The sequence below is a fragment of the Typopeltis vanoorti genome, chromosome 23 (assembly GCF_054136105.1).
Source record: "Typopeltis vanoorti isolate ZY-2024b chromosome 23, IOZ_Tvanoo_1.0, whole genome shotgun sequence".
Lineage (NCBI taxonomy): Eukaryota > Metazoa > Arthropoda > Arachnida > Uropygi > Thelyphonidae > Typopeltis > Typopeltis vanoorti.
The window spans coordinates 68082092-69107500 of NC_143571.1; the positions used below are offsets into that span (position 1 = coordinate 68082092).

At 35.8% G+C, this 1025409-nt stretch overlaps 3 protein-coding genes, 1 long non-coding RNA gene and 1 other non-coding gene across 8 annotated transcripts; 4 read left to right on the forward strand and 1 right to left on the reverse strand.

The window, feature by feature from the left end:
- Nucleotides 1-15767: 15767 nt before the first annotated feature.
- Nucleotides 15768-274868, reverse strand: sgg (glycogen synthase kinase 3 beta homolog shaggy). Of its 2 annotated transcripts, none has more exons than XM_090413205.1 (9): nucleotides 274439-274868; nucleotides 225486-225676; nucleotides 208905-208988; nucleotides 185896-186006; nucleotides 140780-140910; nucleotides 116043-116149; nucleotides 79467-79660; nucleotides 61985-62171; nucleotides 15768-19817 (listed from the first exon to the last, which is right to left on the reverse strand). In XM_090413205.1, the coding sequence occupies exons 1-9, from the start codon at nucleotides 274521-274523 to the stop codon at nucleotides 19570-19572; spliced, it is 1338 nt and encodes a 445-aa protein (XP_090269331.1). In that variant the 5' UTR covers nucleotides 274524-274868; the 3' UTR covers nucleotides 15768-19569. The 2 variants fall into 2 exon arrangements, with proteins under 2 accessions (XP_090269331.1, XP_090269332.1); XM_090413206.1 differs by having other exon boundaries at nucleotides 274228-274868.
- Nucleotides 274869-314247: 39379 nt separating this feature from the next.
- LOC150093932 (uncharacterized) lies at nucleotides 314248-332836 on the forward strand. The gene is made up of 2 exons (XR_016550297.1): nucleotides 314248-314387; nucleotides 328624-332836. It is a non-coding gene; the product is annotated as an uncharacterized LOC150093932 (long non-coding RNA).
- Nucleotides 332837-379604: 46768 nt separating this feature from the next.
- Nucleotides 379605-379686, forward strand: TRNAS-CGA (transfer RNA serine (anticodon CGA)). Its single transcript has one exon. It is a non-coding gene; the product is annotated as a tRNA-Ser (tRNA).
- Nucleotides 379687-385482: 5796 nt separating this feature from the next.
- Nucleotides 385483-899024, forward strand: LOC150093934 (uncharacterized). Of its 3 annotated transcripts, none has more exons than XM_090412955.1 (24): nucleotides 385483-385594; nucleotides 399076-399206; nucleotides 411039-411203; nucleotides 428346-428504; nucleotides 459836-460672; nucleotides 481450-481623; nucleotides 515101-515176; nucleotides 526781-526924; nucleotides 541385-541594; nucleotides 580377-580532; nucleotides 601101-601210; nucleotides 601936-602188; nucleotides 629056-629252; nucleotides 642132-642209; nucleotides 680538-680695; nucleotides 708335-708638; nucleotides 747442-747701; nucleotides 813378-813501; nucleotides 814746-815033; nucleotides 833917-834189; nucleotides 834319-834507; nucleotides 870714-870851; nucleotides 884495-884829; nucleotides 895594-899024. In XM_090412955.1, the coding sequence occupies exons 2-24, from the start codon at nucleotides 399108-399110 to the stop codon at nucleotides 895721-895723; spliced, it is 4857 nt and encodes a 1618-aa protein (XP_090269081.1). In that variant the 5' UTR covers nucleotides 385483-385594; nucleotides 399076-399107; the 3' UTR covers nucleotides 895724-899024. The 3 variants fall into 3 exon arrangements, with proteins under 3 accessions (XP_090269081.1, XP_090269083.1, XP_090269082.1); XM_090412957.1 differs by having other exon boundaries at nucleotides 580386-580532; XM_090412956.1 differs by having other exon boundaries at nucleotides 541391-541594.
- Nucleotides 899025-968492: 69468 nt separating this feature from the next.
- On the forward strand, nucleotides 968493-981820 carry LOC150093935 (ubiquinone biosynthesis O-methyltransferase, mitochondrial-like). The gene is made up of 2 exons (XM_090412963.1): nucleotides 968493-968625; nucleotides 979635-981820. The coding sequence occupies exon 2, from the start codon at nucleotides 979772-979774 to the stop codon at nucleotides 980672-980674; it is 903 nt and encodes a 300-aa protein (XP_090269089.1). The 5' UTR covers nucleotides 968493-968625; nucleotides 979635-979771; the 3' UTR covers nucleotides 980675-981820.
- The last annotated feature ends 43589 nt before the right edge of the window (nucleotides 981821-1025409 follow it).

The window sequence follows — 1025409 nt, forward strand, 5'->3', positions numbered from 1 at the left end:
TGAATGCAAGCATAGATTTTTTTCAGGATGGTCTTCCTGACCGGGGGGGGGGGAGATCTGTTGTTTTAGGATGCTTATTTTAAACTTGGCTACCCAGCTGGCAACTGTTGGATATGCTGGGTCACAGTCCCCTAGCCTTACAAATAGTTTGGTGAATCTCAGTTGCGGACTTTTATTGAAGCACGAAAAACTTTAGAACAAGAAGGCTTGGTCTGCTAAAGAGGATATGGAAAATGATTTTACTTCAAAAGTGCAATGCTAAAGCAGATTACAGTATCAGACAAAGAATGCAATAATTACAGAAAGTCAAGTGGCATTTAAAGGAACATACGGAGGAAAATGTAGGAAAATGTAAGAAAACGAAGCAGCAAAATGAGGAACAACAAAGCACAGAATTTGGAAAGTTAGTGTATAATGAAAATGAATGTATTTGGTATCAGGAGTTTTGAAAAACTATTAAATAACACAGAGAATAAGGGAAACTAAATTAGAATGGGAGGAACGGTGAGAATCTGTGAGTAAGAGCATCAATGTAACGGAACTGTGTTAACGATGTGGTTAAATATCAGTAGGGAACATCGAGTCGTAACTGACAATGCAGTTGAAGATTGTGCGAATGTTCAAAGAGCGTGTGGAAGGCTCCAAGGAGTCCAAAGACTTATCGAGGGGGGGGGGGACACCTAATCTACAACTCTCTCTGTCCACCAGTTAATTCACCAAATACACCGAACTGCTACTAACATCATCTTCCCCGACGCCATTTACTGCCCACCACCAGTATTTTTTGAAAGTTTATTTTTCACTTGGTTAGACTATAATAAATTTAGTTTAATCGTTTATCCAAGTGTGAGCAAACAAAGTTTGGCCTGAAAGTATCTTCAGGACTGGGGTAAAGTGGTACAACACAGGGCAACTAGTTGAAAAGGTGGAGCAAGCTAACGTCACTCCTATCTCAGTATCTCTCATAATGCAAAACACATTTCCTTGCGCATATGTCTAATATTATGCATTAAGGGAAGAGCCACTACCCAGACTAGTTTCGACCTTTATTGAGGTCTCTTCAGTGGGAGCCAGGCCCAAGTGGAGATACCAGGCAGAAGCATTAGCAAGGTCAACTCTACTTATAGGAGTTGCCAAACGGTGTGCCACCTTTTTAATAAATTACTCTGAATTTAGACAGTAATCTCTCTGAAAGAGATGTCATCTCTACCTATAGGTAGAGATGACCTTGCTAATACTTCTGCCTGGTATCTCCACTTGGGCTTGGATCCCATTGAAGAGACCTCAATAAAGGTCGAAACTAGTCTGGGTAGTGGCCCTTCCATTAATGCATAACATTAGACATATCTGCAAGGAGATGTGTTTTGAATTATGGAAGATACTGAGATAGGAGTGATGTTAGCTTGCTCCACCTTTTCAACGAGTTTCCCGGTGTTGTACCACCTTATCCCAATCCTGAAGATACTTTCAGGCGCAAACTTTGTTTGCGCACATTTGGATAAAGGATTAAACTAAATTTATTATAGTCTAACCAAGTGAAAAATAAACTTTCAACATCTTTCTCTAAATCCAGAGTAATTTATTAAAAAGGTGTTCCACACCGTTTTGCAACTCCTATAGATAGAGATGACCTTGCTAATGCTTCTGCCTGGTATCTCCACTTGGTCCTGGATCCCACTGAAAATACCTCAATAAAGGTCGAAACTAATCTGGGTTGTGGCCCTTCCCTTAATGCATGACATTATACATATCCGCAAGGAGATGTGTTTTGCATTGTGGAAGATACTGAGTTAGGAGTATTGGTAGCTTGCTCCACCTTTGCAGCGAGTTTCCCGGTGTTGTACCACCTTACCTCAGTCCTGAAGATACTTTCTGGTGCAAACTTTGTTTGCTCACACTTGGATAAAGGATTAAACTAAATTTATTACCAGCATTTTTTGTCAGTAAATTGTTTGTTCTGGAAGCCGATTTTTCTGTATGCGGGATGAAAAACCAGTGTTTCTGGGAGAAAACCCTGTTATCTCCATATGAGATTGGCTAACTTGCCTTTAATTAAAAAAAAAAAAAGAAGTCAAATTAAGATTCCTCCTATCAGGACGAGAATCGAACTGAGGTCTTTTCCAATCGAATGACACAATGCAACGTCGTTCTTCCAATTACGCTACGGAGGCCGTTATTTTTTATGCTATGGAGGCCGTAGTTTTTTACGAATATTTCGATTTATATACATCGTAACTGTGTCTATATGTTATTAAAGACCAATATGGATCACGCTACGAAGGAAATCAACATTAAACCTGATACCAAAACAGGAGATATTAATCACAGCTCTTTACTTCATGCATATGATATTATATTCTTAAAGAAATCTAACACAAGTCTGCGGTATTCCTTAATTAATTCAATAACATTAATCGTTATAACAAATATGACATGAAAACAATGGCGGCCAGTGCATAAGCATTGCGACACTGCAGGCATCTCCCCAAAGAAAAAATGAAAAAATTAAATTTTGTTTGTGTTTATAAATAATAACAATGCTTACAACATTATATAAATGCAGTACAACATGTTAAATGTTAAAGCTTATGTTTTGACATTGATTGAATAGTTAATAATTGGAATTGTTTGGTTAACGCTTTAGATTACGAAACAAATGCACTGCGATCTAACGTCGATATTCGTTTGCTCTTGTCATTGCACGTTACGTCATTCTCAACTGTAACTGCTCAAACGGCACTGTATTTTTAGTATCCTTACGCGCCTTATATCTGTGAGATATGGAACTTTTATTATTGGTGCATGTGCATGGTGAACTATTTTTTGTAAATCTTATTTTATTTTGTTAAAATAAAAATAGTTTCACTGATTGAGTTTATTCACCCCAAAAATCATTGGAAAAATAGCAGGGGAATTATGTTCCCATAAGGTAGACATGAAAGAGGAGAATTAATGGCAATGGTTATGAGGTGGTGTAGTGTAAAGTTGACAGGAAGACATTTATTTGAATATTGCTATATGCAAGGGAATGTGGAGGGTGCTGATAAAGAAATTTATAAACAACTTGGATTAGTAACAAAGGAAGGGTAATTATTATGGGAGATTTTAATTATAGCGGTATAGATTGGAATAAAGAGATACCATTCGGGAATAAGGAAAATTAATTTCTTGAGATTTTGAGATTACTCTCTCAGGCAGCATATAAAGACGGGCACACAAGGATCGAGAGCTTTAGATCTAATAATTTCATCAGAGAATGTAATTGTGAGTGGGGTTTGTGAAGGTGATCCATGATCACTTTCACAAACTTGGTAAAAGTGATCATGAAGTGATCACCTGGGTTGTGGCTAGCCATATGCAGACTTCTGTGAGGATTTTGTGGGATTAGAAGACTGGAGATGGTGAATATGACAAGCTTAGGAGACAGTTTGGAGCTATAGCATGGAATGAGGAGTTGAGAGGCGAGAAAGTAAATACTGCTTTGGAAATGACAAAGAAATACATTGTATCTACGAACAACTGTTCGGACACTTTAACAATTTACAATTGATAAACTGTTAAAACACCCTTTGAGTGTGGCGCTACCAATGTGCAGCAGACGCCAGGTGGAATTTATGTCCATTCCTCTTTCAAAACATCACTGAGTTCAGCAACAGATCGAGAACGTGCTGCTCTGAACCTCAATAACCACTTAAATTCATCCCAAAGGGGTTCGATGGGATTGAAGTCAGGATGCTGCACAGGCCAGGTCAGTTGTTTAACACCTATTTCTTCATACCATTCCATAACAGCTGTAGCTTTGTGGCATGGGGCATTGCCTTCTTGGTAGTAACATGTGTCTCTTCCATAAAAACTCCATCGCGTATGCAGCACCTGACTATCCAGAATATCAAGGCACTGAGCAGCCTTAATGGAACCAGGACCAGTCGTCCCACTCCAAACCAGCTTAATGCATCCCACACCATTACTCCTCCACCACAAAACTTTATTATCGACACAACACACTGTGGTAACAAGCGTTCGCCAGGTTGCCTCCACACCCACACCTACCTTGCCATCAAACTGGAAACAAGTGAACCTTCATTCATCGCTCCAGGTTACCGTTTTTTCACTGGTCAATTGTTCAGTTCCCACGCTTTTTCATCAGGCCTTGTTCGTTGTTGCTATGTTCAGCTTGTGTGCTGCTGCTCTTTCTTGAAAACCCAGTAAATGGAGTTGTTTTTTTACAGTAATGGTGGTCACCATGGTGTTACTGGCACTCTGGAATTCATCACAGATAGTCTGTGCCGATTGTAACCAGTTTTTGCGTGCCACCCGTTTTAACACCATCCTGGTCCCTATCAGTCATGGGTGTTTTCCTGCACTAGTGATAACGTATCCATTTCTTGATCACATCGGCAACCGTTTGATTTTGGATGCTACGGTTGAGTGGCAATGGAACTTATGGACAAGCCACCAACGTGACAGCCCATGATGATTCTTCTTTCGAAGTCACTGAGTTCATGTTGTGTTGGCATACCACGTGTATTCAACTGCTAAGATGAAATACTGCTTCCTATTATCTGTACACAGGTTTTTGTTATTAAGAAAACCTGGAACGCTCCATAACTTCAAATAACAAGGTTGTCCAATTGTTCGTGGAGAGTGTACATAACAACATCAATGTGAGAACGTATTCTGAAGGTCAAAAAGGCTGAAAAAGGTAGGTGTAGAAATGAATGAATGCTCCAGGAGAGTGACTCACTAAGGAAAAAAAAACCGTGTATTAGCAGAAATTGACAAACCACGCAAAGAACACCCTAGAACGTTTTTTGATATACGGCTAGTATAAACTAGTGGAAGAATGATTATTGTAAGATGCTGTTAATGGATGAAAATATTACAATGGTAACTGCTTCAATAGACGTTGAGGTATTCAGTGATCAATTTATAAGGGTGTTTCATCCTCATCCTTAAGGATGAGGAACTTAAATGTCGAAGACATAGGAGAGGATGGCTTAATTGTGAGCCAGAGGCATTTGAGAAATGAATAACCTTGATGTCAATAAGGTGATAGCATTTGATGACACATCACCACACATCTTAAGGGAATGTTCCATGGAATTGGCATGCATGTTTAATAAGTCTTACAACAGCATAGATTCCAAGTGAGTAGATAGAAGGTAAAATTGTTCCATTACATTAAGGTGGTATAAAGCTATGCCTTCAAATTATAGGCCAATATGTTTAGTGGAGTTGTAATGAAGGTACTAGAGAGAGAGATTGGTGAGGGAGAGGACAGAAATGGGTTCATAACAGCAGTATTATCTGTGGTTATCAGCATGGGTTTGTTAAAGGGAGATCATGTTTCACTAATTTATGTACTATAACAAGGTGACCAATACCTTGGACAGGGGAGATGTATATACTGTGGTGTACTTGGATTTTGAAAAAGCTTTTGATAGACTACCACAATAGAAGCTGTTAAATAAATTGAAACAGATGGAAATGGTTTAGTAACTTCCTATTAGATAAGTATGAGAAAGTTCTATATGGGGGAGGAGATGCAGTATCCTGAAAGAGGAAGGTCACTAGTGGTGTACTACAGGGGTCAGTTTTGGGACCATTGTTGTTCAATTTACATATTAATGATATTGGGATGGGTTTAACTAGTGATATGCAGCTGTTTGCAGATGATGTAAAATTGGGGAGAGCAATGCAGAGTCAAGCACATGTTATGCCTTACAGGAAGATTTGCATAGATTACATGAATGGGCAGGTAAGTGGAACTATCAGTTCAATGTTGCAAAGTGTAAGGCTTTGAAATTCGATAAGCAATGATGGGATGAAAAATATACACTTGGTGGTGAAACTTTAAAGGAAGTAGAAGAGATGAGAGATTTGGGAGTGGTGCTGGACAAGGATCTGAAATTCGATATCCACATTCAAAAGTTGTGAAGATATCACATTAGATAATGGCAGCCTTGGTCAGGCCTCATATGGATTATTGTGCACAGATTTAGTTGCTGAGTTTTCATGGTGAGGAGGATATGTTAGAAAGGATCCAGAGAAGATTCATAAATGTAGTCAGTAGTTTTTGAAATGTGAAGTACGAGGACTGATTGAGATAATGTAAATTGCAGTCTTGTGAATAGGAGGAAGAGTGTATAAGCTAATCAGGATTAGCTTATACACTCAGAGTTCCGACTAATTTCTCTCTTATTCCATATGAATTTATTCAATTGACTTCCAACTATACCAGCTTTATTGATTCTGTTGCTGTGTAGCTCAGTGGATGTGGCGTTTGCATACCACGGCGCTTGGCCGCACGAAGGAAGACTTGGTTTCGAGTCTAGTCGGCGACTAGAGGAAATTTTTCTAAGCCTTTTTTCGACCGGTTCCCGAGTTAGTCGATCTCTGGCACGGGCAAGCAGGTTTTTCCTCCCGGAAACTCGGGTTTTTCGTCCTGTAAATTCAAGAAAATCGACCGTAGAACCCACATTATTTCAGACATTAAAAATATATTGTGTTAGGGGTAGAGACCACGAGATGGCGGCACATTTGAGCCGCCTCTTTTCACTGCGTACCGCTTAATTAGTGATAGCCTTGGGCCATCTGTCTCTGATTGGGTACCAGTGGAGATTGAACTGCCCACTCAGTCTCCAAAAGTTAGATAGGGCTAAATGGCCTCGCCTACTCCCGTATATACGGGAATAAAAAAAAAAAAAAAAAAAGGCGTTAGCTGATTTTTTTTTTTGATCTCTGATACAGAGTATTTTAAAAATATAGTGGTGCACAATTTTACTACTTGTGTACAGAAAACATATGGCTTCTGCACTGATTTAACCTCAGTATCCTTCTCAGTCTAGCTCCCATTGAGGAGAGACCTCAATTAAGGTTGAAACCAGTCTGGGTAGTGACCCTTCCCATTAATGCACAGCGACATACATATCCGAGTCCTTTGCATTACGATATACTGACAATTCTACCCACATATGATACTTGCAGGTATGTACCTCCAGGTTTACTATTTGGGGCTTGTGGCTGTGCCTCCATCTCTTGTGCCAATTCTGTCGTTTCTGTATATAGTGTATCCACGGATTTTTGGGTTATTAGCTGGTCTTAGGTGTGTTTCACCAATCAAGATGATATCAGCACTGAGACGAGTTGCAAATTTTTGAAGTTCCACAACCTTGTTCATCAATCCATTTGCATTCCATGCGATTATCTTAAGAGCTTTTGGTTTGAATTTATTACTCAAGACAGGTGGCTGTCATAATGTTTTGAGTGCCTTGCAGGAATCTCTTTCTGGAAGATGTTGAGGGGCATGTCTTGCTGAATTCCTGTAACATGGTGGCAAGTGAGGCTGTTAAAACGGATGTTATGTTGGAGCTTTCTAGCTCGAGAGATGTAGGTTTATTTCTTGCAGCCTCAGCATATGTTTTGGTCATGGCTGTTCCTTCCTGTGAGGTTGAAGGCGAGCTGTTTCGGACTGGAGGACAATCTGTTTGTTTGCTTAAAACGTTATGTGGAGGAGCATGACTTTTGTTGATCCTCGATTTTTTGGATTGGAAAGGCATCCCTTGTAGTCAGTGGGACTGAGGTCCTTTGAAGTTTGCATGCACAGCTGCTGGAGTTGTGTGGCATGGTGCATGTGATGGTCTGGGTCCCTCGCTGCACTTCAAACACCTGAGGGCTGCCTTACATAATTTTTGGGTATGTCCAAACCTTTGGCATCTATGACACTGACCTGCAGATGCTCTTTTCCTAAGAGGCTCAGTTGAAATCTTGAGTCTGCATACTACTGTCAGTTCGTAGATCTGCTTTTGTGTGTTGCATATTTCCACCAGCACCAAAGGTATTGGTCTTTTATCAGATCTGAGCATCCTGCTAACTTTTACTGGGGACAGGCCCTGTCTGGAGAGATCAGCGCGCACATCTCCAGGAGTGATACCTTCAGCTATCCCACGTAGAACTACCTTCAGGTTCTTTTCGCTGGGTAAAGTGAAGGTGTGATGTGGGACGTTAGCATTGTCCATAAATCTCATCTGTCTGTAATCCATGACAGTAGTGGGTTGTATTTTAACTCCATCTGTGTTTTTGGTCCATGAGAACGAGATGTTTTGTTCTCTGAGGGCTGACGAGACAGGGATCCATTTTTCCTCATCTCTTAATATGACTGGTGGTATCTTTTCTTTAGTACCATTGAGTGCTTCTATCCCAGTTGTTTTGGGTTCTTCCACATTGGTGGAGATTTTCCTCTTCTTTTGGACAATTTGGAACTCTGTGTATCTGTTTCCAAGGTATGATAATTGCTGTCTTGGGATGTAGCATCTTCCATACTTGGGGAGTGTGCAAGATCTGATTGCGTCAGAGTTATGGGCTCTTCACTTATGTCATCCATATTGTCCTCTGTGACTGCTGTGTGTGTGTGTGGGGGGGGGGGATGTGTCAAAGAGCTTGACTTTTCCTGGCCAATTATCAGCAGCTTTCCTAGTCTGAGGAATTCCATGTATACTTCCTCAAATTTGGCCTCATTCAGAAGTTTTGCCATTACAATAATTTAGAAATGTGTTAAGACACAGATGGAGAAAGAGTAGAGATTGCTCAGGTGTCCCAAGCAGGTTAAAGATAATCCTGTGGACTTTTGAGGGTGCACTAGCAAATCCCGTAGACACTCTTAGGTGTCTACCAGCAATAAAATACAACTAGCTGTCCAATGATAGGGAAAAGGAGTGTCACGACATCACTTGGCTACAGATTGAAATCCTACCTCCCTAAATAAAACCATAAATTCACCACTGGTCCTCACTGCAGGTGGGGCCTGCCGGCCATTAGACCTCTTGCATGTTTCATGCAAAGGGGGAGACAGTAGGAAACAAACTGTCTGCGCCAGTGCAATGTGCATTTCATGCAAAACCTTGTAAACAAACTAATCAGGCTCAGTCTAAAATAATATGTCTGTTCACATCAAAATCAGTCTCAGTCTTACTTCCTTATGATGCTATTATAATGATATACATACATGACACTTAAATGCCATCTATATATATATATACAGGGTGTTCGGGATAAATTTGACAGTTTCGTAAGGAAAAAGAAAATCTTCTTTGTATCTATTAAATTTAATGAATTGACAAAAAAACATTACAGGCAGAGTTAATTACAATACTATCAACAAGATTTACTCAAAATAACCACCATTAGCATCGATCACAGCTTCAATTCTGCTTCGGAACCTCGAACAAGCTGATGCTACAGTCTCCCTGGGAAGGGCCGCAAAAACTGTTTTAATTTTATCCATTAACTGGGCTTTTGTATTACTGGAAGTGCGATTGGTGTCTTTTTCAACTGCGCCCCATACAAAATAATCCATGGGGTTAAGGTCTGGGGAGTTTGGAGGCCAAACATTTGGACTGGTGAAGTCGTAGAAATTTTCAGACAACCATTTTTGACTTTTCCCAGAGGTGTGGCAAGGGGCCGAATCCTGCTGCCATACATACGGCCTACCATTGGCTACCCTTGTTATCCAGGGCTTGACTACAGTTAGCAACTCCACGAACAAAGCCCGAATTCCAATGCCAGGGTTCTTCAACACCTGTTCCTGCAGATTTGCGAGGAATTCTGCTGTACGAACGCAATCAGATCGTCTGCTAGGGATCTTTCTTCTTGCTACATCCTCGTAGTCACCATTGCAAGTCTCTAGTTCATGCCTGATTGTTTTTACTGTATTCAGGGAGCATTGGGCAGCAGTCGTAATATCCTTATTTTGATGGCGGGCACGAATCATCATGATACAAGTTATTCTCTTCCATGATTCAGGTGGGTTCCAGCTATCCATCCTTTCTGACATCTTGTATATGAATGAAGAAGGGTCCAAACTTTTAAATGAAGAGAAGTGTGTGTTAATACATGTAACTTACGGAAAAATATAATTAATTATAAATATGTCAAATTTATCCCGAACACCCTGTATATAAAATGTATTTATGATCAAGAAAATATGCTAAAATAAACATAACTGTAAATTAAATTTAAATACAATAGTCCTCCCACCTTTGCTCCTTTAAATATATAACCACGATTCTTACAATTGCCATGTGGTTTGCTCTTTCACCATGTGCTTCTCTCAATCAACTTGCAAGAATCAAAATATTTAAAGATAAGCTTTTGTTCATTTTACTGTACTTATATATATCCTAGTGTGTTATTTAACTTTGTATATATATCAGAGCACATTACATGTTAAAATTAACATACCAGAATAAATAAGTGAAGGAATTCAAATTACAACAGACAAAACATCTAAAGTCATCATTTGGTATCCCCTAATGTTGTAAAGCAGTATTACAACTATACAAGAGTTGATCTTAAAGTCTCCAAAGTTTTTGGCAAATTAATGTACCCATACCTGTTCAGGTTAGGAGAATACTTCATAGCCATGACAGACTCAAACATAATCTTTCTGATCTATAATGACTTTTATAAAGCACATTTATTTTCTTCCTTTTAATCTTGTGTGAAGGGGTGTCCAAATAATGGTAGTGAATGTATTTTTTAAATTCTACAAGGCAGATGGCAGATGTTAACAGATATTCCTGTCTGTCCATAGTAGGCCAAGTCAGTCACACAGAACTTCACACTCTAGAGGATGCAACGCTGGACGTGTAGCCCATGCTCTAGTCACAAATAAAACACATTGTTTTATTTTATACATAATATCTGTTAAGATCCACTCCTACATAGCAGAAACATTTTTTTTTTTTAATAATATTAGAGGATGCCAAATTAGGACTTTAGATCTTTTGTCAGTTACGCTTTCAATTGGTTCACTTACTCATTGTCATATAACGTGCTCTGAAGATGCTGGTTTGAAATCCAGCGAAATATATATATAAGCCAGTTAATTTTTTTTTTTTTTTAAATATAATTTAGTCAGTTTGGTGTCATAATACCATTAAAATACATTATGAATTGGTCTTCTAAGGAACTTCTTACTGTATGACAGGACCTTTTTCCTGTCATCTGAAAAAAGTTTTAACATTTCCTCTCTCATTCAGTTTCAGTGACCATGCCCAAGATCAGCTCTGCACACATTCCTGAATGTTAACAATGCTCGTTTTTCCTTCATAATAATACCATTTTTACAATGATTCTGCCATTGATGACATCTGTTCTCTCCCCTTATCTTTCTCAGATCTGTCACCTCTAGTCTTTAATCAAGTGTTTTTTTCCCAACCAAGTTCTCAGATCCATAAGATAGCAGTATAGAAGACAGACTAGCTGTCTTCTATACTGCTAGTTTAGTGTTCTGAGTAATTTCTTTTATTCTATGTAAATTTATTCAGATGACTTCCCACACCAACTTTGTTAATTCTGCTAGTTATTTCCATATTTAATTTGCAGTTTTATAAGAAATGCTAACAATACTGGATGGTTATTGTCTATTTTGTGCTTTTATTGCTGATTTTCATACAAAATTTATTACCACAGTTAATCAATTCAGCTAAGGAATCCTGCAGACTTGTACTGAATTTATTTAGAAGTGTAATTTCAACTGCAAAAAAAAAAGTAAAGGGCTGAGATCATCTCCAATTTTGATATCAGTTTAATACCACTTTCCTTCATTATCTGGTTATTACAGATGATTAATAACAGTGGAGATAATGTGAACATTTGTCTCACAACTAATTTATGAAACCATATTGTACCCCCCTTTAATTCTAACCGCTGACTTAACATCAAATATAGACTATGTATTACTCAATATATTGTCCTATTTACACCTAATAATTGTTTTGTTCTGAATAGCTTTTCCCATTGCATCTTGTCATATGCCTTTTCCAGATCCACAAAAGTTAAATATAGATCCTTGTTATATCCCCATGATTTCTAAACTATTTGTTATGAAGTGAAAATCTGACCATGAAAACCTATATTTGGCCTAAACCCAGCTTATTCTTCTCCAAGTTTCCTTCCCAATTTTTTCTTAGCCATTTCTCTAGTATGCTTGCATAAATCTCGAGAAAACTCAAAAGGAAATTTCCTCTGTAATTCTTCCATTCAGTATTTTGTTCTATAGCAAGACCTGTTGACCTTCTAAAATTAAACATTCATATGTGTACCACTGTAGAAAATAATATTTATTTTACTAATATTTCATCTTAAATATAGATGATGTCTTACGATACGCAAGATGAAATATTTGTATAATAAATATTATTTTCTACTGTGGCACATGATGTGTGAATGTTTAATCGCATTGTTTTATTTCCCTTTTTATGGGTAGGATACTATGATTTAAGCTAGCATAAATCTTACAACACTCAGTAAGCAAAAATTCCTTTGTAATTCTCACACTGTTTTGTTTACCTTTTTTACAGATGGGTATCATGAGAGCTCTACTCCAATCATTTGGAATTTGACCTCCTGACCAGGTCTTATGAATTATGCAGTGTAGCCACCATAAAATGTTTATACCTCCATATTTGATCATTTTTGGATGAATATAAAATTATAATGAATCATTAAAATTTTTTTTCAATAATGAAATTGTTCTAATGGTCTGAGATTCTAAAACATGCATGGTCACATGATTCTTGCAACTCTTTTTCACTATGATATTACCTGCATGATATATCTTCTACCTAGAACATGATGAGATTGAAAACTGTACATTATTCTCCCCCTCTCCCAGAGTAATTGGAAACAAAACCAAAACCAATTCATTCAGAATTATGCAAAAAAAAGTTTTTTTTTAAGTGCACATTCTGTTTACATATTTCTGTGGTGCACCATTTTGTGGATTCAGTACTCAGTATGCTTGTCAGCACATTTTTGTACTTGGGAGTAAAGTAAAGAATCCACAAGATGTTCCACCATACAAATATGCTAAATTGAATGTGCACTTAAAATCCACTTTTTTTTGTGTGTAATTATGTATGAGTTTGTTTTGTTTCCAGTTACTCTGAGAGAAAGAATAATATACAGTTTTTGATCAGATCTTATTACAGGTAAAGATGTATCATGCAGGTAGTCTCATAGCAAAAAAGAGATGCAAGAATTATGTGGCGATGCATTAAGGGGGTGCAGCATTAATAAATACGTACCACGTGCATGTTTTGGGATCTCAGACCATTAGAAAAATTTCATTATTAAAAACAAATCTTTAATGATTCACTATAATTTTATATTCATCCAGAAATGCTCAACTATCATTATCATCAATTTCCTGATTACATCCCCTCAAGAGGTGATCAGGCTACTATGATAGCACTACATAAGTTTATTATTATTAATCTCCTATCCCCAATTTTCTTCCAAATTAATCTATTACTTGTCAGCAATCCAATACAGGAAAACCTCGCTTAGCAAGATTAATTAATCCATCAATTAACGCATGCTAAGCGAATACAATAAACAATAAAAATAATTATAATTCATCCATCAGTTAGCGTAAATTTGAAAAAAAAAAAAAAAAGAAAAAATGTATAAATCTATATTAGAAGATAAAATCAAAGTTAATAAAAATCAATTGCTTAAATTTTTATTTAATGTCTAAACATTTGATTCAACTACTTTTTCACAAAAAAATTAAAGATGTTTAAATCATGCTCTACTTTTTCATCTTGTCATGCAATTTGCAATAGCTGGCGATCGCTTTATCAAGATTTCAGCAGACTGAAGCTTTGTTCCATATCAGGATTAGCATCAAACAAAATTTCTTTAGCATACTCAATGTGATTGAAAACTAGCTCAAGTTCTTTTGCAGTTGGCTTCTTAGTCGTAACATTCTCTTCTTGTTCGCACTCCTTTTCTTCTTCTTCATATGGACACTGTTCTTCTAGTTGATCATTCTCGCTCAACTGTTCTGAATGGGGATTGAGCAAATTTCTGACATCTTCATTATCTAGTTCATTAAATCCAAATTCTTTTCCAATTGTGCTGATTTCTTCAATAATGTTATCACCTGGGTTATTAAACCAATGAAATCATTTGCACAATGAGGTAAGACCTACCACACGGTTCCTTTATTACTGCTGCTTTCTTTATCAGTCTTTCTCTTTTCCATATCAGGGGTTGAATATAAAAAAGCCTTATAGGTATCTAAATTAAAACACAATGAAGGAAAACTGATTGAATAAGAGAACAGAGATTGCACGTGCTTTGAGTCAACTGAGTGCTGCCGCTCGCTGCAGATTGGCAACAAAAAATTGCGTCAACTGATTAACATCATGCGTATCAAATTCGCGTTGTTTTCCTGTATTATCATATCTAATATCTCGTGCTTCTAAGGCACTTCCGACTGAATTAATCTCTACCTAGATCTTGGTCTTCTTCTGAGTTTCTTTCCTGCCATCTGGCATCAAACACCTGTTTTGCTAACCTTTTTCCTCACCAATTCTATTTAAGAGGCCATACCACCTTAGATTATTTTTAATATGATTCTGCCATTGATGCTATCTCCCCACTTCCCTAATTTTTCTCAGAACCCTCCTATCCGTGGTCTCTAGCCTTTGATCGAATGTTTTATTTTTAGTCCAACTCAGATCCATAACTTAAAATTGGGTTTGTACACCGTCTTGTATACTGCTAGTGTGGCATTTTAACTAATTTTTCTCTTATTCCATAAAAAAAATATTCAGCAGACTATCCACAATACCAGCTTTGCTTAGTCTATTGTCTATCTGCAGATTTAACTTGTCACCTTCACTAAAAACTGTGCCTAAATAGCTGAAATATTTTACTTGTTCTACAGGATCTCCATTGAGAATGCAGCTGAAGTTTTCTATGCTCCTGCCTATTTTCATAGTTTTAGTCTTTTTATATGACTGATTTTCATGCCAAATTTGTTATAGCTGTCACTCAATTTAGTTAGAGAATCCTGGAACACTAGATGATGATGTAAGAGTACATCATCATCTGCATAACCTGGTCAGAGAATTGAAGTCCAAATGATTGGAGTAGCGCTCTCATAGTACCCCATCTATCAAAAAAAAAAAAAAAAAAAAAAAAGAGAGAGATAAAACATGAAAATTGCCTACTTTCAGTTAAAACAAATTTCATTTGTTTTAATCAAAAAATCAATAGAAAATCATATTTGATGAAATGTTTTTTTGATGCATTCCAAAAGAAAAATCACGGTAATGTGGATATCAAGATAAGTGGCAACGCTGTGTGCAGATGCCTCACTCTATTTATGTGATTTATACGTATACATATAAGTGATATAAATACAGAATGTTCATTCCAACTTATTTACTTTGTGTTATTAGAAAGTTAAGGTAATGAGTCTATAATCAATTCTGAAGTTTTCAAGTGGAATTATGTGCTATATCATTTAACTTGATTTCAGTGAGATAATCATACCATTAATGTACATCCTTGTAAATTTGTTGGAAAAAATAAAATGTTTATTCACTAAATGTAAGAAAGGCATCCCGAAACCTACCCAGTATATGAGTATGCTGTGCTTAAGTATAAATATTAATATTAGCAGATAACTGGCACAATAATTATAACACCAGTTATACTTCTCTGCAAAAATTAATTTTTATTCATAAGGATATTTAAATGAAATTTTAACAGATTTCAACTGCGTGTATTGTAATGTACTCAAAACCAAATTGCTTAAAAAATATTTTGTTGAGTTGGTTAAGAGTATGGCGAACAGTTTAATATTCAATGTCTATCTGATGAAATCAAATCACAGAATGAGAAATAATTTGCATAAGTGAAACAAAGGTGTTGGTAATAATATTAATTTTCAATAAATTAGAGACTTTCAATGGTTTTAAACTAGTTTAGACAAAATATTAAAAATCAAAAACATCACACTAACAAATATTACTACATAGTTATTATATACATACATATTTATAATTCTATATTAGTATAGAATTATAAAGTTATACAGATCAAATGGCTCAAAACCAAGTAATGGAATTTATGCATTTATATAATTCTGGATTGATCCTGAACCACTTTGCAAAGTAGCTACAATTTCTGGCAGAATTTAGGCAAGTCTGACAAAACAGATTCACAAGTTAAACTGTGTTTATTCCAAAATTTACATTCAGTAGAGGATGCAAGATGAAAATGTTTTATCATAATTTTTTTAATTATACAAATCTTATTTAAAACAGCTTTCAAATCATTCTAGAAGGATGCAGAATTTTATATACTCTATTCCGATATGTCATGCTGAAGATGACCCAGTCCTTACCACAGCTAACTGCAAAGCCTTGTTGCAACATTTATCATTTTAAACAATGATAAAAGCAATTTTCATTACTTTTAACTACTTTTTTTGTGGATGTATGAATCAACAGACTCATGCTCCCTTGTATTTAACTTTTGCATAATTCTAACAAAAGTTTTAATATTTCCTATCTCTTCTCTTCACTGTGTGCAGACAGAAAACTTTTAAATAATGTTGACTTGACATTTTCCCAAACGCCACTTTAATGAGGTATAGGGGGGAAAAAACTAACTTAATTCTGAAGGTGGAAAAAAAATATTGGAATTTGATGAAAGTTTATTTGTGACAGCGCAAGCATTATAGCACAGTTTCAAGTATGACATTTCAAGTATAGCATTGTAAGATAGCTTAAAAAGTTTCACATTATCATTTCCTCATGATACAAGATGGTGTGAATACTACTTTCTCAAACGTGGAAAGACGAATTAAGATTCTATCCTGTTTAGAGAGAGAGATAACCAGTAAGTGAATTTGATACAGTATCCCATACCTCATAATAAATAATGGAAGGGAACAATTAAATTTTGAATTTAATGAGTGCAATTTAATTTTCAGATATAACGCAATATCATTGACTCTCTCTCTCTCTCTTGGCAGAATGCATTTAAGTATAATACATGACTTGAAGCCAGGCTATATAGCTCAAATCTTTATGTTATACTAACTGCATTTTTTACATATGTTTGAATCTAGATATGCATACAAATGAAAAAAAATAATACGAAGCTAAAAGTTGACATTTTACATACAATTTAATAGACTTGTATCAGTGCTTTGCTGAATACATGCAGAGTCTGTTGAGGTATTTGCTAAGGATTTCTACACTACGCTAAGGCATTACAACAACATTCTCTGGGAAGGATTTCCCTTACAAAGCATCCTACGTTCCCAGTGTTTACACAGATCACATTGAAGAAAACCTAGTTGCACCTTTATTTAAAAGAAAAAAGCTTGTGCCATTTTATTATAATCTGTTTGGATTTACTATTAGAGAGAGTAAGGTAGAAAGGGCTGATCTTGAAGTAGGAATGGAAATAATTAGCAGTTACAATGTACATAATGACAGTGATGGTTTGATTACATGACATAAAAGACGTCAGATAAAATTTTTTGGGGTTACCTAAAAAATATGGTAGACACAGTATTTCACTTTAAGGCAGTATATGAAAGGTTATTCTACACGTCTGACTGCCATAAATTATCACTGAAAATTGTGCCTACACAAATGTTACTAATACACTGAACATAATTAAAAAAAAATTAAAAAATAAAAAAAATCACTAAAGTTAAAACAGTAACTTCACATGCCATTTACCTTGCGGCTAAGTCAAATTAAAAGATGAATAATATTCTCATATGTTTAACCATTATGACAAATTTTAACTATTCACAATTCACAAGGTTAGGAGTGAGATGCTTTTTTGTACTGCGGCAGATTAATGGTCCAAAGCTAATTAATAAATACTGACTGCAACATATAGTACTCATCAGCATATGTATGAACTTTCATTGGTACTAGGCATGGTACAATTAATTCTGGTGCTTCTCACTCTCTACAGAACCTGTGTGTTTAATAGCATATCTTAAAATAAAATACTGTAAGGTATGAAGAATTTCTTTTGTAAATAGATAAAAGTTCTATAATCTCTAGAATCTTATTAGCACACTTGAAATTACTTAATCTTGAATGTGACTGAGAAAAGTTGACAAGTGCAGATTACTGAAGTATTTGTTTCATCTTTCTCTTAATTAAATAAAAATTACTTTAGATAATATTTAAAAAGTTTGAGCCTAAATATAGTGTAAATGATATTTACTTCCTCATTTATGACTATTGCTCCTCAATAGAGCCCCCCCCCCCCCAAGTGTCTTCTGTTCGTTATCACACAAATTAAGTATAAACACTTGTATCCTTAAAATATTACCACTTTAAGCCTTATTGCCTTATTATCTTAACCTAGCAATGTTTCTGCAGTTATTCTGAAGCAACACACACTGTGCTAAAAATAGACATTACTAAAGTCTCTGAAAATTACATAACCAAGTCCATACTGTTTAAAATGTTAGTCACAGAGTTATGCATAGATGGAGAAAACTGAAAGGAGCATGTTTCAGTCTGAGGAGTATTATTAACAGCAACTCACTCCTAAATCGGTTATATAACAAGATCCTTTAAAAAAAGATGATTTATTAGCACTTGGCCAAAGCTAATAATTATAAGAAGTTTTTGCATTTTATGTTTTTAACCAACAAAACAGTAAGTATATATGAATATAACAATCAGAAATATGAATGACAGGAAAGGTCTGGAGAATGAGGAAGAAGCAGACAAGGGGAAAGGGGGGGGGAAAGGTGAGGTGAGAATGATTTACAAACCTCTGCTTAAATTACACTGAATGAGTGAACAAAGTCAGCTTATCAAACAGTTCTAACTTGAAAACAAAGTCATAATTATAATTACACAGCATAAAGATTTTTATTATAAAATTGACTGTAATTTTATAGGTATGAGTGTGAGTGTGTGTGTGTAATATATACATAAATTTATATATATATATATATATATATATACACATGTGTGTGTGTGTGTGTGTGTGCACACACACAATACATACATACATATATATATAAAGGAAAAGAAACTATTTATTTAGGCTCAAACAGACTAATGTACAGATACAGGCATATATAGTGGAAGAAGAGATTACTACTTTGAGCCTGTTTGGAGAAACACTACTAAAGCTGGACAGCTGAATTTGTTCATCTCAGATTTAACCAAATACTATATTCTTACAATATAGTCCCCAAGTTCCAGATAACACATTTCTGAGATGTCTGACCAGTACTTTTTTTTAATTCTTTTTTGAAATAACACTAATAACCAAGTATATGTATAAGCTATAACACATGCATACTCACATCCGTACAAGCACAGGCATACATTCATACATACATGTGTGCACACAGGTCTGCACAAACAAAACAAAAACAAACAAAAAAATAATAAAATAAAATAGAAAGAAAAGTCTTCTATTGGGGAACCAGGAGCACGCCAGCATATTTACAGCTTGCTGCACAGGAGGCAGGCACAGTTGTTTATTGTTGCTGTTGTCATAACGTACACAAACCTCACTAGGAATTACAAGGGACAAGGGGCAAGCCTTGGTGGTTGGTCTGTAGTACGGACGCTTAATTTTGCTGTGCTAAAAGTCATATATTTCAGCTTTCTTTCCGCCTCTTTGTGTCCTCCTGCTTATATATTCACTTGTCAAATCAAGCCATTTGTCAACAGGCATAGCTGCCTTTGCCCTTGTTAAACCAACCGAATGTCATGCAGTGGCAGTGGGAGTAGAGGTTCCCACCTGGGATGTGGCTTCTGCCCCTGAACCCGCCAGAGAAACAGAGTTGGGCATCTCAGCTAGAGAACTAGCTCCACCTAGTGCTGGAGATCCATGGGGATTGCTGTTGTCACTGCTACTTCCTGGATTTCCACCAGAAGGACCATGAGGATTACCAGCGCTATTACGCATGTGAGGAGGGATCAATATAGAGTTCAGGGAAGGCTGAATCTTCAGTTCTGAAACAAAAAAGGAAACTATGAATTTCAAAATAATAAATTTCAGTAAGAATTGATGGTTATTTATCATGAAATGCATTAGTTTTAGATGAGAAATATGAATTACTCTAATTACCACAAAAGTTATTGACCATGTATGACTTTTTATGGTAATTTCAAAAACAAGAGTCTGTGGATGGTCAAAAAGGTGAGAAGAATAATGGATTTCATTGGATAGTAAATCCTGCATTTCCCTGCCCCACACACTTGTAGATGAAAGTAATGGTTTAATAACATTTTTAATACTGGATTTGTAACTGGATCTCATCTCATGTATTTGAGCACTATCTGCAGATCTTTAAAATACAACAGCAAGAGGCACAATAGAGAAATAAAAATTTGTTCTGTGAACTGAACTGTGGTGAAGTGTGGAACATGTTTTAACAATTTGGAGAACAGTGACATATTACTGATGCCAATCTAATGAACAGTGACTAGGGAAATATAAGCATATCCTGGTCACATAGCAAATCACTGCCTCCCCCATACACTTGTAGATAGATGTAAAGGTTTAATAACATTTTAAAGCAGTCATATAAGTATGTGGCTAAATGATGTAAATAAAACATTTATATATGTCAATGCAAACTAAAAATTTAGAATAATTTTTGCAAAGAAAACAGTTATTCCGAATAGCTTGGCTTAAGGGAATACACCAACCAGTTTGGTTATCAGTCTAAACACAGAACCTAAAGAATCTATAAATAAGTGAAAAAAGTGCGCAATTGGTTAGCGCGTTCAGCTTAACCGAAAGGTTGGTGGTTCATGCCCACCTAGGGGCGATAGAGTGTTTTTAGACAGCCTGGCTGGCCAAGTGGTTAGTGTATCTGCTCTCCAGCCAAAAGGCTGTGGGTTCAAATCCTGTCGTGGGCATGGATGTTTGTGATTGTCTCTGGAAATACTAGTGGTGGTGGTCGGCAGTAGATGGTGTTGGTGTAGTTGCAGTCAGTTTGTGGATTGAGTGGTTGAGACATAGCTGTAGAGTAGGTACACCTCGATGAGTCGTTGGACTCCATGGAGGTGTCAAAATAATAAGTTCCTACAGTTCAAGATTAGATACAAAAAAAATTTTTTTTTTTTTTTTTTTTGTTTAAATTTTATCCATTTCACAACAAGTTGTAAACTTATTTCACATTAGCACTACAGGAGTGCTGAGTCATAAGGGTTGAAGATGTGTTAAATACAACCAACTGTCAACCTTGCCTTCCTGTTGTATGACCTGATGCCATACAAGAGGCTCTGGAACTGAGTATTTCTGGTATATGCATAACATCCTAAGTTGAAGGAAATGCCAACTAAATTCCTGTAAGGTTAATGTCAGTAAAGACATGCTGCTGTAAAAGTTTGCAAGATCCTCTAAATGCAGACAAACCTCAAGGTAGTAGAGATGTAGGGTGTACCCAGAAGCAGCACATATGGGCTTCACCTAGCCCTCATGAAAAATGGGCAAGGGTTATCGTACAAAGAGCAGGTGCAGCTAGAGAAGATAGCTAAGAGGAGGACAAGGGGGAAAAAAGAGAGAGAGAGACAGAGAAACCAAAGTCAAAAAGGGCTTCCCACAACACACAATAGGAACTCTGAATGTTAGTTACCTCACTAGAAGAAGTTGAGAGGTTGCAGACTTGATGCAGCAGAGAAAGCTGGCAATACTGCATGTGAAAGAAACAAAGGCATGGAAAACCCGAGCCTCTGGGTGAAAAAACCCATACCTCCATATAAGACTAGTTAACTTGCCTTTCATCGAAAGAGACCAGATAAAGGTTCCTCATGTCAATGGACAGGAATCAAACCCAGGTCTTTCCGACTAAAGGGCTTCGTCTATATCAGAGGTGTAAAACTGGCGGCCTGCAGGCAGCCCCCAAAGCAATTTAGTTTATTTTTATAATAAAACAGAAATATCGTATTTACTTGAATATAATTCACACCCTCTGTATCCTGATTTTACTTTATGAAAAAAGAAATTAAAAAGTTTTGCATGTACATCGCACATGAAAATAAAGTTTAACCACTTTCACTTTGGGACGATAACTAGGTCCCCACGGTAATAAACAACACGCCTTCCCCAACTGCCCATTATACTGCAGATGCAAGAAAAACAAGTGGTTTTATTGTACCACTGAATAAAGTACAGAGACATTTGCTGTCTGTGTAATATATTTCTTTAGTGCGATTAGAGACAACTGGTATAAAAATGGCACTAACTAATGAGTCGCATGGATATGGACTATACATTGAAAAATCCCAAATACTGTATACTGTCATTCCTAAGTCAGAAAAACACTAAATACATATAAAAATAAAACAATGAATTTAATAGCATTTACAAAAAAACATACCTTATGTTAATATGAAAACAAAAATATATTGCTAAAAAGATTTAGTAGCAATTCCAGCCTTTTTTTCTTTTATTTTTCAGAAATCAAGTTATTCTTGTTTGTTCTGTTTGTAAGTGCCCATAATTAAATTTCCCCTATTCAGAGCAGATGATATCATAATATTTGCAAACACTCCAGAAGACTTTAATATAATGATAAAAAAGACTTATATCATGAAAGTTGGTTTAAAAATAAACAGAGAAAAAACTAAAATCATGTTTAATCATTTTGTAACACCAAAAAAATACGCTAGTGACTAAAATTGTGGAAACCTTTTGGAAAAAGTGAATTTCTGAGGTTTGATGGCTCATAACCACTTTTTTTTTTTTTTTTAGAGTAATACCATAAAATTATATATCAATGGAAAGATAATTTAATCAAGAATGTAACACAATAACATTTATGAAGGATTTTTTTTTATTAGAACAGCAGTTATAAAGAAGAAAAGTGAAACAGAAAAAATTAGATATACAAAAATTGTCACAATGTGAGTTAATACTTAGTTGGGTAACCTTTAGCGTTAATTACGACCTTACAACGCCTTCCAAGTTTTTTTAAGTTCTGCAGCTGTTATAATGTGAAACCAAGATTGAATATTGCTTCTATTAATTGGGTTTTATTGCTGGGTTGCTTCTGACTAACAAGTTTCTTTAGTCGGCTCCACAGATTTTCGATTGGGTTAAGGTCTGGGCTATTCCCAGGCCATTCCAGCAGTGGAATATGATTATCTTGAAACCACTTTTTGCACACAGCAGCAACATGACATGGAGCTGAATCCTGTTGAAATATAAATGCTTCATTATGCAATCAGAATGTAAATCTTCTCCTTACATATTTTATGCCATCACTACCAAACAGGGAGATTTTGGTCTCATCACTCCCAATAACACTGTCCCATTGTTCCGCGGTCCAGTTAACATGGGTTTTAGCCCATTTAATCTTTTAAACCTTTGTTTGAGAGATAAAAATGGCTTTTTCATGGAATTCTGGCATTTAGACCAAATTCCTGCAGTCTGTGCCAAAGTCCTTGTACTCAAACTTCACATTGTATTGTGCCATTTCATCTTGTATACACCCAGATGATATTCTTCTGTCACGTAGGCACAGTTTCTAAATTCTTCTATCATCACTTGCTGTTGTGCACCTTTTCCTGCCTTTACCAGTCTGGTTTTGTAGTCACTGAGTCTCCTTATACCTCTTCAAAAATTTAGAAATGCCACCTTTGGTTAAGTTTCCACCAAATTTTCTTCTAATTTCTTCATAACTGTAACCTTATTCACTTAATAGTACTATTTTACATCGCTTTCTGGGTGACCAGTCAACTTTTGGCGCCATTTCCGTTTTATAAGATCACTAAATGAAAGAACACACACACACAAAAAAAAAAAAAAAAAAAAAAAAAAAAACCCCAACTTGATAGCAATCCTATAACACACTAACAAATGTCCTCCTCTCAGCTCCAATACATGACATCAATAGCTGAATCCTACTGTGACTTTGCTGGCTCACTGCCAAAACAAGATGACACCTGATCAACTCTCTAAACACTCATGCTCATTGGCTACATTCAAATGAAGGAAAGCTACTTCATATCAACCTAAGCAAGTTGTGCTTCTTTTTTCTGGTTATTTGGCTATAACTTTTCATAGAATACAGATAATTGAACAAACTTTGTTGCAATACATTCTTGGTTAAATTATCTTTCCATTGATGTATAATTTTATGGTATTACACCAAAAAAAAAAAAAAAAGTGGTGTTATGAGCCATCAAACCTCAAAAATACACTTTTTCCAAAGGTTCCACAATTTTGGCCACTAGTGTAATAATAGAAAACAATTTCTTGGAAAGAGTCTCTTCATATACATACTAGGTCATCTCATTGATCTAAACAGTGGACTTCAAAAGGAAATAAATAGAAGAGTTCAACTTGCCTGGAGTGCATTCAGAACATTGAAAAGCATTTTTCAAAACAATGATGTCCCATTCTGTTTAACAAGGAAGACATTTAACCAGTGTATACTTCCAGTCATCACATATGGTTGTGAAACTTGGTCTCTAACAAAAGCACTGACAAATAAACTAGCAACAACTCAAAGAAGAATGGAGAGGCTGATGCTAAGAATCACATTTAAAGATAAGGAGCCAGACTCTTATCACTGACATCATTCTTCACCACAATAACTAAAATGGAAATGGGCTGGACATCTATCCAGAAGAGAAGACGAGCAATGGACCAACATACTAACGAACTGGATTCCAAAAGAAGGGAAATGAGGCTGAGGACGTCATAAAAGAAAGTGGAGTGATGAAATGTCAAATTTTGTTGGGAAAAATTGGTCAACCAAGACTAGAGAAAGATGGAAGGAACTGGAGAAGGTCTTTGGCCAGCAGTGGACAAAAAAATGGCTGAAAAGAAGAAAAAGATTCAGAGCCTTATGTAGCTTGATCTAACAACTGGAATGTTACCAAATTTGGTAGGGAGACTAATCAAGATATGGGAAGAAAGAGTCTGCAAAAACTTTTTCACTTCAAAATGTCGCACCAATAGTGGGAATATGGTGCTGTACAATATAAACAAAAGCATTAAATGGACAGACAAATGAATGACAAATGAATAACTAAATTGAAGTGAAAGATTACCTTTATGTGTTGCATTTATGATAACACAGCAACAAAATATTTAATATCAATTTAATTTAGCACAGTAATTATAGTATTACAGTTACAGGAGGGTAAGTGGTGTCACAAACCCTACACTACAGTTACTGGAGTGTAACACTGTTGCACAACACTGAGTTCACCTGTAAAGGAGGACCTGGTTCAATGTGGCCACCATTCTCAAAACAGCAGAACCTAACATACCTGAAGAAATGTTTATCACAGTCCATGACATTCTGTCCTTCAGGCAACCCCACAACCAAAAATCGCATGGAGTAAATTAGAGGAGCGAGATGAGCATGCAAATGGAAAGAAGCAACTAATCACTCTTTCTTCTGTGAAGTAATGCTGTAGAAACTGCTGTACTAGTTGTGCAATGTGGAGATTCTTCATCTTGCATAAAAATGGTTTCATCTATACATCATTGCTGGTGATACGATGAAACAGTTTTAATGCAAGATGGAGCACCTTCCCACATTGCATGACTAGTGCATATCATATTTCCATGCAGTAATGGAACAAGTTACTGGTCCTGTCAGAGTGATGTCCTCAAAAAAAGAATGTCCCTATTATAGAATCTGCTGTGAAGTCACATTAAACGGCCATTTTTGGTAAATATAATGGGAGTTCCTGGAGTGCATGGGATGATTCTAGAGCCCAAATTTGAAATTTGGATTCTAGAATTGGATTTTTACAGTCCTTTTTACAGTGTTTTGAAAAGCTTTTCTCTGGGCACCTTATTGCACACCTTTCCCAGATCTACAAAACTAAGTACGATATTGTCATATTCCCACAATTTCTCCACTATTTTTCTTAAAGTAAAAATCTGATCTTGACAACTTCTATTTGGCCTGAAACCAGCTTGTTCTTCTCCAAGTTTTCTTCCATAATCTTTCTCACATTCTTTACAAGTATGCTTGAAAAGAGGTTGAAAAAACATTTACATTCAGTTTTATTATCTTTTTTTATAGATGGGTACTATGAGAGCTCTACTCCAATCATTGGGCATTCGACCTTCTGAATTAGGCAGTGTAGCCACTGAAAAACATTTATACCTCCATCCTTAAGCATTTCTGGTTGAATATCATCTACTCCTTCAGCTGCCTTAACACATTTCAGGTTTTTTATGGCTTTTTCTACCTCACGTGCTGATATCTACTCCTGTTTGCATTCCTCCTGAGGCTTTTCTACTACTGTTTGGTTACTTTCTTTCATTTAACAGTCTAATAATTCCTTAATATATAAAGCCTTACATCTTTTTTTTTTTTTTTTTTACATGAATTCTTCATTTCTGTTTCACAACAAATAATGTGTAATGTACAATGACATACATAGCTGAAACTGACATTATGTAAATTTTAAATCTCCCAATTACTTAAAGATAAGCTTCATAGCCTAAGTAATGTCTAATGACTAAAAATCTCAAATAATATAGTTTTATAGCTTATTTTTTTTTATTAACAAATTCCACTCAAGACCTCACTTGGACTACTATGCAGGTCTGGTCTCCTGGTTTTTGTTGTGATTCTGATATACTGGAGAGAGTACAAAGGCAAGTGTTAAAAATGATATCAGGATTGTGGAATACTGATTATGAAGACAGATTGAGAATTTGTAGACTACAGACACTAGCAAACAGGAGAAAGAGGGATGATATGATTGAGACTTACAAACTTCTGAAAGGGTCATACAGGGTATAAATTGATGGGATTTTTCAATTTATGGAGAGTGGGGAAAGGATGAGAGGGCATCCTTGGAAGCTGAGAATGAAGGCTGCCAAGAAAGGTAAGAGCTAGATTTTTCTCTCAGAGGTTGGTGCATGATTGGAATAGATTGCCATTGGATGTTGTGAGTGCAAGCAGTGTGAATGAATTCAAGAATAAGTATGATAGCTGGCGCGCGTGTGTGTGTGTGTATGTAGTATGTGGCCTCCCTCAATGAGTCTCTGACTCCCTGGAGGTCTCTCTTAATAATAATAATAATACATGACAAAAAATAAAATAAAAATGACTGCATTTTTTTGATGCTATGTAACAATAATTCACTATTTTAGAATCGACAAACTTTTTTAAAGCAGCCTCAATATCCTAAATTCAAACTCACGATTTGAATTATACAACAGCAGCAGCTATGTTGAAATGACCACGAAGAGAAATTAACAGGAAAATGAAGGCATCTTAGGCATGTTCTTTAGGGCAATTTTAACAATTACTAGGAGTAGCACTGACAGGTATTTTGCAGAACATGAATAATGCTTTTCCATGTTTTTGAAAATATTATTTGTTTATGGAAATTTAATGAAGTGGAATGCAATAAATTAAAAAACAAAACAAACACACAAAATTGTATACAGTTCTGAAAACATTCAATGATGTTTTCCTAATAATGTTGAGTGGATTTTAAAGGTATAGATATGAACACAGATTGATAAGAAAATAACTATTTATTGATTTAATTGCTAATATTTCGCTGGTATTCAATCCAGCATCTTCAGAGAACACTTCTCGCTACTGTAACAAAGTTTGTTACAGTAGCGAGACAACCAAAAACCGGTGTAACAATGGGACTAGTATGAGCAATTGTAGCATGCAACACAAAGACTAAAGTCCTAATTAGGCACCAACTAAATGAAAAAAAAAAAAAAAAACGAGAGAGAAAGCAAGTATTAATTTGGTTTTAGGATGACTGTCTCCGAAATCTTTGGTTATTCTGTGAAACTTTTTGTTGTGTTGTACAAGAAAGTGATATTTTTTACACAAATTAAGTTAAGTACTGAGCTACATAATTTTATTAAATCAGAAGCCTCAACAATACAGGTACATACAAACTAAATTTTTTACTAAAATAAACTTGTGTGCTGTATTATTTTTTAAGTTTTACATTACAGTATAGTAGCTTTTTTTTCTATCAATTACTTCATTTATTTATAGAATTAAATTGATGTACCATTAGAATCTGATTATTTTTGTCTAAACACTACTTATTGTTGTCTCTTAGGGGAAAATTCGCTAATCCGAACAAGCAAGTTTTTATTAGTTAGGATTAGTGAGATACCACTGTATTAGCAATTAAGTCAATAAATAATTATTTTATTATCAATCTGTGTTTGCATCTATACGGTTAAAAATCAAATCAACATGTGCGATGAACACATAAGCCTTTCAACACAATTTTCCTAATAATGTTCAACGTTTTTCAACAACACTGTCTTTTGTAATTTTTCAAATGTAAGGAGATATAAAAATGCTTACTTTTGCTTTGGCCATTATTAAATCTTAGAAATCATTCCTGAAATAAATAAATCGTTGTCCTTTCATCAACAAAATTTTTTCACAAATCTGTGCTTGATATGTTTTAGTAAAAAAAAATATTTTTTTGTTTGCTTAAGAGGTTGATCATTGCCATTTTATCCTGGAACCATATTTCATCTTAAAGGCCATTCTTTGGCAATACGATGACTAGATTTGGCTTTATTGTCCCATTCACATACACACTAAAAAAAAAAAGGCAATAATATTTAGTTTTATTAAAGATGCCAAGCAGTTATATTCTTAGTTTCATCCTTTATCCATGCGTAAGCAAACAAGTTTGCATGCAAAGTATCTTCATGACTGGGCTACTTGTATATAGGGGCTAATGACTTCACATCAATTGCAATCCTGAAATCCCATAATGCAAGACACTATTTTTTACATGCATTTTAACACACTAGTTTTTAACCCTGCAAAGATTGACTGCAAAATCCACTATTTCAGATAATAATATACAGAGCTACAATTAATGACCATGAGACGACAGCAGTTGCCTATTTCATCCTTACCCTTACTATCATCCCTGGCTCCTATGAAAATCATGATAGCCTCTGGCCAACTCTCAGTGATAACTAAGGGTGGAGGGCTGCATATCAATATTTAAGAAGTTATTTATGACTAAACAGCCTCGCCTACTCTTTGAGGAAATAAAAGGATTCAGGTTCTGCCGCCTCCTGACCCTCATATATGCCAGAATATTTAGAATACTCAATTTAAAACTTCCAGTACAATGACTTATAATTATTTGCCATGCCAAAATTTCTTCATCATTATAATGCATCTATCAATATCCAAGTAAAAATGCTAATCATCATCATCACTATGTGTATCAAGGATTTAGGCCTAGCATGGCCTGTTCCAGCCTTAGAAGTCATCATTGAATCGTTTAAGAGGATCATTAAAAATGCTAATAAAAGTATCAATGGAGACTAGAATAATAGTAAACTAAATATCTGAGATCCTCATAAATAACATTTAAACAAGGCAACAAATATCATGAACTGGAACAATCTGATCTTGAGGAACATGCTATCACTTCTAAAGTTCTCTGAATCAAGATTACTTACAAGACTATTTTTAAGGAAATAGAATAAATTCAATGTTAAAGTGTGTGTGTGTGTGTAGGGGGGGAGGGGCTATTTGATGTTCAGATGTTAGGTCAGTTTGAAAAGACAGGATATTTGGAGGTCATGTAACTACTGTAAGTATAGTGGGAATACAGGTAAAAGATGAACTTGACTGTACAAAACTGTTACAGCAGTGATAGCAGATTTTTGTAATTTTAGTTGAGTATGTGTTGTTGTATGATGCTATGGAACAACTCAGTAGTTGGATATGTTCAATAACATTTCAAATTGATCTGACCAATGCACATTAGCTGATCCTCATGGCATGGCATTCCATGTCCCTGAAATGTTTACATGATGCTTGATGGAAACATATTCCTGTAAATAATCAATTAACTCAAGGTGAATTAAAAATAATAAAGGCTGCATTTGAGCTATTAAGTATCTATCTTGGTAAACTGAATGCTCGGGAAACGCAGGAATTGAATTTTATCAAGAATCAGGTTGGATTGTCAGATTCATTTAAAAGGATACTAGGTATATCAGATGCATAGTTTTCTGATTGGGATTACAGATAAAAATTCTTATTTTATTATTATATTTAAAATAACAATCACACATGATAGATTGCAAAACCAATGGTATTAGTTCACAATGCCACTGAATTAGTTATGTGTTCCAAATAGAGTAATTAGGAAAGTAATTAGGAATGATAGCAACAATGAAGTCTGCTTCTCTCAGGTAACAATTCTTATTATCCACAAAGAAATGATTGGCTAAAGATCAAGATAAGTTTGATGAAAATTACAGGGAAATCTAACTTCTGATCAAAGCTTTCCATGCCACAAAATGATGTGAATCTCTTAAAAGGCACATCAAAAAATAAAAGCAGAGGCAAAGAAGAATTTGACTTCTGAAAAATGGGTTGTGGTTAAGGAAACCTAAAGAAATGCAACAATTTAGACACCTGTGTGATTACCATCCACTCATGACTCAAAATCACACAGGAGCAAAGGATAGATAAACTCTTTTGATCAAATGCTTGCTCAAATATTTTAAAGAAATTCTCAACTGGAACACAACCATTACTAATGAATAAATCAACAACTTTCCATACAAGTCAATTATGGATAATCTCAGTATACTCTGGCTCTTTTTGGATAAGTTGAATATGTTATCAAGAAGCATGTCAAATTCTAAAGAGTGGTGGTCTTAGCATCCGTGCCAAGATTTTTGAAGGAGGTAAAGTACTCCAGCTCTAGCTTCAGTCTCTTTTATTCAAATTTGGAACACAGAAGATATACTCTCACTTCAAAGATGGCCTGAAATTTTGTGAGAAACAGAAACATAAGTTTAAATTTATAAAAAACTGTATAGATACTATGATAAAAAAATGACCAGGACATAATCAATGTGAATGAATTAGAATACAAGTGCAAGTAAATACAAGCAAAAATTAAAGAATGCAATCATAAAAGTTAAAAAAAAAGTCAGGAGTTTGCATAGTGAAACATTCTGATTGTAATCAAGTCTTAAAGATGTGTGTAATGGGAGGCATCCATTAATGGAGACAAAGCAACAAGTTAAGAAGCACTATTTCCCACAAAGTGGATAAATGCAGACATTAGATCCATCAAGATTATGGTGATAACAGTAATGTTTTGCAGCTCTCCTGCAAAGACTTGGCTCTTTCCCAAAGAGCTCTGTTTAGAGGTGAGATAGTGTTAATATTTAGAGATTTTTACATAGGGGATATTATCATAATATTAATCCTACCGGCTGCGCCATCGTTAATAGTTAAGAGATTTTATCATAATATTAATCCTGTCTATAGAGATGATATCTGTTCAACAATTATTTTTTTTTTATATTTCTGAGTGTACCTATATATGCACAAGAGTTCACTCCGATTGGTGCAATGACCTCTTTTTTTACTATTGCTTTCAGAATCCAAATAAATCACTGACTCAAGACCAAAATACAAAAGAAACACATTTAATAAAACAAAAACAATATATATACACTTCAAATAACTTTACATAACTATAACTACAGAATTAATTGGACCCAAGGCCTTTTAAAAAATAAGCGTAAGTTTATTTTTAAAAAATAAACTTACGCTTAAGACTAGACTAAACACTTTGTTTTCACATTGACAAAATGTTCATAGCCAGTTTCTTTCTCTGTCAAGGCCCTTTTCCGAAGATGCATGACTTTATTCTTCATTTTCATAGGATCCTTTCTCATCACTTATGTAGCACACATTTATTCTTCCTGACTTAATTCTGTCTTCTTTCCAGTAGAAATAATAATTAGATTTGGCGTCCTTAATACAGATGAAACTTCCTAATCAGTTTTCTCGAACATTCCTTTAGAACATAAATAGCAACTTCTTCTTTTATTCACTAATGAAAACTTGAAAAAAAATTCACAGTTCTATGATTCCCTTTTCGGAATCTACTACTAATTTTCCGATTAGTGTTTCCTCGAATATTCCTTTTAAAACATTTATAGCAATATTTTCCTTTATTTACCAATACTTATTCAACTTTGAAACTTCCTAGTTCCACGATTCCTTTTTCAGAATATACTATTAATTTTCCTCCGATTGTCATATAAAAAACTCATTTTCCTCCGAATCTAAATGTCTGCCGGCCTGTGTTCTAAATTCCTTACGAACGCTCTCTTGTTTACTCTCCGTTACTTCGATACCGAGCGCTCTCCTTGTCAACTGTCAATCACACATCAAACTTCTCGGCGAGCATGCGCATTCCATGAAACTGGCAAGCAAGAAGTTAGTAAAATGGCTGACACATTGTCTCCGTTGGCGACAAGAGAATGTCTTTATAAAACACAACTTAATATTTTAAACTACAAATGAATTGGTTAAAGTAACACAACCAATTAAATCCGGTAAGTATATCAATTTTTTAACTTCTTTACAATTCATTTTGACAAAACAATTTCAATAACCGGCACATCGCAAGTGCCGACAATGCGTGTTATGAAACTAAAACTAATAAACATACTAACATAAACAATACGTAAAAATATTCAGAATTTTTAATTATGATTATTTTTGAATCAGTTTCATCTTTCTCTGATAATTTTTTTTTTAATTTCGAAATATTTAAACCTATATCTAACAAAACTGGTAATGCTTATTCCTTGATCTTAAAAAATAATGATTCTTGATCATTATTTGCACTCTCGGAATCACTAGTTTCAGAATCGTCTGATGTTACAGATAATTCAGAATTTTCTTCTTCCAATTAACTATACTTACAAATTTCATTTCTGTATTTCTCAAATATTTCATTTAAACTATTTGAATTATGACCGAAATCTACAGAATCAAATTCTACAGGTTTCTGAGATTCTTTATCCTTATTAACTAAATTAGAGGTGTTTTCACATTCCTCTGGTTTAGTTAACTCCAAATTATTATTATCATTCGTGACACCTCCAAGGAGTCCGAAGACTCATCGCGGGAGGACACCTACAACTGTGTCAACCACTACACCGAACCTCTACTACGAATCAAATTAACTAACTCAAAGTAATTAACTAACCTATGATATTCTGCTGCTATTTCATCCATGTTAGATTCAGTTTGATTATCATCACTCTTACATTGTACATTATCTGAATTATACACTTTGGGATTTCTAAAATTTCCTGCATTAGGTTTAGTTTTACCCAAATTTAATTTTCTCCTTTGCAGTGTATTTGAATTACGAGCTTTAAAACTATTCCCTTTACTATTATTTGATTGTGAATGAGATGCACAAACAGTATCAGGAAAACAACTCTCATGCTTCAATATTTTATTCATGTCTCCTAATACAACTAAATTTTTACTCCCTAAAAATACTTTTTTAACCTATCACAGAGTGTACATTTATAATTTTACTAGGATTTTTGACATCTTGAATCCTAAAATTCACAGGAGAAAATTTCTCTAAAATTCTATATGGACCTAAAGCTTTCCTTCCTAATTTCCCAACTTTTTTTTTTATACTAGATTTATCTAACAATACTAAATCGCCTGGTGCAAATGACTTATACTTTCTAAAACGATTTATAAACTGCCTAGTTTTCAGTGAACTTAATTTACTTATTTCACCTACTAACCTGTGAGTAGTGGAAAATTTATCTACTACTGTTTCCAAATACTCATTTATGTCATTGTATCCTGTATTAGGAATGACTGAAACAAGTTCATTAGGAAAGATTGGATCAAAGCCATAAAAAGCAAATGATGGTTTTCTTTGATAGCAGAATGAAAAGCAGATCTACATGCAAATAATGCTTGAGAAATATATGTGTCCCAATCATTCATTTTAGTGTTTGCCAGATTGGAAAGTATTTGCTTTATATTTTTATTCAGCCTTTCACACCATTGCACTGTGGGTGGCAAGTTGTAGTAAAAATCTTCCTAACGTTAAGTATTTTACACAACTGTAATAACAGTTCAGATGTAAAATTTGCTCCTTGATCTGAAAGTAAGGTCGGAGGAGTTCCATATCTACAAATTATCATATTCAAGAACTTTCTTGCAATAGTCTTTGCAGTTTGATCCTTCATTGAGACTTCTTCTCTGGTTAGCATATCTATGGCTACTAGAATATACTTATTGCCTTTTTTAGTAGTTCGCAGTGGACCTACCACATCAATAGCAACAGCTTGAAAAGGTCTAGTTGGGATTGGAAATGGTTGTAGTGGAGCTTTTCCTCTGAAAGGGGATCTTATTTGACACATGTGAGTATGTCACTCTTCATACCTTTCCAGATATAACAATCCTTTATTCTTTCCCAAGTTCTAGAAAATCCTTGGTGTCCTGCCAAGTCAGAATCATGGAAAGTGTACATAATCCAAGGGATCATTTTAGTTGGTACCAATATTTTCACTTTCAACCTTCCATCTTCCATTTGTCTAGATAAAAGTAACCCATCTTTATTTAAATATAAGTTTTATATTTAAAATATTGTATAAGAGCTATGGTGCCAAATTTCTGAGAAAGATGAAAGGACCACGAATATAATGACGTTTTTTTTTTTTTGCAAAAAAACTGCAAGTGAAATATCTCAAATGAATTACAAAATCACAGTCAAACTATGACTGTAGGAACATTTTGTTGATGTAATTCCACAATTTCTTTGAGAAGTATATATGACAGAACATAATAAAATGCCTTGTTTATGAATTTTGGGAAGGCCGCAGCCTAGGAGGATGAACATGGTAGGTCTTCAGTTTCTTCTTAAAATTCCCATCCTAGGAAACTGCAGGAAAGGACAGTATTTAAAATAGTCTAGAGCAGTGTTTCTCAACCTGTGGTCTGCGATGATGGGACAAGTAGTTCACAGGCAGACTTAAATTAATTAAATATATATTTTTTAATTATCCAAACAAAACGCATTAAAATTGAATAAGTAAGTAAAAATGATTGAAATCAAATGGAGATTTAAAAAACCAATAAATAGCGTCAAAATATTCAAAGGCAGAAGCAATAAAACAATATTGTTGTTCACTTCACCCCTCGTTTATTATTCATCATTCTGCTGCTAAATTTGTAGCGGCAGAATGACGAATAATAAAAGATGGGCGAAGTGAACAACGATATACTTTTAATGTTTCCGTCTTCCCTTGCTGTTTTGTTCGGATTTGAAGTGAACGTGTGCTATCCACATTTCAACCAATTGCTTGTTGTTTATTGATTTTTATTACTGAAGGTTCCCTCCTTCAACCAAGGCTAAGTATATCATCAGAAGTGCTAAGTGATACTTGGATGAAGTGTGTCGTGAGTTAACCCCAGTATTTATATATTTTTCGGAAACGTTTTTTAATAATGGAAAAGTGGCTTAGAACTAGGACTTTGAAAAGAAGAGCAAATGAAACAGGTGATGCTAATCCTAATTGTGATACACGTGTTGTAACAGCGAGTAAATCTGATACTATTTAAGTAGAAGAAACAAGCAGTTCAAAGAAAAAATACGGTAGGAAATATAACAGTTCATATTTGGAATTCGGGTTTACTTGGTGTGGAGATGAAAGTGAACAGAAACCTCAACGTGTTGTGTGTTATGAAGTCTTGTCAAACGAGTGCATGAAACCCTGCGAAGCTCCGACGGCACTTAGAAATTAAACATTGTGATGTGAAAAATAAGCCAATTAAATTTTTAATTGGCTTATTTTTCAGGAAAAATTGCCTGAAAAAAAATTTTCAGGCTATTTTTCCGACGAATTTGTATAAAAAAAAAATAATGAAAAAAAAATAAATAAAACGGGATTTACCATCCCCCTTTCTAAATTAAAAATACATTTATTTTTGAAGTAAACCTTGAATTCCAACATTCTAAAATGTTATTTTTCTTGCTTTTCTGTTCGTAAAATCGTCGATGACATTGTAAAAAAATCTGTTTCATCATTCATAATAATAAATTTAGTTTAATCCTTTATCCAAGTGTGAGCAAACAAAGTTTGCGCCTGAAAGTATCTTCAGGACTGGGTTAAGGTGGTACAACACCAGGGCAACTCGTTGCAAAGGTGGAGCAAGCTACCAACACTCCTAACTCAGTATCTCCTATAATGCAAAACACATCTCCTTGCGGATATGTTTAATATTATGCATTAAGGGAAGGGCCACTACCCAGACTAGTTTCGACCTTTATTGAGGTCTCTTCAGTGGGAGCCAGGCCCAAGTGGAGATATCAGGCAGAAGCATTAGCAGGTCATCTCTACCTATACGAATTGCCAATTGGTGTGCCACCCTTTTTTAATAAATTACTCTGGATTTAGAGAAAGATGTTGCAACATCTTTCTCTAAATCCAGAGTAAGATTGCAACATCTTTCTCTAAATCCAGAGTAATTTATTAAAAAAGGGTGGCACACCAATTGGCAATTCGTATAGGTAGAGATGACCTGCTAATGCTTCTGCCTGATATCTCCACTTGGGCCTTGCTCCCACTGAAGAGACCTCAATAAAGGTCGAAACTAGTCTGGGTAGTGGCCCTTCCCTTAATGCATAACATTAGACATATCTGCAAGGAGATGTGTTTTGCATTATAGGAGATACTGAGTTAGGAGTGTTGGTAGCTTGCTCCACCTTTGCAACGAGTTGCCCTGGTGTTGTACCACCTTAACCCAGTCCTGAAGATACTTTCAGGTGCAAACTTTGTTTGCTCACACTTGGATAAAGGATTAAACTAAACTTATTATACTCTAACCAAGTGAAAAATAAACTTTCAACATTTCATCACTCAGTTACTGTTTTATAGACAGTATGGCAAGATTTCTTAAACGCCAAAAAAAGTGCTGCCAGGGACATATCCCCCTCCCCCAACTACGCCTCTGTAAATTAGTGGTCTGTGGAATTGGTTTAGGCATTTTACTGGTCCTTGGGCTTAGAAAGATTGTAAAACGCTGGTCTAGAGCAATAATCTTTCTGTGGTATACTTTTCTATCTTGGATCATTATTGCTTTTCCCTTATTGGCTTTTGTGATCAAATTATTAATTTTTAGAGACTGCAAAGCTTTACATCCTGAATAAAACAGATTGGAAAATAGAGGTGAAGCCCTATAAAGGACTTGCAAGACTTCAAACTAAACTCTTAGTTCTGTCAGGAAGTGCATTACATGATGAATTGAATTAAAGAAATTATATTGTTTAAGAGCAACGACAAAATCATGAACTTTAAATAAAATGAACTATTTCTGAGTGAAAAGCTGGCGAAACACAAACTTTTTTTTTTTTGTGTCCACTAAGGTGGAAGAAGATGGGAGGAGGGGGTATGGCTGGCTGGCTGACTGATCAAATTTTTGTTTTGCTTATATCAAACAGCTTATCTCTCAGACAGTTCTGTAGAATTACAGTGTATAACAGCAACTAACTCATATTAATGCTCACTGGAGGGGAGGCCTGGAGGGCTTGAAAAAGTTCATGCTTGGTCTCTAGAGCAAGGTTTCCAAAACTATGTAAAAATAAAATAAATAAAAATATATAAAATTAATAAAAATAGAAATCTTTTGCCCACCCACAGTAAATCCACTACAGGTTTTACAAAAACCCTTCATGAGTGGAAGCCACATAAAAAGAGACAGTACCGAAAGCAGTTCATTGTGAGGTAACAGTATGTTTGCATTTATGAGGGCTAAGGATTTACTGGCCTTGTTAAGATGATATATAGAAGTAATTACTTATCATCATGCGTATCAAGGATTTAAGCCTAGCATAGCCTTTCCGGCCTTAGAAGTCATCGTTTAAGAGGATGTCCTGGTTTTCTTTTTCCTAATGGCTTGTACTTTAAGGCTTGTTTTGGTAATCTTTCTGTTTTCATTCTTTGAACGTGTTCCATCCATTTATATTTATATTTTTTAATTTTTTCAATTACTGGTTCTTGGTTTAATTCTTTCATAATATCTTCGTTTCTTTTGTGGTCAAATAGGGTATACTTTGCAGTTTTTCTCATAAACTTCATTTCTGCTGTTGTTAATCTTTGTTTGTCTTTTTGTTTTATTGTCCAGATTTCGTTTCCACACATTAAGACTGGTATGGCTAATGTATTGTATACTTTTAGCCTGGTTTGTTTTTGAACTAGGTTTGGTTTAAATATAGAGTTAATTACACCTGTAATTATTATTTTTAAATATTTTGAAATTTTTCCTTTTATTATTATTATTTTCCAAGACCTCATGGAGTCAAAGACTCATCTGGGAGGTCCTTTTATGACACACACATCTTATCATACAGTGTCTTAAACACACTCAAACTCCTTGCAGTCACCACACTCTCAGGCAAAGCAATCCAATCATTCACAACTCTGCATGAAAAAAACCTGCCTCTCACACCCTCTTTATACAGTTTCCAGGGATGACCTCTGGTTCTCCCCACCAGACTCTGCAAATTACATCTTCTCAATCTTTCCTCATACTCAACATTCCAGAGGTCAGAAACTACCTTAGTCAGTTGCCTTTGGATCCTTTCCAACATCTCTTCATCCTTCTGAAAACCCGGTGACCAAATCTGGGCACAATAGTCCATGTGTGGCCTAATCAAAGCCTTATACAATGGAACAAGAATCTCCCTACTTCTACACGTCAGTGTCCTCCGCATCATTCCCGGAAATCTTTGTGTTGTCTTCACAATTTTGGTGATGTGTCCCCTAAATTTTAGATCCTTATCCACTATCACCCCAAGATCTCTTATTTCCTCTACCTCCAACAATATATTCTCACCAAGCATAAATTCTGCATCCCATCTTTGTTTTCCAAATTTTAAAACCTTACATTTTGCAACATTGAACTCACATCCCCATTTGCTTGCCCAATCACTCAATTTATTCAAGTCTTCTTGCAAGGCCACAACATCTTCACTACTCTTTATGGTTCGTCCCAACTTTGCATTATCTACAAACAACTGAATATATCCATCCAAATCTTCGCCAATATCATTAATATACAAGTTAAATAGTAATCTTTTTCATATGTGATCATACATCCTAGGTAGTTAAATGAATTCACCTGATCTAAGATCTTGTTATCTATTACTATTTTAATTCTTGTTGGATCTTGTCCTTTAAAGGCCATAGTTTTTGATTTTTCTGTTGATATTATCATACCATAATCTTTGGATATCTCATTTAGATCTAAAATAGCTTTCTGTAGTTTATCTTCAGAATTTGTAATTATTATTTGGTCGTCGGCAAAAAGGAGAGTGTTTAAATTCACTGTAGGAGAAAGTTTAATTCCTTGATGTAAATTTTTATTATTTCATTTAAGTAGATATTAAAAAGCATTGCTGAGAGGGGACATCCCTGTCGGACCCCTTGGTTTATCTCTCTCGTATATGATAGCTCGTGATTTAATCTTATTTGTATTTGATTATTTTCATATATACTTGTGATAGCTTTTAGGATATTATTTGGTATTTGTCTTTCTTTTAATATGTTAAATAATATGTTTCTTTTAACTTTGTCAAATGTTTTTTCAAAGTCAATAAATACAGTATGTGTTTCTAAACTGTATTCTCTTCTTTTCTCTATTATTAATTTTAGGCAAAAGGTCGGGTCTATACATGATCGTCCTTTTCTAAATCCATTCTGTACTTCTAGAATAAAGTTTTTGGAATATTTCATTAGTTTGTTATTTAAGATTCTGCTATGTATTTTGTAACAGGAATTTAGTATACTGATACCTCTATAGTTTTTAGGGTCATCTCTATTACCTTTTTTAAAGATAGGAATCACAATTGCTTTTTTCCATTCTATTGGGGGGATACCAGTTGAGTAAATTTTATTTAAAAATAATAAGTCTTTCTTTGAATCTTGTTCCTGTGTATTTATATCGTTCTGAACCTAGCTTATCTTCTCCAGGTGATTTTCCGTTTCTTGTTTCTTTCAGGCTGATTTCTAATTCTTCTTTAGTTATTTCCTTTTCATTTTCGTTAATTGTTTGCCAGTTGTCTTTTTTAAAATATTGTCTGTCCACAGTTCTATGTAGTAATTTAGAAATTCTTCTAATTTCAATTCCATGTTTCATTTTATGTTTTCTTTGGTATCTGCATTTAAGTGTTTCAAAATCTTATATACACTGGGTCTTATTTTATATAAATTATGTTCTAAATTAGAAACAAATTTATTCCATGATTCTCTATGTCTTTTTCTGACTTCTCTTTTAGCTATGGCTCTTATTCTTTTATATTCTATTTCATCTTCTAATTTTTTACTGCTAAACCATTTGTGATAGGCTTCTTTTTTCTTTTTGATCATTTCTTTGATTGTATCATCCCAGATCTTCAGTTTTTTTCTTTTATTGAATTTTTTGGTCTTTCCTAAGCTTTCATTTGCTGCTGCATTTAGTATCTTTTTATATTAACCATTCTATTTCTTCATTTTGTTTTATTTTATCTAGATATTGGTTAATTCTTTGTTCATATAGCCATTGTACATTTGTGTCATTCATTAGTCTAGTGTTATAAACAAATGTTTAAATTTTTCTTTCTGTTCTTCTTACCTGTAGCCATTTAGGTGGTAATCTTAATTTTATTTTAACAGGGAAGTGGTCACTGATTATTTCATATCCTCTGAACTCTAACATCTAGTGAAAATTTTGATGTCTTTTCATTTAATATGAAGTAATCTAATATTGATTTCCATCCTCTTGCTGCCCAAGTATATTTATGTAGAAGTAATAAATAATAGTCTGCCCAAGTAGAAGTAATTAGTGACATAAATAAATTAAGTGGAATGCTGGTAGATTGAAAACTTGCCTCAGTTGTAGAAGGGATGATCTGGGAAACTCAACAATGCTTGAGAAATATGTTTCTGTTAATACATCTGTCCTCTTTTCATGTGGATGGTAGTTTTGCTGTTTAATAAGATTTTGTAAAGCTACAAGCCTCTAGCTGAAATCAATGCCATTCATCCTAGGACACAGTTGAAATGATGATGACAAATTTTTTTAAGATTTCCACTTTCTTCATCAGCTAGAAAGGCGACTTCTGTTCTCAATTATTCAAAAAGAAACACATACCCCTGTCATTACATTCATGCTCAATTTCACCACCATTCTTGTCAGAAATTTGGCACCATTAGAACCATCATTCACTCCTGTGCTCCATCAATGTCTTCCTGAAGCACTGGCAGAGCAAAGTACATCAGATTCATTATATTATCTAATGTTTACAGTGAGTTCTTCAGCAACAAATTCAATTCATAAACAATTATAGGAATTCTCCTTCATTGGTCACTTAGGAAATCAACACTATATCCATTTATGTTAAAGGCAAAATTGAAAATTAGTTACTTAGGTCATAGGTCTTCAAGTGATAAAAATGTGTCCTGCCTCAAGATTTCTTCTTTTCTAGGTTAGCAAAGAACTGACCCCCCCCCCCAACTTATTTTGATGTTTCATATCTCCTTGTACCAGTTTATTTTATAATGGCCAGTTTGGTAGATCTGAAGCTGGTCATGAGAATATAATATAATTACACCAAATACTATGAACCAGAACGATCTGGTCTTGAAGAACATGATATCACCTCTAAATACAGGGTTTCCTATAAAAGAATAAAGTTCTACAAAAGATCAATTTTCTCATGGAACAATTATGCAAGAGATGCAAAGCTTTGTTGCGCTGCACTAATCTCAGTAGACATTAGGGATTAGATTTATTCTTGTGGGAGACAGTGCTCCATAACATACATCTTACTGGATGTCATTCTCCCAATATTGTCAGGACTTTAGTCTCATTGTATTGCTCTATGCAAACTCAAGATTAACTTTTGTGTTCATATTCTTTAATTTTATGTATTCTAATTACTTAAGTAGCTCAAGAAAAATGCGATCAAAAGTTCGATTCTTTCCATGGATGGTTTATTCAATTTAAAAAAACATGCAAATTTCCAGAATGTGCAAGTTTGTGAGGAAGCTGCCAGTACTGATGACAATGCTGCTGAAATATTTAAGAAAGAGTTGGAAGTGAGGAAGAATTTTTTACCCAAACAAATAATTAACCTTGAGGAGATGGGCCATCAATGGAAGAAGAATATCGCTTTGATTGAATGAAGTCATAAGAGATTTTCAGAATATTAATAAGGACACTCTGCTGGTGTATTATTCTTTTTTTTTTTTTTTTTTTTTTTTTTTTTTTAAAATAGAACAGTAGATTGTGGATGACCATTGCTCTTTTTGAAGGCTGGTTTATCCCTGATGTAAAGAACTACTGTTCGATCAAGTTTTCAGAAAGTTGGGGAATACCTATATTACTCTTGTCTATCAGCTATCCATGTATCTATTTCACTAGCATCACATCCACCCATTTGCTCCACTTCGTATAATTACCTTGTCAAATGCCTTGGCGAAATCTAGCAGTTTTATCATGCAGCCAATCCTTTTCCAACTTAAGCCATCATTCACTATTATAAAAAGTGAGTAATTTATTGAGGCATGACCTATCCTTCTTAATATCATGTTGACCCCACTTCCAACAGAGTATCATATTCTTATTCACCCATTTCTGAATTCTGTTTCTGACTAGCTTTTCCAATAACTTTACCTACTTCTAAGATAATAATTAGTCTATACTTGCTACAGCTCTGAAGTCTCATTTATGCAACAGAACATACGCTTGCAAAACACTTATTAAATTCTACTGCAATCAGAGTTGGATCATTCCAAATTATTTCAAAGTGGATGGACATGTCCTACCTCAAAATTAACTTTCAAGAAAGCTAATTTTGAGGTAAGCATTTGAAGGAAGTATCAGAAATGAAGGAGAGGAGTTTTTAGCATTGGTCAGCTCAACTTGACCAAAAATTATTGTCAGCAGCAAGACTTGGCTGTCAGAGAATGATGTAGTTAGAGGGATAGAATGTAATGGATATTGTATTTTCAGAGAAGATAGAAGAAATAGAGCAGGAGGAGGGATATTATTAATGATAGCTGAAGAACTTCAACCAGCAAAAATAAAAGTTAGCAAGATTGTAGATCTGATGGAAATGGTTCATTTGAAGCTGTCAGTGAGACAGAAGCCAATAGGACAAACTATATTGTTGGTTTCTGCTATAGACCTGGGGGTCAGAAGAAAATGTGGATGACATGCATCAGCAGATTAGCACAGTGAGTGCAGGTTGAGTAATTATCATGAGAAATTTAACTATGGTGACTTAGATAGGGGTCTGCATGGTTAGCTTAGTGGCAATGCGTTTTGCAACCATATGCCTGGAAAAGGAGTGTCCTGGGTTCAATTCTTGTCGCCGACATGAGGCGCTTAAGGATCTTTCTCAGACATAGCCAAGTTAGCTGGTCTTGGGCGTGGACAGCAGGATTTTTCTCCCCAGTTTATCTGTGGCTTTTCCTCCCACAAGCAGGCAAACCAGCCCTGTGAACACATGCAGCTACAGCCATGGAATGTACCAGGAGGCATAGGGCTAGTCACCTTATCCTTGGTACGGGTACAACTTATAAGGGCTTAAGATAGCTCTGTAACAGGCCAGTAGGCCTAACGCGTAGAAGGGAGAAGAATTAGAAAGGGCATATGGAAATGGAATATATAAGTTACTAAGGGATAATTAATAATTACCTGAAACAGCACATGATAGAAGGGACCAGGGGTTTGAGAGTGTTGGATCTAGTAATAGCATCAGAACATCTATCTATAACTACATTAGCAACTCTACCTCCAACCAGGGAAAGTGACTATGCAGTCTTGTTCTGGGAGGTTGCTCAACATGTAAAAATTTCAGTCAAGAAAAGGTTTATGCGAAAAAACAAAGTTGGCAATTATGACAAACTTGAAATTATGAGGTAACCTGAAGCACTATCATGGCAAAAGAAACTACATGGAATGTGTAATCGAAAACTGCGCCATTGTAATATCTTTACTATTCTACACGTTTTTTCTATATATTTTCCTTTCTTACTCTGCCTATATTAGTAATATCTTTTTATCCTTATTGTAATTAACTGTACGCGCTTTCTCTCTATCAGAATCTTCCTTGTTTATGTTAATACGTACTATGTTTATCTACCCTTCACACTACGAGTCTTATGCCTAAGATACTAGAAAATTTATTTAATTTAGACTGCACCACTAATATCATTAATTAGCATAAAACTCAAATAATATGGCAGGTAAATTTCTCTAACACAATTTTCTCCAATAAAACTTTACACAAACAGTCATGGTCTATTCTTTTACTTAACTTTACGCTTCGGCTATCTCACTTAGTTTCCTGCTCACAAGTCCAATTTATTTAGGAACAGTGCAGTTGTAAAAATAAACAATCAGGTAGCACTCTTTTAACAAAAAAAATCAAAACACATTTTTATTTACATTACTATGAAATATACACAAATTTAAACATTAAGGAGATTGCTTTCTCTATCCATCTATAAAAATTCTTGAGCATAAATTAGAACCTTTTTACTTCAACATTAATTAATCTCTTTAACTCAAAAACTTGTTTACTCTGCTTACACTTTTCACTTATTAAATCCTAGTTTACTTGCAAAGAGGTTAGCTACCTCTCTGTTAAGTTACTATTTACAAGCTTTATTATCAACTTTGAATATGTCAATAGATTCTCTTAATGACACTTCTTGTTACTGTTAATCTAAATCTTAAGTATCCAACTAAAACACGTTATAAGAGGAATTGTACAAAGGTATATAACTTACAAAGGCTCTGTATCGCACATTCAGTCAAAAGTCTTTCACTAAAAGTTCTATGGCGAATTGTTTCAATTTAGATCTCGAGCTTCCTCAGGAAATCTGGCATCAGCAGTGTCTCATCAAGAACATATCGGGCTGTGGACTCATACAGCTCCGCAAAAATGTTGCTCTCCCACGGTGAAAAGAATAAAACTCCCGAGTGAAGGTGCTTCGGGTAATTTGCCTTGCCTTTTCTCCTCTGCTTGAGCTCGCCAAACATGCCTGGACGACTGCCTCCTTTTTCTGCCGCCTCCACTAACTCAAACTGCTGCCAATTGTCAATCGGGATCCCTCTCTTTAGCATCTGGAACTGGGAAGCCTACTCTCTCTAGCAACTTCTGGATCCAAAAAGCCCCCTCTCTGGTGACATCCAGAAGCAGGCAGCCTCTGTATGCTTGGCTCTGTCCCTTTTTATTATGCCTTCTCTGAGACCTCGCACAAAGTTTGTAACCCCCAAAGAATTCGGCATGATTCTTTTATCTTAAGTTTCAAGTTCGGCCCGCTCTTTATTCTCTTCTGTGCCTCCTTTTGATTGTAAGTTGTCGGCCATCGGAAAGTTGTTTGAACCTTTCTGACTGACTTTGGAGGTGTTTACATGTAGAGCTATTACATACAGTTCCGGCGGCAAAACATTGCCTTGTTTTTTTAATCTCACTCTGAAATATTCTTATTAAAGGAGTATATACAGTTAACTTCCAAAGGGTTATTTACAAAAATATCTAGTACAAAATATACAGAGACAAACAAGTTATTTTTAAAACATTCTCATGGGACATGACCTATGCAAAAAATCGATGCAATGTGCTTTAGAATATTTAAGCTACAATAGAGTTTTTACAAATGAATGTTATTAGTGCATGGGGAAGTGGTCAAAGACGTTATCAGGGTGCACATCAAGGGTCAGAAGGATAAATCAAGTAGGGATTAAGTGAATGACCAGAAACATAAAGCAGGAGCTGAAAAAAGAAAAAAAGCAAGAAAGAAAGCAATGTGGAAGGAATATAAACAACAAGGTGATCAGCATGCCCATGAGCAGTATAAAGCACAAGTAAGAAGGGCAACTAGTATGGTAAGGAAGGCTAAATCGGATTTCGAGAGAAAATTGGCTAAGCAGGCCAAAATAAATCCAAAAAAGTTTTTTCGCTATATAGCAAGTAAGAGAAAGAATAATTATGGAAAGATACTTTACTCAGTGCTGCAGCAGAAATAGTTCAGTTACTAAGTCACTTTGCACAGGTATAACATTCAGGTCATGACTTTGCAATTATAAGGTGGCAGAGACTGATGTGAGCATTGTATATGAACTGGAAGTATTCAGTATATTGAAAAATATTAATGTGAATACAGCAGTGGACTTAGACGGAATGTCTCCTCATGTGCATTATGAGAATGTGCAAGTGACCTGGCAGTGCCTCTGATGAAGTTGTTTAATCTAAGTCTCAGCTCTAGCAAAGTTCCAAGGAAGTGGAAAGAGGGTAAGATAGTTCCATTATATAAAGGTGACTCCAAGACAGAAGTAGCAAGTTACAGACTAATTAGTATCTCTGGAGTGGTGGTTAAAGTATTGGAAAAGTGGGTTAAAAGTAAAATTCAGGAATGGGTGGATAGGAATATGATACTTTATAGGGCGCAGCATGACTTTGTAAAAGGAAGGTCCTGTCTCAGTAATTTAGTCATATTTTATAGTAAGTTGACAGCAGAATTAGATAAAGGAAAAGGCTACACTATGATACTACTGGCCTTTGCAAAGCTGTTCATAAGCTGGAGCAAATGAGAACGGATAGGGCTGATGGACATCAAAGGGTGATATATGGTGGGGTGGAATCAAGGCGAATGAGGGTGACTAGTGGAGTGCCCCAGGGCTCTGTACTAGGAGATCACTACTCTAATTTGTATATTAATGATATAGCAGAAGACTTGAAGGGAGGCATTCAGTTGTTTGCAGATGGTGCAAAAATAGGGAGGGCATAACTAGCAGTATACAAAATTAATGTGGGAAACCAATTTTAATCTATGGATCTGAAAGGTTAGAAATAAAACAAATGAACAAAGACAAGAGACTACATATGAGAATTCTGGACCCTAATAGAGATATCAGAGAGAAACTTGATACAAGAACATGTGAGCATAGCTAATCTATGGTGATGTGATCACAACAGAAAGCATGATACATGGCGGCAGGATAAAAACTCAGAATGGACTGATGTAGTTCTGGTACAGCAGAAGACTGAAACACAAGACAAAATTCGAAATCAGATAAATAAGTTAATTTGAAATAAAACTGCTAATAGCAAGATAGTGTCAACATTAACTTAACTGCATAGTTCAGGATATACTATCATATTATCCTAAACAGTCCTTGTTCAAATGCATATATCAGAAATGAAGTGCTAATGATGATTTGATATTCTGACTAATTAGCATTCAATAAAAATTTGTATAAGCATTCTTAAAAGTATGCTCTCTCTTTCTCTCTCACACAAACTGATGAAGATTAAGTTGAATTTAGAGATTTATATCAGATTTCAGTGGAAGATAATTCTCATCAATCAGTATGAAACTTCAGTCCAAATTATATACAGGGTGTTCGGGATAAATTTGACATATTTATAATTAATTATATTTTTCCGTAAGTTACATGTATTAACACACACTTCTCTTCATTTAAAAGTTTGGACCCTTCTTCATTCATATACAAGATGTCAGAAAGGATGGATAGCTGGAACCCACCTGAATCATGGAAGAGAATAACTTGTATCATGATGATTCGTGCCCGCCATCAAAATAAGGATATTACGACTGCTGCCCAATGCTCCCTGAATACAGTAAAAACAATCAGGCATGAACTAGAGACTTGCAATGGTGACTACGAGGATGTAGCAAGAAGAAAGATCCCTAGCAGACGATCTGATTGCGTTCGTACAGCAGAATTCCTCGCAAATCTGCAGGAACAGGTGTTGAAGAACCCTGACATTGGAATTCGGGCTTTGTTCGTGGAGTTGCTAACTGTAGTCAAGCCCTGGATAACAAGGGTAGCCAATGGTAGGCCGTATGTATGGCAGCAGGATTCGGCCCCTTGCCACACCTCTGGGAAAAGTCAAAAATGGTTGTCTGAAAATTTCTACGACTTCACCAGTCCAAATGTTTGGCCTCCAAACTCCCCAGACCTTAACCCCATGGATTATTTTGTATGGGGCGCAGTTGAAAAAGACACCAATCGCACTTCCAGTAATACAAAAGCCCAGTTAATGGATAAAATTAAAACAGTTTTTGCGGCCCTTCCCAGGGAGACTGTAGCATCAGCTTGTTCGAGGTTCCGAAGCAGAATTGAAGCTGTGATCGATGCTAATGGTGGTTATTTTGAGTAAATCTTGTTGATAGTATTGTAATTAACTCTGCCTGTAATGTTTTTTTGTCAATTCATTAAATTTAATAGATACAAAGAAGATTTTCTTTTTCCTTACGAAACTGTCAAATTTATCCCGAACACCCTGTATATGTCCTATGATGTAAATGGAAACTTATACAAAATGCTTATCTTTTTAAATAAGCTTGTGGCAGGTCTTTGCCCTTTAGCCAAATTATATAATTCTTGTGACAAATTTGGCACTAAAATCTGAAATAAGACTAAAAAAATTAAAATATGCAGGGAAAACTGGTTCAACTGCATGACTGTATAACAGGTTATACTTTTTATCTATTCAGGACAAATCTTAGTGAAAGTGACAAATTAAATATGGAAATAGATAATAGAATAAGTAACAATGGTTTGGTGGAAAGTCAGCTGAATATACAAATATGAACAAAGAAATCGGTCAACCAAGCAAGACAGTGTTTACACCCATTTTAACACATGGAATAGACAGCTGGGTTAGAATTAAAAGTTGATCAAATGCTAGATAGGGACCACAAAGATGAGAGTTTGACAGAAATTAAAGGCATGAACAGATGGCCTCAGTGGCAGAACTATTTAAAAATGAACTCAATAGAAGACTCAACATTATTAATATTCAAGAATTTGTAAGCAGAGTAAATCCAAGATAGTATGATTGTTTAAGTTGATTTGGGAAATTAAAGATTAGCAAAACCAGTGTATGAAGGCAGAAATGCTGGAAAAAGATCCAAAGCGAAATCAAAACAAAACGAGATGATGAAGTAGTGACATGACACAGAATAGACAATTCAGAAAAGATAACTAGAAATTAGGCATGAAATCCTAATTTAGGATTTCATGCCTAATTTGATGTCAAACTGTCATAATATCTAGTACATATCATGAAGATATGCACCAGAAAATTATTTTTACATATCTTAACACAGCATATGAAAGACTGTAAAACCTACAGCATGTATTGTGCATGGGCAAAGTGGAATTCGATATGTGAGATAATTAGTTAGCATGATTGAGTGAAATGATACTATTTCCCGCTTTAAGCAAGTAATTAATCAGTTAACACGAAATTTTTTGTTGCCAATCTGTAGCAAGCGGCGGCACTTGTCAATGTAACAGGCAGTGCTGCAGGCGGTGACATTCAGCAGTTGACTCAAAGCTATCACTGCAAGCACATGTGCAAATTCTATTCTATTGCTCAATCACTTTTCCTTCATTTTGAAAAACCTCTTCACAGTAGAAAAAGAATCTAATAACTGTTTACCATTTCTTGACACATTAGACACCCCCTTTCAGATGGATCACTATCTTTTTCCATCACGTCATCATCCAGTCCAACAGTATGACATTTTAAAAACACTCACACACACAGAGCCATTTGTTCTAACGATACAGCTCTGATCACAGAACTCAAATATCTGTGCCAACAGCTACAATTCCTACAAAATAGATAAAATACTACACAGCCCCATTACTCCTCCCTCCTCTAATACACAGGAACACAACATGACCATCTCTATTCCCTATGTCAGAGGTACATCAGAAAAGATAGTCAAAGTACTGATGAAACATGGCCTTCACATCACTTTCAAACCTCATGTTAAACTAGCAACTCTGATCCGCTCGCCTAAGGATAAACTTCACCATTCATACACACCCAGGAGTGTATGAAGTTCCCTGTGACTTGGCCTACTATGGACAAACAGGAAGATCAGTTAACATCTGATCTTCATCTGCCTGAAAGAACATAAAAAATACATTTGCTACTATTATTATGGCAAATCAGGACTGGCAGACCACGCTTTGGACACTCCTTCACACAGGATTAGATGGAAGAAAATGAATATGCTATTTAGGAGTCGTTACAGATCTGAAAAATTATTTTTTGAGTCAGCAATGGCTTTGAAGAATTCTCTTAACTCGAACAAATATGGTTGCATTAATTTGCCAAAAATTTGGGAGACTGTCATCCTAAGAGCAACTCCCACATAACAGTAATGTTTTTAACAACATTAGAGGGTGTCAAAATAGGACTCTGGATCTTTTGTCCATTGCAATTGTATTGTTTCACTCACTCAATGCTACGTGTACAAGTCTGTAATGCTGATTTGAAATTCAGTGAAATATAAGCAGTTAAAACACCTTTTGATAAAATTGTTTGGCGTTGTTAATATCATCAAAAATACTGTTAAGTCATGAATAACCAGTTTTATACAATGCAACCTGTGGTGAATTCATCACTAAAAAACATACGTAAAACGTATATGTAAAATAATCTCTTTATATATGTATTTTTTAAATTAATTAATTCTATAATTAATTTTAAAAAAATACACGCATATTGAGATTCCATTGTAATCATGCGCCCTAACTGTATGTTATTCCTAATATTGTTTGAATTACTGTACTGAGGATGTCCCAAGATACTTGGAATGAAATATTTACATATTAAAACTCATCACTGTGGTTAGTACGTGTGTTTTTTAGTGATGAATAACCATCAACACCTAAGTTTATCTGTTAGATAAGTTGGGCACTATTCAAACATCTTTACTTATTTTGTATACAAGTAGCTCAATAAAATCTTTAGACTTTCAGTAGGTGGAGACCAATGCTCCACCTACTGAAAGCCTGAAGTGGACTGCGAAAGATCATTTATATATATATATATATATATATATATGGGAATAAATTTTTAACTTGGGTATATTGTATATTAGGATAACCAAGCAATTTTATATGCTTGGTTATTTTAGCTCCTAATCCCAAGTATACAAACAATTAAGTTTGCGCCTGAAACAAAGTTCAAGTCTAAAGATGGTACAACATCAGCGCAACTCATTGTAAAGGTGGTTAAAGCTTTGATCACTATTCTTAGTATTTTCCCATAATGTAAAGCACATCTCACTAGAAGATGTATACTGCAATGCATTATGGGTGGGGTCACTACCCAGACCGGTTTCGACCTTTTTTGAGGTCTCCTCAGTGAGTAGCTAGACCCTAAATACCAAGGTTTTAGTAATACAAAGCCTTATCAACTTTACCTATATAAGTTGCAACAAGGTGTATTAAGTTTTCATAAAAATCTCTGGAGGAGATATTGATGGGAATAAATTTTTAACTTGGGTATATTGTATATTAGGATATACAATAAAGGTTTCAGTAATATACAATAAAAGTTTCAGGCGCAAACTTAATTGTTTGTATACTTGGGATTAGGAGCTAAAATAACCAAGCATATAAAATTGCTTGGTTATCCTAATATACAATATACCCAAGTTAAAAATTTATTCCCATCAATATCTCCTCCAGAGATTTTTATTAAAACTTAATACACCTTGTTGCAACTTATATAGGTAAAGTTGATAAGGCTTTGTATTACTAAAACCTTGGTATTTAGGGTCTAGCTACTCACTGAGGAGACCTCAAAAAAGGTCGAAACCGGTCTGGGTAGTGACCCCACCCATAATGCATTGCAGTATACATCTTCTAGTGAGATGTACTTTACATTATGGGAAAATACTAAGAATAGTGATCAAAGCTTTAACCACCTTTACAATGAGTTGCCCTGGTGTTGTACCATCTTTAGACTTGAACTTTGTTTCAGGCGCAAACTTAATTGTTTGTATACTTGGGATTAGGAGCTAAAATAACCAAGCATATAAAATTGCTTGGTTATCCTAATATCCTAATATACAATATACCCAAGTTAAAAATTTATTCCCATCAATATCTCCTCCAGAGATTTTTATTAAAACTTAATACACCTTATAACTAAGATGAAAAGCCAAAAGGCTATTTTTTTTTCCGGCGAGGTTGATATAAGGGGATAAAATTACACCTTGTTGCAACTTATATAGGTAAAGTTGATAAGGCTCTTTGTATTACTAAAACCTTGGTATTTAGGGTCTAGCTACTCACTGAGACCTCAAAAAAGGTCGAAACCGGTCTGGGTAGTGACCCCACCCATAATGCATTGCAGTATACATCTTCTAGTGAGATGTGCTTTACATTATGGGAAAATACTAAGAATAGTGATCAAAGCTTTAACCACCTTTACAATGAGTTGCCCTGGTGTTGTACCATCTTTAGACTTGAACTTTGTTTCAGGCGCAAACTTAATTGTTTGTATACTTGGGATTAGGAGCTAAAATAACCAAGCATATAAAATTGCTTGGTTATCCTAATATACAATATACCCAAGTTAAAAATTTATTCCCATCAATATCTCCTCCAGAGATTTTTATTAAAACTTAATACACCTTGTTGCAACTTATATAGGTAAAGTTGATAAGGCTTTGTATTACTAAAACCTTGGTATTTAGGGTCTAGCTACTCACTGAGGAGACCTCAAAAAAGGTCGAAACTGGTCTGGGTAGTGACCCCACCCATAATGCATTGCAGTATACATCTTCTAGTGAGATGTGCTTTACATTATGGGAAAATACTAAGAATAGTGATCAAAGCTTTAACCACCTTTACAATGAGTTGCCCTGGTGTTGTACCATCTTTAGACTTGAACTTTGTTTCAGGCGAAAACTTAATTGTTTGTATACTTGGGATTAGGAGCTAAAATAACCAAGCATATAAAATTGCTTGGTTATCCTAATATATATATATATATATATATATATAGAGTCGGGTCTCTTTTTATGCAGTAGATACGTTCCACAGAAAATTGCACAAAAAAGACCTAACTTACGTTGAAAAATTAGAAATACATTCCATAATTTTCTTTTCTAAAACTACATAAAACCGAAGCAATGAATTCAAATAAACCAAAAATCACATAAAAAAAGATTAGAAAAATTCAGTAAAATAAGAATGCCTAAGTTTGTTTTAAAGCTTTATTCATTTAATTTTATTGAAAAGTAACAATTTTTTTATCATCATCATCATCAAATTCCTGCCATGTACCCTCAAGGGGTGTACAGGATATGATAGTACTACATGAAAAAAATTACATCATTACTAACTTCCTATCTACAATTTTCCTCCAAATCAGTCTGTTATTTGTCAAGACTCCAACATTATCAGATCTTATATATTTATCGTCTAAGGCACTTTGTACCGTGTAAATCCACCTATATCTTGGTCTTCCTCTGGGTCGTTTTGCTGCCAACCTGGCAGAGAACTTGTTTTGCTAATCTTTCTTCGCCCATTCTGTTTAAGTGACCATACCACTTGAGATTAGCTCTGCTAACGCCTTCCTGGATGTTGACAATGTCAAGTTCTTTCCTAATATCCTCGTTTTTAATATGATATTGCCATTGATGCCATCTGTTCACGCTTCTAAATCTTTCTCAGGACTCTCATATCTGCGGTCTCTGGTCTTTGGTCAAGTGTTTTACTTCTGACCCAGCTCTCAGATCCATAAGTTAAAACTGGCTTGAACACATTCTTGTATACAGCTAATTTAGTGTTCTGACTAATTTCTCTCTTATTCCATATGAATTTATTCAGTTGACTTCCTACCATACCAGCTTTACTGATTCTGTTGCCTATTTCTATATTTAATTTACCATCTTCAGTAAAAATCGTGCCTAAGTAGCTGAAATGTTTTACTTGTTCCACATGTTCTCCATTCACAACACAGTTGACATTTTCAACGATTCTGCCTATTTTCATTGTCTTTGTCTTTTTATTGCTGACCTTCAATACCATATCTATTTCAACAGTTATTCAATTTAGTCAGAGAACCTTGCAGATTTGTAGTGGATTTATTTAGAAGCATAACATCATCCACATAAAGCAAAGATCTGACCTTAACATCTCCAAATTTTGATATCATGTTTAATACCACTTTCCTTCATAATGTGATCCATCTTCGTCCTTCTGTCCAGGCTTTCTGAACTATGCAGTGCAGCCATTGTAAGACTTTTATATCACCATACTTCAGCATTTCTGGTCGAATATCATCTACTCCTGCTGCCTTTCCACATTTCAAGCCTTTGATGGCTTCAAGTATGGATATGTATTCCTGACTGCATGCCTGGTCAGTGTTTTTTACCACTGTGCTGTCATCACTACTTGTTTCATTTAGCAGTTTTTCAAAGTAATTACTCCATACTGCAAGGATATCTTTTTCTCCTGTTTTCATGTCGCCTTTATCATCTCTAACTTGTTTTACAGCACTCTTTCCTCCATTCCCAAGCTTCTTCAACAACCGCCAGCATATTTTGCCACCTTCTTGATATTTATTTTCTATATTCTTGCCAAAGTCCTCCCATGACTTTGGCTTAAACTAGCTAAAACTTTAGCTAGTTTTACACAGTATTTAGCATTCTTGCATTTGTCTCTGTATTCTTTAAGAGCACAAGCTAACTTATTTGCCAGGAACTTTTGATATGCTTTCTTCTTTTCCTTCGCTGCCTCTTTAACTTCCTGTGTCCACCATGGAGTTCTAGTTTTTCTATCCTTTCAGACAACTTCACCACATGCTTCTCTAGCAGAATCAATAATGGCTTTCTTCAAGGCTTGCCACTGAATCTCCAAGGTTTGATTCCTGTTCTCACACTCTTTTATTTTTTCTTCAATAATCTTTGTGTATTTTAGTCTACAGTTCACATCTGAGACATGCTCAACTTTTATTCGCTTTAAAACTTTCTTACATGTTATTCTTTTCAATATGAAATTCAATTTTATCCTGATCAAGACTAAATAGTGATCACTTCCAATTTCAAATCCTCTGTACACTCTGGTGTCCTGCACCAGGGAGAAAACATCATTATCAACAATAACATAGTCAATGAGACTTTTTTAATTCCTTGCCTCTTCTCTCCATGTGAATTTGTGCACATTTTTATGTTGGAACATGGTGTTAGTAATAACCAGTCCATGTCCTGAGCAGAAATCCAACAGATATTTGCCATTATTATTAGCTTTGCTCTTTTCTCCAAATTTTCCCAAAATATTTTTATGTGTCTCACAATCATTTCCTACTCTGCTATTTAGATCCCCAACAAGGACCAACTTTTCCTTTTTCATTGTGTCAGTTGCTTTCTCTAAATTATTAAAAAATTCCTCCACTTCTACCTTAGTAGAACCTTCTGTGGGACCATAGGCACAAATAAGTCTCAATGTCCAGTTCCCCATTCTCATATTTGCCCACATTACTCTACTTGAGACTGACTGCCATTCAAGAAGATTAGCCTCATATTTTGTGTTGAATACTATGGCTACTCCTTCTTTTCCTTGATTGTCATTGCCTGAATATAACATTTTGTATTTATTGCTCAGAATTTTTATTTATTTTTTAAACATTTTGTCATCAGAATTACGCTATTAGAGAATATTCGGCAACGTTTGCGAACTCGTGCGAAACCACTTTCATCACCAGAATAGATAGTCAGCACATCAGATCTGTATGGTAAAGGCAATGGTTCTTCACAAACAGAATTAGCTTCACCCTCATTCTGTGCTGATTTTTTTCTTCTGACAATGAAATCCTGAAATCCGTGATTAAACTTTGCGATGATGATTTTACTATTTTTTTATACAGCTCGCGATATCCAGACATACAGTTCTTCAGCTGACGTTGGAATTTAAAGGCTCATTCAGAATTTGTGTCATTAACAAGAAAATGATTTTCCAATTTATTGCACAGGTTTTTCTTTTGCTTCACTATCCTTTTCACGATCTTCGACGATATCTAAACTTAATCAATATCCAATAATATCATCATCACTTAAGGCATTATCCACAAGCAAATTCGTCTAAATGTATCAAAACCTTCTCCACCAATTTCCTGTGCCAAAGTAATAATTTCAGCTGATAATGTAGATGTTCGCATGGTTGCACTATTTGCAAACCATCCAGGCCAAGCTACTTTCAGCAGGCATTTAAAGTTTGTGGTCTTATTTCAGCGATAGCAGATGCAACATGATTTGAGCAGTTCAAAATAGAAAACTTTTTTCCAAACGTCAATTACTGTTAATGATTCATTTTCTAGTTTATCCAATATAAATTGAAAAGTGTGCTTAACGTAATATTTTTTAAAAGTAGCAATTATGCCTTCATCTAATGGCTGAATAAAGCTTGTTGTATTGGGTGGAAAAAAACAATACCTGCACATTTGTTTTAGATCTTTGCCTTTTAGAGCACGTGGTCTTAGAAATCTATTTACTAGAAGGGGTTTCAACATTCAATCTCCTGATCCATTGCTACAAAGTATCAATGTTACTCGATCTTTGCTTGCTTTAAACCCACTTGCTTTTTTTTTTTTCAGACTTTGCGATGTATGTTCGACTAGGCATTTTCTTCCAAAAAAATCCTGTTTCGTCAGCGTTAAACACTCGATCAGGACATTATCCACCATCTTCAATAATTTTGACTAACTTCTCTTTTAAATTTTTGGCTGCTTCTTCATCTGCTGCTGCAACCGCGCTTGTAGTCTTCACGTTATGAAGTGCATTCCTTTTTAAAAACCTGGTTAACAATCCTTTGCTAGCCGAAAATTCTTTATCAGCCTTGGAAGTGGAAGTAGACAGCTCCGAGCTTTTTGTTTAATTAAACAACCACTTATAGGAATTCTTCTTTGAGTTAATTCTTCAATCCAAATTATGAGCGCTCGTTCCGTTTTTTTTCTAATAAAGCATCTCTTGAGTACGATGATAATTTGGCACTTAGTTTTGTGCCAGAAATGACAGATTTTCTATTGCAACTTCATTCTTTTTAATTGCTCTTATAGTCGATTCGCCTAAATTAAAATGTTAACCAATCGCCGTAGATCCTTCTCCTTTTGCTAAGCGATCTAAAATTGCAATTTTCATTTCCAAAGAAAAGCAATTTCTTTGGTGCTTTTTTTTCTCCATTGGGCCAAATTAAATCTTTAAAATAAAAATTAGCAAAATTTAGACTTTCAATAATGAAAAGACAAATACTTACTCACATGCAAAATTAAACTTCAAGGACACTCACTGCTTACACGTTACGGCAGAATGTGCTGCAACACGCTGTTCATTATGTACAACAGTATATAAGTTTTGAAGTTATGCACCGCATAACTTCAAATCAGCATAAAAAGAAACCTGAGTGTGTGTGTGTGTGTGTGTGTGTGTGTGTGTACAATCTGGATGGGTTTCCAGATTATGTAAAAAAATAAATAAAAAATGATTGAAAATTCTAACCTACCCATGGTATAATGTACTATATAGTAGGAGTCACAAAAAATCTGAAGATATCATCATTGTCATCAATAACATAATAAGATTTTTGTTTTGTTCATGCTTTTATCAAGTAAATTTCTTCACATTTTTATGATGATACAGTGGTATGCATGGGCATCCACGGGGGGGGACACGGCACTTGCCACCTCCCGGAAAAATTCCACAAATTATGATCGTAAAAGTGATTGAGATATGTGACCTTACACCCTCGACTATGGGATGCTTTGTCTGTCTTAAAATTTTATTAAGACAGACAAAGGCCAGTTTCGGCCCTCGGTTACCATAGAACACGTGTTTCATCTATTGCAGCAATAAAACACGTGTGCCTGTTTTTGGTTCATCTTTTTCTGATTTGTGAAAAAAAAATTGTGAATAGTGACCAGTTCGTTTGCCCTCTGTGTCTAGTGAGTCACTAAGTAAGGCGTGATTTGTAAATTTATAGTGAAATAAATTTAAAAAGAAAAACACATTTTTAAAAGGGAAGTGCATGTAATTTAATATTAATTTACTTGTTAGTTTTATGATTTTTTTGCTTTTAAACTGAAATAATTTAATTTAGGAATTTGGGATTATTTAATTAGTTGATTTTTAATGAAATTTCAGTTTCATTCCAAGAATATTCTAAAAATAGATAAAATAAAGTTCCAAAACAACATCAAAAGAATAAGCAAAAAATATAATTTACAATATTTAGAAATAGAGGCAACAATGTGGTATGAAAAATGAACAAATTTTCCTTCGACTGATATTCCCCAAACTTTGCAACTATTTCCCTTCTATTAATTTGGCAATAACTATTGGTATGACGTTACTTGTTACGACCTGTACCACTGAAAGAAGTTTCACACCTTGATACGTGTGAAAGCATGGTTAAGGTCCAATATCTCAGAAACATGCTCATCAGGTTTATGCATGATTAGCATGCACAGGAACTAGAAGAGGAAGCGGTAAAGAAGAAATTTATTCAAAATGGTTTGCAAGTGATAGATGGAGAATATCGTATAAGAATAATTCTTATACGATACATGATTATTGAAACATCATCCATCTATATATATATATATATATATATATTGATTCTTGTTTCCTTTATATTGTAAATTTATATACGTTATGTATGCGTACTGATTTGTATGTTTGCATACAAATCAAACTATGTATATAATACAGTATTGCATCAATACAAAAAACATTGTGTTTTTGTATTGAAGCAATACTGTATTCTCTAATCTACTTGTGAAAAAAATAAATAAAAAATAAAAATCTATTGATGTAATTACTGTCTCCAAGCTTTGCCCCCCACCCCCAGAAAATTTTCTGTGGATGCCCATGGTGGTATGTATAACTAGCCTGTCCTGAGATGCTTGCCATTATTCTTAGTACTGCCCTTTACTCCAATTTTTTTCACATTTCTAGATGTGTGGGATTCATTTTCTATTCTATCAAGTTCAAGCAGGAAAAAACGAACTGAAAGATGATGCCTGAAAACAGAACACAAAACTGTGTATCTTATATACAAATAAATATAAATAAGTTACACAGTCATGAAGCTTAAAGCCATTTAAATTGCCTTGTTTTATCCATAATTGAAATTATATTCTTGTTTAACGCAGTACAGTATAACAAATACTAGCAAAAGGAAGTGGTCAGCAGTAAATAATCATTTCAACAAGTGTGTTTTGTGTACCTAAATTCTTAAATATGAAAGCAATATGTAACATTAGTAATGAAATTTGACTGTGGGAAAATGCAAAACTATACGTAATATTTTGAGGAGTGGATTGAAATACATTAAACAATAAATATCATCATCAATTTCTTGATATGTATCCCAAAGGGGTTTTCAGGTTACTATGACAGCATTATATGATTAAGTTTATATTACTATTAATCTCTTATCAGCAATTTTCCTCCAAATCAAATCTATTACTTGTGAGCACCCCAATACTCAAAAGTGCTTTAGAAGCACAAAATGTTAAATATGACCAAATCAATCCACCTAAAACCTTGGTCTTCCTCTGGATCTCTTTCTTGCCATCTTGGATTAAATGCCTGTTTTGCTAACCTTTCTTCACATTCTATTTAAGTGGTCATACCATCTTAGATTAGATCTGCTAACACATTCTTGAATGCTAATAATGTCAAGTTTCTTTTTAATATCTTCATTTTTAATATGATTCTGTCATTGATGCCATCAGTTCATCCCCTAATTTTTCTCAGAACCCTCATATCTGTGGTCTCTAGTGCTTTATTTCTAACCCAACTCTCAGATCCTTAAACTTAAAACGGGTTTGAACACTGTCTTGTATACTGCTTTTTGGCTAATTTTCTCTTATTCTATAAAAGAATTATTCAGCTGACTAACCACAATACAAACTGCGCCTATTCTGTTGTCTATTTCCAGATTTAATCTGCCATTTTCACTAAAAAGTGTGCCTAAATAGCTGAAATATTTTACTTGTTCTATAGGATTTCCATTCAGAATACAGCTGAAGTTTTCTATGCTATTTTTTTAAACCTATTTTCATAGTTTTGGTCTTTTTATTGCTGATTTTCATGCCAAATTTGTTACAGCTGTTATTCAATTTAGTAAGTCCTGCACTCATCTTAATTCTCTCAAAAACAATGGAGAATGTTTTTTTTTTACTACCCGAGGCACACCACTTTATTAGTGAGCACGAATATAGATTCTATTACTACTACTACTGCCTCACACCAGATGTTTTAGCAATTCTCCTTACATCTGGAGACAAACATGGAAAAATCTGGAGAAATTCACACAGTCACTTTTGACATCAAGGCATCTGATTAGGTCTGACACAGAGATCTCCTTACCAAACAACTCTTTTATGATCTGTCTTTTGCCCTTTGGAAATGTGCTACAAGTTTTCTCTCTAGTAATTCACATGTTAGGGGTGCATAGCTCTCTACCCCCTTCACATTTCCCTATCAATGCCCAATGGACATTTTTGGTAGCATTAATGCTACCAAAAAAGTCCTATATTATTCCCAAGAAGAAAATATCACTTCACTTCTCCTTACTTTTGATAATGTTCAGATCTCCAGTCAAGATTACATTTCTCTTCTTGGGATAATATGCACACATAACCTCCTTACACTAAAAGAAAAAAATTGTCCTTTTCACTAAACATTGCATCTCACTTATATAACTCCTAATGCTATATAAATTTCAAAACGGCATAGCCGAAGTACACTCTTCTCAAATAGGAGTAGTGTACTCTTACTAAAAATGCTTGATGATAACCAGAAGAGTGCAGTCTGTTTATTATATGACCCCATTCTCAGAGCCATTCTGAGCACTTTCTGTTTTTGGATTATGCCCCCCCCCCCCCTAGGTATTTGCATGGATGCTATACTGAATGAACTAGCTACTGTTACTTCTACCCTTTACAAGTATGTAAAAACACAAGCAACAGCTGGTCAACATCCATACTCAGTTCAACTTCCAGAAATTTATTAAATCAAACTCTCACCTTCCTCTTTCATTCTGTCTACTTCTATTTTCTGGAACAACCTTTCTTTGGAGAGGAATGAGGTGAAGGTGATGGAATGCAGTTCAATAGTAGACTTTTATCATAATCTTTTTTTGGAATACATTGGATGCACGATTGCCAGGATAAGTGCCAGACGAATATAAAAGGGTAAAGATATATAGGACAGGTATTTGTATGTATTTGTGAAGAATTAAAATTTCTGATATTGGCCTTTTCAAAGGGTTTGAATTTGCTGGACATATACAGGACAGGTATTTGTTCTGGAGGCATAAATGGCTGATCACAACTATGGGACCAGAAGACCTTTGGTCATTTAAAATTCTTTTTGTCTTTTGGATGAAAAACTACAGGAGGTATATAGTGTAGGTTTCTGGCAAAGCAGGAGGTCGGCTTTACCTTGAGGTAATGTACCAGGTATAATCTGTGAGAGAGAGAGAGAGAGAGAGAAAAGCACAGGCAAAGAGATGTTACATTTGATGGCAAGGGACCTGAAAGCACAATTGTTTTTCAATAGGAGGAGGAGAATTTTCTGCTGTTAGAAGTTTTTCCATACAAAATAGGTTAATTAGATACAAAATAAGTTATAATACACAAATTACATTCTTGTTTTAATCTTTTATCCAAACATAAGCAAAGTTTGCACATGAAGTACCTAAAGTACTTCATGTGCAAACAATAGTCTACTATTGTAGAGACTGCTAACTTCATATCAATCTTCAAGTATCCAAGAATGCAAAGAATGCTTCCTTTTGGATGTGTATATCGCTATGCATTATGGAAAGGGTCACCGTCCATATAGGTATCAACCTTTAGTAAATTCTTGTTCTATACCCAGGAAGACAATGAGATTAAATCAATTCAGAAGTCATATTTTCCACATAAAAGTATAAAATGGTACATCACCACATTAACAAAATGTATCTGTATCAGAGAAAGTTGTAGGAAGATTTTCTAAAACAAAAGCGTAATTTCTTGTGTATTATAATTTTATTTTGTAACAAGCAGGATTTTAATATGGTGATACATATTTTTGCTCCATTTATATGGAAAATGACTTCTGTATTGATCAGACATCAATAAAGGCTGAAACTAGTCTGAGTGATGGCCTTCTCATAATACATAGCAATATATATGTCTGAAAGGAAATGTGCTTTGTACTATGGAATAAAAAACAGAAACAACTCAAGTAACATCAACAGTCTCTATGTACAAGTAGACCAGTTGTGAAGAATTAAAATTTCTGATATTGACCTTTTCAAAGGGTTTAAATTTGCTGGCAACTATTTTGTGTATGTTGCATCCTTCAGCATAGACTTTGGATGAAGTTCAAGACACATATGCATTAAACTATGAGAATGTTAAAAAATATATTTTCAGGTTTCTGGTAATATATTTAGAAGATTTTAAAATAAAAATCAATTTTAACTACTCACCGTGATCAGTAAAGTTAAATAATGGAGGCAGCTCACGGCCGCTTGGTAATCTAGCGCCTGGTTCTCTAAGATCATCAAAAAAAGCATGCGCACAAGCTTGAAGAGGAGTAATGCGGGCAGATGGGGTATATTCCAATAGTCTTGATACTAAATCTATCGCTTCTGAAGGAGTACGAGCTCGAAATACCTATCAAATAATATAGATTATCAGTTACGAGAACACTGAAGTCGGTTATTCTAAATTGTGCTACGGCTGTTTTATTTTCCAATAAAGAATAACGATAACACCAATATCTGAATTTAAAAAAAGTCACTCAGAATTTTTTATTATTTTTTTTTCAATATGAAATTCAAGAAAGTATAAAAGGTGACAGACAGACTTTGGCCTTCACATGAATCACCACAGGACAATCTATATACTTTAGATCAGGGATGACTTGATCTCCCACTCAAATTAGTATCTATTGCAATTAGACAGATATGTACTTGTCTCTGCTTTCAATCTGAAATCAACTTGTAAATAGTTTCGATTATGCTAAATATAACTAACTTTTTATTATACTGATGATATAGCAAAAAGTATTTTTGCTGTTGAAAAATACAAAAACATTAACACACACACACACATCAGAATATTGAGCTTAAAATGCTTCTATTTAGCATAATTAAGCACTAAATACTGAGGATATCATAGGTCCATCATTATTTTATAGTCAAAGCTGAGAGTACCAAAGTTTATAGAGAGGTTATAAGAATATAATCTTTGGCATCAGAGTTGCTCAAGTTTCACTACTTAAAAGATAGGAACTCTATCCAGGAGCCCATATATTTGTCTTTTACTAGTGCTTCTAATTGTCCGTGCGGTTAGCCTAGTGGCTTTGCGCTTCGCAACCATATGACTGGGGAAGGAGTGTCCCGGGGTGCGATTCCCGTCGAAGACGTGAGGAATTTGAGGATTTTCCTCAGCCATAGCCAAGTTAGCCGGTCTTGGGCGCGGGCAGTAGGGTTTTTCCGTCAGTTTATCTGGTGTTTTTCATCCCTCAAGCAGGCAAACTGGCCCGCGAACATATGCCTCTACAGCCAAAAATATATCCCCCCCCAGTGGCAGACTAGGCGACATGTCGGTTGGGAGTGGTACTAACAAGTAGTCGCATCTAAGTAACACGCGGACCCTGCAGAGGAAGCGGGAATAACACGTAGTGAAAGAAGAAGAAGACGACTAGTGCCTCTAATTAAGGTTTCTGGCATTACAATTATGCAATAACAGACAGCTCCCTTGCGAATAATATAACTTTCTAACAAGGAATTATTAGGTATTGAACAGAGATTTTTGGCCTGGTCTTTGATGACAACTAAATGTTCAAAACAGTTGTCAGGAGTGAAACCTCAATGAAAAGCGCAAATCAGAAATGAATATCACAAGTTCAGGAAAAAACTTAAATGCTGAAGCTTATATTCTTATAAGCTCCTTGGTAAACTTTATAACTCTTTGTTGATCCATAATGATGGATCTCTAATCTTCAGTATTCACTAATACATGTTGTTACTTTCTTTTTCTTGTCACTTTTTTCTAATAATAATAAAAAAAAATGACACCAAAGAATTTTTTTATTTGATATATGGTACTATTATGAACGTAACAGACTATGAATGAAAGATGAATCCATATTCTTCAATAACCTTTAAACTTTCTGAGAGAGTTCCCCCATTATTTCCTGAGGTTTCTAGCCTAGCCGCAAGAACAAACAAATGCCCATGAAACATAGATAGATACCATCTTCTGGTAATGCAGACAGTTATATATGATAGACATAATCTGAGGCTTAACTGTTGATTAGTATCCATAATGTTTCTGTAATGAAACACATGCTGAATTAAAAAAATGTTTCACGCATTCCAAGATGGTTGATGTTCATAACAATCACCATCTTCATCAATAATGCCTATTCATCTGTAACTGATCTACTTGTACTACCAAATAATCATTTGGTGTCAAGCATTTCTCTTGTATACATGGAGCATCTCTCTCCCTCAGGAAAGGCTGTAAATCTAGAACACATTAGTACCATTTAAGGCTTAGCTTCTCAGAATTTCAATTAATTAGTCAAAAGAGTTTCTCTTTGCATTTTCATTTCTATTTGACCAAATATGCTGATTCATGTAACATGTATCATTCCTGATAGGAAAATCAATGCCATGGACTCAAGTGGGAAGGGGAAGGTATCTTGAGCAATTATTTGAATTATCGCAATATTTATTATTATTAGCATTTGGTGCATGCAGTACTAGTGAAAAACATGATCATAAGTATAAAAATTATAATGGCAAATCTAAGCTTCTGATTATATTCAATGAGAATAATACAACTTGGAGAAAGTTGGACCAGTCACTGTTATTCAGTGATGATGTGACAAATTGTTTAGAATCACTATAGTCACATTGAGGAGAAAGATGATTTCCGCACTTGACTAGCAAGTCTGCACATATTCTATGGTCCATGTGAATCCTGTTCAGAATCATGTCTTACGGAGAATGTCAGGAACGGGAATTTGGTTATTAATACCCACATTTGTAGTTGAGGATCGCCAGTGTTTGTATCTCACCATCTTTGCTCATTCTTATCTGGGGATAAAATTATTTAACTAAAATTTCTTCTTCATATATGAGTGGTTGCCTAGATTTTAATTGAGTGACTCAAGTCTGGAATGTCCTGGTGTGCACAGGGAGAGGAGGATTATTATTTATTTTCTTATACTCTTATAGGAGAAAACAGCAGATCTTTAAAGGTGTGATGGTAAGATGTTTCACAAGGCAGGAAGCCAGTGAGTCTTTGTTGATCTGACTGCACCAGATACAAGCAGCAGGGTGTTATTAAGCTAGGTGTTGATGAGCTTCATATGAGACCTGTTGAGCCAAACAGAGGAACAGGATTTGGCTACAGAAGATCAAAGATAATATATATATATATATATATGGTCTCCTGAGAGTTTGTCTTTTAAGCAGTGCAAGCCCAAGAAACTCAAATGTTGAAGATTATATTCAACATTACAACAATTAATATCGTATTGCAAGAGGAAGAAATAAACATATATTCATGTGAAAGGGTTGAATACTAAGAAATATCTTAATATCCTAAATAATAATACAGATCAAAATAAAGGCTTTCTACTTTCTCACACAGCCATTCAAATATAAAAATGAACAAAAGCAATTTAAGCCGATGTGTAAATCTGTCATCCCATACACTAGAGGTCACATCAGTGCAGTGTGTGGGATGCAGATGAGGACTGAGATAGAAGTATTTTTTTTTTTTTTTTTGAAAAGCTACAAGTTATAATAGTTTGAGAATGAGGAAGGCTGTTCCAGAGGTGGATGGAATAAAAGAGGAAAAACAGGTTCAGTGTGTTTGCAGTTACACAGTAAAGGAACTGGGCAGCTGTGGCTCTTGCATTAACAGGTGCAACTGAAAGTAAAGGAACGATAGTTGGCAATTCATTGTAGCAGTGACCATGGAAATTCCAATAGAATAGATATAATGCTGAAACACTGCATCTGTGAGATAGAGGTTGAAAGTGAACCTGTAAAAGAGGGATCATCAGCGAACATAATTGCTCACTTCTGAACAGCATCAAGGATTTTAAGGGAAGTTTTAGATGCGCCACCCCAAACATGTGAGCAGTCTTCTAAGCATGGGTAGATTTGGGATTTGTATATAGTTAGGAGTTGGTTAGGTGTAAAATAGCCTTTTGAACAAAAGGGAATGCCCAGTTTCTTGGATGCTGAGGATGTTATTGATGTGATGTGTTTATGCAAGGAGAGACTGGAGATAAACACTACTCCAAGAAGAGAGAGAGCTGATCTTGTTTGGTGAAATGGGTATTACCGAGGCAGTAATAATCTGAACCAGTGCCCTCGCCAGCTACGTCTTGTTCTCTGTAAACTCTGATGAAGGCCGCCAGCACCAAATAGACTGGGATCAAACTTCTAATATTCACAAATGTTATGATGAACTTGAAAAACATATTCTGGAGTCAAAAGAAATCACCCTTGATTCTACCCACATCAATAACAACCTTAACTACAATTTGACAGATTTGCATAGCTCTGCTGTTCAGTGCTGGCGTTCTCATGAGATCATGCACATGCGTATAAATGTAGCTAGAACTGAAGCAAGACTTCAATTTGAACTTAACTGTAGTTTTTTTTGAACAGCTCTGTTGTTGTTGTTAGTGTGTAATGCTTCTGTCAGTCGTTTTTGTATATATCTTTGTACTTTGACACCTGACGAGGTTGACTTACCAACAAAACTAGTTGTGTCCCTATTAAACTGTTATTCTTAATTATCTCGGGTGTGTAAGTCATTAAAATTATTGAACACACACATATATGTCTAAAAACATCACAAGGCAACATGGGTGTGTAAAATCATGTATAAAAGGAATTTTATTTAAAAACATCTTATATACAGATTTTACTAGTAAACTTAATTCCACTGAAAATACTTGTGTTTTGATAGAAAAATTTAATGTTAATTGAATTGGAAATAACATTTTTTTGAAGTTATTGAATATTGTAAAATCAAAGGATTTTGTATAAGAACAAAGGAAATTACATATGAGGTTAATTGTGTCTAAGTATACCTCTAGTCAACTAAAATTCCAGACAGATTAAGGGATTATCATGACCTGAGGCCAATGAAAACGTGAAGGTCGACATTGCACCGGGGTTTCCCATCTAAATGCACCGATCAACGAGGGTGATGGGTGGATAACATCAGGGTACTTAGACGACTACGACGTAAGAAAAATGAAGGTCATCGGAACCACATATATAGGAGTTTGCTACATCAAGACTGGCTTGCTTGGTTTAGTCTGTTCCTGGGTGTTCAGACTCATGATGGTATAAAGGTTACCGTAAGCCGAGGAGTACAGAAGAAAGTACGATGTTCATTGATGGCAACTGAGCTTCACTAGAATCGTGGGTGATGAATTGTTATCCTATTCGAAGACCTGTATTCAAGAAGCAAAGGCCAGGAGAACGATGCAACTAAAGTATGTTGTATTAGGAGGAAACAGATGCCGAACTTCCAAGCCATAGGAATTCGATTGTCCGCTGATAACAAGGAAAGAGTCTTGCAAATTACGAAAAGAATGTCCGAGTGCAGTGATGAGGCTTAACGGGAATAAGAAGAGATAATCACATGAATCAGCTAGAGAGGACCAGACTACAACAAAAATAAGAACTTTCCATTATTTAGTCAGAAAGACAACTTAGATTATGACGGTGGTTTAATTTGATGGAATTGATTTAAAATTAGTGTTGCAGGACTTTAGGCCTTGAGCAAAGAATTGGATTAATTTACTCTATGTAAGAGAAAGCCTAGCTGAGTCGTATAGTGAACCTACTTGAGTTTATTGTTGCAGTTATTCCTTAAACCTGATTTTTTATATGTTGATGATCTGAATATATGTAAGGTTAAGAAGGGGGGGGGGGTAAAATTCTGGACACACAGTCTTGCTAAGATTCGGATGATTGTGAGACATGAATGCATATCTTGTATTGAGTTGCAAGATAAAGCGTATATGCTAGATTTAAATGAAATTAATATATGTCATTTGTGTATTTGTTGCTTAGTGATGAATAAATTGTTTTCTTGCCAAAATAACTTGCCTGATTTCCATTTAAAATTAGTGTTTCAGGAATTTTGGGCCATGAGCAAAGAATTGGATTAATTTACTCTATGTAAGAGAAAGCTCAGCTGAGTTGTATAGTGAATCTACTTGTATATATGTCATTTGTGTATTTGTTGCTTAGTGATGAATAAATTGTTTTCTTGCCAAAATAACTTGCCTGATTTCTAATTAAAATGAAAAGCCAAATGGCTAGTTTTCTGGCAACTTAATAGAAATTAAGCGGATAAAAATCCTATGTTAACATAGGATTTTTACCCACTTAATTGCCTGATTTCTATTTCCAATGCACTACTCATAAAATTGAACCTATGTTTCTTGAAGTAGATATTGCCATGACTGCAGAGTAAGAAATATATATATATATTTTGATATAGAGATAAGTTGGTGTGTCATACTGGGTGTTCTATTCTTCGGAGGAAGATACTTCTCTTATCCTAGGATTTTGGTGGCGCAGCTAAGTATCAAACAAATTTTCCAAAATCTAAATTAGAATAAACACCAGTAAATCAGACAAAGAGATTGGCTCCAGCGCGAGGCTTCTTTGTTCTTGACGTCTTGCACAAGCAAGCCTTACCATTTGCGGCCACAAGATGAAAGTAACGTAATTGACGAAGTAACAATAAGATTCAATTGAAAGTTAAACAGAGAAAGTTAACAGTACATTAACTAAGAATAAACAATGCCAGTGTAAAAATATGTTTATTCTTAGTGAATATGCGAATCTTGGCAGGACTATGTGTCCAGAATTTTACCCCGCCCTTCTTAACTTTACATATATTCAGACCATCAACATATAAAAAATCAGGTTTAAGGAATAACTGCAACAATAAACTCAATTAGATTCACTATACAACTCAGCTAGGCTTTCTCTTACATACAGAAATTAATCCAATTCTTTGCTCAAGGCCTAAAGTCCTGCAACACTAATTTTAAATCAATTCCGTCAAATTAAACCACTCATAATTTAAGTTGTCTTTCTGACTAAATAATGGAAAGTTCTTACTTTTGCTGTAGTCTGGTCCCCTCTAGCTGATTCATGCAATTATCTCTTCTTATTGCCGTCAGGCCTCGTCACTGCACTAGGACATCCTTTTCGTAATTTGCAAGACTCCTTCCTTGTTATCAGCAGACAATCGAATTCCTGTGGCTTGGAAGTTTGGCATTTGGTTCCTCCTAATGCGACGTACTTTAGTTGCATCGTTCTCCTGGCCTTTGCTTCTTGAATACAGGTTCCGAATAGGATAACAATTCATCACCCATGATTCTAGTGAAGCTCAGCTGCCGTTAACTAAACATCGTACTTTCTTCTGTACTCCTCAGTTTACAGCAACCTTTATACCGTCATGAGTCCGAACTCTCTCTCGCCGGAACTCCACGTAACTTCCTGCCCCACAAACGGAAACTCCACTTCGGAACGTACTCGAACTCCCAGGAACAGACTAAACCAAGCAAGCCAGTCTCAACGTAGCAAATTCCTATATATGTGGTTCCGATGACCTTCATTTTTCTTACGTCGTAGTCGTCTGAGTACCCTGATGTTATGCACCTGTCACCCTCATCGATCGGTGCATTTAGACGGGAAACCCCCGTGCAATGTCGACCTTCGCGTTTGCATTGGCCTCAGGTCATGACTTGATAAAAAATCAAACAGACCAAACAATGATAAAATGAAAATGGAGAGGATCCCCCACACCAGATGTAAAAGCAATGAAAGGAGCAAATGCCTATAAATATCATTTTGTGTTAATGGGAAAAGTAAAAATAAGACTGATAGTCATAAAGGAAATGAAAAATAAAAATAAAAGATACAATATAAATTAAATTAACTTAAAAATGTGAAAACTAAAATATAAGAAGTGGAGGTTAAAAATAGATTTCAGGTTCAAAAACAGGCTTCTTCTTAAGGTGCTATCTTCTATCAAAGGTCCGCGACCATCTTGGCGAACAAACTGCGTTCTTGCATTAATTGGAGCAGTTGTGCGCAGCTCTTTCCTGTCCACATCTTGATGTTGTCAAACCATGATATTCTTTTTCTTCCTCTAGTTCCTTTGCCATCAATTCTTCCTACCAAAATAGTTTTAGAAGTTGGTATTTGCTGTTTCTCATGATGCGGCCAAGATATGTTTTTTGTTTCTCGATTATTTGTAAGATCTTTAGCTTTGTCAATGGATTTTAAGACATCTTCATTGGTAATTTTTTCTGTCCATGATATTTTTAGCATTCTTCTGTATAGCCACATCTCAAAGGCTTCAATTTTCTTGATGGTTGTCACCTTCAATATCCATGTTTCAACTCCATAAAGCAGAATAGACCACATGTAGCACTTGGCATCTGACTTCCATGTTTAGGTCTTTATTGCAGAATAGTGTTCTCATTTTCATGAAGGACTGCCGTGCAACTTCAATCCTTGTCTTAATATATATTTCTGGATCCCACCGTTCATTAAGCCAGCAACCAAGATATTTATATCTTGACACTTGATCGATATTTTTCCCATTGAGTGTCAGTTTCATTGATGAGGTTGGATGTTTGCTGATGACCAAGTATTTTGTCTTGTTGATGTTTATATTTATTCCCATTCTTTGGCTTTCTATGTATACTCTGTCAATGAGTTTTTGGAGATCCATAATGTTATCTGTAATTAGCACGGTGTCATCTGCATATCGTAGGTTGTTAACAATCTTTCCATTTGTTGTGATTCCCTGTGGACATTCTTCCAATGCCTTTTTAAAGATTACCTCTGCGTATATGTTGAACAAGAGTGGTGAGAGCATGCATCCTTGTCTCACTCCTCTTTTAATGTTAATATCACTGGTGGTAATTGAATGGTAGCTGACTGATTCCAATACAGATTTCTTATTAGTCTTATGTCTTGTTCGTCCAGCCCTATTTGTTGAAGCACTTCTATTAAGTTAGTGTATCTGACTTTGTCGAATGCTTTTTCAAAATCTATGAAACACATAAAGACAGATTTCTGTTTTTCTATGCATTTTTGTATCAATATTTGGGCACAGAAAAGGGCCGGATCTCTCTAGTACCAAAACCATTCTGAATGAAGGATAATTGGATCCCATTATCCTTTTAGATAATGGGATCCAATTTATTACTGATTTATTGATTTCTTCATCTACTATTACAGCTACACCATGTCGATGCTTGTTCTCATCATTCCAAGAGTAATACATTGTCATATTATCTTGTTGACACTTTCCAGATCCCGGCCATCTTGTCTTGCAAATTCCCAAAATCCAGACGCCCAGTTTCTTCATTTCTCTTGTGGCATTTCTTAATTTGCCAGCTTCATATAGAATTCTGACATTCCAAGCTGCGATTTTAAAAGTGGACACCATTTTGAGCCTGGAAATTCTTTGCACCCCTGTCCCATTTTAGGAACGCCAGGAACTTGGGGACAATTGTAAGAGTTTGCTCGCCATGGTGGTTGTTCTGGAGATAGAGCAGTAGTTTCTCCATTTGCTTTCTGCTGCACAGTATCTCAGATGTACACAACATAATCATATTGCCATCTGCAAATCTCTGATCACAAGCTTTTCCGTCATCATTTGGCTTCAACCTTGTGTGAGTACTGACAATGCTGCTTCCCAATGTCAGGGGCAGTGGCCCCAGCAAGTGCTTATTTAATGGCGGCACTACTCGCCATATCCCTGAGTTGTCATTGGACTTTGTGAGGTTTTAAGTGAGACAGAGTTGCCACTTCTGCTCCCCCATGCCCTGATAGCTCAGCCGCTATTGGTCCACGGCTGCTTATTCGCCAGATTTCTCTGCTTATGTCTACTTCTTCAATACTTGTTGTTAAGATGGCATTCTTTAAGCTATTCCAAAGAGATTCCGCTGAAAGGAATATGAGCCCAAGAGTAATGAAGAAATATGGACAGATATTAAAAAAGTATATCATGGAAGTACAGAAACCATGCTAGGAACAAATAGAGAAAAGGACTGGATATCCTAATATACGAAATTCAAAACTGAATGAAGGAAAGAAATAAAGAAAAAAAATCAATACAAGGAGGAATATAAAAAATTAATACGAGAAAATATCCAAAGAAGAAAATAATGCCAGACTACAAAATAAATATAAAGAAGTGCAAGAAAAGATATGAGAATTTATAAAAAATTGACTAAAAGAAGCAGAAACTGCAGCAAAGAGAAATTATACCAAAATGCTATATAAAATAACAAGGAAATTAGCAGGATAGAAATTAGCAAACTCTTACAAGAGGATATCATTAAAGATAAAGAGAGAGATAAAATAAACAATAACCAGAAGATGGGTGGAACATTTTATAAAAATAATGAATAGAATAAGTTTTGATGAAGACTTTTTGGTGGTTTGTTATAGCTGTGTTTGCTAAAGCAAGAATTGAAATATGGTGAAGGTGAATGAAAGGGAAGGCAAATAAGCAATAGCTTACCACATGGTTCTGTACTGGGAATGTTTGGAGAGGAAATATCCAGTTGCTTGCTCATGATGGTAAAAATTAATAAAAGTGATGTAGAGAGATCCCACAACATGATTTTAAAAAGACTGGTGGTTTGGACAAAGAATAATGGCTGTTGGTTCAACATAACAGTGCAAAACTACAACCAAGTATCATTCACTTATCCTCTTTGCTCCAAGGCACATAAGACTAAGGTTAATTTTCTGTGGTTACCTCTGTGCAACTAATTCTGCTGCTCCTCAGCTCTTCCAATCAGCCATCCTTCTTTCTTTTTTCTGTCATTCTCTGCAAAGTTAGTTCAGACCCTTTTCCCTTCCAGGGTCCATGTCAAAGTTACTCTTAGAATTCCTACCATGTTGATTCTCAGTACATGTTCAATCCATTTCAACATATGTGCTTTTTTATTTCACTTTTTACCCCAGTCTGTTTATATACTTTATCATTTGTTCAATGATGAATTATATTATATGATGACTGCCGAAATAGTTTTAATATTTTACATGAACACTTTGTTTGGAAACTAATTTACCTTCTTGTTCTTTGGTTAATTTCCACATCTCTGATTCATATAATAATACAGCTGTGACATTGTAATTGAAGCTCTTTATTTAAGTTTTATTATTATATTTGGATGATTTCCATATATTACTCAATTTTCCGAAAACAGCATTTGCTTTTATTATATCTTTGCCAGTTCCACCTCCATTTTCTCCTTTTATTATTTTTTATCTTCATTTTTTACTTTTATTATATCTTTGTCAGTATTAATACCATCTCTCAAGTATGTAAAATTTGTAACTTCTTATACCACATGTTGGTCAATTTAAAGTTCTTTCTGGCATTTGCTGGTTTGATACCAGTTTTCCATCAACCCCCCCCCCCCATCACCATCATGACAATCAACATTCATTCTGTTAATCTTTCGTCTCTTATTCTGTTTAACCATATCATGTTACATCAGCTCTGCTCACACATTCTTAAATACCAATGCTGTCAAGTTCCTTTCTACTTCATCTTTAATGTGTTTGCCATGGATGCCACTTGTTACTCTTGTAACTCTTCTCAGAACAACTAACTCTCATATCTGTGGTTCAGCTTATAACAGCTGTTTTATTTCTAACCAAACTTTCATATCCTCAGGTAAAAACTGAAGACTTTCTTTATACTGCTAGTGTGTTGGGTTTTTTTTTAATGAAAGGGTTATAAACCTATCCTGCATCAGCATGTATATGTTGAGCTAATACAGTAGGTGGGCTGTGCATTAAATAATCTGAAAACTCTACTCTAGAGACCAGAGTAAGGTGTTTTACAAGCCATTTAAAGGCTTCCAGTAAACAGCACTTGTCACACAGAAGTTAATGAAGTTCACGCCTAAAGACATTTACAAACATTCATGTTAGCAGTGGAATTTTAACCCAAGTTCTACTGATTGCAAAGTGGAAGCACCATCCAATTATCAAACCAGGCTAGCTAATTTCTCTTGTTTCAATTAATTTATGACCATATCAGCTTAGCTTATTCTCTTATGTTTGCATAATTAATTTAATACATAAAATTTGTGCCTTATTTAATAGCTGAAATGTTTTTTTTCTCCATTGAAAATGTATACTTGCAGATTTTTCATGTCACTTTTTTTTAATTAATTAATTTTTTTTTATTATAGCAGGTACTCAATTTATTTGAAGATCCTGAAGTGGATTTATTTTAGTTTAACATTATTTGTTATAGCTAAAATTTTAGATAGTTTTAGATAGGATAATATCTAAGATTTTGATAAAGTTTAATCTCACTTTCCTTCATAATGTATGGTGAATAACAGTGGAAAAAAGTGTGCACTCTTGTCTTACATCTTATTTTAAAAGAAGCCATCCTTACATCCATCAATGCTAAATGCTCACTTCCCTATTTCATTCTCGTGATTTTTTAGACCTGTCCTGAAGCCAGCTCATTCTTTCCAAACTTTCTTAGCTCTTTTGAAGAATGCCAGCAGTCTTCTAATTAAGATTATACTGGCATAATCTTAATTAGAAGACTCAGAAGAAGGAATTCCACTATAATTATTTCACATCAGTTTTATTTCCCTTCATAGATGAGTATTTATGACAGTTCTACTTCAGTCGTATGAAATTTGGTCTTCTCACCAGGATTCTGAATTTGTAAAACTTTCACAACCTGCATGTTTGAGTATTTCTCATTGGACATCATCTAGTCCAGATGATTTTCCACATTTCACATTTCTGATGGCTTTTTTCTATGCCTGGGGGTATTGATATGTACTCCTGATTTTTTACTGCTCTTGAATATTTCCTAGTGGTGCTTAAGGGCCAAAGATGTACAACTGAAAGGAGACTTCCGCATAGCCTTTAAAGGAATGCGGAGAACCAACCAGGGCTTCTGAACTAATGTCCAATCCAAAATACAAAATGATGGTATAACTTTACAAAATTTCATGCCGGCTGGGGCGTCGCTCAGTTAAACAAGGGACACAGTTGTTTTCGCCAGAGGAACCACAGCGAACAGCGAAAAGTCAGCTACTGAAACTAATCTGAAAACACATCCCAACTCAACATCACCAGAGTTAAAGATCGGTACTATCAACATAAGACTCCTGAATGGCAAAGAAATGGAGCTAGCTGAGGAATTAGATAAGTACCAGACCGACATAATAGGGGTGACTGAAACAAAAACTGGTGAGATCTTTCTGAGCAATAAATAGAAAATGTTATATTCAGGCAATGACAATCAAGGAAAAGAAGGAGTAGCCATTGTATTCGACACAAAATACGAGCTAATCTTCTTGAAAGGTGTCTCAAGTAGAGTAATGTGGGCAAATATGAGCATGGGGAACTGGACAATGAGACTTATTTATGCCTATGATCCCACAGAAGGTTCTCCTAAGGTAGAAGTGGAGGAATTTTTTGAGGCTTTAGAAAAAGCAACTGACACAATGAAAAAGGAAAAGTTGGTCCTTGTTGGGGATCTAAATAGCAGAGTAGGAAATGATTGTCAGACATACAAAAATATTTTGGGAAAATTTGGAGAAAAGAGCAAAGCTAATAATAATGGCAAATAACTGTTGGATTTCTGCTCAGGACATGGACTGGTTATTACTAACACCATGTTCCAAAATAAAAATGTGCAGAAATTCACATGGAGAGAAGAGGCAAGGAATAAGAAAAGACTCATTGACTATGTTATTGTTGATAGTGATGTTTTCTCCATGGTGCAGGACACCAGAGTGTAGAGAGAATTTGAAATTGGAAGTGATCACTATTTAGTCTTGATTAGGATAAAATTGAATTTCATATTGAAAAGAATAACATGTAAGAAAGTTTTAAAGCGAATAAAAGTTGAGCATGTCTCAGATGTGAACTGTAGACTAAAATACACAAAGATTATTGAAGAAAAAATAAAAGAGTTTGAGAACAGGAACCAAATCTTGGAGATATAGTGGCAGGCCTGAAGAAAACCCTGATTGATTCAGCTAGAGTTTAAAAGGATAGAAAAATTAGAACTCCATGGTGAACACAGGAAGTTAAAGAGGCAGTGAAGGAAAAGAAGAAAGCACATCAAAAGTTCCTGGCAAATAAGTCAGCTTGTGCTCTTAGAGAATACAGAGACAAATGTAAGAAAGCGAAACACTGTGTAAAACTAGCTGAACAAAGTCATGGGAGGACTTTGGCAAGAACATAGAAAATAAATAACAAGAAGGTGGCAAAATATTCTGGAGGATGTTGAAGAAGCTTAGGAATGGAGGAAAGAGTGCAATAAAAGGAGTTAGAGATGATAAAGGTGACATGAAAACGGTAGAAAAAGATATCCTTGCAGCATGGAGTAATTAGCTCGACAAATTGCTAAATGAAACAAGCAGTGATAAAAAACACTGACCAGGCATGCAGTCAGGAATACATATCCATACTTGAAGTAGAAAAAGCCATCAAAGGCCTGAAATGTGGAAAGGCAGCAGGAGTAGATGATATTCGACCATAAATGCTGAAGTATGGTGGTATAAAAGTCTTACAGTGGCTGCACTGCATAGTTCAGAATGCCTGGACAGAGAGACGCATTCCCGATGATTGGAGTAGAGCTCTCATAGTACCCATATATAAAAAGAGAAATAAAACTGAATGTGAGAATTACAGAGGTATATCCCTACTGAGTGTTCCTGGTAAGATATATGCAAGTATACTTGAGAAACGGTTGAGAAGAATTGTGGAAGAAAAGCTTGGTGATGAACAAGCTGGATTCAGGTCAAATAGAGGCTGTCAGGATCAGATCTTCGCATTACGGCAAATAGTGGATAAATCAAGGGAATATAAAGATTTGTATTTAAGTTTTGTCGATTTGGAAAAGGCATATGACAAGGTGCTAAGACAGAAGCTATTCAATATGCTACAGTTATATGGTGTCAATGGGACAATATATCAAGCAATACTTAGTCTTTATTTGAGTTGTAAGTCAGCAATTAGAATTGAAAGAAGTACAGGAAGATGGTTTAATGTTAAATCTGGTGTGAGACAAGGATGTACATTATCCCTTCTGTTATTCATTATCTATATGGATCACATTATGAAGGAAAGTGGTACTAAACATGATATCGAAATTGGAGATGTTAATGTCAGCTCTTTGCTTTATGCAGACGATGTTATACTTCTAAATAAATCCGCTTCAAGTCTGCAAGAATCTCTGACTAAATTGAATAACTGTTTTAATAGATATGGTATGGAGGTCAGCAATAAAAAGACAAAGACAATGAAAATAGGCAGAATCACTGAAAATGTCAACTGTGTTGTGAATGGAGAACCTGTGGAACAAGTAAAACATTTCATCTACTTAGCCACGATTTTTAGTGAAGATGGTAAATTAAATATAGAAATATACAACAGAATCTACAAAGCTGGTATGGTAGGAAGTCAATTGAATAAATTCATATGGAATAAGAAAGAAATTAGTCGGAAAACTAAATTAGCTGTATACAAGACAGTGTTCAAACCAGTTTTAACTTATGGATCTGAGAGTCCTGAGAAAGATTAGAGGCATGAACAGATGGCATCAATGGCAATATCATATTAAAAACGAGGATATTAGGAAAGAACTTGACATTGTCGGCATCCAGGAATGCATTAGCAGAGTTAATCTCAGGTGGTATGGTCACTTAAACAGAATGGGCGAGGAAAGATTAGCAAAACAAGTGTTCTCTGCCAGGTTAGCAGGAAAACGACCCAGAGGAAGACCAAGATATAGGTGGATTGATACGGTACAATGTGCCTTAGACCAGTGCTTCCCAAACTTATTGATGTCAGGGCCCCTTTGGAAAAATTAAAATATTTCACGGCCCCTTCGAAAAAAAAACAACATAGACATATATTATTATAATATTTATTGCATTTATATTTAATACAAAACATACACAGCGAATATTGCAAAAATCAAATGCAAACATTACATTTTTAGCATCTTACATACACATTTGACATGGCATATTACCTCATATTTTTATATAGATAGATGTATTGTTATTGTACATTTGCAGTACAAGCACATGAAACGTAAAACGATTAGTAATAAAGAAGACATAAAAGAAGTTTAATAACAATTTAATGTGATGGATGTGTTTCAATACTGCTACATAAAAAGTCAATATCAGGTGAAATATTTAAAACTGCAATTCTTAGATTTCTGCTTTGAAATTAAACTTATATGAATAAGCATATATTTACTAATATTCATTAAGTGCCGAAATACGTAGGAAGCAAAATTTGTGAACCAACACCAATATGTTTTTTTCCCATTAAAATATAAAAAAAATAACAAAAAAGAAATAATAAATAATAAAAATTAAATACGTTTCTTTTAAGATAAAAAAAATCTACTTAGTCTTAAAACATTGTCAATTTGTTTTCATTATTTCACGGTCCCCCTCAACAAAACCTACGGCCCCCAGTTTGGGAAGCACTGCCTTAGATGATAGAAAATTAAGAACTGATAATGATAATATTAGAGTCTTGACAAGTAATAGACTGATTTAGAGGAAAATTGTAGATAGGAATTAGTAATTATGTAAATTTTTCATTGAGTACTATCTTATCCTGTACACCCCTTGAGGGTACATGTCAGGAATTTGATGATGCTGATGAAAAATGGGATGTAGTACTACAACACTTGGGTAAGCCTCAAATAGCCAAGAGAACTGGGATTTTTAGAGGAATTGAACTTCATCATATAAATGCATGATGGAGAGAAAAACATGCAATCTTGAAGCAATACAATTTGAAGGTAGTCTACAATTTTATGGCAGCCTAAAACCACTATACATAATACCCTTAAAAACCTGGAAACATAAAAGTCTATTGCTCCTGTGGTATGTGCAGCACAGAGAATATGCCTTAGGGAAATCTGCATGGGAGAACATTGATGATGTTTAGGCTTTGCTTTTCACATAAGTGAAGGTCATCAAGTTCTCTGGCAGCAAATTAAAATATGCTCTGTACATCAGTTCCATCCAGAAATTCACGTACGCTTCTGAAGAGATACAAACTCATGCACAGCGTAACAAATATCAAGGTCTTATTCTAAACCATATATGGTCTTTTCAAATTAGATGATTGAACTGTGAAGAATTGGGATATGACAGACATCTAGACAATGGCTCTCACCTGTAATATAGGTTACATGTAGGTAACTGTTTAATTATCCAGCTATTATGCTCTATTACATTATTCAAATTTTGTAAGTTTGCTACTTTAAGTTTACTCTATTTTAGAGCATCTGTATTTGTACTTATTATTTCTGAAAAAGCATTTCATAAAACTAAGAGTTTATAAAAAAACTTTAAATATAAAATAATGACAAGTCTAAAGGTGTGAGGTGAGAGAGCTATAAAAAATTACAGTACCAACATCATATATACAGATATGTTTCACCTAATACAAGATACAATTTGGTCTACATTACAAATTACAACAGCCGATCCTCATCCGTTGAATATCTAAAGATTTAATAAAACACACACACACTATGCAAAAGTAAGGATTGCATATTGGGTCAGAAGCCTACTGGATCTCTGCATTCCATGTCAGGTTATATGGAGGATATTTCCTCCAAGTTATCACAATGCGACCCTTAAGTGACTCAGAAAACGATGATGAGTATAATGATTTATTTTGAAAAATACAGTTTTTGGTTTCTGAATAATGTTATCAACAACTTACTGACAATACAGTAGCTAACAAACAATATGCACTATACCAGAAGACAGTGAGATCAAATTTGCTCTAGTATAGCTCTGAATAATTGTTAAGTAGAAGTGATACATGTATTAGTAATACCAACCTTTTGCCAAGGATGAGCTTTGATTTGGGGGAATTTAAATTCTGTATAATTTCTGTTCATTTCACGAATCTGCTCTTTGGTTGGTGTTCCTAAAACTTTAATTATTTCTACTAACTGGTCAACACCACTGTCACCAGGAAAAATTGGTTGTCCAAGTAATAATTCAGCCAATACACAACCAGCAGACCAGACATCTGAGAAGGAAAAAATGTACATGTTTATTTATTTATAATAATTATGCATCTTTTAAATTTATAAAAAGCTTAGTCTCACATTCACATAAAGCAATTCTCTAATGTATAAGGCAACAGCTGCTAGCAAAAAATTTATTCCACTAAGAAGCCATCCATTAATAAAGCAATTTAATTCCCCAGATATTTGTCAGTAACATATTCAAACAATGTAGTTATTTTATTTGATCAACTTTATCTTCTAAGACATTTCTAAGTATATCAATCCATCTATTTTCTGGAAAAATATCCACAAGAAGAGTGTGGCTCTTCCACGTCATTGCCCTGCCACTTTGCTTCATTCTTTTTGATTCCTTTCTTCTTAGATCATCTCTATTTATGCATTCTTGAATACTTGTGTCAAATTCTTTCCTATTATCTTCACTAATTTTCGCAATAACTGATATTTGTGGCATGAACTGCCACAAAAGACTAAATGTCTTATTTATTAAAACTGATTCCTTCTTTTTGATTCCTTTCTTCTTAGATCATCTCTATTTATGCATTCTTGAATACTTGTGTCAAATTCTTTCCTATTATCTTCACTAATTTTCGCAATAACTGATATTTGTGGCATGAACTGCCACAAAAGACTAAATGTCTTATTTATTAAAACTGATTTGTAGTCTGTTTGCTTATAGTATATTAGTATTAGTACCAAGAGCGAGCTAAGGATTAAATCATGCTCTTAGAGAAACCAAACAATTTTTTTTAAGCACTTCAAGCCTGCAATAAACAGGATGGTTTATCACACCAGAAGCAACATGTCTACCACTTAAAGACATTCACAAACATCCACTGGCATAATTGGATTTGTACTGCTTGTTGGGTTGGAGAGCAAATATGCTAACTGCTCAGCCAATAAGGTTGGTTTCATGTACTACATTTCACATCTCATCTCTCTCTCTAACGATTGGTCTGGGGTGGTGAATTATATAATTCCTGAAGTGGAATCTGCTACCTGTTTGCTTTTCAGTACATGGTTTTCATTGTCAGGATTAACATCTCTGCTTGCTTATCAATAAGAGATCTGAGGTAACAGGTAAAAGATGACATTTGATCTCTAAGGGTTTCAGGTTCATGCAACTTATTATCCACACAACATTTCTGGCACAATTACTATCAATAGCAAAACAGAAGAGTAGGAAATGAATCCCACAAAACAGAAAATGAAAAAATCTGAAGAAACCCAAGACCCACTTATGTTATGGAATTACTAGTAATACCATGTTTTTGAAATATGTAAAGAAATCAATTGCCAAGAAATTATATTCTTGTTTAATCCTTTTATCCAAGTGCAAGCAAACAAAGTTTGTACATGAAGTATCTTCATGTGCAAATATATATAATGCCATGCATTATGGGAAAGGCTGCTACCCAGACTGGTATACCTTTATTGAGGTTTCATCAGTAGGAGTCAGACCCAAAAGTAAAACCCAAGATTGAAGTAATGCAGAAGTCACATATTTCCCATGTATAAATAGTGAAAAGGTTAGAGAAAAAAAAACTTTCTCCAAGTAAAGAAATTATTTTCTTATTGATGGTAATAACTGCAGATCAGTCTAGGATATTTGAAATCCCCTGCAAACACTACTGCATGCAAGGGAATAAGAAGTGATCATCATTTAGTTTTGAGCAGGATAGAAATATATCCCATCAAAAAGTAAATGTTTATCAACGTATTGAAGATAAAGTGCAACATTTCAGACTGTTGATGAAAATATACAAATATTATTAGGGGAAAAGCAAGAGTTTGTATTCATGCACCAGATCAGAAACTCACAAAATCTAAACAATACCGACTCACTTAGCCAGAGAACTATGTGATCAAGTCATCTGCTATAGTTACTAAAATAACTCTGTGGCAGACACAGGAAGAAGAGACCATGAAAAGAATAAATTACAAAGCCAGTTCCTGGAAAGCAAATTAGCATATGTTCTTAGAAAATGCAGATGAAAATATAGAAAAGCTAAGTTATGCACAAAAACAAAAGCGCGAGCTACACAGTATCAGACCTCTATTAACTATCCTTCTGACTAGGACTTAGTTCTACATTTAATAATTCAATTAATGGGACAGTTGTAATTATTCATGTCTAGTGTTTATTTTTTATAAGTAACATAATATACATATACAAATTATCTTTTTAACTTCATTTTTTATTTTGATTCGTCAAAGGCTGTGCTTACATCCACAGTTAAGGAAAAAAGGTAAATAAGTCTTGTGGCAGTTGAGCCCTAACCAAGTACCACTCAGCAAAATAGGTAAGCAGTTGGAGTGAATTCCCCATCACTAAGATATTGAAGTCTAAAGGCTTTATCGTGAAAAGTATGCACATAAGTCAAGACTTCATGACTTCCCCCATCTTTAGGGAAGACAATACAAATAAAAATTTATAGAATCAACAGTGAAGAATAATAGAGGACACTGACAACAAGGAATAATAAGTGTACTAATATAAAGATGAATCGTTTTGATTAATAGGTTAATTGGTGGACCTTAAAGGAAGCAAGCAAGCAAAGATAGGAAACATATTAAAAGGAACAGAATATTAGGATGGAACCTTTTTTGACCAGAATGAAAGAAAGAAACAAAACAAAAAGAGAAATGGTGGCTGCTCCTCACAACCTTCTTCAAAACACATAACTTCCAGGGATGGGCGCTGGTTCTTCCCCTCTTGCCTTCTGCTCTTTTTATAATCTTCCCAGATTAATCCAATAAAATTCACTCATTAACTTAAACATCTCTATCATATCACCTCTTTTCCTCCTATCCACCAAACTCTGTGATCCATATTCTTCCAACTTCTTTCATAGCCAACATTCTAAAGTCCTGATATTGTCTTCACTCATCTCTGGACCTCTCTCTCCAATATTTCTGCATCACAATGGAAATCAGGTGACCAAATTTGAGCACAACATTCCCAAGTGTGGTCTGACCAGTGCTTTAAACTGTGACACAACCACTTCCTTATCCCTATATATTAGTGCACTTCTTACCATAGCAGCACTATGATGTGATATGTCCTCTAAACTTAGTCTACTATCAACAATCACTCCTGAATCTTGAATCTCATCCCCTTCCTGCAGTATAGCATCATCAATATATCTGATAAAGTATTTTATTCACCAAAGGAAGTAGGCAAGGCCAACTTCCTTTGGTGAATAAAAAAACAACTAACTTTTGAAAACTAGTAAGCAGATAGCTTCTAAACTCTTAGCCAGCCAAATCACAAAATAGCTGGTTTTAAATGGCACCCAGAGAGGAGAGTATGGCAGACAACCGCAGCCATCTTGTGGTCCTTAGCTCCATATATTCATGTCTGCATTGCATTCGAATAATGGAAGTGCTATGATTGATTTTCTTCAGTTTACAGGATGAGGAATCCAAATTTCTGGAAGAAAAAACCGGATTGCCCATGTCAGAGATAGAGTAACTTAGGAACCAGTTGAAGTTTTCAAAAAAAGTTCTTCTAGTTGTTGACCAGACTTGAACTTAGAACCGACTTTCTTCAAGCAGCTTAGCACAATGGATGCAAACATCATTTCCACAGGAGTACACCAGTCTATAAATATATATAAAACAACAGCTGTTCTGTACTTCTGCATGCCTCAACATCAAAAAGCAACACTGAGAGTGCCATGTGTACTTGCCCATCATGCATCTCCTGTATTCTTTTCACCAGCTGTTTTTACAGCCAGCACACAAAATATTTTTAATTACTAAAGAAAGAGCCATGCAGCTTCATTTTGGTGATGTAAAATTACCAAAGTGGATATTAGATTCAACATTATTTCAAAGTCGAATGTTTGTAGAAACTATAAAATTGACCTGAGAGCTCACAAGAATACAATCTTTGGCATTGGAGCTGCCTTAGCATGCACCACTTAAAAGAAAAGAACACTGTCTAATCATTCATATATTTGCCTTTTAATAAGAGGCAAAGACTAGTGCCTTTTTTTTTTAAAGGTTCCACTGGCCTAACAGCTGTTTTGAACTGGTTAGTTCTCTACAGAAGATTGTATTCAAGGTTGAGTAATATATTCTCATAAGATCTCAGGTCAATTTTATGAAACTTTCATAGTTTCTATAAACATTTGGCTTTGAAATGTTGGGTTTAATATCCACTTTGCCTTCGTAATTTTACATAGCCGAAATGAAGACATATGGCTCTTTCTTTAGTAATTATTTTTATGCACCGACTGAGAGTTCACTTATGAAATATGCATTTCTCTGATATTTGATTTCCTTAGTATGAATGAGTTTTTTTTTGCTCTCTTAAGGTTTCTGCCTGGTCTCACGAGAGAATCAGCCAGCGAAACCTTAAAAAAAAAAAAACTAATAAAAGCCGAATATATGGATAACATAAAGTAAGGCACTCCGATGCAGAGGATTGTATTCTCGTAAGCTCTCTCAGGTCAATTTTATGAAACTTTCATAATTTCTACAAACATTTGGCTTTGAAATAATGTTGGATCTAACATCCACTTTTCCTATGTAAAAATATGTTTTTATTTATTTAGATTACTCCTCTCATCTTATTATGGGTTAGTGTTAGAATCCAGAAAATATATAACTCTGCATTTTATTTAATGTACTTTAGAAGTAGTATCCTATTGAATATCCCATCAGATATTCTTTTATATCCACAGGTGAAGTAGATAAATTTTAGACTAGGAGATTCTGTGGTCAGCATTAATTCCAAGCTAAACAAGACTTCTCAAATTTATTATAGATTATATAGGATTGGTGTTCTTATAGTCTTTTCTCAACAGAGGATCCTTGTGATTGCCCCTATCTCTTTTTGGGCAAACAGGATGATCCTTCCAGGTGTCTATCTGGAATGTCCTGCACTATATTATATTTCTTGATCTTAGAAACTGGTTCAGATTCCAACAAAATAAGGAATTGTAACTCACTGAAAAGGTTTCGGGTTCTTGTGAGAAGCAAAAATGAGTGAGGAGAAGGCTGTTTGTTGTATAATACATTGATATTGTTCAGTTCAAGCACAAGAGTTGATATCTCAAACTAGACAACTAAACAATAGCTCTATTCAGCCAGGTTTTGATGATGCCCATTTTTTGAGATAGATGTGCAAAATCTAACTGTATATAATGGCCAATGAAAACAGGCTTGTTATAAACAGAGGTAGTCAAGTATACCAGAAGGAGAGCTGGATAGGAAAATATAGAAGACTAATTTTCTTTCTTTTTTTGTTTAATGGTGCAAGAATGATCATGATGTACCAGAACACATGCAATAAATAAGTGATATATATGTCTGAAATCTATATATAAAATAAATGAAACATTTCTTAGAAGTACAAGGTAATAAATATATTATGTAAAATGGCATGAACAGTTAAAAATCAGTGTAGAAAAAAACAGATGTAAAAAGAAGTATAAATTTGTACAATAAAATATATAATAAAACCTCGATATAACAGACCAATTCAGACAAGAGGGTGTCCGTTAAATCCGAAAGTCCATTATATAATAAAGTAGATTTTCCGAATACATATGTTAAAAAATTGACAAATTAGCTAAGCGCACGTCGGAACATTGGCTGGCATGCGTTAAAACTGCCGCAGAAAGTCACACCACACAACAAAAGAACCAATTACAGCACAATTGGTGTGATCACGTGCTAATCATTCATTGAACATGTTTTATAAGCGGTGACTCATTTATGTCAGCTAAATTACTACAGTATTTTTCCAACATAGGATAGCCTATTCGGCAAAATTTGTTAAAAATAACAGGAAATTAATAACAAAAAATAAACTGTTAATTTAATTATAAGCAAATCTTGGTTAAAAGCATTTTAAAATTAACAGGGTGTTAATTTTCATGTGACATATGGACTGGAAATTTTGTCCATTAAATCGAGTTTACTGTATTTGTATGAATTATAAATTCATGGTTTCTATATTCATAAAATAAATATAAAAACCAGATTTTTAAAAGCATATATACAATACAGTCAACTAATAAAAAGCAACAAATTAGTATATAATTTCTATGAGGAGGTAAACAAACATTAATGCTCTTTAAAAATTTGAAAACCAGGGTGACACTCAATGAGTCTGATAAAATCCACATGTATATAAGGGCTCAGACTGATTATGAAGGTGATTAAAATAATGACTGCACTTGTTAGCAAAATGAGGGTAGACAACTAAAAGATAGTCTGGCATCACAAAATTTACACACAGGCATTTTATCACCCCTCAATAGGTAGGAGTGTGTAAGATTACTATGACCTATGTGATGCAGAACAAGAACTTTCTCTTTACAGTCTTTATGTAGACTAGACCAGAAATTAATTTCAGGCTTAATTTGGTAGAGCTTATTATGAGTCTCTCTCTCTCTATTCCAAGATGACTGCCACTGAGATACAAGTTTGTGTCTGATAATCTACCAGTAATCAGTGTAAAGTACAGGCAGATAGCGAATGTTTGAGAAATGAGCTGATCCAGCTGTAGAATCTAAGGCCCCATTATCTTCAATCTCAACTTAGCTTAGAATCCAACAGAAACATACATCGAACTGTAGCTTCCATAACTGAGAGAGGAGGTGTTGGATTTGAGAGAGCACTAGATGTTTCTGTAGCTTTAGACTTTTTATTGCAAGCTCTACATACATACAGCTCAGTTGTAAAGTAATTATATGATAGTGGGATTTGCACAGTTAATATGCTGTCCAGAAAGATGACAGAAGATCCACTATTTCCCCTGATTTTGAACCATCTATGTAGTTAGCCACAAAATTTAAGTATCAAGTTCTGTAAACTTCAAAGAGCTACCAGTAGACTAAAGGAGACACAAAATTTTGGTAGTCTGCTAAAAGAAAAGATACACGGTGGAGTATCTAAGTGAAGCGCCTCCGTAGCGCAATTGGAAGAACGACGGTACATTGCGCCCTTCGATTGGAATAGGCCTAAGTTCGATTCTCGTCGCGACGGGAGGAATCTTTATCTGGTCGATTTCAATCGAAGGTGAGTTAGCCGATCTCATATGGAGGTAGCAGGGTTTTTTCTCCCGGAAACTCGGGTTTTTCATCCCGCATACATACAAATCGGCCCATCAGAACACACGCAATTTACAGACAAAAATTACTAGTTGTGGTGGTGTTGGAAGTGGGCGGTAGATGGCGTTGATGGGGATGATTCGTAGTAGAGGTTAGGTGTAGAGAGAATTGTAGATGTCCTCCCGCGATGAGTCTTCGGACTCCTTGGAGGTATCAGGAATAATAATAATAATAATCTAGGCTATGTTGTTTTCTGCAATTTCTAGAGCTTGTAGGAGAGCTTTTATCCACAAGCTGAAGGGTTATATGGCAGTCTGTCAAGTATTGTATATATACAGATTCTCCCATTAAGGGTGAAAAACAGATGACTGGATGAGATGGTCTGGCAGGGATTTTATTTTCATTGCATATAACACAGACAGCTGTTGACACTGAAGAAAGAAAGATAGTTCATTTGCCTTGATGTACAACAGACTAGGAATAGGTAATGTTTGAAATGCTCCATTTGTAATTCTGATGACTTGATGGTGAAAACAGATCTAGACATTGCATAGTACTCTCCAAGACAGAAGACGACAACTTGAGACCATGAATCAAGTTTTGACCTTATCAATGTCCCATACAAATGAAGCAAAGAACATCTGTCAGCAATCCAAGAGGTGAAAATAGTGTGTGTAGAAAGTTTATTGCTTTATGGTGCTTGTCTTGTAACTGACTGATGTATGTGTAGGAGGAAACTGAGTTTGCTGTCAAATATAAGTCTAAAGAACTTGCTTCTGGTGCAACTGAATTAATGTTTGTCCTAGTTCTAGGTCAGGATGGAGATAACATATGCAGCAAAAGTGTATATAGACTATTTTGCAGTGAAAATATGAACCCAGTTACAAGTGCCTATTTTTAGAGTGGGTCAATGGCTTGCTACAGCTATCTTTCTATGACCTTCATATTACACGAATGACAGGAGATGGTGAAGTCATCATCACATAGAGGGCATTACTTTTACTGTTGGAGGAAGTTCTGTTATTCAGTTGCCCTTAATTGCAAAAAAAATGATACTTAAAACTGAACTTTGTGGTCCTCTCTCTTCTTGGATATAGTCGGGAGGGAGCTGTTTCCACTCACACTTCGAAGATTCGATTTGATTAAAAGTTCTTGATAAAAAGAGGGAGGTTTCCTCTGAGAGTTGTGTAGGTCTTTCAATATTCCAAATCTTCAAGCAGTGGTATATGCTTTCCTGCACATCAGTTTTTTTTTTTTTTTTGCAGGAAAGAAAACTGATGTTTTCTTTCCTGCACAAAGAAAACTGATAGTAAGTGCTGAAGTTTTAGGAAGATATATCTTATAGATACTTCAATCTAATTAGATGATCAATTGTTGAATATCTGCAGAAGCTAGGTTATGTAAATTAAAGATACCAAGAAATAATATACTTATACTTGGTTTAATCCATTATCCAAATGTAAGCAAACAAGTTTGCACCTGAACTATTTTCAGGACTGGGGCATCTTTGCAACTTTAATTTATAGTATAACCAAGTGGAAAAAACTTCCAACAACTTTCTCTAATCCAGAGTATTTTAATAATAAGGTGCGACACCATTCAGCTACTCGTATATGAAATTATGACTTCTGCATTACTTCAACCTTATTATCACCTCTGGGTCTGGCTCCCACTGACGAGATCTCAAAGGTCGAAACCGGTCTGGGTAGTGTCCCATAATACATAGCATTATACATGTCTGCAAGGAGATGTGCTTTGCATTATGGATATTAAGGCAAGTGATGTGAAGTCATTAGCCTCTTTATACGAGTTGCCCCCAGTCCTGAAAATAGTTCAGGCGCAAACTTGTTTGCTTACACTTGGATAATGGATTAAACCAAGTATATAATTTCTTGGTATCTTTAATTTATAGTATAACCAAGTGGAAAAACTTCCAACAAGCTGGGTTATGTTCTAGAAAAAAGGATGTTTATCTTACTTACTTGACTTAACTAGGCGCTATCAGCCCGGAGGGATTTTTGGCCTCAAGCACCACGTGATGCCACTGTCCTCTGTAACTATCCACCATATTTCTGTCTCCAGCCCAACAACCTGCAGGTCCTCCTCCTCCTGATCTGCCCATCTCCTTCTCAGTCTCCCTGATCAGGATTAACATGTTTATCTTAAGAAACCACAAAATTCAAGATTTATCAATTTCTTCCTGAATTTACACAAGCAGCTGGTCAGCTGGATGGCAGTTACTTGAAAGATCCTTCTCTGGATAGGAAAGGCAATAATAATTGCCTGGACTCGTTCAGAACTGCATGAGTCCAGTTCAGTGTTAGTAGTGTTGTGCTCAGTCAACATATTCACATGTATCAGTAGAAGGAGAGAGTTGTCTACATGTATGGGATAACTTGCAGTGAAATTATTAGTCAGATTATGAAAACCGTGCAGCTGTGATAGCACTACACAAAGTTGGAATGCAGCCACCTGTTATTTTCAACATGATAAAAACACTCAGGATCAGTAAAATGTTTGTATATCAAACTAATAACCATTATAATGATACAGAAGATGTATCGGACTGCCAAAGAACAGGTCGACCATGCAAAATTGGGATGCAACAGGTTGCGAGAAGCTAAGTTATGTGAAGACAATAGAAGGCAACATTTCGAGAAAACAGTGTCCCATGTACTAATTGATGACCTGGGAGTGAGCCTATCATCGTTCTGCTGGATACTTCCTAACACCACAACTTATGCAGCAGAAGGTGATAAAATCAAAGACACTTCTCCAGCAGTAAGCAAACAGCAGACACAGAGATATCCTCTTCATGGATGAAAAGAATTTTCACCATTGAAAAGTCGTTTAACAACCAAAATGATCAGGTATGTCTCAGATGGTCATACACCACATAACATACCCAAGATTCAGAGAGGTCATCATCCCACATTAGTGATGGTGTGTGTGTGTGTGTGTGTGTGTGTGTGTGTGTGTGTTGGGGTGGGGGGGGGTTATAAGGATAGCTAAGTTGCATTTCTGTAAGAAAGGGGTCAAAACCTCCACCAAACTATATCAAGACATCATGCAGGAACCTTTGGTATGGGCCCTGAACAACACTATTTCACTGTAGGCAGTGGACCTTCCAACAGGACTCAGCCCTGGCACACAATGTGAGGACCAGACAACAGTAGTTGGATGGCGAATTCGCCTGACCACATATCACCATCTGATTGAACATCTGGAAGCCCCGAAACTGAATTGCATCCTCAGCTTCTAAAAGCTGAGGATGCAATGGTTGTGATGTGTTTATGCCACAAGAGGCTTGATGTCAAGGTGATTCTAAGAAAAGAAATCTCATCTTGTCTGGAAATTTAAGTGATGTCAAAGTAATAGTGGAAAAAAATGGTTCCTTTATGTGAGAAACAAAGCAGAACTGGGTTTTGAGGTTATCTGAATTCCACTTTCAGATGGCTTGGAGATTAGAATTGAGGGTAGTGGTGGTTCTGTAGGTTGAGGTGATTTGCATAGAATAATAAAATTAAAAACTGACATCCTTTCCAAATTAAACCCAAAGCCATTGGTTTGGTGGAGATATGTAGATGATGTTTTCATAATTTGGAGAGGCACAGAAACAATCCTATTTGAATTTCTTACAAAAATAAATTCCTTCCACCAAAAAATACAGTTCACGTTAGAGCTTGAAAAGAATAGCCAATTGCCTTTTCTAGATACACTAATCAAGAAACAAGAGGATGGACAAATCCAGCTCACAATCTACTGCAAACCAACACACACTGGACATTACCTGCACTTTAAATCTACTCACCATATTACACAGAAACTCAGAATAAGAATAGAGCGACCAACATTATCTGAAAAGAAAAAAAGATCTCAGATCCAGGTAAACAACGGTTATCCAGAAAATATAATCAAAAAGATTCTTCATAGAAACCCTTCACAACAGCAACCTTCTGTCACCCAATACACATCGTCCATCGGCATCCATTATGCAGGCTCAGTGTCAACAAAAATTACAAAACTCCTTAAGTCCTTCAACGTCAGAGTTGCTCTAAAACAGGTCAAGACAATACGCCAGATTTTAAGATCCCCAAAGGACATTAATGCCTTCTTCAAATACACACGTTTGTACAACATTCCATGTTCCTGTGGATTAAATTACATAGGGCAAACATCGAGAAGCCTGGAAATTCGAAAAAAAGAACATGTAGAAGACGTGAACAACAACAGCAGAACAGATACATCAGGATTAGCCCATCACTTCCCGATCACTAACCACACCATCGATTGGGATAAAAGCTCCATGCCCTATATAGAAGAGGATTTTTGATATAGAAACTTTAAAGAAGCTGCCGTGGTACTCCGCCATGTCTTTTCAATTGGATATTGAAATAACATGGATACAAAGCTTATATTTATGATTTGGTATATTTTATCTACATGGCCATAAGTGGTTAATGAATTTGATCACCGATTGATCCAATGTTTCTGTACAGTTTTTATTGTAAAGTTACTCTAACATTTATTTACTGAAGTTATTTTGCTGTTTCAAGTACCCATTAGCTGATGTGATTTTCATTATATTTGGTCATAGAGATCAGTGTTCACTGTAGTTTGGTACTCTAGGCCAGTATTTCCCAACTCGGGCTATATGTACCACACATAGCCTGAGTTGGGCAAAAGGTCTTTAGGAAGTATGAGGCACTTTTTTAAAATTTTGATTACTTTTATTTTACTTTATTTTTTTGTCACAGATAAGTGCAAGTTTATTCTATAATTAATTTTTCAATAACTAAAAACTCTAAAGAAATTTAAATTTTTTCTAGTATGTATTGGCTGACCTCTATTAGGGGAAAAACTGGTTGATGGCATGATAGTATTCCAACTGCATGGATTGAACTATTTGCATTTGAAATGCAAACATTTCAAACCACTTTGCTGCAATTCTCTGCTAAATTTTGAAATTATTTGTATCTTAAATTTTAAATGCCTTCTTCAAATACACAGGTGTGTATAACATTCCATGTTCCTGTGCATTAAATTACATAGGGCAAACATTGAGAAGCCTGGAATTAAAAAAAAAAAGAATATGTAGGAGACGTAATTTTTTTATTATTTCATCACCCGTCAGTGCATCTACTGAATTTTTTGCACCTTTGGAACTCAAACTGTCTTCTTGACATGGTGCCACATCTATGGCTAAAAATAAAAAAATATAGAACCAACAGAAACAATTTCAGTCATCTCATTAAACTTTTTAATTATTGATAACTTAAATTTCATAATTTTTGTATCTACTGTATGTATATTGGATTTGTATAAATTAAATGTATTTAATAATTTTTTTTAAAATGTTTCATATGTTTGCATTATACGCGGCCCTCCAAACTTTGTAACCAATATGGTTATTTAACTTTTGACAATGCCGAATTAAATAAATATATTTAAAAAATTAATATTTCCACTTAAGATTATTTTACATGCCAAACTACTCTGCAATATCTAAAAACAAAATAATGTTCTATTTGTCATTTCAAAAAATCTTGTTACACCACTATGATACAAATCATTAATATCAAATTTTAACGAGCAAGTCTATGTACCCAGCTACATCTGCTGACCACAGCAACTGGAAGCTAGTCGTTAGCAATTTGCAAGTCGTAAGAAACTGTAGTGTTTTCCTTATAATTAATAAAGAATTTATAAAAATAATGTCGAAACCTTAAACCAGTATCAGTAAAAAACTATAAATGAAGAACATCGTAGTTTTCAAGAAAAATGGGAGTTGCAATATTTTTGTATTCAAGGAAAAAAAAATTATGCCTGATATGTAGAAACTATTACAGTTTGCAAAGAATATAATATTAAAAGGCATTACGATACAAATCATGAAGAAAACTATGACAAAAATGTTGCGAAACTTCGTGAAGATAAATTGTCAGGATTAAAGTTGACACTTCAAAATCAGCAAAGTGTATTTACCAAACCTATTCAAGATAATAGAGCTACAGTAAAAACCAGTTATTTGTTTACACATTTAATTGCAAGCAGGTCAAAACCATCCACTGAAGGGGAATTTATTCGCGAATGTATTATTAAAGCAGTTGAATTGTTGTGTCCTGATCAATTAAAGAAATTTAAAAATATAAGCTTATCTCGAAATACCATTGCTAGCAGAATTGATGATATAGCCAGGAACTTAAGGAATCAACTAAAATCAATAATTTCGAAATTTCGGACCTGTTCCCTTGCAATTGACGAAAGTACAGAAGTACGGGATATCGCTCAGATGGCTATTTTTATTCGTGGATGTGATATGAACTTAAAAGTAAGTGAAGGCCTTCTAGAAATTATTCGTATGCATGATACAACCACTGAAGTTGATATTTTTGACACCCTTATGGATATAATTTACCGTTAAAAAAAGCTACTTTGTCTTGCAACTGACGTCCTGCCATGACTGGTGTTGTTACAAATTTAAAAGAAAAATGCAAAGAACAAGATAATAATAATTTTCAACATTTTCAATGCATTATTCATCAGCAAACATTATGCTCCAAAGTTTTAAATATTGGACATGTCCTAAAAAATGTCAGTAAAATTGTAAATTATATTCGTGCACGTGGGCTTAATCATCGCCAATTTAATAACTTTCTAGAAGATATAGAAAGTGAATATAGCGATCTACCTTATTATACAGTAATTAGATGGCTTTCCAGTCAAAGTTTTAAAGCGATTCTTCAAATCGCTGGATGAAATTACCATTTTTTTTTATCGAAAAATTATGAATGTGAAATATTAAAAAATGAGCAATGGATAAAGGACTTGGCTTTTTTTCAGTTGACGTTACAAGTCACCTTAGTCAACTTAATCTTAAGCTACAAGGCAAACATCAAGTAGTTACCATGTTATTTGACAATATTAACATTTTCAAACAGAAATTAAACAGAATATAAATTAAACATTTATATTCTATTTATAAATGTTAATTTCAAACAGAAATTAACATTTATAAACAGAAAATTTATCCCATTTTGAATGTTGTCAATCATTATTACAAAAATCACCAAAACTGAAATTTTCTGAATATGCCAATCAAATTAAGTTATTCTAAAATTAATTCGAAAGAAGATTTTTAGATTTTAAGAAATACGAAAATCAGTTTCATCTATTTATTTCTCCTCTATCGATTGATGTTGAAACAGTTGATGACAATTCACAGTTGGGATTAATCGAAATTCAGTGTGATTCCATGTTGAAACAAAAATATATGGATGTTGGAATTCCCAAGTTCTATCATTATTTATCAGTCGATCGATATCCCAATGTGTTATGGGCAGTTAGGCGTATTTTATCTATGTTTGGTAGCACATATTTATGCGAACAACTATTTTCAACTTTAAAGAATAATAAAACTGAGAAAAGATCAAGATTAACAGACCAGCATGTGCAAGCAATATTGAAAATAACTACAGCTCAACAAATTTAATCAAATTTTGAAGATTTCGTTAATGAAAAACGTCAAGTTTCTTCAAAAAAATGATATGTATAATTTTATTTAAATATGAAAACTTTTTATATGTATTTTTGTAACGTGGTTGTATTTAACCATGTTTGCAACATGGTTGTATTTTGCACTGATATACTCTAATGTTAATATTAAAAAATCTGTTTCCTCTTTATTTCAAGATTTTTTTTCTGTTGCGGCCCGTGGCTTGATGTATAATTCTTAATTTGGCCCTCAGAGGTAAACGAGTTTGACATGCCTGATCTAAAGAAACTTTCATTTTCTGTCAAAACCATCCCATAATAACACAGAAATTAAGGCATGGTATCCGAACCATACACTGGCAATGCATCAAGAAAAATAGCAAAGATATTAAAGGCAGTCAACATTAAAAGATCATTCAAAACAATCAACACCTTATGAAATTTTGAAATCCACAACAAAGACTATATAGGTAATGTTGAAAACAAAAGGGAAGAAAGGAGTCGACTCGTAGCACACATACTCAAAGAACATCACACAGTAAACTGACAAACATCTTCCATGTCCTACTTGGAAGAAAATTTCTTCTAAGTAGGACACAGTCCTCTGAGGTGATTTGCTCAAAAGGTATACTAAATAGACACCAAGAAATGATCCTTCATGACATTTGGAAGTCATTAATTACTATGTGTCACACCAAAGACCTCTCTTTCGCCAGCAATAACATACAGTTTCCACAACAATGTAGAGACTGCATGCAACAAGCATACCAATGCTTGTGATTAAACTATCATTCCAGGATTTTCAATTTATAGATATTAATGGCTGTTGGTAGGAGATGTTTTTGTTGTTGTTGGTTTCTTACTTATGTTAAGCAACCTCCTAAGATGCTGTTAGCTATATAGATGGTGAAACATTTTGAAGAAAAATCTCTAGTATAAACAAAAAATATATTAAAGTCAAAACCTGGTTATCTAACCAGGGCGAACGGTGAAAATTGAGTTACAAGCACCAACACAAAACAATTACTAGAAGAAGAATACACCCACACAAGAACTGAAGATGGGAACCATCAATATTCGTAGTATTAATAGAAAGGAAATTGAACTTGAAGAACTGGAAAAAGTACCATGTTGACATAATTGTCATTACTGAGACAAAGAAGACAAAAACAGGTGAGATCTTACTAAATAGTTATAGGATGTTATTTTCAAGCAATAATCATCAAGGAAAGGAAGGAGTAGCGGTAGCAATAACACTGAGTCCTATTGATGTAAATATACATCAATCGTACGTGAACCCAGAATCCCATCGGTGTATATTTACATCGCTAAATTAAAAATTCCAAAAATAATAATATATGCTTGAAATTCATTATCAGACTGTACTGTAGTTAAATTTGAATCATCAGCTTCATATCCATGAGGATGGTTGACTTTTATCAATAAAAAAGGGAATTTTTATCAGTATATTGTAATGCCTGCCCATCAACTGCGTTATGTATGATTGCACGTGTTCATGTTTATATTACATTGCGCCGTCATAATTCTGGCTGCTCCAATCTAAACAATATAAGGGATTCAACAACTCTCTTCTTGTGACCTGAGAGATCAGTTTGAATTTCTCTGTCAGCATGGATAGACCAGTGGTGCCCAAAGCAGGGGGTGTAAAACGGTTCATGACTGAACGCGAATTAGAACAAATGCTTGAGGAAATACTTGATAATGAAGGATCTGAATTAGATGATTGGCCAGACAGTGATCCAGAACAAGAGGAAGCAGATCATCTCACAAATGTGAGCTCCGAGTCAAGCGACAGTGATGAGGAACTTCGAACGAGGGGTGACCACATTCGAGGCCATCTAACAAGTAGTGTTTGCAATCGCACGTGACATCATGAAATTTCAAAAACTGAATGGCCTAATTCAATAATTTACCACTCGACTTTTGTGGCCAATAGTGAATAATTATAGTGATGTACACCCCTATGCAAAATGATATTTTCATCATAATAATAACACAAATTTTATTTATAATTTTCATTATTTATGTAACATCTAAGTAATATTTTGAATGAATTTGTTGAATTTTGAACAATAAAGAAGTAAATATAAGTAGAAACTAATAAAAAATTAACTTTTTATTTTTTTCAAAAAAAAACCTTGTTTTCTTGTAACCTGTTTCTGGAGCCCATACCACATGTATAACTAAAATTTTTGCTACTATTATATCTAGCATCTTCAGAGCACAAAAACAGTTTCTCACAGAATGAGAAACAACAATTTAGTATGACAGTGGGACTAGTTTAAAAAAGTGCAGCAGACAACACAAAGAACTAAAGTCCTAATTAAGCACCATCTACTGGAAAAAGAGAGAAAACAAATATTAATTAGATCTTAAAATGACTGTCTCCAAAATTTTTGGTAAATTTATACAGCCATACTTGTTGAGGTTTGGAGTATGCTTTAAAGCTTCTGTTGATTCCAAAACAATCTCTCTGACTTATGACTTCTGTGTTGTACTTTTGTTTTCCTCCACTTGATCCTGTGTGAAGTGGTATCCAAGGCAAGGGAGCCAGCTGAATAATCTGTATAGAACAAGAGAGAAAATGCAGCCAAATCTTTCTGAATCATGCAAACAATATACAAGTGTTCAAACCAGCTCTGAACCATTGTTCAGGTGACTGCGCCTTCTGGTAATTCAGATCACAATCTCATTCAAGTTTCATCTTTGGTGGAATGTCCTTCGTTCAGCCATTCATAACCTTGTGTACTCTAACATTATAACAATGGCAAGTGAAAGAATTTATGAGACTTTTACTCTTTTCCATAGTCATGCTACTGTTTCCATTCTTCTCATCCAGATAACTGTTGTGATCTTGTTACAGAAATAATCCATATTGGAATGGAAACTCATTCCTCACTGTATTCAAATTTCCAATCCCATATCTAAACCATGATTCTCAAAGAAGTGTGCCACGACAACAAATAACCTCTCTTATAAGTGGCTAGAGACTAAAATGCAGTTGCCACTAACACCCATAAAACCATCATTAAAAGTGCCAAGTCTAAATTCAACAAGGATATATGTAGAAAACTTGCTGATTGGGCCAACAGCAACTGTACCTTCTGGCCACTTGTCAAACTGTTTCGCACAACTTTTGTCCATCTGTACTACCTCCTCTATCTCATTCTATGCATAGCATTGTATCATCACTTAAAGACAAGGCTGGTATTCTGGCTTCATTCATCTCTTCCAACTGCTCTATAGATCACCATGGCAAATTACCCCCTCCTTTGCCTAGAACATTTGCATCTCATGCCTCCTGTAACCTTCTGCAAGAAAGATATCAGAAGAATCTTGAAAAAAAACCCAAATAGCACAAAGGCAGCTAGTCCTGATGGAATCACACTGTGCTCAAGAGACATGCTCTTGAACTAACACCTTTTTTTTTTTTTTATACACTAAACGTAGCTGGAATCCACCCTACAGCAATGAAGCAAGCTCATATACAGCCCCCCCCCCAGAAAAAAAGTGATAAATGTCTATCATCAAGCTATCAATCAATTGCTCTTACCTAAATTTTGTTCAAAGTAATAAAAGTTATTAACAGTCAATTACTTCTGTACTTGGAGGATTGCCATCTCATTAGTGACCATCAGTATGAATTTCATCAGTCTAGATCCACACGAGATTTTCTGGCCTACATTATGCACCCATGGAATTATGTTGTGGAAAGGTTTGGAGAAACCTGTGTCATTGCACGACATCTCCAAAGCTTTCAATAAGGTCTAGCATCAAGGGCTTCACAACAAATTACCATCATATGGACTACCTTGGTCACTGTGTAATTGGATTGCAAGTTTTCTCTCAGATCGATTCCTATGTATAATTATGGATAGTGTTCTTTCTTCAGATTTTCCTGTTAATGCCAATGTACCTTAGAACACTGTCATTTCACCAATGCCCTACCTGGTATATATAAAGGACTTGCTTTCATTGACTGCAAACCCTATTCATAGTTTTACTGATTATAGTAATCTCCACCCTTACTACTCATATGACCAGTCTTGCAGTGCACCAACATCTCTATCTTCAAGATCATATGTAATAAGTGCCCTGAACGTTGATCTCTGCAGTATCACTGATTGGAGAGAAAACAACTTAGTGACCTTCAAGGCTTTCAAATTTGGTACAGTTTTGCTTGTTTTCTCAGAGAAAAAAAAACCCTTCAGATCTTTTCTTCTTACTTTTTGATAATGCTGAGCTCAACAATCAAGACAAAATCTCCCTTCTTGGACTGACTCTTACTCCAAACCTTTCTTGGCATAATCATAACACTTCTATAGGATCATAAGCTTCTCAAAAACTTGGCATCCTTTTCCACTAAAAATCTCTTCTCTAATAAATCGCAAATATGGCTTCCCCCGGGGAAGCATTTCCAAAGGACTGCAACCTCCTGCAGTTCAAGAATATCAACATATTGCTCTATTCTTGACCTATTCCCATATACAGAATTTATTTGTTAGCGGGGGTAACTATGTGTAGGAATACCTATGAAAAGGATCTGGAGACATGTCCTTGATTTATGCAGTGCATGTTTCATTATATTTTTTTACTAGTGGATTCTTATTTAGGGGAAACCATTTTTGGTATATCATCGGGAGTGAGCTCATATTTATTTTTCTTTTTGACATACTCTAAATCATACTGTTCAGGGATGTTGTAAATATGAGAAGATGGGACCAACATACACATCAAGTGCATACTGATTCTCTACAGTTTCTTTCTCGATGCAAGAGGATTTACCATTATATGTTGCTACTTTTGTGATATATTGCTTTTTTGCCAGGCTGTTTTTTTTTTTTTTTTTTTTTTTTTTTTTTTACCCTTCCACCTTTGCCATGCTGAAGAGTAGGCTGGGTGATCTGACAATCTGTGTCTGATGAAATGCATTTAAATGGTTTCAGAGTCAGATGTTTGAAGAAAATGCTGTTCAGTGAGATGATAAATGCATGTATATGAAGAATGCCAAAAGCAAGAGAATCAAAGGAGAGGAGTTTATGGCATTGGTCAGCTCAACAAGGCCAAAAATTATTGGCATCAGAGAGACCTGGTTGACAGAAGATGATATAGTTATAGGCAGGGCTCCAGAAATAAAATTTAAATCTACTAGCCAGAAAAAAGTTCACTCACCCACAGTATCAATCTATTTTATATAAATATTGTTAAAAGTGATTAAAAAAAAAAAAAAAAAAAAATGTTACGTTGACAAAATAAACTGAACACATTCTTTGTCACTATACACTGAGTTAGTTTTGCATTAGGAACACCACCTAATAACATGTTGGTTCACCTCTCTGTGCAATCACAGCTCACAGATGCCTAGGAACAGATTCCACAAGGTGTCGACCATTCTCCATACTTAACTCGACCGATGTCCGCTCCAGTAACTCCGTCGGTTCATGCTCACTCTGTGGAGGAGGTTCAGCAGTTCTCATATCCTATTCTACCATATCCCACACATGTTCAAATAGGTTGCAGTCAGGGGAGTTTGAGGGCCAAGGCAATGTGGCAAATTCATTGTCGTGTTCCTACAACCACTAAGTGGTGGTATGAGCCCGATGACAAGGTACACCGTCCTGTTGAAAGATGGCACTGTAGTCAGGGTAGACCCTCTGTTATGGATAGAGATGGGCAGCTGACATGTCTCTGTAGTGTTCACCATTCAGTATTTGTGGAATGATAACCAACAGACCTAGGATATGCCAATAAAAAGCTCTCCAGACCATAACACCACCTCCACCAGCTTGTTGAATTGTAGCTGTGAAACCAGGGAACAGGGCTTGATGCTGTTTATGTCAAATGCAAACTTGGCCATCAGTATAGTACAGCAGGAAATGGGAATCATCACTCCTGATGACCTTCTTCCATCTGTCAATGTTCCTTGGCCCATGCAAGGCGTCGATGTCTGGCTGTCATTGGTATCCTTGTTGGTCTCTGGCTATGGAATCCCAGGTGAAGCAAGGTACGGAGCATGTGTATGTGGAAATGGGTCTAACTGCCTCACTGTTGTATTGGTGAGTGAGCTGTGTGACAGTTGCACATCATTGCTGAGATACCAGTCATTACACCCAATGCTCACCTCTAGGATCAATTACATGTGGCAGACCAATGCAAGCCTTTTTGATGGATGCCTGTTCATGATTAATCTAGTCCTGGTACATCCTTGATACAGCAGTATAGGAGCAACCAACAAGTGTGGTGGTTTCCAAAATACTGGCACCTGCCCTCTGAGCCCCAACTACCTACCTGTGGTCAAATTGGTTTACATCACCATGTTTCCCCATCACTAGCAAACATTTATTGATTACGTACAGAGGATAGATGTACCCATTTATAGTAACCACAAATGATGTCGATATCACGGGGCACTTCGTTATCGTACTGAATATGTAAATTGATGTGTGTGTGTGTGGGGGGGGGATTCCTAATGCAGAGCTAACTCAAAGTACTTTATATGTAATCATACAGAAATTAGCTTTCCTTTAGGGTGGGTTTAAAATGCACGCCACAACACAGCTCATCACAACTCAGTTGTTTTCCTTACTTTCTTTCATGCTTACACGATCAGAATTTCCGTGTTCCTGCAAATTGGCCTACTATGGACAGACTAGAATATCAATCACCACCAACATGGAAGAACAAGACAAATACCCACCATGCTCCATCGCAGTAGAATTGAAATTTATTTATGTATTTATTTATTTTTCCGCGCGGTTAGCCTAGTGGCTATGCGTTTCGCAATCATATGCCTGGGGAAGGAGTGTCCTAGGTTCGATTCCCGTCGGTGACGTGAGGAGCTGAAGGATCTTCCTCAGCCATAGCCAAGTTAGCCAGTCTTGGGCGTGGACAGCAGGGTTTTTTCCTCAGTTTATTCTGAGGTTTTTCATCCTGCAAGTTAAGTTCTCAAGGCAAACTGGCCTTGAGAACTTAACACTACAGGCCATAGGATATACCGGGGCATATGGCTGACCACCTTATCCTGTAAACGGATTGAGGTCCGATGATCAATGGACCCTCGACACCGCAAGGTAAAAGAGGGTATAAAGAAGATGAGATGAGATTTATTTAGTTTATTTTTTAGAATTGGCAGCTGCCCTCACAAACCAGCCCAATCAGAATAAATATGTAAATATGGATGCATTAAACTTCCCACAAAATGGGAAACATTAAACCTCAGAGATCCATCTCATATTACAACTGACGCCTCCAGCAGGCATCTACAAAGACTGCCATATGTAGCTAGGACTCGAGTCTTTTGTCTACCTACTTTTACTTAGTTTTATGCTGCCCTTGTGTGTTAGAATTTTATATCATATCTCTTTAAGATGTCTCTGTGACTGAGATGAAATATTGGAAGACTTAAACATCTCTTTTAATCCTTTCCCAGTGCTGTTTTACTTCACTAAGTCTCCAATATGAGTTCCACCGAGCACCTTAACACACAGCCATAAATGAATGTTTATCTTATTATACACAAAAGGAAGAAGACATCAATAACTATAGGACAATCAGTTTATTATTGCAACAGTACAAGATTTCTGGATGATGCACAGCTATATGAACAAGCAGGCTTAAGGACATGATTCTCTACAAGAGATCATATCTGCATCATTACTTAAATAATAGAAGTAAATTAATATACTTTTCTCCATATTTAGCATTCGCAAATTTTTGAGAAAGCCTTTGATACTTTATCTTTCAGAAATAATAAACAGCTTAAAACAATAGGCCATCTAGAAAAGTGTATTAGATTATAAAAACTGTACATTAGAACTCAACAGCTACTATAAAGTTGGAACATCAAGGAAAAGAATTCAACATCGAGAGGTGTGAGGCAAGGAGGTCTGTTATCACTTAAATAGTTTACTACCAGAAGAAAAGAAGACTTGAGGAATATATCGTGGGATAACTATGGAATTAACATCAATGGAAAAAATCAACATCTTTTAAATTTTGCGTATGATATTTGTTCTCTTAGCAAATAATAAAGAAGATCAGAAAATGCTAAATAACCTCAGCAGAAAATGGTTTAATGACTAACGTAACTGAAACAAAATTTATGACATATTCAGATAATCCAATTGAAATTGTAGATGAATATATTTACTTTGGACAATTAGTCAGCTGGTCATAATCGATTATTTGTCAGATGAATTTGTAGTTGAAGACTCTGAGTTATGAAATTTTTACTTGGTAAGATAACTAACATTATACAGCAACCCCCCCTCCCCCCCAAAAAAAAATCTAGAAGACCAGGGTAGCACTATCAGTAGCTTAGCACTGGCACAGCTCGAGGTAACTGTTACATGCAAACCTTCTTATCACAATAAGGCAGAGACATCACCAATTAGATTCTTAAGAGCAATTAAAAAAGATGCACAAAATTAGACCATATACAAAATGAAGACATTTAAAGAGAGCTAGTTAGGTATTTACAATTTAAATGAAAAGATCATCTTTCATCAGGACAATGCACCTGCCCACAAAGGTGTTTTGGCAATGGGAAAATTAAGGGTCCTTTTTTTTCGGATCACTTACACGGTGATCCGAATGCATTTTTGAAAATTATGGCGACAACTACCGTGTTTGAATAAAAACTTTAGTTTAATATAACTAAAATAATGGGAAAATTAAGGGATCTGCACTATGAATTGCTGGAACATCCACCCTATTCCCCAAATTTGGCTCCCTCTGACTTCTATCCCTTCCCAAAACTAAAACTCTTCCTTGCTGGTCAACGTTTTTCTTCGAATCAAGAAGTGATTGCAGCTGTAGAAGGGTATTTTGCAGATCATACTGAGAACCACCACAGGGATGGGATAATGGTGCTGGAGCATCACTGGAATAAATGTATTAGTCTATTGACTTTTCAGACCGCCCTCATGTGTGTGTGTGTCTGTGTGTGTGTTAAAGATGCAAAATTATTTTAAACCTGCTTTTACTCCATTTCCCAAGTAAGCAAACAGACAAATAAGTCAAGTTTGCGCCTGCACGTATTGCAAGTCTAGCTGACCTTCAAAGTAGTGCAAGTCAAGGCAACTCATGATAAAGGTAGAATAAGCTCTGATCACTATTCCTAATATTTACCCTTAATGCACAGCCCATCTCCTTGAGGAGATGTATGATGCTATGTATTAAAGGCAAGGGGCCACTAACCAGACCAGTTTCGACCTTTATTGTGGTCTCATCAGTGGGAGCCAGGCTAGAAATACCAAGATTTTAGTAATACAGAGCTTATAAGTATTTTACCAGAACAAGTTACCATAAGTTATTTTAAACCTGATATATATAAATAATTCTTTCTTCTTCTTTTGGTGTCATTTATATCTTGATGCACTGTACAAATAACCAACAACACCTAAGCCTTTCTATACATATAGTTATTTTTAGAGAAAATCACAAGATAAAGAAATAAACAGAAGAATCATATTAGGAAATAAAGCATTTTGGCTACACAAAGATTATCTGTTGGCAAATTTACCTGTTTAAAAAGAAAACCATTTAATACATGCATTATTCCAATGTTTACTTATGGAAGTGTAATATGGACAACTAAAATAGGAAAACAGGTTTCCCCAAGGAGTCTTGGAGAAAAGAAATTAGTGATTCCTCATCAAGCACAAATTAAATTTAACATTAGTATATTCCTTCTTTTTCCCTTAGATACTAATTGACTTACCTCATTATTTATTGGCATCTTACTAACTTCTGTGCTTTGCAATCTGTTATTTTTCTTTCTGTCTGAGCTTTACTAAACATCAACTTTTTTAATTGTGGGTTCAATTTCTAATAATATGTTTTAACTTAGAAATTTCATGTCAAATGTTAAAATTATGAAGTGGAATACAAATTTCTTATTGGGCAGAAGAAGCAGGAATCCTATAGCATTTGAACACTTTGTTAAAAGTTTACTTTGCACTTGGTTAGACTATAATAAATTTAGTTTACTCCTTTATCCAAGTGTGAGCAAACAAAGTTTGCACCTGAAAATATCTTCAGGACTGAGGAAAGGAGTCTGGCTCCCACTGATGAGACCTCAATAAAGATCAAAACCGGTCTGGGTGGTGGCCCTTCCCTTAATGCATAACATTATACATATCTGCAAGGAGATGTGTTTTGCATTATGGGAGATACTGAGATAGGAGTGATGATAGCTTGATCCACCTTTGCTCCGAGTTGCCTGGTGTTGCACTACCTTTCCTCAGTCCTGAAGATATTTTCAGGCACAAACTTTGTTTGCTCACACTTGGATAAAGGATTAAACTAAATTTATTATGAACACTTTGTGAAACCATCTGCCAAGAAGGCTGATTTGATGTAATGCAATTCTTGTAATAAGTTGTTCCATTATCCTACTCAAAAAATAGGGACTATTAATGCCTTAATAAATCATGCACATGCTTTATGTTGTGCAGGTGATTTATTACAACAAGAATTGCATCACATCAAAACAACATTGTTGACAAAGTTTCATTGAATTCTTTATTAACAAAGCTTTTAATAGCTATAGGATTCTGGCCTTTTCTGATTAAGTAGCCATTACTTGTATTCAACTTTTCTATATTAAAGGAATATCTGAATGTGTGACAAGAATTTTAAAGCCTTTCAACATGGCAAAAAATCTCCACCTTTCTTTCTTCACCAAAAAGATGTTTTCCAGGCATCAGCTAGATCCCTTGTTTTTGTGTCCTTATTTTGGACAATCTAGAGGATCTGCCTTTGTCTGTTAAAAGGAACATAAATCTTACATCAAGGATCATGAACCTGAACAATCTGACCTTGTGGAATAAATGATTCTACATAAGAGAATTCTTCATGGAATATCTCTATATGGAAACTTGTCAAAAATAATTCCACTGTCTAAACTGAAACAGACCTGATTCTATGTTTATCTCACTTATGAAAGATAGTTTTTCTTTGATATGCTAATAATTCCTAGAATTTAAATTATCTATTTTTAATTGGGAATTTGTGGACTATTTGTTTTCTTGCTAAATCTGTTGGTTGGTGCTTTTTGGTGTTCCATTTTTTAAGTGTGCTGAAGATGTTTTAGATATACAGTAATACCCAGCCTTATGATGATCCGCTCATGAAATGCTTTTCAGTTACGAATCAGTGCTCATTTATACCATGCTGCATTTGCTCATATGACAATTTTAGCAACATATCCGTGTGTTCTGCTATAAATTATAAACCGTTTATAACTATTTTTTTTTATTTTATTGTTGTTAATAATGGCAAATAAAATTCAAAGTAAGGATGCCATTGCTTAGATACTACAGTTAAAATGATTAAATTTAGCAATGATGGTGTATCAAATATTGTGAAAGGCTGTAGGCTAAACTTATCTTGCATTACTCTTGTTACAGTTGTCAAAAACATAGTTTAAGTGAAAAGCATTACTTAAAGTTAATGCTATAGTTATCTGCTAACATGGATCTTGTTGCTGAAGTGGAAAAACTTTAAATTTTGCTTTGTAGATTGATAACAAACTGGTTAGCATCTTTCCTTAAACTAAGCTATTCAGAATGACTTTGTTTGCAAAATTGATAAATTTTTCATTTGCTTATCTGACATAAATGCTTTATTTATGTCACTTACACATATAAATGATAAGTGCTATATGATATATAGCACGTGTATATATATATATATCATATAAAAACAAAAGAAACTAACACTGATATCAAAATTTCAAACTTCCTAAAGATAGCAGGGAATGATCAATGATATTTTCATACCTAAATTCAAAAGCATACAACAATAAGACCTTCTCTACAGTATGGAAGTGAATTATGGACAATAGAAGAAAATTTTTAATAAATAAATTAAAGAAAAAAAAGAATGAAAAATGATTATAAGATGCATTGGACTTTTCAGCAGGTATCATTTTGGCTACTACTGTTGGTAAATTATCAAAATCTCAGAGATTCATTCTGATTTTTGATGAATATATAACTTTTTTTTTTTTTTTTTAAGTACTGTATTTAAATATTCAAATATATTCTGAATCGACATAATTCTGGAACTATTAATAAATATGATAATCATAGTAAGGATAATAACTGATAATTTCATTACCCTGTGGACTACAGAATCACTGTTCAAAAAACATTCACTCTATAACTTAGGTCCTAATAGATGATTTCATCACCTAGAATGACAGTACCACTTTGGGTACTGCCTGGAAGTAGGAAAAAATGAAAGGTCTCCTGAGCAGGATTCCCAGTTCACCAACTTAGCCTATCCATGAAAAGTAATGCAGTAAGCATATTAGTGTTTACAGTTTCACCTTTCATGGGTAAGAATTCCTTAAAAATAAACACACATCTTCTCTTTAACATGTTAGGCTCAGCAGTTGGTTGTGATCACTGCATCAAATAAACTTCATTACTGTTATTTAAAAGCACTAAGTCTTATATATACAGTTTCAACAATGCCACAGATTAAGCTTGCAGCAGTTCATTTTCATAGGTATGATTTGCATAAAAATAAGCATACATATATCTGCTGTCTCATTAACATGTTAGGCTCAGAAGACTGTCATCATTAAGCAACTTAACATCATAAAAACTTTGTTACTGCCGGGAAATGCATTTAATCTTATAGTCTGCATCTGTTGAAATATATATTCTTGTGATACGTTTTTTTTCCCCTATTTTATATATCATCAATCTTAATATATATCTTAATTTTATATATCATCGTCTTTCTATCTATGTTGGCTGTACCATTGTAATAAAATGTTATTTATTTATTTAAAAACCCTTTTATTTTCTTTAACTTAATATTTTGTAATTTTCTTTCTTATTCTACCTTAAGTATTCTTTCTCATGCCTGGGATCTCCAGATATTCATTTGTTTGAAGACTGCACCTCTGAAATTCCCCAATAGGCAAAAGAAAGCTTTCATGCCCTAGTAGATCAACTAATCACTTATATCCTATCTTAGCCAAGGTTTACAGTCATGGCAAAATTACTCGCTATTTATCTTAAATCACTACTAATCATTGGGGTTCCGTTATCAGGTCCGAATATGTTTTTAGGATCAGTGCATTGTAAAAGATTGAATCGGACAACTAATTTTATCAACAATAACAATAAATTTAATTTCTGGTCTAATAATTGTACATATCACATGAAATCACAAGATTCATTTATGAAAGGTAATTCTTAGTCTTTCTCAATCACTCAACTTGGTTTCTAGTATATTCTTTCGCACTCATTTAGTTAGACTTTCAACAAGCATATTTTATGTTACAACTATCAGGAAATTATACACATAACATGAATTCGTTAGGTGTGCTTGACATTCCTAATTTAGCATCAATCAATATACAACATACATGTATACAAATATGTCTCTCAAAATCTCATTCCCTTCAAACACTTAATCATAATCCAGGTAATTATATTTACACAATCCACCTCATTGAGTTTCACACATTCCAATGATATGATAGCAAGAACATACTCTATCATAAAATTCAATCATAAGTACACATATAATTAATCAAAGAAAATTCAATAGCTCAATATTTTCTCCGAGGCAAATTAACTGCGCTCAATGCTTTACTCATTAAGTTTCATCATCCACCTCATTGAGTTTCACACATTCCAATGATATGATAGCAAGAACATACTCTATCATAAAATTCAATCATAAGTACACATATAATTAATCAAAGAAAATTCAATAGCTCAATATTTTCTCCGAGGCAAATTAACTGCACTCAATGCTTTACTCATTAGCGATGACACGTATTTACAAATAATGTTATACACTCTAAATGCTATCCCCTTAAACTAGACAATTTAACAGTTCAATACGGAATTCTTTCTTAATTCACAGACAATTAATGAATATATAGACTCACATTGGTCTTTTCCTGTCTTGCATGTCTCTTCCTTCTTTTGTTTTCTTTTCCTACGCTTGAGGGGGGGGGGGGATTCTCTCCTCCGTTCCGTATTTTGGAATTCTCCTCTAAGCGTTATGAATAGTCGCGGCAGCTAGCGGGATATAGCATAGGCTTTCCAGCGTCTTGAACTGTCCGGCGAAGGATTTCTGCGTGGGTCGGGTCAGGTTGAGCTTCAGGACCTCTCACTCAACAGAACATCAGAGCTTCAGGACCAATGCGGCAAGATTTCTCCTTAACTTACCGCCTCCGGATATCTTTGGCTGTGACTGGAGCGGCTATCGGTGGACGGGTCTCTCCGTCTTCCCCACTAGAACTTATGGTACCTCTTGTCCTCGATCTCTCGTGGATGGATCACTCAGGATGAAGAAAAGGAAGCTCTTCTCATCTCAGAACCAAACATTTTAAACACCAGTGTCCCTGCACCTTGGATTAAGTTTTTTGGACCCTGTGCAAGTCTTGCAAGTAGTTTTGAGAACCCTGGATAATGTTTCTTGAATTTTCGCCGACAATATTACTTTCTCCCTTTACCTCCTTAATACTGCCAACGAGCCTTTCTTTTTGATTCGCTCTGCGCCCTTTCAATATTGACTTGAAGGTCACCTGCAATGGGACTTGCAAACAATTTTCAAAAGACATGCCGAATTTCAAGCGATGCTCTTGGTTTCAATACTTCTACATCCCTTCTTAAACAATGAGCGAGTTAATTCCCTTTGGGCTTATTTTGCTCTTTATACAGATAACTTTACATAGAAAAATAAAAATACATTTGTACAAGAAAATTTATGAATTCCTGCTGTAAAAAGTCTATGTTTTACATAATTTATTTTGGCAACATCGAATTTTTACATTCTGGGCCAAGCTCCTATAAGGTTCTTCGAGTCCTAGTTCAGATTCAAACCCAGGTCTTTCCAACTGAAGGGCATAAACTTTAATGCCATGGAGACAAACAGAGACCACAGAATAATTTCTGATGTTTCTCATATTTATGAGGATTATTTGAAAAGTTTGGTAAAAAAATAAGTTAAACACATTTTTTTTAAAAAAAAATCACCTTTATTTGTTGACCTCGATAGTCTCTATCAAGGTCAACACATTTGGTTCGGAGAGTTTCCAATTTTTTTTCATCCCATCTAAAAATTAGAATTTGTCAAATTGTGCAAAATAGTCATTGACAGCCTTGATTACATCCTCGTTCGAAGATTTTTTTTTTTCCCCATCGAGCCAAATTTTTAAGTTTGGGAACAAGAAGTCAACATGAGCCAAGTCCGGAGAATACAGTGAATGTGGAATCAATTTGAACCTGAATTCATGCAATTTTGCCATTGCGACAGCCGATGTGTGTGTGGGACGGTGCATTGTCTTGATGAAAGAGCAATTTTTTTTGTGCCAATCTTGGCCATTTTTTCTTCAGTTCTTCTTTTAAACTGTCTAACAATGACACATGACACATAATAGATTCCTGTTGTTGTCTTACCTTTTTCCAAATAGTCTATCATGATAATTCCTTGGGAATCTCAAAAAACAGTAGCCATTACCTTCCCAGCTGACAAAACGGTCTTTGCTTTTTTCGGTGCTCTTTCACCAGACATTGTCCAATATTTTGACTGCAACTTGGACTCAGGTGTGTAGTGGTGGATCCAAGTTTCGTCTATAGTCATGAATCAACAAAAAAAAAAAAAAAAAAAAAATATCCTGAAAATTGTGATTAAACTTCGCCAAACACTGCATTGAAATGTCTTTTCACATGCATTTTTGATTGACAGCCAACAATCGGAGCACTCATTGCACACACACAGCTTTTTCATGTGTGTGCAATATTTCTTGCAGGATATGATACACCCATTCAGTTGAGATGCATACAATCTCAGCAATCGCACACACTTTCCGTCGTGAGATTGCTGATACCATAGATTTTGTGAATCATTTCCTTCAGAGTGAGCAATAGTCTTTCAAGTCTTTTAAGAAAGAATGAATATGAAAGAATAACTCTTCTAAATCCAGATGGCGTGAGGGTTACAGATGCAGAAGAGGTTGTTTAGTTAATGAGTGTCCATTTCATTAAAAGCTATCAACCTGGTGAACACAACATTAAGCTCACTGTTACCTCTTCACTAGATGAAGAAACGCACTGTGTGTGTGAGGCCGAGGTATTAGAGCTGTTGCACAAACAGAATAACAATTCATCAATAGGGACTGATGGAATATCAGCACATGTGCTAAAAGAGTGTTCACCTGAACTGGCCATTCCTTTGACCAGGATGTTTAATATGAGTCTCAGAACAGGGAAGATTCTGCAGGAATGTATGGTAATTCCATCGCACAAGGGTGGTGCTCGACCAATTAGTATCTCAAGAGTGGTTGTGAAGATTTTGGGAAAATTGGTTAGGGCCTGCATTCAGAAATGAGTTGACAGTGAATATCTACTTTGCAATGAACAACATTCCCTTAGTCATGTTTTAGTGACTTGCTCACATTCTATAACAATGTTACCATTGAACTAGACAAGGGGAATGGATACACCATGATACTTTTGGATTTTGCTAAGGCTTTTGACAGAATACAGCATAAATTGGAGAAAATGGGTTTGGGTTATACAATATTAGCATGGCTGAATGACAGATATCAAAAACTGGTATACGGGGGATCTGAGTGTGTTATATCCTACTGGCTGCACCATTGTTATGGTTCGCCATGTGCGCCATTTTATGTCGTTGCTCTTCCTAAAATAATTTACTTCCTTTATGAATTTACCTCTCTATAACTACAAGACAAAATTTCCCTGACTCTAATATCTGTATCACTTCTTACGTGTTCATTCTATAAGGAAAGCAAATTCTTTATCTCTAGTTGATTCCTAATTTTACTCACGTGCTTACCCTGACTGTTAAAGGTTATTCCTTGCTAAAAGAAACGAATCCTCTAATTTCTTTCTGGGGCCGTCTCCTCTTCAAATATTGACAAATTTTATTTTTTAAGCTGCGCCAGCCAATATCTTAGATCCCCTCTATAGGGGATTCTTATTCAGGGAGACTTTTCCAGACTCTTGGTGCACATAGGTGAATAAATTTAGTGCTTATACTCATAAATCAAATGCTTCACTCTGGCTAAGTAAATTCTGGTTTGCAGTCGTAACCTATAACAACATGATATACCTTTCTTTCAATCCCCCCTGCTATGGTTGAGATTAACGAGTGGTAGTTTTGGTTCATATCTCAGGCAAAACTCAGGTATAAAAGAAAAAACATATTTATTGGAATCCAAAGACATAATATACACTTAGACCAATCTCACTTTCAATCAGTTAAGGACATGCTAAATCAAACTTTTTCAAACTGATTAATACTCTAATACATGAACAATAAATCCATCTTTTGAGTTAGAGACTTAACACACATAATATATGTGTGTTAAGTCTCTAACTCTTAATACACTTCTACTCAATTTTCTACCTACTATTTTAGTCTTGCATATTAAGCTAGTCACAATCATCTATAATCATTCCTAACAATTTGTCTATGGATATCAGCCACTGCTAAATAATCACTTAAAGTTCTCAAATACTGTCCATACTCGATTAATACACTACAATGATCTTTCTCTTTTTCCGACTGGGTAATTATACAACAAAATCTGTACTTTAACATTTCTTGGAGCAGGATCTCCAGGTCTGTCTGAACTGTCCTTCTTTGTTTGAATTACCTTTCGATTCTTCCATAAGCCTGCGTCCACGTGGTGGGTCACTACGGTCATCAGATTAAACTATGCTCTACACCTGGCGTTTTTTTCCTCGTCTATTCTTGATCTGTTTCGGGCTATCCTCGTTTCTAGCTGCCGGTTCATAATATACGTCCGCGATAGTATTCTGTTGGAACTTTCAGAGACGACAGCATGTGTCGACATCTCATGCTTCAGTACTGGCAGAAATTCAGACATCAAAGGGAAAGGCACACCCTCCGATATTGAACTATCGCAAAGAAACACCATCAGGAACCACTGGTCCATGAGAGAAGTCAAATCATAATCCAGCAAAACAGGCGAAAAAAGACTTGAGAAAGGGGTGCAAACCCTTTTAATTCTCTCTTCACTTCCCCCTTTTTAGTACCCTCTTACTACTTTCTGCGATCTTTTCCTGCCTGCTACTTTCTTCGTCCGTGGGGATTTTGGCACATCGCGAGATCTCTAGCAGCATCTTCCAGGAAACGAATGTGCATCGCTTTCCAAGATTGCCAATGCCTCAGGCCCACCCGTGACCTTTGGACTAATGTTTACATCTAATTTACCCATTCATTGTATGCATGATGCATTTCATATAATACTAATTTATACACAAAGTTCTTTACATGGTATTACAATTCTACTAAAAGGAGGTAATTCTATTTCTATTTACAGTTAGTACTTTATTTCTTCTGCTCGAGTACAAGTTTTTTTCTCTCAGCTGATTTTTCTGACTTGTTAAATCCTGAATGAATTGTTTCTTTAATAAAGTGCTTCATTCAGGATGTAACAGTCTGCAAGGTTTAAGGTAACAAGTGATGTAGCACAAGGATCAGTGCTTGATCCACTGTTATTCAATCTGTACATTAATGATATTGGGAAGGATTTGACAAGTGACATACAGTTATTTGCTGATGATGCCAAGATAGGTAGGTAATCAGGAATGCTTCTGATATGTAGTCTTTGCAGAATGCTTTGAATAGGCTGAAATTGTGGGCATGGGAAAATGGGTGTCAGTTCAATGTCAGTAAATGTAAAGTCATTCACTTCGGCATGATTAGATATCCAACATATTATATTGGTGGGATTAGGCTAGGGTTCTTGGAGTGTTAATAGATAGGAAGTTGAAGTTTATGAGCTATGTGGCAAAGATTGCAAATACAACTCAAAAGATAATTGCAAATTCTGAAACGAACGTTTACATGTAAAGACGATGTGGCCTCCCTCGATGAGTCTCTGACTCCCTGGAGGTTTCTCTTAATAAAAATAATAACAATCATGCTGGTGCATAGTCTCCATGAACTGCATCTAACTCAGCTTTGATTTGCACAGCCATCCACTTCTTCAAATAAAGGTGTTTTATCACTGCAGGAAACTCATTTTTCTCAATTTTTATGAAAAATGCGAAGGTCATTTTAAATGTTTGCCATATCACGCATGGCCAAAATTTTGCAGGGGTCATGAAAAAGATGATACGTGCCGACACTGGTATGAATGAACCGTGTCACCATCTATTGGAAATTTACCAAACTTTTCAAACAACCCTCATAAAATAATGGATTGTTCCCTTAAATGAGCTATGGAGATCACTTTATCATTCCCTTATTCTCTCTGTCACACATGGATACACCACAAATTGAATTTACGATTCTGGTATATGAACAGGTGGATAGTTCCATTTCTCAATTAAATACAAGTAATAAGCCACATTTTTCTAAAAAACTTTAATAACTCAATATTCTACTAACATTTAATTTCAAAATTTAAAGCCTCTTCAAAGAAAGCAGTGATAATTTTCAACAAATTAAATATTTTTATTTTTTAATGTATCTGTTGAAATTGGCTTATAGTGTCGATTACTTCGTGGAGTTATTAAATTTAAATTTAGTTTTTTTTTTTTTTAGGTGTTGTTATTGTATGCAATGTTCACTAAGGTGTCCATGCACACACTGGTTGAAAAGGGAATACACATGCCTAGTAACTGTGTGCAAAAAAAATTTGTCTATTCAGAATTTTTAATTTACAGTCAATAATTTTTGAACTTTTTTTTATAATAAGTTCTCCTAAAAGTCCTGATGGTGCCCCCCCCTAGTGGGCTATGTAGGTATTCTTGGCCATCAGGCTGAAGGTCTCCTGATGTATGTCTCCCAAATTTGGAGCAGTCTCATGCAAACAAATTTGTTGAGGTTTGGCATGTTTCTTAGGGCTGAGGCCGATTCCATGAATAGCATTTAAAATTTGAACTTGCTACGGTGTATTACTGTGGCTTTCTTCCACCGTATTCTGTGGCGTGTATCCAGAGCATGGTCTCCAAGACCAGAGTGGCTGTACTGGTGAAACCGGATGTAGTCCTTGTGTTCTGAAATTCTGATATTCACTGTCCTGCCTGTTTGGCCAAAGTCCTAAGCCCTAAGAAACATTACAAACCTCAACAAATTTGGTTGCATGAGACTGCCCCAAATTTGGGAGACGTACATCAGGAGACCTTCAGCCCAACGACCAAGAATACCTACATAGCCTGCTAGGGGACATCATCAGGACTTTTAGGAGAAACAATAGCTTCCTCACTTCGTCCTCATTCACTGTGTGTAGTACCTGCATGCACGTCTTTATCTTTAGTTCCTTTGACTTTGAAGATGGCAACGTTACCAAAATATTGGAAATATATATTAAAGTTTAATTTAATTTATATTCTAGTGTACGTTGTGAATTCCTTAAGTTATTTAGTAATCATGCATAACCAATATAAGCCTTTCTACGAGAATTACTATAATTCTCCAATGTTTATACTCCAATATTATTACTGTGGTCTTTACGTGTTCTTTTAATAATTATACTATGCCACAGGAACCTCTAAAAATTAAATTTATTACTTTCAGTCTATGCTGAAATTCAGCCAATGTCAGCAAGTTGCAAAGACATATTTGTTTAATAAAATGTCTAGTGTCTACTGTGTAAACAGTACAATCACTTGAACTAATGTAATTGTGATAAAGTTTTGTAGCAATGTGGATTTAATTGAATTAATTTAATGCTCACAATTTTACAGGTTATAGCTAGACAGTGAGGAGCAACATTAATATGAGAAATATTACATCAGCAGCTTTAGTGTCACTATGCCAGCCTGGATGTGAATATACATCCGTAATTACGTGTGGATTCCAAGTGTTCCATTAAAGTCAATATAACCTTTAGACATTATAGAAAAATAACCACTCAAAAAATGAATTTGCAGTTCTTTTCCACTGTCAAAATTAAAGTGGAAAAGAACTGCAAATTCATTTTTTGAGTGGTTGGACATGTTTAAATGGTAATACCACTATTAAAGAACAACATACACAGGCTACCACACACATTACGTCTGAGAATGAAAAGTTCATGTCAAATATTTCTCATGTGCTGCCAATAAATTAGAGAATACTGTTTATATATATTTCATTAAAAAAAAAATAAACATTTAATGGAGTGAAATTATCATTTCCTAATCATTCTAGTTCTTTTCAGTCCCCCTCTTCCTTTGGGAAGAAACACCATAACTTAAAGCAAATACAGTAACCTACTGTTTATATGACCTTCAAAACTATCCTTCAATTATCAGAACAGCAAATTGCCTTCTGAAATGGTCAGATAAATGGTAGATTACTGTATACTTTTCTTGTATATATTTCAATCATACATGAGACATATAAGAACTTACATTACATTACTGTTGTGTGGGGTGAGGGGTGCCAAGGGCTGGGGAAGATGGAATGTACTGACATTTTTCTTGAAAAGCTGAAAGTTTTAGCTGATGAGGAAGTTAGAATAAAAGAGGACCAGGAGAAGGAAGTTCAGTGCATTTGCAGCTGAAATCTGGCAAAAATGGATCTATGTTTACATATATATATATATACAGTTCCACTACATTCAGTAAGTTATCTCAAGACATTATTTCATTTCCTTCTTTAAGGCAGTCCATTCCCAGGCATATTACTTCCTAACAGATGCAGATTACTAGTGTACATGAAAACTATTAACATATTAAAATTAATAAGTTTATAAAACATTATGAATGAATAAAATATTTCAGATTAAATTAATTATAAATTAATATAGCATGTGTTACCAAATATTATTAAAAACACTCACCTATCATTGTTGTATAATCAGTTGCACCAAATATCAATTCAGGAGCACGATAATAACGTGAGCAGATATATGACACATTAGGTTCACCCCTTACTAGGTGCTTTGCACTGTAATTGAAATTGTTTTAAAATATTTCTATCATGTACCTCATTTTCAGAGTAACTATATGACAAAAAATTTAGCATGTTCAATTTGACAAGCTGATTTTGTAGTAATTATGAAGATGCATTTTTGAAGTATAAATTTTTATTTATACTTGACCTTTTTAAGTAACCGATTTCTAGTATTTCTACTGCAATTTTTATTCCAATGAAAATATTCTTTTCAAAGATAAAGGACTAATACATCTTTTTATTTATTCTTATGACAGATACAGCTATAGTTCAATGTCCAATGTTGAAAGGGCCTCTAAGACATCCTTTGATACTTACTTCATATATCTCCTGCAGGTTACTGTAGAAATGTTTGACAGTCAGTAGAGTATGGGTGCAGTCACAGTAAGGGCTATTTGCTATATTCCATTTATGTAGTAGATAGCCACATCTGCCCTTGTTCACTCTGATTCTGTTGATAATATAGCCTTCTAGGAAAGGTGAAGCTGGGCTGGCAGCTGCAGCGGTCTTTCACAAGAGAGCCATTTATTACTAAGCTCATAGCTCATTGTTGGTTACATAGGGTGACCAGATTAAAAATTTGGTTTTGGGGTATTCATTATTAGGTTTTGGGATAATCGCACTATCAAACATAAAGAACAAACAATTATAATAAGATTATTTTATTTCTATATTTGTAGATTTTCACAATATACAAATGCATGAAACACAGAGTTGGTCAAATTTTGGTACAATTAGTCAAATTCATAGCAAGTCTTTAAACAAAGTTTAAATATTTTATTTTGGCAGTTGTGAACACTAATGTAAACTTTTGAAATATTCTCATGATATGCTTTGCATAATCATTTACAATATAAATTCAGTAAACCTGAATCATTTAATAAAAAAGAGAAGTATTTACCTAACAATATTTTTTATTCGAGCAAATTTCTTTTAGCAATTTTTCATTTTTTAATAAAACTGCATAAAATTCTTTGCATGACATATTGTAATTGGTTTTCATCAGTAATTCTCCTTCAACAGTTTTTAGGTCTAATCTGTTCCTATCCTTTTCCCAAGAGTTGAACATTAAGCTAAATACTCGCTCACTCATTGCATTTGAGTGAGGCAAAGTATTATTTAAATTCACTGCATAGGGCCTTACGTCAATACAATGAAATAAAAAAGATCTCAAGCAGTGACCACGGGAGCTTGTACTCCCCCTCTTGTTGGGCCTGTGACAGGTGCCGAGCATTACAAAGCAAGCATAATATAAATATCCTATAACAATCTATATAAGTAGCCTACTTAAAGTAGGATACAACGTTGTTTTTCGAGTCTTTCAGAGTGCATTTCAACAAAATATTTGCCTGCAGCTAATTTTCTTCTTATATAATCACCTAAAATTGGTATTATATGATTTGTGGCGTTTACATTTTGCTTACTTGGTGGTATTCACAGTAAAGGCAATAGTCAATATTTATTTATTTACTACAGAAAACTGAAAAATGGATATTATGTCCGAAACACCGAAAAGGGGTATTTTTCATACCCCATTTAAGATTTTATAAAAGGGGTATATTTAATTCAGTAAATGGGGTATTATACCCCGAAATGGGGTACGTCTGGCCACCCTAGTTACACTTGTCATAGGTTGAAGTGTCATAGGTTCAAGGCCAGAAAAGGTTCTGGTTATGTCCCAAAATGGGTATCTTGACTTCAGAGTATTTCTACGGGATTCATGAGGATTGAGAGAATAGGTAGTAGGGCGTTATTTGTGATTTTCTCCAGTTCTTTTAGTGAAGCCTGTCATCTTCGTATATTTGATGGGGCTATGTTGGAAAGCACTGGCAGCCATGGCAGAGGGGTGGATTTCAGGATCCTGCAACTGGTGCACATGGTTATGTTCAGTTAGGAGTCAATGATGTTTGTGTGAGCATTTCTTTTCCATACTGGTGTGCAGAACTCTGCAGAAGAGTAAACAAGGGCCAGACTTATCCCAAGTACCTCGCCTCTGCACCCCCCCCCCAGCTAGTTCCACTTAGTTTTGAGATGATGTTGTTTCTCGTTTTTATTTTGTTTTTTACTTTACAGATGTGATTTTTGTAAGTCAAACTTCTATCCAGGTTCATTCCCAAGTATTGCAGGTGTGGATCAATCATGCTTGACTGGGCTACCACAGAAAGTTAGGTTGAGTCGGCAGTTTGCCTCCTTGTTGTTAAGATGGAAAGGCGTGGACACTGTTTTGGTAGGGTTTGGAAATATTTCTCGAGAATCTCCAGATTGTTTAGGGCCTCGGGGAACTGAAAGAAGGCAATTGGTGGAGTATCATATTGCTATGTCATCTGCATACATATATTTGCTTGTTTTTGAGAGAATGTCCAAGATATAGACGCTAAAAAAGAGTTGGAGCCAAAACAGAGCCCTGAGGCAAGCCAGATTCCTTCAAACTGGCTTGCAGATTCCAGATTCCTTCTGGGTCTATTCTTCCTTCCTCCAATATGGACCCAAATTTTTCTATTTGTGAGCATGGATTCTAAAAAGTGTAAGGTTGTTTTGCATTTCATAATGAAACTGAGCTTTGGGAGCAAGCCCGTATCATATACCGATGTCAAGTCAATGAAGATAGCTCCAGATTTTAATTTCCTTTGGAAGCCAGCCTCAATTTGAGTTGTAAAAGCTAAGACTTGATCACAACAGTTTCTGTCAGGCCTAAAGCCAGCTTACTCTATAGGGAGAGCCATCTCAATGAGCAGGAAAACCCTTTTCAGCATGATTCTTTCCAGGAGCTTGTAGGTTGAGCATAGAAGTGCAATTGGGTAAAGGTTTCCAGTGGAGCTGGGATCTTTCCCTGGCTTGGGAACTGCAATTTTCTTAGATTCTTGCCAGAGGCCTGGTATTTCTCCAGTAGAGATAATAGTGGAGAACAAAACTGACAGCCATGTCTTTCCACGCTGGCCAAGGTGTTTAAGGAACTCGAGGAGGAGGCCACTGACTCCAGCAGCCTTGCCATTCTTGGAAGTGATAGGACTTCCTGGATTTCCTCTGTTGTGATTGAGCTACAGAGGTTTGGAGTTTCAGAGCATGAAACTAAATTGTGTCTCAGAGTAGTTTGTACGTCCTTCTTTCTGGAGGGCTTGTGGATTGATCTTAAATGTTGAAAATAAATGGGATGCAACTTAGCCTGGGGTCACTTCTGGAACTTTTTTTTTGTTGTAAGTTATAAATAATCTCCTATCATAATAAATTTCCAACATATATGGAGAAAACCAAAGGTTTAACTGTTTGTCCAATTAACCTCTTAATGTACCAATTAAAAATCAGAAAGCAGTCGTTTTTCTGCCAATTTTTTGGGCGAGTGTGATTTGCTGGATCAAATTCATCATTATTTGAAAAATAATGATGAATTTGTGCAAACGCAAACAAAATAGCCGATACACACCGTTGGCAACTTTTCTCGGCTGAAAGGAAATAGGCACAGGATTCTCTAGCGTCTATATTCGGTTGTATTTATATGTGAAACCAAAATACAAAATCAATTTTGGTGCAATAAACAAAAAACGTGTCACAGACGTCTTTGTATGTTAAGGGGTTAAAAATATTAAGTAGTTTGTAAAAATATTTATTTATATATATGAACCTCAGCATTTTGCATTGCATTTCTATTAAACTTTGGAATTAACAATTAAGAATGAAGTTATCAAGCTGGTTACAAGTTTAACATGTAAATACTAGGATTGAACTGATTTTAGTTGGTTTATTATTATTGTTTAAGGAATGATTTGCCTCCCCAGACTTCTTAAACTTGCTGCTGAAGGAGTTCCTTTGTCTGAAAATCCAAATTTTTTCTGTATCATAAACCTAATCTAATCATGACGAAAGTGAATCCTTGTGCAGCACTTAAGTGTAATAGCTTAAAGTTTCTGGACGATTCTTGAACAGAAGAAAGTGAGACAGTTCCTTAGAATTAGTGTCAAGGGAGCTAAAGCCAATAGCTGAATGTACTGGGTCCAAAAGAAAAACTCCAAGTTCATGGGGGAAGGGAGACTTTCCACCATGTGGAAAGTCTTTGTCTAAAACTAGATACCCCAGTTTAAGTTGAAAAGCCTACAAAACTTGCATTCTTAATGGATTTGAACCTAGGTTTCTGGGATAGACTCATATGATGAGTCCTTGACTTGCTGGAAGTCTTGTCCAGTTTTTTTCCCTTATGCCTGCTATCATTCTGGATTTCTACTCTATGTTGTCATTTTGTGTGCTTCATGTATAATTTCTGCTAACCCTGAGTTATGTTGTCAATGTGTGATATCCTATCATTTCTTTTGTTTCCTGCCATTTTCCTGTTTTGGTATCAATGTAGGATTTCCTTTGTCCTCTGATTGTAAAATAATTTACTATGAAATTCAGTTCATTCACTACTGTGAAGGTTTTGCGTTTTTGCTATTTGTAACAGTGATCTTAAAACAGATTCTATACGACCAGGGCTAGGACTTTTCAGTACTTCTATATAGTCATTATCTCATTATAATGAAGGAATAAAGGAAATTACAAAGACAAGACTTTAAAAAAATCATGAATTTTAAAAGCTTAAGATCTAAAAAAAAAAAAAAAAAAAAAAAACCCTGTACTATACAAATAAATAAATTACGAAGTTTTTGAACATCAAGTGTTCATCATTACAACAACTAGACTGTGAGGAAACCTGCTAACACTGAATAATACAAAGGACAGACTATAAGATGAACTTATCTAGCAAGCCTTTATTACACCTTATAATGTCTCAGAGATATAAAAGCAAAATTAATATAATCAATAATAGTAAAACATAAGAGTATAACAAAATATCACATCTGGAGGAGTGTCTTAAGTGTGCAGGAAAATAGTGAAAGTTACAAAATTAAATAAACATTCTTCAATTTGGTGCCCTTACTCACTAGCCACACTATCATAACGGTTTTGTAAAAAAAAAAAAAAATAACATCCCTTTGGAACCTGAAATATCTTAAAAGAGATTTAACAACTTAAGACAAACAGAAATTAAGAAGCTCGATCATCAGTAAAATACAATATTAACTCCACTTTATAATGAAATGAATAAAAATATAAAAAAAGTGAAATAATATCTAATTAATCAAATAGAGAAATACAGAAAGAAACTATATTTTCTGAAATATTTCTTATTTCGCATTTGTTTTTTTCATATATGTATTGTTACAATATTATTTCAATTTTCTCAAAGAATTTTCTGTGAATCTTTCCACATCAATCTGTAAGTATTTTGAATTAATGGAAATTCTTTAAGGAAAATAGTAATAACATATCTCCCTGCAGTGTGAAGATACTGGCATGAGTTGCCAGTATCTCAACATTGCAAGGATTCTATTTCTATTTAAAGCAAGTATCAAACATTAGTAACTTATTACACAAACTTCAAGTACCTAGAGATGAAACAGAATGCAACTATTTTGGAACATTACTGTGGTTTTACTTGACAGCTGTCAGTTTCATAAACTGAGTATGGTTTCTTTCTAATTTTCAATGACAAATGAAAATTTACAACAGTGATGGTATATTAACTTCTCAACAAAAATGTAAATACTCATAATGCTTAACAGTATAACCAACATCAAGAGGGAAAAGATATGTTTATCAACCTCACTAATATTTTACTAGTTTTCTTCCCAGCGTCATCAGAGCACAATGATAACTATGACAGGCACGTGGTACTAAACGTAAGAACAATTTAAATTGTAACTAACATCTAATCTTCTTATATGGTGCTGTCTATGGGTTAGATAACTACAAAGTTAATTTAGAAAAGTCAATTAGGTCTTAAAATGATAGTCTCCCAGGTTTTTGGTAAATTAATACAACCATATTTGTTGAGGTTAGGAGAGTGCATTATTTCTGATGCTGATTCTAAGAATAGCCTCTCAGACTTGCAACGATTTCTATATAATATAGATGTTTTTCTCCATTTAATCCTATGTGAAGGAGTAAAATGGAGAAATGGAGAAAATCTGTCAATCCCAACTTGCCATACATATAATCTCAGATGTAATTTTGATGTTCTTCAGGAAAGATGTTAACTAACCTACCAGTCAGTCCAAGGTAGGCTAAACTGCAGGCACAAGGAACTTTATACATTCCAGGATGTTCAAGAGGATATAGTCGATATTTAGGAGAATGTATGAAAGTAGCTAGCTGAATGAAAGGTTTGAAAGTAGTATGGAGATCATATTTGCAGGGAACTTGGGATGTTTTTTCTGATATACCCTAACATATGGGATGTAAATGGTTTTGATCCTGTGTGCTAGGTATAGGAGGGATGGGGGTGTATGTAGTATTTAATCTATATTATATGGGCTGTAGCCTTTGGCTAAAAAGGTCTTGCAAAGGTCCCTGAGCTCATTTTTAAACAAATTATAGACTCCACAACAGTGCTATAAATAACTATTTTAATTTCCCGACATTTCAATCTTCATATTAAGGTCATTTGCAAATCTTCAAGTTTTTTAGAGTATTAATAACACTTAGTTTTTGAGTTGGGTGGTGGTGGTGGTAGGAGTTTATGTGTATATAATGGCCAGTATGTGTCTGTTTCCAATAAACAGTGAAGGAAAGACTGCCAGAAGGAAGAGGTATAACAAGTGTATCTAGAAACAGAAGTGTGTTATGCTTTTCAATCTCAATTGTGAACTCTATGCATTTGTGTTGTTTGTTTAGTGGATTGAGGAAAGTGTCTAATTTCTGGCGGCCATGGGGTCAGATAGCAAAAACATCGTCAACATATCTAAGTCAGACTTTGGGTTTAAAGGAGAGGAATCTAGAGCACATGGTTCAAATGTTCCATGTAAAAGTTAGCAATGGTAGGGTGGGGTGGGGGGGAGATAATGGCGAGCACAGCCATGGGCTCAGCATTATGCCTAAAAAATAGGGATTTGAAAATATGCTCCAACGAATAAGCGCTTAAAGATGAATTAAAGTTATCAGTAATATTTTCCTAAAAAATGGTTATAGCCAAAAAACTATCACCAAAAGTCCTAAAGTATGCTGGAAACTAAGTAGGCTCAATATTACTATTACTACGAGCGACTCCAGGGAGTCCTTAGACTCATCGAGGGAGGCCCTAAACATCATGTCCACACAACTATTCGACATTCTCACAGTATCTATCATACCTTGCTTTGAACTCATTCACTGTCATAGCACCCACAACAGACTCTGACAGCTTATTCTACTCATTTACCACTCTAAAAGTAAAGAACCCAGCTCTAACACTCTAGCTAACCACACTCTTGCCCAGCTTCCATAGGTGTCCCCTAGTTCTCCCACCACCAGTCCTGATCTCAAAAATATCCTCTGAATTAATCCTATAGAAACCCTTCAGCAATTTGAATGTCTCAATCATATCTCCCCTTTTCCGCCTATCAACCAATTTCTGCAACCCACAAATCTTCAACCTGTTCTCATAAGGTTCATTCCATAGACCTGCTATCATCTTGGTCACTCGCCTCTGGATTCTCTCCACCTCCTCCCCATCAAGAAGAAACCTAATTGACCAAATCTGAGCACAGTAGTCGAGATGAGGTCTTATCAAGGTGCGGTACAGAGGAACAATAACTTGCTTGTCTCTGCTCGTCAAAGTATTTTTCACAAACCAAGTGATTTGATGAGCTGATTTAGACACTTTTGCAATGTGTCCCGTAAACTTCATCTCCCTATCTACCAACACTCCCAAGTCCCTGTCCTCATCAATCTCCTGGAATACAGTTCCACCAATGTGGTATACTACTAATCTTTTCACTCCAAAATGCATAACCTTACATTTTGTCACATTAAATTGACATCCATTCTCCTTAGCACAGAACTCCAATCTATCCAAATCATCCTGCAAGATTTTGACATCTTCTGCATTCACTATTGCCTTACCCAACTTTGCATCATCAGCGAACAAATGAACTATTCCTCTTAGATCCTTCCCTATATTGTTAATGAACAAATTAAACAGCAGTGGTCCAAGAACAGAACCTTGTTCTTTTGACATCCCAAATTCTTAGAGTTTTTATGCCACCATTATTGTTGAGATTAGGGTGGTTAATCAGAATTTCACAGGCTTCTTTAATACCAGGTTTTTGTATAATGTAAAGAGCAGGCACATTTCTAATTATTTTGGCGTAGGGTGTTGAGAGCGTGATCTGAGAGGTCTGCTTCAGCAAAATTGTTATTTTTATTGTCTTTTTTTTTTTTTTTTTTTAAAGTATAGGGACTGTACGTCCAGTTTCACCAATATAAGGATAAGTTACAGGTGCAGTAGATGCAATAAACTCCAGCTTGTGCCAATGGCAGGAGAGGATCCTTAGAAGAGTTAAATGTTTCTTAATTTTATAGATGGTTTAAAAGTGGTATTAAGATTATAATGGTATAGGATTCTATTGATTTTTTCTGATAATCCTTTAAGGTAGGGGATGGCTATGATTTTACTGTAATCTATATTCTATTTTTTGATGAAGTTTTATGAAGAACTTTATTAATAGTATTTTTGTTAATAATGGCTACAACAAAAATACTATTAACAAAGTTCTTATATCCAAAAAATTTATATCCAGCCATCTCTTAACTATATCATCATTATCAAATTCCTGATATATATACCTTCAAGGGGTGTACAGGATACGATAGTACTACATGAAAAATTTACATCACTACTAACTTGCTATCTACAATTTTCCTCCAAATCAGTCTGCTACCTGTCAAGACTCCAATATTATCAGGTCTTATATTTCTGTCTTCTAAGGCACTTTTTACTGTATCAATCCACCTTTCTCTGGATCGGGATGCTCAAAATATCAAGTTCTTTCCTAATATCATCATTTTTAATATGATATTGCCATTTGTTCATGCCTCTAATCTTTCTCAAAAATCTCATATCTGCAGTGTATAGGCTTTGGTTAAGTGTTTACTTCTAATCCAGCTCTCAGATCCATAATTAAAATTGGTTTGAACACTGTCTTGTATATAGGTAATTTAGTGTTTTGACTAATTTCTCTCTTATTCCATATAAATTTATTCAGTTGAATTCCTACCATACCAGTTTTGTTGATCGTTGTCTATTTCCATATTTGATTTACCATCTTCACTAAAAATTATGCCTAAGTAGCTGAAATGTTTTACTTGTTCCACAGATTCTCCATTCACAATGTTGTTGACATTTTCAATGCTTCATTCTATTTTCATTGTCTTTGTCTTGTTATTTTGTGTGTGTGTGTATATATATCATCATCAAATTCCTGCCATTTACCCTCAAGGGGTGTATAGGATATGATAGTACTACATGAAAAATTTACATCAATACTAACTTCCTATCTACAATCTTCTTCCAAATCAGTCAGTTACTTGTCAAGACTCCAACATTATCAGATCTTATATTTCTGTCCTCTAAGGCAGCGCTTCCCAAACTGTGGGCCGCAGCCCCCTTGGGGGCTGTAGGTTTTGTTGAGGGGGGCCGTGAAATAATGAAAACAAATTTAAATGTTTTAAGACTGAGTAGATTTTTTTTATTTTAAAAGAAACATATTTAACTTTTATAATTTATTATTTCTTTTTTGTTATTTTTGTGTTGGTTCACAAACTTTGCTTCCTGCATATTTCGGCGCTTAATGAATATTAGTAAATATTGCTTATTCATATGTTTCATTTCAAAGCAGTGGTTAATTGTATTTACTTTGAATGCTCTCCAGGGAAGCTCCAAATCTTCCTTTCATCATACGTTCGTAATCAGGGACTGTTGATATTGACTTTATATACATATCAAAACTCGTTTTATATATCACTGTCATCCGAGCTAGTTTTCTGTTACCAATAAAAGTTTCGCATATACTTCACACATGAAAAAATGCTTAAATAAGTTCATGTGGGGAGATAGTAACTCGCTTGCAGTGGTAAACAACACGCCCTCCCTAACAGCCACTATACTGCAGAGGCAATAAAAAAAAGTACTTTTATTATGCCAGTCAATAAGGTATGAGGAGTCAGTGTAATATATTTCTCAACAAATAGTGCAATTAGAGACAACTGGGATAAAAACACTAATTAATGAATCACATATCCCCTCATACAGAAACTATGCTGTATAGACTGAAACAAAACCATATCTTGCATGGGCAAACACAGTATCTAATTAAAAACTATTGTTATTAATTAGATGTGTGTGAGTTCGATTTCCCAAGTCAGCAATAAAATTCAACCGAACGTGTTAAAATTCGTAAAAGTGTTAAAACTAAGTAATATATATATATATAATGAATGTTATAGCAGTTTCACATATGGAATTCGGTTGAAGAGAGTTAGCATTTCAACTCAATTGCCAGCTATGCTTTTATCTTTCAGTTACGCGACCTTTTGTTAATACCGCACCAATCATATGCACGTTTTAATAACCTGCCTTTGCTGTCTGTTTCGCGTTAGGCTTAAATTACCTTAAAGGGAGAAAAGTCACAAAAGAGAAAAATGTTCCTGGTCAGGGGATTCCCTTATTCAGGTAATATTCACTAATTTCATGTTATCAGTCTGTGGTGTGTGCCAGTATCGGTAAGTGGTGATATTATTTGATTTATTCTATGTTAAAAAATTTAACCCTCAGATGGATAAGTGGCTGATAAAAAATAAAAAAAAATTCCCGCGAACAATCAGAAGAAACAGAAACAGACTCAAAAAAAAGCACAGTATTTCATATTTTACCAGAACAGCCCGCATCGTCTTCAGAACCAAACGGTAAGAGGCAAAAAATGTAATATATGCATTTGATTTTTGCAATATTCGCTGTGTGTATGTTTTGTATTGAATATAAATACAATAAATATTATAATAATATCTCTCTCTATTATGATTTTTTTTAGAGGGGGGGCTGTGAAATATTTTAATTTGTGAAAGGGGGCCCCCGACATCCAGAAGTTTGGGAAGCACTGCTCTAAGGCACTTTGTACCGTATTAATCCACCTATATCTTGGTATTCCTCTGGGTCGTTTTCCTGCCAACCTGGCAGAGAACTCTTGTTTTGCCAATCTTTCCTCGCCCCATTCTGTTGAAATGACTATACCACCTGAGATTAACTCTGTTAATGCATTCCTGGATACTGAACATGTCAAGTTCTTTCCTAATATCCTCATTTTTAATATGATATTGCCATTGATGCCATCTGTTCACGCCTCTAATCTTTTTCAGGACTCTCATATCTGTGGTCTCTAGTCTTTGGTCAAGTGTTTTACTTCTGACTCAGCTCTCAGATCCATAAGTTAAAACTGGTTTGAACACTGTCTTGTACACAGCTAATTTAGTGTTCCGACTGATTTCTCTCTTATTCCATATGAAATTATTCAATTGACTTCCTACCATACCAGTTTTGTAGATTCTGTTGTCTATTTCTATATTTAATTTACCATCTTCACTAAAAATCGTGTCAAAGTAGCTGAAAACATCACTATCAACAATAACATAGTCAATGAGACTTTTCTTATTCCTTGCCTCTTCTCTCCATATGAATTTGTGCACATTTTTATGTTGGAACATGGTGTTAGGAATAACCAGTCCATGTCCTGAGTAGAAATCCAACAGGTATTTCCCATTATTATTATCTTTGCTCTTTTCTCCAAATTTTCCCAAAATATTTTTGTATGTCTGACAATCATTTCCTACTCTGCTATTTAGATCCCCAACAAGGATCAGCTTTTCCTTTTTCATTGTGTCAGTTGCTTTCTCTAAAGTCTCAAAAAATTCTTCCACTTCTACCTTAGTGCAACCTTCTGTGGGACCATAGGCACAAATAAGTCTCATTGTCCAATTCCCCATTCTGATATTTGCCCACATCACTCTACTTGAGACAGTCTGCCATTCAAGAAGATTATCCTTGTATTTAGTGTTGAATACTATGGCTACCCCTTCTTTTTCTTGATTGTCATTGCCTGAATTTAACATTTTGCATTTATTGCAAAAGATCTCAGCAGTTTTTCTCTTTTTTGTTTCAGTCACTCCTGTTATGTCGATCTAGTACTTATCCAATTTCTCAGCTAGCTTTATTTCTTTGCCATTCAGGCTTCTTATGTTGAGTTGAGGTAAGTTTTAGGATTTGTTCCAGTAGCTGACTTTTTGCTGTTTGCCCGGGTTCCCTGCAGAAAACAATAGGGGCCTTGTTTATGTGGACGACGCCCCAGCCAGCATGAAGTTTTGTCATGTTATACCATCATTTTGTATTTTGGTTTCACCAATAAGAATACAATTTGGTCGGCTAAATCCCAAATTGCCAGCCCATCCTCTTTCGTTCAGTATCCAGGTAGATACCCAACAGGGTGCACCACAAGAAGGTGAGGATTGGACATTAGTTCAGAAGCCCTGGTTGGTTCTCTGCATTCCTTTAAAGGCTATGTGGAGGTCTCCTTTCAGTTATACAGCTTTGACCCTCATACACAAATCTCAAATCTGCCCGTCTAGAATATTGCTCACGTTTTGGGTGGTGCACCTAAAACTTCCTTAAAAATTCTTGATGCTATCACAGAAAAAGAGCAATTTAGGCTCATAAATGATTTCTCTCTCTCTCTCTTAGAGATTCACTTCAATCTCTATCACAAAGCATTGTTTCAGTATTGTGTTTGTTCTGAAAGGTACTTCAATGTCCTCCACTTTCTGTTGCATCTGTTAATACAAGAGCATCAGCTTCTCAGCATCCCTTTACTGTGTGACTGCAAACATATTGAAACTGCTTCTCCACTTCCTTTTTTAATCTATCTACCTCTGTCCTCTGCAAAGGTTTTCCACATGAAATATTACCAAATAACTACAATCCTTCAAAAACATTAAACAGGGCTCCATAAATACTACTTAAATGTAGTGGTTGCAGAAAAAAAAAATGTAATTCACCCATACTATGAATTATGGTATACTCGGTTGAGAGACATATGAAGCCAAGAGATAAAAATAGAAACATTACTTTTTATTTAATTAAAGCACACAACTAGTTTTTCATTTTCTTAGAAGGCAATAGAGAGAATACAAGAAAAAAGAAATACAAAAAATTGCAAGAGAAAAGCTATAAATTAAATAGCCAACATATTACCGACATCTGAAGGCATTCCGGATACCAATTTAGTGTTGGGCACCTATACGCAATCATGGTCTCGTGAACACCAAAGTTGGATAGCAGTACAGTGACAATCAGAGAAACAAAGGCTGAGGTTAATGTTAAGATGTAATGGGTTGAGAACAAGATGCTTTGTGATTTGTTCCAGATGACTGGATGAATGATAGAATCTTCATCATTAGGGTCAGCAGAATTAAGGATGTGATTAAATAATGCACTGGCTTTAGCACTGTCATATGTGATATCACTCATATGTTCTTCCAGATGTAATTCAATGGATTTTTCAGTCTAACCAAAATAGGGCACATTGCAGTTGCACCAAAGAGGGTAAACACTGGGATATTTTAAGCTGTTATGTTTTTGTTTAGGTGAACTGAGTAAAGAATAGACCTTAGACAGAGGAGTGAAAGAAGTCCAGTTTTAAATTTCTTGAGAACTTGAACTAATGTAGGAGAAACAGAGTTAATATATGATAGAGATATATAGCCTTTTACATCATTGCTATCTTCAATATGGTGAGGAGGTGGATTAAATAGTAGTAGTCTGTCAGTTTAGAATAACTATTTTTCTGAAAAGTTGTAAGAAGAAACTGTAGTTCTTTGTTGATATCCTTTTCTTCATAAGAGGACGGGAGCGAGCATATTTACCTAAAGTAGAGACAATGCCAAGTTTTTGAGGTGGATAATGATGGAATCGTGCATGAAGATATCATTGGTGTGAGTGGGTTTTCTTTAAATGGAATTTTTAATTTTTCAGATTTTTTTCCACTGTTTTTAATTCTAATAGAATTTAAAACAGATCAATTCAAAGTATGTGCAATAATTTGCAATTCTGTTAATTTTTGTTTTTTTTTTACTAGTCTTCAATGCTAAGAACCTGTTCATTTTACTCTCTTATCTATCAAAGTACGCTGCAGCTGAGTTTTGGAGAGGAATTATGTAAACAAATGCTTCTGATTTTTATCTATATATCTCATATAATGGATCATTTCTCCTCATTTGAAATATCTAAAGATGCATCTAGAAGAAGACTTCTGATATCTTTGATTTCCTTCAATAATTTTTGTTTAACGACATTAGCAGTAACTGACACATCTTTATGTTACATCATTTTGATACTGTTCTACTATGGGCTTATAAGTTTTTGAAAACAGTAAGCAATTTATTGAACTTAGCTTTATAAAAGCCTGTAATAAAAAAAACACTTCAGACGTTCAAAAGTTTTACCTCTTTCTTTGGAAAGCAGTTAAAGGTGTGTTTTTCCTATGGGTGATTTCTTGCCAAGTCTATGTCAAAGCATTTTATGAATCAAATGGTTCAAAACCTAAACATCCTCACTTTAAAAAGCTCTTGAAAAGCGTGTAGCAATCTAGAGTTTCTGCAGCAGTACCAGGATATTTTTATACATTACAGAATGCAGCAAAAACTACTTGAATTTCTTGAACCATCTGAAAGCAAGATTGTTTTTAGTTGATAATGCAACAGAACTCTTTTCTCTGGTATTTTTTATATTATCTGGTCCCTTACTTCACCTTCAGTTTGCACTCCACAAAACTAAAGTGTAGTTTGCATCATTTCCTTTCATTTAATGTCCATAATGAAGGATGAATTTATATAAATTTTCCATAAAAATAATTCAACAGGAAAACAAATAAGTTTACAAAAACAACAGAAAAAGATCTACGCTGACAATAAGCCAGACTAACATTTGATGATGTAATTATCTTGCAAAGACTCATCTTTGCAAGATAATTTATTTATTTTTATTTTTTTTAAAATAACCCTATTAAGTCTTTTCATCGTGTATGTTCAAGTACATAATTACAGTAAGCTAATTTATGCTATGAATTGAGGTGAAACAAAATAAAATTTGATGTTGTTAAATTAATTATTATTTTTTAATGATATTTCTGATTTTTAAGATTGGTGATGACTTGCCAGTTATGCAAAATAAAATGTTGTTTGAGAATACTTGCCTATTTATTTCAAAATTAATTTGTGGATGCAGGGTAGGTTATAGTTTATAACAGAAGGTGCGAAATAGACAGTGCTACCTGTTGTCATAGATAGGAATTACTTAACATTTTGAAAACAACTGTAAGGTAACTCAAGAGTATCTCCATCCAAACTAACTTCTGGCAGTCGCAAACAGTCTACGAAGTAATTAACTTATTGATTACATAAGATACTACTTCTTAGTTGAAAATAAATCTTCATTACATTCACTGCAGACTGCCCATAAACAAATAACTTGATAATGAATGAGATGTTTAAAAATAGACAAAGAAGGGGGAGCGTCAAATTATGCAACAAAAATAAGGTAATATGTTTTGAATGAATTAAGAATGAAGCTGAAAATTCACTTGCCACTTATTTCTAATAACCTGCCGGTGGCTAGCGGGATTGTGGATTTCTGGAGTCCTGTGAATAAGCTTTTATCTCAGTGCTCACCTGCATCCCACACAGGGTAATGATGCACTTATATAGGTCATCCAACCTCTCATGTATGGGATCAATATAATAATAATAAAAATTTCATGTCAGAATACCCTTTTGACAAACAAAAAATTATGAACACAATAATACAGTAGTTGTACACATCTTTAATTTCAATTTTTTTCAACTAACTAAATTAAGAATAAATATCTTCTGTAAACAAAAATTATGGGGTGCTTAAGGGTCAAAGCTGTATAACTGAGAGGAGACCTCCACATAGCCTTTAAAGGAATGCGGAGAACCGACCAGGGCTTCTGACCTAATGTCCAATCCTCACCTTCTCGTGGTGCACCCTGATGGGTATCTACTTGGATACTGAACAGACAAGGATGGGCTGGCAATTTGGGATTTAGCCGACCAAATTGTATTCTTATTGGTTAAACCAAAATATAGAATGATGGTACAACATGACAAAATTTCATGCCGGCGCTGGGGCGTTGCCCGGTTAAACAAGGCCCCCGTTGTTTTCGCCAGGGAACCAGGGCGAACAGTGAAAAGTCAGCTACTGGAACAAATCTGAAAATAAACCCAACTCAACATCACCAGAGTTAAAGATCGGTACTATCAACGTAAGAAGCCTGAATGGCAAAGAAATGGAGCTAGCTGAGGAATTAGATAAGTACCAGATCGACATAATAGGGGTGACTGAAACAAAAAAGACCAAAACTGGTGAGATCTTTCTGAGCAATAAATACAAAATGTTATATTCAGGCAATGACAATCAAGGAAAAGAAGGAGTAGTCATAGTATTCAACACAAAATACGAGGCTAATCTTCTTGAATGGCAGTCAGTCTCAAGTAGAGTAATGTGGGCAAATATGAGAATGGGGAACTGGACAATGAGACTTATTTGTGCCTATGGTCCCACAGAAGGTTCTACTAAGGTAGAAGTGGAGGAATTTTTTGACGCTCTAGAAAAAGCAACTGACACAATGAAAAAGGAAAAGTTGGTCCTTGTTGGGGATCTAAATAGCAGAGTAGGAAATGATTGCGAAACATACAAAAATATTTTGGGAAAATTTGGAGAGAAGAGCAAAGCTAATAATAATGACAAATATCTCTTGGATTTCTGCTCAGGACATGGACTGGTTATTACTAACACCATGTTACAACATAAAAATGTGCACAAATTCACATGGAGAGAAGAGGCTAGGAATAAGAAAAGTCTCATTGACTATGTTATTGTTGATAGTGATGTTTTCTCTCTGGTGCAGGACACCAGAGTGTACAGAGGATTTGAAATTGGAAGTGATCACTATTTAGTCTTGAGCAGGATAAAATTGAATTTCATATTGAAAAGAATAACATGTAAGAAAGTTTTAAAGCGAATAAAAGTTGAGCAGCTCTCAGATGTGAACTGTAGGCTAAAATACACAAAGATTATTGAAGAAAAAATGAAAGAGTTTGAGAACAGGAATCAAACCTTGGAGATTCAGTGGCAAACTCTGAAGAAAACATTGATTGATTCTGCCAGAGAGGCATGTGGTGAGGTTATCTGTAAGGATAAAAAAATCAGTAATCCCTGGTGGACACAGGAAGTTAAAGAGGCTGTGAAGGAAAAGAAGAAAGCATACCAAAAGTTCCTGTCAAATAAGTCAGCTTGTGCTCTTAGAGAATATAGAGACAAATGCAAGAATGCTAAACACTGTGTAAAACTAGCTAAACAAAAGTCATGGGAGCACTTTGGCAAGAATATAGAAAATAAATATCAAGAAGGTGGCAAAATATTCTGGAGGTTGTTGAAGAAGCTTAAGAATGGAGGAAAGAGTGCTGTAAAAGGAATTAGAGATGATAAAGGTGACATGAAAACGGGAGAAAAAAGATATCCTTGAAGTATGGAGTAATTACTTTGAAAAATTGCTAAATGAAACAAGCAGTGATAACAGCACAGTGGTAAAAAACACTGACCAAGCATGCAGTCAGGAATACATATCAATACTAGAAGTAGAAAAAGCCATCAAAGGCTTGAAATGTGGAAAGGCAGCAGGAGTAGATGATATTCGACCAGAAATGCTGAAGTATGGTGGTATAAGAGTCTTACAGTGGCTGCACTGCATAGTTCAGAAAGCCTGGACAGAGGGAAGAAATCCCGATGATTGGAGTAGAGCTCTCATAGTACCCATATATAAAAAGGGAAATAAAACTGAATGTGAGAATTACAGAGGTATTTCCCTACAGAGTGTTCCTGGCAAGATCTATGCAAGTATACTTGAGAAACGGTTGAGAAGAATTGTGGAAGAAAAGCTTAGTGAAGAACAAGCTGGATTCAGGCCAAATAGAGGCTGTCAGGATCAGATCTTCACTTTACGACAAATAGTCGAGAAAGCATGGGAATATAACAAAGATCTGTATTTAAGTTTTGTCGATCTGGAAAAGGCATATGACAAGGTGCCAAGAAAGAAGCTATTCAATACGCTTCAATTATATGGTGTCAATGGGGCATTATATCAAGCAATACTTTGTCTTTATTTGAGTTGTAAGTCAGCAGTTAGAATTGAAGGAAGTACAGGAAGATGGTTTAATGTTAAATCTGGTGTGAGACAAGGATGTACATTATCCCCTCTGTTATTCATTATCTATATGGATCACATTATGAAGGAAAGTGGTATTAAACATGATATCAAAATCGGAGATGTTAATGTCAGCTCTTTGCTTTATGCGGATGATGTTATACTTCTAAATAAATCTGCTACAAGTCTGCAAGATTCTCTGACTAAATTGAATAGCTGTTGTAATAGATATGGTATGAAGATCAGCAATAAAAAGACAAAGATAATGAAAATAGGCAGAATCATTGAAAATGTCAACTGTGTTGTGAATGGAGAACCTGTGGAACAAGTAAAACATTTCAGCTATTTAGGTACGATTTTTACTGAAGATGGTAAATTAAATGTAGAAATAGACAACAGAATCAGCAAAGCTGGTATGGTGGGAAGTCAATTGAATAAATTCATATGGAATAAGAGAGAAATCAGTCGGAACACTAAATTAGCTGTGTACAAGACAGTGTTCAAACCAGTTTTAACTTATGGATCTGAGAGCTGGGTCAGAAGTAAAACACTTGGCCAAAGACTAGAGACCACAGATATGAGAGTCCTGAGAAAGATTATAGGCATGAACAGATGGCATCAATGGCAATATCATATTAAAAACGAGGATATTAGGAAAGAACTTGACATTGTCAGCATCCAGGAATGCGTTAGCAGAGCTAATCTTAGGTGGTATGGTCACTTTAACAGAATGGGCGAGGAAAGATTAGCAAAACAAGTCTTCTCTGCCAGGTTGGTAGTAAAACGACCCAGAGGAAGACCAAGATATAGGTGGATTGATACGGTACAAAATGCTTTAGACGATAGAAATATAAGATCTGATAATGTTGGAGTCTTGACAAGTAACAGACTGATTTGGAGGAAAATTGCAGATAGGAAATTAATAATGATGTAATTTTTTTCATGTAGTACTATCATATCCTGTACACCCCCTTGAGGGTACATGGCAGGAATTTGATGATGATGATGAACAAAAATTATTTAAAGATATTCAAACAAATTTGAACATCTTTACACAACTCATTCCACCCATTCACCAGTCTCGAAGCAAAAAAAATGAAGTTCTCACAGCTTTGCTTAACTACACTCTTGCTCAATTTCAAGGATACTCACTTCAACCCCCCCTCTTTTCCCTGAACTAGTCATGTACCGAGAAATTTACTTTGTATGAATCCTATAAAAACATTTAAGCATCTGGTCAAGCACCACCTATCAACCAATTTCTGTTACTCACACTCTTCTGTTCATACTGCAATATCTGTTTAAATCATCCTACAAGATCTCTGCATCATCTTTGGTAATTCTAGTGGATAGGTTTATATGTTGGTTACTCGTGACTATTATTTTTCAGGAAATAACAATTATACTAATATATTAATTATGACTTTAATTAATACTCTCCTGTATTTTGGCAACATTATATTGCCATCAGCAGGATCACAAAAAACAAAATGTTCATGCAGGCACTAACAGTTGGCAGTGGGCAATGAGGCTGAAGAAAGACAACAGAAGTCAGGCCTAGAGTACTAAATGATGCCCCTAGTGGGCTAAACTGGGTAGTTTTGGTTGTTGGACTGAAGATCTTAGGATGAATGTTTCCCAAATTTGAGGTAGTCTCATGCACCCAAATTTGTCGAGACTCTGAAAGTTTTTTTAGGACTGAGGCAGATTCAAAGAATAGTCTCTCACATCTGTATTTGCTGTGGAGCAACAAAGTGGCCTTCTTCCAGCAGATCTTGTGATGGGTGTCCAAAGCATGGTCAGCAAGTAAAAAGTGGCTGTAATGGTGGAACTCGATATAGTCCTTGTATTCGAAATTCTCATATTGGCTGTCCTGCCTGTTTGGCCATAGCAGGACAGTTTGCAACTGTAAGCAACCTCGTAGACACCTGGCAAGTCTAGGGAATGTGGCTGGTCTTTGGTGGAGCAGATAAGGGATACCGATTTTTTGTAGTCTGCAAGTGGTTGTAAGGTTGTATTTCCTTAGGATTTTTGTTCATTTTTCAGATGTGCCCTGGATATATGAAATGGTGATCTTGAGCAATCTCTGCTCTGAAGGGTTGGAGAGGAGAAGGAGGTTGCAGTTACAGTGTTTTAAAAATATTAGCAATTGACTGAGAATATGGTCGAATCACTGAACATTATCTTTATCCAACTCAGCTGTCCTTTTATCATAAAAAAAACGAGTATTGAAGCCTGACTTAACTTTCATAAAACCATGCTGCTACTCTCCCCACAATCCTGAATTTGAACACTACATGAAATGCCAATCATTTGGTAATTTGCTACTCTCAATCTTGAAGCCTGTGTTAAGCACTGAAACTAGTTTCTCCTCTTCCCACTTTTTTTTTTTTTGGGACCCACCACTAAGACTTAAAAGATCTTATAACAGCACTCCGAATTCCCTAGAACATTCTTGGTAATACACAAGCTGGGTAGTGGCCCTTTCCTTAATGCATAGCAGTATACATGTCTGCAAGGAGATGTGCTTTGCATTATGGGAGATATTGAGACAGGGAGTTATGAGAGCTTGGTCCACCTTTGCTTGGAGTTGCACTACCTTACCTTAGTCCTGAAGATATTTTCAGGCGAAAACTTTGTTTGCTTACACTTGGATAAAGGACTAAACCACACATGGGCAACCCCCACGCGGGCCAGATCCAGCCCTAATCTATTTCAGCAAAGTTTGTCTGATTCATGGTGGGACAAAACATGGTGTATTCTACTAACTCAAATTAAGCAGACGTCATATGACATGCGCAAAACACACTATGTTTTCTCCAACCAACATCTCTTTCTCACTTTGACTAGTGGCGTGTGTGAACGTGTTACAACGTGTCAGTTCGGTACTTGCGTTGGTGTCGTGCTTTGTTCAGTGCCTGCACTGATATGTTCTGTTCGGTGCCTGCGTTGATGTTGTGTTCTGTTCAGTGCCTGCGGTGTAGAAGACAGTCCTGAATATCGCTTAGAAATTTGGGACAATGTCAAGGGTTATTGCACAAAAAAGAAACGTAGATGCAGAGAATCGTCAATTTCAAGACTACAGGACAGATGATTATTATTTTATTCTGAATTTGCATGTATGTTTGCTGTGCAACGAATCCGTATCCGTCAACAAAGAATACAACTTGAAGAGACACTTAACTTCGAGACATACGGATCACCAAAAAATTGATGGACAACTACGAAAAGATGAAATGCAGAAGTTGAAGAAGAACTTGGGCACCCAGCAGCAAATGCTCAACAAGCAAAGAACGCAGCCCCACAGCATTGTCAAAGCCAGCTTTGTGGTAAGCGAAAAAATCGCTAAGCATTCTAAGTCATTTGATGAAAGAGAATTTATCAAAGAATGTCTGCTGGATGTTGCAAGTATAATATGTCCTGAAAAGAAAAAAGACTTAGAGAATATTCATTTGTCGAGAAGTACTGTTGTCCAATGGATAGAAATTATGGCTGATGATATCAGAAAAAGTTTAAAAGAGAAGATTGCTAGATTGGAAGCATTTTCAATTGCCTTGGATGACAGCACAGATGCCACCGACACAGCACAACGAGCAATATTTATTTGAGGAGTTGATGCGGATTTCAACATCACAGAAGAATTCTTGGTGCTTTGGCCATTAAAAGGAACAACTACCAGTGAAGATATATTTGTCAACACAGTCTTCGAGAGATTTGGGCTTAAATGGAGTTCACTATCTGGCATATGCATTTATGGAGCCCCTGCAATGGTTGGTGGACAGAAGGGTTTATTGGAATAGTTCATGAAAGAGCAATAGAACTACAGATCCCTCCGGAAAATTTAACAAATTTTCACTGCATTATCCACCAACAAAATCTGTGTGCAAAATCGATAAAATTCACAAATGTTATAGAAGTTCTAGTAGCCAGTATTAACTTTAAGTCACGTGCATTTAATCACCGCCAATTTAAGGAGTATTTGGCAGACCTATTTTCGGATTATGAAGATGTATCTTATTATTGTGAAGTGAGGTGGTTGAGTAAAGGTAAAATGTTAAAATGATTTTATGATCTGAGACAAGATATTGATGATTTTATGGACATAAAAGGAAACACAATTAACCAAGTAAAAGATGAGTGGGTGTGTGATTTAGCATTCCTTGTAGATGTCACCAGATACCTAAACAAACTGAATCTTAAATTTCAAAAACAAGGACAATTGGTTCACGAACTGCATGGACATGACAAAGCTTTTTGTAATAAACTAAGATTGTTGGAAAGTCAGATAAGAGCTAAAAATTGTTATCATTTCAACTCATAAAAATATCCCTTATAATCATTATGGAGATGAACTGAAAGCAGTAATAGAGCAATTTGATACAAGGTTTGCCGACTTCAAAAACAAAGACTCCACATTCGCTATATTTGCTCGTCCGATGGGTGCTGATGTAAATAATGTGCCAGAAAATTTATAGATGGAACTTATTGAGCTTCAGGCGGATTTATTGCCAAAATCACAATTTAACAATTGCTTTGACATATGTTTATAAATTTTATTTGGTGGAAGAAAAATATACAAATTTACATGCCATTTCAAGAAAAATCATTTGTCTTTTTAGCAGCACATATATGTGTGAACAGTTTTTTTTGAGGATGAAATACAATAAATCAAAAATTTGGACAAGAATAATGGACGAAAACGTCGAAAATTCTATGCGATTATCCTTAAGTAGTATTAACGCCAATATTGATAGTCTCGTAGTTGAAGTACAAGGCCAATCTTCATATTAAATTGTTATGTTGTTCATTATATTATAAATAAATGAAATATGAAGTAGCAACTTATTTTAATTCATTTAATATTAATTTATTTTATTTAATAATTTGGTCCAGTCCTTGACTCAAAGACAGAATGATAATTTGACCCCGAACTAGGAAAGGTTGCCTATGCCTGGATTAAACTAAATTTATTATAGTCTAACCAAATGCAAAATAAACTTCCAAAATGCTGCAGTTATGTTTACATGAAGGATCTGTAATAACCTATGCACCCCCCCCCCCTTCATTTATCCATTTTCACATCAGCCCCTGCCATACTTGTTATGGCAATATCTTCACCTGGATGACACACCTTTGCAAAGTGATCACTCAGTAATTGAACTATTTCATCTGTTTCAGTCACAACCCTGCCACGAGCATTAGTCAAAATTATTCTGCTGTAATGATTACTCTTTTTACTTGTCACAAACCAAAACACTTGTCATGATATTTGTTACCCTTGGCTTGCATAGCTTAATTTTCTCTTGAATTCTGATTCTGACTTCCTTAATATACTGGCCACCCTTTTGGCCTATGCAATGCACTGTTCATGTGCTTGCTGAGTACCACAAACTTCTTTTGGAAAAGTTTGCCAGCTCCTGCTTAATGATGCTACTGATCCATTTAACACCCACCTAGGTATGCAGTCTACTTCCATCAAACACCCCATTTTCCCTGCACTAAATCCTTTAATGCTCCCAAACTCCTGATACCCTCCATCACATGCTGCATTAGGTAATTATTCCTTAATAATTCCTTAAAACTGCAAACAACCTTGTAGACACCTGGCAAGTCTTGGGAATGTGGCTGATTAGGAATACCATTTTTTTTGTGGTCTCTAAGTAGTTGTAAAGCTGTATTTTCTTAGGATTTTTGTTAATTTTTCAGAACACAGATAAGGAAATGGAACTTTGCATAAATTCCATTCCTTATTTATGTTCCTATAGTTGAAGTTCCCCACAATAATTACTTACAACCCCATGTGCTATTAAGTGCTTGTAACAAACTAACTTTCCTAATATAGGGCAAAGCTTTGTGAAGCAAGATTTAGACAGGGTTTAGAATGAAGTGTGGAATAAAAGTTTTCATTCTTATGAAAATTTTTTCAGTGATGCAGTCTACATTTTTGGCTCCTCAACATGGAAAAGCAAAGGCAGATATTATGCTCATCTCACATGGTATCAAAACACAGAGGAATGCAAGTAGCTACATGTGGCAAGATTCTTTTGCAAAAAAAACTTTATTCAAAATACAGCTTACACCCACATAATACCCAGGTGTAGTTATTTGTCAATAAAAATCCATCAATGTTGGGAGAGTGGCAAGTATTATCTTATGTTGCTGATTGCTCAGGTGAACAATATGCACTGGATCAGGAAGTCAATAGTAGTATGTCTATCTGTTGAGTAAAAACATTTGGGTCAGTAAAGAAAATTCTTTAACATAATTTCCAATGATGAAAGAAAATCATGATTTTAAAAAAAAAAGCAAGTCAATTTTCAGAATAAATTTTTAAGAGCATGATATTGTTGGCAAATGAATCTGACAGAATAAGATGGAGATTTTGAGCTTAAAATGAAGAGATAACAGGATGGGCACGCTTTAACATCATGTTGCATGTTGGTTCACAAGTTAATCCATATCCAATGAAATATTTGTACTTATTCTCAATAAAAATTAGCATTCTTACCTTCCAAAATCACAGAGTTTTAAAACACCTGTTTCAGGATCTAATAACAAATTTTGTGGTTTGATGTCACGATGACAAATTCCTAAGGAATGGATGTAGGATAGACTTCTGAAAAGCTGGTACATATATAACTGAAAAAAACAATAGTCCAGATTTAAAATTTTCACTAAAAAAAAATTCTTTAAGCAAAGAATTCATTATAATAAAATTATGGAGACAACTACCATGTTAAGGTAACAACTTCAATTTAATATAAACCAAAATAACTATGCAGTGACATTTTGGCCTTCACATGAAGGTTATCATCTGAATTATACATACGCACAAAGAGAAAAGCAACATTACAATACTAATTAAGCTAAAATAGCACTAATCTGGTCAACTGTTAACAGTTCTGCCGAGTAGTGTTAACACAACTAACCACTGGTGAAGGAATAAAAACTATTACATCAAAGCTAGAATACTGTTATATTTTTGGCTAGAGACTACTAACAGACTAATTAAAACAAAACAGTACTGGCGGTAGCTGATATATGAAATATAAATAAACTGGGCTCATTCTTGAAACAAAAATCAAAACTGTTTACAAACCTCTGGATAAAGTCTCCAATTTCCTCAGACATATTAACGTTCACCAGGATACTCTCTCCTTCCCAGGTGTCTACAGTATCACCTGTTAGTGTGGGATACAATATTTTGGACAAACACCATTACCAGAAGAAATAAACATAAAAAAACGTATTTAGCATGGACAACCAAAAAAGTGAACTAGCCTAATATTTTGATAAAGACCATTTCATCAAGTAAAAAAAAAAAGCAAAGCTACTACATTGATCCCAGTTTAAATCACAGAAACTATTCTTATAAACAGCTCATGCTGAGCTGTTTATAAGAACTGTTTTTCATCCTGCATAAAGATAAATCAGCCTTCAGAAAACACACAATTTACAGACTTGAATTAACTGCCTTATTATCCCACATTGCAAAGGACTTTCCAAATGTTTATTCATACACATTATGAGATACTAAAACCCACTGAATTGTAACAGAAATAATAGTGTTATTTTGTATAAATTTTATTTATACAGAATAAATAGAGACTGTTGACTTTGAATTAACTGCCATATTATCCCTCATTGCAAAGGACTTCCCAAATGTTTATTCATACACATTATAAGATACTAAAACAACTGATGTGAAATCAACAGTCTCTATATATAAGTAGCCTAGCTGTGAAGATACACGACTAGGAAACTTCACATGCAAACTGTTTGCTTACACTTACATAGAGGATTGAACATACATATTTCTTGTCAAGTATAATTTACACTGGTTTAGAATTTCCTATCAGTTTTATGCAATCCTTAAAAGTTTTGGTAGCGATTTCCTGAGTTATGTAGATTTGATCTATGAGAAGGTTAAAATTAAATGAATGAGAAGTTTACTAATGGAAATAAGTTCCAACTATATGCATCATATATCAGAAAAGTTAGGTCACTGTTTTAGTGAAGGCATAATTCAAGTTTGTCCCCCCACCACCATCAACTATTACCAAATGTTTTGCCTCTACATACACAAATAAGCCTGTCTGTGAGGGAATGAAAAAAGTCCCTAAACTATCATAGTAATATCTGAATGCAAAAATTATCCAACAAGCCAATTCAGATGAAATTTTCCTTTTCTTTTATTGGAAAAACCAATAATAATGTGACGTTTGTACTTGATCTCAAAGCCACAAATAGTATAGACTTCCCTTTCAACAGCACAGAGGAATTACTAACATCTTTACAAGGCTATCATGAATTCAAAATTAGATCTGAATAACGGATATTAGCAAATACCTCTTAAGAAGCAACTTGCATGGTATTTTACTTTAATTATTGTATAAGGCATGGCTAAAGATCACCAAAATGACTCAAACGGCACAAACTCGCATAAATATTTATTCTGGTGGTTCAACTTTATTCTTTAGAATTGAGATCTCATTTTAACTTCTTAACAAAGAATATATATATAAGGTGAGTTAGCCAATCACATATGGACGTAGAAGGGTTTCTTCTGCTGGAAACTCAGGTTTTTCATCCTGCATAAAGATAAATCAGCCTTCAGAACACACACTATTTACAAACTTGAATTAACTGCCTTATTATCCCACATTGCAAAGGACTTCCCAAATGTTTATTCATACACATTATGAGATACTAAAACAAATACTAGTGGTGAGCAGTAGATGGCATTGGTGGCAGATGATGGTAATAGTGGTTCAGTGTAGTTGGTGGATTAAATGGAGATGGAGAGTTGTTCAGCAGGTGTCCTCCCTTGATGAGTCTTTGGACTCCTTTGAGGTGTCACAAAATAATAATAATATTTAGGCCATAAAACTTCTGGTGAAGAAATGAAGTATGGCAGGGTAAATATATAAAATGGCTTATAGTCTGAAGTATCTTATTCTTCATTTTTGTCAGTGTAATAAATTTAACAAAGGAATGCAGTCTCATTGAAGAGATAAAGAAGAGGGAAATTCTGATGGTATAAACTTTGTTTCAAACTTTGCAACTATTATGTACCTTAAGTCAAATGAAATGTTTTCATAGCTGATGCTTCAAATTAGGACAGATGAAGATACGTGTGATGTGATGAAACAACATATGGTTTAAGGCAGGGCTGTCCAAAACACTGCCTGCAGGCCGGATGCAGCCAGTGGAATGATTTTTGTGGGGCCCACCAATGGGTTTCGATTTTCACGAGCGAAAAAATGAAATAATTATTTGAATCGAATGCGTATTAGTTATTGCAATTCTATCATTAATCGATAATCTCTATGTTGGTAATTTTATTTGGTGTTTTTACATCACTATATACCCACGTTTTTCAAATATTAGATGTGTCAAAGAAGCATTCTTATACTGTTTTGTTCCAACGTGCATGCTCTGGGTGCTCATGTTCCTTGTGAGCGCGTAATTAATGTTATTTGTTTTTTCAACTACCGAGATTGTGTCGCTACTGCTCACCAAATTACTAGATACACATTGTGATGTGGCTCTCGGATAAATCCTTTTTTATTAATAAGGCCCTCGGAAGGTTGGACAGCCCTGGTTTAAGGTATTAACATTTTTGAATTGAAAACTAGTCAATCAACAAAACTCACCAACTGAGAAAGAGACACTTCACATAATCTGAAATATTTGCTATATGAACAGCAAATACAGATCTATTATGATCACAAATCACTTTCCATCCTTACCAACATCACATAAAAGAAGAGCATATAACTATGCGAGTCTTAGACATACAAGAATATAACATTTTTTTTATTACTTTCAAGGCCTGACTGCCTGTTCTGAGCAAAGATCCATAAAGTTAAAGCTGCCAGAGCATTAGCTGACATATCCTACATCTGTGTGGATAAGTTTCAGAGATATCTAAAGTGAAGAATTTGGCAACCTGGTTGGTCAAGTGGATAGCACAGTCACTCTCCAACAGGCTGCAGATTCAAATCCCACTATTGGCATGGATATGTGACTGTCGTTTTATTTTATTTCATTATGTGGTTCCCAACCATGATAGGTTATTAGTAAACCTATAGTACATTCATACCATGGGTGGACCAAGGAATTTTCCTCACATCTGTATCAATTTTTTATATATATTTTTTGTAATTTTTTATTTATTTTTGCAGTCTGGAAATCCTGCTCTAGAAACCAAATATGGAACTGTTTCAAATTACTTCAAACCTCAAATAAGTGGGGATGGTGGACTCACACCAGGTGATGAAATTCATCTCCCACCTAAAAATAATCACGAACATCCATGCCCACAGCACCACTCGGCCAACCAGGCTACAAAAGTGGAAGATGAATTTCATTACACATTGTGAGACTGGTCTCACGTATTCCAGGAATCGAGTAGCTTCAAAAGGTTCAGTGTTTGGTCTCTATAGCAACATTTCCAGATCATAAGTTTAAGTAAGGAAATACTGTGAGTAAACATATTACTTACTATTATAATAACAGAATTAACTCACATAAAATATTCTTTATTCGTAGAATTTTCGCCTGAGTATCACAGGCATCATCAAGTACAAAGGCTAACAAAATGCTAATTAAAGGCTAACTAATGTGCTAGATACGGAAAAGTATTAGTTAAGAAGGTGAATTGCATTAACAGAATAATCTTCCTAAAGCGCTGTAAGATGGCTCAGGTTATTCCTACCTGCTGTAAACTAAAAGAAGTTTTTAAGTCTCAAAGAGCCCATCGGATTTATTTAAAGGTCAGCAGGTCATTGTTAAATTATCAGCTACAAGAAGCAAAGAAATCTCTTGCCCTTTTGAACAAAAAAATAGTAGATATCAAGAACACTATAGAACCAGTATTAGAGACCGAAAATTTTAACACCATTTTATCATCGACGTCATACCGAAAGGTTTTTAATGCTTCTTGTGATAGATTAAAACGCAACTTCGATTCACTGGTGAGCCAACCCAAATCTAACAATATTGTCAGTGATACAGATAGAGTAGTGATCAATGTGTCCGGCTGCCCACTAACAGACAGCGAACGTTTTGTTCTGTCAAAAGGTCATAATTTGCCGTTGCTCCGAATAAGGTACCCATAATAGATTTTTTCCATAGCATAGACAGAGGTATTCGAAAAAACAGCTAACAGGACAAGATTTGAGTGTGCAAAAATTCTTTTTAATGCAATCCTCCTCAGCCGAACCTATCGTCCGCTGAACATAAAGCACTGGAATCGCTAAAAAATAACAAGAACCTAATTATTATGAAAGCTGACAAAGGGAAGGGTGTAGTCATTCAAGACAGAAGAGAATATGAGAGAAAAATGTCACTGTTACTCCATGACTATTCAATTTATAGGCCCCCTCACTTCAGATCCTACCGATAGTCAAATAAAAAGGCTTAATGCTCTTATAGAAAAAATATAGATATGGGATGAAGATAAAAATAAAACACTAAAATCCTCCTTCGGGCACCCACTGAGATTATATGGTCTTCCAAAAGTACATAAGCCAGGAATTCCATTAAGACCTGTTGTAAACTGTACAGGTTGTCCCACTTACAAAATATCAAAATTTCTGCCAAATTTACTCACTTCTTCAACTAGAAGAACTGCTACATATATAAAAAATTCCATGGATTTCAGAAATAAAATTTCCAATCTGCATCTAGACGATTCGGATATTATGATTAGTCTAGATGTTGTTTTGCTATTTACGAATGTTCCGTTGGCAGACAGCATTGAATTACTGCACCAAGAATTTCCTCCAGACATAGTCAAATTATTTGAATTTGTAATAAAGTCCGGTTATTTTTCCTTCAAAAACCAGTTATACCAACAAATCAAAGGAACAGCAATGGGTAATCCGATATCTCCTGTTATTGCCAACTACTTCATGAAGCACTTCGGAACAACGTATCTTTGACAACATTACACCCAGACCTAACCTTTGGTTCAGATATGTGGACGACATTTTTGCCATATGGAAGGGCACTTTGGAAGAATTACAACAGTTTCTCTCAAAAATAAATGCACTTCATCCAAGGATCCAGTTCACCCTAGAAGTAAATAAACAGTTAGCCTTTCTAGACCTCTTAATTCTTCACCAGCCAGGTGGCAACCTACAATTCACAGTCTATAGGAAGGAGACTCATACAGGCCAGTACATCCATGCTGAATCACATCATCATCACAGTCAAAAGGCAAGTACTATAAAAACACTGGTTAATAGAGCACACTCCTTTTGTTCTTCAGAAGAACTATTACAAAAAGAATTACAATATATTAATTCCTCCTTCATATTCAATGGTTATAAGAATTCCTTCATAAAAAGAGCTTTAAGTAGTCATGCTTCAGCATCCTCTTCAAATACAGAAGAACCTACGCGTATACCTATCCCCTATATGCAAGGAGTTAGCGAACGCATAGCTAAAGTATTAAAACCACTAAATATTTGTGTGGCCTTTCGACCCTCAGAAAATTCTCCACATTCTTCACATCTCCAAAGGACAAGCTCCCACTTCTCAGCTATCCAGGTGTCTACCAGATTCCCTGCTCTTGTGGCTTATCATATTTCGGACAAACAGGAAGATCTACTCTGATCTGATCTGAACAGTCTGGTCTTGCATAGCATGCTATCAACACTAGACATAGAGTTCAGTGGAACAAGACAAAAGTAATTCACAAAAGTCGATTCTAATGGAATGGCTTTACAAAGAAACATTACTTCACTCCCCTAACCTAAACAGATCCGATGGTCTGTTTAGGTTAGGGGAGTTTGGTCTGTTTACTTTCCCCCTTGTGGGAGGTAGTACTCTATAAGTCAGCAAATCTTTCCTAACTTGTAATTGTATACATATTTTTAAAAAAAATTATTTATTTTTTTAAAAAGTAAATTCAGGAAATTTAACCTTAGCCACTTAGGTGGCGCTTTGTGAATATAAGTTATTGTTTAATTAGCCTTTGTACCTGTACTGATGATACATGTGATACTCAGGTGAAAATTCTATGAATAAAGAATATTTTACGTGAGTTAATTCCATTATTATAATAGTAAGTAATTTTCAGATCATGTAAAAATAAATTTAAACAATGCAAAAAATATATAAGTAAAATTAATAAAAAACATTTAAAAATCCTTGCAAATCCAAAGGTACTAATGTACTATAGGTTTACAACATTTCATGACGGGGACTAACATAAAAATTAATTACTATTAATGTGAAGTGGCTCAAGCAGTGACTGCTTTTAAATTGAGATTTATAAAGATGTGGAATTGAACCAGAATTTCATCAAGCTTCTGCCTGTGAGTCCTCAGTTACTATGGCTTGATGAATATGGTTTTCCATATATCAAAATTTCCAATTTCAACTTAGGATAATAATTCCATTAGCCAATCATTTAAGGTAGTCTAACTGTGATATAAGGATTTATGTTAAAGTTTTAAAAGTATAAACACATATACTCTGAAACAAAACAAATGATACTATTTAACAAAATGCTAATATTTTGCCTGATTTCAAATCAATATCTTCAGAATACAAGAAGCATGTTGAACAGAAGGCACTAACAAACAAGTAGTTGTGGAATTAACTCAACAAATTTGTCACGAACAAAGGATCTAACATGTTATCTTTGTCACCTCTAATGTTGGATAAAAAAAGAGTTTACAGCTGTTAGATTGGAATATGTTAAAATTACTATCTTCTAAATTTTTAGCAAATTAATAGGGATATATACTATTAATAAAGACTTACTGAGGTTCAGAAAGCCCTTCAAAAATAGTCCCTCAGACTTGTCATGACTTATGTAGCAATGTATTCCCTCCCCATCATTTAGTCCTGAATGTGGTCTGCTAATCCTGACTTGATACAAAGATAACAATTTTATGTTTTTCAAGGTGGCATTAATAGATCTTCCTGTCTGTCCACAGCAGAACAAATTGCATGCATGCACAATTTGGTCTGCTATGGACAGACAGGACGATATTTGGTCTTTATACACCTCTGACTGTCATAAGATGAAGTTTGCTCTTAGGCAAACAGATAAATGTAGTGTGGAGGTTATATTTATTTAGCAATGGCTATCTTTTCAGTTGCATCCCTAATATACTAAATAGCAAAATTACAGAGAAAAGTGGGACAAACACATTGTGGATATCTTCCAATCCAAGAGCACTTTTAATAGCAGATCAAAGTGCTGAAGCTGTAACTAAATGTCTAATTGATAATACCAGAAAATATCGAATGACTTAGCTTAAGTTTCACTACTAATGATGATCTGAGTACCTATCTCCATGGGCTCTTAGGACTCAATGAGAAAAGACCATAACCATTATTCACAGAATGGCTATTATCTCTCTCTCCCCTAAACTCATTTACAAACAATTCACTCACAATGGCTTTAAACTATTCCACTCCTTCGACTTTTCAAGTACAAAACTTGGTTTTCACATTCTTGTGGCCTCACACACTTAATCATTTAAAAAAAATTTCTTCGATACCCAATTACCTATAAAATTTTTTAAGTAACTTATGCTTCTATCAAATCCCTTCTTTCCTACCTATTAAACCAATGTTGTAACTCACAAATATTCAAAAAAATTGAAACTGATTACTATTTACAGGAAAATATGAAATTCCATATGAATTTCATATTGAAAAGAATAACATGTAAGAAAGTTTTAAAGCGAATAAAAGACGAGCAGCTCTCAGATGTGAGTGTAGACTAAAATACACAAACATTATTGAAGAAAAAATGAAAGTGTTTGAGAACAGGAACCAAACCTTGGAGATTCAGTGGCAAGCCTTGAAGAAAACCCTGAGTGATTCAGCCAAAGAGGCAAGTGGTGAGATTGTCTGCAAGGATAGAAAAATCACAGCTCCATGGTGGACACAGGAACTTAAAGAGGCAGTGAAGGAAAAGAAGAAAGTATATCAAAAGTTCCTGACAAATAACTCAACTTGTGCTCTTAAGAGAATAAAGAGACAAATGTAAGAAAGCTAAACACTGTAAAACTAGCTAAACAAAAGTCATCATTATTATTATTTTTATTATTTCGGGCTACTCCAGGAAGTCCTTAGACTCATCGAGGGAGGCCCTAAACATCATGTCCACACAACTATTCGACATTCTCACAGTATCTATCATACCTTGCCTTGAACTTACTCACTGTCATAGCACCCACAACAGACTCTGACAGCTTATTCCACTCATTTACCACTCTAAAAGTAAAGAACCCAGCTCTAACACCCCTGCTAACCACACTCTTGCCCAGCTTCCATAAGTGTCCCCTAGTTCTCCCACCACCAGTCCTGATCTCAAAAATATCCTCTGAATTAATCCTATAGAATCCTTTTAGCAATTTGAATGTCTCAATCATATCTCCCCTTCTCTGCCTATCAACTAATTTCTGCAACCCACAAATCTTCAACCTGTTCTCATAAGGTTCATTCCATAGACCTGCTATCATCTTGGTCACTCGCTTCTGGATCCTCTCCACCTCCTCCCAATCAAGAAGAAACCGAGGTGACCAAATCTGGGCACAGTAGTCAAGATGAGGCCTTATCAGGGCTCGGTACAGAGGTATAATAACTTGCTTGTCTCTGCTCGTCAAGGTATTTTTCAACAACCAAGTGAGTTGATGAGCTGATTTAGCTACTTTTGCAATGTGCCCCCTAAACTTCATCTCCCTATCCAACAACACTCCCAAGTCCCTGGCCTCATCAATCTCTTGGAGTACAGTTCCACCAATGGTATACTGCTGCCAATCTTTTCACCCCAAAATGCATAACCTTACATTTTGTCACATTAAATTGACATCCATTCTCCTTAGCCAAGAACTCCAATCTATCTAAGTCATCCTGCAAGACTTTGACATCTTCTGCATTCACTATCGCCCTACCCAACTTTGCATCATCAGCAAACAAATGAACTGTTCCACTTAGATCCTTCCCTATATCGTTAATGAACAGATGAAACAGCAGTGGTCCAAGAACAGGACCCTGCGGCACACCACTAGTCACAGGATATCTTTTGGACTCTACTCCTGAATAAACTACTCTTTGATATCTCTCCATCAAACACCCATCTATCCATCTCACCAACCCTGTATCCATTCCCATATGTTGTAGTTTACGGATTAGAATTCCATGTGGTGTCCTGTCAAACGCTTTTGCCAGGTCCAGCAGTATCACTGTAAACCCATTTCCCTTAACCAGTTCAGCCGTCACCTTGTTATAAAACTTGAGCAAGTTACTGAGGCATGATCTACCCTTCACAAAGCCATGCTGTTCCCTGTACAGTATCTCATTTTCATCAATCCATTCCTGTATTTTTCCCCTTGACTACTTTCTCCAAGACCTTGACGACGACTCCTGATATGCTGATCGATCGGTAATTTGCCACCATAGTCTTGGATCCTCCTTTATGCAGTGAAACTATTTTCCCCTCTTTCCACGCCTTCGGGACTAAACCAGACCCGAGACTCAGATTAAACAACATGGTCAAGGGCACTGATAATTCTTTAGCCGCTTCATGCAAGACTAGTGCCGGTATACCATCCAATCCCACAGACGTATTCACATTAAGGTTCTGTAATATACTATTCACCTCCACTTCATTCATCACAATTCCCATATAAACTAATGGTTCCTTCATTTTTTCAATGTCACCACCTGGATGATATACTTTTGCAAAGTGCACACTCAGTAACTCCACTATATCGACTGGTTCAGTGACATCCTTACCATCGTCATTCCTTAAAATCATTTTGCCATGTACAGTTTTTTCCTTGCTTGCAGCATATTGAAAGAACTGTTTGGGATTCTCTTTTGCTTGCATAGCTAGTTTCCTTTCATAATCGGCTTTTGCTGTTTTTACCACGCTCGTTACCCTTCTGGCCTGCACTTTATACCATTCGTGTGCCTGCAGGTCACCCCTTTCTTTAAGTTCCCTCCACAGTTGTTCCTTTTTTTGCAGCTCAAGCTTAATGGTGTTATTCATCCATTTAACCCCTACTTGTTTTACTATTCGGATCCTAGGTATACAATCAGCCATAACCTCCTGTAAATGCTCCTTGACCACTTCCCATGCACTATCGACATCCAGCCCATGCAGTTGTACATGCCACGGCACTGATCCATGCAATCTCCTAAGCTTGTCAAACTTGCCAGCACGGTAATTCCACATATACCCTGTCTTAATCAAAAATTCCACACCTTTAGCCACCTCCCAGGTCAAGACCTTATGATCACTCTCACCAATAGGTGGCAACATGGTCATATTCATTACAGTCAAATTGTGAGATGCTATTACCAGGTCAAGCACTCTCACACCCGTAGTATTTTCAATTACATGCTGTCTCAGATAGTTATCCTTTAATAATTGAATAAAATCCATTTCCTTCCTCACATGTGTCCTCTCCTCCTTCCAATCAATGTTACCATAGTTGAAATCCCCCATAATAATTACCCTCCTTCCACTCATTTCATCAATTTGTTTATGCATACTATCTCCACCATCTATTCCATCACCTGGTCTATAGCAGCACCCAACTGTATATTTTATTCTACCAGTCTCAATCTCACACCAAATAGCCTCAAATGAGCTCCTTTTCACTATCCTGTAATACAACTTCAATTCTCCTTGGCTGCAGTTCATCAGCTATCATCAATAAAACCCCTCCCCCCATTTTATTCTCTCTGTCCCTCCTAAACACACTATAACCTACACATTCTATCCCACTAACTATATCATCTTCCGTCAGCCATGTTTCACTAATGCTAATAACCTGTGGCCAGGAAGAGCCAATCAAGGGCAAAAATTCTTTCTTCTTGTTCCTAATACTCCTGGCATTAGTATACATGAAATGCAGTGAACCTTTGTCCCACCCCTATCTTGATGCATTATTCTAAATGTCCCATTCCCATTTTTTGTCCTTAGTTCTGGCGCAGGTACATTATATACATTTTTACACTCAAACGTCTCACTGAAGTTTGCATATCCACCCCCCCCCCTTCCTTGGCAGTTCTAGTTTCCCTGGTTCTGCACATCCATTATCACTTTATTCAGCAACACTTTTTCCAGTCTCTGCACACCAAGTCCATTCAAATGCAGGCCATCCATCTTGTACAAGTCCTTTCGCCCATCAAACTCATTCCACACGTCCACGAATTTCACACCACACCGTCTGCATAACCTGCGCATAATGTCATTTGCGATTATGGCCCTCCTTCTAAACTCCTCTCTGTCATACCGCGGCAACAGACTCACCATTTTAACTCTGTCATTCTTTTCTTTCACTACCTTTAACAATACTTTCAAGTTCTCTCTCATAAAAAATTTATCACCCTTCAATTCATTCGTACCCGTCACAATTATTAATTCTTTCACCCTCTGTTTTTGCACCCTAATACTCTCACTTACATCCTTAAATTTCGCACCCGGTAAGTACGATTTAGTTACACTCCCATCTATCACTCCTCTTAATAACGAGTCACCATACAACACTCTGTCCTTCATTTCAGAAACTCTCCCACTCTTACGCTGTTTATTTACGTTAGCCGAATCACTCTGGAAAGAGTTTTGCAGGTGCTCTAATTGCCGTGGGCATTTTGTATCACTGCGCGCAACCTAGCGATCTCACTTCCTACAAATAATTCCTCATTTTTTTTTATCATTCAAACCATTTTCTCTTTCTGTATAGTTGCTCTCACTCTTTCTTAGATCAGCACTCACATTGCCATCTTGTACATCGCAATTCCCAATCAAGCCACTATTTTTCTTCAACCATAACGGTTTCGCAACCTGACACATACTTCAACTCCTCACTTTGCTTACACTTTCTGCACATTCTCCCACCACTATCACTCTCTTGTCTTTATATTTCATATACTTATTAATGTCTGATTTAAGTGTTACGTGTTTAAGTATTGTCATCTGTGTTTAAGTGTTGTTATTAGAATTCTATTTAATTGACGTATGTATAAACATTTATGTTATCTACATTAATAAATCAAATTCAAATAAATATTTAATTTTTTTTATTTTAAAATACATAATGTTAACGAATAAAATTTATTTCTCTTAACCCTTTATTCTACAAAATTTATTGTGTCCCAGTTTTTTGTTTTCAAAAAATGGGATCCCGACACATGCTTCTAATAAATATTTCAGCCTGAAACAAGTCATCATCAGTACGTAAAAATCACAAGGTAGAGCTCAAGCATTGAAATGTTATTCCTTTTTACAGATCTGAGCCACATGCTGGAGTGCCACTGCCAATATCTTCAATCACGGGTGGTTACAAAATAAAATAAAAATAGAATGAAATATTTTTTAAAAAAATGGGGGTGGGGGGTACTATTGATTGCCATTTATGAGGATTAAACTCTACCAAATTTTTGCAATGGAGAAACAGGCATTCCAATTTAAAGTGGGGTGGTAGAATGATACTTTAAACAACTGCTCAAACAAACTGATACTGATGCAATAGTCACACATTGGACCAGATGATACTAGGACCAGTGTCTGCTCTGAGCTGTGCCAAGTCAGATTTTCATGTTTGTTGTGGGTGATATAAAACTGGTGTTCCTCCAGTCATTTTTGGGCAAAATGGCCTGTCTATGAAAAGTACAAGCAGATGCAATCACACTGAACCTGGTAAACACCAGGGAGGGTGAGACGAGCCTGTTTGTCTTTCGTGGAGGGTAATAACCAAGAGGTGATTTTGCTGATAAGTAAGAATGTAGGGACTGTCTTTTCAGGTCCTTTGCAATTGCCTCCAAGATGCTCATGATGTATGGAATTGGGACTCGCTGTACATATTTGGGATTCTAGGGAGAAGCTTGCAAATATCAAGAATGTATTTAATCTTCCTTGAGGTAAAGTCATTCTATAACATGTATTGGATGGTGTCTTGTTCTTGTTGGAAATTCTCAGGAATGAAGCAGATAGCATATTGTCTATTAAGAATTTGATGATGCCCATTTTTTGAGATGGATGATAGGACAAATCTTGTATGTAACAGCCTGTGAAGGTAGGTTTACAATGAACAGATGTTTAAGTATTCCAGATGGGGTGTGAGATAGGAGGATGTTCAAGAAGGCTACTTTTCCATATGTTTCTTTTGCATCTTGAAGTTGATGTGTAAGTTGTTTATAGCAAGTAGATTTATATGATCTGATTTCAGCCAATGATGAATACATCATCCACATAGTGTACTCTAAAGGAAGGCTACAACTGTACTGAGGAAAATGCAGTCTTCATGGTATTTTAAGAAATAGAAATTGGCTCGTGCAGGAGGTAGGGAGCGTTCCATAGACGTTCCCTTTAATCTTTTTAGAGGTTTGCTTTCTGCAAATGAAGTAGCGTAGCTTGATGCATGACAAATTGAACAATTTGACTGTATTTGGAAGGAACTCCTCTGATAACAGCTAGAGAGTGTTGACAAAAGGTGCAATACTAAACAAGAACTGGATGTCAAAAGTAACTGATGTTAGTGTTGACATCCAGGATAGGATAGGTTTTTAATTTTTGTCAGGAATGCTGATGAATTTTTCAGAGAAGACCATGATGTTGAATAATGAAGCCTGTAGAATGTTGCTTTTGTCGTGAGTGAGATCCAGTTTGGCAGCTTGCAGTTGATTACATACAAGAGTATGAAGAGCACTGCTGCCAATGCAATCAACAACAGGAGATTCGATATTGTAAAAACAATGATATTATTACAATAAACATAGATGTACATTTAACAGCAAGTGTGACTCCCTTGAACAGAAGCAAAAACTAGCCAAGGAACAAATGGATAGTTGACACATGTTCCCTCATAATCATGCTGTAGTGCGTAAAAAAATTTCATATCTAGATTTTTTTCATAACATTTAGAAGACCGTGCCCCCCCCCCCCCCCCCAAGTGATGATGCTAATAAACTTTGACTTAAAAGTTTTCAAGACAGTGTATAGCTTTTAGAGGTTCTTCACAAAAACTTGAAAATGATAACGGCAATTTTTTAAAGTTAGTAGAAACTTTTAATAGACTGTCGCTAAATTTGATTCGATAATGGCAGAACACTTGCATCGCATCCAAACATCACAAAAAAGGAACATTGCTCATTTTTTTGATGATAAAATACAAAATGAAATCATCCGTATAATTTCTGAAGCTATAAAACAAAAGATTTTAGAAATGGTTAAAGAAGCGAAATATTATTCATTAATTCTTGATACTATTCCGGATATAAGCCACACAAGAACAATTATCTATTGTTATTAGATTTGTTAATCAAAATAAAGATACAAATATAGCAGAAATTCATGAACATTTTTTGGGTTTTCAATCTGTAGAAGATACCACTGGGCAAGGACTACTTCAATTTATAAAAAATAATTTAAAATTATTGAATATTAACATTTCAGATTTATGCGGCCAAGCTTATGATAATGGTTCAAATATCCGAGGCAAACATAATGGACTGCAGAAAAAAAATCCTTGAAATGAATTCAAGGTATTTTTTTTATTCCGTGTGCTGCTCATTCATTAAATTTGGTAGTTAATGATGCGGCTAAGATATCATGTGAAACTAAATTTTTTGGGGTAATACAGGAATTATATATTTTTTCAATATCTGTGAAGCGTTGGACTATATTAAAAAAACTTATTTGTGTTTTAAATTTGAAACCACTTTCTGATAATAGGTGGGAAAGTAGAGTAGAAGCAATAAAGCCACAGCCACTTAAAAATAATATCAAGGAAATTTACCAGGCTCTTTTTGATATTACGGAAGATGAAACTAAAGATATCGATTCTAGAGTTCAGGCAGACAACTTAATTTCAAAGATTTATTCGTTTAAATTTATTTGCTCTGTTCATGTTTGGTATGAAATCTTAAGTCTCATAAATGTTGCAAGCAAAATAATGCAGAATCCAACATTTGATATAGGAAAAATTACAGAAAATCTTGATTATGCTATACAAGAATTAAATACTCGCCGAAAAGAACAATATTTTGAAAATATTATTAGAATCGCAAAAGAAGTAGCAAACGATCATAATACTGATCCTATTTTTCCAGACATTCGCAAAAGAACAAAAACAAAAATGTTTGGTTACGAAGCATCAGATGAGACAACACATGATCCTAAACAAAATTTAAAAATAAATTTTTCTTCGTGATTTTGGACACGACAATAACTTCAGTCACAGAAAGATTCATACTCTTAAAACAACATAGCGAGGACTTTAAAGTTATAAGAGAAATTAGCAAATTAAAAGATTGGAGTGATGAAGATTTAATGAAACATTGTAAAGATTTGCACTTAAAACTGAGCGACAATCAAGATTCCGACAATCGCGATATTGATGGTATGACTTTATTTGAGGAATTAAAAACTTTGCAATGTTTTATTAAAAAGAGTCGGCTCCTCAGGATGTTTTAAATTATATATACAAAAATAAATTAACCGACATGTTTCCGAATACTGCGATTGTGATGCATATTTAATTAACATTACCAATATCCGTAGCATCAGGAAAAAGAAGTTTTTCAAAACTGAAACTAATAAAAAATTATTTGCGGTTAGCAATGTCTGGAGAGCGTCTAACGGATTTATCAATTATATCAATTGAAAATAATATTATGGATTCATTAAACATTAAAGATATTATTAAAAATTTTGTGGTGGCTAAAGCAAGACGGATAAATATGTAAAATAAATCTACATTTATCCTAATTGTTATATAGATAAAAGCATATCTCCAAATTATCTTTGTTATGTAATATTTCTTTTTATATTAAAATAAAAGTAATTTCTGTTGTATTTATATATCAAGGAATAAAATTTTTGAAAATTTTTATTATTAAAAATTCCTTATTAATGAATTTCAATGATTACAATATTCTACTATTGTTAAATAAAATTTATTTTTAATGTATGAATATAAACTGTTTTGTACTTTTAACAAAGTAAAATTTTTCATAGAAACTTATTTTATGGGGGTGCTGAAAAAGTTTTGCACAAGGGCGCCTCCTACCCATGGTGTGGCCCTGATCAGAGACGTCCCCTCTAGACATAGTTGAACTGTTTGCCTTAATCATGCACTCAGGCCACTTCATTTTGCAAAAAAACAAACAAACTCTACAAACAGACAAATGAACTGCTGTGGGAGGCCCTGTCTCCTACATTAGCCAATTTTTACTTAGACATCTTGAAATTCCTTATTCTCTACAATACAACTACGACCTTCCTTTATGAGTATGCTATGTGGATTATTTGTAATCTGGCTTATATCAGAAGCATCTCTGCTTATCTTTCTAACCAAAATTAATAATTAACAGAATGCACGTGCACATCAACTTCATGATGGAGTAGTTAAAACATTTGTTCATCATATATCCACCTTCGCTGGCCGTTACATACAACAAGATTCAACCCACCATCCTTACTAGAGCACAATGCTATCTAGCTACAATCCCAAGAATCTCCAACAAGGACTGGACACCAATCAGAGTGTCATGCTCTGGTTTTACAGAATGGCCTCCCATCTAGGAAGATTACATGTACTCATGAATAAATACTTGGAAATATCAAACAGCAGGCTATCAATTGCCGTGAGGATGAGACGAGACTCACAAATCTTTGCGAGTCTCATAAAGTAATAAAAAAATATTTGTTTAGATCTTACTACACTTCAATTATATTTCTATCCAGTGGCCACGAATGGTAAGGCTCATGTGTGCAAACTTCAAGAACAAAGAAAGTGCCTCGGGCTGGAGCCAAGCTCTTTGTCTGATCTACTGGTGCTTATTCTAATTCAAATTTTGGAAAATTTGTTTGTAAATCAGCTGTGCTACCAAAATTCTAGGATAAGAGACGTATCTCCCTCCGAAGAATAAAACACACAGTTCCCTTCCTCTCCTACTTATCTCTACACCAAAAAAAAAAATATATTTCTTACTCGGCAGTCGTGGCAATATCTACTTCATGACACATAAGTTCGATTTTATGAGTAGTGCATTGGACTTAGAGATCAGGCAAGTTATTTTGATAAGAAAACAATTTATTCATCACTAAACAACAGATACACAAATGTCAAATTATTAATCTCAACTAAATCTAGCATTTTAACTCTAACAACTCAATATATATAAGGTATACATTCATGTCCCTTAATCGTCTAATTTTAGCAGGATCATGTGTCTAGAATTTTTCCCCCTTTAAACCTTGCATATATTCAATTCGTCATCACATATAAACTCAGGTTTAGGAATTAGCTATTACAACAAACTCATGAAGTTTCACTATACAATTGAACTAGGCTTTCTCTTACACTGAGTAAATTAATTCAAACATTTAGCTCAAGGCCTAAAGTCCTGTAACACTAATTCTAAATCAATTCAATCAACTTAAACCACCGTCACAATCTAAATATCTCTGACTAAACAATGGAAAGTTCTTACTTTTCATGAAGTCTGGTCTTTTCTGGCTGATTCGTGTGATTATCTCTTCTTATTTCCGTTAGACCTCGTCACTGCACTAGGACATCCTTTGCGTAATTTGCGAGATCTCCTCCTTGTTATCAGCGAACAACGGAATTCCTATGGCTTGGAAGATCGACATCTGTTTCCTCCAAAAAAAACAACTTTCTTTAGTTGCATGGTTCTCCTAGCCTTTTCTTCTTCTTGATTGCAGGTCTCTGAATAGGACTCTCATGACTTTAGCAGAGCTCAGCTGCCATTAACGAACATCATACTTTTCTGTAGTCTCCTTGGCCTACGATGACCTTGATGCCGTCTGGAGTGCAAACTCTCTTGTCGAAACTCCACGTGACTTCGTCTCTTCTCCCTGACCTATGAACGAAAACTCCACTCCGGAACATACTTGAACACCCAGAAAACAAATGCCTCCTCTCAACGTAGCAAACCTCTATTTATTTGGTTCCGATGACCTTTGTTTTGCTTAGGTCGCAGTCCCCTGGGTACCTTGATGTTCTGCACTCGCCACCATCGTCGGTCGTTGCATTCAGGTGGGAAACCCCCGTGCAATGTTAACCACGTTTGTAGTGGCCTTAGATCATGACTTAATCCTTTAATCTGTCTGGAATTTCATGATGACTAGAGGTTTATACTTAGACACAATTTTACCTCTCAGGTATTTTCTTTTGTTCTTATAGAAGACCTTTTGATATTACAATATTCAACAATTTCAAAAAAAACATTATTTCCAATTTAATTAACATAAAACTTTTTTATTAACACACAAGTGTTTTCATTGGGATTTAGCACTCTTGTAAAATCTGAATAAAAGGTATTCTATTATAAAATTCCTTTTATTCACGATTTTACAGTGGCATTCCAGAGTGTGGCTCAGATCTCTAAAAGAACATTCCATTGACTGAGCTTCACTTTGTGATTGTGCACTGAAGTTGACATATTAGTTTAAGGCCAAAATATTTGCTATAATAAAGTTTTTATTATTAATTCTTGTGAATGTGTTTCTAATACCATTACTATGTCATGATATTAAAAACTCATCATACTACCTTCAATGCTTTGCAACTGGATTAAGAGATTACTTTTTTGTTGTTTATGTGCATCTTGGAGGGTTGTTTCCTCTCTTCAGACTTCTCCCAACAATGCTGGAGTGCCTCAGGGAAGGGTCTATCACTCTTTTCTATACATTAATGTACAGAAAATTTCTTTCTCTATTTATTTTAATATCTTAAACACTGATTTCCTTGTCATTCTCCAGTGAGACAACAAGGCAGCATATAAACCTCAATGCTATAGAAATACTGCCCATTTTATTTCCAGAACCAGAAAGATTGTGACTTACAGCGCCCACCTTTGATAATATATCCATATGTTTAATTTAGATCATTTCTCTTCTTTCAGCTGACTAACACTCCTGGCCTTTATTAGCAAAATCATAATCAATTAATGCCTCCTAAGCTTGAAAAAATGCAGTTTCTTTTCCATTTAAGATAAACCTTCAAGTACAATTCCTAAATGCTCCTAATCTTAAAATACTGCTGACATTTGGGGTTCCTGCACAAAATAAACTTCCCAAAGTATCTGACTGTCACAAAAAAGAGAGCCACCTAAAAATAGACTCCTCCTCACATACTCATTTTGTTTCTCTCTCTTATGCCTTTTCTCTTTTTTTCAGGGCTCTGGCTTCAAACAACTTAATGCCCTCTTCTTTCATTATTCCATCTGCCGTAGTTCTTTAAAACTGCCTTCCTCACACTGTTTTTCTGAAGTCTTCTACAATCTCCAGCTGCTGAAGAAATATATGAACAGGTTCCTTCTCTAACTGCCTGTCCCCTCCCCCCCCCATCCCACAGTCAATGCTTTGTGTGGTATTAATATAAATAAAAAATGTAATACATTAGCTTGTAATCTTCTCAATCCAAAGTGAATAACCTTACACTTTGCAACATTCAAATGTCAACCACTATCTCTTACTAATGCTACCTTATTCAAATCCTCCTGTAACCATATGACAGGAAGAGAGAGAGAAAATGAGGGGTCACTCCTGGAGAATGTTTCAAAGTGTGGTTAGTAATATTTAGAACTAGATTTTTTGCTTGGAGGGTGGTTAACGTGTGAAATGGGTTGCCAGAGGTGGTTGTGAGTGCTCATTAGTGAATGAGTCTAAGGAAAGGTATGACACATATTGTGTAAATAACTGCTAGTGTGTGAATAACAGGTCTCCTGCGATGAGTTTTCTGACCTACATGGTGATATCTGTATTATGATTTCTACATCACTGTATCATCAGCAAACAATTAAGTCATACACATTTAACAACATAAATGCAAGCAGAGATTTGTGGCCACCTATTCCATTATTACTCTCTCTCTCTCTCCTGACAACTAGCCACCCTCTTATACATATCAGCTTTGTATCTATTTGCTCTTATTTACATAATTTTCATGTGGCACTTGTTAATTACCAATACCAACCAGCAATATCATGGTACAGCTAATCCCTTTATCAAACTTTACTTACTTTATTACAGAACGTGAGTAAATTAATAAGACAGACCTTTCTGCCCCTCCCAACAAACCAATACTATTCATTCTTTTCATGGCCCCATGGCACATAAGGCTGAGATCTGTTTTCTCCAGTTACTGTCTTGTGCAACTAATCAGCTGCTCTCCAGCTCTCAGAACAAGCCATTCTTCTTTCTTTCTTTTTCTGTTATTCTCTACCAAGTTATTTTAGGCCTACTTTTTTCCTTCCAGGAGCGATATCAAAGCTACCCTTACAATCTTTTCCCTATCCATTTTCAGTACATGTACAATCCATTTCTATCTACATCTTTTTATTTCACTGGTGACAGCTTTTTTTTTTTTTTTTTGCTCTCAGTCATATATATATATATATATATATATATATATATATATATATATGTATGTATTATTGATCTTCTACTCGGTTGTAATGATACATTTTAAAGAATAAATTTTAAATGACTTTAAACCGAGTTGTTTCATTATCATTAAAATTTAATTAAAATTAAATTTTAATGATACAACTAGTTTCAGCCTTTTACAGCCTTCTTCAGGTATCCACTAAAGGTAGAACACAGTAATAAAAAATTGAAGTTACAAAAAAACTGAGAATTACTGGCAAAAAATGCAATACATAATTGACACAAAAACGTATTTTTCAAGTCGTTCAATCTAACGTGCTATTGTTTGTTGCATGCATGCTTGCAGGTTCTTGTGAGCGCCAGTATTGAACAACTGCAGTATGGCAATCAGGGATGTTATAACTCAAATTGCTGTTCAAATGTTCAGGATTAAGGAGGATTTCTCTGGACTCCACGATTTTCCTTTCAAACTCATCACTACAGTAAAATATGTTTTCGGATTTATCCCAGCAAACTGAGTGACTGTGTAGATTGTCATGAGGGTTATTAGAGAAAAGAACGTGACTGGATAATGCAGATGCATGTGATCTTTTATAGGAGATGTCTCTCTCTTATGCTCCTCAATATGCAGTTCAACAGATTTGTTAGTCTGTCCAAAATAAGGAATATTACAGCCACACCATAACTTGTAAACACCTGGATATTTCAGGTTATGATGAATAGGCTTCAGATGGCTTATAAGAGAACAGACTTTAGGGAGTGTAGTGAAAAATTACTGCCTTCCTTTTTTCACTACACTCCCTAAAGTCCGTTCTCTTTTAAGCCATCCGAAGCCTATTCATCATAACCTGAAATATCCAGGTGTTTACAAGTTATGGTGCGACTGTAATATTCCTTATTTTGGACAGACTAACAAATCTGTTGAACTGCATATTGAGGATACCAAGCTATTTAAACCTGGTTTTACTCCATTTTCCAAGTAAGCAAACAGACAAGTAAGTCAAGTTTGCACCTGCAAGTATTGCAAGTCTAGTATTGTGCCTGCAAGTATTGCAAGGCTCCCACCGATGAGACCTCAATAAAGGTCGAAACTGGTCTGGGTAGTGGCCCCTTGCCTTTAATACATAGCATCATACATCTCCTCCAGGAGATGTGCTTTGCATCATGGGTAAATATTAAGAATAGTGATCAGAGCTTATCCACCTTTTACCATGAGTTGCCTTGGTCTTGCACTACGTGTGGGATCACCTAGACTTGCAATACTTGCAGGGGCAAACTTTACTTACTTGTCTGTTTGCTTACTTGGAAAATGGAGTAAAACCAGGTTTAAATAGCTTGGTATCTTTAACATTTATTATACCCAAGGTAAAATACTTTCTACATCTATCTCTCCTCCTGAGATTTTTATTTAATAAGGTTAAACACCTTATGGTAACTTGTTCTGGTAAAATACTTATAAGCTCTGTATTACTAAAATCTTGGTATTTCTAGCCTGGCTCCCACTGATGAGTCCTCAATAAAGGTCGAAGGTAGTGGCCCCTTGCCTTTAATACATAGCATCATACATCTCCTCCAGGAGATGTGCTTTGCATTATGGGTAAATGTTAAGAATAGTGATCAGAGCTTATCCACCTTTTACCATGAGTTGCCTTGGTCTTGTACTACGTGTGGGATCACCTAGACTTGCAATACTTGCAGGCGCAAACTTGACTTACTTGTCTGTTTGCTTACTTGGAAAATGGAGTAAAACCAGGTTTAAATAGCTTGGTATCTTTAACATATATATATATATATATATATATATATATATATATATATAAAATTCATTGCATAAAATATTACAAATGTTTTAGTTCCAAATACTTCATTTGAAAACTAATTTAGCTTGCTTGTTTTTTCTTTTTTGGTCAATTTCATGTTTCCAATTCATATAATAATACAGCCTTGATATTGATATTAAAGATTTTTATTTTGGTTTTATCATAATATCTAGATGAAGACATAAATAATAATATATTTCCATATATTATTATTATTTATATGGGCAGTTCATGGAGTCAAAAGACTCATCGCAAGAGACCCACTCTATTCATTAGCACTATACCAGTAATACATCTCCTTAAACATATTCATTGTTGAGGTACTCACTCTTGCAATCCATTCAACTCGTTCACTACTCTCCAACCACGGAGAGTGGTTGGAAAGTAGTGAACTCTTACTAACCACACTTTTAGAGGGTTTCCAAGTGAGACCCCCCCCCCCTTGTCTTCCCTTTACTTCCCATGTATTGAAAAAATTTCCTCTGTGTTAATATTTTCTCTCCTCTGCCTGTCAGCTAAACTCTGCAACCCACATACCTTCAATCTATCCCCATAATTAACATTCCACAGACTTGCCTACAGCTTGGTCACTCATCTCTGAATCGTCTCTATCACCTCCCGATCCCCAAAAAACAGTTAACCAAATCTGTAATCAACATGGCTGAATCATAGCCTTGTAAAGAGGGACAGTAACTTCCCTATCGATGCTACCAATGTGTTTTTCAGCATCCAAGTAATCCTCTGAACTATTTTGCAATATTTGCCAACTCTTGCAATATGTCCTCTGAATTTTAAATCTATCCAGCATCACCCCCAGATTGGTAGCCTCATTCATTTCCTGTAAACTAGTACCATCAATATGATACAAAGTGTGTAATCTTTTCATCCGGAAGTGCATTAGCTCACAAGGAGGTTGCGCCTCTCACTCCTGCCAATTTCTTTAATGGAAGATTTTGAAAAACAAACTCTTGACTCAGCCCCTCTCAAACCTATTATTATTATTATTTGACACCTCCAGGGAGTCCAAAGACTCACTGAGAGAGGGCACCTGATCTACAACTGTCTCCACCACTCATCCACCAACTGGCTGCAACTACTGCCGACCACCACCACTAGTTTTCCCACAGGTATCCGCTCTTCAGCCAAAAGGCTGTGGGTTCGAATCCCGCCGTGGGCATGGATGTTTGTGATTGCCTGTGGGAAAACTAGTGGTGGTGGTCGGCGGTAGTTGCAGCCAGTTGGTGGATGAGTGGAAAAGATATCGTCTACTTGGCCAGCCAGGCCGGCTATCTGAGATATGTAGATGATATCTTTTCCATTTGGGCCTCATAGCCAGATACATTACATACTTTTCTATGTTACCTCAATAGCCTTCACACAGAATCCAATTTACAATGGAAAAGGACACTAATAATGGTCTGGCCTTTCTAGGCACATTGGGCACCTGCATATCTAATGGTAACCTTTATGTTGCATGAGAGGTTTCACTGTTCCAATGAAACCTCTCTTGCAACATAATTCAATCATATACACCACACTTGTTTCTAATGGTTACAGTTCCCACAACATAAAAAAAAACAAAAAAACTCTACTCTATAACATAAAATAAGCCTTTTTTTGTAATGTTTTTTGTCAAGTTATTTGAAACGCAGGGGCTACCCTGAGTGTCGAGTCTTCAAAATTCAAGGAGAACAGGCCTACCAGTCCAGAACCTGGGGAGTTGGGTGCCATGGGGGGACCCCTTTTCGAGTCATCAGAATTCAAGAAGAACCGGCATACCAGCCCAGAAAACTCGGGGGGGGGGATAGGCATTAGGAGGCAGAGCCCCAAAATAAATAAATGAATCCTTTCCCCAATTCATGATATTCTCTTTCAAAAGATTTTAGTAATGCTATCGCCATCCCCTATGTCCAAGGCACATCTGAAAAAACATCTAGAATCTTAAAAAAATACAATCTTTGCACCACTTTCAAGCCCCACTTAAAACTAGCTATCCTTATCTGCTCCACTAAAAATGAATTCTCTCTCTCTCTCTCTCTCTCTCTCTACGCTCAGTTCCATGTGTATACAGAGTCCTTGTTCCTGCAAGTTGGCCTACTATAGACAGGAAGGTCTATTAGTTAAAATTTTAATGGAAGAACATAAGAACATAAAAAATACATCTACAGTCAGCTATGATCAATCTGGCCTTGCAGACCATGCTTTGGATACAGCTCACAGAATTAATTAGAAAAAGACCATCATGCTCTATCACAATAAATTTAAAAGAGAAAGACTTTTTAGAATCTGCTGCTGCTATTCTTAAAAATCAGCCTAATTTAAATAAATATAGTTGCATAAAACTTCTGAAAATATGGGTAACACTAATACTTCAAGATCCTTGTTTACATCCTAGGCTGCCGATTGGTGTCCATGTGTTTTAGTTAGTTTTGTGCTGTCTTTGTGTGTGTGTTACAAGTCTCACTTTGTATTCCCTGACAATGTTTCTACAACTAAGATGAAATACTGGATGCATTAAATAATATTTTTAATTGTTTCCTAGTGTTGTTCGCTCCATTAAACTTTTATCATGAACTACTCCTTATCTTTCAACATTGTGATGTTATTTACTGTGCAACAGCAAACTTTTACTTCCTTTATACATTTCTTTTATCATTCTCACATATTTTTCAAGAATTCAATAGTTTTTAATAATTATCCATAATGTCTTTTGATCAATACTGTCAAATGCTTTGGCAAAATTTATAAGATATATTGAGGTTCTGAATTCTATTCTTTGTTCAATGATATTCCTCAAGGTAAAAAGATAATGTCACACATTCTAAAATTTTATAGAAAATTTCTGCAAATTAACTCCCATCCAATTTTTACATTTTGTAAGGTCCCCAACAATAACCATGGAAGTATGGTTATTGTTGCTTCTTTCCCTTACTGAGATAATGGAAAAAACAATAGCACATTAAAGATTGCTTGCAATTTATGAGCAGCATTTTTTTTTTTTTTTTAGCTGTTCTAAAGCATTGCTGAAACAGCATTTGTAGGACATTTGATGAAAGGGTTCTTCTGGAGAGCTTCCCAGAATATTATTGCAGGGGATGGTGGAGAGAAGGAGAGGAAGACCCTGACTGCAATGGAAAGACAACATCAAAGACTGGACAGGCAAGACACTCAGAGAGGCATGGAAGAGGACTGTTCATCAGCTGCAACCCTCTTAAAAGAGGAGGCCACAGGATTAGATTAAAAAGCATTTCCATTGCTATATTATCGCTGTTGCAAGCCTTTCCACTTTTCATGTTCTCTAATGTTTAATATTTTATTTTTAGATATTGATTGTAATGTATTATTTAAATCTATAGAAGGTTCTTCTATTAGTATAGATTTAACTAATACAGAGCATCATATTCCTATCAACAATTTCTGAATTTGGACCTTAATCTAATTTTTTCATTACTCTCTATTGAAGCTTTATGTAATGGGACTCTAATCCCATTACATAATAGGTGGGAAGAAATTCCAAGCTAATCCTATTGCTATATTCACATAAAGATTTTATCTCTAAATTCTTACACATTGCTTCCCACAGAATTGCTCAGTATATACTTGCAAGGTGATTGCTCAGTAATTTGACTTTCTTTATGTTGCTATCACATTTCTACAATGCGCATTCATCAGTTATTAGTGCTCAAACATTCTTCCTTTTCATTTGGCATCTAAGAAAAGAACTTTCTGGGATATATTTGGCTTCCTTGGCTAATTTCCTCTTGTAATCTGCAACTCCTCGTATATTTAACTTCTGCTTATTTAAGCTCCTGTTCAGAGAATACAGACCAATACTGTATTCTCTGAACAGGAATTCTGCTTGCTTGAAACAACCATTTTTCCATACTAATGCATTTTCCTTACAGTTTCTAATAGCATGGTAAGCTGTTCCTAAGTTTGTTATAATTATTTGCTTTATAGTTCTAAACATATCTGTTATTAACAAACACTCCACATGCTTGGCTGCCTCTTGGTTATGACTGGATGATCACTCTCCTAAAGCAACTAAGAAGTAGCTACTTTGGTTATGACCAAATTTTGATACTAATCAAAAATATTCAGCATTTGCAAACCCATGTTCCCTCTATCACATTCTGTTTCAGGTAATCAACTATTTGTAGTTGTGTAAATTCCTTCTTTCCCCTCAATCTACATCCCATAGTAGAATTTGCAATGACTAATTAACTGCTGAATGAATGAATTTACTAATGCATTATATTTACATATTCTTTTGTTTTCCCAGGTCTATAACACCAAATCACTATAATATTTCATTCTGAGAGTCTCTATATTACACCCTAGATTACCTGAAATTCACAGCCTTCCTGGACTTTGCTGGTTGAACTTATTTCATGAATGTCTATTGCCCATAATTTTTGTTCTAGTCTAAGTGAACCTAATTAATGTCAAAACTTGGATCAGTGGATGGTTGACAGACAGATATAAAAAAGCGGTATATGGTAGGTGTGAATCCCAGATTTAAGGTGAGCAGTGGTGTACCTCAGAGTTCAACCTCAATAAAGGTCAAAACATTATGGGAAGGGCCATGGGTAGTGTCCCTTCCCATAACGCATGGCATTATACATGCTCATAAGGATATGTGTATTGCATTATGGGATACTAAGGCAATTAATGTCAAGTCATTAGGCTCTAAATACAAGTAGCCCAGTCGTGAAATTATTTCACATGCAAACTTTGTTTCCTTACACTTGGATAAAGGAAGAAACCAATATAATTTCTTGGTATCTTTAATTTATAGTATAACCAAGTGGAAAAACTTTCACCCTCTATCTATAAGGTAACTTGGTGACTACTTGTATGTTAAAGTATGGCTTCTGCATTACATAGGTATCACTTCTGGGTCTGGCTCCCACTGATGAGACCTCAATAAAGATCAAAATCAGTCTAGGTAGTATCCCATTCCATAATTCACAGGATTATACATGCCCGTAAGCATGTGGAAATTTATGAGAAAACAGTAAAATATACTCTATTTGTATTAAGGAATGAAAAAAATTAAACCAAGAATCAGTAATATAGAAAAGAAAGAAATAAAGTCAGATGGCATGTTAAAAGAATGCAAATAGAAAGATTGCTCAAATAAATACTTCAATATAAACCATCCAAAAAAGGAAACCAGATGGTCCAATGAAGAGACTTTGTAATGATTTTCAAGGACATGTATAATGCTATGCATTATTGGAATGGCCACACCAAGACCAGTTTCAACCTTTATTGAGGTCTCAGTGGGAGCCAATAATGTAGAACTCATTTCCATATACAAGTAGTCAAAGGGTGTCACACCTTATTACTAAAATACTCTGGATTAGAGAGAGATGTTGAAAGATCTGAGTGTTGTTAAAACATAAGTCTGGTTGCAAGAATATTTTTAATGAGGGAAAAAACCTTTGAATTGAGTTTTTTTTTTTTTTTTTTTAATCAATCAGTCACGTCACTTCCTAATAAGAAAATCATAATATAACAGAACACCATGCGTTAGCAGAAACCAAAACATAAAGCATGCACCAAACAGCAGCATGAAACAGTGTAAATTCAAACAATAACAGGAGAAGTGATGAAGAGAACCAGAGTATGGAATAAAAATGAAAAATCTAGAACTTACTTTTATATTTTGAAATATGTACATTTCAGCTTAAATTAATGTCACTAAAATTTCAGATAAGTAACATTTTCATAAAAGAACAAAATGCATGTAGTTAGTTGGATAGAGCTAATGACAGATGCTAGTCTAAGAACAATACATTTTTTAATTCAAAGTTTAATAAAAAGTATGCTTAATAACAATGTAAAGTTAAAATTTTTAATTAAAAAAAAACCTACTTTGTGCTATCCTTGTTTACAGTATGTTTTTCAACTAATTTCAAAAAGAAAGATTTGTTATTCTTGCAGAGAATAAAAAGACTTTAGGTTGCATTTAGCTGCATACATAGGGGATCAATTAGGGGCCTTTCTTACCACAAAAATCCAAGCACAATAATATACCATAGTTTGCTTTCTGTGGGAAATGACTAAGTTTCTTTCTCACTATCTGAAGACTGGGCTTGTTTTGTCAAGCTGTTTGCCAGCATTTATTTTGTGCTAAAATTTTAAAAAGGACTTTTTTTCTTTTTCATCTTCTTTCATACCTTTGTTATATTATTATTTTTAATCTCTAATGCCTTTTCTAGCTTATTTCTTATTGTCTCATTTAATTTATTTAAAGAATGCTAGTGTATTTACATATCACATAAATGCACCTTTAATGAACTTCAATTAAAGAAATACCATATATTTAGCTATATATTTCTTTAACTTACAGCTTTATGAGAAAGGTATCAATTTATGACAGCTGTCCATTATGAGGTTTCTATCTAATTAGAAAGCTAACTTATTCACACCAGCTATGCCAATCACTTTCCACAACTAATGTAAGCTATCTGTTCATTATTGTGTCCCATTCCTTCTTTGTAACTGGAGGTGATCAATTATAAAGTTCAATGACTGCTGAAGTTTAAGTTAGTCTGGATTTTTTGAGACTGCATATATTCAATCAATTATAAAGATTACAAGTGAGTAGAATTGATTTAAGCCATTGTATCATTTCAATCAAGATCTATCTGGATTTTTTGAGACTGCATATATTCAGTTAATTATAAAGATTACAAGTGAGTAGCATTGATTTAAGCTATTGTATCATTTCAATCAAGATCTAAACATTAATTATCATTTTGATTTTTAGCATTTCATACTCTTCTAGCTCTCTATCTTCTTATAAGTTTTCCACTATGGTTTGAAACTGTACTTTTTCATGTTACTTTCATTTACAACATTCGTTTTGTGTGTTTATGCTTTATGTACAGTTCTAACTAATGTGTTCTGTCATCATACGATTTTCAATCATTTTTTTTGATGACCTCACCAACAGTTTTTTAATGCAAATTTAACACTCTTCAGTGGGAAATGATGTTGTCATGAGTATAAAATATCGAGTTTTTATTAGTTCCTTTAGAAGTATGCACTGCAGAATTGTGGTCGTCAAAATTTTGTATAGGGCTGCATACTGCATACACATCTGTCAGTCCAAAAGTCTAAATGGAAGATCAGTAATGTTGTTCCCAAGTTAAAATCTGAAATTTCATTGAAATAATAAATGAAAGAATATGAAATTAAAGTTTACAACAAAATCAAGTTTTAGTCCTTAGCCATTCAAAGTAGCGATATGCCAAGTTATGATTTTGTTGAAGCATACTGAATTAAATTTTATAAACAAATGTTTTCTTGGGGAAAAATACACTCCTTAAAAATTGATAAAAATTTTTAATGAGTGTGTATGTGTATTAAAGATAACAAGAAATTATATACTTGGTTTTAATCCTTTACCCAAGGAAGCAAAACAATATTTTTTGAATATGAAATATATTCATGTCTGAGTTGCTTATATATAGAGGCTAATGACTTCACATCACTTGCCTTAGTATGTATCCCATAATGCAAAGCACATGCTCTTTCAGACGTGTAAAATGCTATAATGGAAAGGGTCACTACCCAGATCAGTATCGACCTTTATTGAGGTCTCATCAGTGGGAGCCAGACCCGGGAGAGATACCAAGGATGAAGTAATGCAAGTCATATGTATCTCATATACAAGCAGCCAAAAGGTGCTAGATCTCGCTTCAGGGTCAAAGCGAGATAACTGGGAGGAAACCTCCACATCACCTTTCAGAAATGTGGAAAACCAACTGGGGATTCTGAACTAATGTCCAATCTTCACCTTCACATGGCTACCAACTGGGTATTGAATGAACAAGGATGGGCTGTCAAATTGGGACTAATCTAATCAAATCAAATCATACTCTCTAGTAGCTTAAATCACAAATGCATATGATGCCACCACTGTTTTTGTAGGGAACCAGGACAAACTGTGAAAAGCCAGCTACTAGAACAAGCCCAACTCGACATCTAGAAGAAGAAGAATAAACCAAACATCAGAAGAAAGAAACTAGGAATCATCAATATAAGCAGTATTAATAGAAAGGAAATGGAACATGCAGAAGAATTGAAAAATTACCACATGGACATAATTGGCATTATTGAGAAAAAGAAGACAAAACCAGGTGAGATCTTACTAAATAATAAGTATAGGATGTTATTTTCAGGTAATGATGATCAAGGAAAGGAAAGTGATAGCTTCAACAACAAACATGAAGAAAAATTTCTTGATTGGAAAGTAGTTTCACGTAGAGTTATGTGGACAAACTTCAAAATGTGCCAATAGACAATAAAACTTATCTGTGCTTATGATCTCACAAAAGAGATTCTTCTAAGGAAGAAGTGGAGGAATTTTTTGAGTCATAAGAACAGGCAAGTAGTCCTTGTTGGAGATCTGAACAGCAGAGTAAGAAATGAATCCCATCAGGCATATAGGAACATTTTGGGAAAATTTGAAGAAAAGGGCAAAGCTAATAATAATGGTAAGTATTTACTGGACTTCTGCTCAGGCCATGGACTAATCATTACTAATACCATACTTCAATATAAATATGTGCACTGCCTCTAACTTCCTGTGTCCACCATGGCATTCTGATTTTTCTATCCTTACAGATGACCTCACCAGGGCCTTTCTTCTTCTTTTTCTTCAGGGCTTGCCACTGAATCTCCAAGGTTTGGTTTCTGTTCTCCAACTCTTTCATTTTTTCTTGAATACTGTTTGTGTATTTTAGTCTACAGTTTAGTCTACATCTGAGAGCGCTCAAGTTTTCAGAATGTTTCAACTTTAATTTAGTCTGCTATGGATGAATACCGTGCTGCAGTGAAATTGCAGAATGAAGAAAGATATTATATACAGTAAAACTCCGTTTTTAAGTTCCCGCAATTTACGTCATTTTCCGATGGTCCTGTCTTGAGGCCTATTCTTATGATATATTGTTTTCCCGCCATTAATAACTTGATTTGGATGTTATTTCCCATTAATAACTTGATTTGGATGATTTGCGTTTTTTCTCGGGTGGCAATACTGATTTTAGAATCGATTTCTGCGGAAATCTGTGCATTTATGTTCCCAGATGCCGTTGCTTTCGGCTGTAGTTTCGTTTCCGCTATCATGGTGACTTGCATGCTTGCAGCAGTAATGTAGTGATGAGCGATACTGCGATTTTTCAGTCACAGCACGAATTCATATTGCAGAATTTCTTCTACGTAATTTAGCGTGTGAAAGTTGCTTTCAAGTTGCAGTGGCGGATTATCCATATTAGTAACATGGAGAAAAAAGACAGAAAATGTATTTCGGTAGAAGAAAAGATGACGATTCTGCAACGTGTAGATTGGCATGCCAGAACACGTGTTCATTTAGCAAAAGATCTTGGACTCTCCATGTCCACTTTGAACACAATAGTAAAAAACAGGTCAAACATTGAAATCAATGCAAAGCAATCTGGTGATATGTCAAAAAAAAAAAAAAAAAAAAAAAAAAAAAAATCAACAATTAAAGATATTTTTTTAAAATAGATAAATGTAAGTAATTGTAAATTCATTTATTTTCAGTTATTAAATTTTGTAATCTAGTATGTAGACATACACACGTTTTTTTTATATTTCCTGCTATTTACACTTTTTTCCCATCAGTCTCCTGAAAAGTGCAAAAAAGGGGTTTTACTGTATATACATATTAACCAGAGAGATAATGAAAAAACAGTCCTCAGCATTGGAGTAGACTTAGCTTGCACTTCTTAAGAAACCTTCCATATTTCTCTCTCTATATATATACAGTCATATCCCGACTTACGCGAATCCGGAGTTATGCGGTTTCTTATATGTACGTATTCCCTTCCCACTTCATGCCTCACCACTAGTCGTATCTTTCTGGCACCGGCTGCATTCGCCAGTGTCGCACATGCTGTGAACAAGCACTGACGTGTTTCGTGCAGTCTCCATTCATACACGACTTTTATAGTCTACCAACCTTGCGATTGCTTAATGTTATGTTCTTGATAAAAATTTTATCACATAAAAAATAATGTTGTCCAATAGAAGCAAGTCTGATTCTTCTACAGCTAGCAAGAAAAGAAAAACATTGACTTTGGAAGCAAAACACAACATCATTAAGGAATTTGAAGGCAGAATGAAAATTTGTGAGATAGCAAAGAAGTTTGATCTACAGAAATCCACAGTAAGAACAATCATAAAAGAAAGGTTTACAGATTTTGGAGGACATAGATTCTAACGAGGAATGAATTGTAGCCACAAGGCAAGGAATAAAAAAATCATTAGCTTGCTATGAAGAAATTTTGCGTGACAAGAAAAAGACATTATGCCGTCAGACGAATCTATTAGATTTTATGAAACCATCGACATCGAAATAACTTTTTTTTTTATGTACAAAAACTTACAATTATGATTATATTTCTTAAAAAATATAGATCTTTTTGTAAACCTTTGGTCCCAATTGTATGTTTGTATACATAAATTACATGCAAAATTATACCCAGAGTTACGCGAATTCGACTTATGCACTTTTTGTTGGTCCCACCTACCGCGTAACTTCGAGGTATGACTGTATATGTATATATCAGGCAGAAACCTTAAAATGGAAAAAATTCCAATTTAATATTAAAACAATCCTGTCTCAGAGAGATGTATTTATTTATAAGTGAACAGCTGTCAGTCAGTAATGCTAATTATACAAGACTAAAAGTCTTGTATAATTTTCATTTTGGTGCTGGCAAATTACACAGATCGATCTGTGTTTCATTGTCAGATGTGTGTGTGTGTGTGCGTGCGTGCGCTAATATATACACCAACAGATATCTCCATGCACAGTCTCATCACTATTTGCATCAACTTGGCATTATCTCTACTTTAGGCAAACATGCTCGCTCCCTCCTCTATGAAGAAGATATTAATAAGGTTGTAAGAAGAACTTCAATTTCTTCTTACACCCTTTCAGCAAAATGGTTATTTAAAACAAACAGTTAATAAGCTACTATTTAATCTACCTCTTCATCATATTGAAGATAGAAATAGGGAAAAAGGCTACATATCCCTACCATATCAGAACATCCGGACTTCTTTCACTCCTCTATTTAAACACCATTCCTAGCTCAGTAAGCCCAAGCAAAAACATAACCTGAAATATTACAGCATTTACTGTATTTGATGCAACATGCCTTATTTTGGCAGTACTGAAAAAACCATCTAATTACATCTAGAGGAACATAAGAGATGTAACATATGGCAGAACTAGAGCAAGCGTTCTGTCGAACCACGTCCTGATTTCTGCTCACACTAATGATGAAAACTATCATTCACCCAGTGATGTGTGACAAATTGGAAAATATCTTTTGATGCTATGATGAACTGGAAAGAAGAATTGTAAAATCTAAAGAAATCATCCTCCATCCAGTACACTCAACACTACCCTCAGCTATAATCTCTCAGATTGTCATTCTGCTGCTATCCAACTTTGGTATTCATGAGACCTTGAACGCATGCACATGCCCAACAATGAAAAAATACACAGAATGGCTTCAAATGTTAATACATTAATGTACAGATTTTCTCTCGCAATGTTTGTAGATAGTTTCCCTCATGTTATACACACCCGAAGAAGCCTTTTAAGAAGACGAAACTAGTTATGCAGTTTATTTAAATTAAAATAACGTTTCTAATTTTTGTCTTATAGAAATTTAATCTGTTTCAAATACATCACGAAAATTATGGAACTACTGCATTAGAGTAAAACCTTAGTTTAATATAAACCAAAATAAACACTCGATGTTCCGACCTTCACATTAAGGTCATCATCTGGAATATACACATATATACAAAGAAACAAGTTGCACTACAATCTACACGGTATGCTAAAGTTACTGATCAATTAAAATTATTGGCCTGACCTCTGGTGAAAAAAAAAACCTTACTACATCAAAGCAAGAATTCTGTTATTATTAGGTTACAAAATTAAATTAAGCTGGAGAGCAGAGCAATATGTTCACACACAAAAAAAAAATTACTTATATAAGCACATATAAATTACAACAAACCAGTATGGATAGTGGTCAATAAAAGCTGAAAAATTGCTTAGTCTTAAAGTCAGGTTTGCTGGAAAACTAAGTGGGCTGAATATGTGCTATCCAAATTCTTGGGATTTTTATGCCACCATTATTGTTTAAGATTAGACTGGTTAATCAAAATTTCACAGGCTTCTTTAAATTTCCGTTCATACCAGGTTTTTGTATGATGTAAAGATCAAGTACTTTTCCAATTAATTTTGTGTACAGTGTTAAGAGCATCTGAGAGGGCTGCTCCACCAAAATTGTTAAATTTAATGTGTCATTTGTGTTCTTTTTTATGGATTGGGATTATACTGGACATACAATCCCTATCTGTTAAAAAGAACACACCAGCTTAATTTAATTTTGTAACAGATATCTGGTTATCATTATCTATTAGATAATAATAACAGGACTGTAGCTTTGATGTAATAAGGTTTTTTAATTCCCCCCCCCCAACAACTGGGTGTCAGGCCAATAGTTTTAATGGTTGATTAATAACTTTAGCATTCAATGTAGATTGTAGTGCAGCTTGTTTCTTTGTACATATGTGTATACTCCAGATGATGACCTTAATGTGAAGGTCGAAACGTCGAGTGTTTACTTTGGTTATATTAAACTAATTTTAGGCACCTCCATGGAGTCTGAAGACTCATTGTGGGAGACTCAATCTATCCACACAATCTATCATACCTCTCCTTGAACTCATTTCACTCATTCACAACTCTCCAAGAAAAAAATTCCTCACATCTCTACTGACTACACCTTTATTCAACTTCCAGGGATGATCCCTTGTTCTGGTCCCTCTAGCCAAATGCTGAAACATTTCCCCTGCATCTATGCTATATAATCCTTTAAGCAACTTAAATGTTTCCATCATATCAACTCTTTTTTCCTATCAATCTGCAATTTACACACACCTTCAATCTATCCTCATTGGGCACATTCCACAGGCCATTGTCTCTGAATCCTCTCTCTCTCTCTATATATATATATAGCTATGAAATAAACATGGATCATTACTATCCCCTATTTCTGTTTATTTTACCAAAGACTCTTAGCATCTTTTTTTGATAAAAAAAAAAGAAGAAAAAAAGTGTTTTTGCTAAATATATAATGCCTGTCAAATATTAAAGTACAGAAACCAGAGGCTTGATTTTGAATGACTGAGATACTGAATGGAGGATATCATGGATCTATGCACTTCATAGCAAAATGTAGAAATGAACTAAAAAGTTTAGAACTTTAGCAGTGAGTATATGAGAACAATCTTATAAGCTCTGGTAAAAATTAAAGATGCAAGAAATTATATTCTTGGTTTCATCCTTTATTCAAATATAAGCAAACAAAGTTTGTGCATAGTCACTTCACAACTGGTCTGCTTGTATATAGAGGCTAAAGACTTCCCATCAAATGCCTTTGTATCACATAATGCAATGCACGTATCCTTACAGACATGTATAATGCTATGCATTGTGGGAAGTGCCACTACCCAGACTGGTTTCAACCTTTATTGGGCTCTAATTAGTGGGGGGGGGGGGGGGGGCAGACCCAAAAGTGATACCAGGATTGAAGTAATCCAGAAGTCATATTTGGATAGTTATATATATGGGTAGTGGCTGTTCCCACAATGCATAGTATTGTGGGAAGTCTGTAAGGATATGTGCATTGCATTATGGGATACTAAGGCATTTGATGAGAATTCTTTAGTCTATATACAGTAGCCCAGTCGTGAAGTGACTTCATGCACAACTTTGTTGGCTTACACTTGGATAAAGGATGAAATCAAGAATATAATTTCTTGGCCTCTTTAATTTATAGTATAACCAAGTGAAGAAATTTCCAACAAACTGTAGTAAATTTCATAACTTAGAAATGCAGAAAGAATCTTAAATTTGTTTCTATATTTAACTATAAAATATGGATGGATTTATAATATTCTCTATTCTTTATCTTATTTTTGAAAAATGTAAACATCTCAGCTCTATGTTTTAATATCTTATTATGCACTTGCTGAGAGTTCACTTATGATGAATTTAGTTTTTTGACATTGTTGTGCCATAGTGATTGTACTGAATGAGAACCTGCCTTATTTCTGTTTGTTGCTCTTTAGGTTTTTTACAATTGGCAATTTAAAGCCTGGTGTGTGAAATAAGAACTGTCAACATTAAGACAAGTGAAATCTAAACTTTTTTTTTTATTCAGATATTAAATTTCTTTAATCAAATAAAAATATTAACGAACCTTTTATTTTAAATTGCATGTAAAGAATAATTATGATCTAGGAACAGCAATTTTTCAGTGAGCTGTTTATGTCTCATTTCATCATAAATATTTCTGGCTTCTGAAAAAAATACTTTTATTTCGAACAAGGTATGGCCTGTTATTCAGTCACAGCATAATGCAAAGATTTTGCCGATTGGTCATCTCCATGTTATTTTTTTCAGATTATTTGATTTTATATACATATTTTTTTAGATTTTCTGGTTTGATATTTCAGTTTCATTGTTTTGTTTTACAAATTCATTGCTATACTTTTGTTTTTACATGATTAATCAGAGATGCGTGATATCCTTTCTTCTGTATCACTCAGATATTTTGTTGTTTACATAATTTACATCTTGCATATTTTGAATCTATATATGAATTGTAAAACTTCCAAATACTGTTTATTTTACTATTATTATTATTATCCATGGCCAAAACTGTATTCTTTTTCAACGTCTTAAGACAAAATTAATACTTTATAATATAATCAACTTTTAAGACTGCATAATATAGACTAAACTAAAAACACCACTAAAGAAAATACCTATCGCAAATGACAAGCATTTATAATTTGTTATGACTCAATGAATTTATCTGCTTTGGCCAGCTAAATAACAAATCTTTCTGCTCATTTGGCCAAAGCTGAATATTTGAAAAACACACTGAATGAGCTAAATACCAAAGCAAAACTGAATATTCATGCATCCCTTATTCAAAGTTTAGAATACTTCATAACTGCTAGTTACCAATATGTGGGAGGGAGGTAAATCGAGAATCAGTTAATGTGTTCTAGCAGTAAGGGGTGTATGATAATCCCAAAAGATCTACTGAAGCATGGCAGAAATAAGTTCAAGAAGACACAGCTATCCAAATGAAGGGCAATACCTTTCTGGGTATTTATTTCCTGGGAATGGGAGTGCCGTAGTCCTCCCCACCCCCCTTAAATTCATTAGAATGAATCTTGCATTATAAACTTCAACTCTCTATCCATAAACATTTCCAAATCTCGCATCATTAATTTCCTGGAGTACAGATCCATCAATATGGTACATAATTGGTTATTTTTTCACCCCAAAATGCATACCCTTACAAAATGCTCATTTAGTAATTCAACTATTTCATCTGCTTCAGTTATCTCTCTATCTACAGCATTCATCAAAGTCCTTTGATGAATGCTGTAGGTACTGTTGCCATAAGCTGAAAGAACTCTTTGGGATAATCTTTGCCCTGCACTGCCAGATTTTGCTTTTTTTATCATATGGTCACCCTTCTAGGTCTGTGATGTGCACTACTCAAGTCACCTTTCTCTTTGAAATCCCTCCACAATTTATTTATTTATTGTTTTTTTTTAGTTCCTGCTTAATGATGCTATTAATCCATTCAACTCCACTTGATTTATCCTCCTAACTTGAGGTGAGCAGTGTGCTATTATTTCCCTCAAACATTCCTTTACCACCTCCCATGCACTACCAACATCCAACCATTGCGGTTTCTCATGCAATGGCATTGTTCCAAGCAATCTCCTGAATTTGTCATACTTACCAGTTCTGTAATTTCCATATGTAACTTGATATATCTGAATGTAAGATATGATAATTAATAAATAATATAAAACGGATTTAACATATATATTTTTCTTAGTATAAAATTTCTGCCCTAGTATCAAGGGCATCTTCAGTATGACTTTCAAATTAAACAAAAACAGAAAACAACATATTCAACAATGGCATGTGTAAACTGCACATACATGATGTAGAGTGCCATTGTCTAATTATATTAAGGTTGTAGTAAAAATAACTTTAGGATTTATTAATAAATACAAAAAATAAATAAATTTAAGTTAATTCTGGAATTTGTGAACGACCATTTCCCATAAGAGGGGTAATTTAAGTCCATCGTTTCTATTTAGATATGGCGAATATAACAAGGTTTCACAACTCTCTGTATAAATGTTCACAAAGGAGAACCTTCAAGAACTCTGTGTCTGATGGTGATAGTGTGCTCCGAGTCCCAATTGCTCTGGCTTATGGCACTAAACATAGTCTAACAAACATTCATCATGACATATGGTTGCTAATCTAATCTATCTGTTTGGACAAAATATGATAATCCACACTAGCAAGGAATTTGATACACTCTGGGTTGGGCTAAAGGTAGAAATTTATCTTTAGTTGAGCCTAGAAAAGTAGATATCCTGTTGTTAGGATGGAAGGACACTCAGGCAAACTGATCTAAGTAGTATGGCTACCTTCTGAGATGCCTTTAACACAGGGAATGGTGACATGATGGACCACTTGTGTATCACTATTTTGATGAGAGGCAGATGACAAGGAAACTCTAATTATTATCTTGTTGAGATATGGTAAAGCAATTAGTAAGGGAAGGTGAACTTGATGTGATTTATTTCTTTGGAGAGCAGCAATTCTGTGAAGCAAAGAGAATGTGCTTGATGTGCGAAAGTCCTAATGGTGCTAGATTTTTTAGATTGTGAAAGAGGATGAATATGAAGTCCAGAAATGTTTTCTTTCTGAATAGTGAGAAATCAGGCGACCATCTGATTGACATATTAACAGGAGATCTAAAAACGTAATTATTCTGATTGTTCTCTTGTAATTCAAGAGTGAACTGGACACATTGGTGAAAGTGTTGATCTTATTGACAAACTCTTATAGGTCTGTACAGGACCCATGGCAAACCATGAGAACATCAACATATCTGTATCATAAGGATGGCTTAGGATGTTATTCAAATCTTTCCATGAAGTAGTTAGCCAATGCAGTGGTTCTTAACCTTTTAGTAGTTGCAGCCCCCTGAGTATCCTAAAATATTTTCGCGGCCCCCTAGTTTGTATAACATAATAATAATTAAACTTTTTTTTTAAAAAAATTGTGATTTTACTTACTGATTATAATGAAATTATAATCACAAAATTACAAAAAAAATCAGAAAACAGAAATCAACTTTACTTAAATATTAGTGTAAAAACTTTAAGAAATTAATTTGATTTATGAAATCAAATAATGTTCTTTGTTTGCTCATTTTATAAGGGGTAAATTTTAAGAAATAACAAATCATTATTTCAGCACTGAAAGTTTCGAAAAGTAATTGCACTCAAGTAGCACTTAACAACATTAAGTTCTATGCATTTATACTAGTATTGTGTAAATCTTCAGAGAATCACTTCTATTCACACGTCCGGTAGGCAGATATCACGACTTGCAGTGTTACCAGCAACAAAAAGTCGACTTGTGGCACCACCACAAAAGAAACCAATGTATTAAACTGCATAATTCAGAATACTAATATAAAACGATACAAGTTTGAAACAAAGTAAAATAAAGAGCAAAAAAAATATTTTAAGAGATTTCAAAATTTTAAAAACTAGAAACATTCTATAAATTTTCGGTGGTCCCCTGGGGGGCTGTGGCCCACCGGTTAAGAATCACTGAGCTGGTGTGAGAGTGAGAGAGGACCACCCACTGATGTGCCTTTAGTTTGTTCGTAAATTTTATTTTATTTTATTTTGGCACGTGAAGTAGCCAAAATGAATGACAAAGTCAAAGGCTGAACAATATCTGCCAGAAAATCTTGCTTGAGGAAGATAAGTGTTTCATTTAAAGGAACATATATGAATAAGGACACAATATCTAGGCTGAAAAGGAGATCACCTGGGAAAAAATGAAGATCTGATATATTTTCTATAAAATGAGAACTACTTTTGATAAATGAAGAGGACTATCCTGTGAATGCTGAAAGTAATTTGGAAAGGTGTTCTACAACTTTGTAACCTGGAAAATCAATGTAGTCCACCACAGGATGTAATGGAATAGTCATTTTATGGACTTTTGGCAGTCCACATAAAAGAGGAAGATGCCCATGGTAACACTTGAGCTTCTTGGTTTCCTCATCCCAATTAGAAAATTCCACACATTTAACTATACCAGGTGACCACATGATCACTCTCATCAATTGACTGCAATGTGTCATCACGGTTAGACAAATCTTCTGATGCAATTATTAGGTCTACCACTCTCAAATTCCTGGTACATTCTATCAAAATGCTGCCTCAGTTAATTATTCCTTAGTAACTGCATTAATTCCATTTCTTTACTCCCATGTGCCCTTTTCTCTTTTTTACCCATGTTACACTAGTTACCATAATTATTATTTGCCCTCCACTCATTGAGCTTATCTGATGTTGGAAATTAAACTGCTGTAATGTAGAATATGTACAGTTAAGTTCATCGATGCATGATGACAATGCTACACATACAAAGACAGTGGACCTAATCTGTACTATGAGAAGCAATCTAGCATCACTATAACTGCCACCCAGTTGAGATAACACTAAACAATCTCCATACCCAAACATTTTCATTAGCCTGGAAGATAGTCTAGCATGATTCACTGTTCCACAGTACCAATTTCCATGTGCGCCAGGTTCTTTGTGTCTTGGCCCATACCAATCAGCAATGTGTATTTAGATGAAAGTGAAATTAGCAGTGCCATTATTCATATTTTCTCCTGCAGTAGTTGTGTTAAACTGTGAATGAAATTGTTTTGTATATTTTTATTTTTTTTTTTTCATTCACATTTAACATAATATACCATATACCAAGCAAGACTTGTAAATATTATTTAATGTAAACAACTTATTTTACAATTTAATATTCATATAACTACCTTAATTTTGTCTAATATTTAATTATTTAATCAAAGATATATGTATTAATAATGAAAAGACTGTATTAAATATTATTAAGCTATTTTATTCATTACTATATTAATATTATAAGAACTTGTATTTGATAATTTAACAGTGCATTAATTGAAATGTAAATATTCTTTATTTATTCCTATTTGTAGAAGTTTAGCGTTATACAATACCTCAATTTTATTGTATTTCGTTTCGCTGTCATGGAGACATATGTAAGTGAGCGAGTATGTTTTGGAACACCACGTGAGGAGAAGGTTTATTGAAAAGAGTTTTAGAAAAAAATCATGAGAATAATTTAGGCGGGAAGAATGGATATAAAAAGGGAAGAACGCTGAAAATATACAGAGATTACATAGATTAAAAGAGAGACAAAGGAGAGGATTGGCATTAGGTTGGAATCGGAGCATTCAGCAATCACAGCGTGATAATAGTGAGTCGGCAAGTCACTCAAGCAGCTAATAAAGTCTACTAGTCGAGAAGCAGTTAGCTAATAAGTTGTAGAATAACAATTATAGCTATGGAAAACAGCTGAGAGACTATTAATTAGACTAGCTATGCTTGAATTGAGATATAATTTCAGGGCCGACCTGTCAAGGTTGGCCCTGAAATTATAACACACAGAATCTTTATTTCAAGATTCTGTGTATCCTTGACACACAGAATCTTGAAATAAAGCATCGAGTAACTAGAGAATAGTAGAGGCTGTAAAAATTGAAGTTTACCGTTAACTGTGTTTAAAATTGTAGTGTCATCATCATCATCATCATCAAATTCCTGCCATGTACCCTCAAGGGGTGTACAGGATATGACAGTACTACATGAAAAAATTACATCATTACTAATTTCCTATCTACAATTTTCCTCCAAATCAGTCTGTTACTTGTCAAGACTCTAACATTATCAGATCTTATATTTCTATCGTCTAAGGCACTTTGTACTGTATCAATCCACCTATATCTTGGTCTTCCTCTGGGTCGTTTTCCTGCAAACCTGGCAGAGAACACTTGTTTTGCTAATCTTTCCTCTCTCATTCTATTTAAGTGACCATACCACCTGAGATTAGCTCTGCTAACACATTCCTGGATGCTGACAATGACAAATTCTTTCCTAATATCCTCATTTTTAATATGATTTTGCCTTTGATGCCATCTGTTCATGCCTATAATCTTTCTCAGGACTCTCATATCTGCGGTCTCTAGTCTTTGGTCAAGTTTTACTTCTGACCCAGCTCTCAGATCCATAAGTTAAAACTGGTTTGAACACTCTCTTGTATACAGCTAATTTAGTGTTCCGACTAATTTCTTTCTTATTCCATATGAATTTATTCAATTGACTTCCCACCATACCAGCTTTGCTGATTCTGTTGTCTATTTCTATATTAATTTACCATCTTCAGTAAAAATCGTGCCTAAGTAGCTGAAATGTTTTACTTGTTTCACAGGTTCTCCATTCACAACACAGTTGACATTTTCAATGATTCTGCCTATTTTTCATTGTCTTTGTCTTTTTATTGCTGACGTTCATACCATATCTATTACAACAGCTATTCAATTTAGTCAGAGAATCTTGCAGACTTGTAGCGGATTTATTTAGAAGTATAACATCATCCGCATAAAGCAAAGAGCTGACATTAACATCTCCAATTTTGATATCAGGTTTAATACCACATTCCTTCATAATGTGATCCATATAGATAATGAATAACAGAGGGGATAATGTACATCCTTGTCTTACACCAGATTTAACATTAAACCATCTTCCTGTACTTCCTTCAATTCTAACTGCTGACTTACAACTCAAATAAAAGGGGTGCTTAAGGGTCAAAGCTGTATAACTGAGAGGAGACCTCCACATAGCCTTTAAAGGAGTGCGGAGAACCGACCAGGGCTTCTGACCTAATGTCCAATCCTCACCTTCTCGTGGTGCACCCTGTTGGGTATCTACTTTGATACTGAACGAACGAGGATGGGCTGGCAATTTGGGATTTAGCCGACCAAATTGTATTCTTATTGGTTAAACCAAAATAAAAAATGATGGTACAACATGACAAATTGTAGTGTCTAAAGAATTAATTGAATGCCGGAAGAGTGAACAACTGTGCATATAAAACTTCAAGATAAGGAATTATTGTGTATTGCCTTAATTCATGAGTGATCAGTAGTACTTCATGCAAGAACGTTTGTTTATGTGTATAGTGACCGTGAATTAATTCAGTTAATGCTTTGAAGATTTATTTTAACGAGTGCCGATTATTGTTAAAAGTGTTTACGGTTATAAAAAGTGTTTGTGTATAAGTTGATGAAGATAGAAGATTATCGGTAAGATTATTCCAACCTTTAATATTCCTATACAGAGAAGTGCGTGAGTTTCATCCTAGAATTTCCTTATGTTAACAGTAACTACTGTGAAGATTAGCTGAAGTGTAAATTTAAAAGTGTTTGCTTGAAAAGTGGTATTACTGCGATTTTATTGTATTTGGAACTTAAAGAACTGTGAGAAGACTGTATTAGAGATAGCAAGTTTACCATTGTCTGAGTTTGTATGACAGTATTATCAGAAAGGCTGAAGTGTTTATAATAACTTAATTAGTGATTTGATCCTAAGTGTAAAATTTGTGATTTTAAAATTAAATGTTTGTTTTTGTTTATCTAAAGTTGTATTTTGCCTGAATCTCTTTTACTGCACCATTCATAAAATATTCGAACCAAAGCGGATGAGTTAAGTAAGTCAAATATACTCGGCCAGTATATATAATAACAATGTATAAAGGAAGGGTAATTGAGAGTTGGTTTATCTTCAATTCTTGAACTAATTCAAATATAAAGTGGCGCAGTCTTTAAATATAAATTTTCTTTATATTTGAATTAGAAATCAACTAGCAACCTTCTATTTTGTCTAAGAACATCGTAGTGACTAACAAGTCGGTTCCAAGGTACAGATTAAGAAGAAGTAGGATCCAACAGTTGGCTTACTAAACATTCTTATAAGAGTCTCTTCTATGATTATCATTCATTCTAAGGAATATGGCAATGTAAAAAAACAAAACAAAAAACAGTTGAAACAGGGACAATCCCTTATAGTGACTTATCCTATTATAGTATCTAGTTAGCAAATTAAAATTAAATGCCTAAGGCAGCTAAATGAAAAATAAGTATCAGACACTGTCATACATTAAACATAATTCATTACATCTGAAGAACAGAGAAAGCTTCCATAAGCAGGCCTGCATAACACATCATTTAATAAACAAAGACACATAACTATTATAAAAATTGTGTGATCATGAGAGATATTCAAAATAAGTCATTAATATATTAAATCTCTGAAACTCACCTTTATAAATGCAATAGGTATTGTTTGTTTAGACTTGCTATAATGCCTTGCTACTCTATACACTGTTTCAGGTATATATTCCAATACTAGATTCAAGTAAACTTCATCCTTCTGAAAAAAAAAAAAAATAATAATAATAATATTTCACAAACATTTTAATGTAATATTTTCATGATTAATGAAGTGAGAGGAGTGCTTAAGAGTCACCTGAATAAATGAGAGACCTCCACGTAGCCTTTAAAAGAATGCAGAGGACTGAACAGGGCTTCTGCCCTAATGTCCAATCCTCACCTCGTCATGGCACACCCTGTTAGGTATCTACCTGGATACTAAATGAATGAGGATGGGCTGACAATTTGGGATTTACCAGCCCAAATTGTATTCTTATTGGCTTAAACCACAATGTAAAATGATGGCGCAACATGACAGAATTTCATGTCTGCTGTGGCGTTGCCCAGTTAAACAAAGCCCTGTGTTGTTTTCATAAGGAATTAGGGCGAACAGCAAAAAGTCAGCTACTGACACAAATCCTAAGCACATCCCAACTCAACATCACATGAGTTCAAGATTGGGCACTATCAACATAAGAAGCCTGAATGGCAAAGAAATGGAACTAGCACAAGAATTGGCTAGATCGACATAATAAGGGTGACTGAAACAAAAAAGACAAACACTGGTGAGATCTTTCTAAGCAATAAATACAAAATGTTTCATTTTGTATTTACAAGACTAATCTTCTTGAATTTGTTATTCTAAATTAAATAAATGTTGTAATAGATATGGTATGAAGGTCAGCAATAAAAAGACAAAGACAATGAAAATAGGTAGAATCGTCGAAAATGTCAACTGTGTTTTGAACGGAGAATCTGTGGAACAAGTAAAACTTTTCAGCTACTTAAGCAAGATTTTTAGTGAAAATGGTAAATTAAACATGGAAATAGACAACAGTATCAACAAAGCTGGTATGGTATGAAGTCAATTGAATAAATTCATATGGAATAAGAGAGAAATTAGTCAGAACACTAAGTTAGCTATATACAAGACAATGTTCAAACCAGTTTTAACTTATGGATCTGAGAGCTGGGTCAGAAGTAAAACACTTGACCAAAGATTAGAGACCGCAGATATAAGAGTCCTGAGAAAGATTAGAGGTGTGAACAGATGGCATCAATGGCAACATCATATTAAAAACGAGGATATTAGGAAAGAACTTGACATTGTCAGCATCCAGGAATGCATTAGCAGAGCTAATCTCAGGTGATTAAAGAGAATGGGCGAAGAAAGATAAGCAAAACAAGTGTTTTCTGCCAGGTTGGCAGGAAAACGACCCAGAGGAAGACCAAAATATAGGTGGACGGATATGGTACAAAGTGCCTTAGACGATAGAAATATAAGATCTGATAATGTTGGAATCTTGACAAATAACAGACTGATTTGGAGGAAAATTGTAGATAGGGAGTTAGTAATGATGTAAAATTTTTCATGTAGTACTATCATATCCTGTACACCCCTTGGGGGAACATGTCAGGAATTTGATGTTGATGATCTTCTTGAATGGCAGGCATATCGAGTAGAGTGATGTTGGCAAATATTAGGATGGAGAACTGGACAATGAGACTTATATGTGCCTACAGTCCCACAGAAGGTTCTACTAAAGTAGAAGTGGAGGAATTTTTTTGAGGCTTTAGAGAAACAACTGACACAATAAAAAAGGAAAAGTTGATCCTTGTTAGAGATCTAAATAGCAGAGTAAGAAATGATGGTCAAACAAAAATATTTGGGAAAATTTGGAGAAAAGAGCACAGCTAATAATAATGGCAAATATCTGTTGGATTTCTGCTCAGGAAATCCATTGACTGATAATAATAAATTTAGTTTAATCCTTTATCCAAGTATTAGCAAACAAAGTTTGCACCTGAACCTCTTCTGGGTCTGGCTCACACTGACGAGACCTCAATAAAGGTCTAAACCAGTCTGGGTAGTGGCCTTTCCCAGACATGTATAATGCATAGCATTATACATGTCTGCAAGGAGATGTGCTTTGCATTATGGGAGATACTAATTCAAGTGATGAGAACTTATACCACCTTTACCACGAGTTGCCCCACTCCTAAAGATACTTCAGGTGCAAACATTGTTTGCTTATACTTGGATAAAGGATTAAACTAAATTTATTATAGTCTAACCAAGTGCAAAAAACTTCCAACATTGACTGATTATTACTAACACGATGTCATCATTATCAAATTTCAGACATATATCCTCAAGGGTGCACAAGATATGATAGTACTACATGAAACATTTAAATCACCACTAACTTCCTATCTACAATTTCCCTTCAAATCAATCTGTTACCTGCCAAGGCTCTAATATTATCATATCTTATATTTCTGCCTTCTAAGGCACTTTTTACTGTATCAATCCACCTATATCTTCATCCTCCTCAGGGTCCTTTTTCCTGCCAACCTGGCAGAGAATACTTGTTTTGCTAACCTTTCCTCTCTCCCATTCTGTTTAAGTGACCATACCACCTGAAATTAGCTCTTCTAACACATTCCGAGATGCTTCTTCTTCTTATTGTGCTATCTTCTATCGAAGGTCAGCAACCATCTTGGAGAACAAACTGTGCTCTTGTGCTAATCTAAGCAGTTGTGCACTGCTCTTTCCTGTCCACATCTTGATGTTGTCAAACCATGATATTCTTTTTCTTCCTCTAGTTCCTTTGCCATCAATTCTTCCTACCAAAATAGTTTGTAGAAGTTGGTATTTGCTGTTTCTCATGATGTGGCCAAGATATGATGTTTTTTGTTTCTTGATTATTTGTACAAGATGTTTAGCTTTGCCAATGGATTTTAAGACATCTTCATTGGTAATTTTTTCTGTCCATGATATCTTTAGCATTCTTCTGTATAACCACATCTCAAAGGGTTCGATTTTCTTGATAGATGTCGCCTTCAATGTCCATGTTTCAACTCCATAGAGCAGAATAGACCACACATAGCATTTCAGCATTCGGCATCTGACTTCCATGTTTAGGTCTTTATTGCAGAATAGTGTTCTCATTTTCATGAAGGACTGCCGTGCAACTTCAATCCTTGTCTTTATATCTATTTCTGGATCCCACCGTTCATTAAGCCAGCAACCAAGATATTTATATCTTGACACTTGATCAATATTTTTCCCATTGAGTGTCAGTTTCATTGATGAGGCTGGATGTTTGCTGATGATCATGTATTTTGTCTTGTTGATGTTTATATTTATTCCCATTCTTTGGCTTTCTATGTATACTCTGTCAATGAGTTTTTGGAGATCCATAATGTTATCTGCAATTAGCACGGTGTCATCTGCATATCGTAGGTTGTTAACAATCTTTCCATTTATTGTGATTCCCTCTGGACATTCTTCCAATGCTTTTTTAAAGATTACCTCTGCATATATGTTGAACAGGAGTGGTGAGAGCACACATCCTTGTCTCACTCCTCTTTTGATGTTAATATCACTGGTGGTAATGTTGTCTAATTGAATGGTAGCTGACTGATTCCAATACAGATTTGTTATTAGTCTTGTTTGTCTAGCCTTATTTGTTGAAGGACTTCTATTAAGTTAATATGTCTGACTTTGTCGAATGCTTTTTCAAAATCTATGAAACACATAAAGACAGATTTCTGTTTTTCTATGCATTTTTGTATCAATATTTGGGTACAGAAAAGAGCCTCTATAGTACCAAAACCATTCCGAAAGCCAAACTGTGTTTCACTTAAGAGTTTCTTCACTTTTTCTATAAATGCGATTCTGAATTACTTTCAAAAATATTTTTAATGTTTGGCTCATTAGACTAATAAGTCGGAAGTCACCACAGGAATTCGCTTTGGGTTTCTTTGGGATAGTGATAAATGTAGATTTGAGCCAATCTGATGGAAATTCATCACTTTCATATATTTTATTAAATAGTTTTTCAAGAAGTTTGATGTTATATGGTTCTATTAATTTTAAAAATTCTGGTTGCACACCATCTGGTCCACTGGCTTTTCCTGTTTTACTTGTATAGCTTTCTCTATTTCGCATTTCATGATTGCTGGTCCTTGAATATTATCTTTTATATTTATAGGCTTCTGTCTTGCAGTATCATTGAAAAGTTCTGTTAAATATTTATCCAAATCTGTGCTTTATTCTCTTCTTCTAGAACTATTTTTTCATTTTCGTCTCTTAGAGACACTATTTGCTTTTTCCCGAGTTTTCCGGAAATTTCGTTGATTTTCTTATACAAATTGAAATTATCATGTTTCTTCTGAAGCAATTCAATTTCAGTACATAAATTTTTCATCCAATTTTCCTTGGCTTCTTTTATTTTTTTCTTGATGATGTTATGTGTTTCTGTATATCTGGCTAGGTCTTTGTTTTTGTACATTCTTCTTGTATGAATAAGAGAAAGAATCTCATCTGTCATCCATTCCTGTTGTTTTATATTATTCACATAACCTACTTCTTCAATACTTGTTACGATGGCATTCTTTAAGCTATTCCAAAGAGATTCCACTCTTTTATTTTCTTCTATGTTAATCTGTTGTAATCGCAGGTTAAGCTGTGTCTTGGCACTGAATCGATGTAGAAAAACTGAAAGTTTTTCTACATCAATTTTCTTTTTCTTCTTTTGTGATTTTTTAGCTGATTTTAATCTAAGACGTACTACCGCAACTATGGGATTGTGGTCTGATGAGATATCTGCTCCAGGATAAGTCTTTGCACTCTTTATACTACTGTGGAATCTTTTATTTATCAGTATGTAATCAACTTGATTTCTGACAATGTTATGTCGGTTATCTTGAGGCAATTTCCAAGTGTACAGTCTTCTGGGTGGAAGTTTAAACCAGGTATTTGCTATTGTTAGATCTTCTTCCTGACAGAACTGGACTAGGCGATCTCCTCTGTCATTTCTGGTGCCTATGCCATGTTCTCCAACAATTTCTCCATCACCCCCTCTCCCCACTTTTGCAGTGAAGTCACCCATCACTATTTTTATATCATGTTTCTTTGTTAGGTTTTTAATCTTTTTTTAGAAGAGATTAGCTCTTCTAACATATTCCAAGATGCTAACAATGTCAAATTCTTTGTTAATACCATTGTTTTTAATATGATTTTGATGCCAACTGTTCAGGCCCCTAATCTTTCTCAGGACTCTCAAGTCTTTTATTTCTAACACAGCTCTCAGATCCATAAGTTAAATTGGCTTGAACACTGTGTTGTATATTTAGTGTTTGGACTAATTTCTCTCATATTCCATATAAATGTATTCAGTGGACTTCTAACCATACCAGCTTCATGATTCTGTTGTCTAATTCCATATTTAATTTACCATCTTCACTAAAAATCGTTCCTTAGTAGCTGAAATATTTTACTTGTTCTATAGGTTCTCCATGTGCAATGTTTGGTTGATTTTCATTGTCTTTGTCTTGTTATTGCTGACCTTCATACAAAATCTATTACAACAGTTATTCAATTTAGTAAGGGAATCTTGCAGACTTGTATTGGATTTATTTAGAAGAATAGCATCATCTGAATAAAGTAAAGAGCTGAGATTATCTCCAATATTGATATTGGGTTTTATATCACTTTCCTTCATAACGTGATCCCATATAGATAATGAATAACAGACTGGATAATGTACATCCTTGTCTGACACCAAATTTAATATCCAACTATCTTCCTGTATCTCCTTCAATTCTAACTGCCAACTTGCAACTCAAATAAAGACTAACTATTCCTTGATATAATGCCCCAATGACACTATACAACTGTAGTTTTTTGAAAAGCTTTTCTTTTGGCACTTTGTCATATGTATTTTCTAGATCTACAAAACTTAAATACAGATCTCTGTTATATTCCTATGATTTCTCAACTATTTGTCATGAATGAAAATCTGATCCTGACAGCATCTATTTGGCCTAAATCCGACATATTTTTCACCAAGCTTCCCTTCCACAATCCTTCTCAACTATTTCTCAAGAATACTTGCATAAATCTTACCAGGAACACTCAGCACAGAAATACCTCTAATTCTCACATTCAGTTTTATTTCCCTTTTTTACATATGGGTACTATGAGAGCTCTACTCCAATCATCTGAAATTCGTCTCTCTTCCAGACCTTCTGAACTATGCAGTGAAGCCACTGTAAGACTTTTATACCTCCATACTTGAGCATTTCTAGTCATATATCATCTACTCCAGCTGCCATTCCACATTTCAGCCTTTTTCTAGTTCAAGTATGGATATGTATTAATAAATTTAGTGTAATCCTTTATCCACGTGTAAGCAAACAAAGTTTACGCCTGAAAATATCTTCAGGGCTGAGGTAAGGTGGTGTAACACCAGGCAACTGCGAGCAAAGGTGGACCAAGCTCTCATCACTCCTAGTCTCAGCATCTCCCATAATGCAAAGCACATCTTTTTGCAGACATAAATACTGCTATGCATTAAGGAAAGAGCCACTACTGAGACCTGTTTCGACCTTTACTGAGGTCTCGTCAGTGGGAGGCAGACCCAAACGTGGAGATACTAAGGCAGAAGCAATAGGAGAGGTCATATTTACCTATACAAGTTGCCAACAGGTGTCCCACCTTATTATTAACTTCCAACATGGAGATGTATTCCTGACTGCATGTCTGATGAGTGTTTTTCACCACTGTGCTATAATTACTGATTGTTTCATTATGTTGGAGGTTTAATGGATTTTTTACAACACTCAAAAAGAATTAAAATAGAATTTAATACTTCCTATATTTCGTCCTAGTCACTAGGACATCTACGGGGATTACAAAAACAATTAACGTAACATGCACACAAAAACTTACAATACTAAGCCCAACCACGTGGGTGACACTAAAGTCCTGTCTAGGTGGAGCGCCCTCTAAGGGCAGTAGTAGGTGGCCTGGAATGTAAGGTGGGACCTCTGGTGATGAGTGTTTCCCAAATCTTCGGAAGCTTAATGCAACCGTATTTATTAAGATTTGGTTGGTTTCTGAGAGCTGCTGCTGCTTCTAAGAAAAGTCTCTTTTTTGAATTTGCTGTGGTGGAGCATGGTGGTTTTCTTCCCTGTGGGTGGTGTCCAAAACATGGTCAGCCAAGCCTGAATGGCCATAGTTATGTTTAACGATGTATGACTTGTGTTCCTCCAGGCAGATGGATGCTGATCTGCCTGTCTGTCCAAAGTACGCAAGCTTACAGGAACAGGGTATTTTGTAAACTCCAGGCAGAGAGAGAGGAGGGAGCTGATCTTTTGTAGAACGGATAAGGGTAGTGAGTTTGCGGTAGGGCTTATATGCTGTGTGTAGGTTACACTTTTTTAGTATCTTGGCTATTTTTTCCGAAGTGCCACGGATGTAGGGTATGGTGATGGCATTTTTAAAATCTTGTTGACGAGAGGGATGGGGAATGGGGGAGGAATTGATTATTTTTTTGATACTGTGTTCGCTGTAGCCATTGGAGAGGAAAGTTCTGTGTATGTGGTTAAGCAGTAGTGAGGGCGATTCCACTGTAGCAAAGATTGTGGGCTCTCTTGGTAAGAGTTTTGATGATGCCATATTGTTGCGAGGGGTGGTAGTGGGAGAGTTTGTGAATGTATCTGCCTGTGTGTGTGGGTTTTCTGTATACAGTGAAGGCAAGTGTATCATTAGGCAGGCGTATGACTAAGGTGTCTAAGGAAGGGTAAACAATTGTTCTTTTCCTTTTCCATAGTAAACTGGATTCTTGGATGTAGGCTATTGAGACGACCGAGGAAGGAGTCTAACGTGTCTGGGCCATGAGGCCAAATAGAGAACACATCATCTACATATCTTAGCCAGATAGAAGGTTTGAGTGGGGCTGAGTCTATGGCTCATTTTTCGAAATCTTCTATATAGAAATTGGCAAGGGGGGTGAGAGGGGGGAACCCATGGCGGTTCCCTCTATCTACTTGTACTGTATGGAAGAACAAAATCTACAAGCAGATAGAGGGAACTGCCATGGGTTCCCCCCCCCCTGCCAATTTCTATATGGAAGATTTCGAAAAACGAGCCATAGACTCAGCCCCACTCAGACGAAATTCCGGCTAAAAAGATCATTTTGACACAATTGAGGAGATCCAGGCAGAACAGCAAGTGCTCAACACAGTTACACTTGAGAACTTCCCAGGATGCATGGAAACATGGAAAACCAATTGGATAGCTGTATACATGCTAAAGAGAACTTCGAAGGAGAGTGAAAACTAGGAGTTAAGTAATTTTTTTTTATGGTCAAATTCCTGAAACTTTTGGGAAGCACCTTGTTGACAGGTAAAAATTCAGAGTGCTCAGTGTGCATTAAACAGCTGCAGGCAGATTGATGATTATAAGACTTTCTTAGCTGGTCCAGTGAGAGATTGCACAATGGAGTGCCAATCTGACATGGAAGAATACTTATGTTCAGTGCAGTTAATGCTGTCAACATTCATGAAACAGCATGAATAATCTCTTGCACATCTTGCCAAAGATGTCGAGTACATCATCTGATATGTCAGGATCAGTTGCAGTGTTTAGTTTATAATCAGTGTTGAAAGTTTTTTTTCGCTCGGTTATACTATAAATTAAAGATGTCAAGAAATTATATTCTCGGTTTTATCCATTATCCAGGCGTAAGCAAAGTTTGCACATGAAGTCACTTTACAACTGAGCTAGTTGTATATAGACATTAATGACTTCACTTCAATTGCCTTAGTATCCCATAATGCTATACACACACCCTTACAGACATGTATAATATTATGCATCATGGGAAGGGCCACTACCCAGACTGATTTATTTCGACCTTTATTGAAGACTTTAGCTACCACCGAAAGCGGGAGCCAAACCCAGGTGTGATATAAAGGTTGAAGTAATGCATAAGTCATATTTCCATATATAAGTAGTCAAAAGGTGTCACCTTATTACTAAAATACTCTGGATTAGAGATTGATGTTGAACATTTTTTCACTTAGTTACATTATACATGTCTATAAGGATGTGTTGCATTATGGGATACTAAGGAAACTGATGAGAAATCATTAGCCTCTATATTCAAGTAGCCCAGTCATGAAGTGACTTCACGTGTAAATTTTGTTTACTTACACTGGGATAAAGGATGAAACCAAGAATATAATTTCTTGGCATCTTTAATTTAATCCATTTTTCCAGTGAAGGTGTTGGGTGGTTTTTCTTTCACAAGCGATGCCCTTTCCATAATTTTCTTGAGAAGTGGATCATTTTAGGAGTGACACTACAATAGGTCAGATGACAAATGAGTTCCACAAGAGAACACCCATATTACTATTATTATATTAATAATAATATGATCGAGTCAATGACGTCGATGGAGGCTATAAATCACCCAAACCTGCTGTCATACCTTTCTTTAAATTCACTAACACTAGATGCACTCACTACCGCTAAGACAAACTATTCCATTCAGTTACTGTTCCGTGAAAGAAAAACCTAGCTCTTACCCCTTTCTTGACTGTGAACAAACTTAACTTCCATGGTCCCCAATGTTCTCTTCCCAACTTCCATATAATGAAAAATTTCATCAGACACTATCCTATATCAATTCAAAAGTTTATAGATCTCCATCATATCACTCCGCTTTCTCCTGTTAACAAGGGTCTGTAATCCACATACTCGCAATCTGTCCTCATTATCTAAATCCCATAATCTGGATATAATCATTGTAAACTTTATGAGTTTAAGGATATGAGTTTGACTATATAAGTAGTCAAACTCATATCCTTAAACTCATCAAGTTTAAGCATGCTGAAATTATTGAATAGCATAAGACGCGTTTCTGTTATTTTTGATAAAAAAAAGTGTTTAAATCAAAAAGTTGGGAAAAGAACATTAATAGGAAAACAATTTTCCCAAATTAAGAGATAAAATTTCTTTCAAAAGAACCTTAGTTGAAGTGTGGATTAAACTATGAAACAGAATCATGCTCTTTTTCCAGAAGTAATGATGCGTTATTTTTGATACTTTGAGCAGCAAACTTGTTTTAGTTAAATATTTTAAACATTGAAGAGATGAACGTTTTTGCTGCTCAAGGAGACTGGTTAGCACAACCTCACCAAATAGGCATTAGTGACAGTTGGCTAATGGCAGATGTAGTAACAGGGATTGAATGCGAAGAGTTTAGTATTTTTAGAGAAGACAGGATGGGGGAGGAGAACTGCTGTGAAAGCAGATGAACTGTAACCAAAAAGAATACTGGACAGGCAGGCAGGAAGGTGGTTGTTCATTTGAAACAATCTGGTGTGAGATTAAGGCCAATAAGACAAAATATATATATATACAGTTGGTTGTTGCTATAGGCCAGGGAGTTCCACAGATCTGGAAGATATGCTCGTCAAATTAGTACAATAAGTCCACCATAATAATCATCCATTTGAGTGATTATTATGGGGGACTTCATCTATATCTCCATAGTTGAGATATGGAAGAAAGGAATAGTTGAGAAAGGAAGAAAGATCACATGGCAGGAGAGAAACAGAATTTATACACCTGCTAAGGGATAATTACTTAAGGCAGCATGAGATGGAGGGGACTACGGGTGGGGTATTTCATATGGTCATAGGATCAGAAGAGCTATCCATAACCAAGGTGACCACATTGCTTCCAAATGGTGAAAGTGACCATGCAGTCTTGACTTGGGAGATTGTAAAACATGAGGAATAATCTATCAAGAAGAGGGTATATGTGGAACTAGAAAGCAGGTGATTATGACAAGCTTAGGAAGAAGCTTAAATCTGTGCCATGGCATAAAACACTGCAGGGTAAGGATGTCAGTAGTGCATGGGAGATAGTTAAAGATCATCTAAAGAAAAGCAATATTAAATTGTATACCTAAGGTAAGGAGAGTTAATCAGGCAGGAGTTAGATGGATGAACAATATCATTAAGCACCAGCTGCAGAAGAAGAAAATGCTGTGGAGGGTATATAAAGAGAAAGGTGAACAGTACAAGGTTCAAGTAAGTAGGGTGACCAGCATGGCAAGGAAGGCAAAATCAGATTATGAAAAGAATCTAGCCAAGCAGGCCAAAGAAAATCAATCCCCAAGAGTTCTTTTTCATCATGTGGCAAGTAAGAGGAAGAATGACTGTGGAAGATTAACCTTAATGAGTGATGATGGTCATGAGGAGACGATAAAATAGTTGAGTTACTGAGTGACCACATTGCAAGGGTATATCATCCTAGTGTTGGATTCTGATTGTGTAGAGATTAGAGTAATTATTATTTGCTTCAGAATCCAACATGATCTTTCATCACAAAGGCTATACTTGTAAATAATATTTAATGTAAACAACTTATTTTACAATTTAATATTCATATAACTACCTTAATTTTGTCTAATATTTAATTATTTAATCAAAGATATATGTATTAATAATGAAAAGACTGTATTAAATATTAATAACTTATTTTATTTATTGTTATGTCAATATTATAGGAATTTGTATCTGATAAATTAACTGCACATTAATTGAAATATAAATATTCTTTATTTATTCCTGTTTGTGAAAGTTTAACGTTATGCAATAGCTCAATTTTATTATATTTTGTTTTGCTGTCATGGAAACGTATGTAAGTGAGCGAGCACGTTTTGGAACACCACGTGAGGTTTATTGAAAAGAGTTTTAGAAAGAAATGACGTGAGCAATTTAGGGGGAAAAACTCGTATATAAGTGACGAACGCTGGAATTATTAATTAATTACAGCATTAGAGATTTATTAGAGAGAGAGAGAGAAGGATTGGCATTAAGTTGGAATCGGGCATTCGGCAACCACAGTGCGATAATAGCGAGTCGGCAAGTCACTCAAGCAACTAAATAAAGTCTACAAGTTGAGAAGCAGTTAGCTAATAAGTTTCTGAATAACAAATAAAGCAACGGAAGATAGCTGAGTGACTACTGAATGACTAGCGATATTTTAGTTGAGATTTATTTTCAGGGCCGACCTTTCAAGGACACACTGAAACGTGAGGCATAGTAAGAAGTAACTAGAGAATAAATAGAGGCAACAGGGTTGTGTTTAATGATAGCGGTGTTTAGAATTATAGTGCCTAAAGAATTAATTGAATGCCAGAGGAATGAACAACTGTGCATATAATACCTAAAGTTAAAAATTATTATGTTGCCTTATTTCATGAGAGATCAGAATTACTTTATGCAACAACGTTTGTTTATGTGTATTGTGACCGATGATTAATTCAGTTATTGCTTAGAAGATTTATCTTAACGAGTGCAGTTTACTGTTTAAAGCGTTCACAGTTATAAAGTGTTTACAGTTATAAAAAGTGTATATGTGTATAAGTAGATGAAGATAATCGGTAAGATTATTCCAACCATTATAATTCTATACAGAGAAGTGAGTGTGTTTCATCCTAGAATTTCCTTATGTTAACAGTAACTATCGTGAAGATTAACTGAAGTGAAAATTTAAAGCTGTTTGCTTGTAAAGTAGTGTTACTGCAATTTTATTGTATTTTGGAACTTAAGGAACTGTGAGAAGATGTATTACAGATAACAGAATTACCATTGTCTGAGTTTGCATGACTTTATTATCAGAAAGGCTGAAGTGTTTATAATAACTTATTTAGTATTTTGATCTTAAGTGTATAATTTGTGATTTTAAAATTAAATGTTTGTTTTTGTTAATCAAAAGTTGTATTTTGCCTGAATCTCTTTTACTGCACCATTCATAAAATATTCGAACCAAAGTGGGAGTGATAAATAAGTTAAATACACTCGGCCAGTATATATAATATTAACACCTGAAAGGAGAGATAGTCGTGAGTTGGTTTATCTTCAATTCTTGAACTAATTCAGATATAAAGTGGCGCAGTCTTTAAATATAAATTTTCTTTATATTTGAATTAGAAATAAACTTACAACGTATCAATTAGTTAAGAACATCATAATAGTAATCATGTCGGATCCAAAGTAAGGCTTGACAAGAAGTAGGATCCAACACTAGTGAGGTTACTGCTTCAATCTATGTAAAAGACACTAATGTGGAAACAGAGGTGGATGAATTGGAGATTCTTACGATATTGCAGAATCTCAATGTAAATACAACTGTGGGATTAGATGGTATATCAGATAGGGTTTTGCAAGAATGTGCAAGGGAACTGGCAATGCCTTTGACTAGGCTCTTTAAGACTCACTCTGGCAGAGTTCCAATGGTGTGGAAAGAAGGCAAGATAATTATTCCCTTGCATAAGAATATTTCTATGACTGCAGTAGCAAATTATGCATCAATCAGTATCTCAGGCATGATGCTAAAAGTACTAGAAAAATTGGTCAAAAAAGAGAATTCAAGAATGAGTAGATAAAAATATGATACTGTATTATATGACAGTCAGTCATGCCTTAGTAATTTACTATCTTTTTATAATAGAGTAACAGCTGAGTTGGATAAAGGAGATGAATTCACGATGATTTTGCTGGATTTTTCAAAGCATTTGACAGAATCTACATGGAACTCTGTTATGGAGATTAGAACAAATGGGGATGGACATGACACTGGTTAAGTGGATAAGAGGATGGCTGTTGGACAGGTATCAAAAAGTGGTCTACGAAGGGGCAAAAGTTAGGCAAAAACAGGTGACTAGTGGTGTGCTGCAAGGTTCAGAGCTGGGATCATCCTGTTTAATTTGTATTTAAATGATATAGGAAATAACCTGAAAGGAAATATTCAGTTGTTTGCTGATGATGCAAAATTAGGTAGAGTAACAGTTAATCAAGGTGTTGTGGAGAGCTTGCAGGATGATTTAAATAGGCTGTCAAGTATGGGTAAAAGATAATGCGTATCAGTTTAATGTGGAGAAATGTAAAGTTATGAATTTTAGGATAAATAGATTACAAACCATGTATCACACTGATGGCACTGTATTCCAGGAAATAGATGAAGTTAGAGATTTAGGGCTGGTGGTAGATAGAGAGTTAAAGCTTAAAGAACATATTGTTAACGAAGCCCATAAGATAACTTGGCTATGAACAACATATTAACAACAATTCGAGATAAGGAAATTGTTATTCCTCTTTATAAGGCCTCAATACGCCCACATATGGATTACTGTGCTCAAGTCTGGTCCCCTGGGTTTCTTGGAGATAAAGAATCAGTGGAGAGGATTCAGAGTGAGCGGTCTGTGGAATGTTCCCTATGAGGATAGACTGAGAGTGTGTGGATTGCAGAAGTTGGCTGATAGGAAAAAAAGAGGGGATGGGATAGAATCATTTAAGCTGCTTACAGGGTTTTATAGGATAGATGCAAGGGAAATGTTTCAGCAACTGGCTAGAAAGACCAGAACAAGCAGTCATGCCTGGAAGTTGAATAAAGGTGTGGTTAGCAGGGGTGGAAGGACTAGATTTTTTGCTTGGAGAGTGATGAATGAGTGGCCAGAGTCAGTTGTGAGTGCTTTGTCTGTTAATGGATTCAAGGAGAAGTGTGATAGATTGTATGGATGGATTGGGTCTCCCACAATGAGTCTTTGGACTACCTGGAGGTGCCCATATAATAATAATAATAAAATAACAAAGAAGTTTCCAGAAGTGAAAAAGAGAACTTTAATATTAACTTTTATCATCTTTCCAAGGAAACAGAAGATAAACTAATATGTTAACAGAGACAGGAAAGAAGAAACATCTTACTCGCATGTTGTATAAAATCTTTTTTTTTTTTTTTATTTGTTTGTTTTTAAGAACATGTGTATAAGTTATTTCATTTCATTTCAATGACCAATGCTGAGAGAGGGAAAAAGAAACCATGCTTATTAAGTTTAGAGTTGGGTGATTTTCTGTTCTCATCAAATGATGTGATTCTAAAAAAAAAATAATAAATAAAAAAAAAGAAATTTTTTTATGATGTTTGTTTTTTAATATTTGATGTAAAGTTTGTAGATCCTTTCCTTATAGATTTTTCCCTAAAGTTTTATTTGATAAGACACTTGTGCATAGCACTTGTGGGAGCAAACATTTTACATCCATGCAATACCAAAATTTACACTTTTATTTGCAAATGAAGATTTGAATTCTTCTCTCACTTAATATCTCTTTTTTTTTTTTTTTTTTTCAAGTTAACTCCTTATAAAAATTTTCTGGATATGAATCTCTCTTTTATTAACTGAATAAAAAATTAGTAAACCACTTAGTAAACAGGACAAAAACAGTGCAGTCACTGACAGAATTTACCAAAATTTACACTTTTATTTGCAAATGAAGATTTGAATTCTTCTCTCACTTAATATCTCTTTTTTTTTTTTTTTTCAAGTTAACTCCTTATAAAAATTTTCTGGATATGAATCTCTCTTTTATTAACTGAATAAAAAATTAGTAAACCACTTAGTAAACAGGACAAAAACAGTGCAGTCACTGACAGAATTTACCAAAATTTACACTTTTATTTGCAAATGAAGATTTGAATTCTTCTCTCACTTAATATCTCTTTTTTTTTTTTTTTTCAAGTTAACTCCTTATAAAAATTTTCTGGATATGAATCTCTCTTTTATTAACTGAATAAAAAATTAGTAAACCGCTTAGTACACAGGACAAAAACAGTGCAGCCACTGACAGAATCAGTTATAACTCAAGTTTTAATTATGCATTAAGCAAGTAAAAAGGACTTACCTGAAAAAAAAAATAAGACACCCCCCCCCCTACCTTTTGTTATGGCCATTGATCAGGAGTAGCGCATGTAGTGAGGAATGATGAATTCTCTAAGCATATTAATCTACCACATACTCTCTGGAGAATGTGATGAAATGTTAGGAAATCAACTAAATAAATTTATATAGAAGGAGAGAAGTTAGTCGAAACATTAAACTAACTGTTCAAGACTAAATTCAGTGTTCAAACCAATTTTATCTTATGGAGCTGAGAGCTATGTTAGAAATGAAGTATTTCATCAAAGATTGGAGACCACAGATATGAGTTCTAAGAATAATCTTATGGAACTAGGCAGATGGCACCAATAGAAGAATCATATAAAAAATTAGGATATTAAGAAGCTACTTAACTTTGTTAGCATTCAGGAATGTGTGAGCAGATCTAATCTCGGGGTATGGTCATTTAAACAGAACTGGAGAGGAAAGATTAGCAAAACAGGTATTTGTTGCCAGGATAATAGAAAAAAGATTAAGAGGAAGACTAAGATCTATACTCTTTTCAGGTTATGCTGGAAGTAGCAGAATAAGCTACATTTCTGGCTTTTCTTACTTAGTATTATAGGCTTATGCTGCATAAAATAGTTGCTTAAATTTTTTACATTATCACATCATGTGGTACTTTGTATATAATTATTTTACTACTTCATTAGTTGCTGATGCTAGAATTATATGTTTCATACCATTAAATGTTATGGGGAACTTATTTTTTGAAAATACAATTATCTATCACATGGTTTTCAGTGACTGCCAACTTTACCCTAAAAATGGCAGAGATGACTGGTTGTGTTGGCTCTTGAATTCCCACTTGTGGTAGTCCTAAATTAGTAACGAATCCTAAAGGCAAACCTCTAAGAAGCACATAATACTAAATGTTCATGCTGGTTTACGGATGAAAAATCCTGATGAAACAGTGGGCAATATCATGATGCAAACAGCGGAACTGACAGATGTAAACAAGACGGCAGTATACCGCATGAAGAAGGAACTGACCATGACGGGACAAGTGTGTACTCCAGGGAAGAAAAGGCCTAGCGCCATAGGACTATGCACATGCTCAGTGAAATACGATAACTTTATGCTGTCAGCAATTCATCAGAAAGTGCACGATTTCTTCCAAAAGAACAAAATTACGATATTATATAAAGTAATGACTGCTGTAAACAATGATGAAGGTCTCCCTCACATTTCAGTAACAACAACTTATCGGTTGTTAAAGGACCTTGGTTTTGTTCACCACAAGAAAACAATCATCGGCATTACTTGAAAAGGGAAAATATAATTTTATGGTGTCGCCAGTATTTGTATTCTATCAGAAAATATCAACGCAAGGGACAAAAAATTTATTATACAGACAAAACCTGGGTGAATGTCAGCCACACCTGCACTAAAGTTTTCCAGGATACGACAGTAAAAAGTGCTCGTCAAGCATTTTTGTTGGGCTTAATGACAGGCCTGAAAGCACCGAGTGGAAAGGGGTCTCATATAATCATAACGCACGCTGGCAGTGAAGACAGATTTGTATCAGGGGCCCCTTGAAATTTTACGAGAGCAGAAATCACAAGGAGATTATCATAAGGAAATAGATGGAAAGCACTATGAATATTGGTTCACGAACGTTTTTGCCAAATGTTGAGCCTAACAGCATTATTGTATGGACAATGCACCTTACAATTCTGTCTGACTGGAAAATGTGCCATCTCGGGTTACACACATTCAGAAGTGGCTGAAGGAAAAAGGAATCAGTTTTACTTCTGATATGGTGAAAACAGAACTACTGAACTTGGTGGCAAATGTCAAGAGTCAGTTTCAAAAATATCGCATTGACAGTGGCAAATAGAAAAGACACAGTTATTCGCCTTCTGCCATACCATCGTGAACTGAACCCCACAGAACTCATCTGGGAACAAATTAAGGGGCATGTTGCAGCTAAAAATACAACTTTCAAAATTTTAGATGTTGAAAGACTGGTCATGGAAGGATTTCAAACAATTACTGAGTGCACATGGAAAAGTTGCATAACTTATGTTATTGAAGAAGAAGAAAAATTCTGGGCCCTTGATGGAACGATAGATGAGGTGGCGTAAAACATGTTTCACAGTAGATGACAGTTCTGAATCTTTATTTAGTGAAGATGCACAATCTGATGATACTATCCAGAGCCTGAGTGGTGTTGAGGTGCTTCCTCATTAAATTAATGAAGGGATAAGAGTGTTTATGTATATATTATTGTAATAAAATGTGTCATGTTCGGAAATTAGCATTGTAATGAGTGAAGTTCACTTAATAACGTGAATAATCACTGCTTATCTTAAGCCAGTTTATAAAAAACTATATGGCATCTACTTTGTTACAGCCCTATCAGTTAATTCCAAAGTCACAACACAGTTGTATAGAGTCATCTTGGCCATGGAATTTCATATTAGCAATTATAATGTAATGTTATACATAGAATGGTGTGATTCTGGCAATGACAGCTTTTAGGGGATTTTCTATGTATGTGCTCAGTTACAAACGTGATGCGCTTCACTGTTGCCATAGTAACAGCAAACTAACATCCCACCACCTTCGGAAGCGGTACGGCCTGTAGTATGTTTCTTTACTTCCAAGATAACCTGAAAGAGAGTATAGGTAGATTGACACAGTATGAAGTGCCTTTGAGAATAGAAATATAACATCTGACAATATTGGACTCCTGAAAGGTGAGAAATTAATCTGGAGGAAAATTGTTAATAGGAAGTTAGTAATGACATAAAATTCTCACAACCTATGGGGGGGGGTCAGTATTATAATCTTCTGTGCCTAGGGAGGGGGGGTTTACAGGTTAGGAATTTGATGATGTCTCTGAAAACTGGGTTAGAAATTAAAACGCATCTTGACCAGAAACTATAGGATAGAACCATATCAAAAATGAAGATATTAGGAAATTTATAGTGATATCAATGAAGAATGATTAAATGAAGCTAAAAAATCTCATTTTGTTAAATTTCTTTAACACAACTGGGCAGAAAGGTGCAAAAGTGGTGTCTAAGAGTATGATGATAGGAAAAAGATCATTAGGGTGATCAAATTCTATATGAATTGATATAGTTAAGTTAGTAGTGCCATAGATCAGGGTTTCTTAAACTTTTTCCACTTGTGATCCCTTTTCGCCCAAAAAATTTTTATGCGACCCTGGGTATATAGGTATATAAAAGTATATAAAATAGGTATACAAATCAAACATTTACTGATAATAAATCATAAAAAAAAAATTTATTATAAAACAATTCTTTGGTATACATATAATTTTACTATTTATTAAAGATGAAAGCAAATTTGCAGACTAATAAGATGGATGTGCTTGTTTATTTTTGCATAAAGAATTAAATCTTGGCTGAATATTTGATACTGCAGGGTGTAGAGATTCTTCAACGTTTTTCAGAGTTGATTGATATTTTGATTTTATAATCGTCAATGCTGAGAATGCCACTTCGCATAAATACATGGTACAAACCTGCAGAAGTATGATAGAAGCAATTTCAGAAACTGTTGGAAATTCTGTCCTAATCCCAAGCCAAAATTCATTTAATGATTTCTTAGGAAACTCAAGTTTTAAACCTGTGTCGCTTGATAACTTGGCAAATTCTTCTTGAACTTTTAATGGCAGATGACTGACGCTTTTGATTTCAATTGAGTATGGTTTATGAACCCAACTTAGTTTTTTAGAATCAAAATTTGAAGGGAAGTATTTCTGAAACTGTGTCTCCATGCACTTCAGATGATCAATTATAACTCTTACAAGTAAATCATTGGGAAGGTTATTTTCAACGGTAGCTGTAAACATTTCTAAAGAACCATTTTCCACCCTATTCTTCCATATGCTAACTTTTTTAGTAGTAAAACTTTCAATTTTATGTTTTAACATAAATATATTATAATTTTTTCCTTGAAACGACATGTTTAAATCATTGAGTTTTTTGAAAAATATCCGACAAATAACAGTTTTGAAAGACAAGTCATTATGAAAAAAATTAACAAAATCGAATTTCTGCTCAGTTAAAAATATAACAACTTGATCTTTCAATTTCAGTAATCTGTTTAAACTTCGCCCCCTTACCTCTGCATGTAGTAATAAGCTTTTGTAATCAGAGTCTACGTCTTTGCAAAAGGTTTGAAAACAAATGCCTGTTAAGGGCATGGCTTTTAATAAAGTTAATGATTTTGATAGTATCACGAAGCACAACATCTAAATCTGGATTTTTTTTTAGCTATGCGTGCCCTCCCAATGGATCATGCAGCGGGTAAAAGGAATTTGTTCGTTGCCACCAGCTTTAAGTTTTGCTACAAATCCAACATTCTCGCCCATCATTGCTCCAGCACTGCCTGTACAGACTCCAAAGCAATTTAATTAAAAGAAAATTAATTAAAATTACCGTATTTGCTGGCATATAAGATGCACTTTTTTTCTTTGAAAAAAAGTTCTGAAAAACAGGGTGCGTCTAATATGCCAATACCATCATCATCAAATTCCTATCATGTACCATCAAGGGGTGTACAGGATATGATAGTACAACATGAAAAAAATTACATTATTACTAACTTTCTATCTACAATTTTCCTCCAAATCAGTCTGTTACTTGTCAAGACTCCATTATCAGATCTTATATTTCTATCGTCTAAGGCACTTTGTACCGTATCAATCCACCTATATCTTGGTCTTCTTCTGGGTCATTTTGCTGCCAACTTGGCAGAGAACACTTGTTTTGCTAATCTTTCTTCGCCCATACTCAGTTTTTTATTACTTTCATTTCTGGAAATTTTCTCTGAGTTACAGGATTTCTTTCTTGCAGTGTGTGTGTGTGTGTGTGTGTGTGTGTGTGTGTGTGTGTGTGTGAGAGAGCATTCCAGTTATGTAGAGTTCAGTGGATGCACATGCACCGTCATTGATGATCACAGCTGCGTTCCTGTTCATTTAAAATTTCCAATTATTGTTGTGGTTGTTGTGAACGGTGATAAATTTCTGCCGTTAAATTTTCTCTAAATTTCTTGGCAAATTATGGCTGAAAAATGCCGGCATTGCTACAATATTGCATACAAGCTACATGGGATTGCGTATGCTACAGAACATGGAAATATGGCTTCAGAGAGGCATTTCGGGCAACCCCCCCCAACTAAGAAAATGATAAGAACTTGGCGGAATCAGGAAGAGGATCTAAAAAATCTTTTTTTCCTAAAAAATGTGTACAAAAAAGGGGGTGCGTCTTACACTCCACAAATATGGTAATTAATTTTCTATGTATACCTTCATTTGTGAAAAATTCATTGACTTTCAATGAATTTTTCACAAAGATATATCTTCCCCCTCTTGTGTGCCTTTCCAAAGAAGGGCGACAAAACAATAATTCCTCATATATGCTTCCTTCACAAACATATCTTACATAAAGTAAGAATTGTGCCATGTTAGAAATATCAGTTGTTTCATCTAACTGAACTGCAAAGTTAGGGGTGCCCTTAAGCCTGGTAATAAGCTCATTACTGGAAATGGTCTCAATACTAATTTCAGAAATTCTTTTGGAAATAGTATCATTTGATAAAGGAATTTTACAAATTTCATCTCCATATTTTTTCCCTTCAACTATTTATGACATTTTAATAGCAGTAGGTAACACGAGATCTTCTCCTATCACATAGGACTTTTTAGTTTTGGAAATTAAATAAGAAGTTTCGTAAGATACAAGTAAATACTTTTTGTTAACAGTAACAAATTTCTCAAAACATTGCTTTTCTTTATTTGAAGATTTTAAAAGTAGTTCAAAATATTCCTTTGGTTTATTGCAGTAAGCTGTGCTTGGCATTACGATGTCATTTTAGTTTGGCTGGTTTCATGCTCTCCGCAGCCAAAACTTCATTACAAATTAAGCAAAGAGGATTTTCCATACCATCATGATTATTAAAAGTAAATCTATATTGCAAAAATGATTTGACATATTTTCTTTTCTTGTCAGTTTAGGTGTACTACAACCTGGTAGTACACTCTGCCACATTGTCATCAGTATTTTTACTTCTGTCTAAATTTAGCCACTTACCCATAACCGGAACATATTTTTTTCGGTTATGATGGTATGAATGATAGTAGGAAAATATTAAGTCTTTATTTTCCGTAATTAAACTATTATGTTTCTGTAATAGCAGAAAACTTGTATGTACAGTAAAAACACTGCAATTCATAACATACAATAGTCTTGAATCTGAGCCAAGATGTTTCTGACAGCGTTTGTTGGTGTTGCATGGTGTGACGGTATGTGCAGTGCAAAGTGCACATGTCGTGTGTTTGGAATCAAGGCTGCAGTAAAGTCGCATGATGCAACATGGATGAATGCTGCCAGTAACACCTTGGATTCATTACGCGTTTGATTTTGAATTAATTTTTAGTCATTGTGCATTCGGAAACCTTTTACTGTTGCCACATTTTTCGCAACCCCCAGTTGAACGACCCCAACGGGATTGCAACCCACAGTTTAAGAAGCTTTGCTTTAGATAACTGAAATGCAAAAATTAACAATAGTGTGGAAGTGACAATTTGATTGCATTAGGTTATGGCATCATGTATACCCACCATTCAGGTACATAATGGGAAATAATTTATTTCCCATTCAACACTTCATCCACAGCAGCTGATTAAAAGAAATGTAGCAATGAAAAATAATGTATCTATGTTCAGTGACACATCATGCAGAAAAATCCCAACAATTTAAATGCAACACCATCTTTGTTAGCTTGAACAGTTGTTATTGAACAAACAAACAAAAAAGTTTGTTATGTAACATTTTTTAAGATAAATAGTACTTTTGTCTTAAAGAAACATGTTCAGAAGTAGTTTTATAAGTTTCTCTCTAAAATCATATGCGATTTCACTACAGAATAAAGAATATAAAGTTTTGTAAAGAAACATTGTAAAGTAAGTGTGAGAGGATAAAAATTACCACCAAGTAAAAATGATCAATGTGTGATAATTTTTACCTTGTGAAACCTCAAAAATTAACTAAGATTTACCACACAGATCCCCTCTGCATATTCACAGTTGAAGTTAAGGTATTGGACCGAGTTATTTTGCTAAGAATGCTTTATAATATTTCAGTATACAGTATGATAAAGTATATAGAAGAAACATTATGAAATATAAGATATTAAAAATATCTCTGAAATAAAAGTATTGGAATGACTGAAGGCACTCTCATGATAAAAGATACAAGAAAAACTTTTCAAGACATCCATATCATAAAATAATCACAGCTCAATTATAAGAATAACTATACTTAAATAATGATACTACCTTTTCTCCGCTAGAATAAAAGAAATATTTCAGTTTCACTATATTGCAGTGATCCAATTTTCTCATTATCTGTAGTTCTCGATTCTAGAAAAAAAAAAGAAAATGAAATTGCTTTTCAAATAAATACAGTATTCAGTATGAGATTAATGCAAATGAGAGGAAGAATAATCTGTACTTCTTGAAAGAACAATATGGAAAACAAAATTAAAGATCGTTATACTATATACCTGATGAGACAAAAGCGTTTTCTCATAATCAGTGAGTATAACAAAGCAAATTATTAGTTACACATTCTTGCTTAAATCTAATGACCAAATGTTGTGACACCTATAAGTGCCACTCATCTACTTATTCAAGCCAACAGAAAAAATGTTTCGCTGTTTCCCACCTTGTACACAGGAATGTAGGTTAGTGTACTCTTACAATTAATATTCAAACACCTTCAGCATATTTCAGAATGAAACATACTTATATGTATGAGAATAAAAATAAGAGATGAAGGTGTTTGAAGAACACCTAAGCCTAAATGAGTATTTAGGCTTAGGTGCTGGTTTACATTCATGTTGCAATGGAGCTTGATGGAGGAAACCAAGTTCCATTGCAGTTTGTAATTGCTGCAATGGAGCTTGATGGTTTCCTCCATCTGATTCTGTGTAAAGTATCCAAGGCACGGTCTGCTAGACCTGATTGATCATAGTTGTAGTGGCAGATGTATTTTTTATGTTCTTCTAGGTGGATGTTAACAGATCTACCACTATGACCATGATATGATAATTTATAAGAACAAGGAACCTTGTAAACACCTGGAATAGAGAGGGGAAGAAGTGGATCCTTAGGGGAGCAGAGAAGGAAAGTCAGCTTCAGCAAAGATTATATTTCTTGAAAGTTCTGGCTATTTTTTTATTTTTATTTTTTTGAAATTTCCCAGATAGAGAAATAGTAATGGCATTACTGTAGTCTTTATGTTGAGAGAGATGTGAGGTGACAGATAATTTGTAGAATTTTTTGGCATTGTAACCATTGGACAGGAAGGTTTGGCAAATAAAGGCAAGTTCTGCTATAAGGGAAACTAGTGTGGAACAGAAGTTGAAGGCTCTGTTGAAAAGGGTTTTGATGACACCAGTGGCGGACGGTGAAAATTTTACGTGGGGGTGCTGCATATATAAAAAAACTTTTTTTTTTCCTAATCAGTAACGAATTTATTAATAAATAAATTTACATATTAAAAAATGCTTTATTAAAAATATTTCATCCTCGCCACGAACAAACACCAAAAATAAAAGTTTCGTATCAATAGCAATGACAAGTGCAAACGAATATCACGTTAGATCGCAGTGCATTCGTTTCGTGTAACGATAATTGAAAAAATATAATTCTTTTCATATTTTCAACAGTGACACTCGTCATAATTCAGCCTTCTACCTATAATAAATAAATAATTATATGTTATTTTAACAAAATAAAATAAGATTTACAAAAAATAATTCACCACGCACACACACCAATAATAAACGTTTCATATCTCACAGAAATAAGGTGTGTAAGAATACTAAAGATACACTGCCGTTTGAGCAAACGAATATCGGCATTAGATCGCAGTGCATTTGTTTCATAATCTAAAGCATTAATCGAACAATTCCAATTATTAACTATCAAATCAGTGTTAAAACATAAGCTGTAACCTTTAACATGTTGTATTGCATTTATATAATATTGTAAGCATTGTTATTATTTATAAACACAAACAAAATTTAATTTTTCATTTTTTCCTTGGGGGTACTGCAGTGTCGCAGTGCTTATGTACAGGTCGCCACTGGATGACACCATATTATTGCGAAAGAAAATGAGGAAGGGTACCATTGACAGGTGTGCGATTAGAAAAAGAAGTCAAGCTGCTTGTTTTTAACTCCCAATAGTGAACTGGATTCTGAGGAAAGAGTCTAATGTGTCTGAGCCATGTTGCCAAATAGAAAACACATCATCAATATATCTCAACAAATAGAAGGTTTGAGAATGGTAGTATCAACAGCATTTTTTTCAAAATGCTCCATAGAGAAATTAGACAGAGGTGGTGAGAGCCTATGAAAGTGCCTTCTATCTGTTCATGTATGGTGTCCTTCCAGGAGAAGTAACCAGTATGGATAGCAAAATTAAAAAGATCAAAAATGTCGGGGGGGGGGGGATTTTTAAGTATATTAAGTGTCAGAAAGAGGGATATTTGTAAATAAGGAGGCAACATGAAAACTCATCATGATATCATTATTGTTTAAAACTACATTGTAGATTAAAGCTTTGAAGTGAAGAATTTTTTATATAACAAGTATGGCCAATAAGTGGAATTAAAGATTTTGTTAACTCTTTAAAGGAGGGAGAGTCTGTAGCATCTACTATAACGGAGAGGGTAGTTAAGTTTATGAGTTTTTGTAATCTGTATATCTGGGGCAGGGACTAAAAGGTTTAAGTTTTTCAACAATTTCAGGAGACCAAGATGTGACATCTTTTAGAAGCCTTTTTAATGTTTTTTTGAAGAAACAAAAAATGTATAAACTTTATTATGATCCCACTAAATTTTTATGAAACTTAGTGGGATCATAATAAAGCAGTTTATAAGCAGTGAAGTATCTGAGTAAAACATTCATTTTTCTATTATAACCACTGGAATTGAGGATAAAGGTAGCATCACGTGTTTGTCTTTGCAAAGTTTATGTAAAAGATTGATATGGCTGTTGGAGAGATTTCTTCTTGGCAATGACGTTTGCAATAAGATATTAGTTATGCTGAGCCTGATGTTGGCAGGTAAGTTTTACATGCCACGCTCTACTACAAAATTGTGATTAAGCTAAGCATACTAATGGCTGTTTTGTCAAGTCTTTTTTATGATAGGTTGATGGCAACTTGTAGTGGACGAGTTTGCACATTCCACCAAGGAAGTTTGCCTACCAAGGAGAGATGTATTTTACATCTTAAGGAACTTTAATGCAAAAAGTTGGAAAGAGTATGAGAGTTAGGCCTGAGTGTGGCATGTCTGCGTTAATGTAACATCTGTGGTGAAAAACTGTTGGAATTTGCCCTTGCTAATAGATTAATTATTACAAATAGCTGTTTCTAGAAACACCCCCGACAGACCTATACTTGGACATTTACCATTGAGAGGTCATGCCACCAGATTGATTACATCCTGGCTCTGCAACAGCGGAAGACTAGCATCTCTGATGTGAATACTTGTTCTGTGCTGTGATCTAAAGCACAAGTTTAAGCCCAAAATGAATGTCATCAAAGACAAGAATGAAGCAGTGCTAACAGAAGAACTGGAAATCAAAAACAGATGAAAAGCTATGAGGAACTGTATAGCAAAGGATAAGGAAAATTTGGAGGAGTCCTATTACCAGGAAACTTTCAATTTGGAACCTCCTCCAGTTGGCATGAAGATAAACAGCTTAATGGCAATAAGGCCCTGGGTGCAGATGGAATCCTAGCAGAGTTAATTAAGTTAATTAAGAGTTAATTTCATAGATTGTTCAAAAGGATATGGGAGACAGGATCATGGACTAGAGACTGGAAGAAGTTGGTTTTCATACCACTACATAAGAAGGGAGATATGAAGTATTGCAAGAACTATAGAACTATTAGTTTAATCTCTCATGCAAGCAAAATTTTATTAGAGATCATTCTAAACAGGAATGAGGCAAAAGTTGATGCAGAGATGCCTGAGGAACAAGCAGGCTTTAAGACAGGTAAGGGTACCAGAGATCAGATCCTTCAGGTACAAACTTTGTTTTCTTACACTTGGATAAAGGATTAAACTAAATATATAATTTATAGTCTAACCAAATGAAAAAGTTTCCAACATCTTTCTCTAATCCAGAGTAATTTAATAATAAGGTGTGATACCTTTTAGCAACTTGTATAGATAAATATGACTTCTCCTTTACTTCCACCTTGGTATCACCACCTCTGGGTCTGGCTCCCACTGATGAGACCTCAATAAAGGTCGAAACCGGTCTGGGTAGTGGCCCTTCCCTTAATGCATAGCATTATACATGTCTGCAAGGAAATGTGCTTTGCATTACAGGAGATACTAAGGCAAGTGATGAGAACTTATACCACCTTTACCATGAGTTGCCCCAGTCCTGAAGATACTTCAGGTGCAAACTTTGTTTGCTTACACTTGGATAAAGTGTAAAAAAACTAAATATATAATTTATAAAAAAGAAAAAAATCAATTTATAAAAAAATTGATATTCCATAATACTTTAATGCATCTGCCAAAAGAATAGTTTCCTGTCCAGTCAAACACTTCTTCCACTAACCTTTCCTCTCACATTCTGTTTAAGTGATCATATGCCTTAGATTAGTTCTTTTCACACATTTATAAATGCTAACAATGTCAGTTTCCTTCCTGATATCCTCAATTTTTTTTTTTTTTTTTTTTTTTATAAAATTCTGCCATTGATAATATATAACAGGCTTGAACAATGTCCTAAATAACCAGTTTAGCATTTTGACCAATTTCTCTCTTATTCTATAAAAATGTATTCAGTCCACTTAATACCAATACCAGCTTTGCTAATTCTGTTGTTTATTTTGTCATCTTCACTAAAATCTGTGCCTAAGGAGCTGAAATATTATACCTGTTCTATATTTTCTCCATTCAGAAGCAACTGATGTAGAAATATTGAAAACTGATGTTTTCAATATTTCATGTTTGTTTATATTTTGATGTCTGTTCCTAATGTCACTTTCCTTCATGATGCAATCCACATAAATGATGAATAGCAGTTTCTTCAATTAACATGAAAAGACACAAGGGATAAGTAACACTATTTAAAGCCATCTATTTCAGCATAATTATTACAGGCCATTATCAGCAGAGACATTAGACAATTACAAAATGGAATGCAAACAATGGAATGGTTTGAAAAAGTAAAAGCTGTGTGATGTCATACATAATGCAATGCAATGGTATAACTGAGGAAATATTGCAATATTGATAATTCATTAGCAATTAAAAAATAAAACTTGATGTGTGATTTAAATAACTTTCCCATACCATAGATAGAGAGGCAGTCATTCTAATTTAAGTTTTGATGGTGAAGTAAGGCTTCAGCACTTTCTTTAAACAAATGTTCAAATTTATACCAACATCAATGAAGTAAACATCTTTCAGACCATAGGATGTTGTTGTCTGTATCTAATCCGTGTTGTGCCTAGTCAGTTTTTTCAGATTTACTGTTGCTAATGTAAGATTAGGGTTCTTGTATTTTCTTTTCTACAGAGCATCAGTCTGTCCAAAGCAAGAACAATGGCAGTCACAAGGAACTTGGTAGACACCAGGGAGAGCTTGAGGAGATAGTTTATCTTTTGAAGATGGATTGATAATTTGTTAATAGAAAGAAAAGTTATTTCTTAAGAATTCTGGAAATGGGTTCTGAGATGACAGAAATGTAATGAATTGGAACTTGATGTACTGTTTCCTTATTGTTTGAGCTAGGATAATAGGAATTAAAAAGGCGCTGTGTGGTCCTTTCTGAGAAGCCACTGACCTTCATACATCATTTGATGTTTAAGAGTTCCTGCTGTAATAGTTGAGGTGTAGAACAAACATTATGAGCACATTTGCAATAAATTTGTATAATTTCAGTCTTCTGTAATGAACGGTGAACAAAGGAGTAGAATATTTAAAAAGAACAATCTGTTGTCTTTTTCCATATTAAATTAAATTTAGCTAATGGACAATGGAGTACAAGGCTCATTACAGGAATGTAAATGTGCATGTAAAGAGAAATTTAAAAAGAATAATTTTAATTAAATTAGAAATAAAATAAAAATTTAATTATAATATTTGCATAAAAATTGCATACATAGTATATTATATACAATTAACAGGTTATTTACATGAAATGAATATAAAAATTTGGCCTCACTCAAATGAAGAATTAGATTTTTATTTAAAATCAGCAACCTTTCCCTTGAATAAAATTTATATTAGAAAAAGAAAATAATTGAGCCCTTCCTTTCCTGGATTCGCTTGTAAAGATGGAAGTTGACAGTTCTCTCAGCATTTCTGTTTATAATGTTTATCCAGAAGATAGCTGAGTAAAAAGAAGTCCAGGAGGAATAGTACCCTTTGGATGCCTGGTTGGGTTGGAGACATTAGCTGCATGTGCACCCCAAAATCAGGAAGGTTGTCTCCATCCTACATCAACTCAAACCTCAAGATTCACTCCCTGAACATTGAGGGTCTCTCAAGATCCAAAGGCAAAGTCAGTGGAAAAAATATCCCAGAATAAGAACATTGATATTCTGTTGCTTCAAGAGACCCATATGTGCTGACACTGCCCAACAGACTCAAGATCCCTGGTCTCATTTTAGTGCCCCAGAGGTTCCATCCCGGCTATGATTTGGCAACTTACATGCACCCTGGTTGCCTGGTTTTCCCTTGCAGTCGTTTACGACTGTAGGTGACTTTGCAGACATTGCCAACAAAGTATTCCTGGTGAGATTTTTACAGGGTAGTTTACCACCCCAACCCCTCAATTTTATACAGGCTTGGGACTGGCATATGGCTGGGATGTATTCATGACTGTAATCCATGTGTTCATGGGGCTGGTTTGTGTCTTCTGGGGGATGAAAAACCAGTTTTTTTTGGGTGACCCCCCCACTTCCATATGAGATTGGGTAACTCATCTTTAGTTGAAAGAGTACGTGCACCCAGGCCTGCTTAATTTAACTCAGCCATTACCTGACCAGGATGGAATAAAGGTGGACAATCTTAAAATCTACAATGTCTACAAACCTTTATCTCAGCCATGGCCAAACCAGATGTTAAGTGTCCCCCCCCCCCATCCAGTTATCTAGACAGGAGATTTCAATTCCCACCACTCCATGCAAGACTACCAATCTGCTGACCTTAATGGAGAATAACTGGCCAACTGGATGGATGGGTGGATATTCATAACCTTCACCTGATCTATGACACCAAACAACCAGAAACCTTTCACTCTGCGAGATGAGGAAAGGCATATACTCTCAACTTATGCATAGTCTCTAGAGACACTGACAACCACCATCTACCAATAATTAGATCTATCCTTGGTAGCTTTCCAAACAGCCAACATCACCCTCTCCTTCTGGAGATCAGTTTATCTATTCCACTTAAGCTCCAATCCCTAGATGGAACCTTTGGAAAGCCAATTGGATGGAGTTTAGCAAAAAAATTGAACAAGCATTAATACCATCCCGACTGTGCCACAAAACTACTCCAGATTTGTCAAATTGGTAAAAACAGCAATCGTCCCTCATGGTTTCCGAACCCATTACACCATGCTGGAACAAAGTGCTTGAAGATTATGCTAGCTCTGCACAAGGAATCTGGTGATCCAGATTCCTTGTCCCAGGGAAATAGTGGCTATCACTCATGGAAAAATTTGACTTCTCTAAATCTAGCCAGATAAGCTGGTTCCTACTGAGAAAACTTGAAGCAGAACTTACATCAAAAAAATTTCCAGAAGTGACTCCAGACCATGTTGCATTTCACTTATTTCAACATCTAACATCAATCAAAAGCCTTCCAGAAAGGACATAAAACTACTCTGACAGCTTCAAGACCATCTTCAGACCTCTGTAGCCCAATCACAACAGCAGAAATCCAGGAATCCCTATCACTTACCGAGAATGGTGAGGAGGCCACTGGAGTCAATGGCCTCCTCCCTGAGTTCCTTAAACATCTTGGCCAGCATGGAAATGCATGGCTATCAGCCCTGTTCTTCGCCATCATCTCTACTGGAGAACTACCAACCCTGTGGCAAGAATCTATGATATTCTGGTTCTCAAGCCAGGGGAAAAACCCCAACTCCATTGGAAACTTTTGCCCAGTTGCCCTTCTATGTTCAACTTACTAGCTCATGGAAAGAATCATATTGAAAATGTGATTCCCAGGGGATCTCCCTGCTCATTGAGAAGGCTCTCCCCATAGAGCAAGTTGGCTTTAAGAAGCTGCTGTGATCAAGTCTTGGCTTTAAACAACTCAAATTGAGACCAGTTTCCAAAAGAAATTAAAATCAGATGCTGTCTTCATTGATTTGAAATCAGCTATGATACAGTCTGGATAAGAGGCTTGCTCTCAAAGCTCAGTTTCGTCATAAAATGCAAAACAACCTTACACTTATTAGAATCCATGCCATAAGCAGAAAAATTCTGATCCATATTGGAGGGAGGAAAAGCAGACCCATATTCCTTCAGAATGACATGCCCCAGGGGTCTCTTTTGGTATAACTCTTTTTAACATTTATATCTCGGACATTCCCTCGACAACAACAACAACAAACAAATATATGTATGCAGATGACATGCCGATACTCCACCAATCGTCTTCTTTCAATTCCTTGGAGGTTGCCCTGAACACAGATTTGGTGATTCAAGAAATATTTCGAGCAGTGGTATCTAAAGCAAAACCCTGCCAAAACAGTGTCTGCACCTTTCCATCTTAACAACAAGGAGGCAAACCACCAACTCAATCTAATTTTCTGTGGCCGCCCAGTCAAGCATGATCCTCACCAGCAATACCTGGGAGTGAACCTGGGTAGAAGTTTGTCTTACAAAATTCACATCTGCAAAAGTAAAAAACAAAATAAAAACAAGAAACAACATCTCGAGACTAAGTGGAACTAGCTGGGGTTGCAGAGACGAGGTACTTAGGATCTCAGGCCTGGCCTTTGTTTACTCTGCTGCAGAGTACTGCACACCACTCTGGGAAACAAGTGCTCACACAAACATCATTGACTACCAACTGAACATAACCATGTGCATGATTAGTGGGATCTGGAAATCCACCCCTCTGCCATAGCTACCCAGTGATTTCTAACACTTCTACAGTTCTTTAAGTGAAGGCTTCTTTCACCAAATATACAAAGAAAGAAGCCTGCACTTAAAGAACTGGAGAAAATTACAAATAACTCCCAACAACCTACCCACTCAGTCCTCATGAATCCCCCTAGATGAAGTCAAGGTCCCATTTTGGGACATAACCAGAGCCTTTTCTGGACCAGCACCCTCAACCTATGATGTGTGGAACCAACAATGGGCTATGAGCTTCCCAGAGCTCTCTTGTGAGAGCTCTTTGCTGGGAAGCAGTCGCTTCATCCTTCCTAGAAGGCTATGGACAACAATCAAGAGAATCAGGGCAGATGCAGCTATCTCCTGTATAAATGGATTATAGCAAATAGGCCTTACTGTGACTGCACCCATATTCTAAAGACTACCAAACACATCAGTCACTGCCCCCTTTGCCATTTCCATGGTAACCTGCAGGTGATACATACAGTGTCAAAGAAAACTGTAGAGTGGATTTCAACATTGGACATTGAATTCTTATGGCAGAGTTCAACTATAGTTGAACTCTGCCATAAGAATACATACATCCAGGAGATACATTCTCCAGGACTCAATGCATCACCCTTCACATAAGTGCAGGTAAATTTTCTTTCCCACAAAATACATGCCATCTGCTCTTCTGAAGGATACCCTCAGACCAGAATTACAATGTATTAAAGACAAGATGATACTCAACAGTTATTTTCCAACAGTTACTTCCAACTCTTGAGGTGAATTCATTTAACTACCTAGGATGTATGATCACATATGAAAATGAAAAAGATATAAATGTAAAAATCGCAAAATATTTAAAAATAACAGGTGTAATTAACTCTATATTTAAACCAAACCTAGTTCAAAAACAAACCAGACTAAAAGTATACAATACATTAGCCCTACCAGTTCTAATGTATGGAAGCGAAATCTGGACAATAAAACAAAAAGACAAACAAAGATTAATAACAGCAGAAATGATGTTTATGAGAAAAACTGCAAAGTATTTGATCCCAAAAGAAACGAAGAAATTATGAAAGAATTAAACCAAGAACCAGTAATAGAAAAAAATAAAAAATATAAACATAAATGGATGGAACACATCAAAGAATGAAAACAGAAAGATTACCAAAACAAGCCACTAAGAAAAAGAAAACCAGGACGTCCTCTTAAACGAATCAACGATGACTTCTAAGGCCGGAACATGCCATATTAGGCCCAAATCCTTGATAAGCATGATGATGACTTCCAACTCTTCTATTAATAATTATTGATAATTACTCCAATACCAATATTTCCTATAGGATAGTCAGAGAATTTCCATTCCATATATAGAAGGCACTTCTGAACACATCTCAAATATTTAATTTCCAGACAATTTTCGAGTCAGTAAACAAGATTTCTTCCATCATGCCTGCCATGAAAGACAAACTTCTATTGGCTAACCCAAGAGTGTACCATATTCCTTGCTCTTGCAATCTATCCTATTTTAGCCAGACAGATCATGCAGTAATATAGACATTTGACAATCGGAACCAAATGATTACATCCATTTTCTTCAAGCTGAGAAATCAGGTCTTGCAGAACATGGAGTTTCAACTAGCCACAGAATCCCATAGGAAAACAGAAATTCTGAACACAAGTCCTTTCAAATGAGATTCTTCAACAAATGCTATAAAACTCTTTGCAGTCTACCAAATCTAAATGATGGTCCAATATTAAAATTTTGGGAAATGGTGACTTTAAACTCTAGCTAATAATACTGGGCAACACACAACTTGCCTCTGAAATGAAAATAATGTGTCGACCGACACATTTTCATTTCCAAGGAAGTTAGTTGACACCAGTCAACTAACTTCCTCGAAACGTCAGGGCAGAAAACTACAAGGACCTGTTGTCTCCATATCACAAATCTGACTGCAATATGTCCTTAAAAATACACTTGCTCCATTTCCACTTGGATTTCTTCCCCGACATCTACAGCATAGTTAGTGATGAGCCTGTATACTTTTATTTTGCTTTCTTTTCCATTGAATTTCCAAAATTCAATCAGTAATAAATTTCCAAAAATTTATTACTGATGAACCTCCTCATACATATGAGTCAATATGTTAATATAAATATCCTCTATTCTTATAAGTTTTAAAGTTTCAAGCATTTTGCACAGGCCGAGTGGATAGCGCATCCACTCTCCAGCCAAAAGGCTGCAGGTATGAATCCAGGCGTGGGCATGGATGTTTGTGATTTTCTGTGGAAATACCAGTGGTGGTCGGTGGTAGATGGCGTTGGTGTAGTTGCGGTCGGTTGGTGATTGAATGGTGGAGATGGAGTTGTAGAGCAGGTGCCCTCCCTTGATGAGTTCTCGGACTCCCAGGAGATGTCAAATAATAATCTACTGAATACATGGCTTTTTCATAATCTATGAAAGCCAAAGAAATTGGTATATCATATTCATTTCTTTTTTCCATTATATGATCTAAAGTTGAGAAGGATGTTCTGAAACCTGCCTGTTCTTTTGGTTGATGAAAATTTAATATAGTTTATTCTGGCATCTGTAATTTTTTAAACAGCTCAGGAAGAACTGGTAGAAGAGTTATAGGGCTATAATTTCTTATATCAGTTTTATCACTTTTTTTTTTTATATATATCTTGCCAAGGTTGGTCGATTGGTAGAGCCACTGCTACTAATGGCTCATGCAAAAAGTAAAGCAAGTTTGAGCGCAGTTAGTAGTTGGAAGAGTGTCAATCATTCGATGTTGTTGGCACACTCTCCCTCGATGAGTCTTTGGACTCCCTGGAGATGTCATATAATAATAATAATATGTATATAGAAGGATGATTTTTCCAGTACTCCGACTTCTAGAGGTTCTTCCTGTTCTTAAACACTCGGTATACAATTCTGCTAATTTTATGTGCAAGAGATTGCCTCCATTTTTTAACATTTCTATCAGTATTACACACACACACACACATATATATATATATAAAATAAATTAAAGATGCAAAGAAATTATATTCTTGGTTTCATCCTTCATCCAAATGTAAGCAACGTTTGTGAACTGAAGTCACTTCACAACTGGGATTACCTGTATGTACGTAGGGTGTTCAATAAGTAATAAGACTATATTTATACAGAAAACAGATTACCTTTAATCGTCATCATTTACATGGTCTTTTTCGAAGTAACTACCGTGAGACGCGATGCATTTGTCCCAACGTTGTGTCCACTTCTTAAACACATGTGAAAGTCCGTTTTTTGAGAGTTCTTTCAAAACCACCTCTGCAGCTTTTACACATGCTTTGTTGCTTTCGAAATGGCGGCCTCTTAGTGGTTTCTTGAGCTGAGGAAACAGCCAGAAATCGCACGGTGCAAGATCAGGATTGTATGGAGGGTGTGGTAGGATATCTGTGTTGTTCTTCTGCAAAACGTCCACTACACAACAAGCAATATGTGGCCTTGCATTATCATGGTGCAATAAGAAGCCATTCTTCAGCAATGGACGCTTTCTTTTGACGTGCTTGATGATAATCTCTGCTGTGTTGATCATTGTCTCTGTGATGGACGTTGAAGGTCTTCCCTCACGTTCAAGATCTTCCACATTTTGCCTTCCTTCCTTAAAAGTTTTATGCCAGCGAAAAACACTTGCCCTCGACATTGCTTCATCGTGGAAAGCTTCGTGTATCATGTTAAAAGTGTCTGATGCCGATTTTTGCAAACGCACACAAAATTTAATTGCATAACGCTGTTCCAAGAACGCTTCCATTTCGAAGACTGGTTGCGCCTTATAGGCGCACCGAAACAAGATTGCGTTTAGTCATGTGACACTCTGGCACATCAGCCCGTATACGCCATCTATCAACCTGTTTTGTTAATACAGACAGCAACATTTCTTTATTCCACAGAAATTAATATTGTGATGAGTGATTTCGCCACAGTAAAATTAGTCTCATTACTTATTGAACAGCCCATGTAGATGCTAATGACTTCACATCAATTGCCTTAGTATCCCACAAAGTAATGCACACGTCCTTTGGCATCAAAAGGTGCCAAACCTCATTAAGGCAACCGATGTGAAGTCATTAGCCTCTATATACATGTAACCCAGTCGTGAAGTGACTTTACAAGCAAACTTTGCTTGTTTATACTTAGGTAAAAGATGAAACCAAGAATATAATTTTTTGGCATCTTTAATTTATAGATAACCAAGTGAAAAAACTTTCAACATCTATCTCTAATCCAGGTATTTTAGTAATAAGGTGTGATACCTTTTGACTACTTGTATATGGAAATATGACTTCTACATTACAGCTGCTAACCTCTATACAAATCCCAAGTCCATCCAACCATGGAATATTGCTCACATATTTAGGGTAATACACCAAAATCCTATCTAAGATTGCTTGATCTTATCCAGAAAACTATAGATCCACTTTCGTTCCACTCCCGTAGATGTCAGTTTCTACCTTCTGCTTGTTCTACATATTTTCAGTGTTCTGCTGAATTGGCCCCTATCAATCATCCACTTTCATCCAAAATCATAAAAACATGAACAGCTGCTAATCAATACCCATTTACAGCCAGGTCCGAATCTTGCCAAACTAACTTCTTTGCCTCCTCTTTCATTCTACCTACTTCTGATTTTTGGAATATCCATACTGCCTTTCATTCTAATACTTTCATCCTGCTAATGTTCAAAAAATGCGAACAGCCCCCCTCCCCTTTCTTTTTTAACCCCTTACCCATAAATGGCACTGATATGCTATAGGTCTTGCAATCTTTTGTGTGAGGGTCAGATTTATATATATAAATAATAATAATAATATATATAGCATGCAGGGTCAGCTAGACTTGCAACACTTGCAGGTGCAAACTTGACTTGTTTGTCTGTTTGCTTACTTGGGAAATGGAGTAAAACCAGGTTTAAAATAGCTTGGTATCTTTAACATTTATTATACCCAAGGTAAAATACTTTCTACATTTATATCTCCTCCTGAGATTTTTATTTAACAAGGTTAAAACACCTTATGGTAACTTGTTCTGGTAAAATACTTATAAGCTCTGTATTACAAAAATCTTGGTATTTCTAGCCTGGATCCCAATGATCCATAAAGATCGAAACTGGTCTGGATAGTGGCTCCCTTGCCTTTAATACAAAGCATCATACATCTCCTCCAGGAGATGTGCTTTGCATTATGGGTAAATATTAAGATTAGTGATCAGAGCTTATTCTACTTTTACCATGAGTTGCCTTGGTCTTGCAACACTTGCAGGTGCAAACTTGACTTGTTTGTCTGTTTGCTTACTTGGGAAATGGAGTAAAACCAGGTGGCAAAAATGGCAAAAAATCAAGGCAATAAAATTCGAAGATAGCTACAAATATTTGGGAATTGTAGAAGCATCAGAAATTCTGCACGATAAGATCAAAGAAAAAAACTACAGCAGCAGAATACATAAGGCAACTAAAGAAACTCCTTAAGACCATCCTTAATGCTGGAAATTTGATAAAAGCAATTAACACCTGGGCCATACTTGTTATGAGATATTCAGCGGACATTGTTGAATGGACATAGCTTGAGGTGGAGGATTTAGACCGAAAAACTCAAAAATTAATGACAATGCATCATGCCCTCAATCCTCGCAGTGACATTGATAGGCTCTATCTATCACACACACAAAAAAAAAAAAAAAAGAACCAGAGGATTATTACAAGTAAAGCAAGTTATTGAAGAAGAAAATTAAATCTGAATGATTATCTGCAGCAAACAATAGAAAAATTTCTAATTGAGGTAAGGAAAGAGGGTTTATTTAAACCCATGAAGACAAAATTGGAATACAAAACCAACCAAGTAAAAGTGAGAACTGAAAGATGGAAAAATAAGGCATTGCATGGAAAATACCTTCGCAGCATAGAAGACAGTGCTGACAGCAACTTGACCTGGCAATGGTTGAGAAATGGAGCACTAAAAAAAGAAACAGAATCGGTAATTTTTGCAACACAATAACATGCCATTAAAACAAATATTATGAACAAAAATACAAAAAATTCAAGGAGACAGTAAATGTAGATTGTGCAAAGAAAAGGAAGAAACGGTAGACCACATTATAACTGGGTGCAGCAAAATAGTACAAACTGAGTACCGTAAAAGGCGTTATGAAGAGATAAAAAGGAAGTCACAAGATAGGATGTTATGATGTGCTGCTATATTTACCAATCTTCGGATTTGATGCACCAAAGAAGAAGAAGAAGAAAAGGCATGATAACGTAACTAGGATAATTCACTGGCATTTATGTAAAAAGTACAGGTTTAAAGTATTTAAAGACTATTGGAAGCATGAAGTTCACCAGAAAGTGATTGAGAAGGAAAAAGCTAAAATACTCTAAAATTTCAAAATCCACATTGACAAAAGCTTGGAATGTAATACATCCAAAATAACAGTGGTTAAAAAAAGTGAAAACAAGGATGTTCAGTTTATCGAAATATCAGTAGCAGGAGATAGTCAGATTGATGACAAAGAAACTGAAAAAATTACAAAGTATCGCGAATTACAAGTCGAAGTTGAACAAATCTAGCAAAAGAAAATGAAAGTTGTTCCCATAAGAATAGGTGCTTTAGGTGCCATCCCTAAAACACTGAAAGAACATCAAGGAAGCACTTTAGTTAGATAGATTAAAAATCAGGAGTTGCAAAAGGCTGCTTTGTTAGGCACAGCATTCATATTCAGAAAGTATTTCCACAACTCATGGGCCCTTGGAAGGAGCCTTTTACTTAAGACTGAGGAAGCAAATCAAGCTTGGATAAATATTATACATATATATATATATAAGATATTATAATATCTTTAGTTTCAGTTTTGATGTCATATTTATCCTGAATTACTTTCTATTTTTAAGCTTTACAATAACTTCCAGAACATTCTGCCTTTCTTCATTTTTATCTCTTTTTTTTTCCCCCTATTTTTCTCTGTATTCTCATACGATACCTGCCCATTTATTTGCTACGAACAATATGCTTTTTTTTCCTCCCTTAACTTGTGTCCATCATGGAATTCTTATTCTGCTATCCTTGAAGACTGTTTCACCATGCCTCTCTAGATGAATCAATGTTTTCTTGAGTTGGCCACAGTTGTTTTTGTACTCTTTCATTATTTGTTGAATAACATTTGTCCAGCTGAATCTACAATTCAACTGTAAAAGCTGCTAGATTTTAATTATTTTTAAAACTTCCTTATATACTGTTCTTTTCAATGTGATATTCAGTTTCATCCTACTTAAAACGAAGTGATGAACACTTCCAATTTCAAATCCAATGCACACTCTTTATACTGAACCAGCATGAATATACCGTTATTAGCAATAACACAGTCAATGAGACTTTACTTATTTATTTTTGTCTTTTCTGTATGCGAATTTGTGTACATCTATATTGGAACATGGTATCAGTAATGATTAATCCATGTTCTTAACAGAAATCCAGCAAGTACTTAACATTTATTATCAGCTTTACTCTGTTCTCTATAAATTTTCCAAACACTTCTTGTATGTCTGATATTCATTTTCTAATAAGTATTTCATTTTTTTTTTAACCTTGGGAACAACTGATGACTACAGTTGCTACTCATGAAAGTGATAAAAGTAATTTCATGTATATAATCCTTCCTGTACGATAATTATGAACATGTTAATTAAATTTTTTAGTTTTAAAAGTAAGAGTTACCTTGAATCTCTTATCTTGTAATACTTTTTTTATGGCAACTAGTTCTCCAGTATCAACAAGCCTAGCTTGGTAAACAACCCCAAATGACCCATTGCCAATAACTTTAGTATCCGTATAGGAGACCTCTTGGGGACGGTCAGGTCCTTGGCCAGGAGTAGCAACGACAGTTGTTACCTTGCCACCATCCTTGCCTAAAACATAAAAGAAAAAAACACTATGAATAATTTATTGAATTATCTACACAAGATGAGCAATAAAATTGTGTTTTAGATTTTACAAAGTTCTTCAACAGATTGCCACATAGCAAGTTGGTAATTAAACTGTAACAGATGGGGTTGGATAGTACATTAGTGTGCTAGATTGGTTGTCTAATAGGTATCAGGAGAGTAATGTCACCAGTGGTGTGTGCTTCAAGGGTCTATTTTAACTTATATGTTAAAGAATATGGGTAAGATTTGAATAGTGATATGCAATTGTGTGTAGATAATGCAAAGTTGGGATGAACTACAATGAACAGAGCAGATGTTGTGGCTTTGCAAGAGGACTTAAATGAACAGCAAGTGAGTGGGGTTAACAGTTCAATGTTGAAAAGTGTAAGGTTTTAAAATTTGGGAAGAAAAGTATACAATTGGTAGGGATATCTTAGAGGAGGTAAAGGATTCGGGGATGACAGCAGAGAAGGATCCAAAAATTCAGAGATGCATTGCTAATAGTGTGATGACAGCACAGTAGATCATATCAATGAAGCAGAGGACACTGACTTGTAGAAGGTATGGATGTTATGTTTCTATTGTATAAGACTTTGATAAGGATGCAAATAAATTACTGTGCCAATATTTGGCCACCTGGTTTTCAGAAGAATGAAGGGTCCAAAAGCAAATGACTAAGGCAGTTTCTGGTCTTTGAAATACTGAGCATGAAGAGGTCAGTGATAATAAATACTCAATACCTCTTAACACAATAAATGTTTTGCATAAGTTGGTAAGTAGTTATTTCCAGATTAATGTGGATGAGGTTTTTCACAGAATGGGAGGAGATGGAGGAAAGGGAGAGCAACAGGTTTGTTGCATGGAGAGTACTGAGTGATTGGAATGTTTTGCTTAAGTGTGGTGGGTGCAGAGATAATAATGCATTTATGGAACAGCTTAACAGTGGGATCCGTCATGATGAATGTTTTGACTTTCTGGAGGTCAGATGATAATAAATACTCAATACCTCTTAACACAATAAATGTTTCACATGACCAAAGTTTCATTAAGTCATAACCTAAGTATATTTATTAATCAATGGATAAAAATTATTACCTGAAATTATGTTTAGTTACATATCCAATATGTAAGTAAACATATTTGAAAACTACGTAACACACAGTGTTCAATGATCTTATTCAATGAAAGGTCTCTAATCTGAAAATCCAACTGGCCCATGTCGGGCATACCATGCCAATCAAAAACAATGCAATATAAAATTCAGCTATATACCACATGGAATTGAAGACTAAAGCTGTTAATAAAAAAATAACAATTCAGGCCACAATGTCATAAGTGAACTATAACTAAACACTGATGGTGGATAATGTTTATAAACTGTTCGCTTCTCAAACACTAAGTTGATGAACAGCTGATTCCAGATCCACAGTGAGCTTGAAAAATAAAGAACTTTTTTTTTTTTTTTTCAATGAAAACATAAATGCAGACAAGAACAATAAAAAGGTATGCAATCCATCAACATCAATTTTTCAACTGAAATGTTGAACCGAAAAATTAGTTTATTTTTCTGGGGAAAGCTGCTGAAAACTTGATCAACCACATAAGGCATGGAACACAATCTTAACCAATAATCTGGGGGTCTAAATTCTTAATGATCTCTGATAATAGCTATTTTTTTTCACTTACTTCACACCCAATTTTTCTCTTAATAGTTCACCAACATTATGTACAGTTATGTACGCTGAAATCACCATCTGATGCTGACTACATAGAATATCTGTATATATTTTCTCAGAACTACCTACAAAAAATCCTGCTTACATCAAATTTTGAGTAATTCAGTATGCTGCACACAGAACTACTCATAAAATGCTCAGTAATTCTAAAGAAAGTCTTGAACTTCTAATCCAAAGAATTAAAACATCTTACTGAATATTTACAAATATTTTAAATTTCAAATACCTATTCCTCAGAAGGAGAAAAATTAATTTTGCCCCTGCCATTCAAATGAGATGACCTTTGCTCATGTTTGAAAAGGTTCCAACCTTGTAGCCCAAAGAGTGATTTCAACATATTTTTGTTAAATTCAGATCCCCTCATTCACAAGATCATTCATTCAACTCTACTTGGATTATCAAATCATGTGCTCACATAATTGGTGGCTAAAATCCGGATCCAATTCATTAGAGTATGATGGTTTAGCAACTGTAGTCATGACATACTGGCCTTGTGGTTGATGGCAAGTTTGGCTATATACACACACACACACACATATATATACACAGTAAAATCCCTTTTTTAACACTTTCTAGGAGACTAATGGAAAAAAGTGTAAATAGCAAGAAATATAAAAAAAAATATTCAAAAAAGGCTAAAAGATGACTTACTGTTAGTATGTGACTACATACTAGATTACAAAATTTAATAACTGAAAATAAATGAATTTACAATTACATTTATCTATTTAAAAAAATCTTGAATTGTTGATTGTTTCTGATATTTCTGCACTCTGTGCAGAAATATCAGAAACATTTAATGCCTTATACACTGTGGAGAGACAAGTTCCACTTGCCTCTCCACAGTGTATAAGGCATTAAATGCCCCATCCTCTCTTGATGCATTTGCAATATACCACCTCAAAACAGAGATAGCTTCCATTGCTTTTTTACTAGTAGGGATGGTAAGTTCTTGATCAGTCTTCTTCAACCACTTCTTTCTCACCAAGGTGGTTAGAAAGGATGTCTACTACACTTGGCCCATTGATGTGATCACACCAGCATCAACAGTCTTGAAATGAGAAAGACTCATCCATCACATACCAGTTGTTGGCTCTGACATATCTTCTTCTTCTTCCTCCTGTAGTTGTTCCTCCTCTTCCACAAACGTAACCCCTGCCTTCCAGAAACAGTTGGATATGGTTTCAGGAGTAACATGCAACCTTGCTTTGGCCACATAATGCATGGCATCAAGGATTGATATGGGCATTTGTTTTGGGTTACCATTATCATGCATAAACGCAGCTTTTTCAACAAGCATTTTTCTATATTTCCATTTGAATGCATGGATGATACACATCTAATGGTTGAAGCTCACTTGTACAATTAGGGGGAAAGAACACTAATCTAATGTTTCTGAGCTGCAGATCTTCAGGTGTGCAGGACATTTGTCTAGGAGTAGTATTTTGTGGTAATTTGTTTCTATTTTAGCATCCAGAGCATGCATGGTGGATGTGAAGATGCTGCTGGTCATCCGGCTGTGCTATTGGCATCATACTTAGTAGGCAGATTTTTCATGTTCTTAAAACACCTTGGCTTTTTAAATTTACCAATTATCAGTGGAGGTAATTTTTCTGATCCATCAGCATTGACCATAAGCAAAACAGTTACCCTCTGCTTGCTGATTCTAGTAGCAAGACTTATACGTTGGTTAGACATAACTGGTAATTAGTTTACGGAATTAACAACGCATATAAAGTATATTAATTAAAGGTAACTTTAATGAATAACTTCTATATTTCGGCAACGTCACATTGCCATCTTCAGGAACATAAAGATATGGTATGTGCACTCAGGAACTAACACAAAGCCAATGAGGAAGAAAGCAAGAAACTAATATTGTTCCTAAAGTCCTAATGGTGCCCTCTTGCGGGCTAATTTGGTAGTCTTGGCAGTTGGGCTGAAGTTCTCATAATGAAAGTCTCCCAAATTTGGGGCAGTTTCATGCACCCAAATTTGTTGAGGTTAGGAACGTTTTTTTAGAGCTGCTGAAGATTCTTTGAATAATCTTTCGTAATTAAACTTGCTGCGATGAATTATTTTTGTTTTCTTCCAACGAATTTTATGGTGGGTATCTAAGGCATGGTCTGCCAGCCCAGAGCAGCTGTACTGGTGAAACCGGATGTAGTCTTGGTGTTCTGAAATCCTGATATTTGTTGTTCTGCCTGTTTGGCCAAAGTAGGACAATTTGCAGCTGCAAGGGACCTGGTATACACCAGGTAGGTCTAGGGGAAGTGGTTGGTCTTTGGTAGAGCGGATAAGGGATGCCAACTTTTTATATGGTCTGTAACAGGAAGTAAGGTCATATTTTTTGAGGATATTGGTTATTTTCTCAGAGGTGCCCTGGATGTAGGGGATGGTGATAGACTTGGTGTAATCTTTATTGTGGAGGGGGGAAGGGAGGTTGTGGTTTACAGGTTTTAGTATTTTTTGGGGTTATAGCCATTGGCTAAGAAAGTGTTGAGGATGTGGTTTAGTTCAATAGTCAGGGCCTTGTCATTTGAGCAGATTAATTTTGCCCTGTTATATAGTGTTTTTATCACCCCATATTGTTGTGAGGGGGGGGGGGGAATTGCTGGTGAATGTATCTGCCAGTGTGGGTGGGTTTTCTGTAAACAGAGAAAACCAAAGATCCATCAAGCTGGCGGGTGATTAAAGTGTCTAGGAAGGGGAGGGTGTTGTTTTCCTCTTTTTCTAAGGTGAACTGGACTCTGGGGTGTTGGTTGTTTAAGTGTGTTAGGAAGGAGTGGAGTGTGTCTGAGCCATGTGGCCAAATAGCAAACACATCATCCACATAACGAAGCCAAATAGTGGTTTTTGTGGGGCGGAGTTTAAGGCTTTCTCTTCAAATGTCTCCATAAAGAAATTGGCCAAGGGTGGGGAAAGTGGTGAACCCATGGCTGTCCCCTCTATCTGTTTGTAGAACTTTCCTTGCCAAACGAAATAGCGTGAGTTCATTGTGAACTGAAATAGGGCTGAGATATGGGGAGGAAACTTGGCTTGGATGAGCTCAAGGGTTTCTTTGAGTGGGAACATTAGTGAATAGGGAGGTGACGTCAAAACTGACCATTATGTCAGTGTGAGGTTTTCTATACTGGCTTTAAAGTAGGCTGAGTTTTTTGTGTGTGATGGTGTGTTGCCAGTGTAGTGTGCGAGCATTTTGGCTAATTTATGTGTGGGGGAATCAATGCCATCCACTATGGGACACAATGGCACATTTTGTTTATGTATTTTTGGGAGTCCATATAATCGGGGGGGGGGGGGGTCTAGAGTTATAAGGTTCAAGTTTGTTGGTGACTTCCACAGGCCAAGAAGTGACTTTCTTAAGGAGTCTGTGGATAGTTCTAATCTGAGATCTGGTCGGATTATATTCAATGGGGAGGTAAGTAGTACGGTCTAGTACTAAAGAATTTAGCTTACCTTTGTAGTTTTTTTAATTGAGTAGGACAGTGGCGCTTCCCTTATCAGCTTTGGTGATTACTATTTTTTTGTTGTTTTTCAATTCTTGTAGTGCTGTATATTCGTTTTTGGATAAGTTGGATTTTGGAGGTTTGGCTTTAGTGAGAACACCGACTACATCCAGTCTTATGTTGTTGGCGATATCGTTAGGCAGGTTGCGAATTCCACGCTCTATTTGGATCATGATTTCTTCAGCAGGTATCCTTTTAGGAGCTAGGGCGAAATTGTGACCACGTGAAAGTGCAGTGAGTGCTTCAGGCTGGCAATTGGGCTGGCAGACCATGCCTTAGATACCCACCATAAAATTCGTTTGAAGAAAACAAAAATAATTCATCGCAACAAGTTTAAATACGAAAGATTATTCAAAGAATCTTCAGCAGCTCTAAAAAACGTTCCTAACCTCAACAAATTTGGGTGCATGAAACTGCCCCAAATTTGGGAGACTTTCATTATGAGAACTTCAGCCCAACTGCCAAGACTACCAAATTAGCCCGCAAGAGGGCACCATTAGGACTTTAGGAACAATATTAGTTTCTTGCTTTCTTCCTCATTGGCTTTGTGTTAGTTCCTGAGTGCACATACCATATCTTTATGTTCCTGAAGATGGCAATGTGACGTTGCCGAAATATAGAAGTAATTCATTAAAGTTACCTTTAATTAATATACTTTATATGCGTTGTTAATTCCGTAAACTAATTACCAGTCTGCTTGCTGAGTTTTCCACCATGACACTTCTCTCCTTTAAAACACATTGTTTTACTTGGCAGAATGTTATAAAAGAGCCCAGTTTCATCAACATCCACTGGTTTACTGTTTCCCCTGCAACACTTACTTTCTCCACACACTTGATTATACACAATATTGTGACGAGTCTTGAAACGATCAATCCATCACTGATATCTAATATTCACAAGTAACAACTGTTACTTGGTAGAAGTGTGAATGTGATTTCACAATTTGTGTATGATCCTTGTTCACAATTTCAATTTTTATTTTATTTATTTCGTATAGGGTACTCCCATAGCCTCCCCCATCCCTCCCTTAAGACAGAATGCAGCCCTCCTAATGACGGATTAAGAGTGTATTTTATGACTGTAGATATGTGTGTTCACAGAGTTGGTTTGCCTGTTCTGAGGGACGAAAAACCCGAGTTTCTGGGTGAAAAAATCCTCTACCTCCGTATGAGATCGATGTTGAATCTTGAATGGAAAATTTTATTTTTAAATTTGGTTTATTCAAGATTCAACAAGAATTGGAAAACAATTAAGAGATACTTGAGCTTTAGTATAGAAACTGATTGTGAAAGGGCTATATAGAATGAATAATTCATATAATGATACAAAGCATGAATCAAAAATGGCAATTATTCTGTGTAAAGAATTATGTTTTAGTTAATTATAACGGCCATAATATGTTCTATGTGAAACGTATGTAATCTAAAGTTCAAGGTGCTTGGGCAAGCGTTATGCTTGCAGCAGTGTAAATTATCGAAAGCGGCTCACACTCGAATTTGCTGACCTAAGGAAACGCGGTGACCCAGATGGACTAGTGGGAAAAGAAGGCGAGTGTCGGACGAAGATTCATAAGAAAAAAGAGGGCACTAAAGATGCAAAATAAAAAGGGTTACCCCCCCCCTGCAGAAGGCTTTTTGATCGTGGCACTTTTGCCCTCGCTCGAGTCGTCACCATTTGGTTTTTGACCTGCTCTTCTTGGACAAGCAGTTCTATTTCGCCTCGTGATGGATCCAGGATAGCCCGTAGTTCCGGTATTCGTGACCGTGATGTGGAACAGGAACACCGGAAACAGAACCAGACCAATGTGGACAGATCACCAGCCGTGCTGAAAGGGGCAGACGAGACGTACACCATGTATGACCACGTGCATAAAGGTAATTCTATTATGTTACAAACTAAGTTTTTCAAGGAAGGAGAACCGAGTACTGTATGCAGAAAGTGGACTATCTTGGTAAAGTAATGTTTTATTCTCCCTTGTGTTAGAAGAGAAGCATGCTGTAAAATAAGTGTGAGTTGCAGTGAAGTATTAAGTGTGAACGAACATTCTAGTGAGGAACTTCAGATGATTAGAGTTAACTGCAAAGGTCTAGCTCTATAGGTATCTTTGTCTCAGACTGTGAATTAGGTAGAGTGTGATAATTATGATTTGTAGCCTTTAACATAGCTTGATAGGATAAATTGAGAAGATTAGAGTTTTGATATATGTATTGTGTACAGTCAAATCAGTGGAATCTTAAAAGGAACCTATGTTAAATTTCCAATTAAGTTCTAAATATCAATGATAGCTCCTCACCTGAGCATGACTTTAATCTAATAGTGAGAATGAATGTAACTATGTACAATTTAGTGATCTTAATAAATGTTCTTTATGTTTTAACCTGAAATTAGCTTGTGCCTGAATTCAGCTCATCGCTCATAAATTCGGAACCTAATGCGGGGAATAATTGAATATTTGTAGGCCACGATTGCAAACATCATTGAGTATAATTAGTTAGATAATTAGGTGCCGAAGGATAAGTGTAGGGATAATCACCTCTGTATAATTTCTGAGACAAGTTCCCTGGTTAAGGATTATTCCTAATCTAAGGATACTGGCTGGCTCAGCAGAACAAATAAATTTGCCAGTATCTGATGGGGAAACAACTCCAGACAGTAGTTACAGGGGACTTGTCTCCAAACAAGGAAATAGGCCCTTTGTCCGAGAGTTCAATACACGTGGTTACTCTAAGTAGTCAGCCAAGTAGATAGATAGCTTTTGTAGTTTAGCACCATAGCTTGTGCTAAGATAGGATTATCAAGGGTAATCAGTTTAAGGCAGAAATAAAGTAAATCGATTAACACAAGGACGAGATATTGAATATAGATATGGAATTAAAATAAAGAATTGAAGGTAGAATATTGAAAGTAAAGAAAGTGAATAAAATATAAATACACATAAATATAACACTGGCTAACTCACCTTAGCACTGTGTATGTGAAATCACATCACAACACGTTACCGGTGCCATGAGCTACTGACAGTTTAAAATTATTGATATGAAAACTTCACGGTATCAATTCGTACTGTGATTGAAAAATCACGGTATCGCTCATCACTACTGCAAGCGTGCAAGTCACCATGATGGTGGGAAACGAAACTATAGCTGAAAGCAACGTCATCTGGGAACAGAGATGTGCAATTTCCGCAGAAATCAAATCGAAAATCAGTGTTGCCACCCGAGAAAAAATTGCAAATCACAGGAAATAACATCCACATCAAGTTGTTAATGATGGGAAAACAATATATAGTAAGAATAGGCTTAAGATGGGACCAACGGAAAATGATACAAATGGCAGGAAAACGTAAATTGCGGGAACAATTTACAATATATTTTTTTATTTTGACTTTGCAGAACATCTAGGCAAAATCAAACCATAATAAAATTATTCTGAAGTTACAATTACAGAAGAAGAAGCAACTGCAATGTAAACTTTTTAACCACTGTCTAAAGTGGCTTGCATGTCCCAAGTACAACTCGCATATATTTTTTTTTTTCATCAGAGGAAATGATGAAATGCTTTTCATAGATTTTAATATCAGCTTTCCAATATGAGGAAGAGATTTTCTTTTGAAATAATCAGCAGCATGCAAATAATGGACACTGAAATTACTGGTTTTTGAAATTACCCAATATACAACTGAGTTTAATGTTCAGATAATTAGGAAAAGTGCAAATAGTATACATCAAAATAATAAATTGTTTTTAACAATGACAGGCAGGGCATTTGATATTCACATAATTGATAAAACTGCAAATAACAACACTGCACTGATCATTTTTTTTTTTTTTTTTGGATGTTTATGTCTGAATTTGACAAGGCTGGATATTAGGAAGTCAAGTATTCACTGCATGGAGTATCAATGATCAAATATAAGAGGTTATCCCTAGCTAGCAACAAAATGATCAAAAGCAACCATTAAATTATAGTTATAATCTAGCAGTCTCAATCACATCCACCGGTATCTTCCTATCTACCAGATCTGTTATCATACCTAACTTTTTAAAATCTCTTCAAACATGAGGTGACCAAATTTGCACACAGTGAAACTATAACTTATTTAATTCTACATGTCATTGTCCTGCTCATCATGACCATAATCTGATGCATTATCCTAATAAAACTCTAGGTACCGTCCACCAATGATCTCATGCCCTTAGCTCTCTTCTCCTTTAATACATCCATTGAAAAGAGAGCACATTCCTATGCTTTCTTGCTTTCAAATTTCAAAATCTTCACAACAGCAGCATACTTTCAACCCATCATTTGCTCATGCAGTGTGTAAAATCCTGGAGATTTGAATAGATACACAGTACCTGCCAACTATGCATCATCTGCAAACACTGCATATCTAAATTTAAACCACTTCCAATTTTATTAACACAGAATCTGGAGGACAACAGTTTAATGCCTCCAATATTTTGTCTGTGTCACAGAGACATCTCAGAGGTTCGATATAAATTATGAACACCCACAAGTAAGAGAAAGTAAAGTATAACTTAGTACATTGAAAGTCCAGAATCCTAGTTAGAAAAAGCACTTCTATGACCACTAGTAAGATTTTTAGTCAAGGATGTACAGGAATTACCATTTCCCATATGCTGCTTAAGGTCGTCGTCCTGCTGTAATTCAATAAATCTCGCCCTCATCTTGCACTTTTTCCTTCATTTAGTCTAATTCCCTACAGCTGAAATCACCCATAAAGACAGTTCTAGATTTGATATCCATAGCAATTGTCTCTCTATGGAGTTTACAGAGATGCTTGTCTGTAGCAGTACCGAACTGTGTATTTTGTTCTGCTAACCTCTTATTTCACATCAAACAGCTCAGAATATGTGCTTGTTGCTGATTTTTTTTTTTCATTTGGTTATAAATTAAAATTAAAAATGTCAAGAAATTATATTCTTGTTCAATCTAAATTTCAGTAAGGAAATACTGTGAGTAGACATATTACTTACTATTATAATAAGGGAATTAACTCACATAAAATATTCTTTATTCGTAGAATTTTTGCCTGAGTATCACAGGCATCATCAGTACAAGTACAAAGGCTAATTAAACAATAACTGTTATATACACAAAGTGCCACCTAAGTAGGCTAAGGTTAAATTTCCTAAATTTATTTTAAAAAATTTTTTTTTTTATTTCTTTATTTTTATGTGTGTGTGTACAATTACAAGTTAGGAAAGATTTGCTGATTTATAGAGTATAATCTCCCACAAGGGGGAAAGATGTAGACCAATCGGATCTGTTTAGGTTGGGGGGGGGGGGGGGGAAGTAACGTTTCATATGTTTCTTTGTAAAGCCGTTCCATTAGGAACCAACTTTTGTCTTGTTCCACTGAACTGTATGTCTAGTGTTGATGGCATGCAAGTTCAGACTGTTCAGGTTCAAGGTACTGAATATATGACGTGTTCGTCTAACCGGATCAGAGCAGATCTTCCTGTTTGTGTGGCCTTTTGACCCATCAAAAAATCTCTACATTCCTCACATCTCCAAAGGACAAGCTCCCACATCTCCACTATCCAGGTGTCTACCAGATTCCCTGCTCCTGTGGGTTATCATATTTCGAACAAACAGGAAGATCTGCTTTGATCCGGTTAGAACACAAGTCGTATATTCAGTACCTTGAACCTGAACAGTCTGGACTTGCAGAGCATGCCATCAACACTAGACATAGAGTTCAGTGGAACAAGACAAAATTCATTCACAAAAGTTGGTTCCTAATGGAACGGCTTTAAAAAGAAACATGTGAAACGTTACTTCACTCTCTTAACCTAAACAGATCTGATGGTCTACGTCTCCCCCCCCCCTTGTGGGAGATGGTACTCTATAAATCAGCAAATCTCTCGTAACTTGTAATTGTATACACACATACACACACACAGACATATATATATATATATATATATATATAGAAAAAATAAATAATATTTTTAAAAATAAATTTAGGAAATTTAACCTTAGTTACTTAGTGGCGCTTTGTGAATATAACAGTTATTGTTTAATTAGCTTTTGTACTTGTACTGATGATGCCTACGATACTCAAGTGAAAATTCTACGAATAAAGAATATTTTACGTGAGTTAATTCCATTATTATAATTCTTGTTCAATCCTTTAGCCACGTGTAAGCAAACAAAGTTTGTGAGTGAAGTATCTTCATGACTAGGCTACTTATAGAGAGACAAATGACTTCACATTAATTGCCTTAGTATCTAGAAGTCTCTATATATAAGAAGCCTAGTCATGGAGTACTTCACATGCAAAATTTGTTTGCTTACACTCGGATAAAGGATTAAACAAGAATATAATTTAGCATCTTTAATTTACGATCAAGTGAAAAAAATTTTAACAACTAGCTCTAATGCAGAATAATAATAATAAAGTGTTACACCTTTTCATTACTTATGTGTGCGGAAATGTATAACTTCTGCATTATTTCAACCTTGGTATCTAGACTTCTTCATTCTTCACTTGCGACTTAGAGGCTTCTCTGGAGGTAAGTACCAGCTAGTTACTAGATTTATTCTACTCCTCTCTTCTTTTCTTTTATCTCTTCTTCTAAACTTAGAATTTCTTTACAAACTTCAAAAGGGTGATCCCTAGAGTTCGAGCAGGTGTTTGCACAATCCAAAGTTTTTATGACTTCTTGCAAACAAAATGGCTGGATCAATTCCAGGTTGAACTGAGAGGCCAACAATCACTTCAGTCATCAACAACAGACCAGAGTTCCCAACTTTGTACTCACAATCTGGCTCATATTTAACCCAGAAAACAGCTAAGGAACAAGACTGGTTCTGTGAAGTCTGAAGGAAAAAAACAACACAAGGAATAAACAAATGAAACCACAATCTCCATGGAAACAAAAACGAACCAACTTAAGCAAAGAGTTCTTTCTGTTATTCTGTGAGTCAAGAATCAATGGATGGAATGGATATGAAGATATGGTTTTTGGAAGTGGCCATGGCATTTGAAAACCATAAAATAAATTTTACAAAAGTCAGGAACATGGACAAGAGGGTCTGAATTCCAGAGAGTGCACTGTAGTCAACTACAGCACACCGACTAAACTTTCAGAAAATAAAAACATTGAATACCACACATTCGCTTTAAAAAAGCAAAAAAAATTTGGTGTAGTATGTACAAAATCCGTTGCCACTGAGGAAGTCACAAGAGACCTCCAAAATTGCAGACTAAACCCGATTAAAGTTAGTCATATGCTCCAAGTAGATAAATGGCTAATGACTCCTAGTGGAAATCAGCAAACAATACCATGAAATCTATGACATAAAAACATTTTGCGACTTGGATATAAAACCAGAATCATTATAATGGAAGGCATCAACTGAACAATGCTACTGTTGTCAAAAATTTGGCCACTCAGAAAGCCATTGCAAGGCAGATTTCTGCGGCATTAAATGCAGCAAAAGCTTCCTGCAAAAAATCAAAAATGGATCAAGCTAAATGTGCCAACTGTAGCAGACCACATCTTACCAACTATAGAGGCTGCAAGCAATACTTGGTTGCCCAAAACTTAACACAAGAAAACCTAAGAGTCCCATCAACAACTTCATAGACACCCACAGCAAATGCATAATTCCCAATGACACAACAAAGCACCAAAAAATGTGTGCTCGTATGCAGAAGTGGCAGTTTCAAAACCTACAGGAATAACTGAATCCCAGTACCCAAACAAATTCAACAAAGCTGCAGTCATAGTGGCCACTTTGAGCAAAGTGTTAATCAAGTTCAGCAAAGCAAACCCCAGGCAGGACAATAAACAAGTTTGTGAGATACACACAAACAATTCTTTTACTGCCCTAATTGATGGTTAACAAACATAGAAGGCCAAACTCACTACAGATTGTGCAAAGTTTGGCCTTCTACTTCCAATGATCTAGGAAACAAAATGTGCGAACTACAAGAATTTACAACACGGTGCTGAGATCTTCTTGTAAATGAAACTTATTTCAATCAGCCAACAGCCCAAAGCTTGGGAATTATGTTATATACTGAAATCACAGACTCAACATGGGGGGGGATATTCAAACTGCAAATGCGGATTATCTAAAAATATACTCCATATATAACTCTACAAGCAGTTACTGGAAGCAGACTTAACTCAAATTCTACACACAAATGAAGCAATGCTAGTAGCAGGAGATCTAAATTCTAAAATACACAGCCTGAAATAGCAGAACTACAAATCGAAACAGCAGAAACTCTACTCTCAAAGATTTTGCTGCCACCAGGAACACAGTGATCAAAGGACCTCCCAGAACCCACATACTGATGTCCTTGATATAGCAATACTGCAAAATATCATGCATCAATATACCAAATAAGTACGATGGGCACCTCAGATCTGACCACAACCAAGTTTTACTCCAAATGGGCTTACAAATGAAAATATTCCAAATCCTGTCCCAAATGTCAACTGGACAAAACTAATGACAACTCTAAACGAACCTATTGGGTCCAGTTCCTGCCGTCGACTCAAAGGAACAGAATTGATTACTCAATTTTGAACTCAGAAAAGATAACTGCCACTGTGAATGTATCACACACAAACTTCAACCCACTTCTGAATGAGATTAAAAACCTGATCCATGAAAAGAACAGAGCCTGGCACCAATGCCACAGAATGCTGGCCCTAAAACATCAAGCACTCAATAGGGATACAAAGGAAGCCCAATATGCACTTAAAACTATTGAAATCAACAGTGGGAGACAAAACTGCAGTCCTTAAACACAGAGGACTTGATGCTCCAGAAAATGACCAAAGCAATATGCACAGACTGCAAACCTCTCCCATCAATCCATGGTGAATGTGGTCTGCTTTAGAGTGATGTAGACAAAGTTGAAACCTTTGCTGAACAGCCTAGAGAAGCAGAGTAGTCCAAATCACACCCATGCAGATCTGGACTTTATCAGTAAAGTACAGTACACACCCAGGTATGTAATTTTCTCCAGAACCCACATACTACAATGCTGGTAGGGCTTCCTGATGCCTTTGACATCAATACCAAATAAGTGTGATGGATGACCTCAGCTCTGACAATAACCCAGTTTAACTCAGACTGGGATTACAACAAAAATATTCCAGATTGGGTACCAACTGTCAATGGACAAAACATCAACACCTGGATACACTGTTCACTAAAAAGCACAGAGAACATAATCCCCATACAACTGACATCTCCTGCAGATGTATGTGAAATCATCACCAAACTTAAGAATAGGAAAGCACCGAGTCCAGATGGGATTTGTAACAAAATCATCAAATACCTTCCACATAAAGCCATAACGCACATTGTTGCTGTTATTAATGCAATCCTAAGGCATCACTACTTTTCTGCACAATGGAATGTAGCAAATGTAATCTTAATCAGGAAAAGCATCAAAACTTCCTCAAATCTATCACCCTATCAGAAAATAGCTGAGGGTAATACTAATAAGATTGCATTAAATCTCAACCTAGATGAGAAATTTGGATTCCAGGAGAACCACTCCACAGAACAAGTTCTGAGACTCATGGAAAACACCAGCGTAGGATCCAAATGGGAGCAGCATACATGGATGATCTTTCTAGACATTGCCAAAAAGCATTCAACAAAATATGGCATGATAGGCTTCTTCTCGAACTCCTGTAGGCCAAATTTCCACTAGGACTGGTCAAACTTACCAAATTATACCTTAGTGATTGAAAAATCCGATTGAAGTTGCAGGGAATTAGATTGCTTGAATGCAACATCACTGCAAGCATCCCCAGGGATTCCTGCTATTACCTCTGCTCTTTGTCATCTATGTGGCTGACATTCCACATAGATGACAAAGAGCAGAGATGATATACTGCAATAATAGTCTGCTCCTTGCAACCTAGATTGGCACACCTGAAAAACTGCAAAATGCAAACAAGAGCACTGCAGTGCTGTTTACAAGAAGATGAGTCTCCCCAAAGGGCAGAGTTGTCGTGTTTGGCAAATGTTGTCAATTCCATGGCAACCAGCCAAATAATTAGGAGTACAACTAGATAAAGGACTTCAATTTACAACTCATATCAATAATGTTAACTCAAAAGCAAATATGGCAATGGGGCAGCTATATCCATTACTGAATTGTCGTACCTGGAACGACAGCACGGAACTTCAGCTGCTATACAAGATGCTGATCAGATCAGTCTTGATGTACAGCTAATCCATGTGAAGTCACAGCAGATTCAAACATTAGCAAGATACAGACAATCCAAACAAGTGTTTACAAATAGCGAAGGCACCATGGCTTGTAAGAAACATACAGCTACACCAGGAAGCTGATATCCCTGAAATCAAAGCTTTCCTGTGAAAAAATGCTGTGAAATTCTTTGCAAATGCTGCTATCCACCCTAACACACTAATCTGCCAAGACTACAGTGAGCATGATCCTACAAAACACAAACATCCCAAAAGTATACTGAACAATTAAGTTTTTTAAAACCCATTGGAAGCCTAAAACAGATTAGCCAAAAGATCTATACTATTCATAGCCGTTACAGTCTACTACCCTGCTAAACTAAAATAACATCTCAGGACAAACATCCTGAATAACCATACAGTATTTTTTTTTAAGGTGAAAGGAAAAAAAAATCATAGTCAATAGCCCACAACGGGTGAGCCACGCACTCATAATATTCCTCAATCTAGAAACTTCGTTGCAAATCTGACAAAGGACCACAGGTCCAATCAATCCATCGTGCCAGAACAGTAAACCTTGGTTTCTCTACTGGGTCTGGCTCCCACTAATGACATTTATTAATGCTTGTAATTGAGTTTGCTTACTTCCTGGAGAATAGAGAGGTTCTACTCCTAGTGGGTTTTTGCTTGTCACTGGGTGGAACCACTGCTGAGTTTCATGCCATGGAGTGATTTAGGTCAAGAGTAATGAGTTTAGTAATGATCCTTTAGGTCGCTCAGTGAGAATTAGAGTGCTCTTGGAGATCATTCAGAGTTTTTGAAGAGGTATCCTTGCACTTAAAGGTCAAAACCAGTCTGGGTAGTGTCCCTTCCATAATGCATAAGATTATACACATTCAAAAAAAGGATATTGAAAGTTTATTTTTCACTTGGTTAGAGTATAATAAAATTAGTTTAATCCTTTATCCAAGTGTGAGCAAACAAAGTTTGCGCCTGAAAGTATCTTCAGGACTGGGGTAAGGTGGTACAACACCAGGGCAACTCATTGCAAAGGTGGAGCAAGATACTAGCCGTCTTATCTCAGTATCTCCTAATGCAAAACACATCTCCTTGCAGATATGTCTAATGTTATGCATTAAGGGTGGAATGTTGTTATGCATAAAGGTCGAAACTAGTCTGGGTAGTGGCCCTTCCCTTAATGCATAACATTAGACATATCCGCAAGATGTGTTTTGCATTAGGAGATACTGAGATAGGAGTGTTGGTATCTTGCTCCACCTTTGCAACGAGTTGCCCTGGTGTTGTACCACCTTATCCCAGTCCTGAAGATACTTTCAGGCACAAACTTTGTTTGCTCACACTTGGATAAAGGATTAAACTAATTTTATTAAAAAAAGATATGTGTTTTGTATCATGGGATACTAAGGTAATTAATGTGAAGTTATTAGCCTCTATATGTAAGTAGCCTAGTAATAAAGATACTTCACATGCAAACTTCATTTGTTTACACTCGGATAAAGGATTAAACAAGAATATAATTTCTTGGTCTTTTTTTAATTTAATCCAGTGCTTGTATTCATAATGCAACCACCACTGGAGATTCTTATTCTAGTTGGATTTAAATTTCTGGCTTGATTTCTTCTGTAGTTATTAGTGATACTTGGCCACCCCTTCTACCCTCCCCTAATACACTTTTTTTTATTTATTTATGCAGTTCCCACCCATGAGAGGTTTTTATAAACCTGTAGTATATTCATGCCATTCTTCAAGCCACTTTATGCCTCCAATTAATGGAGCAGTAGTCTCACACTAGGTGATGAAATTCATCTCACAACTAAAGCCATTCACAAACATCCATTCCCATGGCAGGATTCAAATACATAGCCTACTGACAGGAGAGTGGATACGTTAACCAATTTTCAAACTAGGTCAGTAACTTAACCCATCACATTATATTCTTTAAGAACATTCTTCTGCTGACAGCCAGGTCTCACTAACTAATAATTTTTGGTCCCATGATTTACCAATCCAAAAAATTAAGAATTATCAACATGTATGTTAGCACAAGAACATTTTAATCTTTGCCCAATATTTCAGTCTGAAATTAACAGACTACCATCAGTGGCTTGATAGGAACAGTTTTTACAAGGTGGAATAAAAACAACTGATTATTCAAAAGAAGAACGAGCCATGTGATGTTACATTGCTAAGCACTAAAGAGAGGTAAATTTCATCAGAGTGATGAATAAATTATAGGTATCAATTCACAATTTCATGCAATCGTTTTAATTTATAAATTCAATTAAAGATAACATTAGATTGAATTTATAAACTAATGTAAGAACTAGAAGGTCTCAATTGGAAAAAAAAAAACTTTCCACTATCACATACATGAAATTAAATGGCTTCTCCGAAAAGACTACACAACATCTGTTCGATTCCTACAATCCAATCCAGAACAACAAAGAATCAATATGCCAATTTCTAATTCCATATATTTCTGGAATTTTAGAACCAATTTCAAGAATTCTGAAGAAATATGATTTAATAGCCACTTATATATCCCTAATAAAATATCCACCTATTTTCCTCCTTCTAAAGATAAATGCTCAAACCTTTGGACAAACTGGATGCTCTATAGAATAAGGAATACAAGAACATCAATCGTACATTCTTCACAACAAATCTGATAAGTCTGGATTGGCACAACACAGGATAGAGACAAGCCACAACATTCTCTGGTCCAGGAATCGCCTTCTACACAGATGTCGCTATAAATTCAAATGCCTATTCAAAGAGAGTGCTGAGGCCTTACTTCAACACTTTAACTTGAATCAAAATGATTGCCTATCCTTGTCAAAAATATGGGAAAGTTTAATCCGGATAACACTAATGTTATCTTTAATTGAATTTATAAATTAAGATTATTGCATGAAATTGTGAATTGATACCTATAATTTATTCATCATTGATGAAATTTACCACTCTTTAGTGCTTAGCAATGTAACATCACGTGGCTCGTTCTACTTTTGAATGATCAATTGTTTGTATTCCACCTTGTAAAAACTGTTCCTATCAAGCCACTGATGATAATCTGTTAATTTCAGACCGAAATATTTGGCAAATATTGAAATATTCTTGTGCTAACATGTTGATAATCCTTAATTTCATGTCACAAGTGTCTTGCAAGAATAGAATTTTGTTCCTACACGGGGAAAGCTTTTGCCAAAAAAACACAGTAAACTAGGTAAACTATCTGTAATACAAGGTAAGCTACGAATAAGGATAATTTTTCTAAAAAAAGGAACATCAGCTTAGCTTTAATCCATAATCAACTCAGAGCAGCTGAACATGATCTTGCTATTAACATTCATCAAGTTGCTGATCTCCGAACTTTTATCTCCACAAACTTAGACGCACAACCTTCCGACATAGTTCTTAATGTGGCTAAACGCTCATTTAAAAAACAGAATCGACATCTAAACCGCAAATTCAATGTCCTTGTTTCTAGACAAATCAAGCCTTTCCATGTTCCAGATAATTGGGCCATCAACTTGTCCGGTCACCCTTTAACAAGTAGTGAAATACTCATCCTTGCAAAAGAACATGATTTTGCTATAGTTCCTAAAAAGATTCCTTATTTATATTTTCTAGTTAACATCAAACAGAACCTAAGTCATCTCTCCAGTGAAAAGGCTAATTCTCTCTGCCTAGAAACTGCTCCCACGCTACTTAAAGTCAAGCTTCCTCCTTCCAACATATCCCCTTCTGAAAAGAAAGCACTACATTCCTTAAGAAGCAACAGTCACCTGTTGCTTCTTATCACTAAAGCAGACAAGGGAAAAGTGACAGTAATTATGGATTCTTCAAATTACAGAAGAAAACTTTCTCTTTTACTCCGAGATCACTCAACATACTAAGAACTTGATCATGACCCCACTAACAGGCAACTGAAGAAATTAAATTCCCTTCTATATGAGGTTATGTGTAGATGCAGACACTATAGAAAGTTACTCATTTTTCAAGACTTCCTAGGTTTTATAGTCTACCAAAAATTCACAAGATAGACATTCCTTTCCGTCCTATAGTTGACTGTATTGATTCACCTACTTATCGCATAGCAATATTTAGCGAAATTATTGAAATCACATATAGGCAAATCACGCTCTTCTTTCAAAAACTCTTCTGATTTCTGAAAGAAATTAAAAAATATCTCTTTACAATCTACTGATCTTATGGTGAGCTTCAATGTAGAATCTCTATTCACGAATGTATCTTTCAAAGAAACTTTACATTTACTTGCTGACATCTTCCCACAAGATATCATAAAATTTAAATTATTAGAATTCATGATGCACTCCGGATATTTCTTATGTCAAAACAAATTCTACAACCAAGTAGAAGGAACGCCCATTGGAAGTCCACTTTCACCTGCTCTAGACAACTTTTATTTGGCATCTAGAAGGCATCCCTTTTTTATCTATATACTCTCAACCTTCCTTTTGGGTTAGATAGATAGAAGACAATTTTTCAGTGTGGCCTCAAAACAGAGATTCCTTACCTTCCTATTTTAGTCAAAATCAATTCTATACACCGTCATATCAAGTTTACCATGGAGATTGAAAAAGACAACACGTTATCATTTTTGGACATCCTTCTCATTTGCTCACCTTCAGGTATTCCGAAACAACAGTTGACAGAAAACCCCCTTTTACTGGACGTTGCATTCTCAAACAATCTGCTCATCATCCTTATCAAAAAACAGGAATCATAAAATGTTTAATTTGACGAGCTAGAACTAATTGCTCAACTCCCCACGAATTACAGAAAGAACTTTCCACTATCAAACATTACATGAAATTAAATGGCTTCTCCAAAAAGACTAGACAACATCGTTCGATTCCTACAATCCAATCCAGAATAACAAAGAATCAATACATCGAGTTCCAATTCCATATATTTCCAGAATTTCAGAACCAATTTCAAGAATTCTGAAGAAATATGATTTAACAGCCACTTATATCCCTATTAATAAAATATCCACTTATTTCCCCTCTTCTAGAGATAAATGCTCAACTATGTTGCTCCTTATATCAAGTTCCATGTGACTGCAATATTTTGTACTTTGGACAAACAGGACGCCCTATAGAAAAAAGAATACAAGAACATCAATCGTTCACTCTTCACAACAAATCCTATAAGTCTGGATTGGCACACCATGGGATAGAGACAAGCCACAACATTCTCTGGTCCAGGACTCGCCTACACAGATGTTGCTATAAATTCGAATGCCTATTCAAAGAGAGTGCTGAGGCATTAGTTCAATGTCCTAACTTGAATCGAAATGATTGCCTATCCTTGTCAAAAATATGGGAAAGTTTAATTCGGATAACACACTGTTTTTTTTGTTTTTTTTTGTTTTTTTTTCAATTGAGACCTTCTAGTTCTTACATTAGTCTAATGTTATCTTTAATTGAATTTATACATTAAGATTGTATGAAATTGTGAATTGATACCATCACTGTGATGAAATTTACCTCTCTTTAGTGCCTAGCAATGTAACATAACATGGCTCGTTCTACTTTGATAATATTTTTACATATTTATTATATAAATGTGTATATATATATAATATATATATATATATATATATATATATATATATAAACTGTACACACACACACACACAAAATATATATAAATAAAAAAAACAGAAAAGAAAAAAGATCACAGAGGGGTGGTAATAAAAGTGGACACAAAAAGCATAATATATAATTTATATATTCTAATAAATATAATTACAAAATAAAGGCAATCAGAAACAGAAATTTAGCTATAACATGTTTATTATAATTAGGTAAAGAAAATATTATGGAGCAACTTGAACTTGTATTTCGAATATAAACTGGTGGGCCAGTTTGGAAGTGTCTGCTGGCAATATAGGTTGGGCATAGTTAAGTGGTTAAGGGTTAGATCACGGATCTAACCCTTAACCACTGACAGTATTAATTGTGCAATAGGTTTTACAAATGTCTGTGGGTGACACTAACATTAAAAATAAATTATCTAATTTTTCTAATCTTTAAGTAACTAACAAGCCAGCAGATATCGCAAGGGGGAAATACTGTATGTACATAAGTTTCTAGAGAGTAATATATTTAATGCAACATGCCAATTTTATTTTTATTTTTTTCAGAGAAATTGTCACCTAACACAAGCATTTTAGAAAAACTTGCACTTTTTGCACTTCTGAGAAAAACACGAATTGTCATTCATTTGAAATCAAAGGTAAAAGTAATTTACACTTATTATTCTGGAACTTTAAAAAAGCCTGTTTTTTTTTTGATTTTTAAGAAAAAAACTTCAACTAAAAAAGTCCATATGACAAGAATCAGACTTGGCCTGTTCCAATAAATGGGTGCAATGTTTTTTTTTTTTTTTTGTTTTTTTTTTTTTTTACAGGTAATAACAGTGATGTGAGGATTATGCAACGAGAAGTTTTTGCAAGAAAGAGGCAAAACTGAGTTATGAAGGGATTGAATTCAGCTAAATATTCTTCTCCCATTGGTGAATGGCATCCAGATCAGCATTTAAGAAGGTGATAGATATTCTCGAGATTTTGTATGCACAATGAAATGTTTCAGAAAGGAGAAGTTAGAGTAGCGCCATCTGCAGTTATGAATACATTTTGCAGTGTGTGAAGAAAATGAGAATAAATGGAATAATATATATTGGTGGAATTTCCTTATCTGTATTATCTACTTTTATATATAATACAACACAAATTTGACAGAATCTACAGTACAATGAGTGAATAGATATGGTGGAAAAAGCAGCTCATTGACATTTTATTCAACAGCCACAAGCTGTGATCACAACTGCTGCTTAAGAAAGGATGAATAAGAGAGAGAGAAAAAAGTCAGTTCAATAAGTTTAAGTTGGAGTAGTGATACTACTTCATTACTCCAAATATCAGTGGATTTTTTTTTGTCCTACAGGTTTGGATATGCTATTACTATAAGTATCAGGATTATTTTGCCAACTCTTGAGTTGTATATGGAATAATTTCTGTTTATATACTTTTTTAAAAAAATAATTTCTCTCATGTGTTAATAATATAATAACATAATTAGAGAACCTACAAACATACTGGCTTAGATGGTCACAGGATACCAATTCTGATATCTAGCCCACAGAGAGGTTGGATATCTTCCCTAATGTGCTCAATGACATTCCCTTGATGTGGGGAGAGAAATAGTTCATGCATGATGCAGCTCCATCATGCATGAACTTATGCACTTAGGCCTCACACTTCAATTGTGAGGCCTAAGTGCAATGTGGTCAAAGGTTTGCTGAATGACAGATTGGCAGATCAATTACATGGCCTCCTTGGTCACCCCACTGGAAATACAGTGAATTTTTATTTTGGTGACCATTTGACATTATAGGTGTACATCCTATAGTTCAACATTCCCCAGTGGGAAATGTTGAACTACAGGATTACCTTGAACTTCGGCATAAGAGTGTGAGTGTGGTAAAGGTAGTGGCCCCTTTCCTTAATGCATAGCATTATACATGTCCGCAAGGAGATGTGCTTTGCATTATGGGAGATACTAAGGCAATTGATGAGAACTTAAACCTCCTTTATGAGTTGCCCCAGTCCTGAAAATAATTCAGGTGCAAACTTTGTTTGCTTACACTTGGATAAAGGATTAAACCAAATATATAATTGACAGTGGTGCTAAGGTATGGCATCTGTAGCCATAATGAGTTTCACCATCTGAGTACAAAATGTTTGGAATTCAGAGTAAAGTCCTAGTTCATTTTGCCACCATTTATTCCATCATGAAACGAGATGTGTCAGATTTGCATCATACAGAGCTCCAACATGTCATTTTGAGGGTACATCTTTAAAATTGTTATTACAGAGATTGACTTCTAGAAAGTATACGGGAGAGAACTTGATGGTAATAGTGCTTCAGAATAGCTAGTGAATATTCTTGCTACCACTTTTCTGCCAGGTAAAGGAGCATTTGGCAATGCTTTCCAATCAACTCCTTTGCAAAGAAGTTGATAGAAATTACACTTCTGTACAGTTTAGAAAAGCTTTTTATTGCATTTCCACATCCTTCTCAATTTCAACTAAAAGAACTGCCATGAAAAGTCAGCAGAGGGGAACCAGATTACATACAAGGGTCACTACCCACTACCCATGGGTAGTGGCCCTTCCTTTAATGCATAGCATTATACATGTCTGCAAGGAGATGTGCTTTGCATTATGGGAGTTACTAAGACAAGTGATGAGAGCTTAGTCCACTTGTACCACGAGTTGCCTCAGTCCTGAAGATACTTTGGGCACAAACTTTGTTTGCTTACACTTGGATAAAGGATTAAACTAAATTTATTATCAAATTAAAATCACCTCTTCTTTGATCTGCTTTGGCTAAAATATCCATTCTTTCAAATTTATTTCTGTATCAACTAGTCCTCTTTCTCTATTTTTATTTCTCTATCAACTGGTCCTCTAATGCCACCAACAATTCTCGACTTTTGATTTTCTTTCTTTAAATGTTGAGTTTCTCCAGTCTTTCGAATAGTGACCTATGTTCATGACTCCAACCAGCTTTTCTTTTTCAACTGCACAATTCAGGCAGGTAATGATATCTATTGATGTAGGCAAGACAGGAAAGGTTAGGAGAGATCTGCATGTCTGAAAGCGTAAAAGATGTCTTAAAAAGAAGAAAGCACAAATCAGGCCTGGCATTCCACACAACCACTACTGGCCATCAAGTACTCTGGCAACAAACAAAAATGTCATATACTGATCGTAACTGATTTACAAGAAAATTTAAAGGAGCTTTGCAAATATTTAGGATCCCTACACAATGCAATAAAAATCAAAGTATGGTCTGCTTTCATCAAAAATTTAACTACCAATGGAACTAGGATATAGCATGCATGATACCACAGAACATAATATCAACTAGCAATGAACCAACAAGCATACAGTAACAAATTTATCACTTGTATTCTAGTTTATCAATTATATTTAACAGTTGTGAATTTTTTTTTATAATATGTGAAATTAATTGTTAATAGGTGTTAAAATTTGTTGCGTAAAACTTTTGTACCACCTACCACTGATGATAAGTCTTACGATATATGAAACTTGTCGGGTTTTAAATTGCTTATTTTTATTCAACTCCTTGTTTATATTATGTGGTCTCAATACTGAAAACTCCCACAGGTAGTGCTATAGCCAATATCTTACACAAATTGTTCATACATCTGATAACCCTAATCCTAGCACTGGTACCCTAAGTATATTGTGGATACTTCAAAATAAATTATACCATAACAAATTTTTTTGCCTTGGTCAGAAAATCAATTATACTTGACAAACGTGTAGCAAGTATAATGGACTTTCTGACCAAGTCAATTATACTTGACAAACACATAGCAACTGACAATGATAAATTATCATTTATCCAAGCATGAGAAAAAAAAAGTTTGTAAATGAAGTATTTTCACAATAGGGCTGCTTGCTGATTTCACATCTTCAACATCCCATAATGCGCACCTACCTTCTTTCAGATGTGTACATGGAAAAGATCACTACCCAGACCAGTTTCAACATTTAATGAGACCTCATCCGTTGGAGCTAGACCTATGAAGATACAAATCAATGCAAAGTAGTAAAATGGTTTATCACCAAAAATATTTCACTTCAAAAGGTGGAGTGGATTGTGCATTATGGGATACTTTTTAATGTGAAGTAAAGTGAACAAACATCATCTACTCCAGCAACCTTTTCAACATTTCAGGTTCTCGATAGCTATTTCTACTTCCAGTATTGATGTGTGTTCCTGTTGAGTGTTTTCTACAACTGCGCTGTCACTGCTTGTTTTATTTAGCAATCGTTCAAAGTAATTACTTCAGAAATTTGGAATATTTTTATCTTAGGTTTTCATGTCAGTTTTATCACCTGATTCTTTTTACAGTTCTCTTTCCTTAATTTCTAAGCTTCTTCAATAGTTTCTAGAATACTCTGCCACCTTCATAATATTTATTTTCTATGTTCTCATGACTTTTGTTTAGTTAGTTTTACACAGTGCTTCACTTTCTTACATTTTTCTCAGTATTCTCTAAGAGCACAAGCTGACTTACTTTGCCAGGAACGTTTGACATGCTTTCTTCTTTTCCTTGACTGCTCTTTAACTTCCTCAGTCTACCATAGAGTACTGATTTTTCTATCCTTGCAGACAACCTTCCTGCATGCTTCTCTCACTGAATCAATCAATTTTTTATTCAGAGTTTGCCACTGGATCTCCAAGGTTTGGTTTTTGTTTTCAAACTCTTTCATTTCTATCCTGCTTAAAACTATATGGTCAGAATGGAGAACTGATCTCCATTCTGACCATATAATCTCCAACCTACAATCCCACAGAAGGTTCCACTAAGGAAGAAGTGGAGGAATTTTTCTAGACTAAATAGACTGCTAGTTTAATGTGGATAAGTGTAAGGTAATGAACTTTGGGAAGTGATCACCAGCTGTGTATTATATTGATGGAGCTGAACTGCAGGAAACTGATGATGATGATGCCAGGGACTTGAAGCTGAATGTGAACAGGGAGTGATGTTTAGAGGGCATATTGTAAAGGCAACCAAAACAGCAAATCAGATTATGTGGTTGTTGAAGAACATGCTAACAAGCAGGGATAGGCAGGTTATTGTTCTCCTACATAAGGCTTTAATAAGGCAACATCTGGACTGGTTTCGGGAAAGTTTCGTCCAATTATTTTTGTCCAATCAAATTCTTGTCCATTCCTTGATTTCGTCCATTACTTTTCTCGTCCAATCTTATTTGTCCAATTTTTCATATTAGTCCAAGGAGTTATAAGTAACTTGTAATCATTAATAATAGTCAGTTGGCACAAAAGAGAAGGGCGCAAGACAATATACATTGTCCACCCTCACACATTAGGTTAGTCAGTTGGCACAGTAGTAGGTAGTCATTTGACACAGCTGGAAATAATAGTCAGTTGACACAAATGAGAAGGGCACAAGACAATATGCATGGTCCATCGTCACATGTTAGGGTAGGTTAGTCAGTTGACACATTGGTTGGTCAGGTTAGTCAGCTGACAATAATAGCGAGTTGACATCGATGGGACAAATTGAGATTGGACGGAATGTCCAACTGGACGAGTGTTCCGTTGGACAAACTCATAAAAAGACAAAAACCTTGGACCAACTGCCCTCAAACCTCTGGACTATTGCACGTTGATCTGGATTCCCAGATTCTGAGGGATGAAGTGGTGGAGAGGATCAAGAGGTGAGTAACAAAGATTATGGCAGGTCTATGGAATGCTCCCTATGAGAATAGATTGATGGTCTGTTGGCTTCAAAAACTAGCTGATAGGCAAAAAAGAGGAGACATGATAAAAGCATTTAAGATATTATAGGGGTTTTATTGGATTTGAATCTCGAGACCTGGGTTTGAATCTCGTCAGTGATGTGAGGAATTTATCTGGTTTCTTTTGATGAAAGGTGAGTTAGCTGTTCTCATTCAGAGGTGGGGGGTGAGGGTTCACCTGGAACCTCGGGTTTTTTGTCCCCCAGAACACATGTGGATTACAATCATGAATACGTCCTAGCCATATGCCGGTCCTCAGCCCAGATAAAATTGGAGAGGTTGGGGAAAGCAATGGTGAACTACCTTGTAAAAATCTCACCAGGAACACTTTGTGGGCAATGCCTATAAAGTCACCTAGGGTCAGAAATGAATGAAGGGATAAACCACCACCATGATAGGTATTGTGTGAATAATGGATCTCCACAACGAGTCTTCTGGCTCATGAGGATATCTGTATAATAAAGTAGAGGGATGTGACAGATGTATGAGTTGGTGATTATTACCAAATTAATGTGGACATTTTTAATGGAGTAGAGAGCCAAAGATAGAATAAGAGGCCATCCCTGGAAGTTGTAAAGAGGGTATAAGCAAGTGATTGAGGAAAAGGTTTTCTGCATGGAGAGTGGCATGGAGGGTTAAATGCATTGCCTGAGATTGCAGAAACTGAATGGTTTAAGGCACAGATTTATGATCTTTTTCAGTACAGAAAAAGTACATAGTACAGAAGTAGTAGTCCGGGAAATCTTGAGTGGTTGCTCTTGAGAACTAAGACATTGAATTGTTTGGCACAAAGGCTATTTTAAGCAAGTTCTCTTCACTTGATGAAGGGTACACCTGGATTTCCATCTTCCTCACTGGTCACACCTTACATATGATGAACAACAGATATTTCCCATAATTTTTCAACTAATGATCATTATGTTTCACAGGGCTCCAGTCTTCTTTCTCTACATATCAATGCTGTCATCCAGAGATTACTGATTTGTAGATAATGACTGCAAATCCAATTGGCAGTTTTGGAGATACTGTTGGGAAAATTTTGCTACACAAATCACCAAAACTTCCATAAGAGCTACTTCGACAACCTTAAATTTTATTCTTCAAAGATTTTTCAGTGAAGTTCCAATAATAAACCTCAATCATTTTTTATTTTTCATAAAGAACTATTTTCTTCGAGTATTAACTTTTGACAACACCAAAACTCAAATCTCTTTACATGACTCAAAAGCATGTTATAAATATCATCCATCAGCAAACAAGAAAATGTTCTCTATTTTGCTTCAGGGGCCATTATTTTACCTGTGAACAGCTATGAATTCTATAAAAATCTATCCAAACACTGATCCTAAAAATATCTGATTCCATATAGAATAAAGCAAATAGGTTAATGACCCATTTCTAACCAATTTATTCTTTGTCATATAAGTTTCTGCTGCTTGTATCTTCTTCATATATTTCCATAGTGACTGTTTAGCCTTTGGTATGATAATTCTCTCACTCTCACTAAATATCTATTGAAACATATGCAGCAGCTAATCAACACTTCATCACAGTTCAACTCTAAACTCAACAAATTTTTCTTCCTCTTCACTCATTTCATTACTCTGTCTTTTAGAATAGTGTGTGTGTGTGTGTGTGCATGCATTTTCTGAAGAATATAATGTACAGGTCTCCAAATTCAATGCTAACAAGTTTATTTCTTTCAAACTGTTAATCCATTCACACAATATAATTACATATCCTGAACTCATTCACTAACAAAGCACTCACGGCTACTCTGGCAACCCATTCCACATTTGCCATTTTCAAAGCAAAAAAATGTTAAGGACTACACTTTACAAAGTTTGCAGAGGATGATTTGTATACATAAATATTTCTTCTGTATCAATCCTGTAAGACCAGTTTAGTAACTTTTTTTTTCTTTTTTGTATACATGTTTCTGTTAACCAATGAAACTAACCCTAAAATATTCAATCTATCTGCAATGGAAGCATTTCACAGAAACTACTATCTACGCCACTCAATTCTCAAGAAATCCAGGGAACCAAATCTGTGCAGAGCAGTTCAAATATAGCCATATCAAAGCCTTATAAAAAGAGATAATAACCTTCCTACCTGTACTTGTCAGTGTTTTTCAATATCCAAATTCACAAACTTTTTTCCCCGTTTCTTGCACTTTCATTCTCCCACCTGCTGTTCCATATGAGAATAATTTCACCAATTACTCTAGCTCCTGTTCTGTCCTGTGAAGGAAGCTGCATAAGTATGCTATTTCACTTCTCACTGTCACATTATCTACATTACTTTCAGTCATTTCATACTCTCATTCATAGTTTATGAACTATCATTCACTACGTCTGCATTTTCCAAAACATTTTCACTATTTCCTTACATCGTTAATATTAGTCATTGGCTTTCTACAAAACTCGCATTTCTTGCACTCGCACATGAAACTCTCTCTCTCTTGCTTTCATATGATAACCCATTCACTGTACAAAATCCTTTGTGGCTAAACTCAGTGAACAAGGACGCTAACATCCTAAGTTCATTTTATGTACCTCTATTCCCACATCATCTGACATATCTCTTGCTGCTATATATCTCTACCTAAACGATACACCTTTGCAGCGATTATTCAAATAAAAGCATCTGTCACCTCCCTACCAGAAAAAGAACTGGAATTTCCTTTAGCCTGCTTGACTAATTTCTCCTCATAATCTGTTTTTGCCTTCATTAGCTTCATGATCACCTTTCCTCCTTGTGCTTTGTACTGATCATTAGCTTGCTAATCACCTTTCTCATCTCTCTCTCTTTCCTTCTCTCTCTCCTTATATAAGCAGCTTAATAATCTTATTTTGTTGTTATAAATATTAAGATGAATATTTGCCAAATAAGCCTTTGCACACTTCTGAAGATATATATATATATATATATACATACACACACACACAGGTAGTCCTTGACTTGCGATGATTCACACTTACGACGGCCAAAAAATTATTATTAAAAATTCTCTAATTTAACTTTCCCACCAGCATATATAAACATATATCACATTATTTTTGTATACGCATCGCAGCATCGCCATTAATCGACAAGCAGAGCCTATCACCAATTTCTTAATTTTGTATTTATATGTGCTAATAAATAATTTATAGATGTTTATGTAAGTTTATACATTTTAATCGTTTTAAGTTAAATAGAAACCTAATTTATGAAAATATTATAACAGAAGTCAAACAAATCAAGAATTAAAAAAAGTAGGTAGTAAGTCTTAAGGTCGAGGACTACCTGTATATATATTTTTATTATTATTTTATTTTATTTATTTATTATATTTTTTTTTTGTGGTTCCCACCCATAAAAGGCTTCTACAAACCTATAGTACATTTGTACTAAGGGTGGGATAAGATTTTCTGCTTTAATTATATATATATATATATATATATATATATATATATATTAGGGTTACCAAGTAATTTTATAAACATGGTTATTTTACTCCTAATCCCAAGTAAGCAAACAGTTAAGTTTGCACCTGAACGTTCAGGTGCAAACTTAACTGTTTGCTTACTTGGGATTAGGAGTAAAATAACCACGTTTATAAAATTACTTGGTAACCCTAATATACATTATTCCCAAGGTAAAAAAACTTATATATATATATATATATATATAAGTTTTTTTATATGGGTGGGTGTGTATTTTCATTTATTATGTTATCATTTTTTTTTTTTTTTACATTGTCCAGAAACCCTGCTCTAGAGATGAAACATGAACTTTTCAAGCCACCTCAAGCCTTCAGCAAGTGCAGCAGTGGAGTCACAATGGGATGATAAAATTCATTTCTCTCCTAAAGATAATCACAAACAACCTTGCTCACAGGACTCAAGTCCTGTTGGTTGGAGAGCTGACACACTAACCACTCAAGCCAACCAGGCAGCTAGCCTGGTTAGCTAAGTAGTTATAAAAAGTAGATGGGGAAAATGAAGATAAAGGTTTACTGCAGAGAATTTGGTAAGAAACAAATTATTGACTTTAATTATACAAATAATTCAAGTATTTCAGCTGATAAAAATTAAGTACAGAAATCATATTAGTAACAAGTAAACTTCAGAAGATTATTGATTAAATTAAAAACTTCACTGGTATGAGGAAAGAAGATTTAATCCACTCATAAAAAATTACTAGCAAGGATAATATTAGATTATGGCTCTCACTGTTAAAAAGAATCAAAGTATTCAGATAGCATTTGCTAAGCATGTGAAGGTTATAACATTTGGCTAGTTGATGTACTTAACAGGAGAGGAAAAAACTGCAGGAGGTAAAAATTATGCATTTTTCTAGGAGAGAGTTATCACTTAGAATTTTTTTTAAAAGTGGTTTCCACCCATGAATGGGTTAGGGGTTCTTTTTTTTTTTTTTCTTCTTCTTTCTATATTTATAAATTTTTAAATAAACATTGCTCTAGAGACCAAACAGGAAACTTTTTCAAGCCACTTCAGGTCTCCAATAAGTGGGGAAGTGGTCTCACACCAGTTGATGAAATTTATCTCCCACGAAAGACATTCACAAACATCCATGCCCACAAAGAGATTCGAACTCACAGCCTGTAAAATTCCAGAATAATTGTCTATTTGACTTGATTTTGATCTGCATACCGTTTCAATAGTTACTCTAACCAATAATGTTAACTTTACACTGATGTCTTTAATTAATTTAAAGTTTTCAACTGAATTGTGTTTCTACCTATTCTTTAAAATACTATCATTAATATACTGTTGATAACACTGACTGATTATTATAAGCACTACTGAATATAATTGAATTGAATTGAATTGAACTAAGAACTGGAATAAAAGACAGGGAAACAGGAGTTGGCAGAGAGATACTGCATGAGAAGGGTGGATGTAAGTAATTACACAGCAATGAAATGAGATGGCCTGGATGAAAGGGGAGCATCTGAAGAAAATTATGGAATAGGGAGTGATAATAATGTGGAATGGCAGGAACACAGAAATCATATCAAAGAAGTCTTGTCAGTAGGAGCTGTTACAGATCCAGAAGTAACCTACTGTGTTTGTTTACAAATACTACGAGTATTACAAATGAACGTAATGAAAGTGTTACAATGAGAGAATATTCACCCAAAAATGTCAAAATAAGCAAGACGTGGTTGTATGAGGATGATATCCTGATGGGAATAGAGGTGAAATGATACAATGTTTTCCAGAAAGACAGATAGGGCAACAAGCAAGGCTGGAGTGGCATTGATGAATGCAGTGGAATTATGCGAAGAAAAGGTGGAGATGCACAGGAAAGTGGAGGGGAGGATAGTGATGGTTTTGAGGCAGCAGGGTGCAAGGCAGAGATGGACAGGATGAAATGTTCAGCTGGATATATTATTACTGTCAGGTACGCTTGACAGTAATAAGGAAGTGCATATGCAAATTAGCCTAGTAAATATAAAAAGAGTGATTATTATGAGGTAATTATATTTGTGGTAATATAGATCGGGATGAAGAGATTATATCTCAGACCAAAGAGAACAAATCTCTGAGTCTTTGGGAAGACAACTATTTTAGATAGTATGTAACAGAGGACACACAAGAATCAAGGGTTTTAGACCTGATCATCTCATCAGATGATGTTACTGTAAATGGAGTGCTAAATCTCCCTCCAGCCGATGAGTGATCATGCGATAATCGTTTCAGTGGTAGCCAGCCATATGAGAACTTCTGTGAAGAAATATATATATATATATATATATATATAGAACTACAAGAACATATACATTTTGCAGATATAAGCAGAACACACAAGAGCTATGAAACTCAGAAGACAAGCCTGTAGCTCACAGAATGAAGAAATGGAAGGTCAATGCTTCTTGGGCACTAATTCAAGAACTATTTAGCAGAAGCAACATCTGAGTGCATTCCGATGGTCATGAGAAGGCAAGTGTGAAATGGATGAACAAAGAGGTTAGGCATGTAACTCGAAGAAAGCATTATGAAGGCAGCAGAAGATGAGAGGCAATAATCAGTTGCAGGAGAAGTATAAAGAGCAAGCCAAGGTGACTTGATTGGTAAAGACAGCAGCAGTTAGCTAAAGAGGCAAAAAAAAAAAAAAAAAAAGTGCTAGAAGAATGATCATGGAAAGATTTTATTGGTTGGTGAAAAATGGCAAAATGATAACCACTGGGGAGGAAAAAACTGTGATATGAAATCTGCATAATGTATTTCATTAGGCAGAGCTTGAGTGCTGAAGAAAAGGAGGAAGGACTGATAGCGAGTGAGCAGAAGATATATGAGGATTAATAACAATAGTTCACTATTACAAATCCTCATTTGCTTTATGTTAATAAATCAGTTGGACTTTATGTATATCACATTATGTTTTTGAGAGAATGTTCCAGTGAGAAACTGCTTGACATATCTAATTAACAGGAGTGAAAAGAGTGCAAAAATTTTCACTTTATAAAGGAGGTGATAAAGCTGATTCTTTGAATTATAAGCCGATCTGTATGTCTGAAGTTGTGTCTAAATTGTTAGAGAGGTTAGTGAGAGCCAAGATACAGAATTTGGTTGACAACAGGCAATTCTCTTTGATAGACAGCATAAATTTGCTAAATGGAAATGTTTTAGCAATCTACTTACTTATTACTGTAAAACAACAAATACACTGGATGAGGCAGATGCATATACAGTGGTATATTTGCATTTTGCACAATCCACTGGTAGATTATCACAAGATGAGCAGGTAATTATTGGGATGTGGCATTAGATTGGAGTGTAGCTATCTAATAGATATTAGCAGGTCACATATGAGTAAGCAATATCCCAAAGTGGAAAGTCCCTAGTAGTGTGCACTAAAGATCTATTTTAGGACCATTGTTGTTTAACTTGGGTTTATGATATTGGGGAAGATTCAAATGGGGGATGTACAGTTGTTTGTAGATGATGCAAATCGGGGAAAAACTACGAGGTGTAGACAACATGCTGTGACTTTACAAGAATAGACTGGGTGGGTGGAAAAAATAAGTGGGGATGCCAGTTCAATGTTACAAAAGTTTAAAATCCAGGATGTAAGGATGGAATGCACAGTATACAACTGGTGTGGATGTCTTAGAGGAGGAGGGAGGAGATCTGGGTATAATGGTGGATGAGGAGTTAATATTGAATAGTCGCCCTGTTAAAACTGTGAAGACATCATAGCAGATTATAGCAATGATGTGGAGGGCATTGATATATGGAAGTAACGATATGGTTTCCTTGTATATCTACATCTTTCAATATGGGAAGGATAAAGATATACTGGTGAGAGTCCAGAGATGGATTCGAACCCTGCAGTCTTTTGGCTGGAGAGCAGATACACTAACCACTTGGCCACCCAGGCAAGACATTTTCATAACATGGAGAAAGATTGGGGGGGGGGGGGGGGGCAGGAGGTCATTCCTGGAAGCTGTACAAGGAGAGTGTAAGCTGGAAAGTGAAGGGGATTTTTGTGTGGAGAGTAATGGGTGATGGAGACAACATACAGAAAGAATGAGCGAAGGAAATTTTCACCAGAGAGAGACAGAGACATAAACCTCAAGAAGAAGGCAGCCTTTGAAAAGATAGGAAGAGATTGTAAAAGACCACCAGGCTTATTACTGGATAAGGAGTAATGGGTGATTGCAATACACTGCCTGAGAGTATAGGAAATAAAACTGAGTTTAAGGCATGGTTAAATGAGTTTTGCGAGTGGCAGTGGGATCTCCCATTATGAGTCTTTCGACTCCATAGAGATTGACTACAAATATTTCTGTTGTATCAAATTCATGTGCTATACTGTTCTCTTAGTCACACTATGGTGAGACTAGGAGAACATTTCATTTTGTTAAATGCTGATTTTCTTAAATTCAACTTACTTAATAGTCAAGTAATGTTTGCTATTAAGAAAGCTGATTTTAATGCTCACAACTCCAAATAGTCTTTCTTTTTCAATATTCAGAAGGTAGAGATGCCAAGGCATCACTAATGATCTGATATAAACTATTCACATTTCTACCAGAATCAGACATACTAATTGGTATTGAGTAATGGGTACAGTATTCTTAGGAAGGATAGACAGGATAGGAGAAGGCATGTTGCTAGTAATATTGGATGACTTGAATCCAGTTAGTGTTGATAGTGACAGTTTGTTTGAAGTCATCTGGCATGAGGTGGAATCTAACAAGATCAAATACATACTGGGGTGTTGTTACAGACTTAGTAGATCGATTGCTAGTGATGAAGAAATGCATCACCGAATAAAGACAATGGGCATGAAAAGAGTAATCATAATGGAGCACTTTAATTATTCAAACAATGATTGGGTAGCAGTAAAATCTCATGAGAAGAATGAAACTGAATTTAGTGAGCTGTTGCAAGACAACTTCCTCAAGTGGCGTGTGTGAAAGAAGGAACTTGAGGTCAAAGAGTGTTAGATTTGATTATAGTGTCAGAGGGGAGTTTCAGTTAAATAACACTATTCTGCCTGTGGTTGGTGACAGTGATCATGCAGTATTCACTAAGAAAACGGCTAAGTTTATGAATATTCCATTCAGAAAAGGTTACATGCTGAACTACAAAGTAGGAAATTATGACCAACTGAGAAGTATACCAAGTTTGGCGCAATGGTATTGGTTGCTAGATGGGAAGAATATTGACAGTGCATGGAAAGCATTTAAAAAATATTTAAATAATGCAACATCAGAATGTGTCCCAAGAGTTTGAAGAATAAATAGGAGAGGAGTCAAATGGATGTGTAATCTTATCAAGCAAGAGATTCATATGAAAAGGATGTCAAAGGAATACCATGTGCATAAGGATGATGTCTGTTATGAAAATTATAAGCAGCACGCCAGAAGAGTCATAATAGTCGTACAGAAAGCTAAGTCTAAGTATGAAAAGAAACTAAAGACAACCCACAAGAATTCTATCGATATGCTGCAAGTAAAAGAAAAGAATGCATATGAAAGAATAACAGAATCTCACGGAATCTGCATTTTAAATGCAGATTCCGTGAGATGTAGAAGAGGTTATTCAACAAATGAGTGCCCATTTTGTTAAAGCTACCAACCTGGCGTAAGCAACATTGAGTTCACAGCTACCTCTTCACTGGATGAAGAAACTCAGGTGTATGAGGACGAGGTATAAGAACTGTTGTACAAACCGAATAAGAATTCAGTAACAGAGGCTGAACTCTGTTCAGGTGAACTGGTTATTCCTTTAACTAAGTTATATAATTTGAGTCTCAGAACAGGGATGTTCTGCAGAAGTGGAGAGAATGTATGGTAATCCCATTGCTACAAGAGTGATGCAAAGTCTGAAGTATCCAACCATCGACCAATCAGTATCTCAGAAGTGAAGGTGAAATTTTTGGAAAAGTTGGTTAGAGCTCATATTCAGAAATGAGTTGACAGAGAATCCCTACTTTGCAATGAACAGCATGGTTTACTAAGGGAAGGTCATGTTTTAGCAACTTATAACATATATGTGACAAATAGAGAACTAGGGGGCCACCTACGGAAGTTGTGTAAGAGTGTGGTTAGTATGGGTGTGAGCGCGGACCAGATTCCCTGACGGTGAATGGATTCAAGGAAAGGTATAATAGGATTTGTGCGTATGATGATTCATTTGGGTCTCCTACGATGAGTCTCCAGACTCCACTGAAATGCCATAAATAATAATAATTTGTACATTCCATAATAATGTTACCATTGAGCTAGACATGGGGAATGGATACATCATGATAATTTTGGATTTTGCTAAGGCTTCTGGCAGAATAGAGCATGGAAGAGTATTGCATAAATTATAAAATTTGGGCTTGGATTATAAAATATTAGCAGGGATAAGAGGATGGCTGACTGACATATCAAAAAGTGTTGGAAGTTTTTCACTTGATCAAACCATAAATTAAAGATGTCAAGAAATTATACTTCAAGAGCCTTCGATAAAGTCGAAACCAGTCAAGGAAGTCACCCTGACCATAATGCATAGCATTATACATGTCCGTAAAGATATGTGCTTTGCATTATGAGATAATAAGGCAAGCGATGTGAAGTCATTAGCCTCCATATATGAATTGCCGAGTCACGAAGTTATTTCATGCGCAAACTTTGTTTGCTTACAATTCGATAGAGAATTAAATCATGAATATAATTTCTTGGCATCTTTAATTTATATCAAACTGGTATATGGGGGATGTGGATCTGCAAGATTTAAGGTAACCAGTGGTGTATCACAAGGATCAGTCCTTGATCCACTGTTATTCAATCTGTACATTAATGACAATGGGAAGGATTTGACAATCAACACACAGCTATTTACTGATGATGCAAAGATAGGTTGGGTAATCAGGAATGCAGCTTATATGCAGTACTTGCAGGATGATTTAAATAGGCTAGAATTGTGGGCATGGAAAAATGGATATCAATTCAGCATCAGTAAATGTAAAGTCATGCACTTTGGCATGATAAGATATCCAATATCATATTATACTGGTGAGATTAGGCTAGGGATCTTGGAGTGTTAGTAGATAGGAAGTTCAGGGACCAAGTAGCAAAAATTGAAAATACGACTTAAAAGATAATGTAGTTAAAAGGCCTTGATAAGACCTCACTTGCACTACTGTGTGCAGGTCTGGTCTCCTGGTTTCTGTTGTGATTCTGATACAGTGAACAGAGTACAAAGAAGAGTGTTAAAAAAGATTGTGGAATACTGATTGCGAAGACAGATTGAGAATTTGTAGACTGCAGACACTAGCAAACAGGAGAAAGAGGGGTGATATGATTGAGACTTACAAACTTCTGAAAGGTTCATACAGGATTTCAATTTATGGAGGATAAGGAAAGGACAAGAGAGCATCATTGGAAGCTGAGAATGAATGTCGATAAGAAGCGGCATTTCAATCACACACCACTCTATAAGAGATTTTTCTCTCAGAGTGGTGCGTGATTGAAATGAATTGCCATTCGATGTTGTCTGTGCAAGCAGTGTGAATGAATTCACGAACAAGTATGACAGTTGGTGCATATAGTATGTGGCCTTCCTCAATAAGTTCCTGACTCCCTAGAGATCTCTCTTCATAATAATAATAATAATAATGAAAAGAGGAGTGTGTAAAAAAGTTTTAAAATGAATCAAAGTTTAGCAGCTCAGAACTGTGGACTCAAATACACAAACATCATTGAAGAAAAAATGAGAGTTTGAAAACAAGAACCAAACCTCAGAGATTCAGTGGCTAACCCTGAAGAAAACACTAATTGATTCATCCAGAGAGCGATGAGGTGAGGTTCTCTTTAAGGACGGAAAAATCAGAACTGAAGTAGACTCCAGAAATTAAAGAGGCAGTAAAGGAAAAAGAAGGAAGTACATTCAAAGCTCCTGGCAAGTAAGTTAGCTTGTGCTCTTAGAGAATACAGAAAATATGTAGGAAAGTGAAGCACTGTGTAAAACTAGCTAAACAAAAGTCATGGGAAGACTTTGGTGAGAACACAGCAAATAAATATCAGGAAGGTGATAAAATATGGTTGAGAATATAGAAAAAGACATAGAAAATGGATAAAAGTACTGTAAAAGGGATCAGAGATGATAAAGGTGACATGAAAACTGAAGATAGAAATATTCTAGAGGTCTAGAGTAATTACTTTGAAAAGACAGCCAAATGAAACAAGCAGTGTCAGCATGGTGGTAGAAAACCTCCAACAGGAATACATATTCATACTTTAAATAGGAAAAAACTCCCAAAAACATGAAATGAGGAAAGGCAGCAGAGTAGTGAAATTCAACCAGAAATGCTCATATATGGAGGAATTTACAGAGGGACTGCACTGCATAATTCAGTCAGACTCAACAATAATCATCCAAAATCAAATTTTGGATGATTGCTGTTGAGCTCTCACAGTATTCATGTATAAAAAGAGAAATAAAACAATGTGAGAATCACAGAGGCATTTTCCCGAGTCTTCCTGGTAAGATTTATGCACATACACTTGAGAAATGGCTAAAAATATTGTGGAAGAGGAAGCTTGGTGAGAAACAAATTGGAGTCAGGCCAAAGTTGAGAAATCTTGGTAATGTAATAAGGATTTCTATTTAAGTTTTGTTGATCTGGAAAAGGCATATGACAATGTGTCAACAGGAAAGCTCTTCAAAATGCTGCAGTTATATTATTATTCAGGCCTCCATGGAGTCAAAAGACTCATCACAAGATGAGTCTTTATATGGTGTCAATGGAATATTATATGAGCAATACTTAGTCTTTGAGTTGTAATCAGCAGTTATAATTGTTATAATGAATAATAAGACAATTATTCATTGTCTATATGGAGCACATTATGAATGAAAGCAATATTAAACCTGATATCAAAATTGGAGATGTTAATCTCAGCTCTTTACTTTATGCAGATAATGTTATACTTTTAAATAAATCCAGAACTAGTCTGCAAGATTCCCTGATTAAACTAAATAGCTTTTGTAATAAGTTTGGTATGAAAATCAGGATTAAAAAGACAAAGACAATGAAAACATAAAGAACCATTGAAAAAGTATAGGAAAAGCGAAAATTTCAGCTGTTGAGGCACAATTTTTAGTGAAGATGGTAAATTAAATATGGAAATAGACAACAGAATTAGTAAAGCTGGTATGGTAGGAATTCAGCTGAATAAATTTATATGGAATAAGAAAATAAGAAATTGGTCAAAACACTAAATTAGCTGTATACAAGACTGTGTTCAAACCAATTTTAACCTATGGATCTGAGAGCTGGGTTAGAAAAGAAACACTTGATCAAAATCAAGAGACCTCTCATATGAGAGTTTTGAGAAAGTGGAGCAAACAGATGGCATCAGTTCAATAGCACATTAAAATGGGGGATATTAGGAAAGAACTAGTCATTATTAGTATTCAGGAATGTATTAATAGAGAAAAGGTGGTATGGTCACTTAAATAGAATGGGGAAGGAAAGATTAGCAAAACAAGTATTCTTTGCTAGGTTGGCAGGAAAAAGACCTAAAGGGAGACCAAGATGTAATTGGATTGATACAGTAAAAAGTGCCTTAAAAGACAGAAAAATAAAATCTGATGATGTTGGAGTCTTGACAGATAACAGATTAATTTGGAGAGATATTGTTGATCAGAATTAGAAATGGTGTAACTTTTTCATGTAGTACTATTATAATTATCTTGTACACCCCCCCCCTGAGGGTACATATCATGAATTTGTTGATGATGATGAATATTAATTCCCCATTCCTCACCAAACACTAGTTCACTGAGGAATCTCCTAAGTACAAAGAATAACCTGGGGTATTGCAAACTGGTGGTCACTAAAATCTCCATTTTTTTATATTCACAGAATTTCCATCTGTCTATTTATATTAAAGCTAATAACAGTTGCAAGAAAACAATAAATCAAAAACTCACTGTGAAAGGGTCAAAAGCAGGAATCTTGCGCCATGTCCAAATGCATGCATCGGTTTGTCACAAATCTGTTAATTTTGTCAAAGCCAGCTTCCTTCTTCTCTTGCACTCAGATGGTTATGCATCAATACCACAGAACGCTAAAAGGCCAACTTACTTAGATTCTACTTTTTCCTCCAATTACTGCAATGATTTTGATAACTACCCTCTTACCATTCCAAATATGCAATATTCGATGTCACATAAAAATGACATGAAATGTCACACAAATGACATGAAAGTCATTTGTCAGGAATTTCAAGTGGTTGCTTTTGATATATTTAAGGCCAATTAAGTGAGTTCTCATTATATGGTCTATTTTCAAACTTCCTGCAATGAATTTTCAGCTTTCTTTTGGTCTTACATTACATGTGATAATGGATGTAGTTTTATCATCAAAACTTTGTAACTAATGATGGGGGTTCCACAAGGCTCCATCTGTTCATTTACATGTCACTATATATATATATATATATATATATATATATATATATATATATATTCACTACAAAACCAATATACTAGCTTACTGATGACAATACACCACCAACTCCTCTTTTCCATTTTGCAATGTACAAAAATCAACAAAATATGAGAAATACTAACTTCTGCAACCCCATATTCTGATCTCCAAATCATTCTTCAATAATTATGATGGATAACCTTGCTAATTTGGTAGTAAAACGCAATTCTGTCTATCTCCAATCTTTTTTGGCACATAGACACATTACAAATACCACCTGCTCAGAATCCATTTTGGTTTATTATTATTATTATATTATTATGTAACACTGCCAGAGAGTCCAGACTCATCCAGGGAGCAGTATGCCAACAGCATTAACGATGATCCGCTTCCAACTACTAACCAGCTCAAACTTGCTTAACTTTTTGCATGAGCCATTAGCAGCAGAGGCTCTACCAATCGACCAACCTTGGCTGTTTATATTAAACTAAATTTTGCTCTAACATGGTAGTTGTTTCCATAATGGAAGAAATAGAAATCAGGTTCTTTTTTCATTCAAGGCATTGCCTTTGAAGAGCTATTAAATCGATGCAAATCACAAATACTGTTTTCACATTGAGTTGGTTCCTTTCAGTTCTTCCTAGAATACATACTTGATGAAGCACAAATTAAAGCAACCAAGTTGATTAATGACTCATCTCTCATGAATTAATTCCATTCTTTTTCACACAGATGTTGTCTCTGCGGCTTGATTTTACAATATTTCCAAGGTCGCTGTTCAGATAATTGCATTGATAACAGTTCTACTCTAGTCCACACACTGCATTTACTTGCTATAGGCCTTCTGGCATCTTGTACTCTAAATGAAATTAAAAAAAAAAAATGCTCCTAAGCCTGTTAAAACCTTTGCAGCAGTTCTAATATGACATTCCTTTACAGTTCAACTCCAAATTTAAAGAACAAATTCTTCTTCCTCTTCATTCATTCCTCCTGGGGCAGCAGCTTCTCTTATATTTCCTTGGGTGTAGACAATCTGTAAGTCTTCAAATCTTATGTACACACATTTCTCTCTCTCAACTTTGTGCCCATCCATGTTGCAAATGTACTTCAGGCTGAACAATCTTGTGTATGTTAAATACCATTAAAAACCACAACAAATAATAATAAATAAAAAAGCAATTAACACTGCATATGTAGCTATTATAGTTCTTCATTCTTGAACAATTTAGCAGTAGTTAATAAACACGATTGTCAGTTAAAGATAAAACATGCAATTAACATTGTTGAACATGACTCTTATTATTAATGACAATGTCAGTTAAGATATTAGTTAGTTTCTGAATGTTAAAGATGTCAGTTGTTTTTGAACATGAATAGAAGTAAAATAAAGGAGGAGAACATAGAAGGGAAACAAGAGTAGTCTGTGTATAAAACACAAGCCAATCTATACAAAGTGAGAGAGAGAGAGAGAAAATCTCATGTTGGGTATCAGTTCTGCAAGAGCAAGTCTGCTTTGCTGGTAGTGCACAACATTCTCCACTCTTCAATGAACAGACTATGAGGTTGAATCCCACCATGCCATGAAAGTTTATAAGATTTAGGTGATACAGTTTTTTATCACCATCCTGTTTATTTGAAGCCTGAAATGAAATGAAAAGCACCACGTCTGGTCTCTAAGAACATGATTAAGCTTACAACCATTCATGGATAGAATTCATATTAAAAAAACAGTAACAGTCAGTAAATGATTCATCTGTTGATTTTTCCTCCAGTACTCAATGCTCTTGGGATGCAGTTTAGGAGTTCCCCTCCCCCTTATAGTCTGGTCTTCCTCAGAAACTGCCTTCAAACACATTTTTATAACTTTACATAGGAATTCACTAATTTACAGAGATCACCAATGCCATCCTAGATTTAACACCATTGAACAGTCAGAAAATTATATCAAATCATGTGACAAAGTTTTTCAGTATATTTGCTTTTTTTCCCTTTAAGTTTGAACTCTTAATCCTCTCAATTGCAACCAGTTATTGGGAAAAACAGTCACTTTTTGTTTTCTAGCATGCTGCAAATGTTTAGTAAAACACTGTTTAAAACAATTTAAGAATGTTCTTCATAATGGTATGTTTTTCACTTTTATCTTTGTGACTCCTATCCATGAAATGTTATAAACGTATAGTATATAAGTACTGTGGCTGAGCCAAGGATTTTTCGCTTGTTTTATTAATTATATTTTTTTGCACTTTTATTTTACATAATCTGGAAACTATACTCTAGAGATCAAACATTTTTCAAGCCATTTTAAGTCTCGAATAAGTTGAGCAGTGGTCTCACAGCCGGGCAATGAAATTCATCTCCTAAAGAAATTAAATATACCTAACTGAGCATGCAGTCTGTTGATTGGAGAGTCGAAGTACTAATCATTTGGCCAGCCACTTGCTTTACCTTTTGTACTGAATTATTATCCATATTAGTGGTCATTAGTGCTAGCAAGTTAGAAAATACATTATTATTCCATCTGGATGGATGATCAGACAATATTCACATTGTTTCTGATCAGTCTCTAATTGGATGACCATGCTCACACAGCATGGCGACATCATCATCCTATGTGAAGAAAACTTAAAAGCAAATGAAAATTTAAAAAAATTACTACTGGTTTCTAAAAGAGCAAGGGTATCTCAATGGCTTTTGATGAATGCTAATCAAGAAAGGTGGATTCAGATTCAATTATAGAATTTGCCCAATAAACTATGCAACTGCTTACTGATTCCTGGGCAGATCCACTGGTCATAAGGATTTTGACTTATTTTCTGGTCTTTATAAGTAACACCATCTGAAGATACAATAGTTATGGTACATCATAAGCAAATTACTCCAGCACAACAATCTGCCAAACAATTCACAAATTAAAAAAATAAATATAATAATAACAACAATAATAATCCAAAGCAGTAATATTTTTTTTCTAGAAAATAATACATTTGGATGAACTCTTGATTTGTGATAACAGAGTCATTATGTTATTTAAAGTGTAGCGTTGCATGCAGCTGTGAACGAAAGAATTGTATAACGCTATTACATAGACAACCTCTTCACAAGGTAGTTTCTGACCTCTGAAATGTTGAGTATGAGGAAAGATTGAGATGTAATTTGCAGAGTCTGGTGGAGAGAAGGAAGAGGGGAGATATGATAGAGACCTACAAGCTGGTAAGGGGTTGTTATAAGATCAATGGTGGAGAAGTTCTACAGAGAATAGCGGGAGATCAGGAGAGAACCAAAGGTCATCCCTGGAAACTGTATAAAGAGGATGTGAGTAGGGGAGTGAGAGGCAGGTTTTTTTTATGCAGAGTTGTGAATGATTGGAATGCCTTGCCTGAGAGTGTAGTGATTGCAAGGAGTTTGAGTGTATTTAAGACACGGTATGATGAGATGTGCATGTCATAAAAGGACCTCCCAGATGAGTCTTTGACTCCATGAGGTCTTGGGAAATAATAATAATGATTATGAGGAAAAATAACTACTATACAAATATCTACTAAATACAGGTATCCCTTGCTTAATGCAGAATTTGATTAACGCGGTGAAATTAATTGCGCCAATCCTGCAATTAATTTCACTGCATTAACGCGCCTTTAACCCTGCGGAGCTCGCAGCTGATCTGAGAGATACATGCAAAATGTTTAATATAAATATTCTTACACAATTCAGCGTATAGCTTGGAGGTTACGAGTAGCTGTGGATTCATACGTTGCGAGTGATATTCCGCACTGTTTTTTGCTGTCAGTTTGGTTTAACACACGTCATGTAAAGGTTTGTGATATTTGACAATAAATTGTATCTGAGAGATACCGCGACCTCCGATGTCAGTATAGTATGGTTTAGTTTTTTTTTTTTTTTATTCAATAATTTTTAGATTGTAACTGAAAATAAATAAACCATCATGTATTACTGAAGTAAATAGAGAGCCAAAGGCTTATTTATCATACATGTACTTTAGGAGATGTGCTTTACATTATGGAAAATACTAAGGAAAGTGATCTGGAGCTTACTCCACCTTTACTACGAGTTGCCCATAAGGTTGCTTATGCTTGTATCTGCTGAAAAAATTTTAGTTTCTATATATACGGCACGAAACTTGTAGTTTCTATATTTGGCTATGAAATAATGTTGAATTCAATATCCACTTAATTTGTGCTATCATGTATTATATTTGCAGTGTTTTTTCTTTATGTTTTATTGCATTTTAGCACATACTAGTAATGAATGTATCTCTCAAATATACTGTGACCTACGCTGCAATTTTTACCGCTGCGAGCTCCGCAGAGTTAGATTTACCCCGCAAAAACATGCAAGCCTCGTGCCGTGAGCATGATGACGTCATTCCTCCTATGAATTATTAATACAGTAATCGATCATGGACGAATTGTAATTTTTACCATTATTAGATCTGATTAACGCGATTTTGATATACGTGGTAACATTGAGGAATTAATTAACCGTGTTAATCAAGGGATACCTGTATAACTTTTTTTTTCATTACTACACAATAAATCCTCAGATGATGCAAAATGATTCTCGTGAATACATGGATGTTTGATGATACTGAAGTGCACTTTTTATATCATTTTCATTCTTCCCTCCATTACTCTCTCTTAGTCTGTGTGTAAGAGAGAGAGATTTATATACTGAGAGAGATATATACTGAAATCTATGCAAAAATGTAGTATGGAGAAGAAATGGAGAGTTGTTTTTGCCAGATCAAATAATACATTTTAAAAAATCCTTTTCTGCCAATCACATATTTGACAACACACAAATCTCTGGATAAAATGAGATTTCTCTTCTTGGGATCTCTAGCCTCCAATTTTCATTCTCCCCTCCATTACTCTCTCTTAGTCTGTGTGTAAGAGAGAGAGAGAGATTTATATACTGAGAGAGATATATACTGAAATCCATGCAAAAATGTAGTATGGAAAAGAAATGGAGAGTTGTTCTTGCCAGATCAAATAATACATTTTAAAAAATCCTTTTCTGCCAATCACATATTTGACAACACACAAATCTCTGGATAAAATGAGATTTCTATTCTTGGGATATCTAGCCTCCAATCTTCTTGGTACAAATACCTGTTCAGAATCCAAAACATTGTTTTCTCTTTCCTCAATATAAATTGTAAATTCATGCAATCCCTGAATACCATTTTCATATTTGGGTCAGTGGTACCTAGAAAGTACTTAATAGTTTTCTCTAATCAACTTAGTCAACCTATCTCTTTTGAGAGAGTTGGATTGATTAATGACCTTACATCTCACTGCTATATTTCACTCAAAGATGTTGAAAGTTTATTTTCCACTTGGTTAGAGTATAATAAATTTAGTTTAATCCTTTATCCAAGTGTGAGCAAACAAAGTTTGCGCCTGAAAGTATCTTCAGGACTGGGTTAAGGTGGTACACACCAGGGCAACTCGTTGCAAAGGTGGAGCAAGCTACCAACACTCCTATCCTAGTATCTCCTATAATGCAAAACACATCTCCTTGCGGATATGTCTATTTTGTTATGCATTAAGGGAAGGGCCACTACCCAGACCGGTTTCGACCTTTATTGAGGTCTCTTCAGTGGGAGCCAGGCCCAAGTCGAGATATCAGGCAGAAGCATTTGCAGGTCATCTCCACCTATAGGAATTGCCAATTGGTGTGCCACCCTTTTTTAATAAATTACTCTGGATTTAGAGAAAGATGTTGAAAGTTTATTTTCCACTTGGTTAGAGTATAATAAATTTAGTTTAATCCTTTATCCAAGTGTGAGCAAACAAAGTTTGCGCCTGAAAGTATCTTCAGGACTGGGTTAAGGTGGTACACACCAGGGCAACTCGTTGCAAAGGTGGAGCAAGCTACCAACACTCCTATCCTAGTATCTCCTATAATGCAAAACACATCTCCTTGCGGATATGTCTATTTTGTTATGCATTAAGGGAAGGGCCACTACCCAGACAAAAGGATTAAACTAAATTTATTATATTTCACTCAGATATTGTTTCTGCTGGTTGCAATTTTATTTATTTATTTTTAACAAATATTTCCTTGTTCACTGTTCATCAGAAGTGTTCAATAAACCCCATCTCCTCTAAACTATGCAACAGCTATTCAACAATCCTTCTGTAGAATGAACTCTTCAAGAAATAATTAAGAAGAGAGACCATTCCATACAAATATGTAGTATATATTTACTAGATAACTGCATACAAATATCTAGTAAATATTACATTAAATATTAATAGTAAATACCTAGTAAATATTTACTAGATATTTGTATGGAACAGTCTCTCCTCTTAAATATTTTTGAACAGTGCATTCTACAGATGCTCAATGTTAAGTTTCTTCTCAACTTTCTATCCATCTACAGCATCTTAGCACTGTAGATGAACAGAAAGGATGAATACATTCGCTTATACGAGATTCCATTAAAAAACTGAAATGCTTCAGATAAAACTCCATTTATAATATTAACAGATTATTCAAGCAACAAAATTTCTACTTTGATGCAACTGATGATTATGTATGTATTGTAACTGGAAATGGGAGGGGAGGGGATATATATATATATATATCAAAAGGTTCACAACTATGATTTCTTGGATGAATTTACATCCTATGGTTGTGAACACATCCAAAAACATGAACCATATAAGTATTTTAACATGTTTTATTAACATGCTTCACATGCATATACATATGTATTTATGCGTAAAGTACTTTCAATGCCTGCCTAGGTTTCTCGTGCTTAACAGGGTAAATATTTTGCTTGGAAGGTGAATGATGAGAATGAATTTCCAGTGACTGCCTATAAAATAATTTAATAAAAAATATAATAGATACTGTAAATAACTGTTTTGGACCCCACAGCTATATCATATTATTAGCATGTTATGCATCTTACATGATACAAATGCTTCTTAATTGATGCTTAAAATTAGAAATAAAAAAAGCCTTGCTTTCTGTTATGCTTATTAAATTAAATTAAAAGTTATATGAATAACTTTTAATTTAAAATTTCTGATTCAACTCTCTATCTGCTTATTACAAACGACTCTTTCTGCAACCGTTTTTCCAAAATCATAGCGCATATAAGCCTGCATTTCAGAACCAGTTTAAAATTATGCTGCTTTTTTAAGCCTTAACTATAGAACGTGAAACGTACTGACGCATCCGCAATTCCTTTCTATGAAATGTCTATACAAAATAATATAATATATTCAGCAGAAGTGTTCAGAATTCACGTGTAGAAAACATTCACTAGTAACCTGCAAGCCATTTAAAAGCATTTTTCACATAATTGGAGGTTTACACATTAAGCATACACTATATTAACTTTTTGGAGTTAGTTACTACATGAATGTTTAATTATATAACTTGAATACGAATGCTTAAAAGGCAAATCACATTTCGTTTGTGAATATATATATATATATACACACACATTCTTCTGAACTCAATGTCTTTTTTTTTTAAACGAAAAATTCCCTGCATTGATTCTTTTACAAACAATAAAAAATAAACAGATTCCAAATTTCGTGGGAAAAGTGTAACTTTTGTAACCTAGAGCAATTTATCAGAAAATGCAAGAACTGATTTAATATCTGAACTGTTCGATGAATTATGAAGTGAAAGGCTTAATTTTAAGAAAAGGAATGAAAATGGGTAGATTACCCTGCCTTCCCTTATGCCTGGATGAGCTCATGTGATGATAATCCACTAATCGTTGGTCACTTTAGGAGAAGCATGGATCACTTAAAACGTTAATTTTTAGTAAATTTTCACAAATCTTTCACTGGCGCCATGTTGTGATGTAACGCGTTAAGCCTACTCATGACATGACTAGGTTTAGCTGATGATACTGATAGGCCTTATATTTACTTACTGGTTATCTTGATTCCGGCAAAAGTAGGTTGCTGTGGCTGTTTGTTACCTTCGACGAAGGACGTTGTCCTTGGTCTTCCACTCATCGCAAAATTCGAATAACGGTAATGCCCTTAAAATCACATTCTACATTGTATTTTTCTCACACAAATAAGAATACTGATAGGCTTAACACAGCCACAAACCAAAGCTTCTGTTGGTTACCCTGTTACTCAACGTCCCTATGCTAGGGTTTGTCAGTCTCACAGCCACTACGTTATATTTCCATTTACTGAAAAGCTCTCGGATAAAAATTCGATTTTTACAGAAATCGATTTCAAATAATCAAGGCAAGTAATTTTGTACAATACTATATATATTTGTGATTATTTTTTTATTTAAAAAGAAATAAATGTGTTTCATTTAAACTACTTAAGTACATCGGGACGATTTCAGACATTGACCCTCTACAAGCTACGTCATTATAATTTTCCTACCTAACATTAGGGTTCATAAACAGCCAATGGCTACACAGAAAAGAATAGGTTTAGAAGACATCACATTGACGTCATTAAAAAAAAGGACAGTTCCGAAGATGTCGCTACATACATTCTTTGAAATTTCTTTTAAGAATAATACTACGTCTTTCAAAAATACTAATAAGTATAAAAACATTTTATCATCTTAATCAACTGATTTCCAATATTATCAGAGCAATTTTATAAGTTAATTATACCAGTTGGTTGCACTTTATAGCGTAATACTTTAGGAATAAAAATAAACAAAATGCTAAACCGTTTTAGACATAATAAGAGTGACATATTATTATTATTATTATTATTATTATTATTATTATTATTATTATTATTATTCGTGACACCTCCAAGGAGTCCGAAGACTCATCGCGGGAGGACATCTACTATAACCGTCTCCACCATTATACCGAACCTCTACCACTGATCATCTCCATCAACGCCATCCACCACAACTAGTATTTTTTGTGTGTCTGTAAATTGCGTGTGTTCTGAAGGGCCAATTTGTCTGTATGCGGGATGAAAAACCCGAGTTTTTGGAAGAAAAAACCTTGCTACCTCAGTATGAGATCACTAACTCACCTTCGATTGAAAAAATCCACATAAGGATTCCTCCCGTCGCGACAAGAATCGATTCAATTGCGCTACGGAAGCAATAAAGAAGAAGTCAATGACATGAAGAAGAGAGATGAAGAAAACAACTATGAAAATGTAGAAAGCGATAGAGATAGATAGATAGAGAGAGAGAGAGAGAGAGAGAGTGTGTGTGTGTGTGTGTGTGTGTGTGTGTGTGTGTGTGTGTGTGTGTGTGTGTGTGTGTGTGTGTGTGTGTGTGTGTGTGTGTGTGTGTGTGTGTTGCATAGGAAAATATATATAAACCTCAACCAGAAGTAAAGAGCACTTTTAAATGGCTTGGAAGTAACTGTTTCATTATTAGTAAGCCATCTTAGTGAAGTAACTGAAAATGGTCTCAACCCTCTACCAGCAGACTGTGTCTTCGAAGACAAATGTGATGGATGCTTGTGAATGTCTTTAAGTGAGAAATGATTTCATCATCCACTGCGAACGACCACAGCGCTTAGAAGAGTTCCATGTTTGGTATCAGATTATGTAACTTCAACACTTACAAAACATTATTATTATTATTTGTACGGATTCTCCATGGTGTCAAATGACATATTGCGAGAGACCCACACTATTCATTAACACAAATCATTATCACAACTTATCAACTGTTGGGACACACAACAACAGTAATAACCTCTGGTAATGCATTCCATTCATTCACCACTATACCAAGTAAAGAACCTAGTCTGCACAGTTTTCCCCTATTTCACATTTATGAAAATTTTCTTTTGTGTCATTCTTATAAAATCCTTTAGTAACTTATAAGTTTCTATCATATCCATTCTCCATCGGCTGTTAGCTAAAGTAGACAACCTACATCCCTTCAATCTATCCTCATATAGAACATTCCAAAGCCCTATCATGAGCTTGGTCATTGTCTCTGAATCCTTTCTACCACATCCAAATCCCCAAGAAATGCAGTTGACCAAATCTATGCACAGTAGCCAACATGTGGCCGAATCATAGCTTTATAAAAAGGGATAATGACCTCTATTTTTATATCTCGGGTTGTTCTTCAATATCCAAATAATCCTCTGAGCTATTTTGCCAACTCTTGCAATACCTCCAACCAATGTATCCAACTATTGACCAATTAGTATCTCAGGAGTGATGGTGAAGATATTGGAAAAATTGGTTCAGGGTTTGCATTCAGAAATAGGTTAAGAGTGAAATTATACTTTTCAATGAGCAACATGGATTTATTACGGGAAGGTCATGTTTTAGCAACTTTCTCACATTCTATGATAATGTTACCATCGAACTAGACAAGGGAAATGGACACACCATTATACTATTGGATTTTGCTAAGGCTTTTGAAAGAATACAGCATGGTAGACTGTTGCATAAATTGTGAATATCGGTTTGGATTATAGAACATTAGCGTGAATAACTGACTGACAGATATCAAAAAGTGGTTTATGGGGATGCGAATCTGAAAGATTTAAGGTAAACAATGGTGCACCACAAGGATCACTGCTTGGTCCACTGTTATTCAATCTATACATCAATGATATTGACAAAGATTTGACAAGCAATATACAACTATTTGCTGATGATGCAAAGATAGGAAGGATAATCAGGAATGCTGCTGATATGCAATACTTGCAAAATGATTTGAATAGGCTGGAATTGTGGGCATGGGAAAATCAATGTCAGTTCAATCTGAGTAAATGTAAAGTCATTCACTTCGGCATGATTACATATCCAATATCGTATTATATTGGTGAGATTAGGCTAGAAGAAACTGAGGAAACTTGGATCTTGGAGAGTTAATAGATAGGAAGTTGAAGTTCACGGGAGCCATGTAAAAAAGATTGCAAATACATTTCAAAAGATATTTGCAATGCTGAAACGAACGCTCACATCTAAAGATAAAGGTATCATTTTGCCTCTTCAGAAGGCGTTGATCCACTATGATCCTCTCTAGGATTATTGTGCACAGGTATGGGCTCCTGGTTTCCATTGTTATTCGGATATATTGGAAAGAGTACAAAGGAGAGTGTTAAAAATGATACATGATTGTGGAATACTGATTATGAAAACAGGTTGAGAATTTGTAGATTGCAGACACTAGCAAACAGGAGAAAGGGGGGGGGGGTGATATGATTGACACTTACAAACTTCTGAGGGGAACATGCAGAATTTCAATTGATGGAATTTTTCAAATTATGGAGGGTGAAGAAAGGACAAGAGGGCATCCTTGGAAGCTAAAAAGGGGTTGAGGGTTAGATTTTTCTCTCAGAGGGTGGTATGTGATTGGAATGGATTGCTATTGAATATTAGGAGTGCAAATAGTGTGAATAAATTCAAGAATAAGTATAACTGCTGGAGAATGGGTGAGTACCTGACTCCCTTAATCTAACTCGGGAACCTGTCAAAGATAGGCTTAAAAAACGTTCCTCCAGTCAGCGACTAGACTAGAACCTAGGTCTAACTTCAAGCGGCCAAGCGCAGAGGACGCCAGCACCACTTCCACTGAGCTACACAGGTCTTTAATAATAATAATAATAATAATAATAATAATAATAATAATAATAATAATAATAATAATAATAATAATAATAAATCCTCTGAATTCCAAACCTCTATCCACCATCTTCCACAGATCCTTACCCTCATCAATGTCCTGTAACCAAGTACCATCGATATGATAAGAAGAATATATAACCCATTCATCCCAAAGTACATTATCTTACATTTTATAGAATTAAAGTGATAGCCATTTTCCTTTGCTTACCCTGTCAATTTATTTAAGTCATCCTTCAAGATATTTATATCTCCTTTATCAACTATTTCACTCCCCAGTGCAATAGTACACAAATTAAAGACTAATGGCCCTAGTTCAGATCCTTAGGCGCACCCAGAGTCACCCTCATTTGTCTTGATTCCATCCCACCATACACCACCCTCGGATGTCTGTCTATCAGCCACTCTACCTCCCACCCATGCCACCAACTTTAAAATGCAATGTAGGAATTTTATAGGGAAAAAACAAGGTTAAAATCGTTGGCCTTACTACATTTTCGGTGTAGCTGGTAAGGAAGCTGACCAAATAAGTGAGCTTGTTTCATTACACACCAAAATTGCATTAATTTAATACCGCCATATGCCACCAAGTATGCAGTTGTGGATGTTGACGAATTTGATCATGTCAAGTATTTTTTTTTAGTTTTTGTATTTAGATTAATAGTTTGTTGAATATATGATTTATATTAATGATATATGTCTGATCCAGGCTTTTAAAGGATGAATAGTCATTAATCTGTTGTGATTTATTCATAGATCGCAGTTTCGAACTACCTTGCTAGGCCTGCTTCACATGAGCGTGCGTAGTCTGGTGGTAAGGCTCATATAAATTAATTATAGGTGTAGTTATAGAACATGCCATCTTCACTAGACACAGAGTTCATTGGAAAAAGACAAGAGTTCTTCACAAAAGTCAGTTTCTCATGGAACGCCTTTATAAAGAAGCATGTGAAACTCTACTTCATTCTCCTAACTTAAACAGATCCGACGGCTTACGTCTGTCCCCTTTATGGGAGATAGTACTTTACAAATCAGCTAATCTTTCCTAACTTTTTATTGTATTAATTTTTTTTTTTTTTTTTTTTTTTTTTTTAGGAAAGTTATTGACCTTTTTAGTTATCTTACACCAGCTACTTAGGTGGCGCTTTTTGGAATTGTCAGTTAATGTTTAATTTTTGTGCCTAATTGTACTGAAGATGCCTGTGACACACGGGCGAAAATTATACCATTAAATAATTTTTCTACGTGAGTTTTTCCGTTATATTTTTATGTATAGTTATGTCTACTCACGGTTTACCTCTTTTAAAACTTATAGGTGTAGTTGTAGGTAGGAGAAATAGCGGTGTATTTGAACTATGTTATGCAAAGTGTTTTTTCCCCCATCAGTCATAATGTGTAGATTAGAAATTGCTAATTCTTGACCACAAAGATTAATGAAAATTAACTGTTATTTAGATATCGGTCAAGTGTAGGTGAATAACTAATTTAATTACCAACTAGTTCGCCGGCTTGTGCTGTCGGCTTCATCGGGGTACAATCAGAAAAGCAAAGAAACGAAAATTACAAGCTAAAGGTTAACTGACAATTCTATTTCAATAACAAAATAGTAGTGCGCGTGAAATAATACGCATGTCGCGAATACATGATTTACTTGTTGAGATGCATTTTGTAGTTTGCACTGAAGTTCATTTCTTTTGTGTTTATTGATCTAATTAAAGTCTTCCATATATCGGGTAGGATTAAACCTGTTCAGGTCATTTGTGGAACGGGCGACTATAGCAGCTTCTTTGAAGATTCTGGAACGGTAGTTTTCTTCTAAATATGACATAAGACTTTTATCCTATTCAATAATCTAGTTGGTTGTAGAGAAGTGGGAAGAAATGCCAGAAATATCTTGTCTATTGTTTCTAACATAGCTGATGTGTTTCTTTTGTCTCACTTCGAAGCTTCTAGACGTCTGACCAATGTAACGTAGACCACAGGAACAATGGATGTTATAAACTTCTGCATGTTTGTAGAAAGGATTGAAATCTTAGAAATTTCGGGATAGTTTCAACTGGCTTGATGATCACTCTAATATTGCGTGGTTTTTAGGAGGTGAGCTGGTGTTTTGGAGTGGTACCAACATATGGAATAGTTATAATAGTTATTTATTGGGTGTCATCACGTTGTCTTTTTGGTATATCAGAGAAGACAATTTTATTAACAAGTCCTCTAAGGTATCCTAGAATTATATTTGAAATATCCTAGGCTATCTATGTATCCTAAAATTCTACAACAATAATATTGTTGTAGAATTTTAGCTAGATAATTTGACAGTAAATACGTTGGATTGATTCCATCACTATGAGGATGGCTCCCCCATTACGCTCAATAGTGGATGGAATCAACTCTCTCTCCAACGTATTTACTGTCAAAATATCTAGTTAAATTCTACAACAACACATCAATAATTCAGATACTTATATTAAAAACTCTCAACCTTTTATAGAAAAATTAAAAAACATCCCTATCTCTGAAAATGATATACTTGCCAGCCTTGATATCACTTTCCTGTTTACCAACATTCCAGTGGTTGAAGTTATCAACATCTTAGACAATTTATTCCCACAAGACGTCTCTTCATTGTTTAGTCACTGTTTATCTTCTATTTCATATGGAAGAAAACAATTTACAAACAATTAACCGGATTGGCCATTGGCAACTCCTTCTCACCCTCTTGTGCTTACTTATTTATGGAAGATCTTGAAAGTAAAATCTTATCTCAAATTAATCCAAAACCTAAGGCATGGTTCAGATTTGTTGATGACGTCTTTATCATTTGGAACCACAAAAAGGAAGAGCTATTAGATTATCTAAACAAAATCTATGTGTTCCACTATACTATCAAATTTACACTAGATCTTGAAAAGGACAACTACCATTCCGAGACATCATAATAAAAAAAAAAGAAAATAACAGTGTCAACTTATCAGTTTTAGAAGACCATCAAATACTGGACATTATCTAAACTCTAGCTCATCATACCACATCTCCCAAAAACTCAGCATTATTAATATGCTAAAGAAAATAGCTATACAATTCACCACAGATCATAATGATCTACAAGAAGAATTAAATAAAATATGAAACGATCTACTCCTAAATGACTACCCTAGAGGACTTGTTAACAAGTTTCTCTTCTCTGATATACCAAAAAGACAACGTGATGACACCCAATATATAACTACTATAACTATTCCATGCGTTGGTACCATCTCCAAAAAACTAGCTCGCCTCCTAAAACCACACAAAATTAGAGTGACCCTCAAGCCAGTTGAAACTATGCAGAAATTTCTAATATCACCAAAACATTTCAATCGTTTCTACAAACATACAGGAGTTTATAACATCCCTTGATCCTGTGGTCTACGTTACATTGGTCAGACGTCTAGAAGCTTCGAAGTGAGACAAAAGGAACACATCAGCTATGTTAGAAACAACAGACAAGATATTTCTGGCATTTCTTCTCACTTCTCTACAACCAACCACATTACTGAATGGAATAAAAGTCTTATGCCATATATATATAAAAATTACCGTTCCAGAATCTTCAAAGAAGCTGCTACAGTCGCCCGTTCCACACATAACCTCAACAGGAACCAAGGTTTAATCCTACCAGATATATGGAATACTTTAATTAGATCAATAAACACACAAAAAATGAACTTAAGTGCAAACTACAAAATGCATCTCAACAGGTAAATTATGTTTCTGCGACACGCGTATTGTTTCACTACTATTTTGTTATTGAAATAGGATTGTCAGTTAACGTTTAGCTTGTAATTTTCATTTCTTTGCTTTCCTGATTGTACTCTGATGAAGCCGACAGCAAAGCCGGAGAACTAGTTGGTAATTAAATTAGTTATTCACCTACACTTGACCAATATCTAAATAAAAGTTAATTTTCGTAATGTGTAGATCTTTATAATAGTGTATTTTTGTGTATTTTTGCTATTTTGATTAATGTGGCAGTACTACTTATCTTTGCAATAAATAAATAAACCTAAAAATAAATATATAAAAATGGTGGTAGTAGAAAAGAGTACGCCAGTAACTCCGAAGGATTCAAATCGGAGATCGAGATTCTTCCTGGACTTTTCAGAGTGGTTACGATGCGAAAATTCTTATATGCGCCCAAATAACGTGAAAGAATTGTAAGATTAAATGAGTGATTGCAGGGTGTTAGATTAAATGATAAATTATGGAGTGTTAATTAACCAAAAATGAGAACTGTGTTACCTGGATTAATCAAGAAATGAATGGAAGAACTTTCGACGATAATAATATCAGTGACGTGGAAGAGGTTCTTCTTCTTCAAGTGTTCCTTAGAAGGAAATTGGCAGCCATTTCAATGAACTTTTTTCTTTCTTTTGCTGCTCTGGAACATTTATGGCAATTAAAGCCGTTCCAGTCCTTAATATCTTCAAACCACATTCTCTTATATCAACCTCTCCCTATTTTTCCATCCAGTTTCATTTCATTTTTTTATTTTCTCTGTCCATGGTATTTTTAACATTCTTCTGATGGTCCACATTTCGAAAGCTTCTAATTTTTTCTCCGCTTCTTTATTTAGAGTCCATTATCATAAATTTAGAGTCCATAATAAAATAGCATTTTATTATTCTTTTTCTTGTGTCTACATTAATGTCTCTGGAGGGTTTTCATATCAATAAAGGCTTTTTTTGCTATCTCTATTCTTCTTTTTATTTATTTCTTTAGGGTAATTTCTTCTGTCTGTAAACATTTGTCCCAAATTTATAAAACACTGAACCTGTTAAATTTTCTTTTTGTTAACAGTTATGTTTAGTTTCTTATTTATTGGTTCTTTTGATATAATCATGCGCTTTGTTTTCTTTAAGTTAATAATTAATCCCATTTCTAAGCTACTGTTGTAAATTTCTGACTACGTTTTGAAGATCATCTTCAGATTCAGCTAAAAAACTGTGTCATCTGTATACCTGAGGTTGCTGAAGTTCCTATCCCCGACTTTTACACCCTTCAGTTCTGAAATATTTTTAAAAATGTGCTCACTATATATATTATACAATAAGAGTTATAAGATACATCATTTTTTTACTCCTTTTTTGATTTCAAATTTGTCAGAATATGCATTTTTATATCTTCTTGGCCTGTGTAGCTCAATGGAAGTGGCGCTTGCGTCCTCTGCGCTTAGTCGCTCGAAGTCAGACTTAAGTTCAAGTCTAGTCGCCGACTGGAGAAACTTTTTGTAAGCCTTTCTTAGACCGATTCCCCAATTAGTCGATCTCGGGCACGGGCAAGCGGGTTTTTTTTCTCGGAAACTCGGGTTTTATATCCCATAAACTCAAGAAAATCGACCGTTGTACCCACATTATTTTCAGACAGCAACATATCGTGTTAGGGTTATGTACCAAGAGATGGTAGCATTTGTTCGCAAACCTCTTCATCGGTGGCTGCTATAATTAGTGATAGACATGCGCCAGCTATCTCTTATTGGCTATCGGTAGAGATTGAACTGCCCACTCAGTCTCCAAAAGCTAGATAGGGTATAAAGTCCTCGCCTACTCCCTATAAGGAAATAAAAGGCATCATCTGATTTATTTTATTTAATATATCTTCCTGATGCCATTTGATTCCGGAACATATTTGTAATTAGACGTAGATCTTTTCATTTTAACTTTCCTTTTATTCTTTAGGATATGTATTAATTTCTTGTGATCTATTATCTTTGGTGTAATCAATAAAACAAAGATATCTGCGTTTCTGGCTATCAATGCTTCTTTCTCATAATGTTTTCAAATTGAAAATTCCTTCTCTTATACCTTTGTCTTTTTGAAAACCTGATTGAGTGTCTTCTATTTCTACTGACAGAGTGCTTTTTATTCTTTCTAGGATTATTCTCAGTAGTAATTTTGTAACACGACTTGTTAAACTTATTAGTTTATATTCTGAACATTCAAAAGTTCTTGGAATTTTAGGAATAGTGACAAAGACAGATTTTCATAGATCATCAGGGATGTATCCTATATCATAGATGTGATTAAAAATAACCTTTAGGTCATTAAGTGTGTTTTCATTTACCTTTTTTTAACAATTCGATACGGATCTGGTCAGGACCTGTGTTTAACCTGTTTTCATTTGACTTAGAGCGTATTCTATCCAATTGTTTCATCTTTTTATGATATCTTGTGTGTCTAGCAGCATTTTTCCATTTTGATCTTTTATACAAAGATTATGTTTGAAATTTTCTTTTCATTCGTCAGAGCTTGGACTGAGTAATGCATTTCTTTACTATTGTGTTTCTTTTCCAGTTTCTCTATTTTTTACATTTTTCATTTAGCCACTTATCGTTAGCCTTCGTGAATTCATTTTTTATAATTTTTACTAAGTATGTAATACTGTTGTGTACTTTTCTTTTTTCGTCTTTCATTCATAAGTTCTAGTATTGATTCCATCATCCAGGTTTTTTCTTATTGTATTTAATTTTTGGAATAACTTCGTTGTGTGTCTTATATACTGCACTTCTGAAATATGGAAATATTACCACCTGTTTTCAATTTCCTCTGTGTTACATAGTATTGTATTGTATTGTATCCTATATCAGTGGTGGTGAAACGTTTTATGTGTGCATGCCAAACGTTCACAAATTGAGTTGCTGTCGTGCCGGCGTGTGCCAAAAATTTACTAATCAAGTTGCTGACTTGCCGGGCAGTTTTTAGTAGGGAGAAAATTAATTAATTCATTTATAATATTATATATTATTATATAAATAATTATCAATTTATAAATAATATTTTTATTAGGAGCCTGTGTAGCTCAGAGGATGTGGCGTTTGCATACCACGGCGCTTGGCCGCACGAAGGAAGTCTTGGTTTCGAGTCTAGTCGGGGACTAGATGAAATTTTCTAAGCCTTTTTTCGACCGGTTCCCGAGTTAGTCAATCTCTGGCACGGGCAAGCGGGATTTTCTTCCCGGAAACTCCGGTTTTTCGTCCTGTAAACTCAAGAAAATCGACCGTAGAACCCACATTATTTCAGACATTAAAAATATATTGTGTTAGGGTTAGGGACCATGATATGGCGGCACATTTGAGCCGTCTCTCTTCACTGTGTACCGCTTAATTAGTGATAACCTTGGGCCATCTATCTCTGATAGGTACCAGTGGAGATTGAACTGCCCACTCAATCTCCAAAAGTTAGATAAGGCTAAAATGTCCTCGCCTACTCCCCGTATACGGGAATAAAAAGGCGTTAGCTGATTTTTTTTTCTGATAAATAATATTATATTTTATTTATAATATTTATATATAAATTTATAATATTACAGTAAAATCCCGTTTTTACGTTCCTGCAATTTACTTTTTCTTGTCATTTACGTCATTTTCTGTTGGTCCCGTCTTAAGGCCTATTCTAACGATGTATTGTTTTCCCGCCTTAACAACTTGATGTGGACGTTATTTCCCGTGATTTGCGTTTTTTTTCTCGGTGGCGATACTGATTTTCGAATCGATTTCAGCGGAAATCTGCGCATTTCTGTTCTCAGGTGGCGTTGCTTTCGGCTGTAGTTTCGTTTCCGCCATCACGGTGACTTCCGCGCACGCAGCAGTACTGTAGTGATGAGCGATACTGTGATTTTTCAGTTACAGTACGAATTGATATTGCAGAATTTCTGCAACACAATTTAGCGTGTGAAAGTTGCTTTCACACGCTAAATTGTGTTGCAACATATCCTCCATGTTACTAACATGGAGAAAAAAGACAGAAAATGTATTTCGGTAGAAGAAAAGATGGCAATTCTGCGACGTGTAAATTGGCATGCCGGAACACGTGCGCATTTAGCATAAGATCTTGGACTCTCCGTGTCCACTTTGAACACGATAGTAAAAAAACAGGTCAAGCATTGAACTCAATGCAAAGTAAACTGGCGCTAAGTCAAAAAACGAAAAGCAAAAACAATCAACAATTAAAGATTTTTTTAAAATAGATAAATGTAAGTACATTGTAAATTCATTTATTTTCAGTTATCAAATTTTATGATCTAGTATGTAGACTCGCATACTAGCAGTAAGTCATATTTTAGCCTTTTTTTAATGTTTTTTTTTTACATTTCCTACTATTTCCACTTTCCTGCTATTTGCACTTTTTCCCATCAGTCCCCTGAAAAGTGTAAAAATGGAGTTTTACTGTATTTAGTGTAAAATTGATTATTGCATTATTAAATTGATTTTAACGATGTTGGTTTGGAAAAAAAGAAAAAGAAAACGGTAGTGAGAAAAATATTTATGCATTGTAGCTCACCATACCAGTCAGCTGAGAACAGGAAGCAGCAGAAGGATGTCAACTTGTCGACGAAATGCTTACCGTATTTACTCGAATATAACCTGCCATCTCGTATAACTCGCACCCCTCATTTTACTTTACGAAAAAAAAAATGTTTGAACATGTTCACGTCGAGGCGATAGTAACTCGTTCCCTGCGGTAACAACATATCCTCCCTAACAGCCTTTATACTGCAGATGCAAGAAAAGCAAGTGTAGTTGTATTGTATCCGTGAATAAGGTACAGAGTCTTTTGCAGTCTGTGTAATATATTTCTCAACAAATATTGTGATTCATTAGTTAGAGCAGTTTTTATTCCAGCTGTCTCTAATGGCACTATTATTTTCTCCTCCCACAGAAACTATGCTGTATAGACTCAAGCAAAACCATATGTTGCACTTAAACACAATATCTAACTAAAATCGATTGTCCAATTTTTAAATTACATTAAACAAATGTTTGTTTTATTGCATTTGAAATTCTCAATGTCATTGTGACAGATCACAGAGGCTAACTTCAAATAAAATACTGCCACGAATTGAGGCATGCCATATAATTACGGTGACTATACGTCCTTTATTTAAGAGGACAGGCCTTTATTTCACTGCTCTGTCCTTCAGATTTTTTGCTCTGTCCTTTGGATTTTTTGCTCTGTCCTTTATACTAGCCTCTATACATTAACCAGAAAAAGCCGATACACTCACAATTATACCTATAACAAATCGCTCTCAAACACAATTACAAGGACACAAACTCGCCATAAACAAATCCTCCTCCCCACTTGAGAAACAGTTAAACCATGAAGAAGCATTAGTAATCCGTGGGCACGTGTACTCGGCTCTACACGTTAACCGGAAAACGCTTACACATGCACACAAATAAACCTATAAGAAATTCCTCTGAAACATTATTACAAGAACACAACCACGCTGTATAGATATCCAACTCCCCACTTGTGAAACATTTAAACCATGAACATTCAGTAGAAATCTGTGATTTCGTGTACTCGAATCTGCACGTTATCCGCAAAAAAAAAGCTTACACACACATCCAATAATCCTATATCAGACCCTTCTTAAACACCATTAGAAGGACAGAAACATGTCATATCCAAATCCAACACCCACTTTCAAAACATTTAACTACTCAAAGTACTCGCCTCTGTATATTAACCTCAAATAAGCTTACACAGACAAATTAACCTGTAACAAATCCCTTTCAAAACAATTATATGGAAGCAACCACGCCATATACCAGGGGTGGCCATAGTTTTTGAAACAAAAGCCGTCGTTACCAACCAAAAATTGTTAAGAGCCACATCCCAAAGATCTATGTCAGTCATATGCATACACATATAAATACAATATCATTTATTAGGTATAAGGAAAAAAAAGTTTTTCGAACATTATATTTATTATTACATATTTTTTTTACATGTATTTACATTTTTTATTTACTCTTTACTAGTAGATGGTTTATGTATTTCTAAGTTAGCAACTAATTTTTGATAATTTGGTTTGTAATTAGTAATTGATATATTATTAATTTTTTCAAATGTTGGTTTGTTAATTCAGAACAATACTTGGATTTTACAAATTTCATCATTGAGTACAGTGATTCAACATCATACGTCAATCCAAAAATTGATAATAAACGACATGCTGCATTTTTTAAATGGCTGTACTTTATGGCAGGTACGCATTTCCAAAATTCATTGATTGAATTTACTGATTTATGTAGCATTTTAAGACTTTCATCTTCTTGCATTTCTATTAACTCTATTTCTCCTGATGCCGTTCCAGGAAGTAAGCTTTTTAAAAGCGGGAAACCTTTGTTAATTACATCAATTTCAAATCGATTTCATAAAAAGGCGATAGATGGTTTTAATTCTTGTAAGTCTACAAATTTCTTCAAAATCGTCCAACAGGTTGTTTAATTTTGCTCGATAGTTATTGATGGCTGTAGGAAGAATATCACATCCTGGTGTTCCTTTTTTCAAACGTAGAAATTGATTGAATGTCTTTTCACTTATATTTTTTTGAAAAACTTGTAATTTTTTTTAAATAAAAATGCTCTGACTCAATTCTGAAATATCATTGTCCTTGCCTTGCAGCGACACATTGAAATTTTGTAAATGTTTCTTTATATCAGTTAAATACATTAAGTCCTGGATCCATTCATTGTTTTTTTAATTTCGGATATGATTGCTTTTTTTATATCTAGGAATTCGATAATTGGTTCCAATAAAGCTGCAAATTTGTTCAATACGTGGTACGTAGATAACCATCTCACTATGCAGTACAACGATAAATCATTTATTTGTTCATTCAAATCAAGTTCATCAATAAAATTTCGAAACAGACGGTTGTTTTTTGCATTGGTCCGAATGAAATTTACGATTTTTATCAGTGGTGTAAACACATGTTCAAAATTAAAGTGTTTCGCAACAAGATGTTCTCGATAAAAAATACAATGAATTGGAAAGAAATCGGGAAATCTTTCATCTTTTTTTAAAAGTCCAATTAAACCTACATTCTTACACCTTTGCTGCTGCTGCTCCATCAGTAGCCACACTTACTCATTTACTTTTTGGAACATTTTTAAGGCAACATCAAAAGCTTCCTTAATATCAACGCGACGAGTACTATCTTTTAATGCTATTAAATCTAATAATTCTTCTCACGTCATTCCGTCCTCAAGAACGAAACGAATAAAAATTGCTAATTTTCGTTGGTCTGTAATGTCAGATGATTCGTCAAGCGCCAAACTAAATGCTACACAACCTTTTATATCGTTTTCTAATTTTGATAACAAATCCACGTTTATTTCTGAAATTCGACGTTCAATTTTAAGTCGCCAGGTAGGAATGTCGGTAATTAACTTTAAAAATTTTGAATTATTAGCGTCCACTGACTCAGTTGTATCAAGAATGTTTTGCTTAATAAGATCCCCTTCGGTATAAGGCCGTTTTCCACGTGCGATTATTATTATTATTATTATTATTATTCGTGACATCTCCAAGGAGTCCGAAGACTCATCGCAGGAGGACACCTATTGTACAACTCTCCGTCTTCACCTCTACCACCAATCATCAACATAAGCGCTATCAACTGGCCACCACCACCGCTAGTATTTTTTTGTCTGTAAATTGCGTGTGTTCTGAAGGGTCGATTTGTCTGTATGCAAGTTTCCGGGAGAAAAAACCCTCCTACTATCATATGAGATCGGCTCATTCACCTTCGACTGAGAACGTTCATATAAAGCAATGTACCATGATATTTTAAAACTAGCCTCTATTACAGTTTTAGATTCTTTAGTAAATTTTGTCGTGAAGTTAATTTGGTTATTAAATTAAGATTTCAACGATTTAAGCTATTTAATTCATATTTCAGATTTTTCTGGATATTGAGACGAAAACTTGCAATGCAATTTTTCATAATGACATTTTAAATTCCCTACTTTGATATTATTCACTGTTGAACTACACATGAGGCAAAAAGCTTTACATTTTTCTCAATAAAAGCATAGTCTCCTTCCCATTCTTCCTTAAAATTTCTATGTTCGTCGATATACTTCCGCTTCTGTTTATTTTCAAGAGTCATTCTGCAAAATATTCTATAATAAAATTTTAATATTTTAATTAAAAAAATTAAAATTTTATTAATTTAAAATTTTAATTAAAAAATATTAATATTTAAATCATTTGGAATTTAAATTATTACCTTTTTATTAATAAAAGAAGTACGAAATTCAGTAATGTTTCTTTTTAAATTTTCTGACAAGGTAATATAAATATAACTACATTGCCGAACAGCATATGAAGAGCAAATTTCACCAAGCCACTCAAAAACATTGACCAATCGAGCAGCAAAATTTTATTTATTTATGTATTTATTATTATTATTATTATTATTATTATTATTATTATTATTATTATTATTATTATTATTATTATTATTATGAGCAACTCCAAGGAGTCCTTAGACTAATCGAGAGATGCCCTAAACAACTACTCAACATCCACACAGCATCTATCATACTTTGCCTTAAATTCATTCACAGTCATGGCACCCACAACAGACTCTGGCAACTTATTCTACTCATTCACCACTCTCCAAGTAAAAAACCTAGTTCTAACACCCTTGCTAACCACACACTTGCCCACTTTCCATGGATGGCCCCTAGTCCTCCCACCACCAGTCCTGTTCTGAAAAATATCCTCTGAATTAATCCTATAGAAACCCTTCAGCAATTCGAATGTCTCAATCATATCTCCCCTTTTCTGCTTATCAACCAATTTCTGCAACCCACAAATCTTCAAACTGTTCTCATAAGGTTCATTCTATAGACCTGCTATCATCTTGGTCACTCGCCTCTGGATCCCCTTCACCTCCTCCACATCAAGAAGAAACCCTTGCACCAAGATGTGGGCGCAGTAGTCACGATGAGTCTTATCAAGACTCGATACAGAGGAACAATAACATGCTTGTCTCTGCTCGTCAAGCTATTCTTCAGTAACGAAGTGATTTGATGAGCTGATTTAGCCATTTTTGCAATGTTTCCCCCTAAACTTCAACTCCCTATCCACCAACACTCCCAAATCTCTGGCCTCCTCAATCTCCTAGAGTACAGTTCCACCAATGTGGCATACCACTGCTAATCCTTTCACCCAAAAATGCATAACCTTACACTTTACCACATTAAATTGACATCCATTCTTCTTAGCCCAGAACTCCAATGTATCCAAATCATCCTGCAAAATTTTGAATCCTGTGCATTCACTATTGATCTACCCAACTTTGCATCATCAGCAAATAAATGAACAGTTCCTCTCAGATCCTTCCCTATATCGTTAATGAACAAATTAAATATTAGTGGTCCAAGAACATAACCCTGTGGCACACCACTTGTCACAGGTCGTCTTTCGGACTCTACCCATGGTGTCATTCATCCATTTAATCCGCACTTGATTTACTATCCGGACTCTAGGTTCACAGTCAGCCATTACCTCCTTCAAACGCTCCTTTACCGCTAATAAACTACTCTCTGATATCTCTCCATCAACCATCCTCCTATCCATCTCACCAACCCCATATTCTGTTTACTAATTAGATTCCATGTGGTATCCTGTCAAAGGCCTTAGCAAGGTCCAGCAGTATACCTATTACTTTCATCCAGTTCAGCCGTCACTGTGTTATAAAACGTAAGCAAGTTGGTGAGGCATGATCTACCCTTCACAAAACCGTGCTATCCCCCACACAGTATCCACTTTTCATCTATCTATTCCTGTATTTTTCTCTTGACTGCTTTCTCCAAAACCTTGACAACGACTCCTGATATGCTGATCGGTCGGTAATTTGCAACAGTAGTCTTGGAACCTCCTTTATACAGTGGCACTATTTTCCCCTCTTTCCACCCCCTCGGGACTAACCCAGACCCGAGATTCAAATTACGCAAAATGGTCAAGGACACTGACAATTCTTTAGCCACTTCACATAAGACCCGAGCTGGTATACCATCGAATCCCACAGATGTATTCACATCAAGGTTTTGTAATATATTATTCACCTCCATTTCATTCACCTCAATTCCCGTATAAGCTATTAGTTTCTTCATTCCTGCAATATCAAATTCTTGCAATGTGCTCGCTCAGTAATTCCACTATATCAACTGATTCAGTTACCTCCCTACCATCGGCATTCCTTAAAATCATTCTGCCGTATGCATTTGTTCTTTTACTTGCAACATATTGAAAAAAATGTTTGGGATTCTCTTTCACTTGTATGGCTAATTTCCTTTCATAATCCGCTTTTGCTTTTCTTACCACACTCGTTACGTTTCTCCTCAAATTCCTTCCACAGTTGTTTCTTTTTTTGCAGCTTAAGCTTACTGGTGTTATTCATCCATTTACTCCCTACTTGATTTACTTTCTGGACTCAAGGTTCACAGTCAGTCATTACCTCCTTCAAACGCTGCTTTACCGTTTCCCATGGACTATTTACCTCCAGCCTTTGCAGTTGTACATGCCATGGCACCGAACCAAGGAATCTCCTAAGCTTTTCATACTTACCAGCCCGGTAATTCCACATGTACCCTTTCTTAATAGAAAATTCCACACATTTAGCCACCTCCCAGGTCAAGACCTTATGATCACTCTCACCAATAGGTAGCATTATGGTTATATTCATTACAGTCAAATTCTGAGATGCTATTACCAGGTCAAGCACTCTCACACCCCTAGTATTTTCAATTACATGCTGTCTCAGATAGTTATCCCTTAATAATTGAATAAAATCCATTTCCTTCTTCACATGTGTCCTCTCCTCCTTCCAATTAATGTTACCATAGTTGAAATCCCCCATAATAATTACCCTCCTTCCACTCATTTCATCAATTTGTTTATGCATACTATCTCCACCATCTATTCCATCACCTGGTCTATATCAGCACCCAACTGTATATTTTATTCTACCAGTCTCAATCTCACCCCAAATAGCCTCAAATGAGCTCTTTTCACTATCTTGCGATACAACTTCGATTCTCCTTGGCTGCAGTTCATCAGCTATCGTCAATAACACTCCTTCCCCCATTTTATTCTCTCCTAAACACATTATAACCTACACATTCTCTCCCACTAGCTGTATCATCTTCTGTCAGCCATGTCTCACTAATGCCAATAACCTGTGGCTAGGAAGAGCCAACCAAGGCCAAAAATTCTTCCTTCTTTTTCCTAATACTCCTGGCATTAGTATACATGAAGTGCAAAAGCTGTTAGTCCCACCCCTATCTTGATAGGGGGAGAATATACAGCTTATTACGGATGGCACACAAACATCGATGATTTTTACAGAAAAACATCGTTTTTTTTTTTCTTTTTTTGGCTTTGCCTCGAGTTTTTTTAAATTATTATCATCATTCAGAAAAACTTTATTAAGCGATTGCTCCATGTCAGCTAGAAAATTAAGAAAAATTATAAATATTTTTTATTTATTAGTTGAGCCGCAATAAAATTTAAAACGAGCCACATGCGGCTCGCGAGCCTCAGTCTGGTCACTGTGGCCATATACAATTAAAAGGACAATTAATGCCATTTACGAATTAAAATCTATTATTGAAAAATCAATAGAAATAAATAATAACACATATCTCTGCTTTATAGACTTTCAAAAAGCACTTGACAAAGTTATTGGAAATATTAAGACATTCAAATTGATACAAAAGATCTAATAATATAATTATCCTGGAATCAGAAGGCACAAATTATAAACGACATTAATAATGAAACAATAGATTTCAAAAGAGGAATGAGAGAAGGGTGTATAATATCCCCTATACTTTTCGATATATATATACAGTGAAATGAAGATCAAAGAAAACGAACAAATTGAAATAGGAATAAAAATAAATGACATCAGAATTGACAATATTACATTTGCTGATGATTTGGTGTTATATAGCGAAATCAAAAATAGAGTTACAAAATGTGGTAAAAAGAGTGAGAATTGTGGTTTAGTATTAAACACAGATAAAATCAAGTATATGGTAAGAAGTAAATAACAGCAACAAAATACAAATCTAAGAGTATCAATAGGATTCGTTCAAAATGTAAAGGCTTTTAATTATTTAGGAGTAATCATTACAGAAGACTGGAATAACAGTTATGGAAATAAAATCAAGTATAGTTAAAGCATTCTGGTATAATAAATTACCAATGATATCTGAAATAAATAAACAAACTAAAATAAGAATAATAAAATCATATGCATGATCCACATTGAATAATGGATGTGAGATGTGGATATATACAAAATCCATAATCAAGAAATTGCAGGCGTTTGAGATGTGGTGCTATAGGAGAGCACTGAGATTTCTTGGAACGAGAAAAATCTAATGAAGTGATATTGAAGTTAGTGGGAACCAAGAAGAGCACCTTTGGAAGACCATATAAAAAACGAAAGTGCAAGTTGGCATGAGACATATTAAGAGGTTCAGAAGGGAAAATGTCTCTGGAAATACCGGAGGAAATTTAGAATGAAGATCTTCTGGTAGACCAAGAAATTCTTAGATTGCTGACATAAAGAAATGGATGGGTAACAAGAACTATAACGAGATCGAAAGAATGACAGAGGATCGGACACTATGGCGTACCATGATTTCTAACCTCCAAATCGGAGAAGCTACTTAAAAAGAAGAGTTGCGGTGCAATTTTAAATTAAATGTGATCCATTTTGATATGATGAGGTAATTGAACTTCCCTCTTAGTCTAAAAATATAATAATAATCAGATACGGCTAAATGGCCTCGCCCACCCCTATAGAGCAGTGGTTGGAAAACTTTTTAATATGAAGGGCGCAATACTGCAGGCGCCTTGACGCTCGCGTTGCCTACACTTCCTGATTTAAATAATTAAACTTAAAATTACAATTGGCATGAATTGTTTTGAAATGTGTTTCTATATTATAGTTCACCCACCGATTAGAGGTCCCTCATTTCTGCGCATCTGAGAAAAAGGAGAACCCATTCCGATAACAGGGTAATCAGTCCGTATTGTGGGATGAGTTGTTTATTATTACTGGTCGGAAAATAACTTCTCTTTTATGATTATTGTAGTTAACTATGCTGCTTGTGTAACAGTTGGAAAATTTTACCTATAAAGCACGTAATTTCGCGTGTTGGCGACCAAATCGGACGTCCTTCATTTCTTTCTCCCCTTCAGCATGAATCGACTGTTCTTGGAAAGACGCGAAGTAGGGACCTACAAAAGGTGGGCGAACTATACTTTTTTTAGAAATAGCCACACTATTATTGCATAATAAACAAATACATTTGCCATTATGATTGATAAAGCAAGGCACTCGCATCTGATCTGACAGATGGATGCTAATTATTAACATGAATACTCTTTTTGTATTCATTTTTTATTTTTTATGGTATTTTATATTCATTCATTAAAAATATTGTTGTAGAAGCGAGGGAAATAAAATAATGTTAAATTTGAAATCTCGTTTTTCTTAAAAACAACTAATCATAGAATTTCTAAGTTTGAAATGAGAGAAAAAATGCCTGTGTCATGCGCCTTCCGTAATTTTCAAATTTTATATTGCGCTCTTCATATTAAAAAGGTTGCTGACCTCTGCAAGATGTGCTTTACATTTATGGAAAATACTAAGAAAAGAGGACTGGAGCCTGCTTCACCTTTACAACGAGTTGCCCATAAGGCACTACTTAGGCTTGCGTCCGCGAAACTTTTAGTTTCTATATATTCGGCACGAAACTCTTGTAATTTCTATATTCGGCTATGAAATAATGTTGGATTTCATATTCACTTAATTTGTACCATCATGTATTATATTTCCAGTGTTTTTTCTTTATGTTTTATTACATTTTAGCATACTAGAAATGAATGTATCTCTCAGATATACTGCGATCTATGCTGCAAAATTACCCTGCTTGCTTCAAAGCAGTTTACAATAATTTCTCTGAGGGCGCACTAAAAATTCACTGCATTGCCGATCTCTGCTGTAGAGGAATAAAACGCTATTTAAATGAAGGGGATATTAAATCCCACATAGTTTTAAAACCGAATAAGAAACCCAAAGATTGGAATCAGAGAGTTTCTTGCCGAATATAGTAAACTATAAAGAATAAAACGCTATATCTCGTTTATTCTTTTATTTTATTTATAAATAAATGTCGAGAATTGTAGAGGTCGCTTCGTCAAAAAAAGTGAAAATGGAGGAAATCGATTTGATTATTCCTAAAAAGGTAATTATGAATTTATGTTTATCACGCTTATAATTTTTTGGAAATACTTACACATGCTGTCATTCTAATGGGATGTGCAAATTATTGAACAAATTAAAGTGTATCAGTGTTTATAATTACTTAATTATATTAAAACCTTTTTTGTTATTTAGTAGCCTCATTATAGCTTATTCCTGTAATGGCAGCGTTGTGTTTTTTTTGGGTTTCTTTTGAATTTAGATTTGAGACATTCTTTTTCACGCTTTGGCAAAAATGATCTCTGGCCGAATTTTGATTATTCATTTTCCAGAACTATACATTTGATTATTTCTTGTAACGAGCCGTTTGGCCAAGGAAATATGGTGATAACCGCTTGCATTGAATTTCACACTAAATGATGGAAGGAGAGATTGAGAAAATTATGTATCAGTAGATCGTTTCACTTTTGCATTCTTGGCAGTCACTTGCCGATGAACTTTGTTGTTTAACGTTGTCTGGTGTACCAGTTAACATTCTAAGTTATTATTACCTGACACCTTCAAGGAGTACAGTGACTCAACCGTGGGAAGATACGTTATGAAAGATACTATGATAATTTGTGAAGTAAACGAATGAATATGGATGGATATGAGGGATTGGTGAGACACATCAGAGAGTTGCGTATGCCAAAGTACAATCACAGATTAAGCAGTGTGTCCCGAAACACTTATTGGTTCATTACTGTTTAATCTCAGTATTAATTAATCCCGAAGTAGTTTAATAAGTGATATTTTTTTTCTAATGATGCTAATTTGGGGAGAGAGAGAACAAGAGTAAATGAAAGAGATGTAGTAGGCATTTAGGATGACTTGAGTAAACTGACATTGTGGACAAAGGATAATGGTTTTTCTTTCAATGGTAAAATGTAGTTATGCACTTTGGATTGAAAATGTCCCAGAAGTATATTGTATTGATGAGGTTTCACTTCTGGAAATTGATGTCAGGTTTTCTTTTTTGGGGTAGGGGAAGGGTTATGGTTGAGAGGGAACAATTTAGAGATACTGCAGAAATTAGTAAAACAGCACATCAGATCACATGCTTATCAGTAGGATGAAAGAAGTCATTAAGTTGGTGTCTGTATAAGGCTTTGATAATTTATTCACTAATTTTACAATGGTTATTTGCATATAATGCTTTTTTGTATACCAAGCAGAATTAAATTTTGCATTTTCATGAAAAAGCAGAAAAAATTAATTTTCTACTTTTTCATGAAAAAATATAAATAAAAAATATATTATGTTTTTCATAAAAACATAATATAATATGTGTTATCTATCATAGTATGTAATTATTATATTAAATAAATGCATGTAGCTATGTTCCCACATTATGGAAATACATTTTCCAAATTTTATTTTCTACAAATCATTATGTAGCAAGATCATTCCTTGAAAACATTTTAAAAGTTTGATATTTACTCATACTTTCACAGCAGTGGAAGGGCATTACTTAGAGAACAAGTTGTGTTAACAAGAATTTGCCAGTAAGCTGTCACAAAAATAAACAAAGTATGGGATATCATATTTGCATGTCATGAAACTTATACTGTAGTTATTATAAAGTATTTGCATTTTTTTTCTAACTAACAAAAAATACAAACAGATTCTTTATTTTTGCTATAAATTTATTAAAATATTATTATATAAATCATTAAATCATTATGTACATGCTTATGGAAGGTATTCACGCTGCCAACACATGTATGTTGGTGCCAATGTAATTCTCAGCCTTTGATTATTGGGCCAAACTTTAAGAGGATTTGTCCCAATAATCACCCCTTTTATTAAAAAAAAAAAACGCTATGTAATTAAGGGATATGGCCTGCATATATTTTTAATTAGAACTATTAAGCCAATTTTGTCTTTATAGATCAGATATAATTTTATCTTATATACTCCACTTATATATAGTTGTTAATGCTTTTGATTTGGTGCATTATAGCCTAAGATGTTAATACATCATAAAAAATCAAAAATAGCATCATATTTGATGCAGTTTGATCAGTAGGCTCTTATTTGGAATGCTATCAAAGACTTTTCCAGAATTCAAATCAATCATATCGTAGCTATTAGCTATTACCTTGGTCTATTTCTCTCATGATTTCATAAGAAGTAAGCAGATTTGTCATAACTGATCTCTCCTTAACAAACTTACGTTCTGACACCCTCAACAAGTAATTAATAGTAAGAATATCTGAGATAAAATTCCTAATTAATTTTTCAGTTACTTTGTTTATAATGCTAAGCAGCCACTAGTATTCCTGTATATGAACAATGTATATGAACCACCTAAAATAAATAAAGGAGTGCACCAAGGAGATACTATTCAAATTATTCAGTGCATAGATAGGAGTGATAATGGGATTAATAGTAAAAAATTAAACTATTTATATGCTAATGGCATCGTTAAATTAAAGAAACTATATTATATACTTGGTTTAATCCTTGGTCTGAAAGATCAAAAACGGTCTGAGTAGTGACCCTTCCCATAATTCATAGCATTATACATACCCGTAAGGATATGTGCTTTGCATTACGGGATACTAAGGCAAGTGATGTAAAGTCATTAGCTTCTATATACGAGTTGCCTCAGTCCTAAAAATACTTCAGGTGCAAATTTTTGTTTGCTTACACTTGGATAAAGGATTAAGCCAAGTATATAATTTCTAAAACCAAGTGAAAAAACTTCCAATAATGAATCATTGTAATAGCAAATAACAAAATAGAGCTAAAAGACATGATGAATGAACTGAAATTCAGTATCCAATAAAGTAGAATTATACATAAATCATGGAAAAACTAAAATAATGAGAAATATTGAAGAAAACCAGATAACAGACAATCATCACATCTGCCTAAGGTAGATTGTTGAGGTTACCATGAACAGCAGCTTTCCAATTCAATCTGTATGCAGAAGTTCAGCATAGTCATGGTGTTTCTGTCCATTTTCTTTTTGATCTTTTGGTGGTATCTTTCTTACTACTCTTTCATTTTGGCAAATTTGGAGAAATCTTTCAGTAGACATGCTGTATACATGTCTATACCATCCTAACTCTTTTACTTTGATTCTTTCTATTATAGGAATGTTGTTTAATTCTTTAATCTCCTTATTGGTTTTCATTTAACTTTGGCTATTTTATTTTCCCTCAAACACTTATTTTTGACTCCTGTCAATCTTTTTTCTTCGTTCTGTTTGATAACCCAAGTTCTCTGCACCATAAAGAACTGTAGAGAGTATCATCAAGATATATTTTAAGTTCTTTGGAGCGACTTGTATTTTTCCAAATATTCATAAGCTTGGACATAGTAGACCATCCTAGATTTATTCTATGTTTAATTCATAATTTGACTTGTCTGTGATTAAGGTCCCTAAGTAATAAAATTTTTTAACCTGATCCAGTTTATTTTGTTCCACTTCTAATTTTTGTTTTTCTCTGTTTCTGCCTATTGCCATTGTTTTAGTTTTACTAAAGTTTATCTGAATTACATATCCTTTGCTGATTTTATGTAGGTTTTCAGTCATGTATTTTAAGTTTTCCTTATTGTCTGTAAATAATTCTGTATCATCTGATATTTTATATGATGTAATTTTTGTACATTTACAGATATTCCTATGTTTTCTGGAACACTTCACAATAATAAAATAGGGAAGGTAAAATAATATATATATATATATATATATATATATACACACACACACACACACACACCTTAAAAAAAAACTTTTACAGTAGCATGGAAAAGCATACAGTCAAGAAATAAAAGGAATCGACTAGGCTAGGTGGCTTTTTGCAAACTGAAAAAAATTCTTGTGTAGTAAAATAAAACCTGGAAATAGAGCCATCTTTTTCAACAATAGGACATTATCCTGCTAGAAATTCACCATCTAGTGATGGATTACCTGAGCATTTATGGATGTACCTAATCAGAAACAATATTGAATTAAGTTCTGTCATTCAGCCATCACTCTGCCAGAGCATTAAGCAAATTAATTGAGGGCATGAAAACATTCTTCACACCATCCTCTACAAGCCTGCAGTGTGGCCACTTGGTACATTGGATCCATTGATTCATGCCAATATTGTCATGCCATGGTGTTAGTGTCAGTTTGGAATTTGTACCAGATAACCTTTTTCCAATCCTTAAGCATTCAACATCAGTTTTTGTATCTACTAATGTCCTTAGCTTCTCGTTGTTAGTCAACAAAAACATACTTGTAGTGGGCGTATGGTATGTTGTTCTGATATGCTCCACTTTGAGACTGCTCCTGCATTACACAGTTTAACTACTTATGGTCTGTCTTTTAGACTGCATGATTCTTGTACTCATCTGTAGACCTTTTACATCAGCAAGCTATCTCAGGCCACACAATCGCCATTGGTTGAATGCTTTTTTTTTTTTTTTTTTTTTGGTTAAATGTTGTCAAGTTATCCATATATTTTGGATGACTTGACATATACAGCAAACCTTGCAACTCTCAAAGATCTCAAGCTTCAAGAACATCTATGATAAATGCCCTAAACATTGATCCTCCATACAGCCTTCATTTGGGCAACAACAACAACAACCTAGTCACACTCAGTGCTTCTAGGACATAGCTTTTGTCTGTTTTCTCACGAAAAAGACCTTACTTTTTCACCACTTACCTTTGATAATGTTTATCTCAACATTCAAGATGAGATCTCTATCTTTTTGGATTGACTCTTATTCTTAGCCTTTCCTAGCATAATCACATCGTTCCTTAGTATCTTCAATTTCCAAAAAAACTCAGCATCCTTTTTTTGCTCATGAAATTAACTACTTCTGTCCAGTTGTTTATTCTGTATAAATCTCATCTGGCCAACCTTGGAATGCTGCTCTTACATTATGCCTGGTATGGATGCTTGTATTATCACATATGTTGATGTTTAGTGGATAAAGCACACATTTAAAGCTAATAATTAACTAAATTTATTTAGCTAATTATATTACTAAACTAGTATTTTGTCTTGTTCACCAAGACATCTTCATGGATACAAAGATATATATACTAAGCATGTGCATTCAGGAACCCCAACAGGAAGGTGAACTCCTACAGTCTCTTGTGTTAACCTCCCTGCTGTTGTGTGTCTGCATGAGTGTGCTTAGTATATTTCTTTGTGCCCATAAAGTTGCCTTGGTGACATAATTAGCTAAATAAATTTAGTTAGTAATTGTTAGCTTTATATGTTTTTTCTACTTAACATCAGCATATGTTCTCACAATTGGGACAATGTACATAAAACCTCTAAAAATTCTTGATGCAGTTCCAAAGAGAATGGTTTGTTAATGATCCTCTCTCATAGACTCGCTTTATCTACCATCTCATAGATTGTCAGTTTCCACAGTGGGTCTCCTGTACATGTATTTCCTGTTCAAAAAAAAAGTAACATCCCATCATGCTTCCTTCCATTTTTGCTAAACCTACAACAATCTGAGCAACTTCTGTCCAACATCTTTTCACAGTTGAACTGCTGAATTGCCAAACAAGCCTTTCCCCATGGCGTATTACCTAAGGACTAATGCCATTAAATATTTAAGAAGAATATCAACAGATTACTTTGCTCTTAACCCCAGCTCACATATGGCATTTATTTGCTGTAGGCCTAACTAAATTAAATAACTGTTGTAACAAACTGGGTATAAATGTCTACAATAATAAGACAAAAACTCAAAGCAGACAGGAATAGAAATCATCAACTGCATTTTCATTTAAGAACAAATAATAATTTCAGTTATTTGGACACTATTTTTTATTGAAGGCTAATTACATTTCGATATATAATAAGGAAAGCTATTATGAATAAGGAAATAATAAGGAAGGCTATTATGAGCAGTGAATTAAATTTTTATGTACTCTGTGCCCACCGATGCGAGACCCTTCGACACTTCTGCACATACCAGAAAAAGGAGAATTCATTCTGATAATAGGGCAATCAATCCGTCTTGTGGGATGAGTTTGTTTATTACAGGTCGGAAAATTAGCTTTTCTTTTATGAACATTGTAGTTTTTAAAGTGGTAACTATTTTGTTTATATATAACAGTTGGAAAAAATTTACATATAGTATTAACATATTTAAAAAAGGTATAAAATTAAAAAAAATTGTAACAAAATTTATTTTTAAGAAAGTTTGGTATAAAAAAAAAAATTACTGGATTACCTTGATTATTGCGGTTATTGTTGCCACGAAAAATACCACAATAATCGGGATAAATAATGCGTGTAAAATGGGTGAGCATTACCAAGTATTTTTCAAATCTATTAATTAAATTTTATATATGAAATAAAAATGAAATGTGTTAAACGTGTTAATAAAAAATGAAGGTTCATTTAGAAAAAAAAGATTATTCTTTAATCTTTATTTATATATAAGGATATGTACATACAGTACATACACTTATTTTTTCTTGGATAAAAATTGGTGTAGAATTGTCTGGTGGAATTTTTTATTTATTTTTTCTTTGTATAAAACTCGGTAGCAACGGATGTAATTTTCAATTTCCCGACGAACTTTCATTGATCGCTCGAGATTAGGATCGCCGTTCAAGATTTTTTTCTTTAAAATTTTATGCAATTCTAAACATTTTGTCCATTTCTTTGAGGGTAAATTCCTTCAGTGCCATGTCATTTTGTTCGTCATTATCATCGATTTGAGCATCGTAAGCACGTTCTCTCTCGAGGTTAATTAGGTCTTAATCATCCAGCTCCTTATCATGTGACTGAAGCAGGTCTTGAACCTCATCTTTTTCAATTTCCTTTAGTCCTAGATCGAAGCCAAGCTTAGTTATGCCATTGATAACACGGGTTACTTCATTTTCAAATCCTTCAAAATCATTTACACGATGAGGAATAATCTTTTGCCACGCCGCTCTCAGTTTGCTAGACGTTACTTCACTCCATGCTTCCTTGACATTCTCAATGCAATTTTTGATAGTGAATGCCTTCAATTCTGTCAAAGTCATAGCTTCATTTCCTGTAGTCTTTTCTATTGCTTGTGAAAAAGTTCTTCACAGGTAATATGCCTTAAACGATGCGATTACACCTTGATCCATTGGCTGGATGGTGGAAGTGGTATTACGTGGTAAATAAATAATTTTTACATTTTTGTACAAATCATTCAGTGCTGTTGGATGACTAGGTGCATTATTTAATATCAACAAGATTTTAAAATCAAGATTTAATGACTTGCAGTACATTCCAGCTTCAGGACAAAAACAGTTTTTAAACCAATCCTCAAAAATAGTTTTTGTCATCCAAGCTTTTCTATTGAATCTCCAATGAACAGGGAGAAAATTTTTATCTCAACTTCTAAGCGGGCAAGGATTTTGAACGATAAATAAAGAGAGGCTTCATCTTGTAATCTCCAGAAACATTTCCACATTGTAAAAGTGTTGCATGCTCCTTCGAAACCTTGTAGCCAGGCTGTGGTTTTTCTTTTTTTGCTAAAAAATGTTTTAGTGGGCATTTATTTTTTTCCATAATAAGTCTGTTTTGTCAGCATTAAATATCTGATCATCGGTATAATTTCCTTCTTCAATGATCTGTTGCAATTCACCAGGAAAAATAGCTGCTGCTTTTTCATCGGCACTTGCAATTTCACCTTGTACACGAACACTATGAATGCTCGATCGCTTTTGGAACCAATCAAACCACCCTGAACTTGCGGAGAAAGTTTCTTTCACTACTGACACCGAATCATTTTTGCTTTCTAATTGTTTTCTTTTTAAAGTTTCAAACAAATTCGATGCTTTTGTTTTTATAGTCATTTGACTAAGAGGAATTCTCTTTTGGTTACAATCTTCTATCCACATTGACAATAGCGTTTCCATTTCAATCATAAGATGGCTTCTGTTTCTCGTAGTTTGGGACTCAGACGAGGTCGATGCACTTTGTCATAGTTGCTTATAGTTTGCAGCATGGTCTAAATTATGGCGAACAGTTGATTCATTTAGATGGTACTCTCTTGCAGTTTTGGCTTTGGTTATTCCTGCTTCATACTTATTTATCATATGCCACTTATCTTCTAAGCTAATCACTCTACGTTTCTTCATGGTAGCTGTAGACTTGATATCATCCTTGTTTCTTTTAGCATTCATTGTAGGGGTAAATAAGAAGAGAAATAAATATCCACATGTACTTCAGGCAAAGGTGGTCAGTTACTGGTGAGTGGTGAGCAGGCACTGTCAGATAAGAGCGAATCAAATTGTAATTTTTGTATCAAATTACAAACCGCGATAAATCGAGAATCGCGATAATCGAAACCGCGATAATCAAGGTATTCCTGTATACAGAAAAACAGGAATTTTTTCAAATGAACTTAGATATTCTAAACTCATAGTTGAAAGAACTGAGACACTTTATGTCCTAAACCAATTAATTTTTTATGACTTGTTGTGACTCTTTAACAAAGCCATGCATAAAAGTTTGAATAAAAAAATACCATTATCAAAAATATTGCTCAGTTTTTACAAAATATATAGCTCATCCCTGTTTTGAGCCATAATGCTTTAATCACTTATTCTGAAATCTTAAAAAGATTCGATAGCATTAATGTCACAGTGATGTGGTGCTAGTCTCAAAGGAATCCATGTTCTTTGAGCATCGTGCTGAATTTAAATAGTTTAGTTTTGGGGGAGTTTCGTTTGACCAAGTTGAGCAATTCAATTTTTTGCATATCTGGGGAATGAGAAATGTTATTTGCAGAGAGCGAATCCAGAATGACCAGCTTCCTATGAGAACAATTTGGAATTTTGTTTAATTGAATAGAGTGATGTGGAGCATTAGCAATTATAAACAGCATTTTTAGGAAGGTTTGAAATCAGTTCACATGGAGAGAAGAGGCAAGGAATAAGAAAAGTCTCATTGACTATGTTATTGTTGATAGTGATGTTTTCTCCCTAGTGCAAGACACCAGAGTGTACAGAGGATTTGAAATTGGAAGTGACCACTATTTAGTCTTGAGCAGGATAAAAACTGAATTTCATATTGAAAAGAATAACATGTAAGAAAGTTTTAAAGCGAATGAAAGTTGAGCAGCTCTCAGATGTGAACTGTAGACTAAAACACACAAAGATTATTGAAGAAAAAATGAAAGAGTTTGAGAACAGGAACCTAACCTTGGAGATTCAGTGACAAGCCTTGAAGAAAACCCTGATTGATTCAGCTAAAGAGGCATGTGGTGAAGTTGTCTGAAATCAGAAGTCCATGGTGGACACAAGAAGTTAAACAGACAGTGAAGGAAAAGAAGAAACCATATCAAAAGTTCCTGGCAAGTAAGTCAGCTTGCGCTATTAGAGAATACAGATACAAATGTAAGACAGTGTGTAAAACTAGCTAAACAAAAGTAATGGGAGGACTTCGGCAAGTCTCATTGACTATGTTATTGTTGATAGTGATGTTTTCTCCCTAGTGCAAGACACCAGAGTGTACAAAGGATTTGAAATTGGAAGTGATCACTATTTAGTCTTGAGCAGGATAAAAACTGAATTTCATATTGAAAAGAATAACATGTAAGAAAGTTTTAAAGCGAATGAAAGTTGAGCAGCTCTCAGATGTGAACTGTAGACTAAAATACACAAAGATTATTGAAGAAAAAATGAAAGAGTTTGAGAACAGGAACCAAACCTTGGAGATTCAGTGACAAGCCTTGAAGAAAACACCGATTGATTCAGCTAGAGAGGCATGTGGTGAAGTTGTCTGAAATCAGAACTCCATGGTGGACACAGGAAGTTAAACAGACAGTGAAGGAAAAGAAGAAACCATATCAAAAGTTTCCTGGCAAGTAAGTCAGCTTGTGCTGTTACAGAATACAGATACAAATGTAAGAAAGCTAAAGAGTGTGTAAAACTAGCTAAACAAAAGTAATGGGAGGACTTTGGCAAGAACATAGAAAATAAATATCAAGAAGGTGGCAAAATATTCTGGAGGTTGTTGAAGAAGCTTAGGAATGGAGGAAAGAGTGCTGTAAAAGGAGTTAGAGATGATAAAGATGACATGAAAACGGTAGAAAAAAGATATCCTTGAAGTATGGAGTAATTACTTTGAAAAACTGCTAATTGAAACATGCAGTGATGACCACACAGTGATAAAAAACACTGATCAGGCATGCAGTCAGGAATACATTTTTGAAGTAGAAAAAGCAATCAAAGGCTTGAAATGTGGAAAGGCAGCAGGAGTAGATGATATTCGACCAGAAATGCTGAAGTGTGGTGGTATAAAAGTCTTACAGTGGCTGCACTACATAGTTCAGAATGTCTGGACAGAGTGATGAATTTCTGATGATTGGAGTAGAGCTCTCATAGTACCCATATATAAAAAGGGAAATAAAACAATGTGAGAATTACAGAGGTATATCCCTACTGAGTTTTCCTGGTAAGATATATGCAAGTATACTTGAGAAACAGTTGAGAAGAATTGTGGAAGAAAAGCTTGGTGAAGAACAAGCTGGATTCAGGTCAAATAGAGGCTGTCAGGATCAGATTTTCACTTTACGACAAATAATCGAGAAAGCATGGGAATATAACAAAGATCTGTATTTAAGTTTTGTCGATTTGGGAAAAGGCATATGACAAGGTGCCAAGAAAGAAGCTATTCAATGCGCTACAGTTATATGGTGTCAATGGGGCATTATATCAAGCAATACTTAGTCTTTATTTGAGTTGTAAGTCAGTAATTAGAATTGAAGGAAGTAAAAAAAGATGGTTTAATGTTAAATCTGGTGTGAGACAAGGATATACATTATCCCCTCTGTTATTCATTAACTATATGGATCACATTATGAAGGAAAGTGGTATTAAACACGATATCAAAATTGGTGATGTTAATGTCAGCTCTTTACTTTTTGTGATGATGTTGTTGGATGATGTTATACTTCTAAATAAATCCGCTACAAGTTTGTAAGATTCTCTGACTAAATTGAATAACTATTGTAATAGATATAGTATGAAGGTCAGCAATAAAAAGACAAAGACAACAAAAATAGGCAGAATCATTGAAAATGTCAACTGTGTTGTGAATGGAGGAAGTAAAATATTTCAGCAACTTAGGCACGATTGTTAGTGAATATGGTAAATTAAATATAGAAATAGACAACAAAATCAACATAGCTGGTGTGGTAGGAAGTCAATTGAATAAATTCATATGGAATAAGAGAGAAATTAGTCAGAACACTAAATTAACAGTATCCAGTGCTCAAACCAGTTTTAACTTATGAATCTGAGAGCTGGGTCAGAAGTAAAACTACTTGTCCAAAGACCTGAGACCGCAGATATTAGAGTCCTGAGAAAGATTATAGTCACGAACAGATGGCATCAATGGCAATATCATATTAAAAACGAGGATATTAGGAAAGAACTTGACATTGTCAGCATTCAGGAATGCGTTAGCAGAGCTAATCTCAGGTGGTATGGTCACTTAAACAGAATGGACAAGGAAAGATTAGCAAAACAAGTGTTCTCTGCCAGGTTGGCAGGAAAACGACTCGGAGGAAGACCAAGATATAGGTGGATTGATACGGTACAAAATGCCTTAGATGATAGAAATATAAGATCTGATAATGTTGGAGTCTTGAGAAGTAACAGAATGATTTGGAGGAAAATTGTAGATAGGAAGTTAGTAATGATGTAAATTTTTCATGTAGTACTATCATATCCTGTACACCCCTTGAGGGTACATGGCAGGAAATTGATGATGATGATGAAATCAGTTTATCTTCTACCCACTTTTCAAAGATTGTAGAGTTCATTTGCCCATGGTAATCTCCAGTAGTTGAATTGTCTTTGTAAAGTAAGTTTGAATTCACTAAAAAAAACCCTTTTCTTCAACTGCACACAAAATTATTATGTGCTGCGAGCATTTCTGGTGTATAACACTCCACATTCTTCTTTTTTCTTGAGAGACACTTGTGACATTAAATTAAGAATTATAAACACTTTAACACAAGAATATTTTAATGTTCAAATATTTGGCAAACATTAAAATATTCTTGGGATGCTTAAGGATCAAAGCTGTATAACTGAGGAGACCTCCACATAGCCTTTAAAGGAATGCAGAGAACTGACCAAGGCTTCTGACCTAATGTCCAATCTTCACCTTCTCGTGGTGCACCCTGTTGGGTATCTACCAGGATACTGAATGAACGAGGATGGGCTGGCAATTTGGAATTTAGCCGATCGAATTGTATTCTTATTGGTTTAAATCAATATACAAAATGATGGTACAGCATGACAAAATTTCATGCTTGCTTGGCCGTCGCCCGGTTAAACAAGGCCCGCGTTATTTTTACCAGGAAACCAGGGCAAACAGCGAAAAGTCAGCTACTGTAACAAATCTGAAAGCACATCCCAACTCAACATCACCATAGTCAAAGATCGGTACTATCAACAAAAAAGCCTGAATGGGAAAGAAATGGAGCTAGCTGAGGAATTAGATAAGTACCAGATCGACATAATAGGGGTGACTGAAACAAAAAAGACAAAAACTGGTGAGATCTTTCTCAGCAATAAATACAAAATGTTATATTCAGGCAATGACAATCAAGGAAAAGAAGGAGTAGCCATAGTATTCAACACAAAATATGAGACCAACCTTCTTGATTGGCAGGCAGTCTCAAGTAGAGTGATGTGGGCAAATATGAGAATGGGGAATTGAACAATGAGACTTATTAGTGCCTATGGTCCCACAGAAGGTTCTACTAAGGTAGAAGTGGAGGAATGTTTTAATGCTTTAGAGCAGTGGTCGCCAATGTCGATTCTGGCTCAGGGGTCGATAGAAAAATATAAGACATCATTGTACGGGTAATAGTAACTTGGATTACCTCCATCCTGAATTACAATGCAATTAAGAGTGAATCATGGGAACAGTGACATGAATAGGACTGTAAGATGGAGCAAGGTCAGGAAAATAGTTACAGAGGCCAATCGAGTAGGCCAAAATGACATATTTACCAATAAACGGATGTCTGTGGTTACTGCCTGGCAGCGCGGCATGAGCGAGATTGCAACAAGTGCATTGCTTCGTTACTTATACTTACACGTATTCGATCCCAGTTTCATTTTTGCGCATTGACATACAAGTGAGCGTTAATGTTCTAAAATTCATCAACATATGTATTATAATTCAATCGTTATTTATTCACGAACTAAACTTCTCTATGTTAAAGAGTTGAGCGGGGCTGGTAGTAATACCAGTATATTAATTTCACTAGTAATACCAGTGATATTACTAATGATACTAATATAATAATATATACTATATTATACATATAATAAAAACTGTAACTATAAAACAAACAGTCTAAAAACTCACATAAGTGTCTTTTTTTTTTGCTTGTCCTATTATAATTACGTAATAATAAAATAGAGGTGGTGATTAAAAAGTCAAGAAACTCTTGAAGGGGTCGACAGTCTTTGGCGACCGCTGCTTTAGATAAAGCAACTGACAATGAAAAAGGAAAAGTTGGGGATCTAAATAGCAGAGCAGGAAATGATTGTCAGACATACAGAAATATTTTGGGAAAATTTAGAGAAAAGAGCAAACCTAATAATAATGATAAATACCTGTTGGATTTCTGCTCAGGACATGGACTAGTTATTACTAACACCATGTTCCACCATAAAAATGTGCACAAATTCACATGGAGAGAAGAGGCAAGGAATAAGAAAGTCTCATTGACTATGTTATTGTTGATAGTGATGTTTCCTTCCTGGTGCAGGACACCAGAGTGTACAGAGGATTTGAAATTGGATGTGATCACTATTTAGTCTTGAGCAGGATAAAATTGAATTTCATATTGAAAAGAATAACATGCAAGAAAGTTTTAAAGTGAATAAAAGTTGAGCAGCTCTCAGATGTGAACTGTAGACTAAAATACACAAAGATTATTGAAGAAAAAATGAAAGTTTGAGAACAAGGACCAAACCTTGGAGATTCAGTGGCAAGCCTTGAAGAAAACTGATTGATTCTGCCAGAGAGGCATGTGGTGAGGTTGTCTGCAAGGATAGAAAAATCAGAACTCCATGGTGGACACAGGAAGTTAAACAGACAGTAAAGAAAAAGAAGAAAGTATATTAAAAGTTCCTGGCAAATAAGTCAGCTTGTGCTTTTAGAGAATACAGAGACAATTGTAAGATAGCGAAACACTGCATAAAACTAGCTAAACAAAATTCATGGGAGGACTTTGGAAAGAACATAGAAAATGAATATCAAGAAAGTGGTAAGATATTCTGGAGTTTGTTGAAGAAGCTTAGGAATGGAGGAAAGAGTGCTGTAAAAGGAGTTAGAGATGATAAAGATGACATGAAAATGGGAGATAAAGATATCCTTGAAGTATGGATCCAATTCTCTAATTGTGAAACAGTTAAACCATAGACTGTATTAGTCCATGGCCACATGTGCACCTCTGTACACGTTAAGCATAATAAGCTGAGACACACACACCAAACTGTACTTCTAGCAAATCTCTCTGAAATACAATTACAAGGACACCACTCCATAACAAAATTGAACGCGCCATTTTCGAAACATTTAAACCATGAACAAGTAGTAGTAGTCGGTTGGCACATGTACCCGACTCTCACTGCAACCGCAAAAAGCTTACACACTCACACACAAATAACCCGATAAATATTCCCTCCCAGACACCATTACATTCCAAAACACACCACATCCAAATCCAACCACCATTTCGAAGTAGTTACACAACACACAAGCTTCTGTGGCCACGTGTACTTGCCTCTACACCTTAAATGGAAAAAGCTTACACACACACACACACACACCGAAAAAATAACCCTATGACAATCATTCTCAAACCTCATTACAAGGACACAATCATGCCATATCCAAATCCAATCCTCCACTTAAGAAACATTTAAACTTTGCTCAAGCAGTAGTATTCAGTGGCCATGTGCACTCGCCTCTATACGTTAATCGGGAAAAGCTTACACACATACACACACACAAATAAAGCTAAAACAAATCCTTTTCAAACACTTATAAGGACATAAACACTCCAAATACAAATCTAAACCCCAATTTCAAAACATTTAAACCATGCACAAGCAGTATTAGTCCGTTGGCAAATGTAACCGCCTCTACACGGGAAGAGGAAAAAGCTCACACACACACACACACACACAATTATACCTACAAGTTGATCTAAGACACCATTACAAGGATCCAATCGCACCATATCCAAATCCAGCCTCCTATTGCAAAAGGGTTAAACCTTGAACAAGCAGTTATAAATCATTGGCATGTGTACCCACCTCCACATGTTAATCAGAAAAAGCTTAAACACACACAAATAAACCTATAAGAAATCTCTCTCAAACACTCAGAAGCCACACACGTGTGAAATATTCAAATTCAAGTTCCACTTGTGAAACCGTTAATCCCTGCACAAGCAGTAGTATTCAACATTCTATTCTACAATTACAAGGACACAATTACATCATAACCAAATGTAACCTTCGACTGAAAACAGTTAAACCATGCCCAAACATAATCCATTGGCACATGTGCTCGCCACTACACATTAACAAGAAATAGCTTATACCCACAAATAAACCTATAACAAATCCCTGTCAAACAGAATTACAAAAACACACACGATATCCAAATCCAATCCTCTAATTGGGAAACAGTTAAACCATTCACAAGCTGTAGTACTCCTTGGCCAAATGTACACCCCTGTACATGTTAAGTATAATAAGCTGAGACACACAGATATATCTCTATCATATCTCCCTGAAACACAATTACAAGGACAAAAACACTACATAACAAAATCCATCGCCCCATTTTCGAAACATTTAAACTATGAACAAGCAGTAGTATTCGGTTGGCACATGTACCCGTCTCTCACTGCAACAAGAAAAAGCTTACACACACAAATAACCCGATAAAAATTCCCTCTCAGTAACCATTACAAGGACAAAACATATCCAAATCCAACAATCACTTGCGAAATAGTTACATAATGCACAAGCTTCCATGGCCACATATATTTGCCTCTACACCTTAATTGGAAAAGGCACACACACACACACCGAAAAATAACTCTATGACAAGTCATTCTCAAACCCCATTACAAGGACACAATTACGCCATATCCAAATCCAATCCCCACATAAACATTTAAACTGCCCAAGCAGTAGTATTCATTGGCCATGTGCACTCACCTCTATACGTTAATTGGTAAAAGCTTACACACACAAATAAAGCTAAAACAAATCCCTATCAAACACTTATAAGGACATAAACAAATAGAAATCTAAACCCCAATTTTCGAAACATTTAAGCCATGCTCAAGCAGTATTAGTCCGTTGACAAATGTAACCGCCTCTACACAGGAAGAGGAAAAAGCACACACACACACACAATTATACCTACAAGTCGATCTAAGACACCATTACAAGGATCCAATCGCACCATATCTAAATCCAACCTCCAATTTGTGAAAGAGTTAAACCTTGAACAAGCAGTTATAAACCATGGGCATGTGTACCCACCTCTACATGTTAATCGGAAAAACTTGAACACACAAATAAACCTATAAGAAATCTCTCTCAAACACTGTCACAAGTCCAACCACCACTTGCAACATATTTACACACCGCACAAGCTTCCGTGGCGACGTGTACTCGCCTCTACACCTTAACAGGAAAAGGCTTACACCAGGGATGTCAAAGTGGCGGCCCCACGGGCAGCGTGCGACCCCCAAAGCAATTTCGTGCAGCTCCTGACCCCTCAAAGAATGATTTTAAAAAAATAATGGTTGCTTTTTATAATAAAACAGAAATACCATATTTACTCGAATATAACTTGCCCTCGTATATGACTCAACACCACTGTACCCTGATTTTACTTTATGAAAAAAGAAATTAAAAAGTTTTGCATGTACATCACACACGAAAATATAGTTTAACCACTTTCACTTCGGGACGATAACTCTGTCCCCACAGTAATAAACAACACACCTTCCCCAACTGCCAGTATACTGCAGATGCAAGAAAAACGAGTAGTTTTATTGTACCACTGAATAAAGTAGTACAGAAGACATTTGCTGTCTGTGTAATATATTTCTTTAGTGCGATTAGAGACAACTGGTATAAAAACGGCACTAATAAGTCACATGCTTCCCCCCCCCCCACATTAACCATGCTGTTTAGACTTGAGCAAAACCATATGTTTCACCAGCAAACACAGTATCTAACTAAAATCTATTGTTTTTAGTTAGATGTGTGCGAGTACCCCACTAACTCAAACACAAAGCTGCAATAAAATTCGTAAATGTGTTAAAACTAAGACATAAGATGAATGTTATGAGTTTCAGGTAATATGGAATTTGGTTGAAGAGAATTAGTGTTTCAGCTCAAAAATGTCAGCTTGACTTTGTGTTTTGGTAACACGATCTTTTGTTAATACTGCACAAATCATATTCACATCTTCATGGCTGTTCTATCTCTATTGGCCTACCATTGCTGTCCAATTTTACATTCTGCTTTCACTTCTCAGACATTCATGAAGGGTATTCATTACATATCTGAAATCTTGTAAATTACTTGTAATTTTTACTTGGAATAATGGGAAAGAAGATGACAATGCACACAAGGAAACTGCACTCGATGCCGGAAGTAGCTATAACGAGGAGATTCTTGGTAAGTCATCCACATTTTCAGTTTTTTTTTTTGAAAAGTTTAGTTTCTAAAAATCCCCACATATATCTTGCACCATGATTTTTTAGCTTTAATTTTTTGGGGAAAAAGTGCGAGTTATATTTGAGTAAATATGGTATCGATTTATTCGTTTTCATACAACATTTATAGTTACAATATGGATGCAACGACCTGCTATAATGTAATTGCAGTAATAAAAATTTATATCGCAGTTTCAATGTTAGATCTGATCCTAATCAATCGTAAACTATATTTATGCTTTCATTTATTTATTTATATTTATTTCATTAATTTATAGCACACTGATGGTAGCGTACTGAAAAAGTTGAATTCTATTGGCTACCAGCTGTTCACGTGACGCGCAGCATACGCACTCATGGGAATCCAGCTGAGTTTATAATTGCCTACTACAGTCAATCAGTGATTTTTGAAGTTTTCAGTGTGCATGATTCAACAACAACCTAGCAGTGAGAGAATCCCTTTTATTATTATTTTTAATTTTTATTTGCAATAGAGTCATGCACTGGTCTACAGTTTTGTGCGTTTTTATTCAAACATTTTTATAAAATGTTAATAATATTAATAATATATTCTAGGTGTAGCTCAGTGGATGTGGCATTTGTACACCATGGCGCTTAACCGCACAAAGGAAGACTTGGTTTCGAATCCAGTCAGCTACTAGAGGAAATTTTTCTAAGCCTTTCTTTGACCAGTTCCTGAGTTAGTCGATCTCTGGCACGGGCAAGCGGGGTTTTTTGTCCCGTAAACTCAAGAAAATTGACCGTAGAACCCACATTATTTCAGAAATTAAAAATATGAGTGTTAGGGTTAGGTACCACGAGATGGTGACGCTTGTTGAGCCATCTCTCTTCACTGCGTGCTGCTTAATTACTGATAGCCTTGGGCCAGCTATCTCTGATTGGGTACTGTGGAGATTGAATTGTCCACTCAGTCTCCAAAAGTTAGATAGGGCTAAAAACGGCCTTGCCTACTCCCTATATACGGGAATAAAAAGGCGTTAGCTGATTTTTTGATGATTCTGATATATTTATTCACCGAGGCAATGTCGCTTTCCATGCCAACAAGAAAAATAAAAATTGCTGATGAGAGGAGAAAATTTCAAGAAAAATGGGAATTAAATTACTTCTGCACTGAAACAAAGGACAAAATTGTGCATTAATTGTAACGAAACAGTTAGTGTCGCCAAAGAATATAATATAAAAAGGCACTATGATAAAATTCACAAAGAACAATATTCATGCTTTGAGGGTAAACTGAGAGTTGAAAAATTAAGAAGTATGAAGAATTCACTTCAAAGTCAACAAGTATTTTCAAAAATTATGAAAGATAATTTGAAATCAGCTATTTAACCAAGGAACCATCACCTTTTAGTGACGATTCCTTGGTTAAGGAGTATGATAAAAGCAGCTAAAAACATATGTCCCAAAAATATGCAAGTATTTCGCGATATTGCTTTGTCCAGAAATACTGTGATGGAAAGAATAACCGATAATCATGTTAATAGCAGATAATCTGCGTGACCAATTGCAAGAAATATCTGCAAATACTGTCCTTTTCAATTGCACTTGACGAAAGTTTCAATATTCACGACGTGGCTCAAGTTGCTTTGTTTCTTCGGGCTTGCGACGACAATATGAATATTACTGAAGATTTCAATCCATAGAACCACTACAGGGGAAGAATTTTTGACACCGTGTGGAGCATTTTTGAAAAATACCAACTTCCTCTGAATAGGCTCGTAGCAGTGACAACCGATGGTGCTCCAGCAATGACAGGCAAAAATAAAGGTTTTGTGTCGAGACTTGCAGCAAAGTTAAAGGAAATGTATCCAGACATTCCAAAACTGCAATCTTTCCACTGCATCATTCATCAGCTGGTCCTGTGCTCCAAAGTGTTGGAAATGAGCAGCGTACTCAAGCCTGTGACAAATACTGTGAACTTCATCCGATCCAGAGGCCTCAATCACTGCCAGTTTGCACAATTTCTAAAAGACTTGGAGAGTGAATTTGAAGGACTACCTTGTTACACAGAGATTCGTTGGTTATCTTGTCATAAGGTTCTAAAAAGCTTTTTTTTACTTTTAGAGGAGATCAAATTGTTTCTAGAAATGAAAAATCATGATGTTGTGTTTCTTAATGATCAGACATGGGTACAAGATCTAGCATTCTTAGCTGATATTAAATGACATTTGAATAATTTAAACGTCAAATTTCATGGGAAAGATCAGTTAATAACACACATGTATGATGCACTGGCAAGTTTTAGATGCAAGTTAGTTTTGTTTTAAAATAATTTAAAAGAGAATATTCTAAATTACTTTCCTATGTGTGAACAGTTAAACAATAAGAATCAAAGTTTTACCTTTTCTCAATATTGTCCCAAAATAGAAAAGAGAAAAGAAGAATTTGATAGGCTATTTAAAGATTTTAAGGAGCAAGAAGTTTTTCGCTTTTTAGAGATCCTTTTTCCTTATTTTCGAAAAAGCTCCTATTTGTATTAAAATGGAACTTATTGATTTCCAAAATGATTTTGGAAATCAACTTCTTGGTATTTCTAAAATACTAAAAAGAAACACCAACTTCTTGGTATTTCTAAAAGCGAAATACCAAGAAGTTGGTGTACCAATAATATACAGTTCTTTAGGTCAAAAATATCCGGAAATAAAAAAATTTGCAGCAAACATTCTATGTTATTTTGGAAGCACCTATTTATGTGAACAATTATTCTCATATATGAAAGGTAAAAAGCAACCCACAGATCAAGATTAACCGACGTCAACAATTTATGTGAACAATTATTCTCATATATGAAAGGTAAAAAGCAACCCACAGATCAAGATTAACCGACGTCAACCTTTCTGCCTGAAGGTCGTATGCTTACAATCTACAATCTTTGAGTCCAAATTTTGGCAGGCTGGTTAATAATGAACTTTGTCAAGTGTCGGGAAAAAAATAAAATACTGAAATTAAATTACTATAATTATATTATGCAAGTATATATATATATTTACCCGAAAATATTATTTTTCCTCAAAATATTTTCAGTAACATTTAAAAAATTCCCCAAAATATAGACCCCCCCCCCCAAAAAAAAAAAAAAAAATATATATATATATATATATATATATATAGAAGTATTTTATTTCAAACTGACAGGAGGCTCTGTAAATTTTTGTGATGGTTATTAATGAGAGTTTATACTCTTTTTTTAGAATGTATAAATATACAAATATTTGATTTATTCAAATAAAATTTAATTTCAGTTTAATTTGGATTAAATTAATATAATAAAAATATTCTTTATATTATTATTTTTTTTTGAGTTATCATAAACATACTATTATTTTTGTATAATTTTTTGTTATTAATTTTCCAATATTTTACACTAATTTTTTCACTTCCCTTCGATTCTAATTAGTGCAGGTGTTTTTAGTCGAAAATTTTTTCGGGCCACTCGAGATACACTTTTATAGAAATGGCCTGCCGTCCAATTGAGTTTGAGACTCCTGCCTTGGTGTAATTTGATATCTGAACATCTTTCACGCTGATAATTAGTGCTACCTTTCAATGTGAGGAAGGAGTTAGCGAGTTCACAGTATTTATCTTTGGTCTGTTTCTGTTACATCATACAGTTCCATTCCGTTCTCTTAATTACAGATGAGTGCATGCTCATTATATATATAAACAAAATATAATCTCTATTATATTTATTACTATTTCTTTAAGGTTGTTTACTCCAAGAGCTATACTTATACCTGTACGATTGCGCAACCTCCGTGCTGCTGTATCAGATATCACAAATAGCACAATACGATACAGTGAGCTGGGAGTTCACGTCAAACATTGAACAATTTTGCAGACCTGTGTCTGCAAATCTTTTTCAGTAATTACTTAATTGAATTCTACGAGATCTTAATAACATCAGCTATGCAACTGAAATAACCTAAAAAAAAAAAATGGCGGGAAACATCTTCGCCTTAGTTTAGATAGGATACGGTTTTGTTTGTAAGACAAACCTTTTAGACAAATTTTCTTTTAGTACTATATAAAATATTTTGAAATTATAAAAAAGCACTAAAATAAAAGAATTCATATTTTTTAGAAATTTTAAAAAAAAATTTAAATACTATTTCTTTTAGAAATATTATAATTTCATATAATAAAATATTATTTTATATAATTTAAGCATTTATATAAAATAATATTTTATTGAAAGAACATTTTTTGGATTGAAGATCTTTTATTCTGGATGGCAACTTATACCTGGATGGTGCTTATACCGTTTTGAAAGCCCAAAACCAGTATATCATGTCCAAATAGCAGCCATGCTTTCTGATCTCTCACAAAAGGTAACTTTTGTCCAGCCCTGCTTCCACGTAATTCGTACTAATTTGGCTGTTTTCTATTTCATCATTCTCGAGAGAAAAATCAATTTGGCTTTTTATAATAAAAAAAAAATTTCTTCTAATTAATACATTTAAGATCTTGGTAAATGTCCATATGCTATTCCAAACACGCAACATTGTTTATCTCCATTTGTTTTTTTACCAAAAGAGATTAGCAAAACTTTATCCAAACATTTTCTTAATCTTCATAGAATTTCTTCAATAGTCTTTAAGCTTTGTGTCCCAGAGTCACTATTGTTCATATACTGCCTTTACATTTTCGACTATTCTGCTGGTATCTAATCTAGCTCGTACTCAAGCCACTACTAAAAAGCATGGCAAATCTCATTACCAAATTAATCATCAAATCATATTACACAAATTACTTCAATCTTTCTCATTTCACTGTTTTTTAAAGGTAATAGAGAGAATCATTAACTCAACTTTTAAGCTAATCGCTATCTAGAAGTCCTTCAACTAATTCAAACTTTTCATATGAATTTCATCACTGTTGACCAACAAGGATGTTGGTCAACAGTGATGAAGCCCTATTTATGATCATCATCATATGGTCAGTCTTCTTGCTAGCAAATTGCAGTCTGTCATCACACAGTGTACGCCCAGAGAGAGAGAGAGAGAGAGAGCCGGCAAATGAGTTTGCCAGGATGGACGAGGGTGGTCTGAAAAGATTTCGACTTTGGCCATAGATGGCAACACTATCGCCAAGATATTTTTTCTAAATTGGTACATCTGTCATAAGCATCCATGTAAAACTGCAAGTCATTCTATCAAGTAGTTTGTTTTATACAGCTGTCTGAAACAAAAGTGTTGTCTGTATCCCTTGAAATGAATAAAATTGAGTATCACGCGGTTATAAGTCTTTATAAAAGAAGGTCAAAAGAAATTCATTCAAAGTTCAAAAAAGTTTATGGACACACTTCTCCTTCTTTTTCGACAATTAAGAAATGAGCTACCAAGTTTAAACGTGGCCATACCAGCCTTGAAGATGATCTACGTGAAGGACGTCCAAAAAATGTAACAACACCAGAAATTATTGAGTGACCGACAAGTCACAGTGCATGAAATTGCTGAGACTATAGGCATTTCAAAAGAACATGTAGGATATATTTTGCATGAGCCAATGCATATGAAAAAAGCTTTGCGCAAAATGGGTGCTGCGCTTGCTCACAGCAGAACAAAAACTCACTTGCATGAAAATCTGAACAGTGCTTGGAGCATTTTAACAAGAATAAAACTGATTTTGTGCATCAATTTATTACTATGGATGAGACTTGGATTCACCACAACACACCAGAATCCAAACAGCAGTCAAAGCAGTGGACAGAAGCAGGTTGTTGAGCACCAAAGAAGACAAAGTCGGTTCCATCAGCAGGAAAGGTCATGGCATCAGTGTTTTGGGATGCTAAACGCATTTCGTTTATTAATTATCTTGAAAAAGGGTAAAACAATAACCGTGGAATATTCCAATCTTTTAACCAGAGTAGATGAAAAAATTCGTGAGAAAAGACTTAGTTTGCAGAAGAAAAAATCATCTTTCATCAGGACAATGCACCTTCCTGCAAAAAAATGTTTTGGCAATGGGAAAATTAAGGGATCTGTACTATGAATTGTTGGAACATCCACCCTATTCCCTAGATTTGGCTCCCTGTGACTTCTTTCTCTTTCCTAAACTAAAACTCTTCTTCTCTGGTCAGCGTTTTTCTTCGAATCAGGAGGTGATTGCAGCTGTAGAGGGATATTTTACAGATCTTACTGGGAACCACTACAGGAACAGGATAATGGCGCTGGAGCATCGCTCGTATAAATGTATTTATCTTAACGGAGATTATGTTGAAAAATAAAAAGAATTTTGAAATTATAAATTCATTTTTACATTGTTAGGCCGAGAACTTTTTAAACCACCCTCGTATATTATGCGTGATGGTAGATGGATCATCTTCGTCAAATTCTCCTAAGAGCTTCCTAAAAATATCAGACTCAAGAGCTGACTTTCACTGAAGTTCGGTTTCTTCTACTTGCATTGCTTACAAATATTTTTATGGTCACTGTTCATCAGAAGTGACATCAATAATTTCCCCATTAGGCGGCCAAAACGATTGGTCATATAGTTTAACTTCTACATCTGCCTTCCTATCTTTTTTTTTTTTTTTTTTTTTTTTTTTTTTGTGGTTTTCCCTTAAGGGAAACTCAAGTTTTATGTATAGCTGTTTTCAGCTTTCTGCGAGCTTTTCTTTTTTTTTTTTTTGGTTTTTAATCTTGCGTGTATTAAGATCCAGCGACGTATTTCTTGTAACATTTTAGGTTGTTTTCTACACAGTAATGTTAGGCAATGTTAAAGTTGTAGCACCACGGCTTCTTAGGACTTCGAGGATATCTGGATTGTTTGTCCCTGACTATAATAACCTACGAAGGATTAGGGTAACCATACCAACCAAAGACCCCCCCCCCCCCCCATTACTTCACTGCCAAAATTATACAAACAACAATTTTGAAGACAGAAATCAGGACACCAAGAACAGACCAAAAGCACAGCAACTTAGCCTTTGGTCTGTTCTTGCATGCTAATATAGCTGCAAAAAGTAAATTCTTGTCACGTATAAAACACTACTTTCATGCACAAATACTGCAGTATAGAACACCAAAGTCCAATAATACTTCGTTGACAAAATTTTTGCCACAAAAGAAAACACGCCTTTGGAAAAGTACCTTGATAGCCATTTCGATAATCATACCATCAAAACGCATTACCAATGCCTCCTGCGTAGTTGGAATAATACAGATGTAGTTTAGCTATATTTTATGAGCACAGACAATATTGCAAAATGACAATGATATAATCTCCTTCAATCTAGAAGCAACTCTGATAACACTAGCTGTGACAAAAATAACGTTCCCTCTAAATTCTTTATCATCTCTTCCGAGAAATATTACCAAAGAACGGCTCAGTTACTGAAGGAATAGGCACGCTGTCAGCGGCCACAACTAAGCCTGAATTTGCACATGTGAAATATTCGAAGACAAGTAACATATCATATAAAAGCATATGATAAACATGGACATAAATGGAATCACCTACAAGTTCTAGCTATCCATTTCATTACAATGTCTTTACCACCAGAAAGAAGCCCATATTAGAAAAGTATCCATATATTTCCGGCCTGGTTGGCCGAGTGGTTAGCGTATCCGCTCTCCAGCCAAAAGGCTGCGGGTTCGAATCGTGTGCATGGATGTTTGTGATTGTCTGCGAAAATATTAGTGGTGGTGGTGGTCAGCTGTAGATGGCAGTGGTGTAGGTGATGAAGGTAGTTGTGGTTGGTGGAGACAGAGTTATAGAGTAAGTGCCCTCCCTCTGTGAGTCTTTGGACTCCCTGGAGGTGTTACGTAATAATAATAATAATTTCTCACAATGCAGAACAAATGCCGTATCTCGAATTGCAACCAAGAAGAGACCAAAGGCATAGAGGTGTAATGGCAGTGAAAAATATACCAACACAAGAAAAAAAAAACTTGGCATTGCCAGCATCCAGGAATGCGTTAGCAGAGCTAATCTCAGGTGGTATGGTCACTTAAACAGAATGGGCGAGGAAAGATTAGCAAAACAAGTGTTCTCTGCCAGGTTTGCAGCAAAACGACCTAGAGGAAGACCAAGATATAGGTGGATTGATACGGTACAAAGTGCCTTAGACGATAGAAATATAAGATCTGATAATGTTGGAGTGATGACAAGTAACAGGCTGATTTGGAGGAAAATTGTAGATAGGAAATTAATAATGATGTAAATTTTTTTTTTCATGTAGTACTATCATATCCTGTACACCCCTTGAGGGTACATGGCAGGAATTTGATGATGATGATGATGATGAAGAAAAAAAAAAAAAACATAAACAGAATAGTTAGTTTAAACAAACTCTTAAAGGGAAAAGCAGAAAACACTTGAGAGGATCATCCTAAACGTGCGTATCTGACTGCTATTAAGCAAAGCACTCTAGCAATGAACTGCCACAGCATAATAAAACAGTTAAGCTATTCATAAAACATTGCTTGTTTTATGAATAGTGGTTCTTGCAAAAGAGAAGAATTGGATGAGCTGCAAACAGAACTCAGATGCAACAAGAAATCATTGTCCCAGAGTCCCACCTACTCAGAACTGTAGATAAGCCTCAAAAATTCCCTTGGCAGAGCTAACAGGAGTTCTTTATAAGAAGCGAAGTACACATGTAGATATCCGATAATAAAGAAAGTATGCGTGGAAAGGTTGAAGAAGCCAAAACTGAATTTTCTTGTACAGAAGGTGCCCTTACCAACAATTCATTTTTTCTAGAAAACCTGTAGTGTACCCTCACAAGTGTCAGTAGTCCTCAAAGTCACTACAAAAATCCTTGATTTTCATAGTGACTTTGAGATGTGACATGTCACATCTCCAACATCTACATTCCAAAGTAGTAAAAGAATAGAGCAGAGGATAACATGGACAAGAGGGTATTACCTCTTTCATGGCTTAAAACACAATATCAATTTTAAAATCATGACATTCTGCATTGTATTATCTTTAAATGTAAGAGGATGTGCTTTTTGTGTTCAAAAATGCTAGTTCTTGAGCAGATCTGATGCTACAGTTAATTTTCATTAAGATGGGAAAAAGTTGTTATAAAATTTACCATTCCTCAATTCAAAAACATCAAGGTGCGAAGATTAGCCTACTTATCTGCCATGAATCCTTATGCAAACTCAGTAACAAGCCATCCTGGCTGGCAACTTCAACTGCACAACTAATTATTAAAAGCTGAACATAATAGCAAGTTAATATACAGCCTTACTTAACATACAGACATCAACTAGTTGATGCAGAATATGTCGTATACTTAAATATCCATTCACATAATAGCTGGCAGACCACCAAATCAGTCTTGACTGGAACGGTGCTACATATCCAAACATACTCAATGTCAACGTCCCTCTCATCTGAGGCATCTCCCTCACTTCTTTCATCTCAGATCACTTTATTATTAAACTGGAACTCTTCATCATCATCATCAAATTCCTGCCATGTACCCTTAAGGGGTGTACAGGATATGACAGTACTACATGAAAAAATTACATCATTACTAACTTCCTATCTACAATTTTCCTCCAAATCAGTCTGTTACTTGTCAAGACTCCAACATTATCAGATCTTATATTTCTATCGTTTAAGGCACTTTGTACCGTATCAATCCACCTATATCTTGGTCTTCCTCTGGGTCGTTTTCCTGCCAACCTGGCAGAGAACACTTGTTTTGCTAATCTTTCCTCTCCCATTCTATTTAAGTGGCCATACCACCTGAGATTAGCTCTGCTAATGCATTCCTGGATGCTGACAATGTCAAGTTCTTTCCTAATATCCTCATGTTGTACCATCATTTTTTATTTTGGTTTAACCAATAAGAATACAATTTGGTCGGCTAAATCCCAAATTGCCAGCCCATCCTCATCCATTCAGTATCAAAGTAGATACCCAACAGGGTGCACCATGAGAAGGTGAGGATTGGACATTAGGTCAGAAGCCCTGGTCGGTTCTCCGCATTCCTTTAAAGGCTATGTGGAGGTCTCCTCTCAGTTATACAGCTTTGACCCTTAAGCACCCCTCTGGAACTCTTCATCTTCTCAAAATTATTCAATAGAAAAAGTGCTTACTGAATCTTCAATAATGCCTTTCTGCAAAATCAAGATGATGTAGCTGGAATACAGTCATACACTTCAATGCTGACCAAATCAAAATACGACAGGCCCCATGGAAATGTAGTGGCCCAGTCTGAAATCCCAAATAAAATTCCACAGTCACCATATGAGTCAATAGAAACACATTAGGATCAAGCAACTTGAGCACAGCTCCACTATCTTTCAGATCTGTCCATTGTTCAGGCCATGGCACACATTTTACTCTAGAAGAAAAGCACCATAATAGTTCAACCACAATATCAACCATCTGTTCTCAAGAGGGCAGCATCATAGAAGACCCAAATCAAATCGTATTTGACATATTACAGTACTATCAGATTACATGCATTTCTGCAGAAGCCTCCAGGGAAGCTATTAGCGAATTCCCGAAAGAAACCAGAAAAATACCTCATGCCATGCAAAAAAAAAAAAAAAAAGCATAGAAAAAAGCACTTACTCTGAAAGAGTTAAAATCAGCATGCAACTCCCTACCCAGAACCCCCCCCCCACCCCCAGTCATAGATAGATTCACATCAGAGTTCTTCCAATTTTTCTTGGTTGTATCTAATTGGACCATTCTTCCTCAAAATACTGGAAGACACCTACTGTAATGGACTGCGACAATCTACTACAACTGCAGTGGCAAGTGTTGTTCCCAAGAAGGGAGATTTAGCCCAACCTTTGAAACTGGAGACTAATTTCTCTAATCAACACTATCTGCAAAATTATTTTTGGTCTGAGCACAAACCGACTGAGGCCCACCTATTTGATGTTACTGACCACCATCAAACCTGATCTGCTTAAGGATGCTCAATATAAGATAACTTACACCTAATCAGGAACATTATCCACAGTGCTAATATTCACAACGAAAATATAAAACTAATTAGCCTTGGCTTTGACCAACAAACGGCTTTTGACAGATTGGAACATGAATATCTTTTTTTTTTTTTTTGAAGCTTTAAGGTCATACTGATATGGTCCTTACATCACAGAGATAATCAACTTACTTTCAAGGAAGCGCTTTTCTCAATGCAAGTGAAAATTCATCTCGCCCGCACCCAGTGGTGAGCTATAAAGGGCTCGTGCGAGCCTTTGGTTAAATTTTTCTCAAATTTGCGAGCCTCTTGTTCTTGTTTAATAATCTTGTAGAACTAGAAAATACCACTGTGGAATGTATACATGCTACTATAATTGCTACATTAAATTCATATGGATTTTCTGATAACTATATAAAAATCATTTCATCGCATTTTGTTCTGATAGAGCTAGTGTAATGTTAGGAAACAAATCAGGTGTTGCAATCAAACTTCTACAAAAATTTCCCAATGTTGTGATTTGGCATTGCGCTCATCGTTTACACTTAGCATTAGACGATTCAATAAAAAACATTAAAGAAATAAATCATTTTGAAATATTTACAGATGAAATATATGCTTTTTATTGTCAATCACCAAAAAATCAACGAGAATTAAATACGATTGCAAAAGACCTTGGTATCAAAATTTTAAAGATCGGCCATGTGTTTTGACCACGATGGGCAGTGTGCAGTTTATGAACGGCTCTTGCTTTGTGGAGAAATTACCCAGCTTTATGCAAGCATTTTGCATCGAACGATAAATAAAAGGGCTTTTTAAACTGACTTCTCAATTTGGAATTTTTAAAAGATCTAGCATTAACGATTGATATCCTACAGGAATCATCATATCGTCAGAAGTCCTACAAAGTCGCAATATAAGTATTATAAGGGCTAAGTTAGGTTTTGTTTTCCTTTTTTTTGCTCGATGATGCGAGCCCTTCGTTAAAATTTCCATAGCTCACCACTGCCTGCATCTAACCCTGCTTGTGAGAGATACAACAAGGTTGCCCTTTGTCAAGAATATTGTAAACATTACTCATAGAAACTTTCTTCTTACACAAGCCTGCTATCCCGACAAAGCGAAGTAATAAATCCTTACAGGAAAATTACTTTGTTAGCATACACCGATGGCATCACACTCGCAATAAGAAAATGAGGAAGAAATGAAAGCCATTCAGGAAACACAGGTTCATGAAACGCAAAATTTCCAGTTCCTTGTCCAATGGCCTATGGACAAGGAAATGGAAATCCAGAACCGAATCTCCAATCAAATGCGACTAGTTAATTGAGGAGCAAAAATATCTCGGAGTTTATCTACGAAATCTACAACATGCTAAATTGATCAGAACTATAGAATGGTTTCAACAAAGTCCTTGAGCAATTCAAAATGTATGGATAGGCTCTTCACTGAAACGACGAGTGATGATCATAAACCACATGGCAGCCAGCATTCTCTGGCACACTCAGCATTCTTATATTGCCTGAAAACATTAAGTTATAAATTACCCGTTTCCTAATCAATAAAGAAACTCAAAATCCTACTCAGTACTCTGTATGCCACTCAACAAAAGTGGTAAGGGTTTAAGTTTCAGTTGAAGAAGATTACGTCCAGAATCATTTTCCTCAAAACTGCAAATGAAATACACCTATTTATCTTATTCTACATATATTCTTAAAAAACTACCAGATGTCTTCTGATGTCCGCTATCCTCAGAATGACCAACACCCTCCCAGCTGTGACCTTTTTCTATTGAGATATCAAGCACTGGAAAAGCCAGGAATTGCATCGCACACAGTAAAAGGATCACTGCTACCTGTTCACAGAACCTTTTCATAGTAGACACATCAAAGACTCCTCAAATGGATAATATCTCTTCCTACGTAGAAGTGGGCAGGAATCACAACTATCTGTGATCTTCTAACGAAGAATTTAAAGAAGTCAACCCTTGAATAGCTGCCAATAAAAATCCAAAAGCAAAATCACAGTACCAATAAGTGATAGCACACAAAGTCCTTTCTAGACCTCACAATAAGTGCAGGCAGCTAGCAGTGTGGGTGTAGGTACCAGAAATTCATACCTTCACCTAGTTTTCAACTCGCAACAAGCGACATCTCTCCTACGAAATAACTAAAGAAAAATATATTGCTAACTGAAGTGAATGGATCACTTCAGTTATTGTATCCATCATCATATAATGGATCCAGCTATTCCACCTTCATCCATCTTTCCATAACTACATGTACCATCCAATTTCCAGTAGAACCTCCCGAAATGGAATGAGTGCAAGGCGTAGAAATCCAATGGAGCCTATAGCACATCTGCCAATGCACCAACTAAGCTGCACAAATTCAAGTTTATTGACTCAGATGATTGCACTTACTGTAGCACGTGAAACACTGGAGCACACATTCTTAGTTGCCCTGTAAATACAGCTATCACCATGTATGTCCTGGACACTGTCTTTACCACCTGTAGATGTACACCCTGGATGATGATATTCCGCTTTGGCTGGATCAATTTAATGAAATTTTAGTTAAAAATTTCGGTGAATTGTTTTTTCGATGAATTGTCTTTCGATTAACTTTTTCTGTGATGAATTTTCATGGAACCAAAATTAATATTTGATTAACTGGAATGAAAAATAATCTACTTATTAAAGGATTCCTTTAGATCAGTGGTTCCCAACCCATGGTTGCGAAGGTTTTTGTGGGGTCGCCTGGCAGTGGTGAGCTATGAAAATTTTAAAAAGGGAAAACAAAAAATCACATCATCGCATTCTGCACAGATTTGTTTTTATAAACGTGTAGCGATCTTTCGTTCGTCGGGTTAGTTTGTGAGATCCAGGTTCATGCGGAGTTCGGTGATTGGCTCTCGGAATGCGGGCGCTGCTCGGCTTGTGATTGATCGATTCTTAGTGATACGTGCGCACTGAGAGCCTAGCCTTGTTTCTTGTGGGCGTCAACAATTTTTCTTCGATACCAGCAAATTCTGTGAAATATAATAAATCATATGTCGACACGAATCGAATGATCCCGCTTCCAGGAATCTGACACCCAGCACATCACATTATTTCCTTTCTTTGGCCAGCTGAGCAGCCAGTGAAGAGCAATCAACCACGAGCCGAGCAGTGCTGTAAGGTCCAGACACCATAGTCGTCACTGTAATAGTGCCAACAGCTCCAGACTGCGTAGCTAAACTCAATCAAAATATAATCTGCAGATCTGGCTTTTCACTCGTCACCGTCCAGTGACCCGATAACACTTTAGAAAGGTATGCAAAATTATTTTAAAATTTTTTTATGAATTAAAACCACTTAATGTTCAGGTATGTAATTTTCACATTTATCACACAAAAGCAGACATTTGAATTAGGTAATTGCAATTTCGTGTAGTTGTTTTGTAATTAAAATAACTGCCCGTAATATTATGGATGTGGATTGAACAGTGTTTGATTTGCAGTGTACATTTGAAAACATTTTTTTGAAATAAATGTTTCACATAACTATTGTCTTCAATAGTATTTCTTATAAATTCAATAAAATAAATGTTTTTTTTAGCCAGTTTTTTTTGATAATTAATTGGGATCTTAACTGAAAGTTCAAATAAATGTTTTTGCTTTACCTTTACTTTTAATAATTATTTGAACTGTTTTGTTACATTATTTGTGCACAATTTATTGTACTATTTAAATTGTTTCAAATATATTTTTTTTTATTTTTAGAAATCCCTCCCCATGGAAAGAAAACATAAATATTCAGAAGATTTTCTGAAATATGGCTTTACTTACTTTACTAACAATGGAATAGGGAAACCACAATGCGTTTTGTGCAAAGTTGTTCTCGGTGCTGAGTCTATGAAACTGTCAAAACTCTTATGTCACTTTCAGACTAAGCATTTTGAACATTCTAAAAAGAATTTAGAGTTTTTTTACGTCGGTATGAAACTAGATGCAAACGTGAGAGACTTGATCAAGTAGGAATCTTACATCAAGAATGGGCAGCATTACTGCAAGCATCATATGAAGTAGCATTGGAAATTGCCAAGCAAAAAAAACCTCACATAATTGGAGAAACGCTCATAAAACCCTGCATGTTGAAGATGGTCAAGTTAATTCTTGTGGTTTCCAGGGAAGTAAAGATGCAACGAATATCTGTCTAATAATACTATTCAAAGTATTATTAGACAGATATTCAAGTAGATGAGTCAATGGACGTAAGCACATGTTCTCAGTTGCTTCATGAAACATATTCATTCAGAAGGCATCAAAAAAGATTTACTATTTTGTAGTGTACTTGAAACTACTACAAAAGGAGAAGATATTATGGTGTAGATAAATAACTTTTTTGTGACTGGATGACTAGAATGGAAAAACGTCTTGGGGTTTGTATGGATGGTGCACCAGCTATGCTAGGGTCTAAGTCTGGTTTTCAGAAAAGAGTAAAAGAACTTGCTCCCCAAGCAAAGGGAATCCACTGCTTGATTCACCGATATGCTCTTGCCAGTAAGACTTCCAGCTCCCCTGCAAGAAGCACTTGATTTGGTGATCAAAATTGTAAATTACATCAAATGTGAAGCTCAACAGCCATCTGTTTAAACAGCTGTGTATAGACATGAATGCTGATAATGAGCTTTTTTTTCTATACTGCTGTATGATGGTTATCAAAAGGAAATGTGATCAATCGTTTTTTCGAGTTGAAAGAAGAAATCAAGTTATTCCTGGAAGTGCAAGGGAAACATGAACTTGCGGCCTATTTTAATGATGAAGCTTGGTTGAGAAGAATTGCTTACCTAGCAGACATATTAGAACAGCAAAATAGGCTTAATCTGAAACTCCAAGGAAAGGAAACTATTATCAAATTTGAAGATAATCTCAGGGCATTTATATTGAAACTCCAGAACTGGTGAAGAAAAGTAAATCTAGGAAACATTGCCATGTTTGAGGAACTGTGCAGCGTGGTAGATGAATCTGAAGGTGAAGTAAATGACAATTTGAAAGAGATTACTGGGCATCTCAATTCTCTTGAAAACGAACTCCAGCATTATTTCTCGGAGCTAACAGAAGAAGCTGCGCTGGTACGAAATCCATTCTCTGCTTCCCTTGATGTTGCTGGCATCCCCGTTGAAGGATGATGAATTCTTGGATCTGCGGAAAGATTCCTTGGCACGCAACTTATTTGATGAAAAACTGCTGACTCAGTTCTGGCGTGCTATGTATGTCATATCGAAATGTCACCATGCTTGCATTTTGGGTTATACTCTCCCTTTGTTTCTACATATCTCTGTGAGAGTGGATTTTCAATCACGAGCCGAGCAGTGCTGTAAGGTCCAGACACCATAGTCGTCACTGTAACAGCTCCAGACTGCGTAGCTAAACTCAATCAAAATATAATCTGCAGATCTGGCTTTTCACTCATCACCGTCCAGCGACCCAATAACACTATTTAGAAAGGTATGCAAAATTATTTAAAAATACAAATTCAGCACTTTTACACAGCAATTATAAATTATTGAAAAAGTATTTTCTTTTATAACAACTGAGTGTTTGATGTAGTGAGACTAGTTGCTGTATACTGTCCATTTGCATATTAATTCTGGGATGAATTGAAGTGATAGCCAGCAAGCTGATCCCGTTTCGTTTTAAGCATAGTCAGCACTTTACTATATATATCCATCAATGTCGACCAAAACATTGTCAGAGGATTATCAATCGAATTCCACATGAAAGAAACCCACACAGGCAGGTATCTACAATCAAGCTCATCAAATCACCCACAACAAAATTTATATATCAAAATCTTGAGAGGCATGTGTAGCTCAGTGGAAGTGGCATTTGCATCCTCTGCTCTTGGTTGCTCGAAATGAGACTTAGGTTCAAGTCTAGTCACTGACTGGAGGAACTTTTTCTAAGCCTATTTTCGACCGATTCCCAAGTTAGTCGATCTCTGGCACGGGAAAGCGGGTTTTTCGTCCCATAAACTTCGACCGTAGTATCCACATTTCAGACTAACATATCCTGTTAGGGTTAGGTACCAAGAGATGGTAGCACTTGTTTTCCAGCCTCTTCATCGGTGGCTGCCTGTAATTAGTGATAGACATGGGCCAGCTATCTCTGATTGGCTACTGGTGGAGATAGAACTGTTCACTCAGTCTCCAAAAGCTAGATAGGGTATAAAGGCTTCGCCCACTCCCTATAAGGAAATTAAAATCATTAGCTGATTTTGATTTTTTGATTCAAAATCTTGAAAAAAAAAAAGCATTAAACATACTAAAAAATCAATTATAAATAACTTCAAATCGTATTTAATCAGTTCTTCCAGAATGGATAGTCAAAAAATAAATAATTAAAAATAAAAATAAATAAGATACTAAAGAAACTTATTTTCTGACGAACCATCCTGTAATAGCATTGAAATTAATTTCAAAGGCAACATACGTTGGCAATATATCGATAATAGCCAAAATATTAAAGGAAGTCAACATCAGAACAGCCATCAAACCAGTCAAAGCTTTCTACGTTCCCTTAAAGACAGTTTCATTTTATAAACATCCGGAGATATTCAAGATTCCGTGTTGTCGAAAGATAAAAGGAGATCGAACTGGGAGAAATTTCTAAATCCTTAACAAAGAACATAGGCGATGTTGAGGACTCAGCACATCCTGAAAGAACATCATGCAGTAAATTGGTAAGCATTTTCTATGATCCATGGAAGAAAATGGCTTTCTAAGATTGTTCAGTGTGTCCGAGGTTATTCGCTCAAAAATCACAATAATTAGAAACCCAGAAACACCACGACATTATGAAGTCAAGATGTGTAACATTCAAGAGCTCTCCTATGCTGCAACCACACAGTTTGCACAACCTTGTGGAGACTAATTTGTAACATGCCTCATGATACTCGTGAATAAACTATCATTTCTGTCTTCAATTTATAACTTAGTGGCTGTTGGAAAATGTTTTATTTAATTTTTTTGTCGTTATATTCACTTACGTTTAGCAACCTGAAGATGCTGTTAGCACTGTGGACAGCGAAACGTCAAGGAAATACATCTACTATAAATAAAAAGTGTATACAAGTTAAATCTTGGTTTATTATTGAAGCAAATCTATTCGAATTGCATTCAAATTTCACCGGTATTTTTTTGGACATTAATACAAATCAGCTTATTATAACGGATGATTGTTTTGAATATCTGTCGTCTCACTGATACCAGAATGATTAGATGCATGCTATATACACAAGCTATCGTGAACAAAAACGAATTAATATTGTTTAGAATTTGCTAAAAATAAATAAAAATTAAAGAAACATATTACGAAACAGTAACGCACAGTGCTTGGAGCAATTTTACAAGAATAAAACTGATTTTATGCGTCGATTAATTATGGATGAGACTTTGATTCACCATTACACACCAGAATCCAAACAGCAGTCAAGATAGTGGACAGAAGCCGGTTGTTCAGCATCAAAGTAAGACATCAGTGTTTTAGGCTGTTAAAGGCATTTTGTTTATTAATTATCTTGAAAACGGTAAAACAACCGGAAATATTCGGATCTTTTAACCAGACGGAAAAAATTCGTAAGAAAAGTCCCGGTTTGCAGAGGAAAAAAATTTTCATCAGGACAATGCACCTGCACACAAAGGTGTTTTGGCAATCGGAAAATTAAGGGATCTGAACTAGGCATTGTTGGAACATCCATCCTATTCCCCAGATTTGGCTTCCTCTGACTTCTATTTCTTCCCGAAACAAAATCTCCCTTGGTGGTCAGCGTTTTTCTTCGAATCAGGTGATTGCAGCTGTAGAGTGTTCTTTTGGAGATCTTACTGCGATCCACTACAGGAATGGAATAATGACGCTGGAGCATCGCTGGAATAAATGTATTAGTCTTACAGGAGATTATGTTGAAAAATAAAAATAATTTTAAAATTATAAATTCGTTTTTTCATTGTTAGGCGGAGAACTTTTCAGTACTGAAATGTCTGCATAGTTTTCTGTAAGCACACTTTTGCAAAAGACGTCTTGCAAGTTAATTTGTACGAAATTTATAACAAATTTTTTGTGTAATATAATTTATTAGTAAGGAGGTATTAATTTTATGCCCACATTTGATTATACTGATGAAAAATTTATTCATATACAGATAAAAAGGCACTTCGTGCTTAGCTTTTGGAAACCATTGCTTAGCACCAAGTGATTCAGGAGGATAAAGCCTTGTTTGATTCCTGGAGAGGAATTTCGAGCACCAATGCATCTTCCTATTGCGTCCCTAATGTGTTCTACATTGTTGAGCCCTGGGGAGTGTGCTGGTCTCTCGATTCGGTTACCTTCAGTCTCCAGAAGTATCTCCACTGCTTGCGAACAATGTGATGGGGCATTATCATCCATAAAAGGAATTCTTCTCTTACAGCATCATAGAACAATCGAACATGTATATATGTGTGTGTGTGTGATTTTTTTTGAACTTTTCATTTATTTATTTTTAAAGTCTGGAGACTGCTTTAGAGACCAAACAATAAATTTTCCTAAAATTATAACGAGATCATATTGCATATAGTAGAATATCGATATCAAAACAAAAAATTGTTAAAACTCAAAAGTGTTTTAATGATTTACAAAAAAAATTATAATTCAAGAATGGAATTTTATGAACTAAACATTTCAGCAATTAAAAAAAACGCTTTTTTATTATATATTGTAGGAAAAGAAAAAAATTACGTTAACTTATTTAACTAAGTGGTACATAACTTAATGACAAATGAGATTGCTAATTACTGGATAATAAGCAGATATTTGGTTTCAGCATTGTCTTTAGCTTCAGTTAGTCTTCCAAGTGAGTGTTGTCATCATTTGTGATCTCGAGTACATCTTAATTTGAACCGCGTGTGAAAATGTTGATTCACAACAGTAGATTGTGACAAAACAAGGCATACGTCGAGCATGTTGACGTATTTTTGGATACTCTCAACAGATAGAATGAAATCTCGAACGATATTTCATTCTTTGATATTTCAAAGGGGTCTTTTATTGCCAATATTCTGATAGTGTCTTCTGAGAGCTTAATCAGCTCAATTTGTAAATTTTCAGGAACGCTAGAGACCAACCAGATGTGGTTGGAAAGCCAGTTTTAGTGTGAGTTCATGTTTCTCAATATATTTAAACTTGTCATTATTTCATCAACAATTCTAAGACACTGCAATGCTCATAAACCCCTTAACATACAAAGACGTCTTTTGTTTATTGCACCAAAATTGATTTTGAATTTTGAATAAATACAACCGAATATAGACTCTAGACAATCTTGTGCCTATTTCCTTTCAGCCTAGAAAAGTTGCCAACGGCGTGTATTGGCTATTTCGTTTGCGTTTGCACAAATTCATCATTATATTTTTCAAATCATCATTATTTTTCAAATAATGATGAATTTGATCCAGCAAATCACCCTCGCCCAAAAAATTGGCAGAAAAACGACCTTTCTGATTTTTAATTGGTACATTAAGGGGTTAATATCACAGTTTCTTAAGGTTTTATGAGTGCACTGTTCAACTAACTTAGCCTGGGCTGAAATTATAAGTTTGAAAAAGAAGAGTTGTGAAAATAAGTAAATAAATAAACTTCTTGAATATTGATTTAAAAGTGCCTTTTAGGCAAACATTTAGGTAGGTTTGTATTGACATTAAGTCACATAAAATGCAATTCTTCAGAAATCATTTGTCATAAGAAATAAAATATAAATTAAAAAAAAAACCACAAAACGCCTTTTATTCCCATATAGGGAATAGGAAATGCCGATTTAGCCCTATCTAACTTTTGGAGAGTAAGTGGGCATTTCAATCTTCACTGATAGCCAATCAGACATGCTGTCCCAAGTTATTAATTATGCAGTGAGCCTGCTTGCCATAACAGAAATCGACTAACTCGAGAATCGGTCGAAATAAGTTTCAATATTTTTTGAGGTCTCCTCAGTGAGTAGCTAGACCCAAAATATCAAGGTTTTATTAATAGAGAGCCTTATCAAGCTACTCACTGAGGAGACCTCAAAAAAGGTTGAAACCGGTCTGGATAGTGACCCCTCCCATAATGTATTGCAGTATGCATCTTTTAGTGAGATGTGCTTTACATTATGGGAAAATACTAAGAATAGTGATCAGAGCTTTATCCACCTTTACAGTGAGTTGGCCTGGTGTTGTACCATCTTTAGACTTCAACTGTTTCTGGGCAAACTTAATTGTTTGGATACTTGGGATTAGGAGTTAAATAACAAAGCTTATAAAATTACTTGGTAACCCTTATATATATATATTTTTTTTTTTTGTTCGAAAATAGATTTAATGACTTAAAAAACCGAGATTACTTATAAAGATTTAATAAGGATAATACAACTAGTTTTGGCTTATAATAGCCTTCATCGAGTATTCTTAAAGGAAGAGAATAGTAATAAACATTGAAGTATCTAAAAACTGGAAAATACAGGTAAAAAATCGCCACATAATAATTGATACATAAAAACGTATTTTTTCAAGTTGTTCTAACAGGCGTGCTATTGTTTATTGCAAGTGTGCGTGCAGACTCACGTGAACGCCAGTATGGAATAACTGCAGCATGGCTCTCTGGGATGTTATAACTCAAATTCTTGTTCAAGTGGACAGGATTCAGAAGGATTTCCCTTGATTCTATAATTTTTCTCTCAAACTCATCATCGCAGCGAAAAATATTTTCTGATCTATCCCAGCAAACGGAGTGGCTTTGTTGATCATCATTAAGATTATTAGAAAAAAGAACATGACTGGATAACGCAATTGCATGTGATCTTTTATAAGAGACGTCTCCTTTATGCTCTTCTATACGTTGCTCAACAGATTTGTTAGTTTGTCCAAAATAAGGGATATTGCAATCGCACCATAATTGATATACACCTGGATATTTTAGGTTGTGATGAGGAGGCTTTGGATGGCTGATTAGAGAATGGATTTTAGGAAGTGTGGTGAAGAACGTCTTGATGTTATATTTTTTAAGGACTTTTGCTAATTTGTTAGAGACTGTGCTAATATATGGGATGGAGATGCTGCCTTTAAAATAAATAGTTACTGTTGTGCACTGCCTAGGAGGATCCAGAAAAAATTTCTTAATCGTTTTTTCAGAATAACCATTTTGTTTAAAGATAAGAGGGAGTTGCTTTATTTCTTTTTGTAGTTCATCTTGTTCATATTTATCGTAAAGCTAAGGTGGATCTCCTCAGCGAAAGAATTTCAGACACAAAACGTTAACTTTTTTGTTCACTACTAAAAGATCTTTAGCTCAAAAACTTGAAGAAATTATGGATAATGATAACTTACATGATTTTATCATTAACAGTGAAGCACAAGACACTAGAATACAAAACAATAATAAATATACTCTTATCAGGAAATTTAATAATCTAGAAAGGATACAAAATAGATCCAGTCATAGTGACGCCCGTATTAATCCTGAAAACGTTGTAGTGAACAAATCTTCTCATATTTTAACGGATGCGGAAACGGATATTCTCAGCAAAGGTCTCAATTTCATTCCCTCATCAAAATTTATCCCTAAAGAATCTCTTCTTACAAAAATAAAAAAGGCAAGTTCACTCATTCCTAATCATTTGGCGAAACACCTTCGTATTGAATCGATTTTCATTATCGATAATGCTAAACCTCCAACAGATAATATTTCTCTGGCTGAAAGACGTCTTAAAAAATCTTATGAAGTAACATTATTATTTTACCTGCAGATAAAGGCAATTCCATGGTCATCCTCAACTCTGAAGATTGCCATAACAAAATGCTTCAATTACTTGAAGATAATTCGACATATTCAATTCTTCAGGAAGATCCCACAAGAGATTTGCAAAACCGCACAAACAACTGCTTAAAGACTGCGGGTGAACTTCCTTATAATGTTCGCCTCTCTTTACGTTCTCTACATCCTCTTATCCCACGCATCCATGGAGTTTCCAAAATTCACAAAAAAAAAACATCCCTCTTTGCCCAATTGTGGAAGGAATTGATTCACCTACGTATAAACTTTCAAAATATCTAGCAAAGTTCCTCAAGTGTTTCTCCAATAAATCTTCATCTTTCATCAAAAACACCACAGATTTTGTTTCTCATATTAAAGATATTCCCATCGATGAAAATTACATTCTAGCAAGTTTTGACATTATATCTTTGTTTACTAACGTTACTACAGACCAGGTACTTACATTACTAAAGGACAAATTATCCAAGAAAATGTTTGCTATATTAAAACATTGCATACTAAAGGACAAATTATCCAAAAAAATGTTTGATTTATTAAAATATTGCATTCATTCTGGTTACTTCAAATATCAGGACTCCATTTACCAACAAAAACAAGGCCTGGCAATGGGCAATTTTTTGTCCCCAGTTCTAGCTAACATTTTCCTGGAAGATTTTGAAACGAAAGCCATATCTTCCTCATTAAAACCGAAAGTTTGGAAAAGATATGTTGATGATGTTTTCATTGTTTGGAATCACGGGCACACATCTCTCATAGATTTTCTTAATCATCTGAACATTTAACATCCTAATATAAAATTTACTGCTGATCTAGAAAATATTAACTCCTTTCCTTTCTTGGATGTCATGCTTACACGTTGCTCTGAAAGACTAAAAATCTCTATATACAGAAAACCTACTCATACCAATAGATATCTGCATAATCTTGATCATCATTTTCCACCACAAAAACTTGGAACTATATCTACTTTACGACACAGAGCACGCTCTCTCTTGAATGAACAAGATGAACTACAAAAAGAAATAAAGCAACTCTCTCTTATCTTTAAACAAAATGGTTATTCTGAAAAAACGATTAAGAAATTTTTTCTGGATCCTCCTAGGCAGTGCATTTTAAATTTTTCTATTAATTTTAAAGGCAGCATCTCTATCCCATACATCAGCACAGTCTCTAACAAATTAGCTAAAGTCCTTAAAATATATAACATCAAGACGTTCTTCACCGCACTTCCTAAAATCCATTCTCTAATCAGCCATCCAAAGCCTCCTCATCAGAACCTAAAATATACAGGTGTATATCAATTATGGTGCGATTGCAATGTACCTTATTTTGGACAAACTAACAAATCTGTTGAGCAACGTATAGAAGAGCATAAAAGAGACGTCTCTTACAAAAGATCACATGCAACTGCGTTATCCAGTCATATTCTTTTTTCTAATAATCCTAATGATGATCAACAAAGCCACTCCGTTTGCTGGGATAGATCAGAAAATACTTTTCGCTGTGATGATGAGTTTGAGAAAAAAATTATAGAATCAAGGGAAATCCTTCTGAATCCTGTCCACTTGAACAAGAATTTGAGTTATAACATCCCAGAGAGCCATGCTGCAGTTATTCCATACTGGCGTTCACGTGAGTCTGCATGCACACTTGCAATAAACAATGGCACGCCTGTTAGAATAACTTGAAAAAATACAACGTTTTTTATGTATCAATTATGTATGGCGATTTTTTACCTGCATTTTCCAGTTTTTAGATACTTCAATGTTTATTACTATTCTCTTCCTTTAAGAATACCTGATGGAGGCTATTATAAGCCAAAACTAGTTGTATTATTCTTAAAAAAATCAACTAACGCCTTTTTATTCCCTAATAGTTAGTAGGCGAGGCCTTTATACCCTATCTTGCTTTTGGAGACTGAGTGGGCAGTTCAATCTCCACCGGTAGCCAATCAGAGATAGCTTGCCCATGTCTATCACTAATTATAGCAGCCACCGATGAAGAGGCTGGCAAACAAGTGCTGCCATCTCTTGGTACCTAACCCTAACAAGATATGTCACTGTCTGAAATAATGTGGTTACTGCGGTCGATTTTCTTGAGTTCACAGGACGAAAAACCCGAGTTTCCGGGAGCAAAAACTCGCTTGCCTGTGCCAGAGATCGACTAACTCGGGAACCGGTCGAAGATATTATTCTTATTAAATCTTTATAAGTAATCTCGGTTTTTTAAGTCATTAAATCTATTTTTGAAAATGTATCACAACAACCGAGTTGAAGCATTAATCACACACACACACACACACATATATATTTTTAAGATTTGAATGACATAAACCAAGAGAAATGGAAAAAAACAGTTGATTAGTACTACACAATTAGTTTCAGCTTTTTAACAGCCTTCATCAGGTGCACATTATAAAAGAAATAACCATTAAACATGGAGGAAAAAACTCTGAACATCACGGAAAGTAATTGTATATACATGTAACGTTAAAACGTTGAAGTCAACGTATTCAAAGCTGATCTCTCGTTAGCTACATTGTTAGACGTGTGCGTGCGTATACTTCTGGTGAACGCCATTATTTGATCACAGCAGAATGACAGTCTTAGAGGTTGTAGCTTAAGTTGTTATTTAGATGTAGAGGGTTGAGGATGATTTCCTTAGATTCTATAATCTTTATTTCCAATTCGTCATGGCAAAGGAAAATATTGTTAGATTTGTCCCAAAGGATTGTATGGCTATGGTTTTCTTCTTCAGAATTGGCCGAAAGCAGAACATGGCTGGATAAAGCATCTTTCATCAGGACATATATATAAATCAGCTAACTCCTTTAATGGCTTATAGGAAGTAGGCGAGGCCTTTAAAACTTACTAGTTTTTGGAGACATCGGTGCCACCTATAACTAGTTATAGATGGCACCGATGAAGAGAGGGCCAAAGAAGAGTTATCATCTCTTGGTACCTAACCTAATAGGATATGTTAATGTTTGAAATAATGTAGGTTTCAGGGTCGATTTTCCTGAGTTTATTGAAGATAAACCCGAATTTCCGAGAGGAAAAAACCGCTTATCCGTGCAAGAGATCGACGAACTCGGGAACCGATCGAACATAGCCTCAGAAAAAATTCCTCCAGTCGGCGACTAGACTTGAACTTTTAGTCTACCTGTATATACGAGGGCAGCGTGAAACGTTTTCGGCCTAACAATGAAAAAAAAAAACGAATTTATAATTTTAAAATTATTTTATTTTTCAACATAATCTCCCTTAAGACAAAATATTCCAGCGACGCTCAAGGGTTATTACCCCGTCCCTGAGTGGTTCTTAGTAGGATCTCAAAATACCCCTCTGCAGCTACAATCACTTCTTGATTCGAAGAAAAAGCGAGGAAGAGTTTTAGTTTTGGGAAGAGATAGAAGTCAGAGGGAGCAAAATCTGGGGAATAGGGTGGATGTTCCAACAATTCATAGTGCAGATCCCTTAATTTTCCCACTGCCAAAATACCTTTGTGAGCAGATGCATTGTCCTGATGAAAGATGATTTTTTCTTCTGCATACCGGGTCTTTTCTCATGAATATTTTCATCTACTCTGGTTAAAAGATCGGAATAATATTTCCCGGTTATTGTTTTACCCTTTTCAAGATAATTAATAAACAAAATGCCTTTAGCATCCCAAACACCGATGCTATGTCCCAGGGCCGGATTAAGACTCATAGATGCCCTAAGCACTTAAAAGATTTTGGTGCCCATATATATGTAATTCAAAATATAAACAATAATAAGCCATAAAATAAATTTTTATTTTTCAAAATGAAACAAAACTTATAGTAAGATGGAAAATAATGTTTATTTTTGTATACTTCAACTTTATTTAGAATTTGAAAAGTTTTCTCCTACTTTTATTAATTTCAAAGTCTTTGATCAGATTTCAATATTAATCTTACGTAACACATCTGCTTCTATACTTATTAGAGATAAGGCATTCAACCTGCCTTGTTGCATAGTTGCTCTGATGGGATTTTTAATATACTTCAACTGAGAAAATGAACTATGCAATTTGTGGCCATTAATGTTAAAAATATACGAAAGGCAATGTCTACATTTGGAAAGGCACACTCAATATTGTCTTCTACAATTATTTTATAAAGTTCAGCATGACTGAATCTTGTTTTTATATTTTTTGTTGCACTGAACGTATGGTGTGCATATGAGTGAAACTGCTGAAGCTCAGATGAGAAATTAGTGTTCAAGTCCTCTGGGTAAGCATCAATCAGATTTTGACAACACTGCGAATACCTTTCAATTTCAGTAGATGATGAAGTCACTAAAGTAGCATTATGTGGCATATCACTTAGAAAAGAAAATCCCTCTGATATTTCTTCGTATATCTCTCCTCTTCTTCTCATCTCAGTTTCAAGTTTGTCAACAATTGTGTAAAAGGTGGTGATACGAAATTTATCTCTGGCATCTCGTTCATCGGGTACCTTCTTTTTTATAAGTTTGTGAGTTTGAGCTGCCTTGTAATCTACGTCTGGTAGCGCTTCCTTTGTAGCTGCTTCATATCTTTCAAATTCATTTCGTGAAGTGCACAATTGGGCAGCTAATGATCCATACAGATCTGCACATGTTTTTAAGTTGACATGCTCATTCTGTAGAACTTGGCTTACTCTATGAAAATTTTGCAAAATCCCATCCCAAAAATTCAACATAAAAACTAATTCTAGCTGTTGCATCTTATTTTCAATATTATCTGCTTCTCTTCTAGTGTCTCCCTTTTGTAACTAGTCTTCAGCTATACAGTCTAACGCTTCTAAAATTTGAAGGAAAGATTTGAAAATTGCTGCTCTTGCCATAGCATGTGCCTGCCATCTGGTATCAGAGAGGGATTTTAAGACATTTTCATTTCCAGTACAACCTTTAAGAACTGTCCACTGGCTGGTTGAGGCTGAAAAAAAAGGTATAGAGCAACCGCACTGTAGAGAAGATAGTAACCGCCTCTTGACATCAACAGCACTTCTGCCTATCGAATTTAGTGAATGAGCTGCACAGGGCACATATATTGCAAACCTGTTTGTTTCTAAAATTTTTTGCTGCATCCCTTTATAACGCCCAGACATGTTAGCAGCGTTGTCATAAGACTGACCCCTACATTTTGAAAAGTTTAGCTGACAAACTTTATGTAAGTACTGCAACACCTGATTTGCCATTTCCTCACCGGTAAGGCTTTACATTTCCAGAAAGATTAAAAAGCGTTTAATAGGCTGTCCATCTTTTAAGTACCTAAGTACAACACTTAACTGGTCGATATGTGACAGATCTAGTGTTGAATCAACTGACAAACTAAAATAACCAGAAGATTTCACTTCATCAACAATAAGCACGTGGACCCTTTGAGCCATCAGTTGAATGAGTTCCTCACAGGCGGCTTTGGACAGATAAGAAGGATTTCCTTTGCCACAATTTCCATATTTCGCAATGTGACCCGCTAAATATGGATCAAACTGACTTATGAATTCAAGCAGCCCTAAAACGTTCCCATTTTGCAATGATCGAAATCTTTCTTCTGTTCCTCGAAAAGCCAAGCCACGTTCAGCTAACGTACGAATGACAGCTATGACATGCCTCAGTACATGTTCCCAGTAATCACACTCTTCCTGAATTTGTTTTTCCAACTGTTGTCCCAACCCTACACCTTGTCTGAGAGTTAAGTATGTTAGCATAGAGTCTCGGTGAGCAGTGCTTTTTTCATGTTGATCAGTTACAATAGTATTTCGCCAGTCACTGAACCCTTCTCTTGTAACAAAATGTGAGAAATTTTTAGGAGCAAACAGTTTACAAACAAAACAATAAACTGATCCCGTTGATGGTGAATACTTTATAACCACTCTCTTGTATTCCTCACCATTGGCTTTTGTCCCAACAAAAAGTTTCTGCGATTTGCCACTACTGAGATATCGGTAAGACTTGTGAAATGGCCCATTGTGGTGTTGACAGTCACTGGGTCCACAGGCAGTCCAATAAGTCACGTCTTCAGCAGATAAATCAAGCCACAACCCTAGATCTTTTGCTATATTTATTTCATCTTTTGCTATATTTACTTCATCTTTTGCAGACTGAATCATTTCACAACCGTCGCCATGGCCCACTAAACTTTCATTTTCAGTAATTATTTCAACCTCAGAATGTTTTGTAAAGCAACTTGCATCAACATTTGCAGTAGAGATATCAAGAGAATTTACAGACAAAGTGAGATCAGTAGTGAGACATGTGCTAGATGAACCTGCTTGTGACACCTTCATGATTCCAAAATCGTCATATTTTGATTTTGAAGTGATCAAATTGGTATTTGTGTCCACTTCTGATGATGGAGATTGGCTCTGATCAGGAACTGGTATATAATGTTGTGGAACTTGTGTGAAGAAATCAGTTAGCTTTGCAGTCTTGGAATCTAATTCCAAAGTCTCCTCTTGTTTCTTTTTTGAGCTTTTTGCACCACTTAACTGAACACGTTTCATGTTGGTTCTTGGGATCTGTTATATACAGAAATAAAAAGATTATTTTGTTGAATATTATGTGGCAATTGTTACGTCGTTGTTTCTCTCTAATTTCTAATGTTATATACTTCTTTAACCTCTATTATCTTTTCTTGTGTGTAGCCTAACTAGATTCCACATAGGGATATTTCCTTTTCAAATACTGGCAAATTTGTATTTATACTGCGCCAGCCAGTATCCTATAACAGTAATTTATTCACGTTTAGGGAAATATTCCTAGATTCACTGGCATACACTCTAACACACACTTAAATAGATATCAGTACTTTGCAGTCGTGACTAATGATCTATTACTTAAACATATATATCTAAAATTTCTCCCACTAAATCTCATGCTAAGATAATTAAACAATTTTAAATTAATTAAGTTCGCCTAGACAGATCAAACTATTAATCACACAGAACACTAGAAAGCAATGACAGTATTACACTAAATTAAGATTTTCTCATGCATGCTATTCATAGAGTACATACTATACAATGCTGCTTTCTCAGTTAAGGTTATCTACTAAACAAAATACACGTATTACTTCAGTCACATGCAATTAGATTTGTTCCTGACAATTCCTTGTCCAACAGAATTTGCTGTCTCGAATACGAAATCTTATCAAAGTTCTCTAAGGATTGTCCACATTACTTAATCAAATACAAATTTCTGTCTTCTATCACTTCCATAACAATTAACAAAGATCTCTACATTACCCAGTTCTTTCCGAAAGTCTATTAACTACCACGTGTTGTTCTGGTCATCCTTCGATCGGCTATCTCGGCGCCTGGCTTTTGGTTACGTCGTCCTTTCTACTATTCCCGGACTCGAACTAATTTCTCCCGCGACTGAGGGCTACCTCCGCTCCTTTCCGATGGGACATCCAGCGACTGGCAGGATTCTTCATAGGCTGGTGATTCGCGTACGGCTCCGTGTGGAATCTTGTTCAGCATAATCAGGAAAAGGGCCCTATGTCCGACATTATAAAATCCTGGCTCGTCCTTTCTCCGACCACCGGTCAAGAATCCTCGAGATGAAATCCGGAACAAAAAGCCCTTGCAATATGGCATGCATTGCCTTATATTCTGTGTTCTAGCGCCCTCTTTTTGCTGTATCCTTTTTTTCCGCACGACCCTTAGTTTTAATGCCCTTAAGATGATCTTACTCTCTCTATTGCTGTTATGTGCGTCTTCGAGGAAAGCGCGCTTACGTTATTTTCCGCGTACGCTTTAGCCTCCGGCGATACTACCGATACCTGCGATTCAGGCGCGACCTCTGCACTGTTACTCATTACTGTCTGGCGATTTATATTATTTTAGATAGCTTAATAGGACGCAAATTTAAGCCAATATTTCCTTTACATATAATCACTAATTTGACATAATTCTCTAGTTTAGTTTTCCGTTTTGGCTACAAATATTTCTAATACATTACAGGTATTAATGCACATTTTCATATACAACAAATAAAGTCTTATTACTTTCTGCTGGTGTGCAGGTATTATCTTAAATTAGAATTTTCATGTTAGATTCTGAATGAACAACTTCTTAGAAAATCCTCCATTCAGGATCTAACAAAAGTCTCCACTTTAAGGAAAAAAAGTTTTATGTTTCATCAGAGAACCTTCTTTTTTATTCTTCCTTCAGTTTTCTGGGGTTGACTTACACTCTGCGAGATACCAGCATAGTTAATCACCAGTATATTCTCACTTGTTTCACACATCGGTGTCTGCAACACCTTCATCTGTTTGTCTCCTTCCTTCTGCATGGTCTAATATATCAGGGTTCTTTGAGAACTATGTTGAAAAGGCATCACTCTGTTCTGAATTGTGAACTCTCTATGCACACCGTCTACCTCAGTTGGTCTTGGCCTTCTCTCTCTCTCTCTCTCTCTGGTGTTTTCCATGCATATAGTACCCCCCCCCCCTTCTGTGCTTGTGATCCCCTTCTAAGCTCTATAGTTTTCTTCTCCTTTTGAAACAAACTTCCCTACTAGCATAATTACAGGAGATACTGTACTTAGGAAATCATTTTCCAGGATTAATCCTAAAGGAGAGGAAGAGTATGTTGGCACATTTAAAAAACTGTGCCAAACGCACATGCCAAATGCGGGTAGGTTGATCTTCAGTCTTACAGAACTCGTAGCTTGGGTAGTTGAGGAGGATATTCCCAAAAGTATAATGGGCTCTCTTAGAAATTTTATCCTCCCTTTTACATAGGGCTCTAATTCCCTGAAACATTATTCTGATATGATCGAAGCCTGTGAATCAGTGTCATTTAATGCTCTAAGTTTACTTCCGCATACCCTTCCTTCAACTGTCATCTCAAGGTTATCTCCGATCCCCCCCCTTTTCTCCCCTCTTCTTGCTTACTGCAAACATGAGACTTAGCCTCTGAGAAATCTCTATTTGTTTTGCCTTGTCTGATGAAACAGTTTCTGGCTATATGTCCCAGCTTGTTGCAGCTGTAACACTTTGGGGGCTTCTCGATGTTATCCCCTTGCATTCTCTCCATCCGAGGACAAAGGAGGATTGCTTTTGCACTGTGCAGATAGCTCCGTTAGTCTATTCATTACAGAGTCCATTTTGCTAAGTAGTGGTCAACGTCCATACGAATTAGGATAGTAGTTCTTTCATCTTGGGAGTGAGAATTCTCTGTGTTTTCCATAGAGCCTGGCTGTAGTCGGTTAAGCACCACATCGGGACGTTCCATTACCAGCTGTTGCAATCTCTCAACCTCCTGCTTAATTATGGAATGGATTTCGTCTTGATCGGAAATGCCTGTTGTGATCTGACAAACTGACTTAGCTCTACTCTCCTCACTCTGTTTTTATACTTTCTGTTGCTCACCCTCATCTCTCTTTCTAGTGCTTATGTCTCTACCATTATCTTTTTCTTCCTTAATTACCCTGACATGCACAGAAGCAGCTGCAGGACTAATGTCTCCTAGCAAATGTTCTCGTTCTGTTATAGCCTTGTAGCATTCAGCTAAATTGAATATACCCTTTCCAAAGGCTGTCTCTCTCAACTCCTGTCTCAGGTCTATTCGGAAATGTTGGAAGACTCCAGTCTAGGTGACGCTTGTCTTCACTGGGGACGTCAAGGTATTTGAGAGAGTGAGTAGTCTGTTGCAAAAATCCGATACCTTCTCCCTATTCCCTTGTATCATCTTTTGCAGCTTCCAAAGGTTTGGCCCTATATTTTTCACTCTGGAAAATTGTGAGATTAAGATCTCTCTAAATTTTCTGTAATCACGAGTTTCTTTCAGGAAAGTAAGTCTTGGCCTTCCCTACCAACTTGCTGCATAACAACACTAGAAGTTGGAAGTCAGACCATCTGCCAACCCTTCTTAGTTGTTCTACAAAATCGAAAAACGTGACCACGTCATCGGTCTCTTCCCCAGAGAACTGTGGAATTACTTGTTGGGGATTTATTATTCGGAAAAATTCCGAATCGTCCAATTCAGAACTGGTCGAATGAGACATACCTGCTATCAGCTTACAATTTACTAAATTTAATATTTTCTCAAATTTTACAATTCCAATAACTGCCCTGACTGCCTGATGCGAGTTCAAGACCAACTTACAGTGCTATAGGACAATTAAATTTTAGGGCCCTAAGCACATCCTGTCGACTGCTGTGCCATTACGTTTCCTATGATAATTTACTTCCTTTATGAATTTACCTCTCTACAATAACTACAGGCCTTACAAAATTTTCCTGACTCTGATATCTGTATCACTTCTTAAGTGTTCAATCTATAAGGAAAGCAAATTCTATATCTCTAGCCGATTCCTAATTTTACTCACGTGCTTACCCTGACTGTTAAAGGTTATTCCTTGCTAAAAGAAACGAATCCTCTAATTTCTTTCCGGGACCGTCTCCTCTTCAGATATTGACAAATTTATTTTTTAAAGCTGTGCCAGCCAATATCTTAGAATAGAGGGGACTCTTATTCAGAGCGACTTTTCCAGACTTTTGGTGCACATAGGTGAATAAATTTAACGCTTAAACTCATAAATTAAATGCTTTACTGTGGGTAAGTAAATTCTGGTTTGCAGTCGTAACCTCTATAACAACATGTTATACCTTTCTTTCAATCCCCCCCCTCCCACTATGGTTCTGATTAATGAGCGGTAGTTTTGATTCATATCACAGGCAAAACTCAGGTACAGGAGAAAAAACATATTTATTGGAATCTAAACACATATACACTTAGATTAATCTTACTTTCAATTAGTTCAATGACATGCTAAATCAAACTGTATCAAGCTGATTAATACTCTAAGGCATGAACAGTAAATCCTTCTTTTAAGTTAGAGATTAAACACACATAATATACACATTATACACTTCTAATGAATATTCTACCTACTATGTTAGTCTTGCACATTAAACTAGTCACAATCATCTATAATCATTCCAGACAATTTGCCTTATGGACATTAGCCACTGCTAAATAATCACTTAAAGTTCTTAAATACTGTCCATACTCGATTAATACACTACAATGATCTCTCCATTTTACCGATTGGTTAATTATACAACAAAATCTGTACTTTACCATTTCTTGGGGCAGGATCTCCAGGTCCGTCTGAACTGTCCTTCTTCCATAAGCCTGCTTCCACGTGGTGGTTCACTATGGTCATCAGACTAAGCTATGCTCTGCATCTGGCGTTTTTCCCTCGTCTATTCTCGATCTGTTTTGGGCCATCCTCGTTTCTACCGCCGGTTCATAGGATACGTCCGCGATATTATTCCGTCGGAACTTTCAGCGAAGGAGCGAGGACAGCATATGCCGACATCTCCTCACACTTGAGTACCGGCAGAAATTCAGACATCGAAGGGAATCGTACTATCGGACGATAGTACGATATCATACTATCGCCAAGAAACACCATCAGGAACTTCTGGTCCATGGGAGAAATCGAATCATCATCCCTCAAAATAGGCAAAAAAAAAGCCTTGAGAAAGGGGTGCAAACCCTTTTTTATTCTCCCTTCACTTCCCCCATTTTTAGCATTCTGTTACTACCTGCAATAGCGCCCTCTTACTTTCTGCGATCTTTTCTCGCCCGCTACTTTCTTCGTCCGCGAGGATTTCGGCACATCGCGAGATCTCTAGCAGCATCTTCCGGGAAACGAATGTGCGTCGATTTCCAAGATTGCCAATGCCTCAGGCTCGCCCGTAACCTTTGGACTATTGTTTACATGTAATTTTATTCATTGTATACATGATGCATTCATATAATACTAATTTATACACAAAGTTCTTTACATGGTATTACAATTCTACTAAAAGGAGGTAATTCTATTTCTATTTACAGTTAGTACTTTATTTCTTCTGCTCTAGTACAAGTTTTTGCTCTCAGCTGATTTTTCTGACTTGTTAAATCCTGAATGAATTGTTTCCTTTTAAAAGTTCTTCATTCAGGATATAACACAATCAACACAGTTACACATATTACAGCAAAATAATACGAACAATTTAATTATCGGCTTACAACTGAATCTTGTGCTTTCCTGCTATAATTAACTCTTATATTACCAGAGTCGCACGTCTACAACAGCTAGGCCATTTATCGGAGGCGCGTTTCTGAGACAACCATGTGATTTGTTTTATATTTGCTTCTGGAGCCTTTTATAAGACATAATTTATTAAAACAAGACCTAAAACAGGAAAGAAAATAACAAATAAAATGGCTACGTTAATTATAAAAATTACCTCATTTGACGCAAAGGTAGTAGAAAGTGTCGTGAGCGATAATGCGGTGTAAACGAACTGCCATGCACGTAGTTAGAGTTTTATTAGGCCTTCTACACGTCATTATTTCTTGAAACAAAGTAGGTAACAGTAAGAAAAGATAAAACAATTAATAACTAATTAAAAGTTAATTTAAATTAAATTCGTCATCTAACTAAAGCAGAAATTCTGTGGTGCCCCCCCCTTTCCATGATGCCCTAAGCACGTGCTTATTTTGTTTAATGGTTAATCCAGCCCTGTCATGACCCTTCCTGCTGATGGAACCGACTTTGTCTTCTTTGGCGCTGAACAACCGGCTTCTGTTTGGATGTTGTGTAATGGTGAATCCAAGTCTCATCTATAGTAATAAATCGTCCCACAAAATCACTTCTATTCTTGTTAAAACGCTCCAAGTACTGTTCAGAGATTTTCATGCGAGTGCGTTTTTGAACTGCTGTGAGCAAGTGCCGCACCCATCTTGCGTAAAGCTTTTTCATTTGCAATTCTTCATGCAAAATATATCCTACACTTTCTTTTGAAATGCCTGTAGTCTCAGCAATTTCATACAATTTGAATCGCCGGTCATCCACTATCATATGATCAATGATTTCTGGTGTTGTTACACTTTTTGGACGTCATTCATGTGGTCAAGGCTGGTACGGCCAGCCTCGAAGACCAGCCCATTTAAACTCGACAGCCCATTTCTTAAGTGTCGAAAACGAAGAAGAGTGCCCATAAACGTTTATGAACTGCGAATGAATTTCTTTTGGCGTTAAACCTTCTTTTACAAATAATTTTATAACCACATGATACTGAATTTCATCTATTTCAAGGGATACAGGCAACGCTTTTGCTTCAGTCAGCTGTATAAAACAAACTACTTCATTGAATGACTTGCGATTTCACATATACTTAATGACAGATGTACCAACTTAAAAAGAAAACAATCTTGCCGATAGTGTTGCCATCTATGGTCGAGTGCATCTAAATGCAGAAGCGGTAAATTTCATGTTTGTATCAATCTTAAGGTGGTAAGTATATATTCTTTTCCCCTTTCAGCTACCGTGTCTCGTTAATAGTGTATGCCATTCAACAGTTCAAGTAGTATTTCCAATAACTGCTGTCGTTTTAAAGACATATTTAATTCTACTGTTTATTCATATGATAAATAAATTTAATATAAATACAGAAATGTTAGCGAAGGAGACCGTCCCCACAAAAGAAAACAAACAGATTCAAATCCCTGGATAAACAATCGAGATACCTCTAATCCGAGTGATTAGCCTATCCGGTCTCCAGCCAAAAGGCTGCGGATTCGAATCCCGTCTTGAGCATGGATGTTTGTAATTGTCTTTGAAGAATAGTAGTAGTGCTGGTGTATTTGAGTGGTGGAGACAGAGAGGTGCAGAGTAGGTGCCCTCCCTCGATGAGTCTATGGACTCTCTACAGGTGTCACGTCATAATTTTTTTTTTATTGTTCTTTCAAATATTTACATATGTACAATGATGATCTATTCAGTATATTATTTTACAAGGTTCAGCACTTTGTGCTACATATAATAAGATTTAAATAGTAATGATGATAACAGTTTATATATATATATATATATATATATATATATATATATATATATATATATATATATATATATATATATATATATATATATATATATATATATATATATATATATATATATACAGGGTGTTCGGGATAAATTTGACAGTTTCGTAAGGAAAAAGAAAATCTTCTTTGTATCTATTAAATTTAATGAATTGACAAAAAAACATTACAGGCAGAGTTAATTACAATACTATCAACAAGATTTACTCAAAATAACCACCATTAGCATCGATCACAGCTTCAATTCTGCTTCGGAACCTCGAACAAGCTGATGCTACAGTCTCCCTGGAAAGGGCCGCAAAAACTGTTTTAATTTTATCCATTAACTGGGCTTTTGTATTACTGGAAGTGCGATTGGTGTCTTTTTCAACTGCGCCCCATACAAAATAATCCATGGGGTTAAGGTCTGGGGAGTTTGGAGGCCAAACATTTGGACTGGTGAAGTCGTAGAAATTTTCAGACAACCATTTTTGACTTTTCCCAGAGGTGTGGCAAGGGGCCGAATCCTGCTGCCATACATACGGCCTACCATTGGCTACCCTTGTTATCCAGGGCTTGACTACAGTTAGCAACTCCACGAACAAAGCCCGAATTCCAATGCCAGGGTTCTTCAACACCTGTTCCTGCAGATCTGCGAGGAATTCTGCTGTACGAACGCAATCAGATCGTCTGCTAGGGATCTTTCTTCTTGCTACATCCTCGTAGTCACCATTGCAAGTCTCTAGTTCATGCCTGATTGTTTTTACTGTATTCAGGGAGCATTGGGCAGCAGTCGTAATATCCTTATTTTGATGGCGGGCACGAATCATCATGATACAAGTTATTCTCTTCCATGATTCAGGTGGGTTCCAGCTATCCATCCTTTCTGACATCTTGTATATGAATGAAGAAGGGTCCAAAATTTTAAATGAAGAGAAGTGTGTGTTAATACATGTAACTTACGGAAAAATATAATTAATTATAAATATGTCAAATTTATCCCGAACACCCTGTATATATATATATATATATATATATATATATATATATATATAACAATCATAATAATAATTTATTTACAATTATATTGTTCAGAGTTACGTAAGTTGTATAATATTACATGTTGTAGTTTAATATTTTTTTTTTTCAAGTTTGAAAAGGTGTGATTATACAACAGTATTTACACATATGCAATCTAAATATTATGTTTCCTTATTCTCACAAACATACGGTGTAAACTCATGCAATGTAAAAAAAAAAATAAAAGATTTTTTTTTACATTGCATACATTCGTTACAGTTATTATATACATTACATACATTTGTTTACATATGATACGTTACTTACATTTGTTTCCATGTGATATTTACATTACGTACATTGGTTTGCATATAATACATACATTACACACATTGGTTTTCATGTGATACGTACATTACATGCATTTGGTTACATATGATACATCTTGGATGAGAACTAATTTCTTTGCTTTCATCCTCGAAGCTTATATGTAAGCTTATCTGAGGATGACACCAGTTGGTTATTATGTATTGGTTTTTTTTTTTTTCGCTGTGTTGGGAAGCTACGAAATCTATAATTGAGAAATTTGCGCACGCGCACTCACACGCACACACACACACACACACACACACACACGCACGCACACACACACACCCGCACGCACGCGCGCACACACACGCGCGCGCACACACGCACACACACACACACACACACACACACACACACACACACACACACACACACACACACACACACACACACACACACACACACACACACACACACACACACACACTTGGAATGTATTGATGCGTCGCTGAACTGGAAGCCGGAACGAATATATTGTGTTTCATTAAGTTTGAATGGTATTTTGGGTGTGTGTTTCTTGTTTGTAGTATGTCCTTACTTAGAGCGCTTTTCAGGCTATTGTAGTTTGTAAGGTTTCTGTATTCAAAAGGTAATTTGTTTATCATGTGTGGGATGTAGAAGTTTCGCGTGGCCTTTCCGTAGTGATTATTGTATTTATATGTGATATAATTAGTAGTCTGAGGTCTTGTTATACGGTATGTATTTCTAACTGTCCTGTAATTGGTATCGAAATAATGCTTTAGCAAGGCTGCATAGTGACAAATGTTTTGCTGTCAGTATTTTGTGTGTTCTGACATTGCAATTTTTATAAGGTCGTGATTTTCTCTTTGTTCCCAAAAGATCAGTTTTGTCATTTTATACTGTAGCGACATTAATCTATTTAATTTGTAGGGTGCACAGAAAGCATTCGTTGTTATAGCGTATCTTAGTAGTATATTTTGGCATAATGCTTTGTATATTAGTGTTTTTAGGCGTATGGGAACTATGTTTTTTTTAACCTGTAGAGTTTGCCACTTATTGTTCGGAGTTTGTTATGTAGATGGTTTATGTGGCTATTCCAGTTCATATCTGCATCGAAGTAAATTCCAAGGTATCGTATTGTTTCAACCTGAGTGATTGTAGTGGTTTTGCTGTTCTGTGTGTTTTTTATGTTGGAAAGTGGATGTTGGATGGTTATATGTTTGTTATCAACTGGTCGAGTCAGTGGACTTCTGAATATCATTAATTTTGTCTTTTCTGAGTTTAGGTGTATGGAGTTTTTCGTGAGCCAGTCTATAATCAGATTTATATCATGTTGCATATTTGTTTGGGCTATGCTTGCGTTATTATGGATGGATATTATTGCTGTATCGTCTGCGTATTGGAATATCTTACCTTTGAGTGGTAACTGATTAATATCGTGCGTGTAAATGTTGAATAGAGTTGGGGAGAGTACAGCTCCCTGTGGCACTCCACAGGTTACTGGTAGCTCTCTGCTTCGGTTAGATCCCATACGTGTGATATGCTTTCTATTTTGGAGATAGTTTGTAAACCACCTGTGAAGAGGCCCGTCTATTCCAACATGCCTCAGCTTTTCTAACAAGGTTTGATGTGTAAGTGTATCGAATGCTTTAGTTAGATCTATAAAGACTACCATGCCAATTTTGTTTTTGTCTAAGGCGGTATTAATTACGTCTGTAAAGTCTTCCAAGAGAGATGTTGTTCCCTTATTTTTCTGAAAACCATATTGTGTTTTGGGGATAATATGAAAGATTTCAGTGTATGCTGTGAGTTTCTTCAGTATGATCCGCTCCATAATTTGATTGATAATTAGTAATGTTGCTATGGGTCTGTAATTGCTGATTAAATTTCTTTTTCCTTGTTTGTATATGGGTGTGATTATGGCGGTCTTTAGCATACTTGGTATCTGTCCTGTTTTAAATATTTTATTTATTAATTTTGGTAGGATAGGTTGCATGTTTGAGCCTTTGTTTTGTTTGATTTGATGTATTGCTGAGAGAAGTTCTGCTTCTTTTATGGTTGGGAACCATAATGTCTGTTTTGATTGCGGTCAAAGTGGAGGTTCTCATTTTGTAATTGGGGGAATATTTCTGTGCAGTTCTTGGATGGAGTCTACAAAGTCATTTGCTAGTTGTTGGATAGGTTTTGCGTCTTTCATGAAGCTGTGTTTTATGGTTTCGGAGGCGGTGGTGTTGGGAACAAAATCTAGCATCTCATTAATCAGATGCCAGATTTGTTTCATGTTGTTTTGTACGGAGGTTAGTTTGTCTCTGTAGTAGCTTCTTTTTGCATTTCTGATTTGTGTTGTAAGGCGATTCCTTGTTATCTTATATTCAGTTTTTAAAGCTGTGTTATTTGGATATCACTTTAATTCTTTCCATAAAGCGTCCTTTCTGTGTATTTCTAGGATTAAGTTTTGTGTTATCCAAGGATTTTGTGTTGTTTTTGATCGAATTCGGACTTTCTTTGTCTAGGTATTGTACAGTGTTCTGGTTTTCATTTGCAATATTTATGTTTATGTCGCCAATTATCATTAGGTATTCGGTTGAGCATATTTCTTGGCTTGATAGCCAGCAATTGAGTTCGTGTAAGAATTTTATCATGTTTAGGTTTAGTGGCCTGTAAATAGCATTTAGTATTATGGGATGCTGTGTATTCGTGGTATTAATGATTTCGAGGCAGAGGGTTTCAGCATGCTCAAACTTATAGGCCGTTTCTTTTGCTATTAATTTTTGTTTGATAAATATTAATATTCCACCCCTCTTTTTGTTTGGTGGCATGATCTATGTTGTTGGAAGCCTGGAATTTGGAAAGCAGTTGCTTCGTCATTAGTTATGGACACGTCTGTAAGAATCAATATATCAATAATATCAGAGTAATTCCTCAGATAAGCCTGTAATAATAACTAATGTTTTCGGATGCTTCTGATGTTAATATGCAAGATTGAGAGACCTCTCGCTTGTACCGAGTTTTGTTTCCATGCATCAAGAGATTCGAAAGTACAATTACTGATGTATTCTGGTGTAATTACATCTATCTGATGGTTCGCATTCATTTTTGTTGTGTTGAGATCTTCTTATTGAACTGAGTTGGAGTCTTTTGTTTCACTCTGGCGACCTGTCTATATCTTCCGAGCTTTTTATTTGTATAGACTTTGAAGTCTGTGACTTTCTCAAGAATATTTTGCCGTCTTTGATCCATAAAAAATGATACTTTTTTTCTGTTTTTTCTTTTCTTGCTTGGTATAAAAGATTCTGATTGAAAGGTGTTAAATACTCAGATAGAAAGATTGGCGTATTGTCTTGCGATGCATTTAAATCCTTGACTACTGGTTTTTTCAGTCTGCTGGCTTTTATGAGATTGTCTCTTGTAGCCTTGCTTGTCAGACGAACTATGATTGGTGCAGGTCGTGGCGAGCCTTGTTTTCTGTTCTTCCTGGGAAACCGATTTATGGTCTGAATATCATTATGCTGTAGTGGGATGTCAATTGCATGGCCTAACTCTAAAACTACGTCTCTGAGATTTTCTGTGGATTCGGTTTCTGGAAGACCGTTTATGACAAGGTCTTCTTTATGTTGTTGTTGGTTTAAAACTTCGTATTGTAGTTTCAGGGAATTTAATTCTTGACGGAGTTCCGATGTGTCTTATCAATTTGTGCTGCCTGTCAGTTAATGCGTTAATACTGGTTTTAATGTCTTTTACCGTTTGTAAGACTTCTTCGACTTTTGAATTATTAAATTGAACAAACTCTTCATATTCGCTAATTTTTTTTTGTTATTTCTTTATTCTGTTTATCAAATAGTTCTTGGACAAGATCTACCAAACTGGCTTTTATATTTTCTAAACCTTTTTCTAGTAATAAATTTACGGAACTCAAATTATAAGAATCACCGGTGTTTTGTTGTGTGTTCAATTCATCGTCCGATTATGCCTCCGGCGTAATCAGTTGCGTCGTGGGTGGTGGCATTTCTTTGTTCTCTCTACAGTTTAGGCACTTCCATTCTTCTCGTTTGGCATTGGATTTGCGTTGCCAGGTTGTTTCTGAAAGTCCGGAACATGTAAAGTGAAGATTCCTATGGCATTTCCTGCAGGTTATATAACATCCGTCGGACGGCAATTCCTTCTGACACTTGTTGCACTTCATGACTCGCCTTTCTTCCTTTGGACAGCTGCAAAGATGGCGACGTCCTTTGTTCTATACTCGTTAGCAACCGCGGTGTACGCTTCAATTTTTAACACACTCAGATTTTGGATTCCACTTGGCCGATTTCGATGAATTATATGTCACTGTCTTCAGCATGACAAGTAGAGTTACTTTATGACACTTTTAAATTAAAAACAGGAGTTAGAACCACATTAAAACTATAAAAACGGGACCAGCGATACAACCATGCAACCGTTCGTATGCCTACACAGCGCCCTCTCTTATAATAATAATAATAATAATAATAATAATAATAATAATAATAATAATAATAATAATAATAATAATAATAATAATAATAATAATAATAATAAATGGCACATGTTTAAAGATGTGCTCTTTAATATTTAGGGATGCAGAGAACAGCATTAATGGAGATATTTTGGAGAAGGTGGAAGAGATGAAGGGTTTGTGGGTTGTAGTGGATAGAGTGAATTTTGTAGACATTTTGCTAAAATTATGCGGTTGACACAGCACAAAGCGGATTACGGGAATGATGTCTTTGGATTAGAGATTGGCTATCTGATAGATATCAAGATGTTGTGTATGGGAGAGTGATATCCCAGAAGAGGAAAGTCGCTAATGGCGTGCTCAGGGGCATGTTTTTGGGCTATTGTTGTTTAACGTGTATGTAAATGACATTAGAAAGGACTTAAATGGTGATATAGTGTTGTTTGCAGGTGATACAAAGTTAGTGATACATAAGTAGAGCAAATGTTATAGCTTTGCAAGAGGACCTAAACAGACTGTCTGAATTGGCGAGTGTGTTGGATATCAGTTTAATGTTCCAAAGTGTTAGGTTTCAAATTTGGGAAACAAAGAAGGGATGCAGAGAATAGCATTGGTGCAGATATTTTGGAGAAGGTGGAGGAGATGAAGGATTTGTGGGTTGTGGTGGATAGAGATGATATTTCGTGGATATTTTGCTAAAATTGTGGGGATGACACGGCAGTTTACAAGAATGATGCTGAGAACACTGACATGTAGAAGTAAAAATGTTCTGATTCCATTGTATAAGACATATATCAGGCCACATATGGATTATTGTGCGCAAATATGGTCGCTAGGTTTTCAAAAGAATGATGAGATGTTGGAGAGAGTCCAGAGACGATTGACTAAGTTGGTTTCTGGTCTCTGGAATATGAGGACAGATTAAGAGAATGCAAATTACAGAGCCTAATGGATAGAAGAAAGGGGGAGACCTGAGCGAGACTTATCAGTTGGTAAGGGTTAATTACCAGATTAGAGTGGATGAGATTTTTCATAGAATATCTGCAGACGGGGGGGGGGAGAAGAGCAAGAGGCCATCCCTGGTAGCTGTATAAGGTGGGTATGAACAAGATTGTGTGAGAGTAGATTTTTTTTGCATAGAGAGTGGTGGGTGATTGGAATGCATTGCCTGGGAGTGTGGTGAGTGCAGGGACCGTGAATATATTAAGTAGGGCAACAATGCGCTGTGCATGTGAGAGTGGGACCTCCCCCAGGTGCCTATTGACTACATGAAGGTCTGTTTATAATAATAATAATAATAATAATAATAATAATAATAATAATAATAATAATAATAATAATAATAAACCCTAAAACTTGCCCAGGGGTAGACAACATCAGAGTAACTGATCTTATGACATATTGTAACCAGCTACATCCTGTACTTTTGCAACTAATGAATGGAATACTCGATTAGAGTGTTATCTCCAGCAAATCAAAAACAGCCATAATTACACCTCTCCACAAACAAAGTAAAAATGACATACAAAACAAACTACACCTAATTTGCCAATTTACCTGTCATCTCAAAAATTCTAGAATAAAGAATATACACTAGACTACAAAATAATCTCACAAAACCAATACGGATTCCAAAAAATAGATAAATAAATAAATAAATAAAATAAAATAATACAGTAAAACAAAATGAATAAACATTTAAAAGAAAACGAACGGAGCTGGACTAGGAAAGTATCAGAAAAAACAATTATTATTATTATTATTATTATTATTATTATTATTATTATTATTATTATTATTATTATTATATAATTATTAATATATAATTATTATTATTATAGAGTCGCAAGCACGTTATTTCGGTGCTCCCATATTTTAAGTTGCAAAGTAGATCTTTTCTTGTGAATTAAAATTTAAAGCACATCAGTGAACGCCGTTCTTCAAGACGAACATATAGATGCAAAAACTGTAAGTATCTGTTAAGTAATAAGTAAAATATAAGTATTCAAAGTTCGAAGTATACGTTGGTCAACTACGCGAGAAGAGAACAAAGGAGGACGCCATATTAGAAAATACAGCAAGATCGTCAAACAAGAAGTATGAAGTGCTACAAATGCCAAGAAGACCTAACGGGCGAAGAAAACCACGTAACATGTAGGAACTGCCAAAGAAACATGCATTTTTTATGTTCAGGATTGTCCGAGACTACCTGGCAGCGAAAATCAAACAAGAATCGTGACGAGTGGAAGTGTCCCCATTGCAGAGATAACAAAGGAACCTCGCCTTCGACCGCAGCCTTCAAACAGCCAACGCAGAAAACAACCGCAGGCAGTAAACAGCTATCAACAACAGAGGGAATTAAAAACAAAGAAATCAACAACGGAAACCCAGGTGAGCCATCTTTAAATGCATTACTCGAAAATAGATTACAAAACCTAAAAGACTGTTTAATCGATTTTGTTGGAGAACTATTTAAAAAACATACCGCGCAAATTACAGAAAAATTTAACCAATACGAGGCATTTATTAAATTTAATAATAACTCGATAGAAGATATGTTACAGACCGTTAGAGAAATTAAAAACTGCATCAAAGAGCTAACTGAAAGACAGCATAATTTAATTAAAGAAACAACGGACCTACGGCAAGAACTAAACTCTCTAAAGCAACAGTACGAGCTCTCAAACCAACAGCAGCACAAAAATGACCTCCTCATAAATGGTCTCCCAGAAATAGCTACGGAACCTCTAAGAGACACTGTAATACAACTAAGCCAAAAAATCGGCTCCCCCATTGAACCAAGAGACATCCAGTCAGTGCATCGGTTACCACAAAAAAGGAAAAGAGAAAATAATACCCGTCCACCTCCCATCGTAGTGCGACTCACCAACAGCCTAACAAAAACTACGCTTATAAAAGCTAGCAAGATTAAAAATCCAGTAGTAAAGGATCTGAAAGGAGACCACGACAACACCCCAATATACTTGTCTGAATACCTTACTCCACACTATCAGAAAATATTCTACCAAGCAAGGAAAGTAAAAACAGAAAACAATTACCAGTTTATATGGATAAGAGACAGCAAAATATTCCTTCCCCCCCCCCCCACCCCCCCCCCCCCCCACCCCCCCCCCCCCCCACCCCCCCCCCCCCCCACCCCCCCCCCCCCCCACCCCCCCCCCCCCCCACCCCCCCCCCCCCCCACCCCCCCCCCCCCCCACCCCCCCCCCCCCCCACCCCCCCCCCCCCCCACCCCCCCCCCCCCCCACCCCCCCCCCCCCCCACCCCCCCCCCCCCCCACCCCCCCCCCCCCCCACCCCCCCCCCCCCCCACCCCCCCCCCCCCCCACCCCCCCCCCCCCCCACCCCCCCCCCCCCCCACCCCCCCCCCCCCCCACCCCCCCCCCCCCCCACCCCCCCCCCCCCCCACCCCCCCCCCCCCCCACCCCCCCCCCCCCCCACCCCCCCCCCCCCCCACCCCCCCCCCCCCCCACCCCCCCCCCCCCCCACCCCCCCCCCCCCCCACCCCCCCCCCCCCCCACCCCCCCCCCCCCCCACCCCCCCCCCCCCCCACCCCCCCCCCCCCCCACCCCCCACACCTTAAACACACTCAAATTCTCTGCAGACACCACATGCTCAGGCAAGGCATTCCAATCACTCACAACTCTGGATGCAAAAAAACCAGCTTCTCACTCCCCTGCTCACACTCTCCTTACACAGCTTTCAGGGATGGCCTCAAGTTACAAAACAAAATAGAGTTTGTTGAACTAAAGAAATTAGAAAATATCTAAGGAATTTCAACATAAATAAAATCAAATAAACCCTAAAACGAGGCAAGTCTTTAAAAACAGCAAAAAAATGCAAAAAATCCTGGCTCCCTTCCTTAGTAGATGAATTTGGTCATAAAACAAATAACAGATCTGAAATTCTCAAAATAGCAACAAAATTCTACCAAGAATTATATTCAAATAATCAAGCAAATAGTCTAACAGACAATCAAATAGAACAGGCAGTCAAACAAATGAAAATTGGCAAAGCAAAGGGCAGTGATCAAATTCCAGCAGAATTCTTCAAAATAGGACTCCTGGAACTATTACAAGAACTTCTCAAACTATGCAGTGGCATCCTACATACAGAAACAGTACCAAGGCAGTGGTTAAATTCAGAAATAATACTACTTCATAAGAAGGGTGATAGATCAAATATAAACAACTACAGACTCTTTAAGTCTCAAATCTCACATAATTATAAAATATTTATTAGGATTATCCAAAATAGAATTACAAGCCAATTAGATCAGAACCAACCATATGAACAAGCAGGATTTAGAAAAGGTTTTTCAACTATTGATCATCTACATATTGCAGGCGTAAACTTCTGTGGCTAATTGGTTCAAAAGACATATTTCAGTGATTACACCACATTTTTTTATTATTCAGTTCTATAAAACACTGAAATAATAGTTCCCGACAAGTTTCGTAAATCGTAGGATTTACATCTTCAGGGGTAAATAGTATAACTTAAAGTTTAAACAAGAGAATTAATAAATACAAATCATAACCGTCTGGCTATTCATAAAACTCAAATAACAGAATGCAGATATATAACGTTATTCACGTTGAACAATACTGGACGATGTCACGTGTGCTTGTTCTCGTTCATACAGTCCGAGCTCAGATTGAGGTAGATTTTTTATTAGAGCTGATCACACTTGATGGAGAAAAGATCTGGAGAAATACGCATGGCTGAACACCAAAAAGACATACAATACAAAAGAGAACAAAAAACGGGTCTTGCTTTCCATACCACTTCCACTGGACACGATGTACTCTGGCAAAAAATGACGATGTCATACATAGAAAATAACAGTTATATAAGAAAATTTAAAGAAGCTGCTAAAATGCTAAAAAACCCAACCCAATGCAATAAAAATCAAGGTTTAATTCTCCATCAAGTGTGGTCAGCTCTAATAAAAAATCTACCTCAATCTGAGCTCGGACTGTATGAACGAGAACAAGCACACGTGACATTGTTCAATGTGAATAACGTTATATATCTGCATTCTGTTATTTGAGTTTTATGAATAGCCAGATGGTTATGATTTGTATTTATTGATTCTCTTGTTTAAACTTTAAGTTATACTATTTACCCTTGAAGATGTAAATCCTATGATTTACGAAACTTGTCGGGAACTATTATTTCAGTGTTTTATAGAACTGAATAATAAAAAAATGTGGTGTAATCACCGAAATACATCTACATATTATCAACAAAATTATTGAATAATATTGAGAACATAATAAGCCTCTATACCTAGCATTCATAGACTTCCAGAAAGCATTTGACTCGATAGAACACAAGCTGCTGTTCCTGGAACTCCAAAATCAAGTTATAGAAAATAAATATATCAGAATATTAAATAATATTTATAACAGTAATACAGCAGAAATCAAACTTCACCCAAGCTATTCACTTCATTGTTAGAAATGTTATTTAGAGAACTGAACTCAGATAATTATGGTTTAAACTAAATCTTAGGCAAAAATTTAAGCAGTCTTAGATTTGACGACGACATAGCACACTTCTCCGAAAACAGCTCAGAACTGGAAACAATGATTAGAGAGCTAAGTAATAAAAGTAAAGCATATGGATTAAACATAAACTACAGCAAATCTAAATTAATGATTAACCACACAGAAATTCCAATAACTATAAACAGAATAAGTTACGAAGAAGATTTTAAATATTTGGGTCAGATAATATCATTTAAAAACAAGATGCCAGAATCACCCATGCTTGAAGGAGCTATTGGAGTTTAAAAGAGCAGATGAAGGGAGACTTACCAATCAGCCTAAAATGCAAACTTCATAATATGATCATACTAACCATTCTAACATATGGATCACAAACATCGTCACTAACAACTAAACAAATGACCAACTTAAGAACATGCTAAAGAGCAATGGAAAGAAACATGTTAAACATCAAAAAGATAGAAAAAAAATAAGATCCCTAGAAATAAGACGGAAACAAAAGTCAGTGATGTCATAATAACAGGAAAATCTCTAAAATGGAAATGGGCATGACACTTGATGAGAAAACAAGATGATACATGGGATAAACTCACCATTTACTGGATAAATGGAGAGAGAAAGAGAAGTAGAGGTAGACAAGACCAGAGACAGATGAACAGCAACCTGGTCGAGAACAACCCAAAATAGAATCGAATGGAATAACATGGGGTGGGGAGGCCTTTGCCCAGCAGTGGGATTCTACAGGCTGACAACAACAACAATTTAAAAACAATTTTTTTTAAAGTAATAGCTGCAAAAAAAGAGAAAACAATGTGGAGAAAATATAAACAAAAAGGGGGATCAGCATACTCATGAGTGGTACAAAGTGCAAGTGAGAAGGGTGGCTGATTTGGTAAGAAAGGCCTGATTGGATTAGATTATGAGAAAAAATCAGCCAAGCAGGGCAGGTCAAAGTAAACCTCGAAGAGTTTTTTTTTTTTTTTTTTTTTTGCAAGTAAGAGAAAATATGACTGTGGTAAAATGACTAAACAATATTCATTGTAGGAAGATGACAGAGGCAAAAGAAATAGTTGAGTTGCTGAGTGATCATTTTGCAAAGGTGTATCATCCAAGTTGAGATTTTACAGCTGCTGATATTGTGGTAGGTGAAGAGGTGTTTAGCATATTGGAAATTATGAATGTGTATACACAGCAGTGGGATATCATATCAGCATATGATATATGCTGATATGATATGCACTTTGGATTGAAAAGGATGCATACAGTGTGTCATGTTGTTGGTACTGGATTGCAGGCAATGATAAGGCTTCATAATGGTGGACAGAGAATTGAAGTTCAGAGAACATATTGCAAAAGTGGTAAAATGGCTCCAAGGATTACTTTGATGTTGTAAAACACCCTAGTAAGTAAAAATAGTATAGTTATTATCCCTCTTTATAAAGTATAATTCGGCCACATATTGTCTACTGTGCATAGATTTTCACTTGGCTTTCTTGGGGCACAGGAGGTGGTGGCAGAGATTCAGCGACATGTCTGTGAATCCTCCCTATGAGGATAGGGTGAAAGTTTGTGGGTTACAAAGTTTAGTAGATAGGCGAAAAAGAGGGGACATGATAGAAACTTTTTAAGATATGGAATTTTATAAAAATTGCCAGTGAATTTTTTCAATATATGATAAATAGTCAGAGAACTAGGGGCCATCTGTGGAAGTTGTGTAAGAATGTGGTTAGTAGGGGTGTGCGGACCAGATTTTTTACATGGAGAGTGATGAATGAGTGGAATGGATTACCAGAATTAATTGTGAGTTCCATGACTGAATGAGTTTAAGGAGAAGTATGATAAGTTTTGTGTGTGTAATAGTTAGTTTGGTCTCCCATGATAAGTCCAAGGACTCATCATGGGATGGATTCCATGGAGATACTGTATAATAATAGTAATAATTTTTAGTTCTATCTCTGGTGCTAATTTTTCTAGTTTCAAATACATTTCTTCTGCTTTTCTGTTTGGTTTTTGGCATAATGTTATCTGCATTGAATTGTTCATTAGTGTCTTTAGTATCTATTGGCAGTGATTGAATAAAGTATTCGAAAGCCGAGTTAAAAAGTATTGTAACAAGACTATCTCATTGTTTACATCCTTAAGTTATTGGAAAGGGATCTGTTAAATCATTTTGTATTTTAACCTGTGTTTCTGAATTTTCCATCATTAACATTGTAAGTCTTACTAGTTTATCTGGTATTCTAAAGTGTATTAATCTCATATAATTTTCCTCTGTTAATGCTGTCATATGCTTGTTGGAAGAGAACAAAAATATGATGAATCTTTATATCCAGTTCCCAAAATTTCTCTATATTTGTTTAACTTTATGTATCTGATGAATTGTGGATTTGCTTTTCCATGAAACTTCTCCATATCTTCTTCTCTGTTATCTTCTCCATAAATGGGTTTCATCTGTTCTTCAGATGAAAGGTTTGGGTTTTTCATCTCTAGAAAAGGCAAGCAGGCCAGGAAAACACATGCAACTGACATAAAAAATACACTATGACCAATAGCCTCATATTGATTTCATAAGATGGTGTTGTACATATAGGACTCACGGCTGCTGTATCATCATATGCTAAATAAATATCTGTTCTTCAAAATAGAGGTAAATACTTTGTGCTCTACATAACAGAAAAATACCTCTATAATTTTTGCAGACCAGTTTATCATTCCTTTTCTTTTTATGTGTCAGACAGATGAGGCTCTTTCTCCATTCTTTTGGCATTTTCTCTTTCCTCCATATGGTTAAAATCAATAGATAATGATGATATTCCTTTCAAGTCTCACAATCTTATTAACATTATGGTTACTTAGTATTCTAAGCAATTCTCATTCTTGATCTGTTAGTCTTCTGTTCCCTGTATTAATGTTATTCATCACAACTCTTACCCTCCACCCATGCATGAAATACACTAACTTCTCCTTTGTCTTGCTAGGTTTTTGGTTCTGTAAAGAAGCAGGATATTTAGAATAAAGCTTACATCTGTTTTTGTTGGAGGCTGATCAAAGACTAAAATCCACAAATATGAAAGATCTGAAACTAATTAGGGGAGTGAATGAATGGCATCATTGACAGAATCATATGAAAAATGATTATAATCATAAGATAAGACCCAGTCTTAAAGAAGAGTCTTATATTGTCAGAGGATGTGATTGTGAATGGGGTGTCTAATCTTCCTCGAAGTTGATAAGAGCAACCATGAAGTGATCACTTGGGTTGTTTCCAGTCATGTAAAAACTTCTATAAAGAAGGAATATGTGGAACAACAAGGCTGGTGATTACGAAGAGCTTAAGAGACAGTGAGCAAGTGAATGGTGATTGATTATTAAGGATTTCAATTATGGCAATATTGATTAGAATGAAGAGATAGCATCAAGAAATAAAGAGAATGAATTTCTTTAATTCTTAAGGTACAACAATCTTAGGCAGTATGTAATGGAGGACACACAGTGGTTAAGAATCTTAGATCTGGGTATAAGATAAGACCCAGTCTTAAAGAAGAGTCTTATTGTCAGAGGATGTGATTGTGAATAGGGTGTCTAATCTTCCTCCAAGTTGGTGAGAGCAACCATGAAGTTATCACTTGGGTTGTTTCCAGTCATGTAAAAACCTCTATAAAGAAGGAATATGTGGAACAACAAAGATGGTGATTACAAAGAGCTTAGGTGACAATTGGGAGCTATAGCATAAAAAGAAGAGTTGAGTGAAAAGGAGGCAGACGCTGTGTGGGCATTGCTCAAGAGGTATTTAGCAGCAGCGGTGTTTGAGTGTATTCCAGAGGTGAAAAGGATAAAAGTTAGTGCTTTGCAACCATATGCCTGGGGAAGGAGTGTCCCAGGTTCGATTCCCGTCGAAGACATGAGGAACTTGAGAATCTTCCTCAGCCATAGCCAAGTTAGCCGGTCTTGGACGCGGGCAGTAGGGTGTTTTCTGCCAGTTTATCTGGCGTTTTTCATCCTGCAAGCAGGCAAACCGGCCCCGTGAACATACACTTCTACAGTCAAAAATATATCCCCCACAGCGGCAGGCTAGACCATTGCTTCCCACTTATGGATGTAAAGGCCCCCCTTTGGAAAAATTAAAATATTTCACGACCCCCCCCCATCACAAAAAAAAAAAAAATCTCGTAATGCAAACATATTATTATAATATTTATTGTATTTATATTTTATACAATTTATATTCAAGATTTTGCATTTGTAAGCTTTTTTTTTTTTTTCTTATGAATACCTTTGAAATGAAACTTATATGAATAAGCATATAAGTTGAAAGTTTATTTTTCACTTGGTTAGAGTATAATAAATTTAGTTTAATCCTTTATCCAAGTGTGAGCAAACAAAGTTTGCGCCTGAAAGTATCTTCAGGACTGTGGTAAGGTGGTACAACACCAGGGCACTCCTTGCAAAGGTGGAGCAAGCTACCAACACTCCTATCTCAGTATCTCCTATAATGGCTCCCACTGAAGAGACCTCCATAAAGGTCGAAACTATTCTGGGTTGTGGCCCTTCCCTTAATGCATAACATTAGACATATCTGCAAGGAAATGTGTTTTGCATTATGGGAGATACTGAGATAGGAGTGTTAGTAGCTTGCTCCACCTTTGCAAGGAGTCTCCCTGGGTGTTGTACCACCTTACCCCAGTCCTGAAGATACTTTCAGGTGCAAAATTTGTTTGCTCACACTTGGATAAAGGATTAAACTAAATTTATTATACTCTAACCAAGTGAAAAATAAACTTTCAACATCTTTCTCTAAATCCAGAGTAATTTATTAAAAAAAGGGTGGCCCTCCTATAGGTAGAGATGACCTGCTAATGCTTCTGCCTGGTATCTCCACTTGGGTCTGGCTCCCACTGAAGAGACCTCAATAAAGGTTGAAACTAGTCTGGGTTGTGGCCCTTCCCTTAATGCATAACATTAGACATATCTGCAAGGAGATGTGTTTTGCATTATGGTAGATACTGAGATAGGAGGGTTGGTAGCTTGCTCCACCTTTGCAAGGAGTGCCCTGGTGTTGTACCACCTTACCCCAATCCTGAAGATACTTTCAGGTGCAAACTTTGTTTGCTCACACTTGGATAAAGGATTAAACTAAATTTAGAATAAGCATATATTTACTAATATTAGTTAAGTGCCGAAATATGCAAGAAGCAAAATTTGTGAACCAACACCAATGTGTGATTTTTTTTTTTAAATATAAAAAATAACAAAAAAAGAAATAATAAAAATTAAATACATTTCTTTTAAGATAAAAAAAACTACTTAGTCTTAAAACATTTTAAATTTGTTTTCATCATTTCACGGCCCCCTCAACAAAACTTATGGCCCCCAAGGAGGCCGCAGCCCACAGTTTGGGAAGCGCTGAGCTAGGTGACAGGTTGGTTGGGAGTGGTACTAACAAGAGGTCACATCTAAGTAACACGTGGACCCTGCATAGGAAGTGGGAATAACACGTAGTGAAAGAAGAAGAAGAAAATGCTAAAAGGTCGGAATGAAATTAATTAATGAAGGGATAAAGCATGAAATCTGGAAGAAGAAGGCAACACAAGATGAATGTTGGTATTGATCAGTTGCTTGAAGAGTTCAGGAAGGTGGCTCAATTGGTAAAGACTGCAAAAGTGCAGTAATTAGCCAATCAAGCTAAGAAAAATCCTAGTGAGTGCTTTCAGCATGTGGCAAGTGGAAGGAAAAACAACTGTGGGAGGATGATGCCAGTTAATGACACTGGCAGATTGATAACCAATGCAGAGGATATAGTTGAAGTATTCAACTAGACAAGACCAAATTTCTCTTGTATAGATGCCTTATCCTCTTATCTTTCTTAGATAAGAGGATAAGGCATCTATACACACACACACACATGCACTCATGGAAAGTTCTGATAAACACCTAGAACAAAAATGTTTTTCCAGAAAATATCTTTTCTTTTAGGATATATAAGAGGACAAAATTAATTAATTTTTGTTCTAGGTGTTTATCAGAACTTTCTAGACCCCGCCCCCTTGTATGTATGTATATATATATATATATATATATACTCTTCAGCAGCCAGGAAATTAGGAATTCCCATTTGCTCTAGGCCTTATTTTATCCCTGAAACATAAACTGTCCAACTATTGAATACTGTTCTTACATTTGAAATGGTGCTCTTAAGGGTCCCTTTCCCCTAAAAGAAAAATGAGGACTCACCACAGAAATGAAAATGATCATTAATCTATTAAGTTGATCAATGATTCTTTTCTCACTACTCTCATAAGAGTGTTTGCTGCTTACATTTTCTATAAATATTATCATGCTTCATCAGAATTGGTATCAGTAATTTCTGCAATACTTCTCTAAATCTATTAAAGCATCTGCGGTGGCTATTGAACCACTCCTTCTTACTTAAGCTACTTTTTTATGTGTCTCCCACCCATGAAAGGTTGTGAAATTTTTTTTTGTATTTTTTATTCTTTTTTTTTTTTACTTAGTCTGGAAACCCTGCTGTAGAGATCAAAGATGGAACTTTATCAAGCCATTTTGGGTATCCCATAAGCAGGAGGGATCTCACACTGGGCATTGAAATTCATCTCTCATCTAAACACAATCACAAGCATCCATGCCCATAGTGGGATTCAAACCCAAACCCACAGCCTGTTGGACAGCAGATGTGCAACCTCACAGAACAGAATTCCCCTGTTATGTATTTCCTAAAAAGTATAATCCAGAGGTTGACAAAAAATTCTCCTGTGATATTATCATAAAAAGTAATAACTAAATATTAAAGATGATATGTATCTTAATACAGCAGATAATAAATATAGGCATTTTTAAAACTAATATGTACATAAAGATGTATAACATTCATTATAAAGTTTTTTTTGAATGTGAATCCCATCCACAAAAGTAGTGCATTAAGTACATACTGCGAGTAACCTAAAAGTTTGAATATCTGAAAAAATAAACCCTGTCCTTGAGACTAGACATGAATACTTTTCGAAGCCACTTCAGGTCACCAGTAAGCAATGGTGGTCGTTTCATACTGGATGATGAAATTTTCCTGCCACCTAATTTAAATAGCATTAAAATTAGGTTCCATTTTTATCAATTATACTTTTTTTTTTTTAATGTCAATTATATACTATTCTCCTAACTGTGCTAACCTACAGGTCCAGTATAGTGTTTTGGAATTATTAAAACAAAAAAAAAAAAAATTAGTTAAAATGTGGTAAAAAAATCTTCAACCTTGAGGCTTGCTTTAGTTATTTGTCATTTTTCTGTAATATGGAGTTAACTGATAATTTCATAATCATCATTCATGCAGTCATTGGTATATGTGTATGTGAGTCTATAAGATTTAAGATGACCAGTGATGGATCCATAGGGACTGATCCCTATGGATACATAGGGATCAGTCCTTTACTCCATTATTATTCACTCTTTAAATTAATGACATCAGAAATGATTTGATAAAGAGACATACATTTATTTGCTGATGATGATGCTAAGATAGATATATGGTATTTGTGAAATGATTTGTATAGGCTGGAATTGTCAACATGTGAAAATGGCTATCAGTTCAATGTTAGTAAATGTAAAGTCATGCATGTTGCTGTGATGAGATATCCATTGTCTTTATATTGGTGGGATTATACTAAAAAAAAACTGATCAGGCTAGGGATCTTAGAGTTTTAGTAGACAGGGAGTTGAAGTTCAAGAGCCATATAGTAAAGATTGTAAATACAACTCAGAGGGTAATTGCAGTATAGAAATGAACATTGACATGTAAGGATAAGGAACTCTTTGCTTCTTTACAAGCCCTTGATATGGCCTCATCTAGACTATTATGTCTAGATTTGGTCTCGACATCATCATGACCTCCAAGCGTATAGCTTGGAGGTCATGAGTAACTATGCATTTATGTTACGAGTGATATTCCACACTGTTTTTTTGTCAGTTTGGTTTAACACATGTTAAGTAAAGATTTGTGATATTTGACAGTAAATTGTATCTGAGAGATACCGTGACCTCCGATGACAGTATAGTATGGTTTAGTTTTTTTTTTTTTTTTTTTTTATTCTTTGTTCAATAATTTTTAGATTGTAATTGAAAATAAATAAATTATGTATTACTGAAATAGAGAGCCAAAGGCTTATTTATCATACATGTCCTCTAGGAGATGTGCTTTACATTATGGAAAATACTAAGGAAAGTGATCTGGAGCTTACTCCACCTTTACTACGAGTTGCCCATAAGGTTGCTTATACTTGCATCTGCCGAAACGTTTAGTTTCTATATATTCGGCATGCAACTCTTGTAGTTTCTATATTTGGCTATGAAATAATGTTGGATTCAATATCCACTTAATTTTTATCATCATATATTATATTTGCAGTGTTTTTTTAATGTTTTATTGCTTGTTTGCTGAGGTCTGGGGAGTCATATTGCTTGTCATCGTAGAATTTATGCTAATAAGAAAAAAAACTAAAACTGTTCAAATGATTCTCGATAACTTCTTTTGATAAAAAAAAAATTTGCAGTAAATAATGTAGGTACAAGTATGTATTAAACATTTACTTTGCATTCATTTTTTATCTTTCCTAAAAGAGCGTACCATATAAAACGAATTATTAATGAAGTAATCGATCATGGATGAATTGTAATTTTTATCATTGATTATTTGATTTGATTAACGTGATTTTGATATACGTGGTAACATCGAGGGATTAATTAATCGCGTTAATTGATCCCTCATACAAACGTCTGAAAGTGTTATATAGGATATCAGTAGATGGAATTTTTCACTTTATGTAGGGTGAGGAGAAGACAAGTGAGCATCATGGAAGTTGTGAATGAATCTTTCTTCTTTTCCTGATTCGCAGTAAAGTGGCTGGCTACCTTGGTTATGGATACATCTCCTGCTTTTGCTAGAACCACCACTCAAACCCCTATTTCCCCTCAGTCACACACTATTTCAGGTGATTATCTCTCAGTAACTGTATAAATTCCATTTCCATCTTGCCACATGCCTTCTCCTCTCTCTCTCTAGTCTGTCTTTGTAGTTGAAGTTCTCCATAATAGTTGTTCAGCTTGTACTATTTATGCCAATCTGCCAGTGTATGGCAGCCACATTTTTCTGTTCACATTCTTGTATATAACAGTACCCAATAATGTATTTTATATTTTATGGTCTCCATCTTATACTAGATAGCTTCAAATGAATTATTTACCTAGGTCTTCCTTAACTTCTGTTTTTGTTGGTTAAAGGTCTTCAGCTGGTATCAGTAATTCCACTCCTGTCTTGCCTGAAAATACAGTTCCCCTTTCTTTTTATCCCTTATATATTTATAATATATCATCTTCTGTCAACCAGGTCTCACTGGTACCCGATAATTTTTTGACCATGTTGAGTTGTCTAATGCCAAGAGCCACCTTCTCTTTTTCTGATACTAATAGCATTTGTGTACATGCATTAGAACATCATCCTCTTGAGTCCTCAATTACCCTTATGCAATATTAGCCTAGTGGTTATGCGCTTCACAACCATATGCCTGGGGAAGGAGTGTCCTAGGTTCGATTCCTGTCAGAGATGTGAGGAGCTCAAGGATCTTCCTCAGCCATAGCCAAGTTAGCCGGTCTTGGGCGTGGACAGCAGGGTTTTTTCCCCTAGTTTATCTGGGGTTTTCATTCCGCAAGCAGGCAAACCGGCGCCGTGAATACACATGGATGCAGTCAGAAATATACCTCCCTAGGGGATGCAGCAGAGGAGTGGCGAACCGGCCGCATTAATAAGCCAGTAAACCCCTCATTGGGAGGGGACTCACCCCCCTCCTAGACAGATGAGGATAGGAGGAGGAATGTGATACCAACTCATTCAGATTTGAAACCTGGAAACTGTACTTGGCATTTCTTCATTTGGACTCATTTATTCCAGAGTGGCTATATGCATGCTTGACTGCATCCCCTGTAATACTTCTAGATTCCCTCATTTTGTATTGCTAACTCTTCACCAAACAAAACATCTAACTCTAAAACTATTCATAGGCAGTCTGGTCTGTTCAGTTATATAGAAGTCCTTTTATCCATCATATTCACTTCCTATAGCTATAAGCTGTACACCATTCCTCCAGTATGATTTTTCTCATTGACTTCATAATTGTGTCCTTTCTTCTCATTTCAGTCTTGTCATACTGTGAAGGTAGCAGACTCACAAGCTTTACTTTCTCACTTCTTTTTTTGCTTCTTCTTCTTCTTCCAGCAACTTTAATATTTTTGCTTTGCCTTTTTTAATTGCCTATTTCTCACCTTTGAAATCATTTGTACCTGTCAGAACAGTCAACTCTTTTACTTCTCCTCTTTGCAGATTTCATTAACATCCTTGATTTTTGCTCTTGGGAAACATGCTTTTATCACATTCTCATCAAGTATAGCTTTTATAGAATCTCCATACAATACCTTCTCCTTACTCCCAGTTTCTTGTTCTTTTATACTATTCCCATTCACTTTATCTTTCATTCTCATCCCTGCTGTGCCACATTCCAAATGTTTTTCAAGTTGCTTTAGCTCACATTTTGTCCAGTGAAGGATTCCACTTAAGTTCGCTATTTCTCTCCTTGTTGCTATTATCCATGTTATTTCCTGCAAAGGTTGGTCGATTGGTAGAGCCTCTGCTACTAATGGCTCAGTTAAGTAAGTTTGAGCGCAGTTAGTAGTTGGAAGGGAGCCAATCGTTTGATGCTGTCGGCACCCTCTCCCTCGATGAGTCTTTGGACTCCCTGGAGGTGTCAAAATAATAATAATTCCTCTAATAATAATAATAATTTCATACTTTCATTTATGCTGTATCCATTAGTGCTCGCCTCCTCTACAACACTTTCACTCCTATTCATGCTTTACATCATGAACATTCATCACTTCATTTTCCCACTTTTGACATATCTTGCATTTGTTCAAAAAACATTTCCAACACACCCTCTCTACACTCTTGCTTTCATACTATAAGCTGTTCAATCTTGGAAATGAATGCATTGAATATATGCATTATATCACAAAAATATCCCTCTTTAAAATGTTTGAATAAGGAGCCTTGACCACCATTGTTCTTGTCTGCATTGGAGTCATGTAAAGATGTGTTTTAAACAATATGCACATAATAAAACTCAAACACATTCAGTTGTGCACAGTCATAAAGTAAGTAAAATACTAGCAATAATAATCAGCAATATCATGAATATTTTCTAAAATAAAAAGACATATTGTGTGCTTCCTTTAACACTTCACTAACTGCCTTCTAGCAGATCCATTTGATTATAGGAATGTAAATTGAAAGAAAGAAATAGCATATGAGAACAAGGAGAATGAATTTGTTGAATTTCTGACAGATATCTTGACTATCTTAAGCAGCATGTGATGGGAGCAACTGTAAACTTTTAGTGTTCGGATTTGGTGATATCCTCACAGATGTGGTTCCTTAATAAAGTATCAAACTGCCACTGGTTATGAGAGTAATCATGAGATACTGGTTTGGGAGGTGGTCAAACAGGAATAACAGTTCCAGTCTAAAAGAGAGGTATGTGGAATTACATCAATACCCTGGGTATCGAGGCAGGGTTGATTAGCTGTGCAGGAAATAAGCTGACAGGGCATGGGAATGGTTAGGAAGAAGCATCTGACATAAGTAATGCAAAACTGTATGCCAAGAGCTAAAGAAATAAACAGAGTAAGAGTGAAACACATGTTAACTCATGCAAGTGGTGTTTTGAAAAGATGTTATGGAGAAAGTGCAAGACAATCAGTAATAATCAGATCCATGAGGAATATAAGGGAGGCTAGAAAGCTGGTAAAGAAGAAAAAGTGCAGTATGCTAGGAGATTGGTAGTCAACCAAAGATAATTTAAGGGAATTTTTGCACTATATGATAAGCAAGAAGAATAATACTTACAGGAAAGTGACACTGGTGGATAGTTATGGTTGTTGGAAGTTTTTTTTTTTTTTCACTTGGTTAGACTATAAATTATATATTTAGTTTAATCCTTTATCCAAGTGTAAGAAAATGAAGTTTGTGTCTGAAGTATCTTCAGGACTGGGGCAACTCGTGGTAAAGGTGGTATAAGTTCTCATCATTTACCTTAGTATCTCCCATAATGCAAAGCACATCTCCTTGCAGACATGTATAATGCTATGCATTAAGGGAAGGGCCACTACCCAGACTGGTTTGGACCTTTATTGAGATCTCTTTAGTGGGACCCAGTGGTGGTGATACCAAGATGGAAGTAATGGAGAAGTCATATTTACCTATACTAGACTGCAAGGAGATGTGCTTTGCATTATGGGAGATACTAAGGCAAGTGATGAGAGCTTATACCACCTTTACCATGAGTTGCCCCAGTCCTGGAGATACTTCAGGCACAAACTTCGTTTTTTTACACTTGGATAAAGGATTAAACTAAATATATAATGGATAGTTATGGTAACAATCATCTTTGCTAGGAATGTGGTGGAGGTACTAAATGAGCACTTTATTGTTGTATCATACTAGTACAAATAGCTGTGCAACATGTAGAAAGAAGGCAAATAAAGAGAAATTGTAGGTGAAAGGATCAAAGGATCAAATCCTAAAGCACACCTGGGAGGATAACCCAGGTGTGCTCTAGGGATCTATTCTTGGGGCTCTGCTGTTTAACTTATTTATTGATGATATTTTATGGGAATTGAGTAACGATTTCATTTGTTAGCCAATGATGCAAAATCAAGAAAAATTATAAGGAACATTTCTAATGTTAATTCTCTTCAGGAAGATTTGAATAAACATTCAGCTTGATGTCCTGGGTGGCGAACGTATGGCATGCGTGCCAGAGATGGCATGTCTGAGAATTTTGCTGGCACGTCAATGATTTACAGTTGATATCCTTTTATACACTTATAAATTATTCAATTTTTTTAAAAAAATTGTTAAAATATGTACAAGCTAAATTTTGTTTTACATGAAAGAAACTAACCAACAAACACAAAGCCTACTGTAGGAATAAGGCCCAGCAGCAGAAAACTACAGGTGATGTTAAGAACCTCTATATATAATAACTGAGGGCATAATGACATGGTTACAAAAATTGTAACCATTTTTTAGAAAGTTATCAGCAATACTTTTCTAAAAAATGGTTACAGCCAAAACACTCTTAACCCCTTAACATGTCAATTAAAAATCAGAAGGCTATCGTTTTTCTGCTAATGTTTTGGGCGAGGGTGATTTGCTGGATCAAATTCATCATTATTTGCATAATAATGATGAATTTGTGCAAACGCAAACGAAATAGCCGATACACGTCGTTAGCAACTTTTCTCAGCTGAAAGGAAATAGGCACAAGATTGTCTAGCATCTATATTCGGTTGTATTTACATGTGAAACCAAAATTCAAAATCAATTTTGGTGCAATAAACAAAAGACGTGTTACAGACGTCTTTGTATGTTAAGGGGTTAACAAAATTCTCTACAAGACCTCAATAAAAACAAAGATAAACCAGACTACAGTAAAACAATAACCATTCCTTACATTAAAGGGACACCAGATAAAATAAACAGGATACTACAGAAATACAACCTCAAAGCCACCTTAAACCTCCTGCAAAATTAAAAAGCTTACTCGCCTCGTCCAAAGACCCACTCCCTCCACTGGCCCACCCTGAAGTATACCGTATTTACTGCACCAGCAACATACCATACATGGGAGAAACAGGGCTCACAATTCCGATCCGACAAAAAGAACATAAACGACACATTAAATATAATAACTATGGTGAAGCTGGCCTTTCTGATCATGCCCTGAACACTTTACATAGAATTGACTGGAAAAGTTGAACCCATCACACCAAAACATGGTATAAATGCAAATTTAAGGAAGCCTGTGAGATTCTTGTCAACCACCCCAATCTGAACAATAATGATGGGCTAAAAATCTCAAGCATATCGAAGGCACATATTCTACCCACGGAACCTTTCTCCCTAAGAGCTAACTAAACAGGATTGTAGATAATCCAGAATCTTAAATCTAATATAAAAATAGGACATCATTGTTACTGTAAGAAAACAATCTATATGAAAGAATGTTTCACCCATGTTATCTTAAATAGAATTTAACTTTGATGTAGTTTCTAAATATTTAATTAATTTTTGATTTTATCTTTTTTTTTTTTTTTTTTCACAAGAGGTCATGCCAGTAGAATAACTGGTGATAAAATCATTGTTTCTTTAACTTACTGTGTGAAATGTAACTCAGCTTGTCCTTGTATATTTGTATATACTCCAGATGATGACCTTAATATGAAGATCGAAACATCGGGAAATTAAAATTAGTTATTTATAACACGGTTGTAAATTCATAATTTCTAAAATGAATATACCAGTATCCCTCGATGAACACGGTTAATTAATCCCTCGATGTCACCGCGTTAATCAAATCTAATAAACAATGATAAAAAGTACAATTCGTCCCTGATCGTTTACTGTACTAATAGTTCGTTTTATATGGTACTCTTTTAGGAAAGATAAAAAAAATGAATGCAAAGTAAATGTTTAACAAATACTTGTACCTACATTAGTTACTGCAATTTTTTTTAATCAAAAGAAGTTATAAAGAGTCCTTTAAACAGTTTTAGTTTTTTCTTATCGGCATAAATTCTACGATAACAAGCAAAATGACTCCAGACCTCTGCAAACAAGCATTCTTTGATTAACATCTGGATCCATATCCATTACTTGCTGCTTAAGCGATTCTAAACTGTGAAATATTCCATCCAGTTCTTTGACTGTTATTTCCCTTGCAACCTCATCTTCACATTCCATCCAGTTCTTTGACTGTTATTTCCCTTGCAACCTCATCTTCACATTCCATTTGTTCTTTGTCTTCATATGTGCATGTTCAATTTCAAGAAGATCGTTGTCACTGAAATCTTTTGAATTTGAATCCAATAATTCTTTAACATCTTCTGCATCAACACCATCAAAACTAAGGTCTTCACCAATTGCAACGATTTCTTTGACCACGTTGTTCACAGGATTTTGAAAACAACCTAAGTCATTAGCACATTCTGGCAGTTTTTCCAAACAGCTTTCATGCAACTATCCCACGAGTCATGAATGTTCTGAATTGCTTGTTTAATGTTAATTTTTTTCCAAAATTCATGGAGCGTAATTGCATTTTCTCTCATTGTTGTTTCTACTGCCTTTGAGAATGTCTTTTTAAGAAAATAGGCTTTGAAAGTTGCAGTGACTCCCATATCCATAGGTTGTAACAATGATGTTGTATTTGGTGGGAAAAATAAAACTTTCACTTTCTCACACAGATCATTAAGAGAATTTGGATGACGACGAGGCTAGCAGCCTCGTGGCGTAAGCATGATTTTGCATGGTAAATTTAAAGGCATGTTAATCAAAACTCTTGCTGCATATATCAAGGGATTGCCGCAATTAATTTCGCTGTGATAATCAAATCCGCGTTAAGCAAGGGATACCTGTATATATTTCTTTGTTTTAACACATTCACGACGGGGTGTCGTTTATCATTCCGATGGAACTTCTTATTGCTGGTGGGCTCAATTCTCGCAAAGTTTCAACCATTGGTTGAAACTTTGCGAGAGTTGAGTGTATTTGAATTTTAGTTATTTTAGTTGGATACTGTGTTTCAGGTGCAACATATGGTTTTGCTCGAGTCCATACAGCATACTTTCTGTGAGAGGGGACATGTGATTCATTAGTTAGCGCTGTTTTTATTCCAGCTGTCTCTAATTGCACTATTTGTTGAGAAATATATTACACAGACTGCAAAAGCCTCTGTACCTTCAGGGATACAATAAAACTACTTGATTTTCTTGCATTTGCTGTATAATGGTTGTTGGGAAGGGCGTATTGTTAACTGCAGAGCGAGTTACTATCGCCTCAACATGAACATGTTTAACATTTTTCATGTGTGAGGAATATGCAAAACTTTTTCATGTCTTTCTTCATAAAGTAAAATCGGGGTGCGAGTTATATGCGAGGGCAAGTTATATTCGAGTAAATACGGTAAGCGTTTCGTCAACAAGTTGACATCCTTCTGCTGCTTCCCCTGTTCAGCTGACTTCTGAATTATAATGCATAAATATTTTTCTCACTATCGTTTTTTTTTTTTTCAAACCAACATAATGAAAATCAATTTAATAATCAATTTTACACTGAATATAAATTTTTGGTGATCAGAATGGGATATGTCAATGAAAATTAGCACAAGTTAATTTAATGATGTTGGCCTGAGGAAACTACAATATGCTACAAGATTTCATTAGTCTAGTGACTGATAACTAATTTAAATTGAAATTTACAATTTAAATTAGTTTTCAACTATTTTTTTAATTTTCAGTTAAATAACTAATTGAATTGAAAAATACAATCAATTAATGGACGTGGAATGGCTTTTGAAATTAATGTTTTTTATTGATTTGTGTTTACATTTAAATGAATTAAATGTTAAACTGCATGATGTTGACAAACAGTTATTGTCATTTTTGATTTAATCAAAACATTCAAAACTAAATTACAAATTTTCAATCGTGATGTTATTTCCGATACCTTCCAATATTTTCCAAATACAAAAAAAATCTCTGCAGATCTAGGATCTCATGAAAAAACAGATCAAGTTAAATTAATAAGAGAGTTTTCGACAGTTATTCAGTTGATAATCAATGAATTTTCTTCAAGATTTATGCAGTTCAGGCAATTTGCAGAAACATCAAAATTTATTTTGCATCCAGACACAACATCAGCAGATAAACTCAATTTGGAGATTTTCGAGTGGCTGAATTGGGAAGATATAGAAATGCAATTAATCGATTTTCAATCCAGTTCTATATGGAAACAAAAGCTTGTCTAATAAGCTTCATTTCGGCAATGAAAACATTACTCAAATTTAGGGGATATTAAATCCCACATAGTTTTAAAACTGAATAAGAAACTCAAAGATTGGAATCAGAGAGTTTCTTGCCGAATATAGTAAACTATAAAGTATCGGCGAACACTTAGCGTGAGCTAATGCAAGTGACTCAGTACGTAGTACAATACTGGACGACTCATTGCAAAGGTGGGGAAAGTTCAGATCGCCATTCTTAGGTATTTTCCATAATGTAAAAACACGTTTTTACATTATGGAAAATATTGAAAAACTTTCCATATTGGAAAACTCGTTCGCAGAGGATATAAGTTCTTTTCGCTATACACTTTGGTATTATTAGGTCTAGCTACTCACTGATGAAGCCTCAAAAAAGGCTGAAACCGGTCTGGGTAGTGACCTCCCTCCATAATGTAATAATGGCATACATTTCCTAGGAAATGTGTTTTTACATTATGGAAAATACCTAAGAATAGCGATCTGAACTTTCCCCACCTTTCCAACGAGTCGTCCGGTATTGTACTACGTACTGGGTCACTTGCATTAGCTCACGCTAAGTGTTCGCCGATACTTTATAGTTTACTATATTCGGCAAGAAACTCTCTGATTCCAATCTTTGAGTTTCTTATTCGGTTTTAAAACTATGTGGGATTTAAGTTCTCAAATCGACAAACTTAAGTAAAAGTTTGTCGATTTGAGAAATGACTTGGAAATAATGGAAAATGATCGATTATTGGGTGTAATTGGGCAGTTGTGGCCGAGTGGTTAAGGCGATGGACTCGAAATCCATTGGGGTTTCCCCGCACAGGTTCGAATCCTGTCGACTGCGATTTGTGTATTTTTCGATTACATAAATGATTTGTGGATGTTTAGTGTGGATGGAAGAAGGGTGTGTGCGAAATGTGACCTGAACGAGGAATTGATGAATGCGAATATGAAGTTGATGACAGAAAGTGCTAGTACCGATTGTGTCGCGAGTGCACGTTTGAAAGAGAAGGATGGTGAGAAAGACAGGCGAAAACCATAACAGATGTTAAAAGGGACGAAAGTGAGGCGGAAAGAAACGTAATTGAGAGAACGAATGAAAGTAGAAATGGCGTGATGCAGAAATCGCAAGTAAAAAAAATCGAAAGAATGAATGATAGCGAAAAAAGAATGACTGATGGCGAAAGTTGGACGCATGTTGGAACGAAAGTACTGAACCAAAGAAAGATGAATGACAGTAAAAGTGAGAAGAATGATAGCGAAAGTTGGACGCATGTTAGTCCGAAAGTACGGAAACAAAGAAAGATATGTGAGAGTGAAAGTGAGAAGAATGATAGTGAAAGTTGGACCGAAAGTACGGAAACAAAGAAGGATGAATGAGAGGGAAAGTGAGAAGAGGAGGTCGAGAGTTAGAAAGTTAGAAAGATTTAATGATAGAGAGAATGTGTCGCGAGGTTTGAAAGGTGAATTGGATTGGATGAAGCAAGAAATGGAATGGATGCGAAATGAAATTAAGAGAATTCAGGTCAAAACTATTAAAATAAATCATGATGGCATGAAAGAGTTAACAAAAGATGAGCGAGTGGCGTTGTATGGCGACTCCATTATTAAAGGTGTGCTAAAGGATAAAATGCACAAGGTATGTTTTCCAGGCGGTAAAATTAGTAGAGTGATTGAGGCATTGAATATGAGGCGGGAACGAGCAAAAGAGTTAATTGTATTAATTGGTACAAATGATTTGAGAGAGAACAAAGAGCATGTCAAAATGAATGTCAGGAGACTGCTTGGAAAGATAAAGGAGAATAGTGTGACAGGAAGGGTAGTCAGTGTGTTGCCTAGGTATGATTGTGGTGAAATGAGGTGGAGAGCAAGGATTATGAATGATATTCTGTCTGAAATGTGTGAGGAGATGGGAGTACAGTTTGTTAATGTGTGGAATGAGTTTGAGGGACGAAGTGAGCTGTATGGGAGCGATGGACTGCATTTGAGTGGTTATGGTGTGAGTCGCTTGGAGAGGCTGCTGGAAAGTGGAGAAGTGAATAGAGAGAATGAATCAGATCGAGAGGGGAGTGATGTGGAAGAGCAGGAGAGATTGAAGAAGTGGAAATGAATGGGGAAGTGAGTGGTATGAGTATAGAAAATGAGAGAATGGGTGTGCAAGAGGAGCAGGGAAACGGGGAGGCTCAGGGTGGACAGGGATACACAGCGTGAGAAAGGTGGATGCTCCAAGAGGCGGTGATAGCATGTGTAGGCAGGAAAGTAATGGGATGATCAGGGATCAAAAGGAAACAGATGGAATTGCAAAGGGTTCTAAAATGAAGAAGCAGAAAGGGAAATGGCCCCAGTCCAGCATGGAGAGATCACATCGAGTGAGTGGTATCAGTGGAACTAGCTGTAGATCCAGAAATGAGTTGTTGTGTTTGTATACCAATGCTAGAAGTATAAGAAACAAGGCGGATGAAATGGTTGCACTAATTGCGTCTATGCACCCAGAGATTGTCGGAATAAGTGAGACATGGTTAGATGAGGATGACATCCTGACAGGAATAGAGATGGAAAGGTATGATGTGTTTCGTGAGGATAGAAGGGGTAAAAAGGGAGGGGGAGTGCTATTGATGATAGAGAAAGAGTTATGTCCATACAAGGTAGAGATGCAAGAGGGAAATGGGGCCAGTGGTTTTGAGGCAGTATGGTGTGAGATAGAGGTGAATAGAATCAAATACTTGGTGGGATGTTGTTATAGACCTGGTAATGTGGATGGTGGTGATAGTGAAATGTATAGTCAAATAAGCCAAGCAAATAAGAAAAGGGTGATCATTATGGGTGATTTTAATTATGGCAATATAGACTGGAATGAAGAGATAGCAACTGGAAGTAAAGAAAATGAGTTTCTTGAGTTTTTGAGGGATAACTACCTCAGACAGTATGTAACAGTGGGCACAAGAGGATTAAGGGTCTTGGATTTGGTCATCTCATCGGAGGATATAATTATCAATGAGGTATCAAATCATCCACCAATTGGTGAAAGTGACCATGAGGTGATTACTTGGGTGGTTGCCAGCAGTGCAAGGACCCCTGTGAAAAAAGGGTATATGTGGAACTACAAGGGGGGGTGATTATGAAGAGCTCAGGAGACAGCTTGCAAGGGTAGCATGGAATGAGGAGTTAGCTGGAAAAGAGATCAACGCAGCTTGGGGGATTTTCAAAAAATATTTAGTAGATGCAATGTCTAAATGTATACCATGGGTGAGAAGGTTAAATAAGGTAGGTGTGAGATGGATGAATAAAGAGATTAAGCATGCAATACAGAGAAAAAGGGCATTGTGGAGGCAGCATAAGAGAAGTGGAAGTAACCAATTTCATGAGGTCTACAAAGACCAGGCAAGGAGGGTGACTTGGTTGGTGAGAGTAGCTAAAGTGATGTATGAACAGCAGTTAGCTAATGAAGCTAAAAAGAATCCTAGGGAGTTCTTTCGATATGTAACCAGCAAAAGAAAGAATGATCATGGAAGGATGACATTGATTGGAGGAAATGGTATAAAGACAGCTGTTGCAGAATGTGTGGTGGAGATACTTAATGAGCAGTTCATAAAGATCTTTCAATCTTGTGAATGTGACTTCATGGAGAGATTAAGAGCAGTTGATGATGGGGAGGAGAGACTGACTGTAAGTGAGCAAGAGGTGTTTGGGGAGTTGAGTAAACTAGATGTAAATAAGGCTGTGGGACTTGATAATATATCACCGCGTATTCTGAAGGAATGTGCCAGAGAGTTGACACCTGCCTTAACATATTTTTTTAATACGAGTCTTGCACTCGGTCAAGTCCCTAAATAGTGGAAGGAGGGCAAGATTGTGCCATTACAATAAAGTGACTGCTTCCTTGGACAGAGGAGAAGGATACACAGTAATATACTTGGATTTCGCAAAAGCTTTTGATAGAGTACCTCATGATAAGTTGACAGTTAAACTAGAGCAGATGGAGTTGGATATTAGATTAGTGCATTGGATTGGAGACTGGCTATCTGATAGGTATCAACAAGTTGTGTATGGGGGTGCAATATCCAGGAAAAGGAAAGTCACTAGTGGAGTGCCTCAGGGATCTGTTTTAGGGCCATTACTATTTAACTTGTATATTAATGATATTGGCGAAGATTTGGATGGAGATATTCAGTTGTTTGCAGATGATGCAAAGTTGGGACGAACCATAAAGAGTAGTGAAGATGTTGTGGCCTTGCAAGAAGACTTGAATAAATTGAGTGATTGGGCAAGCAAATGGGGATGTGAGTTCAATGTTGCAAAATGTAAGGTTTTAAAATTTGGAAAACAAAGATGGGATGCAGAATTTATGCTTGGTGAGAATATATTGTTGGAAGTAGAGGAAATAAGAGATCTTGGGGTGATAGTGGATAAGGATCTAAAATTTAGGGGACGCATCCCCAAAATTGTGAAGACAATACAAAGACTTCTGAGAATGATGCGGAGGACACTGACGTGTAGAAGTAGGGAGATTCTTGTTCCATTGTATAAGGCTTTGATTAGGCCACACATGGACTATTGTGCCCAGATTTGGTCACCTGGTTTTCAGAAGGATGAAGAGATGTTGGAAAGTGGCCAAAGGCGACTGACTAAGGTAGTTTCTGACCTCTGGAATGTCGAGTATGAGGAAAGATTGAAAAGATGTAATTTGCAGAGTCTAGTGGAGAGAAGGAAGAGGGGAGATATGATAGAGACCTACAAGTTGGTAAGGGGTTGTTATAGGATCAATGGTGGAGAAGTTCTACAGAGAATAGTGGGAGATCAGGGGAGAACCAGAGGTCATCCCTGGAAACTGTATAAAGAGGGTGTGAGTAGGGGAGTGAGAGGCACGTTTTTTTTCGTGCAGAGTTGTGAGTGATTGGAATGCATTGCCTGAGAGTGTGGTGTCTGCAAGGAGTTTGAATGTGTTTAAGACGCAGTATGATGAGATGTGTGTGAGATAAAAGGATCTCCTAGATGAGTCTTTGACTTCATGAGGTCTTGTTTAATAATAATAATTAAACAGAATGCAGAAGAGGAAATAATTAGAACTTGGAATGCCATTCCTGAAACCATTAGTTGTTTAAAAAATCTAGTGACGGCTATATTATCAATTTTCTCCTCTATATATGCTTGTTTGTGAATCATTATTTTCCAAAATGAATTTTATAAAAGAAGTTTAAGAAATAGAATGACTGATGAATCTAGTTCAGCATATGTATTACTAAAAGTGACAAAATATGAGCCTGTAATAAAGTATTTGGCATCTAATTTTTGTACAACAAAAATCTCATTAATAAATTGATAGATTGATATTGATAAATTAGTAAATTGATAATAGATTGATATTCATTTGTATACGACAATGTGTATATCAAATTATGAGTTCATTTTTGTGAAATTTTATATTAATTTTTAAACTTGTCTCAATAAAATTCTGCAATTAATTTTCTATTAATATTTCCCCTATTAAAAACTACCCGACACGCACATCAGTAACTTGATAAATATTATTTGTAAATTTTTGGCTCGCACACATGAAAAGGTTCACCAACACTGTCTTACTTTTGTTTGATTTCTGTTATAGCGACCACATGTTTTTATCGATGGGAACTTGTTTTAGTAGAACAAAACAGACAAATTAGCTTGGTCCACCTTTGCTACGAGTTGCCCAGTGTTGTACTACCTTACCCCAGTCCTGAAGATATTTTCAGGCGCAAACATTGTTTGCTCACACTTGGATAAAGGATTAAACTAAATTTATTAAAGTTACTGAAGCTGTTGCATCATCATATGTACAAGGCCTGTATTAATTGATGAAAAAACTAAAAATAATAATTACACATGACAGATTTTTTTAATTAAATCACGGCATGCAAGTGAACAAAGCTAGTTATTGCTGTCACTTTCGATAGCACAATGTGTGTCATATCCCAAGATTATAATTGTTTAATTCTTAATAAATACAGACCAAACTTTGCGTTGAATTACATCTTGGTTTTATTACGCTATATGGGGGGATGGGGAACATTTCTAGACTTGTTTAAATTTTATCACATAACAATTGTGATCAATATATGGCATGTCCGCTGTATTTGTTGCATGCAGGGCTAATCCCATTCTATGTTTCCTTTTCTTTTCCATATCTTTTACATATTCTAACATGTGGATCTCTGAATTGTCCTTTCTGGTCTATATACCAAATGCCACAAGAGCAATTAATTTTATACATTCCTGGTTTTTTATGGGAGGGTGTAGAGGTTTCAGTAGATGCGAGGAAGCTTGTACATTGGGATGGAAGTCACTTTGACATTGTAATTACATAGCATCACTACAATCTTTGCTGTAACATTCATGATGTGTAGGGGTAAGGTGATTACATTGTTGAAGTTTTGTTTCTTAGAAAGAACTGTTGGAGGTGTATATAACATTTTGCTAATTATCTTCAGTTCATACCCATGTTGGAGTGAGCCTTGTCTCATAATGTTTTAATCACACTTATCTTTTGTAATGGATGGTGATGTGAGTAGTCTGTAGGAATCTACCAGTTGTAATTTTTTTTTCTGTATACTAAAGTGATCAATCATTTTTCTTCTTCAGATACTTTGAGAAAGATGCCAAGAAACTGCAGTCTCCCACAGTTCTAGAGTGAATTTTGTTAGGATGCAATAATCTTTAACTCGCTCTTATTCGTCTGTTGTTCCCAACCAAATAATGAAAACATCAATGTAACACAGGCAAGTTTTTCCGTTTTTTTCAATAGCTTTCTTTCTTTCTTTCTTTCTTTTTTTTTTTTTTGTAATTATTCTTTCTAGTTTTTTTCATCAATTAATACAAGTCCTGTATCCTTATGGTGTAAGTCTAATAACTTGCAAAACTTATCGGATTTTGTTATTCTAATAAAACTAGTTCTTGTTGATAAACACGTGATGCCTATGTGCAGGTAATTCACTATGAGTAGATCTGCATGAATTAAAACATGGTTATTTATTATTCATCCGGTTTCTATTTCTGTGCCATAAGTCAAATGAACATTTTCTTAACCACAGAAATATAAGACATCATCTGGAAGCTCATAGTGAGTCTTTATGGTGTAGAGTAAAAATAAATAAAAAAAAAAAAGGTAGAAAAATCATGCATAAAACAGAAGAATGTTGTCAGTAGACTAACTTTCCTGGTATGATGTAGAGATAATGATACAGTTTGTTACACTTAAACATACATTCTATTCAGCCAAAGTATTTATAAATGAATAGAAATAACTGTTAAAAGAAAGAATTGCAACTACAAGAGTAGAAATTTCAAAAATTAATCAGGATACATTCTCCATATATGCAGAATTAGTAATTTCACTACCAGCAGAATTATGGGACATTGTAGATGCAAAACAATTTAGATTTTTAATAGAAAAATATAATTTAAACAAGAAGTTTATCTGGCTGCAGTGTGAAAAAAAAAAAAAAATTTAAATCACCTGAAGGTCATAATCAACTGGTCTTCTTATCTTTTGTATTTTATGGAAAAGTACCTTTTAGCTAAAGGTTTGACTTTGCTTCAACTCCTGGCAATATTCCAAAGGTGGACATCATAGTGCACATGGAGAAGGGACTATGCCATTTTCTGGAAAACTGCAGACCAGATCTCATTCGTATTTAAACTATTGCACTATTACTGACGGTTCAATTACTACTGATAAATATTCCCAAATCAGAATTAAGAGCTCTTTAAGAATATGACACAACAGGAAATTATGATTAAGGAAGTGTAACAGTAATTATGAACTCAGATGAATGACCTACCAGACGACACCAATATCTACACAGCCTGAGACTGGGATCCCACTTAGTACACACGCCCCCAAAAAAAAAAAAAAAAAAAAAAATCTTATTTCAAAAGTTATTTAGTTGGTCATAAGAATTGAAGAAATCTTGAATATCAGAACATGCTTCAGTCCCAAGAATTTATGGAGTGCCAAAAGTCCATGAACCTTCCATTGCATCCTATCATGGATGCAAGAGATTCCGAAATCTCCAACTTAGCAAAATATGTTTTAGGGTGGTAGGACCAAATATAAGGAAAATTATTTTTCACATATGATGTCATTTATATTTTATTGAGAAAGTAAAAGATTTCAAAATAGAGTCAGGTGTCCTAGCGAGTTTAGACATAGCCTGTTCACTATTGTCCCTAGGGACAACACAGCAGATCATAAACTTTTCCTCTAGACATGATTAGGCTTTTCAGACATTGCATGGACAGTTTCATCAAATTTCAGGATAAATTTTAGGAACATGCTCAAGTACTTGCCATGTGTATTCCTCTTGTCACAGAAGGGGATGACCCATGTCACCTAGCAAACCTGTTTATGGAAAGCTTAGAAAAGAAACTAATTGAAAAATATCGTAAAATACAAAAAACTTTGCTTCATTGCACTCATGATATTTTCATTATTTGGTCAGGAACAGCAGTTTAATGATTATCTGAATTGCTTGTATCCTTCATACTTAATTCACTCAAGAACTTGAGGATCATAGAAAATGACTGTTTCTAGACATCTTTTTTGAAATATCTGAAGAAGGAAACAGTTGATCCTTTCAGTAGACACAACCACACTTGGAGACCATACGATAGCAAGTTTAAAATATTATGAGACCGAATTTACAACTCCAGCATGATAGAAAAAATTCTATCAATCTGTACATTAATGACACAGGCAACATACAGCTGTTTGGTGATGATGCAAAGATATGTAGGGTAATCAAGAGTGTGCAGTTGATAGGCACTAATTTCAGAGTGATTTGAATAGGCTGGAATTGTGAGCATATGAAAATGGCTGTCAGTTCAATGTTAGTAAATGTAAATTGGGGAATATGGGATTGGATTATAAAATATTGATGTGGAGAAGAGGATGGCTGACTGACAGATATCAAAAAAGTGGTATATGAGGATACAAGTCTGCAAGATTTAAGGTAACCAGTGGTGTGCTAAAACGATCAGTCATTGGTCCATTGTTATTCAATCTGTACATTAATGACATTGGAAAGGATTTGACAGGCAACACACAGCTGTTTGCTGCTGATACAAAGATATGTAGGGTGTGCAGCTGATTCATACATTTTGATGTGATGAAATATACGAGGGTGGTCTGTAAAGTTCTCGGCCCTGACCATATCATTGAGATTTTTATTTTTTTAAGTTGGTACATCTGTCATAAGCATCCATGTGAAATTGCAAGTCATTCTATCAAGTAGTTTGTTTTATACAGCTGTCTGAAGCAAAAGTGTTGTCTGTATATTGTGTGATTATAAAATTCTTTGTAAAAGAAGGTTCAATGTCAAAAGAAATTCATTCAAAGTTCATAAAAGTTTATGGGCACTCTTCTCCTTCGTTTTCTACAATTAAGAAATGGGCTGCTGAGTTTAAACGTGGCCATACCAGCCTTGAAGATGATCCACGTGAAGGACGTCCAAAAGGTGTAGCAACCCCAGAAATCATTGATCATGTGCACAATATGGTATTGGATGACCGGCAGTCAAAGTGCTTGAAATTGCTGAGACTATAGGCATTTCAAAATAACGTGTAGGATATATTTTGCACGAAGATTTGCAAATGAAAAAGCTTTGCGCAAGATGGGTGCCACACTTGCTCATAGCAGATCAAAAATGCACTTGCATGAAAATCTCTGAATAGTGCTTGGAGTGTTTTAACAAGAATAAAACTGATTTTGTGCGTCGATTTATTACTAAGGGTGAGACTTGGATTCACCATTACACACCAGAATCCAAACAGCAATCAAAACAGTGGACAGAAGCCGGTTGTTCAGCGCCAAAGAAGACAGTTGGTTCCATCAGCAGGGTCATGGCATAGGTGTTTTGGGATGCTAAAGGCATTTTGTTTATTAACCCTCTCATTCATAAATTTTTATATTGATTTATAAAAAATTATAATGGTGTGATACAGTACCATTTAATCTTACAGTAAAACCAATATTAGATTAACATTAGTTTTACCTTGCAGTCTCCACTTGCATTTGCTGCTAAAAGCAATGTTAACCTATCATTCATTGGTTTATGCCCAGGAAGTGTTTTTCTTCTTTTAGTAACCCTCTCATTCATGAATTTTTATATTGATTTATAAAAAATTGTAATGGTGTGATACAGTACCTTTTAATCTTACAGTATTACCAGTATTAGATTAACATTGGTTTTACCTTGCAGTATCCACTTGCATTTGCTGCTAAAAGCAATGTTAACCTATCATTCATTGGTTTATGCCCAGGAAGTGTTTTTCTTCTTTTGTGATAACATTGGTATTTAGCAAAATTAATGAATTCATTAATTTTGCTAAATTTGTGTCCTGTATATGAGGACATCATTAGTGCATGATGTCCTCAGATGAGGACATCATGCACTAATGCCAACAGACTACAGACATATTTCTATGAAAATGACTAAGACTAAGGAATTTACTTTCATTGAAAGACATTACAAGTATGACAAAACAGATTATAAACAATGTGTATTTTGCTGAAACACTGCATGAATATGAATGATCAAAATTTGGATTACTTAGATTACATACAAAAAAGTAGAACTATTAGAATTTGCAGTAGAGCTATGTAAATCAAGAACAGTTTTATTCTCTTCTCAAAGAAATGGGTATGAAAATGGAACCGAATGGAAACACTACTGAGTCAAGAACCTCATCTTTGCATAAAACAATATCCAAACATAATGAATCATTTGCTCATGATAAAATCATAAAAATAAATGAAGAATGTAGCAAATCTATATTACCAAATTTAATTGACAAACTAAATGAAAAAGAAATTTTGATAACTTCAAAAATGTTTGATTCTGTTTATAGTTTGGTGAAGAGAAACTGACCAATGGCTGATTTACCAGATTTAATCTAACTGCAAATTAAAAATAGTATTGATCTAGGATTATCATTGCACTCTAGATTCTCAGGAATCAGAATAGTTGAACATATTTCTAAAAAAATAAAATTAGAAATATTCTACAAAATAGTAGGAAAAATTGCAAAATTTCTATAATAGCAGTTGAATCGACAACATTATTGAAAATAAGTGTTTTAGTTAATGAAATAAAGAGCCAAAAGGCTTCACTTTGGTGATGTTAAAATTATTTAAATTAAGGGGATATTTAATCCCACATTATTTCAAAATATTCTTATTCTTATTAAATTAAATCTAATTAAATACAGTGGTGCCTTGGTTAACAACGGCCTCAGATAACAACGCACTTGGTTAACGACGAGTGGCTGTAAGAAAAAAAATCTATTGGTTAACGACACAGGCTTTGGTTAATGACTCTTGATTATGTGAACCTCTATTGTATCCAATCTTTTTAGACCGATATTTTCCGATCGCGCTCAGCCACGCGCGGGAAGACATTGTTGAATAGAGAACAGCCACGCCGCATAGCTGTGAAGTCAGATATGTTTGACCCATCACAGCCAGCTGTTTACATTTTCCGTTTATTGTTTCTTTTCTTGTAATGTACTGTGCTTTATTTTAAAATTTGTGGTTATAAATGCATTTGATGATGAAAATGAGTATTTAAGCATTTATTTTTTATGTGTTGGTTCATATAGACAATAAATTGGCGGGTGCGTGTCATTGTTCGTTCGCCATCAAAAGGCAAAATCAAATCTCATCTGTATAATAATCGTTGTATCTATAAGCTGCTAATCAGTGTATGTTACGGTAAGTGCTGTATCTAATATTGTCACTTTACAAGCAAAATGCACTAAGTCAAAAATTGCAGGTTTCAAATTTAATTGTTAATTTTTATTTTAAAAAGTTTTTTTTTTTGAACTTTTACTTTTATTTTCAGGTGACGATATGTTCTTTGTATCCCTTGTTTTAGTGTTGTACAATTTGTAATAATACTGTATTTTGCGCATCTTTTTTTTTTATAGAGTGGATTTTTTTACTGTGTGACAAAATGGGTCCCAAAAAGAAAGCTAGCGAGGGGAAAAAAACAGAAAAATTTTCTCTATTGAACAGAAGAAAGAAATAATAGCAAAACATGAAGGTGTGAAAGTTATGCAGCTAGCTCAAATATATGAAACCAGTCATTCTACAATATCAACCATTTTGGCTAAGAAAGAAGAACTTATGGTAGCTAAGGTTGCTAAGGGAACTTCAAGGTTGAATCTCAGAGGGCTTCTTTTTGAGCAAATGGAAAATCTATTACTAATTTGGATCAAAGAAAGAGAAATGGCGGGTGATTCTACATCTCAAAATGCAATCTGTCAGAAAGCTAAACAGATTTATCAAAATTTGAAAAAGAAGACTTTGGGATCAAGTTCTGAGGTAGATGATGATGATGATTTCAAAGTTAGCAGAGGTTGATTTTACAACTTTAAAAAAAGAACAGGAATTCATAGTGTGGTCAGACATGGAGAGGCAGCTAGTGCTGACAAAGCAGCAGCAGATAAATTTGTCAATAGCTTTACAAGAATTATAGAAGAAGGAGAATATCTACCTCAACAAGTCTTCAATTGTGATGAGAGGTTATTTTGGAAGAAAATGCCCAACAGGACATTTATCACAAAAGAAGAAAAACACTTCCTGGGTATAAACCAATGAATGATAGGTTAACATTGCTTTTAGCAGCAAATGCAAGTGGAGACTGCAAGGTAAAACCAACGTTAATCTACCACCCAGAGAATCCCCGAGCATTCAAAAAGTTCAATGTCTCTAAATCCAATCTCGGTGTTTTGTGGAAGTCTAACAGCAAAGCCTAGGTCACAAGAATAGAATTTAGAGACTGGATTTGCGAAGTGATTGGACCAACTGTCAAAGCCTATCTTGAGCAAAACCATTTGCCTTTAAAAAGCCATGTTAACATTGGATAACGCTACTGGCCATCCAACGGACATACAAGAAGAGCTACCAGAGGAATTAGATTTTATCAAGGTGATTTTTCTTCCTCCCAAGACTACATCTCGGATTCAACCTATGGATCAGCTGATAATTGCAAATTTTAAAAAACTTGACACAAGGGCACTTTTTACCAGGTGCTTTGAAATGTGTGAGGCTACCAACATAACCCTAAGAAAATTTGGAAGGAAGAATTCAACATTGTCATAGCAATTAGGCTAATTATAAAGGTTTGGCAAGAAGTAACAATGAAATGTCTCAAAGCAGTATGGAGGAAACTGTGTCCTTCCTTTGGTAATGAAGAAACTTCAGATGAAGGACACAAATTGGTAAAGGATATTGTGGCAACTGCTCATGATCTTAACTTGGAAGTAGTGGAAGAAGATGTTGAAGAATTATTGGAGATGCATGTCTGAGAACTGACTACTGACGAGCTAAAAGAACTTTTCAAGCAGCAATGTGAAGAAAAGGAAATGGAAATTTCATCTGAAGATGAGGATGGAGAGAAAGAACAAATTACTACTTCTGAAATCAAAAATGTTTTGGCAAAGTGGGAGGAAGTTCAAAATGTTGCTATGAAATGGAATCCAAACAAATCTGAGGTTATCAGAACTGCAGATCTATTTAATGAAAAGTCCATGCAGTTTTTCAGAAACATTTCAAAAAAAGAGGCAGAAGCAAACAACCCTAGACATGTTTTTTACAGGTCCATTTGTTAAAAAACTCTGAAGTGAGCCCAGTTGTCCTTCTGGTGAAAATTGATAATTAAAAACTGTTTTCATGAACAATTCATTTTATTAATGTTAATTTTTTTTGCAGCAAATACATATACTGTATAATAAATAAATAACATTTACCATATTTTCATGACATTTTAAATGAGTTTTATCAGGATTTTTAATATGTACTATGGTTGTGGGAGGAGCCGGAACAAATTAATCGATTTTCAATTAAATGTTATGGGGAATCGCTACTTGGATAACGACGGTTTTGGTTAACGATGGTAATCCTGGAATGGATTACCGTCGTAACCAAGGCACCACTGTATTCTTATTCGGCTTTGAAATAATGTGTGATTAAATATCCCCTTAATTTAAATAAGTGTTTTAGTTATTTACATAAAAGTTGAGCTCACTGAACCATGTATGAATTTTGTATATCTTGTAGAACTAGAAAATACCACCACGGAATGTATCCATGCTACTATAATTGCTACTTTAAATTCATATGGATTTTCTGATAACTATTTAAAAAATCATCTCATTGCATTTTGTTCTGATGGAGCTTGTGTAATATTAGGAAACAAATCAGATGTTGCAATCAAACTTCTACAAAAATTTGCCAACATTGTGATTTGGCATTTTGTAGCTCATCATTTCCAATTAGCATTAGATGATTCAATAAAAAAACATTAAAGAAATAAATCATTTTGAAATATTTATGGATAAATTATATGCTTTTTATCATCAATCACCAAAAAAATCAACGAGAATTAAATAGGGTTGCAAAAGACCTTGGTATCGAAATTTTAAAGATCGGCCGTGTGTTTGGACCATGATGGGCAGCTTGCAGTTTACGAACGGCTCTTGCTGTGTGGAGAAATTACCCAGCTTTATGCAAGCATTTTGCATTGAATGATAAATATAAGGGTTTTTTAAACAGGCTTCTCAATTTGGAATTTTTGAAAGATCTAGCATTAATGATTGATATCCTACAGGAATTATCATATCTGTCAGAAGCTCTGCAAAGTCGCAATATTAGTATTATAAGGGCTAACTCCTTAATCATGGGAACAATTAATGCAATTAATGATTTTAAAAATTCTGTAGGTTCTTATGAATCTAAAGTTGATACTATGTTAAAATCAAAAGAATTTGAAGGAATAGCAATTGAAAACAAAATCAGGTTTCACAAACTACCACAAGGAACATTACTAAACTTTCTTATAATATCTTTAAAGGATAGATTAATGTAGCAAAGTAATTTTAAACTTAAAAATGAAAATTATGAGCATTTCGAAGATGAAGAACTGAAAAACATTTTAAATGTATGTTATCCTGAAACATGGAATATGGAAGAAGTTACGTGTCCATGGTTAGAAGGAGAAAAGAGAATAAGATCTTTAAATTTTATTTCGAAATATGAAATTAAAATTAATGATTTTAGAGATTTAGTGGAAATGGCTTTGAATGGAAAGTTACGAAACAAAATTCCCAGCACATTGAAAAAAAAAAAACCCTAAGTGATTATGACAACAATTGCAGTTTTCAGCGCTGAAGCCGAACGAACTTTTAGCGTGATGACGTCTTTTTGCGATAGACATTTTTATGTCTATCGCAAACAAAACAAATTTATTTTGTTATAAAAGATGTGGACTATTGTATATGTGCGATTATAAAAGCTTTTATTCTTATTATATTTTGATATCGTAACAACAAAGATATCTTCTCTCACTATAAAACATGTTTCGGATTTAATGACAATATGTATGAATGAGAAACCCTCGAATGAATTTAATCCAAATCCCTATGTCAAATCTTTTCTAGAAAATCATCGCTCGGCTATAGATCCTCCTAGAAGAATACAAGATGTGAAGAAGGAAGGAAATAAGGTGGCAGCTGTTGTCATAAGTATTTCCGTAAAGCAATTGTAAATGTTAACCTGTAAAGGAGTGAGTTTTTTCTGGGTAAATGTGCACCAGACATTGAGTTATTTTTTTCATGTAAAATCGTCTCGAAAGTGATTTTATTAAATAAAATATTATAGTCGCTGTTACTACCATTTTACAAATGAGATTTCACTTTTGGTAATCACATATAAATAAACAGGACTTAAAATAATGCCCCTTGATTGGTACCGTTGATTTCACTTGAAGTATAAAAACAAAGGTGAAGTATAACATATTTCAATATTATTGTGTTTAGATAATATTTATTATTTAGGGGTGCTTAAGGGTCAAAGCTGTATAACTGAGAGGAGACCTCCATATAGCCTTTAAAGGAATGTGAAGAACCGACCAGGGCTTCTGACCTAATGTCCAATCCTCACCTTCTCATGGTGAACCCTGTTGGGTATCTAATTGGATACTGAATGGACGAGGATGGGCTGGCAATTTGGGATTTAGCTGACCAAATTGTATTCTTATTGGTTAAACCAAAATAAAAAATGATGGTACAACATGATAAAATTTCATGCTAGCTGGGGCGTCGCCTGGTTAAACAAGGCCCCTGTTGTTTTCGCCAGGGAACCAGGGTGAACAGCGAAAAGTCGGCTACCGGAACAAATCCTAAAACAAACCCCAACTCAACATCACCAGAGTTAAAGATCGGTACTATCAATGTAAGAAGCCTGAATGGCAAAGAAATAGAGCTAGCTGAGAAATTAGATAAGTACGAGATCGACATAATAGGGATGACTGAAACAAAAAAAGACCAAAACTGGTGAGATCTTTCTGAGCAATAAATACAAAATATTATATTCAGGCAATGACAATCAAGGAAAAGAAGGAGTAGCCATAATATTCAACACAAAATACGAGGCTAATCTTCTTGAATGGCAGTCAGTCTCAAGTAGAGTAATGTGGACAAATACGAGAATGGGGAACTGGACAATGAGACTTATTTGTGCCTATGGACCCACAGAAGGTTCTACTAAGGTAGAAGTGGAGGAATTGTTTGAGGCTTTAGAAAAAGCAACTGACACAATGAAAAAGGAAAAGTTGGTCCTTGTTGGGGATCTAAATAGCAGAGTAGGAAATGATTGTGAGACATACAAAAATATTTTGGGAAAATTTGGAGAAAAGAGCAAAGCTAATAATAATGGCAAATATCTGTTGGATTTCTGCTCAGGACATGGACTAGTTATTACTAATACCATGTTCCAACATAAAAATGTGCACAAATTCACATGGAGAGAAGAGGCAAGGAATAAGAAAAGTCTCATTGACTATATTATTGTTGATAGTGATGTTTTCTCACTGGTGCAGGACACCAGAGTGTACAGAGAATTTGAAATTGGAAGTGATCACTATTTAGTCTTGAGCAGGATAAAATTGAATTTCATATTAAAAAGAATAACATGTAAGAAAGTTTTAAAGCGAATAAAAGTTGAGCAGCTCTCAGATGTGAACTGTAGATTAAAATACACAAAGATTATTGAAGAAAAAATGAAAGAGTTTGAGAACAGGAATCAAACCTTGGAAATTCATTGGCAAACTCTGAAGAAAACATTGATTGATTCTGCCAGAGAAGCATGTGGTGAGGTTGTCTGTAAGGATAAAAACATCAGAACTCCCTGGTGGACACAGGAAGTTAAAGAAGCAGTGAAGGAAAAGAAGAAAGCATATCAAAAGTTCCTGTCAAATAAGTCAGCTTGTGCTCTTAGAGAATATAGAGACAAATGCAAGAATGCTAAACAGTGTGTAAAACTAGCTAAACAAAAGTCATGGGAGGACTTTGGCAAGAATATAGAAAATAAATATCAAGAAGGTGGCAAAATATTCTGGAGGTTGTTGATGAAGCTTAAGAATGGAGGAAAGAGTGCTGTAAAAGGAATTAGAGATGATAAAGGTGACATGAAAACAGGAGAAAAAGATATCCTTGAAGTATGGAGTAATTACTTTGAAAAACTGCTAAATGAAACAAGCAGTGATGACAGCACAGTGGTAAAAAACACTGACTAGGCATGCAGTCAGGAATACATATCCATACTTGAAGTAGAAAAAGCCATCAAAGGCTTGAAATGTGGAAAGGCAGTAGGAGTAGATGATATTCGACCACAAATGCTGAAGTATGGTGGTATAAGAGTCTTACAGTGGCTGCACTGCATAGTTCAGAAAGCCTGGACAGAGGGACGAATTCCCGATGATTGGAGTAGAGCTCTCATAGTACCCATATATAAAAAGGGAAATAAAACTGCATGTGAGAATTACAGAGGTATTTCCCTACTGAGTGTTCCTGGCAAGATCTATGCAAGTATACTTGAGAAACGGTTGAGAAGAATTGTGGAAGAAAAGCTTGGTGAAGAACAAGCTGGATTCAGGCCAAATAGAGGCTGTTCAAAATCAGATCTTCACTTTACGACAAATAGTCGAGAAAGCATGGGAATATAACAAAGATCTGTATTTAGGTTTTGTCGATTTGGAAAAGGCATATGACAAGGTGCCAAGAGAGAAGCTATTCGATACACTGCAGTTATATGGTGTCAATGGGGCTTTATATCAAGCAATACTTAGTCTTTATTTGAGTTGTAAGTCAGCAGTTAGAATTGAAGGAAGTACAGGAAGATGGTTTAATGTTAAATCTAGTGTGAGACATGGATGTACATTATCCCCTCTGTTATTCATTATCTATATGGATCACATTATGAAGGAAAGTGGTATTAAACATGATATCAAAATTGGAGATGTTAATGTCAGCTCTTTGCTTTGTGCAGATGATGTCATACTTCTAAATAAATCCGTTACAAGTCTGCAAGATTCTCTGACTAAATTGAATAGCTGTTATAATAGATATGGTATGAAGGTCAGCAATAAAAAGACAAAGACAATGAAAATAGGCAGAATCATTGAAAATGTCAACTGTGTTGTGAGTGGAGAACCTGTGGAACAAGTAAAACATTTCAGCTATTTTACTGAAGATGGTAAATTAAATATAGAAATAGACAACACAATCAACAAAGCTGGTATGGTGGGAAGTCAATTGAATAAATTCATATGGAATAAGAGAGAAATTAGTTGGAACACTAAATCAGCTGTATACAAGACAGTGTTCAAACCAGTTTTAACTTATCTGAGATCTGAGAGCTGGGTCAGAAGTAAAACACTTGCCCAAAGACTAGAGACCACAGATATGAGAGTCCTGAGAAAGATTATAGGCGTGAATAGATGGCATCAGTGGCAATATCATATTAAAAACGAGGATATTAGGAAAGAACTTGACATTGTCAGCATCCAGGAATGTGTTAGCAGAGCTAATCTCAGGTGGTATGGTTACTTAAACAGAATGGGCGAGGAAAGATTAGCGAAACAAGTGTTCTCTGCCAGGTTGGCAGCAAAACGACCCAGAGGAAGACCAAGATATAGGTGGATTGATACGGTACAAAGTGCTTTAGACGATAGAAATATAAGATCTGATAATGTTGGAGTCTTGACAAGTAACAGACTGATTTGGAGGAAAATTGTAGATAGGAAATTAATAATGATGTAATTTTTTTCATGTAGTACTATCATATCCTGTACACCCCTTGAGGGTACATGGCAGGAATTTGATGATGATGATGATGATGATTTATTATTTATAGATTGTTTGTCGTAAAAACGTCTATCACAAACAAAACGAATTTATTTTGTTATAAAAAATGCGGATTATTGTATATGTGCGATTCTAAAAGCTTTTATTCTTATTATATTTTGATGGTTAAAAAATGTTTTTCTTATGTAAGATAAGTTAACACAGATGATTATGTGCAAATATTTCATGTTTAGATCATGAAATATTTGTTTGAAAATGATAGCCTTTGCAGGTTGATTATCCCCTCATACTTTTTTGATTGGTATACAAGCTGTATTAATAAAAGTTTTTGTGTGAAATACGGCTTTTTTTTTTGTTCGACGATGTGATCCCTTTGTTAAAATTTTCATAGCTCACCACTGATTGCCACCATCTCGCATCTCCACTTTATGCAGATATAATTCGCCTTCTATCATCAACAGCACCCCCTCTCCTTTCTTCACTATATTCTTCCATTTCTGTTCCAAATAGTATTTCTATTGAATAATATATGCACGTAAACACAAGAAAGCTATTTAATTAACCAAATATTTCTGTCTGGAAATAGCAGACCATCTTCAGTGGCACCACAAGAATATTTGGTTAATTAAATATCTTTCTTGTGTTTATGTGCATATATTATTCAGTCTTTATGTCACAAGTATCCTTAAAACATTAGTATTTCTATTGCAAGTAGTATTATATATTCATAAAGAATATATAATTCTGTTTGTATTAGTTTTCTTCCAATTACATATGCTTTTATATTTATGTAATCAATAGAATACTGAATAAACATTCGTTTTTCAAATTTTTCTTTTCATAAACATAACGCCTGTTGTAGCTTTAATTATCCTTTGTTACAAACATATTTGTCAAAAATGCATTGCATTTAAGCATCAGTAAACTTTACACAGATTTTCAACTTACTTGGAAACTTGTGGACCTAATTAACCACATAAGATGAGGACTCATAATTGGATTTATCAAGGATATACATTTTTGTTCATTAACTTTTAATTTTTTTGTTATTTGATAGGCTTATGGTAACACATCTGGCACTTGTGTTCCATGGCATCAAACCCACCCGAACCATCTTCTACATGTAGTTCACCACCCAGGACTGTAGCAGAAGTGGTTTGGCCACCTCATACTCATCCTTATAATGAGGTAAGGATGTCACTTTAATATTGTTTAAATTGCACACATGATTCATAGTATTTTTTCCCTTTGTAATTCTTTACTTTTTTTATTTCTGATATTTTTTGAAACCTTGTATGCAAACTTTTGTATATAAGCACTTTGTGGATTATGGATATATGTTATTTAGATTTACAGTGTATATGATGCTAGGAAAGTGTGGATTATAGAATATTAATATCAGAACCTAAACAGAAACTCCATTGGCAAAATAACATGTATCACGATAATCGTATTTTACCTAAATAAATCAATATTTTCAATAACATGTATATGTTGGGAAACATTTCAAACTGTCAATACTTATGGCTTATTTTGCCTATTTTCAAAAGGAGTACCCCTTGCATTAAATCATTGGAATTTTTTTTTACTCCAGTTAAATTGAGACATTGATGATATGTATTTTAAAAACATAAATTAAAAGAAAAATAATATAAGGAGAATAATTTTTGACATACCATTATATAATCCTCAATTTTAACTTTTAGATGAAGCGGGATCAGAAATATAATTGGTAAAAAATAATAATAGCTGAACTTTAAACCATAAAAAATGAACTATGAATAATGAACTATAAAAACCATTTAGGACTATTGGTTAGATTAAAAACACATTAGAGCTTTTTTTCAGAATGGGTAAAATAGAGATAAAAATATATGGAAACTAAAAATGTGGAAATTAAAAATATGCAAACTTAAACTAGACGAATTCATAGTGGTTTCTAATGGCCCTGTATCAAGGATGAACTACTAAATTTAAATATGAAAGATAAAAAATGAGAGTTATGTATGGGATATGAGCTATTTTGACATAAGAGTCATCTTCAGAGCGCAAGGGCAAATGGAGTTTGTGTAATGTTGGCTTTATGTTTTCATTGGATTTCCTGTCATGATTTCTATTGGTGGGAATTTTGGCCTAGTTTGCATTTTTCCAGGAAAATAATATTTCAAACTGTAATTCACAAAAAAAATTAAACTCCCAGTTGGCATTCTTTGGTATTGGATCAGAGAAAGAGAGAAGTTTACACTTATTGTATTGTAATTGGCTTAAATAACCATCTCTGAAATTTTGATGGAACTAATGGTAAATTAATGCAGCCATACTTGATGTTGATGGCTCCTGTTTCTTATATGTAGTGAGATGTCATTTATGCTCTGAAGATGCAGGTTTGAAATCCATCAGAGCTACTTAATAAACACGTTTGTTCTCAGTGTTTAACCACCTAGATAGCCACGGAATAAAACATATATTTCTTATCCATATTATTTCTCTGATATTGCCTTCAATAGACACTTCCCATCCATATAATTATGGACATATATATACATTCAGACCACTACAGTGATTAATACTGTCAAGCATAATTACCAATACTTAAGTCCCTCATGTTTGGGAGCCAGTTTTTCTCACAACATACTGTAAAACTTATTGTACATTATTACTGAGCACGAGGCAAGGGGACCTGTTTTTCAGACCAAATATGGTACTTTTTTTTTTCTTTTCAAGCCACCACGTCAATCCTCTAATAAGCTAGGTCATGCAATAATAAGGGACATGACCATCTCTGTAATTAGGAGGATGGTTTTATACTGGGATATAAAAAATTGCCTACCACCTGAATTTGAATAAAATTTATATGAATTTTAAGAGTAATATGGATTATTTTCTTAAACATATTTATAATTATGCGAGTATCTCTGTTAAGTTAGAAGACTCATCGTTGAGAGACCCACATTAACCTTTATACACACAATACTTATCATACCTCTCCTTAAACTCATTCATTGTGGATATTCACAGATAATTCTGGCATTCTCTTCTATTCACTCACCATTCTCCAAGCAAAAAACCTAGTCCACACACCCATCCTATCCACACTCTTACATAACTTCCAGGGGTGACCTCTACTTCTCACTCTATTCATGTGATAAGTTTCTACCATGTCCGATATTTTCTGCCTGTCAACTAAACTTTGCAACCCACACACACTTTCAATCTATTCTCATAGATGGAAATTCCACAGACCTCTCACCTGCTTGGTCAATTGTCTCTGAATCCTCTCCACCACCTCGTGGTCCCCAAGAAACCCAGGTGATCAAATTTGTGCAGTAGCGAAGATGTGAGCAAATCACAGCTTATAAAGAGGGATAGTAACCTCCATATCTTTACTTGTTAATGTGTTTTTACAACATCCAAGTAATCCGCACCCAGTTGGGTATCTACCTGGATACTGAATGAACAATGATGGGCTGGAAATTTGGGATTTAGTTAACCAAATTGTATTCTTATCGGCTTAAACCAAATTACAAAATGATGGAACAACATGACAAAATTTCATGCCGGCTGGGGCGTCACTTGGTTAAACAAGGCCCCCTGTTGTTTTCACCAGGGAACCAGAGCAAACAGTGAAAAGTCAGCTACTGGAACAAATCTGAAAACACACCCTGACTCAACATCACTAGAGTTGAAGATCGGTACTATCAACATACGAAGCCCGAATGGCAAAGAAATAAAGAAATGGAGCTAGCTGGGGAATTAAATAAGTACCAGATTGACATAATAGGAGTGACTGAAACAAAAAAGACAAAACTGGTGAGATCTTTCAATAAATACAAAATGTTTTATTCAGGCAATAACAATCAAGGAAAAGAAGGAGTAGCCATAGTATTCAACACTAAATATGAGGCTAATCTTCTTGAATGACAGGCAGTCTCAAGTAGAGTGATGTGGGAAAATATGAGAATGGGGAACTGGACAATGAGACTTATTTGTGCCTATGGTCCCACAGAAGGTTCTACTAAGGTAGACGTGGAGGAATTTTTTAATAATTTAGAGAAAGCAACTGACACAATGAAAAAGGAAAAGTTGGTCCTTGTTGGGGATCTGAATAGCAGAGTAGGAAATGATTGTCAGACATGCAAAAATATTTTGGGAAAATTTGGAGAAAAGAGCAAAGCTAATAATAATGGCAAATACCTGTTGGATTTCTGCTCAGAACATGGACTGGTTATTACCAACACCATATTCCAACATAAAAATGTGCACAAATTTACATGGAGAGAAGAGGCAAGGAATAAAAAAAAGTCTTATTGACTATGTTATTGTTGATAGTGATGTTTTCTCCCTGGTTCAGGACACCAGAATGTACCGAGGAGTTGAAATTGGAAGTGATCACTATTTAGTCTTGACAAAATTGAATTTCATTTTGAAAAGAAGAACATGTAAGAAAGTTTTAAAGAGAATAAAATTTGAGCAGCTCTCAGATGTGAACTGTAGACTAAAATACACAAAGATTATTGAAGAAAAAATGAAAGAATTTGAGAACAGGAACCAAACCTTGGAAATTCAGTGGCAAGCCTTGAAGAAAACTCTGATTGATTCAGCCAGAGATAGATTAATCAGAACTCCATGATGGATGCAGTAAGTTAAAGAGGCAGTGAAGTAAAAGAAGAAAGCATATCAAAGGTTCCTGGCAATAAGTCAGCTTGTGCTCTTAGAGAATACAGAGACAAATGTAATTCTCATACAGAAGCCTATACGTTGGTTATACATTACTAAATCACTTAAGGAATTGACAACGTATATAAGAATATAAATTAAATTACACTTTAATAAATATTTCCAATATTTCAGCATAGTCACGTTGCCATCTTCAAAAGAAACTTACAAAAAAGGCACATGCACGTAAGCACTACAACACAGTAACTGAGAATGAAGTGAGGAAGCTATTGTTCTCCTAAAAGTCCTGATGGTCCATCAAGAACACATAGGTGTTCTTGGCCGTTGGGCTGAAGGTCTGCTGATGTAAGCCTCCCAAATTAGGGGCAGTCTCATGCAACCAAATTTGTTTAGGTTTGGAGCGTTTCTTAGGGCTAAGGCTGATTCCATGAATAGTCTTTCGAATTTGAACTTGCTGTGTATTATTGTAGCTTTCTTCCACCGTATTCTGTGGCGTGTATCCAGAGCATGGTCTACAAGACACGAGTGGCTGTACTTGTGAAACCGGATGTAGTCCCTGTGTTCCGAAATTCTGATATTCACTGTCCTGCCTGTTTGGCCAAAGTAAGACAGTTTACAGCTGTAAGGGACCTGGTATACACAGGTAGGTGTAGGGGAAGTGGTTGGTCTTTAGTGGAGCGGATAAGGGATGCCAATTTTCTGTATGGTCTGTAACAGGAGGTCAAGTCATGTTTTTTTAAGATTTTGGTAATTTTTTCCAAGGTGCCTAGGATGTAAGGAATGGTTATGGATTTAGAGTAATCCTTGTTGTGAAAGGGAGAGGTTTGTTGATTTCAATATTTTTTGGATTTTATTGGGGGGGGGGGGGTTCGTAGCTATTGGCTGAGAAAGTGTTGAGAATGTGATTTAGTTCAGTGTTTAGGGCCTTGTCATTTGAACAGATTAGTTTAGCCCTGTTGTATAGTGTTTTCACCACTCCATATTGTTGTGTGTGTGTGTGTGGGGGGGGGATTGTTGGTGAATGTACCTGCCTGTATGGGTGGGTTGTCTATAAACTGAGAAAACCAAGGTTCCATCAGTCTTAAGAACTTTTATTGCTTAAAGACAGAACCTTAAAAAACCTTGAAAATGCTAGACAGTGGCTAGTGAAACTTGTTGGCTCTTTGTATATTTTATCATTATATCTTATGGTCTTTTAGCAATAAAAGTTCTTAATTTTAATACATTAGACCAAATATGTACAATTTAAGTTCCATCAATCTGGTGAGTGACTAGTGTGTCTAGGAAAGGGAGGCTGTTGTTTTCCTCTTTTTCCAGAGTGAACTTGATTCTGGGTTGTTGTTTATTTAAGTGTGTTAAGAAGGAGAGGAGTGTATCAGAGCCATGTGGCCAAATAGCGAACACATCATCAATGTAGCAAAGCCATATGGTTGGTTTTTGTGGGGGCAGAGGCTAAGGCTTTTTCTTCAACGGTCTCTATAAAGAAATTGGCCAAGGGTGTGGAGAGTGGTCAACCCATGGCTGTCCCCTCTATTTGTTTGTAGAATATTCCCTGCCAAACGAAATAGCCTTGGTTCATTGTGAACTGAAATAGGGCTGAGATATCGAGAGGAAATTTAGCTTGGATTAGCTCTAAAGTTTCCTTGAGTGGGACATTTGTGAATAAGGAGGAGACGTCAAAGCTGACCATTATGTCACTATGTTGGAGTGTAAGGTTTTCTATGCTGGCTTTGAAGCGAGCTGAGTTTTTTTATGTGTGATGGTGTGTTGACAGTATAGTGTGTGAGCGCTTTGGCCAAATGTTTAGCTAATTTGTATGTGGGGGAATCAATGCCATCCACTATGGGACGTAATGCCATATTTTCTTTATGTATTTTTGGGAGTCCATAAATATGGGGGAGCGGGGGGGGGTCTAGAGTAAAACGGTTTTAATCTGTTAATAACTTCTACAGGCCAAGAAGGACAAAGGAGCCTGCAAAGTTTTCTGATTTGTGAGTTGGTGGGAGTGCATTCGATAGGGAGGTAAATAGCCTGATCTAATAGAAGAGCTTTAAGCTTACCTGGTAGCCCATTTGGTTAAGTACTACAGTTGCATTTCCTTTATCTGCTTTGGTGGTCTTGCTTTGGAGAGGACACAAGCTACATCCAGTCTTACACTGTTGGCGATTTGATTCGGAAGTTGGCGGATTCCTCGTTCGATCTGGATCATAATATCCTCACTAGGTATTTTTTTGGGAGCAATGGCGAAGTTGTGGCCATGTGAAAGTGCGTTGAGTGCTTCAGGGTGACTGAAGAAAGGTTGATTACGGTGTTGGCAGGAAGTTTTGGATTGACGATAGAGTTCTTTTGTAATTTTTCTAATTTTTTGATATGTTGACTTTGTATTTTCTCAAATTCTTTGTCTGCTGCAGTACACGAGACGTCATGTAAAATTGACCAATGCTTGTGATTTAAAGTGCCTCACTTCATTTAAATTCTTTGTCTGCTGCGGTGCACGAGATGTCTTGTAAAATTGACCAAAGCTCATGGTTTAAAGTTCCTCACTTCATTCTCAGTTATTGTGTTGTAGTGTTATGTGCACGTGCCTTTTTTGTACGTTCCTTTTGAAGACAGCCGAAATATCGGAAATATTTATTAAAGTGTAATTTAATTTATATTCTTATATACGTTGTCAGTTCCTTAAGTGATTTAGTAAGAGACAAATGTAAGAGAGCCAAACACTGCATAAAACTAGCTAAACAAAAGTCATGGGAAAACATTGGCAAGATCATGGAAAATAAATATCAAGAAGATGACAGTATATTCTGGAGGTTGTTGAAAAAGCTCAGAAATGGAGGAAAGAGTGTTGTAAATGGAATTAGAGATGATAAAGGTGACATGAAAACTGGAGAAAAAGATATCCTTGAAGTATGTAGTAATTACTTCGAAAAATTGCTAAATGAAACAAGCAGTGATAGCACAATGGTAAAAAATACTCAACAGGTATACAGTCAGGAATACATATATATACTTGAAGTAGAAAAAGCCATCAAAGGCTTGAAATGTGGACAGGCAGCTGGTGTAGATGATCTCTCTCGGATCTCCTCATGTTTGAGGACTCGGGACCTTCCTGATGATGCTTCACCATTGCTTTCTCTACTGTGCTTCTCTTATTGCTTGTTCTAGTTTAAGTCCAGTGATTCTTGATATTTGGTCAATCCACCTATAGGGTGGTTTCCTCTTTTTCTTTTCCCACATGGTTTACCTTGGATGATTATTTTTTCCAGGCAGTTGCCTTCCCTTCTACATATGTGTCCAAAATATTGAACTATTCTTTTGTCAATTATGTTTATCAATCTTGTGTGAATATTCATTTCTTCTAGGATACTTTTGTTTGTACGTTTTTCTGTCCAAGACACTCTTAACAATCTTCTCCTGCACCAGAACTGTAACGCTTCAATTCTTCTTCTGTCATCTTTTGTCATTGTCCAAGATTCAGAAGCATAGAGAAAGATCGAATAAACTAAGGTTTCTACAAGTTTAATTTTGGTCTTTTTTGGAGATGTGTCTGTCTTTCCAGATCTTGGTTAAATCGGTCATCGCTTTCTTATTTAGTGCTGTTGTTGTTCTTCTTATCTCATTTTTACATCCATCTTTTTTTGTTATTGTTGACAACTTCAATTCCTTCTACATCTATCTCTTCTGCGTTGTTTATAACCATTATTTTGGTTATAAATTTGGAGTAGAATGATATTCGACCAGAAATGCTGAAGTATGGAGGTATAAAAGTCTTACAATGGTTGCACTGCATAGTTAAGAAGGACTGGACAGTGGGACGAATTCCCAATGATTGGAGTAGAGCTATCATAGTACCCATATATAAAAATGGAAATAAACCTGAACGTGAGAATTACAGAGGTATTTTCCTACTGAGTGTTCCTGGTAAGATTTATGCAAGTATATTTGAGAAACAGTTGAGAAGAATTGTGGAAGAAAAGCTTGGTGAAGAACAAGCTGGATTCAGGCCAAATAGAGGCTGTCAGGATCAGATCTTCACTTTACGACAAATTGTTGAAAAAGCATGGGAATATAACAAAAATCAGTATTTAAGTTTTGTAGATCTGGAAGAGGCATATGACAGAGTGCCAAGAGAGAAGCTATTCATATATGCTACAGTTATATGGTGTCAATGGGGCATTATATCAAGCAATACTTAGTCTATATTTGATTTGTAAGTGAGCAGTTAGAATTGAAGGAAGTACAGGAAGATGGTTTAATGTTAAATCTGGTGTGAGAACAAGGATGTACAATATCCCCTCTGTTATTCATTATCTATATGGATCCCATTATGAAAGAAAGTGATATTAAACCTGGTATCAAAATTGGAGATGTTAATGTCAGCTCTTTGCTTTATGCGGATGATGTTATACTTCTAAATAAATCCGCTCCAGGTCTGCAAGATTCCCTGACTAAATTGAGTAGCTGTTGTAATACATATGGTACGAAGGTCAGCAATAAGAAGACAAAGACAATGAAAATAGGCAGAAGCATTGAAAATGTCAACTGCATTGTGAATGGAGAACCTGTAAAACATTTCAACTGCTTAGGCAAGATTTTTAGTGAAGATGGTAAATTAAATATGGAAATAGACAACAGAATCAACAAAGCTGGTATGGTAGGAAGTCAATTGAATAAATTCATATGGAATACAGTAGTATCTCGGTAATCCGAACTAATAAAAACCGTGCTCGTTTGGATTAGTGAAAAGTTCGGATCAGTGAATTTTCGCCCTAGAGTTAACAATAACTGGCGTTTAAGACAAAAATTATCAGATTCTAGTGGTACATCAGTTTAATTCTGGAAATAAAAGTAACTCATAGAAGAAAAGATAAGCTCATGTACGGTAATGTAAAACCTAAAAAGTGATATAAGTTTATTTTAGTAAAAACTTTAGTTTGTATATATCTTTATTGTTGAGGATTTTGATTTAATAGAATTGCATAGTTCAGTATATAACTTAATTTTCATAAAAAATATCACTTTCTTGTACACAACACACAAAACAAAGTTTCACAAAATAACACACAAAAGTTTTTTTTTTAATTTCTCTGTAAAAAAAAAGCCACTGATTTTCTTTCGCTTCTTGGAAGCTGAACTTTTTTCGAATGCTTCTTCTCGGAGCTGCATTAGCAAAAAAACTTTGTGGACTGGTGTATCATTCTGATTAGCCCATTCTATACACATATTAAAACTGTCAACTGCCTCTTCATGTTTTACTTTTTTTTTTTTTGGAATTTTTTATCATCATCATCGTCTGCTAATTCATTCTGTAGCGTCATATTTATAATTTAAGCATCTGATTTGATTTCAAATTCACTTTTGGTTCTACTTGTAATCCATTCCGTAACATCTGTTTGTGAAATTTCAACATTTGGATTTATATTTTTAACCAAATTATGCAAGTTTTGAATTTCTGCTTTTTGTGTATCACCGTAGTTATCTTCGTTAATTCTAGAAGGCCACAGTTTTCTCCATGATATGCGAATTGCTTCAGCTTTGAGGATTCCCAAGCAACATCAATTGAGAATGATACATCCTTCAAATTTATATTTTTTATTGATGTCGTAACATCATCATTTTGGGAAATTACATTTAAAAGCATGCCTTTACGATCTTTTAATTTAATGGATTGTATTATGTTCTGATCCATTGGTTGCAACAGTAGAGTACAGTTTGGAGGCAAAATAATAATATAATAAATATAATAAAAATAATAAATAAAACTTTTTTTTCTTTCAAACTGCAGTTCGGATTACTGGAGGGTTCGGACTAAAGAGGTTCGGATTAGCGAGATACCACTGTAAGAGAGAAATTAGTTGGAACACTAAATTAGCTGTATACAAGACAGTGTTCAAACCAATTTTACTTATGGATCTGAGAGCTGGATCAGAAGTAAAGCACTTCATCAAATACTAGAGACTGCAGATTTGAGAGTCCTGAGAATGATTAGGAGCACGAACAGATGGCATCAATAGTAATATCATATTAAAAATGAGGATATTAGGAAAGAACTTGACATTATCAGCATCCAGGAATGCATTAGTAGAGCTAATCTCAAGTGGTATGGGCACTTAAACAGAATGGGAGAGGAAAGATTATGTTGGCAGGAATACGACCCAGAGGAGGACCAATATATAGGTGGATTGATGCGGTAAAAAGTGCCTTACACGATAGAAATATAAAATCTGATAATGTTGGAGTCTTGTTAAGTAACAGACTGATTTGGAGGGAAATTGTAGATAGGAAATTAGTAATGATGTAAATTTTTCATGTAGTACTATCATATCCTGTACACCCCTTGAGGGTACATGGCAGGAATTTGATGATGATCCATAAACTGCACACTCTTCTCATTGACTTATTCCCAGCTCATTCCTGTGATACCAAGAGAGTAGAATGACATCTTTGCTTTCTCACTTCTTCTCTTTTGCTTCTATCAGCAACTCTCTCATATCTTCTCTCATTGCATATTTCTGACCTTTTGAATGATACTTGTCAGCTTAAACATTCAATTCTTTACACTTTTCCCATTTACAAAATAACATAATTTACCTTCACACCTGGGAAACATGCTTTTGTCACTTTGTCATTAAGTACACTTATTGTATACAATACCTTCTCTTTACTCCCAGTTTCATATTTTTCCCATTCACTTTTTCTTCCAATCTCTCTCTCCTGAAGTATCATATATCATTTTCCTGTGCACAGAATATTCATCCAGTGTGTTGTGAACATCTCATAGCATGTGAGCTGAAAGTTGGAACAATAGAAAAATTGTAATTGGTAAGTCAGTCTGTGTAGTTAGGCTAGTGGCTGTGTGATTCGCAACCATATGCCTGGGGAAGGAGTGTACTAGGTTCGATTCCCATCGGTGATGTGAGGAGCTCAAGAATTTTCCTCAGCAATAGCCAAGTTAGCCAGTCTTGGGCATACACAGTAGGGTTTTTCCCCAGTTTATCCTGGGGGGTTTTTCATCCTGCAAAGCAGGCAAACTGGTCTTGAGAAGCCAACACTACGGACATGGGATACACTGAGACGTAGGGCTGACCACCTTATCCTGTGAACAGTTTGAGGTCTGATGATTAATAAACCCTCACTACCGCAAGGTAAAAGAGGGTAAAAGGAAGATGAGAAGTCAGTCTGGGAGTGCTTCCATTTCTCATTCGGTATAGACAAAGTGCTTTGGTTAGAAATACTTGGGTCCGAATCCCATCTACGATGAGAAGAACCTTTTATTTATTTCCTAAAGGAGTACAATCGACAGGGGTTTCGAATTCAATGCTAACTGGTTTCTTCTTTCTACGTCATGCACATTCTATTGTACTATAAATTCCACAGTCTTTTGTGTAAAGTGATTGCCATATTAAAAAAAAGTTTTAATGATGAGCACTTGTATATAATTGTTATATATACAGGGTGTTTCAAAAAGAATGTCCCGATTTGAAAATTGTATATCTCTGCAACCACGAAACACAAATGAATGCGACTTGTACCATTTGTGATTGTGGTGAGTGAAATTTTAGGCCTTACTTTATACTTGGTAATTTATTTTGTAACTGTAACACATTTTCATTATTAAATGTAATTATCTGAAATCAGGTCATTCTTTTTGAAACACCCTGTATTATATTATTATATGTATTATGCTTATATATTTATGTATAAATTACTAACTCTGAATAAATTTCAAATCCATCCATCCTTAGAATACTGTTCACAGATTTGGAGTGGTGCACCTAATGCCTACCCAAAAAATCTTGATCCCGTCCAGAGGAGAGCAATTTGGCTCATAGATTATCTTACTCTGCCTGGCTGTTCACTCACTTGTTGCATTGTTCTGGCTTTAATCAGAACAGATTATCTGTTCTGATTAAAGCTGGAACAGAAGGCATGGGAAATTGTAATAATGATTATTAATCAGCATTTTTTTCTATTCTAACATATTCTAACACAATTTTATATAAGTCCACTTGATAGGATTCCATCTATGGAACATACATCATCTTTATTATGCATCATGGGCAACTAACTGATTGTACTGAACTTGTTTTTAAAAACTAGCCTCTTTATCATGACAGTTGAACAAGTTATTTATTCCAGACATTTGTGATTTATTTTTCAATGTGTCTAAATGTTCAACTTGTACTATGTCTGAACCACAGGTATCTCTCAAAATGTGCATTATATAAAGTTCAGTTGTAGCTTGCTTACATTGTATTTTTGAAATTATATGATTATTTTATAACTGCATGCATATTCTGTCATTCATTTACCAATGTTTTGATTATTTTCATTGGAAACAAGGTGGAATATGTGACTTCGGGAAATAATGTTGACCATTATCAAGAACCGAAACAATATATTGAGTATAAGTCTCAAAATAATGCCTCTTCAGAAATGGTGACCTACCAAGAATCTAGACCATCGTTTGATCCAAGACCTGGAGATTCAAATGAGACTTATGTACAGGTCAGTCAATATTTATTCCTTTATTTATTTTTATTAAACTGCCAAAAATATTTTATAGTATCCGTTATATCATTGTTCATCCTTAGTCATAATGATATTTTATACATCAGATAACCTTTCACACTATCTGTGAAAGAATCATCATGGACAAACAGAACACATAAAGTATTTCACTTTCTTTCTTTCTTTAGAAGACATTTTACAAAGTTTCAGTTTAAAGAGAAAGACTTTATATAAAGGAATCTGCATAGCTATGCGAGAGATAATGCATGGGTAAAAATTAGCTTAATGTTGAAGAAATATATTTAATATACTGATAGGTTGAAAGGTGTTATTAAAAATAAATACACTATTCATAATCTCAGCCTTGGGAAATATCCCATGTTCATTCTCTTCTCATAAAAAGGAGAGATAAAGCCCAGTGAGTCTGTGATCTACTATTTTCATCTCAGTCTTTTTTTTTTTTTTTTCTTCTGTCAGATCATGAAGAAAGCTGTTATTCTGCACCATAAAATAATTTTGTGTATAAATAAAGTGAAAATTAATCTGTAGGGATTTCACTGACATAAGTATACATTCTTTTTATGTCGCCCACCTGCAGATCAGCATATGGAAAGATTCAGAGTAAGCTACACCACAGCTCTTGACATATCCATCTTGTGTTATATCCAAGAAATTGGATATAACACAAGAGCCTGAAGAGGTACCCAATTAGTGAAAACCTCTCTAGCAATTTGCAGTAGAATATAACCATATAGTTGCTTTAGGATCAACATTGGATAAATAAGAGGCAGGGAGACTTCCACTTATCTTATGACAAGGGCTTTTGATCCAGTGTCAAGATCACACTTTTAGTGTACTCCATTAGTGAAGTATCCATTTGGATATTGTGAAAGTGGGTGGGTGTGCATGCACACATGATAATTATCGGTTAACAGCAGCTCCAATTAAATTATTTTCTTCAACTTTTTCTTGCCTTCCCATCAGTAAATATTTGTTTTCACTAACGATACAAAATTAATAACGGAAAACTCACGTACAAAGATTATTTAATAGTATAATTTTCGCCTGTGTGTCACAGGCATCTTCAGTACATTTTAAGCTCAAATTAAACAATAACTGACAATTCCAAAAAGCACCACCTAAGTAGCTGGTGTAAGATAACTAAAAAGGTCAATAAATTTCTTAACAAAAAAAAAAAAAAAAATGTATACAATAAAAAGTTAGGAAAGATTAGCTGATTTCACGTTTCTTTATAAAGGCGTTCCATGAGGAACTGACTTTTGTGAAGGACTCTTCTTTCTCCAAGGAACTCTATGTCTAGCGAAGATGGCATGTTCTGCAAGTTCATCTTCACTAGACATAGAGTTTATTGAAGAAAGACAAGATTCTTTCACAAAAGTCGGTTCCTCGTGGAACGCTTTATAAAGAAACATGTGAAACTTTACTTCATTCTCCTAATTTAAACAGATCTGATGGCTTATGTCTATCCCCTTTAATGGAGATAGTACTTTATAAATCAGCTAATCTTTCCTAACTTTTTATTGTATACATTTTTTTTTTTTTTTTTTTTTTTTTGTTAGGAAATTTATTGACCTTTTTAGTTATCTTACACCAGCTACTTAGGTTGCGCTTTTTGGAATTGTCAGTTATTGTTTAATTTGAGCTTAAAATGTACTGAAGATGCCTGTGACACACAGGCGAAAATTATACTATTAAATAATCTTTGTACGTGAGTTTTCCGTTATTAATTTTGTATCAATATGTCTACTCACAGTATACCTCTTTTAAAACTTGTTTTCACTACGTAGTTTAAATATATGTATAACTTATTTATTATAATTAATTAGTTAATTCACTTGACATAATTATTTAAGTTAATATTTGATTTTATTCAAAGTAAAATTTGAATTTGCTTAAGAGTTAAAGCTTAGATTACTGGTATAAAACATAGCCTATTAAGCAATGTAGAAGATCAACTAGAGCTTCTGAAATGTCCATTTCTCACCTTCTTGTGATGTAGCCCATTAAAAGGTATTAAATGGATACTGAATAAATGAGAATGAACTGACAGTTTGGGATTTAGCTGGCTACACTTTATTCATATTGGCTTAAACCATAATAAAATGATGATATAGCATGATGTAATTTCATGCTGGATGAAACGTTTGATTTAAATATCAGTTAAATAATGTTCCCCAGCGTTTTCTTCAGGGAACAGCATGAACAGTGAAAAGTCAGCTACTGGAACAAACTATACAGATCCCAAACCACATCAATAGAAAGAAAGTAGAACCGGCAATAAAAAATGAAGAAATACCTCTCTTCCCACATGCAGTGAAAGTGATACCCTCAATGACATACCAATCCTACTGTAGGGGCTTGGACCCTCTTCCATTCAGAGGTATAGCAGTAAAACTACTTTGCAGGCCAGCTGCTAGTTAGTGTACGGAACTAAATCATGTAGTAAGGGAATCTGGCAGCTTCCTGATCAGCTAGTGTCAAATCCTGCAACCACGTCTTTTGCCAGTTCGTGACTGGAGAGAGACCAAATACTGTGGCTGCAGGGAGAACTGTCGAGGCCACATATGGACAGGAGACTGAATTCCTTTGTGTGTGTGTGGTATGCCCCACTTTTTTTTTATCTCTTTCTCACCAAATACAATGTACTACAACCAAAGGAAATGCGATTTTACTGCCGATCACAAAAATCTCCCCCCCCCCGCGCCTCCAAAAATATCCAATCAAAAAATTCATAAAAACATCATAAATTCAACCAGATTTTTTAGGCTCAAGACCAAAAGAAAAGTTTCCACATCCACTTTGCCAACATCTGTGGCCTAAACAGCTTACAGTCATCTAAACCAGAATTCTTATCAGAACCCCAACTAGCAACAACCACTATACAACTCAAACTACACATTACACAGTTCTTTCTGCCACAAAGATAGCAATTGTGCATTCATCAGAACTGGCATACCATGGCAGAGATTGCAAAACCTCATATCCCCACTGTTTGATCTGCTTTGGCTCAAAATTTCCCTACCAAATCAACCTGTCCTTTTCATGTGCTCCATCGCTCTCCAAACTCCGTTAACTACTTTGACCTCTTCAACTATCTCTCTAAAGCTTGATTTAGGTGTAAAATTGAAATTGGTGAAGTAAGAAGTACCTGAGAAGATCAAATATAAGATCTGAATATTGGAATTATGACAGATTAATTTAGAGGAAAATTGTTGATAGAAAGTTCGTAATGATGTAAACTTTTTATGACTACTGTCATATCCTCTGCACTCTTCTGAAGATACGTATCAGGAACATTATGATATTTGGTTTTATACAGATTTATATGTAGTTCGATTATCACTCTTCTATACTTTTCATACAAGTCGGTTGCAAAGACTGAAGGGTACCATGAATCTGACAAAAAAAAAAAAAAAAAATTGAATTGTATCAAAATAACAGTATGTCTCTGTGAGTTCTCATTTAAAGTCCACATTATTCTAAGATTTTTTAAAAAAAAATTAGATCTACACTTCTACTAAATGACTAATAAAAGTTCCTTTAATATTCATAAGACATTTATCAAAGCCGACTGGAATTAAATTGATGGATGAAGAATGGTTTAACAGCACACATGCGCGATGGCATGCTTAGCTGGAAACTATGCATTTCAAACATCTGCATCATATCTAAAGTCTGTGTATGAAATTTCTACTAAACAATGCCCATACATTATGTAAGATAATACCTTGATTTTTGTTATATTAAGTGTGGATATAGCATTTCTGATTTTTCCTGACTTTGCAGTTAAGTATGCTCTGTATACTGCATTTTCATTCAATTTTCTGCCATAGTACAGGATGGACATCGTTGGTTGTATGATAGGCTAATCTGGATTTGAGTTTTTGTTTCTTTTCAGTATCTTTACCATATTCTGATATACAGATCTTTTTGGATCACCTTGTTTGTCTTACTTAACTTAATATGCATGAATTAGAGAATGTTTTTATAAACATTTTCTTTCTTGAGAGGTGGATGAGGTGTTTTAGGAGAATACAAAAATCTTGGGATCTTGCATAGTGTGGTGAAAGTACTTTTCTATTTGAAATTTTGTCCATTACTTGTTCAATATTGCTTATATGTCATTATTAGAGTAAGCTGCAAAATTTTATTGTTCATGTTGTTGTGTCCTGAAAAGGCTAAGAAATGTTTATTATAAAATATTCAGGTCACAACTTTAATACAACTTAGGCAGAGAATATGGAACGTTGGCAACAGAATAAGTGTAAGCTCTTTGTAAATACAAATCAATTTAAAATTTAGGAATAGTATAAAATTGTATGAAGAGCTGTTAAAAATAATTTGTATTAAGTGAGGGCCAAATGTAGAGATCAATGTAAGCTGGCAAATCCACTTAAGAACCCCGTCTCTTGTACTAAAAAAACTAAGCCTGTGAGTCAGAGTTCAAGGGTCACCTTTGCCGTCCTGTATTATGCATAAGAAGGGAGGGGAAAGACGTACTGAAAAGAAAAACCAAAGTGCCTTCCAGGAAAAGAAATCAGGTATACGTGCGACTAAATAGAGGGAGCTAAGGAGATTGACGTAAACACACGTGATCGTGTTGCCGCGCACGAATATCGAGAAATACCGAGAGGAGAAAATTAAACAAAAAGGCCATGCAAGCACCATTCAAGGCTTTTTTTCTTGGATTCCTGGTTCCAGATCTTGCGGACAGTGGTCGAGCTCGCCGTCGGAGAAGTTCCTGGCTAGTCGTGGAAGGCATTTGGTTCATCTGTTGCAGCGTTAGGAATGGGCCAAGCTATATCCTTGGACTACGATAGCTGTACGTTGTCGTGCGATGGAGGAACCAAATGGATGCCGTCTGGTCAAGGCGACGTTACTGTGTCACTTCCAATCTTTCCCGCTGAGACTCCACTCATACAGTCCGACTGGAGATGTGCTCATAAGGAACTAAAGCAGAAGGCCTTGATGACCAGACAGGGCTGGAAGAAGGTCAAGAAAATCAAGATCAGAGACGGTAAGGTAGACCTTTGATTCCTATTTCCAGCTATAGAAGAGTGTGATCCCCTAAGAGAGTATTTTGTAATGGACTAAAATTAAAGAACTGTAAGAATAGCCTATGACTTAGTATGGGTCAAGATTGTGTTAAGATTTTTTTGCCCTACGAGGCCGAGAATATCTCTGAACTTAATGCATGGAGTGTGTTACTGTGTTAATTTATGACCACATGTATTAGGATGATATGATATTAACCTATGAATTTATGCTGAAGATGCATGTAATAGTGGTCAATGCAAGTTTGTATGTGTGTCTAGTGTATTGAATTTTGAGCCTTTGATTTACCTTGAGAGCATTCCTAATAATATGTCTATAATGTATATTTGCATAATTCCTCAAGCTTATTAAAATGTTTCATTCAGGTACCTGCCTGATCTGCTTTTGTCTTATGAATTCAAAACAACCGCTCATAAAATACTAACGAACTAAGCGGGTTATATCCTTGTATATAAACTCTTAAAGTGAGCCACGACTGTGAGGAAGAAGTAAGAAAACGAAGGGACAAGATAATTTCAATCTAATTTTCATGTATCACTTTGAGAGGGTTGCCCTGGGTAAGAATCCCGTCTATCCAAGGTATTAGCTGGCGCAGTGAAAAAAATAAATTTTGTTAATACTTATCGGTTGAACTCTATCAGATTGTTGTGTGATTAGATAAAACATAAGATATAAAGAGGCCAATGAGACTGCAAAGAACTAATGGAAAGAATACTTGGTAGGAAGTATTGCATGTGTGAGAGAATTAAGATAGCTGTGAAAATATTAATAAGTAAATATTTTATTTAAGGGTATATAGTAGAAAAAGGGGGAGAAAGAACGTTATATCAAGTGACTTAGACGAATAGAGATAAGTAAGAACAAAGTAATATATTAGACGAAATTAAAGATAAAGACCAGCAGCGTAGGATATAGAGGGAAAAAAAAAGAAAAGTAAGGATGTTATAACAATGTTATACTTATATCCATTTTGAGATAAGGTATGGTTTACCTAGTTAAGATTTCGAAACCTCTATGCTACATCTCGCCACCATCCGTAATAAAAGATAGGAATAAATAAAATGCTAAGGGTCAAATCATACAGCATCTCTGCTATCAGCATAGAGAAGAGATGAAGAACTTATATACCTTAACTATATCCTGTCTCAAAACGAGTATAAGTGCAATGGATGATCAGCAAGATCTTGCAACTTTCTACAGACAGTCGCAACTAATCAACAGTACAGAGGTGCAGTTTCCTTTGTTATAATGAACATGCAATGGACAAAATTTTTATAATACTTCAATGACATTAGCTAAAATTAACTTTTATCCCAGTGTGCAAAAACCCAAAATGTTTAAGTCCACCTAAATCACCTCAATTTATGTTTATTAAATCCACTGTTCATGCAGCATATGTTATGTTGGACAAACAGAACAGTCCAGAGAGATCTATGCATCAGAACTTGATACAGATGTGGAAAGAAAATAAAATATAAATCTGCATTAGCCTATCATACAGTCAGTGAAGGTCATCCTGTATGTTGCCAGAAAATAGAAATGCTGTATATGGATTTTAAGTTCTATGTCAAGAAATTCAAGGAAGCTTCAGAAATATTATTATTATACATTTCCATGGAGTCGGAATACTCATCGTTGGAGATCCATTTACTTACACACACACACACCACCATTCACACAATACCTGTTATACTTCTCCTTAAACTCATTCACTGATGAAGCACCCACAACCATTTCTGGCAACCCATTCCACCCATTTACCTCCCTCCAAACAAAAAACTTACTCCTAACACCCTTGCTAACCACAGTCTTAAACAACTTCTACTCCTTTCCTATAAGTCCTGTCAAATCAATCCTATAAACCCCTTTAATAACCTTATATCTGTTTAAGAAGTAAACAGATTACTGAGGCAAGACCTACCCTTCACAGAACCTTGTCATACTTTATAGAGTATTGTATTCCTATCCACCTAGTCCTGAATTCTATTTTTCACCAATTTCTCCAATACCTTAACCACACTTCTGAGATGCTGATTACCTTATAATTTCCTACTTCTGTCTTGGAACTTTCTTTATGCAACTATTTTGATCTCTTTCTTTGATCACTACATTGGCACCTTCCCAGAGACTTTAATTAAACAGCTTTGTCAGAGTAGCTGATAATTCCCTTGCACATTCTCATAACACATGGACTGATATGTCATCTAATCCCATGGCTGTGTTCGTATTGAGGTTCTGCAATATTTTAAGTACCTCCATTTCTTCAACCTCTGTTCACCTATCAGTCAATATCACATCTCGCATTGCAATGTCACCACCTAGATATTACACCTCTGTAAAATGCTCACTGAGTAATTCACTCAGTATTTGGTTTGGTTCCTCCTGGTACCTCCCCACCATCAGCACTTTTTAGATTTCTTTTGGCTTCATCAACTGGCTTTATCATTAGCTTTGGCCTTGCTTACCATTCCAGTCACTCTTCTTGCCTGCACCTTATACTCATGGTCATGCTGATCAGGTTTTTCTTTATAATGCCTCAACAACCTTTCTTTGTTTGCAACTCCTGCTTGCTGAAGTTATTCATCCATCTAACTCCTACCTGATTTAACCTTTTTACTATAGGTATACATTCAGATATTGCTTTCTTTAAACACCTTCCGACACATGCACCAACAACATCTCTTCCCTCCAAATTCTTATGCTATTGCTTTGCTGAAAGTCTCCTCAGCTTGTCATAATTATCTGCTTTGTAATTCCACATATATCCATCATCATCATCATCAAATTGCTGTCATATAACCTCAAGGTGTGTACAGGATATGATAGTACTACATGAAAAATTTACGTTGTTACTAACTTCCTATTTACAATTTTCCTCCAAATCAGTCCATTACCTGTCAAGACTCCAACATTATCAGATCTTATATTTCTATTGTCTAAGGCACTTTGTACGGTATCAATCCACCTATATCTTGGTTTTCCTCTGGGTCGATTTCCTGCCAACCTGGCAGAGGACACTTGTTTTGCTAATCTTTCCTCGTCCATTCTGTTTAAGTGACCATACCACCTTAGATTAGCCCTGCTAACGCATTCGTGAATGCTGATAATGTCTCAAGTTCTTTCCTAATATCCTTGTATTTAATATGATATTTCCATTGATTCCATCTGTTCACGCCTCTAATCTTTCTCAGAACTCTCATATCTGCAGTCTCTAGTCTTTGGTCAAGTGTTTTACTTCTGACCTAGCTATCAGATCCATAAGTTAAAATTGGTTTAAACACTGTCATCATCATTGTATATACAGCTAATTTAGTGTTCCGACTAATTTCTTTCTTATTCCATATGAATTTATTCAATTGACTTCCTACGTTACCAGTTTTGTTAATTCTATTTAACTATTTCCATATTTAATTTACCATCTTCACTAAAAATCGTGCCTAAGTAGCTGAAATGTTTCACTTGTTCCACAGGTTCTCCATTCACAACACAGTTGACATTTTCAATGATTCTGCCTATTTTCATTGTCTTTGTCGTTTATTGCTTACCTTCATACCATATCTATTAAAACAGTTATTTAATTTAGTCAGGGAATCTTGCAGACTTGTAGTGGATTTATTTAGAAGTATAACATCGTCCGCATGAAGAAAAGAGCTAGCTGACATTAACATCTCCAATTTTGATACCAGGTTTAATACCACTTTCCTTCATAATGTGATCCATATAGATAATGAATAACAGAGGGGATAATGTACATCCTTGTCTCACACCATTTTTAACATTAAACAATCTTCCTGTACTTTCTTCAATTCTAACTGCTGACTTACAAATCAAATAAAGACTAAATATTGCTTTATATAATGCCCCATCGACACCATATAACTATAGCGTATTGAATTGTTTCTCTCTCGGCAACTTGTCATATGCCTTTTCCAAATCGACAAAACTTAAATATAGATCTTTGTTATATTCCCATTATTTCTCAACTATTTGTCGTAAAGTGAAGATCTGATACTCACAGCCTCTGTTTGGCCTGAATCAAGCTTGTTCTTCATGAAGCTTTTCTTCCACAATTCTTCTCAACCATTTTTCAAGCATACTTGCATAAATCTTGCCAGGAACACTCAGTAAGGAAATACCTCTGTAATTCTCACATTCAGTTTTATTTCCCTTTTTATATATGGGTACAATGAGAGCTCTACTCCAATCATCGGGAATTCTTCCCTCTGTCCAGGCTTTCTGAACTATGCAGTGCAGCCACTGTAAGACTTTTATACCACCATAATTCAGCATTTCTTGTCAAATATCATCTACTCCTGCTGCCTTTCCACATTTCAGGCTTTTGATGGCTTTTTCTACTTCAAGTATGGATATGTATTCCTGACTGTATGCCTGTAGAGTGTTTTTTACCACTGTACTATCACCGGTTGTTTCATTTAGCAATTTTTTAAAGTAATTACTCCATACTTCACGGATATCTTTTTCTCCTGTTTTCATGTCACCTTTATCATCTCTAACTCCTTTTACAGCACCCTTTCCTCCATTTCTAAGCTTCTTCAACAATCCTTTTCTAGTAGCAAGGCTTATATGTTGGTCATACATAACTGGTAATTAGTTTACAGAATTAACAACGCATATAAAGTATATTAATTAAAGGTAACTTTAATAAATAACTTCTATATTTCGGCAACGTCACGTTGACATCTTCAGGAACATAAAGATATGGTATGTGCGTGCAGGCACTAACAAAGGCAAATGAGGAAGAAAGCAAGAAACTAATATTGTTCCTAAAGTCCTAATGGTGTTCTCTGGTGGGCTAATTTGGTTGACTTGGCAGTTGGGCTGAAGTTCTCAAAATGTAAGTCTCTCAAATTTGGGGTATTTTCATGCACCCAAATTTGTTAAGGTTAGGAATGTTTTTTAGAGCTGCTGTAGATTCCTTGAATAATCTTTCGTATTTAAACTTGCTGCGGTGTATTATTTTTTGTTTTCTTCCAACGAATTCTATGGTGGGTATCTAAGGCATGGTCTGCCAGCCCAGAGTGGCTGTACTGGTGAAACCAGATTTAGTCTTTGTGTTCTGAAATCCTGATATTTTTGTTCTGCCTGTTTGGCCAAAGTAGGACAGTTTGCAGCTGCAAGGGACCTGGTATACACCAGGTAGGTCTAGGGGAAGTGGTTGGTCTTTGGTAGAGCAGATAAGTGATGCCAACTTTTTATATGGTCTGTAACAGGAAGTAAGGCCATATTTTCTGAGGATATTGGTTATTTTCTCAGAGGTGCCCTGGATGTAGGGGATGGTGATAGATTTCGTGTAATCTTTATTGTGGAGGGGGGGGGAGGGGGGTTGTGGTTTACTGGTGTTACACCTGATATCTTGAGAATATAGTATTCTCAGTTATCATGGTGTAACATGAAAAATAAATAACATAACAAAAAATCCCATAACAAAAAATAGAAAGGAATAATTTAATTAATAAAATATTCTTGCATCCAGTATAAATTGAGTAAAATGTAGAGGTCTATTGTTTAGTTAAGATAACAAAAGAAAAGAATATATTAAGATGTATTATGACTAAACAAGGAATTTGTATTAAATAAGTAGCTAACTAAGGATTAATATAGTAATGCGATTAAGAATGAAAGAGTTAAGTGCATAAGTATAAAAGAATGAGTCATGAAATACGCTATGTAAGAGGCTACAGATTAAGCATTAAGTAGAATTCTGAGAAAAGGTTTAAAAGGGGGTTAAGATAGAGGCTAACAAGAGAAATAACGGAATATCGCTTAGGGCCTATATCCGGATAGAAACTTCGTTACGAGTTGCCAATCAAAATGACGCATGGCGGCAAAATGCTACCCAATTGGTAGACAGACGGAAAACAAGTAGGAGGCGGGAAAAAGAAGTAAGAAAGGGCGCCGTTAGGGAGGCAGCTGTAAAAGGGTTGGTAACCCCCCCCCCCCGTGGCTTTTTTTTTTTTTTTGAGAAGAGTAGGCTCTTTTGGGTTTTGGAGAAGATGTTTAGATAGTCAAGGAGGCCTTAGGCCTTTTTGCCTTTTGCCAGAGGAGAAGAAACGTTTGGACAGTCGCGGTGGTTTTAGTTTGGTTTTCTAGTGGATTTTACGGTGTTCCTGAGTGGAGAGATATGGCTTATATCCTCATGCCACAACAAGGAATCGAAGGTGAGCGGGAAAGCTATTCTCGTATTCCTATGTAGAAAGTGAAATACACCATAGAGTCATAGGAAGCTGTGAAAATATCGATGTCCTCGTTTCGGATAGTACAGCCGACGGCGCAGATGTTTATATAGCCCTGAATTGCAAGAAGTTATGCAAGCAAGTTCGTTCAGTAGAAGGTAAAGGCCCGTAAGTGAAGCTAAAGAAAGGTATTGTGAATTTTGTCTTATGTTAACTAGAAGTTGTTTGTGATAGGTACCATTGTCATAATACGGAACTGTTAAAGTGATTAGGGAGAAAATATAATAGGACTTTAGAATTTGATAGAGAGTGTTAAAAGTAAGCTAGCTAGTGTTGATAATTTGTGAATATTTAATTGTCCTAAGAATCTTGAGTGCTACTATATTGTAAAAGGAAAGTTAATGACATAGTTGTGTGTTAATGAAGTAAAAGGTTTTGTCAATATTGAGATTGATTAGTGTGAATTGAGTAATCATGTAGCCTGAGGAATTTGAATGCCTAGTGAGATGTGTAGAGATTCGGAATTGTCATAAGTATGTGCTAGAGTAGTTAATGATTTTGTTAGTGTACTTGAAGTTGAATAATCTAATAATGTGTGGTGATCTAATTTGTCCATGTTAAGTGAATTCATGTTTTGTATGAAATTTTGTGGCGGCATGATCGTAGTAACTTTTGTCGAATCATAGCCCAACTACTTGTATTAAGCTAATTTTAGTGTGTAAGTAATTTAGTTGAGTATTTTGATATGTACCATGTTTAGAGAAATAATAAACCTTTTGTTTAATGATAAAAAAGTTGTCTGATATTGCTAATCCAATGCACCGCTTAGAAACATTCGAGCCTAATCACGCGGGGAATTAATGTTAAGAAACGGGTAGTTTAAGGAATTAATGTTGAGTAACAAGAAATAGTGTCACGACTGCAATAGTTACACTTTCAGATATTTGAGTTCCTTTTCTCTGTTTATATATAAAATTATCTTAAACTAAATATCCCAAAGGGCGCAGTTAAAATACAAATACTAGGGATACTACGGGGAACAAATAACTCAGATATTAGTAGAAAATTTGTTGATGTCTTGAAAGTAGAAGTTAGAAGAATATAGATGAAGGCAATTTGTAAGACAAACAAAAATCGTAAGATAGAATGGGACATAACACTGGTTTGAGTATTTTTTGGATTTTTTTGGGGTTATAGCCATTGGCTAAGAAAGTGTTGTGGATGTGTTTAGTTCAGTAGTTAGGGTCTTGTCATCTGAGCAGATTAATTTTGCCTTGTTATATAGTGTTTTTATAACCCCATATTGTTGTGTTGTGAGGGGGGGGATTGCTGGTGAATGTATCTGCCAGTATGGGTGGGTTTTCTGTAAACAGAGAAAACCAAAGATCCATCAAGCTGGCGGGTGATTAAAGTGTGTAGGAAGGGGAGGGTGTTGTTTTCCTCTTTTTCTAAGGTGAACTGGACTCTGGGGTGTTGGTTGTTTAAGTGTGTTAGGAAGGAGTGGAGTGATATATAATAGCTGACAATTGAGTTGAAAGGCTAACTCTCTTCAACCGAATTCCATATGTGAAACTGCCATAACATTCATTATATATATATTACTTAGTTTTAACACTTTTACAAATTTTAACACGTTCGGTTGAATTTTATTGCTGCCTTGGGAAATCGAACTCACACACATCTAATTAATAACAATAGTTTTTAGTTAGATACTGTGTTTGCCCATGCAACATATGGTTTTGTTTCTGTCTATATATACAGCATAGTTTCTGTATGAGGGGACATGTGATTCATTAATTAGTGTGTTTTTATCCCAGTTGTCTCTTCTTAGCACTATTTGTTGAGAAATATATTGCACAGACTCCTCGTACCTTATTCACTAGCATAATAAAAGTACTTGTTTTTATTGCCTCTGCAGTATAGTGACTGTTAGAGAGGGGTGTTGTTTACCACTGCAAGGGAGTTACTATCTCCCCACATGAATTTGTTTAAGCTTTTTTTCATGTGTGAAATATATGCGAAACTTTTATTGGTGACAGAAAACTAGCTCGGATGACAGTGATAATATAAAATGAGTTTTGATATGTATATAAAGTCAATATCAACAGTTCCTGATTACGAACATGTGTTGAAAGGGACAGGAAGATTTGGAGCTTCCCTGGAGAGCATTCGAAGTAAATACAATTAACCACTGATTTGAAATGAAACATATCAATAAGCAATATTTACTAATATTCGTTAAGCGCCAAAATACGAATGAAGCAAAGTTTGTGAACCAACACCAATGCGTGAATTTTTCCATTAAAATATAAAAAATAACAAAAAAGAAATAATAAATAATAAAAGTTAAATACGTTTCTTTTAAAATAAAAAAAAATCTACTTAGTCTTAAAACATTTTAAATTTGTTTTCATTATTTCACGGTCCCCTCAACAAAATCTAGGGCCCCCAAGGGGGCCACAGCCCACAGTTTGGGAAGCGCTGATCTAGAGGAAGCAGTATTAAATTATAAGGAGGGTTAATCCGGTAGGAGTTAGATGGATAAGTAATATCATTAAGCATGAGCTGCAGAAGAAGAAAATGCTGTGGAAGGTATGTAAGAGAAAGGTGACCAGCAAACTCATGTACACTACAAGACTCAGGTAAAAAAGATGACCAACTTGGAAAGGAAGGCAAAATCTGATTATGAGAAGAGTCTAGCCAAGTAGGCCAAAGGAAATCCCAAAGAGTTCTTTCATTATATGGCAAATAAGAGGAAGAAAGACTATGGAAGATTAACCTTAATGAGTGACGATGGTCACGAGGAGACAGAAGTGGATAAAATCATTGAGTTGCTGAGTGACCATTTTTATATCATCCTAGTGAGGTTACTGCCTTAACCTATGTGACAGATGTTAATGTAAGAAAGAGATGGATGAGTTGGAGGATCTTAAGATATTGCAGAATCCCAATGTAAATACAGCTGTGGGATTCAATGGGATATAAGCTAAGGTTTTGCAAGAATGTGCAAGGGAACTGGCAATGCCTTTGACTAGACTCTTTTAAGTCTCAGCTCTGGTAGAGTTCCAAGGGAGTGGAAAGAGGGCAAAATAATTCTTTTGCATAAGGGAGGTCCTAAGATTACAGTAGCAAATTATAGACCAATCAATATCTCAGGAGTGGTGTAAAAGTACTAGAAAAATTGATAAAAAAGGGAATTCAAGAATGGGTAGATAAAAATATGATGCTGTATGAAGGTCAACATGGCTTTGTGAAAGGTCGGTCATGTCTTAGTAATTTTTTATAATAGAGTAATAGCTGAGTTGGATAAAGGAAATGGCTACGTGATGATTCTGCAAAGGCATTTGATAGAATACCATTAGAACTCTGTTACATAAATTAGAACAGTGGGGATGGATATGACACTGGTTAAATGGATAAGAGGGGTGGCTGCTGGACAGATATCAAAAAGTGGTGTATGCAGGGGCAGAATCGAGGCAAAAACAGATGACTAGTGGTGTGCTGCAAGGTTCAGTGCTGGGACCACCATTGCTGTTTAATTTGTACATAAATGATATAGGAAATAACATAAAAGGAATATACAGTTGTTTGCTGATAATGCAAAATTAGGTAGAGTAATAGTTACTTAAGGTGATATGGAGAGTTTGCAGAATGATTTAAATAGGCTGTCAATATGGGCAAAATTTAATGGGTTCTCAGTTTAATGTTGAAAAATGTGAAGTTATGCATTTTGGAATAAATAGATCGCAAGCTGTGCATCACATCGATGGCACTGTACCCCAGGAAATAGATGAAGCTAGAGATTTACGTGTGATGGTAAATGGAGAGTTAAATTTTAGAGGACATGTTTCTAAGTTAGCCCATAAAATTACTTGGCTCTTGAAGAACAGATTAACAAGTAGAGATAAGAAAGTTGTTATCCCTCTTTATAAGGCCTTGATATGTCCACATCTGGACTACTGTGCTCAAGTCTGGTCCACTGGGTTTCCTGGGGATGATAAAGCAGTGGAGAGAATTCAGAGGCAAGTTACCAGATGGTGAGTGGCCTGTAGAACGTTCCCTATGAGGATAGATTGAAGGTGTGTGTGGATTGCAGAAGTTGGTTGATAGGAGAAAAAGAAGGTATATGATAGAAAAATTTAAGTTGCTTAAAGGGTTTTATAGGATAGATGCAGGGGGGGGGGATGTTTCAGCACTTGGCTAGAGGGACCAGAACAAGGGCTCATCCCTGGAAATTGAATAAAGGTGTGGTCTGTAGGGATGTGAGGACTAGATTTTTTGCGTGGAGAGTTGTGAATGAATGGAATGGGTTGCCATAGTTGTGAGTGCATTTGTATGTTAATGGGCTCAAGGAGAGGTATGACAGATTGTGTGGATAGATTGGGTCTCCTGCTGTGAGTCTTCGGAGTCCATGGAGGTATCTGTATAATAATAATAACATAAGGTATCATTTTACACACAATCTGATCATTGCTCATCAAGTGTTTCATTCACAACAGGAAATGTACAAGAAACTTGCAGAGAAGTGGAAAAGTAATCAAGTTTTTTTCCCTAAGTAAGAATGCAAAACTCCAGTTTGGCTGTTTTCAGATAGTAATAAAAAAAAAAAAACAGTTGTGATATTCAGTTAGCTTGATTGAATTATTGAAAGTCTCAAATCACAGAACTACATATGTCTTTTGTATTCCATCTATTCCTGGAGCTTTTCCTGATTTCACTTTCCTAATGTCATTTGCCACTTCCCAAGTAAGAATAGTAGGCCCTCCAAATTTTCTTGCAACAGTTTATCTATTCCATCATGATTGTAGAGTTCCTTTGAATCTTTTCTATCCCTTATTTTGTCATTCTCCATTAGGATGTTTCCACTGGCATCTTCAATCCGAGATCCTACCCTTTTCCAAGATTTGCTAGTTAGCTCCCTAACTTTTTCACAAAGTTTTCTGGTTTTGTGTTTTTGTCCAACAGCTCAATTTCCTTGTAATTGTTTTTGAGTCATAGTTCATTTGCAATTCTACATTCTCTCCTCATCTCCTTGTAAAGTTCTTGTATTCAGGACAATTTTTTTGTTTCTTTCTTTTATCATTTTCAGTATCTTGTCATTCATCGAGGGTTTACTCATCTTCTTCTCAAATTTGGGAATTTTCTGTTTTACAATTAAATTCTTGCCATCTATCCTCAATCTCGGAGCCTCTGTAGCTCATGTGGTATAGACAAAGCCCTTTGGTCAGAAAGACCTGGGTTCGATTCCCATCCAAGACATGGGGAACCTTTATCTGGTCTCTTTCAACTAAAGATGAGTTAGCTGGTCTCACACGTAGGGGATTTTTTTCACCCAGAAACTCAGGTGTTTTGTCACCAGAACAGGCAAACTGGCCCTGAAGACATGCATGTACAGACATGGGACACACTGGGAGGCATAGAGCCAACCACTTTATCCTTGAGACCTTATCCCTGACACCTTAACCAAGTAGCTGAGACGTGAATATATTTCATGTGCAAAACATTGTTTTGCTTACTTGGGAAAAAGAATAAAACCAAGTATAAAATTGAGTTTACATGTAGTAAACTCAAGATAAAAAAAAAAAAACTTTCTACATTATATACATATAATTATATATAATTACATACATAATTGCATTATTATATTGAATTACATAATTTTTACTCAATGTTTTTTTCCATTGTGGCTCATGCCGAAAGTAATACAATGAACTATGCTCAGCTAACACTTTATAAGGAAAAACTATATTTTAAAGCAGATTTTAAGAACTCTACAAAATGTATGTAAATTCAGCTTATCTTTTAACTTACAGTCTGATCTTCAGAATTTCTAATCTTTAATAAATATATTTGTTTTCAAAATTTTCAGATTCCATTACATTCATACAATGTAGTCAATGGAGTGTCAGCTGGTAGTGACAGTGATTTCCAACAATCCCCAATTACCAGTGAAACATCCCAGGAAAGATTTGAAGATACAGTTAGTCATTCAGAAAACAATAGGAGTGAAGTGGTTTGTTTATCTCAGGTAAATTTGTTAATCTAGTCTACATTTAAACTATATAGGAGTTTATGCAGTGCATTTAAAACTTAATAAATAATGTTCACAAAATGTTCAAAAAATTCAGTTAACTATACACGTAATTTTTCTGTAATGAATCCTGTAGTGTTTAACAATTTTGTTAGCTACATGTCAAGTATGTTTGCATATATATCTTGTCTGTAGCCAAAAGAAGGGAAATTGTCTATAATTTCCATATTTAGTTCGGTTTCCTTTTTTGTTTAAAGCACATTGACAAAACAACATCTAAGCATCTATCATTCATTTTCTTTTTCTATCAGTCTATCCATATGCAAGTTATTCCTGGACTCCAGCTGAATAGATTTTTCTTATATATACAGGGTTATCAAAATTAAAGTATCCATGTTTAAGGCTTTGTGGAGTGCCACCCAGTGATCCAAATGCTGTGAAAATTTGCAGGAATACATTTTGCATCATGCAGAACTGATATCTGAAGAGGCAGGGGTAGTTCCAAAATTCACCACCAGGGGCATTATAAATACCAAATGCGTGGGATTTACATGCCATGCATCTCAGCAGGTGCCAGAAGGATTTAAAAAGATGGACACAAGATTTTTCTCTTCATTCTGGTTGTTAATACCTTCCACAGTGATTGCACTAAATTTTCCCTGACATGCTTTACTTGTGAAGCTGTATTACCTAAACAATTGCAATGCTGTTGCTGCACTCCGCAAATTTTGTGACTTGAGCAAATGCTGACGAAGTTCACTAATTCCATTCTGCTGTGCGACAATGATTAGTTGTTTTGAAGAAATTTGATTGTTGGGAGTTAGACCTGACAGAGATTGCAAACCAATCAGTTCACAAGTGTGGACAGACTTATGTGTTCGTCGAACATGTTGTTTATTATTTTAACGGTATAATAGAACACAGAAACTAAGTAAATAATTAATTTATTAACTTGATGCTGATATTTCGCTGGTATTATAACCAGCATCTTCAGAGCACAAAAACACTGTTTGTCACAATACGCGAGACTAAAACAACATGGTGTACTTAAACAAAATTGTAGCAGCAACACAAAGACTAGAGTCCTGATTTTGGCGCCCTCTATCTGGAAAAAAAAAAAAAAAAAAACTGCTATCATATATTACTAGAGTCCTAGAAAAGTGCTAGTTTTTTCTTAATATAACTCTCTCCCAGATCTTCGGCAAGTTAATACAGCCATACTTGTTGAGATTTGGAGTGTGTTTTAGGGCTTCTGTCGCCTCTAAGAACAATCTCTCTGATTTATATGGGTTTCTGTGTAGTACTTTTGTGTTTTTCCAGGAAAAACTCTAGTCTTTGTGTTGCTGCTACAATTTTGTTTAAGTACACCATGTTGTTTTAGTCTCGTGTATTGTGACAAACAGTATTTTTGTGCTCTGAAGATGCTGGTTATAATACCAGCGAAATATCAGCATCAAGTTAATAAATTAATTATTTACTTAGTTTCTGTGTTCTATTATACCGTTAAAATAATAAACAACAGTTCACAAGTGAATGAAGTTGCTACTGCTGTTGTGGAGCACGTCATGAATAACAGCATTGGTTCCTGCAGTGTGTGTGCTGTATCAAGACAGATTTACAGATTATCAGATTTGCAGCTCCTGACACAGGGGTTGCAGGTACAACTCCTTTGTGCAACAACTTTGAATGTTGACTGACATTCATTTTAACATTCCTTGCTTAAGTGCAATTGGATGCTGTGTGGCCATGGATGATTTTGTGGGGGAGATAAGGCTCATTTCACCTGAATGGACTCACTTCACCTCACTCCACCCACAATACACCTTTGCATTCATCTAAAGTTACTGTCTGGTGTGGATTTATAGCTTCGTTTATCATTGTACCATTCTTCTTCTTTGAGGACGTTCACCAGTTGAGTCCGGTGACCTGCTCAGTTACTGCCGACAGGTATCGCAATATGATAAACAAATTTTTGTGCCAGAGCTACAGCAATGACTGTGCATGGATTCAGTCATTTTTATGCAGGATATAGCCCCTACACACATCGGTCAAGGTACTTTGAGAACATTTCACAGAAACCAGATTGGTTAATCATGTGTTTCCCATTGCATGGCTGCCTTGTTCACCTGATCTGATCTGATCCCCTGTGACTTCTGGCTCTGGGGATTTCTCAAAGACAGTGTTTATTGGGATCATCCTGATAATTAGCCAGTGCTGAAAGATAGCATAATGCAGTATGGAAGCAACATCAGTCCTGACTAGCTGCGTTCTGCTTTTGAGCACACTCTGCAAAGGATGCAGTTTATAGCATACTGGGAAGGGCAGCACATTGAACAGTACAGCCCATGAATGCGTAATGGAAATGAATAAAAGTTTGTTATTTATGCTTGTGTCACTTTCTTACACAGAAAAATTACTATGTCTACATTTGTTAATCATACAGTGTGAATTTTGCAACTGTCTTTTTTTTTTTCCCCTTCAGATATGTCTTCCTGCAAAGTTTAAGAGCATTTGGATCACTGGGTGGCACTCACAGGGCCTTAAACAAGAATACTTTAAAATTTTAATCACCTTATATATATATATATATATATATATATATAACCAGAGTTCAAGATCCTTACTATCAACATAAGAAGCCTGAATGGCAAAGAAATGGAGTTAGCTGAGGAATTAGATAAGTACCAGATCAATATAATAGGGATGATTGAAAAAAAAAGACAAAAACTGGTGAGATCTTTCTGAGCAATAAATACAAAATGTTATATTCAGGCAATGATAATCAAGGAAAAGAAGGAGTAGCCATAGTACTCAACACTAAACATGAGGCTAATCTTGAATGCTAGGCAATATCAAGTAGAGCAATGTGCGCAAATATCAGAATGGGGAACTGGACAATGAGACTTTAGTAGAACCTTCTGTGGGACAGAAGGTTCTACTAAAGTAGAAGTGGAGGAATTTTTTGATGCATTAGAGAAAGCAGCTGACACAATGAAAAAGGAAAAGTTCGTCCTTGTTGCTTAAATAGCAGAGTAGGAAATAATTGTCAGACATACAAAAATATTTTAGGAAAATTTGGAGAAAAGAGCAAAGCTAATAATAATGGCAAATACTTGTTGGATTTCTGCTGAGGACATGGACTAGTTATTACTAATACCATGTTCCAACATAAGAATGTGCACAAATTCACATGGAGAGAAGAAGCAAGGAATAAGAAAAGTCTCATTGACTATGTTATTGTTGATAGTGATATTTTCTCCTTGATGCAGGACACCAGAGTGTACAGAGTATTTGAAATTGGAAGTGATCACCATTTAGTCTTGAGCAGGATAAAATTGAATTTCATTTCGAAAAGACGAACATGTAGGAAAGTTTTAAAAGATTCCCTGACTAAATTAAATAACTGTTGTAATAGATATGGTGTGAAGGTCAGCAATAAAAAGACAAAGACAATGAAAATAGACAGAATCATTGAAAATGTCAACTGCATTGTGAACTGAGAGCCTCTGGAAAAAATAAAACAATTCAGCTACTTAGGCACGATTTTTAGTGAAGATGGTAAATTAAATATGGAAATAGACAACAGATCAACAAAGCTGGTATGGTAGGAAGTCAACTGAATAAATTTATATGGAATAAGAGAGAAATTAGTCAAAACACTAAATTAGCTATATACAAGACAGTGTTCAAACCAGTATTATCTTATGGATCTGAGAGCTAGGTCAGAAGTAAAACACTTGACCAAAGACTAGAGACCAGGGATATGAGAGTCCTGAGAAGGATTAAGTGCATGAACAGATGGCATCAATGGCAGTATCATATTAAAAATGAAAAAGAAGTTGACATTGTCAGTATCCAGGAATACATCAGCAGATCAAACTCAGGTGGTATGGTCACTTAAACAGAATGGGCTGGGAAAGATTAGCAAAACGAGTGTTCTCTGTCAGGTTGGCAGGAAACAGACCAGGCGAAGACCAAGATATAGGTGGATTAATATGGTAAAAAGTGCCTTAGAAGATAGAAATATGAGATCTGATAATGTTGGAGTCTTGACACTTAACAGACTGATTTGGAGGAAAATTGTAGATGGGAAGTTCGTAATGATGTAAGTTTTTCTTGTAATACTATCATATCCTGTACACTGTTTTGAGGGTACATGTCAGAAATTTGATGATGATGATATATAGATAGATAGATATTTGGAATCATTACATAACCTTCCATTTTTGTTGCTGGTGGGGAATTTACAGGGCCCAAAGACACACAATGTTAGAAATTATATATATTGTAATAATTCTGCAGATGAAAAGAGCATCAATAAATGATAGCAGTAATGTATCGAAAGAGAAGCTTGGATTACGTGGAAGACTATGCAAGAGATGTACTGCATTTGAGCAGGAGATATTTAGCAGTTGAGTTTGATAAAGTCAAAACAAGTGATCATTATGGAAGATTTTAACTACATCAGTATAAATTGGAAAGAGTAAATAATAGTATTAAGGGGATGGAAATTTCGTGAATGTTGTAGAAGAACACACGGTTAAAGACAGAATAATAAGAAATTAATTAATATTTATTTCACTATTTGCTGATATTTTACTGGGATTATATCCAGCATCTTCAGAGCATAAAAACAGTGTCACAGCATATGAACAGCAACAGTTTGGTATAACAGTGGGACTAGTTTAAAAACATTGTAATGGACAACACAAGGAACTATATTCCTAATTGGCACCATCTATTGTTGGATAGAGAAAAAACAAGTATTAATTTGATCTTAAAACAACTGTCTCCCAGAATTTAGATAAATTGATACAGCCATACCAGTTGAGGTTTGGAGAATGTTTTAAAGCTGCTGCTGATTCCAAAAACGTTCATTTTTAGAGAATGTTTTAAAGTTGCTTTTGATTCTAAAATTAGTCTCTCACTTATTTCTGTGTGCATCTTTCGGGATGACTCTGCTTCTTGTCATAGGGCAGAAAGTGTTAGAATGCTATTATAACCCTAAAATGTACCACACGAATTGGGGTTAAAAAATTAAATTAATTATTAATATTAATATTAATAATTAATATTTAGTTATAAAAAAGCTTTAGTTTTTGTTGCAGGTTAATAAGTGACTCAATGAATACTCAATTCAGCAACCACTGTGGCCAGGAAACAGCTCAGATCTCAACCCCATTGAGATCTGGGCTGGTACCAAATGGAGAATGAATTACACAAGAAGAAGCCAAATTTGGGATCTCCAAGAAGCCATTCATAATGGCTTCTTGGAGATCCCAAATAATCATGAAGTTGTCACTTCATGAGTATGAAACCATGAAGTGACAACTGTCACTTCATGGTTTCATACTCATCAGGAAATTGATTTTGTCGATATCCTGCCGATGAAATGCAAGAAGTAAATATAAAGTACCCATAAAGTACTAAACAGTAACAAGTGAATTTTTAGCTTTGAATGTTAGTAAAATTGTGTAGTTGAAATAAATTTTGATACCGGTATTTGTTTTTCCATTGAAAATATCACAAGTATCACTGTCTCCACTCCATTTTGAAATATTTGTAAATTTGTCAATTAATTGTCATTTCCTAATTATGTCATATCTTATAATGAAAAGAGCCAAATACTAATCAAAAATAAAAATGGTATGTTACCTTTTTCATTATTTGTGACAATTATTGTGTTATTATCCCTTTTCAAATAGGCATTCAGATTTAATTATCAATGAAGCATGGTTTAAACAGGTGATGTGGTTTCTGTGAACATGAGTGTATAATTTAATCAAATAAAGAAACTTTAATAGTTAAGATATTTATCCTTTCAGGAGGATTTGAATATGTTGAACAAGGGCAAATAAATGGGAGAGGGGAGTATAGCAAACAATGTTTGCACATGAAGATAGTTCAGGTGCAAACTTTGTTTGCTTACACTTGGACAAAGGATTAAACCAAGAATATAATTTCTTGGCATGTTTAATTTATAATTTAATCAAATGAAAAAAAAAAACTTTAATATTTAAGATGTGATAGCCCTTCAGAAGGATTTAAATATGCTCAACAAGGGCAAATGAATAGGGATATCGGTGTAATGTAACTAAATTTAAAGTCTTGAAGTTCTATTGATGAGAGGCTGAATAGAGGAGGTAGTGGAGTAGATGAAGACAAGGATCCTTGGATGATGATTGATAGAAACTCGAAGTGTAGAGTTTAGGGGACATATCACAAAGGTGGTGATTCCGTTATATCAAGCTTTGATCAGACAGCATCTGAATTATTGTACTGATACTTGGTCAGAATTTGAAAGGGATATAAAATAACCTTTGAGAGAGTGCAGAGACAGATAACAAAAATGATATCAGCACTGTAAAATGTTAGTTTTGAGGATAGTCTGAGGGCACGTGGACTGCATAGTGCCTGTCAACTGATATGATTGAGACATTTTGAACTTTTGAGAGGTAATGACAGAGACTCTGGTGAGATCTTTCATATGATAGAAAGAAGGGAAGGAGCCAGTATAAGGGGCAAACTTTGGAAGTTTTGAATGGAAGTGGTGAGCAAGAGGGTGAGGAATGGCTTTTTTGCATGATTACTAATAGGGTAATTAGAACATCACTGGTGAATGAGTTTAAGGAGTGATATAGAGTGTGTGTTGTCTAAGATTGTACTCCCACATTGAGTCCTCTGACTCCATGGGGATCTGGAATAATAATTATTTCAATTTTGCTGGAATATGATGATGAGATTGATATATGAACTACACCAGATATGTAACACTGAATGGGATGAAGGGAAAGTACCAAGGGAATGTAAGAAATCAATTTTAATATTTAAAAGAAAAAAGAGAAAGTGGAATGGACTCTAAAAATAACACATTTGCCCCAGTAAGTCATGTGACTAAAGTACTGAAAGAAACAACAGAAAGAATAAGGAAACAAAGAAGAAAATGTAGATGATGAACAAATAGGCTTCAGAATAGACAGGAGTATAAGTACCCCACATATTAATGGTAAGATTAATTGTGGAGAAAGTTCTAAAGAAAGATGAAAATATTAATGTTTGTTTGGTTGACTTTCAAGATGGTTTTTTGTGTGTGTGTGTGGGAGGGGGGGGGTTCTCACCCATAAAAGTCTATTATAAATCTGTGGTACATTTTGTACCATGGGTGGACTAAGGATTTTTTTTTACATTTTTTATCAATTTTTATATTTTTTGCAATGTTTTATTTATTTTTGCATAGTCTGGAAACCTTGCTCTACTAGGAATATATTACAAAAAAAAAAATAATAATAATAATAACTGGAACATATTACTTGAGTAGCCCAAATGCAATTCCAACTTCCTGAGCTTTCATGATGGATTCTATATTCTTCATGGATACTATCACTTCAGCATACATTTGCTGTACAGTTCCTTATTCTTGGAAAGTGATTCAAGAAAGTTTTCTGAGGTTCTTTTACTCTCCTGCTGATTCTCTTCTTTGTCTTGCCAACAACAGCTCTTATACTTTCCCCCTGACTTCTTTACTTTGCTGCCGACTAGTGTCTTTTCCAACAACAATGACCTTCTGTCTTACTAATGACAACCTTCCTTCTGATCTTATTATCTATGATGGCAACTCTCTTACAAAACAACAGCTCTTATACATAAGTTTTACAACCTATGTGCATGCTTGATCTCTGAATTCACAACGTGAACTCCATGTCACACACATATTTGCATTATTATAATTCTTATGTCACAAGACAATTTGAATAATACAAAGTAAATAATTGAATAATGTTGAATAATATTTTACATAACAGAGACGTAATTCATATAAACAATAAACTCTCACCAAACAAAACTTGTAAAAATGAACGTATTAAACATGACATATATGTGAGATTTAGCATGGGGGTGGTTGCTTAAGTGTCAAAGAGGAGATCTCCATATAGTCTGTAAGGAATGTGGAGTATCGATTTTTGTGGTGTGCCCTGTTATTAAGTATTCACTTGGATACAGAACAAATGTAGATGAGCTGGCAGTTTGGAATTAAGCAACCAAATTGTATTCTCTATTGGTGTTTCATGTTTCAGTAATACCATGTTGAAACATGGTATCAGTGTTTATTGCTCACTCTGCTCTTTAGATCTCCAACATCAACTAGTTTTTCCTTTTTCTTTATGTCTTCCCTGTTGACAAAAAATTCTTCCACTTCTTTCTTAGTAGAGCCTTCTGTTGGACTGTAGCCACAAATGCATATCATTTTCTAATTCCCCATTTTGAAACTTGTTCACTTTTTAAATAGGCTATCATTCAAAAAGTTTGTCTTTGTGTTTACTGTTGAATGCTATAGCTATACCTTTCTGTCCCTGATCACTCTTTCTTTAATAAAACAACTTATAGCTGTTAATTAACATAGTCTCACTTTTTTTTTAATTTTCTTCATCTTGGAAATGCCCATTATATAATGACATCATACTTCTGTAATTTTTCTGCCCATTTCGTTTCTTTTCCATTGATACTTCTTACATTATTTTCAGTTTTTCTGATGGTGAGTTTAAAATTATTCCAGGAGCTGATTTTTCAATATTTGGCATGGTTCTCCAGCAAAGATAACTGAGTCCTCTTTTAACTGGGCAGTGCCCCAGCTGTTATGAAATTACATCATCTTGTACCATCGTTTTTGGTTTAAGAAAATAAAGAATGCATATCATCATATATGTCCCAGATTGCCAGTATTTGTTCATCATCCAGGTGGATACCTACTAATTGGGTGACACACGAGAATGTTTGGACTGGAGTGGAATTTGGTATTTAGGATCACTGTTAAAATTTATCAGGTCTTTTTAATTTAACAATTTTAATGGCAAAATTATGTCTGTACTACATATGCCAAAAATGGCTCTAGGTTTAGCAGCTGTGCTAATTAATGATATCACTACACAATAATATGATTAAGAACCATAAACTTCTTTTATGATCACCTGCCATTATTTTGTATGTTATAGATCGTTACAGTGTGAGTCTTGTTCTGATCATCTGGAATTCACTGTTCCAAAAAATAGTATAAAACTTTCAGTTATCTAATTAGTTTTCCCTCTTGTACCTCTGATTGAATTCTGCTTGAGATATTTTCTACTACATCCTATCACTGCTTGATCAAACAGTTCTCAATGGTTTCTACTAATTTTAAAGAATATAGCAGGTATTTTGTGATAAGTATCATATATCATAAGTGTTCTTGAGGATTCCTATTTGAAAGTAAACAGAGCGCTTATGTGTACAACATTTTAATTTCTGTTGTGCTGTTTCTTTTTTTATTGTTTCTTTTATTTCATTAAAAGAAAATATCATTTTTATTAATGTTAGGTAAGTTCAAAGTTAGATTTCTACTTGTTTTCAGAAATAGTTCATTGAACCTTGTATTAATGAAAATAGAGTATATATTATATATGTAATTATCTCAGTCACTTACTATTGATTAATATACTTTGTTTAAAGGTTAAAGTTTGGTAATTGGGAAGAGACTTCCATGCAGTGTATGAGAAACACTTTAAACCCCGAATCCATTTTCACCTTTAATGGTAACCCTATTTGAATGCAGAGCAATTAGATATTTGGCTAACTAATTTGCATTTTTAGTGTTAATACAAACTTTTGAAGATAAAACAGAGGGGGTCAGAATTTAATTATCCCATCCATGTTCTGTTTGCGATTTTCAAAAAGCATACGATAGCATTCAGAGAGGCCTTTGGGGAGTAATAAATGCATTTGGAATACCTCATATGAAAATAACTTTAATCAAAATTTGCACCATCTGGTGTGTGTGTGGTATTGTGGTATTGACTGATGGAATTAGATATGAACATTTTGTTCTTGAGACTGGACTGAAACTTGTTTTATTTAACTTTAGAAAAATGCATATTTTCTCAAGCTAAATGAAGTAACTTGAGTTATCTTTTACAATTTCTCTGGTTCATTTTACTAAAACTATTTAATTTAGCTTTAAAAAAATGTATTAGAGAAACTGGAAAAGATATGCAGATGATATTATATATGCAATTATGTCAGTGAAAAACACCGTCGCTAGGTGGCACACTGATATGATCGTCAGCTTGTCGAGAGCTCCCGAAAAGATTAGTAGTATTTTGTGTTATCATTGGTAGGTTTAACTAGAATTTTACGTAGTATTGTTTGCTTTTTGTTTCTTGGTGTGTCTGTGCAATTTTTGTGTGTTTTCTGTGTTATTTTAATTATTATTTTTAAGATAAGATAGCATACATATGGCACCGATTAAAAAAAAAATGGCGGCCAGGTCGCCATGTTTGTTTAAGAGTTTTGATGTAAACAAATTTATGCAATGTGCTGTCTGTGAGATGTATGCATTGCGAAGAGTGGTGGGAGTCTGGTTAGATGGTGATAGTGGAGTTAATATGTGCAGGAAGTGTAAGGCGAATGAGGATCTCAAGCATGTTTCGGGTGGCGAGAGTGATATCGTTAACGATAGTCAGAATGTAAAAAATGGCGGTGTGATAGAGAATTGCGAGGTAGTGCCAGATAGGTGTGAGAGCATCATTGAAAGTGTAAATGAAGGTAGAAATACAGAGCAAATGGATGATTTGATTGATAATGAAAATGGTGAGATAAATGCGAGTAGTGAAATCGCACGTTTGAACGGAGTGATATACAGGGCAAAAAAGGCAACTGAAGCATATGGAAAAATGTGTGCTGAACGTACCGACTAATAAACGGCAGAAGTCTGTTACGAAAAATAATAGAATGTTCGTAAACGTTAATAAAATGAAGCGAGTGCTGTCTGGGGATTCGCTATTAAGAGGTGTGATAGTTGAGAGTTTGACGAAATCATACCAGCCGGGTGCGAACATAAAGGATGTCAGTGAATCCATTCGAGTGCAAAAACAGAGGGTGAAAGAGATGATAATCGTGGCAGAAACAAATGATTTGAAAGAAGACAAAATGGAAATGATAGAGGATGTGAGGGAATTACTTGAGGTAGCAAAAGAGAAGAGTGAGAGAGTTAGGATGGTGAGTATTTTACCACGGTATGACAGTGAAGTGTTTAGAAGGAGGGCCATAATTGCCAATGACTTTATGCGTGGGTTACGCATGGAGAGTGGTGTGGAATGAGTTCGATGGGCGAAAGGACTTATATAAGATGGATGGGTTACATTTGAATAGAGTTGGTGTATGGAGGCTTGAAAAAGTGTTGATGAATGATGTGGAAGTGGATGTACAGATTCAGGGAAACTAGATTTATTAAGGGGGGGAAGAGTAGATATGCAGACTTTAGGGAGGCAGTCGAGTGTATGAATGAGTATAATATGCCCGAGCAAGTACGAAGGACAACAAATCAGAATGGGATAGTTAGTATAAGGCATCAAAGTAGGGATGGGACTAATGGGCTTCTGGAATTCATGTACACTGATGCCAGGAGTATTAGGAACAAGAAAGAAGAGTTTTTGGCCTTGGTTGGCATTTCCAGGCCACAGGTTGTTGGTATTAGTGAAACATGGCTGACAGAAGATGATAAAGCTAGTGGGATTGAATGCAACGGGTATAGCGTGTTCAGGAGTGACAGGGAGAATAAAAAGGGGGGGAGAGGAGTGTTATTGATGATAGCTGATGAGTTGCAGCCAAGGAGTATAGAAGTGGAACTGCAGGATAGAGAAAAGAGCACATTTGAGGCTGTTTGGTGTGAGATAGAATCTAGCAGAACAAAATATACAATTGGATGCTGCTATAGACCATGTGATGGAATAGATGGTGGGGATAGTATGCATAGGCAAATAGAAGAAATGAGTGGAAGGAGGGTAATTATTATTACACTCTAATATTACTGGAAAGAGGAGAGGGCACATAGGAGGAAGGAATTGGATTTTATGCGGTTATTAAGGGACAACTATCTGCAACAGCATGTAGTAGAAAATACCAGGGGGAAGAGAGTGCTTGACCTAGTAATTGCAACTGAGAATGTGGCTGTAACGAACATGACCATGTTGCCACCAATTGGTGAGAGCGACCATAAGGTCATGACTTGGGAGGTGGCTAAAGGAGTGGAATTTACAATTAAGACAGGGTAGATGTGGAATTACCGGGCTGGTAAGTATGACAAGCTTAGGAGTGTGCTTGGCTCAGTGCCATGGTATGTAAAACTGCAAGGGCTGGATGTTGATAGTGCATGGGAAGTGGTTAAGAAGTGTTTGCAGAAGGCAATGGTTGACTGCATACCAAGAGTCCGAATAATAAATCAAGTAAGGGTTAAATGGATGAATAACACTATTAAGCTTGAGCTGCAAAAAAAGAAATAGTTGTGGAGGGAATTTAAGGAGAAAGGTGACCAGCAGGTGCAGGAACAGTATAAAGCTCAGGCCAGGATGGTAACAAGGGTGGTAAGAAAAGCAAAAGTGGATTACGAAAGAAAATTGGCCATGCAGGCTAAAGAGAATCCCAAACCATTTTTTCAATCTGTTGCAAGTAAAAGGAAAAATGTTCATGGCAGAATGATCTTAAAAAATGCTGAGGGTAGGGAGGTAACCGAATCAGTCGATATAGTGGAATTACTGAGCGAGCACTTTGCAAGAGTATGTCATCCAGGTGGTGACATTGCAGGAATGGAAGAACCAACAGCTTATACTGGAATTGTGATGATAAAGACTAGAGGTAATAGACTAGAAATAACTAGTCTATTACAGAACCTCAATGTCAATACATCTGTGAGATTTGATGGTATACTCGTGTCGTACGTGAAGCGGTCAATGAATTGTCAGTGCCCTTGACCATTTTGTTTAATTTGAGCCTTGGGTCTGGGTCAGTCCCAAGGGGGTGGAAAGAGGGGAAAATAGTTCCGCTGCATAAAGGTGGTTCCAAGGCTGCTGTTGAAAATTACTGGCCAATCAGCATAACAGGAATCATTATCAAGGTCTTGGAGAAAATAGTCAAGAGGAAAATACAAGATTGGATAGATGAAAATGGGATACTGTATCGGGGGTAGCATGGTTTTGTGAAGGGTAGGTCATGCCTCAGTAACTTGCTCACGTATTATAACACAGTGACGGCTGAACTGGATAAGGGTAAGTGGGTTTATTTACAGTGATTCTACTGGACCTTGCTAAGGCCTTTGATAGGATACCACATGGAATTCTAATCAGTAAATTGCAGCATATGGGGAAGGATATAGGGTTGGTGAGATGGATAGGAGGGTGGTTGATGGAGAGATATCAGAGAGTGGTTTATTCAGGAATAGAGTCCACAAGATGGCTTGTGACTAGTGGTGTGCCACAAGGATCTGTTCTTGGACCACTGCTGTTTAATTTGTTCATTAATGATATAGGAAAGTATCTGAGAGGAACAGTTCATTTGTTTGCGGATGATGCAAAGTTGGGTAGGGCAATAGTGAATGCAGATGATGTCAAAATTTTGCAAGATGATTTCGATAGATTGGAGGTCTGGGCTAAGGAGAATGGATGTCAATTTAATGTAGCAAAATGTAAGGTTATACATTTTGGGGTGAAAAGATTAGCAGCAGTTTACTACATTGGTGGAACTGTACTCCAAGAAATTGATGAGGCACGAGATTTAGGAGTGTTGGTGGATAAGGAGTTGAAGTTTAGGGGGCACATTGCAAAAGTGGCCAAATCAGCTCATCAAATCACTTGGCTTCTGAAAAATACTTTAACAAGCAGAGACAAGCAGGTTATTGTTCCTCTGTATCGAGCCTTGATAAGACCCCATCTCGACTACTGTGCCCAGATTTGTCACCTTGGTTTCTTCTTGATGGGGAGGAGGTTGAGAGGATCCAGAGGCGAGTGACCAAGATGATAGCAGGTCTGTGGAATGAACCTTATGAGAACAAGTTGAGGATTTGTGGGTTGCAAAAATTGGTTGATAGAAGAGGAGAGATATGATTGAGACATTCAAATTACTGAAGGGTTTCTATAAAATTAATTCACAAGATATTTTTGAGAACAGGGTTGGTTGTGGGAGGACTAGGGGACATCTATGGAAACTGGGTAAAAGTGTGGTTAGTAAAGGTGTTAGAGCTGGGTTCTTTACTTTTAGAGTGGTGAATGAGTGGAATGGGCCGCCAGAGTCTGTGGTGGATGCTGTGACAGTGAATGAGTTTAAGGCGAGGTATGATAGATACTGTATGAATGTTGAATAGTGATGTTGAATTGTGATGAATATGATTTGGGGCTTCCCTTGATGAGTCTAATGACTCCCTGGAGTTGCCCATAATAATAATATTTGCCTAGTTGGAGAAAATGCCGAATATATTAGAATAACATTTAGAAAAAAAAAAACCACTGATGAAAAAGATGTTATCATCTGTATGCAAAGGTTTCTGTGGTTCAGTAGTTCAAAAGATAGATTCCAGTATTGAGACCACAGGTTTATTAAATACGAACAGGATATGTGAAAACCCGACAAGTTTCGTAAGTCGCATGACGTACATCATCAGGAGCATTGGTGTATAAAAAAAGTTAAACACAACTAACAAAGATTAAATTCATAGCCCATTAGATGTTTGTTTGTAACATTGAAAAAATTGAAACATTTGTTACTGAATGTTTGTAGGAACGTTGTTTGTTGTCACGTTCTGTGCTTCACATGTGTTATGTCCGAGTTATGAGGAAGTTAGATTTTTTATGAATGATGACCACACTTCGTGTAATATCAAACACCTTGGTTTTTGTTGCACTGTGTAGGAATTCTGTGAAATTTTTGATGTATGGTAGTGAGATTGCGTTCTTGAAATCTTGTTTTTCTACATTGGTTGTGGGTGCTGTGTTCAGGATTTTCTTGATTGTTTTTGTCTCAAATCCATTAAGTGTAGGTCCTGTGTTAAGTAGTGTAATTCCTCATTTCGCTTTTTTTTTTCCATGCCGGATATCTTATATGCTCTGTCTCTCAAGGTTTGTATTATACCTATTTTTTGTGAGGAGTGGTGGTGTGAGGCTGTATTAAGAAATCTTCCTGTAGTTGTCGATTTTTTGTAAACGGAAAAAGTTAAAACTTTTTCTTCTTCATTTTTAATATGAGGATATCTGGGAAAGATAATTTTTTATGTGTATGCATGGTTAGCCTGGTGGCTTTGTGCTTTGCAACCATACGCCTGTGGGAGGAGTGTCCTAGGTTCAATTCCCGTCGATGACGTGAGGAGCTAAAATGGTCTTCCTCAACCATAGCCAAGTTAGCCAGTCTTGGGTGTGGATGGCAGCGTTTTTTCCCATAGTTTATCTGGGGTTTTTCATCTCGCTAGCAGGCAAACCGGTTGTGGGCACACACACACACACACACACATGGATTACAGTCAAGAATACTGACCCAGCCATAGGCCTGATTTGTCAGCTATGCCGGTTCCAAAGCCAGAATAAAATTTGGGGGGGGGGGGGACTTAGATGGTGCCATACATTCCCTTAAAAAAGGGAACTTACGTTGTTCCATCACGCGGAAATTAATTAATTAATTTTTTATGTTCTTCTATTTCCAAAGTGAATTTTATATTTGGAGGCCGATCGTAGATGGAAGAGATTGCCTGACATCAAATCTGGTGAAATATTTGACAAACATGTTAGCACCACGCATATAGGAAAAAAGATTCACCTCTTTACTAATGTACCGAGAAATGATACAGTGACTCTTCTTGAAAATCTTTTTCCACCGGACATTCTAGAACTATACAAACACTGTATGAAAAATATGTTTTTCACATTCCAGGACGAATTTTGGGAACAAAAGCCAACCTCTTGATGGAAAACTTCGAAACTAATGCTCTATGAAACTATCAAAAGAAACCTAAGAGATGGCTACGGTATGTTGATGACATTTTTGTCATTTGCCCAGGAATGAATTAATTGTTTTTTAAGAATATCTTAACAGAATTACACCCAAATGTAAAATTCACTTTGAAAATAGAAGAACATAAAAAATTACCTTTCCTGGATATCCTCATAGAAAAAAATGAAGAAGAAAAATTTAACCTTTTCCGCTTACAGAAAATTGACAACTACAGGAAGATTTCTTAATGCAACCTCACACCACCACCACCCTTCACAAAAAAATAGTTATAATAAAAACCTTGAGAGACAGAGCATATAAGATATCCAGCACTGAAAAAAAAAAAAGCGAAATGAGGAATTGCACTACTTTACACAGAACCTCACACTTAATGGATTTGAGCCAAAAACAATCAAGAAAATCCTGAACACAGCGCCCACAACCAACATAGAAAAACAAGATTTCAAGAATGTAATCTCACTACCATACATCAAAAATGTCACAGACAGATTAGCGACATTGCTCCACAAGTACAACTTAAAACAATAGAAAAAATATCAAGATTCCTACATCCACCGAAACCTTCACACCATCCCATAAAAAACCAGGGTCTACCAAATCTATTGTTCTTGTGGCATTTGTTACATAGGCTGGACAGGAAGGTCAGGAGAAGTCCATATGACAGAACATAAAAAGGACGTAGAAAAAAGAAGAGAACACAAATCATGCTTAGCTTTCCACACAACTTCTACTGGCCATAAAGTACTTTGGGAAAAAACAATCATGTCATATATTGATAAAAACTGTTTCACAGGGAAATTCAAGGAAGCAGCAAAAATGCTTAGAATTCCTACACAGTGCAACAAAAACCAAGGTTTGATATTACACGAAGTGTGGTCATCATTCATAAAAAATCTAACTTCCTCATATCTCGGACATAACACACTTGAAGCACAGAACGTGACAACAAACAACAACGTTCCAACAAACATTCAGTAACGAATGTTTCAATTTTTTCAATGTTGCAGTTAGAAATATCTAATGGACTATGAATTTAATCTTTGTTAGTTGTGTTTAACTTTTTTTATACACCAATGCTCCTGACGATGTAAGTCATACAACTTGCGAAACTTGTCGGGTTTCACGTATCCTGTTCATATTTAATGAACACGTGGTCTCAATACTGGAATCTATCTCTCGAAAAGTTATTATCTACCAGAATAAAGCTAAACATTTAAAAGCGTGTAGAAACAACCAAGGTGAAAATGCCCAGTTTTCTATTGATAACCAGAAATTAAAAAATTCAGCTTCCTTCAAAAACATTTCAGAACATGGGTTACTTAAGATAATAAAATTATTATGGAAATACAAGCTAGAATGTTTCATATAAACATCCAGTTTATATGAAACAGTCATTAAAGATTTTCTCTTATATGGAACAGATACCTGGAGCATAACAGACCAGAATGTAAAAGCCTTTGAAAATAAACTCCTTAGAAAAGTCTTTACACCTGGAAGAGATAATAACAGAACAAGTAAATGAATAAGGAGAAGAAGACATAATCAAGAACCATACCAGCTCTATAGATTCTCACTATTAACTAATGAAATTAGATCTTGTAGACGACTTGGACAGGTGGAAAGAATATGTAAGGGGAGAATAGTTAAACAAGTATTCAAGATAAGCTGATATAAAGACCATGATAATGTTTGGAGCATAACATACAAAAAGACATATGAAATGGGGAATCCTAGATTGGACTGGAAGTGCTCCGGACAGAAAAGATTGGAAGAAGATGGTACTTGAGTTTTCCTAGTACAGCTGTTCTTCATTTTGCTTACCAAGTCTTTATGATTCTTAGAGGTTCTGTAAGCTAGAAAAAGAATAATATAAATGAAATTATAATGGGGGGAGGAAGAATCCTTCTTGAACTATTGACTAATTCAACAATGAAAATTACTGTATCCTAGCATATACATGCGACTACACGTACATCGCCTTAATAGATTCTTTTAATTCTTTATATATACAAAATAGTTTGAGATTGGTCAGAGTGGAATTTTCAGTTGTTCATGTTACCCTTGTTTTCATGAGATCTGTCAAGATGTGAGTGGCAAATTTACAATATTCATAGACTTTTGCCAAGTGTTAGAAGTTTTTAAAAATCCAAGTTTGTCAAAAACTGTGTGTTGAGGCTTAAGTGCTATGAGGACATCATGTTCAAGGCTTAATGGAATATATACAGCACTCGGAAAGGATTAAAACTGATTTTAATACTTCCAATATTTCATCTCAGTCACTGAGACAACTTCAGGGATTATAAAAAACTAATTTAACACACACTCAAATACAACACAATTAAGCCAAACATGTGGGTGACTCTAAAGTCCTATCTAGGTGGTGTGCCCTCTATGGATTAGGTTGCTTAGAATGTAAGGTGGGATCTCTGATAAATAATGATTCCCAAATGTTTGAAAGTTTAATGCAACAATATTTATTTAGATTCGGTTGATTTTTGAGTGCTGCTGCAGATTCTAAAAAGTCTTCCTTTTTTGAATTTACTGTGGACATGGTGGTTTTTTTCCAGGAGATCCTGTGGGTTGTATCTAAAACGTGGTATGCCAGTTCAGAGTGACCATTGTCGTGATTGGAGATGTATGATTTGTGTTTTTCTAAGCAGATGGTTGCTGATCTACCTGTCTGTCCAAAGTACGCCAGCATGCAGGAACAGGGTACGTTATAAACTCCAGGCACTGAGAGAGGAGGGAGCTGATATTTGGTAGAACAGATAAGGGTAGCAAGTTTGCAGTGGGGCTTAAATGCTGTGTGGAGATTACACTTTTTTAAGGACTTGGCTATTTTTTCTGTTGTGCCTTGTATGTAGGGTATGGTTTTAATTTTTTTTTTTTAATACTATAATAGCTGTAGCCATTGGTGAGAGTTTTAATAATGCCATATTGTTGATCAGGGTGGTGGTGGGAGAGTTCATGAATGTATCTGCCTGTGTGTGTAGGTTTCACTATATACAGTGAAGGAAAGTTTACCATTAGGAAGGTGTAACTAAGGTGTCTAGGAAGAGTAAACTATTATTATTTTCCTTTTCTATCTTAAAGTGGATTCTTGGATGTAGGCTGTTGAGGTGACTGAGGAAATAGTCTAATGTGTCTGGACCATGAAGCCAAATAGAGAACACATCATCTACGTATCTTAGCCAGATAGAAGGTTTGAGAGGGGCTGAATCTATGGCTTGTTTTTTCAAAATTTTCCATATAAAAATTGGCAAGGGGGATGAGAAGGGGGGGAGGGAACCTATGGCAGTTCCCACTATCTATTTGTAAGATTTTGTTCTTCCAAAAAAAATAACCAGAATTAATGGCAAAGGAAAAGAGATCTAAGATGTCAGAAGGAAAAACGTTTTTTAAGAGTGTTAAGGTGTCACTTAAGGGAATATTGGTAAACATTGAGGTTATGTCAAAGGTTACCAATATGTCTATTATTTATAATTAGATTTTCTATGAGGGTTTTATTATGGGTAAAGTTTTTTATATAGGATAAGCGGATTATGAAAGGAAACTAGCTATGCAAGCTATGGAGACATTATTTAACTTAGCATTTTAACGATACGTTTCATAGAATAGAACATGGCACCAATGCGACGTAAGATAATGGCATCCAAAAATACGACGCCTTTGTTCAAAAACTGTAATATGAGGGAGTTTGTCCAATGTGATGTGTGTGTGTGGGAGGTATGCATTCCTGAAGGAGGCTGGAGTTTGGATGGAAAGTGATAGTGGTGGGAGAATGTGCAGAAAGTGTAAGCAAAGTGAGGAATTGAAGTATGTGTCAGGTCGTGAGATAGTTATGGTTGAAGAAAGTCAGAATGTGAGTGAAAATAGTGGCTTAATATGGAATTGCGATGTTGTACAAGATGGCAAAGAGCAGTGATCAAAGAGAGAGTGAAAGCAACTATACAGAGAGAGAGAAAATGTTTAAATGATGAAAAAATGAGGAATTATTTGTAGGGAGTGAGATTGCTAGGTTGCATGCAGTGATTCACAGTGCGCAGCGGAATTTGGAACACCTGCAAACTCTTTCCAGAGTGCCTCGGCTAATGGAAATAAACAAGTGTTTGAAAGGAAAAATAAGCGTAAGAGTGGAAGTTTCTGAAACGAAGGAAAGAGTATTGTATGGTGACTCGTTATTAAGAGCAGTGATAGATGGGAGTTTAACTAAATCTTACTTACCGGGCGCAAAATTTAAGGATGTAAGTGAGAGTATTAGAGTGCAAAAACAGAGGGTGAAAGAGAATTGATAGTTGTGGTGGGTACGAATGAATTGAAAGGAGATAAATTTTTTATGAGAGAGGACTTGAAAGTATTGGTAAAGTAGCGAAAGAAAAGAGTGACAGAGTTAGGATGGTGAGTCTGTTGCTGCGGTACGACAGAGAAGAGTTTATAAGGAGGGCCATAATCACAAATGACTTTATGCGCAGGTTATGCAGACGGTGTGGTGTGGAATGAGTTTGATGGGCGAAAGGATTTATACAAGATGGATGGCCTGCATTTGAATGGATTTGGTGTGCAGAGACTGGAAAAAGTGTTGCTGAATGAAGTGAAAATGGATGTGCAGAACCTGGGAAACTAGAACTACCAAGGAGGGGAGGAAGCAAATATGCAGACATCAGTGAGGCAGTTGAGTGTAAGAATGTATATAATGTACCTGAGCCAGTATTAAGGACAAGAAATCGGAATGGGATAGTTAGAATAACGCATCAAGATAGAGGTAGGACAAAGGGACCTCAGCATTTCATGTATACTAATGCCAGGAGTATTAGTATACATGAAAGAATTTTCATGTATACTAATACTCCTGGAAGGAAGAATTTTTGGCCTTGATGGGCTCTTCCTGGCCACATGTTATTGGCACTAGTGAAACATGGCTGACGGAAGATGATTTAGTTAGTGGGATAGAATGTGTAGGTTATAGTGTGTTTAGGAGAAACAGAGAGAATAAAATGGGGGAGGAGTGTTATTGATGATAGCTGATGAACTGCAGCCAAGGAGAATTGAAGTTGTATTGTAGGATAGTGAAAAGAGCTCATTTGAGGCTATTTGGTGTGAGATTGAGACTGGCAGAACAAAATATACAGTTGGGTGCTGCTACAGACCAGGTGACGGAATAGATGGTGGAGATAGTATGCATAAGCAAATAGAAGCAATGAGTGGAAGGAGGGTAATTATTATGGGGGATTTCAACTATGGTAACATTGATTGGAAGGAGGAGAAGACACATGAGGAAGGAACTGGATTTTATTCATTTATTAAGGGATAACTATCTGAGACAGCATGTAATTGAAAATACTAGAGGTTTGAGAGTGCTTGAGCTGGTAATAGCATCTGAGAATTTGACTGTAATGAATATGACCATGTTGCCACCTATTGGTGAGAGTGATCATAAGGTTTCCACACCTTTAGCCACTTGGGAGGTGGCTAAAGGTGTGGAATTTTTGATTAAGACAGGGTATATACGGAATTACCATGCTAGCAAGTATGCCAGGCTTAGGAGATTGCTTAGTTCAGTGCCATGGCATGTAATACTACAAGGGCTGGATGTCGATAGAGCATGAGAAGTGGTCAAGGAGCATTTACAGGAGAGGGTCCGAATAGTAAAACAAGTAGGGGTTAAATGGATGTATAACACCATTAAGCTTGAGCTGCAAAAAAAGAAACAACTGTGGATGGAATTTAAAGAGAAAGGTGACCGGCACATGAACGGTATAAAGCGCAGGCCAGAAGGGTAACAAGTGTGATAAAAAAAAGCAAAAGCTGATTATGAAAGGAAACTAGCTATGCAAGCTAAAGAGAATCCCAAACAGTTCTTTCAATATGCTGCAAGCAAAAAAAAAACTGTACACAGCAGAATGATTTTAAGGAATGATGATGGTAAAGAGGTCACTGAATCAGTCGATATAGTGAAATTACTGAGCAAGCACTTTGCAAGAGTATATCATCCAGGTGGTGACATTGAAAAAATGAAGGAGCCATTAGTTTATACGAGAATTGTGATGAATGAATAGTCTGTATGGAGGTGAATAGTCTATTACAGAACCTTAATGTGAATACATCTGTGGGATTGGATGGTATACTGGCACAGGTCTTGCATGAAGCGGCTAAGGAATTATCAGTGCCCTTGACCATGTTGTTTAATCTGAGTCTCGGGTCTGGTTTAGTCCCGAAGGTGTGGAAAGAGGGGAAAATAGTTTCACTGCATAAAGGAGGATCCAAGACTACTGTTGCAAATTACCGACCGATCAGCATATCAAGAGTCATTGTCAAAGTCTTGGAGAAAGTAGTCAAGGGAAAAATACAGGAATGGATTGATGAAAATGAGATACTGTATGGGCGACAGCATGGCTTTGTGAAGGGTAGATCATGCCTCAGTAACTTGCTTAAGTTTTATAACACAGGACGGCTTAACTGGATAAGGGTAATGGGTTTACAGTGATACTGCTGGACCTGGCTAAGGCATTTGACAGGATACCACATGGAATTTTAATCCGTAAACTACAACACATGGGAATGGATATAGGGTTGGTGAGATGGATAGGTGGGTGGTTGATGGAGAGATATCAGAGAGTAGTTTATTCAGGAGTAGAGTCCAAAAGATGCCTGTGACTAGTGGTGTGATGCAGGTGATATATATATTATTTTTACGATTTATACTTAATTAATACTTAATTAGTTTGTTGCTGATTACTTGTTTGATTAAATCCTTTCTCATATAAAACCTTATCCAATTAAAATCCTACCAGCTGCTCTATTGTTATGTCATTGCTTTCTCTATATTTTCTGTTTTATATATATCTATTCTATCTTTCTATCGCTATTTTACTTCTTCAGATATCGGGCCTAATATACATATATCTAGGATTGTTTCCTCTTCGGATACTGGCGAATTTATATTTTGCTGCGCCAGCCAGTATCCTATAGCAGAAAGGGATCCTTACTCAGGGAGACAATACTAGATTCTGAGGCGTTCTTACACAATGATCTTTACCACTGCCGTATAGATTCAGATAATTGCAGTCGTGACCTAATTCTATAATTATATACACTTCCCAATTCCTTCCTGCCAAAATAGGTTATATTTTTATAAGTGTTAATTTGGAATCGTAATCAGGCATGACTCAGGTTTAGGTAAATATGACATGTTTATTGGAATATCTAAACAGAATACACAAAAAATTCATACACTTAATTATGACTCAATACTAAATGAAGCTCGAGTTAAGAGGTTAACATATTCTAAATTAATTAAAGGTCATAAAGCATGAGAAACACAGTAACTGCATATTGGAATAGATAGCAAATGATATGAAGTTAAGCTAAATTCCTTTCTGTAATACTATTCATAAAACAATATAAACAAACATTCTAATGCTACTCAGTTACTAAAATCCACAATCCTAATCTCATTAAATTAATCCTATTACATACAATACTAAAGATCTCTTCTAAACAATTCTTCTTACTCTCTCAAAGGTGGTTAACTTTCCAATTAGAGACTGTCCACAAAGTTCTTTAGAGTACTGTTCTTAATTTTTACATTCACGAATAATCTTCTCTTTTCTAATGAATTTTATACACAAAATAGAGTAATTTCACCTTATTACTGAACTTCTTCTGCGTCTTTCAGCACCACGTGTACGTCTGGTTACTTCTTGTGTATTGGCTGTCCACATGCCAACGTAGGGATCACGCTATCTTCATTATTTCTGCCGAAAATAGACTTAAATCTTTGCGTTTCAGGAACATTTCGATGGGACGTTTCAGTGAAGGCTTGTTTCTGCTAGGACTGGAAATTTTATCTTCAGCTCTGCGTAGAATCCTACTCCAATCTCAAAAAAGGCTGCTGTCCGACATCTTAGCACAGATGCTTCCCCCCCCCTCCTTTTTTGCTAACTCCCCCTAACTTCCGAGCCACCAAACAGGAAAACGATACGACAAGAGACAGATTTCGATATGGCGCTTGTCCCCTTATATACTTCAATAGAGCGCCCTCTTTTTTTCGGAGTCCCCTTTGCACACGGCCCATATCTTTTCACCCCTTGGGTTCATCCCTTGCTTTTCCCCGATGCTGTTATGCTCCTCTATTCCCAGAATTCGTATCAATATGCATTCTGCTTATGCTACTGCCGCCAGCGTCACGCTGTACATGTGTAGTTTTATACCTTCCAAGAATTATAATTTAGTAACTATTTGGTAACTCACAGTTATTTTTACACAGCTTAAGCGAGGCTTAAATTAAGTCAGATTATCCCTCTTTTAAGACTCTAAATAAAATCTTAATATGATCACAATAGCTTAAATATATGGTACATGAAATAAAGAATACAAATTTTATACAAAAATGAAGAACTTTCACTTTTGATTTCAGCTGATGTGCAGGTATTTCTCTTTGTTAGTAAGTTTAGTATGTTAGATTCTGAATGAATGATTTCTTTGCAAGATTCCTTCATTCAGGATCTAACACAGGGTTCTGTTCTTGGACCACTGCTGTTTAATTTGTTCATTAACGATATAGGGAAGGATCTAAGAGGAACAGTTCATTTGTTCGCTGATGATGCAAAGTTGGGTAAGGCAATAGTGAATGCAGAAGATATCAAAATCTTGCAGGACGACTTGGATAGATTGGAGTTCTGGGCTGAGGAGAATGGATGTCAATTTAATGTGACAAAATGTAAGGTTATGCATTTTGGGGTGAAAAGATTAGCAGCAGTATACCACATTGGTGGAATTGTACTCCAGGAGATTAATGAGGCCAGGAACTTGGGAGTGTTGGTGGATAGGGAGATGAAGTTTCGGGGGCACATTGCAAAAGTAGCTAAATCAGCTCATCAACTCACTTGGCAAGTTATTGTACTTCTGTACCGAGCCTTGATAAGACCTCATCTCGACTACTGTGCCCAGATTTGGTCACCTAGGTTTCTTCTTGATGGGGAGGAGGTGGAGAGGATCCAGAGGCGTGTGACCAAGATGATAGCAGGTCTATGGAATGAACCTTATGAGAACAGGTTGAAGATTTGTGGGTTGCAGAAATTAGTTGATAAGCAGAAAAGGGGAGATATGATTGAGACATTCAAATTGCTAAAGGGTTTCTATAGGATTAATTCAGAGGATATTTTTGAGATCAGTACTGGTAGTGGGAGAACTAGGGGACACCTATGGAAGCTGGGCAAGAGTGTGGTTAGCAAGGGTGTTAGAGCTGGATTCTTTACTTTTAGAGTGGTAAATGAGTGGAATAAGCTGCCAGAGTTTGTTGTTTGTGCTATGACGGTGAGTGAATTCAAGGCAAGGTATGATAGATACTGTGAGAATGTCGTATAGTTGTGTGGACATGATGTTTAGGGCCTCCCTCGATGAGTCTAAGGACTCCCTGGAGTTGCCCATAATAATAATAATAATGATAATAATAATAAATTGGATGTGGTAAGGGTAGGTCAGAGAGTTAGCTAGCTGCTTTGACAGTTTGTAGCATGGTGCGTTAGTGGCATTAATAAACTTATTTAAAAAAAGTATCCTCCTGGCGTTCGGTCATTACAAAAAAACTCAAACCTTTCGTTTCCCCCCCCCCTTCCCGGAATAAGGTTTGTGGATTTTTAGGTATATTACGGGGAGGGGGCAATGAGAACAGACAGGTTTGAGTTTTTTTCTAATGTGTGAAGGCCAGGAGAATACTTTTTTTAAATAAGTTTTTTAATTTTTTCGCTTGTGATTTTGTGGGATCGTGTTTTAGTGGGATGTAGGTAGCATGATCTCAGAGGATAATCTCCATATTTTGATTATATTCCGTGCATTAAGGATGACTGTAGCATTACACTTATCTGCTCTGGTGATACATTTTTCCTTCCGCAATTTTCTGAGAGCAGTGAGTTGGCCGGACAATAAATTACTTTTTTGGGGCGACGACTGGCCGAGGATATTGGCAACGTTAAGTCTGATGTTATTGGTTATTTCCAGTGCTAAGCAACAGATTCTGCATTCGATGTTATACATTATATCTATTACTGGCTTCCTTTGGTGTGACGCCGAAATTGTGGCCGAGGCTTAGTGCACTGATGGAATCTTTGTCGAGTGTTTTTGAAAATAAATAGATAGATATAACATCAAACGCAGAATCTGGTGTACTTTGGACAGACAGATAGACCAGCAACCATCCACTTAGAAGAACACAAATCGCCCATCTCCAATTACAACTATGGTCAGTCTGGCCTAGTATACCACATTTTGGATCAACCCACAGGATCTCCTGGAAAAAACCACCATGCTCCACCACAATAAATTCAATAAAGAAAGACTATTTTTAAAATCTGCAGCAGCAGCACTCAGAAATCAACCGAATCTAAATAAATATGGTTGCATTAACCACGTTGCCGTCATACATCACTCCTTATACACTTTTTAACCATCATATATTTCAGTGTAATATCAATGGTATTACAATTTTAATATGCACTTTGTATCCATGGTAACTTGGACATGTATACACGTCATGGCTGGTGGTATTTAAACTTAAGCTGAAAATTTGGGAAACATTAATTATTAGAGATCCCACTTTACATACTAGGCCACCTAGAATCACCCACGTGTTTGGCTTAGTATTGTGTTGTATTTGAGTGTGTGTGTTACATTAGTTTTTTTGTAATCACTGAAGATGTCTCAGTGACTGAGATGAATGTTGGAAGTATTAAAATTAATTTCAATCCTTTCCGAATGCTGTATATATATTCTATTAAGCGTCCAACGATCAAAAACTGTGTGGATTTTGTGAAATATAAATCCAATTTTGGTCTAATACATTAAACAGATAATTTTCTTTGGAATTTATTGGCCCACTAAAAATGTTCCAGTTGAAACACCAAAATTTAAAACAACAAATTTTAATAGCAATCATAGCAACGTGTGTGTTACATTAGTTTTTTGTAATCACTGAAGATGTCTCAGTGACTGAGATGGAATATTGGAAGTATTAAAATCAATTGGAAGTAGTAAAATCAAATTTCATTAAATACCATCCTCTCTTGTAAGCCATACTTGTAAGCTGACAGAAAAAGATAATCGGATTGAATCTATGGGAAACGACCCTGGAATGGAAAAGGGAAAACGAAAATGGAAACGACAAAATATAATACACATAGCAAACTGGAATGTAAGAGGAATAGCATATAAAGAAATAGAATTAGACCAGTTATTAAATGAAAGAAATTTTAAAATAGCAGTAATCACTGAAACAAAAAAGAAATTAAAAGGAACTATGAGAACTGAAAATTTTAATGTGATATACAGTGGAGTCGACAAAGACCAAAGAGCACAAGCAGGAGTCATGATTTGGATTCATAACTCCCTTTCAAAACAGTTAAAACATTATAAATTATGGAATGAAAGAATAATAGAAGCTAGAATAAAAATAGATAGAGGCTATTTAACAATAATTGGTTTATATGCCCCAGAAGAAGGAAGAGAACAGGATAATATTGATTTTTATAATCAGCTACAAAACATATACAGGGTGTTCGGGATAAATTTGACATATTTATAATTAATTATATTTTTCCGTAAGTTACATGTATTAACACACACTTCTCTTCATTTAAAAGTTTGGACCCTTCTTCATTCATATACAAGATGTCAGAAAGGATGGATAGCTGGAACCCACCTGAATCATGGAAGAGAATAACTTGTATCATGATGATTCGTGCCCGCCATCAAAATAAGGATATTACGACTGCTGCCCAATGCTCCCTGAATACAGTAAAAACAATCAGGCATGAACTAGAGACTTGCAATGGTGACTACGAGGATGTAGCAAGAAGAAAGATCCCTAGCAGACGATCTGATTGCGTTCGTACAGCAGAATTCCTCGTAAATCTGCAGGAACAGGTGTTGAAGAACCCTGGCATTGGAATTCGGGCTTTGTTCGTAGAGTTGCTAACTGTAGTCAAGCCCTGGATAACAAGGGTAGCCAATGGTAGGCCGTATGTATGGCAGCAGGATTCGGCCCCTTGCCACACCTCTGGGAAAAGTCAAAAATGGTTGTCTGAAAATTTCTACGACTTCACCAGTCCAAATGTTTGGCCTCCAAACTCCCCAGACCTTAACCCCATGGATTATTTTGTATGGGGCGCAGTTGAAAAAGACACCAATCGCACTTCCAGTAATACAAAAGCCCAGTTAATGGATAAAATTAAAACAGTTTTTGCGGCCCTTCCCAGGGAGACTGTAGCATCAGCTTGTTCGAGGTTCCGAAGCAGAATTGAAGCTGTGATCGATGCTAATGGTGGTTATTTTGAGTAAATCTTGTTGATAGTATTGTAATTAACTCTGCCTGTAATGTTTTTTTGTCAATTCATTAAATTTAATAGATACAAAGAAGATTTTCTTTTTCCTTACGAAACTGTCAAATTTATCCCGAACACCCTGTATAATAAAATAAATAAAAATGATTATGTAATTTTAGCAGGAGACTTAAATGCAAGAATTGGAAAAACGAAAATTAATAATAATATAGGAATACATGGAGAACACACTCTAAACAGAAATGGTAAAAAATTGATTAACTTTGTAGTTTATAATAACCTAAAAATAATGAATTCCTTCTATAAACATAAAGACATACATAAATATACTTGGACAGCAAGAGGATGGAAATCAATATTAGATTACTTCATATTAAATGAAAAGAGACATCAAAATTTTCACTAGATGTTAGAGTTCACAGAGGATATGAAATAAGCAGTGACCACTTCCTTGTTAAAATAAAATTAAGATTACCACCTAAATGGCTACAAGTAACAAGAACAGAAAGAAAAATTGAAACATTTGTTTATAAAACTAGACTATTGAATGACACAAATGTACAGTGGCTATATGAACAAAGAATTAACCAGTATCTAGATAAAATAAAACAAAATGAAGAAATAGAAATAGAATGGCTTAATATAAAAACAATACTAAATGCAGCAGCAAATAAAAGCTTAGGAAAGACCAAAAAATTCAATAAAAGAAAAAAACTGAAGATCTGGGATGATACAATCAAAGAAATAATCAAAAAGAAAAAAGAAGCCTATCACAAATGGTTAAGCAGTAAAAGATTAGAAGATGAAATAGAATATAAAAGAATAAGAGCCATAGCTAAAAGAGAAGTCAGAAAAAGACATAGAGAATCATGGAATAAATTTGTTTCTAATTTAGAACATGATTTATATAAAATAAGACCCAATGTATATAAGATTTTGAAACACCTAAATGCAGATACCAAAGAAAACATAAAATTAAACACTGAATTGAAATTAGAAGAATTTCTAAATTACTACACAGAACTGTGGACAGACAAATATTTTAAAAAAGACAACTGGCAAACAATTAACGAAAATGAAAAGGAAATAACTGAAGAAGAATTAGAAATCAGCCTGAAAGAAACAAGAAACGGAAAATCACCTGGAGAAGATAAGCTAGGTTCAGAACTATATAAATACGCAGGAACAAGATTCAAAGGAAGACTCTTATTATTTTTAAAAAAAATTACTCAACTGGTATCCCCCCAATAGAATGGAAAAAAGCAATTGTGATTCCTATCTTTAAGAAAGGTAATAGAGATGACTCTAAAAACTATAGAGGTATCAGTATACTAAATTCATGTTACAAAATATATAGCAGAATCTAAATAACAAACTAATGAAATATTCCGAAAACTTTATTCTAGAGGTACAAAATGGATTTAGAAAAGGACGATCATGTATAGACCCAGCTTTCTGCCTAAAATTAATAATAGAGAAAAGAAGAGAATATAATTTAGAAACACATATTGCATTTATTGACTTTGAAAAAGCATTTGACAAAGTTAAAAGAAACATATTATTTAACATATTAAAAGAAAGACAAATACCAAATAATATCCTAAAAGCTGTCACAAGTATATATGAAAATAATCAAATACAAATAAGATTAAATCACGAGCTATCATATACAAGAGAGATAAACCAAGGGGTCCGACAGGGATATCCCCTCTCAGCAACTCTTTTTAATATCTACTTAAATGAAATAATAATAAAATGGAGTAAAAATTTACATCAAGGGATTAAACTTTCACCTACAGTTAACTTAAACACTCTCCTCTTTGCAGACGACCAAATAATAATTACAAATTCTGAATATAACTTACAGAAAGCTATTTTAAACCTAAATGAGATATCCAAAGATTATGATATGATAATATCAACGGAAAAATCAAAAACTATGGCCTTTAAAGGACAAGATCCAGCAAGAACTAAAATAGTATTAGATAACAAGATCTTAGAACAGGTGAATTCATTTAACTACCTAGGATGTATGATCACTTATGAAAATGAAAAAGATATAAACATAAAAATTGCAAAATATTTAAAAATAACAGGAGTAATTAACTCTATATTTAAACCAAACCTAGTTCAAAAACAAACCAGGCTAAAAGTATACAATACATTAGCCCTACCGGTCTTAATGTATGGAAGCGAAATCTGGACAATAAAACAAAAAGACAAACAAAGATTAACAATAGCAGAAATGAAGTTTATGAGAAAAACTGCAAAGTATACCCTATTTGATCACAAAAGAAACGAAGATATTATGAAAGAATTAAACCAAGAACCAGTAATTGAAAAAATTAAAAAATATAAACATAAATGGATGGAACACGTTCAAAGAATGAAAACAGAAAGATTACCAAAACAAGCCTTAAAGTATAAGCCATTAGGAAAAAGAAAACCAGGACATCCTCTTAAACGATTCAACGATGACTTTTAAGGCCGGAACAGGCCATACTAGGCCTAAATCCTTGATACGTATGATGATGATGATGACCATCCTCTCTCTCCATAATTATACCTACTATCAGTTTACGACAGCTTGCTATCAAAATTTTGCAGATGAAACCAGACAGACATCTCAATTGTGCTGAATCTCAATTTTTTTTAATAGCTAGAGCAGAGTTATTTCTGTATGTTTCGATATGTTTTTGTTCCTGTTGCTTTTGCAAATAATCTGATTGAAACAAATAATTAGAGATTTCTTGACAGATTTTTGTAAGGATTCCAGTTACAATATATTCAATAAAATCTGTTCAGTTAGCATCACAGAATAACTTGCATATTCACAAATGAAAAGACTCTAATACAGTCAACGCTCACTCTAGCCATTATAACCAACTCAGTCACAGTAGTGAACTGCTGAAGAGTCCTGATCAAAGTTGAATGGGTACAGTTCTGCTGTAAAGGAAGTCCACTTTAACAAATTATTCCTGTGTTCCTATGAGGTTGCTGTAGTGAGAGTTGACTGTAAGTTCCTGTCCATTTTTCAACATGTACTCATTTATTATTTTGCACATTATTTATTAATCAGTGCATATGAATATGTGTAGCTGATTTGTTTTCTTATTAATTAAAATTTTACATAGCTATTCCCATTTTAGTTATTAATGCATATGTATTCCTTTGTCTTTTCCTCTCTCCTAGCATATATCATCACGTAATCCCTCGCCTGAAGTTTCCGCATCTTCAGCATCTTCACCACCAGCTTCAGATAGTAATGTTTTGGGATTATCTGAGCCAGTAGATTCTTCCCATGTTACTCATATTGCTCATGTTACTACACCAGAATCATCTCTGGAACGGGTTACTATGGATACATTAACACTGCAACATGCAGTGTCTGTAGCACAGCAGAGTGTTGCAGGTTTAGGCTTGCCCATCGTTTTGGACCGAAGTGGCATTGCTGCTTTTATGGCTACCTCACATGCTGACACTCTGGCTCTTGAAAATGCAGGATTACAAAGACCAATAATATCTAGTCAAGCTCTTTCTCATCGTACAATTTTGGCTGCTGACCAGTCCCAGTTTCTAGCTGCCGATGGATCAGTTGCTACTATTGCACATAGTCTTTTGTCACCAGTTTTGACTCAGAGGGATATTCTTCATTCTATTATTCCTAGCTCATCATCTGCATCAACAATAAACCACATCACATCATCATTTCCAATTAATCATAAGCACATGCTGGCTCAAAAATATGCAGCAGAACTTGAAGCCCCTACTACTTCTGCATCATTAGTTTCAGATCTCAGACAACAGCATCAACTTATTGAAAGTATTAATGAGAGAGTGTCATCCCCCTATGTGATAGCTTCCAGTGCTGGAGCACTTGTAGACAATCAAACCATATCTGTATATAGTGAACATTCTACTTCAGTACCGACATCTGGTGTTCAGAGTTTGCCTATTGATGTTTATGCTATTGATCGAGGTGTAGCACTTGTTTCCAGCACTAGAGATAGCCCTGAGGACATAATGGAGGTTGGTGGTTTAATATAATATATATAAAATGTTACTGCAGACTAACAGCAGTTCTTGTAATGTTTTTCTGCCTACTTTATGTATTAGTAATTCAGTTAACTTCTCTACAGTAATACACTTATGGTAAATTCTCATGCTATAACAGATCACCAAAGATTACTCCAGCAAGTTCCTGTTAAATCCCGGGTATTGTAAATAAAGTTCACAATGCCTAGCAGGCTTCAAAACCTGCTATAATGAACTGTTACTTTTATTACTTTTGTTATAGTGATGGTTGATTATATCCGGTTCTTACCATGTTTTTTCTTATATAGTTTATTTTATTAATTTGTTATGCTAAATTAACAGTTAATTCTACAGATTTTATCATGAAATTCCTGATAAGTACCTTCAAGGGGATGTACTGTAATAGTACTATATAATTAAATATACATTATTATTAACTTTCAACTCAATTTTCCTCCAAATTAATCAAATCACTAATTTTGGGGTTTTATTCACAACAATAACGCAATAAATTAAATATTTTAGTTGCTAATATTTTGCTGGTTTTATATCAGTTATTAGCAGAAACAGTTTTAAAATTGTAATGGACAACATAAAGAAGTCCTAATTTTGTGACATCTGTTATATGATGAAAAACAGTTTGCAGGTATTAAGTTTATCTTAAAATGAAAATGACTGTCTCCATACAGCTGTACTTGTTGAAATGTTTCATAGTGTGTTTCTTATGTTCTCTGAGGCAGATGCCAGATCTGCCTGTATGTTGATTGTGACCCACTGTACTTCATGTACTCATTCTGGTTTCATTGTGGTGTGGAGCTTATTCATTAAGCTCCACACCACAATTAAATTGATTATTATAATAATCAAATATTAAGCACTCTTATCTTTTCAGATGTACCCTGGATATATAGGATAGAGAAGGACTTTACTTCTGGTCTTGTGTATTACAGGAAGGAGGGAGGGGCATTTAACATTTTATCCTTTGGGGGGAGATGAGCTGTAGTCATTGGCTAAAAATGGGTGGCAAAAGAAGGTGAGATTAGTGGCATCATTGGAATAGATGCCTGGCTCTGCGTGTTAGTGTTTTTACGAATTGCTGTTGAGTATAATGCGATTGTCTAAATATCTTCCAATATGTGTTAGCTTCTGTAAATCTAAGAAGATGATGAACCATTTGAGAATTATGTGACTATTGGTTCCCCTTCTCTCTCTCTCTGCATTGAACATTAGAGACCTAAACACTCAACACAGTTATACTCAAGTCTTGTAGTACGTTGGTTACACATGACTTCAAATTTTTCGGGAAATGACAACGTATACTAAAATATTAATTAAAAGACTTGACTCAGTACCTTCCAATATTTCAGCAATGTTACATTACCATCTTCTGGGAACATAAAACTATGATATGTGCATGCAGGCACTAACAACGAGCAAATGAGGCTGAGGAAGGCAACTGGCATTGGTCCTAGAGTCCTTTGGTGCTAAATTGGGTTGTCTTGGCTGTTGGGATGATCTTAGGATGCAAGCTTCCCAAATTTAGGGCAGTCTCGTGCGTCCAAATTTGTTGAGGTTTGGGAAGTGTTTTAGAGCTGAGGCTGATAACAATCTTTCATATTTATATTTGCTACGATGTAGTAGAGTGGCTTTCTTCCAGCATATTCTGTGGTGGATATCTAGTGCATGGTCTGCAAGTAATGGGTGGCTGTATTGGTGAAACCGGATGTAGTCTTTGTGTTCAGGCATCCTGATATTAGCTGTCCTGCCTGTTTGGCCATAGTAAGACAGTTTACAACTGCAAGGGATTTGGTATACTCCAGGTAGGCCTAGGGGAATTGGCTGGTCTTTGGTGGAGCGGATAAAGGATGCCAATTTCTTATGTGGTTTGTAACAGTAGTCAGGTGATTTTTTTTTAGGATTTTTGTGAGCTTTTCAGACATGCCCCAGTGATAGATGGTAGTGTAATGTTGATAGATTTAGTGCAATCTCTGTTAAGAAGGGGGGGGGGGATTGTGGTTAACTGGTTTTAATATTTTCTGGATTTTTGGGGGTTGTAGCCACTAAGAAGGTGTTAAGGATATGGTTAAGTTCATCAGGCTGGCGTGCATTCAGAGTGTCTAGGAAAAGAAGACTGTTGTTGTTTTCCTTTTCCAAGGTGAACTGGATTGTGGGGCTGAGTTTAAGGCTTTTTCTTAAAAAGTCTCCATAAAGAAGTTTGCCAAGAATGGAGAGAACCCATGGCTGTCCCCTCTATCTGTTTGTAGAATTTTCCTTGCAAAACGAAATAGCCAGAGCTCATGGTGAACTGAAATAGGGCTCAGATATCGGGAGGAAGTTTGGCTTGGATGAGATCTAAGGTATCTTTGAGTGGGACATTTTTGAATGAGGAGGAGAAGACATCAAAACTGACCATTATGTCAGTGTGTTGGAGTGAGAGGTTCTCTATACTGGCTTTAAAGTGGGCTGAGTTTTTTATGTGTGATGGTGTGTTTCCAGTATAAACTTTGGCTAAATGTTTGACTAATTTGTATGTGGGGGAATCAGTGCCATTCATAATGGGATGTAATGGCACATTTTGCTTATGGATTTTTGGTATCCATATGTTCGGGAGGAGGGCGGGGTTCTAGAGTTGAAAGGTTTTAGTCTGCTAGTCACTTCCTCAAGCAAAGAAGCAACCTTCTTAGGACCCTTTGGAGTTGGTGGGATCATATTCAGTGGGGGTAGGTAGGTAGAACGATCTAACGGTAAAGTTGGAAGCTTACCTGTGTAGTCCATTTGGTTGAGAACCACACTGGCATTTCCCTTATCAACTTTGGTGATTACCATTTTGCTGTTGTTCTTCATTTCTTGTAGAGCTTTTAGTTCTTTTTTTTTTTTTAGATAGGTTAGTCTTTGGTGGTTTAGGTTTGGTAAGAACTCTGGCTACATCCAGTCTGATGTTGTTAGCAATATGGATGGGAAGGTTGCAAATATCATGTTCTACTTGCATCATTATTTCTTCAGACGGTATTTTTTCGGTGCTACTGCGAAGTTGTGACCATGTGCAAGTGCTTCAGGCTTCAGGGTAAGGGAAGACAGGTTAATTACCGTATTCAGTGGTATTTGATGTTCGAAGGCAGAGTTCTTTAGACTTTCAAACTTTTTAATATGCCAACATCGTATTTTAATAAATTCTTTCTCTGATGAAGTGTGAGAGATGTCTGAGAGGATTGTCCAAATTTCGTCGTCCAGTATAGCAGCAAGTTCTTCCTCTAATGCACAAATAACCTCGGCCGATACCTCGTTGGTGTCAGCGGAGAGAACGTGGGTGGAGGCAATCTGTTCATATAGTAGGGCAAAGCTAGTGCGGTCATAAATGCAGAGCGCCTTTGGTGACGTGAAACTTCAATTTTACACACTTTGGGATCAACTTATTATCCCGGCAGCATTTTAAGAAGATCAAATGATCACAGTTGTCTTGAAATCTTCAGTGGAGTGCTTGCTTAAGGGTCAAAGCTGTACAACTGAGGAATTTGAGGACCTTTAAAGGAATGTGGAGAACCGACCAATCATCACCTTTTCGTGGTGCACCCTGTTAGGTATCTACCTGGATACTGAACGAATGAGGATGGGCTGGCAATTTGGGATTTATCCGACCAAATTGTATTCTTATTGGCTTAAACCACAATATTAAATGATGGTACAACATAATAGAATTTCATGCCGGCTGGGGCGTCACCCAGTTAAACAAGGCCCCCCGTTGTTTTCGCGAGGGAACCAGGGCGAACAGCAAAAAGTCAGCTACTGGAACAAATCCTAAAACACACCCCAACTCAATATCACCAGAATTGAAGATTGGTACTATCAACATAAGAAGCCTGAATGGCAAAGAAATGGAGCTAGCTGAGGAATTAAATAAGTACCAGATCAACATAATAAGGGCGACTGAAACAAAAAAGACAAAAACTGGTGAGCTCTTTCTGAGCAATAAATACAAAATGTTATATTCAGGCAATGACAATCAAGGAAAAGAAGGAGTAGCCTTAGTATTCAACACTAAATACGAGGCTAATCTTCTTGAATGGCAGGCAATTTCAAGTAGAGTGATGTGGGCAAATATCAGAATGGGGAACTGGACAATGAGGAATTTTTTGATGCTTTAGAAAAAGCAACTGATACAATGAAAAATGAAAAGTTGATCCTTGTTGGGGATCTAAATAGCAGAGTAGAAAATGATTGTCAGACATACAAAAATATTTTGGGAAAATTTGGAGAAAACAGCAAAGCTAATAATAATGGCAAATACTTGTTGGATTTCTGCTCAGGACATGGAATGGTTATTACTAACACCATGTTCCAACATAAAAATGAGCACAAATTCACATGGAGACAACAGGCAAGGAATAAGAAAAGTCTCATTGACTATGTGATTGTTGATAGCGATGTTTTCTCCCTGGGCAGGACAGCAGAGTGTACAGAGGATTTGAAATTGGAAGAGATCACCATTTAGTCTTAAGTAGGATAAAATTGAATTTCATATTGAAAAGAAGAATATGTGAGAAAGTTTTAAAATGAATAAAAGTTGAGCAGCTCTCAGATGTGAACTGTAGACTAAAATATACAAACATTATTCAAGAAAAAATGAGAGTTTGAGAACAGGACTCAAACCTTAGAGATTCAGTGGCAAGCTCTGAAGAAAACATTGATTGATTCTACCAGCGAGGCATGTGGCGAGGTTGTCTGCAAGGATAGAAAAATCAGAACTCCCTTGTGGACCCAGGAAGTTAAAGAGGCAGTGAAGGAAAAGAAGAAAGCATATCAAATGTGCCTGGCAAATAAGTCAGCTTTTGTTCTTAGAGAATACAGAGACAAATGTAAGAAAGCTAAACACTGTGTAAAACTTGGTAAACAAAAGTCATGGGAAGGGTTTGGTAAGAACATAGAAAATAAATATCAAGAAGGTGGCAAGATATTCCAGAGGTTGTTGAAGAAGCTCAGAAATGGAGGAAAAAGTGCTGTAAAAGGAATAAGAGATGATAAAGGTGATATGAAAACTGGAGAAAAAGATATCCTTGAAGTATGGAGTAATTACTTCGAAAAATTACTAAATTAAACTAGCAGTAATGACAGCACAGTGATAAAAAACACTCACCATGCATGCAATCTGGAATACATATCCATACTTGAAGTAGAAAAAACCATCAAAAGTCTGAAATGTGGAAAGGCAGCTGGAGTAAATGATATTAGACCAGAAATGCTCAAGTATGGAGGTATAAAAGTTTTATGGTGGCTACACTGCATAGTTCAGAGGGCCTGGACAGAAGGATGAATTCCAGATGATAGCAGTAGAGCTCCAATCATCTGGAATAACAAGGGAAATAAAACTGATTGTGAGAATTACAGAGGTATTTCCCTGCTGAATTTGGTTGTTTAACACACTTAACAACCAACACTCCAGAATCAAATTCATCCTGGAAGAGGAAAAAAACAACTGCATTCCTTTCTTAAACACACTAGTCACCCACCAGCCTGATGGAACCTTGGTTTTCTCAGTGTATAGAAAACCCACCCATACAGGCAGATACATTCACCAACAATCCCACCACCCCTTCTCACAACAATATGGAGTCATTAAGACACTACACAATAGGGCTAAAGTTATCTGCTCGAATGACAATGACCTAACCACAGAACTTAACCACATTCTCTACACTTTCTCAGCCAGTGGTACCCCCCCCCCCAAAAAAAATCCAAAAAACATTGAAACGGTAACCCCCCCCCCCACACACACACAATAAGGATTACTCTAAATCCATCACCATACCCTATATCCGAGGCACCTAGGAAAAAATCACAAAAATCCTAAAAAAACATAATTTCTTGTTACAGACCATACAAAGAATTGGCATCCCTTATCCACTCTACTAAAGACCATGACCGACCTCCCCCACTAGACCTACCTGGTGTATACCATGTCCCTTGCAGCTGTAAGCTGTCCTACTTTGGCCAAACAGGCAGGACAGCAAATATCAGAATTTCAGAACACAAGGACTACATCCGTTGTCACCAATACAGCCACTGGTCTTGCTGACCATGCGCTGGATACCTGCCATAGAATACGGTGGAAGAAAGCCAGGATAATACACCGTAGCAAATACAGATATGAAAGGCTTTTCATGGAATCAGCTTCAGCCCTAAGAAACGATCCAAACCTCACCAAATTTGGCTGCATGAGACTTCCTCAAATTTGGGAAACTTACATCAGAAGACCTTCAGCCTAATCGCCCAAGAATACCAACATTACCCGCTAGAGGGCACCATCGGGACTTTAGGAGAAATAATTGCTTCCTACTTCTTCCTCACTTACTGTTTTGTTGTGCCTGCATGCACGTGTCTTGTACTTAAGTTCTTGAAAATGGCAACGTGATGTTGCCGAAATATTGAAATATATTAAAGTTTATTTTAATGTATATCCTAGTACGTTGTAATTTCCTTAAATTATATAGTAAAAATGTATAACACATGTCTAAGCCTTTCCACGAGAATTACGATTATCCACGGAGATGTTATCGCACGTAAAGCACGCCATTATGGTAAATTGAAGTTGAAGCTATCAAGACAACTGATTCGTCTCGCCTTCCTGAAGCACTGCCGGGATAACCAGGTAATCCCTAACTGTGTGAAATTCAAGCATCGTTTCTCTTTGCAAAAGGCACTTCGTATGTATAACCGTGCCAGCCAAGCCTTACTCAGAGAACAAATTGCCACCACTCGCCGTTTCCTGAGTGAAGCTAACTCAGCTATACAGACACTCGAAGATGACCTTTCAAGCACCTTAAGCCACAAAATTTGGTCGATTTTATATGACATCTAATGCACTGCAGCGGAAAAAGAATTAAAAAAAGTACGAGATCGACACTTCAAAAAATTTAAAAATTTAAAAAAGGACGCGATCTCGAAATCGCAACTTCCTACTGAAACAATAGTTAACCTGTCGTCACTTAGTGTGAAACCTGAAGCACTCGACGCCCTCGCACGTGGCCACAACTTCACCATTGCACCCAATACCTGCTGAGGATATTATGATACGAATTGAACGCAGGATTCGACAACTTCCAAGCCATGCCGCCAATGATATTAGACTGGATGTAACTTGTGTTCTGACCAAAGCTAAACCACCTAAAATCAACATGCCCAGTAAAGAAATTAAATCTCTATTAGAATTAAAGAAAAACAAGAAAATAATAATCACCAAAGCTGACAAAGGGAGAATGCCACAGTATTGCTTAACCAAAAAGATTACACAGGTTAGCTGAAATCTCAATTGTTAAATCTGGCCACTTACCTCCCGAGAACAATCCCACCAACTCACAAATTAGAAAACTCCACAGGCTCCTTAAGAAGGTCACTTCTTGGCCTGTGGATATCACTAACAAATTAAAACCATATAGCTCCATACCCTCCCCCCCCCCCCTCCCGTATTTATGGACTTCCAAAAATTCACATGGAAAATGTGCCATTACGTCCCATAGTGGATGGCATTGATCCCCCCACATACAAACTAGCTAAACATTTGGCGAAAGTTCTCTCATACTATACTGGCAACACACCTTTATACATAAAAAACTCAGCCCACTTCAAAGCCAGCATAGAAAACCTTACACTCAAACACACTGACATAATGGTCAGTTTTGATGTCTCCTCCTTATTCACAAATGTCCCACTCAAAGAATCCTTAGAGCTAATCCAAGCTAAATTTCCTCCCGATATCACCGCCCTATTTCAGTTCACAGTGAACTCAGGCTATTTTGTTTGGCAAGGAAAATTTTACAAACAAATAGAGGGGACATCCATGGGTTCTCCAATCTCCCCACCCTTGGCCAACTTTTATATGGAGACTTTTGAAGAGAAAGTCTTAAACTCTGCCCCACAAAAACCAACCGTTTGGCTTCGCTATGTAGATGATGTATTCGCTATTTGGCTACATGGCTCTAATGCACTCCTCTCCTTCTTAACACACTTACACAACCAACACCCCAGAATCAAATTCACCCTGGAAGAGGAAAAAAACAACTGCATTCCGTTCTTAGACACACTGGTCACCCGCCAGCCTGATGGAACCTTGGTTTTCTCAGTATATAGAAAACCCACCCATACAGGCAGATACATTCACCAACAATCCCACCACCCCTCCTCACAACAATAAGGAGTCATTAAGACACTACACAACAGGGCTAAACTTATCTGCTCGAATGACAAGGCCCTAACCACAGAACTAAACCACTTTCTCAGCCAATGGCTACCCCCCCCCCCCAAAAAAAAAAATCCAAAAAATATTGAAACCTGTAAACCACAACCCCTCCCCTCCCCCTCACAACAAGGATTACTCTAAATCCATCACCATACCCTATATCCAAGGCACCTTGGAAAAAATCGCAAAAATCCTAAAAAAACATAACTTCTTGTTACAGATTATATAAAAAAATTGGCATCCCTTATCCGCTCTACTAAAGACCAACCTCTCCCTTCCTAGACCTACCTGGTGTATACCATGTCCCTTGCAGCTGTAAGCTGTCCTACTTTGGCCAAACAGGCAGGACAGCAAATATCAGAATTTCAGAACACAAGGACTACATCCGTTGTCACCAATACAGCCACTCTGGTCTTGCTGACCATGCACTGGATACCTGCCATAGAATACGGTGGAAGAAAGCCAGGATAATCCACTGTAGCAAATACAGATATGAAAGGCTTTTCATGGAATCAGCTTCAGCCCTAAGAAACGATCCAAACCCCAACAAATTTGGCTACATGAGACTTCCTCAAATTTGGGAAACCTACATCAGAAGACCTTCAGCCCAATCGCCCAAGAATACCAACATTGCCCGCTAGAGGTCACCATCAGGACTTTAGGAGAAATAATAGCTTCCTACTTCTTCCTCACTTAACGTTTTGTTGTGCCTGCATGCACATGTCTTGTACTTAAGTTCTTGAAAATGGCAACGTGACGTTGCCGAAATATTGAAATATATTAAAATTTATTTTAATGTATATCCTAGTACGTTGTAATTTCCTTAAATTATATAGTGAAAATGCATAACCAACGTTATGCATTTTCACTATATAATTTCCACGAGAAGTAATGATTCAAGTTTTTTAATTAATATTTTAGTATACGTTGTCATATACTCAAGCCAGTACAGTAAGACCCCGAAGTTACGCAGTAGTTGGGACCAACAAAATGCGGGTAATTCGAATTCGCGTAACTCCGGGTATAATTTTGCATATAATTTATATATACAAACATACAATTTGGACCAAAGGTTTACAAAAACACCTATATTTTTTAAGAAATATAATCATAATTGTAGTTTTTCGTACATAAATAAAAGAAAGTTATTTTGATGTCGGTGGTTTCATAAAATCTAATATATTTGTCTGACGGTATGTCTTTTTCTTGTTACGCAAAATTTCTTCATAGCAAGCTAATGATTTTTTTTATTCCTTGCCTTGTGGCTACAATTTGTTCCTCTTTAGAATCTATGTCCTCCAAAATCTGTAAACCTTTCTTTTATGATTGCTCTTACTGTGGATTCCTGTAGATCAAACTTCTTTGCTAGCTCACAAATTTTCATTCCGCCTTCAAAATCCTTAATAATTTTGAGTGTTGTTTCCAAAGTCAATGTTTTTTTTTCTTGCTAGCAGTAGAAGAATCGGACTTGCTTCTTTTGGATGACATTATTATTTTTTATGTGATAAAATTTTTATCAAGAACATAACATTAAACAATCGCAAGGTTTGTAGACTATAAAAATCGTGTATGAATGGAGACCGTGCGAAACACGTCAGTGCTTGTTCAGAGCATGTGCGATACTGATGAATGCGGCCGGCGCCTGAAAGATACGACTAGTGGTGAGCTGTGAAGCGGGATGGGAATACATACATATAAGAAACCGCACATAACTTTTTTTTTTAGTGCAGTTGATTCAGTTTAGTCTATAAATCCTCTAGACCTGTACTGGGTTTATTTAGGAATATAACACTATCTGTATAAAATAAAGGACTGAGATTAACATCTCCAGTCTTCATATCAGGTTTAATGCCTACCTTCTTCATGAGGTAATCCATACAAATAATGAATAATAGTAAAGATAGCATGTACCTTATGTCTCATTCTTAATTTTATATCAAATCTTGTTCAATGGTTTTCCACTGCTTGTTGTAAAGTGAAAATCTGATCGAGATTACTCCTAGTTGTCTTGAACCTACTTCTTCTTCTCCAAGTTTCTTTACCATAGTCTTTCTTAGCCTCTTCTCAAGTGTACTTGCATAAATTTTATCCACAATAAATAGCAGGGAAATTCAAATTCCTCTGCTATTCTCATGTGTGATCATTACTGTGTGATCATCCTCACTGAATTATGCATTACAGCTACCATTAAACATTGCCTCCATTTCTGGTCATATATCATCTACTCTAACTGATTTTCCACAATTCAGGTTTTTGATGACTTTTCTACTTCAAATATTGATATATACTTATGTATTCCTCTTGGATGTTTTCTACCGTGGTTATCTTATTTCATCATCATCATCAAATTCCTGACATATATCCTCAAGGGGTGTACAAAACTAACTTCCTATCTACAATTTGCCATAGAAGACAGGTCATTTCTGTATTCTAAGACACTTTTTACTGTATCAATCCAGCTATATCTTGGTCTTCCTCAGGGTCTTTTTTTTTTTTGCCAACCTGGCAGGGAACACTTGTTTTGTGAATCTTTCCTCTCCCATTTTGTTTAAGTGACCATACCACCTCTGCTAAAATATTCCTGGATGTTAACAATGTCAAGTTCTTTCCTGATATCCTCATTTTTAATATGATATTGCCATTGATACCATCTGTTCACACCCTTAATCTTTCTCAGGACTCTCATATCTGCAGTCTAGTTTTTGGTCAAGTGTTTTATTTCTAACCCATCTCTCAGATCCATAAGTTAAAATTGGTTTAAACTGTCTTGTATACAGCTAATTTAGTGTTTTGACTAATTTCTCTCTTATTCCATATAAACAGTTTTTTTCACCTCTCTTATTCCATAAGAGAGGAGGAAAAACTGTTCACATTTGAAATGAAATGCTTAAGAAAAATAAATAAAACAAGTTGGATAGAAAAGAAAACAAATAGCAGAGTTAGACAAGAAACGTGCTGTTTGCTTCTTATCTACTTTCTTTACCTCTTATCGTCTAACAAGACAATATTAGAAAAAATTAACATCCTAATAAATACTTTTACAACTGAAAAAAGAAGAGCAAGAATCACCTGCTTAAATCAGTAAAGAACATTTCAGAATGTGGAACTTATAATGAACTTTTCGAAAAGCAAGGAAAGAGAAGACTGGAAGACTCAACTTTTCTTAGACAGAGAGTAGAAGAACATTCCATATGAATTTATTCAGTTCACTTCCTACCATACCAACTTTGTTGATTCTGTTGTCTATTTCCATGTTTAATTTTCCATCTTCATTAAAAATTGTGGATAAGTAGCTGAAATGTTTTACTTGTTCTATAGGTTCTCCATTCACATTGCAGTTGATATTTTCAATGCTTCTGCCTATTTTCATTGTCTTTGTTTTGTTATTGCTGACCTTCAATCTATTACAACAGTTATTCAATTTAGTCAGGGAATCTTGCAGACTTGTAGTGGATTTATTTAGCAGTATTACATCATCTGCATAAAGCAAAGAGCTGAAATTAACATCTCCACTTTATCAGGTTTAATGCCACTTTCCTTCATAATGTGATCCATATAGATAATGAATGAGAGAGGGGATAATGCACATCCTTGTCTGACACTAGATTTAACATTAAACCATCTTCCTGTACTAGCTGCTGACTTACAACTCAATTAAAGACTAAGTATTGCTTGACGTAATGCCCCATCGACACCATACAACTGTAGCATTTTGAATAGCTTCTCTCTTGGCACCTTATCATATACCTTTTCCAGATCTCGTTGTCATCATCGTTCAGTAGCATCCTCTAAAAAGAGAGTTGCAGCAGATGAGCAGCTCTTCTCCATGGTCTGTTGCCTCCGTCATTCTTAAGCCATTGCATTCCACAATGTCATTAAACTACTCTTTGATTGGCCTTCCATGTCTTCTCTTCCCTTCAACTTTCCCTTGTAATATATTGCTTGTCAGATGTCCTGCAAATCTGGTCTTTCTTTGCATAATAAAACTTCTTCATTTGATATTCTTATGATAACTTGCGGATCTGAGAGCTGGATCAGAAGTAAAACACTTGACCAAAGACTAGAGACCACAGATATGAGAATCCTGAGAAAGATCAGGGGCGTGAACAGATGGCATCAATGGCAATATCATATTAAAAACGAGGATATTAGGAAAGAACTTGACATTGTCAGCATCCAGGAATGTGTTAGCAGAGCTAATCTCAGGTGGTATGGTCACTTAAACAGAATGGGTGAGGAAAGATTAACCAAACAAGCATTCTCTGCCAGGTTGGCAGGAAAAAGACTCAGAGGAAGACCAAGATATAGGTGGATTGATACGGTAAAAAGTGCCTTAGAAGATAGATATATAAATATAAGATCTGGCAATGTTGTAGCTTTGACAGGTAACATGTTGATTTGGCACAAAATTGTAGGTAGGAAGTTAGTAATGATGTAAATTTTTCTTGTAGTACTATCATATCCTGTACACCTCTTGAGGGTAAATGTTAGGAATTTGATGATGATGATAATTTGATATTCCCTCTGTATAGCTAATTTTTACAATCCTTCTATAACAGCTCATTTCCATTGCATTAATTCTTTCCATATCTTTCGTTTTGAGTGTCCATGACTCACTTCCATAAGTTGCAATACTCCTGACTGTTGCTTTAACTATTCCAATTCTCACACCTATTTTAATATTCTTATTTATTAAAATTGTCTTCATTTCCATAAAAGCCGATTTAGCTTTACGTATTCTATTTCTAATGTTCAACTCTGAAGTTCCTTTCTTTGAGATCCAACTACCTAAATATTGAAATCTTTCCTCCACATCTTATCTTTGCATTATCTCCTATTTTTCTGCCCATTATCATTATCTTGGTCTTCTTTGTGTTAATCCTTAATCCGTACTCTTTACAGGAGTTTTCGATTGTTTGAACAATTTGTTGTAATCCATTTTTGCTTTCTGCCGTTACCACTACATCATCTGCATACCTTTTAAGTTATTGATGATTCTTCCATTTATTTTTATTCCTTCTGCTACATTCTCAAGTGCCTCTCTAAGCATCTGTTCACTATAAAGGTTAAATAATAACGGTGATAACTTACATCCTTGTCTAACTCCTCTCTCTCTCCACCAGGAATTCTCCTGTTTCCTCTCCATTTACACATACTGACACTGTTTGTGTCCAATAACAATTTGGAAATCTCTTTAAGATATCCAAATCATTCGAGTCAGTATCAATATTTTCTAGAATATCAAAAAGCCTTATATGTTTCACTGTATCAAATGCCCTTTCAAAATCTAGAAAAAAAACCCAAAATACCTTTCCACCATGGTTTAATGTTTTCTCCCCAATAATTTTCTCCCCAATAGTTCCTCTGTTGGTTCGTAAACCAAACTGTTCTTCATTCATTTCTTTTTCTATTTTACTTTTAATTCTCTCCAAAATTATTTGTGCCAGAATTTTTGCTATGTGAGTATAAGACTTATTATTCTAAAATTATTATAGTCTAAAACTTCACATCTTTTTTGGAATGCAGATAAAAATTGATCCTCTATACTCCTCTGGTAATTCTTTTTCCTCATAAATTCAATTAATAATTTGCCATAACTCTTCCATTCCTTTTCCACCTATATTTCTTATAAGTTCTATCTGTATACCATCTATTCTGGTGGATTTTCCTTCTTTAACCTTTTGAATTGCTAGATTCAGTTCCTCCCTCACAATGTATAACCTCTGCCCACTATACTCTTTCATTTGATTTTCTCCTCTCTATCTGTCTTCATACAAATTACCTACATATTCCTCCCACCTCTGTAATATCTTCTCTTTTTCTATCAAAATTTCACCTCTTTCATTCTTGACTGCTCCAGTCTTTTGTATCTTTCTCCTTCCTGTCATTAATGTTTTTATAAACACCTTTTATGTCATTTCTTTCTGCCTTCACTGTTGTGTCTTTACACATTTCATCTAATCACTCTTCCTTTTTCCTTCTTATCTCTCTTTGTAACTCTCTAATCAAGTCTTTATACTGCTTTTTTTCCTCCTCTGTTTTACTATTAAATAGCTTTCTTCTTTTTGTTATTTTTCTCAAAATATTTTCCGTCATCCGCTCTTTCCTCCTCTTTTTTCGGCTAAATGTAATTCCGTAGGCAGTAATTATGCTTTCCTTCAGAATCTTCCACTTTTCACTTACATTATCACTTCCTTGTATATTTCTCTCCTTCATTTCTTCCTCTACTTTCTTTGGGAATTTATTTGCCTTTATTTGGTATTTTCAACTGCTTTATATTCCATGATTTATTTTGTTTCTTTGTAATTACTTTTTTTAAATTAATTTCATCTTAGTTGATAACAATGCATGATCTGTATTACAGTCCTGGATATGTTGTCACATCTTTTATATTATTTCTATATCTTTTGTTTATCAAAACATAATCTACCTGGTTTCTTCTATTACTTATATTCCTCCCCTGGGGCTTTCCATGTATACAATCTTCTTGGATGTCTTTTTAAACCAAGTGTTCATAATTGTCAAATCATGATTTTTACAGAAATCCAACGACATATCTCCTCTTTCATTTCTCACTCCCAATCCATATAGCCCAACAATATCTTCCTCTTCTGATTTTTGCATTCATATTGTCCTGTATTATAATTATATCTTTTGTGTCTTTACATTTCAAACCCTTTTCTATATCACTATAAACTCTCTCTACCTCTTCATCCTCATAATCACAAGTAGGTAATATGTCTGAATAAGTAATTTATTTCTAAGTTTTTGCTTTCATCTTTACCACCAAAACTCTGTCTGAGATTTGCCAGTAGCCATCTGCACATCCTGCCGCTTGTTTATTCAATATTATATCTACACCTACTTGATGTTTCTCTTCTCCTCCTGAGTAAATTACTCTCATTCCATCTTCTATTCTAAAATCTCCTTTTCATCTCACCTCAGCCATTCCCAGAACATCTATTTTCAATCTTAACATCTCCAATCCTCCAGTTTGAAGTAAGGTATTCACATTCCAAGATCCAATGTGAAATTTACCTTTAGTCTCTTTTCCATATGTATATTTTCCTTTTTCCTCTTCTCCACCTCCCACAGACTTTAGTAGAGGTGATTCATATGATTGATATGCAGTCTTGTCAATATCCATACTGGAATAAGTGACCACCCTGGTAGCCAATTGTACAGTTTCAGACCCAGGTGTCCCATTTTGAACTGTGCATCACTCGTCATTTTGATCCTTACTACTCATCCAAATTAGAGAAAAGTAGAAGCATAGTGGTTTCCCGTTGCCTTCTATGCATGAAGAAATGAAAAAGTAGAAACATAGAGAGATTTACTCCCTAGCCTTGAATACTCTAATAGCATTGGGGGGAAGAAACAAGAAGAAGAAAAGAAAAAGAAGAAAATAAGAGTAGGGACCATCCTGTAGATAATATACAGATGTATATTACATGAAGTAAGGTATGAGCCATCCTTCCAGATCTATAAAACTTGAATACAGATCGTTTTTTATATTCCCATGATTTCTCAGCTATTTGTCGTAAAGTGAAAATCTGATCATGACAGCCTCTGTTTTGCCTGAATCCAGCTTGTTCTTCACCAAGCTTCCCTTCCACAATCCTTCTCAACTGTTTCTCACATATACTTGCATAAATCTTATCAGGAACCTTATAAGAATTACAGAGATGTTCCTGGTAACACCTCTGTAATTCTCATATTCAATTTTATTTCCCTTTTTATATATGGGTACTATGAGAACTCTACTCCAATCATCGTCCATCTGTCCAGGCCTTCTGTAAGACTTTTATATCTCTATATTTGAGCATTTCTGGTCAAATATCATCTACTTCAGCTACCTTTCCACATTTCAGGCTTTTGATGGCTTTTTCTACTTCAAGTATGGATATGTATTTCTGATTGCATGCCTGGTAAGTGTTTTTTTTTTACCCCTGTGATGTCAATGATTGTTTCATTTAGCAATTTTTCAAAGTAATTACTCCATACATCAAGAATTTCTTTTTCTCCAGTTTTCATGTCACTTTTATCATCTCTAATTCCTTTTACAGCACTCTTTCCTCCATTTCTTAGCTTCTTCAACAACCTTCAGAATATCTTATCACCCTCATGATATTTATTTTCTATGTTCTTACCCAAGTCTTCCCATGACTTTTGTTTAACTAGTTTTACACAGTGTTTAGCTTTCTTACATTTGTCTCTATATTCTCTAAGAGCACAAACTGATTTATTTGCCAGGAACTTTTGATATGCTTTCTTCTTTGCATTCACTGCCTCTTTAACTTCCTATGTCCACCATGGAGTTCTGATTTTTTTGTCCTTGCAGACAGCCTCACCACATGCCTCTCTTACTGAACCAATCAATGTTTTCTTCAGGGCTTGCTACTGAATCTACTTACATTCTGAATCCTGAAATTCTTATTTCATTTAATCTGTAATTTCATAGTAATTACCCCCCCCCCCCCAGACATCCAGATGATCTTTATCTTCAGTTTTTATATTATCTTTGATTCATTTTGCATTACTCTTTCTTTCATTTCAATGGTTTTTTTAATTGCCTTCAGAACATTTCATTACTTTCTAAATATTTATCTTCTGTATACTTTTTTATTTTTTTAGATAATATATGATGGTATGAAAACACACACACATACACACATTATGTATTCAAGATACCAAGTGATTTTATATGAACTTGGTTTTTAATCCTATTTCCCAAGAAAGCAAGCAAGAAAGTTAAGTTTGTGCCTGCAAGTACCGCAAGTCTAAGGCAATTGAAAGTACTTGCAGGTGCAAACTTGACTTTCTTGTTTGCTTTCTTGGGAAACAGAATTAAAAACCAAGTTCATATAAAATCACTTGGTATCTTGAATACATAATATATACCCGAGTTAAAACTTTCTCCACACACACACACACACACACACACATATATATAAATTGAGATTTTCTGTACTGTGTAGACAGTTTATACATTTTAATTTTAAATGAAAATTCTACCAAAACAACTTAAAACTGTAGTATCACATACAGTCAGTCCTCAACTTAGGATGAAGACTGACATTTCTAATTCTGATCCTGTCAAATATCACTATGTGAAGTATATGAATATGCTAATAGTTAATATGCTTGAGTTCTAAAATGTGTATCAGTTGTTGCTATATTTTAAATTAATTTTACTCTCTTTTTATAGTAAAATAATAGAGTTCATAAATTATAATGTAAATTTACTGTATACAATACTATACTGTAATAAATAATGAAATATGAACATATGATGTTTCTGGTGCGTAACAGTAAAATAATCAGCTAGAAACACATGGAGCAAGACTAATACTTAAAAGCTGGTGTTTTATTAATTGGATGATTCAGTGTAGAAGGCCAGTGAATCTAGGTTATCAACAACATATACTTCAAATTCAGGAATGCAACAAAAGTATTCTGAGGATGGTTCACAGCTACATAACTCACGAATGATCTAGTCTCATCTTAAGGGGCTGAGGCAGGAATCGGATTCTTTTAAAATTATATTACATCCAACTCATTCTGCATAGTTAGTGTGTCTTTTTTGGGATCTGTAAAAGTTGCCCCCAGCATATCTCGCCCCCTGTAGATAATGAGTAAGCTACAAAAATGTAAATAATACACCTAATTTTTTAATAATTCTAATTTATTTTGTTTTAATAGAATAAATGCACATTATTATTGTTTAAAACTCGAAGTTGTACGCGATGCCTCTAAGGTAATCAATTACATTACGATTTTGAAAATCTTGGACTATTGTTTTGATTCTAGCAAAATTTTAGCAAAATTGCAGCATTCTTATTGTTTCTTTCATTGCCTGAATTACCAGCAAATAGTTGTGTAATTTCAAAATTGTGCAGCCCTTGTTGTTTCTTTAAAGAATCAATGAATCGGTAAATATTTATGAATAAAGTAGCACAAGTTTCCTGAAATCCCTTTGCCATGCCTCCACGCCATTGTTGGTATGTTGCTGATCATTCAGTGTTTGTGTGTAAACATTCCACAATTCGATGGCAAAAATGGGTAATTGCCAGACTCTCTGTTGTCTTCTTCCAATATATGTATCTTCAAAGTAGTTTGCAATCACCATAGCTTCAATGGAGAAGTCATCAGCTTCAACTAAATCATCAAATGCTTGAATAACGTTAGCAGGAGGAATAAATGCCAATGCCAGAATCGTTCAAATCCAATGAACAAATTCATGGTCTTGTTCGTATCGGGCTTTTAAACCTTCATTCTGTACCGTTCGCCAAACGCTTTGGGAAAGATGAAAAAAATAACCGGTATTTTCAATACTAGGAAATTCTTGTTGGAAGGCTGACATGGCACTTTGTTCTAAATCTTTCATAAGTCACTGGGGTTGGAGACCCGGTTGTAGATTTTTAACTTCTTGAAGCAACTTGATGTATGTGGCACGAGTTTTGTTTGGCAGAAGTGCGTAGACCATTGGAATAACTGCATTGATTTGAACCACATGAATTATATAAAGCTGCTGGAAATGCGTGGGTACTGTGCTAAAAGTTGCATCAGAAAACCACTCCTGGCTATGCGCTGATAACTGAAGATTGTTACTTTTGGAAAAAATAAGCATTCAACCAAAGAGCAGTTCGTCCTGAGAATCATATATCAAAAACTGTTGTACATTGCCATCGATAATAATTTCTTGATAATTTTGTGGAATTATTAGGTCCTGGAGATTGCTCGGTGTACCATTGTTGCATTGAACATGATGAATGGTTCGTTTAAGTGAATCCTTTTTAGGAAGTAATGCCAACATTGGCATGAGCCTCTGCAATTACTGATGCAACAATTTGCTGTGGCCGTTCGTTCGTGGTTGTTGCATGTTGCCGTATTTGACCAATCAATTTGCAATGCTTCCGACCTTGCAGCCCGAGCTGCATGGTTATGTTTAGTTACGACTTTCACAACTGGACCTTCCAAACCCTCTCTCCAAACCTTCCCTTTGCAGGTGGAACGTTTTTCACAAACCCAGATTCCACGTTGTTCATGTACAATTCTCTTTGAAAACATGTAAATGTGGTTGTCATCATCTACCAATTTTCTTTTGCCTCTTATTGATGGAACACTTTTTGCCATTGTACATACAGGAATAATCGATCAAGATGCAAAAATAATATGTAGATATTATACTGCCTGCGACGCCCAGCTTGTTCACGTGATGCACTGCTGATAATGAGGCGGCGAAAACAGCAAACAGGCGCTGTCTTCTGTTCGCTCCCTCCCATGTCCGTCACTAACCACGTGACTATCGCCCTCGTGGTCGAGTATGTATTCTTTCCATTGTGAAAGGATTAACAGTTCCAGTTAATACTTTCACAATGGAAAGAGAACCATGAAGACACACAAAAGGGGAGAAATTAGTTTAAAAGCTATGTGACAATTTGCACACGAATGTAATTTTAAAAATTTGTTCAGAAAAGTTAGAGTTATCGGAAGTTCGGTTCGAGTAAAGGGGCTGAGACTTCATTAAAAATTCGAGTTATCGAGAGTTGACTGTATTTACATTTTTGTAACCTATTATCTACAGGGGCGAAATGCTGGGGGAGACTTTTCCGTAAACCATCTTTTTGGGGAGGGGGTTCAATGTCTACATCTTTTTCCTCAATGTTTTTTCTCTTTTCTTATTCTGTAACTTTCTATTCTTCTATAAACTGTAATTTTTATGCTCTATAAACACTCATTTCAGAGATCTTCCTCCATGGCTCCCATCAATTGCTCTACGTCTTTATCATCACTCTCCAGCTATTGAGTTAGCAACACACCATCTTCTTGTAAGGCTTTGTCTCTATCAATTCCTGCATATGTATGAATGGTGTTTAGAAAAAGCTTTCTAAACTTTCTCTGTCATATCTACATTCCTTATACATTGCAAAATGTTATATTATTTCAAAACGTGGGACCATTTTCTCACCTCAATAGTAGCAATAGCCTAAGCAAAAGTATTTCTTACATATGTCTTGCATGTAGCGATATCAACCTAGTTCATGGATTACAAGGGTGAGGTGGTGTTTGGTGAATGTGTTAAAAAGAGATGACCATCATAAGTACAAGTGGTTGGTTATAAGTTGCATATATCATAAGTTGAGGTTTGATTGTATATCGTCAAATGTGTAAAAATATTCCAGCCCAATGCAGAAAGAACATGTTACATGGTCAAGTTGCCACTTGATATTTAAATGTGCAAAACACTGATCTTGGTGAATGTGTTAAACGGTTTATTCATAAACCGTTTAACCTTTCGACCAATACCAATTGACCAACCTTTGCCAACAAAGGTTGGTCGATTAGTAGAGCCTCTGCTACTAATGGCTAAGTTAAGTAAGTTTGAGTGCGGTTAGTAGTTGGAAGAGGATCAATTGTTCGATGCTGTTGGCACACTCTCTCTCGATGAGTCTTTGGACTCCCTGGAGGTGTCAAATAATAATAAATAATAATAATAATCATAAATAAATATGCCCAAAATAAATTTTTCTTTTTGCAGGATGTGCATCACTTTTCTTCAGGTGTTCAGCCTATTACTCATGCTCCATCACATCCCTCAGTGCACAGTTTTGTGTCTTCTAGTGTTGATTTAGTACCAGCTACACATATAGACCCTGGAATGCATTGTGCTGTAGATTCTACTGTTGGACATAAATTGCGTTCACATGATGAGGTATTCTTGATGACCTGTTTCATTATTAGTTAAGTATTAACAATTTAAGTAATCAACTAGAATTTGTATTCTGTATTTTCTGTTATTAATGTACTTTATCAATTTAGATAAGATTTTCTGGCAAAAGGCTGAAAGTTTTAGTAGCATATATATATTCATTTGCTCTTTCAGAAAATTGATTGTGATTCCTTCTAGATATTTTCTCTTGACTTTTTGTTAGTCAGTATAAGTGGCTTAAATCTACAGCTTAAGTTCCATTTTTTCTGCTGATCTTTTCAAGAGCACTGTCCTTGATCATAGGTTCTTTTTATGAATGAATAATGTCTTGGCTCTTCTAATTATGTGTTATAGGCATCTACAGTCATTGCAGAATCAAGAAATCTTTATTAAACATATTTTTTACTTATGTAGTTTTTATTAGATATTACAGAATTTGATCATCATTCTGAACGAATTTTAGATTTCTTACTGCATTGTTTTAAAGAATCTGGTGAAGTATTTGCTTACTGGAACACTTATAGGAATTAGGGATTGATTTTACACAACATCATGGAAGTTGCTGAACAGATCTTTCAGTACCTTGCACATAATTTATTCTAAATGGATACTACTGGTAATAATATCATCATTGTTATTACTGTATATGGATTCTTTCAGGGAGCGAAGGACACATTGAGGGAGCTTCTTCCAGGCAATGCATTTGCTAAATACCTAATCACATATCTTTGAAACATTCACAGAAAATGCCCTCATAAAATAAATTAGTAGCCAATTAAATGTCACTACATTCCATAATAAAAACCTGGATCTCATATTTTTCTTAACCACATCTCTAAATGACTCTCCAGGGATGATTCCAAGTTTTTCCCACCCATCATGAGCTATATAACAGGTTTATATACTTCATGATCATCTTACCAACTTATGTTTCTATCACATCTCTTCTCTTCTTTTTACTACTCAAACTTTGAGGACCACATACATTTCTTCAGTCTTTTCATGTAAACATCATTCCAGAGGCCATCTTGGCTACCCTCCCTAATCTTTTCATTTGTCTCCTTATTTCTTCTGAACACAAGTGATCATATCTGAGTATAGCAGTTATGGTCTTATCAGTCTTGCACAGGGAAAAAATAAGTTCCGTATTCCTGTAAGTTAGTGTTCTCTCCATCATCACTGTTGTTATGCATTATGATATCTTAATCAGCTGAGAAACATGTCCTAAATTTAATTACTGCCTGTCTTCTAACTCTAGGGATGATTCCGAGTTTTCTTTACTGGGGATGATTTCCAAGTCTCTAGCTTCATAGACAACTTATAACAAATTAACATTAATAAAATACTTGTATCTAATTTCCTCAGTGACCAAAATGTATAACATTTTATTTGAAATAATCTTTGTCATTTGTCTATGGAGCTGGTGTGTTCAGATCAGCCTTTAAGGATTTAGTATCAGAAATGTCACTTAAAATTCTATCCACATTTTGCATAATCAAACTAACCCCACTATCATTAATATACAGTTTATATGATAATGGCAGATGTACAGAATAAGGATGACAAGTTCAGTATCACAGGTACCTCGCTTGTCATCCTCATTCTCTTAGACTCAGCACCTTCTCAACTGTCTGATACCTATTACTCAGCCATGTTCCTATCTGCATTGAAAGCCTCTTTGCATACCTATCCATTTGACTTTGTATATTCCTCCACTGTAAAATTCTGTCAAATGCCCTTGAAAATCTGAAAGCTTTGTGATATATTCATTCCCCTTATGCAGCTCTTCAGTTACTCTATTATAACGTGAGCAAATTTTTAAATGTAGGCCTAAAATTTTCTCAGATTTCCCTTTGATATGTAAGACTAAATGCATTTTCATAATCTGTTTTCACATTCCTCTCCATGGCCATCACTCTTCAGTCTACATTTTTATGCTGCTCCTGAACCTGGTCATAACCTTTCTCCTGGTGGTGGTTGCAACCTTTTATTTTTATGCAGCTCTTCCTTCAAAGTTTTATTGATCCATTTAACTCCCATGCAATTCATTCTTCTGACAGTTGATGCAATTAACTGTCACTTCATTCAGGCATCTTTTGATGAATTCCAATTAACTGCAGATTCCTCTGCTGTGCAGTTTTCTTAAGCTGCCATCTCAGTCACTTTTCTTATTTCAACATATATCTTTTTTTTTTTTTCAAATCATCATGTGATTTTCCTCCTCCATAATTCGTATGAACTTTTGTGATCTCTATGATTTCATGTAATTTGCCTCTTCATATGAAGGCAAAACAACTGCCTGTTTATATACAACTTCTCAGATGCATTTACTAGATCCATCATTCTTCACCTCAGCTGTTCTATTATTCCTGCTTAAAGTATTTATTATTATTATTAGTCCTCCTGTGAATCAAAAACTCATTGAAGGAAGCCATACATTGTCCACACCAGTTGTCATATCTTTCCCTAGAAGAGAAAAATCTAACTCTTATCCCTTTCTTAAATGAACAAAACTTAACTTCCATGGATACACCCTTGTTCTCTCCCCACCTTCCATATAATGAAAAATTTTATTATATTATTATTATTACCCCAAAACACATCAAATTCTCTGCAGACATTACACTCTCTTTTGGAGGTGTTGAAGAAGCTTAGGAATGGAGGAAAGAGTGCAGTAAAAGGAGTTAGAGATGATAAAGGTGACATGAAAACGGGAGAAAAAGATATCGACGTATGGAGTAATTACTTTGAAAAACTGCTAAATGAAACAAGTAGTGATGACAGCACAGTGGTAAAAAACACTGACCAGGCATGCAGTCAGGAATACATATTCATACTTGAAGTAGAAAAAAATCATCAAAGGCTTGAAATGTGGAAAAGCAGCAGGAGTAGATGATATTCGACCAGAAATGTTGAAGTATGGTGGTATAAGAATCTTACAGTGGCTGCACTGCATAGTTCAGAAAGCCTGGACAGAGGGATGAATTCCCGATGATTGGAGTAGAGCTCTCATAGTACCCATATATAAAAAGGGAAATAAAACTGAATGTGAGAATTACAGAGGTATTTCCCTACTGAGTGTTCCTGGCAAGATCTATGCAAGTATACTTGAGAAATGGTTGAGAAGCATTGTGGAAGAAAAGCTTGGTGAAGAATAAGCTGCATTCAGGCCAAATAGAGGCTGTCAGGATCAGATCTTCACTTTACTACAAATAGTCGAGAAAGCATGGGAATATAACAGAGATCTGTATTTAAGTTTTATCGATTTGAAAAGGCATATGATAAGGTGCCAAGAGAGAAGCTATTCAATACGCTACAGTTATATGGTGTCAATGGGACATTATATCAAGCAATACTTAGTCTTTATTTGAGTTGTAAGTCAGCAGTTAGAATTGAAGGAAGTACAGGAAGATGGTTTAATGTTAAATCTGGTGTGAGACAAGGATGTACATTATCCCCTCTGTTATTCATTATCTATATGGATCACATTATGAAGGAAAGTGGTATTAAACATGATATCAAAATTGGAGATGTTAATGTCAGCTCTTTGCTTTATGCAGATGATGTTATACTTCTAAATAAATCCACTACAAGTCTGCAAGATTCTCTGACTAAATTGAATAGCTGTTGTAATACATATGGTATGAAGGTCAGCAATAAAAAGACAAAGACAATGAAAATAGACAGAATCATTGAAAATGTCAACTGTGTTGTGAATGGAGAACCTGTGGAACAAGTAAAACATTTCAGCTACTTAGGCACGATTTTTACTGAAGATGGTAAATTAAATATAGAAATAGACAACAGAATCAGCAAAGCTGGTATGCTGGGAAGTCAATTGAATAAATTTATATGGAATAAGAGAGAAATTAGTCAAAACACTAAATTAGCTGTATACAAGACAGTGTTTAAACCAATTTTAACTTATGGATCTGAGAGCTGGGTCAGAAGTAAAACACTTGACCAAAGACTAGAGACTGCAGATATGAGAGTCCTGAGAAAGATTATAGGCATGAACAGATGGTATCAATGGCAATATCATATTAAAAACGAGGATATTAGGAAAGAACTTGACATTGTCAACATTCAGGAATGCATTAGCAGAGCTAATCTCAGGTGGTATGGTCACTTGAACAGAATGGGCGAAGAAAGATTAGCAAAACAAGTGTTCTCTGCCAGGTTGGCAGCAAAACGACTCAGAGGAAGACCAAGATATAAGTGGATTGATACAGTACAAAGTGCCTTAGACGATAGAAATATAAGATCTGATAATGTTGGAGTCTTGACAAGTAACAGACTGATTTGGAGGAAAATTGTAGATAGAAAGTTAGTAATGATGTAATTTTTTTCATGTACTGTCATATCCTGTACACCCCTTGAGGGTACATGGCAGGAATTTGATGATGATCACAACACTCTCAGGCAAGGCATTCCAATCATTCACAACTCTGCATGCAAAGAACCTTCTCACTCCCCTGCTCACACCCTCTTTATATAGTTTCCAGGGATGACCCTGATCTTCCACTGTTTTCTATAGAACCTCTCCAACATTGATCCTCCTATCCACTAGACTGTAAATTGCATCTTCTCAATCTTTTCTCATAGTCAACATTTCAGAGGTCAGAAACTACTTTAGTGGCCTCTGAATCCTTTCCAACATCTCTTCGTCCTTTTGAAAACCAGGTGACCAAATCTGGGTATAGTAGTGCATGTGTGGCCTAATCAAAGCCTTATACAGTGGAACAAGAATCTCCCTACTTCTACAAGTTAGTGTCCTCTGCATCATTCTCAGAAGTCTTTGTGTTGTCTTCACAATTTTGGCGATGTATCCCCTAAATTTCAGATCCTTATACACTGTCACCCCAAGATCTCTTATTTCCTCCACCTCTGACAATACATGGGTGGTCTGAAACGTTCTCGGCCTCAACCATAAATGGCAACACTATCGGCAAGATTTTAGATTTTTTTTTTCTAAGTTGACACATCTGTCATAAGCATCGATGTGAAATTACAAGTCATTCTATGAAGTAGTTTTGTTTTATACAGCTTCCGACAGCTCTCGGAAGCCAAAGTGTTGTCTGTATCCCTTGAAATGGATATAATTGAGTATCGTGTGGTTATAAAATTCTTTTGTAAAAGAAGGTTTAACGCTAAAAGAAATTCATTCAATGTTCATAAAAGTTTATAGTTTATTTTTTGACAATTAAGAAATGGGCTGCTGAGTTTAAACACAGCTGTACCAGCCTAAAAAAGGATAACAACACCAGAAATCATTGATCACTGCACCATATGGTATTGGATGACTGGTGAGTCAAAGTGTGAAATTGCAGAGACTATAGGCATTTCAAAAGAACATGTGGGATACATTTTGAATGAAGAATTGCAAATGAAAAAGTTTTGCGCGAGATGGGTGCCATGCAGATAAAAAAAAAACGTTCTCGAATGAAAATCACTGAACAGTCCTTGGAGTGTTTTATCAAGATAAAACTTGATAAAACACTCCAACATCCATAGTAATAAATTGACTTTGTGTGTCAATTTATTACTATGGATGAGCCACGGATTCACCATTACACACCAGAATCCAAACAGCAGTCAAAACAGTGGACAGAAGCCAGTTGTTCAACACCTAAGAAGACAAAGTTGGTTCCATCAGCAGGAAAGGTCATGGCTTCGGTGTTTTGGGATGCTAAAGGCATTTTGTTTATTAATTATCTTGAAAAGGGTAAAACAATAACTGGGAATATTATTCCGATCTTTTAACCAGACTAGACGAAAAAATTCGTGAGTAAAGACCCGGTTTGCAGAAGAAAAAATCATCTTTCATCAGGACAATGCACCTGCCCACAAAGGTGTTGTGGGAATGGGAAAATTAAGGGATCTGCACTATGAATTGTTGGAACATCCACCCTATTCCCCAGCTTTAGCTTCCTCTGATTTCTATCTCTTACCAAAACAAAAAATCTTCCTCGCTGGTCAGCAGTTTTTTTTCGAATCAAGAGGTGACTGTAAAGGGGTATTTTGTAGATCTTAATGAGAACCACTGCAGGGATGGGATAATGGCACTGGAGCATCGCTAGAATAAATGTATTAGTCTTAAGGGAGATTATGTTGAAAAATAAAAATTATTTTGAAATTATAAATTCATTTTTTCATTTTTAGGCTGAGAACTTTTCAGACCACCCATGTATATCCCCACCAAGCATAAATTCTACATCCCATCTTTGTTTGAACATGAATAAATCACTCAATTTATTCATGTCTTCTTGTAAGGTTTCTCTACTTTTCATAGTTCATCCTAACTTTGCATCTTTTTTTGCAAAATTTTATAAACCTCTATCATCATTCTTTCTTTTGTCTGCCACCCACGTACTCTCAATTGGTCCTTATGTACATTCTATAATCCTCATATATTCTTTGTGACTCTTCTTTGCATTCTGCTTTTCACAGCTTCTTTATCCCTTCCAAATCCACAAGACCAAATCTGCACACCGTAGTTCTGGTGTGGTTGTATCAAAGCCTTGTAAAGAGGCAAAATGATTTCCTTATTCTTATGCCATTGCAGTTATCATTTGATTGAAAGCCATTATTGTTTGTCCACACTTCCAGCCTATTCAAATCACCCTGTAAATCTGCATATCTCTCATTGCCCTACCTCTCTTTTGCATTATCAGTAAACAACTGAAGCCTCCTGTCAGCCCTTTTCCGGTATAATAGATTACACAACAATGGTCCAAAGATAACCGATAACTGATTTTGTGTATCGATTTATTACTATGGATGAGCCATGGATTCACCATTACACACCAGAATCCAAACAGCAGTCAAAACAGTGGACAGAAGCCAGTTGTTCAATACCTAAGAAGACAAAGTTGGTTCCATCAGCAGGAAAGGTCATGACTTTTCAGATCACCCATGTATATCCCCACCAAGCATAAATTCTACATCCCATCTTTGTTTGAACATGAATAAATCACTCAATTAAGTGAATCTAAATCTTGCAGATTCACATCCCCTATATACCACTTTCTGATACCTTTCCATCAACCACCTGCTTATTAAAGCCAATAGAAGATATTCTAATCCTATATTATCTAGTTTATGCAGCAGCTTTTCATGTGGTATCCAATCAAATGCCTTAGCAAAATCCATTGTATTATAGTGTATCCATTCTCTTTATCTCAACTGCAACATTATTATAAAATATGAGCAAATTGCTCAGACATGATCTCCCTTTAGTAAACCCATGTTGTTCCTTGCAAATTATATTTTGTTTTTTCCACATATTTCTGTATGCAAATTCTTAGTCCAAAGACTTTGAGGTGGTACAAAGACTAATGTGTCTAACTTTGGATAGTTAGACACATTAGTCTTTGTACCACCTCTGTACAATGGGATTATAAAACATTCTTTCTATTATTGTGGGATCTTTCCTGAGTTAAGACTCAAGAGCCTAGCCAGTTTGGCTGAACATTTCTTTTGCACATGTACTGATATTCCATTCCAATTGCAGAATTCTTATCCGGGTTATGTAACAGCTCTAGAACCTCCTTTGCATGCACCTCTATCTTTTCATCTGATGTCATGATAGTACTGTATACTAAGTTGCATATGCCAGGGTGATAGATCCTGGTAAAGTGAGCAATGCTAGGGTACTGTCTGCATTCAATAAAGTTTTCTTCCATAGTAATTTTTTCATTTAATTGCAACATTATAAAAAAATTCTTTCAGGCTTTTGTTATTTTGGCTGAAATACCTTTAATGCTTTTAGATATATATAAAGTTTATATATCTAAAAGTTCAGGCCATAGCTTTTATGGCCTGAACTTTATATATTTCTGAAATCCTCTCACTTTCATTCTTATAATATTCCTTCCACATTTTAGGGATCTTTTGCTTAATTAGTTTGCACATTCATTTCACTCCCATTCTGTTTGTTCTTCAAACTCTAGGGACACATTTAGATGCTGCATTATTTATGCATCTTTTTGAAGTTTCCCCATGCACTGCTGATATCTTGCTCATTGAACAACTGATACCATGGAATGAAAGAGAGTATTTTCCTGAGTTTGTCATAATTTCCACATTTGTAGTTCAGCATATAACCTTCCCTGATTAGAACATCCATATAGTTTTCCACTTTCCAGGTCAGTAGTCACCAACTGGTTGCAAAATAGCTGAGACACCTTCTGACTCATGTTGTACCATCATTTTTTATATTACTGAAGATGGTAAACTAAATATAGAAATAGACAACAGAATCAGCAAAGCTGGTATCGTGGGAAGTCAATTGAATAAATTCATATGGAATAAGAAAGAAATTAGTCGGAACACTAAATTAGCTGTATACAAGACTGTGTTCAAACCAATTTTAACTTATGGATCTGAGAGCTGGGTCAGAAGTAAAACACTTGACCAAAGACTAGAGACCGCAGATATGAGAGTCCTGAGAAAGATTAGAGGCGTGAACAGATGGCATCAATGGCAATATCATATTAAAAATGAGGATATTAGGAAAGAACTTGACATTGTCAGCATCCAGGAATGCGTTAGCAGAGCTAATCTCAGATGGTATGGTCACTTAAATAGAATGGGAGAGGAAAGATTAGCAAAACAAGTGTTCTCTGCCAGGTTGGCAGGAAAACGACCCAGAGGAAGACCAAGATATAGGTGGATTGATACAGTACGAAGTGCCTTAGACGATAGAAATATAAGATCTGATAATGTTGGAGTCTTGACAAGTAACAGACTGATTTGGAGGAAAATTGTAGATAGGAAGTTAGTAATGATGTAATTTTTTCATGTGGTACTGTCATATCCTGTACACCCCTTGAGGGTACATGGCAGGAATTTGATGTTGATGATGATGATGATGACCTTCTGACTCTATGATCAAATCTAATACTCTTTATCCTTGAGTTGCTTTTTTTACGTGCTGCTTGAGAAAGATTCATGCAACATCTCAATAAATTCTCCTTCATTCTTATGATTTTCTCTGATAACCAATCAATATTTGGATAATTTAAGTCATCCATAATAATTACTTATATAGGTAATTTGGCAGTGCATTTCTTCATCCCCAGCAAATGAACTGTGAGGTTTATGCAACATCCCACCATATATTTCATCCTGTTAGCCTCCACTTCACCAGACACACTCAAACTTTGTACTGCATGGGAAATTATTCCCATTATTGCTTTCATTTGTTTTTATCTTAACTGGACTCAAGTCATATGATATCATTAGTGGAATTCCCCCTCCCTCCCCACCTATCTCTTCTGTCATTGCCAAAAATACTGTATCCTTTGCACATGAGGGCATGTTGTGGCATTATCGACACCTGGCTTCCAGAGTTGGATGCCAGGTGTCGATAATGCCACAACATATTCACTAGAGCAACCAACCAACCCAACCACTTCCCTTCTGATGCTCCTGGCATTTTTATATAGACTTAGCAAGTTACCTCCTCATCGATTAAAGTGTAGTCCATCTATCACAAGATTGATAACCATGCTAGTTGACATTCCTATCACTATTACATCTACACATCCTAGCTGAACTTATATACACATCTTCAGCATTCGTTCAAGATGATCTAGTTTCCCTGACTCTCTGCTTTAGTTCTCCTTTCACTAAATAATTTCTCTAGGCATCTGATGCCAAATCCATTCAAGTGTAAGCTATCTCTCTTATACAGATCTTTTCTACCATCAAACTTACTCCACATATCCAAAAACTACACCCATTTTTTTTACATAGCTGGTACATTCAATCATTTGCTATCTTTGTGCTCCTTAACTCATTATTGTCATATCTTGGTATTAAACTAACCATTTTTACTTCTTCTATCAAGTCTTTCATATCCTCTCTCATTCTATATTTGCCACTACTTAAATCATTAGTTCTGACTAGCACTGCTATCTCTTTTAAATTTTTTTCCTATTGCGTTTTTTACCAGGGAAGCTCCATGCATGCCCTCTGTCCAAAAAGAAACAGAATTTTTGATAGAAAATAAAACACAGGCCAATTATAATTATTCAAATCATTTATTTAAATCAATATACTCTCCTTCAGCTTCGATACAGTGGCATAGTCAATTAATTGGTTAAATGAGTTTTTATATAGGTTTTTGGGATACTGTTGAGGGTCGTGGTTACTGCCGCTTGAACATTTTCAATGGTGTCGTATCGCTTTCCTTTCATCGGCAAATGAAGTTGGGGGGAAGAGAAAGAGGTCACAGGGTGCTAAATCAGGTGAATACGGTGAGTGATCCATCACACAAACTTGGTTTTTGCTCAAACTGTCTTCAAAGGATGAGATGGTGCATTATCGTGCAAAAGTGACCAGCTGCCTGCATCATGATATTCATGCCATATGTGACGGATTCTCACTATCAATCGCTTCAAAACTTTGAGATAAAACCTACCGTTGGCCGTTTGACCAGGCAGAACAAATTCTTTGTGGATAATGTTCGTGGAATTGTAGAAACAAATCAGCATTGTCTTTATTTTAGACTTCTCCAAGCAACTTTTTTTCGGATGTCCCTCTTCTGGTGGTCTCCACTCAGCACTCTGGCACTTTGTTTTGGGCTCATACTCAAAACACCATGTTTCATCACCAGTAATGATCTTCTCAAAGAAATTTGAGTCCTTATGAGTGGTTTTAATGAGGTCCTTGCAGTGTTCAATTCGATACATTTTTTGGTCAGTCAACTTGTGGGGAACAAATCGTGAATTCAATTTACGAAGGCCCAAACTTTTGGCCAAAATGTTGTGCACAGTTGATTTTGGAATCCCCAATTCATCTTCAATCAATCTGACAAACGATTTCGGGTTTTCTTTGATGAAATCACGCAATTTTTGGATGTTAACTTCGCTCAGTCTAATTTTTGGACGCCCCGGTTTTTCGTCTTCCTCAAGTGTCTCACAACCGCTTTGAAATCGCTTAAACCACTCGTAAACTTGTACGGGATAAGCATTCTTCATTATATGCTTTTTGAAGCATTTGATGCATTTCGGTAAAACTTTTACCAAGTTTAACACAAAAGTCAATCATAGCTCTCCGTTTGAAACTCATTTTCCAACCGTTCATCAAAACACACTGTCACTCTTGGCACTATAACTCGGCTTCTAATGAAACAAATGTCATAAACACATTTTTATGACACAACACTAATGAAGGTTGTCTCTTTCTACAACAAAAAGATATAACAGGTGGCGCCACTAGTTTCTTCTATTTTCAAAAAAGTTCGGTTTCTTTTTGGGCAGAGGCTATACCATATGTGACCTCCTTTTTTTCTTAGATTTTAATTGACTCACCTTGTTTTTATTATTATTTTGGTCATTATTATTGATTCATAACTTAAAATGACTCACCATGCTTTCTTTCCTGTTATTTTTTCTGATTTCTCCTACTCCCTGGTAGATTTTTGAATTATTCCTTTCAGTCTTGAAATTTCATATGTTAACTTTCTTCATTTATGTCATCAATATTTCTCTTCACTGTGTTCCATGTTCTCAGTACCCTTAGCTTTCAACACTGCTCTCTTGTTCTTCTGGAATTTTGGCACCATTTTTTAAAAACTATCTTAATTTAGCAATATGTCTTGAAAGTTATTAGCAAATGTATCGAATACAATTATCCATTAGTAATTTCTCTTGACCTCATCTTGCATGCTTTCTTCTTCAGTTCCCAATATTTGAAATCACCCACACTGTTTATCCTTCTTGTATCCATATGATTCATGTTCAGATAAGCTTGGCCTGTATGAGTGTCAAATTGTATATTTTATCTTGTTAATCTCAACCTCAGCAGCACACTAAGCAATCTCAAATCCATTGCTTGTTTTACTTATTATTACCGCCAGTTAAAATCTCTGTCGTGACGTTCTATTTTCATGTTATATTCTAAATCCGCCATCTTGCTAAAAGTCACTTTCATAAAATAAAGGAAAACTAATTGCAAATTAATCACTGATCTAAGGGTAGAGAAATTTCTATTATACTGCGCCACTCTATCCTTAGATAAGTCTATATGAATTAGTAAGATTAATTCAAAATTAGTTAGCAGTCTTTTCACTCATTCAGGCCAATGGTATTTATTTTCTTTCCTTCTGGGATTCCCGCTAGATCCGAATTTTTGTGAACGGTGCAGTAAAAAGAAATTCAGGCAAACACAATATTTAAATTAACAAACAAAACATTTAATATATGGTTATATAACAAAATACATGTATTCCACTTTTAAATATGATAACTCAGTCAAGCTAGTACATCAGGTCAAGTCATTCACAATAAATCAATCTTCCAAACTTTCACATACAATTTCACAGTTTCAGAATCACAAAGTTCCTATACTCAACTTATTACAATAGAAATTCTTATTTAAACAGTTTCCTTGTGTCTCTCAGCTACACTCTACGATTAACTCATAACAGGCACTAACCACAGTAGATATCATTTCAATGTCTATAGTTTCAACTCTCAGCCTCGATGGTAAGCTACAGTTAATGTTACAAACAGCGCAACGGAACTAATACTTAAATCTTCATACACTGAAATAAACTAATGTGACTGTCCTTACCAGAAATAATCTTCAGTACTTCCAATATTTTGTGAGCACACTTTCAATTTGTATTTATCATACTTGCGAAACACATTTATAAAAATTCTCCAAGGTTATAACTAAGCCTTATTAATCGCGCTTCAAAAATCCAGATAAAAACTATAAGGTACATTAATTATTCTTATTTTTCATTCATCAACTAGTTTAACTCCATACAATTCCTTTTTTCGTAGTATAGAAATAAGTCGTAATTGTAGACTGACTGGATTTATTCAGAATTCTTCTTTGAATGTCCAGTTCTCTAATTATCCGATTACGGCAATAATTTCCTTTATTACTACGGCTGACTTTGCTTTCAGCCAACTATAAGATTCACTTATGAAAAAAAATATCTACTCAATTCTTCCCTAAGAACCTTTTAATTACATCTACTTCTTTAGTTTACTTCCTTGCTACCTTATAGTTCCAAAGTTCCGTTCCCACTCTCACTTACAACTACCTATCTATTTTCTCTCTTCTCCACAAACGCTCCCTTCACACGCGCCCGTTTACTTCACGCGTCTCCATGACAACCGATAGACGTAAACATTCTCGCGAATGTTACATTACGCTATACAACTACATTGAGTTATTACATAACATTAAGCTTTCACAAAAGGAATAAATAGAATGATCGCATTTCAATAAATGCGCAGTTAAACTACAAATATAAGTTCTTACAATATTGACATAACAATAAATAAAACAGCTTAATAACATTTAATACAGAATCTATTTACCATTAACACATTTCTTTGATTAAGCAATTAAATATTTGACATAATTAAGGTAGTTATATAATATCAATTATAATTTATGTTATTTACATTAAATAATATCTACAAATATAGTTCTTATGACGGAAAATCATGTTGGATTCTGAATCAAACAACATTTATTCTATTTTCTACATAATTAGAATCCAACACTAAGCAATCTCAAATCCATTGCTTGTTTTACTTATTATTACCGCCAGTTAAAATCTCTACTGTGGTTTGATTATAATAATCAAACTATATATAATAATAATCTCTACTGTGGTTTGGATATAATCGTACAATCCTCAACAACACCCCTCCCTTTTCTATCCTGTCTTCCCTCTGAATACATCATATCCATGTCATTCTTTTCCTGTATATTTGGTCCCATTTTACAATTGCCAAATATTTTATTGCCTTTATTCCTGATTCTTCTGACATTGCTGAACATACATGATACAACCATCAGACTGATCATAATTCATGTAACTCTTAATATGAGAATTATAATGGCACTCATTATGTTTGCTTTATGAGATTTTATGATTTTATATAGCTTATACTCTTAACAGTATTATATAATAGCTGTCTTCTTTGCTTTGGTAATTAGTAAGTGGTTACTAATAAGTAATTAGTAAGTGGTTATATGAAGCTTCGTGATATTAAGTAAATAAAACTAGCCGGTTAAATTCTTTTAATTTTTATGGTTATTACTGTTGTATAGTGTTCCTCAACTAAAAATGATTTAGTATGCTTGAGTGAAACATTTTTAATTTAAGTAACTTCATTTGTGATCACATATTGACATAAAAAATCCCTTTCTAGTTTCATTCCTAATATTGATAGACATTTGATTTGTTTTAAAAATTTATTTAACTCGTGGTTAGCTGGTTTTTTTTTTTTTTTTTCAAAATCGAGCTGTTTTCGTGATTTTGAAGCAAATAACTTGCTTTTTGTTAAATTTAGCTAAATTTTGTATGATTTAGGATTGCAAACATTGCCATTTAGCAATTTTTGCAGCGTATAAGGTATATTTACTGATAATTTCAAATTAGGGTCAGTACATCACTGTAAGCAAAGAATGGTAAGTTTCCATGTAAGGATATTAATTAATGTGCTTCTTTCAAGAAAAAAATTAATAGTAGTTTGATTATGCAAATATTGTAATTAGTCATAATGGTTTGCATTCTATTTAAAAAAAGCTCATCTGATGAAATTTAAAGAAAAAATACTTTGGGTTAATGATATTTACTCGTGTGGATTCACTGTATGTTTTAAAGAAATTACAACGTACACTACTTATTAATTATAATATATTTATTTAATATTTCTGATATATTGGTAAAGTCAAATTGCCATCATCAGGGAATAAATACAGTGCATAACTCATTGTTAGTGCTCTAGAGTCCTAAATAACTCATTGTTACTGCCAAGGGAATACAATGCACTAACAATGAGTAAATGAGGCTGAAGCATAAAAAAAACAAAGTTGAGCGTAGAATCCTAAATAATGCCCCCTAGTGGGCTAATGGATGGTCTTCAGAAGATGAGTGCTTCCCATTGGGGCAGTTTCATGCAATCTAAGACAGATTCTAGAAATCTCATGTTTGTTTTGATGCAGTAAAGTGACCTTTTCCAGTATATCTTGTGTTGTAGGTTGTCCAAAGCATGGTTCCACCACTACAGCCACTGCTGAGTGGCTATAGTGGTGGAACCAAATGTAGTTCTCATGTTCAACAATTCTGATGTTGTATGTACTGCCTGTTTGGCCATAATAGACTGGTCTTTGGTAAGGTGGATAAGTGATCTCAATTTCAAACCACTTACAGACCCTATAGGAAATTGGAATCCTTTATCCGCTCTACCAAAGACTGCGTTATTACTCTGTACAATGTTCTATTTACATCATATAATTAAGAGTGTTTGGTTAGTTCATCATTTAAGTATCATATCTACCACTTCTGATCAACATAACTATATACATATCAATGTTATATTCCCTGATTTCTCAACTTTGACCTAAAGTAAATTGGTCTTGCAAATCTCCCATTTAGTTTTAACCTACCTTGTCTCCCCAGAGTTTCTCTCACAGTTTTTCTTAGCCACGTCTCTCATGTGTTTTTTATAAATCTTACTAGGAACATTCACCAATTTACTAGGAACACTCACCAAGGTAGGTGAGTGTTCTTAGTAAATTGGTCTTGTCTCCCAAAGTTTCTCTCACAATTTTTCTTAGCCACATCTGTCATGTATTTATATAAATCTTACTAGGAACACTCACTTACTAGCCACATCTCTCATGTGTTTTTATAAATCTTACTAGGAAAATAACTCTTACCTTACTCACAGAGTTCAAGTTCTTCTGACAGGAGGTCATCATACACACCACTCTACCTACTGTCTATTTGATCCACTACCTATGCTATCTACTGTGCACTAATATACTTCATAATTCATATTCACACATTACGGAATTTGCTAGTATATTTGTTTGTTAATTGAGTGTGTTCTCTGATATGTTTGACTGTTTGGGGGATGAAAAATAAGTTTCCTCCCCTATTAAAAAAAGCCCTTTTTCCCTTGTGAGATTAGCTAACTCACCTTTATTTTCACAAAAATCCTCATAAAGATTCTTCTCCTGATTACAGGAATCAAATCAAGTCTTATTCGGTTGAAGAGTGCACTGATCCAATTGCACTACAGAAGTTCTAGTATAGATGAGTATTATAGATGGATATTATTAGAGCTTTATTAGGCATTCTGAACTTCTGACCAGTCCTAAATTATGTAGTATTCACTCACTGCTTAAAACCTTTATACTTCTATATTTGAGCATTTCTGGTCAAATACCATCTATTACAGCTGCCTCTCCACATTTCAGATTTATATTTATGAGAGCTTTTTCTACCTCATGAATACCTTTTATCGCTGTTCTGTCACAGCTTATTTAATTTAATAATTTTTCAAGTTAATTAGTCCATTTATATAGCACCATCTTTATCATTATGGATCCTTCTACAGTACTCTTTCCTCTATTCCTGAACCTTTTTTAAATAACCATCAGAACTGTGATATTTATATGTTCTTACCAGTCTTAACATCCTTTTGTTTATCTACTTTTACAGATAACTTAGCATTCTTACTTGCAAAGAATTTTCAGTATGATTTCTTCTTTGCTCTGTGACTGCAAGTTCAATTACTTTAGTCCACTACTCCTAATTTCCTCCTCTCTTGCATCCTTCAATAAAAAGTTATACAGTTTCACTGTTGTTTCATTTCTGTGTAGACAATGTCTAGATTAATAACATTTACAACTCTACAAATACACTGGATAATAATATTTGTAAAAAGCAAACTGAAGAATTTACTCAGAACTTCATTTTTACTTCCTATAATATTTGCATATTCAAGTAGTTTTTATCTCTGAAACCTTCTTAACTTGGCTTCTTTTAAAACTTTTGTACACATTTTTCTTTTTATATCGTACTAATTCCTGATAGTTTGGTTTTAATTTCCTGCTCTGTTGTTCAGGTTCCCTACAAGAACCAACTTTACCATTTTTGTTATGTTATCTGTCCCCATTAATGAGTTGAAAAATTTCTCTGTACTTTCCTTCTAGAACATTCTATGGAGGCTGATATTTTTTGAGCTTAATAAGTCCAACAAAGTCTTATCATTTAGTTTCCCATTTGAAATTTGAATGCATCATTCTGTTAGAAAAAAATTACTGTTATTCAAGATGTTTATCTTTGTATTTAGGATGGAATATGTAGCTATATAACTATATATAACCAAATTCACTTGCAGCAGAAAAAAAAATCTAAAGGCAACCTAATATAGTCTTAGTTTTTAGTATAAAGAAAGAAAACAGGAAAGGTAGATTAATGTTTTTATCATCATTGTATAGTGAAAGCTGTGAAGCTCATATTTATCAGCTGAACCTAAACAGATATGATTTCCTAAATCTTTCATTATTAATTCTGATAAAACGAATACCTCGCAGAGAAATAATTAAACAGCAAGTTCAGATATTTTGTTTCTGTCACAGAATCTCTCAGGAATACAATATTAAAATTGTAATAAAACAGACCGACAATAAGTGGAAGAATGGCTGCTGTTGGCTAGACTTATTTGTGGGGTGGGAGTCCTAAGAATTAAAGTTTTCCAAATCTTGAGAAGTTTAATGCACCCATATTTATTTACACTTTTTTAAATCTGTTACTGATTTTAAGTTTAAATTTACTGATCCTGTGCAAGGTATCAAAGGCATAGTCTGCTAGACCTGACTGACCATAGTTGACTGCTCAGTTTGACCATAATGTGATAAGTTGTAAGAACCAGGAACTTTGTAAACAGAACAGAAAGGAAGTGGGTCATTAGGAGAGCAGATAAGGAATGCCAGCTTCAAGTGAGGTTTGAAAGCAGTGCAGAGATTATATTTCTTTAAAGTTCTATGTTTTCTGAGGTGTCCCAGATATAGGAAATGGTAATAACATATAATAGTAAGAATAGTAATTCTGTAGTCTTTATGCTGAGAGGGACATGGGAACATGGGACAAGAGATGGGAATAACTAATTTGTTGATCTTTTTAGTATTGTAACCATTGGACAGGAAGGTTTGGCAAATAAAGGAAAGTTCAACTGTAAGGGAAGCCAGAGTAGAATAGAAAGTTGAGGCTTTGTTGACATATTTTTCACAGGGTGGGGGTGATAGAAAAGTTTTTGTATGTATCTATCTGTGTGGGTGGGTTTTCTGTAAACTGAGAAAGAAAGGGTAAAATTGGGAAGACTGGTGATTAGAGTATCTAGAAAAGGCAGGCTATTGTTATTTTCTTTCTCTATAGTGAAGTGAATTCTGGGGTGCTGGCTATTGAGATGGAGGAGTAGAGTCAAATGTGTCTGAGCCATGTGGTCAAAAAGAGAACACATCATCAATATATCTTAGCAAACAGAATGTTTGAGAATGGCATTATCAAAAGCATATTTTTCAAAATGTTCCATATAGAAATTGGGAGAAGGAAAGAGGGAAGAACCCTATAGATGTACCTTCTATCTGTTTTATATAAAGATAGCCTTCCAATATGGATTGCAAAATTAATGAGATCACTAATGTTAAGGGGTGGGGAATTTTTCATAAATTTAAAGTGTCAGAAAGGGGGGGGGGTGTATTTATAAATAAGGAAATGACATCAAAGCCTGCCATGATATCATTATTGTTTAAAACTAAATTTTGGATTAATTTTAGGTAATCCCTATATCCAGTATCCAGCAGTAGTTGCAAATGGAACTGGAAAGCCTAAGTTTTTTTTTTTTTTTTTCCTTGAGAAATTCTTGAGAATGAGTGACATCATTATCCAGCAACTTATAACTAGTGCGGTCTCTGATGTTACATTTTTCCTCAGTACCAGTGAGGAAAAATGTAATCTGATGTCAGTGTGGTATTTTCTGATGCCATAATGATGTTATAATGCCATAATAAATTTAGTGTAATCCTTTATCCAAGTGTAAGCAAACAAAGTTTGTGCCTGAAGTATCTTCAGGACTGAGGCAACTCGTGGTAAAGGTGGACCAAGCTCTCATCACTCCTTGTCTTAGTATCTCCTATAATGCAAAACACATCTCTTTGCGGACATGTATAATGCTATGCATTAAGGGAAGGCCACTACCCAGACCAGTTTTGACCTTTATTGAATGTTCAAGTACAGGTCAAACTCAAAAACTTAGCGTTGTTCCCCTCAGTAACAGGCTTACCCTGCCACCGAGAAGAACTCGCAGAACCAGTTGGCTCTACGCCGTGGCAGGCTCGCCCCACCACAGAGCAAAGCCGCTCATGTCTCATCGTAGGGGTAACAGCAACAGCCATGCCTCAGTTAACTTCATGGGCTACAGCATTTACTTGTAGTAAAGGTGGATCAAGCTCTCATAAGGAGATGTGCTTTGCATTACAGGAGATACTAAGTCAAGGAGTGATGAGAGCTTGGTCCACCTTTACCACGAGTTGCCTCAGTCCTGAAGATCAGGTGCAAACTTTGTTTGCTTACACTTGGATAAAGGATTAAACTAAATTTATTATAGTCTAACTAAGTGTAAAAAAAAAAAACTTCCAACAGGTTATAATGCCAAAAGAGCAACAAATTAGTTGCTCTTTTGGCATTATATTGCTATAATTGCTCACATGTCTCTCAGCATACAGTCTACAATAAATGCTATTACTATTCTCTATAGCCACACCACCTCAGAAAAAATAGCCAGAACCTTAAAGAAATATAATCTGTACTACTTTCAAACCTTGTTTGAAGCTTGCTTCCCTTATCCTAAGGATTCACTCCATTCCCTTTCTGTTCGAGGTGTGTACAAGGTTCCTTATTCTTGCAATTTATCATATCATGGTCAAACTGAGAGATTTGCCAACCTTGGTGAATACAAGAAATACACCCAATGCCATTACTATGCTTCATCACAGCAAATACACAGTTGTTATAATTTTTTTTAGAACCAGTAGCATATTAAAAAAAAAAAACCTAATATAAATAAATATGGTAGCATTGAACTTCTCAAGATTTGGAACACTAATTTTTAATGGTCATGGCCTCTAAAGAGTGGCATACCTTTACCTCCAAAGTGATCCTCACTGGCATGAAAACATATATTTCCCACACTACACTACTCAGACCTGCCGTCCCCTAACTAAACCCTGGTTCTCCAAAAAATGTGCCAAAGCTGTCCAAACGAAAAATCAGGCATACCATAACTGGCTCAAATCAAGAACCCCATCCTCATTCACTGCCTATACTGAAGCCCGAAACAAATGCAAGAAAATTATCAATACTTCCAAAACAGAATTTGAATGGGCCAAAAGCAGGAAGCTAGCAGCCTGTCCAAATGGCAGCGTGCCTTTTGGTCTCTTGCCAAGGCAATTGGCCGTAACTTTTGCCCTACACTATTCCCACCTCTGTCATACCCAGATGGCTCAATAGCAACATTACCCATCTAAAGTAATGGAGAAAATCATCAACTCTCAACTCCTAATCTACCTTGAAGGTACCCGGCTATTAAGCGCCACCAGTACGAATTCCGTCAAAGCCGTTCAACAGTAGATCTACTATCATACATCACCCATCACTGGACAAACACCATGGAGAAATTCAGTGAATCCCAAGTAGTTGCACTCAATATCTCCAAAGCTTTTGACCGAGTCTGGCACAAAGGCTTACTAAGCAAACTCTCATCATTTGGACTGCCTCAGGACTTCTGCAGATGGATTACTAGCTTCCTGTCTGGATGCATACTATGTGTGATGGTGTGTGATAGTAGACTGCTCCCTATCCTTTCACCATCCAACAAATGCTGGGGTCCCCCAAGGTTCAGTTCTCTCACCGATCCTCTTCCTTCTATATATCAACAACCTACTTCAGTTGACCTCTAACCCAATACACAGTTTTGCAGATGACAGCACATTACATTCCTCCCTTTCATTTGATAAACCCTGCTCTTCACAACTCACCTCAACCCACAGAACATCGACCACCGCTTCTCTTAATTCTGACCTCCAAGCCATCTGCCAGTGGGGCTCAGATAACCTCACAACCCAAACAAACCAAAATTTTGCAGATTTATTTTGAAAACAGCACATTTTTGGCAGGCAAATAATATCTTGAAGATCTGCAGTTAATTGGCCATCGCATCCTCCAGATCTGATAGCTCCCGATTTCTTCCTGTGGTGTTACCCAAAGGAAAAGGTGTATGTGAACAAGCTCTGGATAGTCCAACAGCTGAAGGAGAACATCTGTGCAGAAATTAGGATGCTGCAGCCAGAAACATGAACAGCATGGAATATGCCCTAGAAAGGGCCCATCTTTGTGAAGCTGAAAATGGAAGGCATTTATGTGATGTGGTTTATCATAGCTAAAAAAAAATATCTCCAGGTTCTGTATTTAATTATAACAAAAAAAAAAAAATCGTAAATAAACAAGTTATTAAATATTTGAACCTCTTCGTCACTTGTGGGCCACAATGTATATAATCTATGCAACTTACTGAGTTATTCACTTTCCTTTATTACCATCTGTGTAAGCTAGGAACTGAAATAAGTTCATAACATGACTTGATAACACTACTGAGGAATAGAAAAATATAAAGTTTCCATAGATCCAAATCAATGTTGCTTACTAAAATAATGTTGTGTTTTGATGAATTTAGTGCATTATCTAGCTCTGTCAGGAATGTATTAGTTGGGGCATCATCAGCATGATAAACAACTAAAAGCAGTATGTTCATTGATGTATCATAAACCATTACCAATTCTGCACTGTGCATATTTATGTTAAGGTTAAAGTTAAATTCTTAGTATACATAATTATACCTCCTGAACGATTATAGTCTTTACAATTACAGTAGATATTTTAATTGTTCAGGGAGTAACTATAGATTTCAAACTGTTTTATCCATATTTCTATTAATATTAGTGTATCAATATATATATATATATATATATATATATATATATATATATATATATATATATATATATATATATATATATATATATATATATATGCTTGATTTTTTCTCCAAAGAGTAACAAAGTTATTGCATTTGGACTTAAATGATCTAATATTTACATGGTACAAGTTGATGCTTATTTCTGATGAATTGGAACACTTTCGAAAAAGATTTTTACCAAATTAAGATTGCAGAACTGTTCACAGGTGGTAGAACCACTCTGCTAGGTGACCTGTTATATGTGTTCGTTGTTTCAGTTAGGTCACAGAATACATTAAGACTTAGATCACAGAATATGCAGCTCTTTATTCACATTTTCTATTTTATTTATTAAATTCTTCTGGTGTTCTGAGCCGGATCACTTTGCTGTTGTCTTCTTTGCTTAAGAATATCTTCCTGTCTTTACCTACCCACACATATTTAACTTCCCCAAATTGCTTTCGTAAAGCATTGTTTATTGGATTTTGTTAAATGATCATTTATATATATACAGGCACTGCTTTTAAACTTTTCATTAAACTGTTTCAAGGAAATATTTTGTAGTTTATTTGCCTCCTCTGTCCATTTGGTTTTGGCACTTGTTGTGCAGTTAGATTACTAAGTGATTTAATATCTTTTCCTTGTAATGATTTTCTATATCTTCATTCACTACTCCTAGATGTGACACTGACTTATTTATTATAGTATTTATATTTTCATCGTTGAAAGTTTTCACTTGATTATACTATAAATTAAAGATACCAAGAAATTATATACTTTGTTTAATCCTTTCTCCAAATGTAAGCAAACTTCGTTTGCACAATTTTTAATGAAAGTAATGTGAAAAGTATGAAAATTGATGAAAATAAATAACAGTAAAATAAGCAAAGCTGGTCTAGCTGAGTGTCAACTGAATAAATTTATAGGAAATAAGAGAGAAATTAATCACACACTAAACTAACTGCACAACATTCAAATAACTTCATTGTCATCATCATACTTGTCAAGGATTTAGGCCTAGAGTGGCCTGTTCTGGCCTTAGAAGTCATCATTGACTTTCTTAAGAGGACGTCCTAGTTTTCTTTTTCCTAATGGTTTGTAATTTAAGGCCTATTTTGGTAATCTTTCTGTTTTCATTCTTTGAACATGTTCCATACATTTATGTTTATATTTTTTTAATATTTTCTATTACTGATTCCTAGTTTAATTCTTTCATAATTTCTTTTGTGATTGAATAGAGTATACTTTGTAGTTTTTCTCATAAACTTCATTCTTTGAACATGTTCATTTCGCCTGTTATTAACTTTGTTTGTCTTTTTGATTTATTGTCCACATTTCACTTCCAAACAATAGGACTGGTAGGGGCTAATGTATTGTATACTTTTAGACTGGTTTCTTTTTGAACTAGATTAGGTTTAAATATAGATTTAATTACACCTGAAATGTGTAATTTCAAGTGTAATTAAATGTTTAATTACACCTACTTGAAATGTTATTTTTAAATATTTTGCAATTTTTAGGTTTATATCTTTTTCATTTTCATATGTAATCATACATCCTAGGTAGTTAAATGAATTCACTTGTTCTAAAATAATTTTATCTATTACTATTTTAGATCTTACTGGATCTTGTCCTTTAAATGCCATCGTTTTTGATTTTTTTTATTGATATTATTATTCCATAATCTTTGGCTATCTCAATTTAAATTTAAAATATCTTTCAATAAGTTATCTTCAGAATTTGTAATTTATTGTTTGATCATCAGCAAAAAGAAGATTCATTAAAGCTCATAGCAGGAGAAAGTTTAATATCTAGATGGAAATTTTTATTCCAGTTAGTTATTATTTCATCATCATCATCAAATTCCTGCCATGTACCCGCAAGGGGTGGACAGGATATGATAGTACTACATGAAAAATTTACATCATTACTAACTTCCTATCTACAATTTTCCTCCAGATCAGTCTGTTACTTGTCAAGACTCCAACATTATCAGATATTATATTTCTATCTTCTAAGGCACTTTATACTGTATCAATCCACCTATATCTTGGTCTTCCTCTGGGTCGTTTTCCTGCCAACCTGGCAGAGAAAACTTGTTTTGCTAATCTTTCCTTGCCCATTCTGTTTATGTGACCATACCACCTGAGATTATCACTACTAATGCATTCCTGGATGCTGACAATGTCAAGTTCTTTCCTAATATCCTCGTTTTTAATATGATATTGCCATTAATGCCATCTGTTCATGCCTCAGATCTTTCTCAGAACTCTCATATCTGCAGTCTCTAGTCTTTGGTCATGTGTTTTACTTCTGACCAAGCTCTCATATCCATAAGTTAAAACTGGTTTAAACGCTGTCCTGTATACAGCTAATTTAGTGTTCCGATTAATTTCTCTCATTCCATATGACTTTAGTCAATTGACTTCCTACCATACCAGCTTTGTTGATTCTGTTGTCTATTTCCATATTTAATTTACCATCTTCACTAAAAATCATGCCTAAGTAGCTGAAATGTTTTTCTTGTTCCACAGGTTCTCCGTTCACAACGCAGTTGACATTTTTAGCAATTCTGCCTATTTTCATTGTCTTTGTCTTTTTATTGCTAACCTTCATACCTTATCTATTACAACAGTTATTCAATCTAGTCAGAAAATCTTGCAGACTTGTAGCAGATTTATTTAGAAGTATAACATTGTCTGCATAAAGCAAAGAGCTCACATTAACATCTCCAATTCTGATATCATGTTTAATACCACTTTCCTTCATAATATGATCCGTATAGATAATGAATAACAGAGGGGATAATGTACATCCTTGTCCGACACCAGATTTAACATTAAACCATCTTCCTGTATTTCCTTCAATTCTAACTGCTGACTTACAACTCAAATATAGACTAAGTATTGCTTGATATAATGCCCCATAGACACCATATAACTTGTCATATGCCTTTTCCAAATCGACAAAACTTAAATACAGATCTTTGTTATATTCCCATGCTTTCTCGACTATTTGTCGTAAAGTGAAGATCTGATCCTGACAGCCTCTATTTGGCCTGAATCCAGCTTGTTCTTCACCAAGCTTTTCTTCCACAATTCTTCTCAACCGTTTCTCAAGTATACTTGCATAAATCTTACCAGGAACACCCAGTAGGGAAATACCTCTGTAATTCTCACATTCAGTTTTATTTCTCTTTTTATATATGGGTACTAAGAAAGCTCTACTTCAATCATCAGGAATTCATCCCTCTATCTATGCCCTCTGAATTATGTAGTGCAGCCACTGTAAGCCTTTTATACCACCACACTTCAGCATTTCTGGTCGAATATCATCTACTCCTGTTGCCTTAACACATTGCAAGCCTTTGATGGCGTTTTCTACTTCAAGTATGAATATGTATTCCTGACTGTATACCTGTTGAGTGGTTTTTACCACTGTGCTGTCATTGCTGCTTGTTTCATTTAGCAAATTTTCAATGTAATTACTTCAAGGATATCTTTTTCTCCTGTTTTCATGTCACCTTTATCATCTCTAACTCCTTTTACAGCACTCTTTCCTCCATTTCTAAGCTTTTTCAACAACCTCCAGAATATTTTGCCACCTTCTTGATATTTATTTTCTATATTCTTGCCAAAGTCCTTCCATGACTTTTGTTTAGCTAGTTTTACACAGTGTTTAGCTTTCTTACGTTTGTCTCTGTTTTCTCTAAGAGCACAAGCTGACTTATTTGCCAGGAACTTTTGATATGCTTTCTTCTTTTCGTTCACTGCCTCTTTTAACTTCCTGTGTCCACCATGGAGTTCTGATTTTTCTATCCTTGCATCCAAGCTCACCACATGCCTCTCTGGCTGAATCAATCAATGTTTTCTTCAAGGCTTTCCACTGAATCTCCAAGGTTTGGTTCCTGTTCTCAAACTCTTTCATTTTTTCTTCGATAATCTTTGTGTATTTTTGTCTATAGTTCACATATGAGAGCTGCTCAACTTTTATTCACTTTAAAACTTTCTTACATGTTCTTCTTTTCAATATGAAATTCAGTTTTATCCTGCTCAAGACTAAATAGTGATCACTTCCAATTTCAGATCCTGTGTACACTGTGGTGTCCTACACCAGTGAGAAAACATCACTATTAACAATCAATGAGACTTTTCTTATTCCTTGCCTCTTCTCTCCATGTGCATTTGTGTACATTTTTACATTGGAACATGGTGTTAGTAATAACCAGGCTATGTCCTGAGCAGAAATCCAACAGTTATTTGCCATTATTACTAACTTTACTCTTTTCTCGAAATTTTTTTTAAATATTTTTGTTTGTCTCACAGTTATTTCCTACTTTGCTATTTAAGTAACAAGGACAAACCTTTCCTTTTTCATTGTGTCAGTTGCTTTTTCTAAAGCCTCAGAAAATTTCTCCACTTCGACCTTAGTACAACCCTCTGTGGTACCATAAGCACAAATAAGTCTCATTGTGCAGTTCCCCATTCTGATATTTGCCCAGATCTCTCTACTTGAGACTGCCTGCCATTCAAGAAGATTAGCCTCATATTTAGTGTTGAATACTATGGCTATTCCTTCTTTTCCTTGATTTCATTGCCTGAATATAATATTTTGTATTTATTGTTCAGAAAGAGCTCACCAGTTATTGATGTTTTTGTTTCAATCATGCCTATTATGTCGATCTGGTACTTATATCAGATTGACATAAGCTCCATTTCTTTGCCAGTGAGGCTTCTTATGGTGATAGTTCTAATCTTTAACTGTGGTGATGTTGAGTTGGGGTAGGTATGTTTTAAGATTTGTTTCAGTAGCTGACTTTTTGCTGTTCGCCCTGGCTCTCTGGCAAAAACAACTTGGGGAGGAGGACTTGTTTAACCGGCGATGCCCCAGCTGGCATGAAATTTTGTCATGCTGTACCATCATTTTGTATTTTGGTTTAAGTCAATAAGAATACAACTTGGTCAGCCAAATCCCAAATTGCCAGCATACCCTGATTTGTTCAGTATCCGGGAATATTCCCAACAGGGTGCACCACGAGAAGGTGAGGATTGGACATTAGGTTAGAAGCCCTGGTTGTTTCTTCGCATTCCTTTAAAGGCTATGTGGAGTTCTGCTCTCAGTTATACAGCTTTGACCCTTAAGCATCCCTTATTATTTCATTTAGATAAATATTGAAAAGAGTTGCTGAAAGTGGTCATCCCTGTCGTACTCCTTGGTTTATCTCTCTCGTACGTGATAGTTCATAATTTAATCTTATTTGTATTTGATTATTTTCATATATACTTAGGATAGCCTTTAGAATATTATTTGGTATTCGTCTTTCTTTTAATATGCTAAATAAAATGCCTCTTTTAACTTTGTCAGATGCTTTTTCCAAAGTCAATAAGTATAATATGTGTTTCTAAATTGTATTATCTTCTTTTCTCTATTATTAATTTTAGGCAAAAAGGCCAGGTCTATACATGATCACTCTTTTCTAAATCCATTCTGAACTTCTAAAATAAAGTTTTCAGAATATTTTATTAGTTTGTTATTTAAACTTCTGCTATATATTTTGTAACAGGAATTTAGAATACTTATACCTCTATAGTTTTTAGGAACATCTCTACTTCCTTTTTTAAAGATAGAGATCACAATTGCTTTTTTCCATTCTATTGGTGGGTTACTTTTTGAATAGATTTTATTTTAAAATAATAGGGGTCTTTCTTTGAACCTTATTCCTGCATATTTATATAATTCTGCACCTAATTTATGTTCTCTTGGTGATTTTCCATTTCTTGTTTCTTTCAGGCTCATTTCTAATTCTTCTTGAGTTATCTCCTTTTCATTTTCATTAAATGTTTGCCAGTTATCTTTTTTAAAACATTTATTTGTCCACAATTCTGTATAGAAATTTAGAAATTCTTCTAATTTCAATTCGGTGTTTAATTTTACGTTTTCTTTACTATCTGTACTTAAATTTGTTTCATTCAAAATCTTATATACGTTGGGTCTTATTTTATATAAATCATGTTCTAAATTAGAAACAAATTTGTTTCATGATTCTCTGTGTCTTTTGTTGACCTCTTTTTTAGCTGTGGCTCTTATTCTTTTGTATTCTATTACATCTTCTAATCTTTTACTGCTTAACCATTTATGATATGCTTGTTTTTTCATTTTGGTTATTTCTTTGATTTGTTCCATAACTGCAGTTTTTTCTTTTTATTGAATTTTTTGGTCTAAGCTTTCATTTGCTGCTGAATTTAGTATCGTTTTTATATTAAGCCATTCTGTTTCTTCATTTTGTTTTATTTTATCTAAATATTGGTTAATTCTTTGGTCATATAGCCATTGTATATTTGTGTCATTTAATAATCTAGTTTTATTGACAAATGTTTTAAATTTTCTTTCTGTTCTTGTTATTTGTAGCCATTTAGGTGGTAATCTTGATTTTATTTTAACGTGGAAATGGTCACCACTTATTTCATATCCTCTGTGAACTCGAACATCTGAAGAGAACTTTATGTCTTTTCATTTAGGATTAAGTAATCTAATATTGATTTCCATCTTCTTGCTGCCAAAGTATATTTATGTATGTCTTTATGTTTATAGAAAGAATTCTTTATTTTAAAAAAATAATGAATATATATAGTATTTTGATGAGCATGATATATAAGATCTACCCATGTGTCAGGATTTTGAAAACAAGGATAATTTTTTGATTATTATGAAGAAGTTATTATAAAACTACAAAGTCAATCAATATTTTACCATTCCTGTTTAGAATATGTTCTCCATATATTCCTATATTATTATTAATTTTCGTGTTTCCACGTCTTGCATTTAAGTCTTCTGCTAATATTACATAGTCATTTTTATTTATTTTATTATGATTATTACATAACATAAGACCTCCAGAGAGTCCAAAGACATCGAGGGAGGGTTTGCAGTAGAATTTTAACCACTAACCCAACTACTTTCATCATCTACACCAGTGCCATCTACCACCGATCACCACCACTATTTTCACAGACAATCACAAAGATCCATGCCCACTGCGGGATTCGAACCCACAGCCTTTTGGCTGGGGAGCAGATACATTAACAACTCGGCCAACCCGGGCTACCTTTTATTATATATATTTTGTAACTGATTATAGAATTTGATATTTTCATCTTTCTTCTGGGGCATCTAAACCAATTATTGTTAAATAACCTCTGTAAAATTTGAATATTTATAATATTCAAATAACTTAACTTGCTCATCTGAGAACTAAAACAGTTCACCAAACTAGAGACCACAGATATGAGAATGCTTTGACAAATATGCCTACCCACCACTCATTTTACATATGTGATTTCCATCATTAATTAGTATTAATGATGTTTTTCTTCCACTTACATCATCTTGATTTTTAAATCAGTTATTCTATATGATGATGTAATGGCTTTTAAATCATGTGGACTGATAGTATCAGTAATGTAGAACATTCAATAGAAATCAATGCTGTGGTGGCTACGTACATGATGTATTATGATATATATAGTATTTTAATGAGTATGATATATAAGATCTACCTATGTGTCAGGATTTTGAAAACAAGGATAATTTTTTGATTATTATGAAGAAATTATAATTGGTTTAATAGAAATCAACAGCATTTTTTTCTTTTGGATGAATCAATTGTGAGTTCATTCATCCAATAGTCTGCACTTGGTAAATACTGTATATATCAGCCTTCAAGCAGCAGTGGAAGGAATGAAGGAGAAAGGAGAATCAACTGTGATGGAATACCTGTTACACTTATTTTAACACCTTTTGAGGATGGTGGAAGGCTTACAGATGTGAGTCATTCTGATGAACATTGACCATGGAAATACGCTATGGTGGGAACAAAACAAAAACTGCTGAACTTCGACACTCACCCATTCAATACACGTGCTATGGGATGTGCCGTTTGACTGCATGTGCATTAATAGAAGAATGCATGTAGAGTAGAGTCTATGCCATTACATTTAGCTTACAAATTGCTCACAACATGTTTGTGAGCAATTTGTTCGTCATTTCCATGCCCTAAGCATTTGTGTCATCATCATTGCCTTAATCGAAAATTTCCCATGTTGGGAATGTCCTGCTGCAATGCTAAAGGAATTCGGGGATACCACAAACTTTTTAACTCAAATGAGAATCACAGATGTGTGTTGGAGTGAGTGTTACATCTGCAAAATGCAGTCAATGCCAGACAGCAGTAAAACTTGGGATACTGAGGTGGTTTTATACGTTATTCAGGTGGGTCAGTGTTTAAAAGCAATGGATTATAATGCATACTGGAATGCTGTATATAAGTGCTGGCCAATGTCTATGAAGATCCATCCTTCTTTCATAATGTCTGGTTCTCAGACCAAATGCATTTCCATCTAAGGGGTCATGTAAACAGGCAAACTTGCAGGTTTCTTGAGACCTGAATTTGTCCAGGAGAAACCTCTTTACAGTGAGAAGGTCACTGCATGATGTGCAGTTTCCGACCATGGCATAATTTGGTCTTATTTCATGGAAGAGTGTGATGCAACCGTGACCTTGATTAGCAAATGCTACATCGAAAATGTGTTAACTCCATTCATCCAGGATTTGTAGGATGTGTAGTGCAAAAAGAAGAAGAAGAACATTCCCTTTCATGCACAGGTATTCCAACAGGATAGAGCAGCTGGTCACACATCACATGGTTCTAGAGCCTAATTATCAGAACACTTCCCTGGAAGGCTCATTTTGAGGTTCACAGAATTCCTATACCCTTCAATTTCTCCTGATTTCACATTACTTGATGCCTTCATTTGAGGTATATTCAAGCAATAGATATTCCATCATGATCCACCTTCAAACCTTGATGAACTAATGAATAAAATTACATGATATGTCCCAACCCATGTTTTCCAAGATGACAGAGAACCTATGCATGCACTATGAAACCTGTCTTTAAAAACAAGTTGCCCATTTTGAGCATGTAATCTACTGTTGTTAGTGCTTTATTTGATCAAGAGTCTGTCAATAGTTGTAGATGCACATATCATCATGTGTAAACATACATTTCTTTATAAATGAACCCGTTGTAAAAAAAACAGTACTGAATTACTCCATAACATATATTTTTGTAGTTATTCATTACTGTATTTGTTACAAATATGTGAAAGAAAGTAGAAGAATAAGATATGGTTTATTAAGCAGCCTGGTTGCTCTCTTCTGTACTGAGCCAAGATTTTTAGAAGTTCTTAGGGGTGCCATCCCAAATGTGTATTCAGCAATTAGATGGATCTGTGATTCATATAGCATTAATTCTGTTCAAAGATAAAGTAGTTTCTTGGATGTTGAGAAGGTAATATTTAAAATAGAATTTAGATAAACTTAGGTGTTGACAATTATTCATCGTTTATTTTTTACTTATTTTTATTTATTGTGTTTTATGAAATACATTTGCTACCATTATTATGGCAAGTCTGGACTTGCAGACCACGCTTTGGACACCCCTTCATACAGGATTTTATGGAAGAAAACTAATGTGCTATTTAGAAGTCGTTACAGATCCGAAAGATTATTTTTTGATTCAGCCATGGCTATGAAGAATTCTATGAACCTGAACAAATATGGTTGCATTAATTTGCCAAAAATTTGGGAAACTGTTATCTTAAGAGCAACTTCCACATAGCTGTAATTTATTTATTTATTTATTTATACAATATTAGAGGGCACCAAAATAGGACTTTAGATCTTTTGTTTGTTACATTTGTATTGTTTCACTTTCTCACTGTTGCATATACATGCTGTGCTCTGATGATGCTGATTTGAAATTCAGCAAAATTTAAGCAAGTTAATAAAACAACCTTTTTTATAAAATAGTTCATTTGATGTTGTTAATACCGTTAAAAATAAGTCATGAATTTGAGTTACTGAAGTACAAGAAATCTTGTCTCATCTGGAGATTTTGTTTTTTTTTTTCTTTTCTAGACTCGATCCAGTTTTACATATATTTAGGTGTTGTTAGTTATTCACAATAGTGCTTCACATGAGAAAAAAATGTAATTAATTTATTAAACTTACTAATATTTCACTGTTTTCTGACTTCAAATTTACTTTATGGTTATCTGGCTCCTAGAGGCTGCCTTGTTAGGATTTGAGTTCTTTTTTGGTTTTAGTTTGATATGTTTTTGCAGCTATCTAGTTGAGTGCTGTGTGGTTGTCACAATAATAGGTAGAAAACCAGTAAATGAATATATATATATATATGTTTTTTTTCTCTCTTGTTGTTTTGTGAAGTACTGTTACATATGATCCAGTATGTTGGAAGGTTAACAAGGTTGTCAGAAATCTGATCGAAAAATATTTTGGAGACTAGAATTTAGGTTGTAGAATTTGAAATTCTGTTATTGTTAATTTGTTTAGTGGAAAGTTTTTGTCAAAACTATGGACTGGATTTTTCGTCATCTGGAGAAGGTCATTGGCATGTGCGTGTGTATGCATGTAGTTAAAAAGCATGAGGATTATGGATGTACACATTATGCTACATAATGTGCAAACAGAAACAGCTGACCTAGTTGAAGAAGTCTGGTTGTAGTTATGTAGAAGTTTTTGGTAGTTATGTAACAGCCCTTGTATCAAATATGATCAGATGCTTTAGAGATATCAAAAGTGGCCACTCAAGACCCCAAACTTTTCTATAGCATTAGTCTAGTGGGATATGACATAAGAAAAAGGATCACCTGCTGGTAGAAGTGATAGAATCTAGACTGGTAATTATTAGTTGAGAGATCTCAAGGTAGCATGGTCATTGAATGATAATGGCTTTCTCTATTATTTTATATATAAAAATTGAATTTATATATAAAAATTGAAGTATGAGAAAGTGAATGGTAATTTGAAAATAATGATTTGTTACCTTTACTAAGAATAGGTTGAATATTAATTTCCAAGCTGTAACAAATATTAGCGGAATAGGAGAAAAAAAAAAGTTGTGTATAGCAACAGTTAACTATGAAGCACCAACCTTCACAACAGTTCAAGAAATGGCATATATTATATGTTCAAATTGCATGCCATGATTTAAGGTTGCATGTACATTCATTTCTAAATCAACCTAGAAGGAAATTTCTTCTCAAGATATTACAACATTTCATTGCATCATTCTTGTAACACATTAATTGCATATGCCTAGTCATACTTCTCTGTCAAACTTTAGGAGCTATCTGATGCTATCAGATTTTTTTTTTTATATCAATTCTGATGATATTTGGAATTTAACTAATGTTAAAGTATCCAAGTTTTAATATAGGAAATTTTAACTGCTGTAACTGGCTTTAGTGTGTTGTTTATATGTTACTGAATACATGTGTATACTTGGTAACATGGCTATCAAGCATATATTTAATGGATTTTATCTAAATGGCTGTTTTGGGTAAGTGGCATTTTTCAGTAACTAGTAACAAAGTTTTCACTGGTAATAGTTATTTTTGTATATTAATTAATTAAATGAATAAACATACGAAAACTCATATGTTTATTCATTTAATTAATTTATTTAATTCATTTAATAAATTTAAGTAAAATGTTTTGCACAGCAGTATTCTTCTGAAATTATTTATTAATTAAAACATTGCATTTTCTTTAATAGCAAGTGGTTGATAGCTCTGACGGATATTCACAACATGTTGATACAACAGTTGATGGTTTGCATACAACAACACAAGGTAAGTTAAATTTAATTTTCTATTCTAAAATGACTCTTTTGATGTAAAACTGCCATATCTTGCATCTAATATTTTTTATTTTCAGTTATGACATCTCTTATTTTTGAGGAATACCAAATTTATCTAGTGCTGATAATCTTGCATCATTTTTATTGCATGTGTTGATTGCAGCACTTATAATTTTTTTTTTTTAAATGACACTTCCACTTGTAAGTCAAATAGGTTGAATCCATTTTAATGATTATTAAGCTAAAACTTTATTTTTTTAAAAAACAAGATTTGCCATTTTATGTATATTTAGACTCTATTTCTCAATGTGGCATGTAGAAAAGGATACATTCAGTTTCCTGTTCCAGAACCTATTATAGACAGCTATTTAGTAGTACATGATAAGTTAATTTAACTATCATTAGAGCCAATAAATGCTTTTTTTTATTATAACTAAATACATTTAGTTGAAACTGTTAGATCCAAAATCATTAGATATGTAGAACAAGAACAGCCCTCTAATATACAAAAGTAATGATAAATTCACACATGTGCCACAGTAATACGACATCATCAAGCTTGTCAAGGATTTAGGCCTAGAGTGGCCTGTACTGGCCTTAGAAGTCATTGTTGAATCTCTTAAGAGGATGAGCTGGTTTTCTTTTTCCTAAGGTTTGTAATTTAAAGCTTGTTTTGGTAATCGATTTATGTTTGTATTTTGTAATTTTTTTCTATTACTGATACCTGGTTTAATTCTTTCATCATTTCTTCATTTCTTTTGTGAACAAATAGAGTATACTTTGTAGTTTTTCTAATAAACTTCATTTCAGCTGTTATTAAACAATAGGAATTACATTCAAAAAAACACATCAGTACACATTCTTACATTGGAATCCCTCTGTGTATGCAGTAACATGTTTAAGGAATAAATACTATTGAGCTGTAATTAAATTAAATTATAACTGATAAATTTATTTTGTACAGTTGAGGATAAAAATGTCCCAGACTTTTGGGACAGTCTTTACAGTTAAGATTGGGTCTGTGCCATAATGCTTATGCATTTTCTTTATACAGATGCTCATATTTATATATGGATCGATGTAGTAGCTTGGTATGCTGCCATTGAATCATGTGGTTGGCATTTTCAATTCCATGTTGTGCGAGACCAGATTTGTGAGGCTTGATAAGACGGATGTGGTCTTCATGTTCAGAGATACTTTTATTTACAGATCTTCTTGTTTTTTCATAGTAAGATAAGTTACAAGAACATGGCACTTCATATATGCCAGTCTGCATCAGTGATGAGAGTTTGTCTTTTGGAGAAGGTAGCAAATTGTGAATTTGGTTTATTGGTAGCAGCAAGTTTGTATTTCTTCAAATTTTTGACAAACATTCAGATATGCCTTTGATATATGGTATAGGAGTCCTGTGGGGCAGGGTGCTTAAGGGTCAAAGCTGTATAACTGAGAGGAGACCTCCACATAGCCTTTAAAGGAATGCGGAGAACCGACCAGGGCTTCTGACCTAATGTCCAATCTTCACCTTCTCGTGGTGCACACTGTTGGGTATCTATCTAGATACCGAACGAACGAGGATGGGCTGGCAATTTGGGATTTAGCCGACCAAATTGTATTCTTATTGGTTAAACCAAAATAAAAAATGATGGTACCACATGACAAAATTTCATGCCGGCTGGGGCGTCGCCCGGTTAAACAAGGCCCCCGTTGTTTTCGCCAGGGAACCAGGGCGAACAGTGAAAAGTCAGCTACTGGAACAAATCTGAAAACAAACCCCAACTCAACATCACCAGAGTTAAAGATCGGTACTATCAACATAAGAAGCCTGAATGGCAAAGAAATGGAGCTAGCTGAGGAATTAGATAAGTACCAGATCGACATAATAGGGGTGACTGAACCAAAAAAGACCAAAATTGGTGAGATCATTCTAAGCAATAAATACAAAATGTTATATTCAGGCAATGACAATCAAGGAAAAGAAGGAGTAGCCATAGTATTCAACACAAAATACGAGGCTAATCTTCTTGAATGGCAGTCAGTCTCAAGTAGAGTAATGTGGGCAAATATGAGAATGGAGAACTGGACAATGAGACTTATTTGTGCCTATGGTCCCACAGAAGGTTCTACTAAGGTAGAAGTGGAGGAATTTTTTGACGCTCGAGAAAAAGCAACTGACACAATGAAAAAGGAAAAGTTGGTCCTTGTTGGGGATCTAAATAGCAGAGTAGGAAATGATTGCGAGACATACAAAAATATTTTGGGAAAATTTGGAGAAAAGAGCAAAGCTAATAATAATGGCAAATATCTGTTGGATTTCTGCTCAGGACATGGACTGGTTATTACTAACACCATGTTCCAACATAAAAATGTGCACAAATTCACATGGAGAGAAGAGGCTAGGAATAAGAAAAGTCTCATTGACTATGTTATTGTTGATAGTGATGTCTTCTCCCTTGTGCAGGACACCAGAGTGTTCAGAGGATTTGAAATTGGAAGTGATCACTATTTAGTCTTGAGCAGGATAAAATTGAATTTCATATTGAAAAGAATAACATGTTTTAAAGCGAATAAAAGTTGAGCAGCTCTCAGATGTGAACTGTAGACTTAAATACAGAAAGATTATTGAAAAGAAAATGAAAGAGTTTGAGAACAGGAATCAAACCTTGGAGATTCAGTGGCAAACTCTGAAGAAAACATTGATTGATTCTGCCAGAGAGGCATGAGGTGAGGTTTTGTGCAAGGATAAAAAAATCAGAACTCCCTGGTGGACACAGGAAGTTAAAGAGGCAGTGAAGGAAAAGAAGAAAGTATATCAAAAGTTCCTGGCAAATAAGTCAGCTTTTACTCTTACAGAATACAGAGACAAATGTAAGAAAGCTAAACAGTGTGTAAAACTAGCTAAACAAAAGTCATGGGAGGACTTTGGCAAGAATATAGAAAATAAATATCAAGAAGGTGGCAAAATATTCTGGAGGTTGTTGAAGAAGCTTAGGAATGGAGGAAAGAGTGCTGTAAAAGGAGTTAGAGATGATAAAGGTGACATGAAAACAGGAGAAAAAGATATCCTTGAAGTATGGAGTAATTACTTTGAAAAACTGCTAAATGAAACAAGCAGTGATGACAGCACAGTGATAAAAAACACTGACCAGGCATGCAGTCAGAAATACATATCCATACTTGAAGTAGAAAAAGCCATCAAAGGCTTGAAATGTGGAAAGGCAGCAGGAGTAGATGATATTCGACCAGAAATGCTGAAGTATGGTGGTATAAAAGTTTTACAGTGGCTGCACTGCATAGTTCAGAAAGCCTGGACAGAGGGACGAATTCCTGATGATTGGAGTAGAGCTCTCATAGTACCCATATATAAAAAGGGAAATAAAACTGAATGTGAGAATTACAGAGGTATTTCCCTACTGAGTGTTCCTGGCAAGATCTATGCCAGTATACTTGAGAAACGGTTGAGAAGAATTGTGGAAGAAAAGCTTGGTGAAGAACAAGCTGGATTCAGGCCAAATAGAGGCTGTCAGGATCAGATCTTCACTTTACGACAAATAGTCGAGAAAGCATGGGAATATAACAAAGATCTGTATTTAAGTTTTGTCGATTTGGAAAAGGCATATGACAGGATGCTAAGAGAGAAGCTATTCAATATGCTACAGTTATATGGTGTCAATGGGGCATTATATCAAGCAATACTTAGTCTTTATTTGAGTTGTAAGTCAGCAGTTAGAATTGAAGGAAGTACAGGAAGATGGTTTAATGTTAAATCTGGTGTGAGACAAGGATGTACATTATCCCTTCTGTTATTCATTATCTATATGGATCACATTATGAAGGAAAGTGGTATTAAACCTGATATCAAAATTGGAGATGTTAATGTCAGCTCTTTGCTTTATGCGGATGATGTTATACTTCTAAATAAATCCGCTACAACTCTGCAAGATTCTCGGACTAAATTGAATAGCTGTTGTAATAGATATGGTATGAAGGTCAGCAATAAAAGGACAAAGACAATGAAAATAGGCAGAATCGTTGAAAATGTCAACTGCGTTGTGAACGGAGAACCTGTGAAACAAGTAAAACATTTCAGCTACTTAGGCACGATTTTTACTGAAGATGGTAAATTAACTATGGAAATAGACACAGAATTAAAAAAGCTGGTATGGTAGGAAGTCAATTGAATAAATTCATATGGAATAAGAGAGAAAATAGTCAGAACACTAAATTAGCTGTATACAAGACAGTATTCAAACCGGTTTTAACTTATGGATCTGAGAGCTTGGTCAGAAGTAAAGCACTTAACCAAAGAGTCCTGAGAAAGATCTGAGGCATGAACAGATGTCATCAGTGGTAATATCATATTAAAAACAAGGATATTAGGAATGAACTTGACATTGTTAGCATCTAGAAATGCGTTAGCTGAGCTAATCTCAGGTGGTATGGTCACTTAAATAGAATGGGGGAGGAAAGATTAGCAAAACAAGTGTTCTCTGCCAGGTTGGCGGAGAACACTTGTTTTGAAAACTTTGGGAAAACGACCCAAAGGAAGACCAAGACATAGATTGGATTGATATGGTACAAAGTGTCTTAGACAATTGAAATATAAGATCTGATAATGTTGGGGTCTTGACAAGTAACAGACTGATTTGGAGGATAATTGTGGATAGGAAGTTAGTCATGATGTAAATTTTTCATGTAGTACTATCACATCTTGTACCCCCCTTGAGGGTACATGGCAGGAATTTGATGATGATGATGAAACATAGAGACAGGTTATTTTTGTAACAGTTCTGATGAGACTTGACCTTAGTAAAAAATCGATGTAAAGCGCTTTGGTATTTTAAAGCTATATCGATTTTTACATTATCAACCAAATTGTTGGGTTTGGGTCAATAGTGAAAATTCTTTCTTCTATGTGTTTAAGAAAAATGTTGGCTAAGTTAGGTGATAAGGGTGAACCCTTTGCTGTTACTTCCTTTTGTTTATATATTTTATCTTTCCATATGAAGTAACCTGATATGATTGTAAATTTGAATAATTCCACTGTAAAATTTTATTTATATATTTTATGATGTATAATGAGTATATATAATTTATTTGTTGATTGTGTTTACTCTTCTGTGATCTCATATCCTTTCCTTAAATCTTGGCTTATGTTGTGTTATTTTTTTTTTCTTGTTATTTCTTCAACTCTAAAATTTTGTTCTATACAATTCTTACAGACTCTACCCTTATTATTACCTCTAACCTTGGCCGCTATTAGTATATTGCCCATGTGTGCAGAACTCTATAGACAAAGGAAATGCCTCTGGCAAGAGCCAATTTCTTTGTTAGAATACTAATGTTAACCCTGTTTCAAATTTCGGAAAATGTATTTGTTCACGCTGTGCCACCAAAATTCTATAGATAAGAGAAATTTCTTTAGCTAAGAGCAAACACCTAGTATGGCACATGATCCTGTGTCCTTTCCTTAAATCTTTTCTAAACACAATAATCTATTATATTCTTATTTCGCACTGCAATTGTGACTATCCCCAATATTTTTACGTGTAGGTTCTCTTTATGAGTGGTGCATTGAGATTAGTGATCAGGCAAGTTATTTTGTTGACAAGAAAAAATTTATTCATTACTAATAAAGCAAGTTACAATTATTTTTATAGACACTAACTTAACTAATGTTGGTATGCAAGGTAAATAAGATAACTTGATGTAACATGGACATTCTAGTTCCCCTATAACATGAAATGTTATCTAATACTATTAAAATGGGATGTCTTTCTAATTACTTAACACTCAGATTATTTTCGCACAATTAATGGTTCAAGAACTACCCGACAATGACAAACTAAAATATTTTCACACTGCACTTTTCCAAGTTTTCTGGCTCAGATCAATCATTCCCTATTCATGGTTCAACTCCTAAAGTCCTACAACACTTCATAAATCACAATTCTAATTAGTCCCTTTTACCGTCACAATGTTTTCTTCATCGTGTTTTCTTCATCTGGTCTCTTTTCGACGAGGTTAACTGGCTGATATATTCCTTAGGTTCTTGCTTCTGGAAGGTAGATATGCGAATACGATCATGATTCATTGCCTATGATTTTCACGAAGCACTGCTGCCGATTTTGGTCCACGGGGTTCCGCATTTCCTTCTCGGCCTACGCTGACCTTCTGCTATGCCGAGACCTATACGCACATTGGCATTCTACTTGGCCGCATAGCCACTCTCGTTCATCTCACCCCGACCTCAGTGGAACTTCCTTTCTCCGGGAATGACTGGAACAGATCCGAGGCAAAAGCCTTGTTTTTGTATCACAAAAAACTATATGCTCTCTCTCGATGACCTTCACACGCACCTCAATTCCTCTGCACTCCATTCCGACGCTTCTTTTTCGGTCAGAAGTGCCATAGAAACATGAAATGTTGGAAATGTTTGGAGGAAAACTGTTGATAGGAGATTAATAATAATGTAAACTTAATCATCTACTGCTGTAATAGTAACCTTGAGCACCTTGGCAGTATATATATATCAAGAAATTGATGATGATGGTCTACCTGCCACCCTCTGTAATTGAGTAGCCAGCCTCTCTCTCTCTCTCTCTCTGGTAATTTGCTGCATGTTGTAATGGGTGCCTCCCTCTCTTCGTGTTTTGCCACCAATGCAGGAGTGCCTCAGGTTTCTGTTTTATAACCTACCCTCTTTGTGTTATACGTAAATGACCCACTCATAATATAACTAAATGAAAAAACTTTCATCCCCACTGATCATATTCATTTAATTGCTGAGGATAATTCTCTTGATTCATCCTGCTCATTCAGCATAACGTTATGCTGAAGTTCAGACCAGCATATTCAGAGCACAGCATTGCTAACAACCAGACACTAACTATCAGGTAATAATGGAAGAGATTCAAAACCATGGAACAGCCATAAGGAAAAAACTAATGTGTTGTTTTTGGTGACCAATAATTTTGGATAAAATGAAGTTTACAGCTACTATTTTAGTCTTAAAATGACAATCTCCCAAAATTTTTGGTGAATTAATACAGTCAAAGAAGTTGAGGTTTGGGGAATACATCATTGCTGCCTTAACTCCAAAAATAGTCTCTCTGATCTCTGTTGACTTTTTTTTTTGTAGCAAGTTAGTTTTCATCCATTTTTAATCCTGGGTAATGGAGTATACCATGTATGGTTTACAAGTCTTGATGGCATAATGATAGTGGTAAATGTTTTTCTTATGTTCTCTGAATCAAATGTCAACTCCTATATATCCCATACAGGTCAGGTTACTTTTTTTATTTTAACACAGGAGGGGTACAAGAACCTATAGCACATCAGTGCTGTGTGTGAGATGCAGGATGGATAAAAAAGAAATCTATTGACTTTTTTCTTTAAGAGCTGGGGGTTGAAGTTGTTGGGAAATACATTATGTGGAAGGCTGTTGCAGAGGACAGAGGTACATGGGATAAACTAGAATAGATGGAATTTGGCCAGCCTTTTGAATATCATGAATTCAGCTTATGTACCGATTGAAATGAACATTTATTGTGTAACATCAATAGTGCTACCCTTTTTGCTGTGGAGGACTTTACAAGAAAAACTTATTTTCACTGACAAGTATCATCCACTAGAGCAGTGCTTCCCAAACTGTGGGCCGTGGCCCCTTTGGGAGCCGTAGGTTTTGTTGAGGGGGGGGGGGGGGCGTGAAATAATGAAAACAAATTTAAAATGTTTTAAGACTAAGTAGATTTTTTTTATTTTAAAAGAAACGTATTTAACTTTCATTATTTATTATTTCTTTTTTATTATTTTTTATATTTTAATGGAAAAATTCACACATTGGTGTTGGTTCACAAACTTTGCTTCCTGCATATTTCAGCACTTAATGAATATTACTAAATATTGCTTATTCATATGTTTCATTTCAAAGCAGTGGTTTATTGTATTTACTTTGAATGCTCTCCAGGGAAGCTCCAAATCTTCCTGTCCCTTTCATCACGCGTTCGTAATCAGGGACTGTTGATATTGACTTTATATACATATCAAAACTTGTTTTTATATTATCACTGTCATCCGAGCTAGTTTTCTGTTACCAATAAAAGTTTCGCATATACTTCACACACGAAAAAAAGCTTAAACAAGTTCATGTGGGGAGATGGTAACTCGTTTGCAGTGGTAAACAACACGCCCTCCCTAACAGCCACTATACTGCAGAGGCAATAAAAACAAGTAATAAAAACTTCTATTATGCCAGTGAATAAGGTATGAGGAGTCTGTGTAATATATTTCTCAACAAATAGTGCAATTAGAGACAACTGGGATAAAAACACACTAATTAATGAATCACATGTCCCCTCATACAGAAACTATGCTGTATAGACTGAAACAAAACCATATGTTGCACAAACACAATATCTAACTAAAAACTATTGTTATTAATTAGATGTGTTTGAGTTCGATTTCCCAAGGCAGCAATAAAATTCAACGGAACGTGTTAAAATTCGTAAAACTGTTAAAACTAAGTAATATATGTATATAATGAATGTTATGGCAGTTTCACATATGGAATTTGGTTGAAGAGAGTTAGCATTTCAACTCAATCGTCAGCTATGCTTTTATCTTTCGGTTGCGCGATCTTTTGTTAATACCGCACCAATCATATGCACATTTTAATAACCTGCCTTTGCTATCTGTTTCACGTTAGGCTTAATTACTGTAAAGGGAGAAAAGTCACAAAAGAGAAAAATGTTCCTGGTCCAGTGATTCCCTTATTCAGGTAATATTCACTAATTTCATGTTATCAGTCTGTGGTGTGCCAGGATCGGTAAGTGGTGATATTATTTGATCTATTCTATGTTAAAAAATTTAACCCTGAGATGGATAAGTGGCTGAATCCCGCAAACAATCAGAAGCAGAAACAGACTCAAAAAAAAGGACAGTATTTCATATTTTACCAGAACAGCCCGCATCGTCTTCAGAACCAAACGGTAAGATGCAAAAAATGTAATATATGCATTTGATTTTTGCAATATTCGCTGTGTATGTTTTGTATTGAATATAAATGCAATAAATATTATAATAATATATCTCTCTATTATGATTTTTTTTTGAGGGGGGGGGGGGCTGTGAAATATTTTAATTTTTGCAAAGGGGGGCCCTGACATCCAGAAGTTAGGGAAGCACTGCACTAGAGTCACTGGTTGAAGCATTTAAAGATTTCATAAGATGATGATGAAAATTATGATAGCTACACTCATTGTGTAATTCTTAAGTTCTGTATATATAAAAAAAGCTACTCTTAACTGTTAGTGTTTTGAATATGAAATTAATGTAATAGTAAATGGTAAAATTACCATTAAGTAATAACTTAATGGTAATTTTATGATTTACTATTGTTAATGAATTCTGGTTAATGAATTCTTATGAATTCTGGTATATTTTACATTTTCTAATTATCTGGATTTTAATATAAGAACTATGTCATAATTAAAAGTAAATAAATAAAATGCTTATTCTTTAAACTTTTGTCCCATATCTAGTTATATTTGGTATTTCTTAATGCTAATCTGAATATGTTAAATATTCATTAATATACACTGGTGTCCAAAAGCTAAGGATAGACTACATTTTTATCTGTATATGAAAAAATTCTCATGACTACAGCCAAATGTGAACATAAATTTATTGCCAGTATACTAATAAATTATATTACACAAAAATTGTGTTATAAATTTACTGCATTTTTTGGCAAAAGTTACACATTTCCTAAGGGCATAGTTAAGGATTAATGTAAGATGCTTACAGAAAACTATGCAGAAAGAGATATATCATTATGGAATATGTTCGCCCTGAACTGTGATGCAGCTCTCACAACATTGTACCATGCTTAGCACCAAGTGATTTAACAGTTCTTGAGGCAAACTGACCTACTCCTTCAGAGCAAGGAAAGGCCTTATTTGTTTTTTGGAGGAAATTTCAAATAGCATTTAATCTTCCTATTTCATTCCAAATGTTTTCTATGGGGATTGAGATCTGGGGAACGTGCTGGTCACTCATTTTGCTTAATATCCTTGGTGTATAGAAGTATCTCCGTTGCTTGTGTATGATGTGGGTGGCATTGTTATCCATAAAAATGAATTATTCACCTACAGCACAACAGAACAATTGATCATTATGTTGAAGAACTTTATTGCAATATTGTTCACTAGTCATACTCCCTTTTTTCCAGCACTTGTAGTTCGTTGCATCCATTAAGCATATTGCCTCCCCACACCATGATCTCTGTACCGCTGTATCTATCCCTTTCAAGAACATTCTCTCAAAGGTAAGCAGTACCACTTTCACACCAGATCAAGTGTCACCTAGAATTGGAGGAAAGACTAAAATAACTCTCATGTACATTGGCCCATTGGTGTCTTGTACATTAGTAGAGTACATTAGCCCATTGGTGTCTTGTCCAATTTTTATGGATACAACACCACTGAAAATACTCTCTGATGAGCTGTGAATAAAGGGAGGACACAAACTGCAGGCACGTAGGTCTACTTTTTGCAGATGTCTTGCCACAGTTTGTTGAGATATCTATGTACCTGGCATAAATGGAGCTGACTTGCAAGCAGATCTGCCATGGTGCATCAATTACGTTTTACTGTTTTAACCAAAAATCTGTCTTCATGCTCCATGGTAGAGCAATGGTGACCTCTTAACAAATGTCTGGAACATGTTCCATTGGTTTGAAACACTGCCCAGAACCTGGATACAATGCTATGTGAGATTCCAAACTATCTGGCAATATCAGTAATTGTGTGGCCTTCATCTAGCTTTCCAATAATTCTTCCGTGCATGAAATTTAGATGATGCCTTTGAGACGTTACTAGACATCTGAGTTTACAACTTTATTCCTTCACAAAAATAGCTTACATCAAACACAATTTGCATAGCACATCCTTTTACCTTTATCCTCTTCAGTGCTTCCATGTAACCACTTTTGCATGCTGTTCAAAAATTTGAATGTGTACCTACTTTCTACTCAAAATTGTCAGTTATACAAATCGACACAAGCTGATTTGACTGAATTTGTAGTTGTAATCTTCAGAAATAGTGTTTGTTCTTTGGTTTTGGACACCAGTGTACATGTATTAATGAATATATATAATATACTTTGATTATAGTTGATTTTCTGCTGATTTTTACTACTGACCACTCCTTGTTATGCTACTGAAGAAATAGAGAATGAGCGATAAACAACCAAGTAAAGACTTGGATGCAGAGGTGGTGGTTATAAAGTGTGGCAGTGTAATTTTATTTTAGTAAAAACATGTACTGAACACACTTATCACAAGAAAGCCAAGTATCAGAATGTTGGTATTCAGCATCTATACGATGTTGAATGAATGATTTATTAGGGTACATAATGTGGGATATATTCACATCTCACATGAGTGATTATGCTTATTGAATAGATCTGATAATTTTATTTCCATCCATGCAGTAAGTTATAGTTTACTTTGTAGGAAAAACATTATTATTATTATTTTGTGTATATAAAGATACCCTTTTTTCATGTGTTTATATAATTACCTTTTGTATTTTCCAGGCTATACTCAGCATATAAGTGAATTAGGTTCATGTGATGAAGGAACAGCTACTAGTACTGTAGCAGTGCTGAATGGGCCAAGTGCACTTGATGCCAGCGAAGCGTTAAGTACATCAGGACACATGCTGTCTTCTGGGAATCAGTGTAAGGTTTATTGTTGAAAATTATATTCTAGGGAAAATTTATTATTATATGATTTCCACTTCTTGGAAAGAAGTCAAATGACACAATAGTGTGAGGAACAAACAGCCATGGTGCCCACCTTAATAAGATGTAGCACCTGTTTTTGTTGCGGTGACTGAGGCAATCCTACAGGGCATACTTTCCATAAGTGTAAATAGCAATCGATGAGAATCTATAGGCATGTAATGAGGTCCTGGCCTGCTGTGGGGCAGACTCCCCTTAACCTCACTCAATGCTCCAGTTCATCCCACAGATGTTCAGTATGGTTGAGATCAGGGCATGCAGTTATAGCAGTAAGCAGCCTCATGACATGGTGCATTGCCTTGGGAAAGAGATAATGCTCCAGTTCATCCCACAGATTGCGTTTGAGATCAGAGCTCTGTGGTGGCCAGTCAAGTGTGGTGATGTTTGTGTCCACAAACCATGCAGTTATAGCAGCATGCAGCCTTATGACATGGTGCATTGTCTTGGGAAAGAGTTAATGGTCATTCCATTGCAAATGCCCACCAAGGACATTTGCAATGCCTCCTACGGAGGCACTGCATTGTTCCAAATGTTCAGATACTTCTCGGAGTTTATTGTTTGTGGCACCACAAACCCACAAACAGAAGTCTGAGGCTGAACCAGGAAAAACAGGACCATGTCATCACATACTAGTGGAGGGTGTAGTGTAATTCATCATTTCATAACTAACACAGCTTTCCAAGCTTCTGTGTCCCTTTGTACATCATCCAAACAGTGAAGACGATGCTGCATGTTGGTTCAGGTAATGTGGAGCTTGCGTATTGCAGTCCGGCTATGGAAATCCGTTTTGTGAGCCTTAGTTCTGAATGTTTTTGTGCAGATTCATGTTCCAGTCGATGACTGGAACTCCACTTTCAACCTGTCAGTCAGCATATGGCAGTTTTTGCATATTATCCTTCATAGCACCATATGTTTACGTTTTGAGTGCGGTAGGTAGTCTACCACAGGTAGCACTTGCAGTGGACTCCATGCGCTTCCATCTCAGTATGGTATCACTGATTGTTGACCTGGGATGGCCCAATTTGTCAACAATTTGTCTAATGGATAGGCCCGCAACATGGCATCCTATCACAATGTCTTTATCGAACTCTGTCAGTTCCCTTCTCGCAGCAGTTTCATTTGGACACAGTTGCACTGATTTGGGAGCATCGTATTCCTCCAATTTATGCTCACCACAAACATGTGACTCATTACATGGCACAATGCACCTTGGCCATGTGTGTGTATGTGTGTGTGGGAGGGGGCGGTCCGTTGACTTCTATCTAAGCAGCATATATAGAGAATATTTTATTCTTCGAAAATAATTTCATAATATACAACACATAACACGAAGTTCATGTTATAATTGTATCTTTCACCTAATTAATGATATAAGCTATGCATTATGAAATAGTGAATAAGATAGAAAATTTTATTTTGAAAACACTGCATTTTAAGTTTATTTTTAGTCAAATGAAATCACCAGATGATTTTATCGTTCTAGAGGGTTATATTTATAGAAATGAAGAAGTTTTTTCACTGACTGCTATACTTAAAACTGGAAACAACTCAGTTTGTAAGTTGAACAGTAGAAAATATGTAGTAGAAAACTCTTGGGTTTTGTGATTGTGTGTGGTGATGTGTGTCACAATAGGATGAGGTATAACAAACAGAAAGGAATGAGTGAATTTACAAAAATGTAAATAAATAAGATATAAATTTAGGATGGTAATTGTACAAAAATCTGTTCAGATATGTTTTAGAATGAGGATTAGGAAATGTGTTTTAGTATTTTGGGGTAAAAGCTGATGAGAAAAAAATAAATTAAAAAAAAAAAGTTAATTCCAAAATTTAAAAACATTTAAATTTTTGAATTAACCCCCAATCATCCATATTGATGAAATATATTTGAACATTTTCTGCTTTTTGTCCATCTAAATTTTAAATGTTATCTAAAAATTATTAAATGGTATCTAAATGTTACTTGAATTTCAGTGAACACTTAGCAGTCTTATTTTGAATGACATGTATACATACGTGTCTTGGTCAGTAGGGCAGTTAAAGGATGCAATGAAGGCGGGTTATTATTATTATTATTATCTGAGACCTCCAAGGAGTCAAGGACTCATCGAGGGAGGCTGTAAATTACCCAACCCAGCTATCATATCTTCTCTTAAATTCATTTACACTAGATGCACTCACTACCCCTAAGGGCAGATTATTCCACTCACTCACTGCTCTCTGAGAGAAAACCTAGCTCTTTCCCCTTTCTTGACTGAGAACAACCTTAACTTTCATGGATGCTCCCGTGTTCTCTTCCCTCCTTCCATATAACGAAAAATTTCATAATTTGAAATGCTATAACACCCATTCAAAAGTTTATAGACCTCTATCATATCACCCCCTCTTTCTCCTGTTAACCATAGTCTGTAATCCACATACTCGCAATCTGTCCTCATAATCTAAATCCCATATTCCGGATATAATCTTTGTAAATCTTCTTTGCACCCTTTCCACAGCTTCTTTATACCCTTGGAATCCGGGAGACCAAATCTGCGCACAGTAATCCAAGTGTGGTCTTATCAAAGCCTTATAAAGAGGCAAAATTACTTCCTTATCCTTACATCAGCATGAAAATTATCTTCTGAGTTGTATTTGCAACTTTTGCTAGGTGACCTTTGAACTTTAAATTCTTATCCACCAATACACCAAGATCTCTTGCCTCTTCAGTTTCTTGTAGCATAACCCCGCTAATATAATATGCAGCTGGATCTCTATTGACAGCCATTTTCGTTTGCCTTGATTTCCAGTCTATTCAAATCATTTTGTAATTGCTGAATATCAGTAGCGGGGTGCTTAAGGGTCAAAGCTGTATAACTGAGAGGAGACCTCCACATAGCCTTTAAAGGAATACGGAAAACCGACCAGGGCTTCTGACCTCATGTCCAGTCCTCACCTTCTCGTAGTGCACCCTGTTGGGTATCTACTTGGATACTGAACGAATGAGGATGGGCTGGCAATTTGGGATTTAGCCGACCACATTGTGTTCAATATGAGAATGGGAAACTGGACAATGAGACTTATTTGTGCCTATGGTTGGTCCCACAGAAGGTTCTACTAAGGTAGAAGTGGAGGAATTTTTGAGGCTTTAGAAAAAGCAACTGACACAATGAAAAAGTTAAAGTTGGTGCTTGTTGGGGATCAAAATAGCATAGTAGGAAATGATTGTGAGACATACAAAAATATTTTGGGAAAATTTGGAGAAAAGAGCAAAGCCAATAATAATAGCAAATATCTGTTGGATTTCTGCTCAGGACATGGACTGGTTATTACTAACGCCATGTTCCAACATAAAAATGTGCATAAATTCACATGGAGAGAAGAGGCAAGGAATAAGAAAAGTCTCATTGACTATGTTATTGTTGATAGTGATGTTTTCTCCCTGGTGCAGGACACCAGAGTGTACAGAGGATTTGAAATTGGAAGTGATCACTATTTTGTCTCGAGCAGGATAAAATTGAATTTCATATTGAAAAGAATAACATGTTTTAAAGCGAATAAAAGTTTAGCAGCTCTCAGATGTGAACTGTAGACTAAAATACACAAAGATTATTGAAGAAAAAATGAAAGAGTTTGAGAACAGGAAACAGACCTTGGAGATTCAGTAGCAAACTCTGAAGAAAACATTGATTGATTCTGCCAGAGAGGCATGTGGTGAGGTTGTTTGCAAGGATAAAAAAATCAGAACTTCCTTGTGGACACAGGAAGTTAAAGAGGCAGTGAAGGAAAAGAAGAAAGCATATCAAAAGTTCCTGTCAAATAAGTCAGCTTGTGCTCTTAGAGAATACAGAGACAAATGCAAGAATGCTAAACACTGTGTAAAACTAGCTAAAGAAAAGTCATGTGAGGACTTTGGCAAGAATATAGAAAATAAATATCAAGAAGGTGGCAAAATATTCTGGAGGTTGTTGAAGAAGCTTAGGAATGGAGGAAAGAGTGCTGTAAAAGGAGTTAGAGATGATAAAGGTGACATGAAAATAAGAGAAAAAGATATCCTTGAAGTATGGAGTAATTACTTTGAAAAACTGCAAAATGAAACAAGCAGTGATGACAGCACAGTGGTAAAAAACACTGACCAGGCATGCAGTCAGAAATACATATGCATACTTGAAGTAGTAAAAGCCATCAAAGGCTTGAAATGTGGAAAGGCAGCAGGAGTAGATGAAATTCGACCAGAAATGCTTAAGTATGGTGGTATAAGAGTCTTACAGTGGGTGCACTGTATAGTTCAGAAAGCCTGGACAGAGGGACGAATTCCCGATGATTGGAGTAGAGCTCTCATAGTACCCATATATAAAAAGAGAAATAAAACTGAATCTGAGAATTACAGAGGTATTTCCCTACTGAGTGTTCCTGGCAAGATCTATGCAAGTATACTTGAGAAATGGTTGAGAAGAATTGTGGAAGAAAAGTTTGGTGAAGAACAAGCTGGATTCAGGCCAAATAGAGGCTGTCAGGATCAGATCTTAACTTTACGACAAATAGTCGAGAAAGCATGGGAATATAACAGAGATCTGTATTTAAGTTTTATCGATTTGCAAAAGGCATATGACAAAGTGCCAAGAGAGAAGCTATTCAATACGCTACAGTTATATGGTGTCAGCGGGGCATTATATTAAGCAATACTTGGTCTTTATTTGAGTTGTAAGTCAGCAGTTAGAATTGAAGGAAGTACAGGAAGATGGTTTAATGTTAAATCTGGTGTGAGACAAGGATGTACATTATCCCCTCTGTTATTCATTATCTATATGGATCACATTATGAAGGAAAGTGGTATTAAACATGATATCCAAATTGGAGATGTTAATGTCAGCTCTTTGCTTTAGGAAGATGATGTTATACTTCTAAATAAATCCGCTACAAGTCTGCAAGATTTTCGCATTAAATTGAATAACTGTTGTAATAGATATGGTATGAAAGTCAGCAATAAAAAGACAAAGACAATGAAAATAGGCAGAATCATTTTAAATGTCAACTGTGTTGTGAAAGGAGAACCTGTGGAACAAGTAAAACATTTCAGCTGCTTAGGCACGATTTTTACTGAAGATGGTAAAATTAAATATAGAAATAGACAATAGAATCAGCAAAGCTGGTATGGTGGGAAGTCAATTGAATAAATTCATATGGAATAAGAGAGAAATTAGTCAGAACACTAAATTCTGTCTACAAGACAGTGTTCAAACCAGTTTTAACTTATGGATCTGAGAGCTGGGTCAGAAATAAAACACTTGACTAGAGACCGCAGATATGAGAGTCCTGAGAAAGATTATATGCGTGAACAGATGGCATCAATGGCAATATCATGTTAAAAACGAGGATATTAGGAAAGAACTTGATATTGACAACATCCAGGAATGCATCATCAGAGGTAATCTCAGGTGGTATGGTCATTTATACAGAATGGACAAAGAAAGATTAGCAAAACAAGTGTTCTCTGCCAGGTTGGCAGCAAAATGGCCCAGAGGAAGACCAAGATATAGATGGATTGATTGGTACAAAGTGCCTTAGACGATAGAAATATAAGATCTGATAATGTTGGAGTCTTGACAAGTAACAGACTGATTTGGAGGAAAATTGTAGATAGGAAGTTAGTAATGATGTAATTTTTTTCATGTAGTACTATCATATCCTGTACACTCTTTGAGGGTACATGGCAGGAATTTGATGATGATGAATATCAGTAGCATCCTTGATTGCCCTGACTATCTTCGCATCATCAGCAAACAATTGCAAATCTGATGATAGACCCTCCTTGAAGTCATTAATGTATAGATTGAACAATAATGGCCCAAGAACTGAACCCTGAGGTACACCACTGGTTACCTTAAATCTGGCAGATTCACACCCACTGTATACCACTTTTTGATATCTGTCTGTTAACCATCCCCTGATCCAAGTCAATAGATTATGTTCCAATCCCCTATTCTCCAGTTTATGCAACAGCCTATCATGTGGTATTCTATCAAATGCCTTAGAAAAATCCAACATTATCATAGTGTATCCATTTCCTTTATCCAACTCGGCCGTAACATTGTTATAAAATATGAGCAAATTGCTAAAACATGACCTTCCTTTAGTAAACCCATTCTGTGCCCTGCAGAGTATAGAATGATTGTCTACCCATTTCTGTATGCAAGTTCTTACTATCTTCTCTAAAATCTTCACTGCCACACCAGAAATACTAATAGGTTGGTAGTTAGACAAATCAGTTTTTGCACCACCCTTGTACAATGGAACTATCATACATTCCTTCTATTCCTGTGGTATCATTCCTGAGCTGAGACTCAAGTTATACGAATGTGTGAAAGGCCTAGCCAATTCAGCTGAATATTCCTTTAACAATCCGGCAGATATTCGATCTGTCCCTATTGACAAATTCTTATCCAGGTTATGCAACTCTTCATCCAACATAGCAGTAGTACTGTGCACCATACTACATACACTTGGTTGATATATCTTTGCAAAATGAGCTGTTCTCCCAGTGGATTCTCCCAAATTTATGTTAAATAAAGAGAGGAAACATTCAATATATTAATTTTTTAGTGCATTTTGCATCATAATGTAAGTTTTTAAATTTGAAACATCCTTATTACAAAGATCCTCCCTAACATAAATCTTTTCTGTAACATCATACAACTTGAATAATTAATTGCTGAAAGATAGTTTTGTCTATGCAGTTTGGTTCAAGACTTTCATTCACTTTAACAGTAAAAAAATGGCATTCTTTTACATAGGAATCTATATTCTTTCTGATGTGTGGCAGTGAATCTGAATCTAGTGATATACTGTAGGAGAGATAATCAATGAGTTGAAAATTGCCTTGACTTTATTGGAATTTATTAAAATTCAGGATAAGATAAAAAGAAAAAAAAATTCAAACTTCCATACCATTTCAGACCTCTCTCATTTAAGAATTAAACTGAACATTTAAATTGAAAACATGTCAAGGTCATGTCAGTTTAATTTGATTCTCTAGTTTTTTTGGTATTAATACACTTCAAAAACTAGGTTATAATTTTACTTTTATATGTTATCCATAATTGCACTAGAAGAAAATTAATAATTAATTTATTGAACTAATTATTACACTAATATTTAACTGCATTTCTAACCTGCATATACGGATCATAGATTATAATTGTGGTAAAGCACTGAATTAGATTATTGTAAGAAGTAGTTCAAATTATAACTGAAAAGGAACTAATATCCTTCCAAAGTGCCCTCTGGGGCTGGATAAAATAGTTAATTCAGAGAATGCCTCAACATTTTAAAGTAACTTTACATCTAGCAAAAATTATATTCAATTTTATTTAAAAACAGATATGCAGCAGTTAGTTGGTGTGTATTCTTTTTCTGTGACTTTAACCCCTTTTAAAATGTCATTTGAACCTGTTGTAATTTGAGCTTGTTGACTTTACAAATTTAAATTGTTTGAAAGTTTCAGAAGCATCCTGTATGATAAGTGTGGCATTTGGAAAATATATGGTAGCAGAATGTACTGTGCAGAAATGGTTTAAAAAATTTGTTTCTGGTGATGAATTACTTGAAGATACACCACGTTCGGGAAGACTCCGTTATTGATAATGAAGAATTACATGCTGCTGTTGAAAACAATTCAAGATTAACATGTCAAGAACTTTCACAAATGTTTAACGTGAGAGTGGCGAAACAGCTCTTTTACACTTGTGTCAACTGGGAAAATCATGGAAGCTAAGCAAATCGGTCCCACATACATTATCAGATGACAGTAAACTTAAAAGGCTATCAATTTATTCTTCCCTTCTTTTACATCATAAAAATGAGCCATTTTTGGATTACTTGCTCACTTGTGATGAAAAATGGATCTTGTACTCTAACAGGAAGTGAACTTATCATTGGCTGTCACCAAACAATTCTGTACTGCACACTTCAGGGCATGGCTTCATTCCCAGAAGACTATGCTTTGTGTGTATTGTTATTTCGCATGTGATTGTCCACTACAAGTTTCTTGCTGCAGGCCAAACAATTATAGCTGAGATCTATTGGATGCAACTCAAGCATGTGTAGTATGCGTTACTTCAGAAATAGCCAGGACTAGTTAATCTGAAGAAAGTGCTATTCTCACAGGACAACACAAAACCCTCATACTGCAAAACTTACCAGTGAGATTTGTGCTCCTTCATCCTCCATATTCTCCCGACATTTCTCCAAACGATTATCACCTTTTTATTGGCAATAGACAATCACATGTGAAATACAGTACTGCAATAAAACAGATTGAAGCGGAGGTTGCTAGGTTCATCACTTCTAAAAACAAAACGTTTTATAAAAGCAGAATTTATAAACTTTAAGAAAGAGTTTTAGATTGTGAAGGATGCATATTTTAATTAATAAAACATTTTATGAAAATTTATGTAGTTGTTTAATTTTTATTAAACAACTACATAAATTTTATTAAACAAACCAGTTTTATTATATGAAACTGGTTTGATAGCAATAGCTGTCTGTGAGTTTCTGAGTAAAAAATCAGTCACAAAATTGGGCCATCTTCCATATTCATCAGACATAGTCCCTTGCGAGTTTTGAATGTCTTGAAAGGATGCAGATTTTCTGACATCCATTGTCATGAATAAAAATTAGTCCAGAAGGTGAGTTCCAAAAATGTTTTGAACAATGGCAGCATCATTGAACTAAGTACATTACTGCACAAGGGAATTATTTGAAAAGTGATAGTGGCCATTGATCTACAAATAAGCAAATATATTTTTTACTCATTCATTCATTCCAGCAATTTAATTATAACACCCTATTTTCCTATTATATATCAAAGAAGAGATGTGTGGGATCGCTCTCACCACTTGGAGGCATTTATAGACTGATTCTCAGATGCTGTTACTGCATGCAGTGTTTTTATATCACGAGTCTCATTATATGTTACTTAAGGTAGTTATGCCTCAGTAATTCCTTAACATCTCTTTCTATCATTTTGCCTGCTTTCTACTCCCTCCAATTTATACCAATAGTTGAAATCATTTTCAGTGATAGTTTTATGAATACAAGTATTCACAAAACATGAAGTTTATGCAGTTCACCCATCCTTTTCAGATGCTCCTTGTCTTTAGTACAACCCAACTATGTATTTTGTCCTGTTAACATCTATTAGCATTCTGCTAACATTCCATTTCTGTCATATTGCATGCTTTCTACTCCCTCCAATCTATACTCATAGTTGAAATCACCTACATTAATAGTCCTTCTATTCAAGATGCATGAAGTTTATGCAGTTTACAGTCCTCTTCAAATGCTCCTGATATCTAGCAGAATACTTGTGTATTTGGCCTATTAACATCTATTACTATCCTGTTAACATCTGGAATTTATTCACCGTGTTATACATTCTATGTAGTATAGCACGATCTGTTAGCAGTTTATACTCTACCCTTTCTGTCATTTCTTTTTTTTTTTTCCCTTGAACATACTGAATTTATCATATTCGATTCCTTTAAGCACATCCTCTTCTATTAGCCAGGTCTCACTAATGCCAATAATTTTTTTCTCCCTATACATCTTCTAATGTTAAGAACTCCTCACCTTTATTCTTGATGTTCCTGCCATAAGTATATACACAAGTACACAAAAATTAGAATAAAGTATTCTGTTTTTGCTGGGGGAAAAAAAAGGATGGTGGTGATCACAGATTAGAAGATTTACATGGATGTACTGCTATGATGCTTGTTTATATGTCATTGTTATTAATGTTTGCTGTGTAAATTTTGTTTATAATATATATATATATATCCTTCTTATATCAAATCAAATTCAAAATATGAAGCTCAAGAATTCAGATATCATGGCAAGCTTTGATGTGGTAGCACTCTTCACAAATATTCCAACTCAAGAGGTTCTTAATATTTTAAGTAACAAGATCTCAAAAAAAGATGTTTGCTCTGCTATCTTATTGTGTTAACTCAGGATACTTTGAGTTTGAAGGAAAAATTTATAAACTTAAGCCTAATATATGGCTCCGATACATTGACGATATATTCCTTATTTGGGAATATGGTATAGATAATCTTCACATTTTTTTAAATCACTTAAATATCTTCCACCCAGATATTAAATTGACCATAGAAATTGAAGAAAATGGATCGCTACCATTTTTAGACGTCAAACTCACTAAGATGTCTGACCATAAAAATCTCGATCTTCAGATAATCAATGCACACGGATAGATACCTGCATGCTTCCTTATACCACTATCCAGTACAGAAGTTGGGTATCATCCACTCTAGCGCATCGTGCTAGGTCTGTATTGTCAGATGAGGAAGAACTAAAAAATGAATTACAACATCTTAAAAAGAACCTTCACAAATAATGGCTACTCTTCAAAAACTATTAATAAACAACTATACCGCCGTCATCAAAACAATGTAGAAACACAGGACAACCCAAAGGTCATATCTCTTTATTACATCAGCTCTCTCTCTCTCAGAAAATAAGAAGAATTTTGAAAAACTTTAAAAAGCACATAAAAATGTGCTTTTTTACTTTTCCTAAACTCAGATCAATTCTAAGCAAACCCAAACAAGCTCACAACCATCTTCAGTTTCCAGGGGTGTATAAAATCACATGTGACTGCGGGAAACCATATTATGGCCAAACTGAGAAATTCCTCCTCCTACGTCTCGAGTAACATCAAAAGGACATTGCTTACAAAAGAACCAGACCAAGTGCCCTCTCAATCCATGTCCTGTTCTCAGTGAACACAAATAGTGAAGGCCGCCAACATGAGATAAACTGGACCACAACATCAAACCTTCATATTTGTCACGACGAGGTAGAATGCCGCATGGTTGAATCTAAAGAAATTGTCCTGTACTCTCATCACATAAACAGTAACCTTATTGAAAGTTTATATTTTCCACTTGGTTAGAGTATAATAAATTTAGTTTAATCCTTTATCCAAGTGTGAGCAAACAAAGTTTGCGCCTGAAAGTATCTTCAGGACTGGGTTAAGGTGATACAACACCAGGGCAACTCGTTGCAAAGGTGGAGCAAGATACCAACACTCCTATCTTAGTATCTCCTATAATGCAAAACACATCTCCTTGCGGATATGTCTAATGTTATGCATTAAGGGAAGGGCCACTACCCAGACCGGTTTCGACCTTTATTGAGGTCTCTTCAGTGGGAGCTTTATTGAGGTCTCTTCAGTGAAGATACTTTCAGGCGCAAACTTTGTTTGCTCACACTTGGATAAAGGATTAAACTAAATTTATTATACTCTAACCAAGTGGAAAAGAAACTTTCAACATCTTTCTCTAAATCCAGAGTAATTTATTAAAAAAGGGTGGAACACCAATTGGCAATTCCTATAGGTGGAGATGACCTGCTAATGCTTCTGCCTGATATCTCGACTTGGGCCTGGCTCCCACTGAAGAGACCTCAATAAAGGTCGAAACCGGTCTGGGTAGTGGCCCTTCCCTTAATGCATAACATTAGACATATCCGCAAGGAGATGTGTTTTGCATTATAGGAGATACTAAGATAGGAGTGTTGGTATCTTGCTCCACCTTTGCAACGAGTTGCCCTGGTGTTGTATCACCTTAACCCAGTCCTGAAGATACTTTCAGGCGCAAACTTTGTTTGCTCACACTTGGATAAAGGATTAAACTAAATTTATTATAAACAGTAACCTTAGTTATTATTTACCAGACTCATTTAGCTCTGCTATCATATACTGATACACTCGTGAAGTCACATGCTCGCAGATGCCTAACAATAGAACTTTAGCCCGGACTATAGCTTCAGTTCAAATTTAACTGTAGTTTATAGTCGATTTTGTAGTGGTACAATGTTTCTTTGTGGTGTTTTTTATGTTTGCTTTCAATGTTTTCACGCCTGAAGAAGTCGGCTTTCTGACAAAACATGTTGTGTGTTAAATAAAAATTAATTGTTTGTCTGATTCTCGGAATTCAGTCAGTAAAAAAATATGAACATATATATATATATATATTACTATTTGTAGTAACCAGATGAGGTATAATTGTTTCCTTTGAAGTAATACAGTATCTTTTCATTCTGATAGAAAGGCTTTTATTCTGGCTGTTCATAACTCCACTTTGAGAGGTAATTATGTTTATTGAATACTAATTACAATTACTTTAATTAATAATTCTGATATTTTAGCAAAGTCAAATTGGCATCATCAGAGAACACATTACAATACACTATGTGCTGCATGCAGGCGAAGTGCACTCTAATTATTAGCATACTCGCTAACGGCCACACCTGATTGCACTTATCTTAAAAAAAAATTTCCTACAAAAGTTATGATCCAAATAGGTATTCTTAGCTTTCCTACCCATATTTCTAGCAATATCAGAATGGATGTAGAGGTGTACTTAACACATGCTTACAAATATGTTAAGTACAGAATAGTAATTACAAAAGTAGATAAGGAAAATGCCACTGTAGTTCCATCAAGACTATACATGTAAACTTGCCTCTTTGCTTAGAGATCACTCTACCCACCTACCTTACTTTCTTTAGACTCTGATCCCACCATTGCACAGATCGGAATACTTCACAGTCTCCTTAAAAAAAAGGTCACCTCTGGGTCTGTGTCACCTCTTTGCCTCAGTTATATGGGTTATTATCAAAAAAAAATCTACAGACAAATGTACCATTACACATCATTGCAGATGGCATTGATTCTCCAACATACACATTAGTCCAACATTTAACCAAAGTGCTCTTGCAATATATTGGTGGCACATAAAATACTCATCCCACTTTAAGCCAGTAAATCTTCACACTGGACTACCAACACACTGATATAATGGTCAGTTTTAATGTCTGCTGTTTCCACTTAAAGACACCTTATCTAAGCTGTATTTCCTCCTGATATCTTAGCCCCATTTCATTTAATCTTAAACTCTGGTTGTTTCATTTGCCAAGGAAAATTCTACAAATAGTGGGGGTCAGCCACGGCTCTCTACTCCCTTTCCCAGCCAACTACATTGCAGAGACCTTTTAAGAGAAAGCCTTAAACTCTGTCCCACATAAACCACTCTTTTGCCCACGCCACTTAGACGATGTATTCTCTATTTGGCCACATGGCCTGGATGCTCATCCCACTTTAAAGCCAGTAAATCTTCACACTGGACTACCAACACACTGATATAATGGTCAGTTTTCTTAACACATCAAAGCAACCAACATCCCAGGATCCATTTCACCTTAGTAAAGGAAAACAACAATCCACCTTCCTAAACATTTTAATTACACACTAGCCTGATAAATCCCTGACACTCTCCATTTACAGAACCCCCCCCCCCCCCCACACACACACACAGGCAGACTAGTAGATATATTCATCAACAGTCACCTCTCCCCTCTTCTCCAGACAATATGAATTTATAAAAACGCTGTATAACAGGGCAGAATTAATCAGTTCTGATAATAGTGCCCTAACCACTGAACTTGACCTCCCACAACTTTCTTAACCAATGGATGCATTTTCCTATCAATTCCAAAAAATATTAAAACTCCATGACCCCTTCCCCCCATCACCAGAACTGAGACAGCACAAAATCTATCACCCTTCCATATATTTGAGGCACATCTGAAAAATTAACAAAAAATACTAAAGAAATACAACCTTACAACCACTTACAGACCATATAAGAAATTAGCATTCCTTATTTGCTCTACCAAAGACTAGCCACACTCCCTAGCCCTACCAGGTGTTTGCCAGGTTCCTTGCAGTTGCCAATTGTTCTACTATAGACAAATAGGCATTTCTGAACATGTGCACTACATCTGATTCCACGACTACTGCCATTCTGGACTTACTCTCCAGAGCTTGGTCACTTCCAAAGCATTGCAAGAAGGCCACTCTACTCCACAATAGCAAATGAAAATATGGGAGACCATTTCTGGAATCTGCCTCAGCTTTAAGAAACTTCCCAACAACAAATTAGGATGCATGAAACTGCCCCACATTTGGGAAGCACTGATCTTAAACCTGATGGCCATGACCATTATTTTAGCCCACTAAGAAGCACTATTTAGGTGCAACTTGGGTCTCGCTTCAGCTTCATTTACTCAGTGTTAATTTACCTCATTTATCCTGCTTGCATATAACCATATTGTACTGTGTTCAGTGGTGATGGCAATTTAATTTTGCAAAATATCAGAAGTATTTATTAAAGTTATTGTAATGAATATTCAGTATATGTTGTAATTTACCTCACAGAGTACACTGTGTGTGTGTGTGTGTGTGTGTGTGTGTGTGTGTGTGTGTGTGTGTGTGTGTGTGTGTGTGTGTGTGTTTGTAGAAAATTAACAATAGTGGTATGAGAAAATTTTTGTTAGTTTCAGGGTCAGATGGTGATCACACATTAGAGGATTTGCATGGATGTACTACCGTGAGTAGTGCCACTCATCCAGATTCCACACGCAGTCCATTAGGATTGGCAGATAATTCACCTTTGTCCTCAGGCAATCCTGGGATGTGTGGCTCACCTCATGCTAACTTAACTGAACATTCACGTCCTCGCAGGGATTTGCGCAGCAGTCGGCATTGTGAGTAAATATATATATATATATAATATATATATATATTTTATATTGGAAAACTTTTTTCTGTGATTATTCATAAAACAATAAAAGCATTCTATAATTATGAATTCTATAAGATGTTAGTAATAATTATTTGTATTGGTAAAATCGGTACAGCTACAGAGAATATAAACTGGTTCACAAAAAGAGCATAATTAAATTAGCAAGAACTGATAATATAGAGCTGCACAAAGTGTGCAAATTATAATGAAAATGACATGTCATAATAATTATTAATAATTATCATAAGAAAATGCCAGTGTAATTTCACTAATTCTAAAAAAAAAATAATTTTATCTACACCTAGATCATGCAGATTAATTTGTTATAAGAATATCTCCATTATTCATTTCAAAAACTGATTCTGTATTATGTGGTAAAGCTCATTCCATGGGAAGGTTTGGAGAAACATGCTGTCACCCTTGATATTTCCATGGCTTTCAATTGTGTTTGGCAACAAGGCCTGCTTGCAAACTGCCTTCCTTTGGTCTATCTGCCACCCTGTGTGACTGGATAGCCAGCTTTCAATCTAATTATTCACTGTCATGGCGGACTGTATCCTCTCCTCGAGCTTTGATGCAATGCAGGAGTTCCTCAGTGCTCTCCTTTCTGTCACCTATACTCTTTTATACATAACTGTCCTACTCTCAATCACTACAAATCTTATCCATAGCTTTCCCGTCGATAGCACTCTCCATTCATCCTACCCCTTTGACAAACTATGTAGTTCCCAGACATCCCTTACATCAAGATCATGTGCAGCTAGTTCCTTAAATACCATAACATCTCTATAACATTCTTCACTGGGGCAAGGATAACCTAGTCTCCATTAGTGCCACCAAAACATAGTTCTGCCTTTTCTCTTGCAAAAGGTATCCTAACTCACCTTTCTTCATCCTCGGTAATACACACATCACCAGACAGGATGAACTGTCTCTTCTTGGAAAAATAGGTCAAAGCAGAGGGGTGCTTAAGGGTCAAAGCTATATAACTGAGAGGAGACCTCCACATAGCCTTTAAAGGAATGTGGAGAACTGACCAGGGCTTCTGACTTAATGTCCAATCCTCACCTTCTCGTGGTTCACACTGTTGTGTATCTATCTAGATACCGAATGAACGAGGATGGGCTGCCAATTTGGGATTTATCCGATCAAATTGTATTCTTACTGGCTTAAACCAGTATACAAAATGATGATACAACATGACAAAATTTCATGCCGGCTGAGTAGTCACCCGGTTAAACAAGGTCCCCCCCCCCCCCGTTGTTTTCGCCAGGCACACAGCGAAAAGTCAGCTACTGGAACAAAAGCGAAAACACACCCCAACTCGATATCACCAGAGTTAAAGATCGGTACTATCAACATAAGAAGCCTGAATGGCAAAGAAATGGAGCTAGCTGAAGAATTAGACAAGTACCAGATCGACATAATAGGGGTGACTGAAACAAAAAAGACAAAAACTCGTGAGACCTTTCTGAGCAATAAATACAAAATGTTATATTCAGGCAATGACAATCAAGGAAAACAAGGAGTAGCCATAGTATTCAACACAAAATACGAGGCTAATCTTCTTGAATGGCAGGCAGTCTCAAGTAGAGTAATGTGGGCAAATATTAGAATGGGGAACTGGACAATGAGACTTATTTGTGCCTATGGTCCCACAGAAGGTTCTACTAAGGTAGAAGTGGAGGAATTTTTTTAGGCTTTAGAAAAAGCAACTGACACAATGAAAAATGAAAAGTTGGTCCTTGTTGGGGATCTAAATAGCAGAGTAGGAAATGATTGTGAGACATACAAAAATATTTTCGGAAAATTTGGAGAAAAGAGCAAAGCTAATAATAATGGCAAATATCTGTTGGATTTCTGCTCAGGACATGGACTGGTCATTACTAACACCATGTTCCAACATAAAAATGTGCACAAATTCACATGGAGAGAAGAGGCTAGAATAAGAAAAGTCTCATTGACTATGTTATTGTTGATAGTGATGTTTTCTCCCTGGTGCAGGACACCAGAGTGTACAGAGGATTTGAAATTGGAAGTGATCACTATTTAGTCTTGAGCAGGATAAAATTGAATTTCATATTGAAAAGAATAACATGTAAGAAAGTTTTAAAGTGAATAAAAGTTGAGCAGCTCTCAGATGTGAACTGTAGACTAAAATACACAAAGATTATTGAAGAAAAAATGAGAGTTTGAGAACAGGAATCAAACCTTGGAGATTCAGTGGCAAACTCTGAAGAAAGCATTGATTGATTCTGCCAGAGAAGCATGTGGTGAGGTTGTTTGTAAGGATAAAAAAATCAGAACTCCCTGGTGGACACAGGAAGTTAAAGAGGCAGTGAAGGAAAAGAAGAAAGCATATCAAAAGTTCCTGGCAAATAAGTCAGCTTGTGCTCTTAGAGAATACAGATACAAATGTAAGAATGCTAAACACTGTGTAAAACTACCTAAACAAAAGTCATGGGAGAACTTTGGCAAGAATATAGAAAATAAATATCAAGAAGGTGGCAAAATATTCTGGAGGTTGTTGAAGAAATTTAAGAATGGAGGAAAGAGTGCTGTAAAAGGAATTTGAGATTATAAAGGTGACATGAAAACGGGAGAAAATGATATCCTTGAAGTATGGAGTAATTACTTTGAAAAACTGCTAAATGAAACAAGCAGTGATGACAGCACAGTGGTAAAAAACACTGACCAGGCATGCAGTCAGGAATACATATCCATACTTGAAGTAGAAAAAGCCATCAAAGGCTTGAAATGTGGAAAGGCAGCAGGAGTAGATGATATTTGACCAGAAATGCTGAAGTATGGTGGTATAAGAGTATTACAGTGGCTGCACTGCATAGTTCAGAAAGCCTGGACAGAGGGACGAATTCCCGATGAATGGAGTAGAGCTCTCATAGTACCCATATATAAAAAGGGAAATAAAACTGCATGTGAGAATTACAGAGGTATTTCCCTACTGAGTGTTCCTGGCAAGATCTATGCAAGTATACTTGAGAAACGGTTGAGAAGAATTGTGGAAGAAAAGTTTGGTGAAGAACAAGATGGATTCAGGCCAAATAGAGGCTGTCAGGATCAGATCTTCACTTTACGACAAATAGTCGAGAAAGCATGGGAATATAACAAAGATCTGTATTTAAGTTTTGTCGATCTGGAAAAGGCATATGACAAGGTGCCAAGAGAGAAGCTATTCAATATGCTGCAGTTATATGGTGTGAATGGGGCATTATACCAAGCAATACTTGGTCTTTATTTGAGTTGTAAGTCAGCAGTCAGCATTGAAGGAAGTACAGGAAGATGGTTTAATGTTAAATCTGGTGTGAGACAAGGATGTACATTATCCCCTCTGTTATTCATTATCTATATGGATCACATTATGAAGGAAAGTGGTATTAAACATGATATCCAAATTGGAGATGTTAATGTCAGCTCTTTGCTTTAGGAAGATGATGTTATACTTCTAAAGAAATCTGCTACAAGTCTGCAAGATTCTCTGACTAAATTGAATAGCTGTTGTAATAGATATGGTATGAAGGTCAGCAATAAAAAGACAAAGACAATGAAAATAGGCAAAATCATTGAAAATGTCAACTGTGTTGTGAATGGAGAACCTGTGGAACAAGTAAAACATTTCAGCTATTTAGGCACGATTTTTAGTGAAGATGGTAAATTAAATATGGAAATAGACAACAGAATCAACAAAGCTGGTATGGTGTGAAGTCAATTGAATAAATTCATATGGAATAAGAAAGAAATTAGTCGGAACACTAAATTAGCTGTATACAAGACAGTGTTCAAACCAGTTTTAACTTATGGATCTGAGAGCTGGGTCAGAAGTAAAACACTTGACCAAAGACTAGAGACCACAGATATGAGAGTCCTGAGAAAGATTATAGGCGTGAACAGATGGCATCAATGGCAATATCATATTAAAAACGAGGATATTAGGAAAGAACTTGACATTGTCAGCAACCAGGAATGCGTTAACAGAGCTAATCTCAGGTGGTATGGTCACTTAAATAGAATGGGCGAGGAAAGATTAGCAAAACACGTGTTCTCTGCCAGGGTGGCAGCAAAACGACCGAGAGGAAGGCGAAGATATAGGTGGATTGGTACGATACAAAGTGCTTTAGACGATAGAAATATAAGATCTGATAATGTTGGAGTCTTGACAAGTAACAGACTGATTTGGAGGAAAATTGTAGATTGGAAATTAATAATGATGTAATTTTTTTCTTGTAGTACTATCATATCCTGTACACCCCTTGAGGGTACTTGGCAGGAATTTGATGATGATGATGGTATATAGTGGATGTGAATCTGCCAGATTTAAGGTAACTAATGGTGTACATCAGGGTTCATTCCTTGGGCCATTATTGTTCAATCTATGTATTAACGATATCAGGCAGAGTCTGTCATTTATAGAAGCCTATAAACTTTTGAATGGGTGTTATAGGATATCAACTGATGAAATTTTTCATTGTATGGAAGGTGGGAAGAGAACACGGGGGCATCTGGAAGTTAAATTTATTTGCAGTCAAGAAAATGGTAAGAACTAGGTTTTTCTTCCAGGGATGCTACTGATATTCAGCAATTACAAAATGATTTGAATAGACTTGAAATTTCGTTAAACGAAAATGGCTGTCAGTTTAATGTTAGTAAGTGTAAAGTTATGCACTTTGGCATGATTAGAGTTCCAGCAGCATATTATATTAGTGGGGTTATGCTACAAGAAACTGAAGAGGCAAGTGATCTTTTTGTATTGGTGGATAAGAATTTACTGTTCAAAGGTCACATAGCAAAAGTTGCAAATACAACTCAGAGAATAATTGCGATGTTGAAGCGAATCTAATGTGAGTGAATTTATGGGAAGGTATGATAGCTAGTTTGGGTGATTTATAGCCTCTCTCGATGAGTCCTTCACTCCCTGGGAGGTCTCAGATAATAATAATAATAATCTTCCAGATGCAGTGTTTCAGCTCTCTATCTCTTCTACAGATGCTTCCGTAGTCACTGTTCCAGTGAATTGGCAAACATCATTCCTTCACTTGCTGTTAGGCCTGTGAAAATAAGAGCAGCAGTTATTCAACATCCCTTTACAGTATAACTACAAACACATCAAACCTGCTTCTCCTCTTCATCATTTTTTTTCATCCACCCTTGTCCTCTGGAACAGCCTTCTCCCATGATGTGCTTTCCAACAGTTTCTACTTACAGCTGTTTAAGAATAATGTCAATATGTTTCTTCTTTCTCATCCTTTATCTACACCTCACACATGGCACTGATGCACTGTAGGTTCTTGTACCTGTTGTGTGTATAGGATAAATATAATAATAATGGAAGATAAATGTCAGTTTTCGAATTATTGTTTCATTTTCTCACCTTAGTACTGTTGAAAGTGATAGTGGTCATCAGCAACCACTTTCCCTGTAACCTAGAAACCCATCAGTTAACTTGTGATTGCCAGTATGGATATAACCTTTCTTATTCTACAAACCAACCTTACCCCCCCCCCCCCCCCCCCATCTCCACTTTGGATACAGGCCATGGAAAGATCTGGAAAACTTTGTGGTCATTCTGGATTTCCGTTATTCTGGGCTTCTTGTAAAGCTTACTAGCTTCTTTTTGATTATTAGTTGCATCCCATGGTGGGTAGAAGTATCCTGTTGTCCGATTTTTTTTCTTCTTTCATCATCCTAAGGCTCTGTGTTTTCACCTCCATTACTCCTCTTATACATTAATGATCTTCTCTCGCAATCAATTCTGATCATAATTTCGCTGATGACAGTATACTCTATTCCTCTTCTATGTTTACAAAACTTTGTAGTACTCAATTGATTCAAGCTTAAAAATCTTCTATAACCATAAATCTTCTTGCAGTTCTCAAGTAAAGTAAAGATAATCTATTATCATCATCAAATTCCTGACATGTACCCTCACTCAAGGGGTGTACAGGATATGATAGTACTACATGAAAAATTTACATCATTACTAACTTCCTATCTACAATTTTCCTCCAAATCAGTCTGTTACTTGTCAAGGCTCCAACATTATCAGATCTTATATTTCTTTCGTCTAAGGCACTTTGTACCGTATCAATCCATCTATATCTTGATCTTCCTTTGGGTCGTTTTCCTGTCAACCTGGCTGAGAACACTTGTTTTGCTAATCTTTCCCCACCCATTCTATTTAAGTGACCATACCATCCCGAGATTAGCTCTGCCAACGCATTCCTGGATGCTGATAATGTCAAGTTATTTCCTAATATCCTCATTTTTAATATGATATTGCCATTGATGCCATTTGTCCATGCCTCTAATGTTGCTCAGGACTCTCATATCTGCGGTCTCTAGTCTTTGGTCAAGTGTTTTACTTCTGACCCAGCTCTCAGATCGTAAGTTAAAACTAGTTTGAACACTGTCTTGTATATAGCTAATTTAGTGTTCCGATTAATTTCTCTCATTCCATATGACTTTATTGAATTGACTTCCCACCATACCAGCTTTGTTGATTCTGTTGTCTATTTCCATATTTAATTTACCATCTTCACTAAAAATCGTGCCTAAGTAGCTGAAATGTTTTAATTATTCCACAGGTTCCCCATTCACAACACAGTTGACATTTTCAACAATTCTACCTATTTTCATTGTCTTTGTCTTTTTAATGCTGACCTTCATACCATATCTATTACAGCAGTTATTCAATTTAGTCAGGGAATCTTACAAACTTGTAGCGGATTTATTTAGAAGTATAACATCATCCGCATAAAGCAAAGAGCTGACATGAACATATCCAATTCTGATATCATCTTTAATACAACTCTCCTTCATAATGTGATCCATATAGATAATGAATAACAGAGGAGACAATGTCTCACACACCAGATTTAACATTAAACCGCCTTCCTGCACTTCCTTCATTTCTAACTGCTGACGTACAACTAAAACTTCAATTCTAACTGCTGACTTACAACTTAAAGACTAAGTATTGCTTGATATAATGCCCCATTGACACCATATAAGTGTAGGCGTATTGAATAGCTTCTCTCTTTTTTGCTCCTTGTCATATGCCTTTTCCAGATTGACAAAACTTAAATACAGATTTTTGTTATTTTCCCATGCTTTCTCAATTATTTGTCATAAAGTGAAAATCTGATCCCGACAGCCTCTATTTGGCCTGATTCCAGCTTGTTCTTCACCAAGCTTTTCTTCCACAATTCTTTTCTCAACCGTTTCTCAAGTATACTTGCATAGATCTTGCCAGGAACACTCAGAACCTGTGGAACAAATAAAACATTTCAGCTACTTGAAAGTTTATTTTTCACTTGGTTAGAGTATAATAAATTTAGTTTAATCCTTTATCCAAGTGTGAGCAAACAAAGTTTGCGCCTGAAAGTATCTTCAGGACTGGGTTAAGGTGGTACAACACCACGGCAACTCGTTGCAAAGGTGGAGCAAGCTACCAACATTCCTATCTCAGTATCTCCTATAATGCAAAACACATCTCCTTGCGGATATGTCTATTGTTATGCATTAAGGGAAGGGCCACTACCCAGACTAGTTTCGACCTTTATTGAGGTCTCTTCAGTGGGAGCCAGGCAGAAGCATTAGCAGGTCATCTCCACCTATAGCAATTGCCAATTGGTGTGCCACCCTTTTTTAATAATTTACTCTGGATTTAGAGAAAGATGTTTAAAGTTTATTTTTCACTTGGTTAGAGTATAATAAATTTAGTTTAATCCTTTATCCAACTGTGAGCAAACAAAGTTTGCGCCTGAAAGTATCTTCAGGACTGGGTTAAGGTGGTACAACACCAGGGCAACTCATTGCAGCTCCTATAGGTGGAGATGACCTGCTAATGCTTCTGCCTGATATCTCCACTTGGGCCTGGCTCCCACTGAAGAGACCTCAATAAAGGTCGAAACTAGTCTGGGTAGTGGCCCTTCCCTTAATGCATAACAATAGACATATCCGCAAGGAGATGTGTTTTGCATTATAGGAGATACTGAGATAGGAGTGTTGGTAGCTTGCTCCACCTTTGCAACGAGTTGCCCTGGTGTTGTACCACCTTAACCGAGTCCTGAAGATACTTTCAGGCGCAAACTTTGTTTGCTCACACTTGGATAAAGGATTAAACTAAATTTATTATTTCAGCTACTTAGGCACGATTTTTAGTGAAGATGGTAAATTAAATATGTAAATAGACAACAGAATCAACAAAGATGTTATAGTAGGAAGTCAATTGAATAAATTCATATGGAATGAGAGAGAAATTAGTCGGAACATTAAATTAGCTGTATACAAGACAGTGTTCAAACCATTTTTAACTTATCTATCTGTAGTGGTGAAAGGGACAAAAGACTTGACTGGGAATAGTAGGGAAATACCTCTGTAATTCTCACATTCAGTTTTATTTCCCTTTTTATATATGGGTACTATGAGAGCTCTATCCCAATTATCGGGAATTCGTCCCTCTGTCCAGGCTATCTGAACTACGCAGTGCAGCCATTGTAAGACTCTTATACCACCATACTTCAGCATTTCTGGTCGAATATCATCTACTCCTGCTGCCTTTCCACATTTCAAGCCTTTGATGGCTTTTTCTACTTCGAGTATGGATATGTATTCCAGACTGTATGCCTGTTGAGTGTTTTTTACCACTGTGCTGTCACTGCTTGTTTCATTTAGCAATTTTTCGAAGTAATTACTCCATATTTCAAGGATATCTTTTTCTCTTGTTTTCATGTCACCTTTATCATCTCTAACTCCTTTTACAGCACTCTTCCCTCCATTTCTAAGCTTCTTCAACAACCTCCAGAATATCTTACCACCTTGATATTTATTTTCTATGTTCTTGCCAAAGTCCTCCCATGACTTTTGTTTAGCTAGTTTTACATAGTGTTTAGCTTTCTTACATTTATCTCTGTATTCTCTAAGAGCAAAAGCTGACTTATTTGCCAGGCACTTTTGATATGCTTTCTTCTTTTCCTTCACTGCCTCTTTAACTTCCTGTGTCCACCATGGAGTTCTGATTTTTCTATCCTTGCAGACAACCTCACCACATGCCTCTCTTACTGAATCAATCAGGGTTTTCTTCAAGGTTTGCCACTGAATCTCCAAGGTTTGGTTCCTGTTCTCAAAATCTTTCATTTTTTCTTCAATAATCTTTGTGTATTTTAGTCTACAGTTCACATCTGAGAGCTGCTCAACTTTTATTCGCTTTAAAACTTTCTTATATGTTATTGTTTTCAATATGAAATTCAATTTTATCCTGCTCAAGACTAAATAGTGATCACTTCCAATTTCAAACCCTCTATACACTCTTGTTTTCCTCTTGGAACATGGTGTTAGTAAGAACCAGTCCATATCCTGAACAGAAATCCAACAGGTATTTGCCATTATTATTACTCTTTTCTCCAAATTTTCCGAAAATATTTTTGTATGTCTCACAATCATTTCCTACTCTGCTATTTAGATCCCCAACAAGGACCAACTTTTCCTTTTTCATTGTGTCAGTTGCTTTTACTAAAGCATCAAAAAATTCCTCCACTTCTACCTAAGTAGAACCTTCTTTGGGGACCATAGGCACAAATAAGTGTCATTGTCCAATTACCCATTCTGATATTTGCTGACATCACGCTACTTGAGACTGCCTGCCACTCAAGAAGATTAGCCTTGTATTTTGTGTTGAATACTATGGCTACTGCTTCTTTTCCTTGATTGTCATTGCCTGAATATTACATTTTGTATTTCTTACTCAGAAAGATCTCACCAGTTTTTGTCTTTTTTGTTTCAGTCGGCCCTCTGCATAACTTTTGAATATTGTTCTCCCATTTTGGGTTGCACATCAAAAATCCTTTATAATTCTTGATTTTATTCAGAACATAGCTGTTCACTTAATAGATGATCCCCTCTTTCACTGACTCCCTCCAGTCACTTTCCCATAGATGCCTTTTTCTGCATAATGTCTTTTTTTTTCTTATTTCCTTGGTTGCCAAACTGGCTTACACTAAATCAAGCTGGCCATCACTTCCTCCACTTTCCTCTAATCATGCACGAACACTAGCAGCTTCTGGTCAGCATCTATATTTGGGTCTGCTCCAAACTAGCTTAAACAACTTCTCATCCTCTACCTTTCTTCCTTCAGCATACTTATTCCCTTTGAAACAGTCTTCCCCTGTACCATTTTCCACAATGAATATAACTTCCAACTCTTCCAGAAAGACAATTACAGATTCCTTTCTTTTTCTTTTTTAATCACATGTCCACCACACAGGACACTGTCATTCCTGTTATAGGTCAGTAGACTTCTTATATGTGAGACTGATATTTAAAAAAAAATAATAAAGTCTTGCATTCAAAGTTGTTATGATGAACATCGTAATTTTATTCTATTTGACGCTCCTGGTGGTAGTACTAGTGGTCACTAGATCTGACTGTCCATATTTACAGGCTCATCTGGATAAAACTCTTTATAAGTTTGACAGAATACACATTACTTGAGTTCTCACTTAAAATGTGTATGCTACCTACAACTCGTGTTAACTATTCACTTCAATAAAAAACATCACCAAGTAATGAATTAAACTACATTGTAATGCATCTCAAGTCCATAGCATTACTGTATGATGCAATGACTTTGGACTTCATCTGACATTTCTCGGTCACATTTTTAGGGATACAATATAAATATTAACATCACAAAACTAGCTGGAAGACCTGCTAATTTGGGAAAAAGAACCTGTATCATCATAGCTAGAATAATTAGAATCTGCAGCTTCTCACTCTTAAAATCAATTTAATGTAAATACATATGGTTGTGAGAACCTCCCCAAGTTATAGGAAATAAATGAAATAAATGGTAATACTTAGGCTTCCTGTATAATGGACATTTACAGAAAATTGAGACAGTTCAGTGGAGTGTATTCTTTTTTCTTATTGGAGTCAGTTGGTAGTCACTGTTTATTCCCAGAGAGCTACCAAGCTGATTCCTTTTTGCAGAAAATTATAAAGTTCCCAAAAGATTCTTCCAGGGGAGGGAGGGAGGAAGGAGAGAGAGAGAGATTATTTGATGATAGGATAATCTCAGGAAGAAAGACTGATTTTGTTTAGAGATTTTGATGTCAAAATCTCTAAACAATCTCTAGACTGGTAGAAATGGGTTATTTTCTTGAGAAAAAAGGCAAGGTTGTGTTTTATTAGCATATTGAAAATGACAGGTTATCCCCACTATATTATGGTTTATACATCAGATTCTTGGGCAGTTAATTTATTTGTCAAATAAATAGGAGTGCAGTCTGCTGTCATCAACAAAGCTGTGTATTTGATCTGTAGAGCTGGAGAAAGTCATAGATTTTGTGTCACTCCAGCATTATATGTGAGTTTCAAGATAAGAATCTGAAGGATAAGTTCTGTTGAAGGCAAAACCAAATGATGGGAGTTTACACTTAATAGGTCTTTATTATAAAATATTAATACCAGAGACACTTGCATTTAATATTTTTATTGTAAAATTTCAGCTAAGTTTCATAGCCATTGTCAGTACAGTTATAGGAAACTCAAAAAAGATCCATTTAATTGAAAGCATGTGATATTATGTGCAATATCGGCTGCAGGAGAATAGCTCCATCTGCATTAATAGGTATTCAAAATAAATTACAGTAAATTGATTTAGTTAATTATTTTTAAATCTCATCATCATCTTCCTTTTAGCTTCTTACTTGCAGTGTCGAGGGTTTTTAAATCAATGGACCTCAAACTGTTCACAGGATAAGGTGGTCAGCCTTACGCCCCAGTGTATCCTATGTCCTGTAGTGTTGAGTTCTCAAGCCTGCTTTGCAGGATGAAATACCCCAGGATAAACTGGGGAAAAAAACCCTACTGTCCATGCCCAAGACCAGCTAACTTGGTTATGGCTGAGGAAGATCCTTCAGCTCCTCACGTCACCACAGAGAATCGAACCTAGGTCACTCCTTCCCCAGGCACATGGTTGCAAAGTGCACAGCCACTAGTCTAACCACGCAGACTTATTTTTAAATTATGAACAATATCTAATTACAATTATAGAACACATGAATGGTGAGTATTGGATAATGTAACTTCCCAAAATTGAGAAAGTTTTAAGCAATCCTTTTTGTCCAGATTCTGGATGTGAATGTATGCTTCACAGCTTTCTTTTGTTTCCACTGTGTTTTGTGATAAACCCGGATTTGTTGGGTTCATTAAGAGAAATGTATCCTGATGTACTTCCAGATGAATTTGTGCAGATCAACCAGTTTGTCCATAAAAGACATAAGCCATAAGAGCAGGGGGGCATTCTATTAACTCCAGGATAAGATAGAGGAGGATATTTGTCTTTTTGTGAGATAAGGAATGTATTAAGTTTGCAGACTGGATGGAAAGCAACTTGTACATTAATCTTCCTTCATTTTTAAAATTTTATGGAATTTACAACCGTGTTAAAAAAACTTTTTTTATTATCCCGACGTTTAGATCTTTACATCAAGATCATCATCTGGAGCATACATAAATATACAGGACAAGCTGAGTTACATCATTAACTGTAAGCTAGAGAAACAATGATTTGATCACATGTTATTCTACTGGCGTGACCTCTGGTGGAAAAATAAAATAAAATAAAAAATAAATTTTTACATCAAGCTAAATTCTATTTTTACAATGACAGGAATAAACATTCTTTTAGATGGTTTTCTTTCAGAAACAATTGGTGTCCTATTTTTAGTGTTACAATTCTTATTTTTGATTTACAATACTGGATTTTCTACAGTCCTGTTTATAGTTGTTCTTGGTGAGGAGGGTCGAATATATACCTTCCATATGTTTGGGATTTTTAAACCATCATTGTTGTTCAGATTGGGGTGGTTGCTGATAATCTCACAGGCTTCCTTGAATATCTGTTCATACCATATTCTAGTGTGATGTAGACAGCTGGTGGTTTTCCAGTCAATTCTGTGTAAGGTATTCAGGGCATGATCAGAAAGGCCAGCTTCACCATAATTATTATATTTAATGTGTCGTTTATGTTCTTTTTGTCTAATAGGAATAGTGCATCCTGTTTATATATGGTATGTTGCAAGTACAATAAATCCGGTATACTCCAGGGTGAGATAGTGGAGTGAGTGGGTCTTTGGATGAGTTGAGTAAGCTTTTTAATTTTGCAGGAGGTTTAAAGGTGGCTTTGAGGTTGTACTTTTGTATTACTCTGTTTATTTTGTATGATATTCCTTTAATGTAGGGAATGGTTATAGTTTTACTGTAGTCTGGTTTGTCTTTGTTTTTTGTTGTGGTTTTGTAGAGAATTTTGTTTATAGTGTTTTGGCTGTATCTGTTTTTTTTGATAAGTTATTACTGATAATTTTAAATTCGTCTTTCAGTGCCTGTTCACTGGAACAAATCGTCTGAGCTCTGTTTTTTGGCGTGTTGATGACACCAAGTTTTTGTGTTGGGTGGTGGTAGGAGTTTATGTGTATATGTTGTCCCGTATGTGTCGATTTTCGGTAAACAGTGAAGGAAATTTGCCCGAGGGAAGACGTGTGACAAGTGTATCTAGAAACGGAAGCGTGTTGTATTTTTCAATTTCAATTGTGAACTGTATGCGTTTGTGTTGTTTGTTTAGGTGGCTAAGGAATGTGTCTAATGTCTGGCGGCCATGGGACCAGACATTATCCATTAGCTCACCCTGGAGTATACCGGATTTATTGTACTTGCAACATACCATATAAAGGAGAAACAGGACGCACCATTCCTATTAGACAAAAAGAACATAAACGACACATTAAATATAATAATTATTGTGAAGCTGGCCTTTCTGATCATGCCCTGAATACCTTACACAGAATTGACTGGAAAACCATCAGCTGTCTACATCACTCTAGAATATGGTATGAACAGAAATTCAAGGAAGCCTGCGAGATTATCAGCAACCACCCCAATCTGAACAACAATGATGGTTTAAAAATCCCAAACATATGGAAGGTATATATTCGACCCTCCTCACCAAGAACAAATATAAACAGGACTGTAGAAAATCCAGTATTGTAAATCAAAAATAAGAATTGTAATACTAAAAATAAGACACCAATTGTTTCTGAAAGAAAACCATCTAAAAGAATGTTTATTCCTGTCATTGTAAAAATAGAATTTAGCTTGATGTAAAAATTTATTTTTTATTTTATTTTATTTATTTTATTTTATTTTTCCACCAGAGGTCACACCAGTAGAATAACATGTGATCAAATCATTGTTTCTCTAGCTTACAGTTAATGATGTAACTCAGCTTGTCCTGTATATTTATGTACGCTCCAGATGATAATCTTGCTGTGAAGATCGAAACGTCGGGATAATAAAAAAAGTTTTTTTAACACGGTTGTAAATTCCATAAAATTTTTAAAATGAATGCTGATCACCGTGTAACCCTAAAAGAAAGGTGTACATTAATCTGATGAAGTAATCTTGTTATTTTTTCAGAAAGACCCTTAACATAATAGAATACAACGTCTGGTAATTTCTTCTTGAGGAGGGTTAGAATGACGACCATAATTATTGATTATTTTTCCTATTAGTTTTTGCATTATATTGCACTAAAGGTAGTTCTGATAATAAACAGGTCTTTGTTTAAAAGAGAATTTGTAGAACAAATTTTATGAGCTCTTTCAACAAAGGATTTGATTACACCATATTTCTGACATGGGTGATGATGAAAGTTAGAATCAGTGTATTTACCAGTATGAGTTGGTGTTCTATATATTGAGTACTACGAACTGCCATTTGGTTGATGTAGAATGAGTACATCCAGAAAAGGAAAACAATTGTTGTCTTCTACTTCTAGGGTAAATTTGATTCTTGGATTAATTTTTGGATTAATTAAGATCAGACCAAAAGGAGTTCTATTCAGCAAATACATCATTGATGTATCTGTACCAAACCAATGGTTTAGGTGAAAAAACACCCAGAATATGTTGTTCAAAATGTACCATAAAGTAATTGGCTAGAGTTGGAGAAAGGGGATGCCCCACAGCTGTTCCCTCGATCTGTTTATATAGTTTGTTCTGGCATCTAAATTATCCTGAATTAATTATGTTATTGAATAATTTTACAATATCTGGAGAAAGTCTTTGTAAAGTAAATCAGTTGTATCTGTCATAGGGATATTTGTAAAGAGTGAGACTACATCAGTACTAACTAGAAGATCTGTGGGTTCCAAGGATAATCCCGAAATTTTATTCTTAAAAGTCTGTTAAGTTTTTTTTATGAAGGGAGCAGAATTTCCAGTAATTGTAGAAAGAAGATTAGATAAATATTTAGAAATTTTATACCTAGACATCCTATGCAGTTCCCAATAGGTCTTCATGGCACATCTTTTTTATGCAATTTAGGAAGGCCACATAGTATTGGTTGGAGCAAAAGCATGATGAGCTTTTAGCTTCTTTACTGTTTCTTCATCCCAAGAATAAAACTTTGTTTAAGAGGCTATTAAATTTATTGATTTATGATTTTGTAGGATCTCTATCAATGCTTCTGTACATAGAGTGATCTCATAATCAAAGACTGAGTTTTCTAAAATAATTATTCTTATCATGAATTGCAACTGCCTCAACTTTTGGTGCTTTTAGTAATAATAATAATTATGTTAATATTACATTTTAGAGAAGATAAGGCTTGAAATGCTTTTCTAGATAGATTATGTTCAGAAAGTATTGATTTAAATAAAATATACACTACTTGAAATCTAATTTTGTTCACTGAATTATATGAACAGTTACAAAGGCTTTTATCTAAATTATACAGGCTCCATGATTGTAATGGTGTTTGGCACTACTGCATAGTCTAATCCTTTGGATAATACTGATATTTCTTCATTAGATAAAGGATGGCCTAAAATATTAATGACAGTTTTGAAGAGTCAAACTTGTTATTAATACACCAACTTTTCTTATTCAATTGACTTTCAGACTTCTGAATATGACGTTGTTTAACTGAGTTTCGTTTCTTGGATCTAATTAATTAATAACAAAAAACATGCATGTAACTATAAATAATTATGGCCATCATCCCCAAGAAGAAATTATTAGAATTTGTATTCTATATGTTAAGAGACTTTTTGAAAAAATAGCAAAATTACTTCATCAGATTAATGTACGAGTGGCTTTCCATCCAGTTCGCAAACTTAATACATTCCGTATATCACCAAAAGACAAATATCCTCCTCTGTCTTACCTTGGAGTTTATAGAACGAACCAACTGGTTGATCTGCACAAATTCATCTGAAAGAACATCAGGAATACATTTCTTAATGAACCTGACAAATTCGGTTTACCAAATCACATTTTATCTACAAAACACAGAATTTAGTGGAACAAAACCAAAGTGTTACACAAAAGTTACTTTCTTCTAGAAAGACTCTACAAAGAAAGCTATGAGGCACAACCCAAATCTGAACAAAAATGATTGCCTAAAACTTTCTCAGTTTTGGGAAGTTATATTAACTAATACTCACCATTCATGTATTCCATAATTGTAATTAAATATTGTTTATAATTTAAAAATAATTAACTAAATCAATTTACCGTAATTTATTTTGAATATCTATTAATGCAGATGGCCTGCAGCCAATATTGCACATAGTATCATGTGCTTTCAATTATATTGTTCTGTTTTGAGTTTTCCTAAAACTGTATTGACAATGGCTATAAAACTTAGCCAAAAATTTTACAATAAAAATATTAAATACCTGTTTCTGGTATTAATATTTCACAATGAATTTTTCTGCTTATGTCTTGATTTTTAGATGAATTTTTAGATCTCTGTGCCATACCCAATCAAATACATTGGGGGACCACTCCCCACGTGGCACCCGCTTGTGGTGGTGGTTGGGGGGGGGGGATTTCCCTTTGATGGTACTGGCTTTTTCTTTGCTTTTCTTCACTCTACTGCTCCTAAGTCACTGTCTTCTTCTGGGTCTTTTTTACGACTAGCCTATCATCAAACACACATTTTTCTAACCATTCCTCTACCTTTCTATTTAAGTGATCATACCACATTAGATTTTAGCGCTGTGCACACATTCTTGAATGCTAACAATGTCAAGTTCTTTACTAATATTTTCATTTTTAATGTGATTCTGCTGTTCATGCCATCTTTGATCTCCAGTCATGATCAAGTGTTTTATTTCTAATCCAACTCTCAGATCAGTAAGTTAAAAAATTATCCAAACTCTCAGCTAGTTTAGTGTTTTGTTAATTTTTCACTTATTCCATATAAATTTATTCACCTGGCTCCCCATCATATCAGCTTTGCATGTTATGTTGTCTGTATCTATATTCACTTTGCTGTCTTCAGTAAAAATGTGCCCAAATAGTTGATATATTTTACTTGTTCTATAGGTTTTCCATTGTATAGGTTTTCCAGGATGCAAGTGATTTTTCAACAGTCATGTTTATTTTCATAGTCTTTTTAATTTCTGATTTTCATACCAAATTTAATAGAGCAGTTACTCCATTTAATTAAGGAATCTTGCAGACTTGTACTGGATTTATTTATTAAGATTATAACATCATTTGCGAGTTGAGTTGAATATCTCCAGTTTTGATATCTTCTTAATCTAATTTTCCTTTATAATATGATCTATACAGCTGATGAATAATTCTGGAGATAATGTGCAGCCTTATTTCACACCTGATTTAATAAAGCATCATTTCATCAAACCATCTTTCTTTAACTCCTTTAATTCTTACTGCTAACTTCCAATTCCAGTATGGAATATAACTCGATGCATCATATAATCGTAGCATTTTGAAAAACATTTCTCTCGAAACCTTGTCACATGCCTTTTCCATCAAGTAAAAGGCATATGACAAGAGACTATAACCTATGCTGGCAAGGACTTTTAATCAAGAGACTATAATAAAGTTTCTACAAAACTTGAAACTTTGTTATAGTCCCTTGATTTCTCAACTATTTGTCTTAAAGTGAAAATGTGATCCTGACAACTTTTGTTTGGCCTGAAACCCATCTTGTTTTTTTCCCCAAGTTTCCCTTGCACAGTTTTTATTAGCCTTTTCTCTAAACAGTCAGAGACTCAGAAACAGGCTGGAACATTGAAAACATCAGTTACATCCTGAATAGAGAACTTAGAACAATTAAAACATTTCTATTTAGGCACAATTTTAAGTGAAGAATAGAAATCAGGTGTGGAAATAAATATCAGAATTAATCAGAGCTCATGTGGGGAGTCAACTGGATAAACTTAAATAAAGTAAGAGGTTATTTAGTCAAATTCCTACACCAGCTGTATTTTATACATTGTTTAAACCAATTTTAACCTGTGGATCTGAGAACTAGGGTTAAGAATTAAAACAGTGGAGCATAGACTAGAGATCACAGATATGAGTTCTGAGAAAAATTAGGAGAATCAGCAAATGTAATTAATGGCACAATCATATTAAAAATGAAGATAATATCAAGGAATTTGTCATTGTTATCATCCAGAAAAGTTTGAGCAGAGTTAATCTGAGGTGGTATGGTGACTTTTAGCAAGGCAAGTGTTTGATTTATGAGACTAAAATATAATATCTGACAATACGACACATAAAAAGTGTTGCAGTTTTTGTACACCCATTCCACACCTGTCTTTTATATCGTCTATCCATTCTCTGTATGGTCTACCTCTTCTGTTTAAACCATCCAAAATACCAAACATAAATGTCTTTATCTTTCGGTCCTCACTCATTCTACAGATGTGTCCAAATAATTGCAGCTTCCACTTCATAATCTTCTGCATTAGATTCTGTTTTGGTTGTATCTTCTGATAGAGCTCTTCATTGGTGATTTTCTGTATCCATCCTTTTCTTAGAATCTTCCTGTAACAAGTTCTTTCAAATGCCAAAATTCTTTTTCTTGATTCCTTATTTATTACCCACATTTCAGATCCGTACAGTACACTGCTGAAGATGCATGTTTCCAATACTCTTAGTTTTGTTTGCAGACTGATCACTTTACTTTTCCAGATGTTATCCATGGCCTTCAGATTTGTTCTTCCCTTTGCAATCCTGATCTTTATTTCTTTTTTACAGTCCAAGTCATATGTCAGTTTACTTCTCAAATATGTGAATTGTTCTACATTTTCTATATCAGTTCCATCCACTTGTATCTTTTGTTTCATGTTCTTCTCACTAAATATCATTGTCTTTGTTTTTTCAAAGTTCATAACAGTCCAAATCTCTTCCCTTCCTCATTTAACAGTTTCAGTGTTTTTTGTAGTTCTCTTTTGTCTTCTTCAATAATAACAATGTCATCTGCAAATCTCAGATTGTTAATTCTCATTCCATGTACAGATATTCCTTTGGCAACTTCTTTCATATTATTCATTGCTCTTTCTACATGTGCGATGAAAATGCTTGGTGGTATTGGGTCTCCCTGTTTAGTACCTCTGCTTGTTTTAAACCATTTCCCCAAATCATCACCTATTCTAACTGTTGCAACTGCATTCTGATGAGTCTTTAAATTTGTATTTATATCAAGTTTGTGTGATGTAAGTATTGGATGCCTTTCCAGTCGGTTCTGTGGCTTTTTGTGTGTGAGTGCGATCAGAAAGGTCCAAATGCCCATATTTATTGAATTTGATATATATTTGTATGATTAATACAGACTCAGGGAGTTCTTACAGGCCATCTCCTCTCCTCTCTTTCGTATGATCTGCATCCAGTACTTTGTGAGGTTTTACAACTGTTGTACAAAATGAGGATCCTTAATTTTCATGTTTGGTTGTGCTGGATTCCCGGCCTCTGTTTGACAGTCCCATATACAGACTACAGACAGTTTATAAGATCAAAGCTATTTACCCAATTGCAGTCATCATTGTAGGAAGCAGTGTCAAATAAATTGCATAAGATTAAGGCTGAAATTAAATATTGTAGTTGACTCAGCATAGAAACAGAAGAGAGAGAGAGAGGAAGTTGTTCTTGCTCATCATAGGTCACAGTCATCTTACACATTCTTATTTATTGTGGGCTTATGACCTACCTATGTGTAAACAGTACATCATGCCACCATGGTGGAGCACCAGCTCTTCACTCAAGAAAGGAATTGATTTTTTTACCTATCTGGCTGAGCCAATATACACTAGGCAGATGTTAACAGACTTGGACAAATTGCATGAAGTTTATAACTTTTTAAAAAGAATTGTGCAAACACATTTGAAATATAGATACTGCTTTGCTTAACTTAAATTTTTTAAATTTTCTTTTTGATAAGATGCTATTCACTAATTTATCTCTTTATTTTTTGTTATTATTACCTTGAGTACTACTGCAACCTTTGCTGTCCTTGCAAAGGTTGCAGTAGTACTGGTTGCAGCAATAAACCCCTGACCAACTATCCAACCATTGATATATTGTGCATCATGTTTTGCATGTGTACAACATATTATAGATGCACCAAATTTGGTACATGCATAGGTGGATGTACCAAGGGGAATAGGGGAATCCTTGGAAGAACTGAATATGCTTTATAATTCTTTGGGAAGTTTAAGGATTGCATTAAGGTCATATGTTCACCTTCGTTTTTCTCCTGCAGTATATTTTATAACCATAGGAATGTTACCGTTGCAGGGTAATTGCTTTGTTTGTAACGCCATTTTTATTGATAATAACAAAAGAATTGTATATCTTTTATTTATAGATGCTGACAATTTTCTAATTTATGACCACTTCTCAAGCATATTGTTGGGAGAGTAGATATGACATTCACTCTTCCTTCTCATAGTCCTTTATTGGAACTAAGGATCTTTAATTTAATGTTGTGCCACTTAAGTCATTTAAAAGAGAACAGCATACATAATCACTGTATATTGCAGGAAATTTCATTGCTTGCTTTCTAGCCCATTGTATTTCTAACCGTTTGCTTTTTAATACAAAGCATGACTAATAAATTATTTCAGGAAATTATGATGTATACTAATTATTAATTAAAAGAAAACTTTAATGAATACTTTCTATATTTTGGCATTGTTACAATGCCATCTTCATGGGAACCTAAAACTATGATAAGTGCATGCAGACACTAACAACGAGCAAATGAGACTGAAGAGAATAACTAACATTGTTCCTAGAGTCCTAAAGGTGTCCCCTAGTGGGCTAAATTGGGTTGTCTTGGCTGTTGGACTGATGTTCTCATGATATATTCTCATGATGCAAGCGTCCCAAATTTGGGGTAATCTCATGCACCCAAATTTGTTGAGGTTTGGGAAGTTTTTTTAGAGCTTGCGCTGTTAGTGCCTGCATGCACTTATCATAGTTTTATGTTCCCATGAAGATGGCAATGTAACAGTGCCGAAATGTAGGAAGTATTGATTAAAGTTTTCTTTAAATTAATATTTAGTATACATTGTAATTTCCTGAAATAATTTAATAGTCATTTGTTACCAACGTATAAGCTTATCAACAAGAATTAATACAAAGTATGTTCAAAAAAAGACCAGCCTTTTGCTATAAAGACTGTATTGCTCATTTTAAAACATTCTAAGCACTGTCACCTTCAAAGTAGGTCCCCTCTACTGGTGATACACTCTTCTCGATGTTTCTTCCATTGTTGAAATGCTTCCTGGAATGCACTTTCTTCAGTGGTGCTTAGTTCTCTTATTGCATTTTCCTGAATCTCCTTTATGGTTTGGAAACGACATCCTTTCAAAGTGGTTTTAAGTTTGGGAAAAAGGAAAAAGTCTGCTGGGGTTAAGTCCAGAGAATAGGGCGGATGGGGCACAAAGGATCTCTGATGTTTTGCCATATAACTACAGATGAGGAGTGGCTTCTGCCCTTTTTAAAATGCTTAAACCACTCATAGCACTGCGTTCGGCTCATACAGTCCTCCCCATATGCTTGGTTAAGCAATTGAAATGTGTCTGTAATTTTTACCAAGTTTGCAGCAAAATTTTACACATGTTGTTCTTCAAGCTCTTTCATTGTCACTTTGTCACTAATCCAATGAACAGCTTGTGCACATGCTCACTTCAGCGGATGTAACGCGACGACTGCTCATAGCAGAATGGGAAAAATGGCAATTTGTTGTCAAAACCTGCCGCTAGGTGCGCTCAGTAGTCACAGCATGCTCTCTGTGCCAGTTGGCGCACTATTTAAAAAGTTCGGTCTTTTTTTTTTGAACACACCTCATATAATATTCGTGTATGATATTGCTAATAATGCACCCATTCTAATATGAAGTGTATAATAATGCACACATTCTAATAATTCCATGGTACACTTACAAGTACAATAACTGGTAATTAATTTACGGAATTAACAACGCATATAAAGTAAATTAATTAAAGATAACTTTAATGAATCACTTCTATATTTCGACAATGTCACATTGTCATCTTCAGGAACATAAAGATATGGTATGTGCACTACAGGAACTAACAAAGCAAATGAGGCAGAAATTAAGACACTAATTTTGTTCCTAAAGTCCTAATGGTGCCCTCTTGCAGGCTAATTTGGTAGTCTTGGCCGTTGGGCTGAAGTTCTCATAATGAAAGTCTCCCAAATTTGGGGCAGTTTCATGCACCCAAATTTGTTGAGGTTAGGAACGTTTTTTAGAGCTGCTGAAGATTCTTTGAATAATCTTTCGTATTTAAACTTGCTGCGATGGATTATTTTTGTCTTCTTCCAACGAATTTTATGGTGGGTATCTAAGGCATGGTCTGCCAGCCCAGAGCGGCTGTACTGGTGAAACCGGATGTAGTCTTGGTGTTCTGAAATCCTGATATTTGTTGTTCTGCCTGTTTGGCCAAAGTAGGACAATTTGCAGCTGCAAGGGACCTGGTATACACCAGGTAGGTCTAGGGGAAGTGGTTGGTCTTTGGTAGAGCGGATAAGGGATGCCAACTTTTTATATGGTCTGTAACAGGAAGTAAGGTCATATTTCTTGAGGATATTAGTTATTTTTTCAGAGGTGCCCTGGATGTAGGGGATGGTGATAGATTTCGTGTATGGTGATAGAGCGTTTTGGCTAAATGTTTGGCTAATTTATGTGTGGGGGAATCAATGCCATCCACTATGGGACGTAATGGCACATTTTGTTTATGTATTTTTGGGAGTCCATATAATCGGGGTGGTCTAGACTACACTACACACACTACACTGGCAACACACCATCACACATAAAAAACTCGGCCCACTTTAAAGCCAGTATAGAAAACCTCACACTCCAACACACTGACATAATGGTCAGTTTTGACGTCTCCTCCCTATTCACTAATGTCCCACTCAAAGAAACCCTTGAGCTCATCCAAGCCAAGTTTCCTCCCGATATCTCAGCCCTATTTCAGTTCACAATGAACTCAGGCTATTTCGTTTGGCAAGGAAAGTTCTACAAACAGATAGAGGGGACAGCCATGGGTTCACCACTTTCCCCACCCTTGGCCAATTTCTTTATGGAGACATTTGAAGAAAAAGCCTTAAACTCCGCCCCACAAAAACCCACTATTTGGCTTCGTTATGTGGATGATGTGTTTGCTATTTGGCCACATGGCTCAGACTCACTCCACTCCTTCCTAACACACTTAAACAACCAACATCCCAGAGTCCAGTTCACCTTAGAAAACGAGGAAAACAACACCCTACCCTTCCTAGACACTTTAATCACCCGCCAGCTTGATGGATCTTTGGTTTTCTCTGTTTACAGAAAACCCACCCACACTGGCAGATACATTCACCAGCAATCCCCCCCCCCTCACAACAATATGGGGTGATAAAAACACTATATAACAGGGCAAAATTAATCTGCTCAGATGACAAGGCCCTGACTATAGAACTAAACCACATCCTCAACACTTTCTTAGCCAATGGCTATAACCCCAAAAATATCCAAAAAATACTAAAACCTGAAAACCACAACCCCCCTCAACAATAAAGACTACACCAAGTCTATCACTATCCCCTACATCCAGGGCACCTCTGAAAAAATAACTAATATCCTCAAGAAATATGACCTTACTTCCTGTTACAGACCATATAAAAAGTTGGCATCCCTTATCCGCTCTACCAAAGACCAACCACTTCCCCTAGACCTACCTGGTGTATACCAGGTCCCTTGCAGCTGCAAATTGTCCTACTTTGGCCAAACAGGCAGAACAACAAATATCAGGATTTCAGAACACCAAGACTACATCCGGTTTCACCAGTACAGCCGCTCTGGGCTGGCAGACCATGCCTTAGATACCCACCATAAAATTCGTTGGAAGAAGACAAAAATAATCCATCGCAGCAAGTTTAAATACGAAAGATTATTCAAAGAATCTTCAGCAGCTCTAAAAAACGTTCCTAACCTCAACAAATTTGGGTGCATGAAACTGCCCCAAATTTGGGAGACTTTCATTATGAGAACTTCAGCCCAACGGCCAAGACTACCAAATTAGCCCGCAAGAGGGCACCATTAGGACTTTAGGAACAAAATTAGTGTCTTAATTTCTGCCTCATTTGCTTTGTTAGTTCCTGTAGTGCACATACCATATCTTTATGTTCCTGAAGATGACAATGTGACATTGTCGAAATATAGAAGTGATTCATTAAAGTTATCTTTAATTAATTTACTTTATATGCGTTGTTAATTCCGTAAATTAATTACCAGTTATGTCTAACCAACGTATAAGTCTTACCACTAGAATTACAAGTACAATGCTATATTTGCCCTTGGTCTTGGAAACTTGTGCTCATATCCTAAGATATAAAGGAATCTATGTAATGTTTTTTTTTTTTCCCTTTGTTGAATGTGAGTTAATCAGTTCTGACACAATTGGGGAAAGTTTTTCTTTTCAAAAGCTTTTAGTGTAGAATAACTGTTAGGAGTATGCATATCAAAATAAATTCATCAAACAAGAAATACTGGATTTATAAACATCGTGAGATGATACAGTTTTTCAAACTTTAAGATATATTGTCTTTGCCATTAATACACAATGAATTCTTAAACGCCTTGCTCACAATATTTTTTCTCACATTTTTGAATTAACTTATAGCTACACGTGTTGCTAAATTATTTTTCCTTGCTATCAAAAATATGTGGTTATTTATATTTTTCACAGTTCTTTCAAAGATAGTTCTGTGTGTCTGTGAAAAATTGCTTTTGTGTAATACGAGAGGGTGGTCTGAAAAGTTCTCAGCCTAACAATAAAAAACCAATTTATAATTTCAAAATTATTTTTATTTTTTAACATAATCTCCCTTAAGACTAATTCATTTATTTCAGCGATGCTCCAGCACCATTATCTCATCCCTGTAGTGGTTCTCAGTAAGATTTGCAAAATAGCCCTCTACGAAGTAAAACTTTGACCAACAAGGAAGAGTTTTAGTTTTGGGAAGAGATAGAAGTCAGAGGGAGCCAAATCTGGGGAATATGGCAGATATTCCAACAATTCATAGTGCAGATCCTTTATTCCCATTGCCAAAACACCTTAGTGGGCACATTGTCCTGTTGAAAGATGATTTTTTCTTCTACAAACCGGGGATTTTCTCACGAATTTTGTTTCGTCTAGTCTGGTTAAAAGATCGGAATAATATTCCCCAGTTATTGTTTGCTATTGTTTTACCCTTTTCAAGGGTAAAAACAATAACCTAAACAAAATGCTTTTAACATCCCAAAACATCAAAAACCTCAAAACATCGATTGAACCGACTTTATCTTCTTTCATGCTGAAGAACCGGCTTCTGTCCACAGTTGACTGCTGTTTGGATTCTGCTGAGTAATGGGGAATCCAAGTCTCATCCATAGTAATAAATTGAAACACAAAATCAGTTTTATTCTTGTTAAAACACTCCAAGCACTGATCAGAGATTTTCATGCGAGTGCGTTTTTGATCTGCTGTGAGCAAGTGCAGCACCCATCTTGTTCAAAGCTTTTTCATTTGCAATTCTTCATGCAAAATATATTCTACACGTTCTTTTGAAATGCCTATAGTCTCAGCAATTTCACACACTTTGAATTGCCGGTCATCCAATACCATATCGTGGTCTTGATCAATGAATTCTGGTGTTGTTACACTTTTTGGACGTCCTCCACATGGATTATCTTCAAGGCTGGTACAGCCATGTTTAAACTCTGCAGCCCATTTCGTAATTGTAGAAAATGAAGGAGAAGAGTATCCATAAACTTTTATGAACTTCGGACGAATTTCTTTTGGTGTTCAACCTTCTTTTACAAAGAATTTTATAACCGCACGATACTCAATTTTATCCATTTCAAGGGATAAAGAGCAGCTGTATAAAACAAACTACTTGATAGAATGACTTGTAATTCACATGGATGCTTATGACAGATGTACCAACTTGGAAGAAAAAAAAATCTTGCTGATAGTGTTACCATTTATGGTCACGACTGAGAACTTTTCAGACAACCCTCGTATATATAAAACTACAAGAATGTTTTAGCTAGGATGACTGTTTTATTTTAAACGCTCTCTGTTATTGATAAGGGAAGAAATTTGTAGACCTCTGTTTGTAGATACTGGCATAACACTAATTTATTACCATGTCTGAAATATAATGTTGGGTGCATCTGTTCTGCAATGAATGGTTACATACCACTATGTTGTCATTTATTTATTTATTTCTTCATATGGAGTTTCCTCTCTTTTCTCCACCGTCCCTATTGGGACGAGTTGAGCCCCCTCACGGGGGTTAAGTATTTATGGCTGTAGATCCGTGTGTGTTCACGGTGCCAGTTTGCCTGCTTGTGGGATGATAAATGCCAGATAAACTGGCGGAAAAAACCCTACTGACCGCGCCCAAGACCCGCTAACTTGGCTATGACTGAGGAAGATCCTCAAATTCCTCACATCTTTGATGGGAATCGAACCTAGGACACTCCTTCCCCAGTCATATGGTTGTGAAGCGCACAGCCACTAGGCTAATCGCACGGACTATGTTGTCATTGATTCCTCTAGACGTCTGATGGTGTTTCTGTTGCTCTGTTGCCACATCAACACCATTGTTTGTAGGTGAAACATGTCTAGAGATAATAGGCAACTAAATTTACTTAGCTATTAACTTATTACCTCAGCGTTTTGCCTTGGTCACCAAGGCATCTTTATTGGCACAAAGAAGTACAATGAGCCTCTGCACAAAGCCTCACCAGCAGGAATGCAAACACAGACTGAGTGTAAAAAGACAGGATCCTACAGTCCTTCTGGCATCATCTGTGGATGCAGTGATGAAATCTTGTTGAAGATATGAAGATTATGAAATTAATTTTTTGGTAGTGTTGAGGCAGCCAAATTTGTTTCGATTGGGAGAATGTTGTAGTACTGTGGCAAGTTCTAAACATGGTCTCTCAGATTTATATCTTCTTCTGTATAAAAGAGAAGTTTTCTTCTATTGGATCCAGTGATCTGCATTCATGGTGCAGTCTTCCACCCCAGAACAGCTGTAGTGTAGATAGATTATTACTACACAGGCACCTCCATGGAGCTCGAAGACTCATTGTGGAAGACCCAAACTATCTACACAGTATCTATTATCATACCTCTCCTTGAACTCATTAACAAACAAAGCACTTACATTTCACACTGGCAACCCATTCCACTCATTTTCCAATCTCCAAGCAAAACGGCTAGTCCTCATGTCCTTGTTAACTGCACTCTTACTTAAGTTATGAGGATGACCTCTTGTTCTGTCTCTATAGCCAAATGCTGAAATATCTCCTCATTCAATCAATCAGTCCTATAAAACCCTTTTAGTAAATTAAATGTTCTATCATTTCACCTCTTTTCTTCTATCAACCAACTTTTGCAACTCACCATCTTGGTTACTTACCTCTAGATGATCCTCTCCACTACTTCCTCATCCTCAAGAATTTGACTGAACTGCACACTGTAATCCAAATGCAGATGTATCAAAGCCTTATAAAGAGGAATAATAACTTCCTTATCTCTGTTGGTTAGTCTGTTCTTCAATAACTAAACAATCCTATGAGCTACCTTAGCAACGTGCTTTGAACTTCAGCTCACTGTCTGCTACCACCTCCCAAATCTCTAGCTTCATCAGTTTACTGGAGTACAATTTCCTCAATGTGGTATGTAGCTTGTAATTTTTTTTATCCCAAAATGCATAACTTTACACTCTTTCGGATTAAATTGCTACCCATTGTCTTTTGCTCATACTTCCTGTTAGCCTATTTAAATTATGCTGCAACTGCTCTACTTGAATTAACTATTACCCTATCCTACTTGTGTCATCAGCAAAAAGCTGAATATCTCCCTTCAAATTATTTCCTATATCATTTATATACAATTATACAGTAGTGGTCAAAAAAAAAAAGAACCTTGCAACACACCACTGGTTACCTGCTTTCTCCTGGATTCTGCTGCTCCATATACTATTTGGTATCTGTCCATTAGCCATCCTTGTATCTGTATCACCACTTTCACATTCATCTCCATTTGTTTCAGTTTGTGTAACAGAGTTCAATATGTTATTCTGTCAAACACTTGTAATATTCAGCAGTATCATCATACAGTTCCCTTTATCTCACTCAGCTGTCACTATTATAAAAAGATAATAAATTACAATGGAATGACTTACCCTTCACATAGTCATGCTGTCCCTCATAGAGTATCATAGTCTTATCCACCCATTCCTGAATTCTGTCTTTCACCAACTTTTCTAAAGCTTTCACTCCTGGGATACTGATTGGTCTATAATTTGCCACTGCAGTCTTAATTTCCTTTATGCAAAACAATCATTTTTTTCACTCCTGTGGAACTTCACCAGAGTTGAGATTTAAGTAAACAGACTACCCAAATGCATTGCAAGTTCCTTTGAACACTACTGTAAAACATAAACTGATATTCCATTTAATCCCATGGCTGCATTGAGATGCTGCAATATTTTATGTGCATCCAATTCATTAGCCTCTATTCTCACATCCGTTCTTCTATCACAGCAATATCCTCACTTGGATGATCAACTCTTGAAAGTGGTCACTCAGTAACTCAACACCATTGCTGTCACCTTACTACCATCAGCATCAATTAAGTTTTCCTTCCATAGTTTTCTTTCTACATAGTTAAAGAACTCTTTGGGATTTCCTTTGGCCCACTCAGCTAATTTCTTCTTATAATCAGATTTTTCCTTGATTAACATGCTGGTCATCTTTCTGGCCTTGTCCTTATACTGCTTGAGCTAACTGATCACCTTTTTCCTCTATATACCTACACAACACAATTTCTTTTTTCTTTTTTATTTTATTTTATTTTATTTTTTATTAATAACTCCTGCTTAATGAGTTACTTATCCATCTAACTCTTGTTTGATTTATCCTCCTGACCTTGCATATATATTGCTTCTTCCTTTGACCATCTCTCATGTACTATTAACATCCTTCCCTTGCAGATTCTCAGGCCATGGCTTTGCTTCCTAAGCTTGTCATAATCACCTGCCTTGTAGTTCCATATATTGATAATAGATGTCTATAGATACATAGTTTCTGCAATCTTCCATATATATGATGTTAGCAGTTGTTAGTTGTTGAGTGTGTTAGTTTGCAGGAGCAAGGATAGACACCATGAAGATAGAGGTGATGGAGAGTATTTTTTGGTGAGTGGAAAAGGATAGCTAATTTTTGCACTGTAGGATCTCATCTTTTTACACTCAGTATGTATTTGCCTTTCTGCTGTTGTGCTTGCAATACAGGTTTGTGTATTTCTTTTTTTGCCCTCATGTGCACGAGGAAATTAATTCTTGGGGACTAAAGCAAATTAGTGGCCTAATAATTTAATATCTGTATAAATTTAGTTAAGCATTATGTTTAGATGTATGTTTTCTCCTCTAAATATCAACATGAGATATCACCAGTGTCTAAGCATCCATACCAGATTCTATGAAATCTTCCACAGTTCCATTTTGGAGGTGTTTGGAGTTAGGTGCATTGCTTTTATTTACTGAATTCCAAATTTCATATGAAACTTTCATAGTTTCTACATTCAGCTGTTTCTACATTCAAATAATGCTGGATTTAATTTCCACTTGATTTATATAAAATAGCATTGCTTGTATATCTCATAGCATATTCCAAAACATCCCCAAGGTGAATTTCTTATTCATTTATGTTGGGTTGTCCTGTTTTTTGTGTTCCTCATACCAGTTCCTTTTCTAGCAAGGCATATCCCAACATGATGATACATCATCATCCTGAAATAAAATGTTTTAGGATGGAAACAAGTGCATCATGGAAGAATGCATGTATTCTGTTTAACTTGCCATTAAGTGCCATTTCTGAACTTCAAAACACATCCAATACCTCTTTACCCTGGGCAGTAGCGACTGTGCACAAGGAACTCATTGACTCGTGTTATTTGCACTATATGCATTGCCATCTTATCTGTGTAATGCAGTAGGAACTGTGACTTATCAGATCAGCACCCCCTTTTTTCTTTTCTGCTCTGGCATTCCTATGGCACACCATTGATACCATATCAGCCATTTTGGTGAGCTATAGGCTTGGTGACATTTTACTCTTAAACCTCTACATGTACATAATCACCTATTAATTAGCCTGTATGATGTGTTTCATCATTTGCTCACTAGTCATCAGCTTTCTAATTTCCTTGATGTAAAGTTTCATCAGCAGGATGTGATTCCTGTTGCACAATTGTGCATTTATCTTAACACTGCCATATGTGTCATGTAAGACATACCATATTAGAGATGAAAACACCTGCCACTTGAGCTCTGGTGTTGATGCCCATTTCAAACTATGATATTTTTACTTTTCACAACAAAAACACCCCGGTTGGACAGTATATACCCTAATGTAGTATGCTAGCATGCCTGCAACACATATTTTTATACTGCATTTATGCATTGCCATTACCAGTAACTACTGGTAATGTTGAATTATGGTTGTGGGTAGTCATAATTGAATGTTATGTCAGAGTAGATTAATCCCTTAACTTTTCACAAAAAAATGTGTTTTTTGTTTTTCATCTACCCTTGGATATATGAATTGCAGGACATTATCTGAGCATAATTTCTTTTAAAAAAATCTCCATTGTTGAGAGATCTCTATGTGACATTAAAAGAGAATGTGCAGTTCTGACATATCAAAACTGCTCATTCTCTTTTTGTGTACTAAGACATGATAAACTTTATATATGAAATTCAATTGGTCCATCTCTTGCTTGCTCAAATAAAACTGTTGCAATACTTTTGATGATTTGTAATATTTTCCAGACAGTTATCATGAAAGAAATGAAACAGGATTATTAAAACTCCTATCACCTGGGACGAGTTTCTGTTTAGAGTATATATATTAATGTGCCTTCTGAAGTAATGGGAGCATAACAATTTAACTGTGCTGGTGTGTTTACTGAATTTTATCTTGAATTATTTCTCCATGACTACCACTATTTACTTGTTTTTTTTTTTAACCTAGTTGAAGACTAGCATTCATCTACGAACATAATAACTATCAAGCATGTTTGGTATACAACATGCTGGTAGTTATTCATAACAGTGCTTCACAGTATAAACAGCACCAGAAGAAAATAATTTTTTCATTAAGCTAAAATGTTTCACTGGATTTCTAACCAGCAGCTTCAGAGCACAAATTGAATGTGTAGTAAAATGCATATAATTCAATTTGATTGTCATAGAAACAATTCTAATTGAAACTGAAAAGAAATTACGAGGGTTGTTTGAAACGTTTGGTAAATTTCCAATAGACGGCAACTCCGTTCATTCATACAAGCATCAACACATATCATCTTTTTCATGACCCCTGGCAAAATTTTAGCCATGTGTGATGCATAGTTCTCATTTGGCAATCATTTAAAATGACCATGTTTGCATTTTTAATAAAAATGGAGAAAAATGAGTTTCATGCAGTGATAAAAACACCGTTATTTGAAGAAATGGGATGGCCGCGCAGAACAAAGCCAAGGTAGATGCAGTTCATGGGGACTCTGCACCAGCATTAAAGACTATTTATTTTTGGATAAATGAGTTTAAATGTGGTCGTAAGCCCATCAAAGATGAAGTGCACTCCAGATGCCCTACTGATGTCACTACAAAGTAAATGATTGACAAAATCCATGGTATCGTTATGGAAGACTGACGAGTGAAAGTGATTGAGATTGCACGCATCTCAACTGAATAGTGTATAATATCCTGCATAAAAAATTGCACATGAAAAAGCTGTGTGCACGATGTGTGCCCCGATTGTTGACTGTCGATCAAAAAAATGCATGCGAAAAGACATTTTAACACAGTGTTTGGCAATGTTTAATTGCAATTCGCAGGATTTTTTGCATCGATTTGTGACTGTAGACAAAACTTGGATCCACCACTATACACCTCAGCAGTCAAAACAGTGGATAATGCCCGGTGAAAGAGCACCAAAAAAAGCGAAGACTGTTTTGTCAGCTGGGAAGGTGATGCCCACTGTTTTTTGAGATTCCCAAGGAATTATCATGATAGACTATTTGGAAAAGGGTAAGACAATAGCAGGAGTCTATTATGTGGCATTGTTGGACCATTTAAAAGAAGAACTGAATTAAAAACGGCCAAGATTGGCACACAAATAAGTGCTCTTTCATCAAGACAATGCACCGTCCCACACATTGGCTATTGCAGTGGCAAAATTGCACCCAAATTGAGGTTCAAATTGGTTCCACATCCACCGTATTCTCCAGACTTGGTCCTGTGTGACTTCTTTTTGTTCCCAAACTTAAAAATTCAGCTCGGTCAGTGGGAAAAAATTTTTCTTCGAACAAGGATGTCTTATTAAGGCTGTCAATGTCCATTTTACACAATTTGACAATCCTACTTTTTAGATAGGATGAAAAGAAAAAAAAAATTGAAAACTCACTGGACCAAATGTGTAGACCTCTATGGAGACTATGTTGATGATTTTTTCCAAAAAAAGACGTGTTTAACTTATTTGTTACCAAACTTTTCAAACAACCATCGTAATTGTCCTATGAAAGCACCATCTAGTGTGTGACTTAAAACAAAGTTAATTCAGAGAAATCTGGCTAAATATGCTGCTAGAATGACTGCTTCCTAGATTTGGAAATAAATGCTGCTATGCCTATTGAGGTTAATGGCATGTTTCATAGCTCATGCTGATTCCAAAAATAGTCTCTCAGATCTGTATCAACTTCTGTGTGGCACAGCTGTTTTTCTATTTAATTTAGTGTGTATTATCCAGAGCATCATCCAGTCATTACTTGCCATACAGATGATAGTGAATTTAGTTTGTCTTCTTCTTCAAGGTAGATGTTAACAGATTTAAAGATCTGTCCAAAGTTGTAGCACCAGAAACTTTATACACTCTAGGAAGTGTAAGAGGATGAAGTTGATCATTTGGAGAATGAATTTGTTAATGAAATTGAAAGTGTCATGGCAATTATACTTGTGAAAAAACATTAGCTATCTTTTCAGATGTGCCCTTGGATATAGGAGATTAGGTTTGCTGTGACCTTCTGCATTGGTTCTGAGAGGGCATGGTATTTTGTCTGTTTTGTAGGGGCTGTAGCCATTTGCTTGTTTAGCAAATGGCTACAGAAAAAATACCATGAACTTGTCATCCTAGTTGACTGAAGAATTAGTGCATTGGTTCTGAGAGGGCATGGTATTTTGTCTGTTTTGTAGGGGCTGTAGCCATTTGCTTGTTTAGCAAATGGCTACAGCCCCTACAAAACAGACAAAATACTATGAACTTGTCATCCTAGTTTTGTTGCATTGCAGGTTTTAAATATAAAACTACTAGCACAGAACATTTGTTAACTTTTAATTTCATATTTAGATTTTGTATTTTTAAATTAATAATTCATTTCATATTTTAGTGACCAATTCATATTCACTAAAATATGAAAATCTAATATTTTGCTATAATATGAATAATATGAAAAGTTAGTATTCTGCTGGAATTCTAACCAGCATCTTCAGTCACAAATGCTGTGTATTTTACCATGGTTGTAACAACTCCAGAAAAGCACACGAATAGGAACAAATGTCCTATCAAGGAACCTAGTAGGTCAGAAATCCAGAGAAGTCAGGCTACACATGGTCTTAGAATGACTGTCTGCCATATCATTGGCAAAGTAATCTGGCCATATTTGTTAAGGTTAGGGGGAGGATTTCATAGCCAATGCTGATTCCCAAAACAGTCTCTGAGACCTATAGCAATTTCTATGTAGTACAGTTGTCTTCTTCCATTTAATCGCTTGCTAGAATTGTTTCCAGTGTGCTTATGGGTTTCTAGGAAACCCATAAGCACACTGGAAAATATTAACATAAGCAGTCACACACCACCATCCACCCAAACAATACAGCATATTCAAAACACATACACAGCATTATGGCTATTTGGTCGAACGACAGCTCTTGAGCTCAGGTCTCTCTGTAACACTTGTTTAGCAAATGGCTACAGCCCTTACAAACACAGACAAAATACCATGAACTTGTCATCCTAGTTGACTGAAGAATTAGTGTATCCACTCTCCAACCAACAGGCTGTCGGTTTATTGTGGGCATGAATGTTTGTGGTTGTCTTTAAGTTGGGGATGAATTTTAATACCAGGTGTGAGACCACCACCCTTTTTTAATGGAGACCTGAAGTGGCTTGAAAAAATTCCATGATTGATCTCTAGAACAGAGTTTCTATTCATTATGTAAAAAAAAAAAAAATGAACTACTAAGAAATATATAATTAATAAAATATATAAAGAAATCCTTAGGCCACCACACAGTAGTAATATGCTATTAAATTTAAAAATCATGATAAATAACGTGAGATCTCCAGTCTTTCTCATACTGGCTTAAGTAAAAAAAACTACCAAAAAACAGTATACCACAGAAAGAAATAATTTCCTTAAGAAAGTTATATAAGAATAAAAAAAAAATTGTCATAACAAAAGTTGATAAGGAGATGATGCAAATGTCATTATGAATCAAGAGGAATACATCAAAAAAAAAATAAAAAATAAAAAAAATAAATAATGCAGGATATTCATCATCATCATATTCCTGGTATTGCATCCTCATGGTGGTGTACAAGATGATTATGATAGTACTACATGAAAAAGTTGCACCATTCCTAACTTCTGATCAGCAGTTTTCCTCCAAATTATTCTATCTGTCAAGACTCAAACATTATTAGATCTCACATTTCTTTCTTTTAAGCCACTTTTTACTATATCAATCCATCTACATTTTGGTCTTCCTTCTGGTCTTTTTCCTGCCAACCTGACAAAGAAGATATGTTTTGCCAATCCTTCCTCTCCCATTCTGTTTAAGTGACCATATCATCTAAGATTAGTTCTATTAACACATTCAGGAATGCTAACAATGGCAAGTTCTTTCCTAATATTCTCATTTTTAATACCTTCTGCCATCTGTTCACTCCCTTAATCTTTTTCACAACTATCATATCTATGGTTTCTAGTATTTGATCAATTGTTTTATTTCTCAAATAGCTCTCAGATATCTAAGTTAAAACTGATTTGAATACTATCTTGTATACAGCTAATTTAGTGTTTTGACTAATTTCTTTCTTATTCCATATAAATTTATTCATCTGACTTCCTGCCATACCAGCTTTACTAATTCTGTTGTCTATTTCCATATTTAATAAATAATACTGTCTTTACTAAAAATTATGCCTAAATAGCTGAAATGTTTTACTTGTTCAATAGGTTCATTCACCATTCAGGATATAGTTGATATTGTCAATGTTTCTGCTTATTTTCATTGTGTTTGTCTTTTTATTGTTAATTTTATTGCTAATTATTACTAAATTTATTACAACAGTTATTCAATTCAACAAAGTAAGGTCTGACAATGCTGGAGTCTTGACAGGTAACAGATTGATTTGTAGGAAAATTAGATAGGAAGTTAGTAATGATGTAAATGTTTCGTGTAGTACTATCACATCCTGTACACCCCTTGAGGAAACATGTCAGGAATTTGATGATGATGAGGAATTCAATTTACTCAAAGAATCTTACTAACTCACACTGGATTTATTCAGAAGTATAACATAATCTGCATAAAGTAACTACCTAAGATTAACTTCACCAATTTTGATATCAGAATTAATACCACTTGTTCTTCAGTATTGTTCACCAGTCATAGTCCCTTTTTCCAGTGCTTTTATCTCGATGCATCCATTAAGCATAGTGCCTTCTCACACCATGACCATATCCAGCACCATATCTCTCCTTTCAAGAACATTCTCATGATGATAAGCAGTTTCACTTTCACGCCAATGAAATGTCATCTAGAATTGGAGGTAAAACTAAAATGACTCATCTGTAAAGAGTACATTAGCCCATTGGTTTCTTGTCCAATTTTTATAGATACAATGCCACTGAAAACACTCTCCAGTGAGCTGTGAATAAAGGGGCACAGACTTACAGGCCTTTGAGCATATAGGTTTACTTTTCTCAGATGTCTCACCACAGTTTGTTGAGACATCCATGTACCTGTGCCTGAATGGAGCTGATCTGCCATGGTGCATTAATTACATTTTGCTGTTTTAACCAAAAATCTATCTTCGTGCTCTTAGAGCAGTGGTGACCTCTTAGCAAATGTCTGGAACACATTCCATTGGTTTGATACAACACAATTGAAAATGTGCTCTATGATGAGCTGTGGATAAAGTGATGCAGACTATAGGTGTTCAGGCATATTGGTCTACTTGTCACAGACGTCTTGCCATGGTATGTCGAGATATCCACCTACCTGTGCTTGGATGGAACGAACTTGTGAGCTGATCTCCTGTGGTGCATCAATTACATTTTGTTGTTATAAAACCAGAAATCTGTCTGTGCTCCATTGTAGAGTGAGGGCAATCTCTTAGCAAACACCTGGAATTCATTCGGTTTAAAACACTGCCCAGATCTGGATGCAATGCTTTGTGAAATATCAAACTCTCTGGCAATATCAGTAATTCTGTGGCCGCCTTCAATTCCAATAATTCTTCCTTGCATGGACTAAATGATATCTTTGAGACATTACAAGACATCCAAGTTGGCAACTTTATTCCTTCAAAAATGTAGCTTCTTTCAAACACAATTTGCATATTACATTTATCCTTTTATCCTCGAGTGCTACCATGTGTACCTGCTTTCTACTTGAAATTGTCAGTTATACAAATTCACAAAAGCTGATTCATCTGAATTTGTGGTTGTAATCTTCAGAAATAGTGTTCATTCTTAGGTTTTGGACACCATTATATGTCAATATTAATCTGCAAAAAAATTTGTGAGACTCAGCTTTAACATTAAAAAATTTTTCTATACCACATTAGAGGGTGCCAAATTAGGAGGTTTGGTCTTTAGTCTGTCAAAATTTGAATTATTTCATTTATTCATCGTTGCATTTGTACTTTAACTAGTAGTTTTGCTATTAAATGCTGGTTTGAATCCCTATGCAATACAAGTCAGTTAATAAATATCTGTGTACCTTATCTAAAAGTGACTTTCGAAAACTCACATTTACTGACAGATATATTCATAAAAAGTCTGCTCACCACACATCTCAAAAATTTGGCTTTCTTAAATCTCTAATTAATAGAGCACATAAAGTTTGCTCTTCTCCAGAAATCTTACAACAAGAACTTTCCATCATTAAAATGTTAATGGAATCTAATAATTATCACCTTAATCAAATCCAACAGATAATTGAATCTTATGTTCCAATACCTAAGGTTTCTTCAATAGTCTGCAGAGTTCCAATCCCCCTATATTCCAGGAATCTCAGAACCTATAGGTAAAATTTAAAAAAAAAGTACAAATTGATTCCCACGTATATTCCTATCAACAAAATTTCTTCCTTATTGCCTTCTACAAAAGATAAACTGTCATCTCTATCTTTGGCTGGCATTTACCAAATACCATGTGAATGCGATGTTTCTTATTTTGCAAACTGGCCATTCTGTGGAAAAAAGAATTAAAGAACATCAATATTATATTGATTATAATATTGTGGGATAAAGCTATTCCCCCTTCATAGATGCAGATTCAAATATGAACGCCTCTTTAAAGAAATTTGTGAGGCTATTTTACACTGACCGAATTTAAATCGAAATGATTGTCTCTCTCTCTCGAAGATCTGGGAGACTTTATGTAATCATTAAAAAAAAAACAATTATCTTAAATATTAATTATTTATTAATTTTCTTTCATTTCCTAGCTTGCAACAACAATGTAGTTTAATAGGTGCTCCACCGAATGTTCGTTACTTGTATTCCATTCCAATCTGTTTGTAACACTGAAGATGTACTATTAGTTTTAGTATGAAATATTTGTACCTTATTAATTAAAAGTTATTACTGTGGATTTACGTGTTCTTTAATAATTATACTATGCCACAGCTCTAAAAATAAATCTGTGTGTGATTTATTTTATAATATTTGTGTGTGTGTGTTATAATACTGTGAAAAAAAGAGATGAATAAAGTTTGTGAGTTGATTAATTCTTCTCTAATTCACCGTATTAATGCTATTCTGTATTCACTGACCTTTTGCTATAATGAATAATAAATATACATAAGTTCACCTCAATTTAAATATATGAATAATATGTTCCATGAAGTGGAAACTATTTTCTCTCATGTTAGCTAAGGTCATCATTTTCTGCTATTATAATAAGTGATAAAAGGGAAATAATATCATAGGGAGTGATGTTTTTGTTTTATTTTTTGTGTGTATATTCATTTGTATTATTTTAGGGTGTGAAGATTGTGGTCAGTTCTACGAGAAAGAGTGCATTCGTCATAGGATTCAACTTATTTTTGATAAACCTGTGTTAACGCGTGCTTGGGCTAGCTTACCTGCTACTTATTTGTATGTCAATAAAATTGGAATTAAAGATCATGGAAATCCAGGTAAGAAAAACATTGGGTTCAGTTTAAAAAAATTAATGAAAAAGGGATATAGTTTAAATTATTCTTAATAATTAATTCTTCATTTCACATTATTATTAGTGACTTTTTTTTTGTCTGTTTCACTGTGTTAATGATTTCCTGATAAATATTCTCAAGAAAATGCAGAGACTACTGTTTATATAATTACATTTATATTACCATCAGCTTCCTAAGAACGCTTTTCTTCCATTGAATCTATTATTTCCAAGACTTCCAATCTTCTCTACTGTATAGAAGCCATAAGTTGGTGAGACTGTTTTTTATAATTGACACTGACTATGATGCACTCTCCTTATTTGAACAAATATACCTAGCTTTTGTCCAAAAGCTAAGGAACAAACTACATTTTTAGTTTCAGCCTTCCAAGGTGCACTGTGTAAATGAGTTCCAATATATCTGCTTTAGAGTCTTTTCCTGCTATCTTGGAATTGATGCTAATGTGAAAGTTTATTTTTCATTTGGTTAGAGTATAATAAATTTAGTTTAAGCCTTTATCCAAGTGTGGGCAAACAAAGTTTGCACCTGAAAGTATCTTCAGGACTGGGGTAAGGTGGTACAACACCAGGGCACTCCTTGCAAAGGTGGAGCAAGCTACCAACACTCCTATCTCAGTATCTCCCATAATGCAAAACACATCTCCTTGTGGATATGTGTAATGTTAAGCATTAAGGGAAGAGCCACAACCCAGACTAGTTTCGACTTTTATTGAGGTCTCTTCAGTGGGAGTCATTATGGGAGATACTGAGATAGGATTGTTGGTAGCTTGCTCCACCTTTGCAAGGAGTGCCCTGGTGTTGTACCACCTTACCCCAGTCCTGAAGATACTTTCAGGCGCAAACTTTGTTTGCTCACACTTGGATAAAGGATTAAACTGAATTTATTATACTCTAACCAAGTGAAAAATATACTTTCAACATCTTTCTCTAAATCCAGAGTAATTTATTAAAAAAAGGGTGGCACACCATTTGGCAACTCCTATAGGTAGAGATGACCTGCTAATGCTTCTGCCTGGTATCTCCACTTGGGCCTGGCTCCCACTGAAGAGACCTCAGTAAAGGTCAAAACTAGTCTGGGTTGTGGCTCTTCCCTTAATGCTTAACATTAGACATATCCGCAAGGAGATATGTTTTGCATTATGGGAGATACTGAGATAGGATTGTTGGTAGCTTGCTCCACCTTTGCAAGGAGTGCCCTGGTGTTGTACCACCTTATCCCAGTCCTGAAGATACTTTCAGGTGCAAACTTTGTTTGCTCACACTTGGATAAAGGATTAAACTATTATTAGATGCTAATGTGAATTTCCCTAATACATTCAGCTCTAACACACACACACACACACACACACACACACACACACACACACACACACACACACACACACACACACACACACACACACACACACCAGTATAGTAAACTCACTCGCTCATTTGCTGTGACAGGATATCAAAAAATGCATGACCAAATCTCATTAGCATAATTCTGTATTTGTATGGCATGTTAGTTACATCTCTTACAGTAGAATTTTATGTCATTAAGACAGATCACAAATGCTAACTTAGCATTTGTGATCTGTCTTAATGACATCAAAAATTTCAACTGCAATCAAACAAACAAACACTTAATCCATGTAATTGAAAATTTGGACAAATGTTAGGACAGTTGTTTTTAGTTAGATGCTGTGTTTGGCAGTACAACAAATGGTTTTGCTTGAGTCTATGTAGCATAGTTTCTGTGGGAGAGGGATATGTGATTCATTAGGTAGTGTCGTTTTTATTACAGTTGTCTCTAATTGCACTATTTGTTGACATATATTACATAAACTGCAAATGTCTCTATACCTTATTCATTGATACAATAAAACTACTTGTGTCTGCAGTAGTGGCAGTTGGGGAGGGCATCATTATATAAGCACAGCTGCTTCTAGTCTTCAGACAGTAAAAATTTATCTATTTCCAACTGAAAATGAATGCTTCTGTATTCTATAAGAAGAATGCATCTGATTAATTTTTTTTTTCATTTGAATTTTTATGGTGAAAGACATCAAAGGTCATACTATTCCTGGATACAGGTCATGGCAGTACATGTACATATGGTAATTGGTTAGTAGGACAGTCACAAACATCCATGCCCTTGCGGGATTCAAATCTACAGCCTCAGAGAGTGGATATGCTAATCACTCAGCTAACCAGACCGGCCATCTGATGAAAACCAAAACTGGAAACATGTAGGAAGTTCACATGTTCTTGTGATAAGTTTCCTGAGCTGCTGTTAAAAAGAAAAAAAAAATGCAATTGATGAAGTTCGAATTTTCAAAGATGTAGTGACTAATTTAGATGATGATTTAAATTGGGTATCGTATATACAGAGCAGTTCCTAATCTAATGGAGATCACAAAGTAAGTTTCTGTATTTTCAGTTTCGAACAAATGCAATTTGGTAAGTAACATGGCAGTACAGGTTCAGGAGTACAGTAAAGAAGATGAGCTACCTTTACTATGATGCAGAAAATCCATCTGTGGTGTATCCAGCATCTCTGAATTATCTACACGTAAACAGAAGAAACTATCTTTAATATACTGCCAGATATTTCAGTTTGAAAATAACAAACTATAATCGGTGGCTTAACAGAAAACAGTTTTTTGCAAGGTAGAATACAAGCAATTGATCTCTAAAAATTGGAACGAGTCGCGTGATGTTAAATTGCCACGATATCATTTCACTGAAAAATAAATTACATGTATAAATTTACAATGTCATACAAAAAACTTAATTTATAATATCATACTAAAGATATCATTAGACCGATGTAGATGGAGTGCAGAATAAATTACATGTATAAATTTACAATGTCATACAAAAAACTTAATTTATAATATCATACTAAAGATATCATTAGACAGATGTAGTACTGCAATCCTTCAATTAATGTGCCTCCGATTAGGGCGTCATTTTTTTTCTATACCCAAATTCGATTAGTGTGCCTCTAAAATTCGATTAGTGTGCCTATGTACATCTTAAAGATAAATGTTGCAGATTTTAAAAATTTTCTATCTATATATTTTTTATGGCTAACTGTTTTAAAATATCACTCACCAGGATTAAATAATTTAGTTACTGATTTAACATTTTACAAAGTTATTTTTCAATGGCATACTTACACTATTTCCATGTACACTATGTTCCAAATTTACGCCAAAATTTATGTCATCTGCTAATTACATAGCATTCTTCTGATCATATCTCATGCCTCCTTTGCAGTTATTTTCCTTACTTTTTTTATTTTAAAATATTTTCCTAACTTTTAATAATGAGTAAAAGAATTAGTGAGCAAAAAAGTGGAAGTGTGAAAAAGATTAGAAAAGTAATCTCATTGGAAGAAAAACTTGAAATAATAAAGAAAAATGAACAAGGCGAGTCCAGAGCAAACAGGACAAGAACACAAAAATGGGTGAATCAACTATAAGAACAATTTTAAGCGAAGCTACTGAATACGAAGAGGAAAGGCAAGGCTGTTAAGAGTTCATCATGGATGCAGACCACTCAAAATTAAAGTATTATAATGATTGAATTAGGAGAGACTTCGTTTTACATGGATCGAAGAACGAAAAACAGATGCTGTTAAGCACTGACCTTATTAAATCAAAAGCATTGTCTCTTTGCAACCTTAAAAGAAAGGGCTACCAATGATGGAAAAGAAGAATTCCATTCTAGTGCTGTGTAGTTTGAGTGTTTCAAAAAGAGAAATAGCCTACATAATGTTCTAATCACAGGTGAAGCTGCAAGTGCAGGTAATGAGGAGGGCACAAATTATCCAGAGATTTTGAAGAAAATTGTGGAAGAAGGGGGGGGGGGGGCTATTATGACCAACAAATATTTAATGTCAATGAAACCGGCCTTTTTTGTAATACCTGACAAGATTTTTCTGACCAAATCAGAGAAATCTAATCCTGGTTATAAAGTCACAAAGTCAAATGAAATTAATGCTAGCAATATGTGAGCTGTTTGGAAGCACATTTTTCTGCATTGTGCAAATGATTTTAGAGGCTTTTCAAATGAATCTAAGTTAATTAAATCTCATTCTGAGAAATTGAGTGATTCCAACCTGCTCAATTTAGATGCATAGCAGGAAGATCCTGAAGAATATGGAGAAAATTTAATCATTGACAAGCCCAAAGAGATGTCACAGAAACAATTTGAAAATATTTTTTGTACAATCGAAGTTTTTAAGCAGCAATGCTTAGAGGCTCACCCTAATTAGAGAGAAGCAGTACACTTTGCAGAAGAAGTGAAAGAGACAATAGGGCCATAACATCAGTTATATGAAAAAAAGAAACGGAATGCCCACCAAACTACATTGGTTCAATTCTTTGTTAAGAAGTAGAATAATAAATTTATATTCCGAATATGTTTTTATTGTCTTTCAGCTTCATGTTTTTCCTTTAACTAGGCCCTGAAATTTGCCTAATTATCTTATAAAAAAAATTAAGACTCAAAAAAGAAATTTGAGTAATGAATTATACATTTTTCCATAGGTTATTATATTCGATTAGCGCATTTTAGATTAATGCGCCTGTTTCAAAGAACGCGTTAGGCACATTAATCGAGGAATTTCTGTATCTAGATAATCTTAATTTAAAAAAATATATATTAATGTGTTATCCAACTCAAACTTTCCTTTTTAAATCAAATCAAACTTGGACCTATTTCTGACAAGGAAAGGCAGTCTTTCTTATTTGAGTAAGACCTCGGCACTCTCTTTAAATAGGTGTTTGAATTTATTTTGACATCTGTGTAGATGGCTTGTTTTTGACCAGAGAATGTTGTGGTTTGTCCCTATTCTGTGTTGTACCAATCCAGATTTATCAGATTTGTTGTGAAGAATATAAGATTGATGTTCTTGTATTCTTTTTTCTGTAGATTGTCTGGTTTGTCCAAAGTAAGAAAGATGGCAGTCACATGGAACTTGGTATACACCTGGAAGAGATAGTTGAGCATTTATCTTTAGACGAGGGAAAATAGGACAGAAAAGGCAAACCGGTCCCGTGACCACACACAGATTACGGTCGGGAATATCTAAAACCCAGCCATAGGCCTGATTTGTCAACTATGCTGGTCCCGAGCCTGGATAAAATTAGGGGCGGGGGGGGATTGAGATGGTACTGTTCTTCCCTGTAAAAAGGGCCTCATGACCATAGTATCATCATGCACTTAAAAAAAAAGAGGTAGATAGTTTATTAATAGAAATATAAGTAGCTGTTAAATCATATTTCTTATGATCATATAAGTAGAATTCTGTTCCTTCACAGGGAAAACTTTACGAAAAAGACCAGTAAACTTGGTAAACTATCTCTACTACATGGTAAGCTGCGAGCGAGGATTATTTTTCTAAAAAAATGCCGAGACAATCAGACCATTCCAAACTTCGCTAAGATAAAAGAAAATATTAACTCACCTGGAGCTCATAATATTTACAGGAACACCAGCTTGTCTTTAGTCTGCAGTCAACCCAGAGCAGCCAAACACGATTTTGCTATTAACATTTGTAAGATTTCTGATCTCCGAATTTTTTTCCCCTGCAAACTTAGACCAACAACTTTCCTATATAGTTCTTAATGTGGCTAAAGTCTCTCTGCAATGTTCATTTAATAAACAAAATTGACATCTAAACCGTAAATTCAAAATCCTTGTTGCTAGACATATCAAGCCTCTCCATGTTCCAGATAATTGGGTTATCAATGTGTCCAGCTGCCCTTTAATGGTTAGTGAAACACTTATCCTTTCAAAAGCACATGAATTCGCTGTATTCCCTAAAAAGATTACATATTTAGATTCCTTTTTAACATTCGAACTTATTTCACCTCTTCAGTGAAAAGGCTAATACTCTCTGCGTAGAAGTTACATCCATCCTACTTAAAGCCAAACTTCCTCCATCTAACATATCTCTGTCTGAAAATAAAGCTCTACATTCCCTAAGAAGCAGTCACCTTGTTATCACTAAAGCAGACAAGGGAAAAGCTATAGCAATTATGGATTCTTCAAATTACAAAAGAAAAATTTCTTTTTTACTACGAGATCGCTCAACATACCAAGAAATCATGACCCCACTAACAGGCAACTGAAAAATTAAATTCCCTTCTAGATGAAGTTATGTTTAGATACAGATGCCATGGAAAGGTTAAAAACACATTTTGCAAGACCTCTTAGGTTTTATGGTCTACCAAAAATCCACAAGACAGACATTCCTTTCCGTCCTATTGTAGACTGTATTGATTCACCTACTTACAACATAGACAAATATTTAGTGAACCTATGGAAATCACATATAGGCAAATCTTGCTCTTTTTTGAAAAACTTCTGGTTTCTTAAACCAATTAAAAAATGTCTCCATGCAACCTACAAATCTTATGGTGAGCTTCAATGTAGAATCAGAGTTCACAATTTTACCTCTCAAGGAGACATTAAAACTACTTACTGACATCTTCCCACAAGATATTGTAAAATTATTTGGATTTGTAATGCACTCCAGATATTTCTTGTGTCAAAACAAATTCTACAACCAAGTAGAAGGAACTGCCATGGGAAGTCCACTTTCCCCTACTCTAGCCAGCTTTTATTTGGAACATTTAGAAGACATCCTATTTTATCTATATACCCTCAACCTTCATTTTGGGTTAGATATATATAAATGTCTCTATATAGACGCCATTTTTGCAGTGTGGTGGCCTCATAACAGAGATTCCTTACCTTCCTTTTAGCCAAAATCAATACTTTACACCTTCATATCTAATTCACCATGGAATTTTATGTTACAACATAAAAATGTGCACAAATTCACATGGAGAGAAGGGGCAAGGAATAAGAAAAGTCTCATTGATTATGTTATTGTTGATAGTGATGTTTTCTCTCTGGTGCAGGACACTAGAATGTACAGAGGATTTGAAATGGGAAGTGATCACCATTTACTCTTGAGCAGGATAAAATTGAATTTCATATTGAAAAAAAGAACATGTAACAAAGTTTTAAAGCGAATAAGTTGAGCAGCTCTCAGATGTGAATTGTAGACTGAAATATACAAACATCATCATCATCATCAAATTCCTGCCATGTACCCTCAAGGGTGTATAGGATATGATAGTACTACATGAAAAAAATTACATCATTACTAAGTTCCTATCTACAATTTTCCTTCAAATCAGTCTGTTACTTGTCAAGACTCCAACATTATCAGATCTTATATATCTATCGTCTAAGGCACTTTGTACCGTATCAATCCACCTATATCTTGGTCTTCCTCTGGGTCGTTTTGCTGCTAACCTGGCAGAGAACACTTAGTTTGCTAATCTTTCTTCCTGGATGTTGACAAAGTCAAGTTCTTTCCTAATATCCTCGTTTTTAATATGATAATGCCATTGATGCCATCTGTTCACACCTATAATCTTTCTCAGGACTCTCATATCTGCGGTCTCTAGTCTTTGGTCAAGTGTTTTACTTCTGACCCAGCTCCAGATCCATAAGTTAAAACTGGTTTGAACACTGTCTTGTACTAACAAATTTGTACAAGATAGTGTACTTATACAAACATCATTAAAGAAAAAATGAAAGAGTTTGAGAACATGAATCAAACCTTGGAGATCCAGTGGCAAGCTCTGAAGAAAACCCTGATTGATTCATCCAGAAAGGCATGTAGTGAGGTCATCTGTAAGGATGGAAAAATCAGAACTCCATGGTGGATACAGAAAGTTAAAGAGGCAGTGAAGGAAAAGAAGAAAGCATATCAAAAGTTCCTGTCAAATAAGTCGGCTTTTTCTCGTAGAGAATACAGAGACAAATGTAAGATAGCTAAACACTGTGTAAAACTAGCTAAACAAAAGCCATGGGAATACTTTGGGAAGAACATAGAAAATAAATATCAAGAAGGTGGCAAGATAATATTCTGGAGGTTGTTGAAGAAGCTCAGAAATGGAGGAAAGAGTGCTGTAAAAGGAAATTTAGATGATAAAGGTGATATAAAAACCGGAGAAAAAGATATCCTCGAAGTATGGAGTAATTAGTTTGAAAATTTGCTAAATGAAACTAGCAATGATGTCAGCACAGTGATAAAAAAACACTCACTAGGCATGCAATCAGGAATATATCCATACCTGAAGTAGAAAAAAGCCATCAAAGGTCTGAAATGTGGAAAGGCAGCTGGTGTAGATGATATTCGACCAGAAATGCTCAAATATAGAGATATAAAAGTCTTAAAGTGGCTGTACTGCATAGTTCAGAGAGACAGATTCCAGGTGATTAGAGTAGAGCTCATAGTACCATATATAAAAAGGGAAATAAAACTTAATGTGAGAATTACAGAGGTATATCTCTACTGAGTGTTCCTGGTAAAATTTATGCCAGTGTACTTGAGAAACAGTTGAGAAGGATTGTGGAAGAGAAGCTTGGTGAAGAACAAGCTGGATCAATGTTAAATCTGGTGTCAGACAAGGATGTACATTATCCCCTCTCTTATTCATTATCTATATGGATCACATTATGAAGGAAAGTGGTATTAAATCTGATATCAGAATTGGAGATGTTAATGTTAGCTCTTTGCTTAATGCGTATGATGTCATACTTCTAAATAAATCCACTACAAGTCTGCAAGATTCCCTGATTAAATTGAATAACTGTTGTAATAGATATGGTATGAAGGTCAGCAATAACAAGACAAAGACAATGAAAATATCAACTACATTGTGAATGGAGAACCTATAATAGAACAAGTAAAACATTTCAGCTACTTATGCACAATTTTTAGTGAAGATGGTAAATTAAATGTGGAAATAGACAACAGAATCAACAAAGCTGGTATGGTAGGAAGTCAACTGATGAATTTATATGGAATAAGAGAGAAATTAGTCAATACACTAAATTAGCTGTACAAGACAGTTTTAACTTATGCATCTGAGAGCTGGGTTTGAAGTAAAACACTTGACCAAAGCCTAGAGACCACAGATATGAGAGTACTGAGAAAGATTAGTGGTGTGAACAAGATGCCATGAATGGCAATATCATATTAAAAACGAGAATATTAGGAAAGAACTGGACATTGTTAGCACCCAAGAATGTGTTAAGAGAGCTAATCTTAAGTGGTTTGGTCACTTAAACAGAATGGGAGAGGAAAGATTAGCAAAACAATTTTTCTCTGCCAGGTTGGCAGGAAAAAGACCCAGAGGATGACCAAGATATAGGTGGATGGATTGATACGGTAAAAAGTGCCTTAGAAGATGGAAATATAAGATCTGACAGTGTTGGAGCCTTGACAGGTAATAGATTGATTTGGAGGAAAATTGTAGATAGGAAGTTAGTAATGATGTAAATTTTTCATGTAGTACTATCATATCCTGTACACCTCTTGAGGGTAAATGTCAGGAATATGATGATGATGATGGTTTACAGAAAACCCACTTTCACATGACTTTACATTCTCAAACAATCTGCACATCATCCTTCTGAAAAGACAGGAATCATAAAATGTTTAATTCACTAGAACTAATTGTTCAACTTCCCATCATTTACAGAAAGAACTTTCTACTATCAAAAGTGCATAAAATTAAATAGCTTCTCTGAAAGGACTACACAACTCTGTTCGATACGTCAAGTTCTAATCCCATATATCTCCGGAATTTCAGAGCCAATTTCAATAATTTTGAAGAAATATAATTTAACAGTTACTTATGTTCCTGTTAATAAACTATCTACTTATTTTCCCTAGTCTAAAGATAAACACTTAACTATGTCTCTTCCTGGTGTATTCTAAGTTCCATGTGACTGTCATCTTTCTTACTTTGGACAAACTGGACACTCTATAGAAAAAAGAATGCAAGAACATCAATCTTATATTCTTCACAACAAATTTGATAAGTTTGGATTGCCACAACATGGAATAGGGACAAACCACAAAAATTCCCTTCTGAAACACGCCTTCTACGGATGTCGATATAAATTCGAATGCCTGTTTAGTGTGCCGAGGCCTTACTCCAATGTCCTAACTTGAATAAGAATGATTGCCTTCCCTTTCCTTGTCAAAAATATGGGAAAGTTTGAATCAGATAACACATTAATTTTGATTAATTAATTAATTTTTTAAAAATTAAGACCATCTAGTTACTACATCTGTCTAATGATATCTTTAGTATGATATTATAAATTAATTTTTTTTTGTATGACGTAAATTTATACGCAATTTATTCTACACTCTTATGTTTACTTTTCTTCAGTGAAATGATATTGTAATTAGCAATATAACATCACCCGGCTTGTTCTTATTTTGAATGATCAATTGTTTGTATTCTACCGTGTGGAAAAATAAACTGTTTTCTGTTAAGCCACTAATGATTGTTCGTTATTTTCAAACTGAAATATTTGGCAGTATATTAAATATACTTTCCTGTGTTTACGTGTAGACAATTCATAATTCATGTCACAAGTTTCTTCCAAAAGAAGAACTCTGCCTTTCTAACTGATGGCCTAATATAATTTATGGTAAGAGAAACTAAGAGATATGCAGATCAGTATTTATCTACAACTCAGGATTGTGAAACTCCAGGTAGACAAGTGAATTTCAAGAATTAAACTTATTAGGAACAAAATTATTTATGTATATATTATACTACTATGGAAAAAAAACAAGGTGATCATTAGTAAATAAAAGAATTATCAGAAAATAAAGTGAAATATATAAAAAAGAAAGAAATACACATAACAATCACAATAAATGTACACAATGATTTTCTCCTCCACCCACCCACCCACCCACCCACCCACCCACATGTTTTGCTGCTAAACCCACACGAATCACCTGATTAACATTATTAGATCATATGGTAAGCCTCCCAATAGTTACTTACTGAGCTAGCATTGTATACAGTCACTGTTTTTTATTGGTTAGTGATTTAATATTTTGCAAGCAAATCCCTTTCCATTTATTCATAAGTTTTTTTAATTATGCCTATCATAAACACAAATATGAAAGTCTAGAGCACATATGGGCAACTGCGGGCTGGATCCAGCTCTAATCTATTTCAGTGAAGTTTGTCTGATTCATGGTGGGAGAAAACATGGTCTGTTCTACTAACTCATATTAAGCTGACGTCATATGACTTGCACAAAACACACTATGTTTTCTCCAACCAAGGGCCTTTCTCACTTTGACTAGCGGCATGTGTGAACGTGTTACAACGTGTCAGTTCGGTACTTACGTTGGTGTTGTGCTTTGCTCAGTGCCTGCATTGATGTTATGTTCTGTTCGGTGCCTGCATTGATGTTGTGTTCTGTTCAGTGCCTGCATGTAGAAGACAGTTTTGTTTGACAGTTCTGAATATCGCTTTAAATTTGGGACAATGTCAGTGGTTATTGCAAAAAAAAAAGAAAAGTAGATGCAGAGAATCATCAATTTCAAGACAACTGGACTGAGGATTATTATTTTATTCTGAATAAAGATTTGCCTGTATGTTTGCTGTGCAACGAATCCGTATCCGTCAACAAAGAATACAACTTGAAGAGACACTTTACTTTGAGACATGTGGATCACCCAAAAATTGATGGACAACTATGAAAAGATGAAATACAGAAGTTGAAGAAGAACTTGGATACCCAGCCAGCTTTGTGGTAAGCGAAAAAATCGCTAAGCATTCTAAGTCATTTGGTGAAGGAGAATTTATCAAAGAATGTAAAAAAGACTTTGAGAATATTCATTTGCCGAGACGTACTGTTGTCCGACGGATAGAAATTATGGCTGATGATATCAAAAAAAATTTTAAAAGAAAATTGCTAGATTCTAAGCATTTTCAATTGCTTTTGATGACAGCACCGATGCCTCCGATACAGCACAACTAGAAATATTTATTCGAGGAGTTGATGCGGATTTCAACATCACAGAAGAATTATTGGCGCTTCGGCCGTTAAAAGGAACAACTACCGGTGAAGATATATTTGAAACATTCAACACAATCTTCGAAAAGTTTGGACTTAAATGGAGTTCACTATCTGGCATTATGGCATATGCACTGATGGAGCCCCTGCATTATTAACTTTATTAAGTCACGTGCACTTAATCACCACCAGTTTAAGGAGTATTTGGCAGACCTATTTTTGGATTATGAAGATGTGCCTTATTATTGTGAAGTGAGGTGGTTGAGTACAGATGAAATGTTAAAACGATTTTATGATCTGAGACAAGACATTGCAGATTTTATGGACATAAAAGGATACACAATTAACCAAGTAAAAGATGATGAGCAGGTGTGTGATTTTGCATTCCTTGTAGATGTCACCGGATACCTAAACGAGCTGAATCTTAAATTGCAAAAACAAGGACAATTGGTTCATGAACTGCATGGACATGTCAAAGTTTTTTGTAATAAACTAAGATTGTTGGAAAGTCAGATAAGAGCTAAAAATTGTTATCATTTTCCTACTCTAGCAACTCATAAAAATATCCCTTATAATTGTTATCGAGATGAACTGAACTAATAGAGCAATTTGATACAAGGTTTGCCGACTTCAAAAACAAAGACTCCACATTCGATATATTTGCTCGTCCGATGGATGCTGATGTAAATAATGTGCCAGAAAACTTACAGATGGAACTTATTGAGCTTCAGGCGGATTTAGTGCTAAAATCACAATTTAACAACATTGCTTTGACGGATTTTTATAAATTTTATTTGGTGGAAGAAAAATTTACAATTTTACGTGCCTTTTCAAGAAAAATCATTTGTCTTTTCGGCAGCACACATATGTGTGAACAGTTTTTTTTTGAGGATGAAATACAATAAATCAAAAATTCGGACAAGAATAATGGACGAAAACCTCGAAAATTCTATGCGATTAATATTGATAGTCTCGTAGTTGAAGTACAAGGCCAATCTTCACATTAAATTGTTATGTCGTTCATTATATTATAAAATTTATCTGGGGCTTTATACCAAAGCATTATATTATAAATAAATGAAATATGAAGTAGCAACTTGTTTTAATTCATTTAATATTAATTTATTTTATTTAATAATTTGCTCCAGCCCTTGACTCGGAGACAGAATGATAATTTGGCCCCCGAACTAGGAAGGTTGCTCATGCCTGGTCTAGAGTTTATAGGATCACATTATAAGATTATTATATTCTTCACTCCCCTCCCCTGATGTATATAACACAAGTACACATATAATGTCACATATGTAAATTATTCATACTCCATTTTATAGTACTGAAATTATTTTTATTCATGTCTATTCTTTCTCTCCCTTATATTTGCTATTCTTTACATCTTTTAGTAAATCAAGTATAGCAGTTAATAATAAAATTCCATTTCACATTCCAGTTCCAGGTGAGAACATTTTTAAAGTCCTCATCTGGTACTGGAATTCAATTGTCACCAAGCCTTCTGAATTATGGAATGTAACCGAATGAGTAGTATTATGTGATTCTGCCATTCCACCAGAAAAAATGTTCCATTTTTGAGCCTTTCTGGACAGATATTATGTATTCCAGTTGCCTTTGCACATTTTTGATTTCTCATAGCATATTTTGCTTCTAATACTGAAATTTACTTGTGACTGTATTCAGAAGCAGATCAAGCAGGTGTCAGACCTGGTGGCTGCCATGGGTCTTGGGCTGTGTGGAAAAATTAAAATAGATCTATAAGAATGATAAAGATATTATGCATTCTGATGATTAACTGGAACAGTTTCTACTATTTTTCAAAGAAGATAAAGACAAATTCAATACTGCCACACAAGTATACCAGGCTGCAAGAGAAATGTCAACTTTTATCCTATAAATTCTTATAAATATCCTATAAATTTTAGTGCCCTGGCTGTGTTCTTTCTGGATATTTTCTACAGCAACAGAACTGCACTGTTTTGTTGCTGCCCACCTCATGTGATAGCCTTTTTTTTTTTCAGGATAATTGCTCTAGTCATCCAGGCCTTCCTTAATTTCACTTTGTGTTACCTTTTTCATTTCACATTGCTATGGTAGTACTCTTTTTTCCATTCGTAAGCTTTTTGAATAGCCTCTAGATCATTTTGCTACCTTCATATATTTATCTTTCATATTTCTTTCAAAGACTTCCTGTGACTTTTATTTAACTGCTTTTACATATAACACTCTAATAGACTTACTTGCCAGGAATTTTAATGTCATTTCTTCTTTTTGGAGTCAGTCTTTTTAACTTCCTGAATCTATTATGAAGTTGTGATTTTTCTTTCCTTGTTGACAATTTCACCACATGCTTCCTTTGCTGGATCAACGAATCAATTATTGCTTTGTTTATCAGATTTTTCCTGTGGTATCTAAGCTTTATTATATGCCTCCCATCAACAAAAGGTTGTAAATCTATAATCCATCAGTACTTTGGGTGGGCTAAGGAATTTTTTCTATCCTTTTTTATGAATTAATTAATTTTTTTATTTTTATTTATTTCTACATAGTCCAGAAACCGTTCTCTGGAGACCAAACGTGGAACCTCTTCAAGCCACTTTGGGCCTCCAATAAGAGGAGGGGCAGTTTCACATCAAGTTATGCATTTCATCTTCTACCTGAAGACAATCACAAACATTCATGCCCACTTTTGGGATTTGAAACTGTAGCCTGTTGGTTAGAGAGTGGGTATGTTAACTACTCGGCCAACCAGGCTGACAGCATGTATGGTTCTTGTTTTCAAAATCTTCACATTTTCTTTATATATGAAAATATTTATATATTTGAATCTACATTTCACATTGGAAAGCTGCTCAACTTTGCCAGTCTGGTTGGCTAAGTGATTAGCATATCTACTTTCCAACCAAGAGACTGTGGGTTCAAATCCTGCCATGATCATGAATGTTTGTGATTGTCTTTAGGTGTGAGATGAATGTCATAACCTGGTACGAGACCTTTCTGCTGCTCATGGTTTCTAGGGCATGGTGGTTTGCAAACTATAAAAAAAAATGCATATATATATATATATATATATATATGCATTTTTTTTTATAGTTATATATATATATATATATATATATATGTTGTACACTTGTGCGTGGTTCCACACATGCACAAGTGTACAATGACCCATGATCCTGCTGCCACATATTCTGCCAGGTCGTGTCTGGTGAGGGAGTCTGAGTAGTAGAATGTAGGAGACACTGTCAAAACCACAGAATGGCAAGGAGGCTGGTCACTCTCTGTATGGGTGTATTGTTCACGAGTCTATCTCTCCACTTTTTCCTTTTATCTAATAACTGAAAAATGAAACAGACAAACAGTGAAGGCAACACTGTGAACAAAATAAATTTCCTTCAACAACCAGTTTATCCAAACAAATCAAACAAAATATAACATTCCAAACTTTCCTGGATCCCTACAAAAAATCCTTTTCACCTCCACTTTACAAACATCCAAGGCATAAATTCCAATATAAATTACGCTCATATGTTGCTTGTTATATTTTAACAAGTAATATGTGGAGCTGAGTTTGATTGCTGCAACTGTGTTATTCCCTACCTATATCCAACCTATACATTAATACTCAATCATGGAATATAACAATATATATATAATTTTAGTTTTAGTTGTTTAAAATCCTTGTTTAGAATGTTTAGAAAAGTCCGCGCGGTTAGCCTAGTGGCTATGTGCTTTGCAACCATATGCCTGGGGAAGGAGTGTCCTAGGTTCGATTCCCGTCGGTGACGTGAGGAGCTGAAGGATCTTCCTCAGCCATAGCCAAGTTAGCCAGTCTTGGGTGTGGACAGCAGGGTTTTTTCCCCAGTTTATTCTGGGATTTTTCATCCCGCAAAGCAGGCAAACTGGCCTTGAGAACTCAACGCTACAGGCCATAGGATACACCAGAGCATAAGGCTGACCACCTTATCCTGTAAACGGAGTGAGGTCCGATGATCAATGGACCCTCGACACCGCAAGGTAAAAGAGGGGTGTAAGGAAGAAGAAGAAGTTGTTTAGAATGTTTCAGATTCATATCTATGATGCATTGATTTCAAGGATCAATGTGTGTATTCTAATGATTGAAGCCCAGTTATAAAAATAAAATATTTACTGTAAACATATAAATATTATTATTATGTGACATGACACCTCCAAGGACTCATTGCCAGAGGGCACTCTACTCTACTCTACTCTACTCCACTCCACTCCACTCCTTTACACACATCTGTCTCCCCTACTACTACTACTATACTAATAAAATATTCTGAAAACTTTATTTTAGAAGTACAGAATGGATTTAGAAAAGGACAAACATGTATAGACCCGGCCTTTTGCCTAAAATGAATAATAGAGAAAAGAAGAGAATACAATTTAAAAATGGATATTACATTTATTGACTTTGAAAAAGCATTCAAAAGTTAAAAGAAGCATTTTATTTAACATATTAAAAGAAAGACAAATAATATTTTATAAGCTATCGTAAGTATATATGAAAATAATCAAATACAAATAAGATTAAATCATGAGCTATCATATACAAGAGAGATAAACCAAGGAGTTCGACAGGAATGTCTCCTTTCAGCAACTCTTCTTAATATTTACCTAAATGAAATAATAATAAAATGGAATAAAAATTTACGTCAAGGTATTAAACTTTCTCCTACTGTGAACTTAAACACTCTCCTTTTTGACCAAATAATAATTACAAATTCTGAAGATAACTGCAGAAAGCTATTTTAAATCTAAATGAGATAGCCAAAGATGATGGAATGATAATATCAACAGAAAAATCAAAAACTATGGCCTTTAAGGGACAAAAACCAGTAAGAACCAAAATAGCAATAGATAAACAAGATTTTAGAAGAGTTGAATTCATTTATCTACCTAGGTTGTATGATTTCATATGAAAATGAAAAAGATAAAAACTTAAAAATTGCAAAATATTTAAAAATAACAGATGTAATTGACTCTATATTCAAACCAAACCTAGTTCAAAAACAAACCAGGCTAAAAGTATACAGTACATTAGTCATACCAGTCCTATTGTATGGAAGTGAAATCTGGACAATAAAACAAAAAGACAAAGATTAATAACAGCTGAAATGAAGTTTATGAGAAAAACTGCAAGGTATACTCTATTTGATCACAAAAGAAACGAAGAAATTATGAAAGAATTAAACCAGGAATCAGTAATAGAAAAAATTAAAAAATATAAACATGGAACACGTCCAAAGAATGAAAACAGAAAGATTACCAAAACAAGCCTTAAAGTACAAGCCATTAGGGAAAAGAAAACCAGGACGTCCTTATAAGATTCAACGATGACTTCTAAGGCCGGAACAGGCCACTCTAAGGTTAAATCCTTGATAGGCATGATGATGATATAACTGCATAATTAAATGAGAACAATTTACATATATACTTTTAGATTATCTTATCATATAATAGAAACATTTTTCTCATCAATGAATTTTCACTCAGTATATATATATATATGTGTGTGTGTTTGTGGTGTGTGTGTGTGTGTGTGTGTGTGTGTGTGTGTGTGTGTGTGTGTGTGTGTACATATACACACAGTGGTGAGCTATAAAGGGCTCGCGTGGGCACTTTGTTAAATTTTTCTCAAATCTGCAAGCCATTTTTTGTTCTTCTTTTTTACTTTTTTTATTTTTTCAAAAAACAAAAAACAAAAAGAAATATTTTTTTTTTTTTTTTTACACACAAGCTATATTAATAAAAGTTTTGGTGTGAAATACAGCTTTTTTTTTTTTGTTCGACGATGAGAAGAGCCCTTTTCTTAAAATTTCCATAGCTCACCACTGTGTGTGTATATATATATATATATATTTTTTAATATTAAATGACTGGAAGCCGAGAGATATAAAATAAAACACTGTTTTTATTCAGCACAACTAGTTTCGTCTTTAAGAAGACTTCTTCAGGTGCACAAAATAAGAGAGAAACAACCAACGAAAACTGTAAAGGAATAAAGTCTAAACAACAAGGCATTAGCTTGAAACAGTAAATATTAAAGCTTTGGCATCTGAATATCTAAAGGTCTCGTGAATGCCAAAGTTGGATGGCAGCACAATTATTGTCTGAGAGATTATAACTAAGGTTGTTGTTCAGATGTATTGGATTAAGCGAAATTTCTTTAGATTCAACTATTCATCTTTCCAGTTCGTCGTAGCAACGAGAAATATTATCAGATTTGTCCCATAAAACTGAATGGACGGGGTTTTTTCTTCATTAGTGTTAGAATTCAGAACATGGTTGGGCAGAACACTAGCTCTTGTTCTGTCGTGTAACGTCTCTTTGATGTTCTTCAATGTGCAATTCGATGGATTTCTCCATCTGGCCAAAATAAGGTTTATCACAAGTACATCATATCCGGTAAACGTCGGTATATTTAAGATTCATGTCTTTGTTTGGGTCGGCTCAGTAAGGAACGGAGTTTTGGAAGAGGAGTGAATGAAGTCCCGATGTTGTATTTCTTAAGAGCCTTTGCCAATTTGGGTGAAACAGAGTGATATATTTTAGAGAAATGTGGCCTCTTTCACTATTTTTATCTGTACTATGGCAAAGAAGTGGATTGAAAAGTAATTTATTAATTGTTTTCTTGGAATATCCATTCTGTTGAAAAGTAGTAGGAAGAAACTGAAGTTCTTTTTTGATATCGTCTTCTTCACACAGGAGTGAACAAGCACGATTGCCTAGTGTAGAGATGATTCCATATTTTTGAGATGGATAATGGTGGGATTGCGTGTGAAGGTACCTATTTGTATGAGTAGGTTTCCTGCAAATTGGTATTTTTAATTTTTCAGAAATGCGAGCGAGTCAAACATCTAAGAAAGAGAGAGAGCTATCAACTTCTAATTCAATAGTAAATTTTATATTTGGGTGTTAACTATTCAGGTGGTCAAGTTCTGAAGAGATTCCGTGTCTCCAGATTAAAAAGATGTCATCTATATATCTTTTCCATATTCTTGGTTTTAAAGGAAAAGAGATGATAGTTTTCTCTTTGAAATATTCCAGATATATGTTTGCTAGTATTGGCGATATGGGTTGCCCATGGCTTAGCCGGATTTCTGTTTGTAAATAGTGTCTTTAAGCTTGAAATAGCCAGAATTAATGCAGTGAGTTAATAAAGACATAACTTTTTTTTGATAATTTCAATTAATTCTTCCACTTCCTTGCCATAGTACAGATACAAATAGTGAAAGAGGCCACATTTCTCTACCATATATCAGCTCTGTTTCACCAAAATTGGCAAAGGTTCTTGAGAAATACAACACCGAGACTTCATTCACTCCTCTTCCAAAACTTCGTTCCTTACTGAGCTGACCCAAGCAAAGATATGACAATCTTAAATATCCCAGCATTTACTGTATATGGTGTAATTGTGATAAACCTTATTTTGGCCAGACAGAGAAATCCATCGAATTTCGCATGAAGAACATCAAAAAGACATTATATACGGCAGAACGAGAGCTAGTGCTCTGTCCAACCATGTTCTGTATTATAACTAATTTCTGCCTTTTATTTCACTCTCCTGACCTTGGCCCTTCTTCAAATTAAATCCCCCAGATTTACTGGAGGGTTTTTCTCAACCACCCACGCTATTGTTGAGTTTTGGCAGGAAAACTCGTAATCTGGTGACCTTGTCGATTTTCACTAGCCTTAGGTCTATTTGCCTAAACCTGTCTGAGCTTATATTTTTGTTTTTACAATTTTGTGGTTCTTACAAAAAATATTCTAATAATTTGTTACCAGATTTAATACTGTAAAGTGAGTTATTACATTAATTTAATTACAAGTATTTTATGTAAATTTAATTTCCCATGTAAAATCAACATAGAAAAAAAAATTTACTTCTAATTTTTTTCTATACAAGATTTTACAGGGTTAATGGAATTAAGAGGGTGATTACATAGAGCAGTGGCTCTTGTTCTACAATAAGTGATGTCTCTTGCATTCTCCTCATTATAAAGTAGAAACAACAATTCATATTTCAAAATGCATGTATGAGGACATTTCAAGAACTTTATTCCTGGAATGGCCTTGTAGAAACATTGTCCACATATTAAACTCTTTCAGAAACTACTACACCTGTCAATCACTTTCTTTTGGATATTAATTCTTGTGGCTAAAGAAAATTCATTATTATTATTATTATTATGCGATACCTCCAGGGAGTCCAAAGACTCATCGAGGGAGGGGTACCTCCTCTACAACTCTGTCTCCATTACTCACTTCTCCAACTACAACGAACCACAACTACCATCATCATCTACACCAATGTCATTTACTATCCACCATCACCACTAGTATTTTCACAGACAATCACAAACACCCATGGTGGAATTCAAACCTGCAGCCTTTTTGCTGGAGAGCGGATACACTAACCACTTGGCCATCCAGGCCAGCAACTTTTATAGGAAACTTTTCACTATAACAAATTATTTATTTGGTCCTTATGAACTTGCTGTAGTAAGAGTTTACCCTGTACTTATGTAAGATTTGAATATAAGGTCAATATTCCATTTGATTTTTGTTTTCCTCCTTATGGCAGCATATGGTGTATTTGCTAAGAAGACGATACCAAAAAGAACTCAGTTTGGTCCAATTGAAGGTGTATTAGTAAAAATGGAGCATCAACCACATGATAGATTTACTCTCATGGTAAGCATTATTTGTTTTTTTGAGAAGTAAACATTTACATTTAATTAGGTTTTGTGGACAAGGTGCACAGAGAAAAAGTGTTCAAAATGTTATAATTATGTGGGATAAATGGAACATTATACAGAACAATACATAGTCTGTATTTACATTGTAAGTTTAGAAGTTAGAATTGAAGGAAATACAGGAAGATGGTTTGATGTAACATCTGGTGAAAGACGAGGGTGTACACTATTTTCACTCTTATTCAAAATCTATATGGCTCACATTATGTAAGAAAGTGGCATTAGGCCACTTAACTAAATTCATTCTAAATACATATTTAATAAATTACTGCAGGAACTAATGTTTTGGTTCGTTAATATTTAGTATACTAGTATAGTAAAGGTGTCTTTCTTGCAAGTGCATGTAAGTTTACAGTTTTTAGTTTAACTTTAATAACTTCAATTTATTCAGAGATCTTATATATGTTATTGATTTCAAAAGAAAGAAAAAAGTTTAATATGTAACTCAACTATATATCTCAGTACTGACAGAAAGAATGCAGTTTAGTTTGTGTGAGTGGGTGGGTGGAAGAATACGATAAGTTGGTATTGGATACAGTGTGATGACTTATTGGTAACATTGAAATCATTGTAGTACCATATTGTGTTTATCAAAGAACAGTTTTTTTAGATATATATATAAATGTCTAATTTCATAAAATTTTTGTTTGATATGTAATTTAGGTTGAGCATGATGATAATACAGTGTCATATCTGGAAACATCTGATGAATCTACAAGCAACTGGATGCGTTTTGTTAGACCTGCTGACACTTACAAAGAACAAAATTTAGTCTTAGTGCAACAAGGACAATTTCTTTATTTTAATACAACCAGATCAATCAATCCTAAGACTGAACTTCGGGTATGGTACTCAGCTGCTTATGCTGAAAAATGGGGTCTTCCATTATTGGAGCCTAATGAAGATGAAAAGAAAGGTTGGTAAATATATTGGTAAAATAGATAAATAGTTGGTAAAAAGTTGGCATTAATAACTTCAAACTATTCAGAGATTTTATATATGTTATTGATTTAAAATAAAAAAACTGTATGATACATAACTTACCTCTATATCTCAGTATAAAATCTTTGCTGTTTTCACGAAGAAGGACATTCATTGAAAATATAGCTCAGAAATTCTATTCTATCTTCATATTTCATGTTTATCATGAAGCACTACTATGAATAATCACCATCACCTAAGCCTTTCATTTCATTCTCTTAGAGATTTCTTAGTCTTAAATTAATTGGTTTTTGCTAAGTATTGTGCAAGTGAACGTTCCATATACTGGAAATCAAACACGATGGCCAAGCTGATCTCCTAATTGCACATTATGTCAAATGTGGACCTTTATAGTTGGATTGCCATCTTTCTGTCTGGCTGGATGCTCACTATGTGTGGTGGAAGATGGTTCCTATCTTCCTACCATTCAACTAATACCGGGATTCCACAAGGTTTTGTCCTCTCACCAACCCTCATATATCAATGACCTACTTCAGTTGACTTCCAACCCAATACACAGTTTTGCAGATAACAGCACATTGCATTCCTCTCTTTCATTTGATAAACCTCACTCTAAACAACTCAACTCAGCCTACCGAACATTAACCACCACCTCCCTCAGTTCTGATCTCCAAGCCATGTTGAATATTGCTCTCACATATGGGATGGGGCCCCTAAAAGCTCCTTCAAAATGCTTGACTCAATACAGAGGAGAGCATTTAGACTTATTAATGACCCATCTCTTACCAACTCATTCCCCCTACTTTTGCACAGATGCTTGGTTTCTGCACTATGTGTATTCTAGAAATATTTCCATGGGAAATGTTCATCTGAAATAGCATCAATAATTTCCCCACTAGTACTAAGCTTGTTGGAACACATGCTGCTGATGCTGCTGCTCAACATTCCTTCACGGTGCACCTTGAAACCCACAGAACAGGTTTCTTTTCCTCCTCTTCATCCCTGCAACTGCTGTATTGTGGAACAGTCTTTTAAATCAAATGTAAAACAAGTTTCTCCTTTCCCAATCCGCTACCCATATATGGTAGTAATGTACTATAGGTTGATCAACCAATCTCTCGTGTATGAGCTCAACATAAAATAAAATAAAATAAAAATGTCTCAGCAGAATAATAAATTTGCTTAGATGGGCTTATTTCATTTTCCTTTTTCGTGTTAGTTTCATTGTCCTGTCTGCTGAGTAACTTGGCTTCTTTTTAACCTAATTACTGCTTATGATATGATTATTCATCCTGTCTGCATTGCCTGTTATTGTCATTTGTTATAGCTAGTTTACCTGTTTAATGGGATGAAAAACTTGAATTTATGGGAGGGAAAAAAAAACCTTGCCAACTTCATATGAGACTGTCTAACTCACCTTAAGTTGATAAATCTGGTAAAGGTTTTTCTTATCCTAGAGGTATTCACACTCAGATATTTTCTCTGATGAGATATTTGATATCATCAGAGAAAATATCTAAGTGTGACATCAACTAACCTATTGAGGTTTGCATAGAATTATCTTGATATGACTCTTTATTTTTTGATAAATAATTTATTATTATTATTTTTATTATTGCAACATGACTCCAAGGACTCATCATAGGAGGGCACTTTACTCTGCTACATATGTCTTGCTGTCTCTCCTACTTGATTTTCCAATTACAACACAACAGCACTACTGCCATTAATGTCATCTACTGTCTACCACCAGGAACAGTATTTCTTTTCTGTAAATTGCATGTATTCTTATATATAAATTTTATATTCTTTTCTGAAATTGAAAGATTAATGTTGTATGTATATGTGATGGTAAGTTAATACATAAATTAGCCATAGCCTCCATCTTAAACAGTTCTGGATTATCGGAGACAGCTAACAATTGAAGGAGGGAAAAAAAGTTAGAAAGCTTAGGAAAGGAAAGTGGAAACTTTCTTTATACATTTACAAGCCACTTATATTTTTGAAAGTTTGTGAAAAGAACATTCAATAAGAGTTAAATAAAACTGACAGTAGATGAAGTAGTTATTATCTAATATCACAAGAATTTGCATTTCTCTAAACATTTTATCATCCTCTAGACATTTCAAAAGTAAAAGTTTACTAAATAACAACAATCTGTTAGAAAAATTGTTATTTATCAATAAAAATTCTCTCTATTTCCTTCTTTACAAACTCACAATATATATTAAAATAATTTCACTTTGACTGTATAGCTACTCATGGAACATGATATCTAGTGGCATGTCAGGATGATGCTAAAAATATGAGACAATTCTCATAGAATTACCTCTATTATCTCATGAGTAATTTGTGTTTGTGTGTGCTTTATTTATTTGTAAATTAAATTTCTTTGAATATAATTTTTGTTTTCTTTCCAAAAATTTGAAAGAATATAGGCTTGATGTGGGTTTTTCATAACTGATTAGTTAAAACTCAGCTGTGATCTGCATATACACAAGTGAATAAATTTGTGTTTTTTTTTGTAATTGTTGATATAGCTCCCCTCCACCTGTTCATGGTGGATGGCACCTCCCAGTATTAGGTACTGGCATTCTTCCTGTATTTTGCTTTCTACTTCTTGGTCCATGCTCGGACCAAAGCATGTAATATGGGAGGTCAAAAATAAAAAAATAATCTTGGGTCCAATTAACATAATCAATTAATTAAACAACCAGAGCAAAAATTGTATGGGATAAAATCCCGAAACATAATGGATGCATTGTTGCTGATCCCAAAGCTATTGCAGACACATTGGGAGAAAATCTTGTCAGGATCTTAGCATTAGCTTCATATCTTGAATTTTTAATATTGAAAGAGCAATAAGAAAAACAGTGCCTAAATTCTTTACCAATTGGCTTGAATTATAATCAGCACTTTGTTAAGGAGAAACTAAAAAGATCTCTTATTTTCTTGTCACAGCACAGTAAGTCATGATAATATCCATTATGAGATCATGAAATATCTTCCATCATCATCCATGGATCCCCTTCTTTAAATATACAACAGAATACCTACAACAGAAGAGTTTCTGGATTCTTGGCATAAGTCAGTTCATTGTTCCCAAAGCCAGGAAAAGATCCAGCTCAAGTGAAAAATTATCGTTCTGTTATTATTATTATTATTATTATTATTATACAGGTATCTCCATGGAATCAGAAGACTCATCGTGGGATACCCAAACTATCAAAACAATATTCGTCACACCTCTTCTTGAATTCATTAACAGACGAAGCACTCACAACTGAGTCAGGCAATGCATTCCATTCATTCACCCCTCTCCAAGCAAAAAATCTATTCTCACACTCTTGTTAACCACACTCTTCCTTAATTTCCAGGGATGACCTCTTGTTCTTCCATCACTATCACACAGCTGAAATATTTCCCCTGCATCTATCTTATAAAAACCTTTTAGTAATTTAAATGTTTCTATCATACCCTCTTCTGTCTGCCTATCAACCAACCTCTGTAATCCACAAACTCTCAATCTATCAATGTAGGGATTATTTTTTACACCAATTAGTCACTCTCCTCTAAACCCTCTCCACAACTTCCTCATCTCCAAGGAATCCGGGTGATCAGACTTGAACACAGCAATCCAGTGGAAATATCAACACCTTATAAAGAGGAATAATAAGCTCTTTATCTCTTGATGTTAGTGTGTTCTTCAATAACCAAGTAATCCTATGTACTATCTTGGACACCTTAGCAATGTGTCTCTGAATTTCTAGTCCCTAGCCTCATCAATAATCTTGGGGTACTGTTCCATCAATGTGGTATACAACTGGTAATCTTTTAATCCCAAAATGCTTGACTTTACACTTTTCCACATTGAAAAGTGTAAAGATACCCATTATCTTTTGCCAGCTTATTTAAATCATCCTGCAAACTCTCAACATCAGCTTGATTTTTTACTGCGTTACCCAACTTTGCATCATCAGCAAACAACTGAATATCTCTCTTCAAAATCATTTCCTATATCATTTATGTACAAATTAAACAATAACGGCCCAAGCACAGAGCCCTGAGGCACACTGCTGGTCACCTGCTTCATCCTGGACTCTGATCTTCCATACACTATTTTCTGGTATCTCTGCCATTCTCTTATCCATATCACCAGTTTAGTATCCATTCTCCATTTGTTCTAATTTGTGCAACAGTATTCCATGGGATATCCTGTCAAAAGCCTTAGCGAAATCCAGAAGTATCACTGTGTAGCTATTCCCCTTGTCCAACTCGGATGTCACTCTATTATAAAAAGTTAATAATTTGCTAAGGCAAGATCGGCCTTTAACAAAACCTTGTTGGTCCCTATAGAGTATCATAATCTGATCCACCTATTCTTGAATTCTGTCCTTAATCAACTTTTCCAATACTTTTACCACCACTCCCGAGATGGTGATTGGTTTGTAATTTACGACCGCAGTCTTAGAGCCAGTTCCTTCCACTCCCTAGGGGACCATACCAGAGTTCAAACTTAAGTTAAATAACCAAGTAAGATGTGTTGACAATTCCTTTGCACATTCACATAACACCCGAGCTGATATTCCATCTAAACCTACAGCAGTGTTTGCATTTAAATTCTGCAATATACTAAGTATTGCTCTGACCAGCTGTCTTTGTAAGATATTTGAGAAAATGATTAATGCATGACTTCTCTGGTCTTTAGAAACGAAAATGATCTTCTCTCCAATACACAATATGCCTTTTATAGACATCGTTCAACTTTGGACCATTTGGTATGTTTAGAAATGTGTATAAAAGATGCATTCCTGAAACAAGAACATCTGCTTTTAGTGTTCTTTGACATGGAAAAAAAGTTTATGACATACATAGCCTGGAGATATGGCATATTGACCTAGGTCTCAGAGGACACCTTCCTGTATATATTAAAAACTTTAGCTGAGTCTTCCAAATGCAAATAAGAAGTATGCTGTCTCAGCCATATCAATAACGGCATGTTCTCCAAGACTCTTTCTTAAATGGGACACTTTTTGCTATCAAAGTTACCCCAATTACTAAACCACTACCTGTAAGTAGTATAGTTCACACTATATTCAGTGCTCTATATGTTGATAACTTCATAATTTGTCACTTTTGTAACATGAGGGTAATTGATAGACAACTTCAGCAAGCAATCGATCAGTCTCTCAATGGGCTCTTAGTAATGGATTGACGTTTTCAATGTACATTTTTGCTGTGCAATGAAAAGTTGTCTGTGTATGTTTTCTGCTGAAAACACACTCTTCACCCAGATCCTGTGAGCAACAGAACCCAAGTTCTTGTGACTTATTTTTGACAGAAAACTTACATTCATTACATACATTCATCAACTTAGAGCAGGGGTCGCCAAAGTTATTTGTCCGTCGACCCCTTCATGCGTTTCTTGACTTTTTATCGACCCCCTATATTTTACTATTACGTAATTATAATAGGACAAGCAAAAAAAGACGCTTATGTGAGTTTTTAGATTGTTTATTTTATAGTTACAGTGTTTATTGTATGTATAATATAGCATATATTATTATATTACTATTACTACTACTTTTACTATCACTAGTAATATCACTGGTATTACTAGTAATACCAGTAATATCACTGGTATTACTAGTGGTATTAATATCACTGGTATTACTACCAGCGCTGCTCAACTCTTCAACATAGAGAAGTTTGGTTCGTGAATGAATAACGATTGAATTATAATATGTATGTTGATGAATTTTAGAACATTAATGCTCACTTGTATGTCGATGTGCAAAAATGAGACTGGGATCGAATACTTGTAAGTATCAGTAAATAAGAACCACGCACATGTTGCAGTCTCGCTCCCACTGCGCCGGCCGGCAGGAACCACCAACTTACCATTTACCATTTATTGGTAAATACGTCACTTTGGCCTACTTGATTGGCCTCAGTAACTATTTTCATGACCTTACTCCATCTTATAGGTCCTATTCATGGACCTGTAAGATGGAGGCACTGATCCCACGATTCATTCTTAATTGCGTTGTCATTACCTCCATATCTTTTGTCACAGAGGTAATCCAAGTTAACCGAATTAAATATTACCCATACAATGATGTCTTATATTTTTCTGTCGACCCCTGCGCCTGAATCAATCCCTAACAATGTCATATCGACCCCTTTGGCAACCACTGACTTAGAGGAAAGTTCAAGAGGTCATTGAATCTCTTTTGCACTCTATTTGGATCAGTCTTCATTGCTTCAACTTTATCATGCTTATACATTGAAATCTGGATTATGAGACTGAAGTCTATGTTTCTGTAATGTTTGGATCCCATCCATCATCAGGGCAAATGAATAGCTACTGGTGCCTTTTGCATATCACCCACTCAAATTCTTTGTTGATGCAAATGAACCATCTCTCTCACCTGGACAGAAATTGTTGTCTCTTAACTATAACTTAAAAATAATGTCCCTTCCAGAGCATGCTACATTGACTAGTATCTTTTCTCTGCATTTTTTCGAATCTCAATATCACACATGTCAAACTGCTATATATCCTTTTGATATGCATGTTAGATTATGCAAGCTGTTGGCATGATGATGAGAATATTGCCTACACCAAACATAACAGCATTCTTCCATGGCAGGTTTGCATTCCATCAATCATTCACTTTGTCAACTACAGAAATCTCATACTTCATCTGTCTACCTGCAATTGTATATTGCACACAAAGCAGCCCACTCTGATTTATTGGCCATCTAAGCTGATGGTTCAAGATCTTAGACCTCTGTTGGTTGTGCTGCTGTGTTCCCTGATATTATTATATCCAACCAGATCCCACTTGATTGCAGTAATTATATAGCAGAGCTGCATGCCTTTCATATTTCACTTGTGTGTATAAAAGGAAACATACAAAATTTACCACGTGTGTAATTTATACAGATTCATTGAGTTCTTTACAAGCCATCTCCTCTCCTATGTACAGTCCACATCCAGTGCTTTGTGAGGTTTTACAACTGTTGTATAAAATCAAGATCCTTGATTTTGATGTTTGGTTGTGCTAGATTCCCAGCTGCATTAGAAGTAAAGGAAATGAGATTAGAGATGCTGCTGCTGGATCAGCTTATAGTTTTTTTTTTTTTTTTTTTTCTTCATATTATCCATTAAGGGTTTGTTACCAGCAGTACTAACTTAGGCGTTTTATGCACATTCTTAAACTCAACTATCTCACTAATAGATGTGTACCCACTCAACAGCTTCCTCCCCCTAAAAGCTCTAGCTTTTTTTTCCTGATTTTGCACATCCACTTTCACTTCATTTTATATATATATATATATATATATATAGCTATATATACTGTTTGACAGTCCCATATGCAGGCTATAGACAGCTCATAAGATCAGAAGTAATTACCCAATGGCATTCATCATGGTAGGAAGAACTTACAACAAAATTGCTCCATATTAATCCTGAAATTAAACACTGGCAGTCTAGCCAACATAGAAACAGAAGAGAAGTTGTTCTTTTTAGGCTCTGCATAGGTCACAGTCATCTTACACATTTATTAAGCGCTTAAGACTAATGTCTGTGTGAGCTATGCAACACGCCTCTCACCATTCATCATGTTCTACTGGAGTGCTGGCACTTCAGAAAGAATTAATTTTTTACTAATCTACCTGAGCCATATATCCTCAGGCAAAATTTATCACTCAGATAAACTGTATGAAGTTGTTTACTTTTTAAAAAGAATTAATTTATACAAACACAGTTGACTGTATATTCTGTTTATATGTAGATACTGTTTGATTAACTTACTTTTTTTAAAAAATATCACTTGCACATAACATACATTAATTTATCTCTTTATGATTGTTTATTAGGGGAGGGTTGACAGACAGATATCAAAAAGTGGTATACAGTTGGTGTGAATCTTCCAGATTTAAGGTGAGCAGTGATGTACCTCAGAGTTCTGTCCTTGGACCATTATTGTTCAATCTGTGCATTAATGACATCAGGCAGGGTCTAACATCAGGTGTGCAATTGTTTGACAACGTGAAGATAGGCAGGGCAATCAGGGATGCTACTGATATTCAGCACTTACAAAATGATTTGAATAGGCTTGAAATTTGGGCAAACAAAAATGGCTATCAATTTGATGTTAGTAAGTGTAAGTTATGCACTTTGGCATGATTAGAGTTCCAGCAGCATATTGTATTAGCAGAGTTATACTAGAAGAAACTGAGGAGACAAGGGATCTTGGTGTATTGGTGGATAGAAATTTGAAGTTCAAAGGTCACATAGCCTGTGTAGCTCAGTGGAAGTGGCTCTTGTTCGCTCGAAATTAGACTCGGGTTCAAGTCTAGTCGCCGACTGAAGAAACATTTTCTAAGCCTGTTTTCGACAGGTTCTCGAGTTAGTCGGTTTCTGGCACAGGCAAGCAGGTTTTTCATCCCGTAAACTCAAGAAAATCAACCCTAGTACCCAACTTATTTCAGACAGTAATATATCCTGTTAGGGTTAGGTACCAAGAGATGGCAGCACTTGTTTGCCAGCCTCTTCATCGGTGGCTGCCTATAATTAGTGATAGACATAGGCCAGCTATCTCTAATTGGCTACCTGTGGAGATTGAACTGCCCACTCAGTCTCCAAAAGCTAGATAGGGTATAAAGGCCTTGCCTACTCTCTATAAGGGAATAAAAAGCATTAGCTGATTTATTATTTTATTAGGTCGCATAGCAAAAGTTGCAAATACAACTCAGAAGATAATTGTGATGTTGAAGCAAACCTTGACTTGTAAGGATAAGGAAGTAATTTTGCCTCTTTCTAAGGCTTTGATAAGACCACACCTGGATTATTTTGCGCAGATTTGGTCTCCTGGGTTCCAAGGGGATAAAAAAGCTGTGAAAAGAGTGCAAAAAAGTTACAAATATTCTCACTACTGATTCTCACATTCTTATATCTGGATTATGGGATTTAGATTATGACAGATTGCGAGTATGTAGAAAGTATTTTACCTTGGGTATAATAAATGTTAAAAATACCAAGCAATTTTAAACCTGGTTTTACTTCATTTCCCAAGTAAGCAAACAGACAAACAAGTCAAGTTTGCGCCTGCAAGTGATGCAAGTCTAGCTGATCCTACAGGTAGTGCAAGACCAAGGCAACTCGTGGTAAAGGTGGCATAAGCTCTGATCACTAATCTTAATATTTATCCTTAATGCCAAAACACATCTCCAAGAAGGGGATGCATGATGTTTTGTATTAAAGGCAAGGGGCCACTACCCAGACCGGTTTCGACCTTTATTGAGGTCTCATCAGTGGGAGCTAGGCTAGACATACCAAGATTTAGTTAGTAATACAGAGCTTATAAGTATTTTACCAGAACAAGTTGCCATAAGGTGTTTTAACTTTATTAAATAAAAATCTCTGGAGGAGATATAAATGTAGAAAGTATTTTACCTTGGGTATAATAAATGTTAAAAATACCAAGCAATTTTAAACCTGGTTTTACTCCATTTCCCAAGTAAGCAAACAGACAAACAAGTCAAGTTTGCACCTGCAAGTGATGCAAGTCTAGCTGATCCTACAGGTAGTGCAAGACCAAGGCAACTCGTGGTAAAGGTGGCATAAGCTCTGATCACTAATCTTAATATTTACCCTTAATGCCAAAACATATCTCCAAGAAGGGGATGCATGATGTTTTGTATTAAAGGCAAGGGGCCACTACCACTACCAAGCGTCACTTCCACTGAGCTACACAGGCCTTCTTAATTATATTTGTTTTTATTAAACAATGTTGTATTAAACAATTTTTATTGTAATACAATAAAAATTGTATTACAGTTTTTATTGTCTTACTTAATGATATTAAGATAAGCAAATGTTAGTATATGAGATTTGTTTTAAGTTTTAGGGGAACTACTGCTACTCTTTTAAAGTAAATAAATATACTGGAAAGAAACCAATGACTATTTGTGGTCTAAACCTAACCTTTCCTTTGATGGGAAAACCACATATAAGGGGGAAAAAAGGTACTTTGTGAACCCATGGGGATATTGCAATGCATGTGTGCTAATGCCAGAAGCATCAGGAAGAAGGAATGAATTTTTGTCAATGATTTGATTGACTTGCCAAAAATTATTGATTATGGCTTGGTTGATTGAGGAAAATATTGTTGCAAAGACAGAACATAACCACCCTTTAGCAGGAAGATAGGTTTGATGAAATCAGTGGTATGAGTGAAATTTGATGATAACTGGCACGAAATAACAGTCAATAGGACAAAATATATAGCTAGTTGCCTCTGTAGTCATTGTGTGCATTTTCAAAATAGCTCCATAAGCACAGGGATGTAATCATTATGGAATATCAACTGTGGTCATGTAGATTGAAAGTAAAACAGGGCATATGAAAAGAAGGAAATCAGGAAATAGAATTTATGCAATTATTTACTCAAAACTGCACATGATAGATACGATCCAAGGTTCAAGAGTGTTGGATTTGAAAATAGCATCGGAGAATGTGTCTGGAGTCAAGGCAATCACTTTACCTCCAATTAGGGAGAGTGATCATCCAGTCTCTTCACCTGAAAGATGGCTAAGCATTTCAAATTTTCAGTTAATAAGGATTATATGTAGAACTAAAAAAAGCTCATAATCATGATCTGGTGATAGCATCAGAGAATTTATCTATAACCAAGGTTATCGACAAAGAGAATGGATTATAGGCAATTTATATGTTGTGTTTATGCCAGGGGAGGCTAGATGTAAATGTTAGTCGAAACACAATCTGATTTTGTTGGTAATTTATTACTGAGGGTATAGGTAGGTGTGCTGAGATCCGTTTTGTTGAGAGAAAAAGCAAGACTGTTTTGGTGGCACTGAAGCTGACTAGATTGTCTCACCCCATCGATGGATGGTATGGAGATCTTTTTAAGGTGCTGGCAAAGATGATTTTGAATCTTAAGAAGCCTGAGCACTACACTGTTTTTCAAATAAGTATAATGAATGGAAAGTGTTATCATTAGCAAAGCTGTCTATAGGATTAGTGGCAATTGAAAGGAGATCATTTGCATATAGGAGAAAGTGAGTAAGCAGTAGAGCAGAGCCCTAAACCAGGACACAGTGAATGACTAGGAGAAATCTGGTTACCCATTACCGAGGATGGCAGATTGCCCAAATGATGACATTTTGCTTAGCAGGTCTCAATGCCCAGATGCAATCAAAAGCTGTGGTAATGTCAAGAGTGACAACACATGTTTCTCTGAATCTTACAATGGCATATCTCCAGTGGTGGCTGAGATCAGCCTGGGACCTTGAAAGGCAGGATCCATACTGGTAGTTGTTGATTAACTAGTTGGCTTCTAGGTATTAGAGAAGTAGACTTTTGATGACTTCTCCATTACTTTAGAGAAGAGTGAAGCGATGGTGATTTTTTTTTTTTTTTAATGATTAACCCACAAATGAAAAGTCACAATACCTGAAAATGATTAAAGAGATAAATGTAGCCTGGTGATTTGTTTATTAAAGAATGGGAAGTTGTACTCAGTTGGGGGAGAATTGTTCCAAAGAATGAAGGAATAGATAAAGCTGATGAGAAGTTAGTTCAGTGTGTTTGCAGCTGAACATCATATGGGTGTTGGCCAGTGGCTGCTCTAGTTCTTATATAGTTAGAAGAAAATGGAGGAATGGTAGCAACCAATTCAGAGGAACAATGCCCATGAAAGAACCCTTAGAATTGGCACAGCACTGAAATACAGTGCATATTATAAAGTGACTGAAGGAGTTTGTGAGGGAAGGGTTGTCTATTAAGCAGATTTCTCTCTTCTGAATGTCATCAAGAATTCTTAGGCCTTGCGTGCTCCACCCCAAATATGGGAACTGTACTCCAAGGTTGGTCGGATAGGAGATGAGAGAAAGAGCAGTAATGTTTAGAACAGAAACAAACACCAAGCTTTCTAGAGGCTAAGGAGACTATTTAAGTAATATGTTTATGCCAGGATAAAGCTGAATGTGACAGTCAATTCAGTAAGAAAAAGCTAATCTTGAAAGGAAACAGAAAAATTACAAAAGTGAGAGGGGATGAGGTGGGATTTTTCTTGCATTTAATAAGGCAGGCTTGAGTTTTTTTGGCATTGAAATTTACTAAGTTGTCTTCACCCCATTTGAGGATATTGAGGAGGTCAATATTTAAATCACTGGTTATGGAGGATCTTGAGGCATCTACATTAGGGTACCAGAAGGTTTATTGAATGAGGAAGAGGAGTGAAGAGTACTGTCATCAGCAAAGCTGTGAATAGGATTTGAAGTCAGAAAAAGGAGGTCATTGATCTGAAGGAGTAAGATTGTGGGTGAGAGCACAGATCCCTGTGACACTCAGCAGCATTGATGGAGAAATCTGATGAGATGAAGCCATCTACCATGACACACACACACAATGAACAACCAATGAGGAAGCTGGCAATCCAATCACTGAGCCCAAGAGGGAGGCTATATGATGGTGCCAGACATGATCAAATGCCTTTGAAATATTGAGAATGATCTCTCCACACACTGTGTCCAAATGTGGTTGAGATTAGCTAAGTTGGCTGTAAAACAAGATTGTCAGAATCCATATTGGTGATCACTAATTAACTGTTGAATCTCCAGGTAATGAAGAAGCTGGTTGGTCATAACTTTCTCCATCACTTTTGAAAGTACTGAGGTGACATCATTGGGTTGATAGTTAGATGGTTGAATTTTTTTCTCCCTTTTTGGATGCTGGCTTGCTTCCATGCTGTTGGGTAGATGCCAGCAGCATATGATAATTTATATAGGCGATACAGGATGAGTATCAATTCTGGAGCACAACTGGAGGAATACCATTTGGACCAGGAGCCTTATTAGTAGTAAGATAAATGAGAGTTTCCTGATGTCCCTTAGGATGAATGTTCAGAAGAGGCATGTAGCACAGTTTGTGATAGTATGGGAGGTGGTTTGCTTTGGTCATCCAATTAGGAGTTGGAGGAAAAACTGAGACCAAGAGGTCCATCTTTTCCTTCGCTCCTAAGTGTAGAAGTTATGCCCAGCTATGGACCATAAGGTTTGACTGCCGGTTGAGCAGGAGACAAGTTTATGAAGTGTGCTTTGGAATTATTCATGTCGTTTTTACACATTTCTGGCTGTTGTGTAAGCTGAATGAGAAGCTGAAGTTTTTAATTTAAGCCACTGAACATAAGCTGCATTTTTATCATGGGCAGCAGAGGCACATTTTTTTGAGAACCAGGGTTTGGATACAGGTGTGTGTGTGTGGGCGGGGGGGTTGCATTGGATAGTGAGGAATGAAGGCTCTCATTCCAGTGAGGATTATTTCAGTTATTAGTTCAATACAGAAAGGTGGATCATGAGAGTGAAAGCAGTAATCTGACCAGGGAAAAGCAGCATAAAAATTTCAGAGGTCATCTGGAAATGCACTCTCCATCCCAATCCTGATTTAAGAATGGGACATATTATTATCCCTGTAGTTCCAGAGGCCAAATTTTTGGGACTCATCTTTGATAGAAAGCTAACTATCTTGACACACATTCATCATCTTCAGCATAAGTGCAAAAAAGCATTGAACATCCTCCTCACTCTACCTCTGCATTTATCATGTACTTGTACGTTCAAAGCTTGATTATGGGTTCCAGGTTTACAATTCTGCAAGGGAAGACATGCATTGGTCGTTAGACCTGATCCATCATCAGGGTATCTGATTAGCTACCATTGCTTTTTGCCCATCACCCATTCAAATCCTGCCTGTTGTATTGACTGAAACCCCCCCCCCCCCCTTCTAACACTTAGATGAAAACATTTGTATCTTAATTATTCCCTAAAAATAAAGTCCTTTCCAGATCATCCTACATGGACTAGTCTCTTTTCTCTACGTTGGGAGATCCTATATTACACACGTCAGACTGCCATCCATCCTTTTGGTATGTGCATTAAAGAAGCTATGGAATTTGTTGACATAAGTGTTGACAACATTACCTGCACCAATCAAATCAGCATTCCTCTATGGCTTGCACCCCATCTTGCAACCTCTCACTTTGTCAACTACAGAAGTGTCATACATGCACACACAACATTCAATGACAATTCATCCCAGTAATGCACCACTCTATGAGAGAAAAAAATCTAGATCTATCCCCTTTTCGATGACATTCTTCCTCAGCTTCCAAGATACCCTTAGCCCCCCCCCATAAAAGGAAAAATCCCATTAACTGAAATCCTTTATGACCCATCCAGAAGTTTATAAGTCTCAATCATATCACTTCTCTTTCTCCTGTTTGTTAATGTCTACAGTCTACAAATGTTCACTCTATCTTCTTAATCAGTATTCCAAATTCTGATGTCATTTTTAAGAATCACAATGGAAACCAGGAGACCAGACCCTGTGCACAATAAAAGTGAGGTCTTATCAAGGCCTTACCTTATCTTTATAGATGAAAGTTTGTGTCAGTGTTGCAATTATCTTTTGAGTTGTATTTATAATCTTTGCCGCATGGCCCTGAGCTTCACCTTCTTATCTGCTAACATCCCAAGATGATCAGTTTATTCTAGCATAATCCCACCAATATGATACGATATTGGATATGTAATCATGCCAAAGCACATAACTTTGCATCTAACTGACATTGAACTGAAAGCTATTTTCCCATAACAGAATTCCAGCCTATTCAAATCATTCTGCAAGTACTGCATATCAGCCACATTCCTGATTACCCTACCTATCTCATCATCAGTAAACAGATGTATGTTACCTGTCAAATCTTTCCCAATGTCATTAATTTACAGATTGAATAGCAATGGATTGAGGACTGATCCTTGTGTTACATCATTGGTTACCTTAAATCTCGCAGACTCACATCACCCATATACTTTTTGATATCTGTCAGTCAGTTATCCTCTTATCAACTGCTAATATTTTATAGTCCAAAGCCATTCTTCTCCAATTAATGCAACAGTCTTCCATGTTTTATTCTGTCAAAAGTCTTAACAAAAGTATTATTATTATTATTATTCCAGGCAACTCCAAGGAGTCGACAGACTCATCGAGGGAGGCCCTAACATCATGTCAAGAACAACTATTCGATATTCACACAGTATCTATCATACCTCGCCTTTAACTCATTCACGGTCGTAGCACCCACAACAGACTCTGGCAGCTTATTCCACTCATTCACCACTCTCCAAGTAAAAAACCTAGCTCTAACACCCCTGCTAACCACATTCTTGCCCAGCTTCCATGTATGGCCCCTAGTCCTCCCACCACTAGTCCTATTCTCAAAAATATCTTCTGGATTAATCTTATAGAAACCCTTCAGTAATTTGAATGTCTCAATCATATCACCCCTTTTCTGCCCATCGACCAATTTTTGCAACCCACAAATCTTCAACCTGTTCTCATAAGGTTCATTCCACAGACCTGCTATCATCTTGGTCACTCATCTCTGGATCCTCTCCACCTCCTCCCCATCAAGAAGAAACCCTGGTGCCCATATCCGGGCACAGTAGTCTAGATGGGGTCTTATCAAGGCTTGATGCAGAGGAACAATAACTTGTTTGTCTCTGCTTGTTAAAGTATTTTTCAGAAGCCAAGTGATTTGATGAACTGATTTAACCACTTTTGCAATGTGCCCCCTAAACTTCAATTCCCTATCCACAAACACTCCCAAATCCCTGGCCTCATCAATCTCCTGGAGTATGGTTCCACCAATGTGATATACTGCTGCTATTCTTTTCACCCCAAAATGCATAACCTTACACTTTGCCACATTAAATTTATCCATTTTCCCTAGCCCAGTCCTCCAAACTATCCAAATCTTCCTGTAAAATTTTGACATCCTGTGCACTCAGAATTGCTCTACCCAACTTTGCATCATCAGCAAACAAGTGAACACTTCCTCTCAGATCCTTTCCTATATCATTGATGAACAAATTGAAAAGTAGTGGTCCAAGAACAGAGCCCTGCGGCACACCACTAGTCATCATGGTTTATCCATTCCGCTTGTGTAGTTCAGTGGTACATTATTACAGAATGTAAGCAAGCTGTAAAACATGACCTTCCCTTTATTAAACCCAGCCTGTTCATTGGACCACTGGTTCAATGAACAGGCTGGGTTTAATAAAGAAACTGGTTCTGCAAGCTAAAGACAACCCCAAAGAATATATGCCGCAAATGAAAGAAAGAATAAATATGAAAAGAAAGAATAATTTTAATGAATGCAGGTGGTATGAGGGTGACAGATACAGAAGAGGTTGTTCAAGTAATGAGTGCCCATTTTGTTAAAAGCTGTCAACCTGATGTATACAATACTGAGTAGACTGCTACCTCTTCACTGGATGAAGAAACTCAGGCGTATGAGGAGGAGGTGGTATTAGAGCTGTTGCACAAACTGAATAAGAATTTAGCAATACGGACTGATGGGATATGTGCACAGATGCTAAAAGTGTTCTGCTGAAATGGCTATTCCTTTGACTAGGCAATATAATTTGAATCTCTGAACAGGAAAGGTTCTGTAGGAGTGGAAAGAATGTATGGTAATCCCATTGCACAAGGGTGGTGCAAAGAGCTATGTATCCAATTAATGACCAAACAGTCTCAGTAGTTCTCTATCAACCCATTTCTAAACATGAGCCCTAACCAACTTTCCAAAATCGTCAGCACCACTACTGAGACTGTTTGGTCATTAATTGGATACATAGCTCTTTGCACCACCCTTGTGCAATGGGATTACCATACATTCTTTCCACTCCTACAGAACCTTTCCTGTTCAGAGATTCAAATTATATTGCCTAGTCAAAGGAATAGCCATTTCAGCAGAACACTTTTAGCATCTGTGCACATATCCCATCAGTCCGTATTGCTAAATTCTTATTCAGTTTGTGCAACAGCTCTAATACCACCTCCTCCTCATACGCCTGAGTTTCTTCATCCAGTGAAGAGGTAGCAGTCTACTCAGTATTGTATACATCAGGTTGATAGCTTTTAACAAAATGGGCACTCATTACTTGAACAACCTCTTCTGTATCTGTCACCCTCATACCACCTGCATTCATTAAAATTATTCTTTCTTTTCATATTTATTCTTTCTTTCATTTGCGGCATATATTCTTTGGGGTTGTCTTTAGCTTGCAGAACCAGTTTCTTTTCATACTCAGACTTAGCTTTTTATACATTCTTGCACATCATCTTTTTCTTGCAAATCTATTGCTTGATAAGATTACACATCCATTTGCCTCCTGTTGTATTTGTTATTTGAACTCTCAAGGCACATTCTGATATTGCATAATTTTAGTATTTTTTAAATGCTTCCCATGCACTGTCGATAGTCTTCTCATCCAGCAACCAGTATCATTTCGCTGAACCCAGTATATCATCAGTTGGTCATAATTTCATGCTTTGTAGTTCAGCATTAATCTTTCGAAGATTAGCATGTAACCTTTTCTGAACGGAACATTCATAAACTTAGCCACTTCTGAAGTGAGTACTGTATGATCACTGTCACCAACCGCAGGCAGAATAGTTACTTCTTCAACTGAAATACCTTCTGACACTATAATCAAATCTAACACTCTTTGACCTCGAGTTCTTTCTGTCATGCTTATTTAGGAAGTTGTCTCTCAACAGTTCAATAAATTCAGTTTCATTCTTCTCATGAGATTTTATTCCTACTCAATCAATGTTTGGATAATTAAATTACTCTTTTCATGTCCATCATCTTTATTTGGCGATTCATTAATTCATCACTAGCAGCAATCTACCAGGTCTGTAACAACACCCCATTATGTCATCTTGTTAGTTTCCAGCTTACACCAGGTAGCTTCAAACTCACTGCCACATGAAAAAACTGTTACTAGTATTACAATCATAGATCTCAACACAAACTGAATTCAAGTTGTCTGATATCATTAGCAGCACGCCTTCTCCTCTCCTATTTTGTCTATCCTTCCTAAACATAATGTACTCTTTATACTCAATACCAGTTAGTATGTCTGATTCTGATAGCGAGGTCTCACTAATGCCTACAATCTGAAGTCCTTACATGTTGACCAAGGCAACATCTACCCCCTTTGTTTCTGATACTTCTAGCATATTTTTGTGTATAGACATAATAATCTACCAGCATTGTCTTTTGTATACTCTTGACTGTAGTCTACATGACACAGCTGGGCAAATTGTTGATCTGTTCTTCTCTAGTGTACTTATATAAGCCGCATCTTTGCACATGTTTTATGGGGTGTGAACTGGAGAACACAAAATAGAAATTGTTCTCTCCTTGTTAATGATGAGAATGGGCATTATCTTTTACAGGATAATGCCCATTCTTATCATTAACACAGTTATAACATTGTCACTCTTATACACAGATTCTCACTATTCCTCATATTATAATTTAGTTTCCCTGACTCTGTATTAGATCTCATACTAATTATTTTTTCAAGATCTCATACTAATAGTTTTTCAAGACTCCTGATACCAAACTCATTCAAGCCTAGGTTGTCCCTCATATAGAAATCCGGTCTTCCCTTATTCTCACTCTACACATCCAAAACTCACACCAATTCTGCCTACCCAGCTTATGCACTGAATCTATCATCATAGCCCTTCTTAATTCATTTTTATCACATCAAGGTAATATTTTTACGATTTCCACTTTCTCACTCTTCACTTTCACTTCTTACAACAATCCTTTCATATTCTCTCTCCTACTGAACTTATCACCAGTTAAGTCATTAATACCCACTACAATTATGATTTCTTTTCTTTTCTGTTTTTGAATTGCACTTACTATATTTTGCTCCAAGAAAACTGGAAGTTATAACCTGCTCATCAACAGGATGTTTTATAATAGTCACCATATAATATCCTTCTTTTTACAATCAATGTTACTTAACTTACCTGATTCCCTGCTGTGTTGTTTCTTATTTTGTTGCTTAATTTTCTTATTCTCCCTATGTTCATTCAAATGCTACTCAAATTTTCTCTAATTCCCAAGTCATCTCTCTAATAATCTGCTTTAACTTTGCTGTTTTGGAGGTTAATTTATTTCCAATAACCTCCTTAATATCTTCGGTATTCTCCTTAGCGGAGCAGACTTGTTATTTTCATCTTCATTGCTCTTCTTAATGTTACGTTTCTTGTGCAATTTTGATGCCAATTTAAACTGTATTTAATATTGCAATATCTTAACAAAAATATATTATAAAACACCACCCTCTACCGTGTCCGTTCTATTTTAGAGTCTCATCTGAGGCACACATAATGGTTGTTGGTGTACAATGCAATATAACTGTAAAAATAATCATAATATATAATTATGAATCTTTTTAAAATTGCTTCTGTGTGTTAGAAATTTTATTATTTAAATTAAGGGGATATTAAATCCCACATTGTTTTAAAACCGAATAAGAAACTCAAAGATTGGAATCAGAGGGTTCAGTTTTGTAACCGCTAATCAGCAATTGCCTTATGCCCATTAGATATTGATATTTATGTTAAAAATAAAAATGCAAAATGTGCGAGATTAAATGTACTTACCAAATATCTGATAATCGTAAGAGGTGCACATGCACAAGGAGATCGATGGGAGTTTGGCTGACAGAGAACATTGATACCTATGATAATGAAAAAAACAAAAGTCAGGAAGTTTGATAATGAAAATCATAGGATTTTGTTTGAGAAGTTTCTGTAGAACTTGACATTTACATCTTAAATGGGCAATTCCAGAAAGGAATTTGGACAAAACCAATCCTGTCACTGATGAATTGATACTGTAAACAAGTGAACAGTAGTAGGAAATATTTTGGTCTTCTGTAGCAACAAACAAAGGAATGCTAAAATAGAAAGTTCTTTTTCTTTCTTAAAGACACTGTTAATATTGATGAATTATTTTCTTCGAAATAAGTGATGGAATTAAACAAATTCTGAAACTACATTGAAGAACGAAAGCTCTAATTTTTTGATATTTTGTTTATAAGCCATTAAAGGAAAAGTCCTTTCTCTGGTAAAGAATTGTGATTGTTCTTACTGTTAAATTGCTCAAGGTAAAATATTTATACTCATTGGGAGAGAGAATGAATGGAACAAGATACATATGCTAAATAAGGAAATACTAGATAGTCCTGGTGCTTAAGGAGAAGTTGTATATTTTGAGAAAATGTCTGATAAAGAACACACTCTAATGAACATTTATTTATTTGTAAGAATTTGTTGTAAAAAAAGAAAAAAAAAGCTCATTCTGTTAGGTTGGTAAGTATGTGTAAAACACATAGTTCTTAATTCAATTATATATACCTTGTATATGCATATACTGGTCACTGAATTAGAAACTTTATGCAATGTATGTAAAAATCACTTATATGCAAAATACTTGGTAAATTGTGTTATAGGCAGTTATTTAAGAATGCTGCTGATCAGTGTTGTTGATCACAATGGGGAAAACAGAGATCTTTCGGAGATCGATAAAAGGCTTATTGTAGGGGCCCATCTGGCTGAAACCGTGATTTTGAAAACAGCAGAGCCAACTGGTTTCTCAAAATGTGAGATATTCCGAGTGTTTAATCACTGGAAAAATAACCTACATTGATTGTAAGAGGGATAATTGTGGTTCTAAGACAGTATCTCAGTAACAAAATCAGCATCGTCTGAGAAGGCTTGTATGGACAAACAGAACTTCCTGTGTGCAGCAATTAATCAAACATTTAATGAAGGCTGTTCCTGATCCATATCTCACTGAACTATGCATAGGGAATTCAAGAGCATTGGTATTGGCAGTGCTTATACAGAAACCACTAATTTCTATGAAGAACTGGAAAGTTCATCTACAGTGGTATCAGGAATACCATTACTGGACACTGGAAGACTGGAAAAAGTCGTGGTCTAACAAGTCACATTACACCCTGTCTGTACTGATGGTAAGCAGAGAGTTTGGCAGTAGCCTCATGAAGCAATGACCCCAACTTGCCTTGTAAACACAACTCGATATTCTGGAGGTAGCGTCATGATGTAGGGCATGTTTTATTGGTACGGAACAGGTTCCCTTATATTGTTCAAAGGGTAGGTGTCTTCCAAGGAATATCTGATCATCTACAGTGGTGTCAGGAATACCATTACTGGACACCGGAAGACTGGAAAAAGTCGTGGTCTAACAAGTCACATTACACCCTATCTGTACTGATGGTAAGCAGAGAGTTTGGCAGTAGCCTCATGAAGCAATGACCCCAGCTTGCCTTGTAAACACAACTTGATATTCTGGAGGTAGTGTCATGATGTAGGGCATGTTTTATTGGTATGGAACAGGTTCCCTGATATTGTTCGAAGGGTGGGTGTCTTCCAAGGAATATCTGATCATTGTTGTCAATCAAGTGCATCCTGAAATGTTGACTTTTTATCCAGCGGGAGACTTTTGTTTCATGGACAGCAGTGGTTCAGCGAACATGACAGCAACTTCCACCATCTTCCCAGGCCACCACAAAACCTCGATCAAAACCCCCATTGAAGATGTATCGAACATGTTAGAAAAACAGATCCGGGAGCAAAGTCCTCTTCCATTAAATCTGAGCCTGTGTTAATGGACTGTCTGGTGAGCACCTGGTATGTTGTAGATGTGCTGTAATTTGGACTAAAGGAGGTCAAACATGGTCTTAAATAAATGTTTCTAATTCAGTGGCCAGTATGTGTAGTTGTCTCACTGGTTTTGCCACTAAATGTAGCTTTGTCAGGATAAACACATCAAAAATATAAATGTAAGGTTAGCGATTGTAAACTAAAAACACTACCAAATGAAGTTTGTAGAAACTGTTACAGCATGAATAATAGAAACATGTGAAATACGTGGGAATTGATATGAATTAATTGCTTATCCAGCATTGTTTGCAGATGGTTTGTGGAAAAGTTGAAATCTACCATCTGAAAGGATCTAATGAGAGATTTCTACATGCCACATAGGATCTTTCCTTGGTTCTTATTATGGACTCTTCAGAAAAGATGACTGCAGCTGATTCTTTTATCTGACAAGAGATGCAGTTGTCTTCTAAGTGGGGTATAGAGTTCCTATTCAAATCAGTGTTATGGTGTGTGTTGGGGACGGGGGGATTAGCTAAGTCAAAATTGTCTTCTCTGTTGTGAGCAACATCTCCAAAATGGTCTTTCTTTTCTTAGCTCAAAACTTCTCGAAATCTGACCTATATATGAAAGGACACATGAGCAGGAAATTCCTGTAAAAAAGCCCTGTATACCCCAGGATTTTTGTAGAAGGGGATTATTATCTTTAGGAGAGTGGAGCAGACTATATAGTAATAATATCTGTGCAAACCTGTTCTTTATAAGATTTATAAATATGAAATACTTTGAATAAATGAATAAGTATAATGTCTCTTAAAATGATATTCTTTAACTACTACAGTCAAAGAACAATCATATAGCATGGCTGTCCTTGAAATAAAGTAAAAAACTGCTCATATTCAGTTTTTTTAAGCTACAGGCATTTTTGCTTATTTAGGGGACTACAATTTATGAAGAAATTTAGAATATTTGTAGAATTTTACTCAGATGCACACTAATAAATCAAATCCATTTATAAACTTTCATTAACACATAAAAGTGGGTATCATTTATAATTCAACTTAAAATTCTTTACTTAAATTAATGTGGTAATGAAAATATAACACTTCTTTTATTTATATAAAAGTTTTTTAAATAACTGCATCATATGAGCATATTTCAGCATTTTTGGTCAAATTTCATCTGCTCCAGCTGCCTTTCCACATTTCAGGTTTTCGATGACTTTTTCTACTTCAAGTATGGATATGTTCCTGACTGCATTCTTGTTGGGAGTTTTCTACCATCATGATGACACTTCTTGTTTCATTTGGCAGTCTTTCAAAGTAATTGCTCCGGACATCTAGAATATCTTTGTCTTCAATTTTCATGTCACCTTTATCGTCTTTGATTCCTTTTTACAGCTCTTTCCTCCATTTTTAAGCTTTTTCAATATCTTCCAGAATTCTTCAACCTTCCTAATATTTATTTTCTATATTCTTACCAAAGTTTCCTATGACTTTTGTTTAGCTAATTTTAAACAGTGCTTTGATTTCTACCATTTTTCTCTGTATTCCCTAAGAGCACAAGGTAACTTACTTGCCAGAAACTTTTGATATTCTTTCTTCTTTTCCTTGACTGCCTCTTTAATTTTCTGAGTCCAACACGGATTTCTGATTTTTCTATCCTATAGGATAAAAGAACAAGAACCAAACCAACGTTTGGTTCTTGTTCTTGGTTTTCAAATGTTTGTGTATTCGAGTCTACAATTCGCATCTGATAGCTGTTCAACTTTGATTCTTTTCAAAACTTTCTTGCACACCTTTCTTTTCAGTATGAAGTTCAATTTTATCCTGCTGACCACCAAATGGTGATCACTTCCTATTACAAATCCTCTGTATACTCTTGTGTCCTGAACCTGTGGGAAAACATTACTGCCTTAAAATATCTGAAATATAAAATATTGCTTAAAATATCTAAGGTTAAATAAACTCCAACATTCATCTTCATCTTTTACCACAGCTGCTTTTAGAACTCCTTTTGATTCAACAGGAATTAACCAAAACACTATGTTGGATCTTTGATAATGAAATGTTCACATAATATAGATACTACATATAGGGCTGAATGTGGGTTCAGAGAGACTATGACACATATATCTCAATGTTGTTTAGCCACAACATTAAAGTTCAAAGATGTGATACAATATGTGCTATCACAAAGAACCAGAAAGGAGCCAAATATCAGGACTCAGGTAGGCATAAGAAAACTTGATCTTTTGGCATCAAGAGATGTCATCCTGGATATTCAGGTTGGTGGATCAAACCAAGACCTTGATCAGGCAAATGAAGATAAGATAGATTATTTTGCTTTTAATCTATCTTAATTAATCTGGTTATTAAAAGTAATTGTTTAGAAGGATATAGCTGTCTACTAGTTTTTGTTTTTGCTATAACCATCTATAATAGAGGCTGGTGTGTGAAGTCCTATAAGTATGCACAGGTGTTATTTCTTAGTGCCCAAGACGTCAAAAATACTTTGCCTCCATCAATGCAACCAATGTCAAAGAACATTGGTTGCATTGATGATACATCAGTGAATGATGAACAGGATACCTGCGGAACAGGATACCTGCGGATAGTTACGCTTCAACATATGTTGAAGCTGGATGGTTACGCTTCAACATATGTTGGTAAAGCATGCAGATGATATGTGCTAGTTATTGCCCTATTAGGGTATTGTAACATGAATAATTTAAAAAAAATAATAATGTTATAAAGAATTGCTTTGTAAGTTTGCAGAGAACTCATGTATTGACTCTGTGTAATTTTAAATTTTAACTGTTTGGGTGTTTAAATGTGTTGGGAGCAAAAGAATAAAGTGACTGATATTATGGATAAGGCAGGATTGTCAAAGTGTTGTGAAGAATGGAACGGAAGCAGTGAATGATTGTACACAAAATATGAATGAGTGTTTGAAGGAAGTGGTTGACAGTAATAATGTGGATGACAAAATGCTAGCACAGAAAAATTGCACACTTACACAGACTCCTTCATGGGACAAAACATGAGCTTGAGTAACTGGAGAAAGGATTGGCATGTGGTACAGAAGGACAAAGAATGAAAGAAAGGATGAATGGGAAAAGCATAAAAGTGCGAGAAACTGGGAGAAAAGAGATAGTAGTGTATGGGGGATTCAATGATCAAAAAGTGATGAAAGCAGGTTTTCCAGATGTGAACATAAAGGATGTTAGTGAAGCTTTAAGTATGCAGAAGAAAGAAGTGCACAAATTAATTGCTTTGGCTGGCACAAATGATTTGAAAGATGAGAAATATGCAATGAGAGAAGATATGAGAGAGTTGTTAGTGAAGCAAAAATGAAGAGTAAGAAAGCAAAGATTGTGAGTCTGCTGTCTCAGTATGATAGGATAGAATTGAATAGAAGAACTATGATTGCCATTGAGTCAATGAGAAATTGTGCAGGAGGAATGGTGTGCAGTTTATAGATGTGTGGAGTGAATTTGATGGATGCAAGGATCTGTATGTGCTTTGTGGACTTCACTTAAATGGGTTTGGATTTAGGTGCTCGGAGAAAGTATTGTTCAGTAAGAGTTTGGAAGTGCAAAACCAGGGAAACTAGGGATGGGGGGGGGGGGGTATCAAGCATGTGTCTAGCCACCTCTAGGATAGATAAGTATGAGTGTAGGAATGATTATGAAGAGCTGAGAGTTTCCCAGGTTTTCAATCTGAACGGACAGGTAATTAAATTAATTAAATTATGTAAGGATATCTTTGGGATCCTTACATTTTCATTTGTTCCAACTGTAAGTTGAACAAACGGGAATGGATATGAGACTGGCAGCATGGATGGGCTGATAGATATTGGAAGGTGGTGTATGATGCCCTTCCTACCAAAGTGAATGAGGGTGACTAGTAGAGTGCCTCAAGTCTCTGTACTATGACCACTACTCTTTAATTTGTATGCTAATGATATACAAAAGATTTAAAGGGGGGGGGGATTCAGTTTTTTTCCCCAATGATGCAAAACTAGTGAGAACAAAGTTCATGAAGGTGGTGTAGATATCTTACAAGATGATTTAAATAAATTGACAGTGTGGGCAGAGGACAATGGTTGTCAATTCAGTGTTGTAAAATGTAAGGTAATGATGGTTAAAAATTATTATACACTTCGTATTATATTGTTTGCACTAACTGATATGACTACCAGTCTGCTTTTCATGATATCACAGGTCACCTTTATAAAGTTTGGGAAGTTCATTTTTTCCATGTAATCGCTAGCCCAAAGCAGTGACTCCTGACAATTTGGGGTCAAATGCACAATTCAGCAAGCCTGCAAATGTCATCAGTTAGCACTGCATTGGTTTTCGAATGGAAATTCAGGATGATGGTGTTGTACTTTTTATTTTTGTCTTGAACTGATTTTGATCTTGAACTTGAAGCATTGAGATTGCTAAGCTTTTGTGGAATTGTGTCAGTTTTCCAAAAAAAATTTCATAGAGCATAGGAATTATTTCTGGGAAAATTCCCATGTTACTCCTCATAGAACATGATAATATACTTTTCCAATTATCCATATGCTTACCAAAAATTAAAAATTCTTTAATACTAAGGAGGCATGGGGAGGGGGGGGGGAATGGATAAAAATGGCTTAGAATGTGATCTGTGTGATCAAACATCTTCCCTGCCTCCTCATTCACCAGATTTGCCTCCTGCCAACTTTTTCCTTTTCCCAGAGATGAGTTATGTCTTGAAAGGGGAGTGCTCAAGTGAACATCGAGGACATCCAATGTAGTGTTACCCCAGAGATTAAAGGAGATTCCTGTTCAGGACTTCCGCCATACTCATATATTTCTCATACATTTGAACACTTATATGAGACAGATGTAAATGTTGTGTGGGGTTGAAGCGAGATTATTTGGAATATGTATAATCTTTGATAGTTCCAAATATAGTTCTTTGTTTTGATATAATAATTCTTGTGTCATTACTTAACAGGCACGCTGTATGAATAGCTTATTAGCTGTGGGTATTTGAATACCTACAGCTAAGAATATATACATTCATATATATATATATATATATATATATATATATATATCAGTTTAATATTATTAAACTAATTAATTAATACTTTCATGGTCTGCTTTGAATGATAATGGAATATTTTCATTTTATTCTTTATCCAATACCATAATTCGTATTAATATATGAAACCAATTCTTATTAGGACTTGTTCTTTATGTTATTCAATAGCACTAGAAGAACAAGAGAATGCTTGGCCTTGTTTTGAATGCAATCAGCGCTTTGCTTCATCAGATGAACTTCAGAAACATCTTAATCAACACGATGAAGAAAATGGTGAATCTGATGATAGAGCTGGTCCTCGTACACGAAATAGAGGCAGAGGAAGAGGAAGACCACCAAAAAAAGTTCATTCTTCAAAGCTTAGGGTAGCACTTCAACTATTTTACTATTCATTCTTAATAATGATAGCAATTTATTTTTAAAGAAATAAAAATATTTTTAGGTGTGTTTAATATTACATGTTGTAAGTAACTTTAAACCCTACTCCCCTGAAGTAATGTATGTAAGCAACAAGGTTGCTTTGTCCATCAGACTATGCCTAATTAAGCCATTTCAGTTTTGAATTTTGGTAACTTCTAAGTGTATTATGCAAAATAATATGGGGTTATAATATCAGTTTAATACTAATTTTAAGAAATTTAGCACAAATGAAAGAGTGCAATTGCTGTGATAATGCATATTGTCAGTATACAATATTGCTATTGCCTTGTTTTACAGTGAAATGATAGTTAGATTTATCTGAAAAGTTTAAAATGGCAAATGTTACTCATTCTTGTATTTTTTCGTAATGTTTATTATCTATATTCTTAGTGAAGCCTTCCCAAAGTTCTGTTTAGCTACTTTTGCATTTAGCTTATCTCTCTTACCATGTTCTTTGAGGACTCTGCTGACTTACTCTCAGTATGCTTTCTTCTGTTTTGATAGCAACTTTTGACATGCTTTCTTCTTTTCCAGGACTGCTTCTTTAAACTTTTTGTGTCCACTATGGTGTTCTTTTCTTTCTGTCCTTGTGCAGAGCTTCACCAGATGTCTTTCTAGTGAATCGATCAGCATTTTTTCAATGTGCCACTGAGACTAAGATTTAGTTCTTGTTTGCAAACTGTTTCATTTTTTCTTGAATAATGTTTGTGTAATTGAATCTGCAGTTCACCTGTAAAAGCTGCTCAGCTTTAGTTCTTTTTCATCTTATTCTTATATATTGTTATTTTCAATCTGATATTCACATAACTCTTCTATCCTGAACCAGCATGTAGATTTTGCTGTCATCAATAACATAGTCAAGAGGCTTTTCTTACATCTTGTCTTCTCTCTTGCCTTGAACTTGTGCACATCATTATGTTGGAAGATGGTATTTAATGATTAGCCCATATCCTGAAAAGAAATCCAGCAAGTACTTACCATTATTATTAGCCTTTCCCCTTTTCTTCAAATTTTCTGAAAACTTTTCTGCATGCTTGGTGGGATTCATTTCTGCTCTGCTGTTTAGATCTCTAACAAAGACCAACTTTTCTGGGTTTTTTTATTATTATTATTATTATTATTGTCTGCCTTTGCTAATGTTTTGAAAAATTCCTTCACTTCTTTCTTAAAACTTTCTGTAGGACTTTAGGCAGAAACAAGTTTCATTGTTTATTTCCCCATTTTGAAGTTTGTCCACATAACTCTACTTGACATTGCCTTCCAATCAAGAAGTTTATCTTCATGTTTGGTGTTGAATATTACTGCTACTCCTTTTTTTTCCCCTTGACCATTATTGCCTTAATATAACATCCTGTGTTTATTATTTAGTAGAATCTCAATTTTTTTTTGGTCTTTGTCTCAGTAACACCAATTAAGTCCATGCAGTATTTTCCAATTTCTTTCTGCTGATACTATTTATGGTGATTAGAGAACTTTGTATTTTTTTAAACGATGGTCCATAACTTTTTCATATTCTTTAGTAGTTGCAGTTTCAAAGATGGCACAGAGAAGTGGCACTAAAAAAAAGTTTATAACAGCAATAAAATTACTATCATAACCAGGGCTCGACAAATATGCTCACCCACTCACCTGGGGCAAGTAGTTGCAGATTGCACAAAAGAGTATTTTTTATTTAATAAAAAATAACTTTTAATTGACATCTTTTTAACTTTTAAAAACACTGATGTAGCACTGCTGATCAGTTTATGGAATTCTTATGGTCTTGAGTGAGTACATATTTTGCACGATTTGTTGAGTCCTGATCATAACCAAAGCTAAAAGACTACTGTACCTTTCAGATTATAGATTGAGATCCTACCAAATCTTAGAGGAAAAGAGAGTGTATAAATTATCTTTGTTGAAAGATAATAAATTATTATTATCATGAACAACAGACTTCCATGCAATCAAGAGCCTCATCGTGGGAGGTCCCACTCTCACATGCACAGCTCATCGTACCTCAAATTAAATGCATTCACTGTTCCTGCATGCACAGATATTCTATGAAAAATCTCTTCCACATTAATCTGGTAATTATCCCTTATCAACTTATACATCTCAATCGTGTCTCTCCTCTTCCTTCTATCCGCTAGGCTCTGTAATTTGCATTCTCTTAACCTGTCCTCATTTTGCACACTCCTGAGATCAGAAACCAACTTAGTCAAGTCAGTCATCTCTGGACCCTCTTCCGACATTTCATCATACTTTTGAAAAACTGGTGACCAAATCTGTGCATAGTAATCCGTATGAGGCCTGATTGAAATCTTGTACAATGGAATCAAAACATCCTTACTTCTGCATGTCATTGTTCTCTACATCATTCCCATATTCCACTGTTTCGTCCTCCATTTTAATAAAATGTCCACGAAATTTCAAGTCTATCCACCACAACCCCCCATCTTCTTCAACTCAAATATCTCCAACAATCCTATACTCTGCATCCCATCTTTGCTTCCCAAATTTTAAAACTTTACACGTTGAAACATTAAACTGACATCCCCAGAGATTTGCCCATTCAGACAGTCTATTTTTTTTTTTTTTTTTTTTTTTTTTTTTTTTTTTTTTTTAAATAAAGCTACAGCTGCTCTACTTCTAAAAACTCACACCAACTTTGCATTATCTGCAATCAACTGTATATTGACATTTAAGCCATTTCCAGTGTCATTTGCATACAATTAAACAACAATGACTCCAAAACAGACCCCTGGGGCATACCACTAATTACTTTCCTCTTCTTGGATATCACTCCCCCATGCACAGCCAATGACTACGACTCATTGAAAATGTACACTCAAGGTGTTTTTAACTCCCCAGAACATTCCTTGAAGGCATGTAATGATATACCATCAAATCCAATGGCCTTGTTGACATCAAGTGTACTAATTTCCTCATATACCTCCTGCTCACTTCCCATTACCACAGCTCTCAAATTCTGCATTACGTTACAATTACAAGGAGGAAATACGAGGGTGGTCTGAAAGGTTCTCGGCCTCGACCATAGGTGGCAACACTCTCGGCAAGTTTTTTTTTTCAAAGTTGGTACATCTGTCATAAGCATCCATTTGAAATTGCAAGTCATTCTATCAAGTAGTTTGTTTTATACAGCAAAAGTGTTGTCCGTATCCCTTGAAATGGATAAAATTGAGTATCATGCATTTATAAAATTCTTTGTAAAAGAGGGTTTAATGCCAAAAGAAATTGATTCAAAGTTCATAAACGTTTATGGGCACCACTCTTCTCCTTCATTTTCTACAATTAAGAAATGGGCTGCTGAGTTTGAACGTGGCTGTACCAGCCTTGAAGATGATTTATGTGGAAGACGTCCAAAAATTGTAATAACACCAGAAATTTTGTTCAAGTGCACGATATGGTATTAAATGACTGGCGAGTCAAAGTGCATAAAATTGCTGAGACTATAGGCATTTCAAAAGAACGTGTAGGATATATTTTGCATGAAGAATTGCAAATGAAAAAGCTTTGCGCAAGATCGGTTCCACGCTTGCTCACAGCAGATCAAAAACGCACTCACGTGAAAATCTGAACAGTGCTTCAAGCATTTTAACAAGAATAAAACTGATTTTGTGCATCGATTTATTACTATGGATGAGACATGGATTCGCCATTACACACCAGAATCCAAACAGCAGTCAAAACAGTGGACAGAAGCCAGTTCTTCAGAGCCAAAGAAGACAAAGTCAGTTTTATCAGCAGGAAAGGTCATGGCATCAGTGTTTTGGGATGCTAAAGGCATTTTGTTTATTGATTATCTTGAAAAGATTAAAACAATAACCGGGGAATGTTATTACGATCTTTTGACCAGACTAGATGAAAAAATTCATGAGAAAAGACCTGATTTGCAGAAGAAAAAAATCATCTTTCATCAGACAATGCATCTTCCCACAAAGGTATTTTGGCAATGGGAAAATTAAGGGATCTGCACTATGAATTGTTGGAATATCCACCCTATTCCCCAGATTTGGCTCCCTCTGACTTCTATCTTTTTCCAAAACTAAAACTCTTCCTTGCTGGTCAGCGTTTTTCTTCGAATCAAGAGGTGATGGCAGCTGTAGAGGGATATTTTGCAGATCTTGCTGAGAACCACTACAGGGACAGGATAATTGCACTGGGGCATCGCTAGAATAAATGTATTTTTCTTAACAGAGATTATATTGAAAAATAAAAATAATTTTGAAATTATAAATTTGTTTTTTCATTGTTAGACCAAGAACTTTTCAGACCACCCATGTACTTCAATGAACTGCTCATTTAACATCTCTACTATATCCTCCTCAGTGTTTATCATTGACAAACATCATGCTCCCATAATCATTATTCCTTCTACTGGCCACATATAGAAAAAATTCCCTAGAATTTCTTTTAGCATCATTTGCTAACTGCTGCTTATATCACACTTTTGCTACCTTTACTAAGTGAGACTCCTTCTTTGTATTCCTGATGTAACTGATTATATCCACTCATCTTGTACTGCCTCCACAAGGTCCCTAAAGTTCAAAAATCTAATATCTCTCCTTTCAGTAATTGATGACAAAGACAGCCTACTTAAAAACTGGCCAAACATTTATTCAAATCACTTCCCCCCCCCCCAGACAGTTAGCCCTCATTTATTAAAAATTCTCTTCACTTTAAAACATTAATAAAAAATATGATCCTGACACATTTTGACATCATTGTCAACTTTGACATTATTTCATTCTTTACCTCTGATAGAGATCCTCACCCCCATCAAGCCATATTTCCTCTTTGAAATTTGAATTTTTCAGATTTACCATTTATTCTGGTTATTTTTCATGAAAATGAAAAATATACAAATAGCTAGATAGTACTGATTGATTTCACCTCTTCACCCCCTCTCCCAATAGTCAATTTCTATACAAAATATTTTGAAAACCAGCCACTCAACAAATACATATAACCCAGCAATTTTTGGTTATGCTACATAGATAATATGTTTGCTAAATGCCTAGTGGCCTAGATACATTAGATACATTTTAGTGCATCTAAACAGTCAACTTCCAAAAATATACTTCACACTAGAAAAATAAATTAACACTTGTCTCCCATTTTTAGACACACTGGTGGCATGACTACCTAATGGTTAATTATCCATTTGTAGAAAATCTAAATCTACAATTTAGCTAATGGCTGTAACTTATAAAATACTTCATACACTCTGTCTTGCAACCATCATACACAAGATCATATCAAAGTCTTTCCCATCTCTTATATTCAGAGTACACAATGAAATATAGCTAAATTGCTTCACAAATATAAACTCTATGCCACTTTGAAGCAATTCATTCATCTAGACCTTCATTCTTTTTAATAATGATCAACTCTTGTACATCCTGAAGTGTTTAAAGTTCCTTGTTCCTGCAAATCAGCCTATGTTAGACAGACTGGTAAATCAGTTAATGTCAGCCTTTGCAAACCATGCTCTGGTTATTCCCTACTTAGGATTAAATGGAAGAAGATGCCTGTGCTATATAGAGGTTATTATAGGTCTGAAATTCTATGTCTAGAATCAGCATGGCTTCGAAGCACTAACCTAACCTCAACAGGTTTGGTTGAATTAATTTACCAAAGTTCTGGGAGACAGTCATTCTGAGACCAAATTTAGCCTGACTTCTCATTACTTTATGGTTATCTGGCCACTAGGCAATATCTTCTTTAGATATTAGTTCTTTTTGGTTTACAATTTGAATTGTTTGAATTGAACTGTCTGAAGATGCTGGGTTAAATAAGTTAAAAATAACAAATAACTTGTTTTTTTAACAAATAAGTTAAAAAAAACAAGTTAAATTACATTTTTTTTTCTCTTGCCGTTGTCTATACTATGAATTCTGAGCTGTGCAATCGAGGTGCTTAGTGAGACATCTGGAAAGATTAGAGAGCAGAAGGAGGGTTGCTGGTGGAATAATAATGCACAAGAAGCAGCGACGATGAAGAGGAAGGCAAAGCAGAAGGGAGATGAGTCAAGAGTGGAAGAGAACAGAGAGAGAGAAAGTGAGAAGCTAAGATTGTTGTGGCACAGGCGAAGGCCATGGCATATCAAGATCTTTATGATCAATTAGAAACAAAGGTAGGACAGAAAAATTTATCGATTAGCAAAATGTAGAAATAAGGCATCAAAGGACATCTTACATGTGAGGCAGATCAAAGACTCTGGAGGAAGAGTGTTATGGAGGGATGTGGATATAAGAAACAGATGGAGAATATACTTTGAAGGACTTTTGAATGAGGAAAATGCAAGAACTCACAAAGAAAATGGGCAGCCTTATGATGGGGTGGTGCAGAACATCAGTAGAGTGGAAGTGAAGGAGGCCATGAAGAGGATGAAGAAAGGAAAATTAGAGGGCACCTGTTCATGAAAGTTTGCCAATAGGAAAATATACCCTGTGGAATGGAGGGAGAATACTCTTGTCCCCATCTACAAGGGTAAAGGGGAAGCACAAGACTGTAAGAATTACAGAGGAATAAAGTCGATGTCCTACACAATGAAAATCCTAGAAAGGGTTCTTGATGGAAGATTGAAGGAGGAGGTTGAGATTGCAAAAAAAAACATTGGCTTCATGCCTGGTTGATTTGGGTTACGGCAGATGATGGAAAACGTTTGGGAGAAACAATGGGAGCTACATCTGGTGTTTATTGATCTGGAGAAAGCATATGATAGAGTGCCAAAGCAAGAAGTGGAGGTGTCTGAGGGAGAAGAAGGTACTGGAGAAATATGTCAGGTTGGTGCAGGAGATGCACAGAAATGTGAAGACAAGAGTTCAGACCTGCCTGGGACAGACAGAAAGTTTTCAAGTGACAGTTGGCTTGCATCAAGGGGTCAACATTAAGTCCGTTAATGTTTAATATTGTGATGGAGGAGGTGAGAGACGATGTGCCTTGAACAATGTTGTATGCGGATACTGTGCAGATTCAAGAGAAAAAGTGGCAGCTAAACTGGAAAGATGGAGGAAAGTACTGGAAGAGAGAGGGAGGTATGAGACAGACAGAGTATATATGTTGCAAAGTGGACAGCGGCCAGGAGACAGATCTGGAGCTGGAAGTAAATGTCATCAGGAAGATTAGGGAATTTAGATACTTAGGTTCAATGGTGGAAGAGGATGGAGAGGCTGAGAAGGAAGTGGGATTCAGGATACCAGCGGGATGGAGGAACTGGAGAGAGAGAGAGATGGCTGGAGTGCTATGTGATAAGAGGGTTCCGATCAATCTAAAAGGCAAATCTATAGAACAGTAGTGAGACCAGCTCTAACGTATGCTATGGAAACTGTGGCCCTGAGGAAAAATAACATCAGCAGGATGGAGGTAGTGGAGATGAGAATGTTTAGGTGGATGTGCAGTGTGACCAGAAAGGATCGTCTGAGAAATGACTATGTGAGGGGGAACGGTGAAAGTTATGAACTTAGGAGCAAAAATACAGGAGGCAAGGTTGAGATGGTTTGGTCATATTATGTGGAAGGAAGATGAATGTGTGGGAAGAAAGATCATGCAGATGGATGTGCAGTGGAGGAGGAAATGCAGGCAGCCAAATAAGAGATGGAGGGAGCTGGTGGAGGAGGACTTGAGGATGAAGAACTTGGATGGGGTTACAGTCCAAGACAGGAGAATGTGGAGGAGACTCACCAAAAACAGTAACCCCACTTAAGCAGGACAAGCTGCAGAAGAAGAAGTTGTCTATACTGTGAATCATTCTTATGGATGGAGGTAGTGGATATAGATATGCTTATATTTTCATGTTGGTTTTAATTCTTCTGCTTCTGACTTCACATGTTTAGTTCATATCAGAATGATCTTCATTCTGATATGAAGATATCAGATAAGTATCATTTATTTCAGCTGATATAAGATTTCAAAATTATTATTATTATTAGACCTCCAGAGAGTCAAGGATTCATCAAGGGACATGAAAACTTAATTTGAAATTTGCATGTCTTCTGTCCAACTTTTTGTGCCATGAAGAAATTTATCAGCTGATCTATAAGATCCTCTCAGAAGTTTTAGAGACCTGTATTATATCATCCTTCATTCCCTTCTCTACTGATGCCTGCAGTCAACATACTCCCAATCTAATCTCATAATTTACATTCCATTATCCTAATACAATATAATCCCAAAGGGATAAGGGCCATGGAAAGGCTGCAAAGAAAAGTTACAGAGATTATATCAGGATTATGGAATGTAGATTATGAGGATATATTGAGAGTATGTGGACTGCAGACACCGGTAGACAGAAGAAAAGAGGAGTGATATGATAGAGCTCTATAAACTTTTGAGAGGGCATTATAGGATATTGGTTGATAAAATTCTTCATTATGTGGAAGGTGGGGGGAGGAAAAGGGTATATCTGCAGAAGTTAAGTTTGAGTGCAAAGAAGAAAGGGGTAAGAGCCACGTTTTTCTCTCATAGAACTGTGAGGAGAACAGTTTGTATGTTGAAGTAGTCAGTACATATAAGATAAGGTATGACAGCTGGTGTAGGTGATGTATGGTCTCCCTTGATAAGCTCTTGACTCCCTGGAGGTCTAATAATAATAACAACAATAATCATTGTAACTCTTCTTTGCAGCCTTTCCACAGCTTCTTTATCCTTTTGGAACCTAGGAAACCAAATCTGCACATATAAGTCCAGATGGTTATATCAAGGCCTTGTAAAGAGACAAAATGACTTCCATATAATTATATGTCAATGCTTGTTTCAACATTACAGTTATGCTCTGAGTTATGTTTGTGATATTTACTATCTGACCTTTCAACTTAAGTTGAAGTTCCTCTCCACCATAACTAAAAAGATCCGTAGGCTCACTGGTTTCTTGCAGAATAATCCCACCTATATAACATACCATTGGAAATCTCATCACACCAGAGTGCATAACTTGACACTTAATAATGATGAACCAGTAGCTGTTATCACTTTCACACACTTTCAGATTATTAGTCATTGTGTAAGTGCTGTATACCAGTAGCATTCTGATTGCTTTTAGACAACTGATGATCTCCTGTCATTCCCTTCCTGGCAGGAGATCTTCAATGTCATTATCAGTCCCTTCCTAATATCATTGATATTATATATTAATTAAACAATGATGATCAAAGCACACACCACTTTATTTTCACAATCCAGCTTTGTGTTCCTAAAATGGTTGTAACTTCTCTGGCCTGTGTTTTATATATTTCATAACTCCTTTCACTCTTATTCTTATGATATTCTTTCCCCGCCATCATTTTAGGAATATCTTGTTTAATAAGATTGTACAACTACTTCTCTCATAACCTGTTTGTGGTTTGAACTGTAGGGACATATTCAGATAACACATCATTTTAGCATCTTTTCAAAGCTTCTCATGTTCTGCTGACATATCCTTCCCATTCAGTAACTGATACCATAGAACCAAAGATAGTATTCTCCTGAGTTTGTCATAATTTCCAGCTTTGTAGTTCAGCATATGACCTTTCCGATTGAAACATCCATATGGTTGGCTACTTCTAAAGTCAGTATAGCATGATCACTGTCACCAACTATTGACGAAACAGTCACATTCTTAACTGAGACACTTCTGATGCTATGATCACATCTTGTTGAGTTGCTTCTTTTACATGCTCCCTGAGAAAGTTGTTTTGCAACTTCTCAATAAACTCTCCTTTGTTCTTATCATGAGTTTTCTCTGCTACCCGTTAATATTTGGGTAATTTAAGTTACCCATAATAATTACTCATTTAGTACTCATGAGAGTAATTTCTTCATCCCCAGCAATTGAACTGCCAGGTCCATAGCAACACCTCCACCATATATTTCATCATGTTAACTTCCACTTTACGCCAGATAGCTTCAAACTCTCTGCCACACAAGACGTTATTACCGTTATTGCTTTCATGAGTTTCTACCCTAACTCGACTTGAGTTATCTTTGTTATATTTATCTCACACACAAGAGATACAAGAACCTATAGCACATCACTAACATATGTGAGGTGCAGATAAAGATTGGGAAAGAAGAAACCTGTTGACATTCTTTTTAAAGAGGTGTAGTTGGGAAACACATCATGGGGAAAGGCTGTTTCAAAGGACAGAGAATAAATAAGAACAGATGCAGGTTTGATGAGCTGCTGCTCTTGTTTTTAACAGGCCTAACAGCTAGTGGAGGAATAATGTTTGCCATTTCACTGGAGCAGTAACCGTGGAAGTACCTGTAGAAGAGACACGAAGCTCAGATGAGATAAAGGTTGAAATGAACCTGTGAAGAAAGGATCATAGATGATCCTTTCTTCACTTTCTAATTTCATTCTCATTCCATATAAATTTATTCAGCTTTCTTCTTACCAAACCAGGTAGGAAGAGAACAAGGTACTGTTCTCTTCAAGGTACTTATCTGTTTCCATATTTAATTTTCCATCTTCACTAAAAATTATGCCTAAATAGCTGAAATGTTTTACTTGTTCTATAGATTCACCATTCAGGATACAGATGATGATTTTAATGTTTCTGCCTATTTTCATTGCCTTTATTATTTTTTTTTATTGCTGATATTCATACCAAATTTATTACATTAGTTATTCGTTAAGGATGCCAAGAAATTATATAATTGTATAAGTGTAAGCAAACAAAGTTTGCACATGAAGTAGCACTTCACGTGCAAACTTTGTCTGTTTACACTTGGATAAAGGATTAAACAAGAATATAATTTCTTGGCATCTTTAATTTATAGTATAACCAAGTGGAAAAACTTTCAACAGTTATTCAGTTTAATCAGGGAATCTTGCTGATTTATACTTCATTTAATCAGAAATATAACATCATCTGCAAAAGGTGTAAAGAGCTAAGATTAACATTACCAATTTTGATATCAGATTTAATACCACTTTCCTTCATTTTTGCTGGGCCATATAGATAGTGAATAATAGTGGAGATAATGTGTATACCCTTATTGCACATTTCTCTTCAGACATATTTCTAGATTCTTATACAGCCATGCAGAAAAAACATAAAATTTTATTAAAAAACTCCTGTGTATTTCATCCTCCATAGCATGGACATTGGTAGGGAGAAGGAGAAAGACTGGCAACTATATTAAAAACATTAATCATAAGAACGAGTCACTCAGTATGTACTTACTAGTTCATATATATATATATTATTATTATTATTATTATGAACAGCTAATGGTAATCACTTCCCTATACTTTGAGATTGATTGAATTAGAGTAGTTAAGGTTTGGAAACATTTCATAATGTTTCACATGCTTCAAGAAAAAAGACAATCAGATCCTGCTGGAATGAAGAACTGTCTGTCCAAAGAGCTCTGTCTAGTGTCAGTAGTATGAGATGCAAGGCCAGACTTGTCAGATTCAAATCTGACAAGTCTAGCTTGATGGTCTTATATTCTTTTCAAAGCAGAGTGGCCAGGCTTTCCAAAGTAGCAGAGATGACATGAGCAAGGTACATAGACACCTGATAAGGAGAGAGGTGGTAATCAATAACTTTGTAGATTGTAAGAAAGAAGAAAGCTTCCAATTTGGTTTGAAGGAGTTGTATAGATTGAATTTGCAAATAATTCATGCTATTCCATTCAGACATTCCTTTAATGTAAGTTATTGAAATTCTTTCCAAATTGGATATTCTGGAAACATGAAACACTACGAGATTGTCTGAACTTTAACCGTAAAAAAACATTTTGGACTATATGCCAGTCTGAAAGTTTTTTGAAGTGATTACCATTAACTGTTCATAATAATATTTTTTTTTTTAAATTTTAATTTTGACTATTTAATTGCAGAAGCTTTTACAATTGTTTCTCTGAACTCTGATAGTGTAATCCTGTTAACTCAGCTGCTACCAATAAATGAGCTAGCACATGATATGTGACTCATTCTTGTTCTTCATGTTTTGAATATCGTTGCCAGCTTTTCTGTGATGATGTCCATATTACATTGGATGAAATATATTATATTTTTTAAAATAAAATTCTATATCTTTGCTACATGTATAAACTGTGTAAGAGTACAGAAATATCACAAACATTTCAGACATTCATTGCATAAAGAAATTTAAGTAACTAATTGAAATTTGAGCTTCTGTAGCTCAGTCAGTATAAATGAAATCCTTTTGGAAAGACCTGGGTTCAATTCCCGTCAGTAATGTGAGGAACATTTATCTGGTCTCTTTCAATGAAAGTGAGTTAGCCAATCTCATACAGAGGTAGTGTTTTTTTGTTTTTTTTCTCACTCAGAAACTTGGGTTTTCCATTCCCCAGAACAGGCAAACTGATCCTGTGAACACATATGGACTACTTCAGAAATACTGTCCTTAGGGAATGCAGCAAGGAGTGGCAACCCATATTTGCATTAATTAGCTGTAAGCCTCCTCATTGGGGCAATCAACCCATCCTAGGATAGGATGGATGAGTAGATATGATGATGATGAATTAAAATTTGGCTACTATGTAGTATAAGTTGCTACACAATAGTCAGTTATTTTCCGTACATCTTTAGATGTAAATAATTCATTTTTAAGTTGCTTTTTCAGTTCTGTATAGCATTGGCATATATTATTTATATGCAATTCTGAGAACCAGTAAACTTGTTTTATCGGAAATAGCGTAGAGATAAATATTATTTTTACCAAATGTTATTTACTGTGCATTTCAAAAAATAAATAAAAAAACAGACTTATCATCATAGGAAGTAATCATTGTACCAGACATATGTTGTTGTTTAAACACTTTTGGTTTATTTTAGAAGTTTATCATATCATTCTTAATTATAGGCAGCCTTAGAATCATTAACTGATGTAGAAAATGAAGGGATAAAAAAACCCCGTGGTCGTCCTCCAAAGAAATATAAAGTAAGATAAATTTATTAGATTAAAATTTTATTTTGTATTGCTACTTTGGTAACAATTTTATTATTATTTAGCATATATTTTTTGCATTTTCACATATGTAATAAAAAATTAGAATTCACATGCAATTTGTGGCAGTTGCTGAATGTTGGTTGAGTGATAATGTCCTTTCTCTCCAACTAACATGCTTTTGTATTTCTGTATTTTTGAAACACACGCTTTGGGTATGGAATTTCATTGATGATATGCAAGACTACCACCATCAGTCTGCTTATTGGAGGCTTAAAGTGTTGGAGGTTGGAAAAAAAAGTTCCATATTTAGTCATCAGAGCAGGATTTCCAGATTACCTAACCTTTTTTCTTCTAGCAGTACTGCTACGATATATGGTCACACCCTTTTCTTGGATGTGATTCACAAAGCTAACAGCAGCAACTAACCCTTTTGTCAATTACATATATAGTTTAATCCTTTATCCAAGTGTAAGCAAACAAAGCAAAACTTTGTTTGCTTACACTTGGATAAAGGATTAAACCAAATATCTAATTGGTAGCATAGTCAAGTGAAAAAACTTCCAGTAACCCTTTTGTCGTTGCCAGGTTGCTCTCAGATCACTGTGTCATATTGTAGGAAACACATGCTTTTACATCCTACCTCATTTGAACAATACTTATAGTTGAACTTCAAGAGAAATACCATATTTAATCCATAATAATGTTTTTTCTCTTATACAGCATAAAGAATGTTCATCATAAAATTCTTGATATATACTCTCAGGAGGAGAAGCATACTATGATAGTTTCCTTCAGTTTTCTAAGGCACATCTTTGTCAAACCCACCTTGTTCATGATCTTCCTCTGGGTATTTTTCCTATCATCAAACACCAGTTTTGCTAACATTCTGTTTAAGTGGGAATATTACTTCAGATTAGCTCTGCTCACGTATTCATGAATGCTAGCATTGTCAAGTTCCTTCCTAATATCTTCATTTTTAAAACAATTCTACCATTGTTCACTCCATTAATTTTTTTTAGAACTTCAGTATGTGTGGTCTCAGTCTTTGATAAACTATTTTATTTCTTACCCCAATCCCAGATTCATAATTTAAAATTTATTTCAACAAATTTTGTATACAAGATTTCTGTAATTATTCTTGAGAAATAGTTAAGAAAAAAATTGTGTAACCAAGCTTGGAGAAGAACATGCTGGATTCAGGCCAGATTGTTGGGATCAGATATTCACTTTAAGACAAATAGTTGGGAAATCCTTGCCTTTTCCCACAAGGATTACTATTATTATTGTTGTTGTTGTTATTATTATATAGAACAAGAATACAGGGTACATACAACAGTTAAAAATGGTGTTGCCACAAGCTAGAAATTAATATTAATATAAATAATATTAAAACTGTTTTTGATGTTTATATAAATTGGGCATCTCCCAGACTTTTGGGAGAGAGACAATCATTCTCATTTAGCTTAGGACAATGTAAAAAGGCTTTACAACTTTCTTTGAAAAGGCATTCATATTTAAAACTGCTTCTATGGGGAAGACGAGCTTCATCCCACTGGATACTGTGTTTAGTGTCAATACTATGCTCTGTCAGACCAGAGTTTTGTGATTTCACGTACTGAATGTAATATTGATGTTCATTAATTCTTTTTTCCACAGAATGGTCTGACTGCCCAAAGTACATATGTCAAATTACATTCACAAGGAATCTGTTAAATTCTTCTTCTTCTTCTTCTCTTCCGTCTAAGATGGGTTGAGTCTTCTCTTGAGCAGGATCTTCCAGTCTTCTCTATTCCTTGCTGTTCGAAAAAGTTCCTTATATGTTCTGCATCCCAAGATGTTCTTTATTAATTTCAGCCAGATATCTGTTAAATACCAACTAAAAATAGAGGTGACAGTTTTTCTTTTGTATATGGTAGCAGACGAGAAATTTTGTTGATAAGAAAATATGTGTGCATAGGCTGATATCGCTTCAGAATTTTACCAATAGGTTTAGAGATGCCAGAAATATAGGGGATTGTCCGTTGAAGAATCTTTAGGTGTTGAATCATAGGAGTCAACTATCTACTGGATTTGATGAGGGTTGTAACCAGTGGTGAGCTATAAGGGGCTCGCGCGATTCTCATATTTGTGAGCCACTTGTTCTTCTTGTTTAATAATCTTGTAGAACTAGAAAATACCACCGTGGAATGTATTCATGCTATTATAATTGCTACTTTAAATTCATATGGATTTTCTGATAACTATTTAAAAAATCATTTCATTCCATTTTGTTCTGATGGAGCTAGTGTAATGTTAGGAAACAAATCAGGTGTTACAATCAAACTTCTACAAACATTTCCCAATGTTTGATTTGGCATTGCGCTCGACGTTTACACTTAGCATTAGACGATTCGATAAAAAAACATTAAAGAAATAAATCATTTTAAAATATTTATGGATAAATTATATGCTTTTTATCATCAATCACCAAAAAATCAACGAGAATTAAATACGATTGCAAAAGACCTTGGTATCGAAATTTTAAAGATCGGCCGTGGACCACGATGGGCAGCTTGCAGTTTAAACGGCTCTTGCTTTCTTGAGAAATTACCCAGCTTCATGCATGCATTTTGCATCGAACGATAAATATAAGGGCTTTTTAAACCGATTTCTCAATTTGGAATTTTTAAAAGATCTAGCATTAATGATTGATATCCTACAGGAAATATCATATCTGTCAGAAGCTCTATAAAGTCGCAATATAAGTATTATAAGGGCTAAGTTAGGCTTTTTTAGCTCGACGATGCGAGCCCTTTGTTAAAATTTCCATATCTCACCACTGGTTGTAACCATTTAATTCCATTAAAGTTTTAATAGTGAGAAATTCTTGTTTTAAGCTTGAGGGAGAGTAGCACACATTATGTATTCTATTAATTAAATACTTGATAACACCAATTTGAAACACATGATAACACCAAAAGTCTGCCAGTAAAGGTAGGTTTTCGATAAACTGGTTGACAAAGCACCAAGGGTTGTGTAAATAAGAATGGTAGACTACCAGGATTTTCTTTTTCGATGTTGAATTGAATGTGTGAGTGATGTAATATTGTAATACAAACAACAAAAACATCATCAATTTCCTGACATGTACCCTCAAGGGGTGTACAGGATACGATAGTACTACATGAAAAATTTACGTCATTACTAACTTCCTATCTACAATTTTCCTCCAAATCAGTCTGTTACTTGTCAAGACTCCAACATAAACAACAAAAATATCATCAACATAACAAAACCAAAGAGAGAGTTGGGAATGAATGGATAATGATATGTTATCTTCCAGATGGTTGAAAAAATAGTGCCAAAGGTGGAGAAGATAGAGGGCAATCCATGGCAATGCCTTCAACGTGTCCATAGATCTCATTTTTCCAACTGAAATATCCTGATTGCATAACAAATGCAAAAATCTTCACAGAATCATGAGGAAAATTATCATGTAGTATTTATTTATTTAGCATATGGCATAATAATAATAAATTTTATTATCATTATTTTTATTGTCTGCACAAATAAATACATATTTGTGCAGACAATAAAAATGAGACTATCATATAGTAAACTAATGGTGTCAGATAACGGAATGTTGATATATAGAGAAACAATGTCAAAGCTAACATACCCAACTCTTGTATTTGAATATTCTTGATTTTTTTGAGAAAATGTGTGGAATTCTCGATAGATGATCTGGATTGTACATTATGTGCAGTTAATACATGTGAAAGAAATTTAGCAATTCTATTGGTGGGAGAATCAATACAATTCACAATGGGTTTTACTTGGACAACCTTCTTTATGAATTTATGGAAACCATATAAACGAGGAGTCCTTACAAAATCGGTATGATTTATACAAAGTATTTTTATCCTGACTAACAACATCATCAAGGAGCTTATCTAATTGTTTTTGTAAGGATTATAACTAATTTCTTGATATGCAGAGGTATTCTGTAAAAGGTAGTCTATCTTCCTCCTCACACTCAAAACACGAAACCTTTATCTGCTTTCAAAATAGATATATGGTCCTTTTGTCTTAATGAAAGTAACCAAAAGATATTGAATTCAGTACTAGATAAAATAAATGGAGATAAATTGCTTCTAAAGAGTAAAGCAGCAACTTCAAAGCTTAGTTTATTAGCATCTTTGCTTAAAAATCCTGACATTGTGTTTGATATTATGCAGAAAATCAATTTTTTCTGCATAATAAATCATGGCCTTTAGTTAACACCCTAATCTCAGCATTAGACAATGGGCATCCAGAAATGTTAATAACCCATTTCTTAATAGAGTTAATAACCCAGTAGAAATGTTAATAACCCATTTCAAAAATTTACTGCTGACAACATTCGTAGGAATGTTGTCAGCAGTAAATTTTTGCTTCCAGTATAATGATTCATATTTTTTGCATTAGTCTGTATGAATATTTCATAAGAGCGAGTTAAAGACCTTTAAGAAAAATGTAGAATGATATCCAGTAATTCATCGTCCAGAGTAGCTGAAATCCTTGTTTCAAGGTCTACAATACACTGAATGTAAGATGCAAAATGTTTTTTAGCCATTTGAAGTTGATTCCGAATCAAGAAAAAACTTGTACAAATATAGATTGCTTGAGCTCCAGGTGAACGAATTGTCTCTCTAAATCTAGCAAATGTAAGAATAACTTTCATATTGCAACATTTCTTGAGAAAGGCAATTCCTTATAAAACTGATAATTTCCCTAACTTCTCACTATCAGAACTTGAATGGAATTAAATGGTTACAGCCCTTCTCATATCCACACATAATTGATAATCCACGGATAATCCAACACCTAAGAATTTTTCAACAGATCGCAGAATGTCAAATTCCTATATTTCTGGTATCTCTGAACCTATTGGTAGAATTTTGAAGCACTATCACCTTATTCCCACATATTTCCTATCAACAAAATTTCTCTTCTGCTACCATGTACAAAAGACAAACTGTCACCTCTATTTTTAGCTGGTGCTTAGCTGATTCCTTGTGAATATAATTTGACATACTTTACATTGTAGACAGGTCATTCTGTGGAGGGAAATAAAAAAAAAATTAATGAACATCAATACTACATTGAATATATGAAACCTCGAAACTCTGGTATGACGCAGCATATTATTGAAACTAAACACGGCATCCAGTGGGATGAAGCTGGTCTTCTCCATAGAAGCAGTTTTAAATATGAATGCCTTTTCAAAGAAAGTTGTGAAGCCCTTTTACATCATCAAATTCCTGACATGTTTCCTCAATGGGTGTATAGGATATGATAGTATTACATAAAAAACTTACATCACCACTAACTTCCTATCTACAATTTCCTTCCAAATCAATCTGTTACCTCTCAAGACTCCAGCATTATCAGATCTTATATTTCTATCTTCTAAGGCACCTTTTACTGTATCAATCCACCTGTATCTTGGTCTTCCTCTAGGTCTTTTTCCAGTCAACCTGGCAGAGAACACTTGTTTTGCTGATTTTTCCTCACCCATTCTGTTTAAGTGACCATACCACCTGAGACTAGCTCTTCAATCACATTCCTGGATGCTGACAATGTCAAGTTCTTTCCTAATATTTTTTATTTATGATATTGCCATTTAATGCCATCTGTTCATGCCCCTCATCTTTCTCAGGACTCTCATATCTGCAGTCTCAAGTCTTTGGTCAAATGTTTTATTTCTAACCCAGCTCTCAGATCCATAAATTAAAATTGGTTTGAACACTGTTTTGTATACAACTAATTTCTCTCTTATTCCATATAAATTTATCAGTTGACTTCCTCCCATACCAGGTTTGTTGATTCTGTTGTCTATTTCCATATTTAATTTACCATCTTCACTAAAAGTTGTGCCTAAATAGGTAAAATGTTTTCTTGTTCTATAGGTTCTCCATTCACAATACAGTTGATATTTTCAATGTTTCTGCGATTATCTTTGTTTTATTATTGCTAATTTTCATTTCAAATTTATTACAACAGTTATTCAATTAGTCAGGGAATCTTGCAGACTTGTACTGGATTTATTTAGAAGTATAACATCATCTGTATAAAGTAAAGAGCCGAGATTAACACCTCCAATTTTGATATCAGGTTTAATACAACTTTCCTTCATAATGTGATCCATATAGATGATGAATAACAGAGGGGATTAATGTATATTCTTGTCTGACACCAGATTTTACATTAAACCATCTTCTTGTACGGCCTTCAATACTAACTTCTGACAACTCAAATAAAGACTAAGTATTGCTTGATATAATGATCCACTGACACCACACAACTGTAGTGGTTTGAATAGCTTCTCTCTTGGCACCTTGTCATATGCTTTTTCCAGATCTACAAAACTTAAATACAGATCTTTGTTATATTCCCATGATTTCTCAAATATTTCTTGTAAAGTGAAAATCTGATCTGGTACAACCTTTGGAAAAGCAGTGTTTTGTTCAGCAATTTGAAGGATCGTTAGCTAGAAGGAATGCTCCATGTCATGCCCTACAGGGGAAGCACTACTCTTGGTGCCAATGAATACTTTCATTTTATTGTTAAATTAAATATAATCATTAAAGCTTTTTGGTTTTATTAACTTTAAAAAAAAAAAAAAAAGAAGTAGTAAATAACATTTTAGGCATAATGGCTTTCTCACAAGCAGAAAAATTAATGTGGCCATAGAAGATTCCTGAAGCAGGGAGAAAGTTATCACTGTAAACAGAAATGGTAGTTTTACTTGCTATATTTAGTCTTAAATAGACTAAATAGAAATTTGTAATGGAATCTACCTGGATACTGAACGAACAGGGATAGGCTGGCAATTTGGGATTTAGCCGACCAAATTGTATTCTTATTCGCTTAAACCACACATCTCCTGGTTAAATACCCCCCCCCCCCCCCCGTTGTTTTTGCCATGGAACCAGGGCGAACAGCAAAAAAGGCAGCTCCTGGAACAAATCCTAAAACTTACCTTAACTCAACATCACCAGAGTTCAAGATCGGTAATATCAACATAAGAAGCCTGAATGGCAAAGAAATGGAGCTAGCTGAGGAATCGGATAAGTACCTGATTGACATAATAGGGATGAGAGAAACAAAAAAGACAAAAACTGGTGAGATCTTTCTGAGCATAAATACAAGATGTTATATTCAGGCAATAACAATAAAGGAAAAGGAGTAGTTATAGTATTTATAGTATTCAGCTATAAATACTATAACTAATCTTCTTGAATGGCAGGCAATATCAAGTAGAGTGATGTGAACAAATATCATAATGGGGAAATGGACAGTGAGACTTATTGTGCATCAGCCTAACCTAAATCATAACAAATGTTTTTCTCTCTCTCTTCCCCTCTCCTGAAAAAAGTTTGAGAGATTCTCATCGAGGGAAAGTTCAAGGCTACATTGTGATTGGTTGGTAAATTTAGAGCTGTTGTGTAAAATTAGTGATTTTTTATCTGTTTTATTGTGGTTTTTCCTTTAGAAAAGTAGTGTTTTATGTATGTTAGTGTACATTTTCCTATTTTTCATGTATTTAGTGTTTCATAACATATTTTTATGAAACACTTTTTATTTTTATTTTAAGATATTACAATAATAAATAATTTAAAATGATGCCAAAAATGCACACGAAATGTAATGCTAAGAGGAACACTGAAGGTCGAGAACAAGTAGACTTGCTCCACTAAGGAGGTTATTGAAAATCAATTAACCTCCAAAATAGTGAAATTAAAGCAGATTATCAGAGAGAGAGAGACAACACGAGAATTACAGAAAGTCAAGATGCATTTGAATGAACACAGGGACGTAAAGAAAATTAAGCAGCAAAATAAGAAACAACAAAAAATGAAATCAGGTAAGTCAGTAAGTAACGAAAATCAGGTGAGTAACATTGTTTGTAAAAAAGATGATGTTATTTGATATGACAACTCAGTCATAAAACATGCTGTTGATAATCAGATTATAACTTTAAGATTTCCAGGAGCAAAAATTAAAAATATAACACAAGCAGTTCAAAAACAGAAAAGAAAAGTAAACGAGCTCATAATTGTAGTGGGTACCAATGACTGAACTAATGATAAGTTCAGTATGAGAGAGGATATGAAAGGGGTTTTGGAAGAGGCAAAAGTGAGAAAGTGAAAATAGTAAGAAGGGCATTGATGGCAAATGATTCAATGCATAAACTATGTAGAAGAAATGTAAGTTTTTTTTTTTTTTTTTTTTTTGAGGTTTGAGTGAAGATTAGATTTGTATAAGAGGAATGACTTACATCTGAATGCATTGGATATCAGGAGTCTTGATAAACCAGCAACTGGTATGAGACCTGACACAGAGAATCAGAGAAACTAAATTATAATAGGAGGAATAGTGAGAATATGAGTGTGAAAGTGACAATGTTATGTAATTGTGCTAATGACATGAATGGGCATTATTATGGAAATTATTACAAGGAAAGGACGATTTCGATTTTGTATTCATCAGGTTTGGACCCATCAAATGTATGCAAAGATGTCTACATATATAATGCACTAGAGAAGAATAGAGATCTGCAAGTTGTCCAACAGTGTCATGTTGGACAACTTGAAAGAACATGTACAAAAAGAAAATAAAGGGTACAGTATTTTTAGGAAGGATAGACAAGATAGGAGAAGAGGAGGCGTGCTGCTAATGATATTGGATGACTTGAATCCAGTTAGTGTTGAGACCTATGATTGCAGTACCAGTAACTGGTAGGTCGGTTGCTAGTGATGAAGAAATGCATCACCATTGTGTGTGTGTGTGTGTGTGTGTACACACACACACATCTATTTTGTGTGCACATGCACACCCACCATAAATGGCTGTTTCCTGACTTCTTTTGATCAGCTCTAATTTCATTACCGATGAAATTTACACATGTTAATAGGTGCTATTTTGCTATGCCCGTACTCACTAAAGTGAGTACGGGCATGGCAAAACCGAGGTACCAGATGCTGGACCATGCCTTACTTCATGTAATATACATCTTTATGTTATTCTGTAGACTGTTCCCTCCCCTTCTTTTTTTTCTTCTTTCTCCTCTCCTTGCTCCTTCTCCCTGATGCTATTAAGTATTCAAGGGCTGGGGTTGAATCTTTCCTATCTTGCTAAGTCATTTGGTCTTATGCAGCCACTGAAGGAAGCAAGCTAGCCTCAATAGGTGCCGGTCCCAAGCCCGGATAAATGCCGAGGGTTGATATCAGGAAGGGCATCCGGTAGTAAAACTTCACTGCCAGCTCTAGCTATGATATGAGTCAAAGAGAAAATGACATAAGGGCTAGGGCATACTCCTTAAGCAATGCACAGCCACATCGCCCTACAGCTTCGAGAAGTGGACGAGGGCTACTGCATCAAGGGCGGGTGCAGTTAAAGAAGCGAGCCCAGCAGGTGGAGAGGATGTTGCGAGTGGGAACACTGAATGTTGGAAGCATGACTGGAAGAGAGGTGGCAGACATGATGAGAAAGAGGACGTTGGACATTTTATGTGTGCAGGAGACAAGGTGGAAGGGGGGAAAGGCAAAGGAACTGGGAAATAGATATAAACTCTGGAGCGAATAACGAGGGAAGAAATGGTGTAGGAATTGTGGTGTGTGACGGAATGAAGGACAAAGTACTGGAAGTGGGTAGAAGGAACGACAGGATCATGCGAATGAAATTGGGTCTCGGAGAAGAGTGGGTGGTCATATTATGTGTATATGCCCCACAAGTTGGCTGTACATCAGAGGAGAAAGATGAGTTCTGAAATGTGTTAAATGAAGAAATGAGGGAACTGGAAGAAAACGAGATGGTGATTGTCGGAGGAGACTTGAATGGACACATAGGGAGACAGAATAGAGACTGTGAAAGGGTGCATGGTGGCCACGGAGTGGGAATGATGAACCAGGAAGGAGAGAGGGTTGTGGACTTTGCAGCAGCGTTTGATCTGGCAATTGTGAACTCGTTTTTCTACAAGAGGGAAGAACATTTGATAACATTTAGGAGTGGTAACAACAGTTCACAAATTGACTACATTTTGATTAGAAGAAAACATTTTAAGGTTGTGACAAATTGTAAAGTAATTCCAACAGATCAAGTGGCACAGTAACACCGACTGCTGTGCGCAGACTTTAAAATAAGATCGAAGATAAGAACCTCTGGAAGCCATGGGATGAGGACAATTAAGTGGTTTCGCTTGAAAGAAGAGAGTGTGAGGAATCGTTTTAGGGAGAGGGTGTTAGAGAGGATTTCGGATGGACTGGAAAGTGTACAAGATTGGTGGAATCATAATTCAAAAGTAATTCTGTGCTGTGCAATTGAGGTGCTTGGTGAGACATCTGGAAAGATTAGAGAGCAGAAGGAAGGTTGGTGGTGGAATAATAATGTACAAGTGGCAGTGACAGCTAAGAGAAAGGCAAAGCAGAAGTGGGATGAGTCAAGAGTGGAAGAGGATAGAGAGGTGCAGAGAGAGAAAGCAAGAAGCCAAGAGAGTTGTGGCACAGGCGAAGGCCATGGCATATCAAGATCTGTATGATCAATTAGAAACAAAGGAAGGACAGAGAAAAATTTACCAACTAGCAAAATGTAGAGATGCTGAAGGAAGAGTATTATGGAGGGATGTGGACATAAGAAACAGATGCAGAATATACTTTGAGGGACTTTTGAATGAGGAAAATGCAAGGACTCACAGAGAAGATGGGCAGCCTTCTGAGGGGATGGTGCAGAACATCAGTAGAGTGGAAGTGACGGAGGCCATGAAGAGGACGGGGAATGGAAAATCGGTGGGCCCCAACAGGATTCCAGTGGAGGCATGGAAAGCATTGGGGGAAGAGGGAATTGACCTGCTGTGGGACCTGTTCATGAAAGTTTGCCAACAGCAAAATATACCCGAGGAATGGAGGGAGAGTACTCTTGTCCCCCATCTACAGGGGTAAAGGGGATGCACAAGACTGTAAAGATTACAGAGGAATAAAGTTGATGTCCCACACAATGAAAATTCTAGAAAGGGTTCTTGATGGAAGATTGAGGAAGGAGGTGGAGATTGCAAAGGAACAATTTGACTTCATGCCTGGTAGATTAACAACAGATGCTATCTTTGGGTTACGGCAGATGATGGAAAAGTTTCGAGAGAAACAATGGGAGCTACATCTGGCATTTATTGATCTGGAGAAAGCATACGAGAGTGCCAAGGCAAGAAGTCTGGAGGTGTCTGAGGGAGAAGAAGGTTCTGGAGAAATATGTCAGGTTGGTGCGGGAGATGTACAGAAATGCGAAGACAAGTGTTCGGACCTGTCTGGGACCGACAGAAAGTTTTCAAGTAACAGTTGGCTTGCATCAAGGGTCAGCATTATCCGGTTCTGTTTAACATTGTGATGGAGGTGGTGACGGAGGAGGTGAGAGAAGATGTGCCTTGGACAATGTGTATGCAGATGACATCTGCTGTGTGTAGATTCAAGAGAAGAAGCGGGAACTAAACTGGAAAGATGGAGAAAAGTACTGGAAGAGAGAAGTACGAGACTGAGCAAAAGTAAGACAGAGTATATGTGTTGCACAGTGGGCGGCAGACAGGAGACATCTGGAGCTGGAAGGAAATGTCATCAGGAAGGTGATGGACTTTAGATATTTAGGTTCAACAGTGGAAGAAGATGGAGGAGCTGAGAAGGAAGCGAGACGCAGGATACAAGCGGGTTGGAGGAACTGGAGGAAAATGGCTGGAGTGTTATGCGATAATAGGGTGCTGATCAATCTGAAAGGCAAAATCTATATGACAGTAGTGAGGCCAGCTATGATGTATGCTATAGAAACTGTGGCCCTGAGGAAAAATAACATCAGCAGGATGGAGGTAGTAGAGATGAGAATGTTTAGGTGGATGTGCGGTGTGACCAGAAAGGATCATCTGAGAAATGACTATGTAAAGGGAATAGTGAAAGTTACAAACTTAGGAGAGAAGATACAGAAGGCAAGGTTGAGATGGTTTGGTCATGTGATGAGGAGGGAGGATGAATATGTGGAAAGAAGGGTCTGCAGATGGATTTGCAAGGAAGGAGGAAGCGTGGGCGGCCAAATAAGAGATGGAGGGAGCTAGTAGAAGAGGACTTGAGGATGAAGAATCTGGATGTGGTGACAGCCCAAGACAGGAGGATGTGGAGGAGACTCATCATCAACAGTGACCCCACTAAAGTGGGAGAAGCTGCAGAAGAAGAAAAGAATAAGTGTTATTTCTGGTTTCTTTTTCTTTCTGTCTGTTTCATTTTGTGTGTGTGTTTCTTTAATTATCCATGGTTTCCGGAGGATTTAATTTCCCTTTCATACGAGATAATAGAGAATCTTCTGCTATTTGTCTATTCTGGAGAATGGCATCCACTAGCCAGAAAAATCTGAGTTCAAACTCTTTTATTATAAAAAAACATTTCATAATCCTTTCAGGTGTAATTTAACATTTGTTCAGTGTCATGAAGGGGAGGAAGTTGTTTTTAACACTAGGCCTTTTGGCTGGTTTCCTTTTTCACTTGATAGACACTTTCCTCTTACAAGATGATGCTATTTTTATAGACTATAAGTTCAAGTTTTCACTATTTTTGGCTTATTATCCATGCTTCCAATTCTAGATCCTTTCTTGTACAATACACCCTAGATAGTCCTACATTCAAGCCTGTTACTAGTCTATTGCATATCTTCAGTGATGGTGTTTTCTAAATTCTATAGGATATTCTTGGACTGATATCTGTTTGCAGAGTTTCTTCCCAGAGTAAATTATCTGGAATAGAAACCCCTGCTACTACTCTGTAAGTTTGTCAGAGATTCATCTTCTGTTGGGGAAAAAAAACTTATTTCAGAGAAATGTTTTTTTATTTTATTATTATTATTAAGAGAGACCTTGAGGGACCACATATCATCTACACTGGCTGTTCTTTCTTGAATTCATTCATGCTATCCGCATTCATAGTTTAAAGACAATCCATTTTAATCATGTGCCAAACTATGAGAGAAAAATCTAGCTCTCATTCCCTTTTTTAGTGAATGCATTCTCAACTTCCATGAACACCCTCTTGTCCTCTCCCTGCATTCCATAAAATGAAAAATTTCCCCTTTGATATCCTGTATGACCCTTTCAGAAGTTTATGTCAGCCATGAACACCCTCTTGTCCTCTCCCTGCATTCCATAAAATGAAAAATTTCCCCTTTGATATCCTGTATGACCCTTTCAGAAGTTTATGTCAGCCATGTCACCCCTCTTGCTCCTGTTTTACTAGTGTCAGCAGTCTGCAAATTTTCAACCGGTCTTCATAATCTATATTCCACAATCCTGATATCATTTTTAACACTCTTCTTTGCTCTCTCTCTCTCTCTCTCTCTGCTATCAGCATCACTATGGAAATCAGGAGATCAGACCTGCACACAGTGGTCCATGTGAGGTTGTATCAGGAACTTTAAAGAAGTAAAATGACTTCCTTATCCTTATAGGTTTAGGTTCATTTCAGTATTGCAATTATCCTCTGAGTTGTATTTGCAGTCTTTGCTATGTTGCCCTTGGACTTCCTATCTATTAAAACTCTAAGATTCCTCACCTAATCAATTTCTTCTCACATAATGTCACCAATATAATGTCATTGGGTATCTCATTACACCAAAGTGCATGACTCTACATTTACTAAGACTGAACTGATAGTCATTTCACATGCCCACAATTCTAGCCTATTCAAATCATTCTGCAAGTACTGCACAAATCGCTGCATTCCTAATTACTATTCTTGTTGAGAGGCTTATACGCTGGTTAAACATGATAACTAATATTTAAGGAATTGACAGCGTATACTAGAAATATAGATTAAATAAACTTTAATATATACCTTCCGATATTTCGGCGAACGTCATGTTGCCATCTTCTTGGGAACTTACTACACAGACACGTGCACACAAGTACTAATAACAGCAAATGAGACTGAAGCTAGGAAGCTAGCGTTTCCTAAAGTCCTGATGGTGCCCCCTGGCGGGCTATATTGGTAGTTCTTGGCCTTTGGGCTGAAGTTCTTCTGATAACAGTTTCCCAAATTTGGGGCAGTTTCATGCATCCAAATTTGTTGAGGTTTGGCATGTTCCTAAGGGCCGAGACTGATTCCATGAATAGTCTTCAAGTATGAAAGCCTATTCATGGAATAGCCACAGTAATACACCGCAGCAAGTTCAAGTATGAAAGACTATTCATGGAATCAGCCTCGGCCCTTAGGAACATGCCAAACCTCAACAAATTTGGATGCATGAAACTGCCCCAAATTTGGGAAACTGTTATCAGAAGAACTTCAGCCCAAAGGCCAAGAACTACCAATATAGCCCGCCAGGGGGCACCATCAGGACTTTAGGAAACGCTAGCTTCAGTCTCATTTGCTGTTATTAGTACTTGTGTGCACGTGTCTGTGTAGTAAGTTCCCAAGAAGATGGCAACGTGACGTTCGCCGAAATATCGGAAGGTATATATTAAAGTTTATTTAATCTATATTTCTAGTATACGCTGTCAATTCCTTAAATATTAGTTATCCTAATTACTATGTCTGACTTTGTATTATCAGCAAACAACTGTATGTCACCTGTCAAATCCTTCCCAATGTCATTAATATAAAGATTGAATAATAATGGATCAAGGACTGATCTCTTATTATCCAATCTTTATATTACTGACATTGGGACACCACTGGTCACCTTAAATCTTGCAGATGCACATCCCCAATGTACCACTTTTTGATATCTGTCAGTCAGCTTTCCTGTTATCCATGCTAATATTTTATTATCCAATCCCATATTCTTGAATTTATGTAAGTCTTCCATACTGTATCATGTCAAAAGGTTTAGTAAATTCTAAAAATATCATGGTGTATCCATTCCCCTTATCTGACTCAGTGGTAACATTATTATAAAATATAAGCAAGTTGCTGAAACATGACCTTCCCATAGTTAACCCATACTATTCATTGCAAAGTCATGATCAAAATTGCCTGAACCTCATTTTTTTTACACTAAATTAAACCTTATCTTATCCTTTTAGCTGTGCCATATAGAGGCCTTGAAAAGTCGATGATCATTCTTATCTGTAAGTAAGAGGAATTTCTCCTCCACACCAACTAACTGCTAAATATATGCAATTGTCATACATAATACACATGCTTCCTGGCTTTACTTGTACCTGGTGTTAATGTTGAATAATCCAACTCAACTTTGTTTTGTTGAGATATTCTTTCAATTTTATCACTCATCCCATTTTCAAATTTCACTGCACTAACAGATTTTACTAACATTCTCTCTAGATGCACACTTCTGACTTAAGGAAATTTAGATCCCTTGCTTGAATAAAAACTGATTTTGTGTCTATGTTTAGCAGACTTAGAGAATTTGTACACAAAACAAAACTTATTTTGCAAGGGGGGGGGGGGGGGGAAGAGAAAAACTATTCAGCCTAAGTATGATGCAAAATATCTCTCAAATATAGTCATTTCTTCATTCTTCAGAAATCAACAATTTCAAATATCTTGAAGTTCTTGATTTCTGGATTCTAATATTCTGTATTTTAATATCAGTTTGTGAGCTATACAAATCTTCTTGATTCTGTTAATCACTTCTGTTATAAGAAATAAATGATAAAAAAAGTAAGTTGCAGGTACTTTTTTATATATCAACATTTTACTTAATATCAAAGAATATTCTCTTTTCATCTAAGATCCACTTATTTGGTATATTTTCTATCTTAAAATCTTTTCAGCCTTCAATATTTTCTTGTTTTTAATATCACTTTTTTTAGGTTTAGAGGTATATGAAATAAGATAAACCATCTTTAATTGGTTCTTCATCAGTAAAGCAGACATTGCACATATCTGTTAGTATCACAGATTTGTGGGATGTTAACTGGATAGAACTATTGTATATATATATATATATATATTTACTTATGTTTATTTTAGTTTGTGTTATTAATGTTTACCTAGTTTATTATACTACTGCCTGTGCATCCCATGAAATCTACACATGGGAATCATTTTTAGCTATTATACAGTGAATTAAATCTGTAAAAAAAAATAAGGGGTGGGAAGAAAGCAGAGGATTTATATGCATTTATTAAGATATATACTTTTTCTTATTTCTGAACTTTCATGTTCGTTGTTACTTTTTTTTTCATTGAAAAATTTGCCAGTGTTATGCATGCTCTGATTGTTATATCTCTTTTTCTCCCTTCCCTTTTTTTTTTGTAACTAACAAGTAGAGTTTGTAATAATAATTAATACATCATTCTCAGGTTGCCTTGGAAACGCTGGAGGAGGCAACCACTCGGGCTTTGCCCCCTCCCAAGCGGCCAAGAGGTCGACCTCCAAAAAAAAACAAGGTATTAGAATAACATCTGGTTTATTGTATATTTTACCTTTCTTATAATTCAAGAAATAATTAATTTGTAGATTAACCTAAAACATATTAAACAATAAGTAGTCTTAACAGTTTTAGGATGATGTTAGAAGTCTAGAATCCATGCGATATTCAGTGGTGTTCATGATCAGTGTTTTGTAGTGATCAGATAGATATTGCTTTTGTGTGTTACATTACATCTTCAGTTTGTCGCTTAATTATTAATTTTGTTCAAATTTTCATTATGTTCTAATTTAGTCATTCTTTAACTTTTTGTGATTAATATTACAGATAGAACTGATTCCTTGTGCTGTTGCTCTTCATTTGTGTGAAATATATTCCCATGTAGTTGTATTTTTGGGGATGTTAATGGTTGTTTCTGTTCAATAAATGCCTCAAAATATTCCTCCAGGAAAGAAACTGGAATCTTATATATATTAAACATACTTATGGCTGGAGTCAATTTTCTGAGTTATGATGAAGTATTTCATTTAAATAAACCACAAAATGTTAGAGAAATCAAAAATATGAAAGCAGAATAAGAATAGGAACATCAAATATTTTTAAGGTCCTATAAAATAATTCTTATTTGGTGAAATGGGAAAATGAAAATGGTTGGTTTGTCTCAGAAGTGACAGTTGTATGTAGCAATAGACATCTATTGCTACATATCAACTATTTTCTCATATTGGAACTTTTCCAGCTTTTCTTACGTGATAAGTTGCATCATTCAGATAGGATGACTGTGCAACGATGTAAGAACATAAGTAAAACACATAATTACTTAAAAATATATTACTTATATGTATGTATGTGTATGTATGTATATATATATATATATATATATATATATATATATATGAAAAAACTATCAGTATTGTATTGTAGTTCTGGTATACTGACTTTTTTTTATTACATTGTACATATAACAAATTTCTTGATATTATGGTAGACCTGCAAAACTATGAAGAAAGCAAACTGGAATTTCTATTATTTTTGATTTTAATGTAATTAAAATCAGATAGGATGACTGTGAAATGTTTCTTGATGTCATTTGCCTTCATTACTAACATTCGTTTGAATATTTGGCAAATATTTGTTTCCATATAAAGTAAGTCTAGGTATAAGAAAATGTTGAGATCAATCATATCATAATGCTACAAAGATAAATATCCCAGCTTATCAACAAGATTTTTTTTTAAGTCATTTATGTTCGCTATATATCAGCCATTCTGTAATAATTTTTGTTGTTGTTTTATTCAAAATGTAATGTAGTTTATGCTTTTTTTTCAACGTCCTTTTACTGGAATTTGTTAAAAAAAAACAATTTTTGTGGTAACAGAACATGAAAAGAATGACTGATTTGCAAACTAAATGGTTTGCAAAAATGCAATGCTGTAGTTGCCTTAAAAGAAAGTTGCAATGTTGTTAAAACTGCTCTGCTGTACATTGTAACCAAAGAAGATGAAATATCATGCAAAAATCAAAGCAAAGTCTTGGGGGATGCCCAAAATTTTATCATTTGCCATAATCATGTACTTTAAAGAAACAATTAAACAAGTTCTGTCTTTTTTTTTTTTCTGAGATACCCTAGTGTAGGGAATAGTGATAGCATAACTGTAATCTGCATGTCGAGAGTAATGGGAAATACAGGGAGGAACATCTATTTTTTTTTTTTTTTTTTTTTTTTTTCGGTATTATAGCTGTTAGACAGAAATGCACAGTGAATGAGGGAGAGTTCAGCTAGGAATACAGATTGGAGATTGCTCTGTTAACAAGAGTTTTATGATACCATATTGTTTGGGAGGAAGGATGAGAAAGTTTGTGTATGTATATACCTTTGTCTTGTCCTGTCAAGTGTCATTGCCATCCAGTAGGTTGACTATTATAGATCTTTACCTGTGATCCATGTACAATAGAAAGATATGGTGAGGCTTTAATCTCTTCCATCTTGCAGTTAGTATCGTATGTCTGTAGGTGTGTATGTTCACAGGGCTGGTTTGCCTGTTTTAAGGAACAAAAAACTCTCCACCTCCATGTCAGACTAGCTAACTCACCTTTCACTGAAAAGTCCTGATAAAGATTCCTTGCATCATAGAATGGATTCAAACCTTCATCTTTCCAACTGAAGGGCTTCATCAAAACCAATTGAGCTATAGTGGCTCTCTCTGTGTAGGCAGGTTTTCTGTAAACTGAGAGTGTCATTGGGAAGATGTGATTAGAGTGTCTAAAAAAAGACGGACCATTGTTATTTTCTTTTTCTATAGTGAACTAGATTCTTGGTTGCTGGCTGTTGAGGAAAAAGTAATGTGTTTAAATTGTGTTGCTAATTGGAGAACACATTATGAGTATATCTTAGCCAAATAGCAAACTTGAGTAGATCGATGATGAGGCTTTTTTGGAAGGGGCACTTTTAAGAAGTAAAGATAATGTTAAAAGGAGGATATTGGTGAATAAAGAAGTTATATCAATACTATATAAATTTAATTTAATCCAAACTAAATTTTGGATTAAAGAAATTGAAGTAAGTAAATTTTTTTATAAGATGAAATACAGCCCAGTAAGAACGGATTTAAAAATTTAGCTGTTTGGCTAATTTAAATGATGGGAGTAAATATGATCTACTATGAAACAGAGAGGTTTATTGGATTTATGAATTTTAGTAAAACCATATATCAGAGTGCGGGAGGATTGTTTTGAGTTTTTTTTTTTAATAATTCATGGGGCCAAGATGTGGCGTTTTGAAGTCTTTAATTTTTTTTTTTTCTTGGAATTAATTTGGTCATAATCTAGAGATTTGTAAGTGATGTGGTCTCTGATCAACCGATTAATTTTTTGATGGTATTCATTACTATTGAGGACCACAGTGGCATTACCCTTATTGGCTCTAGTGATTATTATACTTTTGTCTTTGCATAATTTATAGTGTGTGGAGTTGGCTGTTGGAGAGATTTCATGTAGGTGGTGCATAAGGATGTTAGTCATGTTAAGCTTGATATTGTTAACAATATTAAAAGGCAGGTTACAGACTCTTTGTTCTATATGCAATACAAAGTCTAATGCCAGAACTCTACAAGGCTTTACTGCAAAGTTTGAGCTTTCTTCTGGTTTCTTCTGACTTCCAAAGATTGATTACCACTTGAAGAGGCTGACTCTGCACTTGAGATCTACATAGGTTGTCATATTTTTATTATGTGTGTTTTCTTTAAATTGTGAAATTCTTTACATGCAGATTTATCTATCTGTAAAGTTCAGCCCTAGCCTTTGAGTACTCTAATAGTATTGGGACAAGAGCAAGAAGAAAAAGAGAAAGAAAGAGCAGGAAGAAAAGCTGGGACCAGTCTTCTAGATATTACATGATGACAACTGATTAGTCAAAGTCATACCTCATTAACAGTGAGATGTCAGAGTTACGGTTTGCACATATATTAAATAGTTGCCCTGATGAGGGGGGGGGATCATTTTGATGGAAGTTTTTTCACTTGGCTATGCTACCAATTATATATTTGGTTTAATCCTTTATCCGAGTGTAAGCAAACAAAGTTTGTGCCTAAAGTATTTTCAGGACTTGGGCAACTCATGACAAAGGTGGTATAACTTCTCATTACTTGCTTTAATATCCCATAATGCAAAGCACATCTCCTCGCGGACACGTATAATGCTATTCATTAAGGGAAGGGTCACTACCCAGACCGGTTTCGACTTTTGTTGAGGTCTCATCAGTGGGAGCCAGACCCAGAAGTAGTGATAATATTATATATTTGGTTAAACCAAATATATATATTTGAATATGAGAATAATATTCCAAGCTTAGATGTGTGTCTGTTCATCTAATGTGTGTGTGTGTGGAGGGGGGGGGGGACTTAGCATCATAATTAGTTTTGATCTTTCTGTAAATTTTCTCAAAATGTTTCTGTGTATTTAGAATTTATTTCTTGTTTTGATGTTTATGTCTCCAACAAGAACTAGCTTTTATTATTATTTTTTTCTTTATACCAGCTGCCTGGTCTAATGCCTCAAAATAGCAGTCCCATCTAGCGGCTTATATATGTTTCATGTCCACAGGAAATAACCTGCACATATGGTGAATCTCAATAATTTAATTCTGTTGGGTGGGGGGGTAGATGTGACTAACATGTGAGTTTAGATATATCAGGTTAGTGAATCAGATTGGCAACAGACTTTCTGATATCTATCAGAAAGTTATTATTAATATGATTATTTATGGTCTTTCCATGAAGTCCAGAGACTCATCACAGAAGACTCAAATCAACCATCATACACACAAATCCTATGTGTATGATGGAATGTCCACATACCTTTACTAACCACTCTAACATAACTTCCATGGATGGACCCTAGTTCTCTAACTATTTGTCATGTATTCAAAAATTTTCACTGGCATCAATTTTATAAAACCCTTTAATATCTTAGAAGTTTCTATCATGTCTCCTCTTTTCTGCCCTAGCAACTAAACTTTGTAACCCACAAAGTTTCAACCCATCCTCGTAGGGAGTATTTCACAGACCTGTCACCATCTTCGTCACTCATCTCTGAATCATTTTGACCACCTCTTGGTCCCAAAGAAATCCAGGTGAACAAATCTGTGTGCAGTAGTCAACATGTGGCCAAATCATTATGAAGAGGAATAATAACTTCATTATCTTTACTTGTTAGCATGTTTTTCAACATCCAAGTAATTCATTGAGCTATTTTATCAATTTTTGCAGTATGCCCTCTGAACTTTAACTTTTTGTCCGCCATTATCCCAAATCTCTAACCTCATCAATTTCCTGCAAACCAATGCCATCAATATGATACACCATATGCATCCTTTTCAACCTGAAGTGCTTAACCTTACATTTTGCAACATTAATTGACAATCATCATCCTTTAACTATAATGCCAATTTATTTAAATCATCCTGCAGAATATCTACATCACCTTTATCAACTATTGCTCTCCCCAGTTTTGCATCATTGGCAAACAACTGAATCTTAAATCTTTAATCGAAACTTAAATCTTTCGCTATGTCATAGATATGCAATTTAAAAAGTAGTGGCCATTGTACCGAACTCTTAAGTACTCCAGTAGTCACCATCATTCTCCTAGACCCCACTCCACCATATACTACTCTCTGGTGTCTGTCCATCAGCTATCCCCTTATCCATGCTACTAGCCTCATATCCATTCCCATCCCCTTCAGTTTTTGTAATAGTTTTCCATATGGTATTCTGTCAAATGCCTTGGTTGTATATGGGAGAGGGAAGCATTATCAGTGAATAGGAAGGTTACAAGTGGAGTTCCACAGGATTCACCAATGGGACTGTTATGCTCAGTCTTTATGTCAGTGGTATTGCATTTGACTGAAGATCCAAAACATCAGTAAATAATGCTGATGTTTTGGATCTTCAAAAGGATTAAAATAAGCTGTATGCTTCATATTGACTTCTTGGAGTTAAACTGGAAGAAGTGGATCAAGGGATCTTTGGAGTGGTTGTAGGTAGAAGTGTGAAGTTTTTTGAACATGTTGTCAAGGTTATGACAAGCCAGAAAATTGCTGTAATATTGAGGAGAACATTAGCTTAGCATTTGGATTATATTGTTGAGATCTGGTCACTGGGATCTGAAGGGGACGAAGTAATCTTGGAAAGGATGTAGAGTCAGATTACAGAGAGATTATACAGTATTTGTAATGAAGATAGACTGGGATGCAAACAATGAAGTCTGGCAAATAGAAGATGGAGGGGAAATATGATTGAGATGTTTTAAATTTAGACTGTTAAAAGGTATTTAATTGATTGACACTTGGGATATTTTTCATATTGTTGAATGAGGGGAATTAACTAGGACAAGGAACTATCCTTGGAAGCTGTGAAAGAAGATAGTAAGTACAAGGATAAGAAGTAATTTTTTTTGCATGCAGAATGGTAGGAGCATGGAATGCATTACTTACCTGAGAGGGGGTGGTGAGAGTGCAAACATAGATGACTTTAACACATTCACCCCCAAAGAAAGATAAAAACACTCTGCGACCTGGTGGGGGAAAAAGAGAGAGAGAAAGAAAATAACTCATGCCATCAAAATTTCCTATTTGCATATTGGCAGGCACATCATTACAGTGGATTCTTCGGGTGTAATAAAATTATTGTTGATGAGAGAGGGATGATGTGTTTGTTTCAGGATGTATTAGAAAAGGAGTTATCAGTTAAGGAGAATGCTATATTTAGTTTGTATATTTGAACTACTGAAAGGTGCAAATATCTGAACCACTGTTAATGAGCCATGTAAGAATGGCAGATATAAGGGGGTTAATTATTAATAATTTACATTTATGATATTATATGTGTATGTCCTATAAGTTGCTGGAGTAAAGAGAATAACATGCAATCCTATAAACTCTAGACATGCATGTTTACATTTGTGATGGACATTTAAAAAAAAAAAAAAAAGAGAGAGAGACAAAGAAGGAGACCTGTTTGAAAATTATAAATAACCAATGAATATTAAACAGTGGCTTTTTTTTGTTGTTGTTCCCACCCATGAAAGGCTTATTAGTAAACCTACTAATAAACCTTAGCCAGCTCATAGTACATTCATACTATGAGCTGGCTAAGGATTTTTTTTTTCCCCTCTATTTGTATTGATTATATATATATTATTTTTACATAGTCTGGAAACCCTGCTCAGGGTTATGGTCTCACGCTGGCTGGTTAAATTCATATCTCCCTTAAAGAGAATCGCAAACATCCATGCTGACAACAGTATGTTGGTTGGAGAGTAGATGTGCTAACCACTCAACCATGCTGGCATTAGTAGCTCAGTAAATAACTATAGAGAGAATATATGAGTGGATAGAGTGCAAATCATCTTGCACCATTTGTTGTGCTTGTTATGTGCATTTATTTCTATTTTGCTTGATTTTATAAGAATTTTCTGGTTTCACTGATGATCAGTATACACTTTTTACATAGTAATACATACTTAAAATATTTCCAATCATTGAAAAATTGCTGAAGTGGCTAGAGATTAGCAGGGCTGAAAAGAGAAGGAAGCTGGTCCAAAGCAATAATAAAGACCGAGAAAACATACAAGAAAAACAAGTTAAGGAGAAAATTATATATGGAGACTCAATGATCAGGGGAGTACTTAATGAAAGTATGACATAATCGTGTTTCCCTGGTGCAAAAATTCACAATATTAGTCACGCATTCTGGATGCAAAATCGTAAGTCAAAGGAATTGGTTGGCACAAATGATTTGAGAAGCAAGATGAGAGAGGTTGTGAAGGAGTTGAAAGAAGAGGCAATACTGAAGAGTAATAAGATGAAGATTGTAAGTCTCCTACCACTTTGATACAAGCAAACTGAGGAGGAGAGAAGGCCAATACATTGATGACCAGTACAAGTCTATATGTAGATTGTGCAAAAGGAATGATGTAGAATTTGTGTTCTCTAATTCTCGTGGAAAGGCTTAGACGTTGGTTATGCATTTTCACTATGTTATTTAAGAAAATTACAGCGTACTAGGATATACATTAAAATATATTAAAATTTATTTTAATGTATATCCTAGTACTTTGTAATTTCCTTAAAGAATATAGTGGGAAAAAAAAAAAAAATTGTGGTCTCTGTTTGACAGGAAAAAGTATTTGTACAATGCTGATTTACTGCATCTAAATGAGTTTGGTGTTAGGTGTCCGGAGAGAGCTTTATACACCAAACATGCTGAAGTGCATATTCAGAGAAACTTAAGCAATTAGAGTGGAAGCGAGTAAGTTTGTTTGAAGGCACCCATGAAGCAAATGAGTGTGAGAATGACCAAGTGAGGGATCTAGTCTCTCAAGCAAAAATATTGAAGAGGGTAGTCAATTCAGTAAGTCAAGGTGAGTGGAGGCCTAAAGGGATGTTGTAGTTTCTATATATTAATGCCAGAAGTATTAGGAACAAGAGGGAGGAGTTTTTGGCATTGGTCAGTGCAACCTCGCCTAAAGTTATAGGCATTAGTGAGACTTGGCTAACAGCAGATGATAGTTACAGGGATAGAATGTGAAGGATTTAGTTTTAGAGAAGATAGGATGTGTGTGTGTGGGGGGGGGGTTACTGCTGATGATAGTGGATGAATTGCAGCCAAAAAGAATAGGAGATAGGCAGGAGGATAGCTGTTCGTTTTAAGTAGTTTGGTGTGAGATTAAGGCCAGTAAGGCAAAGTATACAGTTGGTTGTTGCTATAGGTGAGAGAGTTACACACCTGATCTGGAAGACATGCATCGGTAAATTAGTACAATGAGTGTAGGTTGAGTGATTATTATGGGGACTTCAACTATGGAGATATAAAGTGGAAGGAAGGAAGGAAGAAAGATTACATTGCAGGAAGGAAATGGATGGACACTGATGGATAAGGATGTTAGTAATGCATGGGAGATAGTTAAAAGTCATCTAGAAGAAGCAGTATTAAATTGTATACCTAAGGTAAGGAAGGTTAATCAGGTAGGCTTTAGATGGATGACTAATATCATTAAGCAAGAGCTGCAGAAGAAGAAAATGTTATGGAGGATATATAAAGAGAAAGGTGATCAGCATGACAAGGAAGACAAAATCATATTATGAGAAGAATATAGCCGAGCAGGCTGAAGGAAATTCCAAAGAGTTCTTTCATTATGTAGCAAGTAATAGAAAGAATGACTATGAAAGATTAACCTTAATGAACAATGATGGTTATGAGGTGACAGAAGCAGATAAAATATAAAATAATCAAGTTACTGAGTGAGCACTTTGCAAGGGTATTTTCCTAGTGAGGTTACTGCTTTAACATATGTGACGAACACTAATGTGGGAACAGGGATTGATGAATTGGAGGTTCTTAAAATATTGCAGAATCTCAATGTAAATATAGCTGTGGGATTAGATGGGATATCAGCTTGAGTTTTCCAAGAATGTGCAAGGGAACTAGCAATGCCTATGACTAGGCTGTTTAATTTAACTCTCATATCTGGTAGAATTCCAAAGGAATGGAAAGAGGGCAAAGTAATTCCCTTGCATAAGGGAGGTTCTAAGACAAATTATAGACCAATCGGTATCTCACATGTGGTGGTAAAAGCTGGAAAAATTGGTCAAAAAGAGAATTCAAGAATGGGGGATAAAAATATGATACTGTATGAGGGGCAACATGGCTTTGTGAAGGGTTAGTCATGCCTTAGTAATTTACTGAATATATAATAGTATAACAGCAGAGTTGGATAAAGGAAATGGCTACATGATGATTCTATCAGATTTTGCAAAAGGCCTTTGACAGAATACCACATGGAACTCTGTTATGCAAATTAACAAATGGGGATAGATATGACACTGGTTAAGTGGCTAACAGGATAGCTGCTGGGCACATATCAAAAAGTGGTATATGGAGGGGCAGAATTGAGGCAAAAACAGGTGACTAGTGGTGTGCCCAGCAAGGTTTGGTGTTGGGACTATTCTGTTTAATTTGTACATAAATGATATAGGAAATAATCTGAAAGGAACTATTCAGTTGTTTGCTGATGACAAAATTAGGTAGAGTAATAATTAATCAAGGCAATGTGAAGAGCTTGCAGTCGATTTAAATAGGCTGTCAATATGGGCAAAAGATAATGGATGTCATTTTAATATGGGGAAATGTATTTCCCCATATTAAATAAAGTTATGCATTTTGGGATAAATGGATTTTAAGCTGTGTATAACATTGATTGCACTGTGAAAGTAATGCTAGAGATTTAGGGGTGTGGTAGACAGAGAGCTAAAGGGTAGAGGACATATTGCTAAGGTAGCCCATAAGATTACTTGGCTATTGAAGAACATATTAACAAGTAGAGACAAGGAAGTTGTTATTCCTGTTTATAAGGCCTTGATATGTCCACATCTGGAGTACTGTGCTCAATTCTGGTCTCTTGGGTTTTTTGGAGTGGAGAGGTTTCAGAGACAAGTGACGGTGACTTGTCTATAGAATGTTCCCTATGAAGATACATTAAGGTTGTGTGGATTGCAGAAGTTGGTTTATAGGAAAAAAAGAGGGGATATGATAGAAACATTTGAGTTGCTTAAAGTGTTTTATAGGATTGGTCCTTCAGCCAAATGCTTCAGCACATGGCTGGAGGGAGCAGAACAAGGGGTCATCCTTGGAAGTTGAATAAAGGTGTGGTTAGTAGGGGTATGAGGACTAGATTTTTTGCTTGGAAAGTTGTGAGTGCTAATGGGTTCAAGGAGAGGTATGATAGATTGTGTGGATAATTTGGGTTTCCCACAATGAGTCTTCAGACTCCATGGAAGTGCCTGTACAATAATAATAATTGGAATTATCCACCCTTCTTTCATGAATCCTATATTCATTACATAGGTTTTTTTCCCTGAGTCTCTGTCTTAACAACAATAGATGCCTCATGTATGCTAATATTTGGTTGTAAATCAACAGACATAGTTCACTTCTTATAATACATAGAAGGATTCATTTTTATTCATGAATATATGAATTTTGACTTACTTTGTCTGTTTTTCCTAAGATGAATGAAATTTTTCCTCTAGTATTTAAAGCATTTCATTCCCAACAAACATTTAGTCTATGTTCTACATTTAGCAACAATTTGAATAAGTAGGGACAGCAGGAATGACACTTCATAATGAAAAACACCTCCTCTCCTACATAAACGGGACTGTGCCAATTTGTTTAAAATTACTCGCTTCTTTTGTGTGTTCACAGTATTCCTACAGATGCACCTTACTGTTTTCACTCTAAGTGTTAAATAAATTTACAAGAGTTCATTCCAATTAGTGCAGCCAGATAAAACCTACAAAAATGATTTATTTTTACCACATTTGCATGGGACAGGGGCAAATTATGTCATGCTGTACTTGACATTAAGGTAGGACATAAGAATTTGTTGCATATTTCTTCTTTGTGTATCCGGTATATCTTGTAGCCTAGTATTGGAATGAAAATGACCCTGGCTAGTGAAAACATTGTTTCTTGAAATGAAGCAATTTGAAACATCGTTTCATTTCAAGAAACAATGTTTCACTCCACAGCCACCATAATGCACAAGCAATGTGGAGTTTTATTGTATCTCTAAAAGCAGTACAGTAATCCACTTCTTATCCAACCGTTCAGTTATCTGAATGGCAAGTTCAGATAATTGAAGTACTATTACATGGTGCTCTATGGGGAAGTCAGTTGATATGCAAGAGTCAGATAATTGAATGATTATTGTTTTGAAGATTGGATAAATGGCAGATTACTGTAATTAAAGTTTAGTCTAATTAATAATATCAGGAATGAAAATGAATCCTCTATGGTATTTAAAAAAAAAAAAAGTCCTTCCCCAACAGACACTATGCTGCAACCAAAGCACAAGTTTTATTGTATGCTAAACACACTCCTTTATTGGGTGTATCTTGTGCAAGACACAATTTGGCATAAATATGTTAATATAGAAATATTAATGTAATGTACCAAATCTCTCAACATTAAACATAGTGAAAAGTGCAAATTTCATTAATTAATTAAGCATATTTGAATTCTAAGTTAGGTAAACGTAAAAATGATGAATATTGCACATTTCTAGATGAACTGCATTTGTATGTTACAGCCATTTCGTAAATGGCTGCAGGGCCGCATTTATACTTTTGGAGGCCCTAGGTGCTACATCATTATGAGGCCTCAAAAATAAGCATTTTTTTAGTTTATTGAAAATAAAAATCAACATTTCCATAATAACTCATTTTAATAACACAATACAACATTGGTATTGTTAGATCTTGAATGATGGCTTTATCAAGAATAGAACTGCTCCATTCAAGATTTAACAGGAGAACAATATCAAGCAAAAGCACACTTGTATTCTTGGCAAAACACATAATATGTGAAGATGCAGATATTAACTTTGCTTAAAAGGGAATTAAAATACAAAAGAAGAGATTGAATCTTAAATTAAAATGAAATCGAAGGAGGAAATAAATATTAAATTGTACTATGTTTAAGGTTATTGTCAAAAATAGATGGAATCTTAATTTGTCAAAAACATCAATGTTAAAATATGCCATGTATAAAGTTGTGTATCATCGTGTGAACAAAAGTTCAAAGGGTGCAGTTTGACCACCAAAGATGATGTAATGAGCGATGAGTAGGCATTCATGGAGGTGCAAGAATTTCGCGTTCCCCGAAAAAAGCGATGTGATAGCATGGAGGTGACAGCAAATGGGAGAGCATCGTAGACAAGTTTCGAGTGCAGAAAGAGGGCGCTATAATGGGGTTTAAAACGGATTCACATTGTTGAGAGGTACCTTTTTTGCTTCTTTTTACGTTTTTCTCCTGGTTCCTGTGGTGTTCCCCATTCGCGTGTGCCCTCCCCGTGGGTCTCCTGCTCGAAGTTCCTGAGCAGATCAGCATGCCTGATATGCGACAAGATGTGTGAAGATGGCAAAGCAGCAGTGTTTCCCGTTGCTGTGCGATGTGAATTGAAGAAAATATAGCACGAGATGACAGCAGTGTTCGAGTTTTAGACCATCAGTGTGGATCTAACTGTTGAGAAAGCAGCCAAGGATTCCTTTAAAGGTAAATTGTGTTAGAAATGGCAACGCGAAAAGTTCGTAAGCCCAGAAGAAACAAGTGGCTAATTCGGGATGAGCACATGACTCCCATGTAGCGGCCATCCATCATACAGAGGGACAATCTATAACAAAGAACAGACAATAGGATCGAGAAAACTTCTAATAAGGTGGTAGAGGTGGTACAAATCTTCCTTTTTTGTGTTATCTATTTGTGACGAAGGTGAAAAATGGACAAAGTTTAGAAAAGAAGAGAAAGAATTTTGAGACAGTTTCCTGTGTTATGTTAATCGAATTGGACTTGTAGTCTACGTTCATAAGTTGTCTAGACCAAGTTTAATGTGTAAGTGGCGTTAGTAGCAGTAATCTAGCTTAATACCGACATCCATGTTTGTGATATAGATGAACATAAGATTCTCATGAGTGTGTTTGAATAGCCTGTTTGATTATTATTACCCTGCTTTACTTTTATTTTAGTATTAACCTTGATTTGCTTGATTATATGTGTTGTTTAAATTGTAATGTTCTTAGATAAATAATAAATATGTTTTCCCATGAATACTTGAGTTTGTCTGGGTAAGAGATTGAATTTTACCACTCATGAAAATATCGAACCTATGTTTAAGGGGAAAAGGGGGATTTTAAGATTGTCAAGGCCATGACTGTATATATTGAGAACTCAATCTACCTAACTATTTAATCTATATAAGGTATTACTTGAATTCTGGAAAAGTTTCTTCGGATAAGAATTTCTATCCTAGAGTTCTCACTGGCGCAGCATAAACAAATAAATTTTGTCAGAGCTCAAAGAGAGAAACAGCCCCAGAAAGTCAGTTTAGAAGCCAGATCTCAGTAGGCACAAGAACAATAGAGGTAAAATATTTAAGAAAACAACGACGTAACAGTATACATATATTTGCATTTTAAAAAACGTATTAAAAAAATGAATTCAAATTTAAATAAAAAAATTAATAACTAAAAGTTTTTTTCCTGGCTTTGGTTTTAGCAAATATATCTATAATGTCATAATTAATCGAGTCCATTACATCTGATTCAATGCATAATAATGACAGGTGACTTGTTTTATTTTGGTGCAAGCTTAAATAATTTTTTATTCGTTTCAACACTGAAAATGAGCGTTCAGCACTTGCATTTGAAATAGGCATCATCAAAAATATTTTAAAAATTGTTTCTACGTTCGGAAAAGTAGACCTTAACCCATCGTTTATAAATTTGTACATATTTTTAATTGAAGAATTTTCTTCCTTTTATCATTATTAAAAATTGCTTAACTTCATTAGTAAATTTTTCTGGATCAATATCAGTCCCATGTAAAATTTTATTAATACTAATCTTGTACTTGTCTTGATCTATGTCTTTCTTCAAAAAAAATGTCAAACATATCTAATATGTCGAAATAGCTTTTTGTTCTTTCATTAATTTCCAAAATTAGCTTATCGCAAATGACATTAAAAGTGTTTACAGCGAAATTTTCTTTCCCATGTAATATGGTCTCATTGTTAGATTGTGAAACTTCGTCGCTCATTTTTTTTCGTTTTTTTTTAACTCTTTCCTTTTCATCTTTAAATTTTGTCTTATCTGTTAATAAATTCTCCTTCTTCACTTACAGCAGCAAAACTATTTCTTATATCTAAAATAAAACCAACTAAAAACTGTAATAAATTATTAGCTAAAAACAAACCCATATCAGGAACTTGTAGAGATTTACTAGTAGCATGTATTCATTATAAAATTTTGTCCCACACAACTGTTAAAATTGCTGTTTCTGGTTTGTCAAAATGTTCAGACAATGAGGAAAAATGGATAGTTCAAGTAATGTGTCTTTAATTTGTTTATATCCATGTTTCAGAGTCAATATAGCATCAGCTCTTGCGGACCACCTCATTTCACTTAGTCTTTTAACTATTCAAAGATTTTTTTTCTAAATGTTTAAGGAGTATATATACCCCATCTTCTTGTTGAAGATGAAAGTAATTATATACATTTTGAATAAAACAAAAATAATTACACTGCTTCCGGACAAGATTCCGCAGCATAGTTGCCAATTAAATTTAAGGAATGACTAGAGCACAGTATATAATGTGCAGAGGGACTATGCTTTTTCAGCCTAGCTTGTAAACCTGTATAGATACCTTTCATATTGGCAGCATTATCATAGCTTTGCCCTCTGCACATTTTTATATCCAAAGATAGTTGTTCTAATTTTTTTAACACTACCTCTTCTAAATATAAGGAATTATGTTGTGTAATACTGATGAGCCTGATAAATGTTTCTCTAATGTCAGAATTTGGCAACATACTTAAATATCATAACTAATTGGTCTTTATGGACAATGTCTGTCGTTGAATCGAGTATTATTGCAAAATAAACAGCTTCCTTAATTTCTGACATTAATATTTCTCTTGTGTTTTTAGCTATTAACGCTATGAATTCATCACAAGTGTGTTAAGAAAGATAATTTGATTTGCCTGAACCACAGTTGGTGTACATTTTCATGTGATGGTTTTTAAAAAATTATCAAATTCACTTAAATAATGTAAACACGATAAATAATTTCCACAAGAATCAGAAAAATATCATTTGTATTTCCTCTGAATGTAGGTCTAGTTTACTCAGTAACTTAATGGTAGCTATTATTCTTTTTAAAACCTCTCTCCAATAATTTTCTTCAGATTGTATTTGTTTGATCAATTCAGAATCAATTCAACTATTTACAGAACTTGATTTTATTTTATGATATGTGCACATCACTCGTATATGCTCAGTAGAATGCTCGTGATCACATAAGGTTTGTGTTATATTTTCCCAGTCATTAAAACCCTTCACTATTATTTGACTTAGAAAACAATTTTGAAACAAAGCATTAAATTGCTTTGCTGGTTTCTGAAAAAATTAGCCACTCACGTTTCGCCTTTTTATAGTAAAAATGTGATTCGTTTACTTTAATCCTTTATCCAAGTGTAAGCAAACAAAGTTTGTGCCTGAAAATATCTTCATGAGTGAGGTAAGGTGGTGCAACTACTAGCAAAGGTGGACTACTAGTGGTGCAACTACTAGCAAGCTCTCATCACTCCTTGTCTCATTATCTCCTTGCGGACATGTATACTGCTATGCATTAAGGGAAAGGCCACTACCCAAATCGGTTTCGACCTTTATTGAGGTCTCATCAGTGGGAGGCAGACCTCAATAAAGGTCGAACATGGAGATACTAAAGCAGAAGCAATAGGAGAGGTCATATTTACCTATACGAGTTGCCAATAGGTGTACCACCTTATTATTGAATTACTCTGGATTTAGAGAAAAATGTTGGAAGTTTATTTTGCACAAGGTGGTACACCTATTAGTAACTCGTATAAGTAAATATGACCTCTCCTATTGCTTCTGCTTTGGTATCTCCACATTTGGGTCTGCCTCCCACTGATGAGACCTCAATAAAGGTCAAAGCCGGTCTGGGTAGTGGCCCGTCCTTTAATGCATAGCAGTACACATGTCTGCAAGGAGATGTGTTTTGCATTAATGGAGATACTGAAACGAGGAGTGATGAGAGCTTGGTCCACCTTCGCTCGGAGTTGCTTGGGTTTCCTGAAGATATTTTCAGGTTCAAACTTTGTTTGCACTTGGATAAAGGATTAACCAAGTGCAAAATAAACTTCCAACATGATTCATCTGACATATTCTATTGCATTCTATGTATTCTTTTTTAAATTTTTGATTTTACCAACATTCTGGGGCATATTTATTAAAATATGCTTGATAAACTGTTCATTAATAGTAAGTGGCCACCCTTCTATATCAGTAGGATAAGAGATAGCTTGCTTGCTAGTAAGTACAGACTCCTATTGAAAATTTTCTTCAGAACTCTCTTGATTTGTTTCATTTGTTTCTTTCTCTCCTATGTTTTCCACATCATTTTGATGTTCTTCATTTTCACTTTCATCTCCTGCTGATAATGATACCAATGTTTCGTTTTCATTCCAAGAAGTGTGAAGTACAACTTCAGTTCTATGAAATTCTTCATTTTCAGAACGCAAGTAAGACAAAATTGTCCCCTTTTGACTATTTAGCTGTTTTTCATTTTCTCTGAGTCGTTTTCTTGGCATCATTTTGTGTATTAATCTATCAAAATCAATATTTATTAAATCCAAATTAAACATATAAATAAAATAAACAATTACGTTAAAAGCTTAAAAAATGCAAAAATAGAAACAGTAGTATCTTAGTTTTGTTAAAATAAACGAGTAACAGTAAAATAAGAATAATAAATTAATTGAAATGTATATACACTTGTATACAGTATACCTTTACAAATACTAGCCAAATAACGGTAACTAAACTATCAGTTTAATTACCTTTATTTGGAATTTCCTTTACTGTTCTACAATATTTGACCCTTTTTGGTGCAATTTATTTATTGCGTCTTTTCCCAAAAATAAAAACGAATTTCACATGTGTACGATAAATATTAATATTAAAAAAATCTTGGTAATATTAAACCAGCAACGTTGTAAGTCATTTTATATAAATAAATGACTAACTTATATCAATGGATTATAAATAATTATGCAACTTCTACGATACTTTATATTTAATATTAAATTTTCTAAATAGTTTAAAATCTTTAAATGTAATTTTAAATATATATATTATTTACACTTTTAAATATTCCATGTAATTGAATCCTAATTAATTTAAAGAAAGATGTAATTAAAATCTTTCTGTGAAAGATTTCAATTGCAGTGTTGATTGTTGATTTGAGAATGTTTATTTTGTTTGACAAGCTTCTTTGACAAACATCATAGTTGCGACAAAAATTCTGAATACCGAAAAAATATTAAAAGGTATGGTAATAATTTAGTATAGTGATAAAAGTTTTTTTTTTTTTAAAAAAAAGAATTTAAATGCAATCAAATTAAGCTTGCTAATCAAAGTAAAAATAGGAACTTCATCAAACTGTAAAGTTCAGATATTCTCACTAAAAATAAAAATTTTCAATTTACGGTAATAAAAATTGTAGCAAAAATCGTCATAGTTATGGAATTACAACATGGATCTAAATATAAATATAAAAATGTTTCAGTTTGCAGTAACATGCATAGTATGCCTTCCTGGTTGACAGAATGGTTAATGTATCTACTTTCCAACCATTCAAATTTAGGTGAAAGGTGAATTTTGTTGCCTAGTGCGAGCCCACCTTACTTACTGGAGGCCTGAGATTCACATAAAAATATATAATATATATATATATATATATATATATATATATATATATATATATATATATATATATATATATATATATATATATATATATAGGATTAATTCAGTTCCAACTTTATCACACAATTATTAAGATTTATTCAACTCCAGCTTTGATTTTTTTTAAGTTGCAGTACTAAGCATAATAATTCCAGCTTTAGTTAAAACGTAGAGGCAATAAATAGTAATGATAACTTGCTATGCTCGCTAACATCCACTTTTTTACTCGACATTTTATCCTAAAATAACTAGAGTCTTGATGTGCACAAAAATGAACTGAAAAATCAATTTTATTTATAAATAATAAAACTTGAAAATCAAATGCTCTGTTTATGTGATATAGAAACTGCTCTTACCCAACTAATTAATACAAATAGGAGCAGCAAACAAAAAACCTCTGTTGTCTCAGGAATATGTTTCAAAATGATCACAAGTTCAATACTTGGCGATCTGTTCTTTCCTAACAGGATTCTGGGAAATCACAGGGTGAAATATTCTTAAGAATGTTATGAATTAAACTGCTATATTTAATCTCTGGATTAAACTGCTAAGTCACTCAGTGGTTGGTCAACACAAGTCAACCATTTACTAAGAGAAAATATTCCAGAGAAGGAGATTGGAATTTAGTAATATTGATAAGAACAGTAGTCTAAAAGTCCAGAAGCGAAAACCATCTGTGACAAAATGAAACTAGTTTATTTAAATAAAAACACAAAAATACAACCAATTTATTAAGTATATCTTTATAGAGTTCATAATTAAAAGGACTAATAATAATAATAAATTTCTAGATCTGTCTCATCTTGTTGGTATTATCAAAATTATGAAGTTATTCTGAAGCATTATAAATTTTGCTATTTTATTATTATGCTGCTAACATTTCTTCAAATGCGGCACTTTTTACAACAAAACTGGCTAAGTTATGTTGAATATATCTGTTTACAAATATACTCGAAATCCCTTTGATCTAATAAAAAGGTAGAATGCTAATGAAACTTCATCAGCATTCTATCTGTTAAAATGCAATCCCCCACCCCACCATTAATGGATTATTGTCTTTGTGTGCACTGTATTACTTGTAATTTCCTTTACCGTCCTACGATATTTGACCCTTTTTTGCTGCACAGTTTATTTATTGTGTCTCTTCCCAAAATAAAAATGAATTTCATATGTGCAAAAATAAATAATCAAAATGTTTGTTTGCATTGGAAATATTATGTGAAATATTTATATTTTTTAAATAACATTTATTGAAATAAATATGACATTTCACTGTCTTTCCTTGCAAAATAAGATTATATGGGTTGCATATTTCAATTTTAGGAATGCTTTTTTTTATGAACAACAAATGATGTTAAACTGCATTACTAAGGATTTCTGATTGTGAGTCTTTTTAATATCAAAAATTTATATCCAATGGTATTTTATCAGAGACTCTTCGCCTTTGTCTTTTGCTTAAAACCACAACAGTTTTTTTTTTTTTTTTAGGATCCACATTACTATAATATCCAGTGTAATCACTGTAGATATGTGAAAATTTAATATGATGGATATCCTATACTAAATAATTCAAAATTTATGTCATTTTGAAGATTTTCTACTGCATCTACCTCTCTTCTCCTCTCCTAGAACTCAATTACTTAACTAGTTTAAATTTCTACTGGTTTGAAAGCTTTCAGACAGTATTCAAAATCTGTTACTTCAGTTTACCATTTTGACAAAAAAATAAAATAAAGCAATAATATTGTTATGCCGTTGAAGCTTCTAATTCTGTGCATATTTCAGTAGTGTTATTTTTGTTATTTATTTATTTTTTTTTTTAATTCTAAATATTACTATGTCTTTGAAATACTCCATAATAATCCTCTTAGCTGGAGGAAAAGCTAAATTTAGATTACTCTCATTGTTACTGAGAAAGACAAGAGAGAAAGTTTCCCCAGAAATCACACTAAATTGTGCCTAGCTGTAGTGCAGAATACATCAAGAATGTCTTGTTTCTTTTTCCATTGTTGATTACAGACATCCTAACACAGACATACTGACATATCTTTTACAGGCTGATACAACAGTTATACCAAAATGATTTCTTAATTTATAGTGATCAGTTTCATTTTTATTGTCAAAAATTTATAAATAATTTGATACAATTATCTTGAAAAAAAAAAGTGAATTATTTAAAAGAAAAGGCGCAAATATATTACATAATCATTTATATTTTTTTGTGGGGAGAGAGGGTTTTCCTTTCTGCTCGAGAAACGAACACAGCCAGTAGATGCACTAAAAAGCCCCTAACAATAGCCGAATACACACAGAAATTTATTTTATTATTATATTTTTCACCTTTCTGATTGCTTTTGTAAGGTGAAACTGTTTTTTAAACATTAATTTCCCCAATATTACATAATTTAATGAATTATACTTATCACGAAATGATATAAATGAAAAAATGTACAAAATTTGCTAATTTATAATAATCACAATTTGATTTCGGTATCGGAATATTAAAAGTTCCCTTTTACAATTACTTTGGAAAAATAACGAATTCAAACAAAAAGAAAGTGCACATGTGTTATCTAGCAGTATTTTGTGTGTGTATGTGTGTGGTGATATTTTGGGAGGGAGGAAGTTAGCCATTAAAGGTGAATTAATTCTGTTATGAAAATTTTGGAAATAAAATTTCATTGTGACACATGCACTTACACATGTTTCAAAAGATAAACTGTAGGGAAAATATCGCTACTTCAAAACTGCTGCATAATATCGAAATTAGCCGAAAATATGTACATAACAGTTGGCTTCATAACTGCTGTTTATTTTGATTTGTAGTGACTGATTAGGGGGGAACCAAGAAAGTTAAAATGCAAAAATCTACAGATTATGTTATAAAAATTATGTATTACTTGATTTACGCATGATTCTCTATAAAGCAAAATTTAAAAAGTGTAAACCTTTGCTTAATCTGTGAACTAACCTTCGAACTAAGATTATGAATAAAAAAGAAAACATAATTTGGAACAGATGGAGGCTGTGTTCATTTTTAGATTTGGATTTTTATGAATTTATAAAATAATCGTTTGACAAAAATAATTATCTTCAATCAAGTTCTAGGAGAATTTTAAAATGTATTGGCGATTAAAATAATTAGCAAAAAAATTGATAGTGACATTGATCTTCCAAAGTGATATAATATGAAGTGAAGAAAGTATGAAAGGATTTCTTCTTTGTGCTGGCATTAAAAACTATAATTATACGATAAAAACAAGCAGCAAAAAATGAATATAACTCATAGGTATTTAGTCTGATATAACTTAGATTCCTGTTACCAAGCAAATGGCAAGCAACTGTTTTTCTTGCTGTAGGCAACTGAATGTAGCTACTACATATTCCAGGTAATCTAGTTAAGTGTTCTTTTCAGCGTGAAGAATTATTGCCCCTTCTAATGGACATGACGGTCAAACTGTACTTCTTATCCAGGTTCTTTCAACAGGTGGACAGAATATTATCCAGGTTTGCTGGATGTGTATATATGTCCAGCAAAGAAATGGTACTCTTACATACATGAATTTTATGGAATACAGGAGTTCCTGTTAGTTTTATATTCTAAGGAAAGAACAATGTATTTCAAATGGAAGCGGGAGGCTCACAAATTTTTCAGCGACCTCTAATTTTTATATTATGAATTTAATATTTAAAAATAAGTATTTTATTTTGCACCTATAACTATGCTGTTTTTTTTTTATTGTTCTTTGTGAGGAGTAAGGTTTTAAAATGTGACCCCTAATGCATGCGCCTAATGGTAAATGTGGCCCTGAATGGCTGTTAATAAGGTGTCATTCCCCAATATTGGTGCATCCTATTAAAAAAAAAAAAAATACTGTAGCAGAATCTTTAATCAGACATTAAATGATTTAAAGAGTTTTGTAAAACAATTTATCAATATGTCAATATTTTGTTGAAAGTAACAATTTAGCTTTCTAATGAAATTTGCAGCATATTTTGGCAAATTTTTGCTTATATTATATTGCTTATATATATTTACATGGCTTTTCTTTTCCAGATTACATCAAGTAAAGATGATTATAAATGTGAAATCTGCCACAAAATTTTCCCAAGAAACTACAGTCTACAACGGCACTTAATTATGCATTCTGGAGAAAAAAAATATAAATGCCCCATTTGTGATATGAAATTCAGTCATGTATACAATCGGAATAGGTAGGAAAAATACTGTGTCGTTTAATAGTTATATAAAATAAGAATACAAATAAATTATAGAAATTATTTTAAAAGTCCTGTTTATTTCTATCATCATTTACATTGATTCTGTATGTGTTATTGATGATAAAGTTGGTGATAATGACATTGAAAAACAGAGTGAAATTAACAATAAAGTGAGCAATAATGACATTGAAATATAGTGTGCAATTAATGGTAACAGGGTTGACACTAAACAAATGTGTGACTGGTGATAAAATACCAAAAGTGAATGATAAAAAAGCATGTGAGATTTGAAAGCTGAGTTGGTGAAGATCGGTGCATGCTGAACGAAATAAAGAGAATTAGAGATATGTATGGAAGAATGAAGAAAGAGGAAAACAAATGAAATGTTTATGAAAAAGGTAACCAAAGACCTGCAAGTAGTGTTGTATGATGATTCAATTATTAGAGGTGTGGTAAATGAGAAGATGCACAACGTTTGTTTTCTGGAAGGTAAAATGAATAGAGTGATTGAGGCATTAGATATGAGGACTCATCTCTGCTACCACCAAAGGAGTTGGTGTAGTAGGGACAAATGACTTCTCTGAGAATAAGAAGAATGTAAGATTGGATATCAGGAGGTTGTTGAGAGGGATAAAAGATAATAGTGATAGAAAAGGTAGTTATTGTGTTGACTAGGTATGACAGTGATGAGATAAGGTGGAGTGCAAGAATTATGAATGTTATGTTAGCAGAAATGTGTGAAGAGAAAGAGGTGCAGTTTGTTAATATCCAGAATGAGTTTGAAGGAAGAATGTAACTGTATAAGAGTGATGGACTCTATTTGAATGGTTTTGGTGTGAGTCGTACGGAGTGACTGCTGCTAGAATTCATTCATTAACTGAACCTCTTACTCTATGGAGAATAATGAGTGCAGAGAATGAATGAATCCAAGCAATTAAGGATTGATCTGAAAGAGTAGGAGATTATGGAAGGAGAGATTTAACTGGCACTTATGAATGAAGGTGGTAGCTTGAGTGTAGAGAATGCGAGAACAAGTGTGCAAGACAAACAGGGAGACAGGATAGGGGAACATAACATGAGAAAGGTTGATGCTCCAAGAGAATGTGGATGCATGTGTAGACAAAAAGTGAAGGGAATGAACTGGGATGTAGGGAAAACAGTTGGATTTGAAGCAGGTTATGGGATGAGCAAGGAGAAAAAGAAATGGCTCGAGGAAAGTATGGAAAGTCGCATCTAATAAGTGGTATCAGTAAAACTTGTTATAGATCCAGGAATGAGCTGTTACGTTTGTATACAAATGTTAAAAGTATCAGAAACAATCCTATTTATAAATTTGGGGACACAAAAACACACTTGTTGAACAGATTATTTTATTAATTACTAATAAAATAAAACTTGATGTTTCGACCCCTTTATCGAGGTCATTGTCAGAAGGATACAAGTGTATTAGGAACCAAGATACATGCTTTAACCCTGTATACAGGCAAACTAAATCTACGTAGTTAATTAATCCTTTTCTCGAGCCTGACCTCTAGTGATAAAAATAGATAAATAAATAAAAATAAAATAAAAATATATACATAAAAAAATACAACTACAATAAACTGCTAAAGTCCTCATGTATTAATATTCTTCTGAATTTGTACAGTTTCGATTGTTATAATATTTCCTTCAGTTGCTGTTGAATGTTACAAACACTTCATCAGGTTGTCTTCTTGTGGTGGGATTTTTCTATGACTAGTTTAGGTTGTTATACAGGTTGTAGATGGGTCCTCCACATTCTTGGAATAGTCAGACCATCATTTTTGTTGAGATTTGGGTTATGTTTGAGCATTTCACATGACTTTAAATTTTCTCTCAAACCAGGTTTTGGTGCGGTGTAGGGACTTGGTATTTTTTCAGTCAATTCTATGGTATGTTTGGAGTGGTCAGTTTTATCAATTCTATGGTATGTTTGGTCAGAAAGGTCAGTTTTATCAAAATGAAGGTATTTAATGTGTCGTTTGTGTTCGTCTTGTCTGATTGGGCTAGTTCGCTCTGTTTCCCTTATGTATGGTATGTTACATGTGCATTGTATTTTGTATACCCCTGGGTGGGCTAGGTGTGGAAGAGGATCTTTAGAATAACTGAGTAGGTGTCTTAACTTATTTGGGGGTTCAAAGGTGGTTTTAATGTTGTATTTGCGTAGTGTTCTGTCTATTTTTTCAGAAATGCCTCTAACATAAGGAATGGCAATAGCATTCCTGAAATCTTTTTTGTTCTTACTGGTATCTTTGTGGAGGATCTTGTGAATAGTTTTTTTACTGTATCCATTTTGTATAAATGTTTGGTTGATGATCTTGTATTCCTGGTTTAGAGCTTCTTCATTAGAACAAATAGTTAGAGCTCTGTGTTTAAGGGTGCTTATGACACCTCGTTTTTGTGTATGTATTTACCGCAAACCCACACACAAACCTTTGTGTGTAGGTTTGCGGTAAACTGAGAAGGAGAGACAGCCAGAGGGAAGACGTGTGTCTGAGAACTGAAGAGAGTGGTTTTTTTTGCCATTTCAATGGTGAATTGGATACGTTTGTGTTGTTTGTTTAGGTGGCTAAGGAATGTATTTAGAGCTTCGTGGCCGTGGGGCCAAATGGCGAAAATATCGTCAATGTATCTGAGCCAAATTTTTTTGGGCTTTAGACATGCTCTCTCTAGAGCACGTTGCTCAAAGTCTTCCATATTATCTATTGGGGGGAAAAAGCGGTGAGCCCATGACTGTACCTTCTTTTTGAAGGTAAAATTTGTTTTGCCACACGAAACATCTGGAGCAGAGTACGTGGGCAAAGAGGGCTGTGATGTCGTGTGGAAATATGTTCTGTAAGACCAAGATAGTGTCATTGATTGGGACATTGGTGAAAAGGGAAGTTATGTCAAAGCTGACTAATAAACCTTGGTCGTTGAGTGTAATGACCAAGATTTATTAGTCAGCTTTGGCATAACTTCCCTTTTCACCAATGTCCCAATCAATGCCACTTTCTTGCTCTTACAGACTCAACGACCAAGATTTATTAGTCAGCTTTGACATAACTTCCCTTTTTACCAATGTCCCAATCAATGACACTATCTCTCTCTTACAGAACATATTTCCACACAACATCACAGCCCTCTATTCCCACGTACTCCGCTCCGGATATTTCATGTGGCAAAACAAATTTTACCTTCAAAAAGAAGGTACAGCCATGGGTTCATTGCTTTTCCCCCAATAGCTAACTTTTATATGGAATTCAGTATTGAAATGGAAAAAAACAACTCTCTTCCATTCTTAGACACACTTGTCACACATCTTCCTTCTGGCTGTCTCTCCTCAGTTTACTGCAAACCTACTCAGGCCAATACATACACAAAAATTCTTACCACCACCCAACACAAGAACTAAGTGTCATAAGCATCCTTAAACACAGAGCTCTAACTATTTGTTCTAATGAAGAAGCTCTAAACCAGGAATACAAGATCATCAACCAAACATTTATAAAAAATGGATACAGTAAAAAAACTATTCACAAGATCCTCCACAAAGATACCAGTAAGAACAAAAAAGATTTTAGGAATGCTATTGCCATTCCTTATGTTAGAGGTATTTCTGAAAAAATAGACAGAACACTATGCAAATACAACATTAAAACCACCTTTGAACCCCCAAATAAGTTAAGACACCTACTCAGTTCTTCTAAAGATCCTCTTCCACACCTAGCCCACCCAGGGGTATACAAAATACAATGCACACGTAACATACCATACATAGGGGAAACAGGGCGAACTATCCCAATCAGACAACACGAACACAAATGACACATTAAATACCTCCATTTGATAAAACCGCCTTTCTGACCATGCACTCCAAACATACCACAGAATTGATTGGAAAAATACCAAGTCTCTACACTGCACCAAAACCTGGTTTGAGAGAAAATTTAAAGTCATGTGAAATGCTCAAACATAACCCAAATCTCAACAAAAATGATGGCCTGACCATTCCAAGAATGTGGAGGACCCATCTACAACCTGTATAACAACCTAAACTAGCCATGGAAAAATCCCACTACAAGAAGACAACCTGATGAAGTGTTTGTAACATTCAACAGCAACTGAAGGAAATCATATTATAACAATCAGAACTGTACAAATCCAGAAGAATATTAATACATGAGGACTTTAGCAGTTTATTGTAGTTGTATTTTTTTTAAATTTATATTTTTATATATTTTTATTTATTTTTTATTTTTTTTTTATCATTAGAGGTCAGGCTAGAGAAAAGGATTAACTACGTAGATTTAGTTTACCGGTATTTAGATTTAGTTTACCATATCTGCCTAAATTTTAGCCTCAATCCTATTTAGTATGATCTTCAATAAAATTTTACTTGCATGAGATATTAAACTAATAGTTCTATAGTTATTACATGCCTTCATATCACCTTTCTGATGTAGTGGTATGAAAACCGACTTCTTCCAGTCTCTAGGCCATTATCCTGTCTCCTTGTAATCAATCTATGAAACACTCTTATCCCTCCACCAATGTTGCCTAGAGCATGTAGCTTAGTTCCTTATGCACTTGTATCCTTCCGACGATGACCTCGATAAAGGAGTCAAAACGTCAAGTTTTATTTTATTAGTAATTAATAAAATAATCTGTTCAACATGTGTGTTTTTGTGTCCCTAAATTTATAAATATGAATGCTGATCACCCTGTAACCTTAAAAGAAAGTATTAGAAACAATACAATTCACCAGAAATGCTTTGTGAAGGAGTCAAGGTGATAATACAGGATACAGCAAAGAAGTATCTCGGCCTGATAAGAAGACCAAGAGACCCATGGATATTAGATTCAACATGGGAACTAATCAAAAGAAGGTGGTTGGAAAAATAAAGAGACACAGGAACTGAAGAATATAAGAGATTACATAGAGAAGCCAGAAGAGCCATGAAGCAGGAGAAGGAAAAGTTCTATATTAATAAATGTGAAGAGATAGAGTTCCAGATGAGGAGGCACAATTATAAAAGGATGTCTTATTTAGTTTGTGACTTAAGCACAAGTTTAAGCCCAAATTGAATGTCATCAAAGACAGGAATGGAGCATTACTAACAGAAAAGTTTGAAATCAAAAACAGATGGAAAGGATACTGTGAGGAACTGTACAGCAGAGTGGATAAAGAAAATGTGGAGTCCTCTCACCAGCAAATTTTGATTTGGAACCTCCTCCTCCACTTAGGCATGAAGTTGAAAGAGCAGTTAAGCAGCTCTTAACGGCAATAAGGCCTCAGGTGCAGATGAAATCCCAGCAGAGTTAATTAAGGCAACATTGGTGGAGGGATAAGAGTGTTTCATAGATTGATTACAAGGAGACAGGATAATGGCCTAGAGACTGGAAGAAGTCGGTTTTCATACCACTACATCAGAAAGGTGATATGAAGGCGTGTAATAACTATAGAACTATTAGTTTAATATCTCATGCAAGTAAAATTTTATTGAGGATCATACTAAATAGGATTGAGGCTAAAATTTAGGCAGATATGCCCGAGGAACAAGCAGGTTTTAGGAAAAGTAAGGGCACCAGAGATCAGATCCTTTGCCTTAGACGGATCATAGAAAAATATAAAGAATTCAGACTACCTCTGGTAATGTGTTTCTTAGACTACTCTAAAGTTTTTGACTGTGTTGAGCATGTGAAACTGTGGGAAGTAATCAAAAGAATGGGTTTTCCTCAACACACTATCAGGTTGATAGCCAACTTGTACAGGTAGCAAGAAGCCATGGTTAGAACAGTGTTGGATTGATTGACTGGTTTCAAGTTGGAAAAGGAGTTAGGCAAGGATGTTTACTTTCTCCTCACTTGTTTAGTATATATGCGGAAGACATCATGCATGAAGCATTGGATAAGCTCAAGACAGGAATTAGGATATGAGGTAGATTGATCAGTAATCTGAGGTATGCTAATGATACAGTACTCCTTTGTAATGACATGGAAGAACTACGACTAATTATTGACAAAGTTAACAAGATCAGTAATAACAGAGGACTTCAACTCAATAATTATAAGGAAATACAAACAGAGAAGCTGTTGAGGAAATCAGCAAGTTTGAGTACCTGGGATCCATATGTGAAGAATTGCTGTTCAGAAGATGTCGGAAGGTTAGGAATGGCTAAAACAACAGTCAGAGACCCGTCTAAAATTTGGAAGAATGGATCTATCTCCATGGGAACAAAGTTGAGGATTTTGGATGCAGTTGTTTTTCTGACAGCGACTTATGGATATGAGACTTGGAACCTGAAGAAGTCAGATAAAATATCTGCTTTTGAGATGTGGTGTTACAGAAGGCTGTTGAGGATATCATATACTGAAATGTACAAATGAATGGGTGTTAGAAAAGATCAGTAGAACTTTAAGGCTCCCTAAGGATATTGAGAGAAGAAAGTTAAAATATTTTGGACACATTGAAAGGATGAAAGAGGGGACTTCTCAGAACAGTAATAGAAGGTAAAGTTCCTGGAAGGAGTAGACCATCAATGAGAGGGATGGATCATGCGTGTGGAGTGACTGATCTTCAGAGAGTTGAGGTCTCCAGAAAAACAAACAACAGGACTACATGGCAAGGCCTAGTGTGGCACATCACCGAGCATTGGAGTGACCATACAGCACCTGTAGATGTCCAGTGAATGTATAGATAGATAGTACAGACTGGGATGAAGAGATAGCAACCAGAAGTAAAGAAAATGAGTTTCTTAAGTTTTTGAGGGAAAACTATCTCAGTCAGTATATAACAGGGAGCAAATGAGGATTGAGAGTCTAGGATTTGATTATCTCATCAGAGGATGTTATTTACAAATGAGGTGTTAAATCTCCTTCCAGTTAGTGAGAGTGACCATAAAGTGATTACCTGGGTTATTGCCAACAATGTGAAGACTTCCATGAGGAAAGGATATATGTGAAACTGCAATGCTGGTGATTATGAGAACTCAGGAGACAGCTTGTAGCTGTAGCATGGAATGAAGAGTAGGGTTGAAAGGAGATCAGTTCTGCTTGGGAGATATTCAAGAACTATCTAGTAGAAGCAATGTCTAAATCTATTCCAAAGGTCAGAAGGTTAAATAGTGTAGGTATGAAATGGATGAATGAAGATGATTAAACGTGCATGCGGTACAGACAAAAAAGGCATTAAAGTGTGAAACATAAGAGGAGTATTAATAATTAATTTCGTGAGGAATACAAAGAACAGGAAAGGAGGGTGACTCAGTTGGTAAGGGTAGCAAAAGTTCAGCATGAACAGCAGTTAGCTAATGAAGTAAAAAAAATCTCAGGGAGTTCTTTCCATATGTAGCCAGCAAAAAAAAGCAATGAATATTGAAGAATGGCATTGATTGGAGAAAATGGTATATAAGGATAACTTATATGGAGGATATAGTTGAGATATTTAATGAGCAGTTCATAAAGGTCTTTCATCCTTTTGAATGCAGCATCATGGAGAGTTAAAGAATAGTGGATGAAAAGGAGGAGAGACCAACTGTAAGAGAGCAAGAGGTATATGGGGAATTGAGCAAACTTGATATTAATCAGGCTGTGGGATGTGATAATATATCACTGCATATTTTGAAGGAATTTGCCAGGGAGTTGACATCTGCCTTGACATATTTGTTTAATATGCATCTTATATTGGTCAAGTTCCAAAGAAGTGGAAGTAAGGAATGATTAGGTTAAATTGGTTATAGTGTTGGAAAAGCTCGTGAGAATCAGATCCTGAATTGGATTGACAACAATAGTATTATCTTTGATGAACAGCATAGATTTGCTAAAGTTAGGTAATGTTTTGATAGTAATCACTTATGTGGGTGATCTGAAAAGTTCTTGGCCTCGACCATAAATGACAAGACTATCAGCAAGATTTTTTTTTTCTTTTTCTAAGTTGGTACATATGTCATAAGTATCCATGTGAAATTGCAAGTCATTCTATCAAGCAGTTTTTTAATACTGCTGTCGGAAGCCAAAGTGTCGTCTGTATCCCTTGAAATGGATAAAATTAAGTATCATGTGGTTATAAAATTCTTTGTAAAAGAAGATTTAATGGCAAAAGAAATTCATTAGAATTTCATAAACATTTATGGGCACTCTTCTCCTTCATTTTCGACAATTAAGAAATGGGCTGCCGAGTTTAAACATGGCCGTACCAGCCTTGAAGATGATCCACGTGAAGAATGTCCAAAAAGGTGTAACAACACCAGAAATCATTGATCAGTGCACGATATGGTATTGGATGACTGGCAAATCGAGGAGCATAAAATTACTGAGACTATAGGCATTTCAAAAGAATGTGTAGGATATATTTTGAATGAAGAATTGCAAATGAAAAATCTTTGCACTACACGGGTGCTGATCTGATCGAAAACTCGCTCGCATGAAAATCTCTGAACAGTGCTTCGAGCATTTTAACTAGAATAAAACTGATTTTTTTTTTATTAAAAAAAAAAAAAAATGTGCACAAATTCATGTGGAGAGAAGAGGCAAGGAATAAGAAAAGTCTCATTGACTATGTTATTGTTGATAGTGATGTTTTCTCCCTGGTGCAGGACACCAGAGTGTACAGAGGATTTGAAATTGGAAGTGATCACTATTTAGTCTTGGGCAGGATAAAATTGAATTTCATATTGAAAAGAATAACATGTAAAAAAGTTTTAAAGCAAATAAAAGTTGAGCAGCTCTCAGATGTGAACTGTAGACTAAAATACACAAAGATTATTGAAGAAAAAATGAAAGAGTTTGAGAACAGGAATCAAACCTTGGAGATTCAGTGGCAAGCCTTGAAGAAAACCCTGATTGATTCAGCCAGAGAGGCATGTGGTGAAGTTGTCTGCAAGGATAAAAAAATCAGAACTCCCTAGTGGACACAGGAAGTTAAAGAGGCAGTGAAGGAAAAGAAGAAAGCATATCAAAGGTTCCTGGCAAATAAGTCAGCTTGTGCTCTTAGAGAATACAGGGGCAAATGCAAGAATGCTAAACACTGTGTAAAACTAGCTAAACAAAAGTCATGGGAGCACTTTAGCAAGAATATAGAAAATAAATATCAAGAAGGTGGCAAAATATTCTGGAGGTTGTTGAAGAAGTTTAAAAATGGAGGAAAGAGTACTGTAAAAGGAGTTAGAAATGATAAAGGTGACACGAAAACGGGAGAAAAAGACATCCTTGAAGTATGGAGTAATTACTTTGAAAAACTGCAAATGAAACAAGCAGTAATGACAGCACAGTGGTAAAAAAACACTGACCAGGAATGCAGTCAGGGATACATATCCATACTTGAAGTAGAAAAAGCCATCAAAGGCTTGAAATGTGGAAAGGCAGCAGGAGTAGATGATATTCGACCAGAAATGCTGAAGTATGGTGGTATAAAAGTCTTACAGTGGCTGCACTGCATAGTTCAGAAAGCCTGGACAGAGGGACGAATTCCCGATGATTAGAGTAGAGCTCTCATAGTACCCATATATAAAAAGGGAAATAAAACTGAATGTGAGAATTACAGAGGTATTTCCCTACTGAGTGTTCCTGGCAAGATCTATGCAAGTATACTTGAGAAACAGTTGAGAAGAATTGTGGAAGTAAAGCTTGGTGAAGAACAAGCTGGATTGAGGCCAAATAGATGCTGTCAGGATCAGATCTTCACGTTATGACAAATAGTCGAGAAAGCATAGGAATATAACAGAGATCTGTATTTAAGTTTTGTCGATTTGGAAAAGGCATATGACAGGGTGCTAAGAGAGAAGCTATTCAATATGCTACAGTTGTATGGTGTCAATGGGGATTTATATCAAGCAATACTTAGTCTTTATTTGAGTTGTAAGTCAGCAGTTAGAATTGAAGGAAGTACAGGAAGGCATTTTGTTTATTAATTATCTTGATAAGGGTAAAACAATAACCGGGGAATATTATTCCGATCTTTTAACCAGACTAGACTAAAAATTTCTTGAGAAAAGACCTGGTTTGCAGAAAAAGAAAATCATCTTTCATCAGGACAATGACTTGCCCACAAAGGTGTTTTGGCAATGGGTGCACTATGAATTGTTTGAACATCCACCCTGTTACCCAGATTTGTCTTCATCTGACTTCTGTCTCTTCTAAATATCTTCTAAATAACTAAATATCTTCCTCGTTGGTCAGCGTTTTTCTTCGAATCAAGAGGTGATTGCAAATCTTACTGAGAAGCACTACAGGGATGGGATAATGGCTCTGGAGCATCACTGAAATAAATGTATTAGTTTTAAGGGAGATTATGTTGAAAAGTAAAAATAATTTTGAAATTATAAATATGTTTTTTCATTTCAATTTCAGTATACTTAGACCTTGCAAAGGCTTTTGATAGATTGCCATACGAAAAGTTGACAGTCAAACTAAAGCGGATAGGGTTGGATATTAGACTAGTGCGTTGGATTGGAGATTGGCTGTCTGATAGGTGTCAACAAGTTGTGTATGGGGGAACAATATCCCAGAAGAGGAAAATCACTAGTGGTGTGCCGTAAGACTTTGTTTTAGGGTCATTGCGGTTTAATCTATATATTAATAATCTTGGGGAAGATTTGAATGGGGGATATATAGTTGTTTGCAGATTATGCAAAGTTGGGATGAACTATGAGGAGTAGAGCAGATGTAGTATACAAGAAGACTTGAATAGACTGAGTGAATGGACATTGGAGTGGGGATGACAGTTCAATGTTGCAAATGTTCAGTATTGTTTAAAATTTAAATTCTTGGGGATATATATTGTTTGAGGTGGAGGAAATAAGAGATATTTGGATGATGGTGGATAAGGGTCTAAAATTTAGAGGGCATGTTGCCAAATTTGTGAGGACAGCACAACAAATTCTGGCAAAAATGTGGAGAACACTGACTTGTTGAAGTAAGGAAATTCAGTTTCCATTGTATAAGGCCTTAATTAAGCCACATATGGGCTACTGTGGACAAATTTGGTCATCTGGTTTTCAAAAGGATGAACAGATGTTGGATAGGGTCCAGAGGCAATTGACCAAAATGGCTTCTGATCTCTGGAATGTTGAATATGAAGAAAGGTTGAGACCATGCAATTTGCAGAGTCTAATGGATAGGAGGAAGAGGGAGTGGTTTGATAGAGACATACAAGTTAGTAAGGAGTTGTTATAGGATTAACATTGAAGAGATTTTTTATAAAATGGTGAGAGATTGGGGGATAATAAGAGGTTATTCTGGGAAACTTTATAAGGAGTGTGTGAGCAAAGGAGTTAGAATCAGTTTTTTTTTTTTTTTACATTGAGAGTTGTGAATGATTGGAATTCATGTGCCTGAGAGCATTGTGTCTACAGAGAATTTGAATATGTTTAACACGTTCGCTGCCAACTACGAGTATACTCGTAATTGGTATATGAGCCTGAGGAGCCAACTACGAATATACTCGTATGTCGATTACCAACCTCCTATGCCAAGCACACAAGTTAACCTGTAGTATAAGCATGTTAATTTGTACTCTTGGCTTGTGAATAAAGCAAAGTCTGGGGACTTGGTAGAATGAAAATAATTTCAGCAAAAGTATAGTATATTATAAGAGGTATTGTTGCATAAACTGTGTATTTATTAATGGAAATAAAACAATTTTTTGAAGTTTTTTCAACATATACATATATTTATATACGATATATCATCATGAGTTATCGCTAGAGTCATCTGTAGGATTATAATCATCTTCAGAATCGGAACCAAATAATTCATTCCATTCATCATTGCCTGTATTAGCATAAGCTTCTAATTCTTCATCAGTAAACTTTCTTTTACTGGCCATGGCATAATTGAAGGTTTTTATTTATATAATTTTAAATAATTGTGAGACTGGATGCAATAAACCTTACTGCACTGAATGCTGAATGTCACTGACTCTTAACTCAAGTTACACAGTCATCAGCGCATGTAAGACATAGGTAGGGGAGTGATACGAGATTACTCATAGTTGGCATATGAAACAAAATTCTGTCTGATAAGCCAGCTACGAGATAACTCTTACTGACCTTGTAGAAGTGAAAGTGTTTGCCGTGCGGTAACAAACTATGCTCGAGGAGCGTGGCAGTGAACGTGTTAAGGCACGATATCCTGTAGTTATTTTCTGAGCTACCAAATGTTTATAGCCACTGTTTATTATTGGTTAGTTATTTATACTTTGCAAACCAATCTCTTTCTCACCTCATAAGTTTTTTAATTATACCATCATAATTGCACATATGCATTTCACTCCATCCAGTACCTTATAGAACACACATTATTATTATTATTAAACTGATTGCCAATAATGAAAGTATTTCTGTTTGCACTTGTTGTTTCTTTCCTTCTTTCCTTTTCTATATCTCATCCTCACATGGCTCGTTAATGGTAGTTGACATATTTACGCCTTTTAGTGATTCAAATATACCAACTAAATATAGAATTTTTTAAAAGTGTTTTCTAATATATCCTGAAACAAAGACATTATTTCTCTATGCAGATTTGATTCCAATCAGAGAATCATCATGATATCAAATCCTCTGAAATACAAGCACGAAACTTCCATGGGACATATTGTTTTCTTTCATCCCGCCAGATGGGTGATGACGAGAGAGTGTTAGTCTAGCGTGAAAATGTTAAGAAAGCTTACCATCTTAGCATATCATTGGTGCAAAAAAGTCTTGAGTGCTAATGGTATCAAAGTCTTCTCTAATATCTTCATTTTTAATATGATTCTGCTATTAATGCCATTGTCTCCCATAATTTTTCTCATAACTCAAATACCTATAGTCTGTAGTGTTTGATCAGTTGTTTTAATTCTTACCAAACACTTAGATCCATAAATTAAAATTCATTTGAAGTCTATCCTGTTTTGAATAATTTCAGTCTGATTCCATGTAAATATATCGAAATGGTTCCTCACCATTCTCACCTTATTTATTCTATTATCAACACACACACACACACACACACACACACACACACACACACACACACACACACACACACACACACACACACACACACACACACACACACACACAATATATCTATATATATATATATTAATGAATAATAATAATAAAGTTAGTTAGGATGTAAGATAAAAGAAGTAATATACTACGGTGATTCTCTAATTAAATCTGCACTTGATGATGGAATCGTTTCCTTAAGCTTTCTGGGATCAAAAATAAAGGATGTCATTATCAAATTCTTAACATGTATCCTCAGGGAATGTACAGGATATTATGATAAACTTCATGAAAAAGTTACATCATTGCTGACTTGCTATAAACAGTTTTCCTCCAAATTAATCTATTATCTGTCATGACTAATATAATCAGATCTTATATTTCCCTCTTCTAAGGTCCTTTTAGTTTTCCTCTGTGTCGTTTTCCTGCCATCCTGGTTAAAAACACTTGTTTTGCTAAGCATACCTCTCCCATTCTGTTTAAGATGTTCACGTCATAGTCAGATAAAAACTCTCATAGCAAGCTTGCCTGTTGGTGGGGAGGAAAAAAATCCCCCCCTACAGTTGCCTGTTAGTGTATCTGTGGATCTTCGATGTAACCAAATCAGCATAGAGTGAGGAATAAAAGAGAAATTGGTCAAACACTAAATTAGCCATATACAAGACAGTGCTCAAGCCAATTAACTTATGGATCTGAGAGCTGGGTTAGAAATAAAACACTTGACCAAAGATAAGAGAGTCCTGAGAAAGATTAGATGGCATCAATGGCAGTATCATATTAAAAACGAGTATATTAGGAAAGAACTTGACATTGTTAGCATAGCTAATATCAGGTGATATGGTCAGTTAAACAGAATGGGAGAAGAAAGATTAGCAAAACAAGTGCTCTCTTCCAGGTTGGCAGGAAAAACACCCAGTGGAAGACCAAGTTATAGGTGGATTGATACAGTAAAAGGTGCCTTAAAGACAGAAATATAGCATCTGATAATGTTGGAGGTCTTTACAAGTAACAGATTGATTTGGAGGAAAATTGTAGATAGGAAGTCAGTGGTGATGTAAGTTTCATATGAGTACTATCGTATCCTATACATCCCCCTGAGGGTACATGTCTGGAATTTGATGATGATGATGACATTTGAGTTACTGAAAGATGCAAATATGTGAACCAACATTAATGAGCCTTATATTTGCTGTGCGAGAATTGCAGATGTAAGGATGAGAGAGAACAGGTGTGAATAGATATACTTTCATTACTTGCAAATGAATTATTAATAATTTACAGTTGTGATATTATATGTGTGTGTCCAGTAAGTTTCTTGAGTAGAGCAAATTACATGTGATCCTATAAACAGCAGACATTCGCTTTTGCATTTATGATGGCCATACTTAAAAAAAAAAAAAAAAACTTATGGGGAGAGGGATAGAGATTTGTTTGCAAAATATAAATAACTAACCAATAATAAACAACCACTTTATACATTGAATATAGAACTATTGGGAGAAGCCAATCCAAGGAACTAATGATATTCTTCTTCTTCTTCTGCAGCTTTTCCCACTTAAGTAGGGTCGCTGTTTGTGGTGAGTCTCCTCCACAACCTCCTGTCTTGGGCTGTAGCCACATCCAAGTTCTTCATCCTCAAGTCCTCCTCCACCATTTTCCTCCATCTCTTCTTTGGCCATCCACGCTTCCTCTTCCCCTGCACATCCATCTGCATGACCCTTCTTCCCACATACTCTTCCTCCCTCCTCATCACATGACCAAACCATCTCAACCTTGCCTCCTGTATCTTTGCTCCTAAGTTCGTAACTTTCACCATTCCCCCTTACATAATCATTTCTCTGACGATCCTTTCTGGTCACACCGCACATCCACCTAAGCATCCTCAGGGCCACAGTTTCCATAGCATACGTCATAGCTGGCCTCACTACTGTCCTGTAGATTTTGTCTTTAAGATTGATCGGTACCCTCTTATCGCATACCACTCCAGCCACCTCTCTCCAGTTCCTCCATCCTGCTTGTATCCTGCATCCCACTTCCTTCTCAGCCTCACCATCCTCTTTCATTGTTGAACCTAAGTATCTAAAGTCACTGACCTTCCTGATGACATTTCCTTCCAGCTCTATATATGTCTCCTGGCTGCCATCCACTTCGCAGCACATATACTCTGTCTTACCTCTGCTCAGTCTCATACATCTCTTCCAGTACTTTCCTCCAACTTTCCAGTTTAGCTGCCACTTCTTCTCTTGATTCTGCACACAGCACGATGTCATCTGCATACAACATAGGCCAAGGCATGTCTTCTCTCACCGGAGGAGGTGAGAGAAGGAATGAAGTCAGGAAGGGCATCCGGTCATAAAACTTCACTGCCAGCTCTAGCTATGATCAAATGAACTAATGATATTGATTAGGTAATTCATCTAAGTGTGGCAGAATGGAGCAGAAAATCATCTTATACTATTTGTTGTGCTTGTTATGTATATTTATTTCCATGTTTCATTTATATTTCACTTTGTTTTCTAAGAATTTTCCCTTATTCATTGATGATCAAGTATACATTGTTTACATAGTGATATAATATAATATTTTTCGGTTATCATCAGAATTATCCAACCTTTCTCAGATTCTACCTTCATTACATGCATGTTTTTTTTAACCAATTAACCAATGGCTCTTCTGTCTTATTAATAATAGATATCTGGATTGTGCTAGTATTTTGTTGGAGATTAACATATGCAGTCCACTACTTATAATACATAGGATTCATTTTTATTCAGGAATAAATGAATTTTTACTCACAACAGAAGGAACTAAACAGAGCATAACTGCAGGAATAATTGACTGTGAATCACAGAACAGAAGCAAGTGAGATTATGGAAGTAAAAAAATAAAAAGTAGTATAATGGATGAAATGAAAGTAAGTCACTGTGGAAGTGAAGAAAAGTAGAAACAAGAAAACAAAAGAAATGAATGACAGATTTGTGTAATCGCCAGGATCCCATTATTATTGGTTAAATGATTAATCAGTAGGTTAATTGGAATGTGACAATTAATGGCTTCAATTCCATTATTAGAAGTGTAATAAATTTCATAATGAGTAGTGATGTAATGAAGTGTAATGAGAAATTTCATAAGGTGTTTTCCAGGAGAGAAAATTAGTAGGATTATTGATGTGTTGATTCACTAAGGTGGTCAGTGGTCTTTGGAGACAAATTGAGGGAATGTAATTTGCATAGCCTCTTGAATAGGAGGAGGAGGAGGATATGATTGAGACATATAAGTTAGTCGAGGTTGTTACCAGATTAACGTCGAAGATATTTTTCATAGAATGGGATGGTCTGTGGTGGGGGTGGGGGGGAAACAAGAGGCCAGCCTTGGAAACTGTATAAGGATGGTGTGAGCAAGTGGGCAAGGAGCAATTTCATTGGTGAGTGGAATGCATTGCTTGGGTGTGTTCTGAACGCAGCTACACTGAATGAGTTTAATGCATGTGATGAGCTTTATGTGTGATAGGTGCACTTCCCATGATTAGTCTCTGATTCTGTGGAGGTCTGATATTAATAATAATAATTCATTTATTCTTTCTGAAGACTGAAATGAAAATGTTCCTATATTATGAAAAACAACTCATCCCCAAAAGTTAGTATACTTGGAGAAGCAAGAGAAACAATTTTGTATCACTAAATACAGTACAGTGACCTTTATGGTCTGTGTGCTATGTTTAACAACAATTGGTGTAATTAGAGACTGGAATGAAATTGACCATTCATAATGAAAAACGCATCCCCTCACACACACACACACACACACACACACACACACACACTATGCTGCATATGTGCAAGCAAAATAGTTTTATTGTATCACCAAACACAGGATCTGATTAAATGCATTTGTCCTAATATCCCTTTTTAAATTTTCTTTCTTTCTTTTGGTCATAACATGAGCACCTACTGGTTTACATCCATACGGTTCATCCCCAAACTCATAGTTGATTTCTCATCCTTCTCCATTCCTTGCACCTCTGCTGTTTGGAGAAGTCATCTCCATGCTGTTTTTCCTAGTGACTGCAACCCTCATGTCTTCAAGAAACACATCTTTCTTCTTTTAACCACTTGCCTATACACATGGCACCCATGTCATAGGTCTTGGATCCTGTTGTGGGGAGGGAGGGGTGATAAAAAAAAATATATATATAAAAATAATTTGGTTTTCTGATGACATTTTCTACTATTTCTACTAACCTAACCTAACCTAACCTAACCAAACCTCTATAATACTAGGCTCCATTAGGTAGTATATGAGTTTCATATACTACCTAATGTATATAACAAAACCGTTTGCAAAGTGGAAGGGGTCCTCCAGCGGGTCCCCTTCCACTTTGCCAGAAACCATGTTTGAATTCCAGTTTGCTTTCTCCCCATTTTTTTCAGCAAGCAGTATTAGGGAATGATATTAGAATCATGTCAGACATCATAGTGAACCCTTTCTTCATTTCCAGGGTATAGCTTTAAAACATTTATTCTGAAGAGACCAGTCACTAGATAGTATACTTGGCCTAATGGTAATATTCTTAGAGGTTTTCAGATCATCTAGCAAATAATTTTGTTACCACAATTCTGCCAGGTATGCCTAGAAGAAACCTGAGTAGTTTAGAATTCACTATTTGAAAATGGAGAATATCATTCACCATTTAGAAATGCTGAATGAAATTCTCCTTAGTAAAGAATCCACTTCTGCATATCCCTTATCCCTCCCAGTTTCAGCTGGCTCAACTTAAGTGGCAACTATGTAAAGCAAAGTAATGAAAAGTAGATTACATGCAAATAAAGGCAAACCTACAATTGCTTTCCATCTCCATTTTGAGAAATGATACTTCTGCTAACACTAATCTAGATTTCATCTTCCTCAAACACTACTCATATCATTTTTCCCAATGATATGAGTAGTGTTTGTATCTTCAGCTGTTGTCCCAAAAGTGGTATTTCTGCATGTTTATTCTGATTTGTACCATGTCAAAGTTTCTGATAGAATCTCTACTGATATTCTTTGGGTAAACATCTTGCTGCTTGAAGCTATCTAATTCATTTGCTCTCTGTCTTTCTCTCTCTTTTGACTTTGTCCATCTAATCTCCAACCATTCTAAACTTTTTGACTTCTTTTCTTTAAAAGGAAAATTTTTGCATTCAAACTTTCCTAATAGCAAGTCCATCTTCTTTGGAGATTTGATTGTTAACGTCCTTTTTCTTTTCTTTTCTAACGACACATCAAACAGATAGAGATACTAAGAGCTTGATGTAATCATTTATATACAAGTTGTTAATCAACTATCAGAATACCAGATTTCTCTAACCAATCCACAGATACTCTAGATCTCTTCTTGCTAGTGACCCTTCTAAGTATATGGAGAATGGCGTTTGTCCTCTAGGCTAGTGTTTCTCAAACTTTTCTAGCTTTGGCGTGCTTGCCAGCATACTCACCCTTTACTGGTGGGTCACATTTTACCACCAGAGGGTGAGCCTTCAGATTCAGCCCCTAAGTGCAAAAGTGTTGAAGGTGGCATAACACAGTTTTATTATATTTTAGTGAAAAATTAAGTTGGAGGAAAATTGGGATATGCAAAGACTGACATATTGTGTTCAGTCCACTTAAATCATTTAATACTTCCTAAAACAGCTGCTCCTGCAGTCTTGGCAGGCAGAGTTTAGCACAACAAAAATTTGCATACTTTCCAAAAATATTATATATGAAATATGCAAGGCAGATTTCCTAAAATAACAGAGAAAAAATCTAAGAGAGCTAAGCTGCATGTAAAAGTAGCAAAACAAAATTCATGGGAAGACTTCGGTAAGAATATAGCAAAAAAATATCAGGAAGATGGTAAAGTGTTCTGAAGGATGTTGAAAAAGCTTAAAATTGGAGGAAAGAGTACTGTAAAAGAAATTGAAGATGATAAATGTGACATGAAAACTGAAAATATGGATATCCTAGATGGCTAGAGTAATTACTTTTAAAGCTGTTAAATGAAGCAAGCATTTACAGAACAGTAGGCAAGAGAAATGCAAACAGGAGTACATATCAGTACTTGAAGTACAAAAAGCCACCAAAAACTTGAAATGAGGAAAGGCAGTTGGAGCAGATGATATTCAAACAGAAATGCTTAAATATGGAGGTATATTGGATATCTGGGCGAGCACCAAAGCAGTGGCAGACAAGCATAATAATACCAGTCTTCAAGAAGGGAGACCAGAGAGATTGCAGCAACTATCATGGCATCTCTCTGTTCAGCCTGCCTGGGAAAATATATGCTAGGTGCTTGGAAAGAAGGTGCAGGAGCATAGTTGAGTCAAAGTTCCGGGAAGAACAATGTGGCTTTCGTCCTGATAGAAGCACAACTGATCAAATCTTCACTTTAAGGCAAGTCTTTGAGAAATCTTGGGAATATGCCAAGAATGTCTGCACATGTTTTGTGAACTTGGAGAAGGCATATGATCGGGTTCCTCAGAATAAGCTTTGGCAAGTAGTACAGAAGTATGGAGTGGATGGCCAACTATTAGCTGCCATCAAGTCCCTGTATGAATGCCTGGAGTTTTGTGTCAGGGGTAAACAGCACAAAATCTGAACCTTTCACAGTCTCCATTGGTCTCTGCCAAGGGTGTGTTCTGTCACCCCTCCTTTTCATAATATTTATGGACTGGATTGATGGGCACAGCCAAGGCAGTGAGTGTGTCAGAATTGGAAGATGTAGCATTGGGCATCTGCTTTTTGCAGATGACCTAGTTCTGCTTAGCTCTGCCACAGATAACCTCCGACGGACCCCGGATAGGTTTGTAGCTGTTTGTGCAGAAGCTGGGATGAAGATTACTGTGGCCAAAACGGAAACATTTGTAGTCTCAAGGCAACCATCCCAGTGCACTCTACATGTGAGTGGAGTCCCACTGAGGCAGGTGGAGAAGTTTTTAAATACCTTGGGTCCATATTTACAAGTGATGGAAAGTGGGCGAGAGCTAGATACTCTAATCAGATCAGCAAGTGCAATATTGCAGGAGCTTGGCCGTTCAGTAGTATTGAAGCGAGAGTTAAGCAGAAGGCAAAGCTGGCAGTCTTCAATACAGTCTATGTCCCCATCTTCACCTATGGTCATGAGAGCTGGGGAATGACTGAAAAATGTGGACACGAATCCAAGCAGCTGAAATGAGGTTCCTTTGAGGAGTTGTGGGGCTGACAAGACTCGATAGGGTGAGAAGCTCTGCAATTTGGGAAGCCCTCAATACTCAACCGCTGCTTCTCCGTGTTGAGAGATCACAGTTACAATGGTACGGGCACCTGGTCAGAATGCCACAAGAGAGGCTCCCCCATCAGGCCCTCTTTGCCAAGCCAGAGGGTGGGAGACCACGTGGAAGGCCAAGGACTCACTGGATAGACTATATCGAAAACCTTGGGTGGACATCTCTGGGAGTCCCACCTGAGCTTGGTGGCAGAGGATCGTGATAATTGGAAGTCCCTCTTGCAGCTGCTGCCCCCACAACCCAATTAGGAAAGGTGGCCTTGAAGATGGATGGATGAAGGTATAAAATTTTGCAGTGCTACACTACATAATTCAGAGGTCCTGGTCAGAAGGTTGAATTCCAGATGATTGGAGTAGAGTTCTCATAATTCCCATCTATATATATAAAAAAAATAATAATAAATAAATAAATAAAAAGTAGGGGTGGGGTGGGAATAAAGCTGAATGTGAGAATTATAGAGGAATTTCTCTACTAAGTGTTCCTGGTAAGATTTATGTAAGCATACTTAAAAAGAGGCTGAGAACACTTGTGGGAGAGAAACTTGGAGAAAAACAAGCTGGATTCAGACCAAATGAGGTTGTCAAGATCATATTTTTACTTTATGACAAATAGTTGAAAAATCATGAACGTGACAAGGATTTGTATTTCAATTTTGTAGATCTGGAAAAGGCATATGACAAGGTGTCAGGAGATTAGCTTTTCAAAACACTACAATTATGTGAGGAAAATGGAACATTATACAGAGCAATACAGTCTACTCTTTCTTCTAAGGTTACACAGTGGTCAGTATTCATAGCGAAGAATTTATCGAGACAAAAACTGCAACCCCCCCCACACACACAGGTCAATATATACATAAAAATTCATACACCATTAAACATAGAGCCCTAACAATTTGCTCCAGTGAGCAGGTGCTGAACAAAAAATATGAAATTATTAGCCAAACATTTATAAAAAAAAATGGTGACAATAAAAAAAGAATTCAAAAGATCTTCCACAAACATACCATTAAAAGCAAAAAAAGATTACATGAATGCCATAGCCATACCATACATTAGGGGCATATCAGAAAAAATAGATAGAACACTACATAAATACAACGTTAAGGCAACTTTCAAACCTTCTGCAAAATTAAGAAATATACTCAACACATCCAAAGATTCTCTTCCCCAGATTGTCCACCCAGGGGTTTACAAAATTAGAGTCCACCTACAACGTACTCTGCATAAGGGAAATGGGGCGCACCATTCCAATAAGAAATAATGAACATAAACACATTAAATTCCTCCACTATGGAAAAAAAGGCCTGTCAGACCATGTACTTCAAACATGTCACAGAATCAACTGGAAAGGCATCGAATCCCTACACTCTACCAAAACCTGGTTTGAAAGAAAATTCAAGGAAGCCTGTGAGATGCTGAAACATTCATCCAGATCTAAATAAGAATGATGGATTAGTGATTCCAAGAATCTGGAGGACCCATCTTCAACCCATATAGCATCTAGAACAACTCTAACAAGAAAATCTTTTTATATTAAGGTATTCTTGTTAGGGTTGAGAAATTGTTCAATGTAGTTCCACTACTCATGTTAATTATCATTTTAATCATCTGTATATTATTATACTGATATGTATAAAATGTTTATTTTATTTTGCTAATTTATAGATTTGTATATATTTATTTATTTAGTATTATTTTTATTTGATTTTTTTTTTTCACCAGAGGTCAGGCTAGAATAAATTATTAACAAGCATTTAGATTTATCCTACTTTTGTGTAGTGTCATGTAGCTTGTGTCCTGTACGTATGTATGTGTACCTGATGATGATCTCAATTCAGAAGTCGAAACATTGAGTGTTGTTTTCTTAATTATAAGTAAAGTAATTACTCCACACCTGTTTTTGTCTCCATAAATTCTTCACTATGAATAAATAGTCTACATTTAAGTTGTAAGTCAGTTTAGAATTGAAAGAAATACAGGACGATGGTTTGATCTAAAATCAAGGATAAGACAAGGATGCAGAGATATCAAACTTAGCACTTTGCTTTATACAGTTGATGTTGTACTCCTAAACTCAATCCAGTGCAAGTCTCTAGGATTCTCAAACTAAATTGCATGATAACTGTAACAAATTTGGCATGAAAATAGACAGGAACATGGAAAATTTCAGCTCCATTCTCAGTGGGGAAACTATTGAACAAGCAAAATATTTGTTATTTAGGTGCAGTTTTTAGTGAAGGTGACTGGTAAATGAATGATAACCATCATAGGTGACTTTAATTATCTGAATATTGATTGAAATGAAGTAAAATCTCATGATAAGAATGAAGGTGAAATTATTGATCTGATCTGATATGAAACAGTTTCCTCAAGCAACATATGGCAGAAAAAACTCATGGCTAAAGAGTTCAACCTGATTGTAGTGCTGGGGAGGTTCATTTAAAAATATGACTATAATAAATTTAGTTTAATCCTTTATCCAAGTGTGAGCAAACAAAGTTTGCACCTGAAAGTATCTTCAGGACTGGGGTAAGGTGGTACAACACCAGGCAACTTGTTGCAAAGGTGGAGCAAGCTACCAACCCTCCTGTCTCAGTATCTCCTATAATGCAAAACACATCTCCTTGCGGATATGTCTAATGTTATGCATTAAGGGAAGGGCCACTACCCAGACTAGTTTCGACCTTTATTGAGGTCTCTTCAATGGGAGCCAGGCCCAAGTTCCTGAAGATACTTTCAGGTGCAAATTTTGTTTGCTCACACTTGGATAAAGGATTAAACTAAATTTATTATACGCCTAACCAAGTGAAAAATAAACTTTCAACATCTTTCTCTAAATCCAGAGTAATTTATTAAAAAGGGTGGCACACCATTTGGTAACTCCTATAGGTAGAGATGACCTGCTAAAGCTTCTGCCTGGTATCTCAACTTGGGCCTGGCTCCCACTGAAGAGACCTCAATAAAGGTCGAAACTAGTCTGGGTAGTGGCCCTTCCCTTAATGCATAACATTAGACATATCCGCAAGGAGATGTGTTTTGCATTATAGGAGATACTGAGACAGGAGGGTTGGTAGCTTGCTCCACCACCTTACCCCAGTCCTGAAGATACTTTCAGGTGCAAACTTTGTTTGCTCACACTTGGATAAAGGATTAAACTAAATTTATTATACTCTAACCAAGTGAAAAATAAACTTTCAACATCTTTCTCTAAATCCAGAGTAATTTATTTAAAAGGGTGGCACACCATTTGGCAACCCCTATAGGTAGAGATGACCTGCTAAAGCTTCTGCCTGATATTTCAACTTGGGCCTGGCTCCCACTGAAGAGACCTTTTAAAAATATGACTGTTCTGCCTCTGGTTAATAAGCATGATGATGCTGTACTCACTTAACTTAGCTACTTTCCAGGTGAGTGCAGCATGATCATTCTGTACTCACTTGGAAAGTAGCTAAATATATTGATGTTCACTCTCTTCTTTCTAAGAGATTACAATTAAAATTCATACAATTAAAATCTCAAATTAGTATTACCTTCCTTTTACTTGCCCAACTAATTTGTCTAAACATTTCACAATCAGTGGTCTTCACATTCCCTGGCCTAACAACATTCTATAAGTTATACTATTCTCAACTACGACTACTACTACGAGAGCTGTTCAATAAGTAATAAGACTAATTTTACTGTCGTGAAACCACTCATCACAATATTAATTTCTGTGGAATAAAGAAATGTTGCTGTCTATATTAACAAAAGAGGTTGATAGATGGCATATACGGGCTGATGTGCCAGAATGTCATGTGATTAAACGCAAGCTTGTTTCGGCATGCCTATGAGCCGACCAGTCGTCGAAATGGAAGCGTCCTTGGAACAGCGTTATGCGATTAACTTAGTTTATGTTTAGTTAGTTTGGTTAGTTTGCAAAAATCGGCATCGGACACTTTTAACATGATATGCGAAGCTTTCCACAATGAAGCAATGTCGAGGGTAAGTGTTTTTCGCTGGCATAAAACTTTTAAGGAAGGAAGGCAAAATGTGGAAGATCTTGAACGTGAGGGAAGACCTTTAACTTCCATCACAGAGACAGTGATCAACACAGCAGTGATTATCATCAAGGAGGATTGCAGAATTACAGTATGCCAGCTGCAAGTTGTCCTGAATATTTCTGTGGGAAGTGTTCACTCAATCATGGCTGAACATTTGGGACTGAAACGTGTTTGCGCCCGATGGATTCCCAAACTCTTGACACCGGAGCAAATACAGCATCGAGTGGATGTGTGCACAGAATGGAAAGAAAGACTGGAACAAGAAGGTGACAACTTCTTAAAACGCATCATTACAGCAGATGAAGCTTGGTTGTATCACTATGACCCCAGAATGAAACAACAAAGCAGTGAATGGAAGCATCTGTCTTCGCCTACCTCCAAGAAAGCAAAAACTGTAAAATCGGCTGGTAACGTTATGATTATAATGTTTTTTGACTACGAAGGCATTGTTTACCAACACACTGTAGAACCCGGGAATACTGTAAACTGCTCATACTATGTGGATGTTTTACGGACAATGGTACAGCACGTCAAAAGGAAGCGTCCATTGCTGGAGAATGGCTTCTTATTGCACCATGATAATGCAAGGCCACATATTGCTGGTTCTGTAGTGGACGTTTTGCAGAAGAATAACATAGACATCCTACCACACCCTCCATACAGTCCTGATCTCGCACCGTGCTATTTCTGGCTGTTTCCCCAGCTGAAGAAACCACTAAGAGGCCGCCATTTCGAAAGCAACAAAGCATGTGTTTTCTTGCTGAAGAATGGCTTCTTATTGCACCATGATAATGCAAGGCCACATATTGCTAGTTGTGTAGTGGACGTTTTGCAGAAGAACAAATATAGATATCCTACCACACCCTCCATACAGTCCTGATCTCGCACTGTGCGATTTCTGGCTGTTTCCTCAGCTCAAGAAACCACTAAGAGGCCGCCATTTTGAAAGCAACAAAGCATGTGTAAAAGCTGCGGAGGCAGTTTTGAAAGAACTCTCAAAAAAGGGACTTTTACATGTGTTTAAGAAGTGGACGCAACATTGGGACAAATGCATCGCGTCTCATGGTAGTTACTTCAAAAAAGACCATGTAAATGATGACGATTAAAGGTAATCTGTTTTCTGTATAAATATAGTCTTATAACTTATTGAACAGCCTACGTATATCTCAACTTCACACCAAATGGCTTCAAAATCTTCAAACGTACTACTGTTTTTCATATCCACACTTGAAGGACAAATTCCTATCATTAACAGTACTCTCAGTCCTCTCTTCATGTTTCTATCGTTTCATAAAATTCTATATCCTACCATTTTTAGTCCTGACTATATCGTCCTCAGACAACCAAGTTTCACCTGTTATCTTTGGAAAATACTGACTCAATCAGTGCTACAACCTCAGCCCCTTTATTTCTGATATTCTTTATTAGTATACAAGCAACAATTCTCCACTCTTTGAAGATATCTCATCAACACTATCACTCCAATCTCTGTTCAGTCTAACTATCCCTGTCTCCCTGATCCAGATTCTGATTTCCATTCATATCCTTATCCCCCACTCTTTTTCACTACATCACTCTGCCCTGCCTTAATCACTTTCTCACCTATGTGTCCATCTTCTTTCTGTACTTCCACAACCTGCTTCTCAACCTCTCTCTCTGATCCTTAATTATACTAATTTCATATTAATTTTGTTTACTCTAGAGAACAGTAGTCATTCTGAATATCCAACACCACACCCATTCAAATGCAATTCATCAGCTTTAAATCATTCTAACTTCCCTTTAAATACATTTCATACATTCAGTATCATTGTTCTCCTTCTCAGTTCACTGGTATCATATCTGGGCAACAAACTAACCATTTTCCCAATGACACTATTATCCTTTACCTCCTGCAACAACCTCTTCAAATCTCTTTTCACATTTATTGCCTCACTATCCCAGTTGTTTGTCCCCACCACTACTTATTCCGATTCTAGTTCCTTCCTTCCGTATAAAGAATCATTCATTTCATTGTACCACCTGAATAACATAACTTTATTATTTACCACACCTTTAATGATTGAATCATCATATTAAGCCATCCTAGCATCTTTAGATGCTTGCTTCTTCTTATTAACGTCCTTCTCATTTACATCAGTCAATCTCTTCTTTAAATGTTTAGTTTTCTCCTTGACACATTTAACCTCACTCTTCATTTTCATTAACTTTCACCTAAGCGGTTTCATGTCACTTCTATTGCTATCACTGCCAGCACTTCCATCCATTTTCTGATAGTCCTGGTGACACTATTCTCATTTTTAGAATGCTTTAACCTTTCATTGCACTTCTCACACTCTGTAATACTTTCCTTCTTGTCATTAAACCTAATACTCCATAAATCTTTAATATTTTTGGGTGCATGCATGTAACAATTGTTGTAGCATATACACAGTGAAAAGTTCAGGAGAATGCTTGATTTTCAAGTTGAAACTTTTCGCATTGATGGTATATACTTCTTTACTACCACTGTTTTTGTAATGTAACTAGCATTTTTACATTAATGAAAACAACAAAAGCACTATTATAAAATTCTACATAACATAATTAAGTGAGGGGAGAAACATTTAGTAACACTAGCAACAGTCTAACGATGAATGTATTGTTAGGTTATTACTTCTGTGACACATCAATTACTTATGTGGAGGGTTGTAATAATAATAATATCACCGGTAATAGTAATCTTTTTATATTTTGTTTGCTTTAAACATCCTAAACAGGATGTTTTATTTTTAATATGTTTTTAATGCATCTCCCATCCACGAAAGATTGGATTGTAAACCAGCCTTCCCACAGTACTAAAGTACTGTAGGAAAGCTAAGGATTTTTTCTATTTTCATTAGTTTATTTATATACATAGATATTTATTTATTTATTTTTAAATAGTCCTAAAACTCTGCTCTAGAGACTAAACATGATACTCTTTCCTACCACTTCAGGCTTCCAATAAGCAGGGCAGAGATCTCCCGTGGGACACGAAGTTCATCTTGCATCTCATGACAATCATAAACACTCATGTCCACAGCATAGTTTGGCCCCACAGTCCATTGGTTGGCAAACAGGCACACTGTTTGCCAGCCAATTTGAGTGATTGGGTGATTTCATAAATTTCATGAATGAACTGATTTCATAGACAAATAACCACATTGCCAATGTGGTGTAGTAGCTAAGAGCATGATAATTTGAACTGTGTGATTTGATACAAAATTTTATATGATCATAATAATTAAAATATAATTATTGAAATTAAATTTTTTAAATTTAAATATAGGCATGTAAGACGTCATAGGCAGCGTGGTGAAAATGAACCTATTTCGAGGCCAGTCAAGTCATTATTCAAAAAGAAGCAAGGAGCAGAATGGGTATGCACACATTGTGAATTAACTTTTGATAATTCCAGTGTTTTGAATCTTCATACGTTAACTCATGCAGCAGAAGATGTAGGCCTCAGTGAATCCATTCATCAAGCTGGGCATTATTATATTGGAGATGCCATACTAGAGAATGGAGATGGAAGTGAAGATAATAGTAAACAGGGGGAAGGTGAAATTTTGAAGTGTCCAGAATGCACTCAAGTAAGTAATGTCGTTTTTCCATTTTGTAGCTTGCATATTTTTTGTTTGTTAACATACTCAAGTATTATAATTTCTCAGCATTGCTTTAAAAAAAAAAAAAAAGTCATTTTGCATTCCAAAAACTGAAACTAATTTAACATATGGATATGTTAAACTTTCCAAAATATTGGAAGTATTAATTCTTAGGGATTCTGTAATATAGTTGAAGCTTTTTACTGGTGACTCATTGAGGGTGCCTTATCTAGTTAGGACTCTAGGTGTGTTACATTTTTATATTGTACTCCCTGAAGATGTCTCTGTGACTGAACAAAATATTGGAAGCATTAAACATTGGTTTTAATTCTTTCCCAATGTTTTTCACTCCATTATGCCTCTAACCTGAGCTGCCTGATAGTAGTTTGCTCTCACTATAGAAAACTCATATAGGGACCTAGAAAGCTATGATATTAGAAAGTTGGCTGTAAGGTTTTATTTAGAATAGCTTTCAGGCTGTTGGGACTTTGACTAGTACTTTTCAGTAGTTTGTTTTGGTGGATGAGATCGCTATATAGTATTTACTGTAGTGAAAATTTACTGTGATTTTTAAACTTAATTCATAAATTCATTATTTATGAATTAAGTTTAATACTTAAATATTTTGCACGATAAATCCTAGTGCAAAATGGAACTTCTTGAAGGACATTCCATGACTACATTACACTGATATATTTGCAGTATGTTCTCATTCTGAACCATAGTTAAGAATTAAATCAGATTTTATTCAGATTAAACAACTTTCATTTTCCTAATGCTGTAATGAGATGTAAACAAGAATTCTCTGTTTTCTCAGTATATTTTAATGTAATTATACATTTCATGTCATACATTAGTTATTAATTTTGTGAAAAGTAAGTTCAATATTTTTTATTTAATATCACTATGTGATAAAGTAATTACACTAAAATATACTTGATGTTCTGTGTAAATTGTCGTCGTCATCAGTTCTGTATAAATAATGTACTAAATACAGTATATCAAGAGTATGGTTGACATTATTTTTATTTTGTTGAAATGTGAAGAGATTAATTAAACTGAATGATTATTATTTCAAATAAAATAGCATGTATTGGAATTTTGTTATTAAAGTTTGAAGCATCCTCTCTTGAATATTAAGCAATTTTTCTAAATGATAAAAAGAAAATCTTATCAATTTGAACAGAGCAAGTACTTCAGCAAATTATTGTAATGTGGCAACTCATAGTTGAACTGAGTGGAAACTGAATATTATGAGAGTATTGTGTCTGGTATAGCATGCATTTGGAAGCACCAGGAAATTTTGTCTGAATGCTTTCAGAGAAAAATAAAATATCAGAATATGTGTTTTAACTGGGCCTTTTTATGATCTGTAAAAAAAAAAAAAAAAATGGATATTTTATTTTACAGATAATAAGAATAGAATAAAAGAAATGGATATGGAAGTTGGAGTTGTATACTGATTACATTTTTGAAAATTATGGAGACAACTACCATGTTTGAGTAAAACTTTAGTTTAATATAACTAAACTCTACATTCAACGTTTCACCCTTTATATCAAGGTCATCTTCTGAAGCATATGCACTATATACAGAGAACAAGCTACACTACAATCTATCTGGTTTGTTAAAGTTACTGACCAACCATTACAACAATTGTTGGCCTGACCTCTAGTGAAAATAAAATAATAAAATAAATAAATTAGAATATACATCAACGCTAGAGTCCTATTATTAATATTATATGTTGGTTGTAGAATTATATTGGGCACAACAACAACAAGTCTATGTATATCTACTCTATAATATAAAATGATAAGCCTTTTTTTGTAACATTTTTCTGTCATGTTTTTTGTCAAGTTATTTGAAACGTTTTGAAACTCAGGGGCTACCATAGGGGGGGGGGGGCCCCCTTTTGAAGATTCGACACTCAGGAGGATAGACCCCTGAGTGTCGAGTCATCAGAATTCAAGGAGAACTGGCCTACCAGTCCGGAACACGGGGGATTGGGCACCATTGGGGCCAGGGGGAAGAGCCCCTTAGTGTATGTGTGTGTGTGTGTGTGTATATATATATATATATATATATTTACAATATGATTATACATGTACATTCCAACCAGTTGGTATGGAATGGTTTCTAATACTAGCTAGAAGTTGGCTGGAGTCCTGACTTATGCTGGATCTTATGTATTATGTAGGCTGAATGTGTGCCATCCAGATTCTTGGAATGTTCATGCCACCATTGTTGTTGATATTTGGGTGGTTTATCAGAATTTTGCAGGCTTCCTTAAATTTCCTTTCGTACCAGGTTTTTGTATGGTGTAAAGTGCGGGTGCTTTTCCAGTTGATTTGGTGTAAGGTGTTGAATGCATGATCTGAGAAGCTTGCTTCACCAAAATGGTTATGTTTAATGTGTCTTATGGGTTCTTTCTTAGGTATAGGGATTGTACATCCTGTTTCACCAATGTACAGTAAGCTACAGGTGCAGCGGATGCAATAGACTCCAGGATGTGCCAGGGGGAGGAGAGGATCCTTAGAGGAGTTGAATATGGTTTTAAGTTTAGTAGGTGGCATTGAGGTTATACTGGTGTAGGATTCTGTTGATTTTTTCCGATAACCCTTTAATGTATGGGATGGCTATGGTTTTACTGTAATCTAAATTATTTTTTGTTGATGTTTTATGGAGTATTTTATTGATAGAATTTTTGTAATAGCCATTATTTATGAATGTGTCACTGATGATTTTTAGTTCTTGCTTCAGGGCTTGATGGTTAGAGCAAATTGTTATTATGGCCCTGTTTTTAAGGGTGGTAATGACTCCATATTTTTGTGTGGGTGGTGGTAGGAATTAGCATCTATGTATTGACCCATGTGAGTCAGTTTTCGGTAGACTGTGAAGGATAGACTACCTGAGGGGAGACGTGTGTCTAGGAACGGGAGCGAGTTCTGATTTTCAATATCGATGGTAAATTGTATGCATTCATGTTGTTTGTTCAGGTGGCTAAGGAATGTGTTTAGTGTTTGTCGCCCATGTGGCCAGATAGCAAACACATTGTCAACGTATCTAAACCATATTGTATGTTTTAGAGTGGCGGAATCAAGAGCCCTTTGCTCAAAAGTTTCCATGTAAAAGTTAGCAATTGGGAGGGATAGTTGGGAGCCCATGGCTGTTCCTTCTTTTTGTAGGTAAAATTTGTTTTGACACACAAAGTAACCAGACTGTAGTATGTGGGCAAAGAGGGCTGTAACGTCGGGCAGAAATTTGTTCTGTAGTAAGAGAATTGTTTCATTGATGGGGACATTTGTGAGAAGGCAGAAACGTCAAAACTGACAAATAAGTCGTCTTTGTCAGTGTTATGTTTTTGATTTTGTTTATAAAGTATTGTGTGTTCTTTATGTAGTAGAGGGAATGACCTACCAACTCCTTGAGTGTCGACGCTAATTTCTTGGCTAAGTGGTTACTAGGGCTATTTATTGCTTCCACAATAGGTCGGAGCGGCACATTTTGTTTGTGTATTTTTGGGACACCATATATTCTGGGGAGGTGGGCATAGTGGGGTATGAGTTTTTTAACTGTGTCTGGTGGCCAGGAAGTGACGGACTTAAGTATTTTCTCTGTTTTATTTTTTATCCTGTTTGTTGGGTTATAGTTTACTAGCTTGTAGGTGTTGTTATCAGCTACTAGTTGATTCATCTGAAGTGTGTATGTTGACCTGTCAAGGACAACAGTGGCATTGCCTTTATCCAATTTCGTTATTATTATGTCTTGGTTGGCTTTTAATGACGCTATTGCTGCTAGTTCCGTTTTTGTGAGATTGTTGTGTATGGTTTTCTTAAGGTTTAGTAATTTTTTTTAGTAATGTTCAGGACATTACTAGTTTCTAATCATATTTTATTGGCTATATTGTTGGGTAGAGACCTGATGCCTCTTTCTATGTGGTAAATGAAATCCAATTTGTTTACCTTTTTAGGTGCTATTGCATAGTTAAGACCTTTATCCAGTAGTGCAGGTTCGCCCCTGCTTAAGGTGTGGCTTGATAGGTTGATCACATGGTTCTTGTTTGCAGGTGGTTGGTGTGGAAGGAATAAATAATCCTAATTACCACTTAGCCAAGAAATTAGTGTCGACACTCAAGGAGTTGGTAGGTCATTCCCCCTGCTACATAAAGAACATACAACACTTTATAAACAAAATTAAAAACATAACACTCAACAAAGACGACTTATTAGTCAGTTTTGAAGTTTCTCCCCTTTTCACAAATGTCTCCATCAATGACACAATTCTCTTACTCAGAACAAATTTCCGCTGAACATTATGGCCCTCTTTGCCCACGTACTACAGTCCGGTTACTTCATGTGTCAAAACAAATTTTACCTACAAAAAGTACAGCCATGGGCTCCCCACTGTCCCCACAGTCACTAACTTTTACACGGAAACTTTTGAGCAAAGGGCTCTTGATTCCGCCACTCTAAAACATACAATATGGTTTAGATACGTTGACGATGTGTTTCGATGTGTGACGATGAAACACTAAACACATTCCTTAGCCACCTGAACAAACAACATGAATGCATATAATTTATCATCGATATTAAAAATCAGAACTCGCTCCCATTCCTAGACACGTCTCTCCTCAGGCAGTCTATTCTTCACAGTCTACCGAAAAACCAACACACACGGGTCAATACATACATGCTAATTCATACCACCACCCACACAAAAATATGGAGTCATTAACACCCTTAAAAACTGGGCCATAACAATTTGCTCCAACCAGCAAGCCCTGAAACAAGAACTAAAAATCATCAGCGACACATTCATAAATAATGGCTATTACAAAAATTCTATCAATAAAATACTCCATAAAACATCAACAAAAAAGAATCTAGATTACGGTAAAGCCATAGCCATCCCATACATTAAAGGTTATCGGAAAAAATCAACAGAATCCTACACCAGTATAACCTCAATGCCACCTACTAAACTTAAAACCATATTCAACTCCTCTAAGGATCCTCTCCTTCCATTGGCACATCCTGGAGTCTATTGCATCTGCTGCACCTTTAGCTTACCATACATTGGTGAAACAGGACGTACAATCCCTATACCTAAGAAAGAACCCATAAGACACATTAAATATAACCATTTTGGTGAAGCAGGCTTCTCAGATCACGCATTTAACACCTTACACCAAATCGACTGGAAAAGTACCTGCACTTTACACCATACAAAAACCTGGTACGAAAGGAAATTTAAGGAAGCCTGTGAAATTCTGATAAACCACCCAAATATCAACAACAATGGTGGCATGAACATTCCAAGAATCTGGATGGCACACATTCAGCCTACATAATACATAAGATCCAGCATAAGTCAGGACTCTAGCCAACTTCTAGCTAGTATTAGAAACCATTCCATACCAACTGGTTTTAATGTACATGTATAATCATATTGTAAAATATATATATATATATATATATATATATATATATATATATATATATATATATATATACACACGTAGACTTGTTGTTGTGCCTAATGTAATTCTACAACCAACAGATAATATTAATAACAGGACTCTAGCGTTGATGTATATTCTAATTTATTTTATTTTAATTAAAAAAAAATTTTTTTTTCAATAGAGGTCAGGCCAACAATTGTTGTAACGGTTGGTCAGTAACTTTAACAAACCAGATAGATTGTAGTGTTGCTTGTTCTCTGTCTATAGTGCATATGCTCCAGAAGATGACCTTGATATAAAGGTCGAAACATCAAATGTAGAGTTTAGTTATATTAAACTATAATTTTACTCAAACACGGTAGTTGTCTTCATAATTTTCAAAAATGTACTCGGATCACGATGCAAGCCTAAAATAAAGGAAAAGTATACTGATTATATTTTTAAATGCTTGCAATTTGATAGTAACATGACTGGAATTCTGTGAGCTCTAATAAGCTGCTTCATAGTTTGTTATCTTTTCTGATGGAGCAAGTCTCATTAGTTATATTTTCAATGGAGAAATTAATATTTTTCATTTAATCTGTTCTTTTTCATATAACTTTTTTATATGAATTCTTCATTCATGAAGCAGTTTTGCAACATTTCGGCAGTTCTTGAGGAATAAGAATAGAGTAATTGATTTCATCTTGATTTACTGTGGTATAGCACCTTTTCATAAACTGAAGGCCTTCTGAACAAAACAGGTTTCCAGACAGGAATTAAACCATTCATAATTAAGCTAATGCTTTTAGTTGAGTATTATGTTGTTCGTGAAAAGGTTGTGATTTATGTGAGAGACAAAATCAATTAGGAGAACTTGCTTTTTATCATTTCTCCTCCTTTCTGGTGTGGGTGACCTATCAGAGGGAAAGAACGAAAACTGAAGGCATCTGCTGCTTTTGGCACTGAACTTAGAAAATGGTTTTGATATTTGTATTGTGTTGGTCAGATATTTGCCACTCTTTGAAAGGATGTTACATTTTTCAATAAGCTCATTTGTATTTGATGTTAAGATCTCTGTGTTAACATATAAATATAGCATGCATAATTCAACCACTATAATTTTAGTAATTAGAGTTTTTCACCATTTAGGATATTTAAATTCAATAACATTTCTTTGTATTTTCATATGTATTCTTCTTTGTATATATGTTTCATCCAATAAATGTTTAGCTTTTGTATTTGGCTTGTTACGATTCAGTTCCCTGAATTATTATATGGGGCTCACATTGGTGAGTATGGGCATGGCAAACCCGAGATACCCAAGCTAGACCTGATCTTACTTCATACAATATGCACTTGGTATATCATATCTGGAGACTGGTCTTCTACTCTTCTTTCCCTCTACTCTCTTTCTTCTCAAACTGTAGTTTCCACTATCTACTAAAAAAAAGGCAAGCCTAGTTGTCTTAAGAGGGCAGCCCGACCACTAGGATACCTATCGTCATGCTAGTCACTTGACATAGGAAAACACATATTGCTTTCAAGTATCAACGAAATCCAAACCAAACAGAAAACATTGGAAACGACTGCAAACTGGAAAAGGTTAAGAAACTTTGGAAAAAGAAAATCATGATGAAATATGCTACGTGGAACATTAGAAGCATCCCACATAAAGAAGAAGAATTAGATAAAATTTTAAATGATGAAAATATAGAAATTGCAGTTCTTACAGAAACAAAAAAGAAACTTAAAGGAATGGAAGAAACAGCTAACTACAATATCATATATGGTGGAGTGGATAAACAAATACATGCAAAAGCTGGTGTAATAATTTGGATCCATAAATCAATTGAAGCAAAAATAACTCATTATACATACTGGAATGAAAGAATATTAGAAGTGTGATTAAATAAATAAAATGTAACAGTTATTGGAGTGTATGTCCCTGAAGAAGGAAAAGAAGAAAAAAATGATTACTTTTACAAAGAGTTTAAAGGAATATATGAAAAATTAAATAAAAACAGACCATGTAATTATAGCCAGAGATCTTAATGCCAGAATAGGAATGAAAAAAATGAATAATGTACAAAAATTTGGAGAACCAACAGTAAACAAAAATGGAAAGTGACTCATTGATTATAATATATAATAATTTAAAAATAATGAATATATTTTACAAACATAAAAATATACATAAATATATGTGGTGTGCAAGAGGACAGAAATCAATAATAGACTACTTCATAACAAATGAAAAAGCAGCAAACCTCTTCCTAGATGTTAAAATTAGAAGAGGGCTAGAAATTGACACAGATCACTATTTAGTACAGGCAAAACTAAGATTTCCACCAAACTGGCTACAAAAAATACAAAAAAATAAACAAACTAGAGATACAAAATCTAATTATTATTATTATTATTATTATTGTTCTGGGAAACTCCAAGGAGTCGACAGACTCATCGAGGGAGGCCCTAACATCATGTCAAGAACAACTATTCAACATTCACACAGTATCTATCATACCTTGCCTTGAACTCATTCACGGTCGTAGCACCCACAACAGACTCTGGAAGCTTATTCCACTCATTTACCACTCTCCAAGTAAAGAACCTAGCTCTAGCACCCTTGTCAACCATGCTCTTGCCCAGCTTCCATGCATGGCCCCTAGTCCTCCCACCACCAGTCATATTTTCAAAAATATCTTCTGGATCAATCTTATAAAAACCCTTCAGTAATTTGAATGTCTCAATCATATCACCCCTCCTTCGCCAATCGTCCAATTTCTGCAACCCACAAATCTTCAACCTATTCTCATAAGGTTCATTTCACAGACCTGCTATCATCTTGGTCACTCGTCTCTGGACCCTCTCCACTTCCTCCCCATCACGAAGAAACCCTGGTGCCCATAGCTGGGCACAGAAGTCCAGATGGGGTCTTATCAAGGCTCGATACAGAGGAACAACAACTTGTTCGTCTCTGCATGTTAAAGTATTTTTCAGAAGCCAAGTGATTTGGTGAGCTGTTTTAGTTACTTTTGCAATGTGCCCCCTAAACTTCAATTCCCTATCCACCAACACTCCCAAATCCCTGGCCTCATCAATCTCCTGGAGTATGGTTCCACCAATGCGATATACTGCTGCTATTCTTTTCACCCCAAAGTGCATAACCTTACACTTTGCCACATTAAATTGACATCCATTTTTCCTAGCCCAGTTCTCCAAACTATCCAAATCATCCTGTAAAATTTTGACATCCTGTGCACTCAGAATTGCTCTACCCAACTTTGCATCATCAGCAAACAAGTGAACACTTCCTCTCAGATCCTTTCCAATATCATTGATGAACAAATTGAAAAGCAGTGGTCCAAGAACAGAGCCCTGTGGCACTCCACTAGTCACAAGACGTCTTTTAGACTCCACTCCTGAATAAACCACTCTTTGATATCTCTCCTTCAACCACCCTCTTATCCATCTCACCATCTATACCCATCTGCTCCAGTTTACTGATTAGGGTTCCATGTGGTATCCTATCAAAGGCCTTGGCAAGGTCCAGTAGTATCACTGTAAACCCATTACCCCTATCCAGTTCAGCCGTCACTGTGTTATAAAACGTGAGCAAGTTACTGAGGCATGATCTACCCTTCACAAAACCATGCTGTCCCCCATACAATATCCCATTTTCATCTATCCAATCCTGTATTCTTTTCTTGACTAATTTCTCTAAAACCTTGACAATGATTCCTGATATACTAATCGGTCGGTAATTTACAACAGCAGTCTTGGAACCACCTTTATGCAGTGGAACTATTTTCCCCTCTTTCCACTGCTCGGGACTAACCCAGACCCGAGACTCAAATTAAACAAAATGGTCAAGGTTACTGACAATTCTTTAGCTGCTTCTCGTACAACACGAGCTGATATACCATCCAATCCCACAGATGTATTGACATTGAGGTTATGCAATAGACTACTCACCTCCACTTCATTAACCACAATTCCCGTATAATCTACTGGTTTATTCGTTTCTGCAATGTCACCACCTGGATGATATACTTTTGCAAAGTGCTCACTCAGTAACTCAACTATCTCAACTGATTCAGTTACCTCCCTACCATCGGCATTCTTTAAAATCAATCTGCCATGTACATTTTTCCTTTTACTTGCTACATATCTAAAAAACTGTTTAGGATTCTCTTTAGCCTGCATGGCCAATGTTCTTTCATAATCCTTTTTTGCTTTTCTTACCACACTCGTCACCCTTCTGGCCTGCGCTTTATACCGTTCATGTGCCTGCCGGTCACCCTTCTCCTTAAATTCACTCCATAGTTGTTTCTTTTTTTGCAACTCAAGCTTAATGGTGTTATTCATCCATTTAACCCCTACTTGATTTATTATTCGGACTCTAGGTATACAGTCAGCCATTGCTTCATGCAAGCACTTCTTAACTACCTCCCATGCACTATCAACTTCTAGTCCTTGCAGTTGTACATGCCATGGCACTGAACCAATCAAACTCCTAAGCTTGTCATACTTTCCAGCCCGATAATTCCACATGTACCCTGTCTTAATTGAAAATTCTACACCTTTAGCCACCTCCCAAGTTAAGACCCTATGATCACTCTCACCGATTGGTGGCAATGTGGTCATGTTTGTTACAGCCAAATCCTCAGATGTAATTACTAGGTCAAGCACTCTCTGACCCCTAGTATTTTCCATTACATGCTGTCGCAGATAGTTATCCCTTAATAACCGCATAAAATCCAGTTCCTTCCTCCCGTGTGTCCTCTCCTCACTCCAATCAATGCGACCATAGTTGAAATCTCCCATAATAATCACCCTCCTTCCACCCATTTCTTCTATTTGCTTGTGCATACTGTCACCACCATCTCTTCCATCACCTGGTTTATAGCAGTACCCAATTGTATATTTAGTTCTGCTAGCCACAATCTCACACCAAATGGCCTCAAATGTGCTCTTTTCTCTATCCTGCAATTCAACTTCTATTCTCCTTGGCTGGAGCTCATCAGCTATCATCAACAATACTCCTCCCCCTATTTTATTCTCTCTGTCATTCCTGAACACACTATACCCATCACATTCAATCCCACTAGTTATATCATCTACAGTCAGCCATGTTTCACTAATACCTATAACCTGTGGTCTGGAAGTGCCAACCATGGCCAAAAACTCTTCCTTCTTGTTCCTAATACTCCTAGTATTAGTGTACATGAATTTAAGACCCCCATTAGCCCCAACCCTACCTTGATGCCTTATATTAACTATCCCATTCAGATTTGTTGTCCTTATTTGCTCTGGCTTATTATATTCATTCTTACATTCAACTGCCTCCATAAGGACTGTATCTCTACCCCCCCCCCCTTAACAAATCTAGTTTCCCTGAATTTGCACATCCACTACATTCAGCAACACTTTCTCAAGTCTTCTTACACCGTAACCATTCAAATGCAAGCCATCCATCTTATATAGATCCTTTCGCCCATCAAACTCACTCCACACATCCACAAATTCCACACCACGCGTCATACATAACCCACGCATAAAGTCATTCGCAATTATAGCCCTCCTTTTAAACATTTCACTGTCATACCATGGCAAAAGACTAATCATTCTAACTCTCTCACTCTTTTCTTTTGCTACCTCAAACAATTCATTCAGGTCATCTATCATTTCCATTTTATCTCCTTTCAAATCATTCGTACCTGCCACAACAATCATTTCTTTCACCCTTTCCTTTTGCTCTCTAATAGACTCAGTTACGTCCTTTATGGTCGCACCAGGTTGGTACGATTTTGTCAAATCCTCTACTAACACACCTCGTACTAACGAGTCTCCATACAGCACTCTATCCTTCATTTTGTTCATGTTCACATTCATACGTCTATTTTTCCTGTTATACCTTTTATTATTGGTTGTTTCATTCAGTCTACTTTTGTTCATGCACTCTAGCTGCTGTTTTGCTCTTTCTATCGCACTATTCAACAACGCGATCTCACTCAATGCATCTATCTCATCTTTTTTGTTCTCTGAGAAACCATTTATACTATCATTCACACTTTCTACATTCACACTCTCACAATTTTCATGTACAACCTTGCCGTTTCTTGTCATATCCCTATTTCCTTCATTCTGAAGGTTGACAAAAATATCACACTCACGATCCGAAATACACTTCAATTCCTCATTCTCCCTACATTTTCTACACACATTCAATCCTTTATTATCATCTAACCACACTCTGACCGCACTCCGCAAAGCATACATTTCACAGCTAGTACACTGACTCATTTCTTTTATGCTACCGTTCTTTGATAACGATGGCGAACCTTCATTACTGGCCGCCATTTTCCTTCGCACAGGTGCCATACTTATTTCAACGTGTTTTGTCAAATTATACGTTATAACACACCAAAAATAGACGCACTAAAATACGCAAGGCAAACAAAACAAAACTACACAATATTAAGTAATTTGTATCGATAACTGAAAATGATACTTATCTTATCTGGAGCTTGCACGAACACTACACATTACGAATTCATCTAGCGGCGACCTCCCGACATAGATTATGTTATAAAACACTTTAGTACACTAACCACGCTAATAAAGCTCCAATAATATACCAAAATTACACACTTAAGTCCATTAAATTGAATCCAAAACATCAATAAATCAACAAAAAACACAAATCTCTCAGGAGCTCTCTGATAGCACGTCCGTTCACCAGCTAGCCTCAACACCAATCACAAATACAAAGCAAGAAAATTGAATAAATGATTCAAGTATAAGAAATTTATACCAACAGAGGATTAATAACTACTTAGAAAAAATACAAGAAAATGAAGACATTGAGAAAGAATGGAATAATTAGATAAAATTTTAAATGATGAAAATATAGAAATTGCAGTTCTTACAGAAACAAAAAAGAAACTTAAAGGAATGGAAGAAACAGCTAACTACAATATCATATATAGTGGAGTGGATAAACAAATACATGCAAAAGCTGGTGTAATAATTTGGATCCATAAATCAATTGAAGCAAAAATAACTCATTATACATACTGGAATGAAAGAATATTAGAAGTGTGATTAAATAAATAAAATGTAACAGTTATTGGAGTGTATGTCCCTGAAGAAGGAAAAGAAGAAAAAAATGATTACTTTTACAAAGAGTTTAAAGGAATATATGAAAAATTAAATAAAAACAGACCATGTAATTATAGCCAGAGATCTTAATGCCAGAATAGGAATGAAAAAAATGAATAATGTACAAAAATTTGGAGAACCAACAGTAAACAAAAATGGAAAGTGACTCATTGATTATAATATATAATAATTTAAAAATAATGAATATATTTTACAAACATAAAAATATACATAAATATATGTGGTGTGCAAGAGGACAGAAATCAATAATAGACTACTTCATAACAAATGAAAAAGCAGCAAACCTCTTCCTAGATGTTAAAATTAGAAGAGGGCTAGAAATTGACACAGATCACTATTTAGTACAGGCAAAACTAAGATTTCCACCAAACTGGCTACAAAAAATACAAAAAAATAAACAAACTAGAGATACAAAATCTAATTACAAAGTAAGAAAATTGAATAAATGATTCAAGTATAAGAAATTTATACCAACAGAGGATTAATAACTACTTAGAAAAAATACAAGAAAATGAAGACATTGAGAAAGAATGGAATAATATAAAAGAAATTATTGCATCAGCAGCATATGAAAGTCTAGGAACACACAAAAAATGTCATAAAAATAAAAAAATACATATTTGGGACAATTGAAATAAAAACAATAATTGAAAATAAAAAGCTGGCTTTTAAAATATCGTTAAGTACTAAAAAACAAGAAGATGAAATTGAATATAAAAAAGATGAGCAACCCAAATGATAAACCAGAAAAAGACACAGAGAAATCTAGGGAAAATTTGTATCATATCTAGAAAATGACATATACATACAAAATAAGACCCACAGCATACAAAATACTCAAACACATGAATGCAGATATAAAAGAAACTGCAAATATAAATTGTGAAATAGATGTAAAAGAATTCTTGGATTACTTTACAGATCTTTGGACGGATAATCTGGCATCAAAAATAATTACACCAGAACTTACAAAATACCTTAAATGATATGATAACAGTGAAAGAATTAAAGGACAACCTAAATAAAATAAAAAAATGGCAAATCAGCAGGAGAAGATGGAATAAACTCCGAACTGTATAAATTTGCTGGAAAAAAATTTCATCAAAGATTACTAAAATTTTGAAATAAAATATATTCAAATGGGATAAAACAAAACCTGATAACTACAGAGGTATTAGTTTATTGAATACATTCTACAAAATATGTAGCAGAATACTTAATGAAAAACTAAAAATATACAGTGAAAAAATATTATTAGGATGTCAAAACGGATTTAGAAAAAGATGCTCTACAGTGGATGCAGCTTTCTGTTTAAAACTACTTATAGAAAAACAAAGAGAATTTAATTTGGAAACTCATCTTTTGTTTATAGATTACGAAAAAGCATTTGACAAAGTAAAAAGATATATTATATCTTTTAAGATATAATATATGTTTGATATATTACAAAGAATAAATATACCTAATATTTTACTACATGCAATATTGAATATATATAAAGATAATGAAATAAAATTAAATGAAAAGTTGTCTGAAAAACAATCTATAAACCAAGGAGTAAGACAGGGATGTGCCATCTGTCTTCAACACTTCAATATTTACATTAATGAAATGTTAATACAGTGGAACACCTTAAACAATCAGGGTATAGAAATTTCCCAGAATAGCAAAATAATATGCTATTATTTGTAGATGATCAGGTAATAATATCAGATAAGGAAGACAATTTACAAAGAGCAACATATAATTTAAACATTATAGTAGAACGGTTTGGAATGAAAATTCCATGACATTTTGTGGACAAACTCCAGTTAGAAGCAAAATAGTTAATAATTAAATAATAGAACAGATAAATACTTTCAATTATCTTGGATGTGAAATATCATATGAAGGACAAAAAGTCATAAAATTAATAACTTCAAAATTTTTACAGGTTATAGGTCTGATAAATAATGAGCACAGGTCTACGGGTTATAGGTCTGATTAAAATGAGCACAGGCAACATTTAAATCAGAAATTTGATGTTCTAGTAACTATGCAAAACCCACATCCTATGGTTCCAGATAAGTAGTTCTAAACATCTCGGGACTCCCTTTAACTGAACGCGAAATTTGTAATTTAGTCAAAGGACATGAATTTGTTATAGTTCTAAAGAAGATTCAGTATTTAGATTTCCCCTTTAATATTGAATTTAAAAAAAAAGGGATAAAAATTAGCCAAATTGCCTTTCTGTGTACATTAATTTTGTGTACTGCCTCAAATGTGAGAATAGTGTTCTAACATAAGGTTAATTGGTGATTTATAGGAAACATCTATGTGGTTATTGACGGAAGGTCTGTAATAGAAGTGGTTCAAGTGAGGAAGTATAGATGCAGTGTACTTATGTTATGAAAGGTTGGAATTAAAAATCATTTGAGAGGAAAATTCTGATCTTATATGAGGATCTGTGTATTATTGATGGGAAAGGGAAGATGAACGGAGATGAGATCTTTTTTTGGCAGAAAGAAGAGACAGAACTGTGTTTTATCATTATTTAAGGCACTGGTTTTGAAAAGATTTTAATGTGAAATGTTTGAGCACTACAAGTCAAATGAGGAATTGAGCATACTGTCATCGGCACCACTGTGAATAGTATTTGAGATTGGTGAGAAAGTCATCATAAAGGATGAAGGGAATAAACGAATGATCTGAGGCCTAAAGGTCACCTTCTTGTAGGTAAAACTGAAGGTGGCTAATCATCTACTGTGATATAAAGTAAGCAACCCCAAGAGGTAACTAGCAAGCAATTACAGAGGGCGGAAGAAAGGTCAGTAAATGAAAGTCTGCTATGTAGACCTGGATGCCAGAGTGAATCAGGTGCATATCCACAGGTAGGCAACACATAGGAAAGGAGATCCTTGTGAATTGAGACTTACGAGTTTGTGCTGGTCATCATTAAATAATTTAGTTTCCAGGTAGTGAAGAGGCTGATCTTTATGGCTGTATTCTTAATGTAGAGAGGATTGGAATAAGACTTCATTCAAAATTTCAGTCTCTTTTCAAGTGGCATGAGATTAGTACAGAACGTGTTTCTTACAGCAAAATCACTTCTAGAATGCCATGGAACACTTCATTTTTTCAATTTGCATACACTGAAATATCTAATCAGGCAATTCTTTGATAATTAGAAAATCCATAGAATGTTGTTTGGCCAGACTGGTATACAGCTTGCACTTGAATTCTCACTGCAGCAGACTGCTATAAGAAAATTGCTCACACTGACTACCGACTACATATGAATGATGATATGCTAAAAGAAGTTCATTATACCAAACTGTTCCTGTAGTCTCTACAAGTTTGATATTGTAAGAGTTAACAGTTATTTGAAAATTGGTTAATATCACTATAAGAAGTCACTTTTTTTTTCTTTTTTTTATGTCAACCCCTACATACTTGAGAAGTCTAGAAGCTAATGTAAAAATAATCATAATTTAAAATTCTGAATATTTTTACGTATTGTTTATGTTAGAATGTTTATTAGTTTTAGTTTCATAACATGCATTGTCGGTACTTGTGATGTGCCCGTTATTGAAATTGTTTTGTCAAAGTGATATGTAAAGCATTTAAAAAAATTTATGTACTTACTGGATTTGATATTTATATTACTTACAGGAATTTTATTGTAGTAATGAAGACATTCTCTTGTCGCTAACTGAGACAACATGTGCCATTATACCTAGTTTCTCGCTTGCCGCTTTCATGGAGTGCGCATGCTTGCCGAGAAGTTTGATGTGTGATTGACAGCTGACAAGTTCGGTATCGAAGCAGCGGGAGAGTAAACAAGATAGCATTCGGGAAGAAAGAAGAACACAATCCGATAGACATTTAGATTTGAAGGAAATTGAGTTTTTTATGTGAGGAAAATTAATAGTATATTCCAAAAAATGAATCGTGGAACTATGAAGTTTCAAAGTGGAATAAGTACTAATAAATAAAAAAAATATTGCTATAGTTCGCCCACCGATTAGAGATCCTTTGACACTTCTGCTCATCTCAGAAAAAGGAGAATCCATTCCGATATTAGGGTAATCAGTCCATATGTTGGATGAGTTGTGTATTATTACCAGTCAGAAAATTAACTTCTCTTTTATGATTATTGTAGTTAACTATGTTCCTTGTATAACAGTTGGAAAATTTTACCTATACAGCACGTGATTTTGCGTGTTGGCGACCAATTCGGGCGTCCTTCATTTCTTTCTCCCATTTAGCATGAATCGACTATTCTTGGAAAGACGCGAAGCAAGGACCTACAAATGGTGGGCGAACTATATAGGCTTTTCAAAAGGAATATTGGAGGAAACACTAATTGAAAGATTTATAGTAGAAACCGAAAAGGGAATCGTAGAACTGTAAATTCTTTTAAAGTGGAAGAGTTAAGACTGTCAATAAACATTAGTGAATAAAAGAAGAAGTCACTATTTATTATGTTCTAAAGGAATGTTCGAGAAAACTCTGATTAGGAAGTTTCATCTGTATTAAGGATGTCAGATCTAATTATTATTTCTATTGAAAAAGGAAACAGAATTGAGTTAAGAAGAATTAATGTGTGCTACATAAGTGATGATAAAGGATCCTGTGAAAATGAAGAATAAATTCATATATCTTCGGAAAAGGGCCTTGACACATAGAGAAACTGGCTATGAACATTTTGTCATTGTGAAAATAAAGTGTTTAATCTAGTCTTAAGTGTAAGTTTATTTTTAAAAAGGCCTTGGATCCAATTAAATTTGTAGTTAGTTATGTAATATTGTTTGAAGTATATATATATATATTGTTTTTGTTTTATTAAATGTGTTTATTTTGTATTTTGGTCTTTAGTCAGTGATTTATTTGGATTCTGAAAGAAATAGTAAAAAAAGAAGTCATTGCACCAATCGGAGTGAACCTTTGTGCATATAATATATAGGTACACTCGAAAATAAATTAAAAATAATTGTTGAACAGAGATCATTTCTATATACAGGATTAAATTAATAAAAATCCTATATTTAAATAATCGCACAACCGGTAGGATTAATATTATGATAATATCCTCTATATAACAATCTCTAAATATTCTATATAAAAATATCTTTTTATTAACACTAAGCATCTCAAGTTAGCTCAGGAATAAGTGAACATCAGAACAATCGAGAATAAGTTGTAGGATGGAAACCAATATATAGAATCCATCAAGGATACCCATTGTCATCACTCTTGTTATGTACAAAAAAAATAAAGACATGGAAGAAAAATTGAAAACCAGCATTTAAATTGAATTGTTGAACTACATTTAATTTGTTTACCAGGTTCAGTGTGATTGCCTCCACTCATACTTTGGACAAGCTGGATGTTCTTTCGAAATGCGACAAAGGGAATGTCAGTCTTGTATCAACTGCAGTAACCCTGAAATATCTGGCCTGCCACAGCACAGTGCGTGGGGATTCTAGTTACAATATCCTCTGGTCCAATACCTGCCTTTTACATCAGGGTCAGTTTAAGTTTGAGCAGCTGTTGAAATGTCTCTACACTGCCCTAACTTAAACTGGAATGATTTGCTATCCATTGCCAAGATTTGGGAGTGTCTCATCCTCATAAGTGACAAGTAGTAGCTTGCCTTCCCCCTATTTTATTTTATTGTATTTCAAAGACAGTTAAATTGAATTTTAGTTTTAACTTTGTTCTAGCTTGACTTTGTGATCATGCTCATGGTGGCTTGTTAATTTCAGGCCAAAATATTTGCACTAATAAATTATGATTCCTTTTTCTCGTGATTATAATGTTTCTAATAATCACGCACTGTCTCACTCACTCACTTACTCTATTCCCATGAAACAAAGAAAGTGTCCGGAAACCGAATAGCAGGAAATCATACCTGCCATCAACACAAAGGATTGGCAGGAACTAAATATACAAAGAACATAAAACACCACCAACATGGAAAAATATAAATGCAAATAATAATGGGAGACATATACAAAAGAACTAGAAAAGTGTAAAATTAAACAATAAAAATGTAGAATTAATGTTTAAATTTTAAAATCTTGATGTTAGCTGAGTAATTATCTTTGAACAGCTCAAGGAATTTGTATGCTTTCTGCTTCCAGCTAATGCTTCCATAGTTAAAGTTACCCATTATTATCACATGCATGTCATTCACTAGTCTCATCTACCTGATTATTTCAGAATCATTTCCCTCTACATATGCTGACCAATAGCATCACTTCATTAAATATCTGGAATTCCTACTTACCTCATTTTCATACCAAATGACCTCAAAGCTATTATCATTGCTTCCTGAAAGTTTCATGTGGAGGGTACAAAATTCGTTTGAGATCATCAGTAATTTTTATTTTTTTTTTATTTAATTTTTTTTTTATGTTGAACCTATACATGAGAGGTTGGTTGATCAATCTATAGTACATTAGTATTGTATATGGGTAGTGGGTTGGGAAAGGAGGAACTTGTTTTACATTTGATTTAAAAGACTTCCACCATGCAGCAGTTGCAGAGATGAAGAAGGAGGAAAAGAAACCTGTTCTGTGGGTTTCAAGGTGCACCATGAAGGAATGTTGAGCAGCAGCGGCTGTACGTGTTCCAACAAGCTTAGTACTAAGTGGGGAAATTATTGATGCTATTTCAGATGACAGATGAACATTTCCCATGGAAATATTTGTAGAATACACATAGTGCAGAAACCAAGCATCTGTGCGAAAGTGGGGGGAGTGAGTTGGTAAGGGATGGGTCAATCTAAATGCTCTCCTCTGTATTAAGTCAAGCATTTTGAGGGAAATATTAGGGGCCCCCACCCCCATATGTGAGAACAGTATTCAACAGCTGGCAGATTTGTGATTTGTATAAGGTTAACAGCTGTTCAGGGGTGAAGTAACGTCTTGAGAGAAAGAGAAATCCCAGTTTTTAGAAGCTGAGAATGCAATGGTTGTGATGTGTTTATACCAGGAGAGGCTTGATGTCAGGGCAATTCCAAGAAGGGAAATCTCAAATTATCTGGAAATTTGGGTGTTGTCAAAAATAATACTGGGATACCTCTTGCTTTTTTGTCCCTCTTTATTATTATTATTATTGCATGACACCTCCAAGGACTCATCGTGGAAGTGCACTCTACTCTATTCCACTACGCACATCTCTCTCTCCATCTCCCCGACTACTTAATTCTCCTCTGTCCACAATGACACTAATGCCATCAGTGCCATGTACTGCTCATCATCACCAACAACAACATTGTGAGATGAAAAACCTGAGTTTCTTGGAGAAAAAAAACCTGCTACCTCTGTATGAGATTGGCTAACTCACCTTCTTTGAAAAAGCCCATATAAAGATTCCTCTTGCCAGGATGAGAATCGAATCCAGGCCTTTTCAGTAGAAGAGTGCAATGTTCCATCATTCTTCCAATTGTGCTATAGAAGTGCTACATTTTAAATCTAAAATCCAAGGTTTTTTTTCCTAAAAAAAAAATACTACAAGATTTGGGAATCATCTTTATATCATCTTTTTGTGGACTGACTAATATTATCAGTCACACATTCTAATCCTTTATTCCTATTGCTCTGCATTAGTGTACAAGTAAAATAGCTTGCTCTTGATCCCTCTTTCTCTTCTCACAATTCCTCATCCATCATTACACACAGACATTTGACTTAGCACTTCATAGCTGATCTCAACAGAAGAAGTTATCTCTCATACTATCATCATTCATCTCACAGCTGTCATGTTTGCTTACATTCATACTCCTACCATTTACTTGTCATTTTCCCAAATACACATGCTCTTCTTCTCTCGGAAGCATTTAATCTCTCTCTCTCTCTCTCTCTCTCTCTCTCCACATTCAGATTTATCATATAACTCCATGAAAGCCTCTTTTTCATACACATCCTAGCTATTATCCCATTCATAATTATCGTAATTCCTTTCTCAACCTATTATGGAAATGTTAAGAGATGCATTTAAAATGCAACTCATTAAAACAGAAGCCTGAAATTGCTTCAGATATATTGTTGAAGAGTTTGAAGGCATAATTCAAGCTGAAAATTATTTGGTAAATTTAGATTTATCAATTTAAAATGTTTTCATGTAAACCTTGGTACAGTGAGTGACAGGAATGATAAATAGTTCCACCAGGTCATCATAGATACGAAGTAACTATACCTGGGAAAATGAAATGGGAGTTTGATGGAGAGTTCTATTAATTTCTTCAGTGTAGATATAGGTGTTCACAAGAGGAAACGGAGTCCTTAAATTCACTTTTAAATGTGTGTACACTGTTAGCTGTTTTTTTTTCTTTCTTGCTGTAAGTCCATGATTTTGTTCTGGAGTAGGGTTTCAGGATTAATTTACTCTTAGCCAATTTACAATAATAAAAATTTCCTTATAAGGTTTTGAACCTTTTGTAGGGTGTACAGGATATGATAGTACTATATATGAAACTTCCTATCTACAATTTTCTTCCAAATCAATCTGTTACTTGTAAAGACTCCAACATTACCAGATGTTATATTTCTGTCTTCTAAGGCACCTTTTATTGTATCAATCCACCTATAACTTGGGTCTCTTTCCTGGCAGAGAACACTTGTTTTGCTAATCTTTCCTCTCCAGTTCTGTTTAAGTGACCTTACAACCTGAGATTAGTTCTACTAACACATTCCTGAATGCTAACAATGGCAAGTTCTTTCCTAATATCTTCATTTTTAATGTGATATTGCCATTGATGCCATCTGTTTGCCCCAGTAATCTTTCTCAGAACTCTCATTGTGAGGTCTTCAGGCTTTGATCAAGTGTTCCATTTCTAACCTAGCTCTCAGATCCATAAATTAAAATTGGTTTGAATGTTGTCTTGTATACAGCTAATTTAGTGTTTTGGTTAATTTCTTTCTTATTCCATATAAATTTATTCAGCTGACTTCTTACTATACCTTCTTCTTCTAGCTTTACAATTCTTTATGAGTTTTAACTTGCAAAACAATTTTTAGCCATTCTTTTCTTTTCTGTGCAATATTTTTTAAAAATTCTTAACTTTTAAAGTTGTGAGATCTTTTTGCACATCATCAATTCATCTTTTTCTTGGTCTACCTTTCTTCCTTTGTCCTAATGGTTTCCATTCAAATATTGTTTTCACTCCTCTATCTCTTTCCATTCTTTCTGTATGCCCAAACTATGCTATTCTTTGTGTCTTTATATATCTTACTATATCTTCACCATTAATTAGTTGTTCAAGTTCATTATTCTAATTCTCCATGTTCCATTTTCTTTTTTTATTGGTCCATATATATTTTCCTTTCGATGATTCTCAGTCTATCTATTCTTTGTGTTAATGGTCACGTTTCACATCCATATGCTGTTACATGTCTTACAATTGTTTTATAAAGTTTTAATTTAGAATTACAATTAAAAATCTTATTACTCATTAACTTTGTATAAATATAATAGCACTTATTTTCATTCCAGCCATGATTCTACTATTAATTTCTTCGGATATATTATTGTTGGTTGTTCTTAATGCACCTAAATATTTAAAACTATCTACAAATTCAAAACTGTATTCACATATATTATATCTTGTAATGTTTTTATTTACTGTCTTTCCACATTGCATATATTTAGTCTTCTGTTCATTAATTTGTAATCCAACTTTTTTAGCGTTTCTATTAAGTTCTTCAAATTACTCTTCTAAATCCTCCTGCAACTTATTATTGCTATATTGTCTGCATATGCACATATTTGCATTAATTTATTATTAATATTCCTCTCATATTAAACTTTCTTATTATTGCTTCAAGTACAAAATTAAATAAACTTGCTGAAAGTACATCTCTTTGTCTTACACCACAGTATATTTCAAAGGGGTCTGTTAATTCCCCTTGTATTTTAACTACTGCTTTGGATCCTTCTAATGTAATTTTAATTAATCCAATTAATTTTCCTGGTATTCCCATTGTTTTCAAGCTATGTATCATTTCTTGTCTATTTAATTTATCAAATACTTATAGGAAATCAATATATATATTATGAAGTTCTATGTCCAAAAAAGATATAGTTCTATATATATAGAACTATATCTTTTTTTCATGTAGTTTTTTTTTTTCATGTAGTATATCCTGTACACCCCTTGAGGGTACATGGCAGGAATTTGATGATGATGATATATAGTTCTAATCTTTTATATATCATACTTGATAACATTTTGTTTATAACATTCAATCCATCTTATCTCCTGTTTATATATGGGTTGGATTATTCCAATTTTCCAATTATTTGGCATTTTTTCTTATGTCCATAAGATTTCGTCTGCATAAGTTCCACACTGGTACTCTCCTATTATTGTTTCTAATATATGAGGGAGGTCTGAAAAATTCTCGGCCTCGACCATAGGTGGCACCACTATCAGCAAGTTTTTTTTTTCTAAGTTGGTACATCTGTCATAAGCATCCATGTGAAATTGCAAGTTATTCTATCAAGTAGTTTGTTTTATACAGCTGTCTGAAGCAAAAGTGTCTCTATCCCTTGAAATGGATAAAATTGAGTATCATGCAGTTATAAAATTCTTTGTAAAAGAAGCTTTAACACTAAAAGAAATTCATTTGAAGTTCATAAAAGTTTATGGCACTCTTCTCCTTCGTTTTTGACAATTAAGAAATGGGCTGTGAGTTTAAACATGGCCGTTCCAGCCTTGAAGATGATTCATGTGAAGGACGTCCAAAAAGTGTAACAACACCGGAAATCATTGATCAAGCGCACGATATGGTATCAGATGGCCAGCAAGTCAAAGTGTGAAATTAGTGAGACCATAGGCATTTCAAAAGAACATGTAGGATATATTTTTCACAAAGAATTGCAAATGAAAAGCTTTGTGCAAGATGGGTGCCGTGTTTGCTCACAGCAGATCAAAAATGCACTCCCATGAAAATCTCTGAATGGTGCTTGGAGTGTTTTAACAAGAATAAAACTAATTTTGTGCATCTATTTATTACTATGGATGGCCTTGGATTCGCCATCACACACCAGAATCCAAACGGCAGTCAAAACAGTGGACAGAAGCTGGTTGTTCAGCACCAAAGAAGACAGAGTTGGTTCCATCAGCAGGAAAGGTCATGGCATTTATGGTTTGGGATGCTAAAGACATTTTGTTTATTAATTATCTTGAAAAAGGTAAAACAATAACCAGGGAATATTATTCCGAACATTTAACCAGACTAGATGAAAAAATTGTCTGTGTGGTTATCCGAGTGGTTACGCACTCCTCAACCGTATCCCTGGGAAGGGGGTGTCCTGCATTCGATTCTTGTCGCTGACGTGAAGATATTTTGCCGATCTTACTGAGAACCTGAGGGAGATTATATTGAAAAATAAAAAATTTTAAATTATAAATTCATTTTTTCATTGTTAGGCCGAGAGCTTTTCAGATCACCCTTGTATGGTTTGATCTTTTATATATATCCTTGATTATCGCATCTACTCCTGAAGCTTTAAAACTTTTAATTTGTTTTATTATTTTCTCTATTTATTTATAAGTTGGTTCTTGAATTCTTTCTTCTGCTGTCATAAATAATTCCATAAAATATTCCTTTCATTTGTTTTAAGTCTTTACAAATTTTTCTAGTTTCTCTTTTCTTATTATACTACACTACGCTCTTTGTTCCGCTTTCTTCTCCATCGTTTCTTTTTCTTTTTTACAAATTTTATCTGCCTGCTTTCTTTTCTCTTCTTTTCTTGAGAGACACTTGTGACATTAAATTAAGAATTATAAACACGTTAACACAAAAATATTTTAATGTTTGCCAAATATTTAAGTCTGAAACTAACAGACTATCCTCAGTGGCTTGATACAAAGAATCAAGAAACAACATAGAATCAATACATCGGGTTCCAATTCCATATATTTCCGGGATTTTAGAACCAATTTCAAGAATTCTGAAGAAATATGATTTAACAGCCACTTACATCCCTATTAACAAAATATCCACCTATTTCCCCTCTTCTAAAGATAAACGCTCAACTGTGTCTCTGCCTGGTGTATATTAAGTTCCTTGTAACTGCAATCTGTCGTACTTTGGACAAACAGGATGTTCTATAGAAAAAAGAATACAAGAACATCAATCAATCATACATTCTTCACAACAAATCTGATAAATCTGGATTGGCACAGCATTGGATAGAGACAAGCCACAACATTCTCTGGTCCAAGACTCTCCTACACAGATGCCGCTTTAAATAAATTAACACCTATTCAAAGAGAGTGCTGAGGCCTTACTTCAAACACCCTAACTTCAATCGAAATGACTGTATATCCTTGTCAAAAATATGGGAAAGTTTAATCTGGATAACACACTAAGTTTTTTTTTTTTTTTTTAAATTGAGACCTTTAATTCTTACATTAGTCTAATGTTATCTTTAATTGAATTTATAAATTAAGATTGTTATATGAAATTGTGAATTAATGCCTGTTATTTATTTATCACTGATGAAATTTACTTCTTTAATGCTTAACAATGTAACATCACACAGCTCGTTCTACTTTTGAATGATCAATTTTTTGTATTCCATCTTGTAAAAACTGTTCCTATCAAGCCACTGAGGATAGTCATGTAGGATAAAGTTTTTCCTACATCATCCTATTTCTTCTTCAGTTGCATTTATGATTGTTTGTTGAATTAAGTCCCATTTTTCTTCTGTATTCTTTCCTTTTTTTTATTATTTAATATTATCTTTTAGTTTCTTCTGATATTTATCAATTATTTCAATATTTTGAATGCTTGTGTTTCGTTGAGTGTTTCATTTCTTTATCTTTTTAGTTTTCTTTTGGTCTGCATTTGATATTCCGTATATAAATTTAATTTTAACTAACATATGATCAGAGTCATAATTTGCGCCTCTGTATGCTTGTACATTGTTAACAGAACTTGCCCTTGATTACATTCTTTGGTTGTTGGAATAATCCAAGTCCCCAGATGTATCTTCTTATGTTGAAAACATATAAAGATAAGAAGATTTAACTATTCTGATATAACTTGCATTTTCGCTACCTGTAACATTGTTCTAACATTCATGTTCCAAAATTCATTAACTTTTTCCTTTTCATGTGTCATTTCCTTGAAGTCAGTTTTGCTTTCAATTTGTTTAGCTTTCTTAACATCATCATCAAATTCCTGCCATGTACCCTCAAGGGGTGTACAGGATATGACAGTTCTACATGAAAAAATTACATCATTACTAACTTCCTATCTACAATTTTCCTCCAAATCAGTCTGTTACTTGTCAAGACTCCAACATTATCAGATCTTATATTTCTATCGTCTAAGGCACTTTGTACCGTATCAATCCACCTATATCTTGGTCTTCCTCTGGGTCGTTTTCCTGCCAACCTGGCAGAGAACACTTGTTTTGCTAATCTTTCCTCTCCCATTCTATTTAAGTGACCATACCACCTGAGATTAGCTCTGCTAACGCATTCCTGGATGCTGACAATGTCAAGATCTTTCCTAATATCCTCATTTTTAATATGATATTGCCATTGATGCCATCTGTCCACTCCTCTAATCTTTCGCAGGACTCTCATATCTGCGGTCTCTAGTCTTTGGTCAAGCGTTTTACTTCTGACCCAGTTCTCAGATCCATAAGTTAAAATTGGTTTGAACACAGTCTTGTATACAGCTAATTTAGTGTTCCGACTAATTTCTTTCTTATTCCATATGAATTTATTCAATTGACTTCCCACGATACCAGCTTTGCTGATTCTGTTGTCTATTTCTGTATTTAGTTTACCATCTTCAGTAAAAATTGTGCCTAAGTTGCTGAAATGTTTTACTTGTTCCACAGGTTCTCCATTCACAACACAGTTGACATTTTCAATGATTCTGCCTATTTTCATTGTCTTTGTCTTTTTATTACTGACCTTCATACCATATCCATTACAACAGCTATTCAATTTAGTCAGAGAATCTTGCAGACTTGTAGCGGATTTATTTAGAAGTATAACATCATCCGCATAAAGCAAAGAGCTGACATTAACATCTCCAATTTTGATATCAGGTTTAATACCACATTCCTTCATAATGTGATCCATATAGATAATGAATAACAGAGGGGATAATGTACATCCTTGTCTCACACCAGATTTAACATTAAACCATCTTCCTGTACTTCCTTCAATTATAACTGCTGACTCACAACTCAAATAAAGACTAAGTATTGCTTGATATAATGCCCCATTGACACCATATAACTGCAGCGTATTGAATAGCTTCTCTCTTGGCACCTTGTCATATGCCTTTTCCAAATCGACAAAACTTAAATACAGATCTTTGTTATATTCCCATGCTTTCTCGACTATTTGTCGTAAAGTGAAGATCTGATCCTGACAGCCTCTATTTGGCTTGAATCCAGCTTGTTCTTCACCAAACTTTTCTTCCACAATTCTTCTCAACCGTTTCTCAAGTATAGTTGCATAGATCTTGCCAGGAACACTCAGTAGGGAAATACCTCTGTAATTCTCACATTCAGTTTTATTTCCCTTTTTATATATGGGTACTATGAGAGCTCTACTCCAATCATCGGGAATTCGTCCCTCTGTCCAGGCTTTCTGAACTATGCAGTGCAGCCATTGTAAGACTCTTATACCACCATACTTCAGCATTTCTGGTCGAATATCATCTACTCCTGCTGCCTTTCCACATTTCAAGCCTTTGATGGCTTTTTCTACTTCAAGTATGGATATGTATTCCTGACTGCATGCCTGGTCAGTGTTTTTTATCACTGTGCTGTCATCACTGCTTGTTTCATTTAGCAGTTTTTCAAAGTAATTACTCCATACTTCAAGGATATCTTTTTATCCTGTTTTCATTTCACCTTTATCATCTCTAATTCCTTTTACAGCACTCTTTCCTCCATTCCTAAGCTTCTTCAACAACCTCCAGAATATTTTGCCACCTCTTGATATTTATTTTCTATATTCTTGCCAAAGTCCTCCCATGACTTTTGTTTAGCTAGTTTTACACACTGTTTAGCTTTCTTATATTTGTCTCTGTATTCTGTAAGAGTAAAAGCTGACTTATTTGCCAGGAACTTTTGATATGCTTTCTTCTTTTCCTTCACTGCCTCTTTAACTTCCTGTGTCCACCAGGGAGTTCTGATTTTTTTTATCTTTGCACACAACCTCACCACATGCCTCTCTGGCAGAATCAATGAATGTTTCCTTCAGAGTTTGCCACTGAATCTCCAAGGTTTGATTCCTGTTCTCAAACTCTTTCATTTTCTTTTCAATAATATTTCTGTATTTTAGTCTACAGTTTACATCTGAGAGCTGCTCAACTTTTATTCGCTTTAAAACTTTCTTACATGTTATTCTTTTCAATATGAAATTCAATTTTATCCTGCTCAAGACTAAATAGTGATCACTTCCAATTTCAAATCCTCTGTACACTCTGGTGTCCTGCACCAGGGAGAAAACATCACTATCAACAATAACATAGTCAATGAGACTTTTCTTATTCCTAGCCTCTTCTCTCCATGTGAATTTGTGCACATTTTTATGTTGGAACATGGTGTTAGTAATAACCAGTCCATGTCCTGAGCAGAAATCCAACAGATATTTGCCATTATTATTAGCTTTGCTCTTTTCTCCAAATTTTCCCAAAATATTTTTGTATGTCTCACAATCATTTCCTACTCTACTATTTAGATCCCCTTTCTTAACAAGAGATTTTTTTTTTTTACAGGAATAGGTTGTTAACCCATTTCAAAACACCCAACCTGGAGGACCTGGCCTTCAAATTTTTGTCTCCTTGAGGTAGGGTGACCCACCTATACTGCCAGGCGTGTGTACGGTACCTCTTACGACATGCATGGGCTACATTGGGACTATTTTTTAACTTCAGTCACCAAGGGATCTTCCTACCATACCAGCTTTACTAATTCTGTTGTCTATTGCTATATTTAATTTACCATCTTCACTAAAAATTATGCCAAAATAACTGAAATGTGTTACTTGTTCTAATAGGTTCATCATTCAGGATACAGTTCATATTTTCATTGTCTTTGTCTTTTTCTTGCTGATTTTCTTACCAAATTTATTACAACAGTTATTCAATTTACTCAAAGAATCTGCAGACTTGTACTAGATTTTTTCAGAAGTATAACATAATCTGCATAGAGTAACTAGCTAAGATTAACTTTGCCAGTTTTGATATCAGATTTAATACCACTTTCCTTCATAAAGTAATCCATATAGATAATGAAAAACAGTGGAAATAATGTGCATCCTTGTTGTACACCTGATTTAACATCAAACCATCTTCCTGTAGTTCCTGCAATTCTAACTGCTGACTTTTAGCTTAAATAGAGACATGTATTGCTTGATATAATGTCTAAGATTTCTCAACAGTTTGTCTTAAAGTGAAGATTTGATCCAGACAACCTCTATTGGCATGAATCCAGCTTGTTCTTCACCAATCTTACCTTCCATAATTCTTCATAGCTGTTTCTCAAGTATACTTACATAAATCCTATCAGAAACACTCAGTAGGGATTAATACCTTTGTAATTCTCACATTCAGTTTTATTTCCCTTTTTATAGATGGGCACTATGAGAACTCTGCTCCAATCATCCAGAATTTAATCTCCCTGACCATTCCCTCTGAATTATGCAATCCAGCATTTGTAAAATGTTTATACGTCTATATTCGACTTTTAATTTGTTTAGCTTTCTTAACAAGAGATTTTTTTTTACAGGAACATTTGAACATTTCTAGTTGAATTTCATCTACTCCAGCTGCCTTTCCACATTTTAGATTTTTAATGACTTTTTCTACTTCAAGTATTTATATGTACACTATCTACCAATATTTGTCTAGACACTTCAGCAATTTACATTTGATAACAGCAGGCATACTCTAATATCGGGTATGTACACCTTTGGCTTTGATCACCTCCTGCACCCTTTGAGGGAGGTTTTCCACCAGTGTGCAGCAGGCATCAGGTTCAATTTGTCTCCATTCCTCCATCAATGTAGCACTCCGTTTAGTGACAGATCAAGGATGTGTTTCTCTTTACCTCAATCACTGCTCCAGTTTGTCCCAGAGATGTTCGATGGGGTTGGGGTCAGGACTCTGCACAGGCAAGGGAAGTCATTTAATACCCATTTCTTCATACCATCCCATAACATCTGCAGCTTTGTGGCATGTGGGCATTGTCATCTTGATAGTAACACTGGTCCATTCCATAAAACCTCCACAGTGTAGGCTGCACCTGATTATCCAAAATATCAAAGTACTTAGCTGCCTTCATGGAACCACAGACAATGACCGGTGGTCCCACTCTAAACCAGCTGAATGCATCCCATACCATTATTACTCCACCACCAAACTTTACTGTGGGTATAATACACCGTGGTAACAAGCGTCCTCTATATGTCTACTAGTTGATGTTTGTTGAGACACATTTTTAACTGTGCATAGAATATAAAGGATATTTTGTGGTTCGAGGATACATTGTAGCTGGTTGGTGAATTTAGCTCTCGTGTAATGTGATTTGTGTCTGTTTTATTGTATTTTTCCCTTAGAAAATTTGTGTTTTATAGTATATTAGTGTAGATTTTAGTGCATTTAGTATTTTATAATATTTTTTTATTAAGATATTTCAATAATAAGTATATAAGTTTTGAGGGAAGACGCACAATTTACAGACAAAAAATACTGTTGATGGTAATAGTGTTGTAGTTGGAGAATTACGTAGTGGAGAGGATGAGATGTATTTAGTGGAGTAGAGTAGTTTGCCCTTCCACAATGAGTCATGTAATAATAATAATAAAGTTTAAAATGGTACCAAAAACCCACAAGAAACATAATGCTATGAAGAACACTGCAGACGAGAACAACAAGGCTAGCCCCACTAATGAGGTTATTAGAGATGTTGGAGGAGGTTAATGAAAATTAATTAACCTCCAAAATAGCAAAAAGCAGATCATCAGAGAGACAATGTGGGAATTGCAAAAAGTCAAGAGGCTTTGTTTAAATGAACACACGGATAAAAAGAAAATAAAGCAGCAAAATAAGAAACAACAAAGCAATGGAAATTAGGTAAGTGACATTGTAAAAAAGAAAGATATTATTTGGTATGGTGATGCTATAATAAAACATGCTATTAATGAGTGAGTTATAACTTCAAGTTTTCCTGGAGCAAAAATTAAAAATATAAAGGAAGCATTTCGAAAACAGAAAAGAAAACTAAACAAGATCATAATTGTAGTAGGTACTAACGACTTAACTAACAATAAGTTCAGTATGAGAGAGAGGACATGAAAGGATTATTGGAAGAGACAAGAGTGAAGAGTGAGAAAGTGAAAATCGTCAGTATTTTACCCTGATATGATAAAAATTAATTAAGAAAAAGGGGCTATGATGACAAATGGTTTGATGCGTAGGCTGTGTAGAAGGAATGGATGTGAGTTTTTAGATGTGTGGAGGGTGTTTGAGGGAAGATTGGATTTGTATAAGAAGGATGGCCTACACCTGAATGCATTTCGTATCAGGAGCCTAGAAAAACCAATAGCTGGTATAAGACCTAATACAGAGAGTCAGGAAAACTAAATTATGAAGGGAGTAATGGTGAGAATGTGAGTGAAAGAGTAACAATTCTATATAACTGTGTTAATGACTGGAATGGGCTTTATCATGGAAATGATAAAGCCCATTGATAAGGCACTAGAGAAATATATAGTTTGTGTGAAAGCACTATCTTTACTAGACTGAATTGGAAAATCTCAGAACTCCTCTTTATGCCTTTCTGACATATATGCTGTTCTAATTGGCTCTACCTATGTTATCACTCTTTCAGCAAACATTCTGAAAGGTTTGAGACACCAATTAGCAATATATCTGATCTCCATACAGTTGAAACATTTAGCTTTGGGGCAGTTGCCACCCAAGTGATCATATGAACCACAACACAGGCACTGCCTCTGTTCTCCGAGATAGTTTGCCATAACTCGAGTTTTACCAATATTGACAAAATTTGATACAGGAGTCTTCATTAATCATTGTGAATGTGACCTCACCAGAAAACAAGTTTGGATCTTTGCCTGATATACCCTTTTGTATCTTACTGATTTTATCCCATTTCGAAAATGTCTGGATAAGAATTTCATTACTGTTCTCTATATATTCCATTGGAAATCTCTTGATTTTTACTTGGCTTCCCGCCACTATCTTTAATGATCCTGTAGTAGTTTATCCCTTGTTTCTTCCACAAAAAAAAAAAAAAAAAGTACAGAATAACTACAATGATATATGTTATGGAGTAAGTGGGTTTATTAACAAAGAAATATATATTTACACATGATGATAGATGATTTATACATTCACAACTGTCATTGGAATCGTGGTCGAATAAAGCATTAATGATGGTAGATTACATGCTCAAAATGGGAACAGTTGTCCTTCAAGACAAGTTTTGTAGCTCATATAAAGGTTCTCTGTTATCTTGGAAAACAAGGGTTGGAATACCAGCTGGACATACGTGTTATTTTTATCCCTTAGTTCATCAAGGTTTGAAGGTGAGTCATGGTGGAATATCCATTTCTTCAACATATCCCAAACGAAGGCATAGAGTGATGTGAGATAAGGAGAACGTGAAAGGTATGGGAATTTGTGAACCTCGAAAGAGCCTCTCGGGGAAGTGTTCTGATAAATAGGCTATAGAACCACGTGATGGGTGAGAGGTTGCTCTGACCCGCTGGAATATCTTATGCAAAACCCAGGGGAACGGAACCAACACATTGCACTGTTCAATGTCACGGTTACACCACCCTCTTCAATGAAGTAAGGCCCAGTTGTGCCATGGCTGGAAACCCCCACAACATGCAGTGACTTTCTCGCTGCGAAGAGATGCTCTTGGACAAATTCAAGCCTTGAGAAACCAAGAAACCTGTAGGTTCGTCTGTTAGATGACCACTTAGATGGAAATGTGCTTCATCTAAGAACCAGACATTATGGAGAAAGGATGGATCATGGATCTTCATGGACATTGGCCAGCATGTGTGCACAGTATTCCCACTGTGCAGTGTAATCTGTGCTGTTAAACAGTGACCCACCTGAATGATGTACGAAATGGCATCCAGCTTCTTAAGGATTCTCTGTAGTGACTCCTTCAGTATCCCAAGTTTTACTGCTGTTTGGTGTTGACTGTATTTCAGGGACTGTAACTCTTGCTCCAGCACACACCCATGATTCTCTTTTGTGTTAACAGTTCATGGTAGGAACCTCATGATTAAGCCAGTGATGAACTGTTGCTTGGGGCATGCTTAAGGAAATGACGAACAAACTGCTCACAAACATGAAGTAGTAGTCTTGGACCATTTGTTCTACCAACTCCGTATGAATACAGTAAACATCATTGCTGCAGCTGAATGTAATGGAGTAGACTACATGTGTGCATGTTGTTGAATGGCATATCTCATAGCATGTGTCCTGAAAGGGGTGTCGAAGTTCAGTACTGTTTTTTGTGCCATGCAGCATGAAAGAATAATCTTACTAACCCCAGCTATCTCTCTTAAAACCTTAGTCACCTGTCTCGCTTCCTCGCATCCTGGAAATTCAATCCTAGAGTTTCCACCCTTGGAGGAATTGGTACTATTACCTTAGGGGAGGGAAGACTAAAACCTCTGTATTTGATTATAAGAGAAACCTTTCAGTCATATGACTGAAAATTAAATAATCCTGTGATATAGAAACAATTCTACACCACCAGCAAATGCTGTATTTGAGCTACTATGAAATGGCATCTGTGATACAGCCAAAAGTAATGTAATGTAATGTAATGCAATGCAGATATTAACTGCATCACCAGCAATCTTAATATTTACTTTAAAAAATTCCATGCTAGTAGGGAAAAAACCACCACTAGCACCAGTAAAATAAAATTAAAATATCACAGTGAAAAACAAACGAAAGAAAACCAAAGTACAGTGGAACCTCGTTTGTCGAACAATTCGGCTTTCGAACATATTTTCTGAACAAAAAACACCCCGGTTCCCGAACAGTGAGGTGGGAAAGTGTCAGTTACACATCAGCCTTCGTTCAGTGCAGACACCTGTTCAAATATGCAGTGAGTTTTCTTGATGTTCTTTGTGTTTTATTGTTGTTTTTTTTTCATAAATTATTATTAATTAAGCCACCATGGGGATGCAGAAGAATAGTGATAACAGCAAAGTGAAAAGAAAAGTTGTTAGAACCACGATAGAGATAAAAAAAGAAATCATATCCAAACATGAAAATGTCGTTCGTGTCTCAAATCTTGCTATGCAGTTCGGTATGGCGAAATCAATGATATGTACAGTACTCAAAAATAAAGAGGCAATCAAGAGAGCTGATGTTGCAAGAAGAGTGAAAGTTCTTACTAAACAAAGATCGCAGTCGAGTGAAGAAGTGGTAAAATTGTTGCTGATTTGATAAACGAGAAACAGTTAGCTGGTGATAGTGTTTCTGAGGCTATAATTTGTGAAAAAGCGAGGCGATTACATGATGATCTGTTAAAGAAAAACCTGGTACGAGTGCTGATACTGATGTGTTCAAAGCTGGTAGTGGGTGATTCAAGAAATTTAAGATGAGAAGCTGCATACATAGTGTGGTTAGTCATGGGGAGGCTGTGAGTTCGAACTGAGAAGCTGCTGAGAAATATGTACAAGAATTTAGTGACTATCTAAAGGCTGAGGGTTTTCTTACCCAACAAGTGTTCAACTGTGATGAAACCGGCCTATTTTGGAAAAAAATTGCCAAAGAGGACCTACATCACTCAGGAGGAAAAAGCATTGCCAGGACACAAGCCAGTGAAGGCTGACTCTTTTGCTATGTGGAAATGCAAGTGGGGACTTCCAGGTCAAGCTATTGCTTGTGTACCACTCTGAGAATCCGAGGGTGTTTAAGAAAAATAACGTGATGAAAAGTAAATTGCCTGTTATGTGGAGGGCTAATAGTAGGGTTTGGGTAACCAGGCAATTGTTTATTGAGTGGATCCATGAAGTCTTTGCTGCAAGTATGAGAAAATATCTTCAAGAAAAAAATTTGCCAATTAGATGCCTTCTTGTGATGGACAATGCTCCTGCTCACCCTCCAGGCTTGGAGGATGAGTTAGTGGAGGAGTCTGATTTTATCATAGTGAAGTTCCTGCCTCCTAACACAACTTCTCTAATTCAGCCCATGGACCAGCAGGTCATTTCGAACTTCAAGAAACTCTACACCAAAGCACTGTTTCAAAGGTGTTTTGAAGTGACCTCTGACATAGAATTAACACTCAGAGAATTCTGGAAAAATCACTTCAACATCCTCCATTGCTTAAGTATCCTTGACAAAGCCTGGGCAAAGTGACTTACAGGACGATGAACTCGGCCTGGAGGAAATTGTGGCCAGACTGTGTAGCAGATAGAGACATTAAGACTGAGCATGGGCTTGGAAGTTGACAATGCTGATGTGGAGGAGTTAGTGGGGGATCACAGGAATGAACTCACCATGGAAGAACTGGAACACCTTCAGAAGGAGCAGCAAAAGACAGAGGTGGAGGAAATGTCTTCAGACACAGATGAAGGGGTTGAGGATGTTCCTGGTTCTTTGATCAAAGAAAAATGTGCAAAGTTTTGTGGTAAGGTATCACCCTCACAAAGCTGTAGCAAACCTCATCATAAACCATTTCAGTGACAGTGCCATGTCTCACTTCAGAAACATTTTAAAACACAGGCAAAAACAAATGTCATTGGACAGGTTTTTAGTGAGACAGAGGCCCAGTGTGTCTCAAGCAGAGTCGAGTGGCACCAAGAGACAGAAAAGAGAAAGAAAAAACCCCAGAAGGACAGTAACCTGATGTTTTTATGGAAGGGGACTCCCCTTACTCACCTCCTTCCATTTACGCCATCAACTCTCCTCTGTATGTATAGTTAATGTAAAGTTAAATTTTCGTTTTTATTTTATCTATTTATTGTGTTTATTCTTTTTCTGTAAGATTTTATGCATTTTCATTATGTTTGTATACGATCTTATGCATGAAGTACTGTTGTAAAGGTTTAAATAAACAATCATCTGGGGTTCAGGAACGGATTAATTCTTATGAGAAAATGGTTTCAGTTTTCGAACAATTCAATTTCCGAACAGCCTTCAGGGACGAATTAAGTTCAACAACCGAGGCTCCACTGTACTTATCTTGCTGAAATCCGAGGTGTCATCAGTGAGAGCCAGACTCAGAGAGATACCAAGATGGAAGTGATGCAGAAATTATATATTACCCATATACAAGTAGTCAAAAGATGTCAAACCTTATTATTACTTATTATAATCGAAACCAGTCTAGGTAGTGACCCTTCCCATGATGCATATTCATAAGGATACATGCTTTGCATTATGGGATACTAAGGCAAGTGATGTGAAGTCATACACCTTTACCACGAGTTGCCTGTGCTGAAAATAGTTCAGGTGCAAACTTGTTTGCTTACACTTGGATGAAGGATTAAATCAAGTAAATAATTTCTTGGTATCTTTAATTCATTCCTGAAGTACAGTTCTGTCAACATGGCATACAGCTGGTAATCTTTTCACCGCAAAATGCATAACCTTACACTTTGCCACATTAAACTGACATCCATTCTCCTATGCCCAGTCTGCCAGTCTATCCAAATCATCCTGCAAAATTTTGACATCATCTGTATTAACTATTGCTCTACCCGACTTTGCATCATCAGCAAACAACTGAACAGTTCCTCTCAGATCCTTTCCTCTATCATTGATGTACAAATTAAACAGTAGCAGTCCAAGAACAGAACCCTGTTCCATGCCACTAGTCACAGGCCTTTTTTAGACTCTACCCCTGAATAAACTATTCTCTGATATCTCTCTCCATCAACCACCCTATATCCATCCCCATGTGCTGCAGTATACTGATTAGAATTCCATGTGGTATCCTGTCAAAGGCTTTTTCAAAGTCCAGCAGTATCACTGTAAACCCATTACCTTTATCCAGCTCAGCTCTCACTCTATTATAAAACGTGAGCAAGTTACTGAGGCATGGCCTACCCTTCACAAAACCATGTTGTCTCCCATACAATATCCAATTTCCATATATCCATTCCTGTATTTGCTCTTGACCAACTTCTCCAATACTTTGATGACAACTCCTGATATGCTGATCAGTCAGTAATTTGCTACATCAATCTTGGAGCCTCCTTTATGCATTGGAACTATTTCCATCCTCTTGGGACTAACCCAGATCTGAGACTTAGATATTAAACAATATTGTCTAGGGCACTGACAAATTCCCTCTCAGCTTCACTTAAAACTCAAGCTGGTATACCATCCAATCCCAAACCTGTATTCACATTAAAGTTTCTACACCTCCATTTCATATATGGAAACTGACTTAAATGAAATGGAGGTGCAGAAACTTGAATGTGAATACAGGTTTGGGATTGGATGGTATACCAGCTCGAGTTTTATGTGAAGCTGAGAGGGAATTTGTCAGTGCCCTAGACAATATTGTTTAATATCTAAGTCTTAGCTCTGGGTTAGTCCCAAGAGGTTGGAAATAGTTCCAATGCATAAAGGAGGCTCCAAGATTGATGTAGCAAATTACTGACCGATCAGCATATCAGGAGTTGTCGTCAAAGCATATATATCACCACCTGAATGATATGCCCTTGCAAAGTGTTCACTTAGTAATTCTACTATTTCGATTGATTTAGTTACCTTCCTACCATCGGCATTCATTAAATTCTTTCTTTTATGTTAAACTATATTTGGTCACTCAATTAGATAATTTATACTGAAATATATTGATTTTTAATTGACCAGTGATGTATAACTTGCTGGCATTGTATGTTTATAAATCACCGGTCAATTAAAAATCAATATATTTCAGTTTAAATTATTATTTCTTTTAATTAGCACATCAAAAGAACTGTTTGGAATTCTCTTTACCCTGCATTGCTAATTTCCTTTCATACTCTGCTTTTGCCTTTCTTACCACACTAGTTACCCTTCTGGCCTGTGCCTTCTGCTGATCACATTTGTCCTTAAATTCCCTCCTTTTTTTTGCAGTTCCAGCTTAATGATGATATTCATCCATTTAACTCCCACTGATTTACTCTCCTGAATCTAGGTATGCAGTCTGCCCCATTACTTCCCCCACTCCTTAACCACTTCTGATGCACTATCAACATCCAACCTTTCATTTACATGCCATGGCACTGGTGCAAGCAATCTCCTAAGCTTGTCATACTTACCAGCCCTGTAATTCCACATACTCCAACTTAACTGAAAATTCCACACATTTAGCATATCAACTAAACTTTCTAACCTACAAAGTTTAGTCTATCCTTGTAAGCAGCACTCCTCAAACCAATCATTGTTTTTTGTTTTGTTTTTTTTCACTCGTCTCTGAAGACTCTCCAACAGTTTAGTACTGCATCTTGAAGAAATTTATTTTAATGGATACTGGTTCATTGCATTTAAAAGTATATATTATAGTTCTAGTTGCATATAATGAAAACAATATTTTATGGATAAAGACAGTACACCTATAATGGAGAGGTAGAAAATCAAAATGCAATCAGACTTAAGAAAAAGGATTCAATTGTTTGGAATAACAAATTGAGACAATCATGAATGCAGTGGAGAAAATAGTTGAAAAATATATGGCTTAATTGTTGAAGAGATTCAACAATGTCTTTTAAGGCTGGAACAGACCACTCTAGGCCTAAATCCTTGAAAGCATGATTATGATGAACTTTTTAAGATTTATTTTCTTAACATATATTTCAGGTTTTCACTTATAATATGTAATATGTATTTTGAATGTAACACTTATTTTGAATTTAACATTTATCTTTAATTATAGTTGAGAATGTTAATTTAAATTATCAAAAAAGAAAGAAAAAAGATAGTTGCTATGCAACTGAAAATTTACCATTTGTGTGTATTCTCTGATCCTTTGAGAGGGAATTTTTCAGAAAACAATGAATTTTGACTTAGTGCTGTTAACAGCTTCATAAATATCATTCTTTTCAATCTTTCTTTATCTTATTTTTTTAATTACTTACTTTTGTTATCAAGAAATTGGATTATACATGTTAAGAAATTTGAATATTACTTTCAGGAATTCATGAGTAAACGTGAATTAATTGAGCATGCCAGTGTTCATGGCAAAATTATCAAGCAAAGAACTTTTCGTGGTGTTATCAATCCATTAAAACCTTACAAATGCAATTTGTGTTATAAATCATTTGCATCTGATGAACGCTTAATTCGTCACTATTTGGTACATGGAAGTGAAGACTCAAAGCCTTTGCAATGTGATATATGCTTCAAAAGGTTCCTTAATAATTCAGCTCTTGCCTGCCATATCAAGGTGCATAGGTAAGTTTCACAATGTTAAAATATTATAAAATGTTTCCACCCTTTAATGCAATGATTTGTCCTTTATAAAAATTGAATGTGCTGATTAGAGCAAAATTTTTTCACATCATCTAATTGATCTTCTTCCTTCTATCTTTTGCCGTGCATTGGTGAGGATTTTCTATTCATTTAACTGCTACCATATTGAGGATAAGTTGGTTAGCCCTATGCCTCCCAGTGTGTCCTCTGTCTGTAAATGTGTTTGTGTTCACAGGGCCAGTTTTCCTGTTCTGGGGAACAAAAAACCCGAGTTTCTGGGTGAAAAACTCCCTACCTCCATATGAGACCAGCTAACTCACCTTTAGTCAAAAGAGACCAAATAAAGGTTCCTCACATTACTGATGGGAATCAAACCCAGGTCTTTCCGACCAAAGGGCTTCATCTATACCGACTGAGCTACAGAGGCTCATGTGATTGTTTTGTATGTGAAATGGGGAACATACTGGTCTTTCGAAATTATAAACAATGGCACATACTCAACTGAAGGACCATGAAAACAATTTTAATAGTAAATGGAAAGTACTTATGGATATTTTGTACAATATAATGTTTAATTTTATTCCAAGAAGCTAATTAAAAAAAGAGTTGGTTGGATGACTAGTCAGGCTCTCAAAAGGCAGTCCAAAGAAATCTAATTAATATAAAGTTATCGTTAACTAAATCATTAATGATTTGGTTAGCATTTTGTTAACCTTTCCCTAGAATTACAGCACTTGTCTTTAACGAGTCTTAAAACTTCATAGAGATCCTATGGTATTAATAATATTGGCTTCAAAAGAGATTCTGATGGGCATTGAATGTCAGAAGAAATAATTTCACACAGAAAAATTGGCACAGGATTGTTTATTTATGTTAAGGGAAGTGACTTTCAAGGAACAACTCAGATGCTTGTCTTGGGTTTTATTCACTGTCTTAAATTAATTGTAGCAGTAACAGGTTTTTTGTTGAGTCAGAAGGTAAATAAGACTTGACAAGAAATTATATTCTACACTCATGAGCAGTTGAATTAGAGATACCTGCCTAGTAGTGAGTAGCACCACCTTGATAATGGCAGCGTGGCATGGACTCCAATTGATCAGAACAGGGCCCACGGTGCGTATATCTCTCTCTTGACAGCATCCCAGATGTGTTCAATAGGATTGAGGTCAGGGGACCTCGGGGGCCAGCCAAGTATCCTAATGTCCGTGGAGTGTTCATCAACCCACTCGGCCACAATTCGGGAGCAGTGGGTTGGTGCATTGTCTTGCTGTAGGTACAGGTCTCCTGCAGGGTGCTGTAGGCACAGAAATGGGTGCACATTATCTGACAGCAGGTCCCTGCATCATTCGCCAGTGAGGGACGATGGTAGATGTACCAGGTGACCATTTCATCCCATGTAAACAGTCCCCATATGAGGATACCACCACCACCGGCCTGAACTGTACCCTGCTGGCACAAGGGATTAATCGTTTCATGTGCTTGGCAATGCACTCATACTCTGCCATCGGCGTGTACCAATGTGTACCTCGACTCGTCAGTTCAGGCCACCTTTTTCCATGTGTTGAGGGTCCAGTGGCAGTGTTCCTGTGCCCATGCTAATCGTTGTGCCTTATGACATGCAGTGAGCAGAGGTGCCGTAGTCAGGTGGTGGCTTCTGTACCCCATAGTGAGGAGATGGTTCTGGATGGTGTGGCTGTTCACACGTCGTTGTTATCAAGCATTGAATTGGCGAGTGATCTGTGGCACCATGGTCTATCCGCTGTTACCATCCGAGCTAGCTGACGACGTCCCCTGTCATCGACATGTTGTACATTGCAGCAGTTTTTCCCTGGAAACTGTGGTTTTACCCGATTCCATGTACTCACGGTACACTCTTGACACGGTGGCCCATGAAAAGCCCAGTGTCTGCACGACTTCGGAGATGGAGTGCCCCATACATCTGGCTCTGACTATCTGACCGTGATTGAATTTACTGAGATCCTGAGTCTTCCCCATTCTGTGCTCGACTCTTACTCAGACGGTCAGTACAAGGTCTGACGACATCCCCGTCATGCGCCACATTGCACTATTCCAGTCGCCGGGGCGACCACAGGACCATTTCGCCAACATGGCAGATATCTCTAATTCAACTGCTCTTGAGTGTATTTCCTGAGCATGTCTTGTCTTATAATATACCATTTTACATTACAGTACTTTGCATAAATTGTTCAGTTTTATTCAATTATGCACAAAGAAGAATATACTACTTAAGTTTAAATAGCATAAAGCATATGGTAGCATAAGAAGATTAGAATTTGTTATTTACCATTCTGGTAAACCAAGGAAACCAAAACCTAGGAAAGAAACAGAGACAAGTAACTCCAAACCATGTATGAAATGTAAAGAAAGTGATTAAGGTAATATTAGTAAGCATTACTTAGAAATTACAGTGTAAAAAAGGGGTAGGGTAGACATTGAAGGTTTTCCAGGTGTTGTTTAGGGGATAAGTGAAACTGATTAATACATCCAGAGAATTTATAAATTCAATCATTGATTTGGTATGATATAAGTGTTCCAATATTGAAAGCAACATCTTGGGAGTTAAGTTGCTTTTTGGAGGAAAATAATTGACTTCAATAGATGATTCTGCTCTGATGATTTTTGTGGGAAAGAATTTAGTAGTCCAGACACCTTAATTTATTCCATGTTTAAACACAGGCTCAGGTTTAATTAGTACTAGCATTAAAATCTATGGTGATTCTGTGGTAGAAGAAGTAGGGAATATTTAATGTTGTTACAAAAATATAATTTCAGTATGTTTGTTTGGAGGCAGAGTAATTTAAATAAAGTTATGTTATTATTATTATTATTATTTGATACCTCCAGGGAGTCTAAAGACTCATTGAGGGAAGGCATCTACTCTGCAGCTCTGTCTCCACCACTCAAATCCTCCAACCGGTCACAACAACACCAATGGCATCTACCGCTGACCACCACTACTATTTCCATGGACAATCACAAACATCCATGCCCACGGCGGGATTCGAACCCGCAGCCTTTTGGCTGGAGAGTGGATATGCTAACCACTCGGCCAGCCAGGCTGGCCAATGTGTAAGGGAAATGACAAAAATTTTGTGGTGTATATTGTTATTTGAAAACAAATGAGAAAAACTGAAGTTTACCAGACTATGAGAACTAAAAAAAGTATATTTTATTATTATTATTATTATCACTCTAAGACTTCACGGAGTCAAAGAATCCTATTAATAGAATGCCGAGAATTTGATAGTAAGGAATCCTTAGTTGAAATAATGGTAGCTAATCAAATTTTAAATAGGTTATATGCTGCATATAAGATTTATTTATTAACTTATGAATCAGTTTGTTAAAAATTGATTTAATGGCATCACCTAAATACCAATTGAGTAAGTCCAAAATCCACAACATTTTTGAAGAATTTAGAAATGATATCTAAAGAAATTTATGGTATTAGAATGGAGATAGTAGAAAGGGTGTTTCACATAGACATTGTTTGGGGGGAAGTTTTAGAATGTACTTTGAATGATATCACATTCTTTATTATTATTATTACTTTATTCACACAATTGATACACAGTCAAAACAAAATATCGTTCAAACAACAATTTGACTGGTACAGAGTAATTCAGATTCTACCCAAGAACCTATAAATAGTCTGTCAGGTGTCATCTTAAAATATGGACTGTTCCCAGTAATGCCTTTTTGTTTGTTGATCATATGTGATTACTTTGTTGATGTTTAATTTTTGTAAATAGTTGTGCAGCTTTTTTTGATATTGCACCAAATGCACCGATAACTATTAGGATGACTTTAAGCCACAGCCTGCCAACCAACTTCAATCGCCAGATCTCGATATTTAGTGATTTTTTTTCAGTTCTTTGTTGTTGATGTTATTGGTGGATACTGCAATGTCAGTAATCCAAACTTGTCCATGTTCAATAATTGTGATGTCAGGTCTGCTGTGTTCCAAATGCCATCAGTTTTGTATTCTAAAGTCCCAGAGAATCTTTGCTATTTTGTTAGTCATTCTGTCTGTACTTGTTGCCACCAGTTATCAAAAGTGAGAAAATCATATTTTTTTGCATACATGCAAATGAATTATTTTGGCTATCCACATCTGCTGGTATTATTAACGTTTAAAATTTTTGCTTTGATTGCATTAGTTTGGCAGCTATAATAAATCCTTCTGTTTCTTTTTTAATATATCCATATTGTAACTATTTTGGTGTTTTGGTCATGTCAATTTTTCGAGCACACATATCAGTTATTTTGCTGTTCCTTTTTGTAATCTGATATGTTTCCTCTTGCTTTAAGGCCTTCTTATGAAACAGCTTGAAGCATTTGCTCAGAGCTATCGTCTATGCACACTTTCATAGCTCAGTTGATGCAGACAAAGCCCTTTGGTCAGGAAAGACCTGGGTCCAATTCCCATCCAAGATGTGAGGAACTTTTATATGGTCTCTTTTGAGTAAAGGGGAGTTAGCTAGCCTCATATGGAGGTAGGGTTTTTTTTCCACATGGAAACTTGGGTTTTTCATCCCTCAGAATAGGCAAACCAGTCACGTGAATGTGCACATCTACAGTCATAAAAATTGTGCCCTCCCTCCACGCCAGACTCCACAATAAGTTGGTTGGGGTTTCCCACGGTCACATAAACATAGTGGACCCTGCACCAAGCAGTATAAAAGCACTATAAAGAAGAAGAATAGTGCCTATGTTTTAAACTAATTTCTTCTTCTTCTGCAGTCTATCTCACTTGCAATAGATCCCATCCACCTATTCTTCTTCATAGGTAGAGGTGGTCATGGATGTAATTCATGATGCATAGTCATTAATTTTTAAGTTTTGTGGTCCAATTTGCCCAGGTTTTTTAAGGATTCTATTTTCTTAATCAAGTCTATCATGTTAGCTATGTATCAGATCACTGGTATAGCTTAAGAGTTCATTGCTCTAATTGTGTTTAATCCATTAAGTCTTGTTTTCAGAATATTTCTGACTCTTCTGGTGTATTCTGCTGCTGCCTGTTGTTTAACTTTTGAGTGGAGAATATCACCAGTTTCTAATATTCCTAGATATTTATAGTGTTCATTAGCTGAAATTGATTTTATATATTTCTCCTGATCAAAATTAAGATTGCTAGCATCATTAATTTTTCTTTGTTTAATAGATAAAATTCCAGATTTATCTGAACCAAATTCCATTTTGATGTCCTGACTGAAAATATGAACTGTGTTCAATAAAGAGTCTTTTTGCTGTGCCAATTTTCCATATAACAAGTTATCTATACAGCACTTGGGAAATTTTTAAATTATGTTTAGGAATTTCATGTCCAAGTTTTGTTTTCTTCAAAATTATTAGACAACAGTATCAAAGAAATGTTGAAGAGCAATGGTGACAAGAAATCATAATTCCACTCTTCATGCTAATATCTCAGAATCATTCATTATTGACTATTAAAGTTCTTTTTTCCATAGTTTCATAGCAGTAGCCAGAACAAACGTGTTTTTGCTAATTCCAAATATCTGTAGATTTTAGGATCTAGGAGTGTGGGAGAGAATCAAATGCTTTCTAATAGTCCATCCATGCCATGTTTAAATTAGTTTTTCATCTTTTTGAATTTCTCAGGATCGTTTTATCAATCTGGTCTTTTGTTTCTCTAGATTTTTGAAAATGGCCGTTTTTGTTCGATCGAGAAAATTGATTCTCTTACATAATAAATTTAGTTTAAGTGTGAGCAAACAAAGTTTGCGCCTGAAAGTATCTTCAGGACTGGGGTAAGGTGGTACAACACCAGGACACTCCTTGCAAAGGTGGAGCAAGCTACCAACACTCCTATCTCAGTATCTCCCATAATGCAAAACACATCTCCTTGCGGATATGTCTGATGTTATGCATTAAGGGGAGAGAATCAAATGGGTAGACAACAGTATCAAACCACAACCCAGACTAGTTTTGACCTTTATTGAGGTCTCTTCAGTGGGAGCCAGGCCTGAGTGGAGATACAAGGCAGAAGCATTAGCAGGTCATCTCTACCTATAGGAGTTGCCAAATGGTGTGCCACCCTTTTTAATAAATTACTCTGGATTTAGAGAAATCCAGAGTAATAGGTAGAGATGACCTGCAAATGCTTCTGCCTGGTATCTCCACTCAGGCCTGGCTCCCACTGAAGAGACCTCAATAAAGGTCGAAACTAGTCTGGGTTGTGGCCCTTCCCTTAATGCATAACATCAGACATATCCGCAAGGAGATGTGTTTTGCATTATGGGAGATACTGAGATAGGAGTGTTGGTAGCTTGCTCCACCTTACCCCAGTCCTGAAGATAGTTTCAGGTGCAAACTTTGTTTGCTCACACTTGGATAAAGGATTAAACTAAATTTATTATACTCTAACCAAGTGAAAAATAAACTTTCAACATGATTCTCTTACAGGTAGTGTAATTTGCTATGATCGCGCTGAACAGCTTAAACATTGTTGGTAGGCATGTTATTGGACGACAGTTACTTGCATCTGCACCTGTGTCCTTATCTTTTCATGAAGAAAAAAGTATGCCCAATTATTATCTAGCCTGACTGCAACAAATAATTCAGTTGTTCTGCCATTCAGCCATGTAGACTGGTTAGATGCTTTAACCAAAATTCATGTAGTTCATCTTTGCTGCGTGCACTCCATTTTTTTTTAATTTTCTAGCTTGTGCACTGACCATTTCTTTAATAATAATGACATTTTGGTTTTGTTTCATTTCTGTTTCTATTTCCTTAATCCATGAGGCATTTTTGTTACGTTCAATAACATTATTCCAGATTGACTGTTTCTTATTATTAATAGAGTGTTTCTTCTTTTTCTGGTGAATGATTGTTTGCATTTGAATTTCTCTGGAGAGACTGAAACAAGTGACATTGGTTCAGTTGAAATTGCATATTTTGTGTACATATTGGTCGATTCTTGCTTCATATCTTTTAATTTTTGTGCAGTTGCAATAAGTCTTTGATTTAGCTCTTTGGTAGCTTCAGCAATTGTTTTAAAATAAATTAAAGATACCAAGAAATTATATACTTGGTTTAATCCATTATCCAAGTGTAAGCAAACAATGTTTGCACCTGAAGCATGTTCAGGACTGGGGCAACTCGTATATACGAGGGTGGTCTGAAAAGTTTTTGGCCTAAAATTATTTTTATTTTTCAACATAATCTCCCTTAAAACTAATGCAGTTATTCCAGCAATGCTCCAGTGCCATTATCCCGTCCATGTAGTGGTTGTCAGTAAGATCTGCAAAATACTCCTCTACCGCTGCAATCCAAATACTCCTCTACAGCTTGATTTAAAGAAAAACACTGACCAGCGAGGAAGAGTTTTAGTTTTGAGAAGAGATAGAAATCAGAGGGAGCCAAATCTGGGGCATAGGGTGGATGTTCCAACAATTCATAGCAAAGTGCAGATCCCTTAATTTTCCCATTGCCAAAACACCTTTGTGAGCAGGTGGGTGTATTGTCCTGATGCAGAAGAAAAAAGTTGATTTTTTCTTCTGCAAACCAGGTCTTTTCTCACGAATTTTTTTGTCTAGTCTGGTTAAAAGATCAGAATAATATTCTTTGGTTATTGTTTTAATCTTTTCAAGATAATTAATAAACAAAACGCCTTTCGCATCCCAAAACACCAATGCATGACCTTTCCTGCTGATGGAACCGACTTTGTCTTCTTTGGCACTGAACAACCGACTTCTGTCCGCTGTTTTGACTGCTGCGTGGATTCTGGTGTGTAATGGTAAATCCAAGTCTCGTCCATAGTAAGAAATCGACACACAAAATCAGTTTTATTCTTGTCAAAACTCCAAGCACTGTTCACAGATTTTTATGCGAGTGTGTTTTTGATCTGCTATGAGCAAGCACAGCACCCATCTTGCACAAAGCTTTTTCATTTGCAATTCTTCATTCAAAATATATCCTACACGTTCTTTTGAAATGCCTATAGTCTCAGCAATTTCACATACTTTGACTTGTCGGTCTTCTAATACGATATCGTGCACTTGATCAATTAATTCTGGTGTTCTTACACTTTTTGGACGTTCTTCACATGAATCATCTTCAAGGGTGGTACAGCCATGTTTAAACTCAGCAGCCCATTTCTTAATTGTCGAAAACGAAAGAGAAGAGTGCCCATAAACTTTTATGAACTTCGAATGAATTTCTTTTGCCGTTAAACCGTCTTTTACAAAGAATTTGATAACCGCATGATACTCGATTTTATCCATTTCAAGGGATACAGACAACACTTTGGCTTCCGACAGCTGTATAAAACAAACTGCTTGCTAGAATGACTTGCAATTTCACATGGATGCTTATGACAGATTTACCAACTTAGAAAAAGAAAAAACAAAATCTTGCCGATAGTGTTGCCATCCATGGTCGAGGCTGGGAACTTTGCAGACCACCCTCTTGGAAGCTAATGACTTCACATCACTTTCTTAGTATCCTTTAATGCATAGCACATATCCTTGCAGATATGTATATAGAAGCTAATGACTTCACATCACTTTCTTAGTATTCCATAATTCAAAGCACATATTCTTGACATGTTTAATGCTATGAATTATGGGAAGGGTCACTGCATAGACTGGTTTCAACCTTTATTGAGGATTCATCAGTGAGAGCCAGACCCAAGAGGTGGTTGAAGTAATGCAGATGTCATATTTTCCTATACGAGTAGCAAAAAGGTGTCACACCTTATTATTAAATTACTCTGGATTAGAGATAGTTGTTGGAAGTTTTTCCACTGAAGTATTTTCAGGACTGGGGCAACTCTTATGTAGAAGCTAATGACTTCAGTTGCCTTAGTATTTGAAGTCATTAGCTTCTGTATACGAGTTGCCCCAGTCCTTCACTTGTCTTAGTAACTGAAGTCATTAGAATCTATATAGGAGTTGCCCCAGTCCTGAAAATACTTCAGGTGCAAACTTTGTTTGCTTACACTTGGATAAAGGATAAAACCAAGTATATAATTTATAGTATAATTAAGTGGGAAAATAATCATAAGGTGTGAACTCCTTTTCACTACTTCTATAAGAAAATAGGGCTTCTGCATTACTTCCACCTTGGTATCAGCTCTGAGTCTGGCTCCCACTCATGAGATCAGTAAAGGTCAGACCCTCTGTTCAAACTAGAATAATGTTACTTAGAATTGGGATATGTGGTTAAAATTCAAACAAGCAGTAAAACAGGATATGAACCAACCAATATGGATAACAACAATGCAATGTATAGAATGTAGCAACATCATTAGAAACATTAACATTGAGATAGAAGTGGAAAGACAGAAACAAGTAGAAGAAAGAAATTTTAAGATAAGAACACAGCAGCATCTAGCAGACAGCCCTTCAGCTGCCTTCTTCAATAGACAGTTCACTAAATTTTGCAAAGAAAGGAATAGCACTCAAATCTGCATTGGAGAAGACATCTTTGACTCTTCTAAGACGTCCTAAGTAGTTGAAATGTTTTACTTGTTCCACAGGTTCTCCATTCACAACGCAGTTGACATTTTCAACGATTCTGCTTATTTTCATTGTCTTTGTCTTTTTATTGCACAATTTAGTCAGGGAATCTTGCAGGCTTATAGCAGATTTATTTAAAAGTATAACATCACCTTGTTGGGGATCTAAATAGCAGAGTAGGAAAAACCCAACTCAACATCACCAGAGTTAAAGATCGGTACTATCAACGTAAGAAGCCTGAATAGCAAAGAAATGGAGCTAGCTGAGGAATTAGATAAGTACCAGATCGACATAATAGAGGTGACTGAAACAAAAAAGACCAAAACTGGTGAGATCTTTCTGAGCAATAAATACAAAATGTTATATTCAGGCAATGACAATCAAGGAAAAGAAGGAGTAGCCATAGTATTCAACACAAAATACGAGGCTAATCTTCTTGAATGGCAGTCAGTCTCAAGTAGAGTAATGTGGGCAAATATGAGAATGGGGAACTAGACAATGAGACTTATTTGTGCCTATGGTCCCACAGAAGGTTCTACTAAGGTAGAAATGGAGGAATTTTTTGAGGCTTTAGAAAAAGCAACTGACACAATGAAAAATGAAAAGTTGGTCCTTGTTGGGGATCTAAATAGCAGAGAGGAAATGATTGTGAGGCATACAAAAATATTTTGGGAAAATTTGGAGAAAAGAGCAAAGCTAATAATAATGGCAAATACCTGTTGGATTTCTGCTCAGGACATGGACTGGTTATTACTAACACCATGTTCCAACATAAAAATGTGCACAAATTCACATGGAGAGAAGAGGCTAGGAAAAAGAAAAGTCTCATTGACTATGTTATTGTTGATAGTGATGTTTTCTCCCTGGTGCAGGACACCAGAGTGTACAGAGGATTTGAAATTGGAAGTGATCACTATTTAGTCTTGAGCAGAATAAAATTGAATTTCATATATTTTGGGAAAATTTGGAGAAAAGAGCAAAGCTAATAATAATGGCAAATACCTGTTGGATTTCTGCTCAGGACATGGACTGGTTATTACTAACACCATGTTCCAACATAAAAATGTGCACAAATTCACATGGAGAGAAGAGGCTAGGAAAAAGAAAAGTCTCATTGACTATGTTATTGTTGATAGTGATGTTTTCTCCCTGGTGCAGGACACCAGAGTGTACAGAGGATTTGAAATTGGAAGTGATCACTATTTAGTCTTGAGCAGAATAAAATTGAATTTCATATTGAAAAGAATAACATGCAAGAAAGTTTTAAAGCGAATAAAAGTTGAGCAGCTCTCAGATGTGAACTGTAGACTAAAATACAGAAAGATTATTGAAAAGAATATGAAAGAGTTTGAGAACAGGAATCAAACCTTGGAGATTCAGTGGCAAACTCTGAAGAAAACATTGATTGATTCTGCCAGAGAGGCATGTGGTGAGGTTGTGTGCAAGGATAAAAAAATCAGAACTCCCTGGTGGACACAGGAAGTTTAAGAGGCCATGAAGGAAAAGAAGAAAGCATATCAAAAGTTCCTGGCAAATAAGTCAGCTTTTACTCTTACAGAATACAGAGACAAATGTAAGAAAGCTAAACAGTGTGTAAAACTAGCTAAACAAAAGTCATGGGAGGACTTTGGCAAGAATATAGAAAATAAATATCAAGAAGGTGGCAAAATATTCTGGAGGTTGTTGAAGAAGCTTAGGAATGGAGAAAAGAGTGCTGTAAAAGGAGTTAGAGATGATAAAGGTGACATGAAAACAGGAGAAAAAAAGATATCCTTGAAGTATGGAGTAATTACTTTGAAAAACTGCTAAATGAAACAAGCAGTGATGACAGCACAGTGATAAAAAAACACTGACCAGGCATGCAGTCAGGAATACATATCCATACTTGAAGTAGAAAAAGCCATCAAAGGCTTGAAATGTGGAAAGGCAGCAGGAGTAGATGATATTCGACCAGAAATGCTGAAGTATGGTGGTATAAAAGTCTTACAGTGGCTGCACTGCATAGTTCAGAAAGCCTGGACAGAGGGACGAATTCCCCATGATTGGAGTAGAGCTCTCATAGTACCCATATATAAAATGGGAAATAAAACTGAATGTGAGAATTATAGAGGTATTTCCCTACTGAGTGTTCCCAGCAAGATCTATGCAAGTATACTTGAGAAACGGTTGAGAAGAATTGTGGAAGAAAAGCTTGGTGAAGAACAAGCTGGATTCAGGCCAAATAGAGGCTGTCAGAATCAGATCTTCACTTTATGACAAATAGTCGAGAAAGCATGGGAATATAACAAAGAACATATGACAAGGTTCCAAGAGAGAATCAATACGCTGCAGTTATAGGGTGTCAATGGGGCATTATATGAAGCAATACTTAGTCTTTATATGAGTTGTAAGTCAGCAGTTAGAATTGAAGGAAGTACAGGAAGATGGTTTAATGTTAAATCTGGTGTGAGACAAGGATGTACATTATCCCCTCTGTTATTCATTATCTATATGGATCACATTATGAAGGAAAGTGGTATTAAACCTGATATCAAAATTGGAGATGTTAACGTCAGATCTTTGCTTTATGCGGATGATGTTATGCTTCTAAATAAATCCGCTACAAGTCTGCAAGATTCTCTGACTAAATTCAATTGCTGTTGTAATAGATATGGTATGAAGGTCAGCAATAAAAAGACAAAGACAATGAAAATAATCAGAATCATTGAAAATGTCAACTGTGTTGTGTATGGACAACCTGTGGAACAAGTAAAACATTTCGGCTACTTAGGCACGATTTTTACTGAAGATGGTAAATTAAATATAGAAATAGACAACAGAATCAGCAAAGCTGGTATGCTGGGAAGTCAATTGAATAAATTCATATGGAATAAGAGAGAAATTAGTCCAAACACTAAATTAGCTGTATATAAGACAGTATTCAAACCAGTTTTAACTTATGGATCTGAGAGCTGGGTCAGAAGTAAAACGCTTGACCAAAGACTAGAGACCGCAGATATGAGAGTCCTGAGAAAGATTAGAGGCGTGGACAGATGGCATCAATGGCAATATCATATTAAAAATGAGGATATTAGAAAGATCTTGACATTGTCAGCATCCAGGAATGCGTTAGCAGAGCTAATCTCAGCTGGTATGGTCACTTAAATAGAATGGGAGAGGAAAGATTAGCAAAACAAGTGTTCTCTGCCAGGTTGGCAGGAAAACGACCCAGAGGAAGACCAAGATATAGGTGGATTGATACGGTACAAAGTGCCTTAGACGATAGAAATATAAGATCTGATAATGTTGGAGTCTTGACAAGTAACAGACTGGTTTGGAGGAAAATTGTAGATAGGAAGTTAGTAATGATGTAATTTTTTCATGTAGTACTGTCATATCCTGTACACCCCTTGAGGGTACATGGCAGGAATTTGATGATGATGATGACATCATCTGCATAAAGCAAAGAGCTGACATTAACATCTCTAATTTTGATATCATGTTTAAAACCACTTTCCTTCATAATGTGATCCATATAGATAATGAATAACAGAGGGGATAATGTACATCCTTGTCTCACACTAGATTTAACATTAAACCATCTTCCTATACTTCCCTCAATCCTAACTGCTGATTTACAACTCAAATAAAGACTAAGTATTGCTTGATATAAATCCCCATCGACACCATACAACTGTAGTGTATATGAATAGCTTCTCTCTTGGCACCTTGTCATATGCCTCTTCCAGATCTACAAAACTTAAATACTGATCTTTGTTATATTCCCATGATTTCTCAACAATTTGTCGAAAAGTGAAGAATCTGATCCTGACAGCCTTTATTTGGCCTGAATCCAGCTTGTTCTTCACCAAGCTTTTCTTTCACAAATCTTCTCGACCGTTTCTCAAGTATACTAGCATAAATCTTACCAGGAACACTCGGTAGGGATTAATACCTTTGTAATTCTCACATTCAGTTTTATTTCCCTTTTTATATATGGGTACTATGAGAACTCTACTCCAGTCATCGGGAATTCGTCCCTCTGTCCAGGCTTTCTGAACTATGCAGTGCAGCCACTGTAAGAATTTTATACCACCATACTTCAGCGTTTCTGGTCGAATATCATCTACTCCTGCTGCCTTTCCACATTTCAAGCCTTTGATGGCTTTTTCAACTTCAAGTGTGAATATGTATTCCTGACTGGCCTGTTGTGTGTTTTTTATCACTGTGCTCTCATCACTGCTTGTTTCATTTAGCAGTTTTCAAAGTAATTACTCCATACTTCAAGGATATCTTTTTCTCATGTTTTCATGTCACCCTTATCATCTCTGATTCCTTTTATAGCACTCTTCCCTCCATTTCTGAGCTACTTCAACAACCTCCAGGATATTTTGCCACCTTATTGATATTTATTTTTTTTTGTTCTTGCCAGAGTCCTCCCATGACTTTTGTTTAGCTAGGTTTACACAGTGTTTAGCATTCTTGCATTTATCTCTGTATTCTCTAAGAGCACAAGCTAACTTATTTGCCAGGAATTTTTGATATGCTTTCTTCTTTTCCTTCACTGTCTCTTCTTCCTATATCCACCATGGAGTTCTGATTTTTCTACCCTTGCAGACAACCTCACCACATGCCTCTCTGGCTGAATTAATCAGGGTTTTCTTCAAGGTTTGTTACCTGTTCTCAAACTCTTTCATCTTTTCTTCAATAATCTCTGTGTATTTTAGTCTACAGTTCACATCTGAGAGCAGGTCAACTTTTATTCGCTTTAAAACTCTCTTACATGTTATTCTTTTCAGTATGAAATTCAGATTTATCCTGCTCAAGCCTAAATAGTGATCACTTCCAATTTCAAATTCTCTGTACAATCTAATGTCCTGCACCAGAGAGAAAAGATCACTATCAAAAATAATATAGTCATTGAGACTTTTCTTATTCCTTGCCTCTTCTCTTCATGTGAATTTATGCACATTTTTATGTTGGAACATGGTGTTAATAATAGCAAGTCCATGTCCTGAGCAGAAATCCAACAGGTATTTGCCATTATTATTAGCTTTGCTCTTTTCTCCAAATTTTCCCAAAATATTTTTGTATGTCTGACAATCACCAATCACTTCCTACTCTGCTGTTTAGATCTCCAACAAGGACCAACTTTTCCTTTTTCATTGTGTCAGTAGCTTTCTCTAGAGCCTCAAAAAATTCTTCCACTTCTACCTTAGTAGAGCCTTCTGTGGACCCATAGTCACAATTAAGGCTCATTGTCCAGTTTCCCATTCTGATATTTGCCCAAACCACTGTACTTGAGACTGCCTGCCATTCAAGAAGATTAGCATCGTATTTAGTGTTGAATACTATGGCTACTCCTTCTTTTCCTTGATTGTCATTGCCTGAATATAACATTTTGTATTTATTGCTCAGAAAATCTCGCCAGTTTTTGTCTTTTTTGTTTCAGTCACCGCTATTATGTCAATCTGGTACTTATCTAATTCCTCAGCTAGCTCCATTTCTTTGCCATTCAGTCTTCTTATGTACCGATCTTCAACTCTGGTAATATTGAGTTGGGATATGTTTTAGGGTTTGTTCCAGTAGCTGACTTTTCGCTGTTCGCCCTGGTTCCCTGGCAAAAACAACAGGGCCTTGTTTAACCGGGCGACGCCCCAGCTGGCATGAAATGGTGTCATGTTGTACCATCATTTTGTATTTTGAGTTAAGCCGATAAGAATACAATTTGGTCATCTAAATCCCAAATTGTTAGCCCATCCTCATTCATTCTGTATCCAAGTAGATACCCAACAGGGTGCGCCACGAGAAGGTGAGGAGTGGACATTAGGTCAGAAGCCCTAGTCTGTTCTCCACATTCCTTTAAAGGCTATGTGGAGGTATCCTCTCAGTTTGGAAATTATAACTCTTGGATCATTAATCGCTTTCCTGTTCATCGAAGATCGGCTTGACAGACCCATTACAACATCTGAAATTACCACAGCCTTTAGAGAATGCCAGACAAGAAAATCCGCAGGACTTGATGGTCTATGGATAGAACTTTATCATGAGGCCTGGACTTTTATTCTTCCCATTCTAGTTATACTATTCAATTCCTTTCTCTCATCAGGGCACATACAATGTGAATTTGTAGCAAGCCATACTGTCCTCATTCCAAAACCTAATAGAGATCACACCTTAATCAGCAGTTGGAGACTTCTTTCTCTATCTAATACTGAATACAAGATGTTTTTTCCTTATTATCAATAACAGGCTCAAAGTTGCAATGAGATACTTAATTAAAAGCACACAGGTGTATGGAGCACCAGGTCGAGCAGTATAATTTAATTTATTTTTGTTATGCGATCTAATCCACTTAGTTAACACAAAAGCAGTCAATGGCAGTGCTGTCAGTAGACCTTCCTCAAACATTTGATAATGTCCAGCAACCCTTTCTATTTCACATCCTCCAGCAAATTGGTGTAGATAAAAAAAACTGCTATCTGTTAACAAAAGAGTCTATGCCAATTCAACCAACTGCCTCCTAGTTAATGAGTTCCTGTCAGACCCAGTCAAAATTCAAAAAGGAGTAAAGCTCTTTGTCCACTGCTCTTTGCCTTGGTTCTTGAACCATTCTTATAGGAAGTCACATGCTGTGCAAGGAATAACGGTTCCTTCAACAATGAAGGGAAAACAAGGTGTTAGCATATGTTGATGATATAGTGGGCACTTTGAAGAATAATGATTTCATATGTATGTATTTTTTGGTATTTTGGGGAAAAATTCAGCAAATGCAGACAAGACAAAATTAAAAGTTTTTGGAAAGTGGGATCTTGGAGACATTCCTTTTGGACTATCCCCTAAGAGAGAACCCGTATTATGCAATTCCATTCTCCACTTACCCAATATTATCAGTCCAAGAACTTATATACAAGAACCTAGAAATGTTAGAAGACTGGAAAATAGGATCACTTTCTTTTTCTTCTAAAGCCATAGTACTCAAAACCATAATCTTTCCTGTTCAGTTGTACAAGAAAGCTTCTGTGATGTCTGTAATAAATATTACAGACATCACAGAAGCTGAAGAAAAACAATTATATAATGAGTCTGTGCAAATTTTTAGTCCATGGGAAGGAAGAAATTCCTTCAAGGGAAGGAATTTCTTCAAGTATCAAAGAAGCATGGAAGATTTGGGCTTCATGCTTTAAAATTCTGATATTTAAGCAATACAGTTTTCAAAAATATTGCAGACTAATCACATATGTGCAGACCTGCTCTTGTACTAGGTAGGTTTTCATCTTCCCCTGTTTGGAGTTAATGATTATAAAGGTCCAAAAGCTGAAATTGTTCCTGAATACTAAAACACTTTGCTCTTAATTTTAAGACTGCTAAAAACACTCTGGCCTTGACATTCTTTCCATTAAAAAAAGTAAAATTTTGTATAAAGAAATCTTTAATCTCTCTTGCCTCAAAATTTCACAGTTGGCTACTGACAACAATACTTTGTTTCACAATTTGTAGAAGCTCCAATGATACCCTAACGGGGGGAGGATCTTGCTTGGAGAATTGCATGTAGCCACCTTCCAGTCAACGCCATCAATTGGACGTATTTCAACATCGGAGATCCAATCACCAATTGGAAACAGTAGAACATACATTCTACAGCTGCCCCTCTTGCCTTGCATATTTGGAACAGCATATTTGGTTATTTTTTTGCAGTACCCACCATCTGTTAGTAATGGGAAGAGAATTTTGATTTTTATAATTAATGAATTAACATACCATTTACAAATGCAAGAATGCTAAACACTGTGTAAAACTAGCTAAACAAAAGTCATGGGAGGAGTTTGGCAAGAATATAGAAAATAAATATCAAGAAGGTGGCAAAATATTCTGGAGGTTGTTGAAGAAGCTTAGGAATGGAGGAAAGAGTGCTGTAAAAGGAGTTAGAGATGATAAAGGTAACATGAAAACGGGAGAAAAAGATATCCTTGAAGTAAGGAGTAATTACTTTGAAAAACTGCTAAATGAAACAAGCAGTAATGACAGCACATTACAGATGATATTCGACCAGAAATGCTGAAGTATGGTGGTATAAGAGTCTTACGGTCTTTCTGAACTATGCAGTGCAGCATAGTTCAGAAAACCTGGACAGAGGGACGAATTCCTGATGATTGGAGTAGAGCTCTCATAGTACCCATATATAAAAAAGGGAAATAAAACTGAATGTGAGAATTACAGAAGTATTTCCCTAATGAGTGTTCCTGGGAAGATTTATGCAAGTATACTTGAGAAACAGTTGAGAAGAATTGTGGAAGAAAAGCTTGGTGAAGAACAAGCTGCATTCAGGCGAAATAAAGGCTGTCAGGATCAGATCTTCACTTTACGACAAATAGTCGAGAAAGCAAGGGAATATAACAGAGATCTGTATTTAAGTTTTGTCGATTTGGAAAAGGCATATGACAGGGTGCTAAGAGAGAAGCTATTTAATACACTACAGTTGTATGGTGTCAATGGGGCATTATATCAAGCAATACTTAGTCTTTATTTGAGTTGTAAGTCAGCAGTTAAATCTTAAATGTTAAATCTGGTATGAGACAAGGATGTACATTATCCCCTCTGTTATTCATTATCTATATGGATCACATTATGAAGTAAAGTGGTATTAAACATGATATCAAAATTGGAGATGTTAATGTCAGCTCTTTGCTTTATGTGGATGTTGTTATACTTCTAAATAAATTTGCTACAAGTCTGCAAGATTCTCTGACTAAATTGAATAGCTGTTGTAATAGATATGGTATGAAGGTCAGCAATAAAAAGACAAAGACAATGAAAATAGGCAGAATCATTGAAAATGTCAACTGTGTTGTGAATGGAGAACCTGTGGAACAAGTGAAACATTTCAGCTACTTAGGCATGATTTTTACTGAAGATGCTAAATTAAATATAGAAGTAGACAACAGAATCAGCAAAGCTAGTATGGTAGGAAGTCAACTGAATAAATTCATATGGAATAAGAGAGAAATTAGTCAAAACTAAATTAGCTGTATACAAGACAGTGTTCAAACCAGTTTTAATTTATGGATCTGAGAGCTGGGTCAGAAGTAAAACACTTGACCAAAGACTAGAGACCACAGATATGAGAGTCCTGAGAAAGATTATAGGCGTGAACAGATGGCATCAATGGCAATATCATATTAAAAACGAGGATATTAGGAATGAACTTGACATTGTCAACATCCAGGAATGCGTTAGCAGAGCTAATCTCAGGTGGTATGGTCACTTAAACAGAATGGGCGAGGAAAGATTAGCAAAACAAGTGTTCTCTGCCAGGTTGGCAGCAAAACGACCCAGAGGAAGACCAAGATATAGGTGGATTGATACGGTACAAAATGCTTTAGACGATAGAAATATAAGATGTTATAATATTGGAGTCTTGACAAGTAACAGACTGATTTGGAGGAAAATTGTAGATAGGAAGTTAGAAGTTAGTAATGATGTAATTTTTTTCACGTAGTACTGTCATAATCCTGTACACCCCTTGAGGGTACATGGCAGGAATTTAATGATGATATTGATGATGACATACCATTTATGGAAGGTTAGAAAGAAACATGGATTTGAAAACCAGCAATATGGCATTCAAATGTTTTATAATATTGTATTCTGGAAATTTTATTGTTCAGTCAATAATATCTAACTGAGTAATAGATAACTAGATGGTGTAGACCACCCACATTATGCAATATTCACCAGGGGGAGATAAAATTCTGTCTATTCTTGCTGTAAAAGGTTTTTAAATAGTTCCATCTTCTTTATTCAATGTGGTCTTAAAGTCAATTGCAGGTATGACTGGAGAGAAATCCCAGGCAGAGAAGGCCAACTCAAAGCAGTTAACTTAGATCGGACTAACTATCTGGGTTAAATCATCCTTGCACTTTAGTTTCAATTAGTCTTTTGGTTGTTCATCTATATGAGATTGGTGAAAAAGGAAAACTGATAGCCTTTGGCTATATGATGATATAAAAAGAGCTAAGGCCTTTTCTCTCTCTCATGCTATCTATTTGTCTTTTCTTTCTCCTAATACTATCAGGCTCTCTTGCACCCCTATACTAACTACTCTAGGCCTATGATGAGCAACCGTTTACTTTTTCACCTCAATAAAGGTCAAACCGGTCTGAGTAGTGACCCTTTCCATAATGCATAGCATTATACATTTCTGCAAGGATTATGTACTTTGCATGCAAGTGAAATATTAAAATACGTCAGGCACAAACTTTGTGCCTGAAGTATTACACTTGGATAAAGGATTAAACCAAATATATAATTTCTTGGTATCTTTAATTTATACTATAACCAAGTGGAAAAACTTCCAACAGCAATTGTTTTGTTGGCCAAATTAGATGAATTTATGAGTTTGTTTTTGATGATATTTTTCATCCATCCTTCTTTAAGACCCTTTAAGTTGCTCAGATCAGCTCGAAGTTTGTTGACTTTTCATCCAGCTGGATTTTCCATGGTGCAGATTGCTTCATTTTTGGCTTTTGCTCTTGCAGTTTACAACCATGTTCACTGTAATGATGAACTTGGTTGTCTGAGAGGAGCTGTTTTAGCTTATAATTATGTAAGGCTTTTAATCTTGGTAGTCTTATATCGTCATTTATGGTGTTCGTATGTTTCATATCATCAAAAAATGAAATAGAGTAATGGCAATTATAGTGAAGTCTAAACCTAGAGATATGCTGATCATTCAAATATATGCTCCTACAGAACAGAACGAGGAAGCAGAAATAGATAACATGTATGATGAAATATAATGGAGTATAAAGGAAGTTGGAGGCAAGAAAGATCGAGTTATTTGTGCTATGGGTGGCTGGAACGCAAAAATTGGATCTGAGAGAACATCTACACACGTGGGTCCATTTGGACTTGGAATTCGAAATGAGATAGGACAAAAACTGATTAATTTCTGTAACAAGCACAGTCTCATCATAACTAACACTTATTTTGAGCAAAAAGCAACAGCAAGATACACATGAATGATAAATGCACATAAACACAAGAAAGATATTTAATTAACCAAATATTTCAGCCTGGAAATAGCAGACCATGTCACAAGTATCCTTTAAATAGCAAAGATACACATGGGAAAGTCCAGATGGAAGATACAAAAATCAATTAAACTATAATGTGGTCAGTAAACGTTACTTCAATGGAATATGGAACTCAAAGGTGGTGCTAAGTGCTGACTGTGGATCTGATCATATACTGGTCTTAATGAAGATGAATATTCACCTGAAAATAATAAAAATTAAAAGAAGTCAACCCCTAAAATGGGATCTGCAAATGGTACAAAATACAATATTAAAATCAAAATTTAATGACAATATTTCAGAAGTGCTGTTTGCACAGTTGCAAAATGAAAATGAACCCTCTCAGTGGAATAGACTATAAGCAGCTATCATAACATCTGCTAAACACCACATCAATAAACAAGAAGAAAGAAAGAAAAAACCATGGATAACACAAGAAGTAATCAACCTTATCAATGAAAGAAGAACATGGAAAAGAGGAGCATATGAAGAAGAAAAATTAAGATATAAAACGTTGGATAAAAGAATCAAACAGTTATGCAGAAGATTGAAAAAAAACTGGATAAATAGGCAGTGCACCAAGATAGAAGAATTACAAAATAGGAACAAAACTAGAGAAGCATTCCTAAAAGTGAAAGAACTTAATGGAAAAGCAAAATGTACATAGTCTAATACCATCAAGGACAAAGATGGAAACATAATCATTGATAAGGAAAAGATAAATGAAAGATGGGTGGAGTACTTATCAGATCTGTATGGTGATGATAATGGTAACATGATAGATGATTCACGACACCTTAAGTTAAACGTAACAGCAGATACCACTCTACCGACAAGAAAGGAGATAGAACACATAATTAAGAATCTTCCTAATAATAAATCCTTTGGATGTGATAATCTGAATGTGATGAAGTTTTTACATCTGTCTGCATTCCAATTCCAAAGAAAAAATAATGTGCCAAAATTGTGAGGATTACCAAACTATGAGCATAATTAATAAAAAGATTATAAAAATGATATATTGCATTCCAATTCCAAAGAAAAAATGATGCACAAAATTGCAAGGATTACAGAACTGTGAGCATAATATTCCATGCATCTAAAATTATTTTAACCATTGTTAACAAACAAATTGAAACATCCTTAATTGGTGAATAGAGTGAACAACAGAATGGCTTCAGAAGAGGAATGGGAACCATTAATGTTATCCTGGAACTAAAATTACTAAAGAAATATCACTTGAAAGAAATAATAATATTTACATATGCTTCATAGACTTTTAGAAAGCCTTTGACTGGGAAAAACATAATAAAATGTTCAGTATATTAGATAAATTAGACATAGAAGATCTATGGAAGTGAGATCTGGATATTCAAGGAGAGAGTAAGGCAACAGATAATGGCCTTTGAAATGTGGTGCTATAGGAGAGCTCTGAAAATCTCATGGACAGAACATGTGACAAATACGGATGTCCTACAGAGAATGAGAATACAGAGTTCTTTATTACAGGAAATGATCCAGAGAAAGATGAGATTGGCAAGACATGTACTAAGAGGTTCAGCAGGACAGAGGATACTAACAGTTTTAGAAGGAAAAATTCTGGGAAAAGGATCAAGAGCCAAAAAACGAAGTACATGGCTTGAAGATATAAGATCATGGACAGGATCATATGGCTATGCAGAAACAGACAGGAAAGCCACCAACAGAAAGAACTGGAAGGTCATGGTGCTACACCAGCTCACTGAGGAAGCTACATGAAGAAAAAGAAGAATGTTCTAATATCCCCTACTTCGTTTTACATTGTACTTCTGTCAAAACATTCTGAGGTATGTTGTCAGCTTGATGCTCACTGATTTGAATGTTAAAGTTAGATACAGCTACCTCCTGATGATTTGCTACTACTGGAGCTGCATAGCTCTTACAGCTCAAGTTGAGTAAATATTTTGTAGCAGAAAATAAAATTCTTTTGGTTCATAAGTCTTTGTTCTGTTATTACAGATTCTGGAAATATTTGTTTTGAAATCGTGTATATGCTTTCTAAAAGGCCATTTTTCTGGTGTTTGATCCATAAAAACATTTCATAATTTCCTGTTTTCTTCTACAGTCCATTTTTATATTTGGTTTCTTCCAGTTACTTTTCAGCTACTTCCCCTTGTTGTCCAAAGGGGAGCTGGGTCCTGTAGCCCACTTGTTGCCTGATGTCCAGGATCCCCAAACTCTGGTGCAGTCTGTGATGATCCGGTATGGATTTCTTCTTCCTTTTCACCATTAAATTGGGAGATGGAGCACTGTTAGTCTGTCTTCTCAATATAGACCTGTCTGACAAAGGTGGCCCTGATGGTTGCTATTCTACTGCCAGCATAGCTTTTAACATCATTGAAGCATGCAAGCATGGCGACCTTGACAAGGCTGTGTTCCTTGAGAGGATTATTATTATTATCATCAGAACAGAAATGAATGAAGCTTAAAAAACAATCTTATTTGTTTAAGTAATGAACTGGAGAAATTAAGGAAAGCCACCAGGATCCATATTCTGTGAGGATTTCTGAGCTGTGGTATAACAATCATATGGCTATGCTCATAATATCAAAGTGCATAATGGGAATTATGCTTTGTTGGAGATGAGGATGAAATGAGCAAGAGAACTAGCGGTGGTCGTGGGGACAAATGATTTGAGTGGACATGGAGGGTGTTGAGAAGAGTTAAAGAAAACAGTGTAGTGGAAAAGGTTGTCAGTGTGTGGCCAAAATATGACAATGATGAGTTGAGATGGAGAGCTGGAATCATGAATGGCTGTTAGGAGAAGGGAGTACATTTGTGGATGTATGGCATGCATTTGAAAGAAGAATGGAATTATAGAGGTGTGATGGGTTACATTTAAATGGCTGGAGTGAGTGTACTGGAGAAAATATTGCAAAATGAAAGTGCAGTGTGTGCTGTATGCAAGAGATCACAAGTAAGGGATGAGGTGAAAGAGCAGGACAGTGATGTTGAGGAGACAGGAGTGCTTGGCAGTGGAAATGATGGTAGTATGAGAGAAGAAGTGAGAACGGGAACACAAGAGGTACAGAAACCGGGGGAGCCTAGGTGGACAGGAAGACATGATGTAGGGAGAGTTAATGTTGAAATTAGCAGTGAATGTGTGTATGGAGTATATTGTAGGGTGGGGAAGTTGAGACTGAGCAGATATATATGTCGTAAGTGGTGACAGAGGTGATTGGGCAAGGGCAGGTGTGTTGAGGAAATTGCAACCAACCAGTGGCTTGGGTAGGACTGGTTATAGACTTAAAAATGAATTGTTGTGTTTGTTTACAAATGACAGAAGTATAAGAAGTAAGGAGGATGAAATGATTTCAGTGATTGAGTTTCTTTGCCCCAAAATCATTGGAATAAGTGAAACATGGTTGAATGAAGATGATATAACAGGAATAGAAATGGAAGAATACAGTATTTTTTGCAAGAATAGAAAGGGCATGAAGGGAGGGGGTAGTGATGCTGATGATAGCAGGGGAATTAAGTCTACATAAGGTAGACAAAAAAGAGAAAAATAGTGGCACTGGTTATGTGTCAGTGTGATGTAATGTGGAAGTTGAGAGGACAACATACTTAGTTGGATGTTGTCATAGGCCTGGGAATGTGGAGAGTGGTGATGAAGAAATGCATAAACAACTTGGATTACTGAACAAAGGAAGCATAATTATTATGGGTGATTTTAATTATACAGGGTGTTCGGGATAAATTTGACAGTTTCGTAAGGAAAAAGAAAATCTTCTTTGTATCTATTAAATTTAATGAATTGACAAAAAAACATTACAGGCAGAGTTAATTACAATACTATCAACAAGATTTACTCAAAATAACCACCATTAGCATCGATCACAGCTTCAATTCTGCTTCGGAACCTCGAACAAGCTGATGCTACAGTCTCCCTGGGAAGGGCCGCAAAAACTGTTTTAATTTTATCCATTAACTGGGCTTTTGTATTACTGGAAGTGCGATTGGTGTCTTTTTCAACTGCACCCCATACAAAATAATCCATGGGGTTAAGGTCTGGGGAGTTTGGAGGCCAAACATTTGGACTGGTGAAGTCGTAGAAATTTTCAGACAACCATTTTTGACTTTTCCCAGAGGTGTGGCAAGGGGCCGAATCCTGCTGCCATACATACGGCCTACCATTGGCTACCCTTGTTATCCAGGGCTTGACTACAGTTAGCAACTCCACGAACAAAGCCCGAATTCCAATGCCAGGGTTCTTCAACACCTGTTCCTGCAGATTTGCGAGGAATTCTGCTGTACGAACGCAATCAGATCGTCTGCTAGGGATCTTTCTTCTTGCTACATCCTCGTAGTCACCATTGCAAGTCTCTAGTTCATGCTTGATTGTTTTTACTGTATTCAGGGAGCATTGGGCAGCAGTCGTAATATCCTTATTTTGATGGCGGGCACGAATCATCATGATACAAGTTATTCTCTTCAATGATTCAGGTGGGTTCCAGCTATCCATCCTTTCTGACATCTTGTATATGAATGAAGAAGGGTCCAAACTTTTAAATGAAGAGAAGTGTGTGTTAATACATGTAACTTACGGAAAAATATAATTAATTATAAATATGTCAAATTTATCCCGAACACCCTGTAGAGGTATAGATTGGAATGACGAGATAGCATTTGGGAATAAGGAAAATGAGTTTCTCGACTTCTTGAGATAACTATCTCAAGCAGCACTTAAAGGAGGGGACACAAGAATCAAGAGTTTTAGATCTGATCACATCGTCAGAGAATGTAATTGTGAGTAAGGTTTTACACTTTCCTCCAGTTGGTGAAGTGATCACCTCAGTTGTGGCTGGCCATATGCAGACGTCTGTGAGGAAAGGATATATGTGGAATTATAAGGCTCGTGATTACTTAGGAGACAGCTTGGTGCTATAGTCAAGCGGTAAGGGAATGAATGCTCCTTGGGAAATGACAAAGAAATACATAATGGTATCAGTGTGTGAATGTATTCCAAAGCCAAAAGGCTGAATGAGGTAGGTGTAAAATGGATGAATGAGGGGCTTAACCATAAAATCTGGAAGAAGAAGGTAAATTGGAGTCAGTACAAGATGAATAATGATAATAATCAGCTTCATGAAGAGCATAAAGAAAAGCCAGGAGAGTGATTCAGTTAGTGAGGAAAACAAAATTACAGTATGAGCAAAATTGGCAAATCAGGCTAAGAAAAATCCTAGAGAGTTTTTTAGATATGTAGCAAGTAGAAGGAAGAATTATCACTGTGTTAATGGATGAAAATGGTAGAATGGTAACTGCTGCTAAAGACATTGTTGAGGTATTCAGTGATCAATTTATAAGAATGTTTCATCCTGATTAGAGTGGAATCATGAGGAACTTTAGTGTAGTGGTTTAATGTCAATAAGGTGATAGGATTTGATGACATATCACCATGCATTTTAAGGGAATGTTCCAGGGAATTGACAGTTGGCATGCCTGTTTATTAAGAGTCTTACAACAGCACAGGTTCCAAGGGAATGGAAGGAGGGTAAAATTGTTCTACTGCATAAAGGTGGTGATAAGGCTGTGGTGAAGAGATTGGTGAGAAGTAAGATAAAGAAATGGGTTGATAACAGCAGTATTCTCTGTGGTTATCACCATGGGTTTGTTAAAGGAGATCATGTTTTACTAACTTATTTACTATGACAAGGTGACGAATACCTTAGACAGGGGAGATGCATATACAGTGGTGTACTTGGATTTTGAAAAAGCTTTTGATAGACTGCCACATGACAATCTCTTCAATAAATTGAAACAGATGAGATTGGATAACAGACTTCTGAGTTGGATCAGTGACTGGCTGTCAGATAGGTATCAGAGGGTGCAGCATCCCAAAAGAGGAAGGTCACTAGTGGATTACCACAAGGATCGGTTTTGGGACCATTGTTGTTCAATTTATATATTAATAATGGGATGGGTTTAACTAGTGATATGCAGATGGTGCAAAATTGAGGATAGTAATGCAGAGTCAAGCAGATGTTATGGCCTTCTAGGAGGACTTGAACAGGTTGCATGAATGGCCAGGTAAGTGGAACTGTCAGTTTAGTGTTGCAAAGTGTAAGGTTTTGAATTTGGTAAGCCATGATGGGATGCAGAGTATACACTTGGTGGCAAAACGTTAAAGGGGAGTAGAGGAAATGACAGATCTGGGAGTTGGTGGTGGACAAGGACCTGAAATTCAGGGGGACCACATTGCACAGGTTGTGAAGACATCACATTGGATAATGGCACAAGAGGTTATGATGCCATTGTATAAGGCCTTGATCAGGCCTCGTATTGTGCACAGATCTGGTCGTGTGTTTTTCATGGTGACAAGGATATGTTGGAAAAGGTCCAGAGAAGATTCACGAAGGTCGTCAGTCGTCTTTGGAATTTTGAGTATGAGGACAGATTAAAATTGCAAAGCATCATGAATAGGAGGAAGAGAGGGGATATGATTGAGATATATAAGTTAGTTGGGGGGGGGGGGTGTTATCAGGTTTATATGGAAGAGATTTTTCATAGAATGGGATGGGTAGATCAAGAGGTCAACCCTGGATACTGTATAACGAGGGTGTGAGGAGATGGTTCTTTGCATGGAGAGTGGTTGGTGAGTGGAATGCATTGCCTGAGTGTGTTATGAATGTAGACATGTTGAATCATTTTAAGGCACGATTGTATGAGCATTGTGTGCAATCGTGTGTACCTCCCATGATGAGTCTCTGACTCCATGGAGGTCAGATGTTAATAATAATTATTATTGTTATTATTATATTGTCAGAAGAGAGAGAATATGTAATGGGAGGGAGAAACTTGTTATTGCTTATCAGGGAAGTTTTTGAATAACAGATCAAGTATACATTAAATTCCTATTTCAAAGGAATTTGCAACAATGTTTGCATAATAAGAATATAGAGTGTATATTTGAAGGCATATGTTGCCATAGTGGAAGAGATGGTAAAATTTATGCCATTTATCTAAAGAGATAAGGAAAAGTGGAGTATTTTAATATGAGAGATATTGACTGGGAGAATGAAAGAGCTGATGAAGGCCATTAGAATTCTTAGATTAACTTCATGATAATTTTTTAAAGCAAGATATACGAGAAACCGCTAGAAGGGATGGGATCTTGGATTTCATGATAACATCAGAGGAATTTGGGATGGGTCATATTACCTAAAACCACTCTGTGATAGATCATTTTTCCTTCAAAGGAGAATTAAGGCTAAGGAGAAAATGATAATCAGGAAACATCATTGGCAGAAATTACAACAAAAAGCTAGCTTCAGTGTGATAAGAGAAATTACAAAATATTAAGTTGGAGACATTATTTAATGAAAGAGACACTGCATTACAAAAGATGACCCTCAGTGTTTTCAATAGATGACACTGAAGGTCATCTTGCATAATGCAGTCTTTAAATTTATGCCGAGGAATAAATTTTGAAATAAATCTGGAGTGACTTTAATGAATAATCAAATCCTTTAAACAAATATTATAAGAAATATTGTGACAGATAGCCACAATATCTGTCATACCTCACTTAAACCCATTCACTGGTTATGCACTCACAACCACCTCAATCCATTTCACCACCCTCCAAGCAAAAAATCTAGTCCTAATACCATTACTAACCACACACACCTACAGTTATGAAAATAATATAAATCTAATAAATCATTAGTTATAAATATAACAACTATCATTAACTCAGTGTGGTAGCATGGCCACTTAAAACAGAATGGGAAAGGAAAGATTAGCAAAACAAGTGTTTTGTTAATCCAGGATGGCAGAAAAAGACTCAGAAGAAGACCAAGATCTAGGTGGTCTTCTTTTGGGTATTTTAAAGCACTCTTTAGTGTATCTAAAGAGTGCTTTAAAAGAGAGAAATATAAGTTCTGATAATATTGGAATGTTGACTGATAACAGATTAATTTGGAGGAAAATTATTGATAGGAAGTTAGTAATGATGCAGCTTTTTCATGGTAATATCCTGTATCATAATATCTTGTACAACCTAAGGGTATATTTCATTAACTCAACTGTTAATTAAATATTGCAAAACAAAATTTGAATTACATCCAGTTAGAAAATGCTACAATATCACTTAAAAGCTTTTATGGATATGCAAAAAGGGATAAGGATAATAGAAATGAATTAAGCATAAACATTTCATTGGAAAAATTTTGAATCATCCAGCATCAGTTGCAGAAGAATTTTAAAGAATATTTTGCAAGTGTATGTGTGAAAGACTCAGTCTCCTGTCTTATGAGAGGAGCCATATTTTCCTAACTGACCAGTATTTCACATTCACCACCCTCCATGTTATTCCTAGAATAACATGATAGGACAGGAAAATATTTATCTTAAATATCTTATCTTAAATCACTTGATAGTTGAAAAGGTGGGAGTTAAGAATGATAATGTTTGACGTTAAACAGATGTTATGTCAAGGTTAATTAATCCACTTTTGATCATTATTATTATACAGGTATTTTGATGGAGTCAGAAGAATCCATTAATCATGCAATATCTGTCATACCTCTCTTAATCCCATTCACTGGTTATGCACTCACAACCACCTCAATCCATTCCACCCATTCACCACCCTCCAAGCAAAAATTCTAGTCCTAATACCATTGCCAACCACACACACTTACACAATATCCATGGATGAACCCTTGTTTTTTCCTTCCTGTCTTGTACTGAAAAAAATTTCAGTGTCAATCTTATAAAACCCCGTTAATAACTTATATGCTTCTATCATGGCTCCTATTTTTTCACCTGTTAGCTAGTTTTTGAAGCCCACAGACCTTCATTCTGTTCTAATATGGTGTATATCATAGATATGTCATAATTTTTGTCACACATCTCTTGATCCTTTCCACCATTTCTTCATCTCCACAGAATCTGAGTGACCACATCTGTATGCAGTAGTACAGGTGTTGCTTTATAAAGAGGAACAATAACTTATTTTTCCCAAGTTTGTGAATGGAGAAGTGAGTGTGCAAGTGGAGAGAATAAGAGAGAAGGAACACAGAGTGGATAGGAAAACGGGAGGGGAGGGGAGATCAAGGGGGACACTGCGTGAAAACTGTTAATGATGGTTTCAGGAGTAGATGTGTGAGTGCGCAAGAAAGGATTAAGACAGGCAAGGATTTGGGGGTGATATTTAGATCTGGGGAGGGTGGTAGTGTCAGTGATGATAGACAGAGATGGATAGGCGAGAGTGTAGAGGAGTCGTGTCTGAGAAGTGGGGTTAGTGGGACTTGTTATAGAAACAGAAATGAGCTAGTGTGTATGTTTACAAATGCTAGAAGTATTTGAAACAAGGTAAATGAAATTATAGCATTGATAGAGTTTATTCTGACAGGAATGTCATCTATAGCAAACACCCTACCAAACATTACAGGATGTAATGTTTGGTAGGGTGTTGCTATAGATCTGGTAATGTGGAAGGCAGTGAGAAGGAAATGTTTAAACAAATTGGTATGTCTAATAAGAAAAGGGTGATCATCAGGGGCTTCTCGTCTATTATAGGTTTATAGGGGCTGGGGCCCCACTTATATTTGTATAAGTAGCCCAATAATTGTAGTTTTAAAAAATGTTTCTTGTAATTATTATTTTTTGATCTATTTCCGACACGTTTTATTGATTAATAAAAAAAAAAAATACTGTAGTATTTTGTGGCAATATTGTATAATGAGGCTTAGTACGGTCTCTGAGGCCAGCCACGGTTTGCCCTATTTTATAAGTGTAGAACACAGGCATGTATGAGCATGTACATTAGTGATCGTATTTGTTTACCGGGCGCAACGCTTGTCTTGGGGCCCATTTAGTCTGGCCCAATCACTGCGTTTGTACGTAAATAGCGTGCGATTCTTTCATTGTCTTATTATTTATTCTCATTGTTGATCTGTTTTATTGCTTAATAAAAAAAATTACTGTAGAATTTTGTGGCAATATTGTATAATGCAACTTAGTACAGTCTCTGGGGCCAGCCACAACTGGCCCTATTTTATAAGCGTAGAACACAGGGCATGTATGAGGTATGTGCAGTAGCAATCATGTTTGTTTACAAGGCGCAATGCTTATCTTGGGGCCCGTTTAGTCTGGCCCAATCACTGCGTTTGTACGTAAATAGTACACGATTCTTTCATTGTCTTATTATTTATTCTCGTTGTTGTTCTGTTGTATTGTTTTTAGTGTGTTTAATTATTGTTGTCGTTTTTTGTTATAATTTATTTTAAAGTTTAAATTTTTATTACGTCCATAAACAATATATTTTAACTATGAACAAAATCGATAGTTTATTGGAAAAACATTTCTCATTTTTCCAATTTTAAAAAAATTAATAGCTCAATGCATCAGTGGAGTCTGATTAAACATTATTGTAATAGAAATAATAACTATAAATCAATAATAGAACCACTATATAAATATTAAAAAAATTAAGTTGTTTTTGGGCCGTGGCCCCACCTGTTTCTATTGTCACCAGCCGCCACTGGTGATCATTATTGATGATTTCAATTATGGTAATATAGACTGGAATGAAAAGACAGCATCAGAAACCAAAGAGAATGAATTTCTTGAGTTTTTAAGAGTAACTATTTTAAGCAATATGTAACAGAGACCACACGTAGCTCAAGGGTTCTTGGATTTCATTATCTAAGCAGAAGATATTCTTGTAAATGAAGTGACTCATCATCCTCCAGTTGGTGATAGTGACCATGAAGTGATCACTTGAGTGGAAGCCAGCCATATCAGGACTTTTGTGAGAAAGAGTTATATGTTTAAATATAAGGCAGGTGATTATTGCAAACTCAGGAGGCAGCTTGCAGCAATATCATTGAATGAGGAATTGCTTGGGAAGGAAATCAATTCTGCTTAGTCTCTACATAGGAAGTATCTGGCAGAGCAAAAAAGGGGCAGGGAGTGTAATTGACTGACTGTATTCCAAAGGTCAAGAGATTAAATAAGGTAGGTGTAAAATGGATGACTGAAGAGGTGAAGTGTGCAGTCTGGAAGAAAAAGACATTGTGGAGGTGGTACAGGATGAGTGGAGATAATCAGTTACATGAGGAGTACAAAGGGCAAGCAAGGAAAGTGATTCAGTAAGGGTAGCAAAAGTGCAGTATGAGCAGCAGTTAGCAAATTATGCTGAAACAAATACTAGAGAGTTATTTCAATATGTGGACCTGTAAAAATAAGAATAATTGTGGGAGGATGATGTTGGTCGGTGATGATGATGGGAGAATAATAAACACTGAGGAGAATATTCTAGTAGCAAGGCTTAAACGTTGGTCAGACATAACTGGTAATTAGTTTACGGAATTAACAACGCATATAAAGTATGTTAATTAAAGGTAACTTTAATGAATAACGTCTATATTTCAGCAACGTCACATTGCCATCTTCAGGAACATAAAGATATGGTATGTGCACGCAGGCACTAACACAAAGCAAATGAGGAAGAAAGCAAGAAACTAATATTGTTCCTAAAGTCCTAATGGTGCCCTCTTGCGGGCTAATTTGGTAGTCTTGGCAGTTGGGCTGAAGTTCTCATAATGTAAGTCTCCCAAATTGGGGTAGTTTCATGCACCCAAATTTGTTGAGGTTAGGAACGTTTTTTAGAGCTGCTGAAGATTCTTTGAATAATCTTTCGTATTTAAACTTGCTGCGCTGAATTATTTTTGTTTTCTTCCAACGAATTTTATGGTGGATATCTAAGGCATGGTCTGCCAGCCCAGAGCGGCTGTACTAGTGAAACCGGATGTAGTCTTGGTGTTCGGAAATCCTGAGATTTGTTGTTCTGCCTGTTTGGCCAAAGTAGGACAATTTGCAGCTGCACGGGACCTGGTATACACCAGGAGGTCTAGGGGGAAGTGGTTGATCTTTGGTACAGCAGATAAGGGATGCCAACTTTTTATATGATCTGTAACAGGAAGTAAGGTCATATTTTTTGAGGATATTGGTTATTTTCTCAGAGGTGCCCTGGATGTAGGGGATGGTGATAGACTTGGTGTAATCTTTATTGTGGAGGGGGGGGGGTTGTGGTTTACTGGTTTTAGTATTTTTTGGATTTTTTTGGGGTTATAGCCATTGGCTAAGAAAGTGTTGAGGATGTGGTTTAGTTCAGTAGTTAGGGCCTTGTCACAGCAGATTAATTTTGCCCTGTTATATAGTGTTTTTATAACCCCATATTGTTGTGGGGGGTGTACTGCTGGTGAATGTATCTGCCAGTATGGGTGGGTTTTCTGTGAATAGAGAAAACCAAAGATCCGTCAAGCTGGCAGGTGATTAAAGTGTCTAGGAAGGGGAGGGTGTTGTTTTCCTCTTTTTCTAAGGTGAACTGGACTCTGGGGTGTTGGTTGTTTAAGTGTGTTAGGAAGGAATAGAGTGTGTCTGAGCCATGTGGCCAAATAGCAAACACATCATCCACATAACGAAGCCAAATAGTGGGTTTTTGTGGGGCGGAGTTTAAGGTTTTCTCTTCAAATGTCTCCATAAAGAAATGGCTGGCAGACCATGCCTTAGATACCCACCATAAAATTCGTTGGAAAAAAACAAAAATAATTCATCGCAGCAAGTTTAAATACGAAAGATTATTCAAAGAATCTTCAGCAGCTCTAAAAAACGTTCCTAACCTCAACAAATTTGGGTGCATTAAACTACCCCAAATTTGGGAGACTTACATTATGAGAACTTCAGCCCAACTGCCAAGACTACCAAATTAGCCTGCAAGAGGGCACCATTAGGACTTTAGGAACAATATTAGTTTCTTGCTTTCTTCCTCATTTGCTTTGTGTTAGTGCCTGCGTGCACATACCATATCTTTATGTTCCTGAAGATGGCAATGTGACGTTGCCAAAATATAGAAATTATTCATTAAAGTTACCTTTAATTAACATACTTTATATGCATTGTTAATTCCGTAAACTAATTACCAGTTATGAGGAGAATATTGTTGAGGCGTTAAATGAACAGTTCATTAGTATTCCATCCTTGTGATTGTAACATAATGCAGAACTTGGTCATCTTGGTCATCAGGAATTGGGTGAACAACCACTGATGGCAAGTGAGCAGGAGGGGAGGTGTATGAGGATTGAATAAACTTGATGTCAACGAGGCCATGGGACTTGGTGGTATATCACTGCATATCTTCAGGGAATGTTCCAAGGCGTTAGAAATACCTTTAATGTACATTTTCAACATGAGTCTTAGATTAGTAATATAACAACGGGAAAGGCATTCCGCTGCATAAAGGAGGTGGTGATAAGACTAAGGCTTCGAATTATAGGCCAATCTGCTCATCTGGAGTTTTCAAAGTGTTTGAGATCTAATGAGGACAAGGATTCAGAACTGGGCAGGCAGCAGTATAATTCTCTTTAATGAACAGCATCGGTTTGCTAAAGGAAGATCATGTTTTAGCAATCTGCTTAATTATTATAACAAGGTGATGAATACATTGGACATGGGAGATGCATATACGAGGGTGGTCTGAAAAGTTCTCGGCCTCGACCATAGATTGCAACACTATTGGCAAGATTTTTTTTTTAAGTTGGTACATCTGTCATAAGCATCCATGTGAAATTGCAAATCATTCTATCTAGTAATTTGTTTTATACAGCTGTCCGAAGCAAAAGTGTTGTCTGTATCCCTTGAAATGGATAAAATTGAGTATCGCACAGTTATAAAATTCTTTGTAAAAGAAGCTTTAACACCAAAACAAACTCTTTCGAAGTTCATAAAAGTTCATGGGCACTCTTCTTCTTCATTTTCGACAATTAAGAAATGGGATGCCAAGTTTAAACATGGCCGTACCGGCCTTGAAGATGATTCATGTGAAGGATATCCAAAAAGTGTAACAACACCAGAAATCATTGATCAAGTGCACAATATGGTATCAGATGATCAGCAAGTCACAGTGTGTGCAATTCCTGAGACTATAGGCATTTCAAAAGAACATGTAGGATATGTTTTGCATAAAGAATTGCAAACGAGAGGCTTTGAGCAAGATGGGTGCTGTGCTTGCTCACAGCAGATCAAAAATGATCACACCCGTTGAAAGTCTCTGAACGGTGCTTGGAGCGTTTTAACAAGAATAAAACTTAATTTGTGCATTGATTTATTACTGTGGAGACTTGGATTCACCATTACACACCAGACTCCAAACAGCAGTCAAAACATTATTATTAAATACTTAAGGAATTGACAGCATGTACTAGAAATATAAATTAAATCAAACTTTAATATATACTTTCCAATATTTCGGCAACGTCACATTGCCATCTTCATGGGAACTTAAGATAAAGACACGTGCACACAAGTACTACACAACAGCAAATGAGAACAAAGCAAGGAACCTACCGTTTTCCTAAAGTCCTGATCCCTTAGCGGGCTATATTAGGTGTTCTTGGCCTTTGGGCTGAAGTTCTCCTGATGTCAAATCAAATCAGCTAACGCCTTTTTATTCCCTTATACAGGGAGTAGACGAGGCCATTTAGCCCTATCTAACTGTTCTCCTGATGTATGTTCCCCAAATTTGGGGCAGTCTCATGCATCCAAATTTGTTGAGGTTTGGCATGTTCCTAAGGGCTGAGGCTGATTCCATTAATTGTCTTTCATATTTGAACTTGCTGCAGTGTATTACTGTGGCTTTCTTCCACCTTATTCTGTGGCAAGTGTCCAGAGCATGGTTTGCAAGCCCAGAGTGGCTGTACTGGTGAAATCAGATGTAGTCCTTGTGTTCTGAGTTTCTGATGTTTGCTGTCCTGCCTGTTTGGCCAAAGTAGGACAATTTACAGCTGCAAGGGAGCTGGTATATACCAGGTAGGTCTAGGGGAAGTGGTTGGTCTTTAGTGGAACGGATAAGGAATGCCAATTTTCTATATGGTCTGTAACAAGAGATCGTCATGTTTTTTTAAGATTTTGGTAATTTTTTCCGAGGTGCCTCGGATGTAGGGAATGGTGATGGATTTAGAGTAATCCTTGTTGTGGAGGAGGGGGGGGGGGGGGTTGTGGTTTGTAGGTTTCAATGTTTTTTGAATTTTGGGGGGGGTAGCCATTGGCTGAGAAAGTGTTGAGGATGTCATTTAGTTTAGTGGTTAGGGCCAAGTTGTTAGAACAGATTAGTTTAGCCCTGTTGTATAGTGTTTTCACCACTCCATATTGTTTTGAGGGGGGGGGGATTGTTGGTGAATGTACCTGCCTGTATGGGTGGGTTTTCTATAAACTGAGAAAACCGAGGGGTTCCATCAGGCTGGCAGGTGACTAATGTTTCTAGGAAAGGGAGGCAGTTGTTTTCCACTTGGTTGTTTAAGTGTGTTAAGAAGGAGAGGAGTGTATCAGAGCCATGTGGCCAAATAGTAAACACATCATGAATGCAGTGAAGCCGTATGGTTGGTTTTTGTGGGGCAACCATTTGTTTGTAGAATTTTCCCTGCCAAACGAAATAGCCTGAGTTCATTGTGAACTGAAATAGGACTAAGATATCGGGAGGAAATTTAGCTTGGATTAGCTCTGTTTCTTGGGGGGGGGGGGGGGGGGGACACATTTGTGAATAAGGAGGAGATGTCAAAACTGACTATTATGTCATTATGTTGGAGTGTAAGGTTTGGTTTTCTGCACTGACTTTGAAGTGGGCTGAGTTTTTTGTGTGTGATGGTGTGTTGCCAGTGTAGTGTAAGAGCACTTTGGCTAAATATTTAGCTAGTTTGTATGTGGGGGAATCAATGCCATCCACTTTGGGACGTAATGGCACTTATGTATTTTTGGGAACCCATATATATGGGGGGGGGGGTCTAGAGTTATATGGTTTTAGTTTGTTAGTAATCTCCACGGGCCAAGAAGTGACCTTCTTAAGGAGCCTATGGAGTTTTCTGATTTGTGAGTTGGTGGGATTGTATTCATCCGATTTCACCAATACATCCACTTTGGGCTTGCAGACCATGCTCTGGATACTCATCACAGAATAAGGTGGAAGAAAGCCACAGTAATACACCTCATCAAGTTCAAATATGAAAAACTATTCATGGAATCAGCCTCAGCCCTTAGGAACATGCCAAACCTCAACAAATTTGGATGCATGAGACTGCTCCAAATTTGGGAAACATACAATCAGGAGGACTTCAGCCCAAAGACCAAGAACACCTAATATAGCCCGCTAAGGGGAACCATCAGGACTTTAGGAAAACAGTAGCTTCCTCGCTTCGTTTCTCATTTGCTGTTGTGTAGTACTTGCGTGCATGTGTCTTTATCTTAAGTTCCCATGAAGATGGCAACGTGACGTTGCCGAAATATTGGAAAATATATATTAAAGTTTGATTTAATTTATATTTCTAGTATGTGCTGTTAATTCCTTAAATATTTAAGGAATTAACAGCATATACTAGAAATAGGTTGCACATGTTTAACCAGTGTATAAACCTTTCTACAAGAATTAGCAGTCAAAACAGCAGACAAAAGCCGGTTGTTCAGTGCCAAAGAAGACAAAGTCGGTTCCATCAGCAGGAAAGGTCATGCATCAGCGTTTTGGGATGCTGAAGGCATTTTGTTTATTAATTATCTTGAAAAGGGTAAAACTATAACCGGAGAATATTATTCTGATCTTTTAACCAGACTAAACGAAAAAATTCTTGAGAAAAGACCTAGTTTGCAGAAGAAAAAAACATCTTTCATCAGGACAATGCACCTGCCCACAAAGGTGTTTTGGCAATGGGAAAAACAATTGTGCACTATGAATTGTTATAACAATTCATAGTGCAGAACATTCATCCTATTCCCCAGATTTGGCTCCCTCTGACTTGTATCTCTTCTCAAAACTAAAACTCTTCCTTGCTGGTGAGCATTTTTCTTCAAATCAAATTATCCCTCTACAGCTGCAATCAAATCTGATTGCAGCTGTAGAGGGATAATTTGCAGATCTTACTGAGAACCACTGTATGGATGGGATAATGGCGCTGGAGCATTGCTGGAATAAATGTATTAGTCTTAAGGGAGATTATGTTGAAAAATAAAAATAATATTGAAATTATAAATTCACTTTTTCATTGTTGGGCCGAGAACTTTTCAGACCACCCTCGTACAGTAGTATATTTAGATTTTGCAAAGGCTTTCAATAGGTTGCACATAACATACTAATAGTTAAATTGGAACAGATGGCGTTGGGTAGTAGATTAAGTGCGTTGGATTTAAAATTGGCTGTCTGATAGGTATCAGTAGGTTGTGTATGGGGTAGTGATATCCCAGAAGAGGTATATCACTAGTGGTGTGTCCCAGAGGTCTGTTTTGGGACAATTGTTGTTTTAGTTGTATGTAAATGAATTGGGACGGGCATAAATGTGATTTGAAGTTGTTTGCAGATGATGGAAAGTTGGGAAGAGATGAGAAGTAGAGCAGATGATATAGCTGTGCAAGAGGACCCAAATAGACTGAATGGGCAAGTGTGTAAGTAATTTCAGTTTAATATTACAAAGTGTAAGGTTCTAAAATTTGGGAAGTGAAGATGGGATGCAGAGTATAAGATTGGTGGAGATATTTTGGAAGAAGTGAAGGGGGTTGTAGTGGATAAAGACTTGAAATTTAGCAAAATTTGGACATTTTGCTAAAATTGTGAGGACAACAGCCAATTATGGGAATGATGCGGAGAACACTGCCATGCAGAAGTAAGGATTCCATTGTACAAGACTTTGATCAGGCTGCATATGGATTATTGTGCACATATTTGGTCACCAGGTTTTCAGAAGGATGATGAGATGTTGGAGAGGGTCTAGAGATGAGTGACTAAGTTGGTATCTGGAATGTGGAATATGACGACAGATTGAGAGATTGCAAATTACAGAGCCTAGTGGATAGAAGGAAGAGGGGAGACATAAGTTGGTACGGGGTAATTACCAGATTAGCGTGGATGAGACTTTTCATAGAATATTTGCAGACAGAGTGAGAACTAGAGGCATCCTTGGAAGCGGTATAAGCTGGGTGTGGGCAAGGGAGTGAGAAGTAGAATGTGTTGCCTGAGAGAGTGTGGTGAGTGCAAGGACAGTGAATGCATTTAAGTCTAGGTGCAACGAGCTGTGCATGACAGTGGGACCTCCCACGATGAGTCTCTTGACTCTATGGGGGTCTGTTAATAATAATCCCTGCTTGCTAGTGTTGTTGTTGAAAAACACACCAATGTGATTTGATGAACTGTTTGGCTAACTTAATCCTCAATTCCCTGGCCTCATCAGTTTCCTGTAGTTCATTTCCATCTTCTGATCTCTTCTCAGTTACACCTTACACTTTGCTACATTAAACCGGCAGCCATTTACTTCTGCCCATGTTGCTAGTCTCTTTAAATCATCTTCATTTACTATCACTCTTTCCAGTTTTGCATCATCAGCAAACAACTGAATATTTCTTATCAAATCATTTCCTATATCATTGATATACAAATTAAAAACAGGATCAGGAATTGAGTCCTGTGATACACCAGTCTTCTGGAATCAGCTGCTCCATAAACCACTCTGATAATTGTCCATTAGCCACTCTCTAATCCAAATCACCAACTTCATATTCATATTTTTTTGGTCGTCTGTCAACTTGTGGGGAACAAATTGCGAATTCAATTTACGAAGGCCCAAACTCTCGGCCAAAATGTTATGCACAGTTGATTTTGGAATCCCCAATTCATCTTCAATCAATCTTATGGACGAATTTGGTTTTCTTTGATAAAATCACACAATTTTTGGATGTAAACTTCGCTCAGTCCATTTTTTGGTTGGCCTGGCTTTTCGTCATCTTCAAGCATCTCATGACCACTTTGAAATTGCTTAAACCACTCATAAACTTGAGTACGGGATAAGCATTCATCACCATATGCTTATTGAAGCATTTGATGCTTTTCAATAAAACGTTTACCACGTTTTACACAAAAGTCAATCTCAGCTCTCTGCTTGAAACTCATTTTCTGACCGTTTGTGGCAACACACTATCACTCTTGGTACTATAATTCGGCTTCTAATGAAACAAATGTCATAAACAGTTGACACAACACTAATGAAGGTTGCCGCTTTCAACAACAAATAGATACAACAGGTGGTGCCACTAGTTTCTTCTATTTTCGAAAAGTGTGGTTTCTTTTTGGACAGAGGGTGTACATATATGTATAATAATATACAGATGATAAATTAAAAAAAAACATAATATAAAAAATATTTACAAAAAATTTTTATAGTGGAACTACATTAAACACAATTCTACAGTTGTCTTATTATTCTATTATTATTATTATTACATAACACCTCCAGGGAGTCCAAAGACTCATTGAGGGGAAGGTATCTACTCTACAACTCTTCGTCTCCGCCAATTCACCAGTCGCAACTACCTTCATCATTTACACCAACGCCATCTACCGCCGACCCCCACCACTACCAGTATTTTCACAAACAAACATTCATGCCCACAGCAGGATTCAGACCCGCAGCCTTTTGGTTAGAGAGCAGATACGTTAACCACTCGGCCAACCAGGCCTGCAAAGGTTTTCTTACCAAAATAACTTTCTTGTACATATAAAACATATAATAATTTACAGATGATAAATAAAGAATAAGAATAAATAAAAAAAAAAATTTTCATAAAAGTTTTATAGTGGAACTACATTAAACATGTAATGTAGTTCCACTATAGTTTTATAAACATAAACCTGAAATAAAGGTGAAAGCTTTTTTTAAGGTTTTCTTCTGTTGGGGTTCTGCCATCATTTTCTGGAGGCTTTATAGGTTGTAGGTGGGTCCTCTAGATTCTTGGAATTACTGATCTTTCATTCTTATTGAAATTCAGATGCTGTTTCAGCATCTCACAAGCTTCTTTGAACTTTCTTTCAGACCAGGCTTTGGTGCGGTGTAGGGACTTGTGCCTTTCCATTTGATTCTGTTACATGTTTGAAGTGCAGACAGGCTTGCCAAGTGGTCTGACAGGGCTGTTTTACCATAGTGGAGGAATTGAATGTAGCGATTGTGTTTTTCTTTTCTTATTGGAAACAGGGCACACCATCCCAATAAAAAAAAGACCAACACAAACACCACATTACATTCCTCTACTCTGGTAAAACAAGCCTCTCAGACCATGCACTTCAAACATGTCATAGAATCAACTGGAAAGGCACCAAGTCCCTACACCAATACCTGATTTGAAAGAAAGTTCAAGGAAACTTGTGAGATGCTGAAACATCATCCATATTTCAACAAGAATGATGGATTAGTAATTCCAAGATTCTAGAGGACCCATCTGCAACCTATATAGCATCCAGAACACAATGATGCTGAAACATTCGCCATCACCAATGACCTTACACAACTAGTTCAGATGCCAACCAGAATATCCGATAACCGAAACCACTCTTCAAATATCCTAGACCTCTTCCTGACCAATGATCCTTCCAAATACACAGTGATTGTAGAGAGCCCGCTAGGCACTTCTGACCACAACCTAGTGTTCATCTCCTCTCCCATGCATCAATGCTTACACAGCCACTCCCATACAAGAGTAGTTTGACATTATGACGGTGCCAAGTGGGACAGCCTCTGCAACTTCTGTGCCTCATTCCAATGGTTAGACCAGGGGTCACCAAACTTCTTTGACCGTCGACCCCCTTCAAGAGTTTCTTGACATTTCATCGACCCCCTCTATTTTACTATTACGTAATTATAATAGGACAAGCAAAAAAAAAAAGACGCTTATGTGAGTTTTTAGATTGTTTATTTTATAGTTACAGTGTTTATTGTATGTATAATATAGTATATATTATTATATTGGCTTAACGTCAAAGGGTTACGTTTTTGTTTTTGACGTCCTTCTTAACATTGCATATTTGATAGGAGGGATAAATAATATGTAAAATATAAAATTTAATTTAGATAACAAAATAACAATAATACAATCTTCCTTATATATATGAAAATAAGACTTAAATAAAAGAGCCAATGGCTTCACTTCGGCGATGTAACATTTAAATGAAGGGGATATTAAATCCCAGATTCGGCATGAAACTCTTTGATTCCGATCTTTGAGTTTCTCATTCGGCTTTGAAATAATGTGGGATTTAATATCCCCTTCATTTAAATAATGAAAATAAAACTTTTATTAACTTAGTATACAATTTACCAACGTTGTCAATGTGAAGGGTGTGCTTCGTGACTCTTGACAAGATTAGAAATGTTGAGTTCAAAATTAGTAAGTTTCAGCCTTAAATCGCCACGGAATTCTATATCTAGCTTATTTCTTTGTTTTGTTAAAATGGAATTAACATGACTGAAACCAGCTTCAACCATGTACGCGCTGGCCGGGTGGGAACCACCGACATCCGTTTATTGGTAAATATGTCATTTTGGCCTACTTGATTGTCCTCCGTAACTATTTTCATGACCTTGTTCCATCTTACAAGTCCTATTCATGTCACTGTTCCCACGATTCACTCTTAATTGCGTTCATTCAGGATGGAGGTAATCCAAGTTAACTGGATTAAATATTACCCATGCAATGGTGTCTTATATTTTTCTATCGACCCCTAACAATGTTATATTGACTCCTTTGGTGACCACTGGGTTAGACTATTGTTTTCGACCTTCCAACCCAAACACATGCACCGAACTCATAACCAAAGTAATCCTCACTGGCATTGAATCATACATTCCCCACAGTACTCTGACCTGCCATTCCCTAACTAAACCCTGGTTTTCCAAAAGATCGGCCAAAACTGTAAAAATGAAAAACCAAACATACCATTACTGGCTCAGATCAAGAACCCCATCCCCAAGCCAAAAAAAAAAAAAAAAAAAAAAATCAATGCTTCCAAAACAGAGTTCGAAAGAGCCAAAAGCAGGAAATTAGCAGCCTATCCAAATGGCAGCTGAGCTTTTGGTCCCTTGCCAAAGAAATCGGTCGTAACGTCTGCCCAACACTATTCTCACCTCTATCCTACCCAGATGACCCCATTGCATCATCACCTACAGAAAAGTCCAATCTCCTGGCCTCACACTTTGCTTCCAGTGCACGCATAATTGACAATGGCAAATGTCCCCCAACCATTCCAGATACCCAACATACAGTGCCCACTATATCCTTTTGCCAGAAAGAGATCAGCAAAATACTGTCCAAATTAAACACAGAAAACTATCCCAATCCTGATGGCATTCCTCCAGTTGTCCTGAAGGTTTGCACACCAGAACTGTCTCCTGTCCTATGTTGCTTATATATACTGTCTTACTCCACTGGTATCTATCCCACAGCCTGGAAATTGGCCTGTATTCAACCCATTCCCAAGAAGGGCGACAAGTCACTGCCGTCCAACTATCGCCTCATCTCGCTCACCTCAGTCCTGTCTAAAGTAATGGAGAAAATCGTCAATTCCCATTTCCTACACTACTTCGAAGCTACCCGTCTAATAAACAACCGCCAATATGGATTCCGTCACTGCCGATCAACAGATCTTCTCACATATGTCACCCATCTCTGGGACAAATGCCATTGAGAAGTTTGGCATTTCTCAAGCGGTTGGACTTGATATCTCCAAGTTGTTTGACCAAGTCTGGCACAAGGGCTTAATAAGCAAGCTGCCATCGCTTGGTCTATCTCAAGACCTCTGTAGTTGGATTTCCAGCTTTCTGTCTGGTAGCGGATGGCTCCTTATCCTCTCACCATTCAACTAATCTCAGGGTTCCTCAAGGTTCTGTCCTCTCACCAACCTTCTTCCTACTATATATCAATGATTACTTCAGCTTACCTCCATCCCAATACACAGACGACAGCACACTGCACTTCTCCCTTTCTTTTGATAAACCTTACTCCACACAACTCACCTCAACCTACAGCACAGCAACCACCACTGCCCTCAATTCAGACCTCCAAGCTATCCTCCAATGGGGTTCAGATAACCTAGTCAATTTCAATGCAAATAAAACCCAGTACTGTTTCATTCCTCATAAAAAAGAACCATTTTCTCCCAGTATTATTTTTGACAACACCCAAATTTCCAGATGACCTGAGATTTCTCTTCTTGGAATTACCCTGACATCAAGCCTCTCCTGGCATAAACACATAACAACCATTGCATCCTCAGCTTCTAAAAACCCAGGATTTCTCTTTCCTCAAGTTGTTACTTCACCCCTGAACAGTTGTTAACCTTATACAAATCACAAATCCACCCAACCATCGAATACTGCTCCCAATATGGAATGGGATCCTCAAAAGCTCCCTCAAAATGCTCAACTCAATACAGAGGAAAGCAATCAGACTTATTAATGACCCATCTCTTACCAACTCACTTCCCCCACTTTTGCACAGACAATCAGTCTCTGCACTATGTGTTTTCTACAATCAATTGAAAATGTTCATCCAAAATAGCATCAATAATTCCCCCACTTAGTACTAAGCTCGTTGGAACACGTGCAGCTGCTGCTCAACATCGCTCCACAGTTCACCTTGAAACCCACAGAACAAGTTTCTTCTCTTCCTCCTTCATCACTGTAACTAACTATACTATGGAACAGTCTTCCCCTTGATGTGTTCCCTAAAAAATACAATATACAGTCATTCAAATCCACTGTGAACAAGCACCTTCTTTCCCAACCTATACACAGTACTAATGTACCATAGGTTGATCTACCAACCTCTTGTGTATGGGCTCAACATATTTAAAAAAAAAACATTGGCATAACTTGGACACATGAAAACCTTAATATAAGAGTACTGTGAAGATATGTTTAATTCCACCATTTTTTTTTTATTCCACCATTTTTTTATCTTATTTTTTATTTGTCATCCGTATTATTATTATATGTTTTATATGTATAAGAAATTTCTTTTGATCATCATCATCAGTCATCAAATTCTGACATGTACCCTCAAGGGATGTACAGGATATAATAGCACTACATGAAAATTTTACATCATTACTAACTTCCTATCTACAATTTTCCTCCAAATCAGTCTGTTACTTGCCAAGACTCCAACATTATCAGATCTTATATTTCTTGGTCTTCCTCTGGGTCATTTTCTTGCCAACCAGGCAGAGAACACTTGTTTTGCTGATCTTATCTCGCCCATTCTGTTTAAGTGACCATACCACCTGAGATTAGCTCGGCTAACACATTCCTGGATGCTGACAATGTCAATTTCTTTCCTAATATCCTCATTTTTAATATGATATTGCCATTGTTGCTATCTGTTCACACTTCTAATCTTTCTCAGGGCTCTCATATCTGCAGTCTCTAGTCTTTGGTCAAGAGTTTTACCTCGGACCCAGCTCTTAGATCCATAAGTTAAACTGGTTTGAACACTGTCTTGTATACAGCTAATTTAGTGTTCCGACTAATTTCTCTCTTATTCCATATGAAATTATTCAGTTGACTTCCTACCATACCAGCTTTGTGATTCTGTTGTCTATTTTTATATTTAATTTACCATCTTCAGTAAAAATCGTGCCTAAGTAGCTGAAATGTTTTACTTGTTCCACAGGTTCCCCGTTCACAACACAGTTGACATTTTCAACAATTCTGCCTATTTTCATTGTCTTTGTCTTTTTATTATTATTATTATTATTATTATTATTATTATTATTATTCAGGCCTCCAAGGAGTCAAAAGACTCATCGAGGGAGGTCCTTCCTAAGACATAAAGTCTGTCAAGACTCATCGAGGGGAGATCCCCCCCTGAGAAACACAAAGTTTATCATACCACTCTTTAAAGTCACTGACCGTTCTCGCTCCCACCACTCCATCAGGCAACGCATTCCACGGCTCAACCACCCTCCACACAAAGAAACCACTCCTTACCCTCTTGCTCACAGTTTCCTTTCGTAACTTCCAGGGATGGCCTCTTGTCATCACTCCTTCCCGCTGATCAACCAAGCGAAAGAACTCCCCGGTGTCAACCCTGTAACCACCTCTCAACAGTTTAAAAGTCTTAATCATATCACCTCTCCTTCTTCTATCCGCCAAACTCTGCAGTCCACATTCTCTCAGCCGATCCTCATAACTATCCTTGTACAGTCCTGAAACCATCTTTGTCATCCGTCTTTGTATCCTTTCCACAGTTAATTTATCCCCTTCAAATCCTGGGGACCAAATCTGAGAACAATAGTCCAAGTGTGGTCTGATCAGAGACTTATACAACGGAATGATAACCCTCTTATCTCTGCAGGTCAGTGTCCTTCTCATAATAGCAGCAATCCTCTGTGTTACCTTCACTACCTTTGCAATATGTCCCCTAAACTTCAGGTTTCTATCAATCATCAACCCCAGATCTCTTGTCTCCCCTACTTCCTCCAGTATAACTCCTCCCATAGAGTATGCAGCATCCCATCGATGTTTCCCAAACCTCAAGACCTTACATTTTGCTGCATTAAACTGACACCCCCATTCGTTTGCCCATCTATCTAGCTTATTTAAATCCTCTTGCAGGGCTACCACATCTGCGCTATTACTAATAATCCTTCCCAGCTTCGCATCATCCGCAAACAACTGAATATCCCCCTGCAATCCACTGGCTATGTCATTGATATAAAGGTTAAACAATATAGATCCTAGTACTGAGCCCTGTGGGACCCCACTTGTAACCCTCTGCCTCCTGGAAACTGCTCCACCATACACAACTCTCTGATACCTATCAGACAGCCAATCCTGAATCCAGTTGACCAATCTGACATCCAGACCCATGTGCTGCAACTTAAATATCAGCTTATCATGTGGCACCCTGTCAAATGCCTTCGCCAAGTCTAAGAAAATTGCAGTATATGCCTTTCCCTCATCTAATGCTCTTGTAACTTTATTATAAAAGGCTAGCATATTGCTAAAACAAGAGCGTCCTTTCACAAATCCATGTTGATTCTCACAGATAGCATTACCCTCATCTGCCCAATGCTGTACACGGTCCCTCACTACTTTCTCCAAGATCTTAACAACTACTGATGACACACAGACTGGCCTATAATTAGACACTTCCAGTCTGTTACCACCCTTATGCAATGGCACTATCTTACCTTCCTTCCATTCCCTGGGCACCTTTGCCAAAGCCAGACTTTCATTGTAAAGCCACGTTAAAGGTATTGTCAATTCGCTAGCACATTCTCTCAAAACTCGTGGTGAAATACCATCCAGTCCCACAGCTTTACTGACATCCAGAGTACTCAGTATCTGAAACACACTCTCCTCCTGTACCTCCAGACCTCGTACCAGTCCTATCCCTCTAGCATTAAAACTGACTCCTCTAGGATGAAATACTCCAATAAAGTGTTCATTGAACAATTCCACTATTTCCTCTGCATCAGTCACTCTATTCCCATTTTTATCCCACAATATCATTCTTCCACAGTCATTTCTCCTCCTACTGGCCACATAGCTAAAAAATTCCCTAGGATTTTCTTTGGATCTTAGGGCCAATCTCCTCTCATATTCCAGTTTCGCTTTCCTTACCACACGAGTCACTCTTCTGGCCTGTGTCTTATATTCTTCACCCATCCTCTCTTCACCTGTCTCCTTATATCTCTTCCATAGCCTCTTTTTCGCATGCAGTTCCTGTTTAATGTTGTTTGTCATCCACTTTACTCCAAATTGCGCCCTCTTCTTCACTCGTGGTATACAACTTACCATTGCTGATAACAAATATTCTTTCACAATTTCCCATGCACTGGTGATATCCCGGCCGTCCAATTCCTCCCTCCATGAAACTTCCCGAAGTTGATGTCTAAGACTATTATAATCACCTGCCTTATAATTCCACATAAGTTCCCGTCTCTTTGATACTCCTGCATGTCTATTCATTTTCCATGTCAACAACATATGGTCACTCTCTCCAACTGGTGGGAGAGACGTCAACTCAGTTATTATCAACTCTTCTGATGCTATAACCAAATCCAAAATTTTTGAACCTCTTGTTCCCTCTGTTACATGTTGCCTAAGACATTTGTCCCTCAAGAATTCTAGAAATTCCATTCCCCTATTGTTACATGCATGTTCCTCTCTCCAATTTATACTACTGAAGTTAAAATCTCCCATAACAATCATTCTTCTTGCACTTGCCAAACTTAGCTGTCTAAACATCTCCTGGTCCCCATCCTCTGTGCTCCTGGGTCTGTAGCAACACCCCACTAAATATCCTGTCTTGCCTACCTCTAGCTCACACCATACGCTCTCAAAATCATTTGTCTCACTTCCTTCCAAATTCTCCACTCTTAGAGGACATAGGTCATCACTTATCATAAGCAGCACCCCACCACCACGCTTTCCCCTCCTATCCTGACGAAAAATGCTATACCCAGCGACTTCTATTCCTGTTATTATATCCCCTTCTGTCAACCACGTCTCAGTGATCGCAATAATTTTTGGCCAGGCTGATGCTATCTGCGCCACCAATTCCTCTCCCTTATTCCGGATACTCCTGGCATTAGTATACAGCATATAAATGCCATTGTTTCTATACCCAGCCTTATCCCTTCTAGACTCCACTGGGCTCAGTGTTACCTGACATTGTCTCCCTTCTCCCAAGTATCCATTCCCACAAGAGGCCACCCCTGCTATCATCCTCCCTGGGACACACTGACTCGTTCAGAACAGCAATCTCTCCAGATGCCTACGTCCTTCCTCATTCAAATGTAAACGGTCTCTCGCATACAACTCCTCTCTTTCCTCAAACGCACTCCAAGCATCCACATATACCAGTCCTCTCTTGTCACACATTCTCGCTATTATGCCATTCAATATCACCCCTCTTCTGCTCAGCTCATCATTATCATACCTAGGCAACACGCACACTATTTTTCCTCTCTCTGTCTTCTTCCGTACAGTCTCAAGCAAAAATCTCATATCTCTCGCTGCCCGACTTACATTACCACTCAAGTCATTCGTTCCTACCATCACAATCATCTCATCCACCCTTTCACCTCTCTTAATTGCCATAGCCACCCTTTCTATTGTTCCTCCTGGCAAACACTCCTCACGCGGATTATCTTGAACACCACGGATCATTGAGTCGCCATACATTATACCTCTTACCATTCCTTCGCTCCTATTGTTTCCATTCTCTCCTCTTCTAGCACTCCCATACATCTCTCTCATTCCCTCTCTCCTACTGTTTCCATTTTCTCCACTTCTAGCACTTCCATATCCCTCTCTCATTCTGTCTCTCCTACTACTGTTTCCATCCGCTCGTCTTCTAGCATTCCCATACCTCTCTCTCATTCCATCTCTCCTACCGTTTCCATTCTCTCCTCTTCTAGCACTTCCATATCTCTCTCTCATTCCGTCTCTCCTACTGTTTCCATCCTCTCGTCTGCTAGCATTCCCATACCTCTCTCTCATTCCCTCTCTTCTGCTGTTTCCATTCTCTCCTCTTCTAGCACCCCCATACCTCTCACTCATACTCCTTAAATTCTCTCTCTCTCCTACTCTGATTTGCCTTGCATTTATCTCTTCCATTCTCCTAATCTTATCTTTCATACTTCTGCTCTCATTCACTAGACATTCCACCTCCTCTTTCAACTCATCTATCTCCCTCTGCAGGTCAGTCACTCTTAATCTAAATTCACTCTCCCATACAAAACCATCTCCTAAACTTCCACAGTCACTCACACCTTCCACACTATCAACTATTATTTTCTCATTCGCTCCTATCATACTACTTGTCTTCCTATTCTCCGTTCCTGGAGCAACAAAGTCGGATATCGATATATCTAATGTATTTATTTCCTCCAACTGCCTGCATTTGGCGCACATACGCTCTCCACTCTCTTTAACAAGCCACATGTGTAATTCCCGAGAAGCATACATGCCGCAAGTACTGCATGCCACAAAGTCCTTTATGATATTGCTAATAATTGAGTTCTTAAATGGCGGAGGACTTGGCGTTAAGCCACTTGCGACTGCTACTGAATCCACCATCATTCCTTACTGCCGAGTAGCGTAATCTTTAATAATTATTCAATTAATAAATAAGAGGGGAAAAAAGTACGAAAATCAGAACATTTAAAGTACTAAATATAATTAAATAAATGAAATATAACTAAATACAGTAACTTAGCTTCGTTTTGTCTTCCACCGTTACGCGTTCGCTTCCGACGGTACCAACATATATTGTATCGCGACAGCAACTAACTTCCAAAAAAAAAAAAAAAACCACTGAAGTACACTCGTATTCAGAGAAACAATTTAGCACTCAAAAATGTAGAAAAACGGGGGAAAAAGCGGACTATTCACCGATTAATAATCACTTTCTTCTGCACAGCTCAAATTCACCGCCACGTGCTACGGCGACGCTAGCGCCACTGCTTTTTTATTGCTGACCTTCACACCATATCTATTACAACAGCTATTCAATTTAGTCAGGGAATCTTGCAAACTTGTAGCGGATTTATTTATTTAGCAATATAACATGGTCTGCATAAAGCAAAGAGCTGACATTAACATCTCCAATTCTGATATCATGTTTAATACCACTTTCCTTCATAATGTGATCCATATAGATAATGAATAACAGAGGGGATAATGTACATCCTTGTCTCACACCAGATTTAACATTAAACCACCTTCCTGTACTTCCTTCAATTCTAACTGCTGACTTACAACTCAAATGACGACTAAGTATTGCTTGATATAAATCCCCATTGACACCATACAACTGTAGTGTATTGAATACGCTACAGTTGTATGGTGCTAAGAGAGAAGAAAAAAATTACATTTTTTCTTCTCTCTTAGCACCTTGTCATATGCCTTTTCCAGATCGACAAAACTTAAATACAGATCTTTGTTATATTCCCATGCTTTCTCAACTATTTGTTGTAAAGTGAAGATCTGATCCTGACAGCCTCTATTTGGCCTGAATCCAGCTTGTTCTTCACCAAGCTTTTCTTCCACAATTCATCTCAACCGTTTCTCAAGTATACTTGCATAGATCTTGCCAGGAACACTCAGTAGGGAAATACCTCTGTAATTCTCACATTCAGTTTTATTTCCCTTTTTATATATGGGTACTTATTAGAGCTCTACTCCAATTATCAGGAATTCGTCCCTCTGTCCAGGCTCTCTGAACTATGCAGTGCAGTCACTGTAAGACTTTTATACCACCATACTTCAGCATTTCTGGTTGAATATCATCTACTCCTTTGTGCCTTTCCACATTTCAAGCCTTTGATGGCTTTTTCTACTTCAAGTATGGATATGTATTCCTGACTGTATGCCTGTTCAGTGTTTTTTTACCACTGTACTATCACTGCTTGTTTCATTTCCTTGAAGTATGGAGTTGAAAAATTGAAAAATTTTTCAACTCCATACTTCAAGGATATCTTTTTCTGTTTTCATGTCACCTTTATCATCTCTAACTCCTTTTACAGACCTCTTTCCTCCATTTCTAAGCTTCTTCAACAAACTCCAGAATATCTTACCACCTTCTTGATATTTATTTTCTATGTTCTTGCCAAAGTCCTCCCATGACTTTTGTTTAGCTAGTTTTACACAGTGTTTCGCTTTCTTAGATTTGTCTCTATGTTCTCTAAGAGCAAAGCCGACTTATTTGCCAGGAACTTTTGATATGCTTTCTTCTTTTCCTTCACTGCCTCTTTAACTTCATGTGTCCACCATGGAGTTCTGATTTTTCTACCCTTGCAGACAACCTCACCACATGCCTCTCTGGCTGAATCAATCAGGGTTTTCTTCAAGGCTTGCCACTGAATCTCGAAGGTTTGGTTCCTGTTCTCAAACTCTTTCATTTTCTTTTCAATAATCTTTGTATTTTAATCTACAGTTCACATCTGAGAGCTGCTCAACTTTTATTCGCTTTAAAACTTTCTTACATGTTCTTTTCAATATGAAATTCAATTTTTTCCTGCTCAAGACTAAATAGTGATCACTTCCAATTTCAAATCCTCTGTTACACTCTGGTGTCCTTCATCAGGGAGAAAACATCACTATCAACAATAACATAGTCAATGAGACTTTTCTTATTCCTTGCCTCTTCTCTCCATGTGAATTTGTGCACATTTTTATGTTGGAACATGGTGTTAGTAATAACCAGTCCATGTCCTGAGCAGAAATCCAACAGGCATTTGCCATTATTATTAGCTTTGCTCTTTTCTCCAGATTTTCCCAAAATATTTTTGTGTGTCTGACAATCATTTCCTACTCTTCTATTTAGATCTCCAACAAGGACCAATTTTTCATTGTGTCATCAGTTGCTTTTTCATCAAAATATTCCTCCACTTTTACCTTAGTAGAACCTTCTGTGGGATCATAGGCACAAATAAGTCTCGTCATCCAATTCCCCATTCTGATATTTGCCCACATCACTCTACTTGATACTGCGTGCCATTCAAGGATTAGCCTCGTATTTTGTGTTGAATACTATGGCTACTCCGTTTCCTTGACTGCCATTTCTCTGAAAATAATATTTTGTATTTGTTGCTCAGAAAGATCTCACCAGTTTTTGTCATTTTTGTTTCAGTCATCACCCCTATTATGTCGATCTGGTACTTATCTAATTCTTCAGCTAGCTCCATTTCTTTGCCAGTTAGGCTTCTTACCGATCTTCAGCTCTGGTGATGTTGAGTTGGGGGTGTGCATTCAGAATTGTTCCAGTAACTGACTTTTTGCTGTTTGCTGTTCCCTGGCAAAAACAATGGGGGCATTGTTTATTTTGCTAATTTTTGGAAATTTATTTTGTAATTACATATTTTGTGTCTATAATATTTATTTATTATTATTGTTTTTTTTTTCCCCATCAAAGATCAAGCTATGATTAACAAAGCATTCAGATTTATCTTACTTCTGTGTAGTGTCATGTAGCTTGTATTCTTTGCATATGCATGTTTTCCAGATGATATCCTCAATATAGAGGTCGAAACGTCGGGTGCTATTTTGCTAATTATTAGTAAACTAATTACTTCAACATGTGTGTTTTTGTCTCCATAAATTCTTCATAATGAATGCTGACTTCTGTGTAACCTTAAAAGAAAGAAAGGAAAAATAATGATATATATATTGGTGATTACTTTTATAGGCTAGGGAGTCCACAGGAAGATGTGGATGTCATGCATGAACAAATTAGCACAATGAGTGCAGACAAACACAGCAATTATGGAGGATTTCAACTGTGGGGAGCATAGATTAGAGGGAAGATAAGGTTTGAACAGATGGCAAGATGGAAGTGAAATTGATAAAGTTTCTAAGTGATATTATCTGAAACAGCATTTGATAGAGATGACTAAGGATTTGAGAATGCTGGATCTGATAATAGATGAGTCTTTGACTTCATGAGGTCTTGGGGTAATAATAATAATAGCATCAGAAGATGTAGCCATCACCAAGGCAGACACTCTGTCTTCAGTCAGGAAAAGTGACTAGTGACCATGCAATCTTGATCTGGGAAGTTGATAAACAGGGAATTCCTTCTGAAGAAAGAGTTTTGGTTGAACTATAAAGCTGGTAATTATGACAGACTTAGGAGTCATCTTGGAAAATGCACCATGGCTTGAGAAGCTACAACAAAAGAATGTCAGTAGCACATGGAAAGTGGTCAGGAATTTGAGAGAAGCAGTATGAGACTGCACATCCACAGTCAGGAGGATAAATCAGTTAGTAGTTAGGATAAGAAGGGATATAAAGCAAGAGCTCCTTGGAATATTGTGGAGTAATATAAAGAAAAAGATGATCAGCATACTCACAAGCAAGATAAGCCAAATCAAATTATGAGAAAAAGTTAGCTAAACAGGGCGAAGTAAATCCAAAAGAGATGTTTCTTTTTTTTTTTTTTTAATGTAGTGAGTATGAAGAAGAATGACTTTAATCAATACTGATGGTAAGAAGGTGACAGAAGCAAAAGTTATGCTTTGGGACATGATAAAAACTTATAAGTTATTAACATTTGTCCTCCATGGAGTCAGAGACTGATCGTGGGAGGGTACTCACTATTGCATACAATGCTCATCCAACTGCTTCTTAAACTGATTCATTGTGTCTGCATCCATGACACACTCAGGCAATGTATTCCACTCACCAACGAAGAGGGGATAAGATTGATATGAAGGAATTTTTCAAAACATGATGAATGGAGAAAGAAGTAGGGAGTAACCCTTTGAAGTTGTGTAAGAGTGTGGTTAGTAGGGGTGTGCAGACCAGATTTTTGTAGAGTTGTCTTGGAGAGTTGTAAGTGGAATGGATTGCCAGAATTAGTTTTGAGTGCCCTAACAGTGAATAAGTTTGAGAGGTATGGTAGGTATTGTGTGTATGAAGGTCTCCCACAATGAGTTTTCTGCCTCCATGGAAATACTAGTATAGTAATAATGCTAAATATTTCTGTAAGAGAAGTCTAAATGTAAACTTCTTCATCTATACTGCATATACTTGCAGTTTATAAACAAATTATATCACATTTGTCCAGCTACTCAAATTTAAATGAATTTGCTTTGCTTTTCCACTTTAACCACCTTACCAGCCAATATGGATCAAATACACATCCTCATACACTTCGTATCCATCATATATATTTCAATGTAATATCAATGGTATTACAGTTTTAATATGCACTTTGCATCCATGATAACCTTTCTATAGATGTCTTGGCTGGTAGCGTGGTTAATTTCATCAGCGACATTTTGAGGGTTTTAATGCTTTACTAAAACTGCTTATGTAACATTGCTCATATTAAGTCTGTCCTTTTTTCATCTAACTTTAACCTATAAAATTGCAAACATCAAATTAATTTTCTTAACTCTGCATAGCTGCAAAAATGTATCACCATTTGCATGAGTTTAAGTGAATGTACTGTCCAGACAATTGACACTCTAAACAGATATGCCTCTGCAACTTGCCGACATCAATGTTGGTCCACCCACATGGTACAGACTGAAAGTAACTAATTAGTGCATATTAAGTTGAATTGGGTAGTGTAATATTGGAGTGGAGGCATTGGTGAAATTACTAAATAAAATGTGACAAGTATGATTTATCATATAATCCATTTTTATAGTACATTCAAAAATTATTGACTATAAATTAGAAATTCTGCAAGTAAAAGTTTTATGCCCACACATGCACAGCTTGAGGGAGCATTGCCTCTTTCCCATTACTCTTCTGTTCTTGCATTCTGTTCTCTCATTTCCTTTGTACATGCCACCGATCTCTCCATTCACAAGCTCTCAATCAGTCTCTCCTATCCTACTTAACTATACTAACTGATACATTTCCAGAATTGCATAAAATTAGCTCAATCTCTTCTCTTCAAGCATTTGGCATTCCCTGTTCTGGCTAAACTGATCATTCTCTCTCTTCCTATTCCCCAGTAAATGTTGTTTACATTTCTCTTTATATTGCTTAATCTTTTCATTTAAGTTGTAAATACCTATTAATCTTCTAATGTTTTATATATTAAAAATGAGGACATTAGAAGAGAGCTTAATTTTGTGAATCCTTTAGTTGCTCTTAAAAATCTCATTTCTTTTGCCTGTATTTTAGTTTGATCTTTTAGTTTGATCGAGGCTAGCTGGTGAAAAGACGTACTGTCAGAGAGCTCCTGAAAGATTTGTGATTTTTTGGTTGATTTATTAAATATTTTGTTAGATTTAATTGTGTAATTTTAGTATATTATTGTAGTTTTATTAGTGTAGTTAGTGTACTGAAGTGTTTTATAACATAATCTATGTTGGGAAGTGGCCACTAGAGGGATTCGTAGTGTGTAGTGTTCGTGAAAGCTCCTGATAAGATAAGCGTTATTTTCAGTTATTGTTGATAAATTTACTTTAATATTGCGTAGTTTTGTTTGCCTTGCGTATCTTAGTGCGTCTGTTTGTGTGTTTTTGGTGTTTATAATTTATAATTTGACAAAATACGTTACTAGTAAGTATGGCTCCAGTACGAAGGAAAATGGCGGCCAGTAATGATGGTTCGCCATCTTCTTTCAAGAACGGTAATGTAAAGGAGATGATTCAGTGTACTATCTGTGAAATGTACGCTTTGCAGAGTGCGGTCAGAGTGTAGTTAGATGATAATAAAGGAGTGAATGTATGTAGAAAATGTAGGGAGAATGAGGAATTGAAGCGTATTTCGGATCGTGAGTGTGATATTTTTGTCAAACTTCAGAATGAAGAAAATGGGGATATGACAAGAAACGGCGAGGTTGTACCAGAGAATTATGAGAGTGTGAATGACAGTATTAATGGTTTCTCAGAGAATAAACAAGATGAGATAGATGCAATGAGTGAGATCGCGTTGTTGAATGGTGCGACACAAAGGGCAAAACAGTAGCTAGAGCGTATGAGCAAAAGTCGACTGAATGAACCAGCCATTAATAAAAAGTATGACAGGAAAAATAGGCATATGAGTGTGAACATGAACAAAATGAAGGATAGAGTGCTGTATGGAGACTCGTTAGTACGAGGTGCGTTAGTAGAGGATTTGACAAAATCGTACCAACCTGGTGCAACCATAAAGGGTGTAACTGAGTCTGTTAGAGAGCAAAAGGAAAGGGTGAAAGAAATGATTGTTGTGGCGGGTACGAATGATCTGAAAGGAGATAAAATGGAAATGATAGAAGACCTGAAAGAATTGTTTGAGGTAGCAAAAGAAAAGAGTGAGAGAGTTAGAATGATTAGTCTTTTGCCACGGTATGACAGTGAAATGTTTAAAAGGAGGGCCATAATTGCGAATGACTTTATGCGTGGGTTATGTATGACGAGTGGTGTGGAATTTGTGGGTGTGTGGAGTGAGTTCGATGGGCGAAAGATCTATATAAGATGGATGGCTTGCATTTGAATGGTTAGGGTGTAAGGAGACTTGAGAAAGTGTTGCTGAATGTAGTGGATGTGCAAATTCAGGGAAACTAGATTTATTAAGGAGAGGGGGTAGATATACAGTCCTTAGGGAGGCAGTTGAATGTGTGAATGAATATTATATGCCCGAGCGAATAAGGACAACAAATCAGAGTGCGATAGTTAATATAAGGCATCAAGGTAGGGTTGGGGCTAATGGGGGTCTTAAATTCATGTACACTAATGCTAGGAGTATTAGGAATAAGAAGGAAGAGTTTTTGGCCATGGTTGGCACTTCCAGATCACAGGTTATTGGTATTAGTAAATCATGGCTGACTGTAGATGATATAACTAGTGGGATTGAATCTGATGGGTATAGTGTGTTCAGGAATGACAGAGAGAATAAAATTGGGGGAGAGTATTGTTGATGATAGCTGATGAGCTCCAGCCAAGGAGAATAGAAGTTGAATTGCAGGATAGAGAAAAGAGCACATTTGAGGCCATTTGGTGTGAGATTGTGGCTAGCAGAACTAAATATACAATTGGGTGCTGCTATAGACCAGGTGATGGAAAAGATGGTGGTGACAGTATGCAATGTCACCACCATCTTTTAATAGAAGAATGAGTTGAAGGAGGGTAATTATTATGGGAGATTTCAACTATGGTCGCATTGATTGGAGTGAGGAGAGGACACACGGGAGGAAGGAATTAGATTTTATGCGGTTATTAAGGGATAACTATCTGCGACAGCATGTAATGGAAAATACTAGGGGTCAGAGAGTGCTTGACCTAGTAATTACATCTGAGGATTTGGCTGTAACAAATATGACCACATTGCCACCAATCGGTGAGAGCGATCATAGGATCTTGACTTGGGAGGTGGGTAAGGTGTGGAATTTTCAATTAAGACAGGGTACATGTGGAATTATCGGGCTGAAAGTATGACAAGCTTAGGAGTTTGATTGGTTCAGTACCATTGCATGTACCACTGCAAGGACTAGAAGTTGATAGTGCATGGGAGGCAGTTAAGAAGTGTTTGCATGAAGCAATGGCTGACTGTATACCTATAGTCCGAATAATAAATCAAGTAGGGGTTAAATGGATGAATAACACCATTAAGCTTGAGCTGCAAAAAAAGAAACAACTATGGAGGGAATTTAAGGAGAAAGGTGACCGGCAGGCACATGAACGGTATAAAGCGCAGGCCAGAAGGGTAACGAGTGTGGTAAGAAAAGCAAAAAAGGATTACGAAAGAACATTGGCCATGCAGGCTAAAGAGAATCCTAAACAATTTTTTAGATATGTAGCAAGTAAAAGGAAAAATGTACATGGCAGAATGATTTTAAAGAATGCTGATGGTAGGGAGGTAACAGAAGCAGTTGATATAGTTGAGTTACTGAGTGAGCACTTTGCAAGAATATATCATCCAGGTGGTGACATTGCAGAAACGAATAAACCAGTAGATTATACGGGAATTGTGGTGAATGAAGTGGAGGTGAATAGTCTGTTGCATAACCTCAATGTTAATACATCCATGGGATTGGATGGTACACCAGCTCATGTCGTACGAGAAGCAGCTAAAGAATTGTCAGTACCCTTGACCATTTTGTTTAATTTGAGTCTCGGGTCTGGGTTAGTCCCAAGGGGTGGAAAGAGGGGAAAATAGTTCCACTGCATAAAGGTGGTTCCAAGACTGCTTTTGTAAATTACCGACCGATTAGCATATCAGGAATCATTGTCAAGGTCTTAGAGAAATTAATCAAGAAAAGAATACAGGATTGGATAGATGAAAATGGGATATTGTATGGGGGAAAACATGGTTTTGTGAAGGGTAAATCATGCCTCAGAAACTTGCTCACGTTTTATAACGCAGTGACGGCTGAACTGATTAGGGGTAATGGGTTTTCAGTGATACTACTGGACTTTGTAAAAGCCTTTGACAGGATACCACATGGAACCCTAATCAGTAAACTGGAGCAGATGGGAATAGATATAGGGTTGGTGAGATGGATAGGAGGGTGGTTGAAGGAGAGATACCAGAGAGTGGTTTATTCGGGAGTGGAGTCTAAAAGACGACTTTTGACTAGTGGTGTGCCGCAGGGCTCTGTTCTTGGACCACTGCTTTTCAATTTGTTCATCAATGATATAGGAAAGGATTTGAGAGGAAGTGTTCACTTGTTTGCTGATGATACAAAGTTGGGTAGAGCAATTCTGAGTGCACAGGATGTCAAAATTTTACAGGATGATTTGGATAGTTTGGAGGACTGGGCTAGGAAAAATGGATGTCAATTTAATGTGGCAAAGTGTAAGGTTATGCACTTTGGGGTGAAAAGAATAGCAGCAGTATATCGCATTGGTGGAATCATACTCCAGGAAATTGATGAGGCCAGGGATTTGGGAGTGTTGGTGGATAGGGAATTGAAGTTTAGGGGGCACATTGCAAAAGTGACTAAATCAGCTCATCAAATCACTTGGCTTCTGAAAAGTACTTTAACATGCAGAGACAAACAAGTTGTTGTTCCTCTGTATCGAGCCTTGATAAGACCCCATATGGACTACTACTGTGCCCAGTTATGGGCACCAGGGTTTCTTCGTGATGGGGAGGAAGTGGAGAGGATCCAGAGACGAGTGACCAAGATGATATCAGGTCTGTGGAATGAACCTTATGAGAATAGGTTGAAGATTTGTGGGTTGCAGAGATTGGACGATAGGCGAAGGAGGGGTGATATGATTGAGACATTCAAATTACTGATGGGTTTCTATAAGCGTGTGGACAGACTTATGTGTTCGTCGAACATGTTGTTTATTATTTTAACGGTATAATAGAACACAGAAACTAAGTAAATAATTGATTTATTAACTTGATGCTGATATTTCGCTGGTATTATAACCAGCATCTTCAGAGCACAAAAACACTGTTTGTCACAATACGCGAGACTAAAACAACATGGTGTACATTAACAAAATTGTAGCAGCAACACAAAGACTAGAGTCCTGATTTTGGCGCCCTCTATCTGGAAAAAAATCCACTTTACTATGGAACCGGAAGCCAACAACTGTCTGCCCTTCCTGGATACACTCATCACACGTCTCCCAGATGGTTCCTTATCATTTTCAGTTTTCAGAAAACCCACACATACAGTCAGATACTTACACAAACAATCACACCATCATCCTTCTCAACAATATGGCATATTAAAAACGCTAACCCATAGAGCGAGAGCAATCTGTTCAAATGACAAGGCTCTTACTGCTGAACTGACTCACTTACGCCACACCTTCTTGGCCAACGGCTACAATCCACAAAAAATAAACAAAATACTAAACACTCCTAAGAAACCCCTCCCACCATCCACCACAGAGAACTACAACAAAACAGTCACCATCCCTTACATTAAAGGCACATCCGAAAAGATCTCAAGAATTCTCATTAAACATAAACTACACACTACATTCAGACCATGTAGCAAATTAGCCACCCTCATCCGCTCACCCAAGGACAGCATTCCTCCTTTATCACATCCAGGAGTCTACCAAGTACCCTGCTCATGCAATCAAGCCTACTACGGTCAAACAGGAAGAACTGTGAATATCCGCATCAGCGAACATAAACGATATGTCCGGAAATATCATTATGGGAAGTCGGGCCTAGCACACCATGCACTGGATACCCCTGCACACAGGATCAACTGGAAAAACACAAAAGTACTACACAGAAATCCATATAAATCAGAGAGATTGTTCTTAGAGGCGACAGAAGCCCTAAAACACACTCCAAATCTCAACAAAAGCATATCAACAAATATGGCTGTATTAACTTGCCGAAGATCTGGGAGACAGTCATATTAAGGAAAAACTAGCACTTTTCTAGGACTCTAGCAATATATGATAGCGGTTTTTTTTTTTTTTTTTTTCACATAGAGGGCGCCAAAATCAGGACTCTAGTCTTTGTGTTGCTGCTACAATTTTGTTAATGTACACCATGTTGTTTTAGTCTCGCGTATTGTGACAAACAGTGTTTTTGTGCTCTGAAGATGCTGGTTATAATACCAGCGAAATATCAGCATCAAGTTAATAAATCAATTATTTACTTAGTTTCTGTGTTCTATTATACCGTTAAAATAATAAACAACGTGTTTCTATAAGATTGATCCAGAAGATATTTTTGAAAATATGACTGGTGGTGGGAGGACTAGGGGCCATGCATGGAAGCTGGGCAAGAGCGTCGTTGACAAGGGTGTTAGAGCTAGGTTTTTTACTTGGAGAGTGGAATAAGCTTCCAGAGTCTGTTGTGGGTGCTACGACCATGAATGAGTTCAAGGCAAGGTATGATAGATACTGTGTCAATGTCGAATAGTTGTTCTTGACATGATGTTAGGGCCTCCCTTGATGAGTCTGTCGACTCCTTGGAGTTGCCCGGAACAATAATAATAATAATAGTGAGAGTGACCATTATGTTAGAAAATTTAACTTGGATTTCTCATCTGGTATTTTCTATTCAGTGTACTTTTAATTGTTCCACAGATTTTTGGAAAAATATTTTTTTTCTGTATCTTTAGATATGGCAGCCTAAGTAATTAAACTGTGTTATCTGTTCTATTGTTTTATCTTATATGACTAATTTTAATCTAATATGATCTCAACCTTTGAATACCATATTTTTTGTTTTCTTTTGTGAAATCTTTAAATTGTATTGTGTAAAAGCTTAGTTTTCTTCCAGAAAAACTCTCTATGGGCTAGGTGGCATGTTCTGCTAGGCCAGTTTCTTCCGCTTCATGGTAAAAGATGAAAGATTTATCTTCTTAATGACAGATTGATGCAGATCTGATGGATTCCTGTAAGATTGAGTGCAGAAAGCTTATCTTTAGCTGAAGAAAGGAAGATGAAAGGGGTGCTTAAGGGTCAAAGCTGTATAACTGAGAGGAGACCTTCACATAGCCTTTAAAGGAATACGGAGAACCAACCAGGGCTTCTGACCTAATGTCCAATCCTCATTTTCTTGAGGTGCACCCTGTTGAGTATCTACCTGGATACTGAATGAATGAGGATGGGCTGGCAATTTGGGATTTAGCCGACCAAATTGTATTCTTATTGGCTTAAACCAAATTGCAAAATGATGGTACAACGTGACAAAATTTCATGCTGGCTGGGGCGTCGCCCGGCTAAACAAGCCCCCCCCCCCCGTTGTTTTCACTAGGGAACCAGGGTGAACAGCGAAAAGTCAGCTACTGGAACAAATCTGAAAAAACACCCCAACTCAACATCACCAGAGTTAAAGATTGGTACTATCAACATAAGAAGCCTGAATGGCAAAGAAATGCATCTAGCTGAGGAATTAGATAAGTACTAGATCGATATAATAGGGGTGATTGAAACAAAAAAGATAAAAATTGGTGAAATCTTTCTGAGCAATAAATACAAAATGTTATATTCAGGCAATGACAATCAACGCCATAGTATTCAACACACAATACGAGGCTAATCTTCTTGAATGGCAGTCAGTCTCATGTAGAGTGATGTGGGCAAATATGAGAATGGGGAACTGAACAATGAGACTTATTTGTACCTATGGTCACACAGAAGGTTCTACTAAGGTAGAAGTGGAGGAATTTTTTTGAGGATTTAGAGAAAGCATCTGATACAATGAAAAAGGAAAAGTTAGTCCTTGTTGGGGATCTAAATAGCAGAGTAGGAAATGAATGTCAGACATACAAAAATATTTTGGGAAAATTTGGCAAAAAGAGCAAAGCAAATACCTGTTGGATTTCTGCTCAGGACATAGACTGGTTATTACTAACACCATATTCCAACATAAAAATGTGCACTAATTCAAATGGAGAGAAGAGACAAGAAATAATAAAAATCTCATTGACTAGGTTATTGTTGATAGTGATGTTTTCTCCCTTGTGCAGGACACCAGAGTGTACAGAGGATTTGAAATTGGAAGTGATCACTATTTAGTCTTGAGCAGGATAAAATTGAAATTCATATTGAAAAGAATAACATGTAAGAAAGTTTTAAAGCGAATTAAAGTTGAGCAGCTCTCAGATGTGAACCATAGACTAAAATATGCAAAGATTATTGAAGAAAAAATGAAAGAGTTTGAGAACAGGAACCAAACTTTAGAGATTCAGTGGCAAGCCTTGAAGAAAACCTTGATTGATGCAGCCAGGGAGGCATGTGTTGAGGTTGTCTGCAAGGATAGAAAAATCAGAACTCCATAATGGACACAGGAAGTTAAAGAGGCAGTGAAGGAAAAGTAGAAAGCATATCAAAAGTGCCTGGCAAATAAGTCTACTTTAGCTGAAAAAGACCGAGAGGAAGATTATGATATAGGTGGATTGATATGGTACAAAGTGCGTCAGACGACAGAAATATAAGATCTGAGAATATTGGAGTCTTGATAAGTAACAGACTGATATGGAGGAAAATTGTAGATAGGAAATTAGTAATGATGTAAATTTTTCATGTAGTACTATCATATCCTGTTCATGACTTATTTTTCACGGTATTAACGACACCACAAACACTTTTATCAACAAAGATGTTTTATTAACACTTATATTTCGCTGATTTTCAACTCAGCATCATCAGAGCACAACACACCTTTAAACGCGACAGTGAGTGAGTGAGTGAAACAATATAATTGCAAAAGACGAAAGATCTAAAGTCCTATTTTTTTTTTTTTTTTTTTTTTTTTTTTTTTTTTTTTTTTTTTTTTTTGGCACCCTCTAATGAAAAAAAAAAAAAAAAAAACAGCAGTTATCCAGGAGTTTTTCTTAGGATAGCCATCTCCCAAATTTTTGGCAAATTAATGCAACCATATTTGTTAAGGTTGGGAGAATTCTTCAAAGCCATTGCTGACTCATAAAATAATCTTTCAGATCTATAACGACTCCTAAATAGCACATTCGTTTTCCTCCATCTAATCCTGTGTGAAAGAGTGTCCAAAGTGTGGTCTGCCAGTCCCGACTTGCCATAGTAATAGTAGCAAATGCATCTTTCATGTTCTTCCAGGCAGATGTTCACTGATCTTCCTGTTTTCCCATAATAGGCTAAGTCACAGTCACGCAGAACTTCATACACTCCTGGGTGTGCTAAAAGGTGAAGTTTATCCTTAGGCGAGCGGATCAGAGTTGCCAGCTTGACATGAGGTTTGAAAGTGGTGCGAAGGCCATGTTTCAACAATACTTTGGCTATCTTATCTGATGTACCTCTGATATAGGGAATAGAAATGGTCATGTTGTATTCTTGTGTATTAGGGGAGGGCAGAGTAATGGGCCTATGTAGTATTTTATCTATTTTGTAGTGATTGTAGCCATTGGCTAAGAACGTATGGCGCAGGTATTGGAGTTCAGTGGTCAGAGCTGTATCGTTAGAACAAATGGTTCTGGCTCTGTGTGTAAGTGTTTTTAAAATGCCGTACTGTTAGACTGGATGATGATGTGATTGTTTATGTAGGTATCTTCCTGTGTGTGTAGGCTTTCTGTAAATAGAAGAAGATAGTGATCCATCTGAAAGGCAGGTGACTAATGTGTCAAGAAATGGTAAACAGTTATTTGATTCTTTTTCTACTGTGAAGTGAATTTTGGGGTGTTGGCTGTTTAGGTAGGTGACAAAAGCATCCAAAGTGTCTTGTCCATGGGGCCAGATGGCAAACACGTCATCTACATAGCGTAACCACACTTGTGGCTTGTATGTAGCTGTGGTAAGTACTTTGTTTTCAAAGTGTTCCATGTAAAAATTTGCTAATGGGGGAGAGAGGGGGGAACCCATAGCAGTACCATTAATCTGTTTGTAGAATCCCCTCCCCCCATGTAAAGTAACCTGCAGCCTGCATTCATGATAAATTGAAATAATTCAATTGAAAATCGAATTATTTGAATTGAATTAATTGAATTAAACAATTGAAATAACTCTTGATTTAATCAAGTCTAAATTTCCCCCAGATGTTTTTGAATTATTTCAATTTACCATGATTGCAGGTTACTTTACATGGGGGGGGGGGGAATTCTACCATCAACGCGTAAGCTTATCTGTTAGATTTATTATATCCTGTACACCCCTTGAGGGTACATGGCAGGAATTTGATGATGAGGAAGATAGGACACTGCAATATTAAGAGGTTTTAGAACTTTAACTATACACTCAGAAATCCCTTTAATGTAAGGGAGTAGAATCCAAGTGATATCTAGGACTAGAGACTGGTTGTTAAAACTGTTAAAGGCTTTCTTAATAAAAGATTCATTAAAGCAATTTTGTTTTAAAATCTAGAGAACTGTTTACATTTTAAAACAAAAGTTTGTAATCTACATTTAGAACCTTCAGATATTTTATTTAGTCTTGATATAGTATCTCTTTTCACAAACATTCCTTTGGCAGATACTGTTAGTTTACTTAAATAAGATTTTCCTCCTAATATCATCAAACTGCTTGATTTTGTAATCCACTCTGGTTATTTCAGTTACAAGACAAATTATGCCAACTAGTTGATGGAGCAGCCATGGGTAGTCCTCTCTCTCCTACCCTTACAAATTACTACATGGAGCATTTTGAAGTTCATCTCCTTAAAGACATTTTTCCTAAACCTACAGTATGGTAAAGATATGTAGATGATATATCTGCAATATGGAAAGGTTCATTGTTAGATTTAAAACTGTTTGTTTCAGACATAAACATGATTCATCCAAGAATTCAGTTTATTTTAGAAGTAAAAAGATTGATTAATAAAAAAATATTAAAGCAATTTTTCATAAAAACAGATTGGATATAACTCAATTTGCATTTTTAGATTTCTTAATTTTGTTAACCATATGGTAGTTTACAATTATTTGTTTTTAGAAAAGAAACTCATACTGATTGTTATATCCATGCTAATTCTCATCATCATCATCCTAGTCAAAAGATTGGAATTATTAAAACCCTGTTATTATCTACTCTATATATATAAAAAGATATGCCTAAATTTGAAACGTTTTTATGTCATGTTTTTTTGTCTTACCAGCTTACTAGCCTGGGAGTTGGGTGCTATAGGTGCCAGGGGGGGCAGAGTTCCCTCAGTATATATATATATATTGTATTAAATGTGTTATTTATTAATTTAATTAATAATACATATTTATTAAATGTAATGGATATACTTGTTTTTCATTATACTCCATTATTTTTCTCTGTGTAGTTTGAAATTATTTAAAATGTATTTTATAAAGGCTAAATCCATCTCCAAATTATATTCTAAATTAAATAAACATCTGTTTAAACATATGTTTTGTAATTTTAATATACTTTCTGTATTTTTCCTTATTAGTGAAGAGAAGAAGTTCTATGAATGTCCAATATGCAAGCATGAATTTGATCAAATTGTCGCTTTGAAAGAGCATGTTCATATACATTGTGTTAATGGAGCTTACAGTTGTCCTCATTGCCACAAGGTATGAGAAAAATACATACATACATACATTTAGTGTTGAAGTAAAAGTAACAATTAGTAGTAAATGAGATCTGGTCAAAAAAGTACTTGGATTGGATTTATATTTCCTTATCAGTCCACTGTTATTAAACCATTGAATCTAAAATGTGCAGTACAGTGGTTTTTTCCCATGTCTAAAAGTATGAAGCAATGTATTTGTGTTAAATTTTGTTTAAAATTTTGCACAATGGTTTTTAAAGATAATATTTATTGAAAGTAATGTATGGAGATTACTTTAGTGAGTGGGTGTCAGAAATGTGACCATGTTGAAAAGGGGAGAATGAAGTAACTAATATTAACAATGTAAGGCAGAGTGGGGAAAGCATTATAAAGAATGTAGTGGAATGAGTGAGCAATAATTGAAGTATGAAAAAAGTGACTGAAAGTAATGTGGATGATGAGGTTAGAGTGAAAAGAAAAATAGGGTGCTTATTGCAGAGTCCTTCAGAGGACAAAAATGAGTTCAAGCAACTTAAGAAACAATTGGCATGTGGCACAGGAGGTAGAATGAATGAAAAAGCGTATGGGAAAAGTGTGAAAGAGCAAGAAAATGGTTCTAAGAAGAAGTTATTGTATGGAGATTCTATGATAAAAAGTGCTTTATGAGAATGTGATGAAAGCATGTTTCCCAGGACAAAGATGAAAAATGTTAATGAAGCTGTCAGTTTGCAGAAGGGAGAAGAAAGAGTTGATTGTTTTGGCAGGCATGAATGATTTTAATGGTGAGAAATATGCAGTGAGAGAAAATATGAAAGAGTCGCTAACAGAAGTGAATAAGCAGAATGAGAGAGTGTATTGAGAAGGGCCATGATTGTTAATGAGTTTGTGGGAAGATTGTGTAGGAGCAGTGGTGTGCAGTTTATAGATGTATGGAACAAATTTGATGAATGATATTTGAATGGTTTTGGAGTTAGATGTTTGGAGAGAATTGTGTGAGAAGTTTGAATTGCAAAACCAGGAAAACTAGAAGTACTGGCTGGGATGGAGTGTGGGTTCAGCCACATCTAGGATGTAAGTTAGTGTCTCACATATGAATATTTCTCCTCATCTTTTAATCTCTTCTTGGTAAATAAACTTTTCTTATAATTGTAAAATTGTATTTATACCTTATCTTCTATTGATTTTACCTCTCTTTTATATTATCAGATTATATATTCAGATATAAAATTTTATGCAATATTTGCTAATAGGCAAAGTTTATTATAGATCTTTGAAGAGTACAATCAAATTCGGAAACATATCAGAGCTTTTCATTCTGAACGCCGTTATCCATGCGATAAATGTGATAAAGTGTTTCCAAGGCCAGATAAATTAAAGCTACACATGTTACGTCATTCCGACCACCGAGAATTCCTTTGTGCTAACTGTGGAAAGCAATTCAAACGCAAAGATAAATTAAAGGAACATATGAAACGTATGCATGCACCTGAAAGAGAAGCCCGCATTAATGCAAGAGCTTCAAAACCTCCAGGCTCAAAGAAGTTTGTACCAAAAGTATGTTCAGGTTTCTTTTTTATCAATTCATTTTTTTTATGTAATAAATGTTAAGTGTATGCCTTAAAAATTATATATACAACATAATTGCATTAATACTCATATGCTGTTTGCAACATGTATAAATGAAATTTAGTTTGAACTAAAGCCTTTTGGCTCTTTATTTTAGTAATTACTTTTACCCACTGACTGAGAGTTCGCTTACAAAAAATACATTTCTCTGATATTTCAAGTTCCTAATACTGAACAAGAGTTTTTGCTCTCTTAAGTTTCTGCCTGGTCTCTGAAGAGAACCAACCAGTTCAAAACAGCTGTCAGACCAGTGAAACCTTATCAAAATGGACTAATAAAAGGCAAATATATAGATGCTTGGGCAACGGCTATGTCTTTTAAGTGGTCCACACTAAGACAACTCATGAATGCCGAGGAATGTATTCCTGCAAGCTCTCTGGTCAATTTACAAAACTTTCATAGTTTCTGCATTCGGCTTTGAAATAATGCTCTATCTAATATCCACTTTGCTTATGTAATATGGAAATTAGGTTCTTTGTATATTTTGATTATCTCAGTTTGGTACTGCTGAGGCACATGCATCAAGTTCATTATACTTGCAGCTTGTCTTATGGACAAACTCGAAAATTTGCCAAAATCCATCTGGAAGAATGTAAGAGAGATATATCCACTTTTACAGTTATGGTGGTCTAGTAGACCATGCTCTGGCATGAATCAAATGGGGGGGGGGGGAAACTGCTATTATACTTAAGTGCACTAAGTAATAACAAAAGTTTTTATTTTATTTATTTTTTTTTTATTAGCATCGGATTTAAAAACCAGCCAAACTCAATGATTTTTGAAACTCCCAAATTTATGGAAACTATTTCTTAGACTTTCTGCCCACCAACCTAGGCTGTCTGCTATTGCTAATAGATCCCCCTCCTCCTGCTAGGACTTTAAGCTTTTCTAGCACTTAACTATCACTCCAGAACAGAGATTATCTTATGATTCAAAACTGCAATTTTATCACCTTCACTTAGTGTGGTGGAACAATTTTAGTTCCCTAAATGGAATAAATCTTCTTTCCACTGAGCAATATCATTCCATGTTATGGCTCAGTGCTGAGTTTTCCATAATCACTGGCCTTCAGTTCCATGTATCATTTCCTCACAGAATCTCTCACATAGCTAACTTGTTGATTGCCGCCTGAAGACAGATTTGACACCTAATTCACAAAAATATTTTCTGATGATATGAGCAGATTCAAGTTTTTTCATGTGCTCTTTGTTGCATAGTGACTAAGGTAGTTGTTCCTCAAAAACTTGAGACATTCATTTTCCCTGCTCTTGATGTCATTTCTTAATTAATATCACATTAATTAAGATCAACATTCCCAGGTATAGTAAAACATCCACCATTTTTTTTTTTCTGTCCCTCCACCTCACACCATGTTGCCTCAGAACCATTCTATTTACCCCATGTTTTTCCTTGTATTGATACAGTCCTTCTTACCTGCGCTGCCCTTATCATTCTGAAAAATGTCATACTCCTTTACTTCTGTTCCTGCCAGAATATCATCCTCATCCAATTATCTTTCATTTGTACCAAAAATTTGCATTACTGTTATTGTTTTTATTATCATAAACCTCCAAGGAGCCAAGAACTTATCGACAGAGACTATACATAATCCACACCAGCTGTCATACTTTCTCCTGAGTTCATTCACCACTTCAAGCAAATTGTTCCTCTCACCTCTTAACCACTCACACAAACCTCCATGGATGCCCCCATGTTCTGTAATCCTTTCAGAAGTTTATAGACCTCTCTCAAAGTACCCCTCATCTGCAGTCCACATACTCTCAGTCTGTCTTCATAATCTATTTTTAATAATCATGATATCATCTTTGACCCTCCCCACAGTTTCTTTATTCCATTGATTGACTTCCTTATCTGTACATATCACTGTTTGTTTCAGCATTGCAGTTATCCTCTGAGTTGTATTGAAAGTTTTTGCTATGCAACCTCTGAACTTCAGCATACTATCAAGATTTCTAAATTCCAAGATTCCTAGCATCATCAGTTTCTCCAAGCACGATCTCTTCATTATATTATGCCACTAGAAATCTCATCATGCTAAAGTGCATGCTTTTACACTTACTGCCACTGCATTGATAGTCATTATCTTTGTCCACAGTTCCAACTTATCCAGATCATTGTGAATGTTGCATATTAGTAGCATCCTGGATTATCCTTTTTATCTTTGCATCATCACCACTACTCCAGAGACACTACCAGGTCAGTAGATGAACACATTAGTTTTTGCTTCACTTGGACTTGCATACAAGGCGACTTCAAAAACATTTTTCCTTCTTCTTGATATATATAGTCTGTGTTCCAAAATTGCGTCCTGACTTTCTTTTTTTTCTCAGAATTCCCTAAGAATATATGCTAACTTACAAACCACTAACTTTGATGTGATATCACATTCAGATTCTCTGCAGATGCCTCTCTCTCAAGCAGTGCATAACAATCATTCACAACTCTATGCAAAAACCTGCTTCTCACATCCTTCTTATTCAGCTTCCAGGGATGATCTCTTGCTCTTCCCTAGTCTCCTACCATTTTATGGAAAAATCTCCTCAACGTTAATCCTATAGCAACCACTTACTAGCTTATACATCTCTATCATATCACTCCTCTTCCTCCTATCCACTAGACCAGTGGTTCTCAACTTTTTTCCACTTGTGTATCCCTTTTAAACCCATTTCTATAAATTGTACCCCTTGTTTTTAAAATAGCTGTTTTTAAATACTGACATTTATTGTTCCATAACTAACGTTTTACATTTTGTTTACTTTACTTGTTTTTCCGCCATTACTGATCATTTTTCTTGTACTCCTGAACGGCCCAGCATGTACCCCCGGGGATACGCGTACCACCAGTTGGGAACCAATGCACTAGATGATAAATTGCGTCTTGTCAACCTTTCTTCATATACAACATTCCAAAGATCAGAAACTATCTTAGTCACTCCCCCTCTGGATCCTTTCTAGCATCTCTTTGTCCTTTTGAAAACCAGATGACCATATCTGTGCACAGTAGTCCATATGTGACCTAATCAAGGCCTTATGCAATGGAACCAGAATCTTATTTTTACAAGTCAGTGTCCTCCACACGATTGCCAGAATTCGTTGCATTGTCCTCAAAATTTTGGCAATATGTGCTCTAAATTTTAGATCCTCTTTCACCATCATCCCATGATCTCTTATTCCTCCACCTCCAACAATATTCCCCATCAAGAATAAATTCTACATCCCATCTTTGTTTCCCAAATTTTAAAATCTTGCATTTTGCAACATTGAACTTGCATCCCCACTCCTGTGCCATTCACTTAATCTATTCAAGTCTTCTTGTAAGGCCACAACATATGCTCTACTAATCGTAGTTCATCCATTGCATCATCTGCAAACAACTGAATATCCCATCCAAATCTTCCCCAATATCATTAATATGAAGGTTAAACAGCAATGGCCCTAAAACAGATCCCTGAGGCACACCACTAGTGACTTTCCTCTTCTAGGATATTGCTCCCTCATACACAACTTGTTGATACCTGTCAGACAGCCAATCTCCAATCCAATGCACTGGTCATAATATCCAACCTCCATCTGTTCTAGTTTGTCAAATTATCATGCAGTAATCTATCAAAAGCCTTTACAAAGTCAAGTATACTACTGTGTATCCAACTCCCACATCTAATGCTGCTGTAACCTTAGTGTTATAAGTAAGTAGATTACTAAAACATGACCTCCCTTTAGCAAATCCATGCCGTCATCAAAGATAATACCGCTGTTTTCAACCCAGTTCTCTTCAACACTTTAACCACAACAACATTTCCACACAGATAGGCCTGTAATTTGATGCTTGAGTACTATCGCCTCCCTTACGAAGCAGCACAATCTTGCTTTCCTTCCTCCTTTGGAATTTGACCCAACATAAGATGCATATTAAACAGATTGTCAAGGCAGATGTCAACTCCCTGGCACATTCCTTCAAAACATGTGGTGATACATCATCAAGTCCCACGACCTAATTAATATCGAGTTTGATTAATTCCCCATATACCCCTTCCTCACTTACAGTCAGTCTCTCCACCTCCTCATCCACTGCTCTCAAACTTTCCATTATGTGACATTGTTGAACTTTGAATGAAGGGGATTCATAGGAACCCTAGTTCATCATCGTTTAACAAGAAAAAAGGGGGAAGGAAAAGGGGATTCTCATTTTTGAAAAGTGCTTGCTTCTAGATATGAATTACAGACACCATAAAAAAAAAAATTATAAAAAGAAATATACTGTGTAAGGCCAGTAATGCCGTATGAATTATTGTTAATCTGGATAATTGAAGAAAATAGATGATAAAAGAAATATATTGTATAAGGCCAGTAATACCGCATGAATTATGGTTAATCTGGATAAAAAAAAAAAATAAAATAAAATAAAAATAGATGATAAAAGAAATATATTGTGTAAGGCCAGTAGTATCGTATGAATTATGGTTAATTGATTGAAGAAAATAGAGTATAAAAGAAATGTATTGTGTAAGGCCAGTAATACCATATGAATTATGATTAATCTGGATAAAAAAAATTAAAAAAAAAAAATAGATGATAAAAGAAATATATTGTGTAAGGCCAGTAGTATCATATAAATAGAATTTTATTTTGGTTAGAATTGGAATTATATGTTTGTACAATGACTTGAAAAATTCACTGTAAACAAAGGCTCAAAGGTCACGGGAGTGCTGACTAAAGGAAGAGGAAAACCCCCAGGCCGTCGCGTTCTCAAAACCACATGGAGTAGCATGACATGAAAGAGAAATACAATGCTGAGCGAGACACAGAAGGGAGGAATGCTGTGCGTTGGGCGAGCTACGTAGGGTGAAGGTATAAAAGGGTCAGCAACCCCCCCCCCCCCCCCTTGCTCTCTTATCTCTTTGGCAGTCGTCTTGTGCTTAACCCATGGTCCACGGGTACCCGCTCGGCAGATGGAGCAGCTCTGTCCCATAGAGCTTGGAACGAAGGATGATCAGAGATAACCTCTATTCAGTGGCCAATGAACGCAGATAATATTTGCTGGTCAAGTGCTGATGAGGATACGTGCCTTTATTCTCATACAGAAGGGCATAGCCCTATCCATTTTGGTGTGCAGCCTACACTATGAAATAGGAGCAAGAATATAACCACAGCCATACTCAGAGAGAATCAACAGTGCAGGAGTCTTGCAAAGTTTCCCAGGAGCAGAAAGAGATATCCAAGTGAGCACATCGATCGATCTGACCGAAGAATGATTGGAATTGAAGGAGGCTATCAGAAGCTGGAGAAACAAGTATAACAAAGCCCTGGTGTATGGTAATGTAGAACTTTTCTTTTCATGTCATTTATAAGGGATCCTTGAGAATTGTGAATGAAGTAAAGAGACATTAAGGAACAGAGACTTTGATTAAACTTAGAAGGGAACTGTAGTGCCTTAACTAGTGATGACGACCATGTTGTGTTAACCCTTGTATTGGTTAAAGTATTGCAGAAATGTTTAAGAGAGAATAGAGCGTGGTCTAGTTTGAACACAATGAGTTCCATTATGTATTTAGTTGTTGAAGTGAAGGTAAAGCAGTATATTTCTAAGAAAGTTTAGCTTGTATGTAGTACATGGAATTTGTTGTTTTAGTGTTCTCATTAATTTAAGGGTCAATCGTTGAAATTTACTTGAACGATTTATATGGCTTGAATTTAGTATGTGTTGTTTTGTATTGTATATTGCATTAGTATGTTCAGTATGTCCATTAAGCCTTAGCTATATTTAACTCCCTGCCTTTTTTCTGAGTAAAAAAATCCGATGCACCACCTGCAACAAGGATATACAAATCTAAGCAGGAAAAAAGGAAGTCCGATTCAGGTCACGACTGCATATTACTAGTCACCATTGTATATCTTTGGAATCACTTCTCGGTTAAAGTACCTTATTTAACCCTATTACTTTAGGTGGTGCAGCAAAAAAATAAATTATCTTAGAGTTTGCGAGAAGCGAGATTCCAAAGACCTTGCATTGCTAGTCTTGGCTCAACCCAGAGACAATTCCTTTGTGTTCAGAGATACCACGTGACTTCCCGAATGAGACTTGACGTGTGATACATAGGTACAATAAGAAATTATGGAGAAAGGGACACAACAACATTCACAGGGATGAAAGACCTTTAAGAACTGCTCATTAAACATCTGAACTATATCCTCCATATCAGTTATCCTTATATACCATTTTTGTCAATCAATGTCATTCTTCCATAATCATTCTTTTTTTGCTGACTACATATCAAAAGAACTCCCTGAGATTTTTTTTACTTCATTAGCAAACTCCTGTTCATGTTGAACCTTTCCTATCCTTACCAACCGAGTCACTCTTCTTGCCTTTTCTTTGTATTCCTCATGAAATGGATTATTACCACTCCTTTTATGTTGCCTCTGTAATGCCTTTGTTCTCTGTTTAATCTCTTCATTCACCCATTTCACACCTACCTGATTTAATTTTCTGAAGAAAGAATTATTATGGTCATCATCATCATCAAATTCCTGACATTTACCCTAAAGGGGTGTACGGGATATGATAGTACTACATGAAAAATTTACATCATTACTAATTTCCTACCTACAATTTTCTGCCAAATCAATCTGTTACTGTCAAAGCTACAACCTTGTCAGATCTTATATTTATATATCTATCTTCTAAGGTACTTTTTACCATATCAATCCACCTATATCTTGGTCTTCTCTGGGTCTTTTTCCTGGCAACCTAGCAGAGAACACTTGTTTGGCTAATCTTTCCTCGCCCATTCTGTTTAAGTGACCATACCACCTGAGATTACCTCTGCTAATGTAATCCTGGATGCTGACAATGTCAAGTTCTTTCCTAATATACTCATGTTTAATATGATGTTGCCATTGATGCCATCTGTTCACGCCCCCTAATCTTTCTCAGGACTCTAATATCTGTGGGCTCCAGTCTTTGGTCAATTGTTCTACTTCTGACCCAGCTCTCGGAGCCATAAGTTAAAATTGGTTTGAACACTGCCTGTATACAGCTAATTTAGTGTTTTGACTAATTTCTCTCTTATTCCATATACATTTATTCAGTTGACTTCCTACCATACCAGCTTTGTTGATTCTGTTGTCTATTTCCATATTTAATTTACCATCTTCACTAAAAATCGTGCCTAAGTAGCTGAAATGTTTTACTTATTCTATGGGTTCTCCATTCACAATGCAGCTGATATTTTCAATGCTTTCGCCTATTTTCATTATCTTTGTCTTTTTATTGCTGACCTTCATACCATATCTATCACAATAGTTATTCAATTTAGTCAAGGAATCTTGCAGACTTGTAGCAGATTTATTTAGAAGTATAACATCATCTGCATAAATCAAGGAACTGACATTAACATCTCCAATTTTGATATCATGTTTAATACCACTTTCCTTCATAATGTAATCCATATAGATAATGAATAACAGAAGTGATAATGTACATCCTTGTCTGACACCAGATTTAACATTAAACCATCACCCTGTACCCCCCCCCCTCAGTGTTAATCTTCAGGAGAAAAACGTTACCGAGAGATTGAATTCCTCATGGCATTATTATCCACGTTCAAAATAAAGGCTGGATGGACAAACAGGAATGAAATTATGGATACAGAAGATATGGGCGAAACGTCTAGGTGCGTTGTTTAAAAAGCCTGCGATGTTAGTGTAGGATCAATTCAGAGCACATTAAACAGAATCAACCAAGAGCTTCTAAAAGAAATGAATACAGCTAATCCATCCAAGTCAATTGCAACCCTTGGATGGATCTGTTAATAAACCATTCAAAAGTTTTATGCTGGAAGATTGGAACAAATGGATGACAAAGCCAAATTATGATGTTACAGCAACAAGACGTATGAAACGGCCAACAATTTCAGAAGTATATACCTGTGTAAAAAATTCATGGGAAGCTGTGAAAGAAGAGACGATTATAAAGTCATTTAAGTAATGCGATGGATGGTACCGAAGATGACGCAGTTTTTGAAGGGAGTGACAACAATAGTTGAGGTGAAAGTAATACGAACGGTGACACATTAACGACACCAGCGATAGTACCGAGAGTAAAGATGAACTGAATATTGCTAATACAAATGATTGTAACAATAAATAAAAATTAAGTATGACTTTGTAAATATCTTTATATAATAAAATATTTTTTTCTAAAAATCATCTCATAAATTTGGGATGCGTCTTATCATCCTAAAAATATGATAATTGCTCCATTCTTCAAGGATATCTTTTTCTCCTGTTTTCATGTCATCTTTATCATCTCTAATTCCTTTTACAACACTCTTTCCTCCATTTCTGAGCTTCTTAATTCAGAATATCCTGCCACCTTGATATTTATTTTCTATGTTCTTGCCAAAGTCCTCCCATGACTTTTGTTCATCCAGTTTTACACATTGTTTAGCTTTCTTACATTTGTCTCTGTATTCTCTAAGAGCACAAGCTGACTTATTTGCCAGAAACTTTTGATATGCTTTCTTCTTTTCTTTCACTGCTTCTTTAACTTCCTGTGTCCACCATGGAGTTCTGATTTTTCTATCCTTGCAAACAACCTGATCACATGCATCTCTGGCTGAATCAGTCAGGGTTTTCTTTAAGGCTTGCCACTGAATATCCAAGGTTTGGTTCCTGTTCTCAAACTCTTTCATTTTTTCTTCAATAAACTTTGTGTATTTTTGTCTACAGCTCACATCTGAGAGCTGCTCAACTTTTATTCGCTTTAAAACTTTCTTACATGTTATTCTTTTCAATATGAAATTCAATTTTATCCTGCTCAAGACTAAATAGTGATCACTTCCAATTTCAAATCCTCTGTACACCCTGGTGTCCTTCACCAGGGAGAAAACATTACTATCAACAATAACATAGTCAATGAGACTTTCTTATTCCTTGCCTCTTCTCTCCATGTGAATTTATGCACATTTTTATGTTGGAACATGGTGTTAGTAATAAGGAGTCCATGTCCTGAGCAGAAATCCATCAGGTACTTGTCATTATTATTAGCTTTGCTCTTTTCACCAAATTTTCCCGAAATATTTTTGTATGTCTGACAATCATTTCCTACTCTGCTATTTAGATCTCCAACAAGGACCAACTTTTCCTTTTTCATTGTGTCAGTAGCTTTCTCTAGAGCCTCAAAAAATTCTTCCACTTCTACCTTAGTAGAGCCTTCTGTGGAACCATAGGAACAGTTAAGTCTCATTGTCCAGTTTTCCATTCTGATATTTGCCCAAATCACTGTATTTGAGACTGCCTTCCATTCAAGAAGATTAGTCTCATATTTAGTGTTGAATACCATGGCTACTCCTTCTTTTCCTTGATTGGCATTGCCTGAATATAACATTATGTATTTATTGCTCAGAAAGATCTCACCAGTTTTTGTCTTTTTTGTTTCAGTCCCTCCCTATTATGTCGATCTGGTACTTATCCACTTCCTCAGCTAGCTCCATTTCTTTGCCATTCAGGCTTCTTATGTTGATATTACCGATCTTGAACTCTGGTGATGTTGAGTTGGGGTAAGTTTTAGGATTTGTTCCAGTAGCCGACTTTTCGCTGTTTGCCCTGGCGAATACAGCAGAAGCCTTGTTTAACCGGGTGACGCCCCACCCGGCATGAAATTCTGTCATGTTGTACCATCATTTGAAATTATTTTGGTTTAAGCCAAGAAGAATACAATTTGTTCGGTTTAATCTCAAATTGTCAGCCCATCCTCATCCGTTCAGTATCCAGGTTGATACCTAACACCACGAGAAGGTGAGGATTGGACATTAGGTCCGAAGCCCTGTTGTTTCTCTGCATTCCTTTGAAGGCTATGTGGAAGTCTCCTCTCAGTTATATAGCTTTGACCCTTAAGCACCGCAAAAAAATGAATAACTTTGATATCAATATGCCTGCCTGGTTGCATATCCATGAATACATTTAGACATTGATTATACTAGATAGTTCTCTCAATGTCACCCAAACACCAATGATCTCCTTTCAACCCAACGCCTCATTCCATGCCACAGCTCCAAGCTCTCTCATGAGCTTCTCATAATACCCGCCTTGTAGTTCCACATATATCCTTTCCTCACAGAAATCCTCACATGTCTGGCAACCACCTAGGTAAACACTTCATGGTCACTGGCTGATCTTCTCTGGCTGATTTTCCTGTATGTGAGATGAATATTAATTGAATTGAGTGGCCAGCACACTCCCCAGATCTCAATCCCATAGAAAACTTTTGGAATGCAACAGGGAGATACATTGCTCCTTGAAATTCTCCACCGGAAAACAAAAAAGGACTTATCCTTGCTTTGAAAGAGGAGTGGGCCAGTCTGCCTGAAAAACTCCTGAATTACTTGGTGCTAAGCATAGTATGATGTTGTGAGAGCTACATCACAGTTCAGGGTTGACATATTCCATACTGAAACGTCTCTCTCTGCATATTTTCTGTAAACACTGTATATTAATTCCTTAACTACATTTTTAGAAAATTTGTAACTTTTGCCAAAAACATTGCAATTTAATTTGCACAAAATTAATAACACATTTTTTGTATAATATAATTTATTAGTATACTGACAATAAATTTATGTTCGCATTTGGCTGTAGTCTTGAAAATTTTTTATATATATATATATAGGTAAAAATGTAGTTCGTCCTTAGTTTTTGGACACCAGTGTGTGTGTGTGTAGTGAAATGATCCATCCATATATATATATATATATATATATATATATATATATATATATATATATATATATTTCATAATTACTCACCTTGTAGATTCTTGTGTGTGTGTATATATATACACACACACACACACGCAAATCTCCAAGGTGAGTAATTATGAAAAGCTCTATAGACAGGTTTGACTTTGAAGACAAGAGGTTGATAAGTATGAGACTTTGAATAAAACACAGCTGACACAGGCAGTGGATAAATGAATACTGAGAATGAGGCAAATAAGCTGTAGTGTGAAATGAATGAGCAGCAAAATTAGGTATGTTGGGGGAGGGATGGGGCTTGTTGTGGAGAAGATATACAATAGCAGGAAATGACCAAATGTAGATGAGTATCACTTGCAAGGCTAGAAAATTAACAAAGCTTGGGGGGGGGGGGGGGGGGCAATTGTCAGGCCAAAGAAAATCCACGATTTTTCTTCCCTTATAGCAAGCAAGACGAAGAATGACTGTAATTGTGACACTAGTAAAAATGTGATTGTTATAAACTATAAACTGACCACTGCAGAAGATATAATGAAGTTCTCAATTTTAATCATCTGAAAAATAACTATGTACTCCATTTCAATCCCTCTCAATATCAACTTAAGTTAAATAGTAGGCCCCAAAACAGATCCCAACATCACTAGTGAATTTCCTATTTAGGACACTGATCCCTATATGCAACTTGCCCATCAGACATCCAGTCTCCCATCCCGCTGAGTTATCTGTTATAACATATCCATTAAAATGTAATTACAAACTTGTCGTGATTATCTATCAAAGGCCTTTTTCAAAATCTAAATATAACACTGCATGTGAAATTTCCCTTATCCATATGCATTTCTCACCTTGTAATGTGTTAATAGAATTATAAAGCATGATCTCCCTTTAACAAGCATGCCAATCATCAAAGAGAATGCTGCTATTAAGATACTAGCTCTTGTCAACCTCTCAGATGTCTTAACCACACCCCTTGACAGACAGATTGACTCATAATTTGAACATGCAGTCTTGTGACCTTTTTTGTCAAGTGAACAATCTTTCTACTCTTTTGATTGAGAGGACAAAATTCTCCTTAAACAAGGCACTGTAATATTAATGTATGAATGCACTGTAATATACCCTCAGAATACATGATGATATGTCACTCCTGCCTTTTATCTATTCGCTCTGCATGATGTCACACAAGGATGAAACACATTAATGACTTTTTTTTTTGTCATCCTTATAGTCATGTTTTTGCCTGATTGGCAAAAAAATAATTATAAGAATGAAATAATGATTATTAAATAATTATAATGATTATCGTTGAAATTAACCTGGTTGGCTAATTTCAACTCCTACATCACTGTTTTCTGCCCTTACCATCCTTGTTGAGTCCACTTCCTTTCTGATTATAATCACTCATCATATTCTCAAGAAATATTCCAATATATGCATAACCACACTTTTACATAATTTCCATGAGGCAATCTTTGGAAGTTTGTGTTAAAGTGTAGTTAACCAGGGCTTGAAGACTAAACTTTCTACTTGCAGAATGGCAAATTGGTGAAATGAGTTGGCAGAGATGTTCATCAGTGCTTTGTGAGCCAATAATGGTTCGTGTGGACCTCCCACGTTGTCTTCGTGTTCCAATATAATAATAATAATATGATGATGATAATGAATTAATACACAATTTCATGACTAGTTTTTCTATTCACCAACCAAAAATTGGCATTGTCTATTTTTTGACAGGTCCGATTTATTCAACTTATCTTTCAGTCATAGAAAGCATGCTAAACTTCATATTTAATTTACCACTTCTAATAATAATGTGGACCACATCGATTATATATAATAGGGAAGGTAGCACACAATGAATTACACCTGATTTAACATTAAACAATCTTTCTATACATCAGTTATAAAACTGCCAGTTTGCAACTTATATTTATAAGGTAGATACTGATTCATATAAATATAGTACTGATTCATATAAAGGCCATTCCATTTATGGAATGGCCTTTATACAAATTCAGAACACTGAATCTGTGTAGTCTAAACACCACAAGAATTTGGTATTTTGAATGATTTTCACTTGTTTCACAGTTTTTCACTTGATAATCTACCATATGCTTTTTTTTTAAGATCAAAAACATCTAATTAGATATGTTTATTATACTCCCATAAATCTATCACTGTTTTTTTGTTTAAGTAAAAATCAAGCTGGGCAACCCTGTTTAGCTGAATCCTGCTTTTACTTCACATTTTTCCCTTCAGCAACAGTTCTTAACCTTTTCTGAAGTATGCCTATATTATTATTATTATTTGTTATTATTATTATTACATGACACCTCCAGGGAGTCCAGGGACTCATTGAGGGAGGGCACCCATTCCACAAGTCTGTCTCCATCACTCAGTCCTCCAGCTACAGTGAATCACAACATCTACACAATGCCATCTGTAGCCCACCACCACTAATATTTTCAAAGACAATCATAAACATTCATGCCCACGGCGGGATTCAAGACCATGGCCTTTTGGCTGGAGAGTGGATACGCTAACCACTTGGCCAACCAGGTTGGCAGTATATGTGTGTTTTTTTTTTTTAATTTTTTTATTTATTTATATCTTTCCTGAATCCTTATTAACCTGGCATTAATAAGGTGGTGGTGTCACAGTTATTTCTTTTTATATCTTTGGGGTCTGCGACATCCCGCTTTACTAACACCGGGTTAAGGTGTTAGTAAAGCGGGATGTAATAATAATAACTGTATAACTCTTGCATTCGGTTTTTTTCTCTCTTTTAATTATTTGAGAATCTTCTTTGTTAACAGCCCAGGAAAAAATTCTAATATATAGTCATTATGAAACTTTTCTGCCACCCTATACATCATCATTTCAGCATTATGATAACATACCTCCTGAATGTTATTATTATTATTATTCAGTACCTATTGAGTCCTAAGACTCGAGTAGGCCTGCCTTAGACAACAGAATGTGTCATATATTTTTTTTTTTTTAAACTCATTTACTGTGTGTACTCTCACCACCCTCTCAGACAATACATTCCATTCCCCCCCCCCTCAATGTGGGACTTATGTTCATGGTGGAAGGTACCCCCCCCAGTGATGATATTGCTCTTTTGTGCACTTTCTTCCCATATTCTTCACTCTACTTCTGAGTCTTTTTTCTTCTCTTGTCTTCCTATAATCACTGGTATCCCATACTCTGCCACTGTATTTGCTATGGGGTGCAACCCATTGATTTCAAGAAAGCAAAATCCTTTTGTGCTGAGCTAGAAATCTTTTTGAGCATGATCCTTCATCCTAGAATTTTTCAGGTGGCTCTTCACAAGACCCAACTGAGTATAGCTACCATAGACACATCCAGTGGTGTGCTTGACTGGCTCACATGAGCAAGTTGTTAAACCAACAATGGCTTTAAAATGTAGAACAGTGCACGTGCACACACACACACACACTCACTTCAATCCATGATGGCTAGCACAATTTGGACAATAAACTTGTATATAGTGAGGTGGAAAGTCCACCTGGGACATGCTTATTTCAGCACTGTTTGTGCTTCTTTTTCCCATGCCTCTCTTCTCTATGCAGCAGCTGTAGTACAGGATTATCTCCATTAACAGTTTTACAGGAATATTATTTTTCAATCAACATCTGCTTAACTTTGTCTGGTCTGCTGCTTCTTAATATTCCTGCTGCTCGACATCTGTCAAACATTTTGCATTTATGAAATTGTTGGGAACATAATAAGATCATAACCCTAAGAAGAAGCAACCCAGTCAAATTTAAAGAAATGTTTGTTGATAATGGGAATTGTTTATACTTTAGGGAGAGGGTGGGGTTGTAATTTTCATAAAGGGAAAACCTGCCATGCTTTCTTTCTTGTTTTTTTTTCTTTTTTTCTTTTATATATATATATATATATATATATATATATATAGCATGCCAGTTATTAAAAATTTACCGGCACTCCTCCATTGGACACATCGCATAATAACAGAAATAAGAAACATCTGACATTCATATAGGTACACCATTATTCCTTATCAACATGCAAGGTAGAAAAAGGCCATTAGGGAAAATGTCACTTCTTTATTCAGAAGGATGGACAGGATCTTCATAACAGTTAAAAAAAACTATATTCTTTTGGACACGTTATGTTAATAACACTCCAAAAATATTTGCAAGCAGCATTCATGGGGAGAATACCAATTACAGTAACACTCAACTGTTCTAAAGATTGGAATCTCAGATATGTTCAGAGCTTAAAGATAAAGTGCATCCTGATACATAGGAATGGTAGCCTGGTTCCAACCACGAATATTATCCTTACTTTTGACACATCTAAACCTCCAACAAGTGTAAAAGCAGGATGTCTTAGGCTATACGTCTCTAATCCACTATCATCATCATCAAATTCCTGACATGTACCCTCAAGGGGTGTACAGGATATGATAGTACTACATGAAAAATTTACATCATTACTAACTTCCTATCTACAATTTTCCTCCATATCAGTCTGTTACTTGTCAAGACTCCAATATTATCATTATCAGATCTTATATTTCTATTGTCTAAGGCACATTGTACCATATCAGTCCACCTATATCTTGGTCTTCCTCTGGGTCGTTTTCCTCAGGACTCTCATATCTGCGGTCTCTAGTCTTTGGTCAAGTGTTTTACTTCTGACCCAGCTCTCAGATCCATAAGTTAAAATTGGTTTGAACACTGCCTGTATACAGTTAATTTAGTGTTTTGACTACTTTCTCTCTTATTCCATATACATTTATTCAGTTGACTTCCTACCATACCAGCTTTGTTGATTCTGTTGTCTATTTCCATATTTAATTTACCATCTTCACTAAAAATCGTGCCTAAGTAGCTGAAATGTTTTACTTATTCTATGGGTTCTCCATTCACAGTGCACCTGATATTTTCAATGCTTCTGCCTATTTTCATTATCTTTGTCTTTTTATTGCTGGCCTTCATACCATATCTATTACACCAGTTATTCAATTTAGTCAGAGAATCTTGCAGACTTGTAGCAGATTTATTTAGAAGTATAACATCGTCCGCATAAAGCAAAGAGCTGACATTAACATCTCCAATTTTGATATCATGTTTAATGCCACTTTCCTTCATAATGTGATCCATATAGATAAAGAATAACAGAGGGAATAATGTACATCCTTGTCTGGCACCAGATTTAACATTAAACCATCTTCCTGTACTTCCTTCAATTCTAACTGCTGACTTACAACTCAAATAAAGACTAAGTATTGCTTGATATAATGCCCCATTGATACCATATAATTGTAGCGTATTGAATAGCTTCTCTCTTGGCACCTTGTCATATGCCTTTTCCAAATCGACAAACCTTAAATACAGATCTTTGTTATATTCCCGTGATTTCTCCACTATTTGTCGTAAAGTGAAGATCTGATTCTGACAGCCTCTATTTGACCTGAATCCAGCTTGTTCTTCACCAAACTTTTCTTCCACAATTCTTCTCAACTGTTTCTCAAGTATACTTGCATATATCTTAGCAGGAACACTCAGTAGGGATATACCTATGTAATCCTTACTAATTCTCACACTCAGTTTTATTTCCCTTTTTATATATGGGTACTATGAGAGCTCTACTCCAATCATCGGGAATTTGTCCCTCTGTCCAGGTCTTTTGAACTATGCAGTGCAACCACTGTAAGAATTTTATACCATACTTCAGCATTTCTGGTCGAATATCATCTATTCCTGCTGCCTTTTCACATTTCAAGTCTTTGATGGTTTTTTCTACTTCAAGTATGGATATGTATTCCTGACTGCATGCCTGGTCAGTGTTTTTTATCACTATGCATTAGGTCAGGGCTTGGACATTAGGTTAGGGCTTCTGACCTAATGTCCAATCCTCACCTTCTCGTGGCGCACCCTGCTGGGTATCTACTTGGATATTGAGCAAGCGAGGATGGGCTGGCAATTTGGGATTTAGCCTACCAAATTGTATTCTTATTGGTTAAACCAAAATAAAAAATGATGGTACAACATGACAAAATTTCATGCCGGCTGAGGCATCGCCCGGTATTTTCTAAATATTCTAAAGCCCTTCAGTTGTTTGCATTCCTTTAAAGGCTATGTGGAGGTCTCCTCTCAGTTATACAGCTTTGACCCTTAAGCACCCCCTTTAATCCACTAAGATACTTTAAATGTCAGAAATACTCATGGCCAGCTGCTTATCATGGTTCTACTGTCTGTACTGATGTGGTATTAGAGGGCATGATAATAACACTTGCTCTGCAAAGAAACATAAATGTGTTGAGGATAAAAAAGATATACAAAAGGGACTCTGTATATCTTTGTTAATGAAGTATCCAGAAAAAATAGATACTTCATTAACCACTGAATTGATAGGTAACCTGACCTATACATATCCAGTGATGTATTAAACATTTTTGTAGAAGAAGAGATGTGCATTGGCCTTCTATACTTTCCGAAATCATTGAAAAATACGAGCCAGATAAAGATAAGCCTTCATCCTCTTTGAAATTGGATAAATCTACGAAGCCATATAAATAGCTTCAATATTGAAGTGTGATAGAGTTCCATCATGGAAGATGTTTTCTACATGATTTGGAAAGGTCCAGTAAGCCTGTTTGTAAAAAACTTACAGTCCTGTTAATCTATCTCCAAAGATACATCCCCCAGTTGATGGAGAATTTCTGCTGATGTTTTCACTGAATAACTACGTGTGAATTTTTATTATCCCACATGTGATTGTTGTAATAATTGAAAATACCATCATTGGTGAATATTTTCATGTTTGTGAAAAGCACATGAGAGAAATTGTTGGTTCCAAATACATTGATGTAGAAACCACAAAAAAATACAGTTGACATGGATGATTGGTAATAATTGGTGCAGGACACTTCTATATAGCTGCTTTGGAGGAATAGTGCTCCACAATTTCTGTGCCACAAAATGAAGGAGACAAAGAACCATGAAAGTACTGGAAACTGAGCAAAACATATTACTTATAGTGGCATTCGGCACACTGAGAAAGTCTCTTGATAAACCCATCATGCTTCATGTGCCATTGGTATGTCCATAATAAAATTGCTTATCAGCCAATTCAGTAAATATGAACTTACTCCCCATTTCAAAATACCCACATATATGATTTAGCAAAACTAATATGAACTGCGATTTCTCAGGGCAAATCTGTTGGACTGAATGCAACTCCAGGCACATCTTGATTCTGTTTGCTTACAGTAATGATTCATTGAGTTCTGTATGGATTCAGTGTTTGTGTTGCAAATACAAAAAAAAAAACTTTGTCTATCTAGGAAATGCTAGGTTTCAGGATACATGTTTATTGGGACCTTTTTATTAAGTTTCGAGGTATAGAATACACCACTGTTGTTACTCTCCACTATTATTACTCCAAGGTTATTAACAGGAAATCTTGGAATCACTCTGTGTAATAAAAATTGACTATATTTTGTAAGGATGTGCCATGGATTTCTAACAGAATGGACGATTGTGCTTACATACATAACAATGTTCATTCCTTTCACAAATTGATTTCCTCAAACAAATCTTGAAATATTCTAAGATTTGTTTCAAATATAACATGTAGTGCAGTAGCTGACACTCGGAGCTCTGACCTTTACCAAATGAAACATTTAAAGAATAAATCGGAAAGCATGTGAGAAATTGCTTGCTGAAGCCATTTTCATACATCCAAAGACATACGTCTTTGGATGTATGAAAATATGTACTGCTTGAAGAATGGCATAATATTGCTGCTTGAAGCAGGTTCAGAGGGATGAAAAGTATGGCATATGAGCTGTGTGTTACAATAAAGGCTAAAGGTGAGCTTACACTATATTAAAAATGTCATTGTGGTCATTTTTCCATTGTGTTCCATCACTTTTGGAAAAAATGGTGTATATGTAGGTATGGAAAATTTTTTATTTAATTTTAAAAAATATATTTTTTTTATCCATATAATAATTTTTTGTGTTATTAATTTCAGGTGTCCCCCACTGATTATCATCGCTTCATATATAAATGCCATTCTTGTCTTCTTGGTTTCAAACGAAGAGGTATGCTAGTTAATCACTTAGCCAAACGTCATCCTGATATTCGTCCTGAGTCTGTGCCTGAATTAAACCTGCCAATATTAAAAACAACACGAGACTATTACTGCCAGTATTGTAACAAAGTTTACAAATCTAGTTCAAAACGTAAGGCACATATATTAAAAAATCATCCTGGAGCAGAACTGCCAATGAGCAATAGGCGAAAGGTATAAAGTTACATTTGCTTGCTTTCCTATATTGAAAAATTTTTAAACTTTAGTTCACTCTCATTATTATGAGCATTTTTATGGAAAATTATTGAAAATAATTTTTAATAAAATGATTATATATTGCAGGGGGGTATTCCAGAGATTCCAGGAATGCCAAATCCCACCTTCTCCCAAACTGTAGGCAGCATCACTACACATCCTCATCATTGCAGTTGGTGCCATAAACAGTATGCTAGCAAGGCAAAACTACTTCAGCATCAAAGGAAAAAACATATGGATATGTTGGCTCTTACTTATGTTACATCTGGCACAAAAGTAAGAAATGATATTTATGTAGGTTTCCAGGTTAGATATTTAGGATTTAATTGTTATTAAAACGTTCATTTTAAATAAAAATTTCTCTCTCTCTCTCGCTCACTGATATATAGATATTCAGTCCTTGACTTACAACCACTCATACTTATTACAGCCATCTAGTCATAAAAAAAAGTAAGAAGAAATTAATACATTCATTTATGCATTATTTAGTACTACAATAAAACTTTTACTGTACTTTTTTTGGCTTGCATCTGTGGAGTATGAGGGTGGTCTGAAAAGTTCTCAGCCTGGACCATAGATGGCAACATCTTTTTTTTTTTTTTTTTTTTTCTAAGTTGATACTTCTGTCATAAGCATCCATGTGAAATTGCAAGTTTCTATCAAGTAGTTTGTTTTTTTACAGCTATCTGAAGCAAAAGTATTGTCTGTATCCCTTGAAATGGATAAAATTGAGTATCGTGCGGTTATAAAATTCTTTGTAAAAGAAGGTTTAACGGCAAAAGAAATTCATTTGAAGTTCATAAAAGTTTATGGGCGCTCTTCTCCTTCGTTTTTGACAATTAAAAAATGGCTGCCAAGTTTAAATGTGGTCATACCAGCCTTGAAGATGATCCACGTGAAGGATGTCCAAAAAAAAAAGTGTAACATTGATCAAGAAATCATTGATCAAGTGCACAATATGGTATTGGATGACCGGTGAGTCAAAGTGCATGAAATTGCTGAGACTATAGGCATTTCAAAAGAACGTGTAGAATATATTTTGCATGAAGAATTGCAAATGATATAATATAATAGTGATATAATGACATAGTGATTTCCAATTTATGACTTTTCAGCATTTGAACAAAACCCTGTTGTAACTTGAGGGCTGACTGTGTGTGTGTAATCGCTCACTCCTCCTTGTGGGACACCTGTTTGTGGTGGAGGGAATCTCCAATGGTAGTGGTACTGATCCTTTGCATTCTTAATCTTTTTTCTTTGCTTTTCTTCTGTAGTTCTTCACTCTACTTCTCCTGTGTCTTTTTTTTACTATCCTGTCTTCCAGACTGTTATCACTGGGATCCAACACCTAGCTCTGCCTTTCTGTTTGCTGTGCAGTGCAATCCCTGGACATCTGTAAAGTGGGATCCTGGTAGTGTTGCACTACTCTGGCCTATGCTTCAGCAAGATGGCCAGTCCTGGATGGCCTGGCCAGTATCAATTATTAGCTAATGGGCTTGCCTACAAGGGACAACAGTGTTGCAGTAGGTCTCCTACCCCATGGTCTGGGGATGAGACTCAAGGCTTGTGGTGCTGGTATAGCATCCAGGATAACTCTGGCATTCCACTTCTGAGTGTATTTGTTGCTTGCTGCTTAGTTGGTGTCCATGTATAGCTCTGTGGTGGGTAGAGAGTCTAGTAGGGCTGAAAAAAAGAATTCATAGAGCATGGATTCTTCATTCTCAAGTGTATCAGGAGCCTCACAAGGCCCCAACCGAATATTGATACCATAGATACATCATTTGATAACAGAAGTAAGAAACAAAAGACATCTGACACCAATATCAATTTAACAGTGTTTCTTATCATGCATACAACAGGTGAAAAGCCAACTTTAAGAAACTTTTCTGGTGAAAAATTATTATTATAATTATTTTATGGCATCTCCATGGAGTCCAGATCGTGGGAGACTCAAATTAATCATTGTACACACAAATCCTATTGTACCTCTCCTTGAATCCATTCACCATCAGGAAACTCACAATCCATTCTGGCAACCCACACCACTCTCTGGTACAAAAAGTCTGATCCACACACTCTTACACAACTTCCACAGATGACTGCTAGTTCTCTATTTGTCATATATTGAAAATTTTCACTGGCATCAATTTTATAAAACCCTTTTAATATCTTAAAAGTTTCTATCATGTCCCCTCTTTTCTACCTATCAATTAAACTTTCTAACCCACAAACCTTCAACCTATCCTCGTAGGGAGTATTCCACGGACCTGTCACCATCTTGGTCACTCATCTCTTAATCTTTTAAACCGCCTTTTGGTCTCCAAGAAACCCGACTAACCAAATCTGTGCACAGTAGTCAAGATGTGGCCGAATCATAGCATTATAAAGAGGGATAATAATTTCCTTATCTTTACTTGTTAGCATGTTTTTCAACATCCAAGTAATCAGTTGAGTTATTTCATCAACTTTTGCGGTATGCCCTCTGAACTTTAACTTTTTGTCCACCATTATCTCAAGTCTCTAACCTCATCAATTGCCTGCAAAAGAATACCATCAATATACACCATATGCAACCCTTTCAACCTAAAGTGCATAACCTTACATTTTGCAACATTAAATCAGCAATCATTATCCTTTGCCCACAATGGCAATTTATTTAAATCATCCTGCAGGATGATTTAAATAAATTTTAAACTATTGCTCTCTCCAGTTTTGCATCATCAGCAAACAACTGAATATCTCCTCTTAAATCTTTCCCTATGTCATTGATATACAAATTACAGAGTAGTAGCCCTAGTACCAAACCCTGAGGTACTCCAGTAATCACTATCATTCTCCTAGACTCCATTCCATATACTACTCTCTGGTGTCTGTCTGTCAGCCATCCCCCTATCCATACTATTAGCCTCATATCCATTCCCATCCTCTCCAGCTTTTGTAATAGTTTTCCATGTGGTATTTTGTCAAATGCATCGCCAAAGTCGAGCAGTATCATTATGTAGCTAGCCATTACCTTTATCCAATTCTTTTGTCACTTTATTATAAAATGTAAATAGGTTACTAAGACAGACCTACCCTTTACAAAGCCATGCTGCCTACTATAGAGTATCACATCCTTATTTGACCAACACAACCCTTTCACCAACTTTTCCAATACTTTAACAACCATTCCTGATATATTAATTGATCTGTAGTTTGCTACATGGAGCCACCTTAATGCAATGGTACTATTTTACCCTCTTTCAACTGCCTTGGAACCTTGCAAGAGCTGAGACTTAGATTGAACAACTTAGTCAGAGGCAATGTCAATTCTCTTGCACGTTCACGTAGTACATGGGCTGATATGCCATCCAGTTCCACTGCTCTGTTCACATTCATATTTTTTTAATATGCTGAGCACCTCCTGTTCATCTACCTCAATGTTGATATGTGTCTCTGTAAAATCTCCACCTGTGCAATACCTATCCTTCTCATCCATCTAGGATGGTTGAGTCCCCTCCTAATGAGGGGTTACTGGCATATTAATGCAGCCGGTTGTTTGCCACTCCTCTACTGCATCCCCTAAGAGCGATATTCATGACTGTATCTGCGTGTGTTTGCCTGCTTGTAGGATGAAAAACCGAAGACCGGCTAACTTGGCTATGACTGAGGAAAATCCTTAAGCTCCTCACGTCATTGACGGGAATCAAACTTAGGACACTCCTTCCCCAGGCATATGACTGCGAAGCGCATAGCCACTAGGCTAACTGCGCAGACCTGTGCAATACACCTGCAAAGTGATTACTCAGCAACTCAACTATTTCTTTGGTTCAGTCACCTTCTTACCATGAGTTTTGTTTAAAGTCATCCTACCATAGTCATTTTTCCCTCTTACTTGCTTCATAATGAAAAAACCCTTTTGGGTTTACTTTGATCTGTTTAGCTAATTCTCTCTCTCTCTCTCATAATCTGATTTGGCCTTTCTTATGCCATACTGGTCATCCTTCTTCATCATCAGCAATACCCCACCTGCTGTCCTGTTCCCTCTATCCTCCCTGAAAATACAATACCCATCGGAGGATGTAATTATAAATGAGGTGTCAAATCATCCACCAATTGGTGAAAGTGACCATGAGGTGATTACCTGGGTGGTTGCCAGCAGTGCAAGGACCCCTGTGAAAAAAGGGTATATGTGGAACTACAAGGGGGGTGATTATGAAGAGCTCAAGAGACAGCTTGCAGATGTAGCATGGAATGAGGAGTTAGCTGGAAAAGAGATCAATGCAGCTTGGGGGATTTTCAAAAACTATTTAGTAGATGCAATGTCTAAATGTATACCACGGGTGAGAAGGTTAAATAAGGTAGGTGTGAGATGGATGAATAAAGAGATTAAGCATGCAATACAGAAGAAAAAGGCATTGTGGAGACAGCATAAGAGAAGTGGAAGTAACCAATTTCATGAGGTCTACAAAGACCAGGCAAGGAGGGTGACTTGGTTGGTGAGAGTAGCTAAAGAGAGGTATGAACAGCAGTTAGCTAATGAAGCCAAAAAGAATCCTAGGGAGTTCTTTCGATATGTAGCCAGCAAAAGAAAGAATGATTATGGAAGGATGACATTGATTGGAGGAAATGGTATAAAGACAGCTGTTGCAGAATGTGTTGTGGAGATACTTAATGAGCAATTCATAAAGATCTTTCAATCTTGTGAATGTGACTTCATGGAGAGATTAAGAGCAGTTGATGATGGGGAGGAGAGACTGACTGTAAGTGAGCAAGAGGTGTTTGGGGAGTTGAGTAAACTAGATGTAAATAAGGCTGTGGGACTTGATAATATATCACCACGTATTCTGAAGGAGTGTGCCAGAGAGTTGACACCTGCCTTGACATATTTTTTTAATACGAGTCTTGCATTTGGTCAAGTTCCTAAAGAGTGGAAGGAGGGCAAGATTGTGCCACTTCATAAAGGAGGTGATCGAACTCAAGCATCAAACTATAGGCCTATCTGTGTGTCAGGTGTTGTGGTTAAGTTGTTGGAGAAGCTTGTGAGAACTAGGATCCAGAGTTGGGTTGACAACAATGGTATAATCTTTGATGGACAGCATGGATTTGCTAAAGGGAGGTCATGTTTTAGTAATCTACTTACTTATTACAATAAAGTGACTGCTTCCTTGGACAGAGGAGAAGGATACACAGTAATATACTTGGATTTCGCAAAAGCTTTTGATAGAGTACCTCATGATAAGTTGACAGTCAAACTAGAGCAGATGGGGTTGGATATTAGATTAGTGCATTGGATTGGAGACTGGCTATCTGATAGGTATCAACAAGTTGTGTATGGGGGTGCAATATCCAGGAAAAGGAAAGTCACTAGTGGAGTGCCTCAGGGGTCTGTTTTAGGGCCATTACTATTTAACTTATATATTAATGATATTGGTGAAGATTTGGATGGAGATATTCAGTTGTTTGCAGATGATGCAAAGTTGGGACGAACCATAAAGAGTAGTGAAGATGTTGTGGCCTTGCAAGAAGACTTGAATAAATTGAGTGATTGGGCAAGCAAATGGGGATGTGAGTTCAATGTTGCAAAATGTAAGGTTTTAAAATTTGGAAAACAAAGATGGGATGCAGAATTTATGCTTGGTGAGAATATATTGTTGGAAGTAGAGGAAATAAGAGATCTGGGGGTGATAGTGGATAAGGATCTAAAATTTAGGGGACACATCGCCAAAATTGTGAAGACAACACAAAGACTTCTGGGAATGATGCGGAGGACACTGACATGTAGAAGTAGGGAGATACTTGTTCCAATGTATAAGGCTTTGATTAGGCCACACTTGGACTATTGTGCCCAGATTTGGTCACCGGGTTTTCAGAAGGATGAAGAGATGTTGGAAAGGGTCCAAAGGCGACTGACTAAGGTAGTTTCTGACCTCTGGAATGTTGAGTATGAGGAAAGATTGAAAAGATGTAATTTGCAGAGTCTCGTGGAGAGAAGGAAGAGGGGAGATATGATAGAGACCTACAAGTTGGTAAGGGGTTGTTATAGGATCAATGGTGGAGAAGTTCTACAGAGAATAGTGGGAGATCAGGGGAGAACCAGAGGTCATCCCTGGAAACTGTATAAGGAGGGTGTGAGTAAGGGAGTGAGAGGCAGGTTTTTTTCGTGCAGAGTTGTGAGTGATTGGAATGCCTTGCCTGAGAGCGTGGTGTCTGCAAGTAGTTTGAATGTGTTTAAGACACGGTATGATGAGATGTGTATGTAAGATAAAGGACCTCCTAGATGAGTCTTTGACTCCATGAGGTCTTGTTTAATAATAATAATAATAATAATAATCCCTGTAACTATATAATTTTCACTCAACCAGATCTCACTGATACCTATAATTTTTAGCCAAGTCAAGCTAACCAATGCCAAAAATTCCTCACCCTTATTCCTGATACGTCTCACATTTGTGTACATGGATTTCAACATCCCTTTGTACCCATCTTGTAATGACATTACCAAACCATTCAAATTGAAAACCTGTGAAATCCCATTCAGCATTGCATAATCATTACTGTACACGTGCTCATTTATCACAGGGATGGCCAGATGCATGCTTGCTTTCATCCTCCCTGATGTCTCTAGTTTTCCTGGTTTTGCACTACCACATTTTCACTAAACAGTGCTTTCTCCAAATATCTAACTCCAGAACCATTTAAATGTAGTCTGTCAGGCATATATTATTATTATTATTATGTAACACCTCCAGGGAGTCCAAAGACTCATCGAGGGAAGGCATCTACTCTACAAGTTTCCGTCTCCACCAACCGCAACTACCTTCATCATCTACACCAGCGCCGTCTATCCCAGACCACCATCACTAGTATTTTCACAGACTATCACAAACATCCATGCCCATGGCGGGATTCGAACCCCCGACCTTTTAGCTGGAGAGCGGATACGCTAACCTCTCGGCCAACTAGGCTGGCATACAAGTCCTTTTGTCCATCAAATTCACTCCGCACAACATCATATCATTGGGTAGAATACCAGTCGTGCAACATCTCATAAAACACTCAGCTCATCTAGAGAAGTGATATCAGAATGGGATCTCCTTGGTATTCCTGATGAGGAGATATGTTCAGAACTAAAAGAACAAGGAGTGACAGGTATGAAGCACCATTCAAATTGTAGGAACAGTTACTTGGTTCTGACCAGGAATATCATCCTTACTTTTGATACACCTACATCTCCAACATCTGTAAAAGCAGGGTATCTCAAATGCCCCCTCTTAGGCTCTGCATCTTAATCCCCAAAATCTTTGAAATGTTAGAAAATGAACATGTTCAAACTGCCTGTCATGGCTCTACTACCTGTGCCTAATGTGACAGCAAAGAACACTATATTAAATCTCTCTCTGCCAAGAAAGCTAAATGTGTCAACTTGTCAGGGGGATCATCCAGCCTACTCTCATGCATTGTCATTTGATTGTAAATTCTACCTGTTAAGTAATGCAGCGTAGACACTGCATTGTTGAACTTACTTTTTTTACACATGATATATTATTTACAAATTTATATCTTTAATGTTATACGTTATTACATTGTGTTCTACTGTAACCTTTGATATGATTTTTGCTGTCTTTGCACCAATAAACCATAAATCAACCATCCATTACTTGATACCTTGTGGTTGGGAAGACCGGGCATGAATTCCATCTAAGACACAAAGAATCTTGATCAAAGCTTTTCAGTTGAAAGTGAGTTAGCCGGTCTCATACCAAATGGTGGGATTTTTCCATTTGAAAATTTGATTTCTTCATTCCACAAAACAGGCAAACTGATCAGGAGAATACACAATTGATATCCATAAGTAACTGCCCTATCGGAGCAATAATAAAGTTTCAAAGAAGTCAAGTTACTTGGCTTTGACAGGCCATTGAATCTAAAATGCAATGGGAAATGGGAATACACACATATATGTATTTATTTGGAGAGAGAGAGAGAGATAAAGCAAAGGCCTGAACTCTGCCATACATACATCACATCAGCATCTTCATTGGTGTTTTAAAAACTAGGCATTCTTTTTTACTGAAGATGCTGCATTTCTTCATCTAGATGGTTATCTGTACAAATCCATTCTGCTCATCCTTGAATTACTTCACATGTTTCAGGTGGTGCACCTAACTCCTAAAATTTCTTGTGCTGTTCCTTTTCTTTGCATCTTTTCTGCAGGAACCTCCATGGACATTGCTCTACCATACTTGCAAAGCAATGGCAGTTTCCACTCTTATCGTTAAAACATGAGCAGTAGCTGCCTAACATCCCTTTTCATCTCAACTGCAAATGCACCAAACCTGCTTCTGTTCTCTGGAACAGCCTTCCTCATGACATGTTTCAACTACAACTCCAGCTTTTGCTTTTCAAGAAATATGTTAACAGCTTCCTTCTTTCTTTCTAGATCTTACTTACTTCCTACACATGGTACTCATGTGCTGGAAGTTCTTCTGTCTCTCATTTGTGGAATTGATATTTTAAAAAAATATATAGATGTACACATTATTTTTTTTAAGCGAGACCTCCAGGGAGTCCGGGACTCGTTGGGGGAGGACACATACTGCTTGCACACACAGCATCTAATGGCAATCCATTCCAGTCATGCACCACTCTATGAGAGATAAATCTAGATCTAACCCCCCTTCTTGGCAGCATTCATTTTCAGCTTCCTAGGATGCTCTCTTGTCTTTTCTCCACCCTTCATAAAATTAAAAATTCTATCAATGAGATCCTGTATGACCCTTTTATGAAAGTTTTAGGTCTCAGTCATCCCTCTTTCTCCAGTTTGTTAATGTCTGCAGTCTGCATATTCTGTTCACAGTCTGTCTTCATAATCATTATTCCATAATCATAATATCAGTTTTAACACACTCCTTTGCACTCTCTCCACCTGTATCAGAACCACAATCGTCCAAGTGAGGTCTTATCAAGGCCTTGTTATTGATGCACAGATAGTGGGTACTGGGCACCCACTTGTCAGTCATAGAAACAAATTCTCATATTATGGGCAGAATATAGATCTTGCTCGACAGATTGAAGAGGAATTTGGGACAGCTCCTCATTTCACTAGTGCTACCATTTCCCTTAATGGTGTATGGTGCACTGAGAGTTAAAAAGACTTGACTTCTATAGGCATTACTTTGGCAGACATTAAAATCTTGTCACTGAGTTTTGCAGGGAACACTGGTGGCTTGGTGTCATCATCAACAAATGACTTCTAGAATGCCTCGTACCGGCATGGAATAGATCTTGATGTATTTTGGCTTCAGCCTTTCTGACCTATTGGAGAAAAGGCCTTTGCTCTGGTAGACCATAGTATGTATTTCAGTGTAAAGACTTAAAATAAAATAAAATAAAATTCATTTCAGCATTCAATTATCTTTTGAGCTGTATTTACTGTCTTTGCTATGTGACCCCTGAACTTCAACTTCCTATCTACTAATACTCCAAGATTCCTAGCCTGATCAGTTTCTTCTAGTATAATTCCACAATATAATACAACATTGGATGTCTAATCACACCAAAGTGTGATTAGACATCCATGACCTTATATTTATTAACAGCGAACTGATAGTCATTTTCACATGCCCACAATTAAAGCCTATTCAAATCATTCTGCAAGTTCTGCATATCAGCTGCATTCCTGATTACTCTACCTATCTATGCACCATTGGCAAATAGCTGTATGTCACCTATCAAATCCTTCACAGTGCCATTAATGTAAAGACTGAATAACAATGGACCAAGGACTGATCCTTGTGGTACACCGCTGGTTACCTTAAATTTTGCAGACTCACATCCCCCATATACCACTTTTTGATATCTGTCGCTCGGCTATCCTCTTATCTATGCTGCTAATATTTTACAATCCAAACCCATATTCTCCAATTTATACAACAGTCTTCCATGCTGCATTCTGTCAAAAGCCTTAGCAAAATCCAAAAGTATCATGGTGTATCCATTCCCCTTGTTTAACTCAGTGGTAACGTTATTATAAAATGTGATCAATTTGCTAAAACATGGCCTTCCCTTGGTAACCCATGCTGTTTGTTTCAAAGTACAGATTCTCTGTCAACCCATTTCTGAATGCAAACCCTAACCAACTTTTCCAAAATCTTTACCACCACTCCTGAGATATTGATTGGTCAATAGTTAATATATCAGTTTTAGCACCACTCTTGTGCAATGGGATTACCATACATTCTTTCCACTCCTATGGGATCTTCCCTGTTTTGAGACTCAAATTAGATAACCTGGTCAAAGGAATAGCCAATTCAGGTAAACACTCTTTTAGCATCAGTGCTAATATCCCATCAGTTCCTATTGCAGAATTCTTATTCAGTTTGCACAACAGCTCTTGTACTTCCTGCTCTTACACATGAGTTTCCTCATACAGTGAAGAGGTAGTGGTGAATTCATTGTTGCATATACCAGGTTGATAGCTTTTAGCAAAATGGCTACTCATTAGTTGAACAATCACTTTTGCATTCAGTAAAGTTATTCTTTCAAATGCATTATTTCTTTTACTTGCAGCATAATGATAGAATTCTTTTGGCTTGTCTTTAACTTGCAGAACCAGTTTCTTTTCATACTGAGACTTTAGCTTTCCATACAGCACTTGTGACTCTTCTGGCCTGCTGCTTATAATTTTCATAATGGACATTATCCTTATGCACACAGTATTACTTCCACACCATCTTTTTCTTATGAATCTCTTGCTTAATCATATTACACATCCATTTTCACTCCTGTTCTATTTATTCTTCGAACTCGAGGAACATATTCTGATATTTCATCATTTAAGTATTTTTTAAACACTTCCCACCCACCGTTGATATCCTTCCCATCCAACAACTGATACCATGGTGCAGAACCCAGCATACTCCTCGGGTTGTCATAATTTCCTGCTTTGTAGTTCTTCATGTAACCTTTTCTGAATGGAACATTCATGAACTTAACCACTTCCCATGTGAGTACCGCATTATCACTGCCTCTAACTGGAGACAGATTAGATATGTCTTTAACAGAAACACCTTCTGACACTATGATTAAATCTAACACTCTTTGATCTTAAATTCCTTCTGTCACATGATGCTTGAGGAAGTTGTTTCGTAACAGCTCAATAAATTCAGTTTCATTCTTCTCATGAGATTTTGCTGCTACCCAATCAATGTTTGGATAATTAAAGTCCCCTATTATGCTTACTCTTTTCGCGTTCATACTTGGTGATGCATTTCTTCATCACTCGCAACCGATCCACCAGGATCCGCAATCCACTAAGATACATATAGGTGTGTGTTATTACTATTATTAACAAGTGATATATAGCTCTTTGAACTCACTCACTCAAGACATACAGCACTGATTAGACCTTTCCACAAACATTTACCAAATGTCCTGGAATGAATGTATAAAATAGTCTGCCAGTAAGTATTTCTAACCACATCAATACTTAGATTCTAGAGATGACCTAGAGTTCTTTCTCACAAGTATGCTAAACCTCACTGTAAGATTTCTTTAGCATCTTTGTGTTTCTGCTATATTATCTCTATTCTCCTCTGTCTGCTTTTCAAATTTCAGAGATTCCCCCTGTGTTTCAATTCTGTAGATATCATCTTCATTACCTTGTGCTGAACCTTTTCAACTGTCTCCTCATCTCCATAGAACCCAGATGACCATATCTGAGTATAGTAGTCTACATGTAGTATTTATCAATACTTTATAAATGGGGGGGGAATAACTTTTCATTACTTCCAGTGTTCTCTTTAATATTGTAGTCATCGAATATTATGCTTTAACCACCTTAACAGTGTGGCCTTTTTATGCCATTAAGTCTGTTCAGCATCACTGCTAGGCAATGCTGAACAGACTTAATGGCCACTTCTAGCTTTATTGACCATTTAAATCAAACTCCCATTAGTATAATGATTTGCCAATGATATCCTTCATCAGTTCAAAATACGTGATCTTGCACTTACACCGTCTGTCCAAAAAGAAACCGAACTTTTCGACAATAGAAGAAACTAGTGGTGCCACCTGTTATCGAAAGCAACAGCCTTCATTAGTTTTGTGTCAACTGTTTATGACATTTGTTTCATTAGAAGCCGAGTTATAGTGCCAAGAGTGAAGTGTGTTTTGACAAACGGTTGGAAAATGAGTTTCAAACAGAGAGCTGCGATTGACTTTTGTGTTAAACTTGGCAAAAGTTTTACCGAAATGCATCAAATGCTTCAAAAAGCATACGGTGATGAATGTTTATCCCATACTCAAGTTTACGAGTGGTTTATGCAATTTCAAAGTGATCGTAAGATGCTTGAGAACAATGAAAAACCGGACTCAGTCCAAAAATTGGACTGAGTGAAGTTAACATCAAAAAAGTGCGTGATTTCATCAAAGAAAACCTGAAATCGTCTATGAGATTGATTGAAGATGAATTGGGGATTCCAAAATCAACTGTGCACAACATTTTGACTGAGAGTTTGGGCCTTCGTAAATTGAATTCATGATTTGTTCACCATAAATTGACCAACGACCAAAAAATGTATCAAATTGAACACTGCAAGGACCTCATTAAAACAGCTTCAAACGATGGTGACGAACCATGTTACTGGTGACGAAACATGGTGTTTTGGGTATGAGCCCGAAACAAAGTGCCAGAGTGCGCTTTATTTTGGTGCCAGAGTGCTCCAAAATAAAACACAGTTCACCTGTGTTTTATTTTCTATCAAAAGTTAGGTTTCTTTTTGGACAGAGGGTGTAGGTACATAGAACTGGTATATTATCTATTCAAATCATCCTACACAGTTTTGTATATTATTATTATTATTAATATCAGACATTATTATGGCTCTTCTAGGAAGCCAAGAATGCATCAGTGAAGGGCCTCTTTCAGGTCATGGAGTGCCTAATTGCTTATTATTTCTCTCTTTGAAAACATTCGCTGAAGATGCACTCACAAGAACCACATGTAGCCCATACCACACACACCATGAGAACAATCTGAATCTGACATGCTTGCTAACTGCACCCTTACTCAGTTTCCATTATCAATGTTGTCTCACTTATATTTGTTCTGTAAAGATCCCCTTGTCATGTCTCCTCTCTTCTGTCTGTTACTGAAACTTAGATCACATTCTTCCTTTAGTCTATATTTTTATGCCAAATATCATTCTTAATTATCTACTTCTTTGTCTAAACCAAGTGACCATATTGGAGCACACAGTAGTTGAGATGTGTTGAATAACTCCAATGTTGAAGAGTACATTAACTTGTAAGAATAAGAAAGTTATTCTTTCACTATACAAAGTTTTGATAAAACGAAAAAATAACTTTTTTATTCTTACTACATTAACATCACAAGTTAATGTACTCTTCAACATTGCAGTTATCCAACACAATGACTTAATTACCTTAGCACTATCTCTATAAAAAAAAAAAAAAAAGTTTCTAGCTTCGTTGACCACTTTTACCTAATTACCATTAAATAAAATATTCTATCTGTAATGTTCTAGTTCCACAAGGCATACATAATGTTGCCGTATAAAATTGGACTTTGTGCTGTACAAGAGGCGTGATGCCAGGGTCAGGGGTACACGCTATACTATAATGGTGACAACAGAGTTTAGATATAATCGAATTCAGGCATAGAATTCGGTTCAGAAGCTTGCATGTCCTACCATACGATCGGCATGGGACCTGGACAAGTTGAAAACAGCAGAAGGCAAGCAGGCTTTCCAGTTAGAGTTGCAGAATCGTTTTGGGGAGTTACAGGAGGGAGAGGATGATCCAGATGGGATGTGGGACACCATCAAAAATACGGTCGCATTAGCTGCCTCAAGAACTGGGGGGGGGGGGGGGACTCGACTGCACCTCTTTGTCCTATCCATTGTGTCCCTGCAAACTCTCAAGGTAAGCTCTCAGGATCCCCTTGTTGGTTTTAATTCTACCTAAATGCTCTCTACTCATCACATTCTATTCCTGTAAGAATACCTTCTCTGTGGGCCACCTTTTGATGATAGTGGTGGGGGAATCTTCCAGTGATATTTCTGGCTCTTTTTATTCTCCTCTTTTTCTATACTTTTCTTTCTCTATTATTTGCTGTACTTCTGAGTCTTTTTTACTCAGTTGTCTTCCAGACCACCATCACAGAAATCCTGCACCATATTTGCCATGTCATACATCCTATGGACATCCAGAAAGAAGGATCCTGGTAGTCTTGTATTACTTTGGATCCTGGTTCGACAATATGGGTGGTACCAGATGGCCTGGCCATGAACTGTTGGCTACTGCATTTGCCTGCAAGTGATTGTAGTAAATCTCTTTTGGATAGGTGCCTTGCTGTATAGCATCTGGGGTATTCTGGGCATTTTACTTCTGTGTGCATTTATTGTTTACTGGATACCGGATATCCATGTGTGGAAAATCTATTTTCCAACTGCAAACTTGACAAAATGTTTTTTTTTTTTTTATTTAAGAAAAAATAATTTTATAAACGCTACAAAAAATTAATGTAACAAATTATATTTTTCAAAAAAATCAATGTTGATTTTACTGTTCTTCCTATTATCATTTATTGACCTCTTCTTTTTGGAATGGTTTTCACGCAAAATAAATGTTCTCCAAACAACTATATAGCATTATGATCATTTTATGGAACTGCTATTAACTTATTGGGACGGCCAGCCTGGTTGGCCGAGTGGTTATCGTATCTGCTCTCCAGCCAAAAGGTTGCGGGTACGAATCCTGCCATGGGCATGGATGTTTATGATTGTCTGTGGAAATTATCGTGGTGGTGGCAAGTGTTAGATGGCGGTGGTGTAGTTGGTGGATTTGAATGGTCGAGACAGAGAGATGTAGAGTAGGTGTCCTCCCTCGATGAGTCTTTGGACTCCCTGGATGTGTCACATAATAATAAAAATAATATCATTAAAATAATTTGGGCGGGGGAGTTCTTTGGTGAATACATTGTTTCATGGTAAGCAGCATTTTGCCTAATTTGTCGTCCCATCCTTATAAATATTCCATTGTTTATCATCATCCATTACAACATATCAAAGCCAATAGGGAATATGTCACTCTGCTTTATTCAGAAGGGTTTACAAGCACTTGCAGGACCTCTCAGAACTGTTAAAAAATTACATTCCAGTGATATTTTTATTGAAATATCATGACAGCAACACTAGAAAAACTCCTGTTAGTAGCATCAGTGGAGACGATACCAATTACAGTAGCACCTCATATAGCACAACTATTCTATAGTAGAAATATGATGATATCAAAATAGGATCTCCTTCATGTTCAAGATAAGGAGATATCACGCCCATAGAAGAATACTGCCATAACTGAAAAATACACTATTTTCAGGAGAGAGTTGTAGGGGTTGCAATATGTTCGGAGCTTAAAGATTAAACAGCGACAGGTGTGAGATGCAACTACAAATTCACTCATATACCATAGTAATTTAAATTCTGATAATATATAGTTAGGGTGCTTAAAGGTCAAAGCTGTATAACTGAGAGGAGACCTCCACATCACCTTTAAAGGAATGCAGAGAACCGACCAGGACTTCTGATCTAATGCTCAATCCTCACCTTCTCGTGGTGCACTCTGTTGGGTATCTACCTGGATACTTAACGAACGAAGATGGGCTGGCAATTTGGGATTTAGCCGACCAAATTGTATTCTTATTGGCTTAAACCAAAATACAAAATGATGGTACAACATGGCAAAATTCATGCCGGCTGGGGGCGTTGCCCAGTTAAACAAGACCCTGGTTGTTTTTGCCAGGGAACCAGGGCGAACAGCGAAAAGTCAGCTACTAGAACAAATCTGAAAACACATCCCAACTCATCAACACTGGAGTTAAAGATCGGTACTATCAACATAAGAAGCCTAAATGGCAAAGAAATGGAGCTGGCTGAGGAATTAGAAAAGTACCAGATGGACATAATAGGGGTGAATGAAACAAAAAAGACCAAAACTGGTGAGATCTTTCTGAGCAATAAATATAAAATGTTATATTCAGGCAATGACAATCAAGGAAAAGGAGTAGCCATAGTATTCAACACTAAATACGAGGCTAATCTTCTTGAATGACAGGCAGTCTCAAGTAGAGTGATGTGGGCAAATATCAGAATGGGGAACAAGACAATGAGACTTATTTGTGCCTATGGTCCCACAGAAGGTTCTACCAAGGTAGAAGTGGAGGAATTTTTTGAGGCTTTAATGAAAGCAACTGACACAATGAAAAGGGAGAATTTAGTCCTTGTTGGGGATCTAAATAGCAGAATAGGAAATGATTATCAGACATACTAAAATATTTTGGGAAAATTTGAAGAAAATAGCAAAGCTAATAACAATGGTAAATACCTGTTGGATTTCTGCTCAGGACATGAACTGGTTATTACTAACACCATGTTCCAATATAAAAATGTTCAGAAATTCACATGGAGAGAAGAGTCAAGGAATAAGAACAGTCTCATTGACTATGTTATTGTTCAAAGTGATGTTTTTCCTGGTGCAGGACACGAGAGTATACAGAGGATTTGAAATTGGAAGTGATCACCATTTAGTCTTGAGCAGGATAAAATTCAATTTCATATTGAAAAGAATAACATGTAAGAAAGTTTTAAAGCGAATAAAAGTTGAGCAGCTCTCAGATGTGTAGACTAAAATTATACACAAAAATTATTGAAGAAAAGTGAATGAGTTTGAGAACAGGAACCAAACCTTGGAGATTCGGTGGCAAGCCTTGAAGAAAACCCTGATTGATTCAGCCAGAGAGGCATGTGGTGAGGTTTTCTGCAAGGATATAAAAATTAGAACTCCATGATTGACACAGGAAGTTAAAGAAGCAGTGAAGGAAAACAAGAAAACATATCAAAAGTTCCTGGCAAATAAGTCAGCTTGTGCTCTTAGTGAACATAGAGACAAATGTAAGAAAGCTAAACACTGTATAAAACTGGATGAACAAAAGTCATGAGAGGACTTTGGCAAGAACATAGAAAATAAATATCAAGAAAGTGGCAAAATATTCTGGAGGTTGTTGAAGAAGCTTAGAAATGGAAGAAAGAGTGCTGTAAAAGGAGTTAGAGATGATAAAGGTGACATGAAAACAGGAGAAAAAAGATATCCTTGAAGTATGGAGTAATTACTTCGAAAAATTGCTAAATGAAACGAGCAATGATAGCAGAGTGGTAAAAAAACATTCAACAGGTATACAGTCAGGAATACATATCCATACTTGAAGTAGAAAAAACCATCAATGACTTGATATGTGGAAAGGCAGCAGGAGTAGATGATATTTGACCAGAAATGCTGAAGTATGGTGGTATAAAAGTCTTACAATGGCTCCGCCGCATAGTTCAGAAGACTTGGACAGATGGACAAATTCCCGATGATTGGAGTAGAGCTCTCATAGTACCCATATATAAAAAGGGAAATAAAACTGAACATGAGAATTACAGAGGTATTTCCCTACTGAGTGTTCCTAGTAAGATTTAGGCAAGTATACTTGAAAAACGGTTGGGAAGAATTGTGGAAGAAAAGCTTGGTGAAGAACAAGCTGGATTCAGCCCAAATAAAAGCTCTCAGGATCAGATCTTCACTTTACACCATATAGTGAAGAAATCATGGGAATATAACAAAGATCTGTATTTAAGTTTTGTTGATCTGGAAAAGGCATATGACAAGGTGCCAGAGAGAGAGAAGCTATTCAATACACTACAGTTATATGGTATCAATGGGGCATTATATCAAGCAATACTTATTGAAAATTTATTTATCACTAGGTTAGACTATAATAGATTTAGTTTAATCCTTTATCCCAGTGAGAGCAAACAAAGTTTGCACCTGAAAATATCTTCAGGACTAAATATAGTGTTGTACTATCTTATCCAGTAAGTAGTGCAACACCAAGGCAACTCGTGGCAAAGGTGGAGCAAGCTACCAGGCACTTCTAACCCAGTATCTCCCATAATGCAAAACACATTTCCTATGTGGATATGTATACTGTTATGCATTAAAGGGATTGGCCATCTACCCAGACTAGTTTCGACCTTTATTGAGGTCTCTTCAGTGGGAGCCAGGCCCACCTTTGCCACGAGTTGCCTTGGTGTTGCACTACTTACTGGATAAGATAGTACAACACTATATTTAGTCCTGAAGATATTTTCAGGTGCAAACTTTGTTTGCTCTCACTGGGATAAAGGATTAAACTAAATCTATTACAAGCAATACTTAGTCTTTATTTAAGTTGTAAGTCAATAGTTAGAAGTGAAGGAAGTATGGGAAAATGGTTTAATGTTAAATCTGGTGTGAGACAAGGATGTACATTATCCTCCTATGTTATTCATTATCTGTATGGATCACATTATAAAGGAAATGGTATCAAACATGATATTGAAATTGGAGATGTTAATGTCAGCTCTTTGCTTTATGTGGACGATGCTATTCTTGTAAATAAATCCGCTACAAGTCTGCAAGATTCCCTGACTAAAGTGAATAACTCTTGTAATAAAAATATGGTATGAAGGTTAGCAATAAAAAGACAAAGACAATGAAAATAGGCAGAATCGTTGAAAATGTCCACTGCGTTGTGTACGGAGAAACTGTGGAACAAGTAAAATATTTCAGCTGCTTAGGCACGATTTTTAGTGAAGGTGGTAAATTAAATATGGAAATAGACAACAGAATCAACAAAGCTGGTATGGCAGGAAGTCAATTGAATAAACTCATATGGAATAAGAGAAATTAGTCAGAAAACTAAATTAGCTGTATACAAAACAGTGTTCAAACCAGTTTTAACTTATGGATCTGAGAGCTGGGTCAGAAGTAAAACACTTGACCAAAGACTAGAGGCTGCAGATATGAGAGTCCTGAGAAAGATTAGAGGTATGAACAGATGGCAATATCATATTAAAAATGAGGATATTAGGAAAGAACTTTACATTGTCAGCATCTAGGAATGCGTTAGCAGAGAAAAGATTAGCAAAATAAGTGTTCTCTGCCAGGTTGGCTGGAAAACCACCCAGAGGAAGAAACTGGGTGGTTTTCCTGATATAGATATAGGTGGATTGATATGGTACAAAGTCCCTTAGACGATAGAAATATAAGATCTGATAATGTTGGAGTCTTGACAGATAACAGACTCTTTTGGAGGAAAATTGTAGATAGGAAGTAGTAATGATGTAAATTTTTCATGTAGTACTATCATATCCTGTACACCCCCTGAGGGTACATGGCAGGAATTTGATAATAATGATGATGATATTATATAAATATTTCATCTTAAGTCATGATCAGTACGGTATTACAAACAATACTAGGAATTACATTCAAAGGAACAATTAATGCACATGCTTGCATTGGAATCCCTCTATGCATGGAGTACCATGTTTGAGGACCCCAACTATACTGATGATGTCTTAAGATACTTAAGGCTATATATCTACATATTATTAAAATTTAAATTACTGTGGTTATGTGTGAATTTATAGTTATGAATACTCCACGGGTTTCGTTATATAATAGCAGTGTGAAACACATTGTAATGTGTAGAAATGGTCACCTGATTCTAACCTGAATATCATCCTTACTTTTGACACACTCAAACCTCTAACATTGGAAAAAGCAGGATATCTCCCCTGTCCTTTTAGGCTCTACATCCTTAATTCAATAAGATGTTTAAAATGTCAGAAATATGGTCTTGCCCAAACTGCTGGTCATGGCTTTACCGTCTGTTCTTGATATGACAAGAAAGAGCATGATAATAAATCTTGCTCTGTAATGAAACCTAAATGTATCAACCGTAAGTGAAACCATCCAGCTTATTCCCATGCATACCAAAGTTGGAAGGATGAAAAAGAGATTCAAAAGATAAAAACTGTACAAAATATACACCAGGATGCAAAGAGAAGCTATCCATCAACATCAGTCCTGAAATTCTCTTATGCTGAGAAAATAGCACTAAGAAGGTACCAAAAGCAATACAAGCCCATATGTCTGTCCGGTTTTTCAATAAATTTAGCATACCTGAATGTAATGATCATGAGTGGGTGCTTCTCTTTGTCACATGAATCACTCAATCTGTTATGATGTTACACCTGAAACACTTCCTAAAATGATCCCACTTGTGAGAACCCACTTGACAAGAAAATTGTAGTAAGGGCATCATTGAAAGAAAAACTAAAAAACCCTTGGGGGGGGGATTACTTCTGTATAACATAACTGTGTAACATATAACACAACATATCAAACAACCATACTTCCTTTCAGCACATTCAGCTTAACATTGCTCTGGAAATGACAGCTGACCATATCTTTGTAAGAGTCCCTATTACAGTCTATTCCATTTATTTACCAACAGGTTCCATGTTAACTCAGATTGAACATGAGAATCTAACATTACAACTGCCTTTGTCCATACTTATGTGTGACTAATGGACACAATACTATGTCAGATAGTTGCAACACGAATGGGCAAGGCTGAATTTGAATGTGTATGCTTGACAATGATGACCTCTTAGTACGTTCTTGTTCATTCAGTTCATAATATATTGTTTTGCTGATGATATAAAGTTAGCTATTAGTTGATCTAGGTTGTGTAGAGAGCTTGCAGGATGATTTGAATAGGCTGACAGTATGGGCAAAACATAATAGATGTCAATTTAATGTGGAAAAATGTCAAGTTATGCATTTTGGGATACAAAGATTACAAGCTATGTACCACATTGAGAGGACTGTACTCCAGGAAATTGATGAAGCCAAGGATTTGGGAGTATTAGTAAATAGAGACAGAAAGTAGCCTGGATAGCTAACAGGATTACTTGGTTATTGAAGAACAGTCTAACAGAGATAAAGAGCTATTGTTCCCATAGATGTGGTTGTATAAAGCCTTGATACAACCACATCTGGATTATTGTTCTCAGGTCTAGTCACTTGGGTTTCTTGGGGATGAGGAAGTGATGGAGATCCAGGTTCCACAGACCTCGGTCTATCCCTATGGGCATAGATTGAGGGTTTGTGGATTGCAAAAATTGTTTGATAAGTGAAAAGGGGGAGATATGATAGAAACACTTAAGTTACTTAAAGGCTTTTATAGGATTGATGCAGGGAAAATGTTTCCATACTTCACTAGTGGGGGCAGAATAAAGAGAGCATTCCTGGAAGTTGAGTAAAAGTGTGGTTAGCAAGAACGTGATGACAAGATTTTTCACTTGGAGAGTGATGGATGAATAGGATGGGGTTGTCTGAGTCAGTTGTGAGTGCTGTGTCTGTTAATATCAAGGAAAGGAAAGAATCCCACTTGAAAAATTGTCCAAGGCTGACTGGAATACATTATTCCATCTTGCAAAATTTAGTGCTGAGATGGATGTTCAGCTATCAATGAAGAAGTAACGTATGTAACAGATTATATTGCGCTCGCAGCAATAACTTCAATTCCAAAATCATCATTTTAATTTCCACAATAACCAAAACCCTATTAGAACTCTGAGAAATAAGCAGCCAAAAAAAAAAAAAAAAAAAATCTAGACTGAAGGTTATCGTGGATGCCCTATTATATCAACTCTCATAGCTCTTAATCATATTCTGGTAAAATTGCATTAAATTGTCGCTATTGTCACAACGAGAAGTAGCAGTATGTTAAGAAGGCTCCCATTTCAGATAAGTTTTTTGGAATGATTAATTGTAAATAAGTGTGTGTTAATGAGTAAGAGTTGCTGTAACAGTTGTGTGTTTGCAGTGTTTTTACTTTGGCTTGTTTGTTTATGGAATCATTAAACTTAGAGCTTAGTATGGTAACTAACCAGCAAAGGAAAGGTGGCAGAGCTTTGTCTTTGCAGGAATTTTATTTTGATTTTGGTCATTTTGTGAATGTGAGGTATGTTATATGTATTCGTTTGATTATGTAGATTAATTATGGATATTTAAGACAGATGGAAGGAGGGTGTGTGGGAAGTGTGAGTTGAATGAGGACTTGATGAGTGGTAACGTATTGGTAACTGAAAATGTTAGTAGTGAGAATGCCATGAGAAGGATGAGTACTCATCTGATAGAAAAGAGGGATAGTGTGAAAGAGCAACAAAAAAAAAATGCAAAAAAAGTTTTGAAAAAGTGAATAAGTGATCTGATAAACTTAACAATCAATGATAAGAAAGACGAAAGCGATACGAATGTAGTAGAAGTTGAAAAACAGAGTGCAATGAAAGATAAGGTGGCAAATAGCATTGACTGTGAACAAGTATGGCTGGTAACAAAATTGAGAGAGAGAGAGAGAGAATGGGGGCAAAAATGTGATGCAAGATTTGAAATTTGAGTTGGTTAAGATGAGGCAAGAGATGAAATGTATGTGGAGTGAAGTTAAGAGAATTTGAGATATGTATGGAAGAGTGAGAATGATGAAAAAGAATAATATCAGTATGAAAGTGGTAATGAAAGAATCGTGAGTGACATTGTATGGGGATTCAATGCCAGTTCAGTGTTGCAAAATGTAGTTTTAAAATTTGAGAAACAAAGATGGGATGCAGAATTTATGCTTGGTGGAGATATATTGTTGGAGGTGGAGGAAATAATAGATCTTGGGATGATGGTGGATAAGGATCTAAAATTTAGAGGACGCATTGCCCAAAATTGTGAGGACAACACAACGAATTCTGGGAATGATGCAGTGGACACTGACTTGTAGAAGTATGGAGATTCTTGTTACATTGTACAAGATTCTAATTAGGCTGCACATGGACTACTGTACACAGGTTTGGTCATCTGGTTTTCAAACGGACGAAGGTATGTTGGGAAGGGTTCTAGAAGCAACTGACTAAGGTAGTTTCTAATCTCTAGCATGTCAAATATGAGGAAAAGCTGAGAAGATGCAATCTAGAATGGACAGGAGAAAGAGGGAGTTAGTAAGGGATTTTTTAGGATCAATGTTGAAGAGGTTTTACAAAAAACGGTGGGAGATCAGGGGAGAACCAGTGGCCATCCCTAGAAGATGTGTAAGGGGAGTGAGAAGGTTTTCTTGCATACAGAGTTGTGAATTGGAATGCCTTGTCTGAGAGTGTGGTGTCTGCAGAGAATTTGAGTGTGTGTGTGTATGGCACAGTATGATGAGCTCTGCATGACAAAAGGACCTCCTAGATGAGTCCCTGACTCCATAGGATTTTAGGGTAATAATAATAATAATAATAAATTAGATATCCAAATAAAAAAGTGTTGAATGCCATTTACATCATCAATAAATGAAGGGTAAATAAAGAAAGCATCAGTCAACATAATGATACCATAAATCAGAGTTTGGTCAACCTATAGTACATTAGTACCATGGCTGGGCAAGAAGGAAAACTTTTTCATATTTTGTTTGAAGAGCTGTGGATTGTATTCCCAGAAACACATCAGATGGGAGACTGTTACACAGGGCAACAGTAGAAGGGATAAATGAAGAGGAGGAAAAGTTTGTTCCATAGGTTTCGAGTTGTATTATGGATGAGTATTGAGTAATTTCTTCATATGTTTCATTGGTTTTAACAGAGGGTGGTGGAATTATTGATGCCTGTTTGGATGAACATTGGCCATGGAAGTATTTGTAGAAGATGCAAGTAGCAGAAACTGTGCATCAGATGGATGGAGTGAACTAATGAGAGATGGTTCATTAATCAGCCTAACTGGTGTCTTTTGAATTAAGTCAAGTAATTTTAAAGAGAGCCTTAGCTCAGTCAGTATAGAACTGTCTCCGTATGAGACCAGTTAACCCACCTTTCATTTTCACTGAAAGGTGGGTTAACTGGTCTCATACAGAGGTAGGAAGTTTTTTCACTCTGAAACTCAGGTTTTTTTGTCCCCCAGAACAGACAAACCGGCCCCGTGAACACACGTGGATTATAGTCATGAATACATCCCAGTCATATGCCAGTCATGAGCCCAGATAAAATTGGTGGGGGGGGGGGGGGAAGCAATGGTGAACTATCCTGTAAAAATTCTCACTATGAATACTTTATAGGCAATGCCTACAAAGTCACCTACAGTCAGAAACGACTGAAGGGAAAACCAATCCCAAGGCACTAAAAGAAGAAGAATTTTAAAGAGTTCTTAGGGACATCGCCTTATATGTGAAAAGTGTCCAGTAGCCAAACAGAGTTGTAATTTGTTTAGGATTAATAGCTATTCAGAAGTGAAGTAATACTTTCATGTGAAAGAGAAATCCTAATTTTTTGGATGCCAAGTAAGCAATAGATGTAGATGTAATGAGCCTAATGCCAAGTGAGGTCTGATGATAGAGTAATCTCAAGTAGAGAATTCCATCATATTTAGAGATTTGGGTGTTGTTGAGAGTAAGACTGGAAGTAAAATGGTTCTTTTTTGTGGATGATTTTTTTTTTTGGATGTCAAGTAAGCAATAGTTATAATGAGCCTACATCAAGTGAGTTCTGAAATAGAATAATCCCAAGTAGAGAAAGATCCCTTCTTGTCTAGAACTGTGCTTCCCAAACTATGGGCTGTGGCCCCCCTTGGGGGGCTGTTAATTTTGTTGAGGGGACCGTGAAATAATGAAAACAAATTTAAAATGTTTTAAGAATAAGTAAATTTTTTTTTATCTTAAAAGAAACGTATTTAATTTTTATTATTTATTTCTTTTTTGTTTTATATTTTATATTTTAGTTTTTATATTTTAATGGAAATAAAAACAAATTTTGCTTCCTGCATATTTCGGCATTTAATGAATATTTAGTAAATATATGCTCATTCATATAAGTTTCATTTCAAAGGTATTGATAAGAAGCACAAAAAAAGTTTACAAATACAAAATCTTGCGCTCATTTAAAACTGCCAAGTTTTTTGCTCTTTAAATTAATATTTTATTGCTAGTGTACACAGGTGCGGGCAATCCGCAGAAAAGAAATATGCTTGGGGTGCAGGCAACTGCACTCATAGCACATATAGCATATAAATACAATAAATATTATAATAATATATGTCTGTATTACGATTTTTTTTTTTTCAATGGGGCTGTGAAATATTTTAATTTTTCCAAAGGGGCCTTTACATCCATAAGTTTGGGAAGCATTGGTCTAGAGATTTGGTATTTGTTGAGAGAGTAAGACTTTGTATATATTTCTCCCACACACAAAAGGCAGAAGAGCCTATAACAAACAAATGTCATGTGTAGGTAGGGTCGGGAATAATCTGTTGATACCCATCTTGAACTGTTGGAGATTGTAGTCCTTTGGAGGTTCTTCAAAGGACTACAATCTCCAAGCTGTTCCACAGAACCGAGGCAGAAGGAATGAAAGTATTAGATTGTGGTTCGTGGTTTTTGTTTGGGACGTTAATACTACTAAATTCTGAATGTGTCTTATCTCTACTGGTTGTGGTCAGGGATTGTAAGATTTACCCTGGTAACAAACCCTAACAAATTTATATTTATACTGCACCAGTTAGAATTCTTATACCTTAGAAATATTCGGGCCCTCTCATAAAATGTTGCAGTCGTGCCCCCCCCCACCACCACCACCACCACGCCTTCTCCTTCCTATTGTAATATCTTTCTTTCCCCTCTGTCACAGTTCGTAGTTGAGTGGCAAATGTTGGTCTCAAACAAATTCAATACCAGGATTTCAAATGATAAAACAAAATTTTATTTTACACTAATAGCATACATTAAACATGAAATAATCACTTTGTGAGTTATCTTAATTAGATCAAACCACTTTTAAATAATATTACATGAAAATCTCATAAATTGACACATTTATCATCCCCTAAGAAAAGCATGCACTTAGGCAATTAATACAATTATATCTAGACAAGAATCTCTGGGGAAAAAGGTAACATTTACATACTAGATCTAGCAAGAATCACTTTACATGGCTCTTCGGACTACCAGTCCAATGTCCTTAAGGTTATTCCAACAAATAAATTAGTTTGAGTTTTCTCTTCTGCAACACTGCTTAACGTGTTTTCTTTCAGCGCTCTCATTTAACTTTAGAAAGGACAAAATTGCCTTACTGTTTCTGGCTGCTCACTGTTTCATTAATTCACCACGTGTTAGTCACATGTGCATCCTGGTTGGATCCTTGTTCACTTTGCAGATTATGCCTTCCCGTCTTATGGATTCATGCGCACTGAAATTTCGCCATCGGTGGGAACATCTGAGGTGCTTGTCTGGGATTTTTGGATCCTTCAAGGGGAAAACATCATGGTTCGGGCTTCACTTGGACCCGAGCTTGCCCCTTCTGGTCGGAGATCATCCTCACGTCCTACCTCCTTTTCTTTCACCTACTTGCTCACCTCATGTCTCTCACTCTCTGTTTCCCACTTTTTCTTTCCCCTTGCTCCTTTCAATCATTCACGTTTTTCTTCCAATGAGCTTACATTCACAGTCGCATCAAAATGCTTCATTGCAAACCCATGAGAGAGCCTCTCTGAGAATTAGTTAATCCTTGCTGAGGTTCCAATATGGGCCGATCAAAGTCATGACCTTCAGGCTCTTAGTCATCACATTTTCTTTGTTTGCCATAGCTTACACATGCTACTCCTTTGTTTCTATTTCAATTTATGCACATTATTTTCCCTCATTAAATTATACATATTATATATTTCACAATCTTTCCCCTTCAATAAGTGAATGGATATACGCTAAATAAATAGATACACACTCAATATACAATTATATGATACACTTTACTTTACCCCTTTTTCCTTATTTCTTTCCAATTCAATTCTGACCAGCAATACAGGTATTTTCTCTGCTTTAAGGCTCCTTTCATTGTTAGATCACGAATGAGTGTCTATCTAGTAAAGGCAGGCCTCATTCACGATCTAACAAAGGCCCCCCTTTATCTTAAAATTTTTCTTTCACCAGAAAATTTTCTTTAATCATGGAATTGTTTTTCCTTATTGCTTGTTCCCTTCCGTGTCTTCTTTTCTTTATCAAAGCATTGATACATCCTAGCCAGTTCAGTGTACATGCTACCTTTTGTCTCCATGCATTTATCATTGTGCCTTTGGTCTACGACACAGCTTCCATTTGCCTGAGAGCTCCCTTCAGTGTTCAGCATGCTGATTTCACTCACCTTCTGGGGTGGGGCAAGGCCTTCCGACTCCGGCTGAGTCTTACCAATATCGTGTTGCCTTTCCTTGGATGGGATAGACTCCCTTGATTTGTCAGCCACATGGATCAGAGAACCACCCTCTCCGTTCGGGCTTCCCAGAGTCGGTCTCATCGTAACATCTTCCTTTTCTGGGGAATTGAATCATCTTTCCTGGATAGCTGCAAGCAAAGCCATTTTTTCTGAGAAAATCATCCTCAGAATTAGTCCTACTTGGGGTAATGAACCTGTGGGTATGATGAGGAAAGTGTGCCATGCACAGAGGCCAAACTTCAGCAAACTCACTCTCAACCTGACACTTCTGGTTACTCATGTTGCAGGGGCATGATATGTCTGAGACCTTGATGGGATATTTCATGTGTCTCACTCCAGGTTTCATGTCTCTGATAACTTTCTTAGGAATTATAGAATATTGTGATCCAGTGTTGACAATTTCCTTAAGGTTCCTCCCATATGTTGCCATGTCAATGGTCATGCCTGTTATCTGCTTACCCTGGTTTCCTCTCCTCTTCTTTTGAGATTTTATGGATCCATATGAAGTTGCCTCAGGCTGATATCTAGTTCGTATTCTGCCAGATGAAGCATAGCAGTCACGTGCTATATGACCCAATTTGTTGCAGGAATAGCATCGAAGGGGTTCCTTGTGATATTATCTTCTCTTCTCACTGCCTGAGGCTAAATTTGAGGGGGGTGGAGTAGTTGGTCGAATCTTTTCATGAGGGTGTCCATTTTTTCAAGCAAAGGTGTTTGCAGCCTTTCAACTTTTCTTTTCACTATACTTACGATCTTCTCTTCTTGGCCTGGAATGTTTTCCTGATTCTCAGCAGGGGTTATCCTTAACCTATTGAGCACAGTGTCAAACCGCTCAATAAGTGGTTGTTGCATTTTCTCTATCTCCTGTATGACGATAGAACGAACCTTGTTGACGTCACAGGACTTAAGGTTGATGCTACAGATTGATTCTGTCTCAGGCTTCTCTTCATTTCTTTGGCACTTTTCTCTCTCTCTCCTTCCTATTTACCTCTTTTTTGTTCGGTGCATGCTCCTTAATGGTATCCCTGTTGTCTCTGATCACGTTGATGGAACCTATGGCAGTTACGGGGCGAATATTCCCAAGTAACTGCTCTCGTTCTAATACGGCATCATAGCAGCTTTTCAGATCACTTATTCCCTTTCCAAATGCTATTTCCTTCAGATCTTGTTTTACCCCGATTCGGAAGGTTGAAAGACGGCCCAATCGAGGTGACGTGTTTCCTCATCAGGTTACACTTAAGGTGTTTGCCAGAGTGATTAGCCTGTTGTAAAACTCTGAAACTCTTTCCTTTTCTTTCTGGACTACCCTTTGTAGTTTCTTCCAAAGGTTGGGTCCAAGATTTTTAGTTTTTGAAAACTGGAAGATCAAAGCTTCTCTAAATCTCTGGTAGTCTAGTGTTTGCTTCATTATGGGCGACGAGTAGAAGAAGGATTTTGCCCTGCCAACTAGTTTGCTGTACAGGAGGACGAGTAGCTGAAAGTTGCTCCAACATCCTATTTTCCTAAGTTCTTCTACATAGTCAAAAAATGCTTTGACATCATCCGTATCATCTCCGGAGAATTGGGGAATAATTTGTTGGGGGTTTACACTTTTCAAGAATTCAGAGTCACTCACCTCTGAACTCGATGGTGTGGCCATACCTGTACTCTAGGTTTTATTCTATCTATTGTTATATATATATATATATATTTTTTTTTTCACTGGCTGGTCTTTGTGTTTGAGGTCGAGACCTGCTCACTGTGATAGATCAAAATTATTACTTTTCTTAAGACCTAGTCACATCCTTTCAGCTGCACCATTGTTAGATCGTGGTTTGTGGTGTTTGTTTGGGACGTTAATACAACTAAATTGTGAATGTGTCTTATCTCTACTGGTTGTGGTCAGGGATTGTAAGATTTTCCCTAGGTCCCTAACAAATTTATATTTATACTGTGCCAGTTTAGAGTTATTATACCTTAGAAATATTCAGGCCCTCTCATAAAATGTTGCAGTCGTGGCCCCCTTCTCCTTTCTATTATAATATCTTTCTTTCCCCTCTGTCATGGTTCGTAGTTTAGTGAGAGGCAAATGTCGGTCTCAAACACAAATTAAATACCAGGATTTCAAATGATAAAACATAAAGTTTTATTTTACACTAATAGAATACATTAAACATAAAATAATCGATTTGTGAGTTATCTTAATTAGATCAAACCACTTTTAAATAATATTACATGAAAATCTCATAAATTGACACATTTATCATCCCCTAAGAAAAGCATGCACTAAGGCAATTAATACAATTATATCTAGACAAGAATCTCTGGGGAAAAAGGTAACATTTACATACTAGATCTAGCAAGAATCACTTTACATGGCTCTTCGGACTACCAGTCCAATGTCCTTAAGGTTATTCCAACAAATAAATTAGTTTGAGTTTTCTCTTCTGCAACACTGCTTAACGTGTTTTCTTTCAGCGCTCTCATTTAACTTTAGAAAGGACAAAATTGCCTTACTGTTTCTGGCTGCTCACTGTTTCATTAATTCACCACGTGTTAGTCACATGTGCATCCTGGTTGGATCCTTGTTCACTTTGCAGATTATGCCTTCCCGTCTTATGGATTCATGTGCACTGAAATTTCACCATTGGTGGGAACATCTGAGGTGCTTGTCTGGGATTTTTGGATCCTTCAAGGGGAAAACATCATGGTTCAGGCTTCAGTTAGAGCCGAGCTTGCCCCTTCTGGTCGGAGATCATCCTCACATCCTACCTCCTTTCCTTTCACCTACTTGCTCACCTCATGTCTCTCACTCTCTGTTTCCCACTTTTTCTCTCCCCTTGCTCCTTTCAATCATTCACCTTTTTCTTCCAATGAGCTTACATTCACAGTCGCATCAAAATGCTTCATTGCAAACCCATGAGAAAGCTCCTCTCTGAGAATTAGTTAATCCTTGCTTGTAAGGTTCCAATATGGGCCGATCAAGGTTCCGACCTTCAGGCTCTTAGTCATCACGTTTTCTTTGTTTGCCATAGCTTACACATACTACTCCTTTGTTTCTATTTCAATTTATGCACATTATTTTCCCTCATTAAATTATACATATTAAATATTTCACAATCTTTCCCCTTCAATAAGTGAATGGATATACACTAAATAAATAGATACATACTCAATATACAATTATATGATACACTTTACTTTACCCCCTTTTCCTTATTTCTTTCCAATTCAATTTTGACCAGCAGTACAGGTATTTTCTCTGCTTTACGGCTCCTTTCATTGTTAGATCACAAATGAGTGTCTATCTAGTAAAGGCAGTCCTCATTCATGATCTAAGAAAAGATCACTGGGAGTAGCATATTCAGTGAGCATGCAGTTCAGCCGTAATGGGATGTTGAGTAGCTGTTGTGCGAGTTCATGTATATCTGCAGAAATGAAAGGCACTGGATGCAAGTTCTGATGAACAATGGCCATGGAAATATATGTAGAAGAGACACAATGCAGAAACTGATCTTCTATAGGAAAGTGGCTGAAGAGAGTCTATAAGCGAAGTCTCATTAATCAACCAAACTGCCCTTTTCTGAATTTGTAGAGAGGTCTTAGGTGCACTACACCAAACACAAGAGGAGTATTCCAATGTTTGTGGGATTTGGGATTTTTACCGAGTAAATCACTGTTCAGCTGAAAAGTACCATCTTGAGTGGGAAAGGATGCCATGTTTTTTGGAAGCTGGTGATGCTAAAGAAGATATGATTGTGCCAGGAAAGGTTTGGAGTAAGAGTCAGTCTGTGAAGAAAGATTTAGTCTCGACTATTATCAAAAGTAAGTGGAGAAGAACTGAAGTATTTTTTAGAAGAAAACAAGCAAAACTTCGTTTTGGAAGAATTGAAGTTGCTTTAACTTTAATCAAGGATACTGTGGAGGTAAGTGTTAAGGCACTTATTTCAGATGATCTTGAAGCTTGAGATATTTGAGCACTGCAAGGCTTATCATATGAGTAGGATGAGTGGAATCTGCCATCATCAGTGAAACTATAAGTATGGTTTGCTGTCAATGAGAGCAGGTCATTTATATAAATCAGGAGGAGGGTATGTGAATGACTGAGCCCTGAGGGACACCAGCATTGACATGAAAGTCTGAGGATTGAGAGGAAACTGGTGATGTATTTACACAAGAACAAAGGCAGTCCAATTAATGGTAACTTGTTAAGAAGCCCTTGATACCAGACACTATCAAAAGCCTTGGAGATCTCAGAGTAACTGTACAGGTTTCTCCATGGAGTGGTTCTGAAAGTGCATGATGGAGGCCAAGAGATATATGGATCTCGACTGGTGAAATCCATATTGGTGGTCATACTGGTCTATAATTTTTGGGAACTGGTTGTATATGAGCTTTCTTCCATGCTGAAGGGTAGATGCCACCTGAGTACAGTTTAGTGAATAGATGATAGAAAACCGGTATTAGTTCAGAAGTACATCTCTTGAGCATAATGGGCAGGATTCCATCATCTGGTTTCCTTGGTGAGATCAAATTATTCAAGATTCTTCTGATGCCTTTCTGGCAGATAGTTACAGGCAGCATGAAATGCATTGTTCTAGGCAAAGAAGGAGTTAATTTGCCATGTTCATCTGTGTAGGAGTTTGAAGAGAAGAATGAAACCAAGACATCACATCAGCCTTCTCTTTAAGTGATGCTACAATGCTACCATTAGGGTGAGATAGAGGAGATGTCACAGATGGACACAAGTTGAGCCCAACAGCTCTGGCAGGGGACTAGAAGGCATGACTGCCATTAGCACAAAAAGTGAGTTTTCTACATTTATTCTTCTTGAATTTAGAATTTGTCCTTCTAATATGATTTTACAAGTGTTGCAGGCAACTGTGTAGACTGTGAAGGAAGTTGGTGTTTTGGTCTCAAGCCACTTCTGCAAGGCTGTTTATTTTTCTTGGACATCCCTAGCATACTTGGCAAATTGGTTTAGATATGGGAAATTAGAACAGAATGAGGAATGAGAGTTTCACTCCAATGTGGATTATTTTTGTAACACAATCACAACAGGTATCTGGATCTGAAGAATGAAAACAGTAGTCTGACCATAGAAAGGAGAATTAAAAGTCATAAGTCCTCCTGCTTGTCATTGTAATGCAGAGCATGTGAGGTTGTGAGTGGCTGAAGGAAGGATGTTCTACCAGAAATGAAACACGGATGAAATTGTGGTCTGAATTACCAGGAAGAGCAGTCACCTGAACAGAGTAGCTGGAAGGAGAACTAGTTAAGAAGAGATCCATAGTGTTGGGTGAGTGAAGAAGATTGTCAGGAATTATGGTAGGGAGATGTTTTAAGTCATTGTTTACAGCAAAAATATCTGTCTCTCTCTCTCTCTCTCTCTCTCCAGTTTGGTCAGCGAAATTTGAAATAACCAAGGATTATTTTTGGTCAGTGAACATTGAAATAACCAAGGATTACTTCAGTATTTGGAAATTTTGACTGGATGAAATCGATATTTGAAGATGCTTCCTATCTTCAAATAGGAAATATTTGACCTCGATAAAAAGGTCAGAATATCAGAATTTGGAGAATGGTAGAGGCAGCAGATGAATGAATCAAAATGTGGCAAAGAAATTTTAAGCCGCAGGAGGTCAGAAAGGTGAGTTCTAGGGATTTAGGCTTCCTTTGGCAAGGAATATTAGAATTCAGCACATGCCACCTCCTTTATGGCAGAAGGAGTCATAAGGTGTAATTTGGATTGGTTTGGTAGAAATTTGGGGGATTCGGTCAGGACCGGAAGAAAATGGTTCTTTTTTTGTGGCAGGTAAGACAGCACTGCGTTTTGCTGGCATTGAAACCGACAAATTCTGATCTACAAGAATAACTTGTAAATCAGAATTTCGGTTAATAGAGATTGTTATTGTTCTTGAGGGTTTGGTGATTTGTGTGGGATATAGTTTATTAAATGAGGAGGAGGAAGAATGTAGTGTGCTGTCATCAGCAAAACAGTGTATTGGTTTGACAGTCAACTGGAGTGGGTGATTGATATTAAAAGGAAGAGGGTGGGTGAGAGAACAGAACCCTGTGGAATCCCAGCATTATTTGCATAGCTAGAAGATAGGGAACCATAAACTATTACATGTAGTGTGTGTGTCTTGTCAGAAAGATGGAGAGGTTGCAGAAGTCATAGGATAGACCAAATGATTGTAGCTTACTTAATAGAAATCCCCCCTCCCCTTTTTTTTTTCAGGTTGGAGGTTTAATGGAGTATTGACAGCACTAAGAAAAGATTAAAAACTAATTTTATTGATATTTCGTCTCAGTTATTGAGATCATCAGGGAGTACAAATAACACTTATAACACACACACAAAGACAACACAATACTTATTGAAACACATGGGTAGTTCTGCTAGGTGTAGCCTCTATAGGTATTTGTAGGTAGCCTAGGATCTAGGTGCCGAACCTATAGCACGTCGACGATTTACAGGTGATATCCTTTTATACACTTATAAATTATTCAATCTTTTTTTTTTTAATTGGTACAATATGTATAAGTTTAAATTTTGTTTTACATGAGAGAGGTATATAGGTATTTGTAGGTAGCCTAGGATCTAGGTGCCGAACCTATAGCACGTCGACGATTTACAGGTGATATCCTTTTATACACTTATAAATTATTCAATCTTTTTTTTTTAATTGGTACAATATGTATAAGTTTAAATTTTGTTTTACATGAGAGAGCAGCTATGAAGATAAGCATATGATTGGTGTTAAGACATGCATATGATCAGTATTAACAAAAGATTACGTGACCCAAAGGTAACCGACAATTATTGAGTTGAATTGCTAATTCTTTTCAACCAAATTTCATAACATCTGAAACTGTCATAACAACATTCACTATATATTTCTTAGTTTAAACACATTCACAGCAGGTTGTCATTTATCATTCCAACAGAACTTTTCATTACCGGTGGGCTCAACTCACACAAAGTTTCAACCCTTGGTCAAAACTGAGTTGAGCCCACGGTTATGTAATTGAAAAATTGGACAATAGTTTTTAGATAGATACTGTGTTTCCTCTGCAACATATGATTTTGCTTGAGTCTATACAGCATAGCTTCTGTGAGAGGTGACATGTGATTCATTAGTTAGTGCCATTTTTATTCCAGCTCTGTAATTGCACTATTTGTTGAGAATTACTCTGGATTTAGAGAAAGATGTTGGAAGTTTATTTTTCACTTGGTTAGACTATTATAAATTTAGTTTAATCCTTTATCCAAGTGTGAGCAAACAAAGTTTGCGCCTGAAAGTATCTTCAGAACTACATTTCCAACATCATTCTCTAAATCCAGAGATAAATAAAAAGCTGGCATACCATTTGGCAACTCCTATAGGTAGAGATGACCTTGCTAATGCTTCTGCCTGGTATCTCCACTTGGGCCTGGCTCCTACTGAAGAGACCTCAATAAAGGTCGAAACTAGTCTGGGTAGTGGCCCTTGCCTTAATGCATAGCATTACACATATCTGTAAGGAGATGTGCTTTGCATTATGGGAGATACTGAGATAGGAGTGATGTTAGCTTGCTCCACCTTTGCAACGAGTTGCCTGGTGTTGGTTACCCCAGTCCTGAAGATACTTTCAGGTGCAAATTTTGTTTGCTCACACTTGGATAAAGGATTAAACTAAATTTATTATAGGAAGGTGTTGTGTATATATGGTTTGAGTTCAGTTGAAAGAGAGGTTCCACTGGAACAAAGATTATAGGCTCTATTGATTAGTTTTAATGATGCCATATTATTGCCATACTATTATTAATAGTAATCATTCCCATCATTAACATAGTTAACTAACATTGTCTTCCTTACGCACAGATTATCATGATTCATCCCATCAGAATTCACTTTTCCTGACTCTGTATGTTAGGTCACATATCAATTAATAGTTTTTCAAGACTCCTGATGCCAAATGAATTGAAGTGTAGGCCATCCCTCTTCAACAAATCCAATCTTCCATCAAACTCACTCCACAACTCCAAAAAAACTCATATCCATTCCTTCTACACAGCCTATGCATTGAATCGTTTGCATCATAGCCCTTCTTCATAATTCATTTCCATCATATCTAGGTAATATACTAACTATCTTTACTTTCTCATACTGAATTTATCTAGTATTATTCTATCACTAGTAATTTATCACAAAACAGGTCGTAATTATGGAAAGTATCAATGACTTAACATAATTACGACCTGTTTTGCTTTGCTTTTCTGTTTTTCAGTTGCTTGCATTATATTTGTACATTTTGCTCAAGGAAAACTTGACATTATAACCCGCTCATCATGTTTTATGATAGTCACCATACCAAATAACATTCTTCTTTTTACAATCAATTTTACTTACCAGATTTTTGTTATTATGCACTAACTTATCTGATTTCATGCTTTGTTGTTTTCCATGTTATTGCTGAACTTTTTTATTCTTCCTATGTTCCTCTAAACATCAGTCGACTTTCTGTAATTTTCTTGTTATCTGTCTAATAATCTGCTTTAACCTAGCAATTTTGGAGATTAAATTATTTTCAATATCTTCTTTAGTGGAAAAAAACCTTCTTGTTCACTACTTTGCTGTTCTTGTTAGCGTTCTGTTTGAATGAAGATTGAAGATTGTCCTTATAAAAATTAATTATTTAGTAGTATTCAATTTTGCATGTTTTAAATGTAGTATGATAATTAGTGTATTTAGCACTTTCGCTGTCTTTTCACAAGTACTCAGGATGTAAGGATATATATAATCAATCCTCTCTCTAGTGAACATTATTATGACATATTCACTAATAATCCTGTTATATAAGATCATCATCAAATTCTGATGTTATCCTCAAGATGTGTGTTTAGGATTCTGTGATGGTATGATGTTAATGTATAATGTAAACATGATAAGTTTACATTATTTTGACATTTTGGCACCATTTTACAGCTGTATTTAATATTACAATATCCCAATAAAAATATATGTTATAAAGACACTAAATACTCTTAAGTCATAAAAATCGACTCTAATATTCCATAAAATACAAATTTTCTAAGGAAAAAAGCACAATAAAACAGAAAAAAATCATAATATGATATGATATGACTTTTTTTTAAATACCCCTTGCTCTAATAAACCTGATACCAATTGATTAACTCATCCTTTAAAAATACCTTACAGGAATGGAATGTGATAAGTATTCTATTAGTCATATCTTACTAATGTGATTATTTTACTAAAATTCATCACCTTTATTCCTAATGTTAGAGATAATATTTATCTCTTTTAATTGTTATTAATTTTGTTTTTTCTTTTTATATTTTAGCTACAAACAATTACTGACCAAGCTGCAGTTACAGGCCCTATTGTTATTCAGAGTGTAGCTAATCTTCCACCAGAAGCAGCTGTTGTTATAGATGCCACAAAAAGAAAAATCCATTATCTTGATAGAGATGCTTTGGTGGTATGTATTAGTTTCTCTCTTCCCCATTTTCTCTGCTTTCATAACTATTCTGACAACATACATGGGAAAGCATAAAATGTCAAATGCATTCTCAGTAGTGACCATATGCTGGTTGCTTAGGCACAATTAGTAAAGGCAGACTTTTATATATATAAATATATATATATATATATATATATATATAATGTTGTTCCCAACCACAAAAGGTTGTAGACAAACCTATAGTGCATTCTGTAACGAGGGTTGGTTAAGGACAGGATTTTTTCTACTTTTTATCAGTCATATAAATTTTTCTACATTTTTTAATTTTTTTTTACACAGTCTGGAAACCCTGCTCTAACAAACATGCCCAAACATGGAACTTTTTCAAGTCACTTAAGACCTCCAATAAGCGGGGAAGTGGTCTCACACTAAACAATGAAATTCATCTTCCACCTAAGTACTACTTATTTTTTGTTTATGTAATAACACATGTACAGTGTAGATGGGCTAAGGGTTAGATAATCTGGAAATACTGCTCTAGATAAAACAAGATGCTTTATCAAACTGATTCAGGTCTCTTATTAATAAACAGAATAGTGGTCTTATACTAAAGGATAAATTTCATGTGCCACATAAGACATTTTTAAATCTTCTATTCAGTATTATTGTTTTCTTTCATCTGATCCCCTGTGGGTGGTGCTTAATCATCCACCAGACTCAATTTGTTATAATGATGGGAACACGTATTTCTTATATTCGTCCTGTAGCCCCAAAATAGTCCAACTTGCAAGCTCATGGCTTTATACACTACTGGATATGTTGAAAATTGAAGATTGTCCTTATAAGAATTGCTAGTATTCAATTTTGCATGTTTTAAATGTAGTATGATAATTATATGTTTTTAGCACTTTAGCTGTCTTTTCACAAGTACTCAGGATGTAAGGAATATATAATAATCCCCTCTCTGGTGAACACTATTATAACATATTCATTGACAATCCTGTTATATAAAATCATCATCAAATTCTGATGTTATCCTGAAGATGCATGTTTAGGATTCTGCGATGGTATGATAATGTAAACATGATAAGTTTACATTATTACTAACTTCCTTTCAACAATTTTTCTCTGAATTAGTCTGTTATCTGTCAAGAATCCAGTATTCTCAGATATTGTACTTCAGTCTTCTAAGACAGATTTCCCAAACTTCTAGCTAAAGTGAAGCCTTAAAGCAAGCAAAAATTTTTTGCTGAGCCTCACAACTCAGTCTTTAAAATGAACATGAAAAAAAAAAGGAAGAAATCAATAAATACTTGCCATTTTACAATTTAGTGCTCTGTAAATTTAAGAAAATTAAGTTCATTTTAATGACTACAAATATAGGAGGAGATGACCTTGCTAATGCTTCTGCCTGGTGTCTCCACATGGACCTGGCTCCCACCGAAGAGACCTCAATAAAGGTCGAAACTAGTATGGGTAGTAGCCCTTCCCTTAATGCATAACATTATACATATCCGCAAGGAGATGTGTTTTGCATTATGGGAGAGACTGAGATAGGAGTGTTGGTAGCTTGCTCCACCTTTGCAAGGAGTTGCCCGGTGTTGTACCACTTTAACCATTCCTGAAGATACTTTCAGGTGCAAACTTTGTTTGCACACACTTGGATAAAGGGTTAAACTAAATTTATTTTAATGACTACAGTGCAGTTGTTGTTTTGAACTGCAGAGTTTTTCAAAGTCTGGTATGATGGATCTTTTCCTGTAATCTTTTCATCCTGAGTGCATAACCGTACATTTTGAAACATTAAATTAACAACCATTATCATTCATCCATGCAGCTGTCAATTTATTTAAATCATCCTGCAACATGTTTTGCCCTCCCCAGTTTTGCATTATCACCAAACAACTGAATATCCCCTTAAATCATTCCCTGTATCATTAATATGCAAACTGAACAGTAGTGGCTCTACTATGGGTCCTTGAAACACTCCACTGGTCATCTTCATTCTCGTAGATTCCTCTAAGAGAATAAACAGAGACAGAAATTATATAAAGACAGAAACTAAGAGTTTTAGTTTCATTTTTGATTTCTGCAAACATTGCTTACATAGCTATTTTGAAACTACTGGCAGGTTGTATACCCAGGGTCAGGAGGATAAATCAAATAGGAGTTATATAAAGAGGAGCTGCAAAAAAAATTAATAAATAAGAAATAAAAAATATATAGAGAGAGAGAGGGGAAATATTAAGAAAATAAAGAAAAAGGTGATCATCATGCTCATGCAATATAGAGCACAGGCAAGAAGAGTGGCTAGTATGGTGAGGAGTACTAAATCCAAATCATGAGAGAAAATTAGCCAAGGACCAAAAAATATTCCTAAGCAATTTTTTTGCTGTGTAGTGATTAAGAGGAAGAATAATTTTGTAAGGATAATTTTAATCAGTACTGATGGTAGGAAAGTGATAAAAGAAATAGTCGATGAAACTGATCTGAGAATTGCAATAGATGAACTGGAGATGTTCAGTATATTCATTTAAAAAAAAAAGAAAGAAAGAAAGAAAGATGAGCCTTCTAAACTCAAAGAGCTATACAGGCTCATTCAAAGCAGGTTTTTACAAACATCCTCATGGCAGGATTTTAACACTTTACTTGATGATTGGAGAGTGGATGCGCTATCCACTCAGCCAACCATACCAGCAAACATTGAAAAATATCATTACAATATAGCAGTGGGATTGGATAAGCAGATGGAAGTGGGAAAAGGATAAGATAGTTCCATTACATAAAGGTGACTTAAAGACATAAGTAGCAAATGGCAGACCATTTAATATCACAGTATTGGTAGTTAATACATAGATAGTAATGTGATAATCTATGGTAGGATGGCTAAGTGTGGTGCTTAAGAGTCAAAGCTGTATAACTTAGAGGAGCCCTTCACATAGCCTTAAAGGAATGTGGAAAACCAGGCCGAGGAATTGGATAAGTATCAGATTGACATAATAGGGATCAAAAAGACAAAATATGGTGAGATTTTTCTGAGCAATAAATATAAAACGTTATGTTCAGGATGAAAATCAGGGAAAAGGTGTGGCTCTAGTATTGAAGACAATGTACGAGGCTAATCTTTTTGAATGCAGGCAATATCAAGTAGAGTGATGTTGGCAAATATCAGAGTGGGGAACTGGACAATGAGACTTATTTGTCCTTATGGTGCCACAGAAGGTTCTATTAAGGTAGTAGTGGAGGAATTTTTTGAGGCTTTAGAGAAAGCAACTGACACAATGAAAAAAGAAAAGTTGGTCCTTGTTGGGGATCTAAATAGCAGAGTAGGAAATGATTGTCAGATGTACAGAAATATTTTGGGAAAATTTGAAGAAAAGAACAAAGCTAATAATAGTGGTAAATACCTATTGGATTTCTGCTCAGGACCTGGAATGATTATTACTAACATAATGTTCCAGCATAAAAATATATATATATATTTCTGATGTTGCAAATTCACATGAAGAGAAGAGGCAAGGAATAAGAAAAGTCTCATTGACTATGTTATTGTTGATAGTGATGTTTTCTCACTGCTGCAGGACACTAGAGTCTACAGGGGATTTGAAATTGGAAGTGATCACTATTTAGTTTTGAGCAGAATAAAATTGAATTTCATATTGAAAAGAATAACATGTAAGAAAGTTTTAAAGTGAATAAAAGTTGAGCAGCTCTCAGATATACACTGTAGACTAAAATACACAAACATAAAAGTTATTCAAGAAAAAATGAGAGAGTGTGAGTACAGGGAACCAAACTCTTGGAGATTTAGTGGCAAGCCCTGCAGAAAACATTGATTGGTTCAGCCAGAGAGGCATGTGTGAGGTTATTTTGCAAGGATAGAAAATTCAGAACTCCGTGGTGGACACGAGACATTAAGGAGGCAATCAAGGAAAAGAAGAAAGCATATTGAAAGTTCCCGGCAAATAAGTCAACTTGTGCTTTTAGAGAAGAAAGAGACAAATGTAAGAAAGCTAAACATAAAACTAGATAAACAAAAGTCATGGGAAGACTTTGTTAGGAACATAGAAAATAAATATCAAGAAGGTGGCAAGATATTCTGGAGATTGTCGTAGAAGCTCAGAAATGGAGGAAAGAGTGCTGTAAAAGGAATTAGAGATGGTAAAGGTGACATGAAAACTGACCTTGATCTATGGAGTAATTACTTCAAAAAATTGCTAAATGAGACAAGCAGTGATAAAAAAAAATAAAAAATAAAAACACTTGACAGGCATGCAATCAGGAATACATATCCATATTTGAAGTAGAAAAAGCCATCAAAAGCCTGAAATGTGGAAAGGAGTAGATGATATTTGAGCAGAAATACCCAAATATGGAGGTATAGAAGTTTTACAGAGGCTGCACTGCATATTCCTTAAAGATTAGAATATGTAGTATGCAACATTACTACTACTTATAACTACAATTAAATTATTTTATATCACTACTGCTTAACCACAATGCAGCTCCAATAATACTAAGCATATAATTACAATACTAAATGACAAATCACACATATAACTGTAGATTATCTTATCATATAAAAAAAAACTTATTTCTTATTAAATTCTCACCAAAGATATGTAAAAACTGTAAAAAATTAACATAATAAGTAATACAGTTATGTGAGATTTTTACAGAGACACCATGGAGTCAGTGTAATAACAATAGTAATATGAATTAAAAAACTAACATTTCAAGAAGTCTGATAAGATGGACTCAGATGTGGATAACCCACACTTAGTCTTTCTGCTATTTAAATTAAGAAATGAGGAATATGATCTTCTGTTGCATTAAACCAAAATAATCTAAATCAAGAAATGGCTGTACTTTTGCTTACGTATGATGGGAGATGAGATATAAACTGAACAGGAAGTTAAAGCCAACATTGCTGAAAAAAGATCTAGAGAAGACCATTATTTAGAGATTACTGCCTTACAGATTACTGCAAGACTGCCTTAAGACTCTTAGAAAACTGATCAAAAATTACTGATAGGAAATTGGCAGTGAGCCAGTAATTGTTGAACTGTCATGCTGTCTATACTCTTTTTCCTACCATCAGATGCCTATTTTGTTAGCTTTTTCCCTCTCTCATTCCATTTAAATGACCATACTGCATCTTGGATTAGTGCTGCATATACATTCTTGAATGCTGATAATGTCCATAGTTCATGAGTGATATCTTCATTTTTTTTTTTTTTAATGTTGTACCATTGCTATCTATTCAATCCTGAAAGATACTTCAGGTGTAAACTTTGTTTTCTTACTTGGATAATGGATTAAACCAAGTATATAATTTCTTGGTATCTTTAATTTATAATATAACCAAGAAAAAAAGTTTCAACAACTATCTATCTCTAATAACAGGCCTGTGGAGCTCAGTGGAAGTGGCACTTGCGTCCTCTGTGCTTGGTTGCTTGAAGTTAGACTTAAGTTCAAGTCTAGTCGCTGACTGGAGGAACTTTTTCTAAGCCTTTCTTCGACCAATTCCTGACTTAGTCGATCTCTGACATGGGCAAGTGATAGACATGGGCCAGCTATCTCTGATTTGCTACCAGTGGAGATTGAACTGCCCACTCAGTCTCCAAAAGCTAGATAGGGTATAAAGGCCTTGCCTACTCCTATAAGGGAATAAAAGGCATTAGCTGATTTTTTTTGTTTGTTTGTTTGATTCTATCTCTAATCCAGAGTATTTTAATAAGGTGTGTCACCTTTTGGCAACTCATATAAGAAAATATGACTTCTGCATTACATCAACCTTGGTATCTCACCTCTCGGTCTGGCTCCCACTGATGAGACCTCAATAAAGGTCAAAACTGGTCTGAGTAGTGACTCTTCCCATTATACATATCCACAAGGAGATGTGCTTTGCATTATGGGATACTAAGGCAAGTGATGTGAAGTAAATACCACCTTTGCTACTAGTTGCCCCAGTCCTGAAAGATAATTCAGGTGCAAACTTTGTTTGCTTACATTGGATAATGGATTAAACCAAGTATATAATTTCCTGGTATTTTTTATTTATCTATTCAATCTGTCTAATTTTTCTCAGAACTCTTTTGTTCTGTAATCAACTATTTTAATTCTAACCCAACTTTTACATCTTACAGATCTTCACTCTGCTTTTATCTTACATCTTTTTATCTTATCTTAGTTTGAACTGCCTTACACAATACTAATTTGGAGTTTTGGTTAATTTATTATTTATTTCAAATAATTTTATTCAGCTAACTCCCCACTGTTTATAGCTTTGTTTAATCTTATATATTTCTATATGTTTCCATCTTCACTAAAAATTATGGTCAAGTAGCCAAAATGTTTTATTTGTTTTATAGGTTCATAAGAATTTGTTATGGCAGTTATTCAGTTTAGAGTCCTGAAAAATTGTAGCTTATTTATTTAGAAGTATAACACTATTAGATTAAAAATAAAGACCTGGGTTGAATATCTCCAATTTTGATATCAAATTTAATACCACTTTCCTTTATAATGGAACTAGCAGAAGAATTGGATAGATTGACATAATAGGTATGACTTAAACAAAGAAGACAAAAACAGGTGAGAGCTTTCTAAGTAACAAATACAAGATGTTATATTCAGATAATAACAATCAGAGAAAAGGAGGAGTAGCTATAGTATTCAACACTAAATATGAGGATAATCTTATTGAATGACAGGTAAAATCAAGTAGAGGAATGTGGGCTATGAAAATGGGGAACTGGATAATGAGACTTATTTCTACTTATGGTCCCACAGAAGGTTCTACTAATGAAGAAATGGGCGAATTTTTTGAGGCAATAGAGAAGGCAGCTGACACAACAAAAAAGGAAAAGTTGGTACTTGTTGGAGATCTAAACAGCAGAGTAGGAAACGATTACCAGACATATAACAATGTTTTAAGAAAATTTGTAGAAAAGAGCATAGGCAATAGTAATGGCAAATATCTGCTAGATTTCTGCTCAGACTAGTTATTACACCATGTTCCAACATGAAATGTGCACAAATTCATGTAGAGAGAAGATGCAAGGAACAAGAAAGTCTCACTGACTATGCTATTATTGATAGTGAAGTTTTCCCACTGGTTCTGGACACAAGAGTATACGGAAAATTTGAAATAGAAAGCGATCACCATTTAGTGTTAATCAAGATAAAATTGAACATCATATTGAAAAGAAGGCTATGTAAGAAAACAGCTATCATGTGTGAACTGTACATAAACATTATGTACAGTTCACACATGAATGAAATACACAAACATTATTCAAGAAAAACTGATAGTTTTGAAACATGAACCAAACCTTGGAGATACAGTGGCAAACCCCAAAGAAAACTTGATTGATTCAGCCAGCGAGGCATATGGTGAGTTAATCTATGAGGATAGAAAAGCCAGAACCTATAGTGCACTCAGGAAGTTAAAGAGGCAGTCGAGGAAAAGAAGAAAGCATATCGAAAGTCCTGCAAGTAAGTCAGCTTGTGTTCTTAGGGAATACAGAGAAAAATCTAAGAAAACAAGCACTGTGTAAAATGAGGCTAAATAAAAGTCATGGGAAGACTGGTGAAAACATAGAAAATAAATATAAGGAAGTGGTAAAATATTCTGGAAGCTATTGAAAAATCTAGAAATGGAGAAAGAGTACTGTAAAAAAAAATTAGAGATGATAAAGGGGACATGAAAACTGAAGATGAAGATATTCTTGATGTATGGAGTAACTACTTGGAAAGGTTACTAAATGAAGCAAGTAGTGGCAGCATGGTGTTAGAAAAACTTTGGATAAAAGCACTTCATGTGCAAACTTTTTGCTTCCACTTGGATAAAGGATGAAACCAAGAATATAATTTCTTGGCATCAATTTGGAATCCCTGCTATATGACGCACTCCAGCTCAAGATGTGATAATTACCCAAACTGTGAGATTATCTTCCTTGGAGATTTTTATTATTATTATTATGTGACACCTCCAGGGAGTCCAAAGACTCATCGAGGGAGAGTGTGCCAACATCATCGAACGATTATCCCATTTCAACTACTAACCGTGCTCAAACTTGCTTAACTTTTTTGCAAGCCATTAATAGCAGAGGCTCTGCCAATCGACCAACCTTTGCTGGGCAGTGTTTCATAGCTCAAACTGGCTCTACTTCTCTAACTTCAGGTTCAAGTCAGAATGGAAGCTGAATTATTTCTTATCAGTCATGATCTAATTGAAGTTGTTCACTTCTAACCAATATACCAAATAATCCTCATCATTCTCTCAATTTCTAGGACCATTTCTTAACCACCTATTTCCATCCAGATATACTGTAAATGTTTGGTGTCCTCTTGGCAACTCCGACCATAAACTAATCCATCTTTCCTTTTCTGCAGATCTGTTTTTCTCCTGGTCAATCTCAGTCTTGTTTGGCACAATAACTACCAATTAAGGGCCTTCATTCTCCACTCCACTGCAAACTCTGTCTAAGCCCTGGTTCTTCAAAAATATGCTAAAAAAGTCCAAGGCTTATGTCAAAACTCCATCTTCTTACTCAGCCTACTAACAGCTTGAAATGAGTATAAGAAAATCATTAACAAATCTAAATGCCACAAAATTGCCTAAAATGATACTTAACCTTCAGTTCTCTCTTTCTGCCCATTCTTGTTTTCACCTTTTTCACCCTATGAAGGTACCATGTTAGCATCAGTCTTGTCTTTCAACTCCTGTATAGATAACAAAGGTAAATAACCTCTTACTATACCATGTCTCACAGCATGTCTCTTCTGATCTTTCATGAGCAAGAGATCAGAAAAATCCTCAGTTGCCTTGAAACCAATAAATCACCAGGTTCAATTAGTATCTTTCCATTTGTTCTAAAAACTGATGCTCCAAAATTAACACCCATCCAGTATTGCCTATACACATGATCATATTCATCTGTGATTTACCCAACATGTCCCTAAAAAAAGGGAAATAAAAGTCTGCCCACAAGCTATCATCCCATTACTTTAACCTCATTAATCTCGAAAGTGATGAAGAAAGTCATTAACACCCAGCTTCTTCACTACATAGGGATCAATTAGTGATCATCAATATGAATTCTGCAATTCTCATTCTACAGCACACTCATCGCTATAAACTTACTCACCTTAGACTCAGTCCATGAAATGATATGATATTTCCAAGACAGATAATATGAGTTTCTCCATATCTTACCACTCATTATCTCTCTTGATATTTCCAAGATGAGGTGTTTAAGGGTCAAAGCTGTATAACTGAGAGGAGGCCTCCACATAGCCTTATAAGGAATGTGGAGAACTAACCAGGACCCAATGTCCTATCCTCACCTTCTTCACCCTGTTAGGTGCCTACCTGAATACTGAACAAACATTGCTACAGTAAAAGTTTTGAAAAATGCTTTTCAATTTTCTGAATGCACTCCAGGCAAGTTGAACTCTCCTATTTATTTCCTTTTGGAATCCACAGTTTAGATCAATGAGATAAAGCATGTATATGAAGAGACTCTTTCCAAGAAATTGTTTTCTATTATTATGTTTTTTGGTGTTACAAAATGATTAAACGTGATTTAAGTTTTTTTAGTTTTAGATTTTTCTGTTTATTATGAACAGCTTTTACAAGAAGAAAAACAACCGAAAAAGGACTTGGAGAAGCCCAAATGGACAAACCTATAATAAAATAGACTTCATCCTCTCCAACAAAAGATATATAATAAATAATACCAAAGTTCTTAATAGATAAGGGCAATAAGGAAGAAATTAAAAACTACAGACCTATAAGCCTACTCCCCCACCATTTAAAAAGACTTCATAAAAATTATAAATAACAGAATAAAATCTAAACTTGAGGGAATGCAATCTTGTGAACAAGCTGGATTTAGGAAGAATTACAATACACCTAAACCTCTTTTTACGCAATAGATACGTTCCTAAAAATTACGCGTAAATAGAATTCGCGTAAAAAGAACTACTGACTCCATAGAAAAAGTGAAGATTGGTTCCAAACCTGAAATATAAACAAAATAATGGAAAAAAAAAAAACATTAAATTTGTTAGGATCATAAGATTTTTATTTACATTTCATGGAGAACACATATTCATTTCAGTTGTTTGCTAAGGATTCTATAAAAAAATTGTTATTCGCTATCAGTTTTTTCGCGTTTATTTCTGACAATAAACACGAAAGCTTTTGTTTTCATGAGACTATAATAGTAATGGTATTATCATCATCGACTTCCGCCTCAACTTGTGGAATTATTCTTGTCATGTCTTGATCAAAAGTACCTCTGATTGTTTCAGTAGTTTTAGACATGAACTCAGTTATTAATCGCTGTGTTGATGCTTTATATAAGTCACGATATAATTCTCTCTATGAAGACATTAACAACTTAAGCTCATGCGAAAACTTCCCAGCACGTTCTTCATTTGGATCATGTCGGGCAAAATAATTGCCTAAATTACTGGCCAGTTTAAAACCTATTTTAATTATATCAGCAATAAAAGTAGGATTATCTTGATCATTATTATTAACTTCTTCTCTTTCAGGAGTCTTAGAAACAATCTTCACTATTTCGTCTTCGCTAAGAGGTTTATCAATTAACAATTCTTCTATATCTACCGACGTAAGATCATCGAATCCTTCTCCGCCAATTTCACATGCCAAACTTATTATATTGGGGAATTCTGCAGTATGATTGAGGGGAACAGGATGCGGGCCAAATGGCTTTCCAGCATGCATTCATAGTTTCTGGTCTCAATTCAGATAACGATAATTAAACCTGATCAATACAATCCATAATTGAAATTTTTTTCCACACATTCATAACTGACAGTGTTTCATCATCATGTAGCTTGTTCATTATTTCATTGTGAAATAATTATTATTATGTCAGACGAACTGAAATGTTCGTCTGACATAATGTTTTAAAAGTCGCAATTATACTCTGATCTAGAGGTTGTAGCAATGATGTGGTATTGGGCGGCAGAAAAAAAAATTGCACATTTGGGTGTTCTATGGCAGGATGACCGGGTGCATTATCAAGAATCAAAAGCAATTTAAATTCGAGACCCTTGTCATTCAAATAGCGTCTAACTTCTGGCACAAAATGTTTGTGGAACCATTCAGTGAAAATATCAATGGTCACCCAAGCTTTTGTTGGCCATCCAATGAACTGGCAATTTTTGAAAATCTACGCCTTTCATTGGCCGTGGTCTTAATGATCGATTTATGAGCAGTGGTTTTAACATTCTGCAAGTGCTGCATGTCAGTCACATTTCAGATTACTCTTTCTTGCAGAATGATTTGAATAGGCTGGAATTGTGGGCATGTGAAAATGGCTATCAGTTCAATGTTAGTAAATGTAAAGTTATGCATTTTGGTGTATTGAAATTCAATGGAGTATATTGTTAGGATCATGGCAAGAATTTTGGAGTTTTAGTAGACAGAAAGTTGAAGTTCAATGGCAATATAGCAAAGATTGCAAATAATTTCAGAGGTACTGAAATGAACACTGACAAGAATAAGGAAGTCATTTTGCCTGTTTAAAAGGCCTTGATCCAACTCCACATGGACTACTGTGATCAGATTCGGTTACCTGGTTTCGAGGTGATGCAATATACTGCAGAGATGTTAAACACAATATGAATGTGGGTTTATGAGAACAGGTTTATGAGAATTTGTGGATTGCAGACTGCAGCAAACAGGAGAAAGAGTTATACAAGATACTTAGAGATGGATTTTTCATTTGGTGGAGGTGGGGAGAGGATGAGAGGGGCATCCATATAAGTTGAGAATGAATACAGTCAAGAATGGAGTGAGAATTAGATTTCTCTCATAAAGAATAGTATGTGATTGGAATAGCTTACCCTTGAAGATGGTAAGTGCCTGTAGTGTGAAGAAATTCAAGAAAGGTATAATAACGGCTGGTGTGGGTGATATATGGCTCAATGTATCACTAAAGTTCTCTGGTAGTAATACTAAAATTTCTGTACATCTAAAGATCAACAATCTAAGAATGATAAAAGATCTAAAATTCACAGAATTGGGATTTCCACAAGCAGCTATATATATATATATATATGTCTCCCTCTCAAATCCTTCCCAATGTTATTAATGTAGTGACTGAATAGCAGTAGACTAAGTACTTACCCTCTAGGAAAAGAAACTGGTCACCTTAAATCTTGCAGACCCCCCCCCCCTTTTCTATAGCACTTTTTTGATGTCTATCAGTCATCCATCTGCTTATCCAAGCTAATATTAATAATTATATAATTATTCTATCAACTTATGTGATAGACTTTCATGCTGTTGCATAAGTTGGAGGATGACCAATGTCAAAGCCTTAACAGAGTTCATAAGTATCATAGTAACCATTCCCCTTATCGAAATCAACTGTAACCTTATTATAAAATATCAACAAGTTACTCAAATATGCCCCTGCCTTAGAAAACCCACACTGTTCATCGCAAAGCAAAAGTATAGATTCTCTGTCAGCTCCTTTCTATTCAAGTGCTTACCAACCTTTCCAGAATCTTCACCACCACTCCAGAGATAATGTCAACAGCTAGACATACCATTCTTTGCACCACCCTTGTACAGTGGGATCATCACACATTCTTGTCTTTCCTGTGTTGAAACTCAAATTATACAGCCAGGTCAAAGGTGCAGTTAGTTCATCTGATATCTCATCAGCAGTAGGTCATCTAGTATCCCATGCCTACCCCAGTATATGCAATAGCTCTACTAACTCCTCCTCATACACCTGAATTTCTTCATCCAATCTAGAGGTAGCATTGAGGTCCATGTTGCTTACACCAGGTGGATAGCTCTTAGCAAAGTGAACACTGTTAGTTGAACAATCTCTTTTATTATTATTATTATTATTATTATTTTACACCTCCAGGGAGTGCAAGGACTCATCGAGGGAGGGCACCTGCTCTACAACTCCGTCTCCACTATTCAATCACCAACTGACCGCAACTACACCAACGCCATCTACCACCGAGCACCACTGGTATTTTCACGGACAATCACAAACATCCATGCCCACGGCAGGATTCGAACCCGCAGCCTTTTGGCTGGAGAGCGGATACGCTATCTCCTCGGCCAACCAGGATAACTTCTTTTAAAATACTATTTTGTTTTTGGGCTGACAATTGAATGTTATAACAATGTTTGCTATTGTGAGAATCCACTATATATAAGAGAGATTTTTCAGTAATGGTGGAAATAGAAAAATTGAGAGAGAGAGAATCCCAGAATTTGAATAAGACTAATGGAATATGATTTTTTTTGAGGCTTAGTGATAGAATCAATAGAATATGTTGCCTGAGAGGATGAATTTAAGGAGGGATATGGTAGGTATTGTGCAAGTTTGAGTGGGGCTTTTTTCATTGAATTCTGAGATTATGTAACTACCCTAACAGTAATTTTTATGTATTTATGTGTTTATTTTCAGCAATACATAAAATAATTTTTCATGGTTATAAATTCATTTATGCATTGCTGGAAAGCAGGTTCTAGTTTTGACTTGCTATTGAATAATAAAACTTATTTAAGATTATTAGATCACTATGAGTATAACTATTTCTACTACATAGAGAAAGAATGCCTTTGTTTATCTTCATACATCTTGCAGGTTGCATCTCATCCTGAAGGTATTCCCACAGCTGATCTCCTTACCCAGGCCATGTCAGAACTTACTCAGACCCTAAGTGAATACCGTCCTTCACCTGGAGAATATTTAACTGCTCGCATCTCACATTCAACTCCTCCTACTATGGTACCACCTTCTCCTTCATCTACTCCTGTGCCCACACCTCCTACTCCAGCTGCAACACCAACACCAACTGCCACACCCCAGGGTCACCCTTCTACGCCTAACCCAACACCTACTGCCCAACAGACAACTATAACAGCAGTTGATCAAGCTCAATTAAATCAACTGTTAGCACAATACCATCAGCCTCTTAGGTGAGCTAAACAGGTTTATTTGTTAATTACAATTCGAAATTATTATAAACAACAAATTACCAATAACTACAGCAATTAACTTTAATGAAATGAAAGTACAGATATTTCGTACTGAAAATAACAGTACATCATCAGTGCATAGAAACAAGCAAATCAAAGAAACGGAAATACAAAGTACATACAACAATTGGTTTATCAATTAAAATCTGTTGCCATGTGCTAGAAATTAATATATTAATAAATAATATTATTAAAACTATTTTTGATAGTTACATAAAATGAGACTCTCCCAAACTTTTGGGGGGGGGGGGGAGACAATCATTCCAATTCAGATTTGGCCTAGGTAAAAGGACTTAACAACTTTCTTTGAAAAGGCTTTCATATTTAAAACTGCTTCTATGGAGAAGGTGAACTTATATATACTGCCTATACTGGACAATCCAGATCATTCATCAAGAATATTCAAATACAAGGGTCAGATTTGTTAGTCAGCTTTGACATTGTTTCCCTCTTTACCATTCCATTATCTGACACAATTAGATAATGATGATTTTTCTATATGATGATTACCCTCCCAATATTGTGAGGATTTTTGAATTTGTTATAGAATCAGGATATTTAGCTGGGAAAACAAGATCTATAGACAGGTTGAAGGCACTGCCATGGGTAGCTCTCTGTCTCCACCTTTGGCTATTTTTTCTATTCATTTGGCAATTTCTATTCTTTGGCTATTCAAACTATTTTTTGAACCATCTGGAAGATACCTTGTTCTCATCCATTCATCCCGCCCTCTTATTGGTTTCGTTATGTTGATGATATTTTTGCTATTTGGTCTCATTCTAAAAATGAACTTATCACTTTCCTACAACAGACCAATAGCCTTGATCCACACATTCAGTTCACCATGGAAAAAGAAAAGGCTGGTAGTTTGCCATTCTTGGACATCTGTCTAACACACAGCCTCTGATAATTTATCAACTAGTGTTTATCGAAACCTACCTTTACTGGTAGAAACATTTGTCAAAAGTCTGTTCATCACACCTCTCACAAAATTGGTGTTATCAAGTCTTTAATTAATAGAGCACATAATGTGTTCTACTCTCCCTCAAACTTACAACAAGAACTTCTCACTATCAAAACTTTAATTGTTACAATCCTAATCAAATCCAACAGATAATTGAATGTTCCAGTACCTCAGGATTCTTGAACAGACTACAGGGTTCCAATCCCTCATATTTGTGGTATTTCTGAACCTATTGGTAGAATTTTGAAGAAGTATCACCTTATTTCCATATATTTTCTTATTAACAAAATGTTGTCATCGACAAAAGACAAACTGTAACCTCTATCATTAGCTGCCATTTACAGATACCTTGTGAATGTAATCTGACATACATTGTGGAAAAAGGAATTAATGAACATCAGTATTATATTGAATACATGAAACCTCAAAACTCTGGTTTGACAGTAAACACAGTATCCGGTGGGATGAAGCTCATCTTCTCCATAGAAACAGTTTTAAATATGAATGCCTTTTCAAAGAAAATTGCAAAGCCCTTTTACATTGGCCAAATCTAAATTGGAATGATTGTCTCTCTCCCAAAAGTTTGGAGGGTCCTCATTTTATGTCACCATCAAAAATAAATTTAATAATATTATTTATTAATATATTACTTTCTAACATCTGGCAACAGTTTTTCATTGGTAAACCGATTGTTGTATGTACCTTGTATTCCCTTTTCTTTGATTTGTTTGTTTCTATGCACTGATGATGTACTGTTATTTTCAGAATGAAATATCTGAACTTTAATTTCATTAAAGTTAATTACTGTGGGTATCGTGTAATTTGTTTATAATCATGCCAAAGGTACCTTTAAACATTATGAAATTATTATGTACATACAAGATCTCATACAAAAAAATGAGGGAAGCTTTCATTCAGAGAGTTGCAGTTTGGTCTTGATCAGTTCACTTTGTTCGTTATTTATACCACTGCTGAAAACATTTACTAAAATCTTTTTCTGATATCAAATGGTTTTTCCATCAAATATGGTCTGATGGTTTTTAGATTTTTTGTAGCACTTTTTTTTTTTTTTTTTTTTTTTTTTTTTTTTTTTTTTTTTTCAGCTAAAAAAAATCAGAAAAAAGTTCTACATCTAGTTGGAACTTTTACTCCCATAGTATAAAGTCTTGACATTGAAAGCACTGTTCTAATGAACTCACCATTACAGACCATCGAAAAATTTGCAACCCTTCCACTATGAAAAACTATTTATTTGGTCCTTGAGTTTCTATAGTAGAGTTGACTAGCTGGAGGTTGTTCTATATCCAGAGTTCTCTTCTGAACCAAAAAAAAAAAATGTTCACTGATGAATTTTTTGTTCAAAACAAAGCAAATGTGGTACAACAGTGGTGAATGACACAGCAGAGAGTAGTAAGAATGTAGTCAAAACATTTCAAATTGTAAATGGTGACTGGTTGGCTGAGTAGTTACCTTATCCACTCTCCAACCAACAGACTGCAGGTTCAAATTCCACTATGGACATGTATGTTTGTGATTGTCTTTAGGTAGGAGATGAATTTCATTGCCCAGTTAAGAACACAGTAGCAATTTGTGCTCTGAAGATGCCAGTTAGAAATCCATTGAAATGCCTGTAAATTCAATTTTTTTTTTTTCTCCTAGTGTGTTGTTGATACCATGAAGCACTGTGTATTGGTTAAGAACAGAATTCAGGAATAAGTGAACAGGTATATTGTCTCCTCCACAGAGTATCTGTGGAGGGAACAACATGGCCTTGTGAAGGGAAAGTGTAAATTACTCCCTCTATAGAATAAAGTGATATCTGAGTTGGATCAGAGCCACACCATGATATTGGAATCCAGAAAAGGGTGCTTCGGAAGTCAGGCGCAAGGTCACTGTGGGTTAAGTCTTTTTGGTTAATCAGCTGTGGGTTTTTATGAACTTATCTGCATAATCCAGAGTATTTTAATAATAAGATGTGACACCTTTTGGCAACTCATATTAAAATATGACTTCTGCTTTACAACCTTGGTATCACCACCTCCGGGTATGGTTATCACTGATGAGACCTCAATAAAGGTCGAAACCGGTCTGGGTAGTAATCCTTCCCATAATGCATAGCATTATACATACCTGTAAGGATATGTGCTTTGCATTATGGGATACTAAGGCAAGTGATGTGAAGTCATAAGCTTCTATATACGAGTTGCCCCAGTCCTGAAAATAATTCAGGCACGAACTTGTTTGCTTAAACTTGGATAAAGGATTAAACCAAGTATATAATTTCTTGGTATCTTTAATGGGGTGCTTAAAGGTCAAAGCTGTATAACTGAGAGGAGACCTCCACATAGTCTTTAAAGGAATGTGGAGAACCAACTAGGGCTTCTGACCTAATGTCCAATCCTCACCTTCTTGTGGTGCTCCCTGTTGGGTATCTACCTGGATACTGAACGAACGAGGATGGGCTGGCAATTTGGGATTTAGCTGACCAAATTGTATTCTTATTGGCTTAAACCAATATACAAAATGATGGTATAACATGACAAAATTTCATTCCAGCTGGGGCATCGCCCAGTTAAACAAGGCCCTTGTTATTTTTGCCAGGGAACCAGGGCGAACAGCGAAAAGTCAGCTACTGGAACAAATCTGAAAGCACACCCCAACTCAATATCACCAGAGTTAAAGATCGGTACTATCAACATAAGAAACTTGAATGGCAAAGAAATGGAGCTAGCTGAGGAATTAGATAAGTACCGGATCGACATAATAGGGGTGACTGAAACAAAAAAGACAAAAACTGGTGAGATCTTTCTGAGCAATAAATACAAAATGTTATATTCGGGCAATGACAATCAAGAAAAAGAAGGAGTAGCCATAGTATTCAACACTAAATACGAGGCTAATCTTATTGAATGGCAGGCACGGGCGAGGAAAGATTAGCAAAAGTGTTCTCTGCCAGGTTGGCAGGAAAATAACCCAGAGGAAGACCAAGATATAGGTGGATTGATACGGTACAAAGTGCCTTAGACGATAGAAATATAAGATCTGATAATGTTGGAGTCTTGACAAGTAACAGACTGATTTTGAGGAAAATTGTAGATAGGAAGTTAGTAATGATGTAAATTTTTCATGTAGTACTATCATATCCTGTACACCCCTTGAGGGTACATATCCGGAATTTGATGATGATGATGATGATATCTTTAATTTATATATTCATTGGATTATGCAGATAAGTTGCAGAATTTTATAGAGGATGAAAAGAGAGTATGTACAAAGTGTGACTTGATGTATTGTTAACTGAAAAGAATGTAACAAGCAGAATGAATGCTCATCTGATAGTGAAGAAAGATAATGTGAAAGAGTAGTGAGTGAGCAGTAAGAAAGTTGTGAAAAAGTGGGTGAACAATCTGGTGAAAGAAGAAGTCATTGATGAAATGAAAGTTCATCTCATCTTCCTTATCCCTCTTTTACCCTGCGGTGTCGAGGGTTTATTAATCATCAAACCTCAAACCGTTCACAGGATTAGGTGGTCAGCCCTATGCTCTGGTGTATCCTATGTCCGTAGTGTTGAGTTCTTGATCAAGGCTGGTTTGCCTGCTTTGTGGGATGAAAATCCCCAGGATAAACTGGGAAAAAAAACCTACTGTCCATGCCCAAGAACAGCTAACTTGACTATGGCTGAGGAAGATCCTTCAGCTCCTCACATCACCGACAGGAATCGAACCTAGGACACTCCTTCCCCAGGCATATGGTTGTGAAGCGCACCGCCACTAGGCTAACTGTGCAGACCTTTAATGAAAATTTAAAATGCAAATGTGGTGTAATAATGATGAATAACACAGTAGAGAGTAGCAAGACAGAGGGAGATGTGAAAGGCAGTGGAACTGTAGAAGAATGAAGGCAGAATGGTAAAGAAGCTAGTATGAAAGATATGAACTGATTGAGAAACAAATTGATGAAAATGAAAAATGAAAATTTTAAAAAAAATTATTTTATTAATGAAAATAAAAAAAAATGAAAATTTAAAATGCAAATGTAGTGTAATAATGATGAATAACACAGTGGAGAGTAGCAAAACAGAGGGAGATGTGAAAGGCAGTAGAACTGTAGAAGAATGAAGGCAGAATGGTAAAGAAGCTAGTATGAAAGATATGAACTGATTGAGGAACAAATTGAGATGTGTGCAGAGTGAGATAGCAGATTTAGAGAAGAGATTTGTGATTGGAAATGTAAGAAAGATGGTGCCAGTGGTAGAGGAGTCAGAGATAAATGGTTGCAGTGGAATGGCAGAAAGTAGAGTAATGCAATGGGAACTCTGTGGTGAAAGATGGGAAAATGGAACGGTTAATGTACTATCGCTCTCCAACCACCAGGCTGTGGGTTTGAATTCCACCATGGACATGGATTCTATTGTGGGGAAATCAATTTCATTGTCTTGCGTGAGACCACCACCCCACTTATTGGAGATCTCAAATTGCCTGAAAAATTTTGTGTTCAGACTATGTATATATATATATATTTACGTAGTGTGTAAATTAACAAAAAAATAGAGAGAAAAAATACTTTATCCATTTACAGTACTTTTGTACAGAAAAAAACTTTCATGAGTGGAAGATAGATAAATAAATAAAATACTAAGGGGTAGAGTTGAAAATATTGTTTGAGAAACAGAATTCTCAAATGTAGAAACAGAAGAAAAAGTTGTACTCGTCATGGTTGACAGTCGTTTTATGTATTATGCATTTTATCTACTGAGGGCTGATGTCCCACCTATGTATGATTAATGACATTCACCTTACCATTTGCAATATTTTAGTGAAGTGCAACTTCACTCAACATAGAAATGAAATTTGTACTAATCTGGCTGAGCATATACACTCAAGCAGATCTTCTCAGATGTTAAAAATTATATTGAGGTTTTAACTTTTTACAAAGAATTAATTTATACAAGCATCTTGGATCATAAGTGCCATATTTAGATGTAAATACAGCATTGCCTAACTTTTTCAGTTTGTGTTTTGTACATAATGTGGAATTAATCTGTTTATTATTATTTATTATTTAGTTAAGTTGTTCGAACAAATCAAGGGAATAGTGATGGGGACCCAATCTCACAACTTTGGCTAATTATTGTATGGAACATCTAAAACCCAACTCTTCCATACCATTTTACCTCCTCATATCTGGCCTCGTTTTGTTCATGATATCTTCAAATTTGGCCCTACTCAGAGACAGAATTACTAAAATTTCTAAATAAAATAAATTTTTTGTACTCCCATATCAAATTCAGTATTGAATGTGAATCTAATAACAGTCTTCTCTTTTTGCATACCTTAATAATCCATTACCCTACAGATAGTATTGAATTTTCTGTTTCTAGAAAACCTTCCTGTACTGGTACATCCATCCATCCATTTGTCCATTCACCATCATCCATCACAGAAGATAGGTATTATTAAAAGTCTTGTATGCAGTGTTTGTGATCTGCTTTTCTAATTCCTTTCTATTAGATGAATTAAATAAAATAAAAATCACTCTGCTGACTAATGGGCAGAACAAAACCACTATCTAGAAAATTAATGACAGTCATCATCATCCCTCAGCCAGACTACAATCCGATGCAAAAAAGATTTCCATATCCTACCTTAAAGGAATGTATCAGAGTTCTGGAAAGTGATTATCATTAACCACCTTACCGGCCATTATGGATCAAATACGCATCCTCATACGCTTCGTATCCATCATATATTTCAATGTAATATTAATGCTATTACAATTTTAATATGCACTTCATATCCATGATAATCTTGACTTTTATAGATGTCTTGGCTGGTAGTGTGGTTAACTAGTAATATTTTTTTGTCCTTTAAATATTGATTAGGTTATTTCATTTTTAGTTACAGAAGCTATCTAAGTTGTTCTTTCAAACTCTAGTATGTGCATTCCATTAGTTCAGCTGTGACCAAAACACAAGCTAGTAAGGCTATGCTATTATGCTACATAACTCTTCTCTCACTGATAATGTCCTTGTTACATTGGAGTTATTAATAAATTCCATATTTTTCTACATGTATTAGCTGTTATATATATATATATATATATATTTATAAAAATAAATTTAACTGACTAGAACCCGAGAAAGTATAACAAAAACCTTTAATACATCACAACTAGTTTCATCGGTGATCCGACTTCTTCAGGTGAGAAATAAAAACATAAGACATAAAATAACACGGTAAAAAATGAACTTTACAGCTTAATAAAAAGCAGAATAATAACAGTCATATTTGAATAGGTGACCGCGTGCTACCGTTGGCATGAGTAGAATGTGTGCGACAGCTAATTTTTGAGCGCCAGTACTGGATTACTGCGCTATGGGAATCGGGTAAATTGTAGCTAAGATTATTGTTTAAATGTGAAGGGTCCAGAACTATTTCTTTTGATTCGATGATTCTTCTTTCGAATTCATCCTTGCAAATATATAAATTAGTAGTGCGTTCCCAATCAACTTGATGTGGCTGTTCTTCAAGGTTAGAGTTTGCCGAGAAAAGGACATGACTGGAAAAGGCGCTCGCTCGTGCTCTACTGTAGGAGATGTCACGTCTATGTTCCTCAAGACGAAGTGAAACAGATTTGTCTGTCTGGCCAAAATAAGGCCGACCACAGTTGCACAAAACTTTATAAACACCAGGAAAATGCAGATGGTTGTGTTTTGGTTTTGGTCGACTCAGAAAGAGTCGACCAAAACAGACAAATTTTGGCCAGACAGACAAATCTGTTTCACTTCGTCTTGAGGAACATAGACGTGACATCTCCTACAGTAGAGCACGAGCGAGCGCCCTTTCCAGTCATGTCCTTTTCTCGGCAAACTCTAACCTTGAAGAACAGCCACATCAAGTTGATTGGGAACGCACTACTAATTTATATATTTGCAAGGATGAATTCGAAAGAAGAATCATCGAATCAAAAGAAATAGTTCTGGACCCTTCACATTTAAACAATAATCTTAGCTACAATTTACCCGATTCCCATAGCGCAGTAATCCAGTACTGGCGCTCAAAAATTAGCTGTCGCACACATTCTACTCATGCCAATGGTAGCACGCGGTCACCTATTCAAATATGACTGTTATTATTCTGCTTTTTATTAAGCTGTAAAGTTCATTTTTTACCATGTTATTTTATGTCTTATGTTTTTATTTCTCACCTGAAGAAGTCGGATCACCGATGAAACTAGTTGTGATGTATTAAAGGTTTTTGTTATACTTTCTCGGGTTCTAGTCAGTTAAATTTATTTTTATAAATGTATACATCCCGAGTAAATCCTAATTTCAACAATATATATATATATATATATATATATATATATATATATATATATACACACAGTGCTGGATCCTAGTCTTTTTCTTGTGTGTGCAATTAATGTTTGCCGCCTTTCCAAAAAAGTTTTTTTTTTTTTTTTTTTGAATAAAGTGTGAATAAAACGAACAGGAAATGAAAAACAAATGAAAACCGCATTGCAATATAATGTTACCTACGAATTAGTCCTGCTTATACAATTTAGTTTAATCCTTTATCCAAGTGTGTGCAAACAAAGTTTGCTCCTGAAAGTATCTTCAAGAGTGTTGGTAGCTTGCTCCACCTTTGCAAGGAGTCGCCCGGTGTTGTACCACTTTACCCCAGTCCTGAAGATACTTTCAGACGCAAACTTTGTTTGCACACACTTGGATAAAGGATTAAACTAAATTTATTATAGTCTCTGATGAAGTGAAAAATAAACTTTCAACATCTTTCTCTAAATCCAGAGTAATTTAATAAAAAGGTGGCACACCGTTTGGCAGCTCCTATAGGAGGAGATGACCTTGCTAATACTTCTGCCTTGGTATCTCCACTTGGGCCTGGCTCCCACTGAAGAGACCTCAATAAAGGTCGAAACTAGTCTGGGTAGTGGCCCTTCCCTTAATGCATAACAATATACATATCCGCAAGGAGACGTGTTTTGCATTATAGGAGATACCGAGATAGGAGTGTTGGTAGCTTGCTCCACCTTTGCAAGGAGTCACCCGGTGTTGTACCACTTTACCCCAGTCCTGAAGATACTTTCAGGCACAAACTTTGTTTGCACACACTTGGATAAAGGATTAAACTAAATTTATTATAGTCTCTGACCAAGTGAAAAATAAACTTTCAACAATTAATCATAAGTTCATTTATATATAGTACATCAAAAAATAAAGAACTATTTTAGGTATATTTTCGTAAATTTTAATCAATCAACCAGAATACAATTTCAGAATTTATGTGTTTGTTTCCGGGAAGATCTGAAGGGGCCCGAACAGAAGACGACATACATTCATAATTATATGTACCATTCGTTGTTCGTTTAAACTCTTATCTTATATTTTTTGACATCTTTTAGGCGCCTGTGTATATTGCACACGCCACCAGCCGGCCCTGCATATATATATAGTTCCAACCCATGAAGGTTTTTCATGTAAACTTATAGTACATTCTTGCTGCTAGTGGGCTAACGTTTTTTTTTTTTTTTTTCTATTTTCCTTACATTCCTTGAGGGTACATGTCCAGGAATTTGATGATGATAATATATTTTTTGGTATTTTTATTGATTTTTCACATCATCCAGAAACTTTACTCTAGAGACCAAACATGGAACTTTTCAAGTCTCCAATAATTTCACGGCCCGATGGTCTCACACATGATCACAAACATCCATGCCCACTTCAAAATTCGAACAATCCGCAACCTGTTTCTTGGCAAGTGGTGTGCTGACCTCTCGGCAAACCATGCAGTCATTGTAAGCATTTAACAATCAGAAATTGTGACCTTTAGAATTGTGCAGTATGACCTTCGTGGTCCTTGTGCAAATAAGCTGCCAACCAGTCAACCTTGTTCTTTCACCTTCCTCTGATTTTATGCTTGTTTGCTTCAGATCAGTTAGCCTTTCTCCTCTACATCCTTTTTTCCTCTTGTACTTTTCTGCTGCGCAATCTCTAACATCAGCCTCAAATCTTTCACCATCTAATTCATGCCACTTCTCATGTCATTTTATACCAAAACCATCACTGTTATCTCATTCACATTCTTACCTCACTTCATTGGCTTCGTCTTAACTGTATTGTTCCTCCAAGCAAATTCCTTTAATGTTCTATTTTATTTTCCTAATCTCTCCCTTTATCCTTCCCAACTCATTTTTCATACTTTCCACTTAGTGAATGTCAAGCAGTCATCTTAATTTGATTAATCAATTTTATATATGTGTTTAAGTCTTCATTTTATTAATTTATGATATCTTTACCTTATATTTCCACCATGAGATTTGTATTTTTGCTTGTAATGTTGTGTGAATGAAGCTGATTACTTTTTTCTTTATATTCAGAAAACAAGTATTAAATTTTTAAAATATCATGTGTGGTATCTGTCTATTCATGTATATTTTCTTTTCTTTCTTTTTTCTCCCCTTCTTTTATTTGTTTATTTAAGGGATCAGAATAATAGCTCAGAAATCTGGAAATTTTTTGATTTATTGGTATACTTAGAACATAAATATACTATTTACAAAAGTAATACTGTAGTCTAAAATTAGCATATTAAGCATAATGCTTAAATGAAATGTAAAGTATGAATGTTTTAGAATATTCTGATTTCTTAAATAATGAAGATCTCATCCATAGAATGTAACTGCTGCAGTGTTCTCATTAATATGATTTCTATTTTCAGTCCCCAGTCCTTAGTTGCAGCAGCGGCAGCGGCGGCGGCTTCTGTTACAGCTGTAACCTCAACTAACTTCACTGGACGCTCCTGGCCTGCAACTGTGACTACTACCCTGAGCAATTATCCAGCACGTTGAGGAGACTCCAAGTCAATTGTTGAGTCTGTCTCATTATGCTGGCACTCTGCGGCATGGTACAATGCCTCTCATGGGAGGAGCTCTGCAAAGCCTGCACTATTGCACTTTGTAGTACTTCACTGCACTGCTGGGGAGTTGAAGAGCTGTTGGTAGTTCAGCATTTTCAGAAAAGGCCCTACATATATGTATTTGTGGGATTAGGAAGGAGTTGAAAGAAATAGAGCATGGTGAATGTCTGGAGAATGGCAGAGAGAGAAAAGATGCAGTTCTTGTCACTGTTGACGGAAGAATGAAATGCAAGCGAGTTTTTTTTTTTTTTTTTTTCATTATTTATTATTTTTAAAGTAATGAAAGTTGGGTAATGAATTTGCAAGATCAGAAAGAAAAGTGTTAATTGTTGAGATATATCTGTTTTAGCCAAAGAGGATTTTTTTTTTTTAAGAAATGCAGATTCTGAGAATATAGGAAAAGATTAACAAATTCAGAATGTGAATGAGAAAAGTTGTTATTGTTGTATAATAAAGGCTATCAGAATTGTTGAAAAATTATAAAATTAAAGTATGAGAATATTCTTTGTGAATTTTGACTAGTGTACAGTGTGTAGCGATAGATCATGTCATCTCACTTTTTTGTGACGTTGAAACAAAAGTATAATTATGCCTATCACATTTTTGCATCCTCAGAGAATCGAGGTTCATCATTTATCTCTTTAATATTTATTGCTATCTTGTTCTACATTGTTTTTATGTAAAAATTGTAACACTGCATTTGTTCTCCTTTCCAATAATAAATATGCCTCCTAGATTTGTAGGTTAGCTTAACAGAATACAGCAGGTCAAAAGGCTAAGTAGTATCTTGTAGCTATTTAAAGAACTGAGAGAATGCTAGTAATTTCCCCCCCTCCCACCCCTTTAATTATATAACAGATGAATGAATGAATGAAACATAATCCAAATAGAATAAAAAAATATTGGCATGTTAACTGTGGTCCAGGAGGTATTCCCAGATGTTCACACTGGAGTCCATTGTGTGTGTGTCTCATAATTATACTAGATTTTTTTTTATTCAGGAACCAGAACTGAAAAACTGCACTTGTAATTTTTTTTGTGTGTGCGTGCGCGAATGCACCCATGAACTCCAAAGTGTGAGAGTGTAAACAAAAATTGAATGCATCCGAAGAAAAAAAAAAATCGTAGATAATTATTCCTACAATACAAACACACACGCACACACTCTTACATTTTGAAAAATTCTGTATTTACAGATGGTACGGTTAGATGGTTTTTGCTATATTGTTAAATCTCATCGTGTAAAGTTTGATAATTAATTATAATTATTTTTTCCCCTTTACTTTGTATTATTTTAGTGGAAAAAATTACCATGATCCCTAAGGGATTGTCATTTGAAATCATGTTGTGCTGTTTATATTGTGTATAAAAGGGTTTAAATAATGCGTATTTATATATGTATCATTTAGAAATTTTAAAAAGACATTGTACAGAAGAAAATGAAATAATTGTAATTGTCACATAGATGAACTAAAATTATCTTTATGTGTTTTGAGAAAAATAATGTTAATACTTGTAAATTTGAATATGAATCATGTTCATGTGTAGCTTGTGTGTGTGCATACGTGTGCATACACACACACACATTTTTGGAAATATAGTAAATACCCACATAATTGAGGTGTTGCATATCAACATATTAATTTTATTAATTTCTTAACCATGCATTATTATGATTTAAACTGTAAAACAGCAGTGTTCACTAGACTATAACTAATTTGCTGTACTTATTTTTGTAGATGTTTCAGTTGTATACATTGAGGTAAAATTTCCACATCTTTTTAATTGTATTTAAATTTTTTCATCGTATTATGTAAAATTATTAAATTTACTGTCATAGTACAAATAATGAAATAAATGAATATTGAAGTAGTAACTATCATATTTTTTGTCATTTGGAATGTTGTTATAATGAAACTAGGAAAGGAAATTCCTTCCAAAATGGTTTCTTCCTTATATATATGTAGGCATGCATTGAAATTAAATGCATTTTCTTTCTGTATTTTGAAACTACTTTTCATATTTATATTGAATCAAACTGAACTCATAGTGTATTTTGTTAAATTTTTGCCCAGTGGTATAATATACTACTATTGGAAATGCTCTTAGATTACATACTTTTTAAATATTTCATGCTTTCTTTATTTTGTAGCATTTTTATTGTTGTGTTTAAACCTGTTTAATGCATGTTATATTGTTCAGCATTTAATCACAGGTTTAATGTTGGCTGAAATATAGCCGAAGAAAACAACTTTTTGTGCTCTCTGTTTTTGAGCAAATTGGAATAATTTCTATAGTTGCACCTTTCTGCATGTATGCATATGGTTATATGTGTGTATGTATGTATATACATATGTCTGTGTGTATGTATGCATATATGTGTGTGTGTGTGTGTGTATGTATGTGTATATATATATATATATACACACACACACACACACATACACACGCACATATATGATACAAAAAACTTCATATTACAGTGTTGGCTTCTTTCGGGAAAGGCTAAATATTTTTTCTGCATTAGTCACTAGACAAGAAAAAATATTTTAGCCCAGTTTAGAAATAGCATATCACTTATGCACCTCTCCTTAGAGAAATAGCATTTCAGAAATTATCTGGATCATTGCTCACTTTACAGTAACTGTATTGTATAGCAATCATTTCTCAATCCTAAATGATGTCTGCATGTTAGAGACATTAACACAAACACAGTTAATAGGCATATTATTCCATTTTTTTTCCTTGTTTTTGTTTAGTGATCTAGTCATATTTAACCAATTTTCAGGTAACTTTAAAAATACATTTATCTATTTATATATACTTCTTTTGTTTATCCAAGAATTTAATTCTCTTGAAAATACCCATTTTTGTGGTTTTGTTATTCCTACAATGCTGTTGCTTAAATATTGAAGGTATGAAATATTGCTCCTTAAAGAAATAAATCCTTGCTTATTGTCAGTATTTATTATATTTCTCTTTAAAAAGACTAAAGACGCTGTAGAAAGAAATTTTGAAGATGTATCCTGTAAAGAAGTTTAAAACAGGTAATGTGACTGGATGAAAATAAGATGATAGTTAATAAGATTGTGGATTGGTAGTTTGTCCCAGTGTAGTTGTTAGTGTGGGCTTCAGTGTGGCATTTAAAGGAAAGAGGTTTTTGTTAATATTATTTTCCATTTTTGTAATTATTTATTATTTTTATGTTATTACTTTCTTCCTAGTAGCTTCAGTTGTACATATTACACCATGGCATTACATGGCAAAGAAAATAAACTTGTTTGCCATGTTTCAGTGTTCCGTTTCATTCATTTTACAGTAGAGGCACCATTGGATAATTGTTTTTAAATTGTTATTGAACTTTTTTTCCCTCAAGATTTGATTTCAAAATCCAGTGCAGAGCAACGCAGCACTTTTCTTTCCTAAATTAAGTGGATATTAAATCCATCATCATTTCAAAGCCGAATACAGAAACTATAAAAGTTTCGTGTGGAGATTGACCAGAGAACTAACAGGAATACACCGTCGTCATACTATGAGTTACCCTCGCCGAACCTAATAGGAAAGCACGACTGCTAAAAGTGCCCATATATTGCCTTCTCTTGGTTCATTATAAGGTTTCAATAGTCTGACAGCTATTTCAAACTCATCGGTTTTTCAGAGACTAGGCAGAAACCTAGAGAGCAAAAACTGTGTGCTAAGGAACTCGAAACGTTGGAGAGATGTATTTTCCGTAGGCGAACTCTCAGTTGGTGTGTAAGGTATTTACTGAAATAAAGAGCCAAAAGGATATTAAATTCAACATCATTTTATTAATCCGGCATCGCTGAAGTGAAGCCTTTTGGCTCTTTATTTTAGTAAATACTTTACGCACCAACTGAGAGTACGCCTACAGAAAATACACCTCTCCAACGCTTCGAGTTCCTTAGCACAGCGGTAAGAGATGCACTTAAAACTCATAGAAACCAAGTTTGGGATAAAAAGTTATCCTCTGTCTCACCTATTGATCACTCTATCTGGAGGTTACTGAGAAATAAAAACAGTCCCCCCCCCTCTCCCCATAATCTCAAACCAGGGCTTAGTTCACACAGATGTAAATAAGGCAGAAGCCATACTAAAGAATCTAGAGGAGCAGTGCAAACCCTCTTTTAACAACTTAGATTTCAATCACTTGTACAAAATCCGCAGACAGGTCAGACACGCTTTAAATCTCCCAGATACCAGTGCTGACCATATTGCACCCACATCACCTGTTGAATTATATGATATTATTAAAAAACTTAGAACAATAAAGCTCCTGGACCAGACTGCATCTCAAACAGGGTGATCAAGCTGCTGCCTCGGAAAGCTGTAGTGCACCTGACCAGTATAATAAATGCAATCTTAAGATTTCACTATTTTTCTTCCACCTGGAAACTGGCTGATGTAATTCCTATACATAAGCCAGGCAAAGACCGACAACTACCGCCAAATTATCGTCCAATCAGTCTTATCTCTAATCTGGGTAGGGTTGCGGAGAAGGTCATCCTTTCATGACTCCAAACCTCAGTAAATGACCTAAACATCCTCCCTAAAGAACAGTTTGGTTTTCGGCAACACCATAGTACTACCCAGCAAATCCACAGAATTCTAGAATACATCACCACCAGCTATAACTGGTGCCACTACACAGGAGCTGTTTTCCTAGCCCTATCCAAAGCATTTGACAAAATCTGCATTTTGGACTCCTACACAAACTTATCTCAGCCAGTACCTCACTAAAAATGGTTCATCTAATCCATTTATATCTTCAGAATAGATCAATGCAAGTAAAAATCGTCAAAATCAACATTCTACATTGTCCCCTCGCCACATCTTTGCTGGAGTGCCGCAGGGATCCATACTGGCTCCATTGCTGTTTTCTGTATACATGTCGGACATCCCGCACAATCCAATGTCTTTCATTTTGGCCTTGTGTGCGGACGATACAGCAATACTAACCAGATCTCTCTGACCTCATTTCATTACCAGAAAGCTTCAAGAAAACCTTCTAAAGCTGGAGGGTTAGTTCTCCAAATGGAGATTGGAAGTCAACCCCCAGAAAAGCTCAGCCATTCTTTTCTCAAAAAGGCCAATGTCTCCTGCAGGAAATGTGTTACTATTCAATACTAAAATTCCCTGGCAGACAGAAACAAATTACCTGGGTGTAATTCTCGACAAAAAGCTATCTTTCAACCAACACATCAAGTCTACGTGCGCAAAGGCATCTAAAGCCATAGCTCAGATCTATCCGCTAATTAATAGAAATAGCAAGCTCAACAACAGAATCAAATTGCAGCTATACCAGATGATGGTTTGTCCTATTATCACCTATGCCTCTCCAGCCTGGAGCCACACCTCTAATACTAACATTATCAAGATACGAGTGCAGAAGAAGTGCATGAGAATGATTCTGAACATCTCGTGGTATGTTAGAAACAACTTCATAGAGATACAAATATTCCTTATATTTTCTTTTCTAGTCTTTAGCATCCACGTTTTTTTTTAAAGACGTCCACACACCCCAACAATTTGGTTCAACAAGCTGCAAGCATACGAGGCAATGGTCATATTCAAATATAGAAGACCAAAAGCTATATTAGCCTCATATAGCGATGCATAATCTCCATGCCCATTCAGGGCAAGCAAACTGCTCATAAATTTTACCCTCACTGTAACCACAACAGATAACGGGGAATATGAAAAGCATCTTGCTTCACCCCTAAAGACATAAATGTCAATTCCTTAGCACAGAGAGTTTTGCTCTCTAGGTTTCTGCCTAGTCCCTGACGAAAACCAATAAGTTTGAAACAGCTGTCAGACTAGTAAAACCTTATAATGAACCAATAGAAAGCAATATACGGCCGCTTTTAGCGGTCGTGCTTTTCTATTAGGTTCGGCGAGGGTAACTCGTAATATGGCGACGGTATATTCCCATTAGCTCTAGTCAATCTCCGCACGAAATTTATAGTTTCTGTATTCGGCTTTGAAATGATGTTGGATTTAATATCCACTTAATTTAGGTAATTTTGTATCGCCAAAGTGAAGCCTTTTGGCTCTTTGTTTTAGTAAATACTTTTCTTTCCCCTTTTTTTTTTCGAGAAAAGCAGAACAAAGGGATGATACAGTTGGCTTCCACACAAGTGGCATCATTGAAATTACAAAACAGTAAGTAATATCCATATTAAAATCGAGCACATACTAGCTTCCACAAGCCAATATACCAGGGGTATATTGGCTTGTGGAAGCTAATATAAATGCCAATATAAAATATAATGTAAATTATAACCGGAATTATTATAGGTATTATTTCTGAGAAAATTCCAATGTTACTCCTAAAATAAACTTATTTTAATGGCTAATGCAGCCTACTTTCGTTTAGGGGTGCCCCCCTTTTTTTTACAATGTCATTAGATCTTTACCCAAAAACTTAGGGCATTACTGAAGTATTATAAAACTAATATATGATGAATAATAAAAGGAGGTAAATTTGGACATACATTTTTTTGGATGTTGTTTTCTGTCTCCTTATCCTGACGATGTGACTTCATCTGCTTTTAAAGGTAGGGTTTTTTGGGGGGAGGGGATAAAGTAATGTGGGAGAATTATATGTATAATATTATTAAGGGTGAGTAGAGAGCTTTTGGCAGGGGGGGTGAGAGAAGGAGCTGAAGATAGAAGTGATTTAAGGGGAAAAAGTCAGGGGTGGAAGTTTATTATTATTTTTTTAATTCATTAAAGTTTATAATACCATATTCTAGTTTCCTTCAAAGTACTCTCCATGCGAGTCAATGCACTCGTCCCAACGTTTATGGCCCCTAGCGACTTTTATTTTACTTTATCCACATCAACGAATCATTGCCTTTCATGGTGTGGGAACAAAAAAAAAAAGTCACATGGAGAGAGATCAAGCAAGTAGGGAGGGTGGGGAACAACCACCATGTTTTTTGTCAAGAACTGTTGGACAGACAAGCCCATGTGGGCTGGGGCATTGTCGTGGTGCAGCAACCAATCTCCGCTACTCCACATTTCTGGCCATTTTCGTCGCACACTATCATACAGCCGCGTTAAAATACAGCAAATATTCACACAATTTTTTTTTTATCCTCTAAGCAAACGAGGCACATGTTTCATTTGCAAAACTTAAAATTAGCTGGCATTCACTCCATGACGAATTCATCTCTTCAGAAACTTGCTCAGTGGTCTTTTGACGATCTTCATTGATTGCCTGGCAAATCTTTTTAATGTTTTCATCATTTCTGCTTGTCAAAGGTCGGCAGATCATGGTTGGTCTTCAACTGACATGTTCCCATTTTTAAAGCGGGGGAAACCACTTGCAGACCTGCATTTTACCTAAAGTGTTGCCCTTAAAGCCTTGTCAAAAAAAAAATCAACTAACGCCTTTTGTTCCCTAATAGGGAGTAGGCGAGGCCTTTATATCCTATCTTGCTTTTGGAGACTGAGAGGGCAGTTCAATCTCCACCAGTAGCCAATCAGAGATAGCTTGCCCATGTCTATCACTAATTATAGCAGCCGCCAATGAAGAGGCTGGCAAACAAGTGCTGCCATCTCTTGGTACCTAACCTAACAAGATATATCACTGTCTGAAATAATGTGGCTACTACGGTCGATTTTCTTGAGTTTACGGGACGAAAAACCCGAGTTTCCGGGAGGAAAAACCCGCTTGCCTGTGCCAGAGATCGACTAACTCGGGAACTGGTCGAAGATAGGCTTAGAAAAAGTTCCTCCAGTCAGCGACTAGACTAGAACCTAGGTCTAACTTCAAGTGGCCAAGCACAGAGGATGCAAGCGTCACTTCCACTGAGCTACACAAGCCTTGTCAAAGCATAACAATAGTTTCAGCTGCAGTTGTATCCAAAAGAAAACAATTTCATACACACTCTATATGTTCCTTGTGATCAGCTATCGCAGAACTTGCGTGCATTACTAACAAAAAAGCAGCCAGAATGGGGGAAATAGCGGTATTGTTTTGAGGTGGCTATCCTGGTGTGAGATATTTGTTGCTATTAGCCAAGAAATATCATGTTGAAAAAAATGTATGTATATGCAACTTTAGTTAGTGAACAAGGAAAGGGTGATCACTGTGAATGATTTTAATTATGGCAATATAAATTGAAATGAAGAGATAGCATCTGGGAATGAGGAAATTTGATTTCTTGGGTTCTTGAGAGAGAGAGAGAGCACATGAGGAACCAGGGATCAGATCTGATCATATGAATTAGGGCATGATTGTGAATGGAGAGTTGCATTTCCCATTGTGGTCAGCCAATATGAACTTCATGACACATACACCCTTACCTCATAGACTTCTTTGAGGTAAGGGTGTACGTGGCACTGCAAGGCTAATGATTATAAAAAACAGAAGACGGCTTGAGCTATAGCATAGAATGATAAGTTAGAGATAAGAGATGTGTGCTGCTTGGGCATCATGTTGGAGGTTTAATGGAATATAAACAGCATTGAGAAAGCATTAAAAACTTTAAATTCTTCCAATATTTTGTGTCAGTCACAGAGACTTCCTCAGGGAGTGCAAACTAACACTTGTAACATAAAGGCAACACAAAACTATTAAACATGTGGATATAATACTACAGTCCTAACTAGTTGGGGAACCTAGTATTGGAAGCCTCGGTTGTAAAGCTTAGATCACTTATGGTATTAATTTGCTATAAATTTCCACTCTTTGTTATTACAGGCCTGAAGTGATGAGATGTTTTACACCTATGGTACATAGTAACAAGGACAGGCTAGATAATCCAGAAACTCTGCACTAGAAACCAGACAGAACTTTTGATACCACTTTGGACCTTTAATAAGAAGAGTTGTATACTGAGCAATAAAATTCATCTACCACTCGACACAAATGTCCATGCCTAGGATTCAAACTTACTATCTATTAGTTGAAAGAACATAATTCAAGTAATGTATTCTGCTCATTCTTCTCTTGCTTAGCAAAAATTCTGCTTTTCACTCCTTTTTCCACACCCTCCTTATATCACTCTAAACTTTAGTCATAACATAAGTATTTCGATATGTTGGTCTGTAATGTGAGTTCTTGTCTTGGGCTTCACTTGCTTCATTCTGGAGAAGAACTCACATAAGTATGTGCTTCCTAACAAAGCACACATCTTCAAAGCATGCCGGCGAAGATTATATAATGTGTCTTCAGAAATGTAGTCTTTGTAAAATGTAAGCAAGGGCACATTGAATAATTTTTCTCTCAAAGAAGAGTTGTTTTGGAGTTCAAGCAGTTCCATTTGTACTGAGCTTGGTATTTCAGCAGCATTGACACTGAATGGCATTGAATATCACTTCGCAACACGGCTAATTTTGTAGTGTATTCGTCAAGAGACGCAGTTGGACTCAGCAAGAAGCTGAAAATGAGCTGTCTTTTTTTGGGAGTTGTGCCTCTCAAAATTTGAGCTTGGCCACAAAAGCTTTGATGTGATCAAACAGCGTGTGCACCAGTTGATCTCTGGATTGTAGCCGCGTATTTGGGTCATTCATATGCAACGAGATGTCAATCACAAAGATAAAGTCTGTCATCCACTTCAGATCGGTGAATTCTGCAATCGGCTTCCTCTTGGTTTGCATGAACTGCTGTATTTCACTTCTTAAATCAAAGACTTTTAAGAACCTTCCCTTTGCTCAACCATCACACACACTAAAGTAAACCACATTGCTGTGATCCGCTTCGAACTCTTGGAATTGACGATTTAATCTTCTTACCCTAATAACTTTCCTGACATTCTCAAATCCAATAGTTTTCACGCACAAATTCTCCTGTTGGACAAAACAGTGGTAATGGACGAAATTGTTTCCTTCTAGTTCCGGTTCTTTCTGTAGCAGTGCAACAAACCCTTTGTTCTTTCCCACCATAGGGGCACCGTCAGTTACCACACCCTCGAGGTTGGTTAAGCTGAGGTCGAAACGCTGGAGCGTTTTCTTGGCGGATTCAAGAATATTATCAGTGTCTTTCATCATTCCCTTCATAAATACTAGCGCCAGCAGTTCTTCTGTCACAGTGAATCTTTGATCAATGCCACAGACAAAGATAGCCAGTTGTGCTGTATCCTTCACATCTATGCTCTCATCTAAAACAAGTGAATATGACGTAAATTCGGACGACTGTTTTTTTAAAGTTCCTTCAATTTCATTAGCAAATTCTTCGACAGGTGCTACAGTTATCCCAGATAAACTCGGTGTTTTAAACACTTCCTTATTATTTGGGCACTGAATTTCCCCAGCAGCGATGAGGTATTCTTTCCTAAACTGGCCGTCCAAGAAGGCCTTTGATTTTTTAGCAATTTTTTCAGTTATTACATAACTTACTTTGACGCACGCTTCACTCTCTGCCTTTTAAACGTACCCTGCTGGCATTTTAAATCAATTGGAGATAGTTCACTTTGTCCACACGAAGCTGTCCTTGAAGGTCATCGAAGCTGGATGAATGCTTTGTCTCATGGTGTCGTTTTATATTGTATTCTTTTGATACTGACACTGAATGATGACAAATTAAACACACTGGCTTATCATTGATCGGCACAAAAAAAGTACAAATTGGTCCACTTTTCATTAAAAACACGACAAGAATCACTTGATTTACGCTTTTTACTCATAGACGCCACGGTGATGGAAGGTGAATCCAAAAAATGATCCCAAACGGCCGTGTAATGGTTATTATCCACTGAATATGTCTCATACTAATGAGAAAAGTCTGGCAATATAAACTCACAATAGGCTATGGCTGACGTGATGAACCTGCGTGTGCTTTTACACCATGCGTTGAAGACCCCTGCTCTAAAGAATAGCCTTGTGTTCTACAGTGTCTCTTTTCATTTCTTGATAAATGTCTTCTGTTTAACCTAATACCCAGTCCTGCCATTGTTAAAGGATTGGAATTTGAAACATGAGAATGGGTGTTGTATATATATTCACTTTAACGAATTATCTAGAACCTTCGAGATGCATCTGGAAGGCACTAGACAGCGCACTCGAACGAACTACTGCTTCAGCCATCCACCTGCAACATTAGTACTAGTACTTAAGTACTGCTTGGCGCTGGTAGATGCCTGAAGAAACGTGTATTTAATATTTATTTTTATAGGATTTTATGTGAAGTATCAAATGCTCAGCATTCCTTGTCAATCTGGAACGCATCTTATAATTCTAAATACCACAGTGTAGCTTAGTGGCCTGCGGACTTCATTAAAGTGAATATATATACAACACCTATTATTTTTTATTTACTCACATTTTAATGGTAAGTAGATATTTTTTCAAAATGGCCGGAAGGCCACAGCAGAGTTCTGCAGACCATCCATTGAAGACCCCCTGCTCTAAAGGATGGCTTATGTTCTACAGTGTCTCTCTTTATTTCTTGATAAATGTCTTCTGTGTTAACCTAATACCCAGTCCTTCCCCAACTTGCACTCTCAGTCACATCAATGTGACAATAGGATCTACCACAATGGATGATTAGTAGTAGTTAAGTCACTTCTGACAAGATCAAGATAAGATAAGGAATCGTGACGTGATTAGTTGTTGAGATAATGGCGTCATTTTGTGTGTGACGTCATGAATTTGGAAGTTAGGAATTTTTCTGGGGACCATCTGTGTGACGTCACTGTTTGTTTGTTTTGTTCACATATGGAATCATGGGTGATGATTAAAGATAAGATACATGTCGTGATTGGTGGGACACTTTGAACAAGATCAAGATAAAATAAGGAATTGTGTCGTGAATGTTTGTTGTTATCAGATGTAGATAAGTGACGTCATTTGTTAGTTGTAAATAAGTGACGTTATTGTTTTTAATGGAAAAGGAAATATATTAGTGGATAAGGATTCGTTTCGTGATTGGTTGGATACTTCTGACAAGATCAAGATAAGATAAGGAATCGTGACATGTATGTGTGTTATTTTCAGATGAAGATAAGTGACGTAATTTGTTAGTTGTAAATAAGTGACATTATGTTATTTGTAAATAAGTGACGTATTGTTATTTGTAAATAAGTGACGTTATTGTTTGAATGGAAAAGGAAGATATTAGTGGATAAGGATTCGTGTCGTGATTGGTGGGATACTATGAACAAATGCGTATAGCATTGTGGATGATATTTAGAGATAAGCAATCGTGACGTTATATGTTTGGAAATTTCTGGGGAACATATGTCTCTCTGTGATATAACATGGTACTTTGGTTTGCCTATGGAATTGTTGGCGATGTTTTTGAGATAAGATACCTTGGAATTTTCCCAGGGTGACACATCCGTCATTGTCGTCATGTTTTGTCTTTGGTTGTCTATAGATGGCTGTACTAATTTTCCAATAAATTTTGGGGTATTTCTTTCCTGTTAAAGGGTGTGAATTCTCAGAGTAGAGCCGTGATGGCGGCAGTGATTAGGCTTTTCTGAATAATTTAATTGTATGCTGGTGTCCCTCACACACACACACACACACACACACACACACATTAGACATGAAAAGTCGCTAATGCATCCATGTCGATACTCATGTACCCTATGATTATTCTTATGTAAAAAAAAACATTCAGTATTAGAATTACGCTTACGAGCAGTGATTATTGAAATTACAATTATCAATTGTTATGTTTAAGTTAAAAAAAAATTACATTTCTTTCCAGAATGGGAACATCTTTTTGTACTATCTAGGTTTTTCTGAATATTCCAAATTGTTGATTTTTAACATATATTCACAGCACAGAACACAAATAAGTCTGAAATTGCACTTGACTTTTTCATCATAGGTTACTGGGGCTAACATATATTCACAGCACAAAAAAGACTATGGAACTGTACTTTAATATGTTTGTATTAATCATATCCTGTAATATATGAGTTACGGTATTGTTCAAAAGGTATCTTTTTCCCCACGGTTGGTTGTTTCTCGAACACTTACATATGACTAAATGATTGGCATTCACATGATTGTGATGATACATATCCTAAACTTATTCATTCCTGATTAAGGATTTTATACACTTATTGTTTTCAAGTAGATGGCTTGTTTGTTTGTTTACATTTTGTGTAGCTATGAAACTGGAATTTATTTAAAATGAATATTAGCTCTGTAATATATACTTTGTTAATTTCTATGTTACCTTTTATTTGACTGTAATATTATTAACAAATTCTATTTACTGAATCTAACATACAGAAATTAAATAAAGTGAGAAAAACAGTATTTTTTTCCCTTATTTTTCTGATTTAACATTTGCGTGGATATTCATAGTGTATGATTTGCCACTGGTGCTTATGTGTAATTCACGTGATTTTTTTCCATGTGACATTTCAAAACAAGTTGAACTATGGTTTTTACATAATTCAACTATGTAAAACTCATTTCCGTTAGTCCCAATTGACTGTTATCCTCTCAGCCCGACATTTATTTCACAGTAGGGATATATATGTAAATATTTTAACACAAATATTATATTAGATATTCTTTCCAATACAAATAAATAATTATTTATTCTTATTTCAAATGAAAATTAGCTCAGAAAGAAAGAAAGAAAAATATTTTTTACCCTCAAATAAATATTTACGATCACAGCAAACAAGAAATTCATCAGCATTTTCAAAGTTTTGAAATTAATGCAAGCATTACAATGTCTCCACTTGGGGAAAGCGATCATGTGGTCTTGACCTGGGAGATTGAAAGACGTACTGAATATTCTAATAAGAATGGGTATATGTGGAATTACAAGGCTGGTGATTATGGCAAGCTGAGAAGTCAGCTTTCAGCTGTATTATGGCATGAGAAATTCAAGGGGAGAGATGTTGATGGTGCGTGGGAGATTCTCAAGGAGTATTTGAAGAAAGCTGTATCAGACTGTATTCCCAGAGTCAGAAGGAGAAATCAAGTAGGAGTAAAATGGATGACTAATACTATTAAACAAGAGTTGCAGATAAAGAAAAGGTTGTGGAAGACATATAAAGAAAAAGGTGATGAGCGTTCCAATGAGCAATATAAGGTACAGGCAAAGAGAGTAACCTGTATGGTAAGGAAAGCCAAAGCTAATTATGAGAGGAAACTAGCTGATGAATCCAAAAGAAACCCTAAAGAGTTCTTTTGCTATGTGGCTAGTAAAAGGAAGAATATCCATGGAAAGATTACTTTAAAAAGTGTTCATGGTAAGGAAATTACTGAAGCTAATCAAATAGTTGAGTTGCTTAGTGATCATTTCGCAAAAGTGTACCATCTTCGTAGTGATAGTGCAGTGTCAGATGTGCCATTGACAGATGAGAGTATAGAGATAGATGAAATTGAGGTGCTTAATATATTAAAGAACCTTAATGCTAACACTGCCATTGGGTTAGATGGCATATCGGCCCATGTGTTACGAGAATGTGCAAGAGAATTAGCAACTCCTCTAACCAGGATGTTTAATTTAAGCCTCAGTTCTGGTAAAGTGCCAATAGAGTGGAAAGAGGGGAAAATAGTTCCATTGCACAAGGGAGGCTCTAAGACTGATGTTGCAAATTATAGACCAATCAATATATCTGGAGTGGTGGTTAAGATTTTGGAGAAATTAGTTAAAATTAGAATTCAGGACTGGGTGGACAGCAATATGATACTTTATAAGGGGCAACATGGTTTTGTGAAAGGTAGGTCTTGCCTAAGTAATTTGCTTACGTTCTATAATAAAGTAACAGTGGAGTTGGATAAAGGAAATCCTTACTCAGTGATACTGCTTGACTTTGCAAAGGCTTTTGACAGGATTCCACATGGAACTCTGTTACATAAATTAGAGCAAATGGGTTTGGATCCGAAGATGGTGATTTGGATTAAAGGATGGCTGGCGGACAGATATCAAAGAGTGGTTTACGGAGGAGCTGAGTCCAGGAAAAGGCAAGTGACTAGTGGTGTACCTCAGGGCTCAGTTCTTGGTCCTCTATTGTTTAATTTGTACATCAATGATATTGGAAATACCTTGAATGGAAATATCCACTTGTTTGCTGATGATGCAAAATTGGGAAGAGCGATAATCAATTCAAATGATGTGGATATTTTACAGGATGACTTAAATAGGCTGACGCTATAGACTGAGGTAAATGGCTGTCAGTTCAACGTGGCTAAGTGTAAGGTGATGCACTTCGGGAGGATGAAATCGCATGCTGTTTACTATATTAACGGAACTGAACTGCAGGAAGTTGATGAGATAAGAGACTTGGGAGTTATTGTGGACAGAGAACTTAAGTTTAAAGGGCATATTGCTAAGATTGCCAAAACATCACATCAAATTACATGGTTGTTGAGGAACACACTAACAAGCAGGGATAGGGAAGTTATTATTCCACTCTATAAGGCATTAATAAGGCCGCATTTGGACTATTGTGCACAGATCTGGTCGCCAGGATTTCTTGGTGATGCGGAAGTGGTAGAAAGGATTCAGAGGAGGGTTACAAAGATTGTTGCAGGTCTGTGGGATGTTCCCTATGAGAATAGATTGATGATCTGTGGGCTCCAAAAACTAGCTGATAGACGTAGGAGAGGAGATATGATAGAGGTATTTAAATTGTTAAAGGGATTTTACAGGATTGATACTGATGATATTCTTAAGACCAATGCAGGATGTGAGAGAACGAGGGGTCATCCCTGGAGATTGTGTAAGAGTGTGGTTAACAAGGGTGTTAGGACTAGATTTTTTACTTGGAGGGTTGTGAATGGGTGGAATGCTTTGCCAGAACTGGTTGTGAATGCTTCAACTGTGAATGAATTTAAGGAGAGGTATGACAGGTATTGTGTAAATAATGGTTAGTGTGTCAATGTCGGGTCTCCCGCGATGAGTCTTTTGACTCCATGGAGACACCGTTAAAATAATAATAATAATAATAATAATAATAATAATAATAATAATAATAATAATTGTTATCATCATTTGGTATAATTTAAATGAAGAACGGGTCTGGCTATTAAGTTCGTTAATGTGTTTTTTTCTCTTCCAATGACGAGTGTTATTTGATTATATGCATGTTGATTCACTTGATATTATCTGCACACTACGATACCTTTTTTCTACAGCAATCTTTTTAAGAGCTTTAGTAACGTGGTGGTTTAAAATATCTAATGTCTCTCTCCGTAATATAACGAAATTCTAACAGTCGTACTTTCAGTACGACTGTTTTTTTCTACTCTGTTGGAGGTATCTACAGCTATAATAACAAAATTGTGACTTTTCATGTGAAATCTTCTCCACTAAAATTCTGGCTATTAATTTAATACCGGATTCCTTTTGCTTCCAAGAGTCGACAGTTTCTTGAAATATTTGAGGGCTTGCATGAACAAATAAGACTTTTAATTCACTGAGTGGATTTTCCAAAAAAAAAGAAAAAAAAAAGAAAAAAGTCTCTGGTTAGTTTGTGGCATGAAATTTCACAAAAAAAAGTCTGCGTACTGGAAGATTTTACTTTTTAGGGTAAGGTGGGCTTATGTCGTGTGCGTGTGTGTGTGGTGGGGGTATGAAATAGAATGGGAGATAGGACAGCTCCTTGTGGTTCTCCACAGGTTACCTGCACCTCTTTGCTGTACGCTGATTCTATTCCTGTGGTGTGCTTGCTGTTTTTCATGAATGGTTTAAACCACTGGAGTAGACGACCTCCAATTCGATATGCGTTAGTTTCGTTAACAAGGTTTTGTGTGTTAGTGTGTCAAATGCTTTTGTTATGTCAATGAATTCCACTAATGGTATTCTGTTTTTATCCAATGCAGTGTTTATTAGATCTGTGAAATCTTCCAGGAGTGTTGCTGTTCCTTTAGTTTTTTGAAAGCCATATTGTGTTTTGGGTATGATTTGAAATTTTTCAACATATGTGTAGAGTTTGTGATGCACGATGCGCTCCATGATTTGGTTGATTACAGATAACGTGGCGATGGGTCTGTAATTACTTATAATGTTTCTTTTTCCATGTTTGTGTATGGGTGTGATTAATGCAGTCTTCAGTGTTTCAGGTATGTGTCCCGTTTCGAAGATTTTATTTAACAGTTTTTGTATAACTGAAGTAGGTTGGTTGAGTGTTTCTTGGTGTCTTTTGGTCTGATTCCATCTATCCCCGGTCCTTTGTTAGGGTTAATTTGTTGAATTGCCAGTGATAGTTCTTCTTCTGTTACTGGGGAACCACATCGACTGGGTTGCTCGTGGACCTAGTGGAGAATGTTCGTTTGTGTGAGGAAAGGTTGTTTCTTATAGTTTTTGGACAGAGTTCACGAAGTGCTGATTAAAGTTGTTTGCGAACTGTTTGAGGGATTTGGGGTCGCAGGCAAAGCTGTGTTTTATTGTTTCTGAGGCAGTGGTTCTGTGTATATTGTCCAGCATTTCAATAATCAGGTGCCAGGTTTCATTTATGTCATTCTGATCTGTTAATTTGTTGCTGTAATAGTTTCTTTTTGCCATTCTAATCATCTGTGCTGTCAGGAGATTCCGTTTTCTTTTGTATTCAGCTTTTAAAGCGATATTGTTTGGCGACTTCTTAAGTTGTTTCCACAGGGCATCTTTTCTTTTATGTCTGTTAATATGTTGTCTGTTAGCCATGGATTTTGTTTCACGTTTGGGGGCGTATTTTTATTTTTTGTTAATGCTTTGTTATATATTTTGTTAAATGCAAGTTTAAGATTATTATATACAGCTTCAGCAGAGTCTAAAGAGTCTAAGATGCCATCTGCACCCAGTCTGTTTTTCTGATTTCATCGTTTACTATTGTTTCGTTTAGAATGCTATAATACCGTTTTGTAGTCTCAGTGAGTTTTATGGGTTCTGGTTCAGTGTGTAACTGTAACGCTGTGAAATAATGGTCTGCCAGTTTGCATGTTATGACGGCTGCTGTGTGGCTGTTTGGAGAGGCCCTTATATTTATATGTTCAATGCAGGATGAGGTTGTTGTATTTCCGACTATCTCTTCTCGTGTATACAACTGTATGGATGGGGTTATGTTATATGCCGATAAGAGGTCTAGGTATTGTTCTGTGTTGTTATTTATGTGTCTCCTATTATTATCAAGTATTCTGAAGCGCCTACTTCCATGGCTGAAAGCCAACTATTTAGTTCATCTAGAAATTTTGTGGTGCTTAAGTTGGGTGGTCTGTATATTGCGTTTAATATCAAGGAGTTTTATTGTTTGATGTTTTTAATTTCGATGCATATGTTTTCTGCGTATTCTAATTTATAGTTTATTTCTGTTACTTCTAGTTTATGTTTGGTAAATATTATTATACCACCGCCTCGTTTTGTTTGTCTGCAGGTTTGTGTTGTTGGAAGTGTGGCATTTGGTAAGTGGATGCCTCTTCGTTTGTCGTAGATACTTCAGTCAGTATTAAAATGTCTATGTCGTCTATATCTTCCTTCAGATAAGCTTGCAGGGTCAGCCAGTATTTTTGAATGCTTCTGATGTTGATGTGGAGAATAGATCGTCCTTTTTTGGGGATTGTCACTTGTTTCCATTCTGTTATTGATTTCAGAATGTGGCAATTATCATGTTCCGGGGTGATTACGTGTGCTTGATGGTCTGCATTCATGTTGGTTGGTGTGCTGTTTTACTTTACGAGTTGTCAATATTCCTTTCAATGTGGCAGCCTGTTGAGCTCTTCTACCGATTTTATTTCGATTGGTTTTGCGTCTTGTGTCTTTCTAAGAAATATTTTGCTTTCTGTAATAATAATAATAATAATAATAATAATAATAATAATAATAATAATAATATTTTATAATTTTATAATTTTGTTTTATATTTTTTATTTTTTTTGCAAAATTTTGCAAAAAAAAACGTATCAGGACATACAAAAATGTATGCTATAATGTATAAGACAGGAATTTGTGAATTTTCGTTGAAGTATTCAAACTTCTACAAATAATAATTACTACACCTATGACAACGGCCGAACCTGAAAGGTGTTTCTTAGCTCTCAAAATAATTAAATCTTGTTTTAAGAAATTCAATGGCACAAAATTGACTTATGTTAAGTATAAAGAAAAACATGATTACAAATATGACAATTTTAATGATAAGGTCATAGATAAATTTGTAAATCAAAAAGAAAGAAGAATGGAATTCTTTTTACAATCAATTCTATTTATATGTATAACTTGACTTAGCAAGTAAATGATATAATTTTTTCAATCCATATTGATTTTTTTTTACTTTTATTGCTAGAGCCCTACCACTACAAATTTTTAAGAGCCGCCACTGATCGAAATGTATTGTATTTTTCGCCAAAATATCGATGTCAATGTTCTACTACAGAAATACAAATCATTCTCTTTCTGTTTGGAAAAAAAATAAAAAATTTAATCCGAATGAAGATCCCCACATTAATAATGATCTAGAAGCTGTGGCCATTCGCCTGTCTTAGGATTTATTATAGTGTGTTTCGCTTATTTACCACCGCGTTCTAGGTTACTTCACATCAACCTTGATCACCTTATATTGCAGTTCCCTCAGCCCATGCTTCTTATGGGTGACTTTAATGGACACTACACTATGGGAGGTAGTGCCGAAACGAATAAATGAGGTTGTATCGTTGAATGGTCGTTATTGTCAAGTGTATACTTGACAATAATGACCTCTCCCTTCTTCTATATGCCCTACCAACTCGCACTGTGAAATAGAACTTACAAACTATTCCCATGCCATTCTTCTATTCATGTGGGATGTTAAAGAAAACATATGAAAGCGATTATATTTCGTGATTTGCACTCTATCCTCACAAGAACCCTGTCCTCGTACATGGGTTCTTGCACATATAAAATTGATCAGGCTGATTGTAATACTTTCTCCCCCTCTTGCAAATTTTAATACTAAAGTATTCAGTGAAATATCAGACTGTATATTTCGCAGATATCCTATCACATCTCATAGGTTTTAAACGTCGTGCTCGGACTAAAATACGTTATGTTAACATAACAGAATATGTTTTTGCCAAAGCTATTGCAGAAACTTTGGAAGAAAAGTTTTCTAGAATTTCAATATGTTCATACACTCTTAAGCTTTTAATATTGAAAGAACAACAAGAGAAACAGCGGCTAAACTTGTCTACAAATGGCATAAATCGACATTCGCTAAGGAGAAACTAAAGAGAGCTCTTATATCTCATGCCAGTGCAGTAGTTCTGATGACGTCTATTATGGGATGATGAAACGTCTTCTATCAACTTCTATGGATCTACTCTGATTCTACAATAGAATACATATAAGAAGAGTTTTCGGATTCTTGGCATAAGTCAATTCTCATTGCCATCATAAAACCAAGAAAGCATCCCAACCAAGCAATTACAGTTCTATCGCCTCTAACTAGCTGGCTTATAAGATATTGTAGGAAAGAGGCTTCTCTGATGTTTAGAAAGAAATGAAATTCTGTCCAACACACAATGCTACTTTTAGACACCTATCGACATTTCAGCATTTGATTCGACTAGAAACTGTATAAGAGATGCATAACTGAAACTTGAACATCCAGTTTCTTTTTTTTTTGACACAGAAAAAGATTATGAGACACACTGGAGATATGAAATATTAAATATTGAAATATTAAAGAACTCCAATTTTTATTAAAAACTTTTTGTCGGATTGAATCAAATCCGAGTGCGATGCACATCATCTCAAGAATAGGATATCCTAGTCTTAAGTGTGAGACTCTTTGTTATCAAAATTAATTCAATCACAGAACAGTCCCCCTTCCTCCCACACTAGACAATGATCTCGAGGCTGATGACCTCACAATTTGTCATTATTGTAATCTGAGGGTAACTGAAATATAACTTCAGCAAGCAATGGATCATCTCTATTTATTGACTTTAGTAATGACCTCAGGTTGTCAGCAGGAAAAGGTGCCTGCGCACACTTTTGCCAAAAACATTTTATATCCAGACCTAGAAGTAAGATTTGGATAAAGTATTCCAAGAGGCGAAAAAAAAGTCAAACTTTTAGAATTTGTCTTTGATAGAAAACTTACATCCTAGCAAACATTCGTCAACCAAGAGAAAAATTCAAAAGAGCATTGAAGTTCTTTTGCACTTTATCGTCTACTGAATGGAGTGTGGATCAATCTTTGTTGCTTCATCGTGCACTTCTTCTTTCAATGCTGGATCAGGGGTCCCAAATCTACAATCATAAAAGGGAGAGTAGCCTAAGATAGGTGGTCCTATCCATTATCAGGGTATACGGACAGCTATTGGTGCTTTTTGCACATCGATTGTTCAAATTCTTTTCATCGAAGCAAACGAACCTGCTCTGTCACTTTGACCAAAATAATTGTCTCTTAACTATTCCCTAAAAATAAAGTCTCTTCCAAAACATCCTACACCAACTGGTATTTTTATACGTTGGGAAGCTGAATATTACACTTATCAGATTGCTTTACATCCCCTTAGCATGTGTGTTAAAAATTATAGAAGAATTATTAAAGCGATTGACATTACCCGCAACGAAAATATAATGGCATTCCTCAAGAGGAGGTTTGAACTATATCATACAACCTATTAATGTGTCAACTAAGGAAGTTTCATATCCTCATCATCCTGCCACCTGCAGTTATTTAATGTGCACAGAGCAGATGTCTGTGCATATTAAATCGATACTACTGACAGTACAAGATCTGTGCTGTTGTGCTCTATTATCTGACTTTATCATTTCCACCCACATCTCACTTAATTGCATCATTAAATGCAACAACTCAGCTTGCATTTGTGCACATAAAAAAATCACTACCAAAAGTATGATTTATGCAGACTCATTAGTTCTTTACTGCCTATCTCGTCTCCTGTGTACAATCCACATCAGGTGCTTTATGAGGTTCTAAAACTGTTATGCAAAACGAAGAGCCTAAATTTTGATGCTTAGCTGTGCTGAATTCCCAGCCAGATTAGAATTAAGGAATAAGAAGCTGCAATTACAGTTGTAGTTGTTATATCAGCTCATACTTTTTCCACGTTGTGTTTGCCTGTCTTTATATTATACAGACTATAGACAGTTTATAAGATCAAAGTTAGAACTGCAGCTTTATCCAAATATTACCAGTCTAGTGAACAGAGACGAGGAAGATATTCCTGCTAGGCTGTGCTTAAGTTACAAAATCATCTTACAAATTAACTGTTAACAGCTAATGACCCATCTATAGCCAAAGGATGTGGTATTAACCAATCTGTGGCTTTCAACAAGTTTCAAGGCAGTCAAAAAAATATAAACAAAATACTGCATATCAGTGAAAACATTGTACAAGTCAAATGGTTGAAGTTGAAACCATCAACCATTTAACATGTGATTTTGAAAGGGGGAAATTCCAGAAACTTGCATCTTGCTCAAATGATAGTCAAACATTTTTTATGGACCCTTGGCTACAGTACCATTCTCCCACTTCTTACTCATCCTCAGAAAATGGTTTGCTCACATCTAAAGATAAAGCAGACTGGAGCACAGATATCATGGTTAATGTCAAATTACCCATGTTACCAAAAACATCAAACGTCATGCCTTTTATAGTCTTATCAGAAACGAATCTGAAAAATTTTGAATAGTTCGGGACAAAACAACCTTTTTGTTGTTGATACTGTGTACGTTGTGCCTAAAACTTGCATTAAGGAACTTGGTATCATATATCATATATAATCTTTTCAAATTTTACACTAACTCCCTTGATTCCCTTACAAAGAGTAGACGAGGCAGTTTTAACCCTTATATATATATATGATGATGAGAGGTTGGTTGATCAATCTATAGTACATTAGAGAGTATACGTGTAGTGGGTTGGGAAAGGAGGTACTTGTTCACACATTTGATGTAAATGACTGTATATATTATTCATTGGGAAACAAAACAGAGGGGAAGACTGTTCCACAATACAGCAGTTGCAGGGATGAAAGAGGAGGAAAAGAAACTTGTTCTGTGAGTTTCTAGGTGCACTGTGAAGGGATGTTGAGCAGCAGCGCACTTGTTCCAACAAGCTTACTACTAAGTGGGGGAATTATTGATGCTATTTCAGATGAACATTTTCCATGGAAATATTTGTAGACTGCACATATTACAGAGATCAATCGTCTGTGCTAAAGTGGGGAGTGAGTTGGTAAGAGATGGATCCTTAAGTCTAATTGCTCGCCTCTCTATTTGTGATTTGTATCTGGTATGTTTGTGATTTGTACTAAGCATCTGGAATGGTTGGAAAACATTTGCCATTGGAAAACAAACAATTATGCATGCGTTGGAAGCAAAGTGTGAGGCGAGGAGATTAGCTTTTCTGTAGGTAATGATGATGATAGCTAGATATGATAGGGTGGGAATAGTGTTAGACCAAAAGGCTCGTCTGCCGTTTGGACAGGCTGCTAATTTCTTTCTTTTTCGCTCCTTCGAACTCTGTTTTGGAAGCATTCATTTTTTTTTTCATCTATTTCGGTTATGGTATGTTTGGTTTTTTATTTGAACAGCCTTGGTGCATCTTTTGGAAAACCAGAGTTTAGTTTGTGAATGGCAGGTCAGAGTACTTGCCATTCACAAACTAAATGTGTTTGTGAATGGCAGGTAATGTGTAGGAAATGTGTTTCCATGCGGTGAGAATTACTTTGGCTATAAGTTTGGTACATATATTTGAGTTAGACGACTGGAGGCAATAATCCTACCATGGAAATGTGGCATAGAAGTTGCGGAGGCTGTCCCACTTGGCACTATTATAATGCCAAACTGCTCTTGTATGGGAGTGGCTGTGTAAATGTTGTTGCATGGGGTGGAGATGAGCACTAGATTGTGGTCAGAATTACCTAGGAGACCCAATACATTCAATGTGTTTGGGGAGTGGTTTGGGTTGTCAGGTATTCTGGTTGGCATCTGAACAAATGTAAGGTCATTAGTGATGGTATGTGTTTCAGCATCTCTTCCTGTAAGATTTGTACAGCTGGAGGAGGAAAGCCAGTTGGTGTTTTGGACATTAAAATCGCCTAGGAGGATGATTTTGCTGTTGGGAAGGGGTGGATAAAATAAATTTTTAAGGAGATGAAATTAAAGAGCTCAGATTTACGGGAGCGAAAGAGCAGAGACAGCAAATGAATTTGACTGAGTGGGGAATGGGTATTTTCAACCAAAGAAGGTCAAAGTTGGGCGATTCTATGTTGGGTATTTTCTGGCACCGGACAGATGTAATCACAGACGCCACCCTTGAGTCGAAAGGAGTTAAAGGGTGTGTAGTTTGGAAGGTTGAGATGAATAGTACTGGGGAGAGGTGAGATTTGAGTTTTTGCAAAGAGTAGGTGGGGTTTGGTAGACTGAAGATGGTAGTGGACACTATTAAGGTTGGAGTTTAGGTCACGGATGTCAGTGAAGTAGATATATTGATGTGCTTGTCGGCATGTCGCAAGTCGCTTTTACGAAGGATGGAAAGTTCGTTCTGTCCTTTCTTTTATTTATCGGTCAGAAACAATGGCACCTGACGATATTTTTAGAATCGATGTTGCATTCTTCCGCTAATTTTATGATGTCTTTATAGCATTTCAAATGATGAAATTTTTCGTTATATGGAAGGCGGGGTAAGAACACGGGGGCATCCATGGAAGTTAAAGTTGTTCTCAGTCAAGAAAGGGGTAAGAGCTAGGTTTTTCTCTCAAAGAGGTGAGTGAGTGGAATAATTTGCCTTTAAGGGTAGTGAGTGCATCTAGTGTAAATGAATTTAAGGGAAGGTATGATAACTGGGTTGGGTAATTTACACCTCCCTCGATGAATCCTTGACTCTCTGGAGGTCTCATATAATAATAATAATAATAATAATAATAACAGCGTTGTATTTTTTTTGTGTTTGGCCTCCATGGAGTAGTGCACTGTTGATGCGATAAATAACGCCCAACTCAAGTTTACCGGCAAGGGTGAACTGAGTTGGGCGTTAATCGTCAGTTAGTTCGAGCTCGGTTTCTTGGTTTCCAATGCTCGTATTTTGGAGGAAAAAGTTTCATTCATAGCACTGATGTGCTATTCGAGGTTTCTGATTCGTTTGCCTAAGTTCAGGAGCTGTTTTATAGAAGGGAGGCACAGAGAACAGAAAAAAGGCTGGTTGAGGTCGATAAATATTTTGTGCGCCGATTCATCTATTTTTGCGCAGGAAGCTTGTAGCCAGTGGCAACAGAACTTGCATATTATACTTTTTTTTTTTTTTTAAACGCTGACATCAATTTTACAGCTATAGCACATTGTGGGTTTGACAACAATCAACAGTGCAGCGCTGGCGAGACACGGGATGATCGTTCGACGTTGGCATTTGTTGATGCCATCTTTTCTTCGCACGGTAGGCATAACGCTAGGCACGTGAAAAACACTTGCAGTAACAATAAAATGCAGCAGCACAAGTTTAGACTAGCTTATTCACAGACGCCTCCTGGTGGAATTTTAATCTGTTCTATATATTTATTATCTAATTTAGTGTGGGTTCTGCGGTCGATTTTCTTGATTTTACGGGACGAAAAAACCCACTCGCCGTGCCCGAGATCGACTAATTCGGGAACTGGTCGAAGAAAGGCTTAGAAAATATTCCTCTAGTCGGTGACTAGATTTGAACTCCATGGTTTACCCTACACAGCACTTCCACTGAGCTACACAAACTCTTTCAATTTTTCTTGTCTGTTATTTATAATATCCTCCTCCTTTCCCATATTAGGCCCTAATGACCCATTACGTTCGTATTAGGCATGGCCTAATACGATTTAAAACCTTGACCGCTTCGAGGACAAGGTAGTTACCCCTATGCTTCCCGGTGTGTCCTATGTCTGCAGATGCGTGTGCATTGAGCAGTTTGCCTGTTCTGGGGGACCAAAATCCGGGTTTCTGGGTGAAAAACCCTCTAATTCCATATGAGACCGGCTAACTCACTTTTAGTCGAAAGAGACCAGATATAGGTTCCTCACGTCTTAGACATCTTGAACTCACGTCTTTTCCGAAGTCCGAATGGTCGGTAAGAAGTGGGTTCGTTTCCCGTCCTCCATAGCTCAAGCCTTTGTAGCTCCGTCGGTATAGACTTTCGTCTATACTGACTGAGCTACGGAGGCTCTTATTTATAATATATAGCATGCAAAAAAATGCAAGATGCCCATTCCAAAAAACGTCAGCCATCATATCATATACAATCGATCTCACTTCATTCAAATATCATGGAGAAAGCTGCTAATAGCCAACAAGTGGTTATTAACAATATGTATTTTGCCAGTCTTGATCCCTAACCACCTCCTAGCAAACACTTCACCTATATATACATACACATGCCACAGAAACTTTGAATTAAAAAGGAACTCATTTAGTTGATCCTCATTTCTAAGAAACTCAATTGGGTCTGCTACAGAGCCCTCCTAAACGAATTACCACTTAATGATCTTCCTTCTACACTTTGTTGTTTGGTCACTAGCTTCTCTAGTCATTTCCAATGTTGGGTGGACAGCAATGATGACACAATACTCGCACCCACATGTAACTAATGTGCTATAGTTCAAATTAACTAGCGTATAATATATATATACATATAGTGTCCATGTTTCACAGCCATATGGACACTAAATGCAAAGGAAATTCAAAAATTAAAAATAACACAATTTAGTATTGAAAGAAGTTTGCTTGGTATCACAAGAAGGCATATATGGATAAGAAATCAAACCAAAGTCTCTGACATCATAGGAAGAGTGAAACATCTCAAGTGGCAATGGGCTGGGCATATTGCTCGAAGACAAGATCAACGATGGACAAATGAAGTACTGGATTGGATTCCACGAGAGGAAAAGGACCACGATGCTGACCTAAATCACGGTGGATTGATTATATCATCAGATATGCAGGAGTGACATGGGAAAGGAGTGCCATGGACAAACAGTTTTGCAGTAATTTTGGAAAAGCCTTCATCCAGCAGTGGATCGACAATGGCTGATGATGATGATGATGATGACAACTCCTCCTTATTGAAGAGAGAAGTCAGGGCACCTACTTGGCACTAACCATCGTCATGTGAGGATTCTCGTGAATGTTGCAAAAGACGGTTGTTATAGAAAACCCTAACTTTGGTGAGATTTCTCTGAACTTCAAGCATCTGTCATTGAGCAGTTCCTCTTCAATAAGAGAGATATTTTCCTCAGTCATTACTTCCACAGGCCGCCATCATTAGGATTATCCTCGATGCTCTCTCTACCTAGGTGAAACTGTTTAGCTCATTCCTTCACGGTGGAACATGAAGGAGAAGTTCTTCATGAACGCCATCCAATCGCTGTTTGATAGCACTTGAAGAAAGCCCTTCTTTGGGCAAAAACTTTATCACAGCGCCGTACTCACTTTTTAATATTACAATTACTTAGCGTGGCAGGTGTTAATCAAACGAGCGTCTCCAACTGAATGACGCAGTTAGAGAAACTGGTACACTAAGTTGAAACTGGTATACTAAGCTTCCGATAGATGGTGCTATCTGTCATATATGGCATTTTAAAATTGGTGCGAATTTTTTATGACAGGCCGGAAACTTTTGTAACCTACCTTGTATCTCTACCATAGTTTTTTCAGCGTCAAGAAAAAAAAAAAAAATTCTTCTTCTTGACAATACTTTCTTACTCGAACATATGTGGACAGGTATAAATCACAAATCTGTCCGACCTTAGAGTGCTGCTCTCGCACATTTTGGTGGAGTCACCAAAAACCTATCTAATAATGCTAAATGCTATATACTAAGCTTAATTCAGGACAATCCCATTTAACTGATGATCCATCTCATTCTCACATGTCCTATCGATGTTCGGATTCTGCCTTGTCTCTTCTACGGGTATTTTTTTCCGATAATGCTCACTTGCCACAAACATTCCTCAACTTCCAGAACTTTAAGAACATGATTAGTTGCCAATGAATATCATTTCACCGCCAGCCTTCAAACGTACCAACTTCTCTTTCTGTTATTTGAAACAGCATCCCTCATTCTGTTTTTCCCACAAGGAGTACAACATTCGGCTGTTCAAGAAACACGTCAAGAATTCCTTCTTTCTATCCCACACATCAGCACTGATGTACTATAGGTTTTACATCAACACGGAAAAAATGTGTGAAAGTACTTCTTTTACATACTGGAATCAGAAAAGATCATGTGATGGGAAAATAACTAATTTTGTACCTTGAGTGAGGTATAAATAATGACGCCTGAACGGTAGTTGCAGAGGAAAATGTGACTCAAAGAAAAGTGTCCAGTATAGTATAATTTTAAAAAAATAAAATAAATAAAAATATTGTAATGCCTTTTATTTCCAAAGGTAGAAGGCACGGCTCCTTAGTCATAACTAACTTTTGAAGACATGCGGAAGGCAGTCTCCATCCTCCACAGATAATATATTAAGGAACCAAGTCTTTCAGGAAAGAGAAAGCGAGAATACGATAGACAGTTGCCGCTATCTAATGGCCCTAAACATTGACATCGTATTGTTGTTTAACATCATGAGTTCTGTGGTCGAATTTTGATATGTGTTCTTAAAAAACACGAGTTTCTAAGAGAAAAACGCTATTTGCCTATCGCATTAACTAAAATGGTGGCTAAGAAAAAAGTTAGAAAAATTTCCTCTGACCACCAACTAGAATCAAACTGTGAATGGTTTTCAGGAAAGCTTGCACTGTTGAAGAAAATGTCATTTCTAGTGCTACAGAGGCAGCCACTAGTACAATAAACAGCTATAATCGAATATGTGAATGGAAAAATGTAGAGTTCGTTCGAAAAATAATTGAATTTTTACCATAGGTACGAATGTGCTATAAGTTATAAATACATTTTTTTTTAAAAGCATGTTTCAAAAATTGGTAAATATCAATATACAGTAAATAGCATTCCATCACTGATATAGGACAGAAAGAGCCTTGTGTATGTATCTCTGTGCAATGGCATTTGCTTCAAACAGGGCTAAGCTTCACCCCCCCCCAAAAAAAAACGACCTTTATATAGGTATAAAGGTCTTCTAGTTGCTGACTAGAGGAACTTTTTATTAAGCATTTCTTTGCCTAGTTGCGCGAGATAGTTACGCTATTACAACAAATGTTTTCTGTGCACCCTACAAACAAAATAGATTAATGTCGTTACAGTACAGAATGATAAAAACTCATCTTTTGGGAACAAAGAGACAATAACTACTTTATATACACTGCAATGTCAGAACACAAATACTAACAGCAAAACACTTATGTCACTATGCAGCTTTGCTAAAACATTATTTCGATGCCAACCACAGGACAGTCGGAAATACATACCGTATAACAAGACCTCAGACAACTAATTATATCACATATAAATAAAATAATCACTATGGAAAGGCCACACGAAACTTCTACATCCCAGACATGCTAAATAAATTACCATTTGAATACAGGAACCTTACAAACTGCAATAGCCTGAAAAGAGCCCTAAGGACATACTATGAACGAGAAACACGCACCCAAAATACTCTACAAACTTAATGAAACACAATATATTCGTTGAAGCTTCCAGTCCAGCGACGCATCAAGACATTCCAAGTTATCGTACGTGTGAGTTTGTGTTTGTGCGTGGAGTGCGCGAATTTCTCAATCAACGGCTGCAGTGGAAATCAAACCTATTAAACATAGGTTTGATTTCGTAACTTCCCAACACAGCAAACAAACCAATAAAGAATAACTAACAGGTGTCAGATAAGTTTACAAATAAGCTTCGAGGATGAAAGCTGAGAAATTACATCTCATCCAAGATTTAAAAAAAAAAAAAAAAAAAAAAAAAAAAAAAAAAATCGAAATCCATATATCACATTTCAGTGCTGTAATTACAGCGCTTAAATATACTAAAAAATAAAAATAAATAAATAAATTTAAAAAAATGTAAATATATATATAACTCATTGTTAAATTAATAAATGCTGTATTATTATTACTATTATTATTAATACATTATACAGGGGAGGGGGGAAGAAAAGAAAGAAAAAAATCTATACGAATTTCATTGTTATATATAAAAATAAATAAATAAATAAAATAACGCCAGAATTAAACCTGTTGTAAATAGGTAATCTTGTGTTGTCCTTATAAGGACTGGCTTAAAGGGGAGAAGCAAGAATGCTTTTCATATTCCCAGTTGTCTGTAGAGGACATTGTAAGGATAAGGTGTTGTGGGGCTATAAAGCTCTGATCATGGCAAGAGGGTAACAGCAATAGCCAAGCCTCAGTTAGAACTTCATTGGCTACAGAATTGCCATCCATTACCCTCCCTGGGTACCCATTTTAGTCGCCTCGTACGACATGCATGAGCTGCATTGGTGCTATTCTTATCCCGGCATCCACACGGGGAAATCTTATGTTGTAAATATGAAATCACAATAATAATCATAATTTTAATTTTAAAAAAATTGTGTATATGTAAATAGGCTGTATAATAATAATAAGCTATGATACTGCTGATATTGAAAAAAAAAAATATATATATATATATATGTACATTTATATATTTTTTAAAAAATCACTGTACTCTACATTTGTACTGAACAGAAAATGTAACAGTATGCTTTATTGTATATATGTAAATATCCTGTATGATGAAAAATAAAATGTTATTAAAATTAAAAAAAATATATATATATATATATATTATTATTATTATTATTATTATTATTATTATTAGAATACATATATATTAATTCTATAACGTTTAAAATGGAAAAGACTATTGACTTGAAACCTTTATGTGACTCATAAGGTCTTTAGAAGAAATGTAAATCCGATACAATATTCTTTCTTTATCCATTCAAGTTCGTTCTTCGGAATCTCAATTTTTTTCAAAGTTCAAGAATAATTTCAAAATTCACTGGATACAGAAATAATGGCCAAAGTTTTGAAAGAGTTCTCTATTTAGGAACATTCATGATATTTTATATAATTGTTAGTCTTTACGAAAGTTAGATCGCAAGCACGCACGCGTGCGCGCGCACTAGACACACACACACACACACACACACACACACACACACACACACACACACACACACACACACACACACACACACACACACACACACACACACACACACACACACACACACACACACACACACACACACACACACTGTTGAAGCAGAACTTTTTGATTTGAAATGTAATCAAAGATCATTGACAAGGTAATCTTCGAGAAAAGGACATCACACGCACCAGTTGAACATCATATCACTGGACATACAGTATATGGGAAGAACAGATAACAGGTTTCAATTAATTCTCTTTTTAATCTGTTCCCAGAAATACATACACAACTACTAACAGAAATTTAGTTTCCTGCTGCTTTGAACTCTACGCATCTTCAATTCCCAAATACGCACTTTGACTTTTTTTCTGAAAAGTATTATTTTCGTATATGTTTTCTCTAATATAACATGTATATCAAAACGTTTCCTCCGTAGATTGTCATCGTTATGATGATTAAAAATCTGCCGCAATATAAAAACTTATTTATGGTATTTGTCACTCTAATAACTCCACAATGGGCTTCGATCCCTTTCCATCTTAGGTTAATGGCTTGTCACCGGCCCCAAGTAATTTGGCTTCTCAGAAACATGATCTTGCATACATAGAGAGGTTAATCCTATCTACATTGTCTGTTGGTTCGTTTGCCTGTTATGTGGGATGAAAAAGCTGAGTTTCTGGGAATAACTGATTTCACAATATAGTGTCTCGAGATGCTCACCTTGTTTTCTTGATTTAAATTTCTGAAGCTCTGTTTGAATCGCGTTGGAATAATCTTGGATGTAATATGGAAAGTGTTAAAAATGTGAAGTCGCTTTCCACAAATCGAGTAAGAAGCAAGATTTCATCATCTCATCAAGCTCTCTCCCTCTCTCTCACTTTCTCGACGAATCCCCATCTATCCCTCTCTCTGTTAATAAAAAGCAGCATGGCAATGAAAATCTAGTGGAAAACTGCTAATTGCAAACTGATACATGAAAAATTATATTAGCTCTTGTAATCATAGCAACAAACTGTTTTTGCATAAAATGCATAAATACCACCTGCAAGTTAAACAAACAAACAAACAAAAAAAAACATATTTGATCATGTAATTTTTTATAACCAATACTGTAACTAATGAAGAAATGAAACGTAAAATAAGTTTTTCCAAAAATATTTGTGCATAGTAAATATGTTGTGCCATTAATGGGAGCATCCATGAAAGTTAAAGTTGTTCTCAATCAAGAAAGGGGTAAGAGCTAGGTTTTTCTCTCAGAGAGCAGTGAGTTAGTGGAATAATTTGCCCTTAGGGGGTAGTGAGTGCATCTAGTGTAAATGAATTTAAGGAAAGGTATGATAGCTGGGTTGGGTAATTTACACCTCCCTCGGGGTCTTAGATAATAATAATAATAATAATAATAATAATAATAATAATAATAATAATAATAATAATAATAATAATAATAATAATAAAAGATACATTTTCTTCGTCCATAAGTTACGAAGTGGTTTAAAATGAGAATAACTGTTTTGATAATTCATTTCTTAATTTTTTAAAGTATTCTAAGGAATATTTTGGGGAAATAATCATGCAAAGTTCACAATTCAACAACATACGAAAAGCATTGTTCTCCAACGTTCTTCAGCATCTGACAACTCCAGACTTCTTCCTATGTGGCTACCTGAAGCAAAAGGTGTATGTGAACAAGTCCCAGACAATCCAAGAGCTGAAGGAGAATAATTGTGTAGAAATGAGGGCCGTGTAACCAGAAACATTAACAGCTATCATGGAATATGCCATAGAAAGGGCCCCATCGTTGTGAAGCCGAAAAATGGAGAGCATTTACTGTTTTTTCATAACTAATAAAATAATCCAGTTTCTATAACTTCATTATAACAAAAAAATTATAACAGAGAACATTTAATAACTGAAAAAGTTATTAAATGTTTAAACCCCTTTGTGACTTATGGGTCAGCCCGTTAATTTCAAGATAATCCTCGATTTATTTCTTAAAATAGCCACGTCCCATAAAAATTTTCACAAATCCGTTTTCTGAAGGAATGAAAACCCTTACCCGTATATGGTTACTGAGCTCAGAATAAAATTACCTTTATTTCAATATTTTTTGTTATCGGGGATATGTTTAGTTATTACAACTAAATTGCAAAAACTGTCTGATATCTTATTATTTCTCATACTAAAAGAGCCATTGGGTCCGTCTACAAAGAACGTTTACTAAACTGCATTCCATTAAATATTTATAACAAATATAGGTATTTTTACCCAGTTTTGAATAAAATGGTGCCAGTGCCTATAGTTTGCAAAGTATTAAGACTTCAGTTTGGAATTTACTTTTTTTTTTTATCTGGCACAGAGTTCTGTTTTGAACAGAACTCTGTGCTAGATATGTGCCCATAAGTTTTGCAGTATAACAGGGCACATTACCTTGCTAATATTTAACTGTGTTATGTCGATAAAACAGTAATAGCATAGCTGCAGAGAACCAGACAGAATGTCAAGTAGAAGTGCAATTCAAGGATAAATTGGGATGTTACTTGTTTGTTTGTTTGTTTTGCAGAGGACACTTAAGCATTCTTCCATAATGGTATCATGATCGAAGCTTTTATGCTATTCTTCTCCAGAATAATACTCATTCTCAAGGTCTACGGAATTCTTAGAAATTTCCTCGCAAGGAAATACCGTTTCTTTCATTTCAGAGGAAGATTCATTTTATACCCTCAGAAAGGTCCAGAAAGAGGAAAAGTAAATTTAAGAATAGAAGAAGCGAATTTAAACAAGTGAAAAGCATTAAGATTAGAGGAGGAGAAGACTGAAATTTTCTGGATTCATTTCATGAATCCAGAAAAAAATTCAGAATACATAAAACGTTTATGTATGATAGGCATGCAACTTCCAGTACCAATTCTATTCAATTCTCTGCATATACACTGCTTGAAAAGAAGTCAACGAACACTCACATTGGCAAGGCGCATCTCGCCAGACCACGAGTCATGTGTTTGTACCGGTCTAAATTGAAGAAATATCATACTCCTAAGTCAACGTAGATAGCATTATGATAGAATTCTATGTTGCACTCCTATCTGTTCAGCAAATTGTTAAAAAATGGGCCATCCCAGGTCATCAATCACTGATGCTGTACTGAGATGTAAGCGCAGAGAGAGTCAACTGTAAGTGCTATCCCCAGTGGACGACCCACCACACTCACACAACGTACGTAACAGTAGGGTGCTAAGAAGGATAATATGTAAATACCGCCGTTAGTCGGCCGACACGTTGAATGCGGAATTCCGGGCATCGACTGGAATCTGCACAAAAACATTCAGAACCTTGGCTCACGACATCAATTTCCATGGTAGTGTTACACCTGATATCTTGAGAATATAGTATTCTCAGTTATCATGGTGTAACATGAAAAATAAATAACATAAATAAAAACCCCTGCATAAAAAGGATAATTTAATTAATAAAATATTCTTGCATCCATATAAATTGAGTAAAATGTAAAGGTCTATTATTTAGTTAAGATAACAAAAGAAAAGAATGTATTAAGATGTATTATGACTAAACAAGGAATTTGTATTAAATAAGTAGCTAACTAAGAATTAATATAGTAATGCGATTAAGAATGAAAGAGTTAAGTGCATAAGTATAAAAGAATGAGTCATGAAATACGCTATGTAAGAGGCTACAGATTAAGCATTAAGTAGAATTCTGAGAAAAGGTTTAAAAGGGGGTTAAGATAGTGGCTAACAAGAGAAATAACGGAATATCGCTTAGGGCCTATACCCGGATAGAAACTTCGTTACGAGTTGCTGATCAAAATGACGTATGGCGGCCAAATGTTACCCGATTGGTAGACAGACGGAAAACAAGTAGGAGGCGGGAAAAAGAAGTAAGAAAGGGCGCCGTTAGGGAGGCAGCTATAAAAGGGTTGGTAAACCCCCCTCCCCCGTGGGCTTTTTTCGAAGAGTAGGCTCTTTTGGTTTTGGGGAAGACGTTTAGATAGTCAAGGAGGCTTGAGGCCTTTTTGCCTTTTGCGAGAGGAGAAGAAACTTTTGGATAGTCGCGGTAGTTTTAGTTTGGTTTTCTATTGGATTTCATGGTGTTCCTGAGTGGAGAGATATGGCTTATATGCTCATGCCACAATAAGGAATCGAAGGTGAGCGGGAAAGCTATTCCCGTATTCCTATGTAGAAAGCGAAATATACCATAGAGTCATAGGAAGCTGTGAAAATATCGATGTCCTCGTTTCGGATAGTACAGCCGACGGCGCAGATGTTTATATAGCCCTGAATTGCAAGAAGTTATGCAAGCAAGTTCGTTCAGTAGAAGGTAAAGGCTCGTAAGTGAAGCTAAAGAAAGGTATTGTGAATTTTGTCTTATGTTATCTAGAAGTTGTTTGTGATATGTACCATTGTCATAATACGGAACTGTTAAAGTCATTAGGGAGAGATTATAATAGGACTTTAGAATTTGATAGAGAGTGTTAAAAGTAAGCTAGCTAGTGTTGATAATTTGTGAATAATTAATTATCCTAAGAATCTTGAGTGCCTACTACATTGTAAAAGGAAAGTTAATGACATAATTGTGTGTTAATGAAGTAAATGGTTTTGTTAATATTGAGTTTGATTAGTGTGAATTGAGTAATCAAGTAGCCTGAGGAATTTGAATGCCTAGTGTGATGTGTAGAGAATCGGAATTGTCATAAGTATGTGCTAGAGTAGTTAATGATTTCGTTAGTGTACTTGAAGTTGAATAATCTAATAATGTGTGGTGATCTAATTTTTCCATGTTAAGTGAATTCATGTTTTGTATGAAATTTTGTGGCGGCATGATCTTAGTAACTTTTGTCGAATCATAGCCCAACTACTTGTATTAAGCTAATTTTAGTGTGCAAGTAATTTAGTTGAGTATTTTGATATGTACCATGTTTAGAGAAATAATAAACCTTTTGTTTAATGATAAAAAAAGTTGTCTGATATTGCTAATCCAATGCACCGCCTAGAAACATTCGAGCCTAACCACGCGGGGAATTAATGTTGAGTAACAAGAAATAGTGTCACGACTGCAATAGTTACACTTTCAGATATTTGAGTTCCTTTTCTCTGTTTATGTATAAAATATCTTAAACTAAATATCCCAAAGGGCGCAGTTAAAATACAAATACTAGGGATACTACGGGGAACAATAACTCAGATATTAGTAAAAATTTTGGTGATGTCTTGAAAATAGAAGTTAGAAGAATATAGACGAAGGCAGTTTGTAGGACAAACAAAATCGTAAGAAAGATAGGGACATAACAGTAGGACCGCAATATACAAGTCCCACATTACCCAAATCAACATGCAGAGTCATTTACAGTGGTGCAAAGAGCGTGTACAGGGACCTGGAAGCTTGGAAAGCTGTATTATGGAGTGACGAATCACTCTACACCCTATATCGAGCAGATGGATGGGTGTGGTGGATACCCAGTGAACGTCTGTTACTAGTCTATAACCCCAATTATAAAATTCGGAGGCGGCGATGCGATATGGTCTTGTTTTGGCCACATTTGGCCTCAGACCTGTTTGGGGTGCCACGAGCATTGAACTCTAAGAGGGATTTGAAAATTCTGGACAATGCAGTGCTTCCTACTTTATGACGTTTCTACGGAACTGACCATTGTCTCTTTCATCATCTCTTTTATCGTGTCATAAGGCTTCTGCTGCTGCTGCTGCTGCTGTAACTGCGTGGTTTGTGGACATGAACGTCACGGCACTTCACTCGCCTCCACAAAGTCCTGATGTGAACCCTACTGAACATCTGTGGGTGAACCAGAGCGTCGGTCAAAGTCAAGGAACGTCCGCCACACAACAGTTCAGAACCTCATTACGTGCCTACAAGAGAAATGGTCCAAAATTCCCATTGATCGCTATTGTACGTTTGTGGAAAGTATGCCCCGTTGGGTTGCTGCAATCATCGCAGAGAAAGGAGGTCCTAAAACTTATTAAGGTGAGTGTGCCATGGCTGTTTGTTCCTCACACTATGGTTTCCATTGACTTCTTTCCAAGAAGTGTAGTTCTGTGAGATATGTGCCGGGAACAGCCTTCATTAAATACTTCGGCCAATTGCTGTAGACAGAAAGTTTTGTCTATATAAGCAGACGACGAGGATCTCGTTCCTGACAGACTGTCTTTGGACCACAGTTACACCTCTTAGACAAAGAATTGGGTCATTTTTTTTCAGTACTGCAATATGCAGTCATAGTGGTATCATGATTAAACACCCAGGATAACTCATTTCTTGAGAAACCAATCAGCTCTGCTGTTTTCAAAATTTGGCTCCAGCCAGGCGCCACCCACAAAAAGCCCTTTATCGAACTCCAAAAGATGTTTTTTTTTCATTCTAATCAACACTGTTGACAGTTACTACCAGCAGCATTCTTAGATAGTTGCCTAGAACACGTGGTGATACACGTGTGTATATTGCATATACGCTGCGTAAGTGACGTCTACATATATCTGCATAAAGGTTTTAATTCAGTGGCCAGAATGTGTATATTCATAATTCCCATACTTTCCTTTGAAGTTATTACATTTCAAGCTAAGTTTACTGCAAATTTTAATCAAAACCTACAGAGCAAATTTTCTTACTCCTTGTTTATTTTTCCTCACAAGCTGTATTAACCACGTGCACTACGAACGGTGTTATTATAAGGTCTTAAAACTTAGCTGCGTATTAGGGAGAAAATAAAAATATGGATAAACTAAATCCACTCTTTAATAGTGTAAGGCCTATGCACGGTGATCTCGAGTTGCAGGATTATAACTTGACTTTCCAGGAAGAAAAACATTACCCATGCCAAAGGTGACTAAATTGGGAATTGGTCAAAGTAATACTTAGCAAAAGTTTCTCTAGACGGTCACTGGAATCGAATTTATAATGGTCTTTCTTCTGGTGGTCTACTGCTATGGATGCAAACAAGATTTCCATATGAATGCTGCTTAAAAAAATGTAACCCATAATGTACAAAATACTGTAATTAAAAGGCATGATAGCCATGTACTGATTTCCACCTTCAGCATAAATTGTCGTTGGTATGTAATGCCCAGTTTTAGTTATTGATTTTTTATATTGTCGTAACTGCTAAGCCGGTATAACGATATTGAATCTTTTTATTTCCCGTAAAAATGAAGTAGTTTTTAAGCTGATCTAACTTATTATAGGTAATTTTAGTAAATAAAAAAAATATATTCAATTTCCATATTATTTCAGAAGATAAACTAATATGAATAAAATGTTTTAAAAAAGAAAATGTATAATGTTGTCATACTGGAAAAATTATCAACATATCGAAATTTAGAGACGTTAGTCGATAATTAACAAAAAAAAAAAATCCTTAACTTGCCTCATAAAAATTTATGATCCCGACTTTCCAGGAAGAAAAACCTTACCAATGCCAAAGCTGACTAACAAAAAATCCTTAACTTGCATAATAAAAATTGATAGAATGTGAAGACTTTATTGTCGCTCTCATTATTTATTCATTTCAAGCGTAAACACTAAAGCGTTTTACAAATTTACTCATTCTATATTGGCATGATATTGACAATTAGAAATTTGACAATTTGACATATCAAGGTGTATTTTTATAAAACACTGTAGCGGTAGAATTTAAGGTCAGTAACTGACAAATATGACAGTTTTAAATAATCAGCCCAAGATTTTTATTATTATTGTTTAAACTCTTCATTTCGTTTCCTTTATCATTACTTGCAGAACTCTATGTTTCAGATTCACTAATGTCTTCTTCTTCAAACATTTCAAGAGGTTCATAGAAATGACGAGAAAAACGAGAAATGCTGTAGGGTTTTGCCGAAAGATTTTTTTTAATGGGGGATAACGTCTTCAAAGATTTTTCCTTTCCTTGATCAATCCATTCTTCATCGTTATCAACGTGACCTTCCACAGTTCGATACAAAATATCTTCTGCTTCGAAATCCTCAGAATTCCTCTTCTTAGAGAGATCGATGCTCATTAATTTACTCTGGAAACAATTTGATGAGTCACCTACATTACTCTCTGGCTGCATGCAAGTGATTAAATTTGAAATACAGGAAGATGCAACGCGTGATCGACTGTCATCATCAGAAGTCTCGTATGACTGAGTAGTATCTTGAACCTCAGCATCGTTGAAATTTCCGGATATTTGATTGACAGGTGATTGTGGATTCTTGTTAGCATCATCAAGAATGTCATAAGATTTTATGAAAACAGTCGATTCTTCATGTTCTGTGTCCTTTAACGTGCCACACTCGATGTCAGTTTTAGAAGAATTAAGTTCACTATAATCGTCGCTATAATTATCTGATATCTGAGAAGCACAACTCAAAGATGAATGAGAATGTTGTTTGCTTAAGGAACTGGTTTCACTAAGGACATTCAGAGATTCTTCCAAGGTAGTGGTGGCGGTATCATGATCGATGTTTCTATGCTGTTCTTCTCCAGAATAACACTCATTCTCAAGGTTTTCGGCATTCTTACAAATTTCTGCACAAGAAAATGTCGTTTCTTTCATTTCAGAGAAAGATTCACATATTTCTTGAAGAATAACGGTATCACCCTGTGGAAGGGTGTTGGTGTTGATTTCATTGAATCCATTTGTTTTCACTTTATGGTTATCTGAATAACTTAATTCTTCTTTGCTATCAGAACATAAATTTAATGAATCGCCCGTCATCAAACTGGGAAAGACTCCTTTGTTTGGCGTATTGATATCTGAAACACCAACTAATTTTGCAGCACGTTTCCCAAAAATATTAGGAAGTTTCTGACCGGAAATTTTTATTTCATCATTACTATCTGTCTTTCTCGTATGTTTTCGTTTGTTGTCCGAGAACAAAGATTCCTCTAGGTTTTCCTCTTCTTCATCTGACTTCGATTTGAAACCAGACCCTTCAAATTCATAACTTCTGTTAGAGAAAGTGTTCAGGTCACTGCGTAATGGTTTATTTGCTTGCCTGTCCAAGTCTTGTACCCATAGCATTGTTCTCTTTTCTCGATCTTTCATCAAGAAAGGTCTTGAGGTTTTATCTGAAATTTCATGAAAAGGTATTGACAACTATCAATGATTGTGATTATTTAAGCTCGATAATTTGGTTATTTTAATAGGACGTTTATAAATTATTATTGCAGTGATACATGAAAGCTATGGAAAAGTAATGATATCAAGTTATAGATACTATTTATCTTCATGATCTATTATATCACTTACGAGTAGATACTTTTATTTTATCATATTGTAGCTTATGTTCCTTCAATACAATCAACAAATATCAGGATATCGTTACAGTTGCAGAGTGATATTTTTGTCATGTTCACCAGAGCCCAGTGTGTGTGTGTGTGTGTGTGTGTGAGAGAGAGAGAGAGAGAGTTACACATGAATTATCTTGTTCGAGCTGAAAATCTTCCAGAATGGTGTAAAAAAAAATCAGCCAACGTCTTTTTTTTCTCATATAGGGAATAGGCGAGGACATTTTAGCCCTATCTAACCTTTGGAAAATTAGTGGGCAGTTCAATCTCCATTGGTAGCCTATCAGAGATAGCTGGACCAAGGTATCACTAATTAATCGATACCCAGTGAAGAAGGCCGCTAACAACAAGTGCCGCCATTTCGTGGTGGCTGACCCTAACACAATATTTTTAATTTCTGAAAATAGGTGGGTTTGACGGCCGATTTTCTTGAGTATACGGGACGAAAAACCCGAATTTCCGGGAGAAAAAAAAAACCCACTTGCCCTTGCCAGAGATCGACTAACTTGGGAGTCGGTTGAAAATGGCTAGAAATGTTCCTCTAGTCGGTAACTAGATGTGAACACAAGTCTTTCTTCATGCGGTCAAATATTGTAAAATGCAAACGCCACTTCTACTGAGCTACACAAGCTCTTCCAGTCTGGACGAGCATTTTTTCAACAAGTCTGGCGATGCAGACTTGTTATTTCAAGGTATCTTAATTCAATTGATTTCAATATTTCTGTTGAATTCATTTTTACTAACTGGAAAAACAAAACTATTTTCCTAACAGAGCTACCTGTCTATACAACTTGGTATTAAAAGATTTAAATTAAACTAGATTTATTCTATTAGAGGATTATTAATTTGACATACTTCAGTAGGTGTTCTTTTAAGGATGATGCAGTATTTTGTGCAGGACTTGATTTGAGCTGATATGGTATATAATTAGGAGGGTGTTGAGGATGAAGTGATGACTGAGAGTACAAATATTTATCAGATAACCGAAAAACATGAATGAAAACAAATAAAAAAATTAAGAAAACAATGTATTTAAAATAATCCAAAAATAAAGAATAAGAAGGAAAAAAGAAACTGTTAGGCACACGGCTTGACATATATGCCAGCATATATGTCAAGCCAGCAGCATGACATATATGCTGGCCCTTTCGTTTAAATCGTCATAAGAAACAGGAGAGAGAAACTAATTGTGATATATCTGGATTATTCCTTAAAACAGTTCCTTAAAAACATTTTAAGGAACTGTTTTTGCGAAATGTATGTACGTTTAGCAAAATGTATAAACTCGTATCAGATTTCTTATATCGGTCTGTTAACTTGCATATAAATATAACATCTCAAACATTAGACAAGCTATAGAGAAATTTGAGTTTTGAGAACAGTTGTCATGAAAACATGATCGTGATTTGAACCGACACGTTTGCAGAAGGGTATTCGTTTTCAAATTGATACGATTAACTCTCCGCTTTAGTTGAGTGGAATTTATTGAAATCTGGAATTCAGAATCGCAAAATAGACGAAATTTATTTTATAGTTATTAGCTTGTGGAAGTGGCTCTTGCATCCTCGGCACTAAGCCGCCCGAAGATAGACTAAAGTTCAAGTCTAGTCGCCGACTTCTTCAACTGGTTGCGGAGTTAGTTGATCGTTGGCAAAGGCAAAGTTTTTCCTCCCAGAAACTCGAGTTATTCGTCCCGTAAACTCAAGGAAATAGACCGTGTAAACCGCATTATTTCAGATGCGCACACATCCTGTTAGGGTTAGGTATCAAGTTTAACAGGTATCAAGAGATGGAAGCACTTGTTTACCAGTTTATTCATGGGATGCTGCCTATAATTGAGATTGAACTGCCCACTCAGTCTCCAAAATCTAGATAGGGTTAAAAGGCCTCATTGTAGTTAGCTGATTTTATTATTATTATTATTATTATTATTATTATTATTATTATTATTATTATTATTATTATTATTAAGAGAGACCTGGATGAGTTCCTGACCTCCAGGGAGACAGAAACATGTCCAGGGGGACACTATGCATACCAGCTCTCATACTTGTTCTTCAGTTCATTCACACTGCTAGCACACAATGGCAATCCCTTCCAATCATGCACCATTTTGTGAGAGGAATATCTAGATCTCATCCCTTTCTTGACGGTATTCATTCTCAACTTCCAAGGATACCCTCTCGTTCTTTCTCACCCTTCATAAAATGAAAAATATAATCAACTAAAATCCTGTGTGATTCTTTCAGAAGTTTGTAAGTCTCAATCATATCACTGATCTTTCTCCTGTTTGCTAGTATCTGCAGTCTACAAATTCTCAATCTGTCTTAATAATCAGTACTATATTCCATAATTCTGATATCATTTTTAACACTCTCCTTTGCACTTTTTCTACTGTATCAGAATCGCCATGCAAATCAGGAGACCAGACCTGCACACAGTAGTTCAAGTGAAGTCAAAATATGTCATTATGTGATGTTAACTGTCGAAGCTACTTAGTACTTTATAACATTCATAAAAAAAATCAGCTAATGACTTTTATTCGGTTATAGGCGGGACTGTTTTAGCCCTATATAACTTTTGGAGACTGAGGGGAAATTGCAATCTCCACCAGTAGCAAATCAGTGATTGACCCAAGACTATTACTAATTTCAAGCAACATCCAGTGAAGAGACTAGAAAACAAGTGTTGCCATACAGTGGTCCCTAACCCCAATGCTATATGTTGTTGACTGATTTTTGTGGGTTCTATGATCGATTTTCTTGAGTTTATGGGACAAAAAAACTGAGTTTCAGGGAGAAAAAAACGGTTACCTGTGCCAAAGCTCGACTACCTCCGGACCTAGAAGAAAGGCTTAGCAAAAGTTCCTCAAGTCAGCGACTAGAATTGAGGCTAAGTCTTTCATTAGGTAGCCTAGCGCTGGATAATCAAATGCACTTTCACCGAGCTACATAGGTCTGTACAGCATTCAGGAGTAATCGTATTCATGTTGTGTGTTCATTGCCTAAATATCGCAACTTCTCTTTTCTATAATTCCTTAAACAGGAAACCTAATTTGGTGGGATCTCCCTTCGGTTATAGTTTTTATAACTTTTTATGAAGTAGTACAATTGGAAGAACAACTAGACATTTCACTTTTCGAATGAAAAAATTCAATTCTCGTTGTGACGAAAGGAATCTTTATGCGAGCTCTTTCAATTGAAGGTTTAGTTGATCTCATACAAAAGTAGCAGGGTTTTTCTCCCGAAAAACTATGGTTTTTCATCCCATATACAGGAAATTGGTCAAATGAATACACGCAATTTATTGACAAAAATACTAGTGATAATAGTGGGCAGTATATGTCTTTTTATAGCCAAAGCATTAAGTAGGGAAGACAGTGAATTTTTGTAGTGGAGTTGCATCCCTTCTAAGATGAGCCCTTGGACTCTGCAGATATCAAGTAATAACAATAATAGTAATAATAATAAATAACTTCTTTATTTACTTAGTTTCGATATATAAGGTGTTATTTGTATCTTTAGGTCAATTTCCGTAGGAAAATAAAATACCACTGGGCACAGGGTGTTGTGCTATTTCAAATGACTGGACTATATGCAATTATCAAGAATTTCATTATAGAAACCAGCTCTGTTGCAACTTCATCGTGAGAGCAACTGTTCTTTCATTTAGAGAATATAATCATTCGGGATATCTTTCAAATTATTTTCCTTCGAGTATTTATTCAAAGAACTGTAGAATTGTAAGTAGGCAATGTAGTTATTAGTGGAATCTTTCAATAAGAATTCCATGAGAATTGGTGAAGCCAAATTCTTTATATCCGATATTACTCTTCGGATTCCATAAACACATCTGATGGATCGACGCGAAGCTGTCTGAAAACAACCCACTTCCTCCCCTATCTATCACTATACTGCCTTTATCATATTTCAGATTTCTGAGATAATATAGTCTTCGTTAAAGTTGAGCAACTTTTACAGGTAAATTTTAGACTCGACTATACTAACATTATTGAAGAAAAAAGGAAACAAATTGAAAACAAGAATCTATCCTTAGAGGCTCAGTGGCAAACTGAAGAAGTCATTCATTGATTCAGCTAAGGAGGTGTGTGGTGAAGTTGTCTGCCAGAATAGAAAAATAAAAATACCATGGTGGACACAAGACATTAAAGAATCAATCTTGAAAAAGAAGAAAGCATACCAAAAGATACTAGCAAGTAAGTCAACAGATGTGCTAAAAGAATACAATGAAAAATGTAACATTAATGTCTACATTAATTTGCGTGTGGTTGGTTGGGGATAAATCAGCTGGTATATTATATGTGTGTGTACATGTGTTCTGCCAATTTTCCTTTTTTTTAGGTTGAAAATCTCTGGATAGAATTACGACCGAACTAACTAAAGCTCTGATGCCAGTATATTAAGTTTGTCAACTGTCTATTATTTGGCCAGTGTATTAGATTCTCTAACTCATCGTTGTTGAAAAGCTCTTAATAAAGATTCCTCACATCTTAAATGCCATTCGAACCATATTTTCCCCAAGTATAATTACGATATGTGAGCCGGAATAAAACATTTGTTTATTTGCCTTTATTTGCCAGCTTGATTGGCCTTTTGGTTAACGTCACATTTTGGTAATGGATTCGAATTCTCCCTGCAGATATGGATAGGTCTTAGGTGCAGATGAATTTCATCACCTGGTTTTAGCTCATCACTGCCTTGAGTGGTCTGAAATCGATGGATAAAATTCTGTTTGGTCTCTTCAGCAAATAGATAATTATCTAATTATTTATCTATTACACGAAATTATCATTAATTCAAATTATAATCAGATTATGTACAATATGAGCCTGTGTATAGGAAACCTCACATTACAATAATGAAAGATGCACAAATTATAATTCTAATTTCATGGTAACTCTGTTATAGAGTTACTTTAGTAAGATCATATATATTTCGAGTTATTTTGAATTTTCAGTATTCAGAATTTCAGTTATATATTGCAAGAATTACATTCTAAATTTTCATGTCTTTTTTTTCCTTTCTCCTATTACATAACAATTGCTTTAAAATAATCAACACACATTGATATCTTATATGCTGACCGAGACAACTTAATTGGATTATTTATAATTTCCATAAATGGTTTCTCTCTATCCTCCTCTTATCATTCGTTTCATTGTCTTGCCATGCATATTCTCTTAAGACTCTGATATTATGTCTGCTAATTATGCAAGTTACTCTTGCAGATGAAATATTTTAGGTTTGCATTCAGTAAAGGAAATTATCATCGTCATCAATCCTGATCCGTCCACTGTTGGAGGGATGCGGGGGGGGGTCCAGAGGAAATAATAAAAAGTCGAAATTATAACAAAAATTAATAAGGAATGTATACAGAATTTCGTACTTAGGATGCCGACTAAAATTGTTCGCATAAGTTTAATTTTGTTATAATGAAATCAAATTAATGAAAGACTTAGACAAAGCTATCGAAACGAAACCAAATTACATATTATGAATAACCAGAAACAAATCCTCTACTGTATATGATCCAAAAACGGAAACTTCAATTATTTTGATAGAGAATGTCGTAGTTGTAGTTGGGAATTTAATAAACTTAGGCTTGGAAAACACTGGCATTAGAATTACAGTTGGTGGTAAAAAAAATCAATAATTTCAGATAAGCCAATCACATTAACCTAATAGCATAGAATGGACATTAAAAATCAGTTAACGCCTTTTATTCCCATATAGGGAGTTAGCGAGGCCGTTTTAGCCATATCTCACTTTTGGAGACTGAGTGGGCAGTTCAGTCTCCACTGGCAGCTAATTAGAGATAGCTGGCCAAAGGCTATCACTAAGTTAATCGCCGCGCAGGGAAAAGACGGCTAATAAGTGCCGCCATATCGTGGTCTCTAATCCTAACCCAATAGTTTCAATGTCTGAAAATAGTGTGGGTTCGACGGTCGATTTTCTTGAATTTACTGTACGAAAAACCCATGTTTTCAGGAGAAAAAACTCGCTTGCCTGTGCACTTGCCTTAGACATATTCGAACTCGGGAACGGGTCGAAAAAAGACTAAGAAAATGTTCCTCTAGTCGGCAACTAAACTTGAAGCCAAGTCTTCATTCGTGCAATCAAGCGCCGTGGAGTACAAATGCCACTTCCACTGAGATACAGAGTTTCTAAGATGCTTAGTGATTATGGATTAAATATCAGCATGAAAGCCTATGGAAATTTGAGTTAACGATGAAAAATCAGAAAAAGTAAAAAGATTCACTTAATTGGGAAGTGAACAAGACTGAGAGAAGACCGGTCTTAGCATGGTATTCGAGCACGCATTGATAAAGCAACTTTTGCCCTTCAGATGTTACAGCCACTTTGGAAGGACAATAAAATACAGTTAACTAGAAACTCTACCTCATCGATACCCTTCTTAACTCTGTCTTACTATAAGGATGTAAGAGTTGGACATTGCTAAAGAATAAGAAAAGAGTATTGGTCTTCGAGATGAAGTGCTACAGAACACTTGAACACACCATACACGGCACACGTTACGAATGAGGAGATTAGAAGGAAAATCGGCTCAATTGGTAAAAACACAAAAAATATCATCATTAAAATACATCAGACACAGCTCCTATGGCTGGTCACATAGCTACATCAGATAGCTTACCTAAAATAGCAATATAGGACTTGTCTTGCGACAAAAAAAAAAAAAAAAAAAACACCGTTGGACAATATAGAATCATCTGTATAGATAATATTAGAAAATGGAAGAGAGAAGCATTTGGAGAGAGTATGTTACGACTATCACCTTTATCCTGTCCCTACGATAAACATAGATTACGGGTGAAGAAAGAGCTGTACAAAGAATACCATCATGAACAAAGTATTTTCTTGTGATTGCTTATCATAATTTTCATGCATATTGTTATTAAATGCTCTTTCTATTAAACGATAATGTGATGAGTTAAGGAGAGATTAATATATTCACATCATCTCAAAACTTACCAACTGACCGTCTCTCTCGTTCTTTCAGCTTAATTTCGAAAAAATTTGCAGCAAAGGCTGCAATGTCATCAGGCTGGTTGACCAACATTGCATGAATAAGTGGTTGCAAAAGGTCGCGAAAACCACAGGGTACAACATATTTTGGAGAATGATTCATGTTGACCTAAAGGTAAATATAAATCATACAAAACCGGTTAGCCAATTTACTTATTTGTATTTATTTATTTATAAAAGTAGGTTTTAATCTATTAAAATATGAAGTTTGGCTATAGAGTAAGATAACCGAGTGACTTATATGCGGTCAATAAGAGAGAAGAGCTGCATGCAGTGAAGGAGGTTCGATTTGGTCAATTTGGGTGAAACAGAGCTGATATTCACCAACTGTCCAAATGTAGAAATGTCCAAACTCCAACGCTTCAATACTGAAGTGTGTATGCTAATACTTTGTTTATATATATATATATATATATACTGTATATATATATATATATATATATATATATATTTATAAAAATAAATTTAACTGACTAGAACCCGAGAAAGTATAACAAAAACCTTTAATACATCACGACTAGTTTCATCGGTGCTCCGACTTCTTCAGGTGAGAAATAAAAAACACAAGATATAAAAATAACAAGGTAAAAAACACGGACTTTCCAGCTTAATAAAAAGCAGAATAGTAACATTCATATTTGAATAGGTGACCGCGTGCTACCGTTGGCATGAGTTGAATGTCTGCGACAGCTAATTTTAGAGCGCCAGTACTGGATTACTGCGCTATGGGAATCAGGCAAATTGTAGCTTAGATTGTTGTTCAAATGTGAAGGGTCCAGAACTATTTCTTTTGATTCGATAATTCTTCTTTCGAATTCATCCTTGCATATATATAAATTAGTAGTGCGTTCCCAGTCAACTTGATGTGGCTGTTCTTCAAGGTTAGAGTTTGCCGAAGAGGACATGACTGGAAAGGGCGCTCGCACGTGTTCTATTGTGTGAGATGTCACGTCTATGTTCCTCAACACGAAGTGAAACAGATTTATCTGTCTGGCCAAAATAAGGTCGACCACAGTCGCACAAAACTTTATAAACACCAGGAAAATGCAGTTGGTTGCGTTTTGGTTTTGGTCGACTCAGAAAAGAACGAAGTTTTGGCAGAGTAGTATAGTCGGTCTTTATGTTGAATTTCTTCAAAATCTTAGCTAGTTTGGGGGCAAGAGAGCTGATAAATGGTAACTGTATATGAGTGATAGGGTTGGAATCATCTTCTTGTCGAGGATGTTGGCGTGGTCTCAAACGTTTAGTGATGTTACGAGACGAATATCCATTATTTAAGGTGTTTTTCAGGAAGTTAAGCTCTGTTTGAAGGTCTTCTTCTGTGGAAGTGAGACATCTTGCTCGATGGGCGAGGGTGGAGATGATGCCCAGTTTCTGAGGTGGGAAGTGATGAGAAGAACCATGTAAATATCTGTCAGTGTGGGTGGTTTTTCAAAAAATTGAAAATTTAAGACAGTCAGGTAATCTGTTGATCTTTAGATCCAAGAAGGGGGAGAATACCGTTAATCTCTAGTACTAATGTGAATTTAATGTTCTAATGTTGGTAATTTAAATGGTTTAGAAAGTTTTGCAGTTCCTCTAAACTATGTCCCCAGATAAGGAAGACGTCATCAATGTAGCGTAACCACAGTTTAGGTTTCGAAGTAGCTGAGGAAATAGCTTTCTCTTCAAAATCTTCTAGAAAAATGTTAGCTAAGACTGGGGATAGAGGGCTTCCCATAGCTAAACCGCTAGTATGTTTGTATATTTTTGACAAACTCACTGCATCAATTCCAGCTATTTCTGCTACGAAGATAAAATATACAAACAAACTAGCGGCTTAGCTATGGGAAGCACTCTATCCCCAGTCTTAGCTAACATTTTTCTAGAAGATTTTGAAGAGAAAGCAATTTCCTCAGCTACTTTGAAACCTAAACTGTGGTTACGCTACATTGATGACGTCTTCCTTATCTGGGGACATAGTTTAGAGGAACTGCAAAACTTTCTAAACCATTTAAATAACCAACATCAGAACATTAAATTCACATCAGAACTAGAGATTAACGGCATTCTCCCCTTTCTTGGATCTAAAGATCAACAGATTACCTGACTGTCTTAAATTTTCAATTTTTCGAAAAACCACCCACACTGACAGATATTTACATGGTTCTTCTCATCACTTCCCACCTCAGAAACTGGGCATCATCTCCACCCTCGCCCATCGAGCAAGATGTCTCACTTCCACAGAAGAAGACCTTCAAACAGAGCTTAACTTCCTGAAAAACACCTTAAATAATGGATATTCGTCTCGTAACATCACTAAACGTTTGAGACCACGCCAACATCCTCGACAAGAAGATGATTCCAACCCTATCACTCATATACAGTTACCATTTATCAGCTCTCTTGCCCCAAAACTAGCTAAGATTTTGAAGAAATTCAACATAAAGACCGACTATACTACTCTGCCAAAACTTCGTTCTTTTCTGAGTCGACCAAAACCAAAACACAACCAACTGCATTTTCCTGGTGTTTATAAAGTTTTGTGCGACTGTGGTCGACCTTATTTTGGCCAGACAGATAAATCTGTTTCACTTCGTGTTGAGGAACATAGACGTGACATCTCACACAATAGAACACGTGCGAGCGCCCTTTCCAGTCATGTCCTCTTCGGCAAACTCTAACCTTGAAGAACAGCCACATCAAGTTGACTGGGAACGCACTACTAATTTATATATATGCAAGGATGAATTCGAAAGAAGAATTATCGAATCAAAAGAAATAGTTCTGGACCCTTCACATTTGAACAACAATCTAAGCTACAATTTGCCTGATTCCCATAGCGCAGTAATCCAGTACTGGCGCTCTAAAATTAGCTGTCGCACACATTCAACTCATGCCAACGGTAGCACGCGGTCACCTATTCAAATATGAATGTTACTATTCTGCTTTTTATTAAGCTGGAAAGTCCGTGTTTTTTACCTTGTTAATTTTATATCTTGTGTTTTTTATTTCTCACCTGAAGAAGTCGGAGCACCGATGAAACTAGTCGTGATGTATTAAAGGTTTTTGTTATACTTTCTCGGGTTCTAGTCAGTTAAATTTATTTAGATAAAAATATATTTATATTTATATAAAAATATATATAAATAAATATATGTGTGTGTGTGTGTGTGTGTGTGTGTGTGTGTGTGTGTGTGTGTGTGTGTGTGTGTGTGTGTGTGTGTGTAATTTTGTTCCAGAATTAGATGATTTAGGCACAATTTTTAATTTCCGGTAGCCTCCGGATTTTAACTCCGAATCTCACAATTTTACAGACAATAATACGAGTGTTAATGTTTTGGTTTAATCGCTTTTTGCCATTATTCTTTAAAGTCTATGTTCTAGACTGATTTATAAATTGAACTTAATATCAGTGACAGCTGAAAGATGGAGTCTGGCTGAAACTTGCATTCAGATAATTAGGATTACAGGAGGTCTACCTGCTCTCTTTCGGAAATGAAAAGGATTTATATAACTACTGTTGATGTCACAAACATACCACATCTTCCAAATGCTGAATATCGCATGGAATTAATCAGGAGAGAAGGGACAATTGTTATGCTTCGCCATTAATTACAGGTGGTGTTATGGCATTAGTCGATGCGAATTGTGGAAATATTGAGTGGCGCAGAACTTTTTTATAACTAGCGGTTTAGAAACTGGTCTCCACCTTTCACTGAATGTGGGATTAAACATGTGTAACTCATAAGAGATGGCATGTACCTTTCATGGCGCTAAAGCACCTAAAGATAGAGCGTCATAAGTTCGATTCCAGTCACCAACTAGAGGAACTTTTACTAAGCTTTTTTTTTTTGATCGATTCCCGAGTTAGTCGATCTCTGGTATGGGCAAGGCGTTTTTTTTATCCCGGAAAGTATCGATTTTAGTCCCGTAAACTCTACAAAATCGACCATAGAACCCACATTATTTTCAGACAGTAAACCATCTCTTGGTCCCTAATTTTAGGATTAGCGACCAAGAGATGGCGACACTTGTCAGTCGCCTCCTTTCACCGGATGTCATGATATTAGTGATGCTCTTGGACCAGCTGTCTGTGATTGGCTACCGGAAGAGATTGTTTTTTCCCCCCCCCTTCAAAATAAACAAAAAATCCTGCATACCTGCTGCACCAGATATCGACTGATATATGATCCGGCTGAAGAAGGACACATAAAAGTTCCTGAAATCTGAGAAGTCTAATCAAACAATTGGCGTTATGGAGACAACGGCCTTTCCAAAAGGAGGTTTACATTTCTTTTTGGAAAACAAAATGGCTTCTTGAGTGATATCTCATCCAATCTTCCCTTCATTTCATGCTTACTAGTCACAGCCAAATAACTTAACCTCTTAGAAACTTTATTATTAATTATATGGGTAAAACAGTGCCTCCATAACACAGTTGGAAGAATGAGTTTTTAGAAAAGAAAAAAAAACTCTAAGTGCAAGAGCAAAGCTCATAGAGAGCTTACTCCCAAAAAAAAGCATGGAGTAAGTAAGTTATATATTACATGCAAAAATTAATGCCCGACCAAATGATTTGTTCCCTTCCCCAATCGCATGGCAAAACACCAAACTGTCCCATGAGATTGCGGAAGGCTACAACTTCATCAACAACCGAATAGCAATCTCCTAACAATGAAACCCAAAATAGTACATATCAATCTCACGCGATATTGTCAACCCAATATGTAACCTATTATGAACTGACAAAATATATCTATATCTAATAGTGCAAATGGAAACAGCCAAATGTATATATGTTAATAGTAATTTATCTTTTAAGATAAGTTACTAATATAGTACTAACATATGATGTAACTTATGATATACTGTACTGTCAAAATATATGTATATCAAATTGAACTGAGTGGGCAGTTCAATCTCCACTGGTACCCAATCAGAGATAGCTGGCCCAGGGCTAATTAAGCGGCATGTAATGAAGAGAGACGGCTCAACAAGTGCCATAATCTCGGAGTTCCTAACTCTAACACAATATATTTAATGTCAGAAATAATGTAGGTTCTACGGTTGATTTTCTTGAGTTTACAGGAAGAAAAACCCGAGGCTACCCTAATTCAGACATTAAATATATTTGTTTTATACCGTTGATTCACTTAAACTAGTGCAATACTTAAAGCATTATGAAACCAACAAGTGGTGGAGCCATACATCAGAACCATGAAATCAGCATACACCAATGCCACAGCAGCAATTCGTTTCAATGGAAACATCTCTACTGTGGGAATACAGAGGGGTATAAGACAGGGTGATACAATATCTCCAAAATTATTCACAGTGTGCCTAAAAAAATATCCAAACTTCTTCATTGGGAAGGGAAAGGTCTGAAGATAAATAGAAGATATTTAAGCTATTTACGCTTTGCAGTGACATAGTTATCTTTACTTCAACTGTGCATGAATTACAGACTCGTATCTATGAGCTCCAAATTGCTAGCAAAACAGCAGGCCTAAATTAAACCTAAAGAAGACTCAACAAAAATAATAAAAATTAATAACGAGGAAATTAAACAAGTAGATCATTACATATACTTAGGACAACACATATCAATGGATCAAATTATCATGGACAAAATTAAAAGGTGCACGATGCTTGGGTGGTAAGCATTTGGAAAATTACATTCACTATTCAAAAGCTGTGTAGCTCAGCGGATGTGGCGTTTGCACACCGCCGCGCTTGGCCGCACGAAGGAAGACTTGGTTTCGAGTCTAGTCGGCGACTAGAGGAAATTTTTCTAAGCCTTTTTTCGACCGGTTCCCGAGTTAGTCGATCTCTGGCACGGGCAAGCAGGTTTTTCCTCCCGGAAACTCGGGTTTTTCGTCCTGTAAACTCAAGAAAATCGACCGTAGAACCCACATTATTTCAGACATTAAATATATTGTGTTAGGGTTAGGGACCACGAGATGGCGGCACATTTGAGCCGTCTCTCTTCACTGCGTACCGCTTAATTAGTGATAGCCTTGGGCCATCTGTCTCTGATTGGGTACCAGTGGAGATTGAACTGCCCACTCAGTCTCCAAAAGGTAGATAGGGCTAAATGGCCTCGCCTACTCCCGTATACGGAAATAAAAAAAAAAAAAGGCGTTAGCTGATTTTTTTTTTTTTTTTATTCCAAAGCCAACTACCATTATGCCTGAAGAGAAAAGATTTTAGCCAGTGTATTCTTCCTATACTGATATATGGCTTTGAAACATGAACACTGAATGCAAAGGAAATTCAAAAATTAAGAACAACACAATTTAGTATGGAAAGAAGTATGCTTGGTATCACAAGATTGGATCACAAAAGGAATACATGGATAAGAAATCAAACCAAAGTCTCTGACATCATAGGGAGAGTGAAACATCTGAAGTGGCGATGGACTGGGCATATTGCTTGAAGACAAGATTATCGATGGACAAAAGAAGTACTGGACTGGATTCAACGAGAGGAAAAATGACCACGACGCCAAACTAAATCACGGAAGATTGATGATATCATCAGATTTGCAGGAGTGACATGGAAAAGGAGAGCCATGGGAAGACAGTTTTGGAGTAATCTTGGAAAGGCCTTCATCCAGCAGTCGATCGACAATGGCTGATATGTGTGTGTGTATGTATACAGGAATATACATACACACACACACACACAAAATTCCAAAAGACCACTCTGCAATTATTGGCCAGCTGGCCAATAATTGCAGAGTGGTCTTTTGGAATATGTTTTATTTAATCAAAAATAACTTTCTAAACAAAAAAAAAATATTTTTTTAACTTTAGGAAAACACAACACAATAAAATATGTGATGTAAACCATTCTAGTAACAAAAAAAAATCAATGTTGTTTTTCTGTTTTTCCTATTCGTATTATTAGGGAAATTAACTTTGCCTTCTTGGAATGGTTCTCACAAATGTTTATTAAACAATTACACACTACTAAACACGTTGTGGAACTTCTGTTGACTTATATATAATTAAAAAAAGAAGGTGTGTGTGTGTGGGGGGGGGATATTGGGCGAGTAAATTTATTTCGTGGCGAGTACATATTGCCATAATTTAATTTGTCGAATCCTGTGTGGCAAATAATATCTCAAAAAATCAATTACCTTACGTAAAAAGTTTTTAAAAAATAAAAATAAAAATCAGTCAGGCGCAACCAAAAGAAAGAAATAACTAAACTAAATTATAGTTATACTTCCAATGATATTTGACCATAGCTATTAAAAGTTTAAATTATTAATTACCATCTGGTATTTCTCAGATAACTGATGTTACACTATGCCTCCGCATTATCACACTTGCTACACATTTCCTTTATAACTCAGTTAGTTTCGAATGCTCCGAATGCACTAAATAAAATAAAGGTATTATAAGACGCCATCTACCAATTTTATCAGATATTGTATTTGTATTGAGAAAATTATATTATTAGATTCTAAAGAGTTTTCTATCTAATAGGAATTAGAAATTCTGCAATTGAACATAATTTCTAAGTTCAAAACTATTAAATTTTTGGTATTATAGATTATGTAGTTTAGTTTTCTAGAAATGTTATTTAGTAATTAACTGTAATATAAACCAGCTGTTCTCAAATGTGGGCTTAGCTGTTTATAAAAATACAAAGACAAGGTATTTCTTCAGATGTATGTAAAAAACGCTAGACCATTTCTTCGCAAACTTGCCGCCAGCATCCTTAAGCAAGTAGACACATATTTTCATTATTATTATTATTATTAGCGCAGCTTCAATGAAATGAGCACTTCTTCTGCAGATTTAATGTACAAACCACTTGCAGCCCTTGAAGCCCAGCATGGACACTGTTTCCTTCACAGAAACATGACTCGTTGAAATATTTCGAAGTATAGAGAATTTTTTAGGTTGGATAAAATTTTCATTCATCGAAGGTCATCTCTCAGCTTAGTGGACGCATGAAATGGCTTGAACAAGCCAATTCGGGACTTCAATAAGCTTTATGTTCCTATAAGTTTGGTCTATAGAGCGGTGTTTCTAAATAATAAAAAAGTATATATTAAAAAATAAAACATAGATAAGAAACTGCTAACCCAGTCGCTGTACTAGTATACTATATGATAACAACTTTTCTTGCGTTAGAATAATAAAAATTATCTGTTCTTACAAAATCTCTTACCAGAGATCTTTTGAGAACAGAGATTGAATACAAACTGATTCAAAGAAAAGAGAATAACCCAATGATAGGAGAATGTCATCCTCCTTTCCAAAAACATTTCAATGACTAGTATTCTCGAAGACGTGTATCCCAGCGAAAAAACAACAGTTATATCAATGTATTCAGAGATAGTAAACATCCTTGAAGCAAAAGAACTCTTACGACACTTTTCAACAAAATCATTAAATCAGGAGAAATACCAGAAGATTGGAGAACAGCAATTATCATACCAATTTACAAGAAAGGTAATAAGAAAAATAAATTGTAAAAACTACAGACCAATCATATTACTCAGCCATGCTTACAAAATATTAACAAGAGTCTTACAAAACAGAATGAAGAGCACATATGAAATCATACTTAGTGAAGAACAGGCAGGCTTCAGAAAGAATCGCTCCACATTGGATCAGATCTTCATAATACAAAGATTAGCAGAATTATACTAAGAACATTACAAAAATACGCTTACTGTTTTATAGATTTTAAATCGGCATTCCACTCAATAAACAGAGTAACCTTATTAAGAATATTAAAACAGAAACAAATCGATGAAGACACCCTAAACTTCTTAGAAAAATTTTATAGTCTCACAGAAGCAATAATTAAATTCAATAGTATGAAAATAGATAAAATAAACGTCATAAAGGAGCAGCTCAAGGATGTCCCATCTCCACATACCCTTTTAACATCTACCTAGAGGATATGGTTAACTAAGCCTTGGAAGAAGAAAAAGGGGTCAACCTAAATGGTTATAACCTTAGTAACAAAAAAAATGCGTTTTTTTTTCTCTCTGAAATTATCAGTATCAGTTGGAGGTGACATCAACCGCGTGGTTAGCTTAGTGGCTTTGCGCTTCGCAACCATATGCCTGGGGAAGGAGTGTCCCAAGTTCGATTCCCGTTGTAGACGTGAGGAATTTGAGGATCTTCCTCAGGCATAGCCAAGTTAGCCGGTATTGGGCGCGGTCAGTAGGGTTTTTTCCGCCAGTTTATCTGGCGTTTTTCATCCCGCAAACAGGCAAACCGGCCCCGTGAACATACGCCTCTACAGTCAAAAATATCCCCCCCCCCAGCGGCAGACCAGGCGACAGGTCGGTTGGGAGTTGTACTAACAAGAAGTCGCATCTAAAAGTAACACGCGGACCCTGCATAAGAAGCGGGAATAACGGGTATAAGAAGAAGAAGAAGTTGTAGGTGACATCACTAAAAGAATCCGCAAACGGCGAGTTTGTTCATCTCCTTGGATAAATGGACATCTTCTGGAGGAGAGGGGTGAGGGGGGAGATGTGTAGGGTAGTGAGCATTGCAAAGAAGGCCACTGTTAACCTCTCTACTACCCTTTCATCTCCACCACATAATGCTATTTTTTTTTCCATCCCAACAATTTCAGACATCCACCAATGGCAAGCTCGCTCATCTCCCTTGGGTGAGCAGACATCTTCTGGAGGAGAGGTGGGTTATTAGGGAGGTGAGGAGAAGCATTGTAGGGAAGACCACCGTTAACCTCTTGACTACCCTTTCACCATCACCACCTAATGGTATTTTTTTTCCATCCCAACAATTTCGGACACATGAGTGAGAGAACTAGTCTCATGCTCTAACATCAAAAACTCTGTTTGAGGATAAAAATACTTAACATAATAAGGATAAATAATATAGAATACCATTCGAGCCATAGAGATAAGGTTAGCCCCATGATGTCACAAAGTAAGATAAACTCACATCAACATCAAATCCATCAGCATGCGAAAACATGTCTGTGAGTCATTTGTGCATGGTTTCATTTTTGAAGGAACGATCAGGGTAAGGGTCAAGTAAACAGCACTATAAGGAAAAACAATCGAGTCAAGTGCCTTTTTAGTTACTGCAATTCGTTCATCCTGTGCAGCTATGATATCGTGTTGCGGTGTTTTGTGTCCAGTAAAGTAAAATAATGAGTAAACCACAAAAGTCTTTGAATATTTTAGGTAATTACATGTTTCGAATTTTTTTATCTATAAATAATAATATTTCAGCAAATTAAAATATGCATTTCTAAACTTAAATGAACAAAGATGTGTTGTTGTTGTTGTTGTTGTGTTTTCCAGAATGAAATTTTTACACATTTATTCTGTTTAGAATTTGATAAATAAATCCATAAATCCATAAATCCATAAATTCTGTTTAAAAAAAGGTATCCTATTGTGCCAGATAACACAAATACAAATTTTGGGGAATGAGAAGACAGGATAAATTAATGTTCATACAAGGTAACAAGAAGAAATTGACAGAAAACTTTTATGCTGCTTTCAGAATAAAGAAAAGGTACATTTTCTTTTCTTTTCACACATCTGTACATGAAAATAGTTAAAATCAAGTGACTTGAGCGCGAGTCGAAACTTATTTCACAACTTTACACCCATACTATTTTAATGTTGGGGGAATTAAAAACAGAGTAAATATCAAATAACAAAATTGTAGTTTTGATTAAAGTACAAATGAACTTAAAAGTGACAATTTTTTTACTATATCTGTAGATAACTCCACCAGACTAGAAGAAAACACTAGTACCAAATTCTAACAGCACAACTGTTACAATTTGGTTATTTTACAGAGAGACAGTAGATATTTAAACCCATCACATTGCTAAAACTTTTACAAAATTTAGTATAGAAAACAAAAAAGGTATCATACTGTGTGCAGATAGCACAAATACAAATTTTGGGGAGTGAGCAGACAGAATAAATTAATGTTCGTAGAATATAACAAGAAGGAAGAAAAGGTTTATGCTGCTTTCACAAATAAAGAGAAAGTACATTTTTCTTTTATTTTCACACAACTTTACATGATGATAGTTAAGATCAAGTGACTTGAGTGCGAGTCGAAACTTAATGTTGGTGGAATTATAAACAGAGTAAATATCAAATAACGGAATTGTAGTTTTGAATAAAGTACAAATGAACTGAAAAGTGACAATTTTGTTACTATATCTGTAGATATCTTCAACAGACTAGAAAAACAGTCATACCAAATTCGAACAGTCTGCTGTTAGAATTTGGTTATTTCACAGAGAGATAGCTTATAATTTAACCCACCACGTTACTAAAACTTCTTGCTCCCCAGATACAAATTTTGGGGAGTGAGAAGACAGGACAAATTAATGTTTGTACAATGTAACAAGAAGAAATAGGCAGAAAATAAAAGATGCTGCTTTCAAAAATAAAGAGAAGGTACATTTTTCTTTTCTTTTCACACAACTGTACATGATAAAAGTTAAAATCAAGTGAATTGAGTGCGAGTCGAAACTATTTCATAACTTTACCATCCATACATTCTAGTGTTGGGGAAATTAAAAACAGAAACCATAGCAAATAACAGAATTGTAGTTTCGTGAATAAAGTACAAATGAACTGAATAGCGACATTTTTGTTACTATATCTGTATAAAGCTCCATCAGACTAGAAAAAAATACTCGTACCAAATTCTAACAGCACAACTGTTACAATTTGGTTATTTTACAGAGGGACATTAGATATTTTAGCCCATCACATTACTAAAACTCTTAAAAAGTTTGGTATAGAAAATAAAAAGGTATCGTACTGTGTGCAGATAGCACAAATACAAATTTTGGGGAGTGAGAAGGAATAAATTAATGTTTGTACAATGTAACAAGAAGAAATAGGCAGAAAACTTTTATGCTGCTTTCAAAAGAGAAGGTACATTTTTCTTTTCTTTTCACACATTTGTACATGATAAAAGTTAAAAACTATGTGAGCTAACACAATAAGGATAAATAATATAGAAAATAATTCCACCGAGATAATCTTTGCCCTATGATGTCACAAAATAAGAATTTCAAAACTCTGAAAAGCTGATGAATTTTTTGCTTGCTGTGATCATAAATATTTATTTGAAGGTAAACATTTTATTTTTCTTTACATTTTTTTAATATATATAATTTTTATTTTTGATGGTTGACATTGATGTCTCATATTGTTTTCAAGTAAAATTAACTCTACTTTCAGATACTTGTTACGTTTAGTCTTAATTTCTGTTAGTTATGAATGTGAAAAAAATTACGAGTGCAAAAAGCAGTTTCTGTATATCAACAAAGGATATATAAAAAGTAGATTATGAAAAGTATATTTGAATTTTATGAGAAATGTGTCTCTTATTAAGAAATGTGGGAAAGCAGGCTCAAAGCTACAGAATAGTTTTCATAAATCCAAGGAAGTCGGGATTTTGAGCTTCAGTGGCCAGGTGTGATGCATTCTCAGAATTTGTTAATTCCAAATCTTGAGTTCCAAAAAATGAGTTGTTGAAATACGTTTTGCTGACATTTCCATTATTAAAATACTACTGCAAGATTTAAAGTAAAATAGAGAAAAATGACCAATCAGATCGAAAAATATATATATAGAGAAACATATCAAAAATCGAGTGATGTAAATCACTCGATTTTTATATATATAAAAAAGATATATATAAAAAAACATATCGAGTGATGTAAATTTGAGTTGCAAACTAAAATTTGAGAAATATTGTGTTATCCAAAATAAAACTTTCTTCAGGAAATAAATTTGAGTATTGATTATAAAGAAATTATTAATGCTAAGTCATGTTCGTATTTTAACTGATACTATATACTTTTCAAGTTAATTCCTCTGCTACAAGTTACAAACGAGATACATCCATACTTGTCTGAGGGAACAACAGTCAGTTGTGGCTAACGGAAATGAGTCAAACATGGGACTTGACACCTTTCATTCTTTGCATTTGTGCATACTTGATGATAAACTGCTGACTCTTCTGTAAAAGCATATTTTGAATTTTTAAAATTAAAATAGAGAAAAACTTGGTAACATGAAAATTAAACTAATTACAAAGTATACTACAGAACTAATATTCATTTGAAATAATAAGAAATAACTATTTATTTGTTGTGTTGGTAGTAGAAATTTCTAAAAGGAAAACGCTAACAGAAAGTTCAAAACCTTGTTTGTCACATTTCTGTTACTTAAATTTACTAATGCTAAAGAAAAAAAATAAATAAATTTCAGTTACAGAAGTAGGTTAAGAGCACAAGTAATAGAAGGTAAAATTAATAGTCAGAGAAGGACAATCAGTTATTTATTTATTTTATTGCTCAGTTATTCTGATTAGAATTATATGTATTGGTTTAAAAAATAATAAAAATAAGCATTAATTTTACTACAGTAACAATTTCCCACGATGAGAAACAACTGTTAGAATTTGGTTATTTTACAGAGAGACATTAGATATTTTAACCCATCACGTCACTAAAACTCTTAAAAAGTTTGTGTATCCCATAAAGTAAAAAAGTGTCTTTTGTATGGGTTTTCTATAAACCGAGAATGATAAGGAACCTTCTGTAAGATGTGTGATTAGTGTGTCCAGGAAATTTCTGTATGTTAGATTCAGAAATACAATATTGTAAATAATATTTCAGTCAAATAAAAGGTAACATTGAAATTAACAAAGTACACTACAGAGCTAATATTCATTTGAAATATAAGAAAAGGCTAATGGAGATTTCTAACCAAACTCACGATTTCTCACCTAGGTACAACAAAATAGTGACCGGAAATGAGACACATCTTTAAGAAGACTAATGAAAATCTACAGTGTGGGAAAATGAATTTCAACTGTATGATGTCATTTTGGACAGAAAACATGGGAAAACATAGCATGAGGCAAAGTACGAATGAAATTAATCAAGAGTACCAAGTGGACAGAAATCTGAAGGAAGAAATAATCAACTAGATTTCAGGTCACAATATTTACAGAAATTTCACTCTTTAAACCCATGTGTTATAATTCAACTATTGGAATATCTATTCGCTTTCAGAATAGCCATTCTGGAGAGACTGTAAGTTAATTTAAATTATCATTAGAATTTTCTAGACTGCATACAAAAGTTCTTGTAATCCATTGAAGTCTCCGTTTATTTCATTTTATTTTTTTTTTTAAATGCTGTTTGGTTTTTCTCTCGTCAGTGCTTTTTTTCTGGTGGTACTGGCACCTTTTTTCTTAAGTTTTTAAAAATTTGCGTTTATTGAGAGTAAAATGCATTATAAATATTCCAGTAGATGGTACTGTGTTCACGAATTTAATTTTCAGTCTTGAGTACTCATAAGTTGGTACCCTGCTTTCCTGTTTCATAGGTTGGTACGCAACCAGAAACAGGAAGTTATATTCACTTCCGATTGCTTCCAATATCAGTTTATCAGTTCTATATTCACACTGCAACAGGCAGGTGTTCACGTGAGTTTTGAATTAATTTAAGCTCAAAATCTTAAATTATTTTATAAGGAAGAAATAATCAACTAGATTTCAGGTTACAGTATTTACAGAAATTTCGTTCTTTCAACCCATATGTTTTTTGTGTCAATCATTGCTCAAAATGAGTAAAATAAGTAGTTATTTTTTTCCAATGAGTAAAAAAACGAAGGTTGAAGAAACAGAAATTGTTGAATCTACTTGTGATCCTATAAAACAAAAAACTAGGCCGAAAATGCACTTGGTGAAGAGGATCACGAAACCAAAACAGAAGATCCATGTGGTCAAAAGTAAGCAGATTCTGATAATGATTGGCGTGATTGTTAGACATTTTTTGCAGAAAAATGACTTCTGCGAGAGAAACGAGTGGCTGTATGTCAAGAATAAAAGGTTGGGCTGTAAAGTGTGTCGTGATGTCGGAAGTCTTTAATCCGATAAACACATGGGAACGAAAATTTCAGGGGAGTGAGCAAATGGTGAAATCAGTCATTTCGAAGAATCTCTAAAACAACAGTTAATATCAATAAGAAACATTTATGATCATAAGGAGAGTGCTGCGCACAAAGAGTGCCAAAAATAAAATCTGAAGCAAAAAACAAAACATTACAGAGTTTTGTTGAATACTTTGTCTCATAATAAAGACGACGGGAAAAGTGTTTCAAACCGCTTACAAAGTTGCGAAGATAAATCAATCATTTAACAACTTTGAAGACAAAATACATTTACAGGAACATAATGGCCTAGAAATGGCATATATATTCTTCATTCTGCAAATGCTTGCATTAACATTCTGAGCCATATCGCAAATCAAATGAAAAAACATCAATGGACAATATAGTGAACTCCAAGAACAAGTAATCGTTACTTATCGATGAGTCGACAACTGTGAGTAACAGAACAACAACATTTGATTGTTATTATTCGTGTAGTTCTTTCTGAACTTTCCACTCCTGTGAATCTTTTCCTACATTTGATCGAATAATCAGATGTAACTGCTAGAGGAATTCTAAACTCTTTATTTAGTCATCTTCAGTGTTTAGAATTATCTGAAGATTGCTTAAAGGAGTATTTATTGTCTGTAACTTGTGATGGTGCAGCTGTGTTGTTTGGTCTGCATAATGGTGTAAGGAGGCTAATGCAAGAGAAGTTTCCTAGTATTTTTTTTTCTGGCATTGCGCCAGCCATCGCCTTGAATTGTGTTAATGACATAGTGAACAATGTGGCAAGAATGAATCGCTTTAAGACTTTCATGGACAAACTTTGACTTATCATGCTTCACTTAAGAATATTAGGGAACTACAGGAATGTGCAGAGACTCTAGAATTTCAACTTCTTAAAATTAGCAGAGTTTCAAGCACTTGCTAGGTTTTATCTAGCTTTCGCACTGTTTTTTTGTTCAGTGTGGTAAGACTTTGAAGCCCTCGTGCATCACTTTCTGGAGGGAAAAAAGACAGCAGAAGAAGCGAAACAGGTCACTTCTTTATGAGAGTATTTTAAGAAAAATAACGCCATGCGAGTTTGTTCTTGATTTGGGCCTTATGTGTAATGCTCTCCAAGAACTTAGTGAACGAAGTCTAGATTTACAAGAGAGAAATATTGACATGTAAAAAGCAGACAGGAAGATAAAGAATGCAGTTCAACGTTTTGAAGAAAGAATTGAAAATCCTGGTCTATACTACAATATTTCTCTTCAAAGTCAGAAGAACATGAAGTTTAAAGGGATTGAGCTCCACACAAATGAAAGACAGTCCTGCAATAAGTTCATCTGCTTTCTATAAAAGTCTAAAAGAAGCTGTTGGAAAGCATCTGCTTGAAGGAGATGGTGCTGATTTGACTGAATGTGTTAAGTTATTAGATTCTAAGTATTGGCCAGATAATAGGAAGCATTTGGTCAAGCTGAAATTAAAAAGTTACCACGCAAATTTCACTTAAATGAAAGAAAAGCAGTTCTTGGTTTCCGTGACTATCTTCAAGAAAATAAAGTCCCGGACATACTACTTTCTCTAAAGCACAGTTTGGGTACAATTGCAATATCTTCCAGTGAATGGGAAAGAGGTTTCTCTCAGATGAATCTTATACTAACTTCATCTAGGTCATCTTTGCTTGTACGGACAACTTCTGCACTGATGTTCATTAGGATAGTAGGACCTCCTCTCTCACTCAGTTCAACCCTAGCAAATATGTGGACTCATGGCTGCTCCGAGGTCGTCATTCTGCAGTCGATACCAATAGCAAGAAGGGATCTAGAGACGACAAGGGTATATCGGAGGATATGTTAAAACTGTGGAAATTACTTTAATAACATCATCATGGGTGAGTACTGGCACCTTTGTTTCCTGAAACAAAGCACTGCCTATAATTATTTATTCAGAAAATGTCTAAATTCTGCCGCCAAATCTGGAGTCTGAACTAAGAATTCCCATATTCAATAACAGGAATGAAATATCACACATTTACTGGAAAATTAGTATAGCCAACAATATCAAAATATTCGGATGAGTTATGAATATGGGGAAAAAAGTGTGTGTGTGTGGGGGGGGTGATTGAGGAGACACCAGCATATAATTAATTATTCAGAAAAGGTCTAAATGCTGCCGCCATCTCGACTCTAAGAATTCCCATAGTCTTTAACAGGAAAGAAATATCACACTTATTGCAAAAGTCGTGCCGCCACCTATAGACGATCAAAGACAAAACTTGACGACAATGACGGATTTGTGTCACCCTAAGAAAATTCCAAGATATTTTATCTCTAAACATCATCCACAATTCCATAGGCAAAACAAAATATCACGTGATGTCACTGAGACATAAATTCCCCAGAAATTTCCAAACACATAACGTGACGATTCCTTATCTCTAAACTTCACCCACAATGCTTTACGCGAACCAAACACATCACGTGATGCCCCTGATAGAAAGCGGTCCTCACATTTCCACACATTCCAAAATTTATCTTATCACTATCCATCACCCATAATGCTATTTGCAAACCATTTACTAATGTACAGCTCATAACAGGACACATCCATGACACTGACATCACTTCCTTATTCACCCTACTCCTATTTTGTTTAAAGTGTCCCACCAATCACACCACGAATCGTTGTTCACTAATATATCTTCCTTTTACATTTAAAACGATAACGTCACTTATTTAGAACTAACAAATTATTTCACTTATCTACATCTGATTACTACGTCCACGACACGGACGTCGCTTTCCCCATACACCCTACTCCTATTTTGTTCATTGTGCCCCACCAATCACACCACGAATCCTTATCTCTTAACATCACCCACAATGCCATATGCAAAGCATTTACTTATCTACATCTTACAACAGCACATATCCACAACACTGACGTCGCTTCCCCCATACACCCTATGAGATGGTAGCAATTGTTTGCCGCTCTCTACTCCCAGGATGCCAATAAAAATTTACTATATAGTCTTGAGCCAGTCATTATGTGATTTACTCATGGTGGAGGCTAGCTGCCCACAAATTTTCGAAATATTAGTTAAGGCTAAATGGCCTCGAATACTAGGCATGCGGATTTATCAACCTAACTAGGAAATGAACCTGTTAACTGAACTTTTTCTTTTCCTTTTAAATCCAACTATTCACTTCGAGAAATGAATATCCAAATATCAAATTTCTCGTGCGTCCCTTCAGTCCGATAGATTCCTAAATCCTTGTTTCACAAGTATCATTTGCTCAAATTTTGCATATCAATAAACACATAGAGGTTTTTGTTGAGGTATCACCTTTTTGACACCTTCTGATTAGAAAACGATATGCATACTTATAAACAAAGCTCATTCAGCAGGTGAAGTGCTATATTAAGTAACTATCGACATTGTTTGAAAAGATGTGATTTAAAATGATGACACTCAAGGGAAGATTTTGCAACAAAATAACACCAACGTGCTAAAATGAAGTTTGCATCCGAATTAGTAACAAATGGCATATGCGATCTAATATTCGATTCCTTTTTTGGATATTAGATTATATGGGATATTAGATTATTTTTCTGGATATTAGATTATATGGGATATTAGATTATTTTTCTGGATATTAGATTATTACATTATATACAGGTTATCTGCCTGTATATAATGCAATATACAGGCAGCTAACCCATGTGTATGTATACTGCATGTATATTGCATTATACAGCATTAGGCGGGTGTTGTTGTTATTGTTGTTGTTTTATTTTATTTTATTTATTTATTTTTTGTGACACCCGTGATTAATGCGTCACATGCCACCTGTATTAATGTGTCATGTGACATAAGTATGTGATACATTGAGAAATTTGTAATGTTCAGTAATCGTTTATACTTTTAACTAGTGCGCAAATAACCTTGGTTATTTAAAGAATATGCAGATTTCAATACATCTATTGTTAAGATATTTGCCATATAAATCTATTTTATATTTGAAGTATAAAATCCTTATTAAAATTTTATCGTATACATTTTACTTATTTCTATATATTTCTATATAGATAAATTTATATTTAAGCAATTGTGTTTAAAACTTAATTTGTTGTTGTTATTACAAAAACATCACACTATAAAGTAAAAATATCAGTATATAATTTTTTAGCTTAAAAAAAAAACTTCTAAAGCCTTTTATTACAATAGTGAGTAGAGGACAATATTTCAGCTCTGTCTAACATTTGGAGACTGAGATGGATGTTCAATCCCTAACAATGGGCATTCAGAGAGATAACTGGCCCAAAAAGGAGGAAAAAATCACACCCATATACGCCGTATGATCACTCCTGTTCCTCATCGGGTTTTGGGAATGAATCCTGCTAGAAAGAGTGGTAAGGTCGCAAATGCTCTTCCTACACGGAGTTCGTAGGACAATCACAAACATCCACGCTTGGGATTTGAACCCACATCCGCTTGACTGGAGAGCAGATATGCTGACCACTCGACCCAAGACTAATTATAACCGGCGTCTGATGAACAGAGGCAGAGAAGTGCTGCTACTTCGTCGTCCCTGATCCATATTATTTGTGTGAATTAGTGTGGGGTCTACAGTCGATTTCTTAAGATTATGGTAAGAAAAAAACAGTTTATGTGAGGAAAAATTTCTTGTCCTAGCGTTATGGATGCAAACGCTACTCCACAAGGTTACACAGGCTATATCTTCTTTACATCGATTCAATTTTCTATATTTCCTGCTAACAAAGAATGAGTATTGGCACCATATTGTATACCTTCTGAAAGTGCTGCTTGGTATCTTTAACATATTAATATATGTTAAAGATACCAAGCAATTTTATAAGCTAGGTTTTAATCCTTTTTCTCAAGTAACCTAGCTTATAAAATTGCTTGGTATCATTAACATAGTATATACCCAAGGTAAAAAAACTTTCTATATATTGATATATATATATATATACACGGAGTTTGTAGGACAAACACAAACATCCACACCTGGGATTTGAACTGACATCCTCTTGGCTGGAGAGCGGATACGCTAACCACTCGACCCAAGACTAATTATAACCAGCATCTGAGCGGATATGAGAGATATATTTAAGTTGCTTAAAGAGTTTTATAGTATAGATGCAGGTGAAACATTTCAGCACTTGGCAAGAGGAACCAAAACAAGTGGTTATCCCTGGAAGCTGAATAAAGATGTGAATAGTAGGAGTGTGAGGAAAATTTTTTGTTTGGAGAGTTGTGAATGAATGGAATGGGTTGCCAGACTCAGTTGTGAGTACTTTGTCTGTTAATTGGTTCAGGGAGAGGTATGATAGATTGGGTCTCCAGAAATGAATTATCTATAATAATAATGTCGTAAAAATCGTCAGTAGAGTGGTTTTTAATCGCAAATTAAAAAAGATCGTAAAATAAGAACTATTTCATATAATAATGTCTGATGTTAGGAATACAAGATGAGTGCTTCTGTCTCCCTTGCCCTATGGTTGATAATAGAAAAGAGGGGATATGAGAGAGATATTTAAGTTGCTTAAAGAGATCCATAGTATAGATGCAGGGGAAACATTTCAGCACTTGGCAAAAGGAACCAAAACAAGTGGTTATCCCTAGAAGCTAAATAAAGATGTGGTTAGTAGGAGTGTGAGGACTAGATTTTTTACTTTGAGAGTTGTGAATGGGTGGCCAGTCAGTTGTGAGTAGTCCATCTGTTAATTGGTTCAAGGAGAGGTATGTTGGATTGGATCTCCAGCGATGAATCTTCTATAATAATAATGTTGTAACAATCGTCAGTAGAAGAGTAACCAACACACAGCATTTATTTGCCATAGGCCTTGTGGTCCATATATGTGGGGGTGATATATATATATATATATATAAATACATATATTTCTCATTTAGTCCTTTGATATTATAATATAAAGGCCTGTGTGACAGTGAAAGTAATGCTTGCATCGTCTGCACCAGACTGCACGAAGATAGACTTCAGTTCAAGTCTATTCGCCGACTAGAGGAACGTTTTCTAAGCCTAACCGGTTCCGTATGAGTTGATCTCTGGCATGGGCAAGTGGGATTTTTCAACGGGAAACTCGGGTTTTTCGTCCCATAAACTCAAGACATTCGACTGCAGAACCCACAATACCTCAGACATTAAAACATCCTGTTAGGGTTATGTGCCAAGAGATGGTAGTATTTGTGTGCCCATCTCTTCATTGGGTGCCACTTATAATTAGTGATATTCGTGGGCCAGCTATCTCTGATTGGCTATCAGTGGAGATTAACCTGCCCACTCAGTCTCCAAAAGCTAGATAGAGTTAAAAGGCCTTGCCTACTCCCTACAAGGGAATAAAAGGCATTAGCTTATTATTATTATTATTATTATGAGATATTCTGCTGACACCTTTTATTTCAATACAGGAAGTAGACAAGGCCGTTTTAGCCCTGTCTCTCCAACTTTTCAAAACTTTGGGAAGGGGAGTTCAGTCTCCACTGGTATCCAATCAGAGATAGCTATCCGGGACTCTCACTACTTATAAATAGCACCCAGGGAAGAGATGGCTGACAAGTGCTACCATCCTTTGTCCCTAACTTAACATACTATATTTATTTACTGAAATAGTATAGGTTCTAAGCTCGATTATTTATTTTATTTTATTAATAATAATAATAATAATAATATTATTATTATTATTATTATTATTATTATGAGGTTTTCAAGGAGAAAAAAAAACACTTGCCAGTGATCCATTAAATTCAGAAGTGGTAGAAAGAAATAGTTGAAAAACTTCCTCTAATTGGCAACTAGATTCGAACCGAGAACACTTTCTTCAGGTGGTTCTGAGCTGTAGGAGAAAGCGCAGTTTTCACAGGGCTATACAAGTCCTTCTCTGATATGTAAGTTGTAAAAAAATAACAATAAATTGTACAATGCCTTTTTATGCTCTCAAGGGAAGAAGCACCACACAAAGCACAGAAACTGAAATTTTGAGGCAACCAATTTCTACCTCTCGTGACTGATGTTCAGGCCATTATTCCTACAAATGAAGAATTGTTACTGATTCTGGCTGTATTCATTATTTTATACTCAGCACATATGAATCATCATCATCATAACACTAATTACGGGTATAGACCATATTGTCTCATTATCCATACAATGTCCTTTTTTGAGGTCTACACTGCCTTCTCTTTCCAATTGGCTTATATTTTATTTGTTTAGGATGTCAGGTGTTGGCAATTCGGTTTACATGTTCAATCCATTTTTGTTTATAATTGTTTATTTTTTCTTCTATTGATTTTGTTTTTAGTTCCTATAAAATGTCTTCGTTCCTTTTTTGATCTAATAATGTGTATATTGCAGTTCTTCTCATAAATCTCATTTCATTTGTTTTTATTCTTTGTTTATCTTGTTTGTTTATTCTCAAATTTCACTGCCATATAATAATGTGGGCACTGCTAAAGTATTGTATATTTTCAAGCATGTTTCTTTTTGTGCTATATTTGAGTTGAGTGTTCTATTTATCAGGCCTATAATCTGTAAAAATTTGAAGTTTTTAATTTTATGTGTTTTTCTCCTTCATATGATGTTCCACATCCAAGATAACTGAAAGTATTTATCTGTTCTATTATTTTATTATTAATAACTATTTGCTTCTAACTGGAATTTGTCCACAAAATGATTGTTTTAGTTTTATCTATGGAAATTTTCTTTTCCAAACAGTTCTACTATTTCTACTATGATGTTTAAATTATATATCGCTCTTTGTAAATTGTCTTCCTTATCTAATATTATTACCTGATCATCTGCAAATAATAGTGTATTTATTTTGTTATTCCGGGAAATTTCTATACCTTGATTGTTTAAAGTGTTCTACTGTATTAATATTTCGTTAATGTAAATGAAGTTTTTCAGTTGAAGGCGAGTTAGCCGATCTCATACTGTGGTAGCAGGGTTTTTTCTCCCGGAAACTCAGGTTTTTCATCCAGCGTACAGAAAAATCGGCTACAGAACACACGCAATTTACAGACAATAAATACTATTGTTAGTGGTGATGATGGGCGATAGATGGCATTGATGGTAGTAGTGTCGTAGTTGGAGAATTAAGTAGTAGTGAAGAGGATGAGATGTATCTAGCGAAGTAGAGTAGTGTGCCCTCCCACGATGAGTCCTTGGACTCCTTGGAGGTGTCACATAATAATAATAGTAATAAATATTGAAATGTGTTGGAGACAGAGAGCATCTCTGCTTACTCCTTGGTTTATAGATTGTTTTTCAGACAACTTTGCAATTATTTTTATTTTTATTTCATTATCTTTGTATATATTCAATATTGCATGTAGTAAAATATTAGGTATATTTATTCTTTGTAATATATCAAACAGTATATATCTTTTTACTTTGACAATTGCTTTTTCGTAATCTATAAACAAAAGATGAGTTTCCAAATTAAATTCTCTTCTTTTTTCTATAAGTAGTTTACATATGAAACATAAAAATCAACAGATTTTTAGATTGAAATTTTTAGGCAACCAATTTCCATCTCTCGTGACTGATGTTCAGGCCATTCTTACAAATGAAAATTGTTACTGATCCTGGCTATATTCATTTATTTTATACTGAGCACATATGATTATTATTATTATTATTATTATTCGTGACACCTCCAAGGAGTCCGAAGACTCATCGCGGGAGGACACCTACAATTCTCTCAACCACTACACCGAACCTCTACTACAAATCATCTCCATCAACGCCATCTACCGCCCACCTCCACCACAAGTAGTATTTTTTGTCTGTAAATTGCGTGTGTTCTGATGGGCCAATTTGTCTGTATGGATGAAAAACCCGAGTTTCCGGGAGAAAAAATCCTGCTACCTCCTTATGAGATCGGCTAACTCACCTTCGATTGAAAATCATCCAGATAAAGATTCCTCCCGTCACTACGAGAATCGAACTTAGGCCTATTCCAATCGAAGGCAATGTACCGTGTTTATATGAAACAAATAAAAATCAATCAATAAATACACTAATGTTTTTACTCCACAAAGGAAGTATGTGAGGCCGTTTATGCTATGTAACTTTTGAGACTGATAGATTAGCCATTGTAGATAGCTGGCACAATGCTATCAATGATTTCAGCTGCATCTCTGAGGAGAGCATTGCAACTTCCCCATCTCGAGGCCCCTAATTCTAAGAGTATATATTATTAGCTGAAACAGTGTTAGTGCTAAGGTAAATATTTAATGGCACAAGCATTAAAAGCCCAATTTTCCAGGAAGAAGGAAGGAAACATCCTACTTTTCTGTGTCGAATATCGAACAACTTTGGCGTTTGCCACAATAGGAAGGACAATGTAGGAAAATAATGTGCAAGGAATAGGAGAGAGAGAGAGAGAGAGAGAGAGAGAGAGAGAGAGAGAGAGAGAGAGAGAGAGGAGTAAGGTGATGGCATTATATGGAAATTCTACAAGAATATGATAAAAGCATGTTTACAGTGTGCAAAGATTAAGGATGTTAGTGAAGCTATTATTCAGCAGAGCGAATGAAGAGATGACTGTTTTGAAAGGTATGAATGATTTCAAAATCAAGAAATATGCATGAGAAAAAATATGAATGAATTATTGGAAGAAGTGAAAAAGAAGAGAATAATTAAAGACTCTCAGTGTGCTGCAACTATATGATAGCACTGACTTGAGAAGAAAGATGATTTTGAAAGCATCAATGAGAAGAATATATATATATATATATATATATATATATATATCCTTGTGTTCACATTGCTGAATGGTAATTGATCGCCAAAGGGAACAAACACGGAATTGGATGCCAGAAGTATCAGAAATAAAGGGGATGTTTTTTGTCATTGGTCAGCACGATTTGACCAAACAATATTGGCATCAGTGAAACATAGTTGACAGAAGATAATATAGTTACACAGATAGAATGTAATTGGTATTTTATTTTTCAGGAATATAGAGGAAATATGATAGGAGTGGTATTACTAATAATAGCTGAAAAACACACTAAAAAAGAAGGAAAGCAGGATTTGAGGTTTAATGGATATGGTTCCTTTGAAGCTAAGTGGAGTTCATGGTTGCTGCAATTGCACCAAAGGATAGCCAAAAAGATGTAGATACAGGACAGATTACCATAATAAGTGTATCCCAAGCAATGATTATGTGGTACTTTATCTACATGAAATACCCGCTCGATTTCTCAAGCCTTGCGTCATGTTGACAAAATGTTTACGTGTGTGATTATTTATTTATTAGGAAAATAGGCAAAACAGCCATAAAAATGTTTTTATTTATTTCCTGCAAGAAATATAACATAATCTGTGACTAATTCGCCAGGTAGTCGCCAATGAATTTTGTCACTGAAGCCGTTGGCATCGCTACAGTTTAAGCATATAATAATATCGAAAATGCGATGCGTGCTATAAATATCATTGTGTTGATAGAAAGAAGTTGTATATGGTAAACTCATTCCTCAGAATAGTGATTTTCTGTTAGCATTATTCAATCATCTGTAAGATTTTTATTTATTTAATTGATCTGCTTTTATTTTATTTACAGCAGTGTTTCTCAACGTGGGGCAATTTGAATATTTTGGGGGACAATTAGAAAATGTACATATTTATATTATACTCTTTCAGAATTTGGCAAACTATTATGCTAGGGGGGGGGGCATCAAAATCTTTGAGACGTTGAGGTGGGGCATGTTCCAAAAAACGTTGAGAAACACTGATCTACAACAAAATGCTATATATGCAAAATACTTTTCTGCCATGCGTTTTTTCTGCATCTTTTCAGTTGCATATCGGTTTTCCGTAAGCTGGATTTTAAATCTTGGTTGTCTCTCCAAATGATTCCGAATGTGTGTAGAGCAGAATATGTTAACAAATGTTCGATAATTGTACTGATGATGTCTTATGATACATAAGAAGAAATATTTACGTAATGAAAAAGTTATTTACCGTGGCATACGTGTTATTCTATAGTTAAAATCAAGCAGTGCAGTATCTACATATAAATAAATTTACAACAAAGATTGTTATTTACAGCAGTACATAAATAGTCCAAGACAAATTAGTAAACAATATGTATGCACAAAAATTAAGTTTAGCAATGTCGGGGGTAGGTGTAAGCACCTCAACAGTGAATAGGTTTAAGGAGATGTATGACAGGTATTGTGCTAATGAATATAGTGGGTCTCCCATGATGGGTCTTTTGACTCCTTGGAGTGCCCATATAAATAGTAATAATGCAGTATCTACATATAAAAAAAATTACAGCACAGATCACAGCAATATACAAGGTCAAAGGCTACAGCAGTACATAAATAGTCTAAAGATAAACTAGTGAATAATATGGATGTACAAAAATTAAGTTAAGCAATCCAGTATCTGCATATAAATAAAATTACAGTCAAATGTGTTTGTACTAATTAATTCTTTTTAAGAAATTAAAAACATCTCTCTGAGTGTATGTGGCTTGGCTAGATAGGTAAAATTTTCATTCCTCTTGTGTGTAAAGTGCTAGCACTCCACCAGAATATGACAAATAGTAAGATACATATTGCATTTTTCATACACATGTGGGTCATCAGCCCTCAGCAAATAAGAATGCATATGATAACTGTGACCTGTGCAGAGCCCAGCAAGAACAACTTCCTCTCTTCTCTTTCTATGTTGACTAGAATGTCAATGCTTAATTCCTGCAATTTGTTTGTCAATGCTTCCTGCCATGATGACTACCATTGAGCAATTAGCTTTGATCTTATAAACTGTCTGCATATAGTACTGTAAACAGTACATGGAGAAAGTATGAACTGGTCTAGTAACTGCATTTGCAGTCTCATTTCCCTTAATTCTAATGTGGCAGGGAATCCTCATACAGCACTGGATGTGGATTATACATGGGAGAGGAGATAGCCTGTAAAGAGCTCAATGAGTCTGTATATATTACATACCTTTGGTAGCAGTTTTCTTTTATATGCACAAATGCAAGCTGAATGGCATGCAACTCTGTTGTATAATTACTGCAGTCAAGTGAGATCTGATTGGAGATAGTAATGTCAGGAAAGGAAACATAGTAGCACAGCCAACACAGGTGTTAGTTCTTGAGCCATCAGTATAGGTGGGCAAAGAAATCCAAGTGGCTGCTCTGTGTGCATTAAACAGTTGTAGGTAGACAGATGATGGAGTATAAGACTTTTTGTAATTGACAAAGTGAGAGGTTGCAGGATGGTGCAAACCTGCTATGGAGGGATGCTGTTATATTTGGTGTAGGCAATATTGTCAACATTCATGCCAACAGCTTGCATAGTTTTTTTAACATGCATATCAAAAGGACGTATGGCAGCAGTGTGACCTGTGTTATATTGAGCTTTCCAACACAGAGAAAAGAGACTAGTCTGTGTAGGATGATCTGGAAGAGACTATCTTTAGGGCATAATTCAGAGACAACTGTTTCCATCTAAGTGATAGAGCTGGTTCATTTGCTTCAACATAAAGATGTTCACTTGGTGATATGAAAAGATCCTTATACCCTGATGATGGATGGGATCCAACCATCGCAGGTTATTTTGCCTTGCAAAACCATAAACTTCCATAATCTAGCTTCGAGTGTATAAGCGCACTCTATCTTTTACTGAATGATCGATATTCATTGTTTTGTTTTTATTGTGCACTTGTAGTGCAAAAGAGCATTGAAGGAAATTCAATACTCTCTTGCATTTTTCTCTTAGTTCATGAATGCGTGCAAGGAACATAAGTTTTCTGTCAAATACAAGTCCCAAGAACTTGACTTCTGTTTCTACTGGAATAACCATTCATCCCATTCTTAATTTCAGGATCTTGTTGGAAAGTGTACACAGGCACTTTTTTCTGTTGAAAAACTGAACCCATTACTAAGAGCCCGTAGAGAAACACGATCAATTGCTTGCTCGAATTGTCCTTTAATTACTCTCATGTAGAGTGATAGTAAATTGTGAAGTCATCAACATATAGAGCATTGTCTACAGTGGAAGGAAGCTGTTTAGTGATTGATTTAACTGTGATAGCAAAAAAAGTGTCACACTAAAGCCAGAGTATGGAGGGGATACCCTGTTATTGATGATATGGCCGAGATAGTGCACTTCCCACTCTGATTTGGAAAGTTCACCCGAACAGAAAGTTTTTAATAAATCCAGGTTGTGTCATAACCTTTTTCCATGTCAAAGAAAATTGAAACCAGATGTTCTTGCTTTAGGAGTGTATCTCTTATGCAGTTTTCTAAATGGACCAAATGGTCTAAAGTTGAACATCTACAAAAGCTACATTGGGTATTGGAGAGCAAGTTTGTTGCTTTCTAAATACCAGAGAAGTCTGGCATTAACATTTTTTTTGTAATATCTTATAACGACAGCTTGTCAGAGCAATAGATCAATAATTATTTTCTTGTGCTGGATCCTTTCCTGATTTTGGGATAGCAATGCAACTGACATGCCAAGAATTTGGAAATCTTCCTCTGTATTTCTACTGTATATTAAGAGGAGGAGATCCATAGAAGATGATGTAGATGTTTTATCATTTCATAATGGATGTCATCAGGCCTTACTGCACTAGGATGAGGTAGTAAAAGAAATCTTTTTAGTTCCTCCTTAATAAATGGCTAATTGTATGGCTCAAGCACATTGGTACAAAAATTTAGCCTTTGTTTCTCTTTCAGTATTAAAGGAGGATATGAAGCTGTTCTTGAGATTCCAAAATTTTCTTACAAAGTGTCTGCAATAGCTTTGAGAACAACAATAACACTTCCATTATGGTCTAAGTCAGACAAACAGCCTATATCTACCTTTCATTTTATGGTTTTATCCTATACGATTTTTGCATCGGACATTTGATTAATTGATGAGATAAATTGGATCCAAGATTGTTTTTAACTTTGATGTCTTACATAACATACTTTGGCCCCGAGCATGTTTAAAAGCTATAAAGTTTGATGTGGTGGGGTATCTACGAAATATGCCCCGTGTTTGTTTTGTATTAATCTTTTTTTGGTATTCTGGATTTCACCAAGGCTTTGGATAGAGTGGAAATTGAGATAATGGGTCTGTTACATACTTTAGTGCTTCATTGATAGCTGTTTGACTGGCTATATCAGCATTAAATTTTGCAAGATGGGAAAAGGTGTTCCAGTCATCCTGGTCCATTTTTCATCTGGGCATCCATGGTTCCTGTGAAAACACTGCACAAAGAACAGGAAAGTTATCACTTCCATATATGTTCTCGCTGACATCCCATATGAGCAGTGGAAGAATGGAAGATGGATTGCAGAATATGAGTGGGTAGGCATATCGAAGAAAGTATTGAATCATCATCATCATCATCATCAAATTCCTGCCATGTACCCTCAAGGGGTGTACAGGATATGACAGTACTACATGAAAAAATTACATCATTACTAACTTCCTATCTACAATTTTCCTCCAAATCAGTCTGTTACTTGTCAAGACTCCAACATTATCAGATCTTATATTTCTATCATCTAAGGCACTTTGTACCGTATCAATCCACCTATATCTTGGTCTTCCTCTGGGTCGTTTTCCTGCCAACCTGGCAGAGAACACTTGTTTTGCTAATCTTTCCTCTCCCATTCTATTTAAGTGACCATACCATCTGAGATTAGCTCTGCTAACGCATTCCTGGATGCTGACAATGTCAAGTTCTTTTCTAATATCCTCATTTTTAATATGATATTGCCATTGATGCCATCTGTTCACGCCTCTAATCTTTCTCAGGACTCTCATATCTGCGGTCTCTAGTCTTTGGTCAAGTGTTTTACTTCTGACCCAGCTCTCAGATCCATAAGTTAAAATTGGTTTGAACACAGTCTTGTATACAGCTAATTTAGTGTTCTGACTAATTTCTTTCTTATTCCATATGAATTTATTCAATTGACTTCCCACGATACCAGCTTTGCTGATTCTGTTGTCTATTTCTATATTTAGTTTACCATCTTCAGTAAAAATTGTGCCTAAGTAGCTGAAATGGTTTACTTGTTCCACAGGTTCTCCATTCACAACACAGTTGACATTTTCAATGATTCTGCCTATTTTCATTGTCTTTGTCTTTTTATTGCTGACCTTCATACCATATCTATTACAACAGCAATTGAATTTAGTCAGAGAATCTTGCAGACTAGTAGCGGATTTATTTAGAAGTATAACATCATCCGCATAAAGCAAAGAGCTGACATTAACATCTCCAATTTTGATATCAGGTTTAATACCACATTCCTTCATAATGTGATCCATATAGATAATGAATAACAGAGGGGATAATGTACATCCTTGTCTCACACCAGATTTAACATTAAACCATCTTCCTGTACTTCCTTCAATTCTAACTGCTGACTCACAACTCAAATAAAGACTAAGTATTGCTTGATATAATGCCCCATTGACACCATATAACTGCAGCGTATTGAATAGCTTCTCTCTTGGCACCTTATCATATGCCTTTTCCAAATCGACAAAACTTAAATACAGATCTTTGTTATATTCCCATGCTTTCTCGACTATTTGTCGTAAAGTGAAGATCTGATCCTGACAGCCTCTATTTGCCCTGAATCCAGCTTGTTCTTCACCAAGCTTTTCTTCCACAATTCTTCTCAACCGTTTCTCAAGTAAACTTGCATAGATCTTACCAGGAACACTAAGTAGGGAAATACCTCTGTAATTCTCACATTCAGTTTTATTTCCCTTTTTATATATGGGTACTATGAGAGCTCTACTCCAATCATTGGGAATTCGTCCCTCCGTCCAGGCTTTCTGAACTATGCAGTGCAGCCACTGTAAGACTCTTATACCACCATACTTTAGCATTTCTGGTCGAATATCATCTACTCCTGCTGCCTTTCCACATTTCAAGCCTTTGATGGCTTTTTCTACTTCAAGTATGGATATGTATTCCTGACTGCATGCCTGGTCAGTGTTTTTTATCACTGTGCTGTCATCACTGCTTGTTTCATTTAGCAGTTTTTCAAAGTAATTACTCCATACTTCAATTATATCTTTTTCTCCTGTTTTCATTTCACCTTTATCATCTCTAATTCCTTTTACAGCACTCTTTCCTCCATTCCTAAGCTTCTTCAACAACCTCCAGAATATTTTGCCACCTTCTTGATATTTATTTTCTATATTCTTGCCAAAGTCCTCCCATGACTTTTGTTTAGCTAGTTTTACACACTGTTTAGCTTTCTTACATTTGTCTCTGTATTCTGTAAGAGTAAAAGCTGACTTATTTGCCAGGAACTTTTGATATGCTTTCTTCTTTTCCTTCACTGCCTCTTTAACTTCCTGTGTCCACCAGGGAGTTCTGATTTTTTTATCCTTGCACACAACCTCACCACATGCCTCTCTGGCAGAATCAATCAATATTTCCTTCAGAGTTTGCCACTGATTCTCCAAGGTTTGATTCCTGTTTTCAAACTCTTTCATTTTCTTTTCAATAATATTTCTGTATTTTAGTCTACAGTTCATATCTGAGAGCTGCTCAACTTTTATTCGCTTTAAAACTTTCTTACATGTTATTCTTTTCAATATGAAATTCAATTTTATCCTGCTCAAGACTAAATAGTGATCACTTCCAATTTCAAATCCTCTGTACACTCTGGTGTCCTGCACCAGGGAGAAAACATCACTATCAACAATAACATAGTCAATGAGACTTTTCTTATTCCTAGCCTCTTCTCTCCATGTGAATTTGTGCACATTTTTATGTTGGAACATGGTGTTAGTAATAACTAGTCCATGTCCTGAGCAGAAATCCAACAGATATTTGCCATTATTATTAGCTTTGCTCTTTTCTCCAAATTTTCCCAAAATATTTTTGTATGTCTCACAATCATTTCCTACTCTACTATTTAGATCCCCAACAAGGACCAACTTTTCCTTTTTCATTGTGTCAGTTGCTTTTTCTAAAGCCTCAAAAAATTCCTCCACTTCTACCTTAGTAGAACCTTCTGTGGGACCATAGGCACAAATAAGTCTCATTGTCCAGTTCCCCATTCTCATATTTGCCCACATTACTCTACTTGAGACTGACTGCCATTCAAGAAGATTAGCCTCGTATTTTGTGTTGAATACTATGGCTACTCCTTCTTTTCCTTGATTGTCATTGCCTGAATATAACATTTTGTATTTATTGCTCAGAAAGATCTCACCAGTTTTGGTCTTTTTTGTTTCAGTCACCCCTATTATGTCGATCTGGTACTTATCTAATTCCTCAGCTAGCTCCATTTCTTTGCCATTCAGGCTTCTTACGTTGATAGTACCGATCTTTAACTCTGGTGATGTTGAGTTGGGGTTTGTTTTCAGATTTGTTCCAGTAGCTGACTTTTCGCTGTTCGCCCTGGTTCCCTGGCGAAAACAACGGGGGCCTTGTTTAACCGGGCGACGCCCCAGCCGGCATGAAATTTTGTCATGTTGTACCATCATTTTTTATTTTGGTTTAACCAATTAGAATACAATTTGGTCGGCTAAATCCCAAATTGCCAGCCCATCCTCGTTCGTTCAGTATCAAAGTAGATACCCAACAGGGTGCACCACGAGAAGGTGAGGATTGGACATTAGGTCAGAAGCCCTGGTCGGTTCTCCGCATTCCTTTAAAGGCTATGTGGAGGTCTCCTCTCAGTTATACAGCTTTGACCCTTAAGCACCCCCTAGTATTCAAAAGGGGAGAGATCATTGTTGTCAAGGATTCTTTCGATGATTCGACCTCGTATTTCTGTTGGCACTATATTAAAGTCGCCCATAAGAAACATGAGTTCATGCAGTTGCTAGATAAGGTTATCAAGATTGATTTAATTTAACTCAGCACACGATGGTAAATAAATTGAACATACCCTAGTAAGAAATCCCATGGATAGGTGAATCAGTACTGCTTTCAGAGCAGTATTGAGCTGGACATGATGGAAAGGAGTATGACTACCCATTAAGATAGCTACTCCTCCATGAATAGGACCACCTCTAGTTCTGTCGTTGCATACAATAGTGAAATTCTTTAAGGTAAGGCCCTCATTGGGTCTAAAGTATGTTTCCTGTAGACAGAAACAGAAAGGTTTGTGTTTCTGCAACAAAATCAATATATCACTAATATTCTGGTGAAACCCACAGCAGTTCCATTGTAAAAATTTTCTTACTGTTTTGACTTTATAGACTTGTCTGGTTTTTGGGAGGTTGATGGCTTACCGTTGTCAGGTTTATATTTATTAATTGTTTTTGGGAAATATGGATGGCCAGTGTCCATCTCTTCCTCTGGTAAAATATTCAGTACATCTGATGTGTCAGGATCAGTTGGCAAGTTTAATTTACTTTTAGTGGATACTGAAGTATCCATTTTTTTTCTGTGGAGGTGTCTAGTGGTTTATCTTTAAATGATATCTTAGCAATAATTTTTTTGATAAGTGGGCTCTCATCGAATGGAACCATTTTTGGAGTTGTCTCTAGAGCAAGACTGTCATGCGATTGATGTGCTCAACAGAGAAGCACTTGTGATCATAAAGTTCAGGTATGGTGAAATTATCATATGGTGGAATAGACATACATGTTGGAGATGCTATTGACTTTTTCTTAGCTGCCACATTCTCAGCATAAGAGGATCACAAAACAGGTGTAGCAGTGGTTAATTTCCTTTTTTGCATCCTGATATGATATATTTTGTTCTGTTTTAATTTTTTGTATTTCTTTTTCATCTTTACATTTCTGACATGTATGAGAGTAAGCTGGATGATCTCCCTGACAGTTGACACAGCGCTTTTTTTGCAGAACAAGATTTGTTTTGCTCTTTATTACCACATCAGGCACAGGTGGTAGAGCCATGACAGGCAGTTTGGACATGTCCATATTTCTGACATTTAAAGCATCTTAGTGGATTAGGAATGCATGCTCTAACATCTGTATAAGCAGAGTTGAAATACTCTGCTTATACAGATGTTGGAGGCTTAGGTGTATCAAAAATAAAGATGTTGTTTCTGGTTGAAATCAGGTAATCATCCCTATGTATCAGGATATACTCGCATCTGTTGCACCTGATATTTAAGCTCTGAACATATCTCCTCATAAGGAACATCAAGATTCCATTCTGATATTGTTCCTCTACAAAAGTTGAATGTTTTATGAGGTTACTGTGATTGGTATTCCACCCATTGATGTTGTTCCTAGTAGATGTTGTAAGTTTTTCCACTTGGTTATACTATAAATTAAAGATGCCAAGAAATTATATTCTTGGTTTAATCCTTGATCCAAGTGTAAGCAAACAAAGTTTGCACGTGAAGTAACTTCATGACTGGGCAATTTGTATATAGAGGCTAATGACTTTAACATCACTTGCTTTAGTATCCCACAACAGAAAGCACATATCCTTACGGACATGTATAATGCTATGCATTATGGGAAGGGGTCACTGCCCATACCCATACTGGTTTGACCTTTATTGAAGTCTCATTAGTGAAAACCAGACCCAGAAGTGATACCAAGATTGAAGTAGTGCAGAAGACATATTTCCACATACAACTAGCCAAAAGGTGTCACATCCTATTACTCAAATACTCTGGATTAAAGATGTTAAAAGTTTTTTCACTTGGTTATACTATAAATTAAAGATGCCAAGAAATTATATTCTGGGTTTAATTCTTTAATCCTTTATCCAAATGTAAGCAAACAAAGTTTGCAGGTGAAGTAACTTCACGACTGGGCAACTAGTATATTATAGAGGCTATATTACTTCAACCTTGGTATCACTTCTGGGTCTGGTTCCCACTGATGAGACCTCAGCAAAGGTTAAAACCAGTATGGGCAGTGACCCCTTCCCAGGATGCATAGCATTATACATGTCCGTAAGGATATGTGCTTTCTGTTGTGGGATACTAAGACAAGTGATATGACGTCATTAGCCTTTGTATATGAGTTGCCCATTCATGAAGTTACTTCACATGTAAACTTTGTTTGCTTACATTTGGATAAAGAATTAAACCAAGAATATAATTTCTTGGTATCTTTAATTTAATTTTTGCTCCTAATATTCTTGGTTTAAGAATAAGTTTCTTGAAATGTTGTTGACATGATATTTCCATAAGGATATCACCAGAATGTAATTTCTTAACAGATCCTGCCAGTCCTAAACGCCTTTGAATAATGAGAGTAACATTTTCCCTATTGACTTTTCACTTGTTGCATGGATGATCAAAAACATTGGTACTAGTATCATATATCTTTTGTTTCTTACTTCTCTTACTAAATGCCGTATCTATGGTATCAATGGGTGGTTCAGACTTGGTTGTGGTCCCTGAAATGTTTGAGGATGAAGAATTCATTCTCAAGGGGTTTTTGGTTTGGCACCAGAGCTCTCCATCCACCATGGAGCTACACATGGATGCCCACTGACCAACAAGCAATGACTATGCTTGGGAGTGGAATGCCAGGGCTACCCTTGACACTATACCAGCACCACAGCAAGCCTTGGATCCCAACCATGTGGTGAGAGACTTACTGCAACACCGTTGACCCTTGCAGGCAAGCCCACTAGCTGATTGATCCTGGCGTCAGCCATCCAGAACAGCCGGTCTTGTTGAAGCAGAGGCCAAAGTTATGCAAGACTATCAGGATCCCCCTTTCCAGATATCCGCAGGTCGCACCAAATGGCAAGGGCATTGGATCCCATTGATGTGGTCTGAAAGAAAAAATAGTAAACAAGACTCAGAAGTAGAGCAAATAATATGCGCAGGAGTGGTGAAGAAAAAAAAGAGGAAGAATGAAAAGGGCCAGTACCATCACTGGGAGGTCTCCTCACCACAAACAGGTGCCCCACAAGGAGTGGCTATAAACAGCATATTCAAATATGCCTGCATAATTTTGGTGGGTGTCACACAATCATTTGACCGACTGTAGCACGTCTTTGACTTTATGATCATTCTAATCCCTCATCTGCTTTTCACAGTATATCCTTGTTGCAAGCCACATGCCCAATGATGACTTGATATCTTTTTTTTTTTGTTTACCATTCTTCATACACCCAAGACACTGTTGGTTGCATTCTTAGTAGGCATAGGATTTCTGAGGTACCATTACATTCAAAGTTAAAACTTTTACTGATTATCTCTCTCACACATGCACACATCCAGTTTGAGCATGAGTCTGTTGCTTATTCTTAGCAAGTGCCTCCCACTGTTATTATTCACATGTTACTAGTTGGTTCCATTTTTCATGGTGTCTAATATTTTGTTGGTATTGAGTTCCTCATTTTTACTATAGTGTTTTAAAGGTTTCTATTATAATGCAACAGAGTGGTAAAAGTTTATTATATACTGTCACAAGCACTAATTCGCATTGGGAAATTTCAGCTGCCTATTACACATATGGATCTTGTATTTGACTTGCCAAAACATAAATTCTAGTAATATTAACTAAACAGTCTTTTCAGCTTCCTTTTTTTTTTTTCATTAATATTTTAAGATCTGTGACCTAATTTTTTATTTATTTTCTTTTTGTTACAGATCAGTTTTCAAGTTCATTCAAGTGAATTCCAGTAAATGAAAAGTGATGCAGTGATGACAAGCAATTAATAATTTTGAATTTATGCAGCCATTTCTGATTTCACTGTGTGGTTACTACCCTTCACCAACTCTGTAAAATGTATGTTTTTTGTTTAGCAGTAAGGAAAATCAGCCGAAGCAGTATATTTGATTCATCACTTTCCTTTACCAGATCACTTTTTTTACGTAATGAATATAGCAAGATTATGTTAGAGACAAAGATATTGTCTTCTTTCTTATATCATACTGGAACTGCTAATGTTGAAGAACTTCAAAAAGACTATCTAAAACTAAGTTCATCTTGGTGGGATACCAAGGGTGTGTTTGCACCTCTTCATTCTATGAATGCCTTGCGTGTGCCATTAATTCGAGATAGTCTTATTTCGCAAGCTCGTGGAACTAAAAATGCATTTCCTTTGAAGGGTTTTCACATTTTAGATGTTGGTTGTGGTGGAGGATTACTCTCAGAACCTCTTGCTCGTCTGGGTGCCATTGTTACTGCTCTTGATCCTCTTCAAGAAAATATTGATATAGCCAAACAACATTCTTCACAGGATCCAGTAATAAAAGACTCTATTGATTATATTTGTGGTACTGCAGAGAGCATGGTTGAAAGTCATTATGAAAAATTTGATGCAGTTGTGGCAAGTGAAGTGCTTGAACATGTACAGAATATGGATCTTTTCCTGACTTCTCTTGCTGCATTGGTTAAAGAACAGGGATTCTTGTTAATTACAACAATTAATAGAACATTTTTATCTTATTGGCTAGCCATTGTAGCAGCAGAGTTATTTTTTAAAGTTGTACCACTAGGAACACATGATTGGCATAAATTTGTGTCTCCCAGTGATCTTCAAAAAGAACTCAGTTCTTATGGCTTTCAGGTTTATCTTCTTCATGGCATGTGCTATAATCCACTGACTAACCAGTGGAAGTGGACAGCAAACACTAATATTAACTATGCTTTGCAAGCAGTTAAACTCTCTAAGATTATGAATTAAGAAATGAATATTAAATTTTAATCGTATAATGCAAAAAAAAAAGATTTGCAGAACAGATTACAGCTCTCCTGTGGTTTGCAAAACTGATTTGGCCAATGAGCTAAAAAAGTCATTATTATTAACAGATCTTCATAATCAAACCATCACGAGTGGTCTTACTCTATCAGCAGTGTACATCATATTACACCTGCACACTCGCACGTTACGTTAACATGATCTTTTGGCAATAGTCTTCTCTCTATTCTCTCTCCCCTTCAACTATTTGAATAATTTTTTGTATTGACATTTTCACTGCCCTCTACAAAAGTTATATTCATTCTTGTAGCCATTTTTATACAATGAAACCTGTGGTGAATTCATCACTAAAAAACACATGTACTAACCACAGTGATAAGTTTTTAATATGTAAATATTTCATCCCAAGTATCTTGGGACATCCTCAGTACAGTAATTCAAGCAATACTAGGAATAACATACAGTTAGGGTGCATGATTACAATGGAATCTCAATATTTTTTTTTTAAATAAATAAATAAATATATATATATATATATATATAAATAAAAAGACTATTTTGCACAATTTTGTATGAAAATTTCCCATACTTTAGGAATAGTAAGAACATCATTGCAGTTTAAATTTGGTGTGTGTAGCAGGGCTTCAGAACTTTTATATAATTTCTATGTAAAAGTTTCGACTTTTCCCAATGGATCCTATGGTTTGGGTTTTCAACTCCGTGTTGAGAGAGACCAGATTTCTGTAGTTTGAAAAGACGAATGTGGTCTTGAAGTTCTGAGATGCGTTTCTGAACAGGTCTACCTGTTCTGTTCAGAACAGTAAGACAAATTGCAGGAGCATAGGATCTCATAAACGCCAGGTAACGTCAGAGGTGAGACGTTGTCCTTAGGAGAAGGTCTGAGGATGTCTCAATCTGGTCTCTCTCAACACGGAGTTAAAAACCCAAACCTTAGGATCCATTGGGAAAAGTCAAAACTTTTACATAGATCTTTATATAAACATGAACGTTTATATAAAGAAAGTGCTGAAGTCCTACTACACAGACCAAATTTAAACCGCAATGACATTCTTACTATTCCTAAAATATGGGAAATTGTCATACAAAATTGTGTAAAATAGTCTCTCTCTCTTTCTCTCTCTCTCTCTCTCTCTCTCTCTATATATATATATATATATATATATATATATTTGATTTTAATATATTATAATTTATTATATTTATTTATTATAATTTATTATATTTAATAAAAATGTTATATATATATATATTTAAATATATTATATTTATTTGATTTTATTTTTTTGTTCAGTTATATTTTAATTTACTTCTATAACACGTTACTGCACGCATATTGAGAGTCCATTGTAATTATGCATCTTAACTGTATGTTATTCCTAGTATTGTTTGAATTACTGTACTGAGGTGTCCCGAGATACTTGGGATGAAATATTTAAGTATTAAAAACTTATCACTGTGGTTAGTATGTTATTTAGTGATTCTTGTAGCTAATTATTTTTGTAATCATCATTTAATTTCATATTTATTGCCTCATTAAAACAAATATGTTTTCATAATGAAAAATTCAGGTGCATTCCACATCTATCACTGGCACTGATTTGGGTAATACATGAATAATGCATATGAACAGCTCAGTATTTTTAATATATATTATATTAAGTGCTTCATTTTATGATACACTTCTGTTACAAAATAACTCTTCAATAGGTATTTTATTTAGAACAAATGTATTACATACTAAAGAATATATGAAAAAGCATGAAAATTCATAATACCATTAGGTGACGGCAACATTAATCAGTGTTAATGCCTGTGGATGTGTAAATACTTTGTATAGTGAAATAAAATATGATTGAAAAATAAGTAATTTGCTAGTTTTGTGATGTTTTATTGGATAATTCTTTGTTAATTTATATATATATATATATATATTTTTTTTTTTTTAAGTTTTCAAAGGCATGGTTATGGTTCACTCTTCTGGCATGTTGAGAATAACAGAAATGATAATTAAAATAATTTTTATTACACATTTTTGTACACGAACATCTGTAAAACTAGATATAGTTTCTGGGAAAATTCCCATGCTACTCCTCTTAAACACTATTATTATAATAACGGCTATTATAGCCTGTTTTTGTTTAGGAGTGTCCCTTATTTTAAATACATTAGCTATGTATTTAATATGTATTGTATGCTATGCATTGGCTATGTAGGCTATGTATTTAAAATGTATTGTATGCTATGTATTATATGCATAGCCAATGTATTTAAAATAAGGGACACTCCTCAACAAAAACAGGCTATAATAGCTGTTATTATAATAATCTGTAAAACTATTTAAAAGAGTTGCCAGAGGTGTACTGATTCTTTAAAACATGTCTACAAACACTTTTTGGCAGCAGTAATACATCAAAAAGAATGGCATTTTATGTCAAGGATGATGATCAGCAAGGAAAGTCTTAGTTGGTAATATCCCTTTACCAACCGAAAGGTCATCTGTTCTCGGTCCATCCACCAACATCTATAATTTACTTGCATTTCTTCAATCTTTTTTCATAGCCAACATTCCAATGCCCTTATTTTGTTATTCATCTGTGAATCTTCTTTAGAATTCTCTCATGATTTAAAAAACAATGAAAAAGTAGATTAATCCAGGTATGGTCCAATCAGTCTAGTAAAGTTGAATTACTGTTTGTCATGTCCCTCTTGTCATAATAACAATATGCTATGTGATTTTTGTTATGACTTTTTATTTATTTTTAAATAAACTCCACACTCAAGGTTGCTAAATTTTGTTATAACACAACAGTGCCATGTGTGGGCAGGTGATTCTGGTGGTCTGTTAATGAGTTTCTTGAACTGCTAGAGGACATTGTCATTGAGAAAACTGTAGGGAAGCTGTTCTAATGACAAGATGGAAATAAGAGAATGAGAAAGTGATTCAATAAGATTGGGAGCGAAATTTGTATGGAGATTGACCACTAGCAGCTGCTTGCATTTTTACATGTTTAGAAGACAGTAGTGTTGAAGGCAGTTTCAATGGAGCAGTTCCCGTGAAAATATCTATTGAAAACCGTGCAGAAATATGTTGTGCTGAAGTTCATAAGATTATAGTACTGCATGGTTTGTTGAATGAAGAAGAGAAATGGAATTTGCTGTTATCAGCAAAATTACGAATAGGATTTGTAGTTAAGATATAGGAAGAAGAATGTAAATGAAAGCATGAGTCCTATCAATGCCAGGGTATTAGGATATTCTGGCATCGATAGAGAAATCTGAAGAGAGGAAACAATCCATGATGGCACTAGTGAACAACCAGTGCAACTGGTGATACCCAGTCACAAAGAGCTGAAGGCAGATCTTAGGAATGGTAGTTTGTCAAGGAGGTCTGTGTGTCACACCCAGTTAAATACACTAGAAATATCAAATGCTAACTTCTCAAGATCTTTCTATGGTGTGTGTCCCAAAGGTGGGTAAAGTTGGCTCAGAGATCTGCTGTGGAATGAGAATGATTGAGTCCATATTGGATTCCATCCATTATCACTCACGGAGCTCTTATCTCCTACACTTCTAAGATATTTCCACCAATTGTATGCTTCGCATCCCATCTTTTTTACCAGATCTTAAAACTTTATGCAACACTGAACTTACCAACTTTCCATGTGACAACTTATCAAAGGCCTTTTGAAAAATCTAAATAACCACCATGTATGCACTCCCTTGTTCAATGCATTTGTCACCTTGTCATAATGAGTAATCTCACTCACTTGCTTACTCGCCCATCTATTCAAGTCCTCTTGTAAAGTCATAACATCTGCTTTACTTTTCATAATTCTTCCAAACTTTGCATCATCTACAAACAGCTGCATATTCACATTTTTATCAGTATGATTAATATACGTATTAAACAGCAGTAGCCCCAAAACACATTGCGGCACACCACTATCAACCTTCTTCTTATGAGATATTGTCTCCCCCCCCCCTACTAAATTAGCATATCTATGAGGAAGCCAATCACCAATCCAACACACTAATCTGTTATCCAACTCCATATGTTCCACTTTAATTACCAACTGTCCTGTGACAACTTATCAAAGGTCTTTTGGAAAATTTAAATAACCACCATGTATTCACTCCCTTGTCTAATGCATTTGTCACCTTGTCATAATGAGTAAGTAAATTGCTAAAAAAACACAGTCTTCCTTAAGTGAACCCATGCCATCCATCAAAGATGATGCTGCTATTGTCAACCTTGTACTAGATTTTGGTATTTACTAACCTCTCCATCCCCTTAATCACAACTCTAGATGCAGATTGGCCTATAATTTAATACCTCAATCTTTTCACCTCCCATATAAAGTGGAACAATTTTGCTCTCTTTCCACTCCTTTGGAACTTAGCCCAATGTTAAACAAGTACATCAAGGCAATTAACGCCCTAAAACATTCCCACAAAACACATACAGTGATATATCATCAAGTCCTACTGATCAAGTTTACTCAGTTCCCCAGATATCACATGTTCGCTTACTATCAGTCTCTCCTAATTCTCTCTTTTCATTGCATTCAAGTCCTTCATGATGTCTTTCACAAGAATGAAATTTCCTTTTGAGTTGTTCATTTAATATCAACTATATCCCTCACAGCAGTATCATTTTACCATTTTCACCAACCAGTATCATCCTTTTGCAGTTATTCTTGTGAAAGACATCTACTGACCACATGTTGAAGAACTCCCTGGAATTTTTTATTCCCTTCATTAGTTATTTTATTAGCTATCTCACTATCTTACTATCAATTGCACCCTGTCTCACTGTCAATCTATTATGTTTTCTTATTATCAGACTCTTCCTGCCATCAGTTTTGCTCACTATTTAATCAGTTATACACATTCTTGCTTTCTCTCTCTCTCTCTCACACACTCACACTCTCTCTTTTTCGATGCCTGTTTCATTTGCTTCCATACATGTACTCAACAATTAATCATATACTCAACAATAACTATAGTGGGAAAGGTTGTCAGTGTGTTGTTCAGGTATGGTGAAGAGAGAGAGAGCCAGAATCATGCATGGTATGCTAGCAGGGCTGTGTAAGGAGAAGAGAGTGCAGTTAGTGGATATATGGCATGTGTTTGAGGGAAGATTGGAATTATACAGATGTGATGGATTGCATTTGAATGGCTTTAGAGTGAGTGAACTGGAGAAATTGTTTTTAGATGGGATTGCAGTGTGTGATGCAAGCAAGAGATGAAGTGAAAGACCAGGAGAGTGGTATCGAAGAGACAGAAGTGCTTGGAAGTGGAAACAGTAGTGTGAAAGATAAGAGAGAATGTGGATGCAAGAGGAACAGGAAACGGTTATCCCTGTCCACCTGTGATCCCACAGGTGGACAGGGAGAACATGGCATAAGGAGAGTAGATGTTGGAAGTAGTAGTGAATGTATGTATGGGAATGATCAGCATAGAAATGGAATAGATTGGGATGGGAGTGGGGAAGTTGAGACTAAGCAGATATATGTGATAAAGGTGATTGGACAGGTAAGGTGGGGAAATCACAACAAACAAGTGGCTCAGGAAGGACTGGTTATAAACCTAAAAGTGAATTGCTGTGTTTATTTACAAATTCCAGAAGTATCAGAAATAAGGATGATGTGGTTTCATTGAGTTTATTTGCCCCAAAATTGTTAGAATAAGTGAAACATGGTTGAATGAACATATCCTAACAGGAACAGAAATAGAATGGTACAGAATTTTTTGCTAGAACAGAAAGGACAAGACAGGAGGACCTAATTCCCCTGCTGATGATAGTAGGGAAATTAGGTCCACATAAGGTAGAAATGAAAGAGGGAAATAGTGGCAGTGGTTATGAGACTGTGAGGTGGAGGTTGATAGGAAGATAATAGTTGGATGTTGCTATAGGGCAGGGAATGTGGAGAATAGTAATGAATAAGTGTATAAACAACTTAGGTTAGTGAACAAAGGAAGGGTAATTATTATGGGTGATTTTAATTATGTCAGTATATATTGGAATGAAGAGCATTTGGGAATAAGGAAACTGAATTTCTTGAGAGACAACTATCTCAGGCAGCATGTAAAGAAGGGCAACTGAGGAAAGTTTTAGATCTGATCATTTCATCAGAGGATCTAACTGTGAGTGGAGTTTTGCACTTTCTTCCAGTTGGTGAGAGTGATTATGAAGTGATCACTTGAGTTGTGGCTAGCCATATGCAGACTTCTGTGAAGAAAGGATATATGTGGAAGTACAAGGCTGGTGATTGACAATTTTAGAAGACAACTTGTAGCTGTAGCATGAAATGAGGAGTTGAGTGGTAAGGAAATGAACGCTTCTTGAGAACTGACAAAGAAATACATTCGCACACCATCAATGTGTGAATCTATTCTGAAGGTCAAAAGGCTGAATAACATAGCTGTAAAATGTCGAAAGTTTGTTTTTCACTTGGTCAGACTATAATAATTTTAGTTTAATCCTTTATCCAAGTGTGTGCAAACAAAGTTTGCGCCTGAAAGTATCTTCAGGACTGGGGAAAAGTGGTACAACACCAGGCGACTCATTGCAAAGGTGGAGTAAGATACCAACACTCCTATCTCAGTATCTCCCATAATGCAAAACACATCTCCTTGCAGATATGTATAATGTTATGCATTAAGGGAAGGGCCACTACCCAGACTACTTCAGTGGGAGCCAGGCCCAAGTGGAGATACCAAGGCAGAAGCATTAGCAAGGTCGTCTCCTCCTATAGGAGCTGCCAAACGGTGTGCCACCTTTTTATTAAATTACTCTGGATTTAGAGAAAGATGTCAAAAGTTTATTTTTCACTTGGTCAGACTATAATAATTTTAGTTTAATCCTTTGTATTTCCTTGGTAATTTTGGTAATCTCCTTGGTTTAATCCTTGATATCTCCACTTGGGCCTGGCTCCCACTGAAGAGACCTCAATAAAGGTCGAAACTAGTCTGGGTAGTGGCCCTTCTCTTAATGCATAACATTATACATATCTGCAAGGAGATGTGTTTTGCATTATGGGAGATACTGAGATAGGAGTGTTGGTAGCTTACTCCACCTTTGCAAGGATTTGCCTGGTGTTGTACCACTTTACCCCAGTCCTGAAGATACTTTCAGGCACAAACTTTGTTTGCACACACTTGGATAAAGGATACAGGCAAAATGTCCCACTCCTCTTTCAAAGCAAGGATAAGGCCTTGTTTATTTTCTGGAAGGGAATTTTGAGCAGCATTGCATCTCCATATTGTGTCCCAAACGTATTCTATGGGATTGAGATCTGGGGAGTGTGCTGGCCACTCAATTCGATTAATATTCTCAGTTTCCAGAAATATCTCCACTGCTCGTGCACGATGTGGTGCAGCATTGTCACCCATAAAAATTAATTCTTTGCCTACCGCACCCTGGATGAATTGAACATGACGATGAAATAAAGGGACTATTTCTGAATTAAACATGACGATGAAATAAAGGGACTATGACTGGAGAACAATACTACAACGAAGTTGCAGTATTGTTCTCCAGTCATAGTCCCTTTATCCAGTTGTAGCTCGATGCGTACATTAAGCATAATGCCTTCCCACAACATGAACCCCCAGCAGTGCCCCATCTATCCCTTTCAAAAATATTCTTTTAATATTAAGCCGTACCATTTTCACACCAGGTCATGTGTCATCTAGGATTGGAGGAAAGATTAAACTGACTCATCTGTAAAGAGTACATTAGCCCATTGATGTGTTGTCCAATTTTTATGGCTACAGCACTACTGAAAACATGTTCTACAATGAGCTGTGATAAAGGGACACACAGACTACAGGCCAGTGGGAGTATAGGCCTACTTGTCACAGACTTCTTGCCACAGTTTGTAAAGATATCCACATACCTGTGCTTGAATGCAGCCGTCTTGCAAGCTGACCTGCCATGGTGCATCAGTTTCATTTTGCTGTTATAACCAAAAATCTGTTTCGTACTCCGTGGTTGAGCAAGTGGAACTCTCAGTTCAATATTGCAAAGTGTAAGGTTTTGAAATTTGATAAGCAACGATGGGATGAAAAATATACACTTGGCGGGAAAACTTTAAAGTAGAGAAGATGAGAGATCTAGGAGTGATGGTGGACAAGGACCTAAAATTCAGGGCCATATTGCCCAAGTTGTGAAGACGTCACATCAGATAATGGCAGTGATGCAGAAATAAAGAGGTTATGGTGCCATTGTATAAGGCCTTGATCAACCTCATATGGATTATTGTGTACAGATTTGGTCACAGAGTTTCACGATGAAGATATGTTAGAAAGCATCTAGAGAAGATGCTTTCTAACATTGAATGAAGATGCTTCATTCACAATGGTGGTCAGTGTTCTTTGGAATGTGGAGTACGAGTACAGATTGAGAGAATGTAAATTGCAAAGCTTTGTGAATAGGAGGAGGGGGGGGATATGATTAAGATATATAAGTTGGTCAGAAGTATGTTATTAAGTTAACATGGAAGAGATTTTTCGTAGAATGGGGGGGGGGGAGATAACAAGAGGCCATCCTTGGAAACCATACAAGGAGGGTATGAGCAGAGGAGAAGGTTCTTTACATGGTGAGTTGTTGGTGAGTGGAATTCATTGCCTGAGTGTGTTCTGAGTGTAGAAACGTAAAATCAGTTTAAGACATGATTGGATGAGCTTTGTGTGTGATAGTGTGTACCTGTAATGATGTGCCTCTGAATCTATGGAAGTCAGATGTTAATAATAATACCACTACTACTAATAATAAAAATATTCCTTCCATAACCTCTTTTTTATATGCAATTACTGTTTGATTTCCTTAATCCCTTCATCCATTCAACTCAAAATCACTTCTTCATTCAAGGTATATTGTCTGCCATTGCTGTCGAAAGATATTTCTTAACTAGCTCCTATGTACTACTTTCTGTCTTCCTTCAAATTCTTTCATCCATTACATTGCTCCAAGCTGGTTTCTAACTATAGTCACCCATCATATATTTCCACAAATTTCTTCCTCCTTGATACCCCTGCATATTCAGCTTCCAGAAGAGGACTACATGGTCACTCCCACCAGCTGGACACAAGTATGACATTTCATTCACTTTCAGATTTTCTGATGCTATGACCAAGTCCAAAACTTTTGATTCTCATGTTCCTTCCACCACATATTGCACATGACATTTGTTCCTCAAGAATTTGAAAAAATTCAGTTCCCTTATTACTATATGCTGTGTCTTTTCTTTGCTCAGTTTAATTCTATACGATATTTAAAGTTCCCTATACTGATCACTCATTTTCACTTGCAAAATTTTATATTTATATCTTATATTTATATTTATAAAAAATTTATATCTCTCCATAGCGCAATTGGAAGAACAAAGGTGCGTTGTGCCCTTCAATTGGAAAAGGCCTAAGTTCGAGTCTCGTCATGACAGGAAGAATCTTTATATGGAATTTTTCAATCAAAGGTGAGTTAGCCGATCTGATACAGAGGTAGCAGGGTTTTTTCCTCCCGGAAACTCGGATATTTCATCCTGCATACAGACAAATCGGCCCTTCAGAACATATGCAATTTACAGACAAAAAATACTAGCTGTGGTGGTGGTGATGGGCAGTAGATGGTGCTGATATAGATGATTAGTAGTAGAGGTCTGGTGTAGTGGTGGAGACGGGGAGTTGTACAATAGGTGTCTTCCCGTGATGCATCTTCGGACTCTTTGGAGGTGTCACAAAATAATAATAATAAACTAATTTGCCTAAAACATTTCCTGGTTTATAGCAACGATTCACTAACCATCCTATTCTCTTCACTTCTGTTTCGCATCATATAACTCTCCATTTCCCCCTCTAATTCTTTATCTTCAAGGGTACAATTCATCTCTTTCCATAAATAACACTCTACCATCCTATTTACCTTCACTGTACTGCCAAAATATGCTTCACCCTGCATTTTCTATCTCTATCAGAATACAGTTCTCTGTCAACCAAGATTTGCTGATAGCAACAATCTTCTGAAAGATTGAGTCAATCAGTGCCTTTATTAGTAGGGCTCCTGGCATTTGTATAAAGAAAAACTAGTATGCTGTCAGTAGTTATTATTACTTTCAGTAATAATATTACAGTCAGTAGTTATTATTACTTTCCACAGACTCTACTTGGCTCTGCAATATAGTATATGATCTCTCTCTCTCTCATTTCCCAAGTTGCTATTCCAATGTGAGGCCATCTCTGATACCTTCCAACCTGGCAACTCTAGTTCCCCAGTCCTAACACTCACCTCTCCAGAAAACAACAGTCTCTTCAAATATATGTATTCTTCTATGTTCAGATGCAATCTGTCTCGTGCAGAGAGCTCCCTTCTATGATTAAAATGCACTTCACTCATTCTTGTATTCGACTTCTCTTTCTACATATTCTTACTGTTATCTCAATTATTATCACTGCTCATCCATGTGTTAAGGCTCAAGTGCTAGGAGGATGTCATGCTGGAGGTTTAATGGAATATTTACAGCACTGGTAAAAGGATTAAAATTTAATTGTAATGCTTCCAGTATTTCGTCTCAGTCAGTGAGACATCTTCAGGGATTAAAAATAGCTCTTGTAACACAATACTAAATGAAACGTGGGTGACTCTAAAGTCCTAATTAGGTGGTGCACCCTCTATGAGCATTTGTAGATAGCCTAGGATGTAAAGTGGGACCTCTGACAATTATTGTTTTCCAAAATTTGTCTTCCCAAAAAAAATTTTGGGAAGTTTTATGCATCTATATTTATTTAAGTTAGGTTGATTTCTGAGTCTATTTTAGTTTTCATTCCAGAAATCTATACCGGTTGCAATTGATGGCTAGCTAATTTGTAAACATTTGTATGCCCTTTTAAATCAGGAGCCATGAAAGTAGACTATTCTTCTTCCTAGTATTCTTTTTCCCCTGTATATTAGTTATCCTTCACTTACCTTTTTTGTGTGGAATGCAGGTTAGGCAAACATTCTGTTATGCTATTGTTATTAACTCTTAAAAGAATTAATATTATTATTCAGGACCTTTATGGAGTCACAAGACTTATAACATAGAAGTCCAATCTTAGACGACATGAAGTCTATTATACCATTCCTTAAACCCGTTCTCCATCTGCACATTCACCACCTTATCAGGCAATGCATTCCATGGTCCACACCTTCCATGCACAAAAAAAAAATTAATTTCTCACCTTCTTGCAGCCAACTTTCTTTCACAAGTACCAAAGATTGCCCCTTGTCCTTGTTCCCCTCTCTTCAGCATCAATCGTGTTAGGTACTTCTCAAGTTGAAATGTTTCGATCATATCACTCCTTCACCTTATCCTCATAACCAAGACTGTACAGCCCAGCCCTGATATCATTTTTGTTATCTGCACTCTTTTTGAGGTTACTTCATCTGCTTCAAATCCTAGTAACCAGATTTGAATACAGTAATCCAGATGTGGTCTGATTGGGTCTTTATACAATGGAATCACATTATTTTATTATTATTATGTGATCCCTTCAGGGAGTCCAAAGACTCATCGAGGGAGGGCACCTACTCTACAGCTCTCTGTCTCCACCACTCAATCTATCAACTACAACGAACCACAACTACTATCATCTATTGGAGTATTTCATCCTGGAGGAATCAATTTTAATACTAGAGGGATATGGCAGGTTCGAGGTTTAGAGGTGCAGGAGGCAAGTGTATTCCACATACTGAGTACTCTGAATGTTAGTAAATCGGTGGGAGTGGATGGTATTTCACCACGAGTTTTGAGAGAATGTGCTAATGAACTGACAGTGCCTTTGACATGTCTTTTCAATGAAAGTCTGGCTGCGGGAAAGGTGCCCATGGAATGGAAGGAAGGTAAGATAGTGCCATTGCATAAAGGGCGGTAGCAGGCTAGAAGTGTCTAATTATAGGCCAGTTTGCGTGTGTCATCAGTAGTTAGTAAGATCTTGGAGAAAGTAGTGAGGGGCCGTATATATACAGCATTGGGCAGATGAATGTAATGTTATCTGTGAGAGTCAACATGGATTTATGAAGTGGCGCTCTTGTTTTAGCAATATGCTAGCCTTTTATGATAAAGTTACAAGAGCATTAGATGAGGGAAGGGCATATACTGCCATTTTTCTAGACTTAGCAAAGGCATTTGACAGGGTGCCACATGATAAGCTGATATTCAAGTTGCAGCACATGGGTCTGGATGTCAGATTGGTCAACTGGATTCAGGATTGGCTGTCCGATAGGTATCAGAGATTTGTGTATGGTGGAGCAGTATCAAAGCGGCAAAAGGTTACAAGTGGTGTTCCACAGGGCTCAGTGCTGGAACCTATATTGTTTAACCTTTATATCAATGACGTTGTCCGTGGATTGCAAGGGGATATTCAGTTGTTTGCGGATGATGTGAAGCTGGGAAGGGTTATTAGTAATAGTGCAGATGTGGTAGCCCTGCAAGAGGATTTGAATAAGCTAGACAGATGGTCAAATGAATGGGGGTGTCAGTTTAATGCAGCAAAATGTAAGGTCTTGAGGTTTGGGACATATCGATGGGATGCTGCATACGCTATGGGAGGAGTTAAACGAGAGGAAGTAGGGGAGACAAGAGATCTGGGGTTGATGATTGATAGAGAACTGAAATTTAGGGGACATATTGCAAAGGTAGTGAAGGTAACATAGAGGATTGCTGCAATAATGAGAAGGACATTGACCTGCAGAGATAAAATGGTTATCATTCAGTTGTATAAGACTCTGATCAGACCACACTTAGACTATTGTTCTCAGATCTGGTCCCCAGGATTTGAAGGGGATAAATTAACTGTGGAAAGGGTACAAAGGCAGATAACAAAGATGGTGTCAGGACTGTACAATGTTAGTTATGAGGATCGGCTGAAAGAGAGTGTGGACTGCAGAGTTTGGTGAATAAAAGGACAGGCGATATGATAGAGACTTTTAAACTGTTGAGAGATGGTTACAGGGTTGACACTGGGGAGTTCCTTCGCTTGGTTGAACAGTGGGAAGGAGTCATGACAAGAGGCCATCCCTGGAAGTTACAAAAGGAAACTGTGAGAAAGAGGGTGAGGAGTGGTTTCTTTTCATGGAGGGTGGTTGAACCATGGAATGCATTGCCTGATGGAGTGGTGAGATCGAGAACAGTCAATGCGTTTAAGGAGTGGTATGATAGACTTTGTGTTTCCTAGGAGGGACCTCCCTCGATGAGTCTTGATAAACTTGTGTTTCTTAGAAAGGACCTCTCATGATGAGTCTTTTGACTCCATGGAGGCCTGAATAATAATAATATACTCCAACGCCATCTACCGCCCACCACCACTAGTATTTTCACAGACAATCACAAACATCCATTCCCACAGTGGGATTCAAACCCACAGCCTTTTGGCTTGAGAGCAGATACGCTAACTGCTTGGTCAACCAGGCTGGCTTTTATTCTTTTATCTCTGCTCGTCAAGGTCCTTCTTAGTATTGCAGTAATGAAGTATTTTCACCACCCTCACAATCTATCCCATAAACTTTAAATTTTTAACTATCACCCAAGATTCCTTACCTCCTTCACTTCCATAACTATTGTTGTAATAGGTTTCACGGTATAAAAAAACACAGATGGTTAAAAAAATAACTATTTATTAACTTAAAGCTAATATTTCGCTGGTATTATATCCAGCATCTTCAGAGCACACAACACAAAGTTTGTTACAAAGGCAAGACAACCACAATCCGGTGTAACAGTGGGGATAGTATAAGTGATTGCAAAGTGCAACACAAGACTAAAGTCCTAATATGGCGCCATCTAGGTTAAAAAAAAAAAAAAATTCAAAGTTTTGAAATAGTAGTCCAAATGATAAAAATAAAAGTAATAAATATTAATTTGGTCTTAGGATGACTGTCTCCCAAATCTCTGGTAGATTTATACAGCCATACTTGTTAAGGTTTGGAGTATGTTTCAAGGCTTCTGTTGATTCCAGGAACAACCTCTCTGACTTGTAGAAGCTTCTGTGCATTACTTTTGTTTCTTTCCAATTGATCCTGTGTGCAGGGGTATCCGAAGCATGGTCTGCCAGACCCGACTTACCATAGCGAAAGTGTTGGATATATTTTTTGTGTTCACTGAAGCGGATGTCCACATTTCTTCCTGTCTGTCCGCAGTAGGCTTGATGGCAAGAATAGGGCACTTCATAGACACCTGGATGTGATAAAGGAGTGCATTTGTCCTTAGGTGGACGGATGAGAGTTGCTAATTTTATATAAGGTTTAAATACTGTGCGTAATTCGTGTTTGTTAAGCACCCTACATATCTTTTCAGATTCATATAGCCAACTTCTACATAGAACATCTGGAAAAATTAGCTATCAACATAGCCACTCTCAAACCTAGTCTCTGGCTACGCTATGTTGAAGATATGTTTGCCATTTGGCCACATGGCCCAGACACATTGAATACATTTTTAGTGCATCTAAATAGCCAGCATCCTAAAATCCACTTTACAATGGAACTAGAAGCCAATGACTGCCTGCCTTTCTTGGACACACTGATCACACGTCTTCCAGAAGGTTCCTTATCATTTTCTGTTTACAGAAAACCCACACATACAGGGAGATACTTACACAAACAATCACACCATCACCCTTCTCAACAATATGGTATCTTAAAAACACTAATCCATAGAGCTAGAGCAATCTGTTCCAATGACATTGCTCTCACTGCTGAACTTTCTCACCTACGTCAAACCTTCTTAAACAATGGTTATAATCCACATAAAATAGATAACATACTAAATGCTACCCATAAATCCCCTCTATCTACCACAGAAGACTACAACAAAACCATCACCATCCCATACATTAAAGGCACATCTGAAAAGATATCTAGGGTGCTTAACAAACACCAATTACGCACAGTATATAAACCTTATATAAAATTAGCACCTCTCATCTGTTCACCTAAGGACAAATGCACTCCTTTATCACATCCAGGTGTCTATGAAGTGCCTTGTTCTTGCCATCAAGCCTACTACGGACAGACAGGAAGAAATGTGGACATCCACCTCAGTGAACACAAAAAATATATCCGACACTTTCGCTATGGTAAGTCGGGTCTGGCAGACCATGCTTTGGATACCCCTGCACACAGGATCAATTGGAAAGAAACAAAAGTAATGCACAGAAGCTTCTACCAGTCAGAGAGGTTGTTCCTGGAATCAACAGAAGCCTTGAAACATACTCCAAACCTTAACAAGTATGGCTGTATAAATCTACCAGAGATTTGGGAGACAGTCATCCTAAGACCAAATTAATATTTATTACTTTTATTTTTATCATTTGGACTACTATTTCAAAACTTTGAATTTTTTTTTTTAACCTAGATGGCGCCATATTAGGACTTTAGTCTTGTGTTGCACTTTGCAATCACTTATACTATCCCCACTGTTACACCAGATTGTGGTTGTCTTGCCTTTGTAACAAACTTTGTGTTGTGTGCTATGCTGGATATAATACCAGCGAACTATTAGCTTTAAGTTAATAAATAGTTATTTTCTTAACCATCTGTGCTCTTTTTATACCGTGAAACTTATTACAACATGTCTGACGAACACATAAGCCTATCCACGCGTATTCCACAACTATTGTTCCACCAGTAGAGTATGCAACTTCCCATAGGTGGATCCTAAATTTCAAGACCTTACATTTAGCTGAATTAAGCCAACATCTATCATCTGGAAATAACTGAATATCTCCCTGCAATCCAGTAATAATATAATTTATATGAAGATTAAACAGTGAAGGTCTTAGTATTGGTAGAATCTCACCTGTGACCTTCCTTTTCCTTGATACTTCTCTCCCTGTACACAATTCCCTAATACCTACAAGGCAGCCAATTTCCAATTCAATTTAATAACCTGATATAATGCGACTTTAATGTAAACATCATGTGGCACCTTGTCAAATGCCTTTACAAAATCCAAGAAAATGACAGTATGTGCCTTTCTCTAATATTCTACTCATCATCATCAAATTCCTGATATATACCCTCAAGGGATGTACAGGATATGATAGTACTACATGAAAAATTACATCATTACTAACTTCCTATCTACAACTTTCCTCCGAATCAGTCTGTTAATTGTCAAGACTAACATTATCAGATCTTATATTTCTATCTTCTAAGGCACTTTTTACTGTATCAATCCACCTATATCTTGGTCTTCCTCTAGGTCTTTTTTCCTGCCAACCTGGCAGAGAACACTTGCTTTGCTAATCTTTCCTCTCCCATTCTGTTTAAGTGACCATACACCTAAGGTTACCTCTGCTAACGCATTCCTGGATGTTGACAATGTCAAGTTCTTTCCTAATATCCTCGTTTTTAATATGATATTTCCATTGATGTCATCTGTTCATCTCCCTAATCTTTCTCAGCACTCTCATATCTGCAGTCATTAGTCTTTGGTCAAGTATTTTGCCCCAGCTCTCAGATCCATTTAACTTATGGATCTGACCCAGCTCTCAGATCCATAAGTTAAAATTGGGTTCAATACTAGCTTGTATACAGATAATTTAGTGTTTTGGCTAATTTCACTATTATTCCATATAAATTTATTCAGTTGACTTCCTACCATACCAGTTTTGATTCTGTTGTCTATTTCCGTATTTAATTTATTATTATTATTATTCGTGACACCTCCAAGGTATCAACCAACTCCTCCACCAACTGCTATTTACCATCTTCACTAAAAAGCGTGCCTAATTAGCTGAAATGTTTTACTTGTTCTATAGGTTCTCCATTCACAATGCAGTTCATATTTTCAATGTTTCTGCCTGTTTTCATTATCTTTGTCTATTTAATGCTGACCTTCATATCATATCTATTACAAAAGTTATTCACTTTAGTCAGGGAATCTTGAAGACTTGTAGCAGATTTCTTTAGAAATATAACATCATCTGCATAAAGCAAAGATCTGAGATTAACATATCCAATTTTGATATCAGGTTTAATACTAAATTCCTTCATAACGTAATCGATATAGATAACGAATAACAGAGGGAATAATGTACATCCTTGTCTGACACCAGATTTAACATTAAACCGCTTTCCTGTACTTCCTTCAATTCTAACTGCTGACTTACAACTCAAATAAAGACTAAGTATTGCTTGATATAATTGACACCATATAACTGTAGCATATTGAATAGCTTCTCTCTTAGCACCTTGTCATATGCCTTTTCCAGATCGACAAAACTTAAATACAGATCTTTGTTATATTCCCATGCTTTCTCAACTATTTGTCGTAAAGTGAAAATCTGATCCTGGCAGCCTCTATTTGACCTGAACACAGCTTGTTCTTCACCAAACTTACCTTCCACAATCCTTCTCAACCGTTTCTTAGGTATACTTGCATATATCTTACCAGGAACGCTCAATAGAGAAATACCTCTGTAATTCTCACATTCAGTTTTATTTCTCTTTTTATATATGGGTACTATGAGAGCTCTACTCCAATCACCTGGAATTTGTCCCTCTGTCCAGGCCTTCTGAACTATGTTGTGCAGCCACTGTAGGATTTTTATACCTCCATATGCTTGAGTATTTCTGGTCGAATATCATCTACTCCTGCTGCCTTTCTGCATTTCAGACTTTTGATGGCTTTTTCTACTTCAAGTATGGATATGTATTTCTGATTGCATGCCTGGGCAGTGTTTTTTACCACTGTGCTGTCATCACTGCTTGTTTCATTTAGCAAGTTTTTTGAAGTAATTACTCCATACTACAAGGATATCTTTTTCTCCTGTTTTCATGTCACCTTTATCATCTCTAATTCCTTTTACAGCACTCTTTCCTCCATTTCTGAGCTTCTTGAACAACCTCCAGAATATCTTGCCACTTTCTTCTTTCCATGACTTTTGTTTAGCTAGTTTTATACAGTGTTTAGCTTTCTTACATTTGTATTCTCTAAGAGCACAAGCTGACTTATTTCCCAGGAACTTTTGATATGCTTTCTTCTTTTCTTTCACTGCCTCTTTAACTTCCTGTGTCCACCATGGAATTCTGATTTTTCTATCCTTACAGACAACCTCACCACACGCCTCTCTGGCTGAATCAATTGGTGTTTTCTTCAAGGCTTGCCACTGAATCTCCAAGGTTTGGTTCCTGTTCTGAAACTCTTTCATTTTTTCTTCAATAATCTTTGTGTATTATAGTCTACAGTTCACATCTGAGAGCTGCTCAACTTTTATTCGCTTTAAAACTTTCTTACATGTTCTTCTTTTCAATATGAAATTCAATTTTGTTCTGCTCAAGACTAAATGGTGATCACTTCCAATTTCGAATCCTCTCTATACTCTGGTGTCCCGCACCAGGGAGAAAATATCCCTATCAACAATAACATAGTCAATGAGACTTTTCTTATTCCTTGGCTCTTCTCTCCTTGTGAATTTGTGCATATTTTTATGTTGGAACTTTGTGTTTGTAATAACCAATTCATGTCTTGAGCAGAAATCCAACAGGTATTTGCCATTATTATTAGCTTTGCTCTTTTCTCCAAATTTTCCCAATATATTTTTGTGTCTGACAATCATTTCCTACTCTGCTATTTAGATCCTTAATAAGGACCAACTTTTCCTTTTTCATTGTGTCAGTTGCTTTCTGTAAAGCCTCAAAAAATTCCTCCACTTCTACCTTCGTAGAACCTTCTGTGGGACCATGGGCACAAATAAGTCTCATTGTCCAGTTCCCCATTCTGATATCTGCCCACATCACTCTATTTGAGACTGCCTGCCATTCAAGAAGATTAGCCTTGTATTTATTGTTGAATATAACATTTTGTATTTATTGCTCAGAAAGATCTCACCAGTTTTTGTCTTTTTTGTATCAGTCACCCCTATTATATCGGTCTGGTAGGTCTAGTACTTATCCAATTCCTCAGCTAGCTCTATTTCTTTGCCATTTAGACTTCTTATGTTGATAGTACCGATCTTGAACTCTGCTGATGTTGAGTTGGGGTGGGTTTTAGGATTTGTTTCAGTAGTTGACTTTTCGCTGTTTGCCCTGATTCCCTGGTGAAAACAACTGGGGCCTTGTTTAACCAGGTGGCATGAAATTCTGTCATGTTGTACCATCATTTTTTATTTTGGTTTAAGCCAATAACAATACAATTTGGTCGGCTAAATTCCAAATTGCCACAAGTCCCAAATCCCAAATCATCGTTCATTCAGTATCCAGGTAGATACCTAACAGGGTGCACCATGAGAAGGTGAGGATTGGACATTAGGTGAGAAGCCCTATTTGGTTCTCTGCATTCCTTAAAGGCTATGTGGAGGTGTCCTCTCAGTTATATAGCTTTGACCCTTAAGCACCCCAATAATAATCTACTCTTGTTACTTTATTATAAAAGGTAAGCAAATTACTGAAACAAGATTGTCTCCTCACAGATGAGACATTACCCTTGTCTTTCCAATTCTTTTTCTCCAAAATGTTAACAACTGTAGATCACGTGTGTAGAGGCCTAAGTGCTGTGAGGACATCATGTTAGAGGCTTAATGGATTTTTTACAACACTCAAAAATAATTAAAATTGAATTTAATACTTCCTATATTTCGTCCTAGTCACTAGGACATCTACGGGGATTACAAAAACAATTAATGTAACATACACACAAATAACAAACAGTACTAAACCTAACCACGTGGGTGACACTAAAGTCCTATCTAGGTGGAGAGCCCTCTAAGGGCAGTAGTAGGTGGCCTGGAATGTAAGGTGGGACCTCTGGTGATGAGTGTTTCCCAAATCTTCGGAAGCTTAATGCAACCGTATTTATTAAGATTTGGTTGGTTTCTGAGAGCTGCTGCTGCTGCCTCTAAGAAAAGTCTCTCTTTCTGGAATTTGCTGTGGTGGAGCATGGTGGTTTTCTTCCATGATACCCTGTGGGTGGTGTCCAAAACATGGTCAGGCAAGCCTGAATGGCCATAGTTGTCTTTACAGATGTAAGACTTGTGTTCTTCTAGGCGGATGGATGCTGATCTGCCTGTCTGTCCAAAGTACTCCAGCTTACAGGAACAGGGTACTTTTGTAAACTCCAGGCAGAGAAAGTGGAGGGTGCTGATCTTTTGTAGAATGGATAAGGGTAGCAAGTTTGCGTTGGGGCTTATATGCTGTGTGTAGGTTGTACTTTTTTAGTATCTTGGCTATTTTTTCGGATGTGCCACAGATGTGGGGTATGGTGATGGCATTTTTAAAATCTTGTTGACGAGAAGGACGGGGAATGAGGGAGGAGTTGATTATTTTTTTGATACTGATCGCTGTAGCCATTGGAGAGGAAAGTGCTGTGTATGTGGTTAAGCTCAGTAGTGAGGGTGGTTCCACTGGAACAAAGATTGTGGGCTCTCTTGGTAAGAGTTTTAATAATGCCATATTGTTGAGAGGGGTGGTGGCGGGAGAGTTTGTGAATGTATCTGCCTGTGTGTGTGGGTTTTCTGTATACGGTGAAGGTAAGTGTATCATTAGGCAGGCGTGTGACTAAGGTGTCTAGGAAGGGTAAACAATTGTTCTTTTCCTTTTCCATAGTGAACTGGATTCTTGGATGTAGACTATTGAGATGACTGAGGAAGGAGTCTAACGTGTCTGGGCCATGAGGCCAAATAGAGAACACATCATCTACATATCTTAGCCAGATAGAAGGTTTGAGTGGGGCTGAGTCTATGGCTCGTTTTTCGAAATCTTCCATATAGAAATTGGCAAGGGGGGAGTGAGAGGGGGGGAACCCATGGCGGTTCCCTCTATCTGCTTGTAGATTTTTTTCTTCCAAGAGAAATACCCAGAGTTAATGGCAAAGGAAAAAAGATCTAGGATGTCAGAGAAAAAAACGTTTTCTAAGAGAGATAAGGTGTCAGTTAAGGGAATATTGGTAAACAAAGAGGAGATATCAAAGCTTACCAATATGTCCTTATTCAAGGTTAAATTTTCTGTGAGGGCTTTAAAGTGGGTCGGGTTTTTTATATTTCTAACTGTAGATCAGAAATATAAACTAGTCTATAGTTTGATGCCTCCATTTTACCACCTCTTATTGAATTGCATTATCTTGCCTCCTTCCACTACCTAGGTATTTTTTCAGTAGCTAGACTCAGCCAAGTCGATAAAACTGTCAGTTCCTGAGCATATTCTCTCAAAATGTGGCAAAATCCCATCTTTTCCCACTGCCTTATTGACTTTCAGAGTACTTAGTATTTAAAATATATTCCCCTCTTGCTTTTAATTCCTTTTTTCATTTACAGTTCCTTTGATTTCATTAGTTATTAACTTTATACCAAATTGCTATTATTATTATTTTTTTCACTTGGAAAATGCAATTTGCCATTGTTGTTGATAAATATTTCTTAATTAGCTCTCATTGGTAGGCCTAAATAATAATAATAATTAGCTCCCATGTTCTGCCGATATCTCTCCCTTCAAATTCTTTGAAAAATGGAACTGCCCCAAGCTAATTTCTAAGATATAGTCACCTTCTTACAATTACACATGAATTCCATTTTCCTTGACACTTCTGCATGTCTATTTGTCTCCCAGGTCAAGACTGCAATGTCAGTCTCTCCAACTAAGGGTAGGGGGGGGGGGATGACATTTCATTTACAATCAGATCCTCTGATGCTAGGACCAAATCCAAAACACGTGAACACCATGTTCCTTCTGTTACATGTTGCCTAAGGCATTTATCCCTTTATCCCTCAATAATTCAAGAAATTCCATTCCATTACTACTGTATGTTGTTTCTCTGCTCAATTTTATATTGTTAAAGTCTCCAATAATGATCACCTGCTTTGCACTTGCAAAATATATAAAACATTTCCTGCTCGCCATCCTCTGTGTTCTCTGGTATAACAACATCCCACTCAATATTCTGTCCTACCTACTTCCACCTCACATCATGCACTTTCAAAACCATTAGTGTCACTTCCTTTCTAAATCCTCCACACTGAGAGGACACTACTCATCAATTATTGTAAGCAACACTATCATATCATTTACTCTTCCTATCCTTATATACACTTCCACTTCTATAGTCAGTACATCTTCTGTCAACTATATTTCACTAATTCCAACAATATTTGGACAAGCTGATGAGGTTTATCATTGCCACCAAATCATTCCGTTAAACTGATACAATGTGTCTACATTGACAATGCACTCAGGCAATGCATTCCACTTACCAACCACTCTCATGCAAAGAACCTGCTCCTTCCTCCTCTGCTCACACCTTCTTTATAAAGTTTCTAGCAATGGCTTCTTGTTCTGCTCCCTTTCTCCCATTCTATGAAAAGTCTCTTCCGTGTCAACCTGATAACAACCCCTGACTAGCTCATATGTCACAATCATACCGCCCCTTCCTTCTATTCACTAGGCTCTGCAACTTACACTCTCTCAATTTGTCCTCATACTGACCACTGAGATAAGATTCACAAACTGACCACGTTTGTGAATCTTATCTGGACATATCCTTGTCACCATGAAAACTCAGTGACTAAATCTGTGCACAGTAATTCGTATGAGGCCTGATGAAGGCCTTATACAATGGCAGCATCATAACCTCTCTATTTCTGCATGTCAGAGTCCTCCACATCATTGCCATTATCTGATGTGATGTCACAACATGTGCAATGTGGTCCCTGAATTTTAGGTCCTTGTCCACCATCACTTCTAGATCTCTCATCTTCTCTACTTCCTTTAAAGTTTCCCCACCAAGTGCATCCCATCGTTGTTTACCAAATTTCAAAACCTTACACTGTGTGACATTGAACTGATAATTCCACTTACCTGCCCATTCATGCAATCTATTCAAGTCCTCTTGTAAGGCCATAACATCTGCTTGACTCTGCACTGCTCTCCTCAGTTTTGCATTATCTGCAAACAGTGGTATATCACTAGTTAAATCCATCCCAATATCATTAACAAACAAATTGAACAACAATGGTCCCAAAACTGACCCCTGTTGTACACCACTAGTGACCTTTCTCTTTAGGGATACTGCACCTGATATACAACTTTCTGATACCTATCTGACTAACTCAGAAGTCAGTTATCCAATCCCATCTGTTTCAATTTATTTAAAAACTTGTTGTGTGGCAATCTCTCAATCTTGGATTTCACAAAATCCAAGTACACCACTATATATGCATCTCCCCTGTCCAAGGTATTTGTCACCTTATCATAGTACATAAGTAAGTTAATAAAACATGCTCTCCCTTTAACAAACCCATGGTTATCACCATGGGTTTGTTAAAGGGAGAATACTACTGTTATCAACCCATTTCTTTATCCTACTTCTCATGAATCTCTCCACTATCCAGTATTCACCACAACTCCAGATATGCAGATTGGCCTATAATTTGAAGTTACAGCCTTCTCACCACCTTTATGCAGTAGAACAATTTTACCCTCCTTCCACTCGCTTGAAATCTGTGCTGTTGTAAGACTCTTTAATACAGGTATATGCCAATGCTATTGTTAGTTTCCTGGAACATTCCCTTCTCAGACTCAGGCTCTTAGACTATCTTCATAATTAACATTGTAGAGGCCTGATATCACTTTTGTTATCTGCCTATATACCCTCTCCAAGGTTTTTTTTGTTGTTATCAAATCTTGGTGACAGTTCTTGCTTTAGTAATATGATTGCCTTTTATAATAAAGTGACAAGAGTAGTTGATGAGGGATAGGCATATACTGCCACTTTTTTTGGATCTTGCAAAGGTGTTTGACAGAGTGCCACATGATAAGCTGAAATTTAAGTTGCAGTACATGGGTTTAGATGTTGGGTTAGTCAGCTGGATTCAGGATTGGCTGTCTGATAGGTATCAGAGAGTTGTGTATGGCAGGGCAATATCAAGGAAGCAGAAGGTTACAAGTGGGTTTCCAGAGGGGCTCAGTACTGGGACCTGTATTGTTCAACCTTTATATCAATGATATTGTCAATGGATTGCAAGGGGATATTCAGTTGTTTGTGGATGATGTGAAGCTGGGAAGGGTTATCAGTAATAGTGCAGATATGGCAGCCCTGCAAGAGAATTTGAATAAACTAGACAGATGGGCAAATGAATGGGAATGTCGGTTTAATGCAGCAAAATGTAAAGTCTTGAAGTTTGGGCTCCATCGATGGGAGAATGCATACTCGATTGGAGGAGCTATACTGGAGGAAGTAGGGGCACGAGATCTGGGAGTGATGATTGATAGAAAACTGAAATTCAGGGAGCATATTGCAAAGGTGGTGAAGGTAACCCAGAGGATTGCTGCAATACTGAGAAGGATGCTGATCTGCAGAGATAAAAGAGTTATTGTTCCATTGTATAAGACTCTGATCAGATCACACTTGGACTATTATTTTCAAATTTGGTACCCAGGATTTGAAGAGGATAAATTGACTGTGGAAAGGGTACAGAGGTGGATAACAAAGATGGTTTTGGGAGGGACCTCCCAAGACTCGTGTTTAATATTGATTAGATGCAGGACTATATTTTCCATTTATGTTATTTGCCTTTGGATTTTTTTAGTTTCTTCATCCCAATATGCAGGTGATCAAATCTATGCAGCTAATCAAGATCTGTTCAAAACCATATACAGTTGAATAACTAATGGTACAGATTGAAAAACATATAACCACAGAGAGAAAGCTGAACATTTAATTATCATAATAAAACATTCCATACATTTAAAATTTGTTGTGAGATCTCACTTAGCCAGCAACATATCATTATTGAAATTTAAACTCCAGTTCAAATTCCTTGAAATTTATACTTGTTCACAATGTGTACGTGATAGCAGTTGCAACACATTCTAGGAATGCAGTCCATTCAAACACTACTATCAGTGTAAAAGAGATTCCTCATTTTCATTTTCACCACACCTCTACATAACTTCCAGAGTTGGCCTTTCCTTACATTTCACCCTCTACACAATGTATAATCTCCTCAATATTAATCCTGTAAAATCCCCTTGCAAAATCAAACATCTTAATCATATAATTTCTTTTTCTGTCCACTAAACTGCAATTTACATCCCCCCCCCAGTGACTTTCATTCATTCCAGATGTTGCTTTGGTCAGTTATCTCTGGTTTCACATCATAATGGAAACCAGAAGATTGAATTTTTCACTTAATCGTTGTTGTTATGATCCATCAAGTTGTTTCTGACTCCTGGTGACTCCATGAACATACACTCTCCATTCCGATCTGTTCCTGACCATGTCTTTCAGAACCTCCAAGTTCACTCCAGTTGCTTCTTTAACTCCATCCACCCATCAAATTCTTGGTCTTCCTTTTCTCCTGCTTCCATCAACTTTAGCAAGCATCATCATCTTCTCCAGACTGTCATTTGCTCGCATAATATGTCCAAACTATGACAATTTTTACTTGATGATCATAGCTTCAAGGGAGCAATCTGGCTTTATTCTGTCTATCACTGATTTATTGGTTTGCTTTGCAGTCCATGGTATTCTTAGTAAGCATCTGCAAACCCATAATTCAAATGCATCTATCTTCCTTCTTTCACTCTTTCTCAGGGTCCAACTCTCACATCCATACAGCACCACAGGGAATACCATTGCTTTCGTGATTCTGATTTTTGTTGTGAGGCTAATATCTTTATCTTTAAAGTTGCTTAAATTTGTCATTGCTTTTTTTCCGAGTAATAATCTTCTAACTTCTTCGGGTACAATAACCATCTTGAGTAATTCGGGATCCTAGGAACACAAAATTGTTAACTGCTTCCATTTTCTCCCCATCTGCTTGAAAATCATTAAGTTCACATGTTGTCATAACTTTTGTCTTTTTGAGGTTAAGTTTAAGACCATATTTAGCACTTTCTTCTTTAACTTTCATAATAAGTTCCTTCAAATCTTCTTTGCATTCTGCTAGCAAGGTGGTATCATCTGCATACCTCAAATTATTAATATTTTTTCCACCAATTTTAATTCCAACTGGAGACTCCTCCAGCCCTGCCATTCTTAAAATGTATTTGCTGTACAAGTTAAACAGGTACAGAGATAAAATACATCCTTGTTGCACCTCTTTACCTATTGTGAAATACTCAATTTCTCCAAGATCTGTTTGGACAGTAGCTTCTTGTTCATAATAAAGATTCCTCAAAAGATAATGAAATGCTCTGGGACTCCCATTGTTCTTAACACATTCTACAGTTTCACATGATCTACAGAGTCAAAAGGAAACAAAGGTAGACATTCTTGTGATATTCCTGTGCTCTTTCTATTATCCATCTCACATTGGCAATTTGATCTCTTGTTCCTCTGCCTTTTTGAAATCCTGCCTGTTCATCTGGCATTTCTCTATTCATGAATGGTTCCAGTGTTTTCTGAATGATCGTAAGTAAGACATGAGAAATCAGTGCTATAGTTCTGTAATTTTTGTATTCTCTTGCATTGCCTTTCTTAAATAAAGGTATATAAACTGATTTTTTCCATTCCCTAGGCCATATAGTTGTGATTTAAATTCGCTGATATAGAGCTGTTAAAATTTTAACTGCCTCTTCTCCCAGGGCTTTGAGCAGCTCAATGGGTATTATCTCCTCCTGGTGCTTTCTTACTGGATAGTAAGAGAATTGAAGTTGTATTGCAAGATAGTGAAAAGAGCACATTTGAGGCTATTTGGTGTGAGATTGAGACTGGCAGAACAAAATATACAGTTGGGTGCTGCTATAGACCAGGTGATGAAATAGATGGTGGAGATAGTATGCATAAGCAAATAGAAGCAATGAGTGGAAGGAGGGTAATTATTATGGGGGATTTCAACTATAGTAACATTGATTGGAAGGAGGAGAGGACACATGTGAGGAAGGAACTGGATTTTATTCAATTATTAAGGGATAACTATCTAAGACAGCATGTAATTGAAAATACTAGGGGTCTGAGAGTGCTTGACCTGGTAATAGCATCTGAGAATTTGACTGTAATGAATATGACCATGTTGCCACCTATTGGTGAAAGTGATCATAAGGTCTTGACCTGGGAAGTGGCTAAAGGTGTGGAATTTTCGATTAAGACAGGATATATATGGAATTACCATGCTGGCAAGTATGACAAGATTAGGAGATTGCTTGGATCAGTGCCATGGCAGGTAAAACTGCAAGGGCTGGATATCGATAGAGCATGGGAAGTGGTCAAGGAGCATTTACAGGAGGTTATGGCTGATTGTATACCTAGGGTTAAATGGATGAATAACACCATTAAGCTTGAGCTGCAAAAAAAGAAACAACTGTGGAGGAAATTTAAAGAGAAAGGTGACCTGCAGGCACACGAACGGTATAAAGCACAGGCCAGAAGGGTAACGAGTGTGATAAAAAAAAAAAGCAAAAGCGGATTATGAAAGGAAACTAGCTATACAAGCTAAAGAGAATCCCAAACAGTTCTTTCAATATGCTGCAAGCAAAAAAAAAATGTACACGGCAGAATGATTTTAAGGAATGACGATGGTAAAGAGGTCACTGAATCAGTCAATGTAGTGGAATTACTGAGCGAGCACTTTGCAAGAGTATATCATCCAGGTGGTGACATTAAAAAAATGAAGGAACCATTAGTTTATATGGGAATTGTGATGAATGAAGTGGAAGTGAATAGTCTATTACAGAACCTTAATGTGAATGCAACTGTGGGATTGGATGGTATACCAGCATGGGTTTTACGTGAAGCGGCTAAAGAATTATCAGTGCACTTGACCATGTTATTTAATCTGAGTCTTGGGTCTGGTTTAGTCCCGAAGGTGTGGAAAGAGGAGAAAATAGTTCCACTGCTTAAAGGAGGATCCAAGACTACTGTTGCAAATTACCGACCAATCAGCATATCAGGAGTCGTTGTCAAGGTCTTGGAGAAAGTAGTCAAGGGAAAAATACAAGAATGGATTGATGAAAATGAGATACTGAGGCATTACCTACCCTTTGTGAAGGGTAGATCATGCCTCAGTAACTTGCCCAAGTTTTATAACACAGTGACGGCTGAACTGGATAAGGGTAATGGGTTTACAGTGATACTGCTGGACCTGGCTAAGGCATTTGACAGGATACCACATGGAATTCTAATCCGTAAACTACAACATATGGGAATGGATATAGGGTTGGTGAGATGGATAGTTGGGTGGTTGATGGAGAGATATCAGAGAGTAGTTTATTCAGGAGTAGAGTCCAAAAGACTGCCTGTGACTAGTGGTGTGCCACAGGGTTCTGTTCTTGGACCACTGCTGTTTAATTTGTACATTAACGATATAGGAAAGGATCTAAGAGGAACAGTTCATTTGTTCGCTGATGATGCAAAGTTGGGTAGGGCAATAGTGAATGCAAAATATGTCAAAATCTTGCAAGACGACTTGGATAGATTGGAGTTCTGGGCTAAGGAGAATGGATGTCAATTTAATGTGACAAAATGTAAGGTTATGCATTTTGGGGTGAAAAGATTAGCAGCAGTATACCACATTGGTGGAACTGTACTCCAGGAGATTGATGAGGCCAGGGACTTGGGAGTGTTGGTGGATAGGGAGATGAAGTTTAGGGGGCAAAAGTGGCTAAATCAGCTCATCAACTCACTTGGTTGTTGAAAAATACTTTGACGAGCAGAGACGAGCAAGTTATTGTACCTCTGTACCGAGCCTTGATAAGACCTCATCTCGACTACTGTGCCCAGATTTGGTCACCTAGGTTTCTTCTTGATGGGAAGGAGGTGGAGAGGATCCAGAGGCGAGTGACCAAGATGATAGCAGGTCTATGGAATGAACCTTATGAGAACAATTTGAAGATTTGTGGGTTGCAGAAATTAGTTGACAGGTGGAGAAGGGAAGATATGATTGAGACATTCAAATTGCTAAAGGGTTTCTATAAGATTAATTCAGAGGATGTTTTTGAGATCAGGACTGGTGGTGGGAGAACTAGGGGACATCTATGGAAGCTGGACAAGAGCATGGCTAGCAAGGGTGTTAGAGCTGGGTTCTTTACTTTTAGAGTAGTAAATGAGTGGAATAAGCTGCCAGAGTCTGTTGTGGGTGCTATGACGGTGAGTGAGTTCAAGGCAAGGTATGATAGATACTGTGAGAATGTCGTATATTTGTATGGACATGATGTTTAGGGCCTTCCTCGATGAGTCTAAGGACTCCCTGGAGTCGCCCATAGTAATAATAATAACTGTTGCAGTGCCCACCTCACTTCACTCTCCAGTGGTACTGGCTCCTGTGTATAATCCTGCTTTTGTCACCTTGGCACTAAACTTCCCTGTTAGTTCTCTGATCTTTTTTGAAAAGATCTCTTGTTTTGGTCTTCTATTTGTTGGCATTCCTGGTTAAGCTATTTTTCCTTGCCTCTTATGGCTTGTCATTGAAACTCTGCATTCAAATGCCATACTTCCTGCAAATTTCCTGTGTCCTTCATTTTCCTCCTTTCCTGAGCAGTTTTGATGGCATCTTCTGACAGCCATTTGGGCTTCTTCTTACAAACTGTTGGAATATTCTTCTTTGCTTCTGTTTTAATATCTTTAATCTCTTCCCATAGTTCATCTGGTTCTCTTTCACAAAAATTGAGTGTGTTGAATCTGTTCTGTATGCTAATATTGTATTCAGCTGGTATGTTTCCAAGATCATATCCAATAGACTTAAAGGATTATGCAACCATCTCCTTATCTCAACTAGTAAGTGCACTCCTTAGCAGTAATGTGCTATGTAGTGTGACCTCTAAACTTCAAACTTCCACATATCCCTAATTTTATTCACCTCCTGGAGTAGTGATTAGTTCCACCAGTTAAATACATAGTCTTTGGCACTCTCTCCTCTGTTTCAAGCCCAAAAGTATATTTAAATCTTTGTGAAGGGAACTTGACATCTGCATCACTTGTCATAACTCTTCTCTGCTTTGTATTTGTATCATCAGGAGACAACTGAATATCCTCTGTCCATCCACATGAAATATCATTAACAAATAAGTGAAACAGTAAAGATCCAAGAACAAAACCCTATGTCACACCACTAGTTCCTTTTTTCTCTTGTACACTGCCCCCACCCACATCCACTGCTTCCTGTAATGGATGCAAGGATCTTCACATCCCATCTAGAATGGGAAAACCCTTGCATCCATCCATAAATGCTTCCCATGCTCTTCAGTCTCTCTCTGATCCTAATCTACATTCTATATCTTGTCTCTGTGCATTCTCTCTCTCTCTCTCTCACAAACTCTGTGAACAAACTTGCACTGGTTGTCTGATACCAAACTCATTCAAATGAAACTGGTCTACTTTAAATACCATTCTAACTTTCCATTAGATTTGCTGGCATCACAATAGCTTAGTTGAAATAACAATGCCCTTTGGTTGGAAAGACATAAGCTTGAATCTCCCTCTAGGATGTGAAGAAATTTTAATGACTTTTAAACTGGAAGTAACCAGTTTCAAATGAAGGTTACAGAGTTTTCTTCTGAGCAGAATGAGTTTAGTTTTCATTCCACAAAACAAGCAAACTGGCCAGAAGAATATAGACAGTTAACAGATGTAATAACAGATTTATCTCATCGTTGCTTCAGTCAATTCCAAACATAACTAAGATTCATACCATTGCAATAAATTTAGTTTAATCCATTATCCAAGTGTAAGCAAACAAAGTTTGCATCTCAAGTATCTTCAGGACTGAGCAACTCATGGTAAAGGTGGACCAAGCTCTCATCACTTCTTATCTTAGTGTCTCCCATAATGCAAAGCACATCTCCTTACAGATATGTGTAATGCTATGCATTAAGGGAAGGGCCACTACCCAGACTGGTTTCAACCTTTATTGTGGTCTCATCAGTGGGAGCCAGACTCAGAGGTGGTGATACCAAGGTGGAAGCAATGGAGAAGTCATATTTACCTATACGAGTTGCCAAAAAGGTGTCTCACCTTATTATTAAATTACTCTGGATATAGAGGAAGATGTTGGAAGTTTTTTCCACTTGGTTAGACTATAATAAATTTAGTTTAATCCTTTATCCAAGTTAAGGAGAAGCAGGTGAAGTGGGCTTTAAAAATAAGACGATCCCGAAAGATCGCCCAACTCAGCGTTGTTCCACTCGGTGACAGGCTCACCTCGTCACTGAGAAGAACTTCTCAGCATTGGCTCTACCCAGTGTCAGGCTCACCCCAACACCAAACAGAGCCATAATCTCAGCGGTGGCCCCACTCAGAGACAGGCAAAAATCTACCCTCAAGCAGAGCCTCTCGGATCCACACCTGAACCGGTTTTGACCTTTGTTGAGGTCTCGTCAGTGCGAGCCAGACCCAGAGGGAGTGATACCAAGGTGGAAGCAATGGAGAAGTCATATTTTCCTATACGAGTTTCCAAAAGGTGTCTCACCTTATTATTAAATTACTCTGGATATAGAGAAAGATGTTGGAAGTTTTTTCCACTTGGTTAGACTATAATAAATTTAGTTTAATCCCTTATCCAAGTTAAGGAGAAGCAGGTGAAGTGGGCTTTAAAAATAAGACGATCACGAAAGATCGCCCAACTCAGCGTTGTTCCACTCAGTGACAGGCTCACCCCGTCACTGAGAAGAACTTCTCAGCATTGGCTCTACCCAGTGTCAGGCTCACCCCAACACCAAGCAGAGCCATAATCTCAGCGGTGGCCCCACTCAGAGACAGGCAAAAATCTACCCTCAAGCAGAGCCTCTCGGATCCACACCTGAACTGGTTTTGACCTTTATTGAGGTCTCGTCAGTGCGAGCCAGACCCAGAGGGAGTGATACCAAGGTGGAAGCAATGGAGAAGTCATATTTTCCTATACGAGTTTCCAAAAGGTGTCTCACCTTATTATTAAATTATTCTGGATATAGAGAAAGATGTTGGAAGTGTTTGTCCACTTGGTTAGAGTATGATAAATTTAGTTTAATCCTTTATTATTATTATTATTATTATTACGGGCAACTCCGGGGAGTCATTAGACTCATCGAGGGAGGCCCCAAATCATTTTCATCACAACTATTCGACATTCATACAGTATCTATCATACCTCGCCTTAAACTCATTCACTGTCACAGCATCCACCACAGACTCAGGGAGCGCATTCCACTCATTCACTACTCTAAAAGTAAAGAACCCAGCTCTAACACCTTTACTAACCACACTTTTGCCCAGTTTCCATGGATGTCCCCTAGTTCTCCCACAACCAGCCCTGTTCTCAAAAATATTTCTGAATTAATTTTATAGAAACCCTTCAGTAATTTGAATGTCTTTATCATATCTCCCCTCCTCCGCCTATCAACCAATTTTTGCAACCCACAAATCCTCAACCTGTTCTCATACGGTTCATTCCACAGACCTGCTATCATCTTGGTCACTCGCCTCTGGATCCTCTCCACCTCCTCCACATCAAGAAGAAACCTAGGTGACCAAATCTGGGCACAGTAGTCGAGATGAGGTCTTATCAAGGCTCGATACAGAGGAACAATAACCTGCTTGTCTCTGCTTGTCAACGTATTCTTCAGCAACCAAGTGATTTGATGAGCTGATTTAGCCACTTTTGCAATGTGTCCCCTAAATTTCAATTCCTTATCCACCAACACTCCTAAATCTCGTGCCTCATCAATTTCCTGGAGCACGGTTCCACCAATGCAGTAAACTGCCTCCAATCTTTTCACACCAAAATGCATAACCTTACATTTTGCCACATTAAATTGACATCCATTATCCCTAGCCCAGACCTCCAATCTATCCAAATCATCCTGCAAAATTTTGACGTCATCAGCATTCACTATTGCCCTACCCAACTTCGCATCATCCGCAAACAATTGAACTGTTCCTCTTAGATCCTTTCCTATATCATTTATGAACAAATTAAACAGCAGTGGTCCAAGAACAGATCCTTGTGGTACACCACTAGTCACAGGCCGGCTTGTGGACTCTACTCCTGAGTAAACCACTCTCTGATATCTCTCCGTCAACCACCCTCCTATCCATCTCACCAACCCTATGTCCATTCCCATATGCTGCAATTTACTGATTAGAATTCCATGTGGTATCCTGTCAAAGGCCTTAGCAAGGTCCAGTAGAATCACTGTAAACCCATTACCCTTATTCAGTTCAGCCGTCACTGTGTTATAATACGTGAGGAAGTTACTGAGGCATGACCTACCCTTCACAAAACCATGCTGTCCCCGATACAGTATCCCATTTTCTTCTATCCAATCTTGTATTTTCCTCTTGACTATTTTCTCTAAGACCTTGATAATGATTCCTGTTATGCTGATTGGCCGGTAATTTTCAACAGCAGCCTTGGAACCACCTTTGTGCAGTGGAACTATTTTCCCCTCTTTCCACCCCCTTGGGACTGACCCAGTCCTGAGGCTCAAATTAAACAAAATGGTCAAGGGCACTGACAATTCTTTGGCCGCTTCACGTACGACACGAGCTGGTATACCATCCAATCCCACAGATGTATTGACATTGAGGTTCTGTAATAGATTAGTTACCTCTACTTCATTCATCACAATTCCAGTATAAGCTGTTGGTTCTTCCATTTCCGCAAATTCACCACCTGGAGGATATACTCTTGCAAAGTGCTCGCTCAGTAATTCCACAACATCGACTGATTCGGTTACCTCCCTACCCTCAGCATTTTTTAAGATCATTCTACCATGAGCATTTTTCCTTTTACTTGCAACATATTGAAAAAACTGTTTGGGATTCTCTTTAGCGTGCATGGCCAATTTCCTTTCGTAATCTGCTTTTGCTTTTCTTACCACCCTTGTTACCATCCTGGCTTGAGCTTTATACTGTTCATGCACCTGATGATCACCCTTCTCCTTAAATTCCCTCTACAATTGTTTCTTTTTTTGCAGCTCAAGCTTAATAGTGTTATTCATCCATTTAACCCCTACCTGATTTATTATTCGGACTCTTGGTATACAGTCAACCATTGCCTCCTGCAAACAGTTCTTAACCACCTCCCATGCACTATCAACATCCAAGTGTAAGCAAACAAAGTTTGCGCCTGAAGTATCTTCAGGACTGAGGCAACTCATGGTAAAAGAGGACCAAGCTCTCATCACTCCTTATCTTAGTATCTCCCATAACGTAAAACACATCTCCTTGCAGACATGTATAATGCTATGCATTAAGGCAGTGTTTCTCAACATAGGGCATACACCCCACAGGGGCCAATTTGAATATTTTGGGGACAAGTAGAAAATGTACATGTACATATTTATATTATACTTTTTCAGAACTTGGCTGACTATTATGCTGGGGGGGGGGGGGGCATCAAAATCTTTGAGACGTTGAGGTGATCCAAAAAAGGTTTGAGAAACACTGCATTAAGGGAAGGGTAATATCACCACCTCTGGGTCTGGCTTCCACTGATGAGACCTCAAAGGTCGAAACCAGTCTGGGTAATGGCCCTTCCCTTAATGCATAGTATTATACATGTCCGCAAGGAGATGTGCTTTGCATTATGGGAGATACTAAGATAAGGAGTGATGAGAGCTTGGTCCACCTTTACCACGAGTTGCCTCAGTCCTGAAGATACTTCAGGCACATATTTTGTTTGCTTACACTTGGATAAAGGATTAAACTAAATTTATTATAGTCTAACCAAGTGAAAAAAAAACTTACAATATTCATACCAATACATTCACAAATTTCACCATTTGACTTGCACAGCTCAGCCATCATGCCAGTCACCATCCCCTTCTTAACTCACTATTGCCATATCTAGGAAGCATCTATTCACTTTCCCAAATATGCTATTAACTTTCATCTGCCACAACTTCCTCAGTCTTTTCCATCATTTTTTGTTCATTCTTTTCCAACTAAAGGAAAATAATCAGATTTTCATGACTGTTATGGAGATAAACAGTGCATCTGAACCCCAGAATTTGAAAATGGAAATACAGCAGTGGGATCTTGTTTGAAGCACTATCAAACTTCCTACCTTCTGCTCATACCCATAGTAATTGTCTGTGTTGATGATTATATTCAGCCTGTATCATCTCTACAGTGGGTGAAGATCCAACTGTAGAGATGATACAGGCAGAATCCAGCTGGAGGATTGGGCCTACTTCTCCCATGGTAACCCAGTCCATCTTGAAGGGCATATATGTGTATGTATGCAAAGAACAGTCACAAACATCCATGCCCAAGTGGGATTCAAACCTGCAGCCTTTTGTCTTGAGAGTGAATATGCTAACCACTAGGATAACTAGGTTGGCATGTTGATAACATTAATTGTTGTTATTATTATTCCAGACCTCCATGGAATCACAAGACTCATTGCTGGAGACTCATTTTAGATTAGCATAAAGTCTATCATACCACTCCTTGAACTATTCATCATCTGCATATTTACCACTCTATCAGGCAGTAAATTCCATGATCCAATCCCCTCCAAACAAAAATCCACTTCTCACCCTCCTACTCATCACCTCCTTTCACAACTTCCAGGAGCAACCTCATGCTCTTGTTCCCTCCCCTTGTTCTACTATATGAAAAATCTACCCAGTGTCAATCCTGTAAATATCTCTTAACAGTTTGAATATCCCAATCATGTCACCCTGACATCTTCCATCTGCTAAACTCTGTAGTTTGCATGCTTTCAGACTATCTTCATAATTAACACTGTAGAGGCCTGATATCACTTTTGTTATCTGCCTGTATACCCTCTCTAAGGTTTTTGTTGTTATCAAATCTTGGTGACAGTTCTGAGCACAATAATCCAGTAGCGGCCTGATCAGGGATTTATACAGTGAAATCACCACTCTTTTATCTCTACTCGTCAAAGTTCTTCTTAGGCATATTAAGCAGTAATTATTATAACTGTACTGGTTACATCCAGGAGGGCTATCTGATTATTATTATTAAACCTCCATGGAATCAAAAGACTCCTTGCTGAAGGTTCCTCTGTTACACACACACAGTTTATCATACCATGCCTTAAATATATTCATTATCTCCATGCTCACCACACTCTCAAGCAATACATTCCAATCACTCACCACTCTCCATACAAAAAATCTGCTCCTCACTCCCTTTCTTGCATTCTCCTTATACAGCTTTCTTTCAAGGATGAACTTTTGTTCCCTCCCTATCTTCACCCATTCTATGCAAAACATCCCCCACATTAATCTGGTAATAACTCCTTAATCTTAATCATATCCCCTCTCCTCCTCCTCCTCCTATCCACCAATTTCTGTAAATTGCATTTCTCAGTCTGTCTTCATACTTAATATTCCAGATACTACAATCGACTCTGGATCTTTTGCAATAAATCTTCATCTTTTTGAAAACCAGGTGACCAAATCTGTGTACTCCACATCACTCCCATTATCCACTGTTCTGTCCTCACAATTTTAACAATATGTCCCTGAAATTTTAGGTCTTTGTCCACAATTGCTCCTGGATCTCTCATCTCCTCTACTTCTTCCAAATATTTCCACTGATTGTGTACTCTACATACCATCCTTGCTTCCCAAATTTCAAAACCTTACACTTTGCAACATTGAATTGACATCCCCCACTCATTAATCCATTCAGCTAGTGTATTCAAGTCGTCTTGTAAAGCCATAGCATCCCCTCTGCTCCTAATAGCTTTCCTGAACTTTGCATCATCTGTAAACAACTGCATGTCACCATTCAGACTTCTCCCAATATCTTAAATGACAGAACTGGAAGAAATAAAGTACAGTTGTTTACAAAATATCCTTTGCAATTTTCAGCTTTTACAATCCATAGGCTTTTACTGTGACAAATGAACACTTGAGAATGTGTTTTAATGCAAATTGCATTTTCCCAGTTTATCTTCATACTCAACACTCCAGTTCATTAATATAATAATTTATTTATTTTATTTTATTTTTTCTAGTGATATTTAAATATTTTAATTTGTAATATTGTAATTCAAAAAACGTTTTGGAAGGTTATGTAACAAAAAAATATTTATTCTAATTTTTTTGAAGGAATTTTTTTTTTTCAAATTTTTCTTCATCAAAATATGCAGACCAGCCGACACAGGTGTTTGTTTTTTAACAAAAAACAAATATATGTTTGTAAGGTGGAGTGTTGGCTGAGTAGTTTTTTGTGGTCTGCAGTGATAAGTCCTGGGGCTCGATGAAAATGCGATGTAATAATACAGTTAGAATTTCTACCTTCCATTACTTATCCTAAGGTCTGAGCCAATATTTTGAATTCCTCACCTGATAATTATTGAGGGTACTATTATTATACGGGCACCTCATGGAATCCAAGACTCACCGCGGGAATAGGCAGAAAAAAGTAAAGGTTAGTAGTAAAAAGGATACTCGTTTCAATTAAAAAAATAATAATAATGAAAGAAAATGCTTATTTGGTAATCGACGAACCAATTTGGACAGTCTGACTCTAAAACACTAGTAACAAGATTTTTCATAATATACACTAAATACGTCCGCTAATTACGCCACGTGCTGACCATTTGAACATAATTCAAGCTTTGTTTATTTCTTATGCTATATTATATCGTACGCAGATTATGATTTGCGCATCCAAGAGCACAACTACAATAGATGATTTCCAAGTACTGTCCCAAGCTACATGACTTCTTGGTGATTTTTCTATGTTCCATATTTAGTTATGTAATAGTTGATAAATGATCTGAACCGATCGTGACTTCATGTACAGTCCATTTTGCTAGCATCATGTTGGCTATTCCTCGGAAAGAGCAAATGGCAATTTTATTGAATTAAGGTTTGATGTTTTTATTTAAATGGAAGTTAATCGTGAATGCGGTGCTGAAAGAATTTCAAAGATTGGAATACAAGGGCAAGCGGATGCAGGTATGATTTAATGAATTACCTTACTGATTATTTTTAATGAATACAGGTTTTTCAAAATTACTCTTTAACAAGTAAATTTTAAACAGGAAAGACGTTAAAGAAACATTTTAGAAGACATCACCCAAAATGTTTCTTTGGAAATCGATGAGAACAGATCGTGTCACTTCATATTGATGTTATTATTTGAAAGAAATGAAAATTAAGATTTTATTAAAATCAAACTTAATCAATATTTCGGTTATTTTATTTAATCTTACATAGCTCACCAAATTACTTGACACGGCTCTTGAATACCTACATATTTCGGGAGAGGGGTGATATTCTTTATTTTATTTTTTTTTATTCACCTTCTTCGTCATAAAATTTACGAATACTTCGACGCTGCTAATTAAACTATTAACTAGGTGTCCTGGTATATAGTAGTACTAGTAGTATATAGGTCCTAGTAGTTCCTTCACGTTAGTGAAGGAATTATTAGCTTCAATAAATGACAATCATGCATTCTTTTTCTACAATGAGAAAAGTGCTTTGTAGAAATTTTTTTCACTTGATTGCAAAGTAAATTATACAGTGAATTGTACTTGACAAGAAATTATATTCTTGTTTAAGCCTTTGTTCAAGTATAAGCAGAAAAAGTTTGAGCCTGAAGAATCTTCATGGGTAGGCTACTTGTCCTGGTTGGCCGGGTGGTTAGCGTATCCGCTCTCCAGCCAAAAGGCTGCGGGTTCGTATCCCGCCATGTTTGTGATTGTCTATGAAAATAATAGTGGTGATAGTGGACAGTAGATGGCGTTGGTGTAGATGAGACAGCTTGTGGATGAGGTTGAGTGGTGGAGTAAGAGAGTTGGTGCCCTCCCTCGATGAGTCTTAGGACTCCCTGGAGGTGTCTAATAATATTAATAATATAGAAACGGTTGACTTCACATCAAGTAGCCTATCGTGAAAATACGTCACTCGCAAAATTTGTTTGCTTACACTTGGGTAATGGATTAAACAAGATAATTTAGTTTATCGTTTCGAATACAGCAGCATGACTATTCGACGAATATTTCTGTGATTTAGCAGATCCCTGGTCTAGAAACCACATGCTTCTAAACATAAATAATGTATTACAATAAACAATATAACCCGCCAAGTTTCGTAAGTCGTCAGACTTACATCATCGGAGATGCAAGCCTTCTATCAAAAAAATAATAAATGAATCGAAAAAATGATGTGCCTTTCGATTGAAAAAGGCCTGAATTCGATTCTCGTCGTGACGTGAGGAATCTTTATATGGGCTTTTACAGTTGAAGGCGAGTTAGCCGATCTCATACGGAAGTAGTAGGTTCTTTCCTCCCAGAAAGTCGAGTTTTTCATCCTGCATACAAACAAATCGGCCTTGAGAACACACGCAATTTACAGACAAAAAATTGATCGATGGTAGTGCGGTTCGGTATGGTTGGCAGATTAAGGGTGGAGACGAAGAGTTGTAGAAGTAGGTGCCCTCCCTCGATGAGTTTGGACTCCTTGGAGGTATCACGTAATAATAATTTAGTGCTTATAAACTTAGTGACCAAAAACCATTGTATTAACTAATATGCAGGCGTTCGAGCAATGCTTGTTGTTGCTGTCACGTTCTGTGGCATAAACGGCATGTCATATCCCAGTTCCTCGGTTGTTTTTAAATGTTTAATTCTACACCAGTTTTGATTTTGTAGAATTAAATCTTGGTTTTTGTTACACTGGGTGAGAATATGAAGCATTTCTAAGTCGTTTTTAAATGTTCCTATAAAACAGTTATGATTAATAATTGGACTTGGCAAGGCATTTAATAGAATATCACATGGAAAACTATAACAAAAGTTGAAACAAATTGGAATGGATGTGAAGCTAGTAGCATGGATGGGAATTCGCTGACAGACAGATACCAGAGAGTAGTATATGGTGGAGTCGAATCTAGGAGAATGAAGATGACTAGTGGAGTATCTCAGGGTTCTGTACTAGGGCCACCATTCTTTAATTTACATATATCAATGATATAGGGAAAGATTTAAGAAAGGATATTCATTTGTTTGCTGATTATGCAAAACTGGAAAAGCAGCAGCTGATAAAGGTGATGTAAATATCCTGCAGGATGATTTAAATAAATTGACATTGTGGGTAAAGGATAATGGTTATCAGTTTAATGTTGCAAAATGTAAGGTTATGCACTGGGGTTCTAAAGGTCGCATACGGTGTCATATTGATGATACTAAATTACAGGAAATTGATGAGGCCAGGGACTTGGTGATGATGGTGGACAGAGAGTTGAAGTTCAGAGCGCATATTGCAGAAGTAAGTGAAATAGTTCACTGGATTACTTGGATGTTGCAAAAACATGATAACAAATAAAAATAGGGAAATTATTATCCCTCTTTATAAGACTGATTCTGCAGCATCTTGACTACTGTCACAGATTTGGGACCAGGAGGTGGTAGACAAGATTCAGAGACTAATCTGGTGACAGATCTGTGGAATGCTCCTATGAGGATAGGTTGAAAATGTGTGGTTACAAAGTATAGGTGATAGGCAGAAAAGAGAGGACATGATAGAAACTTTGAAGATATTAAAGGGGTTTTATAAAATTGATGCAAAGGAAATTTTTCAGTATACCTAGTCTAGCCATAAATACTGTTGCAACTTGAACAGCACATAAACCTTTAATCTATCAATAAATCATTTACAACTTTCAGCACATACAAACCACATATATAACATGCATATAGCAGCACTCAATGTTCGAAATGTCCCCTTTTTGCCTTCACGCAAGCTTGTGAAGCCACATATCGATGGCGACATGCGCAACATCCAATGAAAACGCTGCCGCCGCTCATTCCAAATCCACTTTCATGCTGGCGTTGCTGAGGTGTCATTTCTTGCAGGCTCTCTCTTACTCTTTCAAGCTCCGATCACAATTTAATGACCAACGGATTCAGATCCAGTCTTCCAGACAGCAAATCAGATGGTGATATATGGTCAGAAAACATTCGCCTCCAACCACTGTAGTGTAGTTAGTCTTCGCCTTGTGTGCAGGGGCTGAGTCCTGTTGAAAGGTCTACTGCCTGCTGTGAAACAAAGTGTTGTTCAGGAGCCATATTACAGGATCCAGCACAAATAATGCACTTTGTATGCCTTAATATACTTTGGAGGAAGTTTGACCCCTTTCTCGCAGAAATGCGACTTGGATATCCCCCTGATATGTTACTCTCTCTCACCAAATTCACTTACGCGGAGTGATTACTTCTCTGAATCCTGGATGCAGTGGGACGTGCTGTGCAACCGTCTACAGCATGTACTCAATCGTTTAGGCCAGGGGTCTGCAACGTTTTCAGACTCGAGGGCCACATTCAACTTTTATTTTTCATAATCGGGCCGCAAGCGTTTAATTAAGCGAAAATAGTAGGTGAAAAAAAATATGAGTTATCAATCTTTATTATGAAAAATTATCACGTAAAAACAATGTAATATATATTATGCATCACAATATGTGTGTCTCCCTGCTTTTTTGGCAAGCATCGATAAAATATTTCGATATTTTCTAACGAAAATGCGTTCTTTAATATGCGCTAAAATCTTGGTTGTTGTCGGATGAAGTCGCCTTTGTTATCCCCACTCACAGGGTTGACTCGGACCAAGTTGCACGGCGATATCAAGAAGTATAGGTAGAAAATTATTTTTAATTTATTATTCATATTATAAAATGTATTATTTAAATAATTCAACATACGGGACACATGCCATGTAAGTACGGTCAACTTTTATGGGCCGCCAAAAATGCACGTTTGGGTCGCCGGTTGCCCACCCCTGGTTTAGGCGGTTAAACGACTCTTCAATGGTGAAAATCTTCTCATCTGTGAAGAGGATATCTCTGTATCTGTTGTTCGCTTACCGTCGGTGAAAGGGCTTTGATTTTATCACTCTCTGCCACATAAGTTGTGGTGTTAGGAAGTGTCCAGTAGAATGATGACAGGTCCCCCCCCCCCCTAGTTCATCAGTTAGTACTGATATCGTTCGCTGCAAAAGTGATGTCTCTTGCGACATCACTTTCTGTATTCGCACAGGATTACGGCGGAGGCGTGCCTTCACAAGCTGTTGCGTTCTAATGCATCGCGGTCGACCTGGTTTTTGGCAATTAGATGTCTTCTGTATCGTTATAACGGTTTGTAGTCCGATATACAAACATCCTATTGATCCCGAGTGTTTTTAGCGTGTTGAAAATAACAGGTGGCTGCATTCCAACCTTGTGAAGTGCTATTACAGCACGGTTCTCATAATCTTCCCACTGCATGCCCGTACACCTAGACCTCTCTCTCTCTCTCTACTGATAAACACACGAATGTTGGCTGCGCTTAGCGCAACTAACGGAACCGGGCTCGCGCAATTCTGTGAGCAGGTTGTATGATAAATAGTCAGAGAACTAGATACGTACAATTTGTGTAAGAGTGTGGTTAGTAGAGGCGTGCAGACTAATTTATTTTTTTATTTTCTCGTGGAGAGTGGTGAATGGGTTGAAATAGATTGCCAGAATTAGTTACGAGTTCCCTGACAGTTAAGGAATTTAAGAGGTATGACAGGACTCCATTGAGATACCGTATAATAATAATAATAATAATAATAATAATAATAATAATAATAATAATAAACGGCATTTCTGTTTGTTGTGTGGAAGGTTAATCCTGATCTGTGCTTTTTTTCTCAACATGCTTTATGTGTTTGGACATGCATATCTCTCCAGACCCTCCTGTCTTGCCTACTTAGCAAATGCCGCAAGAACAATGAATTTTGTATATGCCTGGTTTCTTCATGGTAGGATGTGTGTGGGAGTGTAGGGAGGGGGATATAAGAACCTCGAAATTTCATAATTAGGATAGAAGCACGTAATTACGAATCAGTGTTGCAATTTTGTCCGTCACATTCTTGATGTAAGGTAGTGTAATTACATTTTTGAAATGTTTATTTCAAAGAGTTGTCAGAGCCGTATCAAAAGTTTTGTTAATCGTCTTCAGTTCGTAACCATTGAGGGAATGAGTATGCCTAAGATAACGTAGTTCTTCATTCCTTTTTTTCCTCTACGTAGTAGAAATGTTTTTATCATACTTATTTTTGCAATGGAAAGTGTATGAACAGCATGTAAGAATCTTCCAGTTGTGGTGGTTTCTGTGTACTGAAAAGATCAGTATTTTTTTCTTCTTCATATACTTCGAGAAGGATGTCAAGGAACGGTAATTTTCTGTGACCTTCCAGTTCAAGAGTGAATTTTATATTTGGGTGCAAACTGTTCAGCTAATCTTTATTTTTATTTATTTTTATGTAGCTCTCACTCACCAAAGGTTTATTTGTGAACCTATAGTACATTCGTACCTAAGGATCCCCCATTTTATATATTATATGCAATTTTTTATATTTTGTAAAGAAATAGTTTTTTTTAATTTTTTTTAATGATATTTTTCAATAAAATTCTTTTTGAAGGTTTCCATAAAGAGATTTGCTAAGGCTTGTGACGGAGGTAGGTAACCCATCGTAAGGCCTTCTGTTTGTTCTATTTTACCCTGAAATTTAATGAACACGTTTTCTATGCAATGCTTGAATAGGCTAACTCTAGAAGGCAGAAAATGTTTCTGAAGAAGATCCACTGTATCACCTTTAGGGATATTGGTGAACAGGCTGAACATCAGAACTAGTTAAGACGTCTTAAGATATGTATAAATATAAATAAATATATCTGATAACATTTATATTTATATACGTCTGAAGATTCTTGCGTGTAAATCCTTTTCCTTTCAATGAAATGTAAGATATACTTCACATATGATTCTGATTCTGTCTTTCCTATGTGTGAGGCTAACAGGCCCGACAAATACTTTATGCTAAGTTTGCAGTCTGTGAGTCTCTTCTACAATAGGATGTAATGACACAACCGGTTTGTGTATTTTTGGTGCTCCATAAATTCTTGGGACGAAAGGATGTTTCGATGTTAGAGATTTTTCAAATTCTTCTGGCCAGTTGGGTAATTTTGTAATTAAGTCATTTGTGTTGTTATGTGTATGCCACGTGGGATCCCAGTCGAAGGCTGTATTGGTATTGGAATCTTATAATAAGATGTTTATTTTTGTTATGTATGCGTATGTGTTCATCACCACTGTTGCATTTTCTTGATCCTCTTTGACTATCACAACGTTTTTGTTGCGTCGTAATTCTCTGAGAGCCCTTAATTCTAATCTGGGAATATTTCTCACTACTAATTTAGTTCTGAGTAAATATAGCTGAAGTTTGAATAATAAGGTCTGTAGACGATCTTGGAATATGGCGTAATCCTTTCTCTGTGTGCTGTGATGTCCACTTTTGGGATATTCTCTGGGGATAAGGCAAAGTTATAACCTCTTGCTAAAAGGGTCTTTTCCGTATGAGATAAAAACTTTAGAAGATAGACTGATATAATTTTTAATTTTTAACATCTGTTAAGAGTAATTCATACATATATACTGTATATATATATAAAGACTAGAATATGTTAATAATACCAAGCAATTTTTAAACCTGGTTTTACTCCATTTCCCAAGTAAGCAAACAGACAAATAAGTCAAGTTTCCGCCTGCAAGTGATGCAAGTCTAGCTGATCCTACAGGTAGTGCAGGACCAGGGCAACTCGTGGTAAAGGTGGCATGAGCTTTGATCACTAATCTTAATATTTACCCTTAATGCCAAAACACATCTCCAAGAAGGAGATGCATGATGTTTTGTATTAAAGGCAGGAGGCCACTACCCAGACCGGTTTCGACCTTTATTGAGGTCACATCAGTGGGAGCTAGGCTAGAAATACTAGGCTAGAAATTGGTATTATTAACATTTATTA

What these genes read in the sequence shown, in the direction of transcription:
- sgg (XM_090413205.1), bottom strand. Translation starts at nt 274,523, where the DNA reads ATGAGTGGAAGACCAAGGACAACGTCCTTCGTCGAAGGTAACAAACAG. An exon ending in TACCTATTGCATTTATAAAG is followed by an intron (nt 140,911 to 185,895) that starts GTGAGTTTCAGA and finishes TGTTTTTTTCAG; the next exon opens with TTATATATGTACCAGCTTTT. An exon ending in AAGCTCATCCTTGGCAAAAG is followed by an intron (nt 62,172 to 79,466) that starts GTTGGTATTACT and finishes ATTATTTGATAG; the next exon opens with GTATTTCGAGCTCGTACTCC.
- LOC150093934 (XM_090412955.1), top strand. Translation starts at nt 399,108, where the DNA reads ATGGCATCAAACCCACCCGAACCATCTTCTACATGTAGTTCACCACCC. An exon ending in AAGTGGTTTGTTTATCTCAG is followed by an intron (nt 428,505 to 459,835) that starts GTAAATTTGTTA and finishes CCTCTCTCCTAG; the next exon opens with CATATATCATCACGTAATCC. An exon ending in GTCCTCCAAAGAAATATAAA is followed by an intron (nt 642,210 to 680,537) that starts GTAAGATAAATT and finishes TTTCTTTTCCAG; the next exon opens with ATTACATCAAGTAAAGATGA.
- LOC150093935 (XM_090412963.1), top strand. Translation starts at nt 979,772, where the DNA reads ATGTATGTTTTTTGTTTAGCAGTAAGGAAAATCAGCCGAAGCAGTATA.